Here is a 990,011-nt window from a genome sequence, read left to right on the forward strand (position 1 = left end):
ATTGGTGTAAGGTCGGGTGACCTCGGTGGTCAGGAAATGGTAGCACCGCGACCGATCCAACGCCCAGGAAAGATTTCATTGTGGTACTGAATAACTGACTGGCTGTCACTTTTCTGACACAAGTCTCGAAGTCGACGAGCCAGAATGGCAAGACTCATCCCTCCACTACTCCATGTATAAGTGCAAATGAATATGACAAATGCAGTAGTGCAATTTCTCGGAAACGTTTAAAATAAGATTTGTTTGTATAATGTTTTTCCTCTAGAATCGCCCATACTATCATCCCTCAATGTACGACCCTTTCCTCCTCAATCACCCTGCATCAGTAGCATACTTAATATTCACATATTCATATACACAGTACTGAACGGAACTTCATTAACTTTTTCATTTCCGACTACGATTATACTCATAATGCTCTTAGTACCAAGTTCTCAGTTACAGACAAATAACATTCTATTCAATGTAGATAATACTACCCAAGGATGTAAGGATAAATCTGCTGCAGGTGATAGGCCTATCACTGTGGTTATTACAGAAAACCCTGGAAGTTAAATTGATATCAAGTAAACTAATTTTCAGCTGAAAGGGACCCCAATTGACTTCAAACCAATTACGGAAGACAGCACAAAAATAAATTGTACAGGCACATCATTTTATTTTTAGTAACATTTCTAATATTAATCTGGCTATACCTTTGGATTAACAGTTGAGAACCGGAAATAAATTTTGCTACCGCTCTCCACGAATAGAGTTCAATGATAACGGCGTAAAATACAAACAAATCACTTTACTAGGTATAGGAGGGAAGAAAAGTAGTTCATCCATTTACGTAAAGTAGGAAATATCGCGATTTTGAGTTTGATAATTTTCATTGGGTTTTCCTTTAATCAAAATACAGTACTGTATTAACAATAAGTGTTTTTACTCACGAACTGAGCTGTCCATTCGGACGTATTCATACTGTCTACAGCACATCAACGTACAATATAGAAAATGAAGTTAAATTTAAAAATAATCATAATATGGATATTTAAACACAATTTTGAAAATGGTGGCCGTTCATTTCGATACAGGCTTCAGTTCTTGTTTGCATATTATCGCACTATAGACTATTGTACCTAAATCCAATTACCGGCTTCGTCCTTCGTTGAATAATTGAAATAATGAAATAATTCTGTACCTACTCTATAAAAGAGTACCTTACGAACTGTAAATTCAATCTTCACTTCTGCCCGATCCAAAAAGATCAAATTACTCAGACATGCTAGCTACTGTCCGTCGAAGTAGTTCTGTCACAGGGTCGTAAAGAGGAGGGAAATCACGTGACAATTAATTAACGATATCCTCTTATTTAAGTTATTTTAAACAGTTGTATAATATTAAGTAGAAGTCCAATTTCTAACAGAAATTAATGTTTTCAGAAAAGAGCTAAGACAGCCCAGCCACTAGCCTTTACAGAGGGGCAAGAAGAAGCGGGTGAGGGAAACCGGGATGCGACACAGGCAAACGGACGACAGTACCTGTGCGAAAATATGATTCAATATTGAAAGCTCTTTCGTCACTGGAATACGCGAACATTTTTCTGGAACGTACTATACTCAGTACTGTTTACTAGGACCGTAAGGCGACTTTGACTGCATACGCGGCCTTGGTTCTGTGTGGAGAATGATTGGAAGGTTACTAGTAGAGGGGGTGGAAGTGAAGTACATTAAAAAGTCAGGTACAAAAAAAATTGAAGTAAAAATAAAATGATGTCCCTGTATAGGCTTAAACATGCACAGAAAAGACTGTCCAGTTTGGGTTGCTCTGTATAGGGTGTATGGTGGAACGTTTTGTTTAGCTGTAAGTTAATAGGAAATTTTACAATTTCAGATATGAAAGTGAACGTGCCTTCGACCGAGGAAGAAGACGTGGTTCGAAACGCAATCGGATTAGATGCCAATATTGAAGAATGGGAGATTGAGGTTATTAATGATGATGAATATGGGGAGGGTGTAATTGTTGAAGAGGCAAATGCATTTGTTGAAGATGAATCGAATTCAATGCTTCTTGAAGAATGGATGAATGCATTGAATCATTTAAATGAAGTAATGGATAACTCTAGGCCTACAGGAAATGATGACGCAGCAAATTCCTCTATGGGAAGTGATGACGGAGCAAATTCCTCTGTAGGAAATGATGATAATGCAGCAAATTCCTCTACAGGAAATGATGACGCAGCAAATTCCTCTATGGGAAGTGATGGAGCAAATTCCTCTATAGGAAATGATGATAATGCAGCAAATTCCTCTACAGGAAATGATGACGCAGCAAATTCCTCTATGGGAAGTGATGACGGAGCAAATTCCTCTATAGGAAATGATAATGCAGCAAATTCCTCTACAGGAAATGATGACGCAGCAAATTCCTCTATGGGAAGTGATGGAGCAAATTCCTCTATAGGAAATGATGATAATGCAGCAAATTCCTCTACAGGAAATGATGACGCAGCAAATTCCTCTATGGGAAGTGATGACGGAGCAAATTCCTCTATAGGAAATGATGATAATGCAGCAAATTCCTCTACAGGAAATGATGACGCAGCAAATTCCTCTATGGGAAGTGATGACGGAGCAAATTCCTCTATAGGAAATGATGATAATGCAGCAAATTCCTCTACCACAGAACGAATGGAAAATAGTGAAGATGAAGATGAGACAATTTCAAGTGTTGAAGATGAAGATGAAGATGAAGATGAAGATGAAGATGAAGATGAAGATGAGACAATGTCAAGTGTTGAAGATGAAGATGAGACAATTTCAAATGTTGAAGATGACGCGCATTCAATGAATGTTGAAGACGGAGCGAATGCATTTAATAGAATAACAAGTAATCTTGTGGGAAATAATCATGAAGCAAATCCCGATAACCGCGAAGATACTGTGGTGGAAGGAATGGAAATTGCAGAGGAAGATGTAACCATTGTTGAAGAGAGGCGAAATTGTGAAGATGTAATCTTTCTTGAAGAGAGGCAAAATCATGGGGAGGAAGAAGTAACTATTGTTGAAGAGAGACGAAATGATGATGCAAGTATTGTTGAAGAGACACGAAAAGGTTATGTAATGGTTGTTGAACAGAGACCAAATTATGGTGTAGTTTATCTTGAAGAGAGACGAATTGATGATGATGTAATTTTTGTTGAAGAGAGACGAAATGATGGTGTAATTATTGTTGAAAGGAGACATCCAGGGTTATTTACGCCTCAAATGACTCAATTCATTGAGAGGGCATTCGGAAAGCCTGAGTCTGATGTATAAATTAAAAAGTAGGTGGACACCCAAACTCAACCGAAGAAGAAATTTATGGGGCTACTTGCATCTCAACAGGACGGAGCCATTGAGAGGGCTTTTGTAAAAGTTGTGACAGGTGTATAAATAAAAAAAAATAACATTTCAAATAATGTGGAAGTTTTTATAGTGTCTTTAGTTACCTACATAACCTTCACGATATAAGAGTTGTTCTGAAAGATATTCATTCATTTGTAGTGTTCTGTCCAAAGACAGGTCTTTCACTGCGAACCAAGCATTCACCTATTTTCTGCCTTCCTCTTTGTCTCCTCATATGATCCATATATCTTAATGTCGTTTATCATCTGATATCTTCTTCTGCCCCGAAATCTTTTCCCATTCACCATTCCTTCCAGTGCATCCTTCAGAAGTCAATTTCTTCTCAACCAGTGTCCCAGCCAATTCATTTTCCTCTTCCCGATCAGTTTCAGCATCATTCTTTCTTCATCCACTCTTTCCAACATAGCTTCGTTTCTTATTCTGTCTGTCCGCTTCACACGCTCCATCCTTCTCCATGTCCACATTTCAAATACTTCTAGTCGTTTCTCTTCACTTCGTCGTAATGTTAATGTCCATGTTTCTGCCCCATCCAATGCTTCACTCCACACAAAGCACTACACTAGTCTCTTCCTTAGTTCTTTCTCCATAGGTCCGCAGAAGATGCTTCTTTTTCTATTAAAAGCTTCTTTGCCATTACTATTCTTCTTTTGACTTCTTGGCAGCAGCTCATGTTACTGCTCATAGTAGCCTACACCTCAAGTATCTGAAGCTGTCCACTTGCTCTACTGCCTCTTTTAGAATTCGCAAGTTTACCTTCTTTATTTTTCTTCCTATGAGCATGGTCTTTTCTTCTTGTTGGCATTTATCTTCATTTCATACTACTCAGAACTGTCATTTAGCTCCAGTAGCATATCTCTTAATATCTCCTCTTGTGCTAACAACGCCATATCATCAGAAAATCTTATAAATTTTATTCTTCTTCCTCCTACTATCACTCCTCCCATGTTCTGAAAGCAGTTCTTCACTAACTGCTCCAAGTAGATGTTGAACAGTGTAGGTGATAAATGGTATCCTTGAAGTACTCCTCTCCCTATTTCACTTCCTTCTGACATTTCTTTTCCTATCCTGCCTTTCACTCGTTTCATATAAAGGTTACTGAACAGCCTCCTCTGTTTCCAATCCTCGCCAATTTTCTTTAGGATGCCCATCAGTTTATTCCAATCCACTCTGTCAAATGCCTTTTCTAGGTCCACAAATACAATATGATGATTAGTATTTTAGAAATCCTGCAGACTTGAAGTGGACTACATAACCTTTACGATATAAGAGTTGTTCTGAACAATATGATGATCAGTATTAATCTACCATGTCTATGTTTTGCAATGTAATTGAACAAAACTCTATTCTTTTTTACATTTTGGTATAAATATAAGATAGGAAACTACAATTTCATGACTGCATATTTGTCCTGTATAATTAAAAACAAAGCATTAAAGTACTGCGATCTTTCGTCTCAAGATTCATGTCAGGAATAAATTTTATATTTGCCAATTTGTCAGTGGAGCAGCTTAAGAGTAGGGTAGGAATTTTAGAATGCTCGGAATAAGTACTAATATCATGTTAGCCCAAAGATGATCGAAAGTCTTCCACTGTACAGGCAACAAACTTCGCAAGACTGTCCACAAGTATCATACATTTAGACGCTCTTGTTACTTTACATACGTCATACGTTGTATCTGGAATTCAGTAAAATTTGGTGGCCCAAATTTTGTTTCTGAGTCTGTACAACACCACAATTCAATTATTGTATGATTTTCTCTTGGAGTATTTGATTTTACTCTATCTCTTATTTTAAATAGTATGGCCATAAGATTGAAGACAGTATCCATGTACTCTAAGCAAAGGATGTCCACAAAATTTTTAATTTCTTTCAACAGTTTCAGTAGACTTTTCAGCAATTGGATTTGCACGGCGTTCCTAGTTTTCATTTCAAGTAATTAAGGGTCGAATTCATAGTCGTCACTTATAAAATGAGGAAACACTTTAGTAATGAGCATTTCCTTAGCACTTATTTCAGATCGTATTGCAGAGACGCTACTCATTCATATGCCCTGAGCATTCCCTTGACATCGAAAGAAATATGGCAACATGGCTAGACGTGAGCACTTTCCTACATTCAATTGTTTTCCAGCGCCTTCAAATTGTTAAATCGGCATTATTGTCATACACAAATACAGAAGTAAATATTACAGAGCTAAAAATTATAAAAGATGTCCAGACAGCATTTTACAGAAAAGAAAGAAGTGAGTTAAGATAACTAGTTATGAAATATGGAGATATCGTCGAAAAAAAAATAAAAAAAAAAGATAATTGTTCTCTCCAAAAGAAGAAATTGACATGGAACAAAATTGCAGTTGAGTTTAATGCAAACTCCGGAAATATTCCTGTAAGTAAATCATTTTAATTTATTTTTCAGTTATTTTTATGCTAAACAAAGTGGAAGTGATATAATTACGCAAATTTTAACAGCTTATTCCTTGGGTAGAATACAAACAAAAATGCAAATAACTCTTTGTTGGGACGTGAATACTTTTCGAAAAAAAAAATGCCACTTAAATCTACCTGAAATGCTGCTGTATCCTAAAATCTCAAAGCAACCAGTACTTTCAGCAGTGGCGAAATCGGTAAGCCTCATGGTTGTATTGTGAATTGAAATGAGAGACACCAGAATATTCACAACAGTGTTCTTGTCGAAACGGTATCTCCTCTTAAATTGTTGATCATTATACATCTCTAAAAGGTTTTCCATATCTCTGATATATCTTTTGCTTGCCGAAACTCATTTTCATTTTAATTACAGAACTCAATAAATTAAATTAAATCTTAATCATCATCTATTGTATACCGAATCAGCTGATTACAATGCATATGAGGAAACACTTGAGTAAACTGATAAGCTACCTCATTTGAATAAGTGTTCACTTCAGTGGGATTTATGAATAGGAAATTATTATAAGTAACTGCTTAAGTGTTTCCTTACGATAAGTGTTGACTATGAATTCGGCCCTAAAATTCCATTTTTGTAATTTTTCATACAAAGCTAAACGAAGTCTTTATTAAATGATAAGTAAGCAGCGCATTTCTGTTCCCAAACGTACAGCGGATATAGCAGATTCTTCTGGTAGGCCTACATCTATTACGTCACGTGATGCATAAGCAGGGTAGAATTGCTAGTAGGTTAAAATGTTATGTTTTATTTAACGACGCTCGCAACTGCAGAGGTTATATCAGCGTCGCCGGATGTGCCGGAATTTTGTCCCGCAGGAGTTCTTTTACATGCCAGTAAATCTACTGACATGAGACTGTCGCATTTAAGCACACTTAAATGCCATCAACCTGGCCCGGGATCAAACCCGCAACCTTGGGAATAGAAGGCCAGCGCTATACCAACTCTCCAACCAGGTTGCTAGTAGGTACTCATGTGGTCATTACATAATAATGATGTAATGTATTATAAATATGCTCTTGTAACGTCATATGACGTAGAAAGAATTCTCTAGTTCAAACAAATTGTATCTGATGTTCGTGAAAGATTTGCATTTCATAACCTCAGAATATATGTTTCGTTCACTGCAACGGAATAGGTCTTGACAAATGAATTAGTTGTATATATTGTGTAAAATGTAAACATTGCTAATCTGTATATTGATTTCTGTTATTATTTTGTCCCTGTAACGTTATGTGACGTAGCAAGAACATTTTCTTAGCTTAAATTTTTAATGGCAGTTATAGTAAAACATATGAATTTCATATTCTCAGAATAAATGTTTTTATTCCCCTTAACGGAGTTGATTTCGTTAAATGAATTGTTTTATTTATTTTTTATTGGGTTATTTTACGACGCTGTATCAACATCTAGGTTATTTAGCGTCTGAATGATATGAAGGTGATAATGCCGGTGAAATGAGTCCGGGGTCCGGCACCGAAAGTTACCCAGCATTTGCTCGTATTGGGTTGAGGGAAAACCCCGGAAAAAACCTCAACCAGGTAACTTGCCCCGACCGGGATTCGAACTCAGGCCACCTGGTTTCACAGCCAGACGCGCTGACCGTTACTCCACAGGTGTGGACGAATTAATTGTATATTATATACATTACATATATAGTATTTACAGTTAATATGTATCATGTTTACTATTATGTTCTATAATATGTACTGTATATAATAGTTCAGTATTATTATCGATCTAATTATATTTTCTGCCATGTAGCACTAATATTTTGTACAGAGCTAGTTTCGCAGTGTTAGTGTGTTTATATGGCTCAAAAGTAGCTGGACAGACCATTTCAATTTAGTAGCAATCCCACTTACAGTTGTCATTCTCTATTATTATTATTATTATTATTATTATTATTATTATTAAAAATGTTATATTTTATTTAACGACGCTCGCAACTGCAGAGGTTACATCAGCGTCGCCGGATGTGCCGGAATTTTGTCCCGCAGGAGTTCTTTTACATGCCAGTAAATCTACTGACATGAGCCTGTCGCATTTAAGCACACTTAAATGCCATCGACCTGGCCCGGGATCGAACCCGCAACCTTGGGCATAGAAGGCCAGCGCTATACCAACTTGCCAACCAGGTCGACTATTATTATTGTTATTGTTATTATTATTATTATTATTATTATTATTATTATGTACCGAACTAGGTTATAGCTTTCGTAGTGTCCTGACGTAAGCATTTAGGGTCAGAGTTTGAACACTAAAACTCCAGGATATAGGCCTACTAACCGACGAACGAAAATGCGCTGCCTGATGATAAGTATGACTTCCTCAACGTCTATTAAAAGCTTCCTTTGCCAGGAGATAATAGGGAGGTGACCAGTTCCTTTCCCCCTTCACTGCATACATCCCCGATTAGCTACATATTACACTAATCAGACTTCATATGCATACAAACAATTGCTCTTTCCTCTGACACATAGCCTAGATCATATATATAACAGATTGATCAATCTTATGTTAAAATCGGTAGCACTTTGAATAGAACAACCGCCAGGATCGCCACCCGTCTGCCGTAAACGAACACGACATGGCAGTACAGTAGCTAATGCAATTCAAATAAGAGTTATGACGTGACTCCTTATGTAACAACTAGATGGCAGTATAGTAAACCAGACGAAAGTTGTTACCAGCGAATAGGGATTATAAAGAATGGACATTGAGCGAAATTTCCTGTTTTGTTTCTCTGTGCGCCAGCGTATAGTTCCACTTTCAAGCGCTAGAGGTTGTGTAATCGAGCATACGCTAAGATAACAAATGAGAATAGAGTTAAGACACAGGATCGAAACATCGCCTACCTTATTGCATAACCCAGTAACGCTTTGCTTCAAATAAATTCAAGTTAACGGCTTTTCCTTATTTCTCAGTGACAAACTAGTTCTAATAATAATATTTTATATTTCAGATATAATAAATTATATTATAAAATAATAGGCCTATAATATATTATAAAATTAAGTATCGAATTCGTTTAATATTTGTATATAATATAATATAGGTATATGGTTTTACTTCTCGTAAGAGTTTTGTTTTTCCATTTTCAGCGCTATCACATCATTACATATTTTAATTGTTGTTGGGGTCAACGTCTCAACTCTCATTATAAAGGAACTTCTACAGTCTAGACATTACAGTTAATTACGGATTTATTATTTTATGAATCCAATTTATTTTATTTGAGTACATAATGTACCTAGATGTATTAATTATATGTGTTATATTTCCGCTGTGTCGACTGCTAGCTGGTGTGATGTCAGCGCCATCTCTAGGGAGAAAGCAGAATCTCACGCTTTAGCTGGCTTGAAGGTCATTGAAATCAGCCCGGCTACATCAAAGGTACCGACGCGAAGTGTCCATTCTTTATAATTCCTATTCGCTGTTGTTGCTGTGAAAGCCTATAAGACCGAGCAATCTGGGTATGTATGATCTAGGCACATACAATAGCGTGCAAATTAATCCGAACAACGTAATTACTTATGCAAAAACACTCAAACGGGATAAAAAAAAAAGGATCTAAGACATACCTCAGTAATCTATGTGGCCTCCCTTGTTCCTAATAACAGCTCTGAGACGATTTGGCATGCATTCCACAAATTTCCCACAAATATTGATTTTTTCATTGCGAAACCATACACCAATGGGGGCAGAAATCATCTTATCCTTTGTAGAACAATCCATTTTTTGCATTCTTCTTTTGCAAATTTACCACAAGTTCTCAATGGGGTTGATGTCGGGTGAGTTGCCTGGCCAGGGGAGTACCTGAATATTCTTCTTGTTGAAGAATTCTGTAGTTTTTCGAGACGTATGGCATGGTGCCAGGTCTTGTTGGAACACACCTCTGCCATCCGGAAATGATTTTTGCAGCTGGGGTACGATTCTGGTTTCCAATAAGTGAATATATTTGTCAGAATTCATCATTCCCTTGATAGGTATTAATGCTCCAGGCCCTTCATGTGTAAAACAACCCCAAAACATTACTTTAGGGGGGTATTTGGGTGCTTGTTGGAAATGAGCTGCTGTTACTTTTTCGGATCCTTTCCGTACGTAAGAAACACGGTGGCCGTGAACCTCGAAATGAGACTCATCGGAAAAAACTACATTCTTCCAGTCATTCACTGTCCAGTGTTGATGTAATTTTGCCCACATTTAGCGTTTTTTGCACATAACAGGGGTTAGCAGTTGCTTCTTAATACGCTTACAAGCCCTTCGTCCAGCTTCCAAAAGCCTACGCCGCACTGTTGTGACGTGAATATTCGCCCCAGTGGTAGCCATTAACTCGCGGGTTAAGTCGACAGCAGTTAGTCTAGAATTTAATTTACTTTTCCTGACAATTAAACGATCACCTGCAGGTGAAGTCTTCCTTTTCCGGCAACAGTTTCCTTTTTTCTGGGATGTGATGGATCCAGTCTCCCTGTATCGTTTTATGATCGAATTAACAGTAGCCAAACCGATGTGACATTCTGCAGCAATTTGCCTCTGTGTCATAGAAGAATGCTCTGCTAATGTTATAATTTTAGACCGTTTTCGTGGAGTTGTATCCATTTGTGAAGACGACAGAATGTACACAGGATTGCAGTATTAAGTCTTCATCACAACTGCAATGCTTATAAGTACAAAACGACAGGCAAAATGTCACATATTATAAAAAAATAATGACAGACCTTCAACAATGGAATTACACGTACTACAGATGTCAATTAAAGCGGTATGAGCAGTTGTGAGGCCAACAATGACAGAAAATGTAAATATATGTCGTGTTCGGATTAATTTGCACGCTACTGTAGTCAAGCGAGATATACTGCCTGATAATAGATGTAGACCTGCATATCAGTCAGAACATCAGAGGCAATATCAACAGCTTATAAAATGAAATAAAAAACATGTCAAGGTCGTTCTTCAGCTCCAGGAAGTTTCCACAAAGTCTTGAATTTAATTTAACTTACTGCAAACCAAATCTAATAGGGGAGACCGTGTTGAACATCGTAACACACGGCTTCAGCGAGAGATTTAGCTGATGTGTCTTCTAAGGTATAAGAATAAAAAAAATAGTAGAACTGTAGAAGTGTCGAAGGTAAAGACACGTCGGGAGTGGGTGTATTGGATAATGATTAATTGTTATTACTTTCAACATTTATTTTTGCAAAATGTAAATTAAAGGTGTAAATTTCAAACAACTCAATTATGTACAGCATATGCAACACTAAATTAATAGGCATTACTAATATTCGGAAGCGACTACTGTGCAATCGCCTACGAAATAAGACAATATTATCGAGATGGTATGATTTAGGGACCTAATTTTCCGATTCAAACGCCGAAGAACGCAGCATCCTACTCTCAATTCCAACACAACGCATCCCCACTCCACAACTGATTCCAGTTGAAGTTGATGAATGCTGCTATTTGCATCACAGCACCATCTATGAAGGTAACTTTGCAACACATCCTCTTTTCCCCACACTTTACATATAACATATTGATACAATTTTTCCCATCAATTTTTCCCTCGAAATTATTCAAATTAACTTTACAGGGAGTTATACCTGGAAGCTTAATTTGCATAATACACGTCACTGTACGTAACAGAAAACCACAATTTAAGTCACACAGTTAGTGTGCACTCAATGTTGGTTGCTTGACAGTTGTCAGCCCACTTTGAGGTCTGTGGATACAGATGGAAAAATTGGATCGGTGTCGGGTAGAGGTCCCGGATAGCTCAGTTGGGAGAGCGTTGGTATGTTTAACCAAAGGTCCCGGGTTCGATGCCCGGCCCCGGAACAATTTTTCCCTCGAAATTATTCAAAGCTCAGGTTACTTAGCGTCTGAATCAAATTAAGGTGATAATGTCGGTGAAATGAGTCCATGATAGTTACTCAGCATTTGCTAGTATTAGGTTGAGGAAACCTCGGAAAAAACCTCAACCAGGTAACTTGTCCCGACCGAGATTCGAATCTGGCCTATCTGGTTTCACGGTCACACGCACTAACCGTTACTCCACAGGTGTGAATAAAACACGGAAAATATCCTTGTCAGCAGACAGCAGAGGCAGCGCCAGTGGGATTGGGGGGTTGGTGGACTGGAGCCCGCCCCAAATTAATTTGAGCCCACCCTTAAACTCTCCCACCCAAATATGAAAATGAATATTACATGAATAATTAGTATGTATTGTTCATCACGAAGTAGTAGTAGTTTGTTTAAAATAATGCGTAATAATGACACCATAATTACATTTTAAAGATTAGGTCTCTATTAAGGACCTCTTTGGTTCAATCTAATAAAAAGAATGTTATAATTAAGGCAGTGCATCAGTTTCTGTCGTCTCTCTGCCCATTGAGCTGTTTGTTATTGAAACCCTACACTTCAGTGCCAACGACAAGTGCAATCACTTAAATTGTTTGCTTTGAAATTATGAGTCGAGTTTGTTATGAGTTTTATTTATTTCATGATCAGAAACAGTCGGGCTTAGGATTCACAATGAAAATTAAACATAACCGTAACATAAACACAAAAGTTTGCGCCCAGGCCACCAAATGGGATCATTCACAATGATTCACATAAGCATTGAGATAAACATTACCGTAAGACGTTAACATGAAAGTTTGCAAACTCCAAACTTTCATGCTTATGCTTACGTGATTTTCAAACAGAACACAATCGTGGAGCGCTGAAGTATACGACAGAATATGAGGAAATGGCGTCGTTGTTATGTTTCCATGGTTACCAAGTATGTTTACGGTTATGTATGTATTTATTCACACTGCAATGGGTATATACCAGGTGGCAGTGGTAACTAATTACACTCAATAATGACAATAATAAACTTGTTAATTAAAAATATACTTAATAATAATACCAATAATTAATACTAACAATAATTTATAATAATAATAATAATAATAATAATAATAATAATAATAATAATAATAATAATAGGGAATATCCTAAATTGAATGAAGCACTATCACTTAAAATAACATTTAAAATAAATCTAATTTGTATCTTAAATCTAAGTTCGAACTAAAACCCACGAGTATAATATGTTCATATCTGCACAAGTACCTTTCCACATTACACTCATTTCGCTGTCAACTCACTCACTGCACTGGAACTACGACACATTTCACTGATTCTATCCTGATTTCACTAACACTTCAAAAACATTTCACTGTTCAAATACTTTGCACTACCACTATAAACTATAAAGCTTCCCTGACAGGAACACGTTTCACTGACACAACACACTTCACTGATACAACACTTCAATAACAAAATATCATTTACATCCTTTACATACTGTGTATAATTATGTTTATGTTCCCATCGTATGACTTCTTGATTTTACCGTAACGTTTATATTCTTAAGTTAACGCTTACGTTATGTTTAATTTTCATTGTGAATGAGCCTTTACAGTTTACTGTCAAACTTAGAATTGCGTGTCAACAGTTGGCCTACAGTAAACAGTACTTGTATGTATGTTCCCTATACAAATCTACACACTTTGACCGATATTTACCAAAATGTTCTACACTTATAACCTTCACACCCAAGCAGTGCTGTAGTTGGGCCGGTACGCCATACCCTCTAAACTAAAAACTCGCTGTTACCATACCGGCAAAAAATACAGACTCGAAAACATTCATATCATATATCACAATAGTCTTTAACACACTTTGAAATGGAGGATATAAGATGTCTGAAAATATTTAATTTTGATATCTGGCATAAAAGTAACGACTGACATCTCATAGTGATAGTGAGATGAGGCAGAGGATTCGCCACAGATTATCTAACATTTGCCTTACAGTTGGGGAAAACATCGGAAAAACCCAACCAATCTGCCCAAGCGAGAATCGAACCCGGGCCCGAGTGAAACTCCGGATCACCAGGCAAACGCGCTACTAATATCTGATCTTGGAGGACCAAAGCTATAGTTAAAATTGGTACTGAAATATAGGACTGTAGGGAAAGGATATTGACCTATGTAGGCTACCATCTATCTAACAGGAAAATCCGTTCGTCTTTTTACGCAAATCAGTTAATCAGTCTAGTCATTTTCAACTGTAGAGACGTTACTAAATGTCAGACTTGACTGATTCTGACACAAAAGTGTGCAGCATGTATTTATCTATACAGTGCGTATCCACCACGTTGCAAAGAAATATAATACAATATGTACTATTAATAAAACCTAATACCGGTATCTAATTTGAAATAAAGTAAGAGTGAAATTTCGTCGCACCACAATTTTTAACTTTGCAGAAAATGCTATGTCATACAAGTTCCAACGAATGCATTTCATGGCTTCATAATATGTTTTACAAAAAGAACTAGTTAACACAGTGCTTCAGTTTATAGTAATTACAAATTTGGTTATGTTTCCATAGCTTTTTCCTATTTATAGCTTTTGTACGTGATGTATTTCGTTGCACTGAATATGTATTTACAATTAGATATCAGTAATCTTAACTGCCATATTTCAAGCAACTTAAATAAAACTACATTCAATTTCAAGTACATTCAACTTACCTAGTCAAATGGAAGAACACATGCAATGCTGCAGAGAGAACACGATTACAGAACACTGATGCTTAAACACATACGTAGCTGAAACAGGAGACAATAAATACCTCTGGAAATGTCAGTTGTAGCGTATTTCTACGACTTGAAACTTGAACTAATATTTTTCCCTAATAAGCACAATAAACTTTTGACTCAAACAGAAATTCGAAGAAATGGCACACGAGATTATTTATCGTTATTTAGAACCCATAAAATTTAATACTCATACAACATACTCGTTTCCTGCCTCTGAAACAACTGAATCCGAAGCGGCGTGTTTTCCCTGGCAAACCCCTTTGCTACATATTGGCGCGAAATTTAAAAATTGTTCATTTATTGGTAAGACTATAAAGTACACGGTTAGCTTTCATAACGTTAATAAAAATGATAGATGAGTTCGTGACGCCATGGAAATACTTGATATAATCCATAAGCTATGCCAGTTGTTTTCAAAGTTTGTTTAGTGTCACCAGATTTTTTTCCAGCAGTGGATACCGTCCAGAAATCTAGATTAATCGCACCCGTTCCGCGAACATATAATCTAGGTACAAGTAAAATTTTAATGCAACAATAGTAAGCTCCAATTCTCGGTGGGTCACAGTTGAATTTGTGATGGGCAAAGACAGTGTTTGGTGGTAGGTTTTAGCGGGGTGCCACTTTTTGCCCTACCGATATTTCACTAGTGCCCCATTAATCTTCATCGTGCGGTGCTATGTACTTACATTTCATGATGCACCAAGGGCAACGTCTGCGGCGGTTACAACACTACAGCTTTGGGGATTTTTGGATGAATGACTAAGTCAGGTAACCACCATTGGAAATACAAATCTTTTCGAAATGAGGTTTCCATTTTAGTATGTAGCTTCGAATTCCAAAATACATTGAATTCGTTGTTATTTTAAAAGGATTAATTAAGTTCTATTTATCGTAAAACAGTCAATAACCAACAGTTCCTCAAATATCCTGCATTTCAGGACAGTATTTTTCTGTAATCCACCAGTACGAGTGGACAAAATTGTAAACATAGCTGGTCATGCCAATGACAATCCACGGGCTTTTTCTTTCTCTTGTACAGAGGAGGGACCCGAACACTTATGCTGCAGTCTGAGGCTTATTGTGTTTACTACTCATATTCTATGAATGATTAGTGGCCGAACAGCTGTGCTCCTGTACAAGTGCAGAACGTCACACAGTGAACTTAACCTGAGCAATGGTATGAATGATGATACAGTAGCGTGAAAATTAATCCCAACAACGTAATTACTTATGCAAAAACACTCAAACGGGATAAAAAAAAAGGATCTAAGACATACCTCAGTAATCTATGTGGCCTCCCTTGTTCCTAATAACAGCTCTGAGACGATTTGGCATGGATTCCACTAATTTCCCACAAATATTCTTCATTTCTTCATCGCGAAACCATACACCAATGAGGGCAGAAATCATCTTCTCCTTTGTAGAACAATCCATTTTTTGCATTCTTCTTTTGCAAATTTACCACAAGTTCTCAATGGGGTTGATGTCGGGTGAGTTGCCTGGCCAGGGGAGTACCTGAATATTCTTCTTGTTGAAGAATTCTGTAGTTTATCGAGATGTATGGCATGGTCCCAGGCCTTGTTGGAACACACCTCTGCCATCCGGAAATGATTTTTGCAGCTGGAGTACGATTCTGGTTTCCAATAAGTGAATATATTTGTCAGAATTCATCATTCCCTTGATAGGTATTAATGCTCCAGGCCCTTCATGTGTAAAACAACCCCAAAACATTACTTTAGTGGGGTACTGTATTTGGGTGCTTGTTGGAGATGAGCTGCTGTTACTTTTTCGGAACCTTTCCGTACGTAAGAAACACGGTGGCCGTGGACCTCGAAATGAGACTCATCGGAAAAAACTACATTCTTCCAGTCATTCACTGTCCAGTGTTGATGTAATTTTGCCCACATTAAGCGTTTTTTGCACATAACAGGGGTTAGCAGTTGCTTCTTAATACGCTTACGAGCCCTTCGTCCAGCTTCCAAGAGCCTACGCCGCACTGTTGTGACGTGAATATTCGCCCCAGTGGTAGCCATTAACTCGCGGGTTAAGTCGACAGCAGTTAGTCTAGCATTTAATTTACTTTTCCTGACAATTAAACGATCATCTGCAGGTGAAGTCTTCCTTTTCCGGCCACAGTTTCCTTTTTTCTGGGGTGTGATGGATCCAGTCTCCCTGTATCGTTTTATGATCGAATTAACAGTAGCCAAACCGATGTGACATTCTGCTGCAATTTGCCTCTGTGTCATAGAAGAATGCTCTGCTAATGTTATAATTTTAGACCGTTTTCTTGGAGTTGTATCCATTTGTGAAGACGACAGAATGTACACAGGATTGCAGTATTAAGTCTTCAAGACAAGTGAAATGCTTATACAGTAAGTACAAAACGACAGGCAAAATGTCACATATTATAAAAAAAAATAATGACAGACCATCAACAATGGAATTACACGTACTACGGATGTCAATTAAAGAGGTATGAGCAGCTGTGAGGCCAACAATGACAGAAAATGTAAAAATATGTCGTGTTCGGATTAATTTGCACGCTACTGTATGTGAATTAATGATGGGGAAATGAGTCCGAGGTCCATCGTCGAAATTTACCCAGAAATTCTGCTTCCATTGGTTGAGGAAAGCCCCGGAAAAGAACTCAACCAGATAACTTGTCTCTATCAGGATTTGAACTTGGGCCTGCTCGTTTCATGATCAGACACGCTAACCGTTACTCCACAACAGTGGACAACCGTGGGCTTACTGCAAAAAGTCCGTAACTAGAGGAAAGCAATGAGACCAACTTTTTCCAGCAGCTCATGAAACGAAGCCTTATCCTTACTGTTCCACCGTTGAGATTCATTTATTCATTCATTCATTTATTACATTCCATAGATCTTACATGAGCAATGAATCTTTAAGATGTGGAACAAGTCAAAATTGTGCAGTATTACAATTACAATTTTTAGAATATTTTACAATTTAGTAATTTTCTACAATGATGAGGTGAGCTCTGAGGATTCGCCAAAAGATTACCCGGCATTTGCCTTTTGGTTGGGGAAAACCTCGGAAAAACCCAACCGGGTAATCAAATCAAAGGGGTGAAATGAAGTGATGCCGAGGACTCGCCATAGACCATCCGGCTTCAGTCCCATGGCTGGGGAAAACCTCGGAAGAAACCATTCAATAGGACCAAAGGGTGATCCAACCCAAGCCCGAACACCTAATTTGTGACATTCATAATAAATTAGAGCATTCATAAAACCATATGTTCTTTCTTCGCCAACAGATTTTTTATATGTTTACGACGCTTTATCAATTGCTATGGTTATCTAGCGTCTGAGTGAAATTAAAGTGATAATGCCAATGAAATAAGTCCAGGGCCCTGCGCCGAAAGTTACCCAGCATATTTTGTTCATAATGGGTTGAAGGAAAACTCCGGAAAAACATCAACCTACATTAATATATAGTAGTATTTAAAACAAATGTAAGAGAATGAAAGCTTTATTTCTTTAACTAATCTAATTTTTCAATGTTCTTCTCACATGGACTGATTCTGTTGTTAGGGAAGATCTGATTTTTTGTCTGTGGTCCCACAATTTTTAATTTATATGAGCGAAACATACAGAAATTTAATATCAATTTACAGGCGGAAATCTCTGAACTCAATGCATGTGTTCTGCTGTACTGCAGTAATCAGGATAGCCCGGATGTTTGCCTTTCATTACTGGTTTGTTATATGTTGAAGTTACATAGATTTAAACGAGTTTCAAGGAATTTAGAAGCGCTAGGACCAATTTATATTTTACCTATTTAAGCTCTAGTTGCATATTCTAAGAAAAGGTGCCTATTTCTGCTTTTTAAAATTATATTTAAAACCTGTCACAGAAAATGTGTTTTAACAGTAACATTAATTCTGGAGTGAACATGTCCAGTCAGATTACTGTTACAGAATAACTTCGCATGAAAGACTCTAGAGTAGCATTATTGAAAATATTCTCTTTTTCACACTATCTAGTCCAGACCTGCAGAACTGTAGCTCCTCAGAGCAACTGCCTTAGTACCCCTTCTATCCCACCCATCTTTTCTACCAGTGTGGTCTTAGCGTTCTAGTTGGGCTTGGCTGTATCAACATTTATTCTCGTGGCAGCAGGTACACAATATGCTAGCAAGAATTATAAATGAATAGATAATAAAATCCTTAGGAACATACCTTTGGAAAGTAAGAGAAGAACGAATGAGGGAAATAAATAAGTTAAAAGACATGTAAAATAAATGTTAAAATGTATGTGTGTATATAATGTAAGAAGACGTGTGTGTCAGTAGTGGCCGGTGATCGAAATCCTCAGTGAGGCCAGATGCAACTAGTTCAAGTGCCTCCGATAAGAAATGTTTATTCATATTAATTATTGTTATTATATTAATATCATTAATACTGTATTTATTATTATTATTATTATTATTATTAAAAAATAATAATGTCACTCACCAAATAAGTTGCTATGCTGTGAGTTTCAGTGATTGATTCAATGTGATGAAGCAACCCATATTATTTGTTGAAATTCCCCTTTCTTTCTTTTCTTTTTATTTTTTTCCTTTGACAGCAATAAATAAGGCCAACAGAAAAGTTTATTTTGCACCACATTACCACTTAACCATTTATGGTTCCCCATATCAGAATGCAATAGAAACTCGCGTTTTAAGATTACCTGTCAGAAAAATTGTCAGCGATGGCGTAGGTATCTCGGTAGGCTATCTCTTTATTTAAAACTTCCTTTCTTTCAATATCACTTCTTCTCGAAAAAGGACACTCTAACAATGAATTAACTTCATCATTATTTCTTGCATTTGTTTCTGTTTATATTTTCCCAAAACACATAACAACATTGGCCGAGATTCACTACTGTACTATGAAGTACAATAGTACAACACCCTCCCTTAAGTCATAAATAGAGACATAAGGGGAGAGAACAGTGTGGATCTCTGCCTGCCAAAGAGCGGGAATTTTTGTTATTTATGACCTATTTAGGAAGACAAGTTACCAATGCTAGTCCCACCCCATTCTACTCTTCAGACCAGTCCATGGATGAGAGGAGTGAAAGCTGACCAGGCCACGAGGCCAGACGAATTGTGGCTCAACTACAGCTTTTCAAGTGCAACCTAAAACTCCGCGAAAACATACGAAATGCAGAAGCCAGACCCGGCATGAGTGATCCTGGCCTCAGTAACAAATTTTACTGCAAAACAGGTCTTTATACATCACAAAGTTTTCAAATGCTTCTACAGCGATATATACTTCATTCACATCACTAATATATTATATAAAAACACAAAATTTGATTTCAGTTAAGCCAAGTGACTGAGGCCGGGCCTCACTTGCCTCAGTCAATCAGCCGCCACTGGTGTGGTGGGGAAGGTTCTTCTTGTGTCCTCAAGTTTCAAGTTGTCATTAATTCCCCAATAGCAACTCACTATCACTAATTTCACCCCACCACTTAAGTATAACATACAGTTATAGATTTCAAACACATTTACTCAAATAGAAATAGAGATATAACACAGTGGACAAAAATTCACACATTAATAATGGATAAGGGCTATTCATAAATTATGGACTAATCAGATATTGCTGATGACAAAGTTACAAAGATGTTCGCACATACACAGTCTGCTAAAGAGATTCATTTTGGAGCATATATCACATTTTGGAGATCTTGTGATTTTCATGAAATATTAGTTGGAAAAGATCAGTTATTCATAGATTTCAAAAAGGCGTATGACTCGGTTAAGAGAGAAGTTTTATATAATATTCTTATTGAATTTGGTATTCCTAAGAAACTAGTTCGATTAATTAAATTGTGTCTTAGTGAAACTTACAGCAGAGTCCGTATAGGCCAGTTTCTATCTGATGCTTTTCCAATTCACTGCGGGCTAAAACAGGGAGATGCACTATCACCTTTACTTTTTAACTTCGCTCTAGAATATGCCATTAGGAAAGGAAAGTTCAGGATAACACAGAGGGTTTGGAATTGAACGTGTTACATCAGCTTCTTGTCTATGTGGATGACGTGAATATGTTAGCAGAAAATCCACAAACGATTAGGGAAAACGCGGAAATTCTACTTGAAGCAAGTAAAGAGATAGGGTTGGAAGTAAATCCCGAAAAGACTAAGTATATGATTATGTCTCGTGATCAGAATATTGTACGAAGTGGAACTATAAAAGTTGGAGATTTATCCTTCGAAGAGGTGGAAAAATTCAAATATCTTGGAGCAACAGTAACAAATATAAATGACACTCAGGAGGAAATTAAACGCAGAATAAATATGGGAAATGCGTGTTATTATTCGGTTGAGAAGCTTTTGCCATCTAGTCTTTTGTCAAAAAATTTGAAAGTTAGAATTTATAAAACAGTTATATTACCGGTTGTTCTTTATGGCTGTGAAACTTGGACTCTCACTTTGAGAGAGGAACAGAGATTGAGGGTTTTTGAGAATAAGGTTCTTAGGAAAATATTTGGGGTTAAGAGGGATGAAGTTACAGGAGAATGGAGAAAGTTACACAATGCAGAGCTGCACGCATTATATCCTTCACCTGACATAATTAGGAACATTAAATCCAGACGTTTGAGATGGGCAGGGCATGTAGCACGTATGGGCGAATCCAGAAATGCATATAGAGTGTTAGTTGGGAGGCCAGAGGGGAAAAGACCTTTGGGGAGGCCGAGACGTAGATGGGAAGATAATATTAAAATGGATTTGAGGGAGGTGGGATATGATGGTAGAGACTGGATTCATCTTGCTCAGGATAGGGACCAATGGTGGGCTTATGTGAGGGCGGCAATGAACCTCCGGGTTCCTTAAAAGCCAGTAAGTAAGTAAGTATTAGTTGGAAAAGAGCAATACAGCAAAGGATTTGCCACAAAATTAATCACCAATTATGGAAGGTTTACACTTTGTGATTCTAATTTTATGAGTACCTAGAGATTAGAAGTTTACATTCTAAAAATGAATTCCAATGGACATCGATTATGGAAAACTTGAAAAGTCCTTAATAGAGCAGACTCATTGGTATGTAAACAATATATACCGATTTAATTACCGGTACTGTCGAGTTCGAGAACAGTAGCTACTTGAAATACCTACAAGATGCAAATTTAAAGTTATGTTAGGGATCCCAGGTTTTCAAAGTAAAAATCTGGGACACTTGGTTGTATGTGCACAAAATATTTTATACCACAGTATTTCCATATAACGTGGACTTACATTTATTGGGATTTTATGGAGCACTGTATTTAGTCTCGCATTTGGGTAGTGCTATACCCAAAGGCCCGAAAGAATTTTGCGTCCCCCACCAACATACTTATGCAAATTTTTAGACATTTAGGAGTCTAACTGTAAAACAATGTGACATGTAACAACAACTTAAGGGTGAGGACAGGTAAAATTTTGATAATTTTTAATCAAAACTTTTCGTTTCTTTTTTTTTTTCTTTATTTTTTTTTAATGACTCAGCAATCTCTTGTTTATATGTTGAGAGCAAATTTCAGTATTCTGCAGTGCTTGGAAGCATAAAAATTACGTCATATTTAAGTGGCTGCACTCTTGAATTTCAATTTCATGCAAACTTTACAGATCGTTTTCTCACATATTTTCATTTTTTCTGCACATTTCATCATATTCAAAGTGTAAAGGCTTTTACAATTCTGAATGCTAGGAACATGAAATTTTTACTGCAAGTTTTATATTATTGTAGTTAAAAAACAAAGTAGCACTTTTTGATAAACCAAATACTTTCGGAAATAAAAATAAAACATATTTAGTTTACATTAAATTTTGAAGTTGCATGTATTTTCAGAAAATTTTCTCTCCATTTATAGAAGTAAATTTAAAATTCTGTATCCTTAACTCTTTTCTAACCATATCAAACATGTCTAAAAAAAAAAAGTCGTGCGTGAAACTTAAATTTTGTAATAGATTTTGAAAATAAGCATTTTTATAATCTCGAAAATCATTTATCTCAAAATAATAAAACTTACATACAAGAATACTTACAGAAAGAGCCATCATGGTGGTCTGACAGCTAGAGCATTGGACTTATAATCCTGTGGACCAGCGTTCGATCCCCGGTGTACCTTCCATTTGTAACTAGTGTTGGGCAAGCCCATGGTCCAAGTAACACAGGAGGTTTTCTCCGATAAGCTCCGGTTCCCCTGTGGCATTCCAAAAAGTCTCCATGATCATCTCATTACGGGTGTAGTGTAGGCCAGCCTCCTATGGCGCACCCTGGGCAACGACTCTGTCGGTAAATTGGTACCGGTATATAACTGTCTTCATATGGGTGAATGCTGTAGGCAAGTCAAATACCCGCCATATTAGGAAGTTTAAATGCAGAAAACAAAGAACGGGCGTGGCAAAATTTTCCTTTGTTAACCGCACAATAGTAGACTGGAAAGCTTACCTGCGCCAATCTTTCAGGGTGGTCCTCTCAAAATCAATACATTTAAGTAAAGGTTGAGAAACTTAGACTGAAAAATGTAATTGTAGGTGCAGTGTAATTATTAAAGTTGTGTCATGCAATTAAGTTTATATGTAATTAATTAAGGTGATATGTAATTAAGTGGATATGTAAATAAATTAAGGTGATATGTAATTAATTAAGGTGCTATGTAATTAATTAAGATGATATGTAATTAATTAAAATGTGTCTCAGTGAAACGTACAGCAGAGTTCGTATAGGTCAATTTCTGTCAGATGCATTTCCAATTCACTGTGGGCTAAAGCAAGGAGATGCACTATCACCTTTACTTTTTAACTTTGCTCTAGAGTATGCCATTAGGAAAGTCCAGGATAACAGAGAGGGTTTGGAATTGAATGGGTTACATCAGGTGCTTGTCTATGCAGATGACGTGAATATGTTAGGAGAAAATCCGCAAATGATTAAGGAAAATACGAGGATTTTACTGGAAGCAAGTAAAGAAATAGGTTTGGAAGTAAATCCTGAAAAGACAAAGTATATGATTATGTCTCGTGACGGATATATTGTGCGAAATGGCAATATAAAAATTGGAAATTTATCTATCGAAGAGGTGGAGAAGTTCAAATATCTTGGAGCAACAGTAACAAACATAAATGATACTCGGGAGAAAATTAAACACAGAATAAATATGGGAAATGCCTGTTATTATTCGGTTGAGAAGCTTTTATCATCCAGTCTGCTGTTAAAAAAATCTGAAAGTTAGAATTTATAAAACAATTATATTACCGGTTGTTCTTTATGGTTGTGAAACTTGGACTCTCACGTTGAGAGAGGAACATAGGTTAAGGGTGTTTGAGAATAAGGTTCTCAGGAAAATATTTGGGGCTAAGAGGGATGAAGTTACAGGAGAATGGAGAAAGTTACACAACACAGAACTGCACGCATTGTATTCTTCACCTGACATAATTAGGAACATTAAATCCAGACGTTTGACCTCTAGGGAGGCCGAGACATAGATGGGAAGATAATATAAAAATGGATTTGAGGGAGGTGGGATATGATGATAGAGAATGGATTAATCTTGCTCAAGATAGGGACCGATGGCGGGCTTATGTGAGGGCGGCAATGAACCTCCGGCATCCTTAAAAGCCAGTAAGTAAGTGATATGTAATTAAGTTGATATGTAATTAATTAAGGTGATATGAAATTACTTAAATTGGTAATATTTGGGTGAAATAGAAGTACCGGTACTTATAAGTTAGGTTTACTTTTGCTTATTGTAGGCGTTATTATAGAATAGTTTTTATTTATAGTCCTAGGTTTATTGCATCTATTTATTTATAGCTAGAAGTAAGTTTACGTTTATTTTACTTTTTTTATTGCTGTAATTATTGTATATTATATATCACTGCCACCGGGTGTATACCCAATTGTAGTGTTAATAAATAAATACATACATTAATTAAAAAAAAAAAACTTATAGGAAGATGATGGATTGTACAAAATATGAAGTCTCTACCTTAAAAATTGTAGGAAACAAAAATTTCACCCCTCAACCCTATCGTACTATCTAAAGCAGGCACCTGTAAAGTAAGAAAATATCGAACATTTATTTTTAGCCTGATTCTTTGCTTCTCAAAATTTTGCTGGCCTGAGCCTGGGCCCATGTGGCTCATGCATAAATACGAGCCTGACTGTGTTGGTTAAACTTACGTATTTTATAATAATGTATATCTAATGATTAGATATTGTTCTTTAGTCAAATGTTCTAAGACAGGTCTGAAGCTCACAAGTGATACTAACAAGGCACCACTTATGAAGCAACTAGGCCAGGAGATAATGGGGAGGGTGGCCAGTTCCTTCCCCCCTCCATGATTAGCTACATATTACACTAATCAGACTTCAGATGCATACAAACAATTTTTCCTCTGACATATATTGTCAAGTGAGATGTACTGCTTGAAAATAGATGTACATATCAGCCAGAACCTCAATCAAAAGCATGATTAGATATAGTTCTCAGAATTGGCATTGGACACATTTTCTAATTGAAAATTAATTTGATTCACTAAATTTAATTCTTCATTTATAACTTCAGCTAATAAGTAATAACAACTCTAATTCTGTTTTACAAAATTTGGGATAATATTACACATTTTTTCAAGCGAGCACAGTGTTATATTTTTCCTCGACATTAGTTATCCACGAACAGTTTCTAGTAATTTACTTGGAGGTTCAGGGGTTAGGATATTTCTCCGAAGAGTGAACATCTTTCCAGAGTATAACAGCAGAAGATATTTCAAGTTCAGACAAGAGCTTTGTAATTTTTTTTTAACGTCATCACATCTGGTATACGTCCTGGCCAGGGAGCAATTATACATAGAATAACCTGGGCTCAAAATACTTGTGCCAAACATACCTGTCAGCATATCATAATCTCTTCACACGAACGCAAAATAGCCGCATACTAGCCATACCAACACATAAGACTTCATCGTATTCATCATCATACACAATCTCGCTTTCGTGCTTGTGGAATACCCTACCCAGTGACATCAGAGACTGTTGGAATTTAGCAGCGTTCAAAAGCAAACTTATTAAGCATTTTCTTACTGCGTAGAGTAGGTTTAATTTTTACTTAGTTAATAAAAAAGAATTTCTCTCTTCTTAATTTTTACAATGAACTGTCTAGCTTTTATAAGTCTGTTAATTCTTTTAGTACTTTGATTTTTATTGTATTTGTAAATTCAATATTAATTGTAATTATAATTATAATTGTATTCTTTATACTGTAGTTGTAATCCCCTGGTAGAGGGGAAGAGAAGGCCTGATGGCCTTATCTCTACCAGGTTAAATAAATAAATAAATAATAGGTTATGAGGAAACACTACAAGAGCTAGTGTCTAAAATAACACAATTTTCGTCCACATCTTTCCGTCTAAATTTCCTTGCTTAATACATTTAAGTCTATTGGAGTAAGTCCGTAACATTTTCGTCGAACAGTAGGCCTAAACTTCGCCCAAAAAATATTCAGTTCTCGAAAAGTTTGTCCAATGTATATATTGTCCAATTGCTATTGTTTAATTTTGAACATTCAGTCTCTGTAACGGTGTGTGATACTATTCTGGCTGATACCAAGAATCATTGCTGGTAAAGAATAGAAAATACAAAAATGGACTGGTTTTACCAAAGAGACACATATATGAATATCATTAATACAAAATAGTCCACATCTGTGAAGTAACACTTAGCGCATCTGGCCGCGAAACCAGATGGCCCAGGTTCGATTCCCAGTTGGGGCAAGGTACCTGGTTGAGGTTTTTCCCGAGGTTTTCCCTCAACCCAATATGAGCAAATGCTGGGTAACTTTCAGTGCTGGACCCCGGACTCATTTCACCGGCATTATCACCTTCATCTCATTCAGATGCTAAATAACCTAAGATGTTGATACAGTGTCGTAAAATAACCTGCTAAAAAAATTAATACAAAATAGCAGATCACCAAATTAAATGAAATTTCCAGTAAATTATGAGACGAAGTCTTAAAGAGATGCAAAATGAGATTTTGGTAAAAAATGCCAGACAAAAATGTTACAAGAACAAACAACCTACAGCAAAATAGAGGAAGATTACCAGTACCATAGACAATACTAGAAGTTAACCTTAACCATCTACACACTATGGCAAAATGAAATCAAGTTTCTTTTGTATGATAGTGAGAGAAATAGTCCCAACGGATTTATTTTCAACTAAAGGGAACCCGCAGAATGACAAGGAAGGAGATAAGTAAATTTCAGTTTGTAGAAGGAAATCACCATAATGAATTTAGGGTAAAGTTACCAGATGTTATTGTTTCCCAAGGACAGTCCCTGGCTGAAATTTATTCCCAGTTTAAAAAAAAATAAAATAAAACTTCCTAAATTTTCCCTACTTCTAAAATAAATTTTATTTTAATATTGTTAAGTTGTTAACATCAGAGATGTTAACAGTTATTTATATCACAGGCTAGATTATTATTTTGTTAAGACGCTGTAATAAAGGATTGGTGACAGACAAAACAGTTAATATTTGGTAAATTTTATTATTCACTACATGAAGAGAAGATCGTGCTCATAGTTTTTCCATACTTTGAATGCATACACTGTACCGGTATTGCTTCATTCTTGCCTCAGATTTAAACAAAGAGTTTTAAAATTAGTAAATGAAATTGTTTGTAGCAGCAATAGCTTGTTGGATAGGTAGACGTGCAGTGGCGGCTCCTGCATATTTATTAAGAGGAGGAAAGAAGTTAACAGCGCAAAATGACAACTTCTTAAGAGAACCAAGCTACAAATTAGCCTACATGCATGCATGTAAGACCAGGTAGTGTTAGGGTTGGCCTTCCCTTTTGTATAGCAATAATGTTTTGTAAACTGAGTTTCCTAAATTGTCCAAAATATAATGTTTTCACTTCCTTCATTGTTGAATAATTGCACAAATTAACAATTAGAAGGAAATTCACAACCTCGCAGCATTTTTCACGCACACTACAGCATCACACGTGTTGGAAGAGACGAGCTACTAACACGTAACCAGAATCGTTTTACGGAAATGGGAATGAGAAATAATCTGTTAGGAAAGCGAAAACACTGCACCCACCCACGTGGTCTGTGTTGCCACATGTACATTTTACAAGTTCAGAATCACATGCTTTTGAAGAATATCAGCTCTTGTAAAGTCATACTACCATTATTGTTCAAAGCTGCCGGTGGCCGATTGATTTTTTTATGTTAAAAGTAATGTAGTTTGGAGTACCTTCAATTTCAAATATATTTGTACAAAACTGACAACTTGGCTGTTGTTCTGTCTAGTAGGCAATGAATGGAAGTGAATTTCGGAGGCCAAAGGATCTGCAATACTAACTTAGAACTACTTCCTCTTTGTTTTATATAAATCCAACTTCAACTTTCAGATATCCTCAAAAGTTTCAAACCATGAATATAGCTTATATAAAGTGGAATGAATAATATATTTTGATTTATAATTAAAAAAAAGTTTATATGGTGTCTTTCATAGCTTTGCGTTAAAACTGTTTTTATTGTGTCTCCTCCTAGATGTCGTGTTATAGTCTGGTTGAATGCAGCATCGTTAGATGGCAGCGGTAGCGAGCTTGCTGCACGACCAGTCGGTTTCTATATTTCCCGCCCATGCGCTGATTCAGAGGAGGATCTCCTCCCTATCCGTTCATTTAATTGCTTTAAAACTCTGCTTCTTTCTCTGGCCGCTAGCGCGCTGTTGTCTATGTGTGTTAACTGCAGTAAAGGAGGAATGGATTGACTTTCCTCCACACAAACAATCTCGCATCTTTCTCACAGTTTTCTAGCAGCACATGAGTGCACGTGGTTTAAAACTCGATCAACCGAGGTTTTCTTATAGCTGTGAACTTAAAAATTATCTGATCTTCCTCGAATTTCAAGGTATAATTTGGTATTTACTTTCAAAAGAAGAAAAATGTGAGGAGGACGTTCCTCCCTTCCCTCCCCAGAGGAACTGCCACTGTAGACATGGGTAGCTATTAACCATGCTAAACTAGAAGTGTTTTGTATTTTGTGTATGTAATGCGAAAAATGTTGGATCAGAAAGGTGAATGACGTAAATGTCTCATGATACGATGCTGAAAGAAACTTTTTGAAGCATCAAATTAATAACCGTAACACCTTCTGTTCATTGTGCCAGACTTCCTTCCTTATCAGTAGGAGAAGAACTTCTGTCAGCCGAACATATTGCAACAAAAAATATGAAAGTGCTGCGATCACTAACAGTGGTTGCTCTAAATTGGCCACTTATTTCAAAAGTGTTATTCCGAACAGGATGACATAAAAATTACACTACAAGCAGGTACTTTTATGTTCCATACTATAACACCATGAGAGTTTCAAGTTCATTGACTGTACATCTGGCCAAGTTAAGAAGTTATATGAACCAAAGTTGACGTATTTCAGGGCGAAAATGGAAGCAATTGAATCAGTCAGAGCTAAAAGGAACTAAGTCACTTTTCACAACTTTTCAGGAGAAGCACAAATATTATATTTTTATGTTATAGAAGACAAAACAATATTTAAAAGTCTTAGTTCTTTCTTCCACAATTGTTCAAATTGTTGCATAACCCAAAACTGCATATTTTGACTTAGTTCCTTTTAGCTCCGACCAATTCAATTGGTTTTTGTCAACTATGAACATGATGTGGACTTCACAACATTAAAGATAAAACAGTCCAATCCATGTTGATGTTCACCACAAAGGTTCCATTGACGGTCAGGAATTTGCAACAAAGCTTGCTTTCATACAAGACAAATTAAAAAGATGAATGAGTAATGGAATGGAGAAAATTTCTCTCTGACGCTGGGATTTGAACCCGGGTTTTCAGCTCTACGTGCTGATGCTTTATCCACTAAGCCACACTGGATACCCACCCTGGCATCGGACAGAATTGTCTCAGATTAATTTCCAACTCTTGGGTTCCCTCTATTGGCCGCCCTCTGCACTACGTCATAGGTGTCTATGAACATAGGACTGAAGTCCACACATGTGCTGAGGTGCACTTGTTATGAGTGACTAGTTGGCCGGGATCCGACGGAATAAGTGCTGTCTTAAATCACGAAGAGATTTACGCATATCATATATATTATTTTAATGTACCGAAGTACATATGATATTTCCATGCAGATATTCTGCGTCATCATATGTACTTCGGTACATTAAAATAATATATATGATATGCGTAAATCACTTCGTGATTTAAGTCGGCGCTTATTCTGTCGGATCCCGGCCAACTAGTCACTCATAACGAGTGCACCTCAGCACATGTGTGGACTTCAGTCCTACATTCATAGACATCTATGACGTAGAGCAGAGGGCGGCCACTAGAGGGAACCCAAGAGTTGGAACTTAATCTGAGACAATTCTGTCAGACGCCAGGGTGGGTATCCGGTGTGGCTTAGTGGATAAAGCATCAGCACGTAGAGCTGAAAACCCGGGTTCAAATCCCGGCGCCGGAGAGAATTTTTCTCCGTTCCATTCCTCTTTCATCATATGATGACGCACAATATCTGCATGGAAATATCATATGTACTTCGGTACATTAAAATAATATACACAAATTAAAAAGGATTAACTCATCAGAGAAATATGTGTGATTTTATGTCAGAACAGTTACACTTCTGTGTTTCAATTCTGTAGTAATTTAATTTAATTTATTAATAATACTATAATAATTGGATCCAATAATAATAGCAAGAACAACATAAGCTCATACTGTAGTACTAACCAGTGTCCCCGGATTTCATGTAAAATATCTGGTAACCTTATTTAGGTAATACGTTGCATAAATTAAGAGGGAATAAATTTATTTTTCTTTTATATTATTTCTCCGTGTAACCTAAAAAATTCCTATAATAAATGTGATATTTGAATAGAGGTTCTGATAGAGAAAACAAAATAAAAAAACAGAATAACTCTCTAAACAAAATATATATAGGACGAAATTTCACAGAGTGCTAAAAGAAAATGGACAAAAAATTTGTAGACAAAAATTTATGTAGGACAAACATACAACTGGACAAAAGTAAAGTAAGGGCCAAATGAAGATTGGAAGAAATTTTAATGGTCAAACATTCTCCTAAACAAAACACAGCTGGGTAGTCTCTCATAGAGCCCAATCAGTGCTGGATGTGGAATTTTATTTCAAATGTTTGTTATTACTTTGGCAGCTAGTGTGAGAGTCCACTGGAAGGGTATGATTGTTGTGTTAAATGACATAAGTGATATTTTTTCATAAGTAGAACTCATAAGTTCATGCACTTTACATACTTTTACTGAAGGGTGTAACTATTCGCTTACACATTATATATAAAAGTATGAATTTTTTAGTTTATGGTTTTATGTTGCATATAAGGCTGTATTTTCGTCACTTTTATAAATGCATAATATTTTCAAAACTTTAAGACGTACAGACACTTTATTTTATTTATTTTTTAAAGTTCCCATATAAATAGAAATCGCATACAGTATTACAAGAATATTCACTGTAAGATCTCGAAATTAATGTGTCTAATAAAAAATAGCCATGCACAACTTTCTTTGCTCAGGAATTGCAACCACGAAATAATGTGAGTAGAGAAAATTTCTGCAAATGGGTGCTAGATAATGTTAATAATGGTTCTATTGATCCACATTTTTTTTTTCCTCACAAATGAAGCATGATTTTATTTACGTGGTTATGTATCAACACAGAACATCAAATATTGGAGTGCAGAAAAACCAGATTTTGTATACGAAATGCCATTGCATGACCAAAATATTGGTGTATGGTTTGCAGTGAATGCTTACAGAATTATAATACCTATTTTTTTTTTTTTTTGAATACGGTACCGTGAATGTGCAGTGGTACAGGGATAAAATAACCACATCATTTCTAGAAGAACTATCAGACAATGAATGTACACGCATTTTTTCAACAAGACTCCACTACAGCGCATACAGCTGATATTTCGTTAGCATTAATTGCAGACATTTTTGAAGATAGGATCATCAGTAAAGGAATATGGCCAGCATAATACCCAGGTTTTACCATGTGTGTTTTCTATATACAGTAGAATTCCTCGTATCTGGCAAATGTGGGACAAACCCAGTACCGTTTAACTGATTTTGCTGGATAATTGGAAAATACGTTTATAGGTTATGTAAAGACACACTGTACTGCACGAACATTTTTTCCACGTTGAAATTTAGTAATTTTCATATAGATATTTAAAAATAAAGTTTTGAAATACGTACAATGTTTATTTTTAGTACTGAATACGGTAACGTACATTAATCAGTTCATAACTATTGTAATACAGTAATACTTAATAGCATAAAAAATACTAAAAGATTTCGTAACCTTATGAAAATTTTAAATGGCAGTCATGTGACGTGAAGAGCAGTGTAGCCAACGTCGCATATTATATGAAGATGATGAAGTAACGCTCGATGATTTGAGCATAAGAATAGTTCGCTTGCGTTTCGCAGAATCCATTATGCAACAGCAGTGCTTAGGGGTAATAGCCACGATACTATGCTACCTGATATACTCAGGGACATAACGAGTTTTTTTGTCTATGTTTTCACGCGTGAACAATGTAAAGAATAAACGTGATATGCGATCCATGAAAACCACTCACTCTTCATCTGACTCTTCCCTTTCGCATGAATGACTATTATTTTTGGCCTAGCCAAAAGTGCCGTTGTTTTGGTATTCCGGTTATTTGGGTGCCGGATACGAGGGATTTTACTGTATTAGGGAACTTAAAAAATAAAGTGTACCAGAATAACCCGCACATGTTGGAAGAACTGAAGACAAGAAAGGAAATTGTAGCAATTTCAAAAGAACTAATGTGTGTTGATGCAAAATTTCTTAAATGTGTGAGAGATGTGTCAGCACAAGGACATCATTTGCAACATCTTCTATGACAAAAGTAGGTGGTTATTGTATTTCACATGAGCAATCTACGTGCTTGACTTAAGGAGCTATGATTATCCAACTTTGCTAGCAAGCAGCGTGCTTCCAGCCGCTACGAGTGGCAGCACACTCACGAATGAACATCTGTTTGAAGGCTCTGTGTATGACACGTTTATAAGATTTACAAGATTTGTTTCCTCATGAATGTTAAAGCAAGGAGCTGCATAGAAAATAGAATGTGTGAATCACCATGAAAAAATACGAACATTTAAACCTCACGTCCTAGGTTTCTGACTTGCATATCTCAATTAAAAAATCTTTGTGTTTTTTTTTAAATGCCCATCGAAAAGTTCAGCTATTTAGAACAATAGCACCTAATATTCCATTCCCACATGCACCAATGTTAACCTGATGTGGTCTTATATTATACTTGGCATATACAAGCAGTTAAATAAGTGGTTAATTTGTTGGACTCAGTAATTCTGCGCTATTGAGAAAGCTCAAAATATAGTGGCAAACAATGAGTTGGAAGGGAATTTTTATTTATATCTGCTCACTTTTTACATCACTGCAAATTGTTGGCATTTACTCACATGCGTCAATAAACACTTTTTAAGAAACGAAATCTAATCTGAATTCTGTTCCCAACGGTGTAAAAAGCAAAGGAAAAAGTGACTAACATTATTTAAAAGATCCTGGATACTAACATTTGTGCGATATTTGAGACATCCTCAAAGGAAAATCCTCCATCGCACAATAGGACTCAATCACTGGCTGTGGGACAATTAGTATCATTTAAATATGCTCCTAATCCTCGTGTGATATGGTAAATAGTTTTCACGGTACAAAAGCATCTTTAGAAACAACAGATGTAGTTTCTCAATTGAAAACCGTAGCCATGCACTGGCTGTGAATTGCAATAATTCTTTGCTGATTTTAGACAATGCAGCCATCTCTTCTTCAATCTCTAAAGAATAATATAAGTTCATACTCATTAGTATCCGTACTGTTATATGAAACGTAACTTCGTTTCATTTATTACTGTATATTTATTGCTAATTTTGCACTTTTTAAGAGCAAATTTGCATGCGTATTTAGTACTTTTTTAAGACATGAACTTCCGGGCCTTACTTGTAAGATTTTGGAAGGTATCGATATAAATTACAGAGTCCCTTCAATATCAATTGAAATCTCTACCAAGAGAAACTACAGAAGTAATATTAAAAAATCTTTTAATCAAGAGACCTGCACAAATTTCGCCTTATACTTCAGTGCTAAGGAAAAGTGCCGTATTTGACAAAATTTATCTTATCGAGTTCTATATGTTCTCCCACTAAATTAGCCATGCTATTTTCATTGGGCTGTGTAAAAATGCCGTATCGTCCATCCCTGATGAGATAAACATATCATAAATAGCAGTGTCTACTGAAAAAGTGTGAACATGCTAAGCAGAAATGCCTTACGTGTGAATAGCTAAGCCAAAGTGAGTTACCTACACTGCACATACGACATTCTTTAGCAACACGTAGATAACGCGTTTCTCTTTAGAATTCCCTGCTCTACTGTTTCACTTGCCATGATTAAATTTTAATTATAAGTGTCAAAGTTTTTTTTCTTTAACTTTCAGCAGGTAATCAAACGAATTTTTTATTGAGATAGTGTTTTGCTGTTTTGAATGTTTCGCGCGAGTTTTCACTTAATATCATAGAATCATTTTTATCCATTGTTAAGTTGAGAACTTAGAAATGTGTTAAAGAACTGTGCTAGTCAGAATAAGAACTGTTTTTTTTTAATAGTGCAGATACTCAACTCCAACAATATTAATGCAACTGAGATTCAGATATAACTTTGAACCAGGCCACTCTTTCATGAGTGCAGACAGTCTTCATCACCAAGTGGAACTTTCATTAAAGAAACAAGGGAAACATATGATTTCTAAGACTTTGTAAATCTGTTAAAAATCGCATGTAGTAGTAGTCATCAGAGGTGACTTCACAGTAAAATATAAAACTAGTTTTGAAAATGACGATTCTCACAAGACTCTAGATTTTCTACAGAAGAAAGTCATGAAAAAAGATGCTATGGAATTTCCCAAGCCTAATCAAAATTCTCACTGATTTCCACGTGAGAAATTAGATAAAATATTGAGCGATTTGAAATAGATTCTATCATTAAGTAGAAGGCAATTTTGAGAAGCATTGACAGTATGGTAAACATGAAAGTGATTTTGTCAGAATAATATTTTAGATTACTCAGAAGGTGTGGTTGATTTATTACTAGTTTCTTATTGTTTAAGACTTAACGAACTGTAAATGGAATTAAGTTTTGTATCATTTATTATTGAAATACTCAAACAAATAGAAGCTGAAGCAATCAAAGCCGGTCTGGAAATTAACAATGGTAAAACTAAATACATGTATAATATGAATCATGACAATACTAATAACATTAATTTGAATGATACTAATTTTGATAGAGTTTCCTGTTTTAAGTATCTGGGTTCCATGGTGAAAGACAATAATGATGTTATGACTGATATAAAAGAGAAGATTGCAGCTAGGAATCGAGGTCTTTGGGCACTGAATAAAACTATGAAGTCCAAGTGTATCTCTAGAAAAGCTCAAATAAGAATATATAAAACTATTATTAAACCAATAGTAGTATATGGAAGTGAAACCTGGACTCTATCTGAAAGGGCAATAAAGATCTTAAATGGCTGGGAAAGGAAAGTATTACGGAAAATCTTTGGGCCTACTTATGAGCAAGGGTTTTGGCGAATCAAAACAAATGCTGAGTTATATGAATTATATAAAGATATCAACATTGTTGTTGACATAAAACTCAGAAGGTTAGAGTGGCTGGGACACGTAGCCAGGATGGAGAACAATCGCACACCCAAAGCTCTACTAGATGCATTGCCAGTAGGAAGAAGGAAAGTCGGACGACCTAAATTGAGATGGCTGGATGACGTTCAGGCTGACCTAACGAAAGTTGGAATTAGAAGATGGAGAACACGAGCATTAGACAGGAGTGATTGGTCAGATGTTCTGAGGGAGGCTAAGGCTAAACTATAAGGGCCGTAATGCCGATGATGATGATGATGATGATGATGATCATTTATTATTGTCAGTGGGGTTATGGCCACCAATAAGAATGACTACTTGAAGGAGGTTAATATTTCCATTAAATAATAATTTGTACGTGTGTTCATTATTTAAATTATACTACATTTAAAATATTAATAAGTCAATGCAAAATTAAGTCTACAAATCAGTCTGCATAAGTTTACATGTCCAGACATATGTTTATATCATGAGACATACTAAGGTAAAGTGCGGTATCTGCATATGGCTGGATTTAAATGGTTTTCGTTTGTTCAGGAAAAATTTTAATCGGAAAAATTTTAATGTCATGTAGTCGTAAAACATAAATTATATATTCATATGCAATAAACGAATATGGCTGCACAAAAAAACTTTAAACTATGGTCTGTCCAAAACAACTTCCGACCTGACAAATGGCGCCTTTAGCATGTTACCATGACAACCATTCAAATCAACCAATCACAAGAGATGTGTAACCATGGTAACGGGACGGTGTTGCCATGTCTATGTTTACAAGTTGCACGTGAATACCAGGGCCTAGTGGTGAATACAATGGCCGGAATGACTGAGTGGCTGGTTAACGCGTGCTTTGTGTAAATTAAAAACATTATTTAGTTGTATTGTTTTAGTGTATCAATAATTATTGTGTTTAAATTATATTACACTATTATCTTCGTTGTCATTGGTGGAGTGTGTTTTTTCTAGTTTGTGCTAGAGTTTTTAAATAGATGACTTGTGCAATGTTGGAAGGAAGGAAAGACAGGCGGAGAATAAAGAATATTGGACAAGGTGTCCCGTTAAAGAGTCAAGCGCGAGATATGGTGGGTTATGTAAGAGATTATTTTGACAGGAGAAAAGATAATGGCGGGCCTCTTTTACCGTTGGTGCAAGTCGTAATGAGAACTGTTGCTTGTGTTAAAATTAATAAGAGCACTGTTACCAATATTTGAAAAGAAAAAGGCCATGCAGATTTTTAATTATAAATATTTTTACAGTTTACAATTTTCTCAACGCCTTTCTAACAATATTGCATTGATTAATACCGACACTAATAAAATAGTAAATCACCTGGAGAAGATAACCTAAATTCAGAATTGTATAAATATGCAGGAGTTCTATTTCAAGAAAGATTACTAAGATTTCTAAACAGAATATATCTGACTGCCACTTTACCGGAAGAATGGAAAAATAGTGTAATTATTCCCATATATAAAACAGGAGATAAACAGAATGTTGAAAACTATAGAGGGATTAGTATCCTCAACACATGTTATAAGATATTTAGTAGGATTTTAAATGAAAAATTAAAAAAACATGCTGAAACTTTCCTTCTGGAGTGTCAAAATGGCTTTAGAAAAGGAAGATCATGTGTAGATCCATTATTTAGTATCAAACTATTGTTGGAAAAAAGAAGAGAATTTAATTTAGAAACCCATATAGCTTTTATTGATTTTGTGAAAGCTTTTGATAAAGTCCGAAGAGACCTTTTATTCGACATATTACAAGAAAAAAATATTCCAAATTTGCTATTCCAAAATATAATAGAAATCTACACGGACAGCAAAATAAGTGTCAAAATAAATAACTGTATATCCGAAAGAAAATTAGTTAATAATGGAGTTCGACAAGGTTGTCCACTATCACCAACTTTATTTAATATTTATATAAATGAAATTATTTTAAAATGGAACCAAATCTACACATCAGGAATCAAAATAACCAGTGCTCTAACATTAAATACCTTACTCTATGCCGATGATCAAGTCATAATTTCCAATTCAGAGGATAATTTACAAAGAGGATTGTATACATTAAATGAAATATTAAAAGATTTTGGGATGGAAATTTCAGCACAAAAATCAAAAGTAATGGCATTTTTAGGACAAGACCCAGTGAGAAGTAAGATAATACACAATAACCAATGCCTCGAACAAGTGCAAAATTTCAATTATCTGGGTTGTGAAATATCTTATCAAAATGAAAAAGATGTGAACAAGAAAATTACCAAATTTACACAAATTCTAGGAATAATAAACAATACATTAAAAGCTAAATTAGTACAAAAATCTACAAGAATAAAAATATATAATACACTAGCATTACCCACCCTTCTATACGGAAGCGAGATTTGGACATTAAAGAAAAAAGACATGAACAGAATCAAAGCAACGGAAATGAAATTTTTCAGGAGAACAGCAGGATATACTCTTTTAGACCGAAAAAGGAATGAAGAAATTTTAGAACAATTAGAAGCAGAGTCAGTAGAAGAAAAAATCACCAGATACAAATTCAATTGGCTAGATCATGTAAGAAGAATGGAAAATTCAAGAATCCCAAAAATTATGATCCAATATAAACCTAGAGGACATCGTCGACCAGGAAGACCGTTAAGAAGACTGCTAGATGGGGCCGAAACAGGTCTACAGAGGCCTAATTCGTGAAGGATGATGATGATGATGATGACTAATAAAAGTGGAGGCTTCGTATTAAATTAAATCTGTTTTTACAGTTTACAGTCCTTTCGACGCTTTTCTAACTGTATTTACATTGAAGAATTCCGGTACTACTACTACTAATTATTATTATTATTATTATTATTATTATTATCATTATTATTATTATTATATTATATTATAGGCTAATAAAAATAATAATGTACACAAATTTTAATGCCTAGTGTTCAACAAATTGGTTAGAAATGTATGTGTTCATGTCAGCCATTCATTACTGTACTCTATCGGCAGCGTGCTCGCTTACACGAAAGATGACAACATTGCTTCCCCTTCTCTATAAGCTGTCAAGTCGGAAGTAGTTTTGGTCAAGGTATAATTTTTCTCTATAAATTGTTTTTTGTAGATATGGCACTTTTCTTTAGCATGGCAGTATAGGAGTCAGCTCCTGTTTTCGTTCACACATTAATCTGGTTCATTAAACACATTTTCCTAAATTTATATAACTCATATTTCGTGTACGTAACAGCAAAACTAAAAAGTTTTAGCAGTCAAAGGATGCAAGGAAAAGAGGGTAAATATCATGAATATAAAACGAACAGTATTTCTCTAGGCACATGATACATGATGACATTTTAATGCCCAAGTAACTCTCGAAAAAATACATCCTGTTTGGTCAATCATATATATTTCACAATTCCTTACAACAATTACCTGTAATGATAGAACATTTTCACGAAGTATTTAATCAATAATACACTCTCAGTAAGTTAGCAGGAATAGTTTCTTCGTAAGGCAGACGATACAACTTATAACCACAATCTCCATAGTGTAAAGGATTGGAATAATCAACTCTACTATAAATTTCACATGCAATTTGAACAGATGTAATTACTTATCAATGATATTCTGACGTGCGAAACTGCACAGATAAGCTTATAATACAGTATTATTTTAAACTGTGGGTAGGAAAGTCTCTTGGGTATCTTATAATCATGCCGTGATGGAAGAAGATTCCAATACAGTGCAGTAATTTTTATTCTCGAACCATGTCATGAAGGAAGAGAAATTCAACACTGAGAGAAATTTACTGTCGTCTATAGTGTGTTATTCAAGACGTAACCAGCTACTCGCTCTCAAATTCTGGTTTCAAGGCACAAAAATTCGTAGTTCGTTTTGCGCCACTGTGAAAACTTGCAGTTATTTGGGTATTTGTACCGGACATAGTTCAGAACCAGTGGAGTCAGGAACCTGCAATACCATCATCAAGTACAAGAGATCCATTAATTAAATTATACAAAAATATCCTCTCCTTCAAACGATCCAACATCAGTACTACTTCAGTATTTGTACCCATACGGTTCCGCCTAACTTATGTAGGAGGAATCAAATATTTTCCTGCACTTTGCAAATTTAGGTTATTTTTTTTGCAGTAAATCAACTAATCTGTAACACGCTGCATCAGCTAGTCACAATGTTATGTATGTACACACATATTTACGTGTTTTTTTTTATAAATATATGTATCCATTTATCTGTGTTTATAAATGCAAAATCTTATAACTCTCATTAACCTCTCAGTCGGAAGACACAACATATGAACAGCATCAGCGTGTCTCTAGATAAAATAGCGGTGATATTCTATAGGCTACACTTTCTTACTAAGATTCTCATTGGCTAACAACTGTTCAAAATATTGTACATATTAAAAATATCACCTCATTGTCCAAATTCAATGTTAACAGCAGTTCCCTTATAGTACTACATACTATGTTTATGTGATATAGTTTATCAAATCATTTTAACAAAGCATAATCACATAAAGTTACACTGTAACGTGATCAAAAACTATGATATTGATAAACATCTCAAAAACTTAACATCATCAGTCAACATCAGAAACTACACGACAAACATAATTTTAGCAACTTATCGAACATGTTTACTATTTAAGTATGCTAATTAGAAAGAAGTGCAATTTCCCTTACATACAGTTCCAAGCATTCGTGCATAAACTGTACCAGACAGATTCAATCATCTCTCAAAAAAATTTAAGATATTTCAATCATTTCTCTGATCTCTCTCAGACAATAAAATTGTATATTCCACCGTTGCAGCAGAATTACAACTCCAAACAACATTCTTCTCCTCTCCTCTCATATGCAAATGAAGTAACAAAGCCTCATATAGAAAATGAGTTGACCCGACAACTGGCCATATTCCATATCAGGCACAATGGCTTCAGTCTGCAGCTAGCTTACGTCTCAAGAAAACATAGTTACTAAAACAAATGCTGATAATTTCTTTTCTTTTCTTTTTAGTGAGCTTCTCAATGTAGAAACAAACACCATTATACATTCTAACAGTTTTTGAAGCTCTTTGTGTCTCTCTATTGACATCAACTAAACTCCAGATGCCTCAACAGGCTCTGCCGGGACATGTGGGATCATGCAACCATCTCCATGTCCACCAGAGAGTCATTGTCGGCAGTGTCATCGTCATCCTCAATGTGGTGAGGATCTGCTGGACTCGGCACGTGGGGGGATGAAAGCATGGGGTCGCCATTAACCGGATGATCGTCTTCCATTAGATCTTCCATCTGGGATGCGCTAAGGGTTGATGCTTCGGTGACGACATCTTGCAATTGCATGCTGCATCGTGATGTGCTGACGTCTATTCTTGGTTCCAGTAACTGCAGACATAAAAACATTATGTCAACGAGGTAATTTCCATACTTTTACAAAGGTACCGTAGAAGAGGGTAAAATCGATCAAAATTTTGCAATTTTTAATGATAATGAGGTTATGCAATGGAGCGAAGTTCCTCAGAAAATAGCATTTTGTCGTCATATCCTTCACTTATGAAATCACATTACAAGAAGTGAATTACAATTTACCAAAATCTGATTTTTTTTTATTTTACTTGTGATCGAAGTTACCTGTGTAAATAGGGTAAAGTCGATCACCATTGAATTTTTAGTTTAAGCGATTTTAAAATATTGCGAAGTAAAGTCGATCACTGTTTATGTTTTTAAAACAAATTAAGTGTATTACATGTATTTTATTTGTTATAAGGGGTGTAGAAAACAATAATAATCTATTATATAAGTCTATAGGATTATATAGTGTAGGGGAGAGTCGGGTAGTATCGGACATCGGGTAATATCGGACAGTGAGTTTCTTTCATCTACCACACGATGATAGTACCTGATTGACATGGTTACGTTTCTGTGATGTCGCATAGAGAAACGTAACCATGTCATTCAGGTACTACCATATGGTAGTAGATGAAAGAAACGCACTGTCCGATACTACCCGACTCTCCCCTATATTTTGTTACTGTGATCATACAATTCGATACACTTAGGCCTATATGTCTCCACTGTACAAACATGACTATGACTGCCAATATATAAAACATAAAAAAATTAATACTTCACATATCAACCAGGTTAAATAAATAAATAAATAAATAAATAAATAAATAATAAATAAATAAATATGAACAAACAAAGATTTAAGAATTCAAAATTTACATTGAAATAACACACTTCAATTATAATCTAAAATGCAATTCAACATTGCTTAGGTTTATGTCAGATGTTATTTGAAATCTTCCCCTACTCATGTCACTTTAGAAACTACGTTGTTCCCATCGTCAGGTACAGAGGGGTATACAAAATACGTTCCTTTGGCAGTGCTTCTCTTACGCAAGAAATTCACCATAAATTCGTCTTCCTCTTTCCCCACTATCCAATCAATATAAGTTATACTATGACACTTTTCTGTTTATAAGTGTTAGTTGGAGGTATTTCGGTGAAAAAAATTATTCTTCCTGCTGGTCCTATCTGCTTCGAGTAGGTCGATGGCATGATCGACTTAACCCTACAAAGGTACAAGTTTTTTGAAAATAATAAGTTTCAATACTAACATTTACGAACTGCAAAACTATTATTTCAGGATACAATCTCAACCAAAAAGTACTTACGTATAGGCTACTTCTTGTCTCCTTTCACTGCTGACGATAATTTAGAGTTTGTAAGACTTTGTTTTCGTTTAAGAGAAAAAGTTGAGAATAACCATTTTCACTTCAAAGGTAATTACACAATGTTCCCATTGTTGGCATGCCAGGCTTTTTGTTGTCCCTCTCGCTTACATTTGCAATGTCAGGCAATGAAGTCAGCATAACAAAATTTTAACAAGTAACTGAGATAATATATAATTTTCAATAAAAATAGCAAATGATCGATTATACACCCACTGATCGACTTTACCCATTTCTACGGTACTGTGTCAACTGAAGTCAAGTTCACCTCTATGTCAGGAATGTCTCCTCGTATGGAATGAGACCAAAAACTCTCAGCCAAATTGGACGTGTTAGAATATGTTTCCAAATGCATTTAAAAATATCCATTAAAAATGTTTCCAATTGCAGTAACAAGAAACGAATCCTTCCAATCAAACAGTGTATGAGCACATGATTTTGCACTGCTTCTTCTAAATTCCATCAGAAAAGACATACAAGCAGAAATACAGAGTGATTCAAAAGTGACGGTCACTAAATTAGAGATGAAAATTACTTCTACAAGCTAATACAAGCAAAAAATACTTTCCATAAACAATGGTTCGCAAATTAACTCGTTCTCAAGATAATAGCCTACACACTTTTCCGTTTTAGAGACAGTGCACATTTTCTTATAAGATATACCTCTGTTCTGAGAGCACGGATTTCGAAGAAAGCTGTTAATTCTTTGCAAAGAGCAGTTTTATTAAGCAAAATGTGTAAACTTTGCTGTGTTTCACGATGTAGAAGCAACTATGCATCTACTTCTCAGAAAAAAGAGAAATTTCAGTAGGCCTATTTCAAATTTCCATATGACAAATAAAGAACAGAGCAATTGATATAATTCCATAATGAAGGAAACAGAATGCACTAAATTTTTAGAAGTATGGCTAGATTTCAACCTGACATTTCAAAAAAGGCAAATACAACAAGTGAGAAACTGAGTCACTTGCTAGAAAATGATTGAAGGAAAATCTTGATGGTTGCAAGTCTACAAAACTGCTTGAAATCTAGAGCAATAGAAGCAGTAGTGGCTCGCCGTCAAAAAAATAGGTGAAGTGCTGTTCACATAAACAAATGCATCAACAGTTTTACCAATATAATGAGTAGGCCTACTATTCGTAAACTACGCACAATTTTAATAGTTCTAGAACACATGAAAACAGGAAAACTAATTTATTTCAAGACTCAACCAATTCCTTACATACCAATTCAATCCTCCTATCTTTTAAAGCAGCAAACCTGTCGATGATGTCTACATAAAATGTCTGATTTAACTGAGGATGGACAGTATATTCTATGTAAAACTATGGGGCTAATGATGAAAGTCCCTCCTATGATGTAGCATTCTGAGTGAAATTTTCAATATTTTCAATCAGAAAAGCTTTTTTCATCGGAAGAATTTTAAAAGTTATTTTATACAACTTCTCTATTTTCTTAGCACTTTTTAAAACAAAGAACAAATGGAATGGTAGATCATAAAGAATTTTTTATCCTCATATTTAAATCTACAAAACGACATTTCTAATAAATTACAACTGTGTCATTTTCGGGATACATATTTCGCACTCATTTATCAACATTTTCTATGTACTGGTACCAAAGTACTCGTATTTGATTAAACATATAATACACACTTAGATGTAGGATTAATACACTATATACACTTATCACTAGTACACTCTAAACACACTAAATAATAAGTTAATATATACGTACATAGTATTAAACTACATGTGTACATTTACGCGCATGTTAAACTTTCAAATACAAGAGCTCATGAGAAGAAATAATACACACCGCGGAAAACAACTTTTAAACTTTGCTAATGTATGGGTGGTGTATTCCTGATAAAATAACATAGAGCCAGCTAATTTACCATTGCAGGAGTGACTGCTAAGACACAGGGAATGAGAATACTATTCTCGAGTCAGGTAGTACATACTGTAAAATTTCACAGCCCTTAAACAATAGCCCCCCAGCCTTGGAGACCTGCTGCAACCCTTCTCTATTATTAGTACCGTTAGATCTGCAAACTGGTTACTCCACCTACAAGTCTGACAATTCTTCGTAACTGAAAGACTCAGAAACGCACTTCATTCAATCTTTCTTTAGTGCATCACGTCACGTTACCATGGAAACCAAGTGCTGTATGAGAATGGGAACCCAAATAATTTCACCTTTACAGTATTGTAAGTTCTAATAGACAAAGCTCGGCACTCGTAACAGTTGACATCATTCTATTCAGCAGATGGTTACAGGTACTATTTATACAACTAAACACTGTTCATAACGACTGAAAAGAAAACTTTTTTTTATTTTAGAAATACGGTACTGGTAATAACTAGAATTAATTATTAATACGAGATAAAATTGTGTTTTACACATAAATAGGTGAAATGGTACTTCACCTGAATAACCGCCCCTGAATAGGAGGTTATTTATGTAAATTAAAATTTAATTTTTATTATATAACTAAAACCACTTTTAATACACAATTCTGAAGTAAGTGAGAATTCAGTCTCTCTTTGTGCTGTCCAGAAAAGTTCTTGGTTGACCATACCTGCAGCAATGTGAACAAGCGACTTAAAATAACAGCCTAGCAGGGAATTAACTTAATATCTCAGTGACTTAGTGCCATACCTTGTTCACCGGGTCCTGCATCATCTGATTGGACTTGAAGTAGTTGTTGATAACCGTGGATGGTGTAGTGGGCTGCCATGTGAACTCGGACACTGGTAATCCATGCGACTTTGCTAGCATCTCCAATTCCTAAACATTTCAATATAACCATTTTATAACGCTACACAATAAATTACTCAAGTACATAGTCCGTTGTCTCTCTAGATTTCATAAACAGGAGTGTCAATCTTTGAAGTGGGTTACCCATAATCCTATCATATTCACCCTGCCTTTTCAAAGAAGTCAGATCTGCACTGTATTATATCACAGTCTAGTACAGTAGTGTGCAAATTAATCCGAACAACATAATTACTTATGCAAAAACACTCAAATAGGATAAAAAAAAAAGGATCTAAGACATACCTCAGTAATCTATGTGGCCTCCCTTGATCCTAATAACAGCTCTGAGACGATTTGTCATGGATTCCACTAATTTCCCACAAATATTCTTCATTTCTTCATCGCGAAACCATACACCAATGAGGGCAGAAATCATCTTCTCCTTTGTAGAACAATCCATTTTTTGCATTCTTCTTTTGCAAATTGACCACAAGTTCTCAATGGGGTTGATGTCGGGTGAGTTGCCTGGCCAGGGGAGTACCTGAATATTCTTCTTGTTGAAGAATTCTGTAGTTTTTCGAGACGTATGGCATGGTGCCAGGTCTTGTTGGAACACACCTCTGCCATCCGGAAATGATTTTTGCAGCTGGGGTACGATTCTGGTTTCCAATAAGTGAATATATTTGTCAGAATTCATCATTCCCTTGACAGGTATTAATGCTCCAGGCCCTTCATGTGTAAAACAACCCCAAAACATTACTTTAGGGGGGTATTTGGGTGCTTGTTGGAGATGAGCTGCTGTTACTTTTTCGGATCCTTTCCGTACGTAAGAAACACGGTGGCGGGTGGACCTCGAAATGAGACTCATCGGAAAAAAGTACATTCTTCCAGTCATTCACTGTCCAGTGTTGATGTAATTTTGCCCACATTAAGCGTTTTTTGCACATAACAGAGGTTAGCAGTTGCTTCTTAATACGCTTACGAGCCTTTCGTCCAGCTTCCAAAAGACTATGCCGCACTGTTGTGACGTGAATATTCGCCCCAGTGGTAGCCATTAACTCGCGGGTTAAGTCGACAGCAGTTAGTCTATGATTTAATTTACTTTTCATGACAATTAAACGATCATCTGCAGGTGAAGTCTTCCTTTTCCGGCCACAGTTTCCTTTTTTCTGGGGTGTGATGGATCCAGTCTCCCTGTATCGTTTTATGATCGAATTAACAGTAGCCAAACCGATGTGACATTCTGCAGCAATTTGCCTCTGTGTCATAGAAGAATGCACTGCTAATGTTATAATTTTAGACCGTTTTCGTGGAGTTGTATCCATTTGTGAAGACGACAGAATGTACACAGGATTGCAGTATTAAGTCTTCAACATAACTGAAATGCTTATACAGTAAGTACAAAACGACAGGCAAAATGTCACATATTATAAAAAAAATAATGACAGACCATCAACAATGGAATTACACGTACTACAGATGTCAATTAAAGCGGTATGAGCAGCTGTGAGGCCAACAATGACAGAAAATGTAAAAATATGTCGTGTTCGGATTAATTTGCACGCTACTGTATACACAGTACAGTCACGAAGCTCAATACGTAGTAAATATGCATCCATAGATATAATGAGGGTCACATAAGAACAGTTCCTAAACAGCAAATATTGCCGTCTTGTCAGTGTTGCCAACTGTTACCAGATATCATTATGATCCTACTACTAAATGACTTATTTACTTATCTTACTTTATGTTGGAAGGTTATTCAAAATAACTCAATAATTTGTAAAATATTTTCGTAGGCAAACTATACGAGAAAGGGATCAACATGTCAAGTATTTTGTCTAGCAATACGAATTGCATTGGTTTGACTAAACAATTGACTCACGAGACCTAACCTAAAAATGTATTTTGTTTGCCCACATGAAATTATTAGTACTAACTCCGAAAACTTACCTGATTATAGTCTTGAATTATAACCATAACTCAATACATAAAATAACTATTATGTATTAATATTAATACTGATATTAGTTAATTATTAGTATGTTCATATTTCTCTTGCTTCTAGTAACCAGCTTAGAAATCTAGTACAATTTTAATTTCATGGCACTCCAGTACCGCCAAATATTATCGATATTTGTCTCAGCTGCCAACATACCAGTTACAAAATCACTACCATTTGTAGTTTTTGTCAGTATCGAAATTCGAAACGAAGTTGGCAAAAGTAAATTCAACCTGCAAACTAGAAAATCACCACATTCCACTAGCACATGTAGTAATGGGGGAAAAATGGTTAGGTTTCACCCTTAGGGTATGAAGTAAGGTGACCCGGACTATAGTTGCTAACCACTAGGATCGCTAATAACATCTCATTACAGACAATGCGAAATAGTATCGGCACAGTCTATTGTTCCTAGCACCCTCACAACTCAAGCTTCGTGACTGTATATACTAGACTGTGATTATATACAGAATGATCCATATAAACCTTTACAATTTTAATGACTTGTAACTTTTGAACCAATAATAGTAAACATGTGCAATCTGTTCTGAATTACAGAGTAACTGTTAGAGATTCCTCAGAGTAAATGTTGAAAATGTCTTCTACCTCCATCCATACACAACTATACTCATCGCACCATATTCCTTAATGTTCTCCGAAGTTCTCATCAATATTGCCGATTTCATTCCTAATGGCAAGTGACCACGGCCTATTATTGTACACTCTGTCATTAAGTTAGTCCCGTAAGAAGAAGTCCAGAGAGGTTATGTCAGGTGATCTGGGGGGACACAGATTTTTTTAGATTAGGTGATCACCGAAAAAGCTGGCTCTAAGTTTCATGGAATCGTTAGATGTATGACATGTTGTGCCATCTTGCTGGAAGTAGTAATGATTTCTTTGGTGAGTTCACTAAATGTCCTCGAACATTGACATCAACACAATCTTGACTCATTGCAGGTCTCTTTTCTCCACTCTCACTAAGGAGTGAGCCAGTTATCTCCACTCTCAGTAAGTTAGCAGGAATACTTTCTTCGTGAGACAACTTATAACTGAAGATGTTAGAACAAAACGAAGCTAGGGACTTGGAGATTAATGCTCCAATATAGAAGAATTTGGTAGCCAGCACTTCATTAGGAAAGAATAACATGTATTTTATCATCAGGAAGAAGGATAATGTTTCATTCGAAACACTTAAAATGTTTACAGTCATTCATTGTAGAGACTAGTAAAGCATGCACTCATAATTTGTTTTATTTTTTTAAGTTTGTGCAGCATTTATGTTTTGTTTCATCTGTTAATTCCAATCTTTAATTATATTGAAAGTATCTAGATGTGTTTTACTTATTATAAAAATCTGGAGTAGACAAATTCCGTGCAGAATATAGTCATGATGACTAAAAATTTTTATGTAGTGTCTGAATTGTTTGAGTTCAAATTACTTTCAAGACTTCGATTTCTTTTATTTCACTACAACTAACACATAATGTTAACAAAAGTAGTTGTAGGAAAAAACTCGAATGAGCTTCTTAGATTAATATTGTTACATTTGTTGCGTATCTCAAGATATTGTCGCTTTATAGCTCCTGAGGAGAGCACAGATCGTCTCCAAGAGCGTGTGTTTGCACTCCATAGATATTTAATATATTTCATTAAATGTATCTTTATCTTAGCTCGAATGGCTTTGTCATTGTATGCGTGAGTAAAATGTGGTGGCTCCCAAAAATAAAGGGGCACGCTCCTGAAAATTTCTAGTTTTGTTTAAATGAACGAGCTGACTACCTAGCAAAGATTGCTGCCAGTTATAAAAGTACTATAGCCTACAACTCCATCCCTATGTCTCGAGCCAAGCAACTTCTGGAAAATCACTACACAAACATTTGAAATGCAACTTGTATCAACGTCGAGGTAGTACATCACACCAAACAGTTCATCCCCTCTATCCACCACAGGCTCTCTCTATCCCTATGGCCTAATTACATTATCACCCAATTCCTGACCAACCACGGTTGTTTCCGTACATATCTTCACAGGATCAACAAGGCACCATCTCCCCTATGTAACTGCCCAGAAAAGTCAACTCAGACAGCAAGACACCTTCTGATAGAATGCTCCTTGTACTCAAGAGACCGGCCTCGTGTTCTAACAACCCAAACGCTGCCCCAGATACTGAAGTTCCACATCAACACTGTCGCTGTCACAAACTTCATCAGCAACATCTTCCGCACACTCCAAGAATAGACTCTAAACAATCAAATTGTAGTCACCACTAATGTAAATATCTTGTGATATGCCTATGGCAAAACACAGGTTGTAAAATAGCACGTAAATAAAAGAAAAAACGTGGTAAAAAATCATCTTTTATCTCATACAAGCAGTATATAATATAATACAGGTACACGATTAGATGTAAACACACAGCACCAGAGTGTGCGGAGAGAGACAGCAGTATGAATTGTTGACTTGGAATTTGCTGTCTGTATGAAGCGAAGCTAGTATGATCGATGTACACCTAACTTGTATTCAAAGTAATCAAACGCAGGACTCTAGTTATTACATGAAAATAAACAATAAATATTGTACCTGTATTCTAAGGTACAGCCGTCGATTCTGGAACTCCAGCTGTTTCTGCCTGGCTTCCACTTGTTTCATTCGCTGCACTTCGTGCTTCAGGAGCTTAATATAATCCACTGATGATTTCAGTATGGTTCCCTTGTTAGGTCGTACATCACGAACAATTTCATAAAAGCTGTTAACAAAATAAAATAATCTGACATTAATTTCATAAAATTTGGAAATTAATGACGAAATTTAACTCAAATCTTTATATATATATTCATACGCATATACACATACATAATAAAATAATAATAATAATAATAATAATAATAATAATAATAATAATAATAATTTATTTATTTATACTGGCAGAGTTAAGGCCATAGGGCCTTCTCTTATACTCTACCAGGTCACAAATTATACATGCAGTGAAAATTTAACAAAAAGTTAAAGAATAGAATACTAACATATTACAAAAAAAGAATAAAGATGAAGAATAGAAGGATGTTCTGTGTTTAGGAATGGAGAGTGTGATATGGTGTTGTGAGCGAGTATCTATTTCGTAATACGAGGACAAATGTTGAAAACGAGAAGCTAAGTAGCTAGTGTTAAGATTCTGAAGAATATTGAAGAGTAAATTGAGAGAGTGAATAGTTCTTCGCTCTTTGAGATGGGCCAGGACAGGATTTTAGTGAAGTTGTGATACGGTCAGATCTACGGACGTTGCAAATAAATCGAACACATGCATTATGAACACGCTGTTGTCTGCCTATCAGTCTCATGTTAAGGTCAATATAGAGAGTGTCACGGTAATCAAAATGAGGCATCAAGAGTGACTGGATTAAATTCTTCTTGAGAAACAACGGAAGGAAATTTCGAATTCTTTTTAGTGTGTGAATTTTCATACATACATATATAAAATAGTATGTAGTTTGTAACTAAAAATGGTATAGATAAAGATAATGTTTTTAAGACAAAATAGCTGGAAATATTCATTGGACGTCATCAATAGTGAATTTAAAATACTGGTACTATAATTACAGATACCATTTCATAAAAGTGAAGTTTTAATATTATCCATACATTAGTTTTTACTTACGGATCATTATTCTTAGGTAGCAGGGTACCCAGTTCCTTGATGCGATCATTAATATTGAAGCGTCGTCTTCTTTCAACTGAAAATAAATTATAACATCAGTGTCAGAGTTTCGACTCCAAGTGAAGAACAGGGTTATATGGAGTGAAGTCACACATTCATTTTATTTCAAAATCATTCTAGAGGACACTCAAATTTATACATTATCATTATTACAGAATATAAAGTCTGAAAAATTAGTGAATATTGCTAGGCTAACAATAGCTTGCAAGCTATGCACGGATTGATGTAAAAACAATTTAATCTTATTATGTATACAACGTATTAAATGAGCAATTTCAGCTTGTCTCTACCTCTATATTAGGTGCTACGCAAAAGTTTCCGAAATTTGAATTCTGCAAGTGAATTTACGCTAGTAGAAACACACGCTGCTAGTTGGAGTTTCCTACATTCTTTGTGAGTTGGTGTGCCAAGCAGCTTCGATCAGTGGACGTATTTGTTGGCGAGTATTTTTCCATTCTTGTCTCTGCTTGTGGTTGCGATTTAACAATGACCAATGTGAGAGAACTGTGTTTCAAACTTAGTAAAACTGCTGCAGAAAAGCACAAAATGTTACAGCAAGGATTTGACAACGATGCTTTAGGCCAGACACAAACTTACGACTGGTTTAAACGTTTCAAAAATGGCCGAACACGGTTGAAAATGATGAATGTTTAGGACGACCAACTGGCATTACTCCAGAAAACGTCACTGCTGTTCAGAATGCGATATTGTAAGATCGTAGACATCTCATTGAAGAAATCTGTACCATCTTGGGATTATCATATGGCATGTCAGCGGATTTTGTCAGAAGAACTGGATATGAGAAAAATTCTTGCAAAATTCGTGCCTTGACTGCTGACTGATGAACAGAAAGAGCATCTCATTGAAGTCTGCAAGGAACTGAAACAATTGCTTCAAATTGATTCAGATTTAACTTCCAAGCTCGTCACAGGTGACGAAAGTTGGGTTTATGGGTACAATCTTGAAACAAAGCAGCAATAATTTCAATAAAAGAGCCTATCTTCATCTCAGCCAAAGAAAGCCCATCTGTTTCTCTGATACTGATGGAATTATCCACAAAGGGTTCGTACCTCCTGTTCAGACAATTAATGCAGCATTCTATCGTAACATCTTGAGGCGGCCAAGGGAGGATATGAAGAGAAAACGTCCAGAGAAGTGGGGTATGAACTGGGGCCTTAACCAGGACAACAAGAACCTCCATCGTGCACATAGGCGGAGTTATGGAGGGGCATAGGGGGGCACTGCCCCTCTCAAACTTGGCCGAACTCTTTTTTTCTATTAACGTTAGAAAATATTGAATTCAAAAGATTTTTCTTGCTTTTGTTTATCAGTAAGTTTCTGTGCTTAAAGTGACGAATTAATGTCTTCAGACCATGTGACTGGACTATAAAATTTATTTTAAATTTCTGAATGTATAAGAATTTCTATACCTCATTTGAGGAATGAAAGCACTGTAATGTTTTTTTGTAACAGCTTGTACTGATGTGTTAGAACTCTGCAAGTGTTCAAGCAGCCAACTGGAGAAATATGAATAACATACTGCACAACAATGCAGTAAAAAGAAAAGTGATCCCGATATAATGTGTAAATTTAAGGACAAGATTAAATAAAATAATTAGAATTTACATTTTATATGATATCTTGCTTTATAAATAAACAGATAAAGTAAATGTAAAATTGGTCCACCGCTGTGGAGTAATGATTAGCACGTCTGGCCATGAAACGAGCGGGCCCAGGTTCAAATCCTGGTTGGGACAAGTCACTTGGTTGGGGTTTTTACTCAACCAATTGAAGCATAATTTCTGGGTAATTTTCAGTGTTGGACCTCGGACTCATTTCGCTATCATCATCATCATCATCATCATCATCATCATCATCATCATCATCATCATCATCATCCATACAATAGCCCATGTTATGTTCATGGTGCAGCGTGAAGTACTTGTACAAGAGCATGGCCGTTCAGCTACCCAATCATTCACAAAATAGGAGTGGTAAGCACAATAAGCTTCAGGCTCCAGTGCAAGCCTTCGAGTCCCTCAGTTCTGTACAAGAGGAAAAAAAAAAGTAAAATTGTCGGTATACTCGTATTTTGTTACAATTTTACTTTATTTTACATACCTTTATTAAATGATCATATTCCGATATACTGTGCCAAGGTCAAGCTATAACTGGGGGAGGAGATAAATGATGTCCCCCATAATCTCGTTTTATCGAGATTCTATAGTTTTCCTTTGCCCCCTCCCTCCCAAGGAAACAGTTCTCTCTCCGCCTATGATCGTGCAGGAGATTTTGGCAAAAAAACATAACATCACAACAGTTTCCCATCCACCATACTCACTCGACTTGCCTCTTGCGACTTTTTCCTCTTTCTAAAGATGAAAATCATGTTGAAGGGGCGAAGATTTGATACCACAGAGGAGATTCAAACCGAATTGCTGTCAGTGCTAAACACACTTACCAAAAAGACTTCCAGAATACATTCTATTTGTAGCAGAAGTGCTGGGAATGGTGTCTGCAATTCCAAGGGAACTTTGGGTAGCACCTAGTATATTTCTTATGTCATCAGTGTAATCAACTTTCTAAGTCATACACAGACTGATAAAATATTGTCTTAATTCCTTGCTCTTTATGACTTCCAAAAATACATGGCTTGTAAACAATGTTCTGCTTTAGAATCACACAATTTGTATTTCTGTAACTAGATGCAAACTCTCGTTCATTATAGACTATATTAGGTTGTCTAATATTAATAACATTGGTATTCTATCCGTTACATTTACTTAATAGAATTTAAATTTTGTGGACGAAATTATTGAAATGAGAACAATTAGCTAGTATAAACTGTCATTTTATTTATAACTAGAAGAAGGAGCACAAATGGCAGCAACGAAATCTGAAACTCGTGTCCTCACTTATGGCTTTTAAGGAACCTGCAGGTTCATTGCCACTCTCACATAAGCCTGCCATCAGTCCCTATCCTGTGCAAGATTAATCCAGTCAGAAGACCTGAGGGAAAAAGACCTTCGGGGAGGCCGAGACGTAGATAGGAGGATAATATTAAAAAGAATTTGAGGAAGGTGGGATATGATACTAGGGATTGGATTAATCTTGCTCTGGATAGGGACTGATGGCGGGCTTATGTGAGGGAGGCAATGAATCTCTGGGTTCCTTAAAAGCCATTTGTAAGTGGCAAGCTGAAAAGATTCACCTGTGTAGAAGTATGTGAGGAAAACACAAATGAAATAGTGTCCCATGATGTATTGAAAAAGAAATACAGCACTACAGTATTTTTTAAAAAATTAAGAAAATCAAATTACGTAGTACATCATTACTGCGTTTTTTGCATTAGGTCTAGGCTTGCCAACTTTCGTAAGTAAAAATTAGGGACACAAACATTACTGACAATTTTATTGCACTAATTATTTCCACCTATCAATCCATATATTCAACAGTAGTACTTTTATAACACAGTATGTATGTATGTATGTATGTATGTATGTATGTATGTATGTATGTATGTATGTATGCATGCATGTATGCATGCAAGTTATGTATACACCTCATTTCATATGTAAAATAAATTACAAAAACTTACCTAATTGATCACAAAATAAGTTGAAAAATAGTACAAATTTGTGATAAAAGAAATGTTAACTCGTTGGAAACTAGGAATCCTTCATTTTGATGTAATTAATAACCTAATATAAACTAACCTAACTTAACATTACCCGAACTAACCTAACCTACCTACACAAAAGATTCCAGCCACTTTTCTCGGAAAACAGAGAGACATTTAAGTGATTTATCACCAGAGCTATCAGGTCTTATCACACTTAAGGGGCTACAGTATTTTACAGGTCTTTGTTGTTGTCTTCGTTGATATCTATATCTATCGTATAAGTGGTCGTAATTTTTTTTTTTCCATTTTTTTTTTGCCGAAACCAATGAATGACGCATCAAGTGGAACAAAGTGGACATAATACTGAATGGCGCAAACTAAAGTCAAAGTGCATAAAATGAGCTCGGAGGATAGAAAGGCTGTGCTCAAACCTGCCCTAACTTGTGTATTATAATCACTGCACTCATCACTCTGCTGACACATCAATGAGAATTAAATTTCTGCCTTGAACATTCGAACTAGAATCATTTCTACATTTCATCACATATTGGAAGCATGCCTGTGTGAGACTGTATGATCCACACTAAATCCAACAATATGATAGGAACGAAAATCAGCTGTAAATGTCTAATATGCCATGAAATCAGAACATTTTGATCTGTGTGCAAATTATTTTGGGACGTAGGACATTGCGTCGAAATCGGGACTGTCCCATGAAATACGGGATGGTTGGCAAGCCTAATTAGGTCTGATTTGAAGAAGTTAATTTTAATTTCCATTCCTTTTATTTAATTGGATTTATAGAATGCATTTCAAACCAGTAGCGGCCGGTGATCAAAATCCTCGGTGAGGCCAGATGCAACTAGTTTAAGTGCCTCCGATAGGAAATGTTTATTGTATTAATTATTATTATTATATTATTAATATCATTATTAATGTCTTATTATTATTATTACTATTATTAGTCTATTCTTATTAATATCAATGAAAAATAATAATTTCACTCACCAAATAAGCTGTTATGCTCTGAGTTTCAATGATTGTTTCAGTGTGATGAGGCATTCCATATAATGTGTTGAAATTCCCCTTTCTTTCTTTTCTTTTTATTTTTTTCCTTTGACAGCAACAAACAAGGCCAAGAGAAGTTTATTTTGCATCACATTACCACTTAACCATTTATGTTGCCCATACCAGGAGGCAATAGAAACTCGCGTTTTAAGATTATGTGTCAGAAAAATTATCAGTGATGTCGTAGGTATCTCGGTAGTCTCTCTCTTTATTTAAAACTTCCTTTCTTTTAGTATTATTTCTTCTCGAAAAAGGACACTCTAACAATGAATTAACTGCACCAGCATTATTTCTCTCATTTGTTTCTGTTTATATTTTCCCAAAATACATAACAACATTGGCCCAGACTCACTACTGTACTACGAAGTACAATAGTAGAACACCCTCGCTTATATCATAAACTGAGACATAAGCGGAGAGAATCGAGTGGGTTTCTGCCTGCCAAAGAGCTGGAATTTTGTTATTTATGGCCTAGTTAGGAAGACAAGTCACCACTGCTATTCCCACCCCACTCTACCCTTGAGGCCGGCCCATGGATGGGACGAGTGAAACCTGACCAGGCCAGCCAAATTGTGCCTCAGCTACAACGTTTTAAGTGTAAATTCAAAGCCCGCGAAAGGACATGAAATGCATTATGCCAGACCCGGCACGAACGATTCTGGCCTCAGGAACAAATTTTTCTGCAAAACAGATCTATATACGTACATCACAAGCCAGACCCGGCACGAGCGATCCCGGCCTCAGGAACAAATTTTACTGCAAAACAGGTCTATATACATCAAAGTTTTCAAATGCTTCTACAGCGATATATGCTTCATTCAAATAACTAATACATTATATAAAAACACAAAATTTGATTTCAGTTAAGCCAAAGTGATTGAGGCCCGGCCTCACTTGCCTCAGTCAATCAGCCGCCACTGCTTCAAACCTAATTTCCAATGACACATTTCGTTTCAGGAACCTATTAAAACCAGCAATTAGCAACACTATCCATATAACACTTACTCATGTTATGATTATCCTTCTTTTGCCTGTCTTTGGCAATGGCATTTATTTCAGCGTCACTGAGCTGAAGTGGTTCTGGCTTGATCTGTGGTAGATCTGGTGGGCAAGAATTACTTGTTTTAAGCGTGCCATTTCCAAATGCTATGAGTTGATCGTACAGGTTTCCAGTTCCAACCTATAACAAACATCACAGGACATTTTATTAATCTGTGGGCCCACACTGTCACACGTTACCTTCACAAATCTCAGAACATTGATTACATTAAATTAAAATAGGAAAGTGTTTCAAACATTTTGCAACAAAATAAGCAAGTAACATGAACAACAGTAACAGTATTAATAACAACAGACATTTCATGGATGAAAACAGATACGCTTTACTAAAGTTTTAGAAAATAATTAAGTGAAAATCTATTCAGATAGCGGCATCATAACTGAAGACTTATTATTCTATATTAAATTTTGTTCACATATTTACTTATCTGGGAAAGTTACAGTGGGTGATCAAATTATTAGGGACACTTGGTAAAAGTAGGAATTTCATCTTCAAATTCACATAAAACACAAGTAATTTCGATTTTCTCAACTGGAAAAGCTTTATCACTCTAAATAGTATTTTATAAACAATATCAATACATATTTAATTGTGTAATAATGAATATGGAATGAAATAAACAAGAAAACTAATATTTTGTCACACATCCCTTTGCAGCAATTACAGTTTTAACTCTCTTTGGCATACTAGAAATGCATTGAAGACAATTGTTTTTAATTTCTTGGCCGTGATGCCACATATTGATCAGTTTTCTATTAAAGATTGTTTATTTGTAACAATTTCTGAATGAACTTGCCTCTTCATTAGCTCCCAAATATTTTCAATCGGATTAAGGTCCGGAGAGTTACCAGGCCAATCCAGAGCCCTAATTTTGTTGTCAGACAGGAATTTGATCACCTTATTTGCCTTGTGACAGGGCGCAGAGTCATGCATGAGTACAAAATCACCACCTGGAAAACATTCACGGACTTGTGAAAGAAGCCGTTCCTTCAGAACCTTTATGTATTGATATTGTCTCATCATTCCTTGAACAAAATACAGGCGCCCAGTTCCATGACCACTAATCACAGACCAAACCATGAGGCTTAGAGGAAGTTTAACAGTCTTCTACATAGAAAGGCGCCAATGAGAGATGTTGGAATCAACATATCTTCTGTGACAACCTGTCGGAGGATCAAAGAGTTAGGGTTTTCATGTCGCACTCCAACCAAGAAACCATTCCTGAAACCATACATGGTGAAGAAGCGTCTCTCTTGGGCAAAGCAGCATCACTCTTGGACTATGGATGATTGGAAAAAAGTGAGTTGTTTGTCATTCACATGATTTCTTTGTTTGCCACAATTTTACTTTGTACAAATGTGTTTTATGTACTGTTTATTTCTTTTTTCAGGTGTGTTTTTCAGATGAATCTACCATACAGATACTTGCTGACAAATATGTGTTCGTTAGAAGGCGTAAAGGTGAAAAGTACAATAAAATGACTGTATTATGAAGACTGTTAAACATCCTCTAAGCCTCAAGGTGTGGTCTGTGATTAGTGGTCATGGAACTGGTCGCCTGTATTTTGTTCAAGGAATGATGAGACAATATCAATACATAAAGGTTCTGAAGGAACGGCTTCTTTCACAAGTCCGTGAATGGTTTCCAGATGGTTATTTTATACTCATGCATGACTCTGCGCCCTGTCACAAGGCAAATAAGGTGACCAAATTCCTGTCTAACAACAAAATTAGGTTCTAGATTGGCCTGGTAACTCTCCGGACCTTAATTCGATTGAAAAATTTTGGGAGCTAATGAAGAGGCAAGTTCATTCAGAAATTGTTACAAATAAACAATCTTTAATAGAAAACTGATCAATGTGTGGCATCACGGCCAAGAAATTAAAAACAATTGTCTTCAATGCATTTCTAATATACCAAATAGAGTTAAAGCTGTAATTGCTTCAAAGGGATGCGTGACAAAATATTAGTTTTCTTGTTTATTTCATTCCATATTCATCATTACACAATTAAATATGTATTGATATTGTTTATAAAATACTATTTAGATTAATAAAGCTTTTCCAGTTGAGAAAATCGAAATTACTTGTGTTTTATGTGAATTTGAAGATGAAATTCCTACTTTTACCAAGTGTCCCTAATAATTTGATCACCCACTGTAAATTATAAAGGAAAAAAAAAAAACACGCATGTGACTTTGTAGTTGCCAGTGTAATGAACACCTCCAAGATTCAGAAAAAGGATTACTGATATCAAGAAAAAGGTGTTAATGAAAGAATGTTTATCGATCTGTCTAATTACCATAATCCCTGACATTTGTTGTCTTCACCCTCGAGTAGACCTATGATAAAGCCTGGATATAGCAATAAAAGACATAAATCAGATCTCCATCTAATCCTCAGCTAGTCTCAAGCTGTTACAAAGAAAGAGTTCATTATTGACGTACTATAATAATCTTTAATGCACTGCCTAATTATCTGTCTTTGCATTAGATCTGATTTGAAGAAGTTCATTTGAAGGGTCAAGAGAAAAACATGTTTTTTTACAGAATTAACTCAATTTCTCCATAGTAATACCTTTTACTCAACTGATGAATTGTTTATGCTGGTATACTGAATTAATCTATTTACTACATAATATACAAATGTTTACCTGTACCACATTTCAAAGCTATGGTGCCGATATAGAATTTATGAAATTCAAATAATTGATTAAATGGCGATCTTACTCGTGTTAATTATGTAAGCATGTGTGGCTTACAGCTGTTTCGGTGTTACTTGACACCATCCTCAGAGCCTACTAGACCTCGGCGCTATCTCAACTTCGCTGCCTGTTGTGTGGGTGCGTTCGTGTGATGAAGAGTTGTGTCAAATAGTGTGTGTGTTCTGAAATTGATCTGTGTGTTGAGAATTTGATTAGGGTGTGTTTTAATGTGTCTGTATATTTCATATTGTTCTAGTGTGTTGAGTTTTTGGTTTTTTGGGTTGTATGTGTAGGATTTCCATGTCTGTATTTATGTTATTGTATGTGTGGTTAGCATTAGTTATGTGTTCGGCATATGTAGATGTATTGTGTCCTCTGGTTATTGCTTTAATGTGTTCTTTGTATCGAATTTGGAATGATCTGCCTGTCTGTCCAATGTAGAAACTGTCGCAACTATTGCATGTGAGTTTGTATACGCCTGTGTGGTTGTATTTATTTCTTTGTGTTGTTTGTGTGTTGAGATGTCTTTGTAGTGTGTTTTCTGTTCTGTATGCTATGTTGTATTTCTAGCGCCGAGATCTAGTAGGCTCTGAGGATGGTGTCAAGTAACACCGAAACAGCTGTAAGCCACACATGCTTACATAATTAACACGAGTAAGATCGCCATTTAATCAATTATTTATATTCAAGTGTTAAAAGTAGTGTACGAAAGATTCAACATGGATTATGAAATTCAATAAATGAAATGAGAAATGAAAAAGCACACATTAGATTAAAATTCAACGAAACCCTCAACTCCTCAACTGCAGAGAAGATTTCACGACAGCACTGCCACTCTTTTAGACTTTTAAGTGGTCAAGAATTTTTTTATTTTATTGGGTTATTTTACGACGCTCTATCAACATCTAGGTTATTTAGCGTCTGAATGATATGAAGGTGATAATGCCGGTGAAATGAGTCCGGGGTCCAGCACCGAAAGTTACCCAGCATTTGCTCGTATTGGGTTGAGGGAAAACCCCGGAAAAAACCTCAACCAGGTAACTTGTCCCGACTGGGATTCGAACCCGGGCCACCTGGTTTCGCAGCCAGACGCGCTGACCGTTACTCCACAGGTGTGGACAAGTGGTCAAGAAAGATGCAATGTAAATTTCAGAGATTTTGAATACAGAAAATCGAATTACCAATAAATATATATAGGTAAAAAAAAAAGGTAAAGGTATCCTCGCAACATGCCGTGAAGGCACTTGGGGGGCATGGAGGTAGAGCCCCATGCTTTCCATGACCTCGGCACTAGAATGAGGTGGTGTGGTGGGCACCACGCTCTGACCGCCTTTTACCCCCGGGAAAGACCCGGTACTCAATTTTATAGGAGGCTGAGTGAACCTCAGGGCCGTTCTGAAAGTTTGGCAACGAGAAAAAATCCTGTCACCACCTGGGATCGAACCCCGGACCTTCCAGTCCGTAGCCAGCTGCTCTACCAACTGAGCTACCCGGCCACCATTATACTTTAATTTATTTTTCTTGGAGAGTAAGGCCTTCCGGCCTTCTCTTCCACTCACCCAGGTCTACAATATATATAGGTAATGGTTGAAAAGCCAAAAGTGAGGTAATATGAAAATGGGGTTCGACTAAAATTTACAGTTTCATACCTGGATATCAGATGAAATATTCAGTGTTGAATCTGTCACCTTGTACCCATCTGAAGCTACGGAACTGGCCTCATACGACAGGATATCCTCCAGTACCTCCTCAGCCTGGAACATAATGAATTATAGAAACCAACGGGTACGTGTCCAACATTTTCAACCAAGTCACCTCAATATTTTCCTCTTACATGTTTCCTCCTGCAAAATTTTAGCTTCAACGAAATTACTGTTTTAAAGTAATCCAATGAAATTCATTTCATTAAACTCGTATTATTATTATTATTATTATTATTATTATTATTATTATTATTATTATTATTATTATTTGGTATTACAGCCCAGGTGGGCCTTAACCTCCTCTATGGCTCTCTTCCATCCTTCTCTATCCATCGCCAACTCCCTCCAATTCCTTATTCCTAATCTATTCACATCCAGTCGTACACAGTTCCACCATCTTGTTCTCGGTCTTCCTCTTAATCTGGTTCCATCTGGGTTGTTATTGAAGACAATCTTCACTTTCCTTGTTGTTTCCATCCTTGTGACGTGTCCCAACCATCTCAGTCTTTGACATCTTATGTGCGCCTCCAAATCCGATTCCTTGTACAGTTCGTATATCTCATTATTATATCTGGCTCTCCATCCATCCACTGTTTCAATTGCTCCGAATATCCTTCTTAAGATTTTCCTCTCAAATACTGCTAGTTGTTTGCATGTATTTTTATTCAGAACCCATGTTTCTGTACCATATGTTATAATGGGTCTTATTAGGGTTTTGTAAATCTTGATTTTGATATCTCTAGATATTATTTTATTTTTAACAATTGGTAAAAGTGAATAATATGCCCTGTTAGCCAGATTTATTCTTCTTTGTACCTCATTCCTTAGGTCATTATTTGCTGTCAATATTGATCCGAGATATGTAAATTCTTTTACTTTTTCTAACTTGTATGTTCCCATTTTAACTTCCTTCACTTGATCATTGTCTTTTGGTGAATTATTATTATTATTATTATTATTATTATTATTATTATTCCGGAATTCTGTTACGAATAAAGTATCAAAACAAAATTCACATTCCTAAGTTAACTACAGATTTCTGCCCAGTATCTCCAGGTACAACTATGAGAAAAATTGTGATTACTTTAATTATTGTCAAAACTTATATTCTATTCATTCACTTCATAAACTTGGTTTTTTTTTTTTCCCCCCTGTAAAGACTTTTTTAAGTTTGTAAATATTTACCATTAAATATCATTACTAGTTTTCAATTTTTTCTTATTAATGTTGTTATTTTTACATCTATTAATATATTTTTTAATTTCAATAATAGATTTAGTTTTCCGTAAGCCTACAATTACCACTGCAATTTTTATTGTTTTATTATTATTTCCTATTGCGCTAGACTGTTATTGGCTAACCAATGTTGGCTAGCACATTAATAATAATAAAAATGAAGGAATAAATAAACAATTAGAATCAGTCATATCTGAAGAGCCTTGTTCCATTTTTTTGCTAAAATCAATTAAGAACGCTATCGTATTCGTATATGCCTGCCTTTGTGATAAAAAATGGCATTCCTGGAACAAGGCGTTTTTTATCGAGATCTGATAGCTGTTGTAATTTCGGAATAAGGCCCTTTTAGAAATGACTGATTCGACTTCGTCTTTCTTCACAGTACAGTGATTCACCGTCACAGCCACAAAGGTCACTTTTGCTGAGTGCAATACTTTGACGGATAGGTGGCAGGTCTATCGCGGGGAGATGCCAGGACGGTAAATGAGAAGTGATAGTGTAGAGTTAATTAGAATTGTATTGTATTGTATTGTAAACATTTCATGGTATTCATACATTGCTTACAGCTAGAATATGGAACAAGTCAAAAAAACGTAATACCGTACTATTATAGTCTTAATTTATAGTCACAGTTTAGATGAAATATATACAGATGAGATTTACAATATAGTCTACTAGTACACACATAGTTTTAGTATCAATTTCATGAAGTGTTATTGAATGTCATGAATTCACCTACAGAATAGAAGGCGTGAGAAATTAGGTACTTCTTTAATTTGGCCCTAAATAATTTAATGTTTTGAGTTTCATTTTTTATATCGATAAGGAGGCTATTAAAAATTTTTACTGCCATATAACGCACTGCTTTTTGATAGCACGATAGACTTGCCGATGGAGTATGAAAGTCATTTTTGACGTGTATTTATGCTATGAACTGTTGAATTAGTTACAAAGTTTTCACGATTACATACGAGGAAGATCATTAATGAAAATATATACAGACAAACCATGGGCATTATTTGTAGTTTTTTGAAAATAGTCCTACACGATTCCCTAGATTTGGCACTTGCTATTATTCTAATTCTAAATCCCATAAACAAATACTAACAAGGTGTGCCCTAAGACGTAAGAAAGAAGGACGTGTAAGGAACGAAAATCGTATTATGTCATATGATGATAAACTAGTAGGCCTACTCATATCTCGGAAAATATTATTTTTAGGTTAGGGGCCATGTTTATTGGACTTCTTTCTTGTTTTGATGAATGCTATCACATCTCAAAATATTGAATGTTTTTAACACCGTGTATAGCAATAAAACCGTAGTGAGGTTGAATTATTTTTAACTTGTTAGTAACATTATAAAGCATTAATTAAACACACACGGCAGCTGCTTGTAAAGAACTCTGTTCTGGTAAGAGAATGATAATGACACATCTGTCACATGGCAAATCTCAATTGCATGTATGGCTTCGATGAAAGGTACAGAGACTAAAAGCATAGCTATGAAAAACGCACAGATAGATTTTATTATTATTTAAAGGGTAAATATTGTCTTCCCTGTTCCCGAGTGTTAGAAGCGCTTGTGGCTAATAGCCACATGGATTTAATTCTCAAAATGGGAACGGGGATTTATTTCTCTTTCATATTGTTTGTTGCGTGTTATCACAAGCTGCTTCACGTCCTTTATGCATTTTAAGCATAGATATAGCCTCGTTTCATATAATTCTCCAATTCCGATCTGCACACAATCTTTTCATAGCCACCGTTGTTTTCTCACACTTCTGTCCATCCTTTCGATCCTATCCTCCCATTTAATGCGAGGTCTTCTTCGCTCAGTTCTTCCTTCTACTCGCCTCTCCATACCTGCTACGGTTTTTCTCCTCTCCCATTGTGCTAATATGACCGTACCACTTGAATTGACGTCCCCCAACAACCACACTCATCGCTTTCTTCTGTACAGCCTCTTCTCAAATTCTTTCATTTCGAATTCTATCTCTTCTGTTTTTTTCCTGCTGTTCGCCTCACATACTTATGGCTGTGATTTTACTTAAATGTTTGTCCTGTAGTGCGAGACTCGTACCATAAAAATGATCGGGAGCATGAATGCATTGTAGATCTGCATTTTTGTTTTAACGGTGATCTAGGGTTTTCTTACAATAGTCTACTGTTGACCTGGTATTAGAGATGGGATAAACTGTTATTTTTAAGAAATAGTTTCGACTGTTAACTGTTTCATGAACGATACTGTTACAAAATAACAGTGTCAAAGAAACAGTTTCATAAGAATATGTTTACAACGTCAGTGCCAAGTGTTCCAACTGTTTCAACTTCTCATTTGCTTCAGGAACATGTTTCAAAGCCTTTGAATCGTCTTAGATCAGCTGTTCAGTGTATTATGACGACAAAAGTCAGTCATTTTTCGTAGGTTACTGTTAAAGAGTATAGCAAATAACTACAATTAAAAATTAATCGATTTTAGTAAAAATAACGCATATAGGGGAGAGTCGGGTAGTATCGGACATCGGGTAATATCGGACAGTGCGTTTCTTTCATCTACCACCATATGGTAGTACCTGAATGACATGGTTACGTTTCTCTATGCGACATCACAGAAACGTAACCATGTCAATCAGGTACTTTCATCGTGTGGTAGATGAAAGAAACTCACTGTCCGATATTACCCGATGTCCGATACTACCCGACTCTCCCCTAACTCTAAAAGAGTTTAATAACGGTAAGACATCCGATAATATTTTTGCGGCATATTAACACCATGTCAGGGCATCATAAACATATTTTCCATCAATGGGCAGGTAATAATTATTAATATCGGATTTATTAGGGAATTTGATTTGTACAAATAAATTGCGCGGTACTACTTTTCTCCAACCAGGAGATTAACCGTGAAAGGAATGTGGTTACTATTGCGTCATCTATTGGAGCGAAGTAGGTAGATAATATTACCGTTATAACGTCAGTTTAGAAAACATGCGCTCTCCTGCATATGTTATTTCCTGTATGGAGGAATTACAAGACCAGGAGATTAACCGTGATCTAATTTTGTAACTAGGGTAGTATAAATATGTGTGCATCAGTTTTATCGTTTGTGGTTTGAGAGTTAGCCAATGGAGATGCATGTACTCACGTGTGTGACTTTATGACATCAACATTAATTCATAGCATAATCCCGCTGGTTGGAGTACAGTACAGTCGACCTGGTTGGCGAGTTGATATAGCGCCGGCCTTCTATGCCCAAGGTTGCGGGTTCGATCCCGGGCCAGGTGGATGGCATTTAAGTGTGCTTAAATGCGACAGGCTCATGTCAGTAGATTACTGGCATGTAAAAGAACTCCTGCGGGACAAAATTCCGGCACATCCGGCGACGCTGATATAACCTCTGCAGTTGCAAGCGTCGTTAAATAAAACAACATTTTTAACAGTACAGTACATACTGTTGCACGAAGGCTGTGTGGAAAATCTATATTATATCTACTTTCGATTGGAGGTTGATGATAGCGCTACACGTGGCCTTTGCAGATAGCAAAGAGGAGGGAAACTGTTTAGAAATTGAACTGTTTATCTCTTGGAACAATGTCGAACGTTGAAGTGGTCACTGGAGCAGTGTAACACTCTTTGGAACAGTTGGAACAGGTTATATCACGAAACTGTTAAAAAAAAAACTGTTCCAGCTATTTTTACCCATCTCTACTTGGTATAGCAGACGAGGCAGGACCTGTCCTGTAACCTTATGTACCGTGTCTTTATCACTAGTGAGTATGGAGAGGGAAAATAAGTTTTCAGTGTGAGCTGAACTTCCGCGTTTGTAGATTTGTGTAATATTAAAGACCGTCACCCCTCAGGTGTTATTCACAGTGCATAATTACAAAATTTATTCATCGCGTTTATTTCAGTACTAGTGGAGGAACTGGCAACAAGACATGGTGTCACCGACAAACAGGCTGAATCGAGGCCCCGTATGTTTGAATTGAACAATGTAATTACGTGATGTTCACAATGAACGAAGATGTGTTCAGACGTATGATATGCCCGTCACTCTTCTGCAGTGTTGCAAACATATTAATTTATTCTTTAAATGAAATTAGAATTCCCAAGCAATTGCAACTGTTACGAAGAACTAAAACATACTACTATATTTATTTCTCTGGTCTGGTGAGCAGGCAAAAGGGCTTAAGTCATTCTATGAAAAATTTACACGAGGAATTTAAAAAAATTTAAACAACTGTAAATCTGAAAAGTGATATGTTTCGGCGATTTCATTATTTTATTTATTTTCGACGCCACTAGTTTTAGGAAATGGGATTAATGAAGGAATATAAAATTAAAATCTTATATCACAAAAAGTAATGACGTAAGTCCTTTCGTCCGCCTAATGGAGATATGTAAGTACATCATTTACTGTTCTTAAAAATTAATGCATATAGTGCCGTTACACACTTTACATTAAGTACTTTCTTGGAGACACCGAGGAAAATAAATCTTTACGGGTGCTATTCATAGACATTTCGCAGCACGCGCTACGAGCGTACTAAGCTAGCCCCGGCTATCCACTGGTTACTTGTACAGAATTCAAATCATATTCTATCGCTAACACTGGTTTATGAATACGAGAAACTCTGATCATCCACCGGAAACCCGCGCTAAAAATGTCTATGAATACTGCCTTTAAAGACTAAATTCCTTAACTTAAATAAAAGTGAAAGCAGTATCTGTCTCAGGATATTTGAACTGAGATAAGAGAAAGAGGAAAAATAAAACGTTATCTCCTTCAGTCTCTTTCAGAGACAAAATCCAGTTCCCTGAACATGGCTTTTAAAGTGATTGTGTACTTTAATCTTTGTTGTATAGCAATTTAGAACGTAGAATGACCTACGTTTAAAGTTCTTACTTCGTATTCTTGGAAGCAGAGTATCGATATCTAATGCTACATCAGCTTCTGTCTAACATATTCTCCTAACATAATCGGTGAAGTTTGGAGGGCCCGATTAATAAAATCAACTCTCACTCCTCGCCTCCACGCTGGGGCCCTCTGGAATCTTTTAAGCTGGGAAATAGAGAATGGTGTGCGGAAAGCAACGGGAAGCTACCGCATTTATTTTTCCCAAGAAAAACTGCATGACGAGTCTTTCCACGGTAGAGATTCCGGACGTAAACTGACCCTTCATTCAGATGTTCGGGAGGGGGCTATTGAGGAACGACACATTATGACGCAACCCAACTGAGAGATAAGAAAAGATTGAGGATTGGAACGTGGAATGCAAGTGCAGAATTTATTGATCACGAGAACACTCTCTTTCAGGGGAGTGTTAGAATTTTGTAAATTTACAATTTCTTTGTACTGTATTTTTTTGGCAATAAACAATAAAGTATAACTTATTAGTCTCTAATTTAAAACTTTGGTGTTGTTATCTGATTTTTAAAGATAAACGTTGCCTATTTTCATTTACTAGGATATTTTCCAGTTTTCAAACTAAGTTTGTATAATAAATACAGAGGATATGATAAGGCCTCAATACAACAGTGTTAGCAAATTATTACAATTTCATGAAACATTATACAGTATAGTGAATCTCAAGCAGATAGTTAAGTAAAAATCTCAAGTTTATTTATTTTCGTTTTGTAATTTACACAATTTATAAATGACAAATCCTCGGCCTCATCTCACCAATCCCATCGACACATAATAATAATAATAATAATAATAATAATAATAATAATAATAATAATAATAATAATAATACTTTATTGCCAGAACAAAGATACATATTGATTTCTTTATATAAGAACTCTCTAGCACCCCCAGAAAGAGTAAGTTACATACTGGTGCTCAGGGGGCATTCCACATTAGTTAATGTTAAGAGATTTTATTAAATAACAGAGTAAAAAGTAATAAATAACCTAGTAGTTGATACAGCGTCGTTAAATAACCAAGTAAAAAGAAAACTCGGTAACTACACAATGGAACCCACTGTTCACATTGAGATTCGTTCCTTAGAAAACATTATTTACCGTTACCCCCTAAGGCAGGCATGTCAATTGATGCCTACAGGAACAAGCGCGCGCTTTAGAGCCCAGGAGAGCCTGAGCGCTTTACAGCGGAAAGGAAAGAGATAGACGAAAGAGGTGGTATATGCCGCTTGGTCGAGCTATATTCAGAGATAGCCAGCACTGATTCAATAGATAAAGGGAAGAGAACTTATTAAAACTGTATCCATGTTAATTTTTAGATTTGCCTGAGAAGTATAAGTACATTATAAGAATGTAAGTTTTAATTTTAATGCTCAGTTTTCACAAGTTTGATTTTTTTATTCAAAAGAAATATTTTCTCAACTTTTCGTAAAGAAAAGTGAAATTTTCAAGTATAGGCCTATTTATTTAGTAGTCTTGCAGAATGTTTTCGTAAATCTAATATACCGTATATACGTATTACTGAAGATAGCCTAGTGTACTGAAAATTTTGAAAATATTCGCATGGAAATTGTTTGTAAGGAAATGAATTAACAAAGCAACTACTGTTACATCATAAGCAAAAGATACGTGCCCATGTGTTGTAAAAATGTCAGCTCTATAGCTTCAGCACATTTCGAGAAAATAATTTAATATTCTGATGATAGGAAGTTGCTCACAAATATCACCTTAAAAGCATAATGCGATAAGAGTTTTGTTATGTGATATTAGTTACACTCAAAACAGATACAGTACCTAGGTAACTTTGTTTTGTACTGTAATATTGTTTTGATTAGTTTATTGATTACTTTTGTAAGGCTAAAGATACCATCAATATAAATTCCAACTTATCATGTCATACTGAATCTCTTTCTTTGGAATATCACTTTCTTTATGAATGATGTGTTTCATCCACTTAATACAATATAATATTATACTACTATGGAATTTAAGTGAATATTCCTTCTTAACTCTCTATTATGTTATTAAGATTTAAAACACAAGTGCAATATTAAGAAATCAGTGTTAGTACTTTTGTTTTGCAGACAATATAGATAATATTAAACAGAAAGAAGCCATATAAAAATAGCGACATAAAATTTCACGTTCCGTTTGAAGTTTGTGTACCAGTGTTTTCTTAATCCAACAGGTTGCTTATTCATATACACAACCCTTCCTCTTTCCATACTTAGCGCTTGCTGCCCGCGCACGACGTCGTCAGAAAAATGCGCTTGCTTTGACATCACTGCCCTAAGGGATATACAAATTATCAACTTGGTAAAAGGATATCCATTCTTTAATAGTCAGAATCCGAATCTAGTCTGGCACAAAAATAATATGTTTGATTGGTGCATGAACGAGAAATTGAAGAAAAGGTGGTATAAACAATTCCCAAATGCATATTAATTGAGGAGATCTAGGTCAAATGATATATATATATATATATATGTGTGTGTGTTACTTTGTCAAAATATGCTATTTATTTCGAAATATGTGACATTAATAGACATAAAGTATGTAAAAATATGTAACTGTAAAATTCGAAATAAGGAGGCTCTGTGTGATTCGCCGACATATTTGTTTGTTTTTTCTGAGTTACATATATAGGAATACAATTTGTAAATACATAAAATCCCGGCTCTGCATATCACGTAATAAATGTAAGAAAATTACACGCTGAAGTCCTCTAAGTAGGGAAGAAATGAAAATTAAACCAGCTTGTAAATTTGTCAATACTTTCAATAACAGATGATAAATAATACACCAGAGTATATAAATTTCATGGTTGTGTAGGAGTAGACCATTGCCAACTATTTTGCACAACTTAAGCAATGATTTGCACACTGAAACTAGTTTCTACTAATTACAAAAACGTGAATGTGATAGTAGGAAAGTGTTGCCTTGAAATAAGTCCAAGGTTTAAAAATAATAAAAACGCAATATTTATCAAGCATACCAGAACCGATCTGTTTGAATGATGCTCACAGTACAGCTACGTCTAACTGAAAACCCATTTCGGCTCTTTCAAGCATCAAGGACAGATACGGAATACTCCAAAAATTTTCAAAATGTACACCGCGCTCTTCACTAGATGAGAGGGGTGTGTCCCACATCTACCAACCAGTTGTTTTTGGAGCATGATAAAGAAAGTGTCCTGCAATTTATTCATTCTCTTTGAAGCACAGGTAGCCGAAAATGAAGCTGCGGTTTTATATGAAAGAAAATTATGATAAAGGAACTATTACATAAGTAATTCAGATATATATCTAAATTTTAACTTGAAAACTGATCTAAGGATTTTGCAGAAATGGGGTGAATCTACCATTTTCTAGTGTGAGAAAGCGATTTTACTAGGTATAGACTATTGGAAAACTCATTCACACAGTTAACTCTAAATTTTAACTTGAAAACTTAAAGATTTTGAAGAAATGGGGTGAACCTACTTTGTCGGGTGAGAAAAAGCGATTTAGCAAGGTATAGAATTTTGGAAAACTCATTTGTTGTTGAAGAATCGGTAGAACGGAGAAAAAAATTCTCTCCGGCACCGGGACTCGAACCCGAGTTTCTAGCGTTAGGTGGTGGCGCTTTATCCACTAACAAGCAAACATTTTGATGGGGGCATATAAAGAAGTTATTTTTCTCCTTCCACCATGTTAATAATGTTAAAATAATGCTTGTACAAATTTTTGCCACTCGAACGTAATTACGAGGGCCGTAAAAATAAGTTTCCCTGAAAGAAAGAAAACACAATTTCATTTTTAAAATGTATTGGAACAGGTACAACAACTGCTGAGCTATTTTTAAACATATTCTCTACTGGAATTGATATATTTGTCATACCATGGGATCGACAGAGAAGTGCAGACGATTGTCACATTAACTTCTCTCTCATCCGGACAGTAGGGTAGGTAATTATTATTGGCTACTCACAGTACAGTACGTGCCTTCTTCCTTCCCGCCATGTACTTTTTTCCTCCCCCTATTTGCAACCCCGTCGTGCTTTCAGTAAATCACAGGTTGTGTGTGGAAGAAGTTCACTATGCTTTCTAAGACATTTACTGATAAACGCTCGAAGTTTAGTTATTCTTTAAAAGACAAACTGGATATTTTGAAGCGGCTGGATGAAGGGGAAACTATTTCTGGTATCCCGAGAAGTACAATTCATGACTGAAAGCGTAATCGGGCTGCACTGGAAGAATATTGTGCATCCACGAGCTCTAATGACAAGCGCCGTGCATTGAAGCAGCCTAGTGTTTTCATATACGATAAGGAACTGTTTCTATGATTTCAAGAACAAAGAAGGATAGGTACTCCAATATCTGGTCCGATTCTAAAAGAGAAAGCGCTTGATATGCTTAAGAAACATGGAGGCGATAATTTCTCTGCTAGTGATGGGTGGTTGTCAATGTGGAGGGAAAAGTATGGTGTTCGTCCACTTGCAATTTGTGGAGAGAGGATGTCATCTGATACCGTTGCAGCTGAAGATTCCGAGATTTGGTGAGTAAACTAGAATTATCTCTCAGCAGATATACAATTGTGACGAAACCGGTTTAAATATAAAATGTTTACCGAAAAGAACTTTAGAATCTACATCATACAAAACTGCGCCTGGCTTCAACATCCAAAAAGAACGTGTGACTATATTAGCTTGCTACAATGCATCAGGGGCAAATATACTTCCCTTGATGTTAATTGGAATAAATTTAAAAATATACTGATTCTAACTACTGTAATCGGTGATTTAATTACTATCTTATTCAAATGTTCACAAATATTTTCTTATCATATTTACTCATATCAATTATGCAGATGATGGAGGGATAGTTAACGAAGTTCCGTACCGTCTTGCAGTAAGGCGTGGCCTATGAAATCACGTGAATGCCGGACGACGAAGCGGACGGACGACATAGCAACGGATCACAGAGAATTTACCGTACTGGTTCCGGTAAAAAAAAAATATCTCCAGAAAAAAAAAAAACAAAAATATAGAAGTAAAACTTGGGCTTCATTGTCCGTCTCTCTTCCGAATTTAAAATTGAGCAACAAGGTAGGTGAGGAACACTTTTAATCAGCATTTATTTTTAATTGGTTAATTTACGACACTTTATCAACTGCTGTGGTTATCTAGCGCCTAAATGAAATGATGGTGATAATCACAGCGGAATGAGTCTGGGGTCCAACGCCGAAAGTTACCTAGCATTTGCTTTCAATGTGTTGAGGGAAAACCGCGAAAAACCTTAACCAGGTAACTTGTCTTAACCAGGATTTGAACCCGGGCCCGCTCGTTTATGGTCAAGCAGGCTAACCATTACTCCACAGCGGTGGATGTTGCATTTATTATACCTAGTTATAAGTCTTCTGGTGACAAAGCTAGTCACTTAATACATTCGCAGAAAGACACGTAATTGCAATCGTGATGGAGTGTACAGTCCATAGCCTGTTAGTATTCAGTTCCTGGACAGAATTATTGCTTCTCGAAAGGTTCACAATATTTCTAAGCTGGAATTTAAATCAATCAATCGTCATACAAGAGTGGGTCCATCGACGTAACAGGTTAGTCCTGTTGTCTGCAGAAGAAGTAGAACAGGTGTTATCTAGCACCTCAACTAATTCCTACTACTGAAAGTAGCTCAGTGGAAAGATGCTAATTCATTTGCAACAAAAACCACAAACACCTGTACATTAAAATTAATGTACGGTTCAACTTGAAACTCATATTCGCAAAGCCGCGTCTCTGTGGTGCAATGATTTCATTAAAGTTAAAATTTAAAAAGAAAAAGTAGAGAATTTATGAAATCCCTTGGATTAAGTGAAACATCTTTATAAGCTCATTACATGTGACTAATTGTACCTTAATTAAATACATTAAAGTACTGCTATTCATTATGTTATTCCAACTATCGATTTCCAACTAAGCATATGCGCAAGCCTTGAAAGGAGCGGTCCAAAATGACAGGCACAAACTGTACAATCAACAATATGTATTTAAAATAAAATAAATTCTGTTCATGTTAATTTATATCTTCTAATAAATTGAGTTCATTTCGTGTGTTTTAATGTGTGTTACTTTGAGGTTAACATCGACAAACAAAGCCCAGCAAAAAAAAATCAATAAGTACGGCGTACACGCAAAAGTGCTCCATGCCTGCCATCTGTTACACTAATCGGGAACACGCTGAAAATACACTCATGGTCACCATTTCATTATCAGCAACATTACAAAGTAAGATATTAAAAAAAACTCACAACATAAACATTTAATTATAGTCGAACAAAAACAGTCGTATGCACCTCGCCTATAATGGGAAGTAAGACGCTCGTACGAAAATTATGAAACTCGCGTCTTAATTACTACCATTATAGGCTCGTTGCATAATATATTACAACATTGCCTTTCATCACATTTATAGTTTGCACATTTACAGTTGATGTAAAGTAGATGCATTATTATTTATAGCTACTATATCTTCGTAAAGGCTCGTTTACACGGCGCCAGTTGGCGATCCAGTTGAGGTGGCTAGTAAATGCACTCCAGCTACCGTTCTCGTGTAGACATATGTAACGGTGTGAGTGTACTCGTATATTCGTTGTTTTATCACCTATCATCAATCTCATCGACGCTAAATAACATTTATTTAGTTTCCTTACGTTTATTTAAACTCGCGAGTCAGCTCAGCGAGTACAAATCATGTACAGTCCTGGTCTAGAGTAAACCTGTCCAAACGGTGCGCATTGAAGGCGAACACTCAGCTAAAGGAGTGTCTAAGAAATAACTCGCGAGTGCAGAGTAGGGGTGGTATCGTTGCTGTGGAGAAGGCGTTGGTGCTCTAGTTAACTGTAATCTTTGACAGAATGGAAAATTTGACTTTGTAATGTCGTAGTGGTGCATTATATTATTGTTTTCGTCTTCCTTTTGTAATTTTCCGACATACTGTACTCCAACCATGAGATAGTCTCCAGGAAATGAAACGAAGCGGGGTGATGCTGTGAATGAATGTTGATGTCATAAGGTCACACACGGGGGTACTCGTATCTCTATTGGCTATCTCTCAAAGCACAAACCATAACATTGATATACACATTTTTATACTACCCTAGTTACAAAATTAGATCACTGTTAATCTCCTGGTCTTTTAATCCCTCCATACAGGAAATAACATATGCAAGAGATTTATTTTATTTTAGTAGGTTATTTTACGACGCTTTATCACCATCTTAGGTTATTTAGCGTATGAATGAAATGAAGGTGATAATGCCGGTGAAATGAGTCCGGAGTCCAGCACCGAAAGTTACCCAGCATTTGCTCATGTTGGGTTGAGGGAAAACCCCGGAAAAATACCTCAACCAGGTAACTTGTCCCGACCGGGCATCGAACCCGGGCCACCTGGTTTTGCGGCCAGACGCGCTAACCGTTACTCCACAGGTGTGGAGTATGCAGGAGAGCGCATGATTTTTAAACTGACGTTATAACTCTAATATTATCTGTCTACTTCGCTCCAATAGATGACGCAATAGTAACCACATTCCTTTCACGATTTATCTCCTGGTTGGAGAACAGTATAAGGCACTGAGAATGTTCTCCAGCTGCTACTAACGTGATCATCAACCATGTTCTTTCCATGTTATAGGAAAGCTGTTTTTTTTTGTAATTTTGTAATGTAGTTGATACAGAGTCGTTAAATAATCAAGTAAAAAAACTACCACTGAACAGGGCTTTTCAGATACTGTAAGGAGACAATAGAGATGTTTTCCAGGAAATAATTGAAAACCTCAAGCCACTTATTCCATCAACATTCCGAGATTCCCAAGGGCAAGTGAAATCCCCCAATTTTTCTTTATACTTTAAATCTTAGCGTCGATGAATTCGAGAAACAGTCACAACAGCACCACCGATCTCGTTATTCAGGGTGCGAGCAGCCAGGAACTGGGACTACAAAACGGGCGACCTGCGCGACCAACGGCCATCTTGGAGTGCATCATATTCATGTTAAGAATCCTCACTGCATGCAACAGGGTCATATCGGCAGTATGTAAGACGTTTGAGTAACAACATTTATTGTTATACTAAAATTTGTGAGAGAGATTCATTCCCTGTATAAACACAATAAGTTTCCTAGCACTGTATGTATGTATGTATGTATGTATGTATGTATGTATGTATGTATGCATGTATGTACAGGGACATCATTTTATTTTTACTTCAATTTTTATCGTACCTGAGTTTTTGAATGTACTTCACTTCCACCCCTTCCACTAACGAAGTTCAACCGTCCTTCACATAGATCCAAGACCGCATATACAGTCATAGTAGCCACAGTACGTTCCAAAAATATGTTCGCGTTTTCCAGTGACGAAAGAGCTTTCAATATTGAATCATTTTCGCACAGGTACTGTCGTCCATTTTCCTACGTCGTATCCCGGTTTGCCCCACCAGCTTTTATTCGCCAGGTAGTGGCTGGGCTGTCTTTGCTCTTTTCTGAGAACATTAATTTCTGTTAGGAATTGGACGTCTACGTAATATTATACAACTGTTAAAAATAACTTAAATAAAAGGGCTTCGTTAGGTAATTAACTATCACGTGATTTCCCTCCTTTCTACGACCCTACGACATAACCACTTGGACGGACAGTAGATAGTATGTATGAGTAATTTTATCTTTTCGGATCGGGGAGAAGTGAAGACTGAATTTACAGTACGTAAAATACTCTTTTATAGAGTAGGTATAGAATTATTTCAACATGAGTTACTAGTACGAAGAACGAAACTGGAAATTGGAATTAGATGCAATAGTCTATAGTGCGATAATATGCACAAAAGAACTGAAGCCTGTATCAAACTGAGCGGCCACCATTTTCAAAAATCTGTTTAAATATCCATATTATGATTATTTTTCAATTTAACTTCATTCTCTATATTGTACGCTAATGTACTGTAGACAGTATAATATACACTGCATAATGAATACATTCGCATGGATAGCTCAGTTCGTGAGTAAAACCACTTATTCTTAATACAGTAATGCAATCTGATTAAACAAAAACCTAATGAAAATTATCGAACTCAAAATCGCGATATTTCCTAGTTTACGTAAATGCATGAACTACTTTTCTTCCCTCCTATACCTAAAATAAATTTAAAAAAAAATACAGCGCGATTGACTATCATAAAGCTAGGATAAGATAAATGTTAACGGAGAGGGAAATATGTTAGTCTATAATAGAAACAACGAACAAGAGCCTTACGTTAACTTAAAGGAATAGGTACGTACACCGATCCCTTTGGATTCGTTCCGAAGTTTTACGAACATGAACGTGCGTCACCAAATACGTCATTACTGACATCAACATAGCGTTAACTGTTTAGCCGCCCAGGAGGGTGCGAAAACTCTCTAATATTTGTACAGGGACATCATATTATTTTTACTTCAACTTTCATTGAACCTGAGTTTTTGAATGTACTTCACTCCCACCCCTTCTACTAACGAAGTTTCAACTGTCCATCACACAGAACCAAGGCCGCAGTACTGAGTTAGTGATTATAGTACGTTTCAGAAATATGTTCGTGTTTTCCAGTGACGAAAATATCCAATATTGAATCATATTTTCGCACAGGTACTGTCGTCCGTTTGAATACGTCGCATCCCGATTTCCCCCACCTGCTTCTGCTCGCTCCATTGTAAAGACTAGTGGCCGGGCTTTCTTAGCTCTTTTCCGAAAAAAAATAATGTCTGTTAGGAATTAATTGGACGTCTACGTAATATTATGCAACTGTTTAAAATAACTTAAATAAAAGGGCCTCGTTAAGTAATTAACTATCACGTGATCCCCCCCCCTTTCTACGATCCTGCGACATAACCACTTGGACGGACAGTAGATAGCATGTCTGAGTAATTTTATCTGTGCGGGTCGGGCAGAAGTGAAGACTGAATTTACAGTACGTAAGGTACTTTTTTATAGAGTAGGTACAGAATTCTCTCAACATGAGTTACTAAGTATGAAGGACGACACTGGTAATTGGAATTAGATGCAATAGTCTATAGTACGATAATAGGCACAAAAGAACTGAAGCCTGTATCGAAATGAACGGCCACCATTTTCAAAAATGTGTTTAAATATCCATATTATGATTACTTTTCATTTTAACTTCATTCTCTATATCGTATGGTAATGTGATGTAGACAGTATAATATACACTGCATAATGAATACGTTCGCATGGACAGCTCAGTTCGTGAGTAAAAACACTTACTGTTAATACTGTACTGTATTTTGATTAAACAAAAACCTAATAAAAATTATCAAACTCAAAATTGCGATATTTCCTAGTTTACGTAAATGGATGAACTACTTTTCTTCCCTCTTGTACCTAGTAAAGTGATCTGTTTGTATTTTACGCTAGTATCATCGAACTCCAGTCGTGGAAGGAGGTAGCAAACGGCGTTTCCGGGTCTCAATCATTAATCCAAAGGTATAGCCAGGTTAATATTAAAAATGTTAGTAAAATAAAATGATGTCCCTGTATAAAACATGATTATGAACATCTTGTATGAACTTCTATAAAATACCAAGTGTATGGCGAATACATACTATAGATAGAAAACGCTCATATGGGGTTTTAACCTTTCATAGTGATTGTGTTCAGAAGTGGACTTTTAGATACTCCACCACGTGCTAGAAATCATCGTCTCCAACGTTTTCAAACTACATAACACAATGATGGAGATTATACGTATTCGAAACTTTGTAGACGTTAAGCTCCAGGATATGGTGGATCACTCAAAAGTCTATTCCTGAATTAAATTCTCCTCTCAAACAGTTAAATCCAAACTCTATAGAGATGACGAGGCTTGCATATATTATCCCGTCACTCTCCCCTGTTTGGGCCATGTGAGGAGGCATGTCCACCCCTCATCCTGCAGGCACATCAATATTAATCCGCAGGTGAGGAATTGGATTATTTTATATCCCCGTTAATCACAACCGAATGAGACACAAGGAAGATAACGAATCGCTGTATCTAGATCAACCGCTATAAACAGACAACGAAATGAATAACAGTTCACAACATGACAAAAAGGAAAAGGTATTGTCCAAAATTAAAATTTAATTTCGAAAGATTTTTGAAATGTTGAAGGTCTAAATTCAAATAGGTGAACTTATCACTAAGGAGCGGATTCCTATGTAATTAAATATTATTTTTGCGTGTGATAAAACACACTTAACAAAGTTAAAAATTCCGAACATGAAGTTTCAAGTTTAAAACCCGAATTTTATTTCACATAAAAACACATATTTTCACAAAAAAAAAATGTAAATACATATTTTCAGGGAATCTATTATAAACACATAAATCTTCGAGTTGTTTTACTTAAATAATTTTTTAGAAAGAACTTTTAAACATTTTAAAACTAAATCAATTATATCACTGAGAAGTACGTTATCTTTTTAAGAATTCTTGGTTGCTTCGTGTTTCTAAGCGCTGCGTGGTGTATCCGTGATCCATTTTTGTAATAGTATTGCCTCAAGTTCTGAGAACTGCTAGGCAGCGTATCAGTGTTATTATTAGAGAATAAATTAGCATGGAGAAGGAGGAGAGATCTTGCAACACATAATTAGGAATGTTTATTGTTGCTAAAGATGATTTCATTCCACGTTTTGTTTGTGAAACACAACAGATAAGAGCTCGGATATGAACATTATTTAATTTAAACAAAACTCTCGCCTCTCGCTCATATCCATCAAGTAAGGCAATATATCTTGTTGTGATTCCCTGTTATCAGGCTTCGTCAATCGATATCCTTCAAGTTATACTGAAAGATAGTTGTTTAAAAAACAATTTGGATTTCCTATTAGCAAATCTAAGCTTTTTGTGAGACTCCATAAAAAAAAAGACTCGAAACATTCAAAAACCTGTTGTCTGAAACAGGGAGGTGCGTGCTGTGGAAATTAAACTAGACTCGCTACCAGGATCAGAAGTACAAGTACTAAGGGACAAATTCCAGAATGTGTTTGGGGAAAACAGTGGATATATAAATTGTGTAAAGTTGCTCAAGTATTGGAGGGTGTGCCTGTTGGTGAAATTGACGGTGTATGTGTTTATGACATTCCTCTCTTTAAATATGTACGTCTGACGTCCTGTGATGTGGAAAGATCGTTTTCACAGTATAAGTCGTTGTTCAGAGATAATCGGCATGCATTTGTGATGGAGAATTTGGAGATGACCTTTGTTGTTCACTGCAATTCTCGGCCAACTACTAGCGCTCAAGTGTGGTTGGTGAGTACCTAGTAACATTTTTTCTAAGCTAAGTAAGGTATTTTTGTTATATTAAAAAAATATATATTTTTTATTTTTAGCAAATATTTACGTACTTTTTAGCACATAAAAATAAATGTATTTATATTTTTAGCACATAAAAATCCGCTCCCTACTTATCACCATCGATAAACGCATGTTCTGGCGTTTGTACGCTCATATGCGGTCATTTTGAACTACAGATGATTTTCAAAGTCGACAACATTATATTAAGGCCACAATGCCGTAATCATGAAAGCAGGAAAGAAGGTAACTTGGAAGTACCCGATATAAATCTTAACATAACCAGCGTTCTGTATCGCACATCTCAAGGGTATTCGGAAACGAATCCTGTTCCTTCCAATGAAAATTCCAATAGGCCTATATCTAGTATATGAAACTGACAATTAACCTCAGCACAGTGAACTGGTGTGAGTTAGAACGGCCCTAGCTGGGAGTTAGCAATGGTCGTAATGACTTTCTCCATAACGTAACGTTAGTAGACCTACATCTCTGTATAGGTCTATGTGGGCCACATCTTTGGCTCGACTTCCATCCAGCTTCTATTCCCGAACAGGTCGTGATGGAATTTGTGGTGGACAAAACAGACGTTGCAGTAGTTTTTCTTTGAGTATTCCGGTTTCCCTCTATCATTCCACATCTGCAATAGTAAAAATAGTCTGGGGTGAATTCTTGAGGGTATAGGAAGGGCTTGGGTTTATCAGATTAATCTAGTGCGGACGGGACCTAGCTCAATCAGGGCTGAGGAAGAATGAAACGCCTGTCGGCGTCGGATTCACGAATGTCAACCAGACCTGTCGCACATGAACAATAATCGCATATATAGGACGCAAAATAGGCCAAAGTCTGTCTAAGTGTACGAAACTGTCCCGGATCCAACCTTCGAAAAGGCAAGATAAGCCAAAGTCATAAGTCTATTAACTATTTCTAATTCTAAAGTGGAATAACTTTTATCTACGAGTCTGCGCTAGACAAAATATATGTCACGCTCGCGCTAACATTGATAAATATCAATAGCTACCTGTAAAAATAGACAACACAAAGCGAATACGAAAAATGTTGAATAAACAAAGAGCTTTCTACATCTACGTAATTTATTTTATTCTGTCATGAATATTTTGCAAACTGTCACAGAATTACCGAAAACATGTAACAGCTTTCACTCACTCCTCCTTTAATAGCTTGCCATGTTCAAAATACAGAGTTGCATCTATACATATTGCGACTGAAATACGTAAATAACCACTAGTTTCACAAAACTGTATTCATATTTTAGGAGTTAATAAAGTTCTATTATATTGAAGACTGTTACGTAGTCTGTTGTGACGTCATCTGCAGTTGTAATATTTAATAACATTCAGCGTATTCCGAATCTCTCCGGACCGGTGGACAACAATGACGTCACGCTGCAGCGAAATAGGAACAAAACTGCTGAAGGATCAATGGCTGTCGTGGCGACTGTATAAGTGGTTAGTCTATCTGTGCTACGCTAGCAAAATTTTGCGAAATTTTCGTACTGCCATCTCGTTCAAAGAAAAGAGATCATAAACCATTTATTTCTTGAACCGGTAGTAATAACTGGTCCGTTGACATGTTCGCTCATAAGCCATTAACATATTGTTTTTACGTTGTGCTCATTACAAACAATACAACAGAACTAAAGCAGAACACACCGCCATGACACAACAGTGCACGATGTCATTCGTCTGCTAATTCCCGCCCTATACAAGAACCAATCAGATTCACTGATGGCGGCTGATGGAGACTGCCACCACCTCTGCAAGCTGATGGCACCGGTGCGACACCGGTGGAGCATCAATAACGTCATCGGTGGAATTCGGAATACCGTGATGCCATCGGATTGCTCACCGGCGAGATTCGGAATACGCTCATTGAAAGACTACGTATACAGTGTTACTGTTTCCTTTTCAATATCCACAAATTTCTTCAAGTTTACTTCAAACGATAGTCTGCATAGAATTATTCATGAAAACTGTTGAAATGTTTGTGGTGAAAGTACAAGCGATATCTAAACGGGATTCGTGGGATTCAACAAGTTGACAACGATGATTAAGAAAGCCAAGTGAATATAACTTGCAAGTAACGAAATTGGGGCACCCATTAGTCGTACTCCACACTCGTATGTCACCGAACAAGAATCGGATATTTTCCGTAAGTTCATAAAATTGTGATTTAATATACTAGACCATGCGTGCCCACCAGGTTACACCACGAGGCATGGAAAGTTTGCTCTCTGCCCCGGATGAGGGTTGGGTGTACCAGTTGTAGGAGGAGAAATGCCAGTGTCTCACAGGTTATAACAGTGAACTAAGAATGTGAAGAAAAAAGGAAATTTTATTAATACAATAATTATTACGTAATTACAATTATTAATTTCCAAACGCCTTCTTTATGCACAGTATTTATATACGAAATAAACTACTACACTTTTTAAACTTACAAAGTCATAATAGATTAGTCTTACAGTGTGGTTCAACCTTTTTGAACTTAAATTCAACCATGCTAAGTAATGGAAACTATGAGCCGTTAAATAAACGTAAGAAGTTAATGCATGCAAATCAAGCTTAAAATTGATTTGAATAATTTCGAGGGAAAAATTGTTCGGGGGCCGGGTATCGAACTCGGGACCTTTGGTAGAGCGTTGGTACGTTTAACAAAAGGTCCCGGTTCGATACCCGGCCCCGGAACAATTTTTCCTTCCAAATTATTAAAATCAACTTTACAGGTAGTTATACCTGAAAGCTTGATTTGCACAATACACGGCACTGTTCGTTAACAAAAAACACAATTTAAGTCACACAACGTTAGTGTTCACTCAATGTTGGTTGCTTGACGGTTGTCAGCCCACTTTGAGGTCTGTGGATATAGAGGGAAAAATTGTATCGGTGTCTGGTAGAGTTCCCGGATAGCTCAGTTGGTAGAGCACACTTAAATGCCATCAACCTGGGCTGGGATCGAATCCGCAACCTCGGGCACAGGCCAGCACTCTACCGACTGCGCCACCCAGGTCGACAACATTGTTAAAAGGATATGATAATAAAATAACTATTATTAATGCAACATGCATAATGATTTTCAATTTATTTCACACACATCATAACTAAAGACTGTTTTCTTAGTCCCACATCATTGGAATTGTATAAGTGTGCACGGGGTATACATCACGTCATGTGTCCTACAGTAGGCACACAACTCAGAAACACAAGTAGCGGCATGCAACAGATTCCTTACGCCTAAATAAATACAGCATACTTCAGTTTACAAATATTTATGGAGTTAAATTTTTTTGTACTATAGGTTTAAACATTTCATTCAGGGCAGTACCTGTGTTATAGTTGTACAGTTGTTTGAAGTTAAAATTTTGTAGAGAAACACTATCGTAATATGGGTTTAAACACTGCATTAAGAGCGGTACCTAGCAAACAGTAACATTTTAAGTTAAACATTTACATAAAAGACATTGTAATATAGGCTTAAACATATTAAGAGTAGTGCATCTGATACAGTAACATTTTAAGTTAAAAATTTTACAGCAAAGGCAACGTTTATTCGTTTGTAATACACAACACAGCTCCGTTCTTGATGCGGGAGTAATCTGTTTTAATCATACAGCACCACGCGAGACTACTCTTCGTCAAGTCATTTGACTCATTGCACAAACTCCGTACTCACTTAACCTTAGAGAGTAGTGGCTAAGATTACGGTCTCTAGGCCTAATCACAACATACAAACATCCAAAATCACACAATCACCAAGAATTTATACATTCCACGCAATTATAGGGCTTCTACGAATGACCTATCATCTTTTATGTACGAGGACGAAAGTGCAACGATTCCAAAGCCAACACCATGAGAATTTTAAGTTGAAGTTTTGTGTCATTTTACAAGAGGCCATTGGCAATCCCTGGAATTGGAGTCAACTAGTAGTACCTGGTAGGAATAAACATAAAATACGAAGACACTTCATACTGCATCCTGTGCACTGCAGGATTCAATATCATGTCTCTCTCTCTTCACATAGGATAGAAGGTGAACTTATCTGTAATGGACTTTATCAACTGGACTTCGACTCAAATATATTTCAATGATAACGGCTATTCACCGATCATCATCTGTGAGTTTGTACGGCCTTCCCGAAGTACAATGCGGTGAAATTGTTCTTGAAGAACGCCTGCCAATTGCTGAGTTCTCTTACTAAGGCAGTTTAACATTTTTCGGTAGATTTGCACATACACTCATAGGAAAGCAAATGCACAACGGCCATTCCCAATACCGGACACGGAAAACAAAACACGCAAGCAAAGTTTCAACATTTTCTCAACAAAGGCCCACTCAAACACACAATGCGGAATCTGATTAGATGGGAAATTGTCCTCCATGACCCTCCCCTCTTCGACGAATTTGAAACACGTCCTTGATTGATTGGAGAGTTCGATACAGAGAATTTTTTTTTTCTGTGTGAAGTACCTACAACATCTGCATACTTAAGAAATTCAGTTTCAACTGGAAATGTTCATACATTTTTTTTCGCATTTTCAAAAGGAATATTCGTTCATTCTTAATGTTCTGCCCAAGGATAGATCTTTCACTACAAACCCAGCTTTCGCCAATATTTCCTATTTTCTTTCTTCCTCTTAGTCTCCGCATATTATCCATATATTTTAATGTCTTTTTTTATCTGATATCTTCTTCTGCCTCGAACTCTTCTCCCGTTCACCATTCCTTCCAATGCATCCTTCAGTAGGCAGTTTCTTCTCAGCTGAAAGAAATATATAGGCCTGTATTTTTTTCTGCTGATGTAATATTTTCCTGTATAATTTTGCCTTTGGTCGTAATGCCGCAACAGTGGGGGGGGGGGAATCTGTAATACTTGATGCCATACTCTCAAGGGAAACGGAATAACGCCGAAAAGCAACTTCGAACGTTGAGCGTGCAGTGTTAGCAATAAATATGTGTCTAGTTAAAACGCCAAACATCGGTATAAAAACCCTTAATAGCATTTCCAGTTCACTGGTGAAATCTAAAATGTTCTATGACATTGATATATATGGGGATATTTTAATAATAGTAAGTAGAAAACTGATGTAATGCAAGTTAAATATTGTAAACGAATCTTATTACTACCTAATTCGGTGCCAGGAGAATAGCACTGTAGAAATGTGCTAGATGTAGAAATGGAGCAGATATTAACTTAGGGGAGACTGTTGTACCTTTAGCATAGTGTACCTTTGAACATTTTTTGTTTTTTTTTTTATTATTTTTTTGCTACTACCTAGAGGACTCAAACTGAAGTAGATTGTAGGGAAAGCCGCTAAGTAGCTCTGGTCGTAGTTTTGGTTTGATTTATTGCAAAATGTGAGTTCTGTGAACGAAAGAATCTTTTTAGTACCAAAAGTAAACATTTCGTTCATTGATATATATGTTATCTAACATAAAACCAGATTGTATTTGTTACTATCCATTAAGTACAATGTGTTCCGTATCACCTGGTGAGTAATAAGATATTTTAATTTCCATGATTTATTCGAATCTATAGTTTTGGGAGCCATATTTGTTTAAACGTGCACCCTCTTGTACCTCTGAACACAGAACATCTTGTACCATGGAACATATTCCAAGGTACATAATACTATTGGCTTTTGTTTTTATTTTCTTTTAAGATCATGTCACGAAGTAAGTCTGGAATTAAGAGGTCCCTCAATTGATCTGAATGCCTTGAAGAAAGCTGTTGAAGCAATTCCTGTTCCTCCAGGATATAAAATCTAAATCAGAGAAGCCTGCTATGGTTTATGATTGCAAATACATTTTAAATATTATTGTCAGTTCTTACAACTATATTCCCACCTATATTACATGTGTTCCAACTTACAAGAGAGTATATTCTAAGGTACATGAACCTGTTGTACCTTTGAACATATTACATTTTATTTTTTCCATCCTTAACAAATGTGTAGAACAGGAAAATATATACACGAAGTTGTAAAGGAATCTTCAATAATTATTTAAAGTATTTTTTCATTTAAAAATATAATTTCCCAAAATCAAAAAAATCTGAAAAGTGTTTAAAGGTACAACAGTCTCCCCTATAGTAAGAACAGCAAAATTTTGGTTTAGAATTTATAAAATGGAAGATAACGAGATTGTTAAGCTTTGTTATAGAAATATGGTGAAGAATGACAAAATAAATTGGGCTAGCACTTTAAAAATTAAGTGGATAAAATTGGGCTGGAACAACCGTGGAGAGAAAATCACGAGAGAAAACAATGTTTTAAATATTACTAGACAAGAGTGCAACGATATAGAAAAACAATTGTTTAGTTACAACACTAACAAAAATTCAATAAAATATTATGGCAAATGCTGTAATTTGTCTTGCACTTTGGTTAGGGGTATGGACATACAAAGGTGTTAGGTGGAATGTAGAAAGTGACGGATGTAATTATGTGGCGAAATAGAAGATGTAAATTATACATTTTTAAGACAGATTGCAGTGAAAGCAGTTGTATGAAAGATAAATGTCTACGTTCTATAGGTATCCAACAACGAAAACTCAGTGCGCAGAAACCAGCGGGCGTGACTGTCTCGCGCAGATGACGTATGCTCCCGTTCCCAGCAAGCTCTCAAGCCTAATGCAGGGGGGTAAGAGGGGTATAGCATACGCGGCGCGAGGAGTTCGAGCTGAGTTTTGCTTGTAGGATACCTATAGTATCGGTAATAAAACTGCATTAATCAAAATACAAAGCATTACACATGAACGTAAATATCAATGTCAGAGGGGGGAATGAGAGAAACATTTAAAAGGTACGCGAAAACGCTTTCTTAAAAGGGTGTTTAGAGCTGAGAAAACTGAATATAAGGATAATATTTACAATGAAAATGTGACAACACCGCTTGACATAACTATTGATGCATGCAAAAAAGATATATAGAACACAAAGTCTGCCGCTAGGGTATTAATTAAACAGTTTTACTCTACAGGGTGATTCAGGAGGATTTACCGTCACTTACGGAGCTTATTTCCAAAGACACTCTAAGTAAAAAATGCCACATAAACATGTGTTCCAATCTCAATATTTTCAGAGTTACATTAATTTGAAAGTGTAAGTAAAATACCGTTTTTATTTAGTTTCAAGGGTAAACAAAATTCAAATGGAGAATGAAGTATTCAAAGTATCATTTCTTTAATTGGCTAGTGTTCTGAAACTAAAAATGTGTTGTTATTTGCTTTGTACAGATTTTGTTATTTAATTTTTAACTAAAACTTACTATATTCTTAAGTACTTATTACAAAAATTGTTACAAATCATACGACTTTAGGAAATTGATTCTTTACTATGGCGAGTCCTCGGCATCAACCCCTTCGATTTGATTACCCCCCTTTGATTTGATTACCTGGTTGGGTTTTTCCGAGGTTTTCCCCAACCAAAAGGCAAATGCCGGGTAATCTTTTGGCGAATCCTCGGACCTCACCTCATCTCACTACATCTCGCCAAAATATTGTAAAAATTTGCACAAAATTGTAAAAATTGTGGAAAATCACTAAATTGTAAAACTGTAAAAATTGGTAAAAATTGTAATTGTAATATTGTAAAATTTTGACTTGTTCCACATCTTGAAGCTTCATTGCTCATGTAAGATCTATGGAATAGAATGAATGAATGAATGAATGAACGAATGAACGAATGAATACAGTTTAATTATGCATTCTAATATACAGTCTTGAAAAATTTACAAGAGCGGCGTGATTTGTAACAATTGTTGTGATAAATGCGTAATAAAATGTAATTTTGTAGTTACAAATCGGGGGGGAAAAAAAAAAAATCTGTACGAAGCATCTATGGAATTCACAACACATTTTCGGTTTGAGAATACTAGCTAATTAAAGAAATGATACTCCTGAATAGTTCATTCTTTGTAATATTCGTTTACCATTAAAACTAAAGAATAACGGTATTTTAGAAACAACTTCAAATTAGCGTAGCTCTGAAAATATTGAGATTAGGACAAATGTTTATAAGGAGTTTTTTTACTCACAAGGAGAGGACATGCTCTGTATATCACCGAATGGAATAAGATTGTGTGAGATGAAAGTACAAGACGTACTGTTTAAAGTCATACCTGATATGGGTGGCCAATGACTCCTTGTTTTGAAAATATTGGCTATTGTTTGTGACATACTTCCGTTAGGTGCTCAATAGTGAAGCATTAGACTGTGTAACAGCGTAGCCCATATGGTTGGATGCTGAGTTGTTATCCAGGCAACCTGAGTTCGAATCTTAACTGGTCCTATATTTTTTTCTTTCAATAATGATTAATATTGTGATCACAGTTATCTATTTACATACCTATATCATATTTCTCAATGTGTTGAATGCTTCATCATGTTTTAAACAAATTACTAATTAACTAACATTGTATTGTAAAGGATAAACAATGAAATACTGCTCACGTAGGAAGGTAAGATGTGTCACTGGTGTCTGTTCTATGTCTGTAGCAACTATTCCATTTCATTTTGTACCAGATTCATTATGATGTCATAAAAACACACAAAACATACATATTTCCTGCACCATGCACAGCAAATGAAAGAAGGTTGTCCACAGGCACACACATTTTTCCGCACTTCTGCTGCGAAACAGATATCATTCACATTCACAAACATTTCTCGTTCGTTTATCAATTTTGATGCATATCACGCATATTTCAACATGGCTTTGAATATAGGAACTGACAACTGAAAGTGAATTAAAATAATAATAATAATAATAATAATAATAATAATAATAATAATAATAATAATAATAATATCAAGCTTTAAAAAATTAGAAGGCATTAGGATTCGAACTCGGGTTGCCTGGACCACAACTCAGCATCCAACCACATGAGCTACGCCGTTACACAGTCTACTGTAATGCTTCTCTATTAGGCACCTAACGGAAGTATGTCATAAACAATAGCCAATATTTCCAAAACGAGGGGTCATTGGCCATCCATACCAGGTATGACTTTAAACAGTGTGTCTTGTACTTTCATGTCACAAAATCTGATTTGATTCGGTGACATACAGAGCGTGTCCTCTCCTTGTCAGTGTCTTTGGAATAAGCTCCGTAAGTGACGTAAATCCTCGTGAATCACCCTGTATAATCATTTATCTAGGTAACGTTTCGGTTTTGATTCGTCTGGAACAAGCCAACAACAAAAACTATGCATCCCCGAATGACGCAAATCGAATTCACACTTCACCCACTTTCTCGCGCTTCCCATGTTGATGATTTAGGTCAGGTGGAACTGGTTCAAGATCGCATTCGGTGACAGCGTTCTGCCCAAATTGTTAGTCGACACGAGAAGCGGCGACATTATGCAACTTTCTCGTGTAGAAAGCGAACAACGTGGAAATGCCCGGTCGTTCGAAGGTTCTTCTATCAGATTTCGTGATTCATGATGAAATGCCCGCCGATTACGTCCGCACGCGCCACATTGCACGGTCCAGGCGATAACGGATCCCACTCACTGGTTCTCAATGTTGCTTTGTTTTTGCGTACATGATTTCACCGCTCGCTATCGTGTTTGCAAATCACGTCGGATATGATATACGTAACACCGATCGCGAAAACAAACCGGTCAAGAGCCAATAATTACAAGGTACGCCCGTGCGTGAAGCCGTCTCATTTACCTTGTTAACGGACTTCATTTCCGAACTTCGAAATGTGGACTATATACACAACACTGGGGAGTGACGCAATCCTTATTAAAACCGGCCCTTGTATAATATCAAGTCGCTTGCCTCAGCTATTCCAACGTGAATGCTGCAGTTTCTTCTGCCATAATCATAGCTTATGCGATAATATAATAATATATTAAATTGAAATGAGCCGTCTATGCTTATCTAGTTTTATATAAATTAATTATAACATGAACGTTTTCGGCACTGATGTGCCATTTTCAAATATATGAAAGTTTGCCTAATTACATATTCACATGGACTGTGTGAGTGAGACATATAATGTATACCCTTAATTATTTGAACATAACATGAGAAACAATTTTATATAGATAATTAAAAACACTCATTATTACTAACAATAAACCTATTAACTAATTGGTCTTCTACTATATTGTCCATATCTTGTAGAACACTGTGGTTAGCTTGACGTTATTTTGTCAAATTCAGTTATTCGGTTATTAAAATATTATTAAATTACACATGTTGTAAAATGTTAAAATCATTATTAACCTGTCTTATGTATTGTTGTTAGACAGGTTAATAATGATTTTAACATTTTAACATTTTACAACATGTGTAATTTAATATTTTAATAACTGAATAACTGAATTTGACAAAATAACGTCAAGCTAACCACAGTGTTCTACAAGATATGGACAATATAGTAGAAGACCAATTAGTTAATAGGTTTATTGTTAGTAATAATGAGCGTTTTTAATTATCTATATAAAAAAAATTGTTTCTCATGTTATGTTCAAATAATTAAGGGTATACATTATATGTTTCACTCACACAGTCCATGTGCATCTATTGGAATATGTAATTAGGAAAACTTTCATACATTTGAAAATGGCACATCAGTGCCGAAAACGTTCATGTTATAATTAATTTATATAAAACTAGATAAGCATAGACGGCTCATTTCAATTTAATATATTATTACTACTTGCTTATCGGAAAAATCATACAAAATGAAAATAGCTTATGCGGTTACGTATTAGACTCCAGTGAATTGAAATGGTTATTGGCTTGACTTTTCGGCGGATCCTTGCACTTATACTGCTTACTTTGCCCCATTGACCGCCGCATACACCACACAGTTACTATTCAGGCATGTCGTCTTAAGTTATTTTCAATTGGTTTATTTTACGACGCATAATCAACTGTGATAGATATTTAGCGTCTGAATGAGATGAAAATGTCAGTGAAATGAGTCCAGGGTCCAGAGCCGAAAATTACACAGCATCTGCTCTTAATCGGTTGAGGGAAAACCCCGGAAAAACCTGAAACAGGTAACTTGTCCCAACCGAGATTTGAACCCGGGTCCGCTAGTTTCAGGTAAGACATGTTAATCGTTACTCTGCAATGACAGACTATATTTATTTTATATGCTTATTAATATCATATAGCTTTGTCAATAATAACGATATTATTATTATTATTATTATTATTATTATTATTATTATTATTTGATGGACCATTTAAATTGTTACACGAAAAACCTATAAAAGCAAATCCTTTTAGAAATAAATGTTTCGAATAAAAGTTAATTAACTTTTACGGGTAAAGAAAATTGCACTATTTCTGTAGGACATTTCCAGGGACTTTTTAAGTCCAATATAATTTTTTAAAGAGAAGTGTATAGTTCTTATTTATTTTTCTCATTCCTCGTACAAAAATAAACAACGTTTATGTAAACCATTTTTCAATTTTGCACGTACTGTAGTTTCAGAGATACCTGAAAAGACAAAAATTATAAAAGTAATTCATATAATATGTCACAATCGTCTTAAATGTTATTATAAAAACAACACAGGTAACATTAAATTCGATTATTTTAACGAGAAATTTTATCAATGCAGCAGCTACGCCAAAAAACATATAGGAGCGCATACGAAATCAAAGGGAGAATTACGACGAAGGCGAAGGGGAGAATTACGACGAAGGCGAAGGGGAGAATTACGACGGAGGCGAAGGCGAAGGGGAGAATTACGACGGAGGCGAAGGCGAAGGGGAGAATTACGACGGAGGCGAAGGCGAAGGGGAGAATTACGACGGAGGTGAAGGCGAAGGGGAGAATTACGACGGTGGCGAAGGCGAAGGGGAAAATTACGACGTTGGCGAAGACGAAGGGGAGAATTACGACGGAGGCGAAGGGGAGAATTACGACGGTGACGGGGCGAAGGCGAAGGGGAGAATTACGACGGAGGCGAAGGCGAAGGGGAGAATTACGACGGTGACGGGGCGAAGGCGAAGGGGAGAATTACGACGGTGGCGAAGGCGAAGGGGAGAATTACGACGGAGGCGAGGGCGAAGGGGAGAATTACGACGAAGGCGAAGGGGAGAATTACGACGAAGGCGAAGGGGAGAATTACGACGAAGGCGAAGGCGAAAGGGAGAATTACGACGAAGGCGAAGGGTAGAATTACGACGGAGGCGAAGGCAAAGGGGAGAATTACGACGAAGGCGAAGGGGTGAATTACGACGAAGGCGAAGGCGAAGGGGAGAATTACGACGGAAGAGAAAGCGAAGGGGAGAATTACGACGGAGGCGAAGGCGAAGGGGAGAATTACGACGAAGGCGAAGGCGAATGGGAGAATTACGACGAAGGCGAAGGCGAAGGCGAGAATTACGACGAAGGTGAAGGCGAATGGGAGAATTACGACGAACGCGAAGGCGAAGGGGAGAATTACGACGAAGGTGAAGGCGAATGGGAGAATTACGACGAAGGCGAATGGGAGAATTACGACGAAGGCGAAGGGGAGAATTACGGCGAAGGCGAAAGGGAGAATTACGACGAAGGCGAAGGGTAGAATTACGACGGAGGCGAAGGCAAAGGGGAGAATTACGACGAAGGCGAAGGCGAAAATTACGACGAAGGCGAAGGCGAAGGGGAGAATTACGACGAAGGCGAAGGGGAGAATTACGATGAATGCGAAGGGGAGAATTACGACGAATGCGAAGGCGAATGGGAGAATTACGACGAAGGCGAAGGCGAAGGCGAATGGAAGAATTACGACGAAGGCGAAGGCGAATGGGAGAATTACGACGAAGGCGAAGGCGAATGGGAGAATTACGACGAAGGTGAAGGCGAATGGGAGAATTACGACGAACGCGAAGGCGAAGGGGAGAATTACGACGAAGGTGAAGGCGAATGGGAGAATTACGACGAAGGCGAAGGCGAATGGGAGAATTACGACGAAGGCGAAGGCGAAGGGGAGAATTACGACGAAGGCGAAGGGGAGAATTACGACGAAGGTGAAGGCGAAGGGGAGAATTACGACGAAGGTGAAGGCGAATGGGAGAATTACGGCGAAGGCGAAGGGGATAATTACGACGAAGGTGAAGGCGAATGGGAGAATTACGACGAAGGCGAAGAGATATAATGCAACGAAGACGAAGAGAAATGTTACGACGAAGAAGAGAAGTATTACGGCGAAGACGAAGAGATGTTATTATTACGAAAACGAAGAGAGATATCACGTCGAAAACGAATAGGTGTAATGTGACGAAGACGAAAAGGTGTAGTGCGACGAAGCGAAGTAATACGACGAAGACGAAGAGAAGGTTATGACGAAAAGGAGGATTGCGACGTAAAAGCGGTTATGAGATTAACAAAAATGAACAAGGAAGGATGCATTCCTTTAGAAACAGGGAAAAGGGCACTGAACTGAGATATTAGTCTTTCACTGTAATTGTTTTAAAAACTATAGATTTTCAGATGTGTGTTGAGTTCTGGAATCTTTAACGTCTAGAAAATACTTGAGGGTTTCACAGTCAATGTAATAATGCCCGAGTGGCCTCAGTTATGCCTGACATATACAATCATCGTGAAAGAATAAGAACTCATTCTCTATGTAGAGTGCTTATTTACATTTAAATAATGGCACAACATACTGGATTTGTTTCCTTTCGAAAACCCTGACTACTTTCCAGCATTTATTTAATGACACAACGATCTCTTATTTCCAAACTTGTTCCATAAACAGCTTCCTGAGCAGAGATCTTCGATGTGTTGATTTAAATCAACTAGGAACACGCCCTTGAAATCCTGAACGTGAAGACTGAAAAATGTCTGCACATAGAAATAAATACTTTCGGTTGAACTTCTTGAAAGAACTCTTTCAGCACACAGTTATAACTAAGAACAAAATTCTCAGTCTTCTGTAAACACACACGGAAGAATGTGAGATTTACAATATACACAGCATAGCCCAGCATAATTCAAGTTGAGAAACGATCTGTTTGAACTGGAGTGTACTTGTTTCATCATTCAGCACAATGGATTGTAAATTTCACGACACATCATCGAGGAAAATCAAGTATACAAGCTTGGACTAGGCATGCTTTACAATTTACACACGATCTCGGAACGGGGGAGCGGGTAAGCTGGTGGCCAGCCCTACACCTCTCTTGGCTCCTTCAATTGAGACGTGTCACATACAGAGAGATTGCCTGAAAGATAGACAGCTTCCTTCATAGCTGCACCCTGAACCCCATTTGCTCACGATTCTCGGTAACCAGCTTCCAGAAGCGAATACTGATTAAAAGCATTATGCAAACCAAAATTATATTATAATTAATATTCCTAATAATAAATTTAATAATCAATTAAACACGTTTTTCACTAGGTCAAGTGTGTGGACAGATACACCGGATGAAAAGAATGAAGACAGAAAAATCTGAGATTTGCAGTACCGGTAGTTTCTTAAAAAAATTATGATTAACAGACTTAGGATTTTTAGGCATTTTTTTATATTATTAACATGGTGGAAGAAGAAATTTAAACTTTTTTTATGTACCTTCGTCAGAATGTTTGCTTGTAAATGAAATATATCCGCGATTTTTTTTTTCAAAAGTTATATAAATCCACGGAATTGCTTCATAATCACGATAATTTCAAGAAAAAACAAGTTTTTATGGAGAATTTGCACGAAAAGTGACTTTCACATAAAACGTGAATTTTCTTCGCTATAAATAGTCAAATTTTTTCTACATATTAATCGTTCGTCATTTCATACATGTGACATCTGGCAACGATGTACGCACAGTTTCAGGGAAATACTTCCAGGGAGCAGAGCAAGCAGACAATAGTCATCTCTCTTTCCCACAACTGCCTTCGTGAGATCAAGAAGGCAGTGCCGTCACTCCCTCAAAGTCGAATGGCATTGAATTATGAATTTAATTAATGATGAAAACCATTTTCTGTTAATTTCGAAGGAATTCTGTCAATAATAATTTAAAAAATATATATATATTATTTTTTGTTTCCTTAGGGTGCGAAATATGCGCGAAATTGCTTGTATTTTTTACGAAACTTCACCGAAACTAAACCATTTTAAATCATCGAAATCAGGATAAAATAATCACCATAAAATCACACTCCTACTAATAACGTGATATAACATGAAGCGACGAAAATGGGCAGGTGAAATGAATAGTGTCCGTAGGAGTACCCCTCAAAATATTCTAAGCATCCGATCTTATTCACGAGCAGCACTGCTGTCAACAGCGATGATCGCAGAGTGGTAAGCTGACTTTCTTGCAATGACAAGGGATCCTTAAAACTGCAGGGGAATACTCTTGAAAATGCATACATTAATAGATACTGCGAAATAAAGTCAATACGAATTGTTAGGTATAAAAAAAGAGTCGAACAAGGCGTAGAACATATATTTATTATCCTCTTTGTCAGGGTTTTGTAGCACACGTCACTCACACAACTCTCAGTGATTCATTCTCATTAACTTTACCTGCAGACCAAATATAAACATTCTATCTTCGACCTTCTTCATCATACTGGATTACTATTGACATCACAACAAGCAGTCCATAACACACAGTGAGTGACATAATTAAAAGTTCACTACAAATTACAACGCATCTGGTTTGTCTTTGTTAAGGAGGACCTATGCGAAGATCTGGTAGAGGACATTTTTTTTTATAACTCTAGTTATTTTCAAGATAACCTAACCAAATTTTGAACACACAAATATTTAAGGAATGTGTTCTATAGTTTGAAAGAAAACTGATTACATAAGTATGTAAATTCATTTTTTGTGAAGTCACGACAGTCATGAGAAACATTTTCTCATGCTGCCATGAACTTGCATTTTTACAGTGATATTTAGAAAAGAATGCTATGGAACAGAGTTTCTCTAGATGGACCTATCTTAAATTTTAAGATTTTTTATATTTATAAAAAAAGTGTAAATTTGTGAAACATGTAAGATTGGATATTTTCACTCTCAACACAATTATGAAAAAACTATTCCTCAGAAATGTGCAATATAATGTTTAAAACAACTGTGCCAAATTTCATTTAAGCTCCAATTATTGTTTTAAGAGAACATGTGTTGTCCACACCTGTGGAGTAACGGTCAGCGCGTCTGGCTGCGAAACTAGGTGGCCCGGGTTCGAATCCCGATCGGGGCAAGTTATCTGGTTGAGGTTTTTTCCGGGGTTTTCCCTCAACCCAATACGAGAAAATGCTGGGTAACTTTCGGTGCTGGACCCCGGACTCATTTCACCGGCATTATCACCTTCATATCATTCAGACGCTAAATAACCTAGATGTTGATACAGCGTCGTAAAATAACCCAATAAAGAGAACATGTTTCTTATATACTACTAAGAATGTAAGTTACGGGAAGTGAAGAAAGAAAATTCCTTCTAAATAATATACTAAAACTTTAGCATTAAAACATGTGCTTACGCCTTTATTTATAACAAAACAAGGAAGTGCGCTGCTAGCCATGTTGCCACACACATTTTGTATCATGCAGCAAAACGTTCTGATTATTTTATGACCCAAAATGAGGGGGGAGGGAGTTGATTTTCTGCAATTCTGAACGCCAGGAAAGAGGCTTGGCCCTGTGCATATTATAACAAAAATAATTTTTATACACATTAGTAGACTGAATATAGACTTTGAATTTGGGGAACATATTCTTAATAAATTGTGAGTATAGCTTAAAAAAATATTTTTTTTTTTACCCGAAATCGCATACATTCCCCCTTAAAGAGTACAATACTGCCTGAAATTCTATAAAAATTAAACATATTATGCTACACAGAAGGTTCCGAAAAATAAACGGCAGAACTTCAGGAATGTGATCCTCATATTATGTAAACAGTGAACATAGTTTATAACGTACATAGGTCAGGAAATGCTTTGTTACAGGCAATTATGTCATCACAACACAAAGTGCAGTTTTCCCTCAGTATCTGGGTCTGTGTTTTCTTATATGTTATTCGGACCTCATGTACTTCCAAACAGACCTAAGGGCCGGCGTAGAGACGCTTTCTGGCAAACAATCTGCCTGCTGTCTTAGCCCACGTTCCACTGAACATTCGTCAACAAACACAATAAATGCAGGGTGGCGCTTCCGCACAATATTCTCGTTGCCAGCAGGTACATGAACCCTCGATACCTTTGGCGGTGGATCGGTAGAAGTGGACCAATTATCTGGCCTTCACGCTCACCTGATTAAACCCCCTTCTTGTGTGAACATTTAAAAGTACTGGTGTATTCGTCTCCGGTGGCAAATGTGGTCATTTTCCGCAATCTAATTGTAGTAGATTGTGAGACAATACGAAACGCGCCAGGAATTTGGGAGCGTTTTCGCGGGGCCATGAGATGTCGATGAGTGGTCTGTATTGAGGCAGAAGGTGGACATTTTGATCATCTCTTGTACGGTACTGTCAAGAACTGGATCATAGATCACCGCCGGGAGATAAAATCATCCCGGTTAGCACGTGTTGCGAGATCCTATGACTTGGAAACAAAGCATTTCCAGACCAATATGCATATGAACTACTTTCATTGCTTACCTATTACCAACACAGTCCTGAACTTATGCCTCTTATTTCTGGGACACACTGTATTTCGGTCCAATTTTTGTCTTTGACTTTGTATTGTTGGATAAATTTTTGTAGTTGACTTTTCTTGAGTGAACTACCGGATAGGTAAGGCGGAATCCTGAAAGAACTACAACGGCAAGAAGGAGAACGCTACTCCAATGTAATGATGAGGGAAGTCAACACAGCATTACGATGCAATTTATCAACTGAATCTCTCAAGAAATATCATAAGACGGCCTTGCAAGACTCGAAGCCATTATCCAATTCGATGAAGCACTGGCTACATCAGGTACAGCGTTCCCAACCTTGATGAACATATATTCAAGGTTCGAGTCTCGTGCAAGGCCATGGACATAATTGTGTAGCATTACGTTACGTTAGTGTGAATTTCCTTCCTATTGCCGTTGTACGAATGTAGCGTCATATGCGGAAAATTGTTCAGCCCACAACAAGGTCTAGATTAAAAGCATGCCCAACTGTTGCCTCAAGAAGATACACTGCCGGAAGAGATTCTGCGAACGTCTCAGCCCTAATCATAGCTTCGGAAGAATGTAATTATACTCAATTACCTGTAATTCATTCAGTCATTGTTAAAAGGCACGAAGTCATTTGTTTCCGTATTGTGATAATCGAAGAAGATTCTTCTACTGGTTTAATAATATTAAAGTTATGTTTCTGTTGTATTTACACATCACTCAACAGAACAATACTCGTGATCACATATAAGAGATTGCAACAACGCGGTCAAGAATGTGCTGAGATCAACAATGCATAAGAAGCGAACATGTGTATTGAAGTCAAGTGACACGAGTAAAAATTTAAATGATTCGGGAAGTGAATTAATTAGTTTAGGGGGAAGGAAGGTCAGTGCTGAGAGGGGACGTGAAAGTATTTCTGTGAGTGTAAGAACTGAAATGGGGAGAATTGAAGAGAAGGAAAAAGAAGACGAGTTTATAATAAATGGGTGAAGTGGACGTGTCTGGTCCAGAGACGATTAAAGATATACAGTAGGACTCCAATTTAGAGGAGGGAGCATTTAACTTGCAAGCAGAGTTGGTTCAGTTCATGCGACGCTGCTGTCGTGTACACGAGTACTCGATACACGATAAAGATGTCAGGGAAGAGAACAAGACTGAGCCTAGAAGAAAAAGTGCAGATTATGCTACAATAGAAAATGGTGAACAAATAAGTAAACTTGCTAAGCGATGTAATTTAACCTTATCTGTTGTATACAGGATAAAAAGTGACAGTGAAAAAATAAATGCTTTTGCAGAACTGAAAAACAAAGAGGGTAATGTAAAGAAGAAAGAAATCTATGAAACTTCCTGATAACAAGAAATTAGAGAATGAAACGTTTGAATGGTTCAAGCAAAAAAGAAGTGAGAGAATTCCTGTGTCAGGTGAAATACTGAGTGTAAAAGCCAGTGAAATTAACAAACTTGGTGGTGATACAACACTTAAAGCTAGCAATAGATGGTTAAGAAATTTTAACGCGCGTCATGGCATTCGCCAGATCTCAACACAAGGTGAACAATGAAGTGCTGGATAATTTTCAGAGATTATTATGTAATTAATTTTATAATTATTTTGTCACGAAATAAGTGATTGAATAAGTGTTCATGGAAATATATTTGTTATTTATTGATTTGTTTGTTGAAATTGCGAAAATATTATGTTTACGTTTTATTCTGTTTAAAGAGATATTTTATTTATAGAAGGAATTTTTATGACACCTATAAAGGGACAAGTAGACTGTTTTGGTATTGTATACTTAACTACATGCTAATAATAATAATAATAATAGTAATAATAATAATAATAATAATAATAATAGCACAGGTCCATATTAATAAACAGGTTAGTTTAATAGTTATTCTATGTCCTTTATTGTACCTACAATAACATCTGAAGTCCACACCTGTGGAGTAACGGTCAGCACGTCTGGCCGCGAAACCAGGTGGCCCGGGTTCGAATCCCGGTCGGGGCAAGTTATCTGGTTGAGGTTTTTTCCGGGGTTTTCCCTCAACCCAATACGAGCAAATGCTGGGTAACTATCGGTGCTGGACCTCGGACTCATTTCACCGGCATTATCACCTTCATATCATTCAGACGCTAAATAACCTAGATGTTGATACAGCGTCGTAAAATAACCCAATAAAATAACATCTGAAAGAGTGCAGGGGTATTGCTGCGCGAAGTGCATCGTCTGAGACGAACTTGGTGTTTGCAAGGTATCCCTCTAAATTGGAGTCCTACTGTAGTAAGTAAAATAAATAATACATTTGAGGAGTATAGTAGGAAGTTAAGTAAGACGATAGAGAGAATGAAAATACACTTTAAGTATGGTGGGGGAGACTAGCTAGGATAGAGAATCAAAGTAAGTAGAAAATAAGTGAGATCAGAAAATGGAATTTACACAAGAAACATACATAATAATGAACATATTGGATAGTTGTGTAATAAGGTTTAGTGGCAAGTATTATTAGAAACGTAGTGTGTTTGATATAAGTGAATTGGAAATCAAGAAATAAATTGTAAAATGTCAATTTTGAATGACTTCATTACATTAAAAAATGAGGAGTATTTAGATCAGAACAAAAGCGAGATACTATAGTAAACAGTGAATGAGTGCAAAGGAATAAGGATACAGTAATGAGAAAATGTAAGTACACGGTATGGATCTAAATTGTAAGAGTGCTCATAAAAATATACCATTTTAATGTGATGTAAATTCAGCAGTGATTGGTTGTAAACAATGATCGAATAATTTACTTACATATAGGCCTGCCTAATTTGAGTATGGTAAGATGGGTTGAAAAATTAACAATGCTACTAGAAGCAAATTAAGATTTTTTTTTTTTGTTTCTGCAAAGCTTAATAATCTTTCTGTACAATGACACAAACTTTTCGCAATTTGCACAAAAACAACTCTTCATTTGTGCATTTTTGTGACAATTATTTATTTTCTAGCTTAAACCCTGTATTATTCAGAACAGCTATTCTCAGCGCATTTCCACCTGGCGGATCAATGTCAAGCAATGGACTGTAATTGCCACGTGTGCTTACCCCCAATCCTAGACCATTCTCCTCAACTAAAGTCTGCTAGGACAGCGAGATTACCAGTGCTTCATTTCACAGTTCAGTTACTCGAGCGTGGTTTGTACGTCTGTACGTTTGTATTTGACCTTGATCCGCCAGTTCGAAATGCGCTGAGTATAGTCTGAATTTTCGAGCTCCAAACCTCCGCGGTATCAAGGACAAATGGTAGGCAGTCTGGTCAAAATCTGTATAAAGAGTACGTTTTATTATGTACGTTAGCCCACTTTCTCACTGAACCTTCCCATTTCTTTAGATTGTACTTTACTTGTTCAACCAGTGATATGTTCTATGATTGCATCGACTACTTTCTACGATTTTACAGCTGGCATTTCCGCTGGTAGGCTTAATTTCTGTGTATCATGAAGTTGCCGTGGCCTATATTACGTTTCGGATGCACAATTCGCAAGAAAATACTAGTGAACCGTCAAGCCAATAACCGGCCTCGGGGTTTAAATCGCGAACCTCCACGTGTGAAACCAGCACGCATGTATGACCGAGATCAAAGAACGGGTTCCTGGGGAAAGTCTCTTTGATACTACACTGAGGCCGCCGAGTTGTGTTCCTACCCCGAGTTGCTAGTGTGAGGCCGTCATGTTATGTTCCTACTCTGAGATACCAGTGTGAATCCACCGAGTTATGTTTACCATAAACAGGTTTTCCATTTTTTATTCCTCATTTTCATTTGAGCAAGAATTTAAGAATTCCAACACATCTGTGGGTAACCATTATCCAGCATATCTTTTGAAAACAGTGCATAATAACCGCTTACCCCACAGCTTATGTGCAAAAGGATAAGAAAAACCCTCCAACTGAATGATTACCTTTCTAATAGTGATATCTTATGCGAAGTTTTACCGTCAGCTGGCAGGAGCGTTCCATGCGGCGCAGCATGTTGTAGGGCTATGTTTTGTCATATGCTACAGTTGATTACGTTTTCCCGCTTGTTGGTTTTCTGTGCGTGTCAAAATTATGTTTACAGTTATTTTGTATAACCTAGTATAATTTAATATAATTCAATATTTTCTTACCTCATAATTTAATTTACAATAAATAATAACGTAAACCTGTATAATATTGAGCAATTCCCCGAGATGGGTGGGGAAATCTACAGTATGCAGAATATAAATACGAGTAAATTGAATGTTCATGAACCTGAACGAGAACTTTGAGAACAATATGCACGAATAAAAAAAATAGGAAATATGTCGAAAGTGAATATTGCCCTCTTTAATAATTAGTATTTAAGAACCGTAAGCTAAAAACATGATATGCAGTCACCAAAGTGTTTTTTTTTTATAGGGAAGAGACTATCGAGATTCAATTCCTTGTATTTTTTCTGTGCTTGCAGAAAGATCAAATGCAATTTTTAATAGGATGATATAATATGATCGCAATAGTATCACGATTAGTAGTGTGTTTTGTAGGTTAAGGACATGCAGTTTTGAATACTGTGTGGGATGATTTTGAAAATTTGAACTTACAACATGGCTTTAATAATTAGGGTACAGTACATTAAAAACATTATTCACGAAATGGATTTCACTAGGGATCGTCCTGGATAGTAAACATTCCAGTTTATCCAGAGTTTACTGCAGGCGTAAAATTCGGAGACTCCTACAACTACTGAATATAATCTAAGCTAACATAGCTCGCTGTCGAGGTTGCATATGTTTTTATTAATTTTTCTTTTTCCTCTTCCAAAATGAAACTACAGTCAACAATTCCTTACTTGAAGTAGTTACTTTTATTTAATAGCTAGCACTTTCGAGGCCCAATTTTATTACTTATATGTTTTAAGGTTTAAAGCATATATTCAATATATTTCGGGACCTGATTGAAGACAAAAAGCTTTCCCTGGTTTTTACATATAGGAACATAACAAAAATTTGCCATTTTTAGTTGTTTTTAAGAGTATTTAATATACTAATACACTACGTATATCCTCAATGTTTATATACCGAAAAACAAATGCACACGCAAAGCGCATCCCTCACAGTACACGTGCGCTATCTGTTGGTGCTAGTTCAGGATATCCCTATTGAAACGAAAACCAGGCTCATAAACTTAGTCCGACAGTATACTTGAAAATAATTACATTCTTTCTTATATAATATTTAGGAGGAACGAAGAATTATACTATTCACAAAGGTATCATCAAGAGATCGAAATAAAATTTTAAAACGGGTTAATTCTTGCCAATATATTCTACAGATTCAAATCATGAATTCCAGTGTGTCAGCACAGGAAATGGAAATAAAACTGCTTAAAAGTATTTTTGCCTTTTCTCAAGGAAACTCAAATTTGCATTTTTCATTCTATTATGTAAGTAAAAATTCAGCTTTATATAATATCAATCTTATTTGAGAACTTGGCAACCTGTAAATTCAGGAGGTTGTTTTATAATAAACTATACCACTTGGTCAGAAGCAGTGGACACAGAAGCACCAGGTTTTTGGGCCGAACTTTTCGAATCGGAATTCTTAAAAAATATTTAGTTTTAGAAATTACCTGGTTAATTCATTGTTCCGAATAGTCCTTTCTTTTGATTGTTTTTTGCACTGTGCACCACTCAATTTAACCCTAAGATGATTCATTCTTTAATAATTAACTAATCACTAAATCACACGCCAACTGACAATCCAATCAGGCTACCTTTACTCCTCGTATCCAACTGCAAACAAACGTAACGTAAATAGTTAAACAGTAAGCACTGTGCAGTTTGAAAAATGTATAAGGACGATTTGGTTGACAATTATTGTTTGATAGTGTATGATATATTGAACCCTAAATACACGTCAAGTAAATGCTAGTCTGACAATCCCTTTCCATTATTTTCTTACAATATTAAATATTATTGTTATTTTTTAGCCTAATTCCATACAAATTATCACTGTTTTAATGAATGCTGTAAGTTTATTCTTGGTTTGAGAATAAGAACGACACCGCGCATCGTTTCACGGATGAATTGGTAATCGCTATTTACTGTAGCAAAAGTATTATTTTATTCGTTTTGGGCTTGTTCAAATGCCGTAGCATAATATTCTTTTGGGAAAGAATTACACGATAAAAAATTTAAGTATAGATTTTTAAAGTGTATTTTCTTCCTCAGTCATAACAAAATTCGCGATTTTTTCTCAGGCCCTTCGGGCAAAAAATTCCGTCCCCTGAATTCTGCCTCCCCGGTTTGCCCATTAGCTTTACCACGGACCGACAAATATTGGGAGAACTTATGGTGTCTCAGATTCTGAAGTTAGTACACGTACAAACAAATGATGGTTCCAATTGGCCAATTGCTGAAATGACCGATAAGACAAAGTTCCACTACACTCACAGCGAGTGATTCTGTTTGAAGATGCCCATTACGTTTATTAAAACTGCACGATCCGGCTAGTCATGACCCTGCGCTATCGTCCCACGATAATAATAATAATTTATGGCCTGGAAAAGCAAGAGTGGAAGTGGAAGGTCCTTTAGCAGAAGATCAGTAATGTGTGTTCAACTATCTTCTTCTAGTTCATGTTTGGTAAAGTGGTAATGAAACGGCAGTAAAGTGCTTCTCTTCGCCGAAACGATCCGATCGTCTTGTCGCAAATATTTATTTTATAACTTTGTTTTCTTTGCACACGAGCTCGAGTCGGCTTCGATGCTTCACTTCCTCTTCCGCTCGTTTAGGATTTCGTTTTCAGGTTTCGAATCCTTAAATATATAATTATTTATATAGTGTAAATTATGTTTTACTTAACGAAGCTCGCAACCGCCGAGGTTATATCAGCGTCACCAGTGTGCCGGAATTTTGTCCCGAAGGAGTTCTTTTATGTGCCAGTAAATCTACTGACATGAGCCTGTTGCATTTAAGCGAATCCTGAATACCCGCAATTTCGCAAATTCGCCAAGATAGTTTCTGCGAAATAATGAATTTAAGAGGGGACACACAACTACGTACGGTACTTTTACATACTGAAAAATTGGTGAAATTCAATTTTTTTCTCAGCACTAAATCTATAACTTTGAAATTTTATATGATGAATATACACTACTTTCGCAAGTGTAGCCTATAGTATTTTCAGATCTAGTGAAAGATTAAATCCAGACGTTTGAGTTGGACAGGGCATGTAGCACGTATGGTCGAATCCAGAACTGCATATAAAGTGTTAGTTGGGAAGCCGGAGGGGAAAAAGACGTTTGGGGAGGCCGAGACGTAGGTGGGAGGATAATATTAAAATGTACTTGAGGGAGGTGGGATATGACAAGAGACTGGATTAATCTTACACAGGATAGGGACCGATGGCTGGCTTATGTGAGGGCGTCAATGAATCTGCGGGTTCCTTAAAAGCTATTTGTAAGTAAGTGAAAGTATCACCGTTACGGGTTATTCGGTATACAAAATGGCGCCTGTAACTTTTGTTTATTCAAACGGTTTCCTTGGCAACTGAAACGGTTTTTAAGATACTGCAATGAACATTAGCGTGGAATTGTATTTTATATTTGTGAACAAACCTTCTCAATGAAATAAGTGATAGAAGTGGTGGAGAGTTCTCTACGTGATTACCCGACATTCGTTTTAAAGTTGAGGAAAGCCTCGGAAAAAAATCCAACCAAGTATTCAGCCCAAACGGGAATCGAACCAACGCACGATTTCAGCTCCGGATCGGAAGGCAAATGCACTTGCCACTTGCCTGTATCAATTTTCGTGTTATCTTTATAAAAATATGCAATTCAGGAAGTGTTTAAATATGAAATATAATTAGAGATGTGCTTTTTTGGTACTAACGAAATACAAGAATTGTTTGAAAACTTACGTAGGCCTATTCGCAATAAACACAAATCTCAAGAAAGTAGTCTAGAAAATGAATGATACTTAACCGCGAATCCCTAATTAGAATCTATTATGTTCCCGTGTTTAAACAGCCGAGGCGTGGTCTAAGGGGTTGCTCCAGGACCGCGATTCTGGGTGTAGGTTCGAATCCCTCTTGAGCTGATACTTTGTTGGATTTTCCTCAACTGTAAGGAACATTTACGGCAGTGGTTGCCAAACATCACGAAATTGTGACGTAATAGAAATGCAACCCGCACACCACTGTCGCAGGGAGAGGGGTGGAGTGGGTATCTCCTCACGTAATGCAGCGAATAACAGTGCAGAGACGGACTGTGACCAAAAAACAAAAACAATAGTAATATACGTTACAAGAGCGGTATGTTGACGTTTTCATGTTCGAGGAAAAGATTGAAAAAGCGAAACGTAGTTGAGCTTTTTTAATTTCCGAGAACATGAAAACAAACATACCGCTCGTGTATCGTACATTATTTTGTGCGAAGATCGTTTATTACGTACCTGAAAGACGAATTTCTAATTAGTTGCAATTAAATCTCCATCTTGGTTTCTGATTAATGACGGCAACTTTAGAAAACAAAAATATCTATACTCCAGCAGGCCGTGATATACGTCTGTCTTTTCCCCCCCCCCCAGTCTATAAATGCGAACTTAAAACAAACGGTAAGGTTATGTAATGATTTATTTTTCATTTTAATATTTTAACAATATTATTTATATAACATATTGCAGTAATAACATCGGCATCTGGAATCTCGTTGATTTTTTCACGGCTTCCTTAATGTTACTTGTATCAGGAATGCAATAAGTTTCGTGGAGTAGTAGACTTTACTTAATTTTTGCAAATATTTAAAAACAATAATTAACATTGCAATTTAGGTGAAATTGTAGTGGTAAGTTTCCAATTTATAACTATTACTATGTTAAACGTCTCTAAAAATATGTTAAAAGCCTAAAGCAGTAAAATGAATGTCGCGCTTAAGCGGTAAGAAGAGGGAAATTGTTATGTGTGTTACGTTGGGAATACTGAATGTGGTATTTCACACATACCGCGTATTGGTTCTGTGCGGAAAACAAGCAAATACGCACGATCTCGCACAAAATAATATTCTTCTACTTATTAACTACACACACTTTTTTCCATGTTATCTTTTATCCTCCTATTCATTACTTTTGTACTATTAATAAAATAAAATATATTTTCTTATTTACCATAAAAAGAACGTGTACTTCACATCAGCAGATATTTGAAATTAGAAAAACGTACCAGGCTGGTCACGAAGTCGTAAATTGCACTACACACTTCAAAAAAACATCGAAATATTTTACCCCGATGAAGACATAGAAGCCGATAATTTTTAATTGTGTGTTTATTAATTAAATATTCAAATTACACTACATACGTCGGAAAAAAACTTCGAAATATTTTACCCCGATTAAGACACAGAAGCCGATTACTTTTTATTTTTGGTTTATTAATAAAATATTCAATTTACAGTTAAGGGCGTGGTAGTCTTTATATCAAGAAGAATAATGACAACGTACATTGTTCTTTTATACTTCATTTAAAATTTACAACAAATTAAGTATCTCATATTTTTGCCATCAGCACAAAAGAAATACTTTTGCTCCCATTCTCCTTAAAATTAAGTTTTTAAATATTATCTGTTTTCTGTTTTGGAAAAGACATCGAAACATAATATTATCCTACACACTTGTAACATCACATGTGTACGTCCGCTGCTGATAAATGTCTTGTCTTATATCGAAGTGATGGCTGTAAACAGAGGGTGGGGGTATGATGCCATGGTTACGCTTGAGTGGAGACAGGGGCATGTGTCGCGACACAGTTTTTGGCGATCACTGATTTACGGTAACGTTAAGCCAAATTCTGCCAACATGCCATCACCATTGTAATAACACTGCTGATGCATCGTCGTTACGTAACAGATGAAAACTATTATGCCGTTCGTTAGTTTGTGCAGGTAGAGTAAAGTTCTATCCTTAACATTCTACGTGTAAGAGAAATGCAGTTAAGGCCTGAATTAAGAAGCACTTAATCATAAAGCCACTTACAAACACGATAAGCTTTTCCCTTCACTTCTTAAGCCGTGGGTTTTGTGAACGTGAGACGATTCTTTAGTGGATTACATGTAAAAGTAGGGCTTCTGTTTCCTTGAACGTACAAAGATATCTCTGCGGTGACAGATTAAGACGGAGAAGTTATGCTTCTGGGATACCCGATTTCGAAAATTCATTTTTGGACAGTCATTCCTTAAAAACAGGTCTTTTATCGCAAGGCAAGTGTGTTAAAAACTATTATGAAGTAGCGTCCGAAAAGTAATTTTAACTTAAAACCCTGGTTGGGACAAGTTAACTGGTTGAAGTTTCTTCCGGGGTTTTCCCTCAACCCATTAAGAACAAATGCTGCGTATCTTTCGGGGTTGGACCTTGGACTAATTTCGCTGGCATTATCAACTTCACATCATTAATTTAATAATAATTCTTTATTTATACTGGCAGAGTTAAGGCCATAGGACCTTCTCTTACACTCTACCAGGTCACAAAGTATACAAGCAGTTAAAATTTAACAAAAAGTTAAAGAACAGAATACTAACATATTACAAAAAAATAAAATAGTAGTAATAATAATAATAGCATAATAAAATAGACACTAAACAACATGAAAATAATACCACAATAGAAAAAAAGAAAGTAAAATACATTGGAATATAGTGGAAGCAAGTCATTTAGTACAAATGGTTAATATGGAAAAACGTAAGGAAGAATATATCAAAATGGAATGTAATACAATAATAAAAAAGAAAAGAAATACGAAAATTAAATAAAATTCACGATAAAAAGGCTATGATAATAAATTCATCGGCTGATAAAGAGAACAAAAAGGGGAAAGGAAGGAAAAAGAAATATATAGCCTATATTTTTACAAAACTATGGCAGAGAAAGGGGCTTATAACTGAAAGGAATCTAATTTAAAAAGTGCAATTTTAATTTATTTTTGAAACTAGGCAATGTTCGACAGTCTCTGACATGTTGTGGTAGAGAGTTCCAGAGATGAGCTGCAGAGACGGTGAAAGATGAAGAGTAGAAGGATGTTCTGTGTTTAGGAATGGAGAGTGTGATATGGTGTTTTGAGCGAGTATCTATTTCGTGATATGAGGACAAATGTTGAAAACGAGAAGCTAGGTAGCTAGGGTTAGAGGTTTGAAGAATATTGAAGAGTAAAGTGAGAGAGTGAATAGTTCTTCGCTCTTTGAGACGGACCCAGGACAGCATATTCAGACGCCAGACAACCAAAGCAGTTGATAAAGCGCCGTAAAATAAACCACTGAAAAAATTAATTTAAACACTATGCAAAAAAGTATTCATAACACGCTCTTTTAACTGTTTGCGCCGATTGTTCATTACTTCCCACCAGATGCCACAACGGAACTATAAAGCAATTCAAATAATTACAGTTTTTTTTTTGTTAAGGAACGTACATACAATAAATAAATTGCTCCAACTATTTCGGGCAGGGCATAGTTGCGCCACACGGTCAGATAAAATGCAGGATATAAAAAAGGGTCCCTGTTTTGTGGGCATAGTTGCGCCCCGTTCCCATCAGGTAGCGAAAAAGGCATGGCATAGTTGCGCCCCGTACCCTTCAGGTAGAGAAAAGGTCATGGCACATTTGCGCCCCGATGAAATAGGTAGAGAAAAAGACACTACGGAAACTCGAGCCTTGTAATCAACCAACCTTACTGATTTCTTATTCGATTTATATTCATTATCGATACCGTTAAAATGAACACCATGAAGTTGGCAGTATTTTATTAACTGTTTTTCTACTGTTTATGCTGTGATTATCGATAGCCTACCGTTAAAATGAACACCATGAAGTTGGCAGTACTTTATTAACTGACATATTCAAATGAGTGAGCCGTTGGAATATGGGGCCTTAGCAGTCTTAACATTTTATTAGTGATTTTCACACCGTCTGTGGCGTATAGTGAGGTTAATTTAAAATGAATGTTAAGTTTAGTGAAACGGGTGAAGAGTTAATAATTGATAATGGTTCTAAGTTTCAATTTTCGAAACCCTGTACCGTAGGGTTAAGATATCGATGTAGAAACAAAATATGCAGTTCATTTATTGTGTGTGATCAATAAAAAAGTGTTATTTTAAATAGCAAAATTGATTATACGCTAGGCCTACCTGATTTCAATGCAGCTATCACTGTAATGTTTTTAAGTAATTTATTTATTTTATGAAAATCACTTTCGTGTGTACTATGCTCATCGGGGCGCAACTATGCCATGTCCATCCTGCTACCTGATTTATTCGGGGCGCAACTATGCCATGTCCCATCTGCTACCTGATTTCTTCGGGGCGCAACCATGCCATTTCCCATCTGCTACCTGATTTATTCGGGGCGCAACTATGCCATGTCCCATCTGCTACCTGATTTCTTCGGGGCGCAACCATGCCATGTCCCATCTGCTACCTGATTTCTTCGGGGCGCAACTATGCCATGTCCCATCTGCTACCTGACTTCTTCGGGGCGCAACCATGCCATGTCCCATCTGCTACCTGATTTCTTCGGGGCGCAACTATGCCATGTCCCATCTGCTACCTGATTTCTTCGGGGCGCAACTATGCCATGTCCCATCTGCTACCTGATTTCTTCGGGGCGCAACCATGCCATGTCCCATCTGCTACCTGATTTCTTCGGGGCGCAACCATGCCATGTCCCATCTGCTACCTGATTTCTTCGGGGCGCAACTATGCCATGTCCCATCTGCTACCTCATTTCTTCGGGGCGCAACCATGCCATGTCCCATCTGCTACCTCATTTCTTCGGGGCGCAACTATGCCATGTCCCATCTGCTACTTGATTTCTTCGGGGCGCAACCATGCCATGTCCCATCTGCTACCTGATTTCTTCGGGGCGCAACTATGCCATGTCCCATCTGCTACCTGATTTCTTCGGGGCGCAACTATGCCATGTCCCATCCGCTACCTGATTTCTTCGAGGCGCAACCATGCCATGTCCCATCTGCTACCTGATTTCTTCGGGGCGCAACCATGCCATGTCCCATCTGCTACCTGATTTCTTCGGGGCGCAACTATGCCATGTCCCATCTGCTACCTGATTTCTTCGGGGCGCAACTATGCCATGTCCCATCTGCTACCTGATTTCTTCGGGGCGCAACCATGCCATGTCCCATCTGCTACCTGATTTCTTCGGGGCGCAACCATGCCATGTCCCATCTGCTACCTGATTTCTTCGGGGCGCAACTATGCCATGTCCCATCTGCTACCTCATTTCTTCGGGGCGCAACCATGCCATGTCCCATCTGCTACCTCATTTCTTCGGGGCGCAACTATGCCATGTCCCATCTGCTACTTGATTTCTTCTGGGCGCAACCATGCCATGTCCCATCTGCTACCTGATTTCTTCGGGGCGCAACTATGCCATGTCCCATCTGCTACCTGATTTCTTCGGGGCGCAACTATGCCATGTCCCATATGCTACCTGATTTCTTCGGGGCGCAATTATGCCATGCCTAGGCCTCCCAATTGACCACGGGGCGCAACTATGCCATACCGACTATTTCACTGATATTTACAGCAAAATAGTAAGAATTAAACGTAATTAAAAATTAGGGGACACACGGGTTCAAACCGGGGAGCTCTCGATCAGCAATCGAACGCTCCACCACTGAGAAATACCGCTACTTGCTTTTAACGTGAAGTTTCACTTTTATAATGAGGCGTATTACAGCAGTGAGAGAATTGTCTGTATACCAGCACGGACGAATGGTTGTAAAAAGTAGTGGGAAACACACATGTTAAAAATTTTTATCTTTTTTAACACTTGTATCGTAGATATCTATTTTTCAGATGGAAAATACTTTTGAAAACAATATTACAGCAAAGCAAAATTATATAATGCCATTTACAGCGAAAATTTTAGTCTGCCGATATTTCAGTTATTGTGTAAGTTATAGCCTACTTTCTATTTTGTGATTACTTTCGAAATTTATAGAATTGCTGAAATATACAATTTTACAGAAGGCAGACACAAAGACCCTGCATAACAGCAATTTTATTTTGTGATACATGTCCAGATAGGTTTGGAAGTAAATCCCGAAAACACAAAGTATATGATTATGTCTCGTGACGAGAATATTATACGAAATGGAAATATAAAAATTGGAAATTTATCTTTTGAAGAGGTGGAGAAGTTCAAATATCTTGGAGCAACAGTAACAAATATAAATGATACTCGGGAGGAAATTAAACACCGAATAAATATGGGAAATGCCTGTTATTAGTCGGTTGAGAAGCTTTTATCATCCAGTCTGCTGTCAAAAAATCTGAAAGTTAGAATTTATAAAACAGTTATATTACCGGTTGTTCTTTATGGTTGTGAAACTTGGACTGTCACTTTGAGAGAGGAACATAGGTTAAGGGTGTTTGAGAATAAGGAGCTTAGGAAAATATTTGGGGCTAAGAGGGATGAAGTTATAGGAGAATGGAGAAAGTTACACAACGCAGAACTGCACGCATTGTATTCTCCACCTGACATAATTAGGAACATTAAATCCAGACGTTTGAGATGGGCAGGGCATGTAGCACGTATGGGCGAATCCAAAATGCATATAGAGTGATAGTTGGGAGGCCGGAGGGAAAAAGACCTTTAGGGAGGCCGAGACGTAGATGGGAAGATAATATTAAAATGGATTTGAGGGAGGTGGAATATGATGATAGAGAATTGATTAATCTTGCTCAGGATAGGGACCACTGACGGGCTTATGTGAGGGCGGCAATGAACCTCCGGGTTCCTTAAAAGCCAGTAAGTAAGTAAGATACATGTCCAGAAGGTAATGGAGAATATAATTATACAGGTTATTTCGTAGCATGTGGACCTATTTCATCGGAGAATAGGAGACAAAAAATACAAAAAGTTAATATAATAAACATTTGTTCCATTTCAATTTGGTTCCAAGTAATTTATATTTGAACGTCAGTATTGTGGATCTGCTCGCCTTACAGAAGTGCTCAAAATCACACATTCATCCTGAATCCTAGCCTTCAGTCGTCATAGACTGCCGTTTCATTAAACATATCCGGTAGATCTATTTGTTGGACGTTTGCAGCCGTCTTGGATACGCTGGTGTTGGGAATGGGTTGTGAACGAATAATTATTATTTTCAAGTGGCCCCAGGAACATATGTAAGTTCAATGGATTTTTGTCTGGAGAACGCACAGCATATCTAACAAATGTATGAAAATATAGCACATATGTAGGCTTACAGTTTAGATGGCTTTAACTCGGAAACATGTACACATGAGACAAATATGTACAGTAGTGGCAAAAAAACCGGACCGACCCTTGTAGCTGATTTCAGAGCCTTGTTCACTCCAGAGCGCGATAGACTGGTAACTGAGGGCCGTATTCATAGACATTCTTAGCGCGGGCTTCCGGTGGATGATCAGGGAACTAACGTTTTTCGTATTCATAAACCAGTGTTAGCGACGTGATATGGTATGAATCCTGCACAAGTAACCAGTCGATAGCTGGGGCTAGTTTAGCACGCTCGTAGCGCGGACTAGCGAAATCTCTATGAATAGCACCCTAAGACTTCAGTGGTTCAAATCCTCCCTGGGAAGGAAACTTTTTTTTGTTCCTTATTCATATTTATTCCCAATACTTTTCGATTGCTGGTAAAATTCATGTTCTGGGAATAATAAGTTAATTAAGTAGTAAAATATCGCTGCAATCGAAAAGTATTGGGAATACATTTGAATAAGGAACAAAAAGAAGTTTCCTTCCCAGGCAGGATTCGAACCACGAAAGTCTTAGTTACCAGTCTATCGTGCTCTGGAGTGAACAAGGCTCTGAAATCAGCTACAAGGGTCGGTCCGGTTTTTTTTCGACTACTGTACATTACTTTTTCATTATTTTGTCTCTCCTCTCCACTGTTGAAGTGGATCCCGTGTTACGAAACTTTCTACATATTGTATAAAAATATTTCCATTTTACAATTCGTGTAGTGAAGAAGCGAAAAGGCGTCAAATGGTTCTTTTACTAGGCATGTTAGAACATAAACCATGCCTACAGAAATAATCATCCTACAGGATATTAAAATGTGCGTTGTAATGCCCAAATTATTAAAGTGGCGCTGCAGAAGATACATAATTGAATTTGTAATGTGGTCATTCAAAGCATGACGCCGCTCGAAGCCAATTCTATTTAGAGGACGTCGTGTCTTGGTCCTGATTAGGTAGCTATTCTGCGATCTCGCTATTCATAGCAGCGTATTTTAAAAACAAAGTGGACTTGTATTAAACAAATGTAAAAGATTTTCGGGGCGGATTCACATACATACTGAAACATTTTTCCAAACTGTATATTTAAAAAAGACTTACGAAAAGACACATGGTACGTTTTAAGAGTTTCGTTCCCTATCATGCTACGAGTGATATTAAAGTTTGTAGATTATTTTCTAGAGCTGTCAGTCAAAGAACATATTTAAATGAAATAACTTAATACAGAACATGAACTTTCGTATCTGAACCACACAGAAGACAATTTTTATAATCCTTGAAATATGATTTTGCATTATTCTTAATGTACGGCTTAAACATATCTTACTAAAATCCAATTAAAATTAATATAGAAACTTAAGTACTGTACAGATTGGTCCGTGTGGGGAGGATTAAATAAAAACATTGTAACATGGGAAGCGGTTGCTATTTACCTTATTCAATCCGTAAATACATTCGAGGATAGGGTGACCACTTGTCCTGCTTTTCGCAGGATATTCCTTTTTGTTAGCCCCTTACCCTGCGGCCGGCGTGAAAGCAGACATACCTGCAATAATTCTACTTTTAAGTTTATCCTGCTAAAAGTTCTGCGAAATAAAATTTGAAGCGACAGTTCTGTTTTCTGTTCTCTCGTAGAGTGTAAGTGAAAAGGAAAACATAAAATACTTCGTAGCAGTGAATAATACGTGGACAGATGAAAAATCTAAACTGGAACCAGAAATTTTAAAACATATGTTGATCACAAAGTGTAATATGAATTACAGCTGTGTTGGATTCTACTTATTTTTTTACTTGGTTATTTAACGACGATGTATCAACTACGAGGTTATTTAGCGCCGATGGGATTGGTGACAGCGAGACGAATCCGAGGATTCGCCATAGATTACCTGGCATTCGCCTTACGGTTGGGAAAACATCGGAAATACCCAACTAGGTAGGTAATCAGCCTAAACGGGAATCGAACACGCGCCTGAGCCTAACTCCGAATCGTCAGGCAAGCGTCTTAGCTGACTGGGCTAAGCCGGTGGCTAAATTAAGTTGTTTTTTATTGGGTTATTTTACGACGCTGTATCAACATCTCGGGTTATTTAGCGTCTGAATGAAAGGAAGGTGATAATGCCGGTGAAATGAGTCCAGGGTCCAGCACCGAAAGTTACCCAGCATTTGCTCGTATTGGGTTGAGGGAAAACCCCGGAAAAAAACTCAACCAGGTAACTAGCCCCGACCGGGATTCGAACCCGGGCCACCTGGTTTCGCGTCCAGACGCGCTGACCGTTACTCAACATGTGTGGACTAAGTTTAGTTAATAGAGAGCATGAGTAATAACTGCATAATATCAATTTATATCTCATAACAAAACTCAATCAGGTAACTAGTCCCAAGCAGGATTTGAACTCGAGCCCGCTCGTTGCACGGTCAGGCATGCTAACCGTTACTTCACAGCGGTGGATCCCATGTTGTCATAGGCTAGCCTATATACTAGTTTTTCTTCTCTACATACGAGAAATTCATTCCTGAAATTTTGCTACACTGTATTACCACAGTATAGTATAGCCTATACAGTCACGAAGCTTGAGTAGTGAGGGTGCTAGGAACAATAGACTGTGCCGGTACTATTTCGCATTGTCTGTAATGAGGCGATATTAGCGATCCTAGTGGTTAGCAACTACCTGTGGATGCATATTTACTACGTATTGAGCTTCGTGACTGTATATATTAACCAGCCGCGGCGAAAAGGCGACTCACGAGCACATTGTGGCTCGCAGTGCATTTCCCTTGCTTCCTACCTACAACCCCCACCCTCTCACTCACTGGAGTAAACTCCGTTCCATTTGTATATGTCTCTGACCTGCGAGTGGCGTATCGTCGCAATGTCTCTCTCGAAACCATGTAGACTACCTCTATAAAAACTAAAGTTTCAAGTAGGATGCGAGGATGCATTTTTTTTTTTGCTGACAATATGATGAAAATATTAAATGTATGATTTGTTCACAAGTATTACGAGGAAAACGGTTGTATAACATAAAACGGCATTATAAGCTACTACATGTTACTGATGAAACATTAAAAGGTTAAGTGTTATTATTATTATTATTATTATTATTATTATTATTATTATTATTATTATTATCATCTCTGTACGTCGATCCTTTTTCAGCAGATGTACGAATAATGCGGTTAGATCTTCAATTTAAACTCACAGATTTACTATGTGACGTTAAATGAAAGCTAGATGTAAGGACTTGACAAATGTTGAACTTTTCAAATCTTTGGAAAAAAATAAATATTTGAAGCTTCGTTCTTTCGCTTGCTTTGTTGAAGCCATGTTCGCTACCACTTACGTTTGTGAAAAATTATTTTCAACAATGAAAATAGTAAAAATCAAATTTAGATCATGACTTCGTGATCAACTACGACTGGCAGTAAGTGACATAATTCCTGATTTTGAAACTCAGTCGCAGAGACATTCTGAAGACAATTAATTTCAGGTTGTGATAATGTGTCCTATGTTTTCTTGTTCATTTCTTTCTCCGTTACACGTACTAAACATTAGTTTGTAGCCTTGTACTGTACTGTATATAATTTTATTTAAGTGCTTGACGTAAGAAAAATGAAAATCCGTTAATAAGTCAGACTGTTGTTCTATTTCCCCTTCGGGTGTCCGCCTCCCTCCATAGGTGCTATGCACGTTGCAGCTTACACAGTGGCTCGGCGCACGATGGCATTTTCGACACGTCTGTACTAGACTGTGGTATTATCACAGATTCCTGTTAGCCCTCCACTTTTAAGTTCTAATACAGGGACATAATTTTATTTTTACTTCAATTTTTATTGTACCTGAGTTTTGGAATGTATTTCACTCCCACCCCTTCTACTAGTAAACTTCCAACCGTTCGCGACACAGAGCCGAGGGCGCGTAAGCAGTACTGAGTTAGGAGTATAGTACGTTCCAGAAATATGTTCGCTTTCTCCAGTGACGAAAGAGCTTTCAATATTGAATCATATTTTCGCACAGGTACTGTCGTCCATTTGTCGCATCCCGGTTTTCCCCACCTGCTTCTGTTCCCCCAATGTAAAGTGTAGTAGCTGGGCTGTCTTAGCTCTTTTCTGAATACATTAATTTCTGTTAGGAATTGGACGTCTACGTAATATTATAAAAGTGTTTAAAATAACTTAAATAAAAGGGCCTCGTTAAGTAATTAACTGTCACGTGATTCACACCCCTTTCTACGACCCTGCGACAAAACAACTTGAACGGACAGTAGATAGCATTTCTGAGTAATTTTATCTTTTCGGATCGGGCAGAAGTGAAGATTGAATTTACAGTACGTAAGGTACTCTTTTATAGAGTAGGTACAGAATTATTTCAACATGAGTTACTCGTACGAAGGACGAAACTGGTAATTGGAATTAGGTACAATAGTCTATAGTGTGATAATATGCACAAAAGAACTGAAGCATGTATCGAAATGAACGGCCACCATTTTAAAAAATGTGTTTAAATATCCATATTATGATTATTTTTCAATTTAACTTCATTCTCTATATTGTACGCTAATGAGCTGTAAAGTACAATATACATTGCATAATTAATACGTCCGAATGGATAGCTCAGTTGTGAGTAAAATACTAAGTGGTAATACAGTACTGTATTTTGATTAAACAAAAGCCTAATGAAAATTATCAAACTCAAAATTGTGATATTTCCTTGTTTACATAATGGGATGAACTACTTTTCTTCCCTCCTATACCTAGTAAAGTGATTTGTATTTTACGCAAGTAGCATCGAACTCCAGTCGTGGAAGGGGTAGCAAACGGTGTTTCCTGTTTCAATCGTTAATAGAAAGGTATAGCCAGGTTAATATTAAAAATGTTGGTAAAAATAAAACGATGTCCCTGTATAAGTGATAGATTACTTTCCGCATAATTTTATTCAACAGATTTATCCACGGAAACCGAGAAGACCTCCATTACACATTTCAAGGACGAGAGGTCCTGTCCTTCCCCACCCGCGCCTAACAAGGAGCGTTTTCCAGAACTGGAGAGTTATTAAACTAACAAATAAACAAACCTTGGTCGAAGAGTTCTAGCATGCGATGGAGGCCCCGAAAACTGCATCGCATAGGTTCCGGTTGCCTGCCTCCAACTAATTATATGGCTCTAACCGCAGAAATGTTAAAGTTTCAATTGCATATTCGAGCGCCAGACTGGATACGCATGGGAGCCAAGGCTTATCACACAGATAATTACGCGTCCTTGGAAAAGATTTACAACCACAATAAATCCCACGCGGTTATACAATATTTGCTTCAGGATGGACTGACTGCCTGCCTCACTGACTGGAGTACACAGGTAACTGTGAATGCCACATATGACGTAACCACTCACATCTCTAGTAAAAAAAAAAAATCGGTGAAACAAAAATACCGCCTACTCTCTAATTACACATTTTATGTAACAAATTCTTTTAACATATATCCATGCCCACCGCTGCAGAGTAACGGTTAGCACGTCTGACAGTGAAGTGAGCAGGCCAGAGTTCAAAACCTGGTGTGGACAAGTTACCTGATTGGAGGTTTTTTTCGAGGTTTTCCCCTCAACCAATTGAAGTAGAATTTCCAGGTAACTTTCGGCGTTGGACCTCCGACTCATTTCGCCATCATTAATTCACATATCATCATCATCATCATCATCATCATCCATATCACAGCCCGGTGAAGTTCACGGTGTGGCGTGTTGTATCTGTACAAGAGCGCGGCCGTTCGGCTACAAGTATCATTCACAGAACAGGAGGGGTATATACAATGAGCCTCCTGAGGCATTTGTTAATTTATTTGTATGCTCGACCATGCCGAAATGTAGTAATTATACACCTGGTAGCAGACCTTTAATGCATGTCATTAAAGTACACCTACTCATAAAAGGTCAGGTCTTTCAGCCAATGACGACTCAGGTTACAACTGTTCAGCCAATGACAGGTCAGCTTTCTACCGTTATAAAACCGCAAGTATCGATTATTCTCGGATATGCAATCGAAAGAGAATTAGCGAAAAGTCACGGAGGCTGGAAATCCAATACTGTCGCAGAAGGTTATGTTCTGTTACTATAATAATTAGCGTTAATTGTAAATAATATTCAAATAAATTCAATTTGTCATCTCGTTTTTCAATGTCTAATTTTATTTCAATGTTATATCTGTAGGTTCTTATGGCCTAGCAAGGTCAATGTGCACATCTGTTCCTCGGAAAAAATCAATACTTTCGCGTCTGCGCACATCTCACAACATACGGTACATTCCTTAAGGTCAGATACAAATAAAATTAATAATATCAAGTTAGAAATATGGGCGAGCATAAAAAGTCGTATGAAACTCGCCTATAACGGTAATTAAGAAGCTCGTATGAAAATTATGAAACTCGCTTGCGCTCGTTTCATAAATATCCATACTCACTTCTTAATTACCTTCATTATAGGCTCGTTGCATAATGTGCTATTATGTTACAAATTATTTTAACATATATCCATGCCCATCGCTATAGAGTAACGGTTAGCACGTCTGACCGTGAAATGAGCAGGCCAGGTTCAAATTCTGGTGGGGACAAGTTACCTGATTGGGGTTTTTTCCGGGGTTTTTCTTCAACCAATTGAAGTCGAATTTCTGAGTAACTTCGGCGTTGGACCTCGCACTCATTTCGCCATCATTAATTCACATATCATCATCATCATCCTCCATACCACAACCCGGATTAAGTTCACGGTGCGGTTTATTGTATTTGTACAACAGCGCGGCCGTTTGGCTACAAGTATCATTCACAGAACAGGAGGGGTATATACAATGAGCCTCCTGAGACATTTGTTGATTTATTTTTAAAGTTCAGTACAATTCTACACTTCAAAAAAGTCATTGCCATGAGGAAAAATGCTGAAAAAATTCTGCAGATTACAGTTGGAGCACAAATGCAGGTATATTATAATATACTTCGGGTCTCTGCACATACATCTTATATCATAATCATGTATGAAGTATGGTATACAGTAGGAGGCCTATACTGTGCTCCAACCACGAGAAAGTTTTTCCGGAATGAAACGCAGGGGGGGTGATGCTGTGAATGAATGTTGATGTCATGTCATAAGGTCACACACACGTGGGTACTCGTATCTCTATTGGCTAGCTCTCACAGCACAAACAATAACATTGACATACATGTTTATACTACCCTAGTTACAAAATTAGATCACTGTTAATCTCCTGGTCTTTTAATCTCTCCATACATATGCAGGAGAGCGCATGGTTTTTAAACTGACGTTATAACGACAATATTATCTATCTACTTCGCTCCAATAGATGACGCAATAGTAAGCACATTCCTTTCACGGTTGATCTCCTGGTTGGAGAACAGTACTATACTCTCATGACTCAAGAGTTTAAGGGACACTATGGAGATTTTTATGCACTGTTTTCTTTCTAATTGGGCCAATTTTAAATAGATGTTCTGGTTTAAGTTTGAAAGTATATGTGCCAAGTTTTATGTTCTTATAATCAAACATTTCGAAGTTCTCTCTTCAGAATTTTGGAGGTTAAGTCTGACCCGCCATTTTTCCAAGAAACTATTAACTGAAATTTATGTGCTTCGGATATGTTGTAAAGTGATGTTAAAAATATCAGATATTATTTTTTTCATATTCTAAGTTGCATTATTTTTTTATTTTAGTTGGTTATTTAACTACGCTGTATCAACTACTAGGTTATTTAGCGTCGATGAGATTGGTGATAGCGAGATGATATTTGGCGAGATGATGCCGGGGATTCGCCATAGATTACCTTGAATTCACATTACGGTTGGGGAAAACCTCGGAAAAACCCAACCAGGTAATCAGCCCAAGCGGGGATCGAACCCGCGCCCGAACGCAAATTCAGATCGGCAGGCAAGCGCCTTAACCGACTGAGCAACGCCGGTGGCCAAGTTGCATTATAGATATTTAATTTAGAATTCTGACATTTTTATTATCACTTAAATTTTAAATGAAAAAAAAAACCAAATCTAATACTATTTACTTTTTTAAAACACTGAAAGTACGAGACACTGGCATACATTATGACAAGTAAACGGTATAATTTTGGTAAATTTTGGGACGATATTTACTGTAGGAATGAGGGATCAAGAGTGTAACTTTATCAGAAAGTGATTTATCTTATGCCACATCTTTAATTTGCATTTATAAAATTACGCAGATTCTTTTGTCATCAATCTATTATTATCACAGTCTAGTATATACAGTCATGAAGCTCAATATGTAGTAAATATGCACCCATAGATAGTTGCCAACCACTAGGATCGCTAATATCGCCTCATTACAGACAATGCGAAATGGCACCGGCACAGTCTATTGTTCCTAGCAACCTCAAACTCAAGTTTCGTGACTATATACCAGACTGTGCTATTACCTGGAGATTTGAAATTACGCATTATGACACAGTCGTATTCTTCACTAGAAAAAAGATTGAGATGATGTATTAGAGAGGATGAAAGTGTGCTAGATTAAATTTGAAGTAGACTACGAATTTAACCGAGAATATCTATTACCGGGCTCAGAGAACAAAAAGACTCAACGCTTGGAGATGCAGTTTTCGGTGGCTGCATTTAGATGAATGGATTACGCCAGGGATTACAGTCTAAGTCATTAGGATTTCGCTTCGCAGCGATCAAAGAAAGCAAGTACCTCGGCAGTCTGAAGATCATGGCCTTTATGTATACCCTTACATTATATAACGTTGAATGCATCTTCGCGGTATGAATGGGATATAAATTAAAAGTCATAAAAATGTACTGAACGTAAATTCACTGCCAACATGTTAATATGTTATAAGTAATAACACCATCTTTTTAATAGTGTCTCTTATACACTCTACTTCCATGAATTTCGCTGGCGATTTGTTACATGGAACATAGCATATTAATAAAAAGAAATGCGTGATTTAAGGTGTCTGTTTACAGACGAAATATACAGGTGTAAGGGGTATACGTGCCATTATTTTAACTGACGATTATTCATGTCATAAGAAAAAATGTCTTCAATTTTTTTCTAATTGCATTATTTAACTGATTATTAAAGTTTACTGTATTAGACATTTACAAGTACACAGTAGAGCTCAAGCGGGTACAGACATATCGGTACAAAACAGATGCTCTGTTCTAATGCAGGGGCGGACAGGGCAATTGTTGTTTACATAAAACGAGCAGCAAATACAAACTTTCAATCTCATTAATAGAACATTGTTAAATTTACATTTTATTTAACAATATTGCTCCATTTTTATTGTACGTCTAAAAATTAATCAATAATCGTTTACTGCACAAAATCACACGAACTTTTTCTCTACAGAAAAAATTTAATCTCTCCTCATTACAGACAATGCGAAATAGTACCGGCACAGTCTATTGTTCCTAGCACCCTCACAACTCAGGCTTCGTGACTGTATATAATAGACTGTGGTTCTACTGTATTAAAGTAAATTTCATGGATATGTTAACACTGCCCACATCGGGCAACATCACTCCGGAGGTATAGGGAGGTTAAGGAAAGGAACTTCAATTTTTAACATGACGCTTGTTGTAGACGGCCCTAAGAAACAGTAACTAAGGAAAACATCGAGAATGAGGAAAATGCTTCCGCATGATATGTGAAGAGTGACATACCGGCGGATAGGGAAGAGTCTCCATCCATGCACCAGCTGTTCGGACTATCTCGCATGATCATCTCAGTCTGAGGAAGGTTTGGAGTCTCTTAGTGCCACATTCTCTTTATGAAGGGCAAAAGACATATGATGTGAAATTGTGAGGGAAATACTAAAGAAATTCGAATAAGAGAGATCGCGTAACGCAAAGCCCATCATCACAGGAGACGAGATACAGCCTTATTATTATGACGTTGCAACTAAGGCGCAAAACCGCGTGTGGGTATTAGATGATGAGAATACACCAATGACTGTGAAGAAGTCCAGGTAAGTGAAGATCATGGTGACTGTGGTGTTACTTCGTGGGGCATTGTGTAACGAATTTCACTCAAAGCAATCCACGGTGTCTAAGTGGTAAAACAGTGAAGAATGCTTGTCTCAGATCATCCAGGGGCTCAAGAATCTCCGCCCAAGGTCATGGCTCAACACTTGACTACTTCACAAAGATAACGCACCTGCTCTAAAAGCTAATCTCACATTGTTTTTTTTTTTTTTTTGCAAAATCAGACTGTGTTTTATCATCCCACATACAGCCCTGATCTTGATACATGTGACTTTGAGTCTCCCCAGAAGTGAAGACGAAGCTCAAGGACAAAGGAGCTCTTGGCAACATGGGATAAGGTGTGTGCAAAACATCTAGAACAGAAATGACAGATTTGATTCAGTGGTTTAGACGAATGGGGAAGTGTACTGTGTGGTGAAAATTATTTTTCATGAAGTGTAAGTACAATAACACTGCAAAACTTTCCTAACAACCACTACAATATAACTGTATCGTAATGAACTCGAGATTGATTTGTGTAGTATAGCCCGCGTCACCGTTTTTGACGTGTGAAATAAGTAATGGGAACGTTAAGTGCTAGTGTTTTACATTTGCCGCAGTCAGTCTGACAACTGTGTTTGGAAAACGGCTGATGTGACGTGTATAGGAAGTGGTACAATTCTCAGATGCACTAGCAAAATGCTCACAATCTAGGCACTATATATCTAGGACACACGCCAAAAACTCTGGTGTCAGCTATAACAGTCTTGTGAATAAAGCAATTTTATTATTAATAATTATAGAATCGTCTGACGCAGAGATTATGAAATGGAACAGGCCAAGAGGCCTAATCAATTATGATTATTATGAGTTATTCAAAAGAAACCTGTATGAACACCTTTCCCAGCACTAAAATTAATGTTTTCTTTTCCTGAAATTTGAACCTGTATCTTTGAATGTAGATTCGATGTACTACACTAGATATTACGCTAACACAGTACCGGCACGGTCTAGTATATACAGTCACGAAGCTTGAGTTGTGAGGGTGCTAGGAACAATAGACTATGTCGGTAATATTTCGCATTGTCTGTAATGAGGCGATATTAGCGATCCTAGTGGTTAGCAACTATCTATGAATGCATATTTACTACGTATTGAGCATCGTGGTACAGGTATGCTATGAACAAAACTGATTTCCTTGTATTGTGGTCAAGGAAAATCCTATTCTCTTCGTAACAATTACTTTTCCTTTCTAAATTAAAACTGATTTTCTGAAATATACATATTAACACGGTACTTGATAGACGACTGTCGGGTCGAAGTGCAGTCTCTCCCACGCCTCATCCTGCGCGGCTAGACAGGAATTACTTGCAGTATTCTTTCCAGGAAGGCGTTGACGACAATCGTGTTTCCCCAAGAGCACAGCCAATGGATTACTCAACGTCATTTTACAGGTGCACATCCTTCCTTACCGAGCTAAGCGCCCAAACATCTTACCTACCTAACAGTAAACAACTATACAATATTAATGGCATTAAGTCTCTTGTAGACAAAAGACAAGTTGAAATCAATCATATGCAATTGGGTCACACAAATACTGTGGAAATTATCCTGAACGTGAGAAGCAGTTCTACTAGAAAAAATCGCTGTCATAAAGGGGACGTATTTCCATAAGTTCCGCGAAAATGCTTTTCCTTATCAATAAAAAAATGATATACCTTGCATTGTCCTGTCTATTTTTTTTAAACAACAATCAAATAATGTATAAACACAACTGTTTACTACCGACTCAGAAACAAAGTGTCCTTTTCCGTATTGCACGCAAAAGGAATCTAAATCTACTCTGTGATATTACTATTAAATACGAGAAAAATTCGTACCGGCACCGGGAATCGAACCCAGGACCTCTCAGCTCTGCGCGCTGATCGTTCTTACCAACTGAGCCATTCCGGGACACGATCCACGGCGCCGGCCGAACCCCTCTCGTAATGCTATTTTACGGCCTTACTACCCGGTGCCGGTACGAATTTTTCTCGTATTTAATAGTAATAATACACTAGACTAATTCATATTAGTCGTGTAATATTCAATGAGGTGGGCGAGACCTCATACATATGAATATTTGATCTATTAAACCGTTAGCAGTTGTCAAAAACTGATGTTGAATATGGCCACAAAGTCATATAAAAATATGCGCTCCTGCATACATATGACGTGTATCGTGTCAAGTGCAGGTAGTAAGGCCGTAAAATAGCATTACGAGAGGGGTTCGGCCGGCGCCGTGGATCGTGTCCCGGCATGGCTCAGTTGGTAAGAGCGCTCAGCGCGCAGAACTGAGAGGTCCTGGGTTCGATTCCCGGTGCCGGTACGAATTTTTCTCGTATCGAGGTCCTGGGTTCGATTCCCAGTGCCGGTACGAATTTTTCTCGTATCAAATAGTAATGATACAATAGACTAATTCATATTAGCCGTGTAATATTCAATGAGGTGGGCGAGACCTCATACATATGAATATTTGATGTACCCTGTGATAATGTTAATCCGAGTTAAATTCTCAGACATAGACATCCAGTCTAATAGCCAGCAGAGAAGACGGCTCACGAAGCGACATAAAGACGACATTCTACAAATAATTTTCTCTGAGAACGCTCCCTGAACGTATGGCAACCAATTTTTAATTCATCGTTGTACTTTCTCCAGGTCTATATTTCGTATAAGAGAGCAAGCAAACTACAACTATTATTTACAATAAAAAATAATTTCCTGCTTGGTAATATTAATGACATCCACAGGAAGTACTTTAAAAACATCTACGCGAATGTATTACACTTTATTGCATGACGCTCTCAAAGGACAGGAGGTGACATAATTACATTGGTTATGTATTAGAGAGGAACGAACTCCAATACTCAAGGGCGACCACACTCAATATCCCCCCCCCCACTTTCTTCACCCAAGTATTGTTAGGATAATTTAAATGGGACATGGAAAACTGCATCTAGAAGTACATTTTTAAATAATGATTCCGTAATATCCTTTAAGCTGAGAAATAACGGTTGCCAAATAAACATTTCATGAAAAAACTGAGGAACAAATGAATGGATATACTGCGAAACGAATGAATGCGTGTAGTGGGAGACGGATAAATGGATGTACTGAGGGACAAATGAATGATGTATAGAGGGACGTACGAATCAATGAATGTAGTGAGGGACGAACGAATTAATTAAATTAAGTTTTATTTAATGACACTCACAACTGCTGAGGTTATATCAGCGTTGCCGGTGTGCTGGAATTTTGTCCCGCAGTTCTCTTACATGCCAGTAAATCTACTGACATGAGCCTGTCGCATTTAAGGACACTTAAGTGCCATCCATCTGGGCCGGGATCGAACCCACAACCTAGGGCACAGAAGGCCAGCACTATACCTACTGCGCCACCCAGGGCGATCACGAACGAATGAAAGGATGGATGTAGTGGGAGACTAACGAATGAATATGTTAAGTGAAGGACGAAGGAATGAATGCAGAGGAACGAACAGAAGTTCGAATGAATGAATGAATGTAATTAGGAAAGAATGAATTAATGGATGTAGTAAGGAAAGAATGGCTGAATGGATGTAGTGAGGAAAGAATGAATTAATGGATGTAGTGAGGAAAGAATGGATGAATGGATGTAGTGAGGAAAGAATGAATTAATGGATGTAGTAAGGAAAGAATGGCTGAATGGATGTAGTGAGGAAAGAATGAATTAATGGATGTAGTAAGGAAAGAATGGCTGAATGGATGTAGTGAGGAAAGAATGAATTAATGGATGTAGTGAGGAAAGAATGGATGAATGGATGTAGTGAGGAAAGAATGAATTAATGGATGTAGTGAGGAAAAAATGAATTAATGGATGTAGTTAGGAAAGAATGAATTAATGGATGTAGTGAGGGACGAAGGATTGGATGCAGTGAGGGACGAATAAATTGAGGAGCAAACGAATGTAGTGACGAAAGGACGACTGAATAGATGAATGGACGTAGTGAGGAAAGAACGAATGAATGCTTGTAGTGAGAGACCAACGAATGACTGGATGTAGTGGGAGGCTAACGAATGAACGGATGTATTTTAATTGATTATTTTAAGATGCTTTTTCAACTGCTATGGTTATATAGCATCTGAATGAGATCAAGGTGATAATGCCAGCAAAATGAGTCTGGAGTCCAGCGCCGAAAGTTAACCAGTATTTACTCTTATTGGGTTGAGGGAAAATCCCGGAAAGAACCTCAACTAGGTAACTTGTCCCAAACAGGAGATGAACCCTGACTCGCTCTTTTCACGATCAGGCATGATAACCGTTACTCCATAGCTGTGAACGAATGGATGTGCTGGGGAACGAATGGATGTAGTGAAGAACGATTATGTGCATCAGAAAACGATTAACTGGACAACGAATTATCTGCGAAATAAATTAGATTGTGGTTTGAAATTTAAAATTAAGCTATTTAAGAACGAAGGAAAATATTCGGAATACTTTCTCATCATATAAATACATTGATTTTCCTTTCAGAGAAATATTAGCAGCTTGAAGTTAGAATCTACATTAGGTTATACCAGCGTTTCTCAAACTTTTCTGAAGTGGGGACCACTTTTTTAAGTCAGAACAGTTCCGCGGACCACCTTACTCTTGTTCCCTTCGAAAGCAAATTTATCATTTTTGTAGCATATTTTAATACCAGTATACTTATATTTTAAAATAGAATTAATTAATTAAATATAATACTTTTGTAATTATATTTTTGTAGCCAATCATAAGTAAATTATAAGAAATTCTGTGCATTGTTGATTCATCGCTTGCATGTTAGCAGTTAGTAGTTTGAAATCCTTCTAATGTGGTACATGCAGTAGTTGTCCATGTCTCTGTTAAATAGTGCCCATTATAAATAATGGGAAATTGGCTTCGATCCGGATCTTTGAAAAGAAAGGAACATGATGATACGCTTCATTTAGGCAGTGCTAATGGTTCAGAAGCTGTGTGTGAAGAAATATATTACTTATAGTGCCATTAAAGAAATATCTAGTCCTACTAGTAGCCATTCAAAGAAAAAATACATTCGTTAATATGACAAGAGTTATTTGGAACTTGGATTTACTTGGTGTGGCAATGAGAGTGAACCAAAACCTCGGTGCGTTGTTTGTTACGAAGTGCTTTCAAACAAGTGTATGAAACCCGCGAAATTGAAACGACACTTAGAGACGAAACACGCAAGTGTAAAAAGTAAACCTGTCGGATTTTAAAATAGGCGGAGTGTAAAATTTTTTATATTATCTGGAAAAAAAAAATTGAAAATTAATACAGAAACATGCTCAATTTTCAACAAGTAAAGATGCAATTTGGCACGTTATATTATTGGTATAGGACGTACAGTACGTGCTCATTTCATGGGCGTCGGCAAAACTATTAAAAAAGTCATGAATTCGGGTGGTCCTTGGCTGGGTTACAGCCTCGGCACCAGATATGCAGGGAAAAGATGGCGAGAAACGCCACGTTCATAGTGCTTTAAATCCTTCTTTTGTTGTTGAGAGTAGAGTGGGAAGCGGGTAGACGGGTAGCGTAAGAAATTTCATAACATATTAGTAGAAAAAGCGAAAGGCGATTGCCATGTGTAATTTACAAAGTCTGAGATTTTCAGCTATATTGTGATACGCAATTCGTTTGAACTTTATTTTTTCTGTATTTTGAAGGACCACAAGGACAGAACTCGAGGATCACAGGTGGTCCACGGACCATAATTTGAGAAACGCTGTTGTACCATTACCTTCAGAACAGAAATTTGTTTAATAAAGTATCCGCATTTCTGAACTATAAAACTTTGTTCATCAATGTCAGAGCAGAATCCATTAGTACACCGGTACAACTCTACCTTTCACAACATCGGTTCCAGTTACATCAGTCACTAGGAATTGAAGCGTCGTCCGGAGAACCGGCTCAGTAGGCCACACCACTGATAGTTTATTGCTAGTAGTCGTGTACTGGGAACCAACACCGACAGGCACAAAGTTCAGCCGGGTTCTGCAACTCTTTAACTCCCAGACTCCCACACAGCCGGTCTTAAAGCGCAAGAAACAAGTCCAACATGAGCCGCACCCCGAGAATGGAGAACTCCTAACGTGCCTCATCTGTATTCCGAGAAACTCTGTTCTAAACTCTCGCTTTTCAATCTTACTTTGCACAGAGTTTTTAATAATGGTCGATGGAATGTTTTATTTATTTAGACCTCTTTCTTCGTACACTTTTTCTGTCTTCTTTCTCTTTTAACGTCTTGTGTTTCTCTGTTTTATTCTTTCTTGTTTTTTAATCATTCATTCACACCATTTCTCCTATTTTTCTACATTCCTTGTCAGCATCTTTTCCCCATTCCTTAATACAAATGTCATTAAGGGATCATGGATGTTAATATTGACCAAACATTTTTTTAGATTTTCATAATAGTACATTATCCAACGAGCCTATAATGGTAGTAATTAAGACGCGAGTATGTTCGTTTATGAAACGAGCGCAAGCGAGTTTCATAATTTTCATACGAGCGTCTTAATTACCATTATAGGCAAGTTTCATACGACTTTTTATGCTCGACCATATTTCTAACTTGAAATTATTCATAAGTATTCATGTTATGGTTATCTAAGTGAAGAGCGGAACTCACCTTCTAAATTGTGAGATGTGCGCAGACGCGAAAGTATTGATTTTTTCCGAGCGACGAATGTCATTGACCTTGAAATAATCTAGAGAATAACATGAACATTAATATTGATATAACCTGGAAATTGATTTAGAATTGAAAAACGAGATGACAAATTGAATTTATTTGAATATTATTTACAATTAACGCTAATTATTACAGTAACAGAACATAACCTCCTGCGACAGTATTGGATTTCCAGCCTCCGTGACGTTTCGCTAATTGTCTTTCGATTGCATATCCGAGAATAATCGGTACTTGCGGTTTTATAATGGTACAATGGTGATTTCTCATTGGCTGAACAACTGAACTATAATGAATAGTTGTACTTTAATGAGGTGCATTAAAGGGCTACTACCAGGTGTATAATTACTACATTTCGGCATGGTCGAGCATAAAAATATGATTCTCCATTAAATTCTGAACGGTTTTTGCACATGGGTTGTACATTTGCCCCCAGTTCCCTTTAAATAGCAGCGTGCTAGGGATCATTAAATTACACGCCAGGTTATAAAGCGCTCTTTTCTTTTTTTGTGGGTCATTTTACGACGCTGTATCAACATCTCAGGTTATTTAGCGCCTGAATGAAATGAAGGTGATAATGCCGGTGAAATAAGTTCGGGGTCCAGCACCTATAGTTATCTAGCATTTGCTCATATTGGGTTAAGGGAAAACCCCGAAAAAAACCTTTACCATGTAACTTGCTCCGACCGGAATTCGAACGCTAGCCACCTGATTTCGCGGTCAAACACGCTAACCATTACTCCACAGGAGTGGACTCGTTTCTAAGAACTACATTTTTTGTATTTTAGTTAGGCCTACATTTATCTGAGACAATATTAAGCCTATCATTGTAAAAATTTCCACAGGCATATACCTGACTCTCTTCTTTTTCCGTTGTTTGTCGATTTGTCTGTCTGTTTACAGATCAAGTGTTATAACCATAGGTAGGAAGTTCGTACCAAAACAGTATATTTCAGTTGAGTACAGACCGATTATTTAGTCCTGACAGCTCGGCGACGTGAAAGAGGAAAAATAATAGGAGCAGTGGAGAGAGCTCTGGATTAGAGATAAGAGTGAGCGGTCGGCAAAGGAATGCAGTACAGCTAAATTGTACTAGAAACATACCGCTCTACCGCACGCATGACATCAGATCGCTCCGAAGGCAAGCGAGTGACTAACCCAAACACCCCTTGGTGTAACTAAATGGATTCGTCTGACACAGGCGCACTTCGCTGGCGACTGTCAGGAGTAAATAATCGTACTGTACAGCGAAGAGTATAGATATCACCCGAGTCTCGCCCTGCTCCAGTTTGCTACAGACGATACACAGTAATTTCACATAAACAACGCATAGTGGCATTCTGTGGAGCTGTGTAGAGTCGTGAATATTTTGAAGACTAGTTAGTTAATTTATATTAATATTTTAGGTTCTGAACGAAGCGAGCTATTCTGTTATTACTGTACTATTTACGTAATGTTAATATTACGCATCATTCCAAAAAAAATTAAACTCATCTATTATTAAATAATTATGCAAACAAGTGTGTAACACTTTTAATTTTTCCCGGATTATTCTTCGTTAAATGATGACGTCACGTGCTGCTATGCATTCGGTTGCGTTACAAAGTTCAACATCGGAATTATGATACGAACTTCCTAGCTGACATTACAATAGAAATTAAACATTTTCTTGAAAAAAATTATAGGTTTAATATTATGTGCCACATACGAGATACACTATTAGATTCGCAAAATAGTTGTTCACCTGAAGATAGTAAGATATACTGTATCATATTTCAAATTTGCTCCAGTAACGTCTTCAGAGTACAAATATTGTTCTTTTTCTGAACATAAAAGGAGTATTTTTGATAAAATGAAAATGTTCCTTGTTATTTGTTACAATGAGGCTAGAATCATAATTGTATACTTCGTTATTTTTATATGTAAATTATTTTAGTTTGAGAGTTACGAAGTTTATTATTTTCTTGTTCTAAGACTGTGGACGATTGAAACACATGTTTGGTTACCACCCGGTTGTACGTGTTTGTCGTTCTAATTCATTAACATTGAGGGATGCGCTATTACTTTTTCATTCGTTACACAACAGTTTTGGTACCAACTTCCTAGTTCTGGTTATAACTAATCTATAATAAATATATAGTCAAGGGCTAAATTAGTAGTAAAGAAACATTCTTTCCCTAGTAGTGTGAACCACACGCTGCACGAAGGTGAAATTTGACACATTCACGCTACAGGAGAGGCCTCATTCAGAAATGTAACAGACGTTGCGTTTCAATGTGGAATGCTCACTGTCGGATACCAATGGAAAGACACTCATGAGTAATGACAATGAATGTGCTACCCTTGGAATTGTAACTAGTTTCCATTGCTCACTTTGGTACCGTTTTGATCATTTTATTTATTAATATTCCACAATAATGAAAAATACATTGTACAGACGTGGACAAATTATTAGACTAAATTAATTATGTGTGTAACAAAGCTGTATTTATCAGCAGAAATAATTAACAAAAATTTATTTTGCACAGAAATAATGAATAGACAATTGAGTGTGGAGGTTACTAATATTTTGTGAAAATTCCCTTATTCTTTATTAACACGTTGATTTTGTCAGGGATGCTGGAAACCAAAGTTTGACACTTTCTTTGAATACCGGCATCATTTAGCCAGATATCAGACAGTGCTTAAATGAGTCCATGTTTTGTTATAAGCCTCTTTTTGTTCACTTTCTTCTTCAGTATAGATCACAGACTTTCAATTTCGTTCAGGTCCGGTCTTCTTGAAGGCCATGGGAGAACAGACTCTTGAATATGTTCTGCAGTATATAATTAAAACACCAGTAGTACCAACACAGCCAGACAAAATATACTTAACCATTGGAAAACATACCAGAAGATATAAACAATCATATTTACAACAATAGAGACTCTGTGAATTATACTGATAGTTGATATGACGAATTATATTATGTTTCCAAGAAAAACGTTTTAGTCTAATAATTTGTCCACGTCTGTATGTGCTTTCCTCATTACTCATTCATTTTCGTTTAATTATGAACATGTTCTGGAATTGCGTTTCTCTTCAAAACAAACCAAAAGTGTCACTAATTTTTTTTTTTAATTTAAATGGTTCTACATGCTAAATGGTTGACTTCACACGGGGAAAACTATCACCCTCAAATTAGTAAGATGAGCCAGATGTCATCTATGTTCGAGTGTTTAGACCCGGAGGCATCCCTTGTTAGAACATTTGAAGAGTATAATTTGTTTGCATTAGTTAGCCAAGCAGCATTATAGGCCTATACTATGTAATATCCATCTATACGACACCCACAGCATTAATCAGTTGTACAAGCACTTGAGCCGAGAATCCTTAGTAAAATAAACATGTTTGATTAATCATAATGAAGATAATCAAACAATAGAAGAATACCTTCTTGAGAGGTTTTGAACACCAGCAGCGTATTGATTACGTGTAAGCTGCAAATTTCGCTTATCAGTCACATAATAAGATTAAAACATATTTCATGAGAATGAAGTGGACTGCGAAGAATTTTCAGCTGAGATGTACACTTTATCACTTGGTCGCAAGCCTCAGCGTCATAGATACGTGCCATTACTTCAACCGTGCATTCACTCATTTCCTGATTCTTCCAATCTAATCTGAAGAGACAAGCGGCCCCGTTACAGTCTAAGCTCATGTACTACGCCTACCAATACCTTCCAAGAACGTTCGTTAATATGTGAAGATGAAACGAAATGCAATGTAACATTCTGAAAGATATAATAATAATAATAATAATAATAATAATAATAATAATAATAATAATAATTTATTTATTTAATCTGGCAGAGCAAAGTCCAGTAGGCCTTCTCTTCCGCCCAGCCAGACTCAAATTCTATTTGAATACAATTGGTTACATACTGTAGTTATTACATTAATATCTAGACCATAAAACAACATTATATATATATATATATATATATATATATATATATATATATATATATATATATACAGGGACATCATTTTATTTTTACTTGCATTTTTATTGTACCTGCGTTTCTGAATGTACTTGACTTCCACTCCTTCACTAATGTTCTTGCTCCCGTCAGCCACACGAACTTACGGCCGCTGTTGCATTCGAAGTCTGCTATAAGTGAAGTAAACACTACAAAGTATAGTGTGTTTCAGAAATGTGTGCGTTTTCCATAGAAGGAAGAGCCTGTATTACTGAAGCTTATTTCCAGGGGCAGGTATTTATGGAGTTTAATTTTATCATTTGTGTTTTTTAATATTAGTGTCGGGGGAGATTGTTGGAGATTGATTTGTGCTCTTGGCGGAGATTAATGGAAATTTTGGAAAATACAATTATTTTGAAATTGGAGTATTAACACGGTATGAATATTACTTTCCAAATAATTAACATTAAAGGTTTATTGGATTCTGGTAAAGGTGCGGTATGGCCGATAGACAATATTTGTTGGATTGAGACTATTTAACACACATTCATTAAAAACGAAAAAAAAGCTTGCAGCCCTCAAATTAATACTTTCAAATTATTAGTGAAATATTGAATTCTCCGTCTTTTGAAACTTTGAACTGAAGATATCTCAGAACTTGTTTTTTTGAGTTGTCGCACTTTTGAACTAGACGATCGATATATAACCATTAAACATTGAGAAATCTGAAAGAGCTATTATTGTTAACAAGAATTATTAGAAAAATATTTCGTTAGTCTATTCTTAAATTGGTTTGATGTCTGACAGTCCCTAACATTACTCGGTAGGGAATTCCAAAACCTAGGAACAGCCACAGTGAGTGAAGATGAATATGAGGATGTTCGGTGGGAGGGAATGGATAATATTGAGGAGTGTTTTGATCGTGTGCCTACGTTATGATGGTGGATACATTTTGAAAACGAGACGCAAGATAGACAGGAGTGGAGAAATGCAATATGTGAAAGAGAAGGGAAAGACAGTGGATTTTCCTACGATCTTCTAGACGGAGCCGGGACAACATTTAAAGGGATGGTGTTACGTGATCAGCCCGGCGAATATTTCAGACGAAACGGACGCACATATTATGAACACGTTGTAGTCTCTGCGCCGAAGTAACGCTTAGATCAGTAAACAGAATATCACAGTAATCGAAGTGGGGCATCACGAGTGTTTGCACTAATATTTTTTTCATGGAAAAGGTACAGAGCGGAAATAATATATTTGAAGTATTTACGCGCCTACAACATTTCAAAATGGGTTTGAACATTTCAATTATTCAATTTCCAATGACAAATTGTCAACTTTTCATTCGGTAATGAACGGATATGTTCTGTCTATTAAGATCCTTACCCATTCCGACCATGTTAGTAGGGAATCCGTTATTTGCAAATACTATTTACAAATTATTATTCACTTCGTTTCCGTGACCAATATTCGTCTTCATTATCTCTAACAACAACTTACTAGGGCAGTAAAAACCTAAATAAATCTGTGTCTTTGAGATAATAGCAATGACGTTTTGTGAAAGTGCGAGGTATTTACATAAGTTTCTATGCTGACTTGCGAGAACGTAATTATCGATGTTTTAACTCCTGACGGCCATATACATACTAATGCAGACTTTGAAAAACGTCCACTAACAATATTTTACGCTAAAGAGATCCCCTGACTTATACGTCTAATTTTGGTTCTGTAAGAATTAAGTTTAATTGGTGAGCTGAGAAAAATTGCTAGTTCCCGAAAATATAGTGTCAAGCTTGGATTGCTTTTAATTCAAAATTAGACACTTTACAAATAGACTTTTGAGCTTATGCTAAGTATTAAATAAGTATATAATAAATTTTCAATCTTAAGACGTATCAACTTGCAAATGTTTACTTGCTATTTAATAAGATATATGAACGTTTTCGCCGTTTGGGGCATCATCAGATATAACAAAAACATATAATCTGAACCTATAATAATAAATTATGCAAAGAACAAGAATAAAGAACAATGTATGTATGCAATGCATGAGATTCATGAGCTTTATGTAAAATGTGAAATAATACAGGATAATTGTTGATATAATCTTTAGATTTGAAATTAAATTTGACGGATATTTTGAAATTGAATTGGACGGATATTTTATACATATAGCTCATGCTACAAATAAAATATACAATTATGATTAAAATCTACTACTACGAAAATCATCGTATACTCAACGACATCCATAACCAACGAGCATTCATTTCAAATAATATCTCAACAAATCTGATTACACGTAACAGTCATTTATAAACAATAAGATGCCATCAAGTCAAATTAAAACAGTAATCTCCGACATAAAATAACATTTAGTTCATTAGCGAACGTTTTTCAGTAAGTAGTCTTATAATAACTACCTATGTCTCTATATAATAACTTGCATATATTTTTGCACTTATTATTTCTCCATCTCAATTTTCAGATGAAATACACACATAACACACGAACATCAGCTACGCAAATTATCGTATACCCTACGACAATCCTCAACTAATGACTATTCTTAAAATATCTATTTTATCAATCATCATTATAAATTTTATGCCCACGTGCATCAACGTCGGTTAGTGTAACCACCAGTTAAAATTGTCACCTAACCTCTGGTTAAGCATTTTTTACAGTGGATCGACCTCGGTTACGACTTAAATAGGAGGTTAACCACAGTAATCTATAACCGGCCATTTTCGAGCGGTTAAAGGAGATAACCAGTGATTAGTAGAGCAAGTAAAGCAAAATGGCGGCCAGAGCCACAGATGTTTACTTCGAAGACGATCATTATTGTACAGTACTTGAATTACTTGGATAGAGCGTGGGCGTGAAGTTTCTTTAGTGGAAAGAGAGAATCTTTACGAGGAATTAGGTGACAGAAAATTTCAGGAGGGATTTTGTTTATCAAAATCTACAAATGGCTCACTTGCAATAACTCAAAAACAGTCATATGTCTTCTGTTGATCAGCTCCTTACGTTAAGATTCTATGTAACTGTTATTTTCTGTATTTTAAGAGGGAATACTTGAATATCTCTTTCTCTGTCACTGGCTGAACAAAGAGAGGTTATGAATGGATCTTAGTAACCTGGTGTAAATGGGATCTTGGGTCGTACACACATTTCTACTAATCTTCTGCATCCTTTTCCTTTATGGATATTCCTTCTTTATTATATAATATATTTAAATCTATTAAGTAAGTCTATCGATACTTAACCTCACATTGGGATATAATCATTTTTGCATTCAATTTTCTATTTTGTACGATTTTAACCTAACAGCAATGAAAAACAAAGAAATGCAACTCGCAAATATAACAGCGCCCAAAGGCAAACAAATGCAACGCGAAAATGTAGGACATGTTCACTTCGATGTAGAACGGAGTGAGCGCAGTCGTTTTTAGATGTTGACTATTGTCTTTGCTGTGGTATGAATGCTTTCCTTTAGTCATTTTGTAGAAACAGTGTACCATCATAGACTTTGCTCTGGTTAAATGAAGTATCAGCTAACTATGTTTAAGTAATCGGTGATTATGAATGGTGCACAGAAATTACATTTTAACCACGGTTACTGTTTAACCGTCGTTTCGTAATCTATGATTACTGCGTTTTTAACCGATGTTGATGCACTTCGCCATTAACATTGACAAATTTTAATCATAATTGTATATTTTATTTGTAACATGAGCTATATGTATAAACTATCCGTCCAATTCAATTTGAAATCTAAAGATTATATCAACAATTATCCTGTATTATTTCACATTTTACATAAAGCTCATGAATCTCATGCATTGCATACATACATTGTTCTTTATTCTTGTTATTTGCATAATTTATTATTATAGATTCAGATTATATGTTTTTGTTATATCTGATGATGCCCCAAACGGCGAAAACGTTCATATATCTTATTAAATAGCAAATAAACATTTGCAAGTTGATATGTCTTAAGATTGAAAATTTATTATATACTTATTTAATAATTTACTAGGCATATTGAAATATAAAAATGAATTGTAAATTATACTAAGTAATACAAGAACTACAGCATATAGTCGTCATATATGATATGATATTTATCAGTCAACTTTAAAATTCACAGTTGTGGTGGACCTTCACATTTCTGTTTTTCGATCCACCATTCCTTAATACATACAACGCTTTTCTATTAATGTATTCTTTGCCGAGAATTTCTTGATTACTTTCTAATGTTCTGTTATGACTGAATTGCTATATGTCCTTCCCCCTCTATCCTCTTCTCTTCTCTCCCTCCTACCTAGACTGTCTCTCTTCCATTTCTCGCTCACCTATTAAATATTGCATATTCCTTCCTTAATAATTTGCGTTATTTATTTTCTTCTCTACCCGCAAATCCTACCTACTCTTAATCACTGTTTTCCCGCTATTTTCTCCTACATTACTCGCTGACTTTTCCGTTTACTCTATTTTACAACACTTACATCACTTATTTTTTTACTCTATCCTCTGTTTATTTACATATTTATCCCTTTCTCTTCACTTCACTCCTAAATTTCCTATTTTATTATCTCTTTCCATATATTTCTTTCTATAATACCCCTACAGTTATAGTACCCCTGATACTACTCCCAACCCCTAACATTGAAAAACATAAAATATCTAATTCACTTAATTACGCTTACAATTTCTCTCTCATTCCACTTCACATTTGTTCAGATTTTTTTTCACTTTTTCACTTTCAATTCTCTTGTATTCATTTTTTGATAGATATAGTCGTCATATATGTATACGGAAATTTTGTTTCAGAAAAAAATTATTTTCCACTTATTAGTGGCGCTATAATTATATACTTTCAAATACAGAACGAATTAGATAGATTTATTTTATTGGGTTATTTTACGACGCTGTATCAACATCTAGGTTATTTAGCGTCTGAATGATATGAAGGTGATAATGCCGGTGAAATGAGTCCGGGGTCCAGCACCGAAAGTTACCCAACATTTGTTCGTATTGGGTTGAGGGAAAACCCCGGAAAAAACCTCAACCAGGTAACTTGCCCCGACCGGGATTCGAACCCGGGCCACCTGGTTTCGCAGCCAGACGCGCTGACTGTTACTCCACAGGTGTGGACGAATTAGATAGAAACTCTATGATAATATAGATTTGTTATGTCGGTTATACAAACAAAGGGTAGGTTTACGTATATTCTGCATTCTAAAAGAATTGATGGTGGTACCATTTCGTGAAATTTGACTGTAGCCAGCGACGATGACTCACTTGAAATGCAAATACTCAGTGATTTAAAGTATGCATAAAATTTTGAAATTATATTATTTTACCAAACGTTTGTTCCCTTTATTTGTTTTGGTGTTTTGGCTCGGAATGTGTACACTTATACCAAACAAAGGAAATAACACTTCAAATCTGTATGTTCCACACGACAGGACACTGAAAGTGGGTCTACTTCATTTTTATGAAGTTAATTTACCGCTACGTCCTTGTACAACCGTAAAACAATTAGAAAGTTGATTTACAATTTTAACTGTATACGAGTTGCACTCAATAAAAATTAATGATTTCTATATTCTATTTACTGTTAAAGGACTGAAGCGACCATTCCACGCAAAGGCAATGGAAGAATAACGAAAAGTAGAACACAAACTGAACCAAATATCCCAAAAGCAAAGTATGTAAAAACAATATGTGTGTGTGTTTTTGGAGGGGAGATACATCACTAAGAATAAAATAAAATATAGGCCCTAAAAATAACGGAGTCCATTTTCACATATTCGGAAGTGCATGTTTGGAATTTAACTTTTTCATTCATCCATAGTATTCTGCCCAAGGGCACTGCAAACCCAGCATTCTCCAGTGTTTCCTATTTTCTGCCTTCCTCTAAGTATCCGCATATGATCCATATATCTTACGAATGTACTTTCATACTGACGATAAAAGATTAAGATTCGTACCACCAAAATAAAATGATTAACAGATATCGAACTGATATTTGAATTTTCACAAAATTGGGTCCACAAAGGGAAGTAGTTGAAATATGTTTGCTTTCAGGTTTCACATATATTATCAAAGGAATAGCGACATATCATATAAATTAAGTGTCAAATAATGATAATTTTGTCATCCAGTCTGCTTTTAAAAAATTGAAATTTAGAATTTATAAAACAGTTGCATTACCGGTTGTTCTGTATGCTTTGTACGGTTATGAGAGAGGAACAGAAGTTAAGGATGTTTGAGAATAAGGTGCTTAGGGTCGAAGTTACAAGAGAATGGAGGAAGTTACACAACGAAGAACTGCACTCATTGTATTCTTCACCTAACATAATTAGGAACATTATAGTCCCGTCGCTCTAATTTCCGGCAGCCAATCGCGTTGCAGGTCGGCTACATTTAAACGTGTGCGTCTTCTGATTCGCTGATTCATTTCTTAAGGCTCGATAAATACTTAATATAATCGCCAGCCATTTTAGCTCTTTTTTTTGGCGTTCGCAGAAAGCACACGAAGACGTTATTTGCCGCTCAATTATTTGCTGAATTACATTGCGTTTGATTTATTATCATAGCAGCTACGACATGATAATGTTTAACGGTGTGGCAAATAGATTCCTCGTATGGTAGCTCAGCAATATGAGAACAAAAATGGCGAACGATACTACCACTACCACTACTAGTAGTAGACTTTATAGAGCCTTTACTTTCAAAGACGCTCGTAAGAAAATTATAAAACTCTCTTGCGCTCGTTTCATAAACATACTCGCGTCTTAATTACTACCATTATAGGCTCGTTGCGTAATGTGCTATTAAAATATGAAATGTTTGAAAGGAATACGTTAAAATATGGAAGGTTTGAAAGGAATACGCTGTATATTATATAAGGAAAATCCTGTAATATGATTTACTTGAAACTTTTATGACAATATTATCAGGCCAGATGATGTAAATTGAATTCGCGAGGAATATAAATCTTGAAATCTAAAATCTCTCAACAACCCCACAGAGTATAGACAGCACTGCAGTTTCTACAAGGTGCTCAGGATAGAGACAGAAAGGTGGTTGGGTTAGAGATATCGAACATTTAAATGAAATGAAACCGCTTTATCGGGTTCACTAGAGTTCCAACAAATATGGCACGTCGCCAGTGTACAGTACAAAGGTCGACAACTTCATATATTTCACAGCTTTAAAAAACTCGCCGGGAAAACACTGATAAGGGTTCAAACACGCGAGCAATGTACGTATAAAGAGGAGTTGAATGCAACCCGACAGTCGATCCACCTCTAACCACCTGCATGGACTATTACTGCTCCTATCGACCATCGCCGGACCAAGGGACATAAATAACAATGAAGGCGCAACCTCCCTCATTTGTTATATACCCCTACTTATATGAATGTCACAGGTACGGGAATGACAGATTATAGCAGAGTATGATGCGGTCATATTTACAGTGCCACCGTTTTGTTTTCTTACCGCTAAGGCTGGGTCTACACATTGCGATTTTGCAGGACCCGTTTTATTACCTCCTGCCTGACGGGATGCCCTTCATCGGTCTACACATTTCCCACAAAAACGCAATCCCTCGTTTAGGTGATCATAAATTTGAGGCCCAGCCGAAGGTCCGTTATTGTAGTCTGACAGCTAGTCATTCAAAACTGCAAGCCCTGTCTGTGAAGCTGCTAGTTTGCGTAAAGGAATCAATAGAAAGAAGATCCTGGGTTCATTCTTTTTTGTGTCAATGAAGGGTTTGTTAAATTTTAAAATTACTCAGATAAAACAATATGAAAATAAGTTTTTTTTTAATTTGATCGAATATCCAATTTCTTCGACGAACTCTTGATCATCATCTTTACAGCACTATGTTTCAGAATATCGTTAAGAGTTCTGGTCATCCTATTATCAGCAAAACAATTACGAAACACATTTTAATTAGATTCACAGATTTTAAATTCTATAATGTTAGCAGATGAACAACTGATATTTGCCAATTTAAGATGATGAGTTGCAGATAGTCGTTCAGTATTTATGCGAGGTTACTGTAGAATATAGTTTAGGAAGCTCAGTTAAAAAGACAAAAGTTGTGGTATTTTTAAGGAAAGTACCACATACGATCAAAGATAATAATTATGAACACAATAGTCAGCCATTTCAGTTACTTGGGCTGCAGTATAACATATATAATAAAAATTTACAAAATTAACTGAATAAATTTCAATATAACTATGTTGTTGTTTAGCCAACTTGCCGAAGACAGATTGGAACTTCATAAGTGACACTAATAAGGCTTTACTCATGAGTAGAGTTCAGTGTTTGGTCACATCTTCCACCTGTAGAAAAAATACTGAATCTGCTCTCGTCTGTGAATTTCGCTTTGTTCCAGAACGGATTAGAGGTGTTTTCCATATATATAATTTTCTCCGCGAATTTTAATCTTTCTTCCTAAAGATTTCATTAACAATTATTTTCTTCTGACTATTATGATATTCATTGTTTTTCAAATAATTACGAACTGTGCTGTCACTTACACTTAGTTGTAGTTCAAGATCACAGGCAATTTTCGGTGCACTTAAACGGGATTTTTATTTTCTTAAAATTGCTTTTCCATTTGATTTAGACATTTTTCTTGAGCGGCAAGTTATTTTCATGCTTTCCAAATTTTTTCTTTGGCCACTGGAGAATGAACCCCATTGTGATAAGAAGTTCCCATGATCAGACGCGTAGGAGTCACAGTTCTAATCGTCACTGGAGTTTAAACTGTTCGAATACTTTTTCAATTTACACAATTACACATCTTCCGTCATTTGTTGCCATGATGGGAACATATTTTCCCCCCACAATAATCCAGCTCTTCTCCCTCACATTTTTGTCCATGTAATCTTTACACCCCTTCTCCCATAATGATGGGTGTTCTTGAACACACCGAATAAATCTATCTGTGTCGAATATCACGCACAGGACCACAAAGAAACAGATAACAACTGAACTGTGTGAACGTCACTACCTGAATGCTTGAGTTGTAGTTGTAAAACTCCCCGTGCGGGATCCTGCATAACTGCACTGTGTAAACGCCGCCATTTGAATCCATGTGTTGTAGTCGTACATCCCGCCGTGCGGCATCCTGCAAAACTGCAGCATGCTGTAGTCGCATCCCGCAAGCTCCGATTCTGCGGCAATGTGTACACCGTTCCATTTAAACCAATGTGTTGTTGTCGTCCAGCAAAATCGGTCCCACAAAATCGTTCCTGCAAAATCGCAATGTGTAAACCCAGCCTAAAGGCTGTGTGATGTATCTTGTCTCACAGTGAAAAGAGAGAGAAAGGAGATACGTCTTACTTCGTCTGTGTTGTTATGGCGATGGGTGAGTGAAGCGGTGCCATCCATCCATCCAGTGACGGAAGGGACTAGTTGATACATTCTGTAGCGCAAAATAAAATAACAAAATATCTCTCTTCGTACTGTGTAGTTCCGTCACTGAGCTTGTCTTTCAAGAAACTGAATTCCGGCAGCCTGTATAATAACAAGATTTTGAAAGGAATCCTGAAAATTTACAACCCTCCTATAAATCTCCACCCTCATTTGAAGGGACTTGGTTTTATTGCCACTGAGACAAGATAAACCTTACCAGGTATAGCTAGCAATGTCACTGCCCGCAGTTCCGCTACCGGTTTCCATCATACGGATCGCTATGTCGCCACGCTTCATCATAATTATTATTATTATTATTATTATTATATTATTATTACTATATTAAATATACAAATTAAATACATGATTTTATTTAAAACCTTCGTATACGTAGTGTTATGCAATCTAGGTTCTCCTGTATCAAAACGTGTCGCCATCCACTACGATTTTTGTCCTACACAGCTAGAAATTTGTATGTGAACCTTCTTTGCACCTGTCAGGGATAATTAGTGGGTACGTGGCGAAACGACAAAGGCTAGCTGTCAATATACAGGGTGAGTCATGAGGATTTACCGCCACTTACGGATCTTATTTTAGAAGACATTGAGCAAAAAAAAAAATGTCATAAAAACATGAGTCCTAATCTCAATATTTCCAGGGTTAGACTAATTTGAAGTTGTTTGCAAAAATATCATTACTCTCTTTTTTAAGAGTCAAAGAAAATTACAGATAAATGATTAACTATTCAAGAGTATAATTTTTTAATTAGGTAGCATTCTGAAGCTAAAACTGTGTTGCGAATTCCATAATTGCTTCGTACAGAATTTTTTTAACTACAAAATTACATTTTTCTTACGCATTTATCACAATAATTATTACAAATCAAGCCATTCTTGTAAATTCTTTAAGACTGTACATTAGGATGCATAATTAAACTGTAAAAAATCATGTTCCTAAAGTCGTATGATTTGTAACAATGTTTGTGATAAGTGCGTAAGAATATGTCATTTTTAGTTAAAAATTTAAAAACAAAATCTGTACAAAGCAATTAGCAACACATTTTTTTAGCTTCATAACAGCAGCGAATTAAAGAAATGATACTTCTGAATAGTTTATTCTCTATTTGTAATATTCTTCTACCCATAAAACTAAAGAAAAAAAAGGATTTTACTAACAACTTCAAATTAGTGTAACTGAAAATATCGAGATTAGGAGACATGTTTATACGAAACTTTGTACTCAGAACGTCTTCGTAAATAAGCTCCGTTGAGTGGCGGTAAATCCTCGTGAATCACCCTGCATAATAAACCGAAAAACATCCATTCTAACACATCATAAATTAAATTCTCCCTCATACGAAATTCTTAGACAGACCCAGCAAGAAATTCAACTCCTTTCAATAGGAAATGACTTGTTAACTGCGGACTATTGTGGACTGTTCTTTCTTGATACATCCATAAATTTTAAGGTAATATAATGAACAACGAACTAAGAAGAGAAATTGATACGGCGAAAGAAGGCTGGATGAAACAGAAATGTGAAGAAACAGACGATCAAGCCAGAAAGAAAAAGAAGACATGATTTACGACCCATCACAATGAAAATGTTAACACTGAAGCGAGGACAAATGTATGACGTGAACATAAGATTCACATTACCATTTGCAACGATAACAAAGCCCTAACGTCAAAAAAAAATAATTTCAAAATAATTTAAGAGTGTAGCAAATAAAAATGAATGTTTCGACGATGAATGACGTTGTAGCAGTTCAATAATTTATCTTCCTACATGAAAAGAAAATGTCTTTTACAAATAATATATAACCTATAATATTTACATTTTTCATATTTCATTTTATTTCATAAGCTACCTTAACAACAACTCATCTTTATATGATGTATGTTTTTTGTAATAAAGACAAAGATGATTTTGACATAAAGTAATCAATTTTTCACCAAATGAATCCATTTTAGCGCGGCCTTCTTTTGTTTCTCTGCAGTACGACAGTGTTCTTTTTTATATCGAATCACATCAAAGGTTGAAACTTGGAGTTAGGAAACTTTCGCGTTGGCGTCTAACGTTATTATTCATGTTTATGTCTATGTAAACCATTGTGGATAGCATTTGTGTGCTCGTTGAGTTTCCTTTTCATTGTGAATGGCACCTTAATATACCGCGAAGTAAAATGCTTGAACTTCGCGTAGGCCTGTAAGAACTGGAAATCCACGCGGCTGATAGAAGTCGAAGTTAGATTGAAATAACAAACAAGGGATAGTGAACAGATGAAAAAAAAATACTAGAACTATGTGAGCCGTTCAGAGCAAAAGTGGTGTAAGTCAAAATTGGATAATGAGGTTTAAAGCAAAAATTCTGTAAAATACAGTGCAAAGTAGCAATTAATATGTCCTTCTTGCTATCCACTAACTACTAGCGGTCTTACTAATAAAAACTCTTAATACACACGTTTAACTGTCTTATACTTATACAATGAGTAGCTCGTTTATACGTCGTGTGTAAATTCCTTACTAATAATCAATACATACGTCGTGTATAACAGTACAACTGTTACACAGCTACGTCATAGTTTCGTCATTACTTCGTTACGAAAGGTAATAGAATATGAGGTTCTCTATTGCATCCGGTAGAGCGCTCTAATGTTGCATGTTAAGTATCGATAGTACAACTGGCTCTAATCGATTACCACACTACATTTTGGTCAGAGAGTACAAGCTACAGCAATATTATTCTAATAATTCTATGATCTTTGGTTTGTTCTTCTTTGGTTACAAGGCATCCATCATCATAAAATGACAGTCGATACTAACAGCTGTTAGAGGGGCGGCCATTTTTTCCCTATATACAACGCTTAAACAAGGGGTTTCGTGTATATAACTACTGCAAAGCAATTCCCATTGTATAGTTAGAGCCTGTTTATACGTCCATAGCTTATTCACGGTTTATTAGTAACGTTTTCTGTCTCAACTCTGCATAAGTCTCGTATAAAAACTATACACGGTTTATTAGTAAGACTATAATAGTTTAAATAAATTCAATATTAATTGCTACTTTGCGCTGTATTTTACAGACAGTCTTACTAATAAACATTGTATAGTTTTTATACGAGGCTTGTGCAGAGTTGAGACAGAAAGCGTTACTAATAAACCATGCATAAGCTATGGACGTATAAAGAGGCTGTAACTATACAATGGGAATTGCTTTGCAGTAGTTATATACACGAAACTCCTTGTTTAAGCGTTGTATATAGCGAAAAAATAGCCGCCCCTCTAACAGCTGTTCGTATCGACTGTCATTTTATGATGATGGTTACCGTGTAACCACAGAAGAACAAACCAAAGATCATAGAATTATTAGAATAATATTGCTGTAGCTTGTACTCTTTGACCAAAATGTAGTGTGGTAATCGATTAGAGCCGTTTGTACTATCGATATTTAACACACGACACTAGAGCGCTCTACCGGATGCAATAGAGAACCTCAGATATTCTATTACCTTTCGTAACGAAGTAATGACGAAACTATGACGTAGCTGTGTAACAGTTATACTGTTATACACGACGTATGTAGTGATTATTAGTAAGGAATTTACACACGACTTATAAACGAGCTACTCATTGTATAAGTATAAGACAGTTAAACGTCTGTATATAGGGTTTTTATTAGTAAGACCGATAATGTTTACTTTAACCCTCATTACCCATTTCTGACTTACACCACTTCTGCTCTGAACGGCTCATATGATATATAAGGAATCCTTCAAATAATTTAATTATAGAAGGAAAATCAGCCGTATCAGAATAAAAAAGGAAGGATTTTCTATTCTAAGGAAAGAAGTTGAGCTAGCGGTTCGGGAAATGAATAATGGCAAACAACAGGATCCGATCGAATTCTGATTGAATTAGTGAAATACTTTAGTCAAGAAAATACGAATAGTCTATCACTACGTAACGATAAACATAAGGCGATGGCCTGAATATTTCACGGAGAGGCCGATGAAGCTAATACCGAAGAAAAACAATGACAAAATATGTAATAAATTCATAAGTATCAGCCTGATATCGCACTGGCGAAAGTTCTCCTGCGAATACTGAATCAAAGATAGAAGAGTAATTTGACTTCATAAAGAGAAAATGTATAATTGATTCAATTGAACTGCTGCGAACAATGAGAGAAAAACATCTAAATAAAACTGAGGAAGTGTATGTAGCAGGCCTGGGCACTAATATCTCAATCGAGTCCCACCTTCCCCGGCAGAGACGAGTAGACAGGAAGGTAAGCATAGCTCGGTGACGGATTGTGTAGAGCAGGCATCATAGCTTTCACGAATTTCTGGCTCTCGCTAGTCGCCTGAAATCCATTACTGATGCACAGTATCTACCGTGCGTTTGTTTATAAGACAGTGTAAGCGAGGAGGATATGGGCGGCGGTTTATAAGTTCCGTTTCACTTACCCGTTGTGTCCAGAGCTGGACTGCATGTAGTATTTGTGGGCCTGGAAATGGCATTTAACAGAGTGGATTGGAGTAACTTATGAATATCCCAAAGAAAATTAGTGTGCATTGAAAAGAGAGGAGGCTATTAATTGTATATGAAACAAATCAGTCAGGATAGAAGAAGAAATGTCAGAGAGAAGTGAAATAGGGAAAGCGGTAAGACAAGAATGCCTTTTATCACCTAAACTGTTCAACTACTTGGAACATTTACGGTCTTACTAATAAACCTGTATAGTTTTTATACGAGACTTATGCAGAGTTGAGACAGAAAACGTTACTAATAAACCATCCATAAGCGATAGATGTATAAACAGACTGTAACTGTACAATGAGAATTGCTTTGCAGTAGTTATATACACGAAACCCCTTGTTAAAGCTTAATATATAGAGAAAATATGGCCGGCCCTCTAACAGCTGTTCGTATCGATTGTCATTTTATAATGATGGTTGCCTTGTAACCACAGAAGAACAAACCAAAGAGCACAGAATAATTAGATAAATATTGCTGTAGCTTGTACTCCTTGACCAAAATATAGTGTGGTAATAGATCAGAGCCAGTTCTACTATCGATACTTAACACGGCACACTAGAGCGCTCTACCGGATGCAACAGAGAACCTCAGATATTCTATTACCTTTCGTAATGAAGTAATGACGAAACTATGACGTAGCTGTGTAACAGTTATACTGATATACACGACGTATGTAGTGATTATTAGTAGAGAGTTTACACACGACTTATAAACGAGCTACTCATTGTATAAGTACAGAGACATCATTTTATTTTTACTTCAATTTTTATTGTACCTGAGTTTTTGAATGTACTTCACTCCCACCCCTTCTACTAATGAAGGTCAACCGTCCTCCACACAGATCCAAGATCGCATATACAGTAATAGTAGCCTTACAGTCACAGTAAACAGTACGTTCCAAAAATATGTTCGCGTTTTCCAGTGACGAAAGAGCTTTCAATATTGCATCATTTTCGCACACGTACTGTCGTCCATTTGCCATTTGCCGGTTTTCCCCACCAGGTTCTATTCACCTCTCTGTAAAGGCTAGTGGCTGGGCTGTCTTAGCTCTTTTCTGAGAACATTGATTTCTGTTAGGAATTGGACGTCTACGTAATATTATACCCATACAACTGTTTAAAATAACTTAAATAAGAGGGCCTCGTTAAGTAATTAACTGTCACGTGATTTCCCCCCTTTGTACGATCCTGCGACATAACCACTTGGACGGACAGTAGATAGCATGTCTGAGTAATGTTATCTTTTCGGATCGAGCAGAAGTGAAGATTGAATTTACAGTACGTAAGGTCTCTTTTACAGAGTAGATACAGAATTATTTCAACTTGAGTTACTAGTACGAAGGACGAAACTGGTAATTCGAATTACACACATTAGAACTGAAGCCTGTATCGAAATGAACGGCCACCATTTTGAAAATTGTGTTTAAATATCCATATTATGATTATTTTTCAATTTAACTTCATTCTCTATAGTGTACGCTAATGTGCTGTATACAGTATAATATACACTGTATAATGAATACGCCCGCTTGGATAACTGAGTTCATGAGTAAAAGCACTTATTGTTAATACTGTACTGTATTTTAATTAAACACAAACCTAATGAAAATTATCAAACTCAAAAGCGTGATATTTCCTAGTTTAAGTAAACGGATTAACTACTTTTCTTCCCTCCTATACCTAGTAAAGTGATTTGTTTGTATATTACGCCAGTATCATAGAACTCCTGTCGTGGAAGGGGGTAGCAACCGTTGATCCAAGAGTATAGCCCGGTTAATATTAGAAACGTTAGGAAAAATAAAATGATGTCCCTGTATAAGACAGTTAAACGTATGTATATAGAGTTGTTATTAGTAAGACCGTTAATGAAGAACTATTTTAAGAACATAGGAAGAGTGATAGTAAGACGAAGAAGGATAAAGTGCATAATATTTGCTGCTGACATGACGTTGTTAACAGAAGAGGAGATGATACTAAAGGATATGCTAATGGAGCTTCAGTGGCAGTTGTGAACAATATGGGATGAAGATAAATGCGAACAAGATGAAGATCATGGTCATCGGAAGAAAAATAAAGAAAGTGAACGTGCGAAATAGAAATGAGTCAATACAAGCGAACAGCTTCAAACACTTACGGCAGGCATGTCAATTGATGCCCATAGGAGCAAGCGCGCGCTTTAGAGCTCAGGAGAGCCTGAGCGCTTTACAGCGGAAAAGAAAGAGACAGACAAAAAAAGGTAGTAAGTATATGCCTCTTGGTCGAGCTATATTCAGGGATGGCCAGCACTGATTCAATAGATAAAGGGAAGAGAACTTATTAAAACTGCATCCATGTTAATTTTTAGATTTGCCTGAGAAGTATAAGTGCATTATAAGAATGTAAGTTTTAATTTTAATGCTCATTTTTTCACAAGTTTGATTTTTTAATTGAAAAGAAATATTTTCTCAACTTTTCGTATAGAAAAGCGAAATTTTCAGGTATAGGCCTATTTATTTAGTAGCCTTACAGAATGTTTCCGTAAATCTAATATACCGTATATACGTATTGCTGAAGATAGTGTATTGAAAATTTTGAAAATATTCGCATGGAAATTGTTTGTAGGGAAATGAATTAACAAAGCAACTACTGTTACATCATAAGCAAAAGATACGTGCCCATGCGTTGTAAAAATGTCAGCTCTATAGCTTCAGCACATTTCGAGAAAATAATTGAATATTCTGATGATAGGAACTTGCTCACAAATATCACCTTAAAAGCATAATGCGATAAGGGTTTTGTTATGTAACATTAGTTACACTTAAAACAGATACAGTACCTAAGTAACTTTGCTTTGTACTGTAATATTGTTTTGATTAGTTTATTAATTACTTTTGTAAGGCTAAAGATACCATCAATATAAATTCCAACTTATCAAGTCATACTCAATCTCTTTCTTTGGAATATCACTTTCTTTATGAATGATGTGTTTCATTCACTTAATACAGTATAATTATACTACTAAGGAATTTAAGTGAATATTCCTTCTTAACTCTCTATTATGTTATTAAGATTTAAAACACAAGTGCAATATTAAGAAATCAGTGTTAGTACTTTTGTTTTACAGACAATATAGATAATATTAAACAGAAAGAAGCTATATAAAAATAACGACATAAAATTTCACGTTCCGCTTGAAGTTTGTGCACCACTGTTTTCTTAATCCAACAGGTTGCTTATTCATATACACAACCCTTCCTCCTTCCATACTTAGGGCTTGCTGCCCGCGCAGGACGTTAAGGTCAGAAAAATGCGCTTGCTTTGACATCACTGACTTAGGGTCTACTATAAGTAGTAATATGAGCTGCTATCAGGAAGCCAAAAGGGGGACAGCAATGACAAACTTATAATAGGAAAAGGAGAATTTCCTGCAGACATTTAGAAAAAAACCTAAGGAAGAGACTAATGAAATGCCTTGTGTGGAGTGTGGCATTGTGTGGGGCTCTCTTGCAACGATGACGGTTCTGTAATTTTATTAAAATTTTGTTAGTAACGAGATATTTAACAATTTCTCTTTATACCACAAGTTAAGTGTATTACTGTCTGAAAACATTTTCAATTAATTTTTAGTAGCACTGTAATAAACTGAAGACTTTTGAAAATATAAACAGAAAGACAACATTCATGTCGGGCTAGAAAACACAAATGCCTCATAAACGCGAATTTTACATGTAGCAATAAAAAGGATAACGACACTTCTGTGAACACGTCCTCCTAACAATCGAATAGAAAATGGCACACGTGGATTCCTGCCAGCACGATCAAGTCCAAACACGCACCCCACACACAATAACCGCGTTCACGATGACGAAAGAGCTACACGGTCGGCTTCTTTTGTTAATAAAACCAATGGACGCAATCCAATTTCATGAACAACCTTCACTCTCACAATCAATTCTTTCTGAAAAGTGTTAACAACCGTAATATTGCAAATCGCACAAAGTCGAGTCTTCATGCTACTGCACCTGACGTCATGAAATTAATCATTGCCGCTACCACTATTTCGTAATAGGTGTCTAGTGACACGTATGTATCTGTACTGCAATACTGCAGGACCTTATTTATATTCCGATAAGTTGTCGATAATTACACACATAAAATAAACACAAGCAGACAACCCATACATCCACTGACAATGAATCTTTATTATTTATCCTCTTATGTTCTCCTGCTGCTGTTGGTTAACCTCCATTCCTACTACTGAGTTACATGCAATCCAATGCGGTATATTATTTATTTCTTCATTTATTTTATTCTCTTATAAAACGACTCATTATAAACTATTAAGTTACCCAGCCTATACTTCGTTCCATAATGTCTGACAGGAGATGTAAATATTGTCGGCAGAGGAGGAGCCAAGTATAACTGCTATTCAACCAATGGCAAACGCTTGTCTTGAAGTTGCGGGGGAGTAGAACTCTCCAGAACGCCCAACTTCAAGTCCAGCGTGGAATGAGTCTTCTGTAATTGGTTGACTAGCAATTATACTCCTCCTCCTATGCCGGCAATGTTTACATCTCCTGTCAGACATTATGGAACGATGTGTAGATGTAATTGATGATAGCGGGATGGTATTCGGCGAAATGAGGCAGAGTATTTTCTATGTGATTACCTAACATTCTCCTCACTGTTGGTGAAAATCTAGGAAGAAATCCAGCGGGAATCGAGCTCATGTCCACCCTGATAGTGAATAGGGACCATGTTTTTTTCCGTTGGTTATTTAACGACGCTGTATCAACTACTACGTTATTTAGCGTCGAAGAGATTGGTGATAGCGATACAGTATTTGGCGAGATGAGGCCGAGGATTCGGTATAGCTTACCTGGTATTCACTTTACGGTTGGGGAAAACCTCGGAAAAAACTCAACCATGTAATCAGCCCAAGCGGAGATCGAACCCGCGCCCGAGGGCAACTTCAGGCCGGCAGGCAAGCGCCTTAACCGACTGAGCCATGCCGGTGGCTGGGACCATATTGTTTGGCGAAATAGCATGGGCGATTTCGGTGTTAAACCTGTTAATATTTCGGTGGATATTTCGTGAATAACTTGTAAATTGCGTGTAACATTTTAATATAAAGCTTTTTCTTAGGCCTATTTCCTTTTTCTTACACAAGTAGCGTATCAGCATGAATAAAATATTAACTAGGCTTGGTTTCTACATGTCCCAAGAAGATTTGTGCGAAAAGTCAGTGAGTATTTCCGTGTAAGCAGAAAAGCTCCTCTCAATGTCCAGATTAGATGTAGGGAACAACTGCATAAAATTCACATCAAATTCACTGTGGTCCTCTACCAGTCCTCCCAAAATCCCTTCGCGTTGAAATATAGCGTCTGGTGCATAACATACAACATTCTTCAATCTTTGCTACAGTGGACTACAGAAATCGATCTCTTTTCGATAGCAATAGAGAGTGTAAAAGTGAGTGTACATAACATTCACAGAGAAAATACTATGGTTGACAAATAAACTAAAACAAAGACACAAATATGTTTTTTCAACATTTTGATGCATATTTCGCAGTTTTTGCGACAGAATGGGGTATATTTCGTCTTTACTTATATATTTCGCAAAATCATTCAAATTTCGCGACTTTGTTTAGTTTAAATAGGGTATTTTGTGCATGTATAGAGGTAAATGTAACAAAGAATGTAATTGTAGAAAATTTCGCGCTTATCGCTATCACCAACAATACGATCCCTAATAGTGAATCATTACTATTTAGCCCTTGATCTTCTTCTTCTTCTTCTTCTTCTTCCTATCTCCTCCTTTTCTACCAAGTTACAATATAATTCTGTATATTATTTATTAAATTCAGTTACTTAACGACGATGTTTCAAGTACATACTAGGCAATTTAGCATCGATGTAATTAACGATAGCGAGAAGGTATTTGGCGAGATGAGGACGAGAATTCACCACGTGATTACGAGACATTTGCCTTACACTCGGGACAACCTCAAAACGGAGCTCACGATACACAGCACTACCACCAGCAACTACTGATAAGTACCACGGAGTCCAAGTTCGTTGTCGGCCCGCAGCCGACTGTTCATCGGACGTGAATGAGAAAGAGACGGAGAACAGAGGTCAAGATGAAAGAGGGGAGGTGTAATTATAATGACGCAATGAGTCGGAGGTCCAATGCCCAAAGTTACCCAGCAATTCTGCTTTAATTAGTTGAGGAAAACCCTAGGAAAAACCTCAATCTGGTAACTAGTTCCAACCAGAATTTCAACGCGAATCCGCCCGTTTCATGGTCACACATGCTAACCGTTATTGCACAGTGGTGACTAAACTTTGGGTGGTATTATAACATTCAAAGCTAAATGTGTCTGTCCACTTGCCTGCGACTTATACCTATGGAGGCAAGGAGGTCCTGCGCTTTGGCTTAGCAAAATAGTAAACAGAACTGAGGTGTTATGAAAGGTATGGAATGGAATGGATTGGAATTTCGGGAGAGGAACACAACGACCCAACACTATTGCGCTAACCCTCAAACTAGGCGCATTCCAAAGCCAACACTGGTTGACTGCACTAAGGTTCGCTACGTAACCAGGTTTCGAGCAGGCAACGCACTCATCCCTAGACCAGCTCCCCTGTGCGTAGCCAGCCGGCATGCTGGAAATGCTATGGAATGATGACGAAAAGGCGAAATGTTGACGGAATGATGTATTGTCGGACCATCGGATCTATGCCCCTTCAGCGCTGTCGTCGTTCTTGGAAAAGTTAACGCCTCTACTCACCCCATTCCACCAGTTTCTCTCCCACTACGTCAAACAGCAGGCCACGAACCTTGCCGAATAGGGATGTTGCCAAACTTCCGTCAAACAGTGTCATGTCTCTTGAATATTGCTTATAATACTGTAAGGTTAATTATTACTTATTCATAATTTAATTTAAGTAGGTCTAATGACGCTGATTGACTTATGCAAAATGCTATTACTTGCTCAATAATATTTTCTTTCACCACTCCGTGCTACAGTATTCATGTTGCGTTGACAACACTGGACTGGAAGTGCAAATAAACTGTCCCGCAAGAAGGCGCAAAATTGTGAGTAGTGGGGGAGAGAAAGAGAGAGTGATAGAAAAGAGAGAAATAGGAATACAGGGAGAGAAATGAATTGCCGAGGCTGAAAAGGAATTAAGATTCAGTTCGCATATCTTACGGGGGCACAGATCCGATGGTCGGACTATAGATGCCTAATAGGGGGAAACAGCATATCTCCGCCACAAGTGCCACTACGATCTTTTCGATGAAAAATCGCACGCCTGTCCGGGACTTGAACCTGGACTGCTTGCGTAACAGGCTGAAGATCTGACCACTTAGCCGCCTTATGGTTTGCATAAAAGTATACAGCGATAAAACTTTTCTTAACTTGTGAAATTATAGCACGACCTTGCATTTGCATTTCAATCCCGAAGTTAGAGTTTCTCTTCTCGGTCAGATCTAGGAAAACTAACTGAATTTGTATTAAAATAACGACATTGTTACCGTTATTAGTGTTATCTGCATTATCTACAAGCGTTGTGACCCACAGCCTCAAAATGTTACGCAACTCCAAGTTATGTAAGAATGCCTTCCCACATCACTGAGGTCGTCGTCAACGTCCCGGTTATAAACACCGAGACACTGATAATGAAGCAAAGACGCCACGCTCCAAAACTCGTCCATACCCATACTCCAACCTCTGTGATAACAGCCAGTTATTGATGATTCAACTATTCAGCCTCGAACAAAATGATAGAAAGTGTCAGTTTGTCCCGTCAACTTAGAAGTCAGACGCTGTCATAACCGCTGCTGTCGTGATTAACGTCATGTTCGTCATCGACACTGCCGTTATCCTGATTATCGCTAATACTTCAGAATTACTAGATTATTGCCACTCCAGTGCCGTCGTTTTTGTCACTGTCATGTCGCCCTCTTTGCAACTGTCGTGTCGCCGTTCTTGCTATTGCAGTTCGATCTTTGTCACTGCCGTGTGGTCGTCTTCGCCACTGCCGCGTCGTCTTCTTTGCAACTGCCGTGTCTTCCTCTTTGTCAATGCCGTGTCGTCCTCTTTGCAACTGCCGTGTCCTCTTCGCCACTGCCGTGTCGTCCTCTTTGTCAATGCCGTGTCGTCCTCTTTGCAACTGTCGTGTCGTCCTCTTTGTCAAAGCCGTGTCGTCCTCTTTGCAACTGTCGTGTCGTCCTCTTTGCAAATGCCGTGTCGTCCTCTTCGCCACTGCCGTGTCGTCCTCTTTGCAACTGCCAAGTCGTCCTCTTTGTCAATGCCGTGTCGTCCTCTTTGCAACTGCCGTGTCGTCCTCTTTGTCAATGCCGTGTCGTCCTCTTTGCAACTGCCGTGTCTTTCTCTTTGTAAATACCGTGTCGTCCTCTTCGCCACTGCCGTGTCGTCCTCTTTGTCAATGCCGTGTCGTCCTCTTTGCAACTGCCTTGTCGTCCTCTTTGTCACTGCCATGTGGTCGTCTTCGCCACTGCCGCGTCGTCCTCTTTGTCAATGCCGTGTCGTCCTCTTTGCAACTGCCGTGTCGTCCTGTTTGTCAATGCCGTGTCGTCTTCTTTGCAACTGCCGTGTCTTCCTCTTTGTCAATGCCGTGTCGTCCTCTTTGCAACTGCCGTGTCGTCCTCTTTGCAACTGCCGTGTCGTCCTCTTCGCCACTGCCGTGTCGTCCTCTTTACAACTGCCTTGTCGTCCTCTTTGTCAATGCCGTGTCGTCCTCTTTGCAACTGTCGTGTCGTCCTCTTTGCAAATGCCGTGTCGTCCTCTTCGCCACTGCCGTGTCGTCCTCTTCGCCACTGCCGTGTCGTCCTCTTTGCAACTGCCAAGTCGTCCTCTTTGTCAATGCCGTGTCGTCCTCTTTGCAACTGCCGTGTCGTCCTCTTTGTCAATGCCGTGTCGTCCTCTTTGCAACTGCCGTGTCTTCCTCTTTGTAAATACCGTGTCGTCCTCTTCGCCACTGCCGTGTCGTCCTCTTTGTCAATGCCGTGTCGTCCTCTTTGCAACTGCCGTGTCGTCCTCTTTGTCAATGCCATGTGGTCGTCTTCGCCACTGCCGTGTCGACCTCTTTGTCAATGCCGTGTGGTCGTCTTCGCCACTGCCTTGTAGTCCTCTTTGTCTCTGCCATGTGGTCGTCTTCGCCACTGCCGCGTCGTCCTCTTTGTCAATGCCGTGTCGTCCTCTTTGCAACTGCCGTGTCGTCCTCTTTGTCAATGCCGTGTCGTCCTCTTTGCAACTGCCGTGTCGTCCTCTTTGCAACTGCCGTGTCGTCCTCTTTGCCAATGCTGTGTCGTCCTCTTCGCCACTGCCGTGTCGTCTTCTTTGCAACTGCCGTGTGGTCGTCTTCGCCACTGCCGTGTCGTCCTCTTTGTCACTGCCGTGTGGTCGTCTTCGCCACTGCCGCGTCGTCCTCTTTGTCAATGCTGTGTCGTCTTATTTGCAACTGCCGTGTCGTCTTCTTTGCAACTGCCGTGTCGTCCTCTTTGTCAATGCCGTGTCGTCTTCTTTGCAACTGCCGTGTCGTCCTCTTTGTCAAAGCCGTGTCGTCTTCCTTGCAACTGCCGTGTCGTCCTCTTTGTCAATGCCGTGTTGTCTTCTTTGCAACTGCCGCGTCGTCCTCTTTGTCAATGCCGTATCGTCTTCTTTGCAACTGCCGTGTCGTCCTCTTTGTCAATGCCGTGTCGTCCTCTTTGCAACTGCCGTGTCGTCCTCTTTGTCAATGCCGTGTCGTCTTCTTTGCAACTGCAGTGTCGTCCTCTTTGCCAATGCCGTATCGTCTTCTTTGCAACTGCCGTGTCGTCCTCTTTGTCAATGCCGTGTCGTCTTCTTTGCAACTGCCGTGTTGTCCTCTTTGTCAATGCCGTGTCGTCTTCTTTGCAACTGCCGTGTCGTCCTCTTTTTCAATGCCGTGTCGTCCTCTTTGCAACTGCCGTGTCGTCCTCTTTGCAACTGCCGTGTCGTCCTCTTTGCAACTGCCGTGTCGTCCTCTCTGTCAATGCCGTGTCGTCTTCTTTGCAACTGCCGTGTCGTCCTCTTTGTCAATGCCGTGTCGTCCTCTTTGTCAATGCCGTGTCGTCTTCTTTGCAACTGCCGTGTCGTTCTCTTTGCAACTGCCGTGTCGTCCTCTTTGTCAATGCCGTGTCGTCTTCTTTGCAACTGCCGTGTCGTCCTCTTTGTCAATGCCATGTCGTCGTCTTTGCAACTGCCGTGTCGTCCTCTTTGCAACTGTCGTCATCTTTGCAACTGCCGTGTCGTCCTCTTTGTCACTGGCCTTTCGTCTTCTTTGCAACTGCCGTGTCGTCCTTTTTGTCAATGCCGTGTCGTCTTCTTTGCAACTGCCGTGTCGTCCTCTTTGCAACTGCCGTGTCGTCATCTTTGTCAATGCCGTGTCGTTTTCTTTGCAACTGCCGTGTCGTCCTCTTTGTCAATGCCGTATCGTCTTCTTTGCAACTGCCGTGTCGTCCTCTTTGTCAATGCCGTGCCTTCTTCTTTGCAACTGCCGTGTCGTCCTCTTTGTCAATGCCGTGTCGTCTTCTTTGCAACTGCCGTGTCGTCCTCTTTGTCAATGCCGTATCGTCTTCTTTGCAACTGCCGTGTCGTCCTCTTTGTCAATTCCGTATCGTCTTCTTTGCAACTGCCGTGTCGTCCCCTTTGTCAATGCCGTGTCGTCCTCTTTGTCAATGCCGTGTCGTCCTCTTTGTCAATGCCGTGTCGTCCTCTTTGTCAATGCCGTGTCGTCCTCTTTGTCAATGCCGTGTCGTTCTCTTTGCAACTGCCGTGTCGTCTTCTTTGCAACTGCCGTGTCGTCCTCTTTGTCAATGCCGTGTCGTCTTCTTTGCAACTGCAGTGTCGTCCTCTTTGTCAATGCCCTGTCGTCTTCTTTGCAACTGCCGTGTCGTCCGCTTTGCAACTGTCGTCATCTTTGCAACTGCCGTGTCGTCCTCTTTGTCACTGCCGTGTCGTCTTCTTTGCAACTGCCGTGTCGTCCTTTTTGTCAATGCCGTGTCGTCTTCTTTGCAACTGCCGTGTCGTCCTCTTTGCAACTGCCGTGTCGTCCTCTTTGTCACTGCCGTATCGTCTTCTTTGCAACTGCCGTGTCTTTGTCCCTGCTGCATCGCTTCTTTGTCACTTCCGTGTCGCTGTCTTTGTCACTGCCGGCTATGGGTTCGAATCTCGTTTGAACATAAGATATTAAATGGTTGGATTTATCCCGAAAATTTTCTCCAAATGTAAGGCAAATATTAGATAACCTCAAGGTGAATCCTCTCACTCAAATCGTCACTATTTCGAGCGACGCTAGATAATCGCAAAGGTGAGTAGAGTAAGTGGAACATCTGAGGACAGGCTTCGTATAAGCAGAATCATTTTCCCCATTACTGCATTCTAATTTCACAATATCTGTCCAATGCGACCATCTTGTGTCACAAATTTTGAAGGAAACTATTAGTTTAGTAATGAGGGTATATTATGTACGATTATCAACACATTATTATATTCTCCATCTATTCATAGATGTAATAATTAAAGAAGCCACACTTATACCAAAAAATAATCGATCACTAGGATCATATCTCTGAACGTCAGTGTACATATTTATAGTATTATGGAAGAGAAGACCTGGTGGCTTTTACTCCTGCAGAATGATGATGATAATAATAATAATAATAATAATAATAATAATAATAATAATAATAATAATAAACTAATAATAATATTAATTAGTATTATTATTAGAACCGGAGTAATATTAGACTAAACCCTCCTACCGTCTTAACTGCAAGTATTTCAGGTTTGGTAGCGCACTTCCGCAACGGCTTGTCTCACCTGTTCAATGTAGTCTATTTGCTTTTCAGTGAGTGACACTCATACACACGACGGCCTTGGTTTCAGTACGAAGAAAATGTTACGTCACGTTAAATAATTTATGCAATGATACGGACGTCTCGTTTGTTCTTGTTTTTTCCAGTTTTCTGACAAAAGCTGGGTTCGTTTCTAATAATTTTCAAACTCCCAATTCAACCACTTGCCATGCTACTCGAAATCATAACTGTTAATCCGTACGGCGCCCACTGTTTATGTCCTTCCTTAAATAGCTTATTCAAGTAGATTCTCTGTGCATAAAAACTATAGTATATTTGCGTAAATGACGGAAAAACCTTACAAGTGACTCCGAACCTGTGGCCACGTGCATTAACATCGGTTAGTGTACCCATCGGTCAAAATTGCCACCTGACCTCTGGTTAAGCGTAAGACTAAATATCTAACCGGCCATATTCGAGCAGTTTAGAAGATATAACCAGAACCAGTGTGTTAATAGTGAAACAAAATAACAGCCACATTCATAGATGATTATTTCTAAGACGTCCACATCTGTGGAGTAACGGTCAGCGCGTCTGGCCGCGAAACCAGGTGGCCCGGGTTCGAATCCCGGTCGGGGCAAGTTACCTGGTTGAGGTTTTTTCCGGGGTTTCCCCTCAACCCAATACGAGCAAATGCTGGGTAACTTTCGGTGCTGGACCCCGGACTCATTTCACCGGCATTATCACCTTCATTTCATTCAGACTCTCATAGATTATTTCTATGACAAATTATTGTGCAGGATCTGCCACTCGGTTCTGAGAAACAATATAATGGCATAGTTCGGCTCCAGGTAATCTCTTTGCCTACTTCGCAGGCTGAACGAATGGAGGCTATGTATGTATTCTAGAATTCACAGTTCCATGATAAAATTGAGACCCTAGGTCAGCGGTCGTCAGAAAAGAGCACCCTGGGGCTAGCGTCTCTTAACCGCGGAGAACACAGTGCACCATGTGTACTCGTAGCTGCTAGCGGGTATGCTCTCTACCTCTTCCTGCTGCACACGGGACGGCTCCGCTTACCCTTTGCACATTTCAGCGAGTGCTGACGACCACTGCCCTAGGTTGTACGCAAATTCGCATTAACCTCCTCGTGACCTATACTTAATCCTTTCTTTTATAGATATTTTCTTTTTTCTATTTCATTATTTATATCTAGTAATTAAATTTAGCACTAGACTACTTAACCCTCTTAGGGCCGATTTCATCAACATGTTAATAATCAACAATTAACTAACTGTAATTTAACTTAAATACGGAAGTTAAATGGTATCTAATTCGCTCGCATTTCACTACACTAATACGCAGTTAAATTAATGTCCATTAATTTAATTCACAATAAAGTCATCACGGCCTTCGGAATCGTAATAAAATCATAATTTTGAAGGCCTTAAAAACAACATAATCCTCACTGAAAAATGATTTCACAATTACCTTTATTCTATTGTCTTTATATTGTATATTTATTTATAACTTGTTTTCTTCATCAATTCACATTCAGTTTATGCGGGAGAACAATCTTTCAACATTTTCATCAGTACCAGGAAAACACACAATGAAGTCTTACAATTTTTTTTTTTTTAACAATTTGGGAGTTTTTCATCAACACTTCTGAACAGATCCACATAGATTTCATATCACTATTTCGATTTAATAAAGTCCTTCATTTCACTATTTTATTTGGAGTTCATAACATTTTTCACAAATTATGATCTCATCAAACAAGTAAGATTCAGTAATGTTTGATGAGGTAGCAATTTGCTTCATAGTATAAACTGTTTTAAGAACAATGTATACATTCAATGTTGCCTACAATGTTGCGAATTCCAATGTCGCCGATAGTGTTGGAACTTTATATTTACAATACAATAACTGCTGATATTTCCAGTTCTGCTTTTTTTCAGTCACTAGGCCTAATTTTTAAATACATATCTCGAAGACCTCCTTAGTAACAAAGCGACACATTACTAGCGAGAAAGTGATGTTTTAGTGTTTTTACGGGGCATATGGGAACCCAAGTCCTTACCCCTGAGCTATATCGCTGACATATTTACGATTCGCATCCAGAAAGTAAGTTTATCTATTTTTTTTAAAAGATCACACACTTTCAGGAAAACATTATTGGCAATAGGTACAGCAATGTTTCAGCTATTTTTCAACATAGCCACCATCAGAATTGAGACATTTGTCGTATCGTGGGATCAACTTTTCTATCCCTCTGTCGTAGAACTCTGCCGCCTGTGAATGGAACCAGCGTGTGACAGACGTCTTCAGCTCTTCGTTGTTGCCAAAACGCTCACCGGAGGACAGGAATTTCTTGAGGTGCAAGAAAATGTGAAAATCGCTGGGGACAAGATCAGGACTGTAGGGTGGTTGATCAAACAACTCCCAGCCAAATTCCGTCAAAACAGCTGCTGTGCGCCGAGCCGTATGTGGACGAGCATTGTCACGGAGGAGCACAACACCTGCAGTAAGCATTCCACGCCTCTTGTTTTGAATGGCACGTCGCAATTTTCGCAGTGTTTCACAGTAACGGTCAGCGTTCACTGTTTCACCTCTTGGAAGGAAGTCAATGAGCAGAATGCCCTTCCTGTCCCAGAACACCGTGCACATCACTTTCCGAACCGACAGCGTCTGTTTGAATTTCGTCCTGACCGGAGATCCACTATGCCGCCAATGCATTGACTGCTGCTTGGTTTCCGGGGTGAAGTGCGAAATCCAAATCTCATCGCCCGTGACGATCCTGTCGAGGAACTCGTCGCCGTCATCGTGATACCGTTGCAGAAATGTCAGTGCTGCTCCTAAATGTTGCATTTTGTGTTCGGGTGTCAGGTTTAGCGGCACCCACCTGGCACACACTTTTTTGAACAGCAGGTGCTTAGTGACAATCTCATGCAACAAGGATCGCGATATCTGCGGAAAATGGCTGCTCAGCTCCGTAATCGTGAAGCGACGGTTCTCTATGATGCACTGTCGCACCAGCTCAACACGATCATCATTGATGAGGGACGGTCGCCCACTGCGCTCTTTATCATGGACACTTTGACGACCTTCGGAAAACTGCCTACACCAGCGACGCACCATCTGCTTACTCATGATGTTCGGCTCATAGACCTGATAGAGCTGCCGATGAATTTCAATTGGCGCAATGCTTTGTGCATTAAAGAACTTTATCACCGACCGAACCTCGCAGGCGGCTGGAGAAGGAATAAGAGCTTCCATTTCGGACCACTGCTGCCACGTTACTGGCACCAGGCGGGACCTGTCCGGCTGGCATATGATTGATACGTCATAGATCTGTTACGCATGCGCAATTGACACGGCTAATTACGTTCACTTTCAAGGGGAAAAATCGGGAAACTTCCTTTCTGGATGCGCCTCGTAGATACATTTGGAAGGCGAGAAGTTTTCCCTTGGTAGACTGAAAAATTCATAAAATAACTTACAGAAGTAAACCTACCACCATAATAGCTGTGTCTGCAGAGGACGCAATACAGATCCAATGCTGAGAACATCTAATTAACGTATCGAATATCGAGCCAGTAGAGGTTTTTCTATAGTAATCTCACCAGAGGTTTTGATTTATCTACGCAAAATCAAAACTCGAGTGGGATTTAGTTGAATATTACACGATTAGAAGAAAATATGAGTATATAAAGATTAGAAGAAATAAAGTACTCTAATACAATAAAATATTGACTTATTAAAATACTGAACTATCTTGAAAATGTATTATTGTACCATCTCATCATTTCAAGTATTCCGCTAGATGGCAGTAGTGTGTTATGATCAGCTGTTCTCTTGTTACCAGTTGTGTCAACTATACAATCTTCATTGAACTGTATGGACGATTACTAGTCAAGAAGGGTTTGTTGATTCAGTTTCATTTTTATTAAAAGAATTGTATTCCACTTCAATGATCTATATTAAACAATTTCTGATGTGACTATCCACAATCTTATGTAACAGAAGCTACGTATAACAAATCCTAAATAATATAATAAAGATAAATTAGAGAAAAGTTTTGAGGATGATGAAATAAACATGAATCATTTTAGTAGGTATAATTTTACTACTGAAAGTACAATGTTGGCAAACAATGGAAATTGATAGGTGGGTGATAAAAACAAACAAATGCTAAGGAGATGTGATAAGAAACAAATGCTAGGGAGATTACCAAAAACTTTAGAATAAGGAGCCAATATTGATTGAAACACGTCGTTTTATTGGTCAAAAGTAGCATGACGTAGTAAAGTGCAAGTCATCGTAAATGTAGCCGCATAAATAGCCTACATAACTTGCATGTCTGAAATTCGCATTTATAATTCGAAGCTAATGTAATGTAGCTTTGACATTTTAAAAATTGTGATTCAAGCTTGTTTCGGAAAATTTCTAAATAGTCTTCCTGCACACGTCTGTCCTTCTGATATGAGAGTTTAAAAGTTAGAAATGCAGTGTGAAATATCCCGTATCTTATCTTTAGTCATCAACATCGCTATCAAACTATTTACTCACCACCACCAACACATACAGACATCAGTCCATGGTGGAAGCAACGACTCACCTGGAATAAGGAAAAAAATATACATAGGCCTATATCCAATAATAGACATACAAACACATAAAACCTTAAAAACCTGACATACTGATACCTGCTGGCATAGGCCTTTATCAAATACTGGAGATACGAATACATAACATCTTAAAAACCTGACATACTGATACCTGCTGGCATAGGCCTTTATCAAATAATGAAGATATAACTATACTTGTTTTTTTGAAAGATGGGACATGACAGTTAAGCGGGCGAGCTTGGAACTACAGTGCCATGTTGCCAATATAGACTACCACGCTGCCAGCTGATGGAAGCTAGCAACTCTCGTTAAGATGGCTGACTTTAAAACATTCATTGACAATTAACGCGAAGGTAAGAAAACAATACAAAAATCGACAGAAAAACAAAAACGAAACGTACAAGTGCTAACATTGTGTGCACAATAAATGTCGCCAAGAGAGCTATTAAGAACTCGCCATGTGGGAACGGTAAGTTTGGCAACTCAACCGTTATCACCATAGCAACAGGCCTACCACGCTATGTGACATTCAGTTGTTTTTCCGATCGCAACGCTCCTGTCATGTTCCATTTTTCAAAAAAACAAGTATACATAATATCTTAAAAACCTGACATACTGATCACTGCTAGCTTAGGTCTATATTCAATAATAGTGATACGAATATATAACATCTTAGAAACCTGACATACTGATCACTGCTAGCTTAGGCCTATATTCAATAATAGAGATACGAATATATAACATCTTAAAAACCTGACATACTGATCACTGCTATCTTAGGCCTATACTCAATAATAGAGATACGAATATATAACATCTTAAAAACCTGACATACTGATCACTGCTAGCTTAGGCCTATATTCAATAATAGAGATACGAATATATAACATCTTAAAAACCTCACATACTGATCACTGCTAGCTTAGGCCTATATTCAATAATAGAGATACGAATATATAACATCTTAAAAACCTGACATACTGATCACTGCTAGCTTAGGCCTATATTCAATAATAGAGATACGAATATATAACATCTTAAAAACCTGACATACTGATCACTGCTAGCTTAGGCCTATATTCAATAATAGAGATACGAATATATAACATCTTAAAACCTGACATACTTATCACTGCTAGCTTAGGCCTATATTCAATAATAGAGATACGAATATATAACATCTTAAAAACCTGACATACTGATCACCGGTGGCATAGTCCTATATTCAATAATAGAGATACGAATACATGACATCTTAAAAACCTGAATACTGATCACTGCTGGCTAAGTTCCAGTATTCCGGACTAGAGAGCGGAATGAACCTCGAAATACGTAATGAAAAATGTACCGTCATGTCAACAAAACTTATTCGAGAGTACCAACAAGAAGGAAACCAATTTGTAATATTTAATTGGAGGGTGTAATAAGGAGCTGTTACCTCCACATGAATATTACATTTACACTGGCTCAGCCATTCATGTTTCGTCCATTACTCACACAACTGCATTGCCATATAATTAAAGAAGTTACCGAGCATGACAGACGAAGACAATGAGTCTCTGCGTGTGAAAATAATTCACTATTGCAACGGGGTCCTTTCGCCACTCGCGTCCCCCACTCTAACCTCTCATTACTTGCTATTGTTCTCTCATTCACAATGCTTTGGATACGGCCACGTTTTTTACATGTCAGAAGTAGCATGAATGACAATGAGTTCTAGGCCTTCGGCATCGTCCTCGATTGTCGAAATGTTACATATTATGCCGGTCATCAGATCCTTAATCCGCGATCGGTCGCGCTGTTTGATAAAATCCAACAATTTTATTTTTCTGTTAATAGGTTCATTATTGTTGCAGACTGGAAGTGTTACTACAACAATGTCTTCTTCCATACCCCTATTTTTTGTTGCAATTATCGTACCCAAATAGTATATTACGATAAAAGGTTGGGAGTGCTTTTCACAAAATCGACGAAAAGTTTGAAAAACGAGCATAGCGAGTTTTTCAATTTCCGAGATTTTGTAATGCACTTCACAAACCTGTATTGTACAGTATTTTTTGCACGATAGTATATTTTGAAAATAATATTTTTTTTTTTTAAATCTTAATATACAAGTACCTACGTACGTTACACCATGAACAGCTGTCTGATTCTCAGCGAGAGGTTTGTCATAGGTGTCGGTAGATGACAGGAATAGTTTTAATAACAATTCTAGAGAAGTTATTTGTAATATTTCAACATACTTATCTAGGTTGGCAACTCTAAATTCAGTAAAATCGACTTCCAATAGTGGCGGCCGTTTGCTGTAACGACGAAAAAACATACTATCGGGCAAAAATTTTATAACAAGCGGGTTGGCACCGTTATTTTTGTTAGTTGGTTGTTTATCGACTTCGTATCTACTACTAGGTTATTTAGCGTCGATTTTATTACTTGGTTATTTAACGGCGATGTATTGACTACGAGGTTATTTAGCATCGATGGAATTTGTGATAGCGAGATGGTATTTGGCAAGATGAGGCCGAGGATTCGTCATAGATTACCTGACCTTTGCCTTACGGTTGGGGAAAACCTCGGAAAAAACCCAACCAGGTAATCAGCCCAAACGGGAATCGAACCCGCACCCAAGTACAACTCCGAATCGGTAGACAAGGGCCTTAGCCGACTGAGCTACGCTTAAAGTCGATGGATTGGTGATAGCGAGATGGTATTTGGTGAGATGAGGCCGAGGATTCGCCTTAGATTACCTGACATTAGCCTTACCTTTGGGGAAAACCTCGCAAAGAATTTAACCAGGTAATCAGATCAGCCCAAGCGGGGATCAAACCCGAGCCCAGCTCCGGGTCTGCAGGCAAGCGCCTTCACCGACTGAGCTACGCCGGTGGCTCCGTTATTATTGAAGTGACGCACCAAGTTAAATATTAAGACGAAATTTATTGCGTTAGTCTTTCGTGAACTTCAGTTCAGTGCTGGTAAATGATTATTATTTGCATATCATGTCTCGAACATCGAATATTGGTATTTTCTTCTTCTTGTTCTTCTTCTTCTGCTGTGTTCTCTATCTCGAAAGTAAGTACACTCACTGCCGCGTCTGTGGCTCAAGTTCTAGAACACTGGTTTTTCATCTAGGCATCCCGGTTCGATTCCCAGCCAGGTTGTAGTATAATTTATGGTAGACAAAGCAAACGTTGCAGACGTTTTCGGAGTACTTCCATTACCCTCTATCATTCCACCAACACTCTACCGCCCCCTTATTTCAGCTAACATCTGTGGGAAATACGGGTTCCTGATGCTGATACAGATAGGGCTTGAGACTTCGGACCTCTGGAGCTTGAGGTTACTCGTGTGCGGATGGGACCTACCTCTATCAGAAACTGAAGAAGGATCGCCCACCTGTCAGAATCGGCTGATCAAAAAGGGATTGCGACTCCGGGCCTTGGGGCTTACCAGGCTACTCGTCCGCGAAATGGGACGTTGCTCTATCAGCGCCTGAAGCAGGATGGTTCTTCTGTCAGCATCGGATTCACGAGCCGCCTGTAGGACTTGGATAATCATCGCATATAACGGGCGCATAATGGACCAAAGCTTGCTTAAGTGTACGCATGCGTCCGGGGTCCAGCCCTCGCAAAACCATACCAATCAAAGTATCGTACGTATAGTCGTTGTTTATATAGTTTTATTCTGTATGTAGCAAGCATGTTATTTTAGGCTTTTATATTTTCCTTACTAATAAAACAATATAAGACGTGTAAGATAAGGACTGAATATATTTGAATTTATAAATGAAAAGTGTTACAGGAAAATTTGAAATACAAATTTCCGATATAGTTCAACAGAGAGGTGCAGACGGCTGTCGCACACTGGTTCCAATCCCTGGCAGCAGACTTCTACAACAAAGTGACACGAAAATTGATCCCACGGTATGACAAATGTCTCAATTCCGATGGGGATTATGTTGAAAAACAGCTTAATTATTGCTACATCTGTTCCAATAAATCTTTCCATGAAATTGTGTTTTTCTGTAAACGGTCCCAGGCAAACTTACTTTCTTCACGGCCCTCGTAATTGCACTCCAGTGGCCAATATTTGTATAACCACTTGTTTTGAAACTATTGACATGGTAGAAAAAACAATAACTTTATTATTAGCCCCATGAGAGAGTTTGCTTGTTATTCTCCGCATACGATTCATGCATCTTACTGTTTATCGTCTGACATTTTCTTCTGCTCCAAACGTTTCTTCCGTTCACCATTCCTTATAGTGCATCCTTCCGTAGGCATTTCTTAACAGTCAGTGATCCTGCCAATTCCTTTTTCTCTTCCTGATCAGTTTTAGTATTATTCTTTCTTCATTCACTCTTTTTAGCACAGCTTCATTTCTTATTCTGTCTATTTCACAAGTTCCATTCTTTCATTATTATTATTATTATTATTATTATTATTATTATTATTATTATTATTATTACTAAGGAGCCATAAAGCTATCTCTCCTACGCTTGCTGACAGTGAGATGTTATATTACCAATATTCTTCCTTCCTTTATTATTATTATTATTATTATTATTATTATTATTGGATATTATTTTATTTTACGACGCTTTATCAACATCTATGGTTATCTAGCGTCTGAATGATATGAAGGTGATAATAATAATAATAATAATAATAATAATAATAATTTATTTTAGCTGGCAGAGTTAAGGCCGTAAGGCCTTCTCTTCCACTCAACCAGCAAAAAAGTATATATACATATGCATGAACTTACAAAGAATTCAACAATTTGATTTAGATGAGAATTACATGTATACAAGAGTTATTTACGAAATAAACAACAAAATACTATGAACTATTAATTAAACACTGAAATAAACTGTGTAGCAGAATTAAGCTAAAATACATAGAATGTTAATATATTTCAAATATTATTAGATAATATAAAGAGATGATAATGAGACAATTTTGAAAATACAGCACACAATGTCAGCGAAATGAGTCCAGAGTCCAGTGCCGAAAGTTACCCAGCATTTGCTCTTAATGGGTTGAGGGAAAACCCCGGAAATATTTCAACCAGGTAACTTGTCCCAATCAGGATGTGAATTCGGGCCCGGATGTTTCATGGTCAGGCATGCTAACCGTTACTCAACAGCGGGGACTATATTATTAAAATGTCGTATAGTTATCTGAAATATTTTATTTATGGTAGTAAGTAGGCTAATACTAAGGAAAAGACTGAAAGAACGTATTCAATACCTAACATAAATATTAGAATACTAGCCGTACCCATGCGCTCCGCTGCACCTGTTAGAAATAAATATAAAGTAATTACATAATTAAAATAGGACGTTTGATCCAGGGAACAACTTTTACAACAGCGCAAGATAATCTGCTTCGCTCATTATCCAATTTTTTTTTTGCATTGCATTTATTACATATATATTTTATGTATTTTAACACGATTCAATTGAGCATAGTTAAAATTTGAATTATAAAATAATGGATTGCTAAGCTAACGTACTATTACTGCATACTAAATCAATACACTCTCGTTGTTCGTTCATTCTCTGAGATTAAAATGAGTGTACATAAATATTATTTTAAGAAATATAGAAAACGAATGTACAAAATAGCCTATCAAATTTTCTGTGCATAAGAAGCTATTTTAATCTTACCTGTCCTCGATTTACTCAGACGTTACTGTAATAACATTATAGCAATATGTCCCTGTAGAGAAACTACACTTTCCAATGGTGAAATAATAATTAATTATACAAATCGGTTAATTTAGCTTCTGATACTACTTCATACAAACACAGAAACATTCTCTGTAGGCTATGTTTAATAGCTTTCGATTGTTGATGTCCAAGGCCCCTGTTTCGATTGTTGTTGTTCAAGGCCCCTTATAGACGAAGTCATTTGTTCTTAATTCATTGCACCGTCTTAGATGGCGGTATTTTAATTTTAAAACTCATTTATCTCATGAAATATCAGTCCTATCAAAATTTTGTAAAGAATAAAACTTATCGGAAATCATTTTTCAAGAAACATTTGTTATGTAACAATTTTCACAAAAATCAATAATAAGCGAGATATTTCGATTTATTTAAGTCAGGCCCCCTTATAAACCCCCTTTTAAATAAAGTATTTTTGAGTGCCATATGGCCTAAAATCTAAGTTACAACGAACTTAATTTATAGTCCAATTTTCATATAAATCGGTTCAGCCATTATCGCGTGAAAAGGTAACAAACATACAGACAGACATACAAACAAAAATTTCAAAAATGCGATTTTCGGTTTCAGGGTGGTTAATTATATATGTTAGGACCAATTATTTTTGGAAAATCGAAAATTACCAGAAAAATTTCGGCTACAGATTTATTATTAGTATAGATTAGTTGCAAAACATGCACTTTTGACCTATTCCAGTCTAGGGTCACACCACATGTCAGTACACTGTGAGAATTCTGTTAACACGGGTCATTGTCACAGACTAATTTACATTCGCATCGAGATGTTGCACAACACTACAACTTCCAATTTCAAGAAATAAGAATTACTATCTCGCGGGCTGTGAATTAGCATACGATTACAGTGTGAATGAATGGTATGCGATGGTACGGGACGGGAATGTGAGCGAAGAGAAGAGAATGTTTCAAGGTCGCTGAATTATAATTATTTAACCACTAGCCTGTCGCGAGTCATGAGTGTGTCAAGGTCATTGAAACATCAGTAAAACATTTCTTTGATGGCCCAAATATTCTGTTTTCCCCATTCACTTATCGCAGATACAACGCAGGTGTATTAACCTGTATTTTCAGATTACGATCGGCAAAACTGTTCTCCATCACAGAGGTGGGACACACCTTCATACAAGAATGTAACTCAGTATTATAGTTAGAGGTGGGAGATTTTCCCAGTCATTATAAATACGAAATGAGAACAAATGCTGCGAAAGTAAATAATTCTATGTTTACAAGCATGTTAAGTATATTACTGTAGTTTTTAATCTGAGATAAAATCGAGTACAAAATGCGCAATGTACAGTATATGGGTAGTTCTGAAATTAAGTGGAAATTTGTGTCCGCGTTTTTGTTTCTTCTGTTTTGTATTCTGTTAAAAATATAGTTTTCTTCTTATTATATGTTCTCATGTGAATTTTCATTATCAAGAGCAAGAGCGTAATAGTTCATAGATTTTTTAACAGAATTTAATTAATATTAATGAAAATATATGCGGGATGTCACCTCCATATGTTGTCCACTGCCCCATCTTACAAACAAAACTGGATTATTGCATATATACTATAAAGGAAGTTAATATTTAACTAAACTTATTGTAAATAAATCAAAATATCTTATCTATTATTATTTTAAATAGATCAGAAAGAAACATAACCTATTTAATTTTTGCCAACCCTTAAAACTGCATCCATGGAGGCAGGGTCACCTCCATGAAATTGCATTGCAGGTTCAGTGAAAACTCAATATTAGGTAGAACAAGCGAGGGCATGTGCTTGGAAGAAGCATGAATCTTCTGTTTTGTCTGAAGATCTTTGTGATTGAAGATAACGAATTACTTACTCTTGAATTTAACAAAAATACCTAGGGAAAACAAGGCGTACTTTTATTGAATGTCACCCTCATGTTTTCAATAACTTTACTACTTTCATTTGAAATTTCTTTATAACCAAGTTTTATTTTATGCATTTTCCTACCTTTATTAAAAATATAAGATAATTACCCCATGCAATTATCGAATAAACATAAATAGTTGAAAAGAGGATTGCAATAAATATGAAACTTCCTTAACCAGATTATGAAAATCCTAGGAGAGTTAATTAATTTGGTCTACCACAGCAGTTATTCTGAATGTGAGTCAGAAAGAGGAGCAGTGGCTTCAAAGGACCCTAGAAATTAACAATTTGAAATGTATTGATCACTTCCTTGGATATCATCACCTCCATGTTAAAGTGTGCCACCTCCGTGGAAGATACTGTCACCTCCATGCCTTTCAAAAAATTAAAATTTTGTTTTTTGAAGAAATTACTTCTGTCTTTAGTTCAACAGAATGCTTTATCTCATTTCATATAAATAAAGCAATGGATTTATAATTAGTTTAGAGAAGTACTGAGAGTTTTTTCTTAAAAAATTCAGAATTGAATTTTCACTTAATTTCAGAACCACCCATATGTTTCTGCAAAATAAGAGCGAAATTACATTTTATGAGACTTTTTGATACGTAAAAAATTAGAAAACCTCTAAAGACCCGTCACATAGAAGTTCTTATATATATATATTTTTTTTTCAAATAGTATGGTCATCCCTCCATGCCAGCTTTCACGGTATGAATAACATAGGAATAAGACCGCTTGATACGCTCTTTGCTTTATCTCTTGCAGTACCTCGAGTTTTTAAATAAACCTTCTGGTGCTGTGGTAGAATATTGGCTGCCTATGCGATCATTAATTTAGGTCCAGTGTTTACTCACAAAATAGTAATATGCGTTACAAGAGCGGTATGTTGACGTTTTCATGTTCGAGGAAAATACTGAAAAAGCGAAACGTAGTTGAGCTTTTTTAATTTCCGAGAACATGAAAACAAACATACCGCTCGTGTATCGTACATTATTTTGTGCGAAGATCGTTTAATACATACCTGAAAGACGAATTTCTAATTAGTTGCAATGAAATCTCCATCTTGGTTTCTGTTCAATGACGGCAACTTTGGAAAACAAACATATCTATCTTCAACATTGTTGCTATAAAATGTTTTCTGTGTTTACTATATTCCAGCTGGCCGTGATATACGTCTGTCTTTTTTCCCCCCCCAGTCTATAAATGCGAACTTAAAATAAACGGTAAGGTTATGTAACGATTTATTTTTCATTTTAATATTTTAACAATATTATTTATATAATATATTGCAGTAATAACATCGGCATCTGGAATCTTGTTGATTTTTTCACGGCTTCCTTAATGTTACTTGCATTACAAATGCAGTAACTTTTGTGGTGTTGTAGAGTTTACTTAATTTTTGCAAATATTTAAAAACAATAATTAACAGTGCAATTTAGGTGAAATTGCAGTGTTAAGTTTCCAATGTATAATTATTACTATGTTAAACGTCTCTAAAAATAATATGTTAAAAGACTAAAGCAGTAAAATGAATATGGCGCTTAAGCGGTAAGAAGAAGGAAATTGTTATGTGTGTTACGTTGGGAATACTGAATGTGATATTTCACACTTACCGCGTATTAGTTTTGTGCGGAAAGCAAGCAAATACGCACGATCTCGCACAAAAGTTCTATGTGGTGGCGGTTGATTTTGATGACTGATGAAGTAATAAGATGGGTTGGGATAAAATCACACCATACCTTTTAATACGTTTTATAATGATCACAATTTCACTGCAATTTTATTTTCCTTTGTATGTTTAATGATTATGAAGGATCTGAATTCGAAAATCTAGAAAAATCATCTGTTAATACATTGATGACATTGAATTTCTACCACCAAACTTTCCAAAAAAAATGTTCCAACCAAAAACGCCACAAGATGCTAAATTGTAACATTAATAAAATGCTAATTCTGGTTTCTAAAGTGTTAAATTTTTAATTTCAATTTGCGAAAATATACAATTTCTATATTACATATTACAAGAACTGACAGTGACAGATTCAAATTCAAATTTATTTACAATTTACATTTGAAATGAATACATATGAATAGATACCCGAAATGAGCATATGCTCGTGCTCGGGTATAGTCCAGTAGTCCACATAAATTTTACAGAATCAAATAATAATGCTGATGATAGAAATAATAGTAACAACAACAACAATAATAATAATAATAATAATAATAATAATAATAATAGAATAATCGTGACAGAGATGATACAAAGATAGTAATACAAAATAATTCATTAATAATAATAATAATAATAATAATAATAATAATAAGTGATAAAACAAAAATATTTACAATAATAAAATAAATACTAAGACGGATAAAATAAAATATAAAACCACTAGCGAGAGTTAACACAACTTAAATAAGCATATAACAACCGGAAAAAATGACGAACTCTAATAGCTTTTCTCCTCTTACGGACATTTTGCTTCCTACAACTTGCTTCAGCGAGACAGCACAACCCGGAGTGAGAGAAATTATCAAAAGGCTTGGAGCTTACACGGATATTCAATCAGTCCCGAAAAGCATAGCCAGAATTCAAGAACTCGCGTGCCTCTTGAGAATTTCCCTCCTCCAAGCTTCCACCTCGTAAGAGTACGGCAATAATTTGAATTCCTGACTGCGGAGACAGCATATTTTTCCTGTCCCTCATATATTATCATATAGACAACAACGAAGTACTTCGTTTCTTGCTTGTGAAGCAATGCAGCCCACGAACACTACTGTGGCATAATTCTGTACAGTGTGAAGCAGCTCTCAAGCCGAACGTAAATCTCTAGGTTTGACATTGGGAACAAAGAAATTTGCGTGTCGACTATTTTACCACAGACTTTACCGCTGACTAAAGATAAGGAGTCGATTCAAAGAAATGTTTAACGTTCTATTCGCTAAACTGGGAAAAAGCTTACAACAAGGCTTATGTAGGGTAAATTCAGTTTTCCGTTCTACAGGGACAATTTCTCACGACTGTGTTTGAATTGAAGGAGAGAGCCGAGGAAAGTCCCATTCTGGATTTTTCCCCAACTTAAAAAGTCATCCTTTAACATAAAATTAGTATAAGCTATGAAAACATTTTAGACTGTCTTTGCTTTAGTACTAGACTATGTCACAATTATACGTTTGTTGCTTTCATAAACATTTGGTCTTGTTACTTTTATAATGCGATTTTGTAATTTCTACTTATAAAGTCTCTAGTACCTATTAAGTTATAAGTTCATTCATTCATTCATTCATTCATTATATTCCATAGATCTTACATGAGCAATGAAGCTTTAAGATGTGGAACAAGTCAAAATTTTACATTATTACAATTACAATTTTTACAAATGTGTACAATATTTTACAATTTTTAGTTTTAAAATTTAGTAATTTTCTACAATTTTTTACAATTTCTGCAGTTTTTACAATATTTTGGCGAGATGTAGTGAGATGAGGTGAGGTCCGAGGATTCGCCAAAATATTACCCGGCATTTGCCTTTCGGTTGGGGAAAACCTCGGAAAAAACCCAACCAGGTAATCAGATCAAAGAGATGAAGTGAAGTGACGCCGAGGACTCGCCATAGACCATCCAGCTTCAGTCCCACGGCTGGGGAATGTTTATGATACTATGTATTACTAGTTGAAATAATTATGTCTAAAACAAGTACGAAGGTACAGAAGTGGGTAGAAGAATTCGGAAGACAGTATGTCTGCGTAAATAGCGACATAACTGTGTGTAATTTATGTACGACTGACATAATCTGTACTAAAAGGCTGTACTTACAGTAGTACTGTAATGAAAAATGGAACAATTTTAATTTGTCAGAAAAAAGTGTGCCTGACGATCTAATTTCAACTAGTAATTCAGTGCCAGCGGACGAATTTTGCAGAGATGTGTGAAATGGTGTATTTTTAGTAGGTTATTTTATGACGCTTTATCAACATCTTAGGTTATTTAGCGTCTGAATAAGATGAAGGTGATAATTCCGCTGAAATGAGTCCGGAGTCCAACACCGATAGATACCCAGCATGTGATGGTTTATACCAGTGGTCGTCAGCACTCGCTGAAATGTGCAAAGGGTACGCGGTGCTGTCCCGTGTGCACCGTCGTGCAACAGGGAGAGATAGAGAGCATACCCGCTAGCAGCTACGGAGTGCACCCTAGTGCACTGCGTTTTCCGCGGGTAAGAGAGACTAGCCCAGCGTGCTCTGTGCTGACGACCCCTGGTTTATACCAACATTCCTTTCAACAAAGTTGCAGAGAAGCAATTTAAAATGTTTTTATTGAAAAGTGCACTTGTAGACAACACTTTACAACAAAGATTATCGTAATGTAGTTTTAAACAGGTACGTATGAAACAGTAACATTTTATGTTAAACTTTTACAACAAATATTATTCTAATATAAGCTTAAGCATATACATTTCACTAATAGCAGTACCTGTGTTACAGTAATATCGGTATTTTAAGTTAAAATTTTACGTCAAAGATTATTGTAATACAGACTTAAACATTTCATTAACAGTGCCTGTGAAACAGTAACATTTTAAGTTAAAAGTTCACAACAAAAACTATGTTATTATTTTTTTTGTAATGCACAATACAGCCCTACTCTCGAAATCATTATATTACGTGTATGTGTGTGCTTTCGTTGATGCGGGCGTCGTCTGTTTTCATCGTACAGCACGACGCGCCACTACTCTTCAAATCATTGAGCGTATTCCGAATCTCAGCGCTGAGCAATCTGATGGCATCACGGTGTTCCGAATTTCACCGATGGCGTCACTCATGCTCCACCGGTGTCGCACCGGTGCCATCAGCTTGCAGAGGTGGTGGCAGTCTCCATCAGCCGCCATCAGTGAATCTGATTGGTTCTTGTATAGGGCGGGAATTAGCAGACAAATGACATCGTGCACTGTTGTGTCATGGCGGTGTGTTCTGCTTTAGTTCTGTTGTATTGTTTGTAATGAGCACAACGTAAAAACAATATGTTAATGGCTTATGTGCGAACATGTCAACGGACCAGTTATTACTACCGGTTCAAGAAATAAATTGTTTATGCTCTCTTTTTCCTTGAACGAGATAGCAGTACGGAAATTTCGCAAAATTTTGCTAGCGTAGCACAGACGACAACAACTTATACAGTCGCCATGACAGCCATCGATCCTTCCAGCAGTTTTGTTCCTATTTCGCTGCAGCGTAACATCATTGTTGTCCACCGGTCTGGTGAGATTCGGAATACGCTGATTGACTCATTGCACAAACTAGATATTCACTTAACTTCAAAGGTTAGGGATTAAGATTCCGATCTCTACTCATCACATGACCTATGGTCAAGGTCTTCATGCAAAGACCCTATTGGTGTATTAAACAACGTAGCGATGTTAAGTTTAGAGAAACTTTATTCTTTAAGATTCCCACCAACCCTCTCCTGCCTCCTAATAATGCTCGGGCTTCATCTGTCGTCACCGAGACTAATTTCTTCCATGATAGTCACATTCGGTTGATTGTTAGTTTCAAAAATATCTTTGTGCGAGATCGTGCGTGTTTGCTTGGTTTCCGCACAAAACCAATCCGCGGTAAGTCTAAAATTCCACATTCAGTATTACCAACCTAACACACATTGATTTTACTGCTTTAGGCTTCTAACATTATTTTTAGAGACGTTCAATATAATAATAATTCTAAATTGGAAACTTACCACTGCAATTTCACCTAAATTGCACTGTTAATTATTGTTTTTAAATATTGCAAAAATAACAACTCCACTAAAGTTACTGGATTCGTGATGCAAGTAACATTAAGGAAGCCGTGAAAAAATCAACAAGATTCCAGATGCCGATGTTATTACTGCAATATGTTATATAAATAATATTGTTAAAATATTAAAATGAAAAATAAATCATTACATAACCTTACCGTTTGTTTTAAGTTCGCATTTATGGACTGGGGGGGGGGGGGAGACAGACGTATATCACGGCTTGCTGGAGTATAGTAAACACAGAAAACATTTTAAAGCAACAATGTTGAAGGTAGATATTTTTGTTTTACAAATTTGCCGTCATTGAGCAGAAACCAAGATGAAGATTTCATTGCAACTAATTAGGAATTCCTCTTTCAGGTATGTAATAAACTATCTTAGAACAAAATAATGTACGATACACGAGCGGTATGTTTTCGTTCGCTTTTTCAAACTTTTCCTCGCACATGAAAACTTCAACATACCGCTCTTGTAACGAATATTACTATTGCCTGAAAATATGTCTTTAATGGGAATTGGGTCTAATAATTCCTCTGTAACGTCAGGGGAATTGGGTCTAATAATTCCTCTGTAACTCCTAGAGTTCCACTCACTCCTCCCCTGGTAGAGGGGCAGAGAATGCCTGACGGCTCTTATCTCTACCAGGTTAAATAAATAAACGCTAATACTAATAAACTATAGTTGTAACTGTGTAGTGTTAGGTAAGTCTGTACTCTTATCAAGAGCCACGGAATACGTTACAAAATCCCCGCAACGTACATTCAGTTGAATAGCTTCAAGGGAATAATATTGTTCCGGGGCCTAAACCGAGAATGTAGTTTTTCACGTACGAACAGGAATTAAAGGTGGTCTCTTTTGGTATGAATTTCACGACCAATAGTCCTTCCGAGACGCAGAAAACCATCGCCATATCCTTTTTATACATCAATTTTAAGGTCAGAGGCTTAATTTTCCAAAAATAATTAGCATTTAATATTGAGCGATGGGGCAAGGCTTTACAATGAACCCGTCAAGATATCTTATTAGAGATTCGCGCTCATACCAAACGTGTGTGTACACGTAGAATTGGATAATAATCTGTGCGCTAGACCTGAGAGCTCATAACAAAGAACTATATTTTCCTACCACTTATTACGTTAAAACCGTTAAAATGCATTTGTAGCTAATAAACATCAAAATATTATCAAAGGAGTATTATTTAGACTGAACAAAATGGAAGAAAAAATGTACCAATTCATTTGTCGAAAAAACTAAAAAATACCAAGTATTCAATTCCAGTCAAATGTTGCAGCCTATTACAACGATGTTGTTTCACTATTTTAAATTCTTTAATCTCTTTATGTTCAATAAATAATATGTATACTTTTATTTTCTGATTCTTAATTTTTGTTCATTTAACGACGCTGTGTCAACTACTACGCTAAATAGTGTCTACGAAACTCGTGATATGTATACTGTATGTAATTTGGCAAGATGAATTCCAGGGTTCACCATGTAGATTTATGGCTAATTTTCAAGTCAGATCATTTAATAAAATAACACAATAAACAAATAAAATAATTATCAGTCTGGGTCAGGATTATTTTTAGCAAAAAGGGAAATACATATTTATGTGAATTTTTTTCGGAAGAGGCCCGAAGGCTAGCATCGCAGCCTGACGCTTATTGTGCAACCTCATTATTATGGAATGATTGTTTAAGTCCTTAGGACGGCATTCCTTTAAGTACGTGATTCATCAATTGGTGCAATATCATCGATGCAGCTAAACATCCAGGTCTGAAGAAGTCTGCGTGAACAGGTATGCCTCTCCGTCTCCCTATTGAAACTCTGCAACCTCCTCAAATCGATGGCATCTGTTCGCAAATTCACGTGCTGTCCTGCCGCATGCTATAATGACCTTAAGATCACGACACCGTATATACCGCGATTCATCATGGCGTCATCTTTCCGAGGGAGCTACACTTCCTGCTCTGCCGTAGTTCGCTGTGAAATCCCGTACGCCTCTGTGGGATCTGTGCAATTTCCCCCCAGACAAGATGGTATCTGTAGGCGAATCACAGTATCACGTCTGCCGGATCTCCTGGTCGACCTGCAACTATTGAAGGTAATGGATAAATTTGAAACTAATGAAGGCGAAATGAGTCCGAGATACAATGCCGAAAGTTACCCAATAATTCTACTTCAAATGGTTGAGGGGGAAACCTCGAAAAAAAAAAAACAACCAGGTAACTTGCACCAATCAAAATTTGAACCAGGAGCCACTCATTTCACGGTCAGTCATGCTATCCATTAGTCCACAGCGGTGTACTTTATGAAGTTAGAAAGTGAAAAATTGAAAGAAGTTGTAATATTTGTAACCTTTTTCTTGAGAGTACAAAATAGTAACGAGATGGTTTACGTCGAGATGGGTTTGAGAATTCGTCATGAGGTTACTTGACATTCGACTTACAGTTGGCGAAAACCTCGGAAACGACCAAATCAGGTAATCAGCCCAAGTGGGATTCGAAACACGCTCGAGCGCGGAGTGGAATCAGCAGGAAAACGCGCTACCGCCTGAGGTATTCCGATGACTACAAGTTCTTGAACATGTTTACAATGTTTTCGGTTAATATTGAATTTCGACATTTTCAGAAATGTCCACAAGAAATGTTGAAAATGTCAAATTATGGCCATAAAAATATGCAAAAATATTTCCGAAACGGAAATCCAACTCACAAAAAATTAACAAAAACTTACTTACTGGCTTTTAAGGAACCCGGAGGTTCATTGCCGCCCTCACATAAGCCCGCCATTGGTCCCTATCCTGAGCAAGATTAATCCAGTCTCTATCATCATATCCCACCTCCCTCAAATCCAATTTAATATTATCTTCCCATCTACGTCTCGGCCTCCCTAAAAGTCTTTTTCCCTCCGGTCTCCCAACTAACACTTTATATGCATTTCTGGATTCGCCCATACGTGCTATATGCCCTGCCCATCTCAAACGTCTGGATTTAATGTTCCTAATTATGTCAGGTGAAGAATACAAGGCGTGTAGTTCTGTGTTGTGTAACTTTCTCCATTCTTCTGTAACTTCATCCCTCTTAGCCCCAAATATTTTCCTAAGCACCTCATTCTCAAACACCCTTAACCTATGTTCATCTCTCAAAGTGACAGTCCAAGTTTCACAACCATAAGAGCAACCGGTAATATAACTGTTTTATAAATTCTAACTTTCAGATTTTTTGTCAGCAGACTGAGTTAACACAAACTATTCGAATTAAATCTGTAGCTTCAAAACGTGATGAGTGAAAAGAACTACTAGAATTTATAGGAGCAGGGGGGAGCGGGGCGGGACGGGGGGCGCTGTTCTCAGGCCATTACGCTGCACGGATTGCTCAATTCTTTGAAGTGGGTTAGCAGTACCGCACTCGCTCGTAAGGAAGTTCCAACGCACAGCTCCGAGGAATCATCTCACAGCCTTGGCCAACTCACTAGATTTCTCTTCATGTTACCGATCTCATCCGCAGTTCGTTACCTTCCAATTATTTGTGATAATTCGTAGCTATGCAACATTCCAACTTTACATCAGCAACAGCACCATTGACAGTGGTTGGTTTGAAAGTGTGTAAGACTTTACCATCATCATCATCATCATCATCATCATCCAGTTCAAGTTTTAAGGGTCTTCCAATAGATCGTCTTCCAAAAGGACGATGCTTTCGGCAACCTGCTCTCCAGCATTATTTTCATGAATCTTCCAGTTAGCTCTTAATTCGCTCTTAATTCATGTAGGAGGGGAAATGTATGTAAATTCGTCCGAAACTGACAAACACGTCGCATTTCGAAGGTGTGACATTTTAATCGAACATGTAAACTCGTCCGACTAGCGTTTTTTCTTTACATTGGTAAAATGTAAACTCGTCCGCCAACCGTTTATTTATTAGCGTTTGCCATACAACTAAAGCATGTGAATGTTTTCATGTAGGGGAGACTCGTCTAATTTGGCAATACTTTGTATTTTGACACAGTTTGTAGTTACATATTCTGAAATTAAATATTCCTCCATTATGGAATGCGTTTAAACATTAAATCCCAATAAATCTCAAAGAAAATTCTACAAATCTAAATTACTTTACACATAACACACTAATGAATAACAAGTTACATGTTTCCAGATTTGGTACTTTATCAGGATAATTTGGCAATAGTACAGAGGTAATTTGGTAATACGATTAAAAAATAAATTTTTCAAAATAAAATAGTGGTACAAGGTTTATAAGACTTAATTTATTGGGACAAGAAATCACTAAATACCATAAACAGAAAACAAAAGCACGAAAAAAATTGAATGGATTTTTCCGACCACTCTTATTAATTATATTGAAGGCTTGTCTTCTAATTTCTGTTGTCGATAGCCCAAACACAAGTTCTTCCATTTTGATTACATATGTCACCAGTTTTTGCTCTTCCTCAACGGTTAGAGCTAGGGGTCTTCCTTTCTTGGGAAGGACAACGGGTCCTGAGGATGCATAAAGAAACCTCTTTAAGTTGTTAAAGGGCACATTGTACTTCTTAGAAGCCCTATAAGTCGACCATCTAACTTTCAAAACACTCCCAACCGCAGCCCGCATATCATCTTTGGAATATTTTTCAGAATAATATCCTCGTTCCGTTGGCATATCTGCAACACACCACTCAAGTGCTGCATTGAAGACTGTAAAAATCCCTCATACGTCCCTACTCTTAAATTTTACCATCGAGTACATATTCTTGTTCAAAGAGAGCAGCAATATATCACTATAAAGGAAAATGGCTAATTCACACTACCCTGTAGAAGATATTTTTTTGCTGAGAAGAACATAAAACGAGCTAAGGGCTGATGAGTTATTAACAGAAAATATCAATTATATGAATGGCTTACCTTATAATACGGAATTTCAGCTTTTGATATGTAATGCACAAACAAACGTAGGTAATGAACAACACTATAATGCGCGGATTCGAATGAAACGAAAACTAAAAGTACACTCAGATGTTGAACCCTATGATCGTGTCATTGAACTTCTTAAAACTCTGGAGGAAATTTGGTAATAGAAGAAATACAAGAATATTGCCAAATTTCCCATATTGCCAAATTTTCCGAGTTTCCCCTAAATATCAACAAGAATTTTAATACTCCTCATTCAAACATTTACGATTTTATTAACGTTTTAAAAGAATTTCAGACGGGAACGTACATCAAGCTACAAAATATAAATACACAGAGAATAATTAAACGAGCTACCAGGAATACGCAACTGCGTATATGTAAAAGCTCTAGAAAATTATAAAGCAGGGAATTTGTCCATGGTAGATATTATTAAAATTACTTCTTATCATATTAATCCAATATAAGTTTGTCCAGTCGGCCTGGGTGGCGTAGATGGTTAAGACACCTGGCCTCTGTGCCCGAGGTTTTTTTAATATTTGTCCATGGTAGATTTTATTAACAGTACTTCTTTTCATGAGAAACATTTTTAACATGCAACTTGCCAGTGCTAAGCCTAAACAATTTCAAACTCTGAACGTAAATATAACCTACATCCAAAGAAAGCTATCATACATTTTGTATGTCGAAACCCGGCCAACCAGCAACGAAACAGTCACTCTACTTCAATGGATCTTCTAATAATGCGCCAGATCTTACAACATCTCAGTCAACGCACAACTTACTAACAAATTCGAATAAGAAAAAAAGAAAAAAAGTGTTTACTTGTGAAAGAATCGTGTCATAAATTTATAATCCATCAATAGTGACCGTGTCGGTTTAATACTTAAATGGCTTTTATTGCAGGTCAGTTGGGTTTAACCATAAAAACGACATTGCGCTTCGGATTAAAAGTGGCTCATGGGGCAGTATTCCAAGATCTCTCAACATCGTACCAGAACAAAAAATCCTTAAAATTGAAGAAGCTATTTCTAAATGTATAAAGTGACAAATTTTGTTTATCATGTGATCCAATTTTCTTTTCCGTCAATCAATGTAATTTACGTTAAATAAAACATAACTGAAACACCATCTTACTTTAGTGTCAAGGTTATGAAAGCATGAAACTCTGATCTCCATGCCCGCCATGCGCCTTCACACCTATAAATACTTTAACCCGAGTTAACTCGGGTTGCTAATTTGTGTCAAAATTTATTAACCCAAGTTAACTCATTTGAGTCCCATTTTCGCTGCTAAGGATTATATCCCGAATATATACGTTTCCATTCTTTCATTAACCTTTTCCTTACTAGATGGCTACAAGAAGTTAGTGATATTGCTATATCTGGTGGTATTTTTTGTACTTCTTCCTTGCGAGTGGAATTCTATGCTCATACAGCATTCACACACAGTAATGAGTAGATGATAGTTTTGGCGTTTTCCGTTTGTGTTTAGTGTTTTTTATGCTGTGTTGTGTAAAGATGGATCAAGTTAGTGATTCCGAAACTTTTGATCAGGAATATATTCCTGTAGAAGTTTATGATATGAAACATCGGTATCAGAAGACGAAGTTATAGACCAACAAACAAATTCAGATCAGTTGATGTCGCGTCTTTTCGACAGTGGTTTGAATAGAAGACATCTGGCACCATTTCTTCTGCACATCCGAGGTCCCCAATCCCTGAAATTTTAACATTGTTTCTGATAACGATAATTCTTAATTTTTTTAATTATTCTTTAATAATGACTACATCAACATTATATCGAGGAGACGATTCGGCATGCTAATAAGTGTTCACAGAATGCTGAAAATAATTCGTGGCGGCCTACTACAGACTCTGAAATACGTGTACTTTTGGGCACAGTGATACTGCAGAACATTATTCACAAACCTGAAGAACAGATGTACTGGTACAAATTAATATTCAATGACTGCTACACCATTATTCCCAAAACGCTCTCATATTGGAGAGCAGATACTACTGTCCGGAATGCAATGTGCCACTGTGCGTAATACCCTGCTTTCGAGTCCATCACACGACAAGCAACATTTAACGCCTTGATAACAGCACTGGTATTGTACCTCATAAATTAATCCATAAAAAACATGTTGGTAAATAGTTCAGGAGAAAATCAAAATGGGACAATTAAGGTGACATTCAACATTTAATTTTTTAAGGTGACATGTATTTATCTAGGCTGACGAGTTTACTTCCTAGGTTTGAATTGTAAATTATTTAAAACTAGCGTGTAAGAGGGCCTTAGACTAGAAATGTTTAGTTTAAATGTAGTTCTGTTTATAAGTATGCATAAGGATGTAATTATTTGACTTATTTGAACTGTTGTATCAGTGAAGCGAGGTGAGTCAGTGAAGTTATGGTTTTACAGTGGAGTGAACAGTTCCGATCAGTGATAATTTATAGCGTCAATGAAATGTGTTCTATAGTGTCAGTGAAATGTGTTACAGTGTGTCAGTGAAATGTGTGCTAAAGTGTCAGTGAAATGCGTCATAGTGCCACTACAGGGAATGAGATAAGAGTAAAGTGAAAGACTATTCAAACTTATGTAGGACCTATAGATAATTATGTAGGTTGTATTGTAAAATTAGGTATTTTATTTTATGTTTTATTATTATTTTGTTAAATTGTATTGTGTATTATTATTGTATTGTGTGTAAAATTGTATATGTGTTGTAAAATTGTATTGTGTATTGTAAATTTTATTGTGTATTGGTTATAATTTTACTGTGTATTGTTAATATTGTATATACCACTGCCACCGGGTGCTTGCCCACTTGCAGTGTGAATAAATACATACCATACCATACCAGAGCTGGAATCAAGGTGCACGAGATAACTCGGGATAATAATTCAGGTATGAATGCATGTCTACTCCATAGTGATTTTTAGGTGTGTAAGAAAATTAGTGATGTACAGTGATTCTGCAATATTAAATGACCTCTTTACGAAAATAAAAAAATATGACACTTTTCACAAAACTGGTAAAATATATAGTAAGGAAAGAGGTTAAAACAACTGGAAACATTATTCTCAAACGTAGTTCCGAAACAAAACTGTAAATTTTAAGACCATAATACCAGGAAATAACCAACGGCATTAAACCAACGTCAACATTGCAATACCGAGTACCAAATGATGCTTTGGATGCTACAAAATTATTTGACCGTGAAGGGTGAATTGGGAAAGGCCAACAAAAGAGTGTTATGTACGATGCCATTTATATTTATTACGGATACGAGGTGGTTTTGTCGGAAGCGGATGATAACAAAAGAAGGCTTACAACGGAAGTTGTTGGAAAGTTCATCAGTGCGATAACATGATTCCTAGTAGAGAACACCTCTGAGCACTGTGCTCTGATAACATGAGGAATTCTACAGTTTTCAAGAGGAAAGAAAGTCATTATTATTATTATTATTATTATTATTATTATTATTATTTACTATTGACTCCAAGAAATATAGAATTTTATTATTGCATGTTTACAGGCATAATTTTACTGTTTTAAAGAGATATTTCATGCATATTTAGTAGGTTCTTAGGGCATGAACTTCCTGGCCCATTTTATTATTATTATTATTATTATTATTATTATTATTATTAACTACTGACTCCAAGAAATATAGAATTTTATTAGTGCATGTTTACTGGCATATTTTTACTGTTTTAAAGGCATATTACATGCATATTTAGTACGTTCTTAGGGCATGAACTTCCTGGCCCATTTTATTATTATTATTATTATTATATTATTATTATTATTATTATTATTATTATTATTATTTAGTATTGACACCAAGAAATATAGAATTTTATTAGTGCATGTTTACTGGCATATTTTTACTGTTTTAAAGGCATATTGCATGCATATTTAGTAGGTTCTTAGGGCATGAACTTCCTGGCCCATTTTATTATCATCATCATCATCATCATCATCATGGAACTATCTTGAAGTTATACATATATGCACAAACACATTTCCTATTATGTCAATATAATGGACAGCTGAACTTGGTTGGGTCATCGAATGTAATACTAAAGGAATGAAGTACCGAGTATCACTAAGTTATAAAAATACATATATTCAATAAAATTAATGAATAAATACGTTCACAATTTACTTATTTTGTATACTACTACAATTTCATTTGTAACTTTGTATAATTCTACAGTAGGTACTGCAATAATCGCCTTCGGCGCGTTTCGGAGCTATACAGTTTTAGCGCCAATTGTAAACTGTGGCTTTAAACTTCGCTCAAACCTTTATAGCAGTGGTCGTCAGCACTCGCTGAAATGTGCAAAAGGTAAGCGGAGTCGTCCCGTGTGCCCCGTCGTGCAGCAGGAAGAGGTAGAGAGCATACCCGCCAGCAGCTACGAGTGCACCATAGTGCACTGTGTTCTCCGCGGGTAAGAGACGCTAGCCCCATGGTGCTCTGTGCTGACGACCGCTGCTTTATAGGAATGTTAATGTACTGTACATGTATTGAAAATGTTTTCTTGAGAGTGCGAATGTTATGAAGTTGCCTTCAGCGTCTGGGAAACTTTTCAAGATGGAAGTTAGTTACCCTTTCATTCGACCAAATCCATAATTCGAATTACTTCGGGTATTTTCCTTACGATCAAGATCACGTAAATATCTGCTTAGGTGTTGCCTTTTATCAACTAACTTGACTATAGCTGTAAGATTATAGTTTATACTCTTAAGATACAGAAACATACATGCACGGAAAATTCCATTAAAAAAAGACGTCCGAAACATTCCCTCGCTACAGAAAAGAAGTGTATTTTATTGAAGAAAGAAACTGCAAAAATTACATTTTTTACCCATAGGGTGTGCTTTTTTATTTTATTATTTATTTTACGATGATGTATCAAGATCTCAGGTTATTTAGCGTCTGAATGAAATGAGGATGATAATACCGGTGAAATGAGTGCGGGGTCCAGCACAGAAAGTTACCCAACATTTGCTCGTATTGGGTTGAAGAAAAACCCCGGAGAAAACCTCAAACAGGTAAATTGCCCCGACCGGGATTCGAACCCGGGCCACCTGGTTTCGCGGCCAGACGCGCTGACCATTACTCCACAGGTGTAGACTAAGGGTATGCTGTACCCTTAAAATTATTTTCAAGATTATTGTGTTGTTTGTTGTTTAGTCAACTGTCCGAAGACAGATCTGAACCTCACAAATGATACCAACAAGGCACTACTTGTGAGGCAACTAGGGCAGGACATAATGGGGTAGAAGGGCCAGTTCCTTTCCCCCTCCATTGCATACATCACCGATTAACTACATATTACACTAATCAGGCAACATATTACACTAATCAGACTTCAGATGCATACAAACAATTGTTCTTCCTCCGACACATATCGTCAAGTGAGATGTACTGCTTGATAATAGATGTACATGTCAGCCAGAACCTCAATCAGAGGCAGATTACAGTGTTGTGGTGTACTACTTGAACTCTACTGTAGATTATCCGCCAATTTCAAACCGCAGAGGTTACGATGTTCTGGTAAAGATGAAACGAAGCTCGTCACATATACGTATTGCATTCAGCATTGTTACCTCAAGAATGGCAACCTAATCGGCTGAGTTGCTACTGTAAAGTTAACCTTCACAACTGGAATATATTTCCTAAAGTGACTAAGTGGCGATTACAATATACGGTATATGACGCATTTAGTTGCCTGATTTCCCAGAACATGAAGCCACGAACTAGTTCCGGAACCTTAAGAGATGTTTCCCTCAACAAACATTCAAACACTAAAAAAGAAGCTCACGAAAACCGATTTTGTTCTCAATGTCCAGAGGGGAAATTCTGCATGAAACGTATCCCTCTTACATACAAAGAAATTTTTATTATGTGCGGACCTTAAATACACCGATATGAAACAAGTATTCTATTTTAAAACTTAATAGTTTAAAACATTCTTAAATCCTATCACCCAAGTTTACTTTTTTAGTTATTTATTTAATCTCATAAGATTTTAGGTCATCAGGCCTTCTTTGCCACACCACTATAAATGCGAATATAAAAACAAATGGAGAGAAAAAAAGACACCTGGTTTCACGGTCAGACGCGCTAACAGTTACTCCATATGTGTGGACTGTATTTATTTACAAATTTAGTCGTAATTGAATTTCAAACATTTGGACTTGGGGTGACCAAAAAACCCCAGCTAGGTTGTTCGCTACTTCCCATTATATTTCGTTTCGTTCATTTGAAGTTATTTAATTTAAATTCTGTTATGACTTTGTACTAACTCCAGTTGTTCCTACAATTTGCAGCTAGTACTAAAATCCATTGTTGTAACGAATGCTGCTTCCATAACGTTCTGTACTGGATACAGTTTCAGTCATAAAGAATGCTTGATTGTATTTAACAAAAGAGAAAAACAACGCGACAATAATATAAATATAATATAATTATAATAAGTTACATATCATATGACATATATAAAATAATAAGACAACAAAAATTTAATTGAAATAAAAAAAATGGTCAGGGGTCAGGGAAGACCCCAGGTATGTTGTACGTAATTTTAGACCTGATAGGTTGCGAGGGTTTAATACAATGCATTTCAATATAGTAATTCTCCGGTGGGCGGGCAAAAGGGCTTAAGTCATTACTTTTTGTGATATAAGATTTCCTTCGTTAAACCCGTTTTCTAAGAGAGATCCTAAAACCAGTGACGTCAACAATAAAGAAAATTATGAAATAGCCTAAACATGTCACTTTTCGGATATACAACAGTTGTTTAAATCTTTGAAAATTCCTTCTGTCAATTTAGCATAGAGTGACTTAAGCCCTTTTGCCCGCCCACTAGATTAAGTCTATAAATACTTCTGGTTTACATTGGGATATAATCATTTTAGCTCTTAATTTTCAATTTTGTAAGTTTTTAAACTAACAGCACTGAAAAACAAAGAAATGCAATCCACAAACATAAGAGCGTCCAAAAGCAAACAAGTGCAATAAGAAAATATGGAATACTTTCGTTTCGATGTAGAACTGAGTAAGCGAAGTCCTTTTTAAACGTTGATTTGTATCTTTCCAGTAGTACAGACGCTTTCCTTTTGTCACTTTGCAGAAACAGTGTACCATCACAGACTTTATCCTGATTAAATGATTTTACTAGAGATTTAATTTAACTGATTAAATGAGGTGTCGGATAACAACGTATAAGTAACCGGTGATTATGAATGGTGCACAAAAATTACATTTTAATCACGGTTACACTTTAACCGTGTTTTCGTAACCCACTGTTTCTTCATTTTAACCGAGATTGATGCACATGACTAGAGCCCGGATGTTTGGAAAAATGCCTTTTTACTGGATGGAAGTAAATAATTATTTGTATGACTTGAGGCTTTCCCGGCGTTTGATGTAGAATAACTCTTCTCGGGTTCTCAGCCAGGTGAGTTGGAGATTAGCTTCCAAGCTTTCGACGGCTAGCTCTGCCATCTTCTTCTGCCATCTGCTACTTCGTCCCTGAAGAAGATGGCAGAGCTAGCCGTCGAAAGCTTGGAAGCTAATCTCCAACTCACCTGGCTGAGAACCCGAGAAGAGTTATTCTAATAATTATTTGCATAGATACATATGTGATTTGGAGTAAATCAAAGTGATAGGGCCAATTTTTATTTTGCCTATTTAGCCTTTTTAAGGTGTTTCTTACTAATAACTGTTTTTCTTGTCATTTTAAAGCAATATATCTTGTTTATTTGCAATTTTCCAATTAATTGTAATGTAATGTGTATAAAATTTAAATATATGAAACAATGACTGACTTTATTAACAATATTAAATAAAAGTAAATTACTTGGGCGCTTAATCTGCTAATAATCATGTTTAATACTATTTGTGTAATATGAATAATGATAGCCAATCCACAGTTACAATATACTATTGACATATCTTCACGATACCAACAATCAGCTTTGTAATTTTAAATATTAAGCTCGTTCTCATAGAAGTTGTCACGTAGCATTTTCAAGTTTTGCTTTCATATTTTGAAACCTTACTGTTTCAATTTTGTGCTACACGTGTTTATTGTTGTAGGAGAAGGAAATTTGAGTGAGAAACAGTCAGTTATTATCGGGTGACAGAAGGTATAAGATCGGTTAGCTAGAATGCCTAAATTCACTAAACCATTGAAAAGTAAACTTCATGTTTACGTTAATGAGTTTGGTGCCATGTGTTTTCAACCGATGGAACAGTTTTGTTATGTAAGGTTCGTGAAAAGACAGTTAATCACAAAAAATGTCTTTATAAGTCAACATGTGTCACATACGAAGTAAATATGTGAGTTATGTTGATATAATTTAAATTTATTGCAAATAGTAATATGCGTTACAAGAGCGGTATGTTGTAGTTTTCATGTTCGAGGGAAAGTTTGAAAAAGCGAAACGTAGTTGAGCTTTTTTAATTTCCGAGAATTGAAAGAAAACACACCGCTCGTGTATCATACATTATTTTGTGCGAAGATCGTTTATTACATACCTGAAAGAGGAATTTCTAATTAGTTGCAATGAAATCTCCATCTTGGTTTCTGTTCAATGACGGCAAATTTGCAAAACAAAAACATCTATCTTCAACACTGTAGCTTTAAAACGTTTTCTGTGTTTACTATACTCCAGCAGGCCGTGATATACGTCTGTCTTCCCCCCCCCCCGTCTATAAATGCGAACTTAAAACAAACGGTAAGGTTATGTAATGATTTATTTTTCATTTTAATATTTTAACAATATTATTTATATAACATATTGCAGTAATAACATCGGCAAGTTTGTTGATTTTTTCACGGCTTCCTTAATGTTACTTGCATCCGCGAATGCAGTAACTTTCGTGGAGTTGTAGAGTTTACTTAATTTTTGCAAATATTTAAAAACAATAATTAACAGTGCAATTTAGGTGAAATTACAGTGGTAAGTTTCCAATTTATAATTATTACTATATTGAACGTCTCTAAAAAAAATATGTTAAAAGCCTAAAGCAGTAAAATCAATACGTCACTTAAGCGGTAACAAGAGGGAAATTGTTATGTGTGTTAGGTTGGGAATACTGAATGTGGAATTTTAGACTTACCGCGGGTTGGTTTTGTGCGGAAACCAAGCAAATACGCACGATCTCGCACAAAAGTAAACTTCATGCTTACGTTAGTGAGTTTGGTGCCCATGTGTTTTCAACCGATGGAACAGTTTTGTTATGTAAGGTTCGTGAAAAGTTAGTTAATCACGAAAAAAAGTGTTTTATAAATCAATATGTGTCATCTACGAAGTAAATATGTGAGTTATGTTGATATAATTTAAATTTATAGCTAAAATATATTATGCCTTTTTAAAATTTATAATGCCTTTTTCAAAGATTATTGTGCCTCTTTTTTTACGTTTTTATTTCCATTTTTATCTGCCTATTTTAACTGTTATAAATGTTTAAACATCCGGGCCCTACACATGACCATTAGATGACTTTCAAATCTTTCGTGACTTTTGAATTATTATACATAATAAGAGAATTTTGTGAGAGATCGTGCGTATTTGCTTGTTTTCCGCACAGAACCAACACGCGGTATGTGTGAAATACCACATTCAGTATTCCCAACGTAACACATATAACAATTTCCCCTCTTCTTACCGCTTAAGCGCGACATTCATTTTACTGCTTTAGGCTTTTAACATATTATTTTTAGAGACGTTTAACATAGTAATAATTATAAATTGGAAACTTATCACTGTAATTTCACCTAAATTGCAATGTTAATTATTGTTTTTAAATATTTGCAAAAATTAAGTAAAGTCTACTACTCCACGAAACTTATTCCATTCCTGATAAAAGTAACATTAAGGAAGCCGTGAAAAAATCAACAAGATTCCAGATGCCGATGTTATTACTGCAATGTTATATAAATAATATTGTTAAAATATTAAAATGAAAAATAAATCATTACATCACCTCACCGTTTGTTTTAAGTTCGCATTTATGGACTGGGGGAGAAGAAGACAGACGTATATCACGGCTTGCTGGAGTATAGTAAACACAGAAAACATTTTAAAGCAACAATGTTGAAGATAGATATTTTTGTTTTGCAAATTTGCCGCCATTGAACAGAAACCAAGATGGAGATTTCATTGCAACTAATTAGAAATTCCTCTTCCAAGTATGTAATAAACGATATTCGCACAAAATAATGTACGATACACGAGGGGTATGTTTTCTTTCAATTCTCGGAAATTAAAAAAGCTCAACTACGTTTCGCTTTTTCAAACTTTTCCTCGAACATGAAAACTTCAACATACCGCTCTTGTAACGCATATTACTATTAAGCTTATAAGTCAACATGTGTCACCTACGAAGTAAATATGTGAGTTATATTGATATAATTTAAATTTATTGCTAAATATATTATGCCATTTTAAAATTTATAATGCCGTTTTCAAAGATTATTCTGCCTTTTTTTTAGGTTGTAATTTTCATTTTGTCTGCCTATTTTAACTATTATAAATGCTTAAACATCCGGGCTTTACACATGACCATTAGATGACTTTCAAATCTTTCGTGACTTTTGAATTACCATACGTAACAAGAGAATTTTATATGGTAAGAAGTTTTTGGGAACTAGTTACTTCGTTATCAGAATAGAAAATCGCCCCACCTGGCAGAATGAGAATGCAAGATTACAGTTACAAGCTTGAAATGAAACGTCGGTACATTTTATAACCAGCAAGAAGGACAGGTTGAAGGCTATTATGCAACACAACTATATGAATGATATTATCGCTATTTGTATCTTGTCATCGCGGCCCAAACCGGCAAAAATTGTGTCAGTGCGCAGTGGTATCATTCGCAGTGCATGATTTGTTATGCCATTTCAAAAGTAGTGTCGCAAGATGGACTGAATTACTGCTGCCCGACATTTACCGGTAGTTGCAAGTAAAGAGCAGCTTCCAGACATTTCAAGTGACACTAGTTTCTCCCCGCGCCGACCGCCAACACGACTATGCTTCAGATCCAAGTATTCTCGCGTGACGGACAGCTGAGAAATGGGCGTTGAAAATGCATTGCACATACCATCAACAAAGAATACACGCCGGGAATGACGGCTGTTTCAGAACATAAGCGTGTCGAACTGCGGAAATTGGGCGCAGCCAATAATTAATAAACATTTCTCTCCGATGTAATGGGTACTCTCATTTCCAGCTCGATACCATGTTGAATTGTACTACAACAACAACTGTAATTTGTGATATGAATCTTGTAAACTTCGCAGGTTCTGTCGAAACTCCCGTTTCTTCTGGTACTATTTAATGAATGAAATAAATTAAGTGAAATTTCTATTTTCTACCATTAGAAATGTAGATGTTCTATAAATTTTATACATCCATATTCTCAAGTCCTATTTTCATGAAATGTTATATACTTGATCTCTGAAACCCGTTCTTCAATCTAGAACCAGGCCTGCACAAGCAGCGCTCAACGAGCGCGCGGGCTCATTCAGAGCGGGAGAGCGGTGTTTACCGCTCGCCGAAACGGGGAGGAAGATACGTCAGAATGACAGACTTGCTATAGGTAGAGGAGAGGGAAACGACCACTCAGCTATCTAGTGGAGTGCAGTGTGTAGGCCTATTCTCAATAACTGTTTCACGTTCCTTACCTACTGCTACAGTACAGTATGGAGGAATCTAAAAGACGGAGCATAACATTCAACATTTAACGATTTACAGCTCGAACTTATTGATCTTCAATGTGATCTAAGAGCTAAAGATCGTTTGAATAATACTATTAGCCTGGTTGAGTTTTACAAGACTAAACATTAGCAATAATATACACGACTACACAGGCTGGCTGTGAAAATGATTGCTATGTTTGGCTCAACATTTATATTTGTGAGCAACTGTTTTCTGTTATCAACTTTAATAAAGGCAGCATCGAACATCTGTAACTGATGTTTCATTACGATCAGTAGGCTATGTAATGTTCCTTTCAACTGCCAACAGCATAAAACCTCGATTTCATGTATTGATAAATAAAAATATAACAAAATGATATTGTACATTTAAGTAGCTATAGAATTTCTATTACTTCTGTAAAATTAATATTTCTTTATTAATCAATAATAGTCCAAGATAGTTTTGCAAACACTGAACGGGAATTTATTTCATAATTACTCGTAATAGTACTTTCTTATGTGTACATTTTGTACGAGATCACCCCTTCTTCCAGTCCACCTTTATACAGAGCGCAGCTAATATCTGCATTCCGCTCATGAGTTGTGAGCCGGCTCGGAGAGCGCAAACCTTTTGCAGGCCTGATCTAGAAGAAAGGAAAATATTTGCCTACATAAGAAGCTTTAGCGGCCACCGGCGTGGCTCAATCGGTTAAGGCGCTTGCCTGCCGGTCTGAAGTTGCGTTCGGGCGCGGGTTCGATCTCCGCTTGGGCTGATTACCTGGTTGGGTTTTTTCCGATGTTTTCCCCAACCGTAAAGGCAAATGTCAGGTTATCTATGGCGAATCCTCGGCCTCATTTCGCCAAATACCATCTCGCGATCACCAATCCCATCGACGCTAAATAACCTCGTAGTTGATACAGCGTCCTTAAATAACCAAGTAAAAAAAGCACGAAAGAGAGGGCCAAATATTGAACCCTCTCAGGCAATCGAAACATTTATACGAACACATCGCTCTAGCTAAGAGCCATGAACTATCCTCGAGAGATCCACGTATTACGAGTATAAATGCTTTTTTACTCAGAAGCATTGTATGAATTAATAAATCAATTCGTCCCCCGAATCTAAGTCTATTATTTTAGCTGTTCTCATCGTTAAACTAAAATTCATACGGGCTATTCCATATGAAATCGATCAGTAAAAACCTCGCATTTTTATACTCTAATTTTTTCCCTACTTATACAAGGTGCTGAGGGGAGTGCATTTTCAAAAATATACTATCGAATGCCAAACGGTTTTCGTACTATTGAGCGACAAATTTAGCGTATTTTATAAAAAAAAACAAGCCTCTTTCAGCGCTCAGAACTGGAACCATTTACTGCAGAACATTGAACGAGAGCTCATTTGGAAGCTGACATTTGGTAGGTTATGATAAGAAGTAATCCTTATTTTTATTGCACACAGGAAGACAGATAATCTGATTTTACTTGCTTTTAGGCTTTTTGGCCATTTGTAAAAATGTAAAAAAAATATTGAGAAAAAAACCTTGCATTATTAAGAGGGATTCGGCATTGTTTGCTTAGTGGTACGGCAATAAGTTTCGAGGGTAGTAAATAGATTATTTTCACACGCCTAGACTTGAACGGCACGCACTGGCCGAGAGCTGAAGATAAGCGAGCGTTGGGCGTCATTTTACTCCTGTGTTTATGAAAACCTGTGATAAAGCTAGCACAGCCATGCGCTGCTAGACGACACATCACGTGTTTGTCTCCTGGCCTTGCTTGTCTCGGCTTAGCTCCCGTCTCACAGTCAGCTGGTTAGTTCACGCGCGTACTATTTATTTTCTTTATTTGATATTTTCAATACTTTCTTATCAACATACCATCAGTAAAAAATATGTGTTTATTTGTACTTTCAATGCGGAATCTAACCATATATTTTAAAAATATTTTTTTCGTGGGCAAAGGCGTCTTAATGAAGAAAAATCTAAATTTCTCCATTTCCATAAAAAGTAAGAAAAACTGTTTAGGTGTCAATATAAACTTTAATTTCTCAGCATCAAAATAAACCATGATTTTGATCATTGGGTGAAAGGTTTTCGGAGCTACAACAGTTTAAAGTTTCTAATTTTATGAAAATACAATAAATTTAAATATTTTTAATTTAAACGCTATGAAGTTCTGATGCCTTAAACTTTGCACGAAGCATTGCATCACAGTTCTCTACATAAAAAAAAAAGTTTCATTGTATTTACAAATTGTAAGGTCAATTTTCTCTATATTTCGGTCGATTTGAGATGGAATAGCTCATACGCTGTACTTGTAGAATTTCATCGACGAAAAGTATTGTGTCCACCTATAGTCTTGTTGTGCGTGATGCCTAAAACAATTTATGAACGGTGTAAGTCAAACACACTGTTGGCGAAGTGCATCAACATCGGTTAAAAACGCAGTAATCATAGATTACGAAACGACGGTTAAACAGTAACCGTGGTTAAAATGTAATTTCTGTGCACCATTCATAATCACCGATTACATAAACATAGTTAGCTGACACTTCATTTAACCAGAGCAAAGTCTATGATGGTACACTGTTTCTACAAAATGACTAAAGGAAAGCATTCATACCACAGCAAAGACAATAGTCAACATCTAAAAACGACTGCGCTCACTCCGTTCTACATCGAAGTGAACATGTCCTACATTTTCGCGTTGCATTTGTTTGCCTTTGGGCGCTGTTATATTTGCGAGTTGCATTTCTTTGTTTTTCATTGCTGTTAGGTTAAAATCGTACAAAATAGAAAATTGAATGCAAAAATGATTATATCCCATTGTGAGGTTAAGTATCGATAGACTTACTTAATAGATTTAAATATATTATATAATAAAGAAGGAATATCCATAAAGGAAAAGGATGCAGAAGATTAGTAGAAATGTGTGTACGACCCAAGATCCCATTTACACCAGGTTACTGTTCATTATCCTAAGATCCATTCATAACCTCTCTTTGTTCAGCCAGTGACAGAGAAAGAGATATTCAAGTATTCCCTCTTAAAATACAGAAAATAACAGTTATATAGAATCTTAACGTAAGGAGCTGATCAACAGAAGACATATGACTGTTTTTGAGTTATTGCAAGTGAGCCATTTGTAGATTTTGATAAACAAAATCCCTCCTGAAATTTTCTGTCACCTAATTCCTCGTAAAGATTCTCTCTTTCCACTAAAGAAACTTCACGCCCACGCTCTATCCAAGTAATTCAAGTACTGTACAATAATAATCGTCTTCGAAGTAAACATCTGTGGCTCTGGCCGCCATTTTGCTTTACTTGCTCTACTAATCACTGGTTATCTCCTTTAACCGCTCGAAAATGGCGGGTTATAGATTACTGTGGTTAACCTCCTATTTAAGTCGTAACCGAGGGATCAGCAAGATGGCGACTTGTGTGTGGTGAGGGTTATGATCAAGTGGTACTTTAACAGTGTATTTGAGAGTTCGTTGAACATTTGTGTAGGAAAAGTGATTGGTTTTCAAAAGTATATTTGATTTGGTAGGTCTGTGAGTGTTAGTATCGTAGGATTCATTATAGTTGTGATATAGAATGCTAAAGTGGTGAGTAAGGATCCGGTGAATTTCAATAAGTAAAATTGTTCGGCTGGCGGATCGCTTAATGTCTGCAAACGTGATCCAGTGTGCAGTGAGTCGAAAAACCATTCACGTGCATCAAGGGAGAGAAGGCTTATAGGTGCGTCATATCTGGAGAGTGAAGCCTTATAGGTGCGATTGAGAAGACCTCGTCAATGACACTGTTGTGTTAATAAAGTGTACTTTCTCAAGTGCCTAGGGAAATACCTTATTAGTGCAATTATATTCTATTAGTACTACAACCATGGAGAAAAATTTAGAGGTGCAAGTGGAGGTTAACTTGACTAATTTATCTGACATTGCTGAAATAAATGGTTACCTAAAAAAAGAACACAAAGAAAAAATAATGAAATCAGTAAATGCTTTAAGGGAAACGTTCAATAACATAATGCTGGAAAATATTGAAAAAGACAAATTAATAAAAGAACTACAAATGCAACAATCATTGCAGCTACTAGAAAGTCAGGCTCCAACTACACAAAATTTGTACTCAGGAGCGGTGAAAAGGAATGAGGGAAAAACAAAAGAGAAGAAAGGATTCCAACTTGTCGTAAGAAGTAAAACTCAACAAAGTTCTGAGTACATGAAAACATTAATTAAAACTAAATTAAACCCTACTGAATTGAAGGTAGGGGTAAGCTCGTTCAAGGCTCTGAAGAATGGAAATTTGGTAATTGAAACTCAAAACAGGGTAGAAACAGACACAATCTGCAAAAACATCAATGAGAAGTGTGGTATAGAACTAGAAGCTAATATTAAAAAGCTTAGAAAACCCAGATTGATTATATTCAATGTTCCAGAGGAACTAGCAATAGAAGATGCAAGAGAGGCGATATTGCATCAGAACGACGAGCTAAATCTAAAGCAGGAAGACTTGGTCCCCAAATTTATGTTCCAGGACAGAAGCAAAAGGAAAAACCTGATCATTGAAGTATCACCACAAGCAAGGAAAATCATACTGGCTAAAAAATTGAAAATTGGATGGCACTTGTGCGGTGGTGATGACTACATAAAAGTCAATAGATGTTTTAAATGTAGCAAATTCAATCATAGGGCACAAGACTGTAAAGGAGAAATCACTTGCCCTCACTGCACAAAAAACCATGCAGGAAAGGACTGTAACACCACTAGAGACCAGTACCAATGTATAAATTGTACTAACTACAACAAGTATAACAAAGATAACACAGTAGATGTGAACCATTCATCATTAGACAACAAGAACTGCAGCTGCTACCAAATGATGATAGAGAGATACAGACAAAATACCGAATATTGAAATGGTAAACCCATTAACAGCTAGCCTTAAATGCCTACAAATTAATTTACAGCATAAAAAAGTGGCTACAACCAACTTAGCTAACATGATACGGGAGTCGAACATTGATCTTGCATTTATACAGGAACCGTATACAATTAACAACAAGGTGGCAGGAATTCCAAAAACTTATAGAACATATAGTAATGGAAGCGAAAGAAAGAGAGCAGCAATAATCGCAAACAACAAAGAAATGGATGTAATATTAATCAACCAACTCTCTGATGAGGACTGCGTCGTTGTAGAAATAAGATCCCAGCAGGATAAGATTTATGCAGCAAGCGTTTACTGTGATATCACTAAAGATATCGGAATAGACATCCGCAAGATTGAAAACATAATTAATCATGCACAAGGGGTAGGAACTATAATATGCGTTGATAGCAACTCAAGAAACACTTTGTGGCATGATACTGTAACAAACAGACGTGGGGAGATACTGGAAGATTTTCTGTTAACAAGTAATTTATATGTAATGAATGAAAACGTGGCTGCCCCCACATTTGAGACAATAAGAGGGAAAAGTCGTATTGATTTAACCATATGTAACAGTTTAATCCTAGGATACTTTGAGGACTGGAGGTGTGGGGAAGAAGAAAGCTGTTGCGACCACAACAATATCACATTCAAAATAAATATCAAGAAAGGTTATTACTGCGGAGAGACTGAGAACTACACAGGGTACAGATTCAACACCAAGACTGGAGACATGACGAAGTTCGATGACCGGCTAAAAGCAAATGTTGTAAACAAATTCCAATGCAAAGAAATAGAAAATGAAGACATACAAAAAGAATTGTTGGAAAAGTTGAAAAATGCTGAACTAGTAGAACTGGAAACAATAATACACAACTACCAGTCTTGTATAGTAGCAGCATGTAACGAAGCTTTTAAGAAATGCAGTCGAGGAAACTTTAGAAGAGGCAGAACAGTCCCTTGGTGGACTCAGGAGCTAACGATACTCAGAAAGAAGGTTAACGCACTCAGAAGGAGATTCCAAAGAACTATGAATAATGAAGATCTGAGGATGGAAAGAAAAGGCAAATACTTAGACGGGAAGAGAATATACGAGATCAAACTACGCTACGAAAAACTCTCCTCCTGGAAGAAGTACTGCACTCTAACTGAAGGGTCCAATCCATGGAACGCCATATACAAAATAGCAGCAGGGAAACTGAGAAGTCCAACTAGCCTAACTACACTCCTGAAGCCAGATGGAACATTCACTGCTGATACTGCAAGTACAATAAACCTCATGATTCATCACTTCACTCCAGATGACGACCCACTGACCGATAATCAACACCAGAGGGAAATTCGAGAATTGATGAATGAAGAAATAAATACAGAAGATGACAGAGAATTCACACAGGAAGAAATAATTCGAGTATTGAAGAAGTTTGATCCTAAAAAAGCACCGGGAGAAGATGGCCTGACAAGTGAGATTCTTTTCCGCGCATTCAGACACTTTCCTAAATTTACAACAGAAATGTATAACGAGTGTCTAAGTAAGGGACTTTTTCCAAGAATATGGAAAACTTCCGTAATCATTCCTATTGCCAAACCTGGGAAAGAAGACAGTAAAGATGCTTCAAAATTTAGACCTATCAGCTTACTGAATATAGGAGGAAAGGTCCTAGAAAAGCTAATGATTGATAGGATACTCCACCACATCAATACCAAAAAGAAGTTCAACACAAACCAATATGGATTTACTCCTCAGAAAAGCACGATAGATGCAGCGATGGCTGTTAAAGAGACCATAGAAGAAAATACCCTAATGAACTTCACTATTGTAGTAAGTTTAGATGTCAAAGGAGCGTTCGACGCAGCGTGGTGGCCCGGCATTATGGCTAACTTAAGGGAGCTACAATGCCCTAGGAATCTTTATCGCTTGTCACGAAACTACTTCTCTCAAAGGAAAGCAAATTTAAGGCTCAACACCTATAAAATAGAGAAAGAGTTGACCAAAGGATGCCCACAAGGTTCTTGCTGCGGTCCAGGTTTTTGGAATGTATTATATAATTCGTTATTAAACCTGAAATTCACGGATAAAACCAAAGTAATTGCATTTGCAGACGACTTAGTCATCCTTACAAAAGGACAAAGTATAGCAGAAGCTGAAAACTTTGCTAATCAAGACCTAAAGAAAATAGAAAATTGGGCAAAAAGCTACAAAATACACTTCAACAGCGAGAAATCCAAGGTCCTATTGGTAACAAGAAGAAGAATTGGAAATAATGGAAAAGTTAGAATCTACATGAATCATCAACCACTAGAACAGGTTAAAACCATGAAATATTTAGGAATATTTCTGGATAGTAGACTGACCTTTGATCGACATATAGAATATGTCTCGCAAAAGTGCACAGGCCTAATCCACCAACTTACAAAATCTGCAAGACTCCAGTGGGGACTAGGACACGAAGCCCTCAAAACTATCTATCAAGGTGCTATCATTCCTGTGTTAGTGTACGGAGCACCCGTCTGGGAGAAGGCACTAACAAAAGGAAATAACATCAAGAAATACCAAAGGGTCCAAAGACTGATCAACATCAAAATGGCGAAAGCATACAGGACTCTATCTTACGATGCATCTTGTATCATAGCTGGAGTCGAGCCAATAAAGATTATAATAGAAGAGAAGATAAACATATATAAGGCCACACACGGATTGTTACAGGAGTACGACGAACCAGTAGATACAACACAGTGGATGCATCCTGCAGAAATAATAGAGATCTGTGAAGCTACAAATGAACAATACGAAATAGAAGTGTTCACAGATGGCAGCAAAATTAATGGAAAAGTAGGAGCAGCAGCAGTCATATTTAGAAACAAAACAGTAGTCCAACAACAAAAATTCAGGCTAAACAATAAATGCTCAAATAATCAAGCGGAACAGATAGCAATCCTACAAGCTCTAAAGATAATAACGGAAATGGACATACCAAATATTGAACGAACAGTGGCAATTTACACAGACAGCAAAGTCACAATAGATTTATTGAGGAACAACGATAAACATGGATACATAATAGAGCAAATTAGGCAAAATCTTAAAATCCTCTTTAGTCAGCATTGGAAGATTAACTTTAAATGGATAAAAGCACATGTTGGCATCCATGGAAATGAAATAGCTGATAAATTAGCTAAGCAAGCAACAGAAGAAGATCACATACCAGTAATCTACAATAAAATACCTAAGAGTACAATAATAGACGCAGAGAAAAAGAAAAGCACTGAAAAATGGCAAAGGATGTGGTCAAACACAACAAAAGGAGCACTAACGAAGAGATTTTTTCCTTCAGTGACGGATAGGATGAAAATCAACATACCAGCTACACCAAACCTTGCATCTATACTAACTGGTCACGGGAAACTCAGATCTTATTACTATAGATTCAGAATTTCGGAAAACCCAGGATGTCCTTGCGGAGCACCTGACCAAACAGTCGATCATCTTCTGTGGGATTGCCAAATCTTGAACCAACAGCGCAGTGTCTTCAAGGAAGCAACAAGGAGTGGAAGAAATTGGCCAATAAATTATAGGGACATCATACAACAGCATTTGAGGTCATTTGTGCACTATATTAAAGCTATAAACTTTGAACAATTGTAAATATATGTCTCAGTTTCGTAACATGCGTAAACACACTCAATTAGCAATATATTATAAACACTATAGTTATAATTACTAAAAGTGTATATATGTAAATAGTGTAAATAGAATTAGTTTCAATAAGTGAAAGAGAATGATAGTGAAGATATTAGTTTCATTAAGTGAAAGAGAGTGATAGTGAAGATCCAATTACCAAAAGTGTATATATATAAACAGCGTAAATAGAACAAGTATAATTAACTCAAAAATAGTGATATGGATAGAGAACATTCAACAGTGAATAACATAAAATAATACAACACAATAACGAATATCAACGAAACAGTGAAGCAAAAGACAATGGGAAACCTATGAACACAAAATTGATAAACAAGTTTCAATAAACCATGTAATATGACTACGCGTCATGGGGCATGGTGGTAATTAAACCGGAAAGAAAAAAAAAAAAAAAAAAAAAAAAAAAAAAAAAAAAAAAAAGTCGTAACCGAGGTCGATCCACTGTAAAAATGCTTAACCAGAGGTTAGATGACAATTTTAACTGGTGGTTACACTAACCGACGTTGATGCACGTGGGCATGTATGTGCATACGAATTCTGCGGAGTTTTCTCAAGACAACGTCAAGAACGGTATCAAACGCGACTAGTGCGTACGGTCCTAAATGTTACTTCATTTCCAGATGACTTGGGAACTCCGCCGCTCGCCTCCAGGTTCGCCGCGCGTTAATAAAGAAATTGGTTTCACCTCGCAAAAACGCTGCTAATCCGCAAGTGTCGGCAGCCTGTATGAATGAGACCGTGCCCGGGGCACATTCTAATTAGAGCCCAGCTGCAGCCACCAACCATATTCCCTTTCATTTTAATTATTCGCTTTCTAGACATAAAACTGTCTGATAAAAGTACTTTTGCCGCGGCAGTCATGATTAGTGAATTCTCCATTCTCATGTCGTCTTACTGTTTGGTGCGAGGGGTAGAAGCAGATCTAAACGTTATCTTGACACAGTACTTGTTAATGCCACTGTTACTTTCGAGAAAATTCACCATAGCTCACGTCAAATCATCTGTATCATAGGCATGCAACTGATTTCCTTAAGCTCGTAAACCTGTACATAGTCTAATAAATTACATAGGTTATTGGAGCCCATGGTGTACCTACTGGTTAAGGAACACGTTTAAGGGATTACACACAATGATTTCACTCTTAAAAATTTGTATGTTTTATAAATTTTATTCCTCCATAACCTTAAGTCCTACTTTGACTTAATTTTATAAACTTGATGTCTGAAAATTGCTCTTCAATAAAAATATAAAAAAAATTGTTTTATTTAACGATGCTCGCAACTGCCGAGGTTATATCAGCGTCGCCGGTGTGCCGGAATTTTGTCTTGCAGGAGTTCTTTTACATGGCAGTAAATCTACTGACATGAGCCTGTCGCATTTAAGCGCACTTAAATGCTATCGACCTGGCCTGGGATCGAACCCACAACCTCGGGCATAGAAGGCCAGCGCTATACCAACTCCGCCAACCAGGCCGACTACATATACAGAGTGTATCTAAATTGGTGTCAAATATTTCGGGGACGTGTTCCTAACACCAAAACATTACAAAAAGTTCATATGAACATTGGTCTCAAAATAACTTATTTCAGAGTTACAAGACAAAATTTAATGTTACAAAAATTGCTCGGAGTGGCTTCCTTCTGCTTCGATATGTCCCCTAAACCTGCGTTAAATGCTCTGGCGTACTCTGTTGAAAATCCCTGGAGTGTTTCGTATTTCGTGAAATCCAGTTTGGATACGCTCTCAGAATATCAACATTAAGTACAGGAGTCGCATAAACCAGGGACTTTAAATGTCCTCAGACGAAGAAATCCATTGGAATCAAATCAGGCGATCGAGCAGGCCATGCAATGAATCCCCTTCGACCAATACATCTCTGGGGAAATCGATCATTAAAAAAATTACAAACTATCAGACTGAAATGAGCTGGAGCAGCATCGTGTTAAAACATATTCGTTGGATGACGTCCAGAAGCATATCATCAATTAAATGATGCAAATCATTTCGTTCTGTTCACTCACAGAATACATTTTCTTCTGATTTCTTTGCTCTACAAAATACAAACAAACAAAAAACCATTAAACAATCAGCGGTAAATGAAGGGACAAATCCTTTAATAACTCCCTAACGAATGGTTTTCAGACCCATGTTCTTATTAACTTTTTAAATTGTTTTGATGTTAAGAACACTTCCCCGAAATATTTGACACCAATTTGGATACACTCTGTATATTTGGATGTCTCAGGACGTATGTAAAATACTTCAGGATAATGTCGATTTGGTTAAAATACATCGATTTAACGTGATATACCTATGTCCGAAATGAAACGGTTGGAAAGTTATTGATTGGCGAACTCTTAAATAGAGAGCGACATTATAGACGTATTTTTACTTTTTAGAACATTATGATATTATATATTAATGAAAATTCCTCATCTTGTGTTGTTCCAGTAAGTTTATTTCACAATTAAATACAAACTCAGTAAGGAAATAAAACAATTATACGAGACAAATTACTAAGGTTGCCCTTCTAATGGATTCGAAGAATTGTAAATTCATATACGGTACCGGTTCTCTTTCCGACGTTTATGAAACACTTGTTAGGATGCCAGTTTCAGATAACACCCGGTAAACAAGGGAAAACACAAAGCTAGATGGAAATCTTCGATTGGGAAAACGTCGTCGTCTGTATTCAACAGAAGCCAATGCACTGCCATCACAATTAAATGTCAAGTGAAGGTGTATTCAATTGTGTGTGTTGCGCTGGCGTTGCGGTGCTCAGATACTACCATGTGCAAAATATCTGGCGTACACGAACCACAAGACGTTACAGTATTTCTTCACTTCATTTGTCCCTAAGCGTTAGACTTCGGACATAGGTATATCCGGTTGAATCAATGTTGTTTAACTCAAACTACATTATCTTGAAGTATTTTACATTCCTCCTGAGACACCCTGTAAAATTTCTTCGAAATTTGGAATTTTCAAAATTTCCATTTTGCAATTTATATCAAACTACCATTTAAAAAAATATTTCCAAATTTTAATATATTTTAGTAATTCTTTTTTTTTTGTTTTTTTTTTTTTGTCTTCAAGGTAACACTCATGTTAACAAGTCCTAGCTCAATGGTTTGTATATCTGCAATGCAAGAGAAACAAACATTTTTCTCTTTATGCAGGTACAGTATATTTAAATGTTTAAGAAAATTTTCATTTATTTATTGTTTTTATTTTCTGTTAAAGAGAGGTTAAATACTGAGCTACAGTTTGCTGCTCTTACTATGAAAAATATTCATGCAATTGCATGTTAAATAATTGTGAATGTTATGATTAAAATAATGTTGAAAAATGCTGTTTTACGAAAATGAGCGATAAAATTACGTATTTCTCGCTGGTATTGTATTTGCATGGTAGGGCATTTTAAAACATAACTGATCAAATATATTATTTTAATGTACGAGTGCACCTCAGCACATGTGTGTACTTCAGTCCTATGTTCATAGACTCTATGACGTAGTGCAGAGGGCGGCCACTAGAGGAAACCCAAGAGTTGGAACTTAATCTGAGACGATTCTGTCCGGTGCTGGGGTGGGTATCCGGTGTGGCTTAGTGGATAAAGCATCAGCACGTACATCCTGCCTAAGGTTTTTCCGTGGTTTTCCTTAGGCGCTAAGAAAAAATGTCGGGATGAGCCCTAAAAGAAATGGGCCACGGACCTGCACTCATATCCCCATGAATCTCCCTAATTAACTCTAATTTAATTAACAATTACATCTCTCCCCCTCTTCGTAATTGAACCATCATATAGCCAAATGGCTGGTCTCGAAATTGAGACGAATCAACAAGGCTCATGACAACAATCACCTCCTACATAATAGCCAAATTGGCTAGTCTCTTATATGAGACAACTCATCCTGCCCAAGGTATTCCGTGGTTTTCCTCAGGCGTAAGACAAATGTCGGGATAAGCCCTATAAGAAATGGGCCACGGACCTATATGCCCTTCCCCATATATAATCCCCTTTATTATAAACGACGTATGTCCTAGTTCAGAACCTATAAATGGTCTATTAAATATACGAGGTCACTCAATTAGTCGCAATTTCAAAGGACAGGGACCTCTCAAATTGCAGATTTAGATTTCACGGCGCTTCTTCCGACGGCCTTCACATGCTTTGTCATCGAACAACAGATGACAGCGTCTTGCCATCCTAACGGCAAACACCAGCCAGCTCTTCCTCTTCCCGTTCCGTGATCACTTGATCAAATCTCAGTCCCTCTTGCGTATGTGGTACCTAAGAGGTTACGTAGAATTTCGGCTTCCCCTTCAAAATTTTCTAGAGTTCCTTCAGTGGAGCAGCGTAACTCGGAGTGAGACTAGTGGCCAACAGGCTTGGAGCTCACATATTTAGTTTTGTACAGCCCCCAACCCCTTGCAAGGACGCGTTTTGCGTACCTTTTAAATTTGTCCTCCCAATTCTCTTTCGATTTTTCGATCAGCACGTAGAGCTGAAAACCCTGGTTCAAATCCCGGCACCGGAGAGAATTTTTCTCCGTTCCATTACTCTTTCATCGTATAAGTGATCAATTTTATAGATATCTTAAAAATTTATCACATATAAAGCTGAATGTTCATATTAAATTACTATAAGAAAAATGAAAAATCTATTTTTTTTATCCCCGAAGGTGTATGTATGAGGAAATGGGCGATATAGATTGCTAGCTGGTACTGTGTTAGCATGAGAGAATATTTCAACGCAAAATTTTTTAATTTTATAATATCTTTAAACTACTTTCATAGCTGTAAAGCTAAGAGTTCATATAAAATTAATATAAGAAAAAACAAAGATCTTTCTTTCTCGAAGGTGTAAGTAACCCTTTATGGCTGTAAGGAAACCGCAGAAGTTATATTCGAATATTCAAATATGCACTATAAATTGCACAAGGGGAAAACGAGGAGAAAACAAGACGAACTAGGGGAAAACAAAGAGAAAATGGGAATATAAGGAGAACACAAGGGGGTTGCATTTTTATGTGAAGGTCAATTGCCAAGTTACCCATTGCCATACCTAGTGAAAGAAATAAATAATTTTAAATCTCTTTCAAGTGCTATTTTCTATTCCAGGAGCAAAAGTAATTGCTTTTCCTCAACCTCGAGCCACATCATCATCATCATCATCATCATCATCATCATCATCATCATCGTTACTGCCTTCCGTGTACTTCTGTCTTTCACATTGATAACACTGACATGCATTCTAAACTTATTTTTTGAAGATTTCGATTTGAAAAGTGTTAATCAGATTTTTCGTGTTAAATTCGAAACTGACTTCCAAATTGTCACAATTTTTCACAAATCACAAGTCGCGAAAAACAAAAATTCTTATAATTAAAGAAGTTATAATAGCCAAGTATGTTTATATAGGTTTTTGCTTTTACGTTGAACCCCTAGGCAAAGGTTTAAAAGTAGAAATGCAGTATCAAGTGTCTCGTATCTTATCTCTAGTCATCAAAGCGCTATCAAACTATTTACTCACCACCAACACATGCAAACGACATCAGTCCATCGTGGAAGCAACAACTCACCTGGAATCATAAAAAAAGTCATTAGGGTCTACAAATAAATCTAATATAGAGACACAAACATCTTTCTGACTTTATTTCTTCATTTGTTTTATTTCCCCTGCAGTAGATATTCAAACTTTATTAAAATGAATACTTTAGAAGTGTTTATGCTTGACCATGCCGAAATGTAGTAATTACACACCTGGTAGCAGTCCTTTAATGCATGTCATTAAAGTACACCTACTCATTAAAGTACAGGTCTTCTGCCAATGACAAGTCAGCTTACAGGTGTTCAGCCAATGACAAGTCAGCTTTGTACCGTTATAAAACCGCAAGTATCGATTATTCTCGGATATGCAATCGAAAGAGAATTAGCGAAAAGTCACGGAGGCTGGAAATCCAATACTGTCGTAGAAGGTTATGTACTGTTACTATAATAATTAGAGTTAATTGTAAATAATATTCAAATAAATTAAATTTGTCATCTCGTTTTTCAATTCTAAATCAATTTTCAGGTTATACCAGAGTAATGTTCATCTTATTCTGTGCCAAGGTCAATTAAATTCGGCCTCGTAAAAAATCAATACTTTCGCGTCTGCGCACATCTCGCAATTCAGGTCAGTTCGCACATTACCATAATTTTGGATACTTTCAAGTTAGAAATATGCTCGAGCATAAAAAGTCGTATGAAACTTGCCTATAATGGTAATTAAGACGCTCGTATGAAAATTATGAAACTCGCTTGCGCTCGTTTCATAAACAATCATACTTGCGTCTTAATTACTACCATTATAGGCTCGTTGCATAATGTACTATAAGATAATCAAAAAGGATAACATAACTTACTGACAGACGGTACAATTTCGACGCCGGTCTAGTGTCATCTTCAGTGTCTCCAGAACTACTACGGCTCCAGCTCGTCTTGAATTTCGGCGATTGCTGTCGTCAGTGGTGGGGGTGTGCTGATCTTATGGTGGTGGGGGGGGGGTTGCTCATATGTTGTGTATTATGACCTCAAATGATGTATATGTGTTGAACTGTAATTGTGTATAAAGGATATGTTGTGGATATGCTATTGTATGCTTGTATATTTAGTACTGTTTTAATATGTTTGTGGATTTTATTTGATCTCATAATACATAACATACAAACAACCTCCTGCCACCATAAGAGCAGCACACCCCCACCACTGGCCACAGCAATCGCTGAAAATCAAGACCAGATGGAGCCGTAGTAGTTCGAAAGACGCTGAAGATGACACTACACCGGTTTCGAAACAGTACCGTCTGTCAAAAATATATACTATTTTTTTTTATTATTTTAACACTTTTAAAATTTCAATTTTAAGAAAGTTTTAATATTTTTACAGTTGTTTAAATAATACTATATCTTTGTGTAAAGAATTATTATAAAGTGTGTAATGTAAGGGTTCAATTGATTACTTGTATGTACTTTGTGATCTATAATATAATAAATATCATATCATATAATATGTTTACAATTAATGTTAAAGTCAACAGCAATGACAAATTAATCATGACTTAAAGATTGCAGGGGAGGGTGGGAATTGTCTCTGAATCAACACACTGCGGCTGAAAACCCATTTTGTTCTCAATAAATATATATTCAGTTTATTTTTCGGAAAAGATAGAATAAGTGTGTAAAAGTTAACGGAATATACTCTGGGTTTTTCTTATTTTGAAAATAATACTACTGTAGTAACAGGTTCAGTGTGTGGCCTTTCAAAACTAAAAAAAGCGCCAGCCGAAAGTGCTTGGGATCAATTGCCGTGGAATATCTGCACACACAATAATGTTTGACACTTGATCCTTTAAAGCTTGTTTTTAGGAAAAACAAGGCTTTGTTAGGAGGACGGTTAGCGTTAAGGAACAATACGGTAGTCGTGAATTTTTTCTGCCTTTACTATAGACCAGGGATGTCAAAGCGTCTGCAATGCGTGCTCTCAAGAACCCGCACAACATTTTCTTAAGGGGTTAGGTACAGCTTACAGCAGTAAAATTTTGGAAATATTCAACATTTTTTCCTCCATTATTATATCTTGTACAAAAATGAAAATTAGCATGTATAAAACACTGTCCTTCTACTATATGAAAAAAAATATTCTTACGATTTAAAAAAAATATTTACTTTTTTTTTTTTTTTTCAAAATTCAATTCACTGTGCAGTGATGAAGCGTTTCCCACATAACTCAAAAACTATCCAACATTCTGTGATGACATTTTTGTGTGTATTTATGCATGTCATATCTGCAATATGATGCAAGATCACTTCTCTACCTTTGAAAGATTGTCTGATAAAAATAAATTCATTTTAAAAATGGTAAAATATCAGTATTTTCTTCTAACACAAAATAAAAAAAAACAATATCACTTATTGAGGAATGTAGTTGAAAGAGCATGATATTGTAAACATGAGTTTCAGATATAAAATAAAAGAGAGAGAACATAAAAAAAATTAAAAGGTTTATGAGTCATGAGGGAAACGCTTCATGACTGCATAGTAAACTGCCACAATTTTAAATTTTGAAAAAAGAAATATATAAGGTAAAAGGAAAGGGGGGCGGCCGGGTAGCTCAGTTGGTAGAGCAGCTGGCTACGGACTGGAAGGTCCTGGGTTCGATCCCAGGTGGTGATAGGATTTTTTCTCGTTGCGAAACTTTCAGAACGGCCCCAAGGTTCACTCAGCCTTCTATAAAATTGAGTACCGGGTCTTTCCCGGGGGTAAAAGGCGGTCAGAGCGTGGTGCCGACCACATCACCTCATTCTAGTGCCGAGGTCATGGAAAGCATGGGACTCTACCTCCATGCCCCCCAAGTGCCTTCATGGCATGTTACGGGGATACCTTTACCTTTTACAGTAATGGAGGAAAAAATGTTGAATATTTCCAAAAATTTTACTGCTGTAAGCTGTACCTAACCCCTTAAGAGCTACGTTTGTACTTCATCTTGCCAAAATGTGAATCTTGTTGGATTTGTAATACAGGCGCTCTGACATTTTATTTTTATTTTATTGGGGTATTTTACGACGCTGTATCAACATCTAGGTTATTTAGCGTCTGAATGAGATGAAGGTGATAATGCCGGTGAAATGAGTTCGGGGTCCAGCACCGAAACTTACACAGCATTTGCTCGTATTGGGTTGAGGGAAAACCCCGGAAAAAACCTCAACCAGGTAACTTGCCCCGACCGGGATTCGAACCCGGGCCACCTGGTTTCGCAGCCAGGCGCTCTGACCGTTACTCCACAGGTGTGGACCGCTCTGACATCCCTGCTATAGATTTTTTTATATTGGTCGTTTAACATCCCATGTAGGTCTTTCATACCAATGGCTGTAGGGTAGGGGGCGATTCTATGGACACACACAGTAATAGACATCGACACATTTGTGGAGCGCCCCCTAGCCTGGGACCAGCAGAGTGTAGTGGCCCCCATTCAGACACACACAGGACAAAACATTAACAAATGACTTCCAGGCGGGAATCGAATCCATGAATCTTAGGATCGCGACATCTAAGGGGAACGAGACCGTGGACAGCGTGTGCACCTGTCCCGCCTACAATAGACTATAGCAGCGTTTCCCAAACTATGGTCCTCGGACCACCTGTGGTCCTCGAGGTCTGCCCTTGTGGTCCTTCAAAAAAAGACAGAAGAAAAAATAAAATTCAAATGAATTGCGTATCACATTATAGCCGAAAATTTCAGAGTTTTTAAATGACACATGGCAATGGCCTTTCACTTTTTCTCCCAGTACTGACATTTTATGAAATTTATTTACCCTATCCTTCTATCGACTTCGCACTCTTATCTCAGCAACAAAAGAAGGATTTAAAGCACTATGAACGTGGTGTTTCTCGTCATCTTTTCCCTGCACATCTGGCGCCGTGCCTGTAACCCAGCTAGGGACCATCCGAATTCATAACGGGATCAAAGTATCGAGCCTTTTCATGTATTTATGATTTCTTAATAGTTTTGCCGACACCCAGTCTGCACATTGAAATGGTCACGTACTGTACGTCGTACACCAATAAAAGAACATGCAAAATTGCATCTCTACATGTTGAAAACCGGGCATGTTTCTGCATTATTTTTTTTTATTTCTGTTTTTCCAGATGACGATATAAGAAATTTTCTTCTATTAACATCAACTTAATTAGTTAATATTAATACAAAATTAATTGAATTAAATTAATTTTAATTCATTAAAATATAAGTATACTGGCATTAAAATATGCTACATAAATGATAAATTTACTTTCGAAGGGAACAAGAGTAAGGTGGTCCGCGGAACTGTTCTGACTTGAAAAAGTGGTCCCCACTTAAGAAAAGTTTGAGAAACGCTGGACTATAGCACTCGCTGAAATGGGTAACAGGTAAGCAGTGCGTCGTAATATGCCTCGTTGTGCAGCAGGAAGCGGGAGAGAGCATATCTGCTAGCAGTCACGGATGCACCGCGGGTAAGAAACGCTAGCCCGAGGGTGCAATGTGCTGATGACCGCTGGACTACAGGCTACTCAGCCCTGGGCATTAATACCTCAAATGAGTAATCGACGACTACCCCTGAACTCCTCACTTAGGGAATAACACAGCACCGCACTTCAGGTTTCAGAACAACGTGTCAATGGCAGCCTGCTTATCAGAAGCCGGAATAGGTGAGCAGATAACGAAGCACACTAATACAGTATAATAAATATGTGATGACCTCAGTTATAATTTCCACATTTCCACTTTGTTTCTTTCTTCTTTATTTACTACAGTATTTTCTACTGTTCAACAAAATGTTACAATAACCTGTTGATAACTTTCATTCAATTTCAGATATATTTGTACACGTTTATCGCTTATTCCAAACCAACCTAGCCGACTCATATCGCGGAATTCCCGAGAAATGCGTTTTTAAACATGTGAAATTCAATAAACTGGCAACACCAATATAATAATCACGTAAAAATATACTCAATAGCAGAAATAACAGAGTAAACTTTTTGAGGTACGGATAATCAAAACGGAATCCGGAGTTTTCGTCATCATTTTTTGACATGCGGAATTTTCGTCACACATTACATTTTCGACACAGGCCTCATCGTCACACTTTACATTTTCAACACTTGGTACTTCATGCATACAGTTAGAAGGACTATCTGAAGAATATCGCAGGGAAGAAAATGAACAACTAAGAACACAGTTCCACTCCTTATTGGCATTGACTTTCTTTCCAGAGAACGATATTCTAGAAGTTTTTGATCTGCTGATAGAAAAGGTAGATGATTTATTGTCTTAAATCTTTAAATATGTTGAAGATAACTATATTAGAGGTCGCAGACGCGGTAAAGGACACCAACAATCAGTTTTTCCTCCAAATAATTGGAACTGTTATCAATGTACTCTTCACACTTTACCGAGAACAACTAATACTTGTGAAGCATGGCATAGGAGAATTGGTGATGCCTTGATGGGAAAACCACATCATTCATTTTTTCCTGTTCTTAAACAGCTACATAATGAGGAAGCAGTAACTGATCGAGACATTAAAGATTGCAGTCCGGCTTCTCACCCACCAGGAAGAAGAGAAAGTATCTTAATAGAGATGCCAGGATTTCTAGTATTGTAGAACGCTATGAGAGTTATTATAAGAATAGTGACGATATTCTCGGTTATCTGCTAGCAATTGGGCACAATATTGCTGAAAATTTTTAGTTGTAAAATTGTACAACCCACTCTGAAAGAATACCAGGCCCATATTCATAGACATTTTCAGCGCGGGCTTCCAGTGGATGATCAGCGAACTAACGTCTTACGTATTCATAAACCAGTGTTAGCGATATGATATGAATCCTGTAAAAGTAATCAGTCGATAGCCGGGGCTAGTTTAGCACGCTCGTAGCACGGGCTAGCGAAATGTCTATGAATAGCACCCTAAATGTTTATCTGTGACCATCTATCCCTGTGTTGAATTTTCCCGTGACGAAAAACACCATTGTGACTATTTTAAACTGTGACTACTTGTCCAACGTGACGAAAACACATGGTGTGACCATACATACTATGACTGAAATAGTATGTCTATACCTACGATGAAATTTCCGGTGACGAAAACTTCTAGACCCATTGAAAGAAAGGTCCTCATGGACATTAGTCTCTATCGTTACTAGTTCGACTTTGCCGAATTATTCCTAATGAACTGTAGTGATCAGTAGACAAGGGATTTAACTGTTCGGGTTTTGTGGCAATTCACCAGGACCCGCAGTTGTAATATTGTAGAAACAGAATAATCCTGTCCAAGAATGAAAGGGCTTCTGGCAACTCCAGACCCACTCCAAAATCCAATAACGGAAATAGCACAACGGGCCGATTTAGGTGGCCCAGATGGATGCGGAATTGTTCTCGGCCTCCTCCTATAATCCATCCTTCCGCGGAATTCGATGTATACAGCAATGTACCACCACCACCACCACCACCACATCAACATCATGATCGCGCAGGCATTAGAATGGTGTGTAATTTTGGAGAATTGGTGTCGTACTCATCCTAGGTCACGGGGATCCTACCCGCTGAATTGAAATCGCTACGGTATTTAGAACATATATTATATCAAGGACTCTTCCTACAAGAAAATGCTTTCTGCGTTAACTGGTGCAACTTTAAAAGAATATATGGATACGAAATTAGCAATTCTGTGTCTTGCGTGATCAGGCCAGCTCCCCATCACACGCAATTTCCTAGGCAGGACCAGATTTCCTCAGCGTACAATGCATCACCCTTTCCAGCCGCTGAGTTACATGGAGCAATGGCCTTTGAAATTGACCTTCCAATCATCCATCTTCCAGAAGTGCGTGCGAGACTTAAAAGACGTTAAGACTGCCTTAATCTTAGTTATTTTCTTGTTAGTCACACAGTAGCTGTCAGCGTACATATTTCCTTCAAATTCAGTTAGAAACTCAAGTTGTTTGGCAGAGAGAACTGCAAACAATTTCTACAATTTCGCGTCAATTTTATAATGCAATGCATTTTCCAGTTTTTTTTAGGTATTTCTAAAAAAATAGTGAAAACTTTGAGAGGTTCATAATTATACGACACCTATTATTACTTTAGTAAATGCCAACGCCGCAAATCAAAGCGTCGTTAAATAAAATACTATTACTAATTCCACTAGGTTTGAGTGGAAGTGCCCAGGGAGACTGAAGTGACCAAATCTGACGGATTACCATTTAAGCTGTTTTATCTTTGAAACTTTTCAACAAAAAAACATTACCAAGTTTTCCAAAAATGCGTGACTTACATAAATGCCACATGAATTTCATTCCAATTGGATGGATAGTTTAGCTATATTGATGCATTGCTTGAAATTACACGTTTTGCTTCCGTTAATTAAAAAGAACGTACAAAAGTGTGAATATTATTGCACACGTTATGAGCCATATGTTACATTTTGAGCAACAGAGAATACCATATCTCCAGTACAACAATAATAAAACATATTTGTAATGTTCAGCATTTCCAAGCGAAAAAAATAATACTTTTTTTCAGAATATTCAATATGCAGTATGAAATGTACCACTAGTAAGCGTATGACGGCCCCACCCAGTGTTGCCAATTTAGCGACTTTAAACTGTTTTTCGGCGGTATTTTTTTATTTTTGTTGCTTAATAGGGATTTGGCGAATTTTTCAACACCCTGTAGCAACAAAAAAATAATACCTTCTCTACTGATAACAAGCAATCTAGCGACTTTTGAACTAGTTTGGCGATTTTCCGGACATTTCGGTTAGCAACACTGCTCCTACCCCCAGTTTTACTTCCTAGCCGCTGAAAGAATTGCTAGGATTAACATTTATCAGTAATATCACACTTTAAGTAGGAAACATAAATTAGCAGACAACAGACTTGAACTTTCGCTGCTAATGATTCATGATCTTTTAAGTGTTGTACGTATAATTTTCCTGTGTCACAATTTCATTCCTTTCATAGAGCTAATTTTCCTCGGAAACTGTGCCATCTAAATCGGCGACCACAGAAGAGTATTCTCCTTACAAAAGCTACAACGGGCTCGCCTGGTTAAGGTATCACCTATTGTTCGCAGATGTCATATTCTAAACCAGTGGTCGACAAGGATTACGTTATATAAAATAGTCCGCAATACACAGCAAAGGGAAAGGTAGGAGGGGAGGATATCCAAACTGCTTAACATTGAATGAACAAGTGATGGCTAAGGGGAGGGAGATCATGCCTTATCCCTCCGCCCTGCTTGTGTATTAAGAGAAATGCGTGTCAAGAAATGCCGACCACTATTCTAGCTGTATGGAAAGAGGAGTTTCGGGATTCGCCATGTGTACAATAAAATTAACTGCAAAAAATATTCAGATATAATAATGTTTGGTAAAATTTTCATATTTCGTAAGCATTTTCATATTGTTTCATATCTTGTAAGATCTTTGTCCATTAATATTGCTATAGGTGTAACTACCACGGAACCGGGCTTTCCAGACATAATGAGACAATAGAGATGTTTTCCAGGAAACGCTTGAAAAACCAAAATTGTAAATTGATGAGATGGCTGCAATAACAGCATTTTACCAACAGCATTAATGCAAAAAACGCTTTTGAGAAAAAATTATAAAGAATTTTTTTAAATTCTAAGGAACAAAATCTTCAATCTGTAATAATATTCTGTTTAATGAGTTATATATTATTAAAATCAGATATTTTATAATGTATAATTTCTTAAAACTACTATCTATGCAATAACAGCGTGAAGCGGTTAACGGTCATACTGCACCCAGCTCATCAAGTCCACGGCAAGTGAAATCTCCAAATTCCCCTTTACGGTACCTGAACTCATAGCGTCTATGAAAACGAGAAGCGAAAACAAAATATGTGGTTCCTTTTTCAGCCTTGCTCATTCTTTCTTTTCGGTGTTGCATGCATACTTATTCATACTACGTATAAATTAATGTTTCAAACGGGTTACAACCACCAATTTTGCTGTCTACTTAATTTCTTCTCTTTTTACTACTTCACTGGTGTTTCATCATACAAAACAATATTAACTCACAGGTGTAATCTTTTGCCAGTGTAAAAAAAGATAGAGTTATCTAGTTCTTGCCTGAAGGCAAGGATTTTATGACGTTGAAACACTGTTTAATTATACACATTTATTTATTTTATTTTATAGCATATTAAACATAGACAAAACTATTATCTCCAAAGCTTATTTTGTGAATAATTATGAAAACCTGCTGCAAAGAGTTTAGGGACAAAAACATCTATTTAGCATTGAACTACAGTCGAGCTTCGATATCTCGAAGTACTTCCGGAAACTGGTAATGCCTGGAGTTATCGAAAATTCGAGATATAAAAAATATGAACAATTTCTAATACCATAAATTATTATTGATGAAAAGTATTGAACAAAGAGAATTTGAGGTTGTCCGTAGACTTTGCATTTCAGGACAACAATTTTAGCAATTCGTAACAGTTTGAGAAAAATAATGTTAGTCATGCCATTATGCCCTCGCAGAGGTACCCATTGTGTTATACCGTTACAGTACAGATACCTGCCTGTAGTGATTTACAGGGCTGGAATTAGTAATAATGGATTGATTCCTAGAGAACACTTCCAAAGGAAGGAAAATACTAATGCACAATGCTTGTTAAAGTGATGGTATATCATCACATTCATTCAATTTTAATTATTCATGTGTACCTAACTTTCATATTCACCTTGAAATCGAGTTAAATAATATGTATTTCCTACTGGGAAGAGAAATATCCATCGAATTAACGAAAAAAAAAAACGAGTAACAGAATAGAGATAGAGAAAAAATATTACATGTAAATTATATACGATTCCGCCAGAAAATTAAAATTACTTCAAGGTATCGAAAAATCGAGTTACAGCCGCCGGAAAATAAAATTGCTTCGAAGTATCGACAAATAAGAGTTACAGAAGTTAGCCTATATTTATTCAATTTTGTCTTATTTGGCAAAACAAGTGTAATATTCTGGAAAAATTTTCTCCATATTGTGATTTCCATAATGAATGGAGTCGCTTTGCTCTACTTCGAATGGAAAGTTCGGGGGAATTTCCGACCAAGAACTATTTAAACACTCTGAAGCGAGTATTCTACGATGTGTACACTTTACAAACAAATTATACTTAACAAGCATTCAGCGTAATGGTCGACTCTCGTAAAATTATCGTAAAGAATGTACACAAAAAGAATACTATGTACTCACTACCGACACGCACTGCTCGCTCCATAATATTGACTTCGCACATCAGCGTTCGAATGAGTAGGTATTCTTTCAATTATATCAACACACAATCCATCTAAGTGAATGGGCTTTAACTCTGTTGTCTTCACTTTTATGAGAATTTTACCAACAGACGTTCACATGCACCAAACTCTTTGATCATATGAAGAGCATGGCGTACTATCACTACTTCAGACAAAAGGAATAAACCATTATTCAAAGCACAGCAGTCCAAGAAGTATCGAATCGAAAAAGTCCGAGGCAATACCATTAAATACTGATGGAAATAAGATATCTATACTAATAATAAATCTGTAGTCAAAATTTTTCTGGTAATTTTCGATTTTCCAAAAATAATTGGTGTTAACATGTATAACTAACGGGCGTACTGGAATTGGTTCCCAAACCTGTGAATTGGTTCCCATTTCGTCGCAGAGCTATACTCGAGTTGGTTCCAGGTTGATTTCATCTGTGTACTGCAATTGGTTCCCGCACTATACCAAGCCAGAAAACATTTCTCTTCCCATTTTATACAGACTTAGGGATGCCAACTACTGTCTACGGTAGTAGGTAAGTTAAAATGTTTTGTGCTTGGCGGACACGCTGCGTCGAAAAACTTCATAATTTTATTTAAAGTTGCAGTATCAGAAGTGCCGTGGTTATGTTCGACGTTGCATTCCATTATAATATCTGAATCAGGAAGTTTCACGAAATACATCCTCTTTTCACACAAGTATATATTTCCACACTACCAGATAATGTTTTCTGAAAACCGAAATTGTGATCCTTGACCACTAAGAGTTTCTTCGTCTTTTCACTGAGCATAGTAGTGACATCCATGCTGTCCTGTATTTCCACTGCCACTATTCTGCTAATCACTGAAACTTATGAACGGTATTTATATTTTAACGTAGGTGGAACCACGGGTCATGATCGATTATAGGTGGCGTTATAGGCAATAACAACTACCTCATCCCCATTGTTGATATTTGAACACCTTTCACTACTTTGCTACATGATCGATAAACATTTCCTTCCCATACAACCTTGGAACCTACTCGCGTTGTTGTTTGAGCATGGGGAACATACTCACATTGTTGATATTTGAACATGGGGAACCTACTCACGTTGTTTATATTTGAACATGCGGAACCTACTCACGTTGTTTATATTTCAACATGCGGAACCTACTCGCGTTGTTGTTTGAACATGGGGAACATACTCACATTGTTGATATTTGAACATGGGGAACCTACTCACGTTGTTTATATTTGAACATGCGGAACCTACTCACGTTGTTTATATTTCAACATGCGGAACCTACTCGCGTTGTTGTTTGAACATGGGGAACATACTCACATTGTTGATATTTGAACATGGGGAACCTACTCACGTTGTTTATATTTGAACATGCGGAACCTACTCACGTTGTTTATATTTCAACATGCGGAACCTACTCACGTTGTTGTTTGAACATGGGGAACTACTCACATTGTTGATATTTGAACATGGGGAACCTACTCACGTTGTTTATATTTGAACATGGGGAACCTACTCACGTTGTTTATATTTGAACACTGGGAACCTACTCACGTTGTTTATATTTGAACATGCGGAACCTACTCGCGTTGTTGTTTGAGCATGGGGAACATACTCACATTGTTGATATTTGAACATGGACAACCTACTCACGTTGTTTATATTTGAACATGCGGAACCTACTCGCGTTGTTGTTTGAACATGCGGAACCTACTCGCGTTGTTGTTTGAACATGGGGAACATACTCACATTGTTGATATTTGAACATGGGGAACCTACTCACGTTGTTTATATTTGAACATGCGGAACCTACTCACGTTGTTTATATTTCAACATGCGGAACCTACTCGCGTTGTTGTTTGAACATGGGGAACATACTCACATTGTTGATATTTGAACATGGGGAACCTACTCACGTTGTTTATATTTGAACATGCGGAACCTACTCACGTTGTTCTTTGAACATGGGGAACATACTCACATTGTTGATATTTGAACATGGGGAACCTACTCACGTTGTTTATATTTCAACATGCGGAACCTACTCACGTTGTTCTTTGAACATGGGGAACATACTCACATTGTTGATATTTGAACATGGGGAACCTACTCACGTTGTTTATATTTGAACATGGGGAACCTACTCACGTTGTTTATATTTGAACACTGGGAACCTACTCACGTTGTTTATATTTGAACATGCGGAACCTACTCGCGTTGTTGTTTGAGCATGGGGAACATACTCACATTGTTGATATTTGAACATGGGCAACCTACTCACGTTGTTTATATTTGAACATGGGGAACCTACTCACGTTGTTTATATTTCAACATGCGGAACCTACTCGCGTTGTTGTTTGAACATGGGGATCATACTCACATTGTTGATATTTGAACATGGGGAACCTACTCACGTTGTTTATATTTGAACATGGGGAACCTACTCACGTTGTTTATATTTGAACATGCGGAACCAACTCGCGTTGTTGTTTGAACATGGGGAACATACTCACATTGTTGATATTTGAACATGGGGAACCTACTCACGTTGTTTATATTTGAACATGGGGAACCTACTCACGTTGTTTATATTTCAACATGCGGAACCTACTCGCGTTGTTGTTTGAACATGGGGAACATACTCACATTGTTGATATTTGAACATGGGGAACCTACTCACGTTTATATTTGAACATGGGGAACCTACTCACGTTGTTTATATTTGAACGTGGGGAACCTACTCACGTTGTTTATATTTCAACATGCGGAACCTACTCGCGTTGTTGTCTGAGCATGGGGAACATATTCACATTGTTGATATTTGAACATGGGGAACCTACTCACGTTGTTTATATTTGAACATGGGGAACCTACTCACGTTGTTTATATTTGAACATGCGGAACCTACTCGCGTTGTTGTTTGAGCATGGGGAACATACTCACATTGTTGATATTTGAAAAATGGAGAACCTACTCACGTTTTTTATATTTGAACATGGGGAACCTACTCACGTTGTTTATATTTGAACATGGGGAACCTACTCACGTTGTTTATATTTGAACATGCGGAACCTACTCACGTTGTTTATATTTGAACATGCGGAACCTACTCGCGTTGTTGTTTGAACATGGGGAACATACATTGTTGATATTTGAACATGCGGAACCTACTCACGTTGTTTATATTTGAACATGCGGAACCTACTCGCGTTGTTGTTTGAACAGGGGGAACATACTCACATTGTTGATATTTGAACATGGGGAACATACTCACGTTGTTTATATTTGAACATGGGGAACCTACTCACGTTGTTTATATTTGAACATGCGGAACCTACTCGCGTTGTTGTTTGAACATGGGGAACATACTCACATTGTTGATATTTGAACATGGGGAACCTACTCACGTTGTTTATATTTGAACATGGGGAACCTACTCATGCTGTTTATATTTGAACATGCGGAACCTACTCGCGTTGTTGTTTGAACATGGGGAACATACATTGTTGATATTTGAACATGCGGAACCTACTCACGTTGTTTATATTTGAACATGCGGAACCTACTAACGTTGTTGATATTCTGTTTGGGAACCAACTGAAGAACAGCGTAACTAACCATCCTGAAACCGAAAATCGCTTTTCTGAAATTTTTGTATTTCTGTCTGTCTGTCTGTTACCTTTTCACGCGATAATGGCTGAACCGATTTATATGAAAATTGGAATATAAATTAAGTTCGTTGTAGGTTAGATTTTAGGCTATATGGCATTCAAAATACTTTATTTAAAAGGGGGGTTATAAGAGGGCCTGAATTGAATAAATCGAAATATCTCGCTTATTATTGATTTCCATGAAAAATATTACATAACAAAAGTTTCTTTAAAAATAATTTCTGATAAGTTTTAATCTGTACAAAATTTTGATAGGACTGATATTTAATGGGATAAATGAGTTTTAAAATTACAATAACGCCATCTAAGGCGCTGTACTGAAATAAAAACAAATGACTTCATCTATAAGGGGCCTTGGACAACAACAATCGAAAGCTATTAAACATAGCCTAAGAGAATGTTTCTTTGGTTGTATGAAGTAATATCGGAAGCTAATTAATTGTTTAATTATTATTTCACCATTGGAAAGCATAGTTTCTCTAGATGGACATAATTCTACAATGTTATTACAGTAACTTCTGAAACATATAGCAAGTAATATAAAGTATACACATTAAAACTAAATTATTTGTCAATCTTCATTAAACTATGGTTACATGTAATAACAATTAAGAAACATTTTAAAGGAAATTGTCATTGCACCAAATGATTGCTCTCTGGACCAAAATGACCGCATTTAATTATTTAAATACAATTTAAATTAAATAACATATTAAACGATTTATCCTTCTATCAAACACGAATGTTCCCTGGATCAAAACGTCCTATTTTAATTATGTAATTACTTTATATTTATTTCTAACAGGTGCAGCGGAGCGCACGGGTACGGCTAGTTCCAAATAAACCTACAGAATATTTAGTGAAAGCTAATAATTACAACTCAATCAGTACTAATGAAACTTGTAGGCCTACGTAACTTCACTTAACAGCAGAGGTGCAGACAGTGGTTCCGATCCCAGGCGGTAGACTTTAACGACACATGAATACAAAAGTTAATCCCATGGTATGACAAATGTCTCAATTCCAGTGGGGAATATGTTGAAAAATAGCTCAACAATAAATTGTTGTACCCCTTCCAATAAATCTATCCAAGAAATTGTTTTCTTTCTGTAAACGGCCCCAGGGAAACTTACTTTCTGGGCAGCTCTCGTAATTCCGCTCGAGTGGCCAAAATTTGTGTACGCACTTGTTTTGACATTATTAACATACCGGTAGTGGAAAAGAAAAAATTAACTTTATCTGCCCACATGAGAATGATTGCTTGTGAGATATACGCAAAATAAATTTAACTAAATTTTTGCAGGCCAACGGTGTACCTGCCCCCTTAAAAACTTTTCGTCACTGAACCAGGAAGCCAGTACTGGAGCCTCTTAGGAGCTGGAGCTCCAGCAATGGAAGTACAACATTGTTATATTGGAATTTTATCCAAAATAAGAAACTGCTTCACTGCAAAATAAATATCTTCACTTCTTGTATGGTCTTTCAAAGAAATAAAAATGTAAGTCATTAATAATGTTCAATATATTACACTTTTCTTGGAAAAATTTTATTTTTGCTAAGTAAGGCTAGCGATGTACTAAATCAATTCAAGCGAAACGCAAACTATCGCGATCGACGTGTTGCTGATACCTGTCCTGAACCATGAAGTAATTACCGAACAATGTCCGTAGTAGGCTTACATAAAAATACTTACGAGTATCAACGACTAGTGTTATAGTGAACAAAAGAATTACTTACAGTGTACTATGTAGTTGGCCTTGGAGAATCTTGTTGGAATGGTATCTACACCAAAAGTAATAATAGACAGGAAAAACCCCACAAACCCGGTACTCATATAATATAAGCGGAGTTCAGCATTCTGAAATGTTCTGTGCTTACTAATCCGCTTACACTCTACTTATGTACAAACCGTTAATGTATTTTATGCTGAACTATGCCGAAATGTAGTAATTATACACCTGGTAGCAGCCCTTTAATGGACCTCATTAAAATACACCTATTCATTAAAGTTCAGGTGTTCCACCAATCAGAAAACACCATTGTAGCAATATGAAAGCGCAAGTATCGATTATTCTCGGATATGCAATCGAAAGACAACTAGCGAAACGTCAAGGAGGCGGAAATCCAATACTGTCGCAGAAGGTTATGTTCTGTTACTATAATAATTAGCGTTAATTGTAAATAATATTCAAATAAATTCAATTTGTCATCTCGTTTTTCAATGTCTAAATCAATTTCCAGGTTATACAAAGATTAATGTTTATTTTACTCTCTAGATTATATCAAGGTCAATGACATTTGTTCCTCGGAAAAAAATCAATACTTTCGCGTCTGCGCACATCTCACAATTTACGAGATATTGCACAAGATCAGTTTCGCTCCCCAGTCAGATAAGAATAACATGAATACTTATGAATAATTTCAAGTTAGAAATATGGTCGAGCATAAAAAGTCGTATGAAACTTGCCTATAATGGTAATTAAGACGCTTGTATGAAAATTATGAAACTCGCGTTCGTTTCATAAACATACTCGCGTCTTAATTACTACCATTATAGGCTCTTTGCCTAATGTACTATTTTGCACCAAATATCTTAAAAGAAAAATTACTGTCATGAAGATAACAGATTTTTTATTGTTCTATTTTATACGCGTTTTCAAAAATTCAGTACTTGTGAGATATTGCTAATGATCCTGTATTTTATAATTACTCTGAACTAGCGTTACAATACGTGCGCTGAACCGAGTCTTCGTGAAAGAAAAAAAATTCTCTTGGATTTCAAAGAAGACTCAATTCCAAGTGCTCTGAGGGTGCTTACTTTGAGCAATGGACCTAAACCCGTAATTGGTGAGGTGGTGGCTGTGAGTACCCCAGCCATTGTAAGAAAAGAAGCCTGCGCCAGGTGGATGTGCGCGGAGATATATATTTTTTTCACTGCTTATTATGCTGCCTGCTTCCCTAATTTTGAAGAAAACCTAGTTAAAACAAATAAAAGTACTTGATTATATAAATTAAAAATTCAGTTTGATTATTTGAGTGCTACGATACAAGTTTCTAAATTGGGGTAAGTGTAATCCCCACCTCACCAGTTACGTGATTAGAAAAATACCTCACCACTTAAGGGTTAATTTTATTAAGTAGGCCTATTGTCATGCTTCATTTATTACTTATTAATTTTGTACATTCCATTATTATTTATTACAATATTAACCATAATTTCATTTTTATTAATTTAATACGTACAGTATTTTCTATAAAATACAGACCCAGAACCAAAATTCAGGTGACCCAAATTTTCTTTCTGGGTCTGTAATGATGGGACGAGTAAGTAGTAACAAAATCGAACGGATGACTGCAAACTCCACTTTCGTTGGATATCTCTATTCAGGGTGGAAGTGATACAACTGTGCAGATTGAAAGGGCAATGACATACATTAAAATAAAGAAATATGCGTTTTCTAAGTAAGTGGATTTTTAATTAGAAAATTAGGCCGAAAATCTGCGTAGTTTGGCAACACCGCGTCGCCGGCTCAAGTACGAAAACTTACACGCGCACGATCTGAACAGCAGAGTTCCGTCCCTTTGTTACTCCAGCAGAGTTGCCAGACTTCCAAGTGGCAGGAAATTATAGTACATGTTAATTTTGTATTTAATTTGCGAGAAAATAGTCCATTTTATTGAAATACTGCAAAGAGATAAATCATTCCCTTTCAGTTTCTCTAATGATATGAGTAAAAATCAGAATCGTACGGATAATACTTATGAAATGAAACAGTGTTAACATTTGCAGGAATATATCTTTTATGGGAAAAATATTAACTTGGGACTAATATGATCACATTTTTGTAGTACTCTTTATAAAAAATAAGCTGTTAAAATCTGCAGTTATATTCCTTTCACTCTGTATAAATGTAAACCGTTGAAAATCGGAATCATGTTTATTGGAATTATTCTTACCATAGTAATATGACGAATCACTTCCAGGAGCCTATTGCATAAACTATAATTACTATTTTACTAGTGACAAATTAATAAATAATTAAAAAACAGTTATTTCCGTTGCATAAATCTGTATTGGTAAATTTGTCATAAGTGACAAGCACCAGTAAATTACTGACAGTTTCATTTTTTTTTTACCAACGAATTGTTGCATAAATGTGTTTCATTTGTAAAATAGAATCACGAGCACGTTTTCTACTAATCCTTTGTTCTTGGTAAACTTTCTTAAAAGTGTAGAAATAATATTTTTAATGTAATATGACTTCATCTTCAAGCTGTGGGAGTGAAGAAAAATTCATAGGTCTTTATATGCAGAGAAAAACAGACCAAAAATAAATACTGATTTTCAGGAGTTCCTGCTTAAAGAAAGATTTCACATGTCAAAAATTTAATCCGAGATATTGCTAGCTACTGCAAAGCCTTATTGAGGTCCTGCAACACGATTTTACCTATAGGCCCCCAAACCAAGAGAAGGCTAGTTTAATAGTAATCAAACCCGGTATTTAAAAAAATAATAATTAAAAATTTAGTAATAATATTCATTTGCAAGATGATATATAAATACATAACACAGCTCTCTTCCTAAATTTCGGCAAAATTGTCGCTCATGTATATTTCCAATTGGTATCAGACCAGCCCGATTGATTGAGCACATGTGTGGAGTTGTTTCCATTTTTTTTATTTCACTTCCTTCGTCAAATAGCAAGAAAACAGTCAAAAGAGTAACATATCGTTTTCTTCTCTTTATAGAGATACAGGACGCAAAGATAGCTTGGCGAAATTTTTACAAAAATGAAACACACAAATGTTGAATATTTTATGTGCATTACAGACTACGATTGTCTTTTTTCTTTCTTAATTAAATAAATGCAAAATTAAAAATAATAATTAAATCTGATTTCAGTATTATAACACTACTTTTTTCAAATCAAGATTTCAAGTATAACTCCCTGTAAAGTTGATTTGAATAATTTCGAGGGAAAACTTGTTCCGGAGCCGGGTATCGAACCCGGGACATTTGGTTTAACGTACCAACGCTCTACCACTGAGCTACCCGGGAACTCTAACCGACACCGATCCAATTTTTCCCTCTATATCCACAACCAAAGGTCCCGGGTTCGATACCCGGCTCCGGAACAATTTTTCCCTCGAAATTATTCAAATCAGCTTTACAGGGAGTTATACCTGAAATCTTGATTTGCATAATACACGTCACTGTTCGTTAACAGAAAACCACAATTTAAGTCACACGGAGTTAGTGTGCACTCGAAGTTGGTTGCTTGACGTTTGTCAGCCCACTTTGAGGTCTGTGGATATAGAGGGAAAAATTGGATCGGTGTCGGTTAGAGTTCCCGGGTAGCTCAGTGGTAGAGCGTTGGTACGTTAAACCAAAGGTCCCGGGTTCGATACCCGGCTCCGGAACAATTTTTCCCTCGAAATGATTCACTACTTTTTTCGCAATATTCTAAAACAGAATTTGACAACATGGCTGCCTTTCACCTGCAAATATGCTAGTCATGACAAACTAGTAAAACTGTGTAATGCAACAGAAATTACTAAGACTTGTCGTTTGTTATCCATATATTGTCACTTGCCACTAGTATCTTTTATGCAATAGGCCCCTGATGTTCTGCATATTATTTCTTAGCATGTGTATTTATTTTAGTGTCCCGCGCCGTGGCGTCGCGGTCTCACGCCTCCCGCCTAGGACTCGCGTTACGGAATGCGCGCTGGTTCGAGTCCTCATGGGGGAAGAAATTTTCTCATGAAATTTCGGCCAGTGTATGGGACGGTGCCCACCCAGCATCGTGATGCACTTGGGGAGCTACGATAGGTAGCGAAATCCGGTTGCGAATACCAGCTATAACGGCTGGGGGGATCGTGCTAACCACACGATACCTCCATTCTGGTTGGATGATCGTCCACCTCTGCTTCGGCATGTGGGCGTGAGGCCAGCAGCCGGCTGGTCGGTCTAGGCCCTTCACGGGCTGTAGCGCCACGGATTATTATTATTATTTATTTATTTATTTATTTATTTTTGTAGGTTATTTTACGACGCTTTATCAACATCTCAGGTTATTTAGCGTCTGCATGAGATAGTGATAATCCCAGTGAAATGATTCCGGGGTCCAGCACCTAAAGTTGCCCAGCATTTGCTCATATTGGGTTGAGAGAAACCCCCGGAAAAAACAAACAACCAGGTAACGAGACCCCGACCGGGAATCGAGCTCGGGCCACCTGGTTTCGCGGCCAGACGCGCTAACCGTTACTCCACAGGTGTGGACTTAGCATGCGTATGTCCAGAAAATGTATATACTCACAATGGCACAATTGTTTCCGAAATTGGGAATAACATTGTATGAAATCACGTAAAAAAATTCAGACGCGATATGGAAGTATGAATTGTGTTAGACACAGGAAAGTACTTGTGGACCACATGAAAGCTGCCGCCGACATGATGTGACTGGCGACCTCATTTTAGTACGTTCTTGATCCTAGTGATAAACGTTTATTCGCATCGTTAAAAATTGCTCGTATTTAGGGACAATTTTACTCCGTAATATATATGAAAGAAAAGCATTGTTACGTAACATTGGTGAACGGTGAACACCACTCGAGGTTACGCTAAATGAATCCGCATGGGCCCGTCATTGAGTCCAACAACTCTCGCACGTGAAATCTGGGTTCGTTTCAGCAAGCCGCCCACCTCCCGGCTCAAGGTCGCTGGGATGTCCCAATTTCATTTGGGCTTAAAAAGAAATGAGATAAAGATCCAGCAAAGAAATTCTATTTAAACCATGAGATACTGAAGACTAATTCTGCAAGATACCAAGCTTCGATATTGACAGTGATCTGTTACGGGATACGCAATATAAAACGGATTATTACAAAAATGTACTTGGGGACACTGGGACTGAGTTTTGAAACTTTGAAAGTTTTTTATTAATTTCTTTCAAATTCGGCGGGTTTGTTTGTGTCTGTACGTTTAAATAACAATACCAAATTTCATCAAGTTTCATTCATTAGTTCCTTAGATATTAATTTTCACGTATTTTAGTGACATTAAATTATGCATAAATTCAAAACATTCCAGACGGCTTCAGAATTGTTTTTTGCTTTTAAAAATCTTCTGTGATGGACTTACATTTCATGATAAAGAAAACTGTGCGTGGATTTTTAAATTTGAGAATTGGTTCATGAGATAAAAATTTTCTTACAAATCATAATTTTTTCTTGATAATTTTCTTTAATTTTTAGAAGTTACAAATTTACATCATGAAAAGTTTTCAGTGAAGAGTTGATTCCATGCACAACTTGTGTTTTGCAATATGCTGAGTATTATTGCAAAGTTTCATGTAAATAGGAGCAAATGGAAGCCGCTAGGAACTTTATAGAAAATGCAATTTTTAGTTAGTATGGTAGGTTTAAAAGACTGCGCGTAGCATTTTAAAAATGGTCGCTAGACCTTTAAAAGTAGTAAGTGGGGACTAAATACAGGACAAAATGATAAACAAATGTATAAGGTAGTTATTTATGTTATATATATATATTACTATTTCGGCAAAAAATTCAGTCCTAGTGTTCCTTAAACAACATTTAGCTGAGTCTGATGCGGAATGTACTTCAAACGGTCCTGTGATCTTAGTAAAGAAACGTAACATTATACTTATTTACTTACTTACTTGCTTTTAAGGAACCCGGAGGTTCATTGCCGCTTACTGTTAGGTTTCGTAACAAGCTGTTTTTTACGGTAATGGATTGTTAGCCCTTCGCCCAACCCCCAAGCTGGAGGACCACCCCTTATCGGCTGTCCACGACTGCTTATTCAATATATTCGCAGCTACCCTCCATATTTAGAGGCCGTCTCCTCTATCCACAACCTGAGGACGCGCCATGCCGTGGTGATAGGGACCCACAATACATGGAACGTAACATTATACGTATCTGATAATAAAAATGTTTGCACCGACCTGGACACAAACGTAAACTACAAGAGTTATTTAAGTTTCCCCGGTCTGGTAAATTCGTCCATGCATATCAACGCATTAATTTCTTTTAATTAATTTATTTTACGCCACTTTACCAACTGAGATGATTATCTAGCGTCTGAATGAAATGAAGGTGATAATGCCAGCGAAATGAGCCCAAGGTCCCGCGCCGAAAGTTACCCATCATTTGCTCTTAACGGGTTGAGGGAAAAACCAGGAAAACCTCAACCAGGTAAATTGTACCAACCAGGATTTGAACTCGCGCCCGCTCTTTTTACGGTCAGACATAGTAACCGTATTCCACAGAGGTGGACTAGCGACGTGTTAAACAGTGGCGCCAGCTCATATGGGCCTGAGCCCACCAAATAACACTGAACAACAAATTTTTACTTTTTGTTTTGCTCCAAAATATAAATAGGTGAATATTACTAATATATGTGCCCTAAATCTGAATTTAAAATCCAAATTGCCCCATAACGTCCCATTTTCCGGGGAAAGTGAATTGAATTTTTTTAAGACAAAATTTGTTTTTAATTTTTCGCTGCTACTGATAAAATTACAACAAACTAGGGATTCAAAATTACTCATAATACTTGAAAAATGTGTACTGGATACAAAAATGATGTAACATAGTTTAAAACACAACAATAAAAATATTTCATGCATATAATGAGAAAAATCTCGGAATTTGAACTTACATTTAAAATAATTTTCTTTATGACTTATGTTTATAACTAGACCCGGGACTGCATTTTACAAGAAAGAAACAATAGTCTGCAAGCATGCTGGATGATGATCCCCCTTTATATCGCCTTTCCATTTCAGATATTTCTTGATGAAATCTTTCCCCATGCTCGTCGTTTACCGCTCCAAAGTTATGAGGAAAGAAATCCAAATGAGAATGTAAAAAATGTATTTTGAGATACATATTACACTCCATTTTGTCATATGCACTTAACATGATTTCCACAACAAGTTCTATGTAGTTCTCTACCCTAGAATTTGAGCAAAGTCTTTGAAAACGCGCCATGCAATTCTTTCTGTAACGGAAAGTTTTTCCTCAAACAAAGGGTCAGACATAACTTAGTGAATTTGTGGACCGATGAAAAAGCCCTCTTTTAATTTTCCTTCACTCAAACTAGTAAACTTTTCCTTTAAATATTGAAAACCATACCCTTGTTTGTTCATTGCACAGACTGCACTTTCAAATGTTATGAAATTTACTTAATAGAAGGGACCAATATCTGTTTATTTATTAGAACTACAAAATAACATGCCAAAGACCATAATAAACCGTAAGTCATAAACTCTAAAAATAAGTAGTATAGATAAGTAGTTTACCCATAACAAAAACTAAAACCCTAGCATACCGCTCGGTGAATTAGGGTTGTTTTCCGCGGATATTTAATAACAATAAGTCATAAACTCATAAAATACATTAGCTTTTGTTTTGGTTTATACCTCCAACCAGCGCCAGATGTTTCCTGGGGGAGCGCTTATCGAAAAGTGAAATCATAGTATATCTTAAAACCCTTACGTGATACGAAGAAACGTGACGCATTTTCGGATTCAACGTATATCAAACCATAAGGGAAACATTGTTTTAAGTCAGAGCATAATTGTTGTTCAGTGTAATTTGTCTAACCAACTAAAAATTAATTAGTGATTACCTTTTCAGTATTTGTACTGATGGCGATGGAATTAATTCAATCTCTGTGGTGAATAGCTGGACAGCATATTGGGGGGCCGCGACGATTATTAAGTTTCCTTTCATGTTAACTGTTTCTCACACTCTCAGCTGAAATGGTTACGCTCTTGGCATTCTGCAACGTAATAACTGACGGAGTGCGTTCTCTTAAAGCTCTTAGATATTGGTATCTCACTTGTGCAGCAGTTCTGAACTTCGGTTTACTTTGGGTGTTGTCCTTGTGGACTCATAAATTCCTGATAGCTACTGCACAGCCGTGATACGACGACTCGTCTGGTGTACACACACAATCCTAGCGACATCAGATTTTGCTGAACGACGTCCAATGAATGTTATTCTATCAGGCCAAACATGTCATAACGGCTTGAGTATCTACGTTTCTTTCAGTTTTTTTCTCCAGCAATGTATGTTTCACACTATTGAAATTCAGAAAATTCCTCTGTTAAGAATAGTATCACGCTAAAATAAGTAAATAATAATAAGCAGGGAAAGGATTTATATGTAAATACATATTTACTTATAAAGCTAATATAATTTATATTTTGCATTATCTTTATGTTTCACAATGTGTAGGGTTGAAAAATCCTACTTTTATTTTCCATATTTTTCCATATTTTAGAGTTTAGTACATATTTTCGTTAATTTCCATATATTTTCCATATTTCATATAAAACAGTCCATATTATATTAGGTTTAACAATAAAACAAAACAAAATTCCATTAACTTTTAAAAATACATTTCAACAATAGAGATTTAAACACATGTTCAGTAATCCCTTTAACATCAGAGTTATTTGAAAATTAGCAGTCCTATCAACAATGGGAAAGTAAGTTACAAAACTGTATTAATTTAATTTAAAATTTTTAACAGACTTCAGTTGTGCAGCTCAACAGTTAAATGCCAGTCAGAGTACACATAGGTTCAGTTTTGTAAATCATACTATAAAGACGGTAAATATGCCAAAAGTACGTCATTCAGTCAATTTAAAATCAAAACTAACAAGTTACATTTCAGAATTTAAAGAAGATGGTTTATCAACTGACAATAAAATATTATTTTGTAATTTGTGTCAGTGTGCAGTATCATCTACACAAAAGTTCCTGGTGCAACAACACATTACAACTAGTAAACATCAGGCTAACAAACAACTAAATTCCAAGCAGAGACAATTGTTTTTAACACAACCAACAACATCGAATGTAAGATCTGAGTTTAACATCGACCTGTGCCGTTCTCTCATCTCTGCTGATATTCCTCTCTACAAACTAAAGAATAAGGTCTTCAGGGAATTCCTTGAAAAATATACTCAACATACAATCCCGGATGAGTCAACACTTAGGAAGACGTATGCTCCATCCATCTACGATGAGACAATACAGAAGATAAGAGATGAAATTAAAGATAGTTCAATTTGGGTTTCCATTGATGAGACTCCCGACAAAGAAGGTAGACTTGTTGGTAATGTAGTTATCGGTTTGTTAAGTGAACAATATTCTGAACGAATTCTTTTACATTGTGATGTTCTAGAAAAGTGCAATAACAAAACTATAGTTAAACTGTTCAACGAAGCTATGGGTATCCTGTGGCCAAAGGGTATTATGTACGATAATGTGTTATTCTTTATTAGCGATGCTGCCCCTTATATGGTCAAAGCTGGACAAGCATTATCTGTTGTATATCCTAAATTGACTCATTTTACTTGTGTGGCGCATGCATTTCATCGTGTGGCAGAAGTGGTCAGAGACAATTTCCCTAAAGTAGATTTGTTGATTTCATCAGTGAAAAAATTATTTCTCAAAGCTCCCAGTAGAGTTAACGTGTTGAAAGAAATGTACCCTGAAATTCCATTGCCACCAAAGCCAATTTTAACTAGATGGGGTACATGGCTAGAAGCAGTTGAATATTATGCCGAACATATAGACTCTATTAACAATGTTCTCCTTGCATTGGACTCTGAAGATGCAGTCTCAATTGATACTGCGAAAACAGTTACCTGTGACATAAGTGTGAAGAATGACTTAGCTCACATTCAGCATACATTTTCATGCATCATAAAAACGCTCAAAAGTCTCCAAAATAGGCACCTTTCACTATCTGAAAGTTTTGAAATTATAAATAGTACTGTGGAACAACTGAATCGTGGTAGAGGTAAAGTTGCAGATGCAGTAAGAGCTAAGGTGGACACTGTACTTTCAAAAAACCCTGGATATGAAGAACTACAAAAGGTTGTTGCTGTGATGAGTGGTGAATCAACAGTGAAGATTAACTTGGACTTATCCCCAGCAGACATTGTGAAATTGAATTATGTACCAGTTACTTCTTGTGACGTCGAACGCTCTTTTAGTCAGTATAAATCTATCCTCAGAGACAATAGAAGAAGATTCACTTTTCAGCACTTGAAAGAAATGTTTGTAACCTATTGTTATGGTAACAGACAATAAAAATTGTGTTTTGTTGAAACTACATTGGAAGATAAGGTACGTCCATTATATTTTTTGTTTAGTTTGATTAAAATGTACCAATATTTAACGTACATAGTCATTTTTTTTATAATTTTAAGTCCATATTTAATTCCATATTTTGGTAAAAATCCATATTTAATTCCATATTTTGGTAAAAATAACTACATATATATTTACATATTTCATATATTTTTAGTCCATATAAATCCGTTCCCTGATAATAAGTAATGGAGCATACAAAAAGTTAAAGTGAAATTGTGAACTTAAGAATCACGGAAAAGATATGGTGTGATTTTATCCCGACCCATCTTATTACCTGTAACAACAAAGAGGATATCAGGTATGTCACATTTCTGTGCTATTCATACTGTAAACGCCAATATGGAAGAATGAAATAAGCTATTTGAAAAAAATGTAAGAAGCTGCATGCTCGACCATGCCGAAATGTTGTAATTATACACGTGGTACAGCCCTTTAATGGACCTCATTAAAGTACACCTATTCATTAAAGTTCAGGTGTTCCACCAATCAGAAAACACCATTGTAGCAATATGAAAGCGCAAGTATCGATTATTCTCGGATATGCAATCGAAAGACAACTAGCGAAACGTCACGGAGGCTGGAAATCCAATACTGTCGCAGAAAGTTACGTTCTGTTACTATAGTAATTAGCGTTAATTGTAAATAATATTCAAATACATTCAATTTGTCATCTCGTTTTTCAATGTCTAAATCAATTTCAAGGTTATATAAAGATTAATGTTTATTTTACTCTCTAGATTACATCAAGGTCAATCACATTTGTTTCTCGGAAAAAATCAATACTTTCGCGTCTGCGCACATCTCACAATTTACGAGATATTGCATAAGGTCAGTTCCGCTACCCAGTCAGATAAGAATAACATGAATACTTATGAATAATTTCAAGTTAGAAATATGGTCAAGCATAAAAAGTCGTATGAAACTTGCCTATAACGGTAATTTTCATACGGGCGTCTTAATTACTACCATTATAGGCCCGTTGCATAATGTACTATTATGTGACTTCTGATTTTTTTTACGAAAACACAAAAATCTCATAAAATGTAATTTCTATCCTATTTCGCAAAAATGCATACGTTTCGAATTTTTATTCAATTTCCCATTTTACCGTGTATTAAAAACCACAATAACATACTTAACATGCTTTTAAACATAAAATTACTTATTTTGACAGGATTTGGGCAATTTCGCACTAATCGTGATTGCAAAAATCTTACTTATGACTTCGAGAACCCGGAGGTTTATTGCCGCCTTCACATAAGCCCGCCATCGGTTCCTATCCTGAACAAGATTAATCCAGTCTCTACCGTCATATTCCACATTCCTCAAATCCATTTTAATATTATTCTCCCATCTACGTCTCGGCCTCCCTAAAGGTCTTCTTCCCTCCGGGCTACTATATCTGTTTATTATATTACAAATACGAGTAAACAACAATAATTAAGCTAGTACGTGAAAAAACACTGTTAGTTGCCTGACGGCTATCCAGAGAAAACAGATGAATTCGTTCGCTCGTATAGTTACACCAGGCGACACGCCAGGGACCAGACCACGCGTCCGTTTAATTGGATTACTCATCCAGGCGACTACCCAATCCAGACGATAAGCAAGCCTCCTTCGGCGTGACCGCAGTCGTTTGGCTGATAGTGAGCTGACTGGGGGTTAGTTAACCAGATAATGGTTGTAAGTGCTGGGTCGTCATGACCCTCCGTACAAGTAAATCAATCCGTAAAGGGGTAATTAAATGCTCTTCGAAATTCACAAGCCAAATACGACATGACAGTTATATCCGCTGGCTTCTCATTCGCATCGAATAAGCGGGTCAAAAGCAGTATCGAAGTTCATCACGCAGCAAGAAGATCCTTGCGGTTGCGGCTCGTGAGAACTGGAAGTGATAATGACGAAATCAATGGAGCGAATGGAGCTTGCAGCCGCCTCACAGTGTTGTAAAATACGGACGGACGAGCTGCTTCGTGACAAGAGGTGCATGCGGTCTCTCATCAACTGACGTCATACATGACACAACATTCGGCCGACTCCTCCATCGCACAAACTATTTTAATGATTTATTTATTCCACAACTCACGATTCTTTCTTTTCTCTTGCTTTCAGTTATCCCGTCGTCCTCAGATTAAAACCGCGTCAAGAGCGATGGCTATGACTTTCATAGGATGGATGGTAAAGCTGGAGTCCCGTGTCGTAGATATGCGGAAAGTAAAACAATTCCTCGACAGAGGTCTATAGGAAAGATTTACTGACCATTCTGACCCACGTCGAAGGGGAGACATAGCATAATAGATCACTATTCGTGGCCCAAGTGTCTGTGGTCCTCTCCTATCCTTATCTCATAATCCACACATCACACCAATCCTTTGAAAACTGGCATCCACTTAATCGTCTTAATCCAATCCATTCATCTGTGAAGTCAATTGATTTAAACCGTGGATCCAATCCAATAAACCAGTCCATCCCATTCATTGATCCATCCTCATATTCATTCCATTTATCCATCTGAACTACCCCATTCACCCATCCTAGTCTATATCGTTCACCATAATCAATACAATTTACTCTCTCAGTTATTCGATCATTCATCCTATCCATCACATCTATCCCGTCCACATTACATCCATCCTTTCTACTTACCTATCGATAGCATTCACCTCATTCGTCCATTATATCCCGTCTTTTCGTCCATTCCATCCATCGCATCCACCACTTTCCTTCATTGCATCCATCCCGTTCGTCAATAGCATCCCACTCGTCCTGTCCTCTCATCGCATCCACCCCGTGCATCCATAGCATCATCCCGTCCATATATAGCCATCCCGCTCACTCATAGCATCCATCTCATTCATCCTGCCCCCAATCCATCCATGACGTCCCACATCATATTCAACCCGTTCGTCATTCCAGTCATCCCGACTCTTCACCACATCCATCCCATTCGTTCCATTGTATCCATCCTGTTACACATTGTGTTCACCTCCTGCTCATGCATCCATAGTATCCATCCCGCCCACCCATAGCACCCATCCTATTAGGCCACTGTAACCATCACGCTCGCCCATTGCATTCAACCCAGTCGTCCAATCAACCCATTCGGTCCACCCATTGTATCCATCACGTCCGTCCATAGCATTCATCCCTTCCATCCATTGCATTTATCCCAATCGTTCAGACATCGCATACTTCTCATTCGTCCATAGCATCCATCTCGTTGGTCCATTGTAACTAACCAGTCCAAACATCGCATCCATCTCGAGTACTCATAGCATCAATCCCATTCGATCACTGCATCCATCGCCTTTGCCCATTGCATCCATCCCGTCTGCCCATAGCATCCATTCCGTTCAACCATCGTAGGACTGCAAGATTTTTCTGTATTTTTACCTTTTTTGCCCTAAAATACGTCTTCCATAATTTTAGGGTTATCCATGTTCTTTATTCTTTTCTCCGCAATGTAATTATTTTCAACATAAGTCTACCAGACCTATATGCAGAGATTTAGTTTTATAATGTTGTGAAGTTTAAGTGATCACTGATTAGATGTAAGAAATGAGTGTTCTGCTGACTTCATAAAGTATGAACTACAAATTTTTCTCAATTTCAATTAGCCATGCAGAAAATTGATCTTGGAGAATAAAAATAATACGTTACTTCAGGCTGCCAAATCATGTGTTAAATATGAGTGATGCCAGCAATGATTTATGTGTTTCCTAGGTACGAATGGTTTTATTGCACTTATACTGCAAACATAAATACATAAGCTTAACATACAGGTTCTGTAAAGGTATGTAATGTTAATGTTTAAAATAGAGTTGAGAAAGGTAATGGACCTCACACCTTAAGCAATTAATCAATTATAATTACGCTACTAAATCCCTGGCAAGTTCCATATTATATTTCATACTTTTTGTGAAAATCTTTCCTTTTATATAAAACAAATCTCGTAACCACAATCCATCGTATCCATTCATTGCATCCATCTCATCCAGCCACTTCCATTACTTCCTGGAGCAATTACTAGGCCTATATTATTAACTGATCGAAATTTAAATACATTCTTCTTTGATCCTGGTGGAGGAGGTGACCCAATCCTGTATCAAAACTCTATGCACATCAAATTCGTTTTCAGCATCAATCCCATTTGCCCATTGCATCCAATCCGTCCACCTATCGCATCCATCCCATTCGTCCATTGCATCCATCCCATCCACTCATTCCATCTATCCCGTCCACTCGCAGCACCTATTCCGTTCGTCCCTGCATTCATTTCATCTTATTCTTCCATCGTATTCACTCCGCCAATCCATTGTATCCATCACGTTCGTCCATTGCATTATCTCGTCCACTCATAGCATCTACCCCGTTCGTTCATTGCATGTATTCCTTCCACTCATCACATTCCGTCCCATTTATCCATTGCATTCTTCCACACACCAGTTAACCTTTTATTTTCTATTTCTCTTCAGTCTGCTGGCCTATTTTCAACATTTTCTCTTCGTTTTCTCGTTCTTTTGGACTTAATTTAAGCAAGACTTTTCCTAAAATGTAATAAATAGCACTTCTTGCTTGCTCATCATTTAGATACGTACACGTGATTCTAGAGATCAAAGATCGTTACCCGTTTTCGGGCATGCTCCTAGAGATTCAAGCGGCCAAGCAGATGCCGTCCAAGTGCTTCCGCTCAATAATTTAAATGCGCAGACTCTGAAGCAGGAGCAGACGACGGGACTGCGGTAACAGAACACTCTCATTGTCAAGTGACATGAGAAAAACACAACAGAAGTGAGGATGAAGTCTCAACTCTAACTCTTCGACAAGGTGTTCATCTACCAATCTGTATAGACTATATACTTAGGGCCATATTCATGGACATTCTTAGCGCGGGCTTCCGGTGGATGATCAGCGAACTAACGTTTTTCGTATTCATAAACCAGTTTTAGCGTTATGATATGATATGGATCCTGTACAAGTAATCACTCGATAGCCGGGGCTAGTTTAGCAAGCTCGTAGCGCGGGCTAGCGAAATGTCTATGCATAGCACCCTTAGGGCCGTATTCATAGACATTCTTAGCGCGGGCTTTCGGTGTATGATCAGCGAACTAACGTTTTTCATATTCATAAACTAGTGTCAGCGATATGATATATGAATCCTGTACAAGTAATCACTCGATAGCCAGGGCTAGTTTAGCACGCTCGTAGCGCGGGCTAGCGAAATGTCTATGCATAGCACCCTTAGGGCCGTATTCATAGACATTCTTAGCGCGGGCTTTCGGTGTATGATCAGCGAACTAACGTTTTTCATATTCATAAACCAGTGTCAGCGATATGATATATGAATCCTGTACAAGTAATCACTCGATAGCCGGGGCTAGTTTAGCAAGCTCGTAGCGCGGGCTAGCGAAATGTCTATGCATAGCACCCTTAGGGCCGTATTCATAGACATTCTTAGAGCGGGCTTTCGGTGTATGATCAGCGAACTAACGTTTTTCATATTCATAAACCAGTGTCAGCGATATGATATATGAATCCTGTACAAGTAATCACTCGATAGCCGGGGCTAGTTTAGCACGCTCGTAGCGCGGGCTAGCGAAATGTCTATGCATAGCACCCTTAGGGCCGTATTCATAGACATTCTTAGCGCGGGCTTTCGGTGGATGATCAGCGAACTAACGTTTTTCATATTCATAAACCAGTGTCAGCGATATGATATGAATCCTGTTTAGCACGCTCGTAGAGCGGGCTAGCGAAATGTCTATGAATAGCACCCTTAGAGTTTAAGTATCGGCCTATTGAACACGATAACGGTGATTGATACGATTATTAACTAACGTGTTTGTATCTATAGTAATTGGTTTTCTCATAGAAATAAAATGCATCAACATTTTTTTTTGTATTACTGAAAATGCATTAATAAAAATCCACTTCTAAAGCTTTGTCTCAAAGCTACATTTTCAGCTGAAGTGAACTACATGATTATCTAAAACGTCCGATGTAATATCAGAAGTTATGATTCAAAGCTACATAGTGCATAGCAATCAAGTCCGTGGTAGATGGTAAACGAAAATGCTTGCTTTATTGATGAGTGTTAACTAAACATGGATATTTAACTAACAATTGGAGTTATGAAATCTGAAGATGCTTTGGAAGTGAAATAATATAAATATAATGTAGAATAACACGTTGACATTGTTAGTACCTTCTTTACAATACTTTAAATATTAATGTAATATATTAGGCCATTATCTTTTTCACATACCTCGCAATAAAGCTGCAACGTGATGTCAAGATTTTTAGAAAAATAGTCTATGGAGAAGACCGTGTTTCAAGCATCCAAAGTAAATTGAGATTAATTGAATAGAAATGTGCAGAAACAGCACATCCAACAATTTTAATTTTGTTGGATGTGCTCTTTCAGCATCTTTCTATTCATTAGCTTCGTTTTAAGCTTGAATTGTGAAAACTTATACCCATCATATATGTACAGAGAAAAAAAGAAAATTGTCATTACTTATGCGAATGAATTTCAACCAAAATCAAACGCTGCTATATAAGAACGGAGACGAATAAACATTCCATACAAAAAGTATGTTTGTGAGTAATAAAATGTAAAAGGATTTGTAGAAAAAGAGCTGTAACAAGGAAATAAGACTATTCCGGTCCTATGTTCATATGTTTTCGTCCCTTAGATGTGAGGAAATAATTCACCAAAGTTTTGGTGTAACTTTTATCTACACTCTGAATATGCGATTATTGTCTAAATTCTACAGCTGACCTGGGGTAGCATTTATGAAACCGAAGCTGACAGATTGTGCCTCAACCTGACAAGAGGCAGATTCCATTCCCAGACGAAAATCTGATAAGCCCCGGGGCTCGGAGACCCAAATTCTTCCCTTATCAGAATCGGCAACCCGTACTATTCTCAAGTCTTCATCCTATTTTTTAATTATTGCAAATGCTGGATGAAATGAAAAGTGCGGAGTGTTAGTTGAAGAATGAGGGAAACGGAAGTATCCCGAGAAGAACCTACTGCAACATTTGCAATGTCCGATACAAATTCCATCACGAACTTGCCGAGGTTCGAACTTGGGGCCGCAAGCGCTTGAGCCAAGGACGCGACAATTCTTGAAAAACAAGGACAATGAAGCAACAGAGAATATAATAATACGAACAATCGGCGAAAGATGTCTAGAGAAGAACGAAGAAGTTTATATAACTTAATATTTGTGGACCGAGGAAAGACGTTTGACAGAGTGGATTATAATAAATTTATGGGGATCCTAAAGAAAATGGAGTGGATTGGGAAGGGAGGAGGCTGTTCAGTAACCTTTATGAAACCAGTCAAAATCAGGATAGGAGAAGATGTCAGAAGGAAGTGAAATTGGTAGAGGAGTACCAAAGAATTCCCTTTATCACCTACCCTGTTCAACATATACTTGGAGGATTTAGTTAAGAACTGTTTACAGAACATGGGAGGAGTGATGGTAGGAGGAAGAAGAATCAAGTGTATAAAATTTGCTGATATGGCGTTGTTAGCAGAAGAAGAGATGATACTAAGGGATATGTTACTGGAGTTCAATAACAGCTGTGAGCAGTCTGGAATAAAGATATGTGTCAACAAGACGAAGATCATGGATACAGGAAGAAAAGTAAATAAAGAAGATAATCTTACTATAAGCACTAACATGTGTATGATTGTGAAACTTGGACTCTCACTTTGAGAGAGGAACAGAGACTACGGGTGTTTGAGAATAAGATTCTTAGGAAAATATTTGGGGCTAAGAGGGATGAAGTTACAGGAGAATGGAGAAAGTTACACAACACAGAACTGCAGGCATTGTATTCTTCACCTGACATAATTAGGAACATTACATCCAGACGTTTGAGATGGGCAGGGTATGTAGCACGTATGGGCGAATCCAGAAATGCATATAGAGTGTTAGTTGGGAGGCCGGAGAGAAAAAGACCTTTAGGGAGGCCGAGACGTAGATGGGAAGATAATATTAAAATGGATTTGATGGAGGTGGGATATGATGATAGAGAATGGATTAATTTTGCTCAGGATAGAGACCAATGGCGGGCTTATGTGAGGGCGGCAATGAACCTCCGGGTTCCTTAAAAGCCAGTAAGTAAGTAAGGAAGTATAAGCACTAACATGAGCCCTGCCAAGAAGCCAAAAGGAGAATAGCAATGGCCAAGCAAGCTCTTAATAGAAAAAGAAGCATTTTCTGCGGACTTCTTGAGAAAGAACTATGGAAGAGAGTAATGGAGTGCTTTGTGTGGAGTATAGCATTGTATGGGTCAGAAACATGGACATTACGACAAAGAGAAGCAACTAGAAGCATTTTAAATCTGGATATGGAGAAGGATGAAGCATGTGAAATGGACAGAATAAGAACGAAGCTGTGTTGGAAAGAGTGGGTTAAGAAAGAATGACGCTGAAACTGATCAGGAAGAGGAAAAAGAATTGGCTGGGTCACTAGTTAAGAAGAAGCTGTCTTCTGAATGATGATGAAAGAATGGTGATCGGGAGAAGAGTTCGGGGCAGAAGAGGATATCAGATGATAGACGACATTGAGATATGGATCATATGCGGAGACTAAGATGAAGGCAGAAAATAGGAAAGACTGGAGAATGCTGGGTTCATAGTGAAAGATCTGCCCTTGGACAGAACACAATGAATAATAATAATAATAATAATAATAATAATAATAATAATAATAATAATAATAATAATAATAATGACAGGAAAACTGGAATGCCTTGCGAAAAGTGTCATATTGAAAAAATTCCACCTCAGACATGCCGGTATATGAACCTGATTCTTTGAAGTCGAAAGTCATGCATTGAACTCTATCGCAATGTTGGAATTTATGTCATCACAGTACCGCAAGGCTGTTTACGTTTAGAATATTGATACTACAAAACATGGCAGTCAATGTTTTACTATCGCGAACTTTTTATGAAATTCCGTGAGACACAGAAGCAAATCGTGTGCGAAAACCTTCTATTAAATACGAGCTGTTATAATTAGCTTCTTATGTAAGACGTGACAACGAACCTATCGGCCTGGATCGCTTGCTTACTAGCTGCAGTAATCGACACTTCACTATATACACAAGGCAAACCAGGCTGGTAGAGAAACGAACGACCTCCAAGCTACTCGCTCTACTTTTTTATTATGTATTCAGTGACTTTGTAAGCCATAGGAGGAATGACCTATTCAGAGTAATTCATTGCATTTGTATTTACTGGTTCTGCGCCCACTCACCTATATCTACGTAATAATTTAAATTGCTAGCGAGATCAAGGCAGTTCATATATATAGAAACACACAATTTGCTTCATTCACACTTGGCTGGCACTTAGATTTTAAAGTTATAGGTATTTTTACCTGATGGGTAGAAATAAACTCGCAAGCTAATATTATCATGGGGGGAGATAAATAAGTTATTTATTTTCTTCCACCATGTTAATAATGTCAAAAGAAGTGCTTATACAAATTTTAGCCACTCGAGCGCAATTACGAGGGCCGTAACATGACACTGAACAACAAGAATTTTGCTCCGACTTGAAACAATCTGTCCCTTATCTGGTTTGGTGTGCGCTGAATCCGAAAATGCTCATCTTTTCTTTGTATCACATAAGGTTTTAAGATATAATATGATTTCACTTTTCGATAAGCCTTCTCCCAGGAAACATCTGGCGCGAGTTGGGGTTGTAAACCAATACAAAAGCTAATGCACTTTATGAGTTTATGATCTATTTCCCATTTCTTACGGCTGTTGGCATGTTCTTTTGTACAGGGACATCATTTTATTTTTACTAACATTTTTAATATTAACTTGCCTATACCTCTGGATCAACGCCGTTTGTTATCTCCTTCCACGACTGGAGTTCAATGATACTGGCGTAATATACAAACAAATCACTTTACTAGGTATAGGAGGGAAGAAAATTAGTTCATACATTTACGTAAACTAGGAAATATTGCGCTTTTGAGTTTGATCATTTTCATCAAGTTTTTATTTAATCAAAATACAGTACAGACAGAGCTGTCCATTTGGACGTATTCATTATGCAGTGTATATTACACTGTATACAGCACATTAGCGTACAATATAGAGAATGAAGTTAAAATGAAAAATAATCATAATATGGATATTTAAACACATTTTTTAAAATGATGGCCGTTCATTTCGATACAGGCTTTAGTTCTAATGTGCATATTATCGCACTATAGACTATTGTACCTAATCCCAATTACCAGTTTCGTTCTTCGTACTAGTAACTCATGTTCAAATAATTCTGTACCTACTCTATAAAAGAGTACCTTACGTACTATAAATTCAATCTTCACTTCTGCCCGATCCGAAAACATAAAAGTACTCACACATACTATCTACTGTCCGTCCAAGTGGTTATGTAGTAGGGTCGTAGAAACGGAGGAAATCACGTAACAGTTAATTACTTAAGGAGGTCCTTTTATTTAAGTTATTTTAAACAATTGTATGGGTATAATGTTACGTAGACGTCCAATTCCTAACAGAAATTAATGTTCCGCTAGCATTTACAGAGAGGCGAATAGAAGCAGGTGGGGGAAACCGGGATGCGACGTAGGCAAATGGAAAATGATGCAATATTGAAAGCTCTTTCGTCACTGGAAAACGCGAACATATTTTTGGAACGTACTGTTTATATGACCGTAAGGCTATTATGACTGTATATGCGGACTTGGATCTGTGTGGAGGACGGTTGAACTTCATTAGTAGAAGGGGTGGGAGTGAAGTACATTCAAAAACTCAGGTACAATAAAAATTGAAGTAAAAATAAAATGATATCCCTGTACTTCTTATAAATAAACAGATATTGGCCCCTTCTATTCAGTAAATTTCACAACAGTTCAAAGTGAGATCTACGCAACGAACGAACAAGGATGTGGTTTTCGGTATTTAAAAGAAAAGTTTAACAGTTTAAGTGAAGGCAAATTAAAAGATGGCATTTTCATCTGTCCACAAATTCGCAAAGTTATACTGACTCTTTGTTTCAGAAAAACTTTCCGTTACAGAAAAAATAGCATGGCGCACTTTCAAAGATATTTGTGCAAATTTCCTTGGAAATTCTAGGGCAGACAATTACATCGAACTTGTGGAAATCATGTTAGGTGCATATGAGAAAATGGGGTGTAATATGTATCTCAAATACATTTTTTTACATTCTCATTTTGATTTCTCTCATCCTAACCTTGGAGCGGTAAGCGACGAGCATGGGGAAAGGTTTCAACAAGAAATATCTGCAATGGAAAGGCGATAAAAGATCATCACCCAACATCCTTGCAGACTGTTGTTGTTCCTTGTAAAAGACAGTTCCGGGTCTAGTTATAAACGGAAGTCATTTAGAAAATCCTTCTAAATGGTAACTTCAAATTCAAACATTTTTCTCATTATACACACGAAATATTTTTTATTGTGCTGTTTTTTGTGTTCTATACTATGTAACAACATTTTTGTATCCAGTGCACATTTTGCAAATATTATGAGGCATTTTGAATCCCTGGTCTGTTGTAATTTTATGAATAGCAGTGAAAAATAAAGAAAAGGGAAATTTTTCATAAAAAAATTAAATTCACTTTCCCCAGAAAATTGTACGTGATGGGGCAATTTGGATTTTAAGATCAGATGTAGGGCATACATATTAGTAGTATTCACCTATTTTTATTTCGGAGCAAAATAAAAAGTAAAAATTTGTTGTTCAGTGTAATGTTTCCCTGGGGCCGTTTACAGAAAGAAAACGCAATTTCATGGAAGGATTTACTATTGGAACAGATACAGCAATTATTGAGCTGTTTTTTAACATATTTCCCACCGGAATGAGACATTTGTCATACCGTGGGATCAACTTTGTATCCCTGTGTTGTAGAAGTCTGCCACCTGAGATCGGAACCAGTGTGTGACAGCCATCAGCACCTCTCTGTCGATCTCTTGCTATGACAAATTTTTCAGTTCCAGTGAGGAATATGTTGGAAGACAAATAGTTGCTCTATCTGTCGCAATAAATTTTTCCAGTGAAATTGTTTTCTTTTTGTAAACGGCCCAAGGGAAACATTTTTTACGGCCCTTGTAATTGCGCTCGAGTGGCAAACATTTGTACAAGCACTTGTTTTGACATTATTAACACGTGAAAGAAAATAATAACTTTTTATCTGTCCCCATGAGAATGTTTGCTTGTCAGACGTGAGTCTACGTTGATGGAGTGATGTACACCTTGTAAGTGGAGGAGACATGGATGATAGTCTATGTTTTTTTTTTCGGGGTTTTCCATCAACCAATTGAAACAAGAATTTCTGGATACTTTCTGCGTTGGAACTCGGACTCATTTCGCCGTCATTAAATTCACGTATCATCCATACAATAGCCCGGGTTAATTTCACGGTGCGGAACGTTGTACTTGTACAAGAGCGCGGCCGTTGGGCTACCCAATCATTCACACAATAGGAGTAGTAAACACAATAAACCTCAAGCTGCAGTGTAAGCCTTCGGGTCCCTCCACCGTACAAAAGAAAAAAAAAACGTTATAGAGCGATAAAATCCTTGATAAGAATTCCTCCGAGAAATTAACTGTGAGTTCAGTGCCGGTGATGTACAGTAAAATAAAAGAAAACTTTCCGAAAATGAGGAAAAATTTGTGGACCATTTCTCTCTCACATTGTATTTCGGTTCTGAATAAACTAAAGTTGAAAGTGTCAATAAAATATATGCCATAACAACAACAAAAAACATTATTACAGGAAAATTGGCCTGGTCAGCAATAAGCCCTAGTTGTTTACTTTGCTGGAAAAATAATTATGGTAAATATTTATTAAAGTGATTCGTCGGTTGAGACCGTATTTGCTTGCGTAATTTGCCCTTTTTTTTTTTTTTTACAGTTTTCGACCACCGAAAAATTGGGGTGAGTAAAATACGCGTTTTTTTTTAAGTTTGATCTATGTTTTGTTCTGATGTTAATAAAAATACAGTAGGCTACCGGTAAGTTGTGACAATATTTTATTCAAATTCTCTAATGAATTTTTATAATAGCCCTACTGTTGTTTAGTCAACTGTCCGAAGGCAGGTCTGAACCTCACAAGTGATATCAATAAGACACCACTTGTAAGACAACTAGACCAGGAGACAATGAGACAGAGTGGCCAATTCCTTCCCCCCCCCTTTATATTATTATAACTTTTAATTTATATGATGCTATATAACTCTTATTTTTCCTTCCCATTTTCAAACTTCAAATCACCGGCAATTTCACGCTACAAGTGTTTAAAAGGAACTGAACGAGGCAACTACGGTACTTATAAAACACCCTTTCATCTTCAAGGGCAAGTAACCTAACCTAGCCTAAATTGAGGGTTTACAGTAAGTCTGGAACAATATCATGGAATGCGAGACTCAGCTCTTACGGAAAATATACAAGTTACTTATTTCACCAAGAATCGAAATTGGCCGAAATCAGTTACTTATGTGCCTGTAGAGACTGTCCCAACTTATTTTGCGAACCTTGCTTTCTACCGCACTTGATAAATAACCGGTTTCTATCGAAGAGACGGATCGAGTGCTCTACCGGATTAGGTAGGCTACGTTACGTCACTACCAACGTCACGCCTTACTGTATTGCAGAATTAATACAATTGCAATGTGGTGAAAAGTTCACAGCTTTGTTGATGCTATATCAATGGCCATGAAGAGAATTGATCAATAAACAAGTTTTAATGGGAATTAGCCTCTCATCTTGCACTGCATAAATCTTTCCCATCAATTTCTCCGCACTGTAACGACAAATATATTCTGAACTCACTTAAGTTTACAGCAGACATGAAGACTAACTCAGTATGTGTATATAATTACTGGGGACCGTATTTTTTTATGAAATAACAAGCGTGATTTCTGTATCAATTCTCTCACTATTTCGTTGGGTATTTCGCGAAATATGTTGTCAATTCGGTGAAATAAGTCAGATATGCGAAATTCGCAGGTAGGGGTGAGATATATATTTTTACCCACCCCACTCATCCTCTTTCACAATAGCCCTGCCAAGACTCTGAAATTCGTTACCTGCTAGCATCAGGGACTGTCGAAATAAAATTGAATTCAAACGCAAACTTACTAGGCACTTGGTCAGTAATTGAGACTCGTTCAGACATGGTTTCTTGTAAATAGTTCTCTTAATCTATCACAAAATATTTCAATATCCGGTAATTTCATCACTATAGAATTTTGTTATTATAGGTTTAATTTGTAATTCAGTAAATACAAAAATATTCTTTGTTCTTAATTTCTATGATAAAATATCTAGCTTTCATTAATCAGGTAATCTTGTCGTACTTTAATTTGTATTGTAATTGTAAATTTAATATTAATTGTAATTTTATTGTTCATATTATAGTTGTAATCCCCTGATAGAGGGGCAGAGAAGACCTGACGGCCTTATCTCTGCCAGGTTAAATAAATAAATACTACTAAAAATACCACTCTATACGATAGAGCGGACGTCATTATGTTGACGTCTTGCATGAAAACAAACCGCTGGTTATGTTGTCGCCTGTGGCGTATTTGAAAACTAGTTTGCAACAATGCAATACAGAACACTACAATAACATAATAGAGACAGTCGCATAATATTACTATTCATGTTGGATATGTTCTGAAGAGGGACGCTGATACCTTTCAGTTTTCACCAGTTTATTAGACTAAATATCTGGCTGAATAGTTGAACATAATCACAATTGGCACACTAAATGAAAATCAGTTAATCTGCTGCATATGTCGCTTTTAATGATATTCATCTTGGAAAAAATAACTATTCGCATAGGTAAGTCTAGCCGAACATTGCCATTAATCATCCAGCAAGCATGGGTCATTCCACGAAAATATCAACCTCCATGTCCATTTCCGAAACTATCCAAACCACATCATGTAATACATGTATGAAATCCTCAAACTCTCTACTTTTCGGATATGAAAACCGTTTTTGCATGGGAAAACGGATATTGAAATAAATTTGAAGAATTGTAGTGAAAGTAATTTATATTTCGAAAGTTGGCAAAATGCTTTAAGATTAATTGATCATATAATACTTAGGAATTATTGTTTAATAACGGGACCAAGTTCACAAAGAACTTTAAGAGTGCTATTCATCGACATTTCGCAGCTCGCGCTACGAGCGTACTAAGCTAGCCCCGGCTATCCACTGGTTACTAGTACAGAATTCAAATCATATCCTATCGCTAACACTGGTTTATGAATACGAAAAACGGTGATCATCTACCGGAAGCCCGCGCTAAAAATGTCTATGAATACGGCCCTAAAAGTTTCCTTGTCATTAGAGTGCCCGTTTGATTCGAAAATCTTATGGATTGCAATTTCAGTATTTGATATCTTAATGTTACCCTATTGCGTCATATCCGGAACGAAATTGACGTTTTTTTCTCTATAAAAAATTAACCATTGGACTTATTTCTTTAAACTTTATTTCCTCTTAGAAAATGTAATTTGTCATCAAAAACTATATAAGCGATTTTTTCGTTTTTTTTTGTTCCCCCCCCCCCATTTAAGGCCACTTTTTGTGAAAGAAAGTGCGTCATGTCCGGAAAATTCTCATTGATTTTCGAGACAGAGTAATTGCGTCGTACTAACGTATTCATTTACATGAAGTAATATAAATAGGATCACGTTAATACATACATATATACATACATTCTCTGCCTACAAAAACATATTGAAACACAAAAACCAATAAAATTTACAAATTTTGTTAGTTGTTAACTTTATAAAAAAAATTGAAATAAGAAATTTGGAACAAAAATGAAAGTGCATATTTTGATGTACTTTTCGCTTGTTCGTGCATATTTCATAGTTTGATAGTGCATGAATGCATGCATATTTTGGGATTTTAAAGTGCATGAAATTCTCGTGTCTAGTTGTTACAATCGTTATGTAATATATAACAGCATGTTAAGAAATAAATACAATTTCATAACGTTTGTAAGGGCATTTTCGGGTGTCACGTTCGGAAAGAATTTCTCCAGTCATGTCCGGAACGCAAGTTTCATTTATTTTCTGGCGAAGTTTTCTTGGTATGAAGTTCCGAAATACGTTAAAATAAACCTTAAAGAATGAGTAACGTCCCACATTTTTTTTCCTTTGAAAAATCTTAATTTCGCAGAGATTTAGGGTTTTCCAAAAGGAGAATATAAGTGTGTCTGAAATGCGTCATGTCCGGAACGAAACTTTGACCCCAATTTCCGTCGCTACCTCATCATAAAACATTTTTTGTCTCAATCGAAATAGGACACATTCAAGAACATCTGCCTCGTTTTTCCCCGAAAGAAATATCACAGAAATAAACTTAATTAACGGGTTTAACTCAAAGAATGCAGTCCCAACGTCATGTCCGGAACGATGGAATTACCCACATAAGTATTATTGTGTTTACCTTTCCACAGAAAGAATAGAAGAACATCAATTTACACTAATGACGTGTCAATCATGTCTTAAGAGTTTCCCGCACCAAATAATATGCAAATTTTGTGCCACGCTGATTTCACAAGGCAGTTATATTTCCTTCACCACACGATAATATTTAATTGGTTTGAATAATCAAAACACATCTGATAGGTTTATTAGAAATTAAACTTAATCGAGATATCGGTTCGTTTAATCGATTAAATCGACAACTCTAATATACTGTATACACATACACACGATATTCAATATTGTAATTATGGACACACTTGTATGTATGAATTTACAATGTAGGCCCAACACAACTCAAGTTCATTCAGAATGATATGCGACAGTGACTCAACCTTGATTTTTTTTTCCCTTCCTCGTAAAAACAAGCAACTGAACTTATGCAGGAAGTTGTCACGTCCGCATTTGTAACGTTTGCCTATGCTATGGTATCCATAGGCGTATGCGATAGCTTCCGTTTTGGTTCAAATTCACTTCTTGTCTGCTCCAATTCCTAGGTTTCCATCTCGACGTCAATGTGTGACGTTACTCGCAATTTTACGCTTAATCATGGGCCAAACTGTCTTACAATTTTGTGAACAACATCGCTATATAATAACTAAAAAAAAAATTGTAATTCTTATCAACACCAGCCAAACTCTTTGTTGTTATTTACGACTCAAGAGATTGGCGCTTCCAGCTACGAGTCCAGTGAACCCGACTTCAATTCCCGATAAGTAACCGAGATTCCTTTAACAGGAATGTTCCTTGCCTTCATCTTTTTTAACGTCTTAAGAGGGGAGATACAGTTAGGAGTACTGAAAAATTAGTGAAATTTAATATATTCTTTCTCAGCAATGAATAAACCTGAAACTTTGAAATTTCATGTGCACAGTAAACGCAAATTCTGCAATTGCGCACTATTTTGAGACTGAGCAAAACTATTATCTTATAATTTCCGCAAATATTCATATTTCCGAGTGATTCCTTTACCTATTTATTCCTGAATGTTATATGAACATCACATACGACATACGATATATATATATATATATATATATATATATATATATATATTCTTATATGATGTCTCGCCATCCTCATTGAATAATCAATGAGAGGTCCCGAGTTCGATTCTCGGTGCCGGAACGAATTTTTCTCAAATTAATAGATATTAATAAATCACATACAATCTTTGTCGGTAGAAATATTTTTTTCTTTTAATTTGTATTTTGAAGTCCATTTTTAATTGTAGGCCTATTTGGACAAAAATATAAAGAAACTCTAAGGGCCGTATTCAGAGACATTCTTAGCACGGGCTTCCGGCAGGTGATCAGCAAACTAATGTTTTTCGTATTCATAAACCAGTGTTAGCAAATTTGTTACATAAAATGTACAGCAAATGTGTACAAATTTTCAGAACCATATCTTTAATAGATCATGAGAAAATGTTCCCAATACGTTTAGATTGCTGGTAAAATTCATGTTCTGGGAATAATAAGTTAATTAAGTAGTAAAATATCACTGCAATCGAAAAGTATTGGGGGAAAAAAAAAAGATTCCTTTCCAGGCAGGATTCCAACCACGAAAGTCTTAGTTACCAGTCTATCGAGCTCTGGAGTGAACAAGGCTCTGAAATAAGCTACAAGGGTCGGTCCGGTTTTTTTTTGCCACTACTGTACATTATTTTTTCCTCACTATTACGAACTATGTGAAAAATATTTTATTAAATTTGAATGGGTCTATATTATGTGCATGACTGCACACATTTCAAAAACGGATAATATGAAGATCTTTACTTTGTAATAGTAGTTATTAATATGATAGCTAGTATTTAATTAACGTTATTTTAGGAGTATTTCTATGATTTCGTAGTTATGTTGAAGTTATTTCTTTTGTGCGAGATCGTGCGTATTTGCTTGGTTTCCGCACAAAACCAATCCGCGGAAAGTCTAAAATTCCACATTCAGTATTCCCAACCTAACACACATAACAATTTCCCTCTTCTTACCGCTTAAGTGACATATTGATTTTACTCCTTTAGGCTTTTAACATATTTTTTGAGACGTTCAATATAGTAATAATTATAAATTGGAAACTTACCACTGCAATTTCACCTAAATTGCACTGTTAATTATTGTTTGTAAATATTTGCAAAAATTAAGTAAACTCTACAACTCCACTAAAGCTACTGCATTCGTGATGCAAGTAACATTAAGGAAGCCGTGAAAAAATCAACAAGATTCCAGACTCATCATTAACTGGGGGGGGGGGAGACAGACGTATATCACGACCTGCTGGAGTATAGTAAACACAGAAAACATTTTAAAGCAACAATGTTGAAGATAGATATTTTTGTTTTGCAAATTTGCCGTCATTGAACAGAAACCAAGATGGAGATTTCATTGCAACTAATTAGAAATTCCTCTTTCAGGTATGTAATAAACGATCTTCGCACAAAATAATGTACGATACACGAGCGGTGTGTTTTCTTTCAATTCTCGGAAATTAAAAAAGCTCAACTACGTTTCGCTTTTTCAAACTTTTCCTCGAACATGAAAACTTCAAAATACCGACCGCTCTTGTAACGCATATTACTATTATGAGTCATAGATCACTTTTTCCTGGTTTACCTCTCCGTTTTATAGGCATACAAGCGCATTCAGTTTAGGGTAGGGATATATTTTCTGTGAATGGACACTAAGTTACATAAGTCCAACATTGCGGGCCTCCCTGGATGTGGAATTAGCATGTCACAGGGTCACCGCTGAGACATCACAGGCCAATCACAAGATAACTGACAACCATCCAGTCCCTTAAACGGAAGATAAATACGGACATCAACCCTGTCGTTGAAATGACAACAGGACATCATGGTGCCTGCTCAATATGTTAATCCTCCTGTTAGCATTATTCCTGACAGGCGGAATGGGAGGGAGATTACATTAACCATTTCCCAGCCGACAGTCTGGTGTGGTTTACAGATGGCTCCACAACTAACAATAGTACTGGAGCAAGGATCTATTCTATGATTTAAGAGAGTGTGCTAGAATTTTTATCCCTCTCGATAAATGAGGAGCTCGGCGCACAAATGGCTCAACCCATAAAATTTGCATACTGAATTTATTGCTTTAAGAGCCCTTCATATTATTAGTGGGTCATTTTACGACGCTGTATCAACATCTTAGGTTATTTACAGGTCCACATTTAGGTACAGTGCCACCCTTAGGCAGTGCTAAAATTTGCCGCCCCCCAACTCCCAAAAGTTAATGAGCAGCTACTATCACCTATTATACAGGTTATGTTCAGTTTAAATTAGTTTTAAGTGAAATGTTACTGTTCAGAAAACAAATCACTGGAATCAAAATACATGCATCTTACTTGTGAAGTAAGATTTCCTTTGCACTTTATTCACAGAGAAAGCATTGTTGATGCCATCAAAGTCGAGCTGACGAAGCACATCAGACTCGATGCAAAGAAACATACTCAAACTTATTCATAATTGAAACAAAATTGATTTGTGAAAGGGAGGCTGTGGTTTACTTTTAAACATTGGTTTTGATGGTGGTATAACTATTATGCGTATTTCTTACTTCGATAGGAAGTACAGCGGTATCATTTTATTTTTACTTCAATTTTTATTGTATATACCTGAGCTTTTGAATGTACTTCACTCCCACCCCTTCTACGAATGAAGTTCCAACTGACCTCCACACAGAACCAAGGCCACATATAGTAAGCAGTACTGAGTTTGTGAGTATAGTACGTTCCAGAAATATGTTCGCGTTTTCCAGTGACGAAAGAGCTTTCAATATTGAATCATACTTTCGCACAGTACGTTTGCCTACGTCGCATCCCGATTTCCCCCACCTGCTTCTGTTCGCCCCTCTGTAACAGCTGGGCTGTCTCAGCTCTTCTCTGAAAACATTAATTTCTGTTAGGAATTGGACGTTTACGTAATATTATACAACTGTTTAAAATAATTTAATTAAAAGGGCCTCGTTAAGTAATTAACTTCATGTGATTTCCCCCCTTTCTACGATCCTGCGGCATAACACTTGGACGGACAGTAGATAGCATGTCTCAGTAATTTTATCTGTGCGGGTCGGGCAGAAGTGAAGATTGAATTTACAGTACGTAAGGCACTCTTTTATAGAGTAGGTACAGAATTATTTCAACACGAGTTATTAGTACGAAGAACGAAACTGGCAATTGGAATTAGATGCAATAGTCTATAGTGCGATAATATGCACAAAAGAACTGAAGCCTGTATCGAAATGAACGGCCACTATTTTCAAAAATGTGTTTAAATATTCATACTATGATTATTTTTCAATTCAATTCTTTTCTTTATATTGTACGCTAATGTGCTGTAGACAGTATAATATACAATGCATAATGAATACACTCGCATGGATAACTCAGTTCGTGAGTAAAAACACTTATTCTTAATACAGTACTCTATTTTGATTAAACAAAATCCTAATGAAAATTATCGAACTCAAAATCGCGATATTTCCTAGTTTACGTAAATGGATGAACTATTTTTCTTCCCTCCTATACCTAGTAGAGTGATCTGTTTGTGTTTTACGCCAGTGTAACTACAGTCGTGGAAGGGGATAGCAAACTGTGTTTCCTGTTCTCTAAAGGTATAACCAGGTTAATATTAAAAATGTTAGTAAAAATAAAATGATGTCCCAGTATAAAGTAAGTTGAAAAATAAACTTCAACTCTATCCGGAATAAAGCATACAAATAAATTGCTTGGTGCATCGGCTATACGCAGAGTTCTGTGTTTAATTTCTGACGATATTCAGTTAGGAACGTAGTGTGCAGACAAGCCTCGTCAGTCGTCTGGAAACATTCTCAGACGTGTTGTAGGCCTACATATTTGGTATCATCCAGAAATTTAACCTGAATATGCAATAACTAGGGAACGGAATTTGGAGCAGTAAAAGCTAGTATTGGCATCTACACAGCCATTTGTTTACAACCCTTTATACCAAGTCCTCCCCTCCATGACACACACGCAGATCTCTGCACGTCAACAACAGGTGAATGGTACAGTTGTCGCATAAGAACTTCAACATGCAGGTTTGCAGTTCAGCGTAGTGAAGTGCAGGTACAATGCCGAAAGTGAAACCAACTAACAATACAAAATTGAAAGACTATATTTGTAAAAGCTCCAGATCGAGTATCAAAATTCAGGAAACAATTCCCTAAATTGTCGCTTCCCCCATGTCCAGCTCTTAAGAGATGAGGGTCATGGTTAGAAGCTTGCAATTATTACGCACATCACCTCCAATCTGTGAAGAAAGTGGTTCAATCTTTCGATCCCGATGACGCGGCTGTGATTCAAATATGTCACGAACTGCTAAATGATAGAACAACCGAAAAAGAAGTGACATATATTAAGTCAAATTTTTTATATTTACCGGATGCCATTATACGATTAGAAAAGTCAGGAGTAAAACTAGTAGAGCAAATAAATATTATGAGGACTATTGTAAATTAACTGAGTGCAGTAGAAGGTGAAATAGGAAAACGTCTTGGTGAAAAAAATGAACAGAGTTTTGATTAAATATGATGGGTACAGTATTCTTAGTCGGATTTGAGATGTACTAACAAGGACGTGTCCCAATGACGTCATTTAACATGTGAATTTAATTGACGTATCTTGTTTCAAGTACTCTCCAATTGTCTCTGGAGATTAGAGCGGAGTTTTTCCATGTTAAAAAATTTCCTTCCTTGCAACAGAGCAAAGTTGTATTCTGAAAATTTGAAAATAATATTTACAATTTATTATAACAAGGCACAGCAGGAATAATTGTTTCATCAACAAAACCTAGCATTAATTGAAAATGCCATTTAGTTTGGTTATACATTTTGTTCAACAGTTAATGATACTGTATTAGGCTATATTGTAAAAATTTTAGTATATTGCATATATTGTAAATACTGTAGTATACGTTGTATACATATTATATTTCATGATATTGTAAATAAGGTTTTAATTTAACACGTTCCTGACAGAAAAACATACATATTCAGAGGCGAGTTCCATACAGAAGACAACTGTCTATCAACCATCAATATTTCTACTGACAAGCGAGGACGCAGAGATTGATATTTAACTATGTATATTTGTAATGTTGTTTGTTGGTGTCGTGTGCGTTGCCAAGAAAAGCGGATTATGTATATAGGCCACTATATGTCATTAAACTATTCCATATGTTTATTCTGAAATACGCTTACAGCACGTTGCGTGTAAGTTTGTATGAAGTGGACTGTACTCGTCCATGCTCTGTGACGCAGCTCGCTTGACAGTCACTGAGCTACAAATATCTATACTACGTTTCACCATTCTTTATAATACTCCAAATCCCTTTCCCTGGCAATAACAAATGAAAATAGACAGTATATTTATTTGGAAACGTAACCTGTACTTCAAAACTCTGCGGGAAGTATATTTCGTAATCTAGCGCAGTGAGCTTCCACGAATTGTTTACAATTATCCCACACACAGCCATAAACCATTTCTTACATGCAACATCGAGGCGTACGCACTTCCCGGGAAGTGTATAAAACACTATAAGAATTGTTCACATGTAAGTTGAATGCATCATAAGAAACCATGAAATAAAAAGTTGGCTTACTCACAGAACAACAGTGGGCAACACGTGAGGTTCCATCGCTGTGAAAATGCACTTCATCTCTCTTGGAACCAAATTTGTATGCATTTGTCTGAAAACTAATTTGTATTCTTTGTTTGCGATTGAATTCTCCATCTTTAGTTGTTTTCATTGAGCAAAGGTTTTACAAACATTCTTATGACTCACCCTGTATACATTGGAGTTTATGATACAATATTTGACGTAACGGAGCTATGGTGAAATAAAATGGTAATATATGATTTGTCTAATCCTAATGAACAAAAGACTATGAGTCTCTCTTATGGATGGAGTAACTCTTTTGTGACTGTAGAATGTAGATGATCAATGGGTCTCTATGGGCTATTCCATCTCAAATCGACCGAAATATAGAGAAAATTGACTTTGCAATTTTTAAATACAATGAAACTTTTTCTGTCCGTTGACAACCGTGATACAATGCTTTGTGCAAAGTTTGAGGCATCAGAACTTCATAGTGTTTAAATTAAAAATATTTAAATTTATCGTATTTTCATAAAATTAGCAACTTTAAACTGTTGTGGCTCCGAAACCCTTTCACCCAATGATCAAAATCATGGTTTATTTTGATGCTGAGAAATTATAGTTTATATTGACATATAAACAGTTTTTCTTACTTTTTATGGAAATGGAGAAATTTGGATTTTTCTCCTTTAAGACGCCTTTGCCAACGAAAAAATATTTTTAAAATATATGGTTAGATTCCGCATTGAAAGTACAAATAAACACATTTTTTATTGATGGTATGTTGATAAGAAAGTATTGAAAATATCAAATAAAGAAAATAAATAGTACGCGCGTGAACTAACCAGCTGACTGTAGGTAGTCGAGACAAGCAAGGCCAGGAGACAAACAAGTGATGTGTCGTCTAGCAGTCATGGCTGGGCTAGCTTTATCACAAGTTTTCATAAACACAGGAGTAAAATGACGCCGAATGCTCGCTTATCTTCAGCTCTCGGCCAGTGTGTGGGGGTACTGTGCCGTTCAAGTCTACGCGTGTGAAAAGAATTTATTTAATACCCTCGAAACTTATTGCCGAGCCACTAAGCAAACAATGCCGAATCCCTCTTAATAATGCAAGATTTTTTCTCAATAATTTTTACATTTTTACAAATGGGCAAAAAGCCTAAAAGTAAGTAAAATCAGATTACCTGTCTCTCTGTATACAATAAAAATAATTATTACTTCTTATCATAACCTACTAAATGTCAGCTTCAAAATAAGCTCCCGTTCAATGTTCTGCAGTAAATGGTTCCAGAGTTCTGAGCGCTGAAAGATGCTTGTTTTTATAAAATACGCTAAATTTGTCGCTCAATAGTACGAAAACCGTTTGACTTTCGATAGTATATTTTTGAAAATGCACTCTCCTCATCACCTTGTATAAATAGGGAAAAAATTACAGTATTAAAAAATGCGAGGTTTTTTACTGATCGATTTCATATGGAATAGCCCATACCAAAGTGACACTGTGAAAATCGAGGTACACAGGGAAACTCCATTGACACAGTAAATTCCAGCAGATCCGCCTCAGGACCGATTTATCTGCAGCAGATCTCGCCTTATCGGCCAGGGAACGAATGCGAGTCTCTTGTTAAAAGTCGAGGGCTCGTTTGGAATGTCTGGGTGTAAGGAAGGTTAAGACTTAATGCCGTCAATGGACCGCTTTCCTTGAACTAGTGATAAGACGTAGCTGGACCGTGAGAAAACATCTCTGTTCAGGCACTGACCGCAGGAGCCAAAGTTCATGTCTGCAACACAGGCTACAACTGGGGCAGATGACACGCTTAATAACTGGAGCGTTATCAATATTTACACTGCTTCAAGAAATTGTCATGCAAGCTGCAAAGACTGCCATGATATTGCTAAGGTCACTTACCGTTTCACCAAGTACTTTGAACCTTATATTTTATCTATTTTCTTGCCTTGAAAGTGACAATGAAGAATTCTACGCGATATAGTTCGGCGTAAAATTCGTCCGTTGCGACTCAACTAGCGTGTGCCATTAGTATTCAAGACGATTAGTGCGAAATTACAGAGAGAATTCGATATCTAATTTCAAGGGATCAGAGTGGGTCTGTTGTGAAGATGATTTCCGAATTTTCTACCTTGTGTTGCGATTAGATTCCTCAAGACGTTTCGCAGTTGCTTACAGAATCGCTGAATATGGTAGTATTTAATTTAACGACGTTTAAAACTACTGCATTAACGTTATTCATTGTCGAAATTACACATCGGCGAGGAATATCCGATGTATTTTCCCTGGGCCTTTATCAAGGACAAGTTATTTTAAGCGCTGTTGATCTATGACAGCTTTACTTTCCTCCCGCTGGATACCATGTATGTCACAACAATTGTATTACGGCGCAGATGTTATTTTGAACTTTTGGGCTTTGGCCGTACCCAAGCCTTCTTAGTTGAACCGGATACTTGCGCCGATCACTCCTGTCCCTGTCTTCTGTAACTCGTAAAAAGCATTCAGCTACCGTTTGAATTTGAGTATTTTAACTTCTTGTGCTTTGGTATTAAGCCATTTGATCAAGTTTGCTTTACTTGTATATACACTGGTGGCCATAATTCTGGAAACTTTTTTGTTTCTGTACTGAATTATTATAACATTTGTATTAATTCACAGATTTATACAATAGAAAATGTTATTCGTGACTGACCCGTTACCGATGGGGTTATAATAAAGGTATTATATTAAATCCTGACTATTTTAACAATAAATTATCATTACTAAGCGGGAAATTATGTTATTGTCGTTTAAGATCTAAATATTAATTTCAGATTTCATTATAATTTCCCATTATTTACTGTTATAAAAACTAGTCCATTGTTGAGTTTAAGATTATTGTTGATCAGTAGAAGTATTGTTGAGCACTGGTAGCATAAAATATGGACATTATTAATTTGTTTCTATCATTAGTCTGACTTAAGATTTCGTTAGGTGAACATCTGATTGCTTTACAACAAACTTTATTGATCATTTTATCACAATGGCTCCACGAAAGGACTGAACACCTTCTAGGGCAGCCATACTTCGAGAAGAATGCTACACAATCAAGGAAATTGCAAGAAAACTTGGTAATGGTGCTACATTGCCTGGCGTCCAGAAGATATGTGAGAGGTACAAATCCATAGAATCTTGTAAAACAACACTTAGGACTGGTAGAAAACCTAAAATAAGTCCAAGAGAAGTGAAGCAGATTTGTCGATTAGCATTGAAAGATCGAAGGAAACTTATAATGAAAATCTGAAATTAATATTTAGATCTTAAACGACAAGAACATAATTTCCTACATAGTAATGATTATTTATTGTTAAAATATTCAGGATTTAATATAATACCTTTGTTATAACCCCATAATTAACGAATCAGTCAAGAGGAACATTTTCAATTGTATAAATCTGTGAATCAATGCAGATGTTATAATAATTCAGTACAAAAACAAAAAGTTTCCAGAATTATGGCCACCAGTGTAGTTATTGCTAAGTTTGTCCTTTCAAGAAGCAACTGAGTCTAAATCTGAATCACGAAAATTATTGCAACGTGTTGCACTTTGGTTTCAAGTATTCTGATCGGGTTTACGTTACCGATCTTACCCTAGATCATATATGTAACAGATAACTCATCGCTATGTTAAAATCGGCAGCACTTTGAAGAGAACAACGCCAGGATCGCCACCCGTCCGCCGTAAACGAACACGAGATGGCAGTACAGTCGCTAATGCAATTCAAATGGGAATTATGACGTGACTCCTTATGTAACAACTAGATGGCAGCGTAGTAAACCTGACAAAAATTGTTGAGGTCAAAGCCTATAAGGCCGACCTATCTGCTACAAATATGATCTAGGGTCTTACTAATAAAAGCTCTTATAAAGACGTTTATCTGTCATACTTATACAGCGAATAGCTCGTTTGTAAGCCGTATGTAAATTCCTGACTAATAATCACTACATACGTCGCGTATACCAACAGAACTCTTACACAGCTACGTCGTAGTTTCGTCATTATTTCATTACGAAAGGTAACAATAACTGAGATTCTCTATTGCGTCATCATAAAATGATATTCGGTACGAACAGCTGTTAAAAGGCGACTGCTTAAATCTAGTTCTCTTCTTTTCCACACATTTGCGAACTAAATGTTTAATATTTTTTACAAGAACAAGCTTAGAAATCGGCTGGATATCGATAATGGTTTGAGAAAAAAGTAGGAGCCACTGAAAAGGATATGGGAGTAATTAAAAATGAAAAAGAGGCATTATTTCTCGCATCACATTTCTACGAGACGAACCTTCTATCTTTACTCCCTTAAGGGGCAAGAAATACTAATGATTTTACCACCTATCAAAGTGCTGTCCCAAGATTATTTTAACTATTTTTAATTACAGTGTCATTAAATCTTCTACTATGATGTATGACTTACTCTAAAACATTGACTTTTTTACATCGAGAGTGAGCAAATTATATCCCGGCCAGAAGACGACATAACCAACTCACAGGATGGATTGCGTAGAGTAAACAATGTGGAAGTTTCTGCCAAAGGCCACGACTCACGTCAGCCTGAGTGGAAGTCAAGTCAAGAAAGTTGATTGATTGGGAATGTCCTTTCTTATTTGGGTGAGTGGCAATGTAACTGCTTATATGTATTAAAATACATTAATATATGTAATTTGTGGGTTATCGAATCACAGATATCGCATTATCTCCGTAACCAGTGTGTGGGAGCGCGACAGCTGATGATCAACGATGGATGCAGCTTTCCGGGCGGGAAATAAAGGTTTCACCCAGTATAAAAGTTATACAATGTCGCACAACTGTTTTTAAAAAAGATAAGATAGAAGTCTGTTAAGTTGCTTTGTGTATACTTATCTTTGACTATAAGGTACTTCAGTCATTCCATTCTTGCATTTTCTACGCTACAGCCGAGACTTAATATAAAAATATAATATATGTTCTTTAGTTAAATATCCGAAGACAGGTCTGAACCTCACAAGTGATACCAAAAAGGCACCACTTATGAGGCAACTGGGCCAAAAGATAATGGGGTAGGGTGGTCAGTTCCTTTCCCCCTCCATTGTATACATCGTCGATTAGCTAAATATTACACTACTCAGACTTCAGATGCATACAAACAATTGTTCTTTCTCTGATACATATCGTCAAGTGAGATGTAATGCCTAATAATATACAGGTAATTTAATATTCGACAAATTATTACGCGATTATAAAATACTCGATAAAAAATCCGCCGATTTTGGTTATATGGATAGTATTTGCGTTTCCCAGTCAAGTGATCTGGGCATCGATTCCCGGCATTTGTAGTGCAAGAAATGTATCTTCCGTCCACAGGACTGGGCGTTTTCTTGCGATTTGTGATTTTCCTGTGTCCGCATTTGTGAGCTATTCAGTGTAATATGCGGCCAGATGTTCAGCGGTATCGGCGAAACACTGACAAAGTTTTACGTCATTCCTGGCAATAGTAGAGGGCATGTAACATCACATGTGCCAACTTACGAGAGATGAAATTCGGGGATAAGGGTTCAGTGGGGGTATCCTTTTTAATAATTTATTTTTTTTTTATTTTAGTATGTTATTTCACGACGCTTTATCAACATATTAGGTTATTTAGCGTCTGAACGAGATGAAGGTGATAATGCCGGTGAAATGAGTCCGGGGTCCAACACCGAAAATTACCCAGCATTTGCTCATATTCGGTTGAGGGAAAACCCCGGAGAAAACCTCAACCAGGTAACTTGCCCCGACCTGGAATCGAACCCGGGCCACCTGGTTTCGCGGCTAGACGCGCTAATCGTTACTCCACAGGTGTGGACATTTTTTAAATAATAGTAATAATAATAATAATAATAATAATAATAATAATAATAATAATAATAGCAATGGGTCGATAACATAGCATTAAACACGAAAGTTATGCGATCAATTCTAAATACCAGAGATTATCGTATTAATGCGGGAGACCGAAAGTCATGAGATATTAGCGGATAATTGTCGCATTATGTCCACCAATGTGGAGTAACGGTTACCATGTCTGACCGTGGAACGAGCGGGCCCGCATTAAATCCTGGTTGGGACAAGTTACCTGGTTGGGTTTTTCCGAGGTTTTCGCTCAAATCAGTTCAAGTAGAATTGCTGGGTAACTTTTGGCGCCGGATCTCGAACTCATTTCGCCATCATAATTACAGTTCCCCTCTTTCATAATCTCCGTTTCTTTCCCATGTTACAGCTTTTAATGTAATGACAGGCTGCTGGCCACCACCGAACTTGGACCTCGATATGTGGTCATTAGTTGCTGGTGGTAGTGCTGTGTACAGTGGGCTCTCTCCTGGGCTCATAGTAGCTCCTGGGACTGGGGTTGAAGTACCACCAATAGGTAAAAGGATTCTCTAGGTTCTAAGAAAATTCGCAGGGGACCCGCAGGGGACCCGCAGGGGACCCGCAAGGGTATCTGTAGCGCGGGGAGACTTAAGTCATATACGTCACTCATTTTCGGGTGGTATAATAGGCCAATTCAAGAGGCCAACTTAGGACAGACCCCACCACGTGCCCCTCTCCTTAAGAGGTAATAAACAGATTAGAGAATTATGGATTAAAATTGATAGGTCTGTAATCTAACCACAAACTGATGACAACAAACCTAGAGCAGTGACCTGCTTTAGGATGTCCATTCCCTATACCAGCCGTGGCGAGAACGTGACTCGCGAGACATTGTGGCTCGCAGTGATAGCTGTGCATTTCACTTGCTTCTAACCTCCGCCAACCCCCAACCTCTCACACACTGGAGTCAAACTCCGTTCCATTTATATTTCTCTGACCTGCGAGTGGCATATGTCTCTCTCGAAACCATGTACGAAAGTTCGAAGTAGGATGGGAGGACGCGTTTTTTTTTTTTTTTTTTTTTTGCTGTCAATATGATGAGAATATTGAATGTATTATTTGTTCACAAGCATTACGAGGAAAACGGTTGTATAACATAAAACGGCATTATACTACATGTTACTGATGAAACATTAAAAGATTGTTGTTTTCATCATCATCATCATCATCATCTGTACGTCGACCCTTTTTCAGGAGATCTACGAATAATGCGGTTAGCTCTTCAATTTGAACTCACTGATTTACTACGTGATGTCAAATGAAAGCTAGATGTAAGGACTTGACAAATGTTGAACTTTCAAATCTTTGCAAAAAAAATAAATATTTGAAGCTTCGTTCTTTCGCTTGCTCTGTTGAAGCCATGTTCGCTACAACTTACGTTTGTGAAAAATTATTTTCAACAATTAAAATAGTAAAAACCAAATTTAGATCACGACTGACACACAAATACCTTCGTGATCAACTATGACTGGCAGTAAGTGACATAATTCCTGATTTTGAAACTTTGTCGCAGAGACATTCTGAAGACAGCTAATTTTAGGTTGTGATATTGTTCATTTATTGTTCATTTCTTTCTTCGTTACAGGTACTAAACATTAGTTTGTAGCCTTGTACTGTATAAAATCATATTTAAGTGCTTGACGTAAGGAAAATGAAAATCCGTTAATAATTCAGACAAGCTGCTTCACTTCCCCTTCGGGTGTCCGCCTCCCTCCACAGGTGCTATGCACGTTGCAGGTTACACAGTGGCTCGGCGCACAATTCCATTTTCGCCACCGCTGCACTATACGCATTAGTGTTGAAGTCAGATAGAAGGGAAGTTTAGCAAAGAAAAGGAAGAAAGAAAAGCAAGAAGAAAAAGAAATAAAGAAGAACAAGAAACCAATTTTTTATTCTAATCTTACTTTTGAGTAATAAAAAAAATTATTCATTCTCTTGTTACAGATATACATAATATTCTCAGAATGATTGGCCTACTATTAGGAAAAAAAAAATAGTTTTTTTAAGTAATCGTCCTTCAATTTCTATGAAAACTTAACTAGCTCGTCATTACCAATTCGGTCGCTGCTCATTACGTAAAACAAGAGAATTATGGTGTAATGTAAGTCAATACTGATAAGATATTGTTGGGAATGTAGACATATGAAGGGACTATATATTTTAAAGGGAGGCGCGTCCCTCAAGCTCTTGCGTATGTTACACACTGAGCGGCTGTTGCCTAATAATACTGAACGCCACGAAATCTGCGTTGTTCAGAAGTGAATGTTTTCTAACGCCTCCACATAAGATTGACCAAGATCTTCTTGTCTTCTGATAGCGTGGCGCCGTGAACAATAGCATTTTCATGGAGAAAAAGCACTTGTAAGGCGCAACTCGGTAACTGAGGTTGCAAGATAATGACCAACGAATGATAGATACATAAATTGCCATGCTATATCGTCTTTCAGATACTTAAAATTTTGCGTGCTGTTTATCTACAGGGACATCATTTTATTTTTACTAACATTTCTAATATTAATCTGGCTATACCTTTGGATCAACGGTTGCTATCCCCTTCCACGACTGGAGTTCGATGATACTGGCGTAATATACAAACAAATCACTTTACTAGGTATACGTAAACTAGGAAATATCACGCTTTTGAGTTTGATAATTTTCATTAGGTTTTTGTTTCATCAAAATACAGTACAGTATTAACAATCAGTGTTTTTACTCACGAACTGAGCTGTCCATGCGCACGTATTCATTATGCAGTGTATATTATACTGTCTACAGCACATTAGCGTACACTATAGAGAATGAAGTTATATTGAAAAATCATCATAATATGGATATTTAAACACATTTTTCAAAATGGTGGACGTTCATTTCGATACAGGTTTCAGTTCTAATGTGTGTAATTCCAATTACCAGTTTCGTCCTTCGTGCTAGTAACTCATGTTGAAGTAATTCTGTACCTACTCTATAAAACAGTACCTTACGTACTGTAAATTCAATCTGTACTTCTGCTCGATCCGAAAAGATAAAATTACTCAGAATGCTATCTACTGTCCGTCCAAGTGGTTATGTCGCAGGATCGTAGAAAGGGGGGAAATCACGTGACAGTTAATTACTTAACGAGGCCCTTTCATTTAAGTTATTTTAAACAGTTGTATGGGTATAATATTACGTAGACGTCCAATTCCTAACAGAAATTAATGTTCTCAGAAAAGAGGTAAGACAGCCCAGCCACTAGCCTTTACAGAGAGGCGAATAGAAGCAGGTGGGGAAAATCGGAATGCGACGTAGGCAAATGGACGACAGTACCTGTGCGAAAATGATGCAATATTGAAAGCTCTTTCGTCACTGGAAAACGCGAACATATTTTTGGAACGTACTGTTTACTATAACCGTAAGGCTACTATGACTGTATATGCGGTCTTGGATCTGTATGGAGGACGGTTGAACTTCATTAGTAGAAGGGGTGGGAGTGAAGTACATTGAAAACTCAGGTATAATAAAAATTGAAGTAAAAATAAAATGATGTCCCTGTATAATCAGAGTTGGAAAGTTAATCGCACGATTGTGTAATTTATATCTTGAATGTGGAACAGTATGTAGTAGATTCAGAACTTGTAGTACATTAAATAAACGAAGTGTTAAATTGTTACTCGAGTTTCCAAGCTACCAGCCGCCATTACTTGCGGTAATTCATTGGTACTCTTCATATTGTCTTCAATTCTTCTATCCTCTGAAACGATACGTCGACACCACGTAATATTTCTGCTTGTTGCTTAGGCTGTGCGCACACTTATCTAGCAAAACAGCTTTAAGCGAAAACGTTTTTGCTTAAACATGTTTTTCCAATTATTAATATAGGAATGTCGCTGTACTGCATGTTTAAGCAAGTTTAAACAGGATTGATCAAAGTGAAAAAGTGACGTATAGCACGATTATGGAAGTTTAAGCATGATTGTGCAAAAAGCAAAAACGCTGATTTTAGGGAAAGTAATGGCTCATTTTGTGTCATTGTGAGGGAATTGGAAGCAATCAGGTTAATTTCTGTCATGACTGATTCCTTCAATCATGAACACTGAAAATTGTCCCTGTCTTTGTGAGGTTTATTTTCCCCGTAAATAGGAATTAAAGCAAGAACTTTTTTGTATCGCTAATTTCTTTGGGATTATCGCATAACGATGTCCCGGAGTTTTATTCTCAAAATCTAGTCATCCTGAGCATAAACAATATTATTTGAAAATATATTAACAAATGTACGTATATGTAACCTAAATACGGTAGGTTTTCTTTCTATGGTTTCCTGTTACATACATTATGAGACTTCTACCGTACTCATAAAACCTCCCGATTTTATCCTATTTCTCTTGATAAAGTAGCCTTTTTGATATAATTAATATTTCATGTTTTCAGTTCATATTTGTGCAGAAAAACTGAAAATAAATAGAGAAATAACAGGTATGAAATAATGTGTATAGTGTCAAATGTTTTTATGCCCCGCTGAAAAATTTTCTAAAGCAGTCCCTGGGTATTAATCTTGTAAAATTCTTAATTATTTCAACAAAACTCAATTCCGGAAGAAAATTCTGCAGTTTTTTTTTTTCGTTTTTTTCTCTTTTTTCATTAATTCAATGTACTCAAAGACGCTTTCTTTTTCTCACCAATCTACCAGAAATCTCGCAGTAGCCACCGGTGTAGCTCAGTCGGCCAAGGCGCTTGTCTGCCGATCCAGGCGAGGGTTCGATTCCCGCTTGGGCTAGATTAGCTGGTTGGGTTTCTTCCGAGGTTTTCCCCAACCGTAAGGCGAATCCTCGGCCTCATCTCACCAAACGCCATCCCATCGACGCTAAATAACCTAGTAGTTTATAGACCGTCGTTAAATAACCAAGTAAAAAATATATCGCAATAGTAGATCATCTTCAGCTATGACGATGACTGGAGATACAGTGAGCAGAAATGTTTTGCTTTTATTAGAATACAGAACGCCCTTCTATAAAGGGAAAGCGTTTTTGTTTCGTTTCATTGGCCTGCGCTGAGCCTCACACTCCTCGAGATATGAATGAGGACTTCACTATGGAATACTGACGGCTTAGCTATTTGGCTGATGGAACTCCAAGCCGCTACTATGATATTTCAACATAGAGGAGTGGTGATTCAAGAATCATCGTGAAGTGTAGCGGCGATCTTAGCTGGATATTCAGAACTCGGAACTCAATTTGAGTCCACGAAGACCAATGACACAAAACGTTCCGAACAGCCAATAAAGTTCAAGCGTCTAAGCAGCGGAAACGATTCCCAATTACAAGTATTTGACCCTGCGAAAGAAATTAGGTCTTCTGAATTCAGAGCGCTTTCCTCTTTTTACGAAGCGTTCCGTATGACCTACAATTACGAAAGACGCGTAATGATTGCGATAACCAGAGAGTCCCAAGGCCGCGTCTGTGGCTCAAGTGGCAGTGCACTGGCATTCCATCCTGGAGGCCCGGGTACGATCTCCGGCCATGTCGTGATGCAATTTCTTGTAGACGAAACCAACTTTGCAAACTGTTTTTGTCGGGGTTCTTCCGTTGCCCTTTATCATCCACCAACACACTCCATCGCCCCCTGATTTCATCTATCACAGTGGTCGTCAGCACTCGCTGAAATGGGTAAAGAGTAAGCGGTGCAACGTAATATGCCCCATCGTGCAGCAGAAAGAGGGAGACAGCATACCCGTCGGCAGCCACGAATGCACCATAATGCAGTTTCTTATCCGCGGGTAAGAGACGCTAGCCCGAGGGTGCTCTGTGCTGTTGACCGCTGATCTATCATCTCGAATAGTAGAAATCTGGGGTAAAGAGTTCCTTGCCCCTGATGCTAATCAAGGGCTACTCGTCTGGCTCTATCAGTGGCTGAGACAGGATGGCCCATCAGTCAGCGCATTCAAGAGTACCACCTAGGCCACTTGTCAGAATTCGAAAATCGTCGCATATACAGGGTGTTTCCGAGGTGGTGTTACAAACTTTGAGGGATGATGACGAAGGGTTCATGCATCAATTTGAGATAAGGAACCCTGGTCCGGAAATGACCGAGTTGAAAGTTACAAGCAAAAATATGTCTGTGGAAATGAAATAATTTTATTCCTCTGTATATCTCATTTGTGTGTATTTATCTGTACATCTTACACATACTGGATTCATCTGACGTTGTTTACGTTGTCTACTTACAGTATTCCATTCAGTGCGCTGTCTGAGGGATGGGGACAGGAAACTACACTAAAGCAATGCAGATAGCGTGATGTGTAACGGACATGGTCGGTCCTGACATGCACGTCTGTAGACAACAGTGTATGTGTACAAGTTGCAGTGTCCAGTCGATCAGTCCTAGTGAAATTGAGTACACGATATCGGAATAAGCAGACCTGATTTTCGAACAGGGATGAGCCAATGGGAACAGTAGACAAGCTCACAGATTGTATCGTGCCATTACCCACGTAGGAGACATCTTGCCCATACCATCTTTCCACGACTGTTCTAAAGGTTGAGGGAAGGAGGGCACGTGGTGCCAAATTACAATTCCATTTCCACACAACTATTTTTGCTTATAACTTTCGACTCGGTCATTTCCGGACCATAGTTCCTTATCTCAAATTAATACATGTGCCCTTCGCCATCATCCCTGAAAGTTTGTAACACCACCTCGGAAACACCCTGTATAGAGCGCTCAATGCGTTCAGCAAAAACCAAAGTATCAGTGCATAACTACTTGAGAGATTATTTGCATTTATTTTTTATGATTTATTTATTTATTTGTAATGACCTTGGTAAATCATAAAATATCGTCGGATTAAGTTTCGTTTCTATTCCTTACAGTATTATTAATCACAAAAAATGGTGATAATTAAATATTAAAGGGACTGTTTTGCACACAGCCTTTATTACAATTATTGTCTGTTAATCACTTCCCTTCCACATGCCTTCCAAAATTCATAAAGTTTCATGTTCCCCCTATCAAACGTTTTTCGTACAGAGCTGGTTAAGTAAGGATATTTTATTATAATTATCTCGCATAAAGAAGGGGAGACTGTGTACCTTAAGACATTTTTGTTTCTGATTTTTGCTGCTACCTAGCCGACTCAAACTGAGGCAGATGTGGAGGGAGCTGCTAGGTATCTCTGCTGATCATAGTTTCGGTTCGATTTATTACAAAGGGTGAGTTCTGTGGACGAAACAATTTTTTTAGTACCAAAAGTAAATATTTCGTTCATTGTTATATTTTCTAAGACGAAACCAAATTGATTTTGTAACTATCAGTCAAGTACTGTGTTTTCCCTTTTATATTGTGAGTAAATACATATGTTAATTTCCATGATTTATTCGACTCTCTAGTTTTGGCAGCCATATTTGTTTAAAAATGCACCCCTCTTGTACCTTGAAACACAAAATATTTTGTACAAAGAAACATGATCCAAGGTATATGATGCTATTGGTTTTTGTTTTTCTTTTATTTTAAGATCATGCCACGAAGTAAGTCTGAATCTATGAGGTGATGTGAGGTGAGATTAGGTTCGGTTAATTCACGGTGGCTACGGGCGGGTTAGGACGACCCTTTGCACGTCGGCCATACTGAGGCCTATTGCGCATCACGAATATTATGGGATGAATGAGGATGTACCAGCCCACCGGTCGCATGTGACCCCTCCCCCGCTCTAAGTTCATACCTTCAAGGTGATCCAGCAGCACAGGATCCATTCCAACGGCCCTTCCAAGGTGTCGAAGCGCCCTTGAAAGTGCTCTTAAGGAATGAATCCTGGCAGAGATACTGCGGAAGGCTGGGAACCCAGGAACGGTTGCGGAGAGGACCACCCTCCAGTAAGCGGAAGAAGACGTGTGTCTTGACCTGAATATGTCTATTGAATGAGATGAGAAAAATAAATGCTATGATAATTATATTCTTAGACGTTTCAAAACTACTCAGGATGTTTCATAATCATGTTCACATAGCTCAAAATATGAACTAAGTTGTTAAGAAACGTAAGGAATATGTAATTCCTAAACCAATATATTTTTCAAATATGCTACTCAATCCTCAGACTGTTAAATAAATATCTAAAAGAATATGGGAAATTATTTTTAGAATCTTTCTTTCATGTAATGCTTGATGATGTTATATCACAACAAAATGAAAGAAGCGCCGTTTCTTTTATACTTCGGAAGATCGTTTCTATAGACAAGAGTTTAAAGCATAATGCTTAGCACATGTTAACTCTTATATAACATTGGCCAAGTTGGAAATGAAAGGCAAGCTGAATAGGGAAGGTGTAACCATATATACACCAGACCGTTAATTTGTTATACAGATGACTGCGAAGTTAATGACTGAAAATAAATGCAAATAAGTTCTTCCTTTATTTAATGATTTCTTTACACTTAAGATGTTCACCATCAATGAGAATAAAGGAATCTGTGGGGAGTTACACTAGCAAAGGAAGCGGAGACACGAAGAAAAGTCTACCGAAATAGCGAAAAATCAGTCAAAAAGATAGAGTATCTATGCCAGTGGTCGTCAGCACTCGCTGAAATGGGTAGAGTGCATGGAGGGTAACGAAATATGCTCCGACGTTCACAAGGAATAGAGAGACAGCATACCCGCCAGCAGCCACGAAAGCACGCTAGGGCAGTGTCTTGTCCGCGGGTAAGAGACGCTAGCCCCAGAGTGCAGTGTTCTGATGACCGTTGATCTATGCTCTTCATGTCAATGATTCTAATAAAATATGTATATAGACAGACGGACGGACGGACAGACAGACAGGGATGGATGGATAGACAGGACAGGACAGGACAGGACAGACAGACAGATCTTGAAAGCTCTCAGATATTATGCAGTACAAACTATATACCGGGTGGTCCAATAACCTTCACAATCTGAAATATTCCTTATAATTGAGTTACCGAAAGTGTATCTACAGATTGCACGCTTAGGAAAGTCCAACAATAAAGAACTCTATCTTTAGTTTAACATCAATGTTAGTTTGATACCAGGAGCAGGTCACACACCTACAGTGATCTTCCTTTCACAAAGTTGCCACTTCTTTGTCTCATCTTATCTTATCCTTCGCAAAACGCACGCAAGTCTGACGTGACAGATATTCGTAAAAATGACAACGTCGCACAGTGGTCCGAATCACTAAAACCCCGGACTACTTTAACTATTTTTCTATAGGAATAGCTTTCTTTAAATCGAAACCGAGCTCCTTACGACGCTCCATTGCACACAATTCAGAATGACAGACTAAACAGCAACTGACATACACTGAAAGACAACCCTGTGCGCAATGCATGCTTGTTTACTATGCATTTTGACGTAACTCTAGCCCACCTCTTCGTGGGGTAAGTGTACGAACAACAGTGTTACACGAATTTCAAGGAATATGTAGTTTTAAAATTTTGTGTAACAGGAGCATGTAAATTAATTTCATTCATGTCACTGTGTTTGTATTTAACTCATCAAACATAATGAATTTAGTTTTATTGATATATCTTGAATTTTAAGGTCATTACAAAGGAGAAGAATGGAACGTGTGAAGCGGACAGACAGAATAAGAAATGAAGCTGTGTTGGAAATAGTGGGTGAAGAAAGAATGATGCTGAAACTGATCAGGAAGAGAAAAAGGAATTGGTTGGGTCACTGGCTGAGAAGAAACTGCCCACTGAAGGATGCACTGGAAGGAATGGTGAACGGGAAAAGAGTTCGAGGTAGAAGAAGATATCACGTGACAGATGACATTAAGATATAAGGATATGGGGAAACAAAGAGGAAGGCAGAAAATAGGAAAGATTGGAGAAAGCTGGGTTTGCAGTGAAAGACCTGCCCTTGGGCAGAACATTAAAGGAAATTAAATACAGAGGTTACTTTAATAATAACAATACTGTTATATATTGTACTCGTATATTACGCAGTTTGGAATTTTATCGTAATTTCTCCAAACTAAACTTCGTTAGACTCCATAGAAAAGCAAAATGTTGTGCATGTTCGGGTTCACTTATGAATGTGTAAGGTTCTTCTCAGTGTTTAAAAATACGAAATAAACACTGCGATCGGGTCTGACGGACGCAAGTCTAAAATACATTTTTAAAACTCATCAGTCGAACAATTAATTGTCCCTGATATTACTGACATCTCACGACTACAAAAACGTGAATAAATAAAAAAGTGCTACCTTACACAGTTTCGCTATTCAAAATAAACCTACAATCCTACGAGTATCATGCACTACTACCACAGTCTAGTATATACAGTCACGAAGTTTGAGTTGTGAGGGTGATAGAAACAACAGACTGTGCCGGGACTATTTCGCATTGTCTGTAATGAGGCGATAGCAGCGATCCTAGTGGTTAGCAACTATCTATGGATGCATATTTACTACGTATTGAGCTTCGTGACTGTACATATTAGACTGTGCTACTGCAGAGCGCAGAGTGAGACGGACAGCGACGGAGACGCAGCCATGGTGTTAGTAATCGGTGGGGTGGGGGGGTGCATTTCCTACGAAGCAACTTTGCACAATGCCTTTTTTCGAAAATGAAAGTCACATTGATCATCTCCTATTATGTTGATGAACGAGTACACACACTTAGGAATACGTTAATTTTAGGATGCATGTTCATTATACATTTCTTATGACTAATGTATAAAACACACGTTTAACGAACTAAATGTAATTATGAAGAATGAAGACGAGAGTCGCCCGCAATCACGTTCCACTGCGTTCTACTACTCCATACTATAAATCCCAGACATTTTCAAGGTATTTTAACAATTTTATATAGTGCCGGGGAGTCCATATGCGAAGAGAGAACCGTTTCCTTGTGGGGGGGGGGGTTTAAAGTAAAACCATGGAATCCCGATATGAATCCCGAGTTATGAGAGGGTATGTGGGAGCACTGCCCCCCCCAAAAAATTGTCTGAACTCCTTTTTTTCTATTAACATTACAAAATATTGAATTCAAAATACTTTTCTTGCTTTTATTTATGAATGTGATATTATTTTGTAAATGCTATCATTGTACCATCTTCCTGGAAAATGGCAGTTTTCACAAAAAAAAAACTTTTGATTATGGTTGTTTTATGAAAACTACTGAAAATTTTCACTCATTTAATATGGGACTATGTTTTTTTTTTCACGTACACCTAATTCAGTAGATGGCCGCTGCAGACTTCTAACACAGGAGTACAGGCTGTTGCAAAAGAAACATTAGTGCTTCCATTCCTCACACGAGGTATAGAAATTCTTATACTTACTTACTTACTGGCTTTTAAGGAACCCGGAGGTTCATTGCCGTCCTCACATAAGCCCGCCATTGGTCCCTATCCTCAGCAAGATTAATTCAGTCTCTACCATCATATCCCACCTCCCTCAAATCCATTTTAATATTATCTTCCCACCTACGTCTTATACATTCAGAAATTTAAAATAAATATTATAGTCTAGACACATGATCTGAAGACATTAATTCGTCAATTTAAGCATAGAAACTTAATCATAAACAAAAGCAAGAAAAGTCTTTTGCATTCAATATTTTCTAATGTTAATAGAAAAAAAATAGTTCAGACAAGTTTCGGGGGGCAGTGTCCCCATGCCCCCTCATAACTCCGCCTATGCCGGGGACATAAAAAATCACTCAGATTTTTTCCTTGTCTTGAGGAATGCAGTAATAATTTGTAGGTAATACATTGTTAGCCATTCATTCGTAAAATTAGATATTTTAAGCCAGGCATGCGTGTTTAACCTGGTTATTATATCGTAACATGCCTCCTTTAACACTAGTGCGAAAACATTAACACAGACTTTCAACTGAAGACAATGCGAGAAGAACCATTCATGTCACGTGTCTGTGGTATTACACGGACATAAAGCATTCTTTTCCCTGTGGGGGCCAACATTCAAAGTAACTTTTCGTACGATTCGAATCGTTTTTCCGCTTCGTGCTTTAGGCACATGTATGTTTCTTTCATGCTAAGCCACTACATGGAAAGCAATGTGCATAGGAATGATATTATGATAACGAAAATTATAGCGTCATTCTGTAAGTGTTGTCATATCACATAACGCTACAATCTATCGCATAGCCGGCAACACTGGTAGATATTGTTTGTGGAATGAATGAGGAATCAGGGAGTACGCCGAGAGAAATCCTCTCCAACGTTTTTATTTCCCACCACAAATTCCACTCAAACCTGATCGGAGCTCGAACCAGGGCCACATGAATGGAAGATCAACGCGCCAGCACTGCTGTCTTATCCATATATGCATATTAATAAGTCAGATTGTCCCACTTTGGAAACGTCGTAAATACAACTACACGAAACAAATATTGCGCCATGAATAAACGTGTTAAAGCCTGCCAACATAATTCAGTTATCTAAAATGAAGTAAACTAGTCAGGCACTGAAAGAGCAGTACACCTCTTCGCAACTCACGTCGGTAAACAGAAATGAGACAACGTTCTCCAAACGTGTGCAAATGTTTTGGGTAGTAGTCTCGTCTCATATGGACAGTGAATTTATCTAAACGATGTTTACAATATCGAATAGGTCCAGTTCTGTCAAGTTCTCCTATTTTTAGTATCTCTTCCTTCTAAACGCGCAAACATATTGCAAAATTTTTATGCGATTTTATCACAAAAATGTTAATTGATGTCACAATGCATGTAATTTCACAACGCCGTTATTGATAAGATGTAAGCCTAGGAAGTATGTCTTATTTACACTGTATGGATGTATCTGTTCAACGAACATTACACAAAACATTCGACCCACAAAAGCAGTGCATTTCAGTTCACTGAAGACAGTCAGTCATTCATTGCTTATTGCAGTAAATACACGCAATAAATATGAACTCGTAGACATAACCTCGCCCGTAAGAGTATCAGAATCTCTCTTGCTACTAATACTTACGCATCAACATCATTTCCCTCGTATTATTATTATTATTATTATTGGTGAAGTATTATTAATATACTGCCAGTATCGGAAATTAAAAACAAACACTGAAAATACCTCAGTTTTGTAGTGTGGAGTAGTAGAAACTCGATGTGATCCCGCCCAACCCGCCCTAAATAGGTTCCTTACTTATATAGGAAAATAGTCGTACTTGAAGGAAGGCGGCGGCCATATTTCGTCGTTGTGACGTTATTTGAGGAGGAGTGGGAGAATGATTTCAGCGTCGCCAACTGTGGTAACCATTCATATTATCTTACACATCTAACAAAACAAAACCTAACCTAATCTAATCTAACGTTTAGCACACCTGTTGTAACATTCCTCACAGCTTCATTTCGTTTGCCGATATTGGCATTCCTGCTACACCTGTACCATATCGTCTGCTGGAATTCTGAATCCATCTAATGGAAGTGAAGTGAAACTGTGACTCTGTTAATTACGTTTCCGAAGTTGTTTCTATGTTATCTGCAAGAATTATTGTGTCATTGTAGTGATAATTGCATTTATATTGTACAATAAAAATTTAAATGTGTCGTGGCTGAGATAAAAGTGTTCTAAATTGATTTCCAGCGCCACAATCCCAGTGATAAACGTGTGATTATTCCTTAGGAATCCGTTGGAAGTGGCAGTAGGGTACTAAAACTTGAAATCATTATTGTTATTATTATTATTATTTTATTATTATACGAAATATATCCTATATCTTTATAAATATTTGAACTCTACAGAGACAGACTATGGAATTCGTGTGAAGATGATACGTTATATAACAAAGTATTAAGTGTAAATAAACGATTCTAGCCTATTCGGAAAATTTCGTTTTTGCACGATCGTGTTTTTACAGCTATTGTTGTTAGGCCTTGAAAGTTAGAATTCCCACACAGAAATATGTTGCTAGGGAAATCATTCTTCATAACATAAATATACTCATTACAGTTCACTTATTGTTACTTAGTTACCATTACAGTATAGTTTTGCGAAGGCTTTGGAATAATATTGCTCTAAATTTTCAATGCAAAATATATCGTATCTGCAATTTTGAAAATATGATCGTGCAAAAAATGTACGATACACGTTTGTGAAATGCATTACAAAATCTCAGAAACTGAATTTGTAAAAAGTACTTCCCAACCTTGCATCGTAATATACTATTACCTCACCGCACGTAGGTTGAAGTAGAACAAGCCGAGGCGATTGTTAGGCTCTCTTTGGGTTAAAGAGGAGTATTTTCGCTGGACCAAAATTGTTAATAGAAATCTGCAATATTAACGGAAATACACGCCGGCGGAGGATACAACAGAGTGTAACAGGATCACTAAGAGTAGACACTAGCACTAGTGTACACCGAATTTAATTAATGTCGTCTCGTTTCTTAATCTCGCTGACAATGGAAACTGCTTCTTCTACCTCCACCCCTATTGTGCAAGTGCGAGTTGACTCGCCTATATCTTGTATTCCGGTTTTCAATGGTGTTCATGCTAGAATAATAGATAGTTACATAATTGGGACAAGGTAGAGCATCCGACCGCCAATATAACGTATACTGCACACTTTTATCATTGCCAATTTGGCACTATGAAGCAATTGTTAACACTTTTATCAAAGCCACAACACATTTGAATTCTTATTGCACTATATTATATATACAAATATCACTACATTAACCCATTTATTATTTCACAAAATACATACTGAACGAACTAAATACAATTATGAAAGTCGCCATATTTTCTCCCCGCCATCACGATTCACTTCCACTAGGTGGCATCCAACACGGCACATAGCGGGGATGGCAATATATGCAAACGAAATTATACTAAACGTGAGGAATGTTACAACTATGTAGGTTAGGTTAGGTTAGGTTAGGTTAGGCGTGTAGTATTATGTGAGGTTAGGTTAGATTAGGTGTGTAATATGTTGGCGATACTGAAAACTCTCCTCAAATAAAGTCACAGTCACGAAATATGGCCGCGTTCTTCATTCATGCACGACGATTTTGATATATAAGATATATTTTGTGTGTGTGTGTGTGTGTGTGTGTGTGTGTGTGTGTGTGTGTGTGTGGGCATACATTTCTCTCACTGATTACATCAAATTTTCAGTACACCGTACTATAAATCCAAGCCATTTCCAAGGTATTTTAGCAATTTCCTATAGTGCCAGGTACATAAGTAACCCTCACCCATAATTTTAATTGGTTTGCGATGTATGCCAACAATTCAGCGGTGCAGCGAAACGTCACAGTTCATAGGAATGGCTTTCTGTGTGTTTGTTGTATACAACTTACTAGCATAGCCAGTAGGAGGGGGATAAAGTACTGGCTGTAAACAAACATAAAAAATAGATGTCATTAATGGAATAATTGTACCTGCCTCCACGATATCACAAGGCAAATGACAGACCAACTCATATCACGACTTCTATACAAGGAACATCAGAACAAACAGACCAACTTCGGCCGTCTCCTACCAACCATACCGAACATAACCTTAAACCGTTAAGTACTAATCAGCTAAAATGAAAATTATTGCTTTCTGCTCAATTGTAGTAGTTTCTACGTATTCCCTAAGTCAAATCAAGGAATTCTGAATACATATTGTCGAGAAAACGCGCCGTCAGCTAAAATAAATAATTACCTGAAAGGATCATGAACGAACTGACAACCGAATGATTTCAATATATAAACGTCAAGCAAGAGATTACGGATGACAGTCAAGATATGGAATGCTTTAGCTGATAAGTTGTCCCCATTCTCATTGAGGCCGGGTCCCAAGAACAATCCGCTGTGATGGTGAATCGTGAGGAGTATTGCTTATGAGGACTTACTTAACATTCCATTCGCCACTTACGGTCCATTACACAATCATCCCAATAGACAATAGGCACACACGCACAAGAACGGTCTAGGGTTCTCATTACCTTACACCGACGGGCAATGATGTTGTACACAGGCATCTTGCTCGATAGCGACGGCACGGATCCCAGAGGGTTGAGTGAGATTAGCATCCCTCGCGGGCCCAGGGCTGCCGAACTCAGTGGATATCGGCGACACTGCAGTCCATCTCGCACTTAAATCCTTGGTACATTTAGTGTAGCACTAACGCACATCGCAGGGAACACACAGACACTGTATCGATTAATATTATCGGTGGGTCATATTGTCTGCTGCGGCACCGAGGAGTTGAGGTTAGGGCGGGCAGGCTGGCAGGCAGGGGGCCGGGTAGACGTCTTCGATCGCGCTCGCACGTGGGGAATAGACTCCGTCTGCACAGGCACTAAGCAGCGGAAGGCAGCCGCGAGCATGGCAGCGATCCGTGCGCCATCTGCACTCGCCAGCGATACTTGCGTAACGCCCCCTGTCGCAGAGCTCGCCGCGCCGCCAAAGCCACTCCGCGGGTGGATAATCAACGCGCCTACCTGATTATCGGCCGTCTAAGATTAAAGATCAAATTAACACTCCCCTCTGATAAGGATATCTACGAGACAGACGATGAAGCAACGCGGAGCGACGGCCCCCCTGTTACGCACCAAGGGGCAGTGCTCTCTATTGTCACAAACATGTCTACCATCATAAATTTAAGAACTTACTTCCAAATTCCACCTGTCATTTTTATTCGTTTTTTGTTTTTGTGTTTATATCTCTTACTAGGATTATATACACGTGCTTCATTATAATATAATAATAATAATAATAATAATAATAATAATAATAATAATAATAATAATAACTTATTTTAGCTGGTAGAGTTAAGGCCGTAAGGCCTTCTCTTCCACTCAACCAGCAAAAAGTGTAGATACATATGCATGAACTTACAAAGAATTCAACAATTTGATTTAGATGAGAGTTACATGTATACAAGAGTTATTTACGAATTAAACAACAAAATACTATGAACTATTAATTAAACACTGAAATAAACTGTGCAGCAGAATTAAGCTAAAATACATAGAATGTTAATATATTTCAAATGATATTAGATAATAGAAAGAGATTATTATGAGACAATTTTGAAAATACAGCACAATCAGGATGATGTCTAAAGAAAATAGTAACAATGTAGTCAGTGATAGTTTAAATCAGTACGATTGGAGTGAAATGCTAATAAGGTTATCTTTTAAGGGGGTAGATACACCTTTAGGGGTCAAAAAATAGCAAATTTCAGTTTATTATTATTTTTTTTTTTTGTTAAAGTATGAACTTTCAGCTTTATATCAGTGAAAGAATTTCTTAGATATCTGCAATATATCCCGAAATATGCCCATAAATGTATGTTGATGTCATCCGCCCTGTCCCTTTAAATTGTGACTTGCCACACCCACCAAACGTCTCGCTGAAAATGTGGAGTTAATTTTGCTGTATTTGAATTTAGCGCTGTAAATCTTTTTCTTTGGCGCTGTATGTTGAATTTCTCATACATTCTGAGGAAAAGGAAGTTATGTACGACACTGTTTTCTTCTTTGCTTGGTTATCTCACTTGTGTTTGTTTTGAAATAGAGGCATGCAGTGTATACATGTGTGTCTTGTAAATACGTGTTTTCAGATGTTTTTATTTAATTTTATTAGATAAACAGTAAGATAATGGGTAAACGTAAAGCAGTGTATAAAACTAAGACCCGAAAATTTCGTGGCAATAAGTATGTAAGTGCTAAAAGTGGAAATGAACAACCACGTGGTGAATCTAACCCACCTAGTGCTTCAGCTAAGATGTTGTGTGATGACTGTGATGTTAACAGCAGTGTATATAGTGATGTAAATTTCTTACTTAATGTAAATATTATGTTCAAAGAATTAGAGAGGTGCCTGCGTTGTCTCTGTGGTTCCAGTGTAAATATTAATGTACATAATATAGTAGGTCTAGGTTGTAAGGTTAGAATAGTTTGTAAAATGTGTGGTTTTATAGGGTCGTTTGACAACTGTTACAAATTAGGACAAAATAATAATGTATATAGTGTAAATAGAAGAATTATATATGCAATGAGGTGCATTGGTCAGGGCTTAGCAAGCATAAAGGTGTTCTGTGCACTTATGAATTTGTCACCGCCTGTAAAAAAGACTACATATAATATGATCAATCAAAGAATTCTGGATGCAACAAGTGCAGTGGCTAATGAATCTATAAGTATGGCAGCAGAGGAAGCTAGACTAACCAACAGTGGAGATGTTTCTGTGAGTTGCGATGGTACATGGCTTACCAGAGGCCACAGTTCACAACATGGTGTATGTACTGTAATTGGAACCACTTCTGGGAAAGTTTTAGACACTCATGTTCTCTCGCTGCACTGTAAAGCTTGTGAGGTATGGAAGAATAAAACGGATACTATAGAGTATTTAGAATGGTGGGAGACTCATGAAAATGACTGCAGCATAAACCATGATGGCAGTCCAGGCTGCATGGAAGTAGAAGGCATGAAAAAGATTTTTTCTCGTAGTGTTAAAAAACACAAGCTGAGATACATAAACTACATCGGTGATGGGGACACAAAGAGTTACAAAGCTGTATCAGATGGCCAACCTTATGGACCAGAAGTGCAAATCATTAAAAAGGAGTGTGTTGGTCATGTGCAGAAGAGGATGAGAACAAACCTCAAGAAATTGAAGGACTCAATGAAAGGGAAAAAACTGAGTGATGGTAAAACATTGGGTGGCAGAAACAGACTGACTGATGCAGTGATCAACACACTCACTGTATATTATGGTAATGCAATTAGAGCTAATTGTGGATCAGTAGACAATATGAGAACTGCAATTTTGGCTATCTGGTATCATAAGATGTCATCTGATCACAATCCAGTTCACAATTTCTGTCCAAAAGGCCTGGAATCTTGGTGTCCTTACCAACGAGCAGTGGAAGAAAAAACTGTGGACAGCTACAAACACAAGAATAATCTTGCTCCAGCCATCATGGAGGCAATAAAGCCAGTGTTCAAAAATCTCGTGTCCACTGACTTACTCAAGAGGTGTGTTAGTGGTTTTACACAAAATAACAATGAGTCGCTGAATTCCAAAATATGGAAAATATGTCCTAAAGTAGGCTTTGCTGGTCATAGAATAGTGAAAGTGGCTGTAAATGATGCAGTAATTACTTTCAATAATGGTATGAAGGCCAGATTAAAAGTAATGAAAATGTTAGGTCTAGTTATTGGCAAGTACTGCCTACAAGCATTGGAGGAGCAGGACACAACTCGGACACAGTCTGCAAATAAAAGGGCTCTACAAGCTACAAAAGAAGCCAGGAAGTGCAGGAAGAGACTAAGATTAGAAATAGAAGCCAAAGTTAGCGATAAGGAGGGAGTAGTGTATGCAGCAGGAGAATTTTGAAGAACTTCACAGCTTTCCACCTATTGGTAAGTTTGTCGCTCGTTTCCCGTAACTTTAATTTTTTGAGACTGTTTTCTTCATAACTTCTACAGTTTTTAAGATATCTGCATGGAACTTTGCATGCTTGTTCAGTGTGTTTAGATCTAGAAGCCGTAGTAAAATCTCTGCAGTTACTTTTATATTTTATTTTTTGGAAAAAAATATGCATTGCTAAAGTTTGAATTTTTTGTTCTACTGTATGTACCCCAAGAAAAAAATATTTTCCGTAAAGATAAATAATTTATTTTACTACAGCTTCTTCATGTGGTTATTTTGAACAATTTAAAACAAGAAACATGTGAAAATTGTTATATTTAAGGAATTTATCATGAAAATACTGTTTCATGGCCTAGAGATCAGAATATTTTTTAAAGAATAATTACTATAATAAGTGACATTTATTTTCAAAATTTTAAAATGCTATAAGATAGTAGATATAATGGACAACAACCATAAAAAATTTCAATTCATTAGAGCATAAGGTTACCTGGTGGCAGAATTTTTAAGATCACTAATATTTTACTAGTCAAAGGTGTATCTACCCCCTTAAGCCGTTCTTAAAGGTGTTTGTTGTCTTGTATGAAGGGTACACGGGAATAATGATCAAGGTCCATTTTAGAAAGTTTCGAGAAAAACGAATTTTAAAGTTTAAGCACTTAATACTTTGTTATGTGTGTATTTAATAGAAATTGACGTAGTGGAATGTCAAGAACGATGATTTCTTATTACTAGCTAGACCACATGATAGTACTTCCTTTCCACTATAAGATAGCATTATTAACTCAATTTCGATTTTTCATGGAACTTGAGCGTTTTTCCCGTGTACCCTACATTTCATTCAAAACTCCCTTAAGTTACATTGAAATTAAGTTGGGAAAATTCCATTTTCTTCCAAAGCCCACCCAAGTCATAAAAATTTTTATTCCAAACACTTCTTAAGTCACATATATATTCTCTGACTTCATTGATTGGTGTACAATTCTTATCATAGTTGATTTTGACATTTTAAAGTTATGGTTATTGTAAAGAAAACCGTTGGAAGTATAACTGTTATAATTTTGGCTATCTTATTAAGTAGTGTAAATTAAAGTAACAAGTCTGTGTGTGATATGTCCTGGGGAAGTACTGTATGTAATATGACTGCATTTCATACACAAGGTGTATCTAAATTGGTGTCAAATATTTCGGGGACATGTTCCTAACACCAAAACATTACAAAAAGTTCGTATGAACATTGGTCTCAAAATAATTTATTTCAGAGTTACAATACAAAATTTAATGTTACAAAAATTGCTCGGAGCGGCTTCCTCCTGCTTCGATGTGTTCCCTAAACCTGCGTTACATGCTCTGGCGTAATCTGTTGAAAATTCCTGTAGTGTTTCGTATTTCGTGAAATTCAGTTTGGATACGCTCCCAGAATATCAACATTAAGTACAGGAGTCGCATAAACCAGGGACTTTAATGTCCCCAGACGAAGAAATCCATTGGAATCAAATCAGGCGATCGAGCAGGCCATGCAGTGAATCCCCTTCGACCAATACATCTTTGGGGAAATCGATCATTAAAAAAATTGCGAACTATCAGACTGAAATGAGCTGGAGCAGCATCGTGTTAAAACACATTCGTTGGATGACGTCCAGAAGCACATCATCAATTAAATGATGCAAATCATTTCGTTCTGTTCACTCACAGAATACATTTTCTTCTGATTTCTTTGCTCTACAAAATACAAACAAACAAAAAAACCATCAAACAATCAGCGGTCAATGAAGGGACAAATCTTTTAATAACTCCCTAACGAATGGTTTTCAGACCCATGTTCTTATTAACTTTTTTAATTGTTTTGATGTTAAGAACATGTCCCCGAAATATTTGACACCAATTTAGATACACCCTGTATTGTGTATCTATTTCTATATATACAGTGAAACTTGTGTAATTCGAATCTGAAGGGCATAAGAAAAAATTCGAATTATGGAAAAATTCGAATTAAAAAAATGGTACTGCAGAAGGCAAACTACAGGTGTACTGTATGTACTATGTATTACTATAACATTTCAAGACAACAGGGTATTATAATACAAGAAAATACAGTGCTGTATAATGATAGGCCTATTACATAAATACAGTACGGTACAGTAATTAGTAAACATTTATGCACAACACATACAGTAGTTAAAAAAACAACCTTACTAGGCCTTTGTTAAGTAGGATGTGATTTTAGTCTGTTTCTTTTTATTGATTTGCTGGGTTACTGTAAAGTCCTCCAGTTTATTTAATGCATCAAACAGAGAACCATGCACATTTTGGTGTCCCTCAATGAATCTTCTTAGCTCTCGGAAGTGAAAGGTCGGGGTTTCGGAGTTTGTGAAAAGCAATGCACAGTGACCGTTTTAACTGTACTTTCGAGGTGAATGACACTCCAAGGGTTGTCAACCCGCACTGGGACCACTTTCTCCGAAAAGGAGATACAATGTATTCCCGGTTCCAGCCTCCAACCCCTATGGTCAGACCAATTTGTTACAGTACTGGCTCGTTCCGCCTTTGCCACATTTCACTGTAAAACTCATGTCCATTCTGGATTTTTTTCTTCGAATTAAACAAAATTATGTTCGAATAAAAGACGATATTTATGCACTGTTTCCATAGGAAATTCAAGGGGATAAAGGAAAACTTCGAAATAAAGAATAATTCGAATTAAAAACGTTCGAACTACACAAGTTTCACTGTATTATATCTATTTTATCTTATATCTTTGTATTTGTATAACATAAATATGACTTTTATTGTCATACACATTTAATGTGATATGTGTATTTTATGTCATAATTATGTACATATTTTATGTAACTATTTGTACAGGGCTATAATATGTATGATTTAATTACAGCCATAATATACCTTCGGGTAAAATAGGGTTTTATAAACTTGGAAATTCGATAATAATAATAATAATAATAATAATAATAATAATAATAATAATAATAATAATAATAATTAGTAGTATAAAATAGAAGGTGAAGTAGCAGACTTCACAAGTCAAAAGGGAAGAAAGCGTTCTAAAGATGATGTCCATAAAACTCTCACAGGTGCGTGTATTGAAATTCTGCAAAGATTATAAATCCACTGGCCATAAGAATGTCTAGACTGGATCTAACTTCTACTCAGCCGTTTTGAAGAGAAATCTTATACAGGACCCAAGCTTCAGAATTGCTTCTATTGTTCCGAGCATCAGCTGTGTCAGTTATCAGAAGAGAGAAGATGTAAAGAGACTTAAAATTTGTAGACGTCAAATGATGACGAGCGAGCTTTCTATGAAGAGACACTCAGTACTGTACCCTCCGAGAAAGAAGAGGGACAGGTATTCTACAGTATTGAAGTTCTGAAGAATCATTTCTATAAGATATTCCATAACTGACAGTAACAAGTTAAGAGAAAGTTTTTTGTTCAATGTTCAATAATATATTAGTTAATTTTCCTGAGAATATAAATTGTACAAGTCAAGTGTAATTCGCATAAACTAGTATATTATTGTCCATTACTGTGAATTTTTTCTTTAATGTAATGACCTAAGTGGTTTCTGGAAAAAGAAATATGATTAGAGATGACATTTGGATCTTAAAGCTAAAGAAAATGTTTTCATACTTTGGTACTGTATGTTGTTATACACAACAATACCTAGTCGATACAGTTAAAAATAAATTACATTTCAAATAGAACAACAGGTGTATAAGTTTTTTGTTCCTCCTGATAATCCTAAGAAAATGACTTAGGTGGAGTTTCGAAGTAAGTAAGCTTTTGTTTCGTTTCCTCAGAATTTCGGTGCGAAACTTCAACCTGCACTGAATATTCCAAAGCAGGTGACACATTTACATGTGGTGGGCATGCGACATCGTTAAACAGCGCAGGTCAAACAAAAAGAAGGGGCATACTATGACCAGCTCGCTGACTTTTTCTGGGCCTAACTCGAGATGGATTCATTACAAATATAAATTATGGTTTATTTAACGACGCTGCAACTGCAGAAGTTATATCAGCGTTGCCGGTGTGCCGGAATTTTGTCCCGCAAGAGTTCTTTTACATGCCAGTAAATCTACTGACATGAGCCTCTCGTATTTCAACACACTTAAAAGCCATCGATCTGGGTCGGGATCGAACCCGCAACCTCGAGCACAGAAGGCCAGCGCTGTACCGACTACGCTACCGAGGCCGACTGGATTCATGAATCTAGGCTTAAATTGGCCCATTACGCATTCTGTTATTGTTAATAGGTAGAGGCCCGAGTGGTAATCGTGAATCCGATATTGGCATGCGAGTCACCCTGGATCTATCAGGGGTTGAGGTAGGTTGGCCCACATGTGAGTATAGGATTCACGAATGCCACCCATGCAACCTATCGGATTTGGACAAACATTACATATAGGGCGCACAATGGACAAAGTGTGTCCAAGTGTACGGATCCTCCAGGGGCCCCAACCCTCGCAAAGCCAAGTCAAGCCACCTCAACTGCCATCACGACCAGATCGGGGATCGAACCCAGGTCATCTGCATGGAAGGCCGAGCTAACTCCAAGCCTCAGATTCGGCAACCACCTTCAAAGTTCAAAAACTTGAACAGGGCACTGCTGATATCTTGCAATGTACGCGACTTGGAAATATAACGAAACAAAATAATGGCGCAAGCAAGAATGAAATATGAAACAGGTAAAAACGGAGAGAAAATTTAAGAAAATAAAAAATGAAAAAAACCGTTGTTTAAGGAGAGTCGCAGTGGTAAAGTCGATAAAGAAGTGAAGTAATTAAGACAAAAGGTGAAGAGAATTAAAGAAGGGATAAAAAAAGGGTAAAAGAACCAGAAGAATTAAGTAAAATAATAATTAAGATGAAAGTAAGACAGTTGGGAGGAAGAACTTGGACGAAAGAAGGTAAATGAGAGGGGAAGGGACATAAAAATACGAATTTAATATTAAATTAAGAGAATGAAGAAATAGAACAAAAAAATGTAAATAGTATAGTCGGGAACATGCACGCAAATTGAAAGGAATTTATATTGTAGCGTGAAAAATAAAAGAAAGAAATATTAAGAAAGTGTAGTGATACAGATGTAAATACGACAGTTGGAAAAATTCACAAGGATAAAAAGGATGTTAAGTGAGAGGCAGTGTTGGAATTGAAGGGAGTGGAAGCGGAGGAATTTCTCGCCTTCTGGATTGTTTTCTCAACTTGTGCATTCCTATCTCTATTCTCAACAGGGGAATAAAATTTCCTCCATTTGAATATGTGTTTTAATATTATTAGTTATAACACATGTTATAAGATATTTAGTAGGATTTTAAATGAAAAATTAAAAAAACATGCTGAAACTTTCCTTCTGGAGTGTCAAAATGGCTTTAGAAAAGGAAGATCATGTGTAGATCCATTATTTAGTATCAAACTATTGTTGGAAAAAAGAAGAGAATTTAATTTAGAAACCCATATAGCTTTTATTGATTTTGTGAAAGCTTTTGATAAAGTCCGAAGAGACCTTTTATTCGACATATTACAAGAAAAAAATATTCCAAATTTGCTATTCCAAAATATAATAGAAATCTACACGGACAGCAAAATAAGTGTCAAAATAAATAACTGTATATCCGAAAGAAAATTAGTTAATAATGGAGTTCGACAAGGTTGTCCACTATCACCAACTTTATTTAATATTTATATAAATGAAATTATTTTAAAATGGAACCAAATCTACACATCAGGAATCAAAATAACCAGTGCTCTAACATTAAATACCTTACTCTATGCCGATGATCAAGTCATAATTTCCAATTCAGAGGATAATTTACAAAGAGGATTGTATACATTAAATGAAATATTAAAAGATTTTGGGATGGAAATTTCAGCACAAAAATCAAAAGTAATGGCATTTTTAGGACAAGACCCAGTGAGAAGTAAGATAATACACAATAACCAATGCCTCGAACAAGTGCAAAATTTCAATTATCTGGGTTGTGAAATATCTTATCAAAATGAAAAAGATATGAACAAGAAAATTACCAAATTTACACAAATTCTAGGAATAATAAACAATACATTAAAAGCTAAATTAGTACAAAAATCTACAAGAATAAAAATATATAATACACTAGCATTACCCACCCTTCTATACGGAAGCGAGATTTGGACATTAAAGAAAAAAGACATGAACAGAATCAAAGCAACGGAAATGAAATTTTTCAGGAGAACAGCAGGATATACTCTTTTAGACCGAAAAAGGAATGAAGAAATTTTAGAACAATTAGAAGTAGAGTCAGTAGAAGAAAAAATCACCAGATACAAATTCAATTGGCTAGATCATGTAAGAAGAATGGAAAATTCAAGAATCCCAAAAATTATGATGCAATATAAACCTAGAGGACATCGTCGACCAGGAAGACCGTTAAGAAGACTGCTAGATGGGGCCGAAACAGGTCTACAGAGGCCTAATTCGTGAAGGATGATGATGATGATGATGATATTATTAGTTCAATACCGTCTGAATAGCAACATTTTTTCTGTAACTGTATTTTCGAAAACTTATTATTTTTGTGCGCCGATCAAAACATTTTCTCCTCTAGAGTAAATTCACTTATTCTGAATGTCGTTTGTAAATATCACCTGGATTTCAACCTTCAAAATAGTAATATGCGTTATAAGAGCGGTATGTTGAAGTTTTCACGTTCGAGGAAAAGTTTGAAAAAGCGAAACGTAGTTGAGCTTTTTTAATTTCCGAGAATTGGAAAAAAAAAAAACATACCGCTCGTGTATCGTACATTATTTTGTGCGAAGATCGTTTATTACATAGCTGAGAGAGAAATTTCTAATTAGTTGCAATGAAATCTCCATCTTGGTTTCTGTTCAATGACGGCAAATTTGCAAAACAAAAATATCTTCAGCATTGTTGCTTTAAAATGTTTTCTGTGTTTACTATACTCCAGTAGGCCGTGATATACGTCTGGAGTTGTAGAGTTTACTTAATTTTTGCAAATATTTAAAAACAATAATTAACAGTGCAATTTAGGTGAAATTGCAGTGGTAAGTTTCCAATTTATAATTGTTACTATAGTGAACGTCTCTAAAATAATATGTAAAAAGCCTAAAGCAGTAAAATCAATATGTGTCACATAAGCGGTATGAAGAGGAAAATTGTTGTGTGTGTTACGTTGGGAATACTGAATGTGGAATTTTAGACTTTCCGCGGATTGGTTTTGTGCGGAAACCAAGCAAATACGCATGATCTCGCACAAAAGTTATTCTTTAATATATAAACATTACCTATATTAAAATATTTTAGGCTGTGTACTTAAAAACTATGCCAAAAACTGTACTTTTTTTTCATAAACTTTTGTTTCTATAGTCCTTTTCCTAGTACGATATTGCTTTGTGAATTATCTAGCATCTGTTAGGTCTTAAGGTAGGACATAAAGTTATCTTGGTACCAGAAATTCAAAATACCATGTCAGGTACCACAGTAATTAAATTGGACTTTAGGAAGAACAATAATTGTAACAATAACAATACCTAACTTTATAACAATAAATTCTAAAAACGAATATGAAGGATACACGGAAAAAAGCAATCAAAATCACAGTAATTCTCTTAAGGGTGATGCCATCTAATTCCGTATATGAGTCCTGAGATATTTGTTGTTTTATTTTAAAGTTCAATATAATTCTACACTTAAAAAAAGTCACTGACATGAGAAGAAATGCTGAAAAAATCTGCACGTTACAATTAGGACACAAATGCAAGTATATTATAATATAGTTTGGGTCTCTGCACATACATCTTATATCATAATCATGTATGAAGTATAGTATACTATACTATACCCTCAGAACTCAGGAGAATATTACTGCAAAATTTAGTGTCTTTTTTTGTTATCAGAAGTGATAAAGAAGAATTACCATCACTTATACAGTCATCCTTTCCTTCTTTTTAAGTAAGAAGAACAATAACGTTTGCAGTAATGTACTGAATTAGATTATGACATCCCCCATAAGTGAATTGTAACATTGTTTTTCCCGTGTACTCTTAGTATGTTATAATTGATACAAATACTGTACTTAAAAAGTTATTAAAATTATAAGGTGCTATGCATAGACATTTCGCTAGCCCGCGCTACGATCGTGCTAAACTAGCCCTGGCTATCGACTGATTACTTGTATACCTTATTTTATTTCATGGAGTGCAGTTTCATAGAAAGGACTTTGCCGACAGACCTTCTACTGTCCCCTACTAATTGGTTGTCATATATAAATGTCTTCCGTACTGTGACGGAAATCTTGTCTTCTCCTGTTAGTAACCAATCACAACCTTCGTTCAGAAGAATTGACAGGCTCCCGTTAAATCCACGTGGAGGCAGAGTTATTGCATCTTTTCCGAATTCCAAGAATCCCGTCAGTCTCATTTCGAGGGTCACCAGGATTGTGGCAACCGTGCAATGTTGGGACTAGGGGACAGGATGGAACTGTCAGAGGTGTTTGTGTAGTAAGTCATAAATCTGTAAGTGGGTGTTCAAAGGAGCCACCTAACTGCACTCCTTGAAATAAAATAAGGTATACAGGATTCATGTCATATCATATCATATCATATCATATCATATCATATCATATCATATCATATCATATCATATCATATCGCTAACATTGGTTTATGAATATGAAAAACGTTAGTTCGCTGATCATCCACCGGAAGCCCGCGCTAAGAATGTCTATGAATATCGCCCATAATGTCAACGAAAAATTCCCCCCCTCTACTGTTTTATCAATTCGAACACTGGTGAGGGGCAAAAAATAAACAGAAAAATAAAGTAAACGAGGAGAATGAAGCAAAGCAAAAGAAATATATTGAGATAAGATAGTCAGAAGAATACAAGTGGAAAAAATGGAAAAATTAATGCATGGGAAAATACAAAAAAAAAAAAAGAAAATTCACATAATTATAAGGAAAGAGAGACTAAAGTAAAGAAAAAAGAAATTAAGAAAACACAAATACGGGCACGAAGGAAGAAATGTAGATGCAGGAGGAGAGAACGGGACTGTGCAAGGATAGGCAGCAAAATGAAAGCAACAGAAAGGTTGTGAATGGAAGAGGAAAAATTGCGAGCTCTCAATTAAAATGCTGACATGGTAAAAATACGGGCCGAGTGAACGTACAAGGAAAGACGGCAGCGCGAACAAGGAAAGCCTTATTATTAGGCGAGATCGTGAATGAGGTGGTTCCCCTTCGTCTCGCGTGTAGCAGACAGACGGACAGGCAGCACTGCGATTGCTTTGAACAATCTGACAGGGTACAATGCTGGCCACCACACTTGCAGCTGAGTGAATCACAACTACTTCCGGTAGAAGCTTATCTCCATTCCGACAACAGGAATGTCCTAACCCCTCTCTATTTATTTAATCTCTCTTTAGACCTTTAGAGCGTCGCATCTCTTTTGGCGCCCGCACTTGAAGCAGGTCACTTCATACATTCACTTGCTGATATAGTCTATAGCCCGCTCACAGTATTTTTGTGATGGACGTAAAAACAGCAGTGGCGCAGTAGAGGTGTGGATTTGTCAACGAATTAATGTGGGCTAAACTTGCGCTGAGATAGTTCCCTTCGTACTCTGCTTAGAACACCTTATACAGGGACATCATTTTATTTTTACTAACATTTCCAATAGTAACCTGGGTATACCTTTGCATCAACGATTAAGAACAGGAAACACCGTTTGCTACCCCTTTCCACGACTGGAGTTCGATGATACTGGCGTAAAATACAAACAATTCACTTTACTAGGTATAGGAGGGAAGAAAAGTAGTTCATCCATTTACGTAAACTAGGAAATATCGCGATTTTGAGTTTGATAATTTTCATCAGGTTTTTGTTTAATCAAAATACAGTACATTATTAACAATCAGTGTTTTTACTCACGAACTGAGCTTTCCATGCGGAAGTATTCATTATGCAGTGTATATTATACTGTCTACAGCACATTAGCGTACACTATACAGAATGAAGTTAAATTGAAAAATAACCATAATATGGAAATTTAAACACATTTTGAAAATTGTGGCCGTTCATTTCGATACAGGCTTCAGTTCTAATGTGCATATTATCGCACTATAGACTATAGTACCTAATCCCAATTACCAGTTTCGTTCTTCGTACTAGTAACTCTTGCTGAAATAATTCTGTACCTACCTATAAATAAAAAAGTACCTTACGTACTTCTGCCCGATCCGAAAAGATAAAATTACTCAGACATACTAGCTTCTGTCCGTCCAAGTGGTTATGTCGTAGGGTCGTAGAAAGGGAGGAAATCACGTGACAGTTAATTACTTAACGAGGCCCTTTTATTTAAGTTATTTTAAACAGTCCTATAATATTACATAGACGTCCAATTCCTAACAGAAATAAATGTTCTCACAAAAGAGCTAAGACGACAGCTCAGCCACTAGCTGGTGAATAATAGCTGGTGGTGGAAACCGGGATACGACGTAGGCAAATGGACGAGTGTACTTGTGCGATAATGATTCAATGTTGAAAGCTCTTTCGTCACTAGAAAACGCGAACATATTTTTGGAACATACTGTTTACTATGACCGTAAGGCTACTATGACTGTATATGCGGTCTTTGGATCTGTGTGGAGGACGGTTGAACTTCATTAGTAGAAGGGGTGGGAGTGAAGTACACTAAAAAAATCAGGTACAATAAAATTGGAGTAAAAATAAAATGATGTCCCTGTATATACGAATCTACGACAGGTTAAGTTTGGTTAAAAATTAATTTAAAAAAATTCTACGGAAATATGAGATTAACAGTAACACCTTGATATTATCCATCATAACGACACATACTTGTAACAATTTGACTGTATTTTATATTGCAATTTTCGCAATAGAGCATGTTCACAACATGTGTGTTTAATAGATTATCACAGCGTCACCTAAGTTTATATAAACTACATTTAACATTCATTTTGTCATTCCAAACTTTCCCCCTTAAATCCACATCCTTTCTATTTACACCAACTTGAATATAAGAGTCAAATAGGACCCCTTACACATTTCTAATCTTATTTGATTTTTTTTTTATGATATTAAGGGGAGAGGATGGTATTTTTTAAAACTTTTTTCCTATTTGGTGTAAATTGTTAATTTTTTGTATGTAGAGAGCTCATAGCTGTGGCAAGTCAACCAAATAAAAATATAAAAAAAATTATTTGGGGGCCCAAATTTGAAAAAAATATACCCGATGCAGGATTGTACTAAAACCGATATATCTAAACCGTTTTTAAAGATAGATTCAAACAGTTTTTGCAATGCATTTGCAAAAGTATGTTCTACAAACTATCTGTAACAGAATTTTGATATTAGTCCCTACGTTTGTAAAATAAACAATTAAAATTTAGTAACAATTTTCTGATTTCTTTTCTTGCAAACAAACGGACGTATTTTTAAAATGAAATCAATTAACAAAATTCTGTTACAGAGAAAACTTTCCTAATAGTCTAAAGAATGTGTGTTCTAAATTTCTTGTATGTATCTTTAATAGTTCAGAAATTATAACCATTTTTGTCTGGAAATGTAGCAAAAAAAATGAAGTTACTGGAAACCGATAAAAGCGGGCGTGTGATTTAAAAATCCATAGCGCAGGAAGTTTAAAAATGACGTCTCAACATCCGATAAGGGCACAAATACCCACAAAATGTTATGCAATGCATTCCACACATATCAAAGGGTATTTTAAAGAAAAAAAATTTAGGAAAATTTAATTTACCGAAAACAACAATAAAAGTGGGCGAGTGATTTAAAAATCCTTAATGCAGGAAGTTTAAAAATGGCGATCCACACATATCACAGAGTATTTTAAAGAATTTTTTTTCAATTTAGTCATTTGTCATCAAAAATACCATCCTCTCCCCTTAAGTTCCTTTGATATGTAATATTGTCATGTGACTTTCTGCTAAAATATGCACATTTAACCTAAGAGTCTTATTGTTAAACAAGTATTCATTTTTGAGTCATTATACAGTTTATTGTTGCAATATAATAACTCGTTCGCGATCTCTAGCTGTCATAATGATTATAATATGACATTAAATATGCATATTTATCATACAACTACCATTTGTTGCTGTATTTTAGTGTACCTTTTTAGAAAACGTTTTTAGTGTATTTATAAATTTCCATTAATTGTTTGTAGAATTACAACATGTATTATGCAATTATGTACAAATATCTTTAAGGTCTGAAGATGCCCAAAATGGGCGAAAACGTTTACAAGTACAATATTAAAATGTGTTAACAAATATACTTCTGGGTTAACATTAAAATAAGTCAAGACGGAAACAAAACTAAAATCAGACAGACAGACAGACAGACAGACAGACAGACAGACAGACAGACAGACAGACAGACAGATAGATAGATAGATAGATAGATAGATAGATAGATAGATAGATAGATAGATAGATAGATAGATAGATTTATTCGTTCCATAATATTCTTACATTTGCTTTATAGCATAGAATAAAGAACATGTCCAATTCTTACGTTTAACAGTAAAATGTAATACATATAAAATGCAAATATGAAATATGTACAGAATTAATACCTTAATAACAATAATATTTATACAATGTAATATGTTTACCATTTAATAGTATTATAATATTTACACAGTAATGTGAAATGTCAAGAATTCATCTACAGAATAGAAAGTGTGAGATATTATGTAATTTTTTAGTTTTGTCTTAAATAATGCAGGGTTTTGGCTATGATTCTTAATGTCTTCAGGAAGACTATTGAACAATTTTATTGCCATGTAACGTACTCCCCTTTGAAAGCATGATAAATTTGATGATGGCGTATGAAAATCATTCCTTCCTTCATTAAGTTTGGTTAGTTGAGGCGTTTGATATGCCCTGAATATACGATCACCTACATCTCCAAAAAAAAAAAAACATAAATTCAACAATTTTCACATCCGAAATCACCGGAACTACCTCAGCGCTAGTTTCTCCTTAATCTGTACATTGCTAAGTTAAAAGACAAACTATATCCACTATAATTATTATTTTACTCATTATACAAACTGAGGCATTTTCTCTTACGTATTACTAAAATGTGATACAGCTTTACAAAGTGAATCAAATATAGTATACCTGGGTTTTAAGTAACTGAAGGAGGATTATTTCAATTGCGCACAAGTCAGAACTACGTAGCCTATAAACAAAGTTAGAATATAACATAATTTTCGAATGATTAAGAATCAGTTTAACAGAACATACAGAGCCGGGAGCACTTAAGGATTCTTTTAACTTGACCAAATATATTAATCGACAGAAATTGAGTAGAATTTTAAAGCTTAATATAGAATGTCGGTTGTTCTGTATGGATGTGAAACTTAGACTCTCACTATGAGAGAAGAACAGAGGTTAAGTGTGTTAGAGAATAAGGTGCTTATGAAAATATTTCGGGCTAAGAGGAATGCAGACCACCCTTAACTCCAAACTCCAATTTCTCCGGCTGAGACAGTAATGTTTTGGTGTGGTACGAGCAGACAGGAAGGTCAGTGACGGATTGTATAAGGCGGGCATCATAGCTTTTATGAACTTTCGGCTGTCGCTGGTCGTCTAAAATCCACCAACGATGCACAGAGCCCTACTGTGTGTTTGTTTATTAAGACGGTGTAAGCGAAAAGGACATGGGCGGGTGTTTCTGCGTCCCTTTCACTTCCCCTCTTGTGCCCAAGGCTGATCTAATCTATGGGAGTAGGCAAACGCGCCTACCGTCTAAGCTACGCCGGTGGCTTGAATGTGTTATTTTAGTTGGTTATTTAACGACACTGTATCAAATACTATGTCATTTAACGTCGATTGAATTTGTTCAAACGAGATGGTATTTAATGAAATGAGGCAGAGGATTCGTCATACGAGTAGATACATGCCATTTGCCTTACGGTTGGGAAAAACTGGGAGAAAAACCCAACCCGGTAAAGGCTGGTTCACAATAAACCGGGAACGAGAACCAGAATAAAAACGAGAAGCAGAGGACGTAATATGAAAATTTTTTATTCACAATAAACCGAGAACGTAGACGACTATGCATATCGATATGCATGTCAATAACGATATGTAAAGTCGATATTATGCATTCTGACGTTATTTGTGTATAACTGACCAATGGCGTTCTCTCATGAGTACAAGGCAGCCAACATAAACACAGGTTAACCAACTTCGAAATTTCAACTGAAACATTTCATTAGGTACGGTACTATAAATATGCCCATGCATCTTTATTATCACAACCTATTTTAAGTCTACCATAACGTAAAATAATTAGAGAAGAAACATTTGTAATAGAACAAAAATGAACACAACAGTAGTTATTGAATTGAAGCATGAATATGTAGTGTGTAATACAACCAGTACAGTAATAAAATATGATTCACTTATGATCGGTGTTCAAAGATGCAGCTATTGAAAGCTACGCATTCTCCTTCATTTTCTCATCTTTATACGAGGCGCGCCGCTTATCGTAAACGTGAGGATTTTCCTCAACACTCAATATTAGAAACTCATCAAATAAAACTTGCTCCATGATGCACAGCACAGAACAAAATAATGCATAGGTTATGTCACGGTCTTCTTGCTACAAAATATGACGACAAAATAGCTTTAGGATGGCAATAGAATGAATTTAGTGGGCTGTGGTCGGAAACGTGAACGCCAAAGTTGAAACTTGGCCAACTCTCCGTTCCCGATCCTGGGCTCCGGCAAGCTTTTCGTTAATTGTGAATGCTCACATTTAAATGTACACATTTTAACAATTTTACCGTTTTCGTTTTCGTTCCGATTCTCGTTTCCGGTTTATTGTGAACCAGCCTAAACAGCTCACGCGGGACTGGATCCCACGCCCGAGTGCAGATCCGCGAACGCGCTCACCGCCTGAGCTACGCCTGTGACCGAAACGTGTTATTGGATTTATCATTTACTGCGTACGTCTCAAGCTCTGATCAACTGCAAACATTGCGGAATCAAACATTCTTACATCACACTGAAGAACTTCAGAATACACGACTATCTCATACTCAGGTGTTGCTTGCAGTGGTTATCAAGAACAGTGACTTTTCCTCATTGTGTGGTTTCCATTATCATCACAAAGCTTTCTGATTAACGCTACAAGTCAACATGTCCGATAAATGAGAAGTATGTGTTCTAGATCATTCTCTGTCGCAAGAGTCAGTAGTGTAATAAAATATGTGCACACTGGATATCTATTATCTGTGCATTTCGAACTGCCGGCTCAAGGTCAAGTAATGGACTGCATTTGCCACGTGTGCTTATCTCAATTCTGGACCATTCCCCTCAACTAAAGTCAGCTGGGACAGCCGGAATTACCAGTCCTTCAGTTTTTAGTTCAGTGACTTGTGCGTGGTTTGTACTTTTGTACGTTTGTATGTGACCTTGATCCGCCAGTTCGAAATGCATAGATAATAGTGCCCAGCTTAAGAATGGCGAAGCTCTTTTACCTACAGCTAGAAGCGGGTAGAGTGACGTGCACGAGGGTTGTCCATACAGCGAAGTCATTAAGGGGAGGCAGAGGTGAATATTTCAAAATCCACAAAATTTATCCGATTTGTTTGAAATTGATCGTGGATACTAAGTATGTTATTAGCAATGGACATACCAAGTTTCAACTTTCTAAGTACAATAGTTCTGTAAATATTAATAATTTTATAAAACTTGATATCGTTTGATATAAAATGCTCCATGCACCATATTGTAAGAAATTTTCAATATTTCTTTTTATTTATATGTTTTTTTATTTCATTAGGTTATTTTACGACGCTTTATCAACATCTCAGATTATTTAGCGTCTGAATGACATGAAGGTAATAATGCCGGTGAAATGAGTCCGGGGTCCAACACCTAAAGTTACCCAGCATTTGCTCATTTTTGGGTTGAGGGAAAATCCTGGAAAAAACCTCAACCAGGTAAATTGTCCCGACCGGGAATCGAACCCGGGCCACCTGGTTTCGCGGCCATACGTGCTAGCCGTTACTCCACAGGTGTGGACATTTATATGTTCAGAGAAGGTACATAAATAATGATAAGTATTAGTTTATTATGGGAATAATATAGTAATACAGTTACCTTGGTTTTAATTTCATACTTTTAAGGGCACAAAATCAAAAACTAACATTGGAATATCAAAATAAAGATAATAAAAATGGAAAAAACCAAATTTTCATTTTTTCTTCAGTTTTGTTCGAAAATTTCACCCCTGCCTCTCCTTAAATGCTTCCTTTCTAACGGAAACAAGAGGCACTGTCACCATTGTGTTATTATTGTAAAAACAATAACAGAAAATAACACTGAATGAACGTTTATAATCATTATCATTTCATTTATCATTTATATTATTTATTAATTTTATTTACTTTATTAGGTTATTTTACGACGCTTTATCAACATCTTAGGCTATTTAGCGTCTGAATGAGATGAAGGTGACAATGCCGGTGAAGTGAGTCCGGGGTCCAACACCGAAAATTACCCAGCATTTGCTCATTGGGTTGAGGGAAAACCCGGAAAAAACCGCAACCAGGTAACTTGCCCCGACCGGGAATCGAACCCGGGCCAACTGGTTTCGCGGCTAGACTCCTAGACTCTTTCGAGACACGAGCACATGTTCATAAACACCATAAGAGATGCTCAATGTGATTTTTTCATAAAACAAAAGTCATCCAATATTCTGAGAGATGATAGTATTCATTAAAACAAGACGAGTCTAATAAACATCGGTCCCAAAATTAATATCTTTCGAGACACGAGCACACGTTCATCAGCACTACAGGAGATGCTCAATGTGACTTCCATTAAAAAAGAAAAGAATCCAATATTATAAGAGGTGGTACTATTTATCAAACAAGAAATATATCCAATAGACATGAGTTCTGAAATTAAATTTTGTACAAAACAATGTCTTTGAAAATGGTATTGCAAGAACAACCTATCTACTAATGTGAGTTATTCGCTTGCTACTTAGTTTGTACAGGGACATAATTTTATTTTTACTTCAATTTTTATTGTACCTGCGTTTCTAAATGTACTTGACTCCCACCCCTTTCACTAATGTCCTTGCTAACGTCAGTCACACAAACTTACGGCCGCTGTTGCTAGCAGTGAAATAAACAGTACAGAGTGCAGTGTGTTTCAGAAATATGTTGCATTTGCTATAGAATAAAAAGCTTATATTATTGAAGTTTATTTTCACACAGGTATGGTGTGTAGCATAACTGAATTTATCTGTGTGGACTGAGCACAAGTGAAGATTAGAGTTACCGAAAGTACGGTACCCTATAATATGGTGCGGTACTTAACAGCATTATTTAACCAAGAGTTTTATTTTACTGTTTGTAGGTCTGAAGGGCGATGATGGAAACTGGAATTACAATATAACCGAATGTGAACAACAGTTCTTTTTTCCTGATTATAACATTACGGAATATTTTCGTAGAAATGTCATTAATCTGGTAGATAAATTTAGAGCAACAGAGTGTACAGAAAGGAAGAAAAGTGTAAGATGGCCAACAAAGGTGACAGAAGATGCTGTAGAAGATGCTAGAGAAAGGATGCAGCGAGGTCCTAATACGTCGGTCAAGAAGTTATCTGTAGAAATTGGGATTTCTTACGGAAGTGCTCACAAAATTCTCAGGAATAAATTAGGTTAGTAATATGCTGAATAACCGCCTGAAGACTTGAGTTTGTGAAAAAAAAATTGTTACTATTCTACTGTTTTTTTTATAAAATACTGTAAAGTAATGACCAAACTGAAAATCGTAATACTATATTTCCCTGTAACATAAATGGTTACACTACTTTTCTCTCCTGTAGCTAGTAAAGTAATTTGTTTACATATTGCACTAGCAACTCCAAACTCCTGTAATGGAAGGGGTGTAACAGTGTTTCCGAGTATAGGCAGGTTAATGTTAAAAATGTTAGTAAAAATAAAGTGATGTCCCTGTATAAGCTTATAGTATCATATCAGAAATTCAGTAAACTAAAGAGTAACGAAGTGTGATTCCCTAAGACCTAGGGCAGAAGGATACGTTACATCAATGGAAATCACGTTCAGCATTCTTATAATGTTGATGAACAAGTAGGCCTACTCATGTCTCGAAAGACATCAATTTTAGGACGCTTGTTTATTATACTTTTTTTGTCTTATGATTAACTAGCCGTACCCGTGCGCTCCGCTGCACCCGTTAGAAATAAATATAAAGTAATTACATAATTAAAATAGGACATTTGATCCAGGGAACATTCGTGTTTGATAGAAGGATAAATCGTTTAATATGTTACTTAATTTAAATTGCATCCAAATAATTAAAATGAGATCATTTTGGTCCAGAGACCACTCATTGGTGCAATGACAATTCCTTTAACATGTTTCTAATTTTTATTACATGCAACCATAGTTTAATGGACATTGACATCATTTAGATTTAATGTGTATACTTTATTTTACTTCTTATAGGTTTCCATTGAATTATGGTAATAACTTAATCTTAACCCTTGTTTTCTACGTATTCAGTAAATGGCGTTTGGCCCACTATGGTTCTGAACCCTTCAAATAACTTATATTATATTATATTATATTATATTATATTATATTATATTATATTATATTATATTATATTATATTATATTATATTATATTATATTATATTACATTACATTATATTATATCAGAAGTTACTGTAATAACATTATAGCATTATGTCCATCTAGAGAAACTACACTTTCAATGGTGAAATAATAATTAATTATACAAATCGGTTAATTTAGCTTCCGATATTACTTCATACAAACACAGAAACATTCTCTGTAGGCTATCTTTCATAGCTTTCGATTGTTGCTGTCCAAGACCCCTTATAGACGAAGTCATTTGTTTTTTATTTCATTATACGGCCTTGGATGGCAGTTATTTTAATTTTAAAACTCATTTATCTCATTAAATATCAGTCATATCAAAATTTTTCAAGGAATAAAACTTATCGAAAATTATTTTAAAGAAACTTATGTTATGTAACATTTTTCATAAAAATCAATAATAAGCGAGATATTTCGATTTATTTAATTCAGGCCCCCTTATAACCCCCCTTCTAAATAATGTATTTTGAATGCCATATAGCCTAAAATCTAAGTTACAACGAACTTAATTTATATTCCAATTTTCATATAAATCGGTTTAGTCAATATCGCGTGAAAAGGTAACAAACATCCAGACAGACAGACAGACAGACAGATAGACAGACAGATTTATTATTAGTATAGATAATACCACCATTCAGAATACTGAATTCTGTTTTTAATGAAAATCACATCTATATATCAATGTTGATGGACAAATATTCATATCTCTGAAGATATTAATTTTAGGACTCGTGTTTATCAGACATTTTTTTATTTTGGTGAATACCACCACCCCTCAAAATAATGAATGTATTTAAACATCCTGTATAGGCTACTCAGTCTCGCCTAATGTCGAAATGTTTCGTCACTGAGACGGTACAAGGGTTTAGAAACTGTATCCCACAATTTATTTGCAAAGTGGAGGACAGATTTCACCAAACGTGTAGGCCTACAGTCTTGTCCGATAGCCTTGTTGTTCACCGCTACCACTTTCTAAATGTTACGAATCTGATTAGTACACAGTGACAAGTATCTTAATTTGCATTTCGCAGACCTGCGTGGCAGTAAGCAACACTTGCGAACTAACACCTAATACAATGACAATAACAAGTGCAGCCTGGATTCTAAATTCAACACTGACATCTCTGTGCCATGCTCGTAAATTCTGAGACACTGTGAATAAATGCTACTTTAAGGAAACTTTATTAAGGCGATTTTACATTATATACAGGGACATCACTTTATTTTTACTAACATTTTTAACATTAACCTGGCTATACTCGGAAACACTGTTACCCCCTTTCCATTACAGGAGTTTGGAGTTGCTAGTGCAATATGTAAACAAATCATTTTACTAGCTATAGGAGGAGAGAAATGTAGTGTATCCATTTATGTTACAGAGAAATATAGTATTACGATTTTCAGTTTGGTCATTATTTTACAGTATTTTATAAAAGAACAGTAGAATAGTAACAATTTTTTTTCACAAACTCAAGTCTTCAGGCGGTTATATACATTATGTAACGTCTACTTTATTCAGCATATTACTAACCTAATTTATTCCTGAGAATTTTGTGAGCACTTCCGTAAGAAACCCCAATTTCTACAGCTAACTTCTTGACCGACTTATTACGACCTCGCTGCATCCTTTCTCTAGCATCTTCTACAGCATCTTCTGTCACCTTTGTTGGCCATCTTACATTTTTCTTCCTTTCTGTACACTCTGTTGCACTAAATTTATCTACCAGATTAATGATGACATTTCTACGAATATATTCCGTAATGATATAATCAGGAAATTGTGAAGAAAAAAAAAACTGTTGTTCACATTCGGTTATTTTGTAATTCCAGTTTCCATTATCGTTCTTCATACCTACAAACAGTAAAACAAAACTCTTGTTTAAATAATGCTGTTAAGTACCGCACCATATTATAGGGTACCGTACTTTCGGTAACTCTAATCTTCACTTGTGCTCAGTCCACACAGATAAATTCAGTTATGCTACACACCATACCTGTGTGAAAATAAACTTCAATAATATAAGCTTTTTATTCTATGGAAAATGCAACATATTTCTGAAACACACTGTACTCTGTACTGTTTATTTCACTGCTAGCAACAGCGGCCGTAAGTTTGTGTGGCTGACGTTAGCAAGGACATTAGTGAAAGGTGTGGGAGTCATGTACATATAGAAAACGCAGGTACAATAAAAATTGAAGTAAAAATATAATGATGTCCCTGTATTATATATTGTATATCATTTGATATTTTAGTTCCATCAATGGTCTATTCGTGTATTTGCCACCTCACAACATGCAGTAGTTTCGATAGTAATGATCTTATGACGTAAGTCCACTAGGTTATTAGCGACAACTAGTGATCCCTATAGCTCCTTAAGGGGATAACATATGATCACCAATGATGCGTTCGCATTTTTAATTTACGTGCAGATATCAACTTCATGTGGAGTGCGAAACACCGTTGCCATATCTCCAGTTTATTGACGCGAGGTGAAATATATGAGCCGTTGAGAGCAAAAGTGGTGTAAGTCAAAATTGAGTAACGAGGTTTAAAGTAAAAATTCTGCAAATACAGCGCAAAGTAGCAGTTAATATGTCCTTCTTGCTATCCACTGACTACTAATAGTTTAAATAAAATGAATATTAATTGCTACTTTGCGCTGTATTTTACAGAATGTTTACTTTAACCCTCATTACCCATTTTTGACTTACACCACTTCTGCTCTGAACGGCTCATATACTGTATTATATCGCTAATGGTAACTGTAACTAGGAACGATCTTTACACCGGAAACGTGTCAACAACGCTTGACATTGCAAGCAGTGATGCGTACAAAAAGGAGATATCACAAAACAAAGGCTTCCGACTGGATAATAAATGAACGCGCCAACTATATATCCAAACGTGATTAGTTGTTCAGGTATCTAGTGCCGCCCTTGTACGTCCCTACAAGCTAAACACCGCGGTAATTACATGGTAGATATGTTTATGTTACTATTAGTGATATATTACCTAAGAGTCATGCAATCGGAAACAAATACATCGCGTCATTCGATGTGGTAGTTATTATTAAACCTTTCGTATGATAGTCTTCAACCTGAGATATCTGGAAAACTAACAATTTGTGGATATATCGTTGCGAGGTTAAATGTACTACATTTTACCTCCCCTATCATGCCTCGACAGGAATACCTAGAATTACAAATCACTCTGCATAAGTTAGATCATCGCGTTAAAATATTCTCAAAAATATCTCGACTTTTTTCGTTTTTATTTTAAAAACTTTAGAAAAACTTGACGTGATACAGAAAACCTAAATACAGATTCGGATTCAGGGAACATCAATTAACTGAAGCTATCATGTTTGTTCATGAAGCAGAAAAATAACTATGGATGTCATCAGTATATTTGTATTAGTCTGAGGTGAACATACGACGTCCCGGACAGAATGTAGTCGACGTGTTTCAAGTACAGGCAACGGAAGGGAATTTGACACAGCTAAGCAAGCACGTTCCGTGTTTTATATACGATTATTGCGTATTATAAAATCAAAACAATACAATTATTGTATAATAAGGGCTAATATCGTAAAGGTCTAAAATGCTGGTGAGGTTAAGAAATCATACTTAAATTGTCACAAATGTGGTAAAACATGAGTCTGAAAAGATGTTTTTTTTTATATTTAGAGTTTTGCATTACAGTTTTAGAAAGCCGAGAACGTATAACTTATGGCGTACAATTTTGCTTTCTCTATACCAGTATTTAACTGTTACATTATTTTATTAATTTTCATACCTTACTTTCTTGCATGTTGTTTCCCCAGTTTCGATTCCTGCTTCAATAAACAACAACATTCATTTTTAAAGTTTCAGATGAAAATGGCCGCCGAGTGTCGGATAGTATAACTTTGTATGCGGAAAAAATGAGTTCAACATGGGCTGAAACCAAAGGCGCATATGTAAAATATTTCGTAATATTATCACTTTCATTTCTACATCACAGAGTACTAATAAAAAAACGGTGGTTTCAATTCATTATTCAAAATTGTAAAAGTTTTATGAGATGACAAGTGTGATTGTTATAAATTTGATGTAGAAATGAAATTGATGATGTGAAATATTTTACATATGCGTCCTTGATTTCAGCCGATGTTGAACGCAGTTTTTCCGCAAACAAGGTTATACTATCCGATACACGGCGGTTATTTTCATTTGAAACTTTGAAAATGAATGTTGTTGTTCATTGCAGAAGCAACCGAAACTAAGCGAACAACATGCAAGAAAAGTAAGGTACAGAATAGATATGATAAATAAATTAATGTAACAGTTCAATATAGGGAAAGCAAAATTGTACGCCATATACGTTTGTGCGAGATCGTGCGTATTTGCTTGTTTTCCGCACAGAACCAATACGCGGTAAGTGTGAAATACCACATTCAGTATTCCCAACGTAACACACATAACAATTTCCCTCTTCTTACCGCTTAAGCGCGACATTCATTTTACTGCTTTAGGCTTTTAACATATTATTTTTAGAGACGTTTAACATAGTAATAATTATAAATTGGAAACTTTACCACTGCAATTTCACCTAAATTGCAATGTTAATTATTGTTTTTAAATATTTGCAAAAATTAAGTAAAGTCTACTACTCCACGAAAATTATCGCATTCCTGATACAAGTAACATTAAGGGAGCCGTGAAAAAATCAACGAGATTCCAGATGCCGATGTTATTACTGCAATATGTTATATAAATAATATTGTTAAAATATTAAAATGAAAAATAAATCATTACATAACCTTACCGTTTGTTTTAAGTTCGCATATATAGACTGGGGGGGAAAAAAAGACAGACGTATATCACGGCCTGCTGGAGTATAAATATTTTTGTTTTCTAAAGTTGCCGTCATTAAACAGAAACCAAGATGGAGATTTCATTGCAACTAATTAGAAATTCGTCTTTCAGGTACGCAATAAACGATCTTCGCACAAAATAATGTACGATACACGAGCGGTATGTTTGTTTTCATGTTCTCGGAAATTAAAAAAGCTCAACTACGTTTCGCTTTTTCAATCTTTTCCTCGAACATGAAAACGTCAACATACCGCTCTTGTAACGTATATTACTATTTCGGCATTCTAAAACTGTAATGCAAAACTCTAATTATAAAGAAAAACATCTTTTCAGACTTATGCTTTACCACTTTGCGACACTTTAAGTATGAATAGCAACAATTATTCTCAGCCTCACCAGCATTTTAGACCTTTCCGATATTAATCCTTATTATAAAATAATTGTATTGTCTTGATTTTATAACACGCAATAATTCGTATACAAAACACGGAACGTGCTTGCTTAGGCGCGTGTCAAATTCGCTTCCGCTGCCTGTACTTGAAACGCCGACTACACTGACCGGCGTCATATGTTCACCTCAGACTAATACAAATACACCGATGTCACGGCCCTACTTATAACATTAAGTTTTTAATAATACTGTTTTAACTTTGTGTAAATGAATTCCCAATCTGTATTTTGTATGGTTAATGAGGCACATATTACACAACACAGAGCTGCACGCATTGTATACTTCACCTGACATAATTAGGACCATAAAATCCAGACGTTTGAGATGGGCAGGACATGTAGCACGTATGGGCGAATCCAGAAATGCATATAGAGTGTTAGTTGGGAGGCCGGAGGGCAAAAGACCTTTGGGGAGGCCGAGACGTAGATGGGAAGATAATATTAAAATGGATTTGAGGGAGGTAGGATATGATGGTAGAGACTGGATTAATCTTCCTCAGGATAGGAACCAATGGCGGGCTTATGTGAGGGCGGCAATGAACCTACGGGTTCCTTAAAAGCCAGTAAGTAAGTAATGAGGCACATAAATAATATATCGAATATACAAGGTGGAAGGTAACCTCTCCACCAAAATGAAACTGGTAATAGATCATGAGAAGAGGTTTGAAAAATCTAAATAAGTTTTTTTTTCTAACATTCACCGTTTTAGAGGAAATCGTTTTTCTACAAAGACTTTGGCAACATCACGGCTACTGCAATAAATCTAGCAAGAGCGACCACTCATCCCTTACCTTCCCCTCCCCCTCTGCTGTACTCCGTCTGACGCACTCGACAGTGCGCTACGTTGCTAGATTTATTTTAACAATTTTCGCAGTTATTCAATTTAAATTCATGACTAAACGGTTTAATATGCAAGAAAAGACTCAAGACACTAATATTAAGATTATTTTTACCCGTCTACTTGTATAGCAATCAGTCATTTCTCTCGGGCCGATACCGCAATAGAGCGCTGCAAACATTGGGCAAAGACTATTTTCTTTTCTGCTTAACGGTGTTTCATCGAAGGAAATGTGTAATAAAAGTTTTGTAATATTTAATATGTAGAATCATGTCTTAAATTTTGGTACATCGGTCCCCTTCCATCCCGTATAATCAATGGACAATCCCGAGACAGTTTTAAGCAATTTTATACCTGTGTTCAGTACGTCAGCAATGTGCAAAGGTAGCAAATTATCTGTATTTAACTATAACTATACGGTACCAACTCGTGTAAGAGTTTTCAAGGAGAATTTCAACATTATTTTCGAAGGTTCCCTTGGTTGGCCGTCAAATCTGCGAAAGATATGCCTATCTGGCAACGCTAGGTAAACACAGACTTCTAGCTATAGGGCCTACGTTACACATGATAAGCTCTTATTTCAAAACAAAATTTAGCAAGCGAGGTACAATAGTAAATGTCTTTATCGTTCAAATTAAAATGACGTTATGACATACAAACTCCCCGCGTTCGCACAGACGACTGATAAGGCAGACTCCGCAATTACGTAAGTCGCCAAGAAGGACGTCTTCAAAGCGATAATTTGAAGTACACGTGCACACGTCCACGGCATTCATGGTTAACAAGCAACAAGTCCACCCACACCACACTCATCACCGCCGTCCATCTGCAGTTCAACACGAACAATACAGGATGAAAGAACGTTAAACATTCAGCGTTGAAAGATGGGTAGGAAATTGCATTACAGTTCCGCTAAGCCAGTGGTTCCCAAAGTGTCGGCTCAAAGGCATACTTCCCATTCATTTTTGAGACAGCACTGTCGTGGACCACCTTTATTTGTTAACCCTCGCAACCTATCAGTCTAAAATTACGTACAATCTATCTGGGGTCTTTCTTGACCCCGGACATTTTTTTTTATTTTTTAATTAAATATTTGTTGTCTTATTATGTTATATATGAGGGGTCAGAAGCAAAGAGGTACAAGTGACATTTCTAAGAACATGAGTTAAGTGCATCCAGGGCAAGCTAAAACATTTAAAATTTTAGTGGCAAAAGGATACGTCTTTTAAAAAATTGAAATAAAAAATTTCACAGAATTTACGAAATCTTAAGACTTTCAACCACATTTCCTCACAAATAACTTAAGTACACGTACTGTACACCCCTTTGTTTCTGACTCCCTTATATGTCATATGATGTGTTGTATAATTTATTATAATTATATTATATTTATATTATTGTCGCGTTGTTCTCTCTTTTATAAGAAACATTTTTTTTTAATTTGTATTTACCCTACTAAATATTGATATAATACAGTTATAATACAGATGAAAATAATTATTTCAAGTATTTATCTTCATTGTTACAAGTGTCACTGTGAGACAATTCCGTCACATCTATTTCATCCTCCTTCACTTCTATCTCTTGTGTTATCGCATTCCGCATCACTTCCATCACTACCGTCATCAAAGTTATCATCAATATCATATTATCGCCGCGCTCTCATGGTGAACATGTCGGCATCATACAATAACGTGCAGTGTGCTTTTAAAACATAATTTTGCCGACCGATTGTTGCTCTGTAGGTTTCACTCTAAGCGTCACGTTGACACGTCTACTTCCTCGATAAGAATAAGCACTAGTTTGTTTTATTGTTAAATGGCTATTATTATTATTACTATTATTATTATTATTATTATTATTATTATTTCATATACGAGTACGTTGACATTCTTAACTCTTAATAATAACTCTTTAATAATTTTTAATCACATACCTTAATGTTCGTCCTCAGCACAAGACATTGCAACCTCGATTTTAGCCCACGTGGACTAGACAAGTAGGTGCAATTTAATAATGGAAGCAGCTTATTGGTTGCAATATTGAAATTGAGGCGAGTGATTGGAGCGGCGACATAAGAAATTTAAAACAATAATACAATTAAATTTCAAAGACCTGCCGAATGTTATGCACGAGGCCGCTCAAAGACCTGCCGAATGATAACTATGAGAGCGCGGCGATAATACAGAGTGATTTATATAGAACTGACACATATCTTTCATTAATTGTTTCAAAACGAACTGTGCTAGCGACAACTTATTATACCTAAAATGTAGAGGAATTTTGGGAGATTATTTACCTCTATAGCAAATGTTGAAAATGTCCTCCATCCTGCATAAGGCACAACTCAACACGTCGTTCCATGTTACTGGTCACTCGTTGGAGGACTCTGTTGTCAATAGCTTGAATCTCCTGTGTGATGTTGTGCTTCAGATCGTCCAATGTCTGGGGACGTGTGGCGTAAACCCTGTCTTTTAAGTAACCCCATAGAAAGAAGTCCGGCGTTGTCAAATCCGGAGATCTCGGTGGCCACAGGTTCCTGGAAATTATTCGGTCGTCAAAGAAACTTTTCGCAGCTCTCTGACACATTGAGTAGGTGTACCCTGTCTCCTGCGACAAACGTCTTAATGATTTTTTGGGTGACTGCTCCAGTCGTGCTCTTACGTCAACAACAACCGTGGGAAGCCTAGATGAACGATGCTTGCCCTTTTCACTCACCAGAGATCCAGTTGTTTCCAATTTGTTTACCAGTCCCAGTATTGTGTTTCTTTTGGGAGGACTGCGAACACCAAATTCGCTCTGGTATGCCGTTTGAGTAGCTGTAATTGAATTCGTAATCCAGTATTGCTTCACAAGGAAGAGTCGTTGATTTAATGTGTACTGCATTTTCACGTTGACACAAAATGTCGAAAACAGCTGCCAACACTAGGGATAAAACATAAACATCTGCGCATCTAGTGCTGCCAACAATAGGAATAAAACATAAACATCTGCGCATCTAGTGACAAGGAATCGAAACTCCAGAACATTCTGCTTAATTTTGAGCTAAAATTGGGTCAGTGCTGCCAACAATAGGAATAAAACATAAACATCTGCGCATCTAGTGACAGGGACTCGAAACTCCACAACATTCTGCTTAATTTGGTGCTAAAATTGGGTCATTGAATGAATTTCCAACGAAATAATTAAAGAAAGAAATGTGTCAGTTCTATATAAATCACTCTGTACAAGGCTTGCTGCTCACTGTATGCCTTTTCGAAACGTATGCTTTCCATTATATGAACATTAGTATACAACCGTAGTACCTTACAGCACAAAACACAACTTGCTACAATCAGGTATTTCTTTGACTGAAACTGTATCCGTACAGAAATTTATTGAAGCAGTGTTCGTTACAACAATGGATTGAAGTACCAACTGCATATTGTAGCAACACCTGGACCTAGTACAGAGTCACAAACAGAGTTGCCAACCGTACGATCCAGATCGTACATGTACGATCTTTTGGTATCATGTATGATCGTACGATCCAGCTCACGGATAGTACGTAAAATGTACGATCCTGTTGGCAAAGAGGGGAATATATTATGCCAGAAAGAGTGGATGTTAAAAACGTGTTACAATTTACCCATTTGAAATTTGTTTGTAAACTTAGGTCTATATTTTTCTCCAATATTATATTTAATTTATGCATGTAAAGTGGTTTCTGAATGTAGAATGTATATGTTACAAGTGCTGTATAGTGGACACCATCGATTTCGACAGATGGATTTTGTAAATCAGAACTCCAGAGTGAGTTAGACTACTCATAGCTGCAAAGTCGGTTGTTATCTTCATCGCAAGCAAACTGCAGCTGGAATGGGTGAGACATAAGAGTAAACATACATTCCCGATTATCCTAGTGGCCTCGGATGGACAGTCATCTCCAAAAACAATGCACTCATAACCAATTTTATAGAACTGCAGTAGTCTGTGTGTGCATGCGTATGAAAAGGAACCAGTTTCCGGCACACAGTTTTCGAGATAATTCCAGTTGTCCCTGCATAGTCTTTTCCTCGTTACTATAAAGTAACAAGACAATTGAAGGGTACACGGGAAAAACGAACAATGTCACCTTTCCATTAAGGTTGAGATATTGATCTATTTCGGTATATTACTGCTAAATTTATTGGTGCTTCTACTTGAAATGAAGGAAATGATTAATGTATCCGTGGTTTTAATTCTCCTTTACCACTTTTGGTAAAAATAGCACTAAAGTTTGTAGTAATACAGTGAATTAGATAATGACATCACCCTTAACAGCATTGTGACATTGTTCGTTTTTCCCGTGTACCCTTCAATTGATATATAACATACTGTATACTTACTTACTTACTTACAAATGGCTTTTAAGGAACCCGAAGGTTCATTGCCGCCCTCACATAAGCCCGCCATCGGTCCCTATCCTGTGCAAGATTAAGCCAGTCTCTATCATCATATCCCACCTCCCTCAAATCCATTTTAATATTATCCTCCCATCTACGTCTCGGCCTCCCTAAAGGTCTTTTTCCCTCCGGTCTCCCAACTAACACTCTATATGCATTTCTGGATTCGCCCATACGTGCTACATGCCCTGCCCATTATCTAAAAAAAACTATTCTATAATCAACAGACTGACTAATCACTTTAAACCCTATGTGTAAGTTTCTGTTAATCATTAGTCAAAAGATAAGACGGAGTTTTACGAAATACGAACATTAGGAGATGTAAAATGAGAGGTAGTAACGATCAAAATATACTGATTTATTTTTTCAACCAGCAGACATACAGCCCTTAAATTAAAAAAGGACTATTTTATATGTAGTGTACGATCATTAAATGAGGAGTACTGTAATTTGGAAGCAGTTGTGCGATCCAATCAAGCCGCAGAGGTGGCAACGCTGGTCACAAAAGCATTTAAATTAAATAGCTTCAGGTGAACAAAAGTAAATAAAATGAGAAGTAACGCACAATCTAGCTAGAGTCTTCTTTGAACCTAAGTTGAAATATTCGAAAGTCAATTACAAATATATATATATATATATATATATATATATATATATATATATATATATATACAGACGTGGACAAATTATTAACAAAATTTACCATTTTTATGATAATGCTGTTTACAAAATTTGACTTTTCAATTTACACTACAGTTGACAATTTTGCATATTTCTATCATTACAGTAGATAGAAATAGGTCTATGCAAATATGTCAACTGTATTCTAAATTTAAGAGTCAAATTTTGAAAAAAATATGTAATGAAAATATTGAATGTTGCTAATAATTTGTAAATGTGCAAAAATGTCAACTGCAGTCTAAATTGAAGAGTCAAATTTTGAAAAGATATATATAATAAAATTCTTCAATTTTGCTACTAACTTGTAAATATGCAAAAATGTCAGTGCAGTCTAAATTGAAGAGTCAAATTTAGTAAAAATATATTACAAAAATCTTCAGTTTCGCTAATAATTTGGAAATATCCGAAATATCAACTGTAGTCAAAATTGAAGAGTCAAATTTTGAAAATATACAATAAAAATCTTCATTTTTTAATGTGTAAATACGCAAAAATGTCAACTGTATTCTGAATTGAAGAGTCATATTTTGTAAAAATATATAATAAAAATCTTCAATTTTGCTAATAATTTGTCCACGTCTGTATATATATATAACAAATACATATACAAACTAATTTAGAGAGTGTAATAGAAGCATGTCTAAAATACTGAACGAAAATAGTCTATATGACAAATTTATTCGTACTATTTCTTCATAAACTCTCCACCCACCCCACTTCACAATAAATGCAGTATTGCATACCAGAGAATAAGGCAGTGACTATTCAGAAAGAAAGGAATTCTAAGAATTTGGCCGTCAACTTGCTGATAGAAGAGTTTGAAGTCAATACAGTATTTCAGTTTGAATGGATTAAATATAAATATTCTAAAATCAGAGCAGACAAACGATTTTGCATACAGAAATACTGAAAAATCAAAACGCACAACAGAAATATAGAAGAATTTCTCAATAAAATTCAAAACAGATCTTCATATTCATATTTGACTGCTGCTACTCGTCACTATTCTATTAGAACTTGTGTAACATGATGTTCTTTTACCACGGGAACATTGCCACCTAAGAGAATGACGATGCATAGGGGAGAGTTGGGTAGTATTGGACATCGGGTAATATCGGACAGTGCGTTTCTTTCATCTACCACCGAATGGTAGTATCTGAATGACATGGTCGCGTTTCTGTATGCGACATCACAAAAACCCTAGATCATATATGTAACAGAAAACTCCTCGCTATGTTAAAATCGGCAGCACTTTGAAGAGAACAACCGCCAGGATCGCCACCCGTCCGCCGTAAACGAACACGCGATGGCAGCACAGTGGCTAATGCAATTCAAATGGGAATTATGACGTGACTTATTATGTAACAACTAGATGGCAGCGTAGTAAACCTGACAAAAGTTGTTAACCTAAAAGCCTATAAGCCCGACATATCTGTTACATATATGATCTAGGCAGAAACGTAACCATGTCATTCAGGAACTATCATCTGGTGGTAGATTAAAGAAACTCACTGTCCAATATTACCCGATGTCCGATACTAATGAACTCTCCCCTATACCTCTGTTAATCCACATTTTCAGTTTGTTCCAGTTACTAATTTGAGGTTCAATGACGTTTTTCTGGTTATACAAACATTGTCTAATGAAGAGAATGAGAAATGTTTCATTCGAAACAATAAGATTATGTAGTTATTTGGTATTGGAATGTCTTTCATCATGATCGGTAAATGTAGTACCCTATATAATTTCGCTTTTATGTAATTTACAGTAAAACTCTAGCCTCTCCACTTTGATTTAAATTTAATTTTGTGTTTTGGATCTGTTATATAATTTTCTTGGGGCATTTTATTCACAACATTATGGACTATTGATATGTGAAACATTTATTGTTTACAATTGAATAATTTCTTTTTGGACAGAGCGAGTTCTGGGTTTAGTTTTGAACCATTTAGGAGGGAAACGAAAGGTAGAGACTACTAGAAAATGATCTGTTTCTAACTCGAAACTTCTAAAAACTCTGGTATCACGGACATATTTGGACAGCTTGTTGTTAGTTATAATGTAGTCTATTATAGAACAGCAATTTTTGGCAGACCATGTAGGCTATACTTATGACAGTTGTTATGGGGGAAAAATGTGTTTGTAATTTTTAGGTCATTATAGACAGCAAAGTCTGTTAACCAGGTTAAAAGCATATAAAGTTCTAGCAAGACCTGTCCTCATGTATGGTAGTGAGGCCTGGACTGTCCGAAACTCAGATGTTCAACACCTAACAACTGCGGAAATGAGATTTCTAAGGAGGACTGCCGGCTACAGCTTGCTTTGACCACAAAAGGAATGAACTAATTACAAAAGAATTGAAAATTACACCTATTTATGAACATCTCAACCAATAGAGACAAAAATGGCTTAACCATGTCAATAGAATGGACCGTTCCAGACCCCCAAGACAAATTTTCTGCTATATACCACATGGAAGACGATCTTTGGGACGCCCCCTGAAAAGATGGATGGAGACCGTAACAGGCCACTAGGCCTAATACCTGCAAGAACGATGATGATGATTGTTTACAATTGTATAGAATTTATTGTGTCAACCGACTGTACCTTTATACATGATACACAAGAGACACGGAAGTACCTATACGCGCTTTCCGCTCCTATGCACAGCTTTGGGCATATAGTTACTGTTTAGATAATTTGTGTCAAATGTGACCAAACACTGGATTTTAATTATGGGAAACGTTGAGATTCCTATGCCTGATAATTAGACTCGTGGAATTGCCACGAGAATCGCAAGGTTTACTGCGCACGCGGTATAGACTGCATGAGAAGGGGCCGTGCAACGGATGAAGTATGCCTCCGTTGTAAACACTGAGCAGTATACTCCGGTTACAATAAAACCTGTATCCTGCAGTCAAGAAATATAATGAATGATCATTGAAGTAGAAAATATCTAAACATGTAAATACACAATTATTTTATAGTGACATATATTAACTCTTAAATGTAAGATACTCACATCATCCTTCAATATTGCATTGCAGTTAAGAGTTACGCACATTTTGAGCGACTGCAAAGTGAACCTCCTCCGAGGTCACTTAAATAGTTTTTATATTGGGAAAATGTACGTTCAACAACACACGATGTAATAGGTGCATATTTTACAAAAAAAAAATGGTTTGTTCTTTAACACTAAAATACTTAGTAGGCCCTACCAAACTCCTCTATAAACACACGCAATTATGAAGTATTATATCGCAGCATGTCTGATTGAATTCTTGTCGCACTGAACAAATGTTAAGCTTTGAATATTCCAACCACAGTAAAGCAAAAACAAGTGCTTACATAGGTATACATTAGCTGTAGATGCTCCATCTACAGGGACATCATTTTATTTTTACTTCAATTTTTATTGTACCTGAGTTTTTGAATGTACTTCACTCCCACCCCTTCTACTAATGAAGTTCCAACTCCACAACAGAGCCAAGACAGCAGATAGTAAGCAGTACTGAGTTACTGAGTATAGTACGTTCCAGAAATATGTTCGCGTTTTCCAGTGACGAAAGAGCTTTCAATATTGAATCATATTTTCGCACAGGTACTGTCCGTTTGCCTACGTCGCATCCCGATTTCCCCCACCTGCTTCTGCTCGCCCCTCTGTAAAAGCTGGGCTGTCTTAGCTCTTTTCTGAAAACGTGAATTTCTCTTAGGAATTGGGCGTTTACGTAATATTATACAGCTGTTTAATTTAACTTAAATAAAAGGGCCTCGTTAAGTAATTAACTGTTACGTGATTTCCTCCCTTTCTACAATCCTGCGGCATAACCACTTGGACGGACAGTAGATAGCATGTCTGAGTAATTTTATATTTTCGGGTCGGGCAGAAGTGAAGATTGAATTAACAGTATGTAGAGTAGGTATAGAATTATTTCAACATGAGTTACTAGTACGAAGGACGAAATTGGCAATTGGAATTAGATGCAATAGTCTATAGTGCGATAATATGCACAAAAGAACTGAAGCCTATATCGAAATGAACGGCCACCATTTTCAAAATTGTGTTTAAATATTCATATTATGATTATTTTTCAATTTAACTTCTTTCTCTATATTGTACGCTAATGTGCTGTAGACAGTATAATATACACCGCATAATGAATACGTTCGCATGGATAACTCACTTCGTGAGTAAAATCACTTATTCTTAATACAGTACTGTATTTTGATTAAATAAAAATCCTAATGAAAATTATCGAACTCAAAATCGCGATATTTCCTAGTTTACGTAAATGGATGAACTACTTTTCTTCCTTCCTAAACCTAGTAGAGTGATTTGTGTTTTACGCCAGTATCATCGAACTCCAGTCTTGGAGGGGGGAGCAAGCGGTGTTTCCGGTTCTGTAAAGATATAGACAGGTTAATATTAAAAATGTTAGTAAAAATAAAATGATGTCCCTGTATTTGGACCGGTCACAACTCTTAACATGAACTGCTTATACTACGAGATCGGGAGGTCGCTCGCCTCCTCTATACTACCGTACATCGGCAACCTGATTGCATGCTGCGTGTGGCAATTCAACGAAGTCTACTGATAATTCATGTAAAAACTTTTGAAATATAAAATTATTATAAGAAAAGTCGCAGTTAAGTTTGTTGCATTTGCAGCATGCCTACAAATAAGTCACGAAATAAACAAGCACCCGATATGCGAAATCGTAATTAATTACGAAGTGGCAAATCGCAACTAAGAGCCCCGGGGGCATGACGTGGAACCGACTCTCCAAAAAGTCGACGCCTAATCGAGTTCTGTTGCACCTGTATGCACTCCACCCTTAATTGATAATGTAGGTGGGCAAGACGTCTGCCAAGTAGGACTCTCGCCTGTCCGGACCCACCAGGTGGCCCCACTGTTCGCTGTTGTTGCTCGTTACGCAACCAACCACGGCGCAGAGTCCTTCGCACACAGAAACGTGCGTGCAACGTGTTCAGTGGTTCAGAAACTAAATATTCGTAGGCGGAGTTATGGGGGACATGGGTGGCACTTCCCCCAAACTTATCTGAACTCTTTTTTTTTTCTATTAATATTAGATCTTTTTTTTACTTTTGTTTATGATTAATTTTCTATGTTTGAATTGATGAATTAATGTATTCAGATCATGTGTCTGGACTATAATATTTATTTTAAATTTCTGAATGTATAAGAATTTCTATACCTCATTTGAGGAATGGAAGCACTGTAGATAATAATAATAATAATAATAATAATAATAATAATAATAACAATAATAATAATACACTCTCTATATTTACTAGGCTATACCTAAATGTTTTACTCTTATTATTCTAATTCATCGTTTCACTTGTTTACTTAACTATTTGACAAATTACTAATCTGGCTACTCCGTAACTTGTAGCTTTTATAATAATAATAATAATAATAATAATAATAATAATAATATTATTATTATTATTATTTATTTTAGATGGCAGAGTTAAGGCCGTAAGGCCTTCTCTTCCACTCAACCAGCAAAAAGTATATATACATATGTATCAACTTACAAAGAATTCAACAATTTGATTTAGATAAGAGCTACATGTATACAAGAGTTATTTACGAATTAAACAACAAAATACTATGAACTATTAATTAAACACTGAAATACAAACTATGTAGCAGAATTAAGCTAAAATACATAGAATGTTAATATATTACAAATAATGTTAGATAATAGAAAGAGATTATTATGACACAATTTTGAAAATACAGCACTACCAGGATGAATGTCTAAAGGAAGGAGTAACAATGTAGACAGTGATAGTTTAAGTCAGTATGATTGGAATGAAATGCTAAGAAGGTTATCTTTTAAGCTGTTTTTAAAAGTGTTTATTGTCTTGCAGCCCCTAATACTTTGTGACAGGGAATTCCATTGTCGCGAGTTGGATACTGTAAAAGATGATGAATAACGAGATGATCTATGAAGAGGTATACTTAACGCACTACAGATAAGTGATCTGGTATTTACGTCGTGGTTAGAGTACAAATAAGAGAAACGAGACGAAAGGTAATTTGGTGTTGAAGTGTGCAGAATTCGAAAGAGCAATGACAAGGAGTGTAAAGTTCTACGTTCTTTAAGTCGGAGCCACGAAAGACTTGCTAAGGACGGTGATATGTGATCGTAGCGTCGGATGTTGCATACGTATCTGACGCACATATTCTGAACTCGCTGTAACTTTACTGACAGTTCAGAACTTAGGTCACTTAACAAAACGAGGTCACTTACAGTGAAGGATTTTCTCACATTATAATGTCTTCACATTGTTCCTTTATCTTCTTTCCCCATCTAATTTTGACTCTGAACAGAAATTTAAGTTACCCAAATTATTAAGCTTGTTAATTTTTAACGGCCACTTAGTTTTATGAAAGCCATCTTCTCATTTATTTTCAAAATGTTATTTCCTATTCCGCTAATTCTGAGGTAATTTACAGCTGTGTATTTTAAGAGTATATGGATTGCGTCTTCAAAACACCCGCATAGGGGACAAATATCCTTACCCACATTACCTCTTCTATTTTTGAGTCTCCACATACCTAATCTCTACCAGGCTAATCCTACTCTCACTTCTTTTGTGTTTAATCTGGCGTACTCTTCCTGTTCCCAGAAATTTTTCTTTTCTCTATAACATCTCAATGAATCCAAGTTCGTTGTATTACTAAAAACATCGTGTCTTGAAATTTTGTATTCTTTATCTTTTACAGTTTTAGTAGGCCTAGATATAGACTTGAGACCAAGTAGACATAATGAGGGACACTTCCGTTTTATGATACATATTTCCGTCGTATCCCTATTACCATACGTCCCGGTTTTATGAATAAATTCCTAGTCCCTCAAAGCAATTAAGATGTTCATTATATTCACATACACAACGCTATCACGCGCTGTAAACCTAAAGTCCTGGCGCCAAGCTCGGGTTCATCATTAATCATAATTAAATGGACAAGTGTTAAAGGTCCAATCGAAAAATGTTACGAGGTAGCACAAATATGAGTTTTATCAGGATTCAGTATCATTGATGTAGTCGCAGCACATGTCATCAAATTTGTCATAGCCATATTCCGTTCCATTGCCATCATCATCACGACGTTTCACCAACTTCTTTGTCTCTAATGTCGTCGTTGTAATCGTCGCTAACGTCACAGTCACTGTCGCCATCTTTATAACCGATATTGTCGTCATCTTCCGGATGTTTTGAGGTGTCGATCGCTCGAACACGACGAGCGAAAAAATAAGAATGATCCATGGTAAACTGGAGCTTCAACTTAAAAAAGATGTGGAAATTTGTCAACTTTCAAAATTCCTCGAAATTAAAACGCTGAGAGAATGCTGAAGTGGAGACGAGCACAACAGGAGAAAAGAACATCCCAAGACGAATCAAACAAGCCCAAGATCACCGCTGCGGAGTACAAGAGACGGCAGAGAGAGAGAGAGAGAGAGCGGAGCCGAAACTGATCAGGAAGAGAAAAATAAATTGGTTGGGTCACGCATGCAATGGAAGTAATGGTAAACGGGTGAAGAGTTCAGTGCAGAAGAAGTTACCACGTGATAGACGACATTAAGATATATCAATCATATGCGGAGACAAAGAGGAAGGCAGTAAATAGGAAATATTGTAGAATGTGGGGTTCACAGTGAAACACCTACCCTACTATGAATGAATCGATTAGTCACATAATGTTACCAAAAGTGCAAAATTACCTTTTACAGTCATTTACATTGGAGAGGGAAACGCGGAAAATTGATATCTCGGATCAGGAAATAAGAAATTCTCTAAATTTAGAGAAATCCCGCAAAATTTGGGAAATCTAGCAACCCTACTCGCTGACAAACGCATTTCTACATCCGTCTTACTTCACTAGTGAGCCACTTCAGTCTTTTTTCTGGAAACATTTTATTCAAGTTCAAATTTCGCAATGTATGTGCACATTTTGAGGGGACGTTTTTCACATGAATTCACAAAGAGTTACCCATCAGTCTGTATAAAGAAGGGACAAGAAATCTAAATCAGAATAGGCAAACATTTGAAGTCTGATTAGTGTAATATGTAGCTAGTCTGCGATGAATGCAATGAAGGGGGAAAGGAACTGGCCACCATACCCAATTATATCCTGGCTTGGGTGCCTCATAAGTGATGCCTTATTGGTTTCGCTTTTGAGGTTCAGATCTGTCTTCGGACAGCTGGCTAAACAACAACAGGCAAACCTCGCGGAATAATCTCTGAACTACCTGACATTCTACGGAGAATCAAACCAAGCTGTACTGATCTTGTTTCAATGATAACAATAACAATACACTAAATTGCAGGCCTACATAATAATTCGTAACTTAAGTTATGTTATAATAAGTGACTACGCGACTAGAAAGCAGGCTCTCGTTCCTCATCAGGAGTACAGTTTTAACTGTTACAGGAGACACCTTAAAGTTCGTATTTACGAACCTCTAAATCGTAAACTTATTCCAAGTAGTCCTAACGACGTAGCCATAATTCAACTCCGAGATAAATTAGAAAGGAAACTGATTTAGAGGTACAGTTTCGAAGTGCTGTAACACCGACCGAAATGTAGTGTAAAGTAGATCTTGAGGAACTCATTCCAGCACTCGTTACAGTACATCACACGCACGCACGCACACACACATCTAACGTACGAGATAATAAAACTCTATTCCACAATGTTCGAAGCAGTAAGTACTTATTGTAAATACATTTCCACAAATGTCGGACTCCATTGCGACGCCTATGAAATTAAAATGAGCCAAGAGCTTACTAATGTAAATTGCATGTCGTTCCATATCTGCAAGCCACACAACAATTTATTACAAATTAACAACTCGATGCCCCACTACTTGCTGATTATTATCTTCGCAGCGAAAGTAGTGGTTAGCTTTTACAGGGGCACGGGGGCCTTCTGAAAGGGGACTGCCGGCACGCCAATTCAAATGTTTTATCATTTCCTTCCCTTTAATTAGGCCTACTTCAATATTAGTTGTGAATTCGTATATCGTAAAATAAAGCATTTCAGATATAATAACGAATAATTAGTTCTGATGTTATGAAATAGTAGGCACCCAGACGAAGGTTGGAGGAATGAGAAATGACCTAATAATTAATTATGATTATGAAATATAAGTATCCGGGGTAAAAAGAGATGAGAGACAAGAGAGCAAACAGAAGAGAGAAAACGGGAGAGCAGAGGGAAGAGAGAAGAAATGAGAGAGAAAACAGAAAAGAGAAGAGAAAAACAGGAGAGGAGAGGGAAGCGAGATGAGAGAGAAAACAGAAAATAGGAGAGAGAAGAGAGAAAACAGGGGCGGAGAGGGAAGAGAGAAGAGATGAGAGAGAAAACAGGAGAGGAGAGGAAAGAGAGAAGAGATGAGGCAGAAGACAGAAAAGAGAACAGAGAAAACAGGAGAGGAGAGGGAAGAGAGAAGAAAGATGAGAGACAAGAGAGAAAACAGGAGAAGAGAGGGAAGAGAGAAGAGATGAGAGAGAAAACAGGGGAGGAGAGGAAAGAGAGAAGAGATGAGGCAGAAGACAGAAAAGAGAACAGAGAAAACATGAGAGGAGAGGGAAGAGAGAAGAAAGATGAGAGACAAGAGAGAAAACAGGAGAAGAGAGGGAAGAGAGAAGAGATGAGAGAGAAAACAGGAGAGGAGAGGAAAGAGAGAAGAGATGAGGCAGAAGACAGAAAAGAGAACAGAGAAAACAGGAGAGGAGAGGGAAGAGAGAAGAAAGAAGAGAGACAAGAGAGAAAACAGGAGAAGAGAGGGAAGAGAGAAGAGATGAGAGAGAAAACAGGAGAGGAGAGGAAAGAGAGAAGAGATGAGGCAGAAGACAGAAAAGAGAACAGAGAAAACAGGAGAGGAGAGGGAAGAGAGAAGAGATGAGAGAGAAAACAGGAGAGGAGAGGAAAGAGAGAAGAGATGAGGCAGAAGACAGAAAAGAGAACAGAGAAAACAGGAGAGGAGAGGGAAGAGAGAAGAAAGAAGAGAGACAAGAGAGAAAACAGGAGAGGAGAGGGAAGAGAGAAGAGATGAGAGAGAAAACAGGAGAGGAGAGGAAAGAGAGAAGAGATGAGGCAGAAGACAGAAAAGAGAACAGAGAAAACAGGAGAGGAGAGGGAAGAGAGAAGAAAGATGAGAGACAAGAGAGAAAACAGGAGAAGAGAGGGAAGAGAGAAGAGAGGAGAGGAAAGAGAGAAGAGATGAGGCAGAAGACAGAAAAGAGAACAGAGAAAACAGGAGAGGAGAGGGAAGAGAGAAGAAAGAAGAGAGACAAGAGAGAAAAGAGGAGAAGAGAAGGAAGAGAGAAGAGATGAGAGAAAACAGGAGAGGAGAGGGAAGAGAGAAGAGATGAGACAGAAGACAGAAAAGAGAACAGAGAAAACAGGAGAGGAGAGGGAAGAGAGATGGAAGATGAGAGACAAGAGAGAAAACAGGAGAAGAGAGGGAAGAGAGAAGAGATGAGAGAGAAAACAGGAGAGGAGAGGGAAGAGAGAAGAGATGAGAGAGAAAACAGGAGAGGAGAGGGAAGAGAGAAGGGTTGAGAGAGAAGACATAAAAGAGAAGAGAGAAAACAGGGGATGAGAAGGAAGAGAGAAAAGAAGACAGAGAGAAGAGAGAAAACAGAAGACAGAAGAGAGAAAATAGCGCAAGAAAGAAAATAGGGGCGAAGTGGGAAGAGAGGAAAGAGGGAGAAAAGAGAAGAGATAGGAGAGAGAGGGAGTGAGAGAGAGAGAAGAGAAGAGAAAAACGGAAGAGAGAGTAGTAGTAGTAGCAGTAGTAGTAGTAGTAGCTTTATTTTAGCTGACAGTGTTGAAACCTTCTCTTCCACTCAACCAGGTTTTAATCATATAAGCTACATGAAATACATAAACAGAAGAAACAATCTAAGAGCTTACATAAAATAAAGTAGACAATTACATATGTATAATCAAGATTAGTTACATAAGATAAAAGAAGGAGGATATAATATACAACTTATAAGACAAGGAAATTGCTAGAGATAAATTCGACGTTTACATACACCAATAACAGACGCATAGGAATCATAATGAGGATATAAACAATTTAGATGATAACGAAATCACTTGAAGTAGAATATACAGTTTATGAATACAAGAAAATAAACGGGTTGCAAGGCATTAGGGACTGCATAGCGAAAACGTACAATTAAAGTGATTATGTCAAATAATAATAATAATAATAATAATAATAATAATAATAATAATAATAATAATAATAATAATAATAATAATAATAATAATAGAACTTTGTCATGTGAAAAATTAAATTTACAAATTTGCAGAGAGAAGAGAGATGGAAGAAAGGGAATGGGAGGGGAGGGGAGGGGAGGGGAGAGGAGAGGAGAGGAGAGGAGAGGAGAGGAGAGGAGAGGAGAGGAGAGGAGAGGAGAGGAGAGGAGAGGAGAGGAGAGGAGAGGAGAGGAGAGGAGAGAAAATAAAATGATAAATTAACAAGGTCAAAAAGTAAAGGACGAAAGAAAAGTATGTGAAAGGAAAATTATGACTAATGTTGTTGCACGAGCTTTGGTGACATGTGACAGACAGACATTGCCAATCAGATGAATTGTTTCCACTGACCATCAACATTCACAACCACAAAGCGGTGAACAACGTCTGGGTCGGGGATATCTCAGGTGAAATCACAATCTAACGTCTGGATGTGGTGACCTTTAGATAACTGTCTGATCCATTTCTGTGATATCTGTGTGGCTGCAAGTTCACCTGTTGAGTTTCTCTGATCTCAATCTCTTCCTCAGAGGGAAATAATGCACATAATAAACCACATGGTCGTGGATATCAAGGACCTTCGTCGGTTTCTTCCGTGATGAGGAGAGAATGGTCATACAAGAACAGAAACAGGGAGAAATATAAAAATACCTGTAATTAGTAGGGATTTCCAATTTGGACAATGGAAAATTCGTCCGTCAAATATCTTAATATTAGCGCAATAGGCATTAGAGTCCAAGAGACATTACTGCATATAACCTGCCCATGTTTGAATTCAATTCTCCCCAATTCTGCAGAATATTTCGTATTAGAATCTACCGTTATGCTGACAGTGACGCCAACGTATAGGCCTATGGGTTCATGGGGCCCGAGCCCACTAAATAATTTGCCGTATTATTATTATTATTATTATTATTATTATTATTATTATTATTATTATTATTATTATTATTATTATTATATTGTCCACACCTGTGGAGTAACGGCTAGCTCGTCTGACCGCGAAACCAGGTGGCCCGGGTCGGTTCCCGGTGTTGGCAAGTTACCTTACTGAGGTTTTTTCCGGGATTTTCCCTCAACCCAATATAAGCAAATGCTGGGTAACTTTCGGTGCTGGACCCCGGACTCATTTCACTGGTTTTATCACCTTCATCTCATTCAGACGCTAAATAACCTAGGATGTCGATAAAAGCGTCGTAAAGTAACCTAATAAAAATTATTATTATTATTATTATCATAATCATTTATGAGATTTATTTATTTTAACTTATGTCTTAAGTGTTTGAGTCCACCCAATGTTTTCCAGAAGTTGGCGCCACTGAATACCCCAATATAATGAACACTGTAGCTGACCGTGAGAATTGCGACTTAACAATTGAAGAGCTCGTTTCCAAAGCTAAGTAAAAAAAACTAATTTTTCAGAGAAACGATTGTTTTATCCTCAGTCTAAATACACACAATTTCTTCATTGTCATATGCGATTAACAATTTTTAAAACTAATATACACAATGAATGAACAAATATAATCCTCTTTCTGAGATATTATTGATTTTATGATTTTTTTTTTCCAAATCTAAACTTAGTCACTTGACTTAGATCGATTCTGGAAAATTATTTCGGAATTAGTGAGTTTTGAAAGAATAGTCCTTTCTAGACAATAGGCTTATTTTATGGAGGACACTGGTAGTCATGAAATACGTGATTTTAATGATTTTACTTGAACTTTACTTTTTACTTTGAATAATATAAGGAGAGGGAAGTGAAAATGATAGATTTAGAAGACGTCATTACATAAACTGAAGGCTAAACAACAATTATTTCTTTTAAAATTAGTAAAGTTTAAAAAAAATGTTTACGTCTCTCCATTTTAAGAACCATAAAACTACAAATTCACAGCACTATAAGATTACACAAATGGTTCTCGTCCTCGTTTGTGACATTTCGCAGAGCCCGGTTCTAGTATACTTGAGCTCATTCGGACAGACATACAAAAAAAAATATTCAACAGCATTCTTCTTCTGTGCGCTTATCTTATTGCACACCTGTACCACAGTCTAGTATATACAATCACGAAGCTTGAGTTGTGAGGGTACTAGGAACAATAGACTGTGCAGGTAGTATTTCGCATTATCTGTAATGAGGCGATAGTAGCGATCCTAGTGGTTAGCAAATGTCTGGATGTATATTTACTACGTGTAGAGCTTCGTGACTCTATATACTAGACTGTGACCGTACTGTGTTCACCAATGTATAAGATTGGCCCTTTGTACGCAAGCGTAATAGACTTAGCAGAGTTAGGAAAAAAATACAAATTGACTTAGTTCTGGTTTGTAAACTTTACAATGATACAGTGAGTTTTGGAATACAATATTTTAGACATAGGTAGCTCTCGATCTTAGGAATAATATAATATAAAAAACTCAATTTCATTAAAAACTGACTTAGTGAGTTTTGGTAACGGGCTCTTCAATTGATAATAGGAAACAAGCAAATCATGTACTGTCTGTTTGTTTCGAATGCTTGGGCGCCATTTGGAATGTTTCTTGTTTTAAATTAGTAACTCTTTTCTTTGTCTTATTACACACCTGCCAAATGGCTTCCTGCCAGTGACGAAAAAGTACAACACATCTGAACTTGCTTCATTCTTCACGTGGAACTTTTATGTACGTGAATTATTTCGAGGATTCTACGTTCTATGTTCGGGGACAACGGTCTCATAAAATTTCAGTGAATGAAATAAAAACTAACACAACTCAGCCTCTTGTGAAAATATCAGACACACACGCGTAGCTCAATCAGAAGAGAATCTCTCATCACGCATATCTCAGATGACATTGAAATTTGTCAATTAAATTGCAGTTGGACATTTTTCTACTTCGTTAGTTCCACACTCGAGATTTCCAAAATTATTCAATCTGCAATTTACTGCATAATTAATTAAAACACAATTGAAATTACTTTTGAGAATTTTGAAAGTTGCTTTAGTAAAATCTTCCTTCATATTAGTCAAAGACGTATATCAGTAATGTCAGAGTTGTAAGCTCCAAAACCGGTTGTGGAGCTAGAGTCGGAGCGTGAACTTGCTTATGACTGTGGAAACACCAGGGCACGCAACGAGTCTAGTGGAGCGCTCCGCTCCGTTTAGTCTCTGTCTGACAATGGTGACGTATATGAAATATACTTTTAGACAGTGCTAGAAATGTACAGGAACTTTATCGTTCTATCTCGCAAGAAACGGCTGTTATCCGTTCCGGAACCCTTTAATTTGGTATTAATATAGGCCTATAAGTATTTCACTGGTCGGGAAGAGGAAAAGGAATTGGTTGGGTCACTGTCTGGAAAGAAACTAGCTACTGAAGGATGTCTATCAGATGATAGACGACATTAAGATATTGTATGGATCATATGAGACAAAGAGGAAGGCAGAAAATAGGAAAGATTGGAGAAAGCCGAGTTTGCAGTGAAAGACCTGCCCTTGGGCAGAACACTATGAATTAATGAATGATGTTTCAATACTTTTTCAGTTAAATGTGAATTAAATTAAAATAAATACTGACACAGTCGGCATTTTCGGTGCCGCTTTATTGGATTATAGCTTTCGTAAAAGCTCTCGTTAACTTTAATACTCTTGCGGCATGCCTTTGACATGTTTCACTTGAATATCACTAAGGTTCTCAATAACAGCGCGGCGTAAATGACATTAAAAAGACCGGGACCCAGTAACACTTCATCACTCCACGTCGAGCTAATGATCAGAAGTCACAGGTCACTACTAACCCTGATCACATATATATCAGATTGGCCATTCCCATGTTATGAAATGGCAACATAAAATGAAAACAACCACCAGTGCCTCCATCGTCGAAAAGATATTTTTGGGAAACGACCGCTAGATGGAAGTACAGTTGCTCCATAAGTGTTAAACACGACTTTTTTTGCATTCGCTAGATGGCAGCATAGTGAAATTGATAAGAGTGGTTGCCTTGAAAGTCCACTAGACTGATTAATCTGTTATATGTGATCAGGGCTACTAGGCAGCGAACCGAATTTCTTATTGATTAAAATGCGACCTGAGTATCCATTTCAAAGACTTCTCGAAACAAGAGTTCCACTCATAAATGTAGGTATGAAAATCATTTATTTCACTAGTAAAGTATACCCGTCGAAGTAAATCATTAAAGATGTTTGCATTTTATTTAATACATAATTTTTGGGCTGAATGAAATGACTATAGTTTCTGGTTTCTGTATGTGTATATGATAAAAGGGATGAATACTTCCGAAGACTTGTTTCCGAAATGTATATATTAATTAACATGTATATAAATATTTCATGGTAATATTCAGCGTCATTTCACTGGTCATTAACTTCGTCGTTGTAGTCAACTGCACCCTGTCCACGAAAATTACAGAGCGTTCCGGTTCGTGAAAACATCCATTTCGAGCTATGCTTTTTAGACAGTCGTGCCTATAAGTAGATATTTTAACACTAGCCATCAACAGACAAATTTTCACACAGCTTTGCCACTTACTCTCTTCGAATGTTGACAAATATACACAACTATCATCCTTGCAATTCGGAAGTTCCAACATCAAAACAAGCATATAATCCCATATATATTAATCAACTGTAACCTAAATATGCATATTTTGGCGCTTACTTCCTTTTGCCTTCTAACGAAAGAAGTGTGCACAATAAATATTTTTCTAGATCATCACTACCACCACCAGCAGCAGCAGCTTCAGGGATTAGTTAGCCTTTTTACACTGCTCCGTCTTCAAAGATTTCTGCAATGTTTGGGAAAAGTGACATAAGTCAGTTTCCACAAGCCTTTTTTGATAATCTTAGAAAGCATGTTGAAATGTTCAGATAGTCAATATAATATGATATAATATAATATTTTTTATATTCATTTACACCAAATTTCATATATTCTGATATTAAATTTCATTACAGATAAAACCCAGTCTCAAAAATCGTCTCAATGTAAATGTCAAAACGGATAACCTGTGCAGTACACACGATCTTGAATGTGAGTATTTTCGACACAATTTGATAAATTTTAACATTGCGTCATATAGGATTCTCTACATAATAACTAATATATTTCAGATTGATTTCACCATAACAATTAATGAACCATGAGACAAGACTAGCAGTAAAACATCCAATTAATGAAATTATGAAGTTTAAAGAGGAATGAAATGTTTTTATCGTGTTCACAGTTTTATGATGTTATAATTTAACACAACACAGCAGTGCAGCCACAATTTTATATCATTATTATGTATTAAATTTTCATACCTGTACATTAATTTTAGATTGTTAATTACCATAAGTCAATTTTAAATAGTTATTCATTATTAAAAGGGTTGTGATTAATCATCTGTTCCACAATAAGAGACAAAATGTACAAGATATTATATGTAGAAAAGCCTGATGATGCCCGAAGGGCGAAAACGTTTGCTTAATTTATATATTTGTATAGTACACAATGATCACTTACATGGGTAAGTGTCATTGACTTTTTTATATTTGTGATATGTCAATTAGACTGAATTAATAAAACAATATTATATTATATTATATTATATTACATCACACTTTTTTGATAATTCATTGACAACTTACGGAACATCTGCTCGCTTGGAAAAAAATACATAAGTATTTCTCCCACTACAATAATTCATACAGAAAAAAATCAAATTGACAAAAACCAGTGTAAGTTGTCAATAAATTATCAAAAAAGGTTTGTGGAAACTGACTTATGTCACTTTTCCCAAGCACTGCAGATTTAAAACTGCTCTCTCCATGTTTTTTTCTGGGCGGCCACTGTCTCTCTTTTCCGTAGCTCTGTAGTTGAAGATTCGTTTCGGGAATCATTGTTGAGATCTTCACCTTATAACCCCGGGTATGGACTCTCCAAATTTATGTTTCCAGGAGAGAGTGTGTCCCAGCATTTTATAACCTTAGAAACTGAGCTCCTATGGGATCCCCATCCGTGACCCGCGGGACGCGCTGATAGAAGAGTGACGACTTCGACAGAAGAGGCCACCATTCATTTTGGGTTCATACTAATGATCGGCACGACTCAGCAAAATAAACGGCAGGCCCATCATATCTTATTCTACTCCACATTGGTAATGTGTTCAGAGGTAATTTTAATTACACATAATCTTCAAGGAAATAGAAATAGCTGGACGGATTTTCCTACATATAGACATATTATTTTTGTTTTTAATACCTTCGATGCGGATCCAGTACGTAAAAGTGGTATTGTTTATTACCTCTAATAATTGAATCACGTGACTTTGAGGCCACTGGCGTAGCTCAGTCGGTAGCACGTTTGTTTGCTTATTAAAAACTGAACTCGCGCGTGAGTTCAATACCCGTTTGGGCTGAGTACCTGGTTCGGCTCTTTTTTTTTTTCTAAATTTTCCAAAACTATAAGGCGAAACCCCGGCATTATCTCGTCAAATATCATCTTGCTATCAAAAATTCTATTGATGCTAAATACCCTGTCAGTTGATACAGCATCGTTAAATGACAGATTTATTTGAATATACAATTTCTTGAACCATATTTTACCCGAAAGTACATTAGGGTTATAGTTATAGCCTGAGTTTATATTATTATAATGAGAATTCATTTGACGTGGGTAACCCAGTCTTGCTACTTAAAATTAACACTTATATCTACTACAATAATTTGAATTATTTACAAGTTCTTAAATATATTACATATAAAATTACATTGACGTGGGTAACCCAGTCTTGCGACTTAAAATTAACACTTATATCTATTACAATAATTTGAATTATTTAAAAGTTCTTAAATATACTGTATTACATATAAAATTACATTGAAGTGGGTAACCCAGTCTTGCTACTTAAAATTAACACTTATATCTACTGCAATAATTTGATTTATTTAAAAGTTCTTAAATATATTACATATAAAATTACATTGAAGTGGGTAACCCAGTCTTGCTACTTAAAGTTAACAATTATATCTACTACAATAATTTGAATTATTTACAAGTTTTTAAATATATTACATATAAAATTACATTGAAGTGGGTAACCCAGTCTTGCTACTTAAAATTAACACTTATATCTACTACAATAATTTGAATTATTTACAAGTTCTTAAATATGTTACCTATAAAATTACAAAACTCTTTATAACAGCACGTTTTTGTGAACACATTGAATAGTGGTTTGTCATATATTACATTACAAAAATGTAAATGTCCGACCAAAATATAGCTTTTGTTTTCGAACTCTGGACAATGAAACAAAAGGTGATCCACAGTTTGCTGTTCCTCACAGATACATAAATAGCCATTGTCCTTATGTATGGCAGATTAGATCAATATGATTTTGGGTTTTGACATCTTTTCGAACCAAAGGTAATTAATTAAAAATTACATTATAGGGCTATTTTATTTAACAACGTTCGCAACTGCGTTATATCAGCGTCGCCGGTGTGCCGGAATTTTGCCCCGCAGTTCTTTTACATGCCAGTAAATCTACTGACATGTGCCTGTCGCATTTCAACACACTTAACTGCCAATCGCCCTGTGCCGGGATCGAACCCGCAACCTCGGGCAGAGAAGGCCAGCACTGTACTGACTGCGCAACCCAGGCCGACGGTAATTAATTAAACATAAAACAAAGCACAACAAATCAATCTGACTGTAAAACGTTAAAAGCTTGTCTAATTAATGGCAGCAAAAATTCGCGATATCTCAATCCGTTGATATGATGTTGACAATGTAATGGCCCAGCATTTGAGACGAGTTTTTCCTTTATTTTAATATGTTTCTGCGTTTAGAATTTTATTATCGCGGCATTTCTAGGATGTATAAAATAGCGAAGGAATAAAGATATTGCTTCTTTCTTCGAGGCAGTGCTTTACAGTGAATGACACTATCTCAGCATTATCTTTACCCCGTGTTTACATTCGGAGACACGTGTCTATCTGAAAGGGAGGAACGTGACTTCGGAAAGAGTGCCAACTCAAACATGAGAGGTTTCCTCTGCTCATAAAAGCATCTGTATAGGGACTACTTTCAGTTGGCTTATCATAAAACGAAGAGGGAATAATTAAAATAATATTGCTGTAGCTGCACTGTCTAACCAAAACAGCGTGGTAATCGATCAGGCTCAGTTGTACTATCGATACTTAGCGCGGCACACTAGCGAGCACTACCACATGCAATAGAGAACCTCAGCTATTCTATTACCTTTCGTACCTAAGGAAGTAATGCCGAAAAATGTAACGTAGTTGTGTAACAGTTGTACTGTTATACACGACGTATGTAGTGATTATTTATTAGTAAGAAATTTACAGACGACATATAAACGAGCTATTCATTGTGTAAGTACAGGGACTTCATTTTATTTTTACTTCAATTTTTATTGTACATGAGTTTTTTAATGTACTTCATTCCCACCCCTTCTACTAACGAAGCTCCAACTGTCCTCCACACAGAACCAAGGCCGCACATACGAGTAAGCAGTACTGAGTTAGTGAGTATAGTACGTTTCAGAAATATGTTCGCGTTTTCCAGTGACGAAAATGTCCAATATTGAATCATATTTTCGCACAGGTACTGTCGTCAGTTTGTCTACGTCGCATCCCGATTTCCCACACCTGCTTCTGCTCGCTCCACTGTAAAGACTAGGGGTTGGGCTTCCTTAGCTCTTTTCTGAAAACATTAATTTCTGTTAGGAGTTAATTGGACGTCTACGTAATATTATGCAACTGTTTAAAATAACTTAAATAAAAGGGCCTCTTAAGTAATTAACTATCACATGATTTCCCCCTTTCTACGATCCTGCGACATAACCACTAGGACGGACAGCAGATAGCAGTCCACAACTGTGGAGTAACGATCAGCGCGTCTGGCCGCGAAACCAGGTGGCCCGGGTTCGAATCCCGGTCTGGGCAAGTTACCTGGTTGAGGTTTTTCAGGGGTTTTCCCTCAACCTAATACGAGCAAATGCTGGGTAACTTTCGGTGCTGGACCCCGGACTCCTTTCACCGGCATTATCACCTTCATTTCATTCAGACTCTAAATAACCTAGATGTTGATACAGCGTCGTAAAATAACCCAATAAAAAAGTAGATATCATGTCTGGGTAATTTTATCTGTGCGGATCGGGCAGAAGTGAAGATTGAATTTAAAGTACGTAAGGTACCTTTTATAGAGTAGGTACAGAATTATTTCAACATGAGTTACTAAGTATGAAGGACGAAACTGGTAATTGGAATTAGATGCAAATAGTCTATTGTGCGATAATATGCACAAAAGAACTGAAGCCTGTATCGAAATGAACGGCCACCACTTTTAAAAATATGTTTAAATATCCATATTGTGATTATTTTTCATTTTAACTTCATTCTCTATATTGTACGCTAATGTGCTGTACACAGTATAATATACACTGCATAATGAATACGTTCGCATGGATAGCTAAGTTTTTGAGTAAAAACACTTATTGTTAACACTGTACTATAATTATTTTGATTAAACAAAACCTAATGAAAATTATCAAACTCAAAATTGCGATATTTCCTACTTTACGTAAATGGATGAACTACTTTTCTTCCCTCCTATACCTAGTAAAGTGATTTGTTTGTATTTTACGCCGGTATCACCGAACTCCAGTCGTGGAAAGGGGTAGCAAACGGTGTTTCCGCGCCTCAAACATTAAACCAAAACGATGAAAGAGTAATGGAACGGAGAAAAATTCTCTCCGGCGCCGGAATTTGAACCCAGGTTTTCAGCTCTACGTGCTGACGCTTTATCCACTAAGCCACACCGGATTCCACCCCGGCGTCGGAAGAATCGTCTCAGTTTTAAGTTCCAACTCTTGGGTTCCCTCTAGTGGCTGCCCTCTGCACTACGTCATAGAACCTAGGACCGAAGTCCACATATGTGCTGAGGTGCACTCGTGATGAGTGACTAGTTGGCCGGAATCCGACGGAATAAGAGCCGTCTTAAATCACGAAGTGATTTACGCTTATCATATATATTATTATAATGTACCGAAGTACATATGATATTTCCATGCAGATATTCTGCGTCATCATTCCGTCGGATCCCGGCCAACTAGTCACTCATCACGAGTGCACTTCAGCACATGTGTGGACTTCGGTCCTAGGTTCATTGATATCTATCACGTAGTGCAGAGGGCGGCCACTAGAGGGAACCCAAGAGTTGGAACTTAAAACTGAGACGATTCTTCCGACGCCGGGGTGGAATCCGGTGTGGCTTAGTGGATAAAGCGTCAGCACGCAGAGCTGAAAACCTGGGTTCAAATCCCGGCGCCGGAGAGAACAAAAATAACCAACAAAATAAAAATAATAAATAAACCAAAGATTTCCCTAAACATAAATACTATTTATAGAATAAATCTATATTCAAAGATTCTAAATCCATTGCACTTATCTGCCAAAACAGTAATAATTAATAAAAATCATAAATAAAAAATTATTCCAAATACCATTCCATTCCATTACTCTTTCATCGTATGATGACGCAGAGTATCTGCATGGAAATATCATATGTACTTCGGTACATTATAATAATATAAATTAAACCAAAAGTATAGCCAGGTTAATATTAAAAATGTTAGTAAAAATAAAATTATGTCCCTGTATAAGACAGTTAAATGTCTGTATAAGAGTTGTTATTAGTAAGACAGTAAGAGTAAATTCCGACAACACTGCGAAAAACCTTCGCAACATACTCGTACATAATGTACATGGGAGAATAATAATAGTAATATTATGAATAATAGTAACGATTCTGATAATAATTAGACAAGATACGTTCAGTCTGTCAGTATAGACTCGAGGAATCAGAGAGCTCGATTCCTCCCACATAATAACATTTCACTCACTCAGAATTATATGGTAATGGTTGTAATAGCCAGGAAAACTCCATCAGCAGATACGGCGCTCTGTAATTGTTGCTATATGCGAGACGGATCGTTGTCACCACACAACACGCGGACAAGACTGACATCCGAACGGTCTCTAACTTCACGAGAACCAAAAATTATTTTTCTCCCGGATGAAGTCATATTAAGAATTATATCGCCCTTAAAAATCCATTGCTCCCGGCGGTGTTTGAACTCTCGAATCTCGGATACAAGCTCCGACATGGTAACCATAAAAAACTGGGGGAAGACTGTAATATCGTAAGCCAGTCATGTCAATTGATGCCAATAGGAGCAAGCGCGCGCTTTGGAGCTCAGGAGAGCCAGAGCGCTTAACAGCGGAAAGGAAAGAGACAGACGAAAAAAGGTAGTATATGCTGCCGCTTGGTCGAGCTATATTCAGGGATGGCCAGCACTGATTCAATGGATAAAGGAAAGAGAACTTATTAAAACTGTATCCATGTTAATTTTTAGATTTGTCTGAGAAGTATAAGTGCATTGTAAGAATGTAAGTTTCAATTTTAATGCTCATTTTTCACAAGTTTGATTTTTTTATTCGAAAGAAATTTTCAGATATAGGCCTATTTATTTAGTAGTCTTACAGAAGTTTTCGTAAATCTAATATAGGGCCTAACGTAAATACGTATTACTGAAGATAGTGTATTAAAAATTTTGAACATATTCGCTTGGAAATTATTTGTAAGGAAATGAATTAACAAAGCAACTGCTGTTACATCATAAGCAAAAGATATGTATCCATGATTGTAAAAATGTCAGCTCTATAGCTTCAGCAGATTGCGAGAAAATAATTTTATATTATGATGATAGGAAGTTGCTCACCAATATCACTTTAAAAGCATAATGCGATAAGAGTTTTGTTATGGAATACTAGTTACAGTTAAAACATATACAGCACCTAGGTAACTTTGCTTTGTACTGTAATATTGTTTTGATTGGTTTATTAATTACTTTTATAAGGTATCACCAATATCAATTCCAACTTATCATGTCATACCCAATCTCTTTTTTTTTTTTTAGATATCGCTTTCTTTGTGAATGATGTGTTTCATCCATTTAGTACAGTATAGTTGTACTACTATGGTATTTATGTGAATATTCCTTCTTAACTCTTTATTATGATATTAACATTTAAAACACAACTGCAATGTTAAGAAACTGGTATTAGTACTTTTATTTTACAGACAATATAGATAATATCAAGCAAAAAGAAGCCATATAAAAATAACGACATAAAATTTCACGTTCCGTCTGAAGTTTGTGCACCACTATTTTCTTAATAGACTGCTTATTCATATACACAACCCTTCCTCTTTCCATATTTAGCGCTTGATGCCCGCGCACGACGTCATGGTCAGAAAAATGCGCTTGCTTTGACATCACTGTCGTAAGCCATGGTTCCCTAACATAATTCGTCTTTTCTATTCCATTCATCCTCGCAACAATTTCTCCTGGTATTTATTTCTTATTTCGCCCTGTTTACCAAGACGTGTGCTAAATTTCTCTGTCCAAAAGAGAAATATCGCCTGTTAGCTATACGTAACATTGTATAATAATGCAAGGACAAGCTTCATTTTCTGTGTTATACAGAGAAAATATGACACTAGAAAGCAGCCATTTTTTTCTACTTAAATGGCTATGTTAAAACGAAGGCCATTCTCGATTTCTAACAGTAATTAAGAATTAATTCAAGTTAAATATAATATTAAAGAGTTGTATTACCACAGGTATGCAATGCACAACAAATAAAAAAGAGAAACATTGAAATGAGAACACTAATTAAAGAACAGCTTGAAAATGAATACAACTGTATTACATTTCGAACCAAATTTTCGTGAACTGAGTAGTAAAGGCCTCCCCAAACAGACGCGATACGGAATGCGTTACGATAGCGTTACGATTTCGCGATAACGCAATATCGCACTATCGCGAAGAGGTGCCCAAACTGGCGCGTCCGCGATATACGATATTCTAACGTCCCCAGCCAATCAGAATATCGTAATGGGTGACCACATATGCGGATTTTAGTTTTCCAGCCACAGCGCAAAGACCAGTTACCTTCAACAGGTGTATATCACTTGTGCTCACAGATTTCGATTTCGGATTACTTGTAAACGAACGTGGAATTTTTTGTTGAGTTCGTAAAGGAAAATCCGTGGCATGGAAAAGGAGAAGAAATGGAAGGAGATAGCTACAATGTTAGATGTAAACAATAAGTGCAATTATTTATTTATAATTTGATGTCGTACTGGCTTGTAGACTTACGCGGGGTTTGAGCTAGAAAATAAATAACTGTCGCAAAAATGCACAAATGAAAAAACATTTATTTGTGCAAATTGCAAAATGCTTGTACAATATTATAAATAATTGTGCAGAAATATAAAATTAATGAAGTGGAAACAAAAAGTTATGTAATTTGTTTGTCGGAGTTTTATTACTTTCAATATCTTACCACACTCTAGATATACTTATGTAAGTAAATCATTAGACGTAGGTATGTTTAGAATAAATTACTACTGAATTTACTTTACATTAAAGTTCGTTATTTTATGAGTACTCTAAACATTGAAATTCTTTACTAGTAGGCTCTTCAAGGTTAGCAGAGTGCTAAGGTTAGTTGTTGAACTAAGGTATAAAATTAATCTTTTTCTTCCCTTGTGGCATTTAACTCGTGAATCCACAACCTCCTGCAACAAAAAGAGCAAATTAAAAAAAAAATAAAGTTTATGATCGGGTAAGCGTACTTGTTATTTATTTCACGTTCTTGGCAAAGAAAAGCTAAATTATCACTTTATACCTTTTTATAATGTTTATCTTAACCATACATGACTACCATGGACTTACCTGCACCTGCTTTGCCTGCGACGATTCTCATACATGACAGAGAAGTTCCTCTTCCTTTGCAGATGAATCCATAAATGACACATTTCAACCCAGCATCAAAATAAACGCGTGGCGTTCTTGCGATCTACATCTCCCGGAGAATAGAACGCAAAATCGTCGCGTTCTACTTGCTGCGATAATAACGCATATTGAGATAATCGCGTGTGTGTGAACACAATCATTGAACGCAGTGAAAACATTTATCGCAAAATTGTAATGCTATCGTAACGCATTCCGTATCGCGTCTGTTTGGGGGAGCCTTAATGGATCGACAACAACAGGGACGCCTAAGGCGAGATTCGATTCCTCAACTCCAGTTGTTCCGTACATATCTTAAGCGTTAGGAAACAGCCTTACCTACCTCTGAGGTATCTGAGAGGTTCTACGTCTAAATCGACCCATTGAATTCTCTTGTCCGACTCCGAATAGTACAAACAAAAATTGATTTTTGGTCTCAGCGCCGAAGGATTTCCGTCCATCCTCGCCGAAATAAATCCTAATCGAATTATGTAACCGAGTCTCCATTCTTGAAAACCCTATTTTTTTCTTAAAGATTCTGGAATGTTGAAATGGAAAGGGTACATATTCTCAAATATACTCAAAAGTAAATAGTTAAAAAAATGCCATAATTATATTTTCGCGTCCATTTTATTTAAACGCCCGTCCACTAGTCATACCCAAATACACTGCAGCCTACTAAATTTTTGTGCCTGACGTCTTACTTGAAATCTCGAATAAAATTGTACAGTGACTCGCAGAAAAACCTGAAACAGAATTTTAAATGGGATAACATATGTTTAGCGACTAAAAGATGTTGGAAATGATAATATGATATAAATAACATTCCTGAATCATCTTCAAGTTGGAAATTGCTATGGGAATTTTCCTGACATTATTTGTAACCAATATGTCTACAGAACAATCATTTTCTAAACTAAAATAAAGCAAGAATTTTATTAAGAAATCGTACAGCAATATTATAGTTCTTAAACAATTTAAGTTTGATGAGTATCGAACCCGGCATTTTCGCGGAAACTGAGTTTGACGACACAACCCACGATTTTGCATCCATAAAATATGGAGAAGTTTGTCTCTAGAGAACAGTATTTTAGAGAAGAGTGTTAAGGAATGTGTGATTGTGAGTGTAATTCGTTCCTGTGTTCAGCATCAAGCAGACGAATTATTATTATTATTATTATTATTATTATTATTATTCATTTTTTACTCAAGGAGTCCAATTATTAATTTCGCAGGTGGCCCATACCAATCTTAATTTGTCTCCGGTGCTACCTAAAATATTAACTTTGACTTATCGAAAAAATATTTCCTGGTTTTATTTTTCTAATTGGTTTATTTTACGACGATTTATCAACTGCGATGGTTATCTAGCGTCCGAATTAAGGTGATAATGCCAAAGAAAAGAATCCAGAATCCAGTGCGAAAGTTGCCCAGCATTTGCTCTTAATTGGTTGCGTTAAAATATCGGATAATAGTATGCCTGAAACAAGTTCCAGCTGGAATGTGAACACGAGATCGCTAGGTTCACGGTCACACATTACAATATTACTGTTAATTTGTAATTTAACATTTTCAAACGTGCCAACACCTAACTTGGGATATGTATATATATTTATTGTCATCAAATCATGTACAATATCTGTGTATCATTCGTTAATGGTGATTCTGTTATGTTTACAGGAAACCACCCTTAACTACATTTTACTATTAATAACTATAACTGTATATTCCACACTACATAATACAATCATTACAGTTATTTCTTCACAAAAACTCTTTTCCATTAATTCATATTTATTATATACAGTACATAGTCGACCTGGTTGGCGAGTTGGTATAGCGCTGGCCTTCTATGCCCAAGGTTGCGGGTTCGATCTCGGGCCAGGTCGATGACATTTAAGTGTGCTTAAATGCGACAGGCTCATGTCAGTAGATTTACTGACATGTAAAAGAACTCCTGCGGGACAAAATTCCGGCACATCCGGCGACGCTGATATAACCTCTGCAGTTGCGAGCGTCGTTAAATAAAACATAACATTTTACAGTACATATGTTTATACCTTAGTTTTCCCTTCCCATTTTTTCTTTACTAGGCCTAGATACAAACATTTTCCGAGTTCCCTCAATTTTCTTTCGTTTACTGTTCTATACAATTTCCTATATCATCGTTGTTCCGGCAATAACTCCTATGTGACATATAGCAAATAATAAAAACTCCTACATGTAAATATATTTCTTTCTTCCGAAAATGTAAGAATTCACAATCTCCTATGCACTACTGTCATAGAAGAATAAATGTGTTTTTTCTTCCTACTGAAAAATTTCATGTTTTGCACATAGGAGTTATTGCAAGAACAACGACGATGTGCTATTTCTACATTCAGTTTTAGTAATTTTTCTTCCTCTTTCATTTTCTGGGCAAAATATAGGAATGTGTAACGCGTCTTCTTTTTGATTACATAAAGGACATATAACTTTTCCTACGTCTCCTCTTCTATTTTTTAACCTTCAAATTCCCAATCTCCACAACGCTAATCCCATCCTTTTTTCCCTGTTGTTAAGTTTTGTATCTTCTCCCTGTCCCCATATGATTTCCATTTCTTGGTAATTTATTAATACTTTTAAATCATTTAACTTGCTAAACATTTACTGTCTCAAGTCCACACCTGTGGAGTAACGGTCAGCACATGTGGCCGCGAAACCAGGTGGCCCGGGTTCGAATCCTGGTCGGGGCAAGTTACCTGGTTGAGGTATTTCCGGGGTTTTCCCTCAACCCAATACGAGAAAATGCTGGGTAACTTTCGGTGCTGGACCCCGGACTCATTTCACCGACATTATCTTCATTTCATTCAGACGCTAAATAACCTAGCGTCGTAAAATAACCCAATGAAAATAAAAATTTACTGTCTCACTATCTCGTCACTCCTCTCCATTATAATTTTGTCTATAAAATTTATATGAATTTCACCAATATCTTGCCATAACCAAGTTAGTCCTAAGCTGCTTACATTATTATCTAATTCTTTTATTCAATTATACTTAGTTTTCATCGTTTGTAGGAATTTTAAATTTCTTTTCAATGCATCATTTCCTTCTTTCTCTACAACAGCCATCGTCAACTGGCCTGCATACTAGTTCGGAGCGCAGAGACGCTGGCTGAGGAGGTAGTAGTGTGCAGTGTGTCGAGCCAAGCCATCACAGAAGCCAACTTACTGACCAAAATTTACAATGTCTTCTTCGATTGTGTTCTACACGAGCATTGACGCCTAACTTTGACCAGTTAGTAAGGGAAAAACGAATTCAAAAATCCAGGAAAACCAGTGCTAATGACCAGCGAAAATAATTTTTATCATTTGCTATTTACATTGTAATAAAATAATTTAGGCCTACTTCAGTCTTGTAACAGAAACGATAATATGTTTCATATGTTACACATAATAACAAATAATTGGTTTTGTGATATATAGTGTCAGATAAAAAATGGATAATTAATTTTATTTTACTGATGACACTTGAACAAAGGAATAGGGTGACATGATTTAAATATTACTAATGGATTCGATTTGTTTAATATTTTGTAACGTGAAAATGCATTATAGATCTGTGTGTTCTCAATTACTTTAATATGAAAAAAAAAAGACTATTTGCTTTCAAAACCGTTACAATACATAACGAAAAAGTACAACTTGTTTGTTGTCTTAAACTAAAAAGTGATTTAAAAATCCAGGAAAACCAATGTTAATGAACAGCGAAAATAATTTTTATAATTTCTTTTTTACATTGTAATGAAGTAATTTACTTCAGTCTTGTAACAGAAAAGATAATATGTTTCACATATTATTCATAATGAAAAATAATTGGTTTTTGTTATATATAGTGTCAGATACAAAATGGATAATTCATTTGTTTATTGACACTTGAACAAAGGAATAGTATGACATGATAAAATATTAGTAATGGATTCGATTTGTTTAATATTTTGTAACAGTGAAAATGCATTATAGATCTGTATGTTCTCATTTGCTTTAATATGAAAGAAAACTATTTACTTTCAAAACTGCTACAATACATAAAAGGAAAAATACAAGTGGTTTCTTGTCTTAAACTGAAAAGTGATTTACTTATTACACAGTTCCTCTTAAAATAAATTAAGTACATGCTTCTTCAGTGATTATTTTTATTATAATTATTAAAGACTGATTAAAAGGGTTGAACAAGTGAACGGACGCCACTGCCATCACCTGATTCCTTCCCGGTATGGCATAGTTGCGCCCCGCGGTCAATTGGGAGGCCTAGGCATGGCATAATTGCGCCCCGAAGAAATCAGGTAGCAGAAGGGACATGGCATAGTTGCGCCCCGAAGAAATCAGGTAGCAGAAGGGACATGGCATAGTTGCGCCCCGCGGTCAATTGGGAGGCCTAGGCATGGCATAATTGCGCCCCGAAGAAATCAGGTAGCAGAAGGGACATGGCATAGTTGCGCCCCGAATAAATCAGGTATCAGAATGGACATGGCATAGTTGCGCCCCGATGGGCATAGTACACACGAAAGTGATTGTCATAAAATAAATAAATTACTTAAAAATATTACAGTGATAGCTGCATTGAAATTAGGTAGGCCTAGCATATGATCAATTTTGCTATTTAAAATAATACTTTTTTTTTATCGATCACACACAATAAATGAACTGCATTTTTTGTTTGTACATCGATATCTTAACCCTACGGTACAGAGTTTCGAAAATTGAAACTTAGAACCATTGTGAATTATTAACTCTTTACCCTTTTCACTAAACTTAACATTCATTTTAAATTAACCTCACTATACGCCACAGACGGTGTGAAAATCACTAATAAAATGTCAACACTGCTAAGGTCCCATATTCCAACGGCTCACTCATTTGAATATGTCAGTTAATAAAGTACTGCCAACTTCATGGTGTTCATTTTGACGGTAGGCTATTGATAATCACAGCATAAACAGTAGACAAATAGTTAATAAAGTACTGCCAACTTCAAGGTGTTCATTTCAACGGTATCGATAATGAATATTAAATCGAATAAGAAATCAATAAGTTTAGTTGATTACGAGGCTCGATTTTGCGTAGTGTCTTTTTCTCTACCTATTTCATCGGGGCGCAACTATGCCATGCCCCTTCTGCTACCTGATGGGAACGGGGCGCAACTATGCCTACAAAACAGGGACCCTTTTTTATCTGCTGCATCTTATCTGACCGTGGGGCGCAACTATGCCCTGCCCTTCCTTCCCCCAACTCCTGCTGCACAGCTGATGTCCAAGGGATAGAACTGAGCTAGCGAGCAAACGGTTCCCGCACCATAGTGCACTGAGATGACGACTCCTGCTCTACAATATAGCCCAAACATTTTAATATTCCTAACTACTACCCTCCATCCCCATTTCCAATCTGGCTGCTATATTTGAGGCAACTTGGGGTATAATGAGCAACTGACCAACCACAAAGTAGAAACTATTAGACTGAAGACGCGACTAAATTGGTGTCGTCAAGATATATCTACGTCATCAGCACCTTTTAACACATTCGTAGCCCGTGCAATTCCAATTAAGCGTAACGACGCGGTGGGAGGCGGGAAAAGAAAGCGAAGTAAGGGAAAACAACCTTCGCTGTTGTGAACATTGCAGATAATACAATTTTCTTCTCTTCTCGCTGGTGATCACGAATTCAGCTCCACTCCGCTGCTGTCCCACTTCCCTGCAAGATAACACGTATCAACATACGTGCCGCAGCGGCGCGGCGCGGCCGAAGAGTTAAATGCCTCGCTCGCACCTTGCGCCTTACGACATGGATGTCACGGTCGCAGCCCTGTGTTAGGAAGCTTCGCTTCACTGATTAACTAATTGGCTAACTAGTCGTGTCAGCGGCCAAGAAATCCATTCTCAAGACTGTTCAACTGGAGACATGCTCACTGCTTACGAACGCGTGTTGACAGGTTTCCTCTTCCACTTCAGTTGTCCAGACGCCAAAAAATGTTCTTTCTCAATTCCAGCTTATTATTCCGAACTTCTTTCAAGATTACCATAAAATGTTTGATCATTTTTAGAAATTCCTTCGCGATTTTGGACTCTTCGCTATTGTCATTAGCAGGATTAGGATTTTGATGACCTATAAATCATGAAAAAATGTCCTAAAAACAAATGACCTAAAAATCTTTCAAAAATGCCCTTAAAATGCCTTAAAAATTGATCTTACATAATTGGCTTAGTAGGAAAAGAGGTTTTGTACTACTTAATATTTAGACTAGTAATTAAATTAAATTATATATTACCGGTTGTTCTTTATGGTTGTGAAACTTGGACTGTCACTTTGAGAGAGGAACATAGGTTAAAGGTGTTTGAGAATAAGGTGCTTAGGAAAATATTTGGGGCTAAGAGGGATGAAGTTACAGGAGAATGTAGAAAGTTACACAACACAGAACTGCACGCATTGTATTCTTCACCTGACATAATTACGAACATTAAATCCAGACGTTTGAGATGGGCAGGGCATGTAGCACGTATGGGCGAATCCAGAAATGCATATAGAGTGTTAGTTGGGAGGCCGGAGGGGAAAAGACCTTTACGGAGGCCGAGACGTAGATGGGAAGATAATATTAAAATGGATTTGAGGGAGGTGGGATATGATGATAGAGACTGGATTAATCTTGCTCAGGATAGGGACCAATGGCGGGCTTATGTGAGGGCGGCAATGAACCTCTGGGTTCCTTAAAAGCCAGTAAGTAATTAAATTAAATTTTACATAATTTTCTCTAAGTAGTACACTTTAATTAATTATTTTACCTGATGTAGTTTCCATGTATGATCGTTCACCTCTGTTTTGACATGTGGACATGAGGTCAACAGTCAGCTGGTCGGTCTTGGCCCTTCATGAGCTGTAGCACCATGGATTTACTTTACTTTTAGTTTTCATGTATTCTACCACAAGGCCACTCTTATTCGGAAGTAGCAGGTATAGAGGAGTTTATATTGAAGGGGTGGTTGGACTGATACATTATATGGGATGTACTACGTTAAAATGGCAATATTTGTGTAGAACAACGATTAAAATATTATACAAAATAATGGGTATTAATGGACAAAATATATAAAGAAAATATCAAAGAAAGTAAACATTATTTTAAATTAATAATGGAGATTTATGGCCAAAATTAAATGAAAATGCCTAAAAATGACCGAATAAAACAAAAGAGGCTCTTATGAAGTGAAACAGGCAAAAAAATGCAAAAAATATCCTAACAAATATGTTTTAAAACGCTCAGTTTATCACATAACATATAAATACTAAAGCAGCAATGTTTCTGGCTTACTAGAAAAAAGATGCAATTTCATAAAAATCCTAGCCCTAGTCATTAGTTAGTTTATAGGACTTCTATGACTTGTTAAATAACATTCGTCGACAAATTTCAACTTTTCGTCTGTAACATGGACAAAATCAGTTCAATTTCACTAAATCGTCTCTCGTGAACACGAAAATGATGGTAAAAATGTCATAATACGTAATGTTTTTGTAACAGAGGTCTAGTAGATTTCGCCCAAAAACACAGATTTCTGTTTTGTTTTACATGTAATACCGATATTACCTTTAATGTAAGTGTTTTAGTAAGCAAAATTAGTAATAGAATACATTAATTTTACGGAAAAAGCAACAGAGAACAAGACAAATGTAATATTGTGTGCAGTGATATCAAACTCTGGTGTTCTCAAACCTAAGTTTGTACCAAATTTAACCCTCAACCGGTATCGCTTTTTAAGTGTACATTACGATATCAAGCAATATGGGTCTATATTGACCCATAGGGTGCTATTCATAGACATTTCGCTAGCCCGCGCTATGAGCGTGCTAAACTAGCCCCAAGTATCGACTGTTTACTTGCACAGGATTCACATCATATACAGAGACATCATTTTATTCTTACTTCAATTTTTATTGTACTTGCGTTTCTAAATGTACTTGACTCCCACCCCTTTCACTAATGTCCTTGCTAACGTCAGTCACACAAACTGTTGCCGCTGTTGCTAGCAGTGAAGAAAACAGTACAGAGTACAGTGTGTTTCAGAAATATGTTGCATTTTCTATAGAAGAAAGAGCTTATATTATTGAAGTTAATTTTCACACAGGTATCGTGTGTACCATAACTGAATTTATCTGTGTGAACTGAGCACAAGTCAAGATTAGAGTTACCGAATGTACGGTACCTTATAATATGGTGCGGTATTTAACAGCATTATTTAAACAAGAGTTTTGTTTTACTGTTTGTAGGTATGAAGGAAAATGATGGAAACTGGAATTACAATATAACCGAATGTGAACAACATTTTTTTTTCACAATTTCCTGATTATATCATAACGAAATATTTTCGTAGAAATGTCATTAATCTGGTAGATAAATTTAGAGCAACACAGTGTACAGAAAGGAAGAAAAGTGTAAGATGGCCAACAAAGGTGACAGAAGATGTTAGAGAAAGGATGCAGCGAGGTCCTAATAAGTCGGTCAAGAAGTTAGCTGTAGAAATTGGGGTTTCTTACGGAAGTGCTCACAAAATTCTCAGGAATAAATTAGGTTAATAATATGCTGAATAAATTAGACATAACATAATGAATATAACCGCCTGAAGAGTTGAGTTTGTGAAAAAAAATGTTACTATTCTACTGTTTTTTGATAAAAATACTGTAACAGTAATGATCAAACTGAAAATCGTAATACTGTACTTCCCTGTAACATAAATTGATACACTACTTTTGTCTCCTTCTATAGCTAGTAAAATGATTTGTTTACATATTGCACTAGCAACTCCAAACTCCTGTAATGGAAGGGGGGTATAGTGTTTCCGAGTATAGCCAGGTTAATGTTAAAAATGTTGGTAAAAATAAAGTGATGTCCCTGTATATCGCTAACACTGGTTTATGAATATGGCCCATAGATACCAGTTGAGGGTTAAGTAACGCGGATCGACTAAGAAGTTCGCAGATATGTTCAGCAAAGACATTTCCTTAGCATTTGCGCGAGAAAATTTTAATAAGCGATCGGCACTTAATGATATGTCAAAAATGACAACAATCAGTGTACTAGCCTCTCTCTGTACAGTGAAAAATTAATTTCATCCAGTTTTCCGGAAGTTTGTGCAGCTTTAATGTTGTTTCTGATCATTCCAATGTGTAGCGTTCATTTTCCAAACTTCAAGTAATTAAAAGCTATGTGAGAAGCACCATTAATCAGGAAAGACTGAAAGGTTTAGCAAGCATTCTTATCCACCGAGCTGTCCGTGACTAAGAAGCTACTTTTCGAAGAAGTTAATAGCTAACTTACAAGCAAACATTCTCGTGGAGTCAGATAAAAAAAAAACACGTTACAGACACAGCGGGAAAGGCATGGAGAGCGTTACACTTTGTGATGAGGGTACTAAGAACAGGTTCTGACAAATCCAGAGAGATTGCATATAAATCACTAGTACGTCCAGTAATGGAATATGGTGCTGCATGTTGGGATCCTTACAGATTAGAACATATTAAGACACTGGAAAAGATTCAAAAAACGGGCTCTTAAATGTTGTCGGAAAAATTCACCATTAAAATGGGACACACTCACGGACAGGAGAACGCGAATTCGATTATGCGCACTGTTCAAAACATACAGAGGTGAGCCTGCCTGGAGAGAAATAAAAAATAGGTTGCAGCCGCCAAATTACTCTTCAAGGAACGACCACTCATATAAATTGAGGGAAAGAAGGCAGAGGACGGACACTGGAAAGTTTTCTTTTCTCAATCGTCCTATCAGGGACTGGAATGCTTTACCTGCAGACTTACTAAAGGCTTTACCAACAACCAAAAATGCATTTAAAAATAGGCTTAAGGACCTTACTAATAGACGGTAATTATACACAGTACTTAAAGGGTGTAAATGATATGTTGTTATTGAAGTGTTGTATCAGTGAAGAAGTATGTCGTGTCAGTGAAGTGTGCTGTGTAAGTGAAACGTGTTCCTGTCAGTGAAGCTTTATAGTTTATAGTGGCAGTGCAAAGAATTTGAACAGTGAAATGTTTTTGAAGTGTTAGTGAAATCAGGATAGAATCAGTGAAATGTGTCGTAGTTCCAGTGCAGTGAGTGAGTTGACAGCGAAATGAGTGTAATGTTGAAAGGTACTTGTGCAGATATGAACATATACTCGTGGGTTTTAGTTCGATCTTAGTTTTAAGATACAAATTAGAATATTTCAAATATTATTTTAAGTGACCGTTTCATTTAATTTAGGATATTCCCTGTTATTATTATTGTTATTATTATTATTATTAGTATTAATTATTAGTATTATTATTAATTGTATTTTTAATTAATAAGTTTATTATTGTCATTATTGAGTGTAATTAGTTACCACTGCCACCGGGTATATACCCATTGCAGTGTGAATAAATACATACATATTGAATAATGTCAAAGCAGGTGCATACTGCAAATTTGGTCACTCAAATGCAATTACGAGGGCTGTAAAATAAGTTTCCCTGGAGCCATTTACAGGCAGAAAACACTATTTCATTGGAAAAATTTATTGAAACAGATACAATTGTTGAGCTATTTTTCAACATATTCCTCACCGGAATTGAGACATCTGTCATGCAATGAGATCAACAGAGAGGTTCAGACGGCTGTCACACACTGGTTCCCATCCCAGGCGGCAGTCTTCTACGACACAGGAATACAAAAGTTGATTCCACGGTATGACAAATGTCTCAATTCCCGTGGGGAATATGTTGAAAAATAGCTCAACAATTGCTGTATCTGTTCCAATAAATATTTTCTTTCTGTAAACGGCCCCAGGGAAACTTATTTTTACGGTCCTCATAATTGCGCTCGAGTGGCCAAAATTTATACATATAAGCGCCTGTTTTGACATTAAGACGGTGAAAGAAAAAAAAAACTTTCTTATCTTCCCCCATGAGAGTGTTTGTTAGCAGAACTCAAATCAAGATGGAACAAGTTTTAAGGTATAACAATGAATGTTATACATACAATTATAAAATTTATTTGGAAACAAATTCTAACATGTAGGCCTAATGGTGTCAATCTGTAGAATTCAAAATTAGTTGGGGCACAACTTTTCCAGGAGCCTCCAATCCTCTAGTTATTCCACTGGCTATTATCCCTCATATAGACGTTTATAGGCACCATGAAACTTGGACAGGTGATTTTCAATAATAACCTAATACAAATTTTGCATTAAGTTTCCTAACTTATGTACTGTGAAGGAATAAAACAGGCAAAAAGGGCCATGTTACAATGTAAATTTAATAATCTGATTGGCTATGTATTGTATACTTTTAGTAGAGCCATCGATGTAGCTCAGTCGGCAGACTCGCTGGGCTGCTAATCCGGAGCTGCGTTCGGGCTTGGGTTGGATCCCTCTTTGGTCTTTGGTTTCTTCCGAGGTTTTCCACAGCCATGGGACTGAAGCCGGATGGTTTATGGCGAGTCCTCGGCATCAACCCCTTTGATTTGATCCCCCCCCCTTTGATTTGATTACCTGGTTGGGTTTTTCCGAGGTTTTCCCCCACCAAAAGGCAAATGCCGGGTAATATTTTGGCGAATCCTCGGACCTCACCTCATCTCACTACATCTCGTCAAAATATTGTAAAAAATTGCACAAAATTGTAAAAATTGTAGAAAATTACTAAATTGTAAAACTGTAAAAATTTGTAAAAATTGTAATTGTAATATTGTAAAATTTTGACTTGTTCCACACCTTAAAGCTTCATTGCTCATGTAAGATCTATGGAATGAATTAATGAATGAGAAAATGTACGCCGTCTTTGTGGCACTCATTCTTTTGGAATGCTTTCCTTCCAAAGTGAAGTAAACTAGGGATTACTTTCCTGCAGATTTATCGACGTGAATAAATCCTATCCCTGAAAATGCACACAGGAAAATATCCAGCCGTTCCTAGCCCACGTCAAAACATCAGTTTCGTAGTCAAAACCACATGCGTAACAACTGTTCCCGTCTTAGAAAATCTCCATTACGCAAACCAACAGAAGAAAAGGCTTATGGAAGATCTGCATGAAGCCAGACGTTAGCAACACACTAACGAAGCATATTTGCGTAATCACATATTTTGAAATATAATACCGGCATATTGAGTTGTTACGAAATCTTTATTAGGTGTATCGGACTCAGTCATTTCTGTTTGTGCGCTCGGCTGGCTTCCTGTGGACATAGTGTAACTTCATTACGGATTCCTAGTCCTTCAACTGATGTCTTAATGATTTGTAAGTGAATAGCAAACGTTAATACAAATGTTATTGGACCTTGAATATGTTGTTCGAACCTGTCGGAGATTATTTCAGAGTGCAGCAAAGTAGAGGTGTCAAAATGCAGACGGCTGTCGCACACCGTACAGGAGGGGAAGAATAAATACATCGGTTAGAAATTCAGGGATGGTAAAAGATGTGCCTTTGCACACATAACGAAGTATGCATTTTCTCACACGAAAAAGAAATGCCACAACAGCAAAGAATTCAAAACCAAATCTGAACGTAAGTGAAAAGGTTGCTCAAAATTAAAACAAACACTTATAACTTTCGTTGTAACGGTGTCGTGTATAGTTCCTGGGGTAGCTCAGTCGGTAGAGCGTTCGCGCGCTAAGCGAAGGGTCCCGGGATCGATACCCGGCCCCGAAACAATTTTTCCTTGAAATTATTCAAACCTGCTTTACAGGGAGCTACTACTTGAAAGCCAGATTTGTATAACAGTGTAGGATTGTAGGGCAGAGAATTTGGAGCCGTTTGAGATAGGAAATTCATTTCCGCCGATGTCTCCTTTCAGAGCTACACCCAGTGTTCCCAAGTTGGTGATTCTGTCATCAGATCTGGTGTTTCTGAGAAGCCATTTTATGTCAAAATATGTCATTTAGCGACGTGTCAAAATTCTGATGTTTTTAAAGTAAGTCTAGTGATAAATCTGGGATAATGGACGAACAAAATTAATATTTCACTTATTCTGTTTTTTTTTTCATTTAATTAACCTCAAATCTTAATTGATTGGGAAAAGGTTGGCATCACTTAGCGTTTCAAAATAATTGTAACGTCACCACGAGGGGATTTCCCTCCCTATCATCACTCTATTAACTCAGAATAGGAGTTAAGAGATCATGAGCATGAAGAAACTGAAATCAGGAACGAAGAGATACAGAAGTCTGTGCATCTTTGGTCTGCTTCATTAGCAGTTCGCTTTCTTAATCAGTTGCCAGAACTTTTTCAACACAACAGAAATAAATGTTTCCTTTTTTTAACTTTTGCGGTACTTCATAAATATGTGCAGCGTGAAGTGCAGTGTTACTGCTTGTGAAAAAACATTTTTTCGAGCTTGCTATATTTGCTTTATCATTTCTAACTCTTTCTTACTATAATACCGATGTTGAACGCGCGTTCAGTGTAATGAATTTGATAAAATCTAAATTGCGAAATAGAATGAAAATTAAAACACTTCATGCTGTTCTGTGCATTAAATTCGGCTTGAAAAGAGTCAACAAATGTATAGTTACAATTTACCAGAAGGTGCAGTTAAACAAATTGGTATAGGCATCGAACAAGGAAAACTCAGTGCGCAGAAACCAGCGGGCGTGACTGTCTCGTGCAGATGACGTATGCTCCCGTTCCCAGCATTCTCTCAAGGCTACTGCAGGGGGGTAAGAGGGGTATAGCATGCGCGCCGCGAGGAGTTCGAGCTGAGTTTTGCTTGTAGAATACCTATACCTTACAGTCACATACTCCCGCAGCGACATCTCTAGAGGAGCATGTCGTCTTTGAAGAGGCGGGAGGGGAGGAAATGTTCTATGGTATAATTACAATTTCCGAATAATGGAACTAGTTTTTATTTGTATTTTAACACAAATGATTTCACATAAGTAAAATTAATGAAACGGATATTTTGGTGATTTTTGTACTACTATTTGGTGACATTTAATTTGACAAGTTGGCAACTCTGACTACAACTTCGTCGTTGTAGATGTGATAACCCCTCCAGGTAGGCAAGATGCTTTAAATTAAAGGCCCGTTTGGTGATTGGTAACTGTGTCCGTGTATCAGAAAGACTGTAGAAACTTTCGTGAGGTTGTAGGGCGAGACATATTTTGGAGCTGTTTGAGATAGGGAATGTATTTCCGCCGAAGCATATCGGTGTATTCCCGCCATATTGTGATGGATTCACTGCGCACCGTCAGCAAACAGACTACAACTCAAGCTGTTTGTTATTAGCACAGTGGAATGGTGACAAGATAGGAGAGTGCCACGGTCGTAAAATATGGACCTCAAAGCAAACGTAAGGTTCGCTCTGAACATTTGCTGTGCATCAAATGCTGTGCAGTGTTTATTTTGTTTTATTAAACCAACATTTCCAATTTGAAACACATTTGAAGTGCCTCAGTATGTAATAAATGACGTAAAAAACTCACTCTTCTGTCGCCGTTCTGCTCCAAGAAGGAATGAAAAACGATGGTGCGTTGAATGTGCACTGTCAACACAGGCTATAACTCTGATTCAGAGACACGCGAACGTGTTACCTCTACTATTGACAAACATGGAGCACTGTTGCATACAATAACCCAAATTTACCTAACCATCGCCTATGGAATTAATTGCTTGCTTGTTGTTTCCTGCACTGACACAGCAACTTAGCCCCTTTGGTCTTTGGTTTCTTCCGAGGTTTTCCACAGCCGTGGGACTGAAGCCGGATGATCTATGGCGAGTCCTTCGCATCAACCCCTTTGATTTGATTACCTGGTGGGTTTTTCCGAGGTTTTCCCCAACCAAACGGCAAATGCCGGGTAATATTTTGGCGAATCCTCGGACCTCACCTCATCTCACTACATCTCGCCAAAATATTGTAAAAAATTGCACAAAATTGTAAAAATCGTAGAAATTACTAAATTGTAAAACTATAAAAATTTGTAAAAATTGTAATTGTAATATTATAAAATTTTGACTTATTCCACATCTTAAAGCTTCATTGCTCATGTAAGATCTATGGAATGAATGTATGAATGAATGCTACCTGCGGGGTTAGCACTTTTACAACAGCGTAGTTCTGCAAGGAGGCCTCGGTGAACATGCGTTCTCTCAAACTGCTCCAAATGCCCTGCCATGTCACCCCACGAAAAAATTTACAATATTCTTTAAATTATCTATGCCCCGGTTTCTTCAACCTTTGTTAAAATGCACCTAACATAGCTTTAATTAACTGTAAATTAAAAGTATGAATTGCTGTTAAAAATATTGCCATTCATCAACTTTACATTTCACATTTTAAAATTCTGTTTGTTAACTCTCTGTTAGGACCAGAGATTCTAGAGTTTAACCATAACTTATAACCAAGTATAGGCTCACTTCTGTTTTCTGAACTCTGACAATTGCGATTCTCGCTTGTTTCCGTTGTTTGATTCAGAGAGGACAGAAGTCTTTCTATTCTCTCAGGTTTGATTACTGCTTCTTTCCTCGTCTGTATCACAGTAGCGTGGAGCGGCGTATTGATATTGCTGTTATGAAATGGAAAACACTGGAACAAATAGAAATCATGGGACTAATTTCTCTTCGTTCTAGAGAAGTCTTCTGCTGGAAATCATTTCGCAGTATAAACCAATTAATGAGAATAAACAAACAAACGGATCTAAGTTGAAAGTGAAAAGTGAGGCTTGGCAGAAAATAGCCTATACCTTTGTATGAACTTCTGGTCTGTCAAATCGCAGAAATCATCCCCTCTGTTTATGTATTCATGGATATCATTTTCTAAATAATCCAAATATATAAGTTCAGCATCTAACGCACCAGCCATATTGGATACTTCTATGCTAACAGATAGTTAAATGATTTAACTCCATGAAATTGGGCAGTTAAATTAACACAGGTTCTAACAACATGTTAGTACTAACAGCAGTTGAAGAAATGCTTCAACTGTTAAGTTTACAGTTAAAATGGAATAACACACTGTTATAATTTAACAAAGGTTGAAGAAACTGGGCCTATGCATGATATCTCTAGCAGATTTTGATAATACCATAGGCCTACCGTGGCCTCCCATGTCAACGCCAACAAATAACCGAAGCTATCTGCAATAATTCATTTGCGGCTTATGAAACATGAAAGAGGATTTCTAAAAATCTAAATATTGGTAAATATTTAATTAAACATGTATTGTCACATATTTTAAAAGGTCAACTATTCCATACAATATCATCCAATAATTTCCTTCTTCATTTATTTTATTGGGTTATTTTACGACGCTGTATCAACATCTAGGTTATTTAGCGTCTGAATGATATGAAGGTGATAATGCCGGTGAAATGAGTCCGGAGTCCAACATCGAAAGTTACCCAGCATTTGCTCGTATTGGGTTGAGGGAAAACCCCGGAAAAAACCTCGACCTGGTAACTTGCCCCGACCGGGATTCGAACCCGGGCCACCTGGTTTCGCAGCCAGAAGCGCTGACCGTTACTCCACAGGTGTGGACATTTCCTTCTTAGGTCATGAATTTCAGAAAATTCCATCTCATGCAATCTCATATATCGCTTGAATGTCTCGTCGTTTATATCCGGTCCTAATGAATTAAATTAGCCTAGCCTATCTCTTCGTGGAACTGAATATGATTCCAAACCCAGTACCTCCTATTAATATTCTGTCTTTCTTCTGAATGCTATTAATTCTCATAAATCTGAAACATAGTCCTAGCAAAACTCGGATTCAATACCATATGGATTCATGACGTTTACAAAGTTATGTTTCCAAAGTAAACAAAAGAACCGATCGTATCTGTGTGTGTGTGCGTGTGCGTGCGTGTGTAGTCGTTAATAGCCTCAGGGCTTTTCCCTGTTGAGTGTAGTGTAGTACGGGCCTAAAGCCACCTTTTCAACACATTTGTCTTTCCTTAATGTATGTCTTATCCAATTCCAATCTCGTTTCTTCATTTCTAATTTAAACCTTTTATTTCGTTTACTATTAAATTTAATTTACTAAAGTGTTCTCCATGATTACCTTCAGGTGTGGTCTTTTTATTTATTTTTCTGAATTACATACTTTCCTTCGACTTTTGTATTTTGGAAGCTGTTTACTAATGTGCAATGTCACAAACAGCGGAGCTTGTCAGTAAATAACATTCGGACGGAGCGATAGAAAGGTTCAGATAGGCCTACATGAGCCATAAAGCGCAGAGAAATAAATTTGTGGCGTAGAGTATTCTTATGCACTACCAGAAACCACTATTCTTTCTGCATGTTCCAATTCCATATATGAAATATGTAACAAATTCAATGACAGAGAAGAATAAAGATATTTGTCCAGAAGTCCTAAATGACCTTCAGTGCCACATTGATCCAACTTACCAGTGATAATTTATTCCATACAAAACCGCCAATCGGTGACAATCGGATTCAAAATGCGACAACATAAGCTCTGTTTTGGAATTCTACAAGGAATTACATTAATACTTTGCAGACAGTTCAAGAACGCTACACCATCCACGTCATTGCATATCATTACATCAGTCTCCACCGTTTCTGACTAGCGGGGAGAGCGGGTGTGGGATGGCGAGGACAGCAGATTGTCCATAAGGACGTATCGAAAAAAAATTCCGAAATTCAAAACGTAAGGGTTTACAGAAGTTGACTTGTAAACTCTGCTATAAGCGGTAAAAAAAAACTAGGTCTCTGATTACATTTTTCACCGAGCCGCAGAAGGTCGAAAGATAAACGTATAATGTAAAATTGTTATAATTTTTTTTCGTAATTCTTCGGTGTATGGTCGGGGACAGCATGTTTGCGGCAGGATGGCTAATCAGGAGGATTAAATCACAACCAGTTTGCGTTGGTTTTGGAGGACCCGATTGCGGTATATCGAAAAACATCTTTTAAGCCTGATAAACTGTAAGGGTTTCCAAACAAAAAGTAACACCACCACCTATATCGTAATGTTCGTATATATGTATGTATGTATGTATGTATGTATGTATGTATGTATGTATGTATTCACACTGCAATGGGTATATACCCGGTGGCAGTGGTAACTAATTACACTCAATAATGACAATAATAAACTTATTAATTAAAATAAAAGTAATAATAATACTAATAATTAATACTAACAATAATTTATAATAATAATTTATAATAATAATAATAATAATAATAATAACAATAATAATAACAGGGAATATCCTAAATTAAATGAAACGATCACTTAAAATAACATTTGAAATAAATCTAATTTGTATCTTAAACCTAAGTTCGAACTAAAACCCATGAGTATGATATGTTCATATCTGCACAAGTACCTTTCAACATTACACTCATTTCGCTGTCAACTCACTCACTGCACTGGAACTACGACACATTTCACTGATTCTATCCTGATTTCACTAACACTTCAAAAACATTTCACTGTTCAAATACTTTGCACTGCCACTATAAACTATAAAGCTTCACTGACAGGAACACGTTTCACTTACATAACACACTTCACTGACACAAACACACTTCACTGACACAACACACTTCACTGACACAACACACTTCACTGACACAACACACTCACTGACACAACATAATTCTTCACTGATACAACACTTCAATAACAACATATCATTTACACCCTTTAAATACTGTGTATAATTACCGTCTATTAGTGAAGTCCTTAAGCCTATTTTTCGTTTAATGCAAAAAAAAAACACTTAAACTATCGATAAAAAAAGAATGTTGATATTTCTGAACTAAGCTTATAAATTAAAGTTGGCACCACTGATATTGTAATGCTCAATTGTCTGTTTCAGAACCTACATCTAGGCCTACTCACGAACGTTTTCTACAGTAACATGGACGTAAAAATTGTTTCCTCCCGTCTTCAGAAGTAGGTGATGCTTTCGCAGAACTTATGTCAGTCGCCCCCACTAATGACATGGAGTTTGCAGACTATATGATGAACACATATGTAGATGGAGACGCCCTGTTTTCTCCTCCTCTCTGGGCGGCGGAAACATCTGATGGCCCACGAATCCTTTCATTCATTCTACAATTCTCAATTTTATTCGCCATATCCCAACATTTACAAGACTATCGATGTTCTACTGGAAATGCAAACATTTGCCCACACCAAGATAAACTCTGTAAATTCCGGACAATATAACACGAGGAAAAAAACATTTGCCCACACCAAGATAAACTCTGTAAATTCCGGACAATATAACATGAGGAAAAGAAAGTACAACCGACGAAATTAATTTCACCGTGTCTCTATGGGAGTATTATCTGAATGGAAATTTTTTACTCTTGCAGTACATTAAAGTGTTGAGGGTGAAATTCCATGCAACAAAGTTGTAGATTTTTGTGAATATCAAACGAGGTGGTATTATTGTCACTGAAGTATAACCATATTTTTAACCAAGCCGTGGACAGTTCTAAGCTGTAAAAATGGCAAGGAAAATGTGGCCATGTGTTATAACAAGAATTTACACACCCCTAAGTCAGTCACCACGTGTTACTGAGTCTTGCCGCAAATATGCTCTTGAAACTAGCAGAACCATGCTGCAAACGGGTTGCGTTTTTTGACACAAAAAGTTTACATTTCTAGAAAATTGCCGCAAACGTGCTTCCCCGGTATGGTCAGTGGGGCTTAAGTCGTATCATTTTTACTATTTTTATTTTCTGTTAAGCTATTAAAAAGAAAAACTTCAGTTTTCATTTGGTATTACGGACTTGTGTCTGGGTGGAATACAAGTCATAATACAGTGAAATCATCAATTTGCCGTGAAGTCTTGTTTTCTAACATTTTGTCGGTATTGACGGTTTATGTCGACGTATACCCTTAGTATCGTCACTATATGATACACTGGAGAAATGTTACGTTGACCACTTAAGATTTTTATGCCCCTGTACGTAACTAACAAGTGCCAACACTGCATTAATGAGGAAGCTTGTAAGATTTATATTTTCACTATTGTTACATTCGCTAATGTGAAAGAATAACATTAACGAGTTTTTTAAAGTGTTGTTAAGATGTTCTTTAGTAGAAAATGATTCTTCTCATACAAAAGCCAGCTCACATTGATAAAGGTAGGTAAATGTTTTTAATATGAGTATTTTCTCTAGGTATTTATATTTTTAATATAAAATAGATAAATTGACTCGCTCTACATATTATAATGAACCGGCTATCAGATACTATAGACCATGACATTCACTGTCATCAACCCACCCACTCACAAACAAGTAGCCGCAAAAATAACTCTAGGGGATATTATTAGTTTTCCATGCTTTCTCCTATTAATTACAAAGCTCTCCGGAATTAAAAACTACACGTATTGCCTAAATTATTCGCAGGACATCGACCAACTTTTTCAAAATCTGTGCTGTTTCATAAAATTAAGAAAGTCCAGCATTCCCATCATAACACAAAGCAGCGTAAGATAAACTTCTTCCATCTTCGGATTTTCTGTTTGCGTGACGCTACACCCCAAGTTCACGTACTGATAAGATAGTTTAAAAACCGATAATCACATTAACGTGTTCTCTTACAATGAACAACCAGTCATTATCTGATATTAGTCAATATAGGTGAAGTGAACTCTGAAGATAACTGCTGTTATACAGGGTGAATCTAAGCCCAACCGACAAACTTCCAGGAGTTGTAGAGGTTACTCAACTAAATAACTGAATAGCTAATCGTGAAAACGTTGCATGCAACATTTTATTTCCTCTTGTAATGTCTTAATACAGAGACATCATTTTATTTTTACTAACATTTCTAATATTAACCTGGCTATACCTTTGGATCAACGGTTGCTACCCTCTTCCACGACTGGAGTTCGATGATACTGGCGTAATATACAAACAAATCACTTTACTAGGTATAGGAGGGAAGAAAAGTAGTTCATGCATTTACGTAAACTAGGAAATATCAAGCTTTTGAGTTTGATAATTTTCATTAGGTTTTTTTTTTAATTAAAATACAGTACAGTATTAACAATGTGTGCTTTTACTCATGAACTGAGCTGTCCATGCGGACGTATTCATTATGCAGTGTATATTATACTGTCTACAGCACATTAGCGTACACTATAGAGAATGAAGTTAAATTGAAAAATAACCATAATATGGATATTCAAACACATTTTTCAAAATGGTGGCCGTTCATTTCGATACAGGCTTCAGTTCTTATGTGTGTAATTCCAATTACCAGTTTCGTCCTTCGTACTAGTAACTCATGTTGAAATAATTCTGTACCTACTCTATAACAGAGTACCTTATGTACTGTAAATTCAATCTTCACTTCTGCTCGATCCAAAAAGATAAAATTACTCATACATGCTATCTACTGTCCGTCCAAGTGGTTATGTCGCAGGATCGTGGAAAGGGGGGAAATCACGTAAAAGTTAATTACTTAACGAGGCCCTTTCATTTAAGTAATTTTAAATAGTTGTATGGGTATAATATTACGTAGACGTCCAATTCCTAACAGAAATTAATGTTATCAGAAAAGAGCTAAGACAGCCCAGCCACTAGCCTTTACAGAGAGGCGAATTGAAGCTGGTGGGGAAAACCGGAATGCGACGTAGGCAAATGGACGACAGTACCTGTGCGAAAATGGTGCAATATTGAAAACTCTTTCGTCATTGGAAAACGTAAACATATTTTGGAACGTACTGTTTACTATGACCGTAAGGCTATTATGACTGTATATGCGGTCTTGGATCTGTGTGGAGGACAGTTGAACTTCATTAGTAGAAGGGGTGGGAGTGAAGTACATTCAAAAACTCAGGTACAATAAAAATTGAAGTAAAAATAAAATGATGTCCCTGTATAAACACGTTGCACGTACTGTTTTATATTTTTGTTAACTCCGTTGGTTGAAAATGAAAGTATAGAACCTTCAATTTAGGCTGCAGAACCTAGGAGGTTGAGGGAAAATTTTACAGTGCTAAGCATCAAGTATTTCTTTTACTATCCTGTAAAGTATTAATTTGGCGCATGCAACATTTTTCCGATTATCTATTCAATTAGAGCAGTGGTCTTCAGCAACGGTTAAATGGGTAACGGGTAAGGAGTGTATCGGAAAATGCACCGTTGTGCAAAAGGGAGAGGGAGAAAACATACCCGCCAGTAGCCATGGATGCACTGGTGCACTATGCTAATGACCGCTGAATTAGAGAGAGAGAGAACCAATGGCCAGAATACAGAATATTACGGTAATTATTTTTAAAACTATTTTTGCTTTATCATATTACCTCCATTTTATCTTAAGAAACCATACTCAAATAACAAAAAATCAAATTAATACTGTAGAATTTTACATACACAAAGGAAAAAATTAACATTTATGTAATTACACAAACATCTAAGGAAAACAAATTACTGCAGATTTTATTCAAAGTGTGATACTCCGATTTGATACAAGCACTACACCTCAATCACTGCCTGTCTGACCATCGTTAACATAATTATTAGGAATTTCTCTTAACTCACAGATTGCAGGAACGACCCGTACTACAAGATCTTCGGGTGAAGGAAATGGAGTACGATAAACTTCAATCTTCATGTGACCCCACACAAAAAGTCTAACGGCTAAGATCAGGTGATCTAAGAGGCCAGGATACTGCACCACCTCGCCCAATCCATCTATCACGAAAAACATTGTTATGGTATTCCAAGTCGCTGCACTGTTTGGATAGGCGATTTGTAAAGAGAGTGCCTTACGTTGTGGATTGCGTTGAAGTAGAGTGCGAGCTCATGCCTATTACAGAAAGTAATTTTATTGGATTCTTATCTGGACATATTCGCGCCAGTTGCTGAGAAGCAAAGCTTTTCCGGCATGTGGTTTACTACCTCAAAATACTTCAAATAATATCTCTTATCAGCCAACAGTTTGTCAGTTAAAATTAGGTTCACCCTGTAGACAAGTTTATTAATGCAAAGCCACAAAATTGTTGATAATGCCCTTCTTACAAAACAACATCGATATGCCTATTAGGGTAGTTTAGTTAAGAGTTTCGCAATTTTGAATTATTTTAACAAATAGCCGAAATATTATCATAACACAGACAAGTGCGTCATTTTCCCTGATGTATAAGCTTCCATCATTTCATAGTTTATGTTGTATAAGTTCGACTGTTCACAGTTAAAAGTGAAAACGAGTAAGCTGTTATTAATGTATACAAACAGAATAATATTATTCCCTATGTCATCCTAGTCAGTCGTATCTCGCGATCTCCACTAAGTGAACATAAAGACAAAATTAAATCACAATTGATTCTAAAGGAAATGATACAAGGGCACTATCTCCTTCTAGTTACGTAATACATTTAAGAAAATATCTAGGGATGTGAGGTGTCTATCAGTAACAGTAATAATAATAATTATTTATTTATTTAATCTGGCAGAGCTAAGGCCAGTAGGCCTTCTCTTCCGCCCAGCCAGACTCTAATTCTAATTAAATACATTTGCTTACATAGTTATTACATTAATATCTAGATCATAAAACAACATGAAAATAAATAATGCAAATTGGATAACTAATGTTAGTGTGACAATAATAAACATTGGTAAGAAATAATAATAATAATAATAATAATAATAATAATAATAATAATAATAATAATAATGAGATAATTTAGATATTTATCTGCGATATACATAACCATTAAACATTGAGAAACCTGAAACAGCTATTATTGTTAACAAGAATTGTTAGAAAAATATCTCGTTAGCCTATTCTTAAATCGGTTTGATGTCTGACAGTCCCTGACATTGCTCGGTAGGGAATTCCAAAGTCGAGGAACAGCCACAGTGAAAGAAGATGAATATGAGGATGTTCGGTGGGAGGGAATGGATAATATTGAGGAGTGTTGTGATCGTGTGTCTAGGTTATGATGGGTGGATAAATTTTGAAAACGAGACGCAAGATAGACAGGAGTGGAGAAATGCAATATGTGAAAGAGAAGGGAAAGACAGTGGATTTTCCTACGATCTTCTAGACGGAGCCAGGACAACATTTCGAGGGATGGTGTTACGTGATCAGCCCGGCGAATATTGCAGACGAAACGGACGCACATATTATGAACACGTTGTAGTCTCTGCGCCGAAGTAACGCTTAGGTCAGTAAACAGAATATCACAGTAATCGAAGTGAGGCATCACGAGTGTTTGCACTAACATTTTTTTCATGGAAAAGGGTAGAAAATTCTTCAATCGTCTAAACGAGTGGATTAATGAGAATACTTTTTTTGCAGGTTTCTGCAACTTGAATGTTCCAATTTAAACTTTTGTCCATATAAATACCTAGATTATTTACTGATTCACTGAACGGAATTTCGGTGCCGTGTATTTTGATCGGAGACAAATTTGGTATGGTAATAGTGCTTAACAAACGTGAATGGCCCACAATGATTGACAAGGAAGCATTATCTTCGAGTTTGACATAAAGACGCAAAGGTGTACTGCTGCGTGTGTTGAAAGGCCATGGATGAAGTTAGAAATACAGTAACTTACACTTGTCGCCGCCATCGAGTGTCGAGTTAAACGGATTTAAAGCGTCTGTCAATGAAGGATTTAGTACTCTCGCACATGTTGTATAAGTATTGGCAATATTGTATCCACTTTCATAATTTCGCAACACACTTAACACCACTGCCATGAACCAGTCGATTCTGAAATACGCAGTACAGATCTGCAGAACCACCACTTTTCCTCAGTGGAACCTCTCTTTTCGGATAAGAACATCTCTAATAAGCGTCGAAGTTTATTAAGTCCATGGCCAAAGGGATAAGAAATATCATACGGACCCTCTGTAAAGGCTAGTTCACAATAAACCGGGAACGGAAACGACAACGATAACGAGAACTGAAATATCTATACTTATAATAAATCTGTAGCCAAAATATTTCTGGTAATTTTCGATTTTCCAAAAATAATTGGTGTTAACATGTATAATTAACCACCCTGAAACCGAAAATCGCTTTTTTGAAATTTTTGTCTGTCTGTATGTTTGTTACCTTTTCACGCGATAATGGCTGAACCGATTTATATAAAAATTGGAATATAAATTAAGTTCGTTGTAACTTAGATTTTAGGCTATATGGCATTCAAAATACGTTATTTAAAAGGGGGGTTATGAGAGGGCCTGAAATAAATAAATCGAAATATCTCGCTAATTATTGATTTTTGTGAAAAATGTTACATAATAAAAGTTTCTTTAAAAATGATTTCTGATAAGTTTTATTCTGTGAAAAATTTTCATAGGACTGATATTTAATGAGATAAATTAATTTTAAAAGTAAAATAACTGCCATCTAAGGCGGTGTATTGAAATAAAAAAGAAATGACTTCGTCTATAAGGGGCCTTGGACACAACAATCGAAAGCTGTGAAACATAGCCTATAGACAATATTTATGTGTTTGTATGAAGTAATATTGGAAGCTAAATTAACCGATTTGTATAATTAATTATTATTTCATCATTGGAAAGTGTAGTTTCTCTGGATGGACATAATGCTATAATGTTATTACACTAACTTGTGAGTGAATTGAGGACAGGTAAGATTAAAATAGCTTCTTATGCACAGAAAACTTGATAGGTTATTCTGTATATTCATTTCCTGTATTTCTTAAAATAATGTTTATGAACATATTCATTTTTATCTCAGAGAATTAACGAACAACGAGAGTGTATTGATTTAGTATGCAGTAATAGTACGTTAGCTTAGCAATCCATTATTGTATAATTCAAATTTTAACTATGCTCAATTGAATCGTGTTAAAATACATAAAATATATATGCAATAAATGCAATGCAAAAAAATTGAGTAATGAGCCAAGCAGATTATGTTGCGCTGTTGTAAAAGCTTTCCTCCTGAGATTCAAGAGCTCCCACAACAAATTAAAAACTTTCTAATTCGAGTACATCCGCTATCAACACACTTTTTACATAATATAATATAATATAATATAATATAATATAATATAATATAATATAATATAATATAATATAAACATAATAATAAATCTGTAGCCAAAATTTTTCTGTTAATTTTCGCTTTTCCAAAAATAATTGGTAATAACAATTATAAGAACCATGTTAAAGGAATTGTCATTGAACCAAATGAGTGGTCTCTGGATCAAAATGATCGCATTTTAATATTTTAAATACGATTTAAATTAAGTAACATATTAAACGATTTATCCTTCTATCAAACACGAATGTTCCCTGGATCAAATGTCCTATTTTAATTATGTAATTACTTTATATTTATTTCTAACGGATGCAGCGGAGCGCACGGGCACGGCTAGTTGTTAAAATAAATGTATTTAAATGTGGACATTCACAATTAACTATTGTGAATGCTCACATTTAAATACACTATTTTAACATAATTTCCGTTCTCGTTATCGTTGTCGTTTCCGGTTTATTGTGAACCAACCTTAAGTAGTAGGTTATTTTACGACGCTTTATCAACAGCTTAGGTTATTTAGCGTCTGAATGAGATGAAGGTGATAATGCCGGTGAAATGAGTCCGGGGTCCAGCACCGAAAGTTACCCAGCATTTGCTCATATTGGGTTGAGAGAAAACCCCGGAAAAAACCTCAACCAGGTAACTTGCCCCGACCGGGAATCGAACCCGGGCCACCTGGTTTCGCGGCCAGACGTGCTAACCGTTACTCCACATGTGTGGACCCATCTGTAAGACGGGCACGGTCACTACTTTGTGGGGGGGGGTCATAATTTAGATCTCTGTTACGAACACTTCTTTCAGAAGGAGAACGCGTAACGTCGAAAGTTGAACAGTGCAAAGAAAAAAATTCGAATTTCATTCTGCTCACTTTTTAACCCCACAAAAATTTCAGAAAGAGAACAATATTCTCTGTCGTCTACGCGCACACAAAGCTGTTTAGAACTATTAATTTAAGGGGAGAGAATGATTAAATTTGAATATATTTTCCTAATTTACATTATGTACTATATAAATATCATTGCTACAATAACTTCAATTCGAGATTAGTTTGTTCTTAATTCAGGGACCAAATTTGGAAGAAAAAAAGATACAGTAATTCATTAATTTGGATATATCTCAGCCATTTTTAAGATAAATTCAAATTTTTTTGCCTTTCAGAACTTGAAGGTATACGACTACTGTTTAAGAAATAATTTTAGGGAAAACAAATTACTGCAGATTTTATTCAAAGTGTGATAACCCGATTTGATACAAGCTCTACACCTCAATCACTGCCAGCAATAATTAAATTATCCTAAAGCTGAAAATTACTGCTGCCTTTCCAAAAACCAATTTCTCAAAAGGTTCATCAGACAAAGATCCCCTTGCTGATGAATATGTAACTCCTGCAAAAGAGAACATACTTTCTACAGGCTCAGAGGAACACAAACTTGTATTATGCTTGATAAAGGCTTGTTTCACTATTGGATGTTTGTCTAGAGAGCAGAGGGTTTTCCCTTTATCATTAAAAACTGTATGACCTCGTTACTCCACAGTAGACAAATGCTTTTCTGTTTGCTGTTCAATGTCTGTTGTTCTTGTGAAAACATAAAAATTGTTTTCGTCTTCGTCATCTGAAATGATCAAAGATGCAGCACCGAACTGCCAGCTCATTCTACACATAGCCTGTATTCTGTATCCAATCCCTTTTGTAGCCAGAGTGACAAACTTGAAATCATGCAGAGTAAAACTTAAATATTTCAAATACATCAATTTTATGTATTTAAACAACAAATAAGGAATACGTCCAACAATCCTTTAAAATTACAAAATCAAATGTATTTAAAATGCCGCTCAGCCCTGGCTATCGTTTCAAGGTCCGTCAAACAATAATATTTCTACATCTTGATTACAAAACTTTTAACACTGTATCACTTCGGAATATGTATGATAAGAACTATCTTGTGTTAAATATTAACGTACCTTGTTAACATGTTTCGACCTATTTTCGGTCATCTTCGGAACTGGTCGTTGTTGGTCTTGGCGCCTCTTGTTTCCTGTGTGGGTGCGTTCGTAGTGTAGAGTCAAAGAGTGTATGTGTTTTGAAATTGAGTTGTGTGTTGAGAATATCGTTGGGCTGTGTTTTCGTGTGTCTGTATATTTCATATTGTTCTAGTGTGTTGAGTTTCTGGCTTTTTGGTTGGATGTGTAGTATTTCCATATCTGTGTTGATGTCTCTGTAGGTGTGGTTGGCATTTGTGATGTGTTCTGCATATGTGGAGGCGTTTTGTAATTTTGTTACAAAGAACACATCACAGCCATGACAAAATTACAAAACACCTCCACATATGCAGAACACATCACAAATGCCAACCACACCTACAGAGACATCAACACAGACATGGAAATACTGCACATCCAACCAAAAAGCCAGAAACTCAACACACTAGAACAATAGTTATATAAAATAAAAGTAATATAATACAGTTATATGAACACTTTTTAATGACTGAATAAAATTATTAAAATCGGTTAAAACCATACATGTTTCGGAGGAATGCTCCTCCATCTTCAGTGGTACTTATGAACACTTTTTAATGATTGAATAAAATTATTAAAATCGGTTAAAAACCATACATGTTTCGGAGGAATGCTCCTCCATCTTCAGTGGTAGTACCACGACGCTAGTACAGATGTTCGACCACTGAAGATGGAGGAGCATTCTTCCGAAACATGTATGGTTTTTAACCGATTTTAATAATTTTATTCAATCATTAAAAAGTGTTCATAAGTACCACTGAAGATGGAGGAGCATTCCTCCGAAACATGTATGGTTTTAACCGATTTTAATAATTTTATTCAATCATTAAAAAGTGTTCATATAACTGTATTATATTACTTTTATTATATATAACTCTTACTCATGAACACTGTTGCATCTGACCTAACTTATGTAATTTTAACACTAGAACAATATGAAATATACAGACACACGAAAACACACCCCAACGATATTCTCAACACACAACTCAATTTCAAAACACATACACTCTTTGACTCTACACTACGAACGCACCCACACAGGAAACAAGAGGCGCAAAGACCAACAGCGATCAGTTCCGAAGATGACCGAAAATAGGTCGAAACATGTTAACAAGGTACGTTAAAATTTCACACAAGAAAGTTCTTATCATACATATTCCGAAATAATATTTCGATATTCTGTGCTTTCTTTTTCTTTCTCTGGAGAACATGGGGAGAGCACTTTACCGTTGAACACATTATTTATTTATCTGAAATGTCCGAAACAGACAAGCTGTTCAGGAAACACAATCCAAAACTCTATGAAACAAAAGTCTCTGTTAATCTTCTAGGAAGTAAAGAGTTCTCACGCAATTGTTGCTCGAGTTCAATTTATAAGAATAACATCGCAGTTTGCAGAAGTTATTGCGTTTTCCAATTGAAATGTCAACGTCACGGCCCGACCTATGCCACTGGAAATCTATTATTACGACGAGTTCAAGCGAACAACAGGCGGTAACTTACAGCGTGCGCTTCACTTCGAAGATATGGTATTCAGTTCTCCACCCGGGGGGGGGGGGACATCTTCTGAGGCTTCTGTTTTCCACACCGTCGCGTCGCGTCGATAGGGAAATCATTAAAGTATATGTACACCCACAAAACGCAAAAAATTTATGAAAAATTAGAATTTTTAAAATATAACTATTTTAATAGAGAATTTTCTCCCCTTTAATTTGATATAAAACATTTTCGATTTATGCCTTATGGTTTTTCAGATAAGTCCCATTTTCCAAAATGCTGCATCAGCCACGGTCACTTACTTTTGGAGTGCATTACTTTTGGAGTGATCTTCGTAGCAGTCAATCCCCTCGTCCAGCATTGCTTGTAAAATAATAGTACATTATGCAACGAGCCTATAATGATAGTAATTAAGGCGCGAGTATGTTCGTTTATGAAACGAGCGCAAGCGAGTTTCATAATTTTCATACGAGCGTCTTAATTACCATTATAGGCAAGTTTCATACGGCTTTTTATGCTCGACCATATTTCTAACTTGAAATTATTCAGAAGTATTCATTTTATTCGTATCTGACCCAAGAGCGGAAATGACTTTGTGCATAGCTCGTGAGATGTGCGCAGACGCGAAAGTATTGATTTTTTCCGAGGAACAATAATGTAATTGACCTTGATATAACCTAGAGAATAACATGTACTAATTTTGATATAATCTGGAAATTGATTTAGAATTGAAAAACGAGATGACAAATTGAATTTATTTGAATATTATTTACAATTAACGCTAATTAGTAACAGAACATAAATTTCTGCGACAGTATTGGATTTCCTCCGTGACGTTTCCCTCGTTGTCTTTCGATTGCATATCCGAGAATAATCGAAAACCTGAACTTTAATGAATAGGTGTACTTTAATGACATGCATTAAAGGACTGCTACCAGGTGTATAATTACTACATTTCGGCATGGTCGAGCATAAACTTCTTTCCAGTCCCGAAATAGATGCATAGATATCTGGGCATGATCATTAGATTGAAAAAAAAAAAAACTTTTTTACATAATGAAGTAATTTATAATCTTTTACTGTTAGTCATAAAACTGTAAGTTTGTGTGTCAATGATGTTGTCCGTCATTTTAATAAGAGTCCAAAAGTAGAAATTACAATTCTGAGGAGGATGGGCATAAACCCTGGGACAAACACCATCGCAGGATTTGTTGCATCAATGGAAATAGGGACAAAAATTCCCCCCCCCCCCAAAAAAAGAACATTCAACACCTGAAGTTAGAACAAGGAGGAGGTATTTGAGGGGCAGAAAGAAGCTGAAACTGGACAGAAATGAAGTTGCTTAAGGGATGACATATGATGATGTAGTCTTCTAGGCTCTGAAAGTTTGTGGCTCATTTCCTGCAAATAGTAGTTTTAGAATATTTAAATCTTTCAAACATGATATCTCAGCCAAATATGGTGATACCAAGAAGATATTGGTGTCATTTTGAAGCTTGAAATGTTCCCCAGTGCCTGACAATGAGTAAAATAGCATTAATACTTACTTACTTACAAATGGCTTTTAAGGAACCCGAAGGTTCATTGCCGCCCTCACATAAGCCCGCCAGCGGTCCCTATCCTGTGCAAGATTAATCCAGTCTCTATCATCATACCCCACCTCCCTCAAATCATTAATATAGTTAATAATTATCTAAGGATTTTTTTACATGATTTATTCAACATAAAATATTATTGTAAGTTACATATATGGTGATATTTAATTAATGTAAATAAAAATAAAAAATACCTCTATGTCAGGCACTAAATAATAGTATTAGCTATAAAACAGTGAAAAAACTGTAGCTCTAACTTAAAAACTGCATGAGCTATCATGTTTCAAGTTGCATGTCAAAATTTATAAACAAAATAATTTTTATAAACAATTTAGACATAATTTTAAGGGTCTCTTTCACTTCATTCTCTTTCTGTTACCATTCTCAATTGTATAAAAATTTTACAGAGCAAAATTGTACAAAACAAATTTTTTTGTATGTAAAGGTGTACATATACCTTAAGTGTCCGGTGGCTGAGTGTTCAGGCCTTCAGCCTGTCACACAGACAGTCCGGTTCGAGTCCCGTTTAGGCCTGGAAATTTTCACTGAAAAACCCATGACACGTGACGGACAAGGTCGCAGTTGGGGCTTTTTCTTTGCGTTCTCTCGTTTCCCCATATTAGGCACCTACATAATTCCATCAACATTTCTCGATTCCATAGCATTCCCCGAACACCGGCTGGCGACGCGCGGAGAAGGCTGGCCAACGGACGAGGGAGGTTACCTGATAGAAACCTGTGTACGCAGCGAACCTTAGTGTAGTCAGCTTCTCAAGAAAATTGAAAGAACTGTTTTCTTTCAGAGCAAATGAGTGGGGGTGTTTGTGCCAAACGGTCATAACCACAGGGTAATAATTATTTTCACTCTGCCCTTCACTGCGGTAGCAGTACAATGACCCACCATTCGCATCGGCATTTGTTCCTACTTTACCGTTACTTTTTAAGGGATAGCTACACAAAATGTTAGCATGGCAAAAGGATGTCTATTTTTTGACAATATGTTACTATTTTCAATTATTAAATATTTTTATGCATTAGGGACGAAGGGACAAGCTTTATAAACAATTTTCGAATGAATGAATGAATAACTTATGAGACAAGTCGAGGGAAAATTGGTGAAAAAAGTGTATTCTTTCAAAATATGCAATATCCTTGAAAATAGGTAACATATGACAAAATATTTATTATGCACCAAATTTTGTAAAAATATGTAATTTAAAACTTCGAAATAATGATTCCTTTGGTGTGATTCACCGACGTTTTAGCTTTTTTTTTTGTTTAGTCAACTGTCCGAAGACTGGTTTGAACCTCATAAGTAACACCAATAAGGCATCGCTCATGAGGCAACTAGGTCAGGAGATAATGGGATAGGGTGGCCAATTCCTTTCCTCCTTCCAATGCATACATCGCCGATTAGCTACATATTCCACTAATCAGACTTCGGATGCATACAAACAATTGAATTGGTCATTGCTAGAAGGACCTTTGTCCAAAAATGTTAGTTCTGAATAAATCGAAAAAAACTGTTTTTAAGAAATACTAATCTTCGTAGAGCAATGTGGTGACTGTCCATCATAAAGGTATATTTGTGCTTTCTGGAAGCACAATTTTTATTTTGTTGTCATATGTAGTTTGTATAATATTATTAATTAAAAATTCAAATTTAAGGGCCTTTTAGCAGTGAACTTAAAATAATTTCGCATTTGGTTAAAAATGGAGTACTGTAATAAAGTACAGGATTGTAAATTAAATAAACTACCATTATTTCAAGTTAAAAGTATATTTCTCTTCTTAAAATATATTTTAATTACGTATTACAAAGTTTTAGGCCCTTGTTTTAAATCTAACTTGACGATTTCATTCTGTATTTTCTCTATGTTCTGGTAGTGGAGAATTTACAACTTTCTCATAATAAGGTAACTGTTCATGGGGAATGTAGCATAGAATTTTCCTGATATCCTGCATTTTGCCTGGGTTGATTGCAATCAATTCATCATAGGCAGGACGTTGGGGAAGACTATGTTTTCAATTCCAGGTAGACAAAGAGCAAAGGTATGCCTAATACAACCATCAATGAACTTGGATATGAGGAAGAGTGGCATTGTACATATATTCATAATAACTCGCAGGGGCGAATGACAACTTCGAACACCGAGGTACCTTTCTACCATAAGATTCTACAGAAAGACCTCTTTTGTAAAACATGGGCCACCAGTTAATGAGTGACTTTATTTTTGTGCATGCATAAATATTTTATATAGCCTATAAAGATTTTTGTGGCCTAAGGAAATAACATTTTTATGCAATATTCATTTACGTCAGTGATTCAGTGTAAATATTCTGAACTTACCTACAATCCTCACCAGTTCGTCTTTCAGCCACCAATTCTCCAGAGTAAGTCACATGTTCAGTGCCTTTAACTTTGGCTTTCTTTAATATATTTCGTTTCCAACTGCAAGTATCACTACATCTCTTTTTGCTTTTCAAACTCTCAGTCTCCATTTCAATTAGCCGAAATTGCGTATAATATAATAATTTGTATTAAAACACAAATAAAGATCAGAGCAGAATAAACAGACCGCTTAAAACAATGAAGATAGCTGATAGTATAGTAAGTATAAAGGTTTGTCATCAGATGGAAACACCGCTAAATGCCAAGTTCACAGCTAGAAGGCCCTCTATCCTGGAGTAAGGGCATTTTAGCATGACACGAAAAATGAAATGCTCAACTGTGCGTGTGTATGAAGGCTTGAGGAAAGTCCTTTTAGCACAGATTGTGTAATTATGTGTAAGGATGTTGAATCTGTAGTTAACTCATTTTTGCAAAAATACGGAGAAAGAGCCTTTTATCAATGACCAATTCAATTGTTCTTCCTCTGATACATATCGTCAAGTGAGATGTATTTCCTGATAATAGATATACATATCAGCCAGAACCTCAATCACAGGTACAACTTTTCTTATAGCTACGTAATGTATATATTATATATATATATATATATATATATATATATATATATATATATATATATATATATATATATATATAAAATCCGGACTCTAGTAATCACTAACAAAATTCTTCGTATTTATACTGGTACATACAATGACAGAGTAAAAGTTACTACGTTCTCTACTGCACAGTAAATGTTCTCGTACCATTAAAAAGAATAATATACTCGCAATCGCTTTTATGGTGTTGATTTCCTCGTTCCCTAATTAACACCTCATCTCGTCAAGAAATTATGTAACCCGTGACTTGTTCCCAATCTTAAAGCTTCAATACCAGTGTAAGATCTGTGGAATAAAATAAATGAAATAAAAAGTGAAATTAAAATGAACAAGGTTATTACTGTATATTTTATTACAATTCAAAGAGTATTATTGGGAATCGGAGCGACGGCGAAGATCACATTAACATTTTGTTTCAGAATGATTTCAGAAAGACGCTCAGGCTTTGAGTGCGCATGAAACTTGTTGAATCACACTGCATTTGTGTAGATAGGCCTATTTGATATTTATTCTGGCGCCTTGCACGTAACTTCATGCTGAATATTGGACAACGAAGAGTGTCTCGACGGATTAATGGACCGGAAGTACGCCGTCCGAAATAATGCCAGTATAAGCTTATTAATACTGTACGTCATGAATAACTCTCACTCTGGAACTGCGATTTACAGGTGACATTGCCAGATATATTGCGCGTTTACCGACACAATTTTCTGCGTCTTGGAATAACATTTCAAGCTACATTGCAATGGTATATGGCAGCGTTTCTCAAACTATGGTCCGCGGACCACCTGTGGTCCTCGAGGTCTGTCCTTGTGGTCCTTCAAAAAATACAGAAGAAAAAATAAAATTCAAACGAACTGCGTATCACAATATAGCTTAAAATCTCAGAGTTTGGAAATGACACATGGCAAACGAATTTCACTTTTTCACCCAGTACTGCATTTTATTAAATTTATTCCCCTACCAGTCTATCGAATTCCCACTCTACTCTCAGCAACAAAAGAGGGATTTAAAGCACTATATACGTGGTGTTTCTCGATATCTTTTCCCTGCACATCTGGCGCCGCGCCTGTAACCCAGCCAGGGACCACCCGAATTCATAACAGAGGACCGAAATACCGAACCTTAACTCAACTTTAAAATATAAATATAAGCCTATTGGTATTAAAATATGCTACGAAAATGATAAATTTTGTTTCGAAGGGAACAAGAGTAAGGTGGTCCGTGGAACTGTTTTGACTTTAAAAAGTGGTCCCCACTTCAAAAAAGTTTGAGAAACGCTGGTATATGGCATTCGAATTTCACAGTGTTGGGACTGTTGTGCCCGAGAGTCAGTATTCGAATTGAATGTGGGAAGCTGGGTAATTTCACTCTTATGTATTTAATATTACTGCATTCCTGTGTTCATTTCCAAACGGGAAAAGAATATTCACACTCTCTCTGAATATATGTTTTAATATTATTAGCACCACATCGCCCTGCATTCAATATTTTTCCTGAACTTTCAGTTTCCGAAAACTTACTGTCATTTTCTGTGCTGTGGTCAAAACATTTTCTCCTCTACAGTGAATTTGCTATAGAGACATTCCGGGCAAAATACAAATTCCAATTAAAAAGTATTTTTCAGAAATATTTATTTATTATTAGAGTAAGACATAGATAAGTTTCTAAATTTAAATATTCTAATGTTTAATTTTCGAAAGGAAAATATTTTACAAGTTTTATGGACATTGAATCTAAGTAATCTTGGCTGGGTAATAGGTACTGTTTTGTTTACCTAAAGTTTGCTGCACTTACTGATAGAGAAAGTAGCTGTTAATGCATGTTTTTCAAGGAGATATTGTTGAAGAAATATTTTGAGCCTACACTGTTAATTCCAGAGCTCTAGGATCAAGAAACTTTTTGCTCTGTACTATATATTTCTGCCACTTATTTTCAGTAGTTTGGGTTAATAACAATTAATCCTACAGTTCAAGAAAATATTTTCATTTAGAAATATCACAGTTATTTTGAAACTGGAAAAATGAAGGACATTAGCTCATCTGTAATATCCGTGACATGGAAGAAACAGCTACAAAATATTTTGTGCGAGATCGTGCGTTTTTGCTTGGTTTCCGCACAAAACCAATCCGCGGTAAGTCTAAAATTCCACATTCAGTATTCCCAACCTAACACACATAACAATTTCCCTCTTCTTACCGCTTAAGTGACATATTGATTTTACTCCTTTAGGCTTCTAACATATTTTGCAATTCATTTTTAATTTTCAGAGAAGTCTATATTGTATTTTAAAAGTATTTATTTCAGTCACTGACTTCACAGCATATGTTTAAGGTGCCACACCTTTACATTACATATTTAAAAGACGTATGAACGTTTTCGTTGGTCTACGCCAACATCATCAGATACGAAGTACATTTCAGCAATATCAATGCTCTCTACATAATATCTACAAATACAAAACATATTTAGTGGCATGCAAAACGAGACATATTAAAAACCAACATTGCTGTGATACACATTGACATTCTATATGACTGCCTTGTCACTTAAAATACACGTATAGATTACAAAAATATTGATTTACACACACACACACACACACACACACACACACACACATATATATATATATATAAATGCAAGTCTTCACATATGAGATAATAAAATGACATGATTTAAAAGTGATAAAAATAATAAAATATAAAACTAAGATAAAAATTATGAATGTGAAGAGTTGCAAAATTACAGTAATTACATTTATTATATTTTTATTTCTGTTTCACAACAATGTATATATTTCCACCATTCAGAAACGTACGTATCATGGTTTGTGTCACGTAATTATTTGAATATTTTTCAAGTTTATATGGTTTTATAAATGCCAATGTATTATACGTTGGGTTGTTTGATGTTGATTAATGATGCATATTTAATTTTGTCGGTAATGCTGTTCCTCAAATCTGGAAGTAATTGAATTCAATAAGTTGATGACCCAATTTTAACGGATTTAACATTTGATTTCTATGATATGTTAAATGGAAGAAACTTACATGGCAATGTATTGTCGATGTCCAATACCAACGAAAACGTTCATACGTCTTCCAAATATGTAATGTAAAGGTGTAGCACCTTAAACATATGCTGTGAAGTCAGTGACTGAAATAAATACTTTTAAAATAAAAAAATTCTAACATATTATTTTTAGAGACGTTCAATATAGTAATAATTATAAATAGGAAACTTACCACTGCAATTTCACCTAAATTGCACTGTTAATTATTGTTTTCAAATATTTGCAAAAATTAAGTAAACTCTATAACTCCACTAAAGTTACTGCATTCGTGATGCAAGTAACATTAAGGAAGCCGTGAAAAATTCAACAAGATTCCAGATGCCGATGTTATTACTGCAATATGTTATATAAATAATATTGTTAAAATATTAAAATGAAAAATAAATCATTACATAAACTGACCGTTAGTTTTAAGTTCGCATTTATGGACTGGGGGGGGGGAAAGACATACGTATATCACGGCCTGCTGGAGTATAGTAAACACAGAAAACATTTTAAAGCAACAATGTTGAAGATAGATATTTTTGTTTTGCAAATTTGCCGTCATTGAACAGAAAACAAGATGGAGATTTCATTGCATCTAATTAGAAATTCATCTTTCAGGTATGTAATAAACGATCTTCGCACAAAATAATGTACAATACACGAGCGGTATGTTTTCTTTCAATTCTCGGAAATTAAAAAAGCTCAACTACGTTTCCCTTTTTCAAACTTTTCCTGGAACATGAGAACTTCAACATATCGCTCTTGTAACGCATATTACTATATCGATTTCTGTTTTTGTGAACTAATTGGATGCCATGAGATTTGCATGGACACTATGGTAATGGATCTCTTTTTGCTTGCGGCAGAGATCTGAGTTTTGCACTTTTTGTTAATAAGGTGTGAAGTGAGTTCACAAATCATGTAACATCCGTGACGGAACCTTTTCTTTATTTTCTGCAATAATAATAATTTTTATTTAACAACATTTTTTTCTGTAAAATGATACTGAAATATTTTTTATATTAGCCGATTCGAGTCATTTCGTCTGCAAAGAATTACACACGATGTTCTGGAAACCGAATTTCGGTCAGTTTTGTGACACCTTGTCAGCTTATACAGTGCGATAATATTTTCAAATCGAATTTTCCAAGATACGGATTCTGGTATCCGGCGTGAAAATAGCTTAATTCTACACTCTGTTAACCGTACTGCATGTTCCTCTCACTTCCTCAGAAAGTGGAATAGCAAGTCACGTTAAAAGGAACACTGTGATTAGACATAACACCTGTTAGACTGTTGACTTCTAATATACATATGTCTACTGTTAACAACGCTCGACGGCCGTGGCACAAGGACGACACATTGAGAACGCATTATCCCACAGCAAAGGCTATTACGTAAGAAGCATCAACTACTAAAGAGCTCAATTCATGAAATGAATGTATTTTCTATAGACAATTTTTCATAATTCTGTCGGGGTTATATCAAAAGCTCTTTTCTGTCAAGAGACTACTTGGTTCAGCCGACAAGGACATCTATTCGAACAAACATGGCAATAAAATTATAACTTTTTCATTGTACTTATAATGCTTTTCACGCGACTTATTTCACACGTTTCATCTTCGTGGCTTCAATACAGTAGAACCTCTATTATCCGTACGATGAAAGAGTAATGGAACGGAGAAAAATTCTCTCCGGCGCCGGGATTTGAACCCGGGTTTTCGGCTCTACGTGCTGATGCTTTATCCACTAAGCCACACCGGATACAACCCCGGCGTCGGACAGAATTGTCTCTGATTGAGTTCCAACTCTTGGGTTCCCTCTAGTGGCCGCCCTCTGCACTACGTCATAGATGTCCGGTGTGGCTTAGTGGATAAAGCATCAGCATGTAGAGCTGAAAACCCGGATTCAAATCCTGGCGCCGGAGAGAATTTTTCTCCGTTCCATTACTCTTTCATCACGAAGTGATTTAAGACGGCGCTTATTCCGTCGGATCCCGGCCAACTAGTCACTCATAACGAGTGCACCTCAGCACATGTGTGGACTTCGGTCCTATGTTCATAGACATCTATGACGTAGTGCAGAGGACGGCCACTAGAGGGAACCCAAGAGTTGGAACTCAATCAGAGACAATTCTGTCCGACGCCGGGGTTGTATCAGGTGTGGCTTAGTGGATAAAGCATCAGCACGTAGAGCTGAAAACCCGGGTTCAAATCCCGGAGAGAATTTTTCTCCGTTCCATTACTCTTTCATCGTATGATGACGCAGAATATCTGCATGGAAATATCATATGTACTTCGGTACATTGAAATAATATAATCTATTATCCGTGGTAATGAAGGGGATGGACTGAACGGTTGATCGAAAAAATCGGATAATCCCTACCATGAAAGATTTTGTAATTTCCTCCGTGGTCTTGTATTTAACTCGCTAGGTAGTGGATCAAAGTTCACTAATTTAAGTTTGGTTGTCAACGACGGGTTTTTAAGGGGCAAGGAAGCCCTTTGTAATGACTCTCTCAGGAAAGATAGGAATAAAGGAGGTCTCATGTTGTAGATTTACATAATTTTTTACACTTTATCCTTCTTTTTTTATTAAATCGCGCAGTTGTAACTCCAATCTCGTATTCTGATGCGAGATGAGCCACAGTTTCTCTTTCTCAAACCATTCAATTATTTCCATTTTTTTCGATACTTAGGACAACACGTTTTCTGTTATCATCCGTGGAAGACATTTTATATATAAGTTATATTATAGAATGGCAATTTGAACAGTAGACAATGTTGTGTAACGATAAAGACTTGTAATAACGCTCTCTAGCGAAAACATATGTAGAACCTACTTGCACAAAACAGTACTTCATATAAGTTATTTATTTCTGAAGAAAAAAAAAGAGCGCGAAATAGACAGTCGGATAATTCGCCAATCGGTTAATAGGGCGACGGATAATCAGGGTTCTACTGTATTTTGTCTGGGCGCATCGAAGGCGGTGCGCTACTGAAATTTCTAAAATTTACAATTTTTTAGTTAAAGAGTTGAAATTTTTACTGAATATGCATATCGATATCATAATCACACATTGTAAATTTCAAGCTTTTCTTATAAACGCTTTAAAAATTAAACTTTATTTATTTTCTAAGTGAAAATCGTATTTAAAAAAAACAATCTAATTTTTTCTTATAGGCAACACTGCATATTGTGCAGTGGAGCATTAGCAATGCCCTACTCTAATTTGTTCATCTGTAAAGAAAAATATAATTTCTTCAATATTCAAACAGTAATGAAAAATAATACTGCTTTAGGTATAATTCTCTAGCAATAAAACTATGCTGCATACAGCCAATCAAACGCTTCATTTCACAGCAGATATACAGGGACATCATTTTATTTTTACTTCAATTTTTATTGTACCTGAGTTTTTGAATGTACTTCACTCCCACCCCTTCTACTAACGAAGTTCAACCGTCCTCCACACAGATCCAAGACCGCATATAGTCATAGTGGCCTTACGGTCATAGTAAACAGTACGTTCCAAAAATATGTTCGAGTTTTCCAGTGATGAAAGAGCTTTCAATATTGCATCATTTTCCATTTGCCTACGTCGCACCCCGGTCTCCCCCACCTGCTTCTATTCGCCTCTCTGTAAATGGTAGTGGCTGGTCTGTCTTAGCTCTTTTCTGAGAACGTTAATTTCTGTTAGGAATTGGGCGTCTACGTAATATTATACCCATACAATTGTTTAAAATAACTTAAATAAAAGGGCCACGTTAAGTAAATAAGTGTCACGTGATTTCCTCCCTTTCTACGACGCTGCGACGTAACCACTTGGCGGACAGCAGATAGCATGTCTGATCTTTTCGGATCGGGCAGAAGTGAAGATTGAATTTACAGTACGTAAGGTACTCTTGTATACAGTAGGTACAGAATTATTTCAACATGAGTTACTAATACGAAGTACGAACCTGGTAATTGGAATTACGTACAATAGTCTATAGTGCGATAATATGCACATTAGAACTGAAGCCTGTATCGAAATGAACGGCCACCATTTTCAAAAATGTGTTTAAATATCCATATTATGATTATTTTTCAATTTAACTTCATTCTCTATAGTGTACGCTAATGTGCTGTAGACAGTATAAAAATATACAATGCATAATGAATACGTGCGCATGGAAAGCTCAGTTCGTGAGTAAAAACACTCATTTTTAACACTGTACTGTATCTTGAATAAACAAAATCCTAATGAAAATTATCAAACTCAAAATCGCGATATTTCTACTTTACGTAAATGGGTGAACTACTTTTCTTCCCTCCTATACCTAGTAAAGTGATTTGTTTTTATATTACGCCAGTATCATAGAACTCTAGTCGTGGAAGGGGGTAGGAAATGGTGTTTCCGGTTGTTAATCGTTGATTCAAGGTATAGCCAGGTTAATATCAGAAATATTAGTAAAAATAAAATGATGTCCCTGTATATAATAAATAAATATGACATATTTCATCACTATTTTTAACCACTGAGAAATAAAATGAATACTTGTGGTTGAAAACGTAATTCTTCATAATTTTCTTCGTGCTTCATTATACAGCAGTTTAATAATTCAAATTTTGAAGAGCAGCATCATCAATTTCCTATTTACTAGTTATATTTTATATTTTCCATTTTACATGCGGCTCAAGAGGTATTTATTTTAATTTACCGGTAATTATTACTTTCTGTGTTCATCATCAGGTTAATAACTTGTGACAATATATTATTTAAGTTCATGACTTATAAAGAATGCAATTTCTTTACTTTTTCAGTAATGTAACTAATATATTTCAGCTGAACATTTTATAAGACTCCAAAAAACTGCCACAAAAGTAGCTTCTTTCGAAGAGAGAACGTCAAATATTTGTTTTGGTTCCAAATGCCCTCAGATTCTTGAGTTGCAGTTTCAGAGCCCGCATTGTTCAGTGTACGATTTAATTCGACATCTCATCCAAAATATTTTACCTTATTTTGTTACCATCCTTAAAGTTCAACGGATGAAATTTTACAGACTGATTTTCTTCTCCTTACTGATATTTTAATCACTTCCCTTATTATCCCGAGTTAACTCGGGTTGCTAAGATGTGTCAAAATTTATTAACCCGAGTTAACTCGTTTGAGTCCCATTGTCTATTTCATAGTGATTTTTTTAAGTATGTAAGAAAATTAGTGATGTACAGTGATTCTGCAATATTAAATGACCTCTTTGCGAAAATAAAAAAAATATGACACTTTTTTTTCACAAAACTGGTTAAATAATTAGTAAGGGAAGAGGTCAACACAAATAAAAATCGATTATAAAAAAAATTACCTTACAAAAATATTTTTGTGGTTCGTGGAAAATCATAAGAAATAGATATGAAGGAATTTGGAACCTGTATGTAAAATGCTAACGGTTTGAATTCGTTCAGCCACAGCAAAAATTTCAACTGTGGTCATGACGGAGTTCCGTGTATAGTTTATATTTTCCCAGAAATAGTTCTCATCATTTGAAGATTCACGGCTATCTGCACAGAGTAGTTGAGAGTCCATACTCCAGACCTCTCTGTGACGCAGTCTCACGTAATGAAGGTGTATTATGAATGAAGGCAAGCGATTATGTAAGGCTGTGAGTAAATAGTACACTTCCGACCAACTGTTTCGTTACCAGGTTACATAAAATCTTTAAAAATCTCAACCTGCAGTTACTTGTACAGGGACATCATTTTATTTTTACTAACATTTCTGATATTAACCTGGCTCTACATTTGAATCATCTGTTGCTAACCCCTTCCACGACTGGAGTCCGATGGCGTAATATACAAACAAATCACTTTACTAGGTATAGGAGGGAAGAAAAGTAATTCATCCATTTACGTAAACTAGGAAATATCACGCTTTTGAGTTTGATAATTTTCATTAGGTTTTTGTTTAATCAGAATACAGTACAGTATTAAAAACGAGTGTTTTTACTCACGAACTGAGCTGTCCATACGGACGTATTCATTATGCAGTGTATATTATAGTGTCTATAGCACATTAGCGTACACTATAGAGAATGAAGTTAAATTGAAAAATAATCATAATATGGATATTTAAACACATTTTTGAAAATGGTGGCGGTTCATTTCGATACAGGCTTCAGTTCTAATGTATGAAATTCCAATTACCAGTTTCGTCCTTCGTACTAGTAACTCATGTTGAAATAATTCTGTACCTACTCTGTAAAAGAGTACCTTACGTACTGTAAATTCAATCTTCACTTCTGCTCGATCCGAAAAGATAAGGTTACTCAGACATGCTATCTACTGTCCGTCCAAGTGGTTATGTCGCAGGATCGTAGAAAGGAGGGAAATCACGTGACATTTAATTACTTAACGAGGCCCTTTTATTTAAGTTATTTTAAACAGTTATATGGGTATAATATTACGTAGATGTCCAATTCCTAACAGAAATTAATGTTCTCAGAAAAGAGCTAAGACAGCCCAGCCACTAGCCTTTACAGAGAGGCAAATAGAAGCTGGTGGGGAAAACCGGAATGCGACGTAGGTAAATGGACCACAGTACCTGTGCGAAAATGATGCAATATTGAAAGCTCTTTCGTCATTCGAAAACGCGAACATATTTTTGGAACGTACTGTGACGGTAAAGCTACTATGACTGTATATGCGGTCTTGGATCTGTGTGGAAGACGGTTGAACTTCATTAGTAGAAGGGGTGGGAGTGAAGTACATTAAAAAACTCAGGTACAATAAAAATTGAAGTAAAAATAAAATAATGTCCCTGTACTATGTGATGGATTGGCAAATAAATTTATTATTTTGGGTATAAGTAATTTAATAAAAATAAATATTACTTTCTTGCTTTTTTATGGTGAAGGGTACTGGTTTGCAAAGACGTAAAAACTATCATACGAGCTACAAGTCAAATAATTTTATTGTTTATATTTTTCTATATTTAACAGTTAGTATCAACTCCGTCTCTTACGCTAGATCAGAGAGGTCTTCAATGAAAGAAACTATTAACAACATCATCAATGTATAAAATTATTTAAGCAAAGAGATTAACCATTTATAATTGGCACGTGTTAATTTAAGCTACAATATCTGGAGATTTGTATGTTTTTAAATTCCAGATTGTACATTATTCCCCAGTTTCCATTGTCATATTTAGCCCCAAAAATCATTCTCGATATTTTCCTATCCTATGGCATTAGCTGTAATTCAATCATTTTAGTCAGTGTCCACGTGTCATTTCTATAACTGGCAGTATAATTGAATCACTAAATACGAAAAGGGAATAAGTCACCTTCAGTTAGTTTTGAGAAAAACACTAATAACTTCTGCACACAACGAAATATAAACAAATTGCATCGAAAATATTTCTATGAACCAATCGTGACTACACAAGATATTTATGTAAAAAACATTTATCCTGCCCTATAGAAACAATTTTTGTGTGTGGACTTGTTCCCCTTTCATATGTAACGACATATATTGTAAAAAATATTAAACGAATATATCGTTATCTCTATTATTCAAATAAAAAGCTTTAATGTATGCCAATTTATGAACAATAGTAGAACGGAGCACTTAGAAACATTGAAAGCTGTCAGTTATTACATAAACCAAAAAAAAATTGTGTGGGGACTTGTTCTACTTTCATATGTAACGACATATATTGTAAAAAAATATTAAACGAATATACCGTTATCTCTATTATTCAAATAAAAAGCTTTAATGTATGCCAATTTATGAACAATAGTAGAATGGAGCACTTAGAAACATTGAAAGCTGTCAGTTATTACATAAACCAAAAAAAAAATTGTGTGGGGACTTGTTCCACTTTCATATGTAACGACATATATTGTAAAAAATATTAAACGAATACATCGTTATCTCTATTATTCAAATAAAAAGCTTTAATGTATGCCAATTTATGAACAATAGTAGAATGGAGCACTTAGAAACATTGAAAGCTGTCAGTTATTATATAAACCAAAAAAAAAATTGTGTGGGGACTTGTTCCACTTTCATATGTAACGACATATATTGTAAAAAATATTAAACCAATATATCGTTATCTCTATTATTCAAATAAAAAGCTTTAATGTATGCAAATTTATGAACAATAGTAGAATGGAGCACTTAGAAACATTGAAAGCTGTCAGTTATTACATAAACCAAAAAAAAAATTGTTTGGGGACTTGTTCCACTTTCATATGTAACGACATATATTGTAAAAAATATTAAACGAACATATCGTTATCTCTATTATTCAAATAAAAAGCTTTAATGTATGCCAATTTATGAACAATAGTAGAATGGAGCACTTAGAAACATTGAAAGTTATTACATAAACCAAACAAAATTTGTGTGGGGACTTGTTCCACTTTCATATGTAACGAAATATACTGTAAAAGTATTAAACAAAACGTATCGTTGTTTATATTTTTCAAACCAAAACTATATTGTATGACAATTTATGAATAATAGTAGAGAGTAGCACATAGAAACATTAAAAGCTGTTGACCAAACAATATACTTTGAATTTTTTTATTAATATTGTGTTGTTATCAGTAGTGGACCACTGTATGATCTCATTCCAGAATTCCTTCACTTCCTCAGGTATGTACTTCAACAGTTTCTTAATATCCTTAATTTATCGGACATTGTGTTGTATAGGCCTTTTCTATAGGCAAATTGGGAATAACATTTTTCCTTAACAAGAGCTCAAAAGTGTGATAGATCAAACCAGCGAATAGGGATTATAAAGAATGGACACTTCGCGTCGGTACCTTTGATGTAGCCGGACTGATTTCAATGACCTTCAAGCCAGCTAGAGCGTGAGATTCTGCTTTCTCCCTAGAGTTGGCGCTGACATCACACCAGCTAGCAGTCGACACAGCAGAAATATTAACACATAATTAATACATCTAGGTGCATTATGTACTCAAATAAAATAAATTGGATCCATAAAATAATAAATCCGTCATTAACTGTAATGTCTAGACTCTAGAGTTCCTTTATAATGAGAGTTGGGACGTTGACCCCAACAACAATTAAAATATGTAATGATTTGATAGCAGTGAAAATGGAGAAACAAGACTCTTATGAGAAGTAAAACCATATACCTGTATTATATTATATACAAATATTAAACGAATTTGATACATAATTTTATAATATATTTTATGCTCGACCATGCCGAAATGTAGTAATTATACACCTGGTAGCAGACCTTTAATGCATGTCATTAAAGTACACCTACTCATTAAAGGTCAGGTCTTTCAGCCAATGACGACTCAGGTTACAACTGTTCAGCCAATGACAGGTCAGCTTTCTACCGTTATAAAACCGCAAGTATCTATTATTCTCGGATATGCAATCGAAAGAGAATTAGCGAAAAGTCACGGAGGCTGGAAATGCAATACTGTCGCAGAAGGTTATGTTCTGTTACTATAATAATTAGCGTTAATTGTAAATAATATTCAAATAAATTCAATTTGTCATCTCGTTTTTCAATGTCTAGTTTTATTTCAATGTTATCTCTGTAGGTTCTTATGGCCTAGCAAGGTCAATGTGCACAACTGTTCCTCGGAAAAAATCAATACTTTCGCGTCTGCGCACATCTCACAACATACGGGACATTGCTCCAGGTCAGATACAATAAAATTAAGAATATCAAGTTAGAAATATGGTCGAGCATAAAAAGTCGTATGAAACTCGCCTATAATGGTAATTAAGAAGCTCGTATGAAAATTATGAAACGAGCGCAAGCGAGCGTTTCATAAATATCCATACTCACTTCTTAATTACCTTCATTATAGGCTCGTTGCATAATGTACTAATTTTATTTTATAATATAATATAAAAATTATTATTACTACTAGTTTGTCACTGAGCAATAAGGAAAAGCTGCTAACTTGAATTTATTTGAAGCAAAGCGTTACTGGATTATGCAATAATGTAGACGATGTTTGGATCCTGTGTCTCAACTCTATACTCAATTATTATCTTAGCGTATGCTCGATTACACTAACCTCTAGCGCTTGAAATTGGAACTAAACGCTAGCGCACAGAGAAACAAAACACAGGAAAATTCGCTCAGTGTCCATTCTTTATAATCCCTATTCGCTGGATCAAACCATCAAAGTTCTCATATGCCACAATTCTGCCAGGATATGAGCTCTCATACACACATGAAATACTAAAATTTATCTTTTTATGGTTGGGGATGGTTCGTCCAGTGGACTCTATTGAAAGTGTATTCTTCTCCTCTAGGCAACAGGAACAACAAGCTTGAATTCCTTACGAGAAGGGAACAAATCATGGACTAAGCTCCTTTTCAAAATAAACATGAAAACTAAATTTTGTGTTGTAATGTATACTAAAGGAATGCGGGACCTATACCCTTTTCATGCAGAATGAAGGAGTATACCTAAATTAGTATGACTACAGTCTTAACTCATTTTTGCCAAAACTGGGTCTTAATCCTTATTTATTTTTAAGGGGAGAAGATGGTATTCTTTTTAACTTTTTTCCTATTTGGTGTAAATTATTAATTTTTTGTATGTAGAGAGCTCATAGCTGTGGAAACTCAACCAAATAAAAATATTTTGAAAAAAAAAATTATTTTGGGGCCCAAATTGGAAAAAAAATATATACCCAATGCAGGATTGTACTAAAACCGATATATCTAAACCGTTTTTAAAGATAGATTCAAACAGTTTTTGCAATGTATTTGCAAAGGTATGTTCTACAAACTGTCTGTAACAGAATTTTGATATTAGTCCCTACGTTTGTAAAATAAACAATTAAAATTTAGTAACAATTTTCTGATTTCTTTTCTTGAAAACAAACGTACGTATTTTTAAAATGAAATCAATTAACAAAATTCTGTTACAGAGAAAAGTTTCCTAATAGTCTAAAGAATGTGTGTTCTAAATTTAATGCATGTATCTTTAATAGTTCAGAAATTATATCCATTTTGTCTGGCTATGTAGCAAAAAAAAAAAAAAAAAAAAAAAAGAAGAAGAAGTTACTGTACTGGAAACCGATAAAAGCGGGCGTGTGATTTAAAAATCCATAGCGCAGGAAGTTTAAAAATGACGTCTCAACAACCGATAAGGGCACAAACACCCACAAAATGTTATGCAATGCATTCCACACATATCAAAGGGTATTTAAAAAAAAAAATTTTGAAAATTTAATTCACCGGAAACAACAATAAAAGTGGGCGAGTGATTTAAAAATCCATAACGCAGGAAGTTTAAAATGGCGATCCACACATATCACAGAGTATTTTAAGGAATATTTTTATTTTTGAAAATTTAGTAATTTTTCATCTCCAATTTTACTATTTTTATCCATATATCTTACACAAAGAATTTTACTGAGAGCGCGTCGGCATATATAACGAGCTGCAATTTCACCTTTCATGTCTGCATCAGCTACAATTATGGGTAATTAAAGCAGTCAAAGCGATATAGGGAGAAAGATCTGAATATTTCACTGAAGGGGAAAAATTATCAACGGACAGGTATGAAGGACTAAAAATCTCAAGCCTTTCAGCTGAGATGGAAATGAAGCGTATTCGACCAGTCACAATGGACCAACGCAACTACGGTCTGAGAACCAAGGGTATGAAAAGAGGTCAGATACCGACATAACGATGGTTCGAATTCTTTAGGGAAACTGCAGAAGTATCGTGGTCCATAGTAGCGAGACATCCAGACTGCTGGAAAGAACAGCAATACAATCAATACAACCAGCGTGAATATGTAGGGCTGACCAAACTGTTGAAATCATTAAACAATTACTGCTTTTATTATTATTATTATTATTATTATTATTATTATTATTATTACTATAACAAGAAATTTGATGAGAAATTCATATGTAGCCTACTTAAAGTATGTATATCTAGCACCAATTAAGAAGGCTGAGATAAGTTCCCATTGAACGGATCACCAAGTAAGGTAAAGTCTAGCTATCCCTGTATTTTATTTACAGAAGGCCATTGCCCTCATAGGATTTCATACGCTATCCTTGTACGTATGGCTATACTCTATTGCGTACTTTCACGCATTTGATCTATGACCGTGACTGTTACAGTTTACGCGATAAGAACGAGAAATTGATTAATTTTAAATGTATTATTTTTCTAAAGAAAGATTACTTAAGTTATATTAGTGGTAGAAGCCACAGAACATTGTCGATTCTACAACTTGCTTATAATACGGTTATCAACCACCCCTATTATCTCCTGGCCTAGTTGCCTCATAAATGGTGCCTTCTTGGTATCACTTGTGAGGTTCAAACCTGTCTTCGGACAGTTGACTAAATGAAAAACGTTCCCGTTTTCCGGGGACATAACCCGAAATTTTCTTTTTGTTTCCGAACAAAATTCGTCCTCGGATTTATTAATAATTTGTCCCCAGATAGCCACGGATTTTCTCTGTTAATTATTATAATTTTATGAAAATGCTGTTGGAAACATCAGTGCCTCAGGTATTCATTCACATCATAAGATATCTATGGAATGGATACTGCTAAGATCGCCTACAGAAAGAGACAATTTTGAAGAGGCACTTCATCACTTTTCTTCAAAATGTAGATGTACTAGACCTGGATGAAGAGAATTTATTTCATGAAACTTCTCGCTTGAAGAAATATGTGACTAGAGAAAATAACACCAAAGCGGAATGAAGAAATTGCTCTTCTTTTTTTTTTCTTTTTTTCAAAATTGAGTGAACTTATTAATTTTTTTCCTGAGAAAATGACTTCATTTGCACAACTCCAGAAGTTGATTCAACTATCTCCGTGTCTTCTTGAAAGTAATATTTCAGTACAGAAAGTTTTTTCTTCAACAAACATGATGTGGACACCCCAAAAATCCAGAATGAATTTAGAAACAGTTCGAGTCATGCTTGCTATCTTAACCAACCTCAACATGAACTATCAGGAATTTATTTTTTTTTAATGTACCAAAGTACATATGATATTTCCATGCAGATATTCTGCGTCATCATACGATGAAAGAGTAATGGAACGGAGAAAAATTCTCTCCGGCACCGGGATTTGAACCCGGGTTTTCAGCTCTACGTGCTGATGTTTTATAGAGCTGAAAACCCGGGTTCAAGTCCCGGTGCCGGAGAGAATTTTTCTCCATTCCATTACTCTTTCATCGTTTTATCCACTAAGCCACACCGGATACCCATCCCGGTGTCGGACAGAATCGTCTCAGTTTAAGTTCTAACTCTTGGGTTCCCCCTAGTGGCCGCCCTCTGCACTACGTCATAGATGTCTATGAACGTAGGACTGAAGTCCACACATGTGCTGAGGTGCACTCGTTATGAGTGACTATGACGTAGTGCAGAGGGCGGCCACTAGAGGGAACTCAAGAGTTGCAACTTAAACTGAGACGATTCTGTCCGACACTGGGATGGGTATCCGGTGTGGCTTAGTGGATAAATTTCATTTTGTTGAGATTTTGACCGATAAGCAGAGTACAATAGGTTTAGGATTGAATGGGGCCGTCTGATGCTTAGTAGATAAGCATCAGACGGCCCCATTCAATCCTAAACCTATTAGTGGATAAAGCATCAGCACGTAGAGCTGAAAACCCGGGTTCAAGTCCCGGTGCCGGAGAGAATTTTTCTCCGTTCCATTACTCTTTCATCGTATCAGGAATTTGGTGAAAAATTGGAAATCCAGAGATGAACTGCTTAAAAATACACTCTTCTAAAAAATGTCAGTAGTTTAAGAAGTAGTTAAGTAGAAACAATATTTTTAGTGTGTAAACAAGAATGAGTATTTCAATTCTTTAAATATCGATGGCTAAGAACCAGACTGTCCTAAGTCCAACTTTTTATAAGAAAGAAATCTGTGTTTCATTGTGTTCCAGTTCTTGTATGCATATATGAATCCAACAAAATTGTAAACATTCCTCTCCATAAGGTTGCTATGAAGCTATTCCAAGTTGTTTCATGAAGCTTTGAATGTCAGGAGCTTAAAATAGCTCACCTGAAAAAAAAAATAGTAAAATGGACTTGGAACAGTCTGGTTCTGGGCCATCGATATGTAAAAACAATGTAAGTAAATGGCAAACCATAATGCTTTTCACGCGACTTCATACGTCTCAAGTCCGTGGCTACAATATTTTGTCTTGGTGCATGTAATATTTAACTCAGCAAACAGCGACTGAGTCTTAACGTTCAATTATACACTGCTGCTCAAGCGTGAATGGTTTGTTTTGGGCGGCTAAAAAGCCGCGATTGTCATTAAGTAGCATGAAAAGGAGTATAAAAGAAATGTTGAAAGTAGTTCTTTCATATATGTCGTTATCATCTGTCTCCGGAAATTGTAAAAAAAAATGGTAAACTGAGCTTGTTGTTGTTGTTTAGTCAACTGTCCGGAGACAGGTTTGAAACTCATACGTAACACCAATAGGGCATCACTCATGAGGCAACTAGGCCAGGAGATAATGTAGTAGTAGTAGTAGTAGTAGTAGTAGTAGTAGTAGTAGTAGTAGTAGTAGTAGTAGTAGTAGTAGTAGTAGTATTTATTTATTTAACCTGGTAGAGATAAGGCCGTCAGGCCTTCTCTGCCCCTCTACCAGGAGATTCCAACTATAATATGAAGAATAAAATTACAATTAGTATTAAATTTACAATTACAATTAAAAATAAAATTACAATTAGTATTAAATTTACAATTACAATAAAAATCAAAGTACGAAAAGATTACCTGACTAATTACAGCTAGATAATTTATCACAGAGAAACAAAGAATATTTTATATTTACTGAATTACAAATTAAACCTAGAATAACAAAATTGTATAGTGATGAAATTACTGGATATTGAAATATTTTGTGATAGATTAAGGAAACTATTTACAAGAAATCAATTACTGACCAAGTGCCTAGTAAGTTTGTGTTTGAATTAAATTTTATTTCGACAATCCCTGATGCTAGCAGGTAGCGAATTCCAGAGTCTTGGCAGGGCTATTGTGAAAGAGGTTGAGTATGAGGAGGTGCGATGGGATGGTATTGTTAGTATTGTTTCATGACGAGAGCGTGTGTTCAGATTGTGGTGGGAAGAAAGGTAAGTGAAGCGAGACGACAGATACGAAGGAACAGAAGAGTCCAAGATTTCGAAGAGAAAGAGAAGTGAATGTAAATTTCTTTTCTTATCTAGTTTAAGCCAACCTATTGCTTCCAGGGATGGGGTAATATGATCATATTTACGAAAATTGCTTACAAAACGTACACACAAATTATGAGCACGTTGAAGTTTCGTTTTGTTGTCGCTGCAGAGGTTAGTCAGTAAAATGTCAGCATAGTCAAAATAGGGAAATACAAGTGTCTGCACTTGATGCATTAATAGTGGGATATGGGGTAGTATGGCCAGTTCCTTTCCCCCTCCATTGCATACATCGCCGATTAGATACATATTCCACTAATGAGACTTCAGATGCATACAATTGTTCTTCCCCTGACACATCTCGCTAGGAAACGAAAAGGATATAACTATTCCTCACAACCACGGAATTTAGAGGTAACTTTTCTTGCTGCTATGAGCTCGTAATGAAATGTAGTTATGGGACACCTTTCAAGCTTGTCCTTTCTTACGGATTGGTACCGATTGTGCGCTAAAGGACTAATTTATCACCATCGCGCGAACACCTGTAATGTAAACAGGTCAACAGCGCGCAAAACTTTTCCAAGTAAACAAGTGAACTGTTCGCAAAGAAAGAGAAATTTAATGTCAGGCCTATGTATGTGGCAACAAAAAATAAAGCAATCTGCGGTAACACTGATATCATTAGTTATTTATTGAGAGTACATCAATTGCTGTAGTGATTGTACACAGTGTTGTTTTCCGATTAAATCCATTTTTTTAATGACAGTCTAGTTGGGAAAATAGCGTTTAGTTGCTAGTGGGAAATCTATTGTTTTTAAAATGCTATCTAGTTCAAATGTAGTATATGATTATGTCTCGTGACCAGAATATTGTACGAAATGGAAATATAAAAATTGGAGATTTATCCTTCGAAGAGGTGGAAAAATTCAAATATCTTGGAGCAACAGTAACAAATATAAATGACACTCGGGAGGAAATTAAACGCAGAATAAATATGGAAAATGCGTGTTATTATTCGGTCGAGAAGCTCTTATCATCCAGTCTGCTGTCAAAAAATCTGAAAGTTAGAATTTATAAAACAATTATATTACCGGTTCTTCTGTATGGTTGTGAAACTTGGACTCTCACTCTGAGAGAGGAACATAGGTTAAGGGTGTTTGAGAATAAGGTGCTTAGGAAAATATTTGGGGCTAAGCGGGATGAAGTTACAGGAGAATGGAGAAAGTTACACAACACAGAACTGCACGCATTGTATTCTTCACCTAACATAATTAGGAACTTAAAATCCAGACGTTTGAGATGGGCAGGGCATGTAGCACGTATGGGCGAATCCAGAAATGTATATAGAGTGTTAGTTGGGAGATCGGAGGGAAAAAGACCTTTAGGGAGGGCGAGACGTAGATGGGAGGATAATATTAAAATGGATTTGAGGGAGGTGGGGTATGATGATAGAGACTGGATTAATCTTGCACAGGATAGGGACCGATGGCGGGCTTATGTGAGGGCGGCAATGAACCTTCGGGTTCCTTAAAAGCCATTTGTAAGTTAAGTAAGTATCTAGTTCAAATGTAATATTTTTGTCTGTATTTCATTAATAATTCTGCCAGTTTTCGGTGTGAGGTATTACCGTAATGCCTGGGGAACAAGTCCATTTAAAGAACCAGAATTTGACGAGATTGGTTCTTACTTGGTCGAAATAAGAAATCGAAATAATTTTTGTCAGTTAAACCATGTTAAAACCAAATGTAAAATAGAGTAAGTACAAACATGGTGAATGCAATTTTAGAAATTCGTGCAGGTTTACGCAGAGAAGAAATCAGTACTGTCATATTTATTAATTCCCTGCACATCAACTCTTTAAAAACATGAACTGGAGCATACAAATTAAAATAAACTCCAAACTTGCACTACAACACCTTCAACTAACACAGCTCTACCAACCCAATTTGTCGAAGTCACTGATGATATTAGATGGTGACTTGCTAACTATTAATGTTCAGGTAAACTAAAAAAAAAATATCTTTAATATCTATATAAACCTTTTGATTACCCAACAAAATTAATTTTTCAGGAATTTGGTGTATCAAATCTAGAACAAATTTATAAACAAACATTGCTGATTTACTTCCATAAAAACCACAATAAATTTAAATTTGATCCTCATGAATACCATACGAGACAAAACTACAGTTTCTTTCTAAATACTCCCAAATGCCACACAACTGCTGGATTAAAACACAGCAGAAATTTTGGACCCAAAATATATAATGCATTAATTAGAGCTTACCCTGAGCTAAGTACACTTAACACACAGATTTAAAAAACAAATCAGATTCATTATTTAATTGTTTAAGCTAATTAAGTTAAAAATTGATACTCTAATATTCATGTACTTTTGTACTTTCTATTTGTATATAGACCCTATTATTATATGCTGTATGTATTTTACCACTTATTAATGTTATTGTGCTCAATGAACTCTCTTAATTTTGTGATATATTTTATATAACTGATCTGAACTGCGCCCGAGCACGAGCTTCTGCTCTTTCGGGCTGCAATGCCTAATGTAGCTCAAGTGTAAAGTATTAAATAAATGAAATGAAAATGAAATTATATAATATACTGTATTTGGACATAATCTTGTTTGGGTAATAATTACGAAAAAGATATTTACAGTTTATCATATGATTTTAATTCTTTTTGACTGCGATTTCAGTTGGATAACTTGGTACTTGTACAACCAGTGTTGCCAACAACACAACTCGTCCATCGCTGTGGAGAACGGTTAGAATGCCTGACCGTGAAACGAGTGGGCTCGGGTTCAAATCCTGGTTGGGACAAGTTACCTGGTTGAGATATTTTCCGGGGTTTTCCCCTCAACCCATTAAGAACAAATGCGTCGTAAAATAACGCAAGAAACCAACTCCTCGTGTCACTTATTTGTTAGCAATGGATTACAACTCGTCACTACAACGTATCAAACGTGAGAGGGACCAGAATATGAAAATAATTATTGTAATTTTAATGTATCATATTATTGTCCTTCGGCAACCATTCTGCTGCCAGAAAGGAGATTCAAGGCATGGGAAATTGCATACTGCTGTTTACAAGGAAAATACCAATTATTACACTCGGTTTAAAAATAGTACTTCGTGATCACCAGCTGATGAATTTTGCAGTGCTTGGGAAAAGTGACATAATTCAGTTTTCACAAACCTTTTTTGACAATTTATTGACAATTTACACTGGTTTATGTCGATTTCATTTTTTTTTCTGTATGAATTATTGTAATGGGAGGAATACCTATGTATTTTTTTTCCAAGCGAACAGATGTTCCGTAAGTTGTCAATAAATTATCAAAAAAGGTTTGTGGAAACTGACTTGTGTCAATTTTCCCGAGCACTACAGCGGCGTTTCTCATACTTTTTTGAAGTGGGGACCATTTTTTAAAGTCAGAACAGTTCCGCGGACCACCTTACTTTTGTTCCCTTCGTAAGCAAATTTATCACTTTCGTAGCATATTTTAATACCAGTATACTTATATTTTGAAATCGAATTAAGGTTCGGTACTTTGGTCCTCTCTTATGAATTTGGGTGGTCCCTGGCTGGGTTACAGGCGCGGCGCCAGATGTGCAGAGAAAATATGTCGGAAATACCACGTGTATAGTGCTTTAAATTCCTCTTTTGTTGCTGAGAGTAGAGTGGGAAGTCGATAGATGGGTAGAATATATTTCATAAAATGTCAGTACTGAGAGAAAAAGTGAAATTCGATTGTCATGTGTCATTTCCAAACTCTGAGATTTTAAGCTACAGTGTGACACGCAGTTCGTTTGAATTTTATATTTTCTTCTGTCTTTTTTGAAGGACCACAAGGGCAGACCTCGAGGACCACAGGTGGTCCGCGGACCACAGTTTGAAAACGCTGCACTACAGAATTCAGAGTGCAAAGTTGCCGTTCATTTTACTCTCCCGATACTTCATGCGCGCTCGATCTGTCGGTGTGTTTCGAAGCTAAATAAACGTCACGCCACGAGAACAAAGTTACAAAATAAATATACGTAGGTAACAACACAAAAACAACGGAAGGAATAGATTTAATATTGGATACGCGAACAAGCTTAGTTTTTTTTTATAAGAACTGGCAACGACGCTTCTAGGTCACAACTCAGAACGTGCCGTCATTTCTTGTCATGGCAACAGTGGTAATTTCCTGTCAACATATTTCCGGTGCAATCACCAAGTATTTTAAATCCAAATATAGGTGTTGCTTGCCAATAAGAACGAAAGGAAATGTACGCTGAAATGTGCAATGTAGACAAGTCGGTATAGTGATAGGTGGTTGCTGTTGTAGAGACAGTTGAGAGGGGCTCTACTTTATTTACTTTAAATATGTCATGTAGCCTACTAATCTGGGTAAACAATTCTGAATGACAAGCTTACGCAACTCACATCAGTGCTACTTGACGCTGGCACTTCTAACATACAGTACTTAACCACCACATTATATCACATACCGTAGCTCCAATTTCACACCAACTACATACATTTATTGCGTGACCAACCGGATATGAATGTGTTATTTCAAACATTTAAAGCGTAAGGGTGGATTTACGGATATGTAAGAAACCTTCCTAATGTAATTGAAGATTTCCTTTCAAGGAGTACTTGTAATTTTATAATTTTACAGGAGAAGCGAAATAGTACATTATGCAACGAGCCTATAATGATAGTAATTAAGAAGCGAGTATGGATGTTTATGAAACGAGCGCAAGCGAGTTTCATAATTTTCATACGAGCTTCTTAATTACCATTATAGGCGAGTTTCATACGACTTTTTATGCTCGACCATATTTCTAACTTGAAATTACAGTATTCAGATGTATACATTTTATTTGTATCTCACAAGATCGGAAGTGACCTTGTTCTAGGTCGTGAATTGTGAGATGTGCGCAGACGCGAAAGTATTGATTTTTTCCGAGGAACAATAATGTCATTGACCTTGATGTAATCCCGTTAAACTTGATATAACCTTGATCATTGAATTCGACATTGAAAAACGAGATGGCAAATTGAATTTATTTGAATATTATTTACAATTAACGCTAATTATTATAGTAACAGAACATATCCTTCTGCGACAGTATTGGATTTCCAGCCTCCGTGATTTTTCGCTAATTCCCTTTCGATTGCATATCCGAGAATAATCGATACTTGCGGTTTTATAACGGTACAAAGCTGACTTGTCATTGGCTGAACACCTGTAAGCTGAGTTGTCATTGGCTGAACACCTGTACTTTAATGAGTAGGTGTACTTTAATGACATCCATTAAAGGACTGCTACCAGGTGTATAATTACTACATTTCGGCATGATCGAGCATAAAATTTATAAGACTACTGCTTTTGCTGTACGGGACTTTAAACCAAATTTGTTTTAATTGCATTCGTTAGGTATTGCAGAGCATAATAATATAGTGAAGTTAAGAGAATATGCGCTTTAGGGTTTGAGTCCAGAGCGCGTCAATTGTAATGTTGAATACGTGATGGCTGACATAATGCTGTTAAAGTTCCATACAGTATCACAGGTTAAACTCTTGGGTGTTGTTCTTGACTCTAACGATGAAAGAGTAATGGAACGGAGAAAAATTCTCTCCGGCGCCGGGATTTGAACCCGGGTTTTCAGCTCTACGTGCTGATGCTTTATCCACTAAGCCACACCGGATACAACTCCGACGCCGGTTAGAATCGTCTCAGATTAAGCTCCAACTCTTGGGTTTCCTCTAGTGGCCGCCCTCTGCACTACGTCATAGATGTCTATGAACGCAGGACCGAAGTCCACACATGTGCTGAGGTGCACTCGATATGAGTGACTAGTTGGCCGGGATCCGACGGAATAAGCGCCGTCTTAAATCACGAAGTGATTTACGCATATCATATATATATATATATATATATATATATATATATATATATATCTTGACTCTAAGTTGACATGGGAAGTTCATATTAATGACCTGTGTATTAGATTGTCAAGAGTAATCTATTTGGTAAGGAGACTTAGATACCTTGTACCTAAAGAATTTCTTAAAACCTCGTATTTTTGTCTTTTTTTTAATAGTATTATTACTTAAATATGGATTTATTTCAGTTATTTCGTGATAGTTTAGAAGTGAATGCCATGTCGTCTATAAAGCCGTTTTTAGTTGATAATTTAGATAAAATTACTTTAAATTATTCTGTTTCATTGCAGTCTAACCATACTTGTGAGAATAAAAATGAAGGCTGTGTTCGAAATTCGAACGTATTACAGTACAAAATAAATCATGAATGTAATTCCATGTGCTCATGTAAAAAGGTGATTGTATTTGGATACAATACACGATAAATTATTTGATAACCTGTTACACCACAAAGACCTTCATGGTAAGCCTGGACAGTAGACAACTCCCACAAGATTAGACCTCTGCGTAACTAGTGAGGCGTTCGTGAAGAAAACAAATCGCATGGAAGTATTAACTAATATAAAAACATTATATTTTTCACGTCTAAAAATAACTTCGAAGATTGAGAAATTTGTTACATAATGTGGTTCAGTATACTATCTTCGATTACCTCTAAAACTTGCCACCCTAACTCATTATCTCCTGGCTTAGTTGCCTCATGAGTGATGCCTTACTGTTGTCACTTATGAGGTTCAAAACTGTTTTCGGAAAGTTGACTCCGCTATTTATTGAATCTGCCTATACTTTATTAATTTCCTTTTTACTAATGTTTATTCACTGATGTGGCTCTGTGGATAGCGAGTGCGTTCCCAACCAAGCGGTTCGTGGTTCGATTCCCGAGGTAACCGGAAATTCATCTCCATTCCACAGCACTGGGTCGTTTGTCTCTTGTCTTGTAACTGTGATGACGTGGTGGTTCTTCACCATGCACAGTGCTGACCACGTGGTCAAGGAGGCCCGGAATGTAAGAGAATCTTGTGTTGTGCAAGAGATAGCTTATATCCTTCCCTACAATGCACTTGCGCGTAAGCCGGTACAAAAAGCGGAGGCAGAACCATGCAAAGAAAGAATACATGTTTACTAATTATTATGATATCGATTATTTATTGAAAATCATATATATTATGTTGTGATAAGCGATATGTGCGTAATTCAGCAATAAAAACTGATAAAATCAAAGAAAAAATGTTCTCGAAGATGATATACGATATACATATTGTAACCAACGTTTCACAATTCAGTTCATTTACCATATTGTGATTAATATTATCACTTAAAGTTTATTTTCTTCAACTATTATTCAGTAAATTCATAATTGCAATCACTTGATAGGCACCAAAATAAAAAGATGAACTTCAGTTCTCTGGCCTGCATACAAAAGTCATCTCTAAGAGAGCAATACTTACTTACTTACTGGCTGTTAAGGAAACCGGAGGTTCATTGCCGCCCTCACATAAGCCCGCCACTGGTCCCTATCCTGAGCAAGATTATTCCATTCTCTATCATCATATCCCACCTCCCTCAAATCCATTTTAATATTATCTTCCCATCTACGTCTCGGCCTCCCTAAAGGTCTTTTTCCCTCCGGCCTCCCAACTAACACTCTATATGCATTTCTGAATTAGCCCATACGTACTAGGCCTACATGCCCTGCCCATCTCAAACGTCTGGATTTAATGTTCATAATTATGTCAGGTGAAGAATACAATGCGTGCAGTTCTGTGTTGTGTAACTTTCTCCATTCTCCTGTAACTTCATCCCTCTTAGACCCAAATATTTTCCTAAGCACCTTATTCTCAAACACCCTTAACCTATGTTCCTCTCTCAAAGTGAGAGTCCAAGTTTCACAACCATACAGAACAACCGCTAATATAACTGTTTTATAAATTCTAACGTTCAGATTTTTTGACAGAAGACTGGATGATAAAAGCTTCTCAACCGAATAATAACAGGCATTTCCCATATTTATTCGGTGTTTAATTTCCTCCCGAGTATCATTTATATTTGTTACTGTTGCTCCAAGATATTTGAACTTCTCCACCTCTTCAAAAGATAAATTTCCAATTTTTATATTTCCATTTCGTACAATATTCTCGTTACGAGACATAATCATATACTTTGTATTTTCGGGATTTACTTTCAAACCTAACGCTTTGCTTGCTTCAGTAAAATTTCCGCGTTTTCCCTAATCGTCTGTGGATTTTCTCCTAAGAGAGCAATATTACAACATTAAGACATATTACAACATTTTATACATTGTGCGGTTTAAGTACAACTAAGTAACATTGTTTTTGCAAATTTACAGCTTGATTCAGGAATTTTGGTCCCTGCAAAAAGTAAATTGGTAGACTGAAGCCAATAAACCTAATGACAGCAATAATTGTAGGGTTCTTTAATGGTTGATCGTCAATTTACACCTATAAAATGGATGTGTTTGCGCCTACTTCTAAGATGTACATGGATTCCATTTTACGACTTCCTTCTAGGAACTTACAGGATAAACTACTGTCGCGATTTGATTTATTACGGTCAACATCTCAAGAGCACTGTCATGGTCACACAACGCAAATCGACTTACAGTACGTACACATGCTTAAAGAGTAGCAAAAATTTCTAATGATATAGGTAACCTGAGGGTTACGTCTCCACAAATCCATCTACAGAACGCAACCACATGCAAAATATCCTTTCTACCAATTTCACAAAAACAACAACCAAGACTGTGATGAAACTATTATTTCGTTACATTGCACATAGTGAAAGAAGAATTACTCTTTGTGAACCCAAGTTCTGTACTCTCCCACGCATCAAAGAATAGCACGAAAATATCCCACACAGAATGACCTTCTAGGAATACGCTAAGCGTTACGTCATCAAAACTGAAGGAATATTAAATTTTAGGGTCTGGGCCCACGTTATAATGATAGGGGATAGTAAGCATTGCGCAATCAAAAGGAAGACGGGTTTGGACTGTGTCAACAAACTTTGCATTGACTGATGAGCTGGATGAACAGGTGAAAAGTTCGAATAGCATTTACTACCAATATGCCTTCGATGACAAAACTGTGTCAACAAACTTTGCATTGACTGATGGGCTGGATGAACAGGTGAAAAGTTCGAATAGCATTTACTACCAATATGCCTTCGATGACAAAACTGTCAACAAACTTTGCATTGACTGATGAGCTGGATGAACAGGTGAAAAGTTCGAATAGCATTTACTACCAATATACCTTCGATGACAAAACTGTGTCAACAAACTTTGCATTGACTGATGGGCTGGATGAACAAGTGAAAAGTTCGAATAGCATTTACTACCAATATGCCTTCGATGACAAAACTGGCTGCTTTAGTCATGCAAGTGAGACCGAATTCAATCCCTAACTATGGCCAACATGACTTTCATGGTGGTCGAAGGCAAGTTTGTGAAGGTTTTATAGGGACTATCCCGGTTTCTCCTCTTCACTCCATCAAAACACTATCCATGAACCCTTTTCTCATTATCTTCCTCTTCAGAAAATTATTATCTCTAGTCCAGTAGCGGCTCGTCGCCGTAAAGGAAAACAGGTTAAGTGCTGCTCACATACTCGAATGCAAGCGCAGTTTTACCAATATCAAGAAAACGCATACTATTCGTACTACTTCTATACATGTGCAAGCAGTAAAATGAATTTAATTCAACACTCACTCTATTTCTTCTCTACTAAGTCAAATCCTCATACCTTTTAAAGCAACAGACCTTTCGATGTTGGATGGACAGTATATCCCTATGAAGTGCTAAGGGGCTAATGGTGAGTCTCTCTTGTCTCTCTTGAAACGTTTCAATCTTTTCAAACAGGAAAATCTTCTTTGAGCGGAATAATTTTTTGAAGTTATTTTGTGCGACTTCTCTATTTTTCAGCAATTTAAGAAAGGCAGAAACAAAAATTAAATGGTTCTGTAGGTCGTCCACGTCCAGAATTAGAAGATATTTTATCATTTTTCCGTCTACAAAATGGAGTTTCTAGTAGGTTAAATGACAAGTAGAAACTATGTAATTTTCCGGATACATGATGCGTTACATATTTCGTTCCCAAAAGGAATTTTTCAATATTACATTTTTTCGGATCAAATTTTTGCATATTTAAAGGTCAAAACTATTTTTTTCCAACCATTTATTGCAATAATACCACAGTTTGGTATATACAGTCACGAAGCTTGTGTTGTGAGGCTGCCAGGAACAATAGACTGTGCCGGTACTATTTCGCATTGTCTGTAATGAGGCGATAGTAGCGATCCTAGTGGTCAGCAACTATCTATGGATGCATATTTACTACGTATTGAGCTTCGTGACTGTATATACTAGACTGTGATAATACTCTGCTCTCTTAAATTGACTGATCACATTGGAAATTAAATCAATGGCTTTCCCAAAACACATTCGTCCTTTCAAATAAAACCATTATTACTTAGAAAAGGAAGCAAAAACGAGCAAAATTTTAGTAAACATATTTTTTTTAATAGCTCAAAGAATAATCCCCTAAAATAAATGACATTACCTACGAATCACCCTGTATACATGGATAAGAAATGCCTGTGTACTTGATTTAAAAAAATGGGGGACTTAGTGGCGAAACGGAGGCTCTGGGATAGCTAAACAAAATCAAAACAAAAAATTAAGTAGAAAAATTACAATAAAATAAATATACTTATAATGGAGTTTTTGAAGATGGCATGCAAAAACTGTAACAACGCAAGGGGGGAAAATTACGTATCATTGCACAGGAAACTTGCAGTCACGTTAATTGATTACCTTCATAAATAGAAGTTGCTAACACATTAAATTTTAAATTAAATTTACGTTTATTTTATTTTTTGTTACTTTAATTATCGTAATATTATTGTATATTATATATCACTGCCGACGGGTGTATACCCAATTGTAGTGTTAATACATACATATATTCTAGTAGAATGTCTTTGCAGTATAAATTATATCAAGTTGCAACATGCTGTGATGATGTTGATAAAGCGTCGTAAAATAATAAAATTAAATGAAACATAAAAACATGCTTCGGAATATGTATTATATGACTTTCTTCTGTTAAATTCTATCGTACCTGGTTTACATGTTTCGGCCTATTATGTGTCATCCTCAGAATTGGTCGTTGTTGCTCTTGGCGCCTCTTGTTTTGTTTCCTGTGAGGGTGTATTTATGTGGTGTAATGTGAAGTCAAAGAGTGTGTGTGTTCTGAAATTGAGTTCTGTGTTGAGAATTTCATTGGGTTGTGTTTTTGTGTGTCTGTATATTTCATATCGTTCTAGTGTGTTTAGTTTCTGGCTTTTTGGTTGGATGTGTGTGTGTGTAAAAACATGCTGTGCTAAAAACATATCCCTCACAGTTTATTGGAAAATAAACACATAATTACATACTTTGATAGAGCTATCGTAAGAGATAAAGCAATACATCACAATAGGCCACAAACTATGCTATCGACAATCAGAATAAAGAGACATACGTAATTGATAGCGCAGTATCAAACGCAATGTCAAAACAATACACACAGAAAATAATAACAGATATAGAGCTGTATCGCATGAATGGTTAAATTTTTAATCATACTTTTATCACATAAACAACAGGTGTTCCTCAAAATCACTGCTTTAAATGACGCAACTGTCGCTTACGGATAAAAATATATTTACCATTAAAAAATTTAAACTTCGTGCTGTATTGTACGAAAATTCAACAGTGCAAATTGTCAAGAAACTAAGGCTAAAATGTTATACTCTAAGAGGACCTAACGTTCTAGATGTGCTAAGTGCCAAAAACAACTTTCTGAGAATTTGATGAAAAACACTGCGAAATGCATGCAGGGATACCTACAACACCGTGTTTTGGCGCACGAATGAGTCACTTACAGCTGCGCTACGACAAAGACAATTTGATATGATATTCTCATATGGATGTTCCTCCCTTAGATTGAATAAAATGAAATTTGAAAAATTGGCACTTAGCACATTTTTAGAATGATAGGTCTTCATTATAGAGTACATTTTGCAGAACGAAAAGTCACATTTGTACGGATCAAATTTCTCCACATCTGAAGGACAAAATTAAAATTCTTTTAATCATATTATCAACAGTAATCTCACTAGACGTTTCGATTTATCTAGAGAAACTCAAAACTCGAGTGGGATTTAATTGACTATTACACGATTAGAAGAAAGTATATAAAGATTAGAAGTAACGAAGTACTCCAATACAATAAAATATTAATTGACTTACGAAAATACAACTGTCTTCAAATGTATTATTGTACCACCTCAACATTACAAATATTACGCTAGATGCATGCTAGATGGCAGTAGTGAGTTATTTGTCTATGGTTATGATTACTAGCAATGCCTTCTCGTCGATAAGTTCTCGATCTATACACGATGGCAATGTTACTAGTCAAGAAGGCTTTGTTGATTCAGTTTAATTTTTATTAAAACAGTTGCATTCCACTTCAATTATCCGAATCCCAGTAATCAACGTCACTTAACAGATGATTTTCAATAAATCTTAATATTAAACAATCTCTGATACGTGACTATCCACAATATCATATAGCAGAGCTATGACATAACCTAACTAATATACATAAGTGTTAGAAAAGTTTTTATTAACGACGATGACATAAAAAATAAACATGAATAATTTTAAAAGGAATAATTATTGAATGTACAATTTTCAAATTTGAATGTGGTTGGTGGTTCAATTGATGTTATATTGGACGTGTGCGTAATAGAAGTGGAACTCGTTGATTTAGGCCTTCATGGTGTATTCAACTTATTCAGGATTTCCGAATTAATAGTTTTAAAAGGAATAATTATTGAATGTACAATTTTCAAATTTCAATGTGGTTGGTGGTTCAATTGATGTTATATTGGACGTGTGCGTAATAGAAGTGGAACTCGTTGATTTAGGCCTACATGGTGTATTCAACTTATTCATGATTTCCGAATGGTGCTCTTCATTTATTTGTAAATCGGATTTCAGAAGATGCATAGGTATGATCAGTGATTTTTATTAATTCTTGTTCTTGAATGCCAATGCGAGTCATATTTGAAACTGCTGTGCATCGACTGGAGTGGTTTGTAATTTTATATATATATTTTTTTTTTACGTCCAGACCAGCGCAGTTTCAAATGTTGGCAAACAAAGAAACAAATGCTAAGGACGCGATAAAATTAAACAAATGCTAGGGACGCGATAAAATTAAACAAATGCTAGGGACGCGATGAAATTAAACAAATGCTAGGGACGCGATGAAATTAAACAAATGCTAGGGACGCGATAAAATTGTGCGATAAGCAGCCATGATTGGTTGAAATACGTCCTTTCGTACCGTTTTATTAGTCAAAAGTAGTGTGACGTAGTAAGAGTGTAACAGTCATAATAAACTGCGCTCTTAAACTGACTAAGCATATCGGGAATTCAATCAATGACTTCCCCAGAACGCGCTATGAAATGTTTCATATAAAACTATTTTCATCTCGAAAAAGAAGCAAAAACGACCAAAACTGTATTAAACCTTTTTGTTTCAAACACGTACCTCAAAAAATAACCTCCTGAAATTAAATTATTATATTCTGCTAAGATTCGAAATTATTTCTAGCGAAAAACGATTTCTTGGGGTGTATGTTTCTACTTCGCCTGTAGAAATTGAATACTTTATAGAAATGTCTAGTCTTACTATGTCCTTTCCTTCTATGGCGGTTAGAGTTAACGTAATTATAAGAAATAATTAGTCTGGATATCTTTAAATCCAAACTTTTGCCGTAATTTTTATGTTTAGTTGTAGTTCTGTAACTAATAATTAATGTATTATTATGCAAATCTAGTCTTTCAGGTAAAGCTCCCTTTAAAGCAGATTTGAATAATTTCAAGGGGAAAATTGTTCTGGGGCCGGGTATCGATCCCGGGACCTCTGGTTGAACGTACCAGCGCTCTACCAACTAAGCTAACCGGGAACTCCACCCGACACTGTCTCAACTTTTCCCTTTATATCCACACAACTCGCGTGGGCTGACGAAATGCCAGAGACCGACATCGAGTGCACACAAACTCTGTGTGACTTGGAATTGTGGTTTTCTGTTAACGTACACAGTGACGTATATATTATGCAAATCTAGTCTTTCAGGTAAAGCTCCCTGTAAAGCAGATTTGAATAATTTCAAGGGAAAAATTGTTCCGGGGCCGGGTATCGATCCCGGGACCTCTGGTTGAACGTACCAACGTATTATTTTTGGCGTAGCTCAGGCGGTAGGCGAGTTTTGTTGCTGATGCGGAACAGGTACTGAGCATGGATTCCATTCCCGCTTGGTCCGATTATCTGTTCGGGTCTATTTCGAGGTTTTCCCTAAGATAATCACATGGCGAATCCTTGACCGTATCTCCCTAACAATTCCATCGACGCCAAATAACCTAGTTGATACAGCTTCGTGAAATAACCGACTGAAAAGAACTCGCGTCATTCCAACTCAGTGGTGGCTGAACGAGCGCACCTGCGGCGCAATAGGTATTAGCCTATCTATCAGGATAAGATTGCTGTGCGTAGTTCAATACCTGTTTCGTATGACCTTTAACGGAGAGGAGGCATTTGCTTTGTAAATGACCCTGTAGCCACGCTCCTTGCCCGATTGTGAACGTGAGTGGTCTGACACACATTGCATGATATACGATTGATAACTGATAAAAAGTATCATATCTGTGAAATGTTGCTGCAGCAGTATGTTAGTAAGTCATGCGTAGTGAAGACGGCTTGTTTATAACACGAACACACTCACGTAAAAGTCGATTCTTTGCCTACTGAATTGCAATATCACCTCATACTCATAACAAGGGCTCGAAGTTGATGAAATATCATCTTTTTTCTCAGACATCACAACCAATGCAGGATGCATTATAGGTCTAAACTTGTTTCACTTCAACATGACCCAATAAGCTTTTATCATCCAGTCTGCTGTCAAAAAATCTGAAAGTTAGAATTTATAAAACAGTTATATTACAGGTTGTTCTGTATGGTTGTGAAACTTGGACTCTCACTTTGAGAAAGGAACAGAGGTAAGGGTGTTTGAGAATAAGGTGCTTAGGAAAATATTTGGGGCTAAGAGGGATGAAGTTACAGGAGAATGGAGAAAGTTACACAACACAGAACTGCACGCATTGTATTCTTCACCTGACATAATTAGGAACATTAAATCCAGACGTTTGAGATGGGCAGGGCATGTAGCACGTATGGGCGAATCCAGAAATGCATATAGTGTGTTAGTTGGGAGGCCGGAGGGAAAAAGACCTTTAGGGAGGCCGAGACGTAGATGGGAAGATAATATTAAAATGGATTTGAGGGAGGTGGGATATGATGATAGAGAATAGATTAATCTTGCTCAGGATAGGGACCAATGGTGGGCTTATGTGAGGGCGGCAGTGAACCTCCGGGTTCCTTAAAAGCCAGTAAGTAAGTAAGTAAGTATTGGTCATTTTAGAAAATGTTTCACTTTTTGTACCATTTCTGCCCTCTTCTGCTTTTGAACGGATTTTTTTACGGGGTAGTCGTCTATATTCGAGAACCTACTGCAGATTGTTTACGCATTTTGATTGCATCATGCAGAGATTTTCCTTGCGGTTGCCTTGACTCTTGATCACGTGTGTTACGTGGTTCCCCCAATTCAGCTCAATAGAATAAATATTGCAGCCGCAGTGCCCGCAGTCAGCATATTGAATCTCACAAGTGACGATGTAAAAATGCCAAAAGCAAACCCGAGACCCTACGAATGGCGATGGCTCTTTACTGCAATGCTGAATAAGAGTTACTTACATACTTACTTACTTATTTACTGGCTTTTAAGGAACCCGGAGGTTCATTGCCGCCCTCACATAAGCCCGCCATTGGTCCCCATTCTGAGCAAGATTAATCCATTCTCTATCATCATATCCACCTCCCTCAAATCCATTTTAATATTATCTTCCCATCTACGTCTCGGCCTCCCTAAAGGTCTTTTTCCCTCCGGCCTCCCAACTAACACTTTATATGCATTTCTGGATTCGCTCATACGTGCTACATGCCCTACCCATCTCAAACGTCTGGATTTAATGTTCCTAATTGTCAGGTGAAGAATACAATGCGTGCAGTTCTGTGTTGTGTAACGTTCTCCATTCTCCTGTAATTTCATCCCTCTTAGCCCCAAATATTTTCCTAAGCACCTTATTCTCAAACACCCTTAACCTATGTTCCTCTCTCAAAGTGAGAGTCCAAGTTTCACAACCATAAAGAAGAACCGGTAATATAACTGTTTTATAAATTCTAACTTTCAGATTTTTTTACAGCAGACTGGATGATAAAAGCTCCTCAACCGAATAATAACACGCATTTCCCATATTTATTCTGTGTTTAATATCCTCCCGAGACGTAGATGGGAGGATAATATAAAAATGGACTTGAGAGAGGTGGAATATAATGGTAGAGACTGGATGAATCTTGCGCAGGATAGGGACCGATGGCGGGCTTATATGAGGACGGCAATAATCCTCCGGGTTCCTTAAAAGTCATTTGTAGGTAAGTAATGTATAAAAATGTAAATGTACTAGTGCAGAGACCATTTAATAGTCTTTTGTACCAAATCCGTAAATTTTTGTACCAATAGTGGCAACACTGATAAAACATTTATTTCCTAACCCATGATGCTCCATTTTAATGTAATCGAAGCGCCGTTATTTCATTAAAATAAAGTTAAGTACGCCACTGATTTAATTTCAATGTAGTTTACAAATTACATAAACTTGTAACACTTCTTAGGATTAATGACCCATTCACAATGAAAATTAAACATAAACGTTACATAAACACAGAAATTTGCTTTCAGGTTATCAAATGGGATCATTCACAATGATTCACATAAACATTGGCATTAACATTACAGTTAGATGTTAATATGAAAGTTTGCAAACTCCAAACTTTCATGTTTGTGCTTACGTGATTTGGAAACAATACACAATCGTACAGCGTTGATGTATACAAGAATATTATGAAATTACGTCGTTGTTTTGTTTCCATGGTTGCCAAGTATATTTGCGGTTACGTTTAAGTTCCCATCGTGAATGATCGTTTGACTTTTTTATTTTACGATAATGTTTACATTATTAAGTTAGCGTTTACGTTACGTTTAATTTTCATTGTGAATATGCCTCAACAGGTTACATTTATCATTCAAATTTAAAGGTGACAGCATCTCTCACTAAGAGCGCCTGGAACATATGTTTGCCGTTACACATATGGAGCAAACTCCTCCGACAGCGGAAGCGCAGTTGTCAATTTTCTCTATCCTCAGTTTGAAAGACACATCCAAAGACGTTATACACACCCAAAGATATTATATAGTATTACCTAGACTCACACAGAGCGCTGGTGTTGTCCAAAATTGAAATCGCTCTGCGCAAGTTTACGCCGCCATGTTGTTAGAAACATTAGCGGTAAACACGATAGTGTTATGCTTGTGTGTTTGTTTCGTCTCGGGTTCTTTTTGTGAACACTGTGAAAGTGACGTAAATTGATGTGTTAATAGTATGAATTTGCATGTTTTGTAAATATTATTATAGTTGATATGAAGTTATATGCTTTGTAAATAGTGTAAATAGCGTAAAATGGTGCTTTCCTGTGCGGCATATATTTGCAACAACACGTGGCCTAAAGCATCAGGAATTTATTTTCACAAATACGTACACACGATTTAAAATAATTTAATTAAATTCTGGAGGCTACATTTAAACTGTAACATACGTATATAGAATCCATAGGTAGTTGCAAAAGTTTATAATTTGGCACCAATCTGTCTTTACAGGTTTAGGGTTACAGTATTTATTTAAAATTAGTTTTACATAAATAATTACCTATGTGAAGACCTATTAAATTATATTTCATTTCATTTCAATGTGTTAATCTGTAAGTCATCTTCAAGCAACATCTAATCGTTACATTCAATATTACATTTTCTACAATATTTTATTAAGAACGAATATTTTCTGAAACAAATAGCTGTACAAGATCCTATATGTTGTTGATGTAAGTCTTTAGAATATTTCTGTAAAAGAATCATGGCAGAGATTTAATTATTGTAGATTTTATTATATAAATTATTTATTTATTTATTTTAGTAAGTTATTTTACGACGCTTTATCAACATCTTAGGTTATTTAGCGTCTGAATGTGATGGTGATAATGCTGGTGAAATGAGACCGGGGTCCAGCACCGAAAGTTACCCAGCATTTGCTCATATTGAGTTGAGGGAAAACCCCGGGAGAAGCCTCAACCAAGTAACTTGTCCCGACCGGGACATGGTTTCGCGGCCAGACGCGCTAGCCATTACTCCACAGGTGTGGACTATTATATAAATGCTTCACAGTTGTAAAAATAATTACGCAAATTTGATATTATTTACACAGACAATTATTAGTCATTTTAATATTCTGAATAGTGTTTTACAAAGTGTAATGTATGTAGGCCTACATTAAGGATGAAAAATGTCGTTCATTTAGCTTTTATAGTAGCGGAGCTATAAAAAAATGAATTTCGCTAAATGTTTACCTCCCCACTTAAACCACAAACGTTAGCTAAAACTGAAGCATATTTGAAAAGTTCGTTTTTACATACTTCATTCACTTGCAATATGTACTGTATAGATCTAACCCTTGTACTTTGGACGTGGTGAATAATTGAAGATGAGGAGTAAGCGGAAAATCTTTAGAGTTTTCAGTTATTACGTAACCATCCATTCACAGATTTCTGCCCAAGGGCAGGTGTTTCACTGCAAGCCCAACATTTTCCAATCTTTCCTATTTTCTGCCTTCGGCTTTGTCCCCTCATCGGCCCACTATCCATTTGTCTTAATGTTGTCTAGGATCTGATATCTTCTTCCATGAGCTACTTTCCCGTTCGCTATTCCTCCAAGTGCATATTTCAGTAGACAATTTCTTCTTAGCCAGTGACCCAGCCAACTTCTTTTTCTCTTTCTCATCGACATTATTTTTCCTTCACTCACTCTTCCTAGCACAGTTTCATTTTTTATTCTGTCTGCCCACTTCACATGCTCTATTCTTCTCCATATCCATATTTCAAATGCTTCTAGTCGCTTCTCCTCACTTCGTCGTAATGTCCATGTTTCTGCCGCATACAATGCTACACTCCACACAAAACACTTCACTAGTATCTTCCTTCTTTCCAGAGGTCCGCAGAAGATGTTCCTTTTTCTATTAAAAGATTTCTTTGCATTGCTATCCTCCTTTTGTCTTCCTGGTAGCAGCTCATGTTACTGCTTATAGTACACCCCAAGTATTTGAAACTAACCACTTGCTCTACTGCCTCATTTAGAATTCTTCTTTACTTTTCTTACTATGACCATGGTCTTCGTTTTGTTTGAATTTATCTTCATCCTGAACTATTATCACTTTAGTATTGCAGAACTCGCGACTAAAAATCAAACAAATGATATCACAGTTATGTTTCAGCTGTTCCCAATGCCGACATGTTACTGGGAGAGGCCGCGCAGCACGGATAATTTTACACGAAAATTCGGCGCCTTCATGCCAGCAGCAGCAGCAGCAGCAGTAGTAGCTGCAGTAAAATACCAATACGTTATAAAGAAATCCTAGAGATCTCTGAAATTCCTTTGCAATAGTGTAATTTCGTTATATCGAAACACGTTATTAAAAAAAATACATGCTTGTTCATTTAGGCCTACCTCCACTTCGACGGAGATCTGGAAAGTGTCCTTAAGTAAAATAAAAAGCTGAAAAGAAAAAGTTTGAAGAAACGCGTAGGAAAATACAAATTATTTCCTTGAAATTATTCAAGGAAATAACTGCATAAAGAAACTAATACAACATTCAGAGGCACCTGCATCATAGTAGACATACTACATAAGCTATTTAATGATTACGTGACCAAAATGCAAGTGCAATATTATTATAATATAAAATATGTCCCTACTTGCTAAAGAATTTTACCCTATGTTTAAAATATTGTCAGTTAAAAAGTATTTATCCTCCTGAGTCCTGAGAGTATAGTATACTATACTATACTTCTATACTTCAATACTTCATACATGATTATGATATAAAATGTATGTAGAGAGACGCGAAGCATGGCATAATATACCTGCATTTATGCCCTAACTGTAACCTGTAGCATTTTTTCTCACGTCAGTGACATTTTTTTAAGTAAAATTATATTGAACTTCAAAAACAAAACAAAAAAGTCTCAAGATTCAGGAGGTTATTTTGATATTCTGATTTTTTTTTTTGCAAAAAATAAATTCGTTAAACGGAATTGTTTTAACATTTAAATGTACCAGAGGATAGAAAATGTCGTAATACTGAATATTTCGTTACAATGGCGTTCGTTATAGCAATATTTTAGTGCATTAGCAACAGCAGTAGGAGTAGTAATAGCAGTATTTTATTTAACGATACTTTCAACTGCTGAAATTATTCACCATCAAAATTTAACACCGGCGAGAAATTATCGACATATTTTGGCTGGAGAAATTTATTAGGGTAATGGTTCCTTTACGTTCCGTAAATATACGTCTCAGCTCTACTTCCTTTCCAGAGGAAACCATGCTAATTTTTTTTATCACTATTTGCCTTGTTTCAGCGGCTGAACTTCGGATCTAACAACTCAATCATCGAGGACGGTCTCTTTTCTCTTGAAATAGGCTGGAATACATATTCTTTTTTCCAGTAAACGTCTATATTGTCGAAATTTATTGTGGTATATCCTGTTCACCAAATATTATGTCAAATTATTCAGATTTCAGTAACAGACTGAGATAAATATTGCTATCACGTTATTAGAAAGCAGTCGAAGTTCATCACTTTCTACATTTTGTGGAACATCTTTGTTTCAAGGTTATGAGACGTTAGAGAACTCTGACCCTGAAAGTGGGCGATGGGCAAAATTGCCGCCAATGTTTATGACTCACGTTAAAATTAAAGAGTTTAATTGAGGCGTTCAGTTAGCCTTTGATTAAACTTCAACTTAAGTCGGAATTGCATTCCCCATACGCAACTAACGATAATGAACAAAGTTGTCAATTTAGCAAGTTTACTGCTAACAAATATTGCATTGCTAAAAACATTCTGCACGTACGTTCAGTACAATTACGCAATTGAACTATACTACACCATTTTATTTGTGTATGTTTCTTTCAACAGTAATTTAGTCCCGGTATTCTAGAGCAATGAACTCGAAAATAGACGCAAAGAAAACATAATCTCAGGAAAGATATACTTTGTACTTCTCGAACAGATTATGTGAGTTCGTAGGAGTGGTGTACTAACATTTTAACAGAAAACCCGTTCACTTTTCTTAACTTGTATCCAAGGAACAGAATACGCATTAGTCACAGAATATTTATCAACAGTAATCTCACTAGACGTTTTGATTTATCTAGAGAAAATCACAACTCGAGTGGGAGTTAATTGACTATTACACGATTAGAAGAAAATATATAAAGATTAGAAGTAACGAAGTACTCCAATACAATAAAATATTAATTGACTTACGAAAATACAACTGTCTTCAAATGTATTATTGTACCATCTCAACATTACAAATATTACGCTAGATGCATGCTAGATGGCAGTAGTGAGCAATGCCTTCTCGTAGAGAAGTTCTCGATCTATTATTATACACGATGGCAATGTTACTAGTAAAGAAGGCTTTGTTGATTCAGTTTCATTTTTATTAAAATGCAACATTCCACTTCAATTATCCGAATCCCAGTAATCAACGTCACTTGACAGATGATTTTCAATAAATCTTAATATTAAACAATCTCTGATCCATATCATATAGCAGAAGCTATAACATAACCTAACTAATATACACAAGTGTCAGAAAAGTTTTAATTAACGACGATGACATAAAAAATAAACATGAATAATTTTAAAAGGAATAATTATTGAATGAACAATTATCAAATTTGAATGTGGTTGGTGGTTCAATTGATGTCATATTGGACGTGTGCGTAATAAAAGTGGAACTCTTTGATTTAGGCCTACATGGTGTATTCAACTTATTCAGGATTTCCGAATGAATAATTTTAAAAGGAATAATTACTGAATGTACAATTTTCAAATTTGAATGTGGTTGGTGGTTCAATTGATGTTATATTGGACGTGCCGCGTAATAGAAGTGGAACTCGTTGATTTAGGCCTACATGGTGTATTCAACTTATCCAGGATTTCCGAATGGTGCTCTTCATTTATTTGTAAATCGGATTTCAGAAGATGCATAGGTATGGTCAGTGATTTTTATTAATTCTTGTTCTTGAATGCCAATGCGAGTCATATTTGAAACTGCTGTGCATCGACTGGAGTGGTTTGTAATTATATATATATATATATATATATATATATATATATATATATATATATATATATATTTTATTATTTTTTTTTTGACGTCCAGACCAACGCAGTTTCAAATGTTGGCAAACAAAGAAAGAAATGCTAGGGACGCGATAAAATTAAACAAATGCTAGGGACGCGATAAAATTGTGCGATAAGCAGCCATGATTGGTTGAAATACGTCCTTTCGTACCGTTTTATTGGTCAAAAGTTTTATCACGTAATAAGAGTGTAATAGTCAAGAATACACAGTTATAGATTTCAACAATGTAATTGAATGAAGGTCGATTTCGAAAATGTCGATAATCTGCACTTTTCTTTTCACATCATAAAGAAAGGAGAAAGAAAATATATTTCAGGGGTGATGATATCAAAACACGCAAATATTTTTAAATAACCACAAGTCGAAGTGCCCCTTTACGAAGTTACATGTTAAGTTGAACAGTTATCCTGGCATCATATGTTACATGACCTCAGGTCATCAAAGAAATATTTTGCCTTTTTCGAGCGCATGATTTCTCTCGTGAAAAATGGAATCAGAATAGAAAGTAAGGAACAGAAAACTAATTCTATATTTAAATGCAGCAACAAATTGCTTTCAAGAGGTATTTAGTAGTAGCAGTAGTAGTACAGGGACATCATTTTATTTTTACTAACATTTTTAATATTAACCTGGTTATACCTTTCTATTAACGATTGAAACAGGAAACACCGTTTGCTACCCCTTCCACGACTGGAGTTCGATGATACTGGCGTAAAATACAAATCACTTTACTAGGTATAGGATGGAAGAAAAGTAGTTTATCCATTTATGTAAACTAGGAAACATCGCAATTTTGAGTTTCATAATTTTCATTAGGTTTTTGTTTAATCAAAATACAGTAATGTACTAACACTTAGTGTTTTTACACACGAATTGAGCTATCCATTCGGACGTATTAATTATGCAGTGTATATTGTACTGTTACAGCACATTAGCGTACAATATAGAGAATGAAGTTAAATTGAAAAATAATCATAATATGAATATTTAAACACATTTTTGAAAGTGGTGGCCGTTCATTTCGATACAGGCTTCAGTTCTTTTGTGCATATTATCGCACTATATACTATTGTACCTAATTCCAATTACCAGTTTCGTCCTTCGTACGAGTATCTCATGTTGAAATAATTCTGTACCTACTCTATAAAAGAGTATCTTACGTACTGTAATTTCAATCTTCACTTATCCGAAAAGATCAAAATTACTCAGAAATGCTATCTACTGTCCGTTCAAGTGGTTTTGTCGCAGGGTCGTAGAAGGGGGAGGGAAATCACGTGACAGTTAATTACTTAACGAGGCCCTTTTATTTAAGTTATTTTAAACACTTGTATAATATTACGTCCAATTCCTAACAGAAATTAATGTTTTCAGAAAAGAGCTAAGATAGCCCAGCTACTAGACTTAACAGAGGGGCGAACAGAAGCAGGTGAGGGAAACCGAGATGCGACGTAGGCAAACGGACGACAGTACCTGTACGAAAATATGATTCAATATTGAAAGCTCTTTCTTCACTGGAAAACGCGAACATATTTCTGGAACGTGCTATACTCACTAACTCAGTACTGCTTATGCGCCCTCGGCTCTGTGTCGTGAACGGTTGGAAGTTTACTAGTAGAAGGGGTGGAAGTGAAGTACATTCCAAAACTCAGGTACAATAAAAATTGAAGTAAAAATAAAATGATGTCCCAGTATTATATAGTATTGAGTGGCGGGTTAGGAACGATCCTTCAGTATATCGCACAGATAGTGTAAAAGGACCATTGTGCGTTGGCTCGACAGTGGTCTATTGTGCCCCATCGAATTATGAGATGAATGAGAATGGGGTGTACCAGCCCATCGACCGCATGGGACCCCCCTCATCCGCTCACCCAATTCAAAAGCTATACGATTTATTTCTCATGCATATGAAACAAGTACCTCACCAAGAGGTCGCCCTAGAATTTTTTTCTAGGAAAGTATCTCTTAGTTCGAACGAAAAAAAAAACACTTGAACAGTTTTCACTAGCGAGGAAATTATTTCGCTGCCGAGACAAGATCTAGGGCGCTCATGGTCGATAAAGAGGTGATGCCTTTTCCCAATTTGTTTTAGTATGTTAGTGTTGTGTATTTGAAAGCTAAGATATTTCTCTAATCTTACTAGTTCTGTGATTACAACAGTATAAAAATATTTGAACTTTTTTTAAGGTGTCGGAAATGTTTTCAAATTTATCAAATTATAGCTATTTTACGGACGAGGGAGGACGGCGCGTCAGAGAGATAGCGAATACGCCGCTTGTTGGGACGTAGAGAAAGGAACAGTTCACTGGAATGTCCCACGCTGCATGTTGCCTGTTAGCAATGAGTTCGCAAAATCATCTCCAAGGCAGTGTAGCGAAACTTACCTTGTCAGGCCACGTGACTTCAGAATATTTTGTGTACCAGCGATCAGTTTGCGTGTCCTCAAATTATTAACACTATTACTGGTAAATTACTACTCAACTCTTCCTGAATAGCTCTTGAAATACACTGCTGCCGAAGTTAAGATCCCGAATAAACTTGGAAATCGTGTCATTTTCAACACTAGCCTACACGATAACAGGGTCTCAATTGACAGCAACAACACGTAGGTTCGAATTTAGTGTTTTAAAAATTAGAAGTATATTAATAGTAGTTGTAGTAGTATAGTATTTTTAGTAGGTTATTTTACGACGTTGTATCAACATTTGAGGTTATTTAGCGTCTGAATGAAGTGAAGATGATAATGCTGGTGAAATGAGTCCGGGGTCCAGCACCGAAAGTTACCCAGGATTTGCTCATATTGGGTTGAGGGAAAACCCCGGAAAAAAACTCAACCAAGTAACTTGCCCCGACCGCGAATCGAACCCGGGCCACCTGGTTTGTATTGTATTGTATTGTACTGTATTGTATTTATTAACATTCCATGGTATTCATACATTGCTTACAGCTAGAATATGGAACAAGTCAAAAAACTTAATACTACTATAAAATCTTAATTTATAGTCACAGTCTAGATGAAATATGTACAGACGAGGTTTACAATATTAGTCTACTAGTACAACACAAAGTTTTAGTATCAATTTCATGAAGCATTATTGAATGTCATGAATTCACCTACAGAATAGAATGCGTGAGAAATTAGGTACTTCTTTAATTTGGCCCTAAATAATTTTATGTTTTGAGTTTCATTTTTTATATCGATAGGGAGGCTATTAAAATTTTTACTGCCATATAACACACTCCTTTTTGATGTCATGATAGACTTGCCGATGGAGTATGAAAGTCATTTTTTGACGTGTATTTAAGCTATGAACTGTTGAATTAGTTACAAAGTTTTCACGATTACATACGAGGAAGATTATTAATGAAAAGATATACTGACAAGCCATGGGCATTATTTGTAGTTTTTTGAAAACAGTCCTACAAGATTCCCTAGATTTGGCACCGACTATTATTCTAATTTCTCTTTTTTGTAATAGAAATGTATTGTTACTATCTGTGGAATTTCCCCAGAATATTATTCCAAAACACATTACCGAGTGGGAGTATGCAAAGTATATTGTTTTTAAGGTATTGATATTTACTACCTTTTGCATAGATCTAATAGCAAAACAAGCTGAATTTAGTTTGGGGGTAATTTCTTTAATATTATTTTTGCAATTTAACACATTATCGATTTTTAAGAAAGAAATTTGGTTGTTGTTGTTTCTAATAGAGATCTATTATTAATTATTGCGCTAGACATTTGCGACCTTGAATTTGGACAGGATTTAAATTGAATTATGTTAGTTTTGTTACAATTTAATACAATTTATTGACTGAGAACCAGTCGCATATTTTGAAGAGAATTTCCTCTGTTGAAGATTGGAATGTGTTGGAGTTATTGGCTGTAATTACTATACTTGTGTCATCTGCAAATAATATGGGATGACCTACATCTTTTATTAGGGGGGCAAGATCATTTATGAACACTAGATCATTTATAAACACTAGACGCGCTAGCCGTTGCTCCACAGTTGTCGACGTAGCATAGTAGAAGGATAATAGTATAATATAGTATAGTAGAATGCAGTGGATTACATTACATTACAGTACAGTAGGCCCACAGTACAGTACAATATAGCATGTTATAGATAGTATAGTCCTGTATAATACAGTATAGTATAGTATATTAAAAGTAGTATTATTATCAGTAGGGGTCGAAAGTTGATGACCTAAAATTCACAGAAAAATGACGTATAAAATGACCTTAAATTTCTGAAAATATGACATTAAAATTTAAAAAATGACCAAGATTGTAATAATAACAATTATTATTATTATTATTATTATTATTATTATTATTATTGAATGTCTCCGAAATCACGCCAATGCACATTTAAATACTAGGAGGAACTGAAATTCCCAAACATACCTCTTATTCAGCATTGCAGTAAAGAGCCATCGCCGTTCCTAGGGTCTCGGGTTTTAAGGCTCGTCGGTTGTTTTACTTTCGGCATTTTAAAGTCGTCACTTGCGATACTATGTGTTGACTGCGAGCATTGAGGCTGCAATATTTGTTCTGTTGCACTGAACTGGGGGAACCACGTAACACACGTGATCAGGAATCAAAGCACCCATAAGGAAAATTTCTGCAATCGAATTACGTAAACTAGCTGTAGTAGTTCTCAAATATAGACGACTACAATGTAAAAAAAAAAGTCCGTTACAAAACAGAAAAGGACAAAAATACTAGAATAAGTTGAAAATTAAAAAAAAAATTACTAATAGATAATGGAAGACTGAAAAATGCAAAAAATAACGCAAAATAAAAATAGGCTATATTGGATCATGTTGAAGTATAACGAGTTTATATTGCATCCTGCATTGTATGTGATGTCTCAGGAAAAAGATGATATTTCATCAACTTCCGAGCCCTAATTATTAGTATATTATTACTACAGTACAGTATAGTATAGTGTAGTGTAGTGTAGTATAGTGTAGTGTAGTGTAGTGTAGTATAGTACAGTATAGTATAGTATAGTGTAGTGTAGTATAGTGTAGTATAGTACAGTATAGTATAGTGTAGTGTAGTGTAGTGTAGTACAGTATAGTATAGTATAGTATAGTATAGTATAGTATAGTATAGTATAGTGTAGTATAGTATAGTGTAGTATAGTATAGTGTAGTGTAGTATAGTATAGTATAGTATAGTGTAGTATAGTATAATGTAGTATAGTGTAGTATAGTGTAGTGTAGTATAGTATAGTATAGTATAGTATAGTATAGTGTAGTATAGTGTAGTGTAGTATAGTGTAGTATAGTGTAGTGTAGTATAGTATAGTATAGTATAGTATAGTATAGTATAGTATAGTATAGTATAGTATAGTATAGTGTAGTATAGTATAGTATAGTATAATATAGTATAGTGTAGTATAGTATAGTGTAGTATAGTATAGTGTAGTATAGTATAGTATAGTGTAGTATAGTGTAGTGTAGTGTAGTATAGTATAGTGTAGTATAGTATAGTGTAGTATAGTATAGTGTAGTATAGTATAGTATAGTGTAGTGTAGTATAGTATAGTGTAGTGTAGTATAGTATAGTGTAGTATAGTGTAGTATAGTATAGTGTAGTATAGTGTAGTATAGTATAGTATAGTGTAGTATAGTATAGTATAGTATAGTATAGTATAGTATAGTATAGTATAGTATAGTATAGTGTAGTATAGTATAGTGTAGTATAGTATAGTGTAGTATAGTATAGTATAGTATAGTATAGTATAGTATAGTATAGTATAGTATAGTGTAGTGTAGTGTAGTATAGTATAGTATAGTGTAGTGTAGTGTAGTGTAGTGTAGTATAGTATAGTATAGTGTAGTATAGTGTAGTATAGTATAGTGTAATATAGTATAGTATAGTGTAATATAGTGTAGTGTAGTATAGTATAGTATAGTGTAGTATAGTATAGTATAGTATAGTATAGTATAGTATAGTATAGAATAGTATAGTATAATGTAATATAGTATAATGTAGTATAGTATAGTGTAGTGTAGTATAGTATACTATAGTCCCTACTGATTAGTGTAATATGTTACTAATCAGCGATGTACACAATGGAGGGGGGAAGCAACTGGCCACCCTACCCAAATATTTCCTGGCTTAGATGCATCATGACGTCACTTATCAGATTCAAACCTGTCTTCGGAAAATTAACTAAACAACAACAATAAGAAGAAAATGTTCAGTAAAATTCATAATTATCTATATCAATTAGACTGTAAAACTTAGAAAAATCAATAATATTAAAAATACATAAATAATCATAATGAGGAAAGAAATTTCGAGAATATTTTCCGATTTAATACTTTCCGGATTTTTTTTTCGCTAGGTATTAGTCTAGGCATGAACACAAAAATCACAGTACATTACACTCACATATCAGTTCGTTACAAGCTCATGAATTAATACATTATCAGGAAATTAATATTCATTTTCGAAGCAGGTCGAAAATAACACAATGCTATCGCGAAACAGAGACGAGCCCTCGAAAGAAGAGGTTCAGATAAACAGTTACTAAAAACTGTAATAGTAATACTAATATCTCTATTTTATGGTCAGCGTGATGTAATGTTCCAAGTCTAGGGTGCAAAATATTGTTTGTTCTATATACATCTCTGCATTCCCTCTAAAACAGTCATTTTTTATATGTGACGTAAGATGATGTATTTTAATTTATTCGAGTTCAGAAATCAAGTAATTTATCTCTTTCTCGGCCGTCCTAGAAGAATTTTAAAATAGTTTTTGCTTCGTCAGGCGGTTCGATGGCATCGGGTCTATATCAAATTTAATTTTCTTTATGCCGTATATCTGCAATGCTTGGGAAAAGTGGCATAAGTCAGTTTCCATAAACATTTTTTATTAATTTATTGACAACTTACGTAAAATCTGCTCGCTTGGGAAAAGAGACATAAATATTTCTCCCATTACAGTAATTCATACAGAAGAAAATCAAATCGACATACACCAGTGTGAAGACAGTTTTTTTCCTTCTCCTGTAAAATTAACATTTTTTACTTGTGCCACTTTTCCCGAGCACTACAAATATATTCTCGCGAAATATTGTCTTTTTTTTGTATTCTGTATCTGTTCTTACGTCTATATGTGTGCATATACTGTATGTCTACGCTAACCCATCTCTATCTGACAATGTGGTCTTAAATAAAATATACATGAAGTAAAGTATCATCATACTGATGGAGCATCAAATATTTCCTGATCCGTCTTTTCTAGGAACTGTTACTTTAATGGGATATTAGAACAATTTCCAGCTATTAGTTCCTCGTTCTTCAAACACTGACAAACACTGCTGAAACGAGACGAAGGTTTTACATATTCGAAACAGGTGCTGTATCATGTCTGAGAACGATTTGTAACTGAGTGACGTCAAGAAACGAAGTTATGTTATATACATCGTGCCTTTCCCAACTGGAAACAAGAGAAACGTTTCGTAACAAGTAAGATTTGTTTCACAAACAGGTATTTGTACGACCAGTTTCAATGTCACCACGCAGCAATGATGTCTTATTATTACGCTAGATGGCAAACTCTGGAGTTCAATGTGAAGCCGTGCATGGATGGAGAGAGCTGCACTGCAAAAATGCACGTCGCGTTGTATGCGGTTGAGGGAAATTTGTTTATTTAACCCATGTTATTGTGAAATAATGATTAAAATTTACTTTGCTGAAAATGACTGTATCTTCAGTTCATATAACTACAGTATGCAAAGAGACAAAATAAGCAAGGGAAAAAATCTTTACCTAGGCAAGTAGGCCTAACTGGACGGAGTTACGCAATAATAGACCAACCGCCAAAAACCTGTTTTCGAAATAGTGACCACTGAAATAAATCTAGTTTTTATTAAACATTTTATGCAAGAAGTATTGTAACATTGATACTATTACAAAAAAAATAGCACAAATAGTACCTACTAAAAAAGGCTAACCGATTTTTAATAACAGATCAGCAGTTGGTTTAATATTGCAAAGCAAAACAAATACATTAATTTTATGCTCGACCATGCCGAAATGTAGTAATTATACACCTGTAGTAGCCCTTTAATGCACCTCATTAAAGTACACCTATTCATTATAATTCAGTTGTTCAGCCTATGAGAAATCACCTTTGTACTGACTGTACCATTATAAAACCGCAAGTATCGATTATTCTCGGATATGCAATCGAAAGACAATTAGCGAAAAGTCACAGAGGCTGGAAATCCAATACTGTCGCAGAAGGTTATGTTCTGTTACTATAATAATTAGCGTTAATTATAAATAATATTCAAATAAATTCAATTTGTCATCTCGTTTTTCAATTCTAAATCAATTTCCAGGTTATATCAAGCCTAATGACCATGTTATTCTCTAGGTTATATCAAGGTCAATGACATTCGTGTTTCGGAGAAAATCAATACTTTCGCGTCTGCGCACATCTCACAATTCAGGTCAGTTCCACTCCTCACTTACATAACTATAACATGAATACTTCTGAATAATTTCAAGTTAGAAATATGGTCGAGCATAAAAAGTCGTATGAAACTTCCCTATAATGGTAATTAAGACGCTCGTATGAAAATTATGAAACTCGCTTGCGCTCGTTTCATAAACAAACATACTCGCGTCTTAATTACTACTATTATAGGCTCGTTGCATAATGTACAATTATGCAATAAACGAATATTGCTTATAAATAGCAGAAAAGTGCAGATATGCAGTCTTGATTTTTTCCGAGTTAAATAATCCAGCCAACAATAGATTTGTGCAAATATCTCAATTATTTCAAATTGTCAGTTGGTCTATTGTTGCGTAACTCCGTCCAATTGTGGGCTTCCTCTAGGTAAGCTAACACATATTTGCCAAAAAAAGTATATTAATATACACTTTTTAATATAGAGTGCTAGACTTATAATCCTGTAGACCCGGGTTCGATTCCTGGCGTACCTCCGATTTATAACATGTGTTGAGCAAGCCCGTGGTCTAAGTAACACAGGGGTTTTCTCCGGGAGCTCCGGTTCCCCTCCGGCATCCTAGTAAGTCTCCATAATCATCTCTTCGCGGGTGTAGCGTAGACCAGCCTCACATGACGCACCCTGGGCAACGACTCTGTCGGTCCACACAACTGGCTTCATATGGGTGAATGATGTAAAGTTAAGTACCCGCCATTAGTTAAAGAAAGTCTATGACCATATAGGGCCGTAATCATAGACATTCTTAGCGCGGGCTTCCAGTGGATGACCAGCGAACTAACGTTTTTCGTATTCATAAACCAGTTTTAGCGGTATGATATGATATAAATCCTGTACAAGTAACCAGTCGATAGCCGGGGCTAGTTTAGCACGCTCGTAGCGCGGGCTAGCGAAATGTCTATGAATAGCACCCATAAAGATTTACCAGTAGACCATCGACTATTATTGAATTGGTATTTCCTTTGTCTGTGTTAGATGGTTTGTGTTCACGTAGGCGTAACTGGTTAAATTTTGTTTTGATGTTTATGATTATTTACTGGTGAATGAGGCGGTATGTAAATTTTCAATCCGGGATTTACCTTCATGGTTGACAAAAAACCTTGAAAAATCCCAATCAGAATGGCCGGCCACGGGGCTTGAACCAAGGGACCTCCCGAACGAGAGTTCAGACGTTACCATCTCAGACACATCGCTAGGTAAAAAAAATTATATTGGTGTAATTCAGAAAAATACAGTTGGTTATAGAAATTTCAGCAACTAACTTGTAGGCCTGTTATTTAAGGGATTGTAATAATCATATTTGTAATAAATATATATAAATATATATATATATATATATATGTATATATATATATATATATATATATATATATATATAAATAACTGTGTTATTGGCATCACGTCTGTTGTCTCTAATGATATAATCTGCGACATCGTAGTCGGATATACGGCAACATGCAGCCTTCCAGGCTTCACTGAGAACCATTACAGGGTTGCCAGATTGTTTTCACTGAAATTCGCAACTGTTTCTTGAAAGTCGCTTTTCAAAGAAAAAATCACCCAATATCTTAATTTCTATCTAAATGTGTACAAAAATCCTGTTATATTACCTACAACAGATATATTGCGAAGTTGTATAGTAAATGTAACATCTGCTGATTGGTATTTCTTCCATATCTTGTACTTGCTCCTATAGGATATTAGTGGCTATGACCATCTTAATTATTGCAGTTCACTTTGTTCTATGAATTTGGAGATGTACAGTAGTGGCAAAAAAAAACCGGACCGACCCTTGTAGCTAATTTCAGAGCCTTGTTCACTCCAGAGCAAAATAGACTGGTAACTAAGGCTTTCGTGTTTCGAATCCTGCCAGGGAAGGAAACTTTTTTTGTTCCTTATTCAAATTCATTCCCAATACTTTTCCATCACTGGTAAAATTCATGTTCTGGGAATAATAAGTTAATTAAGTGGTAAAATATCGCTGCAATCGAAGGTTGAAGCGAAGGGATGAGTTACGTGTTCCGGCTTGTGACGTCTGCCACAATTGTAGCACAGTTTTGCATCCATGATCTAGGTGGTGATTCACGTGAGTTTCAATTATCATGTAAGTTATTAGAAGAAATAATTGATGTAGAGATCGAAAATCCATGTCAGGTCAAATACAAACTCAAAGAAAAAAGAAAGAAAAAGATAAGATTTTTTAAAATAACAGGGAATGTTTTTCCGCTCAAATTTCTAGTATCTCAAAAAATTCGCAAATAACCTTAAGTAAAAATTAGTCGCAAACAGGACTTCGGAGTAGACCAATCCGTGACTTTTCGTCCAATTTGGCAACCCCGTTTTTTTAATGATTCACTTTATTGAAAATGTGTCAAGACATAAATGTAGTTTGCCTTTTAACGTACATTACTGAGAGATACATGAAAATTATACAATAATTGATTTTAAAAGTCTGGTAGTCAGCATCCACCAGACTGTGATACCTGATTACCATTACAAAACAGGTCAGCCATGCATCTAGCGGAGGAATAAAGACATCATTGCCACGCAGGTATTCAAGAGCCATCTGTAGGCAGACAGTACATGTACTCTAATGCAACCAACTTCGGTAGATCAATCACAACGCCTTCGCGTAATATTTGTGTCTATAGACTTTCTTTCGTCTGTGGTTTATCGACGATATAAAGTTTGTACGTTGACGTCACACACGAATGAACAAATACTTGAAGAAACATCCATATCGATATATTGGGGGTAAAGACACGAATCACACATACTAAGAGCTATTCATAAAATATAATACGTTTGTAAGTTTCTTGTGAACTGGTACACTTCACAATGGTCCCTCGGAGTAGAACTAAATGAACTAATTAATGTCAGGGCCATATTAACAATAGATAACCAAACAATAAGCAATAATTTAATACTTACAGACTGTCTCAAAAATAGACTAACGAATCAATTTTGGTAGTAGTCACAGAGTAAAGAAATATGCCAGTCAAAATCCAACAGTTCTAATCTAAATATTTTTAAAGTTATCACTCTGTGAATTTGTTAAAGCCTAGTTCCAATAATGAAAGTTTACACAATCTCTGAAAGACAGAAAAAGGGAGAGGATACATGTTGTTGTAGGAAAAGCATTCCCGATGTTTTGTTTCCTTTCGCTCAAATGACTTCCACATTTTTAATAGGTAAAAATATGCAAATTCAACTCAGATTGATTATACAATGCACGGAATGCTGTTCCCTGATTCCGCAGTAAGTTACGAAGTTGACTGTTCGATGTCAAGTAGTAAACAAAAATGTCCAATATGTACACCATCACACTGCCTAATCATAAATGACGTTTATTTATCTCAAGAATTATTTGAGTAGAAGATCGAAATTTTTTGCTTTTGTTGTTTATTTTTTAATTAAAGAACATTATACATATTTCTCGGTTTATATCTTAGACACCCCATATATATATATATATATATATATATATATATATATATATATATATATATATATATATATAAGTTGTGTAATATAAGAGTTTAAAATGAATCACTCTTTATCAAAACTATATTTTGAGTCATGAAACACATTACTAGAGTCCTGCGTTTGGTTACCTATAGTCACAAAGCAACCCGCAACAGTATAGGTATGTTAGAGTATAGGGTTAAACCCCGAAAAAAATAAAGCATATGATTATGTCTCGTGACCAGAAGATAGTACGAAATGGAAATATAAAAATTGAAAATTTATCCTTTGAAAATGTGGAAAATTCAAGTACTTTGGAGCAACAGTAGCAAATATAAATGGCACTCGGGAGGAAATTAAACGCAGAATAAATATGGGAAATGTCTGTTATTATTCGGTTGAGAAGCTTTTATCATCCAGTCTGCGCACAAAAAAAAAAACTGAAAGTTACAATTTATAAATCAGTTATATTACCGGTTGTCCTGTCTGGTTGTGAAACTTGGACTCTCACTTTGAGAGAGGAACAGATGTTAAGGGGATGCAGAGGTGAATATTTCAAAATACACAAAATTTATCTGATTTGTTTGAAATTGATCATGGATACTAAGTATGTTATTAGTAATGGACATACCAAGTTTCAACTTTCTAAGTACAACAGTTCTGTAAATATTAATAATTTTATAAAACTTTATATCGTTTGATATAAAATGCTCCATGCACCATATTGTAAGAAATTTTCAATATTTCTTTTATTTATATGTTCAGAGAAGGTATATAAATAATGATACGTATTAGTTTATTATGGGAATAATATAGTAATACAGTTATCTTGGTTTTAATTTCATACTTTTAAAGGGTACAAAATCAAAAACTAACATCGGAATATGAAAATCAAGATAATAAAAATGGAAAAACCAAATTTTCATTTTTTCTTCAGTTTTTGTTCAAAATTTCACTTCTACCTCCCCTTAAGGATGTTTGAGAATAAGGTGCTTATGAAAATGTTTGGGACGAAGAGGAATGAAGTTACAGGAGAATGGAGAAAGTTATTCATCGCAGAACTGCACGCATTGTATTCTTCACCTGGCATAATTAGGAATATTAAATGCAGACTTTGAAATGGGCAGGACATGTAGCACGTATGGGCGAATCCAGAAATGCATATAGTGTATTAGTTGTGAGGTCGGAGGGAAAAAGACCTTTGGGAAGGCCGATATGTAGATGGGAGGATAATATTACAATGAATTTGAGGGAGTTGGGATATGATGGTAGAGACTGGATTAATCTTGCTCAAGATAGGGACCGATGGCGAGTTTATGTCAGACCGGCAATGAATCTCCGGGTTCCTTAAAGGCCATTTGTATGTAAGTAACATTTCGTAACGCGAAAAATGTGAACAGGAATTATTTTGTACTACCAATTTAAATGTCACCACGGAGGCATTCAAGAGCCATCTGTAGGCAGACACTACATGTACTGTTATGCAACCAACGTCGGTAGCTCATTCACATCGTCTTTGCGCAATACTATTATCGAGCGACTTCCTTTCTTTTGTGGTTTATCGAATATACAAAGGTTGTGCCTTGAAGCCACACACGAATGGGCAAATACTTGATGAAACATGTATATCGCGTATTGCAGGAATGATACGAATAAACGCAGACTAAGAGCTAATCATAGAATATAATACTTTTTTAAGTTGCTTCGGAACTACTCTAGCCACTTCACACTAGTCATTGTGAATATACATAATTAAATAAACTAATATCAGGACCATATTAACAATAGGTAACCAAACAATAAGCAGTAATTTATATATCTACAGAGTGCCTAAAAATATGCCATGTATACAGGGTGAACCGTAAGTAATGCCATTAATTTCAGAGGATTATTCTTTGAGATATTTCAAAGAAAAAGAGAAATACTTTTTTGCTCGTTTTTGCTTCCTTTTCGAGATTAAATTCGTTTTATATGAAACGTTTCATACCGTGCTTTGGGAAAGTTATTGATTGAATTCCGAAAATGCTCAGTCAATTTAAAACTGGATCCGAACAAATACAACTTTTCGTTCTGCAAAGGAATTTTACAATGGTACATTTGTTCAGATCAAATTTTTGCGCATTTAAAGCACAAAATTAAAATTATTTCAAAATCATTTATTATCATAATACATTCATTCATATTGTTTTGACCAAGGGCAGGTCTTTCACTGCAAACCCAGATTTATCCAATGTTTCCAATTTACTGCCTTCCTCTTAGTCTCGCATATATTTGTTTTGTTTTTTTTTATATTTTTTTCTTTCCTTTTCCATTTTTATTTGTATCTATTTTACCTTTTTTCGTGTTATATGTAATTCTGTGTTTTTTTATCTGTACTGTCTATTGTAATTGGGGTTTTGCCCTGTTATGGACATAAATAGATAATTATGATCCATATATCTTCATGTCGTCTATCTTCTGATGCTTCTTCTGCCACGAACATTTCTCTCGTTCACCATTCCTTCCAGTGCATCCTTCAGTAGATACTGTCGATGACACAGCTCATCTGCCCTGAACCTTGGGGAAGTTATGGGTGTTGTTTAGAGGGGTATGAGACTAACTTTGGAGCAAGCGGCTGGCTAACGGTACTTTTGGTGTGATTACTCTCTGCTTAATCCCCTTTCTATTTTCTCCAAAAAACATTTCTCTCTCTTCATTTGTACTTGGAAGACGAAGGTGAACGTTTGCTTAATAGAATTGCTGGTGTAAATACGTATTTAAAGTTAAGACGTAGCAATATAACTTTCAGGTGTAGCGTACTTCTTAGTAACGTGGCGCGGAATTGGTAAATGAATGTTTTTATAATGCACGCTGCATTGTATTTCTAACTTTCTCTCCATCCACTACTAGTGCGAAACTACTACCCCAACTCCGCATTCCTTCCAGGGCAGACGAACTATGTCACTGACAGTAGTCTATTCTCAGCCAGTGACCCTGCCAATTCCTCTTTCTCTTCCCTATCAGTTTCAGCATCGCACTTTGTTCACCCATTCTTTCCAACAGAGCTTCGTTTCTTCTTCTCTCTGTCCATTTCACATGCTCCATTGTTCTCCATATCTACATTTCAAATGCATTTAGTCGTTTCTCTTCACTTCGTCGTAATGTCCATGTTTCTGCTGTATACAATGCCACGCTCCACAAAAAGCACTTCACTAGTCTCTTCCTTAGTTATTTCTCGAGATGCCAGCACAAGATATTTTATCATAATACACTGCTCTCTTACATTGACTAAGCATATTGGGAATGCTATCAATGGCTTTCCCAAAACACGCTATGAAATATTTCACATAAAACAATTTTTATCTCAAAAAGGAAGCAAAAGCGAGCAAAACTTTATTTAACGTTTTTGTTTGAAATATCTCAAAGAATGATGCTCTGAAATTAGTGACCTTACCTATTGTTCACCATGTAGGCCTATTACCCCTGATCACATATACATCAGATTGGCCATTCCCCATGTTATAAAATGACAACATATAAAAGGGAACAGTCGCTAAGATCTCCACTGTCGAAAATGAACTTCTGGTAAGGACCGCTAGATTGGAGAATAATTGCAAGCTGCATGGAGTAATACTTATTACTATTACTCCATGCTAGCTCTACGAATTCCTTTCTCACTGTAGACTATCGTTGGGAAAACAAGATATAATTTGAGAGCGACAACATTAAATTCCCTTACCCAAATTACATAAAGAAAATCATTGCATTATCCTGTAAGTGATATCGCACCAGGGTTAAAAACATCGCATAACGCGATAATTTATCACATGGTTGGCAACGCTGCTGCCATGTGCAAATCTATAGTCCAGATCAGCTTACTTAATACCCTAAGCGGAAAGCTAACCATTTTCCCCCTATTACTACATACAGTATGCTAGTGAATTATAGTGATTTTCTAGATGTCGTGTTGAATTTTATATTACCTATTTTATTTCAAATTTCGAGTACTGACAAATACGACAACTGGCAGTTATTTTCTAACTGTTATGTTGGCAACAATAATTTTGGTTTGTAGTAAAGAAAACTGATCAATTGGAAGTATAGATAGCCTTGTGAAATTTGAATGTAATTAATAATGAATTAGTAATGCTGGTATTAATACTAATATCAATACATAATTTAGTTGTGTTACGTTGTGATTTCAATTCAACGCCATAGTGTAATTAAACAAAATATAACTTATAGACCTATCTGGTATGAAACATGCATGTCGGTAATGGACATATTTTTATTAAAATGTCCAAGAGAGAAAATAACATGGTAACGACTTAGGAGAATGTATTTTGACTTAAAGTACATACTTAAAAGTTTAAGTAGGGTATACATTTCAAAGTGATATTCTGTTTTCGGAATTCGTACTAATCATTTCACGTGATCAAACAAAATACATTTATAGGTTAGGTCCCTTGAATCGTAAACTGTTTAGTCAAAGCAATGAATTTCATGTTGTCAGACAAAATACATTTTAATATTCGACCATACTAAGTTACTAATTACCAACATAATGTGCGAGAGGTCCAGGAGGAATACATACTCTTTCACAAATTAGTGAACCATTTATTTTTTATTTTATTTTTGTTGGTTATTTAACGACGCTGTATCAACTACTAGGTTATTTAGCGTCGATGAGATTGGTGATAGCGAGATGATATTTGGCGAGATGAGGCCGAGGATTCGCCAGAGATTACCTTGTATTCACATTACGGTGGGGGAAAACCTCGGAAAAACCCAACCAGGTAATCAGCCCAAGCGGGGATCGAACCCGCGCCCGAACGCAACATCAGACCGGCAGGCAAGCGCCTTAATCTACTGAGCCACGCCAGTGGCGTGAACCATTTAGAAAACACCTCCCAACATAAAGATGAGTTGTGGTAAACAAGCAAGATATTATTATTATTATTATTATTATTATTATTATTATTATTATTATTATTATTATTTCAGTCATTGTGATTTTACCCTCTTCGGTGATATCTGATATTTTTTGGCAACACTGAAGGCCAAATTAGCCTTTTAAGAACTACTCTTACGTGACCCTCGCTATAGTTCCGTTCTCTATTTATTTGTCTATGGTTCCGTTCAGCCATTTCACGTCACCTATTGTCGCTCTGTGAAACTACTCATGTTGTTGCCAAAAATCTTATATCGCGGACAATTTGTTATATGTGATCAAGGACATTACATGTTTTTCAAATGAAAACATTACAGCTCTCAAAGTAATGAGCATACTGGTAAGAAAAAAGCAGCGTAAGATGGAAAACCTGCGATAAAGTATTTTTAACCGAAAACACACTTCGGTTGAAAATTGACTTACAATGTTACTACAGCAATTACAAAAGATTTAATTTGAACATTACCACACAGATTCTACCGAGTGACTTAAGGGGAGAGGATGGTATTTTTTTTAACTTTTTTCCTATTTGGTGTAAATTATTAATTTTTTGTATGTAGAGAGCTCATAGCTGTGGCAACTCAGCCAAATAAAAATATTTTGAAAAAGAAATTATTTGGGGGCCCAAATTTGAAAAAAATATACCCAATGCAGGATTGTACCTGTACTAAAACCGATATATCTAAACTGCTTTAAAGATAGATTCAAACAGTTTTTGCAATGTATTTGCAAACGTATGTTCTACAAACTGTCTGTAACAGAATTTTGTTATTAGTCCCTACGTTTGTAAAATAAACAATTAAAATTTAGTAACAATTTTCTGATTTCCTTTCTTGCAAACAAACGGACGTATTTTTAAAATGAAATCAATTAACAAAATTCTGTTACAGAGAAAAGTTTCCTAATAGTCTAAAGAATGTGTGTTCTAAATTTCATGCATGTATCTTTAATAGTTCAGAAATTATATTCATTTTGTCTGGCAATGTAGCAAAAACAATGAAGTTACAGGAAACCGATAAAAGCGGGCGTGTGATTTAAAAATCCATAGCGCAGGAAGTTTAAATATGACGTCTCAACATCCGATAAGGGCACAAATACCCACAAAATGTTATACAATACATTTCAAACATATCAAAAGGTATTTCAAACAAAAAAAAAATTTGAAAATTTAATTCACCGGAAACAACAATAAAAGTGGGCGAGTGATTTAAAAATCCACAATGCAGGAAGTTTAAAAATGGCGATCCACACATATCACAGAGTATTTTAAACAATTTTTTTTTTTGAAAATTTAATCATTTTTCATCACAAATACCATCCTCTCCCCTTAAAGACTCTGCCGAGGATAACACACTTTATCTTATTGTCGACTTAGAGTGTAAACCTGCTAACCGCCAAAAAGAAAATTTTACAAAGTAAGCAAAAAACTTAATTTAAATTAACTCCGAAAGTTTAGGACCAAATCCAAAGTACAGATACAAATGCCACCTGATGAGAAATAATTTTCTCATCTATGATTGCCAACAAAACAAATGCGAAAGAAAAATCCCCTTGAACTTGAAAATGAAATCATTGTATGTGTATCGAATACAGTCTAGATTTGAGAAGCTACTTTCTGGAAAACAGACACTTATCGCAATAATAGTTATTTCTTACTTTATAACTACTGAAATATTTTATTTTTATTTTGATGTTCTAAGTTGCTTATGTTTAGGTTTCTAAATATAGAAGAAAAGTATGTTTAAAATGCGCTTTTTAATTTTGTAAATCATCTCGTGATACCCCAGCTCTTTACACAATCCCCCAAACTTTGGAAACCACTGTCCTAGAGTATAAAAGTTATTCTATGGATTCGCGTATTCTTGTTATATTCCATTATTTTATATGATTACTGTGCCCAATTACGTCAGCTGAACCTCATAACACAGCAAACTATTTGCTCCCTCAAAATAGAACGCTGGGATTAAATTTCACATGACAGAATCACGCGCAAGTCTGTACATGTTTGCCGTGCTTGTTTTCCTCCAGTCTTTTATGACCATCCAATGCTCAGTGACATCAGAGTGAATACGCAAGTTTAATGACAATAAAAATGTGATCAATGGCTCGATATTATCCCTTTCGTAATAACTATAAATGAATTATTTCAATACAATTTTTCTGGGAGGATAATTCTATCTGTGTATTAGTTGGACGTAAAATACTATCGTCATCAGTTCCAAGAAATTCATCAGTGATAAAAAGATCAAATATGCACCAAACAGGGCACAAAATGGTGTGAAGTTTTCATAAAATAAGAAAGCAGGGTTATGATGCGAGTGACACATCAACTTCTCATTAACTGTAAATTTTGGGGTTGAAAATTATAAGGGGTTAAATCGTGTTTTATTAACAACAAACGAAACAAATTTTCTATTTTCAATAAATTAATGCGATAAAACTAGCCACTTTTCAGTAACCATTTTTTAGACAATTTAGATTTAAATCTGGAATATCTCCTATTTTTCCTTATGGCCAGATTAAGTTCCGCATTTATCTCCTCCTACTTATGATCAAAACATACGTTCATGGTGTTGTAAAATATTAACTAAGTATTTCCATGGCTTGTTAATTTAATGCTTACCTATTATCAAAGACTCTGTGAGTGAGTGAGTGAGTGAGTGAGTGAGTGAGTGAGTGAGTGAGTGACTGAGTGAGTGAGTGAGTGATCTGTAGACCTAGAATTTTTAGGCCTTTAAAAATGCACTTTTAGGCCCTAAAATAGGTTCTAAAAATTGGCAGTTAGGCACTTAAAATACAATTTAAGGCAACTTAAAATAGGGTTTTCCACACCTGCAATGTGTGTCTACCTACTGAAATTGCAATAACTGTAATAATTAATATTAGGCATTGCGATATATTAATTATAATTACAAGAACGGAAAAATTACTTTGGTTTGTATATGATTTTATTAAAATATATAATTGTTTCATTATAATATCATTTATAACGGATTTGTCTCGTTCTGCAATAAATAGCGCCGTTGGCCACTAAAGGGAAACTAAGAGGTGGAAATTAAACTAAGAGGATTCAATCCGGCATCGGAACTGGAATCCGGTGTGGCTTAGTGGATAAGGCGTCACCACGTAGAGCTGAAAATCCGTGTTCGAGTCCTGGTGCCGGAGAGAATTTTTCTCCGTTCCACTCATCCTTCATCATATGATAACGCAGAATTCCTGCACGGAAATATCATACGTACTTCGGTACACCACAATAATATGATATGCGTAAAATAATCACTTAGTGGTTTAAGACGGCGCTCATTCCATCGGGTCCCGGCCACTTAGTCACTCGTAATGAGTGCATCTCTGCACATTGTGTGTTGGACATTGTGCCACTGTCACACATCTGTGACACAGTGCATGAGGACTGGCCACTAAAGGGAGACTAAGAGGTGGAACTTAAACTGAGAGGATTCAATCCAGCATCGGAACTGGAATCCGGTGTGGCTTAATGGATAAAGCGTCAGCACGTAGAGCTGAAAACCCAGTGCCGGAGAGAATTTTTCTCTGCTCCACCCATCCTTCTTCATTTATGGAACAAGATTTCTGACGGAATTGCGGCGTTTCGGACTGTCTTTACAGTTGTAATACAGTTGGTTAATTTTCAGACTCTTAAAATTAATTTTTATTAATTTCTCGGGATGTTAAATACCGGTAAAATTAAAAATATTTTAAATTCGGTAAATTGATGATTGTACTTTTTAACTTTGCTCTAGAGTATGCCATTAGGAAAGTTCAGGATAACAGAGAGGGTTTGGAATTGAATGGGTTACATCAGCTGCTTGTCTATGCGGATGACGTGAATATGTTAGGAAAAAATCCACAAACGATTAGGGAAAATACGGGAATTTTACTGGAAGCAAGTAAAGAGATAGGTTTGGAAGTAAATCCCGAAAAGACAAAGTATATGATTATGTCTCGTGACCAGAATATTGTACGAAATGGAAATATAAAAATTGGAAATTTAACTTTTGAAGAGGTGGAGAAGTTCAAATATCTTGGAGCAACAGTAACAAATATAAATGATACTCAGGAGGAAATTAAACACAGAATAAATATGGGAAATGCCTATTATTATTCGGTTGAGAAGCTTTTATCATCTAGTCTGCTGTCAAAAAATCTGAAAGTTAGAATTTATAAAACAGTTATATTACCGGTTGTTTTTTTATGGTTGTGAAACTTGGACTCTCACTTTGAACATAGGTTAAGGGTTTTTGAGAATAAGGTGCTTAGGAAAATATTTGGGGCTAAGCGGGATGACGTTACAGGAGAATGGAGAAAGTTACACAACACAGAACTGCACGCATTGTATTCTTCACCTGACGTAATTAGGAACATTAAATCCAGATGTCTGAGATGGGCAGGGCATGTAGCACGTATAGGCGAATCCAGAAATGCATATAAAGTGTTAGTTGGGAGGCCGGAGGGAAAAAAAACTTTAGGGAGGCCGAGACGTAGATGGGAAGATAATATTAAAATGGATTTGAGGCAGGTGGGATATGATGATAGAGAATGGATTAATCTTGCTCAGGATAGGGACCAATGGCGGGCTTATGTGAGGGCGGCAACAATGAACCTCCGGGTTCCTTAAAAGCCAGTCAGTAGGTAAGTAAGTAAGTAAATTGATGATTGCTTCTCATTTCCAATGGCGTCTCTTCGTATTATTAATACGGCTATAATTTGATAGAAATAACACAAGAGACCCTATAACGAATGCATCAGAGACTAAAGACAGAGAAATGGTTTGGTTAAATGTATTTACAGCTGCGAATATTGATATCATTGATGCTGCTTGTGGTGTACACTTGCAATAACTTTCTCTGGTGACGACAACATTGCACTGAATGTGGGCGTTAGAGGTTAAGGGCTGCTATCTCACAGATGTCCTTCATATGGATCCTATTTCTTCCCATGAAAACAGATATCTTAATTACTAGGGAGCGGATTTTTATGTGCTAAAAATTTAAATATATTTATTTTTTATGTGCTAAAAAGTACAAAAATATTTGCTAAAAATAAAAAAAAAATATTTTTAATATGACAAAAATACCTTACTTAGCTTGGAAAAAAAATATTACTAAGTGCTCACCAACCACACTTGAGTGCCAGTCGTTGGCCGAGAACTGCAGTGAACAACAAAGGTCATCTCCAAATTCTCCATCACAAATACATGCCGATTATCTCTGAACGACGACTTATACTGTGAAAACGATCTTTGCACATCACAGAACGTCAGACGTGCATATTTAAAAAGTGGAATGTCACAAACACAAACACCGTCAGTTTCACCTACAGGCACACCCTCCAATACTTGAGCAACTTTACACTTTTTTTTATATCCACTGTTTTTCCCAAACACATTCTGGAATTTGTCCCTTAGTAATTGTGCTTCTGAATCTGGTAGCGAGTCTAGTTTAATTTCCACGGCACGCACCTCCCTGTTTCAGACAACAGGTTTTTGGATGTTTCGAAAGCTTAGATTTGCTAATAGGAAAGCAAAATCGTTTTTTAAATAACCATCTTTCAGTATATCTTGAAGGATATCGATTGACGAAGCCCGATAACAGGGAATCACAACAAGATATATTTCCTTACTTGATAGACATGAGTGAGAGGCGAGAGATTTGTTTAAATTAAATAATGTTCATCCCCAAGCTCTTATCTGTTGTGTTTCACAAACAAAGCGTGGAATGAAGTCTTCTTTAGCAACAATAAACATTCCTAATTATGTGTTGCAAGATCTCTCCTTCTTGTCCACGTTAATTTATTCTCTAATAATAACATTGATATGCTGCCTAGCAGTTCTCAGAACTTGAAGCGATACTATTACAAAAATGGATTACGTATACACCACACAGCGCTTAGAAACCGAAGCAACCAAGAATTCTTAAAAAGATAGGCTAACGTATTTTTGAGTGACATAATTGATTTAGTTTTAAAATGTTTAAAAGTTCTTGTAAAAAATTATTTAAGTAAAAAAACTCCAAGATTTATGTGTTTATAATAGATTTCCTGAAAATATATGTTTTTATGTGAAATAAAATTCGAGTTTTAAACTTGAAACTTCATGTTCGGAATTTTTAACTTTGTTAATTGTGTTTTATCACACGCAAAAATAATATTTAATTACATATAAATCCGCTACTTATTAATTACAGTGTTTTCACAAAAATGATCTTACCTCATCTGTGCTGGTGGCGACGGAGCTCAGACTGGGAGACACGGCGTTTTCGGGGCTGGCGCCGATCACATGATGGTTCTGTAGGGTTATTGTAGCAATATTCGGAGCACTGTGAACCTGCACCCCTCCACTCGAAACGTCGCCGATAACACTACCCCCGAGGGGCTGTTGGAATGATTCGCTCAAGTATTGTCGCACTTGACTTTTCTGTTTCTGTATTACGTGATACTTCGTTGGATTCTCGAGTCCAGTCCGCACCTGAAACGAAAACCAAACCATAAGTTATGAGAAAATGGAAGCAATTCATTATTCGGCATAAATGATACATAATACCGAAAACTGCATAAATTAGGATCACCTGCTAAACATATTTTAGATTTAATATATAACATTTCAGAGACATATGATTTATTTCATTCAAGGTCAACAACCAGAAATCCAATGCCAACGTTGAATGGGATTATTGTTAAATACAGTGAAACAGTTAAAAAATCTTGGCATTTTTATGGATAGCGATCTAAATTGGAACACTCAAGTAACACACATTTGCAAAAAAATATTTTCTCAACTTCACTCCTTGTTCCTTATGAAAGAATTTCTACCACTTAGTCTAAAAAAGAATCTTATTCAGACGCTTGTAATGCCCCATTTTGATTATTGCGATTCCTTGCTAACTAATGTAAGTTCACTCTTAGCTGAGAGACTACAACGTGTTCATAATGTGTGCATACGATTCATCTGCAATACTCGTAAATTTGACCATATAACACCTTCCCTCCAGTTACTTTCATGGGTGCGTCTGAAGGAACGAAGAACAATACATTCACTGTCTCTTCTGTTTATAATCATGCATACTTCTACTCCGAATTATCTCTTATCGCGCTTTCAATTTCTTACAACTCTTCGAAACCGACATCAAGCACTTCTTTCTATCCCTCATCATAGAACGTTTTTATACTCATCTTCCTATACTGTAGAAATATCTCGCCTCTGGAATTCGTTACCTAATGACGTCAGAGACTGCCGGACTTTATCACAATTCAAAATTCAACTGGAAAATTTTGTCTTAGTAATGTTTTTAGGTATTGCTAGAAGTATTGATTTGTTTTTTTTTTTCTTTTTCGTTTTTAATCTAGATTAAAATTGCAAGTTTCTTGTTTATGTTAGTTAATTAGTTAGGATACAATTAATTATGATATTTAATCAATCATTTAAAGTTTGTGTGACTGCAACCTGTGTATGTTTTTGTGTGGTTTTACTTTGTTTATAGTGTTTTTTCCCTCTCTATTTCTTGTGTAGCTTTATTTTGTATATAGTGTATTTTTCTCTGTTTATTTCTATTATTGTATTTGTATTCCTGGTGTTGTGGAAGAGAAGGCCTGATGCCCTTAACTACACCAAAATAAATAAATAAATAACAATTAAATAAATAAATAACGTTCGGACTTGGAACATATCATAAGTAACAGAGGTAAACATATTTATTCGATTATTGCAAACACAAAAAATTAATACCCATGCTTATTTATAGGCAACATAATACGTTTATATTTGAAACAATGCTTAGTTATAGTATTTAGATTTACTTTTATTATTTATATACATACGTTATAAAATACGTAAATGAATTCATTTTAGTTACATCCGCTAAGAAAACGCCTATATACACGATTACATTTTGTAAACTGCGAAAGCTCTATAGTCACAAAAAAAACTGAACGGCAAAAAATTATAAACCTCTCTTGTTTCAAGCATTCTAACATGTCCGCGCATGTCGTGATCGAAATGCGAGTATCGACAATACGCTGTAGATCATACATGGGCACAATTTTCGGTTACGTGAGGCACTCGATTTGAAATAGTTTGTTTACTAGGATAGGGGACTGCAGAGTAGGATGGAAAATATAAACTGCTGTGACCTGCGTCACCTTATCGTAATCGCTAAAGCGCTCAGTGGCGAATTATTAGGGAAGAGCTTGGTTAACGTGAGAGACTCGAAAACTTTTATTCAATTTGGCAAATTAATTCGGCAGTTTTAATCATAAACCTCTTTACTATTTCTCCATCATTGAATTGATTTAAATCACAGGCGAGAAATTGCGTAACTAGCCAATTATATTCCATCACGTTATCTACGTTTATTTTCTTGAATATTCTGGCGTTTATCAAAATTACTTAATAGATTTGCACGTTCTCGACCTAAAATAATTTCAGAAAATCATATTTCGTTTTCTACGTACATTTGATATTTTTTATAAATTTATTTTGGAAATAATACGTACAAACAACATTTAATTCCTAGTACCTTTTAATGCAGCGTGTTTAAGGTATAATGTCGTATTTAGTATACTATGCAAATGTTAAGATCATAAATTGTCTTCGGAATAGTACGAAAAATAACATCTAATTTGTCTTACCTTCTAATTCAGCATGTTCGTTATGACATAAGGAGTAATGTCGTTGTATATTAAATTTATTAATGCCTAATAGGATTTTCGAGCATAACATATATCGTATGTTCTCCCCTTCTAAACAGCAAAAAAAAAACTCTTCCTCCCATTTCTCATGAAACAATCGTTTTCTAACGCGTACACACTGCTTTAACAATGCCATTATGCCACCACTGATATTGCTTATGAAACTGATATAGAACTGCCCACGCCTAGGAGCTACGTGAGGGAGAAACGGGGTTGTGAAGATGATGTCACTCAGAGCGATAAGCTCTGTGAAGGTCAGTGAGGCATTATTTCTCAAGTGAGGCACAATGCCCATCTCTGCTATAGATGATAGAATACTTTCATAATTTTATCATCGTTGCTAGAAAGTGTGTACAGTAATTGGAATCCTGAACTAAGATACATATAATCCTTATTTTATTTTAGGTTGTACGTAATATATTTTTTGAGCGGAAAAATTAATTGCGAACAATAATATAGGCTGGTGTGCTGCCTCTGATAGAGGTTCTAGCTGATACATGTATATATTATCAGGCAGTACATCTCACGTGACGATATATATCACAGGAAGAACAATTGTTTCTATGCATCTGAAGTCTGATTTCTGTAATATGCAGCTAATCGTCGGTGTATGCAATGGAGGGGGAAAGGAACTGGCCACCATACCCCATTATCTGCTGGCCTAGTTGCCTCATGAGTGGTGATTTCACTTGTGAGATTCAGACCTGTCCTTGGACAGTTGACTAAACGACAATAATATAGTGTGCATTGTAAGTCGTTAATTTTAAGGGATTAGTCTTTGGGGTATTTCGAACAGAAAAGTTATTTACAATTTTGCTCGAGTTCAAAGAAAAAAGATAAATGAAATGTTTACTAGCATATTTTAAGAAAACAGTTGACTAAATTCCCTTGTCGGACGCAATGAAAATATAATTCGTAGGTACAACAAACAATTCCTTTACGCCTTGTAAATTCAATGATGTAGATGAAGTTGTGGTACGGACAAGAGACGATGAGGGGAGCAAAAAAGAAGTAAGCTGTGCGCCAAAAAATTGACACAGGTGTTTCTATTTCGTTCATAGGTATGCACACCGTGTTCTGGTATGTGTGGTTCGAATCATACAAGTGTCGAGATCTTATGCCAAATGACGTATATTTTATTTATAGTTTGCATCACAGCTCAGAAAATAATTTTATAAAGAAATGCGTAACAGAATCAAGTAAAAATTTAATATTCTACTTAACTAAATTAACTTAAGTTTAATCGCAAATTGGAAAGATCAACCAGAAACGAAAAAAAAAAAAAAAAAAAAAAGCTCTTTGTGGGTTTTGTACAGTGGTGTCATCAATACAGAAACACTCATCTTAACGTAGTTAACTTCTCACTTGCCGGTTCCATAATGTGAGGAAAGATGAATCACACTGTTGTACTCTTCATTAAGAGCTGTTCCCCAAGATTTGAAGTAAAATTCAATAATAATAATAATAATAATAATAATAATAATAATAATAATAATAATAATAATAACAATTGTGACTCAACTTCTTCGCTTAAGGGAACGCACAGGTGAAATTACTAAATCTTACAGTTTTCATTTTTTTTTTCTCAAAGACCAAGGACACTAGAATAAAATTATGTGACACGTTTCCTTATTAAGATGAAATAAATGGCAGGAATTTTTTTCAACGTGATTTTCTTTAATTTTCGACGTGTGGAACCATTTACATATTAATTTAATTAATTTATATATAAATAGTTCCACACGTCGAAAATTAAAGAAAATCACGTTGAAAAAAATTCCTGCCATTTATTGCATCTTAATAAGGAAACGTGTCACATAATTTTATTCTGGTGTCCTTGATCTTTGAGAAAAAAAATGAAAACTGTAAGATTTAGTAATTTCACCTGTGCGTTCCCTCAAAATAGAAAATGCTTTTTCGTCTTTTGATACAGCTTCTTCGTCTTCTATAGGTAAGTCATCTGGACGATTTCTTTTTTATATAACTCTTCTACATATTTCGTCCATCTGTTTAGTATTCCTTGTTTACTGTTATTTCATTTCCGATGTCATTCTCTATCAACAACATGAATTTCCTGTTCTTATTTGTGAAGTCCAAACATTTTACTTCGCGGTACATTAAATCATATCTTCCTTTTCTCTCTAGATCCTCAATTTCTTCACATTTCTCTTTCATCCAGTCTTCTTTTGCATATGTGAGCAATTTCTTTCAAAAATGAAACGTTAGATGTAGAGCGCGCTCCCGATTGACGGACGGACCAACATTCATTTGAGCAATTACAAACTGCAACTTACGATGGAGAACCAGATTTCACTTCACTAATTGAAACATCAGGATAGGCTGACGAGTAATTTCAAATCCATCAGAAGGACGCTGAGACATCATATAGTTCGTTACTTATTTCAAGACTATACGGGGAGCGGGGTTCAGTCTACTACTTCCTACCACCCCTTGTCTTGCAAGGCGAGCTGCATTTCATATGACGTCACCTGTGTTGACGTTCTGCCGACCCCTGACATAGAAGAAAAGTTACTGATTTTGTGCAGCTTGATTTTCATTTCGGATCACTGTGCGATGAACCGATCTCTGTGACTTTGTTGCAGAGTTACACGGAGTCGCTAGATATTTTCAGGCGTACGAAATGTTTCCGGGAACTGTTATACCTCTATTGACGACCATACATTTCTTCATAGATTCATCCTATTAGATATCGTCCTGTCTGGAATACGGCACTAACGGCTCGCCCAAAGCCGCAAGTCTCACTGAACGACAGTAACACTATTACCACAGTCTAGTATCTACAGTCACGAAGCTTGGGTTTATGAGGATACTAGGAACAACAGACTGTGCAGGTATTATTTCGCATTGTCTGTAACGAGGCGATAGTAGCGATCCTAGTGGTTAGCAACTATCTATGGATGCATATTTACTACGTATTGAGCTTCGTGACTCTCTACTGGGTGTTCATTTCAAAGCGTGTCATGACGTCACTGTTGTGAGTCAGCGATTTGAAGCGAGTTTAAGCTTTTATGTCAGAGAAGTTGTCTGTTAATCAAGGAGTTCAATCTGAACTTGAGAACGTGTACGGTATAACTTGAACGTCGTAGCAACAGATGGCGGTCTGTACGGTCTGTGTGCTACCATAACCTCTTTCGAACTGTGTTTTGCGAAGCCAAGTCGTACACAGGATATTTGTTATCATCGGTTGCGTACGGCAACATTCCACAATACAAATCAAATGCTCCGTGTCCATGTTGACCGTCGAAGTTAATGTCAACAAATACGTAAGTAATCGTCTTAATCCTCTCCCCATATCTCGACAGTAAGAAAAAAACTCACCTCAGTACGTGTTTCGAAACAGTTCACATTCCTGCCACTACCGGCGTCACCGTACGTATCGGTAACACTCTTTAGAATGAACGCCGTACTTGCTAGGCAACTTCTCTCGCACATAGGTAATACGCCTCTGCGGAAGTGTAGGAAGATTGAATTCTCTAGGCTCATCGCCTAGCCACATGACGGCATACAGCGAGCCATGACACACTTTGAACTGAACACCCAGTATACTCGACTGTGCTATTACTACGAATAAATGTTTCCGCAACCCGACTCTGGTCTCCACCGACCAACGATTCATGGCGAACTATATGACTTGGGGAAAGAAGCAAATGACTTCAACGGCAAATATTATATGTATTCCCCACGACCCACTTTTACATTATATAAAACATACACATAGGCTACATAAAATACTACCTCAAAAGATCCAAACAGATCATTATTGCTAGTATTTTAAAAAGTATAAAATGCGGACCACTTATCTCAGAAATGTGATTTTTGCTCTGTATATTCAGAAAAAAACGTTGCTTTTCATCCTTACCAAATGCAGATCCATAGGTACCACAAAAACTTGTCCGAGCGCAAGTGTTATTTTATTCTGAGTGTTACAAGCGGTGAGAAAGACTGTCCTTACGCGAAAACAACGCACTGCTTCAACTGGCTATTGCCGTATATACAAAGAGGCCACAATCGTTGGGAGGTTTGAGCCCGACCGTAGGGGTGCTGTTTGGGTGATCCCAAAAGGAAAAGTTTCGCAATATGCGATCGAACTCCTCTCGAAAAATATTATGAAAGAGAACTACCTAAAAGTGTAGCTTCGAATGCAATTTGGGGGCAAAAATAATAACAAAAAAGAATCAAGATGTCTCGTTATACTACTAATTGAATAACCATTCCGTTTGCCGCTTTCGAAGTCATAGCTTACGCTGCACAAGGAAGGTTGATGTAATTTACGGGTTGTCACAGTTAAACAAGATCAGTGTCTGTTATGAACTGAGTGCTGTTTTGTTTAAAAATTTACGGTAACGTACGGTGTGGCAGCGTTCATAGCGTATTTTTAAACTCACAGCGTAAATGAACATCTGTCATTTATTTATTTCTCTCAGTTTCAAATGCAAGAGAAAGGAATGCCATTTACCTATCGATTTTTGAAGATGACCTCTGGAAAATGATTGCTACGCCTCACCACATATTCTTCAAAGCGACGTTGGAAGCCGCCCACTACACTCCGTAACATATAGCCAGGAATAATGTTGACAGCAGCTCTTGTGCGGTTCTTCAATTCCAAGATGGTGACAGGATGTGCTTGGAAGACTTCTTGTTGAGGTACCTCCAAAAGAATTAATTCAGCAGATGACAGATCCGGGAACCGGAACAGCCAGGGCAAGTCACCATATCGACAAATAACTTTCTGTATAAAGTCTGTCGCAACGGCCCATGCATATTCTTGCCATATGCACCATCGGCTTATTCTGTTGAAAGCACACAGTGTGCAATATTCACTTTCAGCATAAGTAGGTGAGAAAAGAATAAGTCTTGCAACATCGTGCAATAACGAATACTGTTGACAATCACAGCTTGACACTCATTGTCCACTGAACAAAAGGGCTCGATTACAAAGGCTGCACCTCCACACCACCACACCACACTGTCACACAGAAGTTGTGCAAAGGCTTAGTGTGTGATTGCTACGGGTTTACATCACTCTAGTGACGTATATTCTGCTTGTTCACGTAACATAACTCGAAGTGAGATTCATCTAGAATCTAGCGTGATCAATTCTGTAAAATGTATGGATTCTGACGAATGAGATCTCACATGGCCTTGCAAAAGTGTTCGCGTGATAGCAAATCTTGGGGCTTAATTTCTTGTAAGATTTGGAGTTTATAAGGGTAATAGTTGACATCCTGAAGCAAGATTTTTCTAGACAATCGATCCGGAATGTCCAAAGCCGCAGTGTCATCGAGGAAATGTTTTTGGGCTTCGTGTGATAAGAGCACGAACATTTTCAATCATTGCCGGTGTTCTCAGAGTCCTTTCACTCCGTCGTGTTTCATGATTGAAGGCAGATGCAGTGTCTCTAATCTTCTAGAGAAACTGACCCCCCTTGCAATGGTGCGAGCGTCTGGCACCCTCCCATGGAGACTCAAGTTGAAGTGTAACCTGAATACACGCTGTGTAGCATTGGATAGTTCTCACTATTGAAATAAGTCTCTACTGTGAAAGCACGTTGCTCTGCGGTCCACAATTCCATGTCGAATACAATTGCAACTCAATGACAAACGAACGCTTATTACAGTCATCTGATGCGAATTCTTGTATTGTTTCACCTTACCACACGAGCCAAAACATGCTATGAACACTGTCACACCTTGCAGAATCCTATATGGCCTGTAAGTTTGACGTTTAATAATTTGGTTTAGAGAGTAAGGTGATGAGAAAGGATGCATTACCGAGAGTTCTGTCGAATATAATATGTATTGAAAGAGCCTATATAAAATTTCTCAGTCCACACCTGTGGAGTAACGGTTAGCGCGTGTGGCCGCGAAACCAGGTGACCAAGGTCGGGGCAAGTTACCTGGTTGAGGTTTTTTCCAGGGTTTTCCCTCAACCCAATACGAAGCAAATGCTGAGTAACTTTCGGTGCTGGACCCCCGGACTCATTTCACCGCCATTATCACCTTCATTTCATTCAGTCGCTAAATAACCTAAGATATTGATAAAGCGTCGTAAAATAACCCACTAAAAAATTCTCAGTTATTTAACTTGGGATGTTATTACCTCTGTGTTTGGAACTGACTTCATCTCTAACCCCCTCTCACAATTTACCTCCCTTATTACCCCTAGCGAGTCCAACCCTATTCTAAGCATATTTCAGTGTTTCTTTGTATATACACATCTGTAAAGCAATAATAAAGTATGTAAAAATTATTTTCAAATTTAGAAGATCGAAAGGATGGGAAAGAATAGGAAGTATGAGCCATGACTTTCACACAGTGACGTAAACGTGCCTCGTATAACAATCGGAAACATACTGAAGACGCTGGTTTCAGCGATACGGAAGGGGTTTGTTGATAGTTTGCGAGCAATCTTTTCGTTAATGACGCAATCCGCCAGTGGTGGAATACACTGGCCTTCACCCTGGCAGCTCAATACTTCCCAGCTAGAGTAGCAACTACTGTAATAGTTTATTTCAGATTTCACGAAAAAAAAAACTTACCAAATGCTAAGATAATTCTGAGGATGCAGTTAACTCTAGATATCCCGAAGGATTTTTGACCCGCGAATGTGCTCGAACGTAGGTTCGAGTCCTGCTTCGGCCGACTACAGAGCGTTCGTAGCTCAGAAAATACCGTTGGGTACGTATGTACAGTAGTGGCAAAAAAACCGGACCGACCCTTGTAGCTGATTTCAGAGCCTTGTTCACTCCAGAGCACGATAGACTGGTAACTAAGACTTTCATGGTTCGAAACCTGCTTGGGAAGAAAAAGTGGTTTTTTTTTTTTTTTTTTTTTTTTTTTTGTTCCATATTCAAATTTATTCCCAATACTTTTCGATTTCTGCTAAAATTCATGTTCTGGGAATAATAAGTTAATTAAGTAGTAAAATATCGCTGCAATCGAAAAGTATTGGGAATAAATTTGAATAAGGAACAAAAAAAAGTTTCCTTTCCAGGCAGGATTCGAACCACGAAAGTCTTAGTTACCAGTCTATCGTGCTCTGGAGCGAACAAGGCTCTGAAATCAGCTACAAGGGTCGGTCAGGTTTCTTTGGCCACTGCTGTACATAGGCGTTTTTTTAGCGGACATCCCCCTCTTTGTAACATAACTAAATAAATTATTTACATATTTTCTAACGTATATAGCAACATAAATAAATCTAAATACTGTAACTAAGCAATTCTTCAAATACAAACGTTTTATACTGCTTATAAATACACTTATATACCGGATGGACTGGAGTAAAATATAGGCGTCCCTTTAAAATACACATTGACCTTAAAATCACCCTGAAAATTATCTTCCAAATACAACATAAAAATTAAGTTTGGTTCCCCCTTTGAAATCCAGTAACTTTTATTAGAAACATTTATTTTCAAAAAGCTCTTTTCTTCACATTATCAACTTAAATGATCGACCAGGTATTAATTTATTTATATTTACAATAACAGAATACTTATATCATAGATTATATACATTACAAAATACGTAAATAACTTCCTTTTGTTACATTACAAGGACGGGGGATGTCCGCTAAAAACGCCAATATACCAAATGGTATTTTCTGAACTCCGAACTCTATATAGTTGTTTCCTTTTCCGAGATTTTTCCCAAGTATAAAGCGAATGTTAGATAATTCATAGAATCATTTGCCCTTCTAATTTCATTTTCCAATAAGTAAGGCTATTTATATGAGCGTGGTTGTAACTTCTGTTTTCTTATATTTTATAGGAGTTAGCATCCCCAAATAATGTTTTAATTGGTTATTTTACCACGCCGTATCAAGTGCTATGGTTATCTCGCGTCGGTGATAATGTCGGCGAAATAATTCCAGAGTCTAGCGCCGATACTGTCCGATCGAGTGGCTATGTCGCATCTCGATTTCTCCCACCCGATTCTGCTGGCCTCTCTGTGTGGCTGGGGTGTCTAAATAATAGTCTACTGCATTGATGTCAAAGCAAGCGCATTTTTCTGTCCTTGACGTCGTGCGCGGGCATCAAGCGCTAGTTATGGAAGGAGGAAGAATTATGAATAAGCAGCCTGTTGGATTAAGGAAACAGTGGTGCACAAACTTCAAACGGAACGTGAAATTTTATGTCTTTATTTATATATGGCTTCTTTCTGTTTGATATTATCATTGTCTGTAAAACAAAAGTATTAACACCAATTTCAGCTGTTTTAAACGTTAATAATATAATAAAAAGTTACGAAAAAATATTCACATAAATTCCATAATAGTACAACTATATGTACTAACTGAATGAAACAACATTCATAAAGAAAGTGATATCCCCCACCCCAAAGAGAGAGATCGAGTATGATATAAGTTGTAATTGATATTGATGGTATCTTTAACCTTATAAATTAATCAATAAACTAATCAAAGAATATTATAATACAAAGCAAAGTTACTTAGGTACTGTATATGTTTTAACTGTAACTAATATTACATAACAAGACTCTTATCGCATTATGCTTTTAAGGTGAAATTGGTGCGCAACTTCTTATCATCAGAATAATAAATTATTTTCTCGAAATCTGCTGAATCTATAGGGCTGACGTCTTTACAACACATCGGCACATATATTTTGTATATAATGTAACAGTAGTTACTTTGTTAATTAATTTCATTACAAAGATTTTCCATGCAAATATTTTCAAAATTTTTAATGTACTATCTTCAGTATTACGTTTTTATGATATATTAGATTTACGAAAACATTGTTTCAGTACCTGTAACGCTACTAAATAAACATATCTGAAAATTTCACTTTTCTGTACAGTAGTTGAGAAAATATTCCTTTTGAATAAAAAAAAGCAAGCTTTTGAAAAATGAGCATTAAAATTAAACCTTACATCCTTATAATGCACTTATACTTCTAAGACAAATCTAAAAATTAACATTGATATAGTTTTTTTATAAGTTATCTTTATCCATGGAATCAGTGCTGGCCATCCCTGTATATAGCTCGATCAAACGGCATTTACTACCTCTTTCGTCTGTCTCTTTCCTTTCCGCTGTAAAGCGCTCAGGCTCTCCTGAGCTCTAAAGCGCGCGCTTGCACCTATGGGCATCAGTTGACATGACGGTATGGTATATATTATTAATAGCTCTATGAAATGTAATACAGAATTGAAGATCCCATTCTGGAAATGAGTCTTCTTCCTACTGTATATGTCATATTCTGATCAATCTGTTACAGCAATCCAGGCGACGTTAATGGCACTAATTATACACACGTATTTCGTCACGTTTAATTGAAGGCAAGTACTCAGGAGAATTCCGAGAACAAACTTTGATGATAATCTGGCAAAGAGATTTTTGGCGTAGTCTCATTTTATAGTGGAAGCGTAAAAGTCAAGATCACAGAACAAAACTGCCTGCAGAATATGAGATGCAGAGAGCAGGTCATTAGTTTATAGCCATTAGCTCATATGCTACCAGAGCTGTTGCTAATCTGAAGCAGGAAAAAAGAAAGCGACGAAATTGTGCATGTTAGAACATGTGGCTTATCTGCCATATGCAGCAGGCCTATATCGGATATTTGATACGTAAGAGGAAGTCTAGTCGAGAAGGATGCTGCGTCTAGATAACAGCGGTTGGACTCAATATATCTTGTAGAATACTGAAGCTCAGGTTTGGGAAGTTAAGGATAAAATTTTTAACTTCTACACTATGCGTAATGTCAGGGACTGTCAGACATCAAACTAATTTAAGAATAGACTAACAAAATATTTTTCTAACAATTCTTGTTAACAATAATAGCTCTTTCAGATTTCTCAATGTTTAATGATTATATATATATATATACAGGAGAGTGTAGGGTGAGCTGAAGGTCTACTACACTTGGGGAGCCAGTCCAAGAGAGCTTACACTATACACTTACAAACTAAATACATAAACAAATTATACCAACTAAACACGAAAAACAATACAGACTAAACACATAAATTATGCAAACTAAACATCCACAAAAAATATGCAAACTGAACACATAAATTATAATCGGAACACAACTCTCCACACTAAACACACGATAAAAAGAAAAAAGAAAATAACTGCACAAATTGATATATATCACAGAATAAATATTTAAATTATCTCATTATTATTATTATTATTATTATTATTATTATTATTATTATCATCATTATCACTATTTCTCACCAATGTTTATTATTGTCACACTAACATTACTTATCCAACTTTCATTATTTACTTTCATGTTGTTTTATGGTCTAGTTATTAATGTAATAACTATGTAACCAATTGTATTCAATTAGAATTAAGAGTCTGGCTGGGCGGAAGACAAGGCCTACTGGCCTTAACTCTGCCAGATTAAATAAATAAATTAATTAATTAATTAAAATAATAATAATAATAATAATAATAATAATAATAATACTTACTTACTTACAAATGGCTTTTAAGGAACCCGAAGGTTCATTGCCGCCCTCACATAAGCCCGAGATCGGTCCCTATCCTGTGCAAGATTAATCCAGTCTTTATCATCATATCCCACCTCCATCAAATCCATTTTAATACTATCTTCCCATCTACGTCTCGGCCTCCCTGAAGGTCTTTTTCCCTCCGGTCTCCCAACTAACACTCTATATGCATTTCTGGATTCGCCCATACGTGCTACATGCCCTGCCCATCTCAAACGTCTGGATTTAATGTTCCTAATTATGTCAGGTGAAGAATACAATGCGTGCAGTTCTGCGTTGTGTAACTTTCTCCATTCTCCTGTAACTTCATCCCGCTTAGCCCCAAATATTTTCCTAAGAACCTTATTCTCAAACACCCTTAACCTATGTTCCTCTCTCGGAGTGAGAGTCAAAGTTTCACAACCATACAGAAGAACCGGTAATATAACTGTTTTATAAATTCTAACTTTCAGATTTTTGGACAGCAGACTGGATGATAAGAGCTTCTCAACTGAATAATAACACGCATTTCCCATATTTATTCTGCGTTTAATTTCCTCCCGAGTGTCATTTATATTTGTTACTGTTGCTCCAAGATATTTGAATTTTTCCACCTCTTCGAAGGATAAATCTCCAATTTTTATATTTCCATTTCGTACAATATTCTGGTCACGAGACATAATCATATACTTTGTCTTTTCGGGATTTACTTCCAAACCTATCGCTTTACTTGCTTCAAGTAAAATTTCCGTCTTTTCCCTAATCGTTTATGTATTTTCTCCTAACATATTCACGTCATCCGCATAGACAAGAAGCTGATGTAACCCGTTCAATTCCAAACCCTGCCTGTTATCCTGAACTTTCCTAATGGCATATTCTAAAGCGAAGTTAAAAAATAAAGGTGATAGTGCATCTCCCTGCTTTAGCCCGCAGTGAATTGGAAAAGCATCAGATAGAAACTGACCTATACGGACTCTGCTGAATAATAATAATAATAATAATAATAATAATAATAATAATAGTAATAATTATTATTATTAATTTATGTAAAAAAATAAAAAAGAATTAACAAATTACAAACTTCTTTTAACACATAAAATAAACACAATGTTAAACTGTTAATCGAGTTCCCAGGCTACCTACCACCATGCATTACTTACGGTAATTCATTCGTGTAATTAATGTCAAATCTTCATTCTTCTATCCTTTGAAACAATATGCTGACGCACACAGTGATTCCTCGTGTTACTTAGCTACTCGCAGCGCAGATACAGATCCCAAGGTTATATTAAAGGCTGCCAACGGTTCTCATCAATTTGTCACTGTATTCCTCACTGCTCCAACCGACATCTTTCGTCTTTATATTTTTAACGAACTCCTTACATAACTGAATACCTGAATTGAAAAACATCTCAAGTCCACTGAAGTAAATTGTTCAGAAGTTGAAGAAAACTACGTATACTTGCAAGATAACAATATTCATATAAATGTATGTATACGACATGTATCTTGGTGCTGTTCTAATAAATTTATTTCATATTAAGCACAAACTCAGTAAGGAAATAAGCTGTGGAATAACGGTTAGCATGTCTGACAGTGAAACGAGCGGGCCCGGGTTCGAATTGTGGTTGGGACAAGTTCCAGGCACTACCGGCGCTAGACCCTGGACACATTACGCTGGCATTGTCACTTTCATTTCACTCAGATATTAGATAACCATGGCAGGTGATAAGGCTTCGTAAAATAAACCAGTTTAAACAAGTAAGGAAATAAATTCATTACCAAAGCTCGGAACTTGGGGACTTGTGTCGTGTGCATGAGTAAGGCTACAGGTACAACGTACACAAAGCTCACGCTGCAAGTGCTCAGGGACAGTCGTGTGTACTAAGAAAGTGGCCACAACTAATGACAGGAAGACGGACGAAGAAACTGTTATGTCGAAGCCAATGACATTCAGAGAATTAAAGGTAAACGGTCTGTTTGAGGAAATAGAAAATACGTGTTATTTCGAATGGGTATTATAGAAGTTTGAAAATACATTTTGTTTTAAATTTAAGATACAGAATTTCGTGGAGAATTCGGAGGAGATACATTATTTTTTTCGAATGGAGAGTTTATATTTTGTAAGTTGTGCAACACACTAACTAGAGGCTGTAAACGAAATTCATTGAAAGGCATTGCAGTCCCTCAAATTGTAGAAAAATCTGTCCATAGCCATGGATCGAAACGTAGAGGGGCTTGCCCTAGTAGTGACACACTAATTGAAAACTATTTTCGAGAAAAATTTAGAATATACTTATCTTTCTCAGATATGAGATCAGCTAGCAACTGCTGAAAATCGAACAGAAAACAGTAACAATGAAAACATTCAGTATTTTAAGTCTGCTACCGAAAAATCTTCGAATGTAGGTAGTCATACACTGTAATAAAATGTACACAGCAGAACAGTAAATTTGATATATTTCTCATGTTTATTTTTATTATATATATATATATATATATATATATATATATATATATATATATATATGCTATGAAATTACGTGTTTCAACCTACCATAATATTATCAATATGTTGTTGGAGCCAGAAACCACTTTTGTAGTAGACCTGACAGTACCTCCGTGCTGGAAGCGGGAATATGTTGACATTGAAGTCCGGTCGCTTAGTCACGTGCAAAGACACAAGTCCCCAAGTTCCGAGCTTTGTTCATTACATGAGAGAAATTTCTTAAATTGCAGATACGTAGGTATTAGTGTTTGTTTATGTGACCGCTGGCCTTCACACTAGAGTCCAGGAAGTCTCCACGATAAAGGTACTTTTTTTTTTACCAGATAGATAAGCACAGAAACAAAATGCAGTAAACATACAGAATGCTTACAATTCCATCACTATAGGCGTATGACTGTAAGAGTGCCACAGTACAGCAGTAGTGATATTTTTTCACAGTTTTAGATACAAAAGGTTAACATTAAAACAGTACAGTACCGGTATGGTAAAGGTACGGTCACACGTCGCTACTTCTGCTGCGCAACTTTAGTACTTCACCTGCAAATATTGCGCGTCCGAGGTTCTATCACAGTCTACTATAAACAGTCGCGAAGCTCAATATGTAGTAAAAATGCAAACATGGGTAGTTGCCCACCACTAGGATCGCTACTATCGCCTCATCATCGCAGATCTCTCTCCTAGTAGAAGACAAAATATGTTACACTTTAGTTGTGTTCTTTTGGAAAAATTAACACCTTCCTTCCATCATTGAAATATTAAATGTATAACGTTAATTTATTATTTTAATGAAGTATATTAAATTCCACCATAAACTCGAAGATACCTGCAAGAAATAGGTTAATATTATTTTTGTTTGTGCAAAACGAACTGAAATTTACTATAATAGCTTCACTCATTCAAGATTATAGCGATAATTAACTATGAAACCAATAAATATTAATTTTCATTTCCCTTTACAACAATAATAATGGAAATATGAATTAATGGAGTAACTTACGTGTACCGGTACTTGTAGTGTAGGCTTACGTAGTTAACAAAGTGAGATGAGGTTAAGCTATAATAATCACACCAGAATTGGAAATAAAACGTGATCAATAAATTATATTGTAACAGACTTTTTCTACGTCTCTAGTAAAGTGACAAATAGAAATAAAAAAAAATTAACAGCTATAATTAAAAACATATCCTTTGAAAAAAAAAGTAGGCCTAAGCAATAATAATCCCACCAGAATTGAAAATAAAACGTGATCAATAAATTTCATTAAAACAAACTTAATTTTTCTACGTCTCTAGTAAAATATTATTATTCCAATTATTGTATTTTAGCCATTAACATTTTCATTACAACCAATAACGAACATTTCACAAGCATCAATGTGAAATACGCAACGAGCTAGCACTCGATGGAAATACGACACAGTCCAAAGTCGACCGTGGACAGTCTATTGTTTCTAGTTGCTAACCGCTTGGAGCGCTTTATCACGAGATTTGCAAAAAATCACCTCAAGCTTCGCGACTGTATATAGTAGACTGTGGTTCTATGATGAAAACAACCCTCCTGCGTCCCGAGTTCCATCCATTTGTATGTTTAATAATGCCGAAGTGTGTCGAATTTACTTTGGTGGAAAATATCACTACTGTCTAATATGATGCCAACACTGCATCTTATTAAACATATAATAATTAAGATATACGATCGATAGATGGCGTTAATAAGATCGATACCTATATATTATGACAACACTGCAACTTGTTGAACATATAATAATAATAATAATAATAATAATAATAATAATAATAATAATAATAATAATAATAATAATAATAAAGATATATGACCGATAGATGGCGTTAACGAGATCGATACCTGTAAGATATTTTCACTGTCTAGTCTGATGGCAACAATGGATATTTTAAAATAAACTGTTAAGCCTTGTAATGTACTACAGTTCACGTTAGTTCCCGCTAAGATGGAGGTTTCTCTAAGCAATAGAAACAAAACTGTACAGTTGCTAGATGGTTTCAAATTCCCATTTCACAAAATGTTAGCACTAAACGTCTAACATTGGAGCTGTACCAGAAAGAGGACAAAAGGGTAATTTTATAATGAACAGATTTAAATATGATTAACAATATTTTTGGGGTGTGAAGCAGTTCGCCTCCTCGCTTTGCACACTGGGTAACGCTAAACGAACTGCAGCCTGTTTTTCATGGGACGCATTTTGGTAATAACTCAGAGACCCGGGACGCATTTTGGTAATGGCTCTTCAGAGACATGGGACGCATATTGGATATAGGAGCTGAGGATCTATGGGCGTAAAAGTGCTAGTTAAGTGGTTTTTAGAAGTTCACCTCTGCTGAGGCATGTGTGCGTGAAGCCAGCAGCCAACTGGTCGGCTTTGGCACTTCATGGGGTGTCGCGCAACGGATTTAATGTTTTTATGACAATCAGTAACATTTCTTATTTCTTTGCGCAATGCTTCGATGAATATACCTACGCTGACGCTAGTGCAGCGTTGTGGAAAATGGTAAATCATAGATGTATTTAAATCTAATGAAATTCAGACTCCAATGCGTGTTAACAATGGTTCCGTGCCACTCATGGGAGTCGGCGCCAACAAGAAAATAAATTTATTACTGACACAAATCGTTCGTTGAAACTGGTTGTGTGGGAAGAAAGACAGGGAGACCTAACCTTGAAAATGTGAATCGCATTTGGGAAGTGTTCCAACGTTGTCGACAAAAATCAACAAAGCGAGCGAATAGAGAGAACTGGGAGATGCTTCTCATTCCACAGTATGGAGTATATTGCGCAAGGTATTGTCGCTCAGACCTTACAATTTTCAGCTGTTAATAGAAATGCACTCTGGCAATAATCACTTTCAACTCAAGTTCTTTCTTCATATAATGAACTGACTTAAGGAGAATAATAAAATTCCCTCTTGAATAAAACTGTGTTTAACGACGAATATAAATTTACATTTCAAGTATGAAAATAAATTGAGATAACTTAGTAATATGTGGTTCTAAAAATCCACACAGAATTATCGAACATTAACGAAACAGGTCGGCCTAGGTAGCGTAGTCGGTATAGTCCTGACCAGTGCTCGAGTTTGCGGGTTCGATCCCGGCCCAGGTCGATGGCATTTAAGTGTGCTTAAATTAGGGTTACCATCCGTCCGGCAAAAGGAGGACATGTCCTCTTTTTTAAACATTTTATCCTATCCGACAGGCTTTTTTTTAATTTGAAATGTCCGGCATTTCGCATTTCAACTAGAATTAATATTAATATTGAATTATGTGCGATATTATGCATAGAATATCTAAACAAATGGTGAAAACATATGAAAGAATTTAACTGCTTTCAATGGTTGAAGCTGGAGCACGTAAAAAACATAAAATATGATGACCTATTGACATGCATTGAATTCTTACACTCTAAAAATGTCACTATTCATGATTCTAAGCTATTTTATCAATTTTATTCTGCAATGTATAAAAATATGTCAATCAAGTTAATTTGGACAAAGATTTAACTTTAGATAAACAGAGGTGTAAATTCTTCAATTCCAATAGTTCTGCGAGCACTGAAACTTTCTCAGAACTTTTAAAAATATGTCAATTCTATTTATTTATCCCAAGTCACAATAGAAGTGCTGAGAAAGTATTTTCCCTAATATTTTCCCAATGGACAAAAGAACGAAATCGCATGCTAACGAGACAGTCATAGGTATCATCACTGCGAAATATAATTACAAGGTCATGTCCTGTGAACAGTTCCATAGTTATTTGTTACAAGATATAAGTTTGTCTGTTCAGGCTCTTGTGCACAAAGAGGGGTCCACCGATAAGTAGGGTACAGATGTAATACTGATCCAGCAACTAGTGAGAAAACTAAGGTGAGCCATTGTTTTTATCTTTACTTTTTTGTTCATACCAATTTTTAAAAAGTCCTCCTTTATTCAGCAATGTCCTCTTAAGTTAGATTCCATATCCTCCTATAGAATTTCTTCTCATGGTAACCCTAGCTCAAATGCGACAGGCTCATGTCAGTAGATTTACTGGCATGTAAAAGAACTTCTGCGGAACAAAATTCCGGCACACCGGGGACGCTGATATAACCTCTGCAGCTTCGAGCATCGTTAAATAAACCATAGCCTTTTTTAATTCAACGAAACAGTCATAAAAGCGACGTTTTTTGCTGTTAGCCTAAACAGGTAGGTTTACGGACTTTTTGAGACAGATCTGCATTCCACTATCACAGGGACGTCATGAATTTTCTGGATGAAACTTTCCCACAACGATGGACTGGATACTCAGGACACATTGCATGGTCACCCAGCTCTCCGGACCTGATGCTAATTACAGAACTATAAGTCTTACGTCTTTCTTGACAATCGCCGAGCGCATGTAACATCAGACCTGATAAGCTACGACAGATGCAATACGAGAAATGGGAATTTAATATGGGATATTCTTTTCAATGATTATTATGATGATGATGATGATGATGATAATAATAATAATAATAATAATAATAATAATAATAATAGTAAATGGGACGAAAATATAAAATTGAACACGAAAGTTATGCGATCATCTCTAAATACCGTAGATCAGGCATGTCAATTGATGCCCACAGGAGCAAGCGCGCCCTTTAGAGCCCAGGAGAGCCTGAGCGCTTTACAGCGGAAAGGAAAGAGACAGACGAAAGAGGTAGCCTAGTATATGCCGCTTGGTCGAGCTACATTCAGGGATGGCCAGCACTGATTCAATTCATAAAGGGAAGAGAACCTATTAAAACTGTATCCATGTTAATTTTTAGATTTGCCTGAGAAGTATAAGTGCATTATAAGAATGTAAGTTTTAATTTTAATACTCATTTTTCACAAGTTTGATTTTATTTATTCAAAAGAAATATTTTCTCAACTCTTCATATAGAAAAGTGAAATTTTCAGGTATAGGCCTATTTATTTAGTAGCCCTACACAATGTTTTCGTAAATCTAATATACCGTATATACGTATTACTGAAGATAGTGTATTGAAAATTTTGAAAGTATTCGCATGCAAATTGTTTGTAAGGAAATGAATTAACAAAGCAACTACTGTTACATCATAAGCGAAAGATACGTACCCATGTGTTGTAAAAATGTCAGCTCTATAGCTTCAGCAGATTTCGAGAAAATAATTTAATATTCTGATGATAGGAAGTTGCTCACAAATATCACCTTAAAAGCATAATGCGATAAGAGTTTTGTTATGTAATATTAGTTACACATAAAACAGATACAGTACCTAGGTAACTTTGTTTGTACTGTAATATTATGTTGATTAGTTTATTGATTACTTTTGTAAGGCTAAAGATACCATCAATATAAATTCCAACTTATCATGTCATACTCAATCTCTTTCTTTGGAATATCACTTTCTTTATGAATGATGTGTTTCATCCACTTAATACAGTATAATATTATACTACTATGGAATTTAAGTGAATATTCCTTCTTAACTCTCTATTATGTTATTAAGATTTAAAACACAAGTGCAATATTAAGAAATCAGTGTTAGTACTTTTGTTTTACAGACAATATAGATAATATTAAACAGAGAGGAGCCATATAAAAATAACGATATAAAATTTCACGTTCCGTTTGAAGTTTGTGCACCACTGTTTTCTTAATCTAACAGATTGCTTATTCATATACACAGCCCTTCCTCTTTCCATACTTAGCGCTTGCTTCCCGCGCACGACGTCAAGGTCAGAAAAATGCGCTTGCTTTGACATCACTGCCGTAGATTATCGTGTTATTGCGAGATAGCGGAAGTCGCGAGCTAATTATTGCAAGTGACTCGCGCATTATGCATGAAATTTGGCAGGTCTAAAATGTGACAACAAACCTAAAGCAGTGACTCGATTCCAATACGGCGTGTTCCTTTACCGTACATACCTTCGTCTTCAGAACAAAAGAATTGTGTTGATGAAAATGTCCCATTCGTCCATAAAAATGGCTGAATCTGTGTCACTAACTTAATACCTGCAGAAAAGTATATTCTATTATCCATGTGCTAAAAAGGGTAAATGTTCATCTCCCCTCTTGCTTAAAAAAGTCCCTTGTGCAGACACTTGTATCTCCCTATTTCGGCTATGCGGACATTTTACTGACTGACCTCTCCAGCGACAACAAAATGAAAGTTCAACGTGCTCATAATTTGTGTGTACGTTTTGTACGTTTTTGTAAATATGATCACATTACCCCATCCCTGGAAGCAATAGGTAGGCTTAAACTAGATAAGAAAAGAAATTTACATTCACTTCTCTTTCGCTTCGAAATCTTGAAGTCTTCTATTCCTTCGTACCTGTCGTCTCGCTTCACTTACCTTTCTTCCCACCATAATCTGAACACACGCTCTCGTCATGAAACAATACTAACAATACCATCCCATCGCACCTCATCATGCTCATCTTCTTTCACAATAGCCCTGCCAAGACTCTGGAATTCGTTACCTGCTAGCATCAGGGACTGTCGAAATAAAATTGAATTCAAACGAAAACTTACTAGGCACTTGGTCAGTAATTGATTTCTTGTAAATAGTTTCTTTAATCTATCACAACATATTTCAATATTCAGTAATTTCATCACTATACAATTTTGTTATTCTAGATTTAATTTGTAATTCAGTAAATATAAAATATTCTTTGTTTCTCTACCATAAATTATCTAGCTTTAATTATTCAGGTAATCTTTTCGTACTTTGATTTTATTATAATTGTAATTGTAAATTTAATACTAATTTTAATGTTATTTGTAATTGTAATTATAAATTTAATACTAAATGTAATTTTATTGTTCATATTGTAGTTGGAATCTCCTGGTAGAGAGGCAGAGAAGGCCTGACGGCCTTATCTCTACCAGGTTAAATAAATAAATACTAAATACTAATACAAATACTTTTTTCTTCTGTTTTATAACTGCTTGATTAGAGATTCAAAATTCGGATGTTAGTACCGAATTTTAAAATTATACAGTAAGTTATGTGAGACTTAATTTGTTTTCTGAGAACTGCAAATTAGACGCAACCACATACTACACTGTCGTAGTAAACTTTGTTTCAACAACATTAGTCATCACATGATTACCAGATTTTATTCTGCCACAAGGTTTACTTTTTTCTTTTCATGCAGTCTGTAGCAGCTTTAACAAAGCAAACTTCTAGCAATATCTTTACTTAATAAAAGTTGTTCAGTCTAATGGAGTTGACATGAGGAGCAGCAACGTGAACAAAGAGAATATCCTGACGCCATCACTCATTTTGAATTCTACTTAACGTAACAGATATACGTATTTTTTTGGAGCAATGCCAGTAGTCACCAATTCTGTTATAGTATTTCTAGGTCAGAGATCGCCATCTGTTTTGATGACGCTGGAAATAATCTCCTCGGTCATTCACGTCATGGAGTTGAGGCTCAGTGTTTTACATTAAATATTATTAATAAATGCTAATCCGCATGACGCCAGAAACGATTTGTGCACGGAGAAATACATGTGTTACATACCACGGAAACAATATTACAGAACCGAGATGGAGAAGAGAGCTCTAACTTTCATCAATATGTTATAACGTAGGACTAGGAAGTTGATTAAATACTTTTTTTTTCTGAAGAAATCACAATGAAGGATGCAATACGATCTTGTTTCACTTCAACACTAATTAATATAGCCTACTGTTATTTTGAATTTTTCGATCTTTTATTGTTTATGGGTAATTTCTAGGAAATGTTCTACTTTACATCCACAATAATGAGTAGGGGGCGGATGTTGATGACCTAAAAATCTACTTAAAAAGATCTAAAATGCCCTTAAACTAATGGAAAAATGACATGAAATTAAAAGAAAATGACATTTAAATATTATTCACTGTACTCGCACCACAACTTCTTAAAAATTAGTCACCTTGTTTCAATGTCTGCCCTGCAAATCTCGGAGAAAGGAGGCAACTTCCTGGAATTTGGCTAAGATAAAGGAAAAGAACATGCAACAAAAATGAAGGTTTTAAGGGAAACCTATAGATTTCAATGAGGGTTTACAATGTGTTCCAAACAGGGGTGGTCCATGTCAGTGCCTTCATTCTCCGTCTCCTCCTTCCGCGCTTCACTTTTGTTACCAGATCTTCCAGATGAGGAAGTGTAAATGACAAAACAAATTGTGGACGCAGCGTCCATTCATTGTGGAATGAGAGATAGACTTTAGACGTCTATTCCAAACTATAAAACTCAAACTTCACTGTTACTCACTTATTCAGTAGGTAATTACTACTGACCTATTTGGTTAGAAAATGATGTAACAGACCTATCGGTAAAGATGAATATAAAATGCATTCCTAATGAATAATTTCAAGGAAAAATTGTTCCGGGGCCGGGTATTGATCCCGGGACCCTTCGCTTAGCGCGCGAACGCTCTATCGACTGAGCTACCCCAGGAACTATACACGACACAGTTACATTTTTTTTTTCCCAACTCACATGAGCTGACAAGACGCCAGAACTCAACTATGAGTGCACACAATACTGTGTGACTTAAATTGTTCGTGCGCTAAGCGAAGGGTCCCGGGATCGATACCCAGCCCCGGAACAATTTTTCCTTGAAATTATTCAAACCTGATTTACAGGGAGCTACTACCTGAAAGCCAGATTTGCATTCCTAATGATCTAAAAGCTCTTCAAAGTATTAAAAATGACCAAACAATTCCGAAAAAAATATAAAAATATATAAATGACCTAGTTTGAAAACGTCAAAAAATGCAATATAAGAAATTACTTTTTTACATTGATATTAACATAGAAAGGATTTCTATATTAATAGGCATCGTCCTAAAGTGAAAAATAAGAAGATAACTTTTCATCAACATCCGTCCCCTAATGATGAGTAATTATAAAAAGGGGTAACGTGTTGATTCTTCATCTCGCTGCTCCAGTGCCATCAATGTGTACAGATTCCGCCGACATTAATTCGAAGTGTACAAATTAGAGTAGGGCCTGCCGGTATTAAATGAAACCTAACTGAGAAGAGACAATAACTTAGTTTCTTAAATGAATGTCAATGGAAGACTTACTTGCAAAACTTGTGGAGGGACATCGACGCTCTGTATATTCAGGGGCACTTTAAGGGCGGGAGTCAGAGGCGGAGGGCGTCGCTCCAGTTGCTGCTGTCTTAGTTCAGCTTCTCTACGCTCCTGTTGCTGAAGCTGCTCTCTCATCAACTGCAGCTTCAATTGGGTGCGAGAGGTTGGAGTCGCCGTCTTGAACGTTGGTGGACTGTGGAAGAAATAAACAGACGTCATATTAGTTCAGGAATTGCATATACATGTGTATAAAATTTACTATTCTAATACAATTTTGCAGGATTCTAATTGTGATTGATTCAAGGACGCTTAGAGTTATTTCTTTTCTGTTTATTTGCCGTAGTGTAATGACAGGGATTGAACTTGCCGTTATTCGCCCAAACTCTACAAGCATAGCTCAAAGATGTCGCTAGTTCCAAAAAGCGTGGATCATTTAGTTCGTTGGAGACTATCCAGAGCGCAACAAAAGCGGCGGTTCTACATTAAATTCACAATAAATGATGATGATGATTATGATGATGATTATGATGATTATGATGATGGAAAATTGGGATGTCAAAGGGGAATCGGAATACCTGGAGAAAACCCTTGTGAAACTTGGACCACGGGCTTGCCCAACACAAGTTACAAATTCAGGGTGAATAATTAGGGGATTTGAACTCGGGCCTCCTAGCCAAAAAGTGCAGCGATTTAGCACTAAGCCAACCTTGAAGTTCGCCTAGATTTATTTCAATGACCACTTTTTGCAACAAAGACTATTCTGTACCAAGAAAGTTAGGAGAAACCTAATTACTTTGACTGTTACACTTTTACTACGTCATACTACTTTTGACCAATAAAGCGGTATGAAATGACGTGTTTCGACCAATCATGGCTGCTTATCCTACAATTCTTATCACCTTCCTAGCATTTGTATATTTGCCAACATTGTACATTCAATAATTGTACATTTTAAAATGATTCATGTTTATTTCATCATCGTTAATTAAAATGTTCTATCGTTTATATTTTTTATATTATTTAGGTTATGTTATAGCTTCTCTGTATGAGATTATGGATAGTCACGTATCAGAGATTGTCTAATATATATTGATAATTTAAGTAGAATGCAACTGTTTTAATAAAAATGAAACTGAATTAACAAAGCCTTCTCGACTAGTAATCGTCCATAGAGTTCAATGAAGATTGTATAGTTGGCACAACTGGTAACAAGAGAACAGCTCATAATAACACACTACTGTCATCTAGCGGAATATTTGTAATGATGAGCCTGTACAATAATACATTTGAAGACAGTTTAGTATTTTCGTAAGTCAATTGATATTTTATTGTATTAGAGTACTTTATTTCTTCTAACCTTTATATTCTTTCTTCTAATCGTGTGATAGCAAATTAAATCCCACTCGAGTTTGATTTTCTCTAGATAAATCAAAACCTCTAGTAAGATTACTGTTGATAAAATATATTCCGCAGCCATTTCTTTTATCCAATCAAGGTTATTTTGAGGGACGCTGTTTTTTTGGTGGGAAGCCGATGATTCATTGCTTCTCTCACTTCTTGCGTTGTCGGGTCCTTGATATCATGTAGTACACTTTGAAAATTGTACACAATTCCCTAAAAATGAGCATAGGATAAGAGATTGTAATATGAGACCTGTGTTTATATTGTATATTATTTAGTAAATGTTGAAATTTACTGCTGTAGAAGACTTCTCACAGTCCCCTTTTCTTGATACTATTTCTACTGCTATTTTTAGTGAGTATATTTTTGCATACAGGCTACTATCCCCATAAAAGTATTATATTCGAGTACGATAAATAAAATCTTCCCCAATGTTCTACAGGTCAAGCGCTCTCTTCTGGACCCAATTGTTTTGAGAGAACCCGGAGGTTCATTGCTGCCCTCACATAAGCCCGCCATCGGTCACTATCCTAAGCAAGATCAATCCAGTCCCTACCATCATATCCCACCTCCCTCAAATCCATTTCAATATTAACCTCCCATCTACGATTCCTGGTTCAAACTTGGCTGTGGTCAATGGGTTTTTCAGGGCGCAAAAACCCGCAGAGCAAGTCCTCCAGGAGAGACTTTAAGCCATGTGTCCCGTGTCGGAGTTTTCCGGCACATTAAAGACCTCCAAGCCTAGATTAGAGCCTCTGGACTAAATTTCTCCTCTCACCCGTCCTCGTAATACCTTAGTTACATACTATGTTGCATTTGAGGTGATGAGCTTACCACTTGTCCCTCTGTCCCCTGTCGGAAAATGAGTGTAATTAAATTCCCTACAGATAATGAAACCTCCGCTAGAAGGTTCAGACTCTGGAACTATGGGTTAAAATGATTAATAAATGACAAACTAGGTCCCCAAAATCACTTCTTTACAGAATTTTCTTGTAGATACAGTAATTTTCCTTGTTATTTTCACTTCTTTGTACGTACTGTAACAGTGTTTTTTTTTAGTAATATCAATATATTATTCAAATATTGAAATACCATTCGCAGGAGTAGCACATACTGTATTTGTCGCGACGTAAATTTAATTACAGTCGAAGACTGAACATAAAAGAAAGAGTCTATGTCCCTGGCTCAATCGACTAACAAGGAGAGGACACGCTCTGTATATCACCGAATTAAATAAGATTGTGTGAGATGAAAGTACAAGACGTACTGTTTAAAGTCATACCTGGTATGGGTGGCCAATGACCCATCGTTTTGGAAATATTTGCTATTGTTTGTGACATACTTCCGTTAGGTGCCCAATAGGGAAGCATTAGATTATGTAACATCGTAGCTCATATGGTTGGATGCTGAGTTGTCATCCAGACAACCCCCGTTCGAATCCTAATGCCTTCTCATTTTTTAAAAATTGATATTATTATTATTATTATTATTATTATATTTATTATTATATTTATTATTACATTCATTATTATTATATTTATTATTATTAGAACCAAAAGGACTATTTGGCCCAAGAGTGCAACGTCAAGTAGATGAACTCACTTCTAAATTCGGAAATATATGTGTAACACGTTCTTCATCAGGAAAGCTGACATCTCAATTCCATAAGAAATACCTGGAGAAAGTAAAAAAGACATATGTGAAAGAGCAGCCATTTCTTCTAATTCTGGACTCGTGGGAAGGGCAGGTAAACCCTTCTTTGCATGATGAAATATTTACAAATGAAGAAAATGAAGTAACGTGCAACCTTAAAGTGATTTCACCCAAATGTACTGGATTACGCCAGTCCTGTGATGTTTATTTTTTTTAGACAGGTGAAGACTTTTATCAAATATTTGCAAAATAGCTCTTTCCTTTTACAAACTGGACGACAAATTGCTTCAAGGGAGGATGCCCTCAAAATTCACTCCTTAATTCACTTTCAGTTGTCAGCTCCTATATTCAAAGCCATGTTGAAATATGCGGGTATGGATCAAAATTAATAAACGAACAAGAAGTATTTGTGAATGTGAAGAATGTCTGTTTCGCAGCAGAAGTGCGGAAAAATGTGTGAGACTGTGGACAACCTTCTTTCATTTGCTGTGCATGGTGCAGGAAATATGCATGTTTTGTGTGTTTTTATAACATTTATCATAATGAATCATGTACAAAATGAATTGGAATAGAAACATAACAGACAACAGTGACCTGCCTACGTGAGCAATATTTCCTTGTTTATCCTTTACAATACAATGTTAGTTAATTAGTAAATTGTTTGAAACATGATGAAGCGTTCAATATATTATTATTATTATTATTATTATATATAGGACCAGTTGAGATTCGAACCTAGGTCGCCTGGATAATAACTCAGCACCCAACCATATGAGCTACGCTTTTATACAGTGTAGTGCTTCCCTATTAGGCACCTAACGGAAGTATGTCACAAACAATAGCCAATATTTCCAAAACGAGGGTCATTGGTCACCCATACCAGGTATGACTTTAACAGTACTTCTTGTACTTTCATCTCGCATAGGCCCGGTTTCTTCAAACTTTGTTAAAATGCACCTAACATAGCGTTAATTAACTGTAAGTTAAAAGTATGAATTGCTGTTAAAAATATTGCGCTTCTTCAACTTTACATTTCACATTTTAACATTCTGTTTGTTAACTCTCTGTTAGGGCCAGAGATTCTAGAGTTTAACCATAACCTATAACCAAGTATAGGCTCACTTCTGCTTTCTGAACTCTGACAATTGCGATTCTCGCTTGTTTCCGTTGTTTGATTCAGAGAGGATAGAAGTCTTTCTATTCTCTCAGGTTTGATTTCTGCTTCTTTACTCGTCTGTATCACAATAGCGTGGAGTGGCGTATTGATATTGCTGTTATGAAATGGAAAAGACTGGAACAAAAAGAAATTGTGGGACTAATTTCTCTTCGTTCGAAAGAAACCTTCTGCTGGAAATTATTTCGCAGTATAAACCAATTAATGAGAATAAACAAACAAACAGATCTAAGTTGAAAGCGAAAAGTGAGGTTTGGCAGAAAATAGCCTATACCTTTGTATGAACTTCTGGTCTGTCAAATCACAGAAATCAACCCCTCTGTTTATGTATTCATGGATATTATTTTCTAAATAATCCAGATATATAAGTTCAGTATCTAACACACCAGCCATATTGGATATTTCTATGCTAACAGAGAGTTAAATTATTTAACTGCATGAAATTGGGCAGTTAAATTAACATAGGTTTTAACAGTAGTTGAAGAAATGCTTCAACTGTTAAGTTTACAGTTAAAATGGAATAACACACTGTTATAATTTAACAAAGGTTGAAGAAACCGGGCCATAATCTTATTTCATTCTGTGATATACAGAGCGTGTCCTCTTCCTTGTAAGAAAAATGGTAAGTTCAAATGCAATTTTATTTAGGCCCTAACTTCTCCCATAGATGTGCAAAACGTATATATTGCATCACTAGTCGCACAAGAAAGCTGTGTTCTACGGTTTGTCTCTTTGACATTTAGAGCCTTTTTATGTCCAGTCTTCAGTTGATTTTGTTTGAGATACGATCCTGTAAACGTACGTTAGAGAACAGCAAGGGGTAAAACGTGGGCTGGAGTAGAGAGACCATTCCCATGCTGGGCTACAGTGAAGTCCATTAGCAACATGGAATACGTACTGCAATGCGTGGATTATGTTTCCAGGAGCCGTGAAGCTGATGTGACTCATTGCATTTAACAGTTTCACTTTGTCGAGACGCTCTTGAGATGAGCGAACATGGCTGACGGCCAATATCGGCGTGACATCGCAGTCGCCCACCGCACGCGTTTGGTTCGTCTCAGTGACAATGACTGTGATCTTGACACGAAATGCTTTGTTCAAGGAATTAACTGCCAAGAGGAGTTAATGGTGTGCAATCCTACACAGGCTTCGGCGAAATTCCTGCATAAATAACATCAAATAAAATTATATTGCTTTAGACTTTTATACTGCTTCGTAACCAGAATTTGCAATTAAATAGTTACTGGGTAAACCAACGCAGAACTAGACTCATTATAAAGTTTTCATGAAACAGACGTACACACGCCGTTTGGGAAATGTCACAACAGAGAATTTTCGCATTCCACTCGCTCGTAATTCCATAACGCTATCGTGATGTAGCTAATAGCAAAACCAATCAGAATACAGATTCATAAGTAGACTTCTTATTTCAGCTACTTAAAGACTGAAGTTAAAGACATATTGGGTATACAGGACGCCGAACACAGGTAATGCGACGGATAAGGATATAAACAAACAGGTCGTCGCTGCGTGTTAGTGGAGTATAGCCAACTCCCGACATTCTGAAGCTATACTAGTAAGCACATGTTTGAGCCATGATCATATTCGTCGTGATCTTTGCAGTGAATAATAACGTGCATTTGTAAGTTACGGAACTTGAACATATGCGGATGTCACTTGAAATTATTTTACATTGCAAAAAATTCTTTCAATAGCACATGGTGTTATTGGTGCATGATGTAGTACAAGATATTCCAATTGTCTGATATTTTTTCGTGTTTCATTTGGATATTGCATGTCGCTCATCACTGAAACCCCACTAATTTTCATATACTTTCCTAGAAATTCTCTAAAATGTGGATTATTTAATTTATTAATTGAGATGTTGGTACTGAACATCATGGTGGGCTACACAAATCCATGTTAAACGTCGAGTTAATATTTTTATAATTTTCAGATTCTGATGATACTGGTTCTTTTTAATTACGTTCAACACATTTTCTGTGCTTTTTGGTATTACAGAGCCTTTTAGTTCACTGATTTTGTCATTTTTACGTTTATTTTACACAATTTTTATGTAATGTTTATAATGACAGTGAAAATATTAGTTCAAATATCCTCAACAATGTCCTGCAATATAACCAGACATCGGATTCTAGGGCAAATGCCTATTTTGTTTCTTTAGGAGAAAAGTAAAAATAATTATTAATATTTGTGTTTCATGGAAATTGAAAAGTATTCAAAGAGTTTTATAGTGCCCTAAAATGCCCTAAAACGGTTATTAGAGCCTAATTTGTTAATATTCGCCTAAAAATGCCTAACTCACTGTAAACTCTCGCATTTTACTCTTACTTTTTATAATTTATACATGCATTCACTGCGAAATTTAAGGCATTTAAAAAGTGGAAAGTTCGCTTCACACCGGCCATGAAACCATTGATAAAGGAAACAAAATGTTTTGAATCTCACGACACTCGCAATAGATTTCACCGAATTTAACATGTTTGGCGGCATAAATGCCGACAAAGAACCAACCTTAGTTTTGAAGCAGGCAACAATCACAACATGTGCTGCTACCGATTCAGAGATATACTATAGACCCTATTATAAAAATGACTGTTTTCGGTCTGAAACCGATTAGCTGTACTGCCCTTCAGAGTGTCATAAAATCACAATTTTTGGAGAAAGAGTGTTTTTGAAATATTTATGAAAAGTCGTAAAACTGCGAATTAGTAGGGTAAACCGTTACAAGATATTTAAAAGAATGGCCCTCCTAGTGTTAACACTACCAGGAAATGCAACAATAAGTGGAACTTTGTATTTTTGCGCCTGCTTTCAAAATGATTCTCAGTGACAAAAGGCAAAGGTTAACTGTGGAGAATTTAGAAAAAAATTCTGGTGGTGTACTGTGCAGATAATTATAATAAAGTCTGAGCATGGAACTGAATTTCAATAACTTAAAATGAGTAATCTTGATATCAATAATCATTATTTCATTAGTTTCAATATATTAAATTTGTGCAGCTCTGTTTATAAATATAATATAGTATTCTTTTTTAATGTTTAAACATACTTTTTTGTGCGTATTTTAGTGTATAACTAAAAATTTCAGTGAAAGAAATAAGTATGATACCTTGATGTGCCTAAAATGCCTATTTTCATTAAAATAGAGCCTAATTTTACAAATTTTGAGCTTATTTTAGGCGCCTAAAACTGCAATTTTTAGTGCCTAAAATCCGATGTCTAAATATTACACACTTGAGCGTCTTACCTAAGTTATTTTACCTCTGCAATGAACCTTCAATCAGTCACAAAGATGTAGTTATTTAAATAACACGACTAGTAAGAGCAGTGATCGATAAGACTACTTACTATGACTGCGTCCCGGTTTTGACTTTCTAGAGGAAGAAGGCAGAGGATGCGTAACTATTTTGTATACGAACGTACCTGTACCTGCGCTGTGAGTCACATATATACTTCGAATCAGGAAACTTCATTCCAGTTTATAGGTAGCTGGATTACGGAGCCTAGCCATAAGTTATTTTAATAAGCGGAGCGGTTATTCATAAGCAGATAACGCAAACCTTATCGTTGCGGCTTCTGTCGTCCGCAATTTAATATACCGACTATATTGGAGTCCTTTCTTTCTGCAAGAACCTGCATCAACAAAAAATGTCTTCTCTAACTCCACATAAAGCCACAATCTGTAGAATTTCTTCCATTATCTTATTGAGAAGAAATATTTATTATAGCAACGACTATGGATCTGTGGAGTTCCTAACTTCTACATTTTTACACCAATTAATCTGAAACTTTTAACACATACTTCTTACACTATGGATATGCAATACACAAATTGTCACTTTGATATTCCAATTAGTTTACTTATAATTCGTTGATTTTATTTTTAATTTTCAAAGATTACATAATTTTTCTTAGAATCTATATTTAATTTATTCCTGATAGATGTATGTAATATATGACACATGCTTTTCATATTTTTCCAATTAGTTTTTGAGAAAGAAATAGTTACACTTTTAGTAATTAATTTTTCAATATTTTAAAACTTTTCACATTCTTAACACATCGTGATTTGAGTACTTTCAATAGCAGCAGAAAACATATGTATCAGCTTACTTCACATGCTTTTGTGAATTTCTGCGCAAAATTTCACTAGAATTGAAGAAAAACTGCATTCATTAGAGCGTTTTTAATGTTAAAAAAATGTTGAAAATTGGAAAATCGAGGAAACAAGTATCAAAGTACAGTAAGTATTTATGATATATACTATCGATACCCTTCCTTCCTATACAGGTCTACCACACACATTTTTCTCCTACATAACAGCGCGAAATATGAACTGAATGAAAAGTAAAATTTAGTTACAATGAACAACAATGTCTATCAGAATGACAGCTGAGTGTCAGTTTAAAGGGCTGCAGCTCAACGCACTCGCTGGTCACTTTAAATTCGTCCTGAAGGGCTTTACATTGTGACAGGGCCAAAATAATCACAGATTTAGAAAACTGAAACATTATTATATTTTTTCAAAGTTTAAAACAAATTTTCCATTTTTCAATGTTTTCTTCCTCCGTTATTTTCACCGATCCATAGCCTTAATAAACAATAAACAAATGAGCGGGAGAAAACAATGAGTCCAACAAATTAACAATACATACAAACGTACTGCGAAAACTCTTATTTTAATACATCTTAATACATAATTATATCTTCAATACGTCATTACTAGCGTCAATATGGCGTTAACGAATTATGGGTGGATAGAGCGCGAGGAATGTCGCTTAATTTGTATTCTATGTAGCAAAAATTTAAATTTCTACATTAAATTACAGAATATACAGTAATCCCATTTCATTCTCTAACGGTTCCCATTTGCTGAACTGTTAAGGTTGAATCATATCAAGCGGAACGTCAACATCACGTCACGTATCGGCAACGTTGCGTCAAAATATTGTATAATAAAATGTGAGTGTGTTTTCGGACAGTTGACTGAACAACACAAATTGAAAGTTACATACCTAAAGTTATTGCAAATCGTCGTTGTTCCTGCAATAACTGCTATGTAACATACTTATCCATTTTCAAATTTTTACACTATTATAGTACATTATGCAACGAGCTTATAATGAAGGTAATTGAGAAGTGAGTATGGATATTTATGAAACGAGCGCAAGCGAGTTTCATAATTTCCATACGAGCTTCTTAATTACCATTATAGGCGAGTTTCATACGACTTTTTATGCTCGACCATATTTCTAACTTGATATTATTAATTTTAATTGTATCTGACCTTCAGCAATGTTCCGTATGTTGTGAGATGTGCGCAGACGCGAAAGTACTGATTTTTTCCGAGGAACAGATATCCACATTGACCTTGCTAGGCCATAAGAACCTACAGAGATAACATTGAAATTAAATTAGACATTGAAAAACGAGATGACAAATTGAATTTATTTGAATATTATTTACAATTAACGCTAATTATTATAGTAACAGAACATAACCTTCTGCGACAGTATAGGATTTCCAGCCTCCGTGACTTTTCGCTAATTCTCTTTCGATTGCATATCCGAGAATAATCGATACTTGCGGTTTTATAACGGTAGAAAGCTGACCTGTCATTGGCTGAACAGTTGTAACCTGAGTCGTCATTGGCTGAAAGACCTGACCTTTAATGAGTAGGTGTACTTTAATGACATGCATTAAAGGTCTGCTACCAGGTGTGTAATTACTACGTTTCGGCATGGTCGAGAATAAAATAACTTAAATAGTATACAGCAAATAATAAAATCTCCTATGTGTAAATTTCTTTGTTTCGAAAATATAAGAATTCACAGTCTCCCATGTACGGCTGCCATAGGATGAACAAATGTGTTTTTTCTTTCTACTGAAAAATTTTTTATTTTGCACATAGGAGTTATTGCAAGGAACGACGACGAAATGTACCGCTATGACACGTGCAGGTTCAATCAGTGGCGTTCTGGCCCAAATATATTTCACGGCATTACGTGCAAGTTTCAGCCTGTAGACTCCTAGTTTCCTATCTCAAAACACTTAACTAGGACCTGTCCACAAGCCCTTAAATTTCATCGGTTGAATTCTGAAACACCCGGTATAAGAAATTTCTTCTTTCTTGTCCTTAACAAATTAAGTTCACTGAATTATTGTATGTAAATGCTCGCTGTTATTGTGCGTATCATATTCTTGCATTGCACATATGCTGAAACTGGTTGTTAACAAATTTACAACTTCTATGTTGCTTTTACTGAGCGACTCGAAACATTGTTTATTTGAACTCGGAGAGCACGTTTTATGTGTGTTTTACTACTGAGAGTTATGCGCCACGTTTCGTAGGTGGGTAATGGGTCATTAACAGTGTGCGGCTTGCTTACAAGTTTTGCGTAACTTAAAAATAGAACTGCAGAATTGAAAGCTTGTCGTTCGAATAAAATGTAGCCTACACTAAAGTTACACTACTCATTACTGCAAGTAAGAATTATATAAGTTACACTGCCAGTCAAAATGTCTGGACAATCAACTTTTTCCTACGTAACAATGGAATAAGCAAAGGACAAGAAACAAATACATAATAGACTCATCCATTTACTATTCTGCCCAAGGACACGACTTTCACTGCAAACCCAGCTTTTTCCAATCTTTTCTATGTTCTTCCTTCCTCTTCGTTTCCTCATATGATCCATATATCTTAATACAGGGCCATCATTTTATTTTTACTAACATTTCTAATATTAACCTGGCTATACCTTAGGATCAACGGTTGAGAACCGGAAACACCGTTTGCTACCCCTTCCACGACTGGAGTTCGATGATACTGGCGTAATATACAAACAAATCACTTTACTAAGTATAGGAGGGAAGAAAATTTGTTCATCTATTTACGTAAACTAGGAAATACCACGCTTTTGAGTTTGATAATTTTCCTTAGGTTTTTGTTTAATCAAAATACAGTACAGTATTAACAATGAGTGTTTTTACTCACGAACTGAGCTGTCCGTGCGGACATATTCATTATGCAGTGTATATTATACTGTCTACAGCACATTAGTGTACACTATAGAGAATGAAGTTAAATTGAAAAAAAAAATCATAATATGGATATTTAAACACATTTTTCAAAATGGTGGCCGTTCATTTCGATACAGGCTTCAGTTCTAATGTGCATATTATCGCACTATAGACTACTGTACCTAATTCCAATTACCAGTTTCGTCCTTCGTACTAGTAACTCAAGTTGAAATAATTCTGTACCTACTCTATAAAAGAGTACCTTACGTACTGTAAATTCAATCTTCACTTCTGCTCGATCCGAAAAGATAAAATTACTCAGACATGCTATCTACTGTCCGTCCAAGTGGTTATGTCGCAGGGTCGTAGAAAGAGGGGAAATTACTTGACAGTTAATTACTTAACGAGGCCCTTTTATTTAAGTTATTTTAAACAGTTGTATAATATTACTTAGACGTCCAATTCCTAACAGAAATTAATGTTCTCAGAAAAGAGCTAAGACAGCCCAGCCACTAGCTTTTACAGAGGGGCGAATAGAAGCTGGTGGTGGAAACTGGGATGCAATGTAAGCCTACTCGTTTCCAGGTCTCAATAATACAATTTTTGTGTGCCACATCCCATTTAAATTTGTTCTGTTTGTTTCCTTTCCTCAGAAAGGATTTCTTGACAAGAGAACCGCTGCCCGAACAGTGCTCACATATACGCCTTTCTTGTAGCATAACTTAAATTCCGCCTGAAATTCTGATGCCGTCAATTTTCTATTATGCTCATTTTTACAAGAGTTTAAACTTTCTTCACTTCCAGTAGTAACATATTGCCGCCCACTTCTTTTTCCACATTAGTTTTCCCGTGTTTTTGATTTTATTGATTGCGTCGGCGAGTGTAGATTTGCTTTATCTTTCGTTTTGCATAACCTTCATTTCAGAGTGTATTAACCGCCGAATGCTTATCCATGCACAAACACTCTCCGGCCCATTTACCAAAATTAAACTCATTTTTAAAGCGTGATCAGTAAGTCGTGTCATTGATTTCAGGATGTTAATCTTTGAGATACTTCGAACAGAAAAGTTTAATAAACGTTGCTCCTTTTGCTTACTTTTGGAGGGGAAAAAGTTTCAAATGAAATGATTAGTAGCGTATTTTACGGAAACTGTTGACTAAAATCCGAATATTCTCTGTCAATTTAAGAGAACAGTAAATTCTGACAACAAATGATTTAAAGAGTTTTAGATTTGTCCTTTACATTTGCAGAAAAATGATCCGAACGAATGTTAGTTTTTGTTTCCTCAGAACAATTTTAAATTGCACAAAACCGTGACAACGCCTGGAGTCAACAGATAAGTACAGCTCGCATGTACGTTTGTTAAAGCGATGGAGAGAACAGGAAATGCAAACAATAAATGTAAACATGAACAACTGCGTTCAAAGAGAGCTCTGGAAATTAACTTTCTTGTACGTAAGTTTATCGGGTAACTACTTTAAAATATCAAGTGAGAGACAAATGGGAACTTATTTCTAATTGGTTTGAAGCAAGATACTGCTTGCACCTTCTATCCACAAATTTAAAACAGAAACATTTAACAGTACACCAATCTGTATTCTTTCTTACGACATTGAAAACAATAGGCCTATACGAGGTAGTGGTAATGACCTCCCATTCCCCTATTAAAAACACGTTTGGTGAAGGAGTTGTTAACAGGACATACTACTCTGTATTCGGCTAATGTGCTTACCACGAATTGTCTATATATGAATTTGGGTCCATGCTGTAGACGAGGAAACCATGAAATGTTTGCAAGTTATCGACAACATACAGGATTACATTTCACAGATCAGATTTCGTGCACTGCTCGTCGTCAATTTCGTGTGCTCCAACGCATGGTACGAGGGGCGATATGCAAACCAGAACACACCTCCATTTCAACTTATCAGCAACTGGCAGATATGTGGTAAAGCAACAGAGAAACCTGAACTTACATAGACAACACGCATAAATTACTCTGCTATTAATGAAATTTCAGCCACTTTACAGACAAAAGCGTCACATTGCCGTCATCAGTTGTCACAGAAACCCGATTTTACTCCTCTACCTCTTGCCGTGTTCTTCAGTGTTGGTAACCAATGATGGGGTAACGGATTTTTAAGTACTAAAAGTCAAAAATGAGTGGATTTGATGTCGGTTAGAACCGTTTTGAGGCCTTGTTCACAAGACCTTGATCACAACACTTAAATCTAACAGAGAAGCTGAGTCACAAAGACTGGAAAATGAACCCAGTGAAGCCCGAGTGCTTATTAAATTTGTTAATAACGGTTAGACCGTTCATTTGAACTTGCGTTTTAAAAGCGAGCACCCCCTACTGAAGCCTCTCCGAGTTTACTTCAGGGAAAAGTATGGACAAAAATCACGATCTTACTCGCGATATTTACAGAATAAGAGGGTGTTAAACATTTGGGAAAAAATTATTTTCTGAGAAAACAATTAACTTTCTACCAATATGGTATTACACTTGTTAGTTACAACATGAGCTATTTGCTCAAAAAATCTGCAGAATTATTTCACTTCCACCCTGTATAACAATTTTGCTTTAGTTCGTCTTTATTATATTGGCTTATTACGGAGAGAGTGGAGAACTCACATTTATCCCAACGAAAATACAATAAACAATTCAAAGCAGTTACTAAACTAGAAAAATTACGACATAATTATGTTAAAGATTTGCCTATATTGCAGTGCAAAATGCGAAGTATCTGTATTGCCTTCGTTAGTGACAAATAAAAGATTATACGTACCAATAGAAATCAACGTTATACACTGTTTTGAAGCGCATATATTCCCCTGTTTTTTACAGTTAATGTTGGCAGTTCAATTTTGCAGGCTACTCATTCTTTACATTTATTTCTCTGCTAACTTGTATACCAGAATGTATTTTCCTCTTTGTGATTATGTATTCAGTCTCTTTTTTTATTATATTTATTTTATTATTTTTTTTAATTTAATACTGATTGCGTATATGTATTCAATCTCTATTTTTTTATTTTATTATTATTATTATTATTATTATTATTATCATCATCATCATCATCTTAAGTTAATATTTGTATACCGTTATGTATTTTTCTGTATGTGATTTGATCCTGGTTGAGTGAAGAAAATAAAACTATTATTATTATTATTATTATTATTATTATTATTATTATTATTATTAGGCCTAACTTTCAAAAAGACTTTCGGATTGATGTGCAAAATTCATTTATTGGTAACATAACAAAACCGTTCATGAATGGACCCAGAGATAAATTTAGTAAATATAAAACAGTGTTTCGGAGACGAAATTTCTGCTCCGTCTCTAAAAATAAGACAGCGATCTGCATCGAGTGCATGCATCTCAGGTACAAACTTAACAAATGTGACAGTAGTAGCAGTATTAGTATTGAGTGCTAGGGGCGGGTTAGAGACGATCCTTCAGCACATTGGCTCGTCAGTGGCCTATTGTGCACGCCGAAATATGGAATGAATAAGAATGAGGTGTACAAGCCCCATGGTCGTATGAGACCCTTCACCCGCTCACCCAATGAGCCTCCCTTAAGAGTTCATACCGCCAAGGTGACCAAGCAGCACAACATCCATTTCGACAGCTCTTCTAAGGTGTCGAAGCGCCTTCGGAAGCAATGTTAAGAAATTAATCCTGACAGAGATATTGCGAAAGGCTCAGAACCCAGAGGCGGTTTCGGAGAGGACGCCCCTCTTGCAAGCGTAAACATGCGTCATGAGCTGAATATGCCTATGCAATGAGATGGTGATTTTTTTTACTTGGATATTTAACGACGCTGTATCAACTAGGAGGTTATTTAGCGTCGATGGAATTGGTGATAGCGATATGATATTTGGCGAGATGAGGCCGAGGATTCGCCATAGATTACCTGACATTTGCCTTATGGTTGGGGAAAACCTCGGAAAAACCCAACCACATAATCAGCCCAAGCGCGAATCGAACCCGCGCCCGAGCGCAACTCCGGATCGACAGGCAAGTGCCTTCATCGACCGAGCTACGCCGGTGGCTATGATGAAAATGAATTATATAATATGAAATCTAAATTCTATTTGTACAGAGAAGAGGAAGGGAAATGAACCGTGGGAATGAAATTTCCAACACGGCATTTACCTAAGTAAACTGTGAAAACCAAGGAAAAACCACAGTCAGGTTGGCCGGTTCCGATATTTGAACCGCGGAACGCATGAGCCACCTCCCTCGGTTAAACCTGACAGAATAATGGCGAAGTGTATCAACATCGGTTAAAAACGCAGTAATCATAGATTACGAAACTACGGTTAAACAGTAACAGTGGTTAAAATGTAATTTCTGTGCACCATTCACAATTACCGATTACTTAAACATGGCTAGCTGACACCTCATTTAACCAGAGTAATGTCTATGATGGTACACTGTTTCTACAAAATTACTAAAAGAAAGCATCCATACCGCTGCAAAGATAATAGTCAACGTCTAAAAACGGCTGCGCTCACTCCGTTCTACATCGAAATGAACGTGTCCTACATTTTCGTTTTGCATTTGTTTGCCTTTGGGCGCTGTTATATTTGCGAGTTGCATTTCTTTGCTTTTCAGTGCTGTTAGGTTAAAATCGTACAAAATAGAAATTTGAATGCAAAAATGATTATATCCCAATGTGAGGTTGAAGTATCGATAGACTCAATTACTAGATTTAAATATTATATATATATATATATATATATATATATAAAGATGGAATATATATAAAGGAAAATGATGCAGAAGATTAGTAGGAATGTGTATACGATCCAGGACCCCATTTACACGAGGGAACTGTTCATTATCCCAAGATCCATCCATAACCTCTCTTTGTTCAGCCAGTGACATGGAGAAAGAGATATTCGAGTATTCCCCCTTTTAGTACAGAAAATAACAGTTACATACAATCGTAATATAAGCAACCGATCCATAGGAGAAATATGACTTTTTGTGTTATTTAAAGTGATCCATTTGTACATTTTGATAAAAGAAATACCTCCCGAAATTTTCTGTCACCTAATTCCTCGTAAGAATTCTCTCTTTCCATTAAAGAAACTTCACGTTCATCCTCTATCCAAGAAATTCAAGTAGGCTACTGTGCAATAATAATTGTCTTCGAAATAAACATCTGTGGCTCTGGCCGCCATTTTGCTTTACTTGCTCTACTAATCACTGGTTATCTCTTTTAACCGCTCGAATATGGCCGGTTAGAGATTACTGTGGTTAACCTTCTATTTAAGTCGTAACCGAGGTCGATCCACTGTAAAAATGCTTAACCAGGGGTTAGGTGATAATTTTAACCGGTGATTACACTAACCGACGTTGATGCACGTGGGCATAACACTTCCATTCACGCCATGTGTAATGCAAGCAATAATAACATAACTCGAGAATCAGGGTTGTTTTCTTTTAACAAAATTGTAAATTTTCGGCATGTCGAAAGTCTCATAATTAGTTAGTCTCTCCGTATTTTTATCGAATTTTGAAGCACATTCTGGAACCTCAACTATTACTCGTTCAATTAGTATAGGAAATGCTGTTCTATTAAAGCTACTTCAACAAAAACATGCTATTAAAATCCCAATAATTCTTTCAAGTGCCCGCAGTGTGATTTATAGGCTTCGCGCATGTGGCAATGCCACCCGTCACTATTAACACTGGCACATTAACTTTCTCAATGCAGGCGAGGGGAATATGCCAACTTTAGATGTCGTGCATTAACACATTAATTTTTCATTTCTAAACAAGAAACTCTTACCTTACTCTATTTTAGTTCTTCCCAAAGCATAAGTTAAACTAATGGCCACGTGCATCAACGTCGGATAAAAATGTAGTAACCATGGTTTATGATTTATGAAAACATTGTTAAAATGTAATTTCTGTGCACCGATCATAATCATCGGTTACTTAAACATGGTTAGCTGACACCTCATTTAACCAGCGTTATGTAGGCCTACACTGTTTCTACAAAATGACGAAAAGATAGCATCCATACCTCTGCAAAGATAATAGTCAACGTCTAAAAAAGGAGTGCATTTATTACGCGTTGCATTTAGTTTGCTTTTGGGCTCTGTTATGTTTACGGGTTGCATTTCTTTGATTTTTAGTGCTGTTAGATTAGAATCGTACAACATGAAAATTAAAATCGAATATTATTACTTATCCCAATATGAGTCAGAAGTATTGATAGATTTCATTACTAGATTTAAATAGGCCTATGAGGGAATTCTTAATATGTCATATAAAAAAAATATGGAATAACCACAAAGGAAATGGATGAAAAAGATTAGTGGGAATGTGTGTATAATGCAAGGCTCCAATTATACCAGGGAAGTATGCAATATCCTAAGATCCATCCATAACCTCTCTTCGTTCAGTCTGCGACGTAGGAAAAGAGATTCTCGAGTTATCCGCATTAAATTACTGAAAATATCAGTTGCATAGAATCGTAATGTAAACGGCCGATTCATGGGAGAAGTAGGACTGTTTGTGGGTTATTCCAAGTGATCCATTTGTTGCAACAGAACTGACATGATAGATTTTCATAAACGAAATCACTTCTTTAATTATCTGTCACCTAATTCCTCATAAAAATTATCTTTCCACTATTAAAACTTCATGCTCACCATCATCTCTATCTAAGTACAATACTATTCGTCTTCGAAATAATCAGCTGTAGATTTGGCCGCCATCTTGTGTTATTAGACCTGCTAATCACTGGTTATCTCCTTTAAGCGCTCGAATATGGCCGGTTAGATATTAACGTGGTTAATCTCCTGTTTAGGTCTTAACCGAGGAGGTCGATGCACCGTAAAAATGCTTAACCAGGGGTTAAATGGCAATTTTAACCGGTGGTTACACTAACACACGTTGATGCAAGTGATCATTAGTCTTTTTTTTTTCAATTCTAACCACTCCACATTATGCATATACATTCCAGGACCATATATTTAAGTCTTTTTCTTACAGAATTGCTTCCACATTACATTACAATTAGATTCAAGTGTTCAAACTCGACCGAGGAATATGGATTTTAAAGGACGACGAAATCCTTAGCACTGACACACTCACAGACAAAATAATATGAGATCGATTATGCACAAAAAAATGGTCACTGCCGCCAAATTATTCTTCAAGGAACGACCACTCACACACATTGAGGGAAAGAAAACAGACGACGGACATTGGGAAGTTTTCTTTTCTCAGCCCTACTGTACTTCCCTTATCAAATGGTATTTTCCTTAAAATCAATATTTTAACGATTTTCTTTTCATTTAGTATGGAACAATTTCGAAGTCCAAAAATCGAAGCAGTTCCGAATTTGCGGAAGAGATCGCAATTCTAACTGCGCTTTACCTAAGAGACAAATCGATGACTTTTTCTTTGGCAGGCCTAAAGTAAATTCTGATGTAACTGACAATGAGAAAGGTGATGAAATCACGTACTTCTCCATCGGTTATGCGGCAACACTGTATCAGTGCAAGGATATTTAGTGCCAATGGAATTGGTGGGAACATATTATTTTGGCACGACGAATTCGAGGTTCGCCGTGGAAAAGACACACTCCTTTGAATTGGGAAAAACCTCGGAAAGCATTGAACCAGGCATTCTACCAAGACGAGTCCTGCTCGTTAACCGGCAGAAACGGCGGTGACCAGATATATTGCAACATACACAGAATGGCGACAGGGGAAATGGAAGTACACAAAGTAAATCGGCTACAAGTCCATTTCCATCCTCCATTAATTTCAACTTGAACGCTATTCTAGCTATTCCTATTATCTATAAATACCACAATAATTACTGCAAAGCTGTAACTGCACTGCCATTGTAGTCAGAGGATAACTGACGGAAAAGAAAAGGAAATAAACTTAAAGCAGAAGGCAGAAACCGTGCAGGCGAGGTCGGAAATCTGGCACTGAGCCCAGAGTCTCCACCATGTCAGCTGTTCCCTCATCGTCACTTCTCGAATTCCGATGAGACCTTGATCTCGAAATAAAAGCATATATTACGACACCATCCCTTGTCTCTAGGCTTTATTGGCTACTGCAAAACAAAAACAGTGGGGCAGACTGTCATGTCTTTGCAGGAGACGGAGGCCATGACGCATGTCACAAATAGTAATAAGTTTAAGAAAACGGTGTCATTAAGATGACACAATTTCTCACGACAATTCCTACGCATTTCGCAATAAATCACTTCATTATTATGTTACAAGAATTCATACTCTTTTTTATTCTCTTAAAGTAGATATTGTCATCTCTTCGAATTTTGATGTAGTTACCTTAAAATTATACAAGAGAGCTACACAGGGAGCTATACCTGAAAGCCAGATTTGCATAATATACGCCACTGTTCGTTAACAGAAAACCACAATTCAAGTCACACAGAATTTGTATGCATTCAATGTTGGGTTTTTGACGTATTGTCAGCCCACTTGAGGTATGTGGATATAAAGGGAAAAGTTGAGCCGGTGTCTGTTACAGTTTCTGGGTAGCTCAGTCGGTAGAGCGTTGGCGCGCTCAGCCAAAGGTTCCGGGTTCGATACCCGACCACGAAGCAATTTTCCCTTGAAATTATTCAAGTTAGCTTTTTCAGAGAGATATACCTGAAACTCAGATTTGCAAATAGATTTTTCTTCAGAACTGTAGCAGATAGACAAAATATATACCAATCATCAAATAGATCCTGCTGAGTCGATTGATAAACACAATACGTAAGTAGGATCGTTTTTCTTCAGTTGACAATAATTAAACTTAGGCGTGAACATTTTTTTTTTGTTTGGTACTATTTTCTCAGGAACTATTTGTCAGAAATTGTAATGAAAAATTTTATATCCATTGTTTACTAGTAGTTTGACGTGGGAGGTGAATGTTTTTCTACGAGAAGTCATTAATTCATCGTTTTAATTCATTAATTAATATAATTTTGATTATGTTAATACATTAAATAAAAAACAAGCCCATGTTGCCCTTATGACTAGGGAAAGGTCCAGGGTAGAAAAGGAATGAAGTAATCAGCCCAAGTGAGGTTCCAAACAACGGAATATTCTCTTTACTACATTTCATTTTTCAACACTAACATCTAACCGAAGCCGAGCCAATATAATTAAAATCTATGATCCCGAATTATATCCCTTTTGTTATAAATTATTTCAATTGAACATTGTACCCATAAGTGAAGCAAGTGACCAGACTTGGATTTTACACCAATATTCCATCATTCTATCCATCCATTGCCCCTTTACAAGAGCGTTAGTTCACGTGTACTTCCCAAATACTAGTTGGAACTAACGATATCGTCAATGTCACTTTTAATGTCACTGTGAAGATTCCAAATTTGCGAGTATTCTATATTAATAATTAGAAACGGTGGATTCTAGCAATCGCGATAAATGTGAAAGGTGCCCAAACACTGTCAAAAGAAGTGATTTTATATGTAAAAGCATGTTATGTACATTGTTGTTTTTTAATACTCCATAAAATGCGAAATTTAGTGCAGAACAAATAGTGTAGACTATGTGTTTCTGCGAAATATGAGCGAAATTACATTTTTTGAGACATGTTTGTGTTTTTGTGAAAAAAATCAAGAATATATCTAAGGAGCCTACCGCGAATAGGTTCTTACATTTTTTCAAATAGTTTGGTATCCCCCATGTTAGTTTTTATAGGAGTAAAGGCCCATTCACAATGAAAATTAAACGTGAATGTAATGTACACACAAAATCTAGACGCTATGTAATGTAATGGAACACGTAAACATAAACGTAAACGTTCACAATTAAACGTTAACATAAAAGCTTGAAGGTTCAAAGCTTCTGCGTTTACGGTTATGCAAAACGTAAGAAATCAGCCAATCAGAACGCACTGACAAGAAACTGAAGTCATACAAAGATGCAGCATAAAAAGCTATTGTATGGAAATCAATTTTACGTGACTTGAACTGTGATAGCAAATAAAAATGTTTTAAATTGATGTTAATTAATTAATTAATTATATTAATATACGCACATAACCTACTTTGTTTTGTAACTTTTTGCAACGTTTTAGATATTTACTTTTATTGTTGCATCTATCATGAATGTCGTGGAAACGGAAAATACTTTGAAATTGTAATTTTTATTTTGTAAGGAAATTCTGCATTTTATTACAGTTACTGTCAGACAAGAATGAAACTGTTACGAGAACGATACATGTAGCCATTTTGTTATCCTTCCACTTGTTCTCTTTTCTGATTGGCTTATACTTACGTTAGCGTATTTCATTGTGAATGCCTACATCCCAATAATTTTACGCGTTTAAGTTTTATGTTCTTATGTTTACGCTTAATTTTCATTGTGAATGGGTTCTAACACAAGAAAGTGACCTACCTGATACCCTCTTTGATGTTATCTGAACATTTACCTCGAGTTTTCAACTGATCTGTCTGGTGCTGCTGGTAGAATATTGGCTGCCTATGTGATCTCTTTATGTCCATTGTTCTCTCACAAACTAAACAAGTTGTATACGGTAGCGAGTGACAGTGATTGAGTAATAAGATGGGTCGGGATAAAATCACACCATATACTTTGACATGTCTCTTAATGTTTCCAATTTCACTCTAATTTTATATGTTCTTTTACTTATTTATTATTTTCAAGAATTTTAACTGGGACACCTAGAAAATGCACATGTTAACACATTCCTGACACTGAATTTCTACCACCACACTCCTCCCCATAAAAAATGTTCCATCTCAAAAGATACAAAATGCTAAATTCCAACGTCAAAAGTGTTATAAAATACTAAATGTTTAATTTTAAGTTGCTAAATTCTACCGTCTCTAATAATTATGTATGACATTTTATGCCGGAAACTTGAGTTAAAATCTGGAGGATTTAAAATGGAATAGGTCAAGAAAAAACAGATGTTTCTATTTCTACCCCTCCTGTTGCCAACCTTGATCAAATTGCAAATCAAGATTTCAGGTATAACTTCCTGTAAAGTCGATTTGAATAATTTCGAGGGAAAAATTGTTCCGGAGCCGGGTATCGAACCCGGGACCTTTGGTTTAACGTACCAACGCTCTACCACTGAGCTACCCGGGAACTCTAACCGACACCGATCCAATTTTTCCCTCTATATCCACAGACCTCAAAGTGGGCTGACAACCGTCAAGCAACCAACTTCGAGTGCACACTAACTCCGTGTGCATAATACACGTCACTGTTCGTTAACAGAAAACCACAATTTAAGTCACACGGAGTTAGTGTGCACTCGAAGTTGGTTGCTTGACGGTTGTCAGCCCACTTTGAGGTCTGTGGATATAGAGGGAAAAATTGGATCGGTGTCGGTTAGAGTTCCCGGGTAGCTCAGTGGTAGAGTGTTGGTACGTTAAACCAAAGGTCCCGGGTTCGATATCTTGATCAAATTGTTCGTAATTACCTCACTATTACCTCATCGTGAAACGTGTGGGATAACACCACTCTGCAATCTTACATAAGAGCGTCATCACTTCGAGACAAGAAAGGCAAACAGACGCAAAATTTTAAACCTATTTGCAAAAATCAATTAACGTCGTTTGACGTCCGTATCTGTTCAATTGTAATCTCACGCTGTTCGATTTGACGCACGTTTGTACGTCTTTTACACTGCACTTCTTATCTCTCTATCTGTCAACAGATAATGCATTATTCACACGTTTATCAGAATTAAATTATATTTTGAGTTAATGTACATGGATTTAATCTGATTTACCTATGTGCGAAATGCAACGGTTTGGGAGATATTGATGGGCGAACTTTTCAATAGACAGAGGCATTGCACACGTATTTCTATGTATTATAACACTGCGATATGATACATGTTTTAAAATTCTGTATCTTGTACGATTCTAATAAGCTACTTTCATTTATCATAAAGTACAGGGACATCATTTTATTTTTACTTCAATTTTTATTGTACCTGAGTTTTTGATGTACTTCACTCCCATCCCCTCTACTTGTAAACTTCCAACCGTTCTCCACACAGAACCAAGGCCGCGTATGCAGTACTGAGTTAGTGAGTATAGTACGTTCCAGAAATATGTTCCCGTTTTCCAGTGACGAAAGAGCTTTCAATATTGAATTATATTTTCGCACAGGTACTGTCGTCCGTTTGCCTACGTCGCATCCCGGTTTCCCCCACCTGCTTCTGTTCGCCCCTCTGTAAAGTCTAGTAGCAGGGCTGTCTTAGCTCTTTTCTGAAAAAATTAATTTCTGTTAGCAATTGGACGTCTACGTAATGTTATAAAACTGTTTAAAATAACTTAAATAAAAGGGCCTCGTTAAGTAATTGTCACGTGATTTTCTCCCCCTTCTACGACCCTGCGACAAAACCACTTGAACGGACAGTAGATAGCATGTCGGAGTAATTTTATCTTTTCGTATCGGGCAGAAGTGAAGATTAAATTTACAGTACGTAAGGTACTCTTTTATAGAGTAGGTACAGAATTATTTCAACATGAGTTACTGATACGAAGGACGAAACTGGCAATTGGAATTAGGTAAAATAGTCTATAGTGCGATAATATCCACATTAGAACTGAAGCCTGTATCGAAATGAACGGCCACCATTTTAAAAAATGTGTTTAAATATCCATATTATGATTATTTTTCAATTTAACTTCATTCTCTATATTGTGCGCTAATGTGCTGTAACAGTACAATATACACTGCATAATTAATACGTTCGAATGGATAGCTCAGTTCGTGAGTAAAAACACTAAGTGTTAATACAGTACTGTATTTTGATTAAACAAAAACCTAATGAAAATTATCAAACTCAAAATTGCGATATTTCCTAGTTTACATAAATGGATGAACTACTTTTCTTCCCTCCTATACCTAGTAAAGTGATTTGTATTTTCCGCCAGTTTCATCGAACTCCAGTCTTGGAAGGGGGAGCAAGCGGTGTTTCCGGTTCTAGACCTTTAATCCAAAGATATAGCCAGGTTAATATTAAAAATGTTAGTAAAAATATAATGATGTCCCTGTACAAACTTGCTACGAAAATAAAATAATTACACAAGCCAAATTACTGAGGTTACCTTTCTTATGGATTCCGTGAACTTTACTGTACATCTGCAGGAGTATGTATAGGTATTATGTCAATGTTTACGTGACCTAAGGCCTTCACACTAGAGTCCAGGAAGCATCTGCGATAAGGCTACGATTATTTTTTTCCGTTTTATGAGATGCATAAGCACAGAAACAAAATAAAGTAAACATAGAGAATGCTTACAAATTCCATCACTACAGTCTGTAGGAGAGTAACAGAGTACTGCAGAACAGTTGTTAAATTTTTCGACAGTTCTAGATGCAACCGAGTAAAAATAGTAGAGTACAGTACAGGTGTGGTAAGTTGCAAATTACATAGCCTGGGTTGCGGTGCCGTGTGCAAAGATCTGACGTAGCACGTCAAGTACTGTACAGTACACGGAATCGAAACATCTTTCCAATATTTTCCCGTCAATTTCTCCTCAACCGTTTAACTTTGAACATAGACTTTTAGGGTTAAATTGATATATTTTAATCAAACTACATTCATTCATTCATAGTTTTCTGCCCAAGGACAGGTCTTTCACTGCAAACCCAGCTTTCTCCAATCTTTCCTATTTTCCGTCTTCCTGTTACTTACTTACTTATTGGCTTTTAAGGAACCCGGAGGTTCATTGCCGCCCTCACATAAGCCCACCATTGATTCTTATCCTAAGCAAGATTAATCCAGTCTCTACCATCATATCCCACCTCCCTCAAATCCATTTTAATATTATCTTCCCATCTACGTCTCGGCCTCCCTAAAGGTCTTTTTCCCGCCGGCCTCCCAACTAACACTCTATATGGATTTCTGGATTCGCCCATACGTGCTACATGTCCTGCCCATCTTAAACGTCTGGATTTATTGTTAGGTTTCGTAACAAGCTGTTTTTTACGGTGATGGGTTGTTAGCCCTTCGCCCAACCCCCAAGCTGGAGGACCACCCCTTATCGGCTGTCCATGACTGCTTATTCAATATATTCGCAGCTACCCTCCATATCCGTCTTCCTCTTAGTCTCCGTATATCATACATATATCTTAATGGCATCTATCATCTGATACCTCCTTCTGCCCCCGACTATTCTCCTATTTACCATTCCTTCCTGTGCATCCTTCAGTAGGCAGTTTCATCTCCGCCAATAACCTAACCAATTCCTTTTTCTCTTCATGATCAGTTTCAGGATCATTCTCTCTTCAGCCACTGTTTCCAACACCGCTTCACTTCTCATTCTGTTTGTCCATTTTACACGCTCCATTCCACTCCACATTTCAAACGCTTCTAGTCGCTTCTTTTCACTTCGTCGTAATGTCCATTTTTCTGCCCCGTACAATGCCACACTCCACACAAGGCATTTCACTAGTTTTTTCCTCCGTTCTTTCTCCAGAAGTCTCCAGCATCTTCCTTTGCAATTGCTATTCTCCTTTTGACTTCCTATTAACAGTAGATTACAATATAACGAAGCACATTGACGTCGTTGTTTACATCCTAGATCATATATGTAACAGATAACTCAACGCTATGTTAAAATCGGCAGCACTTTGAAGAGAACAACCGCCAGGATCGCCACCCGTCCGCCGTAAACGAACACGAGATGGGACTACAGTCGCTAATGCAATTCAAATGGGAATTATGACGTGACTCCTTATGTAACAACTAGATGGCAGCGTAGTAAACCTGACAAAAGTTGTTAACATCAAAGCCTATAAGGCCGACTAGGTTTACATTCACACTATGTCTGTCTACTATGTTCAAGGAACTCTATAGTCAAGTTATGCATATATCGCTTGCTAAAGTGTCCCGGATCCTAAGCCTGCTTATTACACTACGTACAGTCTTTTTTATACGCGACGAAGACTCTTTTGAAATAAAACGTGTCTAATATTATACAAAAGCAAACAAGTATCGCTCATTACAATGTCATTCATCCTTTTAAAATAGAGATTTTCAACGGATCCCTGGGCGACAGACTCGCAGTGGTAAATCTCGACCCACTTCCCTTCTAATATAATTAAGTTGTGAACATAACCCTCCTTAAATTAACGCACATCGTACAACAGATGATTCATGACAGCGCTGCGGTTGCTTGGGGGAGTTGAAGTGAGAGGTCAAGCTCTTCGACAAGCCGCTAGCGCGCTGGTTTTTCATGTAAGCTGTCCGGTTTCGATCCCCGTTCAGGTCGTGATGGAATATGTCAACAAAAACATTGTAGATGGTTTTCTCTCTGGTTACTCCCGTTTCTCCTTATTATTCGACCAAGACACTCCAACGCCCCCTCATTTCATCTATCACCTGCAATGGTGAAAACAGGCTGGATTGAAGTCTTGGGGGTTTCCGATGCGGATATAGGAAGGGCTTTGTGCTCTGGGACTCTGGGGCTTATCAGGCTATCCTTATGCGGACGGGCCCAACTCTATCAGAAACTGAGGCAGGATGGCCCACCTGTCAGTCGATGATGAGAGGAAGGGCATTGGGATTCGGGTCTCTGGGGCTTATTAGGATACCCGTCCGCGAAACGCGACCTACCTCTATGAGAGGCTGAGCCAGGCTGGCGCACTATCAGCTTAGGATTAAGGAATGTCAACCAGGCCACCTGTCGGATTTGGGACAATCATAGCATATATAGGGCGCACAATGGAACAAAGCGTTTCTAAATGTACGGGCTCGTCCAGGGTCCAGCTCTCGTAAAGTCAATCCATGCACACGAAACAAACATTACAGCGCTGATGTTTTACTTTCTTGGCCATTCGACGAATCACTGCATTCAGGCTTGCTTTGTATTGTATTGTATTTATTAACATTCCATGGTATTCACATATTGCTTCACAGCTAGAATATGGAACAAGTCAAAAAAACTTAATACTATTATAAAGTTTTAATTTATAGTCACAGTCTAGATGAAATATATACAGAAGAGAGGTTTACAATATAGTTTACTAGTACAAGACAAAGTTTTAGTATCAGTTTCATGAAGTGTTGTTGAATGTCATAAATTCACCTACAGAATAGAAGGCGTGAGAAATTAGGTACTTCTTTAATTTGGCCCTAAATAATCTTATGTTTTGAGTTTCATTTTTTATATCGATAGGGAGGCTATTAAAATTTTTTCTGCCATATAACGCACTCCTTTTTGATAGCATGATAGACTTGCCGATGGAGTATGAAAGTCATTTTTGACGTGTATTTATGGTATGAACTGTTGAATTAGTTACAAAGTTTTCACGATTACATAAAAGGAAGATTATTAATGAAAAGATATACTGACAAGCTATGGGCATTATTTGTAGTATTTTGAAAATAGTCCTACAAGATTCCCTAGATTTGCCACCTACTATTATTCTAATTACTCTTTTTTGTAATAGGAATATACTGTTACTATCTGTGGAATTTCCCCAGAATATTATTCCAAAACTCATTACCGAGTGAAAGTATGCAAAGTATATTGTTTTTAAGGTATTGATATTTACTATATTTTGCATAGATCTAATAGCAAAACATGCTGAATTTAATTTGGGGGTAATTTCTTTAATATGATTTTCCAATTTAACACATTATCGATTTTAAGCCAAGAAATTTGGTTGTTGTTGTTTCTAATAGGGGTCTATTGTTAATTATTGCGCTAGAAATTTGCGAGGTTGAATTTGGACAGAATTTAAATTGAATTATGTTAGTTTTGTTACAATTTAATATTAATTTATTGACTGAGAACCAGTCACATATTTTGAAGAGAATTTCCTCTGTTGAAGATTGAAATGTGTTGGAGTTATTGGCTGTAATTACTATACTTGGTCATCCGTAAATAATATGGGATGACCTACATCTATTATACGCTCTATATATGATATTATTATCCGAAAGATGAACTGGGTAACATTCTTGAATCCGATGATAAGTGGTTCATCCTGCGACAAACCTAACAAAACCAGTTCCCATCTCATAACAGCATCGGAATACATTAATAGGCCTACATCCCAAGATTTAATCCCAGCCTATTTTTAACTACTGCAGAAGATAGATGAAATGAGATGGAGGAAGTGTGTGTTGGTGAAATAAAAGATGAAAACGGGAGTAACCCAAGAAAAACCTCTACGACTTCCGATTTGTCTACCATAAATTCCATCACAACGTGGCTGCGTGCCGAAACCGAGCCGACTAAATGGACGGAGTTACGCAATAAGAGACCTACCAACAAAAACATGTTTTCGAGATAATCAGCATTGAAGTAAATTTGGTTATTTATTAAATAATTTTCATGGGCAGGGCATAGTTGCGCCACACGGTCAGATAAAATGCAGCATACAAAAAAGGGTCCCTGTTTTGTGGGCATAGTTGCGCCCCGTTCCTATCAGGTAGAGAAAAAGGTATGGCATAGTTGCGCCCCGATGAAATAGGTAGAGAAAAAGACAATACGGAAACTCGAGCCTCGTAATCAACCAACCTTACTGATTTCTTATTCGATTTATATTCATTATCGATACCGTTAAAATGAACACCATGAAGTTAGCAGTATTTTATTAACTGTTTTTCTACTGTTTATGCAGTGATTATCAATAGCCTACCGTCAAAATGAACACCATGAAGTTGGCAGTACTTTATTAACTGACATATTCAAATGAGTTAGCCGTTGGAATATGGGGCCTTAGCAGTCTTGACATTTTATTAGTGATTTTCACACCGTCTGTGGCGTATAGTGGGGTTAATTTAAAATGAATATTAAGTTTAGTGAAAAGGATGAAGAGTTAATAATTGATAAGGGTTCTAAGTTTCAATTTTCGAAACCCTGTACCTTAGGGCTAAGATATCGATGTAGAAACAAAAAATGCAGTTCATTTATTGTGTGTGATCAATAAAAAAGTGTTATTTTAAATAGCAAAATTGATCATACGCTAGGCCTACCTGATTTCAATGCAGCTATCACTGTAATATTTTTAAGTAATTTATTTATTTTATGACAATCACTTTCATGTGTACTATGCTCATCGAGGCGCAACTATGCCATGTTCATTATGCTACCTGATTTCTTCGGGGCGCAACTATGCCATGTCCCATATGCTACCTGATTTCTTCGGGGAGCAACTATGCCATGTCCCATCTTCTACCTGATTTCTTCGGGGCGCAATTATGCCATGCCTAGGCCTCCCAATTGACCGAGGGGCGCAACTATGCCATACCGAATTTTCATACCGTTACAAAAAAAAGCAATAAAAAAGACTAACCAATTTTTAAAATCAGACCAGCAGTTATTTAATATTGAAAAGCAAAATAAATAAATTAATTTTATTCAATAAAAGAATAAAATGACAGCAGAGTGCAGATATAGCATTCTTCATTTTTTTCTGAGCTAAATAATCCAGCCAACAACAGATTTGTGCAAATATCTCAATTTTTTTCAAAATGTCAGTTGGTCTATTGTTGCGTATCTCCATCCAAATGACTTAGGGCACCAGCATTCGAGCCACAGACGCGACCGTTGCTTCACTCCACCCAGAAAAATTGTATTCGAGTGTCAATGCATTGAGACTACAGGCTTCCAAACGTACTGCAAATCAATAGTGCTATCTGCTCATACATGTTGTGTCATGAAAACGGGACTTCCCCACAGTGAAGGTCAACTTCTACGTTTCCGCTCAACTTGTTCGTCTTGACAATGCTATCACTAACAGACGAGAGTCCCATTCCACAGAATTTCTTTCAGTCGGTTCTTTAACGACGATGTATCAATATTATTTAACGTCGACGATATTGGTAACAGCGATATGGTGTTTGGCGAGACGAAGTCGTGGATTCAGTGGCGAAGCCAGGATTTGACAGTTGGGGTGGGGGTGCGAATGGGTGCTATAGGAGAAATCAGGCAAATGTTCTGGGAATAATAAGTTAATTAAGTAGTAAAATATCGCTGCAATCGAAAAGTATTGGCAATAAATTTGAATAAGGAACAAAAAAAAAGTTTCCTTCCCAGGCAGGATTCGAACCACGAAAGTCTTAGGGCCATATTCATAGACATTTTTAGCGCGGGTTTCCGGTGGATGATCAGCGTTTTTCGTATTCATAAACCAGTGTTAGCGATAGGATATGATTTGAATTCTGTACTAGTAACCAGTGGATAGGCGGGGCTAGCTTTGTACGCTCGTAGCGCGTGCTGCGAAATGTCTATGAATAGCACCCTTAGTTACCAGTCTATCGTGATCTGGAGTGAACAAGGCTCTGAAATCAGCTATACTGGAGACAGAACATCTAGAAGCTTGGAGACGGTTACTTTTACTGTCCGACCACCCCCTCCTCCCGCACTGGCAGGTATAAGGTACCATTCAGCTGCAAAAAATTTTCTGAACAGACGTTATTGTATTCTGAGAGCGCAGCTGGATCAGTGAAAGTAGATGGTCAACGTTTTCAGTTTGTAGTGCAACGAACAATTCTGCTGTGTGTGGGTTCTTCTGTAGTGACGTCACTGAAGCCTCTAGTTGTTCTGTCCCCGGTATACAAGGGTCGGTCCGGTTTTTTTTTTCCACTGCTGTACACCCAGGCTCGTCTCCCTGCTGATCTGGAGTTGCGTTTGGGCGTGGGTTCGATACCAGCTTGGGCTGGTTACACGGTTAGTTTCTTCCGAGATTTTTCTCCAAATGTAAGACGAATGTCAGATAATTACCTGGCGAATTCTCGGCGTCCCTCGCCAAACACCACCTCAATATATCTGATTTCATGAACGCTAAATAACCCAGTAGCAGATACTACTCGTCAAATAGCGGACAAAAAAATTGTATTTACTCAATTACACATATTCTGATGAGTAACATCTACAGCTGGAAGCGTGTATAAACGGACAGTGAATGATTAATTACGCGCGCTGTTCTTACGTCGCTTTGAATTTCATAAGCGTTAGTCATACAGTTTTTCTAATGTCGAAAAGATGAGCAATTTCCATAAGCAGATATCGGACTTCGGTTAAGTACGGAACACCACGAGTGAGTCTGGGCCGCTATAATTTTGCTTTCATAAACAAGCGAGTGTTAAGTAATGGGAATAACAATAATCCAAATATTTTTTTTTATTTTAGTAGGCTATTTTACGACGCTTTATCAACATCTTAGGTTATTTAGCGTCTGAATGAGATGAAGGTGAGAATGCCGGTGAAATGAGTCCGGGGTCCAACACCGAAAGTTACCCAGCATTTGCTCATATTGGCTTGAGGGAAAACCCCGGAAAAAACCTCAACCAGGTAACTTGCCCCGACCGGGAATCGAACCCGGGCCACCTGGTTTCGCAGCCAGACGCGCTAACCGTTACTCCACAGGTTTGGACTAATCTAAATAAGAAGAACATGATTTTCCAGACCAAAAGGCAAGTGAGACTCTCGTTCTAGCGTCAGGCGCTTTGGATTAGTGGTCAGCATACCCAACTGATCATATGATTTCGTTAATGTATACAATTCCGCTGACTGACAAGGAATTGTACGATACTACATTGTATTTCTAATTGTTTGATGCATAAGACGCTCAGAAGTGAAAAATGAATTTCAAAATACAATTCTGAAAGACTGAAGTGCGAGTGAAATCGTCACATCCTCTCTCTGCAATCATACCACAGACTAACTTCATATACCTATTTTCGTAAACAGGAAAATATTATAAATAAATGAAATATGCGAAGTTATTTCCTGAAAAATTTGGCATAATTATGACAAACACACATTTTAATCCTACAATTTATGAACAATTCGTAACTTAGTTTTTCGATTACAGGCCTAAGAAATGGAATTTCTATGCAATCCAAAAAACTAGATATTATCTTATTCGAAAATCTGAATAGATTAAACGTTTCAAATTTCTTACTTCTTGATTTTCATTCTATGCTATCGCTACATTGTAAGATAAATATGCAATTCTGTAAGGGAATTTATCCCAAACCTTGAACTATGAAAATATTAATTTAATCACGTTTTAGACACAAACATCTTGTAAAATGTACCGTAAGATCCAGATAAGGTAAAGTGATAAAATTATCTTGAGTTAAATTCTTAAGCTAGCCACATACAATATTATATATATATATATATATATATATATATATATATATATATATATATATACATATACATACACATACATCTTGATTACAAAACTTTTAACACTGTATCACTTCGCAATATGTATGTTAAGAACTTTCTTGTGTTAAATATTATTAACAACCTATTTTCGGTCATCTTCGGAACTGGTCGTTGTTGGTCTTGGCGCCTCTTGTTTCCTGTGTGGGTGCGTTCGTAATGTAGAGTCAAAGAGTGTATGTGTTTTGAAATTGAGTTGTGTGTTGAGAATATCGTTGGGGTGTGTTTTCGTGTGTCTGTATATTTCATATTGTTCTAGTGTGTTGAGTTTCTGAATTTTTGGTTGGATGTGCAGTATTTCCATGTCCGTGTTGATGTCTCTGTATGTGTGGTTGGCATTTGTGATGTGTTATGCATATTTGGAGGTGTTTTGTAATTTTGTTATGGCTGTGATGTGTTCTTTGTAACGTGTTTGAAATGATCTGCCTGTCTGTCCTATGTAGAAGTTGTTGCAGGTGTTACATTTGAGTTTGTATACGCCTATGTGGTTGTATTTCTTTGTTTGTGTTGTTTGTGTGTTGAGATGTTTTTGTAGAGTGTTGTTTGTTCTGTATGCGATGTTGTAGTTTAATTTCTTGAATGAGGTTGCAATTTTATGTGTGTTTTTGCTTTCGTATGTTAGTGTGATGCAACAACTTCTACATAGGACAGACAGGCAGATAATTTCAAACACGTTACAAAGAACACATCACAGCCATAACAAAATTACAAAACACCTCCACATATGCAGAACACATCACAAATGCCAACCACACCTACAGAGCCATCAACACAGACATGGAAATACTGCAAATCCAACCAAAAATCCAGAAACTCAACACACTAGAACAATATGAAATATACAGACACACGAAAACACACTCCAACGATATTCTCAACACACAACTCAATTTCAAAACACATACACTCTTTGACTCTACACTACGAACGCACCCACACAGGAAACAAGAGGCGCCAAGACCAACAACGACCAGTTCCGAAGATGACCGAAAATAGGTCGAAACATGTTAATAAGGTACGTTAATAATATTTAACACAAGAAAGTTCTTATCATACATATTACGAACAAATATTATATCTTAAGTAGTATTTTCATCTATGGAATATTACACCTACTGCAATGTAAACATAATCTATTGCATATTCACAAAAAATCACATTTCCACGAAATATTCTAATACTGAAAAGAACACAGACACAATGACAATATTATCGCCGCTACAAACAATCTTATCGATTCCTCTTACAATCTTCATATTGATGTTATCACTTCACGTCTGAAGCTGCGGATCAGAGATACCAGCCGAGGTATCATGTCAGACACACCTCCGTCATAATATAATAAAATAATAATCATTTAATTATATGAAATAGTTCATAGTTTTTCTTAATGGAAAAGACAGGGTTTTAATGTTTGAATATATCTGAAAAAAAAAAATGCAAACAGATGCTTGTAACTCAACAAAACTTTGTAGGCCTACACTTGGCAACTAAACTGAATTTTCTGTCAAATTTTTCCTCATATGTTGACAGGCGTAATGAATAGCATGTTATGTAAACGCTCCTGTCCACATCTGTTGAGTAACGGTTAGCGTGTCTGGCCGCGAAACCAGGTGGCCTGGTTCGATTCCCGGTCCGGGCAAGTTACCTGGTTGAGGTTTTTTCAGGGGTTTTCCATCAACCCAATACGAGCAAATGCTGGGTTACTGTCGGTGCTGGACCCCGGACTCATTTCACCGGCATTATCGCCGTCATCTCATTCAGACGGTAAATAATAATAATATTAATAATAATAATAATAATAATAATAATAATAATAATAATAATTTATTTAACCTGGCAGAGTTAAGGCCATACGGCTTTCTCTAACACTCAACCAGGAGTAAAACTGCGTTACAAAAATCACTACAATTTTACACACAAAACTGAATAAGATAATAATAATAATAAAATGTAAACAAAAAGTAAGTAGAAATCAGATATAATATATAACATACAGAAAGAAAGAAAAAAGCATAATAAAATGTGAACAGCAGGTCAAAATAAATGAGACATACAAAGTATAAAAAAATAATAAAATTATTGATAATAATAATAATGATAAAAAATAATAATAGTAATAATAATAATAATAATAATAATAATAATAATAGTAATAAAATAGTGCAGTACAAAGCATACAATGAATACAATATTTTTAAGTACACACAGTAAGGAAAATTATGATTATATATAGCTCAACTTATCACATTATAGATATATCGGAAAATATGAAAACAAAAATATAAAATAAGTTAAATATCACTAGAACATAAAAAAATGTGAATACGTGAAAACATGCAATACAACACTTGTCATAATAGTAAGTTAGTTTGGCAACTCGTCATAAATAACATAAGATGTTGACAAAGCGTCGTAAAATAACCTACTAAACGCTCCTCAACAATTTCTGAAGTTACCTGTCTTCGGAAGATAATGAAATAATAATAATAATAATAATAATAATAATAATAATAAAGTGACAGGGGATTCCTTTGGTTCTTTTCATATTTGTCTTTATATTCCCATATTTAAATTTCACTTGAAGCATTCTCGTTAATTACTTCATAATTGGAATCAGACTTTTGTTTGGGTAATCCATAGTGTTCCGGAACTACACACAGGTACCATCATCAGCACCCTTGCTTAGTCGTCCGGATTACCCTGCAGTAACAACAAAGTCTAGTATATACAGTCACGAAGCTCAATACGTAGTAAATATGCATTCATAGATAGTTGCTAACCGCTAGGATCGCTAATATCGCCTCATTACAGACAACGCGAAATAATACCGGCACAGTCTATTGTTTCTAGCACCCTCACAACTCAAGCTTCGTGACTGTATATACTGGACTGTAGTAACAAGCCCAACAGAGCAGGCAAGCAACCTCTCTGGTCTTACCCTGATGAAGGAACCTGTATGTAATTTCGAAACGTTGACAATGTCAAGTTCCAGGACACGGTGGATAACCCAAAAATCTAATTTCAAACACAGTCACAGTGAAAGCCTAAAAACTCATATACTTCATAACTGTTTCCTCAATCCACGAATTTACCCTTTTTTCCATGCGTCCCAATACAAGTCCTCTTGAGTACACACGTAATTTCTCACAGATTTATATAAAACATTTATACGAAGAGTGTGAATATGCTTAATGTTTTATTTACGAAAATATATTGTTAGAAGAAATATGTTGATATATTGATATTGCTTCCTTTCACTTTTGAATCTTTAAATTCTCCCTTCAATTGCTCAAGCATGCTATGAAGTACACGTAGACTATAATCATAAAAGCGTGGAAGAGGCTGAAAGAAGTGAAGCGGCTCTTAAGTCAACAATGATAAACTTATCAAAATGTTTGCACAACAATATGGCCTCTTTGTAAAACTAACTGAAATATAACTTCGTATTGTAATAGAACTCTCTTCGTAGTGGAGTCCATTGAAAGATCCTTAAAAATGTATACCATATCTTTTTCTTTTTATCAAAGAGCCACTAATGTATTTCATGGTATTCACAAGAGATTTTCTCAATATTAATTTCTTGTCTAAATGTACAGTTTCTGACTTTGATCCTCATACAGTATCTCGCAGATTGTCCTCAAAAACACATTTTTAAGAAATAGAGGACGAATTAGGTTCTACGTTATTATTCAAATGTCTTGTTTCTGCTCCAGACATAAAATACTTTTTATGGTACACAACACGGTAAGTGATATTTCTTACCATCCCTATTCGTGTTTTGTCTCTCGATTTGCAGTTTTGCTTACTTTAAGGGGAGAGGACGGTATTTTTTCAAAACTTTTTTCCTATTTGGTGTAAAATACTAATTTTTTGTATCTAGAGAAGTCATACCTGTATAAACTCAACCAAAAATAAATATTTTGAAAAAAAAATATTTGGGGGCCCAGATTTGAAAAAAATATACCCAATGCAGGATTTTATTAATATCGATATATCTAAACCATTTTTAAAGATAGATTCACCCCGTTTTTTGCAATGTACTTGCAAAAGCATGCTCTACAAACTGTCTGTAACAGAATTGTTATATTGGTCCCTACGTTTGTAAAATAAAAAATTAAAATTTAATAACACTTTTCTGAATTCCTTTCTTGTAAACAAACGGACATAGTTTTAAAATGAAATCAACTAACACAATTCTGTTACAGAGAAAAGTTTCCTAATAGTCTAAAGAATGTGTGTTCTAAATTTCATGCATGTATCTTTAATAGTTCAGAAATTATATCCATTTTTGTCTGGCAATGTAGCAAAAAAATGAAGTTATCGTAAACCGATAAAAGAGGGTGAGTTATTTAAAAATCCACAGCGCAGGGAGTTTAAAAATGGCGTCTCAACATCCGATAAGGGCACAAATACCCACGAAATGTTATGCAATGCATTCCACACATATCAAAGAGTATTTTAAAGAAAAAAAAATTTTGAAAATTCAATTTACCGGAAACAACAATAAAAGGGGTCGAGTGATTTAAAAATCTATAACGCAGGAAGTTCAAAAATGGCTTCTCAGCATCTGATAAGGGCACAAATACCCACAAAATATTATGCTATGCATTGCACACATATCACAGAGCATTTTAAAGAAAAAATTTTGTTTTGAAAATTTACTCATTTTTCACCAAAAAATACCATCCTCTCCCCTTAATGTGACGCGCTACTGAGACTTGTAAGTTCTATAAAATTTTATTGCATCTTCTTGAAAAAATTACACTAGTTAGATATTGCTAAAATAAATGTCTGCATTTTTTTTTTCAAATTTTTATTTTGAAAATTGTATCGAGAAAAATTTTTGTTTAATTTTTTACTTCAAAATATAGTATATTTTATTCTTAGTAAACGTTTATCTAGGCCTCACATTAAAATAATCAATTTCCTAAAATTTTAGTAGAGCTAAGAATCACTATAATGAAGTGGTGCGTTAGTTTCCTTTCTTTAAATTGGTTATTTTACGACGCTTTATCTAGCGTCTGAGATAACGGTGATAATGCCAGCGAAATGAGTCCAGGGTCCAGCGCCTCAAGTTACCCAGCATTTGCTCTCAAGAGGTTGAGGGAAACCCCGGAAAAACCTCAACTAGGTAACTTTTCCCAACCAGGATTTGAACCTGGTCCCGCTCGTTTCACAATCAGGCATGCTAACCGTTACTCCAGTGGTGGTTTTCTTCTGATCAATAAACTTCATTGCAAAAATAAAATCGTCGAACATTTTATTTATTTACATTTCTTTTCCGGTTTTTCAACTTCACTGCTTGACATAAAAAAGTCGCAAAATTCTTCATATTGATAAGAATATGTGCACTTGAATACATCATCCATGCAAAAACTCGTGAAAATGTTTCATCACTCCAGGCAAAGCCATTTTGAGGATATCTTATTTTTAGCAAGTTAAAATGTAAAAAAGGCTGATTTGCGGTAAAATCTCTTCAAATTTTATAATGACCTATGCATTCTGAATATAACCACAACTTATATGGGATAAACTTATGTCTAACTTAGAATAAAGATATGATGAAATCTTCACTATAGTATTCCTCCAGAAACCGTTATTGGCACCATATTATAAAAAAAATATCTACCCATTTTATCCTGCCTTAGTTGCCTAATGTGTGATGCCCTATTGATGTAACTTATGAGGTTGAAACTTGTCTTCGGACAGTTGAGTAGACAACAATTAAGAAAGTAAACAAAATTTTTCAAAATTTGGTAGCGGGTCTCCTTAATTCCCAAATTGTAATTTCGCTGAAATAACATTTTTTCTATAAATTTTTCAAACTCAAGTTGTGTGGTTTTTCCCTCAAATTACCTCACATTTTTTCTATAGGCTTATTTATCTTTAAATCGCATGCGTGACAATCTTCCACTAGATCCACGAGGAAGAAATTATAACTTTCAGCAGTTAATAACACTTCATTAATCTTACACGATCTCTTTTTATATATATTGCATAACAGTGTACCACATGACATCAAAGCGACGTGACGTATCCTTTCAAGACACCGTCGCAATACACTGTTTCCTCTTAACTGTGCCGAAATGAGGTCCTCAATACCATCTAACACTCTTTAAATCACTTGCTTCACCGGCGTAGCTCAGTCGGCTGAGGTGCTTGCCTACCAATTCGGAGTTGCGCTCGCGCGTGGGTTCGATTCACGCTTGGATTGAACACCTGGTTGATTTTTCAGACTTTTCCCCAACCGTAAGGCGAATATTATGTAATCTTTGGCGAATCCTCGGCCTTATCTCGCCAAATACTATCTCGCTATCGCAAATCTCATCGACGCTAAATAACGAGTAGGCAATACAGCGTCGTTAAATAACCAACTAGAAATAAAAGGTTAGCGAAATATTGTCGTGTAATGAGACCTGTTCTGTAAAGTTTCCTAACGATTCAGAACTGGCGCCAAATCCATTGGAATTTCATTGACAACCTAACCGGTATGGCATACGTATTTCATAGTAAATATCTGGTAAATTTATCCTAATGAGAGCCTAAGTTTCTGTAATTTTCCCTGCTCTATTCATAGTCTAGTATATACAGTCACGAAGCTTGAGTTGTGAGGGTGCTAGGAACACTAGACTGTGCCAGTACTACTTCGCATTGTCTGTAATGAGGCGATATTAGCGAGCCTAGTGGTTAGCAACTATCTATGGATGCATATTTACTACGTATTGAGCTTCGTGACTGTATATACTAGACTGTGTTACAACCTCAAATGTCCTACAGATGAATTTCATGTTTGCAGGAGGCTGGTAAGATTTTATAATCTCTATTTTCACAGGTCTGCGCACTGTTACATTGTCCAAGTCACATTTAAACGGCGCCGTACTAAATTAATCTTGTTTCCAGGTGTAAACATGCTACTTTCGGGTGGGACTTAATCTCTGGTTATAAGTGTGGAACAACTAGATCGTATTCACGCACAGACGAGGCATATGCCAGAAATGTGGAGACAAGCTTTCTTGTATGAAATATGCATTATACTCTGTATTTCATCACCCTAGATCCATACTTAGTTTAATGCTAAACTCAGTGAAGTTGCTTAATAGATGTGTAGGTATTGAAAATAAGATATTTAACACTATAGCTCAAATTATCATATATATCATTGCAGTATTTAATAAAATTCAAAACGTATATGTACAAATCCATTGCATAACGTTACCACTACTCAATAGTAACTTGGGAACAGAGGTTCCATGTTTATTATTTTTTAAACTCAGACAAAATGTAATCACTATAAATTAATGTAAAATGTCTCATTGAACCTTATATGGAAATTACTTACATATTCCCATTTTCGCTAGTGTATACCAAAGAAATAGAAATATTAAGAAGAAATCTGTCCCCCAATTTGTACAACTCAAGTAAGAATTTTTAAATGCATGAATATGAACTTAAGTTCTATGCATTATCCATTTGACAACTGAATTATTCCCTGAAATAAGTGTCTAAGGTATATTTTGCATCATTTTAGTCAGTTCCTTATTCCAAAGGTACGAGTATTAAATTAGTTGACACTATTTATTAGTTTATTTATTTGTCTTTCCTTATCTGCAAGTTTCATGATCCTACAATATAAAGCGTTTCGTTTAAAATAATAGCTATGTATAACAGCCCAAATCCAGTTAGTTTCAGATGTACAGCCCTGGGATCTTGCAACCTTGCAGTTTACTTGTTTATTAATAAACTGACCTAGTATATTGTTCTACCAGCTGGACATGGAGGGCCAAGTTTTGCAACCTTTTAGACACTGGGCAAGGTTTCAGAAATTCGGATCATCCGGGGGACTATGCTGTGCAACATGTCAACATAAATCCTTACAAGAATTTACATGGGGACACATAAGCCACAACCAACACATACAGTATATGACAATACTAGATGATAGATAATTTTTCTTCTTCGTTCAAATTCAACTTTGCGTTCACTAAGTTCGCATGTCGGGATGTATAGCTAGTGTATAGCTTCCCACATCAGCAAAGTTGTGAAATTTGTAGTGACGTGTTCTTTATTATTCCATTTTCCCTAGCATACGTTTACAATATTAATCATACGTCATTACCATACGTGTAACTGGTAGAGAAAGCAGCAGTAAACTATTGCACTGCCCATCTTAGGACACCAACACAAATGAACTTTGATATTATATTCCAAGCAGTGGCAAACTTATAGAATTTTTTGACAAGACAGGAATTTTTGTACCCATGCTCCTCTTGGAATATGTGTATATGCTACAAAATTTCATCCAAGTCATTGCACAATATGTGTGTCAGATTCATCAGCAATGCTCACAAATTTGACCACATTACACCCTCGTTCAAATCTTTATCCTGGCTGCAACTTAGTAACCGTAGAACACTTCATTCGCTCTCTCTTCTGTTTCGAGTTCTCCACACTTCTACTCCAAATTATCTTCGTTCCCGGTTTAACTACTTATCCTCCAATCACAATCTAAATACCAGGTCACAGGAGAGCCAAATCCTAGCAATTCCTGCCCATAGAACATCCCCTATTCATCTTCTTTTATTGTCTCAATCCCCCGTGAATGGAATTCTCTACCTCAGAAGATTAGGGGCTGCCAGACAATAACCACTTTCAAGAAAATGTTAAACGATTTCTCATGGGCGCAGTCAAATTGAAGTTATAATTGTGATCGAGTTTAATAATTTAATTTAATTTAGGTATGGCTATCATTACTATTACTACTGCTATTATTATTATTATTATTATTATTATTACTATTATTATTATTTATTGGTGTTGTGAAGATGAAAAGAATTGTCATTGTATTATATCAATTAGGCCTATGTATTATATTGTATTGTATTGTATTGTATTAATTATGTTATATTCACAGCATTGTAGTAATTTTCTATCATACTGGTTGAGTGGAAGAGAAGACCGAATGGCCTTAACTCTGCCAGTTAAAATAAACCATTATTATTATTATTATTATTATTATTATTATTATTATTAAGTAGTCTTCGAGTTTTTTTTTTTTTTTTGAAAATATGGCATAGCCTACTTTCCAAAATCTATCTCCTCGCAAAAATCTCAATTCATGATCCACAAATTTGTGTGCAATACTTCTGATATATTTAGGGGGGAAAAAAGCAGCACAGAGTACCCGTATTTTAAAACGTGTCCTGAGAAAAAAAGAAAGAAAATATGAACTTGCTCAAGGCATATTTTTCAATTTTTTGGGGCCTATCGTATAGACGTTATTTTTGTTTAAAAATTTATTAAACATAAACATTCGATACTGTATTTAATCACCTATACTTCATAGAACACACAGTAAAGAATTCAGCTTGATAGCTCTAAAATTGTATAACACTTGAGATTTTGAAACAAGTAGAAATGGAAGTGCAAAAAAATCACAACGAAACAACGAAATATTTAAGGAGTGCAACAATTTGAATATGTCATTCCTGACAGTTCCAAATATGATAGGGTCCTGAAACTCTGGTAACACATAAATTAGAGACTGTAGATTTATTTTTGAAGTAAAATGAAAAGGGTGATTTTTGACTGGAAATGGTCGAAATTCCACACATCTCTCTTACTTACGTCTATAAATGCTGCGATCTGAAAACGGCCTTCATAGCATGCAGCGAAGTTTTAAGCCCAATAGAAAGAAGCAACTGACGAATTACGAATAAAACATAACTATGTACAGATACGGAATTAAAATTTGGAGCAAATCTTGATAAGAATCCACCTGTATGTACATAGGTAACAATTTCGCATGACTGTCCACAAAAAGCATATATACAGGGGATCTTGTTTACTGCACATGCGCAGTATGTTGTAAGCGAAACTTGCACAATGAGGGAGCTCCAAATATTTCCGTATCTGTACACGATCCGTTATTAGGTTGCACGCCGACTGCCACCACTATTCACAATACACAGCTTAACGCTCAGTTTGTGAAATCAGTACGCTACATACGCGCGCACAAGGAACAAGTGAGAATTCAGATCGTCGACTGAGTGGAAAAGCAATTGTCACACCTAGCTGGACTGAATGGACACTAATGTTTTATCGGTGTTAAACTAATCACTGCTCAGAATGAAATAACTGAAATGCTATGGCGAGAAATAATTCAATCTCGATTCAGATAAAAGAATATAATAAGCGTGGTGGTGAAATTGGCGGCTAAGCAAACCTGGGAATAGGCCAGAAATCCCTACCTAAACATTCCAAGCCTTAGAATAGGTGTATAATAACATATATCAAAATATAATTAATTATTTATGCCTTCTTATGGCTTAGCCTAAGCATTGAATTACATATGAAAGAAAAACATATGAAAGGAAAACATTGATGTGTTACATAATATTTAGTCTTAATACTAACGTTTTCGCCCTTTGTAGGGCATCTTCAGGTACGAGATATAACAAAATATCATCTAAAATCAATTACAAAACTTGCTTTACATTTGGAAATGACATGACTGGAGTAAAATATGACATAGTGACAATATTAATCATCCACAGCAACATTAAAATATCCTGTCAAAATATTAAAAACAAATTTAAAACGATGTGAATTTACATAGCTATGAAATAAAACTGAATACGTGGTGTTGGCATACGAAGTAGATCGCCATACATGGTGTCCTAAATATATTGTGTTGTCAATAACTTGTTGAAAGTAAATAGAGAAGCATACAGAAAGTGGAAATCAATGTGGTGATTACAATAAACTCAATAAAATACCAGAAATATAAAAACCTGATATTATTAAATGTGGATCATAAAAGCGTATATAACTAATTTCATGGAGCGAGTAAAATTCTTGTTAAATGCTCTGTGCTCTCGTATCTGAAAAACAAACGTATATCTATGATAGGTGAAATAGAGAATATTTAGAAATGCCATGTGAAGGTATGAATGTTGCTGTGGATGATTAATATCGTCACTATGTCATATTTTACTCCAGTCATGTTATTTCCAAATGTAAACAAGTTTTGTAATTGATTTTAGATTATATTCTGTTATATCTCGTACCTGAAGATGCCCTACAAAGGGCGAAAACGTTAGTATTAAGACTAAATATGATGTAACACATCAATGTTTTCCTTTCATATGTTTTTCTTTCATATGTAATTCAATGTTATTAACACGAGGCTTAGCGGACTATTTCCCATCATAAATTGTAAATTATAGACGTGTAAGTTTCATCTTGAAATAATACACAATACAAGCAATATCAAGTTGAAACAAAACTTTTGTTAATGTGGAAAATCTAATTTCGCTTTCGACTACTGTATATATAAAGTTTTACGTCACAATATTCTATTTCTCTTCCTTGACAACATACTAAAGTCAATGTTGAAGCTCACAGTTTAGTTGTCAGTATTATTTCCAGTTTGTTTGGAACCTGATATTTGAGATGGAAATGTTCCAAAGAAAAGACAACTCTTTGTATTAACTTGTACCTTGTACTATGCAAATTCGGAAGGTAGGTGTTCGATCCTGTACACCTGATCATGTTCGCCAGAAAAGATCAAGTGCATTGTGCAACGTTTCATAGATTATTTACTATTCTTATGTTAATAAACATTTGGTAATTGATAAGAGATAACATTATCTTGAAACACATAACAAGAGAGCCAAGAGTAGATAAAATATCTCACCTCTCTCTGTTTCATTGGACAAACTGCAAAGCAGAAATCCATTCTAAATACCAGAAAAGGCAGTACCACATATGACTACAACAAGGAAAAAAATGGCCTCCGTGGGAGAAGAAAAAGTCTCTGGGATTCCCCAAGCCAACTTCAATGACCTCCATTAACATTAAAGCCATACCACATGCTGGATCCCGACATTTGGCGGACTACAGTTGTCACACATCACGTCCTCCTCATAGAAGGCCAGGCAGCATGAAGCGAATACATTACCAGCAACACCGATATAATGTTGAAATGCAGTTGTTGGGAAACAGCGTTCGAGTCCCCGGAAATCCGTGTTAAGGCTGGTTCACAATAAACCGGGAAAGGAAACGTCAACGAGAACGAGAACGGAAATGTTAACATAAATGTATTTAAATGTGAGCATTCATAATGGTTAATTGTGAATGTTATCATTTAAAAACATTTATTTTAACAATATTACCGTTCTCGTTCTCGTTGTCGTTTCCGTTCCCGGTTTATTGTGAACCAGCCTTGAGTCCATTGGATACACTACCACAATTACGAATTTGTGGGCCACTGACATGGTCTGCGAGTGGAAAGCTGGGACCCATCTCACAATTTCAACAAATTACAAATTTACAAATCACAAAGGTCCTGAAAAAAGAAAGACGCTCAATTAAAATTGCAATTTTTATGAGGTTTTTTGTTGTTTTCCAGAACTTTGCATAATGTACCTAACTCGTTTTTTTGCTGAGGAGCCCTTCAATTATTTTGTGCGAGGTGGTGCGTATTTGCTTGGTTTCCACACAAAACCAATCCGCGGAAAGTATAAAATTCCACATTCAGTATTCCCAACCTAACACATATAACAATTTCCCTCTTCTTACCGCTTACTGCTTTAGGCTTTTAACATATTATTTTTAGAGACGTTCAATATAGTAATAATTATAAATTGGAAACTTACCACTGCAATTTCATCTAAATTGCACTGTTAATTATTGTTTTTAAATATTTGCAAAAATTAAGTATACTCTACAACTCCACTAAAGTTACTGCATTCGTGATGCAAGTAACATTAAGGAAGCCGTGAAAATATCAACAAGATTCCAGACTCATCATAGACTGGGGGGAAAAAAAGACAAACGTATATCACGGCCTGCTGGAGTATAGTAAACACAGAAAACATTTTAAAGCAACAATGTTGAAGATAGATATTTTTGTTTTGCAAATTTGCCGTCATTGAACAGAAACCAAGATGGAGATTTCATTGTAACTAATTAGAAATTCCTCTTTCAGGTATGTAATAAACGATCTTCGCACAAAATAATGTACGATACACGAGCGGTATGTTTTCTTTCAATTCTCGGAAATTAAAAAAGCTCAACTACGTTTCGCTTTTTCAAACTTTTCCTCGAACATGAAAACTTCAACATATCGCTCTTGTAACGCATATTACTATTATAGTCTTCAAAATCCGTCGCCCTAGGCTGGCTTCGAGCCCGTAAACCTCGGATTCAACGACTAGCATGGTATCTACTAGACGGCTCACGATAAGTTATAATGAAATTTGGGAAACACAAAGAATATTCTGTTGGAGAGACTAATTATGGTAAACCCCTGCCTTCTACAATAATTAAGAATATAAACATTACTTTACATTTTACAACTCTGGCCTTGCAGATACAATGCAAGTTCGAGGCCGCCGCAGAGACTTGAATAGATAAAGAAAGAACTGGAAAATTCCTACCTAAAAGATTAAGGCAAGGTATGTAGGTAGGTCTACAGCAGACCAATAATTTTCGATGTATTTGAAGTCAGGATAGCAGACAAGTTTTAACTTTCCGGCTTATCAAATATGTGAATTTGTTCGTCAGAGACAGATAAATTCTTCCGTTGAAAACTAAACCAATCTCAATGCCTGTATTGAAGAGTTTTCGCTTAAGGGTACCGAGTAAAAATTCGCTTCTATTTTCTAGTAAAAACTGTTCTGTATTAAAATGTAATATTTCTATTTGTCTTTATTATATGTCAGTGAAACTTATACCGTTCATAAAATTGGCCTCAATTAATTCATACATATGAGACTAAGTTGATTTATGCTTATCATAAATTACAGACCTAAATATGATAACGTTAGCATAGGAAAAGAAATGTCTGAAGGAAGTAAAATAGGCAGAGGAATACGACAAGGATGCCCCTTATCATCTGCCCTGTTCAACATCTACTTGGAGGATTTGGTGAAGAACTGTCTTCTGAACATGGGAGGGGTGAAAGTAGGAGGAAGAAGAATAAAGTTCATAAAATTTCCTAATGATATGGCGTTGTTAGCAGAAGAGGAGACGATACTAAGGGATATGCTACTGGAGCTAAATAACATCTGTGAGCAGTATGGGATGAAGATAAATGCAAACAAGACGAAGACCATGGTCATAGGAAGAAAAATAAAGAAGGTAAACTTGCGAATTCTAAATGAGGCAGTAGAACAAGTGGACAACTTCAAATACTTGGGACGTACTATAAGCCTATGGCGCACTCTTGATAGTCTCTCACGAACTATGTGGGCTACGCTTCTCGGTACTAGCGACATCTATGAACCGGGTTCGATTCCCGCTTGGGCCGATTACCTGGTTGGGTTTCTTCCAAGGTTTCCCCCAACCATATAGCTGATGCCAGATAATCTAAGGCGAATCCTCGGCCTCATCTCACCCCTCACCAAATACCATCTCGCAACCGCCAATTCCATCGACGCTAAATAACCCAGTAGTTGATACAGGCCGTTAAATAACTAAGTAAAGAAGGAAAAAATATGTTTGCCTCAACAGTGAGCCTAGTTGGCTCTATAATCGGAGGGGAATAACAGTAACGTTAAGGGCCCTGCCATTCGGAACAAGGATCAATAATAAAAGTACGAGGCGCATCCAAAAAGTAAGTTTCCCTATTAAAAAAAAGAACACACACTTTCAGGGAAACATTTATTGGCAACAGGTACAGCAATGTTTCAGCTATTTTTCAACATAGCCACCATCAGAATTGAGACACTTGTCGTATCGTGGGATCAACTTTTGTATCCCTCTGTCGTAGAACTCTGCCGCTTGTGAATGTTAAATGTTGTGTTTTATTTAACGACGCTCGCAACTGCAGAGGTTATATCAGCGTCGCCGGATGTGCCGGAATTTTGTCCCGCAGGAGTTCTTTTACATGCCAGTAAATCTACTGACATGAGCCTGTCGCATTTAAGCACACTTAAATGCCATCGACCTGGCCCGGGATCGAACCCGCAACCTTGGGCATAGAAGGCCAGCCCGCTTGTGAATGTAACCTGCGTGTGACAGATGTCTTCACCTCTTCGTCGTTGCCAAAACGCTCACCGGAGGACAGGAATTTCTTGAGGTGCAAGAAAACGTGAAAATCGCTGGGAGCAAGATCAGGACTGTAGGGAGGTTGATCAAACAACTCCCAGCCAAATTCCGTCAAAACAGCTGCTGTGCGCCGAGCCGTATGTTGACAAGCATTGTCATGGAGGAGCACAACACCTGCAGTAAGCATTCCACACCTCTTGTTTTGAATGGCATGTCGCAATTTTCGCAGTGTTTCACAGTAACGGTCAGCGTTCACTGTTTCACCTCTTGGAAGGAGCAGAATGCCCTTCCTGTCCCAGAACACCATGCACATCACTTTCCGTACCGACAGCGTCTGTTTGAATTTCGTCCTGACCGGAGATCCACAATGTCGCCAATGCATTGACTGCTGCTTGGTTTCCGGGGTGAAGTGCGAAATCCAAGTCTCATCGCCCGTGACGATCCTGTCGAGGAACTCGTCGCCGTCATCGTGATACAGTTGCAGAAATGTCAGTGCTGCTCCTAAACGTTGCATTTTGTGTTCGGGTGTCAGGTTTTTCGGCACCCACCTGGCACACACTTTTTTGAACATCAGGTGCTTAGTGACAATCTCATACAACAAGGATCTCGATATCTGCGGAAAATGGCTGCTCAGCTCCGTAATCGTGAAGCGACGGTTCTCCATGATGCACTGCCGCACCAGCTCAACACGATCATCATTGATGAGAGACGGTCGCCCACTGCGCTCTTCATCATGGACACTTTGACGACCTTCGGAAAACTGCCTACACCAGCGACGCACCATCTGCTTACTCATGATGTTCGGCCCATAGACCTGACAGAGCTGGCGATGAATTTCAATTGGCGCAATGCGGCGGCGGGAGAAGGAATAAGAGCTTCCATTTCGGACCACTGCTGCCACGCTACTGGCACCAGGCGGGACCTGTCCGGCTGGCATATGATTGATACGTCATAGATCTGTTACGCATCCGCAATTGACACGGTTAATTACGTTTACTTTCAAGGGGAAAAAATCGGGAAACTTACTTTCTGGATGCGCCCCGTATGAGACGAAATGATTGCGGAATGATGTAGCTGCCTACATTGAGGAAAAGGGAGACATATTGGTCACCAGACAAATTTATCTAATACAGGAAGTTTATCGCTAACAGGCGGCGGATGGAATTCTACGGCTCAAAGGCAAATTGTGATGTCATTTCTTGCAGTTCTTCAGAAGTCAGCATTTAAAGACTGCACGACTATATAAAGTTATAGGAATCATGTATCGTAACAACCGGTTAGAGTGTTAGAGAGAAAATGATGGAGATAAGTATATCACCTTTTGAAACAAAGATATCGCAATGCACAAAATATCGCAAAATCTCTTTTTTTTTTTTTTTCAAAACTGAACATGTCACCTTTTGTCTTGGAATCACAGATTTTATACTGTTGGCGACGCCACTTCGTTATTATACTGGTCTCTAAGGTGAGATTAAATTCGACATTGAGAATGTTGAGACTTTGTAAACGAAGAATCCTGGAAAAATAAGATCAAGAATATGACAAATCTGTATGTTAATTGCTGCGTAATATATTTAAGTGAAAATGTCATTTAGCGAGGTTTTTTTTTTCCTTTCAAAGGAAGGTAGATTGCGAACAACGTTCGGAAGATATGTTTTGCCTATTGCGGTAACGCTATCTTTCATACTGCAAGGCTAGAGCGCTGTTTTTGGATTGCATTTTTATATAATCTCGCTTTTTCCTGTGTCTTGATATTGCACAGGAAACCGGATAAACTATATCCCAGAAAAATAGGTGTGACTTTTCTTATCTATTATGGATGACGCATGATTTCCTTCCAGTATGATCCTATAAGCGTTTATATCCTTCCCTGCGTATCACAAGCGAAGAAAGTTGTCTAAAATTAATATAAGGAGATACCATATTCATGTATTCACATCATCTCGCAAACAGTTCCGGCTATATCTGTAATTTAATTGGAATGCCATATATCAGAATCAACTGAAAATTTATCTTATATAAATCAAACTATTGCGTGATTGTCACAGTAAAGTGCCAGGAACAGTTTTAAGCGTAGAGATTGTAGACCAACCATGGGGAAAAATGGCCCCGAAGGGCCACTGCACTCAAAGCCGCCTTACCTCACTCCAGCGACCCTCTCCTCCGTCTGGTGCTTCTCTAGACACGCTTCATTCAGTGGAGGGTATGGCTTCGATCTCGGGACGTCAGTTTCAGTAAGAGTGGCAGAAAGAATTTTTTGTTACTTAGAAAAAGAAGAAAGTCTGTTGCTTAACATGTAGGTTTAAAATTGCGCATATGAAACGCTTCAATATTAAACGCCTCTTTGGACGGAAGCATAAAGCGGACTTCGGTGATCTTACAAGTATTTATTTACAATTTAAAAAGCTATTTTCGTAATATTTGTGAAAAGATACAAAACAAGATATGTTTATGGTATTTTCAGGATTTAGATACTTATTATTTTATTAAGTATCTAGAACTGAACTTATTTAAAACTTTGAGTGCATATTAGGCCTACTTGATGCGTTCTCTTTCCGAGAAAGATTTTCAGAAGTAACTGCAATGGACAAGTAGATGTGTCTGTTCAATAATCCATTTGTATTTGATGTTACCCAAGCATCAGAGCCACTATAGAGATGCAAAAGAGCACGCCACTAAAGTGTTTAGGAAAAAATGGATTAGATCTCTTTAAATACCTACCAGAGGAGCAATTCCCTAATCTGCGCACATTTGCAATGCAAATGGTATCTATGTTTGGTTCAACTTACTGATGTGAGCTGTTTTTCTTTTCAAAATGAATATGACCAAAAGTATCTCCAGGTCTAGGATCACAGACATGCATTTAGTTTCAGTATTAGGGTTGAGTTCTATTTTAGAGCCAAATATATCCTTTTTAGTTAATAACAAGAAATTTCGAGGGCAATCAACAACAACAAAAATGAAAATCAGCAGTATAGGCCTAGAGTAGTATTTCGTTTCATTAATATCTCATATATTTTCTTTAATATGTTTTAAGGTTAAATGAAAGTGGAGCTTAGTTTTACTTTCTTTAGTATTTATAAAAAGAAACAATTGATTTTGTTGATCATTATATTATGTTTAATATGTTTTCAAGTTATATGACAATGGAGCTTAGTTACTTTATTGGTTTTAAAAAGAAACAATTTATTATGTTGAGCATTGTATCTTTTAATATATTGTACAGTTAAATTACAATGGAGCTTTCCTTTTTTCTTTATAGTTTTTAAAAAAGAAATACTTTATTATATCGATCACAAGGCAGTTCAAGAATTTTTTGTGCACATGATAAAGGAATAGTTTTACAATTGACAAATATATAATTTGCCTAATGACATTAGGTGGCCGTCATAATTATTGTATGATACGTGTACTTCCTATAAACACAATACTGTAAAGAGTTTGAAACAAGAAATAAGAGCGGAGAAATTACTGATGCGCAAGGTGTGTCGAATCCGCCACTGCATTTGACTTAGCAAAACAACTACGTTACCCCTCGCCTGTGAATCAAACGAATGTGGGGTGAGTAGGAACGTTCCTTCCCTACTTTGCTGATAGTCCCCATAGCTGTTGTAGACTATTATGATGAGTATGTACTCTGAACAAAAACAAATATTTGCACAAATTGAAATTTCCTGGTAACATCTGCAAACTGTTGCATTGCGAAAAAGTGCAGAGGATATCCAACAGGACTGGTAGCGTAAATTACACCATACATATTTTAAGTAAATTCCACTAATTTACGTCACGTAGAGAAGTAAATATTCTAACCACTGACCTAGAGCTCGTTAATGCTACACGTAAAGCAAAAAAAAAATAATAAATAAAACAATAAACAAATAAATTACTAAAATTATTTTAACGTTTTGAAGTAATTTTTAAAGAACAGCTTCACGCAAACTGCAAAACGATTATTTTCACTATAACACTCTTACTATGTCATACTACTTTTAACCAATAAAACGGTACGAAAGAACCCCTTTCAACCAATAATGACCGCTTACAGCACAATTTTATCACTTCCCTAGCATTTCATTGTTTTTATCACTACCCTAACATTTGCTTCTTTGTTCGCCAACATTTCAAACTGAAAATTTTTTACGGGACTATAAAACATGCTTTGCGATCGTCATTTGTTTACAGCATAGACAGTCAACTGAAAATGGCGGCTCCGTTCAAATGTTTTGGTGAAGCTAACATTAGTGAAATAGAATTTCAATAAGTCAATTAATATTTTATTGTATTAGAATACTTTATTTCTTCTGGTCTTTATATACTTCCTTCTAATCGTGTAATAGTCAATTAAATCCCATTCGAGTTTTGATTTTCTCTAGATAAATCAAAACCACTAGAGAGATTATTGTTAAAAATTCATAATTCCGAAACTTTTTAGTAGATAAATATTTCTTTTCTTTTATATTGAAGAGCAATTTTCAAATATTAAGCATAAAAGTTTTAATCAAAATAGGACTTAAGGATGTTGAGGAATAAAATGTAAAAAGCATATACAGTTTTAATGGTGAAAGGTACATGTAACACCTTAACTTCTGTTTTGTGATTCATTGGAATCGAATTAGATTTTCGTTCCGGTTAAACAATTACAATTGCAGGTATGGCCAAGGTCACAGAATTACAGTCGTTACACAAAAATCTAAAGAACTCCAGTATTTTCCGTTACGTATCGTACTTGCTTCGAAAACGAATTTATCACACCGTCAATATTATTGTCGAGCTTATTAAAATGCCTCAAATAGTATCGAAATGAGATAGTATAAACTCCATAGCTCAGGAATGTCAATGCATCTGTACTGCATGCTCTCAAGAACCCGCACATTTCCTTAAGAGCGATGATTGTACTTTATCTTGCTGAAAAGAGAACCTTGTTCGAATTGTATTGCTTGAAGTATGAGCACGTAATACAGGCGCTTTGGCATTCCTACCATAGCTTATCCAGGTTAAGTACATAGAACAGGGAGAAGGAAACGATTATATTTGATTAGAGCTATACCACAGTCTAGTATATACATCCACGAAGCTCAATACGTAGTAAATATGCAAACATTAGATAGTTGCTCACCACTAGGATCGCTAATATCGGCTCATTAATAGGCAATGCAAAATAGTACCGGCACAGTCTATTGTTTCCAGCACCCTCAAAACTCAAGCTTCGTGACTGTATATAGTAGACTGTGGCTATACTATACGTAACTAATCAAATTAAAATACCAAATTCAATAAGAATATTATATAAAACTTCTCTCTTAACGGAGACATATAGGTTACTTATTGAAATCTATGAATAACTGATGTACTGTGCCCTTATACTCCCATTTTTTCTCCAATATCTGTCAAATACAAACATCTGATCAATAATCGCTCTATTATACCTAAAACCCCAATAATTTCATATACATATCTTCTCAAAAGAATATTGGATAAAATTGTGTACGTCAAATGTACGAAATGGAAATATAAAAATTGGAGATTTATCCTTCGAAGAGGTGGAAAAATTCAAATATCTTGGAGCAACAGTAACAAATATAAATGACACTCGGGAGGAAATTAAACGCAGAATAAATATGGGAAATGCGTGTTATTATTCAGTTGAGAAGCTCTTATCATGCAGGCTGCTGTCCAAAAATCTGAAAGTTAGAATTTATAAAACAGTTATATTACCGGTTCTTCTGTATGGTGTGAAACTTGGACTCTCACTCTGAGAGAGGAATATAAGTTAAGGGTGTTTGAGAATAAGGTGCTTAGGAAAATATTTGGGGCTAAGTGGGATGAAGTTACAGGAGAATGGAGAAAGTTACACAACGCAGAACTGCACACATTGTATTCTTCACCTGACATAATTAGGAACATTAAATCCAGACGTTTGAGATGGGCAGGGCATGTAGCACGTATGGGCGAATCCAGAAATGCATATAGAGTGTTAGTTGGGAGACCGGAGGGGAAAAGACCTTTAGGGAGGCCGAGACGTAGATGGGAGGATAATATTAAAATGGATTTGAGGGAGGTGGGATATGATGATAGAGACTGGATTAATCTTGCACAGGATAGGGACCGATGGCGCGCTTATGTGAGGGCGGCAATGAACCTTCGAATTCCTTAAAAGCCATTTGTAAGTAAGTAAGTAAGTAAGTATTGTGTACGTCAAATTCGTATATTAATGGAATAGAGTTTTACATTTTGAAATTATATACAATATTTTTAATTACGGGTATATGTTTGGTGAAGAAATTTGACAGTAAATTGTTTTCTTTGAACGGGGAGTATGAACATATTTTGTAAGTTGTGCCCAACATTATTATTATTATTATTATTATTATTATTATTATTATTATTATTATTATTATTATTATTGTTATCAACATCAACGTACAACTCTAAAACAAATCTGACTTTTTCAGGTATAGCTCCCTGTAAAGCTGACTTGAATAATTTCAAGGGAAAAATTGTTGCAGGGCCGGGTATCGAACCAGGGACCTTTGACTTAGTGCGCTATCTGTAGAACAATTTTTCAGTTCTTCAAAACAATTTTTTTCAATACTTTTTCCCTCAATACATAATCATTACTAGTAAATATACTAACAGAATTCTTATATTACACGTATTCCAAGGATGCATTACCTCACTAATTCAAACATTCAAATTAGCATATTAAAGTTAGCTAAACAATTGGTCAATCAAATGTCAACTTCTCGCCAAGGCGAGCCAAGTTCAATCCCTGGAAGACTTGCGACATCTGTGATAAGCAAATAAGCAGTAGGTAGATTTCCTCCACGCACTTTGATTCTTCCTGGCATCACAACTTATTGAGGCTCCATTATCATCACTTTCGTATCCATTACAGTGAGCAATAGTTCGTTTAAACGTGTTGTAAAATAATTGATTATAAAAAAAAACACCAGTAAAAGAGCAATGATTTCCAGTGATGCAATTCCACGTGTAATTGTCTGTGAAGAGAGAATTGCATCCGTCTGCCACCCAAGGTCGTGGCGCTGCTCACATTCCTTGTTCCGGGCCCTCCGTTTTTTTATGTATCATTGTTACCGATTACGTAAAACTTGCACACTTCACCTCACCGGATCGCACTCCTCCAAACACGTACTAGTTAGCTGTCCACACATAGCATTACATGAACACTGCGATATGTAGCAGCGTACGCAGTACAGTTTTATGTGTACTGCTTAAAATCCTCGGTACTTCAAGGATATGCTACTCGTAAAATTCGACATCGTTTTAACCCAGCCTAAACTACATATTCAAACTTCGATATATTATAAATAATTGTGTGACTAAAGTTACCTTTTTGTACCAGGAATAAAGAATCCCCATTATAGGGTCCAGCTTTAGCCGGACATGTCCTCATTTTTAACTTGTTGACTTCTGTCCGGTAGGTGTTATTAAATAATCAGGAAATGTCTGGTATTTTTAAATGGCGGTGGAGTACGAAATTCTCTATTGTAATTTTCCTTTTACAATACTCTCTTTATAAAATGCTTGTGTGCGATCAAGAGTTTCCGTCAAATTCAACGCTTCACAACAGTTTTAAAAACTTGCCAAAGCTTTAGTATCAGATCTCTTAAGACGATGCCCTACTGAAATGTCTAAAATGTACAATTTTTTAGTTAGAGACTTGAAATTTTACTGAATATGTATATTAATATCATAATCGCATATTACAAATTGCAATCGTTCCTCACAAACACTTAAAAAGACAATTAAACTTGTTTTGTATTTTTTTAAATTTTCATACTGAAAATCCTATTTCTAAAAAAAAAAAAAATATCATTTTAATCTAATTTTTTCTTAACGGTAACACTGCATATTGTACAATGGAGCATTAGTAATACCCTAAACTAATTTGTTCATTTGTACATATATATAATTTCTTCAATGTTCAAACGTTAATTTAAAAAAAGCTGCTTTATGTATAATCAGTTATGGGGACTATCAGCAAAGTAGGGAGGGAACGTTTCCTACTCACCCCACATTCGTTTGATTGGCAGGCGAGGGGTAACGCAGTTGTTTTGCTAAGTCAAGTGCAGTGGTGGATTCGACACAACTTGGGCATCAGTAATTTCTCCGTTGTTATTTCTTGTTTCAAAATCTTTACAGTCTTTTGTTTATATGAAGTACATGTATCATACAATAATTATTACAGCCACCTACTGTCATTAGGCAAATTATATGCTCTTCAATTGTATAACTATTCCTTTATCACGTGCAAGAAAAATTCTTGAACTGCCTTGCGATCTACATAATAAATTGTTTCTTTTTAAAAACAATAAAGAAAAAAAAACAAAGTTCCATTGTTATTTAACTGTACAATATATTACAAAATGTAATAATTAACATAATAAACTGTTTCTTTTTAAAACCCCTGGTAGAGGGGCAGAGAAGGCCTGACGGCCTTATCTCTACCAGGTCAAATAAATAAATACTAATACTAATAAAGAAAGTAACTAAGCTCCATTGTCATTTAACATGAAAACACATTAAACACAATATAATGATCAACATAATCAATTGTTTCTTTGTAAAAACACTAAAGAAAGTAACTAAGCTCCATTGTCATTTAACTTTAAAACATATTAAACAAAATATATGAGATATGAATGAAACGAAATACTACTCTAGGCTTATACTGCTAGTTTTCACTTTTTGTGTTGATATCCCTCGTAGTTTTCTGTTAATAACTAAAAAGGATGTACTGTATTTGTCTCTAAAGTAGAACAACTCAACCTCAATACTGAAACTAAATGCATGTCTGTGATCCTAGACCTGTAGATACTTTTGGTCATATTCATTTTGGAAAAAAGAACTGCTCACAACAGTAAGTTGAGCCAAACATAGATACAATACGGATTGCAAATGTGCGTAGATTAGGGAATTGCTATTCTGGTAGGTATTTAAAGATATCTAATCCATTTTTTCATAAACACTTTACTGGTCTGCTCGTTTGCATCTCTATAGTGGCTCTGTTGCTTGGGTAACATCAAATACAAATGGATTATTGAACAGACACATCTCCTTGTCCATTGCAGTTACTTCTGAAAACCTTTCTTGGAAAGAGAACGCATCAAGTAGGGCTAATATGCACTCAAAGTTTTAAAAAAGTAAGTTCAGTTCTAGATACTTAATAAAATAATAAGTATCTAAATCCTGAAAATACCATAAACATATCTTGTTTTGTAGCTTTTCACAAATATTACGAAAATAGCTTTTTAAATTGTAAATAAATACTTGTAAGATCACCGAAGTCCGCTTTGTGCTTCCGACCAAAGTGGCGTTTAATATTGAAGCGTTTTATATGCGCAATTTTAAACCTACATATTAAGCAACAGACTTTTTTCTTTTTGTAAGTAACAAAAAATTCTTTCTGCCACTCTTCCTGAAACTGACGTCCCGAGATCGAAACCATACCCTCCACTGAATGAAGCGTGTCGTTACGAAGCACCAGGCGGAGAGAGATGGTCGGTGGAGTGAGGTAAGGAGGCTTTGAGTGCAGTGGCCCTTCGGAGCCATTTTTCCCCATGGTTGTATAATAGTAAAACTATGTTGAATACATTCATTCAAATGTTCCATTTCACAACAGAGATATTAATTAATAAGTATGCCAAGTTTCATCACTCTAGCACAGTCTAGTATATACAGTCACGAAGCTTGAGTTGTGAGGGTGCTAGGAACATCTTTATTAACTGTCAGTATTCCCGATGGAGTCCAGATTTCAAAACCTTACAGAACAACCAGTAATACAACTGTTTTATAAATTCTAACTTTCAGTTTTTTTAGAGCAGACTGGATGACAAAAGCTTCTCAACCAGAGTGCTGCATTGGAGTTAAATCGCTCGCTTGAACTCGGTCGAATGTCGCACCCTCGAGTGAGATAAAATCGGTCGTGATACGCTTGTAATAAATAGCAGCACAGTACAAGGTCATCTCACCGACATGTGTTATCTTGTATGGAAGGCGACAGTAAGATATACTTATGTTTTGCTCACACGGTAAAAATAAGGCTTTATTTTCTGCGTTTATGACAAACGTTTAATGGAACATACCAAAACAGTAGCATGAAGTTATAAATAAAATAGTACTAAAAACTTCGATATACAGTTATTATTGCTAATTAATAATTATTCAATATTTGATGATATAATATGATAGGTCCATACATAGTGTTCCGTCTATATACTGCGACAATGTAGAAACGTTTTACAAAATATTATTCCTAAAGCAGTAGATTAATAACAATATTAGTACAGATATAACGTCACAGAAAATATAATAAAACGAATAATCATGCGGCACAACTGTTACAGACGCAAAGATTGATACACTAGTTATTAGAGATTATTATTATTATTACTAGAAAACTTGATACGGTTCTTGCATTATCGTGATTGTGTTCTCCGTTTATAATAATTACATTTACATCCAATAACATCAGATGTGGCAAAAACAAAATCACTCCTGTGGGGGGGGGAACATTTACCTACAACATTTATATTACATTTTAAAGCAAGTTTTGTAGTTGTACTATGGAGAGGTTAGTTAAACACTGCAAAGTTTTGAAATGATAAACATCTATGATGTTACTACACAGTTCATCACTGTAACAAGAACGAATGTCTAACGCTCGGCTTATATCGTTCGAGGATTTATCGCTCGCGACAATTTTACCCATTATGCATGTGCGCTACCTATCGGATTATGCTATGAACTACTTGGCGCTCGAGCGAAAACGTCCGATGCAGACCTCTGTTCTCAACAGAATAATAACAGTTATTTCCCAAATTCATTCTGCATTTAATTTCCTCCCCAATGTCATTTATATTTGTTACTGGTGATTCAAGATATTTGAATTCTTCCACCTTTTCAAACGATTATTATTATTATTATTATTATTATTATTATTATTATTATTATTATTATTTGACGCCCCCTCAATCCGAGATTTCCGCGGCCGCTGGATTCGTTCCTACGTTAAAACGTACTGTTCGCAACACCGACCTTATTACCTTCTATTAAGGTCTTGTTTCGGCAAATTTGAAGGGATTCGAAGACGTTTGAATTCGACTCATGAAGAAGCATGAATATGAGGATGTATGTATGCCAACACCGCCACTGATTTAACCTTCATATAAGGCGTAAATAGTGTGGAGCTGGGAGTGTTTCTCAGAAAGAACCGGCTATTGCGCAACCACGGAGCCATCGCTTGCAGACTGGTATCGGTACGGCTACTGAAATAACTCTGTACTTCCCGGGAGTGAAGGCGTGACGGACTGTCTACCCACAACTGCACGCGTAAACTTGCCCACTGCATTAAAGCTTCATCGTATCCAAACTGCCAATTTGACATATAAACCATGATTTCATTTTCTCACATAAACGAACGGGAATATAAAGTACATCAGCCACGTGGCATTTCAGTTTTGTTTTTTCTACAGTCTATGCATTTGTGGAGGTTGCGAACAAAATTGGTCATTTCCAAAATAGTATTTTTTTTTCTTCAGAAAATAGAAAAAACTGTATCAAGCCTTCACTTCACCCCAAAATAAAAGACAATTTTATGTGTCGTCATGTTACATCCGTTGTTCTAATTGTGTCAATGATCATGATTTTAGTTATTTTCTATGCATTTTATAGACAAAAATCTTTTGGAAATGTGAGAAAATTGTTCACTTTTGTTCGAAAAAAAATTACATTCAGTAAAATAAACACATAACTTACATCAATTGTATCACGGAGTACCGTCATGTCCCTTAACTATGGTCCTAGACCAGCCGAGGCGATGAAGAGTTCGTGCGTCGAGCCACTGTGTAACCTGCAACGTGCATAGCACCTATGGAGGCGGACACCCAAAGGGGAAATGAAGCAAGTGTCTGACTCAGTAACGGATTTTCATTTTCCTTACGTCCAGCATTTAAATATAATTTTAAACAGTACAAGGCTAGAAACTAATGTTTCGTACGTACAACGAAAAGAAAAATGTACAAGAAAACATGGCCACATTATCACGACCTGAAATTAACTGTCTTCAGAATGTCTCTGCGTCAGAGTTTCAAAATCGGGAATTAAGTCATTTACTGCCAGACGTAGTTGATCACGAAGGTGTTTGTCTGTCAGTCGTGATCTACATTTGGTTTTCACTATTTTCAATATTGAAAATAATTTATCACAAACGTAAGTTGTAGCGAACATGGCTTCAACAGAGCAAGCGAAAGAACGAAGCTTCGGATACTTATTTTTTGACAAAGATTTGAAAAGTTCAACATCTATCAAGTCCTTACATCTAGCTTTCATTGCAACATCACATTGCAAATCTATGAGCTCAAATTGAAGATCTAACCGCATCATTCGTACATCTGCTGAAAAAGGGTCGACGTACAGAGGTATGTCATGCTCTGAATTTCTTAAATCATGAAATCTGTGTTCCACGAAATTCTTGTTTAAGAATGTTCAGCATCTCAATGTAATTATGTAATTTATGAGGAGCAATATTTGGAAGAGAGTGTAGACATGGAAAATACAAGAGTATTCTCACCACATTGGCAGCAAAAAAATGCGTCCTCCCATCCTACTTGAAACTTTCGTTTTTGTAGATGTACAGTACATGTATTGGGGAGAGACACTGCGACGATACGCCACTCGCAGATCAGAGGCAAATACAAATGGAACGGAGTTTGACTCCAGTGAGTGAGAGGGTGGGGGCTGTGGGAGGAAGAAATGCACAGCTATCCTTGCGAGCCACAATGTGCTCGAGAGTCGCATTTTCGCCGCGGCTACCCTAGACACAACTATGATCCACGATACAACCATTCAAAGAACATTGTAGAAATAACATAGACCGTTCGTAAATAGCTGCATCTGGGTAAGAAGCGAACTTTAGTGTAGTCAGCCGGTGTGGGTTTGAGAATGCGCCTAGTTTGAGGTTGAGTGCAATAGATCTTGAAAGGCCGTAGTGCTAGGTCGTAGTGCCCCCTCCCTAAATTCAATTCACCGTTTCCACAATGAAATGCACTCCATCATTACACTGAACATCTTGTCGTCACAAAATAGATAGAAAATAAAAACTGGATTCTGAAACTGAATTGAAAGGGTGCTGGTTGGATACCGGGAGAAACGAGGGATTTTTTCTCTCCGACAAAATTGAGTGGCACACATGAGGTTGTCAGTCTTCTTGGTAACTTTTTTCGGGATAATTTCCCAGAAGACAACCACTCAACTTCTCATGCTGTGATTAAGAAATAATGAGAGTTTTAAAACAATATTTTACCGATTAGAACAGTGATGTCAAAGCAAGCGCATTTTTCTGACCTTGACGTCGTGCGCGGGCAGCAAGTGCTAAGTATGGAAAGAGGAAGGGTTGCGTATATGAATAAGCAACCTGTTGGATTAAGAAAACTGTGGTGCACAAACTTCAAACGGAACGTGAAATTTTATGTCGTTATTTTTATATGGCTTCTTTCTGTTTAATATTATCTATATTGTCTGTAAAACAAAAGTACTAACACTGATTTCTTAATATTGCACTTGTGTTTTAAATCTTAATAACATAATAGAGAGTTAAGAAGGAATATTCACTTAAATTCCATAGTAGTATAATATTATACTGTATTAAGTGGATGAAACACATCATTCATAAAGAAAGTGATATCCCAAACAAAGAGATTGAGTATGACATGATAAGTTGGAATTTATATTGATGGTATCTTTAGCCTTACAAAAGTAATCAATAAACTAATCAAAACAATATTACAGTACAAAGCAAAGTTACCTAGGTACTGTATCTGTTTTAAGTGTAACTAATATTACACAACAAAACTCTTATCACATTATGCTTTTAAGGTGATATTTGTGAGCAACTTCCTATGATCAGAATATTAAATTATTTTCTCGAAATCTGCTGAAGCTATAGAGCTGATATTTTTACAACACATGGGCACGTATCTTTCGCTTATGAGGTAACAGTAGTTGCTTTGTTAATTTATTTCCTTACAAACAATTTCCATGCGAATATTTTCAAAATTTTCAATACACTATCTTCAGTAATACGTATATACAATATATTAGATTTACGAAAACATTCTGTAAGGCTACTAAATAAATAGGCCTATACCTGAAAATTTCACTTTTCTATACGAAAAGTTGAGAAAATATTTCTTTTGAATAAAAAATCAAACTTGTGAAAAATGAGCATTGAAATTAAAACTTACAATCTTATAATGCACTTATACTTCTCAGGCAAATCTAAAAATTAACATGGATACAGCTTTAATAAGTTCTCTTCCCATTATCTATTGAATCAGTGCTGGCCATCCCTGAATATAGCTCGACCAAGCGGCATATACCACCTCTTTCGTCTGTCTCTCTTCTTTCCGCTGTAGAGCGCTCTCCTGGGCTCTAAAGCGCGCGCTTGCTCCTGTGGGCATCAATTGACATGCCTGGATTAGAACGAACTAGAAAATATGCAAGAAATTTCAATGTCCAAACTGGGAGTTTATATGGCTCAAGGAATTTCCACTAAATATTTTGAGAAGAAAGATTTATTTCGTGTCGGCAACCAGATAAGTAATATGCTATGGACAAATAATTTGCTTGTGTTAGCGCCTGAGTACAAGTGCAGATAGATGCGTTCGTGAAGGACGCGACGCGCGACGTCTCAGCAGAGCTGTCTGTCTTCAGCAATCCGTATTAAACTGTAACATTGCCAGCTGTGTGTGGAGCACGAAGTAAATGTTGACTTGACGAATTTGAAGCTGTAGCAAAGTTTAGTATACAACATTTAAAGGTATTTAAATATTGTAGATAATTGGAACGAAGATATTTACATTAAACATTTCTCTTTGCAGATGATCATGTCATAACCAAAGAGAGCAGATGGGGTACGTTATCAGTGGACACAAGTTTACTATACCGAGAGCTTTGACTACGTCACGAGGTGGGGGAAGGGGTCTTACCTACAAGGTACAGTCATTCTACGCACAGAGCTCTCTGATGTTGTATGTGCTGTCTTAGATAGCTTTCAATACCTATGTATATCCTGACGTATTTGAATTTCCTATCTTCTTCATATTCTTCGTTATTGGTCCTTCTACACTATTTCCTGCATTTACTTTTTTCCTATCGCAGTCCTTCTAATTAGTTCTACTTGTGTTTACCGTAAGTGCAAAGCATTTATTTGCTTTTATATTACAACATAGTTTACGATATATGGAAAAAAAGAAGCCTCGGCATGTACAATTGTAGCGATTTGTTGAGGAGTTCGGATCGCAGCACTTTTCCACGGATGGTAAAAAACGTGCATGCATGGTATGTAAAGTCGATCTACTGGGGAACAAGAGACACCATGTACAAAAACACTACAACTCTAAAAGACACAAGGAATGTTTTAATTTGTTGAATTTGAAGAAAGTCGAAGCTATTCCCACGAGTTCAAATATGGAATGTGATTTTTTACCAAGACTTGGGCCACATGTTCGTTAGGGTAAATATTCCATTTAAAAAACTGAAACACCCATGTGTCAGATCATTTTTCCAAAAAATATACAGGTAGAACACTACCCCGACAATCTACTCTGCGTGCGGGTTATTTAGCAAAATGTTATGGAGATGTCTTACCTGAAATTAGAGAAACCTTAAAAGATGAAAAATTCTGGGTATCTATAGACGAAACGACAAATATTGCAAATAGATCCGTTGCTAATGTTATTGTTGGGGCACTTCAAACTGAAGGTGTGGGCAAAATGTTTCTATTGACATCCGAAGAGCTAGAGAAAGTAAATCATGTCACTATTGCAGCTCTGTTTGAAAAATCAATGCGATTTTTGTGGTCTGACGAAATGAAAGTAGAAAAGCTCTGTTTGAAAAATAGATGCGATTATTGTGGTCTGACGAAAGGAAAGCAGAATAGCTCTGTTTGAAAAATCAATGCGATTATTGTGGTCTGACGACTTGAAAGCAGAAAAGCTTAATGAAGTATATTGTCGTGCACTGTAACAAATGCAGTCATGAAGAAGAGCAAAGTAGTACAAAGTAAAATACTGTGTTTTCTATGTTGTTGTATTTATATACAATATATTATTCTTATGTAGCTACATTAATATCATGTAACGCAGAACTATCTATGTTGTAATTATATGTTAAATATAAACAATAGGTTATTTAATATTACAAAGTGAAATTACTGAATAATAGAGATAATTTGCTGCAGGAACTGTACTCTAGTCGTCGTTATTGTAGCGACACGATGACATTCACCCCCTCCCTTCCTTGCTCCCTAATACATTGCGATATAGTGCATGTAGCAGTTAACTCAACGGTTTACGTACACCAAATGCTCTCTCTGGTCATAACACAGACTGGGAAGTTGAACTTCATTATTTCACATATTCTGACTGCCCTTTTTTTCTTCTTCATCATTTTTTTTTTTAATATTGTAGTCCAGATGCTATATACCTATTCTTAATGAAAAAAAAAACGCTCCAACTTCGCATATTTTCCATTTTCGTTATTTTGCCTATTACAGTCCATGATGAGAGCCAGGGCTTCCAGGTTTCTTGCGAGCAAAATCCGGTTATCCGAAGCTAACTTAAGAAATAATCAATATTTTATCATTATAGGGTGCTATTCATAGACATTTCGCTAGTCCGCGCTACGAGCGTGCTAAACTAGCCCCGGCTATCGACTGATTACTTGTACAGGATTCATATCGTAACATATCGCTAACACTGGTTTATGAATACGAAAAACGTTAGTTCGCTGATCATCCACCAGAAGCCCGCGCTAAGAATGCCTATGAATACGGCCCTATGATTTCTAGTCGCATTCTGCAAAGTAGTTAATGCCATTTTCGCCTCCGTGGAAGGGCACACAATACAGTGAGCACTATAATTTTTTTTTTTCCTTTTATTAACCAAGAATATGTTTTTAACCTTTAATTATTATATTTACTTTTCAACTTTTCTTTCTATTTCGGAACTGTTACTGCAGTAGTTTCGCTATCTAACGATAAATCCATGTTTAAAAATAGTTCACCAAAATATAAACATAAGTAATATATTATGTCTGTCATTAGTGCAAAATGCGATATCAAAACATTAATATTTTTTCGCCACTGAACGCACTTAAATTACGCAACTGTTTACTAACCGCGAGAGTATCAACTAAGTACTGAAATAAATTAACGAACATTCGGGGAAATATCGCATTACATTTTATGACCATCAGCTGGGTTACCTTTTTAAAATGTTGTCCTTTGAGTCAAATCAAAATATTGCAGAACTGGAAATACAGGCATATTTTTTTATGTTCTAATTACTGTAAACTCGAAATTTTACCAATTCCGACTGGCTTTAATATGAATTTTGGATTCCACCAGGGAAATCGAGAGAACCACGCCCAACCTGGCCACGCCTAGACACGTACTCTATACCTATTCCTAATTGAAAAAGGCCGAACTTCACACTGTACACATTTTCCTGTATCAAAATAAATCAACTCCAATCAAGAAATTAGTGATTATTGGTTATACTTTATAGTCTACTTTTTTATAGTAACGTTTTGCGCTCAGAGATAGCGTCACAGATTTAATTAATTACTTAACGCAGTATCAGTGAAATTTTGTATGGATCATGCAAACTATCAGAGTAAAAAAATCTTCCTCATTTTTTGGAGTTGAGCGCTTTCCATATTGGGCGATTCAATTGTTTGCTTTCTTCTAAACTAGTAATTTCCCCCGAAATACTTGCAAGATGATAAGAATTCACCTTTTCCCCTTAAAAACCGATAATTCAATTTCCCCCTGAAAAGGGAAATTTACCTCGATTTATTGTACCATCACTGTAGTGAAGTCCAATACTTGAAAGAGAACAGAAAGAAGGTGAAATAGGGAAGAGGAGTGGGAGTAAAAGGGGGGAAGAAGATAAGAAACAAAGGAAAATAAACAGAAAAAGTAAAGAAGGACGATGACAGCAACGGCCAGTGTTATCATTCAAAGTATTTAACAACTGGTTCAGTCATATTATTATTATTATTATTATTATTATTATTATTATTATGTAAATGATAATTGTAACAATAACGAAGATTAATTCATACAACATGCAAATATGTAATTTATTGGCAAAACTCACCAAAGGCTAAGAAAAAAATTAAGTAGAGATGACAAAGCTAGTTGTTTCAAATACTCGCCTTTTTTGGCCTAACGGTCGAGAGCTATATGATGTCCTTGGCACACCCATAATTTCACAAATTATGTTGCATCTCATTTCTACGGAGATTTTCCTATCAGATTTGCAGTTATGTGACCAGAGATACTTTAATGAGAAAGGGATGACTTCCTTTAACCTGTCGCTATAGGCTATTATTCATAAAACACATTATCTTTCGGTATCCGCGGACATTTCAGCAACTACTTTCATGTTTTATCTTTTTTTTTTTACTTCCATGGCGGTTTGGGAAATTTCAACTTTTGGAACGTCGCGTTCATCTAGAAAACATCGAAATTTATTCACCGATATGTCGTACTTCAATAATTCATTTGTGTAAATTACTAGCCAAATTGTATACTCCAGCATGTTCAACCATGATAAGAGAGTTGTGTATGAATTCTCTCCATTATTTTGTAGTCTGCTGGTCAGGGTATCCATAAAAGTTTGGATAAGCTGTTCTCTTAGTATTCTTGTTTTATTAGTAACAAATGGAATCCTTTTATGAGTCTGCGATTTTAAAACACGGTAAGAATCTTTGTGCGAGATCATGCGTATTTGCTGGTTTTCCGCACAGAACCAATACGCGGTAAGTGTGAAATACCACATTCAGTATTCCCAACCTAACACACATAACGATTTCCCTCTTCTTACCGCTTAAGCGCGACATTCATTTTACTGCTTTAGGCTTTTAACATATTATTTTTAGAGACGTTTAACATAGTAATAATTATAAATTGGAAATTTACCACTGCAATTTCACCTAAATTGCAATGTTAATTATTGTTTTTAAATATTTGCAAAAATTAAGTAAAGTCTATTACTCCAAGAAACTTAATGCTTTCCTGATACGTGTAACATTAAGGAAGCCGTGAAAAAATCGACGAGATTCCAGATGCCGATGTTATTACTGCAATATGTCATATAAATAATATTGTTAAAATATTAAAATGAAAAATAAATCATTACATAACCTTACCGTTTGTTTTAAGTTCGCATTTATAGACTGGGGGAAAAAAAAGATAGACGTATATCACGGCCTGCTGGAGTATAGTAAACACAGAAAATATTTTACAGCAACAATGTTGGAGAAAGATATTTTGGTGTTCTGAAGTTGGCGTCGTTAAACAGAAATCAACATGGAGATTTCATTGCAACTGATTAGAAATTCGTCTTTCAGGTATGTAATAAACGATCTTCGCACAAAATAATGTACGATACACGAGCAGTATGTTTGTTTTCATGTTCTCGGAAATTAAAAAAGCTCAACTACGTTTCGCTTTTTCAATCTTTTCCTCGAACATGAAAACGTCAACATACCGCTCTTGTAACGTATATTACTATTTCATGCTTCCCCTAACTACCTTTTATTTGTAACAGTGCTCTTACATACCTCCTCATTAGTTGATCATCTTTCACGGGTGTAGTTTACAGTAAATTACTACAAAAAAAATTACAATACGCGTGACCTCAAATGAAACGTCTTCGAATACAACATTAATATTAATAATAATAATAATAATAATAATAATAATAATAATAATAATAATAACAATAATAATAATAATAATAATAATAATAATAATAATAATGTATCGTTCCTGTAGTGAAAACATTCATAAGATTTCTTTTTGGCAGAGGAGGAAAACTGAAGAAAAAATTTCAACAACGGGTTCCGCGAACAAGAGAAATTTTAACAACCAGTTCGGGCGAATCGGTGCGAACAGTCTGGACGACACCACTGGCAACGGCATACTAACAGTATCCAGTATACTGCTCTTTCGTTGCAAACAGTGGTCAAAACTGGAAACTTAATTACTTCATACTCAAAATGCATAGTCGTCTCTGTTTGTGACGGTCAGTGAGTCGGTGATTCAGTGTCTGAATATCTGCAATACATTTCTTTGGCTCTCACCGCTTCCTGTCTCCAACTACCAACGCTTAACATTAATATTTTCGCACGATTTCTTTCTGTTGAGATTCGTCTGCGAAACATGTGGCGTTTATTTTGAGGCACTCTTAAGCAACATCGCGTTTACGTAACTCGACGCGACTACAGACAGTGCAGGTCAGTAATTATTCGGGTAGCAACACCAATTTTAAAAGTGATAGCTATCAAATATTAGAAAATAATATTTCTTTTAAGACAACGAATTACTATACTCACTGTAGCTTAATAATTTTAATTTGATGAATGTAATACAAGCAAACAAGTTAATTCCAAACAAATTTCGAAGGAGACAGAATGCGTAAGTACATACGTGAAAGACATGCGAGTCTTTCCCCACTGCCCTCAAAATGGTGCGCAGTCACTCCTGCCAGAACTGCAACTTGGCATGCTCTTTACGACATTATACCTAAAAGTATTCTGATCCTGTTTCACACCAGAGGTGATGCATATGCTCATTGCATTACTTTCAAGTGCTAATTTTGTTTAAGGTAAAGATGACAGCTAGTTCTTTATTTAACACTCTTTAAAATATATGTTCACTAATTTAAGTTGGTTGGACATAATTTTATTTTTACTAACATTTTTAATATTAACTTGGCTATACCTCTGGATCAACACCGTTTGCTACCCCCTTCCACGACTGGAGTTCGATGATACTGCCGTAATACACAAAAAATCACTTTACTAAGTATAGGAGGGAAGAAAAGTAGTTCAACCATTTATGTAAACTAGGAAATATCGCGCTTTTGAGTTTGATAATTTTCATTAGGTTTTTGTTTAATCAAAATACAGTACAGTATTAACAATGAGTGTTTTTACTCACAAACTGAGCTATACATTTGGACGTATTCATTATGCAGTGTATATTATATACTGTCTACAGCACATTAGCATACAATATAGAGAATGAAGTTAAATTGAAATATAATCATAATATGGAATTTTAACACATTTTTTAAAATGGTGGCCGTTCATTTCGATACAGGCTTCAGTTCTAATGTGGATAATATCGCACTATAGACTATTGTACCTAATTCCAATTAGCAGTTTCGTCCTTCGTACTAGTAACTCATGTTGAAATAATCCTGTACCTACTCTATAAAAGAGTACCTTACGTACTGTAAATTCAATCTTCACTTCTGCTCGATCCGAAAAATAAAATTACTCAGACATACTATCTACTGTCCGTCAAAGTGGTTATGTCGTAGGGTCGCAGAAAGGGAGGAAATCACTGACAGTTAATTACTCAACGAGGCCCTTTTATTTAAGTTATTTTAAACAGTTGTATAATATTACGTAGACGTCAAATTCCTAACAGAAATTAATGTTCTCAGAAAAGAGCTAAGTCAGCCCAACCACTAGCTGGTTAATAAAAGCTGGTGGGGGAAACCGGGATACGACATAGGCAAATGTACCTGTGCGAAAATGATTGAATATTGAAAGCTCTTTCGTCACTGGAAAACGAGAACATATTTTCGGAACGTACTGTTTACTATGACCTTAAGGCTACTAAGACTGTATATGCGGTCTTGGATCTGTGTGGATGACGGTTGAACTTCATTACTAGAAGGGGTGGGAGTGAAGTACGTTCAAAAACTCAGGTACAATAAAAACTGAAGTAAAGATAAAATGATGTCCCTGTATAAGGCTGCGGTCACATTGGAGGCACGCTTGGGCAAACAAAATGGAAGCGCATGCGTGCCCAAGCGTGCTTAGAAGTTTGCTCTGGAAGTGTGGTCACATTGGACGCAAGTAGCTGCTTCAACTTCCGGTCTAGTTGTCGAAATTTATTCCTCCAATGAAAAGCATTTAGTGTTAGTATTAGAAAATGGAGAGTTGAAGTTTTTAATGATAGATGAGGATGCTTTAAGGAAGGGATGACCGATCTCCTGTAACGTGAATTTGTCAGTCCACCTTCTGTCAGCGCCTGGTTCACACGACTAGGGAAAGGATAGCTTATATCAGATATTCATAATTTCAAAAAGGCATACGACTCGGTTAAGAGAGAAGTTTTATATAATATTCTTATTGAATTTGGTGAATTTGGTACTCGCAAGAAACTACTTCCATTAATTACAATGTGTCTCAGTGAAACATACAGCAGAGTCCGTATAGGCTAGTTTCTGTCTGACGCTTTTCCAATTCACAGTGGGCTAAAGCAAGGAGATGCACTATCACATTTACTTTTTAACTTTGCTCTAGAATATCCATTAGGAAAGTCAGGATAACAGAGAGGGTTTGGAATTGAACGGATTATATCAGCTGCTTGTCTATGCGGATGACGTGAATATGTTAGGACAAAATCCACAAACTATTAAGTAAAACATGGGAATTTTACTTGAAGCAAGTAAAGAGATAGGTTTGGAAGTAAATACTGAAAAAACAAAGTATATGATTACGTCTCGTGACCAGAACATAGTACGAAATGGAAATCTAAAAATTGGAAATTTGTCCTTTGAAGAGGTGGAAAAATTGAAGTATCTTTAAGGAAAAGTAACAAATATAAATGATAGTCGGGAGGTTATTAAACGCAGAATAAATATGGGAAATGCCTGTTATTATTCGGCTGAGAAGCTTTCCTCAACCAGTCTTGTCTCAAAAAAGCTGAAAGTTAGAATTTATAAAACAGTTATATTACCGGTTGTGAAACTTGGACTCTCACTTTGAGAGAGGAACAGAGTTTAAGGTTGTTTGAGAATAAGTTGCTTAGGAAAATATTTGGGGCTAAGAGGGATGAAGTTACAGGAAAATGGAGAACGTTACACAACGCAGAACTGCACGCATTTTATTCTTCGCCTGACATAATTAGGAACATTAAATCTAGACGTTTGAGATGGGTAGGACATGTAGCACATATGGGCGAATCGAGAAATGCATACAGTGTGTTAGTTGGGAGGCCGGAGGAACAAAGACCTTTGGGAAGGGCGAGATATTGATGGGAGGATAATATTATAATGGACTTGAAGAAGGTGGGATATGATGGTAGAGACTGGATTAATCTTGCTCAGGATAGGGACCCATGGCGGGCTTATGTGAGAGCGACAATGAACCTCCGGGTTCTCTAAAAGCCATAAGTGAGTAAGTTGTATGTACCCTATCGACTTCGTCGATTGCTCATATTTGTGCTCAGTAACTGTAATGGTAAGCAATAAATTCAATTCAAATTTAAATTACAAACAGTTTTCCAAATTTCCTAACTAGAGGGAAAATGTTTCCATGAAATGAAATTCTAAATAGGTAACAAAACACAGTAATCAATATTGTACTTAATATAGCTTACACACTAAAGGCACATTCACAATGAAAATTAAACATAACGTAAGCGTTAACTTAACGTTACAGTAAAATGAAGAAGTCATACCATCATTCACGATGGGAACATAAACATAACAGCAAACATACTTGGTAACCATGGCAACATAACGACGCCATTTCCTCATATTCTGTCGTATACTTCAGTACTCCACGATTGTGTTCTGTTTGCAAATCACGTAAGCATAAGCATGAAAGTTTGAAGTTTGCAAACTTTCATGTTAACGTCTTACGGTAATGTTTATGTCAATGCTTATGTGAATCATTGTGAATGATCCCATTTGGTAGCCTGGGCGCAAACTTCTGTGTTTATGTTACGGTTATGTTTAATTTTCATTGTGAATGGGCCTGTCCACACCTGTGGAGTAACGGTTAGCGCGTCTGGCCGCGAAACCAGGTGGCCCGGGTTCGATTCCCGGTCGGGGTAAATTACCTGGTTGAGGTTTTTTTCCGGGGTTTTCCCTCAACCCAATATGAGCAAATGCTGGGTAACTTTCGGTGCTGGACCCCGGACTCATTTCACCGGCATTATCACCTTCATCTCATTCAGACGCTAAATAACCTCAGATGTTGATAAAGCGTCGTAAAATAACCTACTAAAATTTAAAAAAAAATGAATGGGCCTTAAGTTACATTTTTATTTAGAATTTATAATTAAGGGAAACATATCACCCCGATTCCTTCCCTCAAAGAAATGTCCCTATATCATGCGAAATCTACATTCGTGAAATTTTAATTTCTTGTCTTGTTCTTATCGTGGTTGCATATTTATTAATCATTCTATTATATTCTACAACGTGAAAAAAACGTGTGGGTAACAAAGGAAATTACGTAACTCGGCAAGCCACGATTTGCATACCTCCCATCGCAATGCTACAGCAAATGAAGTACCGCCACATGTATTTACGTCACCAGAGTAATGCTACAGGGTCTTAGAAGAGGTGACAAGCCGATTTTGCAGTTAAGAACGGAAATAGCTACAGGGAGTTTAATGAACACGAAGCTTTATATAATCCAATTCACATGCCAACATTTGTAGAGTCAGTGACACAACGTAGTGTATTGTGGTCACAGACCGAAATCGACAGTCTCTTCATTATCCTCGTTAGTGCGTACTCAATGTGAATGCACACTAACAGATAATGTGGTAATCATTTCTACATTTCAGAATTCCTCTAATGATCTCGATCACACAAGTTGCATTGATCCATGACGTAACTACTACAATAACATGGCATTTGTGCTGTGGTTCATAACCTTGTTACAGTAAGCATTTGGAATGCTGTCATTCTTTTTTCTCAGCAAATATCCTAGAACAAAAGTGTCCATACTCGCTGGAGAGACGTATTCTGTGTCAAAAACAAGCCATGCAAATCAGACCAGGCGTGATTAAAACCAACGACCGAGTGCTGCCACGGAATAAAGTTCACGATAACTTGTGTGTCCGAAATTATATATAGACTAGTGGCTTGTGCAGCAAATACTGCTGCAAACTATGTTCGTTAGAAGTTCAAATAAAAATTGTTCAGATTTATTTTCAATGAAGAATACTTCTCTTTTTGATAGTTATTTGCTTCCATAATAATGAAACATACTCCCTCTGAATGGATTTTTTTAGGCCAAATACTTTTTCTTGAACCTATCCAACTTCAGTTTTTGAGTTTCAACGCGAAAACGCAAGTATCAATGTCAGGACGATAGCAGTAGCTATTTCGGGTCATTGTGGATTGTAGGCAAAAGTTAAAAAAATGTCAGGTTTGCTAAGCTTTCGAACAATAGCATTTTCGTATAGCTGCTGCATGTAGAACTTGAAATGTAGAGCGTAAAATCATTTTATTCTTCTAAGAGATCTTGCTGAAATGACCTGGAGACTACAAAATTTTCTAGGCCTCTTATTTTATCAGTAAGTAATACCTTTTTATCTTTCCTTAGGAACTGTAATTTTTGCGCTCTCTCGAGCCAATACTGAAGGCAATGACACATATCAAGATCTACACTATATCGCCATTAAGTATATGAAAAAGACCCAACCCCATTGGACTAATAAGTATAAAAATATTTGATTTCTAATAACAATATTATTATCTTACTTAAGTTTTGTAGTTACTCGTATATAGGCCTATAGTAGCCACTCAGTAAATTATAGAAATGAAGATCTAAATTAAGATATTCTCTACATTTACTTACATAACCTCAAAACGTTTCACTTTCATGTCATCAATATAGCATCAATATTATGTACAATCAATGAAAAATAGATGCATCATGATATTAACTATAATAATATTTAATTTCTAATGATAATAATGCCATCAAACCACCTCAAGTTTCGTAGATTTGAATATCCAATACACAGTTGTACTCAGAAAATTATTATACACTGCAGAATCAGTTTTTAATTACAAATTGAATTGAGCTCTAAATATGTCGGCAATCCTGCAGGTCATGGCCTTCGTGTAATAGCCTATTGTTTATTGTAGTGTGTGTTTTGTTCTGAAAGTCAATAAAGTCGGCCGTGTTTCGATAAAATTAGTTCTCAAAACTGACAACAGATGGATTTTGGAAAATAGGAAAATTGTGTAGGAAAATTGACATTTCACTGAAAACTACTACTTTTCCGAAAAACTTTGGGTTCCAAGCTTCAAAATGAGGGGCCATTTATTAAAATCCGTTCAGCCGTTTTCCCGTAATTTCCATTACCAGTTCAAATTATATATATAGATATAAAAATGTGGGAAAGTCACGCGCTTAAAGGGCCCAGACGTGAGTTTTCTACATTTTCAACACATATACTTTTTTTTTCTCTCTTGATATATAAAAAATATCTGCATAATATTTTTCACGTAAATTTGCCATAGCATAATGAATAAATATGCAAAAGTACATTGAAATTGTTTATATAGTTTGATCACACAACAAATCTCAAGCGGAGTCTGTACTTCCATATCTCACAATGTTAAATTCCTCAATTTTGAGTACACTTTTCTCAGAAGTTACAAAAGATACAAATGTACAAAAACATAGGGCGTATATAACATACCTTTATGTATACAACCGGTTAAACAAATTTAAAATTCCACTGAGCGGTTGGCAAAAAGAAAATTCATTGATAACATTTTTTGCATTAAGAATGACTGCAAATAATTTTTATTTTTAAACTTAATTTTTTAAACCTACTGTGTAAAATGCCATCACATTGATATTGTATATTAATTTCAGCCTTCTGGGTACAATATTATCTGAGAAAAGTGTACCAATGTCATAAAAAATAAGAAAGTGCAGAAAAATCGTGTCAAAGTTTCCATATCTTGCAATGTTAAATTCCTCAATTTTGGGTGCACTTTTCTCAGAAGTGACAAAAGATACAAATGTAGAAAAAATAGAAATAGAGCATATGTAACATACATACATATGTAACAAGAGCCTTGCTCTTACGGTAGTGGCTAGAAACATTTTTGTTTTATAGTTTTAATTTGTACTCGCTAGCTAGCTAGCTAGTTAAATAAATAAATGAAATAAATACTTTTATGTATACAACCGGCTAAATAAATTTAAAATTCCACTGGGCGATTGGCAAGAAAATATTTTTCATTGACAACATTTTTGCATTAAGAATTACTACAATGTTTTTTTGAAGATAGGGCTAAAAGCTGACAATTAGGAGAAATAAAATCGTATTATCATTTTACACATATTAAACTACCGAAAAACGACAAAAACCAAAATTTCATTTTTTTTGTCAAAATAAATTCTGATTTTAAAAAAATAAACAAAAATTAAAACAACGTTACATTAAAGTAATGGAACTAAAGCTATTAAATTTTGCATGACATTTGAAATTGATAGTATCTTCATTTTCTGTCAGTGTAGTAGCAGTAGCAGTAGCAGTAGCAGTAGCAGTAGTATTTATTTATTTAACCTGGTAGAGATAAGGCCATCAGGCCTTCTCTGGCCCTCTACCAGGGGATTACAACTATAACATGAACAATAAAATTACAATTAATATTAAATTTACAATTACAATAAAAATTAAAGTACGACAAGAATACCTGATTAATGCAAGCTAGACATTTTATCATAGAAGTTAAGAACAAAGAGAATTTTTGTATTTTGTATACGGTAGGTAAAAAAATTGCATTCTAGAAATAATTTTATTAAATTAATTAATTTATAATTATAAAATGTAGTTAATTAATTTTTCATGTGAAGTTATTTCAATAGTAGTAATTGTAAGGCATACAATAATTTCCTCCTTATTCTTGATACAAGGAAATAAAACTATGCTATGGTAAATTTTCATGCAATATTTCATGTAGATATCTTTGCTGTTTCCAGGGCTAAAAATAAAAAGCATACACGTTGAAAATGTATAAAACTCACGCCCGGGTCCCCTTAAAGCAGGCATGGCACTATGTTCCCGCACAGTACTGTATACACAATCGCTTCAATTTCTCCCTCAAACAAAAAAAAATATAGCTATATATATATATATATATATATATATATATATATATATTCTGTCTGCGTGTGCATACAGTAAGCAGAGGTTGAACGCGATACCATAGCGTTCTAATCAGGGGTGTGTAAAGTGGTGGAATATGGCGAATAAATTGTAGGCTTCGTTTTAATTTCCACAAAACATGGGAACAAGGCTATTCTGTTATTATGAATAAATGTAAAGTTCAATGTCTCAAATGTTCTGTTGAGATTTATATAAAACATTACAGTATTTCAGACGGCACTTCGATCTTGAACATAAGAAGGATTTTGGCGAACATGAACTCATAGGTAAGATCTTAAAATGGGATTGTTAAAAATTATTTATATTAATAAAATAATTGTTTTATGCGATAAAGCATAATGTAATTTGTTATACAGGTTGAAATAATGAGAAAGTTTACAAGAATAATTTGTTAATGGAAAAGCCAACCCACAATCATTACTAGTTAAAAATGCAGTTCGATCAATTTATCGCATTTCAAACAAAGAGGCGAGTCATGGAGAGCTATACAGTTTTTCAAATGTCAGGTAAAACCACCAAGGAATTATATGAATTATTACATGATGACAAGTTTCCTAACTTTCGTAATTTTGCAGCTAAGATGCTGGCAATCGTTGAATCCACGTATGTCTGCGAACATTTTTTTTTCTAAAATGAACCTGATTAAAAGTATTGCGCGTACACGTGTAACAACCAGTCATCTCGTACATGCTTTATGTTTATGTAGTAACAGTAGTCCTTTTAACAAAGACAAACTCGTCCAGACTGAACAGTATGCGCGATCTGGAGCTTATAGGTGACTATTTGTAATGAGTGCTAAGCTATATGAATGCCTATTACGTATTTTACTTGATTAGAAATGTTTAACGAAATGGCATGCCGCTTTAGTTTTATACATCCCTAAGTGAAAAAGAAGCCAAGTTCATGTAATGTAAACACGTCCGAAATATTATGAAAGGAGTGAAAGGGATCTTATTTACCTCCCTCCGTTATGCCCATGCCTGGCTTAAAGTGAGTAACATTTATTTAAGTTGCATGATATAATTTAATAGATGTAATAAACCAGTGGAAAATTCCCCAGCTCGAAGTTACGGAAGAAAAGGGGGGGGGGGAATAAATGAATAATAAGAGAGTAAGTATCATATATTAAAGTTTTACAGTCCTTGCAATCAACGTCAGATTATTGTGTAACGAGATTGAAATTAAAGACTGTTGATATGCTACGTCTCGTTAAAATAACTGTTCATGGTTATCGATCAACATACTGGAGACCCTGCTTACCCGTGTGAACTAGAATTAAGCGAAAATATTTTTTTTTCCGAGGTTGTGCTTAGCGGCGGGTTATAATCAAACTTGGACTGATTAAACGATCTGATTTGTACAGGGACATCATTTTATTTTTACTAACATTTCTAATATTAACCTGGCTATACCTTTGGATCAACGGTTGCTACCCCCCCTTCCACGACTGGAGTTCAGGCGTAATATACAAACAAATCACTTTACTAGGTATAGGAGGGAAGAAAATTAGTTCATCCATTTACGTAAACTAGGAAATATCGCGCTTTTGAGTTTGATAATTTTCATTAGGTTTTTGTTTAATCAAAATACAGTACAGTATTAACAATGAGTGTTTTTACTCACGAATTGAGCTGTCCATGCGGACGTATTCATTATGCAGTGCATACAATACTATACTGTCTACAGCACATTAGCGTACATTATAGAGAATGAAGTTAAATTGAAAAATAATCATAATATGGATATTTAAACACATTCTTCAAAATGGTGGCCGTTCATTTTGATACAGGCTTCAGTTCTAATGTGTGTAATTCCAATTACCAGTTTCGTCTTTCGTATTAGTAACTCATGTTGAACTAATTCTGTACTTACTCTGTAAAAGAGTAGCCTACCTTACGTACTGTAAATTCAATCTTCACTTATGCTCGATCCGAAAAGATAAAATTACTCAGACATGCTATCTACTGTCCGTCCAAGTGGTTATGTCGCAGGAACGTAGAAAGGGGGGAAATCACGTGACAGTTAATTACTTAACGAGGCCCTTTTATTTAAGTTATTTTAAACAGTTGTATAATATTACGAAGACGTCCAATTCCTAACAGAAATTAATGTTCTCAGAAAAGAGCTAAGACAGCCCAGCTACTAGCCTTTACAGAGAGGCGACCGGAATGCAACGTAGGCAAATGGACGAGAGTACCTGTTCGAAAATGATGCAATATTGAAAGGTCACTGCAAAATGCGAACATATTTTTGGAACGTACTCTTTACTATGACTGTAGGCTATATGCTATATGCGGTCTTGGACGGTTGAACTTCATCAGTAGAAGGGGTGGGAGTGAAGTACATTAAAAAACTCAGGTACAATAAAAATTGAAGTAAAAATAAAATGATGTCCCTGTATTTATTTATATGTTTCGAACATTTCCCCAGACGTAACGGTACGTACAGTCTTGGCCACAAAATATGGCCGATCTCCTTTGGCGTGAATTTGTCAGTCCACCTTCGGGCAGCGCCTGGTTCACAAGACTAGGGAAAGGATGTTTATTTTTGTACCTAATTTACCCCATGAATATATATTTTTTATACATTATTTATAACACTTGATCTATAAAGAGAATAAAAGCAACAAACAAAACAAAGGAAAAACAAAGCGGAGCTTACATAAGAGACGGGTTCACGTGTAAACCTATAGGCCTACTCTCAGGAATTAAATCGAAGTCTTCCGAAGGAGATTTAACGTATGGCAGCCAGTCATTTTTTCTCTGATACATGTTGGAGACGTGACAATCGAAGATAGATAAGTGACGGTACAAAAAGAGGGGAGGATTTGGAAGGATAGATTTCTATTCAGAACGTTCATGTCAAAGCAGCGATGAGATGCAACGAGAGATAAAAGCGACGATTATGAATAATTTAATTTTCGACGCTCTTATACATTATTTCGATTAATGTCCAGTACTATTGATTATGATGTAATATTATTATTATCAACTCTAAATGGAATTTGTTTTAGTAACATGAATAATGCGAACGTCAATATTGCTTCTATCGATTGCGAAAAGATAACATGCGCATGATTTGTGAGCGGTCCTTTATGGGACCAAACAAATAAATCTCAGAGTAACAGGTTTATTCTTGACAATGAAATGAATAAACACATTAGTATCCAGTTCAGAAATATTGCATATTCTACTTCGAAATAATTTATAAGAAAATCATTTATTAATGCATAGCAATCAGTGGAAATTTTACCATTATAGGCCTTCAATGACAATGCCTCCATTTTTGACAGCAATTTCTTGGCCATACTGGAATGTAATGAAACGTTGATACATTCATCCTCATGTAGTCAAAACTTTGTTTGGGCTATTGGTTTTCTGTGTAAGTAAAGTAAGTGTACAGAGAGGGACTGGTGAAAATCCATGATCATGTAGACCGTACGAGTGAACCTACGGGCGGTCTAGCGAGTCCCAAGTGGTTAAACTCCCCAAACACCAGCGGGTGCCATACAGGCGTCACAAAGACGTCCCTAGTTCAGCACAAAGAATATAGGCGATCTGCCAGCAGGTACAGGCCGTTGAGAATTTTATTCTCGTTCGGCTGTGGGAAATGTCAACTGAGAAAAGAAAAAGAGAGCTTTGCTGTTCGCCTGTCGGCATCACCGAATCTCGTACATCTTACCATGAAATGATACAACTCTGTGATATATACACATGGGCCTATATAATTAATGAAGTGAAAAGTAAGTTTAAACGGAGAAAGTTGGTGAAAATCTTCATCATGCACATCAATAGCCCTCTCCGTAGTGGGCCTAGTGACACGTTGCGGTCTCCCATTCAAGTCTTGCTTGGTCTTTCCAACGATCCTGTCCCTTGAGGGAAGTAATAAAGAATCTGACGTGGTATTCTGTATCTGACTATTCTGTTCATATGATGAAATCAGATATGGTACATTGGTGGAAATAGAAATGTATAATGTTGAGGGAAGTGGGAGAACCCCATCTTCCGAAGTTTTCCACTACAAGTGTCATTCAAGTCGGCGCCGAAATTTACGGAACGATATGCCCCCTGTGGCACTCAGCTATCGGAGAGACTGGCTATTAGTGATTGGAAAGTACACAACAAAAGCACTCTAAAAATAAACATCATTTATATTTATTTTTTCTTTGCTTAACATCACCTTTTACTTCGACTTACATACCACTGCGGGTAGAGAGAGACTCATCTGATCGTGTAGGCCTACTAGACATTTTACAAACGTCTTGTTCTCCAGTATGAAATACACTTGTATGCAAAATTTCATGAATGTATCTATAAAGAAGAAAGAAAACTTTTCCGAAGGCGTATATGCCCCCTTAAATAAACGAACAGGTACACAATCAAGTGATCTGTCTGCATCAACTCCTATACAGAGAATTTAAGTGAAATAACTTATTAAATTGTATTATTCAACCGTACATAGGTCTATTAATGATATATTCGCCAATTTTTTGTTGTGATGCCTCACATTAGAATAACATATTGCTGCAAATCGTTTGATTTCTGGAAGCATAACATTAAAAAGTGGTGTAACAATGAGGCCTAGTTTCATATTCTAAAATGTTATAACCAGAAAAATAGGAATCCGAATCAACTGGGGCGGGACGTATGGCAAGCCAGACATTTGCAGAATGACAACGCCACCGAATCCGGGACATGCGACAATTCTGTACTCTGAGTCTGGAAAGATTTAAGTTACCATATCTGGAGACATGAAGGCAACCAAGCAGCCGTAAAGGCTGCAACGTCCTATCGAGAAGGAGCGGCAATTACGGCAGTCAATCACAATAACGCAATTTATTTTCAGATATTTAGGGGAGAGTTGGGTAGTATCGAACATCGGGTAATATCGGGCAGTGATGTTTCTTTCATCTATCACCAGATGGAAGTACAGTGTTGTTTCTTTCATCTACCACCAGATGGTAGTAGCAATGTTCAGATGTCGCATACAGAAACGTGACCATGTCACTTAGGTACTACCATCTGGTGATAGATGAATGAAACATTACTGTCCGATATTACCCGATGTCCAATACTACCCAACTCTCCCCTACCGTGTTAACTTGTTCCACTGAACCAGAATATCAATAAGTCCAACACATAAATAAACAATTAAACACATAAATAAAATAAATACAGTAAAATAATAAAAAAATATTGTAAATAAATACACTTAACCAATTCCTTACAGAAAAATAGCACGAGAATCTTTGTTTCAACATTGCACGGAAAAAGAACAATTGGTAGGGCAAATCAAGATGAAACACTCCCAAAAAATGTTTTCGACATATTTTACACTGCAGTCCTTATTTTAAACGTTTTGTCTGCCTGCCTGTAACATTTTCTCAACTAACTACTCCATTAATTTTCTTTAAACTGAACACTGATCGAACAAATATTCAAATTGCAAGTGTGAATTTTAATGTAAGTTGCAATGATCCTTGAAATTATTAAGCAATTACCAGTGACTTTTATAGAAAATTCTAAACGGTATTTTATATTTTTCTTCTTAAAAGAAATAATCTTGACTAACTTTATATTGTATGCTGTAACGCACTGTAAATTTCTACTTCAGAAAAGTAGTAATGTTTTAATAAAATACATTTCAGATTAAAAAGGACACACTCAAGAAGGTATTCCAAAAGACAAAAATATATGCTTCATGCTACTGATGACGAATAAATTAACGGAAAGAGATGTTTTTATATGATACAAATTTCCATTAAATATTATTTCATAAACTTGAATGGGTTCAGCGATAACGTGTTAACCGACGAAGGTAAAGTAACACGATTTTATAAAGTACGTTACAACCGGGGGAATGAAGCAAATAACTTCCAGGCTGATAAAATTCCACCTTTATGTTATCAAAAATATTCTCATGTTCAAAGTTTTAATTGCGTTACAACTGGGGGAATGAAGCGAATAAGTTTCCAGGCTGATAAAATTCCACCTCTATGTTATCAAAAATATTCTCGTGTTCAAATTTCATAACTCAATATAGGCCTAAAAGTATGGAAAGTATTGAAATTCTAATGAAATTAGTTTATTTTGTATGCGTTGGTTGATTAAATTATTGAAACACTGTATAGACAGAAACCACCTTGAAGCTAATATACGGTTTTTGCTATGTAACATTATGATAAAGTGTGTCTAATTTTTAACGAGTCATGTTTCCATTATGTCTTCTCATTTGTAACCTGCCAGCACTATTCGATTGTCTTCTGAGAAAAATGGTGATCCCGTTATTTATACATTTTAACAAGGTATTTTTCGTCCTTTTCATATGACGCAGTATATTCATTACATACAGGGTGTTTCGAAATTCCCATTACAAACTCATATAGAGCTTGTAGAGTGAACTGGGTAGATAACGTTATGAATAGAACCTATGACCGGAAATGTACAGTTTTCGTGTTAAAAATAAAAAAATTCAAATCAAGTGTTTAAATCTTCCGCTTCGGCATATCCGTCTTTCCACGAATCTTTGGTCACGATAATCTCGAAAGGCAAGTGCAAAGCGAAGTGGCCCAATTGCTTGGCCTCCACGATCACTGTATTTAATTTCACTAGACTTTTCCCTGTGAGGACACATGAAGTGTCGTACTTACAAGTCAGAAGAAGATTTGCTTGCAAGAGTTCTTGTCGCTGCACAAGACATTCAACACGCACCAGGTGAGCGAGTGTACACTGGCGTTCAAAGATATCTGACCTCCAAATTTTTTATCGTGTAAGCGAACTTTCTAACAACGGAAAAAGTCAAAATCAAACATATAACAAATTGACGAACTTTGAAATAATTCAGCAAGTTCTCAGTAGGTGATCCTATTATTGAAACGGGTAAAAAAGTATTTGAGAAAATAATGATGTAGATTAAGTATAAATTATTATCATAAGTGACATTACCAGCGGTTTCCCGCTAAATCTAATGTTTCTCTTTTCACAATCACTAGAGAGGAATGAAATTTTGAATTGTACAGGGACATCATTTTATTTTTACTAACATTTTTAATATTAACCTGACTATACCTTTGGATTAATGATTGAGACCCGAAAACACCTCCTTCCACGACTGGAATTCGATGATACTGACGTAAAATACAAACAAATCACTTTACTAGGTACAGGAGGGAAGAAAAGTAGTTCATCCATTTACACAAAGTATGAAATATCGCGATTTTGAGTGTGATAATTTTCATTAGGTTTTGTTTAATCAAAATACAATACAGCATTAACAATGAGTGTTTTTACTCACGAACTGAGTTATCCATGCGAACGTATTCATTATGCAGTGTATATTATACTGTCTAAAGCACATTAGCGTACAATATAGAGAATGAAGTTAAAATGAAAAATAATCATAATATGAATATTTAAACACATTTTTGAAAATGGTGGCCGTTCATTTCGATACAGGCTTCAGTTCTTTTGTGCATATATCGCACTACAGGCTATTGCATCTAATTACAATTACCAGTTTCATCCTTCATTCTTAGTAACTCATGTTGAAATAATTCTGTACCTACTCTATAAAAGAGTACCTTACGTACTGTAAATTCAGTCTTCACTTCTGTCCGACCCGCACAGATAAAATTACTCAGACATGCTATCTACTATCCGTCCAAGCGGTTATGTTGCAGGATCGTAGAATGGAGGGAATCATCTGATAGTTAATTACTTTAAACAGTTATATAATATTACGTAGACTTCCAATTAGTTCCTAACAGAATTTAATGTTTTCAGAAAAGAGCTAAGAAAGCCCAGCCACTAGTCTTTACAGTGAAGCGAACAGAAGCAGGTGGGGGAAATCAGGATGCGACGTAGGCAAACGAACGACAGTACCTGTGCGAAAATATGATTCAATATTGGAAGTTTTCGTCACTGGAAAACGCGAACATATTTCTGAAACGTACTATAATCACTAACTCAGTACTGCGGCCTTGGTTCTGTGTGGAGGAACTTCGTTAGTAGAAGGGGTGGGAGTGAAGTACATTCAAAAACTCAAGTACAATAAAAGTTGAAGTAAAAATAAAATGATGTCCCTGTATAATACGAGTATATTTATGTACTATTGGCGACACTGACTGTTACCTTCCTCATCTATTCATAGAATAACTAAAGAAACGACACTTACACGAACAAATTATCGAACACTATCGATTAGTGGGGTCAGGTGCTATTTCTTTGAATGTCAGTATACCAGAACATGATTCGTAGGTACAATATTTGCCACGAAGTTGGTGGTCGTCACATCGAGCTACTGTTGTAGGCACGAGAATGCAATGCAACAAATTAGTTAATTGAAGAAGAGGAAAATGTTATTTTTTAGTTTACATAGAAAAAAATAACATTTTCTTTATTATTTCCGTGACATTTGATCTGATATCAGTTCCCATTCATAACGTTATCTACTCAGTTCCCTTTACAATCTGTATTAGTTTTAAGCGGTAATTTCCAAACACTCGGCATACTTATGAACTTCGACACGTTTTGTAATTCTTATACTGGGTGTTCATTTCAAAGTGTGACATGACGTCACTGTTGTTGGGTCACCGATTTGAAGCGAGTTTCAGCTTATATGTTAGAGAAGTTGCCTATTATTTAAGGCGTTCTTCAATCTGAACTTGAGAACGTGTACGGTATAACTTGAACGTCGTAGCAACAGATGGCGGTCTGTACGGTCTGTGTGCTACCATAACCTCTTTCGAACTGTGTTTTGCGCGGCCAAGTCGTACGCAGGGTATTTGTTATCATCGGTTGCGTACGGTAACATTCCACAACACAAATCAAATGCTCCGTGTCCATGTTGACCGTCGAAGTTAATGTCAACAAATACGTAAGTAATCGTCTTAACCCTCTCCCCATATCCCGACAGCACGTATTTCCAAACAGTTCACATTCCTGCCACTACCGGCGTTACCGTACGTATCGGTACGTACTCTTCAGAATGAACGCCGTACTTGCTAGGCAACTTCTCTGTCTCTTAGGTTATACACCTCTGCGGAAGTGTAGGAAGATTGAATTCTCTAGGCTCATCAGCTAGCCACATGACGGCATGCAGCGAGCCATGACACACTTTGAACTGAACACTCAGTACTTAACGCAAAGGGGCATTCATAATGAAAAGTAAACGCAAACGTGATGTGAACGCCAAAGCTTTTGGTAAGGTTATTTAATGTAACCATTCACAATGATTTTCGTGAAAGTTAACATACATAAACGAAAACGTAACCGCAGAAGCTTGTAAACTTCAAAGCTGTTTCTTTTGCGGTATCGTCAGTGACTGCAGTCACCTATTTAGACGGATGTATTTCATCGCATTACGCTGCTTTTATTCATTCGTTTTTACTTCGCGTGTCGTGCAACGACAAATTATCGTGTGAATTTGTGATCGCTTTCAATACAATGAGTTTGTCGTGATATCACATTATGGCGCAACACGTGACTAGTGAATTAATTAGTAGTAATTTGGTAGTGGAGGATGGATCCATGCGCCTTTTTTTCTGGTCTACAAAAATTGAGTAATAGTACATTATGCAACGAGCCTAATACGCGAGTATGTTTGTTTATGAAACGAGCGCAAGCGAGTTTAATAATTTTCATACGAGCGTCTTAATTACCATTATAGGCAAGTTTCATACGACTTTTTATGCTTGACCATATTTCTAACTTGAAATTATTCAGAAGTATTCATTTTATTCGTATCTAACTGATGCGTGGAAGTGACCTTGTGCATCGCTCGTAAATTGTGAGATGTGCGCAGACGCGAAAGTATTGATTTTTTTCCGAGGAACAATAATGTCATTGACCTTGTTATAATCTACAGAATAACATGAACTAATTTTGATATAACCTGGAAATCGATTTAGAATTGAAAAAACGAGATGACAAATTGAATTTATTTGAATATCATTTACAATTAACGCTAATTATTATAGTAACAGAACATAACCTTCTGCGACAGTATTGGATTTCCAGCCTCCGTGACGTTTCCCTCGTTGTCTTTCGATTGCATATCCGAGAATAATCGAAAACCTGAACTTTAATGAATAGGTGTACTTTAATGGCATGCATTAAAGGACTGCTACCAGGTGTATAATTACTACATTTCGGCATGGTCGAGCATAAACGTACTTTAGAATGCAGAGAGGATGGGATATTCGCCCAGTAAATACTGCAAGAATGTTACGAGACCTTATATGTTGAACTTAGAGAACACGAAGGTAAATTTTTTAATCTTGTTACTTTCGTTTACCTAAATCTAAAGCATCGTTCGATGAATTCTCTTGTAAATCGAAGAACACGTTAATCACAATTATGTTTTTGGGTATTCCACCGTGTACTGGAAATTGACGTTTCCAACGTTTCAGGACTACTTACAGGCTCCATCATTAGAGAGAATTGATAAACTTAGGAGGGATCGCCAGACTAATCAGAACGACTGAGTTTAAAAGCCCATATGAAGAACACGTTAATAAGAAAAGAATTGACACAGGGACTGCCGTTTGAACCTAAGGAAATATTAGCTATAACACTGAAGTAGAAGACATTTTATTTTGTAATGTTACTGATTTTCAGAAACAGGCAATAAAATAGTAATATGCGTTACAAGAGCGGTATGTTGAAGTTTTCATGTTCGAGGAAAAGTTTGAAAAAGCGAAACGTAGTTGAGCTTTTCTTAATTTCCGAGAATTGAAAGAAAACATACCGCTCGTGTATCGTACATTATTTTGTGCGAAGATCGTTTATTACATACCTTAAAGAGGAATTTCTAATTAGTTACAATGAAATCTCCATCTTAGTTTCTGTTCAATGACGGCAAATTTGCAAAACAAAAATATTTATCTTCAACATTGTTGCTTTAAAATGTTTTCTGTGTTTACTATACTCCAGCAGGCCGTGATATACGTCTGTCTTTTTTTCCCCCCAGTCTATGGAAGCTTGTTGATTTTTTCACGGCTTCCTTACTGTTACTTGCATCACGAATGCAGTAACTTTAGTAGAGTTGTAGAGTTTACTTAATTTTTGCAAATATTTAAAAACAATAATTAACAGTGCAATTTAGGTGAAATTGCAGTGGTAAGTTTCCAATTTATAATTATTACTATATTGAACGTCTCTAAAAATAATATGTTAAAAGCCTAAAGCAGTAAAATCAATATGTCACTTAAGCGGTAAGAAGAGGGAAATTGTTATGTGTGTTAGGTTGGGAATACTGAATGTGGAATTTTAGACTTTCCGCGGATTGGTTTTGTGCGGAAACCAAGCAAATACGCACGATCTCGCACAAAAGTAACTAAATCTTATTAACTTTTAAAGACGTTACTGACTTATGGAAAATTAATTTCTGGGCTTATATGACGCTCACGTGACGGACTTGGTTCTCATCAATAACTCACTCAGTATCGATGGATTCCATTGATTCTAAAAAAAGAATTCCACACCTGTGGAGTAATGGTTAGCGCGTCTAGCCGCGAAACCAGGTGGCCCGGATTCGATTCCCGGTGGGGGCAAGTTACCTGGTTGAGGTTTTCCCTCAACCCAATATGAGCAAATGCTGGGTAACTTTCGGTGTTGGACCCCGGACTCATTTCACCGGCATTATCACCTTCATCTCATTCAGACGCTAAATAACCTAAGATGTTGATAAAGCGTCGTAAAATAACCCACTAAAAAACCCCTTCAGATACAACTCGCGCTTGACACCTGGACTCTGTGAACGTAAACTCACAGCTGAAATGGCGCGACACAAAACGTATGCATAAAAGACGCAATTTCGTTCAGTGCTCCTCGGAGTCGTGTGGAACGTCACTTTATTGTGCGCGAAGTGCATAAAAGAAACAATTTATCCCAATGTTCCTTCATGACGCATGATAATTTGTGGTGGCACGACACACGACAGAAAACGGATGCATAAAAGCGGCCTTATAGTAAGGTATAGTTTCCATTTTGGATGACGATTCAACTGCTTACCGTAGCGTTCGTGTCTTCACGTTAATGTTAAAGTTTTCACTCATGTAAACTACACTGATCAAAACTACAGGGACATCATTTTATTTTTACTAACATTTTTAATATTAACCTGTCTATACCGTAAGAGAACCGGAAACACCGTTCGCTATCCCCTTCCACGACTGGAGTTCGATGATACTGACGTAAAACACAAACACATCACTTTACTAGGTATAGGAGGGAAGAAAAGTAGTTCGTCCATTTACGTAAACTAGGAAATAACGCAATCCATTTACGTAAACTAGGAAATATCGCAATTTTGAGTTCGATAATTTTCATTAGGTTTTTGTTTAATCAAAATGCAGTACTGTATTAAGAATAAGTGTTTTTACTCACGACCTGAGTTATCCATGCGAACGTAATCATTATGCAGTGTATATTATACTGTCTACAGCACATTAGCGTACAATATAGAGAATGAAGTTCAATTGAAAAATAATCGTAATATGGATATTTAAACACATTTTTGAAAATGGTGGCCGTTCATTTCGATACAGGCTTCAGTTCTTTTGTGCATATTATGGCACTATAGACTATTGCATCTAATTCTAATTGCCAGTTTCGTCTTCGTACTAGTAACTCATGTTGAAATAATTCTATATATTCTCTATAAAAGAGTACCTTACGTACTGTAAATTCAATCTTCACTTCTGCCAGACCCGCACAGATAAAATTACTCAGACATGCTATCTACTGTCCGTCCAAATGGTTATGCCGCAGGATCGTAGAAAGGGGGGAAACACCTGACAGATTAATTACTTAACGAGGCCCTTTTATTTAAGTTATTTTAAACAGTTATATAATATTACGTAAACGTCCAATTCCTAACAGAAATTAATCTTTTCAGAAAAGAGCTAACACAGCCCAGCTTTTACAGAGGGGCGTGCGGAAGCAGAGGGAAATCGGGATGCGACGTAGGCAAACGAACAGTACCTGTGCAAAAATATGGATCAATATTGATAGCTCTTTCGTCACTGGAAAACGCGAACATATTTCTGGAACGTACTATACTCACTAACTCAGTGTTGTTTACTATATGCAGCTTTGATTCTGTCTGGAGGACAGTTGGAACTACATTAGTAGAAGGGGTGGGAGTGAAGTACATTCAAAAACTCAGGTACAATAAAAATTGAAGTAAAAATAAAATGATGTCCTGTACAAATAACCACAATGAATAGAGTCACTGATTGCTAGAGCTAGGAAGTGGATACCAAAACTGTTGCGTTGTGTGAACTTAGACTATATCTCTACCGAGTGAAAAATAATAGAGCGTTTCTCGGTGTCAGTGGATTAGAACGACAAACGTGTACAACCGAGTGGTAACCAAACATGTGCTCCAATCATCCACAGTCTTGGAACAAGAAAAAATAATATAAAAAAACAATAATTTGTAATTATAAAGTTCTTAAGTCCCAATCTAAATTAATTTACTCATACATAGTTATAAAATAACATACAAAATATACAATAAAATATGATTATAGCCTCATTATAATAAATAACTAACATTTCCATTTTATCAAAAGAAATACTCCTTTTAGGTTCAGAAAAAAAAAAAACAATATTTGTATTCTGAAATATTCGTTCTACGTCACAAGACGTTGCTAGAGCAAATCTGAAATATGATACAGTATTTATTACTATCATCAAGTGAACAACTACTTTGTGAATCTAATAGTGTATCTCGTATGTGGGACATAATATTAAACCCATAAAATTGTTTTCAAGAAAATTATTCGTTTCTATTGTAATGTCAGCTAGGAAGTTCGTATCGTAATTCCGATGTTGAACTTGGACTGTAACGCAACTGAATGCAATTAGCACTACACGTCAACATTTAACGAAGAATGATCGGGGGAAAAAATAAACGTGTTACACCTATTTGCATAATTATTTAATAACAGATGAGTTTACTTTTATGGAATCATGCATAATATTCACATTACGTAAATAATACAATAACAGAACAGCTAACTTTGTTCAGAACTTAAAAAATTAATATAAATCTATACTAATAATAAATCTCTAGCCAAAATTTTCTGGTAATTTTCGATTTTCCAAAAATAATTGGTGTTAACATGTATAATTAATCATCCTGAAACCGAAAATCGCTTTTTTTGAAATTTTTGTTTATATGTCTGTCTGTCTGTCTGTCTGTCTATGTCTGTCTGTCTGGATGTTTGTTACCTTTTCTTCACGCGATAATGACTGAACCGATTTATATGAAAATTGAAATATATATTAAGTTCGTTGTAACTTAGATTTTAGGCTATATGACATTCAAAATACTTTATTTAAAAGGGGGGTTATAAGGGGGCTTGAATTAAATAAAACGAAATATCTCCCTTATTATTAATTTCCATGAAAAATGTTACATAACAAAAGTTTTTTTAAAGGTGATTTCCCATAAGTTTTATTCTATGCAAAATTTTGATGGGACCAAATTGCACCAAAAACGGATGTTCTCTGAACCAAATGATCATATTTTAATTATTTGCATCCAATAACAATTAAGAAATATGTTAAAGCAATTATCATTGCACTAAATGAGTGGCCTCTGGACCAAAATGATCGCATTTTAATTATTTAAATACAATTTAAATTAAGTGACATTAAACGATTTATCCTTCTATCATACACGAATGTTCCCTGGACCAGATGTCCTATTTTAATTATGTAATTACTTTATATTTATTTCTAACAAGAGCAGCGGAGCGCACGGGTACAGCTAGGTAACAATATTTTCAAACTATTCACGACTACACAAATCCACAGAATGCCACTATGCGTTGTCTGTGAACGTACTGTGTATCATAGGTAGCGAGTGGCAGCAGGGCGAGGAGCGGGTGATATCTATACTCGTCGTTGTACTTAACTGAAATCCACTGCTTTGATACGAACTTCCTAGTTTTGCTCATTAGCTTCAGATAATATTCGGACCTCACATTCACTAAACACCTACAGACCGTATAGTCATCGTCCGGAAACACAGAATAGCGGCTGACAATGATCGGCGGACGGTTACAAATGAGGAATCCCATATAATGAAGCAATTCAGAGTATTACTTCATCGTCCTTTTACGTGACGTTTTCAGAAAAGTCTAACCTTTCGAACTGCACGCTTTGTACCGACAACTCCGTAGTTCTAATAACACCAGAATTAATGACTGTCTACCGACACTGACACAAAGGACATGGACACGGCATTACAAGATCATACCCGCCAGCCCTCGGCGGTAGGCCTACCACCTTGTCAGGAGGTGGTGGTAGCGGCGGTGGTAAGGGCGGCACCTGTTGCGTTTGCTTCTGGTCCCCAGTAGACACCACATCCATGATGCTGGGGTCCATATCCAGAATCATTTTCAGGTCCTCGTCGATGCCGATGTTAACGCGGACAGTGGCCGGAATTTCTTTATCAGGTTCAGTGACAGCAGTCCGAGAGTCCGCAGCAGATGGCAACAGGTCCACGGCAGCTGTAGCGGTCGCAGGAGCGCTATGACATTGCTGATTCGGTGCACAACCGCTCCCGACGTGAAGAAGAGTACCTCTGTTCATATAAGCACAAGACGTCAACGTGTCGCAATAGCCACTGTAACTTGAAGCCGTTGTGGCGACGGGTTCGTTTAAGATGCGATCCATCCTCTGGATAATATCTTGGAATTCGGATAACTGTTCCCTGGTTGTCAAGGTATTACCGGAGTTCACTGTTCTTGCGTTAGCACTGCCGGAGTCGTGTATGGACGAAGGTTCGAAAGCAACCTCCATATTCAACACACCCGAACACAACCGACTACTGTTTTATTTCGTCGCACTCGCACAAGCGTAAATATTGCACCACAAATTCGCGCTAGCAGTTTTGCGTACGGACGCTCTACTCAGTCTGCGAACCTGGTCGTGAGGGAGAACTCGCGCGCGGGCACGGGATGGTTTATTTTCTGCCCAAGCAAGCCAACTTAACTCATTTCTTCCTGCAGTCGAATGGCCCTGGATTGTTGAGTCTACTCCAAGTTTCGGGTGACATCGTCGTATAGTTGAGTGACGCAAGGCACAAGACAGGAAATCATCACTGTCCTCGCCGATGATAACATGTATAGACGTGCATCGGTAATGTGAGAATCAAAAACGAAACAAAGCCAACAGCACTCGCCGCTTATTAAACAACGTTTGAAGCCCAACTCGAAGCAGTAAGCCACAGCTACATATTATAATGGTCATTATTGTGACTACGTAAATCAATGTGGTGCCTACACGTAGACTTTCATGTTTCGCATATAGGCAAGCACTGTAAAAATATTTTGTAATTTAAATTAAAAATACAACATATCCAAATAATATAATAATAATAATAATAATAATAATAATAATAATAATAATAATAATATTTTTTTTATTTTAGTAGGTTATTTTACGACGCTTCATCATTTATCTATCTAAGGTTATTTAGCGTCTGAATGAGATGAAGGTGATAATGCCGGTGAAATGAATCCGGGGTCCAACACCGAAAGTTATCCAGCATTTGCTCATATATTGGGTTGAGGGAAAACCCCGAAAAAAACCTCAACCAGGTAACTTGTCCCGACCGGGAATCGAACCCGGGCTACTGGTTTCGCGGCTAGACGCGCTAACATTACTCCACAGGTGTGGACTAGTAATAATAGTAATAATAATAATAATAATAATAATAATAATAATAATAATAATAATAGCATATTTTAATTTTGGTCACAGGAAAAAATACTTATAAAGTCAGCGTAATACAGATTACAGTGCTCCCTTATTGCCCAGATGCAAAAGTAGCCGGGCTAATAGTATTAGAATTGACGAGCTCTTCCATGACCTTCTCAATATCTATGGAATTAATCAGCTGCTACTGTACTATACAGATATCATTTCAAGACAACGAGCTGGAATAGTCTCTACTAGCTCGTTGTTGTAAGACTATTGAGACATTTTGCTTTCATATTATTGATCTTAAAACAGTAGGTCTTCAGGCAACCTAACAGTTGCTAGAACAGGTCGTCCAATTTCAATGTTGAATTCGCCCATTCCTAATTATAAGCCCTATTAATTTTAGAAATTAGGATGAATAAAATTAGGATCGACGTTGATATTCATTAAGTTGTCCTTAATCGTTTTGAGGGTACCATTATTAGAGTCTTGAGAGTTGATGGTCGAGGAGGAAGCAGAATTTCCAGTGTCCCTTCAACTTTCTGGTTGACGGCGTCTACGATATCTTTTTGTTTAATTCTAATCACAAACGTATTCATTTTGATCAAATTCGAACAAGGCTTGAATCACTTATACAGTAACAGATAGAAAAGCTTAAGAGGTTACAATACATTCGACAACACTAAACGTCGAGAATGAAATGACCAAATGCATGCTACTAAATTAATCACGCTACTTTTTAATTTGAACAGGAAAGTTTGACTGCGATAACGGAGATACATGATATTTGAATCACTGTTGTCAGTATTAGAAGTAATTAATAGTAGTAATGTTATATAATTTTCATACAGGCATAATACATTTTACACAATTGCGTGCATTGCAAAAATATGTAAATACCGTACTAATGCATTTCATATTTTTAGTAGGTTAATTTACGAAGCTTTATCAACATCTAGGTTATTTAGCGTCTGAATGAGATGAAGGTGATAATGCCGGTGAAATGAGTCCGGGGTCCAACACCGAAAGTTACTCAGCATTTGCTCATATTGGGTTGAGGGAAAACCCCAGAAAAATCCTCAACCAGGTAACTGCATTTCATATTAATAAATCCTGCTTTCATTGCTGCAAAATATTTTCCATCGAATCACCTTACATGAATTCCAGGGGTTCAGTTTGCCTTTACTTTCCTTGTTGACAGAAATGACATCATAATCATTAAATAGTTTTTCCACTTTAATGTGGTTGGAAAATACTGCGTTGTTACGACAGTGTTTTAAAAACTTCACATATTAAGTTACAGACATGAGGATGATGCATTTTATGTTGTTGATTATGAGCATGATGATAATAGTAATAATAATAATAATAATAATAATAATAGTAGTAGTAATAATAATACTGTAAAGCCTCGTTAATCCGCGCTGCTTGGGGAAATAAATTTACCGGTTTAACGAAAGTCCGGATTAACTGAAATAATCTAAAACAGTAGAAAGCGCATTAAAACTCCGTTTATAGCAACAAAACACGTTTATTACGGTGTATTTAAAGGGCATAGGTCTAAATACACTATAGAGTACAATAAAATATACAGCAATACATACAATGCAGTATACATACGTGATACTCATAATTATGATGCTGTGCCCAGCGGACCTGTAATTATTGTAATTCCACAGTTCTAATGCACAAAAATAAGTCTTAAAACAAGGTTGTACAATTTTTCCAAACCCATCTCCTTTTGCCTGTCCGGATTAAGCGACGTCCGGCTTATCGGAGTCCGGATTAACGAGATTTTACTCTAATATTTGGACTGATATTTCATATATGGGACCACACCTCAGTTCGTTTCGTGTTGGGCACGCGTCTCCTTGCCACATTATGGTCGACGCCAATACGACAAATATAAAGAAAGTAATAATTATAATGAATGTTGCACATTATGAGTCACAAAACTGAACGCACAGCGCTTTAGAATTAAACAAACACCCATATATTATTATAATAACATGTTCCTTAATATATGATGCATATTCGCCACGTCATAGTGACGAAATAATACAGTAACGGTAGTAACCAACGGTTCAGGTATATATATTGACGTAAATACGTTTATGTTCGTAAGTTAATTTTAGGAAATAATTTCTAATCAACGACAGACATACTATTTCTACATAGGATAATGCAACCCTCAAGCTTAAGGCGCTAACCTACACTGTACAGTAGAATTATCTTTATATCTTGGAGTGTAGTCGATTTCAACTGTAAACAGAAAGACATCACATTGCAGATTAACCTGGTCTGTCCTCAAGGTTAATTGTACAGACTCCTTCATACTGATTATACAAGGCAGTGTTGTCAAGATTATTTCCTTCCGGTCGCCAAAGATTATCAGACTAATGACACACTGAATACAAATGCAATGAAGTGTAGTGACAATATCGAATTTACACATGAGAGAGATTCCTCTATAGTTCTATACAATAACTTTAGAGATGGTAGGTTTTCACAATCACGATAATGCGAAATGTGCTCAAAAGCTAACAAAATAATGTAATTTTATGTTAAATATATTACTGTAGTTTTCTAAAGCAATAAAATGTGAAATTGAGTACAAAATGCGAAACGCATGTTTCTGCGAAATAAGAGCGAAATTAAACTTTATAAAACATTTTTGTTTTTGCACCCCTCCATCATAGTTTACACAGATGAGTACACAGCAATGTGAGCTACCTGATAACCTCTCCGTTATTTAACTGTATCATTATATAGAGTTTTCAACAAATCTTTGTGTGGCTGCCTATGCGACCTCTCTAGGTCGAGTGTTCCCTCACAAAGAAGGTTATGTGGTAGCGGGTGATTGTGATATAGTAATAAGATGGATCGGGATGAAATCACACCTTATCTTTTGGCAAGTTTCTTAATATTCACAATTTCAATATAATTTATGTTATTTTATTTAGGCCTATTTATTATTTTCAAGATTTTGAACTGGAAATACACCTGTTAACACATTAATGACATTGAATTTCTATCGCCAAATTTTACATTAGAAATATTCCATCCCAAAATAGGCCTACTACAAAATGCTAAATTTTATTTTTAGTGCTATTTTTTTATTTTAAGTTGCTAACAACAATTATTTATTCTCGGACCGATATCGACAGTGAACGAAAATATTAATGTAACAAAAGTTATCGGCGAGATGTTTTCAAGGCAAATGCATTCGAAGATATAAATTCTACCATTGTGAACAAGGTTTTCATTAATACCAACGTATTAATACCGGAATTGAGACACTTGTCATACCATAGGATCGAGAAAAAAGTGTAGACGGCTGTCACACACTGGTTCCGATCCCAAGCGGCAGAATTCTACGACACAGAGATACAAATGTTGATCCCACGGTATGACAAATGTCTCAATTCCGGTGGGGAATATGTTGAAAAACAGCTCAACAACTACTGTATCTCTTCCTTTCCATGAAGTTGTGTTTTCTTTCTGTGAACGGCCACGGGGAAACTTACTTTCTTCACGGCTCTCAAAATTGAGCTCAAGTGGTCAAAATTTGTACAAACACTTGTCTTGACATTATTAACATGGTGGAAGAAAAAAAATAACTTTTTTATGTACTACCATGAGAATGTTTGCTTGTTAGCTTTCTGTGTATGGTGGCCTTTTGAAATGTAACAATGCTGCTGTTGTGTTGTATTGTATTGTATTGGATTGCATTGTATTTATTAACATTCCATGGTATTCATACATTGCTTTACAGCTAGAATATGGAACAAGTCAAAAAAACTTAATACTATTATAAAGTCTTAATTTATAGTCACAGTCTAGATGAAATATATACAGACGAGATTTACAATATAGTCTACTAGTACAACACATAGTTTTAGTATCAATTTCATGAAGTGTTATTGAATGTCATGAATTCATTTACAGAATAGAAGGCGTGAGAAATTAGGTACTTCTTTAATTTGGCCCTAAATAATATTATGTTTTGAGTTTCATTCTTTACATCGACAGGGAGGCTATTAAAAATTTTTACTGCCATATAACGCACTCCTTTTTGATAGCACGATAGACTTGCCGATGGAGTATGAAAGTCATAAATCACAACTCACGATAAAGCGTCTCTGTTATAAAGGAGTGGATGTCATGGACGCTATAACAGGCAAAGACTTTACCTCTTAGTTTTTTCTCCTCACGTTTTCCCTTCTTTCATTGCGATTTGTTCCAAACACATTATTAGAGTAATAAGGCTGAATTATACTTACATACATGTATACAAAATATATTCACATTACATAAAGCTGAGATATTTACTTATTTACGTTTCTTTATACGTCTCATGTACAGCGTTACCGTGAAGTTCAGTGATGCTGCGTTTCGCTGTACCATATCAAGCACTACTGACTCAGGAAAGACGAGCAGACTAGAGTTCAAAGGCTATCAGCTGTCAAAGAACTGTGTCACTAGCATATAGTTTGTTTTTATAGGGTACTAGAGGAAAATACGATGTAAATAAACCTTTGTTACAGAGGAAACAAATACGTTCTCTTGTTTCTCGTTAAATTTATTTTTCTCTCAAATCAAAAATAGTTAGTTGCATGGAAATGGCGTATTTTCTCACTACAAAGTTTACGCAATACGTATTAAAACCGCTATTTTATGTTATATTGTATGGAATAAACTGTTGCTGAACTTGTCCTCCATCCGGACAGCCCAGGTTCCAATCCTGGTCAGGTCATGATGGAATTTGGTGGTGGACAAAACAGAGGTTCCGAGGATATTGCTTGATATATCTAGCACCCATAGTACAAACTAGGAAGCTGCCTGGAGAGGGGAAGTAGTAGAGCTAACGGAGGGGGGCCACTTAGGTTCCGATACCCAGGTATAGTCATATTATCTGAAAAGTTGACCTCTTGAAAATGTATGCAAGATGTACCCTCCCTATGCAGCCTTCTCAACTGTTATTAGAACTGAACTGTACCGTTCTAGTCTACAGTGCACAGCAGTAGGCGGACAGTGGTAGGGGAGAAGTGCTCTATGCGCCTGCGCGAACGAGACAGCTTGCTAGTTTGAGGCATCTGTACTCTTTGCTTTAGCTGTTATAGCTCTATATTGAAGAATTTGAAAAAAAAATCATATCTCGAAAACTATGCTTTCTCCGAATGTACAAATGTATAGGGAGGTTTCTTATTTCAGATGGAACATATGGGGCAACAATCGTGCAAATCCATTATTACTTGGTGAGCCTTCCTTGTTAAATGAAGTTAATATGCAAAAAGAAAGAAGAGACTTTATACAGGGACATCATTTTATTTTTACTAACATTTCTAATATTAACCTGGCTATACCTTTGGATCAACGATTAAGAACCGAAAACACCGTTTGCTACCCCTTCCACATCTGGAGTTCGATGATACTGGCGTAATATACAAATAAATCACTTAACTAGGTATAGGAGGGAAGAAAACTAGTTCATCCATTTACGTAAACTAGGAAATATCACGATTTTGAGTTTGATAATTTTCATTAGGTTTTCGTTTAATCAAAATACAGTACAGTATTAACAATGAGTGTTTTTACTCACGAACTGAGCTTTCCATGCGGACGTATTCATTATGCAGTGTATATTATACTGTCTACAGCACATTAGCATACACTATAAGAGAATGAAGTTAAATTGAAAAATAATCATAATACAGTATGGATATTTAAACACATTTTTGAAAATGGTGGCTGTTCATTTCGATACGCGCTTCAGTTCTAATGTGCATATTACCGCACTATAGACTATTGTACGTAATTCCAATTACCAGGTTCGTACATCGTATCAGTAACTCATGCTGAAATAATTCTGTACCTACTCTATAAAAGAGACCTTACGTACTGTAAATTCAATCTTCACTTGTGCCCGATCCGAAAAGATAAAATTATCCAGACATGCTATCTACTCTCCGTCCAAGTGGTTACATCACAGCGTCGTAGAAAGGGACGAAATCACGCGACAGTTAATTACTTAACGAGGCCTTTTTATTTAAGTTATTTTAAACAATTGTATGGGTATAATATTACGTAGACGTCCAATTCCTAACAGAAATTAATGTTCTCAGAAAAGAGCTAAGACAGCCCAGCCACTAGCATTTACAGAGAGGCGAATAGAAGCAGGTGGGGGAAACCGGGATGCGACGTAGGCAAATGGAAAATGATGCAATATTGAAAGCTCTTTCGTCACTGGAAAACGCGAACATATTTCTGGAACGTACTGTTTACTATGACCGTAAGGCTATTATGACTGTATATTCGGTCTTGGTTCTGTGTGGAGGACGGTAAACTTCATTAGTAGAAGGGGTGGGAATGAAGTACATTCAAAAACTCAGGTACAATAAAAATTGAAGTAAAAATAAAATGATGTCCCTGTATTTCGTATAAGTCATGAGACAGGAAAAGTATTCGAAAATGACTTAAAAACTCAGTAAACCCGAATCCCTAAATAACACGTGTTCGTCACAGTGAATATTCCATGGTCTTTGGTAAGTCTGGATTATATTGTATAATTTCACTACAATGCAATGCAATACAGTACAATATTGTCCCAGCTAAGCTTGCTCGCACCAATAAAGTAGTCGTATATTAATTTAGTCGAAGTGTTTTACTTTTCAACAAGATATGTTTCAGATACTTTATCTTTGACCCTGAAAATATGCATCGAGCTGCAATATATAAATCAACAGCCGATGGCACGCGAGATATTGTATTATTTATTCGTGTCAAGATAACACGATTATAATTAGATTTCAGATCGTGCTGGTATAGCGCACGCGAGAGAATACAAGTGACGAATAAAACTCTACTAGAAGTTTTCTTATCACGAAAGTTCTTCGGCACTGCAACTATACGATCTGTTTTACAAACTGCTTAGGAGGAACAGGTGAAATAAGAGAACTTAAACTCTAAAGATGTCAATAGTAGATCCCTAAGACACCCAAATCTACAGAAAACCCTGGGAATAAGGTATCAATGCATTGCACATAGAAAAACAGTACAGCTGCCCGGCGATCTCTAATAATTATTGGTATCGCTGAAGATCGTACGTTACCAAGCCATATCCTTTTTACGAAGTGAAATAGTATGCAAAGAATTGAGGACCGTATAATGATATTTGTGAATTTCTGGAAAACGTATCTACAGTTTACACCGGAAATCAAACTGAAGTTAATCAACTGTCAGATTTTATACCGCGTATTACTGTATACGGTTAGGGCGCATAATTGTCAGGCTTCATATTATATATTGTGTATATAGTTAGCTTATACAGGGACATCACTTTATTTTTACCAACATTTTTAACATTAACCTGGCTATACTCGGAAACACTGTTACCCCCTTCCATTACAGGAGTTTGGTGTTACTAGTGCAATATGTAAACAAATAATTTTACTAGCTATAGGAGGAGAGAAAAGTAGTGTATCCATTACAGGGAAATACGATATTAGGATTTTCAGTTTGATCACTACTTTTACGGTATTTTATCAAAATACAGTAGAGTAGTAACATTTTTTTTTTTCACAAACTCAACTATTCAGGCGGTTTTATTCATTATATAATGTCTACTTTATTCAGCATATTACCGTACTTTCTGTAACTCTAATCTTCACTTCAAAGTTATTCAGTCATGCTACACACGTACCTGTGCGAAATAAGCAGGGCCGGGTATTTACGGAGATCGCGAAAATCACGACATAATAGATATACAATAGATTTTTACTAATCTTTACGAATTAAGTGATTCTGATTAATAATATGTGGATAAACGATCGCGAAATGGAGTTCTAATAGCGAAATATGAACACATTCGCGAATTATTATTATTGTGTCGTTTTATAGCGAATTTCATATTCTGAGTTTTTTTCGGACATTTTTTTATTTGAATTTGTTGCACATTCAAGTAGGCTACTTTACATGGTATTCCAGGTGTTCTCATTACATTAGTGAACTCAAAAGACGGAGAATTCAACATTTCACTAATAATTTGAAAGTATTAATTTGAGGGCTACAAGTTTTTTTTTTTTTTTCGCTTTTAATGAACATGTGTTTAAATACAGTCTCAATCCAACAAATATTGTCTATTGGCCATGCCGCATCTTTACCAGAATCCAATGGACCTTTAATGTTATTTATTTGGAAAGTAATATTCATAGGCCTACTGAGTTAATATTATAATTTTAAAAATTATGTTTTCCAAAATTTCCATTAACCCTCGACCGGTATCCATGGATCAATATAGACCCATATTGCTTGATATCGTAATGTATACTTAAAAAACCGATACCAGTTTAGGGCTAATATCCAACAAAAGTACAAATCAATCTCCAACAATCTCCGCCGACACCAATATTAAAAAACACAAATGATAAAATTAATCTCCATAAATACCTGCCCCTGGAAATAAGCTTCAGTAATACAGGCTCTTCCTTCTATGGAGAACGCAACCATATTTCTGAAACACACTATACTCTGTACTCTTTACTTCACTGCTAGTAGACTTCGAATGCAACAGCGGCCGTAAGTTTGTGTGGCTGACGGGAGCAAGAACATTACTGCAAGGGGTGGGAGTCAAGTACATTCAGAAACGCAGGTACAATAAAAATGCAAGTAAAAATAAAGTGATGTCCCGGTATAATTATCAGATTTTATGTCGCATAATATGTATATGGTTAAGATGCATGAATGAATTATGCACTTGTTAATATGTCTGAAGAGTTTAGAAATATGAAATTTCTAATAATTTATTCTCACATTCCATGGATTAATTAAAATTTGATCAAAATAAAAATCACCAATTAAACGATTCAAATGCACTGTGAGTCAGGAAAACGATTAAACATAGGCTCCCTACTCTGAAAGCTCAGATTTCAATTCTGAAAAGAATAAATGAAATTTCGTCCTAGACAGTAGACTAATCATTAATCCTCCTTAGAAGGAATTGGTTGGATCAACGGCTGAGAAGAAACTGCCTAGTGAAGGTTGCACCGGAAGGAATGATGAACGGGAGAAAAGTTGGGAAGAAGAAGATGTCAGTTGATAGAAGACAGTGATATGGGGATACTAAGAGGAACGCAGAAAATAGAAGAGATTAAAGAATGCAGTGAAAGACCTGCGCTTGGGCAAAGAAGTATGAATTAATGAATGACTGACTGAATGAACGAACACCTCTCTCCCGACAACATACACTTAGTAATTTTAAATACATCAATTCCGCATCTACAGCGTAATTTCCACCAGTCAGAGTATAAATTCTAACAATTTTTGTTAAGGTTTTAACACAGGAAAGTCTAATGTTGTCTTAAACAATTTTAGAAAATTAACAACACTTCATGAGACAGTTTCTTTGTTAAATTTATTGTTAAATCAATATCATAATTTGTCAAGATTTAACATCTGTTGGTGAAGCAGACCCTTAAGGGATGAATGCTGGTCTAAACTGAAGCTAGTTCTAACCCAAGGCATGGGAAGAAAATGGAAATGTGCAAAATTAATTACCACTCGACTTTCGACGCAACGAATTTTGGCCAAACCCTATGGGGAAAGTCGAAGTAAATACAACTGACAAGAGAGTCCACAGTAACGGTTAGCATTCCCGACCGTGAAACGAGTGGGATCGAGTTTAAATCCTGATTGGGACAAGTTACCTGGCTGGGGTTTCTTCCGAGGTTTTTCCTCTCAACCACTTGAAGCAAAATTGCTGGGTAATTTTCGGCGTTGTACCTCGATTTACTTCGCCTTCATTAATTTCAATTCATCTATCACCTTCAATAGTTTCAGGTCGACGGGAGATTGGGCAGACGTGGTACCGTGATTCGCCTACAGATGTCATCTTCTGAGGTAGCTGCACAGATCCCAGGAAGGCGTAGAGGCTTTCACAATAGACTACGGCAGATCAAGAAGTGTAGCTCCCGCGGACAGATAGCGTCTTTGGTGAGTCACGGTATCTATGGTGTCGCGAACTTCATGTCAATATATGATGCAGCAGGATGTAGTACGTGAATTGCGAACAGATGCCATCTGAGGCGGCGGCAGAACATCAACAGGAAGACGAAGGAGCGTTCCTGCCTATGCGGAATCCGTCAGAACTGGATTTTTTAATTGGGTTATTTTACGACGCTGTTTCAACATCTAGGTTATTTAGCGTCTGAATAAAATTAAGGTGATAATGCCGGTGAAATGAGTCCGGGGTCCAGCACCGAAAGTTACCCAGCATTTGCTCGTATTGGGTTGAGGGAAAACCCCGGGAAAAACCTCAACCAGGTAACTTGCCCCGACCGGGATTCGAACCCGGGCCACCTGGTTTCGCGGCCAGACGCGCTGACCGTTACTCCACAGGTGTGGACTCAGAACTGGATGCTGTAGCTGAATAAATACAATAGCACTAAGTACTACATCACATATTCACAGGAATGTGGTCCTCAGGACTCCAACAATCATCTCACAATATAAGAAATTTGCACAATAAGCCTCAGACTGATGCGCTAACCTCCGGGCCCTCCTCCAAAAAAAAAAAAAACTTAGAAGACGGAAAGATTCCAAACAAAATATAAATCAATAGCATATCCATCTTATGTCCTCTGACTGAGGTTCTGGTTTATATGTACATCTATTATCAGGCATTACATCTCACTTGATGATATGTCAGAGGAATAAAAATTGTTTGTATGCATCTGAAGCCTGGTTAGTGTAATAAGTAGGGCTAGGATTTTCATGAAATTGCATCTTTTTTCTAGTAAGCCAGAAACATTGCTGCATTAGTATTTATGTGTTATGTGATAAACTGAGTGTTTTAAGACATATTTGTTAGGGCATTTGTTTGCATTTTTTGCCTCTTACAACTCATAAGAGCATCTTTTGTTTTACTCGGACATTTTTGAGGCATTTTCATTTAATTTTGGCCATAAATCCCCATTATTAATTTAAAATAATGTTTATTTCCTTTGATATTTTGTCTACATATTTTGTCCATTAATACCCATTATTTTTTTACTTAGTTATTTAACGACGCTGTATCAACTACGAGGTTATTTAGCGTCGGTAGAATTGGTGATAGTGATATATTTGGCGAGATGAGGCCGAGGATTCGCCATAGATTACCTGACATTTGTCTTACAGTTGAGAAAACCTCGGAAAAAACCCAACCAGATAATCAGCCCAAGCGGGAGTCGAACCCGCGACCGAGCGCAACTCCGGATTGGCAGGCAAGCGCCTTAACCGTCCAAGCTACGCCGGTGGCTAATACCCATTATTTTGTATAATATTTTAATAGTTTTTCTACACAAATATTGCCATCTTAACGTAGAAAAACTCCAACCACTCCTTCAATATAGACTCCTTTATACCTGCTAATTCCGGATAAGAGTGGCCTTGTGGTGGACTATATGGAAACTACATCAGGTAAAAAGTGTACCACTTAGAAAAAATTATGTAAAATTAAATAAACTTAAATGCTGGTACTAGAATTTAATTTACTTACTAGTCTAAATGTAGTACAAAACCTCTTTTCCTACTTAGCCAATTATGTACGAACAAATTTTAGGGCATTTTAAGGGCATTTTTTTAAGATTTTTAGGTCATAAATGCATTGTTTTTAGGGCATTTTTTCATAATTTATAGGTCATCAAAATCCTAACCCTAGTAATAAGTATCGGCGATGTATACAACGGAGGGGGAAAGTAACTGGCCACCCTACCCCATTATCTCCTGGCCTAGTTGCCTCATAAGTGGTTTCTTCTTGATATCACTTGTGAGGTTCTGACCTGTCATCGGACAGTTGACTAAACAACAACAACAACAATCCATCTTATATTACAAATGAAGATACGTTAACAAACCGGAAAAACAAGCGAACGTGACAAATGAATAGTTACGTAAGAACATTAATCAACATGAAGACAAGTTATAAAGTTCAATTAACTAACATGCCCAACAGGCAGAGAGTGTTGACATTGATACAAGCTTCTGAAGCTGATGATGACTCGAGACTTCCCGGAAGATCCAGAAAGAGAGACTACAGATCCGCAATAACAAAATGAAGACAGTGAAGAGCATTCATATCCAAATAAAAACTGAAAGTCTGCACTGCAGTAACGAGTGTGAAGAAATGAGCTTAAATCTACTGTCGTACATAAAATATAACACTAGTTCATTGTGACCTTAGATTAAGAAAGAGAGAAGTACAAGAGACTTAAGAGTAGGGCAAAAAGATTTCACAACAAAGAAGACCATACAGTCGAATAAAAAATAAACGAATGAGAATCCTCACAAATAAATTTATAATCATAACACTTACTCAGCTGTAACACTTATCTCTTGATGATAACATTCTCCATACATACGCTAATCTGAATGTAACTCTAAGCTATACGGAACACAGAAAGCAATGCTTAGTATTCTTTCACAACTTGTCCTTTCTTTGATCCAATTACCTCTATATCACAAATTTAGGAAAATAATCTCGAGAGACAAGCATAATCTTCACCAGCTGGAATCTGGTTAATTTAATTTACAAATGAGAGGGCAGGTGACCGTATGACCTTATACTAGACCCACTATTGCTTAAATAAATATAAGGCAGTAGCGTCGTGGTCTAAGGCATCGCAAATTGTAAGTTAGGTTTTATTTAAAGACGCTCGCAAATGCCGAGGTTATATCAGCGTCGCCGGTGTGCCGGAATTTTTTCCCCCAGTTCTTTACATGCTAGTAAATCTACTGACATGAGCCTGTCATATTTAAACACACTTAAATGCCATCGACCTGGGCTGGGATCGAACCCGCAATCTCGGGCAAAGAAATTCAGCACTCTACCGACTCTAAGGCATCGTGCTGGGCTCGCTTTACGGAATGAGCGCTGGTTCGAGTCCTCGTGGCGAAGGAATTTTCTCATGAATTTTCGGCCAACGTATGGGACCGGTGTCCACAAGTATCGTGACGAATTTGGGGAGCTACGCTAGGTAGCGGAATCAGGTTTCGAAAACCAATTATCACATCTTGGGAGATCATCGTGCTGACCACACGATACCTCCGTACTGGTTGGACGATCGCTCACCTCTGCTGAGGCATGTGGACGTGAGGTCAGCAGTTGGCTAGTCGACATTGACCCATCATGGGTTGTCGCGCCACGGGATAGTTATCCTCATTGATCAACTGGATCAAAAATATTAACAAGAATTGAAAGGCTCTCTGCAAAAAGGGAATGGCTCCACGTTTTGGTCAAATCAATGTTTCGCTTGTTTCATACATTTAAAAAAAAGTCCGATCTTTTAGTGCAAGAAGGTGTGATTCCGAGCATTTGGTAGTAAGTTACAGTGGAACTGGAGCTATAGGCCTACTCCCAATCATTTCGTTGCAAAAAGAAGGTAGCTCATGGAGCTATATACAGGGTGAATCGTAAGTAGTGTCATTAATTTCAGGGTGTTATTCTTTGAGATATTTTAAACAAAAAAAATTCAATAAAATGTTACACGTTTTTACTTCCTTTTCGAGATAAAAATTGTTTTATATGAAATATATCATAGCGTGTTCTGGGAAGGCATTTCCATTTATTTCCTAAACTGTTCAGTCACTTTAAGAAAGCAGTGTAATACGATAACAAGTTATTGAAAGAATTGTTGTGTCCTTTAAATGTGCAGAAATTTGAGCCGAACAATAAATTTTCTTTCTGCAAAGGAATTTCACAACGCTACATTTGTTCTCATCAAATTTTACAAAATTTAAAGGACAAAACTACAATTTAGTTCAATCATTTATTATCATAATACATTGCTGTCATAAATTGACTGAGCATATTGATGTCTTTCCCAAAACACGCTATGTAATGTTTCATATAAAACAATTTTTATCTCGAAAAGGAACAAAAACGAGCAAAACTGTATTAAAGATGCTTGTTTGAAATATCTCAAAGAGTAATCCCCTGAAATGAAGGACATTACTTATGGTTCACTCTATGTCTGTGTGTGTTTTTTGTGTGTGTGTGTGTGTGTGTGTGTGTGTGTGTGTGCAGCTGGCTACGGACTGGAAGGTCCGGGGTTCGATCCCAGGTGGTGACAGGATTTTTTTCGTTGCCAAACTTTCAGAACGGCCCTGAGGTTCACTCAGCCTCCTATAAAATTGAGTACGGGTCTTTCCTGGGGGTAAAAGGGGTCAGAGAGTGGTGCCGACCACACCACCTCATTCTAGTGCCGAGGTCATGGAAAGCATGGGGCTCTACCTCCATGCCCCCCAAATGCCTTCATGGCATGTTACGGGGATACCTTTACCTTATATATATATATATATATATATATATATGTCTTATGTTGTAGTTTATTATATTTGCATAATATCAATGTTTTCAGTACAAAATGTGGCTCATTATATACAATTTTATTGGATAAAGGGAGTAGCTCCAGTATTTCTTTATATTTTACCCCTCTACACTGTAGATTGTTATAAATGAGTCAACGATAAAATGAAATTTCTAGGTATATAGGACATAGTCTGAAAAAGGAATATGCAAAATAAAGAACGCAGCACAACTGCACATGAAAACTGACGACAAATTCCGTCAACAAATGACAAATATTAGAGTAGACCTACAAAAAATTGTTTACGGACTCACACAAACTAAAGACTTTTCAGACAGATCCAAGTTATATGCTAAATTATATTCAGAAAGTTATCAATAGTGATTTAAAAAACCACACTAAAAGAAGAAATACGCAAGCAGGTAATTTATAAATTTTTAGTAGGTTATTTTACGACGCTTTATCAACATCTTAGGTTATTTAACGTCTGAATGAGATGGAGGTGATAATGCCGGTGAAATGAGTCCGGGATCCAGCACCGAAAGTTACCCAGGATTTGCTAATATTGGGTTGAGGGAAAACACCGGAGAAAGCTCAACCAGGTAACTTGCCCCGACCGGGATTCGACCTGGTTTCGCGGACAGACGCGCTATCCGTACTCCACAGTTGTGGACGGAAATTTATAAAGCACTGAAAATAACAGAGGGGAAAAAATTTTGGGGTCCAGTAGTATTAGCTATGCTTTTATAAAAAAAAAAGTACAACAATGTCTTTGACCTAAACTTATCCAAGATGATAATAGTACATTATGCAACGAGCCTATAATGATAGTAATTAAGAAGCGAGTATGGATGTTTATGAAACGAGCGCAAGCGAGTTTCATAATTTTTATACGAGCTTCTTAATTACCATTATAGGCGAGTTTCATACGACTTTTTATGCTCGACCATATTTCTAACTTGAAATTACAGTATTCAGATGTATACATTTTATTTGTATCTGACAAGATCGGAAGTGACCATGTTCTAGGTCGTGAATTGTGAGATATGCGCAGACGCGAAAGTATTGATTTTTTCCGAGGAACAATAATGTCATTGACCTTGTGTAATCCGTTAAACTTGGTATAACTTTGATTACTGAATTCGACATAGAAAAACGAGATGACAAATTGAATTTATTTGAATATTATTTACAATTAACGCTAATTATTATAGTAACAGAACATAACCTTCTGCGACAGTATTGGATTTCCAGCCTCCGTGACTTTTCGCTAATTCTCTTTCGATTGCATATCCGAGAATAATCGATACTTGCGGTTTTATAACGGTACAAAGCTGACTCGTTATTGGCTGAACACCTGTAAGCTGAGTTGTCATTGGCTGAAAACATCTGAACTTTAATGAGTAGGTGTACTTTAATGACATGCATTAAAGGACTGCTACCAGGTGTATAATTACTACATTTCGGCATGGTCGAGCATAAAAGGGGTATTGAATACCGTCCAAGTATGCTGGACTTTAATGAAGGAATAATTACTCATTCCGAGAACAATCCAACACGAAACAAAGATTTCCAAGCAATTAGGTTACTCAACACACAATTATTATTATGATGGTACTTATAAATACAATGCGTCTATTATACATTAAATTAATAGTGGCTAGACGTGGATAATTCCAGAAGAAGATGACACGTAATGTTATTGCAATGCGAGGTATGATAATTATGTATTAATGCCAGAAAGGGCGCAGTAGCATAGACAGTTTAGATTTCGAAAAAGCTTTAGATAACGTTAATCATGAGTACATTCTTGTTGCAGCTAAACAATTTGGCGTAATGAACTTCATGAGTGACAAAAACAGAAAATTAATTGATACAGCACATTAACCCTCGATACTTACCCACACCATATTTTATCGTTAATATCTTCATTCATATAGGCCTACTCAGAAACATTCCAGTAGCCTAAATATGCTCTCCTTGGTTATTTTAGTTTCCTTTTTAATTAAAGTTATTATTTCATAATTATATATTGATTATTTTTTCATGTTTATCGCTTGGGTTCGTGGATGGCTCCAGCTATAGAACACGTCTTTAATTTCTAGTTAGAATTATTTCGCAGTGATTGTGTTTTGTTGTAAACAAGATGAACATGTACTTTGAAAAGTGAACAAATGAAACAAATACAGCATAAACTGCCTGTAAGCTATGGGTAAAATATTGTAGGTTCAAGAGTAATTATTTGTATTCGTAAAATTAGCTTCTTGTTCTTTCTATTCTAGCACGCGATGATACCAAATTAATTATTTAATGACTTACTTACTTACTGGCTTTTAAGAAACCCGGAGGTTCACTGCCGCCCTCACATAAGCCCGCCATTGGTCTCTATCCTGAGCAAAATTAATCCATTCTCTATCATCATATCCCACCTCCCTCAAATCCATTTTAATATTATCTTCCCATCTACGTCTCGGCCTCCCTAAAGGTCTTTTTCCTTCCGGTCTCTCAACTAACACTCTATATGCATTTCTGGATTCGCCCATACGTGCTACATGCCCTGCCCATCTCAAACGTCTGGATTTAATGTTCCTAATTATGTCAGGTGAAGAATACAATGCGTGCAGTTCTGTGTTGTGTAACTTTCTCCATTCTCCTGTAACTTCATCCCTCTTAGCCCCAAATATTTTCCTAAGAACCTTATTCTCAAACACCCGTAGTCTCTGTTCCTCTCTCAAAGTGAGAGTCCAAGTTTCACAACCATACAGAACAACCGGTAATATAACTGTTCTATAAATTCTAACTTTCAGATTTTTCGACAGCAGAATTATTTAATGACTAAACATAATAATTAACACTTGATGCAATAACAATTTCCTTTTTGTATTTTATTTCAAGGAAAGTGAATGTGTTCCCTGGTAATTGAAAAAATAAAAACACAGATACAGAATAGTCTGCCATTAAAATAATTTACTTAATTCATTGTTTAAACATAGAGAGTAAATCTAGATGCAATAAAAACTTTCAAACAACAAATATTCTTGGGATCAAAAAGACTCAGATAAATAGCATGAAATTCTAGAGAAACTAAGTTGCAAAGGTTAAAGACTTAGTATTATAAACTAATATTTCTCTAGAATTAGACTAATCTCAATTAAGGCTTCGCATCGACAAAGTTGTACAGCAGTGGTCTGTTAAGTCTGTACAACGCACAGGGTAAAACACCAAAGAAAGAAAGATGGAAAGAAATAAATAAAGAAAGAAGTGTTGTTAGTAGAAACAATGACAGTCGAAGACTAAGAATACCAAAGTTCCACTCTAAAGTATTGAAGGACATGTTAATTCGCTCACTCAACATTTATACACTCATCCATGTCCATGATTCAATAGATGCCGCAAAAAGATGCAGTAACTGCGGTAGAAAAGCTATACGTCGAGGTCAAATAACCACGCGTTTGACACCTATTCGTATTGTTTGTTGTTTTCTTAACTTGGTTATTTAATGACGCTGTATTAACTATTCGGTTATTTTCCGTCGATGGAATTTGTAACAGCGAGATGGCATTTGGCGAGATGAGGCCGAGGATTCGTCATAGATTACCTAACATTCGCCTTATGGTTAGGAAAACCTCGGAAAAACCCAACCAGGTAATCAGCCCAAGCGGGAATCGAACCCACGCCCGAGCGCAACTCCGGATCCGCAGCAAATTTTATTATCCCTTAATACAGAAAAACGTGTATCGTAATCTTAAAGTTTGCATATTCTTTAATAAACTTCAATGTCCTTTCCATTTTTTAAACTGCTTCTTAACCCTTGAACAAAAATGAGTCACAAAACAAAGATTTGACATGTTATTTGAGATCGTAGACAATTATCTGTAGTAATGTCACGAGAGGTCTGAGATCTGCCGATAAATCCACGAGCGAAGCGAGTGGATTTATCTGGGAAATCTCAGACCTCGAGTGACATTTATTAGGACTATTTCGTGAATAAAATAAAAATGTAAATAATATATCCCTAAAATTCGATCACAAAATGTTAATAATTGTATATTTACGAATACTTAACCTATTCAGACATTGTGAAGTTGAAATAGATGAATATCGATTACTGCAATAAAGAAATTCGATGTTATTATTCAGTAATGCCAATTGCGAAAAGCGAAATACAGGTTTAACAATGTTAATTACATGTACTGCACTTTTCTCTTATTATTATAACATAAATACATTTTCATTATCTGCTGAAATCATGATTTAATTTAAATTTTTATAATATAATTATAGTAACCTAATTAATACATTAATTAAATGAAGAATTGTTGAAAACGCATTTATCTAATCTGAATGAAGGAATGTAATTTTTTTCAAATAGCCTACAATGGACATGGAATTAGAAGATGAAGATGTATTTTATAGGCTACAATAGGTAAGGTTAGCTGTGTGAGCAGGACCAGTGTCAGCTGTGCCTTATTTCGACCGTTACTGCGTGCTACAGGAAAGCATTTTTTATAGCTCGACAAATGCATTCTCGCTGTAGTGTGTAACGGAACTAAAGCTGCATCTACACAGTTCAATATTCCAATCGCGTATGCATGCAATCTGGGAAAAATATTGAAAGAATCAAGTTTAAAACGTACGTTAAATTAAGATGCATGAAGATTTTGTGCCTATATTGTGCGTTGTTTTGAACGTCGTCTTCACTGCGTAAATATATTAATTAATATTAAATATTAATCTTGCATTCATTGCTTTAAAGTTGAAAGAAAAGTTTAACCGTGTAGTTGTATCTTAATGTATTCATGATCATCAATTCACGGGGAAACAGTTGGCGACAACGACTAAACAAAAGAACGACCATGCGATAAATTGATAGCGATAAATCTAGCTGCAAAAATTATCGCAAAGTCTGACTGTGATTGGTTGGAATTCAAAATTTCATTACACTTCTTTGGTCGAAAATGGAATGACGTCATATAAACGAAATAGTCATTATTAAAAAAAAAGAGAGCGTCCAAAAGCACAATGCTAACAGAAATATGCCTTACTACAAACTTCAGTATTCGCATCATTTCTTTCTCCAGTAATTTCACACGAGGAAGAAATGATCCGACTAAATATAAGAATACAAGTGACTGGACTGAACTAGATATGTTCTAAAATATTTGTAATATTTAACCTGAATTTCTAATGACACTTTCTAAGAGCAGAAGCACAGAATTAAGAAATACACAAACACCAGCTGATAATGGCACATTATTAAATATTACTACGATGTAATAAAACAATGAAATGGATAAGACAGCAATAACACATAACTGCACTTCGTAGCACCAATGTATAAAAGAATTATACCACAGATTATATGGCAATCAGATCATAGGCTACGCAGGAAGCACGTGGACATTGAAGTTTCTAATTCTGGCAGTACGGTCACCGTTACTATGGCAACAAGCCACTCTTCGCATAGCTGTAGTCAACTGTTTACGCGATGCTAGAACTTCTGTCAAACCTTAATTCTATTTGGATACACAATAAAATGAGGCCATTCACAGTGAATATTATACCTGATGCTTACAGTATTACATGTATCCTATACACACATAGATCAAAAACAGTGACCTTCGCACTTTCTTTTATTCCTATAGTAACCCTACTTGTTGCCAAATTTAGTCTTTGCCTTTCGTAACATTCGCACATGCTTTTGCTTTTCTGCTGTTTTTTTTTTTTCGAACAGGTCATATTCTACGAACTGCCTGTGCTATAATAAAATATTATTTACGTTTAACACTGTAATATTTCTGTAGTAAATTATATTTGCTATGTAATTTAAAGTTTCTTATTACTGTCAGTATTTGTGGAATTGAATAGTAATTAAATAAGACATTGTCGCTGTATACTTTTTGGGAGACAGTAGGAACCAAATAAAAGGAAAAAACTGAAAACATAGATTATGAAGATTTAAATGCATAATTTATTTCTGTACTGCTGGCTGAATAATAATAATAATAATAATAATAATAATAATAATAATAATAATAATAATCTTGTTACTAACATATAATAACAATAATAATAATAATGACAATATAATAATAATTAATAACTATTATTATTATTATTATTATTATTATTATTATTATTATTATTGCCACTACTGCACCTGAGAATGTCTATTTTTACAACAGGAATATAAATCTGCTATTTTACATAAAACCATTTAAAGTTTCAATGTAACTATCACTACTCTTTAAGATAATTTAAATTCGCGTAACAACAGAGTCATGCGTATTCTGTCAAATTTGGCATAAGAGATCGATTTTGGCTAGTTCCGTTGTACTCGAGTATTTAGATAAAAAATTACAATTTACTGTAGTTAGGCCTACTGATTCTCCCTACTGAACATGTCTGAAAGTCTCGAATACCATCCAGCATTTGAAGGCATTAGTGAATGAAGGGGTTATGTAACACTTGAGTTTTCTTCTTAAATGAGGCTGTATATAGTGTTCTTTCACAGAGCACCTTATTTCAGTTTCATTTTTATCGAAATACAAATAGATGAAGGACATATGTTACAGATACAAGTCTATTTTTGGTAGATGAAAGTGTTAGTTATCTATTGTAATATTTCTTTGTACCATAATTATTTCATCCACTAATGCTTTCAGTTATTGATTTCGAGAGAAGGTGTGTTTGCTACAACGGGTCGAAGTTGTTTGTGGTAATAATGACTGATTATAGGAGAGAAATGACCCGTCTGTTTGTAAGTGCCTTTCCTATATTAAAGCAGACAGCTTTGGTCTTTCAAATCTTGAGATTACATACATAGCATTTCAAAACTTTATTCGACATTTTAAAAACGTTCAGCAAAGAACCATTTTCTGCAAGAGTTTTCGTAATAAAGAATTTTATTGATTGTAATGGTAGAATAAATAAATGTTCTGTGCTTCAAAACACGCTATTTCTTCCATGAATATAGTAAAAAAAAGTCAGTATGACAATCATTTTATAGAATGGTATGTAACGAAAGAAACTGAATCACGCATTGGCTACATTCTTCTTACAAATAGCCTGTAACTAGGTATGTGTTCTAAACTGATCAGAGTAAATCGGTCATCTTAAGACTACGTTTGACTTCGCAACAATTTTTATGACAAGAAAACTGTTCGTCTATTACTATTAATGAATGTAGAAATCTATTTTGTCTCTTGCATTAATTAATGGATACTTATCCGTCATGTGATATAAAATTACACACAAAACATTCATTAAAGAATCGGCATGTAATAATGTAGTGTAGTATGCTACAATTATGCAAACTCCAATGTAATGACGTCAAAGAATACATACGTACATCAATGAAATGAACATGAAACTCATCCATTTGAACCAAATTTTATTTTTCATCTGTACGTGGTTGTAAGTCTTTTCCATGGGAATTAAACCTGTAATACTTAACATATTTCACATCTTCGTAAGACAGATCAGAAGCATTTAGGATTATTTCATAACTTGTAAAAACAAATGACTTTTTATGTTATTATTTAACGACGCTGTATCAACTACTCTGTTATTTAGCGTCGATGGGATTGGTGATAGCGTGATCGTATTTGACGAGATTATGCCGAGGTTTCGCCATAGATTACCTACGCTTCAGCCCTCAGCAGACTGAGCTACGTGGCGACTCAAATGGCTTTACAAATGTGGACTTCAATTATATGTATCTGAGGAATAAAATTTCACATGTATACAGCATAATCACAGACTAAGGTGAAATATTGTTCCAGGTGTGAATGAATTATTGTTCAGTTGATTTAAAAAGCGTGAAAAAAATTCTGCCCTGCATAAGTTAAAAAAAATATTATTAATAGCGCTCGCAAAAAAATATACAGAATCTTATAATCATTTAAGAAAGATATTTTTTAAATAATTTTTGGACTCTTATTAAACGCGTGATCTCATATTCAAGATGTAAATTCAAGGCTTTTCTTTTAGTAATAGTTAATCATTTTGACAATCAAAATTAATTACCGGCATTCATTACTGTATAACCAATGGAAGTGATTTGTATGGTCTAATCACAGGTCACGATTTGCTGGAGAAAACATGGAGACAACTCTACTCGCAAGCTGGAATATTTTTAGTTGGTTATTTAACAACGCTGTATCAACTACTAGGTCATTTAGCGTCGATGAGATTGGTGACAGCGAGATGGTATTTGGCGAGATGAGGCCGAGGATTCTTCATAGATTACCTTGCATTCACCTTACGGTTGGGGAAAACCTCGGAAAACCGGAAAACACCCAACCAGGTAATCAGCCCAAGCGGGTATCGAACCCGCGCCCTAGCGCAACTTCAGACCTGCAGGCAAGCGCCTTAACCGCCTGAGCCACGCCGGTGGCTTAGCTGGAATACAAACTGCAGTGTGTCAAATAGCATATATGCATTAGTTTCACTAAATAAATTACGGTAGGCCTTAATTAGTAATTTTTCTTTCTCGTATATGCAGCATTCCCTGATAATATCTTTAAAAATCCCTTGAAAATCATGTCACATTGAAACGATTTCAATTTATTAAGTGCCTTATAATTTTCTCAAAGGAAACACGATTAGCCATATTTAACCAAATGTATTTCTCCAATTGAATCTAAACTCGTCTGAAATTAGTTTCAAAGTTAACACAACATATTCAACAGTAACTGAAATTCTACTATTTCTCAATGAAAATTGCTACAAATATCGCTATAGTGTTTAAGACTATAAGTATAATATTTATATAACACCGTTTTATATTGTTATTGTTAAAATTATTAACGACTTTTAAACTATTATATTATAGGTTGCCAAGGGCACCCATTAGGGTCGTAAGGGACCTGAATACCCACTAGCTCTAAAACATTTACTTTTTAAGTTTATTTATTTATGTAAAAAATTAAATTATGTATGTTGGAATTGCCTATAAATTACTATTAAGAACATTCAATTATCCTCTTACTTAGTATTTATGTTGTTGGCGAAATAAAACGAATAAAATATAGTTGTATGAAAACTTAAAAGCTTAAGCATGAAAGATAAATGAAGACGATATTTGCTCTCTACCAGTCTTTACTGCAACAACATGCGCTTACGTCTTTTAGCACACTTCGTCGTGTGGAAACGTGGCTAAGAAGTAGCATGTTACAAGATAACCTGTCAAGTCTGTGTATTTTAAATGTTCGCAGGGAGAGAGTAAAATGTCTGGACTTTGAAAGACAAGAGTTTTAGAAAGATTTTCTAAAAGCAAAAGAAATATACAATTGGCTTTTCCTTATAAATAGTCGTATTGGGGTTGTTACGAAAAAAATTGCATAGTTTAACAGTTTATCTTTTATTTTTGTTTCCAATTTCATTTTAAACTTCAACAAAGTTATTTGGTTTTTCACTCCATGTATGCATATACTTCATTTCTAAAATTTACCAATTTTTATTATTTTCATTTTATTATAAAACAATTTCAGTTAGTATATTGACAAAAATATATTTATTTCCTTTGTGTTCAGATATCACAATTTCACTTTTTACTAATTTAATTATTTTTCAGCCCTATTTTTATGAAAACTTTTACTTGGCTCATAGTACTTATGCTCAGACGCTCTAAAATTCTTTCACAAGGTCTAATTACTGAATATTTTTTCCTGGGAGATCTCATATATCTGAGACCTTCATCTGCTCCCCTCTACCTTGGAAAATACACATTGCCGCCCCCAAAGGGTGCTAATCTGTATGTACTTCAATTTAGTATGACTCCATATTGACGAAGTTAGCATAATACAAATATAACAATGATTATGAGCACAAATTACGTAACAATAAAGTACTACGATGATGATGGTGATTATGATGATGACAATAATAATATTAATAAAAATATTTATTTATTTTTTGTTATAATATTGATGTGCTGGTCAACAACCATGGGCCAATGATAGCCTAGCACAAGTGATATAATAATAATAAAGAATAAACAGAATTAAAATTTGAATACAATTAAAATTTACAATAATAATACAAAAGTTAAAATAAGTAAATTAAATTGTACTGTTAATCAACTGGATTAATAATAATAATAAAAATAATAATAATAATAATAATAATAATAATTAACAGTAATAATAATAATAATAATAAATAATAATAATGTAGTTACTTATTATAGCGATACCGTACTCCTCTATTATTTATGAAAATAAATTAACATGTTGTGAACGACATAATGCATAATGGTGTATGTTCACGGTCAGTTAAAGTAAATAGAAACAGTTCTGTTTGAAATTGTGGCAAATATTATACACCGCCAAAATAAGTTGAGTAAGTGTGGTTGAAAGGTTTCAGAGCGAACAGTACCGAACCTAACCTAACGTAACTTCCGAAGGTAGTTCAAAGTCTAAGGCATAGCTGGATGGAAATGACACAAGAAGAAACTGAGAAATAGTGGATACCTGGATACGAACGGTATCGCTAAAGTAAATAATAATAATAATAATAATAATAATAATAATAATAATAATAATAATAATAATAATAACAATAATAATAATAATAATAATAATAATGGTAATCGTGGAGATCCACTCCTCCATTGATTTTCAATTTTTCTGAAAACCGCCAATTTTTATACCCTTTTTTAAAAGAACTTAGAAAAAAAGTAGCAAGATGATCTAACCTAACCTAAATGTCGACTTAAGCATCAATGTGACAAACATATCATATACTTTTTTCTTTTTTATAAGTTCTTTTGAAAAAGGAGGTAAAAATTGGTAGTTTTCACAAAAAAATTCGAAAATCGATGGCGGATTGGATCTCCACAATTACCATGATGATGATGATGATCCGGTGTGGTATACATGTCATTTGTCTATGCACGATACTCTTTCTTTCACTGTAATAAAGAAATTAGTAGATAATTTTTTTGAAATAAAATAACTTAAAAATATAATAAAATGAAGCAAAGAAAATTTCAATTTCTTCAATTATATTTTCAGCAGCCGATATAATATCAAAGTGAATTAAAGCGCAACTTATTACCCTTAACAAAATCTCTGGTGTTCGGGTAAAGGGGTTTGTCAGTTTCTTGTGCAAATGGAGTTTTGTTCCCCAGGGTGTTGATGTTTAATTTTTATTTAACTAAAAATTCATTTTTATGACTTATCTCCCTTTACCCAAACACCACTGATAATGTCCTACTAGAAATAAAAAAAAAAAAAAAAAGAAATTGTCAAACCTTGTTTTGGCATACGCAGCCCGCCAAGTAAGTAGAATATGGAATAAAAATAATGCCATGTCATAATTATGTGTACATTATTTTATGTCTACTTTCTCCACTATGTAAATTACGTTCAAATTGTACCGTTACTGCTACTTGTGAAATGATTCATAATTTTTACAGAAGTGAAACTATGATAAATAATTGCAATATAGCCTAAAGAAATTGGGATATAAATATAATGTTTCCTACAGTACATCAAATGTTATTTTAAAACATTTGTTATATTGCACTATAAACATAAAATATAATCATAAACATAATAATTTAACAAAAGTACTGTTCCATAAATTCGAAAGTCTGTGTGCTTCAAATGTCCCACCAAAATAAAAGACAGTTCCTTCTATTGAATGTCAAGGTCTTCACTATAGCCTTAATATTACACATAACCTTAAATTTATGAAAAATAAACAAACAAACTTTAACAACTACATAAAACTGGAACTTTACGACTACGACACTTCCAAAATAACTGTCAAACACAAAAACAAAGTAGAAACTAACCTCTCTGGCACAGTTTTCGACTTCAGTTCGTAAAACATGAAGTCATTCTGGGAAATGGAAACTGCCCCTGAATCTTCTTCGTTTAGAAGTAATTCAGTGCACACAGAGTCGAGGTCTTCGGAACTCAATTCCGCAAAATCGAATCCAAGATCTATGCCAGATTCATCCATGTTTAATATTCTTTTCTGTCACCACCGTCACCACTCTTTAATCCGAACAACTACAACCATTCAACACGAGTTCACGCTCGTAGTGACATAAACACTGCCAGCGCCATCAGAAGCCAAAGTCAGGAAACACCTTATCTTCTACCACTACTACCAACTAGTTCTGTCAAAAAACTTACATCACCATATCTATTTTTATATTATGAATCATGAGTATTGTGTGCGTTTTATACTCCCATTCTCAAACACTCATTAGCGGTAAATACAAATGCAACATAAACTTAAAGTTTTGTGAAAGCCATATTATAAGTATTCAATGTAAATTATAGGAAGAATGCACAAATAGCCTAGGGAATATTCTCATACAAAAATAAAAAATGTACAGAGGAAATACGTTCATTAATATTTTTTCTTCAAAAACATTGTATGAGATGCTTACAATTTGCAATAGTAAAATGTTCGCTGCAGTGTATACAGAGTACCCAGATTTAGCAAGTAAAAATACAGGACACCAGTTAAATTTGAATTATTTTGAATTACTTACTTGCTCACTCACTCACTCACTTACTTACTAACAAATGGCATTTAAGGAATCCGGAGGTTCATTGCTGCCCTTACATAAGCCCGCCACCGATCCCTATCCTGAGCAAGGTTAATTCAGTCTCTACCATTATATTCCATCTCCCTCAAATCCATTATATTACTATCCTCCCAGCTATGTCTCGGCCTCTTCAAAGGTCTTTTCCCTTCAGGACTTCCATCTATATGCACTTCTAGATTCACCCATACATGCTACATCCCCTGCCCATCTCTAACATCTGGATTCAATGTTCCTAATTATGTTAGGTGAAGAATACAAAGCCACCAGCATAGCTCTGTTGGCTAAGGCACTTGTATGTCGATCCAGAGTTGAGCTCGGGCGTAGGTTCGATTCCCACTTGGGCTGAATACCTGGTTAGGTTTTTTCCGAGGTTTTCCCCAATTGTAAGGCAAATGTTAGGTAATCTATGGCGAATCCTCGGCCTCTTCTCGCCAAATATCATTTCACTATCACCAATTCCATCGACATTAAATAACCTCGTAGTTGATACAGCGTCATTAAATAACCAAGTAAATAAAGAAATGAATACAATGCACACAGTTCTGCATTGTGTAACTTTCTCCATTCTCCTGTAACTTCATCCCTTTTAGCCCCAAATATGTGTAACTTTCTCCATTTTCCTGTAACTTCATCCCTTTTAGCCCCAAATATTTTCCTAATCCTTGAACACCCTTAACCTCTGTTCCTCTCTCAATATGGGAGTCCAAGTTTCACAATCATACAGAACAACCAGTAATATAACTGATTCATAAATTCTAACTTTCAGCTTTTTCGAGAGCAGATTAATGGTAAAAGCTTCTCAACTGAATAATAACAGGCATTTCCATATTTATTCTGCGTTTAATTTCCTCTCGAGTATCATTTATATTTGTTACTGTTGCTCCAAGACACCCGAATTTTTCCACCTCATCAAATGATAAATTTCCAATTTTTATATATCCATTTCGTACTATGTTCTCGTCACGAGACATAATCATATACTTTGTGTTTTCGGGGTTTACCTCCAAACCTATCTCCTTACTAGCTTCAAGTAAAATTCTCTTGTTTTCCCTAATCGTTTGTGGATTTTCTTATAATATATTCATGTCATCCACATAAATAAACAACTGATGTAACCCATTCAATTCCAAACCCTCTCTGTTTTACTGGACTTTCCTCATTACCTTTGCATAAGTACCTACATACTTTGAGATAAAAGAACATTATTATATGCGACATAGTCATACTAAAAATTATTTTTTATCTTAAAATATAAATTATAAGTACTGATCACTGTATTATATATGTAAATTTTTAATATTTTTTCCAGGAAGATTTGGCTCGCCTTGAAAGTTCTTTCTTTTCAAGAAATGTACTGCAAAATTCATACTAAAATTAGTTGTTATTTATTTTAAAATATAAATTATAAGTACTGGTCTCTACATTACATAACTCTTTTTTATTATTTATCTCTGAAGGTTATCTCTCTCCTTAACAGTTTCTCGTTTTTTAGAAATTGCGTGTAAAATTCATACTAAAATTTAGTTGCTTTTTATCTTAAAATATAAATTATAAATACTGGTTTCTACATTGTATATCTCTTTTTTAATTTTTTTTTCCTTGGAGGTTTAGCTCTCCTTAACAGTTCCTTGTTTTGTAGAAAATGTTTGTATAATTCATACTAAAATTAGTTGCTGTTTATCTTAAGATATGAATCGTAACTACTGGTCTCTACATTATATATATATATATCTTCTTTTTTAATTATTTCTCTCTGAATATTTGGCTTTTCATAACTTTCCTTCTTTAAAAGAACACTTGTAAAATTCCTTGCAATTATTGTAGTCTAGGTTTCATTTAAGTTCATTGTAACATACCTTATGTAATGTTTACATCCAACTTATTTTGTTCTTTTAGACCAGTGAATGAATGAGAAAACACTCTTAATATTAGAATTATGAAGATATACTGACAGGACATTCACAACTCTAAAAATTATCCATTTTTGAATCTTGCATACACCACTTTTAACACTTGAATATAATTAATTGATGAACTAGTGGACTTACTCGTGTTAAATATGTAATATTCGTCCGGCTTACAGCTGTTTCAGTGCATCACGCACCATCATCAGAGCCTACTAGAGCGCGGCGTCATCTCGAACTTCTCTGCCTGTTAGGAGGGTGTGTTTTATTGTTGGAATGTGTTGGATTGTGGAGTCGAATAGTGTGTGTGTACTGAAATTGATCTGTGTGTTGAGGATTTGATCACATAACCAATGCTAACCATACATACAATAACATAAATACGGACATGGAAATCCTACACACACAACCCAAGAACCAAAAACTCAACACACTAGAACAATACGAAATATAAAAAACACACTAAAACACATCCTGATCAAATCCTCAACACACAGATCAATTTCAGTACACACACACTATTCGACTCCACAATCCAACACATTCCAACAATAAAACACACCCTCCTAACAGGCAGAGAAGTTCGAGATGACGCCGCGATCTAGTAGGCTCTGATGATGGTGCGTGATACACTGAAACAGTTGTAAGCCGGACGAATATTACATATTTAACACGAGTAAGTCCACTAGTTCATCAATTAATTCTAAAAATTACTCTTCAAATTTCATTTGCTGAAGCACATAATACCATCTTTCAATGGCGTAACTTGCTTTTCCATTATTCAGATTTGTTAGCATCTCTTGGTCAACATTTTTAAGTTTGTTCACTGACGAAATTTGTATAATTTATTGAAAACAGATAAATGCAGGACAAAGCCAATGCAATGCCCAGAATAAAATAGAATAAAATCTTTTAATAAAGGACATATCCTGTATATATGACGCCAGGCAACACTACAGGATGTAGGTGTAATTATCTGTGCTTCCATTTTGATTTCACTTGAGTTTGACTGATAGACTAACTGGCTGACTGCATTACTTACTATTACTTATTATCTATTTTCATACATTTCATACATTTCCATACATTTTCATTAATTTTTCCTTGCTAAAATCAATTTAACAAGTTTTTCATAAATAACTAGCAAAATTTTGATTCCTTGACATGTTGACTTCTTCCTTATATATTATATAATAAGAATGGACAGGATTTGATGATAGAAGAAATTCGACAAAGCTAGTTAAGTTCATTGTGTGGAGTGTGGCATTATATGAGGCAGAAACATGGGCGTTATGACGAAGTGAAGAGAAATGAACAGAAGCATTTGGAATGTGAATATGGAGAAGAATGGACAGACAGAATAAAACATGAAGCTATGCTAGAAAGAGTGGGTGAAGAAAAAATAATACTGACACTGATCAGGAAGATAAAGATTGTATACGTTTGTATAGTTTGGCTGATGAATTGTATATGCTTTTAAAATGATTATTAGTCTGTGTAGCTCTACTGATGAATTGTATATAGGCCTACTGTAAATTGAATGGTAGTCTGTATAGCTCAATTGAAGAATTGTATATGCTGTAAATTGTATAGTAGTCTGTATAGCTCAACTGATGAATTGTTTATGATTATAAATTGAATTAATCTACTTGATATTATTTCCATAAATTTGTATAGCTTAATGAAAGTATGCTACTTTGTATTGCATATATTTGTATAGTTTTTGCCGATGAATTGTATATGCTTTAAATTGAATAGTAATCTATATAGCTCTATTGATAAATTGTTTGTGTTTCTAATTTGAAGTACTTTGCATGATATGTATGATCAATTTCTGTATATCACAACTGGTTGAATTATTCATGCCTTAAATTTAATTAACTTGTTTTGTATTATACATATAGCTCGACTGATGAATGATCGTTTGCGTTTGTAAATTTAATAATCTGGCTATGTATTGTATACTTTTAGTAGAGCCATTGATGTAGCTCAGTCGGCAGACTCGCTGGGCTGCTGATCCGGAGCTGCATTCGGGTTTGGGTTGGATCCCCCTTTCGTCTTTGGTTTCTTCCGAGGTTTTCCACAGCCATGGGACTGAAGCCGGATGGTCTATGGCGAGTCCTTGGCATCAACCCCTTTGATTTGATTACCTTCCCTTTGATTTGATTACCTGGTTGGGTTTTTTCCGAGGTTTTCCACCAAAAGGCAAATGCCGGGTAATATTTTGGCGAATCCTCGGATCTCACCTCATCTCACTACATCTCGCCAAAATATTGTAAAAAATTGCACAAAATTGTAAAAATTGTAGAAAATTACTAAATTGTAAAACTATGAAAATTTGTAAAAATTGTAATTGTAATATTGTAAAATATTTGACTTGTTCCACATCTTAAAGCTTCATTGCTCATGTAAGATCTATGGAATAAAATGAATGAATGAATGAATGACTGGCTAAGAAAAAACTGCCTACTTAAGGATACAATGGAAGGAATGGTGAATGGGAAATAAGATCGGGTAAGAAAAAAGATATCAGACTACAGACAAAATTAAGATTATAGCCTAGACCGTATGTGGAGACGAAGAGGAAGAGGAGTTAACAGAAGATTGGAGAGTGCTAGGTTTGCAGTGAAGGACCTGCCCTTCGGCAGAAAACTATGAATGAATGAAATTCACATAAAAATAGGACACCGAGAACATATGTCTTTACAAGCTAATTCACAATTGTGTTTCCATGCATGTTCATAATATTGTTCTTTGTTGCCCTCAAAATCGGAATAAGTGATACAAAAGTATGTTTGCCCAGCATCCGAGACAGTGCTTCAAATTCCGGGAATATCCCGCCGAAAGCTAGACAGGTGGCAAAGCTACACCATTCTTCAGACTTGTGTCTGATCCAAAATATATAAATCTTTTGGTGCAGGACCATTAGTTATGCAGCAGTTAATAGAGCAGTTAGTACTTTTCTCTTGAAATTGTCATATCAGTCATTACGTCATCGAACAATAGTATAAAAAAGAGAGTTATGGCAACATCGCAATTAAAATTGCAGAGCCATGAGTACAGGACATCTGCATAAATATAAACATTTCTGGCAAGATAAGCTGACCTCTACTCCAGCTAAGGCTATCAGAGTTTGGAGAGATTATTTAGCAAGTGGATTAATTTATTTTAAAATTATAAACAGTCCATCAGTTAAGCAGAAGGTATGAATATGGTTAAATCTTGTTAATTCTGTTCTGAACCTTTACTTATGGTCCTTCGAAGGTTTAAAATAATTAGGTAGTGTACTGAACACACTAATACATGAACAGTGAACTCCTTTTTTATAACAGCTGATGGAGATCTGATTAAATTTGTGTCTATAGTGAAAATGATTAATGTTCTGATTAACAGGTTCTAATACTAGGTATCTTGATTTTAACACAAAACATGTAGCCACCGGCGCAGCTCAGTCGGCTAAGGTACTTGTCTACCTTGGGTTGAAAGTAGTATATAATATTAGAGATATTAGGATTAGTGAACAAATAGAGACTAGCAAAGGAAATATAGGATAAATATTGTATGGGAGATTAGACCGAGTAATATAAAGGGACACAGTGTAAATAAGAGTTATTTATGTAGATGTGTATTGCAAAGAATGTGTTAATGGTGACTCCGGATACGATAAATGTGAGGTACACCATTACATGTAAAGAAGTGCTGTGATGTAAATATATACCATACCATACCACACCATACCATACCACGTCATATCATATCATATCATATCATATCATATCATATCATATCATATCATATCATATCATATCATACCATACCATATCATATAATATCATATCATATCATATCATATCATATCATATCATATCATATCATATCATATCATATCATATCATATCATGGACAGCTATTAAAGAGTTCTGATAGGGTTATAGAAATAGTGATTGATTACATACAGAATTTAAAACTTCCTAAAATTCCAATACCTATTGGAAATTTTCTACCTGAGACAAATGAATGTAGTAATTTTTTTTTTGTGTCTACAACATGAAAAAAATTACATATCCTGCCATTACCCTGTATTTATATTTATGAAATCTTAAATTATATCAAATGTGATTTGTATAGCTTTCCTACAAATTCTGACACACACTAGCACCACACAAGAAATAAAGATAATATTTTTATTGAAAGTTTTAACACAACTCGATATAAAAATAGTTTTGTTCATGATGGTCTTCTTATGTCTAATAGTCTACTAAATTATCTTAAAGAAACATCTGCACATCAAAAATTTAAGAAAGCTCTTTACAAAATTTTAATCAAAAACACTTTAACAGTATGAACGAATTTATTGGAAATTACCATAACTGAATAGAAAAATAATGCTTTAATTAAAAAAAAATTTACTTCCTCTTTTCCAGATTCTGACTTCGAGAAGGGATGTCTTCTCATGAAGGATGCTTTGGTCGAAATTGACTGCAAATTGTTAAATTAAATGTGATTTGGCTTGTCAGGTGTTACATCTGTTCCTGTGGTTGTTATTTGTTAATGTTGAAATTGTTTATAATTTATGTTGAAATGTTGTATATTGTATTTTAGTTAAAGTACTATGTTGTATTTTAGTTAATGTAGCATGTTGTATCTTAGTAATTAAGTGTTACTTTTGACATGTCCCATATCATGTACCCTATATGATCAGTTAGACGCAATAAAGAGTATGAATATGAAAAAGAGGACTGACCATATTACCATGTCTACCATAAAGGTGAAACCCGAAAGGTGTCTAATGATGTTGTCTCAATGTTATTGGACTATATCACAGAATGTCTCTCTTTCAGTTGAAGAAATCTGTTTGCAGATAACTGTCCAGGACAGAAAAAAATCACACAATTATTACTAGATTTTGTCTCGCACTTGTAAATCCTGGTAGGTTTTTAATTGCGAAACCATTTTTTCCAGTAAGACGACTCTCTTATACTGGTGGCAAATAGAGGAAATTTTCAACCTAACAGTGACTTTTAACAAACCTTTTGCTTTAAATTCAGTGGCTTTTTGAATTCAAACTATATAAATCATTAGAATTCATTCTTAGCAAGCAATATGTGGGCATAACTCAATTATGGACAAAATGGTCTTTAGGGGTTTTGAATCTAGAGGATTCAAATGATTTATTGACTGTGAACAACTGATACGTGTATGCACAATATGATTAAATTACTGCAACTGATAAATGTTAATGGGAAGTGGGTGTTTGTTGAATTAATCTGAATAACTCAGTAATTGTTGAGTGGCGAGTTCTCGGCTTTGTTTCAGGCAACTTTATAGGAAAAAATTGCATTGCAACAATATTAATGAAAGTGCTGAGAACCACCTGGGAATTGTTACATTACATTAAATTGAACAGAGAACATTTTCACACTTTTATACTACCAAGCAAATTATGGCGTTTTTGTGTACCATAATGGTAGTCTTTTTTACTTGGTTATTTAACGACGCTGTATCAACTACTAGGTTATTTAGCATTGATGGGATTAGTGATAGCGAGATTGTATTTGACGAGATGAGGCCGAGGATTTGCTATTGATTCCCAGACATTCGTCTTACGGTTGGGGAAAACCTCGGAAAAACCCAACTAGATAATCAGCCCAAGAAGGAATCGAACCCACGCCCGAGCGCAACTGCAGATCGGCAGGCAAGCGCCTTAGCCGACTGAGCTACGTCGGTGGCTAAATAATGGCAGTATTATGGTACATGGTACAACCACCTAAATGGTATAGTATGTGTATCATAATTATGGTACTGTTGGCATCACTGCGCCAACCCCCGCATGACGTAATTGTGCAGGAAATGAAAAATATGCCCAACAGCGACTCTGGTGGATTGTGATTGACATTTACTGATACTAGCGTCTCTACTGGGACTGGCCAGTACTACTTCGACAAGGTACAATTCATTCAGCGACGGGCAACAGATGGCAAACTCTACTCAACTGTAATTGTATAACATTATTAGGCACCAACAGATAGCGACCACCCTAAGTTTTATTCAGAGTCCGTGGATATCCAGAGTACCGCAATCGTTTGAGCCGGCAAATGCCAACAAATCCTCCATTGTTAGTCCAGCGCACGCTATGCGGTATACAGTTATATAGGGAAAGAATGTAATTTAAATGCGTAAAAATGCAATGCTGCTGTGTTCAGAACTGTTCACAGAGAACTGAAAAAAGCGCACATTTGTTTTCTCTCTGACAAGGTAAAAGAAAGAAGGAAAAAGGAAAGAAGTGACTATAAATATAAAAAGGAACGATCCGCTACCTAAGCGAGCATACATTGTGAGATTAATGAATGACTGTATTTTTATATTTATTTTTTCCAAATTTGGGCCCCAAAATGTTTTTATAAAACTAATCTACAATTTACGTTGTTTCAGCAATGATATTTCTACATAAAACAAATGAAAATCACGTACCAATTAGAATCAGTGTCAAATTTTTACCATCTTCTCCATTTCAAACCAAGTATTTCTGAATTTAATCCTATTTTCTATTTGCAAGAATGACATAATACATTTGTGAAAGTTCTGAATTCATTCTTGAGACAAGCTTGTATTGTTTCGCTCGATTGGAAAATACAAACACCGTAGAAACTAGAAACCCTATTAAGGTTAGACTGATGTGAAATTTCAATTTTCTAAAATTATTCTAGGTAGATCTATAAAATGTTGTACTTTCAATTTGTAATTTTAAATTGTGTAAATTTAGGTTTTCAAAAATTGGAGCCTTTGAAGTAGGTCTAACACCTGTTGGATTCTATGAAGAAATATTTCGAGAAGTCGAGAAGCTACACTGGTTCAATCGAAAATCTAATATAATAAATAATGTATGAAATATAGCGTAATTTCCAAAATGGTCGCAGAATTCAGAGTGGAGGTCGTGGACGGAGAATTTAAATTAACAGTCAGAGCCCGAAGCCTTTTAAAAATGTTACCCTAAACAGCTGATAGACCGGTCGTATGGTCATGAAAACTGGCAGAAGGCATCTTTAGATCATAAAAGAATTTTTAAAGATAAAAACAAAGAAACGATTTTTTTTTTACCAAAAATGACAAGATCTCACATCAGTGTATCCTTGGGGACATTATACTGAAATTACTAACTTCCATATTTTTAAAGCTAAACTCACAGAATGTTTATCACTAGTATATCTGGTTGATAATAACATATGTACAAAATTTCGTCTCTCTCTATGATAAGTGGTTTGCATTTTATTAATAACTTAATTATATAGTATATTGCTTAACGCAAAAAGTCCCTTGCGTCACAATTTACATTATTTTTCATTGATATTCACTTATATGATTCTTTATATGCATTGGAACAAACATTACTATTGGAATTTTCTGTACAGCGAATGGGTAAATTACTAGGAATTTTTATGACTATTAACTTTTTTATTTTTTATAATAAAAAATTCTAGTAATTTACTTGTTAATTTTACAGCAAAACCTTATAGTAAGCTTTGATTCCATGTATGTAAGGAGCCATGTAAGTGAAAATCACCTAAGAATAATGTCAATTGTAGTGCAAGCGACTTTTTATATAAAGCGGTTCAATATTTTATTATAATAAGTAAATAAATGCAAACCACGTATCATAGGTGGATGCAATTTTATACATTTGTCACTATTAAGCAGATATACCAGTGATCAAAATTTGGTAAATCTAGCTTCGTAAGTATGGTAATTATTGATTTCACTTTTGTGAACTCTTAAAACTAATAAACTTCGAGAAACTTCAGTATGTGTCCCCTTATATGCGGAAGGCGGAGAGTTTGCACGAGGAATGCAGTTGGAAATGTTTAGATTTATTGTTATTTTATTTGCAACATTGTTGTTTTCATTTGTTACTTGTAATTTATTAAGTTCATGCTGCTGTAATACCTATAACTGTGACTTTTATGAAGGAGTGTATCGAACACTTAAATGTATATTTATGCTGTAATAATTATTAAATAAAGTTTTTATACATTAGTATGTTGACTGACAATAATGTTCTAAAATGTAAGAAGATCCTTTAGAAGTTTTTGCCCTTGAAAATTAAAAATATCTGAGTTTTATTTTAAATATTCCTATTCCTAGCGTGTTGAAAAGGAATAACAATGGCGGCCGACTCGGTGATTGCGCTACTCTGGTACATCCACAGACTCTGGTTTTATTCAACAAGCACAGAAGACAGGCGTTCCATAGTACTACCATTCATAAAACATACCATAAAATACGGTAACGACGTTTCACTACTAAGCAAATTATGGCATATGTAACACGATATAGGCTCAAGATGTAGGAAAAATAACAAAGACGCTCCACAGTTTATATCATTATGGAAGAGAATAGATATATGGCCTTGATACCATCTAAAGAAGTAAATTTTTTATAATCACATGGAGGTCATAAATCAAAATCACTAATTCCTGACTTACGCCCTTTTTAGCAGATCCCATAGATTTAACCAAAGAGAATTTCCGCTGACGAGAAAACGCCGACCTCGACGAGCAAATCTTATTAATAAGGCCTATTCTACTCTAGAATTCTAGATGGAGTTGTCACTTGAATATCAAAAAGTCCACACCTGTGGAGTAACGGTCAGCGCGTCTGGTCGCGAAACCAGGTGGCCTGGGTTCGATTCCCGGTCGGGGCAAGTTACCTGGTTGATGTTTTTTCCGGGGTTTTTCCCTCAACCCAATATGAGCAAATGCTGGGTAACTTTCGGTGCTGGACCCCGGACTCATTTCACCGGCATTATCACCTTCATCTCATTCAGACGCTAAATAACCAAAGATGTTGATAACGCGTCATGAAATAACATACTAAAATAGAAAAATAAAAATATCAAAAACATTAGGCCTATGTTAAGTGTTCGCGTAGGCTTCCGCGGCTGGTGTACATGGTGTGTGGCAGAGCCTTCTTTAGTTACAAGCCGGGGCCATACGTCGGCAACACTGTAATTATCTGTCACCCGGAGGCTGACAGTACAGTACACGTGTTTGTGCTAATGCCGATTTTCAATGTAAATTTATGTTACAATATAAGTGTGTGTCGATAGCGTTATGTTTGCGGTCGTATCAAACGTTAATTGTTTATGTGTTATAAACTAAATGCGACTTGGTGATTAAAAACAAGACAATAAATGAAAATAAAATGGTTGCAGTCTTTGGGAATTTTTACGGTTATGGATGCCAAAGTAATTGACTATTATATTAAATATTGTATAACCACATTTTTATATTCTTATTTGTGGTTTGTGTGTATCAGAATTCTAGTCAAATTGTTGGGTCTCGCCTGCTATATCAATAAAGTTACGCCGTTGGTTTTCAAAGTCACTGTAAACAGCTGTTTTGTTACCCCATAAATGTTGCAGTTTTGTTGAAGATTCGGAATGCCTGCTATACGTCAGAACTATCTATAATTTGTAGATGCATATAATCAGTTCGTTGGTTTGGTCAATGTTACTTATGTCCCGCCCACTATAGAGACATAGGCCAATTTTACACATATTTAGTATAACTTGTTGCTTCTTTGACAGGTTAGGTTTGGTTAGTTTAGATTTTTGTTATAGCCTACCTTGCATATACGATTATAACGCAATATTGGCAGTGATAAAAGTGAAATATTCGTTCAGTGGGCGTTGGATACTCTACATTCGCCCTGTAGTTATATTTATTTAAAATTATATTTTAAAAAGTTTATAACAAATAATTTAGGATAACAGTATTGTTATGGTGACTGGCCAGGTTCAAACTAAAACTGGCTTCCTGGACATCTGAAATATTTATAGAAAAGCACGACATAATCACATGAAATTAAAATGCATATGATATCCTACACCTTTCATGTCAGAGGTGAAACAACATTAAGCGGCAAAACATTGCCAATTTACTAGCCACATAATGGTTAATTGATTGGAATAGGGTATTGCGAAAGTACGTCATTATTTTATTTATTTTTGGTACAAGTAACATTTCTTTAAGTATTTATTTATTTTCCCTTGTACCATCAATAAAAAAACAAGTATGTTTTTATTTTTTTTAATTATAAGTGTAGTTGCTACGACACATAGGCACACAGCACTTTCTAGGCATCTGAAATATTTGTAGAAAAACACGATAGATAATCGCATAAGATAATATTAAAATATATCCTAAATCTTTCACAGATGAAACACCATTAAGTCGCAAAACATTGACAATTTGCTAGCCACAAATTTGTTAACTGAATGGAACTTAAGAATACTGCGTAGGAACTTACGTCTTTATTGCATTATTGATTTTATTATTTTCGGTGCAAGGAATATCTTTTTTACTTATTTATTTACCTTCGTACTATCAATAAAAACATGTTTTTTGTAATTATTTTAAGTGGCATCCTTTGTATATAAGTAGCCTACTTACGCCGTATTCTGAAGTATAGCTAATTGATAGCAATAAAACACTATTTTCGAACCCGTAATAATTTACATCACTACTCTGAATCTTGATCTTACCTTTGTGCATGAAGTAATATTGAAAAAATACGCGTTACGTATAACGAAAGCAATGAGCAAACACAATATCACTCTAAAATCTCCCGCCTCCACTCTGCGTTGCCAAACCAACCCTTGCCCCGGCTTGTAACTAAAGAAGGCTCTGTGTGTGGATAAGCTTCAGGGCTTCTACCGCGTTGTCTTCTTGTTGGTGGCTGACGTTTCGACCGCTGTGTTGTGGTCCCCCCATCGAGACTACTATATATATACCAGCTCGCAGACTATTTCCTTATCCAACAACTGCTCTGAAGATGACCACAACACAGAGGTCGAAACGTCAGCCACCAACACCAAGACAATGCGGTAGAAGCCCTGAAGCTTATCCACACACCATTAGGCCTATGTTGATTTGCACACTATGACAGGCCACTTGGCTACCGGGTAGAGTGTAAGGGAAGGCCCTATGGCCTTAACTCTGCAAGTATAAGTAAATTAATTATTATTATTATTATTATTATTATTATTATTATTATTATTATTATTATTATTAGGCCAAAATATTCGACATGTGTCCTTTTCGAAATTGCATATTCAGTTAATTTGGATTTAAAATTGTTTTCCACCACCGAAATCGGTACAGAAGAACAGTGTTAACAGCATGGAGTAACGATGTTTGATTAAATTTACATAATGTCCATTATGTTTTCTGGTTGTAACAATTCGCTGGAAGTTCCACGTTGTTGCTTTGCGCACAGCAGTAGAAAGTTAAAAAAAAAAAACAATGAAAACAGATTCTGTCAGTTTGTTGTAGTTAAGTACAGGCAAGGAATGCAGCACTTCTCATCGCAGCATTAATTAATTCCCCCCAATAATGGCCTGGCGATACAAGCAATTCCGTACCTGACTTCTCTTTCCACTCTCTAGCTCTAGCCGATCGCAATATACAGTACTTAACTTTTACTGGAACATAAGGAATGCACGACGTTATCTAATTTTCACAAAAGTTAATTAAAAACTCTGCTCTTGTTGAACAGTATCTTACAGTAATTTCTGTCATCGAATCATTGATTGCATGAGCTGTGGGTAACAGGTCCTCCGACATACATAAAGGCTGGTTCACAATAAACCGAAAACGAGAATCGGAACGAAAACGAAAACGGTAAAATTGTTAAAATGTGTACATTTAAATCTGAGCATTCACAATTAACGAAAAGCTTGCCGGAGCCCGGGATCGGGAACGGAGAGTTGGCCAAGTTTCAACTTTGACATTCACGTTTCCGATCACAGCCCACTAGATTCATTCTAATGCCATCTAAAAGCTATTTTGTCGTCGTATATTTTGTAGCAAGAAGACCGTGACATAACCTATGCATTATTTTGTTCTGTGCTGTGCATCATGGAGCAAGTTTCATTAGATGAGATCATAATATTGAGTGTTGAGGAAAATCCTCACGTTTACGATAAGCGGCGCGCCTCGTATAAAGATGAGAAAATGAAGGAGAATACGTGGCTTTCAATAGCTGCATCTTTGAACACCGATCGTAAGTGAATCATATTTTATTACAGTATTAGTTGTATTACACACTACATATTCATGCTTCAATTCAATAACTACTGTTGTGTTCATTTTTGTTCTATTACAAATGTTTCTTCTCTAATTATTTTACGTTATGGTAGACTTAAAATAGGTTGTGATAATAAAGATGCATGGGCATATTTATAGTACCGTACCTAATGAAATGTTTCAGTTGAAATTTCGAAGTTGGTTAACCTGTATTTATGTTGGCTGCATTGTACTCATGAGAGAACGCCATTGGTCAATTATACACAGATAACATCAGAATGCGTAATATCGACTTTACATATCGTTATTGACATGCATATCGATATGCATAGTCGTCTACGTTCTCGGTTTATTGTGAATAAAAAATTTTCACATTCACGTCCTCTGCTTCTCGTTTTCATTCTGGTTCTCGTTCCCGGTTTATTGTGAACCAGCCTTAAGTCTCGACACTGAAGTACAGAGCCCATTTCACTTCCGTTTCCCTATTCTTACCGCTTTATTGGCCGGTTCGCACACGACTCATACGAGGTTATGTTTGTCCTATTTCCTCAATTTGCGTAAGTCATTTATTCACTAGAGTTTTCGGACGAAAATCGCGAGTTCTTTGTCACTTTCACCGAACATTTTGCCATTTGTTTGTACAGTGATCTGAGAGGAATCGCCTTGTTTTGGAGTCAGTGAAAGGATTTGCTATAGTGAAGTACAACTTTCGTAATTTCAGTTGTGTGACATTTCATTCCTACTTGCTAAAAATTCCAGACATTTTATAGAAAATCAGATCAGGAGAAATATTCATGAACTGTTTAAATACTTCAAATGAAGTTACCCTCTGTTTGAACATGAGTGAGTGAAATTTCATTGAACAGTGAAGTTCATCTTTGCAGTTTTTACGCATTTCTATATGCATGTTCAGGTTATAATAATTTAGGAACCGAGGAGCTTTCTTTATATGAAACAACGAGTCAAAGTCACGATAGGGGAATAAATGTCAGAAGAAAGAGAAATAGGGAGAGGAGTAAGTAAGGATTAAGTAAGTCCAAAAAATGGTTCAATTCCATTGCAATAACATTATTTAATAAGTTACCACAAAAGGCACATGATGCAAGTTATATACAATTTAAATCTGTTATATATAACTGGTTAATCAACCATCCATTCTATAGTATTAGTGAATTTCTTGACACCACTGTAAATGCATTCTAAATTTCTAATCTGCATTGTTTTGTATTACTACGATTATTATTTGTATTGTTATTATTATTATTATTATTATTATTATTATTATTATTATTATTATTACCACTATTGTTATTTCATTAGCATTGCTTGTATTCATCCGCTTTTACATTTTATGTGAAATCTCTTGTAATTTAAAACATTTTACGTCTATTGCAGCAAACGTTTGTTCACGACATTAATAAACAATTGATTGATTGATTGATTGATTATGTCAAGGATGCCTTTCATCACCTACCCCGTTCAACATCTACTTGGAGGACTTAGTGAAGAACTGTTTTCAGAACATGGGAGGAGTGATAGTAGGGGGAAGAAAAATTAAGTGTATAACATTTGCTGATGATATGGCGTTGTTAACATAAGAGATGATACTAAAGGATATGTTACTGTAGCTAAATGACAGCTGTGAGCAGTATGAGATGAAGATAAATGCAAACAAGACGAAGACCATAGTAGTAGGAAGAAAAGTATGTATGTATGTATGTATGTATGTATGTATGTATGTATGTATGTATGTATGTATGTATGTATGTATGTATGTATGTATTCACACTGCAAGTGGGCAAGCACCCGGTGGCAGTGGTATACACAATATAAACAATACACAATAAAATGATAAGCAATACACAATAAATTTACAATACACAATACAATTTTATACACAATACAATAAGAATACACAATATAATTTAACACAATAATAATGAAACATAAATAAAATACCTAATTTTACATTACAACCTACATAATTATGTATAGGGCCTACATAAGTTTCAATAGTCTTTCACTTTACTCTCATCTCACTCACTGTAGTGGCACTATGACGTATTTCACTGACACTTTAGCACACATTTCACTGACACTATAGAACATATTTCATTGACGCTATAAATTATCACTGATCGGAACTATTCACTGCACTGTAAAACCATAACTTCACTGACTCACCTCGCTTCACTGATACAACAGTTCAAAAAAGTCAAATAATTACACCCTTATGCATACTTATAAACAGAACTACATTTAAACTAAACATTTCTAGTCTAAGGCCCTCTTACACGCTATTTTTAAATAATTTACAATTCAAACCAAGGAAGTAACTCGTCAGACTAAATAAATACATGTCACCTTAAAAAATTAAATGTTAAATGTCACCTTAATTTTAATTTGCACTTTATACACAACTTTTTAAATTATTCTTGAATCTCCTTAAGGAAGGGCAGCCCTCAAAGACCGCTGTAAAGAAGATAAACGTACGAATACTAAATGAGACAGTAGAGCAAGTGGACAGCTTCAAATACTTGAAGTGTACTATGAACAGCAACGTGAGCTGCTGCCAGGAAGTCAAAAGAAAGACAGCAATGGCAAAGGAAGCTTTTAATAAACAAAGGAGCGTCTTCTGCGGATCTCTGGAAAAATAACTAAGGAAGAGACTAGTGAAGTGCTTTGTGTTGAGTGTAGAATCGTATGGGGCAGAAACATGGACATTACGACGAAGTGAAGAGAAGGGACTAGAAGCACTTGAAATGTGGATATGGAGGAGAATGGAGTGTGTGGAATGAACAGACAGCATAAGAAACGAATCTGCGTTGGAAAGAGTGGATGAAGAAAGAACAATGCTGAAACTGATCATGAATAGAAAAAGGAATTGGCTGGGTCATTTGCTGAGAAGAAACTGCCTACTGGAGGATGTACTGGAAGGAATGGTGAACGATAAAAGAGTTCGGGGCAGAAGATACCAGGTGATAGATCAATATCCGCCGACATGATCATATATTGGAATATTTTCTACGACTCTCCTGGCTCCGCTTGCAAGATTGACGTTTAGTACATTCTCTTTGCCTGCTATATCGAATTATACATGATTTCACACCCAACTACCTTGCCTCTCGGTTTACTCTCCTAGTTTCACATCATAATCGTAATACACGTTCACAGCACAATCTGTTGCTATCAATACCACGTCATCAGACATCTCTGTACTCAAGTTCTTTCTCAATAGCCATGGCCCGCTCATGGAATTCGCTGCCGCTGGAAATCAGGGGTAGTCTTAGTCCTCAGTTGTTTAAAATTAGGTTGTTTAGAAATATTTTAAATGCACAGAATTAGTTTTTAGGTATAATTTCTATTTATTATTATTACTATTATTATTATTTTACACAGTCATTACTTTATTTTTCCATTAACACTCAGATTTTTTGTATTCGACAGATAATGGAGAAAAAATGGGAGTATAAGGGTACAGTACATCAGGTATTCATAGATTTCAAAAAGGCATATGACTCGGTTAAGAGGGAAGTATTATATGATATTCTTATTGAATTTGGTATTCCCAAGAAACTAGTTCGATTAATTAAAATGTGTCTCAGTGAAACACACAGCAGAGTCCGTATAGGTCAGTTTCTATCTGATGCTTTTCCAATTCACTGCGGGCTAAAGCAGGGAGATGAACTATCACCTTTACTTTTTAACTTCGCGCTAGAATATGCCATTAGGAAAGTTCAGGATAACAGGCAGGGTTTGGAATTGAACGGGTTACATCAGCTTCTTGTCTATGCGGATGACGTGAATATATTAGGAGAAAATACACAAACGATTAGGGAAAACACGGAAATTTTACTTGAAGCAAGTAGAGCGATCGGTTTGGAAGTAAATCCCGAAAAGACAAAGTATATGATTATGTCTCGTGACCAGAATATTGTACGAAATGGAAATATACAAATTGGAGATTTATCCTTCGAAGAGGTGGAAAAATTCAAATATCTTGGAGCAACAGTAACAAATATAAATGACACTCGGGAGGAAATTAAACGCAGAATAAATATGGGAAATGCGTGTTATTATTCGGTTGAGAAGCTCTTGTCATCCAGTCTGCTGTCCAAAAATCTGAAAGTTAGAATTTATAAAACAGTTATATTACCGGTTCTTCTGTATGGTTGTGAAACTTGGACTCTCACTCTGAGAGAGGAACATAGGTTCAGGGTGTTTGAGAATAAGGTGCTTAGGAAAATATTTGGGGCTAAGCGGGATGAAGTTACAGGAGAATGGAGAAAGTTACACAACACAGAACTGCACGCATTGTATTCTTCACCTGACATAATTAGGAACATTAAATCCAGACGTTTGAGATGGGCAGGGCATGTAGCACGTATGGGCGAATCCAGAATTGCATATAGAGTGTTAGTTGGGAGACCGGAGGAAAAAGACCTTTAGGGAGGCCGAGACGTAGATGGGAGGATAATATTAAAATGGATTTGAGGGAGGTGGGATATGATGATAGAGACTGGATTAATCTTGCACAGGATAGGGACCGATGGCGGGCTTATGTGAGGGCGGCAATGAACCTTCGGGTTCCTTAAAAGCCATTTGTAAGTAAGTATTAACACTAATATCTAGGTAATTGTCATTGTCTCAATGCAACACGTGCTGTGCTGATCATACTAATTCTACTATTCCTTTAGTTGTGAGATTATATTCATATATATTAATTCTTTTTTTTTTTTAGTTAATACTTGTATACTAGAATGTATTTTCCTGTTTGTGACTATGTATTCAGTCTCTTTTTTTATTATATTTTTTATTATTGTTATTTTAAAGTTAATACTGATTGTGTATGTGTTCAATCTCTCTTTTTTACTTAATTATGTTTATTATTATTTTAAGTTAATATTTGTATACCAGTATGTATTTTTCTGTATGTGATTTGAGCCTGATTGAGTGGAAGAGAAGGCCTGATGGCCTTAACTCTGCAAGGGAAAACAAAACTATTATTATTATTATTATTATTATTATTATTATTATTATTATTACTATTATTAAGATGTATGGATCATATGCGGAGATTAAGAGGAAGGCAGAAAATAGGAAAGATTGGAGAATGCTGGATTTGCAGTGAAAGACCTGCCCTTGGGCATAACACTATGAATGAATGAATTAATTAATTAATATGGAGCTTATTAAACATTTTACTTCATTTTAATTGTTTGAAATTAAACGACTTTGATCCATTGTGTTAATTAGTATCTGTAAGATGTTATTTAGGGATTGGAAGGATCCAACAAATATGGTGTCCTCAATTTTGCGTTTAAAGATATGGTAATCCTCATTTTACGTGATTTATCACCATGAAAGAAAAATGCTTAATTGCACAACCTTTGCCGCAGTACTTTAAGTGATGTTCCTGTATCCCCCTGTAGTGCCATAAATAATCATAAACAGGGACTACATTCTTCTGGCGGCAGGCGAAAATGTTAAAATTAAATAGCGTAATTTCCCATAAATATTAACAATACGACTTTTACAGCCCAGTCGACATAACTGTCTTGCATTGATTGCCATTTCCTTCGTCATTTTTATAGTTTAAGTTTACCATTTCGAATTCAATGTCGCTCGCTCTCTGTCGCTCCTTGAATACAAGGCGTAAGTTTTTATTTAATTGTTTCTTTCTGTCGAAACCTTGCCTCGCCTTGATCAGTCGCGTTCCCAGCAAAGCCTGTCCGATGGTAAGAGAAAGTTCCACAACACAGGATCTCTGCACGGACAAGCAGAAGAATAACAACTAATCGATTCGAATGTGATTAACAAGCATGAATGTTGCCCAAATTATTCTGCAATAACTTAACACGAAAGTACCAGATAACTGCTTCTACGCCCATCTCATGATTTCAACTGCAAAACATTATCGATCCTACTGTATATATATTTTTAAACTACGACATACACAAGGTTGTTAACTTGCTTATTATACGGAGTGTAAAGTGAAAGTATTTTCATACTGTACAAGACGTATTCCGATTCAGTGAAATACAATTTTTTAGTTTCTCATTTATTTATTTATTTATTTACTTATTTACTTATATATTTACTTACTTATTTACTTACTTATTTACTTACTTACTTATTTACTTACTTAGTTACTTACTTATTTACTTACCTACTTACTTATTTACCTACTTACTTATTTACCTACTTACTTATTTACCTACTTACTTATTTATCTACTTACTTATTTACCTACTTACTTATTTACTTACTTATTTGCTTACTTACTTATTTACTTACTTACTTACGTACCTACTTATCTATCTACCTACCTACCTACCTACCTACCTACCACCTACCTATCTATCTGTCTGTCTGTCTGTCTGTCTGTCTATCTATCTATCTATCTATCTATCTATCTATCTATCTATCTATCTATCTATCTATCTATCTATCTATCTATCTATCTATCTATCTATCTATCTATCTATCTATCTATCTATCTATCTATCTATCTATCTATCTATCTATCTATCTATCTATCTATTTATTTCTTTATTTAGAAGCATGGTACGGACAAATGGAAAATTTATAATAATATGACAATGATCTAATATAAAAACACAATAGCTCCAATATACAGAGTGTAACAGGACGAAACTTTGAGGAACGATAGGCCACACAGAGAAGGTCATTATTTGTTAAGGAATATATTGACGGACCTGTTCAATAGGGAAACAACTCAAAATTTAAACATTTCAGAAAAATGAATTTTAAAGCTTCGTGTAGCTGTGAAAAATCTAATTAACACACTCTAATGTGAAACTTATGGTATACATGAAATATTATTAACAGAATTCGCAGTAATTTCAACGATCCTTTGATTTCTCACAGCAACATACTTACTTATTTACTTACTGGCTTTTAAGGAACCCGGAGGCTCATTGCCGCCCTCACATAAGCCCGCCATTGGTCCCTATCCTGAGCAAGATTAATCCAGTCTCTACGATCATATCCCACCTCCCTCAAATCCATTTTAATATTATCTTCCCATCTACATCTCGGCCTCCCCAAAGGTCTTTCCCCCCCCCCCCAGCCTCCCAACTAGCACTCTATATACATTTCTGGATTCGCTCATACGTGCTATATGCCCTGCCCACCTCAGATATCTGGATTTAATGTTCCTAATTACGTCAGGTGAAGAACACAATGCGTGCAGTTCTGTGTTGTGTAACTTTCTCTATTCTCCTGTAACTTCATCCCACTTAGCCCCAAATATTTTCCTAAGCACCTTATTCTCAAACACCCTTAACCTATGTTCCTCTCTCAAAGTGAGAGTCCAAGTTTCACAATCATAAAGAAAAACCAGTAATATATTTTTTTTTATAAATACTAACTTTCAGATTTTTTGACAGCAGACTGAATGATAAAAGCTTCTCAACCGAATAATAATAGGTATTTCCCATATTTATTCTGTGTTTAACTTCTTCCCGAGTATAATTTATATGTGTTACTGTTGCTCCCAGGTATTTGAATTTTCTCCGCTTTCCTATAACTTTATCCCTCTCAGCCTCAAATATTTTCCAAAGCAATTTATTCTCGAACACCCTTAACCTCTGTTTCTCTCTCAAAGCGAGAGTCAAAGTTTCATAACCATACAGAACAATGGTTAATATAACTGTTATAAATTCTAAATACCTGAAAGCACAGTATTTAAAATGTCGGGAATATAATTTTGATACTGTCTTTCAAACTTTTAAGATAAACTGCATTTTAAAAATGGATTTTGGAGGTACTTTTATAGAAATATCGAGGTATAATGATTATTAATATTAAAGGATTACCTGTATTATACATTATAATATATAATTCTTCAATTATTGATTTTCTTATTTATCGTTGCAGCCGCCGTAATAGTATATTTACTATTTATACACTAAACAAGATCAAACAATCCAATTGAAATAAATAGAACCATTGATAAAATTCCACTTTATCCATATTCTTTTAATGCAACAAAATAACACATTTGTATTGTAGAGAAAATTTTCCTAATCGCCTAAAGATTGTGTGATCCAAATATCATGTATATAGCATTAATAGATCCGAAGATATGTATATAGGCTTAATTTTTTTTCTGTAATAATGAAGCATGTTACGGGAAATTGAAATCAAAGTTTAGTGTCGTTTAAGAGCTCTGCGTACCAGAACTTTAAATGTAGAGTCGTAATAGTTGACAAGGGCTTAAATGCGCATTAAATTATATGTTAGATAGATAGATAGATAGATAGATAGATAGATAGATAGATAGATAGATAGATAGATAGATAGATAGATAGATAGATAGATTAGATAGATAGATTAGATAGATAGATTAGATAGATAGATAGATAGATAGATAGATAGATAGATAGACAGACAGACAGACAGATAAGATAAGATTAGATAGATAGATAGATATGCAAATCAAGATTTCAGGTATAACTCCCTGTAGATAGATAGATAGATAGATAGATAGATAGATAGATAGATAGATAGATAGATAGACAGGCAGGCAGGCAGGCAGGCAGGCAGGCAGGCAGGCAGGCAGGCAGGCAGGCAGGCAGGCAGGCAGGCAGGCAGGCAGGCAGGCAGGCAGGCAGATAGATAGATAGATAGATAGATAGATAGATAGATAGATAGATAGATAGATAGATAGATAGATAGATAGATAGATAGATAGACAGACAGATAAACAGATAGATAGATAGATAGATAGATAGATAGATAGATAGATAGATAGATAGATAGATAGATAGGTAGGTAGGTAGGTAGGTAGGTAGGTAGGTAGGTAGGTAGGTAGGTAGGTAGATAGATAGATAGATAGATAGATAGATAGATAGATAGATAGATAGATAGATAGATAGATAGATAGATAGATAGACAGACAGACAGACAGACAGACAGACAGACAGACAGACAGACAGACAGACAGACAGACAGACAGACAGACAGATAGATAGATAGATAGATAGATACTCGTGTATTTTTCACATATCGAAGTGTATTTTAAAGCAATAATTTTTTTTTAATTCAATCATTTTCCACCATATCAAAACCACATCTCCCCCTAAACTAACAAGCATTGAAACCAAGATTTCCGTATTGGAAGACTTCATACGACAATAATAGTCTCAAAAACGTGCAGAAGGCGTATAACACACATTTCAATTAAACCGGAGTTTAATAGTCCCTTCGTGAATATTTAACGATGACGTACAAGCAGTTCTATGGTGGGTTCTAATTTCTTCTTTGTCAGAACAAGAATTGGGGCAGAGGGCATTCTTCACTTGTCATTAACGGCCATTTGCACACTTCCGGATCTACCTGCAATATGTTAACTAGGAGTTCAGTCCATTTAATGTCCGAGATAGTGACACACTGGTCATTGTTACGAGGAAAGCGCTGCCCCTACCGCGCAGCCTATTGTGCAACACCAGCCGTCTTTGTCTGACACCCTTCCACCGTAACTGACGGACCACGGAGGCAGAACTCTGTTCGGAAGATGAATGATGGTCGGTCGCACGCGGCCTGGGGAAGGGCGCGGTGGTACATAAACATTATAAACACTCTGTGGACAAGTAGTTCATTATTTCTTGTGGTGCCTGCAACACCTCTTCCGGTGGATACGACACGGTACGTACTGAAGAAAGTAAAATCATTTTATAGTAGCCTATCTCGATGCACAATACAAATCAGTGTGAAAGTACAGTTTCCCTCCTTATTTGTTGGGATATAGTTCTGTTAGTTCGAAACACTTGGAACTCTGCTAGGAGTAGGCTATATATCGATCGTCTGGTTCAAAAGTGCGACAACTCAAAAAAACAAATTTTGAGATATCTTCAGTTGAAAGTTTCAAATAAATCACCTAGAAAGGAACAGATTTCTGGTTCATAACCACGACAATTAGAAATGAGTCAGTATTCGGGACGAGTTTATCACAATCTTCCAGTTCATTATTAATACATTTCGAAATGTAGTAATAATGAATTAATAAAGTCCATAGTTATAATTATTTCTAAAGCAGTTTATTCCGTTTTTTTTTTCTTTTTGGTTGTAAATATGACTTATCTCAATATTGAATCGGAAAGAGCTCCGAAAGGGACTTTCAGTAGTATAAATAACTAAAAAATGGCAATTTTTGAATTGTCGCACTTTTGAACTGGACGATCGATATAGTTGAGGAACAACTAATAAAATTTTATAATCGGGGGTGGTGAGTCATTAAGGGCTAAATGGGCTTAGCCCCACCAGACTTTTTGAGATGAGAGTTTAGAATTTTCTCATTATTTACATTTTAGATAATTAGGTTAATGACACCAAGTTTATATCTGAGTACCATTATCCCGAAATAGTTACTGATTAGACCTCGGATTATAGGTTAAATGCCTACTCTTCTTCCATAGGGATAAGCTAATACTAATTAAATATCTTCACGTTTTATATATGAACATTTGGAAAGGGTTTAATTGTGCCTAAAATGCCTATTTTACCCATTATTACCTATTATAAAGTATTAGAGCCTAAAACTGCCTATTTCTATTTTACTTGGGTTATTTTACGACGCTTTATCAACATCTTAGGTTATTTAGCGTCTGCATGAGATGAAGGTGATAATGCCGGTGAAATGAGTCCGGGGTCCAACACCGAAAGTTACCCAGCATTTGCTCATGTTGGGTTGAGGGAAAACCCCGGAAAAACCTCAACCAGGTAACTTGCCCCGACCGGGAATCGAACCCGGGCCGTCTGGTTTCGCGGCCAGACGCGCTGACCGTTACTCCACAGGTGTGGACTCTATTTTACTAATATACGTTTTTAATTTTTTGTGTAGTAATGAATGAGAAAGCTTTGAATGTTATGGGGTGGCTCTGGTTCAAAGACCTTTTAATACCTATGGTTGTAGGAATGAAAAATTACTGAAAAGTGACTAGTTTTGTTGAACAATTGAGCAGGGAGTAGGAATGTGATGAGTGGGGAGGATGTACTTCTGCCTAAATAAATCAGCATGCCAAATGTGACTAGATTTAAATATGTACCCATTACGTAGTTATCGTTGAAAAGATATTTTTATACTCAAAATGATGTTTAACAATTCAAATCTACAACGCCAAAAATAATCTAAAAATAGGAGCAAAAGGATTATATAAATAATTAGATAAAAAGTAAATGATTACCAAAGGAACGGCAAAGTTTCATAACAGAAAATTTAGAGAAAAATCTTGTTTTGTATTTCAATGGCAATTATAAATAATGTGTTAATTGTAAATTCACGGTCTATGGCGAGTCCTCGGCATCAACCCTTTGATTTGATTACCTGGTTGGGTTTTTCCGAGGTTTTCCCCAACCAAAAGGCAAATGCCAGGTAATCTTTTGGCGAATCCTCGGACCTCACCTCATCTCACTACATCTCGCCAAAATATTGTAAAAAATTGCATAAAATTGTAAAAATTGTAGAAAATTACTAAATTGTAAAACTGTAAAAATATGTAAACATTGTAATTGTAATATTGTAAAATTTTGACTTGTTCCACATCTTAAACCTTCATTGCTCATGTAAGATCTATGGAATAAAATGAATGAATGAATGAATGAATTCGTAAATTAATTAATTCAATTGTAATATTAACATTTCTATACCAGCAGCCACAGAGCAATGAGGCTGATGAATTCATTCTTTTCTCTTGTACGGAGGAGGGACCCGAAAGCTTACACTGCAGCCTGAGGCTTATTGTGCTTACCACTCCCTATTCGTGTGAATGAATAGGTAGCCTAACGGCCGCGCTCTTGTACAAGTACAGCAAGCTGTACCGTGAACTTAACCCGGGCTATTGTATGGATGATGTTATGTGAATTAATGATGGCGAAATGAGTCCGAGGTCCAACGCCTAAAGTTACCCGCAATTCTGCTTCAATTGGTAGAGGGAAAACCCCGGAAAAACCCAATCAGGTAACTTGTCTTAACCAGGATTTGAACCATTAATAATTATCCATGATTTGAGACATAAAAAAAATAAAGTTTCAAACCACAATAATTTTCTGCTGTTTTTGTCACTATATACTGTAATGTTTAATGCTTAGTAATTGATTGCATTTTTATAGTTATTGTAGTTTGAGTGAATAGAAACACTTTAGGCACATAAAATCGTATCGTTAGCTTCCTGAAATTGTATCTTTAGGTGCCTAAAACTGTATTCTCAGAGCCTATTTTGATAATTTTAAAGCCTATTTTATGCGTCTAAAAGTTGAATTTTAGGGCCCTAAAAATCCGAGGTCTAGGCCTATTACTGATTATGCGAAAATGCATATATGGTGTTACAGGTTTCGTGCATTTATCCTGATATAAGGGCTAATTCCGTCGCAATTCTCACAGCGAGTATTGGTAACTGTTTTGAAAGTCAGCGAACCCTTGAGGGAGAGTAAGATTCAAATACACTTTAAAGTATCAAGCTAGGGGCTAGTTTTGACACCCTGCAATAAAAATAACAATGCATACGAAGCTGTAGCGGCGAGTTATGGCGATATTATTGTAAACTCACTTACATTCTTCTAACCTCATATAACATGTTTGTGACCATTTACAGCACATATTTCAAATTCCAGTTTTCAGTTCACTTTTAGCAGTTTGTGGAAAGCATAAATTCTGACTAACGCTTACTTAATGATTAGTGTGCAGTTTTTAAAATATTTATGCTCGACCATGCCGAAATGTAGTAATTATACACCTGGTAGCAGTCCTTTAATGCATGTCATTAAAGTACACCTACTCATTAAAGGTCAGGTCTTTCAGCCAATGACGACTCAGGTTACAACTGTTCAGCCAATGACAGGTCAGCTTTCTACCGTTATAAAACCGCAAGTATCGATTATTCTCGGATATGCAATCGAAAGAGAATTAGCGAAAAGTCACGGAGGCTGGAAATCCAATACTGTCGCAGAAGGTTATGTTCTGTTACTATAATAATTAGCGTTAATTGTAAATAATATTCAAATAAATTCAATTTGTCATCTCGTTTTTCAATGTCTAATTTAATTTCAATGTTATCTCTGTAGGTTCTTATGGCCTAGCAAGGTCAATGTGAACATCTGTTCCTCGGAAAAATCAATACTTTCGCGTCTGCGCACATCTCACAATTCACGACCTAGAACAAGGTCACTTCCGATCTTGTCAGTTACAAATAAAATGTATACATCTGAATACCGGTAATTTCAAGTTAGAAATATGGTCGAGCATAAAAAGTCGTATGAAACTCGCCTATAATGGTAATTAAGAAGCTCGTATGAAAATGATGAAACTCGCTTGCGCTCGTTTCATAAATATCCATACTCGATTCTTAATTACTATCATTATAGGCTCGTTGCATAATGTACTATTATAATATTGGTACGTAGTGAAATTATTAATTTATTATGAATATGGTAGATACTCTTCTGAAATTTCCGTTCTTTTCATTTAGTTTAGAAGAAAAATTGGAAGTAAAAAGACTTGGCGCACACCAACCTAGAGATTTTAATCTTTACCAGAATTACAAGAATCAGAACAGAACATCTGCGTTATCTTGGTTCCTTTATAAATGTGGTGACTTCTCATAGCACTAATTAGAATCAAGCATGCTTAACTGTACTGATAATGCCAATAAAAATGTAATGACTAGGGACCGGATTTGTAGGTTTTGCCTTTTCTTTTTCCTTGCCTCTGAACTTGTAATTTCTTCAATACTTTCCCGAATCATGATCGTAGGAATCGTACTTATTATGTTGAAAAGTAAAAATACAGAAGCAGGGCGCTCCCAGGTTGCAGAAAAAGTACCGGAACGGCGCCCTGGCGTGCCCTGGCACGAATACACAAATACACCCCTACAAATAACCTAAAGTTCGATTTCAAGCCTAGATCATATATGTAACAGATAAGTCATCGCTATGTTAAAATCGTTTGCACTTTGGAGAGAACAACCGCCAGGATCGCCACCCGTCTGCCGTAAACGAATACGAGATGGGAGTACAGTTGCTAATGCAATTCAAATGGGAGTTATGACGTGACTCCTTATGTAACAAGTAGATGGCAGCGTAGTAAACTTGACAAAAGTTGTTAACGTCAAAACCTATAAGGCCGACCTATCTGGGGTATATATATATATATATATATATATATATATATATATATATATATATGAGCTAGGATTTAAAGCATAGAAGTGGATATTTAAGTGTGTGTGTATTTCATAGTGGCAAGATGTGTATTAGGCCTACATATCTTATTTCTTCTGTGTTTTTGCATGGTGGCCATGTTTCACGTTGACCATATAAGCTCAAAGTAGTACTACAAGTGAATGTCTAAATTATAAGGGTCAGGGCAATAAATATCAAGCGATCCCATCCTTCGAGTAGCCTACAGGTTCATCATTATTATATTAAAGTTTCGAAAATGAAACTTACAACCATTACAAGGGAAATCAATTACTTTAAATTCAACAATAAGTTAAGTAGAAATCAAATCAACAGAGCAAAGAGTATCAAAGAACTTGGTGAATTTTTTTTGATTGTAAATTATTGTCTTACGTACGTAGCTTTCATATAGGATAAGCATGCAAATATAATTTTAGGTCTAATAAGATCAGTAACTTGTTCTTTGTATATGCCTGAGTCAATTCTAATATTTCAAAATATGTAGTTTATTGCTTTCGCGTGATAAATATCAAATACAACCACACAGGCGTATAAAAACTCAAATGCAACACCTGCAACAACTTCTACATAGGACAGACAGGCAGATCATTTCAAACACGTTACAAATAACACATCACAGCCATAAAAAATTATTACAAAACGCTTCCACATACGCAGAACACATCACAAATGCCAACCACACCTACGGCAACATAAACACAGACAGGGAAATTCCTACATATTCAACCGAAAAACCAAAAACTAAACACACTAGAACAATACGAAATATACAGGCACACAAAAACACATCTGCATGAAATTCTCAACACACAACTCAATTTCAGAACACACACACTTTTTGACTCCATATTATACTACACAAACACACCCCCACAGGAAACGCAAACAAAAGGCACGAAGATCAGGACCACTCAGTTCTGAAGATAGCCCACAGCAGGCTGAAACTAGTCAACAAGGTACTGTACCTAATATTAAACACGCGAAAGCGATAAACTACATATTCCGAACTGATATAATAATAATAATAATAATAATAATAATAATAATAATAATAATAATAATAATGATTTATTTTAGCTGGCAGAGTTAAGGCCGTAAGGCCTTCTCTTCCACTCAACCAGTAAAAAGTATATATACACATGCATGAACTTACAAAGAATTCAACAATTTGATTTAGATGAGAGTTACATGTATACAAGGATTATTTACGAATTAAACAACAAAATACTGTGAACTATTAATTAAACACTGAAATAAACTGTGTGGCAAAATTAAGCTAAAATACATAGAATGTTAATATATTTCAAATAATATTAGATAATAGAAAAAGATTATTATGAGACAATTTTGAAAATACAGCACTATCAGGATGATGTCTAAAGAAAGAAGTAACAATGTAGTCAGTGATAGTTTAAATCAGTATGATTGGAGTGAAATGCTAATAAGGTTATCTTTTAAGCTGTTTTCAAAGGAGTTTATTGTCTTGCAGCCCCTAATACTTTGTGACAAGGAATTCCATTGACGCGAGGTGGATACTGTAAAAGATGATGAAAAATAAGATGTTCTATGAAGCGTTATATTTAGCGTGCCACAGATAAGTGATCTGGTATTTACGTCGTGGTTAAGAGTATAGATAAGCGAAACGAGACGAAAGGTAATTTGGTGTTGAGGTGTGCAGAATTCGAAAGAGTAAAGACAAAGAGTGTAAAGTTCTGCGTTCTTTAAGTAGTGTTAAAAGTTGTGTAATCAAGATGTATAGTATCAATTCTAATAGGCTACTTTACTTCCCATTACTGAATAGTGAGATTGGAACTCGAATAAAGTCTATAAATTGAAAACGGATGCACCACTACAGATAGAGTGCAGTGTGTGGACTGTAGTTGGTGTATTTACAGTTTATCACGTGTTTCAAATTGTTTCATGTTGCTTTCACTGCTACTACCACGCAACTCAAGAGTACATTTTTTCGAATTGATGCAGACAAAATAAAGTAGTGCATTATGAAGCTCTTCAAATGTGTCGTAATTAATGCTATTCAGAGTACGACTTGAAGCTTGAAATATAAAGTATCGATTTTATATATGGGGCAGTCTATGCAAACTTTGACATAACCACTAACATTTTAAAGTTATCTTTTAGTGGAGAGTAATTACATCTCCTTATTCTCCTTCCGATCGCAATTATCCGGAAGGAACGACAATATCTAAGACTTTACCGCAAAAGTCGAGACAGATAACTACCGGTACACTAAAATGAAAAGCGGCTAAAAACAAAAGCATCGGTGAAATGTTAACAAAAATCTAAAATAAAAGAAAAATAGAATTTCTTGTCTTTTACCCACATATTTATTAGGTTCATTTCTTATAATTTCATATTGCGTTTCCATTTTTACTAATTCTGCTACTATTTATGTCGTAAGTAGAATATTAAAAAGGTTGTGGTGGGTGAACAATCCAATAACTTGGTTAAATTATTATTAATCTGTTTTTTCCTGTGCTGTACAGTAGTGGCAAAAGAAACCAGATCGACTCTTGTAGTTGATTTTAGAGCCTTGTTCACTCCAGAGCCACGATAGACTGGTAACTAAGACTTTCGTGGTTCGAATCCTGCCTGGGAAGGAAACATTTTTGTTCCTTATTCAAATTTATTCCCAATACTTTTCGATTGCAGCGATATTTTACTACTTAATTAACTTGTTATTCCCAGAACATGAATTTTACCAGGTTATTTTCTAATGGCTTTCGAAATGGGCTACGTCAGCAGTCGAAACTACAACAATTTCAATAGATTACTCGCTATCTTGTGAATGCGGGCGTGGCATGCGCAGTGGCTCATTTCGGGGACTTTGATTATTTCGTCGGTCAGGTTTTTTTGCCACTACTGTACATTTTTCTGAAATTACTTAGAACTCGAAATGTTTCACGTAATGTAATTTTTAAACAATTTACTTGAAATTTTCAACTCCGTCTCAAAAACTGGAATTGGCTTTTTTCTATATTTGTAATAATTCTTCCATAATTAAATATTTTGACTTTTAAATATTTTAAAATTTCAAAATATGAAATACAGAATAAAATGCTTCTTTCCCAAATGTATTAGTAAATATTATTGAAAATATTCACACCAGTTTTAACATATTGGTATCCTAAATAAAGTATAAAAAAGTTCAGTCTGATATCTTTGACCATTCATCGCATGGAGCGTGTTGAGTACATATTATACGAGTATGATTATGATTGGCAATTTAATAGTAATATGCGTTACAAGAGCGGTATGTTGACGTTTTCATGTTCTCGGAAATTAAAAGAGCTTTTTCAATCTTTTCCTCGAACATGAAAACAAACATACCGCTCGTGTATCGTACATTATTTTGTGCGAAGATCGTTTATTACATACCTGAAAGAGGAATTTCTATTTAGTTGCAATGAAATCTCCATCTTGGTTTCTGTTTAATGACGGCAACTTTGGAATACCAAAATATCTATCTTCAACATGGTTGCTATAAAATGTTTTCTGTGTTTACTATAGTCCAGCTGGCCGTGATATACGTCTGTCTTTTTTTCCCCCCAGTCTATAAATGCGAACTTAAAACAAACGGTAAGGTTATGTAATGATTTATTTTTCATTTTAATATTTTAACAATATTATTTATATAACATTGTTGATTTTTTCACGGCTTCTTTAATGTTACTTGCATCAGGAATGCAATAACTTTTGTGGAGTAGTAGAGTTTACTTAATTTTTGCAAATATTTAAAAACAATAATTAACAGTGCAATTTAGGTGAAATTGCAGTGGTAAGTTTCCAATTTATAATTATTACTATGTTAAACGTCTCTAAAAATAATATGTTAAAAGCCTAAAGCAGTAAAATGAATGTGGCGCTTAAGCGGTAAGAAGAGGGAAATTGTTATGTGTGTTACGTTGGGAATACTGAATGTGATATTTCACACTTACCGCGTATTGGTATTGTGCGGAAAGCAAGCAAATACGCACGATCTCGCACAAAATTATTTTTTTTAAGTGTTTAAGATAAAGCTTAAACATTTTGCATGGATCATTTACATTTGCTGCTTTGACTTCGCTTGGCTTACTTTTACGTAATCTGGATCGGAGACTGGTCTGTACACTTAAAGCCTTCGTTTTTCTGAACCAACGCGACCCATGCGAGGTGCGAGGGAGCCTCGCACACATCCTGAGTACACGAGATATCTTGGTTTCTATAGCTACGAAGTACGCAGACCTTTCACCTCGCGGCTATAGAAACCACTCACTATCTCTCGTGTAGTCCGGGTTTGTGCGAGGAGGGCCTCGCACCTCGCATGCGTCGCGTCGGTTCAGAGAAACCAAGGCACTGTTTGGCCCACTGTGAGTCCTTATAAGCTATGATTGTCTAAGTCCAACAGGTGGTCTGGTTGGCATTCGTGAATTTAACAGGTGGGCCATCCTGCTTCAGCCTCTGATAGAGCCATGTCCCGTCCGCATGCGATAACCTGATGAGCCCCAGGGGCCAGGAGCCCCAAGCCTTTCGTATATCAACGTCGGAAATCCGTACTACCCATGACTTCATCCCAGCCTACTTTTACTGTTGCGAATAATAAATCAAATGAGGGAGAGGTGGAAAGTGTTGGCAAAATGATAGAGAGACCGGGAGTACCCCGAGAAAAACCCTCTGCAACGTCTGCTTTGTCCACCACAAATTACATCACGACCTAGCCGGGGATCGAATCAGGTCGCCTGGATGGAAGGCCAGCCCGCTAGCACTGTAGCCACAGACGCGGCACATTTGCTGCTTATGGTCTGGCTAAAAATTTCAGGTTGATTGAACAAAACAGTCAATTTTAGAATTTTCACTCTTTCCTTTGCCTAAAGAATAGCACACAAGTATTGTAAAACATTTTAAACTGTTCATAGTACGTAAAAGTTTCAAGTAAATGTTGTTTAGTCAACTGTAAAAAGACAGGACTGAACCTCACAAGTGATACAAACAAGACATCACTTGTGAGACAACTAGATCAGGAGATAATGGGGTAGGGTGGCCAGTCCCTTTCCGCCTCCATTGCAAACATCGCCGATTAGCTACATGTGCACTAATCAGACGTCAGATGCATACAAACGATTATAGTTGTTCCTCTGACACATATCGTCAAGTGAGATGTACTGCCTGAGAATAGATGTGCATATCAGCCAGAATCACAATCAGAAACACAAGTAAATGAAGCAGATTAATATAAACCTCTAGAATAAAACACTTATGCATTTTGACGATGCCAAAGGATGAATTCTAAGCCGCCACCACCTTGGAATACGCCAAGGCTAAAAGGTGTTTGGTGTGAAGGCTTTGGAATTCTCGGACTTGTCGAGACGGTAGGCTGAAGAATGGCCGACCGGCCGGCCACTTTCTATCCCGTGCCAATGCGTGAATTACTATCACATCCCCATCTGCGCCAGCAAACCAACTGTGAACATTACTACATGTTCGCAGTCGACCTCTGCTGCTCAAATCAGTAAAGCAGAAAGAAGATTCCGGAGCCCGAAAGCGTCCGGTTTTAACTTCTCTTCACACTTCTTACTGAAGCTCAGCTTACTCTTTCTTTAGCTCACTTTAGAGTTTCGATCATAAATATGGAATGGAATTTCAGGGAGCGAAACTACGAACCACTACCACCACCCTCAAGCTAGGCGCACTCCAAAAACCACACCGGCAGGTATAAGACGAAGCCTGGCTGGTTACCGAGCTCGGCGCTTGTAACCTAGCTGGCCGCTGGGCAGAAAGTCGGTGTGATCAAAACGAAGCTTGTTAGCACCTGCCAGTCAGTGTAGCTGAACTTACTCTGCTTTTTCAAAATTGTCTTTAAAAAACAATAATTTGTTGAAGTGCCAGGATGGGCTGTATTGGTCTTCAGGATGTTCTAGATATACCGTAGATATTTGGGAACTTTCAGTGCGGAAATAACCACATACATAATTCCACTTTTCTGGAAACGTCTTCTGTCATAATAAAACCCTTCCATTAAATCCCATCTACGTAGTTCATTCGAAAGACGTTATATAGTATACGGTTCATTCTAACAAAAATAGAATATTGATAAAACAATATAACTTCATGCCTCGTTGTTTTCCTCAAGATTCGTCTCGAGCCATTCTCTAGTTAATGTGCTTCGGAGTGTTCCACGTGCAACGATTCTCTATCAACGTATGGACTGGAATTGTACAGAATCTCCTGCCACTCTGTTTGAATGGACCAAGTTACCTTCGGCGATTGAGTCACTGTTATGCAAGGTAGCGCCACCAAACGTCGAAGCGGTAGGCAATTGTTTTCGAAAACCAAAGTACGGTAACTTACAAAAAAATTCAAACGTATTTCTCGATCAAGATTCCTTGGCGCCTGAAATAGGCATTTTGGCAAATTGGTTCCCTATCTCAAAATACTCAGGTTAGGCTCTATCATCTGTATTATTCTGATCCAAGAATTTTCAGACACTCTGTATAGAGACTCTTCTAACAAATTGCCCCTAAATTACAGTGGCGAAACTCTTAGGAGGCTTTTGAGGCTTAGCCTCCCCCAAAAAAATTGATTTATTATACTTAGTAACAGTAGGCCTATAAGTTCGTAATAACGATGTATCGTAAGATTGCACTCCCATCCTTTCATATATTAAATTCACTGTTTGCAGTCATTCCAGGATGCAGAGTTCAGTGCGAGGTCCGCGGCAGGAAGCCTCTAAAGGCATGGCTACGACCTTGACTCGCAAGCTTGAGGGAGGCTCGGGTAGGAGGCTAGCCTTAGGTCACAATAATACGTCACGCTATATTGGTGTTCTCTGAAAACGCTGCGTTGTTCAGCTTAGTTTAATCGAAAGTGCATGCGTGTATGTGTTACATATTACATAATTTTGCGTAAAATGACTCATACCGAGAGAATACTGAATTCATTATTTGTAGAATTAAAAAAGGAACCGTTTTGAAGTTGGACGTATGAAACAAAATGTGCTTACAAAGATAGGGCATCGACACCACTTTTACATATTAAAATAACGAATGGAGGAAGACGAAATAGAAATTTTCAATTATCATTGTATAACAAATATTCTTGGCTAACAGAGTGCTCTGAGACAAGTTATATTGTTTTACGTGTATTCCGTTTGTGGATGAAAATTAGTGGTCATCATTTTCTTGTGGGATCTGTCTCACAAAACATGTTGATAAAAAGCCGATAAAGATCTGCTCTATAAAAATATACAAGATAAGCAGATTTTTTTCAGCCTACCCAATATTTACCTCTTAGCTTCGCCACTGCCAAATTATAAGATACTACGACTGCTGCCGCGACGCCATTGACGGCTGATATGTGAAAGACTATCGTCAGTGCATGTGGTATTGCGCGATTTGAGTTGTTAAGGCTTGTTTGAAGTTCCGTCCGTGAAAAACGATGTAGGTTCAACAACCGTTACATTAATATCCATTTCCTCTAGTTTGGAATTGGGGCAGTGTAAAAGTAAAAGTGACCTCATGAAAGTGAAGACGCATCAAGAGGAAAAGCTTGAATGTTAATTCCAAGATTGAATCTTACGGCTGACACGACGAGTAGCTGCTATACGTCATGGGCGCCATCCATGAAAAGTCGGTAGTCCGTAGAGAACTGAAGTTGCTCGAGTTGGTGGTCAGCTGGTAATGAAAGTCCGAGAGAGTGAAGACAACATAGCGAACAGCGAGAGAGACTGTCCTGAGGCATGCCCTTAATTAATAAATTGGCAATATAATTTTATGTAAAGCAAACTATCTGGAACATTGTCGGCCACTTTTCAGACAATCACGGTTTTTAACAATCATAAATTTGTGTGTGTGTGTATACAGTGGCTCCCATAAATATTCGGTTCGTGATTGATTTTACAGTATTTTGCTAGTGTTGTTTTGTTCTGTGTTCAAGCGAACCTGCATTTCCTTGCAAATACATTATTTAAACACTTTGTACATAACGTTAAATAATTTACATCGAAAGTTTAATATTCACGATGTAATAACAAATAATCGGCAAGTACCATCAAAGTTCACTCTCTTTAATATTCGGTTTTGATTTCTTTCCTTTCAATCTAATCCACGTTTTCCGTTGACATCATTGTAGGGTTCAGTAGCGAACGTGCAATCATTCTGTCTACACGTTGTGCACAACCCTGGCGAGGTTGGATTAGTCTACAGGTCGTCAAATCGGTCGCAAAGGAAACAACACAACTTTTGTGATCTATCATGACGAAGAGGGGCTAAAATACACAAAAATAGCCAAAATATTAGTGTGAATAAGAATACAGTTGGGGATATAGTGGGAAGAGACAGAAACGAAGGCAGAATCGAGTCCATACCACAGAAAGGGCAGCCAAAAAAATTAACTGAACGAGAAGACCATTCCATCCTGAAGAAAATAAAAGAAAATCTTCGACTAAATGCAACGAAACTTGCAGCATGTGTTCTTGAGGAGTTTAGCAAGCAGGTAGGTGCCGAAATAATTCGAAGAGATTTGAGGAAAGAGTGGTTTAATGGGAGAGTATGTAGGACAAAACCTTACATAAATGAAATAAATAAAAGGATGCGGCTTCAGTTTGCAAGGGAACATGTCCACAAAGAGGAAAACTGGTGGGACGTTGTGATGTTTGCTGATGAAAGCAAATTTAACGTCTTCGGGTCGGATGGACAACAGTACGTGTGGCATAAGAAAAATGAAGATCTCGGAAAAAAAGAATCTGTTGCGAACAATGAAACACGGTGTGGGCAACGTCATGGTATGGAATTGTATGGCTGCAGGTGGAGTTGGTGAACTTGTTTTCGTAGAAAAAGAATGGATCAGCATGTGTATTTGGACATTATTAGAAATAATTTAAAATGAAATGGAGAGAGCTAGGGATTAAAGACAGTTTCAAGTACTATCAGGACAATGATCCTAAACACACAGCTGTAAAAGTGCATTTATGGCTTCTATACAACTGTCCGAACCCCAGCACAATCACCGGATTTAAATCCGATTGAGATTCTGTGGAAGAACCTTAATCGCAATGTCAGACAAATTTCTATCACTTCCAAGACAGAACTGAAACGGAGATTAACGGAAGAATGGAGGAAAATTAGTCCCCAATTTATTACGAAGTTATCCAGGAGCATGCCAAGGCGTTGGAGGGCTGTTTTGAGGCAAAAGGGGTATTCAACAAAATACTGAATTGAACAAACCGAATATTAATGAGGCACTATGTTCTATCACAAATAATGTAATAATTTTTATATTTTTTATTATGCAACAGAGAAGATGTTTTTCATTTTGTTGTAATTCTATGTAATTTTACGGAGAGTATAATTTTAAGTTTATTATAGTGCACATTTTTACTTTCACTAATTTTTTTGAAAATAACTAGTGTATTTATTTTAATCTTACATGCCAGTCAAACCGAATATTAATGGGAGCCACTGTATATATATATGATTTAGTACTTTACACTCGACAAAATATCGACAATTACTCATTAGTGGCCAATATACATGATCATGAGATTAGAAATAGTGAACAAATTAATATTCCATATTGTAGATTACACAAGGGCAACACAAACGTTTTAATTATGGGGATTAAATTATATAATAAGCTCCCAAGTCAATATTATAAATTACCAATCAATAGCTTCAAAACTGGATTTTACAATTGGTTATTAAATAATCCTTTTTATTCTGTTGCTGAATTTTTCAACACAAATTTGTATGAAATTGTATTTTAATAAATAAGTTTAATTGCAATTTAGTTAGTTTTCTTTAATTTAAAAGTTTCAAATTATTTCATGTTTTCATTGTATTACTTAAATTTTACTGTTTCTTTTATTAGTGTTTTTTAAAATGTATTTATATGTTCTTCAATGTATTCTGACGAAGCCTAAAACTGTATGTCTAATGGCCAAATAAATTGAATTGAATTGAATGGAATATTGGTTCCGAAGATTATATTATATAAGTACTATATTTTTATTGGTTTAATTTACGACGCTTTATCAACTGCGATAGTTATCTAGCATCTGAGTGAAATGAAGATGATGTCCGCGAAATGAGTCCAGGTTCCAGCGGCCAGATGTTACCCAGCATTTCCTCTTACTGGGTTGAAGGAAAAGCCCGGAATTTACCTCAACCAAGTAACTTGTCCCAAACAGGATTTGAACCCGGGCCCGCTTGTTTCACAATCAGACATGCTAACCTTACTTCACAACGGTGGATACATTATATTAAAATTACATTTTAGGCATAGTGACCCTTCATTATAAACGTATTTATGTTAAAACATTCCCAATTATGGTTTCTGATAACCAGGCCTCAGTCCAAGGTACAGAAACGAAATAAGTTACGAACGCAAGGACGACTGTGTTGTGTAGATCGAGGGGAATGGGAGTTGGAGAGTGCAATTACTCCTTGCCTTAACATGCAAACTTTGAGTCAAAGTAGTGCACAAAATAACTGTTCACGTTCACAGATTTAATATATACAGTGCATTTCTAGTACAGAAAATAATTTTCTAACATTACACTTTTCAATTTCCATTATACTATACACATTTCAGCAACATAAAATAAGCATTTTCTGAGTGTGATAAAAAAATGAAAAATAAATTTCTTCACAATTCAATGAACCGAATTGCAAGGCACATTCGTAATGTAACAAAAGAAAAGCATCTTCTATTTTCACTCAAAATAAGTTCTTTAAATAAAAACTTAAAAATATTTTATTCGACCTTGTTGAAAGGGATGTTGATATGTACCAACATTAGGCTATACACAAATCTCGATGGAATATCCTTTTCTATGTCTGATTTTGGTATTGAAGTTCTGTTCTGACTGTGTAATTTAATATTCTCCATGTGCCTCTCGCTATTATAGCGGTTTTCAAAGAACTGAGTTCTGTCTGTCCTTATATCTTTTTGGCACAATTTGCAAAATGCAGTGTTTTTTCCTTTACTAAGAAAATATTTCTTTCCGAACTTCTATATAACTTTGTTCTGAAGGGAATGCTTGGTGATCTTAATTTTCGACATGTTCCTCAGTACTGCGAATTATAAAACAGCGAAATTAACAATAACACAATTATGGATACATAAATAATTAAATAAATAAATAAGATACGATATATTTGTTTGCTCGCAGGATCTTGAATACGTATGGTGATCGCACGGATTCACGACAAGCGGCAATAAGAAAGACGATAATGCACTTTGTTACGAAACCAACAGAACTGTACTCTCCCAGTGCCACTCCACTCCACTCCACTTGTCATGACGTCATTTATACTCCGTGCATTCCAAACTTCAGTCTGGTGACTCAGTGACCCTAGACCGAGCCCTGCTGATAATGTGACTCTCAGATTTTGAATCTCAATAGTCCAAATACATACTATCAAATAATTAGATAAAGGGGCGAGGCGGACTTCATGGAAAATCACAATCATCAATCAATGAAATAGAGGTGGAGTCATAATAATTGAGTTTTAATGGCAGGCTTAGTATTTAATCCCATATCCCCATGTTAATTTGGAAGACCTGTGCATTCATTCAGTCAGGTACCTAGCTGCGAGGTCGTTTGCTCTGATTAACTTTCAGTTCAGTTTTTCCCCTATCCCTTAATTAATTTTAGAGCCTACACATTTTTTTTTTTAGTTTAGACATGGCTTGAATTGAAAGCTGTGTTTGTAGAGTAGACCGACTTATAATGCATTACTATGAACATCCAAGAATTACTATAATTTTTATAATTTTGAATATCCAAAAATGCATATAGAGTGTTAGTTGGGAGGCCGGAGGGAAAAAGACCTTTGGGGAGGCCGAGACGTAGATGGGAAGATAATATTAAAATGGATTTGAGGGAGGTGGAATATTTCATTTTTTAAAATTTTATTGGGTTATTTTACGACGCTCTATCAACATCTAGGTTATTTAGCGTCTGAATGAAATGGTGATAATGCTAGTGAAATGAGTCCGGGGTCCAGCACCGAAAGTTACTCAGCATTTGCTCGTATTGGGTTGAGGGAAAACCCCGGAAAAAACCTCAACTAGGTAACTTGCCCCGACCGGGATTCGAACCCGGGCCACCTGGTTTCGCGGCCAGACGCGTTACTCCACAGGTGTGGACGAGGTGGAATATGATGATAGAGACTGAATTAATCTTGCTCAGGATAGGGACGATTGGCGGACTTATGTGAGGGCGGCAATGAACCTCCGGATTCCTTAAAAGCCAGTAAGTAAGTATGTAAATTTTGAATATAATTTATGATCATATTGTTGCCTGTAATACATCTTCAACTGTTCGGAAGCGAATCCCGCGAAGTGGATCCTTCATCTTAGGAATTAAATCGAAGTTGCAGGGACTTAAATCCGGAGAATATGGCTGGTGATAGAGCACTTCCCAGCCCCAGCGATTGAACAATTCAGACACAACTCCTCCTGTATGCGCCCTAGCATTGTCATGCAGAATGATACGTGGGTTATCCGTGAAGTGTCGCCGTTTTCTTCTCAGAGTTGCTCGCAGAATTTTTCGCAAAAACGAACAGTAGTACTCCGCATTAAAGTTCTGCCTTGGGAGAACAGTATGATCTAAACTCACATCATTCCAATCATAGGCAAGGTTCAGTATATCCTTCACCTTGGAGGGGATCTGCCGAACTGTTGTTTTTCGTGGTGACCCGTGATGACGCCACTCTTCTCATCAATTGTAATGATACGCTGAGCCATAAGAAGACCTCTCCTTCGCGCTCATAGCGCTGTAAGTGATTATGAGAAGAGTCATATCGCTGCCATTTCTGCATGTCCGTTAAATCATGTGGAACCCATTTTGAGGCAATTTTCCGAATTTTCAGGCGGTCCTTCAGGATGTGAAACAGTCGAAGGCGCCAATCCTGTATCTTGCACTAACTCAAGAATCGTTAAGTTCCGATCCGTCTCCATTAACGCGGACACAGTCTGTACATGTTCGTCACTTACTGGTGGGTGACCAGATCGAGTCATGTTCAACACACTTTCGCGTCCTTGTCTGAAGGCTCTAACCCACCTTGCTACCGTTCGGTGAGGTAACACAGCCGCACCACAAGCCTCTTGCAGTCCTTGATGACACTATCGTGTCCTGCGACCTCTAGCACATTGAATTTTTGACCAGCTTCTCTGTTCCTCCTTCGAATACATTGTGACTCTATTCTGTGACCGCTTGCTCACAACTGCTCGTCTTATTGTTTTCACTGTGAACGGACATTCTGGGGGAGGGCGAGTTCATTAGCTCTGAGGGAGGGGAGGCATGTAAGTAAACGATATTGCCAGGCTCCTTTGCACGGCGTCGTTGCAGCATAGTTGCCACTACTAAAAAATCAACCCATGTATAAGAAAAGTGAGGTATTACGTAGCATATGAAGTCGCTGAACACAAGAAGACGGCATGCTGAAAACCACTTTTTCATATCAGGGATGCTGAAAACATATTCCAGTGAGTCTCGAAATTATTTTTCCCAACATAAGAATCTCTTATTACGTTTCGTTGGCGCTAGATTCCATCAAACAGAGTACGAAGATCAGGCATTTCCAACTGCTTGCTCTGTGACGTCATACGTCTCTGCTCTCGAGCTTCTTGAGGGAGGAAGCATAGGCAAAAGCGCAAAGTAGGGGAAGTAGCAGTGCAAGGAATGGAGATGTTTAAACAGCAGAGACACAACATTACTGCGCAACGTACCTTGTCTGATCTGAAAAATTTAAACTGGAAATTGTTTGGTCACCCTTCACATAGCCCTGATTTGGCGCCTAGTGATTACCATCTTTTCATTCATATGAAGAAGAGGCTTGCAGTGCTTTGACGATGATGAAGAGTTGCAGTCCACCATCCTAGGTTGGCTTCAGTTACATTTGGGAGAATTTTATGACTGTGGTATTCAAAATCTCGTTAAACGACATGATGTCTCAATTTAGTGGGAAACTATGCAGAAAATTAGGGGAAAGTCGGGTAGTATCGGACATCGGGTAATATCGGACAGTGAGTTTATTTCATCTACCACACGATGATAGTACCTGACTGACATGGTTACGTTTCTGTGATGTCGCATAGAGAAACGTAACCATGTCATTCAGGTACTACCATATGGTGGTAGATGAAAGAAACGCACTATCCGATATTACCCGATGTCCGATACTACCCGATGTCCGATACTACCCGACTCTCCCCTATATCGAAGTTTGTAGATTCATATTGTTGTAAACAGGGCTGTAGTGGAGGTGGAGTGGAGCGGAGCAACGCTCCGACACTGTGTACGAAGGTGGAGCGGAGCTCTGGCACTGATTTGGAATTTTAAAATCTGTTTTGACAACACAATACTTTCCCAGCTAACGATATCTTAGTTAATGTCAGAATATTTAGTGATTATATTTTCTGTGCTTCCTTTAGAAAATCGGAACAAGTTCGGAAGTAGAGGGTCGCGAGACCACTAGGAGCGTAGATGGTGTGTGTGTTGAAAAATGGGGGAAGAATCAGTGACAGGACATCCACCAAACTAAACTTTAGTGCGTTTGCGCAAAATGATCACATTCCTAATTCACTTTCGTTTCGTATCGTATTTCATTAGTTTTCGTGCCTTTGTACGATCAGGAGAGTGTGTATGGTGTTACCGAACTGTGTTGTGTTTGTTTCCCAGTTATTTTACGAAGTGAATTTTAAACAGTTAATTTACTGCCTATAACTGACTAAAAGACTGCTTGAAACTTTTGTTTTTATCTATTGCCCTTCAGTAAATATGTAACAAAATAAACATGGACAAAAAAAAAATAAACTTCTTCCTTTTCTCGTGTCATTGCTGTTACTAGTGGAGTTACAAAAGCTTCCTCTCCTGATATTGTTGATATCTCAAGCCCATCGCTTCTACTTGATGAACCTAGTAATTCAACCAGAGATACTGTTATAAAAAATAAAGTTCCAGTATAACTGCGAAGAATATTTAACGACATAATGTTCAAAATAGTGAAAGTCGGCCAGCAAAGTGAGTGGTCGAATGTATGGAATGAAACAAATGTGTGGTCAAGAAAAAAAGAATCTTACCCGTTGATTGAGTGTAAGCAATGTAAGCTAGGCTGTAAAGTGTGTCATGAAGTAACTACATTAGGTGCATTAAAAAAAATACTTTTTTCTGTATCTAATGAATGGCGCTCATATTCAGTAAATTACTACGGTTCGAACAGATCAGATCAGCTTAAGTCACTACGAAAAAAATCATTGAACACAAGAAATCCAGTGCTCATAATATGGCACAAAAAATTATTCATATGTCTGAAAAGCAATCAATAGAAAATGTTGGTGAATAAATGAGTGCAGTCCACCGTGAAGCAACAAAAGCGAAATTTAGATCAGCTTATTACATTGCGCAGAATGATCACCCTTACAGTGACCATTTCGGTTTACTTGAACTTCAGAAGCTAAATGGAGTAGATATTGATTGGTGTTGCCTTGAATTCTCCTAACAGTCTTACTTTATGACATTTCTTTCTTTGTCTTATTTTTTTTTGCATCCAAACCTTCCCCTTCCCCGAAAGTTAAAAAACATAAAGAGCTCCGGCACTGTAAAGTTTGGGACTACAACCCTAGTTGTAAACAAATCCTCTAACCATATCTCCACTTTTCTTACAATGAAACGGAAGTTACTTTATGAATATAAATATATGTTGAAGCTCTTTTGAATCAAATTGTTCTATTTTGTCTTGTTTCAGATGCTGGGATGGGAAGTGATTCCATTAGTTCTCACGTCTTTAGTGTGGCTTCAGAGTTTCACTGGACGGGGAACTCTTGCTCTCAAGAAAGGGGCTACCACTAGATCGAGTGACCACTTATCTGGGTCAAGTGCTTTGACCTCTGACGTTCGAGGCACTCCTGGTATTGTCCTTCTCTATTCTAAACATTCAACAAAAGCAGACTTTGTAACCGAAAATCATGGTAAAGTTGTCAGAAATCTCTACTTTTATTATTTATGTTATTTTATAACAGAGTACACCTATATAAATTATAATTGGTAACATTTTAAGCCACACAACAGCTTACAAGCAGGTCGCGTGCCAACAAAGATGGGAAGTTCACTATAGCAATTCTTGGTGGAAGCTCGTTCTGTCAGTTCTTGATTATATGTTCTTCTTACAGTGTTCCATGTATGGAGTTTGGAACTGTGGTACGAGGTGCTGTGGGTAGTTGTTTTCAGAATCTTGGTTGCCTTTTTAGCTAAGATGTCAGCCTGTTCGTTGCCATAGATTTGACATTGTCCTAGAATCCATTGTAGTATTAATGTTTTATTTATTGCCGTAAGTTGTTATAACTAGGGACCGGATTTTTATGTAATTACATATTATATTCCTTTCAACCTAACTGTATATAAATAACAAACCTTTGCGAATCTTGTAATTACCATTAATATATTAAAATTTGATAATACATATTTTTACATATTTACCCCACATCAGGGGCGTATTTTGCGGGCTACCGGGGCTACCGGCGGTAGCCCACGGAAATTACAAAAGAAAAAGTTTATAATGTAATAATTTTGTATTATTAGTTTTACCATAGTAATTAAAATTAAAGTAATTGTTAGATATATTTTGTGTAATAATAGGGTCAGCAGTAGCCCAAACCCTTTAACCAGTATACGCCACTGCCCCACATTACATATTATGCCTTGGTATTACATAAATCTACATATTTAGGGATTTTATTCATCTACTTCTCTGAAAGGAAAAAAAAACTTCTGCTGGGGAAGTTTACAATTTGAAATACACAGATTTAAAAAGCCTTTTTACCCACCCAAGAAAGGATATATTTCGGGACGAAACATAACGTCCATAGTTCCAGCAAGTAATAGAGGCACTCACCACATACCATCCACTGTAAATATAAATGAACAAAAGGCAACCTTTCTCATACAACTATCTTGTATTGTAAAAATGACTCAGAAAGTAGTGTTGCCTTCATGGGGTGGATGGGACGAGGACGACATGATTTGTCTCGAACTATAATTGTTCTGCACACGTCTTAACAAGTTGTTCCCATGCAATTTGAAATCTTACCCACTCTCTTCCTAATTCTTCCAGGGAAAACCCATGTCAAGCCTGACATGAAACTTTCAGGTTATTGCTTGACCTATTTATTTTAAATTTAGTAGACCTATACGAAAATGGGATTTTCCGAGCAATTAGAATGTATGGTTCTCAGCTGGAATAATCCTATCCTTCTGAATGAGACAGGAATGTCACTTTTCAAACAACAGTTTGTAAATGCCTATAGTTTAAGATTTTAGTAGGTACTTTGTTTCTTACAGGGAGCAGCTAAAATGCATGTGTCCCACATCTCCTCTTATTTTCTCCTAATCCAATAAAGCGAAACAGTGCTTGCAGTACTGTTGTGTCATTCATTTCACTCAGTTCTCTAGTTTTATTACTTACAGTACCTATAAAGTGCAAGTGAGTTTATCTACTGCTTTTACCTAAGGAAAATGGCCCCTGTATCTTCAACCCTAACAACAAAAATAAAATCATGGATTGCAATGAACGAAGCTTTCACTACAGATGGAAAAATATTAATGTGTCAAGTGTGCGGTAAAAAAGTCGGATGCTCTATGAAATCACAACAGGAAAGTCTTACCTATCCTATACCTGCCAGACATTGATATTAAATATTTTCATGATTTTACATATTTTGGTACATATTCAGTTCATTTTTCTTACATAAATATGTACATATTTCACACCTTGATATTATATAAAAATCCGATCCCTAGTTATAACATTATCTGACAGTATGAAGACGTTATGCCAAAATTGCCAGTTTATCAAACTGCCCAGGGTGCACCACGAGGAGGTAGGTCTATTTTGCACCCTGTAAAATTTAATAAAATTTATCAAGATAATCTATGACTAATCCTCGACCTTACCTCGTCAAATACCATCTCGCAATCACCAATTCCAACGAAACTAAATAACCTAGTATTTCACACAGCATCGTTAGATAACCAACTAAAAATAATTGTACTGAATTTAACACTTTTTGAAGGAATTAGAAGAATCGGTTGGAATTTGTAATTTTTATTCAAGTTTTTATGTCTGAAAATCTCGCGAAATTTAAATTTTCACAATTTATTAATAAGATCGTACAAGACTGCAAAGCTAAAACAGCTTGTGAAATCAAATTAATCTAGTAACATAATGTATCCCACACCATTTTATACGTAGATGATCAAATCATAGTTACCACATCAAAAGATGATGACCTAAAACCAGCAGCTTAAAATTTTAATAAGATAGCTAAATAATATTCAATTAACATTTCAATGGCTAAAATTGAAGCTATGGCTAAGCATGGTACAAATTTAATGACAATTAAGATTGAATTAAATAGTAAAATAATAGACCATGTAACTGGTTTTAAGTATCTTGGAAAAGCCGCACATGCTTACATAATTAACACGAATAAGATCGCCATTTAATCAATTATTTATATTCAAGTGTTAAAAGTAGTGTACGAAAGATTCAACATGGATTATCTTGGAAATGCCATTCCGTAATACAAATGAGATTTGGACAAAAAATATAATAATTTATAATAAATAAACCAAGACTGTGCACAGTAGGGGATTGAGAGGTTTATTTGGAAAGAAACAAGCGAGTTAGTTAAACAGCGAATACCGGTACCATACCTGAATATGGTATAAAACAGGTACCTGAGGTAAACACTCCATTCGAAATTATAATATTCCGTTTGTAATTAATGAACAGTTTATTGGAAGGTTTATTATAAACTACTTCATGGCCCTGAATTAAATGAAATAATTAAAATTCCGGTAAACTTCAGCAAACAGATACTACCTAGTACAAAATTAAGGATACATACCATGACAGAAAAAGCCACACTTCGATTTGAAAGTGAAACATGAATATTAAACATAGAAGAACAGAAATTGTTAGAAGTAGCATAAATGTGCTTTTTTATACCACTTCTTGTTTTTACACGATTAGATAAAAAAAAAAGAACACTTACATCTAGGAGAAATTGATCACTGAAAACACTGTAGAGAATATTAACCAATATAAAAAAATTGGCTTCATTATATTCATAGGATAAAAGATGAAAGATTTCCTAAGATGGGCCATGAAAGTTTTATTCTTCTTTTCATTCAATATATTTCACGTTACAACAGTTTATGACATTGTGTGTTCCATCTTTATATTTTGCACCAACCTGACGGTCATTGATCGTCAGACAGGCTAGCTGTTTGAAATTATCCCCACAGTAGGTTTTCACCTGATGACGAAGAGAGATCCGCTCTTCGAAACGTTGTGTTAAAATTTTGAAAATTAGCAATAGAAAAAGTCCAAACAGCTCAACCATTGAACAATTCGCCGTTGCCCTCCCTCCCTCAGGGACGTCGCTAGGGGGGTGCGAAAGAGTGCGGAAGCACCCCATAAAAAATCGGAGCATCCCTTTCAGCACCCCAAAGGGCAATTTTTTAAACAAAATACTAGGCATAAATTATTTTGAAGAACTAAAACAAACAAACAATTTCTTGAATGTGAAAAAACAACTACGTCCCATAGTGTATCGTAATGGATGTGATGAGCAATAATAATAATAATAATAATAATAATAATAATAATAATAATAAACAGATGTATAGTATGCGCGCAAGTGCATGAAAGAACATTTTGGATTTTTTATGTACCACATTTTTACAGCTCGCACCCCATTTTTAAATCTCGCACCCCTCCGCACCCCCCTTGCTCTGATCCTGGCGACGTCACTGCCCTCCCTTCATTCAGATCAGATCTTAAATAATTTATTCTTCTTCCTCCTACTACCACCTCTCCCATGAATAATAATAATAATAATAATAATAATAATAATAATAATAATAGTAATAATAATAACAATATTATTATTATTATTATTATTATTATTATTATTATTATTATTATTATTATTATTATTATTATTATTATTTACCTGCACACTTAAGCCTACATACAATACCCCACTCTCCACCTTTTACCTGCTTGCTTAAACCTATATAAAGTTACAATACCGTTTCCTTTTCCTACACCCTCTTTCTCTAACTTTTCTGTCAACCATAATTCTGGAAATTTTTGCTGGTCAGTTTGTTTCCTTTGATGTACTGAAGTGTCTATGACTATGATTCTCATTATAGCGTGTTAAATAGAAAGCTCTTGTCTTGATGATGCGTCATTCAATCCAAATTAATATTTAAATCATCTTGAATATATGATAAATCCTTGTAAGATTTCATATACCAGGAAAAAAAACTATAAAATTTGTTTTTTTCTTCTTAAGAATTATCAAGTACATATCAGCATTCTAAATGTCTTTGACATATAACATAATAATGGGATAAAACTCTACTGCTGTCAATGAATGACGTAATTCAATAAGACAATGATAATAGATACAGGTATTGTATGCTACATAAGTCAGAATTAGAATACCTGCCTAATATGCAGTCCCTGTAAATATGCGGTTTACACACATGAATGTCTTGTTAAGTTTTACCTTAACAGTGATGATGATGATGATGATGATGATGATGATGATGATGATGATGATGATTTTCCCAAAGTGTCTTGGTACTCTTTTATTCACAACTACACCCCAGTTAAAGTTATTAAAAAAAAAGTATTGTATTTTATAGCTTTAATTGGATAGACATTTCACGCAATCATTGGCATTTCCTTAAATCCTCCATCTATTTTTCATAGACTACTGCCTTCAACAATTAAACTGCTTACAAGAATTTAATCCTGTAATTTGTTACGAGCAACTTTGTCTGGATCAAATTTTTGTCTGAATTATAAGAGTGCATGCAAGATACTAAAATCAATGCATAACATAATTTAATCACAATATTCATGTCTGAGCCAGACTACCCTGAAGGTTCAAGCAGAATTTTGAATCATCTCCCAAGTTTCCAGGGTTTGGATTCTGGTCATAGTCATCACAAGCATGGTGGACCCAAGCCCGACTGTGCACAGGATCTGCCATACTGCCTTTACGATAACGATTATCCCATGTGAGTAGCAATCATGTCACTATTAAACTAATTAGACAGTACACTTTATTAAATTATCCCTTAAGAAGTACAGTTTCTCCAACAGAGAGCCCAAGGACGTACAGGTAGGCCTACTGCAAGCTAGGAAGTTGCTTGGTTCACTCGTGTGCACATATTGTCTGTTCCCTACCATTATCCACCCAGAGTTACAACCTTCTTCCAAGGAAAAATTGATAACTAATTGTGTTCACATCATTCATGTAATGAATAAATGTACATTATCCGAAGGTCAGTCTTTCAGGTAACATAGATATATATTCACTTGTTCACAAAGCTTAGCCATGTTGGAGTCCTCTTTGTTGGATATGCTATTTCCAAGCTTGTGGAATCTGTACAGTAGTGGGTGTTCATTTCAAAGTGTGTCATGACGTCACTGTTGATGAGTCAGCGATTTGAAGCGAGTTTCAGATTTTGTGTCAGAGAAGTTGCCTATTAATCAAGGCGTTCAATCTGAACTTGAAAACGTGTACGGTATAACTTGAACGTCGTAGCAACAGATGGCGGTCTGTACGGTCTGTGTGCTACCATAACCTCTTCCGAACTGTGTTTCGCGCGGGCAAGTCATACGCAGGGTACTGGTATTTGTTATCATCGGTTGCGTACGGAAACATTCCACAACACAAATCAAATGCTCTGTGTCCATGTTGACCGTCGAAATTAATGTCAACAAATACATAAGTAATCGTCTTAACTCTCTCCACATATCCCGACAGTAAGAAAAAAAACTCACCTCAGTACATGTTTCGAAACAGTTCACATTCCTGCCACTACCAGCGTTACCATACATATCAGCAAGTACTCTTCTGAATGAACGCCGTACTTGCTAGGCAACTTCTCTGGCACATAAGTAATACACCTCTGCGGAAGTGTAGGAAGATTGAATTCTCTAGGCTCGACTAGCCACATGACGGCATACAGCGAGCCATGACACACTTTGAACTGAACAACCAGTATAGTTCTACATGGTAATTTTTAGTCACTTCTTATAACGCTGCAGTGACGGCTTCTTGGTTAGGTTCTGGGTGTATTGACATACTGCACTTTACCTACTGCTATTTGACGTAAAGTAATTTGACACATAACCTATTTTACATACAAGTATTTGACTCATTTATTTTTCATCTAATGTAATTTGACACAAACTTTTAGGTACACTTTTGCTAGTATACAACGATAGTAGAAGGAAGAAGTGCATAAGATTTGCTGGTATGTCATTGTTATGTGGCTTATTATCATCTAAGCAATGTGCTACTAGAAATAAATGACAGCTGTGAGCAGAATGGGATGAAGATAAATGCAAACAAGACCATGACCATAGTTATCGGAAGAAAAATAAAGAAGGTAAACAAAGAAGCAGTGGAAGAAGTGAACAGCTTCAAATACTTTCGGTATATTATAAGTAGTACCATGAGCTGCTGCCAAGAACTCAAGAGCAGTATAACAATGGCAAAGGAAGCTTTTAATAAGAAAATAACCATTTTCTGCATACCTTTGGGAAAAAAAAAACTAAGGAAGAAACCAGTGAAGTGCTTTGTATGGAGTTTGGCACTGTATGGGGCAGAAACATGGACATTACAACTAAATGAAGAGAGGAATGTTTCATGTTGCATTCAGATTTCAGTTGATTTGTAGCCTCTTATTATTACCTTATTTAATATTTTTGCTAAAGAATTCTTAAGTGATACAAAATGTCAAGATGTACCGGTAATATTTTTTATATTACAGTTATGAAATCTGCTGTAATTAGTAGAGAGAACCGGTTGTTAAAAAATTATAATGGCACCACTAGTTAAAATTAGGTACCGGTACTAGTTATTTTCAACATGCTTCCATATAATAGTCCATTTTTAATATTGCCATGTGCGCCTAATGTACAAAGATTTACATTTAATAACGGCTGCCTAAAATATTGCTACAAAAATGTGCATTAATTATTTTCAGTGATGCTGTACATGAAATCATTAACAATTATCACGATGACATTCACCACATGTACCATGGCTTGAATCACTACCAGCAACAAGACTACATCTCTCATGATAACTACACACATGGGTACAGGTAAGACAAATTACGCAATTTATTTTGAAAGTTCCATAAAATCAAACTATCTTACGGTTATCTTCAAACTCAACACCATGTCTCAACCAGGCCCATATTTACCAATGGGCAGACTGGGGCAGTTGTCTCGGGGTGTCAGAATTTAGGGGGCGGCATTTCTTGCCCGTAGGGCCTGCGAAACATTCGCGAATTTCGTTATGAGTTAGGAAAAAATTAAAAAAATCAGTATATAAAACTTTTATTACCTATGTAATCTTTCCAAAAATATCATGATATGACATTCGAACAAGTCCAAAGAAAATAAAAGAATACTTTTTAATCAATTCTTCCAAGAGCAGAAACTGAGTACATATTATGATTTATGACTGCTGGAATTTTCGGAGAAACACAGGTAGTTCTGGTGATTTAAGAAGTGAAAATGGTTGAATTTATACGAAATTTTTTGTGAAGATGGAGTTGAAAAGTTAAGGATTTCATAGGAATTTATTTGAAGGAAGAAAAATTGTTCGAAAATGTACTAAATTACGTTTGAAATGAGAGGTGCGTGGTAATGGAGGTGGAAATGTTTTGGTTTGTATGTAGTGAAAGAAAGGTAGAGATATAAAATATATGATGCGATGTAATATGAAGAACACATAAACTGTATTAATGGAATAAGCACTAAAAATAGTGAAATGGAACAAATAATAATGAAAAAAGCTCAGTTTTCGTAATGTACATCCACTTATAACACTAGCTTATTACAAGCCAGCACGCTACTAACAACATCACTAATCGTTGTCATCTTCACATAGACTCCCAGAACAGAGAGCGTTGAAGTCTTTTAAGTTAAGCTAACCTAAATAGTAATAACGATAGTCTTACTTTAAAGACTTCGATTATATAGTCTACTGATACTTTTGGTAAATTTTTACAATAGTGTTACGAAAGGAAGGCAGATAGCAAAAAGTCACATTCTTAGACAAATTTCAGTACCTATATGCAAGGCATAGGCCTATGGTACCAAAAGATTAAACTAACCTAACCTATTACTGATTAGTATATGCAAATCGTAACAAAAGTCTAAGGTAAGCTAACCTAACCTAACACAGATTTGTATATGCAAGGCATATCAAAAGCCTAAACTAACCTAACCTAACTCGTCACAGATCGGTATATGCAGGTATAACAAAAGCCTAAACTAACCTAATCTAATCTAACCTAACATAACCTGTGACAGATTCGTATATGCAAGGCATACCGGTACTAAAAGCCTAAAGTAACCTAACCTGTGACAAATTCATATATGTAAGGCACGTATCATGATATTAGCATATAAAAATTCAAGTGTACACTAGCATGAAACTTTCGTAATATCGCCAAAATTATGTTGATACGACTGAGGAAAAAGCTGTAAAACAGTTGAAGGTAAGTGGAGTATGAAGGGAACTACCTCTGCGCTAGTTTAGCCGAATTTTCGAAGTAATTACTCTATGGACCATTTGCATTGCAATTTATCGATTAAAAACTCAGCGGCAAAATATAAACTGCCCTAGACGTCAGAATGTCTAAATACAGCCATAGAAACAATAGAGATAAGAAGGTGGTAATCCCTTACTTCTTTTAACTTGGTGTTCTACAAATTAACCGCATCTGTTATCTGTGCCAGAGAATAAAGGTAGAAACTGACTTGTAAGCAATGCAACACGAATCACGATGCCATTCCATGTGAACACACACATCTACATGTCATATAATGCCATACATTGGCGTTTATTTTATTATTGATGGGAGCATTATTACACTCTGCGCTGTGTCCTTGTACATCTATTCCACTTATCCTTCAGCTAGGCGCATTCCCAACTCAGACCTGCTGACTACAGTAAGGCTCACTGATTATCCAGGTTTCGAGCAAGCAACATCAACGTTGCCAGCTGAAGATTGGAAAAAGCTATGGGATAATGAAATACAGATCAGACGAAATAATGTTGATGTCTAACAAGGAGAAATGGAAGAACTCTGAGGAAAACCACAACTGTGATCATGTGTGCCGCAAGTGTACCTACTGATTTCTTAGTTCAATAATCCCAAACCTGACCAGGACTCAAATTTTGGCCATTTGTGATTCTTCGGTGTTAACTAGTTTGACTGTCATTAAGCATGGAGTGCAGCAATTCAGAAGATGAGCTTATCTCTTTATATTTATACTTACTTACTTACTGGCTTTTAAGGAACCCAGAGGTTCATTGGCGCCCTCACATAAGCCCGCCATTGGTCCCTATCCTGAGCAAGATTAATCCAGTCTCTACCATCATATCTCACCTCCCTCAAATCCATTTTAATATTATCTTCCCACCTACGTCTCGGCCTCCCCATAGGTCTTTTTCCCTCCGGCCTCCCAACTAACACTCTATATGCATTTCTGGATTCGCCCATACGTGCTACATGTCCTGCCCATCTCAAACGTCTGGATTTTATGTTCCTAATTATGTCAGGTGAAGAATACAATGTGTGCAGCTCTGCGTTTTGTAACTTTCTCCATTCTCCTGTAACTTCATCCCTCTTAGCCCCAAATATTTTCCTAAGAACCTTATTCTCAAACACCCTTAATCTCTGTTCCTCTCTCAAAGTGAGAGTCCAAGTTTCACAACCATACAGAACAACCGGTAATATAACTGTTTTATAAATTCTAACTTTCAGATTTTTTGACAGAAGACTAGATGACAAAAGCTTCTCAACCGAATAATAACACGCATTTCCCATATTTATTCTGCATTTAATTTTCTCCCGAGTGTCGTTTATATTTGTTACCGTTGTTCCAAGATATTTGAATTTTTCCACCTCTTCGAAAGATAAATCTCCAATTTTTATAGTTCCATTTCGTACAATATTCTGGTCACGAGACATAATCATATACTTAGTCTTTTCGGGATTTACTTCCAACCCTATCACTTTACTTGCTACAACTAGAATTTCCGCGTTTTCCCTAATCATTTGTGGATTTTCTCCTAGCATATTCACGTCATCCGCATAGACAAGAAGCTGATGTAACCCATTCAACTCCAAACTTCAAAACAAGAAACAATTCATGTAACAGAGCTGTCTATACAATCCTTTTTTTTAAGTGGAGACTTCTCACCTGTTAACGACTACATTTCTGAAAGCAGTACAAGCTCATTCGATTTCGAATCCTTGCATCGCAATTATATGCAGAGGACATTTGATTTACGGGAGGCATTTAAGGAATATTTCATTTTACCATCATGAAATGCACAATGGTAGAATGACACAATACAAAGTGGAGGATTGCAGATGTTCATGACATAATGCTGCAATTATTTACAATTTAATATAAATACTATACAATATCAATAAATATATAAACACATTACCTGTAACGTTCATTTCAAAAGTAATATTCTTCCAAGATTCAACTTTGTGTTAATCTGTTTAATTACGTGATGTTATTTTTATTAAGTTCCTATATCCCTAACTTTTTCAATTAATTTTTCCTTTATATCGTTTTATTTACCTCTGATTGAGGTTCTGGCTGATATGTAGGCTTACATCTATAATCAGGCAGTATATCTCAATCTCATTTGACGATATAATATAGCTTATGTTAGAGGAAAAACAATAATTGTTTGTATACAACTGAAGGCTGACTAGTGTAATATGTTGCTGGTCAGTGATGTATGCAATGGAGGGGGAAAGGAACTGGCCACCCTACCCCATTATCTCCTTGCTTAGTTGTCTCACAAGTGATGCCTTATTGGTGTCACTTGTGAGGTTCAGACCTATCTTCGGACAGTTGACTAAACAATCATTTTGTTCCTCTCCCATAAGTTTTAATGACGTTTAAAAACAATGGTCGTGTGACTGATAATATGCCATGAAATGCAACGAAAATCTAAAGAGACTTTCTCGACATGGCATGGCAGTGTTAGTATAACTAAGTTCCTAAGCCATATAAAACACACGTAAAAATTAAATTTGCATTTGCATACCATATCACAAGTTGGGTTCAATCTTAAATATCTGTGAAAAGTGAGGACAATCAATGTGGATCTCTGAGCACATGATGGCAAATGTGTGTAGTTAATAAAAACCAAACTTCTCAACTGCCTTTTTGTCCCCATAGCACCTCACCCAAATGTCAAATTTAATTCCTTCCTTTTTTTGTGGCATTATATGGGGCAGAAACATGGACATTACGACGAAGTGAAGAGAAGCGAATAGAAGCATTTGAAATGTGGATATGGAGAAGAATGGAACGTGTGAAGTGGACAGACAGAATAAGAAATGAAGCTGTGTTGGAAAGAGTGGGTGAAGAAAGAATGATGCTGAAACTGATCAGGAAAAGGAAAAGGAAGTGGTTGTGTCACTGGCTGAGAAGAAACTGCCTACTGAAGGATGCAGTGGAAGGAATGGTGGAAGGGAGTAGAGTTCGAGGTAGAAGAAGATATCGGATGATAGACGACATTAAGGTATATGAATCATATGAGGAAACAAAGAGGAAGGTAGAAAATAGGAAAGATTGGAGGAAGCTGGGTTTGCAGTGAAAGACCTGCCCTTGGCCAGAACACTAAATGAATGAATGAAATGAATATCTGATGGAAAAGAAAAGGGTTTAAGGGAGGGGTGGTGATGGGCAATCCCCTTATGTGTAAAGAACAGGCCGCAGATGCTCTTCCGTTCACATAATTATGATGTTGATGACACTATCATTTTCGTGCTTCTATAGCAGTCATACAGTAATTCTATTAAACTCCCTTCCGAAGATAATAATTCTAATAAATATTTCTCTTTAGATTCTTATTCGACGTTTTCTAGAGAAGAAGTTAAGTTCTTTGCATCCCTTAAAATATTACCTGGCAAATAGAATGATTGACACCAGGCACCCAATATACATACTACACACTTTACCGTATTTCATCCAAGAAATTGTTCTTGCAGCATCTTCTGGACATAACCTCCTGAGTCCTGAGAGTATAGTATACTATACCATACTTCATACACGATTATGATATAAGATGTGCAGAGACCATGTGACAAAATTCAGTTTTGAAAAAGCCAAACCAATTGCAATTCCAGCTAAAAATAACATGGGGTATATCAGGATCAAGAAAGAAATCCGTAGTATTTATTTTCTTTCATTTGTTATTTCAGGCACAAAGGTAACTTTGTGTGCGAGTCGGAAGTATCTTATGTCCGACCTGGTTGGGCTAAAAACTGGAAGAACGAATGGGTGGCAGTCGTTAACACTGAAAAATACCCACAGAATGTTCGAATTGAAACCTGCAAGTAAGTGAACTACAGTGCTCCAATTAACGACGAAATGTTATTGTTACGAAAGTTGTGGGGTTGAGAACAAAAACGATCATTTCCAAAATAGTATTTTCTTCAGGAAGTAGAAAAAAAAATGTATTGAGCCTTCACTTTACCCCAAAGTGAACGACAATTTTATGTGTCGTGCATGTTACGTCCGTTCTATTGGTGTCAATAATCATGATTTTGTCATTTGCTGTGCATTTTATAGACAAAAATATTTTGGTCCAGTTTTATTTGAAAATATGAGGGAAATGTTCACTTTTGTTCGAAAAAAAGGCATTTGACATTTTTAACAGTAAAACGTACACGTCACTTAGATCAACATAGGATTACATTACCAAATACATACATATATTTTTATTAAATTTTGAACATTTTCTTATGACTACCATATTTTGAGTCCCTTTACACTCTAACGAAAAAATATGTGCCCAGGACCTCTATTGTGGGAAGATGGTAGTCTGGACGTTGCTTACTACATAATTACCAGCACCTTAACACTTTTACAATAATTTCAATTAAAACGTTTAGATAACTATGTGAATGCACATCACATGAAAATAAAAATATGAATTGAATAGCTTATCTCCCTAGATATTCTTCACTATAATTCTACTGTATCATGGAGAAATGAATATATTATAACACTTCTATAATAATTTCAATTAGCAATAAGATATCATTCTTGGCCATAGAAGTGCAAATGACCGATTTTGAATGGATTGGTATTTGCAACACATACAAAGTGATGGAAATGTTCGTTTTTGATACAAAAAAGACAATTAAAATATTGGCATTAGTATGATACGGAATTACCTGGTTTTAATTGAAAATACTGATTTTACCATACTGTTTCTCATGGAAATGACCGAGTTAGGATAAAACAGTAACTTATTCAGAAAGATGCCTCTCTAAACATACCGAAACCATAAAAAGCTCATTTTTTGTTTTCGGTAGAAATGACCGGTTTTGTTCGCAACCTACAAAGTTTATCCTGTGCTTGTATTATGATCGTAATTTTGAGTAGTTAAGTATTCGAACTCTTGATATACATTTTTTATATTACCGGTACTGATCAGTGAACACAGTAAAAGCTGAATTCGTTTCACAAATTTATTCATAGTTTCATAACTGAAAGTGATTTGACATAATTTTTTAAAACTTTAGTATTATGCAGTATAAAGTGTAGGCCTATACAAATTTAAAAATAAAAACAACCTGATAACTTTATACTACTTACAGATTTTGGAAAGAGGGATTATATACATTGGCATTAAAAATTCTTAGTCAAACAGCAGTTTTTAACAAGAGTTTTACATTTTTTAAAGCCTCTGTACACTTCTAGTCATTTTTTTTTATGCTTTTCTCCCATTGAACTTCAAGCACTTGACCTAATAAAATTTTCGTAATTTTTTTTTATAGGTTCGGTGGCAAGAAGTGTGAATACCTCCCACCATGCTACAAATCATTTTGTGTGCAGCGTTACGCCTATGTTAAGCTGTTATGTGTGGATCCCTTCAACCCACACCATCGCCCAGTAGTGGACGTATTTGAGATTCCTACGGCCTGTTCTTGTTTTGTTGAAAATTTTGTATACTATTAATTACCAATACCAATACCTGAACCATATAATTGAAAGGGTTTGTTACGAAATTACATATAAAAGTATTTGATATGTAAAGTATGGATAAAGATGTTAATTTTAACACACAATAGGAGACTTTTCACTCCCCATTAATTTATTCAGTTGTATGCAGTAGATATAACAGACTTAATAATTTTTTAACAGTTATATACAGTAGATATAACAGAGTGTATTACTACTTTTTGACTCACTTCTTAAATAAGTTGATCACAAATAAAATTGATTTCTTTTTTCAGAAGCAAAGTTAAAATGTAACCATGTATTCCGTTAGAAACATGAAACATTTGTATTGCTCTTAGGAGACACATTTACAAGTATAAAAAAAGCATCATAGCCAGCTAGTCCTATGTTAAGAACCACTGGCTACTGATATTGGTAGTTAAAGAGAGAAGAAAAATAGATTACCGTAATTACATAAAAAAAAATTATTGCGTAAACAAAGCTTTCTAAAATGGAATGTTAAAAAATGGTATAATCGTAGGTATATGTGGAGATAAAAGTACCTATACATATATTTATTCCCTAACAAGTCATGGAATGGCTATTCACTATATTGTTCTATTTCTTATTTTCTTTTTTTTAATAACATATTACGTTACGTTATCAGGAAAAAAATCTGCTTCAAATTCTTTTATTTCTACACAAACCTTTAATTATAGGGAAATTGATTGATGTTTGTACAACTCTTAATACAGTAAGACGAGGTTAATTTCTTAAGAGAGTGTTTTCGATTATTTCAAATGGAGTTATTACGTAGGTGTTGACTACATTGTTCGTTGTGAGTTATTTTAAAGATAAAACATGAATCCATTAGTTAGGAAATACGTAAGTTAAAAAGAGTACAGATGCATGATAACATCGAAATATCCTGTGACGTATTTGATGTATATAAGCCATATCCTGATTACAGAGGAAATTCCAACATAACATTCTGAAAAATAAGACAAATGAACTTTGAAACATTTCCGCACGTAATCTTTCTCTGAATTCTTAATGTCACGACCTACTTATCAGTGTATTTGAACACACATCGATAGTAGTTTTTCATCATTTTGCGTGTTTCACTTGCACTATAGTACAATTTCATTTCATTGTGTCCAAGTGTGAAATTAAAGTGTAATAATGATTCCTGAAATGCTGAAGACAACCTTATTAATCGTTATGCTTATGGGTATAATTACTACTGAAGTGAAGAGCAATGAGGTATGTGATAATATTGGCAATCTTACAGACATTGTTCGAAGCCACACAGATATTCTCAATGATTTTCCGTTATATCAAGGAAAGACACTGGTAATGGAAAATGAGATTAGAAGGCTGAAGAGTGGTGCAGAGAATATTAAAGGAACTCTAAATTTAGTTGCCAATTACACAGATTACCTCCTGGTTGATGTGGCAGAATTGAAAGGTACCTCAAATTCTTTCTTACAAAGGTTTGTCTCCCTTGACAAGTACCAGGGTACGACGGATTACCTAGTAGATGATGTAGCTCAGCTAAAAGCATCTGCTGAGTCCCATGAAGAAAGCATCAATGGATTGGAGGCCTGGAAGGAGAAGACGACAACCATCCAAAATGACGTAACAAAAATTAGGGAATCTATCACGAACCACACGCTGAAAGGAGATGAAGTAGCTCGTCAGAGGATCAAGACTTTGGACGAAACTTGTGCAGCAAGACACAAAGAACTGCAGAATCAATTACGACAGGTGAGCGTACTGTCAGAGAGTCAGAAGAAAACTACAGAAAAACTTGATGAACTCACAGGTGCACTGAACAAAGTAACAAACGAACAAAATGAAATGAAAAAGTGGCTAGGAATACAAAATCAAACAATTCAGAAGGTAAATAATATCGCAGTTGCACTGGAAGGTGTTATAATAGAACAACAAAAACTGCAGAAGAACATTCAAGACTTAAACAACAAGCTGCAAGAACTAATTAAGAAGCAAACTACGCCTCTTCCAGTTCAAGTGGTCCAGCCTCCCACAACTCAGACAACTCTGATTCCGACAACTTCCACAACGTCGGCTCCCAATGGGCCTCGGATCATCAGGAAGCATGCACACGCTCGAGGGACCAATATCGTCATCACTGTTTAACATGGACTTGACAGCATGGAACAATAAACAAGAGGTTGTGTGTCATTGTGGTGAGTGAAAACTTATACTTAAGTGACACAATTATCATATTAGCATTCGTAACAACTGTTAGGCAAGCTGAGATCCTCATGAACATAAATGGACTTGAGTTATTATGTTTAATTGTTTCATGTCTTCTTAGTACACCTGAGTTTCAAGACATCACACCTTCTCAATAAATACATATACCGTAAAGCGGGGTGACTTTGAACACCGAGGTGACTTTGAACAGTAATTTAGCGCCTTTCTAAATTAAATGCTGTACTCAATTGCGATAAAACTGTTTAAGTTGTCAATAAACTAGTTCAGTTCTTTCGCAATAGGGTACAGCATTTAATTTAGAAAGGCGCTAAATTACTGTTCAAAGTCACCTCGGCGTTCAAAGTCACCCCACTTTACGGTATTAAATTTACATAAGCATAATAAATCAGATTCAAGTTTTCGAAATCAAATTTCAAATAATGGTCTAAATCACAATGCACGTACTGGAATCTGGTTTAAACTGGCCTGCAGCAATAGCTAAATATTCTTTACATATTTTTAAAAGCAATTAATGCAATACAATTTTTGTTCAGGTCGCTTTTCTTGAAAAGGTGTATGAGAAATTTAAATTTAATATTTATAAATGTTGTAAGGAATTTATATATTGCCAAATATGGGGCAAACACTTTCATTTAACTAAATAAATGTATATATTAGATATTCAAATTAAGTATCTAATTTAACATGCCAGAAAATTATTTGCAAGTTGATACAATTTTTCCTTTCTCAAACTGTGAAAATTCTGAGTGGTGGAAATTTGTGAAAATATTAAAAACCAGGGGCGTATTTTGCGGGCTACCGGCGGTAGCCCAAGGAAATTACAAAAGAAAAAGTTTATAATATAACATAATGCAATAATTTTGTATTATTAGTTTTACCATAGTAATTAAAATTAAAGTAATTGTTAGATATATTTTGTGTAATAATAGGGTCAGCGGTAGCCCAAACCCTTTAACCAGTATACGCCTCTGTTAAAAACATACCTTGAAGAGATTTGTTACCTTTTTTGTCTTATATATTTTTTAATACTATGTTTTTATCAGAAAATAGTCGCATTAAAGTTAAGTTTAGAAGTAGATTAGGAAAGTAATATACCGTAATCTGTACTTCACAATGTTTCTTTAACTGAAATGTCACTTAAATGTACTGTATGCAATAAATTGACTTGGTCATTGTAATTATATTTCTAGTTACAAAAATGAATCTGTAAGTTAACTGATATCTAATATTCATCATACAGTTCCAATCTTGAAAAAATTCAATTTATTTTCAAATATGAAAAATTAAATTAGAACTGTAATTCATGCTTAACATAAAACAAAATATTTTAATTCAAGCTATATTTTTTCTTTGAAAGGCATGTTGGTCCGACAAGTTAGCAAATTTAAAGAACCAAGTATCAAGAGTCCTTCAATAACTGTCTATTAAAAATTACAAAATATTACATAGGTTGCAGGAACATATTCTGACTAGCGCTTTCGCTATAATAATAGCATCCTCAGGTCAGACTTTTGCGATGTTATGCTTTTCATATAAAGACATGGATAGACTAGTAACGTCGAAAAATGTTAAAGTACATGACGTGAAAATATAAAAATATGAAAAATACAATGATAAGAGAAATAAAAAGACTTATGAACAGTCTGAAATATATATATATATATATATATATATATATATATATATATATATATGGTAGAAAAACCTTCATGAGGTCTCAAAAAATACATAAAAATATTTGACATGTGTGCAGGTGATAGATCACAATTCGGTAAAAAATATGCAGCTTAAAATAGCGACACAGACAATAAAAAGAATAAATTAAAATATTGCTTTGGATCAGTCACCACGACGTAGCAGATTTTACAATGTGCTGCTACGTCGTGGTGACTGATCCAAAGCAGATTTTACAATGTGCTGCTACGTCGTGGTGACTGATCCAAAGCAATATTTTAATTTATTCTTTTTATTGTCTGTGTCGCTATTTTAAGCTGCATATTTTTTACCGAATTGTGATCTATCACCTGCACACATGTCAAATATTTTTATGTATTTTTTGAGACCTCATGAAGGTTTTTCTACCATATATATATATATATATATATATATATATATATATTTCAGACTGTTCATAAGTCTTTTTATTTCTCTTATCATTGTATTTTTCATATTTTTATATTTTCACGTCATGTACTTTAACATTTTTCGACGTTACTAGTCTATCCATGTCTTTATATGAAAAGCATAACATCGCAAAAGTCTGACCTGAGGATGCTATTATTATAGCGAAAGCGCTAGTCAGAATATGTTCCTGCAACCTATGTAATATTTTGTAATTTTTAATAGACAGTTATTGAAGGACTCTTGATACTTGTTTCTTTATATTTTTTCTGTTATTTTTGTTGTAAGTTTTAAAAAAATTTGAAATAAAATTATTTTGATATTTAAATATAAATTGCATTTTATGTTCCAAAGATCTGTCACTGCGTGCCAATGACGCAGTGATGAATTCAGATGGTGGCTCAGGGAAGAATCTCCCCCATCCCGGATTCAGGATGTCCCTCCCCAGAGATTTTAGATATCCTTCAATTAAAAAATTACATGATATTGTATTTCAATTTGATATGACTTTTCAGTAACTATAATAATTATTGTTATGTAGATTTTTCAGGTGGTTGACTTTTTTATAGGGGATTTTAGGAAAGGCTAGATGGCGACAGAATTCGAATAGTGGAGTCTACCAGCTGATGTTGATTGATTGAAATTTGAACTTTCTGAATTTTCAGTCTTGATTGTTACAGTTAAGAAGTCAAATGTGTTTTGTTTTTATTGGCATAGTTTTCATTGTTAGTTTTAGTTATCAAATATACCAATTTTGTTTATTAAAATAGTTATAGCCAGTGATTTTTTTCTGGTGAAACGCACTGCCAGAACACTGTTCCGACACCATTTTTGTATTTTTCAACATGAAACCGAGAAATGTGTTAACAATTATGTTTTTAACATAATTTTTCTTTGAACTCTGCTTAAGCATTGAGAGGTTTAAAGTTGAATGAAAAGGAGGTTAAAAACGATAAAATTCCCGTGCATTAGAAAGTAATAATCTCTCTGTCTGCTATAATATATTCTACACAGACTTTCACCACTTTTTTCTTCAGAACAAAAGCACTGGTTATATCATAATTATAAATTAAGTATAAATATTTCAGTGTATGAAGGCAAAAGTCCAATGCATTTAATGAAGAAAATTATCAGTTGGCCTTAAGTGAAAGTTTTCATTTATGTAAAAACCAGGAAATAGGGTTTTTGCAGCATCACAATACTTCATGTGGTGAAAAAGTAAAAACACAGAATTAATTTAAAACATGTCAGAAATTTAATGAACCTTCTGATAAGCACCCCAACATGCAATACTATAATCACCTATCTTCATACCGGATGAGAAAATTATCTCCTGGCTGAAACATTACAATATTTTGGCTACTGGTGGGTCTGCTCCCACATGTTTGTTATGGAGACAGTCATACCAATGATTAGACAAATCACAAACCATTAACACAAAATTGTATTAATCCTCCAAAGAGAGCACCCAATTATTTTTCAACAGTGGGATGTAAGATTCTTGAATTTGTTTGTATTCTTTTTTTTGTTTATGTGGAAATTTTTTTAGTAGGTTATTTTACGACGCTTTATCAACATCTTAGGTTATTTAGCGTCTGAATGAGATGAAGGTGATAATGCCGGTAAAATGAGTCTGGGGTCCAACACCGAAAGTTACCCAGCATTTGCTCATATTGGGTTAAGGGAAAACCCCGGAAAAAACCTCAACCAGGTAACTTGCCCTGACTGGGAATCGAACCCGGGCCACCTGGTTTCGCGGCCAGACGCAATGACTGTTACTCCACAGGTGTGGACCATGTGGAAATTAATATATTTGATTTTTATCAAATACAGTTCAAGTTATAAAATAACTATACAAATGAACATTATTAAGTTCACTAAGGAATATTTAATAATGTTTTAGATATTAATAACATTTGGTTTCTTATCGAAAAAATCAGTGTTCTTGCATTTACACAGGTATGTCATTTTGCACAACAAACTACTCACTGTTTTCAGTATTATTACATTTTTTTTTATCACTATTATCTTCATCATCAATACTTTGAGAACCTTTTTCTGAATTCGTGTCGTGATTGTTTTCAATAATATTTCCTGCTTCTTTATCACCAGAATTCACCACTCTCAATAAGTTCTTCTGATTTTTCCAGGGGCGATTTCTCAGGGCATGCTATGCTTGCTGCGCAAGCCCAATATTTTCGTAGAATGTGTATTTCTCAAAATGGGATTACGTACATTAAAATTGATTTTGATTTTTGGAATATTGTATAGGCGTAATACCATCCGCAGGTTGCACGCCACAACAAGTATCGCAATGCTTGCTCGTTTCTCAGAGCTACAGGAAAGACGTAGAAACAGCGAGAATATGATGCGCGCGCAAGTGCCTTCCTCCTTGGTCCATCCTAGGCGCACATGCTTCTGTTATGTGTTGTTTGAAGCTCTGGTCCGAGAGCTACACCAACGACTATTTAACGTTACACAGAGCAGTACTGACAGCGGGAATGTGCTGTGATTTGCGAGTGCAATGTAATTGTATGAGCGGAATGCATGTGTTAGCTACTGCATGTATTATTAATTCTTAAACACTAATTTGAAGTTCTGCAATGAGTTCGGAATTGTGTGTTATTGAAACATTATTATTAAATCCATTTTCCCGAAGGACTATTCAAGAGAAGACAGACATTATAGAGAATATGTGCGCTCGTTCAGTGCAGCTCAATACAACAATATGCATTGGTCGGCAGGGTCGAAAAAACTAAATAAACTGTTTTGTTGGCCATGTTTGTTATATCATATCGAACTTCTACATCTCATAAGCGAATATGATCCATGACTCATAATGATTTCATAATTATAAAATAAATTATTTCTGTGGGTCTGGTTATTTTTATTAATTATGAATTATTATATCCTCCCATCTTCCTCTATCAATAAACGGGCAAGCCTAACTTTCGTGACTAGCATTCGCCCCTGGATTTTTCTCTCTTCTCCAGTAACAGCGCAAATAGTTCTGCATCCTTCACTGCTATGATGTCTAACTGTTGCTCAATAAGTATTTTAGGTTTCCTTCTTCTGCCTTCTCTAGTGGTTTAGTACTCATTGCTCAAGTCCAAACAGTCTGAATTCAGATCTTTTCTCCTGAGGGAATTTATACTACTAACACAGTGGGGGGAGGAGGTGAGACCGACAGAGCAAAAAAAAAATATATATATCAGCCGATTGTGTGTAAAGGTGGCAACCTAACCTCTCATCACCCCCTGGGCCGATTTGGGTTGTCATGGGGTTGATTTTACCTTTATTATATTTGATAAATAAAACTAACACAGAAAATTGTGGAATTTATTTTAGTTATTGAAAAGGCATATCATATTGAAATATAATATTGTGTAAATTATATTTTTTAATTAAAAGATCTGAAATCTCTGGGGAGGGGGAGAGGAACATCCTGGGATCCAGGGCAGAAATTCCCCTTCCTCCCTGTGCCAGCCCCTGAATTCATCACTGAGGCCAAACATTGCTCCTGTTTACAATAATATGGCCAGATGAACTGGATTTTCTGTCTAATAAAATTAATTGTCTACTTCTATCTAACAGTTGCAGAATTTCCGTTCTTCATTTTGGCGATAAAATTATATTTTAACTGGTTATATTTAACTCTCGGGCAGGTGCACTGGTGCATAATGTGCCCCCGTTTTAATTTTTTCTTTGTATGATAGACTTGTAAGACACATTAACATGGAAGTCTGCTAGCTATTTGTACCTTGTTGTTTCGCTCGTGCACTCATATAAATTATTATCTGCAGAAATGCTTGTTTATTTTTAGTGTTTCTTAATAATGTATTTAATGTTTAGTTTAAATTTCACTGTACAGAGTATTATATATTTTTTTTTTAAATTAAGGTATTGAGCAATGAACTTATATAGTTTTAAGCCATAATCGAAGCTATATTTCATACCAAGAACCATTAAACTTTTCGAATTTATGAAGTGAAATATGTTCCTCTCGTATTACAATTATGGCAATATGTGTTGACATTTTTCTTATTTATTTATTTAACCTGGTAGAGATAAGGCCATCAGGTCCTCTCTTCCCCTCTACCAGGGGATTACAACTACAATATTAAGAATACAATTACAATTATAATTACAATTAATATTAAACTTACAAATACAATAAAAATCAAAGTACTAAAAGATTAACTGATTAATAAAAGCTAGACAGTTTATTATAAAAGTTAAGAAGAGAGAAACATTTCTTTTATTGATTAAGTAAAAATTAAACCTACTCTACGCAGTAAGAAAATGCTTAATAAGCTTGCTTTTGAATGCTACTAAATTCCGACAGTCTCTGATGTCACTTGGTAGGGTATTCCACAAGCGCGAGAGCGAGATTGTGTATGATGATGGATACGATGATGTCTTATGTGTTGGTATGGCTAGTATGTGGCTATTTTGCGTGTGTGTGAAGAGATTATGATATGATGACAGGTAACTGAAATGGGAGGCAAGGTAGGTAGGTGTAGAAGTGTGAAGGACTTGGAAAAGGAGAACAAGAGAATGAAAATTTCTACGTTCGTTAAGCCATAGCCAATTTAGAGTTTGGAAGGATGGGGTAATGTGGTAAGTGCGACGGACATCGCAGACAAAGCGAACACAAGAATTATGAACACGTAAGTTTTGCAACTGGTTGACATTGAGGTCAGTCAGTAGAAAATCACAATAATCGAAGTGGGGTATTACTAGTGTTTCCACTAGTATTTTCTTGAGTGATAGCGGAAGGAATTTTCGAATGCTGTTTAAGGAATGTAGTATGGAAAGCACTTTTTTGGTAATACAGTAGCGTGCAAATTAATCCGAACAACATAATTATTTATGCAAAAACACTCAAACGGGATAAAAAAAGGATCTAAGACATACCTCAGTAATCTATGTGGCCTCCCTTGTTCCTAATAACAGCTCTGAGACGATTTGGCATGGATTCCACTAATTTCCCACAAATATTCTTCATTTCTTCATCACGAAACCATACACCAATGAGGGCAGAAATCATCTTCTCCTTCGTAGAACAATCCATTTTTTGCATTCTTCTTTTGCAAATTGACCACAAGTTCTCAATGGGGTTGATGTCGGGTGAGTTGCCTGGCCAGGGGAGTACCTGATATTCTTCTTGTTGAAGAATTCTGTAGTTTTTCGAGACGTATGGCATGGTGCCAGGTCTTGTTGGAACACACCTCTGCCATCCGGAAATGATTTTTGCAGCTGAGGCACAATACTGGTTTCCAATAAGTGAATATATTTGTCAGAATTCATCATTCCCTTGAGAGGTATTAATGCTCCAGGCCCTTCATGTGTAAAACAACCCCAAAACATTACTTTAGGGAGTATTTGGGTGCTTGTTGGAGATGAGCTGCTGTTACTTTTTCGGATCCTTTCTGTACGTAAGAAACACGGTGGCCATGGACCTCGAAATGAGACTCATTGGAAAAAAGTACATTCTTCCAGTCATTCACTGTCCAGTGTTGATGTAATTTTGCCCACATTAAACGTTTTTTTGCACGTAACAGGGGTTAGCAGTTGCTTCTTAATAGGCTTACGAGCCCTTTGTCCAGCTTCCAAAAGCCTATGCCGCACTGTTGTGATGTGAATATTCGCCCCAGTGGTAGCCATTAACTCGCGGATTAAGTCGACAGCAGTTAGTCTAGGATTTAATTTACTTTTCCTGACAATTAAACGATCATCTGCAGGTGAAGTCTTCCTTTTCTGGCCACAGTTTCCTTTTTCCTGGGGTGTGATGGATCCAGTCTCCCTGTATCGAATTAACAGTAGCCAAACTGATGTGACATTCTGCAGCAATTTGCCTCTGTGTCATAGAAGAATGCTCTGCTAGTGTTATAATTTTAGACCGTTTTCGTGGAGTTGTATCCGTTTGTGAAGACGACAGAATGTACACAGGATTGCAGTATTAAGTCTTCAACACAACTGAAATGCTTATAAGTACAAAACGACAGGTAAAATGTCACATATTATAAAAAAAAATAATGACAGACCTTCAACAATGGAATTAACGTACTACAGATGTCAATTAAAGCGGTATGAGCAGCTGTGAGGCCAACAATGACAGAAAATGTAAAAATATGTCGTGTTCGGATTAATTTGCACGCTACTGTATGGGTTACTTGGTTATTCCAGTTTAAATGCGTATCAAAGTAAACTCCAAGGTTTTTAACACAGGAAGTTTGCTCTTATGAAAGAAAGTTAAGAAAAATTAAAAACGAAAATTAAGTCAAAATGATTTAACCACATATATTTAATAATATCTTACATTAAGAGTATGTGACTGGTTGAATCATCGATACTAATAACCTCTCTCTGTAACCAGCATGTGGGAATACTCCCACCGATGGTCAAAATTGCCACTTTTTGGACTGGTATGCGCATATTCACGTATATACCTTTGTACCTCTGCCTACTTTTTGGCGATTATGATGAAGGATCCTGTTCTGAGGTCGGGGCACCCACTAAGTCAGATTCTATTCGGCTGTATGAAGATGGAGGTGATAATGATGGTCCAACACCGAAAGTTAGCCAGTACTTGCTCTTAATGAGTTGAGGGAAAACCTCAACAGTAAAGCCATGCTGACCACTACTCCATAGCAGTGGAGAATATAAATGGTAAAAAGTCTCTAACATCTAACATTTTAGCTCAAAGCAGAACTATATAAACAAGTTACACATATTTTAATTCTTATTTCTATTATATTACCGTTCTAAAACTGGGATATAGAAAGGAAAATGGATATAAAACTAATCAACAGAGACAATATTACATAAGAATTTATATTGAACATTTGTATAGTAAATATTACAACATAGCAACACAGTTCATAGAGTTTTTCAGTTATGGTGTTATGCTCTTCAAATTGATGTAATACAAGATTGTAAGTAATACATTTCGTAGGTGGAAACCTTACATCTGAAGCACCCACACATTCACTAAAGCAGTCGCTCTTACAGTGTAAGTACAAATGAAAATTAGGTTATGTTCGACAGAAAGACAAGCTTGAACTTCCAGTGGACACGCCGTTACAAATCTTATATCAATCTCAGTTTCTTTTTTAATGATAATATAATATTCAGATCTGGTCTGTATTCATAATATAGCTACACTTTTCTTTACTTGTCCCTCTACTACAAGTTTCGAAATGGCCTCCATGTTTCAGGCTAATTCTAAAGCTTCCATGCCTGACATTTCCACAAATTGCACAGCAGAGCAATGACTTTTCACCACGTGGTCTCTGAATATACAGAGTGTTCTGAAAAAAGTTCCACACTTCAGAGAGGAGGTAGTATGCATCAAAACAAAAAATAAAAGTCCTACAAACATGGGTTCAAAAATGAATATCTTCTTATATGGAGAGTGAAATGGGAGGACAAACTTTAAAGGTACGTGAAAATACGTCCTTGCAAGGGAGTTGGGGCTGTGAAAAACTGAATATGTGAGCTCCAAGCCTGTTGGCCACTTGTCTCACTTTGGATTTCGCTGCTCCACTGAAGGAGCTCTAGATAATTTCGAGGGGCAAAAGCCGAAATTGAACGTAACTTATTAGCTACAACATACGGGGAAAGAAAGGGGGGGGGGGAGAGAAACACAGTGAGCTGACCAAGAGGGGTTAGAAATGCAATGAACTGGCTAAGAGGTGAAGAGATTGAAGTCTAGGCAACAAAATGGTAATAGTCAATTACCTCTTTGATTATTTTTCTCAGGTCAGGAGATCACCCAATTGGCTCTTTGATGAGTCCATCGATCTGTAAAAGGGATCGATTAGATTCTATTATAGCCCGAGTTAGAAGTGAATAATTATTAATTTTGAGCCATTACCAGGGTCTGGGAAAGTGAATGTAGGTCCGTGACCCATTTATTTTAGGGCTCATCTCGACATTTGTCTTAGTGTCTTAGGAAAACCACGGAAAAACCTTAGGCAGGATGAGTTGTCTCAATTTCAGAGACTAGCCAATTGACTCTTAGGTAAAATGATTCTATGATTCGATGGCTGTAGACTAGCCAATTGGCTCTATTACAATCCCATCGATCAGCAAAAGGGGTATTATTGGGAACGATGATATTTTAGCCCAAGTTATTTTATCATCGAAACGAGAAATCTCTTCTGAGTAATGAGCAAATGTTTACTATCACTGTAAGAGCAGCATATCTTCCACTGTGAACTCTTTGGCAAGAAACAAATGAGGAAACAGAATGCATTGTCACTTTATATTACACAGCATATCTTTGTGTTTATATCATAAGGGTGCTTAAACAGACAACAGTACCAGTACATTAGAATTCATAATCGCACTATTGCAGTAGCATTGCTGTACCAGTCAGGTAAGTTAGTTTCGTATCTGTAATACGTAGTGATAAGCTGTTGCATTCTGTTTCATATTTTGTTTCTTGCTCACAGTGTAAGATACAGTGCTCTTACAGTGATGTTTAACATTTGCTCATTTCTCAGAAGATATTAATTTTAGGATCCATGTTAGTAGGACTTTTATTTCTTATTTTGATAGATACTATCTCCTCTCTAAATATTGAAATTTTTTTTCAGAACGCCCTGTAGAAGTGAACTATAAATAAACTGGTAGCCTATCAACCTTGTTAAATCCTGCAGTCTAAGAAGTAAATGTCATAAAATTGACATTTCTCACTCGTTTTTCACTGCAACTAACATAGCTGGCTATAATTACAAAATGTTTCGTAGATCTAACTTCTGACGGGTTATAGTGCATTTGCAACCAATATTGTGTTGTACATCTGCACCATGTACTCATTTGAGATATTCCTTTGAGGAGTCTATGGAAATGAACCCGAATATGCATCATTAACATAAATACAACCCATACTGTTCACGACAAAATTTCTTTTTATTTTCAGATTAACAACCATGTCACTGCGACACATGGCAGATTTCGCCATCAGTCCTCAATGTATCCAGACGTTTGATAAGGGTGTGAGAAAGAGGTGAAATAATAATAAGTAAACTACATTTTTCCAGTTCTGTCCAATACACACATTCGATTGTAAAAATGATTGTAGACAAAATATTTTATACATTCTTAACTTCATGCATTCTATTTCTTAGAATGTGGATGGTGCTTCATAATTATAGATACAAACTACAGGGATGAGTAGAAGATAATGAAGCAAGGCAAAAAACCTATTAAACATAGGGCCATCATTTAAATTTTCATTAGAGCAGAATATTCAATGTTGAAGTTGTAGCAGTGCTCCAATTATCAGCTGTTCTGAAATAAATTGAACAGTGCGTGCTTCTTAGGCTGGTTCTGAGATGTAGAAACAAGCAATAGTTCATACAAAGGGCACTAGGAAAGTTTTGCAATATGTGGAAATGGTTGGCCAGACACCCATCACTGTGGGGGATGGAAAGGAGGGTGAAAACTGATCCAGTAGACCATAGGCTGCGACCTTTACAGCATTTGTCGTCAAACAGTGGCAGTGAAAGTGTGTTAAAATAGTGGGGTGGACAGAGTGAATATCGTGCAAATATCCATTACAATTTTGTTCACGATTGACCATCGATCAGTGCCTCGAGGAAATGACTCCTGTGCTGGGGAAGGACTATCCACATTGGACAACGATTTTCCGCCAATACAGAGAGTTCCAGAGGGGAAATTTTAAAATTGAAGATGTTCCACGTTCTGGGCGACCCTCTGAATCGGTCACCCAAGAAAACATCGAAGCCGTGATGAAAGCATTGCAGCAGGAGAAGCGGCTGACATACCGACAGATAGAAGAGACCCGCACCAGCTATTTATTCACTTCCACACAATCATCTCAATGTTAGAAAGGTTTATTCTTTTGGGCGTCCCACTAACTTTCGGTGGAACAAAGAGCACATCATGTGGAATGGTGCCGGAAAATGTTAAGAAAGTTTTAAAATACAACTTCCCGCAACATGAAGAGCATTGTTACAGGTGACGAAATTTAACTCTATTACTATGACGTCACAACAAAGCCCAGAACAAAGTGTGGTTATTCGAAGATTAGAGTACTCCTGTGACTGAGAAAATCAAGATCAGTAAAGAAGAGGATGAATGCAGTGTTCTTCACTACAAGGGGCATTGTGACTCGGGTTGTTCTAGAAACTGAATGCACAGTGACTGCCAAGTTGTACAGTGAGACTTGTCTGTCACAAGTCATCCAGGCTCTCAAGGGGCTCCGTCCAATGTCATGGCTCAACACTTGGCTCCTATAACACGACACTGCTCCAGCTTATCGTGCTAATTAAACAATGGACTTTCTTGCAAGATCAGGGCTGACTGTGCTTGATCATCCTCCCTACAGTCCTGATTTTGCTCTGTGTGACTTCGAACTCTTCCCAGAAGTGAAGATAAAGCTGAAAGGGTGCAGCTTCACATCTGATGAGGAGCTTATGGCAGCATGGGATGAGTGTGGAAATCTACCCGAGGAGAATTGGCAGAGTTGGTTTAGTGACTGGTTTCGACCTATCAGGAAATGTATTCAGTGTGGGGGAGATTATTTTGAAAACTATGAAAAGTACATTCTCTTTTGCAAAACTTTCCTAGTGACCTTTGTAATTCATCAATATTACAAATTTATAACTCACCAGTATATAATATGACGTATTATATTACCTTCATTTCAATATGGCTGTGGATTTGTAAAACTTCAATTCTTATTTATATCAAGTTCTTGTAACTGGGAATACGTTTTTACGTTCAACATTGTCAAAGGATGAACCAAGAAAAGTGATAATTTTTGTACATAGTTAAAAATATTGTATCATAGAAAGCCATAAAAAGATTTGTGACCTCGGCAAATATCTATATACTGGTAATAAAAAAACCAATACCACTATGTTAATATTATCCTCTTATCTACATCTCGGCCTCCCCAAAAGTTTTTTTCTCGTAGGTCTTCCAACTGACACACTATATACATTTCTGGATTCACCCATACATACTACATGCCGTGCCCATCTCAAACGTCTGGATTTAATGTTTCTAATTATGTTAGGTGAAGAATACAATGCAGTTCTGCATTGTGTAATTTCATCCCTCTTAGCCTCAAACACCCTATTCTCGAAAACCCTTAACTTTGTTCTGTTCTCAAAGTGAGAGTCCAAGTTTCACACCCACACAGAACAACTGGTAATATAAATGTTCGGTAAATTCTAACTTTCAATTTATTTGGAAGATTTGAAGTAGGTGGGAATAATGCTAGGAACTGAATTAATCTTGCCCAGGGACAGAAGGCAAGCTTATGTGAGAGTAGTAATGATCCTCTGGGTTCTTTAAAAGACATTTGTAAATAAGTAAATGTCATTGTGTTTAAAAAATGTTCTCCTGCATATAAGGTTTGTGCTATTTTTATCTCTACATACTAAATGTATAATTTCCTTGGAGTCTTTTACGAATGACTGATGTAGGTTTTTAAGTTAAAATTTTTCCCTCTTGAATCTTGCATACACTACTTTTAACACTTTATTACAAAAGAATGATAAATTGGCACTTACTAGTGTTAATTATTAAAGCACGTGTGGCTTACAGCTGTTTCGGTGTATACACCATCGTCAGAAAATTTTTGTTCGAAGTTTCATATTTGATGCATAATTCTGTAGATAACAGTTTTTGCTCTGAACAAATATTTATGCGAATATGAGACTTATTTCATGTGACACTATTTACATAGAAGGAAAAACTAGCTGAGAAAAGTTGGAGATAATGTTGCGTGAATTAGTGTTGTTTAAATTATCTTTTCAGAACGAAATGTTACATTTGTTCGCATCAAATTTTTTGCACATTTAAAGTACTAAACTAAAATTCTTTCAATCATATATTATTATTATATACAGCAGCCCTGTTAAACTGACTGATCATATTGAGAATGAAATCAATGGCTTTCCCAAAAAAAAGCTACGAAATGTTTCATATAAAACAGTTTTTATCTTGGAAAGGAAGCAAAAACGAGAAAAATTGTATTGAACTTTTTTGTTTGAAATATATCAAAGAATAACTCCCTAAAATTAATGACACTATCTACCGTTCACCCTGTATATTTTATAATACAGCAACATGTTCATAATTATGACTGTTTTTTGTGCCTGTTAATATTAATAATTACAGTGTAATATGGCTGTATCAGGTAAGTAAATTGTCTATACTTGTCACTCCACATACCTGTAACAATTAAGGTGCATTGCTTTTTAAGAATGACCTCGTTTATTTGAGCTGAAAATTCACCTTTGACTTCATTAGCAAACTCATGCATATGACGTGAAATTGTGTCATAGTTAAAAAGCACTAAGTAAATTCTTGACGAAATCGACATTTTGATGAATTTCGTAAGTTTTTTCTGAATTTAATAGAGGATGAAACAAACTAATTATACTTTCTAGCTTAGTATTATCATGGTGAGTGATGCTAAACACAACAGAAACATCGCTTTAAAACTAATTTATTAAGCTAGTAGAATAATTTTCTTTGATTATCACAATACTGAAAGAAATGACTGATTCAATTTGAGCACCTTATAACCAACACATTTATCTGTAACAGAATCCACTTTTAGGATAAACTCTGTCCAAACATCACTTGAACAATTTGCAATGTCGCATAAAATATAATTTCCGCCTTTCCCCATTTACGTGAGCTTTATTTTCCGCTGACATTTTGGTGGCAAGAATTTGCATATTATGCCGCGTTGAATTTTCCTGTTCATGGCACACTGTTCAAGCATGACATCCACAACAACCATCGACTTCTAATAAGAAACTGGCTTGAATGGGGAACCTCTTCCGACCTGTAGGTAAACAAGCTCAGAATAACTGCCAATGAGATGTGCAAAATCATTCATGTGCTTATACTTTATGAAGCGAAGCAACTCTCGCACGCAGGGTATGTTTATGCTGTGGGTTAATACTTCTGACCAGTTGCCAATCTCTAGTGTGGATGCTTATTTTCAATGTTACATTAAGAAACAGCAGCATGTAATTAGGAGAGAGTAGCTGAGGTGTCAAAGTAGGGAGACCTCAGCTAAGATGGCTGGATAAAGTGGAGAAGGATGTAATAGCAGCAGGTGTTAGAGTAGGCCTGCACAAACAGCACTCGACAAGCGCGCGCGCTCCTTCAGAGTGGGAGAGCGGTGTTTACCGCTCGCCAAAACGGAGAGGAAGATACGTCAGAATGATATAGTCTTGCTATATATAGGTAGAGGAGAGGGAAACGACCACTCAGCTATCTAGTGGAGTGCAGTGCGTATTCTCAGTAACTGTTTCACGTTGCTTACCTACTGCTACAGTAAGCTTACAGTATGAAGGAATCTAAAAGACGGAAAAGTGGTGATCAGACAAATTCTTTCAATGTTGCATTGGAAAATGCTTATTTTTTCATAGCTGCTGGAGTAAATACTCAGTGTTTTATCTGCCACAACATTTTGAAAGGTAGAAAGAAACGTAACATAATACGTCATTACGAGTCCAGACATAAAGATACTAAAGATATTAATCTTCAACAATTTAAATATCTCTCTTCAGGGAAAAGGCCAGCTCATTGTTGATATGTTGAATAAATTACGGGATTTCAGTCGTAAACTTACACTTTTCGTAAGTCAGTTTCGGGAAGGTAATGTGGCTTACTTTCGAATGATAGAAACTGCTCGTGATGAAGCCATGTTAAATGATTATGTGCAAATATTAATTGAAATTCAAAATGAATTTAATTCTAGGTTCCAAGATCTTGTCTTAAGGTTCACACCTGTGGAGGAACGGTTAGCGCATCTAGCCGTGAAACCAGGTGGCCAGGGTTCGATTCCCGGTCGGGACAAGTTACCTGGTTGAGGTTTTTCCAGGGTTTTCCCTCAACCCAGTATGAGCAGACGCTGAGTAACTTTCGGTGCTGGACCCCGGACTCATTTCACCGGCATTATCACCTTCTTCTCATTCAGACGCTAAATAACATAAGCTGTTGATAAAGCGTCGTAAAATAACCTACTAAAAGTCTTGTCTTAATTGAAAAGAAGTTTAAAGTTATCATAATAAATTCCTTCAACACCAGTTGAAACAATATCATTTAAGTTACAGGTGGGCCTGGTTGGCGCAGTTGGTATAGCGCTGGCCTTCTATACCCGAGTTTGCGGGTTCGATTCCGGGCCAGGTCGATTGCATTGAAGTGTGCTCATATAGCCTCAGCAGTTGCGAGCGTTGTTAAATAAAACATAACATTTAACGATTTACAGCTCGGACTTAGTGATCCTCAATGTGGCCTAAGGGCTAAAGATCGTTTGAATAATATTACAAGCCTGGTTGAGTTTTACAAGACTAAACATTAGCAATAATATCCACGACTACACAGGCTGGCTGTGAAAATGATTGCTATGTTTGGCTCAACATTTATATTTGTGAGCAACTGTTTTCTATAATCAACATTAATAAAGGCAGGCATCGAACATCTGTAACTGATGTTTCATTATGATCAGTAGGCTACTGTTCCTTTCAGCTGCCAACAGCATAAAACCTCGTTTTCATGTACTGATAAATAAAAATATAAGAAAATGATATTGTACATTTAAGTAGATATAAAATTTCTATTATTTCTGTAAAATAAATATTTCTGTATCAACTAATAAGTCCAAAATAGTTTTGCAAACACTGAACGGGAATTCATTTCATGAACCTCGTAATAGTACTTTCTTTTGTGTACATTTTGTACGAGATCACCCCTTCTTCCGGTCCACCCTATACAGAGCGCAGCTAAAACCTGCATTCCGCTCATGAGCTGTGAGCCGGCTTGGAGAGCGCAAACCTTGTGCAGGGCTGTCTTAGAGGATGGAAAACAAAGGTGTTAGATCGAAGGACAAATTAGTACTACCCTGATATCAATACTTTTTTATCAGCCCTAGTTATAACTGATGATTTTCTTTTATCAAATAATGATTTCCTCTTTTCAAGACTTCTTCCAATGTTTTCCAACTTCTTGTGATTTAACACTTCCTTCAGACTTCATACTTTGAACAGGTCCAAGCATATCATGAGCCAATTTCACTTGTTTCAAGTAATTTTTATTAAGAACTTTTCCAACTTACTGTATACCTTCTGTAAGCAAACCTTCAACTGCTTCCTTGATTTTATTACATTCATCTTTTTTACTTTGAGCTCATTATATTTTTCCAACTTAAATAGGCTATTTCATACTTTCCAGCCTCTGTAATTCCTCTAAAAGTTCATTTTGCCTTTTGTTCTTCTTCTTTTTACTTTTCCTCATCCAAAACGTTCTGCCTTTTATATTCTTTGACATAGGCTGAATATTTTTATGCGCTAACAATTCAGGTTTGATAAGGTGTCAGTCACTGGAGCAAGAAAGGGAAATTCTGATATATTTTAAAAGCATCTTTAACAGTCAAAACTGCATTTAAATATCTTTCTGTCTTTGCTGACTTATCTTCACTTACAGGCCACTGTGAAACAGAGAATCTCCGCTCTATATTTGCATTCCCATGACATTAGAGTCAAAGCTGCTTTGATGATCCCAATATGGATCTATTTTCACATTTTTACTAATTTCATCTTTTTTTCCGAATGAAGCAGATTGCATTCAACAAATAGAAAACTTCAGAGACACAGAAAGGCATCATTCTTGCATGTCTCGACAGCTTTTGTTTTCCTTCCATCTGCATCCAAATATCGAAATACCTTCGCTGATAGAGTGAGGGAAAAGGATGGCGAGTTCAGATTACATTTTCAATATTAAATTGTTCATTAATCTGTTTTCCGTAAAGTGTTCAATTTTTGGCTATTAAAATACGTGTGAAATTCCACAATATCGTGGAATTTCCAAACAACAAATCTGTTTTCTCGCAGCAACTGAAAACAAAACAAAAGCTATAGACAACATTAACAGAAGAGCAAGAACATTCACTGAAAACATTAAAATCCGATTTCAACTATAGCATTAAATTACAAAATAAAAAAGTGTATGTAGTATCTGTGGACTTGGAAAAGGCTTTTGACAGAGTGGATTGGAATAATATGGGGATTTTTGTCTCGGTATCCTTCGCCAATTGCTCACAGTATGAATGATACTGGCTATGAAGAAACTGCCTGCTGAAGGATGCACTGGAAGAAATGGTGAACAGAAGGAAGTTTGGGGCAGAACAAGATACCTGATGATAGACAACATTAAGAGAGACGAATTACAGGAAAGCAGAAAATAGGAAATATTAAAGAATGCTAGGTTTGCAGTGAAAGCCTGCCCTTGGGTAGAAAACCATGAAACAATGAATAAATGAATACCTGACATTCGCCTCACAGTTGGGGAAAACCTCGGGAAAAAACCCAAACCAGAAAATGAGCTCAAGTGGAATAGAATCCATGCCCAAGCACAGTTCTGGATCAGTAGACAAACACACTACCATTTCAGCAATGACAGTGACTTCTTCTGTTTTAATTAAGTTTATTCATCCGTGTGGCATGTTACTGCATCATCTTGGAAAACTCCACAGCACTAAAAACAAGATTTTCCTGAGAATTATGTACTGCATGATAACATTCATCCATATAATATGAACTTACTTACTTACAAATGGCTTTTAAGGAACCCGAAGGTTCATTGCCACCCTCACATAAGCCCACCATTGGTCCCTATCCTGTGCAAGATTAATCCAGTCTCTATCATCATACCCACCTCCCTCAAATCCATTTTAATATTATCCTCCCATCTACGTCTCGGCCTTCCTAAAGGTCTTTTTCCCTCCGGTCTCCCAACTAACATTCTATATGCATTTCTGGATTCGCCCATACGTGCTACATGCCCTGCCCATCTCAAACGTCTGGATTTAATGTTCCTAATTATGTCAGTTGAAGAATACAATGCGTGCAGTTCTGTGTTGTGTAACTTTCTCCATTCTCCTGTAACTTCATCCCGCTTAGCCCCAAATATTTTCCTAAGCACCTTATTCTCAAACACCCTTAACCTATGTTCCTCTCTCAGAGTGAGAGTCCAAGTTTCACAACCATACAGAAGAACCGGTAATATAACTGTTTTATAAATTCTAACTTTCAGATTTTTGGACAGCAGACTGGATGATAAGAGCTTCTCAACCGAATAATAACAAGCATTTCCCATATTTATTCTGCGTTTAATTTCCTCTCGAGTGTCATTTATATTTGTTACTGTTGCCCCAAGATATTTGAATTTTTCCACCTCTTCGAAGGATAAATCTCCAATTTTTATATTTCCATTTCGTACAACATTCTGGTCACGAGACATAATCATATACTTTGTCTTTTCGGGATTTACTTCCAAACCGATCGCTTTATTTGCTTCAAGTAAAATTTCCGTGTTTTCCCTAATCGTTTGTGTATTTTCTCCTAACATATTCACGTCATCTGCATAGACAAGAAGCTGATGTAACCCATATAACATGAACCAGTGTCAAAATACACAGTAACATTTTGGGAGAGAGATTCTTGACGAACATCATATGGTCAAGACCTGTTGCCTTGTAGTTATCACATTCCTGGACTAATGGGGAAAAAAACTGATGTTTCATGGTGTGTGGATAAGCTTCAGGGCTTCTACCGCATTGTCTTGGTGTTATTGGCTGACGTTTCGACCGCTGTGTTGTGGCCATCTTCAGAGCAGTTGTTGGATAAGGAAATAGTCTGCCAGCTCTTATATATATAGTAGTCTCGATGGGGGGAGCACTTGCTGTGATAGGTCGTAGGTTCTCCTTCTGGCATCTGATTGGTCCTACGTCGTCCAATCCGGTTGAGGTCTGTATGAAGGGGAGTATTCATATTAAAACAATGGATTGGACAACGTAGGACCAATCAGATGCCAGAAGGAGAACCTACGACCTATCACAGCAAGTACTCCCCCCATCGAGACTACTATATATATATATATATATATATATATATATATATATATATATATAAGAGCTGGCAGACTATTTCCTTATCCAACAACTGCTCTGAAGATGGCCACAACACAGCGGTCGAAACGTCAGCCAATAACACCAAGACAACGCGGTAGAAGCCCTGAAGCTTATCCACACACCATGTACACCAGCTGCAGAAGCCTACGCGAACACTTAACTGATGTTTCATCTTTGAAGCTGAGCTCTGTGAAGCTGGTGAATGGTTTCGTATGCAGCCATCTTCTTTCTATGCATGTATAAAGCATCATGTCACCTATGCACATAATATATATATATATATATATATGTATTATGTGCATAGGTGACATGATTATATATATACATTACAAACAAACGTTAGCCTAGATTTCCTTTGGACAAAGTATAATGTTTTCCATACATTAAACAGTTATATCTAACTATGTCGTTAATGCTTTATATTTGTGATATAATTTGTGTGACAATTATGATAATAAAATTATGTCAAAAGATCTTATTTACGAGATGGCAAAAACTAATTCAGATTGAATTTATCTAGCATACTTGCAATCAGACTTTCAAATTTTCGAACTATTTTCAACAATCATTTCAAATTCGGTTATACACTAATTCTTCCTCTTTTTTTTTAGGTATCTATTAGTGACAAAATGGCTACATATTGTTTCTTTTTGTCAAAAGCACCACATCTGGGAATTATAGGCCATTTGATATACCGTGAAAACTACCTGCACATCAGGGGAAGAAGAAAGTGGACTGAGAAGCTTCCCTCACTCGCTATGCTTTTACTTGTTAACAAGCGAGCTCCCTTACTCCCACCATGAGGTGCTATGGCGCACGCAAGCATTTGGATTCACAAGATAACAAATTACCTATACTACTATTTTCGCTTTCTTTGTGTATTTATACAGGGTGAACTGTAAGTCGTGTCATTAATTTTAGGGATTTATTCTTTGAGATAGTTCAAACAAAGCAAACACAATACAATTTTACTCGTTTTTGCTTCCTCTTCGAGATAAAAACTGTTTTATATATATTGGGAATTCAATAAATGCTTTTCCCAAAACACGCTATTAATTGTCTCATATAAAACAATTTTTATCTCGAAAAAGAAGCAAAAACGAGCAAAATTGTATTAAACTTTTTTGTTTGAAGTATCTCAAACAATAATTCCCTAAAATTAATTACACTACTTACGGTTCACTCTATATATAAAGCGATCATTTACCCAATCTGAAAGTGTACGTTTTTGTGCCAGAATTTAACTTAGGAATAAAAGAATGTACACACTTTCAGAACCGTAAACTGGGGTTACTTTGAACACAGAGGAAACTTTGACCATTTTTTCAGAAAATCATATTTAGGTTTCTACATGCTGCATTTGTTATGGATGGAGGTAAATTTGGTATGAGAATGATTTTATGATAATTTACCTCCATCTATAACAAATGCAGCATGTAGAAACCTAAATATGATTTTCTGAAAAAAATGGTAAAAGTTTCCTCTGTGTTCAAAGTAACCCCAGTTTACAGAAGTCGAAAGTGTGATTTTTTTCTTTCAATAGACTTTGCTAAACAGTATCGCTAAAAAATCTTAAATATCTCTAATTTCGAATTATGAATTAAAACACGAGACTGTACCAATTAATTTGGGCATTTAAATACGGATAGAACTTCTCACCTTTTGTTAAGTTTGTCACTCATTTCCCTTAATTTAAATTTTCCAACTCCATTTACCTTATAACTTCCACATTGTTTTAGATAAATTTATGAAATTTTGAATACAACTGTATTTCATACTGGAGAAAGAATCTTGCCTTTAGCACTGTTTTATCATTTCAAGTTTCTTTTTCACTGATAATTATTTTATGTAACAAAATTAAATTTTTTAATTCATGGAAAAAAAATTATTTATATTTTCAATTAATAAGGGTAGGATTTATAAATACACTCATTATGAATAAACAGAGAAGAAAGAATTAAAAAATATTCAAAATTGTACAGACTCAGAAACAAAATTTGGGCCACCTGCTTAGTGAGCATGCACAGTGTGTTATAACTGGAACTCTGAAAATTCAGGTGGCCCAAATTTTGTTTCTGGGTCTGTAAAAGATATTATAGAAACCAACTTTTTAAAAATTGGTTTATTTCACAATGCTTTATCAACAGTGATGTCTAGCATCTGAGTGAGATGAAGGTGACTCCAGGGTCCAGCACCAAAAAAACCTCAACCAGTTAATATGTCCCAACAAGAATTTTAGCCCAGATGCACTATTACTCCACAGCAGTAGACCAAATTTCTCTACACAAATTTCACCCCATTTTAAAAATACAATTGCATCCTTGACACAATTGTCTTGGATTCTAAAAATTGTTTATTAATATAGAAATGTCTAATGACTATACCAAATTCCAGTAGAAAATTTATTCGTGTTCTATTCATGCATCAGAAACAAATTAACAGGTTTTCTTTAATCATCTATTTAATGATGAAAGAGTAATGGAACAAAGAAAAATTCTCTCCGGCACTGGGATTTGAACCTGAGTTTTCAGCTCTACGTGCTGATGCTTTATCCACTAAGCCACACCGGATACCCATCCCGGTGTCAGACAGAATCGTCTCAGTTTAAGTTCCAACTCTTGGGTTCCCTCTAGTGGCCGCCCTCTGCACTACGTCATAGATGTCTATGAACGTAGGACTGAAGTCCATACATGTGCTGAGGTGCACTCGTTATGAGTGACTATTTGGCCGGAATCCGACAGAATAAGCTCAGTCTTAAATCACAAAGTGATTTATGCATATCATATATATTATTTTAATATACCGAAGTACATATGATATTTCCATGCAGATATTCTGCGTCATCATACGATGAAAGAGTAATGGAACGGAGAAAAATTCTCTCCGGCACCGGGATTGATTTAGTACATTAAAATAATATATATGATATGCGTAAATCACTTCGTGATTTAAGACGGCGCTTATTCCGTCGGATCCTGGCCAAATAGTCACTCATAACGAGTGCACCTCAGCACATGTATGGACTTCAGTCCCACGTTCATAGACATCTATGACGTAGTGCAGAGGGCGGCAACTAGAGGGAACCCAAGAGTTGGAACTTAAACTGAGACGATTCTGTCCGACACTGGGATGGGTATCCGGTGTGGCTTAGTGGATAAAGCATCAGCAAGTAGAGCTGAAAACCCGGGTTCAAATCCCGGTGCCAGAGAGAATTTTTCTCCGTTCCATTACTCTTTCATCGTATGATGACGCAGAATATCTGCATGGAAATATCATATGTACTTCGGTACATTAAAATAATATACATCTATTTAATGACAGTGAATCAACTGCGAGATTATTAGGATTGAATTGGTAATGGAGAGAGGTTCTACTGAGATAAGACCAAAAATTCGCAGTGGTATACCTGACATTCGCCTTACAGGTGGGAAAAATCCTCGGAAAATGCCCAACCAAGTAATCAGTCCAAGAAGGATGCAAACCCAAGCCCAGTTCAGTCACATTAGGAGACCAGCTCCTCATCCCTGAGTTACACTGGCAGCCTATTAATATGTTAATTTAAACATGTATTTTCCTGTAGGCAATACAAAACATTTTTAGTCACTGCAAGTTCAGTTAACATCTTGTTATCATCAAGTGATTTCGGCAAGTTTCATATAAGGTAGACTTCTCAACTGACCACACACAAACAGAAGATTTCAGTCAGAGTTTTCAGTGCATATGTTACCATAAATGTACGAAGACCGGTAAATGCTGGACTTTACCGGTATAACCTAACATTTACCGTTATAGTGCGCTAAAACCCCAAACTATCTTAATACATTCATATATTTTGAACTTTTACCAAGAAATGTTGCTAAATCTCAGGATTTACCGATGTGAGCTGGTAAAAGCTAAATCGAAGAATCCATAACGAATAATCCTGCCTCTGTTGTGCAGGTTCAGACATATTTGCAGGATCGATAAAGTGAAAGGATCAGAGAGGCTGTAAAAGAAGGTCTTGAAATGCAAGCGAAGAAAATTTAAGCAGCCACTTTTAACAAATTTCCAAAACTTTCAGCCAGACAGAATTTGAGAATCAAAGTATCGGATGTAGATCGGACAAAAATTGACACAGAATCAATAATAGCAGTGGTCATCAATATTCAAGATGAGGAACTTCATCAACTTGGTACCAAAGCTGGCAAACTGAAGTAATTGTAGGCCTACACGAAGAATCAATTTACATTGTGCAAAGAAAATTTTATTAGCATCGAAGAAGTATGAAAAAAAGAAATTAGTGTACGGGAAGTGGTTGGCAAACTATTTTTCCTTGGAGGACAAGGATTGAAAAAGTTTAATTGTTTAAAAAAGTGTTCAACAAAAAAATGTTTTTTGTAAATCTTCTTCCATGTTGTGTAATTCTAAATGTCACAACAGCCAACCTTATTGTAACAAGAATTAACATTCATAATGTTTGTTTTACTTTATTTGTGGACCTGGACTGTTTGAGGGAATGTAAAGGCTTTGTTAATTTTTGTATGGAATAGGCCTACTATAACAGACAGTAGTTAAAACTACAATATTTTTCACTATTTTTAATATGGAATATGTTTATTATAGTCACATTGGAATGTAAGAATATTTCAATAATTTTAATTTAAAATAAATACAAATTATTTCAGTCACTGCTGAGGTGAATTTATTTATGTTTTTAAATAGATCCTAAAACAACAATAAAAAGATGAATCGAAAACAGATATGTAAAAGTGCGAAGAACGGTAAATCTTAGTAAAGTTTTTTTATTAAATTAATACGATTTTACCACAACTGATCGGTAAATCCTAATATTTACCAATATCCCTTGGTAAAAGTTCAAAATGTATACATCTAATAAGATATTTCGGAGTTTTACCGCACTATAATGGCAAATATTAGGTTATACTGGTAAATTCTAAGATTTACCGGTCTTCGTACATTTACAGTAACACATACATTAGCTATTTCCAGACCAGTGGATGTAGAGTGAAAGCGGCAGTTAAGAGCACAGCTGCTAAGCACTTGGTTGAGTCTAGAACACGCGAGATTTGTTTGCCTTTCTTATTTCTTAATTTACTTAATTTGTCCTGTGACTTTTTCTTTTAAAATGTTTTTCATGTTACAATTAGTGTTGTTTTTGGCATCAGGTATTTTTCCTGGCACTTGCCTTTGATGTTGAATTTCTTTCCGCCTTCTTTATTTGCCACAGTTATTTACTTAATTTTCCATCTGTTTCTTAGTGTTAAAGTGTTTTTGTACGTAAATTTAAAACTACGCTAATGTCATGTTGTATGATGGAGAAGATGAGTAAAATGAGACAGTTTTTACAATTAGAAATCGTGAAAGTGCTAAAAAATGTTCCCCATTTGTTGTAAGGCAAGCGTTGTAGCATCTGAACACATTTCGATTCATATGTTACAGCTCTGCTTCCGAAATGTTGGCTATTTCTTCTTTAGCAATTTTGTAGCATTAAGTGCTGATGTACGGCTGATCCTAGCTTGTTGTGCTAACGTCATTAGAGATTTTCACGGCAATTTGATTTCTGTAATTGAACATCAATACCGTCCACCTTTTTCTCTGCTGAAACATGATGCCAGTGTTTTTTTTTTTTTTCTCGACCAATACTGATCCCGTAGTTTTGAATTTATTCACTATTTCATGAACTGTAGTCTTTCTAGGTAGAACAATCCCAGAAAAGCATTCTTGAAATTTTCTAAGACATTGAGCAGGTGAGTTTTTATTTTTTAAGTTGTGGCAAATTTAAGGGGAGAGGATGGCATTTTTTAAAACTTTTTTCCTATTTGGTGTACATTATTAATTTTTTGTATGTAGAGAGCTCAAGCTGTGGCAACTCAACCAAATAAAAATGTTTTGAAAAAAAAAAATTATTTGGGGGCCCAAATTTGAAAAAAATATACCCAATGCAGGATTGTACTAAAACCGATATATCTAAACTGTTTTTAAAGATAGATTCAAACAGTTTTTGCAATGTATTTGCAAAAGTATGTTCTACAAACTGTCTGTAACAGAATTTTGATATTAGTCCCTACGTTTGTAAAATAAACAATTAAAATTTTGTAACAATTTTCTGATTTCCTTTCTTGCAAACAAATGGACGTATTTTTAAAATGAAATCAATTAACAAACTTCTGTTACAGAGAAAAGTTTCCTAATAGACTAAAGAATGTGTGTTCTAAATTTCATGTAAGTATCTTTAATAGTTCAGAAGTTATATCCATTTTGTCTGGCAATGTAGCAAAAAAAAAAAAATGAAGTTACTGAAAACCGATAAAAGGGGGTGTGTGATTTAAAAATCCATAGTGCAGGAAGTTTAAAAATGCCTCCCAACATCCGATAAGGGCACAAATACCCACAAAATGTTATGCAACGCATTCCACACATATCAAAGGGTATTTTAAAGAAAAAAAATTTTTTTGAAAATTTAATTTACCGGAAACAACAATAAAAGTGGGTGAGTGATTTAAAAATCCATAATGCAGGAAGTTTAAAAATGGCGATCCACACATATCACAGGGTATTTTAAAGAATTTTTTTTTTTTTTTTAATTTCGACATTTTTCATCAAAAATACCATCCTCTCCCCTTAAATTATTTGCTCTGTATCAAATCTCAGAACCGTGACTCAAGCAACAGACACAAACTAAGATATGAAAGTCAACACTGCATACAATACAGATGCACTGCTCTGAAACTCAACTCAATACTGCATACAGTAACAGACAATAATCTTAACATCGACTATGTTAATGACAGCACAGGCAGCTACTTATTGCTGATTTTGGTCCTGTACAAAATTCAAATGGTAAAAATTTGTCCCTTCTTTGGTTTATCTCCCATGTTCTAGACTCATAACTAGGGAGCGGATTTTTATGTGCTAAAAAATTTAAATATATTTATTTTTTATGTGGTAAAAATTATGAAAATATTTGCTAAAAATAAAAAAAATATTTCTTTTAAATATGACAAAAATATCTTAATTAGCTTGAAAAAAAAATGTTACTAGGTACTCACCAACCACACTTGAGTGCTAGTAGTTGGCCGAGAATTGCAGTGAACAACAAAGGTCATCTCCAAATCCTCCATCAGAAATGCATACCGATTATCTCTGAACAACGACTTATACTGTGAAAACGATCTTTCCACATCGCAAGATGTCAGATGTACATATTTAAAGAGAGGAATGTCACAAACACAAACACCGTCAATTTCACCTACAGGCACACCCTCCAATACTTGAGCAACTTTACACATTTTTCTATATCCACTGTTTTTCCCAAACACATTCTGGAATTTGTCCCTTAGTACTTGTACTTCTGAACCTGGTAGCGAGTCTAGTTTAATTTTCACGGCACGCACCTCCTTGTTTCAGACAACAGGTTTTTGGATGTTTCGAGTTTTTTTTATGGAGTCACACAAAAAGCTTAGATTTGCTAATAGGAAAGCTAAATCATTTTTTAAACAACCACCTTTCAGTATATCTTGAAGGATATCGACTGATGAAGCCCAATAACAGGGAATCACAACAAGACGTATTCCTTACTTGATGGACATGAGCGAGAGGCGAGAGATTTGTTTAAATTAAATAATGTTCATACCCGAGCTCTTATCTGTTGTGTTTCACAAACAAAGCATGGTATGAAATCATCTTCAGCAACAATAAACATTCCTAATTATGTGTTGCAAGATCTCTCCTCCTTGTCCATGTTAATTTATTCTCTAATAATAACATTGATATGCTGCCTAGCAGTTGTCAGAACTTGTGGCGATACTGTTACAAAAATGGATCACAGATACACCACACAGCGCTTAGAAACACGAAGCAACCAAGAATTCTTAAAAAGATAACTTACTTCTGTGTGATATAAGTGATTTAATTTTAAAATATTTAAAAGTTCTTGTAAAAAAATTATTTAAGTAAAAAACTCCAAGATTTATGTGTTTATAATAGATTTCCTGAAAATATGTATTTACATAATTTTTTTGTGAAAATATGTGTTTTTATGTGAAATAAAATTCGGGTTTTAAACTTGAAACTTCATGTTCGGAATATTTAACTTTGTTAATTGTGTTTTATCACACGCAAAAATAATATTTAATTACATAGGAATCCTTTCCTTACTCATAACCAAACACTTAGCAGGCCACATGTGAGCAGCTGCACTATGCACTGCTGCTTCCACTCTACTCCCGCTAATGTGGAAAGATAAAATGTATGCCACTTATGTATTCCTTAATATGGCTCTGTGTAAAAAGTGTAACAATTCACCCCCCCCCCCCCCAGTCAATTAATATTCTAGAAAGTTAGCAATCTCCCTGTTGCCATATTCACAAATTTATTTATAATTCTCTCCTCTAGTTTTCTTCAATTCCAGTCAATGGCCTCTGCTTCTATGCAAACAGAAGTACAACCTGTTTCATAATTGTGCCCAGCATTATTGTCACTGAACTTAGGACAGAACTGTGCAATTTATCAGGTAACCAAATTCTTTTAACTTCTAATATTTAACACGTGTGAACATGTTTAATATCAATCATCAAAAAACATTACAAGAATTAACATATATATATTTTATCAATAATAAACATGTTAACTAACACAACTGTTAATAAGTGGAGACCTGGCTTCGTATCTCAGAAAAATAAGTTTATTTTGGCATTATTAAAGCAACACTCATGAACAGCAATACCTTGTTGGCTAAATATCAATACATCCCTATTAAAATTTTCATATAATTTAATAAAAGTAATACCAAATGAAGTACCGTATTTTCTCGAATACCCTGCACCCTCAAGTAAGCCATGCACCTCACTTTTGAAAGGGGGAGAGAAAAAAAATAGTGTGTATTCACGACAAATTAAAAACAATTAAACACAACAGTTGAGTAAACAACAACAGTTCAGTTAACATTAAATATCCTGGAACAGGACGCATTTCAAACCCGTCCTATACACACGAACTGCACATGTCAGTTGTCTTGCTTAGTCAGCTGTTTCCACAATATTTGTATGATACTACGTAGTTTGTTGTAATAAATTCTTGCTATCACTATTAACATCTTCATTCTTTGATGTTTTCCACATTTAACAATGTTAACAATTGAAATACCCATGCAGGAAGATAATGGTATGTACTACCACTTTAGGAGTTGCACGGGAGGAAAATCGGGCAATGTTACCAACTTAATTTCGAATAAACCGCAAATTCATACTTTTTACTATATAGTGTGCGGGGTATTCAAGAAAATATGGTACATGAAATAAATTTACTACCTCAACCTAATGAACACCTCGTTACCTCTGAAATATTTATCAAGCTTCGTATTGTCTAAAATCGCCTTTGAATTTACATATTTATTAGTCTGTTTGTCCTTACTTCAGTGCCAATATTGTTATCCATGAATCTTCCAGCCCTCACTAATACCTTGTAGAATTTATGTGTGAAACGTGTTGAGCTGTATCACATTTAAGAAGAGAATGATTATTTGTCCACTTCTATGGCTGAAGTGGATTCAGTTTGATTTGCAATAAGTGGCAATCTCTCCACATATAGTGGCTACATATCCTGCACTTCTGTCTTGTGCCTGTGACACCAAACTGATCATATGACTAGGTAGTTCTGCTATTTGTGATTATTCTGTTTCTGCATATTTTTTTAGTAGGTTATTTTACGACTCTTTATCAACATCTAGGTTATTTGTGTCTGAATGAGATGAAGGTGATAATGTTGGTGAAATGAGTCCGGGGTCCAACACCGAAAGTTACCCAGCATTTGCTCATATTGGGTTGAGGGAAAACCCCAAAAAAAACCTCAACCAGGTAACTTTCCCCAACCGGGAATCGAACCCGGGCCACCTGGTTTTGCGGCCAGACGCACTAGCCGTTACTCCACAGGTGTGGACTTCTGCATATTAATGGGCAAAAAAATTCAATCATTGAAGAAGAGGTGTAGCCTGGACTTTTTCAAATGCTGTTGATATGATTTCACAATGTTTTGAAGGTGAAGCATATACCTTGCATAATGTACACAACAGTAAACAGTTAAGGGGTTATTTTAAATTCACTATTCTACAGCAGCGTGCAAATTAATCCAAACTTGCCTATTTCGAGTAGTTATTTTATTTAATTATTACTTAACCAGCTACGAGTTCCTGCTTAATCGAGTTCTGTGCTATAGCAGACTCCATTATTGAAAAGTTGCAGTTTTTTTTTTTTTTTTGCAGAATTCTAATTATTTTCTCTCCTTGTCATCCCTCAGCAACATTTTAGTCGTGTTAAATATTTTGTAACATATTTTTTAGTTAGTTATGTTTTTTATTTAACGACACTCGCAACTGCAGAGGTTATATCAACGTCGCCAGATGTGCCAGAATTTTGTCCCGCAGGAGTTCTTTTACATGCCAGTAAATCTACTGACATGAGCCTATCGCATTTAAGCACACTTAAATGCCATCGACCTGGCCCGGGATCGAACCCGCAACGTTGGGCATAGAAGGCCAGCACTATACCAACTCGCCAACCAGGTCGACCTGTAACATATTGCTGTGTTTGTTCTGACCTCTTTAAAAATGGATATAACGCAGCGAAAATGTTCTACAATTGTAATATTAGACAACCACACTTCCATGACACGTAAGTAAATTCCTGCAGAATGTGGTGTCAGCTTAGTTATGGTTAATTCTATCTTGAAATGTACCAAGAGTCTGGATCCATCATGCCCCAGAGAAGAGGGATATATGGCCGACAAAGAAGTCTACACCTCAAGATGACAGCTTACTTGTTACAGAAAGTAAAATAAATCCTACATTTTCTCTTGTTGACTTAACCTGTAATTTATTAGCTAGAAGCGGGATGAATATTCACATTACAACAGTGCACTGTAGATTTTTGGAAGCTGAACAATGTCTCATAAACCAATAAAAAAGCAATTGCTAACTCCCTCTATGTGCAAAAAACAATTGATATGGACTAAACTTCATAGAAACTGAACAGTGGACTAGAAGGAGGTACTTTTTTATCTGATGGATCTCATTTTGAAGTTCATGGCCACCATGCTGCTTTTGTCTGTAAAGGAAAATCCGAAAATACTTCATCAGCTCACCTTCAACAAGCACCAAAACATTCCCAAAAAGTAAGGTTATGGGGTTGTTTTACAAGAGAACGATCATTACTTCCTGTAAAGGGAATGCTGAACAGTGACAAATATCTTCAGATATTGAAAATAAGATAACAGATAACTCACCCAATATTGATCTGATAGAAAACTTGTGGTTAGTACACAAAAGGAGAATGGCAAAACTAGATTGTTTAAAGAAAAAAGAAATATACTTCTTTTCTCATACAAGTTTGGTTTCAGGGTGAAGAAATTAAGAATATTTGTGGAACTTCAGTGCAATGCATGTCAGATTGTGTCAAGGATGTACTGTAATTAGATGCAAGGTCACATAAATTACTGAGGTACTAAGTGACCATTTTGTATGTGGAACGTAAACAGCAGCCCTGTGATCTATGTTGTTACTCTGTGGAAAAAAGAAAGACGTGTCTATGACTAGAATAAGAGAATGATCACACTGCACAGGTGATGTAACAGTGGTGCACTATGTATTAGTACAAGCAACTGCCGTTCCACAAACAGTATGTTGAACATCCATATATTCAGATTATTGTACACTGTACGTTTTGTTTGGATTAATTTGAACACTACTGTAACTAACTTTAATGCACAACTATATGGTTATTAAGCACAATACTTCACGTCTTCAGTAAATTCGTTTGCTAGCTTTATATTCCTCCCATAAAGAGAATAAAACTATTAATGTTACTTAAAAGGGAACAAGCATTATAATTTATATATTCTTGGGAAGCTCAAATGTGAAATTTCTACATTAAAGAGCACCTGAAATTTACTTGGCATTTTATAGAATTTTACTAATAAAGGATCTATATGAGTGTCAAAAGAGTTGCAAGACGAAATTCAGTGGGCCTGACAAAACATCAAAACATGCAATGAAGATATAATTTTCTTTTATGTACAGTAACATGAGGAGCTGACTAATGAGAAGTTTTGAATTTTATAGCAGTGAATGGGAAACACTAAAAAGGCATACAGTTTGAGACTAGATGAGATAATGAAACAATAATTGCACATTTAAAATATGACACACATGAAAAAACACATTAATCAAAATGCGACCAAATTCAAGTCTTCGCCATGGGTGGTTATACTGATAAAATGGAAAATATTTTGCAACAAAGAGTCGCATGAAGTTGTGAAAAAACTGATACTTCCTAAATGCTCTGAACTTATTCAGCTCCTGCCCAGTGACCATTGGGGATATTGAAAATCTTAGAAGAATTATGGTAAAAAAATCGAGGAATTAAGCTACTTATCAAACCTTGGGAGAAAAATTTGCAGTTTTTTTTTCAAATTTTAAAAACTCTTTTTTCCCTGATTACTTGACACATAATTAAGGATTTTGACACAAAATAAACTCCTCAAATATTTTTGGGTGGGAAATTTTTTAAAGCAAAACCTGAAATTTGTTTTAGTCCTTGGCCCACAGTTTTTGTTAGAAAACCATTTCTTTCACTGTCTTACTCCTAAAAGGACACAGAATAAGCTGTGAAAACAGTTTGTCCTTATCTTATCCCATTAAGGAAAAATGTAATTTTATTTTTTGAAAATTTCAAAAATAAAAATAAAAATAAAAATTTAAGATCTTGGAGTTTTAAATTAACTTTCTTAAGCAGTAGGACACTGTTTGGAGTTTGGCACTTAGCTAAGTTAATCATTTTCATTTTGGTGCAAGAATGATGAAAATATCTCAATTCTAAGTGCACTTCGTGTTAATATTAGTGTTGTAAAATTCTGTAGAACATGGAGAAAAATCATCTGCATCCTGAGGGTATGAAAAATTGTAAAACCAAGCACACAGCTTCCTCACTGCTTGAAAAATAATACAGACTCTACCGCCAAATTTGAAATGTTGTTACATGAAAAATACATAAAATTGACAGAATGTGATGGATTGACACTTGCAGAACTGCACTTCCAGTTTAAAGAAAGTGTGATTTTGGTCAACAAAAACTCAGCTAATTAATTAACCAAACATCGTAGATACAAAACTGATATATTTTTTAAAACTAGAAAGTTCAATATTAGGAATATTTATTTTTCAGTCGCTGATTTTACTGCAATATATATAAGGTACAAAACCTTTATGTTACATGTATTAAAAAATCGTATGAACGTTTTCGTTGGATTATGCCAACATCATCAGATACGAAATTCATTCTAGCAATATCATTAGTCTCTACAATTACAATACATATTAAATAGCATAGAGTAATAAAACAAGTGTCATGAATTTGTTTTATCAATGTCATCAATATTAATTTAACATTTGATCTTATTCCAGTTAAACCTAATAGCTGACTTGCACCTTATCACATTTTTTACCACAACTAGAGTATTTGGATACCGATCATAAATTAATCATGTAAGTTTTCAATCCATTCAATACGTTATACAATATTAAAATTCTCAAAATCTTCATTTAAAGTTGGATCATTAATTTAATGATAGTACATATTATTTAATTTGATCACTTCCAGCTTGGATGAATATCATCATCGTCTAATTAAGCATATACTGCTAATCAACATAAAATAATTTAACATTGAAATATATCATCGGACATAAAGACATCTATAATAATTTTGAACAAGCACTCAAGACAAACCTACAAGATATACACCAAGATGCACACATATCTCGACAGTGGAAAGATGTGCATCAATAAGAAATAAGAGCACGAATATAAACAAATTCATTAATATAGTTCAAATACTGTAATTGCATCTCTTCACATTTTACAATATGCAGTTTATTCCATTTTTTATTATTTCACTTGTGAAGACTTGCAAACATATATATATATTGTAATTCACACATTTACTTTTAACTATTGACAATAAGGGTAGTCACACAAGAATGACATTTTATATTTTAATTACGTTGGTTTTTAGTATGTTTTATTACTCTGTATGCTACTTAACATGTATTGTAATTGTAAAGACTAATGATATTGCTAGAATGAATTTCGTATCTGATGATGTTGGCATAATCCAACGATAACGATCATACGATTTTTAATACATGTAACGTAAAGGTTTTGTACCTTATATATATTGCAGTAAAGTCGGCGACTGAAAAATAAATATTCCTAATATATATTACAGACTTTTCTGAAAATCAATCAAAATGAATTACAAAACAGAAAGTTCAAGCTTTCAGATGACATAAAAATAAAAAAAATCATTTTTTTAAGGAAAATTAAAAATTAAGGGTAGATGAGTACCAAGTCAACAATTAAGTGAGACGATGGGGATAACAAAAAGTGGTGAAAAGTATGAGATTTGATAGCGATCAGGAAGACAAGCAAGTGAAGAAAGTGCAAGCTACGAAGAGGGGGGAGGAGTGGTCAGTGAAAGAGGTAGAGATCAGTGCTGATAACGACCTGTTTTACTAGAAAAAAATCAAGAAAATAGTAGGAACTGTCTAGTGGTACTGAATTAGATTAATATCAAGGCATCAGAGTAACAAAGTTGTGAATGTTAGGAATTATTTGATGGTGAAAATAAGTTCTTATAGTGAATAGCGAACTGAATAATGAATTGGCGATAGAAGTGAACTGGTATAAACAGTAAGATATATATGAACTAGTGAATAAATAATGTACAGCAAAAGAAAGGTACTGCAAAGAAAAGAAGTGTTTTTTTTTTGTAATGACTGTTAATGGTGGCACCGTATACATGAAAATCTGAGGTCCACCATAACAAGTAAAAAAAAAAAAAAAACACTGTGATGAAATATCATATCTATTCAGCTTTTGCATGTTGGATTCTTTCACTGTACAAGAATTTCACGAAATATCACAAATACATTCATTTCCAGGGATGACATAGACATATGGCAGAGTGTTTCACCTGTTTCCAAACTGTATACCGACTTTCAATTTAGTGCTCCTTGCTTCACTAACATTAGAAGGTATCCTGACCTCAGTATGTCGAAATGCATCTCGACCAATTCAAAATTTGCTTTAATTCTGCAATCACAGAAGAATATTAGATAGGCAAGTGTACCAATACAAGCTCATTCAGATGTGCACATTATAAAATATCATTTTTATTAAATTGCTCTGTTATTGATTCAATACACAAAATGAACCATTAAGTAGCATTTCAGATCTGACTTAAATTAATCTGAATCTGCAGGTCTTTGTTGTTTCTTATTGACTGACATATGTTGAGAGTTCTATAACTTGGTTCCCCATAGTGCTCCACAGCTAGACATTTGATCTTTATCACATGCTTAAATGCTTCATCGATGGTTCACGTCTGCTGAGGCCAGCAGCTGGGTGGTTTGCCTTGGCCCTTTGTGGGCTATTGCACCACAAATTTAATTTTTAATTATATAAGCTTAAGGAGAGAGAATGGTATTTTTTGGTGAAAAATTAGTAAATTAAAAAAAAAAAATTTTTTTCTTTACAATACTCTGTGATATGTGTGGAATGCATAGCATAACATTTTGTGGGTATTTGTGCCCTTATCGGATGTTGAGCCATTTTTAAACTTTCTGCGTTATGGATTTTTAAATCACTCGCCCACTTTTATTATTGTTTTCGGTAAATTAAATTTTCAAAAGAAAAAAAAATAAAAAAAAAAATAAATACTCTTCGATATGTGTGGAATGCATTGCATAACATTTTGTGGGTACTTGTGCCCTTATCGGATGTTGAGACGTCATTTTTATACTTCCTGCACTATGGATTTTTAAATCACACGCCCGCTTTTATCAGTTTCCAGTAACTTCATTTTTTTTTGCTACATTGCCAGACAAAAATGAATATAATTTCTGAACTATTAAAGGTACATGCATGAAATTTAGAACACACATTCTTTAGACTATTAGGAAAAGTTTCTCTGTAACAGAATTTTGTTAATTGATTTCATTTTTAAAATACGTCCGTTTGTTTGCCAGAAAGGAAATCAGAAAATTGTTATTAAATTTTAATTGTTTATTTTACAAACGTAGGGAATAATATCAAAATTCTGTTACAGACAGTTTGTTGAACATGCTTTTGCAAATACATTGCAAAAAAAAGTTTGAACCTATCTTTAAAAACGGTTTAGATATATCGGTTTTAGTACAATCCTGCACTGGGTATATTTTTTTCAAATTTGGGCCCCCAAATAATTTTTTTTCCCCAAAATATTTATATTTGGTTGAGTTCCTACAGCTATGAGCTCTCTACATACAAAAAATTAATATTTTAAACCAAATAGGAAAAAGTTAAAAAAAATACCATCCTCTCCCCTAACAGGTTCACTCTATTTCATCCTAAACTCATGTTTGATGTTCGTGTAGGTCACTTGTAAGTTACATTAACATAACTGTAGCTCCCTAAGAAGTATATATTGGTCACATGGGTACTGTCATTACCAAAAATGTTATAACGAAGATGATACAACAATGACAATGCTTTAGCTCCAAGAGTTGGTCCTTTATGAAGCTACTAAAAATGAAATGGTTTAGGTTGACAATCATTATTTCTGTACACTGTATATTAGCGTCTCAAGTAAGAACTCACAGACTTTAGTAAGCAGTACACACTACGGTACCTCAAATGGAGGGGAAGAGACCTTATGGAAGACAAAGAAACAGGGGTTGGTGAGATAGGCCAGCTGTAGGAAATATTGTCTCATTATGTCCGTCGTCTATTGGAGGTGTTTCATAATTGAAGTATAATTTACTTTCTTATTTTGATGGTATTTCATAGTGTGGATGTTTCAGTAAAGTTTCATTTAATTTGATTTTACTTATATACACACAGCAAAAGTGTCTTATTATACATTTTGTACTATGAAAATACAGTAAAACCTCGATTATCCGTCACCCTATTAACCGATTGGTGGATTATCTGACTGTCTTTCTCGGTCGCAGAAAAAAATATGAAGTATTATACATTATATTAGTACTAATTTTTTCTACAGATTGTTTTTTATAAATCTTTACCCTTACGAATTATGGCCTACTCTTCGAGTGGTCGTACTGTTTAACTTCTAGGTAAAATGTCTTCTACAAGTGTCAAAAGAAAACGTGTTGTACTACGGAAAAAAGTGCGCAAGTAATTGAGTGATTTGGGAAAAGAGAAAATGTGGATCATCTCACATCACAATACGAGATAGGAATTACAACTGTATGCAATTTAGGCTAATGAAAAATAAAATATAAACTGTATAAAATTTGTAAATCTACAACATGAGACCTCGACTGTTTCTATCTTCCCACAGACAGTTGTCATAAGGAGTTTTCTTGGCCAATAAAAACCCGTCGTTGAAAACCAGACACAAGTACAATAAATAATATTTTAATAACTGACTTATCGGAAAATCAAACATGAATTGTAAAAAAAAACAGACTTAAATTATTGAACTTCTGATCCACTACCTAGCGTATTAAAAGAAAAGACCATGGAGGATATTACGAAAATATTATGTACTTAGTTTATGAAAACTTTTTATGGTACGGATTATCCGATTTTTTCGATTAACCGTTCACTCCATCCCCTTTATTACCACGGATAATAGAGGTTCTACTGTAGTTGTTTGTAGTCTGACAAGATCTTAATGGGAAAAAATGCCAAAAACTATTATGAACACAAATAAAATGATGTGGTCCATGTCGAGATGTAATATACATTTCTCATCAGAGAATCGAGATTAAAACTAGAAATTAAATGTAAGACAAAAACTTTAAATGTTTTCCCACAATTCCCAATGTACTCAGCGTAACTCAAAATAAAACAACAAAACAGTAGTAGTTACATACAGCAAAACCTCTTAGAGAAAAACCTTAAAGCCGAAACTCTTAAGTATCAGTTTTATAAACTCTTGACTATCAGTCTGGAATACGGTGTTCAGGTACTCAGAGCTAGATACAATGGTAGATAAAATAAGCACTGTTGGCAGTTCGTGCATCACTTATAAATAACAAGTGTAGTATACAAACAAATATAGGCTTATTATCTATCTCTTTAATGGATAAAGAACCACAGATATTGTAAATAATTTAGACATTTGATTTTCGACAGTTTGTTGTCGAAAATCATGTCAAAGAAAATTAATGTCTGGATAAAGCCAAAAGAATAGCATCATACCTTACGGAAAAACATGGAACTAGGAATTTTCTTTATAAAAAATCGGTGGTTTCTATCCACTGACATCTCTGGATGACGTCGAATTAACTGTAACAAGTACTTATTACTAATTTATGATAACAATGTCTATTTTCATTATATTTGCGTAACGATAAACTTATTCTGATAAGAAAACAGGATGGAAAATGATAACAAGAACGTAAAATGTTTTATAATATACAATAACCATATACATATATTTGGAAACTGATTGTATTAAATACAAAGTAATGTTTTCAAAATTATTGGAAATTTGCAGAAAGTCACATATCAGGAGCCTTATATCTTACAAGGGAACCTTTAATGGACTCATGCCGAAACATAACCTCAAACTGTGCACACGTAATTATTTCCAAAGGAGATTGAAAAACATTAAAAATTTAACTGCTGGATACTAAGTGTAAGGGTGTGAAGATTTATATGCAATTGTGCATTAGAAGACAAAAGCAGATATGTGGAGAAAGTAGTTCAGTTGCCCTCTCCTGTGAATGGCTATCTTGTCACGTGGCATGCTAGATAGATTATCAGATGTCTGTATTTAGTAGAACAAGTCTGTATTTTGAAGTTCTCTCCTCTCTCTGTATTTATTTTTTGAAATATTGTTAAATGTTCGCATTTTTATGGAAAAATTCCAATCACCTGATTTCCAATAAATACAATTCAAAACATGGTTATGAACTGTGAATGAAATTTCAGTCTTTTGTCCATACATTTTATTCAGAGACCAGAAATTTAATAACTGGAATATAATTTCTACAGAACCTAATACTTCGAAAATTTATGAACACTTCAAATCAGCAAATTAGAAGTAATTCTTGACTAAATTCCCAGACCAAAGGATGGATAGAACAGAGAAAAATTCTCTCTGGCACCAGGACTCGAACCCAGGATTTCAGCTCTATGTGCTGACGTTTTATCCACTAAGCTGCATCTGATTCCAGTTCCGATGCCGGATCGAATCCCCTCAATTTAATTTCCACCTCTCAGTTTTTCCCTTTGGTTGCCTATACTCTTGTAATGTGTCACAGAATTTGTGACAGTGGCACAATGTCCAACGCACTATGTAAAGAGGCGCACTCATTACGAGTGACTAAGTGGCCGGGATCCGAATGGGATGAGTGCCGTCTTGAATCAGTAAGTGATTACTTATGCATATCATGTATAAATATAATATATAATAAATTCCCAGAGATAAAACATCAGTGATTTTCAAATCAAGTGTTAAGACAATTTTGACTCCATGCCACTCAATTAACCCTTTCAGTGCCCGAGTTGATATTAGTCACAACACAATTTTACTAGCTTAAAATCAACATATATATAAAAGTTTGCCATTTTTATGCATGCTTCAGCAAACAGTGCTGGCATTAAAAGGTACTGTACTACAAAATTGTATTGATTTTTGTGTTAAATGCATTTGTAATAATTTCCTTCTCTTACAGAAGAAAATTATTTAGTATAAACCAACATAAAATAATATGTAATGCCAATTTTGCAGCTTAAAGTGGCCGCTTTAATCTTGAAAATTTATAAGAATAGAACACACGAAATGCACATCTGTTCTCAATAAAAAATCATAGACTTCTGAAATATGAAAAATCGCCTGCATATACTGGCATTGTGTTTTTTAATAAATTACCATTGCAGATACAAACTTTACCTTATGCAAAATTTAAAGTGAAAGTTAAACAGATTTTAACTGATCAAACTTTCTATTCAGTAAAAGAATTCTTAAATCACAAGTTGTGATACATGTAATACTACTCGATTATATTATTTATTTTAAATGTATTTTAACTTGTAGTGTTTTTAATTTTGTTGTGTTTTTTATTCATTATGTAATTGACGTGTACATCCATGTATAATGGCCATGTATGGAATAATCAATCAATCAATCAATCAACTTATACAAAAACTGTTTGGTTCTGCTTTTGTCCTACTTTTTAAAATTTATTTGTATTGTTTTTAACTCTGTAATAATACTAGATAAATTCATACACTCCTGCACCAATTAAGTAAGCACTCTCTACACAAGACAGAGGCCCACTAAAATTTTCAAGTTTCAATGCAACCTTACAAATAGTGTGAGCATGTAATTATTTATCTATCTGCTGTGGAAATCTCAGTTCGCTGTTTGAGGGGAGGTTTCGACATGACCTCATTAACAGTTCCCTTCTGTCAACAAAAATAGTACCGCAGCGAAAATCCAGATTTTCAGCAAATATAATTATGCATTGCATTTTGCGGTCATGTTCTTTTTGTGAATAAATAATATCATATCACTTAAAATTAATTACGGTTTGCCACAGGGGCTATGACTGGAAGCGAAATGTGTTACACACACAATTATGAAGTGATTGATACTGTGGTAGCAGGAAATAATACACACACTGGAAGACTTAATACTGTGGCTAATTAGAAAATTCTCTCTTTGAGGTAGCATAACAAAGAATCATTAACAACTGAACAACACAAACTCTTCAAAGTCATTTGTGTACGAAATTGGCAGTAAACTAAAAGGATCCTTAGACATCATTCTGAAACAAATCTGGTTAAATATAAATTCTCAGTACCTCTTAGTAATTTATAACAATATGATTATGTACCAAAATTTTGCAAATCTATAAAATATGGCTGCTTAACTTAAATTCAGTGATAAATTTGTTAATCCTGTTTTCTTGGTGGTATCTAAGGGCATAAAAATAATATAATTGCAATAAACACAATAAAAATAGGAAGCATTCTTTTCACTTTTTTTTTCTTTACATTCCATCGCAATTACAACCCTCATAAGCAAGTTACATTACTGAGAATTAATGCTGTAATAGATATTACCGCGATAAACTCTATTTTCAATTAAATACAAGCGATTTCGGAAAAAGTGAACTTTTTTTTTTTTTTTAAATTTCAATTAGAATAAAATTTTTAGATTTTGTTTTGTACTTCAGGACACAGCTGGGAAATTCGTTTTTGTGAAGTCTGTTATATTGTGAACCACACATGCACAAGATTGATCTCTGCTTTCATCTGCTACAGAGCACATGGACCAGAGAATGCAACTCAAGATACTTTCTAACATGGACATGGATATCATTCCTAGGCAGGGATGATTGTTGGTTATTAAATTACAATAACTACTTGTCGCCAATGAATTTAAACAGCAACTTTCACTTAATGTTATACTGTTATATCAAAATGGGTCATCCTCAACATATAATTGTGCATGTTTATTGTGCCATGTGACATGAGTTGGGTGCAGAAATGACTTGATAGTCAAGTGTTGACTATCATTTGGTAACGCAAAAATGGATATAGTTCTTTTTATGGGCGTACAAATGTTGAGGGGCAACAGATTAAAAAAAAAAAGTAAAACTTCAATAAAATGTTCTTGGTTGTAATGCTTTCCTGCCTTTAATGCTCATTTTTCCCACTCCCTTGACGCACCTGTAAGAGTTAATGTTACAATATCCGACATATAATGTTCCTCTTATTACGACCTTTACACCCAGTCTATTATTACGTAATGTAATACTTATTGCTACCAAAAATCGCTTAAAGGACTTGGCTTTATGGAATTTAGCACATCTACAGAGTGGCTCGATTTTTGTCAACAATGCGCCTATATTGTTAACAGCAAGAGGAAGCAGGCTCTCTTAATCATAGTTTAGTAGACATCTGTTGGAAGGACATTATTACTAAACATTCGTCTGAGAGACTAAGCATATTAGACTTCTCACCCTGATGTGTCAGAAGATTTATTTTGTAATCTCTGCCACACTGAGAATGAAGTGGTATGTACAGAGACAGATGAGATAAGCGAGATGTTGTAAAAAGAAAACTTAAGTAGTGTTCAGTACTTATTTCATGTAAAAATAGTGCATTATCCAACGAGCCTATAATGGTAGTAATTAAGACGCGAGTATGTTTATGAAACGAGCACAAGCGAGTTTCATAATTTTCATACGAGGGTCTTAATACCATTATAGGCAAGTTTCATACGACTTTTTATGCTCGACCATATTTCTAACTTGAAATTATTCATAAGTATTCATGTTATTCTTATCTGACTGGGGAGCGGAACTGACCTTGTGCAATATCTCGTAAATTGTGAGATGTGCGCAGACACGAAAGTATCGATTTTTTCCTAGAAACAAATGTCATTGACCTTGATATAATCTAGAGAGTAGAAAGATTAATCTTGATATAACCTTGAAATTGATTTAGACATTGAAAAACGAGATGACAAATTGAATTTATTTGAATATTTACAATTAACGCTAATTATTATTATAGTAACAGAACATAACCTTCTGCGACAGTATTGGATTTCCTGCCTCCGTGACATTTCGCTAGTTGTCTTTCGATTGCATATCCGAGAATAATCGATACTTGTGCTTTCATATTGCTACAATGGTGTTTTCTGATTGGTGGAACACCTGAACTTTACTGAATAGGTGTACTTTAATGAGGTCCATTAAAGGGCTGCTACCAGGTGTATAATTACTACATTTTGGCATGGTCGGGCATAAAAAATATTTAGTTTTTGCACTCAGTAATAAAATACAGCAAGTGGTGCATTTTGAAAGCATGTTCTAAGGAATTCCCACTTCCTGCTTATAATACATTTTTCATACAACCTTTCAAGAGTGGTATATCGAGGTGATATTGTGGTTAAAATAAAATTCCACCCATTACCTCTCATATTTATATAGATTTTCAGCTATTATTTTTAATAAAATGGTTTGGAAATTATCTCAACCTCTACTAGACAAAACAATGCAGGACCTAATACTGTTTATAGTTCAATTGAAATGATTCTAAGTATAGTGTGAAGAACTCTTCCAGTGATATGGGCATACAGTGGCATATTTATTGGGATAATCACACCATGTCATGGAGCTAACATTTTCTGGTTATTTTAGAACTTGCTATTGGTCCTTCTTTCTAAGAAGGGGAGAGAGTTTCCTATTTATTTAGGAAATTCAAGAACACATAATGCAGATAACTGAGGGACTTGCATTCTATAATGCAGACATGAACAAATGGGATGGGAAAATCCCTCGAACACATTACGAGAATGGCCACGAAATTTCCACTTCACCATCAAAGAAATGCAGACTTCAACTGAAGCTTATGAAAACTAAGAGTAATACTGAACTGAACATTTCTGCTCATTTCCACAATTTTGCAAACATCATATAAATTGTGTAATGATTATGTACGTATGTCCTAACTTACATTAACAAGTCACATACCAAATATTTAAATATAATAAATCTCTCTCATGCCTCTCATATTTACAGATCCACACTTAACAATACATACAAAATTATAGACTAAACTTACTGAATGAATCAGAATTCTAGTTCAATACTCCAGCAGCATTTTTGGAAGCCCATATAAAAATTATATGATAAAAATTGATTTAGGTGTTTATATGTCACTTAGTGTTTAGTGATTAGTTACGGGGCTTTATTTTTAAAGCTAAATGTATTTGTAATGTAGTGCTTAGTACATATGGCAAAATATGTTTTATACTCCCAGAGATAATTAGAAAATTACGTATTTATTAATATCACACACCTTAAACAGTTTCAGAATCTATACCACAAATGGTAAGAAAACTGATGTATTTATATATGCAATTCTTTCATCAATTCCCGTGCTCATCCTTTAAGTACAGCAGAGGGGAAATTATGCTGGTAATGAATATTACAGTGATATATAACAGGTCCTTAAGAAATCACAATAATAGCAATGCACTGCTCTGGTAAAAAAAACACGGAAACATAGTGTAGAATTGTTTAGGTTGACAATAGAGCAGATGTTCAAAATCATTAAAAGACACACTTCAGATTTTTCAACAGATGGTAAATTGCAGAATCTATACATTTTGACTTCTGTTTCAAGTGTTTTGTTGTACAGAGTGATTTATATAGAACTGACACATTTCTTTCATTAATTGTATCAAAACGTGTTGTGCTAGCGACAACTTATTATACCTAAAATGTAGAGGAATTTTGGGAGATTATTTACCTCTATAGCAAATGTCCGGCATTGTCAAATCCGGAGATCTCGGTGGCCACAGGTTCCTGGAAATTATTCGGTCGTCACATAACCAGATAAATGGAACCATGCTTCATCTGTGAACCATGTGATGGACAATATGGCAGGATTTTGCACAATGAACGTCTGAAACCGACAATAATTCAATCTTTTATCCTTATCTGGTTCCTGTAGCTGATGAACAACCGTAACCCTATATGGCTTTAGGCTCTCTGACACATTGAGTAGGTGTACCCTGTCTCCTGCGACAAACGTCTTAATGATTTTTTGGGTGACTGCTCCAGTCGTGCTCTTACGTCAACAACAACCGTGGGAAGCCTAGATGAACGATGCTTGCCCTTTTCACTCACCAGAGATCCAGTTGTTTCCAATTTGTTTACCAGTCCCAGTATTGTGTTTCTTTTGGGAGGATTGCAAACACCAAATTCTCTCTGGTGTGCCCTTTGAGTAGCTGTAATTGAATTCGTAATCCAGTATTGCTTCACAAGGAAGAGTCGTTGATTTAATGTGTACTGCATTTTCACGTTGACACAAAATGTCGAAAACAGCTGCCAACAATAGGAATAAAACATAAACATCTGCGCATCTAGTGACTTATTGTCGTTGGTTTCAGACGTTCATTGTGCAAAATCCTGCCATATTGTCCATCACATGGTTCACAGATGAAGCATGGTTCCATTTATCCGGTTATGTGACGACCGAATAATTTCCAGGAACCTGTGGCCACCGAGCTCTCCGGATTTGATAATGCCGGACAACATTTGCTATAGAGGTAAATAATCTCCCAAAATTCCTCTACATTTTAGGTATAATAAGTTGTCGCTAGCACAATTTGTTTTGAAACAATTAATGAAAGAAATGTGTCAGTTCTATATAAATCACTCTGTACAATTTGTAAAGAAATGAGAGCTCAGTTAAGAGAATAAACTGTTGTGAAGTCATTCCATTGCACCAGCAATATTATATTCCAGAAGGAACTCATTGGAGTTGCTAGTACTTCATTAACAGAACGCAGAAGCCAAATGATGCTTACAGTATTTGCTATGTTCATTAATTTCTCGATACAATACAGTAAAATCCCTCGTAACCGGCAATGCCAAAACAACGGTATTTTTGGCTGGGCAAAAAAAAAAAGTTTAAATCCGCCACATTGTTACAGTCTGGGCTGTCACTTCTCCCACATTAGGAATTTTGCACGAACTTTAATTTTCAGTGAATATTCTAATCTAGAATTAGCATATTGTGTGATGTGTTTTAATAAGGAAAATCCACACAGTTTTCATGTTTATTCAGTTATAAGCAAGTGATAGAGAAATAAGCTTCACATGACTGCAGTTTCAACATTAGGTACCATGAAATATGAACTTTTTTCTGTATATAATGGTATTTATTCAATTATCCGACAAAATCTCGTATCGGGAACTAGCCTGATCCCACCGGTGCCGGTTAAGAGGGATTCTACTGTACACAGAGATATTCTCTACTGTTATTACTGTTTCGGTGCATATTAATATTTGTTTTATATTCATTTAATTGATGTTTCTGCTAACAGCCATTAGTTCCATATCTAATATCAGAATTTTTAGGAGTAGAAAAAATGGTAATACAAATTGTTTGCTTGCAAATAACAAGAAGCATATTTCTTTTAAAACTGATGTCGAATCCTGTTCAGGCCAATTGAAAACTTATACTGGATGGGCAGATTATCTATAAAACAAGAGTATGGCAGAATTTCAGCCGGCCAAAGGTTAGCTTGGCCTTGACCAACATTTCAGGTGGAGGGAAGACCTGCATAACAGTATAGACAGAACAGAGAAATAACAGTCTCTTACAAAGAGTGGATATTAAATGCACATGTTTGGTGGTGATTGTATATGGTCTGCTAGGAAAGGAAAAGTGAAATGGAAATGAACAGGCCTAATTATTCTATTCATCAATGAGTGTTCATTCATGATTCATATGTTTGCACTGAAACCACTGGTGTTATCAGGATATTATTTCAGGAGAGTTCCAGGGTAAGTGAGATATGGTCCACTTTGCAATAGGTCGTCTCTAAGAAGACGTCCAACGTTTAGAAATGTCCATATAGAAAATTCGTCCATGCCATAAAAATGTCCTTACCTGAAAAGGTCCACTGTCAGCAAGTCCTCTTCTTAAAAATGTCCTACGTTTTAAAATGTCCACAAATAAATTCGTCCATTTCCCTAAAATGTCCGACAAGGAAAACTGCAAGGAATGTGTCGAGAAATTTATCATCATTTCAATTATGTTACGTAATACAAAACATACAGCTATTGTTCCTCTTAAGAATCACTATATAATTTCAAATGGTATGATGTTGCTCTAAGATATCGAAAAATTTAATTTCTATCTTTTTAATCTTGTTAATTACCGACAATGTTGAAAATTCTCGTTTGATTACTGATACAGGCTACCGTTTATTTACTGGCTGCTTAATATATATATATATATATATATATATATATATATATATATATATATATGCCCACCAAGGACCTGGCTTACTAAATGTTGTTTCCGATTCTGTTGTTGCAAATGGTTAATGAATCGCGAAATGTTCATGTGATGTGCCACCACAAGTCGTTGGAATTGAGAGTGGAATCCTTCAACCACAATATTCGTACGCTGTCCGCCATTAATTACTAATTCATAGACGTTCCATGTCTCAGGAGAAAATCTATGGGGAACTGCTCGCCTTCGCCCTCTTGCCGGATGACCAGTAATATATGTAATTTCAATGTAATATGCTAAGTCCAAGACATCGTTCACAAATCTCTCATTTAAAAAATCCCAAACATATTGCAAGTTATTTAGCGGAATAAATGGCAGTCCCATAATTTCCTGTATTTGGTTTCTTACTTCAGGGTTCTCAATATCCAAATATTGTGCCCTTAGACCCTTGTTGACTACATTTCTACGTATTGCTTGATTGAAGTGAAAGACACCCACTCACTATGCCTATGTCGACAAGCATTCATATTGGCGATTTCAAAATCACACATTGTATAGGTAGGACTGCAAGTGAGATTGAAATGTGCTGAATAATTTATCTCATATACAGTGCGGTAAGTATTTTCAGTCTTATTTGCAGTTAGGCAATACACTAAAGGAAATACGAAACCTCAAACAATCCCATGCACTGTGAAAAGCTGAAAGAATTGATTTCATATGATGGACCTTTTCGTATGATGGACTTTATAATATGGTGGACCAAATAGATGTTGGGCTTTTTTACTCCATGGACAAATTGCATGTAGGACTATAAATGTTGGACTATTTAGTTTATGGACATTTTCTTGTGGACCTTTTGTTATGGACATTATAACCTGGAAGCGTTCCAGGTCTTACTACGATTCATAACATGGTTAATAGATTTCGTGAAGTGGAAAGTGTTTAAAATGATGTACAGTGCTCACAGAAGAGAGACTGGATGATATCGGGCATGACATGGGTGAGTACATAACTTCTTAAAATTAAAAATAAATAGTATTTTGTTAGATAGTCACTCTAATGCCGCGAGTTTAACCACGAAATCTTTTTGCCAGCCAGAAGCATATGCTCTGCAGCCTGTGAAATCCATGCTGCAGTGTTTCATAGATGATCTGCTCGCTCAGTATTAAGACTGTATTGATTGGATAAACTAAGATTTCTTACACTTAGGTGTAGTATTTTATTTAACGATACCTTTAACTGCAGAAGTTATTTGGTGTCAAAATTCAACATGATTGAGAAATGGTTAACAAATTTTGCCTGTAGCCCTCCATCAGGGACAGGGTTTTTCTTTTTTTTACATAACATAAACTTATGCCATGCATCCCACAGCTTTACTTACTTCATAGAGGAAGGCATACTAAGGATTTTATCCTTTTTTAAAGTACATCACCTTCGACAGTTTGAGCATTCATGCCCCAGATCCACTATTAGAAACAACATACAATTCTGTGTTTAAATTATAAGATCACAACTATCTGGCTGAATATCAGTATAAATTTAATTTAATTTATGAGACATTAGTCAATCTAAAATCAGCAAAGCAGAATTAAAAAGATGAAACTTCTTGATTGATAAAAGCAATGAAATGCAACAGAACAAAAGAAGACGGAAATCTACTAGGATTCAAAGAAAGAATGACATTTGACGTTCACCATTGAAATAAAATAAATTTGCAAATTATACAGACGTGTTTTCGAAATAAAGCTGTGTCACTGACTATGAGGAAAGATTAGGCATAAATATGACTTTTTCAGAATACCGTAATTCATAGTTAAGACCTCTCCATTAATTGTCAACACTAATGCAATAGGACAACAAAGACAGCTAAATCCAATTTACTGGCAATCTACAGACGTGGACAAATTATTAGCAAAATTGAAGATTTTTATTATATATTTTTACAAAATATGACTCTTCAATTCAGAATACAGTTGACATTTTTGCGTATTTACACATTAAAAAAATGAATATTTTTATTATATATTTTCAAAATTTGACTCTTCAATTTTGACTACAGTTGATATTTCGGATATTTCCAAATTATTAGCGAAACTGAAGATTTTTGTAATATATTTTTACTAAATTTGACTCTTCAATTTAGACTGCACTGACATTTTTGCATATTTACAAGTTATTAGCAAAATTGAAGATTTTTATTATATATATCTTTTCAAAATTTGACTCTTCAATTTAGACTGCAGTTGACATTTTTGCACATTTACAAATTATTAGCAACATTCAATATTTTCATTACATATTTTTTCAAAATTTGACTCTTAAATTTAGAATACAGTTGACATATTTGCATAGACCTATTTCTATCTACTGTAATGATAGAAATATGCAAAATTGTCAACTGTAGTCTAAATTGAAAAGTCAAATTTTGTAAACAGAATTATCATAAAAATCGTAAATTTTGTTAATAATTTGTCCACGTCTGTATTATGATTCTAAGAAAGAATGACATCTGATGTTCACCATTGGAATAAAAATAAATTAAATTATATAGACATATTTTCGAAATGAAACTGTGTCACAGAATGAGGAAAGATCAGGCAAAAATATGACTTTTTCAGGGTAATTCAAAGTTAAGACCTCCATTAATTGTAATATATCTTTTTCTTAACTATGATTAAAGTTATAAAATCATATCATGAATAGAAGCATTTGTGAAAATCCAGAAATTTCTGGAAACAAAATAACAAGGAAAAGACAACAATGACACTAAAAGGTTCTCCTTTCTACAAGGTGTCCTCATATTAACTCAAATTGGAATAAAAAATATGAGCATATGTGTAAACTAACACTCAGGATAACCGACTAACAAACAAACTGTAAATGAAAGGTACAGAGGGCTGTAAAACTTATGACACTTTTTAAGTGGTGCAAATGCCACAATAAATGTTATCAAATTTTAATATCACACTGAAATCAAATATGTAATGCAACTATGGTGTTAGAATACCATATGCATTTCAAGGTCATGACATTTCTCTGGAAGTTTCTCTAACTCAAAGAACTCTGCAGTTAATTGTATTATTTCTTTTAATTTATTGTTTCTGCCATTTTACTCAATGCCTGCACTACAAGGAATGCTTATGAAATGAAATAATAGTATTTATTTCAAAGTATTAGAAAAAAAATTAATGTAGCCATTGGCATACTGAAGAGGTTTTGCTGTACTTAAAATTCTATCAGTTTGATATATAGCCCACAATTTCAGACAGCATTTGGGAATACATGTAAACCCTGACTGCAGTCACACATACTCCATACTCCCACATAAACACACACGCAGAACGCACGCAAGCATTTTGAACAAAAAAAAAACCTTTTACACATAAATAAAAAGACAGTTAATATAAGTCAATAGAAACCATGACATAATTGTACAATTTAAAGAATGCATTTACAATACAGGTGAAACTAAATCTATAATTTTGAGATTGTCTTAAAGTATTCAGTAGATTGATAGGCAGTATTGAACAAGCACCAAATTTGTCACTAAAACATATCGGTCTTGTTTCTTGGATATATATAAAACTTTGTTTTATAAAAATATTTATCTCGTCAAATATCTTATTTTTACATCTCACATAGGGCTTTTATTCAGACTTACAAATACCAGAGGTAAAATAACATTCTTACACTGACGTCCTCTGAGTAGAAATAATGCCAACTTTTTCAGCGAAGTTACCAAGCAGGCTTCCTAGTCCCGAATCTTGGCCATTCTTAAACTTGAAGCCTATAGTTGAGCAATATGAATTGTAAAACAATGTCCGTATTGTGTGCAGTCTATCTCGCCTCCTGCAACATTCAAAATGGTTACCATTCAGCACAAGCCTATACTATTCTGTATAAGTAACTCACAATTCTTTAGTATTTTTAATCGTTCTACCAGAAAATCAAACACAACAAACAAACTTTTCACTTAATAAGAAAAGAAAGTGGTGTTAATTACAACTTTAAAATTAATTTTCTGAGACATTTACCTTTAAAAATGTATTAACACACATAATATACAAATTAAGAGTACATGGAAATAACAACTGAGATGCATTTAAGCAAGTTTAGAGGAAAAGCAATTTTAAATTTCAAGTAAAGTTATTAAATTTCAAGTAAGTTATCACTGGAAATCCATTGCTATGAAAAATCTTACCTTTTAAATGATATAATACCATGAGAAATGAATGCCAGAGTGTGTAAATCTTTAGTAGCGAAGTTCTCAACATCCATACTAGAGATCAGCACCATCCCATTTCTTTCTTCTAAGTTCCTACATTTCTACAGCTATACCAAATATGTTACCTAACTTTCTTGCAAGTACATCTATCTTAAAAGGTCGACATTTGAATGGGATGACCATCCCATAGCATACAAAGTACAAAGCACAATTAAACAAAACAGTATAGTCTGAGCACAGTCTACTATATACAGTTGCGAAGCTTGGGGTGTTTTTTTTTTTGCAAATCTCGTGATAAAGCGCTCCAAGCAGTTAGCAACTAGAAACAATAGACTGTCCATGGTCGACTTTGGACTGTGTCATATTTCTATCGAGTGTTAGCTCGTTGCGTATTTCACATTGATGCTTGTGAAATGTTCGTTATTGGTTGTAATGAAAATGTTAATGGCTAAAATATAATATAATAATTGTAATAATAATATGGGACAAGGAGGAGACGTTTGTAGTGCTATAAATTGTAGCAACAGTAAGAGAAAGAGGCCAGAGTTATCCCTTGTCCGATTTCCGAAAGATTCAGAAAGGTTCCTGGGTTTCCACAAGAATGCTGTGCAGAAACAAAACTCTTAATTTTGAAGTTCTTTGTGACTGTTAGAATACATTATATCCTTAAATTTCACAATGAAATGTTTCAGTCTAACCGAAAGGACATTAGATACAGGTTAAAATTCCGTCACTCAGGCTGCTAAATTTCCAGAGAAATAAAGGTTAGGTCTACTTTTTTTTCAGAGGATATATTTTTAATTGTAGCTATTAATTTTGTTATTATTTTTATGTGTTATTTTACTAAAGACGTAGGAAAATTAAGTTCGTTTTAATGAAATTTATTGATCACGTTTTATTTTCAATTCTGGTGGGATTATTATTGCTTAGGCCTACTTTTTTTTTCAAAGGACATGTTTTTAATTATAGCTGTTAATTTTGTTGTTATTTTTATTTGTTGCCTTTACTAGAGACGTAGAAAAAGTCTGTTACAATAAAATTTATTGATCACGTTTTATTTCCAATTCTGGTGTGATTATTATTGCTTAACCTCATCCCACTTTGTTAACTACGTAAGCCTACACTACAAGTACTGGTACGCGTAAGTTACTCCATTAATTCATATTTCCATTATTATTGTTGTAAAGGGAAATGAAAATTAATATTTATTGGTTTCATAGTTAATTATCACTATAATCTTGAATGAGTGAAGCTATTATAGTAAATTTCAGTTCATTTTGCACAAACAAAAATTATATTACTTATTTCTTGCAGGTATCTTCGAGTTTATGGTGGAATTTAATATACTTCATTAAAATAATAAATTAACTTTATGCATTTAATATTTCAATAATGGAACGAAGGTGTTAATTTTTCCAAAAGAACACGACAACGAAAGTGTAACATATTTTGTCATCTGCTAGGAGAGAGATCTGCGATGATGAGGCGATAGTAGCGATCCTAGTGCTGAGCAACTACCCATGTTTGCATTTTTACTACATATTGAGCTTCGCGACTGTATATAGTAGACTGTGGTCTGAGGCTATATGATGTTTGTTCTTAGTGGGATTCATTGCTTTCTCAGTGTGCCTTTCAAGTAATAATAAACAGTAGCTGGGGCCTATTCCACGAAGGTATGATGATGTACATTACAAGTAAATTCTCTAGTAAGTAGTAAAAATAAAACAGTTTCTGTTCCACAAGATTTTCTACAATAGTACTTTACCACTCCATACTTATAAATTACCAATGAAGTTTCACGATTGTGTTCCACAAAAGTACTAGTATTTGTAACTTACTAATGAATTGTCAAATATTCTCTACCAATGAAAGGAGACTAACACATATATGTACTAATGCGATTTAAATATATTTATTTCATAATATTAAGATATATTTTGATAAATATGTGCTATAGAATATCTTTCCTTGCTTCTATTTTCTTCAAAAGAAATAATTTCATCTCCTTTGACACCATTTCAATGATTTTGCAGTGTTTGTAATTTTGTAACAATTAAGTTTGTGGGTAAAGATCATTATTAATGGCATCTGCAGGCTAATCTGGGAAACTATCAAGGAGCATTATGTGGGGATCACGAAAGAACATGATGTTAATTATAATGAAGTAAATTTTTCATTATTAAAGAAGTAAGCAAATGAATAACACTGCAGGGTTACGAAATTTATAGAATCTACGAATCTTTGCTGTATAACCTATCTTAAAATACTTTACGATTAGAGAGACAAACATAACCTAATTCGAAGGATGAAATACGAAGATAACCAGCTGCTTCATGTTATGATGTAGTATCACAGTCTAGTATATACAGTCACGAAGCTCAATACGTAGTAGTAGTAGTAGAGAGGACGGTATTTTTTGGTAAAAAAAAAAGGAGTAAACTAAAAAAAAAAAAAAAAAATCTTTAAAATACTCTATGATATGTGTGGAATACATTGTATAATATTTTGTAGGTATTTGTCCCTTATCAGATGTTGAGACGCCATTTTTAAAGTTCCTACGCTCTGGGTTTTTAAATCACATGCCCCCTTTGATTGTTGTTTCCAGTAACTTCATTTTTTTGCTACATTGCCAGACAAAAGTGGATATAATTCCTGAACTATTATAGGTACATGCATGAAATTTAGAACACACATTCTCTAGACTATTACGAAACTTTTCTCTGTAACAGAATTTTGCTATTTGATTTCATTTTAAAAATATGTCTGTCTGCAAAATAGGAAATCAAAAAAGTGTTATTAAATTTTAACTGTTTATTTTACAAATGTCGGAACTAATATTAAAATTCTGTTACAGACAGTTTGTTGAGCATGCTTTTACAAGGAAAACATAAAAAAACAGTTTCAATTTATTTAAAAAAAAAATGGCTTAAATATATCAATTTTAGTAAAATCCTGCATTGGGTAATTTTCTTTTTCAAAATATTTATATTTGGTTGAGTTCCTATAGCCATGAGCTCTCTACATACAAAAAATTAATATTTTACATCAAATGGAGGGGGGGGGGAACAAAAAAAATGCTGTCCTCTACCCTTAGGTCGACATTTTTTTTTTTTCACCCCCAATTGTGAAAACAATTTTCAACTTCGCTAATATGTTTTCGCAGGATATCAGCCGATTCCAACCGGCGGAACATGACTCGTCGCCCACCAAACTTCACACAAGAATCCCGGGAGGGGCGGAGCTTACGAGGAATGATAATTCCCGGCCCCGGATTGGCCGATCTGCCAACCAATCCCGTATCACCTGAGACAGCCTAACATCTATATAACCCACGACTTTCTGTCCAGACACAACTTCCCTGAAGATGGCTGCAGAGATAGCAGTTGAAAGCTTAGAACATTCCAAAATTTTAACTCGGCTGATATCCCGCGAAAACATATTAGCGAACCAACCCGAGAAAGCCTCAAATCATACATAAATTTTCAACTTATTGACTCGTCCACTGCATATCACATGAAATTCAACAGACTACCACCAATATCGGAAATAATCAGGATTTTCATAAACATTGGCCAGAACACATGTACAGTAACGCAGGCATGTTTGGAAGTTATCTTCTTTCAGTTTGTGGAATATCTGTATTTAACATCAGTGCACTCCATTATCCATAATCATGCATTTAACACTAGAATAATTTTGGGTACCTTTCTTTGTGGACCATCCTGTACTATAAGGATTATGTATACAATAATAAATAACATGCATTACATACAGCGTAAAGAAAAATTGGCAGATATGCATTCCACCATGCCATTCTTTGATGAAAATTAATATACTGTTCCATTTGCGTAAATTTTCAATTTTCTGTTTCCCTCTCCCCCCACAGAATAAAGGATTAAGTGTCTGATGTGTTGCAACACTAAATATAGATGGATGTTGTCGCTTCAGTAACAAGTTGTTTTCAGTTCAATTGTTACAGCCCAACAACTTGAAGTCAAACCTGTATAATAACCAACTTCTAGTCAGTCCACTCTTCCTTTCTCCACACGTCCTTTAGACATCAATCTCCATAAGCATCTCAGAGGGTGTGTGTATGTGTAAGCATCACACCCAATAGAAGAGAGATCATCCTACAGTACTGCCACAATTGTGGATCTGCTAGTACAATATGCCCACAACCTCAACATTTTCAGTGCCGATTTCATTATCGCTGAATTATTTTATGAGTCCATGCATTATACTGAAGTAAAAGTTCTGAAATATTATCAATTATTTATTTTACACCGAATATGTCTATAATCCCTGATCACATTATATCACATTGGTCATTTCCATATTATGAAATGGCAACATAAAATGGAAACAATTACCACAGCCTGTATCGTCAAAAAGGTATTCTTTGGTAATAACCGCTAGATTGAAGTACAGTTGCTCCATGCAATTCCGTAAGGATTGTAATGTAACTTCTTTTGGCAGCATGATGAAACTGATAAAAGTGGTTGCCTTGAAAGTCCATTAGACTGATGAATCTGTTATATGTGATCAGGGCTATAATTAATGTATTATTTCAGAAACCATATTAACTTGTGTATTTATTTACTGTATGAGTTACAACAGATTGAGCAACACTACACTTATATCTGTCCCACCCTATTGCTTTCCTAACAACTATAGTCCCGTCGCTCTAATTTCCGGCAGCCAATCACATTGCAGGTCGGCTACATTTAAACGTGTGTCTCTTGTGATTCGCTGATGAAGATGTTAAGCATTTCCTAAGGTTGGATAAATACTTAATATATAATCGCCCGCCATTTTGACTCTTTCGTTGGCGTTCGCAGAAAGCACACAAAGACGTTATTTGCCGCTCAATTATTTACTGAATTACAGTGTGTTTGATTTATTATCATAGGAGCTACGACATGATAATGTTTAACAGTGTGGCAAATAGATCCTTCGTCTGGTAGCTCAGCAACGAAAGAACAAAAATGGCGAACGATACTACCTACCTAAACTTTATAGAGCCTTGACTTCCTAAGGAGTCACGCTGGGAATAACAGCGTTGCGACTATAGTGCTTCAGATGATCAAGCCAGGATCTTAATTGAATTTGTGGAGCTATAGGTTAAAATTTATGTATATTTAATATTAAATATTTATAAAATATTATTTAAGAGTCTCAATAAATTTTAAAGTAAGTAACTGGCTATCATTTTAACTTATGAGATGCCAGTTTCAATCCCATCTGGTGTTCATTCTTTTTCAAAACGATATAAAAATTAAATTACAGTTCTTATTAGAAAATTCCGAACAAATTTCAAGATTATTGCAATAACTTAATTTGGTTCAAATGTCGTACTGTTTGAATACAATAAAATACATACATAATGTTAATGTTATGTTTTATTTAACGACGCTCGCAACTGCAGAGGTTATATCAGCGTCGCTGGATGTGCCGGAATTTTGTGCCGCATGCCAGTAAATCTACTGACATGAGCCTGTCGCATTTAAGCACACTTAAATGCCATCGACCTGGCCCGGGATAGAACCCGCAACCTTGGGCATAGAAGGCCAGCGCTATACCAACTCGCCATCCAGGTCGGCTACATAAATAAGTATTAAGTAAATAAATAAAGATAAGTAAAGACAGTAAAAAGGTTAGGGCGAATGAACGAAATTCCTTTGTTATAAGCCAAATCTCGAACCATTCACCCAAACTTCACCACCAAAATATTGTACTTGTTAATGATGCATCACTAAAGCATATTTACAGTATTGTCATATCCTTAGTTCGAATCCATATTCCTGAGAAAGACTTGCAAGATTGAAAAACTATATGCACAGGAAACTATCTTGAATTTTGCTAAAATATCACATAGTGGAGTGCACGTTAGTCAATTTTTATTCACTGTGTGTAGAACATATATTATAAAACAGAAATTGAAACTAAAATGAACTTATGGGAATATAAACTACTATCCATTACCACAGTCTATGTTTCATACTTCATCATCATCATCATCATCCTTCACGAATTAGGCCTCTGTAGACCTGTTTCGGCCCCATCTAGCAGTCTTCTTAAAGGTCTTCCTGGTCGACGATGTCCTCTAGGTTTATATTGCATCATAATTTTTGGGATTCTTGAATTTTCCATTCTTCTTACATGATCTAGCCAATTGAATTTGTATCTGCTGATTTTTTCTTCTACTGACTCTACTTCTAATTGTTCTAAAATTTCTTCATTCCTTTTTCGATCTAAAAGAGTATATTCTGCTGTCCTCCTGAAAAATTTCACTTCCATTGCTTTGATTCTCTTCATGTCTTTTTTCTTTAATGACCAAATCTCGCTTCCGTATAAAAGGGAGGGTAATGCTAGTGTATTATATATTTTTATCCTTGTAGATTTTTGTACTAATTTAGCTTTTAATGTATTGTTTATTATTCCTAGAATTTGTGTAAATTTGGTAATTTTCTTGTTCACATCTTTTTCATTTTGATAAGATATTTCACAACCCAGATAATTGAAATTTTGCACTTGTTCGAGGCATTGGTTATTGTGTATTATCTTACTTCTGACTGGGTCTTGTCCTAAAAATGCCATTACTTTTGATTTTTGTGCTGAAATTTCCATCCCAAAATCTTTTAATATTCTATTTAATGTATACAATCCTCTTTGTAAATTATCCTCTGAATTGGAATGTTTCATAATTCTGTTGTTAAATTAAGAACTAATTATAATTTATAACGTTGCAATGCTCATTTTACATGCTGCCATTAAACAATAACGGCAATACATAATGCACAAAAAGGAAGAACCAGAATATTACAAAACTGTAATAATAACATAGAAGCAGTAATGAATAAAAGAATAATAATACGAAGGTACCAAACAGAAGTGCATCAGTTTATGTTATAGGAAATGTGGGTGCATTCTGAAGTGATAAAACTATGAATAGAAATGTAAGTATGATAAAGCGTATTAATTAAAAATGGAAATGAAAAGCACAGCCATGGGAAACGACCTCAGATAGTAAGTTGTAACACTAAACAATGGAAAATGGTGTGAAGAGTTAAACATTCTTTACAGTTCACAGAAGAAATCTGACACAAAATTGTGCTTCAAATTTTGACAAACTTAACCTGAGGTGCATTTAATATGGCCCAAATAATGAAATTTGTGACGAAGTTATCTAAAATTAAATCTATGTCTAATTCTTCATTTAAATTATTCTTACCTTCCAAATCAGATCTCTGCTGGATGGACAAGGAAATGTTATGAAAATATTTATATGAAATTAATAAAACCATCAGGTTTACGAAGAGATTAAGACTACCTCTGTACTGAAAACAAATCATTGGGAGGGTGGATTCTTGGAACACATAAAAGACATTTGCGTCTTAAATTAAAAGAGAAGTACCGTCAGTAATACACCCTTTAACAGCCCTTCATTTCTCTTCTTTTATATTTTCTTCCTTCTATTCCCTGTCTTTACACTTGTGCTACAGGAGGGAAAGCCTACTAATTTTAACTACATAGTAAGTATAACATTTATCGAATTTGTAGTAATATTGAAAAATTTTATTTTCTTACAATCCCTTTAAAGACGTGAATGTTCGATATTAGGAATTTATTTCATATGCTTTGTAAATGCTTTATCATAATTCACATCCTATTCCGAAGTGACAAATTTGTACACGAATATTGTCATTCTAATCATACTGCGTTACACACTACATATTTCTTATACAAAATTCCCGTTTTTTAAAATATACAGAGATTTTACTGCCATTTTGAAAATTCAAATGCACTAATATTTGGTAACATAATTAATTTGATAAAATGTAATTCCTCTGAGTCAAAAGATGATGGCAATAAGACTTACTAGCTTAACACAGCACTAACATAAGTAAGTTTCAAATCACACAGTTATGACTCTCTTCCGTTCTCATTACGAAACAACTCACTAACATTTTGCTTACTGTTAAAATACTTGAAAATCAGACTAGGAAGCTCGATTCTTTCGTCCAACAAGTGACATCCCAATGTCACTTTGTAAAAATATGCATGTTAAAGAAATGTATGAAAAATTAATTATAAATTACTGGCAATCAACACTTACAAACTGACATAGTCAGAAGGCTGTGAATTATAAATAAAGCACTCATCTTCAACGATTGTGGTGCTGGATTCTGAAGACATTTGTCCATCACATCTGTAAATACAACATATATTTTATAAGTAATCATAAGAGTTCAGAAATTTTACGCAGTATAGTTTAAAGATCATATTGAAGGCAAAAAATTAACTCATTTGAAAACAAAACCGAAACTAAATCATTTGAATATCGACATGTTGCAGGTTCCTTGACATTTAGTGGTTTTCATACAATGTAGTAGAATTTTATGTACTCAGAGTGAGTGTTCTAATAATAATAATTCCTAATTTTCTAATAGATTTAATAATGCAAAATCAAGTTATGGAGGTTCCTTTCAAATTATAATTGCTCAAGTAAAGGGATTCTAGAAACAGCTCAAATTCAGTACAATATACGGAAAGCAAGAAATTAGTGGATATAATTTTGAAGATCTCATGTGAAAAGTTTGAAGTTCTGAGTTCAACAGCATGTATCATAGGCACTTCAAGCAGTATGTATAATTTTATCCACCATACAACAGAAGTGTCGAGTGTGCAGTATGTCAACCAATCTTTTTAATACTGAATTGATGTAATTACAAAATGGAAATGCATGTTAGTTGTAGCATACAATTAAATTATGGAACAATTTTTAACGTTTTCGCATATGCTATGTGGTAATTAAAAAAAATCTTCAATTTTCCCTGAACCATCTAAATAAAATAAGCATGAAATATGTTTTAAAATATTAGCAGATCAAAAAAGAAGAATAACAGTTTTCTGGGGAAAATCAATAGTGGGACCAAAAGCTGTAGTTGATACTAAACTGATGGGGTTGGCAATAATCTTTATCTATCTAGATTGCAAATTAAAAATGATTCAGAACACGATATAACTAAAGAGTTGACAAAACTCCAAGAGATGTGTCGTACCATCCATTGAACCTTGAAAAATAAAAAGAAAGGAAATTAGACTGTACTTTTATAAAGCAACAGCTGTACCTTCTCTACTCTATGGTTCTGAAACATGGGTAGTAACACAAAAACTCGAAGTACAAAGTATAGAAATGAGATTTAAGAGAATCACAAAGGAATTATAAAAGATAAGACTTGATAGAAAATGAGGTTGCAAGAAGAGAATTATACATCTATGCCGTAAATGATAAAAGACTACTGCGACAATTGGTTACATCATATACAGAATGACAGATATCATACTGCAAAAAACAGCATATAACTACAGAACTTTGGTAACCAGAGATATAGGGAAACCAAAGATTAAATGGAAAAAACCAGCAATGAAACCGTTACTGCGAAGTCGGAAGAGTCAAAAACCTAACTTTTACAAGAAGACATCCACCACACTGGCAACATTAAGCATGACGAATGGCTAACTGACATAAATTGTTGAATCATAAGAAAATGAACTAATCAGAAACTTATTTCCGCAGTTGCATAGATACAATCATGCTTTTTTCTAAGCATGGAAAGAAATTTAAATGGGTGGAAATTCAATTCTTAGTGCAACATACAACTTCGATCTAGAATGTTGAGGACTCATGAGTGGCAAATAACAGAGCATCGTGGACTATTACGTACGGTACAGCAGCTCCTACTCACACAATATGGACTGTACGACGAAGTGAGTGGATGCTTTGTTTGAGTAGATGTTTTCCAACTTGAAGAACCCACCTTATGTTTGTCTTGCAATTTGGAACTTGTGCATTCCTGGCTGTTAAAATGTTGTCAAAATGACTGTTGAGTAATTACATCAGAATCATATCTCAAATTCTTTCAATAGCAGTGTGTGTGTGTGTGTGTGTGTGTGTGTATGTGCGTGCACGCCCGCTTGCATATGTGTTTAGGATTTAACACTGAAGTTACTTTCCTTCTTACTTCCCAATATGTAGAAGGAAGATTCGCTATTTGTCCTTCATTCCGTGTCCTTTGTGCATAACAAGCATTATGGGAGAAAAAAAAAAGAAAACAATTCAATGAAAGTGCTCACTGAGGCAATTTTGTGACCAGTCATAAATCTGAACATGGCCACAGAAGATTTTCGAGATAACTCAGGATTAACCTTTTCGCTGCTTAGACCATTAGAGTGACGGCAGACAAATTAAATTATGTATCCTTCCATCGATCATCACTCTGTCGGCATGGTTGATGCAATAGAAACAAGGCTTTCAAAGCATAGAATGGAATTTCTGAACGTGGTTTTAACTAAGAAACCATAACTGATTGGATGATTGGCAAACTTACTCGTGTTAAATTACATAAGCAACTGTGGCTTACAGCTGTTTCGGTGCTTCTTCACACCATCCTCAGAGCCTACTAGATCTCGGCGTCATCCAGAACTTCGCTGCCTGTTGTGGGGGTGTGTTTGTGTGTTGAAAAGTGGAGTCAAATAGTGTGTGTGTTCTGAAATTGATCTGTGTGTTGAGAATTTGATCGGGGTGTGTTTTAGTGTGTGTGTGTATTTCATATTGTTCTAGTGTGTTGAGTTTTCGGTTTTTGGGTTGTATGTGTAGGATTTCCATGTCTGTATTTATGTTACTGTATTTATGGTTAGCATTGGTTATGTGTTCGGCGTATGTGGATGTATTGTGTCCTCTGGTTATTGCTTTAATGTGTTCTTTGTAGCGTGTTTGGAATTATCTGCCTGCCTGTCCAATGTAGAACTTGTCACAACTATTACATGTTACCGAAACAGCTGTAAGCCACAGTTGCTTATGTAATTTAACACGAGTAAGTTTTTAAAGGTCATGTTGAGTTCAGATAAGTTTGTGAAATATCATATAAATTAGTTTTTATTTTTCAGTCAATCACTTATCATTTTATGATGGCAGAAATGGATTCTGTTACATCAAGATACAATATTAATATACGTCAAAATTTTAAGACATTTTTGATTAATTTTTTCAGACATAATGCCTCTCACCATGGCGAATAGACCGAGATTTTCTTTTACATCCACTTCATACAGTCTTCCAATACATTGAACGTCATAAAGAACAAATCTAGTCTCCAATTTTTATATATAATAATTTTAAATGTTTTTAATTTCATAATTCAGGCATACTGTATGCCTCTCAATATATTGTATTATAATTATGTTCATTGGAAGGCTTTCTATCTGTATGTCAATTTAATTTTAAGACTATGTACGCCATTTAACCATTTTATGTAAAGTATGCATGGTCAGACTATTTACTAGTGTTTTATAAATGTGTTTAAATAATATTTCACCTAGTTCAAATGTTGTTTGTAAAAAAACTATCACCTGAAGATGACTTGAAAATAAGTCGAAAATATTTGTGACGTATATTAACATTGTATCTTGATGTAACAGAATCCATTTCTGCCATCATAACATGATAAGTGATTGACTAAAAAATAAAAACTAATTTATATGATTACGAGTAAGTTTGCCAATCAACCAATCAGTTACATTTAAATGTTAAAAGTAGTGTACGCAAGATTCAAGATGGATTAAGAAACCATGTTCTGCCATCTGTTAGGAGTCGAAAGAACTATATTCCAATCCTCTCTCTGCCTTGTGGTGCTATCTAAAGAAAAAAATTTGAGGCTCTGTACAAGAAATTCTCGAGTCAGCAAGAAATGTGTAAAAAGATGGCTTCTACAAGCAGGCAGTGCTGCAAATTCTGTAATTTTAATGACTGCCATGTGATGCAAATTAGTGGCCTTTGTGGAAACACAGTAGGCCTAGTTCCTTCAATCCTACAGAGTGGAGGGAACTGGTCTGTGCGGTCCGTCTGAAGGCAATGTTACATGTTGCCAAGATCAGAGTCTGTCACTACAGATGATCCACATTTTCAGAAATTGCCATTTCTTAAGAGTATTTTATACTAAATGTCGGACTATATTACTCATTATAAAGGCTGGTTCACAAAAAACCGGAAACGAGAATCGGAACGAAAACAAAAACGGTAAAATTGTTAAAATGTGTACATTTAAATGTGAGCATTCACAATTAATGAAAAGCTTGCCGGAGCCCGGGATCGGGAACGGAGAGTTAGCCAAGTTTCAACTTTGGCATTCACATTTCCGATCACAGCCCACTAGATTCATTCTATTGCTATCTAAAAGCTATTTTGTCATATATTTTGTAGCAAGAAGACCGTGACATAACCTATGCATTATTTTGTTCTGTGCATCATGGAGTAAGTTTTATTTGATGAGATTCTAATATTGGGTGTTGAGGAAAATCCTCACGTTTACAATAAGTGGCACGCCTCGTATAAAGATGAGAAAATGAAGGAGAATACATGGCTTTCAATAGCTGCATCTTTGAACACCGATCGTAAGTGAATCATATTTTATTACTGTATTGGTTGTATTACACACTACATATTCACGCTTCAATTCAATAACTACTGTTGTGTTCATTTTTGTTCTATTACAAATGTTTCTTCTCTAATTATTTTACGTTATGGTAGACTTAAAATAGGTTGTGATAATAAAGATGCATGGGCATATTTATAGTACCGTACCTAATGAAATGTTTCAGTTGGAATTTCGAAGTTGGTTAACCTGTGTTTATGTTGGCTGCCTTGTACTCATGAGAGAACGCCATTGGTCAATTATACACAAATAACATCAGAATGCGTAATATCGACTTTACATATCGTTATTGACATGCATATCGATATGCATAGTCGTCTACGTTCTCGGTTTATTGTGAATCAAAAATTTTCATATTCACGTCCTCTGCTTCTCATTTTCATTCTGGTTCTCGTTCCCAGTTTATTGTGAACCAGCCTTAATGATGGATTGCTGTCTAATGTTAGCAGAGTGACTGCATTTCTTGAAGCACTGTAGTCACTTTTCGTTTCTTATTATTCTGCAACTGGTGAAAACCACATAACTGACAGCTCTCTGCTACCCCTCTCCAGAATGAAACTAAATACAGTTGAGTACTAAGTGGTTTTGAATCAGTTCGATGTTGATAAAAAAAGTCAATTAAAAAGTGTCTCATTTGCGTATCTCGTCTTTAAAGGAAAAAAAAGAAACATGAAAGGAGGCAAGTATGAAAAGTCAGCGAGGTGCTGTATCTATGGTTTAGGCAGCAAAGATATGGAACACTGATTACAGGACCCATATTGTAGGAGAAAGCTTGCAAATTTTGTGGACAACCTTCATTTACATGTGTTGCGTATGGTACATTTTACACATATGTGTGAGGAATTTCAGGAAGAAAGCGAGTATGGATTTACTGCTAGCACTGGGTGACTCGACAGGTGGAAGAAGCGCTATAGAATCAGGCAACTGAGTGTTTGTGTGAAGAACTTTCTGCCGACACGGAAAGTGTTCACAAATTTAAAGAAAATTTTCATAAACTTACTGAAGAAGAGGGTCATATTTCCTAATTATTGTGATGAGACAGATTTGAATTTTCTAACGCTACCTTCAAAAACTCTTGAACTTTCACTTTCTTAACATACTGTATCCTGAAATAATGTGTTTTATATAACCTTTGTATGAGTCCATAAAACTCGACATTTTCGTAACTCGGCAACCTCCCAGTCCACATTAGGTCGAGTTTGTGAGATTCTACTGCAACACACGTACATCACATGCTAGAAGGAAGAATATCTATACAGACTGTATACCATTGTCTAGCCCGTGCTGGTTCATATATTTTCCACTTGTTTTGTTAATGTGGTCGCACAGCACCATTTACCACACTTTGTTTGAATCTTCAAGGTTCGAACTGCTTCAAAGCCACTAGAATTGGCATAACGAAATATTGTGGCTTTTATGCTTAGAATCACATAGACACTAAAATATGCTGACACAATGTTCAGCAACATTGACTACAAAGTGTTACGAATTCCATTAAAAAATTGTGCTTCCCAGTTGCGATTTTTCCTTGCAAGTTCCTGGCTTTTCTTATTGGTCTCATTTTAATTTATAGTCATCTTATATTTAAGAACATCACGTACATACAGTTTTAGATATAAAAAATTACCCATCTCGTGTAGCATCTATTTGTCTAAGTACACTTCAGGCAGCACTTGGTTCACATGACTAGGGAAAGGATGCTTATTTTGCACCTAATTTAAATCTTGACTATATCTTGGTTATAGATTAGTTAGCCTATATCTATAGACAGATAGAAAAAGCAACACACAAACAAAACAAAGGAAAAACAGAGTGGAGTCGTGCATTAGAAATTCGTTCATGTGTAAACCTAAACTCTCAACCAAAGTCTTCCAAAGGGGATGTAGTGTAAAACAGTTATGTGACACAGTTGATAAGAGGGTGCATCTGGATATGGAATTTTTCATCATTCATCTTTATTCATGAACAAAGACACCTAACACATGCACTAAGCCTACTACAGAAGCCAACAGCTTTACTTAACCACCTCATGGAAGCCAAATTTAAAATTATTGTGAATACAAATCCAGCTTCCCATATCTTGGGGTAAGGGTAGCCAACATCACAGGCAACGACTCTGAGGGACAAGGCAATTTCTGCTCCTTCAACTTATAAAGGCAGGGGCGTTGCCCCCGAATGAAATTAATAGAGGGGACCCCACCCCTCCAAATAATTCTAAGAGAGACTAATGTTAAAAAAGTAATTAATTTATTTGAAAGTGAAATAACGCCTTAAGTATTTAGGACAAAAGCCAAAAATGGTTACTTCAAATCCATAGAGAGGGTCAACTGTTGCAATGACCAAGGTAGTGACACAACTCACAATACCTATCCCTCTCTCTTATCCTGCATTTGAGATCGATGAATCCCCACATGTCTATGATCCACATTTCTTTTCAGTTCAGTTCAAATCTATGAACTACTGAAATCGAATAGTCATGGTCATTGTACCACCACAGTCTACTATATACAGTCGCGAAGCTTGAGGTGATTTTTTGCAAATCTCGCGATAAAGCGCTCCAAGCGGTTAGCAACTAGAAACAATAGACTGTCCACAGTCGACTTTGGATTGAGAGTGGACTGAGTCTTATTTCCATCGAGTGCTAGGTCGTTGCGTATTTCGCACTGATGCTCGTGAAGAAAAATCCTATTTTACTTCTAGATGCAAAAAGTGGTTAATAAACAGCAGGAGGGAATGAATTTAAAGCATATCTTTATAATAATATAAAGTTTTGCTCTCTTCATTTCGAAAACACACAATTCATGAATGAAAACAAAAATGAATTAATCTGGAATGCACTTCCAACTTTATTTGATGTTTCAAATAAACCTGTTCTGTTATTACCTACAGCTGAGAAACAAAAGCTTTGCACTAATTCTACGTCTGTATCAGCTGATTCCTTGAATAATTGTACATTTTCAGACAACTTAGGCCTACTTTTTTTTCAAAGGATATGTTTTTAATTATAGCTGTTAATTTTGTTGTTATTTTTATTTGTTACTTTACTAGAGACGTAGAAAAAGTAAGTCTGTTACAATAAAATTTATTGATCACGTTTTATTTCTAATTCTGGTGTGATTATTATTGCTTAACCTCATCCCACTTTGTTAACTACGTAAGCCTACACTACAAGTACCGGTACAAGTAAGTTACTCCCATTAATTCATATTTCCATTATTATTGTTATTATATTATTGTTGTAAAGGGAAATGCAAATTAATATTTATTGGTTTCATAGTTCATTATCGCTATAATCTTGAATGAGTGAAGCGATTATAGTAAATTTCAGTTCGTTTTGCACAAACAAAAATAATATTAACCTATTTCTTGCAGGTATCTTCGAGTTTATGGTGGAATTTAATATACTTCATTAAAATAATAAATGAACTTTATCCATTTAATATTTCAATAATGGAAGGAAGGTGTTAATTTTTCCAAAAGAACACGACAACGAAAGTGTAACATATTTTGTCATCTGCTAGGAGAGATCTGTGATGATGAGGCGATAGTAGAGATCCTAGTGGTGGGCAACTACCCATGTTTGCATTTTTACTGCATATTGAGCTTCGCGACTGTATATAGTAGACTGTGGTACCACCAAGTAGAAAAAATAACACAGAATAAATTAACAGTGTATTCAACTGTATTTATGTCTAATATTAGTTCACAAATTATTATTAATGTTCAACAATTTTTTCATAAATAATTAAATTTGTTACGAAATTTAAAATAACTGTTATCAACATTCAGTTTTAGTGACCATTTTTTTATGATGGTCGTCATCACAGGTGTGTGTTTGTTAAGTAATAAATGTTGTCAGTGACTGCGATGTAACTATTCATAATGGATAAATTCTTAATCAATAAAATTGTCCAGAATAAAGCTGCAATGAACGGGAACAGAACGCTAGATTGGGTTGTAGTAGTAACAGTGACACTAATAGCTCATCTTCGTCATCGCTGTAGGGAACAACAAAGGGTGGACAAAGCAGTGAAAGGAAAAGTAATGCATAAGAGCCGTAGTTTTCAATCATCTTGGGTCAAGCAATTTTCCCATGGGTATTATATGTAAAATCAAGTGATGCTATTTTCTGTAAAATATGCAAGGGAATTTTTGAGAACCAACAATTAAAGTTTTATCGCACTTCTATACAGAGTCCTGCTCGACCCAATATTGGCACCTATAGTCAACACTAATCTACGAGGGGGATCCAGGATATAACGACCATTCGAGCATACCCGCCGCGCAGCTGACTCCCCTTCCTTGTTTGAAGGTCAACTGGCTTCCTTAACATGTGTTCTCATAATGTTGTGAGTACTGGTTGCAACAAGTCGCCATTGTGCATTTTGTGTTACTTCAAAATGAACGACGTGATTGATAATCCCGCCGACTGTGAGGTCAGGAGTGTGATTCGATTTTTGAATGCCCGACATTTGAAACCTGCAGAAATTTACCGGCAATTGAAAGAAGTGTATGGTGATACTGTAATGAATGAAAGAAATGTGAGAAAATGGTGCGAAATGTTCAACAATGGGCGAACAAATGTCCACGATGAAACTCGACCCGGATGCCCATCACTCATCACAGAAGACCTGAAGACTAAAGTGTACGACAGAATCTTGCAAGACAGGCGCACATCACTCGACGAATTGCATATTGCCTTTCCTGACATTTCTCATTCTTTGCTTGGTGAAACTGTGTCGCAAAATCTTGGCTACCACAAAATCTGTGCACGATGGGTTCCACGGCAACTGAGTGACCAACACAAAACTCAGAGAATGGCCTCAGCATTGACATTCTTGATGCGATATCACACAGATGGAGATGCCTTTCTTGATCAAATTGTGACTGGTGATGAGACCTGGGTGTCTCACAACACCCCAGAGACCAAGCGCCAATCACGTCAGTGGCATCATCCCTCATCACCCAAGAAACCGAGAAAATTCAAACAGACTCTCTCAACACAAAAAGTCATGGCTACTGTCTTTTGGGATCGCAAAGGTGTTCTTTTGCTGGATTTCATGCCAAAAGACACTACGATCAATGCAAATCGTTATTGTGAGACTTTACGAAAACTATGGCGAGCCATCCAAAACAAGAGGCGAGGAATGCTTTCGAGAGGAGTTATGCTTCTTCACGACAACGCCCGCCTGCACACTGCTGCTTCAACTCGAGAATTGCTGGATCAATTCGGCTGGGAAATCTTTGATCATCCGCCCTATAGTCCAGACCTTGCTCCTAGCGATTTTCACCTTTTCACTAAGCTGAAAGACTTTCTGGGTGGTACACATTTTGGAAGTGATGAAGAGTTGAAGAAGACAGTGAACACCTGGCTTAATGAACTGGCGGCAGAGGAGTATAACACGGGAATTCTAAAGCTACTGAACAGATACGACAAATGTTTTAATGTAGGTGGTGATTATGTAGAGAAGTAAAGGAAGCTTCAGTTATGTAACAAACTTTGTTTTTTCAAATAAATATATTTTTTTAATTATTACAACAAAACAAAACGGTCGTTATTTCCTGGATCCCCCTCGTACTGAGGCTGACTTTAACCATAAAGTTCCAATGGTTAAACTACTAGTATTTTATGTTTATCTGCTGTACTAGATACATGTAAAAAGAAGGAAATATTCTCTATCATCTCATATAAGGTGAAGTGAGTTAATTGCTACAGCAGGTATAAAATATTGCTTCAGATTAAAACAGGATATTGTAATCAATGACGAAATATGGTACTGATATTTCTGCTAAACTAAAAATTTGATATAAAACAATTATCTTTGTTCAGTATCAGAAAATAGCATTTTAGATATACAGTGAAGTTAGCTGGGGATCTCGGGTTTTGCAGTAACTGTTCCCCGCCAAGAGAGGGCATGATCACTGGAAATAGTGCATCCTCACTCTCGGCGTGCGCAAACAATGAATAACACTACAGTATCGCTTTAGTTGTGTTGTGAGAAGTAAGTTGGCGATGAAAGTTGTAATCTTAAAAGTTTAAGTTAAGTTTAAAGTGCTCTGTGTAGGCTACTGTTGTAATGAATTATTCATTATGTGAACATACTTATCTATACAATATATACATATGAAAAAAAAATCTTGTGCGGCGACAAGACACAAATTTCGGGAAAAGTTTCCAGAGACCTATTCCAGCTGCCAGTACAATAAAAAGACTTTATAAAAAGTTCATGTGGGCAGGTTCGGTAAATGATGAAAAACCGAAGGAAAATGTCATGTTCTGTCGGAAGAGAAATTAGACAAGATTGGTGAAAGATTGGAACACACCCCTCAAAAATCCTTCACGTGTTTAGCACAGAAAACTGGAATAAGTAAAATTCTGCTCGTGTAGCAACAAAATTACTTAAATTAAGGCCCTACAGAATGACTGCAAATTTCATAAAAAAGATGTCAAATGTGTGTTGCAGTAAATGGAGGACATTTTGAGCAACGAATATGAGCTTGGTAAGTATTGTAACTTTTAAGCATTGTAACAGTAGGATTGTACGCCTAAAAGTGCTAGAGACGCTTGTGTGTTTCTTGCAGTAATCAACACATTGATAGCCAGGCCGACTCTGGACGAAAACCTGAGCATCCCCAACTAACCTCACTGTATTTTCAGGTTTGTCATGAAAATTTTAAATTAGTGTGGGCAATGGAAGACAGTCGCAAAAATTAGTGTCCTCTATTTTTTATAGTAATTTTAAAAATGCTTTAAAAGCAGGAAATTAAATGTTACCTCTAATTGAATTCTGGCTGATACATACATACATTACCACGCAGTACATCTCAATTGACAATATGTGTCAGAGGAAGAACAATTGTTTGTATACATCTGAAGTCTGATTAGTGAAATATGTTACTAGTCAGTGATTTATGCAATGGAGGGAGAAAGGAACTGGCCACTCTACACCATTATCTCCTAGCTTAGTTGCCTCATAAGTGATGCCTTATTTGTGTCGCTTATGAGGTTCAAACCTGTCTTCGGACAGTTGACTAAACAACAGTAAGGCCCGATTGTATAAACCATTTAATCTTAGATCAGAGGTTAAATTGATCCTTGTTTCAGCTGAACTTGGAATTTTGTGTTGTATAAAGTCTAATCTGAGATTAATTTGTCTCAAACTAAAGTCAACTTTGACTGAAGAAATTTCTCCGATTAAGTTAGATGATCCAAGTTCAGTTATTTCTTTTCTGTTTGAAATATACGAGTGACAGATTGTGCAAATAAAATATCCATTATTATTAATATTAATAGATATGTCAGGTACATTTATATATACCTCTTTCAATTTCTTGCCTTAATACACAAACATTCTTATATTTTATAAGGCTGTATCGTGTTCAGCAGTATCAACATAACCTATAATTATATTATGTTTATAACAACCATTAATTATTAATGGATATGATAGGTACATTCATAAATGTTCAATTAACTGTATTACTAAACGAAAATTGTCGTTTTATAAAGCTTTATTATGTTTAGCAGTATAAAACACCATAACATAACAACTTGGAGAACAGTCAACCTTCTTCTTAATGTCCGCCATTATTTACATTGAAAAAAAAAAACCAGTGTCTCCAACAGAGTGTAATACGGAAAGTCGCCAAAAAGTAGTTGTAAAGTCGCTAGATTTTGTCATTATCAACAAAGAAAGATTAAATTTTGTCACTATGGGGTGCTAAAAAGGTCACTAAATCCCTATTTAAGCAATATAAAAGTTAAAAGAAATTGTTGTTGAAAAAGAGTTAAAATCGCTTGATTGGCAACACTGAACAAACCTGTATAACATGGTCCGCGCATCACGTATTTCACCTGTTTATGCGATGTTGCCAAATCCTTTTCACGTGAACTTAGATTGCATTTGAACCAAGGTAATTTGATCGCAGAAAAGTTTTATACAATAGAAGAAGTGTCTGAACTCGGTTTACTTTTCGATCTTCGATCAAAGTTGATCTTTAGTAAGGGAGTTTTATACAATTGGGCCTAAGAATGCCCTTCTACTCGAGTTTCAGCAACAACATGCAAAAGGAGCAAATGCCAATACACATACATGCCTTCTACACTAATACTTCACAGACACGAACTCTACACAGAGAACAGATATGAAAACATTCGTGACAAGCACATGGTGCGACTTACATGTCATTATTACTGTTGTTCTGTGAATTAGGAGCTGAGGAATCACCTGTAGAATTGGAAGCTGATCCCCTTAAACTTCCCGTCCCCGAGATCATTTGCCAGCTGTGAAAATGCATATAGGACTATTTCAGTAATTATATTCAATTAAGAACTCCATAATGTAATCAGAATTTCTGAAAATTTTCATTCCCAACAACATTTTCACGAAATCTTCACAAGTCTTGTAAACTGGTACAAATTCTGCAATATTCATTTTGGGATAACTCAGCAACATTCGCAATCGCCAAGAACCGACTGAACACAAAAGTCACATTGTGACAAAATCGCCATTATGTCACAATGATTTTTCTAGAGCTATCACAGTTCAGAGCTCTGAAGGAAGAATGTTGCCACACCCCACCATTATAATCTTTTCGCTGTAAGAAAAATCCTAATATAAACAATAGCACATGACTGAAGTGAGGCTTCATTGGCCGCTGTTTGGCACCATAGATTCTCAGTACATGTTCGCGCCTACTGTTGTACATTCTGTTTCATGTTAAACATTTCCCGTTACTCGTAAAGTAGACCTAACCTCACTACTATGCATTCATTTGCTTAGGAAACATTTAATTTATAATTACTGTAATTAAAACTCACATAACTTAATATACATTTAAGACTATTTGTTTTTCTCCACTTTTGAGACAGTTTCCACTCTTATGTTTAATAACCACACACATCGAGGATGCAGAAGCCATACTTCAGTACCACGTGCTTATGTGAACAACTACGAGCTCAAGTGACGCCAGCTTGTTACAAGAACAGACTACTTCGGTATTACTGTTTGTATTCATCCGCGTTCATAGTACATAACAAAATATAAAAGTAGCTTCTCTTTTACATATCATTTTACATATGAGTGAAGTTATATGTTTCATTGTATTTAACAACTAGAATTCAATTTTTTATTTTCAAATAATACAAGATGATAGTTTCCAAATACGGACTATATTTTCCTGTGTTGTGTGAGTGTTTCGAATGGGAGCCAATCACGGGTATGACAGCAACGTGCTTGTGTTTACATTAGGATTTTTCTTACAGCGAAAACAGTATACTACAAATACACTTGACTAGGATAATAAATTATTAAACTTGATTTCTGTCTTTCAATATGAAATTCAACATTAGCACTGCAATATTATTAAAGATCTGCCTTACCTGCCCACACTCAACGAGCTGTTGGAATCATTCCGCTGCCGTAGCCGACTAGATACAGGCACTGCCACAGGACTTGTTCGGCTGGGATGTGGAGACCTTGAGCCAGGCTGGGCACCCACTGCTCCCAGTCCGGGGAGGGGAGGACTAGACTCTACAACTGACGACTGAAGGTGTGGTGGCCAGGTGGTCTGACTGTTGTAAAATGGAAAATTTCTGGGAAAACAGAACAGTTCACTGCTACACTCATCGTTAATGAAAAAAGATTAGTTCTCTGTAAAATTATGTTAATAAAAACAAGTTAATTAATAATTTTAAATTGCTATATAGTAAAAAATTGAATTATCATAATATTAGTGTTTAATTCAACATAAAAAATGTTACTAAATATTGTATTTCAACATGTAATAAATCAGGATATAGAGAGAAAAATTGGATCGGTGTTGGATAGAGTTCCCGGGTAGCTCAGTTGGTAGAGCGTTGGTACGTTAAACCAAAGGTCATGAGTTCGATGCCCGGCCCCGGAACAATTTTTCCCTCGAAATTATTCAAATCAACTTTACAGGGAGTGATACCTGAAATCTTGATTTGCATAATACACGTCACTGTTCGTTAACAGAAAACCACAATTTAAGTCACACAGAGTTAGTGTGCACTCGAAGTTGGTTGCTTGATGGTTGTCAGCCTACTTTGAGGTCTGTGGATATAGAGGGAAAAATTGGATCGGTGTCGGGTAGAGTTCCTGGGTAGCTCAGTTGGTAGAGCGTTGGTACGTTAAACCAAAGGTCCCGGGTTCGATGCCCGGCCCGGAACAATTTTTCCCTCGAAATTATTCATGTAATAAATCAATTTTCACAGTTTTTCAGGAAAATGAAATTATGTTTATTTTATATTAACATTGTTAAATAGTACAGACCCAGAAACAAAATTCAAGTGGCTCATTTTTTTTTTTTTTTGGATCTGTACTAAGTCAGGTATCTTGATCTGTACTAAGTAATAAGTAAGATATTGTCAAGACCATATTTATGCTTTTGTAAGTATTCATAGCATTTACACGTAAGTATTTCGTTCACAATCCAAATGACAGACTATTTTATACACTTACAATAGAAGAAAGTTTTCAGTACAGAACACTGTAAGGCAGTGGTTCCCAAACGTTTTTGATCGCCGATCCCTTTCGACTCGAAAAAAAAGTCACAGATACTCAAATTAAATGAAATTTAATTTAATTTAATCACTAGATTAATATACTTATAGTCGCGACGTTGTTATTCCCGGCGTGACTCCTCCTCTTTGCTTACATCTTAGGAAGTGAAAGCTCTATAAAGTCTAGGTAGGTAGTATCGTTCGCCATTTTTGTTCTTTCGTTGCCAAGCTACCAGACGAGGGATCTATTTGCCACACCGTTAAACTTTAACATGTCGTAGCTCCTATGATAATAAATCAAACGCACTGTAATTCAGCAAATAATTGAGCAGCAAATAACGTCCTCATGCGCTTTCTATGAACGCCAACGAAAGAGCCAAAATGGCGGGCGATTGTATATTAAATATTTATCCAGCCTTAAGAAATGCTTTACATCTTCATCAGCGAATCACATGACACACACGTTTAAATGTAGCCGACCTGCAAATTGATTGGCTGCCGGAAATTAAAGCGACGGGACTACAGATATAAATTTAATGTGCCTCCGTATTTATATTCTGTACGTATTTAACATCGACAATATGTCTACAACAACATTAATTACCATGCATACCCAAGCGTTCATAAACATGCAGTACTATTATTTATAACTGCGTACATTTTTTTCAGTAATTACATGCATAATTATAAAAAAAATAGCTTCAAATTGCTAATAAGAAGAATGGTGTTGTTTCCTCGTGTCACAACTCACCCGGTATGACGCCTCTGTAGCATTTTCATTGTCAGTTTTCGTTCTTTACACCAATGCATTCTGACACTGTATTTACCTTTCAAGTTTACGTTTAAAAAATGTATGTTCTTGTTCTTACATTTGGAGTGATTTGTTTCCAAATGGCTACGCAGTTTTGCAGGTAATAAAGAAGTGTTACTTAACACATTGTTACATAGCACACAAAGGGCGTCCGTAGCAATTTTATTGCCTATATACATAAATCCAAGAGTTAATTAAGATTCATCATATTTTCGTTTTTTGGTTGATTCACCAATATTTAAATTAGCAGCACTGGGATGTGATATTGTCGGACCATCGGATCTATGTCCCTTCAGCGCTGTCGTCGTTCTTGGAAAAGTTGACGCCTCTACTCACCCCATTCCACCCGTTTCTCTCCCAATACGTCAAACAGCAGACCATGAACTTTGCCGAATAGGGATGTTGCCAAACTTCCGTCAAACAGTGTCATGTCTCTTGAATATTGCTTATAATAATGTAAGATTAATTATTACTTATTCATAATTTAATTTAAGTAGGTCTAATGATGCTGATTGACTTATGCAAAATGCTATTACTTGCTTAATAATATTTCTTTCACCACCCCGTGCTACAGTATTCATGTTGAGTTGACAACACTGGACTGCAAGTGCAAATAAACTGTCCCGCAAGAAGGCTCAAAATTGTGAGTAGTGGGGGAGAGAAAGAGAGAGGGATAGAAAAGAGAGAAATAGGAATACATGGAGAGAAATAAATTGCCGAGACTGAAAAGGAATTAAGGTTCAGTTCGCATATCTTACAGGGGCACAGATCAGATGGTCGGACTATACATGAGAAGGTGATTGACTGGTTTCTGAATTTGTAGAACTGTCATTTTTATTGTCTTTTATTAGCCACCGATCCATTGAGACAACACTGTATAATATGAAAATTAAAATTATTCGTAATATTAAATTAATATTATTATGTTTGTAGTCAAAGACACGTGGTTATTAACACATAGTTTAACACGAACATCTCACATAAGCCCGCTCATACTGAATGAATAAAAACTGACTTCACAATAAAAGTAGCAGAAGCAAAACGTGTGCACAACAAAGAATAGAATTCGTTTCTTTTTAAAAATACGTGACAAAATTTATTGCTGACTAAATAACATTGTCAATCCAATTTATAAGACATTAAGGGTCGTATTCATAGGCGAGACTTTCGACCAAAGTGGACTTTGGAAAGTACAAAGTCACACTTTGAGGAAAGTAAACTTCAATCTTGACTTTACTTCGAAGTCGCTGAAAATCTAGACTTTGACTTTCGTTCATAGACATAAGGAAAATGGCTGATATTTAGAAAATTGTTGAATTTTCCAAGAATATTGAAGACATCTAGGAGATTATTAAAGCTGCTCATGTTCCTTAGCATATTATTATAGATTATAAATGCAAATCAAGGCACAAATTTGATAAACAGACAGTATTAAATATCCTCATCATGTTTCAACTTTCATTGATGAATAATCAAAGAGGATTATCTGTTCCACCAATAAATAATACAACTTATTTCATCGCGAGTTCACGCTGTAGGTAAGGATTAATAGCTTAATATTGATTCTCACTATTTAATTCTATACAGGGACAGGTTATACAGTTGGAAATGCAGTCGTCATAATAATGTGGTCATCATAGTAATGTTTTCTGCATATTGATTTCAGATAATTTTTTAGTAGTTTCTGCAGACATGCAGAGAGTAACTCTGCCAACTGTCAGCAGGATAATATGTCTCTTTCATAGTCTGTCATTGGTGGAATCTTATCTTTCATATCTTCACAACAAAATTATTTTACAATAAAATAATTTCAGGGCTTAATGTGAAACTAATGTAACTACAGTAGATGTTTTATTAACAACAAAATTCTTAACAGGCAATACTATTTCAGATAAACTATACCATCATGTTTTGTAGTTATGAATTGTGTTATATACAAGACTGTTCGAACTGAGTTAAGATTTTTTTGTGGCCAGGTAGAAGAACAAATTATTATCGATTGGTGTAAAAACCTAAAAATGTCAATTTTTGTACTTGTTAATTTCACAATAAGCCCTCTAATAATATTATTCTTATGTAAAGCTCCAAGAACTATTAACAATTGCTTAACATGTACCGATGTTCAATTGTTTCATTATTTGTGACTCAAAAGATGGCTTTGATTGTTGCAATGCCTACTCTATTTCAACTATCTATTAATTTAAATGTTTAGAAGGCGTGATTTTGATTGCCAACATTAGAACAAGATCATCAAATCTCGACTTACCAAAGTCAAAGTCTCAGAAGTATTGTCTATGGATAGGACTTTTAACAAAGTTAAACTTTACTACGAAAGTCGACTTTGGGAAGTCTTCCTCCAAAGTCTCGTTTATGAATACGGCCCTTAGTCTCCAAGTGCATTTAGAAAAACTTATTCTTACACTGTTGGTCTCAAGAGAAAAAACTGCAAACATTTACACACACCAAGCAGATAAAAACTATCTAATAACTTTCCATCCTAGCCAAGCAGATAAAAATTTTCAATAGAATTGACTACCTAAACTGAAAAAAGAAAGTCGTGTTTTTTACAACAGTTCGAAGGCCAGCTCACGCAAGGGTGAGCTTTGGTCATCTACCCTTGCCGATATACTAACTTTCACAGTATAGTCGCGTACAGCAGACTAATGTACAATTGCGTTGAGAAAAACGGTACCATGTTATTTATTTCAGCGGAGCGCACTTTGGGAACCACTGCTGTAAGGTATTAACTCTAAGTACAGTCCAGATTTCCTGGGAAATATCTTATGGCAGTTATGTTACAGTGCATTAAGCATTAATATTATACAGAGCGTTCGCCTATGGGTGGGGCCAGGAAAGCGGCCTACCTGCGGTGTCGCTTGCAGGAATCGTCTATCCGTAAGCTTCCGCTTTCTATGCTATACTCTGTAGAGTTTTAATTTTAAAAGTTTAGCAGCAGTTTTGAAACACTAACTTCCTGTGAAACACGTCTTAGAGATTTACTAGGAGAGAGTGTAAATGATGCACTGATTTCATCAATTTTTTCTCCCGTCAATACTCTTCATTTTCGCTTAGGAATTGTAGCATTTATCGACCCTGTTGTCCTTCATTTGTTAACAAGACATCTAACAGTTTCTCTACCCTGAATTGGACCACCCGAATATTTCACTTCAAATTGCCTATGCACCTCTCTACATGACTCTGTTTTCACATATGCATCATACATAAAAACTCTTTGTTCAAGCGTGAATTTTGTGTTTTGCATTGTTAACAAATTTTACACACATGCTGAATATTTATGCAACTGTGTCAAGAAACTGCACTGTACGTGTTAAATACTGCAACATCTGGCTCACAACTGATAACTTGTCGACCTTGATGTCCTTGATTGTAGAGCGTGTCTCAACAACGTGCACACAAAGCGGCGTATCAGTGCATGCCGCTTTCCTGGCCTCATCCGTAGGCGAACACTCTGTATAAGCAAAACAATGAGCAATTCCTCTCCTAGTCCATGGTAGAATTCAGGGCAATTATGTCCAGGAAGAAGTAAACTTGACATTGAAATCAGATCATTTTCTTTTATTTTTTGTGCTTGGAATAGAGCCATGATTATGAGAAATACTCATATGACTTATTCTTTTTTATTTTGTGCACTTGTTTCTTTTCAGAGAATATTCTGTCAATAATAACATTGTATCATAGACATAGGACGAACAGAAGTGAACTGAAACCAAACTGCTGTTATCTTAAGATCTGTATTCTTTTTCATCGTTTTGTTCTGCTACCCCTAGATGTCAAAATGGCGCCAAAGTAACTGACAAGGCCATTTGAATACATGAAAGCATTTCTATGGACCAATGTAAAATATTTTTGTGCGAGATCGTGCGTATTTGCTTGGTTTCCGCACAAAACCAATCTGCGGAAAGTCTAAAATTCCACATTCAGTATTCCCAACCTAACACACATAACAATTTCCCTCTTCTTACCACTTAAGTGACATATTGATTTTACTGCTTTAGGCTTTTAACATATTATTTTTAGAGACGTACAATATAGTAATAATTATAAATTGGAAACTTACCACTGCAATTTCACCTAAATTGCACTGTTAATTATTGTTTTTAAATATTTGCAAAAATTAAGTAAACTCTACAACTCCACTAAAGTTACTGCAATCGTGATGCAAGTAACATTAAGGAAGCAGTGAAAAAAATCAACAAGATTCCAGATGCCGATGTTATTATTGCAATATGTTATATAAATAATATTGTTCAAATATTAAATGAAAAATAAATCATTACATAACCTTACCGTTTGTTTTAAGTTCGCATTTATAGACTGGGGGAAAAAATGACATGTATATCACGGCCTGCTGGAGTATAGTAAACACAGAAAACATTTTAAAGCAACAATGCTGAAGATAGATATTTTTGTTTTGCAAATTTGCCGTCATTGAACAGAAACCAAGACAGAGATTTTATTGCAACTAATTAGAAATTCCTCTTTCAGGTATGTAATAAATGATCTTCGCACAAAATAATGTACGATACATGAGCGGTATGTTTTCTTTCAATTCTCGGAAATTAAAAAAGCTCAACTACGTTTCGCTTTTTCAAACTTTTCCTCGAACATGAAAACTTCAAGATACCGCTCTTGTAACGCATATTACTATTTCACGATCGTGTTTTTTTGCTGTAATTACAGCTATTGTTGTTAGGCCTTGAAAGTTAGAATTCCCACACAAAAAGTTGTTGCTAGGGAAACCATTCTTCATAACATAAAACTATACTGAAATAGGCCCATTACAGTGCACTTATTGTTACTTAGTTACCATTACGGTATAGTTTTGCGAAGGCTTTTGAATAATAGTGCTCTAAATTTTCAATGCAAAATATATTATTTGCAATTTTAAAAATATGATGGTACAAAAAATGTTGTACAATACACGTTTGTGAAGTGTATTACAAACATTTCCTCGATTTTGTAAAAAGTACTTCCCAACCTTGTATCGTAATATACTATTACAATGTTTATCAATATGGTTGCCATAGCCACCACAGCTGACTATGGTTGCAGATTTGTAGCAGATGTTACATCTAGGCCTCTCGCCACTAGTGTTATTTACCTCGATGATCACACCAAATACCAACAATTATTCCTTTTTTAATCATATTACAATTGAGATGCAAGTGCACATGTATACTATCGTTTATAACACAGTTCTTTAATTAAAAAGCCTTGTACCTACTTGTAGTACAGAGTTCACTGTGTACTTATCAGCCATATTACTACTGAAAATTTCTGCAAACAAAAGTAACTATAATAACTAAAAAATTAGTAACAAAATACTAGTGGAGATATCTATGGACAACAGATACTAAACTTGAAGTTACCTCAACTGTTAGTTACAAGCACTGATAAATCTACATTTACCTTTCCGGAAATTCATGAAAGCTATCAGTACAGTTAAATTTATAAGAGCAGTTAAATAACTCAGAGTTAACTGAAGTATACCAGAAACCGGACATTAACACTACTGCTTTAAAACATCAGATGTTATGTAAACAACGTGACTGTTGTGCATAAGATTTTAATTAAATCTGCAAGTATTACGAGTACATTTTATTGCAAATGATACATGAACTTTAATAAGTTTATAAACTTGGTAATTTTTAAGGCCCGATTGTATAAACCATTTAATCTTAGATCAGAGGTTAAATTGATCCTTGTTCTAGCTGAACTTGGAATTTTGTGTTGTATAAAGTCTAATCTGAGATTAATTTGTCTCAAACTAAAGTCAACTTTGACTGAAGAAATTTCTCCGATAAAATTAGATGATCCAAGTTCAGTTATTTCTTTTCTGTTTGAAATATACGAGTGACAGATTGTGCAAATAAAATATCCATTATTATTATTATTATTATTATTATTATTATTATTATTATTAATAGGTATGGTAGGTACATTTATATATATTTTTTTTCAATTTCTTGCCTTAATACACAAACAATCTTATATTTTACAAGGCTCTATCGTGTTTAGCAGTATCAAATAACATAACCTATAATTATATTATGTTTATAACAACCATTAATTATTAATGGATATGATAGGTACATTCATAAATTTTCAATTAACTATTACTAAAAGAAAACTGTCGTTTTATAAAGCTTTATTATGTTTAGCAATATCAAACACCATAACATAATAATTTGGAGAACAGTCAACCTTCTTCTTATTGTCCGCCATTATTTACATTGCACAAAACAAACCAGTGTCTCCAACAGAGTGTACGGAAAGTCGCCAAGAAGTAGTTTTAAAGTCGCTAGATTTCTCATTATCAACAAAGAAAGATTAAATTTTCGTCACTATGGGGGTGCTAAAAAGGTCGGTAAATCCTTATTTAAGCAATATAAAAGTTAAAAGAAATTGTTTTTGAAAAAGAGTTAAAGTTGCTGGATTGGCAACACTGAACAAACCTGTACAACATGGTCCGCGCATCACATATTTCACCTGTTTATGCGATGTTGCCAAATCCTTTTCACGTGAACTTAGATTGCATTTGAACCAAGGTAATTTGATTGCAGACAAGTTTTATACAATAGAAGAAGTGTCTAAACTCGGTTCACTTTTCGATCTTCGATCAAAGTTGATCTTTAGTTAGGGAGTTTTATACAATTGGGCTTAAAAGTAACAGTATTTTACCAGAGACATCATTGTTGCGATTTGCGATGCAAGCATGGCATACATGGAGAGCACAAGAAAGAGAACAAGAGGAGTGAATGCGTTGTTCTAAATATACAGGAGACAAAAATAACTCAGATAAGCAAGTACAATAAGCCATGGGCTGTGGTGCATCCGGACCTTAATGCAGACGGACCTGTAGTGAAGGAAAAAGAAATATGCGAGAACTTGTGAAGGACACTACATAATTAGTATAACACTCACCCATTAGTATGTTCATCAGAGATGTCCAGCACATTGTGGAAGAGCACTGGAGGATTGTCTTGACTCTTACTGCTTACAGAACTACAAGAGCTGTTCAAACTGATATTGGAACCTCGGGAACTAATGGCACAATCTGCATCAAACAGCATACCGTCTAGTTGAAGATCAGGGTCATTTCGAAGCACTGTAGTGAAACTTCCTAGACTACTGCTTCCACTGCTGCTGCCGCCACCTCCACTAGCACTGCCTATATAGCCACCTGCTGCACCACCTACAGCACCACTTGATGCACTACCTATAGCGGCACTTGATGGACCAGTTACAGCGGCACTTGATGGACCAGTTACAGCGGCACTTGATGGACCAGTTACAGCGCTACTTGATGCACCACCTACAGCACCACTTGAAGCACCACATCCAGAGCTGACATTGCCAGCAGAACCACTTGTCTGTTGCTTCACTTTAGGACGTGGTGAAACACTGTACTCATCACTTACAATATGCTTCAAAAAATAGAAGCAAAAGAAGAATATATCTTCTCCTTTACTCAATCGGTCCATCAAATTGTGTCCAAATAACATCCAGTCATATGCAATAGTGTAGTAAAGGATCTGGCTGGCACTAAGTGATTGGTGAACAGCGCCATCTGCCCACAGTGAGATGCGGAGTAATGATATGAAAAGAGGTGTGCGATCCCAACCACTAATGCAATGGACAAGCAGACCTGTGCTATTTTCGTGGAGGTATCGCAGCATTAATTTAAGATAGTTCTGTGTGAGCTTCACCAAATCCCACACCTGTAAAATTAAAAAATAAGCAGTTACTAAAACAGTCGATTATATAACATTTGAAATTAGAGTTCATTCACATCTTTAGATTGGATATAATCACAACTGAGTGTAAGCAAATTTCTTGCTCTGGTGCTGCATTGATACGGATTTGTCATTAAGTTAATATGTAAATAGAGAAGTTAGTTATATAAGAAGTGTGTCTACTGTATTACTGTAATAAATAGATGTGTGAAATCACAGTACTAACTTTTTTTTGTTTATAGCGAAAATTTTTCTAAAAATAGAATTTTATATCATTTTATTATTTGAAGGAATAGTGTTTATTACCTAAAACATGTTTCGCTATTGTGGGAATACGTGATCAATGTTACAATGTTCATATTCATGTCCATGTCAGAGAGTATCAGTTATACCACAGTCTAATATATACAGTCGTACAACTCATAGGTATCAAATATGCCAACATTTGACAGCTGGTGCGACAGTAGCCCTCTAGCGGCAGGCAAGTTAAAAGTGTGCACACGACATATGATAACACATTAGAAAACGGATTTTGCGTAATTTATTTTATATTTTTATGCTATACAGTAAGTGTATATGACTCTTATTAATTTTACTTTAGAATCCTTGAAGAATTTCACACACAGTTAGTCTACAAGTTTCAGAAGCTGGGAATAAACGTAATTCTTTCTGCTCCTTACAACTGAATCCTGGCCCTGATCATGCATCATGGTTTGAAATAATATAATTGTTCGTACGTGGATGGTTAATTCAATTGATTCCTAAATATATTTATGAATCATTGGAACTCTATATCTCCTGTGAGAAGAGTCAAAATTAGTAGCTTCAAAATTGTAGGGTACATCACGTGGTGAACTCCTCTCCCTTTTTCCTGAGAAATTAACTATTTTCCATACCGCAAATTGGGGTAAACTCGGCCGCTGAAGTAAACTTGAAAATAAAAAAAGGGAGGATTTAAACCTTAATATGACAGACATTGATTTATGAAGTTCATTATTTTTCAATTTCTTAAGAACCGATATTTCCTTTATTATTTTGAGTCACAAATAGTGGTCACAAATATTGTGGTTTAAATTTTTATGGCAATTTTACCGCATTTTACATTACATTTCCAGTTTTCACAAATAAGCTTAATTTTAACTTATCCTACCTCTATAATACGTAAATTACATACACTTACTGTTAATATGACGTAGGTGAGAACAAATAAATGAACACACAATTTTGTTGAAAAAAATTGTAACTTAAATTAACTCAGAAAATGTAGGCCTAATTTTATTTTCAGAGCAGAAGTGGTGTAAGTCAAAAATGGGTCATGATTCTGTAAATTACAGCGCAAAGTAGCAGTTAATATTGAATTTATTTAAACTATTAGTAGTCAGTGAATAGCACGAAGGATATATTAATTGCTACTTTGCGCTGTATTTTACAGAATTTTTACTTTAAACCTCATTACCCAATTTTGACTAACACCACTTCTGCTCTGAACGGCTCAAATAATCACTGGAAATGTAAAATAAACACCAATAAGAGTCATGCAAGTTATTACAGAAAAGATTGCTTTTTATATTGAATTAAAAAAGGCTCTTTCATTTCTTGAGAACTTAATACATCTGCCACATGAATCTACACCAACACATCAGAAATTTATCGACACAGTCTGGATTTATTCAAGAAATGAATATTTTGCAAAAGAATTATAATATGCCATGAATTCTTGAAAAATTAACACCATAATCCCTACTTGAATGCAATATAACATTCAACTTTTGAAAAATATAAAGAAAAAAACAAGAATACAAAAATTATGGGATTACTTGCATTAAAAACTGTAGATACATTATCCAAAATCGGAATGGTTACACATTTACACATGATCTCTGCAAAACAATAGTATACTGTAACAGGTATTTACTTTGTTTTTATTTAAACTCTCCTTCCTGACATACAAATAGGTAACTGATAACTAATAAATGTTTTATAGAACACAATACGTAGGCTATCTACAGCTTGGATTATAGGTTATGACTGAGTTATGATTTTCTCTTGGTCTTTAGGGAATCTGAAGAACGACAAATTCGGAGATTTAAACTTGCTGTTACTGCAATTTTCGTCATTGCACACATTGCCTTTATTCTGACGCATGATTAAAACGTTATTATAACGTCTCGCATACCTTTAAAGCACGTGCTGGCTGTATCAACCCTATGACCAGTGCCTTGCCTGCCGCTTGAGCACTAGTGTCGTGAATGTTGGCAAAAAAAAGTGTTGAAGTTGCGCGACTGTATATATTAGACTGTGGTTATACTCTCTGGTTCATATGCTCTGTAGCAGAGAAGATCAAAGATCAATATTGCGCATGCACAGTTCATGGTATGCCAGGACACAAAAACGAAGTTCCTAGCCATGTCCTGAAGAACAAAAAATCTGAAAATTTTATTAAAACTGGAATTTAAAAAAAAAAATATGCAAGTTTCGAAATCGCATTTATTTCACTGAAAATATCATTTATCATGGTAATATGCATTTATAGCATTAATTCGCGATAATGAAACTGAATTAAAAAGGTTGCCATTGTGATGAAATGTGAAGAAAAACGAAAAAGGAGCAAAAAAACACTTATTTTTATTGCATTGGGTCACTGGCTGAGAAGAAACTGGCTACTGAAGGCTGCACTGGAAGAAATGGTGAATGGGAGAAGAGTTTGGGGCAGAAGAAGATATCAGATTGTAGACGACATTAAGATATGAAGAGTCCACTGCAAGAATGATGGATGTCATTTGGAATACATTTTGCAGGAGAAGCAACTGAAAGTTTGAAATGCTTAGCGCTCAAAGCTTAACTGTGATTTTCCGATCATTACTGGGCAATGACTATCAGTGTTAATGCACATAACTCTCTATGTACATTCTATATGTCTTAAGCTATGCATTGACAATCTTGGTTCATTTTCGACAAGAAAGTGACATCCATCATTCTTGCAGTGGACTCTTCATATATGGATCATATGCGGAGACTAAGAGGAAGGCAGAAAGTAGGAAAGATTGGAAAACCCTGGGTTTGCAGTGAAAGGCCTGCCCTGGGGCAGAACACGTATGTATGTATGTATGTATGTATGTATGTATGTATGTATGTATGTATGTATGTATGTATGTATGTATGTATGTATGCATTACGATTCCGATATTTTCATGTTGCTAGTAACAAAATGAAAATAGTCCTAAACTTTTAAGCTCGACAGAACAATCAAGACATGATATCAACACTGTACTCTGGTTGTGGTTTGAAGAGGTCTTACGTCTACACTTAAAATTCCAGGCTTTGGACAAACACAGTAATAATTCCCTTTAAGGAAAAAGTCCTGTGCTCTAACCAGGAATCGAACCTGGGACCTCATAAACTGTAGCCAGAAGCTCTGACCACTAGACCATTATGCTGCTCACATAAAAAATACTAAAATCCACCATTCCTTACCTTATACTTCTCCCAGTCTATTTTGAGCTGCGAAGAAACAATATCATCTGGTACTCCTATCACAGCATCCACGTGAGATTGCGACCAATCAAATACCAGACCCCTGGCAACATAATCATTATCACGATACTCTTTAAAAAACTCACATCCAGGGTATGGCAAAGACACAATGTTGAAGTCTGAGTATCGATTCTCCTTGTCCACCTTCTCGGATGACGTGACACTGCAACAGAAGTGCAATTATAGTGAGGCTACAATTAGTTTGTGTCACTCAAATGACACGTATTTCTTTATTTCGTATATTTATTGTTAAGCAGATAATATAATCACTATTTTAAATAAAGGTCCTTTAAATATAGTAATGCTGAAACTGTTCAGGAAGAGAAAAAGGAATTGGTTGGGTCACCGGCTGAGAAGAAACGGAGTACTGAAAAATGCACTGCAAGGAATGGCAAATGGGAGAAGAGTTTGTGGAATAAGAAGATATCAGATGATAGACAACATTAAGATATATGGATCATATGAGGAGACAAAGAGGGTAGAAAATAGGAAAGATTGGAGAATGCAGGGTTTGCAGTGAAAGACCTGTCTTTGGGCAGACACTATGAATGAATAATATGGAATGGACATGCTGTGCATATAATAAGAAAGAAGTGCGCACAAACGTGCAATTTAGTTTGGTATTAGTTACTTCTCTTTACTATATTCCACCAGTGACTTCGTTCTATTCACACATTTACTAAAATGATATTTTGGACACACCTCGTTGCACAGTTTCCACACGCATTCGGGGGAAGTTTCGTGGTACTCTGATCTTCTGCACAGTTTGTGGTGAAAACCGTGAACTGCTAGCCTTGTTATGGCGCTTCGTAACTTGTTGTTCGGCCCTGTCCAGTTGCGGTTGATCATCGCGTCCGTTCCATAGAATTCACTTTCTATTTCCGCCTTCTTCTCTTGCATGACCGTGCGTAGTCGAAGTTCTGCTGTGGTAGATGGCAGCATGAGTCTGCTTCGTAGTTCCTCTATAAGGAAGGGTTCTCGCGCGAGTTCGTACGCCATTCTGGAGGGTGCATATTTTGATATTCCCAGTGCTGCTTTTGAGAACCTTGCTTTGACGTTCTCCATGGTCTTGAGGTCATTGTAGTTTAGCCGGGTCCATGTGATTTCCAGTCCATATGACAGTATAGGGAGTATCTTGGCATAGAAAAGCTGCATGGCTAGTTGGGTAATGTCTGTTATGTCGTGGATAGCTATTACTGCGGCCGTTGCTCGTTCTTGAGTGTGGATTCTGAAGGATTTTGCTGTCGTCTGTATCGTTACACCGAGGTATTTAAATGCATTTGTAATTTGCAGGGGTCGATTTTGTATCCAGATTGTGTCACTTTTTGCTATTCTTCCTCCCTTTCTGAATACCATTTGTACAGTTTTCGACTGGTTTATGAGCAGACCGTTTTCGTCAGCCCAAGCTGAAAGGTTGTTCATGGAGACCTGTAGCTCTCTTATGTTGGTAGACCCGAGCACCATGTCATCTGCGTACATGTACATCACTGTTGAGGGAGCCTGTGTCTGTATTACGTCCGCTGTCATGACCATGCTGTGCATATGGGAAATGGTCACTTTGGTAACATGTATATGTAAAAAAAATAGTCGTGATTTAAATACACCAATTTCAACACTCATCACTGGTGGAATTCCTAAGTAGTGTAAATCAGGTGCTTACCTTACATATTCTGAGACACAACTAATAACCTATACTCACTGCCATTTTTTAACATTTAGGTCATGAAAATCCGAGCCCTAATTCATCATCATAAGCCGTGTATGTCGGCTCACATCCATCAATGCCATCTTCTTCAACGGGCATTCCTTTCATAACTCTTATGTCGTAGCAGCACAGGTACATAGGTAAGCGAGAAGTCGGGAAACAGAGTCTTCTTGGATAGATCAATTTTAAGTTACAGTCATTCGGAAGTTTGACAGCAAGGGGGATACTACTCGGAAGGGAGACTGATACTCGAATGTTCCAGATTAGGAACAATGTATGGGGTAATGTAGCTTGAGATTCGTCTAGTGGTAATGTACAGACATTTTCAAGTATTTTAACTGAAAATGTACTTGTTAACACATTGACGACACTGAATTTTTACCTTGATAAATCTGGTAAGTGCAAAATTTTTAATTTAAACTTGCTAAAATCTACCATCTCTGATCCCCAATGGTCAGACATTCCTTTCAACACAATGCAAAGATAATGCACACTGATATCCCTTTACAATGCACAATCTTCTTCCCTTCATAGTTAACATCATGTATTAATGTCGTGCACAGAAAGCAATTAGTGCACTTTTTTAAACATCTAAAGCAATGAAAATACGTCTGTCAAAATATAAAAATTGATTCCTTTCGAAAATATACATTCTACACAATTAGTTAGTATAATCACAGTCTACTATATACAGTCACGAAGCTCAATATGTAGTAAAAATGCAAACATGGGTAGTTGCCCACCACTAGGATCGCTACTATCGCCTCATCATCGCAGATCTCTCTCCTAGCAGACGACAAAATATGTTACACTTTCGTTGTCGTGTTCTTTTGGAAAAATTAACACCTTCCTTCCATTATTGAAATATTAAATGCATAAAGTTAATTTATTATTTTAATGAAGTCTATTAAATTCCACCATATACTCGAAGATACCTGCAAGAAATAAGTTAATTTAATTTTTGTTTGTGCAAAACGAACTGAAATTTACTATAATAGCTTCACTCATTCAAGATTATAGCATAATTAACTATGAAACCAACAAATATTAATTTACATTTCCCTTTACAACAATAATAATGGAAATATGAATTAATGGAGTAACTTAGGTGTACCGGTACTTGTAGTGTAGGCTTACGTAGTTAACAAAGTGGGATGAGGTTAAGCAATAATAATCACACCAGAATTGGAAATAAAACGTGATCAATACATTTTATTGTAACAGACTTTTTCTATGTCTCTAGTAAAGCAACAAATAAAAATAACAACAAAATTAACAGCTATAATTAAAAACATATCCTTTGAAAAAAAAAAGTAGGCCTAAGCAATAATAATCCCACCAGAATTGAAAATAAAACGTGATCAATAAATTTCATTAAGACAAACTTAATATTTCTACGTCTTTAGTAAAATAACACATAAAAATAATAACAAAATTAATAGCTACAATTAAAAATATATCCTCTGAAAAAAAAAAAAAAAAAAAGTAGACCTAACCTTTATTTCTCTGGAAATTTAGCAGCCCAAGTGACAGAACTTTAACCGGTATCTAATGTCCTTTCGGTTAGACTGAAACATTTCATTGTGAAATTCAAGGATATAATGTATTCTAACAGTCACAAAGAACTTCAAAATTAAGAGTTTTGTTTCTGCACAGCATTCTTCTGGAAACCCAGGAACCTTTCTGAATCTTTCGGAAATCGGAAAAAGGATAACTCTGGCCTCTTTCTCTTACTGTTGCTACAATTTATAGCACTACAAACGTCTCCTCCTTGTCCCGTATTATTATTCAAATTATTATATTTTAGCCATTAACATTTTCATTACAACCAATAACGAACATTTCACAAGCATCAATGTGAAATACGCAACGAGCTAGCACTCGATAGAAATACGACACAGTCCAAAGTCGACCATGGACAGTCTATTGTTTCTAGTTGCTAACCGCTTGGAGCGCTTTATCGCGAGATTTGCAAAAAAACACCTCAAGCTTCGCGACTGTATATAGTAGACTGTGGTATAATAATGAGAGCAAATGAATTTGTTTGATACTTACTTCATTCCAAATTTAACTTTTTTCTTTTCTACCATGAAATCAATTATAGTTCCAACATTGAGAGTTTTCAGAAGCCTAATGTCTTGGCTTCGAACTCTGTCAAATAATTGCCAGTCTCTCTGTGTCTGGGAGGCGCCCATCACTTCCTCTTCGTCATCCTCTCCATTTGGCTCTGCTGCAGAAAAGAGGTAATCCAAGCCTGAACGCCCGTAGATTTCTGGGCCCCCCGATAATGTAGAAGATCTGTAAACAATCCACATAAATAATCTAATTTGTATATACTAATTTAGGGTTGCCAGATGCACAGTATATACAGGATTGTCCCCTATCTTTCTTTTTTGTCCCAGTGTTTCAAAAACGTTTGTTGGGATACTCATGTATTACATACACGTATTTTACTAATTTATTATTTTTCATTAGAGCCTAAACCTACTGCAAACCCTTCCCCGCAATCATGTGAATTCAATTCAAAGTACTCTGAATTACTTTTGATTTGTCAATATCAATATTTCTTCAGCATTCTGGCTCATAATGCTCATGTTGAGAGAAAATTTTCCTTGATATCTGGGCAGTGGACAAAAGAGCTAAATCGCTTGAAAATAACAACAATAGTATAATTCTGTGCTTAGTGAATGTGAAAAAATCTTGTTCTGTGTTTTTAAAAATGATGTTTTACAAAACAAAGAACTATTAAGCTACGGTCACACATTGCTACATTTGGAGCGCTGAAATACAAAAAACTGCGCAACGCTCGTACTGCGACGTGTGAACAACGGTGCAACCCAAAAAGTAGCGGCTGCCGAACCTGCTGCCCGCTACTTTTCCATGCTGCGCACAGTTTAAAAGTAGCGACGTGTGAACAGGGTTCTCAGGGTTGCAGCCGCAGAATTTTTTATATCGGTTTTGTTGAAACTTTTGCTGCGGTTACAACCAGTGTTACCACCCAAATGTGCCAATGATACTTTTATTGTTTGGATATATTTTAATGTTAAATGTGATGAAAATAAATTATTTGTAACAGGTATTAAATACACAACACAGTCTGAGCATAATTGCTGACGACATAATTCATTTTTTAAATTTTCCGTAGCGTAGTTTCAAACAGGAGGGTTGCCAACATTGATTACGTGAATATACTGTTGGTTATCATTTAAGTATATAGGCGTTTTTAAAAGCTTTATAGTAAAAATAATGGCAATTTCTGAATACTAGATACGACAGAAAAGCAAATAATAGATAAGGAAGCTTTCGCATGAGTTTCTTAATAATGCGAACATAACCACAACATGTATATTGAGAAGTCAACACGGAGATGGAAACCTGCAGCATGACTGCGGCTGCAAAAGTAGCGCCTTGTGTGTGAACAGACTTGCAACCTCCAGTTGCAACTTTTGCAGCACTCGGGTTGCGCAACACGAAAAGTAGCGATGTGTGACCGTACCTTTAAAATGTGCAAAAGCATCAAGAAAATATTTAGAATCCAGTTCATGAGAGCCAACAAGTTACATAGTATACACAAATGTATGCTAATGTTTTAAAATATTTCATTCTAAATAGTTGGTAATACAGTCAAATCTCTGTACAACGAACATCAATAAAATAATAAACCTGCAATAAATGATATTTGTCTATGGTCCAGGCAAATTTCCTGTATAAATAATGTTAAATATCCCTCACTACAGAGGAAGAAATTTTAGAAACATCCTGTTACAATGATACGTATTTTTAACATCAAGCTTTTTCATAAATCAGCAGTTTGGTCTTGTGAGCAGTTGCAGATAAAAGATTCTTGACTCGAGAGTGGGAATTTCTATGAAGGGATGGAAGTGTAACCAGTGTTATTTTTCAGTGTACAGGTGACGAGGTGGGAGTAAGTAGGCATGAAAATGGTTTCTGCTAAACTGAAATCAATAAGTTTGGAAACTAAATTGACTGCATTTAAATGTGTGCGAGATTCTGTGTATTTGCTTGGTTTCTGCACAAAACCAACCCGCGGTAAGTCTAAAATTCCACATTCAGTATTCCCAGCCTAACACACATAACAATTTCCCTCTTCTTACCGCTTAAGTGTCATATTGATTTTACTGCTTTAGGCTTTTAACATATTATTTTTAGAGACGTTCAATATAGTCATAATTATAAATTGAGAACTTACCATTGCAATTTCACCTAAATTGCACTGTTAATTATTGTTTTTAATATTTGCAAAAATTAAGTAAACTCTACAACTCCACTAAAGTTACTGCATTCGTGATGCATGTAACATTAAGGAAGCCGTTTGTTTTAAGTTCGCATTTATAGACTGGGGGGAAAAAAAAGACAGATGTATATCACGGCCTGCTGGAGTATAGTAAACACAGAAAACATTTTAAAGCAACAATGCTGAAGATAGATATTTTTATTTTGCAACTTTGCCGTCATTGAACAGAAACCAAGATGGAGATTTCATTGCAAATAATTAGAAATTCCTCTTTCAGGTATGTAATAAACGATCTTCGCACAAAATAATGTACGATACACGAACGGTATGTTTTCTTTTGAATTCTCGGAAATTAAAAAAGCTCAACTACGTTTCGCTTTTTCAAACTTTTCCTCGAACATGAAAACTTCAACATACCGCTCTTGTAACGCATATTACTATTATATTACTGCTATACTGTATATCACATATGAACTGTACTAATTTAAGAAAGGCATTATGAAGAAGCATTGCACAAATTTTTATTTCTGAAGATCACATAGACTATTGGTATCACAGATAAATTCTGTCAAGTAAGTTGCACCATATTTTCTTGACTTATGAAGCGACATTGCACTGGGCACATAGCAAGGAAAAAGAGGAACTTGAAAACGTATAGTGTCTGTACACAGCATCCCCTTAACAAAATTAAGGTTGGTAAGCATGAGAACCGTTCATTTGTTGAAATCTCAACAGTTATGAGAGCACAGTTTTACATGGAAATTAAATAGCAAGTGAAATTCTGTAATAAAATGAAGATAAATTCCCACCTGCATATATGTTTTCCACGATAGAGGATGACAGGAAGTGGAAATCTTGCTCTGCAACGAGCAAAACGAGACCTCATGAACAGTTCACGAAGTCTGCTAGGGTCATGCATGTTCTCATAAATGGTTGAAGTTGTGCGTGGGGGCTCTGTACTTCGCATCGATCCATTGACATTGCCTGAAGGGCGCTCATACTCTAGTATTATTAAATGACTAGGGTAATTTGCGCTCAGTTCACCGGATGTATTGTTTATCACCTTAAAAACAGAAAAAAATTCTTATTAACATACATGTGGAATTCAAGCAGAAATCATCATTCAACACTTGAGGAATTTGCCAGAAAAATGGACACAAAAAAAACACACACACAGTGAACTGTAAGTAATGTCACTAATTTCAGGGGGTTATTCTTTGAGATATTTCAAACAAAAAAGTTTAATACAATTTTGCTCCTTTTCCTTTCTTTTCGAGATAAAAATTGTTTTATAGTGAAACCTGTTCAAGACGGAAGTGACATGGTCCTAATTTTTTTTCCGTTGTGGACAGGTTTCCGTATTATTCAGGTGTGACATTAAAATTAAATATTTTGTCATTCATATACATGAAAAACAAAATGGCATGCCGCAAACTGCAAGAAGTACAAAATATTCCATTTAACGCTTTCTGTCGCTCATTACGTTGGTGAATCATCTTGATTAAAATCTCATTTTCTGTATAAATATTATCATAACTCACTCATTAGTCATTAAACATTACTAAAGTTTACTAATCTCATTCTATTTAATATCTAACACTATACTCTAATACTGTACTGCATATCACTGCACATTATTAATTAATTGTTCTAGAAGCCATCTATTAGAAGCCTTGAATTCTGGTTTATTTAATTTCTTTCCCAGTTCAATAGCTTGCTTTGCAGAATAGATCCAGATATTGGCTTGTTCTTTGAAAGGTCATGAAGAACCCACTCTCACAACAGTTCATTTATTTTCACATAAACAGTTGCTTTGTGGTTCCTTTTGTGTCACCAATATTGGCCGCACACCACTCACTCATTATGATCTTTATTTTTTAAAGGGTCACACCTGAGTTTTCCACAACTCTACTTCTATATTATTTCACATAGACTTTGTTTCTAATTTTCCTTTATCTCCATAACTTTTACTTCATCACTTAATGTTAATGCCACATTTTATGCAACTTTTTTTTTTACCTGGAAATTACTATACTTGCGTTCTGTTTAGCTACGACACTATACTGGTATGAATCATTGAAAATCTTTGAAGGGACTCGTCTGCCTAGTCAACAGGGTAATAAAATTTATGACCGACAGACCAACACACCCTCATACCCTCTAGAATGTTGCAAAGAAAACTTGTTTTTATCTTAGTAACCTACATATTTCGTATATTCCTTGAAATTACACGCTGTTTCAAAATATAGTTACAAAATATAGTGTGTCCAAAATATTGTTTCCGTTTTGAACAGTAGCAGACAGTTTCCGTTTCCGCGTTGGACAGTTTCCGTTTTATTCAGGAAAAATTACACATAATACATACAAATTTCGCCAGGACCAAAAAATTGTTCTGAAATAGACAGGATTCCGGATTATTCAGGTTCCGATTTGAACAGGTTTCACTGTATATGAAACATTTCACAGCGTGTTTTGGGAAAGCCAATGATTTAATTCCCAATATGCTCACAAGCAAACATTCTAATGGGGGCAGATAAAGTTAATTTTTTTTCTTCCACCATTATAATAATGACAAAAGAATTGCTTATACAAATTTTGGCCACTCGACCACAATTACGAGGCAGTCCAGAAAGTGATTTTCCCTGGAGGATTTTACAGAAAAAAAGCACAATTACATGGAAAGTTTTGTTGAAACAGACACAGCAATTGAATAGCTGCCCAGAACAAGGTTGCAAATAGCAAATACGAATTTCTTAGAAAATGGGGAAAAACACATTGACTTCAATTTTTTAGAGCAAGGTTGATAATCAGACATGTGTGCTGAATTTAATGCAAGTATAAGCACTGCACATATCGCAACCTTGTTCTGGGAAGCTATTCAATTGTTGCGCTATTTGTCAACATAACCTCTACTGGAATTGAGACATTTGTCATACCATGGGATCAATTTCTGTATCCTTGTGTCATAGAAGTCAACAGCCTGGGTTCGGAACCAGCATTTGACAGCCGTCTACACCTCTCTGTCGATCCTATGATATGACAAATGTCTCAATTCTGGTAGTGAATACATTGAAACATAGCTCAACAATTACTGTGTCTGTTTCAATAAATTTTTCCAATGAAATCGTGTTTTCATTCGTGAACGGCCCATGACGAACTTATTTTTTACGGCCCTCGTAATTGCGGTTGAGTGGCCAAAATTCGTATAAGCACTTCTTTTGACATTATTAACATGGTGAAAGAAAAAAAAATTAACTTTTTTATCTGCCCCCAATCAGAATGTTTGCTTGCCAGTTAATTTAAGAGAACAGTGTATTATGATAATGAATGAGTCCACACTTGTGGAGTAACGGTCAGCGCGTCTGGCCGCGAAACCAGGTGGGCCGGGTTCGAATCCCGGTCGGGGCAAGTTACCTAGTTGAAGTTTTTTCCGGGGTTTTCCCTCAACCCAATACGAGCAAATGCTGGGTAACTTTCGGTGCTGGACCCCGGACTCATTTCACCGGCATTATCACCTTCATTTCATTCAGACGCTAAATAACCTAGATGTTGATACAGCGTCGTAAAATAACCCAATAAAATAAAAAAATAAATGATAATGAATGACTGAAATAATTTTAGTTCTGTCCTCTAAATGAGCAGAAATTTGATCCAAACAAATGTAACTTTTGTTCTGCAAAGGAATTTTAAGTTAAAATTCTTTGGATCAAATTTCTGCACATTTAAAGGACAACACTAAAATTCTTTCAATCATTTATATCATAATACACTGATCTCTTAAATTTACTGAGCATCTTGGGAATTAAATCATTGCCTTTCCCAAAACACATTATGAAATGTATCATATAAAATAATTTCTATCTCGAAAAGGAAGCAACGACGAGTAAAATGTATTAAATTTCTTTGTTTGAAATATCTCAAAGAATAATCTTATGAAATTAATGACATTACTTATGGTTCATCCTGTGTGTGTCTATGTATCTGTGCACACACGCACACACACACACCAATGAAAAACTGACCTATGTCCCCCTTCTGGCAAATCTCTCAATTCATACCTAGCACATTATTTGGTCATATGAACTATGATTTTTACTTTCTCATTACAGGAAACAGAAAGACAGTTTTGCGTGTATGAGAGACTGGACAGAAGAGAATAGAAGGACGAGAAATCATAGTAGTTACAAACACAAGTGATTTAACTATTACTTTTAGCAAAAAGACCCATGCTCTTTTATTTTCTCGTTCCTTGACTCATGCATATTTTGATTTTCACTGCGGTCTCACATCACGATTATCATGTAACAAGGAGGTAATTTTAAAGATACGATGGAAGAGTTGTGGCAATATGAACAATATCAACATACTTGTCACCAATATGCCAGCCATATTGGATTAAATTTAGTCGCCATTTTCGTAATAAATTTTATGGAAATCATAGGACAAAATATACAAACTTACCCAATTAAAAAAAAAATCTGTGGTTTCATAAAATTTCTTACGAAAATGGTGACATATCAAATTAATCCAATACAGAAACCATATAGGGTACAAAAACTTTCGCGACATCAACAATAAACTAATGGTCAGCCATTTTAAACAAAACAAACGTTAAAAAGGTACACAAAAAGTCATGAAAAATTAAGTTACTCAGCTACAACAAAATTCAAAATCACAGAAATATTTATATTTAAATCAACTTCAGAACGCGCAATTTCCAATGTACACTATATCATGCACCTACATGTAAGTTAATGCAATTTTTCTGGAGAATAGAAAACATACAAAAACCAAATCATATATTTTTCGTAGTAGCTGTCCTCTTTCTACACACAAAACAAATAAATCCATAGGGATAATTACGTTTCTCTGATTGACTACAAACATTTACTTTTACTTCACTTCACTCCACATTACAAAAGCGCATGCACCCACACACATTATGATGTAATAATTCTTTTGAGTCTTCAAAAAGTAAAACACACTCCACACTTCTTAAATTAGAACCTAAACTGGATCAAGTAATCGATCATCACTAGATTCCTGCGTTTGGCTACTTTGAATGCATGAAGACCACAGGAAGAAAAGGGGGAATGTCACTTTTTTGTGAAAATTGAGATAATGGTAAACATTGGAAGTTTATGGTTAGACGACAATAAAACATATTGAACATATTGATTACTAGATTAACCACCTTTCAAAATGCATGGTGGTATTTATCATTTGTAACACACTTCTTGAATAAAATAGTTTTGAAATTTAAATTAGCTCTCCTGAAAATCTTGACATTCCCCCTTTTCTTCCTGTAGTCACATGTTAGGTGTACATCGATCATTCTATAGTTGTGTTGCTGTTATTTCTGGTGTGACTCCTCCCCTTTGCTTATGTCTTAGGAAGTGAAGGCTCTATAAAGTCTAGGTAGGTAGTATCGTTCGCCATTTTTGTTCTTTCGTTGGCGAGCTACCAGATGAGGAATCCATTTGCTTCACTGTTAAATATTATCATGTTGTAGCTCCTATGATAATAAATCAAATGCACTGTAATTGAGCAAATAATTGAGCAGCAAATAATGTCCTCGTGTGATTTCTGCGAACGCCAATGAAAGAGCCAAAATGGCGGGCGATTATATTAAGTATTTATCGAGCCATAGGAAATTCATTACATCATCAATAGCGAATGACAAGACGCACACGTTTAAATGTAGCCGACCTGCAACGTGATTGGCTGCTGGAAATAAGAGCGACGGTACTATAGCTTTGATTGGTACAGAAAGCAAGTTGCAAGTCAACAGTTTACCCTGCAGTGAAAGTCTCAAGCACACTCTGGTGCTGTGTGTTTACATATATTTATTCATGTACCTGTGTGTATGATTGAGTGAACAACAGAAATAGTACTCACTTGCAATATACAACTTGGATTTAATAACAATAACAACCAAGCTTTCATTTAAAGGTAGCTCATATACAATAAAAGATCATTTTTACCAGGAATACACAAACATAAAAAAAAATTCAGGAGTCAGCACAGTTTGCCCACACATGCAACGAGAAAAGTATTGAAGCTAAGATAAAGATACATTTATTAAGCTACTTTAAACAACATTAAAATCTATGCAGTGCAAACACATGCTCTCACAATCACAGATGCTCTCCACTGAAGTCATGTAGTAACTCGAGATGCACAACAAATTTAACAATATTAATCTAAAAAAACACATTCAAATTTCTTCCTACAACAGCTTTCGCTAACAATATGTATTAGTCATAATGACATAAATGAAATCGATGGCCTGGGTAGCACAGTCGGTATAGCGCTGGCCTTCTGTGCCAGAGGTTGCAGGTTCGATCCCAGTCCAGGTCGATGGCATTTAAGTGTGCTTAAATGCGACACTCATGTATGTATGTATGTATGTATGTATGTATGTATGTATGTATGTATGTATGTATTCACATTGCAATGGGTATATATCCGGTGGCAGTGGTAACTAATTACACTCAATAATGACAATAATAAACTTATTAATTAAAATACAATTAATAATAATACTAATAATTAATACTAACAATAATAATTAATAATAATAATAATAATAATAATAATAATAATAATAACAGGGAATATCATACATTAAATGAAGCACGATCACTTAAAATAACATTTAAAATAAATCTAATTTGTATTTTAAACCTAAGTTCGAACTAAACCACGAGTATGATATGTTCATATCTGCACAAGTACCTTTCAACATTACACTCATTTCGCTGTCAACTCACTCACTGCACTGGAACTACGACACATTTCACTGATTCTATCCTGATTTCACTAACACTTCAAAAATATTTCACTGTTCAAATACTTTGCACTGCCACTATAAACTATAAAGCTTCACTAACAGGAACATGTTTCACTTACATAACACACTTCACTGACACAACACACTTCACTGACACAGCATAATTCTTCACTGACACAACACTTCAATAACAAAATATCATTTACACTCTTTAAATACTGTGTATAATTACCGTCTATTAGTAAAGTCCTTAAGCCTATTTTTAAATACATTTTTGTTTATTGGTAAAGCCTTTAGTAAGTCTGCAGGTAAAGCATTCCAGTCCCTGAGGGTACAATTGAGAAAAGAAAACTTTCCAGTGTCCATCCTCTGTCTTCTTTCCCTCAATTTATATGAGTGGTCGTTCCTTGAAGAGTAATTTGGCGGCTGCAATCTATTTTTTATTTCTCTCCAGGCAGGCTCACCTCTGTATGTTTTGAACAGTGCGCATGTCATGTCAGTAGATTTACTGGCATGTAGAAGAATGCCTGCGGGACAAAATTCTGGCACACCAGCGATGCTGATATTACCTCGGTAGTTGTGAGCATCATTGAATGAACCATAATTTAAAATTTTTAAAAGAAATCGAAGTCTTAAAAAATTTTGAACTCAATAAGAAACATCCAGCACCACATACAAATGTTTAGTTTCCATGGTTACTGGCGGCAGAAATTTGTATACCTCTAATTTTTACAACAAGTAAAATGCATCTAGATAATTTAGATCTAATTTAATGGTTGGAATTAACAAATGAAAAGACATAAATATCATCACAAACTTCAAATAAACAAATTATAGTATGAGTGCCTGCCTTACGAGTCTCTACACATTGCAAATCAATGACTGTAAATGTTTTAAGATTCCAAATGAAAAGAAATTTCTCCTTATTTCTGATAAAATACATTTTTTTCTTTCCCAATGAAGTGCTTGCTACCAGATTCTTCTATTAGAGCACTGATCTCCAAGCGCCCCGCTTTTTTTTGTTTTCGTATCTTCACTGCCCAGCAGACCTGAGCTGTGTAGATGCCGCCAAGCTCTCTATACTCCATACATACCTACACTGGTGCTGGTTACTTGGAGACTTAAGGTAACCAAATGCAGGACTCTAGTCATCACATGCCATGTCCAACTCTGAACAAACCTTAAAATGATTACAATATACTGCGTGACTCCACATAAACTATTGAACCCAATACTGCCCTCGTATAAGTATATAACATAGTAACTTTAAGTAATCAATGATGTAATTTCCATCGTATATTTAAAATTACCAAAGGATAATACTGAACATAGTGTTTATGCAAATTCACCACACCAACGACCAAAGCTCTCTATCATCAATAACAATGGTGTAGAAAAAGTCTAAGATGACAGTGGCAGTAGGGATAAATCACTATAATGGTGATAATGTATTGAAATGTAAACATACCTTTGAAGACAATGAAAAGCAAAATATAATAATAGTTTCATACGACTTTTTATGCTCGACCATATTTCTAACTTGAAATTATTCATAAGTATTCATGTTATGGTTATGTGAGGAGCGGAACTACTGACCTTCTAAATTGTGAGATGTGCGCAGACGCGAAAGTATTGATTTTTTCCGAGGAACGAATGTCATTGACCTTGATATAATCTAGAGAATAACATGAACATTAATATTGATATAACCTGGAAATTGAGCTAGAATTGAAAAACGAGATAACAAATTGAATTTATTTGAATATTATTTACAATTAACGCTAATTATTATAGTAACAGAACATAACTTTCTGCAACAGTATTGGATTTCCAGCCTCCGTGACGTTTCGCTAATTGTCTTTCGATTGCATATCCGAGAATAATCGATACTTGCGGTTTTATAATGGTACAATGGTGATTTCACATTGGCTGAACAACTGAATTATAATAAATAGGTGTACTTTAATGAGGTGCATTAAAGGGCTACTACCAGGTGTATAATTACTACATTTCGGCATGGTCGAGCATAAACTATTTTTTAGTAATATGTCACACAAATTATTGAAATATTCTGCAATTACTTACAACATGACTGTAATCCAATGCAACTAGCTTCAGGCAGCGTTGCATCACATCCTGACACTGAAATCATATAATGAAAATTTTATTTCGTAAATTATGTAGGAGATGCTAGTAATGGCTTTTGTCTGAATTGTGGATAATCAGAATGGCAAGTTATAACATCATTTGTAACTATTCATTTCTAACAATACGAAAAAATTTCACTTTGTTTCCTACAAATTATCAAGTTACATGACAAAAGTGGAGCAATTATAGTCGTATTTCAAATAAAAATATGGGCAATTCCATGGTAACAGAATTACAATTATAGGAGTATTTTTCATTTTCAATGCTCAATTGGCACAGTTTATTAATAATTATTTTGATATCCAATAGCATAAGATGATACAGAATCTTTTTTTTTTCTATCTTATGATCATTTAAAAAATTCTGAATCATTTTTTTTTATTTTATATAATAGTGCTCAAAATCCTGGTAACGAAATTACAGAAAAAAACACGCATGTTTTACCTTTACATTTAACACAAAAATTCTCTGAATCTACAGTCATTTGTTATAATGTTAATGTTTTGCCATACAAGTCATATCATCTAGTGTAATGAGGACTATTTGTCTTGTGATTAAAAAACATCTACATATTCCAAACACGCTTTGTTTTATGAAGGGTACAGTAACGGAATTACATATAATAAGGAAACTTCTCAAAGTTCATAACTTAACAACAATCAGTGACTTATGTTTACTGAAAGTGACTGTAATAATGTGGAACTGACTTAAGAACCTCTCATTTCATGTTATAATTAACTAAAAAGACAGAATATCTCCCTGTCGGTCAACTTCAGGCTCTGGTAAAATTGATACATCATTTTCATTGCACTTGCGTCTTGCAGCACTATCTTTTATTATTATTCCCTCTTCATCAGCTAAGTTTTATTATAACTTTCCTCCTCCTTGATGGTTTGGGAAGATGTCTCTCAAACCTTGTTTAGCTTTTCCTGTAGCTTGAAGTGATAATTTATTTGGACTGCCATGTGATTTCGTTGAGTTTTTTTATTGTCTCTCTCAGTTTTCTGACCCTTTTCCTGTTACTTACTTACTAGCTTTTAAGGAACCCAGAGGTTCATTGCCGCTCCCACATAAACCCGCCATTGGTCCCTATCCTGAGAAAGATTACTTTATTCCTTTGCTGTGGTCGTGCCAGAGAATCAGTCCCATTCCGAGGCTTATTTTGAGGTTTTGTAACAAGCTGTTTTTTTTACTGTGATGGGTTGTTTGCCCTTCGCCCAACCCCCAAGCCGGAGGACCACCCCTCATCGGCTGTCCGCGACTGCTTATTCAATATATTCATAGCTACCCTCCATATCTGGAGCCCGTCTCCTCGATCCGCAACCTGAGGATGCGCCATGCCGTAGTGATAGGGATCCACAATTCCTGTTAATTTTCTTAATTTTTATTTTCTCTTTTTGAAACATTTGCTCTAAACCAATCTCCTTCCAAATTCTGTATCTTTATTTTGCTTTATTACATTTCTCTTTGCCTCTTTTCAGCTTTTCCCTGTAAACTCTCATTTTTTCTTTTCATGTTAGAGACATTTCTATCATCAAACTGTAAAGAACATGAGCATGAAAGAGACACACAAGTTTATTTGCATTCAGTTAAAATTATCTTATTCAGGCCTGCAATTTGTTAACTTACCTGTAATTGAAATTATTCTTATATTGCAATGTTTTCATTTAAAGCAAAACCTGAAAATTACACATTTGCTGTAACTATCTGCAAGATACCATGAAGATAATATGTGATCCGATGAGATACAGCGAACTACATTAATAAAACCTAACCAATATGAATATTAAAAAATGCCGCCAACTTGGAAAATAAAGAGCATATATAGAAATGAAGTAGAACAATGTGTTATCTATGGATTTAGATAAGGAGAAAGATTTGAGAACCTTGATGTAAAGTTTTCTCTGTGGATTTGAATAATGAGAAAGTTTTGAGAAGCCTGATGTGAGCCGTTCAGAGCAGAAGTGGTGTAAGTCAAGAATGGGTAATGAGGGTTGAAGTAAGCATTCTGTAAAATACAGCGCAAAGTAGCAATTAATATTCACTTTATTTAAACTATTAGTCGTCAATGGATAGCAAGAATGACATATTAATTACTACTTTGCGCTGTATTTTACAGAATTTTTACTTTAAACCTCATTATCCAATTTTGACTTACACCACATTTGCTCTCAACGGCTCATGTAATTCTGTTACTATGATTTGTAATTCAGTTACTGTTGATTGTAATTCTGTTACCAACATTAACCTAATAAAAAATAAAAATAAAATTCTAATAAAAATCTTACACGTTTGTCCCATAATACAATTAGAAAATCCTACAATTCATTATTCTTACTTTTCTTGTTAAGGTAATAAAGAGAAAAAAAAACATATTTTTTGGTAACGGAATTATTTTTCACAGAGCATCTTATAGAAAACTCATAATATAAAGTATGTATTCTGCAGCGAAAAAAGAAAAAAATCTTTTATAGTCTCTTTAATATCTAAGAAATGTAAACAAAACAAAAATAAACATTCTTTGTCAATTCTTATGTAATGAATACCTTTTAAAACACACATATGTATACAATGAGGAAACAGGTTACTAGTGACATGGGTAAAAATTTTCGTAAAAAATACAAAAACTTGATAAATAATTGTTAATCCCACTTGTGAACATGAAACTACATACATTTACCTACAATTTGGTATATTTTACACAGTGATTGTATGCATTTCAAATTTTCATGTGCATATTCACTTTCTCGTGGGATTGTCTATATCAGGCCTGCACAAGGTTTGCGCTCTCCGAGCCGGCTCACAGCTCGTGAGCGGAATGCAGATATTAGCTGCGCTCTGTATAAGGGTGGACTGGAAGAAAGGGCGGATCTCGTACAAAATATACACAAAAGGAAGTACCATTACGAGTGTTTATGAAATGAATTTCCGTTCAGTATTTGCAGAACTATACTGGACTATTATTAATTAATAAAGAAATATTTATTTTACAGAAGTAATAGAAATTCTATAGCTACTTAAATGTACAATATCATTTCGTTATATTTTTATTTATCAGTACATCAAAACGAGGTTTTATGCTGTTGGCAGCTGAAAGGATCAGTAGCCTACTGATCGTAATGAAACATCAGTTACAAATGTTCGATGTCTGCCTTTAGTAAAGTTGATTATAGAAAACAGATGCTCACAAATATAAATGTTGAGCCAAACATAGCAATCATTTTCACAGCCAGCCTGTGTAGTCGTGGATATTATTGCTAATGTTTAGTCTTGTAAAACTCAACCAGGCTAGTAGTATTATTCAAATGATCTTTAGTCTTCAGGTCACATTGAAGATCAATAAGTTCGAGCTGTAAATCGTTAAATGTTAAATGTTATGTTCCGTCTTTTAGATTCCTCCATACTGTAGCAGTAGGTAAGCAACGTGAAACTAGTTACTGAGAATAAGCCTGCACACTGCACTCCACTAGATAAATGAGTGGTCGTTTCCCTCTCCTCTACCTATAGCAAGTCTATGTCATTCTGGCATATCTTCCTCTCCGTTTCGGCGAGCGGTAAACACCACTCTCCCGCTCCGAAGGAGCGCTGTTTGTGCAGGCCTGGTCTATATAATGATTTTTCAAAGCTTTGGGCCTAGAATACCTGAGGAACAATCGAAATAATATGATCCAACACCTATTATTAGATAAAAATTTGTTCTGGTATCGGGAATAGAACCCGGAACATCTCAGCTTTGCGCGCTGAGCGCTCTTTCCATCTGAACTATGTCGAGACCCAATTCAAGGTGCCGGCTGAACTCTTCTCCTTTGTATCGTCAGCCAGCCATCACCATTTACGGTGATGGGTTGTTAGCCCTTCGCCCAACACCCAAGCTGGATGACCACCCCTAATCAGCTGTCCATGACTGGTTATTCAATGTATTCGCAGCTACCCACCATATCTGGAGGCCATCTTCTCTATCCGCAACCTGAGGATGTGCCATACCGTGGTGATAGGGACCCACAATAGCCTAAACTAACCTAACCTGTCACCAATTCGTATATGCAAAGCACACCAAAAGCCTAATGTAACCTAATCTGTCACAGATTTATATATACAAGTAATATGGAAGGCGCGTATCATGATATTAACACTTATAAAAAATCCAAGTGTACACTAACGTGAAACTTTCGTAATGCCATTTAAGTTTGTTTGTATGACTGAGGAAAGAGCTGTATAACTACTGAAGATTTATAAGCGGATTACGAATGGAAATACCTATTCGCTAGTTTAGCCAAGCGAACATAACATAAACTAACCTAACTTCCGGAAAGTGATGGGTAGTCTAAAACATAGCTGGGTGGAAATCACACGAGGAGAAGTAGAGAAATAGTGGATACGAACGGTATTGCTAAAGTAAATAATTACACATGATAGCTTATATTACTAGTCAGAAAAATTAGTAATGGGAAGTGACTTTGTATTCTTTCAATATACTTTCCCCTTGTAGAGATAATAGTTTTGTTCGCACAAGATGAGCATGTGCACTTGGAATTTACGAGCAGAAATGTCGATGTGTGCATGCTCATGACAGTTGCAAACTGTCGGAAACTGCTGTACGAACAGATCTAATAGGATTACACACACAATGCAGCTGCCGTACTATTTCAGTACAAATGAACTCCCTCTATTACTAAATAGCCTATTTAGTATTTCAATTGAATTACAAATAAACATTAACCAAAAAAAAAAAAAAAACTTTATAATCAAAGTCATACTAAGATTCTATGGATAAATTTCCCGATTCTATAATCTGTATCCTTCAAAAGAATTGATGTGCGGATATATGACATTCCGGTAATTCGGTAGAAAACGTTGGTCAGTATGGCAGACATCATCGAGAATCAGTGAAAGGTTAGATTTGGTTTGTTCAGATTTTTGGAAAGCCTACCAAAAAACGTAAAAACGTATATGCAAGGTAAACAAAAACCTCAGCAAACCAAACCTAACCTGTCAATGATCTTCGATGATGTTACTGATGTCCGTCATACAGAATTACCGATATTCCTACTCATTATCTAATTTTCATTAAAGCATTACAATCGAAGAAAACATTCACCCATCCATTACCTTAAACGAGAGTAACTTGTTAATAAACATATTATGAACATAACCTAATACGTGTTTACAATTATTAGTACCCACCGCATTTTCATATCATAAATTGAATTAACTACATATGTCTCAGACTTATTCAAGTATCTCTGTTAAGATCAACATAACATACCTACATGAAACAGACAGCAATCTAGGGCAACTCATTTAATGAGGCCACCAGATTATATCGTAAACAAACCCAATGTCAGTAATTTATCATGAATTTCAGTATAACTACTCTATTTTTCTTTCTTTCTACAACATTAGGACGATTATATGCGAGTTGAGTTACATGGATAATCAAGTCATTTCTTCCAGATTTTTATATACGAAATGTAAACTTTAACCATGTGCTCCAGTACAAGTTTTCTATCCTACCTTAGCATCCGCCTCCTTGGCTCTATATAAACACTTGGAAAAGTGCTCCAGCAACTGCTGAATGTCCTCTTGATTGATTTCTTCCATATTACATCTGAAATAATACTTCCTCTTTCAATAATATCGGATAAACACATCAGTTTAATCTTCTCACGAATCACACAAGTCAAATTCGCCACATGCCTTAACGAACCGTAGTGAAATTAGCGTAAAACGTTTTCTTTAACATCTATATTTTGATGACGAAATACCAACATTGCAAATCAAAATATATAGTGTTATTACAAGTGCTCATATTTCATTCATTCTAGACTTATATAATAGTGACAGCATAAAATAATATTGAATGTAATATTTAAGTCCCAATGTCATTTATTATTTTAAGTTTTACTTTATATTAATCTTAATAAAGGTATACAGTCAAGTTGGCAAAACAATTTAACGTCCTGCCATCTATACGGAAATATTGAACATTACAAAGAATGTAAAAAAAAAAATGGTTACCATGGTTACTTTAGTCCGAGAGTAGGAAGTACACAACCTTCGCAACAGATGGCGATGGCCATAAAATTAAATTAGAGGCAGAACCGGCGAGATTTCGAATGGCGGATGATTCAAATTACAATGTGATTGCATTGGTGTAATTTGATATGGGTATACTAGTAGTTTTTCATATGTTAACGAGTTAAAGTGTTCCAGTTGTGTTAATACTTAGTGTTACTATTATAAATTTTATTATTGGTTACAAAAACTTATTTTCTTTGTGAATAATATTATATTTTCGGGTTTTGTGCGAGTATTTCGGGTGATCTTAATCCTCAAGCATGGACATTACATTAGTTAATGAACAATTTGATTTACACACAGAACTGCCATTTATCTCTATTCAGAATCCAAGTGAAACTATGGCCATGTCTCAAAGCTCAAGTCCATACTACACACTAATGACTAGCAACTAGGTGACTTGTGAACTACACACTAGGGAGCTTTGGAAATGTATGCTTGAAACATAGCCTTCTTCATAGACTATTTCTCTAAAAACCACGACATCACGGTGCAGCATTGAATAGAAGGCAGTGTCCTAATGCAGTTTCATTACGAATTCTGTGAAAAAGATTAGGGCTTAATATATTACAATGATGTTTAAAACATTGTACAGAAGGTACTAACAATGTCAGTGTTCAAAGTTAACGTGTTATTCTACATTATATTTACATTATTTCACTTCCAAAGCATTTTCAGATTTCATAACGCCAATTGCTGATGAGGTATCCATGTTTGTTTAGTGAACAAGTCAACAATCGAGCAAGCATTTTCGTAGACTAGATACTACGGACTTGATTTCTATGCACTATTTAGCTTTGGATCATAACTTCTGACGTCACATCCGGATATTTAATCAACAATCTAGTTCACTTCAGCTGAAATTGTAGCTTTGAGACACGGCCTATGAATGAAGAAATGGAAAATTCTCAAACTTCAAATAATGTATTAAATAAATTTTCAACACACATCTACACAATCAACAACGAAACAAATGGAGGTGAAAAAAGAATCAAACGACAGCGATGACAAGTATTTACAATCAAAAAGACCATTACGCTTCTATTCAGCAAAAAAAAAAGTAGATATAATGAAAAAAAACAGAGACAAATTCAACAAATGTGAACTCAAATCCACAAATGTCTACAATGTCAAACTCTGTACAGTCAAAAACAAAGAAATCTCCACACATTGTGTTAACTACAAAACTATTCCGAAAATCAGAAATTCCGCAAAAATCTTCAGGGCAACCTAAGAATTTTTTATACCAATGAAGGTATCAAATATTTGTGCAATAATGATAAAGATCACAATACAGTCGTTGACATTTTCAGCACTGATAAGTATGAATTTTATGCCATCCTAGCATTATAAGCAGGTTGTTACTAAATCCAATATCGTGTGTAAACGGTTTATTATGGCACGCGTCCAATAATAGCAATGATGTATTCGTTATCACGTAATACCGGAATGCTTGGGTGGGAACACATGCAATAATATCACATAAAACAGTTCCGTGGTTCAAAGAAACTATATTAACAAAATAAAGGAACATATGAAGACTTTGTCAGCTATGGATGCTGAATGGATGCCGAATTATTTCATAATTTATAACTATCATTCATGTGACAAACATTCACTCATGCCATAATCATCAAGTTTATCCACTTGTTGCATAAATAACTAAGTATTATTCTTTTACTTCAACCAACAATTGTCCAATAAGAGTCCTGATTAAAAATTTTGAAAACAATATCATGGAAGCGGAAATTCAGACGAACTTAAATCTCTCTATGTTCAACAGTGGATACAAAACAAAGATGTTGAGAATTTTTCTTACAAATTACCCATCTTTCAAATTACACAGGAAAATAATCAAAAATCAAAGCAAATATTGCAACGAAACAGCATAAACAACATAATCATTAAAGCTGAAGCTTATAATTCTCAACCTCGATTATGTCGTAATTGCCAGTTTTTTTAAACATATTGACTTTTTTAATATGAGATCAAGTAAGCCTGTACAACAATCAATTCCGCCTACACTTAACCCAGATAAGCCCAAAAATTTTTTTGTGATAAAAATACAGTAGCACATCAGTTACTCTCAAAAATCGGTTAAATGATGTTGAAGTAAACTGAAACAAGGAACTTATATTTTCTAAAGCTAACAAATACTACCAACATTATCGCACAACTTATCAAATGTCCCTAACACCAACAATGACATAATATCCGAAGGCAATGCAACTGTCCTTAAAAAAGGACGGTGGGAAAATCTGGGTTAATTATAAATAATTTCCTCCACTACCCGAGAAGAGTTATTCTACATCAAATGCCAGAAAAGCCTCAACTCATACAAGTAAGTAGAAGATGTGCCAAAGTTACATTATACAGTAGCATGCAAATTAATCTGAACACGACATATTTTTACATTTTCTGTCATTGTTGGCCTCACAGCTGCTCATACCGCTTTAATTTCCATCTGTAGTACGTGTAATTCCATTGTTGAAGGTCTGTCATTTTTTTATAATATGTCACATTTTGCCTGTCGTTTTGTACTTATAAGCATTTCAGTTGTGTTGAAGACTTAATACTGCAATCCTGTGTACATTCTGTCGTCATCACAAATGGATACAACTCCACGAAAACGGTCTAAAATTATACCATTAGCAGAGCATTCTTCTATGACACAGAGGAAAATTGCTGCAGAATGTCACATCGGTTTGGCTACTGTTAATTCGATCATAAAACGATACAGGGAGACTGGATCCATCACACCCCAGAAAAAAGGAAACTATGGCCGGAAAAGGAAGACTTCACCTGCAAATGATCGTTTAATTGTCAGGAAAAGTAAATTAAATCCTAGACTAACTGCTGTCGACTTAACCCGCGAGTTAATGGCTATCACTGGGGCGAATATTCCCGTCACAACAGTGCAGCGTAGGCTTTTGGAAACTGGACAAAGGGCTCGTAAGCCTATTAAGAAGCAACTGCTAACCCCTGTTATGTGCAAAAAACGCTTAATGTGGGCAAAATTACATCAACACTGGACAGTGAATGACTGGAAGAATGTACTTTTTTCCGATGAGTCTCATTTCGAGGTCCACGGCCACCGTGTTTCTTACGTACGGAAAGGATCCGAAAAAGTAACAGCAGCTCATCTCCAACAAGCACCCAAATACCCCCCTAAAGTAATGTTTTGGGGTTGTTTTACACATGAAGGGCCTGGAGCATTAATACCTATCAAGGGAATGATGAATTCTGACAAATATATTCACTTATTGGAGACCAGAATCGTACCCCAGCTGCAAAAATCATTTCCAGATGGCAGAGGTGTGTTCCAACAAGACCTGGCACCATGCCATAAGTCTCGAAAAACTACAGAATTCTTCAACAAGAAGAATATTCAGGTACTCCCCTGGCCAGGCAACTCACCCGACATCAACCCCATTGAGAACCTGTGGTCAATTTGCAAAAGAAGAATGCAAAAAATGGATTGTTCTACAAAGGAGAAGATGATTTCTGCCCTCATTGGTGTATGGTTTCGCGATGATGAAATGAAGAATATTTGTGAGAAATTAGTGGAATCCATGCCAATTCGTCTCAGAGTTGTTATTAGGAACAAGGGAGGCCACATAGATTACTGAGGTATGTCTTAGATCCTTTTCTTTTATCCCGTTTGAGTGTTTTTGCACACGTAATTACGTTGTTCAGATTAATTTGCACGCTACTGTATTACTGAGAATTTTAATAAATGTATACCATATTTTGGAACGGAATAAATGACATCTTTCTATACCATATTTTGGAATAGAGGGAGTACTTTGCATATTTTCATTCTCTAATGAAATATGGATTAATATTCTGGGGCAACTCCTCTGAAGCTAAACACGTATTTTTTTTTTACAAAATATCGCTATAATAATAATAATAATAATAATAATAATAATAATAATAATAATAATAATAATAATCTTTATTTGCCAAAGAAACATACATAGATGTCACAGGTTTTGTCATAGAAAAATAAAATAAGGAGCACATTATACACAACACAAAAAAAACTTAAACATAGAAAACAAATAAATAATGACAAACATACACAAAAGGAAAATAAACTACCACAACAAAACTGCATCATCACTCAGAAAATTGAAATATTCGCTAGCCTACAGAACACATTACAGTAATATTTAAACAATAGAAGCAAGCAACAAAATATGCCTAACAGTGTGCTATACAAAATTAATAATTCTCCCAGTTATAAAGTTTTAAAATTGTTTAAGTTTTATACTTCATCTTATTTTAAATATAATATTTACCTAAAAATACTAAATCAGTTTTTTACACTCTAAATATTAGTCACAGGTGTAAAGTACCTTGCTTGCGAGCCATTTTTAATTACTTTCTTGAATCTATTAATTAGCACAGTTGTAGCAGAAGAAGTCAGTGCATCAAATAGTTTGATATTTAAATACTGTACTGTACTTACAGCTATTCATAGTTAAGAAGTGTTTATCTTGTGATTATTCCTGGTGGGATTAATAGGTAATAGATAATTCACAAACCAATTACAAACTGTATTATGAAAACATTAGCACAAAAGTTTATCAAAACAACAAACGTGTAGTATTTCTGGCATAGTTCTAAAAAAAAAAAAAAAAAGACAATCTGAAATATTTTAATATTTATATCTAAGGATATTCATTCCATTCAGACGTTAAATAACCTGAGGTGTTGATATAGAATCATAAAATAATCTACTAAAAAGAAAATTATGTTTCACTACGTACTATCCAGTATTGTTTAATAGAACAGATAAGCTTATGCCATTTGTGAATATCAGTGAAGTGAAATTGGAGATAATTGCTTTCACAGTCTTAATGGAGTCTGGGGTCCAGCACCGATAATTATTCAGCATTTGTTCATATTGGATTGAGAGAAAATCCCGGAAAAAACCGCAACTAGGCAATTTGCCCTGACTGGGATTCGAACCCGAACCACCTAGTTTCACGGTCAGACGCACTAACCATTACTCCACAAGTGTAGACGAAACATAAATTCGTAAAAAAGAATGATCACGTTTCAATTCAGGGCTGTTTTGCAAAATTCCCACTAATATTCCGCGACAAAAAAAAGTTGTTAAAATAACAGACACATTGGAAGTCATGAAACTGCCGTCACTTGTTTGTTAGCTGAATATGAATTACATTTCCATGGGAATTCTGACACCTCCAAATCTGTAAATCGAGGCAACTAAGCAGGGCTGAGTAAACCTTCTCAGGGATTTTGATAATAGCTAAACTGGAGTGGATATCCATCTCAAACGTTGAACTATTTTTCAAGATTATCTAGTGATTATCCAAAATGATTTGAATGATTCGATTTCACAAATGATGAAAACGTAAATTAAGGAGATATCAATGACGCCTCATTTATAGCACTTACTATCAAAGAAGCTACTGACATAAAATGTTACTGGTATGCTTTATTAACAAGACTAATAAAATTAAGTAAAGATCTCTTTGATTTAGTGGTTTCAGTGAGAATCACAGAGCATATGCACTGGATGAGCCATGTTTTTCAATCTCTAAAGGAATACCAATGTGAACAAATTTAAATAACTTAACATTTCATCAGTGAAAACAATATTTGCACAAACATATGACGATATTGTGGAGCATGAAGGCTAATAGACTCTGGTTAGAGCTAAATTTAGTCACGTATTTTTGTACACCACTATGCACATGAAATCAACCTATTTCTAAAAAAATTCTGTAGAGTGTTTTTTTTGTCATTGTCGAGTCTAGCTTCATTTTTCTCAGTACCAATATCACCTAAACACATAGTCTATATAGCAGCCAGGTATGAAATGGGTATGAATGGTATCATGGAGACTATTTTGGTTGTTGTTGATTAGTCAACTGTCAACTAGGTTTGACACCAATAAGTCGTCAATCATGAGGCGACTAAGCCAGGAGATAATGGAGTAAGTTGGCCAATTCCTTTCCTCCTTCACTGCATATGTCGCTGACTAGTAAAGTATTTCGCTTATCATTTAAGATATATATATATATAATTGTTCTTCCTCTGACACATATCGTCAAGTGAAATGTACTGCCTGATTATAATAGCTGTGCATTAGAGCATATCGAAAAAAGAAAATTCCGAAATTCAAAACGTAAGGGTGTACAAAAGTTGCCTTGTCTCTAATTACACTTTTTATCGATTACTAATTTCATAATTCTTCAGTGTATGATCTTCTCATATACTTAAACTACAAAAACGAATAATTAAAGTTATGAACCAAGTATCCATTCACACAGAAAGTAAAGAACTTTTCAAGGAACTTAAAATTTTACTGGTACCCTGTGTTTATTTTCTACAAACAGTATCCTTTATTTATAAAATTTTAAATTACTTTAAAAGCAACTCTGAATATCACGAACACAACACTAAAATATCCAATAATACACATTTGAATTATCACAGACTTGATAAAACTCTTAATACTCCTACGCATACTGGCAGTAATTTATATAATAAACTTCCTCCACATGTCAAGGCATATAAAAATAGCATGTTTAAGAAATCTGTTAAAAACATAAATATGAAGTTATAAAATTTAACTATCCTATTCTTGCATGTACCGCCCTTCTTTTCCCTTGTTTCATGTATCTGGAGACCCTACTGGAAAAGAGGCAGCAACAAGACCCAGAAGAAAGAAAATCAATTCCCAGCTAGTGTGTGATTACAAAATAATTAGTGCATCTCTTAAAATAAACTAAGCATCTTATTTACAAGTGACTATTCTAGTGTGTTATGCATTACTGACTGAATTAGTAGTACGTTATTTGCTAAGTGACTAACTACATTATATTCTAAGTGACTAGTATTCTATTTAAAAAGGAAGTGACATGTCACAATGGATTAAGACTATTGTGAAATCATTGTATCAGTGTTAGATTAATATACACTGACGATGCCATGAATAATTGTATTCCAACGGCTAATAAAATATCTGTCTATAATAGTACATTATGCAACAAGCCTATAATGGTAGTAATTAAGACGCGAGTATGTTTGTTTATGAAACTCGTTTGTGCTCGTTTCATAATTTTCATACGAGCGTCTTAATTACCATTCATACGACTTTTTATGCTCGACCATATTACTAACTTGAAATTATTCATAAGTATTCATGTTATGGTTATCTAAGTGAGGAGCGGAACTGACCTTCTAAATTGTGAGATGTGCGCAGACGCGAAAGTATTGATTTTTTCCGAGGAACGAATGTCATTGACCTTGATATAATCTAAAGAATAACATGAACATTAATCTTGATATAACCTGGAAATTGATTTAGAATTGAAAAACGAGATGAGAAATTGAATTTATTTGAATATTATTTACAATTAATGCTAATTATTATAGTAACAGAACATAACCTTCTGCGAAAGTATTGGATTTCCAGCCTCTGTGACGTTTCGCTAGTTGTCTTTCGATTGCATATCCGAGAATAATCAATACTTGCGGTTTTATAATGCTACAATGGTGATTTCTCATTGGCTGAACAACTGAACTATAATGACTAGGTGTACTTTAATGAGGTGCATTAAAGGGCTACTACCAGGCGTATAATTACTACATTTCGGCATGGTCGAGCATAAAATATAATAATTAAGGCGAGTGCCTGGAAAACAGAAATGTGACAGGATTGCCACAATGGATCATGTTGTATTTGTGTATGTTTTGATGACAATAAACCTTATTATATTTCCATCAGTTGCAGCTACAAGGTGAAATTATAATAGATTAGTTACACTGTATTAGAATATAAAGACTATATTTTATATTTCTTTAAATCTATAATTCAATAGTAGATAAGTCGGATAGTGAAATGTATGATGATGGAAGAAGTTTTCGTGATTCTGTTCAGGTCTTCGACTTCACTTCTCTATTACATTAGTTCAGCTCCACTTTTCCTCATGCTGATGACATCAGTCTTATATTTTACAGAAAATTTCCTCTGACATAGGCTATTGTTTGAAACGAATTGAAGACTTCTGAAAGCTTTTGCATTTCTTGAACTATTTTGACAACTATTGACCTCGAGTTGAGGGGTACCGGTAATACACTGAAGAGTAGTGAAATTTCTCTTCACAGCGGTAAAATAATATAGACTGGTGAAGTATTGGACGAAAAAAAGTTTCGCATAGGAGAGTGTTTCTCTTCTGCATGGGACCCGAAGGCAATAGGAGTGTGCACTGTGAGGTTATGAATACTATTATGGAGAAAATGAAGCAAAGGTTTTCAAATCTTGGTTAACTTAACATCATCACACTTCTCGACTCAAAACGAAATCTCTGAGTTTCCATGTAGCTTCTCTTAATGTATCCTATGGACATTATTTTGATTTTCTTTGGCTGAGAAGTGAGCGTCCAGTGGAATTGTTAATAATGGTAAGTTACAGAAAAGGATTAATATCAGGATGAGGATGCAAAATCAAAACTGGTGGTCTGTTCCGACCAGTTACATATTGGATAGTGACACCAAGCCAATGAAAAGAATACTACAAGAATTTACAGCAATGCAGTATCTGTGGTAATGCAGTTATATGTCACCTTCAGCTATTTTGGGAGTAAAAAAATCTACTATTGTAATATTAATATAATTGCACAGTGATCGCTGTTTGCTAATCAAGTTTTCCGAATTATTTGGTCTTTTTCTTCTGTCTACCTCAATAATAACCCAGATATTCCAGACACAGTAAATTTGTTTAATGTATATGTTTACCTTAAAAAATGGTTAACCGCCGTAAATCTCAGTGTACACTGTATACATTTATGGTAATCCGAAATTTAACTATGATTAATGTCTCTGGAAAGACAAATTATGTACTTCCTAAAAAAATTTATTTTTTTACTTTTACTCTGGTGATTAACTCAAATCATTTTCATACCAATAAAATTGGTATGTTAACAGAATGTACAGTCAGTGTGAAAAGGGAACAATGTCAAAAATATGAGGAAAGTGTTCATACACAAGACCACATGTGTCAAAGTCGAAATGAGGAATGTTATAATTCAAGTTATAAGGAAAGAATTGTTGCTAGTTCCCTACTAGCAGCATGTGTTGACCCACAGACCCATGATAAACATGCACTACCTACCACTGTTTCACACTCGATACATGTGAGTCACTGGAACAGCAGAAAAGATTTGAATTGAAATCTTGCAACAGAAACTTTTAAGGGTTAGGAGAATTACAGGTACAGTTAAACTTGCAACAGAAATTTTTAAAGGTTAGGAGACTTACAGGTACAGTTAAACTTGCAACGGAAACTTTTAAAGGTTAGGAGAATTACAGATACTGGTACAGTTAAACTTGCAACAGAATCTTTCAAAGGTTAGGAGAATTACAGGTACAGTTAAACTTGCAACAAAAACTTTCAAAGGTTAGGAGAATTACAGGTACCGGTACAGTTAAACTTGCAACAGAAACTTTTAAAGGTCAGGAGAATTACAGGTACCGGTACAGTTAAACTTGCATCAGAAACTTTTAAAGGTTAGGAGAATAACAGGTACTGGTACAGTTAAACTTGCAACAGAAACTTTTAAAGGTTAGGAGAATTACAGATACTGGTACAGTTAAACTTGCAACAGAAACTTTTAAAGGTTAGGAGAATTACAGGTACCGGTACAATTAAACTTGCAACAGAAACTTTTAAAGGTTAGGAGAATTACAGGTACCGGTACAATAAAACTTGCAAAGGAAACTTTTAAAGGTTAGGAGAATTACAGGTACCGGTACAGTTAAACTTGCATCAGAAACTTTTAAAGGTTAGGAGAATAACAGGTACAGTTAAACTCCATCCCATCTTGTGGACTATCACACTAGGTCTCATCACGCACAAGATTCTCATTCAGTACCTACTTGAACATATCCTGTGAAATGTTTGGAAATTAAAGCTCCAAGCGGTTCAAAACCAGGTGATACTGATAAAAACCAAACACTCCCTAATTGAAGAGGTGAATTCCAAAGTGTCCTAAGTCCTTTTTTAAGATTTTAACTTGCTTTATTCATGTTTTAATTTATCCTTTTCAAGCTTATGGGTAAGTTTATTTAACAGACTTTCCAAAGTGTTGACTTAGTGTCTGCATATGTTTTTTCAAACTGATCTAAGGGTACCAAATTTACTTTACCAGTTTTGTCATTTTTCTCATAACTTGTCATTTGGACTTAGGCCAGTTTGGAATCCACCTCTTCAATTCCCCTGGGAATTCAGTTTCATGATGAACTAAATCTATCGACAATGAATTTTGAGCTCAATATTTTTGTACATATTTATACAGGCAGCCAGGTAGTTCAGTTGGTAGGGCAGCTGGCAACAGACTGGAAGGACGGTCTGGGGTTCGATCACAGGTGGTGACGGGATTTTCTCGTTGCCAAACTTCCAGAATGGCCCCGAGGTTCATTCATCTTCTATCAAATTGAGTACCAGGTCTTTCCTGAGGGCTGAGGGTAAAAGACAGTCGGAGTGTGGTGCCAACCACACCACCTCATTCTAGTCCCGAGGTTAAGAAAGCACCAGGCTCTATCTCCATGCCCCACCAAGTGCCTTCATGGCATGTGAACAGGCTATCTATACCTTTGCATATTTATAGTCTTAGAGTTACATAATTAATAGCTAACCATAACAAAATTTGAGCATTTGTTAAAAAACTATACTCTTAATACAACACCTTTCCCATTTCGTAGTTGTACTGAAGATGGATGATGACCACCAGCTTGAACTATAGGTAGCAAACGAGACTTTTTCTGAAGGTGTGCTATAGCCTAGGTTAGAACATCACTTAGACTAAGCACTATCTAACCTACTATGTCTACATTTAAAAAATTGCTCTCAAAATTGAAGGGTTCAGAGCCATAGTGGGCCAAGCGTCATTTATTAAAAATGGAGAAAGCAACGGTTAAAGTTAAGTGAATGCCATAGTTTAATAAAGATTGACATATCATTTAGTTTTAATGTGTATACTTTATATTACTTGTTATGTTTCCATTGAATTATGGTAATAACTTCATTTTAACCCTTGTTTTCTACGGTTTTAGTAAATGGAGCTTTGCCCAATATATATATTTTTATTAAATTATTATTTTTTTTTTTTTTCAAAATACTTTAGAAACCACAGGGAGTATTAAAATTCGCTAAAATGCTCATCACCAGTCACTGCATCATTACTGTTCTCTGCAACCTCTCCAATAACGAAATGAAGATCTCAAAAGTGGTTCGACTGAACATGCTACCTAGAAAGAAAGCAGGTCATCCAGATGCTACATAAGGCAAGAGTCAGCAACTCTCGTGAAGACCTAACCATATACAGTCCTCTCAGGAAGCAGTACAAAACCCTCCTCAGAAACACCTGAAATTACTACATTAAATCAGAAGCAACCAGGATGGTGAGGGATCAAGAGAAAACCCGTACAGAGCACTGAAGCCCAGAAAAACACAAATAATTAGTAAAATAGACATGGATATATGGGAGGACCATTTCACAGACCTTCTAAACCAGAAAAGATTCATAGAAGCATACCCAATAAGATCGTAGAGCCAAACAGTCCCCAAAACCCTTTCATCACTGAAGAGATAGGCACTACTCTATCAAAACTCAAAAACAAAAAGCATGCGGACTAGACAGCATATTCAATGAGCATATCAAGTCATCAGTCGAGATACTACTTCCAACCTTAATAAACCTGTTGAATGCATGCCTGCGAACGGGAAACATCCCAGCAACATAGAAAACCACAACAATTAAGGTAATGTACAAAGGCAAAGGAGATTCACGTGACCCTAACTCTTATCGAGGGATAGTCCTAGAAAATAATTACCTGGCTATCACACAAAGGATTACGGAAGGGATTGAACAAACAATCCCCAAAGAGCAGTTTGGGTTCAGAAAGGGAAGAAACACAATCGAAGCCGTCAGAAACCTACTGGACGACATAGAAACTGCTTCACGACACCCTCGAGGAAAATTCCATGCAGTATTCATCGATTTCTCAAAACCATTCGATAAACTGAACAGGAGCATCATCTCCTCAAAACTAGAGTCCATAACTATGGAAAATAAAGACCTCACATGCCTGATTCACAATATCCTGAGTAGTAAAAGTGTACAGATCTCAGAGAACATTACCATGTCAACAAACATTATGTACACAAACAGAGTTCTGCAGGGAAACCCCCCTCAGTTCCCTATTATTTAACATCGCCATCCACGATGTCGTAAAATCAATAAGAGAAGAATCTACAGTCGTCAATATTTATGTCTATGCCCACGACATGGTACTGGGATCTCATGATAAGAGAGAACTCCAAAAGGCAACTTATGCGCTGGAAAAGTGGGCTGACCAAATTGAGCTGAAGATAAACAAGGAGAAAACCGAGCAAATGGTATTTAGAAAAGGGGGGGAAAGATATCCCAGGAAGACAAAATCTTCCTGAAACAAGAACCCCTACAAACCGTAAATCAGGTCAAATACCTCGGATTGACCCTACAGACCACAACAAATTCATTCAGGATACACACCAAGCAAAGAGCAACAGCAGCCACAAAAGCCATTCGTGATACTGTATCAGAGAGAGAGAGAGAGAGAGAGAGAGAGAGAGAAAAAAAATTAAGATGATGATGATGATGCAAGAGGAAAGTGGTGGGGGGGCTACTTTGCTCCACTTTTTGCGTGGTGCAAAGTAACCCCATATCTGGCATCATTGTACTTTACATGATACACAAGACAATAACGGAGTAATAAAGGTATATTTAAGGAAATGGTTAATGGATTGTTAATCACAACTTAATTGTACATAACATTAATATATACTCACCTCTTTCGATTTAAATTTGATGGAAGATTCTACGACTTAATTCTATTCACAAAATCCCGCACAAAACCGCAACTGCCTTCAACTACTCCAAAACGAGTGAAAAAAATTGTGGTTCCACAGGCAAACTCTAGAAAGTCACCGAGTGCCATGTATGATATTATGCTGTAACTAATGCTCAATGCTTAATACAGTGTCCACCAGATGCCACTGAATCTTTTTTTTAAATTTTGGGGCAAACTAGTCCCCATACGAGCAAAGTATCCCCGTTTTATGATACCTCAATAAATTTTACAAAATTAATTACAGTCTAAAATTAAAAAGAGACTGTAATTCCAAATGCCATTTCTTTAAGATTTTATAGACCTACATATTAGCTGATACGCACATCTATTATCAGGCAGTACATCTCACTTGACAATAGCCTATGTGTCAGAGGAAGAACAATGTTTGTATACATCTGAAGTCTGATTAGTCTAATATATACTAGTCAGCAATGCATGCAATGGAATGGGAAAGGAACTGGCCACCCTGACCCTATCTTATTATCTCCTAGCTTAGTCGCCTCATGAATGATGCCTTAATGGTGTTACTTGTGAGGTTCAAACCTGTCTTCGTGAACAATTGACCATCAACAATACAAAGCATTCGGCTCAGTACTGGGTCGTTAAGTGTAAGTATGCATGAGCTAAATATGGCAATTTTGACCTGTAACCTCCGGCAGAGTTCAACACACTTAACTTTTACTGATAACAGCATGCACATAATTATATTTTTAATTCATAAAGAGTACTGACCTGTGTTACAAAAGTTGATCAAAGTGATGTTTGTCTGTATTAACATATTCCTGACATTTTAAAATTGAATTAGACTCGAGTTGCAAAAGTTATCCTGCAATTCTTCTAATTTCTGTTACTTTGTTGTCTTTCTGTAGCGTAAGATTATTAATGCAGAATTTTATAGTCGCACATGATCAGCTCTGGAAAACGTGTAGACTATCATAACCATCTAAAAATTAGTCATCAAACACTTACTTACTGGCTTTTAAGGAACCCGGAGGTTCATTGCCGCCCTCACATAAGGCTGCCATTGGTCCCTATTCTGAGCAAGATTAATCCATTCTCTATCATCATATCCCACCTCCCTCAAATCCATTTTAATATTATCTTACCTTCTACGTCTCGGCCTCCCTAAAGGTCTTTTTCCCTCCGGCCTCCCAACTAACACTCTATATGCATTTCTGGGTTTGCCCATACGTGCTACACGCCCTGCCCATCTCAAACGTCTTGATTTAATGTTCCTAATTGTGTCAGGTGAAGAATACAATGCGTGCAGTTCTGAGTTGTGTAACTTTCTCCATTCTCCTGTAACTTCATCCCTCTTAGTCCCAAATATTTTCCTAAGCACCTTATTCTCAAACACCCTTAACCTATGTTCCTCTCTCAAAGTGAGAGTCCAAGTTTCACAACCATAAAGAACAACCGGTAATATAACTGTTTCATAAATTCTAACTTTCAGATTTTTTGACAGTAGACTGGATGATAAAAGCTTCTCAACCGAATAATAACAGGCATTTCCCATATTTATTCTGTGTTTAATTTCCTCCCGAGTATCATTTATATTTGTTAATGTTGCTCCAAGATATTTTAACTTCTCCACCTCTTCAAAAGATAAATTTCCAATTTTTATATTTCCATTTCATACAATATTCTCGTCACGAGACATAATCATATACTTTGTCTTTTCGGGATTTACTTCCAAACCTTTCTCTTTACTTCCTTCCAGTAAAATTCCCGAGTTTTCCCTAATCGTTTGTGGATGAATCAGTCCCAGTCATCAAACACTTCCCTTACCAATTCCAAAGAATCATTTGCACTAAACCTATGGATTGCCGCAGTCTTCTTGAAAATTTGGAATTAGTCTCGCATTATCAGACAATTGAAAAACGACGCATTTGTGGGCGATCTCTCTCTGAAATTACTGTAATGCAACTTCAAAAAAAAATCTTATTCTTTTTGCAGTTACAACATACCATACACCAATTTTGTCATCATGCAAAGGAACTTTGTGTATTATTCGGAGATTATCCGTGCTCCAGTATGTATTGTCTTTTGAAGCAACATGACCACGTAAATGATACTATGCCTCATCAGAGAAAATGATTACATGTGGATCAACAATGTTCTTAAAAACCAAATTACAGAAATTCGGTCGACTTACGCTGTTACGTGGCTGTAATCATTATTTTCTTGGACTGCAGTCACTCCATAAGGTTTCAGTCTTAAACAATTTGCAGTTTATATAGTTTTCATTGAAGAACATTCCAATTAAGTGTCAATGAGTATAGACATAGCCTAGTTTTAACTCGTCAACAAAATCATCATACACAGCTTTATGTATGGTGTCGTAGTGGTGCATTATATTATATTCTCGTCTTCCTTTTATCATTTTCTGACATATAAGGCACTGAGAATGTTCTGCTGCTACAAAAAAAATAACAGCTTTCCCGTAACATATGAAAAGAACATGGCTGGTGATCACTAAGGCTAGGATTTGTATGTAATTACATGTTCTTTCCCTTTGCATATACACAACTAAAAATGATAAATGTTCACGAATTAGAACATTACCCACCATATATGAAAATTTATCATTACATATTTCTACTTTCTTTTATGTAAAACTACATATTCTGTTTCTTAATTTAAAAAAAATCGTGAGTGAAGTATAATTTAAAACAGTCTATATGACAATATTTGTTCACATTAGAAACTCTGGTACCTGACACTGAAACGGATTTCCCAGGCTATTCAAAAGTTGCTGAGAAAGGGTCAGGGTCCAGTCACTCAATACTGTTAATAAAGATAGATACACTGCTGGTTTTCCAGCATTCCAAAAATTGTAAAGGCATTGGTGGAGAAAAGAGTATGGGCATTCACCTCACACCCTGCTTTCTTTCTTCACTGTTTGAGTTACTGTAGTAAGATCATCCACCCTAGATTATTTCAGTTGTCCCAGTGAGTGCCTGAGAGACTCCTTTTCTATCTGTTGTTCGGAAAGAGCGTTGCTATATTTTCTCCTACCCCAAAAGAAAAAGTGCACCTCAAAATATTTATTCTTGAATTCGTACATTAGTATTGTTTTGGCAACCACAGCGTTTCATTGCATTTCATAAGTGATGGCACCTCCTGTAGCTTCAAAATTATTATCGAAGTTAAAATAGACGATTCGTTCTTTACTGATTGAGATGTGGTTCTGTGCCAGGCTTGTAATAAGAAGACAGGATGTTCAATGAAATCCCAATTTGAGCAATATGTCAGCAGTGCCCTGCATACTAAGTATAAAGCACTGCAAATATCTGAAAAGCAAGTGCTTCTGTCTCAAATGCAAGTCTTCAAATGGAAGGAATGAATTCTTCCATAACATGTGTAGTGCTATGGTTGCCGCAAATATTTCATGGTACAAACTCCAGGTACCTAAATATCGCGCATTTTTAGAGATGTACTGCGGGAGGCAGATACGTAACGATTTTATGCTCCGAAAAAGCTACCTGCATTTATGTTACGAGGAAGCGCTGGCATATGTGCAACCTCTTATAGGCAGTAACTATTATAGGCCTATGGATCGCCGTCGATGAAACTACACATGTAAAAGGGCGCTATGTTGCCAACCTTGTGATTGGTAAGCTGAATGGAGAAATATTCCTCACACCATTTCTGATTTCTTCGAAAGTGTTGGAACACACAAATCATGCAACAGTGGCTCGTTTTGTGAATGATGGACTTAAAGTGTTGTGGCCTGAAGGCATTCAGGAAGATAAAGTTCTTGTTCTTTATTCTGATGCTGCCGAGTACATGCTAAAGGCGGAAACTCTTTACGTGTGTTCTATCAAAATATGATCCATTTCACCTTCTCACCCATGGACTGCAACGTGTCGCTGAAGAAGTGCGAAGTAACTATCCACACCAATGAAAAGCATTATTTCAAACACCAAGAGTGTTCGTTAAAGTCCCCTCCCCCCCCACCAACTTGTGTTGTGCTAAAGAACAATTTCCAAACATGAAATTGCCCCTGAACCTGTTCTGACTAGGTGGGTTATGGATCGAGGCTGCCTGCTGTTATAGTGAACATTTTAAAGAGGTGAAGTCTGTGATAGATTCGTTCCAAGGAAATCGGCAGTTGCATTGAGAGTGACCTAAAGAGACTTCAGTGAACCTAAAGTACAGTGCCAATTAGCATATATTCAAAACAATTTTGGATTCAATGCTGAGAGCATTATAAAATTAGAAACTTGTGGGTTGCCTTTAAAGAAATCACTGGACATTGATGAAGATGTTAAATGAAAGTTAAGTGCTTTTGAAGCAGTTGTTGGAATAGGAATAATGAAAAATTTATGTCTGTTATGGGAAGAAACCCTGAATTCTCGACAATGACTGCAGTGTGCAAGATCCTCAGCCAGGAAGAAGCGAATCCTCCAGACGACATCTCTCCTGAAAAATTTCATCTGCTTAAATTTGCACCTATGGTACAGAAACATGGGTTCTGAATAAAAATACATGCAAACAACTAGCAGTATTTGAGAGGAAAATCTTAAGAAGGATATTCGGAGCAATTGAAACAGTGGATGGATGGAGAGCCAGATATAATAATGAGATATACGAACTGTACAAGGAATCGGATTTGGAGGCGCACATAAGATGTCAAAGACTGAGATGGTTGGGACACGTCACAAGGATGAAAACAAGGAAAGTGAAGATTGTCTTCAATAACAACCCAGATGGAACCAGATTAAGAGGAAGACCGAGAACAAGATGGTGGAACTGTGTACGAGTGGATGCGAATAGATTAGGAATAAGGAATTGGAGGGAGTTGGCGATGGATAGAGAAGGATGCAAGAGAGCCATAGAGGAGGTTAAGGCCCACCTGGGCTGTAATACCAAATAAGAAGAAGAAGAAATTTGCACCAGCAACGTCCTGTAATGTGCAAAGATCATTTTCTGCGTACAAAAACGTCCTCTGAAGATGTATCTGATAGTTTATTGCACTTCGAAGTAAAGTAAGTAGATTGAGTTCTGCAAAGTAATGTTTACTGGACAGATAGCTTAAAGAGTGACAATGAAAATAATTGTGTAACTTCTGTTGAATATTTGCATTTTTCATACAGAATAGTGGAATTTATTAAATTTTACATAGCCTATATCGAGATGTTTAATTAATCACTTATTGTAGCAGATTTTAGTTTGCAAAAATATAATTAATAAAATGAGGGATCTTCAAGGTAACTTGATGTTTAATATAAAAATTAAATTTTAAGGTACTTTAATATTACATATTTTAAGAAATTGTTATGTAATTTACATATTTAACTATATAATTTACCTAATATTATTACATAAATATGTACATATTTTGCATGTTGATATTACATAAAAATCCTAGCCTTAGTGATCAAGTTTCTTTCGTTTCCCTATGTCCATTATGCACTACTGATAATCACAACTCAAGAGACAAGAGAATATTGAGGAATTCTGAACAGTAAACTAGAGCACCCCACTCCTTCTCCTTCACCGCAAAGATACCATCCCTACTCTGCGCTCACGAGTTCTATCTTCGACTTTCTTCCTTCAGCCGAGTGCTCACCTTGAATGAGCACCGTTTGGACAGGGTTGCTGTATGCCTGTATATAATGCTTCGAACTGCAGGTAAAGAATCCACATAGTTACTTTACTGGTTATGTTTTTTTATACTAATGGCGGGTACTTGACTTTTTATCATTCACCCATATTATTAAGCCAGTTATGTAGCCCAATTTACCGACAGAGTCGTTGCCCAGGGTGCACCATAGGAGGATGGTCTACGCTACACCTGCAATGAGATGAGATGATGATTTGTTGGGATGCCGCAGGGGAACCGGAGATTCTGGAGAAAATCCCCATGTTACCTGAACCATGGGCTTGTCCAACACAAATTCTAAATTGGGGTACACCGGGGATCGAACCCAGGTCCACAGGCTTACAAGTCTAGTGTTGTAGCCACTAGCCCAACGTGGCGGCTCTTCACTGGTTATGTTTGCTGTGAGGTTACTAATCTCACATAATTGAAGCAACTGCAGGCATGTCACGGCTTGACAATTGCATCTTTTGAGGAGCTTCAAGAGATAGCAACAGACAATGTGTTAACCAGTTTAGATGTCTTGAACCTCAATTATGTTACAGATCAGCAGGCAAGAGGCAGAAGACTTGCCTAACCTCCACGTTCCGCTGTAACTTTCTGGAGCCAGCACAATGTGAATTGGAAAAATAATCACACACTAGCAATATGAGTGAGGGGTGACATAACCGTTCTCAAATTCTCACAGGAAAACATCCGAATTCTTATTTCTTCGTATTCAATGCTTTAGAAAACTTTTGGGGTTATTAATTTTCTGGAACTTGTTGTTCAAGGAAATGTAATTAAGGAAATGTCAATTCGGGTGAATGGCTTCAGGTATACATTCGGGAATCAGAAAAGCCATCACAAGCTTCAAAATGCAGCTTCAACGAGATCAAAATTTGGAAAGCTAATATAAATGTCATCTTTAGTCTGTAATAACACTAAGTAATAGGTAAGCAAAACTTTGCTTTACCGCCACATGATACTGTCGCTGTCATGCCTGTAAAGAATGGTACTGTTACAACAAATGCCACAGTTGTAGTGAACAAACTCTCATTTGAAATTACATTGCACAAAAGTGTGCTTTATTTACTGTTTTGTGTTCACTGAGACTGCCCAAAAAGCTGAAAGAGTATTTCATGATTTTTTTTAGTTATTATTCCAAGTTGCGAAATGATCTATCATCTAATGCAGTGGTATTCAATCATTTTTGCTGGCGTACCCACAAAATATATTTTTGTTTACCTTTGTACCCTCAAACTGCATTTCAATTATATAACAAATAACAAAAGACTAAGCCACCGGCGTGGCTCAGTCGGTTAAGGCGCTTGCCTGCCGGTCTGAAGTTGCGTTTGGGCGCGGGTTCGATTCCCGCTTGGGCTGATTACCTGGTTGGGTTTTTTTCCGAGGTTTTCCCCAACCGTAATGTGAATACAAGGTAATCTATGGCGAATCCTCGGCCTCATCTCGCTATCACCAATCTCATCGATGCTAAATAACCTAGTAGTTGATACAGCGTCGTTAAATAACCAACTTAAAATAAAAAACAAAAGACTATGACTGATGATATATGAAAAATAAATTAAGTTATTATTATTATTATTATTATACATACAGCAGTTATTGATGCAATAATTATAATAATGAATTATGTAGAGTAAAAAGTTACTGAAGGAAGAAAAAACTGAAGTTAATATTGTAAAAGAAAATATGTAAACTGCAATAATTATCAACAACTATGATAAAATAATTCGTACACTTTCGATGGTGTAAAGTAGCACCGAAACAGCTGTAAGCCGCACATGCTTACATAATTAACATGAGTAAGATCGCCATTTAATCAATTATATTCAAGTGTTAAAAGTAGTGTACAAAAGATTCAACATGGAAAATAAATATGTCAGAATTTTTACACTTTACGTAGTCAGTGGGATGCGTACCCCTTGAGACAACTCCGCACTATAGATTGAAAAACCACTCCTCTAGTGCAGTGATGGTAAACTAATGGTCCACGAGCCATATGGTAATTTTGTGCATCTTATGACTAGGTTAAAAGTAAATTATATTTTATCATTATTCATTTTTATTATTATTAGCCTGTTAGTTTTGATACATACACCAGTACGATATTCATTATTTCTGAAAGTGGGTTTATCTTCATACACAACATGTTGGCCAACACAATCCAACATGTTCCATATGAAGACAAATACTGGTGCATATATTTTTGAGCCATTGGCTGACATGTTGGTATTGGGAGCAAATATGTTGGCTCCAATTGTAGCAGGTTAAACAGCCAAACAAATACGCTCGCATGCCAGATTCTGCAACTACTAGCAGTTGTTATCAGAGTGTCTCTGCTACAGTTTGTGCTTTAGTTGTCTCTCATTGTTTGGTTCAGTCTTCAAAGTCCAACAAAGTCATTAGCACAAATATGTCAAAGCCACTTTGTAGTCTTATATCATTCATTATACAGTTATAAGGTTCTTCAAGCCGGTGCTTAGCAAGAAAACTGCTCACACTTCATCTTTTCTTATGGTATATCACTTTTTTCCTTTCTTCGCAAAATTAGTCTTCCTGCTACAGTGCTAGACTAACAAATATAGAAGCTGACAGAGCCACGTATTCGCCCATCACGTGCATGAAACAGACTTTTTTGAGTAGTGCTACATGGCTTAACTTCCAGCATTCACAATACAGTGAAACCTGCCTTTGCGGTCACTTCATTTAAGCGGTCATCTGGCCAAAAGCCAATTTTCTCTGGAACCAATTGGATTTTCCATAAGATCAATACAAATTCTCTCTTTATCTAGCGGCCACCTCATGCGCCGGTCAGCGGCTAGGGTCTATTTGGATTGAAACCTGACTATAACAGTCACTGTCCAACAAAAAATCTTTTCACGGATACTGTCCGACCATTTTTTCGATGGTTAGAGGACAGGAAGCAGTATCACTAGGACAATAGCTAAGTGTACAACAGTACACCCTCCATATCTTGGGGTTAGCTGGTTACTGTTTTATGACTCTTTTGTCACTTTCCACTCCGACCCTGCACAGCTATAAATTCTTACTCATTTTTAAAGGATTGAAACACGGACTTTTTCTATCGAAAATGTCACAGTATGTTTTAGGTCAGTAGTGTTAACATTCAATTTTTTTTTCTCCTCTTTCTATCTTTCTTTATTCGGACTAGATTTTACGAATTTTTCTTCTTTTCATTCAGTTAATTCAGAGGAACTGTGAAGTTAGTTTGAAAGAGAAATCATGTCTAACAATAAATCTAGAGTGGTGTTAAGTACAGAGGTGAGATGGGAACATCTGCGAGAAAATTTTCAGAAATATTCAAATGTGGAAGGACACAAATAAACGGTATAATTAAGAATAAAGATGAAATATTAAAAGAATGGGAGAAAAATATGCATGGCGATTTCAATTCCAAGATTAAACCACAAAATCGCAATGTGATCCGTGAAATTGGTGTTTCTTCCCCCAAATACGACATCACACCTCCAGGCCCTTGATCAAGGTATTATCCAGTCATTTAAACTGAGGTACCGCAAGCAAGTTTTGAAAAGGCTAGTTGCAAGAATGGAAGAAGCTGACATTAATATGCATGATTGTTGTACGCGCACAGCACTAAAAAGTCAATGACATTCAGTATTTTCATGCTGATTCATTAAAAACCGCAACCTTAATCAAGCGGCCATTTTACAAGGTAACTTCAGATGGCCGCTTTAGACAGGTTTCACTGTATATTGGGCTGACCAAACATTTTATGATAAATGAACGTTCAAATACCCCACCTTGTCGGCCCCAGTACTCTTGGCCAACACTGTTGGTCCAACATGTCACAAGATAAACCCACCTTGATAAATATTTGGAAATTGAAGATGTGAAGAAAATTGTTACTAAATGTGTTAATTTCATCAGAGGAGGAAACCGATCTGTGACACATCGGACGTTTCTTTCTTTCTTAGAACTTGAATTAGAATATGGTGACCTGATTCTGTACACCAAAATTCGCTAGTTGAACAAGGAAAATTGTCTCAATTTTTTCCCCCCCCCCTTGAGAAAGGACAATTTGTTGCAAGAGGCTTTGGCAGAAGCCTCATTAAAGGCACAGCTACGACCTTAACTCGCAAGATTGAGGGGGTATCGATTTTCTACAATCCAGTACAAAATGTGGCTAGCCTCACTGTTACAATATGTCGTGCTATATTAGTGTTTTGTACAGGTGCTGCATAATTGAGTGTTAGTTTAATCGAAAGTACATGCGTGTGTGTGTGTGTTACGTATTTTATGTAAAATGGCTGTTACTGAGAGAACACTGAGATCATTATTTGTAGAATTAAAAGAGAAACTGTTTTCAAGTTGGACGTTTGAAACAAAATGTGCTTACAAGGACAAGAGTTTGACATCACATTTGCATATTAAAATAGCAGGTGGAGGAAGACAAAATAAAAATTTTCAATTTTCGTGGTATAAGAAATATCCTTGGCTAATATGGTACTCTGAGACAAATAAGTTAAAGTTCCTAAATGAAATAAAGATTTCCAAAGCATGATAGCAAAGTTACAGGTTCTGGAGTTCAATTTCAATTCTGCATTCCCAACAGCCATTGCGAAACAGCTCAATGAACTGAACATAAATTTCGAAAACTGAATAAAAAAAAAAATCTCAAAATTAATTGTCCATTTTGATGGTTTCAACAATTAACACATTTTGCAAGAAGGAAGTTAATAACACCTTATGTTACTCAATAACCCAATGAAGAGTAAAACTGGAGATGATGAATAATATCAATGGCAGTTTTGTGATCTACACAGTTTTCCGTTCCTCCAACCAAGACAAGAAAAGGGCCTACTTTTTTTTTTTTTTTTAAGTTATGTCAAATTAAATCATTCCAAAGTTGAGTGACTTTAAGAGGATTCCTTCCATGTTTGGAAGTACTTTCTGCAAGTGTACATTTTCCTCCAGGAAAGCAATTATTAAATCTATTCAGAAAAATCAACTGAGTGACGCACACCTCCACGATATCTTACTATTACCACTGTCTTCCATAACATCGACTTTGAAGATTTGGTTAGTTCTCATGGTCGCCCACAGTGTTCGCATTAATTGTTGTGTAAGCAGATAAAGATTGTAATAAAAACAAATCAAATGACTTTGCGATATTAAGTGATGAGTTTATTAATTAATTTATAAGTCATTCATGAGATAACAGCCCATGAGGGACCAGCTGATTCCACATCCACATACCTCAGCAAAGGTGAATGATCATCACACCAGAGCGGGCGTAACATTTGGTCAGCATGATCCTTCCAGCTGTTGTAGCTAGTTTTTGATACCTGTTGTAAGCTTCCAAATTCATCATGATATAGGTGGGCACCGGTTCCTTCCTTACCAGGACTCGAACCAGCATTCAATTTTATGAACAAATTAAAAATTATTATCACTGTTTTATTAGCTTATCATTAATATTATAATTAAAATCATTGTCTATTTGTGTTCCAACATATTTAACACTAGCTTCCTCAAGCAATTGTGCGAATTTGTGGACTGGTGGGGGGAACAGTTAGTGTACATTAAGTACTGTGACACTGCAGCCCAAATAACTTGACCATCACTGTTCTAGTGAATAAATGTCAATAGAAAGAAAGTATTGAACAGATTTACATAACATATCTATTTTTAAAACAAGCAAGACTACTGTAATCGAAAGGTGCAAAACAAACTTATCTTTCTCATCAAGTACCCCTTCACAATGCGAAATTGGGAGTAAGTTGTGCTATTAGCAGCGAAAGATAATATTGTAGTATTATTTGAAGAAACTGTTAATACTAATAGATAATGTGTGACAATGATTTCGTAATTTTTTTCCCATTCCCTGTATTCTTTGGCAAGTTAAATAAGAGCAAACATGTTTTTTCCAAACAAGATTCTGCCACAGTCAAAACCAATAGTATTCAATTTTCTTTGCTAGTGTACCCACAAAATACATTTTTTTTTCCCTTCATATCATTATAATGCTTCGAAATTATATAAATAACGAAACACTATGACTGATATATGCAAAATAAATTATTATTATTATTATATTATCATCATCATCATCAGTGGCGAAGTTAAGGTGTAAATACTGGGTTGGCTGAAAAAATCTGCTTATCTTCTGTCTTTTTATATAGCAGATGTTTCTCGGCTTTTCTATCAAAATTTTTGTAACAAAGACACCACAAGATGATGATGACCACTCATTTTCACACCCAACAGAATACAGATATAACAATATATTTAACTTATTTGTCTCAGAGTACCATGTTAGACAAGGATATTTCTTATAATACGAAAATTGAAAATTTTTATTTTGTCTTCCTCCACCCGCTATTTTAATATGTAAATGTGATGTCGAGCTCCTGTGCTTGTGAGCACATTTTGTTTCAAACGTCCAACTTGAAAACAGTTTCTCTTTTAATTCTACAAATAATGACCTCAATGTTCTCTCAGTAACAGCCATTTTAAATAAAATAAGTAACACACACATGCATGTACTTTCGATTAAACTAACACTCAATTATTCAGCACCTTCACAAAGCACTAATATAGCGCGACATATTATTGTAACAGTGAGGCTAGCCACAGTTTGTACTGGGTTGTAGCGAATTGATACCCCCTCAAGCTTGTGAGTTAAGGTCATAGCCGTGCCTTTAATGAGGCTTCTGCCAAAGCCTCTCGCAACAAACTCTCCATCCTGGAATGACTACCAACAGTGAACTTAATATATGGAAGGACTAGAGTGAAACCAAGTGTTATGATACATTGTTATTACAAACTTTAAGGCCTAATATTACCAGGTATAACAACTCAAATTATTTTGGTAGGCTAAGCCTCAAAAACCTCTTAAGAGCTTCGCCACTGATTATTATTATTATTATTATTATTATTATTATTATTATTATTATTATTATTATACAGCTGTTACTGATGCAATAATAATATACAAAATGTTATAGGAGCAAGGAAAAATAAGAGCTGATATTGTAAAACAAAATATGTAAACTGTAATAATTATCAACAAGTATAACAAAATAACTGTCAGCGTTTTTACATATACAGTCAGTGGGATACATACCCTTTGAGAGAACTCCACATACTCATACCTGGGGGTACGCGTGTCACAGATTGAATACTACTGGCCTAGACAGCCGAGGTTCCATGTAAGCAACACATGAAGTGTTCAAGGATAGAAATGTAGTTAAGTCTTGTCCCATCCGCTGCTGTGGCACAATGGTTAGCATGTCTGTGAAACAAGCAGGCTCAGTTCAAATCCTGGTTGGTACAAATTTACCTGACTGAGCTTTTTTTCCGAGGTTTTCCCTTAACCAATTGAAGAAAAATTCCTGGGTAACTTTCGACATTGGACATTGGATTCATTTCGCTATAATTTATTCACATGTTATTACTAGGGCTCGGATTTCTATGACACGTCATATTTTGATCCTGGTTTCTTTTTACAAACTAAATTAAACGCATTTCTAGCTTTTTTTGAACATGACACAGTTTTTATTGTTCATACAAATGCATTATTTTACCAATTTTAGCATCAAGTCATATTTGACCAAAAATGGTAGAAAAGCATATTTCTGGTTATATTACAATAGTTTTAACAGTTCTCCAAGTACCATTCACATATTTTGTGTCAGTAATGGCAAGAGATTTTGTTTATGTTTGGTTATTTATTTTGAATTTCCTTTCCTTAAGAATACTTTGTGTTAGATGAAGTTTTAAGATAACTCGATTCACCAGCAGTAAGTTAGTTGTCAAAACACAAAGGACAAAAGAATGTTAGGAATATGGCCAGATTGTTTCTGATCAGTCTCACTTTCACCCTCATCCTTCCCAAACATGTGACAATTAAGAAGTTCCAACCCCGCTGTTATCAGGTAGTAATACATAAACAATCAGTGACCTTGCTGTCATACCTGTAAAAGAACTAGTCACGCAGAGGACAGACATTGTTCATTTTCACCTTTCTTTTCTCTCTTCTATTTTATAAGCTAAACAGTCCACAATCACCAATGAAAAGAAGTTACTAGTATTTACAAAAACAATTTTGTAGATTGGTGAATAAAAAGTTGAATAAGAAATTTTTGACAATATTTAATTTGTTTTGCTTCATATTTCCAAGTTCTTATGCCAGATTTTGGTATTTTTAGGGCATAAGTGCATGCATATTTCCAGAGATTTTAGATAACTGAAATCTGAAAATCCGAGTCCTAGTCATGGTCATCATTACCATAGCCTGGATTAAGTTCACGATGCAGTGTGGTGTATATTTACAAGAGTGCAACAATTTGGCAATGAATATCATAACAGAAAGGAACGGCAAAGCACAATAAACCTCAGCTCTCAAAAATCTCCCCTAGATTTTCCCCTAGATTTCCACACATAACTCTATCACTTTAACTTGCCACTATTTCGTGAAATAAGTTGTGAATTCGATTGTATTTCATCAAATATGTTTTCAATTAATGTATTATATTATGTCTTACCTCTGATTGAGGTTCTGGCTGGTATGTACATCTATTGTCAGGCAGTACATTTCACTTGATATGTGTCAAAGGAAGAACAATTGTTTGTATGCATCTGAAGTCTGATTAGTGTAATATGTAGCTAATCGGCGATGTATGCAATGGAGGAGGGAAGGAACTGGCCACCCTACCCCATTAACTCCTGGCCTAGTTGCCTCATAAGTGATGCCATGTGAGTATCGCTTGTGAAGTTGAGACCTGTCTTTGGACAGTTGAATAAACAACAATACTATGTCTAATATAAAACTTTTTGTCACCTTCATCCCCCCCCCCTCCTGGTGGCTTAAGATACTATTATTTACCCTTGGGAGAAAAATTTGCAATTTTTAAATACTCCTTTTTCCCTGATTAACACAAAATTAAGGATTTTCATACAAAATAAACCCCCCCAAATAATTTTGGGAAATAGAGGAGGCAATTTTTTTAAAGTGAAAACTGAAATTTGTTTGCTCAAGTCCTTGGCCCACAGTTTTTATGTTAGAACAAAACTTCTTTCATTGCCTTACTCCTAAAGAACACAGAATAAGCAGTGAAAACAGTTTTTCCCTTTCTTATCCCATTAAGAAAAAAAAGTCATATTATTTTTTTTTAATTTCAAACATAAAAATAAAAATTTAAGATCTTGGAGTTTTAAATTAACTTTCTTAAGCAGTAGGACACTGAGTTTTAAATTAAGTTTCTTAAGCAATAGGACACTGTTTGTAGTTTGGCACTTAGCTACATTAATCAGCTTCATTTTGGTGAAAGAATTATGAAAATATTTCAATTCTAAGTGCACTTTGTGTTAACATTAGTGTTGTAATATGCTCTAAAATTGAACATGGAGAAAAATCATCTACATCTTGAGGGTATAAAAATTGTAAAACCGAACACATAGCTTCCTGACTGTGTGAAAAATAATACACTGAAACTCTACCGCCAAATTCGAATTGATATTACACGAAAAATATATAAAATTGACAATGTGATGGAACGACACTTGCAGAACTGCACTTCCAGTTTAAAGAGAGGAAGTTTCCGATCAATAAAAGCTCAGGTAACTAATTAACCTAACACCATAGAGACAAAACTGATATATTTTGGAAAACTAGAAAGTTCAACATTTCAGATGACAAAAATAAAAAAAAATCAAATTCGTTGAAGGAAAATTAAGGGTAGATGAGAACCTTAACATGTATCAGCATTACCAAAATATAAACGAAATGTTTCTAAATTGTCTGCACGCATATGAAGAATTGTGCGAGTGCCAGTGAATATTTTGGTGTACACAGAAAATCCCCTCTCACTATCCGCACTAGATGTAGGGAACCACATTGCTGGCAAAGAATTCACACCAAATTAATTGTGGTCCTAAATCCTCTTCACATCAAAATATAGCCTCTGATGCATAACATGCTGCAGCAAAGATTGAAGAAAGTTGTACGTTACAGTTGACTGCAGAAATAGATTTTTTTTACAGCCATGCAGATAGTAAAAGTGAGTGTACACAATATCCATAGCTAGAAAGTACAGAAATATTGACATTACCAAGCGAATGAAAAATTTAAAAGTCACAGCCATGTCTCTTTATAACTGAATAAAGTTTTGGTTGGTATTTTGTATTTTTGTTGTTGTTGCAATAGGGGGTATATTTAGTGATTTTGTGGCCATTGATATATTTCGCACAATTATCCAAATTTTGCGTTATTTTGAGAGTTCCTTTTTGCTTAAAATTGTGGTATTTCAGATATCTAAAAGGGTAAATGTAACAAAGAAAGTAAATGTGGAAAATTTCACGCGTATCACTATTACCAAAAAATACAGCCTCTAGACAGAGTGCGTACATGAAAAATCACACTTTCTAGGAGCCCTGGGAGATAACATCCACTGAGATATCACCTCCATTTCCAAAGGGAACAGTGAGCAAAAATGGGCAATTTCACAAGGAGGTTGCAAAGATGTTAGCGAAATGAAGGCCGGCAGTTTCAGCATCTTGATTAATCTGGGTGATTAAATAGTTATAATATAACTACTTATACGTAATTGTTTTTCATGAACAGTTTCCCCATTGTCAAATTATCTCCACAACAAATAGTGCTGCATAGTTTATAACGGAGTTTTATTCATCCTGAAATTCAAGATGTAATCTGAAGGGAATGCATTGCCATTGTGAAAACGAACACACTTCCAAGTTCAGGACACAAATGAAATTAAAAAAATCTACAGAAAAATTATTTATTATCAGTTTATGAAGCATTTACAATAAAGTGGTGAAAATGTTGGTTTAATGATCGATTACTAATGGGCCTGCCTCTTACCTGTTTACTACTCCACTGCTAATAATCGGAAGATCAAATTCCACAACCGATTTATCAATTGGTACGACAGAAGTCACCTGGAGTCACATTAGAAAAACAGAATGCAATTTGGGAAGAAACATCAGTGGTGCTAAGAGAGGTAATTAATTATGCAACAGAATTCCGAAAATTAAAACATATTCAAAAAACGGCATTGTCAACTTGGAACTGCATGTTACTTGCTCTAACTGCCCTATTTTCAGGGAAATTCACAATTCCACATATACAGAAATTTCTCCAAATCTTTTATTCACTTTTATTTTTGGCATGGAACAAACCACAAAGTGGGGAAAGAAGTTCAATCATACTCTAACATATATTGCTTTAGAAAAAAATTGTCGATAGGAAGCACTTGGGAGAGACTATGCTCCACCTCGATATACGATTACCACACAATGGGTGTTTCTGTACACTATCTCTGTATGCAAACTGCGGAATATGTAACAAGCAAGCTAGTGTGTACTTTGTGTGACAATCTACAAAATAAACCGTCCCAAAACACTACAACAGTTCTAAACTTTACACTTCCAACTTAGGCAATCATAACATACCACACTCAAGACACATATACAATACATACTGTGTGTTCGTTCACTCACTCACTCTCTCTCTCTCTCGCTCGCTCAGTGTTAATATAAAACAAACACCTTACCAATGTATATACATGATAGATAATTCTAAACTCTAGTACGCAGAATCAAAATCATTGTCTCGAATAAACTACCGTGTTTTGCAAAATCAGACACTGCAGACAATATTTGCCTCTTTTGACAAGCATGTTCATTAAAAAAGGTTATGATCAACATCAGGTAAGATGGTGTCTCATGGATTTCCCTGCACGTATTATAAATATGTTCAAACATAAAGACATATGCGGCAGAAAACAAAATCATACAAAAATATGTTACATCTCAAATATGAAGTCACAGTTTGGGTTTTCTAAAACCATATTTAAACAGCAGCTTGCATGAAGAGACAGGCAAAATCGTTTCATTTCCCACTTTGTCTTTGGTCTGACCCCATGTCAGGGCTCCAGTTTTCCTTCCTCGGACTGTCATCAGAGCGTACACATGACAGCGGCAAAATTGTTACCTTCAAAATTACATTTGGAAATAGGAGGTTGACAGGGTTGGAAGAGACAAAAACGATATTCATTACAACAGCCAATGAGCAACAAGTCAAAATACATACATTTTACATAACAATTAACTAATATGACACTCAAAAACAAATTACCTATATGCAATAATTACCATTTTTTTCGTTATTCTGGTGAAAAGTGGAAGGAAAACTAGGGGAGGGGTTATGACATTTGCTGAATTATGTGAATAAATTGTTCTACATTTCCAGATAAAAAGTAGGAAACACTATCACCATAATAATTGTTTACTTTTTCATTTTTTTTTTGTTATTTTTGTTTTCTGCACAAATTTACAAAGAGACCTTGGCAGCTTTACATAGAATGAGATATGAATGACAACAGTCGCTTAGTTGGTCGGTTTGTTTCTGTTCCAGACGGAACGGCTCGAGCAAACCAGTGCTGTCCATCGTGGTGGAGTTGGCATGCAGCAAGCCACGAGCCAACTAATCTGGACCTTGGTTTCACTGGGGTGGGAGGCATGAAAGTGGGTGGGGGGACAGGGGTGGGAGGACTCAGTACACAAAGTATTAAGGCCACAGACTGAAAAAAGAGTAGTTTCACTACAACCTTTTTTTAGCTGATTATTCTTGATTTGTTTTTCTTTCAACTGGTGAGATCTGTCGAGTCCTGTCACGGTGACATGTAGAGTTTTCCAAAGAGAGAGGATGTGCCGCCCACACGCTGCAAGATGCCTCCGGTCTTCTCGGTAGGCCTCCGAAGTCGACGTCTCGGCACGATGAATGGCACCGACACTTACTGTCGAATCCTTTGTGCACTTGCCGTGTTTCTCGCAATACGCTCCCGGGACTTAGCCAATGCCCGACGCAGGCCTGGGCCCATACCAGCAGTTCGACAGGCTCTCGGGATAACAACAACTTGACCACAGATTGATTCATTTTAATAATATAACTGTGGGTTGGGGAAGCCCATTCCCTCCCCACCCCTCATCCGGTCGGTGCCAGGCCACAACATTACGTTATGTACAGTATGGGTTGGCACCGCATGCGCCACTTGGTCTTTCTTATAGAAGTACACACAGAGGCCTCTTTTTCTGTTTCGGTTTCTTCTCTGGTGACTTCTTGTTAATTTGTCGCACTAAGTCATAAAATATCTGCAAGCAGAAAAATTGTTTTAATACAATTTCATTTTATACAGACCATGAAAGCTGAAAAACCTGATGTGCCATAGCAAAAAGAACGCAAATCAAGGAATGAAGATAGAAATCACACAACTGTTGTAGGTAGGTTTAATCCCTTTACTTCTGTATTCTAAAGGGTGTCCCAACAAGAACACCGGATTTAATAATATAAATAAATGCAACAAAAACAGATAACAGAATAGATAACAGCATTGCCGAACCAATAAGAAGACAATAGTGCAATGTCCCAACACTGTCTTGTTATTGTTGGCTTGATGGCACTACTATCTGCTCTGTTATCTGTATTTATTGCATTCATTCACATTATTAAATCCAGCATTCTTGTTGGGATATCATATACTACATTTCACTTAACTGAGTGCTATTAATGGTATTCAGAAAAGGTGGTCGACAGGCTGAAGGTGACCGCATCCAACTCCAGAACAACGCTCTTCAAATCACAAACGCCTACAAATACCTTGGAGTAACGCTCCAAACAACAGCAAGATCCTTCAGAATATACACGAAAGAAAGAGCGGCAGCAGCAATAATAGCTATCCATGACATACACAATATCACACAACTGTCGCTTGATTCCTAAAAGCCGCAATAGGGATGTCAAAATTCGCACCATCGAGACTAGCATATGAGTTAGCACGTGAAACTTTCCTTGTAGAAGATCTACGCACCAAGTTTCTACTACCAGCTACCACACAAGAAGCAGTACTGAAAGAGGAAAGACAACAGAAGAGAAACGAAGTTCCAAACGACTTCTACGCAACAGACACGATGGCCGATCGGAGCTGGACTGGACCAAACAACAAGATCCGCAGTGCAGTGACAAGACTGGCAGTGCATGGGTATCACCACAAACTATCACGACCCATCACCGGAATGTGTGTGTAAACTGTGTGACAAACCATGTGCAAGATACCACTTCAGTGAGTGTTTAAAGAGAAAATCGCTGCTGGAATACAGCAGAGCCCAAAACTAATGCACATTTGTGCGCACTTCTCCTTATTAATTTTATCCCTAAGTTCTACAATAACTCCATTTTAGTCTAATCTCTATTCCCCTCTTTTCACTCACGGTCTTACTAATAAAAACTCTATATAAAGACGTTTAACTGTCTTATACTTATACAATGAGTAGCTCGTTTATAAGTCGTGTGTAAATTCCTTACTAATAATCACTATATACGTCGTGTATAACAGTATAACTGTTACACAGCTACGTCATAATTTCGTCATTACTTCGTTACGAAAGGTAATAGAATATCTGAGGTTCTCTATTACATCCATTAGAGTGCTCTAGTGTGGCGTGTTAAATATCGATAGTACAACTACATTTTGATCAAGGAGTACAAGCTACAGCAATATTATTCTAATAATTCTATGATCTTTGGTTTGTTCTTCTGTGGTTGCAAGGTAACCATCATAAAATGACAGTCGATACGAACAGCTGTTAGAGGGGCGGCCATTTTTTCCCCTATATACAACGCTTAAGGGTGGCCGGGTAGCTCAGTTGGTAGAGCAGCTGGCTACGGACTGGAAGGTCCGGGGTTCGATCCCAGGTGATGACAGGATTTTTTCTCATTGCCAAACTTTCAGAACGGCCCCGAGGTTCACTCAGCCTCCTATAAAATTGAGTACCGGGTCTTTCCCGGGGGTAAAAGGCGGTCAGAGCGTGGTGCCAACCATACCACTTCATTCTAGTGCCGAGGTCATGGAAAGCATGGGGCTCTACCTCCATGCCCCCCCAAGTGCCTTCATGGCATGTTAAGGGGATACCTTTACCTTTATATACAATGCTTAAACAAGGGGTTTCGTGTATATAACTACTGCAAAGCAATTCCCATTGTATAGTTACAGCCTGTTTATAGGTCCATAGCTTATTCACAGTTTATTAGTAACGTTTTCTGTCTCAACTCTGCATAAGTCTCGTATAAAAACTATACACGGTTTATTAGTAAGACTGTCAATGTTTTGTGGGATTTACATACATGATGTATACATAGACAACAATATCGATTTCATAACTGAAGAGGAAAGTTATTTTGAATAAAAGAAAACATAATTTTACAACTTTTCATGAATAAGATGTCAGCAACCAGAAACTCCACCTGATCTTCCACTATTCGAAAGACAAACATGCCGATTTCAGAATTTCTGTAAAACCTCTGTTAACCAAAATAAAGGTGACAGACCCATTTTGGACAATAAATGTCTACCGTTTTTGTGATTAAATGAATAGAGACTCAACAATGAGTTGTGTACATGAAAGCGTCACATGTGTTATAAAATGTTCTGTGCAGTGCATACCTACTGTAGATACAGTATAAATTAATAATTACAATATTATTGTTATTGAGTCCAAATATTGATTCTTCACTATTACAGTATAACTTTTAAATTTATTTATAAAAATTCAGTTACATTTTGGTCAAACCAGTTTTAGGTCAATAAAGGTTCGATTAACCAAGGTTTTACTACTTACAACCTATATTTACAATGTCACAACTGAAGAAACAAATACTCGTAGAAGAAGCAATACTCTGAAGAGGCTGGCTAGAACAAAGTGGGATTACTTGAAAACTGTACTACATGACACACATAAATCACATATTAAACCAGTATTACTGTACGGAAGTGAGAATCTAACAACTGTAATAATAGAATTAAAAAAAATTAGAACACAGAATAATTTTTACGATGATAAGAGGTGGTGTTAAATCTACATCCATAACAGCAATGCAGGTTATTACTAGAGCTGTCAATGAACTAAAAATTGTGATCTGTTAACCAGATGCCTTTACTCGATTTTGAACATTACTTTTAAGTTTCAACATGTAATATAATTTTATAACAATTTCACAAAGAACAACACACGTTTTTACAAATATTCTTAATTTTATTGATGTATATTGCAAATACATCAAGACGTTCTTAACACTGATAATGTATACAAGAAGTTTTGAAAAAGAAAAAAAAAAAAAGTTTCCAGTTTACACTTATTTGCAGTCACATCTGATCATCAAGATCGACTGCACTATTTCTTCTGTGAGGCTTTGTATTCTCTACATCATATGTACATAGTAGGTAAGTGGTTCTTTGTAAATTAGAAAAGTGTTTTCTGTTCAGTTTCAGTAATTTCTACGTATTCTGCAACTCCAATCAAGAAGTTCTGAATAAATGTTGTCGAGAAAACTCGCTGTCAGCTACAGTAAAGACTGATGATCTGAAGAACACAAGAGAAATTACAGTCGCGTCGCTGTTTCCGGCATGACTTCTCTTTGCTTACGCCTCTATAAAGTCTAGGTAGGTATTATCGTTCGCCATTTTTGTTCTTTCGTTGCTGAGTTACCAGATGAGGAATCTATTTGCCACACCATTAAACATTATCATGTCGTAGCTCCTATGATAATAAACTGACTCTCATAGGAGATACGACATGATAATGTTTAACGGTGCAGCAAATAGCATCCTCATGTGCTTTCTTTTAACGCCAACAAAAGAACCAAAATGGCGGGCGACTATATTCATTATTTATCGCGCCTCAGATAGTGCATAACGTCATCACCAGCGAATACAAGACTCACACGTTTAAATGTAGCTGAACTGCAACGTGATTGCCTGCCGGAAATAAGTGCGAAGTGACTTTACCAGTTTGCTTCAAGAATATGATAGTAATGTGAACGTTAATCCTAGCATGTTAGTGTTTTGTTTCCTCACTTCATGTGATGTAGAAAGAACATTTGATTTGCAGAAGTTTATTTTTACAGACAGGATAAACAAGTTGAATCCTGAAAACATGGAAAGCATTATTGTGTCACAAAGTTTCATGGAATCATGGAAGTAAATGAATTGTCTATATCAAGTTGACTTCAAATTATGAATAGCCAGTAACACAATAATTCATAAATGAAAGTGGCTTTTTTAATAACCAATGATATGAAAATTACCCACTATATCGTTAGTGTTTTGTTTTTCATAGGATCCTATTTTATGTTAAGTTTGCTGGCTCTTCATCGTTCAATGATAAATGAAAACTTCGAGATTTTTAAGTGCATATTTGCATTCATATTTTAGGATTTCTAATGCATATAATTCTCAACACAAGTAACGACTTATAACAGCTCTAGTCTACTTTCTGAACTGTGCCTATCACAATTGCATAACTTCGTCATATGCTTAATTTTCGTTCGGTTCTCTCAAGATTAAATAAGCTTCCAGACTATCATAAAAAAATTCACTTTGTACCCACTTGCCGGAATATTTCTTAGTAATTACTAATTTCAGAATGGACATAGAAAACAAAATTAGTCATGAGGAAGTGCAGAAAAAACAAGACGATATAATAGTACATTATGCAACGAGCCTATAATGATAGTAATTAAGAATCGAATATGGATATTTATGAAACGAGCGCAAGAGAGTTTCATAATTTTCATACGAGCTTCTTAATTACCATTATAGGCGAGTTTCATACGACTTTTTATGCTCGACCATATTTCTAACTTGAAATTACCGGTATTCAGATGTATACATTTTATTTGTATCTGACAAGATCGGAAGTGACCTTGTTCTAGGTCGTGAATTGTGAGATGTGCGCAGACGCGAAAGTATTGATTTTTTCCGAGGAACAATGATGTCATTGACCTTGACGTAGTCCCGTTAAACTTGATAATATTATAATATTATAACCTTGATTATTGAATTCGACATTGAAAAACGAGATGACAAATTGAATTTATTTGAATATTATTTACAATTAACGCTAATTATTATAGTAACAGAACATAATCTTCTGCGACAGTATTGGATTTCCAGCCTCCGCGACTTTTCGCTAATTCTCTTTCAATTGCATATCCGAGAATAATCGATACTTGCGGTTTTATAACGGTACAAAGCTGACTTGTCATTGGCTGAACACATGTAAGCTGAGTTATCATTGGCTGAAGACCTGTACTTTAATGAGTAGGTGTACTTTAATGGCATGCAATAAAGGACTGCTACCAGGTGTATAATTAGTACATTTCGTCATGGTCGAGCATAAAGTATTTTAAATGGCATCTGATAGATTTAAGACCATAAAAATTCATAATATTATATTCGATTAACTGTTTACTATGCTCCGTCCATTAAATGGATAATTGAGGGAGTGAAACTTGGGCACTAACACAAAGCAATGAGAACACGTTGCCACTCTGGGAGATGAAAGTGCTCAGAAAAATATATGGACCAAGAACTGTACAGACAAATAAAATAGGAGTAATACGGGTCTAATGGAAATATTTGGAGAACAAAACAGTAGCCTTCATCAAGAAAGTAAAATTCAGATAGTTGTGCCATATCGAGCTCATACCAGAGGCCAGGTTACCTAAGAGAGCAGACACCCAGGAGGAGAGAAAGGCATAATTCAAATGGCTTCAGGACGTGCAGCATGAGATGAAGCAGCGAGTCCAGGATACAACATAATGTCTTCAAAAATTAAAGGAGACCTTCACCCTTCTTTGACTGAAGTGTCTGTTATGAATGCAGGAATGAATGAATGAATGAATGAATGAACAGTTGACTCTTTCTGTGCTATACTTACATCATTTACATTAATTTTGGCTTTGGCAGACGTTTCCATGAAGGCGCAGTTGAACTGTCGTGCCAGGTTTACACCCTGATCCTTGCCTACAACCCGTTCATCCTCCAAGTCACACTTATTTCCAACCAACACCATGGGCACATCTTCTGTATCCTGCATACAGAAAACGTGAAAACAATAATTTATAACACATTCAACTCTCTGAGGTCTTTTTTGACCCCACACCATATTTTATTGTTAATATCTACATCCATATACTTCGAAAAGTCTCAGTAACCTAGATATGCTATCCTTGGCTATTTTAATTTTCCTTACAAATAAAATTATTATTTCATAATTATATATTGATTATTCTTTTCATATTTATTCCTTGTGGTCGTGAATGGTCCCAGCTATAGAATACATATTTACTTTGTAATTAGATATATTTTGCATTTAAACTTTTGCTCATAACAGTTGCTGACAGAAATAAACCCAAATACAGCATAAATAGTCTGCCATGTAGGTTATGAGTAAAAGTTTGTAGGTTCAAGAGTAATTGCTTGTATTTGTAAAATAAGGTTCTTTACTTTCTAATGCAGCAGGTGATGAGAATGAATAAATAAATTGATTGTCTAAACATAATAATTGACACTTGATGCAATAGCAATTTCCTTTTTGTGTTTTATTTCAAGATAAGTGAAAGTATTTTCTGATAATTGAAAGAATAGGAACAAAGATACTGAATAAATAGTCTGCCATTACAATAATTAAAATAATTAATTCGTTGTTTAAACATAATGAGTAACTCTAAGTGCAATAATAACTTTGAATTTCCTTATAAAAACAAATGCACAAATATGTAAAATGTCAGAATTGTTTACAACAAATATGCTTGGGGTCAAAAAAGACCTCAGATAAGTAGCATGAAATTCCAGAGCAAGCTAAGTTCAGAGGATGAAAGAGTAATGGAACGGAGAAAAATTCTCTCCGGCGCCAGGATTTGAACCCAGGTTTTCAGCTCTACGTGCTGATCCCGGCCAACTAGTCACTCATAACGAGTGCACCTCAGCACATGTATGGACTTCGGTCTTATGTTCATAGACATCTATGACGTAGTGCAGAGGGCGGCCACTAGAGGGAACTCAATCAGAGAGAATTCTGTCCGACGCCGGGGTTGTATCCGGTGTGGCTTAGTGGATAAAGCATCAGCACGTAGAGCTGAAAACCCGGGTTCAAATCCCGGCGCCGGAGAGAATTTTTCTTCGTTCCATTACTCTTTCATCGTATGATGACGCAGAATATCTGCATGGAAATATCATATGTACTTCGGTACATTGAAATAATATATAATATATAATATAAGTTCAGAGGGTTAATAGGTATTAACTGTAAATTCAACACACTTGTATTTCATATTACGTAGAAACTGAAAATGAGAAAAGGAGTGAATAGTAATCAATGAAATACTGTAATTAACCTATTATACATTCCTACCACACATAAATAATTTCAGAATTTGTAAAATCAGACTGAGTGACAAAAAAGATTTTCATTCCAGTAATAAAGCAGTGATTTATGGCATATTGGTAACTTTAACTACGACTTTTTTTCTGAACTATGAGACAAATTTTGTTCATATTCAGTATTAACAAGATTTTTTGTTAGTTAATTAACGATGATGTATCAACTAATCGGTTATTTAGCATCGATAAAATTGGTGATAGCAAGATGGTCTTTGGAGAGATGAAGCCGAGGATTCGCCATAGATTACCTGACATTCGGCTTACAGTGGGGGAAAACCTCGGAAAACATCCAATCAGGTAATTAGTCCAAGCAGGAATCGAATCCATGCCTGAGTGCAACTCCAGATCAGAAGACAAGCAGCACAGTAGATTGAGCTATGTCAGTGGCTATTTACAACATTATTCATGTGGGAAGAATGCAACACAAATTAAGAATATTTACTCATAAAAGAGCATTTACATTATTTTAAGCGTGTACATGAATAACAAAATGTGGAAATTTGCACAAAATGTTGCAGTTGCTGTAATAGTACACTTTTTCTACACCAAACTGGATCGAATAATCAAACTGGATTAAATAGAAATACTGATGAAATTCTATTTCATCTATTCCAACATAGTCTTTATTTTCTCTCTTATAAAAATAACCCCATACATTTCACAGTGTTAAACCATAGTTTTCATAAAGGCGTTACTTTCAAATATATTATGTCCTTTTTTTTTCCTTCAAGTGCTAAGAATCTGAAGTCTGCTTTGATCTCAACTAAAAATATTCAATATCTCTTCAAAGGAAGATCCATACGCCCTCTACACTACAGATGATAGCAGTTCTACACTACAGCAGAAATTTTGCTAGGGATCATCATCTGAACATCAATTCCGAAAATTAACTATTAATTAGAACGTAACTAAAAACTACACTATCTACCAAAAAGTAACTGGGCACTGTTTTTGCCCATTTAGAACCTCGTGATACCACCTCTTGTTGCTATAACAGCAGTCACCCTGCCAGGCATGCTCTCCACTGGTTTGTGTAGGATATCCACTGAAATGCGTTGCCATTCCTCTTGCAACATGGCACTCAGATGGACAATGGAAGTTGGCCACATCTCCCGAGACCTCAATCGCTGGTCAAATTCGTCCCAAAGATGATCAATGGGATTGAGATCAGGACTCTGTGCAGGCCAGTCAAACAGGTGAACATTATTGTCTGCATACCACTGCATAGTAGCCGCCGAAACATGAGGACAACTTCCATTGTCCATCTGAGTGTCATGTTGCAAGAGGAATGGCAACGCATTCCAGTGGATATCCTACATAAAGTAGTGGAGAGCATGCCTGACAGGGTGGCTGCTGTTATAGCAACAAGAAGTGGTACCACGACTGAAGAGGTAAAAACAGTGCCCAATTATTTTTTGGTAGATAGTGTAGCTTAACACTTTAGTTATTCTATAATATCTTAATTCCGTTTTAAGTCCGTCTTGAATAACTGCCTATAAAGAACTTAGGGTGGAATTTATAGTCGTCACTTATAAAATGAGTGAACCCTTAAGTAATGAGTGTTTGCTTATAATAAGGGAACCCTTAAGTCAGTTCCGAATTCATAGACAACATTTATTTTCACGTAATGAGTGCTCACTTACAGCTGCCGGACATGGCGTCAAAAAAAAGCTGACTCTCATTGAACCAATCGAAAGCAGCTCTACATGTGGAGTTGCTATAACAACGAGTTATCAATATTATTGTACTGAATAAGTTATATACAGCAATAGTTTCATGATATGTTAAATTCTAGTTGCATGTCAGTTATAGTTATAATCAGATATCCTACTAATTGGAACACATGTTCTGTAGTGGTGAATTTCTTAAATAAATAAATTACGCCTATTAGGCCTACTATATAATACTGTTTATTGAATTTAACATAGTTTTATATTTACTCTGTAATTTGCCAATTATAGCTACATTTTACATTTTTGGCTATGATATCTATACGTAACTCTTTTTAATTTATTTTTATTTGGTATTTTTCATTTATATCTATATCTGTGTCTTTTATTTAGGTAGTATCTACTTGTTTTCTTTTTTTAATTTTTAATTTGTAATTACATTGTATCTGCGTTATCTCTTTTTTTCACGTTATATGCAATTCTATGTTTTTTTAACAAATATCTGTTCTGTCTATTGTAATTGGGGCTTTGCCCTGTTATAGACATAAATAAATAAATAAATAAATAAATAAATCAATAAGTAAATAAGTAAGTGAGTACCATTAAGTAAGTAAGTAAGTAAATAAATAAATAAATAAATATAAATTTGGCTAGAGCAACAACTTCGAATTGATCTGAAAATGATATCGCTTCTTAAATTCCAGTTCACTATACGTTTCCAGAGGATAATCCATGTCTCTAATATACCTTTTTGGGACACGTATATTTTCCTCATTTCGTTCAACAAACTCCACAAAATCCTCAAAATCATTCTCAGTATCCATTTTGAAAATGAGTGGTCACTTAAGGGTACAGATCAGCTCACTTAAGTAATCACTCATTATGTGAATGAGGGACAACTATGAATTAGAAATGAGTATAAGTAACCACTTAAGGGTTCACTCATTTATAAGTGACGACTATGAATTCCGCCCTTAATTTCGCAATCTGCTTTTAATGCATTTTAAACTCTAATCTATTTGTCCAAGAACTATAGTTTACAATGCAGAACCTTTTGTTATAGTACACTTTTGCACGCTGTGTTTCAAGGTGAGAGTAATCTATATAACTACAGTCCAGCTGGGATGGGGGACTGGACCAGATAAGAGGACTTCATTGCTCTACACGATTTCACCTTCAGTGGTTATTTAATGGAACTGTTAATTGGGGTTCTGAAGGTCATCATAGTTGATTTGAAACAACTTCTCATGAATCATGATATCATGTTACTGCATCGGATCTGTGGGGAGAGGGGGAATTGTATCAATTGTCAACTCCTCATTCTCACAGGTGTAAAAGTCACCTCGGAAATCACAAATGTTACAACCTGGAGTTATAGGGTCGATTTCTAAAACGAGGTCTAGACCACGACCATGGCTTTAAACCATGTTTGGATTTATAAAACGAGGTCTTTTTCATTTTTCTGAGCCATGGCTCGAAACCATGGTCTGAAGCAGAGACCACGGCTGGAGTAGGTTTAAAACCATGGCTTCATGTATACAAGATGGAGGTAGTAGATCAGCTGGATAATTATCAAAGGAAAATTTGTATCTACGAATATTAAATCTCCGGGTTAGAGTGATGAGAGACAGGAATAATCCTTTGTAACTATATAACGACAATAATTTCAGGCAAATATTTCGATTTTCGAAGAAATCAACGCAAAATTTAGCAAAAATGCTAAGTAATAATCTGCAACGAAATGCAAGAGGCGACAGGTTGACAATTTTTTTTTTTTTTTTTACATCTTCTTGTTGCTTTCAGGGAAGTAAGATATAATATTTTATATTAATTATACCTTTATGGCTATGGGATGATACATCTTAATTCTCAGTCTTTACAGTAATTTTGGACATTTTATTTAATACTCGAAAATGTTGTGGGCATACAAGAATATGAAGCAAACGTGATTTTGTCTTCTTGTTATAAGTTTTATGCTACTGGGCCTTCCCACGTAGTAGGCCCTACTAGCCTATTATATGTGAAAACAGAACCATACTACATTTTAGTTTCAATTGAAATTTTAATCCAGTTAATATTTAGATTATTAATTCCTTAGAACCGTATTTTCAGTTAGTTAATGTTGGTAGTAGTTATGAACAAACATTAAACTACAACATAAACGCTCGACTTGTGCTAATTATTTGGGTAATATCATTCTGGTACCTAAAAATCCATTCCCTGTTAAATACTAGGTAATGCTAATATTTTAAACACACGTATATTCCCTAAATATAACAATACCTTAGCTGTGAACAAAAGAACGTGACTTACTGCAATTCAATAAAAATATTAATCCCGATGTTCATTTATTTCTAATATCGACTATGTACAAGAATAAAAATCGATTCTTAGCTGTGTTGCCATATATAAAACCCACGAACCTCGGCTTCTTCTCAAGCCACGTCTCGACTTCGTTTTAGAAATTGCATAAGGATTCAGACCTCGATCACAGTTTAAAAGCCAAGGTTTGGAACTACGATTTCGGCCGTGTTTTAGAAATCGACCCATATAGTTCTTGAAAGTAAAAGCAATAGGGAGTACTGAAAATGGACGCTGTTAACGTCATATGATATAAAACATTTTACAGCTAACTAAATACTTTATAATATTTAAAACCTTCTGTTTCACAAATACTAAAACACAGAAATGCATATAAAAGCAACTTGATAGAAACAAAGTATGGTATTTAAAAACAAGATAAGGAGTGGCATTCATGGGTGGATATGTAAAGTGCACTAACAAATAGTGATGAGATGCTGATATTCTAAACTGAAATATCACTACTTTTCCAAGAACCTGCAACCTTAAAAGGTCTTTGCCTCCAAAAGAATCCACAAATAATTTTTACAGAGTGCAGTTTTTAGACCCACAGGAACTGAAACACACCAGTGAATTACATGTACACTATTGAATACTGAGAAGGAACATTATTAATAAACAAATATGACAAAACGAAAAAAGTATTTCATATCTACTCCACCTTGGGACTGTACTTTCATGAAACAATGTACTGATATGATAGTTTAGGATAGCTATTGGAAAGTTCAAATATACAAGACGATTCAAGTAATTTACACAATGTGGAAGTTAGGAAAATCTGCAATTTAATCTAGCAACAGCTTAACTGTGTCAGTTAATAATGTCTCAATTTTCCTCTGAGATTCGCTAGTCATTCTATACTTCGAAAATTTAAAATTCATGCCGCAAGTAAAGCATCCTAGAACACCAAATTGCACTAACAGACACTAATTATTTAGACTAAAATTCACCTTCCTTTCAGGGTATCATTTGCAGCTGTAACAATAGTACTACTGTCATCTTCTTTCTTGCAGAAAGACTATTGGGAAGTAAAATTTCAACTGGCCCTGAGAAGGACAAACTAGTTGTAGGGAATTAACCACCTCATTCTTCTGACAACTATACCAATTCCCCTTTCCCATTCCATCATTACCAAAGTGCCTAAATACTTTTCCTTACGCAGTTATTTTTCTGCCTTAGTTGAGTAGCATATAAAGTGATTTTACTATAGGATTTGAGAGCTGAATTTCGTATTCCACCTATGTTCTTTTTGATTCAATTGGACTTACAACATACCTACTCATAAAATTTGAATATGTTTATAATTAGCAGAATGGAGAGAAAATGAATCAAATTCATCTTCACAAGAAGGAAAATACTTACCATTAAGTCACACATCGAGCTACTGGATGACAGAAGATCTGTCTCTCAATAAGATGTAGGTATCAATGAAGTACTTGTATACTAAAATTTCATGGTTGTCATTGCAGCGTTAACACAAAGTGAATTTAGACTAATCATTTTTGTGACTATTGTATCATTCCAATATTCACGAGGGGTCACTGTGAAAGATCATAAAACCCCAATAAGAATTTTTTTTCATGATTATTAATATTTTTTTAATGTGTATAAGGTTTTATTTCAAATTCGTCACAATACAGCCAGTCAATTTATGGAAGTTATTACATTTAATAAACAGTGTTGAACAAAGAAACATTTCTCTTGGATGTGGATTAATGAAGTTCATCACTATTAACAAAAGCTGTAATATAAACAAATAACTATGAAATTGAGATATTTTATCATTAATATTATCTCACTCTCAGGGTTGCAAGACATCCTGGATTTCCCAGGATTGTTCTGGATTTTAATAGTGTCCTTTGTCCCAGAATGTAAGAAAAAAATAATAATAAATTTTTTCCTCATTTATATAAAATTATTTTTAAAATCTTTTATTAATTTTTTCAAGACTGCTCCACCTATGTTGAACATTGTAGTCAACGCCATCTGATGCCCATAATTTTTTTTAGTTGATTATTTAACGACGCTGTTTCAAGTACTAGGTTATTTAGCGTTGATGAGATTGGTGATAGTGAGATGGTATTTGGCGAGATGAGGCCGAGGATTCACCATAGATTACCTGTTGGGAAAAACCTCGGAAAAAACCCAACCAGGTAATCAGCCCAAGCGGGGATCGAACCCACGCAAGACGCAACTTCAGACCGGCAGGCAAGCGCCTTAACCGACTGAGCCATGTTGGTTGCTAAGAGTCCAGAATTCTTTCGATGGAATTTGTGACAAAAGTCGTTGAGTTTGGGAGAATCACATTCGTGTTCCAAGAATGTGTGAGGATTATTAGTGTTTCAAATTTTCACGTTGCTTCTTTTCATGCTCCCTGAAATGTGGAATGTTGCTTTGTCACCAAAACCCAATTCTTGAGGGAAACTGTCCTCTTCCATCAGTCCAAGAACATCAGCACAGAAAGACCATCTAAGTCAGTGTTCTTGAGATCTTGAAGCAACTGCAGATGGTAGAGTCTCCACAGATTTCTAGGAATACAAAATTTCCTGCTTGTCTGGTAGGCGAATTTCTGAACGTTCCTTACAAAATGTTACGTGGACATGCTTCATTGCTTTCTTCCCTGTTGTTGGCCAGCTTGTCGATTTTCACTTGCAAATACAGCCTGCATTTTGAAATTTTACATACTGCTTCCAAATTGACTACCATTGGATGGGTCTGTTCTTCATTTTGTCTGTAAATGTCGGTGAACTGACACAACAGACTTGTTTACATGGAGATCAATAACACAAAATGCTTTATGTACTCCACTCTCAACATTTTCCTTAGCTGTCTCCTGGTAAATGAAGGTAGAACCAACTCAAAAAAATTAAATTTCGAAATTTACCTTCCAAACCACAAATCTCAGAAGATACACTCAAAAGTTTTCACATAATAAATTATTGAAATTGGAAGGTCCGGGGTTCGATCCCAGGTGGTGACAGGATTTTTTCTCGTTGCCAAACTTTCAGAACGGCCCCGAGGTTCACTCATCCTCCTGTAAAATTGAGTACCGGGTCTTTCCCGGGGGTAAAAGGCGGTCAGAGCGTGGTGCCGACCACACCACCTCATTCTAGTGCCGAGGTCATGGAAAGCATGGGGCTCTACCTCCATGCCCCCCAAGTGCCTTCATGGCATGTTACGGGGATACCGTTACCTTTTTTAACATCATTTTTACTTTATCTGTGTAAAATGAAAATAAACAAATTTAAATCTGTTTTACGTTCTCAAATCATCACTGAAAACAACGAAGACGAACTGATCAGTACAACTGTTCGAAAAATGTCGCTATACACTCTTTATAACAATGGTGCAATTGCTGAAAAGTATGGAGAACACAATTAAAGTGGGAAGAAAGATAAAAGCACAGATTATTATATACATTGAGGAAGTACATACATAGCATTAGAGGAAATAGGAAAGACAATGTATGACTAACACAACCTTAAAATTATTACACAGATGAGTTCTATACATGTGACCTTATTAGGAACTGAAATATTTATTTCACTTCTGGCATGCAAGATGCATCAGACCACATTATATAGATGGGTGTAGGATACCAATACAAACATTTTCAATTGAACTACACACATTTAATTATGCCTCATTTTTGATACCATGACTCTCAACAACAACGATGTGTGAAGACTAACAGGTTATCTGAAATATATCGCTAGGATATAAAATGTTTGGTAACTCCATGGAAAAAAAAAAAATTATCTTATGCCACCAGGTTGTCTTTCGACATTTCTGGTTTTCTCTCCTGGCAGTGGCTCATATGTAACCTACTTCTGATATTGGGATGCCTGGAAGGCAGAGTTATATTACCTTGATACAATAGGATGACCATATGAAGGGGTTATTTTAATAGTGGTACAACTCCACTTTTTGTCAAATTGGAGTTAACTACACTTGCAGTATCACAAATGTACATTCTTTTTATTATGAAAGTGGTACAACTCCAACTTCCTTCTATTTCTAACAGAGTGCACCATAATGCAGGTGTCTTAGATATCCTAAAAGAAAATTATTTTAATAGTGGTATAACAGAACTGCGTTTCATGCGAAGAGCGATTCTAAAGACATTTGAGTGACTCTGATGATATAGACGATCAAGATCTTGATCCAAATTATAAAATATCTTCAGATAAATGGCATACCATAAAGCATTTTTCTGGTACACTTCCAAAGAGTTGCTTTGAATTTATCAATCATACATTGACATTTTTTATTTGACTAATGATATACCTCCATTGTCCCCCCTTTATTAGATATGTCGCAAACAATATTCATAAACCGCAAGAGTAGAAAAACAGCTTAATCTCTGACAAGTTGGCATGAACTATTATTTTTCAAATATTTCACATCCTGAATTTTCTGTACACATTTAACTTTAAGACTCCATATCTCAAAATCAATGTAAATGGAAGTGTACCATTATTAAAATAACACCTTCACACAAAGGTTGGATAAAAAGTAATGGCAACACTGCTGTCACGTGACGGTGGTGCGTTCGAGAGTTGTCAGCTGTGTGGACATGAACAAGGACTGTTAGATGAGTTAGTGCAGCCAGCGGCGACAGTACTCCATCAATCTACTGCAGTGTGTAGAACGTTCACTTTCATAGGGATAGTGCGAGCACCCTAAGACCATCCTTACAAAACTAGAGCAACGTTCCTGGATCAAAACTGAAATGGCACGAGGTCATAGTGCACAAGAATGTTTTCAGGGACTGTGTGAAGCATGTGGCGATGCAGTGTTGCCATATCGCACAGTTGCACGATGGTTTAAAGCATTCCGGGAAGGCCTTGTTGCACCAGTACCAAAGGGAAAGTGACGACTTTCGCTATGGACGAAACCTGGACTCGCTTATATGAACCAAACTTGAAACGCCAATCAAATGAATGGAAGATTCCCGGTTCTCCTCGTCCAAAGAAAATGCGCCCTACACAAAGTGCTGTGAAGGAGATGTTCATTGTGGCGTATGATATTGATGGGGTAATACTGCACCACGCTGTACCTCCACTGTACTCACCCGATATGATCCATGCGATTACGATCTTTTCACCAAAGTGAAAGAACCACTGCGAGGGACCCGGTACAATACCAGAGATGAACTTATCCATGCTATAGGGCAGTCAATACGGAACATCAACAAAGATGGACACGCTGATGGTGTACGACGTCTTCCAAACATTTGGCAAAAGATAATAAATAAGGGGGGCGACTATATAGAAGGTACGTAAATGTTGTACTCCTGTGAATAAAGCCATGTCAGAAATATCGAACTGTTGCCATTACTTTTTATCCAACCCATGTATATGATTACGTGGCACCAGAAGAGGTCTTAAATCCTTAAATCTAAACTCAATCTAAATTACAGACCATGGACAAACACAGGAACAATTCCCACAGGAACTCATAAAATATAGCCAGAAGCTCTGACCACTATAGACAATGAGGTTGGTTCCATGAAGAAATATAAAATTACTATTAATATATGAGAAAAAGACGACCATTAATGAAGAGGGCAAACTTTTATTTTTCACTAGGGAGTGTTACAGAAACTGACTGTTTAAATTGGTGGTCTTCAACATCTCCTCATTTTATGCAATGCTTCTGCATACTGTGAAGTGAAGATCGCAATACCACATTGCAGGGGCATTCTTGTCATTTAAACAGAGCTTCATCAGCAACTCTCCAACTGAATCCAGAGAAGGAAATTGGCTGATCCCATGTGCCTGTTGTTTCTTACGCTACACTTAAATGCTCAAAAATTTGACAGATTTTGGCTGGGCTTAGAACTCCATTGATGCTAAGTTAACGTGTAATTCTACATGGAAAATGTTTGCTTTTTTTGTCCTATCTTTCTTCTATAAAATTGAGTACCGGGTCTTTCCCGGGGGTAAAAGGCGGTCAGAGCATGGTGCCGACCACACCACCTCATTCTAGCGCCGAGGTCATGGAAAGCATGGGGCTCTACCTCCATGCCCCCCAAGTGCCTTCATGGCATGTTACGGGGATACCTTTACCTTTTACCCATCTTTACAATTTTATAGTCAATGGTTCGAGATACTATGTGTAACATGGAACACTGGTGTACTTGATTGCAGAAATTACAATATAACACACCATTTCGGGAAATAAACTACATTCACAAAAACATTAATGACATGTACAAGTGACTTAACAACCAGATTAAATGCAGTACACATTCAGTGAATGAAAAGTAAATGGTGGATCATTTAAATACAAAAATCCTAACAACCACACTTACCTTAACCCGCAAAATTTGTTCCCTTAAGTCTTGTAAGTCATTAAATGTTGATTGTGCTGTGATGGAATACACTAGGACAAACCCTTGACCATTTTTCATGTACAGATCCCTCATTGCTGTAAATTGTTCCTGAAATCAGAGTAAGAACCAATGAATCAATTACAATCGAGTTAAAACAACTGAATTGGTTAAGTGCAAAACTATTCATGCTATTCTGAATTATTTTCCAAGAAACCATAAATCTTAACTGGTGTTGGCTTACTTTATGATCCACTTTCAATTTGTGCACCTTGTAATACTGTGTGGGTGAATTATTTTTCGAATATGAAGGTGGAAACTTGACTGCCAGGCTGATGTCTTCCCATACAATGATTACACATAGTATGTGTTACTGGTGAATCGATGCAAGGGCGCAAAATCATTTTCACATACTTTTAATAATTGCGTAATATATTTAAAAAATGGTACCTATTGTTCTTCACCACAGACAGCACACCATAATCTATTTCCATATCATGAAGGGGCTCTTCATGAAGTAGGTTGGAATTTCTCAGAGTTCTAGCATTTGTTATTTTATATCCACGGAGATGAAACCAAGCCTCGTTCGAAGACTGAAGGAGATTAGTGTCAATTTCTCCATCATGTACTCTATTTAAAATTCACGTCAGATTACCGAATGCCTGGATCTTAGTTCTTACATGCATTTGTATGTTTTCGACTTTATGGCAGGAGATGGGTAAAATTTTGGTAATTTTTCGAGAGAAAAAAATGTCGTTTTTCTGCAATAAAAATAATCAGTGACCTTTCAATTATATGTTGGCCAAATTTCATCGAAATAATTGTCCTCAAAATTCATATTCTAGATATATGTCACAATTACAAACAGGGTTCATGCTAATAAGATGAAATTTTTACTACACGTTCTGAAAAAAAGTATGGTTAACAAAATAACAGTCTTTTTTTCTTTTGGGCAAAATTAATACGGTATTTTCAAAATTAAAGAATAAAGTATATCATCTGGACACTAAAAAAAAAATGAACTGGCTGGATTACATTTCTTTATCAGGTCACTTGAACAACCAAAATTCAAATTATGGTTCTGTTTTTAATCTTTTTAGTGAGTTATTTTACGACGTTTCATCAACTGCTGTAGTTATCTAGTGTCTGAATGTTATGAAGGTGATAATGCCAGTGAAATGAGTCCAGGATCCAGTGGCGAAAATTACCCAGCATTTGTTCTTAATGGGTTGAGGAAAACCTTGGAAAAACCTCAACCAGTAAACTTGTCCCAAACAGGATATGAACCCGGGCCCGCTCGTCTTACAGTCAGGCATGCCAACCATTACTCCATAGCAGTGGATGCTGTTAAATTATATGCATGTCTAAGATGCTGTACAATTCCCTTTTAGGACTGTATCTCATATTTTTCGTAAGTAGACACATTTTGAAAGTCAAAATTATTTTTACAAAATTTTAATAACTCAAAAACTATTGAACCGATTTCAATAAAACTTGGGGGCACTAATACAAATGACAAAAGATTGCTTTATACGAAAAATGAAGTCTCTAGCTTAAAAAGTGTAGAAACTAGAAATTTCACTTTTTCATCCACACAGAACTGTAAGGTACCAGTTTCCTGCAAAGACAACGAAGTGACTTTTAGGTGAATTTCCCAACCAAAGTTCAATGTGGTCCTAATTATCTTTTCTATATCACCTTCAAGCTTCATGGACTGTAATTGTTAACAAATAATTGTCATGCATAAAATCTCGCTGTTATTATTGTATCTGTGTACCATGTAAAGCGGAACTTACATCCACTAATACATGATAGTGTAACTAGTGTCACTTTGGGTTCCATTCAAGACACGTGAGCCATAACATTCACAGAGATTCTGAATGGATCTCTGACATACACTTTGTGATCACCTGACAGCAACATTGCCGCATTCTGGTCGGAAGATAATTCACTCACTCAGTATATGTTAGTGGATCCATTAAGCATATGAGACAGTGAAGCAGTGAGATTTTGAAACTAAGGGTGCTATTCATAGACATTTCGCTAGCCCGGGCTACGAGCATGCTAAACAGGATTCATATCATATCATATCATATCATATCATATCATATCATATCATATCATATCATATATCATATCGCTGAAACTGGTTTATGAATACGAAAAACGTTAGTTCGCTGATCATCCACTGAAAGCCTGCGCTAAGAATGTCTATGAATACGGCCCAATATGTTTACATTTTTTTCTACCACAGATCTTCACAGTTTTCACTGGGATGATCTCTTTTTTTACCAAGTGCTAAGAATGGAATATTGGTGGATCTGACACAGCATTTTTGTCTTTATTCATATTTATTTCCAACAAAAAGATGTTATACCTACAGAGTCAAAGTGATACAACCGTGCAGATCGAAGGGGCAATAGAATATACTGAAATAAATAAAATGCTTATTACGAATTTTGTAATTAAGTGCATGGTTAATTAGAAAATTTGTCTGAAAATCTGCATAGTTTTGGAAACAGCTCACATAGGAATGCACACACGCACTAGGTCTGAACATCAGAGTTCTGTCCCTTAGTCACGCCAGTAGGGTTTCCAGACTTCCTAATGGCGGGTAATGATGATACGTGTTAATGTTTTTATTTAATTTCCAAGAAAACAGTCCATTTTATTGAAAACTGGAGAGGATAAATCATTCCTTAACGGTTTCTCTATTAATTGAACAAAAATCAGAATTGTATGGATAGTACTTAATGAGTGAAACAATGTTATTCATTTGGGACTAATATGGTATTCAAATTTTTTGTTGTACTCTTATCGAAGGAACAATCTGTTAAAATCTGCAGTTATATTACTTTCACTCTGAATATAAAAAATCTATTACATTAGGTCAATGGATTTACTTTTTAATCCAATGAGGTTGTGCTTATTATTTTCGTGGCTCCAAGTTCAACACCCTCAATACTTACGTCTAAAGGCAAGAACATTAAAAACTACACGAATGAGGAGATTAAGACATACTTCTCTTTGTTCCGACTTCCAGAAGGATCTAGGGCCCACACAGAATGCTGTGAACTGAGTAGTGGGAATTGTTTTCTCAGAGGTAAAGTGGCCTGATGATGAAACACTGAAGTCATCATCAAAATCGTTGTCATTATTGTTTTCATTACAATCTTCAGAACATCAGTGTTGCCACTGTCATCTTCATTAGCTATCAAATAAAAACCTTATACATTCCAGTTTGTGAACCAAGTTTAGACAAACTATACCATTTCAAGGACAAATTTCGAGCTCTAAATGTCCGCAATATACGCAAACTCAGGTCCTCAGAACTCTGTGAAAAGTTTCCTAAAATTATTAAAAAATATAATTTGAGATTTGCAGGTGGGTCTACATACATTTTGTTACATATAGGACATTGAGTATGTTGTTACCTTAAGAAGAAGACCTCAATCATGTTTACTCACTATCAAATGGGGATGATAAGGGAATACAGACAAAAGACGCTCTCTCTCTCTCTCTCTCTCTCTCTCTCGGGATTGGGATTTGTATGTATTTGCATAGCAAAAATAATTATAAATTTGCTAATATTTAAGCTGCAAATGCACGAAAATTTGAACCCATAACTTGGTGTAATTGGCGGCCGGGTAGCTCAGTTGGTAGAGCAGCTGGCTATGGACTGGAAGGTCCGGGGTTCGATCCCAGGTAGTGACAGGATTTTTTTCTTGTTGCCAAACTTTCAGAACAGCCCCGAGGTCCACTCAGCCTCCTATAAAATTGAGTACCGGGTCTTTCCCGGGGGTAAAAGGTGGTCAGAGCATGGTGCCAACCACACCACCTCATTCTAGTGCCGAGGTCATGGAAAGCATGGGGCTCTACCTCCATGCCCCCCAAGTGCCTTCATGGCATGTAACGGGGATACCTTTTACCTTTTACTTGCTGTAATTATTACAGTGTTGTAATGGATTATTTTTCAATATTTTAAGGTGTTAGACATAGTTTTAGATGAATAATTTTTCTTTATGCAGTATTATACTATATGAAAAAATATTCTTAAATTTGTATAACTACATCTCAATAACAAATTATATTAGATGGCTGAAAGTTTGTGTAGACTTTCATAACACAAGTACGTTAAAAGCAAACCGTTATGATATTAATGTAGAAATTTAAAATATGTTTACAAAAATTGCGAATTTAATAAAATTAAGAGCGATTTTTGATAATAAAATTGAATTTTTTAAACGTAACTAATCACAAAAACATTATTGCAATAGGTATTCTATTTTAAAGATTACCTTGTTAAGAATTACTAGTTACAAAAAAAAATCAAGCTCCCTACAAAACTGATTTTCATTGTGTGCACTTACTCATATACAGTATGCAAATTTAAAAATAATTTTTTAAGTATGCAATTGTGAATAGTAAAAAGACCATGCACCTAAAAGTTACGTCTCATTGATAAAATATTCTTAACAGTTGCAACTTTTTGTGCATTTGTAGTTTAAATATTAGCAAATTTATAATGACTTTTTCTATGTGTTCACGTACAAACCCCCTTCCCTATGGCAGAACAATACTATCATATGACTGAGACTTTATAGTCTCAAGATATTATTGATGTGAATAAAGGTATATTCGAAACTGTGTCGTATTTTGAGTACTATATTTTTAGTCAAATTTAGTTCTAGGTTTATGAAACTTTAATATGAGGTGCAAAATAGTTTGAGAAGTAACTCCTAGTATAATTTTTCTATAGTATGTCCTTTAGTTTTGTAAATATTGCCTTCAAAATTTGTAATTAGTTTTTTTTTCTTGATTTGACAATAAAACAAAATTATTATTCAGGCCACAACCAAACTTATAGGCCTATAAAATAAGTAATTAAAACTGATCTAGGGCATGGTGCCTATGTGCCTGCAAGATTGGACAATATTTACTATACAATATAAGGTTAGGAATACTAAAAGAAAGTTACAGTAAATGACAATTTAAAAGTACTATTTTCATTCCACTGCCCACACAGACATTATAAAAACAATATTTTTTAATCAACTTAGAATTGAACAAACTCCTTTGGCAGGGTGAAAGTACACACAGTAACAGTGTTTTAAGCGGGGGGGGGGGGGGGGATCCTTAAAATTTTCACATTTTTCAATAGTAATTTAAAAGTACTGTTTTCATTCTATTGGCCTCACAGACATTACAGAAACTTAAAAAAATCAACTTAGAAGTGGAATTGAACAAATGATGAAAGCACAGACCCAGAAACAAAATTTGGGCCACTGGGCATGCTCAGTGTGTTATAAATGGAAATTGGAAAATTCATTTACCCTTTTTTCGTTTCATTGTGCATGTCTTATCATATGATAGTACATGAATGCATACATATTTTAAGATTTGATAGTACATGAAAATCCGGGCACTTAGTCATCAATTATTTTGAGTTTACCACTCACTAAATATATTTCTTTTCTGAGATTTTACATGTGCATTGAACTCAAGACTCAATACTTCACCAACGAACTACATTATTAAGACTATACTGTACACCTGTAAACAAGCAGGTGAGGGTTGTTGTCTTTGGTTGTTTTCAAGTGATTAGTGATGGAAGGCTACAAATAGAATCCTATGTCAAGATAACTAAAATCAGTTTTTCTTTTTAACGGAGAAGAGGCCTGAAGCCTTCCATAGCAGCCTGAGGCTTATTGTGCTTACCATTCCTATTCTGTGAATGATATCTGTCGTCAAATGGCGCGTTTTAGTATGAGTAATGATGACAATGATATGTGAATAAATTATGGCAAAATGAGTCCAAGGTCCAACGCCGCAATTCTGCTTCAATAGTTTGAGGAAAAACTTCGAAAAAACCCTAACCAGGTAGCTTGTCCCAACCAGGATTTGAACCAAGGCCCGCTCGTTTCGCAGTCAGACATGTTAACCATTACTCCACAGCAGTGGACTTACAAAATCTGTTGCTGCAGAAGCAAGTCTCTATTGTGTACTTTACTGGTATTTGAACCATTAGGAATTCTGTACACTTTTACCAGGACTAGTGATCGCACATCTCAACTCGAGATGTTAAAATGTAATGCAAAACCATTCTATGGACACAAATTTTCTGAACCTCTATTAAAAATTTCAGTAATAATGATGTCTTTTTCTCGGAACATACTCTTCACTGCACTACATTGAGATTCTATTAGAGATGTGCACAGGCAGACCATGGGCTCGAAGCTGTCTACTTGTAAAGCAGTAAGCCCAATAAGCCTGCCTGTTGTCCTTATGGTATCTCCATTTATAGCTAGAGCTCGAGGCAATGAACTTGAGCCCGACAGCTCAAGACAGCGAACTCTGAGCCATCTCAAAACACAGCATAGCTTTCCTCTTTCTGTCCCTCTTTCATCAATATATCTATTACTATGTCAAAAGATTCGTTTGTATAACATTAACAATTCTTCTTTCAAATAATGCACAACACAATAAATTCTTTTACTTTATGCATAATATAATACATTTCTATAAATAATCTTATAATAATAATAATAATAATAATAATAATCCGTGGCACTACAGCCCGTGAAGGACCTAGACTGACCAGTCGGCTGCAGGCCTCACGCCATGTCGAAGCAGAGGTGGACGATCATCCAACCAGAATGGAGGTATCGTGTGGTTAGCACGATGATCCCCCCAGCCATTATAGCTGGCATTCACAATCGGATTTTGCTACCTATCGTAGCTCCCCAAGTGAATCACGATGCTGGGTGGGCACCAGTCCCATACACTGGCCGAAATTTCATGAGAAAATTTCTTCCCCCATGAGGACTCGAACCAGCGCGCATTCCGTAACGCGAGTCCTAGGCAGGATGCCTTAGACCACGATGCCACGGCGCGGGACATAAATAATCTTATCCTCCAGTTACTCTGGCTATTTTGAAAATTAGAGTATTATCACATTAAACATGTTCATATTCAAATTTTTACATTCAATAATTAAAGTAAAATATAGATATAACACCTACTTTATACAACATTACATCAATCCTTCAATGCAAAGTTAATGAACAAATGAAATGGCAACTTCCTGGCACTAGTAACATTCATACAATGGAATGTCTAAGTCGCATTATTAATTGGACAATAATGACTGGATGGTGTTTAACAGGACCTGAAGATACATCTTATCAAACCAGAGCTGCAAACTGCAGTCGACTTCAACTATTATGCGAGACAAAATCTGTCTCAAAGTACTTTTAATTTAAGCTGAGTTACTGAAGTGTAGAGTAAAGCTGAATTTTAGTAACTGAACGGAATAATTTGCCAATTTTCTATGTGAAATTTTGTGGATTCCTCAGTCTCCCGTATTTTCTTTAAAAAAAGTTGGCAACCCTATTCTAAAGTCACTTCTGTCTTAGAAGGACTCTGGTAGGGTTTTCAAAAACACTAAAAATGTTAGACCTTTATTTTAACACACAAAAAGTCATTAAAGGCGAGTAAAAACTTTTATTACACTCTGCGCGCGAGCACAGGCACACTCTTACGTGTTTTCATGTGTACACATATACAAAAAAAAAAGTTATAGCAATTTTCGTATAGAAGCTCAACATTGAGTTATACCTATGAAAAGTGTCATAAGCTATGTTTCTGAAAACATTTAAACCATCCCCTATTTAAATAGTGTCTAGAGGTAAAGCACTATCTTCTAGATCAGTGTTCCGCAATCTTTTTTTTTTTTTTGCTCACGGCACACCCTAGTCGGGCCTAGGCTCAACACGGCACACCAAAATGTTAATCCCCTCAGAATCATATGATGTGACTCTCTTAATATAATTAGGCTACGTAATGTAATCAAATTTATTATTATTATATAAGAGAACTAGACTCTTGCATTTGTTAACAATTTATGAACTCTAATTCACTCTGAAAAATAAACCTTTCTATTACAAATATTAAAGTAAATAACTTTCCTCACATCTCCAATGTGGTACCTTGGGACTGCTTAGCTGCACACAGGTGGCTGATTCGTGGCAGAATCGTTGACAGTGCAAGCCTCATTTCTTATCGATGAACTTGAATCTCTCCCTCTTTGATGTTTTAATTTAAGTTGAAGTCAAGAAGCCCAGTTCACACATATTATGTAGTTGAAAATGGCAATAGCATATTAACTGCCATCTCGGAGATAGCCGGATAGTCCTAGTCACTCCTTATTGACAACCGAAATGTCTCAAAAGGCACTACGAGAAGTTTTAATTTTAATGTTCGTTCTGCTTTTAAATCTGCCAATTCCTCTTGTATGAGTATATTATTCGGAAGATGTTTTGAATCCACAATAAATGGATCACGAACTCAGTCGAAATCTTGAACACTCTATCCACAATAATTCTAGAACTTCTGCTCCAAAATTACTAAATGTTCTTTAATTAAGTTCATCAACACTTTATTACTGTTAGTAAGGAGGCATATAGTTAAGACCATCTCAAACGACCCATGATGATTGTGTCAGCAGAGAGAGGAATTTAATTTTAATGCAATTTTAATAATGTCTTAGAATAATAGGTAAAAGTTCACGTCACACCTTCCATCTTGTGGAGGCACACCGGTTGCGGAACACTATTCTACACCCAAGGATTGTGGGTTCAAACCCAGCTGGGATTGATGGATTTTTCAGGATGCAAAAATCTGGAGGGTAAGTTCTCCAGGAGGGACTTTAATCTGTGTGTCCCGTGTGTTGGAGTTTTCTGGCATATTAGGCACGTTAATGACCTCCAAGCCTAAATTAGAGACTCTGGACTAAATTTCTCCTCTCTCGCGTCCTAGTAAATCTTAGTTGGATACTAGGTGGCATTTGAAGCAATGATCTTACCACCTGTCTCTCTGCCCCTATCGGCAAATAAATGTAACTAAATTCCTTGTAGGTACTGATGCTGCCTGGCAGGCAGCATCAGCATCAGAACGATGATATACATACACATACACACACATACTACTTAAATAACGAAATGGAGAATACACTTAGTACTGGATTCTCAAATTTTTTATTTCTTTCCTATACTAACAATAAATACTGAAAAATTCCAGTATTGCTCCACTGTCAATACAAGAAGAACTACTGAACTTGGAGAAGTTTTTGTGTATATTTTAAAACATGTAGTCTTCTTACCGTGCCTGCTGTGTCTAAAATCTCAAGCATACATTGCTGCCCATCCACTTCCACTTGCTTCCGGTAGCTGTCCTCAATGGTAGGGTCATATTTCTCGACAAAGATGCCTTGCACAAACTGGACGGTAAGAGCCGATTTGCCCACACCTCCACTTCCCAGCACCACAATCTTGTACTCACGCATCCTCAATGGCAAAGCCCTTTCCCACTGGTTCTGAAAATAAAAAAGAAATATTTCAAATCTAGTGCAATATTATTACAATATTTATTACAAATAAACTCTGTCAGCATCAGTTTAGTGTAATACTTTCCAAAAGTTTTAAAATTAGCGAAAATTTGCTGAATATTTTACTGTTCCTGTATAGAGATAGGCTTATATTAATGTCCACACACAGTATAGAAGCCATTCCATGGTGGTTGGAGCATGACCTTGGATGCACTGTGGACGAAAATGCATCTATTCCGTAAGATTTCCACGTGCTGCCACCCACATAACCTGCGCGAGAATGAAATGGCCATGCTTCAACTAAGGTGGAACAGCTTCTATAAATGGGAGGGATGGAAGGGGGAAGGTTGACTTCGGAAAGTTACTCCTCTTATTCATCAAAACTGTCTCATTATTCAAATTTGAACACCAGAAATAGGGTTCCATACTTAACGTTCTTTGTTATTCATTTGGTCTTAAAGACAGCTTAGCAACAGTAAAGTTCAAGTCTTTGTCCATTATTGATGACTAGGTTGCATACTGCATTACATAAGGCAGGCGCAGTGTCGTTTATTTTATTATAAATGCGAATTAGTTTTAAGTAATTACTTCTCTCTTGTTTTTACACACATCCTATGAAGTATAATGTTGCTATGTAATCTTGTACTACGAGAAAACATAATAAGAAAAACTATTTCTTTGGTTGTGATTACTACTTATGATGATGATGATGATGATGATGATGATGATGATATGGGGCTATGAGGCACCTAATACCAAAACCGGCTGTCGCAAAACTTAAGAAAATGTGTTTGAATTACACGCTGAAAGCAGTGGTGTATCTCTAACCGGTGAAACAAAAATTTGCTACAAAATCTGTTACGTCGTTGTATTACAGAGCACTGAGTGTAACAGAACTATATCATGTAACAGAATGGGTCAAGTCTCTCAGTCAGTGGATTCAAAACCAGCCATGTTGTAAATTGTAAAAAAAAAAATGTATATTATGTTTTATTTAACGACGCTCGCAACTGCCGAGGTTATATCAGAGTTGCCGGTGTGCCGGAATTTTGTCCTGCAGGAGTTGTTTCACGTGTCAGTAAATCTATTGACATGAACCTGTCCTGGGGCGAGATTGAACCCGCAACCTTGGGCACAGAAGGCCAGCACTCTATACTGACTGCGCCACCCAGGCCGACCCGGCCATGTTAAGCAGCAACTTAGCATAGATCATCCTGGTGTAATGATTTGTTTTCCTGCATTAAGCAACAATGTTACCAAATCAGTAGACAACATAAAATGCTATTCTTGAAACCCACATAATTTCATTTCTATGATGCTGGCAACAAAAACTCAACTCTGAAGTTTTGCATTGTTGGCAACACAACTTCCGGAATTTATATTCATTATGTTATTAGGAAATGTAAAATTGTAATGGCAAATTCGTTCAATTTAAGAAAACATTAGCTTTTTCCAGAAGCTTCAGAATTAGATAATGATAAAATTGTTTGAAGTTGCAATAAAACCAAGCCGTCGTCATCATCATCGCCGCCACCGCCACCATCCAAACAAGTATAAGGCCCAAAGCCTGTTACGGTCTCAGTGAGTCATTCTCGATCCACTTTTTTTTTTAATTGCCCCAAGATCTCTTCCCCTGGGGACGGTATTGAAGCATGGCTTTTGAAAGTCTATTATGATTAATGGTTTTCCCACTGCAGTTTGCACTTGTTTATAAACTATGGGATCAAGTCGAAATAAAAAATAAGGGAAAACATATATTAATTACGAAATAAATTTTAAATATCAAGTTAAACTAAATGTACAATGATTAACTATGTAACAATGGAGAAAAAATCCTTAATATCATCGGTTTGTCTCGGGAGATTTTTGCTTAATATTATAAAATTTGCCTTCAGTAACTTGGGTGCTTTTGATAGCAGATGCTTCATATGGATATTTAGTTAGGTAGAGGCCTTTAAGTGATGTTCATTTCTGCAAATACATCTACATAAAAAGACGCTATCAAGTATGGCTTACTTCTGCATAAGACAAGGAAGAGGGAGCATCATCTCTTGTTTGGAACCAATACTGCTACCTATTCCAATTAACTGACTCAAGGCGAGTCTTGTCTTTGTGGATAATTTAGTATAAACGGATTAAATGATAATGAGCTTTGACTTGTAAATCCTTCTCTCTGATGAAGTTTCACATCTCGTGTGAAATATAATGCGACAAGGAGATTCAGCCAACTGATTGTTGATCTTCCTTAACTTCAAACGTGGAAGGTACAGTAGTTCCATGACAATGGCGTATTACAATTCCAAAGGCAATGGTCAGTTCTTAATCGGAAGAGATCTTGTTAGGTTATTTTTATTCTCGTACATATGTCCTGATACTAAATTTAGAGGGTTGGATCTACTTTCTTAAGCAAGCAAGAATAAATTTGTTTGGGACATTGAAATGAATATTTCGCCTAATTGCGAGAGTAGATATGACTTTAATAACGTCATGTTCTTGAAACGTACCATCAATTATGGAAATAGTTTACTGAAAACCACTTCCAAAAGATGAATGCTACTTAACTTACAACACACAAATCTAAAAATTGTGTTAACCTTGTTTTAAAAGTTACTAAGATTGTATTTGGTAAGCTAGGGAAATTTCTTGTGGTTTTCCTACAACTGATATTGCATATTGACTATATGGGTGGAGAATGGTTGCACAAATGAAAAGGAAGTGGACAACTTCCTTTCCTTCCTATTTGAATATGTCAGAGGATAACTTCCTTTCCTTATGTGAACATGCTGCCTACAGCAGGATGTAATTCTGCTGTAGCAAGCCATCGCCTGCTGTTCCTGGACTTACTGAACACAATGATCAGTGTAAATGGAGTACTGAAGATGAATACATAAATTGAATTCATTGCCTCGAGATCAAGTAGTAAAGGAGCAAAGCATGATCCACTTGATTCAGTACGTAGCAGTGGTGCAAAGCTACTACAGCCAATAAATTATCATTATGTAAGATAATTTAAAGTAATACCTCAATTTTCTAACAAAAGAAATAACGATGATTTCAGACTTTTTTCTCTGGGAGTGAAAATGGGTGAATTTATTAATAGGTATTATATTTTTGTCCCGTCTAAGGCATCTTGCCTAGGACTCGCGTTACGGAATGCGCGCTGGTTCGAGTCCTCATGGGGGAAGAAATCTTCTCATGAAATTTCGGCCAGTGTATGGGATCGGTGCCCATCCAGCATCGTGATGCACTTGGGGAGCTACATAGGTAGCGAAATCCGGTTGCGAATACCAAATATAACGGCTGGAGGCATCATCGTGCTAACCACACGATACCTCCATTCTGGTTGGATGATCGTCCACCTCTGCTTCGGCATGTGGGTGTGAGGCCAGCAGCCGGCTGGTCGGTCTAGGCCCTTCATGGGCTGTAGCGCCACGGATTATTATTATTATTATTATTATTATTATTATTATTATTTTGATTCCCCAATATACAGAATAAATAAATCAAAGAATTACCTAGATTATTCTAAGAACTATGATGAACTTGAAATGAGTTAGATAAATGAAACGAAATACAAATGCAATAAAATATTTATCAGAAAATATACAGCTAGTATAATGTATTTTTTTTTTCATTTATCAATTTACATATTCTGGCTCTTACTAAGTAGTGTAACATTTGAGGTAGGTTAGTTCCAATGGTAGGTGACAAAACTGAAATTGGGAGAACTTGAATTCAAGTTGAACTGAAGAGGGAAATTTTCATCTTGTAACATCCAGCATCATTTGGGGTCCATTCCAACTCTTACAGAATTGAATATTGCATATGTCGTGAGGGTAAAGGCCATCTGGAGAATGATATTGACAATATCTTCTTCAGAACTGGACAAATATGATGAGGGTATTTTATATGAGCGTTAATTGCTGAGACAAACAGTTTACTTTTTACAGACATTAAATTAAATTTATTTTTATCTTTTTTTTTTTTTCACTTTTATTGTTGTGTGGTTTCCGTCTTTTGTGCATTTAGTGTTCATGAATAGGAGAGATCTTATCGTAATTTATTTTCCTTTAAATCCATTTTAATATTATCCTCCCATTTACGGCTCAGCATCCCAAAGGTCTGTTACCCTCCGACCTCCCAAAACAGTCTATATGCATTTCTGGAGTCACCCATACATGCTACATCCACTGTCTATCCCAAATATCTGGATTTGATATTCCTAATTACGTCAGATGAAGAATACAATGCTTGCACTTCTGCATTGTGTAACTTTCTCCGTTCTCCTGTAACTTCATCCCTCTTAGCCCCAAACATTTTCCTAAGAGATTTTTTATATACCATACCTATGTAATATACTCAAATTAGGTAGCCACTATAAATTATATGTACTTCTCTAATTATGAGCGCTGCTCAAGGATCTTGTAAAAAATAAATTAAGTAAAAATATTAAATAAATATCTCATACTAAGCATATAATATGTTCGTTAAGCTATATGCAGAAAACTTAAGGTACGGTCACACGTCGCTACTTTTCCAGTACAAAAAACTGCGCAATTCTCGTACTGCGACATGTGAACAACGGTGCAACCCGAAAAGTAGCGGCTGCCGAACCTGCTGCTCGCTACTTTTTTAATGCTGCGCGCAGCTTAAAAGTAGCGACGTGTGAACAGGGTTCTCAGGGTTGCAGCCGCATCATTTTTGATATCAGTTTTGTTGAAACTTTTGCTCCGGTTGCGACCAGTGTTGCCACCCATATGTGCCAATGATACTTTTATTGTTTGGATGTATTTTAATGTTACATGTGATGAAAATAAATTACTTGTAACAGTTATTAAATGCACAACACAGTCTGAGCATATTTGCTGACGATATAATTCACTTTTTTTAATTTTCTGTAGCGTAGTTTCAAACAGGAGGGTTGCCAACATTGATTACGTGAATATGCTGCTGGTTATCATTTAAGTATATAGGCGTTTTTAAAAGCTTTATAGTAAAAATAATGCCAATTTCTGAATACTAGTTAGGACAGAAAAGCAAATAGTAGATAAGTAAGCTTTCGCATGAGTTTATTAATAATGCGAACATAACCACAAAATGTATATTGAGAAGTCAACACGGAGATGGAAACCTGCAGCATGACTGCGGCTGCAAAAGTAGCGGCTTGTGTGTGAACAGACTCGCAACCTCCAGTTGCAACTTTTGCAGCACTCGGGTTGCGCAGCACGAAAAGTAGCGTGCAGCGCGCTACTTTTGGCTTACGTGTGAACACGACACGCAACTTTTGCAGCTGCAGTACAAAAGTTGCGCAGCAAAAGTAGCGACGTGTGACCGTTACACTTCCAAAATCAACAAGCACCAAACTCTCCAACAAATTTTAACTGTTCATGATATGTGAATAAGATATGTGCTATTTCTTTGAATGCATGTGATTCATTGAATATATATAAAAATATAAAGGGAATTAAAAAGAAGAAACATTAAATATAAAATACAATTCAAAGAGAGAAATTCAATCCTAAGTTCTCACGTACATTAGTCTGTAACGTTGGTCTCTCGGCAGGCCCGCAGATGGAATATAATGTGTAGTGAACAAAACTGATGATGGCATCATTTTGAGAAGTCGTTTACTTTTTAAATGACTTTTCTGAGTCTACTCCTATAACCTTAGCGTCTCGGAATCTACGCTTGAGACCCTACAACTTTGCATGAATTTCATTAACATATCGTGTTTCGCGTTTGCGACTTCGTCACCCTTCCTCCCTGTTAGCTCTGACATTTCTCTTAAGATCATTTCGCTGAACACTAGAAGATGAAAATATTCTTGCAACTTATGAAGAGCATATTCTTTCTTACATCAAGTGTTATTTTCCTCATGCATTCTTTCAGCTCATAGTTCTCAAATTTCAAGTTATTTCAAATGTAATAATCATCAAATTCCTATTACAATAAAAGCAAACGCCTCTTGTTATATCGCGGGTGCTCGTGTAAAGGGGGTTAAGTCAAATTGCAAGGTTTGTAAACTTCTCTCCTTGAGTACTGAACAAAACCCCTTTGTCACAAAATATGGAGCACTGTAACTGCATCATAGATGAAAGAATGACTTAACCCCTTTAACACAAGAGAAAAGTAATGGTGGATAGTTCAAATCTATACTTATTCCAGTTTAGCCAAATCAACTTAACCCCCTTTACACGAGCACCCGCGATATATCCTCTAACTTCTGTCATAATTAGTGATGAGAAAATATGCAAATGCATATTTGTATCCGAGTTGCATATCGTAAACTTAGTAATTACATGTTTCATGTTTAATTAAGATGATTGACGCATGGTTGGTCGAGTATATACAGTATGTGCATACTTTTTATTATTTTTCTTTGTAGAGAAAACTGTTTTCTAGTTTTCTGGGCTTTGGTGAAACATGTAGTAATTATTTACTTTATCTGATGGTATATTATTATTTTTTTAATTATTTTCCTTTTTAGAAAACCGTTTTCTAGTTTCCTGGGCTTTGGTAAGATATGTAGTAATTATTTACTTCATCTGACGGCGTGTTTTATAGACAAAATTTATTCAGAACGCCTGCACGTACAAACTACTGAAGTTGAGTGAAAACAGTAGTTTTCATTTGATCTAGTTGGTTGGCACGTACGACTTTAACGTGTGTACTTTTGGACAGACCGTGTACGGTATAGTTGAGGGGAGTGATTGAAGTTGGTATGTTTGTTTTGATGTTCCTTGTATAGAGGACTTTGATGTATTAATGAATTGGTATCCCATTTTGCTTTGTGGAAAAAAAAAGTGTTCGCTCAATTTCAGTAGTTTGTATTTCGCAAGTCAAATCAAGGAGTTCTGAGTAAATTTCGTCAAGAAAACGCGTCGTCAGGCGAAGTAAAGAATGATGATCTGAAGGAGGAGGAAATTAGCAAAGTGCTTCAAGGATACGATTGTGGTGTGGAAGTTAATCCTGCCCTATTACCAGATTATAAGTTTTTGTCGCTTCACTTCATGTGATGTAGAAAAAACTTTTTCTATGCACAAGATTATTTTCACGGACAGGACTTAGACCCTGAAAACATGAAAAAGATTGTGTCACCAAGTTTCGTACAGTCATGAAAGAAAATGAATCTGAATCACCAAAGCCTTCTTTTGACTAGTAATGGTCCATAGAGTTCAATGAAGATTGTATAGCTGGCACAAATGGTAACAAGAGAACAGCTAATTATAACACCACTGCCATCTAGCGTAATAATTGTAATGATAAGGTGGTACAAAAATATATTTGAAGATAGTTTAGTATTTTTTTAAATCAATTAATATTTCATTATATTAGAGTACCGGTACTTCATTTCTTCTAATCTTTATATTCTTTCTTCTAATCATGTAATAGTCAATTAATCCCTCTCGGGTTTTGATTTTCTCAACAGTAATCTCACTAGAGGTTCTGATTTATCTAGAGAAAATCAAAACTCGAGTGGGATTTGACTATTACACGATTAGAAGAAAGTATATAAAGATTAGAAGTAACGAAGTACTCCAATACAATAAAATATTAATTGACTTACGAAAATACAAAACTGTCTTCAAATTTGTACTACCTCAACATTATAAATATTACGCTAATAGATGGCAGTAGTGTGTTATTATTAGCTATTTTCTTCGTATCAGTTGTGCCAATTATGGAATCTTCATTGAACTCTGTGGAAGGTTACTGGTCAAGAAGGCTTTGTTGATTCAGTTTCATTTTTATTAAAACAGTTGCATTCCACTTCAATTATCCCGATCCCAGTAATCAACGTCACTTGACAGATGATTTTCAATAAATCTTAGTATTAAACAATCTCGGATAAGTGACTATTCATAATATCATATAGCAGAAGCTATAACATAACCTAAATAATATAAACGAGTGTTAGAAAAGTTTTAATTAGGGATGATGAAATAAACAAGAAACGTTTTAATTAGCGATGATGAAATAAAAAATAAATATGAATAATTTTAAAGGAAAGAATTATTGAAAGTAGTTACAATTTTCAAATTTGAATGTTTTTGAGTGATCTTTATTAATTCTTGTTCTTGAATGCCAATGTGAGTCACATTTGAAAGTGCTGTGCATCGACTGGAGTGGTTTGTAATTTTCAGTTTTTTGACGTCCAGACCAGTGCAGTTTGAAATGTTGGCAAACAAAGAAACAAATGCTAGGGTAGTGATAAAAATAAACAAATGCTAGGGACGCGATAAAATTTAAAAAATGCTAGGGACGCGATAAAATTGTGCGATAAGCAGCCATGACTGGTTGAAAGACGTCCTTTCGTACCGTTTTATTGGTCAAAAGTAGTGTGACGTAGTAAAAGTGTAATAGTCTAGATAAATCAACACCTCTAGTGAGATTACTGTTGAAAAACACTCCAACGTGTAATTCAAAATAAGGTCGAGCTTACGCGTCAAGTTATGAAAACTACAATGCTCTGTGAAGTAACGCTGCTAGTGATGTACACTGAACACCGACTTATATCTCGTGTAAAAAATATATTATGTTGGTCATGTACGGGTCAATGGATGCTAATTAAAGCAACTGAAGCCAAGGCTAAACCGACCATTTACTTGACCTGAAGCCCCAAATACAATACTACATCCTGTACTGAAAGTGCGTAATGTCCCAACCTCTCCACTCTGATTGAACATTTATATGATATATAAGCTATTATTACTTCAAATATATTTTGTGCGAGTTCGTGGGTATTTGCTTGGTTTCCGCACAAAACCAATCCGCGGAAAGTCTAAAATTCCACATTCAGTATTCCCAACCTAACACACATAACAATTTCCCTCTTCTTACCGCTTAAGTGACATATTGATTTTACTGCTTTAGGCTTTTAACATATTTTTTAGAGACGTTCAATATAGTAATAATTATAAATTGGAAACTTACCACTGCAATTTCACCTAAATTGCACTGTTAATTATTGTTTTTAAATATTTGCAAAAATTAAGTAAACTCTGCAACTCCACTAAAGTTACTGCATTCGTGATGCAAGTAACATTAAGGAAGCCGTGAAAAAATCAACAAACTACGTTTCGCTTTTTCAAACTTTTCCTCGAACATGAAAACTTCAACATACCGCTCTTGTAACGCATATTACTATTGTTTAGCTCACATATTTTCAATAAATAAGATCAGTAGAATTTATAGCCACACATGCAGCAAACCTAAGTTCGATTTCCAGCAGAACACTGAAGATTTCCCTCTCTTTTTCAAAGAGATTGGGTTACTCTCTCTTTTCCTGTATTGGCCCCATATTGTCCTATAACCATCTGACAAAAAACCCGTGTCACTAAACTTAAAATACACTTGATTGTGGTTATTAACGTATAGGCCTATCCCATTTTCTAATAAATGATATTATTTTGTGGAGCATAAAAGTACATATACTTCACGTTAACTTTTACTTGTATCTCGTGGCTTTTTAGTGAAATATTTCCTAAAAGCTTACTGTTGGCTCGTAATTCTCACATTACTAGCAATGAAATGAGTTGACGAGTTAAATTATTTTAGAAATATAATTATTCATACTGCGCAATTGGTTTTTATAAAGATTCTCCTAGTGAGATCCAACAAACAGTTCAACGTGATAAGGTGCAATGTATGAGACAATAGGCAACTAACTGAATAGGTACAGAAAATAACAATTTGAAATATAACTTATAGCTGGACATGAAAACATTATTAATTTTCGGTAAATAAGTGACTCATTTTGTACTTACGCTTTCATTGTGTTCTGTAGTTCCTATTTTATATCTTTTTTTAAATTTTGAAAATTCCCCATAAACTTGTATATATTGAAATTTGGACAAGCATATGTGAATTTCAAAGTGTCTACAATCTTTCAGAATGTCAAAATTCATAAGCACATAAATAAGCAAATAACTAAGTAAATAAGTATTACGCATTTTAAACTGAATTTCGCAAATTAAAGCGGATTTTAAAAAAATACGGTAATATGTTTAACATTCTTCCAATATAAACTTACTATTTTGACAGCATTTGAGCACATTTCGCATTTTATCGTGATTGCGAATTTCTACCTTCTCTACTGATAGCCCACATGCCTGACATCGTTTGTTATGCTCTGATTAGTCTGTTTCGGCACAGCACTCTCCAACTGTGTTCTTTACCTCCATTCCCCTCGTTATGAATACTAAAGGAACAGTCAACTTCTAGGTTCAGGATCGGGAACCGCCAGCCTCAATGATATGATGATAATGATGGTATTAATTCGGGCAATATTGGTTATTAAGGCTCTTATATCCAAAATATCAAGAAAATTATGAATTAATATTGGTCAAATACATTTGTAGAAATCAATCATATGGTGCAAGGACAATACACAAGACAACTAAAAAGCAAACATTCTCATGGGGGCAAATAAAAAAGGTTATTTTTTTTCTTCCACATGTTAAAAATGTCAAAACAACTGCTCATACAAATTTTGGCCACTCGAGAGCAATTAAATTACGGGGAAATTACCCTGGAGCCGTTTACAGAAATAAAACACAATTTCATGGAAAGATTTGTTGGAACAGATACAGCAATTGCTGAGCTATTTTTCAACATATTCCCCAACGGAACTGAAACGTTCGTCATACCATGGGATCAAATTTTGTATCCTGTGTCGCAGGATTATGCCGCCTGAGATCGGAACCAGTGTGTGACAGCCGTTTGCACCTCTCTATTGATCCCACAGTATGACAATTGTCTCAATTCCGGTGGGGAATATGTTGAAAAATAGCTCAACAATTGCTGTGTTTGTTCCAATAAATCTTTCCGTGAATTTGTTTTCTTTCTGTAAACGGCCCCAAGGAAGAAAAGAATATTGACTTATCTTCCATATAGCGGGAAGATCTCGGAACAAGAATCAACCGGACATATCTGTTTTTTGACGCAAGTCAGTGAAGCAATCAAGCCTTTTCAACTGAAGATACGTTACTAAGTCAGACATGACAGATTCTTGCACCATAGTGTGCAGCATACATTTAGCCTATCTATACAATGCATACTAAATGTCGATTATGAAAAAAAAAATGGACTTGACCGGTTTTTGCACCGAGGTTTTCAATTACGAGCTATGACTTATCACGCATAATTATTTTGTTCTTTAATATGAGCCACAGATTTTTCATCATATGCCTTCATAAGACGGCGATGTTACAGGAAATTAAATGACTCATTTTTAAATTCATCTCACAGGTATCTCCAAGAAGCAGACCACTCAAAGCCATAAAATACAAAAATACAGTGGACTCTCCTAAGTTCGACTGAACAGAATTGAAAGTTCAGTCCAATAAGGGTAGTGGGTGTGGCAGGTGAAATAAATACAAATTCTTATTGGTTATCCACCAACGAATATAGTACTGTACTTGCATTTATTGCCCGCCCCGAGACTTCTGTATGCGCTTCTAGTACCACAGTGGGTTTCGACAGTTCCGTCTCACAAACGACACAATTCTCAAATAGAAAAAGAGTTTATTAATTTAAAATCAGTGATGAAATATGGATGTCCTAATCAATAAAATATTCTGTTTTCTTTTAACAAAAGTATCATTACAAGACATAGAACCAATTCCCATTCAAATGGCAAACCCATTTCTTAGTGCCCGTATAATAATAATAATAATAATAATAATAATAATAATAATAATAATAATAATAATAATAATAATAATAATTTATTTTAGCCGGCAGAGTTAAGGCCGTAAGGCCTTATCTTCCACTCAACCAGCTAAAAGTATATGTACATATGCATGAACTTACAAAGAATTCAACAATTTGATTTACATGAGAGTTACATGTATACAAGAGTTATTTACGAATTAAACAACAAAATACTATGAACTGTTAATTAAACACTGAAATAAACTGTGTAGCAGAATAAGCTAAAATACATAGAATGTTAATATATTTCAAATATTAGATAATAGAAAGAGATTATTATGAGACAATTTTGAAAATACAGCACTATCAGGATGATGTCTAAAGAAAGAAGTAACACTGTAGTCAGTGACAGTTTAAATCAGTATGATTGGAGTGAAATGCTAATAAGGTTATCTTTTAAGCTGTTTTTAAAGGTGTTTATTGTCTTGCAGCCCCTAATACTTTGTGACAAGGAATTCCATTGAAGCGAGGTGGATACTGTAAAAGACGATGAATAACAAGATGTTCTATGAAGATGTATACTTAGCGTGCCACAGATAAGTGATCTGGTATTTAAGTCGTGGTTAGAGAATAGATAAGAGAAACGAGACGAAAGGTAATTTGGTGTTGAGGTGTGCAGAATTCGAAAGAGTAAAGACAAAGAGTGTAAAGTTCTGCGTTCTTTAAGTCGGAGCCACGAAAGACTTGCGAAGGACGGTGATACGTGATCATATCGTCGGATGTTGCACACGTATCTGACGCACATATTCTGAGCTCGCTGTAACTTGACTGACAGTTCAGAACTTCGGTGACTTAACAAAACGTAACAATAATCGAAGTGCGGCATTACTAGGGTTTGTACTAGGGTAAGTTTTAGTTGCTGAGGCAAGAAGTTTCTCAAGCGACTCAAACAGTGAATGGAGGAACAGATTTTTTTTTATCGTTTAACTTGAAAATTCCAACTTAGATTATTATAAAAAAAAAAAAAGAAGCCAAGATTTTTTTACGACAGATGAATAAGGGATTAGCGTGTTGTTAAGGGTAACAACTGAAAGATTACTGTTATTAAGGGAGTTAACTAAACGCTTATGCCCAATAATTATAGCTTGAGTCTTACTTGGATTAAGTATAGGGGCGTGTCTAATTCTCCTACGTAAGCAGTCGAGCTATGGGATGTCGAACTTGTTTTCTGTCGAACTTAAGAGCTTCCACTGTATAAGTAGCTGCATGGCAACAGTGCACAACCTCTGCTCGTCAATGTAGTGCGATATCTAAGTTGCACTGCCTGCTTTTAAGATAAGAGCAGAAGTCCTCTATAGTTACGAGCTGTAACATCGAGGTAGATCTAAATGCATTTTGCACCTTGACAAGAGTGCTTAGTACCATGTCAAGCGTATTTAATCTACAGATAGAAATATACTGTACATAGTGACAAAGGGGATGTCAAGTGGACCCCAGAAGATAGTTGTTCACCCCTGCATCACAAAACCAATATTTCACTGAAGCTAAATAAAATGAGACGTTTCAACTACACCACACGGCTCGTAAAAATAATATGGAGTGGACAAAATCGCTACGAATGCAAACTTTCTCGTCACTGTGAATCGTCCGTGAAAAATGTCCCTTTGGTGGATTTTCTAAGGGTATTATAACTTCCGTACAATTTCAGACTCCAATATCGATCCTGTCACTATCTCAGCGACTCTGAATAGCCAACGTATTTTACATGATCGTCAAATAATTTTCGAACTATTTTTCACTCTTCGCGATTTATTCTGTCAGCATCCCAAAACATTCTCAGAAGCATTGCATCAGGTTTTCTATAAAAGCATTGTTTTAAAATAAGGATATCACACAGGATTAAATGAGACTATAGGCAAGGGATAGTATTTTTCTTTTTCCTTTTCTTTTTTTGTGAAATTTTGACTTCTCTTTTAATTGTGAACTTCTACTTTTTGCTTTATTAAGTATCGGTATAGTAGTTATTATAATGATGGAGATAATATTCAAATGTTATTTATTCGTGGAAATGCTAACAGCTAAGCAGAAAAGGGATACGACGGAACTAAGAGAAGAAAAGAAAAAACAAAAGAGAAAGAGAGAAAATAGGCTGTAGGAGAATAAGAAAAAAGAAAAAGGAGATAAAAGAGCAAAAAAGGGGAAGATATGAGAAAGAGAAGAGAGAGGAGGTAAAAGAGAGGAAAAAAAGAAGCGAGATGACAGTAGAGGAGAAAGAGAAAAGACTAGAAAAAGAAATGAGAAAGTGAAAGGAAGAGACGAAAAGAAAAAAGAAGAGGGAGAAAAAAAGGGCGAGAGCAGAGAAGAGAACTAAGACGGAAGAGAACGAGAGACGAGAGGGAAGGGGAAAAGCAGAGAAGAGAAGAGAAGAAGGGAAGGGGAGAAGAGGAGAAGGGAAGGTGAGAAGAGAAGAGAAGGTAAGGGGAGAAGAGAGAAGGTAAGGGGAGAAGAGAGAAGAGAAGAGAAGAGAAGGGGAGAAGAGAAGAGAGAAGGGAAGGGGAGAAGAGAAGAGGAGAGGGGAAGGGGAAAAGAGAAGAGAGAAGGGAAGGGGAGAAGAGAAGAGAGGAGAGGAGAGAGAAGAGAAATTAGAGGGAAATAGAAAAGAGAAGACAGGAAAAGGAAAAAACGAAAGGAGGAAAAGAGAAAAGCGAAGGGAGAAAAAGAGAAAAGAGAAGAGAGGGAAAGAGAAAAGAGAAGAGAGGGAGAGAGAGATAAGATATAAGGAAAGGGAAGCGAAGAGGAAAGGAGAGAAGAGGAGAGCTGCAACTAGTGCGAGACCGTAACTCTGAATTAAAATGATATCAATGGCGAAAATAAAATAAACTCAGTTATATTAATTCATTCATAGTGTTCTGTCCAAGGCCAGCTCTTTTACTGCAAACCCAGCTTTCTCCAATATTTTCTGTTTTCTGCCTTCCTATTTGTCTCCGCATATGATCCACATATTTTAATGTCGTCTATCGTCTGATAAATTCTTCGACCCCGAACTCTTCTTCCGTTCACCATTCCTTCCAGTACAACTTTCAGTAGGCAGTTTCTACTCAGACAGTGACCCAGCCAATTCCTTTTCCTCTTCCTGATCAGTTTCAGCATCATTCTTTCTTCACCCACTCTTTCCACCACAGCTTCATTTCTTATTCTGTCTGTCCATTTCACAAGACCCAATCTCCTCCATATCCACACTCAGTTAAATGGAAGCTACAAAAATGGAATTATACAGACCAATGTTTGAAACTCCAGACAATCGCTTCCGCGAATATTACCACTAGGAAGCACGTCAGGAAGGTCACGGATCACGGATTACCCACCAGTGCATTATCGCAACACGCCGTTATCGCGTGGATCACACGATGAGCCTTTTGAAGAAGAGATTGCATGCCTTATCTCCATGCACGGGCTTTATGCGTTTGCTACTCCCACGTCGCGTCAGTTGGAATCAAAGGCGTTCCGTGCTTACCCGCCAGCGTTGTGCTTCCAAGAGAAATAACAATCAGCAAATACCGTATTAATCATTCAGTGCATTGAAAGTCGTCCATCATTCGTCATCACATGAGATAAGAATGCCAGCGATTGTACGCACATGTTGGGGTGGAAACGATGAAACTGTAATGACACACGACTGAAGATACACACTAGAATTAACCTTCTTCTTTAACACAATTTTTTAGTATATTACTAATATACAAGATTTTACATTTTCACAGTTTTTACACGTTTTCCAGTATATGATAACCACTACAGTAAAATTTTACTTATAAAGAACTCATTAGCATATTATTAAACTAAACACGTTTTTTATTTTAAAACATCTCATGCGACAGTCAAGTCCGCCAAGAAAGTGTATACGGGCTATTCTATATGAAATCGATCAGTAAAAAACCTCGCATTTTTTATACTCTAATTTTTTTCCCTATTAGAGGAGAGTGCATTTTCAAAAATATACTACCGTCGCGAGGGGTGACTTTGTGCCATGAGGGTGACTTTGTGCCATTCGCGAAAATCATATGGAAGTGTTCTTTAAGACCGTGACAAGGTTTTAAAGTCTACTTCCTTACGATTAGTAGTCTTTAAAACCTTGTGACGGTTTTAAAGACTACTTCCTTACTTTTTTTTTTATGAAATTCGCGAGTGGCACAAAGTCACCCTCCTGGCACATAGTCACCCCGCGCGACGGTATCGAAAGTCAAACGGTTTTCGTATTGTTGAGCGACAAATTTAGCGTATTTTATAAAAACAAGCCTCTTTCAGCGCTCAGAACTCTGGAACCATTTACTGCAGAACATTGAACGGGAGCTCATTTTGAAGCTGACATTTGCTAGGTTATGTTAAGAAGTAATCCTTATTTTTATTGTACATAGACAGATAATCTGATTTTACTTACTTTTAGGCTTTTTGCCAATTTGTAAAAATGTAAAAAAAAAATGAGAAAAAACCTTGCATTATTAAGAGGAATTCGGCATTATTTGCTTAGTGGTATGGCAATAAGTTTCGAGGGTATTAAACAGATTATTTTCACATGCCTGGACTTGAACGGCGCAGTACCGCACGCACTGGCCGAGAGCTGAAGATAAGCGAGCGTTGGGCGTCATTTTACTCCTGTGTTTATGAAAACCTAGCACAGCCATGCGCTGCTAGACGACACATCACGTGCTTATGTCTCCTGGCCTTGCTTCTCTCGGCTAGCTCCCGCCTCACAGTCAGCTGGTTAGTTCACGCGCGTACTATTTATTTTCTTTATTTGATATTTTCAATACTTTCTTATCAACGTGCCATCAGTAAAAAATGTGTTTATTTGTACTTTCAATGCGAAATCTAACTATATATTTTTTAAATATTTTTTTCCTAGGCAAAGGCGTCTTTATGAAGAAAAATCTAAATTTCTCCATTTCCATAAAAAAGTAAGAAAATCTGTTTATATGTCAATATAAATGTCAATTTCCCAGCATCAAAATAAACCATGATTTTGATCACATTTTTAATTTAAACATTATGAAGTTGTGATGCCTCAAATTTTGCACAAAGCATTGTATCAAGTTCTCTACGTACAAAAAAAGTTTCACCGTATTTAGAAATTGTAAGGTCAATTTTCTCTATATTTCGGTCGATTTGAGATGGAATAGCTCATACACTCTTTGTCAGACTGTATCGGGATATTGATATTGTCAATTGATTTGAATTACGAATATGTTGTAGTATGGTCTTTCGCTCAACAGATGTCGGTACTTTCATCACGATAGCGAGAAAACAAAATGGCTGGAGCACGCTTGACGTTCGAGCAGCGAAAATGCATTCTGAATTATGAGGTTTAATAATGCTGTTGAAGTGCATCGTCAGTAGAGGCGGGAGTATGAAACAGAACCCCCAACACGCCTAACAATTAAACGCATTATTGACAAATTTGAGGCCATGGAACGATTTGTGATATTCACAAAGGAAGACCGGAAAGACCGCATACAGCTACAAGTCCTGCTTCGTCGGTTCTCGTGTTAGAAAGGTACCTCGAAATGTTACGCACATCAATTTTACCAGGTGTACGTACGCTTTATGGAGCCGATGATGAGGTCTTCTACCAACAGGATGGGGCGCCACCACACTACCATCTAGTCGTACGAGCTTTCCTGGATGACAATCTGCAGGGACATTGGATTGGACGAAGAGGGCCCACTGAGTTACCCCCACGGTCGCCAGACCTAACCCCGATGGATTTTTACTTGTGGGGGAACTGTGAAAGATCAAGTCTATCGACGTCAGCCGCGCACGCTGGAGGACCTTCGCCAGGAGATTACAGCGGCAAGTGCAGCGATCTCCATTGAAACACTGACCGACGTAGCTGCGGCGACCGCTCGTCGTTGCGTTGTGTGTCTGGCCGGCAACGGCGAACATTTTGAACATCTAAAGTAACCATGTACTTAATTGAAGACAGTACACGTGTGATCAGTATTTAAATGTAAAACAAACACATAACAAATAGTTTTCGTTCCTTAATGAGTGTAAACATTTTTAGCGGACTATGTATTTATTTTGGGACGAAAAATGCAGCGAGTATCTGTACGGAAAACAAACGTTGAGGACCACGCCATGGATGAATATATAATAGGATACGAAAGTTACCGAGTTTCCCGGAACACATACTAGAGGCGCTGTTGTAGAAAATGATCTTGCTGCCACCTGTTAGAGGGAGGGGCGTTATTACATCTAGCAGCGCACCAAGTAGCGAAAAGAGTAATTACTCCATGCATTTAGCAGCGCACCTGGTGACGAAAATGTTAAACTGTGCAGAAAGTATTCCCTCCCACCCTCATCGATATTCAAAACTAACCCAATTTAAAATAAAACATTTAATTTTATTTCTCACAGCAGCTTCTACTGAAAATTCTTACCGAAGGTAACAGGAAGATAAAGATACGATCTATTTTACACTACCCAATTAAAATATAACCAGACACAGAAAAAAAAAAATAAAGCAAAAGTTTAGATAATTGGGACTGTATTCTTTGGGTATTTGTTGTACAGCGCAATTGAAAAGTCTGCAAGAACTACTTAGATAGTTAAATTTATTATATTACTATTACTTTACAATACATTCAACAACACTATTTTACAACGTCCACAAACATCACTGTTTAACATGCACTGCTTATACACACACGTAATATCACTTTATGTTCACTTATTAGCAAGTTTCTGTCTGTCATCATGGCTCCTCGTCGAGTCCTCGAGCAATATCTCGAACGGATAAATAGAGAACTCTGGGTAATGTACCCAACACGTAGTTATAATGTTCACCACCTACGACGTTGGGCGCTGATCATCTTATTTCAGCCCCCCTACTGCCAGATGATGCTGACCGCAGTTTCGCATCCTATTATACAGTATATTTATCCATGACCACGCACGCAGTCAACTTCTAACATGGAGACTAGAAACGCGGAGTTCAAACTCATGCGGTACCTACAATTTCGAAGAGTATGAAGACATTAACCCTCAAGATGGTAACAGGGGTTGCGCGCAACCGCAGCGAGATATTCTTTTATGTATTACATTGGAATTTCTATTTCTTATTTTATGCTCGTCTATGTAATCTCCCTTCATTGTTCAAAGATTCAGAATATTCGTATCCCTAGCGATAGTCCCGTTATTTCCGGTTCTAAGTGGATTTAATTGTTCTTCGAGTTTGTTCACCACCCCAGTTACCTTTCACGGTGGCAAATATTTCCTCTTTCTTTTATTTGAATTGTGCCCTTTTACGTAGAAGTAATTTAATTTTACAATGATGCGAAAGGAGGGGTTCACGTGTTCGACATAATGATACATGGTTACACAGTTTCGAGATACGCGCTTCGTTGGCCATTCTACATGTTGTTTGCAATTCTAAGGCCTATATTACACTATCAAATTTCTGTGTTACAGAATATGATACATTTATTTATCAAATATTATATGATCAGATGTAAGATTTTGAATATATTACACTATGTCAAAGCTTTTATCATATATTTAATCACAGTTAGTTCTAATAACGGATCCACAACAGTTCTATGTATGTTGCAACCGCAGACGCAGCAATGGTTATTGCATTAATACTAAAAAAGAAATCGAAGGGAAAATGTATCTGGGTTAGACATTGGATAAGGAGAAAAGATACAAATGGAATCCATAAAACTCTACTGAGATAACTTCAGTGCGAAGATGTCAAATCTTATATACTCTTCAAAGATTCAGAATATTCGTATCCCTAGCAATAGTCCCGTTATTTCCGGTTCTAAGTGGATTTAATTGTTCCTCGAGGTTGTTCACCACCCCAGTTACCTTTCACGATGGCAAATATTTCCTCTTCCTTTTATTTGAATTGTGCCCTTTTACGTAGAAGTAATTTAATTTTACAATGATGCGACAGGAGGGGTTCACGTGTTCGACATAATGATACATGGTTACACAGTTTCGAGATACGCGCGTCGTTGGCCATTCTACATGTTGTTTGCAATTCTAAGGCCTATATTACACTATCAAATTTCTGTGTTACAGAATATGATACATTTATTTATCAAATATTATATGATCAAATGTAAGATTTTGGATATATTACACTATGTCAAAGCTTTTATCATATATTTAATCACAGTTAGTTCTAATAACGGATCCACAACAGTTATATGCATGTTGCAACTGCAGGCGCAGCAATGGCTATTGAATTAATACTAAAGAAGAAATCGAAGGGAAAACGTATCTGGGTTAGACATTGGATAGGGAGAAAAGATACAAATGGAATCCATAAAACTCTACTGCAGTGGTGTAGCGTCAATGTAAGCTAAAAAGCTTAGCTTCCCCAGTTAATAATAATTTCATAATAAACCTGCAGTTTATGGACAAAATTATTTATTAATTTTAATAGAATTTATATTTACGCGTTAAATATTGTGATGCGGCAGCTCAGGATGATTTGTGATGCAGCAGCAAACAAGAAGCCTGCACACACCAGCTTCCAAGCAGACTGGTTATTTTACGACGCTTTATCAACATCTTAGGTTATTTAGCATCTGAATGAGATGAAGGTGATAATGCCGGTGAAATGAGTCCGAGGTCCAACACCGAAAGTTACTCAGCATTTGCTCATATTTGGTTGAGGGAAAACCCCGGAAAAAACTACAACCAGGTAACTTGCCCCGACCGGGAATCGAACCCGGGCCACCTGGTTTCGCGGCCAGATACTTTTATTATAGATACGTTACTTTTTATGTAGGAAAGTCATAATTTAATAATAAAAATGTTTCATAAATAAATATATCTACAGTATTTATTTCCATGTTAAATGCCTGCTGTGGTATGCAACCCCTGTTACCAACGAATGCTTTACTATTCATGTTACCAGCAGGTTAACAAAATAGAACAATGTTACGGAAATTCAAACTGTAACATAGCCATTTTCCCATTTTGAAAATATTGTTTGCAGTTGTAACTAATTCAATACGAGAAAAAAGAAAAGATTACTTGGTAAATCCAGAAGAAAGGAAACACTATACAGAATGCCTAAAAAATAAACCGACATTTTCTGAAATTATCTTTAATAAAAAAAGCGCGCGTGCGCACACGCACGCACGCACGCATACACACACAAACAAACAAAAGGAAAGGTTTCAATCTCCTGACGCAAATAGTTCGTCAGCAGAGCAAGGGATTTGGAGTACTATAAAGTAATGGTGAAATATTGTATACACAGCCAAACTTGTTGTGAACTTGAACCGAGATACTTCACTGATCAAGCAGCAGTACAGTTCAGTCAACGCAAGTGCCTTAGTCGACTGAGCTACGTCAGTGGCTAAGTGTGCTATTAACACAGTCTACTATATACAGTCACGAAGCTCAATACGTAGTAAATATGCATCCATAGATAGTTGCTAACCACTAGGATCGCTAATTACAGACAATGCGAAATAGTACCGGCTCAGTCTGTTGTTCCTAACACCCTCACAACTCAAGCTTCGTGACTGTATATACTATAGTCGCGACGATGTCAATCCCGGCGTGACTCCTCCTCTTTGCTTACGGCTTAGGAAGTCAAGGCTCTAGAAAGTCTAGGTAGGTAGTATCGTTCGCCAGTTTTGTTCTTTCGTTGCCGAGCTACCAGACGAGGGATCTATTTAACACACCGTTAAATATTATCATGTCGTAGCTCCTATGATAATAAATCAAACGCACTGTAATTCAGAAAATAATTGAGCGGCAAATAACGTCCTCGTGTCCTTTCTGCGAACGCAAACGAAAGAGCCAAAATGGCGGGCGATTATATTAAGTATTTATCGAGCCTTAGGAAATGCTTAACGTCTTCATCAGCGAATCACAGGACGCACACGTTTAAATGTAGCCGACCTGCAACGTGATTGGCTGCCGGAAATAAGAGCGACGGGATATTAAAATAAGAGGAAGTTCATCTCCTTATCTGGGCGCATAGTGAATACCCAATTTAGTTCAAGGAAACTGTGAACAAAAGTAGGCCTATTATTGGCGATGTGATGAAAACTGCATGGAGTGTAAACGTAGAATTGTGTGTTATTTACAGGATATTTTTAACAAGTCAGTATTCAAGGTCATGTTCTAAAACGTTTGAAGTTTCTAGGCAAGCATACCGCAAACATTAAATGATCTAGTAAACAACACACTACATTGAAGAGGCATTGCCGATATAAGAATTTATCCCAATGAACGACTGAATAGACAAAGCATTTCAGAGTAACTATAAATAAGCTGATAATTATAGGTGTGAAGGTTTCAAACACGTAACACATGGACCTTTATCGACAAATGTGTTGACCATAACCTGCAGAAACAGTCTGGTGCTGAGGGTATAGAGGTTTCGTGTTATTAACATTGATTTATTGACCATACATTGCAAACACCGTAACAGAAGTCTTAAGAGCTCTGTGAAACGCGACAACTTCTGACCATCACGAACTCCTGGTTCAGTATCGCGTGGGAGAAATTTTATGAGCTATTTAGGGTTTGTTAGAATCTGTGTCTGCCGTGCAGGGACGTCGCTAGGGGGGTGCGAAAGGGTGCGCAAGCACCCCATAAAAATCGGAGCACCCCTTTCCGCACCCCAAAGGGCAATTTATTAACAAAATACTAGGTATAAATTATTTTGAAGAACAAAAACAAACAAACAATTTCTTGGATGTGAAAAACAACTACGTCCCATAGTGCATCATAATGGACATGATGAGCAATAATAATAATAATAATAATAATAATAATAATAATAATAATAATAATACTTACTGGCTTTTAAGGAACCCGGAGGTTCATTCCCGCCCTCACATAAGCCCGCCATTGGTCCCTATCCTGAGCAAGATTAATCCAGTCTCTATCATCATATCCCACCTCCCTCAAATCCATTTTAATATTATCTTCCCATCTACGTCTCGGCCTCCCTAAAGGTCTTTTTCCCTCCGGCCTCTCAACTAACACTCTATATGCATTTCTGGATTCGCCCATACGTGCTACATGCCCTGCCCATCTCAAACGTCTGGATTTAATGTTCCTAATTATGTCAGGTGAAGAATACAATGCGTGCAGTTCTGCGTTGTGTAACTTTCTCCATTCCCCTGTAACTTCATCCCTCTCAGCCCCAACTATTTTTCTAAGCACCTTATTCTCAAACACCCTTAACCTATGTTCCCCTCTCAAAGTGAGAGTCCAAGTTTCACAACCATAAAGAAAAACCGGTAATATAACTGTTTTATAAATTCTAACTTTCAGATTTTTTGACAGCAGACTGGATGATAAAAGTTTCTCAACCGAATAATAACAGGCATTTCCCATATTTATTCTGTGTTTAATTTCTTCCCGAGTATCATTTATATTTGTTACTGTTGCTCCCAGATATTTGAATTTCTCCACTTCTTCAAAAGATAAATTTCCAATTTTTATATTTCCATTACGTACAATATTCTCGTCACGAGACATAATCATATACTTTGTCTTTTCGGGATTTACTTCCAAACCTATCGCTTTACTTGTTTCAAGTAAAATTCCCGTGTTTTCCCTAATCGTTTGTGGATTTTCTCCTAACATATTCACGTCATCCGCATAGACAAGCAGCTGATGTAACCCGTTCAATTCCAAACCCTCTCTGTTATCTTGGACTTTCCTAATGGCATACTCTAGAGCAAAGTTAAAAAGTAAAGGATATAGTGCATCTCCTTGCTTCAGCCCACAGTGAATTGGAAACGCATCTGACAGAAACTGACCTATACGAACTCTGCTGTACGTTTCACTGAGACACATTTTAATTAATCGAACTAGTTTCTTGGGAATACCAAATTCCATAAGAATATCATATAAAACTTCTTTCTTAACCGAGTCATATGCCTTTTTGAAATCAATGAATAACTGATGCACTGTACCCTTATACTCCCATTTTTTTTCCCCCCATTATCTGTCGAATACAAAATATCTGGTCAATAGTTGATCTGTTACGCCTAAAACCACACTGATGATCCCCGATAATTCCATCTACATATGGAGTTAACCATCTCAAAAGAATATTGGACAAAATTGTGTACGACGTCAACAAAAGTGATATTCCTCGAAAGTTACTACAGTTAGGCAATAATAATAATAATAATAATAATAATAATAATAATAATAATAATAATAATAATAAACACATGTATAGTATGCGCGCAAGTGCAAGGAAGAACATTTTGGATTTTTTTATGTAGGTACCACATTTTTACAGCTCGCACCCCATTTTTAAAACTCTCACCCCATCCGCACCCCCGTTGCTCTGATCCTGGCGACGTCACTGCTGCCGTGCACCACATAACATTTACTTGGACGCGGAATGTATTTAGATTTTAAATATTTTTCAGCATCAAGTAAACATACAAGCACGACGTTCACATTACGGACACAGTGGTATGCGACCTCAATATCCCGAAGACAGAAATGTATTTTTATTTATAATGTTTAATGCTTAGGAACAGAAACGCGTGTTTCTCAGTCAATTCTACATGATTTACCCCATCCTAACGTTGTTTTGTAAAACACTGAAAACCATACAATTTTTTTTGTTCAAAAGGACATAAGCGTGTTATGTTTTCTATGTCAGAAAACCTGTTAGATAGTCTAAAGATAAAAGCAAATTAATAACTAAAAGGATGGAAATAACCATACATTGCAAACCTGTAAAGTTGATTTGAATAATTTCGAGGGAAAAATTGTTCCGGGGCCGGGTATCGTACCCGGGACCTTTGGTTAAACGTACCAACGCTCTACCAACTGAGCTACCCGGGAACTCTATCAGACACTGATCCAATTTTTCCCTCTATATCCACAGACCTCAAAGTGGGCTGATAACCGTCAAGCAACCTACATTGAGTGCACACTAACTCTGTGTGATTTAAATTGTGGTTTTCTGTTAACGAACAGTGACGTATATTATGCAAATCAAGCCCGGAATAATTTTTCCCTCGAAGTTATTCAAATCAACTTTACAGGGAGTTATACCTGAAAGCTTGATTTGCATAATATACGTCACTGTATACCAGTGGTTGCCAAACACCACGAAATTGGGACGTAATAGAAATGCAACCCGCACATCACTATCGCAGGGAGAGGGGTGGAGTGGGTATCTCCTCAGGTAATGCAGTAAATAACAGTGCAGACGGACTGTGACCAAAAAACGAAAGCAATATAATATTCTTCTACTTCTTAACTATACATACTTTTTTTCCATGTTAATTTTTTATCCTCCTATTAATTATTTTTGTATTATTAATAAAATAACATAAATTTATTTCCTTATTTAACATAGAAAGAGCGTGTACTTTACATCAGCAGTAATTTGAAATTAGAAAAATGTACCACGCTGGTCACGAAGTTGTAAATTACACTACATACTTCAAAAAAAAAAAAAAAAAAACGTTGAAGTATTTTACTCCGATTACGACATAGAAGCCGATATTTTTTTTATTGTTTATTTATTAATGAAATATTCAAATTACACTCATAGGTAGAAAAAAAAACGTGGAAGTATTTTACACCGATTAAGACATAGAAGACGTTACTTTTTTATTGTTCGTTTATTATTCAAGTTACAGGTAAGGGCGTGGTAGTCTTCATGCCAAGAAAAATAATGACAACGTACATTGTTCTTAAAATTTTACAACAAATTAAGTATCTCATATTTTTGCCATCTGCACAAAATAAATACTTTTCCTCCCATGCTCCTTAAAATTAAGTTTTTACTTCTATCTGTCTTCGAAAAGACATCGAAACATGTTATCCTACACACTTGTAACATTACATGTGTACGTCCGCTGCTGATAAATGTCTTTACTTATATCGAAGTGATGGCTGTAAACAGAGGGTGGTTTTATGATGTCATGGTTACGCTTGAGTGGAGAAAGGGGCATGAGTCGCGACACAGCTTTTGGCGATCACTGCTGTATACTACTGGGTGTTCATTTCAAAGTGTGTCATGACGTCACTGTTGTTGGGTCACCGATTTGAAGCGAGTTTCAGTTTATATGTTAGAGAAGTTGCCTATTATTTAAGGCGTTCTTCAATCTGAACTTGAGAACGTGTACGGTATAACTTGAACGTCGTAGCAACAGATGGCGGTCTGTACGGTCTGTGTGCTACCATAACCTCTTTCGAACTGTGTTTTGCGCCGGCAAGTCGTACGCAGGGTATTTGTTATCATCGGTTGCGTACGGTAAAATTCCACAACACAAATCAAATGCTCCGTGTCCATGTTGACCGTCGAAGTTAATGTCAACAAATACGTAAGTAATCGTCTTAACCCTCTCCCCATATCCGACGACATGATCACATATCACCGTCCTTCGCAAGTCTCTCGTGGCTCCGACTTAAAGAACGCAGAACTTTACACTCTTTGTCTTTACTCTTTCGAATTCTGCACACCTCAACACCAAATTACCTTTCGTCTCGTTTCTCTTATCTATACTCTAACCACGACGTAAATACCAGATCACTTATCTGTGGCACGCTAAATATACCTCTTCATAGAACATCTTGTTATTCCTCATCTTTTACAATATCCACCTCGCGTCAATGGAATTCCTTGTCACAAAGTATTAGGGGCTGCAAGACAACAAACACCTTTAAGAACAGCTTAAAAGATAACCTTATTAGCATTTCACTCCAATCATACTGATTTAAAATATTACTGACTACACTGTTGCTTTTTTTCTTTAGACATCATCCTGATTGTGCTGCATTTTCAAAATTGTCTCATAATAATCTCTTTCTATTATCTAATATAATTTGAAATATATTAACATTCTATGTATTTTAGTTTAATTCTGCTACCCAGTTTATTTCAGTGTTTAATTAATAGTTCATATTATTTTGTTGTTTAATTCGTAAATAACTCTTGTATACATGTAACTCTCATCTAAATCAAATTGTTGAATTCTTTGTAAGTTCATGCATATGTATATACACTTTTTGCTGGTTGTGTGGAAGAGAAGGCCTTACGGCCTTAACTCTGCCAGCTAAAATAAATCATTATTATTATTATTATTATTATTATTATTATTATTATTATTATATCCCGACAGTACGTATTTCCAAACAGTTCACATTCCTGCCACTACCGGAGTTACCGTACGTATCGGCACGTACTCTTCAGAATGAACGCCGTACTTGCTAGCCAACTTCTCTGCCTCTTAGATTATACACCTGACCTGCGGAAGTGTAGGAAGATTGAATTCTCTAGGCTCATCAGCTAGCCACGTGACGGCATACAGCGAGCCAAGACACATTTTGAACTGAACACCCAGTATTAGAGACAGTTGACTATCTTCACCATCTCTTCACAGAAGTATTAACTAAAGAAGCCACACTTACGCGAACAAATTACAGATCACTATCGATTAGTAGCGGTCAGATATCTTTGAAATACAGTGTACATTTCCTGCTTTCATTTTCTTGCAGAACGCATACAGAAGTAGACTTAATCTGGAGTTAGATTGCGACTTAGAATATTCACAATTATTGAACCAGACTTTCCAAAACTGACACCCCCAAGGCAACATCAATCAAATCATTGAGAACTTAATAAAAATACAGCTTTCATTTTTCCCAGCAAAAACATGCTACATCGTTAAATAACTTACTATAGTATTTATGAAGGTTATTCTCAGATTATGTTCAATATCATAACTGACATACCGGTATATCGCTCTCAATTTATTTAGGATGCTTAATTCACTACTACCCAAATACTTAATGAGTATAACGTGCATGTTATGGGTCTAAATTATGCGAAACATTTTAAGAGGTCTGCGTAAATGAAGCATGAGCTTGAAAGGGTTCGTGACGTTCAAAAGATTGGAAAACGCTGATTCTACGCTGTACACCAGTGGTCATCAGCACTCGCTGAAATGGGCGGAGAGTAAGCGGTGCAACGAAATGTGCTCCGTCGTGCAGAAGGGAGAGGTAGAACGCATACCCGCTAGCAGCCACGAATAGCACGCTATAAGAGACCTGCGGGTAAGAGACGCTAGCCCGAGAGTGCACTGAGCTGACGACCGCTGCTGTACATTATTATTATTATTATTATTATTATTATTATTAAAAATTCCCGCACTAAGAAATACGCTGTAGTAAGACGTGTAATATTCCGAACAGCAAGAAATTCTATCGCTTATGATGCAATTATTTTTCTAACTGTTCAAACTGACCAGAACGTAGCTCTGACTTCAGTGAATTCGATCCGAGGTCTAACATAATGCTCGGACTGATTCCTTTTTGCGAGGTTTTCCTCAACTGTAAGGCGAATGTCAGGTAATCCCATAGCTAATACTGCAATAAGCCTTCAGGTTTCTGCGTGTTCGGAACAGAAAAAAAAATAACTATTCAATATGTGGTATAGGTATAAATCGAAATAGAATTTCCCTGGAAATGCATATTTTAATATTCCTGAATATTAAAACTTAAACATACTACCAGAATCTAACAAGAGATTCTTCCAAAACTCAACGGGCTAAAACTAAAACTGTACGCCGGTATAGCAAATGTATTTCCGAGCATATACAGTTCGGATGATCTCGTGAACCAATTACCTTTATTCAGCTTCCAGAGACTGAAAGTTGTCCCATCAGCTGTAAGCCTATTCTACTTGTTATCGGCATACAAGTACAGTATTTCTAATTAGCGACAATTTTGATTTGTGTAACAAACCAAGCCACCGGCGTAGCTCAGTCAGCTAAGGCGCTTGCCTGCCCATCTGAAGTTGCGCTCGGGCGCGGGTTCGATTCCAGCTTAGGCTGATTATCTGACTGCGTTTTGTCAGAGGTTTTCCCCAACCATAAGGAAAATGTCAGGTAGTCTATGACGAATTCTCGGCCTCATCTCGCTATCCCCAATTTCCATCGACGCTAAATAATCTCGTAGTTGATACATCGTCGCTAAATAACCACGTAAAGAAAAACAAAACCATTTATTTTATGAACAGTCAACATAAAAAGTGACATACAATTGAAACACCTCTTACGCGGGCATTCTAGGGGAATTGTTTTTGTCCATAAGAGGAAGGTGACCGTTCTATATATAGGAATGTTTGTAGAAGGAAAAATTTACATTAATGTGCACGATATGAACAATTAACATATTTTGCAATCATGTTCTTGTTAAATTAAAATATTTTACTAGAAATATAATGTTTTAAAGTACATACCTCAGACATTTCAATTGGAATCGAATCCATTCGGAGCACAGACAATGCACTGTTAAATTACAAAATTTATAACACACAATCACTGTACTGCAGTGCAGAATGGGTCGAGCTCTACTGAAGAGGTGGACAGATCGCATGAGAGAAGTTTTCAAAACCACCCACTCTGCCCACATTAGGTGGGAATTAAGGAATGTAAGGCCGGTATTATGCTATCAAAGTTCTTTGATCAAACTTTTTAGAAAAAAAAAATATATATACGAGGATCTTTGATACAAGAACTTGGATGAAAACCATCTTGGACCATTCTTTGAAGACATTCTGCATGTCGTTACGTTTGATCAAAGTTACCATGGAAACGGCTTAAATTGGCGGGTAAACATAAGCTGTTACGTGGGCATCAACGATTTGTAGGTAGAGAAATGAAATAACATCTATAGGTCATTCGTTATCTCGTGAAACCAAATGCTTGTGTGAGCCGTACAATATAGTAAGAACCTTATGGTGGGGGTAAGCAAGCTCGCTTGCTGAGATCTGCTACAAGTAAGTGAGGAGGAAGGGAAGCTTCTCAGTCCACTTTCTTCTTTCTCTGATGCGCAGAGAAGTTTCACGAGATAGCAAATGGCCTATACCGCTATGACCAGCATCATATGTCTTCTTTCGGTACAAAATAAACCTAACTGAAATACAGAGTGTTAAAAAGTGTCACATTTTTACAGGAGGTAGCATAGGTCGAAACTAGAATAAAAATGTTCCTACAAACATGTTTCAAAAAATAAATATCTATTGAGATATAGGTCATGCTGTATTGTGGCCTATGATCGTCATTAGTTTAAAAACACAAAACAATGGTGCATGTTTTCAGTGTGGATAACATCCGTCAACAGAAGTAAACAGAGAATGTAATAGTAGATATAGGTCCAGGACACTATGGAGTCCATCATTTTACTTGCGTTAGTAAGTACGTACAGTAAGTAATCAGTAGTGTAGGCTGTCTTTCTGTTCATACACGACGGGGCACCATCCCATTTTCTACGCCTTGTGCGATAATACCTAACCCGGAGTTTTAATGGGCGATGGATTGGTCGAGGATGCCTGACCATGGACTCCCCGATCACCTGACCTAAATCCTTTGAATTTCTGGCTATGGGGACATTTAATGACATTGGTCTATGCCACACCTATCGACAACGTACAAACATTACAGGAGCGTGTATCCAATACATCTGAGCAAATCTGACAACAGTCAGGTGTGGTCGCAAGAGTTCGTGATTCACTGAGAAGGGCTGAAGCATGTGCAACAATGCTAGGTAATCACATAAAGCACCTTCTGTAGTGCCTACTTAACAGACACGTGGGTATCGTAGGCCACAACACAGCATGGCCCATATCTCAACATATATTTGTTTCCGGACACAATTTTATAGGAACTTTTTTTTATAGTTTCGACCAATGCTACCGGCTGTGAAAAATATGCGACACTTTTTTAACACCCTGTATAGAAAGCATTAAAACAGCTGAAAATAAAGAGACAATTGCAGAAAAAATTAATTGGAATGCTGGAACCGCAAAAATACTTATACGTTAATGTGAGAACGAGTTTCTTTATAATTCGAAATGCCAGAATTAAAAAAAAAAACGGGAACTACGAATGCAGAAACTTGCCGAAATTAGGGATCCAACATTTCCTGATTTTCTTATTTTGTGTTCTAGGTTTTACTAATAAAGCCAATATTAACATCACGCTCGCACTCGCAATAAAGGCGGAATTTTGCTCGGATTCCAAACCTGCTTCCACAGCCTTCTCCACAGAAAACTGTATTTAATCAATGTAGTGTAATAGCATATCTTTGATTTATACTTCGCGTCAAATCCTGATCAAATTCTTTGGTCAAAATTTTATCAAAGAAATTTGATAGTGTAATACCGGCCTTACTCAATCGAGTCAGTGCAAACTATCCTTTAATTCTGCACTCCACCTTCCCCTGCAGAGTCAGTTATTTTTACATTCATGTTAGTAACAGTCCTTTAAGCAGATAACAATGTATTAATTATTTTATCCGTCTATGTGCTTATCAAAGTCAAACTCGACCAAAGCGGACTCCCGCAACGTGTGAATACCTTCCAACAGAAGAATATGTACAACTAGTTTCATAATGATACAAAACTGCTAGCCACATAATTTGTTAATTTTAACCTATACAACACGTTAAATTTTAAACATTTTATCCTGTGAACAACTTGTTTATATTCTTAATTGAATTTCTACCAATATGTATCACTATGTGTTATAATTTTACTTTGATAAGCACATAGACGGCTCTTACATAAAATAATTAATAAAGAGTCAGTTATGTTTCGAACCGATTTAGATAATTCGTTGTCTCGTGAAACCAAATGCATTCGTACAACGTAGCTAATAATAAGAACCTTATAGTGGGGATAAGCGAGCTAGCTAGTTTGCAAATCGAGGCTTAGCGAGGGAGGGAAGCTTCTCAGTCCACTTTTTCCTCCCCCTCACGAGCAGGTAGATTTCACGAGATACCGAATGGCCTATACGTGTAGCCAGGTATAGGCAAACATTGCTGATTGACGGATCGTACAAGGCAGACATCATAGCTTTCGGCTCTCGCTGGTCGCCTAAAAATCCACCACTCATGCACAGAGTCTTGCTGTGTGTTTGTTTCTACAGAGGTGTAAGCGAAAAGGACATGGGCGGTGGTATCTTTCTTTTTCCCTTTCCCTTTATGCCCAAGGCTGTTTTATTTCAATTTATAATCATCACATAAAGAGGCCCGCCAATAATTTCAGTGACATACCCAGACATCATTGTAATGGAAGCATGTCGACAAGATTTCTAATTTACTAAACAGAACTACGAACACATACATGCACAAAAATTCAATCTTTTAAAAATGGGGAAGCACGTGCGAAATAAAACATACTGAACAAAAACGCGGAATCAGCTTCTAACATTTTCCAGCACAATGCACGGAATAAAAAGAGGTTATGAATTATGTAAGGAAATTACAGACGGAAAGCCTATGAAGTTTGATGAATACTTTACAATCTTATAATGCATTTCTTTCAGTGGTGGTTCCTCGGGGGAGGGAAGGGAGGAACGTCCTCCTCACATTTTCTTCTTTTGAAAGTAAATACCAAATAAAATATGTGCCTTGAAATTCGAGGAAGATTCGATAATTTTTAAGTTCACAGCTATAAGAAAAACTTGGTTGATCGAGTTTTAAACGACGCGCGCTCATGTGCTGTAGAAAATTGTGAGAAATATGCGAGATTGTCTGTGTTGAGGAAAGGCACTCCATTCCTCCTCTACTGCAGTTAACACACATAGACAACAGCGCACTAGCGGCCAGAGAAAGAAGCAGAGTTTTAAAGCGAGTAAATGAACGAAGTGGGAGGAGATCCTCCTCTGAATTAGTCATGGGAGGGAAATAGAAACCGACTGGTCGTGCAGCAAGCTCGCTACCGCTGCCACTTAACGATGGTGCATTCAACCGGACTATAACACATCTAGGAGGAGACACAACAAAAACAGTTTTAACGCAACGCTATGAAAGACACCATGTAAACTTTTTTTTTTTAAATTATACATAAAAAATATTATTCATTGCACTTTATATAGGCTACTATTCATGGTTTGAAACTTTCATGGATATTTGAAAGTTAAAGTCGGGTTTATGTAAAACAAAGAGGAAGTAGTTTTACGTAGTTGGCCCCTGAAATTCACTTCTATTCATTGTTTACTAGACAGGGCAACAGCCAAGTTGTCAGTTTTGTACAAATATATTTGAAACTGAAAGTAGGTACTCCAAGCTACATCATTTTTAACAAAAAATTAATCGGCCAACGGCAGCTTTGAACAATAATGATAGTATGACTTTACAAGAACTGACATTCTTCAAAAGAATGTGATACTGGACTTGTAAAATGTACATGTGGCAACACAGACCACGTGGATGGGTGCAGTGTTCTCGCTTTCCTCAGATTATTTCCCATTCCCATTTCCATTTCCGTAAAACGGTTCCGGTTACGAGTTAGTAGCTAGTCTCTTCCAACATGTGTGATGCTGTAGTGTACTCGAAAAATGCTACGAGGTTGTGAATTTCCCATTTCCATTTCCGTAAAACGGTTCCGGTTACGAGTTAGTAGCTAGTCTCTTCCAACACGTGTGATGCTGTAGTGTGCTCGAAAAATGCTACGAGGTTGTGAATTTCCTTGTAATTGTTAATTTGTGCAATTATTCAACAATGAATGGAAGTGAAAACATAATATATATTGGGCAATTTAGGAAACTCAGTTTACAAGAACAGATTATTGCTATACAGAAGGGAAGGCCAACCCCAACACTACCTGGTCTTACATGTATGCATGTAGGCTAATTTGTAGCATGTTTCATTCAAGAAGGTGTCATTTAGTGCTGTTAACTTCTTTCCTCTTAAGAAATATGCAGGAACCGCCACTGATTTCTTTACAAATCTTTTGAACTAATGGGAAAAGCTGGAAGTAAATTAAATTAAAAAAAAAACAGGAGATAAACTAATTCAAAATGTAAGTTAACCGTTTGACCTGTACAGTAATACTTTAAGAAGTGTAAATATCAAGGCTGAACTCTCAATTGTTTTATGGAGTCCTAATTAGTTCTTTTTCCGCTTGGTTTGTACATAAGAAGCTTATATGAGAGTTTGTTCGGATTCTCTCCTACACGGCTCTTCCAGCAATTCCTGTAGGTGGTGATCTCGTTAACAGAGTTCTCTATATTCCGTTCCTGTCGGATGTCCTCATTCTTCTTGTGGTCCAACTAATGCATGTCACGCTGATGCCCTCATTCAGTTGCATCTACTCTCTTCAGTTGACTTGATGTGAGTTACCATACTCGAGAGACCCATTTAGTAAGTGTTGGGAAAGATAATGTCTTCGGTTTACAAGTAAAACACATTAAGTAAAAAATATTACTTCTGAGAAAAAGGCGTATATAATATACATAATGTATATGTATAAACTTATAATTGAAAAATTAAACACACATAAAGAGAAACAACTCACTAAAATTAATATTTTGAGGATTCAGTTTTGTCAAGAGCTTTCAAAATACCTTTTTCTCAGAGGTAATTTTTTTACTTAACGAGTTTTTCTTGTAAGCCGATGATGTGTTGTACAATTTTAAAACGGATTCTGATTTCCCCTTTCAGAATAATGTTTTCATTTAGCCCATCTGAAGTTAAATCAATTATTCTTTACAACTATGAGAGATATAAATCACAGCACACAAATAAATTTATTTGCTTAATAATTTGGTAATTTTTATTCTCAAGATTTTAGTTTAATTAAAAAACTTAAGTCTTTTGATCACGTTCTATTCTTACCATTCTTAACGTAATATATAAACTTAAAAACAGGTATGAAAATTTACAGAGAAAATTACAATTTATGGAAAATTATAACCAACGCTTTCACAAAATGAGCAACTTTCATTTGTGCGGGATATTAAAACAACATTAATCTTTTGCGTAATTCCTCACACAAATACAAACGTACTACATCATTTTATCTGGTGCCAACACTTAATTTTCTTGGAAATGAAAACAATTGATTTCTCCGAAGATTATTTTTCTTTCAATTATCTTTCCGTAGACTGAAGCCCCTTCTTGAGAGTAAAGAGAATTCTTACTTGCAGATTTTTAGCCAAAGAATATGCCTATCCTCTAAGCTGACAACAAACTGTTGTGGCCATGCTATCTCACATTTTGTTGACACAGAGAAGTTGTCTAGAAGTTGGAGAGAACAACGTCTTAAACATTATTACACGTCATGAGCACTTAATTTAATAGCATATTAAGGCTGTAATGGTGGATCAAAACCTTCTGGATATTGGTTATACACAGAAGTGAACTGTCGGAAGTTTCAAACGAAGAAGATGGACTTAGAAAGCTTTTCTGAAACGCTATAAGCAATGCACGGTAAGTTTGACTACAAGTACCCAAACATAACTGCAGCATGTCCTTTAATTAAATTATGTTACACAGCAAATTATTTACTTAATTAACGATCTTCAATTGAAAGAAAATTACTACGGTATAACACGTTGAAAGGTTGCACTCACCAGTGCCTTTCAAACAATAAAGCAAAGCAGAATACTTACACTAATTACAATGAAAATCTGAAAACATCAGACACTGGGACCCAGCTTGAAGCTTTTTTGTCATTTATGGCTATGTTCGTGAGATCTCGGTAAGAGTTAATCGAACGAATCTGTACAATGCATGATCTAACAATATTGAGCACTTCGGCCATATAACTGTAACATCACAGAGATAACACAAACACAAGATAGGTAGCATAAACCAAAAATCGAATAAATGACGCTATAGATAAATTGAACGAAGACATTGACTCGATTGTGACATGGACAAAGAAATTCCATCTTAATATCAATCCTGGAAAGACACAAGCAATCATATTAGGACACAAACGGCAAACCGACGCTGTAAAGCACCTCGACATTTCCCCCGTTAAAGTAAGTACAGTGCATATCCCTTTCAGTTCTTCGGTAAAAAATCTTGGCATTCACATGGATAATAATCTCAACTGGGACATGCAAATCACAGAAACCTGCAGAAAAGTATATTCTATTATTCATGTGCTAAAAAGGATAAATGTTCATCTTCCTTCTTGCTTAAAAAAGTCCCTTGTGCAGACCCTTGTATTTCCCTATTTTGACTATGCTGACATTTTACTGACTGACCTTTCCAGCGACAACAAAATGAAACTTCAACGTGCTCATAATTTGTGTGTACGTTTTGTAAGCAATGTTCGTAAATATGATCATATTACCCCATCCCTGGAAGCAATAGGTTGGCTTAAACTAGATAAGAAAAGAAATTTACATTCACTTCTCTTTCTCTTCGAAATCTTGAACTCTTCTATTCCTTCGTACCTGTCGTCTCGCTTCACTTACCTTTCTTCCCACCACAATCTGAACACACGCTCTCGCCATGAAACAATACTAACAATACCATCCCATCGCACCTCTTCATACTCATCCTCTTTCACAATAGCCCTGCCAAGACTCTGGAACTCGCTACCTGCTAGCATCAGGGACTGTCGAAATAAAATTCAATTCAAACGCAAACTTACTAGGCACTTGGTCAGTAATTGAGACTCGTTCAGACATGGTTTCTTGTAAATAGTTCTTTTAATCTACCACAAAATATCTCAATATCCGGTAATTTCATCACTATAGAATTTTGTTATTGTAGGTTTAATTTGTAATTTAGTAAATACAAAAATATTCTTTGTTCTTAACTTCTATGATAAAATGTCTAGCTTTCATTAATCAGGTATTCTTGTCGTACTTTAATTTTTATTGTAATTGTAATTGTAAATTTAATATTAATTGTAATCTTATTGTTCATGTTATAGTTGTAATCCCCTGGTAGAGGGGCAGAGAAGGCCTGACGGCCTTATCTCTACCAGGTTAAATAAATAAATCTAAATCTAATCTAAAATCTAAATCCGCACATCTTCCCCTTACAAGCAAACATTTTTATGGGGGCAGATAAAAAAAGTTAGTTTTTTTTTCCTTCCACCATGTTAATAATGTCAAAATATGTGTTTATACACATTTTGGTCACTCGAGCGCAATTACGACGGCCACGAAGAAATTAAGTTTTCGTGGGACCGTTTACAGGAAGAAAACACAATTTCGTGAAAATATGTATTAGATCAGATACAGCAATTGTTGAGCTATTTTCAAACTATTCCCCCACCAGAATTGAGACATCTGTCATTTAGATAAATTTCAGTGATATTATTTCACATTATTATTATTATTATTATTATTATTATTATTACTTATGCATTTGTATTAATTGTAGATCTGGTTGAGTGGAAGAAAAGGTCTTAAGGCTAAATTTTGCCAGGTAAAACAAAATAGATGATTAAATAAATTATTATTAGTTTTTTGTCGAAATAATAAATTCTCTCCTTTTTTTTAGTGGGAACCACATTGCGCATCTCATATAATGTTAGTGAGCAAGTATTCATATCTCGGAAGATTTAGGACCCATGTTTATCAGATTTTTTCCTTCTTTTGATGAATGCTATCACCTCTCAAAATAACGAGTGCCTTTTTAACACTGTTTCAGCAGCTCAAAGCAGAAGGGATGAAAGTAAAAATCGTAAATGACAGTTAAAGTTCTGCAAAATATAGCAATTTATACCTCCTTCGTACTACCTGCTGATTACTAACAGGTTGAATTGAAATCACTGACCATTTCACTAGAAATTTAAAAAAAATCTATTTTTATTGCCTTAACAGAGACTGTCAAAGAAATTACTCTCACCCATTCTCCTTTCAACGGATCACATATCTGTGTTGCGCCATACTTTCGTTCTGAATGCCAGACAAACATTTTATGCAGTTTATTTGCAACTTACGTCTGTGAAGGTAAACGGCCTGTTAATAATTCGCATTCTGATCTAACATGCTTTATTGTTTCTTGGCAATGCGACATTTTATAAAGGCGTCATCTTTCACTGTTCTTTTCATTAAACATTTCTTGAGAACTTCCGCTACTCCAGTCTTCATTTATTATTCAAGTGGTTCGAGATTTCATTTATCAATTTACACACGATTGATTTCACGGAGGTAACTTACGTGAGAAGATCTTTTGGAATCCGAGAATTTCATTTGAGTTCATTAATATTAAATGTTACAAAATTCATTTAGGTATTACTAACATCCTAAGCGACAGAAAATTGTCAATAATAGGTTAGAATAATACGATTAATTAATTCAATCATAGTGTTCTGCCCAAGGACAGGTCTTTCACTGCAAACTCAACATTCTTTAAACTTTTCTATTTTCTGCCTTCATCTTAGTCTCCGCACGTGTTCCATATATCTTAAGAGCCGACGTGGTCTCAAATGCAATGTTATATTACGTAATTAATCACTGATCCCACAATTTTTTGGCTATTCATCTGAAATTTGATACAGGTGTTTACATGACTGAATATTATAATAATTAATTACAATACCTTACCATGTCAGGAAGCCTAATTACGAACCCACCTAACCTAATCTGGTATCACAAAATACAAGAAACATTTTCTCATAATTTAGGCTATTAAAGATATGGTTCTGAAATTTTGTACACATTTGCTCTACATTATATGTAACAAATCCCTGCACACAGAATTTTAAAACTTCAATTGTCTCTCTTTCAAAAATAAATATTCTAAAATATAGTACTATTTAAAAAATATATCATTGCTTTGCCAAATTAAAGTTCTTTAAATATTCGCCTAAAAACGAATTTTCTGCAGGGAAATTTGCATTATGCAATAATAAAGGAGTATGCAAAGTTTCATTAATTTATCTCAAACAGTTTGAGAAAATGTTCCTTATTTATTGAAAATTGGGTATTGCGGATAAGTCGTAAAGTTTGAATATGCATGCCACATGATTTTTTTTTAAACCTCTTGTGACCCACAAGAACAAAAGGCACAGGTTACAGCGCACGAAAGAATTGATAAATCAATTATTCTAACTAAATCCTGAAGAAAAATAATTTCAAAAAATCGAAGAAGCTAAGTAGGGCTAACTAGTACACAGAGAAGGGGCGTGCCACTTAACAAGTCATGGCTCTTTAAATTTTAAAACCCATTTAGACTAACATTTGGGCCGTAAAATTTTATGTAGAGATTCCCAACACTATGTAATATTTTTTTTAGATTAGTTTTTATAAAATATGATTTTTGATCAGTTTGGACTTACGTCTTCCCTTAATCATTTCCCAACGTAAAAGATGATTAATTGTAAATTTTAGAACAAGAATACCATAGAGGAATCAACGGTTTATTTCCAATGTTCCCATAACAGAGGTAAATGGCAAGGGAATTAAACGTTGGACTGAATAAAGCCTATAATCATGTTATGAATGAATCCGGGACAAACGCTGTGATCGAACTCTGGTCTCTAAACACGTTCGAATATTCCAAACACTGAAGCTTGCAAGCTACCGCGTAGCTCGTACGTACGTTCAATAATTTCGAGTTTTAAAGCCTCTTTTGAAACAGCGGCCTAAAAAAGTTAATGAATCTGTCTTTGCAGTAAAGTTACGCCCCGCTCGTACGTAACGCTTTGAAAAGCGCTCCCCAACTATCTAATCCAGCGTTCACGCACATTCCCCCCTCGCAACAGATCAAGTATGACGATACACGCCGTATTGAAACACAAGAATCAATCGACGTGTTCACCGGCGTTGACCACGAGATACGGTCGCGTTTCTGAATCACCACCACGTAAACCCTGAGCTCACAACGTAATACTAGGAAGCGGTATAATATGCCCGGAATAAAACTGAATCAGGCGTTGGGCAATAAACTTGTGACGAATCAAAGATGACTCCGAGCAGTAATTACGATCCCAAGTCGGATGTACAGTACAGCATAGAACTCTGCCCGTGACTATGTAACCCACTGTGAAAGTGAGTCAACATCATTCACGAAGAAATGACACCGTTCAAACAGAGAATCCAAATTTTCTGAACAGCCTTCATTCAGGTTCAGACGTTGCCATCTGTAAGGTGCGGGAAAATTTAAGTATTTTTTTTTTGCAAAATATGAAATACAAATCCAAACTATGCAAAAACTTGAAATTTTCTTGGATATATATTAACTCAGGAGCCTATATCAAATACGGAGAAGACACATTTTTATTATATGTCAATTGAGCCATATTTTTGTTTCATTATACTTACTTCTAGTATAATGTATGACATTTTTTTGTCATATTGGTAACTTTATTAACAAAATAATTCAGGTCTCCACTTAAAAATATTAGTTTAAAGCACTTTTAAAGATACATAAAAATTACATTGTCCATTTTTGAAACTAAGATTGACTTTTGAATAATTTCGAGGGAAAAATTGTTCCGGGGCCAGGCATCGAACCCGGGACCTTTGGTTTAACGTACCAACGCTCTACCAACTAAGCTACCCGGGTTCGATGCCCGGCCCCGGAACAATTTTTCCCTCGAAATTATTCAAATCAACTTTACACGGAGTTATACCTGAAATCTTGATTTGAAGATTGACTTTTGTTTTTGAAACAAACAAAGATGCAAGTGTCCATTTTTTAAACACACAACCCAGAATCAGGATAATCCTATGGAAGTTAAGATTTTATTCTAAACCTAATATTTAACTGGAAAACTTAGAAAATTAAATTTAGAATGCTATTTTTATTTAATTCCTTGGTTTTTATTTTACAGCAATTCTGCACAGACAATTTGTGGTTCATTTAAAAGGTCTTCAAAACAATCACATTCATTACGAGTGCCTACATTTTTATCAGAACTCAGAACTAGAGTACTATCCCAAAGAAGTCGGATTTTCCTTCCACTCACTTCCCAAGTGTTTATAATAATACCTTCTGAACATCAGCAGTCCACACCTGTGGAGTAACGGTCAGCGCGTCTGGCCGCGAAACCAGGTGGCCCGAGTTCGATTTCCAGTCGGGGCAAGTTACCTGGTTGAGGTTTTTTCCGGGGTTTTCCCTCAACCCAATATGAGCAAATGCTGGGTTACTTTCGGTGTTGGACCCCGGACTCATTTCACCGGCATTATCACCTTCATCTCATTCAGACGCTAAATAACCTTAGATGTTGATAAAGCGTCGTAAAATAACCTACTAAAAAAACATCAGCAAGTTTCTCTGGTTTTAATTTGATCCCTATTTTAATTGAAGGATTATTTCCAATCGTTTTTCTTTAGGACGTTTCCATTGGTCAGAATTAAATTTACGTTTTCTAGTCAGTTAAGGTGTACTCTCCAACGTATTGCGCTCTATACTGAACTCTAGGTACCCAAAATCCTTATATTTTTTTTAACAAAAATTTGAAATCAAATTAAACGTAACCATTAAAACATTCAAACTCGTCAGAATATAAATATTAATTGATCAGCATGACGGTTTCAAGCCATTTCCAGCAGAGAACTAGTTATTTTTTTACTGCTTATAGTAGTGACAAGACAACTTTTGTACACCCTTACGTTTTGATTTTCGGATTTTTTTTTTCGATACACCCTAATCAACATGGCAAAAGGATGGCCATTTTTTGTCAGACACTGAATCTACTCTGGCGCAAAAATAATAGTCATATATTTGATTGGCGCATCCAAGAGAGACTGGGAGACTGACGATATGAATAATTCCCAAACGCATATTAATAGAGGAGATCGAGTTTGAAATATTAGAAGAAAATACATGTTATTATTTTTAAATAGGCAATAAACATTATAATGCATGAAAAATAAAAATATACCAAAATACATCAAAATATGTAAAAATGTGTAACTCAGACCTTCGTGAGAAGGACCTTTATGATGAGATTACCAGGCAGTTTTGTTTTTCTCTTAAGCTTCGTAAGAATAGAGTATATAATTCATTACGTAAAATCAGGGCTCTATAATTACCATAAAGTAATACTTTTTATGTGGGCTATTCCATATGAAATCTATCAGTAAAAAGTCACGCATTTTTTTAATACTCTAATTTTTTCCCTATTTATACAAGGTGCTGAGGACAGTGCACTTTCAAAAATATACTATCGAAAGTCAAACGGTTTTCGTACTATTGAGCAACAAATTTAGCGTATTTTATAAAAACAAGCCTCTTTCAGCGCTCAGAACTCTGGAAGCATTTACTGCAGAACATTGAACGAGAGCTCATTTTGAAGCTGACATTTGGTAGGTTATGTTAAGAAGTAATCCTTATTTTTATTGTATACAGAGAGAGATAATCTGATTTTGCTTACTTTCAGGCTTTTTGCCAATTTGTAAAAATGTAAAAAATATTGAGAAAAAACCTTGCATTATTAAGAGGGATTCGGCATTGTTTGCTTAGTGGCTTGGCAATAAGTTTCGAGGGTATTAAATAAATTATTTTCACACGCCTAGACTTGAACGGCGCAGTACCGCACTCACTGGCAGAGAGCTAAAGATAAGCGAGGGTTGGGCGTCATTTTACTCCTGTGTTTATGAAAACCTAGCACAGCTATGCCCTGCTAGACGACACATCACGTGTTTATGTCTCCTGGCCTGACTTGTCTCGGCTAGCTCCCGCCTCACAGTCAGCTGGTTAGTTCACACGCGTACTATTTATTTTCTTTATTTGATATTTTCAATACTTTCTTATCAACGTGCCATCAGTAAAAAAAATGTGTGTTTATTTGTACTTTCAATGCGGAATCTAACTATATATTTTTAAAATATTTTTTTCTAGGCAAAGGCGTCTTTATGAGGAAAAATCTAAATTTCTCCATTTCCATAAAAAGTAAGAAAAACTGTTTACATGTCAAGATAAACTTTAATTTCTCAGCATCAAAATAAACCATGATTTTGATCATTGGGTGAAAGGGTTTCGGAGCCACAATAGTTTAAAGTTGCTAATTTTATGGAAATACGATAAATTTAAATATTTTTAATTTAAACACTATGAAGTTCTGATGCCTCAAACTTTGCACAAAGCATTGTATCACAGTTGTCAACGGACAGAAAAAGTTTCATGGTATTTAAAAATTGCAAGGTCAATTTTCTCTATATTTCGCTTGATTTGAGATGGAATAGTCCATGCATATCTTTCTTTTTGAAGTTCCCACGTATCTTAATTTTCTCAAAGATCAATAGTTAAATTTTTATGAGAAAGGTAGGCTAAATAATCATTCTCCTCTGCTGATGGAAATTCATTTGGAACTGTGTCATTCACTTAGCTTATTGTTGAACGAAAAGAAGCTTTCAGAACCACATGGCAGAAAAGAAAAGTAATAATAAACGAATATTACGACAGGTAAAAGCACTCATTAATTCCACAGTGCACTGCACTTCTAACCAGCTATTTTCGGAGTTCGTCGTCATTGAAAGGATGTGTATCACTTGCATGAATCATTACTTAAGTTTACTCACGACAGTAAATCATACAACAGTTGGACATTTTGACGGATATACACATTTTCCCCAGCGAATTCTACAAGGCTTCACCCTCGCTCAGAATTCATAACAGCTTCAAGGCATCTAGCCAGGTCTTCATATCTAACTGACAGGATGTCAGTCACGTTCATGAGCTAATACGTTGGCATGTAACGCAAAAAAGATTCGGATCACGATACCAAACAAATACATCATAACCTATTAATTCAATACCACCTGTTTCCCGTCCCTCAAACCTCCGCGACTATTCCCTTAAGGGTACATATGGGTGAATTTTTAAGAAAATCTCTGAACAAAAAATCACAATTTTGTTTTTTTGACATTATAAACATATCTTCCTCCATTAAAAAAGTAGCATCACCGGTACGGTACCCCTATTTTTTTAATTCCCGTGGTGATTTAAATTCCAGCTGCGACACGCTCAGTTTTGCACTGTACTGAGCAATTCGGATTTATTTACATTTTCATTTACTTCTGTTTCAATATATCGCGCTAATTTGATTGTTATAGGTTCACTGGTGAACCACGAGAACTTTAGTATGAGTAACGTATGAAAATCTTTCATTGCTGTTTCTCACACTTTAAATTTTCAGCATTTTCATGCCTATAAAATGCTCCTAGCGAAGCATATTTTGTGATAGGCAGTTAAAACTTGGTATTCAATTTCCCAGATATATAGTGAATAAGAAATAGCTCTAGGTTTTATGCTGAATACAATGTCAACATATATAATTTTTTTCAGTTTCTTAATAATTTTTATTCTTAAGAAAAAAATTCTACAGACTTATCTAATAAATCTACATTGAAACCCAAGGCTCTTTAAAGAAGTGTATGTGTGGTGAGCTTCTCCATAAATTATGACACCGAAAAAAGAAGAGAAAATTGTTACGCAAGGGACTTTTTGAGTTACTTGCCCCACCCCCAAAAAAAGTAAACTTCCCCATATCTTGTGAACCACGAGAGCTACAAAAACAAATTTTTGTTAGTTCTTCAGTTATATTAGTATACACTATGGTACAGATTTAAAAAGTCTAGCTTTTATAGTTTAGAATTTCGTAATTTCACTCATGGGTAGGACTATCCTTAAGCAATCGCGCCTAACTTTGTAATATTAAGAGTCGCGCGGGGTGTTGCTGACACTCCAAACACAATGGGTTCTCATGGGCTATTTTTTTTAGTGAACAATTAAAAATGTCGCTGTTTTTATTTACACAACTGTATGAAATACTTTAATAACCACCACAATGTTATAATTAATGTCCTACACAGTAACGGTAATATTTCAATATTGGTTCACATGTAATATTCGAACGTCTCCTAATCATAATTTACTTTGTGCGAGATCGTGCGTATTTGCTTGTTTTCCGCACAGAACCAATACGCGGTAAGTGTGAAATACCACATTCAGTATTCCCAACGTAACACACAACAATTTCCCTCTTCTTACCGCTTAAGCGCGACATTCATTTTACTGCTTTAGGCTTTTAACATATGATTTTTAGAGACGTTTAACATAGTAATAATTATAAATTGGAAACTTACCACTGCAATTTCACCTAAATTGCAATGTTAATTATTGTTCTTAAATATTTGCAAAAATTAAGTAAAGTCTACTACTCCACTAAACTTATTGCATTCCTGATACAAGTAACGTTAAGGAAGCCGTGAAAAAATCAACGAGATTCCAGATGCCGATGTTATTACTGCAATATGTTATATAAATAATATTGTTAAAATATTAAAATGAAAAATAAATCATTACATAACCTTACCGTTTGTTTTAAGTTCGCATTTATAGACTGGGGAGAAAAAAAAAGACAGACGTATATCATGGCCTGCTGGAGTATAGTAAACACAGAAAACATTTTATAGCAACAATGTTGAAGAAAGATATTTTGGTGTTCCGAAGTTGGCGTCATTAAACAGAAACCAACTTGGAGATTTCATTGCAACTAATTAGAAATTCGTCTTTCAGGTTTGTAATAAACGATCTTCGCACAAAATAATGTACGATACATGAGCGGTATGTTTGTTTTCATGTTCTCGGAAATTAAAAAAGCTCAACTACGTTTCGCTTTTTCAACCTTTTTCTCGACCATGAAAACGTCAACATACCGCTCTTGTAACGTATATTACTATTTCATCTTCCTTTCCAGACCACTTTTTTTATTTTTCTGTGCGCACAGTCAGTACTTAACATCCATTGTTATTATTTGTTACACAAGTATGGTCAGTTTAGTCACTGTCACTATTTACAATAGGAGCATTGTTATAACACTTCGTCACCCCACACCACTTAAATCGTTATTATTTCGAGTATGTGAATTCTGATTTCAAACCTGTTTACGATTATTGTTGCCTTACCAATTCCAGGAAAGGTACTGAAAATTTCAGAAGTACAGGCTTACTCAGTATGTAGTTAAGGGGTCCATATATGTGACTGAGGTGTTGACAACACCTCGCGCAACTACTTAAGGGTTAAGGCATACGAATTCTATGCAAGAAATTTTCGACTGTTGAGCGGTCTGTCGTTTGTAATATATATATCGGCGGAAATACTGAGCATTTAATAACATTGAACAATGAAGGAAAAAATTAATCTTCAGGAATTACATCATTTGACACATCATGCTTTCCACTTTGTTAGAACTACGAAGTACCCTGCGATGGCTGAGTGTCTAGATCAGCGGTCATCAGCACAGTGCACCCTCGCGCTAGCGTCTCTTTCACGCGGATAATAGATTGTACTATGATGCATCCGTGGCTGCTGGCGGGTGTGTTCTGTCCCTCTTCCTACTGCACGACGGGACACCTTACGTTGCACTGCTTACCCATTACACCAGTGGTCTTCAGCACTCGCTGAAATGGGTAAAGGGAAAACGGAGCCGTCCCGTGTGCCCTGTCGTAAAGCAAGAAGAGGTAGCGAGTATACCCGCTAGCAGCTACGAATGCATCATAGGGCAGTGTGTTCTCCGCGGGTAAGAGACGCTAGATCCAGGGTGCTCTGTGCTGATGACCGCTGCATTACACATTTCAGCAAGTGCTGACGACCACTGGTCTAGACCTTCAGCCTGACATGAAGGCGGTACGATTTCCACTCCCGGTCAGGACTGGAATTTTTCATTTCAGAATGCACCAAAGAGACGAGCGATTTTGGAGATACTTTGCATACATATCTTTTACATCTGCGTACGGTTTCTTTCTGGGTGTAAAGGATGGTCTGGTGTTGAACACATTACCTACTTGTGTCTATGTTCAGGAAGCGTGTAAGAAAACTTCAACTATTAGTTTTGCATTATACTAACAAGCAAGCCACCGCTGTGGCTCAGTTAAGGTGCTTTCCTGCCGGTCTGAAGTTGCGCTCGGGCGCGGGTTCGATCCCCGCTTGGGCTGATTACTTGGCTGCGTTTTTTTCCGAAGTTTTCCCCAAACGTAAGGTGAAAGCCAGGTAATCTATGACGAATCCTTGGCCTCATCTCACCAAATACCATCTCATTATCACCAATCTCATTGACGCTAAATAACCTAGTAGTTGATACAGCGTCGTTAAATAACCAACTAAAAAAATAATAAGCAAGTACAAATAGAAAGTATTTTGATACTTTATAAAATAGCTTTCCAATAATTTCATGGGAATACATTCTATTCAAGTGTGAATACTAGTCTTAAATAACTACCCCATATAATTTGAAGGAAAAAAGTTACCCTTTGCAGTTGGTAACGCAGAAGACGACTGGAAAGGAGGATTTATTCGTATAAGGGGGTGATTTGTTTAAGTCAGATTTCTTCCAGCATCACACAATGAAGACAAATGACTCTGGCCTCCCATGCACTGACCACTTTATCCCAAGGTGATAAAACAAAACGTTCTCCTAGAAGCTTTCTGCAAGTCAAAATAACTACGACTTGCATCTATAGTGACCGTCAAATAAGAAGGCGTTCCAGTTTAAAGCGTTTCTGCGCATATTGTGTTCATAAGATGTCAAACCATTCACCTATCTTTAATCAGTTACTTGTGACTAGGAACTGCCGGCCACATCAGTTGTATTCTTATCGTTTATTGGCCTGTATATTACTTGGAATTAGCATTGATTTCATTTTAAATACTAAAACAAATTGTTTTATGCTAATTTTATTTAAGAGATTGACATCTTTCACAATCCAGGAATATAGTGTGGAATGTTTTCACAAGCAGTATACACCCAAAGTAATCAACTCGAAGCCCACAAAGTGAAGCAGATTAGGTCGCAAGGCTATGCATGTATGCGCAGAAGCGTTTTGAATCGGGTCGCCTTTGTAATTACGACCAGTATAGCGAGAAATGAACCAACATCTGTACAGCAGGCTAAATGGAACTGATACAGTTTATACTTTCGATTAAAGTGATCCTGGACCAACAATGAGTTCGCCTTTAAAACAGAGGGCAATCTGTGAACGTTGTTAAGATTCTGAATCACAGTCGTTCGTGTTAAGGGACATTTCAAATGCGTGACACAATATTTAAATTCTGGCGCACCATTGATCGAACGGCTAAAGCGTTGGCTTTCCAAACTGGTAACCCAGTTCGAATCCCGGCCGTTCCAACTGATTTTGTGGTAAACAAAACGGTGGTTGGTGGTAGGTTTTCATGGAGTACTCCCATATTTCATACCAGCATTACACCATCGCTCCATTAATCATATGGTACTATGCACTTCGCCTCCAATGGTTCACCAAGAACAACGTCTAGTGGCGGCTAAAATACCTCTAACTTCGGTGCGTCCCCTACTAATTACGGACGCTTGAGTGAATGACGTAAGTCAAGTATTCGCCATTAAATAAAAATATATATTTAAATTCATGAAACAATTAACAAAGTTTCACATGGAAGTGAAGAATGCGTACTGTTTTTCAGTTCTTTTAAAATCCGTTATTTGACAGTGTGTTTCACAACTATAAGTACAAACTGCAGATGTTAGTAGAGAACAATGAATCAATGCAAAAAGTCATAACAACATAGGTCCGGAAACCAGCGCTTCCAAAATGTATGGGGTTTTATTATGTCTTATCAGTACAGGTGCTCAGGGGTAACAAGATATCCGATATGTACGGGAGGAAGAGCGCGTTAGAACATGTGCCCAGGTTTTCCCCAATCGTAAGGCAAATGTTAGGTAATCTCTGGCGAATCCTTGGCCTCATCTCGCCAAATATCATCTCACTATCAACTCCATCTACGCTAAATAACCTTGTAGTTGATGCAGCATCGTTAAATAACGAAGTAAACATGTGCCCAATATGACTAACGGCAAAAGACAGGCATTAGCATGTTTCTTTATCGAAAATCGCGCAAGTTCAAATATCTCTGGCATATCTCTAATGCGTTGACAACCATTGACAATGCGTTCCTGGAGTGCGTTAACATTATCAACATGGGTGAAATACACTAATATTCCCAAACAAAGATACAGAGGATTCAAGTCGGGGGACATTGGAGTCCATAGTATTGGAAAGGCACGGACGATATACTTGTTGTGAAAGGTAATTAAGAGCGCTCAATCGTTGAAATGAAAGTAAGGTACGCACGACCATTAAGTCTGCCAGGTAAGAAATGAGGTTGCAAATGTACAATGTGTATTCAACTGGTGATCACAGTTATGATAGTCTCGGAAACAGTTGGTTTCCGAACCTAGTTTATTAGGACTTTTGCCTCGTTTAATTGGCCTCTAGCCACCCATGCATTTTGTACCAGTAATTGGGAAACACTTGATAGTATTGATAAGAAATGCTTGCTCGGATCAGGCCGTAACGAAGAAATAGCTTGATCTCTGAAGTAGGCAATTATATTTGTTCAAGTCGTAGAATCACTTCACCTACACTCTCTTCAAACTGAAAGCTCTAGTTAACGAGGGCACATAAAAGTAGAGCTAAATCACGAGAAACAGTGCAATGGTTATTTGCTAGAGAAACTTCGGTTATTATGGAATATCATTTTTGTTTTTGTTAAGCATCTAAACATTACTGACACAAAGTTAATGATTAGCGAATGTATGATTTGCTTGACTTCTTTTTAATTGTTTTTCATAGCACCAACTGAATAAATTAATTTTATGTTACATAAATGAGGAAAAATATAAGAAAATGTACATTTGTCGGATAATATGAAATACAAAATTTTTACCTGGTAATGTTGACTTTTATTTAAAAACAGTTACTAAAAATGTGTTAAATAGTCGGAAAAGACAAACTCTAAATGAATATTTGAAATAACTAAAAAATTGGATAGACATAATCTAATCCAAACCAAATAGAGCGGTTTAATGTCAACACAGTCAATGTTCGTTTCCGTTAATCAAGAATCTGATAACAGGAGTATTCCTGTAAATGTTAAAGTACCTATAATAAAATGTCTCATTTCAACTTAATTATATACTTCTTTCGGTTAATAGAGTGATAGGCTATACGGTTATAAATGACAATATGGTATACTGCTATTTCATATTACCCGCATAGCCATTTTGTAAAATAAACTTCTACCACATGATCGCGGAAAAACAAACACTTAAAACAACTAAGATAACAAAACGTAACTACTTCATTATATGGCGCATTTCGTTAAACTGGTATCACATGCATATTTAGTAGAGATGAACAAAACTAACTTCTCGTTGTGTTCGTTGCACTTGTCTTTCGAGTCTCGTGTCGCAACTCTCGTTCATTTCGAGTCTTGCTCATCATTCTCGAAATAGCATTTGGTCGCCGTGGAAAGATTTCGTAACTTCGTAATAACATACATAATTGAAATAAATAACATTATAGATGTTTAATTGATACAAAAAGACAAAAGAAAACAGTATCAAAGTTATCAAAATGGTCCGGTTCTAAGATCTGGTATTACCTATGATTATAAAAATAGAAAAAAAAAATCAAATAAATTTACATTTCCAAGAAACATAAAAAATATCGTTAAATAAAGCGTTAATAATTTGAGATTGTACATCGTAATCTCAAACATACGAAAAAAAATTCTAGCATTTTAATAAGAGTCTAGTAATTAAATAAAGATTGGGGAACGGATTATTATACACTGAAAGGTACAGATGATGTTTCAAATAGACTACTTCATTGTTTATACATATATAAAGGTTACCAAAACAGATAAAAGTTGTCTGGTACAAACAACTGTAACGATTCAAAGCTGCTTGACATTCGAGAGTTTACCACTCCCGATGACATGAACGTCGCTTGATTCACTCACAAGCAGTCAACGACGTAGGCAATGTTGTCTTGCGGGGTTTTCGGCTTCGCGGGCGCTGTTAGTCTTGCTTTCTCTATCGCTGTTCAACTCTAATATTTAGTAACCACCAACTAATATCAAATTACTTGCAAGATTTTAGAAAACAACAGAACACAGAATTGATTACTAACACGTTGTCACTAGTTTCACTCAAGCAAGACTGCAACTGTAGCGCCAGGAGGATCATGTGAAGTAGTTTTCGTGGTTTCGGTAGGTTGTGACAAATTACAGAGATGAAACATCACTATTCCATATTATCCGAATATTATATTGAGGGGCATTTTAATGTTCTGCGCAACGATGATCTATAAGATTTTAAACAACAGTTTACTCACAAGTATATGAAGATGTGGTATGGCGATAATTAAACATGGAATTAAGAGTTACAGGACAAAACGAAACTATCGAATGAAATCTGTACAGAGCAGAACCGTCCATTCAAAATCCCTAATGATACGTTGACAGTGGAAATCTGGTTTCCTCTTATACTTAGGCAAATACATTTTCATGTATGCTTTTCCTGGAATAATTGAGGCGAATGTCAAAGATGCTTGAAGGAAGACCAAACACAATTTCAAAAGACGGATCATTCCCTTCCCAGAAGAGTCTAACGACGGTAAGAATGGAGATGCGACTTTCGTGTTTGATGCAATCCTAGATCCCCAGAAGAAAATCCGTCTGCCTTGGCCCACTCCCACGCTCCGACCTTCGTGACAGGTAAATCAATAGTACTGTTATAAAACTTCACACAATAGTCACATACGGAGGAAAGACTGCCACAGTGTAACAGTTGTAACGACCAAGAAATTTTATGATTTCGGTAAAACGCAAAAACGCTGAGAAAACATTACGAACGACAGCATCATTAGTTCCGTGTTTCAATTTCTACTTCCATTCTCACATCTCTGTTCACTTTGAGGGGAAGGCAGGTGAAAATTTAATTTTAGAAAACGTAGAAGCTAAAAGTGTGAAAATTAATTCTCCTCTTCTTTTCTAGGTTATATGTAAAACGGCCAGAAAAACTTTAGTCTCATTTCTTTGGATATTTCAGGAATTATTTTTGAAATTTGAATATATATATATATATATATATATATATATATATATATATATATATATATACATATACATATTTTCGAAAAAAAAAATCTCCCAAATTTTCACATTCAAGTCTGTTTTTTATTTCAATCTAGTATTTTAAGTTAAGTAAAGCTGGGCATTTGCAGTTCAGTGCTATTATTACTTTTCATTAATAAAACATTACTTCATGCGGTTTATAAAATTCTAAGGTCCGGTTTCTTCAACCTTTATTAAATTATAACAGTGTGTTATTCCATTTTAACTGTAAACTTAACAGTTGTATGTATGTATTTATTTACACTGCAAGTGGGCAAGCACCCGGTGGCAGTGGTATATACAATAATAACAATACACAGTTAAAATGATAAGCAATACACAATAAAATTTACAATACATAATACAATTTACAACACATATACAATTTTATACACAATACAATAAGAATACACAATACAATTTAACACAATAATAATAAAACATAAAATAAAACACTTACTTTTACAACACAACCTACATAATTATGTATAGGTCCTACATAAGTTTCAATAGTCTTTCACTTTACTCTCATCTCATTCCCTGTAGTGGCACTATGACGCATTTCACTGACACTTTAGCACACATTTCACTGACACTCTGTAACACATTTCACTGACACTATAGAACACATTTCATTGACGCTATAAATTATCACTGATCGGAACTGTTCCCTGCACTGTAAAACCATAACTTCACTGACTCACCTCGCTTCACTGATACAACAGTTCAAATAAGTCAAATAATTGCATTCTTATGCATACTTATAAACAGAACTACATTTAAACTAAACATTTCTAGTCTAAGGCCCTCTTACACGCTATTTTTAAATAATTTACAATTCAAACCAAGGAAGTAAACTCGTAAGGCTAGATAAATACATGTCACCTTAAAAAATTAAATGTTGAATGTCACCTTAATTTTAATTTTCACTTTATACACAACTCTTTAAATTATTCTTGAATCTCCTTAAGGAAGGACAGCCCTCAAAGACCGCTGCAGGTAGGTCATTCCAATCATTTATAGTTCTGTTTAAAAATGAGAATTTACCTACATCCGTTTTCTGTTTCCTACATTTGATTTTAAAATCATGATCGTTCCTACCATAGTACGTTGGCTTTTCTAACCGAGCCGTTATGTCTACCCATGCTTTCTGACCTAGATGTGCTCTATACAGTGATGTTATTCTAGTTTTCCTACGTCTGTTTTCCAAAGTTTCCCATTTAAGTTCTTTTATCGTATCGTTCCCATCTTCTCTTTTACCTTTAACAAATTTAGCTGCCCTATACTGGATTCTTTCTAAGGAATTTAAGCATTTTTTCAACTACTGTTAGTACTAACGGGCCGTTAAAACCTATGTTAATTTAAATGCCCAGTTTCATGCAGTTAAATCATTTAACTCTCTGTTAGCATAGAAGTATCCAATATGGTTGGTGCGTTAGATGCTGAACTTATATATCTGGATTGTTTAGAAAATGATATCCATAAATACATAAACAGAGGGGATGATTTCTGTGATTTGACAGACCAGAAGTTCATACAAAAGTATAGGATATTTTCTGCCAAGCCTCACTTGTCGCTTTCAACTCAGATTCGTTTGTTTGTTTATTCTCATTAATTGGTTTATACTGCGAAATAATTTCCAGCAGAAGGTTTCTTTCGAATGAAGAGAAATTAGTCTCACGATTTCTTTTTGTTCCAGTATTTTCCATTTCAGAACAGCAACACCAATACGTCGCTCCACGCTATTGTGATACAGACGAGCAAATAAGCAGAAATCAAACATGAGAGAATAGAAAGACTTCTATCCTCTCTGAATCAAACAACGGAAACAAGCGAGAATCGCAATTGTCAAGAGTTCAGAAAATAGAGGTGAGCCTATACTTGGTTATAGGTTATGGTTAAACTCTAGAATCTCTGGTCATAACAGAGAGTTAACAAACAGAATGTTAAAATGTGAATTGTAAAGTTGGAGAAACGCAATATTTTTAACAGCAATTCATACCTTTAACTTACAGTTAATTACCGCTATGTTAGGTGCATTTTAACAAAGGTTGAAGAAACCGGGCCTCTGTATTTTAGTGCACATCTCAATTCAATATATTCTAAGCAATATAGTTTGAGTAGAGCAAACTGGATGCACAGAATTAATTACGCTTTCATGAGCATGCACAAAAAATTAGTCTTCTAACACAATTTCTGTGGAAGTTCTAGCATTTTTAATAACATATAATCTTAAAAAACTGAAGTATGGAAAATGACATTTTAATGTTTCCACGCATGAGGCGTTTAAAGCGTAGCTATTTATTGGCTGTTTTATGACGGGTTCCAGACGTCGTAACTACCCGGAACTTAGGGAACACATTCTTTATAGCAAAAGTTATTTTTTTCCTAAGAAAAATGAAAAATGTTATTTTTTGTCAGAAATGATGAATTTTCATCTGTCTCCCCTTTAAAGGCGACGGTACTGTTCTCCAACCAGGAGATCAACCGTAAAAGGAATGTGCTTACTACTGCGTCATCTATTGGAGCGAAGTAGATAGATAATATTACCGTTATAACGTCGGTTTAAAAACCATGCGCTCTCCTACATATGTTATTTCCTGTATGGAGGGATTAAAAGACCAGGAGATTTACAGTGATCTAATTTTGTAACTAGGGTAGTATAAATATGTATCACTGTTATCATTTGTGCTGTGAGAGCTAGCCAACAGAGATACGAGTACCCATGTGTGTGACCTTATGACATCTTATGACATCAACATTCATTCACATTACCCCGCTTCGCCTCATTCCCCAGAGACTTCTCGTGGTTGGAGTACAGTATTCTCTTTATACACATGAAGGCCATGAGGGTACAGCTCCATGCTTTCGTAACGTCGGAACTAAAATGAGGTGGTGTGGTCGGCACCACGCTCCGACAGACTTCACCCGCTGGAAAGACCCGCTACTCAATTTGATAGGAGGCTGAGTGAACTTCGGTGCAATTCTGGAAATTTTGCAGCAAGAAAATTCCGCCATACCCAGGATTGAACCCGGGCCTTTCATAGGCAGTTACCCCACAAATTAAGCTACCACTTTACTACAAAATTACAGGAAACTTAAAACTGCATGGAGCCAAGAACCGTAATATACAGTGTAACGATATGCGATAGAAATGTTAGAATTAGTTTTGAATGGTTTAGGTCAGCGGTGACCAAAGCGGGTGTCGTGATTACAGCGTGTAATCACAGACATTCAAACTGGTACGAGGAGTTTCCTGTACAATGTTGTGTTTTTCATTCACGTACTGAAGGCAAGCAGTGGCGGTATCATGTCGCTCTACAAACTCTGTCCCTACAAGCAGTAAGAGGTGATTTCGTAAAGAATGAGAAGGAGAACTTTTTTGTTGTTCTGTCGGACAAAATGTAATATGTTTATGTTTACTTTGCTCAACGGTTCAATTAGGAGTATATAGAAACATTAATTGCCACGTTGAATAATGTATCATTATTATTATTATTATTATTATTATTATTATTATTATTATTATTATTATTACTGATCACTAAGTATGTGTTTCTATAATTCTTCTGTACGTACATGAATATTGATATTTTTAGATCTTCTCCCTAGAAGGATAAAATTATTAGGTTCTATCTCAGTTTTAATGTTCTTAATCTTTAGATGAGGATAACTATTTATTAGTTATTCATTTAATAATAATATTGTAGAAAAATTGATTCAATATTATGTGCCAACGAACTGTTAAACGCCAGGAATTGACATGTCTTTTAAATCATAGCCAGGAAGAGAAAGATGAGATAAATGTAAGGAAGTCAGCTGCCTAATGGGGTTTGAAATATCACGTGCTCCAAAGCCTTTGAATAGAACAGAATTTCTCAGAAAGTAATGATTAAAATAGCTTAAATAACTTATCCATAAGAAGTTTTTAATTTTGAAAAACTACGAATTTCTCGACCTAATATCGAGAAAAGAATTTAGAAAATTCCTGATTACATTCAAGAAGAAGGTTAAAAAGAAGCAAGAAAAATCGTATATTATTCACTGGCTCTTGATGACAGCAGTAACATTACTGATACAGCAAAACCTGAGATTTTTATCCGCGGGATTGATCAAGATGTTAGTACAGGAACCACCATTGGTTGTAGTTTTCATGTCAAGTACCTTTCCTCCGTCTCCTTACTTCATAGGCTGTCTGTCGCATGTAATCACTGCAGTTTGAGTTTTGGTCACCGCTGGTTTAGGTTCAAGTGTGGGGTTCTTATGACCCCTCTATAAAAATAAATCAATTGGGTTCTTAGATATATTCATAATCTTCAACATATTCACTCAATTTACGGAGAATCGAGATTTTTTTTTCGCGAGGGCTGAGTTCAAATTTAACGAGAACAAATACTCAAACTCTTTGCTGAAGCCAAATGATTAGAGTGGTACCTGAGATTTTATCATTGGTTCGTTATATTGCAATTAACCTCCGAGATAGCAGAAAAAAATTATTTTCCTTCTGTTCAGTGGGCTGTACTGCACCACTTGTCCACATTCTGTGCATTTTACGTCATTAATTTCTCAGAAGAGCCATGCTCATAAAACGGATTTATAGCATTTGTATGAGCACTTCTTGCTGGCTCAGTAACTGGGCGTTCTAACGATCATATATCGGTTTATCGTTTGGTTAAACTAATTATGCGACTTTAGTACCTCAGTATTAACTTGCAGGAACTGAAATTCAACACAAAATACGCAAGAAAAGACCTCGAACTAGTAGCGAATTCCATATGAAAATGAAGATGGTGAGCAGGAAGATACGAAGAAAGGAACTATACTCCGTGTCAGACCAGCAAGTTAATGCAGGCTTTATGGGAATAACAAACCCTCACACCACAGCCACAGCCAAACAATCAGTAACAGTAATTGTCCAGGGGTGTGGGGGAAGGGAAGTACGGCAGAACGTACTGGCTCCTTGTGTCTACTATCCATCATAAAAATATGTTTTCTTTTACATTACGCACACAATTTAACTAATTGAATTAAAGAATAAAATTAGTGTAACACCACAAATCAGGAAGAGGAGTGACTTCTAAATTGGCAGTGTGTTTTTCCTGTAAAATGAATGCATACAGTAAGACGCCTTATTGCAGTCTACTCATTGAGTCATATTTCTGCATTCTCGTCTTTTGAATGCCTGGGCTTTTTTCACGGGTGTTGAAAGTTTCCCCTTCAATTTAAACTCCTTTCTTATTGTTAGCACTACTGTAGTTTGTAAGAAAATGTTTGTGATTAACGCCGCATGTTTAGGTGCTTCAGTTACATTGAATAAAAACGCAGTACGAAAGTACAAATTACACGTTTAAAACCATAGTTCTTTCATCGGAACTCAATATTCTTTTCCGGGTTCGCAATTTTTTTTAAGCATTCTGGCGACTTCTCCATTGTTTCAGTACGACAAGAAAGAACAAACTAATTGAAGGTACTACACTGACTTATTCTTACACGGCTATTTGAAGATGAACTAAAATAAACTAAAACTTAAAACTATTTGTATACAAAAAAACACGCAATATTTACACAAACTACAACAGAGGATAGATTGGCAATCGACACTTTCAAACAGGATAGTAATACGTTTGCACGAGCCCAGCGACAAGCGGTAACTGTCAATCAAGACGCGGTGGTGGTTTGAGGCTGGGTTTACACATTGCAATTTTGCAGGACCCGTTTTATTACCTCCTGCCTGACGGGATGCCCTTCATCGGTCTACACATTTCCCACAAAAACGCAATCCCTCGTTTGGGTGATCATAAATTTGAGGCCCAGCCGAAGGTCCGTTATTGTAGTCTGACAGCTAGTCATTCAAAACTGCAAGCCCTGTCTGTGAAGCTGCTAGTTTGCGTAAAGGAATCAATAGAAAGAAGATCCTGGGTTCATTCTTTTTTGTGTCAATGAAGGGTTTGTTAAATTTTAAAATTACTTTGATAAAACAAAATGAAAATAAGTTATTTTTTTAATTTTATCGAATATCCAATTTCTTCGACGAACTCTTGATCATCATCTTTACAGCACTATGTTTCAGAATACCGTTAAGAGTTCTGGTCATCCTATTATCAGCAAAACAATCACGAAACACATTTTAATTACGTTCACAGATTTTAAATTATATAATGTTTGCAGATGAACAAGTGATATTTGCCAATTTAAGATGATGAGTTACAGATAGCCGTTCAGTATTTATGCAAGGTTACTGTAGAATATAGTTTAGGAAGCTCAGTTAAAAAGACAAAAGTTATGGCTTTTTAGGAAAGTATCCCATACGATCAAAGATAATAATTATGAACACAATAGTCAGCCATTTCAGTTATTTGGGCTGCAGTATAACATATATAATAAAAATTTACAAAATAAACTGAATAAATTTCAATATAACTATGTTGTTGTTTAGCCAACTTGCCGAAGACAGATTGGAACTTCATGAGTGACACCAATAAGGCTTTACTCATGAGTAGAGTTCAGTGTTTGGTCACATCTTCCACCTGAAGAAAAAATACTGAATCTGCTCTCGTCTGTGAATTTCGCTTTGTTCCAGAACGGATTAGGGGGTGTTTCCATATATATATATATATATATATATATATATAATTTTCTCCGCGAATTTTAATCTTTCTTCCTAATGATTTCATTAACAAATATTTTCTTCTGGCTATTACGATATTCATAAATCTTTCTGTCGAACATAACGCACAGGACCACAAACTGAACTGTGTGAACGTCACTACCTGAATGCTTGAGTTGTAGTTGTAAAACTCCCCGTGAGGGATCCTGCAAAATTGCACTGTGTAAACGCCACCATTTGAATCCATGTGTTGTAGTCGTACATCCCGCCGTGCGGCATCCTGCATAACTGCAGCATGCTGTAGTCCCATCCCGCAAGCTCCGATTCTGCGGCAATGTGTACATCGTTCCATTTAAACCAATGTGTTGTTGTCGTCCCACAAAATCGGTCCCACAAAATCGCAATGTGTAAACCCAGCCTTAAGCTTACAATTCTATACCTGCTGAGTTGCAAAATACAAAGGTCCTTTAAATATTTCTTCCAAGAGCTATTGTTAAATGAGCGAAATAGTTCCCTATTCCAAATGCACAGTAACTTGCTGGTCTGACACGGAGTGTAATACCGGCGCAGCTTGACTTCCACCATTCAACTCCTCACCAATAACTGAAGGACAAACACCTGTGTTCAGTTAGTTCAGAGTTATAATCTTTTCGCTGTAAGAAAAATCCTAATATAAACAATAGCACGTGACTGAAGTGAAGCTTCATTGGCCGCTGTTTGGCGCCATAGATTCTCAGTACGTGTTCCCGCCTACTGTTGTACATTCTGTTTCATGTGAAACATTTCCCGTTACTCGTCAAGTAAGCCTAACCTCACTATTATCCATTCGTTTGCTTAGGAAACATTTACTTTATAATTACTGTAATTAAAACTCACTTAACTTATTATATACATTTAAGACTATTTGTTTTTCTCCGCTTTTGAGAGGGTTTCCACTCTTACGATTAATAACCACACACACCGAGGATGCAGAAGCCATACTTCAGTACCACGTGCTTACGTGAACAACTACGAGCTCTAGTGACGCCAGCTTGTTACAAGAACAGACTACCTCAGCATTACTGTTTGTATTCATCCGCGTTCATAGTAAATAACAAAATATAAAAGTAGCTTTTCTTTTACATAGCGTTTTACATATGAATGAAGTTATATGTTTCATTGTATTTAACAACTAGAATTAAATTTTTTATTTTCATATAATAAGAGATGATAGTTTCCAAATACGGACTATATTTTCCTGCGCCGTGTGAGTGTTTCGATTGTGAGCCAATCACGGCTATGACAGCCACATGCCTGTGTTTACATTAGGATTTTTCTTACAGCGAAAACAGTATAGTAAAAGTGGTAGATTTCGCAAATCGAGAGAGGAAATGAGATAGGAGATGCTCAATGTGATTTCCGTTAAGAGAGAAAAATAAAAGCATTCGATATTCTCAAGAGTGGCAGTTTTCATCAAAATAAGAAAACAAAATATAACAAACATGGATTCTAAAATTAAATTTTGAGAATTTGAAATTTGTTATTACACGAACAGCATATACTGTATTCTAATGTGATTTATTTGCTTATTTTTTATTGGCTATACATTTTATATCGGTAATGCAGTACACGAAAGGGTAAGGCGGTGTGCAGTCATTTAGTTTCTACAGTGAATACTGTATTTGTCTTTGGTTGCCTGTAGCGGATAGAGGCAAAGATCTTTTAGTGTGTATGATGTTCAAAGGTCACAATAGTGGTGTCACGAAATCAGCACGGCAATTTATGATTTTGAAGTTCCGGGATTGCCGCATGCTCCTCTATAAAGACTGCATGTAACTGTACGACCACAGTCTAGTATATACAGTCGCGAAGCTTAATACGTAGTAAATATGTAAACATTAGATAGTTGCTCACCACTAGGATCGCTAATATCGCCTCATTACAGGCAATGCAAAATAGTACCGTCACAGTCTATTGTTTCTAGCATCCTCAAAACTCAAGCTTCGTGACTGTATATAGTAGACTGTGGTACGACTAACAGCGTTCAGACAGCGGTGTAGAAGTGTTACAGCAGCGGTCGTCAGCACAGAGCACCCTGGGGCTAGCGTCTCTTTCCCGCGGAGACACAATGCACCGTGGTGCACTCGTAGCTGCTAGCAGGTATGCTCTCTACCTGTTCCTGCTGTACGACGGGGCACACGGGACGGCTCCGCTTACCCTTTCCACATTTCAGCGAGTACTGACGACCACTGTGTTACAGTAAGCAAGGAATTGTAGTTAGAAGAAAAATCAAAATCACACAAATGAGAAACTTTATGTTGTAAGTGCCTGAAATATGTCATGCACAATAATTATCAGCAGCAGTAAATGAATTGTAATGGACTTATATAACTTCTTCAAAATACAAAGCAATAAGGCACAAATATTATTTGAAAATTGAAATATTTGTGAAATATAAATATGATTTATGGATATTTCTTTATAAATTAACAGTAGGCCTACTTCACTTCTTCTAAGGGAAAACAGTATGTAATGCACTCGAATTATATTGTGTCACGAAGCATTGAAAGAAAGAAAGAAAGAAAGAAAGAAAGAAAGAAAGAAAGAAAGAAAGAAAGAAAGAAAGAAAGGAGAAAGAAAGAAAGAATTATAGATACGTAAATACATATACTGTAGAAACTGAAAAACAAAAAGGTAGTTTTTTCTAAGCTTTTATTTCATTGCTGATTTGTTGCAATTGTAATGTGTACTTATTTCGAAACTTTTTTTTATTACAAGAGTTCATTTTTCGCACTTGAAGGACCTGCTGCAGACGTTTTACTTTTTTTACATATAAATTCTCTATATCGGGTAATATTACGTTAGCAATTGCAATCCTTAGAACTGAATAAAAATGATCACTCATCACCCGACTCCTTGGCCTAGACTTATTAAGTTTCATGAAAGAAAAAGTACTGTTTACATCTCTAAGTACTGCCTAACACCGATATTATTTCTGAGACAATTTTTGTTTTATTATTTAAAAAAAAATAATAAAAATTGAAGTAATTGAGGATACTGTGATGATGATTTCAATGCTCTTTACTTTTTGGCATGAGGTCGAGCGATGTACTGTACTCGTATTAAATTTGTACTCCCTTATGACGTCTAGCATACTGTACTCCAACCAGTAGAAAGTCTCAGGGGATTGAGACGCAGCGGGGTAATACTGTGAATGAATGTTGATGTCATAAGTTGTCATAAGGTCACACACGTGGGTACACGCATCTCCATTGGCTCTCAAAGCACAAACGATAACATTGATACACACGTACTTATACTACCCTAGTTACAAAATTAGATCACTGTTAATCTCCTGGTCTTTTAATCTCTCCATACCGGAAATAACATATGCAGAAGAGCGCATGGTTTTTTTTTAAACTGACGTTATAACGGTAATATTATCTACTTTCTCCAATACATGACGCAATAGTTAGCACATTCCTTTCACGGTTAATCTCCTGGTTGGAGAACAGTAAAGGTAAGCGTTCACTACATCGTATCGCACTCCTCGTACGAATCGCACGCAACGGATATTTTAAGTGCAGTGCGTTCACTGTAACAGCTCTACCTCATCGCCTCATCGGATTCCCCTATCAGCTGTTTAAAAGATGACGTCGTATGATATTGACATTGCTGAAAACAGATTAGTTGAGGTTAGGTCTATTAATTATGACTGTTAGCGAACGAGAATTTGTAATTGCTTCATGCGTCTTAATTGAAGAGGAAGAAACGAAAGAGATATTGGTTACATAATATACATGTAAGAAACGACTTGGTTACTGCAATGGGAACGCCTCAAATTATATAATTCTTCGCAATTTTCTACAAGCGAAATAAGTTTCCCGTCTGCCATTTTGGCGCGACACTGAACATGGTATAACATAATAGTAACAGTTGACCAATTAAAATTGATTTATTAAAGAAGGCCATGATCGTACGCATCGGAAAAGTTGTTCATCCGAGAAACGTTGACGGATTTGCCGAGAGCCGATGCGTGCGATACGATGTAGTGAACGCGGTTACATAACAATTACAGCAAAGATAGTCTTTTCCGATCCGTGTGATTCGTCCGATGAGGGCGATACGATTTAGTGAACATTTACCTTAAGACTGCAGGTAGGAGAAGGATATCAGGGGAGGTAAGGTTTGAACGCGTGCTGTTGCTGGAACGAAATTGAAGAACAGCACATGTAATAGAACGGAATGACATCGCTGGATTAAAGTAACGTCTTTTCAACACCTTTCATCTGAAACTAATCAGGAGTTTTCAGAGTGAGTCCGTAGGACATAGGACAGAAGAATACTTCACAATGAATGGAAATCACATTGAGTATCTCCTATGATTGTGATGAAAGAGTACTTATACCTCGGAAGACATGTTCTTGATTTGAAGAATACTACAATCTCTCACAATATTTAATATTTTTAACACTGTACAAATGCTGCTAGAAGTCGTAAGACCTAATTCTCACTCTGATGTTGTTGATGATAAAATTTTGAAAGTTCCACCTACGAAGGATTACGCTAATATTACATTGCATTAGATAAACAATGTTTCAAATTAAACAATTCAAGCCTGACTGATGGAAGACCGCCATTCCGGCGGTAATTGAATCTCAAAGGATTTTTTCCTTACGTCCTCGATCGCAACGAGAGGGATCGAACGCCGGCTTCCCTGCGCGTGAATCACTAAGCTCGTTGACCTGAATACAACACGACTGTTCATGCCTGCATGCCTTAATTTCTAGAGGTCAATCTATCTAGCTGCAAACTCGCCGCATCACTAACACTACCGTAAACACCGTTCATTAGATTCAATTTCATACGGACGTACGAACTTGAAAAAAAGAGAACTTCCTCATATCTCCTTTAGCATATGTAACTATAATTTTACATCTTCGGAGCGAAGCCCAGCAAATAACATTGAAAACATGTGAGGTAGAAATAAATTAAGAACACGGATAAATTCAAATAAAAATGTTGCGTCCTTAAGTAGTTCGATGAATTTCATTCCTTCAAGGCAATTTTTTTTATTTTTTTTTTATCTCATACTAGAAAAATGGTCATAACTATTTCCTCAGCAAAAATCTAAAATTAATTTTTGAATAACAGTTGTACTATAAGTGAGAATTTACTAGTGATGTCCACCGCTGTGGAGTAACGGTTAGCACGTCTGACCGTGAAACAAGTGATTGGGACAAGTTATCTGGTTGAGTTCCGAGGTTTTCCCTCAACTAAATGAAGCAGAATTGCTGGGTAACTTTCGGTGTTTGACCTCGTACCCATTTCACCATCATAATTACACTTCCCCTCTTTCATCATCTCCGTTTCTTTCCTAGGCTGCGGACCGCCACCGAACTTGGACCCCGTGGATGTGGTCATTCGTTGTTGGTGGTAGTGCTATACGCCGTGGGCTCTCCAATGAGTTCATGTTAACTCGTGGGAGGGCTCAGGAATAATGGTGAGGCCTACGCGGAATTGTAAAGGGATCATGCAGACTGTAGGGGAGTTCGGGGGTGGAGCGAATGGGTATCTGTATGGTGGGGGACCTCAGGGCATGCACATCATTCCATCCCGGGAAGTACAAAGGGCCCACCCGAGCGGCCTGTGATCGAGGACAGTCCCAGTCCGTAGCCTCGTTCCTTCTTGAAATTCAAATATCCGCACACCACATATACTACAATGGTGATCTCGAAGAAAAGGCTCAACCAATAATTGAATACTCCCAGAACAAGGATATAAGTACATAGGGAAACCAAGAGACATATAGGCTACCCTTATTCCAGTGTGGTATTCAATTATTTCTAACAAAATTGATTTAGAATAACCATGATACAGTAGTGTCAGAGTTGTAAGCTCCGAAACCGGTTGTGGTGCTAGAGACGTCCAGTCGGAGCGTGAACTTGCTTATGTCTGAGGAAGCACCGGAGCACGCAACGAGTTATAGTGGAGAGCTCCGCTCCGTTTAGGCTGTGTCTGACAACGCTGCCATAATACAAAGGAATAAAAAAAATTGGAAACCAGAAGTCATGATAATATAAATAACAATATGAATGACATAAATAACACGAAAGAAAATACAGGGACATCATTTTATTTTTACTTCAATTTTTATTGTACCTGAGTTTGTGAATGTACTTCACTCCCACCCCTTCTACTAATGAAGTTCAACCGTCCTCCACACAGATCCAAGACTGCCTATACAGTCATAGTAGCCTTACGGTCATTGTAAACAGTACGTTCCAGAAATATGTTCGCGTTTTCCAGTGACGAAAGAGCTTTCAATATTGAATCATTTTCGCACAGGTACTGTCGTCCATTTGCCTACGTCGTATCCCGGTTTCCCCCACCAGCTTTTATTCGCCAGCTCTCTTAGCTCCTTTCTCAGAACGTTAATTTCTGTTAGGAATTGGACGCCTACGTAATATTATACAACTGTTTAAAATAACTTAAATAAAAGGGCCTTGTTAAGTAATTAACTGTCACGTGATTTCCTCCCTTTCTACGACCCTACGACATAACCACTTGGACGGTCAGTAGATAGTATATCTGAGTAATTTTATCTTTTCGGATCGGACAGAAGTGAAGATTTAATTTACAGTACCTAAGGTACCCTTTTATAGAGTAGGTACGGAATTATTTCAACATGAGTTACTAGTACGAAGAACGAAACTAGTAATTGTAATTAGGTACAATAGTCTATAGTGCGATAATATGCACATTAGAATTGAATCCTGTATCGAAATGAATAGCCACCATTTTCAAAAATATGTTTAAATATCCACATTATGATCATTTTTCAATTTAACTTCATTCTCTATATTGTACCCTAATGTGCTGTAGACAGTATAGTATACACTGCATAATGAATACGTCCACAAGGACAGCTCAGTTCGTGAGTAAAAACACGCATTGTTAATACTGTACCGTATTTTGATTAAACAAAAACCTAATGAAAATGATCAAACACAAAAGCGTAATATTTCCTAGTTTACGTAAATGGATGAACTACTTTTCTTCCCTCCTATACCTAGTAAAGTGATTTGTTTATATATTACGCCAGTATCATCGAACTCAGTCGTGGAACGGGGTAGCAAACGGCTTTGATCCAGAGGTATGGGCAAGTTAATATTAAAAATGTTAGTAAAAATAAAATGATGGCCCTGTATTTTGGCACGAAACTCAAAAATGAAAATTAAGGTATAGTTTGAATTTAATATCCTGGAATTTTCATGATACAGATTATCAAGGAGGGTAACAAGATCACCCCACAGAATAAAGTGAATTACTTCTTAAAGTAGATGAATTATTTATGTTACACTGATTTCAAAATATTAGTAGACAAATAACAGACAAATACAAAGAATTTAAAAAAATAAATATGGACAAAAATGGGAACAATATTAAAAAAATCATCAGTGAGATAATCCTATAACCACCTTGTCAGCAGGAGGGTTAACAAAATGCTCATTTTTCTGTTTTTAAAATGAGATCATGGCTTCTTCAACGAAACAGAAGTTTGTAAATGTGTATGATGCCTTCTATTATGAATGTGGCTGCTTCACACTTCTTCACCAAAGGTGTATTATAATAACGCTTGTGATGCGTGCCTATAAAACCTATTTTGAAGTTCTATTTAGCGACCAAAACAAGAAATGGACTCTGCAGGTGTGTTCTGCTGAATTCAAATTCGTGTCTTTGTACGTGACGAAGAGTTTGCCAGGAAGATGAATAACAACGAGAATGCAATATGGCTGTCTTTCGTGGCAGTTATAAAAAAAGATTCTTGGTATCGAACATTATGGCGGACAATTATGTGGTTGTGGTTGAAAGAATGTAGCTGGCTTTCAGCGATCGTGGGCGCAACATGAGTGTAAAGATTCATTTCCTGAACAGTCATCTTCACCAATTCACGGAGAACAATGGGGCTGTTAGTGGTGTACAGGGGCAGTGCTTCCATCAAGACCTGAAGACGATGGAAGAGCGTTTCAAGGACTATAGAACAAGAATATGATTGTAGACCACTGCTGCAACATCAAACGAGATTGCTCTGAGCAAGTCCACAAGCGCAAATTCTTGCCTAAAAATACCCATCCATATATTTTTTTGCATTACCTGCCGTCTATATGTGGACATACATGCTATTTTCAAGGAAAAGGCTTGAAATTTATAGTCATATTTTACTGTAGTTAACATATGTTAACTTCGATTACTGTGATATTCTGCTTACTGACCTAAGCGTTACTTCGGCGCAGAGACTACAACGTGTTCATAATATGTGCGTCCGTTTCGTCTGCAATATTCGCCGGGCTGATCACGTAACACCATCCCTCGAAATGTTGTCCTGGCTCGGTCTAGAAAATCGTAGAAAAATCCACTGTCTTTCCCTTCTCTTTAACATATTGCATTTCTCCACTCCTGTCTATCTTGCGTCTCGTTTTCAAAATTTATCCACCCATCATAACCTAGACACACGATCACAACACTCCTCAATATTATCCATTCCCTCCCACCGAACATCCTCATATTCATCTTCTTTCACTGTGGCTGTTCCTCGGCTTTGGAATTCCCTACCGAGTAATGTCAGGGACTGTCAGACATCAAACCAATTTAAGAATAGGTTAACGAAATATTTTTCTAACAATTCTCGTTAACAATAATAGCTGTTTCAGGTTTCTCAATGTTTAATGGTTTTATATATATATATATATATATATATATATATATATATATATATACACACACACATACATCACAGATAAATATCTAAATTATCTCATTATTATTATTATTATTACTATTATTATTATTATTATTATTATTATAACTATTTCTTATCAATGTTTATTATTGTCACACTAACATTACTTATCCAACTTTAATTATTTACTTTCATGTTATTTTATGGTCTAGATATTAATGTAATAACTATGTAAGAAAGTGTATTCAATTAGAATTAGAGTCTGGCTGGGCGGAAGAGAAGGTCTACTGGTCTTAGCTCTGCCAGATTAAATAAATAAATAATAAGGTATCCCCGTAACATGCCATGAAGGCACTTGGGGGGCATGGAGGTAGAGCCCCATGCTTTCCATGACCTCGGCACTAGAATGAGGTGGTGTGGTCGGCACCACGCTCTGACCGCCTTTCACCCCCGGGAAAGACCCGGTACTCAATTTTATAGGAGGCTGAGTGAACCTCGGGGAAATAAATAAATAATAATAATAATAATTATTATTATTATTATTATTATGTTTAATACACCAGATAAGTTATTTTATTTTGCCACAGTTTAAAATTACAATGCATATTGTGATGTATCTACAAGTTTTAATGAATACATGGATAATATCTTCGCGAAAATGGTAACCAAGTTGACATCCAACTTTCATTTTGTTCCTCAGTGAACTACATAATTAGAAAAAGAATTATATAGGGAGCCTTTATACTGGCAATTCTTAATAAGATAATCTTTATATTAGACTATTATAATACTGTATTTGTGATTATTTATGTCGAAAAGAAAATATTTAATATAAATGTCAACATACAAGTCGAACATGGAGTCAGGCCACAAAAGGAAAACCACTGGAGAGGGATTAGATCCGGTGCTGTGGATTGAACTTCGGTGTAGCTCAATGGTTAGAGCGCTTGGTACGTAAATCCAAGAACCCGGGTTCGATCCCCGGCGCCGGAGCAAATTTTTCTCCTCTAATATCAATTAAGTCATGTTTAATTCCACCTTGTATATACGATTGATTAATTGATACCGATATTTTAAAACAGAAGTCGTACGTGAGTGAAACATGACGTATCCAACTACGCACTTAAATAATGCCGAAATAATGTACGGGCCAATAAAATTCCATTTCATGTCTGTAGAATGATGTACGATCAAATCATCATATGAATGAAGTACTAGGAAGCCACAAAAAGTGTACCTAAATGTTACGATTGAGTAACTTCAAGTAGGATTCTTGTTTGCCATTAAAATTCGTCATACACGAGAACTTGCCTGAGATTTATTGCATACTTCGTAGTTCACGATGAGTGCGCGAGAGAGAATAGTTACTTCTGCCAAGTGTTCCCACCCATTAAACTCCAGTAAACCAGAAATAGATCACCATTTCCGATATCCTGTTTAAATGTCAAAGCCAGCAAACAACATTATTATTTTTAGTAATAACGCAAGTAAAATAGCTAACATTTTTAGATCGCTTCTCAAATCAGATACAGTACTGTGTTTAAACCTTTACAGGTATGCGTAATCCAACAGAGGACTATGGATATCATGGAATTCTGAAATTTATTGAACAGTAAGTAAAGAGTAAAGAAAAACAGCGTCACGAACATTACACATTTTACGCCTGTAGCAAAAAATCAGTTCGTCTGTGTTTACAAGTCCTATTGAGCTATTTTCTTCTTTTTTAATCCTTGTTTAAAGTCCATTCTGGGTCTTACAAGCCAATGTTCGTAGAGAGGAATGTCTTTTTGGATCACACACGAAACATACGCACTCAGATTGGACGGCCTCGATCAACCCGCTCAGTGATTTGTTATTCATAAGATATATAAATTAAATCATATAATACAAACCGAAAAAAAAAATATATATATATATATATTTTTTTTGGGCGTTTCACAAAACGAAAACAATACGGCACATATTATTTACACAATGCAAATTTTAAATAAATACATATATTTATTAAGCTCACACAAATTTATTTACATAGCTGTGCGTATATTATAATTATTCTTGTGTTCTTCTATTTATGAAAATCGACATTGAGGAGGTAAATTTTAACATACAATCGACCAGTGGTACTCACTAGAAACTACAGGGGAGCCAAAAGTGAGAAAAAGTAATTTACCGAGAACCACAATGCATTTCACAGTATTGGAACTTAAAAATGAGCGAATTTGTAAGTATTTGGCTTATTATTATTATTATTATTATTATTATTATTATTATTATTATTATTATTATTGGTGCTGCTTCATTACTTCTGAGTAAGGTTCTGGTTGATATGTACATATATTATCATGCAGTACTGTACTGTTCTCCAACCAGGATATCAACCGCGAAAGGAATGTGCTTACTATTGCGTCATCTATTGGAGCAAAGTAGATATTTAATATTATCGTTATAACGCCTGTTTAAAAACCATTCGCTCTCCTGCATATGTTATTTCCTGTATGGAGGGATTAAAAGACCAGGAGATTAACAGTGATCTAATTTTGTAACTAGGGTAGTATAAATATGTCTATCAATGTTATTGTTTGTGCTGTGGGAGCTAGCCAATAGAGATACGAGTATCCACGTGTGTGATCTTATGACATCTTATGACATCAACATTCATTCACAGCATTACCCCGCTTCGTCTCATTCTGCAGAGACCTTCTCGTGGTTGGAGCACAGTATAGCAATGTAAAGTTAATACTAGGCCATGGATGAAAAACTGTGCCACAATTGAGGCATACATCAGAAGCCGGAATAAGTAACTCATCCCTTCCCTTCAATCCTCGCGTCATTGTAGGGTAGGGGAAGAAGAGAGACGTATTCAGTGTTCTTGCCAAACGTCACAGAACGTCATTGAAGGCTCTGGCCTTGTGGACGGGGTAACGAACTCTTTCCCCCATGTTTCCACCCCTCTCTTCCCCAGTTCTGCATCATTTAGTTAGGAAATTTATGTCTCGACATCATGTTACATAATATTTCTTTGGAGGTATTATATTTAGTCACCTGTCCAAAGACAGGTCTGAACCTCACAAGTGATACCAACATGGCACCACTTATGAGGCAATTAGGCCAGGAGATAATGGGGTAGGGTCGCCAGTTCCTTTTTCCCTCCAGTGCATACCTCGCAGATTAGCTACACATTACACTAATCAGACTTCAGATTTTGGAGGTATACTAGGCAATAATTATTAATATTTTTTCACATTATAAAACAACCAATTTGAAATATTAATATATTATGACACTGCCCATTCATCAATAAACACCGGCGTAGCTCAGTCGGCTAAGGTGCTTGCCTGCCGATCCGGAGTTGCGTTCGGGCCCGGGTTCGATTCCCGCTTGGGCTGATTACCTGGTTGGTTTTTTCCGAGGTTTTCCTCAACCATAAGGCAAATGTCAGGTAATCTATGGCGAATCCTCGGCCTCATATCGCCAAATATCATCTCACTATCACCAATCCCAACGACGCTAAATAAGCTCGTAGTTGATACAGCGTCGTTAAATAACCAAGTGATAATAATTCATCAATAAATGCACAGTGGGCTATATCCTGACACCTTTTGAAAATTTGTGTGGGCCTATATTGATGAATTTTTCAAAATAAAACTAAAATAATTCAAATCTCTCTCGTTTTTACACACATATACAAACATCCGGGACTGTACTTATTCGTGAAAGTTTCAACCTTCTAATTTTTTGTGACATTCTCTAGAAATAATTCTTCCAATATCACTCTTGCTGGAAACTATCCTCCTCATAATGAACTACACTGTATGTGAGAATTTGTGAAACGTGGTCTTCGCCTAGTTTTGTTGAGATTCATTTGTAAAAATACTTTTCGCACCTATAAATGCTCCCAAATATTGACATTACTTCTTCTGTAAACTTGCGAGCGAGATGGAATTTAAACAAATAAATAATAACCACAGTAAAACTTTTAAAACTGTTAACACAGCGCGCAACACTGTAACTTCTAGTTAGATTTTCTAACATTTTAGTAAAATTTTGGACCATTTATAATTTCAAATGTTTTCTCAACCATTTTAATCCTATCATCTTCCGCAACGTTCTTGTATTCATGGAAATCACATACATCGTAATGTCGCTGTACATTAAATTTCTTTCTGATAATGTGTTTTTTTTACACATTATACATTGTGCCTCTCCATTATGATTGCGGCTTGAAAGCTTGAATAACCAATCTTCATTCTAGGATTGAGCAACAGCTACTGCTGATTCTAGAACTAGTAGTGTGATTTGAATGCCAATTAATAGTCTTCATAATTATAGTGATATGTCTAACGCAATTTTATCGTATAATGAAAAAAATGAATCAGCTTTCCGTAAATAAACTTACAAATATAAAAAAAGAGATAATTAATTCTTCCCATCACTCCAACAAAATAAATTTTTCTTTCTTTCTTTCTTTCTTTCTTTCTTTCTTTCTTTCTTTCTTTCCCTTAGTTTAACCTCTCCCTTTTAGGTTCATTTATACGACCCACGCCACACGGGCCTTACAGGGACGCGACCTGTGGGGAGAGGAATTAATCTATGGATCACATACATACATTTTTGACCACACAAGGACATGGACGGCCTCCCCGGATGAGGGATCAGCTCAATGCCAGGGCCACCTCCGATACAACACAAACATTTAAGACATTACACATCATTCACTCGCACATATGAAAGGATTAAGGGAAGGATCGCCGTCCATGGCCGGACTTTCAAGAGGTACAATCTCGGCATTTGCCTGGAAATAACTGAGGAAACCATGAAAAACCTCAGTTAGGATTGGCGGCCCCTGGGATCGAACCCCGGACCTCCCGAATGCAAGCCCAGCCCTCTACCACGTCGCTAGCCCGCTCGGTCCAAAATAAATTATACATTTTAAAATAAAATAATTAAACAAGCATATTGTAATACAAAGATATACAAAACTCTATAGCAGTGGTCGTCAGCACTCGCTGAAATGTGCAAAGGGTACGCGGTGCTGCTCCGTGTGCACCGTCGTGTAACAGGGAGAGATAGAGAGCATACCCGCTAACAGCTCTGGAGTGCACCCTAGTGCACTGCGTTTTCCGCGGGTAAGAGAGACTAGCCCCAGCGTGCTCTGTGCTGACGACCCCTGCTCTATAGGATCTCATTAACACGTGACATCGTGTTGTTTTCAATAGGCACCGTAAAGCATGCAATCGTATATTTCGTATTATTACTCGACCAAGGCCAGTGGAGTTCTGCAGCCCGGAGCGCCACTTCTACTGCTCCTGCGTTCGTATAGCGTCATCGCGATAAATCACATTACGCCCGCGGCTCCACTCGCCTCGGTTGAGTAATACTAGTGTACTTATTCACCTCTTGCAGCGAAAGAGGAGAAGCGTACAGACGCTCGCTAGCACGACTTTTTATACTGCGGGCGAAATACACAACGCGGACTGATGCTGACATGACTGGTCTAAACGAAAATCAAACCCCGGACCGCCTGCGTGACAAGCTGATGGTCTAGACCACGCAGGCACCTCATAGGTTTTCTCCCCATGTTATAAAATTCTACAAGCCAGATGATTTATTTACTGGCGAGAATGACAAGAATGTCATAACAAAGTAGGGCGTCATCCTATTGCTCCCGGTACAGACGAAAAAGGTGGCACCGGGGAAAGCCCTGTTGACTCTACCCACTGTACGCTCACACAAGATACATGTATCCAGGGCCAGCAGCAGGTTGAAACCCACATAATCACATTTGAAACCTGTGTACGTGATTCCAATTGAGGAGCTGCGATAAACTACATGTTAGAGTTGTACATATTATATGTATGTATGTATTTATTCACACTGCAATGGGTATATACCCGGTGGCAGTGGTAACTAATTACACTCAATAATGACAATAATAAACTTATTAATTAAAAATACAATTAATGATAATACTAATAATTAATACTAATAATAATAATAATAATAATAATAATAATAATAATAATAACAACAACAGGGAATATACTAAATTAAATTAAACGATCACTGAAAATAACATTTGAAATATTCTAATTTGTATCTTAAAACTAAGATCGAACTAAAACCCACGAGTATATGTTCATATCTGCACAAGTACCTTTCAACATTACACTCATTTCGCTGTCAACTCACTCACTGCACTGGAACTACGACACATTTCACTGATTCTATCCTGATTTCACTAACACTTCAAAAACATTTCACTGTTCAAATACTTTGCACTGCCACTATAACCTATACAGCTTCACTGACAGGAACACGTTTCACTTACACATCACACTTCACTGACACGACATACTTCTTCACTGATACAACACACTTCACTGACACAACATAATTCTTCACTGATACAACACTTCAATAACAACATATCATTTACACCCTTTAAGTACTGTGTATAATTACCGTCTATTAGTAAGGTCCTTAAGCCCATTTTTAAATACATTTTTGGTTGTTGGTAAAGCCTTTAGTAAGTCTGCAAGTAAAGCATTCCAGTCCCTGATAGTACGATTGAGAAAAGAAAACTTCCCAGTGTCCGTCCTCTGCCTTCTTTCCCTCAATTTATATGAGTGGTCGTTCCTTGAAGAGTAATTTGGCGGCTGCAACCTATTTTTTATTTCTTTCCAGGCAGGCTCACCTCTGTATGTTTTGAACAGTGCGCATAATCGAATTCGCGTTCTCCTGTCCGTGAGTGTGTCCCATTTTAATGGTGAATTTTTCCGACAACACTTAAGAGCCCGTTTTTGAATCTTTTCCAGTGTCTTAATATGTTCTAATCTGTAAGGATCCCAACATGCAGCACCATATTCCATTACTGGACGTACTAGTGATTTATATGCAATCTCTTTGGATTTATCAGAACCTTTTCTTAGTACCCTCATCACAAAGTGTAACGCTCTCCATGCTTTTCCCGCTGTGTCTGTAACGTGTTCCCCCCAGCCGAGATCGCTGCTAAATGTTATTCCGAGGTATTTACATTTGTTAACTTCCGGAATGGTTTCACCCCCTAACGTATACGATGCGACTATTTTATTTCTTTTCCTTGTAAAGCTGATGGCTTTGCTCTTTAGAGAATTTATTTTCATTTTGTTGGCTATTGCCCAATCATTTATTCTATTGCCCAATCATTTATTTATGAAACCATTATAGTTATGCAAAACAAAAGAAAGTGCCAATTTTATTTGCTCATTATTTGACAACCCTAAGCAGAAGATCCCTTCAGTATACTGACATTGGATCAGCTATGCACTACACACAACTGCCATACATTCGAACAGCCTTCTTTTGCAGATCCACAAGAATATTGTTTTACATCCCATTCGGTTGACCTTCCCTTTCCCCACACCAACGGTAGACTCTAGTGGGGTTCACGTAAGATTAGTTAAAAAGCTAGCGGTCGTCTTTTAAATTTTGTAAACTATTGCCAGATATCGCCAAAGCGGGTAAATCAGTGATTTCAAAGCGCCTGGACTGAGTACTCTCAAGAACCTGCACTTTTCCTTAAGAGCGATGTTTGTACTTTATCTTATTGAAAAGTGAAACTTGTTGGATTTGTATTGCTTGCAGTATGAGCACGTAATACAGAAGCTTTGACATCCCCGAGGTTAATAATAATATTATGTACGGAATTAATATTAATAATAATAATAATAATAATAATAATAATAATAATAATAATAATAATAACTGATCTAATATTACACGTTTTACAGTAATATAAAATTCATTAGTTTGACCAAACAGTCTATGATTCATCAGACCTAGCCTAACAGTTTATTTTGTTTGATACATAAAAGCATTAATACGAACTCAAAAAAACAGAATACCAATTTAAAATGTATACTGATTATTATTGTTATAGCATTACTTATTAATAGTATTAATAAAATTATTAATTATGTTCAAATTTAAATAATCGCTAATGACTTTCGTTCTATCAATGTTGGCAGCTTATCAAAGGAAAATGATGTTTTCAAAGTTATAAAATAACTATGAGGTGTAGTATTTACCAGGTTTTTTGGTGATATTTTTTTGTTTTCAAATTTTTCATCAAAAATGAATCAAATATCGAACTTACTGTATGGTTAAAAATGTGACAATAATTTCGTGATTTGTTCCACCTTCTAATGTCATACATCCACACAAACCTTAATTGACAATAATCTTATACACAGCATTGCATTTGCAAGATTGATGGCGAAAGAAAACTATAATAATAATAATAATAATAATAATAATAATAATAATAATTATTATTATTATTATTATTACCTTCACGCATCAGGCTTACTGTTACGTAACTCAATTTTATACAAAAACCCGATCATCACTGGTCCTGTACGCTATTAACGAGGGTAATACAATTCCCAAGTAATTTGTCTTCCTATTTTTTCACAGCTAACATCCTCAAAATTAATACACGGTACTGTATTTCTTTAAATTAAAAAATTCCCTTTTTCCTTTTTTTATGGAAAAATGAAAATTTTTCACATTAACAGCCAACTTCGCAAAAATTCCCGAAAAAAATTAGTCAAAAATGAGTCACATTCAGGATAAAACCTGCGTAATATATAAAGTATTTACTTCTTGATGCATCTCTCTCACATTTCGCGTTTACCGCTAGTAACGAAATGAAACAGCTCTGCGTTATGCATGAAGTTTTGCTTCAGAAGGAAAAAAACTGAAGATAATTCATTATTCATCAGCACCGCAATCAAATTGCAACTTGTAACACCTATTCCAATTACAAAAAAAAAGTTCTCCCGATTTTAGACCGTCTCAGTTTTGTATTCAGTTCTAGTTTTGACGTGTAGCGTAATATTTGGCGGCCGACCTCCATACATTCCTCTGACAGACCCGCAACATCGTTTTATTTTCTTTCGCCGAATTTATCTAATTCTTCCGGGTGCACAATGGCCTTAAGGTCGATTCAGTCTCGAAAATAAATGACTACCAGCAGTATTTCCTTGGGGATAAAGACGGCAATTAATATTTTGCCAGAATTTCCAATCGTCATTTGAGAAATATAAGGTTCCATTTCAATCTTTTCTTATCTATGAATCCAAAAAATTACAGTGCGATTGATTGACTATCATAGGAACTACGACGTGATAATGTGTAACGGTAAGGAAAATAGCGTCGTCTGCTAACCGCAACTATGGCGACTATAGTGACAGTGATATTGTGTACTTTAAATATGCCCTTTTTGTTTCAGTTGAAATAGACTAGTACATTATGCAACAAGCCTATAATGGTAGTAATTAAGACGCGAGTATGTTTATGAAACGAGAGCAAGCGAGTTTCATAATTTTCATACGAGCGTCTTAATTACCATTATAGGCAAGTTTCATACGACTTTTTATGCTCGACCATATTTCTAACTTGAAATTATTCATAAGTATTCATGTTATGGTCATCTAAGTGAAGAACGGAACTGACCTTCTAAATTGTGAGATGTGCGCAGACGCGAAAGTATTGATTTTTTCCGAGGAACGAATGTCATTGACCTTGATATAATCTAGAGACTAACATGAACATTAATCTTGGTATAACCTGGAAATTGATTTAGAATTGAAAAACGAGATGACAAATTGAATTTATTTGAATATTATTTACAATTAACGCTAATTATTATAGTAACAGAACATAACCTTCTGCGACAGTATTGGATTTCCAGTCTCCGTGACATTTTGCTAGTTGTCTTTCGATTGCATATCCGAGAATAATCGATACTTGCGCTTTTATAATGCTACAATGGTGATTTCTTTGGCTGAACAACTGAACTATAATGAATAAGGTGTACTTTAATGAGGTGCATTAAGGGGCTACTACCAGGTGTATAATTACTACATTTCGGCATGGTCGAGCATAAATAACATTTTCCATGTATAACGTACTTGATAGCAGACAATCGCCAAGAGTTTCAATTCTTGAAACTTAGATAAGGTGTTTATTACATACTGCAACTTGGTAAGTGTGAAAATGCAAATTAACGAAAATTAATTGATGGCAACATCACCAGGTAAAATAAATTATTTATTATTAGTATCGAAGCCCTACATTGCACGCGGCCTCAAAGCTACGCCTGGAACATCTCATCCACCACATTCCCCCAAAATCGATATCCATAAAATTAATATCCTATACTATACAGTTTGAAGAATGACACACATGCATTACAGATACAAACAATACATACAGCTTTATGGAACACCTGCACTTCACCGTTCTCCCTCACCGGAAACAACATTATTTCCTAGCATAATTAGCAGAAAAAACATACGCTCAATATACACATATAAAAACGAACACTAAAAATGCTTTGGAGCTTTTTTCGATATATTCAGTCAATATAAAGAACAGAGTTAACAGTCGAATTTTGTTACAAATCAACAGTAATGTTTTACAATTAAGTTTAGCACGGTTACAAACAAAATTTGATTTAATTACGATTTTAATAAGCCATGTAAAGATGTAAATGATGATCAACAATCCCAAACTGAGATACATGTTCAACACACAGGCATGCAGGTCGATGGCATAGCTCAGTCTAACTTATTCATCGCAGACTTCGCTCATTGATGCATTCGGGGGAAAATGCTGAGTAGAGAACAAACCGTTCCTGGACGCAGCTTCATTGTGTTAGATTCATCATCGGAAATGGAGCAAAACAGCTATTCAAAAGCGGCCATTGTCTCAGGCAAATTGTCATTTTAGTTACGAGTACACTTATTTTTCCCCCTTATTCAGATAACAAATGTTGGCAGTCGTGTGGTGCAGTGATGATGGGCTCAACCATTTTCGTACTGTTTCTCTATACCCAGTGACCTGTGTTCGATTCCAAATGAAGAGCGTCGCGTAAATAGACTATTCAGATGACGATTCTCGTTTTGTTTGAAATGTATCTCACTGTTAAAGTTGAAAATACAACACCAATTGTTCACACTCGCTTCTCTTAAGGACAAACTTGATCTATTGCAGAGATTAATTTCTTTGTAGCAACTTCCAATCATATCCCGGAATTTCGAATCACCAGTTAAATATTTAATCATTTTATATAATCATATCTATACTAATAATAAATCTGTAGCAGAAATTTTTCTGTAAATTTTCGATTTTCCAAAACTAATTGTTCCTAACATATATAATTAACCACCCTGAAACCGAAAATCGCTTTTTTGAAATTTTTGTTTGTATGTCTGTCTGTCTGTCTGGATGTTTGTTACCTTTTCAGGCGATAAAATGGCCGAACCGATTTATATGAAAATTGCAATACAAATTAAGTTCGTTGTAACTTAGATTTTAGGCTATATGGCATTCAAAATACTTTATTTGAAAGGGGGGTTATAAGGGGGTCTGAATTAAATAAATCGAAATATCTCGCTTATTATTGATTTTTGTAAAAAATGTTACATAATAAAAGTTTCTTTAAAATGATTTCCGATAAGTTTTACTCTGCAAAACTTTGATAGGACTGATATTTAATGAGATAAATGAGTTTTAAAATTAAAATAACGCCATCTAAGGTGGTGCAATGAAATAAGAAAAAATGACTTCGTCTATAAGGGGCCTTGGACAACAACAATCGAAAGATATTAAACATAGCCTACAGAGAATATTTGTGTTTGTATGAAGTAATATCGGATGCTAAATTAACCGATTTGTATAATTAATTATTATTTCACCATTGGAAAGTGTAGTTTCTCTAGATGGACATAATGCTATAATGTTATTACAGTTAACTTCTGAGTGAATCGAGGGCAGATAAGAAACTTCTTATGCACAGAAAACTTAATAGGCTATTTTGTACATTCATTAAACTATGGTTGCATGTAATAACAAATAAGAAACATGTTAAAGGAATTGTCATTGCACCAAATGAGTGCTCTCTGGACCAAAATGATCGCATTTTAATTCTTTAAATACAATTTAATTTAAGTAACATATTAAAGGATTTATCTTTCTATCAAACACGAATGTTCCCTGGATCAAACGTCCTATTTTAATTATGTAATTACTTTATATTTATTTCTAACAGGTGCAGCGGAGCGCACGGGTACGGCTAGTGTAGTATAAAGATGAAGTATTGTGTTACTACAAAAATTTGATTTATAGTTTATCATGCAAAGAGTCGGAATTTCGAATCTCCAATTGAATATTTAATCTTTTTTTTTTCTCAAGTTCACCTATACACACTTTAACATCTGTGGTCATATCGCGTATTTAGTATATTTTGGGTACAACAGTAGGCCGTTTCTACAATTGTTGAGTGCTTATTTCAACTGTCGTGTGTTGTAGATAGCCTGTGATCATGTAACGGATTTTAGATTTTGATCTGTGTTTATATATTGGTGATTGAGTTGGTGAGAATCATGATATGTATATTTCCAATCCGGCATTTGCCTTTATGACTGACGGAAGCCATGACAAACGCCAGTCAGACTGGGCAGCCACGGGATTTGAACCCGGGACCTCCCGAATGCGAGTCTCAAACGTTACACCCCGAGCTAGGTCGCTCGATTTAATCATCATTATACGTCGTATAAAGAGAAAGTATTATGTTGCTACGAAAATTAGATTTACGGATTGTCGTGCAAAGAGACGTCTTCAGTACGTCTCACTGCCTAAAAATTGTTTTCCGCATGCACTAATAAATTATAAAACTTTAAATCGTTACGCAAAGAGCGCAAAGGATTTTGTTTACAGTAAAACCTCCCCCAAGAGGACACTCGAAAAGAATTATTTTTGTCGGTAAAGCGCAGGTATCCGTTCTGTAGATGAAAATATTTGAAATTACGGTGTAATTAAAACAACAGCCTTCGACATATGAATGCGTCCAAAGGTATCCATGACAACATCCCTTCCCCTCTATGGCCAATAAATTTCTACAACTCTATCTTCATTTCGCCTATTCTCTTTTTATCCGTTTAACAATCCCCTTTCTGAGTCTTACAATCCTGTGCCCGGAAGGGGGGATAATTTTGTGGATCACACACCATACGCGGACAGTGAAGGCACTTCCCTGTGAGGAATCAGCTTCACACAGGGGCCACTTGAAGACAACACGAACACCTATAGACAACGGACAGAACTTTCGGGGTAAATGAAAAGTAAATTCAAATTCGGATTCGTCTTTGGGAGTGGGGAAAACCCGAAAAAAAAAACTCACTCACATTGACCCATGTGCGCCCTGCATATGTCATTTGTGTTCTAATTCGACAAGTTGGCCTGGGTAGCATTCGTGATCCTGACGCTGACAACTAAGGTCATCCTGCTTGAACTGGTGGGATGAGGTCCTATCCCCAAATCAAAAATAAGAAAACTTAGAGTTCGGATCATCACTCTTTTAGAAATTCATGTCCGCACTGGAAATCATCATCCCCAACCACCTGAAATTTAGCCTCAGCCTCATTTTAAAATACAGTAGAACTTGGTTATAGCGACCTCATTTTGTGCGACACCTCGCCTGTAACGCCAAATATTCTGTGGTCCCAACTAATTCCCCATAAGACATATGCTTTCCTACCTTGCTTAATACGACAAACGCATATGCGTCTACCTCGCATATAACGTCATTTTCAACCTCAGTTTGGAATAAGATTTTCTAAGAAGCAAAGTATTTTAAGAAATATTTTGTTGAAATTGATCCTGACAAATTCTTTACAGTCTCCTTCTGTCATAGACCTCTGGAATGCAGGCGGATTCCCCACCCCATTGTAACCTGCCCGAATTCATGCGGTATTAGATCAGTTTCGACAGGAAGTTTTCACTAAGTGCACGCATTTTAAGGCACTATGGCCACTAAAAGAAGTGAGTGACGCTTTAGAAGTCATCAGAATTATGAAAATGTTCTATAAAGCTAGGGAAGGGAGCAGTGAAATTGCAACTGAAATTATGAACATAGAACGTAATTTAGCCCTAGAAAGTGTGTATTGGGCAAGCAGAAGACAACAGAGTAAAATGACTGATTACTTCACTTCTAAGTAAAGTAGTTTGGTGAGTACTAAACAAACTGTTTTAATACAGTATACTGTATTTATAATTCTAGGCCTACGTGTATTTTATTTTTGTTCATTGTAGGCTTAAAAGTCAATACATAAATCTAAAATAAGTCTAATAAAGCTTGTTATTTTTCATTTTCCACCTCACTAGATTGATAATGTGAATTTCAGTTACTACGACACTCGTTTATAACAACATAATGTTTAAGGTCCCTTGGATGTCGTTATAACCAAGTTCTACTGTATTGTAGATCAGTGGTAGTTAGCATTCGCTGAAATGGGTAGAGTGCAAGGAGTGCAACAAAATATGCTCCGTCGTGCAGAAGGGATAGGGAGACAGTATACCCGCCACGGGTACACGCTGGTGCTGTAAGAGACTTGAGGGTAACAGACGCTAGCCCGAGAGTGCAGTATGCTGACGACCGCTGTTGTAGATGGTAGACGAAATGAGGGGAATTTGGAGTGTGTCGTTGGCGTAACCGAGAGATACACTAAATAGTCTACGTTTTTATCCGCCAAAAATTCCGTAACGACCAGGGCGGGAATGAACCCGGGTCGCCTGATAGACCAGCGTGCTACCGCTGAGACACAGAAGAGGTGTCGGATTAGCTTACGAATGAAAGCAGCTAAAAGAGAGGGCCAATAAACGGTTGATATGATCAAAACATAAGAATTATACTACCTGAACTGAAAAAAAAAAGAACTGAATAAACTTAGACGAATTAAGGCTTTTTGTTCCAAACAGTATCCACTGTCATTTTAACGTAAATATAAGAAGTGTTCTTTCGTGTGTTTGATAAAGATATAATTGGTGAGTTCACGCAACATGTGTACTAGTGGATAGAACACACAGATGAGAAGAATTTTCAGCTTTCCTAATGAAACATTTTGCTGGACTCATTTTACACGAAAATGTGTGGCTTTACCCTTCTCAGAAGGTCACTTCCGCAACCACTCTTGCATGTGCCCTCAATCATCAGTTCCAGTTGGATAACAGCGGAAGGACAGAGGAAATTATTCCTTTCTTTTTTTTAAACATGTGATACTTTTGTTACCAGATGTACGAAAAAAAAATTATTCCCCCAAACACTCTGTGTTAAAACGAATAGAAAAGTGAGGAAAGAACAATGAAGTTTAGATGTGTATTACAAAACACACTGTGAATCATAGTGTAAATTCCGGATCAGATTACTGTATACCCTAGGGGTGAAATCTAGTCATTTTCCCCCTATTACTACATATGCTAGTGGATTATAGTGATTTTATAGCTCTCAGGTTGAATTTTCTTTCACCAACTCCTCTTCTTGAGACATCTTTAAAATCTTTAGTTCTCTTCCACCAGGTATACAAATGAAAGTTGGTGAGGTTAAATTGCACCTTTTGACATGGAAAATGGTCGTTCTGATGAAGCGTGAATTTGTGTGTCGTTCGGGTTGGCGCGCGATGCTCACGGGGAAGTATTTAGCATCGAGTTTCGAGGATGAAGTCAAGTCGTAGCAGCGACGTATGTATGTCACGAAACGACATACTCCCTACGAAGCCTTTATGACTTAGTGCAGGGCCGGGCATGAGAGCGGCTCCATTTAGTCGGCCAGAGCTGCTCTCGCTCCGCAAGGCAAGCCAGAGCAGAACGCTCACGCAGTGGCGGACTCGCATTACAGCTACCTTCCCTGCATTAATATAACAAGAGCCACGGTTGTTCTAATCATTCAGTCTGTCAGTACATAATAGTTTATAAGGATATTACATCAATCCATTGTACAGTACAGACTTTATAACACTCTTATTAATTTAATGGAATAAACATCACTCTATGCACACACACAAATCATTAGGCTTATTTACATAACCCATACGCACTACTGCAACCTCCTCACCGCGGTTCTACGAGACAGGCGTATGGCTTCCACTTCCCCTACTTGCTGTGGACGGAGTTCATGTGCCAATGTAATTAAACATCGCTTGCTGAATTCATCTCCGTTGAATGTTTTCAATTCCCTTGCAATTTCGTGGCAAATTTTATAGCTAATTCTCATAGCCGATTAACTAAGTGCATTATCATCCTCCTTTTAATACATAATATAATATAATATAATATAATATAATATAATATAATATAACATAATATAACATAATATAATATAATATAATATAATACAATATCATAGAACATAATAGAATACGATACGATATATGATACATCATAAACTGTAATATACTATACTGTGATATAACATAATACTTGTATAATTTAAAATCATATATTACTAAATGTATAACTTATAATGCAATATCAATATCAAATAGATACTCTGATATAATGCACCTGAGAAACATTTTCTTTAAGCTGTATTAATTTATGGCGTTCATTACCAACATATTTGTCATATTCAGAAGCATGTTGTAAAGAGAAATGCCGTTGGATATTGAACTTCTTAATCAGTGAGGTTATATTCAAACAAAAATACTGCATTACTAATGTCATTTCGGAATATTCTGTGATATAGTACTTATCATCATCATGTTCATCAGCCGCTTTAATGTATGAGCAGAAGCTCCGTCTTCAAAGTTCGCCATCATTTGCAGAGTCACCACTGCAATGACACTGAATGACGTACAGTATGCATGCGTCACAGCGCTCGGAAGAACAGCTCTTTAAAGCACACAGCGCTCATTTCTCAGAATCACGTAATGTGCCCAGCCTTGACATAGTGGTACAGCTCTTTCCTCTCGTTACAGAGACCAGACTTCGAATCTCTCTGAGTTCCCTAATGTCTGACAGGCGAAATAAATACTGCCGGCAGAGATAGAGAGGTGAATAATTGCTAAACAACCAATGGCAAAGATCACTGTTCAGGTTTATCTCGACGTTGGGCGGTTGTAGAACAACTTCAAGATAAACGTGGGACGTGACCTCTGCCATTGGTTCTTTAGCAATTATCCGTCTCCCTACCTCTACCGCCAACGTTTACGTCTCCTGTCAGACATTATGAAACGCAGTATAGGTACAACGTAAGAGTGTAAACACAGCGCACACGATTATTCCTGAGCTATTCCGAGGTGGGAGTTAAGGCTAGTTCACAATAAAACGGAAACGGAAGCGACGAGAACGAGAACGGAAATATTGTTAAAATAAATGTATTTAAATATGGCCATTCACAATTAACTATTGTGAATGCTCACATTTAAATACATATATTTTAACATTATTTCCGTTCTCGTTGTCGTTTGCGTTCCCGCTTTATTGTGAACCAACCTTTAGTCTCTGAATAGCGACCAATTTGCGTGTCAAAGTCTGTACACGTACATGAATATTCATCGCAGTTATTATTTTAAAAGACAACAGCTTAGTGATTTACTCAGAGCTCGGATTTCTTTGATTCCTTGTGAAGTTTCAAAATATTAGAGAAGGTGGAAATATGGGCTACCATTTTGTTTTCCTCATAATAATGGAAAATGGCGTGGCATATTACCTGAAAATCTTTATTGACATACAAAGTAATTATTCGTATACATTTTTTCCAGTCTTAACGGTCAATAGTTACAATAGAAATTTACATATAATTATTTTTTGAAAGGAAGACTAACTGGTCCTCTACAGGTAGTGGGGTTTAAATATGGTCTACCATAAAAATTTGAAAATAAAATTGAAAAAAGAAAACAAAGAAACATAAGTAGGAAACCTGTGTCACATCAATGGCAATGTTCTGTAACAAATAACGCAAATCACGATAGTGAAAATACGGGACGTGTTAATGTGCTGGTAATATGGACTACCTATCCCGTATCTGACACATAGCTGTAGCCCATATTAGCAGCATCGACTCATGAAGATTTCTAAGATTATGTATGGCAATTGTTGTTCTAAATAAATATTACTCTTATGCCATGTGATAGAGCTATTCTTAATCAGTGCAACACATCAAGCTTGAATTCTAAACACAAAATATAATATTTCTTTCAATAAAATTGAAACTACATTCCTCCAAAAACTTTTAAATTGATGAAAAACACAAAGGACATACCACATCCACACAACAAAGACAACTGGTCTGTGTCTTTGTGCACGCAGACTGATGGACAGAAGAAATACTTTTAGAGCTCTATCGCTAGGTAACATCATATACAGTAAAAAACGAGGTAGCCCATATTACCACTCCTAGCCCATATTTCCACCTTCTCCTCTAGTTTTATGAACTTGGACAAAGTTGCGTTTTGGCGCAAAACACCAAAATTCTCGCTTTGCGTATGATACTAATAATTATATGAGGTTAAATTCTCTTTTGAAGTTTCCTCCATAAATACATCGACATTCTGGTTTGCAAACAGAAAACTTCTACACTGTACAGAAATGATACAATTTCATAAATATACGTGAATCGCATGAAACACCGAAAGTGAAATCTTACAGACTGAAGAAATCGTCGCTCAGTATAAATGCCGCACAGCAAGTAATGTCATCAACTTCAGAGGGTTCTTCTTTGAAATATTTCAAACAAAAAAAGTTAAATACAATACAATTTTGCTCGTTCTAGTTTCCTTTTCGAAATAAAAACGGTTTTATATTAAACGTTTCTTAGCCAGTTTTGGAAAAGCTATTGATTTAAATCCCAATAAGTTATGCTCAATCAATTTAAGAGAGCAGTGTGTTATAATAGCAAGTGATTGAAAGAATCTTCGTTTTGTACTTTAGATGTACAAAAATTTGGTCCAAACAAATATAACTTTTCGTTCTGCAAATGAATTTCACTGGGTATAATGTTACATTTGTTCGGATCAATTTTCTGCACATTTAAAGGACAAAATCAAAAATCCTTTCAATAATTTAATACCATAATACACTGCACTCTTAAATTGATGGAGCATATGGAGAATTAAATCAATGGTTCTCATGAAACACGCTATGAAATATTTCATATAAAACAATTTTTATTTCGAAAAGGAAGCAATAACGAGCAAAATAAAATTGTATTAAACAATTTATTTGAAATGTCTCAAAGAATAACCCTCTGAAATTAATTACATTACTTACAGTTCGCCCTGTACAAAGAAAGCTGCAGCTGAACACCCAACACGAAGTGTTACACGATCGGCTTAATGCTGAGTAGCTGCTGAAGTGTCTTCTTGAGAATGGTTTATCACCACGTACCAAGTTCGTGCGGATATGCGAAACCGACAGTGAAGAGTTTGCACATACCTTACGACTAGAAGGATGCGCTTGCAAATCTCACGAGCGATAGAAGGAAAAACAATGTATACTAAGAGCATCTAAAAGGAATGAGGACATGGCCTGTACTTTAATAAACTATATCGAATAAAATATTAACTTTTAGTACCTATAAATACGGGACCTAGTCAATTATTCTTCGTCCATAACATTTAACGCTATAGTCAGTGGTCGCGTGGATCACAATAGTGTAAATTGACAAGTGAGGCGGTAACCGGAAAATGGGCCCATAGGTCTATAGGCCCTTTTTCGAGAGAATGTTTAATTCGATTCTCAGTTTTAAAATCTACTTGCTTACGTAGTTTCATTTCATCATCTTGTAAACAGAGGGCAGGTAGCTAATTGAATGGACCCATGCACCCTTGCTTATTTGAGGAATTCAGCAAACATCAGTGAAGATATCTTCAAATTGAGTGTGAGTCCATCTAGGATGTGCTCTAAAGTGTAAACTGCACTCTGAAGATAAACTTTGAAATGAGTGTGAATCCATTCTAGATTAATACTAAATAACCTGTAAATCTGTACTTTGTTTTATTTTCATGTATCCGGTAGAATTTATGACGTAACTATGAGATATACGTAAGAAATATAATTATATTAAAATGATTTTGAACTTGTAAAACTCTGTAATGTGCGCTGTTCAGTGCTGATGTTTAATGTCTGCTAATGTCCGCAATTACGGAATGCGCTCTGGTTCGAGTCCTCGTGGGGGAAGAAATTTTCTCATGAAATTTCGGCCAGTGTATGGGACCGGTGCCCACCCAGCATCGTGATGCACTTGGGGAGCTACGATAGGTAGCGAAATCCGGTTGCGAATACCAGCTATAACGGCTGGGGGGATCATCGTGCTAACCACACGATACCTCCATTCTGGTTGGATGATCGTCCACCTCTGCTTCGGTATGTGGGCGTGAGGCCAGCAGCCGGCTGGTCGGTCTAGGCCCTTCACGGGCTGTAGCGCCACGGATTATTATTATTATTATTATTATTATTATTATTATTATGTCCGCAATAATCATATTGAAGGTATTTTAATAAAATAAACTTGTTATCTGAAAAAAGGGCCTATAAAATGCTCCAATAAAAATATATATTTATAACACTATTAAAGTCGGGATGCATTATTTAACAAACACTTGTAGAGAAATATTATTGTAACAGTGTGCAAATTGTTTTCTTGACACAAGTGTATTCAAATCGCAATTACATAATAATTAATCTTTCAATCATTGTTTTCTCGAAACAATGCCTCAAGTGTTTTCTTGGCGCGTAATTAATTTGGTGCGTTCTTGGATCACGACTGTGATTCGCACAGATGTTCTCAGTCTCTAAATTTATGTTTTCACAGCATTTATTATAATATGTAATTGGGTAAACAACTGTTATGTGAATTTTGAAAAAAAAAAAAATATTTGGATTCTGTTAATTTGTAATAATTAATCAGAAAAGTTGAAGTAAAATTACATATAAAAAATAACTTAGAATATGCGACCACTAACGTTGCATTTGAGCGCGTGACTACTGGAGTGTTAAAGACATCATTTCTATCGTCACCTCCACGACCACGTCCTTTACCTCAACGACAGTCACTGTCATTCACTGTATCGTTTTCATAATTATCTCAACGTTAGGCCTACTCCATAATTCTAATAATAGTGATATACAACACAAAAAAACTCTCGTGATTTATACATTTTTAAGAAGGCCAAATTTGTTACCAATATCAGATTTGTTCACCGCTGTGGAGTAGCGGTTAGTACGCCTGACCGTGAAACGAGCGGGCCTGGATTCAAATCCTGGATTTGACAAGATACCTGGTTAAGGTTTATTTCGGGGTTTTCTCTCAACCCAATAAGAGCATATGCTGGGTAACTTTCGGCGCTGGGCCCTGGATTCATTTCGCTGTCATTATTACCTTCATCTCACTCAGACGCTAGATAACCGTAGAAGTTGATGGAGCGTCGTAAAATAACCAATTAAAATAAGATCAGATTCGGTTAAGATGGCTGACGAGGAACTTCCCTCCCGTCAACTTCGTAGAGAGCGCATCGTGGTTTTTTTCAGTGCCTCCAGACGTGCAGTCAACGACCGCTTCCTCCTACCATTGAAACGGGGAGAGTATAATAGAGGCTCGGTGCCAAGGGACGCGCCCCACACGACTGTCTGCGGCTGGGACTTCCATCCTCTTTCATGAACAGCTACTCAGCAAACGCTTCTATTCACGTGAAGACCATGGTACACCATTGTGTAATATCAACTAGCTGATAACTGACTCTGTAACTCAATTCAATACACACAATGTTAGTGTTTACTATTACGGTATAATTAAAAAGGTGCTGAATCACTGGTAAATAAAACATGTAGTGGGAGATGTCAATGAAAGTGTAATACTTTCCTAAAAAAAAATAGCATTTTCTTATTTTGTGCCATAGCGTCATGAAATTTGGGTGTGATGCATAGGTTTGCCAACCCTGTCATATTTCCGGGGATCTCCCGTATTTGTCCCTAATTTTTAAGTCTACCGGCTCCCATATTCCTCTTCTCTTGGAGCATTTCTTTCTCCCTATTTTTGGATAATGTAAAAATGTTTATTTCAAATATTTGATTTTGCCGTGAATGATTATTGTTTATATGAGTTTTGTTCTCCAAGAGATGCTTTAAAATCTGCAGTCTTTATAGAATGTAAGAATGAAATTGGGGAATGGCTGAGGTGGTGTTTGGCCTTGTGTACTTAGATTCATCTCAGGTCGAAGAATATTTCGTCTGCGATATGCTGCCAATCGCGCTGAATGATCAACGATTGGAAAAATTTTTAAAGTATTTGACGAACACTTATTTGTTTCCATTTTCTTCATTCCCACCGACAATATGGGATGGTTTTTCTGCTGCACTGACCAAAACAACAAATGCTTGTGAATTCTTTCACTCACAACTTGCCAATGCTTTATACTCTCCACATCCTTCCATAGCCATTTCTATAAAAGTCTACTTGACTTTCAATCAGATACCTATGTTAAGTGTAACAGCATACATGATCCTTTTAAACATCCGCTTCATATCCGCAAAAATTCGGATTTATCAGAAAAGTACCTGGTCAAGTATCAGAATGGGAAATATTCACGTCTGCAATTTGTAAGGATAATGTCGCGTAATTACAGTTAAAATGAGACTTTGTTTACATTTAATCATCTGACTTTTATTTATTTTTAAGTAATTTCATTATTTGACGACATTTTTTTATTATAAAATGGACACTATTTTACTCACGAAAGATAAAATTTTTAACCACACCAACCTGCAAAAAAGTTACGCAGTTCCAAGTCTGCACAAAGTAGGAGAGAATATTTAGTCTTCTTGGTTTCAATTCTTCTTACACACCCGAGACGAGTTGGGCTATAGGATTAACGCGCCGAGAATTGGGTGGGGACGAGTTCGACTAGCGCATTAACGCACCGAAAATTATGTCGGGACGACTCGGTCGATTCTGGGACGAGACGGGCTAATGGCGAAGTGCATCAACATTGATTAAAAACGCAGTAATCATAGATTACGAAACGATGGTTAAATAGTAGCCGTGGTTAAAATGTAATTTATGTGCACCATTCATAATCACCGATTACTAAAACATGGCTAGCTGACACCTCATTTAACCAGAGTAAAGTCTATGATGGTACATTGTTTTTACAAAATGACTAAAGGAAAGCATCCATACCGCTGCAAAGATAATAGTCAACGTCTAAAAACGACTGCGCTCACTATGTTCTACATCGAAATGAACTTATCCTACATTTTCACGTTGCAATTGTTTGCCTTTGGGCGCTGTTATATTCGTGAGTTCCATTTCTTTGTTTTTCAGTACTTTTAGGTTAAAATCGTACAAAATGGAAAATTGAATCCAAAAATGATTATATCCCAATGTTAGGTTGAAGTATCGATAGACTTAATTACTAGATTTAAATGTAGGCCTATTATATAAAAAAGATGGAATATCCATAAAGGAAAAGGATGCAGAAAATTGGTAGGAATGTGTGTACGATCTTGGACTACACCAGGGAATTGTGCATTATCCTAAGATCCATCCATAACCTCTCTTTGTTCAGCCAGTGACAGAGAAAGAGATACTGGTATTCGAGTATTCCCTCTTAAAATACAGAAAATAATAGTTACATAGAATCTTAATATAAGCAGCAGATCCGTAGGAGAAATATGATTGTTCTTGTGTTATTTCAATTGATCCATTTGTAGATTTTGATAAACGAAATCCCTCCTGAAATTTTCTGTCACCTAATTCCTCGCAAGAATTCTCTCTTTCCACTAAAGAACCTTCACGCTCACGCTCTATCCAAGTAATTCAAGTACTGCACAATAATAATCGTCTTCGAAATAATCACCTGTGGTTCTGGCCGCCATTTGCTTTACTTGCTCTACTAATCGCTGGTTATCTCCTTTAACCGCTCATATTTGGCCGGTTAGAGATTACTGTGGTTAACTTCCTATTTAAGTCGTAACCGAGGTCGATCCACCGTAAAAATGCTTAATCGGGGATTAGGTCAAAATTTTAACCGATGGTTACACTAACCGACGTTGATGCACGTGGGCATAAATATTGCAGCTGACAGGTGAAAAGAGCGGAAGGTGGAGGAGTGTAATGGTGGAAAGATAAACGAAAACGGGAGTCCACAATAATTTCAACTTGAGACTCTTCGGCTGATAAAGCGATGAAGCAATAAAGGAAAGAAACAGAGTTCGAAGATTTTGTACATGCTTGTTATTACATGACGTTTATTGGTGTGCGGTATGGTGTGGATTACGGTCGTGAAGAAAAATAAGCCTACGTGGACTGATACTGGCCCATGCTGATACTTCCGAATTTCTTATTTGGACGAAAAATGACAAATTTTACCTGAAGTCCTAATTAACACACATTTTCCACGTTAGGTAAGCGTACTTTAGACTATTATGCTATCAAATTCCAAGGCAAAACAGAACAGAAGAACAGAGATGAAAGTACAGAGGAAGGGAGACAGAGAGACTATATTTAGTAAAATCACAGTCTACTATATACAGTCACGAAGCTTGAGTTTTGAGGGTGCTAGAAACAATAGACTGTGACGGTACTATTTTGCATTGCCTGTAATGAGGCGATATTAGCGATCCTAGTGGTGAGCAACTATCTAATGTTTGCATATTTACTACGCATTGAGCTTCGCGACTGTATATACTAGACTGTGGTAAAATGTCAAGTGCACACAGAAGAGTTAGTACACCAGGTTTCCACATCGGATACCCAAGTTCAAATTCAGGCAAGGTTTGCGGCATCTATAATGAGCGAAGTCGTTGTCGGAGTCGAGTGTTTCGTTGTACACATGTATTTCGCTAAAATTTAACTGTTTAAGTTTACAACCGTTCATATCACTTGTGTAGAAGTCAGCTGCAAGTCTCAAGATGCACATTTACAGCACGATAGAACTCTGTTTGTGGTTGAGAAAAGTCCAGGCAATATTATTTGTCAGCTGTTTTTCAGTTCCATATTACCCTCTTCCAAATACACCTACAGTGAATTATGATACTCAATCACTCATTTAAAGTTTGTGTGACTGCAACCTGTGTATATTTTTGTGTGGCTTTACTTTGTTTATAGTGTTTTTTTCTCTCTCTCTCTTTATTTCTTGTGTAGCTTTACTTTGTATATAGTGTATTTTTTTTCTATTTACTTCTATTATTGTATTTGTATTCCTGGTGTTGTGGAAGAGAAGACCTGATGGCCTTAACTACACCAGAATAAATAAATAAATAAATAAATAAATAAATAAACAAACTGAAATTGCCGATGACGTTTCGTGAAACAGCAATGGTCTCTATTGGAAAGAGAAGGAATTTACGTAGAAAATTGAAGGACGGATACAAGTCATCAGTTTCAGTTTTGCCAATTTGGGGGGAAAATTGCTAAATGTAGGGTATCTGCGAAACATAATAGCGACTAAAATTCATATTTGGGATTGGCGACTTTCTGGAGTCAGGTCGGATATTTCAGGGAAAAAAATCTGAACCAAATTCAAATGCTATGAATCCCAAATTAATGTTACACATTCAACATTCCTTTCATATACAATCGTAATTTCACAATAATATAACTACTAGACATCCCCGTACACAAACTTAAACATAAGAGACTTCTAAGTCCATGTGAGCACATCCCTATGCTTACAATGAGCGTTGTGACTTCTGACAGTCATATAAGCTAAATTACACAACCTGCTTGTCATTTTATCACGTCAAATTCCCAACATCAGTGTCCTTAACCACCTACAAATCACATTCCTTCTTTAACAGCCTATTAGTTTTTTTTCAACTGCTACATATACCGTATTTTCTATTCTTGTTTAGAAATACAGCACGTTTTCTATTAAGTGTTGGAAAATATACAACAGACTGTATTTTCAAAGGGGAAGCTAATTTATTAACATCGCTTTATAGATGTTATAAAGAGGTTCTTTGTTTCTTGCATCACGTGACAGATCGAAATTGGTGAGTCCCCTTCTCTTGCCTGTGAGGTAAGAAGTTGGAAGCCAGTAATGCATTGCGCAATCGAATTTGAGTCTTATTACAGTAGATAGTCCTCGGACAGTTGGCTAAACATAGCAATACAATGAATAATAATAATAATAATAATAATAATAATAATAATAATATAATAATACTTCGAATAACGGTACACCTTTAATACACAGACCAAGTAAATACGCGGTTTAAACGAGGTTTTTTAAAGAGGGGGTTGTCGAGGTATAATAATAATAATAATAATAATAATAATAATAATAATAATAATAATGTCTACATAATAAACTTTTCGCAAAGTTCTCTGTTACTATTTCATTTACGAGTGTAGGCCTATTATGACACATCACATCCAGGGGAAATATACGCCGCGGGATTCCAAGGGTTAAATTCAGCCTACAGGATAAGTAAAGAATGGAAATTCCTGGAACTGGCGCCAAATCTAAGATTATGTATGGCACTAGGGAAGGGGAGATGGTGACAGTGGGTGGTAAGGAAGGGGATGGACGAAGAGAAGAAAAACAAGAGTAACAGAACTTTTCTAAAACAAAGGCTCTCAAGCTCTGAAACTTGTACAGTTAGTCAAAAATGGTTGACCGCTGTAGGTCTTGTAACATCTGGCTCTCCCGGAAATGCACGAAGTCGCCTAAAGATACCCGTCCGCTGTGCAACATAAATTGCATGCGATGTGTTGCGCAATGTAAACAATGGTCCAATTTCAGAAATTGCATACGACTTTATTGTTAACCGGAAACGCAATCGTATTACTTATAAATGAATCGGTCATTGCAAAAGGGTCATGAGTCAACTTTTTTTACGAAAATGAGTTATGCATTGAACATTGTGCTGTAGGGTTAGCCCGACCAGTCTATGTAAGAAGATCATGAATATACTTTCAAACAGTGCTGAAATTGAAGCTTGAAATTTCCACTTCTTGCAGAAAGGTCATGAGTCTCTGACTCGTGACCTTTTTGCAATGACTGACTTTAAATCTGTAGTCTATATTCAAAATGTTCATTCGCGGGAATTAATAGTGTTTCCTGTATCCTTTTCATTTCAACTTTAATGCCCATATTTGAAGGTAAGATTTTGTTGTGGAAAGATGCCAGAATCCGATTCTCCAAGTTTTCCAGCTAAAATACGCAGTTCCCGTCTTGCAGTGTCAAGCGAGCTGCAGTAGCAGAAATGATGGTTCACCGTAGAAGGTCCAAAAAATTGCAGTGTCAAGCGAGCTGCAATAGCAGAAATGATGGTTCACCGTAGAAGGTCCAAAAAAATTGCAGTGTCAAGCGAGCTGCAATAGCAGAAATGATGGTTCACCGTAGAAGGTCCAAAAAATTGCAGTGTCAAGCGAGCTGCAATAGAAGAAATGATGGTTCACCGTAGAAGGTCCAAAAAATTGCAGTGTCAAGCGAGCTGCAATAGCAGAAATGATGGTTCACCGTAGAAGGTCCAAAAAATTGCAGTGCCAAGCGAGCTGCAATAGCAGAAATGATGGTTCACGTAGAAGGTCCAAAAAATTGCAGTGCCAAGCGAGCTGCAATAGCAGAAATGATGGTTCACCGTAGAAGGTCCAAAAAATTGCAGTGTCAAGCGAGCTGCAATAGCAGAAATGATGGTTCACCGTAGAAGGTCCAAAAAATTGCAGTGTCAAGCGAGCTGCAATAGCAGAAATGATGGTTCACCGTAGAAGGTCCAAAAAATTGCAGTGTCAAGCGAGCTGCAATAGCAGAAATGATGGTTCACCGTAGAAGGTCCAAAAAATTGCAGTGTCAAGCGAGCTGCAATAGCAGAAATGATGGTTCACCGTAGAAGGTCCAAAAAATTGCAGTGTCAAGCGAGCTGCAATAGCAGAAATGATGGTTCACCGTAGAAGGTCCAAAAAATTGCAGTGTCAAGCGAGCTGCAATAGCAGAAATGATGGTTCACCGTAGAAGGTCCAAAAAATTGCAGTGTCAAGCGAGCTGCAATAGCAGAAATGATGGTTCACCGTAGAAGGTCCAAAAAATTGCAGTGTCAAGCGAGCTGCAATAGCAGAAATGATGGTTCACCGTAGAAGGTCCAAAAAATTGCAGTGTCAAGCGAGCTGCAATAGCAGAAATGATGGTTCACCGTAGAAGGTCCAAAAAATTGCAGTGTCAAGCGAGCTGCAATAGCAGAAATGATGGTTCACCGTAGAAGGTCCAAAAAATTGTATGCCAATATTAATAAAATTTCTGAACTTAGTCTAAAAGGGAATAATGTTTGTGGATTGACCTTTGATTTTGTGCAAAATTTGCCGCTGCCAAATATTCCTGTATAGAATATTTTTTTATTTGAGACAGTTATATGTTTGGCATACATAATCAAAAAATTAATCTCTCACATTTTTATGTATATCATGAAGAAGCACACAAAAATTAAAATGACGTATGTTCACTTCTGTTTCATTACATGCAGAAGCAAATTCCACAGAATATAACTGAGATGCATCTATTGTCTGACAGGTGTGCCGGTCAAAATAAAAACAACACAATGATCCGCTTTTGTTTATCCATTGTAACAACAAAGTGATTCCAAATTATATAACGTTACTGTTTCCAATAAGAAGTCACAGCTTCCTATCAAACGACAGGGATTCTGGGACTGTAAAGAAACTGATAAGTTATGATAGGGTCTATCTACGTAAGGAATATGTTATGATTAAAAAGGTGTCATGTAAGTTCTCAGTAGAAACCACTGATACTGTGCCTGTACTGGACTTTAAGCGATGTTGGTCTATTTATTACAAGAAGACTTTTCTCTCTGAATCAAATATGGGAAAAATTCCCAAGGTACATAAAATGTCTTTTTCTCCTTCTAAGTGGATGGCGTTTGAATACAACTCAAGCTGCCCTGGTCAAATAAAAACTTAACAGTTCATCGATGGTGCCGGCAAAGAGAAATTCAATCCCCTTCGCAGTTACAACAAGAATCCTGTACTTCCTACAGAGTTGGCTTATCCTTCAAAACAGATGCCTATCAATGAAAAAAATGGGAACATTCTTAAGGTGAAGAAGTACATTCCAGCTGAGTATACAGAGTTTTACGATCAACTTCAGGAAAGGCCAAGACAAGGAGGAAAAGAAGTTGAAAATGATCAGGAGGACTAAAAACAAACAAACAAAAAACTACTTTCTCAATCTACCTTCAATCCAAAGTGTGTAGATTTTCATTAGAGTTCATTCTTGTTCTAAATAAAATACAGATATACAGAGTGATTCACGAGGATTTACCGTCCTTTACGGAGCTTATTTCCGAAGACATTCTAAGCAAACAGTATCATATAAACATGGGTCTTATTCTCAATATTTACAAAGTTACGTTTCGTTATTGGAACGCATTGCTGTGAAGGCTTGATCTTGGTCAGCGTGCAGTCAGCAGCCAGCGCGAGCGCTACGGAAATCAAAGATAGCCGTATGCAGTTACGTAGCGCGACGAGTGCTGTTCACAAGCGTGCGACTGTACATTAGGATGCAAAATTGAACTGCAAATAATTAAGTCGGCGGAAGTGGTGTGATTTGTAATAACTGTTGTGATAAGTCCGTAAGAATAATGTAATTATTTTTAGTTAAAATAGAAAAAGATATCTGTACGAAGCAACTAAGGACTTCACAGCACATTTTAGCTTCATAAAACTTGCTAATTAAAGAACTCCTACTTCTGAATGGTTCATACTCTATTTGTATTATTATTTTACCTTCAAACTAAAGAAAAAACATATTTTACAAACAACTTTAAATTAATGTAACTCTGAAAATATTGAGAATATGAACTATGATTATATTACATTTTTTGTTCAAAATGTCTTGAGAAATAACCTCCGTAAAGGACGGTAAATCCTTGTGAATCACCCTGTATAATATGAAAATAGTACGCATAAGTGTTCTCATTCATTGTATATTGGCGCACTGAACAGTTTATGTAATTAGAACATTATTTCCTAAAAATATATTTTATTAATTGGTAAAATGTGGACGTTCATTGCAAAAAGGTCACGAGTCATTGATTTTGAAAATGTGTTTTATGCCAAACAAAAAATGTTAACTGAAAATATATATAATACAATATTTTCCTCGATAACGCTTTAATCATTGACAGTCGTATGTGAATTAAAAATTAGATAGTTTATGCTGCAGGTAGTTTTTTCTTTCTCCTGTAAAATTTCAGTTTCTTGACTCATGATCTTTTTGAAATGACCGATTCAAATAGACATCACAGTGAAAACCTATTTTGCTTCTTAAGAAAATCGTATTGAGTTGCATTAACACGTTTACTGGATTGTTATAAACTTGTAAGTAATAGTACTAAATTTATATAGAGACCAAAAATGCCTAATTTGACGTTAGAACTTATTTTATCCTATTTTATTTTAACATACTGAAAGTTTGTTCTATAACTATGAAAATCTACTGGTTTCATTTTGATGAAGTGGCAGGTATTATTTACTCTTTGGAAGACGAGGCAGCTTGCAACTCCTGTGCTAAGGATCTTAAGTATGACGTCCATTCACATCGAAATGGCTTAACATTTTACATTCTTGGTTGATTCTTTGGAAAATGCAGGGCAAGCAATTTAGAGAAATTTCATCTTATAGCTCATGATAGGGAGAAAGTTAACACCCGAACCAGTTGGAGGAAAAGTACGCGACAAAGTAGGAAAAGTTCTCCAAAAGAATCCTGGACTTACTGATCTGAATGCAGTAGCGAATGTTTTGTAAGGAAAGTATAACAAAATGGGAAAAAGTGACTATGCAGTGCACACAATTCGAAAATTGAAATTTACTCCCGCGATATCAGTAGACGTTGAGCGTTCGTTTTCTGCCTACAACATTGTTCCAAAAGACAAAAAGTGTAAAATGTCTCTCGATAATTTAGAAAAGTTACCGGTTGTGTACTGAGAGTGCAATAATGAAAATTGCATGTAATTAAAATGGGTGAATCTTAATGAGCTCAGGCCCAGGGCGGAAAATTCGTAGGAACGACAACATTATGAGATAAAAAAAACAAAAATCCAAATTGGTTAGTCTCCTAAATTTAGACCACTCATCCTGCCTAAGGTCCTTCTGTGGATTTTCTAATGCGCTAAGACAAATGTCGGGATAAGCCCTAAAAGAAATGGACCACGAATCTACATCCTCCTCCCACAATCCCCCCACCCAAACATAAAACTTCGATATAGATGCCTTGGCTTAGCTTTCACACATTACCCTGTTACAAGAGCGCGTTTATTCGACTTCTATTTACATAGTGAAAGGACACTATACATCGAAAAAAAAAATCGAAAAATCGAAGGAGAATTGGGAGGAAAATTTAAAAGGTACGCAAAACGCGTCCTTGCAAGGGGTTGGGGGCTGTACAAAACTAAATATGTGAGCTCCAAGCCTGTTGGCCACTAGTCTCACTCCGGGTTACGCTGCTCCCCTGAAGGAGCTCTAGAAAATTTTGAAGGGGAAGCCGAAATTGGACGTAACCTCTTAGGTACCACATACGCGAGGGGGGCTGAGACACTATACATTTCATCGTACACACTTATAATTCCCTGCGTTTGTTCTTCCGACCGTGCAGATATTTCCCTCCTTTATGTGGTAGCTATTAGGTTACATCCATTTTTCGGCATATCCCGTTCAAAATGTTCTACAGTTTCTTCAGTGGAGCAGCAAACTCGGAGTGAGACAAGTGGCCAACAGGTTTGGAGCTCACATATTCAGTTTTTCTCAGCCACAAACTCCCTTGCAAGGACGCGTTTTCGTGTACACTTGGAGAAAATGAAACTGGCCGGCGTCTGAGAGACTACGTTCGAATCGGGTATTTCCGTGAGCGCTCGGGACAGCCAGGCTTTGTTCAAAAGATTGAGCATATTCTTATAGTAGTTATAATGGGGAACACAACTATTAATCACTAAAATATTCCGAGGAAATAATTCATATAAGACATTTAAAACAGTCAGATCGTTCAGAGTGTTTAAACAGTGAATATTTTAACACAAACACTACATACTGTATAACAGGTTCTCAAGTGGAGTATGATCATTGCACGTTACAATGCCATTATTACTGCAGTAGTACTCTTAGCGTAGTGGTAGAGCGTTAGCGAAGTGTTCGTGATGTAAGTTCAGATCTTCGTGTAGCTCCTATACTTTTTTTTTAATCCTTAGAACACATTTCGCTTTAGTATTTGTTTCGTGTTAATATAGACTTTTGACGCTAGATGGAAGTAACACTCAAGACCGACAATTAGGGGCTTTCATATTAAAATGCTGTGTTATTTTATTAATCCCTGCTGCTATACACTCTCTTGCCTAAGGAACATTCAGTATATATGTTGACGGTTAAATAATTGGCAATAAATAATTTAGAAGTTGTGCTACAGGGAATATGATTATCATAATAACCTAAATCCGTGACCATGAAGGCCTAAACGTAGTAATTGTAAACAAGAAGAAAAATCATAATTTTGATGACAAAATATATCCTGATTTTCTGGAATTATAACCACAAATTTTCACCAATTTTGTAATCATCTGTAACATGAAGTAACATAAGCAAAATTATTTGATTATATTACACTAAAACGCCAAGCATGCTGTGGAGGGGTATTAAAATGCTGTGTTAATTATTTTATTAATTCCTGCTGCTTTACACTCTATCGCCTAAGGAACATTGAGTAAATATGTTCACGTTTAAATAATTGGCAATAATTAATTTGCATGTTGTGCTACAGGGAATATGATTATTATACTAACATAAATCCGTCTATGAGACTCCTGTTTATTTTCTACATTTAGAAAATGGGAATTTATCATGTACAATATCTGCAGCATACTGACCACTGATACACGACTACAGAATATTATATGTAAATTTAAATCGTTCGGAAAATTTAAATAGTCTAAAATAGTTACAAACAACAGAAATAACAAAGCAGTAAAGACTTGCTGCTTTTCCCAAGTTTTCATTTCTAAACTTATTAAACGATTTTCATGTTTTTATATTATCAAAATAATAAGAATTCACAATATAATGCTAATATTTACATTTCAACATGTCAGTGAAGTATTTTATTCATTACTGTTCAAATTTATGGAACAGAAAATGTTTACTGTATAAGAACATACTTTTCACTCTCCAGTTTTTTTTTCAAAACTGAAAGGGCACAGCACTTTTTATAACATTGCATTCCTTCATAAGATCACTCAATATTCGTGCAAACACCTCACACAAATTTTCCTGGAGCACTCCAAGCAAATAGGAATTCCACATCAACAGCATGGATGTTTTTTCTCTTAAAAAAAACGGAAACCACATTGCTTAGAAGGTCCTGATTTTTCAGTCTTGTTTACAAGTAGAAATGAGTTATACCACACAACAATCCGAAGAATTAAAAGAAATAACGAAAACGTATGTGAAATACACGCACGCAACTACTATAGTACGTCTGTAAGACCGCTTCAAACAAACTGAACTGAATAGCACTTGAGAAAAAAAAATTGAGATAATCCGTGTGACCTCGTGATGCAGATCTCATCCGAACTGAAAGGTAGACAAAGCAATGGAGAAATAGGGATATCTTATGCGAAGCTTTACCGCTAGATGGCAGGAGCGTTCCATGCGGTGCAACATGTTGTAGGGCTTGTTATGTCATATGCTACAGTTGATTACCTTTTCCCGCGTGTTAGTTTTCTGTGCGTGTCAAAATTATATTTACAATTATTTTGTATAACCTAGTATAGTTTAATATAATTCAATATTTTCTTACCGCATAATTTAATTTAATTTACAATAAATAATAACGTAAACCTGTATAATATTGAGCGATTGCCCGAGATGGGTGGGGAAATCTGCAGTATGCAGAATATAGATACGAGTAAATTGAATGTTCATGAACTTAAATGAGAACTTTGAGAACGAGGTGCACGAATAAAAAAACAGGAACTATGTCGAAGGTGAATATTGCCCTCTTTAATCATTAGTATTTAAGAACCGTACGCTAAAAACAGGATATGCAGCCACCAATATGTTTTTTTTTATAGGGAAGGGACTATCGAGATTAAATTCCTTGTATTTTTTTTTCTGTACCTGCAGAAAGATCAAATGCAATTTTCAATAGTATGATATAATATGATCGAAGTAGTATCACGATTAGTCGTGCGTTTTGTAGGTTAAGGACATGCAATTTTGAATATTATGTAGGATGATTTTGAAAATTTGAAGTTATAACATGGTTTTAATAATTAGGGTACAGTACGTTAAAAACATTATTCACGAAATGGATTTCATTACGGATCGTCCTGGATAATAAACATCCCAATTTATCTAGAATTTTCGCTGCATATAATCTAAACTATCATAGCTCGCTGTCGAGATTGCATATGTTTTTATTATTTTTTCTTTTTCCTCTTCCAAAATGAAACTGTAGTCAACAATTACTTACTTGAAATAGTTACTTTTATTTAATAGCTAGCACTTTCGAGAAGCAATTTAATTACGTATATTTTTTAAGGTTTAAAGCATATATTCAGAATATTTCGGGACCTGATTGAAGACCAAAAGCTTTCCCTGGTTTTTACATATAGGAACATAAAAATTTGCCATTTTTAGTCGTTTTTAAGAGTATTTAATATACTAATACACTACGTATATCCTCAATGTTTACATACCGAAAAACAAATGCACACGCAAACCGCATCCCTCAAAGTACACGTGCGCAATCTGTTGGTGCTAGTTCAGGATATCCCTATTGGCTTGAGGGCAAGATAAATAGAGAAGGGGGAAAATAGGGAGCGATCTAGAGACGGTCCATAGTACGTAAGGGTTAACAGGAAAATAATAATGAAATAATAAATAATAGGCAGTAGTTATTAATTTTGAGTGATTTTGAATATGGTGTTTAGAACCTATTTTAGGCACATGAAAACTATTTTTAGAGCCTAAAATTCCGAAGTCTAGTTATAAAAATCTCTAATCTCAGAACGACCAATTCTTTCACCACCTGTACTTGGAGCTCCATTGTGCTGCGTTTATATTTCCAAGTGAACAAGTATCTGACAAGATGTGACACTGTGTGCAACAGAGAGAGAACGGCAATCTGTGCTCTGGAGTCTAGTCAGTGGCTGCTCGGGTCTTACAAGCTCTTAGTTCTAATGTTCACACTTAGTACCCATCCGTCCCAAGGCCCACTTCCTCGTTATCTTGTGGCTTGCCATGCAATTTGAAAGCGGAAATGGGCGGCGAACATACCACACCCCTCGATCGCTCTTGCCAGCTCATGGACTGTCAGTCAAACGGGTGGGTTTATTTTAGTAGCTACTCACCGCGCGCTACAACTAAATCTCTATAAATTCGTCCATTTCGAAGAATTGTTCAGCATATTCCAAGAAACACTTGATTTAGTCTTAGAGAAACTGAACAGGTTACTTGGAAACATAATTCGCTTTATGAAGTTGATGACAGCGATTTGCAGCCTCGTTCGCATATACAGTGTTGTTCACACCTGTGGAGTAACGGTTAGCGCGTCTGGCCGTGAAACCAGGTGGCCCGGGTTCGATAGCCATGGCGACTAAAATTTGTATGTTGCGCCTGAATTGTTTACGAGTTCAAAAATGTTTAAGACTTTGATTTCTTTTATGTTACTACGACTAATACATATGTCAATAAAATCGGTTGTAGGAAGAAATTCCAAGATGTTTTTTTTATCGATATCGTTACACAAATCTAGCTTTCAGGTGTAGCTTCCTGTGAAGTTGATTTGAATAATTTTAAGGGAAAAACTTCCGTGGCCGGGTATCGAACCTGGGACCTTTGGCTAAACGCGCCAAGGCTCTACCAACTGAGCTACCCAGGAACTCTACCAGGCCCCGACTCAATTTCTGCCTTTATATCCACAGACCTCAAAGTGGACTGACAACCGTCAAGCAACCAACATTGAGTGCACGCAAACTCTGTGTGACTGGAATTGTGAATTTCTGTTAACGAACAGGGATGTGTATTATGCAAATCTAGCTTTCAGGTGTACCTCCCTGTGAAGTTGATTTGAATAATTTCGAGGGAAAAATTGTTCTCGGACCGGCTATCGAACCTCGGAACTTTGGCCAAACGCGCCAAGACTCTATCAACTAAGTCGGGGTCTCGTAGTCACTTTCCTTCTGGAGGAAGCCATATTAAGGATTTTATCGCCTTCAAAATCAATCCCTCGGCAGAGTTTGAACCCGCGTACCTCGGATCCCACATCGGCATGGCATCCGCTACACAACAGACGAGGACGGCACTGCACAGTACAGTGTATTACCACAGTCTAGTATATACAGAACTGTAACTTTACGAAGCTCAATACGTAGTAAATATGCATCCATAGATAGTTGCTAACCACTAGGATCGCTAATATCGCCTCATTACAGACAATGCGAAATAGTACCGGCACAGTCTATTGTTTCTAGCAACCTCACAACTCAAGCTTCGTGACTGTATATACTAGACTGTTATATTACTCCCTTGAAGTCTATGTAGCCGAGATATAGTTTTCTGCTGAAATGTTTCTAAACAGTTGAATTTTAACAAAATAATAAAGTAGAAATGGAGAGCGATTTCGAAAATTTAACACTGCGAGTGATGGACGCGAGAACTGTAAATCAACTGAAATGAACTGTGGAAACGTCAATATTTTGAATGGAATGACGCCCCAAACATAGAGTATAGGGATAATGAAAGAAAAATGCGAGAATTGCCTGCTTCCAAAATGAAGTGCGTACTTGCGTATTACGCGTATGCCTGTCTGCGTATGACATGTGACATTCACGCCCACACACCGCAATATTTGAAAAACTGTTCTGATCAATATGGACCTACACATAGCGGAAGTATGCAAATGGACCCGTATTAGGTATTCCAGGAACTGAAAGTAAAGGTTAAAAAAAGCTTCTCAATTTCAGAGCTCTCAATGTTTGAAAATACACGTTGCAGATATTCCACAGAAAAACGAATCTCATTTAAAACAATTTTAAAATATAAAGAAATTAATGTAATGTCATGAAAGATGAGTAGTTTCGCTTGATGGAGTCAGAGCTACTGTCTTCACTTTAAGTACAACTAAGAATCTCATAGAAAATACAAACAAATAACAATAATAAAAGGAAAATATCTAAAGTTGCTTGTACACGATCAAATTTTCTTCAAATTCAACGCTTTACAAGACTTCAAGACTTGTCAGTACTTTACAAGTTCTATTTTTCTTTTATCACTTACAGTATTTAAAAGTATTTGGTTGTCTTCAAAGCAAATAACATGTTAACGGTGTATGCCTCTATTTGTAGAGTACGCATCAAACCATCAAGCAACACACTTCTACAAATAGAGGCACACACATACAAATTATCTACATATATAGCTCTCGTTAACTATGTCTACACATAGCAACCACCCATGATCACCATTTATAGCACGCATTAATCCAGATAGAATATCATATGTAAATCTAGGCGTGTATGTATGTATGTATGTGTATATATATATATATATATATATATATATATATATATATATATATATATACATCACACAGCAAATTCCACAAGCATAATTTTCGATAATGATCAATTGACAACATAAAGCACAGGATTTATTAATTGCAACATTGTATTAATAATAATTGATCATATAGTAATTTTAAAACATTTCATTCTTCGTAAATTTTAAAATCCATGACATCTTGTTACTTTTATTTATAATCATATTTTAATTAAAGTTTTAACATCGCTTTTACCTGCATAATTGAACTACTTATCATTTGCCATGCATATATACTTGTAACGTGAGTTATATGTATACGCAACTATTTTTCGATTCCTTCAAGCTCACATTGTATTGCAATTAGTTCTAACAAACTTTACTCATACCTCCATACATAAAACTCATGCAGATCCATTTGCCATGTATATTATATTGTTCATTTGTCAATTTATTCAAGTTCCAGATCACGTATTTTATTATATCTGATGATGTCCAATAAGGCGAAAACGTTTATATATTTTATGCTCGACCGTGCCGAAATGCAGTAATTATACACCTGGTAGCAGACCTTTAATGCATGTCATTAAAGTACACCTACTCATTAAAGGTCAGGTCTTTCAGCCAATGACGACTCAGGTTACAACTGTTCAGCCAATGACAGGTCAGCTTTGTACAGTTATAAAACCGCAAGTATCGATTATTCTCGGATATGCAATCGAAAGAGAATTAGCGAAAAGTCACGGAGGCTGACAATCCAATACTGTCGCAGAAGGTTATGTTCTGTTACTATAATAATTAGCGTTAATTGTAAATAATATTCAAATAAATTCAATTTGTCATCTCGTTTTTCAATGTCGAATTCAACAATCAAGGTTATAATATTATAATATTGTCAAGTTTAACGGGACTACGTCAAGGTCAATGACATTATTGTTCCTCGGAAAAAATCAATACTTTCGCGTCTGCGCACATCTCACAATTCACGACCTAGAACAAGGTCACTTCCGATCTTGTCAGTTACAAATAAAATGTATACATCTGAATACCGGTAATTTCAAGTTATAAATATGGTCGAGCATAAAAATTCGTATGAAACTCGCATATAATGGTAATTAAGAAGCTCGTACGAAAATTACGAAACTCTCTTGCGCTCGTTTCATAAATATCCATACTCGATTCTTAATTACTATCATTAGAGGCTCGTTGCATAATGTACTATTATACCTTCATAGCAAATAAATATTTGCAAAGAGATAAGTCTTATGATTGAACTTACATATTTTTCATTATATTACTAGACTTATCTGAACACACAAAAATGAATTGCAAATTAATGAACTTAAGCCTAAAACTGAGTCAAGAAATGTTCCAGAGCTATATATTTTAAGCAACGTTTGGCTCTTACGGAAATGCGCAAAGTCATCTAAGCTACAAACCTACAATAATATCCAGAATCGAAAATGAATGTTATATTTGAAACCCCTAAGTCAAGAATTGTAAACTTGTGGGGAAACGAAAGAAAATAATAATAACGAATAAACTACGACGTATTTGTAAAAGTTGTTGGTTCTGAAATTTTGATTCTTGGCTCGACGTCTGTAAGGAGTCGGTGTGTACTATACCTGAACAATAGAAATAGGCCTTAAAGAAATTATTGAAACATACATGTTACTTTATAAATTTAATGGAATCTGAATATATTGTGCCTCAGCACAATTTATTAATTTAAATGTGTGTACAAAGTAACATATAGTAGAGTCCCGAATGTCCGGACTTCGATTATCCGGATCGCTTTTTCTTTTAATTACAGTGATGTACGTATATACAGTACTGAACAATAACGAAGTTTTTAAAAGTCAATTAAATACTGTACTGTACTATGAATAAAAACTCGTTTATTATGTACAGGGACATCATTTTATTTTTACTTCAATTTTTATTGTACCTGAGTTTTTAATGTACTTCACTCCCACCCCCACTACCAGTAAACTTCCAACCGTTCTCCACACAGAACCAAACGTATATAGTCAAAGTCGCCTTACGGTCATAGTAAACACAAACAGTACTGAAATAGTGAGTATAGTAAGTTCCAGAAATATGTTCGCGTTTTCCTGTGACGAAAGAACTTTCAATATTGAATCATATTCTCGCACAGTTACTGTCGTCCGTTTGCCTACGTCGCATCCCGGTTCCCCCACCCGCTTCTGTTTCCCCTCTGTAAAGGCTAGTGGCTGGGCTGTCTTAGCTCTTTTCTGAAAACATTAATTTCTGTTAGGAATTGGACGTCTACGTAATATTATACAACTGTTTAAAATAACTTAAATGAAAGGGCCTCGTTAATTAACTGTCACGTGATTTTCCCCCTTTTACGACCCTGCGACAAAACCACTTGAACGGACAGTAGATAGCACGTCTGAGTAATTTTATCTTTTCGGATCGGGCAGAAGTGAAGACTGAATTTAAGTACGTAAGATATTTTTTATAGAGCGGGTACAGAATTATTTCAACATGAGTTACTAGTACGAAGGACAAAACTGGTAATTGGAATTAGGTACAATAGTCTATAGTGTGATAATATGCAAAAAAAAAAAAAAAAAAAAAAAAAAAAAAAAAAAAAAAGAAGAAGAAGAAAAAGAACTGAAGCCTGTATCGAAATGAACGGCCACCATTTTAAAATATGTGTTTAAATATCCATATTATGGTTATTTTTCAATTCAACTTCATTTTCTATATTGTATGCTAATGTGCTGTAGACACTATAATATACAATGCATAATGTATACGTCCGAATGGATAGCTAAGTTCTTAAGTAAAACATTTATTGTTAATACAGTATTGTATTTTGATTAAAGAAAAAACCTAACGAAATTATCAAACTCAAAATCGCGATATTTCCTACTTTACGTAAATGGGTGAACTACTTTTCTTCCCTCCTATACCTAGTAAAGTGATTAGTTTGTATTTTACGTCAGTATCATCGAACTCTAGTCGTGGAAAGGGGTTAGCAATTGATATTTCCGGTTCTCAATCGTTAATCCAAATGTATAGCCTGGTTAATATTAGAAATGTTAGTAAAAATAAAATGATGTCGCTGTACATGTGAGTAATGCCTTTCTACGTTACTGGGTCTAACCTTCGTCCTTTTAAGGTTACAGGATCAAAAACCACATAGCACTCTCAACCTCCGTGTTATCCGGATTTCCCTCGGCCCGTATAGTCCGGATAAACGGGACTTTACTGTATTATATTCGAGCATTGGGACAATGCACGTAAGTGTCCTATCACGAAACTATAGCATATTTGCAGTATGGTGGGGAGGTATGACGACGTCAAAGCGTTTGGGAATCAATGCATATTTGAAGTTTTCTACAGATTTTAAAGGCCACATAGGCCGGCGATTGAACTGTCGTTAAGTCCCATGCTTAATAGCATTTGCAACACAACCGTCGTTACCATAGCAACAGACCTCCCGTCCTATGCGATATTCAGTTGTTTTCTCCGACAGCAGCGCTACTGTCATGTACCAAATGTCGAAAACAGGGCTACATTTCGAGGTGTTCACATCGTACATAGGTAACAACATAGCCGAGATCAGAGCAAAGAAGAACCAATGACATAGGTGTTAATTGCTCGACATTACAAACCAACCAAATATAATTAATTTTGATGTATAAGGGATATTTCAATTTCTATTACTATCTCTTTATTATGTATATTGTGTTAATTGATTTCGTGTGAAATTATCTTATCGAAAGTGTTCTATATATAGTTTCCACAAATATTACTATAGTGTTATCCTTCGTTATGGGAGGAATTACAGCACGCGATCGTCAATACCGCGGTTTTACAAAATGACATCACAAAGACATAGGTAGAAGTTATCGCCATTTGATAAGATAAATTTCCCATAAAGCGAATATCCAGAAAATCCGTTTTCTTCACTGCAAATATACAGCCACGGCAGCACAAAGTGGCCGGCAGTCTCTCTTGAAATGAGAGCCAAACGGTACATTTGTCGGCATAATTCAACATGCATACAGGATGAGTCAGGAGGAAAGGTACATGGTGTAAGCGATGATAATATTGGTGATTCTGAACAAAAAAGTTTCTATGAACATATGTCCTGTTCTTAACAGTATCTGACATACAGCTGTTTGAAAATCACGGGCGTCAGTCTCATGTCCTTCAACAGCACACACATGCGGACGCAACCAAAATGACATTATGTTGTAGTAGGATCAATGAAACGTATCCTGGGCGTTGAATCGGTCGCGGTGAAGTTATTTCCTGGCCACCGATGTCACCCGACCTTACTCTATTGGATTACTGTGTGTGGGGTTGGCTTAAGAGCGAAGTCTACAGGCGCAAAGTAGAAACACAGGAGGAATTTCTAGCTCGTATTTTGCATGCATGTACTCAAGTAAAGAAATATCAATGTCTTAATTTACTATCACCTGCACTTTTCTCGTGCCTCACTGTTTCCATTAGTTTTCTCCGAAACGGTTAAAACAGGACATATGTTCGTAGAAATGTTTTGTCCAAATCACCAATATTATCACTCCTCAAACCATGTACCTTTCCTCCTGACTCACCTGTATAAAGCATGATAATATTAAAGCTGATACACATATAAGAAAATTAGTCGTAATCAAGATTTAGAATGTTTAAGAGCTACATATGAGTAAACACATGTTCACTGAAAAATTGACATTGGAGATGATACTAACATATGTCAATCAACTTCAACGTTATACTCATATATTTTGTATCTCCTTCATAGCTAAATCGTAGTTCGTTAGCATGTCAAGAAAATGTTCTCTGTTCGATTCTCAACCGTTACTTTTATTACTACATCTTTGCAATTTAAACCTCTCTTACTCAGAATTGTATGTTTTCAAATGCATTTTCAGAAAACTATGTAGCACTGACAAAGGCTTTTTGGGTGTTCATTCAATATGAATACCTACGACCTCTGTTGTCAGTGACTTCTTTTTAGTCGTCTAGGAAGGGGTACACTGATTTTTATTATTCGCGGAGACATATTACAAAATTGAAACTGTTATACAGACAGAACAATAATTTTTAATTTCCATTTACAATACAATGTCTGGCGCTATCACTATGGATTCTACCCTGTAATGAACGACGAGAAATTCTGGCAAAATATTTAAAACGTTAGAGGTAAATAAAATCGTCATAAATTCAATAATACTGTAATAACTTACATTTCACTGAACGTTAATGTTATGAAAACGTGAATGACTGAATATCAGATATACCAAATTAAAATTAAATGTGTATAAAGAGGTTACGCAAACTTTAATTACTTTAAAACTGTAATAATATTTGTAACTTTATGAAAGACAAAATATAATGCATTAATGTTTTATCATCATGAGGTCTGAACATCGAGAATGCACGAGGATACAGTTTTTGAATTCGTATTTTTTAGTTGGTTATTTAACGAAGCTGTATCAACTAATCGGTTATTTAGCGTCGATGAGATTGGTGATAGCGAGATGACATTTGGCGAAATGAAGCCCAGAATTCGTCATAGATTACCTGACACTCATCTGACAGTTGGGGAAAACCTCGGAAAAATCCCAACCAGGTAATCAGCCTAAGCGGAAATCGAATCTGCGCCTGAGTGCAACTCAGAATTTGCAGGCAAGCGCCTCAGCCAAGTGAAGTACGCCGCTGGCTGAACACATATCTTAGCCAATACACGATATGCACAAACAATCATTCGATAAGAAAATCCCTGTCAAAGGATATTATTGGTGGTTGAAGTAAAATAATGGCTCTATTTAATTATACCATTTAAGTATACACATTATTGTTTCGTATCGACGGACTTTAATGGCACAAGTCCTTTTATCAACAGTAATCTCACTAGACGTTTTGATTTATCTAGAGAAAATCAAAACTCGAGTGGGATTTAATTGACTATTACACGATTAAAAGAAAGTATATAAAGATTAGAAGTAACGAAGTACTCCAATACAATAAAATATTAATTTTCTTACGAAAATACAACTGTCTTCAAATGTATTATTGTACCATCTCAACATTACAAATATTACGCTAGATGCATGCTAGATGGCAGTAGTGAGCAATGCCTTCTCGTCGAGAAGTTCTCGATCTACAGTATACACGATGGCAATGTTACTAGTCAAGAAGGCTTTGTTGATTCAGTTTCATTTTTATTATTAAAACAGTTGCATTCCACTTCAATTATCCGAATCCCAGTAATCAACGTCATTTGACAGATGATTTTCAATAAATCTTAATATTAAACAATCTCTGATACGTGACTATCCATAATATCATATAGCAGAACCTATAACATAACCTAACTAATATACTGTACACAAGTATTAGAAAAGTTTTAATTAACGACGATGACATAAAAAATAAACATGAATAATTTTAAAAGGAATAATTATTGAATGTACAATTTTCAAATTTGAATGTGGTTGGTGGTTCAATTGATGTTATATTGGACGTGTGCGTAATAGAAGTGGAACTCGTTGATTTAGACCTACATGGTGTATTCAACTTATTCAGGATTTACGAATGAATAATTTTAAAAGGAATAATTATTGAATGTACAATTTTCAAATTTGAATATGGTTGGTGGTTCAATTGATGTTATATTGAACGTGTGCGTAATAGAAGTGGAACTCGTTGATTTAGGCCTACATGGTGTATTCAACTTATTCAGGATTTCCGAATGAATAATTTTAAAAGGAATAATTATTGAATGTACAATTTTCAAATTTGAATATGGTTGGTGGTTCAATTGATGTTATATTGGACGTGTGCGTAATAGAAGTGGAACTCGTTGATTTAGGCCTACATGGTGTATTCAACTTATTCAGGATTTCCGAATGAATAATTTTAAAAGGAATAATTATTGAATGTACAATTTTCAAATTTGAATATGGTTGGTGGTTCAATTGATGTTATATTGGACGTGTGCGTAATAGAAGTGGAACTCGTTGATTTAGGCCTACATGGTGTATTCAACTTCTTCAGGATTTCCGAATGGTGCTCTTCATTTATTTGTAAATCGGATTTCAGAAGATGCATAGGTATGATCAGTAATTTTTATTAATTCTTGTTCTTGAATGCCTATGCGAGCCATATTTGAAACTGCTGTCCATCGACTGGAGTGGTTTGTAATTATATATATATATATATATATATATATATATATATATATATATATATATATATATATATTGACGTCCAGACCAGCGCAGTTTCAAATGTTGGCAAACAAAGAAACAAATGCTAGGGACGCGATAAAATTAAACAAATGCTAGGGACGCGATAAAACTGTGCGATAAGCAGGCATGATTGGTTGAAATACGTCCTTTCATACCGTTTTATTGGTCAAAAGTAGTATGACGTAGTAAGAGTGTAATAGTCAACAGAAATCTCACTAGAGGTTTTCATTTTTCTAGAGAAAATCAAAACTCGTGTTGAATTCAATTGACTGTTACACGATTAGAAGAAATAAAGTAGGCTACTCTAATACAATAAAATATTAATTGGCTTACTAAAATTATATTTCACTAATGTTAGCTTCACCAAAATGTTTGCACGGAGCCGCCATTTTCATTTGACTATGCTGTAAACAAATGACTATCTCAATGCATGTTTTATAATACCGTAAAGAATTTGCAGTTTGAAATGTTGGCAAACAAAAAGCAAATGGTAGGGAGGTGATAAAAACAGAAGAAAGTATATAAACTTTGGAAGAAACAAAGTACTCTAATACAATAAACTAGGTATTAATTAACTTACTAAAATTCTATTTCACTAATGTTAGCTTCACCAAAGCGTTTAAACGGAGGCGCCATTTTCAGTTGACTATCTATGCGGGAAACAAATGACGATCGCAAAGCATGTTTTATAGTATCGTAAAGAATTTGCAGTTTGAAATATTGGCAAACAAAGAAACAAATGCTAGAGAAGTGATAAAAGCAAATAAATGCTAGAAAATTGCTAGAATTAAACAAATGCTAGGGAAGTAAAAAAATTGTAGCGATTGGTTGTAGCACGTTTTATTGGTCAAAAGTAGTATGACGCAGTAAAAGTAAATATTTTGGAGAATAAAACAAGCTGTAAATTTATACGAAAATATGACAACTGTACGGTTGAACTTGGATTCCGGAGAAATCAGATGGCCAATTTATCTTTCCTAAGTATACAAGCAGCTAGGCCTACTGACAATTTGTACAGCATCGATATTTCGATACTTTATAGCATTTAGATCCAGAATAACTATGGTCTTTTCCTCAGATCATTCTCATTTTCCTTACATAAGACGCTCTTTAGCTTTGTGCCATCTCCTATTCCATTATGACGACTCGATTATTCTGGAATCTCTTCTGAGTCTGTTGACAGTCTATCTTTATACACAACTGTGAAAGAAAAGATCTGAATATTTGAAGACGCATCAGCATCCGACTGCAGCGTGGATGAATCTCACATTCCGTGGAGGAGGAGAAACGTCAGCTCGTTTCATCAGTCAAGTCTCATTTATTGTGAATGTTACAATTGGCCTTCACGAGTCAGGAAGTGTGTCGGCAAAGAAAACAATGACAGAAGTAGGTCGAAACCACTCCATTTCACTCATTCCACTATTTTTGCATCCTTAACAACGAATGTCTCACCCACTGAAGAAGTGATACGACTCTGACGCAAATTTACGAACTATGACAAAGCTTGACGACGCAGATACAATTTTATGTACGTATATTCCTTGTTCTTAACTTCTATGATAAAATGTCTAGCTTTCATTAATCAGGTAATCTTGTCTTACTTCAATTTTTATTGTAATTGTAATTGTAAATTTAATATTAATTGTAATTTCATTCTTCATATTATAGTTGTAATCCCCTGGTAGAGGGACAGAGAAGGCCTGACGGCCTTATTTCTACCAGGTTAAATAAATAAATACTAAATACTGTACTCCAACCACGAGAAAGTCTCTGCGGAATGAGACGAAGCGGGGTAATGCTGTAAATGAATGTTGATGTCATAAGGTCACACACGTGGGTACTCGCATCTCTCTGTTTGCTAGCTCTCACAGCACAAACCATAACATTCATACACACATACTTATACTACCCTAGTTACAAAATTACATCACTGTTAATCTCCTGGTCTTTTAATCCCTCCATATAGGAAATAACATATGCAGGAGAGCGCATGGTTTTTAAACTGACGTATAATATTATCTATCTACTTCGCTCCAATAGATGACGCAATAGTAAGCACATTCCTTTCACGGTTGATCTCCTGGTTGGAGAACAGTACTATGTATGTATGTATGTGTGTAGTTAAGTGCAACTAGGGCAAGCTAAAACATTTAAAATTTTAGTGGCAAAGGGATACATCTTTTAACCACATCACACACTAAAATTGAAACAAAAAATTTCACGGAATTTACGAAATCTTACGTACTTTCAATCACATTTTCTCTCAAATTACTTAAGTGCACTTATACCTCTTTGCTTCTAACCCCCTTACACACACACACACACACATACACGAGGGTCATTTCATAAGTCATGGCAACCACATAATATCAGCCAATAAAGCTCACTATATACGATTGAAGGTCACTGGAATGTGCTTCGCAATGCTAGAACCAAATTGGTTCCGGGTACAGGAGACAATGGGTAAGGAAAATTGGAAGATGCGTAAATAGAAATCATTGTTTTATTATGCACAAAAGAAAAAGTACATTACTCACAGCTAACACCCTTCAAAATAATCACCTAAGGCTTCCACACATCTTTGCCAACGATGATGAAGGCGTTGAATACCATCGGCTGCGTGCGATTCTTATGTGTGTACCACCTATCGTCGAGACGCTGTTAAGATGTCCTCCCTGTTTGAAAACCGCTTCCCACGCAGCGGCTTCTTCAACTGCGGATTGAGATCAAAGTAGCATAGACTGAAATTAGGCGAGTATGGAGGTTGTTCCAACGCACTATCACACAATGCTTCTCGTAGCTCAGAATGACACTGACGAGCATTTCTGCCACGAAGAACCGCAATTTTCGATTATGACCGCTGTTGAACTTTACTTACATCCATCTTGGAGCACAGCCCCTAACAAACTAACTTCTGTGTGTGCTGACAACTAGCCACCAATGCACATAGACGCAGTAATGTCTGTAATTTGTTTAGTCTTATTAGTGTTATATACTACAGTAGATCACATAAATGCACATTGAAACTCCTATGTATTCTACGGCATAACTTCTGACTGTGTAGAGTCGAAAACGTTTAAACTTATTAAATAATATGTACAAATAACTTTTAGTTATTTTGTTTCAAAAGATAAGCATAGATGGACCTTGTTTAACCCAATTTTACATTTATGATGTTCAAAATCCTCCATGCGCATGCAGTTTTTGCCAAATTCAATGAAAATATTCGTATTTGTTCATTCATATATTTCCCAATATCTAACGTTGAGAAATATTAAGTACCCTGAAAATTAGGAGATAAAAATTATCATGTTAATAAAAAATGTCGATAAATATATTTGTACTCAAAAATGTATTGTGCTTAACTAGCCTAGATATCATAAATTTCTCAACATTAAAATATTGCCCGTGAACCAGAGACCGTATGGGTAAAAATGAACTTGCTGTATTTAAATGTAATGCGCGTGGGAATATTTTGATTAAACAACTACAGTCGCGAAGCTGTTATTCCCGGCGTGAATCCTCCTCCTCCTCTTTGCTTACGTCTTAGGAAGTGAAAGCTCTAAAAAGTCTAGGTAGGCAGTATCGTTCGCCATTTTTTGTTCTTTCGTTGCTGAGTTACCAGGCGAGGAATCTATTTGCCACACCGTTAAACATGATCATGTCGTAGCTCCTATGATAATAAACCAAACGCACTGTAATTCAGCAAATAAATGAGCGGCAAATAACGTCTTCGTGTGCTTTCTGCGAACGCCAACGAAAGAGCCAAAATGGCGGGCGATTGTATTAAGTATTTATCGAGCCTTAGGAAGTGCATAACGTCATCATCAGCGAATCACAAGACTCACACGTTTAAATGCAGCCGACCTGCAACGCGATTGGCTGCCGGAAATGAGAGCGACGGAACTATAATTCGCATAATTAAAATAAAATTGTCTTCGAAATTATCAGTCCGATTCAGCTGAAAGTTTTCACACACTACATCGTTGATGCCTCTAACAGTTAGAAAAAAAAAATGAAAAAAGAAATCGGATTAAAATTGTAAATATTTCATAATTCAGTCTCTTAAGATAAACAAATTGTCAATAAACAAAAACAACTGCGATGTGTTAAGATTTACGAACAGCGCCAAATTCCACTTTCACTATTGCTTAAGAATAGAGAAAACGAACGAGTGTGTAGAGGAAGCTGAAATTCAGTACAACGGACCCACCGAAATATACACATGCTGTGCAGACAAGGTCGATCTCCAAGTATGGCAGAGGTGAATTCTCTCTCTCGGCCTTGTATTACGACTACACCAAGAGGGCGTAGATATATAGAGGAAGAGAAATAGGGGTCTCTAATGAATTCAGAATTGAAACTCTTCGCTTATTACAAACAGGAAACGAAGTAGGCCTACTTCGATAGAGACAAATATTACGTGGAATAATGTTGCCACAAGCACGACATCTTTATTATATTACATTTTATGAGTTTCGTAATAACTCAGGTCTTCATATCGTAGCGAATGTTTCAGATGTATAACTCGAGAAATATAAATAATATATTCTATAAATAAGATCTTTATTTGGTCGGGCATCGCGTGTTGTCTGTTGTTCCGAAGTGATACAACTTAAGACTTCGAATTACAACCATGAACAAAGATATGAAAGTTAAAATGATTTACTGCTCCGCCGAAATCATTTTTATATAATTTTTATTTGTCAGTTCATTCCTGGTAATATAAAGTATCACGTTAATGGTAGAAATAGGAATTTGTGCTATGGAATCTTTACGAGAAAACATTATTGCAGATCTTCACTTGAAACTAGAGGTGGGGACGGAGCGAGTAGAAAGGCTGGTTCACAATAAACCGGGAACGGAAACGAGAACGAGAACGGAAATATTGTTAACATAAATGTATTTAAATGTGAGCATTCACAATTAACTATTGTGAATGCTTACATTTAAATACATTTATTTCAACATTATTTCCGTTCTCGTTCTCGTTGTCGTTTCCGTTCCCGATGTATTGTGAATCAGCCTGAACTGTTGAGTTACTCGGTTCTATCGGTTTATGTGCTTGGCAGCGGAGCACAGAAGTTAAGGCTGGTTCACAATAAACCGGAAACGGAAATGGCAACGAGAACGGGAATAATGTTAAAATAAATGTATTTAAATGTGAACGTTCACAATAGTTAATTGTGAATCCTCACATTTAAATACGTTCACAATAGTTAATTATGAATCCTCACATTTAAATACATTTATTTTAACAATATTTCCGTTCTTGTTCACGTTGCCGTTTCAGTTCCTGGTTTATTGTGAACCAGCCTTTACTCGGTTAACCGTAACCGTTACCGGTCAGTACAAACGTTCAGAGTTCACGTGTTTTACTTAATTCTAGAAGACAACAACGTAGGTACTGTTGTATTGAAATATTTTCTGCTGCAGGACAAATTATTTCCTTGTCCCCAAGGCGGGCTAAAAGGCCTCTAGTACTGAAGAGAAATTCATCCTATAATGTGACCTGTCAAGTGGGCCTAATGAACACTGACAGTCTGAACATATTACTGTAAATAATAATAATAATAATAATAATAATAATAATAATAATCATAATAATGTGTTAAAATTAGGGCATTATATTTTTCTTTTATTTGTGTTTATTGGATTTGTATTACCTCATCACTCATCATTTTATTTGTATTTATTTCTACGAATTATGTTACCTATTTACTTTGATTTATCAATATTATTACTCTTCACTAAAGAGAACATGGTTGTATTGAAGGCTAGTAAGGTTATAAAATAAATAAACATTATGTTCTTCAGTTTAAATTTCTCAGTTGTATTGATTATTTTATCCACTTTCCGTAATAGTAAATAATCCTGTGTGTTATTTTTAAGTGTTTTAGGCAGCGCTTCATGGAGCCCGTTTCTTTCTATCTTCTTTTTTACTTAGCTGCAGCGTTTAACGTTTACCTCACATGTTAATTTATTAGCTGTTAGTATTATAAATTATTTTGTCAATTTTATTGCGTCTGTAATATATAACAACACTGAAAGTTATAGGCCTTTCATACAAAATAACTCCGCAAATAGTTGTAATCACGAAAATGAAATTTGCAACCGCCATTTTGCAATGAAGAGAAGCACGTTTTTCTCGTCAACTGGCAAAGCGAAAGTGCTTTACTACAACGCTTTTAAAACACGCTTGGTTTCACTTCCAAAGCACGTTCTAAAATCATTCAATCTATCTAAATTTTAAATCTGCCGCCACAAATTTGTACTCGGTACTGTACTCGGTTCAACCGAGTAACGACGTCACAGTAACTGCTCCGAACCGCTCCGTCCCCAGCCCTACTTGAAACTAAGAACGAATACCAAAACTACAAGCAGTATTCAAGAACGTCACTTCAACTTCACTTCGTCTTCACTTCAAATCAGAAGTTAGGTCATACAAAGTGCCGGAGCCCTGTTCAGAGACAATATTTATCTTTCCCTCGATAAAGTCAACTGAAACTAAAAGAAAAAAACAAGTGAACTTGTTCGACGTCACCATATAATGACAATGTTCCAGCCTACAACTGCTCCATGCGAAAAGTGCGGAAATCATTCATTCTTTGCTGGCTACAATCAGTTTCAAACCTGCTATTTTCAAAAACATCCACAGAAATGGAAGGATCCGCAGATGAATGTGTAGGCCTACATCAAAATACTTTCGTACAAATATAAATACCAGACTTCGTTTAAGTTTCGGAAAGAAAAAGTAACACGAAATTTAGAGCACAAAAATATACCTAATGATGATAATATTAAGTACATAAAAATTAAAAATATCATCTGAACCTAAGCTATGTTAAATATGATTGTAAATAATTTTGTGCGAGATCGTGCGTATTTGCTTGGTTTCCGCACAAAACCAACCCGCGGTAAGTCTAAAATTCCACATTCAGTATTCCCAACCTAACACACACAACAATTTCCCTCTTCTTACCGCTTAAGTGACATATTGATTTTACTGCTTTAGGCTTTTAACAGATTATTTTTAGAGACGTTCAATATAGTAATAATTATAGATTGGAAACTTAACACTGCAATTTCATCTAAATTGCACTGTTAATTACTATTTTTAAATATTTGCAAAAATTAAGCAAACTCTATAACTCCACTAAAGTTACTGCATTTCGTGATGCATGTAACATTAAGGAAGCCGTTTGTTTTAAGTTCGCATTTATAGACTGGGGGGGGGGAAGACAGACGTATATCACGGCCTGCTGGAGTATAGTAAACACAGAAAACATTTTAAAGCAACAATGTTGAAGATAGATATTTTTGTTTTGCAAATTTGCCGTCATTGAACAGAAACCAAGATGGAGATTTCATTGCAACTAATTAGAAATTCCTCTTTCAGGTATGTAATAAACGATCTTCGCACAAAATAATGTACGATACACGAGCGGTATGTTTTCTTTCAATTCTCGGAAGTTAAAAAAGCTCAACTACGTTTCGCTTTTTCAAACTTTTCCTCGAACATGAAAACTTCAACATACCGCTCTTGTAACGCATATTACTATTTTTCCAAGATGAAAACAAAATCATTGCTTATTCTAGACACTTTTTCAAACTCTTACGTAAAACAAAAGGTACACCAAATTTCAAAAAATCAAATCTTCTTTAATTGATTTCTAAATAATAATAATAATAATAATAATAATAATAATAATAATAATAATAATAATAAACCTAAAATGCACTTTACAGCTACAGAACTTATGTACAAACTAGCAAAACATGACATAATATAGAGGTCATGATTACATAGACATAACTTGAGAATAAAACCCAAATGATAAGACACAACGCATAATCAATGAATTCTTGGAAATTGTCACCTTCTATTTCAGCCCTTAAACTTAACTTTACCGTACTAAACTGGGGTCTCATTAGTTGTTCAGGCAAATTAAACACAACCTGGGGCATAAGATTGACCTTCAGGTCTCTTGAATCTAAGTAGCTTTTGGCTAAGTTGCGAATAGAGTGTAAGTTAAGTTGTCTCCAAGTACAAATTCTGCGTTTTCTACTTACTGAAGTCGGCTGTAAGTGAAAACGAAACTGTAGGGACGTTCCTGAATACGGTCCTAAGACAATGGCTTATATTACGAAATATTTAGTGGTATCCTTTTCATGGGGTAACAGCATTCTTACTGCAGTCACTCATGAACGCTCTTTCACATCTAGAGGATCAAGTGAAGTGCAATTTTCAGTCGATCAGACGGATCAACATACAGAACAACAATGAGGCGCTAGAAATGGCAATGGCCAATATTAGTGCACTTCTTATGAGAACAGCATAGTAAATACGCGTTTAAAAATACCAATTTATGACAAATCTGAGACTTCCAAAGTTCCTGCTGAAGAAAAACAAGCAACCATAGGCCAAGGGAAAAATATATCTACTGTGTCCTATCATACCACATTCGGAAGTAAAATGTTGACTGATATAACGCAAATTTATAACAAATTCAGTAGAACCCACCTTGTGTGAAAAAACTGGGACCTGAGTCTGTCCGGATTATCGAAATTTCGGATTAAGCGGGAGACAAGAATGTAAGCAGGGAAACCACGTCTTATCCCCTCACTACCCTTCACTGTCCACCGTTTTTTCAGTTTCGATGTCTAATTCATTCACTAGTGATAAACTGTACTATAGATTGTACTTACATTTTGAGTTTCTAAATACTGTAGCACTAAATACTCTTTTTACCTTCGTTTTCTCTACTCTCACTTTTTCTCTTTGTCTTTTTATTTATTTGAAGAGTTCACTGCAAGAATGATGGATGTCATTTAGAATACATTTTGCAGGAGAAGCAATTGAAAGTTTGAAATGCTTAGCGCTCAAAGCTTAACTGTGATTTTCCGATCATTACTGGACAATGACTATCAGTGTTAATGCCATATAACTCTCTATGTATATTCCATATGTCTTAAGCTATGCATTGACAGTCTTGGTTCATTTTCGACAAGAAAGTGACATCCATCATTCTTGCAGTGGACTCTTCATTTATTTATTTATTTTTTTTTTTTTTGCAAGTTCGGATTATCCGGTATTTTGGATTAGCGGCGTTCGGACTAGCAGGGGTTATATTATAATTGAAAAACTATGCTGAATAATTGGCTACTGTACCACAGATCACAAAATAATTAAGTGAATTTAAGTAACTTCAACATTCTCAGATCATATCAAAACGAAATATCCGCACTGTTACTAATGTGTGCATTATGTCCGGCTGTGTAGGCAGTTTGTAATTGAGGCGTTCTCTGGAGTAATAATAATAATAATAATAATAATAATAATAATAATAATAATAATAATAATAATAGTAGTTTATTTTAACTGGCAGAGTTAAGGCCATTCGACCTTCTCTCTTCCACTCAATCATTATGATACAAAATTACTACATTGCTATAAACAAAACATAATATAATACAAAGAACGTACGTTAAGTCTTTTGCAGTTTCTAGCATACACTGAATCCTTAATAACACACCTCCCTGCTGACAAAATATTATTTCACTCCAACACAGAGCCCTCTAGAAACATTTGAAAATCATTCTGCGTTATGCTGTTATACGTATCAGATTTTCAGTGTTTGACGCTCTGTATCTCAAATTCAAGATTTTGTAGCTAAGTTCTTGTTCCAGAGAACGCTTCAATTAGTGAACCAATAAATGTTAACGAAAAATCGCCAAGATATTACATTCCTTAAACTATTATATAAAAGGCTAAAATATCTTTATGCCCTTAACTGAAAGAGCAAGCTTCATAATTTTAAAATACTCGCAATGACAAATGTTCATATTTGAGTTGCGACTCATAGGTTTGAAAGCACTGTGAATTGCGAAACTACGCGCAGGGAATTTCTATGAATGTACTATAGCGCCATCTTCGCCACAACGCTGAGAAATTAGATAATATGGTACATTAAAGCACTTGCAGCAGCAGCAGCAGCAGGAGGCACTGCTTAACGTATATCCACCATCGTGATTCTTTGGATAACCATACTGAGCGAGAGAACACATTTCCCCGGTTTCATCATGCTGCATCACAGCTAATATTATCAGGCACAGTGCCAAAGTCAAGGGGAAGAATCTCTGCGTGGGTGAAACCATACTTTCCTGCTCAAAGAAGAATATTCTCAAATGTTTTGTGTACTTTTCTAATCGCATACATAGTATCTCCCATACTACAAAATTAATTCACTTGAGGAATTTGTACTTCCGTAATCTTACAATGTTAAATTCCTCACTTTTGCGTGCACTTTTCTCAGAAGTTATAAAAGATACGAATGTAGAAATAATAGGGCATATGTAACATACCGTTATGTATACCATCGGCTAAATAAATTTAAAATTCCATTGAGCAGTTTGCAAAAAAAATAAAATAATAATAATAATTATAATAATAATAATAATAATAATAATAATAATAATAATAATAATAATAAAATAAAAAATTCATTCATAACATTTTTTGCATTAAGAATTGCTACAAATTATTTTTTTTTTTTATTTTTACTGAAGATGGAAATAATCTTAATTTGTTTAGTCTACTGTGTAAATGCCATCACATTGATATTGTACTGTACTCCAACCACGAGAAAGTCTTCGGGGACTGAGACGAAGCGGGATAATGCTGTGAATGAATGTTGATGTCATAAGATGTCATAAGGTCACACACGTGGGTACTCTTATCTCTATTGGCTAGCTCTCACAGCACAAACCATAACATTGATCACGCATATTGATACTACCCTAGTTACAAAATTAGATCACGGTTACTCTCCTTGTCTTTTAATCTCTACATACAGGAAATAACATACGGAGTAGAGCGCATGTTTTTAAACTGACGTTGTAACGGTAATATCGTCTATCTACTTCGTTCCAATAGATGACGCAATAGTAAGCACATTCCTTTCACGGTTGGTCTCCTGGTTGGAGAACAGTATATTAACTTCACCCTTCTGGATACAATACTTTCTGAGAAAAGTGTACAAGTGTCACACAAAATAAATGCAGAAAAAAGGTGTCAAAGTTTCCACATCTTATAATGTTAAATTTCAAAATTTTGGGTGCACTTTCCTCAGAAGTTATAAAAGATACAAATGCAGAAAAAATAGGGCATATGTTACATACTTTTATATATACAACCGGCTAAATAAATTCAAAATTTCACAGAGCGTTGGCAAAAAATATCACTGATAACATTTTTTGCATTAAGAATTACTAGCAATTATTATTATTATTATTATTATTATTATTATTATTATTATTTCTCAAGCTAGAGCTAAAAGCCGACAATTATACCTGGTAAGGTTGTTTATCTTGTCTCAGTAGCAATAAAACCAAATCCCTTCAAATGAGGGTGGAGATTATAGAAGGGTTGTAAATTTTCAGGATTCCTTTCAAAATCTTGTTACTGTACAGGCTACCGGAACTCAATTTCTTGAAAGACAAGCTCAGTGACGGAACTACATAGTACGAACAGAGATATTTTGTAATTTTATTTTGCGCTACAGAATGTATCAACTAGTCCCTTCCGCCACTGGATGGATGGCATCGCTCCACTCCCCCATCGCCATAACAATACAGACGAAGTAAGATATCGCCTTTCTCTCTCTTTTCAAAGTGAGACAAGATACATCACACAGACTTTAGGAGAAATAAAATATCATTTTACACATAATAAACTACCAAAAACTATAAAAATCAAAATTTCTTTTTTTTTTTTTTTTTGTAAAAATTCGGTATACAGGTTCCCTTTAAATGGGACTATCTACTTCAGTGATAGAAAGTAGTTTAATTTAATGAGAGTGAATAATATCCACAAAAAACACTGTGTATATTATACATTTTCGTGACACACATCAATCCTCTTAACTACCTCTCACAAAATCTGGAGCTATACGACGCGGAATACATGAATGAAGATGAAGTGTACTACGCGTTCAACATTACACGACTGCTGAGATGCTGATATCGCCACTGTCGTTGTATACAAGACATCGTAGGCCAGGGATGCGGAACTGTGCGCCAGTTGTGGCAAACGTCACAAGCCGGATTACATTACTCATTCCTTCCATCAACACCATGAGCCATTCAACATGAGAAGATAGAGAGGGTTTATATTCACTGTCTAGTGGTGGAATTGAACGCAATGTCATTAGGGAAATACTAATTTGAAGAGTAATGGAAAATTAATACTTCTGTAATCAAAACAATCACAAAGCGCGTATGAGTTCTGTGTTTGGTTCTACATACGCATGTGAGCAAATATTCTCAAAAATGAACTTCAATATGAGCGACGATCGCTCTAAATTCACAGAAGCACATCTGATTTCCATCCTCAGGCAGTATAGCCTAATACAGTTGCATTCAATCTTTTCTGCTAGCGTACCCACAAACTGCATTGCAATTATATAAGAATTAACAAAATACTAGGATTGATGCACTAAAAATAAAACCATTATATATTATTATTATTATTATTATTATTATTATTATTATTCAGCAGTTACTGATGCAATAATAATAGTAATGATTTACGTAAAATGCTATTCAAGTAAGGAAAAAACAAGAGTTGATATTGCAAAAGAAACTATAATACAGTAAAATCTTGGATTACCAGTAAGTTGGTTTGCGAGTGTTTGGCAAAACTAGCGAACAATAAGGAAAAAAAATTTGATTGACAAATGAGCGATGTCTTGCAATACGAGCTGCACGTTTTGTACGTAACTTGCTTCGCTTGCGAGCAACAGCAAGAGGCAATGGAGGGGATCTCGTCTGAGGAGGAAGAGGAGAAAAGAGAAGAGATTAAAGAGATGTTAAAAAGCGGGAAGCAGTACAAAATGTTGTTCAAATTCACCAGCCTGATAAGGTTGTAGCAGTGCGTGCGATAAATCTGTTTAACAACGCAATGTCACATTTCCGCAAAATCCTCAAACTGAGGTAAAAACAGGTGTCACTGGATAGGTTCTTAGTCAAAGCAAAAGATTCCAGTCACTCAAGCAGTCAGAAATGATTCCGTTAGTAATAGTGAAAATATTCTTTAAACGTTCAAGAAGTTTACTAAGCAGTAAAACAGGTGAAAGACGCTCTAAACAAAATAGAGTAAAGTAATTATTTGTGTTACACTACTGTATTGAATTTTACCTAAATTATATTGTATTTTATATGAATAAAAGTTTCTGAAACGAAATAGTCCGATTTTGCATTGCTTTTATGGAGAAAGTCGCTTTGAAATGCGAGCGTTTTGGATTAAAACCACGTTTTCAAGACGAATTATGCTCGTAATCCAAGGTTTTACTGTATAATGCAATAATTATTAACAAGTATAATAAAATAAATATGTCATTTTTACATACGTAATCGGTAGGATGCCTAAATTTTGAGACAACTCCGCGTACCCCCAGTGGTACGAGTACAATAGATTGAGAACCACTGGTCTAATATAACGAAACTGGTGAACAAAAAAGAATGCAGAGATCTGGCGCACGTTGTAGTTAAAGCAAAGTTAATTAAAGGAATAATTTTCCTTCATATTCATATGAGAAATTAGATTTATTTTAGTTTGTATTATGAGATCAATATAGTCAATTTCATTTAAACTAGAAGTTATGTACTTTTATACTTTTAAAAATGTTATGATTTTTCACATACAATCGTATTATAAAGGTCTAAATACCAATAAAAGGATAAGGTATCTAATCTGATCATTTATGTTCTGAAAGAAAGTACAGTAACCTACTTAAGATTTTTTATTCATGACTAAAGTTTCTCTATCTGATAAGATTACAACAAGAATACGTTTTGTTTAAACATGTAGTGTCATCAGTTCATTTTAACCAATTGAATTTAAATGAGAAATTGTGCATTTAAGTATTTCCAAATCTCTTTCCTTACACATAAAAGTATTGTATTCGTTTCACACTATTAGACATGTAATGCATTTAATCCGAATTTGCTGGTTAAGTTTAGTGTTATAATTAATGTGATCGGAACGGAAATAATTTCGTCATTTACTTCGTGAGCATCAGTTTGTTGTAATCCACCACATGGTTGTGGACGGATCACGGAAACGTCATTCAACGCCCGTGGGCTGTGGCACGACAATCAATGCTTTTCCCATGCTTCCACCCTGTCTGACATTTCTGCGTCCCTGTCGTAGGCGATTACGTAGCGCGGGGCATTGAGTGGAGGGGGATGACACACACTGCTAGTTCGTGAAATCAACACCGGTCAAGTCACAACGGAAGTGTAGTAACCGATCAATTTACAACGAAAGTGTAGTAAGCAATCAATTTACAACGAAAGTGTAGTAAGCAATCAGCATGTTCGAAAATGTGATCTTGGACTAGCACGATCAACATGCACATCTGAATCAGTAAAAAAGACAAGTCCCAACCTCATATTTCTTACAAGTTTTTAGCCGTAAAGGGTATAGCAAAAGGCTAACTCACATGGGGATAATTTACAGGAGTCAAGTGCTTGGAGCAAGTCGACTTTCCTTCAACTTTCCCCGTGTGATTTGGTCGAGACAGTCAAGTTGTGACTTGGCGGTCAAGCAGAATTCGAGTTGACGACCCGTCAACGTGTGTCCACTTTCCCGTTACGTGACCAACTTGACTCCACCACTTTCCGCGTGTGAATGCGAACTTGTAGCAACTTGGCAAGTAGAAAGTTTGTAGTTTTAGGTCTATTGTCGAAGTAAATTAATACTTATTAATAATGAGCGCCCCTAAGTGGAATTCCAACGATATCATAAAGTTTTTGGAAGTGTATGAGAAGTATGAACTTCTATGGAATATACGTGACAAAGAATACCTCAATAAAAACAAGCGGGAATTATTATTCCAGAAACTAGTCGGTGAACTCATGGACAAGGTTTCGAAAACATAGACGTAGAAGTGGTTCGAAAAAAAGTTAAAAACCCTTAAAACAGGACTCATTCTGAGATATTTCCTGTACTCTGCAGGATCTTCTTCAGCTAATTCTTTCAACAAGGTATTAGATGCACTGTGCATAATTCTTCTACGAATCCATTTCTTAACCAAGGTTCTCTTTTCCTTTTTTTTTTTTTTTTTTTCACGGATCACGGAAACGTCATTCAACGCCCGTGGGCTGTGGCATGACAACCAATGCTTTTCCTATGCTTCCACCCTCTCTCTGACATTTCTGCGTCCCTGTCGTAGGCGATTACGTAGCGCGGGGCATTGAGTGGAGAGGGATGACACAAACTGCTAGTTCGTGAAATCAACACCGGTCAAGTCACAACGGAAGTGTAGTAACCGATCAATTTACAACGAAAGTGTAGTAAGCAATCAATTTACAACGGAAGTGTAGTAAGCAATCAGCATGTTCGAAAATGTATTCTTGGACTAGCACGATCAACATGCACATCTGAATCAGTAAAAAAGACAAGTCCCAACCTCATATTTCTTACAAGTTTTTAGCCGTAAAGGGTATCGCAAAAGGCTAATTCACATGGGGATAGTTTACAGGAGTCAAGTGCTTGGAGCAAGTCGACTTTCCTTCAACTTTCCCCGTGTGATTTGGTCGAGACAGTCAAGTTGTGACTTGGCGGTCAAGCAGAATTCGAGTTGACGACCCGTCAACGTGTGTCCACTTTCCCGTTACGTGACCAACTTGACTCCACCACTTTCCGCGTGTGAATGCGAACTTGTAGCAACTTGGCAAGTAGAAAGTTTGTAGTTTTAGGTCTATTGTCGAAGTAAATTAATACTTATTAATAATGAGCGCCCCTAAGTGGAATTCCAACGATATCATAAAGTTTTTGGAAGTGTATGAGAAGTATGAACTTCTATGGAATATACGTGACAAAGAATACCTCAATAAAAACAAGCGGGAATTATTATTCCAGAAACTAGTCGGTGAACTCATGGACAAGGTTTCGAAAACATAGACGTAGAAGTGGTTCGAAAAAAGTTAAAAACCCTTAAAACAGGACTCATTCTGAGATATTTCCTGTACTCTGCAGGATCTTCTTCAGCTAATTCTTTCAACAAGGTATTAGATGCACTGTGCATGATTCTTCTACGAATCCATTTCTTAACCAAGGTTCTCTTTTCCTTTTTTTTTTTTTTTTTTTTCAAGAATATTTTGTAATTCATACAATAACACGCCTCCAATTAGCTGCACACATGCTTTAATATGTGCTGATGGCATCTTCAGTTTCACCAAACTAAAAATGCTAGTTCACTATTGATTTTTATTAAATATAACAGAATACAAGAATTCAAACACCACTACGAATACAACATTCAGCGCGCGCTTTTTTTTCAAGCATGGTTTCAAATTTAATGTCTCCGTGTGATCACAAATATAGCATCAAGTTTAGAGACTTCAAGCACTTGACTCCTGTAAATTATCCCCTTGTGACTCGGGTTAAAGACACATCTCACAATAATCGAACTCGGCAACATTGCAGACTGTCTTCCTACGTGATTCGTTACAGCTTACGCTACAGTCTTACTTTATTTCCATTTAACTATTTCACGCCGTATAGGTTATGTTGACTGATTTTGTAAATGAAAGCTGTATTCAATTTCGTGAAAACAAACTTTGGTCCAAATATTAGCCGTGTAATACAGCAGGGACTTACGTCGACTTCGGGCAAAATATAACAGGAAAAAAAAAAAGAAAAAGTTCATTATTTTCCTTGATTCTATTAACAACAATTCGGGAAAGTTATGTCCTGCACATGACAGCTAGCTCCATTCACATTATACACGGATAAAATTGATTTTTGTATCAGGGGCGGCCCGTCCCTTTGTGCTACAGTGCTACAGCACAGTGATAATTTTTGCTCAAATAATGTATTTGTAATGCCATAGTATCTGATCTGTCATTTAACAATTTCCCGTAGTTATATTCATGACACATTATCGAGTGTTTAGTCTTCGCTCTTCGCTCTTTGGTGCCTCAGGGGGTTCGTTGTGCTACTCTGACTTCATATGAAAATGTAGACATTTATGCGCATGTGCGAAGCTGAAATCACTACTCTGATTGGCTATTTTTACGCGGGAAAGTGCTGTAGTCAGCTTCAGCACAACACAGCTTGGAGATTGCAAAAGTAAAGCGTAACGAAAGAATGCTTGTTTGTGAAGGAACTCGGAACTATTTACAATGTAGGCCTATTTGGTAATTCAAATATCAGACAGCTGCTGCCATCTACCTGTAGGCCTATGAGGTTCCTCCTGAATCAGCTAGCAAGCGTCGGAAAATGGAATCCCAGAAAATTGAAGCCAAGAAAGTATGTGACTGTATAATTCAGGAAACTAATCACCATTTCCAGTCTTTAAGCTACATAGACGCAACAAAATTGTTAAACAGCAAAATTTTTGAGAATTTTTCGTATAATTTTCGTGAACGCGAACTTGAAGTTGCTGTCAACAGCTATACTATAGGTACTGAACAAAAGAGTGTTAAAGACACAACTTGGAGTTCTATACGGAAAAGCCGACTTCCAAAATATAGATGTCTGTTCAACTGTTACAATACATAGTCTCCAACAATTTACAGGATCCATTCTGTGAAGTAACGAAGTTCTTAAATATTTTGGTTACAACACCAATGACCACTGCTGAGCCAGAAATATGTTTTTCTTGCTTGAAACGCATAAAACCGGTTTTTAAGGAACACTATGTCCCAGGATCGTCTCTCTTTTTTTTAATTTATTGGGTTATTTTACGACGCTGTATCAACATCTAGGTTATTTAGCGTCTGAATGATATGAAGGTGATAATGCCGGTGAAATGAGTCCGGGGTCCAGCACCGAAGGTTACCCAGCATTTGCTCGTATTGGGTTGAGGGAAAACCCCGGAAAAAACCTCAACCAGGTAACTTGCCCCGACCGGGATTCGAACCCGGGCCACCTGGTTTCGCAGCCAGACGCGCTGACCGTTACTCCACAGGTGTGGACCCCCGGGATCGTCTCACTGCTCTTGCAATAATGTCAATAGAAAGGAGTATGATGTCCAAGATGGAGGGGTTTAACACCAGGGTAATTGACAAGTTCTGCAGTAGGAAGGAACGTCGTATGGACTTCATATTTCGTGTATATAGTAGGCAGATATAGAAATTGTAGCACACTCATTATTTTGACCACCAGCCGCTACTGTTTTGTATACTGGGTGTTCAGTTCAAAATGTGTCATGGCTCGCTGTATGCCGTCATGTGGCTAGCCGATGAGCCTAGAAAATTCAATCTTCCTACACTTCTGCAGAGGCGTATTACCTATATGCCAGAGAAGTTGCCTAGAAAGTACGGCGTTCATTTTGAAGAGTACTTACCGATACATACGGTAACGCCGGTAGTGGTAGGAATGTGAATTGTTTGGAAACATGTACTGAGGTGAGTTTTTTTCTGTCGGGATATGGGGAGAGGGTTAAGACGATTACTTACGTATTTGTTGACAGTAACTTCGACGGTCAACATGGACACGCAGCATTTGATTTGTATTGTGGAATGTTGCCATACGCAATCGATGATAACAAATACACTGCGACGACTTGCCCGCGCAAAACACAGTTCGAAAGAGGTTATGGTAGCACACAGACCGTACAGATTGCCATCTGTTGCTACGACGTTCAAGTTATACCATACACGTTCTCAAGTTCAGATTGAACACCTTGATTAATAGGCAACTTCTCTGACATACAAGATGAAACTCGCTTCAAATCGCTGACCCACAACAGTGACGTCATGACACTTTGAAATGAACACCCGGTAGTCTATTTCTGCTCAAACTGAGCATATGACCCATCTCACAACAAAGAAACAAATATAAAAATTTAGCTGCCAGTACTAATTGTAAGAGAGTGAAAATTTTCTTAAAATGTTGCATTAAGAACAACGCTTACTTGAAAAGAGAAGTAGAGTTATTATCCTCGAGAATACACACCCTGCCACGTAAGATTCGAGATAAGCTCATGCACTCAAAGCTCGTTAGATGAGTGACTGGGGAAACAATTTTTCGGTAATCTTTCATCAGGGCTTCCGTTTCGCTGCAAACGTACATTTTGGTAAGAGCAACTACAAATTCCCTCTATTTGCTGCTGAGATCTAACAATATGCGCAGTTTGATAAACTTTCAACATGAGCTTTTATTTTTCCGTTTTAAGCTCTGAACACCGATAAGACAAACGAGCCATTAAGGGTCAAATACGGTAACGTTAATTGAATAAGCGAAAGTGTAAAAATTTACTTCACGCAAACATTCCTGTACGACGACGTCGACGATGATTAAGAATTGATGAGATATCACAGGGGAACTCGAGTACCAGAAGGAAACCCTTATGATGCCTTGACCACGGGCTTCCCCAACACAAACTGTAAATTCATGGTGGCTCAAGGTATTACACCCGGGCCCCTTGGTCAATCCCAGTATGCTAGCGCTCAATCACTGTGGCGATTCGGATGCTAATCATTGGACATCCAATGTTGCAAGGTGTAGGGTAAAATCCCTATTGTAGGGATATTTTAACCCTAGTAGAGATTGAGGGATTTTTGTGTAAAATTGGCCAAATTGTAGGGTTTTTCTCACCTTTCTGTTAATATTTATAAAAATTGGCATATATTTTATAGATCTAGGAATCTGAAATTCACGTCGATCTATACTTACACAAAGCATGTATGATTACGTCACATATTAACACTTGCTCTCTCATATCAGAAAGGAACATCCCCGTTGTTTCCTATTAGGGACTGCGTAATTCCTGATTATATTTGACTTAAGTTTCTGTCTTTGCTTCAGTGCACTACATACTACACATATCATGGGGTCGTTTGTGTAAGTTCAACTTTACTTGTGAAGTGCATGGGATTAAGATTAAAATATGTAGTTCTACAATCGTGGTAAACTTGCTGTTTTGTAATATGAATTTCTCTGGTAACTAGTCAGGTCCATCTACTTTCAACAAGAAAAGAGAATTGCATGGTGAATTAGCTAAAAGTGAAAAATCGTGGCGTGGCCGGACATTTCTAGATTCCTAGGGCCATATTCACAGACATTCTTAGCGCGGGCTTCCTGTGGACGATCAGCGAACTAACGTTTTTCGTATTCATAAACCAGTGTTAGCGATATGATATGAATCCTGTACAAGTAACCAGTCGATAGCCGGGGCTAGTTTAGCACGCTCGTAGCGCGGACTAGCAAAGTGTCTATGCATATCACCCCTAGTTACGGAACCAGATTTTAAATGTTGGTTATGCAAGACTGAAAACGTTAGTTAAGCTAAATGTAAAGCATGTGGAAATGAACTTGTAGTCGAAAGAAGTTAACTCTTAAGACAGGGCTTATCAAACGTTCACAAAAAAGAATGCAGCACAAACTTTAAGGGTGCTATTCATAGACATTTCGCTAGCCTCCGCTACGAGCGTGCTAAACTAGCCCCGGCTATCGACTGGTTACTTGTACGAGTTTCATATATCATATCATATATCGCTAACACTGGTTTATGAATACGAAAAACGTTAGTTCGCTGATCATCCACCTGAATCCCGCGCTAAGAATGTCTATGAATACGGCCCTTAAATGTCTAAAGCGTAAGTAGTGCCAGTATGCACTACAGTATTTTTAAATGCACCTGAGCATGATTAACCCTTTCTAACCCAAATTAAATTTACAAGCAATCCATGTTGAAACAAATAGCTGTATTAGGACCAATTCAGTGACCAAGTTACGGGAGTGGCAACATTTGAAACAGAACTATATTGATGAAAATGTATTGAAAAAGAAGTTATCCAGCAAAACTTACCTTTATATGTAACACACAAGTATATAAATGCTATAAAGTTAATTATTGCCATATGGTATCTATAGGTAAGAAAGGGTTAACAGGTTAAAAAGTAAGAACTCAGATACGTTTCTAATATGGTTCAACATAATTTTAGTTTTAATTTAACGGACCCTTTGTACAAATCAATCAGATCGCTCTTATACATAACAAAATTGTGAAGGATCTAATACTTAAAATATCTTGTTGAGATCTAGTTGGACCTGAGGGGGATCTTGAATACACAACGTAAACCATATTCTATTATTATTTATTAGTTGAAACATAGTTCATAATAATTTTTATGTTATATAAACTAATTTGTAGGGATTTCTTGCGTCAAGTAGGGATATTTTATAAGGGCAGTAGGGGTTTTTGGGTACAGCAACCTGGCAACACTGGACATCACATTAGTTTTCTTCACGCAGGAGGAACCAGAACGTGACATTGCGAACTCTTAGTCAAAACAGAAGTTCATGCACTGTTATGCGTGCAAAGGCGACGTCGTAACTTGACTGTCACGAAAATTGGACTAATGTAGCGTAAACTGGGTGGGATATGTGATTGAAACACGATACTGCAGTGCTAAATATTACAGTGACGCTGATAGGGAAGCGACGTGATAATGACACGAGGTTGAACTCTCAGCCAGAGGTCACTGACGAACATTCGCAGATGAGATAGCGCTCCGTGTGTGGTGAAGAACAGAGCAACGTACGACTGTTTTACAACTCTATTGTCAAACGACCGTGGCCTTCCACGAAATACTTCACGCACAATATTGTCGACATACTGTACTACAATTTATTTATTTGGTTGCAGTGCGTTACAACGTTGAATGACAGCATTGACCTCCAATCATATAATAATAATAATAATAATAATAATAATAATAATAATAATAATAATAATAATAACAATAATAATAATAATAATGATTTATTTTAGCTGGCAGAGTTAAGGCCGTAAGGCCTTCTCTTCCACTCAACCAGCAGAAAGTGTATATACATATGCATGAACTTACAAAGAATTCAACAATTTGATTTAGATGAGAGTTACATGTATACAAGAGTTATTTACGAATTAAACAACAAAATACTATGAACTATTAATTAAACACTGAAATAAACTGTGTAGCAGAATTAAACTAAAATACATAGAATGTTAATATATTTCAAATGATATTAGATAATAGAAAGAGATTATTATGAGACAATTTTGAAAATGCAGCACAATCAGGATGATGTCTAAAGAAAAAAGCAACAGTGTAGTCAGTGATAGTTTAAATCAGTATGATTGGAGTGAAATGCTAATAAGGTTATCTTTTAAGCTGTTCTTAAAGGTGTTTGTTGTCTTGCAGCCCCTAATACTTTGTGAATAGTAATATGCGTTACAAGAGCGGTATGTTGAAGTTTTCATGTTCGAGGAAAAGTTTGAAAAAGCGAAACGTAGTTGAGCTTTTTTAATTTCCGAGAATTGAAAGAAAACATACCGTTCGTGTATCGTACATTATTTTGTGCGAAGATCGTTTATTACATACCTGAAAGAGGAATTTCTAATTAGTTGTAATGAAATCTCCATCTTGGTTTCTGTTCAATGACGGCAAATTTGCAAAACAAAAATATCTATCTTCAACATTGTTGCTTTAAGATGTTTTCTGTGTTTACTATACTCCAGCAGGCCGTGATAAACGTCTGTCTTTTTTTCCCCCCCCAGCCTATGATGAGTCTCGAATCTTGTTGATGCAGTAACTTTAGTGGAGTTGTAGAGTTTACTTATTTTTTGCAAATATTTAAAAACAATAATTAACAGTTCAATTTAGGTGAAATTGCAGTCGTAAGTTTCCAATATATAATTATTACTATATTGAACGTCTCTAAAAATAATATGTTAAAAGCCTAAAGCAGTAAAATCAATATGTCACTTAAGGGTAAGAAGAGGGAAATTGTTATGTGTGTTAGGTTGGGAATACTGAATGTGGAATTTTAGACTTTCCGCGGATTGGTTTTGTGCGGAAACCAAGCAAATACGCACGATGTCGCACAAAATATATTTTACGTATGTTTTAACTTATTTCCCTCATTATTTTTGGAAAGTAAAAGAAAACGAGTCCCGCGCCGTGGCGTAGTGGTCTAAGGCATCCTGCCTAGGACTCGCGTTACGGAATGCGCGCTGGTTCGAGTCCCCATAGGGGAAGAAATTTTCTCATGAAATTTCGGCCAGTGTATGGGACCGGTGCCCACCCAGTATCGTGATGCACTTGGGGAGCTACGATAGGTAGCGAAATCCGGTTGTGAAAGCCAGCTATAACGGCTGGGGGGATCATCGTGCTAACCACATAATACCTCCATTCTGGTTGGATGATCGTTCACCTCTGCTTCGGCATGTGGGCGTGAGGCCAGCAGCCGGCTGGTCGGTCTAGGCCCTTCACGGGCTGTAGCGCCACGGATTATTATTATTATTATTATTATTATTATTATTATTATTATTTTTATTATTATTATTAAAAGAAAAACGATGTTCGTAAGAATTTTCTCTCTTCATTTATAATTTTTTATATTTTTGCTAATACAACTTAATTACTAAATGCATCCACTCCCTTTTCATAAAACTCCGTTGACTCAAATTTGCCTTGACACACATTAACGATATATGGTTTATATCTTCTATTTCGCCACAGAATATACATCTACAATGTTCTATATTACTCCCAAAACCTCTCAATTTCCACACTCCTAACTTAATCCACGCAAAGCCAATTCTAGCATTTCTATCGCATATAGTTCTTGACTCCATACAGTTTCAACTTTCCTGCAAGTTTGTAGTGAAGTTTCGTTATTCATATAACTAAACATTTATTGGTTTTCTTTATCGTTGCACCTTTGACTTAAAATATTCAAAACATTTTCACTTTCATGATTTTCTCTCCACAACTGTCCGATTCCATTTTTGTAAAGTTCATTTTTTAAAGTGCTAGCCCAATTTATTTCAGTGTCATTTCTTACTGTCAAATCTTAACTGTTGGTGAATCAGGGAAAGTTTTCAGAATTGATGAATCTGTCTATCATTGTAGATATGAACAAATTGTGCGTCCTTCCCCAACCAGTAATGAAATAGCTTTGTGAGGAATTGCATTTTCTGTGAGTTCAGTGAACCTCTGAACATATAGAGAAGATTTTTTTTTTTTATTTTATTGGGTTATTTTACGACGCTGTATCAACATCTAGGTTATTTAGCGTCTGAATGAAATGAAGGTGATAATGCCGGTGAAATGAGTCCGGGGTCCAGCACCGAAAGTTACCCAGCATTTGCTCGTATTGGGTTGAGGGAAAACCCCGGAAAAAACCTGAACCAAGTAACTTGCCCCGACCGGGATTCGAACCCGGGCCACCTGGGTTCGCGGCCAGACGCGCTGACCGTTACTCCACAGGTGTGGACTAGAGAAGATAAACGGAATAATTCACACCATGTCTCCCCTATGACATTTGACTGTCCTACCAGTGACAACTATTAATAATTTATATTTTGTATGTAAATATAATTATTCTTATTTTATGCAGATCATGGTGAAGTACAACTTCTCTTGAAACAGTCTGAAAATGTTTTCAATTTCTTTAAGCAAGTACTTCACAGAACTGTAATACATCTTCATAGAGTGTCATGCTTGATGTCCATTTTTGGTCCTACCTCTGACAATATTTCAAAAGTGAACAATATTAAAACTGAGGCAGAATTTTATTTAAAATGCACAAATGTTGGAAGATTTTAACTTCAAGAGGGCATATCATATAGTGCTTTCCATTTTTATTCCTACTGAATTAAATATTTGTCATATGAGCAGAAAAAAAGCAATACAATTGCACCACCCGTGACAATGGTATGATCCTTCCCTCTGTGGTAAAGTAGCCACGTTCAATTAGTAGGCTAGCGGTGTCAAAGAGGACGGAAGCTTTGTAGTTTCAGTAATTTTAATTATGTCGCTGTCCATTGTCGTCGTCAAGTCTTTTGAAGGCCGCTCCAATACTCCACGCGGAGTGTATAAACCAGAGTTGCAAATTTTAGCAGTTTGTCTTGTTCTAGTTCACAGTGAAAATTAATTATATTACAGTTCAGTGTATAATAAAAATGTGGAGGCCTTGGGAAGCGAGTGAAGTGTCGGAACCGATACCCATTAACGTCATTAACGACTATGGTAATAATAATAATAATAATAATAATAATAATAATAACAATAATAATAACAGAGTTAATAACAATTCAAATTCAAAAGCTAGACCAAAATTATGTAAGCAGTGTCAAACGTTTGTATGCAATGCTCACACGTATGTTCTGAAAAACAATTTAGGTCAAGGAAAAATTTCGGAGACATCTAAAATTCTTAAATTAAATAGAAATACTGTAAGTAAAATTGTAAAAAAGGGACCTAAGACACCTAAAAAGCGTGGACACAAAGTCACAAAATTTTATAAAGTAGATGGTTTTACGTATGATTACATGCGCCGTGAAATATATAGTTCTTACAATAAGGGCCAATCCTTAACAATAAAAGAATTATTACAAAAAGTCAAACTCTCCGGTTTTCCTTATGGAGAAACATTTAATTATTTCTTTAAATAATTAATTTAAAATAAATAATCTAAATAATACAAATAATCTAAATAATATAAATAATCTTCAAATTAACTCATGCTTTGAGCAATTAAGCCTAGCCCATATCCATGTTATATTAATATATAGCAGCAACAAACAAGACGTGACAACGTCGCATTTTCATTTTATTATCGGTGCATGCAATAAAGACCTACAAATCTTAAAAGGAATGCCGCTGCCTAATAATTAAACGAGGCAACTTTAAAGATCAAGCTAATAGCAGCAGCAACAAATAATGGAAAACATACAGAAGAACGTTAACATTGCGTGAATGTGTAACAAGTAGCAGAAACTCCAGCAGTACACAGTAATAACAGCGGCGTAAGTGTGAACTGATTCCACATGATAAACTCCCTTGATTGAGTGCTGACATCATTACAGGAAGACTCCTTACGTCGCGTCTGTCCAGCCACAGGACGTGACGCAGTTTAGTGATAAAACTGCAGTGGTATCAATCCCAGAGAGCTAGAAATCGAGGTTCGGTTATTTACTCTATTGCAGCATAAGATTTGAAGAATTTGAAACTTCTGACTCAGCAGCAATTCTCATTTTTAATCTGAGAACGCTAACGCAAAATGACGACAGAATATCATTATTCCACGAAGAAAACATTTACACTGGGCCTAACAGCTTTCCACGCCTGAGAATCGGGTTCGAATTACGAAGTCAAGACGGAGTTTTCCCTCAACCAATTGAAGCAGAATTGCTGGGTAACTTTTGACGCTGGACCTCGAACTCATTTCAACATTATTTATTCACTATCATTATCATCATTACCATAGCCCGGGTTAAGTTCACGGTGCAGCCTACTGTAGTCGTACAAGAGCGCGACCGTTCGGTGACAAATATCTTTCACAGAACAGGAGTGGTAAGCACAGTAAGTCCCAGGTTGCGGTGCAATCCTTCGGGTCCTTTACCCGCAAAAATAGTAATATACGTTACAAGAGCGGTATGTTGACGTTTTCATGGTCGAGGAAAAGATTGAAAAAGCGAAACGTAGTTGAGCTTTTTTAATTTCCGAGAACATGAAAACAAACATACCGCTCGTGTATCGTACATTATTTTGTGCGAAGATCGTTTATTACATACCTGAAAGACGAATTTCTAATTAGTTGCAATGAAATCTCCATCTTGGTTTCTGTTTAATGACGGCAACTTCAGAACACCAAAATATCTTTCTTCAACATTGTTGCTATAAAATGTTTTCTGTGTTTACTATACTCCAGCAGGCCGTGATATACGTCTGTCTTTCCCCCCCCCCCAGTCTATAAATGCGAACTTAAAACAAACGGTAAGGTTATGTAATGATTTATTTTTCATTTTAATATTTGAACAATATTATTTATATAACATATTGCAGTAATAACATCGGCATCTGGAATCTTGTTGATTTTTTCACGGCTTCCTTAATGTTACTTGTATCAGGAATGCAATAAGTTTCGTGGAGTAGTAGACTTTACTTAATTTTTGCAAATATTTAAGAACAATAATTAACATTGCAATTTAGGTGAAATTGCAGTGGTAAGTTTCCAATTTATAATTATTACTATGTTAAACGTCTCTACAAATAATATGTTAAAAGCCTAAAGCAGTAAAATGAATGTCGCGCTTAAGCGGTAAGAAGAGGGAAATTGTTATGTGTGTTACGTTGGGAATACTGAATGTGGTATTTCACACTTACCGCGTATTGGTTCTGTGCGGAAAACAAGCAAGTACGCACGATCTCGCACAAAAGTCATTATCTCTATCCTGTAAGTATTATGTCTGTTGGTCTTTTCCGTAACCTTGTAACAATTATTATGAACCTACTTCAGAAACTGAGTACATTAATTGGTCAACAAGGCACGAGGTTACAGCTCAAGACAACGTAGGGCAAACAATACGACGACTCTGAGATGGCTAACAGTATTACTTCCTTGGTCGAAGTTCGATCGATGTCTATAGGTTCAAAGAATCTGCCGAACCGTATAACTAATACCAAAATTTTACAATTGAAGAGTCCATTGCAAGAATGATGGATGTCATTTGGAATACATTTTGCAGGAGAAGCAATTGAAAGTTTGAAATGCTTAGCGCTCAAAGCTTAACTGTGATTTTCTGATCATTACTGGACAATGACTATCAGTGTTAATGTCATATAACTCTCTATGTACATTCTATATGTCTTAAGCTATGCATTGGCAGTCTTGGTTCATTTTCGACAAGAAAGTGACAGCCATCATTCTTGCAGTGGACTCTTCCATTATGATTACGGTTCCACAGACATGAATTTTAATTTTCTTAACATTTTCTGCTAGATATTTGAAAATTTGTACACATAAATAACCTAAGTACAGAATTTCATATTTGTCAAAATTATTTGCATTAATAATTTTTACTGGAAATTTGCTCCTCGCACCGAACTCCCTGAAATACAACTTACTACAGTGTTAGTTTTTTTCCAATTATTCTTCAAGAGCCAAGAAAAATTATTTATATAAACAAATATAAAAAGAGGTAAAAATTATGGTATAACAAAAAGAAATGAGTACAGTATTCCGCCAAAAAATTCTGAGACTTAAGGAAAATTCTGATAGCAAGTGTCCTTAAACACAAATTTAAGTCGACCTACAAAAAATCATGGACATAGTACAAAATTTGAAGTAGCGGCATGTTTAGTAAAGTAATATGTAAGTAAAATGCATCTGCGATACCTTTAGTGTGCAAGCTTTTAATTAAACGTTGACCGAAAAAGCTGATTGAAGGGACATATTTGCACGAAAATTTGTGGAGAAATTCTCCGAACAATATCAAATTTTCTGGCGTTAAAAACGAAAAATCCATTCAACTAAATCGACAAAAGTTCACCTCCGTGTTATTATATTGTTTTATACTGAATTACAAACAGAAATCTAGTTGATTTTACTATTACTATTATTATCGTTATTGTCCGCCGCCGTGACGTCGTGGTCTAAGGCATCCTGCCTAGGATTCGCATTACGGAATGCGCGCTGTTTCGAATCCTCATGGGGAAGAAATTTTATCATGATATTTCGGCCAGTGTACGGGACAGGCAGCCACCCAGCATCGTGATGCACTTGTGGGGGCTACGATAGGTAGCGAAAATCCGGTTTCGCAAATTAACTATAACGGCTGAGGGGGAGATCATCGTGCTAACCACACGATACCTCCATTTTGGTTGGATGATCGTCCATCTCTGCTTCGACATGTGAACGTGACGCCAGCACCCATCTCTGCTTCGACTTGTGAACGTGACGCCAGCACCCGGTTGGTCGGTTTTGACCCTTCATGGGCTGTAGCGCCATGGATTTACTTTATTATTATTATTATTATTATTATTATTATTATTATTATTATTATTATTATTGCTACTATTTATTATGTGTATGCAAACGAAACGTTGTTAATCATATTCAGCTTTTAATTAACTTTGAAAGAAACAATGAGGATCGAACATATGACCTTTACGTGTAGTACATTAGCATTGAGCTATTACAAATCACGAAAGCCTGTTGCCTCTATTCTTTTTCATGGGAGTGGTGATCTGGCGCGCCTTACATTCTCTTCCAAGTGTATTTTTCTTATTACAAGTTTTAAAAACGAATATTACACGAGGGCAAGTAAAAAAAAAATCAGAAAAATACATTAGGTAGGGTCCAGGTTGATATGGCGTTTCTCGAAGTAGTACCCACTTAGTTTTATGCATTTGGTCCAACGTGTCTGCCAATCATCAACTCTTGTAAAAGTTAAATTAACGAAAAGAATAAAACCTATATTTTTTTCCAAGGAAATTTAGGTTCATACTGTATTCCATTTATAAGATATTACAGTATTTTTATGTATTTATGCAAATTATACATGCCGATAAGCAAGGTTTCCTGTTACACTCTTCTTCCGGAATAAATGCCGTCATGTGCAAATTTTAAGATCGTGTTAAAACTATGTTGTAAGAACGTTCATCAGCAAGTGGATTTCATTTGTTTGCTTCACTCGCCCTCAAGACACTAAGATATTTTGAATGCAGGATCGGTCATGCAACATTGAATGCTGATGGCATAATTTGATAATATACAACCAGTAATGCCAGGATTATCACGAAAGTTAACCCAAAATAACACAGTATAATGCAATTCTGACTTCAGAAACTGTTGCGCTCTACCCTCCTCCAGTCGTAAAACAGAATATTTATTCAACATCTCTGTTCAGGAAATTGTAGAAACATATTCACAAACTACTTTCGTAGTACGGATGGACGGACACAGACGAACATGAAATACACAGATACAGATTACGATGATATAATAAGAGAGACCTAATTGTATTTAAAAGCTCCAGGTGTTCCTGGACAAAAATTAGGCCTAAGAATAATATTTCAATGCACGTGGGATCGATTTTATTGGGTTATTTTACGACGCTGTATCAACATCTAGGTTATTTAGCGTCTGAATGATATGAAGGTGATAATGCCGGTGAAATGAGTCCGGGGTTTAGCACCGAAAGTTACCCAGCATTTGCTCGTATTGGGTTGAGGGAAAACCCCGGAAAAAACCTCAACCAGGTAACTTGCCCCGACGGGATTCGAACCCGGGCCACCTGGTTTCGCAGCCAGACGCGCTGACCGTTACTCCACAGGTGTGGACCCTGGGATCGAAAACGATTCTTTATCGGAATATGTTACAAGAAATTACATGATTCCTTTCTTAAGAATTAGATCAGGACCATTGTTTCCATTATCTTATATGAACAGTTTTTCAGTAAACCCGCAGTGAATAATTATTTACGATATGAGATTAATTTAACATTCACAATTAACTTAATAGCTGGGCAAACATCTACACTCCTGATATTAAAAAAAGTCTAATTTTAAACATAGAAGTGAACAGTGGACTTAACTATATAGAATAATGTCACGTCCATCAATATCGCCGGACTTCAATGCATTGGACTTCCTTGCGTAGAATAATAAAAACCTGAATTTCTGTCAAGAAACTTATCAGAAATATCCTCTTAAATGAAATATTGATAAATTCATAGAAGCGTTGTGTGTGCTCTTTACTAATCACATCCACATCACAAAGTATCCCCATTTGCATACATAAGACACCAAAGCATCTATTTCTTTAAGTCGCCACAACAGAATCTGTCTTACAGCTCTGTAAACCCATTAAGTCGCACAAACTTTCAGACGTCTTGATTGAATAAAATACGCGTAGTAACAAATATTGGTCACCACGTAACAAGTTACAATGTTAAGCACTACACAAGCGTAACACAGGAGATTAAATTTAAAATTTAAATTACAGTTTAATTAACGACGCTCGCAATTGCAGAGGTTATATCAGCGTCGCCAGTGTGCCGGAATTTTGTCCCGCAGTAATTCTTTTACATGCCAGTAAATCTACTGACATGAGCCTGTCGCATTTAAATACACTTAAATGCCATCGACCGGAGCCGGGTTCGAACCCACAACCTAGAGGACAAGAAGGCCAGCGCTATACCGATTAAGCTACCCAGACCGACCAGAAGATTAAACAATAATTATATATTTATATATTTAAAATGAGCAAAACCAAATGGTGAGGTTTGAGAAGTGAATAATCAATGACCGAACATCATGGAGGTAAATACATGAATCCAGACAGCAAAGCATATGAAGTTCCTTTATATTAAAGCAGACAAGTCCATTCAATTCAATACCTGCAAACACGAGGTGTAGGCGATAAATATAATTTTTAATTACTTCTGTGCTAGACAGGATTTTAAGAGTATGTTACACGGAACAAAATGAACTTTCAGCATAGTAATTAGGTGTAACGAATATCGGTTAGAAAGTGAAATAGAAAAGAAGTGGTCAAGAAGAGGTACTTTTTGCTTACAGGTATACGTGTTATGAGTTTAGCAATAATTCAGATATCCCACATTTTGAATTATATTACTTTTCAGATCTTATTCGAAAGATATACATAATAGATTGTGAATACAAATGAGATGTACATTTCCTTGGCTTGCGTAAAAATAATTTTAATAATAGAAAATGAGCTTTCATTTATGAACTGCGCGATTAAGTACATAAATGTCCTTTAAGTTTGCAGAAATCCACGTATTATTACTACTAGAGTGCACCGTACAATGATGCCACAGGGCGTACAGAGAGTTGCCTCCTGCAATGCGCCTGTCGTAAGCACCGCAGATTGAGCGCGATTTTAGGCGTTGCATGCATGCAGTTCATCTCAACAATACTTCTTTTTAACACTTGCATAGTTTTCTCCGCATCATCATAATACCTAAAACCATCATGAATTGTAATTCTACTGCAATTTTGAAACTAAATTAACTGTGTACTTATCACTCGGGTTGAAAACATACTTTTGGTTTCCTGCAATAAGGTAAGTTTCACGTGTTTCTTCTCACGTCTTACAATCATAAGTTCTCTTATTTTCTGTGAATATCGAAATGCATACAAAGGATAAATTTAATGTAATTTAGTCTGTGTAGCGGATTGTAGGCTTATACAGGGACATCATTTTATTTTTACTAACATTTTTAATATTAACCTGTCTATACCTTTAGAGAATCGGAAACACCGCTTGCTCCCCCCTCCAAGACTGGAGTTCGATGATACTGGCGTAAAACACAAATCACTCTACTAGGTATAGGATGGAAGAAAAGTAGTTCATCCATTTACGTAAACTAGGAAATATCGCGATTTTGAGTTTGATAATTTTAATTAGGTTTTTCTTTAATCAAAGTAGAGTAATGCATTAAGAATAAGTGTTTTTACTCACGAAGTGAGTTACACATGCGAACGTATTCATTATGCAGTGTATACTGTTTACAGCACATTAGCGTACAATATAGAGAAAGAAGTTAAATTGAAAAATAATCATAATATGAATATTTAAACACAATTTTGAAAATGGTGGCCGTTCATTTCGATACAGGCTTCAGTTCTTTTGTGCATATTATCGCACTATAGACTATTGCATCTAATTCCAATTGCCAGTTTCGTCCTTCGTACTAGTAACTCATGTTGAAATAATTCTGTACCTACTCTACGTACTATGAATTCAATCTTCACTTCTGCCCGACCCGAAAATATAAAATTACTCAGACATGCTATCTACTGTCCGTCCATGTGGTTATGCCGCAGGATTGTAGAAAGGGAGGAAATCGCGTGACAGTTAATTACTTAACGAGGCCCTTTTATTTAAGTTAAATTAAACAGCTGTATAATATTACGTAAACGTCCAATTCCTAAGAGAAATTAATGTTTTCAGAAAAGAGCTAAGACAGCCCAGCTTTTACAGAGGGGCGAGCAGAAGCAGGTGGGGGAAATCGGGATGCGACGTAGGCAAACGGACAGTAGCTGTGCGAAAATATGATTCAATATTGAAAGCTCTTTCGTCACTGGAAAACGCGAACATATTTCTGGAACGTACTATACCCAGTAACTCAGTACTGCTTACTATCTGCGGTCTTGGTTCTGTGTGGAGTTGGAACTTCATTAGTAGAAGGGGTGGGAGTGTAGTACATTCAAAAACTCAGGTACAATAAAAATTGAAGTAAAAATAAAATGATGTCCCTGTATATTTTAACCTACACCTGGCTGCATGCAGTCGGCTGAGCTTCACGTGTTCGTAGTTACATTTTAGAATCAAAATTTTCTATTATCTTATTTGAAATCAGAACTATATATAATGTAAATGTTTTGCCCATGGGCAGGTCTGTCACTGCAAACCCAGCATTCTCCAATCTTTCCTATTTTCTGCTCTCGTCTTAGTCTCCGCATATGATCCACAGATCTTAATGTCGTCTATCATCTGATATCTTCTGCCCCGAACTCTTCTCCCGTTCACCATTCCTTCCAGTGCATCCTTCAGTAGGCAGTTTCTTCTCGCCAGTGACCAAACCAATTTCCTTTTTCTCTTTCTGCATCATTCTTTCTTCACCCGCTCCTTCCAACACAGCTTCATTTCTTATTCTCTCTGTCCACTTCACACGTTCCATTCTTCTCCATTTCCACAATTCAAATGTTTCTATTCCTTTCTCTTCACTTCGTCTTAATGTCCATGTTTCTGTCCCATACACTTCCACACTCCACACAAAGCACTTCACTAGTCTCTTCCTCAGTTACTTTTTCCAAATGTTCGCAGAAGATGCTCCTTTTTCTATTAAAAGCTTCCTTTGCCATTACTAACCTCCTTTTGACTTCCTGGCAGCAGCTCATGTTACTGCTTACAGTACATCCCAAGTATTTGAAGCTGTTAACTTACTCTACTACTCACTTAGATAGAATTCGCAATTTTTTCTTCTTTATTTTTCTTGCGACAGCTATAGTCTTCGTCTTGTTTGCATTTATCTTCATCTCATACTGCTCACAGCTGTCATTTAGCTCCAATAGCATATCCCTTAGTATCATCTCCTCTTCTGCTAACAACGCCATTACATCAGCCAATCTTGTGCACTTTATTCTTTTTCCTCCTACTTTTACCCCTCCCATAACTGTATATAACAAAGTGTAAATTTAATATTTGTGTTGCGGATTGTGTGTATATATGCCCTTCTTGTATGTTTATAGTGTATAATAAAAACAGTGTCTGCGGGATAAACACACGATGGCTTATAATTTGGTCGTAAAACATAAAAGAGGTCAACCAATCAGAAGCGGTGAAAGAAGATTATGCTTAATGTGTTTAACTCGCTTCACGAGAAAAATCCTTTGTTGACTCTGAAATAGATTGCTGTAATGACAGGAAAGGAGACGGGTGTAGGAACAGCTACTGTATACAGGATTCGAAAAGAGGCAAAAGAAAACAACAATGTTTTGAAAAGTCGAGGCAAAACTCGCAATAAATGTCCTCTTTCTAGAAAATGATGATTTGACAAAATCAGCAATCAGGTCCAAAATCCAAGAATTCTTTTTTCGAAGTGAACTGCCTGCATTAAAAAAGATCATGACCCAAATTATTAATGATTGAGGACTCCGTAACTTCTCTCGATCTACGCTGCAACAATTATTGAAAATAACTAAATTTAAGTATGTATCACGTAGTGGATGAGCTATTGTGGTATTTGGAGACGACATTGTTTTCTATAGAAGAGACTATCTTCGATTAATTAGGAAATTCAGGGCTGAAGGAAGAAAAATATATTACTGAGACGAGACTTGTGTGAATGTCGGGCAAACGGTGCAAAATATATTGAGGAAACCGTAACGTCTTTCAAGCAAGCCTTATTGCCAGGACTGTCCACCGGCCTGAAGAATTCCACCGATAAATGTAATTTACACTTTTTATTATTTTAATATTATTAAAACGATCTGATTGCTGTATATTACATAATATATACACTGTACACACTAGTATAATTTATATGTATGTAATTGTACATTTAAAGCAGTCTGTAATAGATATTATACTAATTAATGAAAACGGACATGACAGTTTGCCAGTTAGAGCGAAATAAATCAATTTCATGAGCGACACGGACACGAAAGTTTGTCACTTATAGCGAAATACATTAAATTAACGAGATTTCTTACCGCGACTTATATTTTGAGGGCAGAGTGTAGGGCAGCGCCGGGCATGAGAGCGGCTCCGTTTCGCCAGCTAGAGCTACTCTGGCTCCGCAAGGCCTTCAATTCCAAGCCAGAGCAGAACGCTCAAGCAATGGCGGACTCACATTGCAGCTACCTTCCTTGCATTAATATAACAAGAGCCACGGTTGTTCTATTCATTCAGTCTGTCAGTACATAATAGTTTATAAGGATATTACATCAATCCATTGTACAGTACAGACTTTATAACACTTTTATTAATTAAATGAAATAAACTTCGCTCTACACACCACATACACACATGCACGCACGCACACACACACAAATCATTAGGCTTATTTACACAATCTATATGCACAGTGCTTTAACAATTACATAATGGTATTAATAATACAAACATATGTAATAAAGGATTTCAATCAGAAACACAAGAAGAAAATTATTAATAAACATTATCTTACACTATTCTTTTGCATGAATAAACTATTGTAATGAAATCTTACTTCTATCGATCTGAAATCAATAAATATTTTCTATTGAAACAAAACTTCTTGAAACTCAATCACCAAAGTAACTATGCGTTTGTTTTCCGAGACTTATGAGATTGTTTTATTTGTAGAAGCCTTTCAATGTTTGGAACATATGAATTAGCCATGTTCAATCTCAAAATATAATTTAGGTTTTCGTCTGACATACAGCTTCTCAGGCGGATGCACCTTTAATGTTCGCCATCCTACTACAGAATCAACCACTGCACTGACAGTGAGTGACGTACAGTATGCAAGCGTCACACTGCTCGGAAGAATTGCTCTTCAAAGTAAATAGCGCTCATTTCTCAGAATCACGTAATGTGCCCAGCCCTGGTGTAGGGGTAGTGCCTGAGAAGGTTCGAGCCAGTAAAGTTTATCGGCACACGACAGTTAGAAGAAACCAAGCCCGTTGCAACAAATTATTTGAAGAGGGGGCTAATCAGCATTCTTCGCTTCCGAGCTGAAACTATGTTGTGTGTTAGAATTAAAGTGTAAACCAATCTTATGTAGCCCACTTGCGAGTCTGTCTCTCGAAATATTGATGACGGTGACGAAAATGAACGTAGTCTGTCAAAAATTGGATGCGGTTACATACACACACACACACATAGTCGCCCTGAGTGGCGAAGTTGGTATAGCGCTGCCCTTCTGTGCCCGAGGTTGCGAGTTCGATCCAACTCCTGCGGAACAAAATTCCGGCACATCAGCGACGCTGATGTATCATCGGCAGTTGCGAGCGTCGTTAAATGACCATAATTTAAATTTATATATGAAGAGTTCGCGGGAAATACGATGAATGTCACAGTTTTGTTAAGGTTGATGCCATTACCTAATTCAATGGATCACTACGAAATTTAATGTTGTTCTTATGAAAAATGGCAAAAAGGAGAATTATCGCCACGAATACACTAATCCTTTCCTTTATTTTCTATAGAAACAGCACTACATCTTGCAGTTATAGACTCACCCGCGAACTCTTCATATATATATATATATATATATATATATATATATATATATATATATATATATATATATATATAGCTAAATCATACTTCCCTTCCCCCACTCTGTCTCTTCTACTATCACAAAGAACTTGCTAATTTCTTAGATAACAACCCTGTATTATGATAATAGGGGAAAATAAATATATTGTAAGTTCACAGGGCTAACGGCTTCGAAGCTGGGTACCTGGTTCTAATGAAGTGCACTGGTAGCAATCTAAAACATGGGGGCATGAGATAGTTACTCTGCCTGCCATTAAAATTCACTTCACTAAATTCCCAAGGTAAAAAAAAAACGATGTATATAAATATTTTAAAGAGGGACGAGGACAATGTCATGACCCACTTGCAAAAACCATAGCAGCGCTCAACGTGGATTCACCGTTTTTTTTTTTTTTATGAGAACTCTTATTCAATGTTCAATTGTTTTGCTGCGTAATAGTACTAAGAATTTTGTCCATAGTCGATTGGTTTGAGTGCATAAAATTCTAATTAGGTCAGAACTAAATCAATTTTACGTAAATCTCCTTTTTTTAGTAGAATATTTTTCTATATGTAGCACATTTTTTTTTCTTCAACGTTTAGTGCGGTACTGCTGTTATAACTGTAGCTTTCGCAAGTGAGTCAAGGAAATGTTTTCATCCTTCCTTAAAACATTTATATATTTTTGTATTATTTTAGCTATGTATGTACATATGTATGCATGGGTTTATTTCGTCCAATTGGTCGACACACAACGTTCATTTCCATCATCTCTATCAATATTTCGAGACAAGACTCTTAGGGACGCCATATAATTGGTTTACTTACATTTTAATCCTAACATACAAGATGCTTTCAGCTCGCAACCGGAGAATACAATTTCAAATAATTTGTTGCAACACGTGCTTGGTTTCTTCTAACTGACGTGTGCTTATACGCATCCCTGACTTCAATCTGGACAGGTATCAATTACACCTTCCCACTGGCTGAAACATTAGTGAACGAAATACAGTAGAACCCCGATTATCCGTCACCCTATTAACCGATTGGTGTATTATCCGACTGTCTTTCTGTCGCTTTTTTCCTACAGAAATATATGGAGTATGCTATTGTACATTATATTAGCAAGTTATTTTTTCTAGAGAGCGTTATTACAAGACTTTACCTTTACACAGTATGGTCTGCTGTTCGAGTTGTCATGCTGTATAACTTCTATATAAAATGTCTTCCATGAGTATCAAAAGAAATCGTGTTGTCGTAAGTATAAAAAGTGAAAATAACAGTGGTTTAGGGAAACGAGGAACTGTGGTTCATCTCAGAATACGAGATTGGAGTCACAACCGTGTGCAATTTAATAAAAATCAAGGATGACGCATATAAATTATGTTAAATCTACAGTACGAGACCTCCACTATTCCTATCTTTTCTCAGATAGCCATTAGAAAAAATTTCCTTGTCTCCTTAAATCCCGTTGTTAACAACCAAACTTATATCAGTGAACTTCTCACCCACTACTTAGCGTGTTCAATACAAGACCATAGAGGAAATTAGGAAAGTGTAAGCATTATTCACAAAATTTACGAAAATCTTTTATGGTACGGATTATCCGATTTTTTCGATTAACCGTTCATCAAACACTCTTCATTGCCACGGATAATAGGGGTTCTATTGTACGCCTATATTTATTTTTAGTTGGTTATTTAACGACGCTGTATCAACTACTAGGTTATTTAGTGTCGATTGAATTAGTGATAGCGAAATGGTATTTGGCGAGATGAGGCCGAGGATTCGACATAGATTACCTGACATTTGCCTTACGGTTGGGGAAAACCTCGGAAAAGATCCAACCAGGTAATCAACCCAATCGAGAATTGAATTCCTGATCGGAAGGCAAGCGCCTTAGCCGACTGAGCTACGTCGATGGCGTACATCATTTTATTTTTACTTCAATTTTTATTGTACCTGAGTTTTTGAATGTGCTTCATTTCCACCCCCTCTACTAGTGAACTTCCAACTGTTCTCCTCACAGAACCAAGCGTATACAGTCAAAGTCGCCTTAAGGTCGTAGTAAACACAAACAGTATTGAGTTAGTGAGTATAGTACGTTCCAGAAATATGTTCGCGTTTTCAAGTGACGAAAGAGCTTTCAATATTGAATCATATTTTCGCACAGGTACTGTCGTCTGTTTGCCCACGTCGCATCCCGATTTCCCTCACCCGCAACTGTTTAAAAAACTTAAATAAAAATAAAATTAACTGTCACGTGATTTCCCCCCTTTCTACGATCCTGCGACATAACCACTTGGACGGACAGTAGATAGCACGTCTGAGTAATTTTATCTATGCTGGTCGGGCAGAAGTGAAGATTGAATTTACAGTACGTAAGACTCTTTAATATACATAATAGGTATAGAATTATTTCAACATGAGTTACTAGTACGAAGGACGAAACTGTTAATTGGAATTAGATGCAATAGTCTATAGTGCGATAATATGCACATTAGAACTGAAGCCTGCATCGAAATGAACGGCCACCATTTTCAAAAATGTGTTTAAATATCCATATTATTATGATTATTTTTCAATTTAACTTCGTTCTCTATACTGTACGCTAATGTGCTGCAGATAGTATATTATACACTGCATAATGAATACGTTCGCATGGATAACTCAGTTCATGAGTAAAAACACTTATTGTTAATACTGTACTGTATTTTGATTAAACAAAAACCTGATGAAAATTATCAAATTCAAAATTACGATATCTCCTAGTTTACGTAAATGGATGAACTACTTTTCTTCCCTCCCATGTATACCTAGTAAAGTGATTTGTTTGTATTTTACGCCAGTATCATCGAACTTCAATCGTGGAAAGGGGTAGCAAACGATGTTTCCGGCTCTGAACCATTAATCCCAAAGTATAGCCAGGTTAGTATTAAAAATGTTAGTAAAAATAAAATGATGTCTCTGTATTTCCTATACAACGAGGTAAAAATGCTATTCGTTGCAAATATAATGCAGAAAATCTAAGTGATGATATCATATCTCACCTTCTTTCGAGAAGTTATCACGGCTTAGGTTACATGAGAGGAGAAATCTTCACTCACTCTCTCTCCTCTATCGAATTATGCACACTTCATCCCCCTATTATTTATTCGCTCGTTTTCATACTCTCTCTCGCTATCATAATATTAATACTCGATCACAACGCGATAACACGCTAGAAATTCCACTTCACACATCATCTCTGTATTCCTCATCTTTCACTGTTGCTACTTCTCGTCACTGGAACTCTCTGCCGCCTGAAGTCAAGGGCTGCCGAACATTGAAATCTTTCAAATCCAAGTTAGAAAATTATCTTGTGACGAGCTGCCAAACTAACTTACTATTATGACAAGTGTTGTATTGCATGTTTCCACGTATTCACATTTTTTTTATGTTCTAGTGATATTTAACTTATTTTATATTTTTGTTTTCATATTTTCCGATAATGGTATATCTCTAATGTGATATCAGCCACCGGCGTGGCTCAGTCGGTTAAGGCGTTTGCCTGCCGGTCTGAAGTTGCGTTCGGGCGCGGGTTCGATCCCCGCTTGGGCTGATTACCTGGTTGGGTTTTTCCGAGGTTTTCCCCAACCGTAATGTGAATGCAAGGTAATCTATGGCGAATCCTCGGCCTCATCTCGCCAAATATCATCTCGTTATCACCAAACTCATCGATGCTAAATAACCTGGTAGTTGATACAGCGTCGTTAAATAACCAACTAAAATAAAATAAACAAACCTAATGTGATAAGTTGAGCTATATATAAACATAATTTTCCTTACTGTGTATACTTAAAAATATTGTATTCATTGTATGCTTTGTACTGCACTATTTTATTACTACTATTAGTATTATTATTACTATTAGGCCTGTTATTATTTTATTATTATTTATTATTATTATTATCATTACTATTCTTGTTTATTATTATTATTATTATTATCATCAATAATTGTCTTATTTTTTATACTTTGTAGGCCTAATTGTTTTTGACCTGCTGGTCACATTTTATTATGCTTTTTTCTTTCCTTCTCTATGTTATATATTATGTCTGATTTCTTCTTACTTGATGTTTACATTTTATTATTATTATCTTATTCAGTTTTGTGTGTAAAATTGTAGTGTACCTTGTAAATTTGTAGTGTTTCTGTAACGCAGTTTTTACTCCTGGTTGAGTGTTAGAGAAGGCCGTATGGCCTTAACTCTGCCAGGTTAAATAAATCATTATTATTATTATTATTATTATTATTATTATTATAAAAACGGTAAAGTAAAAAATGTACCGTACTCAGAGAAAACCTTCCCCCACAGCAGTTTTATCTCAACAGCACATCAATCTCGGGTAACCAACTGTAGAAGAAATCCGAAGAGCATTCCTCGTGATCATGAATGAAAATTTTGTGACGTTTTTCCAGGTCACTGAAGACTAGATACCTTGAAATGAGTCCGACGGGAACAAGCGCGAATTCCATCTATCACTACTGGCACTCGCCTCGCAACAAAAGATGCGACACAATGGCGAAAAAAACTATAGCCTGCATACTCTTTCTCTATTAAGGCAACAGGAAAATAATTGGACCTTTCCAACATTATCTATGCAAGCGTTCACACTGACGTCACAAAAGATAAATCGATAATGGATACTCGAAAGCCACAATGAAAGATCACTTATCTGTGTGCAAAAGGTAAATCAACATGACATACAAATGAAATGAAATGTGCAGCATTTCGAAATATATCGGTGCGTTAACTTTCAAACATGGAGCACATGTTTCACAATCGTCAACAGTCACAAAAATTGTAATATAAATCCTCTATATAATTTTTGCTCTTGTCAAATTTATAACCTGAAAGTATTTTGCATTCAGTTACGGTCATTATGGATGAGTAAACACGGAACAGAATGAATTTAACGTTATAGCTTGAAGCTTAAAGTGTTACTATAAAATAGAGTGTTAACTAATACGTGAGAAATCTTTGGGGAATGTAAAGGACTTACAAAAAGGCAAAAAAAATTACGTTATGATACACGATTGGGAAGCAGAGCGAGTTTTTCAATTTCTGAGATTTTGTAATGCACTTCACAAACGCGTATTGTACAGTGTTTTTTGCACGATAGTATATTTTGAAAATAGTATTTAAAAAGTGTTTAATATAGGGGAGAGTCTGGTAGTATCGGACAGTGAACTTCTTTCATCTACCACACGATGATAGTACCTGATTGACACGGTTACGTTTCTGTGATGTAGCATAGAGAAACGTAACCATGTCATTCAGGTACTACCACAGTCTACTATATACAGTCGCGAAGCTCAATATGTAGTAAAAATGCAAACATGGGTAGTTGCTCACCACTAGGATCGCTACTATCGCCTCATCATCGCAGATCTCTCTCCCAGAAGACGACAAAATATGTTACACTTTCGTTGTCGTGTTCTTTTGGAAAAATTAACACCTTCCTTCCATTATTGAAATATTAAATGCATAAAGTTAATTTATTATTTTAATGAAATATATTAAATTCCACTATAAACTCGAAGATACCTGCAAGAAATAAGTAATATAATTTTTGTTTGTGCAAAACGAACTGAAATTTACTATAATCGCTTCACTCATTCAAGATTATAGCGATAATTAACTATGAAACCAATAAATATTAATTTGCATTTCCCTTTACAACAATAATAATGGAAATATGAATTAATGGAGTAACTTACGCGTACCGGTACTTGTAGTGTAGGCTTACGTAGTTAACAAAGTGGGATGAGGTTAAGCAATAATAATCACACCAGAATTGGAAATAAAACGTGATCAATAAATTTTATTGTAACAGACTTTTTCTACGTCTCTAGTAAAGCAACAAATAAAAATAACAACAAAATTAACAGCTATAATTAAAAACATATCCTTTGAAGAAAAAAGTAGGCCTAAGCAATAATAATCCCACCAGAATTGAAAATAAAACGTGATCAATAAATTTCATTAAAACAAACTTAATTTGTTCTACGTCTTTAGTAAAATAACACATAAAAATAATTACAAAATTAATAGCTACAATTAAAAATATATCTGAAAAAAAAAGTAGACCTAACCTTTATTTCTCTGGAAATGTAGCAGCCTAAGTGACAGAACTTTAACCGGTATCTAATGTCCTTCCGGTTAGACTGAAACATTTCATTGTGAAATTTAAGGATATAATGTATTCTAACAGTCACAAAGAACTTCAAAATTAAGAGTTTTGTTTCTGCACAGCATTCCTGTGGAAACCCAGGAACCTTTCTGAATCTTTCGGAAATCGGACAAAGGATAACTCTGGCCTCCTTCTCTTACTGTTGCTACAATTTATAGCACTACAAACGTCTCCTCCTTGTCCCATATTATTATTACAATTATTATATTATATTTTAGCCATTAACATTTTCATTACAACCAATAACGAACATTTCACAAGCATCAATGTGAAATACGCAACGAGCTAACACTCTATAGAAATACGACACAGTCCAAAGTCGACCATGGACAGTCTATTGTTTCTAGTTGCTAACCGCTTGGAGCGCTTTATCACGAGATTTGCAAAAAAACATCTCAAGCTTCGCGACTGTATATAGTAGACTGTGGTACTACCATATGGTGGTAGATGAAAGAAACGCACTGTCCGATACTACCCGACTCTCCCCTACAGTACGTACATTACACTATGAACAGGTGACTGAAGGTTAGCAGTCTGGCCAACGTACAAACTTCATCAACTTCAATGTGAAGGAGTAAAACTGATTCAGGTACTTGTAATATTTCATGTTCAATTGGAATATTTTTACTCCTTTTTGTTGTGAAGTTTGAAATGTTTAAATAAAGTTCAGTACATTTCAAATGCAGTGATCTGTTTCATATAATGTAAATTAACACTGCCTTTTGCGTATGAATTTTACATACATTTTAGGATTGTAGCATACATAGAAGGCAGTGGTTTTCATTACGACTCTGGAGCAGTTATTTTTAATATTTCAACATACTTATCTAGGTTGGCAACTCTCAATTCAGTGAAATCAACTTTCAATCGTGGTCGTCGTTTGCTGTGACGACGAGAAAAAACACTATCGTGCAAACTTTTTTTTTTTAAATCATGGTGGTTACTTGACTGCCATTCAACCATATTATTAAGCCAATTGTGTAGACCAATTTACCGTCCAGAGTGCGCCATAGGAGCCTTGTCCACGCTACACCCACGATGAAATGGAGATTTGTAGTGATACCACAGGGAAACTGGAGATCCCGGAGAAAATTCCTGTTACTTGGACCATTGGTTTGTCCAACTCAAGTCATAAATCGGGGATAAGCCGGGGATCGAATCCAACTCCACAGGATTATAAGCAAAACATATATGTATACATTTAGTGAATTTCGCTTTTGTTTTTTTAACAAGTAGGCCTACTTTTTATTTCGTGTTGTTTAGTTCTTACATTAGTGGGTTATGTTTATTAAATCAGTATGTTTTGTAAAAAAAAAAAAAAAAGCATTTACTCATTATTGCCATCTGGCAACTGGAAACGAGTAGTGGAAGGTTCGAGATCTGTTGTTTGCTATTTACGGGGCACCGCCTCCTTTCTGCCGGCAATTTTTACGTCACCTGTCAGACATTATGAAACGAAGTGTAGTCCAAACCATGGCGCCTTAAAACCAGCAACAACAGTGAGGGAATCATAAAGCATTTGCTTATTCTCTCCTTCCTAGAGGTAACACGACGGAACTATACATCACTTAGCAGCTTTCAGCGTTTTTACTGGTGCATCAACGGGACGTGGATCTGCGTTGTATCAATGATTATAATTATTATGAATGAATTAATTGGTGGTATAACAGCAGGCTGTACCTCGTGAAAGCCTGTGGTTCCTTTATTAATATACCGCATTGTACAAATGACTGTCAATAGCGGGTAGAAGGGCAGGAAAGACAAAACGTTGGGAGGGAGGGAGAAATAAACACAACATTGTGAGGAATCGGGAGTGTCTGCTGCGTTTCTATGTTCATATTATTACAAAATTTGCGACATGAGGCATGTCAAATATTTTTTCAAGTTAAGCAATAGTATCACGAGATAGGTCTATATGGTATCTACAGTTGGTCGTCCCATCAGTAAATGGCAGTGTGATATGTGGTTATCACAGAGAGAACCAGTGTTGCTAATTTAGCAATTTTGTCGCTAAATTTAAAGGTTTCTTTTTTTTTATTTTTTTGGCTTAAATTGGGGTTTAACATCTTTTTCAACACATTATAGCGACAAAAATAATACTTTCTCTATTGAGAATAACTCTAGCAAATTTTGAGCTGCTCTTTCGCGATTTTCTGGACACTTCAGTCGGCAACAGTGCAAAGAACGATATGAATTCATTTGCGAGTTGACCGCCGTGCCATGCATCCATAGTACGAGTATGTGGTCGCATCACTACGGGGTTAACAGTGTTATATGTTTATGGCACAGAAAGCGATGTTTCGAGTAATGCGCAATGCAATTGAAGAGTCCACTGCAAGAATCATGGATGTCATTTGGAATACATTTTGCAGGAGAAGCAATTGAAAGTTTGAAATGCTTAGCGCTCAAAGCTTAACTGTGATTTTCCGATCATTACTGGACAATGACTATCAGTGTTAATGCCATATAACTCTCTATGTACATTCTATATGTCTTAAGCTATGCATTGACAGTCTTGGTTCATTTTCGACATGAAAGTGACATCCATCATTCTTGCAGTAAACTCTTCAATTGTGAGTCGACCGCCGAGCAAGATGGCTGTCACGCGACGGATTTTAGGTTGGGTATGTGTGATGTAATTCTAATCCAACTACCATAATAAACACAAGAAGCATGATGCTGTGTCGGTGTCGTGTATGGATGTTTGATCATTACCCTACCCTCTCCTACCTCCTGCTGCCCTTTCAAGTAGCATGATGCTGTGTTGTTTATGGACGTTTGATCCCTACCCTCCTAGCACACATATCCCTGCCCTTTCACTTGTATATTTCAAAATTTGGAACACAAAAATTTGGCATGACTTATGTCCCGGCACTCGTATTTTAGGCTTGTTATTTGAAGAAAGGTGTTCAAAATGGCACGCAAACATTCAAACATTTCATGAAAATGTAATTTACTGTAAAATGGCATTACAGAGAGGGTACCACGATTTCTGCCTACAAGTTTCGGCAATGCTAGATGCTTCCGTGAGACAATGGAACAACTCTCTGAATATGACAGGAAAGACAAAACTAAGCGCATTTCATTTCTAGTACACGTAGTTGGAGTCCACATGCTATTTTGGCTAGCTCTGGAGTCTATTTATTCGAAAGCAACACTGAACTTAGCATAAACTTCCTAAATATCTATTGTTTGGATTAGCTACAAAACTTAGAAGGTAATGGGGACAAAAAATAAAACAATCTTCCGTACCATGGAACATACAGATACAAATCCTTGAACCTCGACCCAAAGGCGAGGTAACATGTGTGGAGCACGAGTCGCTAATCTACGGCTGCAGTAGTGTAAACAATTCTGAGTGCTAACAAGCATTAATATTATCTACAGCTTACCAAAACAATGACACTACAAAGAACTTCCTTCAAGTCCGTAGTATTAACGTTTCTTGTACCACCGCATTTGACAAGCTTCGTACATATTCAGTTTGTTTTATTTAACAAATTGGAGGGACGGAAACAGAAAACTGACTACCCCACAAACCCACGCAAAACATCGAAGTAACATTCTTCGGGACAGCGTTCTAGGGGGGTGAAAACAAGACGAGAAGTTGTTCGGACAGGTATTCCGACGACCTCTAGGGGTTGTAAATGCGTCACACAATTTTTTTCTTTTCAACGCTTTCTTTTTCTTTAGTACGCACTTTCCTCCTCTAACCGCTGTTTATCTTTGTGTCTAAAATTTAAACCAGGCAGCAAATGGGGTTCCCGTGTTTGTTTGCCATGTACTCATCACATCATCCAAGATATTCATCATGGTCCATCTCGTAAATCATCTACACGTATACAGCATTGATGTACTACAGTTTCTGAAGTGTCTGCTCAAATATGCAAGTGTTCTTTTGGCCTCTTTTGGTTCATCCGCAGGATGTGCTCTTACAAAGTTGCATTCTATTGAGGTTTGTAACATTATGCACATACTGTACGCACAGCTGGTGCCTTCTGAAATAGCACTCACAAGCTAAATCTCCACTGTTCCTTAGCAACAGTTTCCCGAACCACATGAAATGTGGTCACTGCCACTACAGTATTTCAGAAAACATTGTGTACGTTTATTTTACATCTTAAACGTTCTCACTGTTGTGCTACATGTACTTCAAAAATTACAGACTTCAGAATAAACTTCTTTAAAAATATGTTGGACGATTTGTTGCAACATGAGGCAATTAATTTAATTTTATATTTGCCACATACAATTAATCAAATATTTTAATCAGTTACATTTACGTCCCCCCCCCACCCCGAAAACAATATTATAAGGCTTGTAATTTTATTTTTTGAGGACTTTAGCCAAATCTAATTAATTCAGTTTGGACTTTTAATACGGAAAATTTCGTAAATCGGCAGCTGTTTTTGTCACCGTCTAAATATGTGTGTGGAAAATTAGTATATAATAATTATAAATACAAGGTGGGGCAGCGAATAGCCCGATTATGAAAGAACCATTATTATTATTATTATTATTATTATTATTATTATTATTATTATCATTATTATTATTATTATGGTGCAATGGCAAGGTCTTAACTTTCCGTTAATTGCGCAGTCTGTACGAGCGTGCTCATAGATTTCGCTAGTGTCGAGAAGCGCAGACCGCTTAATTCGAAGGGAAATAAAAAAAATCCTTATAAAGATTCAAATTGTAAACCTAATGCTCCCTTGCATCTCACATCCATTAGTAAAATATTTTTAATTTAGTTTGCATGAGCAAATTCAAATAAATCCACAATATGTGACTATAGTTTAATTTTATTACAATTTCACAAGATTTACTTTATTTAAAAATAGCACTAGACACTGGCATAGAAGCTAACGAGAAATAATTTTAAATGTCAGTTTCGGTTTGGATTGAATAACACCAGCAAAACAGTTGTTTGAGCTGGACCAACCGAAAGGAAATTATGAAAATTCCATGTTGAAATTAAATTGGTTTGGATAACATGAAAACGTAATAATGCGGAGACAAGCTTCAAGGGAAAGTGTGGAAGTTCTAGCGTAAAATATCTGGATTGCTTGGGAAAAGTGACGTAAGTCAGTTTCCACAAACCATTTTTGATAATTTATTGACGACTTACACTGGTTTATGTCGATTTGATTTTATTTTTTCTGTACGAATTATTGTAATGGGAGAAATACTTATGTATTTTTTCCAAGCGAGCAGATGTTCCGTAAGTTGTCAATAAATTATCAAAAAAGGTTTGTGAAAACTATGTCACTTTTCTAAAGCACTGCAGATATATTGTCGAGAAAAATACATAAGATGGCGCGATATTTTTCCAGGGGTGTATACGAGCGAAGTTGGTAGAGTTTTACCATTCCGGTTAAATAAGTATCCCCCCCCTTTCTACCAGATAATGAACGACCTTATGTTAGCGAAGGTTCAAATTCCAAGTTTAGTTCCTTAATAAACTTCTATAATTTAGTTTACATAACCACTTATTTTTATTTTTCCACTAACGAAGACCTCTCGTATACTTCAGTCAACTGTATAGCACATATTCCAGTCAGTCTGTCATTCCGATCCATTCAAAACAAAAGATTCAAATGAATAGGCAACTCATGTTAGATGTAACGAGGTGAACTATTTTAATCTCTATTGGCCACATTCATAGACATTCTTAGCGCGGGTTTCCGGTGGATGATCAGCGAACTAACGTTTTTCGTATTCATAAACCAGTGTTAGCGATATATGATATGATATGATATGAATCCTGTATAAGTAATCAGTAGATAGCTGGGGCTAGTTTAGCACGCTCGTAGCGCGGGCTAGCGAAATGTCTATGCACAGCACCCAAAGAGTTCAATAGCCGACTATTACACTAGTCTCTGTGAACTCCATGTATAACTAAAACCCTCAATTTTTTTATTAACGATATCCGCAAAAGCATGATTTGCCATTTCTCCTGCTATACGCCAATCTAGATTTCATTTACCCAAATACGCAATAATAAGAGTATCAAGTTTTAAAAACCGCAAAATAATGCGAAATTGATATGAACACCGAAATAGGAAGTTTTCTGCATAATAGTGAAATATACAACACAATTGCCACCGAATTGGGATTATTCTGGTTATTCCAAAACCAATCATTTTTATTCAGCACGTAAATTTCTATTGATTCCAGATATCAATGCTTAAAGATCTTTCAAAAAAATGTTATACAGTGTTATATAGCACTACAGCTGCAAGAAAAGGCATCGTTAGGAAATGCAGGGAGTATTAACTATGTGATACAAGTGCTGAAGGGTTTACTTGAAGAATATTAAGTTGTTTGCAGCGAGTGTCTTGAAGCTGTATGGTTTCCTTCCACAAACGTAGAAAGTGAGAGGTGTTTTTCTCTTTATGGAGTGGTTCTTACCGACAGGCAAACCAATCTTCGCTCTGACAATTTAGAAAATGCGAAAAGTGATTGAGAAATGTTAAAATTTTCTGTTATGTTCTATTAAAAGATTATATAGTAAGGTATACTGTTAACAAATAATAATAATAATAATAATAATAATAATAATAATAATAATAATAATAATAATAATAGGAAAGATAGGGACCAAAGGCGGGCTTATGTGAGGGCGGCAATGAACCTCCAGGTTCCTTAAAAGCCAGTAAGTAATAATAGGAAAATATTTATTTACGTACCACTATAAGTGGCTTTAATTCACCACAAAATAAGGGCTCTACATATAACCAACGTTCCACAATACAGTTCAAGGTTCAATTATTAGTTCGTGAAGAGGTGCTGTGCAAGTAATTCCAATATGCGGCTCCCAATCTCAGAAATGTCATGGGCGTTCTATTTTATCTTCAAAATAGCTCCTGGATAACAAATAAATTATTAATTTTCCGATGCCATAAGATCTTGTCCATTTATTGCGAATAAAGAGTTATTTCAGTGTGTTGTCACAAACCAGTTTCTTGTGTGTCTGTTCTCAAGGTTTGAGAACTTGGAACCACCACATTAGCTGATAGGACTCGTGGTCTGTTTGTCAGATTGACGATGGAAAATACACAAATATCAAATAATTGGAGCTCGGATTTACAAACACCAAAAGTTAGAATTGTAGTTAATAAATATAAAAACCATGTCCCCATCCATTTTAGATACCATTCTCGTCATTCAGTATTTTTATTTGGTTCCGTTAGCGATATTTAATACTCCTAATAATTAATTATTTTCAAATTTCAAGTTCACACGCTAGTAAATTTCGTTTCATGAACGTTGACAACTCCTTCAATGGCAAAGGATGCTGTCAACGTAACAGAAAGTGACTGCTAATAGCAGTATTTGTCAGTAGCGAAATATGAAACAAAGTTGGCAAAAAAATCAATCTAATAACTAGAAAACTGCTATAATCCACTAGCATATGTAGTAATAATTGGAAAATTGTTAGGTTTCACCATTAGGGTGACGACAGGACAGGACGACCCAGACTATATTGGCGCAAGATTCAAATATTGTTTTTAGCAGTAAGATTGTCTGTAGCATACTCGTACTTAACGCATAAATATTACGGAAGACTGGAACATTTAACACAATGATCATAATAACTGGCAATAAACGAATTAATCGCTGGTGTAAAAGCAAAATCCATCTCGCGTGGTCAGGCAAGGTAAATCTCGGTGCGGGTTTCTTGTTTGTTTCGTCTTTATACTTCATCATAGATTCAGGAACGTTCAACTTTTCGGAGCTATCTACGCGTCGGTTCCATTAAGATCATTGGATTTCGATTTTTTTGGACTTCAGAACAATCTAGTTGAGCTTCAAGACAATTTAACACTTGTCTTATTTCGGTTTTAGACGACATGGGAAGTACAAAAACAATGACTCCAACTGTGTGCCCATCTTATGCGCCTAAGTTCAAGGGCGTTTGTTGGCCTCGCATGCGTACAGTTCATCTGTCTGTAGTGAGCTACAAAACGAGTTATTCATTCGTGAGTAGTATAGTGTTATTTTTTTATAATTGTTTGAGACCACTGAAGGGATTACTCATTCGTGCGTAATGTAGTTCAAGCTTTTCTCTTTTTCTTCTTCTAATTTTTTAGAATGGTGTATAGGATACTGCAAAGAGATTATTTTGGTTTTAAGTTATGCAAAAAGTGAAGAAATATACCACAAGTAATTTTCAACGTTTCGCAAGCACAGATTAGTCGAGTATTTCAGAACAATTTTGGAAGATGCCAAAAATGTACTGAATCAGGAAGAGGGCACTTTGAACATCTCTCATGGCACAGGTCAGACGGATCTGTATTCACTTTTAAGTTGTTTATAGATATTTCTCCAGCTAAACAGGTTTTACAAACTGAAGTAGAAATGGCGGCACAATTCGCAGTAACTGTGCGAGGTGTACAGAAAATGCAGCTGAGCTTGTGGTGTGAGAGGGGCGTTATATATGGAAGATCCTTTATTAAGAAAACTTGTTTTATTTCACGACGTTTTCAAGTAGAGAAATTATTCGGCATCAAAGTTCAACGTGGGCGAAAAATAGCCAACAAAATCTTTCCTGCAATGCATTATCAAATACTCCAACTCAAATATCTCGCTATCACCGGTGCTAAATAACATCTCAGTTGATAAAGCGTCTTTATATATCGACTTAAAATGAGGCTCAGGAGGACAAGGATGACAAGCGTTAATAGCTATATAATTTCTTCAGCCTGCGCATTAAGGAACGCCGAAACAGCTATCAATCAGAAAAAAACAGCATTTTCTTCATTTTGCCAATGCAGCTGATGTGTAAAGGCACCATGACCTTTCTCTTCCACAACGGGTTTCGCTACTCCAATTATCGCCATCCATCACATCCGACGGCGCACAGCAACCGCCGCTTCAACTTCCGTTGTTTCACATGCAAAATAGTTACACAATTCCAGCGAGACCCATGAGACAAAACACGAACGAATTTTCTTCCTATCAATAACCACTTAAAATAAAATAACGATATAATTTGAAAATCAACATAATATTTATCAGATGAATGTGGTAGCAATAATTTTAGTTATATTAGTGGTCATCCGCTGCTGTCTCCTGGGTTGATTCCAAGCTTATGGGGCGCACAATAGGCCACTCGTGCCTGAATGTTTTAGCGGATGTTGTCTACGCCCTCACCGAGGAAGAAAAAGACAACTCTTTTACAAAGAAACTAATCCCCATTACAGATTGGTTGATAGGCTTTCCCCTCTACTCACACTCTTTACCATCCGTGAAGGGGAAGATGCTATTGTCAATCTCACTAACGTTCGACTAATTGACTTTGGACATAGTGAAAATTCTTACTATTGAAAATGTTTACCGGTAATCTATATTTCGAGAGTCTATACTAAGCGTTTATATTGTATTTTATTGTTCTTTATATAAACTGGCACATTGAAATGTGAATGAGAGCAGAAGATAAATGTTTTTTTTTCACCGCTAGTTGCTACTCTACAGCATATACAATGGGACAATCTACACTGTCACTCCCCCTGACTTCATAATACAAACTAACATTCCTTAATTTAATTATTAGTTGAAAATATTGTAAGAACAGCATTAAAATGTACTCAAACATGTCATTGTTAAACATGTGTCACTGTATTTTATATCCACTTATGTACTTTATTTAATATTTTATTTTCTTTTGTGTAGAACTTGGGAGTGCAGGTATGAGAGGTTAAAAATCTAATTTGGTTTAGGCGACCTGGAGTTGCATCAGCTTTTACACCGAGGCTTGGGATTGTTAACAGCTACCGTTCTGTTACTGACGGACTCTGGGCAAGTAGAAGGAGAAAGAAATGCCTTCGCTTCCTCTCAACTTATATGAAATGTCGTTTACGTTGCGAGATAAACCTAATATCAGCCTGAACTTTTCGGGCTACATAACCATGTGTTGATGTATTATTCACATGTATTAAATTATTTCCCATCCTTGCTTGAAGAGGATGGAAACTGTACTGTAAGTACCGACTAAGACTTCGCTTCGCCCCCCTCTGCCAATTTTTATATCAGTGGGTGTGCTGTTACACATCGGTTTGGCTATAATTCAGCACCGGCAATTGAAAAGAATACTAACTTTTCATAAAACGTTATAATAATTACATATAAAGATACTGAGCAATAATTGCTCAACAAAATAAAGGAGATAGTACCTTTAACCTTACCTCTCCATATTGCTGGCATCTGACTACGAAAATGTAAAATACTTTCAGCAATTTTTTTGAAGAAATAAAAACGCTGTTCTGGTAAGGGGAGAATATTATTTTTCTGTTTTCCAGAGTGTGAGAGTGTTCTTTTTAACACTTCTCACACTTTAAATTTTCTCAAAGGTAAGTTTGAGTTAAGTAAAGGAATCGAGAAACCCATACATGATTAATAACTCTATCCATGAACACTTTACAATTTTCTTACATGTAAACATCTGTTGTATCTACCTAATGCTTGAATTTTACAGCGGTACACAATGCTATTCAAAATGTCCTTGCGTGAACTGTACATGTTTGTTTCTTTATCGCTTCACGTTTCCGAAATTTATTTCCCACATCATGCATTTAGCGACTTGAATGTTTGCGCCAAAGACTCAACCGTAGAAACGTATCTGAGCCATAGCGCGTTAGGAGTTTAGAAAATATCAATGATATATAGGCATATTCCTAGCAAAGTCTTATGTTTTTACAAGTGAATAACAGTGTAGAGTTAAACTGACCGGAGCAATGCCATGAATCATGAAGCAACATCCAACAGTACAGGCAGTACTGACAGCTGAATCGGAGTGTGTCACAATTAGATTACAGACATGGATGGGATTGGAGAATTTCCTGTTTACGAGTTTTGTGATTTAATTTGATTTATGAAGAGGCAAGTGTGGCAGTTACAATTAATCAAGAACCCTTTCCGCAGTGTTCACTTCCTGGACGTTCAACGTTTGTTGCTGTTGCCCAAAGATTACCGGTAAGAATCTGTGCTCTGATCATACCCTATATCAGAAACATAAGGTTTCATATTAAAATGAAAGTTATAAATAGTAGGGTAATTTATTAAAGACACTTACATCCAATTTGGCAGCTTTTATAATTCAAACCATGCACAAATCTTCAAAGGTCGGGTAGGTTAGTTGGTTGAGCAAATGCATACGACTGAAGATCCAGAGTTCGATCCTGGATGGTGGTGGGATTTTTCTCGTTACCTAGACTTCTAGAACAGTCCCGAGTTTCACTCAGTCTCCTATCAGATTGAGTACCAAGTTTTTCGCAGGGGGTAAAAAGGGTCGGAGCGTGATGACACCAATAAGGCAACACACGTAAGGCAATATTCTTTAACTACTCATTATTATCAGTCTTGCAGCACATTGGCTTCTACGGCATATCGTACCAGAATTTATAGAACAATACTCACATTTTAGTTCGGTTATTTAACGACGCTGTTTCAGATACTTCGTTATTTAGCGTCGATGAAACTGGTAATACCGAGATGGTACTTGGAGACATGTGGCCGAGAAATCACCATGTGATTACCTGATATTCATCTTACAGTTGAATCTATTTGAGTTGAAAGGGCATCAGTCACTAATTTCCCAACTTCTACTTTTTTGTTATTTTGTTTGTGCAGACAGATTTATTTATTGGTGCTGAAAGGGCATCAAATAAAATAATTGTGCTAAAAAACTGAAATTGGGTTTGAAAGGGCATCTGTCACTGACTCATGCCATTTTAACACTTTATATGTCACTAAGATTACTGCAAGAAGATACCAGTTTCGATTGAAAGGGAGCATAATCCAAGTAAAGAACTATATTCACTGCTTCACTTCATTTCTGAGAAGGATAAAAATGGTTAAATCAGAGGTCACACTACTATCAATGTCTCCTACGTTCACAGTTTTCAGATGGCACTCCAGTGGCATCAAGTAACCCAGCCCACACTGAGAAAGACACATCCAGCTGGGAAATATCTACCCAGTCTAGCCATAAATACTGTTACAAAATAATTAATTGAAAACTCAAATATGTTTCGAAATATTTTAATACTCTTTTAGTATGTTGTACTTCCATGTTTTTTTACGCACATAGCACTGATCAGTTTTCAAAATGACCGCCTTTTGCACAGGCATAGTCTCCATCGGGAAATCCGCCACTGCTGCCAAAAACGAACGCTTCAAACTTGCAATTATGGAGTGTCTCTTCTTACAGACTATGCCCTCAAGCACTGACCACAGTTTGCAGTCCAAGGGATTGAGGTCCGGGCTGCCAGACGGCCAGTCTGCAGTAGAAAAAATGAAGTCACGCACATGGCGCTCAAGCCACACTTGCGTCTCGCCTTATGGGCTGGAGTAGAATCCCGCTGGAAACCCCAGTTTTGATTCCAAAACAATGTGTGGTTTAAGTCTTTCACAATAGGCTCCAGTACCGTGTTTTCATACACTTTTTCGCTGGTTTTAACGCCCTTTTCACAAACGTGCAACTGTGTGGTACCAGAATAACTCGCTCCCCATCAAAGCATAATTGATGAGGAATGATGGCCCCTCCGAACTTTCGGAGCTTCTTCACGGGCTTCCCGAGAGGAAGATGCATACATCTTATTATTCTGGCGGTTGAAACTCTCTTCAATGTTGAAAACGTTCTCTTCGGTGGAGATAATTCTTAGATGTCTATTATGGGCGTAACGCTGCAGGAGGCGTCTGCATTTCAGTACCCTCTGCTACTTCAACCGTGCGTCGAGGTAATGTCCAATACTTCGGCGATAAGTTCTAAGTCCAAGGTCCTCACTAAACAGCCTGGACATGATCTTTTCGATATGTTGAACTCCCGCGTCATGACTGTCTGCTTCCGGAGAGGACTTCGGAGTATCCGAGCCGCCACTGCCTTCTGAGTCGCTGCGGTCAGTAGCTACAGTTCGAGGTCGAACCTCCCTAGGGCGATTAACAGACCCGGTTTCAGTGAACCTCTGGATGGTCCGGTGAACAAACAATTGGACTAATATTGTCTTTTTAGGGGCGTACTGGAATTGGTTCCCAAATCTGTGAATCGGTTCCCAGTTCGTCTCAGGGCTATACCCGAGTTGGTTTCAGGTTGATTTCATCTGTGTACTGCAACTGGTTCCCGCGATTGATCAAGCCAGAAAAAATTTCCCTTCCCATTCTATACACACATATAGAGGGAAAAATTGGATCGGTGTCTGGTAGAGTTCCCGGGTAGCTCAGTTGGTAGAGCGTTGGTACGTTAAACCAAAGGTCCCGGGTTCTATACCTGGCCCCGGAACAATATTTCCCTCGAAATTATTCAAATCAACTTTACAGGGAGTTATACCTGAAAGCTTGATTTGCATAATACACGTCACTGTTCGTTAACAGAAAACCACAATTTAAGTCACACAGAGTTAGTGTGCACTCAACGGTTGCTTGACGGTTGTCAGCCCACTTTGAGGTCTCTGGATATAGAGGGAAAAATTGGATCGGTGTCCGGTAGTGTTCCCGGGTAGCTCAGTTGGTAGAGCGTTGGTACGCTAAACCAAAGGTCCCGGGTTCGATACCTGGCCCCGGAACAATTTTTCCCTCGGAATTATTCAGACTTAGGACTGTCAACTACTGTTTACGGTAGTAGGTAGGTTAAAAATGTTTTGTGCTTGGCGGACACGCTGCGTTGAATAACTTCATAATGTTATTTCTCTACTGGTAAAAATTTGCAACAAACGTGTCCTGTACTTCCACTGCTCTGCTAACCACTGAAACTTGTGATCTGTATTCATAGTTTAACGTATATGGAACGACAACTATCTTATACTTCCTCTGCCACTACTCTGCTAATGTGAACGGTATTTATATTTAACGTATATGAAGTCACGGCTATCCTGTACTTCCACTGCCAATACTCTGCTAATCACTGAAATTATGACCGGTATTTATATTTCAACGTAGATGGAGCCTCGGGTCATGATCGATTATTATAGGTGGCATTATAGGCAATAACAACTACCTCATCCCCGTTGTTGATATCTGAACACTGCCACTACTGTGTGCTACAAAATCGATTAACATCCCCGTCCCACACAACCTTGGAACCTACTCGCGTTGTTGATACTTGATGGGCAACATATTACATCCAACCTTTTTCCACGGAGGTACACATTTGAACATAAGGAACTTACGTTGTTGATATTTTGTTTGGAAAGCAACTGAAGAACAGCGCTTTTCAAGGTCTGAAAATTTCACTAGCAGAATTTCCAGTTCCCAACCATATGCAACGCTATCATAGCAACACGATTTTCATAGTCTCCCTATTCCATGCTGAAAACTGCTGTGTGTACCTTCTTTCACATGCCACTAAATCTAGTGACATGAGCCTGTCGCATTTAAACACACTCAAATGTCATCGACCCGAGCCGGGATCGAACCCACAACCTCGGTTACAGAAGGCTAGCGCTATACCGTTTGTGGCACCCAGGGCGACGTGTTTTCTATATGAGGCGCATTAAAATCTTAATATTCTGGCTGTTAATGTATTATAACAATATTATTATTATTATTATTATTATTATTATTATTATTATTATTATTATTATTATTATTCTTAGTTGCTATAATAGTTTTTAGAAAAATACGAAATATGTTTTATGCTCGACCATGCCGAAATGTAGTAATTATACACCTGGTAGCAGCCCTTTAATGGACCTCATTAAAGTATACTTATTCATTAAAGTTCAGGTGTTCCATCAATCAGAAAATTGCATTGTAGCAATATGAAAGCGCAAATATCGATTATTCTCGGATATGCAATCGAAAGGCAACTAGCGCGAGATTAGACAATATTAAACTCAGTCGAAAAAAACAACACACAAATTAACATCAATTCACAGTCATCTTCCAGCCTTTCACAAAGCACATTCCAGCAAATTCATTTCACCAATTGCCGGAAAAAATCAATATGGTCGACCATAAAAAGTCGTATGAAACTTGACTATAATGGTAATTAAGACGCTCGTATGAAAATTATGAAACGACACAAGCGAGTTTCATAAACTTACTCGCGTCTTAATTACTACCATTATAGGCTCGTTGCATAATGTACTATTACAATATTACTTTTCAACATATAAAATTGCGCTCTCTCTCGGTAAAACAGATCGAACATATGAGGATCGTTCATGTGTTTAGCGTACTGAAATCGTTTTGAATACGATATGCGTCTTCATGCAAGTCAATCCATATTGGATACGATCCCATCCAACTTTTTAGGTGTATCGACCTTGAGAGAGAGCTAGTTTCCAATCTCCATTTTCATGAAGGTTTCAATACGGTAAGCGTATTCAAATCGATCTGAATACTCCATGAAAACGTAGTAATAGCTTCTGAACTGCAGAGACCGCATCGAAAGGCTATGAAAATATATCGATGGTGAAATAGGAATGGTAGGGAAACTCTCAGTACTTTGAGGAAACCAGCAAGCAACTCAGCCATTTTGTCCGCCATAAATTGCACATGATCTCGCGGGATGTTAGTGGCAGTCATATGAGCAATAACTACACCTCAAAATTAATGTAGCAATTACTCTCCCATGAGTCGAGCTAACCACTTAAAAACGTGCGTTGGTTCCCGTTGCTGTCACTATGCTAAAGAAAGACATCCAAAGGAAAGCTCCTAATTTGGAACGAAGCCTATACCCACATCATTAATGAAGTTCGCTCTAGTCTATTTAGCGCATCAACAGAGACCGTGGCTTACGGACAAGTTGAATAATATGTATTATTATTATTATTATTATTATTATTATTATTATTATTATTATATTATTATTACGCGGCAAATTTGTCCATAAATTGCACATAATGTAGAGCGATGTCAGTGGCTGTCGCCTGAGCAGTAATTACACCTCAAAATTAATGTAAAAATACGATGAAAGAGTGATGGAACGGAGAAAAATTCTCTCCGGCGCCGGGATTTGAACCCGGGTTTTCAGCTCTACGTGCTGATGCTTTATCCACTAAGCCACACCGGATACCCACCCCGGTGTCTGACAGAATCGTCTCAGATTAAGTTCCAACTCTTGGGTTCCCTCTAATGGCCGCCCTCTGCACTACGTCATAGATGTCTATGAACGTAGGACTTAAGTCCACACATGTGCTGAGGTGCACTCGTTATGAGTGACTAGTTGGCCGGGATCCGACGGAATAAGCGCCGTCTTAAATCACGAAGTGATTTACGCATATCATATATATTATTTTAATGTACCTAAGTACATATGATATTTCCATGCAGATATTCTTCGTCATCATACGATGAAAGAGTGATGGAACGGAGAAAAATTCTCTCCGGCGCCAGGATTTGAACCCGGGTTTTCAGCTCTACGTGCTGATGCTTTATCCACTAAGCCACACCGGATACCCACCCCGGCGTCGGACAGAATCGTCTCAGATTAAGTTCCAACTCTTGGGTTCCCTCTAGTGGCCGCCCTCTGCACTACGTCATAGATATCTATGAACGTAGGACTGAAGTCCACACGTGTGCTGAGGTGCACTCGTTATGAGTGACTAGTTGGCCGGGATCCGACGGAATAAGCGCAGTCTTAATTCTCTCCGGCGCCGGGATATGAACCCGGTTTTCAGCTCTACGTGCTGATCTTTTTCTCCGTTCCATCACTCTTTCATCGTATGATGACGCAGAATATCTGCATGGAAATATCATATGTACTTCGGTACATTAAAATAATATATATAATGTAAAAATACTTTCCCAGGAGTAGAGCTATTCTCCACAACCTTAAAACTCTCGCTTTTTCAACTGATGGCTTTATGCTAATTAATGGCTTGCAAAGGAAAGCTCATAATTTGGAATGAAACCTACATCTACACCACCAAGGACCATTGTAGTTAGCATATCAACAGACTATGGTTTATAGACAGGTTGAATAATACGTATTATTATTATTATTATTATTATTATTATTATTATTATTTTCACAGATATGTATTATTTTACTTCAATGTTTACATGATATTTTTCAAAGTAGTCCCCTTCTACTTGAAAGCATTTGTTATAGCACTTCTTTCAGTCCTCGAACACATGATGCAGACCATTCTTTGTCACGTCCTTAAGGATCGCCTCACATTTCTGGAATCAGTTATCACCGGTAATGAGTCATGGCTGCAACATCATGATCCTGAAGGAAAACAAGCCAACACAGTATGGGAATCGCCAGGTTCACCAACACCAAGAAAGGCGAGTTGTTCCATCTGAAGGGAAGGTGAAGGTGACCACGTTTTTCGGCTAAGGGAATGATTTACCAGCATGCAGTTTCCCCTCGCACTACTGTCACAGGGATATACTACACGTCAATGTTGGAGACACTGAGGAAACACATTGCAAAGGAACGAACACAACTTCATCAGGATGGATGGAGACTATCATGACAACGCAGGACTTCACTTCGCGAACCAAGTCATGCAGTTTCTTGCTAAATTCAATATAGCCTGTGTACCACATCAGTCTTATAGCCCCGAACCCGCTCCTTGTGACTTTGTTTTTTATTCCTGTCATTAAAGGTAAAGGCTGGTTCACAATAAACCGGAAACGAGAATTGGAACGAAAATGAAAACGGTAAAATTGTTAAAATGTGTACATTTAAATGTGAGCATTCACAATTAACGAAAAGCTTGCCGGAGCCCAGGATCGGGAACGGAGAGTTGGCCAAGTTTCAACTTTGGCGTTCACGTTTCCGATCACAGCCCACTAGATTCATTCTATGCCATCTAAAAGCTATTTTGTCGTCATATATTTTGTAGCAAGAAGACCGTGACATAACCTATGCATTATTTTGTTCTGTGCTGTGCCTCATGAAGCAAGTTTTATTTGATGAGATTCTAATATTGAGTGTTGAGGAAAATCCTCAAGTTTACGATAAGCGGCGCGCCTCGTATAAAGATGAGAAAATGATGGAGAATACGTGGCTTTCAAAAGCTGCATCTTTGAACACCGATCGTAAGTGAATCATATTTTATTAATGTATTGGTTGTATTACACACTACATATTCATGCTTCAATTCAATAACTATTGTTGTGTTCATTTTTGTTCTATTACAGATGTTTCTTCTCTAATTATTTTACGTTATGGTAGACTTAAAACAGGTTGTGATAATAAAGATGCATGGGAATATTTATAGTACCGTACCTAATGAAATGTTTCAGTTGAAATTTCGAAGTTGGTTAACCTGTGTTTATGTTGGCTGCCTGGTCAATTATACACAAATAACATCAGAATGCGTAATATCGACTTTACATATCGTTACTGACATGCATATCGATATGCATAGTCGTCTACGTTCTCGGTTTATTGTGAATAAAAAATTTTCATATTCACGTCCTCTGCTTCTCGTTTTCATTCTGGTTCTCGTTGCCGTTTTATTGTGAACCAGCCTTAAAGCTCCATTGCATTCGATTACAGAAATCTGAAGCACTGCTCAAGAAATGTGAGGCGATTCTCAAAAGCCTGCAACATGTGTTCGAGAACTGGAAGAAATTATTGTAACAATTGCATTCAAGTAGAAGGGGACTGACTACTTCGAAAAAGATCATTTGAACATTGAAGTGGAGTAATAAACATGTGAGCCACAGGCGTAGCTCAGTCGGCTGAGGAGCTTGCCTGCCGATACGGAGTTGCGCTCGGCCGTGTGGTTCGATTCCCGCTTGGGTTGATTACCTGGTTGGGATTTTTCCTAGGTTTTTCCCAACCGTAAGGTGAATATCAGATAATGTATGACAAATCCTCGGCCTCATCTCGCCATCATCAATCCCACCGACACTAAATAACCTAGTAGTTGATACAGTGTCGTTAACCAAATACAAAAAAATAAAATAAAATAAACATGTGAAAAAAAATCTGTCTTTCCTGATCAGTCCTATTATTATTATTATTATTATTATTATTATTATTATTATTATTATAAACTACGCAATCTCTTCAGTTCACGTCAAAATGTTCAAATGTCTAAACCATATTAAAGTGTCTAGTTTTAATTTTATCTACAGTAGACCTACCAGATTTTTAATATTTGTTATTAGAAGTCTAGTGGTTATCGTGCTGACCATCTCGATCCAAGGAACGCAGGTTCAAACCCGGCCGAAGACGATGGATTTTTAAGCGCGGTAAAATTTAATTATTACTACGTTTTCATGGAGTATTCAATTAGATCTGAATATGATCCATACTGAATACGATCCCCGTTTTATGCAATTTTCGATACGTATTGAAAACGATCTGAGTACGGAAGCTGAAGTTTCGAAAGTAATTATGTTGGTTAACATGTCATCGACATATTAGCGTGTTGGACACTCTGTAGGCATTAGCTATAAGCAATGTTGAGTTTTCATAATGTGGCGCATGAAAACTTAATATTCTGGCTGTTCATGAATAATGGTAATATTGACTTTTAGGAAAACACGAAATATTATGTTTTACAACACTCTTTTCCAACATACATATTTCCCTCACTGTCGGTAAAACAGCTGACACATCAAACAAATGACGATCGATCACGCGCTTAGCATATTGAGATAGACTTCATTACGATACCCGTTTTCATGGAACTCAATTCGAACTGAATACGATCCGATCCCACTTTTTAGGCGTATCGACCTTGAGACTCAGATTGAATTGAATCCCCGTTTTCATGCAGATTTCAGATCGATCTGAATACTCCATGAAAACGTAGTATATATCATGGCTTCTTCCTCCGTGAGGAGAGTAAAGGACTCCAAGGAATATCTGTCGATTATTTCTCACGTTCAATTCACAAGCTAAATAAGTTCTACACTTGAAATCGTCGTTAAATGAAAAACTATTATTACTACTATTAGTTTTTGTTCTTTGTGTCAGTGTCCAGACTTAACAAGCACAAAAAATTTTAGAAATGTGAATATAATATACCTTTGTAAATTAACTTACTCTAAGGTGTGGCAAGGCACAGTAACTTTGACTTGAAAACTACATGTTGAAAACACGCTAGTTTATATTTTTATATTCCAATGATCAATTTTAAGTTGTTTTCAAACACACGTGCATTTATTAAATACCATACGCCATACACGTTTCAAAAACATTTCTCGCTTACAAGTTGACATTAAGGCCTGTAACACACTACACCGAGAACTATGTATTATGTGTGAAGACAACTAGCAATGCTTATGTCTTCATAATACAGCGAGAAATATGTTGCCACACAGTGAAACCATCTCTATATAGATAATTAAAACACGAACTTTATCATGCCATACGGAAGAGAGATTGATCAAAGACCTTGTATATAATACTATACAAGGTCTTTGGGTTTGATATGCGCTGATAGAAATGCAGTTATATAAATTTGAACATCTGACTTTCTATTAATTTCCCAATTTAATTCACGTAATAAGGTGGAATATGACAGTAGAGACTTGATTATTCTTGCTCAGAATAGCGACCGATGGCGAGTTATGTGAGGGCGGCAATGAACCTCCGGGTTCCTTAAAAGCCATTTGCTGTAAGTAATATAAATTTTATAGGCTACAATTAGGTTAGGTTACCTGTAGGACGGGGAAATACAGGTGGTGTGGTAGCTAAGTTTTCAAAAAGTTGGTCACCTATGCCTTATTTCGAGCGTTACTCCGTGCTAAAGTTAAAGAAAGCATTTTCCATGGCTCGACAAACGCATTACATGCTTTTCGCTGTAGTGTGTTACGGGCCTAATCGTCTTTACTGTTCTGCAACACGCAGTTTGCCACAATCGATATTAGAGTTAAGCAAACTTGAGACATAAAACATGTACTGTCCACACCTGTGGAGTAACGGTTAGCTCGTCTGGCCGCGAAACCAGGTGGCCCGGGTTCGATTCCCGGTCAGGGCAAGTTACCTGGTTGAGGCTTTTTCCTGGGTTTTCCCTCAACCCAATATGAGCAAATGCTGGGTTACTTTCGGTGCTTGACCCCGGACTCATTTCACCGGCATTATCACCTTTATCTCATTCAGACGCTAAATAACGTAAGATCTTGATAAAGCGTCGTAAAATAACCTACTAAAATTAAAAAAAAAAAACATGTACTGAAATTTCTCCTTCCTCCGGTTTCAATAAAAGTTAACGTGGGAGCAGGCCATCGGATCCTTTTAAAATGTACTTGCGCACAAAAAAATTGCAATCTTTCTTGAAGCTAATCTGCAGCTTCAATTGGGCTCTTACTATTATATTTATATTGGAATACGCATCTTTAAGTAGTACAAACGTGTCTAATAGTTCGATGTGTCTTAACATGTGGAATTTGGTATAAAGTTGATAGAATCGAACTAAAATATGAAGGGAGTTCATCAGTTGCGCTCGGTGGTCAAGACTGTATAAATCAGTTGCGCCAGGTGGTCAATTTCCGCGCGGAAACAATTTCCTTCCCATTTTATAAAAACTTACGAGTATGATATAAACAAATTTGATTAAAAATGCTGTTGAAAATAATCATACCAGTAACTTGATACGTACTCGTCAAATTGTATAAACTAATTGGAACATGAATTAATCATTATATTTACAATAATAACTAATGCTTTTGAATAGATGTAATGTAGGCCTACTAATATTTCCTCGTCTATATTGAGAAATCACTTCAACGTACTGTTTGCATTTTATTTTAGGGTCTGGTTGGGAAAGAAAATGACAAAACCCATACTTTGATATAAATGAAATACTACTGTGTTTGGAAAATATGAACAAGTATGACTTAAATATTTCAACGATGATCTATGGGCGTATATAAGAAAATAAAACATACTTTCTCCGTTTTATAAATAAGTGGGGAAACAATAACTGTGGGGAAAACGAAAACATATGTTTTTCCTGTTTATCTATGGCAATAATAGTTTCATGGGTCATAAATATAAACACAAATAATGTTTGATACTTGCTAGCAAACCTTAAAACACTCTTGCTTTGTTTCGCAATATGTGGGGGAAAACAATAACAATGTTTTTCCTTGAAAATGTTTAATCTTATTTGAACACGTATACTGAAGAAACAAATGAAATTATAAATGTATGGACTCCTCTACAATCATTAATCAATGAGACAGCCAAGAACAGTTCACTGATCATAACACATATGTTATTATTTTCCGCACTTTCTGTGAGTTATTTTCTTCCCCACCCAGACCCTATATTCTGTACTGACCCTATGAACATTTTCCGTGTTAATCGTTTGTGTTTGAATGACAGCGTCTAGAAAGCTGTATGTGGATGTGCACTGCTAAAATTAAGCGAAAAAGTTCTATGAAACGCCTCACATGCATTTATAGTTTTTTTTCAGAACTCATTGTGTTTGAAGGCCACCTCTCGGGAGGAAATAATACATCAGGTGCTATGAAGTTTGTAACCAAATAATCGGCAAAGCATGTAATTTTTGGATGGACTGGTTGGATGCTAACCAAGTTTTAAACAAAAACAGTTCCGACATCTGCAGGATCGAAGAACATGAAACCAAACGTTCGCTGTAACCACTTTCCAAATTCAGTGTGCCCATTATATTAAAAGCGCAACTAAAGGAGATACGAGCGCAAATGATGTACACCCAATACGAATATCAGCCACTGATGCTATTACCACAATCTACTATATACAGTCGCGAAGCTTGAGGTGATTTTTTGCAAATCTCGCGATAAAGCGCTCCAAGCGGTTAGCAACTAGAAACAATAGACTATCCACAGTCGACTTTGGATTTAGAGTGGACTGAGTCTTATTTCCATCCAGTGCTAGGTCGTTGCGTATTTCGCATTGATGCTCGTGAAGAAAAATCCTAACATCTATTTCTTATTTTACTTCTAGATACAAAAATTGGTTAATAAACAGCAGGAGGGAATGAATTTAAAGCATATCTTTATAATAATATAAAGTTTTGCTCTCTTCATTTCGAAAACACACAATTCATGAATGAAAACAAAAATAAATTAATCTGGAATGCAGTTCGAACTTTATTTGATGTTTCAAATAAACCTGTTCTGTTATTACCTGCAGCTGAGAAACAAAAGCTTTGCACTAATTCTACGTCTGTATCAGCTGATTCCTTGAATAATTGTACATTTTCAGACAACTTAGGCCTACTTTTTTTTTCAAAGGATATGTTTTTAATTATAGCTGTTAATTTTGTTGTTATTTTTATTTGTTACTTTACTAAAGACGTAGAAAAAGTAAGTCTGTTACAATAAAATTTATTGATCACGTTTTATTTCTAATTCTGGTGTGATTATTATTGCTTAACCTCATCCCACTTTGTTAACTACGTAAGCCTACACTACAAGTACCGGTACATGTAAGTTACTCCCATTAATTCATATTTCCATTATTATTGTTATTATATTATTGTTGTAAAGGGAAATGCAAATTAATATTTATTGGTTTCATAGTTCATTATCGCTATAATCTTGAATGAGTGAAGCGATTATAGTAAATTTCAGTTCGTTTTGCAAAAACAAAAATAATATTAACCTATTTCTTGCAGGTATCTTCGAGTTTATGGTGGAATTTAATATACTTCATTAAAATAATAAATGGACTTTATCCATTTAATATTTCAATAATGGAAGGAAGGTGTTAATTTTTCCAAAAGAACACGACAACGAAAGTGTAACATATTTCGTCATCTGCTAGGAGAGATCTGTGATGATGAGGCGATAGTAGCGATCCTAGTGGTGGGCAACTACCCATGTTTGCATTTTTACTACATATTGAGCTTCGCGACTGTATATAGTAGACTGTGCTATTACCTTACACCAGAGCAACTGCTGGGAGTTAAAGTAATTGAACAGAAGTAGATCTCCTACGAAAATGTTTGAATTCGTTGTTGCAATATTTACAACTTCAAACGAGCAATTTGGGAATGATATGAAGGCAATTTTTTTTAATTTCTCGCCACTTTACGCCTATAACCTCGGTCTTTTAAAAGATAATTTACAGTGTACAGAAATCCTTTACGCCTCGCGATCTTTCAATGTTCCGTGTTCGTTATTAGGTTATTACATATGGTAATCTGAATAGAATTGTTTAACGCGTAATGACTATTTACAATTAACGATACAAGCTAGTATCGCACGACACCTTTCTTGAGAATAAATGCCTAATCTCTTACGTGTGTTTGAGTTTAGATTATGTTAAATATTCAGGCATAAAACGAATAAGAAGTCTGCTTTCATATATTCGCTCGTATTTTGAAGTGACAACTCATATTTGACATCTTTATCGCAACCAACGTAAACAGTAAAATGTCTTATTTAATAGAATGGAATTTACAACCCAAAACCATTCCCTGTACTGAGAGTAACTTGCATTGCCCCGCCCCCTTACTGAACTTAAAGATGACAGATTTAGCACACTTCGCTTTCAAGAAACCAAAACAAGATTCTTTCCCCCACCCTCCCATAACTTTACTTGAAAATAACTGGCAACCTTTGTATAAAATAGTGAAGATGTAAAATATTGCTAAAGCACATGGGGCAAACAAGCTTCCATTATCCCAGTACTTTTTAAACCTAGTATGGTAGCAATGGCCTTCTGTCTTAATCATGCTACCTTAAATTTGAATCTATCTTCATTAACCTATCGGTGATATACACCTCCCACCCTTGAATTTAAATGTTACAATTCAAAAAATTTCTACATGCTTAAAAAACAGTATTAACATGTCATTAAACTCTACAACTTGTTAGGATGACCAGATTATTTTTTTTTCAAAAGGGGTAACCGTTAGTTAGTGGGGTTTAAAAAGGGCGCGTCAGCATCTATGGCTATTTGCGCCCTTATCTAAAATTATTTACAGAACAGAGACATAATACAATAATCAGAATGCTTAAGAGAACTAAAAAACGTTGTCACGATTAAAACGAGGTACACAAATTCAGTTTCAACAGGGTGATGCATAAAACATTATAAAAATCTCAGACCTTAACTAGTATTTAAAAAGAGACAATAAAATAACAATACAAATGCTACCATAAATAATCTGGCGTATTTCTAAAATACTCGGATGTAAAAGGTCCGAATGTCAAGTTTGTTAAAAAACTTAGATACTAAATGACAAGTGTAACCTCCGGATGTAAAGGGTCCGGAGGATAATTAAAACGGGTCAATAAAAAAACTAAATCACCCTGTCAAGTCCAGTACTCGATAAAAATCTCAGGACTGCATTTGTACAATTAAAATCATTTCCAAGAGCGTCACGAAGAGTCGGCCGAATTCCATATAGGGGTAACCGTCCTGAATTCTTTCATTAATCGCAACAGTTCAGCCAACATACTCATAATCTATAAGAAAAATGTTAGTGTAACAGAAGTAAACTTCAAAGGCCGAATTGTATTCCGGAGATAAAAACGGGGATGTTTACGCTGTGGGGACTTGTAAATGTGGGACTGACCCAGGAAATAGGGAACGTCTGGTCACCCTATCTACAACACAACCGAAATTGGCGGCAGCACAAACTATTCCCTCAGTCCCATACGTGTGAAATATAGAAGTCCTAATATCAAGTAATTTTAAATGTTTTGAAGTTAATGCAAAGGAACTTGCCGATGATGGAAACTTCGAATCAATAAAACATTATACGTCTATATAACATTTTTAACAGGATATACTACATACGTAAACTGAATAGACTAGATGGAAAAGTGTATACAATTACGTAAAAAAAATAATTGAAACGTTCTCTAGTAGATACTCAGGTTTGTCACAAAATATAATTTTCCAAACATTAATTAGCTAAACATGACGGGCCAAATAAAAATTTGGGCACTTACTATGCACCTCACAATTCGAATATATTTGAATCGCATCCATATCCATTAACTCTTATGCAAATTGTTTGCGGCTTGCAATGGGGTCTTTGCCCAAGTTAAATGTTGCAATATTGATATCCAGTTCCAAATAATAACACAAAATAATCTCTGAAAACTGGAATGGCTTCCGGAATATTAATAGTATGTTGTTATGGGGGGGGGGTCAATTAATAACCCTAGCATTTCAATCCTTCGGGATCGTTTGTGCTGCCCCTTGCTTTAATCTCTCAACAATCCTAACCCCTTCAAGGACATGAAGTCCTTAATGGAGACTTGTGGATGATAGGCCTAGTTTACTTTTGGAAATTGATTTTTCCAAAATAACGATCTTTTAAGAGTATAAGAAATTAATATAGGCTAGTGGTCATGATAATTGAAATAAAAGTAGTTTTATAATTTTTCTCTAGAAATATCATACCGGATCATGAAAAGTGATGCTCCATTTTCAGAAATTATATATACAGAATATGTTATAGATTAAGTAAACGTCTTACGTCGTACGATGTTACGATCTTCCTAATCAGAGAGAGGTGTGCACCCGAAAATACACTCTTGATCATTACTGAAATCAAGATATGTACTTTGTATTCATCCATTTATACCGATTAGCAACGATAAGATTTCAAGAAAAACTCTACCAAATTGTTATAGATTTCAATGTACTGGACGACAAATCGATAAATCTCATTTTAAAAACTAAAAAAAAGGAAAGTTGATTTATTATTGTACAATTTTCTTAGGCCTAGATGGTATTCTTCCCACTATACAACTAGGTTGATACAGTTATTTAGTTTACTTGACGGTGCATTTTCTCGACAAAATTTATTCGCAACTGCTTGACTTTAGTTTGGGAATACGTAAAAACTACTAAAGCAAAGCTAAACTTATTTCTGTTTGTTAGAATTTGTCATTTTTGTATGGAATAATTCGATACCTGTGATATAATCACAGGATTTCTTCAGGAGCAAGCAATATAAATATTGTAAAAGAATATATTCATTATATCAACACAATAACAAATTATTGCTTAATAAAAGTCCCATGTTTTCAAAGAATACTATATCTAGTTTCTATGTCCCACAAAAATGTAACTATCTGCTACACATTATAAAAAAACTCCAAAGGTTATGTTATGAAGCTTCACGTTAAACATAAGAGGGGTTTTAAAAATATTTTCGATCCAGAATATACCACACAGGACAACAACAACAAAAGTATAATTCCTCAAACAAATTACTTAAATTTAATGTAGCATAATGTAACAATGTAAGAATTCTAACCTCCTAACATTTAGAAAACCTTCTTTCACATCCTGGATGTAATAAACAATGATATTACCGGACTGTTATTTTAAGGACGGTATAAAGTAAAATAATAATCATTATTTACAAGTTTCCTCTCATGTAATCTACATATGTCAATCTCAATAATGTTTTGCTCTAGTGTATAAGCAGCATAATGTGATCTGAGAAATATAACATGTATTACTTCAAACACAACCAACAGTAATAAATTAATGAACTTACTTTTCTTACGTTACGTTTTAAGACCTTACGTTTCTTCTGTTTTCTTTGAATACTACATAACAATATGGTAAACTTAAAGTAAACACTGAAAATGACAGATCATTAACAGTAACCCAGATCATGTTGTTTGTTAATCAAATAGCAATGCAGTCACGGTGAGAAATTCGTTATGCACATAGCTAAGTAATGGATTTTAGAAGTGTTTTAAAACTATGAACTTGAAGAATTAATACCTAAACAACACACATGATAGAATATGGCTTCATTACACATGTAATAATGCAGTCCAAGATTGCAACCACTTCTGTAATATGTATATCTCCGACAAAGCTATTCATAAATGGTCACATATTTATAACACGGTAAGTTTCAAACAATTAAACAATCCAATACAGTACCTTGAAAGTTCTTCTATCCTACTTCGTTGGCAAGAGCTTGACCCGAACTTGTTTGCTTGAAACACTCAACTCCCCTTAGCACTGATTACACCGCCATGTCTTGACACGGAAAATTCGTTGGCCCTTTTAACACCGGTACGACATTCTCGCCTTTATTATCATAGGTTAATTTTCTTCTGACTCCCAATTTCAGTGGAGGGCTATGCTTACGACAAATAACTCTATTTTAAGTAAATCTTTCAACACTTACCGTTAACTAGGGCGATGGCTTCCCCACTTCCGTCGACGCATGCGTACTGATAAGTCAACTACACCACTTTTCCGGTTCACTATGACCAATGGCAACAACACATACACACATAATCTGTATTTTGACATATAACATTTTATAAATGGAAAACGTTTTGATGGCATTAAAACACTGAACAAAGAAGTATTAATTCATATGATATTATTTCCTAAGTGCAAAACACTTTACTATGAAAGCCTTAATAATATGAAAAATTCAAGCACCTCATGCGCACGGACTCGACGTCATGTTGCCCAGCCTTGAGGAAGTTAGATGTAATTTATATACATATTGAAACAAATGAATAACGATTTACGAAAGTAACCTCAGAATTGTTGAATGGATGTTGTCAAACATAATTAAATGACTTCTTTTTGTTCATTTTTTTAATAATATGTGAGAGTCTCTGTATTGGTTAATATGTTTGAGATCTATCGAACAAATTTAAACTGTTAAATGTAGTAGTCCGGGTCATACCATACAATTCAGTAATTTGGGGGGAAATTTAAAACCTTCTGTAATAAAGCTGGAAAATTGACATCTAAAATTTCAATCTTGAAGAGCGAAAAGGAAATGTTGGGTCCATAACTTTTTGTTACTGATGTTATGGGGGAATAAAAAATATAATTATATTTTTGTAACGTAATTTTGAGAAAAGGATATACATTTCCCTCAAGTTTTATATCACCTATTAGGACTGAGACATGGGTTACAAACTTGCTAGAAAGATTTTATTGCTTCAACAGTCCTTTACATTTTTATGGACAGGGTTTTTCCTTTTCTTCTCACGGGCCACAATGAACTTTTTCAAGTGCCTCATCTGGCCCATGGACCGCAAGTACTGAACTTCACCAAGGTCCATGGGCTGTATTTTGTTCATCACTGGTTTCTTGCAGAGTATGAAATTTCATATTTTGCCTATCACTAACAATAACTAAAATTAAATAAAGCAGCAGCATGGTGAATTATAGAGAGATTTGAATTACATACTTCTGCCTTCAAAAACGCACACTTGACATCATTTCGAAAGGTTAGATCTATCTTCGTTTTCAGGTGGAAAGGACAAAGGAACTTACTGACAGTAAAAACTCATTCTTATGCTTGAAATCATTAAAAATGGCTCAACAATTGAAAACAGGTGTTGCATTAGCAACAAATTTAAAAGGTTTCCAAGAGTATATGCAAAAGCAACTGAAAAAAATCAAAACATGCATGGATTTGACCATGGATAATTCATATAAAAATATAAGCCTGGATTCAAATCCCAGTCGAAGCATCCTGAATTTATAACTTGTGTTGAGCAAGCCCATTGTCAAGGAAACACAGAGGTTTTCTCTGGGTACTCCAGGTCCCTTATAACATCTCAACAATTCTCTACTATCATCAATAATTGCGAGTTTTTGTTTTCCATCAGACAATAACAATGACCATAGTAAAATCCGTTTTCTTTTAATGCTTTTTACGTAAATTAAATGTTACGTAGAAAATAATGAACGTGTAATTGTACAACCTAGTCTGGCATTCACCTTATACTGGGGGGCTATTCCATGACGAAGGGAGCTTGAGCTCAAAATTTTCAAACATCCTTTATGTACAGAGGTGTGAAAATTATTAGAATAATCTTAATTTTAAAGGTTTTTTAATAGTTCCTTCACAAATATTAATTGAATTGATGAATATTGGTATATATTACTATACTGATGTAGGATATATTTACTACTAACAATGCCGGAAAGCATTGTTGTACATTGGTATTTTTCTTATTTTACAATTGTTATGGGAATTCAGAAATTTTTATATTATGTTGGCGGAACTGGAAACATAAAAAATTATATGCACGAAACAGATGTATACGTTCATTTGAACCTTCACAACAATGTAAAAGCAAAGAACAATTTGTTTAAAGCATTGCTTAATTAATTTTTTATGTTTCCAATTCCGCCAACATAATATAATAATTTCTGAATTTCCATAAAAATTGTAAAATAAGAAAAATGCCAATGTACAACAATGCTTTCCGGCATTGTTAGTAGTAAATATATCCTACATCAGTATAGTAATATTATATACCAATATTCATCAATTCAATGAATATTTGTGAAGGAACTATTAAAAAACCTTTAAAATTAAGATTATTCTAATAATTTTCACACCTCTGTAAGATAAAACACTGAAGTTATCTGTAAAAGAAAAAAATATGGATATTAGTTCACCATTTACCAAGAAATTAAGGTTTAAAGAGAGCAGTGGAAATTTGAAGGCTTAAACTAGATGTTGTACTGTAAGTTAGTATTACCGTGTCATGTTATTGTCCTGATTGAGAGAAGATAGTCCACTGTTGTAACCGCAATAATATTTTGTTCTGAAATGTAGGCATATTTCCTAAAATTAGCGCATATTATAGTGCTCGTTTCAATGTCCCACCTGTGACAAAATAACTTAAAAAATTTGATTCTAGAGAAAGCAAAGCTGGAGGCTACAATTGAAGTTATGTACATAAGTAAACATGTTCTTATTGACATTATGAATCTAATGTTTCAGATTGG

The 990,011-nt window shown here is 36.0% G+C and overlaps 5 protein-coding genes and 4 non-coding genes across 14 annotated transcripts in view; 6 read left to right on the top strand and 3 right to left on the bottom strand.

The window, feature by feature from the left end:
• The window catches only part of LOC138707277 (dentin sialophosphoprotein-like), a 20,169-nt gene extending 16,727 nt beyond the window's left edge, over window positions 1-3,442 (top strand). The window contains exon 4 of the mRNA XM_069836597.1: window positions 1,876-3,442. Within this exon, the coding sequence (XP_069692698.1) occupies window positions 1,878-3,299 (1,422 nt within the window). The 5' untranslated portion in view covers window positions 1,876-1,877 and the 3' untranslated portion in view covers window positions 3,300-3,442. The remainder of the gene's footprint in view (window positions 1-1,875) is intronic.
• A 35,150-nt stretch (window positions 3,443-38,592) lies between these two features.
• Mitf (transcription factor Mitf) lies at window positions 38,593-578,514 on the bottom strand. 3 transcript variants are annotated; one of them, XM_069837055.1, is made up of 9 exons: window positions 578,243-578,514; window positions 459,794-459,995; window positions 435,209-435,466; window positions 60,611-60,715; window positions 56,205-56,379; window positions 50,450-50,525; window positions 49,375-49,540; window positions 44,694-44,822; window positions 38,593-40,680 (listed from the first exon to the last, which is right to left on the bottom strand). In XM_069837055.1, exons 1-9 carry the CDS (start codon window positions 578,410-578,412, stop codon window positions 40,435-40,437), a joined length of 1,527 nt encoding a protein of 508 aa, XP_069693156.1. In that variant the 5' UTR covers window positions 578,413-578,514; the 3' UTR covers window positions 38,593-40,434. The 3 variants fall into 3 exon arrangements, with proteins under 3 accessions (XP_069693156.1, XP_069693155.1, XP_069693157.1); XM_069837054.1 differs by lacking the exon at window positions 578,243-578,514 and adding an exon at window positions 550,647-551,342; XM_069837056.1 differs by lacking the exon at window positions 578,243-578,514 and adding an exon at window positions 550,676-550,871.
• On the top strand, window positions 124,347-124,422 carry TRNAA-CGC (transfer RNA alanine (anticodon CGC)). The gene has a single exon. It is a non-coding gene; the product is annotated as a tRNA-Ala (tRNA).
• Window positions 333,660-333,731, top strand: TRNAC-GCA (transfer RNA cysteine (anticodon GCA)). The gene has a single exon. It is a non-coding gene; the product is annotated as a tRNA-Cys (tRNA).
• Window positions 578,515-602,540: 24,026 nt separating the features above from the next.
• On the top strand, window positions 602,541-640,230 carry LOC138707526 (neurotrophin 1-like). Its single transcript, XM_069837057.1, has 6 exons — window positions 602,541-602,669; window positions 622,964-623,186; window positions 628,164-628,311; window positions 630,292-630,411; window positions 635,560-635,694; window positions 637,144-640,230. The coding sequence occupies exons 2-6, from the start codon at window positions 622,964-622,966 to the stop codon at window positions 637,322-637,324; spliced, it is 807 nt and encodes a 268-aa protein (XP_069693158.1). The 5' UTR covers window positions 602,541-602,669; the 3' UTR covers window positions 637,325-640,230.
• Window positions 640,231-688,960: 48,730 nt separating this feature from the next.
• EDTP (Egg-derived tyrosine phosphatase) lies at window positions 688,961-746,442 on the bottom strand. Of its 2 annotated transcripts, XM_069837058.1 has the most exons (10): window positions 746,234-746,442; window positions 740,657-740,713; window positions 732,588-732,841; window positions 729,579-729,821; window positions 725,759-725,981; window positions 721,473-722,269; window positions 712,574-712,786; window positions 711,374-711,475; window positions 698,814-698,906; window positions 688,961-690,321 (listed from the first exon to the last, which is right to left on the bottom strand). In XM_069837058.1, exons 1-10 carry the CDS (start codon window positions 746,318-746,320, stop codon window positions 690,159-690,161), a joined length of 2,232 nt encoding a protein of 743 aa, XP_069693159.1. In that variant the 5' UTR covers window positions 746,321-746,442; the 3' UTR covers window positions 688,961-690,158. The 2 variants fall into 2 exon arrangements, with proteins under 2 accessions (XP_069693159.1, XP_069693160.1); XM_069837059.1 differs by lacking the exon at window positions 698,814-698,906.
• A 29,663-nt stretch (window positions 746,443-776,105) lies between these two features.
• On the bottom strand, window positions 776,106-987,583 carry Rap1 (RAS oncogene family member Rap1). Of its 3 annotated transcripts, none has more exons than XM_069837063.1 (5): window positions 987,427-987,583; window positions 805,146-805,358; window positions 795,968-796,096; window positions 784,116-784,268; window positions 776,106-778,493 (listed from the first exon to the last, which is right to left on the bottom strand). In XM_069837063.1, exons 2-5 carry the CDS (start codon window positions 805,326-805,328, stop codon window positions 778,404-778,406), a joined length of 555 nt encoding a protein of 184 aa, XP_069693164.1. In that variant the 5' UTR covers window positions 805,329-805,358; window positions 987,427-987,583; the 3' UTR covers window positions 776,106-778,403. The 3 variants fall into 3 exon arrangements, with proteins under 3 accessions (XP_069693164.1, XP_069693162.1, XP_069693161.1); XM_069837061.1 differs by having other exon boundaries at window positions 987,177-987,461; XM_069837060.1 differs by lacking the exon at window positions 987,427-987,583 and adding an exon at window positions 957,649-957,819.
• On the top strand, window positions 872,932-873,004 carry TRNAT-CGU (transfer RNA threonine (anticodon CGU)). The gene has a single exon. It is a non-coding gene; the product is annotated as a tRNA-Thr (tRNA).
• On the top strand, window positions 972,897-972,969 carry TRNAS-GCU (transfer RNA serine (anticodon GCU)). Its single transcript has one exon. It is a non-coding gene; the product is annotated as a tRNA-Ser (tRNA).
• Window positions 987,584-990,011: the final 2,428 nt, after the last annotated feature.

Source organism: Periplaneta americana, chromosome 10 (genome assembly GCF_040183065.1).
Source record: "Periplaneta americana isolate PAMFEO1 chromosome 10, P.americana_PAMFEO1_priV1, whole genome shotgun sequence".
NCBI lineage: Eukaryota > Metazoa > Arthropoda > Insecta > Blattodea > Blattidae > Periplaneta > Periplaneta americana.

Excerpts from the sequence above, each read along its gene's own strand:
- Mitf (XM_069837054.1), bottom strand. The coding sequence starts at position 551,191 with ATGGAGGTTGCTTTCGAACCTTCGTCCATACACGACTCCGGCAGTGCT. Across the intron at positions 459,996-550,646 it reads CTACCGCCGAGGGCTGGCGG|TCCACCAACGTTCAAGACGG; the intron begins GTATGATCTTGT and ends TTTCTTCCACAG. Across the intron at positions 40,681-44,693 it reads TGCAGGACCCGGTGAACAAG|TTACTGGAACCAAGAATAGA; the intron begins GTATGGCACTAA and ends TTATGTCTGCAG.
- LOC138707526 (XM_069837057.1), top strand. The coding sequence starts at position 622,964 with ATGCTGGGATGGGAAGTGATTCCATTAGTTCTCACGTCTTTAGTGTGG. Across the intron at positions 623,187-628,163 it reads CTTTGTAACCGAAAATCATG|ACTACCCTGAAGGTTCAAGC; the intron begins GTAAAGTTGTCA and ends TGTCTGAGCCAG. Across the intron at positions 630,412-635,559 it reads AACTACACACATGGGTACAG|GCACAAAGGTAACTTTGTGT; the intron begins GTAAGACAAATT and ends TTGTTATTTCAG.
- EDTP (XM_069837058.1), bottom strand. The coding sequence starts at position 746,320 with ATGGAAGAAATCAATCAAGAGGACATTCAGCAGTTGCTGGAGCACTTT. Across the intron at positions 732,842-740,656 it reads CATTGGATTACAGTCATGTT|GTGATAAACAATACATCCGG; the intron begins GTAAGTAATTGC and ends TCTGTTTTTAAG. Across the intron at positions 690,322-698,813 it reads CCTTCTGACTATGTCAGTTT|GAGGCGAGATAGACTGCACA; the intron begins GTAAGTGTTGAT and ends TGAATGTTGCAG.
- Rap1 (XM_069837060.1), bottom strand. The coding sequence starts at position 957,804 with ATGTTGGAAAGGTCCAATTATTTTCCTGTTGCCTTAATAGAGAAAGAG. Across the intron at positions 805,359-957,648 it reads CCCGTCGGACTCATTTCAAG|AACCAGTGGGAAAGGGCTTT; the intron begins GTATCTAGTCTT and ends TTTTATTTTCAG. Across the intron at positions 778,494-784,115 it reads CCAAAATTAATGTAAATGAT|ATATTTTATGACTTAGTGCG; the intron begins GTAAGTATAGCA and ends TTCTGCTTGCAG.